Here is a 1,153,433-nt window from a genome sequence, read left to right as displayed (position 1 = left end):
GGATGCTTGGGAAAAGGAGCTGGACACGAAGTACAGAGTTTGCCCTGAAGTCGTTATGGTCTAACTAAATAGAGACAGAGAGAATGATTGTTTTCAGAACAGGCTAGGAATAGAGGCGTAATAATTTCAGTGGCTTATGTAAAATTATGTGCAGAATCTTATCTACAGTCAAGGGTTATTGAATGCTGTTATTGATTACTATATTTTTCATGATTATTTTAAAATGCAAGGAAAATTTATGCCATAATTATGACTCTGGAATCTTACTCTTAAAGATGAGTTCAAAGAGTTGAACTGAAAGAAAAAACAGAACAGTTTTCTGAATGGCAGAACAAAAACTCTTCTCAACTGAAAGCTGAATCCCAGGGAGGCAATGATTCTTCAGTAATTCATATCAATCTGTTGCAGAGGAGAGAAAGAGAAGTTGAAACTGAGATGGGGAGTATGGTGTTATAGCTTTAAGGGCTACTTTACTTGTCTCCAGGGCTCACATTTAATTTCGAGTTCAGTTCAGCAGTTTGCAAAATCGATGTCCCTGTTCTGATTCACCTTGAAACTCTTAGGCATGTTTCCATTAATCCTATGATTCAGAACAAAGACACTTGTGTGTCCGAAGGCACCCACCCATATCACAAACAGAAAATTGTTCTAATTCTTTCTGGGATCTATTTGCATAGTTATCTTAGTTGCACAAAGCAGTAGCTGAGAGAGCAATAAGCTAAATGACCTCTCCAGCTGTGTAGCTTCCTTTACTTCCAGGAGTAGCAGCACTTACCTATCTAACAGGTTGCTGTTGAGAATGTTAAAGTAATTGGCTCCCTTGACCTGATAAATACTTCATGCTTCCTGAGCTGTGCAGTAGCAGCAGGAGTTAGTCTTGCCTTTTCTTGCCTTCTCTTCAGACTTGCAGAGAGATGACCACCCCAGCAAGCGTGGTGGAAGGTGAGGCAGTCTGCTCTGTGCTTGACAGGAGCACCAGAGCCTCACAGCATCTGGTCATGAGCTCTGCAACTATGCGGTATGCGGCAGACCAGGAAAAACTGGGTATCTTTGGTGGTTTGGGCACTCTTATTATTTGTGCAGAGAGATTAAGAGAAACATGTAAAAGCTGGAGCAAATGGAGTGACTTGCTGCTCCCTCTAACTTTTCCCATGTTTCTTTTCAGTATTTAAGTTACAAATCCAAGATCTATGTATCTATCTATCTGTATTTTTTTTCCTGCTCTTTTTGGTGTTGCCAAATGCTGTCACTGTTTGACTACACAAACCAAACAAAATCCCTGACTCATTCTGCTCAGAAAGGGGTTGGCAACTGCTTGATTTCACCAGCTGGAGCTCTGCTCCAGACAGACTTCATCAATCTTTAGTGCTGTCATGCTGAAATGGAGGGGACCATGCAGCTTTTTTAGGAACATAGAGGTCATGTAATCCATCATCTGAATACCAGACACAATCTGAAAAGGGTTGATTATTGGTCTGAAACCTACTAAATTTTGTGGCAGTGTTTCTTTCAGCACAGCAATCCCTAGGGTCATGGTCCTCATTGTATTAGCACTTTTAGGAGCAAACCTTGTCCCTGACACTGAATCACAGGTCTCGGCTCAATACATTTCTGGAACTCTAAGGTTCATTTCTCCCAACTTACTACACTTCCTCATTGCCCTTGTGACTTGTTCACGGCAGGATGAAGTTGATCCTTAAGGTTACTCTCATGAGCAACTTCAAGTGATTCTTGCTAGAAGTTACTACTTAAGTCTGTGCTCTGTGGCTGCTTTGTACTTCTAAGTCCAGTAGGTGACCGGGAGGGGGGAGGAAGTGGAAATAGATGTCAAAATATTTTGTGTAAGTTATGTAGTTTTTCTGAAAAAAAAAGAAAAAAAAGAAAAAAAAGAAAAAAAAAATGCTTGAAATATTTAAATAAGTGTCCAAGTGCTTGCTTCCAAGGGCTGATGGTAATTAACTCTTGGCAGCACCTTATAGCACTTTATAGAGCACTTCTGTGGAAGTGTAGCAAGGATTTGGGGCTTGCAGGGCTGCAAGGAGAACCAGGGCTTGTTCATTGCAGTGACAGGTTTTAGCTCTAAAGTTAGTGTGGCACAGCTGAGCACTGTCTGGGGATAAGAAACACAAAATGAGCTGCAGTCAAGCTACAGCCATGCCATTTTTCATAGAATAGAGTCATAGAATTGTTTGGGTTTGAAGGGATCTAGACTAGATGACTTTTCTAACTCCTCTGCAATGAACTTTTAGCAAGTAAGTCTTGCCTTGTATGTTATGCTGCATCTTTAAGGAATGTGCTATGTGTATCAGAGCAAATCACAGATAATAAATAACAGATAAGCCTATGTGGTTGGGTGCCAAAGTGCTTGTAGTGTGCCAACAGTTAAAGCTGCATGTGTGCTGCTATGGAGTATCTGGGGTAGTTCAGTCTCGAATTAGAAGAGCACAAAAAAGGCAAGAACTGTGGCCTCTATCATTCCTTAAAACAAGCTAATCATAGTCACTAACCAGTTAAAAATATATAATCATCAATTTATATTTCAAATTAATGATTTTCTTATTTTGTTAAAGAGAATGGTTTAAAGGTTTGACCTGGGGTATTAATAGAGAAACTCACATGGTAGAGTAATAAGAGTGTGACTGATGTAATCTTCAAATTGTAGAGTTTACCTCGGGGCGAGCAGCATGAGGAAGGAAGCAGCAGGGAATTGGGATAGTGAAACTTATCAACAGTCCTCTTTTGTGATGAAGAACAAACAGTGGCTTAGTGCTGCTCATTCTAAGTGCTCACCCCAAGTACTTGGGGGTGGATGGGCTGTGGAACATCCTATGAGCAGCCTCATGATAAGCAGCATTTCCTTGGTGAAATCATTTCTGAAAATGAGATAATCTGATTTGAATGGAGCAGCAGACAGCCAGCTATACTGCCAAGCGAGGAAAAAGCAGGGAAAAAGAAAGACTTTTTTGCTGCTTCTTCCTTTGTACTCTGCCATGATTCAAGGACAGATAAAAATCTTGGCCTTGTTTCTCTTCTTGTTTGTGGCCCTTGATAACTTTGTAAGCTTTGGTTGTTGTTGCTGGAAATGACAAACTGACATCATTCTCCCTGGCATAGTGACTGATCGTAAAATTTAGGCTGCGCCGGTACATAGGGATTTGGTTCTGATTCAGCAAGGAATATAAGCATGTATTTGAATTAAAGGATGTTTTTAGCACTCCTGTGTTCAGCAGAGCTTTCAAGCTATTTGTGTTGAGGACTTGCAGGGCCCAAGAATGCACAAAACTTCTCACAGTATGAAGAATTCATTGGTATCTGAGTGCTCTGCACCTCCAGGGGTCCGTCTCTTATTTATCAGATGCCACAGTTGTTTGGCAATTTCACAACACATTTTTGGAAGTTTTTCACCTTCACTTCAGAAGAAAAAAAGACGTGTATTTCACTGTGACTTTCCACCTAAGCCCTTTCTCTTTATTTCCTCAAATGGTCACAGTGTGCTAGAGCTTGACCTAAACTTTCTCTAGGTACAAATATAAATACCTCTTACAAACAGCCTGAACAATATGGTGTGCAAACCACGTTGCTCTTCCATCAGCTTCCCTCAGGCCCTGATCCATTAGAAAATAGTCAGGTCACTGAATCTTCATGTTTTGTCCTCTCTGCAGTTCCAGGTGGTGCTGTGTGTGAATGTATGGTGAGGTATGAGTAAGACAAAGCCTTACACAGTGGGAACTTAGAAGTATCCTGTGATGTGAGGAGCAAATACAGACGCAGCACTAACAAGTGGGCCAGAGGATAGGTGCCTTTTTAAAGGAAGACCATACAAAGGCAGACGGAAGAAAGTCCTTCTCTTGATGTCTATTTTCTGATGGCTCAGGGGGTTGTTTGGCTTCCCAAACATGCTCTGTAGAGAACATGAGGCAGAGTTGGCAGCTGAATGGGCTCAGCTGCATTACACTGAGAACAGAAGGAGTATGGAATGGAGGAAGGCTAACAAAATGCTGAGTTTCAGTCTGGGGAATGCTCATCCTGCTGAAGAAAAGTGTTTGAAAATGTTCATCTCTAATGCCTAGCTTAATGTGTGGTGACTTCCTGAAGAGGAACAGTAACTGCAGCAAGACCCATCTGAGACAGGCTCTGCCAAGTGCCCTGTAAAGACTCATTTTGCAGGGTGGTAATCTGTCATACTGAGGGCACTGTGCTCGTGGGTGCCTCCTCTCTGTGCTGATAACCTTGTCAGAGCCTTGCGACTATCATACCTGAATGCCTTTGTTCGTGTGATTTTTAATTTCACCTGTTCTGTTGCAGATGCTGCTTTTGTGTTTTTTTTTTTTTTTTTTTTTTTTTTTTAGACTAACAGTGTCACATTCCACCCTCCCTGCAGTTGTATGTACTATATTTACCAGTAAATAACAACATCCTTAAGGTAGGATTCACCCTAACCTAAGTTTCTGTAAAATTATACTCTCAGAACAAATCTCTGCTATGGAAGAGTTACTACAATGGTCTGAACCCATGTCAAAGGCAGTGAGTGACTACAATAGAAAAATGCATAAATACTGACTACTCAGATGAGGAACTGTCTTTGAGTATCATTTTCATATTTAGAAATATATACTCTTTTTTTTCACCTGTAATCGATGAATTGTCTGTCTGGGAACCCTTCCTGGTGCTGTGAGAGAGCCAGACTTCATGACAGAAGATTAGGTCTTTCCCAGCTCAAACTCCTATAATTTAAAAGCTTCATGTAGATGCTTTTTTAACTCATGTAGCAGTGGCAGTCCAAAGGTTAAATAACTGCCTTTCAGCTCCTGCACAGCAGTTACATGGGATTAAGTTTTGTCAGTGGATATCTAGGTACTCATAAATCAGAGCGCCCTTCCTATGATTTCTTCCTTTTTCTGTAATCTCTCCAAGGAAGCAAGTGACCTCTCCTCACTGGGATAGTGCAGATGATGATATTTTTCCCTTAGTAAGTCACGGAACCTTTCTGTTCTGCTCATAGAAGATGTTATTGTTGAAGTAGGAAAAAAAAAATCTGAATTCCATCACTTGAGAGAGGAAAAAAATAATCTGTTGCTACTAATAGATACATAAGAAGGCCTTTGTTGCCCTCTGTGTTCAGATGTCTGACTCATTTGCCTAAATTCCCCACCCTAGCATGATTTCTTCTTTTACTTCCAGAATTGCCTTCTGGAAATACCAGTTTGTTTTTACATTCGGGAGTTTTGGTGTATATGGAAAGGAAAATGGTGCTGAATAAAACTTATGCCTTTAGCCAGCAATTGGTGTAGTGACTCTTGCATGCTGGGTGGTGTGGCTGGACTTCATTAATTGTGCTCCCTGTGTAAATATTTGAAGAACTAATGCTTAGTAGCTCATAGTTATACTTCTGAGAGGAAGTTCTTTGAGTGGGTGATACTACAAATGTACAAATTAAGTTTAAGAACACAAGTTTAAGCCAAAGAAAATATTCTTAAGAGTCTAGTTAGTCTCAGTGGCTTCCAAGGTGAGATGTATCATTTAAAATGCAGAGACTGAGAGAAAGATGCCTGCAGCCTGAGAGTTTGCCATGGCTGGGGAAGAGCTGGTTCTGTGACTGGGACATACAGTGGTGCATTCTCTCATCTGAACAGAGCCTTCCTCGAAGCGCTCTTTGGCCCAATCTGGGAAGGTTTTAGGCTCTGCTGGCTCAAAATCTTCTATTGAAACTTTTTTTTTTTTTTTCTTGGAAAAATACACCTTTATCACCTTCTTAGGTGTTCACAGAAATTTATCAGTTTTCAGGGCCTTCTGATGAAGTACATGTAGTAATTAGCTGAAAGGAGCCTGGTTTGCAGCCATGAAAGCTGGTGCATTGCAGTCAGATAGGACAGCAAAAACGTGGATAGACTTGGGAAATCTGTTGAGCAATCTGTTTCCCAAGGGGGAACAGTCACTGTCATTTTGCATTCAGTGACTAAAAGTTTGTGGATTTGGGTACTGGGAGCAGAGTATAAGCTAAGGGGCTTATGATGTCAAGTTGCAAGAGGGCTGATGGGAAATCTATCATGAATCAACAGGTTCAGCCAAAATACAGGATGGGTGTGACCCACCCAAAAGTCACTAAGACTGGAAATGGAGGGGATTAAATCAGCGTTTGTCACTTGGAAGAGGAATTACAAGGCATTTTGGCATAACATCCAAAGGCAATATGCCACAAAGGAGTACTTTCCGTGTTAAAAGGAGAGGAAGTAGTGAATATGGTTGTCAATTGTGACATGTCTTTCCTGATTAGCAGCAACATTAGATCATTTTAACTGAAGTCATTGTCAAATAGCATGTGACAAAGTAATAGGTTGCAGAATTAACTACATTTACTGAAAAGTTCACAGACTGATTCTTCTCATATTTCTTTGTGCTACTTTAGCAGCTTGAGGAAAGAAGAAAATCACATCTTTGACTAATAAAGATTATTATTTAAGGAACAAAAAGTTTGCATGTACAGAGTCTTTAGTGTAGCAGCAATTTTTAAAACAGGGTCAAAGCCCTTAGTCTAAGGAATTTAGCAGCTCTCAAGCTAAAAGCTTTGTTAATCCAGAGAATAGGAGAAAAGCAGATCAGCTTTCCTGAGCTTTAATGTAGCAAGCTGCTGCCAGGCACGTAAATTGATCTCAGAAAGGAAGGAACAACAGATTTGAAAATGCAATAAAAAATAAGATGTGATCATAAAACACAACATAAAAGCATATGTTTAATGTATTTGATTTTTTATTTTCCATTTTGTGTTGTGATTATGCAATAGCTAACAGCAGCTATTACCCAAATCAGATGCAGACAGGCTGAAATACTGTTTCAATTACCCTGCTCACAGCAGCTACTCTAGCCCAACTATAAATAACTAGCAGATCCTTCATTGCTCCATGGATTAAGATTAAAGATATACAGATAATTTAAACCCTCAACATACACTCCTCCTGTGCAGAATGGATTCTGAAGCCATTTGGTTGTACTCCCCAAAATAGAAATTACTGCTGGAAGACAATCACTGAGTGAAACATTGGACACTGATATTTTGTGACAAGATAATAACAGACTAAGCCAAGCATTATCCTTTATCTATATAATGCTATGTGTCAGATAATTAGGAAATGTTTTTTCTTCTCCTCTCCTTCAGACTTCTGGAAAAATGAGCCAGTCTGTGTGTGACTTGCTCTCTCCACAGAAGGGATCTGTATTCCACCAGCTCGAGTGGAGGGAAACTTGTTCCTCGAAGTTCTGCTGTGTTTGATCCGTTCAGTTAAGATGATAACTGATACAAACATAGCTCCTCCATCCTCTCTCTCTTTCTCTCCCTGGAGAGAGAGCTGTTACTGTACCCGTAGGACATCCAGGTGACAAAAGAAACTAAAATATGCATGGAACACCATACTGCAGGAGTTTTCTTGTTGTCTGAATATCACTGGGCTTAAAATAAACTGGATTCTGAGACATAGATGGAGAACAGAATCACAGAATCACCAAGGCTGTGCAGGACCAAAGTCTGCATGTGGCATGGGCTAATTGACTGATGTAGCCATCAGATTCTGGTAAGATTTTTGAATTTTAGTGAACAAAACATTGAGTCCAAGCAAGTAAGAGTGAAAACTGGTAATTCTTCTTGCAGCTGTGAAATCTTAGGTTTCAGGCTTATTTACTTTGTATTGGATGTTCTTGGATTTAGTATGTTCTGTTCTGAGAGGACATTGCGGTCAGCACACTGCAAAGTAGTTCACTCTATCTTTTTCCTTTGTTTTCTATGATTTTTGCAACTTTAACAGGGAGGATATATTAATGCTTTTTGGTATAAAAGTTGGAGAATTTAAGTAGGATCTTGATTAGAGTCCCTACAGGAAGGGAAGGACCTTCAATCCTCCACAGTTTTCAATGTTTTTTCAGTCATTGCACTATAACGTGAGAGTGAGTGAGTGGAAGAATGATGAACTATGATGAAAAAAGCAGTAAACTACTGAGCTGGGGAAATGTGCTGCATGCATGACCTGAAGAGCTACTTCTCGGTATTTCTCAGGATGTTGTGAACACAAACACATGCAAACAAAGAGGACGCATGAAGAACTTAGCTAACTAGGGAACTCCAGTTACTTGGTTAGATGGGTTATCTCTGAGTCTCTGTATCCTTTTATTTTGCTCTTTTCCATTCCCCTCTGTGCTTCTTAGGTATAACCTGTGTTTCTGGAAATTTGTAGAATCATACAATTGTTTGGGTTGGAAGGGACCTTTAAGATCATCTCGTTCCAACCCCTCTGCCATAGACAGGGACATCTCCCACTACACCAGATTGCTTGAAGCCCCATCCAGCCTGGCCTTGAATGCTTCCAGGGAATGGACACCCACAATCCCCCTGGGAAACTTGTTTCAGTGTCTCACTGCCCTGTGAACATTAACAGCAATCTAAATGCTTTATATATCCTAAAGGAGTTTAAGATGTCTGTACCACTTGCTGGAACACTGATGAAGTAACTCCCTGTTTTAACAGAGGGAATTTGCTCAATCTTTTCATCACACATTCACTGTCTATGTGAAACTTTAACTCTTTTCCCCTTTGCAGTAAAATCCTGCTGATTTATACTGAGCAATAACATACTAGACAAGTGTTAGCGTGCGCAATGGGGAAATACTGAGAATGAGGAAAAAAGAGAAATTCAATATAAAAGAATGCTGATGACCTGAAATTCTCAGGGGTACAGCAGTGAGTATTGCAAAGGCTGAGCCACTGTATAAATTTGGTACTGTTGCTGGCAGGCTGAAGGTGAGTCAGCTTTTGTGGAAACAAGAGAAGACAGCTGCCTGCCTCAGATTCCTCTCTGAGGGAAATGGCTGAAGAGAATTGTTTCAGCTCCCAGGCAATGCACTGTGATAGGGATGCACCTGCCTTGCTCTGCTTTTCATGTGCATTAGGTATAGGTGGGAAAGAGTCATGTTAGCTGCAGTACAAGGCAGGGAGAACAGGTGTTCAGATCCTGCTGAGAGTTCTCTAAACACTTTAAGATTTTAGGTGCCTTTAGAAAAGACTTGGTATCACCTTTGGGTTAGCATAGCAATGGGATAATTTCTGTGGTGAGAAAGCTTAGGTGCCAGAGGGCTGTTTCAAAGGAACTGGTTGAATTGCTTTGAACAAAGCCAGGAAATCTAAGTTCCCTCTCTTCAAGCTCCCATGTTGCATTAATCTCTTGTGACAATGCAGTTAAGTGGGGGAATTCTCTGTAGTCACTGAAAGTAGTAGCAAATACAGTTATAGTGGAAAGTGCAGAGGCTCAGAAGGCCTCAAAGCTTTGCAAAGCACATTTGTTTTCCTAAGTTTTATGGGGCTAAGGAGGGGTCAAGGGTTATGAAGTCTCTCGATTTCTTTTCTAGCTGGGTTTTGAAATTGCTTAAAGCAGACACAGTTGATGAAGTTTACCATCTGGATAAAAATGTAGAAAAATACCATGTACATGGAGTCTGGCTACCTTACAAAAACAGTAGAAACTGAAGTGTCTGGATACAAAGTACCTCGTGTTTGTTTGTACTGGAGCCCTTCATTTCTACTACTTTCTTCTAAGTGCTTTCTTCCACTTCTAGTCCCATTAGAGATGATTCTGTACCAGAGCTAGGTAGGCTGTTTGAAAATAAGTCATCTTCATGGCAGATATCTTTTTGTATTTCCCTAGAAACAACTCTGAGTTTTGTGTCTTTTGATTTCATGGAATAGAATAAGGTGTTGTCTGTAGCCATTGAGTGAAAGTTTTCAAAGTCAGAAAGTGGACAGAGAAGCCATAGTCTGTTCCTACTTCTGCTTACGTGAGTGGAGCCTGCTATCACTAGCAATTCTGACTTGAATGCAAATTCAGAACTCTCTTCCTGCAAATAGTCTGCATTTGAGTTTGTAATTCACTGTTCATTTGCCCATTTCCTGCCAACAGATGAATTCTTGTGTGTTTACTTGGAGAAAGCATGAAATGGCTGCAAATATTCAGGTGACTCTCTGTTAGTTCTGTGGCACTCACCCTGTGTTTCTTGGAGTAATGCATAGGGGATCAAAGCATTATCATTATCAAAAGGAAGAAAGAGAGTACGCTAATATCACAGATCAAAAAGAAAGCACTCATTGCTCATATAATGGAAAAGTGCTTAAATCTCAGCATCTCCAGCTCTTGATTTATCTGTGTTCTTTGCCTTGATGAATGAAGGGACAGGGATTGTTACAGTTCTATGTGAGGGAGATCTTGTACATGACCTGAAGGACCCTCTTTTATTCTTTGTATCAGAGACACCAGCTATCCCTTCTCTACGCTGTCTTTACTTCTTTCAGCATCTTTTTAACCCGTTGTTCACTGGAAAACACAATGCTGTCTTTCAGTCTGCAGTTTTCTTCTCTCAAAGTAGACAAACAGGGGAAGTTGCAGAGTGAAGTTCTTAGATTGCATGCCACTGTCTGCTACCAGTATCAGGTGTATATCCTCTTAGTTATACCTCATAGAACACAAGGAAATAACTGGTAAGGAGTATCAGAAACTGTGAGCAGGAGAGGAGAAGGCTGAAGTTCCCAATACCTTATTTACATCTGTCTTTAAAACCTGTTGATTTGTTGTGGATGGTGTTCTCCAGGGGTTGGTGTTGGGTCTTGTCCTGTTCAATATCTTTTTATGATGAGCTGGATGAACAGATTGAATGCACTCTTAGTAAGTTTGCAGATGACACCAAGTTGGGAGAAAGTGTCAATTTCTCTGGGGGTAGGAAGGCCCTACAGAGGGTTCTGGTTGGACTGGATAGCTGGGCTGAGGGCGGTGTGTTGAAGTTCAACAACATCAAGTTCTGGGTCCTGTGCTATGGCCACAGCAACAACCTTCTTCTCTGAAAGAATTGTCACGTCCTGTAATGAGCTGCCCAGGGAAGTGATGGAGTCACCGTCCCTGGAGGTGTTCATGAAATGTTTAGATGTCATACTGAGTGACAAGGCTTAGTGGGAGCTATTGGTGATAGGTGGATGGTTGGACTATATGATCTTGTAGGTCTTTTCCAACCTTGGTGATTCTATGATTTTGTAACTGTGAGCCTGTAAGATAAAGACCTGAATGCTGCTTCTCCATAATAAGTGCCATTACATTGTTAATTTTATTTCCTATACACTTAATTTTGAACTAAACACTTTCCTAGTTGGAACAAATGCTTTTCATTCTGTATTTACAGCATAGTGGTTGATATATTTTTGTTAACAGAAACTGTTCAGAATGAACTGAAGGAAATTCAACCAGTCATCAAGTTGTCAAAAGACAACTGTAAGGAGGTCTGGGATGTGTGCTAGTTATTAGTGCTCTTGCCAGGCATATTGTCATTCATAGCATTAGAGAAAACAGAGATCCTTAAAACTGTTCTTCTGTAGCTTGCTCACTGAGATGTGATTAAATGGTTAATACTATTTCAGAAGAGCAGATCACGGATAATAGGTCCAGAAAATGAGTTCAGAGTCTGACTATATTCCTGACAGACAATCTGAAACAAAACCATGTGTGCTTTTGCCAATAGATCTGCAATTGCAGAGCTGAAAAGAATTCGAAGAACAAGACCTTGTAATTAAGCTTGTAATTGTCGATAACTCATTCCGCATTATGACAGAGTTACTGTCTGTATACTTCTCTGGGAATTTCACTGTCAAACAATATCAGGATCAGCAAGAGGTAACACATCATCTCCAAAGGCTGGGCTGCAGAGGAATCCTTATACTAGTAGAATGGTGGGCTATTTGTGAAACAACTTCATCAAGTTGCAACAACATCATTTCCACAAAATCTTTCCACAGAAAATTTGTCTTAGTCTCAGGTGGCTGCAGTGTTGCTCCAAAATGATGAGCATTGTGAAGAGACTCAGCGAGAAGAGCTGTTGCCTGGATGAAGATGATATACGGCTGGGGGTCTGCACTGACTTCCACAGTTTGCATCCTGGGAGCTTGTGCAGCTGTTTATAGTTTCTGAGTAGGGTGGGGTGCTCTAATGGGACCTTTTTTCTGCCATGACAGTAAGTAACTGATTCGTAATATCTCTTGCAGCTCTGTGATTTGATTCATATGTTAATTTAATCAGACACGTTTATGAGTTGGTTGCTGATGAGCAGGTCTACATGTAGTGCTCAGCTCATGCAACCATCCTTCTGCCACACTGAATTCCTTAATGTATACTTGCATGTTTATTGAAGTATGTGCTCTCTAGCTGACTTCAGGTACTTCTCAGAACTTTCACAGCATTAGGATCTATTTCCTTTTTGAGGTCTGTGGATTTATTTCATTAAGTTGGGAAGCTCAAACTTCAGGATTTTCCCATTTGTGAGCAACATGAAGATGTCACCATTGAAAGCATAGTTTGTTGCAAGCTGTTCAGGACAATTAAGATGTCTATACAAGGGCAAAGCAGGCACCTGGAGATGTCTCTCCTACTGATTCAAGCCAGATGTGAGGTTTTTTTGCTACTCACAAACGCACATCTGAGTCAGAAGTGTTAGTCTCTATTATTCCAAGCACCTTCTACCACTGCTTTCTATCAAGAGTAGCACAGGAGAGTGACGTCTTACAGTGAATTGAACAGAGGCAATGAAAAGGTGCCTTTTCCCTTGTGTTGGGACAGAGAAGGTAGTCAGTAACCTGATGAAAACTGTCAAGTAATGCTAAACTCTGAAGTGCCCTGAATGGATTTGACCAATAAGCTGCAATTATTTTACAAATACGTGTTGTGTTTCTAAGTCTATCTCCCCACTTCCTAAATATCCCAAGTACTTGGATTGTATGAAGTCTGTATGTAAAATCAATTGGTATATCACAAAAGGGCTTTATTTCCTTATTCAAAATATATGCACATAAAGTTCCTAATTTTCTGTAATGCTTTTCCCCTGTTCTTTTTGATATGCAGACTGTGTTCAAATCATCATTTGCAAATTTTCATTGAATCACAGAATGGCTTGGGTTGGAAGAGACCTTGCTGAGCATCCAGTTCCAACTTTTCTGCCATGGGCAAGGTTGACAGCCACTAGATCAGGCTGCCCAGGGCCCCATCCAGCCTAACCTTGAACACCTTCAAGGATGGGGCATCCACAGCTTCCTCACCACCCTTATTGTGAAGAATCTCTACTTGTTTATACCTAATCTAAATCCACCATCTTTTAGTTTAAAGTCATTACTCTTTCCCCAATCACTATTTGCCCTTGTAGAAAAGAAGTTCCTCTCTTGCTTTCTTGTAGGGCCCCTTGACATAGTATCAACCCATTCCCTACCCAACCTGTGTTTGTGCATGGGATTGCTCTGACCCAGGTGCAGCACCTTACACTTGGACTTGGTGAGCTTCATGAGGTTTGTGTGGGCCAAATACTTTAGTCTGTCCAGTACCCTCTGCATGGCAGCCCTCTCCTGCAGTGTGTCAGCTGCACCACACAGCTTGGTGTGGTCAGTGTGGTTCATAGCCATTTAAATACATATTTCTTTCTGTCTTTGTTTTCTTTGGAAGCTGAAATTTGTCCAAGAATCTCAATAGAATTTGCCTCACAGCATTTAAAAGGAATGATCTCCAGATGCCTTTACTATTTGAATGTCTCTAAATATATTTTATTTCTGTCGTACTGAGCAATTTAATGTGTGCACATTCATTTTAGATTAATAATGTAGCAATATAAAGATTATCTTAACTATACTTCAAATTTAATTGCTCACAAGGGATTTTTCTTCTCCTTCAAATATTCAAAAGAAACTGTAGGGAGGTAGAAAAAAAGGACACTTAGATTATTCAAAATGGAAATAGGGCTCAGTGCAGGAGGTAAGGTTTTGCCATCTACTACCCAAAGCAAATAAAAAAGATGGCTTTCAAATGTTTAAAATTACTTACTCAGGTATATTTTGTAATGCAATTTTATTTCTATTAACTATTCAAATGTGCAGGTGTCTGTTAAAAAAGAAGAATAAATACTGAGAACGATCCTTCCCTTAGATTGTGATCAGTCCTCCAAAGGGAAAAAAAAAAAAAAAAACAAAAGAAGTAAAATAATATTGAAAATTTTCTACTTATCTCTCTATCAATGAGACAAGAGGGTGCTAGGGAGTGTGTCATACTACCTGAGCTCCTTTGAGAGCTGGAATATTCCTCCCACTTTATTTACCATTAGCTGAGTAGTAGACACAAGCGCCTTACCGAACTGAAATAAAATATTCTCAAAATTGCTACTGAAACCTTTAGCTAAAACAATTTTCTTCTGCAAAACTTCTTACTTGCCTAAAGCTTATTCCAGTGGAAGTTAGATCTGAAGTGTTTGTGACCTTTTATCTTTGAGCAACCATTAAAATCTGATCTCTTTTGCCCAAGTGAGTTCATCAGAATAAAGGTAGGAGGTGGGAGGAAATAGAAAGAAGAAACACTGTGACACGCAGAAGCATTAAAGTCTCAATGGAAAAGGAGATGCATTGGCCCCATCTGGCATTCAGCCTCTCTTTGCCAGCTCCTTTTTGTAGGAATTGGCATCTGTGCAGACAGCTCTCCTTGGGGTTTTGCTGTTTAGGGTTAATCTGACACAGGAGCTTCTGACTGTGTATGCTGACAACAATGCCGGAGGCTCAGAAAGGTTCGGTATGCCCCTAAGCTGCAGGGAGTTTACATTAGAGAAGGGAAAGTGCATAAATCTTGTCACTTCAGAACAAAATGGCTCCCACCAGCAGAGTTCCTCTTCCAGAAAGCATTTGTTGGCTGCTGTTTGCCTTCATTGACTGATCTGTTTAAGCCACAGTATGCTTACCTTTCTGCTCTAATAGCTTATTAATGCCATTTTAAGTTAACAATATTCATTTCAAGTAACTTTTGTGTTTTGCACTCCAGTGAGACTGCTGCAGGAACAGAATATGTTAAGATATGCTCAGGCAAAGGGAATAGCTTTCAGATTAGCTACTGTGTAGTTTTTTGTCTACTGTGTATAATGTGGAAAAATAAATTGATATCTCTATTCTTACAGAATTTACCATATTAGCAAAAAAAACTTGAGAATAGAATACTTTTAACAGGGATCTTTTGTTTCATTGCTACAGGAAAGGAAGGAAGGAAGGAAGGAAGGAAGGAAGGAAGGAAGGGAGGAAGGAAGGAAGGAAGAAAGGAAGGAAGGAAGGAAGGAAGGAAGGGAGGGAGGGAGGGAGGGAGGGAGGGAGGGAGGGAGGGAGGAAGGATGGAAGGATGGAAGGAAGGAAAAGGAAAAGGAAAAGGAAAAGGAAAAGGAGCCTGCTAATGATCCTAAGTGTATGGTTTGTTGTGTTAAAGGGTTAATACCCACTTTTGTGCTCCAGATCTGGTTGTGTTCAAATGGGCTTGTATGACTAACCTTAGGCAATTTGGCCATGCCCAGTGAGAACTTCTACAGTTAATGATTGACTCATAACAAGGGAACACCTTTGTCTTCTTTATAGAGTAGTGCTCTTAATTGGAGAAACAGATTACAGATTCTTTTGAGTTGCTGGTAATGCACTGTTTGTAGAGCATGCGTAATGTGAATATTACAGTCAACTGCAAACAAATTCAGCTATGGAATTACTGTAGAGATTTCTAAGTTTTGCAGGGGGAAGAACTCAGTATAACTAAGCGTGTGAATCTTACCCAATAGGCCTCTCTAGGCCCCCTCTGGGGAGGGAAGGAAGGCTTAGCCTGTTGACTGGTCCCATAAGACAGCAGTCCTACTGACTTATCTGTGATAGTATCTTCCCTCAAATTCCTTCTCTCTTAAGCTGTTTTTACACTATTTTCTTACTTTCACGTGGAACTTGAGTATCTCTAATCATAGCTATCTTACAGTTGGTGCAACACAAAATTCAAAAGCTACTAACTGAGGATAACTACTATGCAGCTTATCAGTTCCATGTATCACCAAGTTCCCATCCTTGCGATCTTGACACAGAGCCCGGCCATTGAGTTTACAACTTGCTCCACCTTCTGTGCTGTACCTCTGAGAGTCAGCACACCAAGGTCCCGTGGTGCTGCTAACAATCTAAGGTTTGCAGGTCTTATGTCATGGAACAGACTCCTTACATATTCACTGCATTTCACCATGGAGGTTTCTTCAATGCTTTTCTTCTAAGAGGGAAAAAACTTAATGGGATATTCCTAATAATTACTCCACATAATCTACCCCATGACTGCAGTCACTCAAACTTCTCAGTATTTAGAAGGAACTGGGGAGGTCACATGCAAGTCTTGTTCTTAGGATTAGAGATCAGAGTGCTCTCAGGCTGCTCACAACTATGGGGTAAGATAATTGGTTCATGGTACAAAGGGGAACACAGCATGACACAGTTGCAACTTTGAAAAATGATGTGCTCAGGGTAAGTGCCTGATCCTCATATGCTTGCACGTGCACTTTTCCCTGTTCAGCTTCCTTCCCAACATCTACCAATAGTGATGTGAACTGTGCAGCTCTTTGATAGTCATTCTTTCATGAGACTGCAGATTCTGTGGCAGAAGATCTAGGAGAACTTAGAGATGTGACTAGGGCGGTTAAATGGTAATATATTTCTGTGATTGTGTTACTGGAATGAAAAAGAATGACATGTATGGAAAGGTGTATGCAGGTCTGCTCCTGGAGTGTGCTAGTGCATGGATTCCACTGGTTGCATGGAAACTGGAGAAAGCATGAAATTACTTCTGGTGATAGTTATAGGCAGAAAATTGGACATAAGGGCGAGAATAATTCTAGACCAAATCCTTTCCCATTTTCAGAATGTATTGTCTATTTATAAATCAATAGGATATGGCCATTAATATTTTAAAACAAGACTTCAGAATTTCAAAGGCTTTTCTTTTTTTCTGCTTGTAGCTTGCTAACCGTATTTTTCAACCTTATTAGCCATTTGAGAGGAAAAATTAAAGAACCTTTTTTAATTTTCCATCATGTTAAGCACTTGTTTAATTGTCTCTCTGTGTATTTCTTGTGAAACATTTTGAGGTTTAGTTCCACTGGACATGCACCAGAACTGTGCTCTGAGCTGAGGGAGAGCTGTGTATTGCTGTTTTGTCTGCAGTCAGCAGGAGTTTTGTTAGAGTTGAGTCTTTCTTGGAACAAATCAAGACTATTGAATTTTTTGTTGCTGCTTTTAAAATAATTGGTAAGATTTTGTAGTTGCTTCAGGGTATTCAAAAGATTCAGTGGCTGCAGTACCAGACTTCCGGAATGTAGCAGATAGATTTGTAGAAGAGCTGTACTACTGGAAAGCTGTACTACTGCGTTTTCAAGAGCCCAGACAACGCTTTTGTATTAGTACGTCATGGGAATCTCTGACTCATTCACTCTAGTACACCGAGTCTCTGTAAAAGATGATGGGATAAGAACCATTCCCTTTTCTAAAAGCTAGATGGAGAATGCTGTTTTTGCACTCCTGTGTCTCCGCAATGACAGTACACACCCCTGGAAAAGTCTTGAGAGTAGTAAAAAGGAACACACCAGAATAGGCTGGACCTTTCTCAAATATTTTCTCAACGATGGCCCACTGTGATGGCTTTCAAAATGAGCAAGATTTTTCCAGGCAAGATTCATAGCTACTCTCAGTATTCACTAGGTACAAATAAAAGACTGAAGAGGGACTTTTGGCATCCTGGTTTGAGACTGAATTTGTTCTGACCTTGGCATAACCTTGAATTGCCTTCATCCTATGCATTAGGAATGGGCCACCAGAGGCCCGCTGTGGTGTGCTGTGGCCATACCTGAGTGTGTTCTATGTACAGTCCAGCTACATCAGTTGCTCTTTCTGAAGCCTTTTATTCACCAGGTAACTTCACTGGCAGTACAGTGCCTGCTTCTCCACAGATGATGCTGAGGTGCAAAAAAGGAACTTGGGCCAAGTGCGGTGGCTTTTCCATCACCGCTGAAATGTGGAAAAGAAAAAAAAAAAATCAATGTTGCCAAGTGAGCAGAATCAATACAGAAAGCAAAGTTAGCACTGGACTACTTAGAGAACATCACCAGCAATATGAAGTCACTTATACCTCACAGAACAGCCACAACAAGGCAAGTTAAAAAGTTGCTAATAAGTCTGACAAGCTTATAAGGTAGAGACAGTGTTATTGAATTCAGATTGGTTTGGCTGTGGGCAGGCTTTACAAGCCCCTGGAGGATCTTTAAAGGAAAGATAATGTCTTGTCTCAGACCACTATTTGCAGCTCAGGAAGAATCAGAACCATGAAGGATGATTTGGCTTGAATAACTACTTTAATGTGCGTATTCCTTGCAAAGGGACAGGCAGAAACTGGTAAGTTTAATCATTGCTAGGTCTGTTCCTGTGTTATTTTCATGGCTTGCGAAGTACATAGTTTGTAAGAGCAGGTCTAAAAAACCAACTTTTTGTTGACTGGAATTGGAAAGCAGTAACTTGTCTGGCTTTTGAGCAAAGGTCTGCAGGAAGGGAGGAGGGCTTGGTGACCAGAAGTAGCGCTCATTTGAATGCTATATGGCACTGCCTTTGTAGTTTCATTATGGCAATTCTTTGCTGTAACTGCAAGGTTTTCACTGTAGCAAAATAGGCCATATGTTCCCTCTTTATCTGCCCACCTAAGATAAAGCAATAGCCTTAGATAACAAGAAAGAGGAGGAGAAATGATATTCAAAGAAATGATTTTATTCAGAAGAAAAACGTTGCCTGAAAATAAGTAAATGTTTAATTCCCTCCCTCTACCAATTTTCTTCTTTAAAGAAAAAAAAAAAAAAGAACTGCTGACAGTTATTATGCTAAACCAGAAGCAGTAGCCTGTATTAAGGCTAATAGTTCTGGCTTAATTCATTTTTAACTAATGTATTTGGACTATTTGTGCTGATTCAAGGTCAACATTTGTAGGTTGTATGCAGCATATGGTGAGTACCTTTGAATTGTTTCTAATATTTTGTGTCTTGTTAAGCACACTAACTTGTTATTAGAAGTACTCTTCTTTTAATTTCCATCTGCTCATTCAGGTGCCAAGTGTAGGATAAAAACAAAAACACAACTGGTGCATGCTGAGGCAATCTCACAAAAACCACTTTGTAGCTTAATAACATTCAAGTCCATCAAAACCCTAAAATGTGCATACCTCAAGGATATGAATGGCTGTAATAGTGACAGGGACTTCTGCACACACTTAGAACTATGCCTGGATCTAAATACTTTTTTGGAGAATTCTTCATGCCTGGCAAATGGTTACTGCCAAGTAAATAAATGTTCTACCAGAGAAAGATGGCCTTGGGAAGGAATCCCTTTTGGAGAAAGCCTGGTATGCATTCATTGCTTAAAATTTAAAGGTCAGTACTGTATTTTTACACTGCTTTTTAGATAGCATAATGTCTCTTCTTTTTTTAACTGAATAGACCTTTATAGATGTGTCACAGTAAGCCTGAAATGTGAGAATGGACCTTGCAGACTAGTCTTGCGTAGTATTCATAAAGCCCTGGTGTTGAGTTTAAACCTAACTATGTGAGCATCTGGTTCCAGTCTATGAATGTATGGGTAAGTTGCACTTGACCATTTAGCTCCATAAACAGTGTTACCTGAAAGTGTTCACTTATTTTGAATCTCTTAAGTTCCACTTTTGACTGCAGGCACCTTTCACATAGCTTCAACTATAATGGGATAAGACAGAAGGCAGGAATACCTTTGTTGTCAGGCTGACAGTTGGTAGGCAAAGCCAGATCCAGGAATGTCAGCAGCTTGTTTCCCAAAATCATGCACGGAGTGCTAGATCTTAAGATCAAGTATGTTGTGGTTATCTTGAGTTATTGGAAGAAGCAAACTCCAAATCAAAGTTTGAGACAGGGAAATTTTTCACTAGTCAATCAATGTCCCACACCATAAAAGCTTTGTTTTGTCTGCCTAGGAGTGCAGAAACTTTGTTCTGTGACATCAAAATTAGAGTTACCTGAAGGCTTTAACTAAACAAAACTATTCAGGCTGCATATAAGTGAGGCTGTTTGCTGTCTTTTTCTGCAGGGTATTGAACTTCCATTTCCTAGCAAGGATTGTTTTGATTGTGTTCTGCACAACAGCAGCACTTAGGAGGAAAAATTTCACTACAGAGCTGCTTGCATTTCTACTACAGTCATACTTAGCTGAGATTCCCTTGCTGAATGGCCCCAGTAGATCAAGAAGAGAAACTCATATTTTAGCCTGCCTTACTGGAGCACCGTCTTTCACTTCTGCACAGCTCTGAATCTGCTTACTTTATTCTTTCTACCTGGAGAGTTTCTGTGGCTTGTCTGTGGTTCTGTCCATGCCTGCTTGCCTCTTTGAGTCAACATGTGCTGTGTTACTCTCTGCAACTGGTGCTGTGTATGAGACTTCAGTCAGACTTTCCTGTCCTCTGCATTATGAGGGAGGTGAAGACGTTGCAGGGAAACTCAATTTTTAATTTGTGTCAGTAACTGAATGGGCCCTTTGCCATGGTCCTTGGCTTTATTCAGCTACACATTCCCAAGTTTCTTTGCAGTTTCATGGGAAATGCCAGCTTTGCTGACAAGCTATATATAAGCTGTATAGCTATAGACAAGCTATATATTTGAACATTCTAAAAATCAGATTCCTCTGCCTTTGTATGTTTGCTGCTACATTCCTCTCTGCAGAAAGCTGTACCTTTTTTAGCCAGTCTTGGGCTGTAAATTGATACACTTACTCTTTTTCAAAATTTGCTCTGTAGGGATCAGAATATATTAGCTCTGAAATTCGTTGGAAATGTTTGTCATTATTATGGGAGCTTGTCAAATTCACAGTCCATGTGGAATGCAGAAGTAACAGAAACATCCATTTTAGTGCTGATGGCAATGCATTCCAATTATCCCAGTGCTGGTGCAGGAGGGTGTTTTTTGTCCTCTGGAAGCAGAATTATATGACACCACATCCTGCAAGAACAGGTTTCTTGCCTGATTTCAGATGTAAGTGCTGGGTAAATTGAAGAAACAAAAAATCTCGGACTGGAGAATTCCAGGAGTGAGTAGTGAAAGGAGTCTGATGGAGATACAACAGCATATGGAGATAGAAGATCAAATTTCAATTTCAGTTACATCTTTTCAACCACTCAGGAGTCAGTCAGCCGTTTTTTGGAAGCTAGGTCTCTGTGTGGATTGATTTGTTATTGTTGCAAAGCCTTTTGCTCAGAGCTCAAAACCTTTTAGCTATCTATCTTCTGTGGTGTTTAGAACAGAGCTTTTTCCCATCCCTGAAAGTCAATCTTGAGGCAGAGTGTTGTCAGGGATGGTAATTCTCTTCTGATCCTTCTTTGCTAGAGGGTACGGCCATTGCACTTCCACAGCAATTACATGCCCTGCATAGGAGAGACTGTGTTATTAAGAAAGAGACAAGCTCCTAGAAAGCACTTTTGTAAGCTTGTGAAATTATGTTCAGCTTTTGGAATTCACTGGACTTCATAAAGCATTTGCTGAATGTTCTGCCTTCTGCTCATTCCAACTCCTTTTCTTTCTGGGAAGGCGATGCAATTTACAATCTGTAAGGCAGACTTTCAGGACTGCTTTGCACCTGTTTGTCAATCACAATTCAGATCTCAATGAAATACACAAATTTAGATGCCAAAAGCTAGAGATTTCTGAAATCACTATTCTGACAATGAAGCATCCCTGATTTGTAGTAAGTGAGGAGGCAATTGCATATGTTTCTGAATTTTTTATTAGTGTCTGATTTTTTTATTAATTTAAAATGATACAAACAAATAAGTTTAGCTGTGAAATGTCAGTGATGACAGGCCTACATAGGGAAGACGTCAGGAGTGCATGTAACTGGAGGATAAGCCCAGGTCTATCAACAGCAAACCAGAAGGCAGAAACAATGTGAAAATGTCATTTCCCAGTGGAACCAGCACCTAACTGACACTTGTAGTCTGCAATGCCTGTTTCTCATTTAACAGCTTTCACAGTAGAGGCACTTAAACTCTATTCCACGCTTTCTTGTTTAGTTTCCATTTCCTACTTGACACATCACAGAATCCTAAGGGGAAACATACCTACAACCTAGCTGCTTGTAAGCCGATGGAACCTTTCTGAGAGAATCAGTCCTGAAGAGAACTCGATATGATGGAGTGCAGCTGGCTCTATGCAAGGTTAACAATGCACCATCTGAAAACATACTGGTTGTTTTTTTTTTTTCCAGGCAAAGAAAAAAAAAGATAGAAAACCTCCAGGTGGAGCAACTAGGTCAATTACAGACAGTAAATTTCAAATCTGGTTGAGCAGCTCCTAGCATGGTTTCAGAAGTTTTTGCCATTTCTTTCTCCCCTCATTCTCTAACCATTTAAAAACTGCAGATGTAAGATGAGGTTTTGTGCTTCATGTATGGAACTGTTTGGTCAGCTGAGCCAGTCCTTCTGGTTAAGTGCCTTATTGTGGGTCAAGGACTTGCCAGACTGAACTTCCTGTACTGAGAGGGTCTATGTCAAAGATTAAAGATCTCAGGGAACACATCACAGTCTTGTTCCAGGATGATGGTGGCCAGCAAGAGTCCCTCAGCCCTGTTGGTAAGGATAAAGGGGGCCTCTCTGTGCAGTATGTTTGAGAGATTGAGAGCACAGATGTGAGACTATGAAGCAGCGAAGGTATACTAACATGATTCCTTCTGTTTTATTTTTCTGTGGACACTTTGATCACTCAGATAATGAAGATCACCAAGATGATGGTATTGGTGCTTTTGGAAGAAAGGATAGAGAAGTTTTTACTTGGTTTTTGTAGAGAGTGGTTACTGGAAGTGGTTTAGAGAAGGAGATCCTTTTCTAGCTCAGAGAGAGGAACTGCTCAGGTGGATACCTTAGTGCAGCTTCCAACTTATTCAGTGGCTCTGTGGCAGTCAGGTGAATAGCTTGAAGGCAACTATTTGGTAATAACGCAGATATCTGTCATGAGAGGAATCTAATTCACCTTGAACCTGACATTTTTGGTCAGAGCAGCTTCCTTCATGGGCAGAGAAAAAAAAGACTTGTCAAGTGGTCATGATTTTCTCTTAGGGTACATCAGTTTTTCCTGGGATGTGTTGATTTAGTTCTTTTTGTGTATGTAATATCTACATCCTAATCAGCTGATTGAGGGCTTCCCCATTCCAGCTGCATTGCTCTCAGGGCAGTGAGGCACCACGGGAGTCAGATGCTAGGGGGAGATGGTGTTGCAAAGTGTCTGCTCCTGCACTCTGCTGGGGGCAGGGAGGTTGCCTTGGAGGCAGACATGATTGCACACTGGGCATCATATCATGGATCTGAATCTCTAGTGCCCATGTTTCAGTGCTTGTTAGAGATGGAGCTGTTTTAAACAGTACCAGCAAATAGCAAATCAGAATTATTTTTTAAATATATATTGATCAGCAAATAATTCCTGTATTGTTTTCTTCAAGTGTGAGTGAAATGGAATATGATGTTGGTAAAAATAAGTATTTATTTAGTGTAGCTAGAAATAACAATGGCTCCTCATTCTGCTGTACTATGGAACTGGCTGCAGTATTTGTGGTGCTGGGTGCCCACAGCTGCTCTCTGTCTGTACTCTGGAAAGCATCCATCAGTAGGAAGCTGTCTTCAGGAAAGTGTTAATTTTTTTTTTCTTTTTTTCTTTTTTTTCAAATCCATGTTTACTATTGATGCAGAAAAGGCCTAAAACAGTGAGAGAACTGCGAAGCACAGGGAACTATGCAGAAGTTCTAAGAAAAGATAAAGAAAGATGAAGAAATGTGGCATTTTGAACTCCAGGGGTACTGAAAGAAATAGTTGTATGTTGCTGATGGGTTTTTTGTTTGTTTGTGTTCCAGTGAGAACATCCAAAGTGCCTTCAACCTTGCCAAGCAAACTTGTTCCAAAAAATGTGGCCAAATCTGTCTTTTTTGTCTTAGGTGCTTTGGGATTTAAAATGACTGGTATTCTATGCTCACTGCTTCTCCTCTTTTCTCCAGTTTTTCCCTATCACCACGCTACTATTTCCCTTTTGTCAAATCTGCTATGTAGAGCTTACAGAATCACAGAATCACCAAGGTTGGAAAAGACCTATAAGATCACCCTGTCCAACCATCCACCTATCACCAACAGTTCTCACTAACCAATGTCCAAACTTTCCTTGAACACCTCCCAAGGTTGCTGACTCCACCCCCTCCCTGGGCAGCCCATTCCAGTGCCTGACCACACTTTCAGAGAAGTAGTATTTCCTAACGTCCAGCCTAAATCTCCCCTGGTGCAGCTTGAAGCCAATCCCTCAAGTTCTATCACTAGTTACACTGCCATTAAGTATTCTACTGACAAATATGTTGACTTGCTTGTCATTTTGCTTTTTTAATGTCTTTTACATGAGTTCTGTTTCTTTGCCTTTCCAATCTAGGTGATTTTTTTTTTTTTCCAAATAAGACAGTAAAGTCAATGCTACGGTATTTTTTGCTTATAGATTCAGAGAGTGGAAAGTCAATTGGTCACCTTAAATACAGAATTATTTACAGGTCTTTTCATGTAACTGTGCTTCCTAAGTTGACATGTTGTAAAAGACTTTAAAGAGATTTTCCTAGTAAAGTGCAGATATAGGTGGGGGCATTGGCTTGTAGATGAAAATCAGATCAAACTAGAAAAGAAAACCCCCATACATATCTTCCCCCATCAAGCAGTTTTGTATGTGATAGCCTTGTTCTTTCTGTTTATCAAAATATCTTTCATCTTTTTTTTCCTTTCACCAAAAGTTGTTTTCCCTTGTATGAAGGTCCTTGATCACATTTAAATTATCTGACAGTGACAGCTCTCATGCAGAGTCACTATTGTTGCTTTCTTTGAAGCTCGCTTAATTTAAGGCATTGCCTCCTGCAACATATTTATCTGTAAACTGCCAGAGCTTTTGTTGCGCATGTTCCTGGAAAGAAGACGCCAAAAGTGGACAGGCTACATGTAGGATTGAAGGGGTTTTAACCCTATCCAACACTGTTCAGCTACCAGTGGGAGAGGTCTCACAGTTTTTCATTGCCTTGTAACCCACCTTCAGGTTCTCCCATCCAGCAGTTCAAATCCTTGCACATCAGGTTGAAAACTAATCTCTCTCTCTGAAATAGTTTAGTCTGGGTTTCAGATTACGTTACTATACATGAATTTCCATGTTGGTTTAGATACAGAATCAGTGCCGAACATTTCACTTAGTGTTGGTCAGTGTTTGGCTCAGATGCCTCATATTCCACATGTGTTCAAAAATACCACTGCTTCTTTCTCTTTAGTAAGAGAAGAATAGATCTGCATCCCCACCTTGTGTCTGGGGGCATCCCCAATTCTTTTGAAATCAAAGCTACATTTAGGAAGACTGCAGTACTAGTAGCCCAGCAGCAGGTGAGCCTTTTGGAAAATGTATTTTCTTTGTGTTTAAAAGGCGTGTACGAATAATTCACTTTCCTTTTATCAGTTCTTTTGAGTTTTCTTCACTTTATTTTCCTTGTGAAGTTACAGCTTGTTTAGTTACTGACTTAGTGATTGCTCCTCACAGCTTCCTTTTCTGTTATTTCCTTTTTTTCCCTTTCAAACATGGACTCTTGATTTTGCATGAAATCTGGTCTGTAGGTGGCCACAATGGAAGCTGTTAAGAATTTATTTTAAAAGCAAGAAGATTCCCCCTACTGTGAAGAAAATCTGTTAAGATAAATGCACAACTGAACATGGCCTAGACTTCTTTTAGACTGTCAGAGTTTCTAAAAGGAAGGGAAAGTGGCCTCTCCTTTCCTGTAATAAGGGTATCTTCCAAGGTTAGCTGCTCTCTGTGGTATGATAAGTCTTCACTTTCTCTGAAACGCAATTGCAGGAGAAACTTCTTTAGTCTGTGTTTTGACAACCATTGAGGGAAAGGGCTTGAGGCTAAATCTGAGTCCCGTATCTTGTATATTTTGGAACTAAAAGCTCTCTGGATTCACTTGAGAGAATGTATCCATGTGTAAGTAACATGTGAGGAATTAAAAAATGAAAATGGCTTACATTTGGTTTTATTGACTGTAAAAAGGGAGTATCCTTGTCACAAGTAAATGTGGTATCTTAAGTTGCCATAGAACTGTTATAAACTGAAAACTATTAAATGTCAGCATTATGTGTTTATGAAATTAAAATGCTCCTTCTTTTTTAATATAGATATAAGTGGAAACAAGTCTTTTATTTATTGGTGGAAAGAAAAACTGTGTTTTCAAAGTAGATAAATATTTAACGCTTTCAAAATTATTATTCCAGAAAAAGGCATAAGGGACGTCTTCCATGAAGTTGCTATTCCCATTCCCAATGTTTTTTCTGGGTAATAGCTGAAATTGTGTCACTAACGTTGAAGAGATTGGCTGGACCATTCTCACAGCTTCTCCCCCACTACAGCCAGGTGAAACATGGAGGTCCTGATGTGCTGAAATGCCAAAACACTGACTGACTGTCTGGTACCTCAAAGCGCTATACCATGTCTATTCTGCAAGCACAGCTCCAAGTCCCACCTGGGTTAGCCTTACAATCTGAAGTAGACTCGGGAAGCTTCCCGTTGTTTATAACTGTGTCTATAATTCACAGGGGACAAATGTGATTTGATTGTCCTTTATTTGCATTTCCCATGGTCATAAGTAAAAAGCTACAAAGGATAATCTTCTTGCACTTATTTTGAGATTGTGTATGTTATTACAAGGTGAAAAGGCAATCCCAAATTTAGTGCCTGTTCGTGAGTAGCGTTTCTTTAACACAGTGAACTCTTAAGATGGAACTCTATTGATCATCTTAATAAGAAAAGGTAGTATTCATATTTTAGGACAAAACAACTGCTGAAATCCCCTGGCCCAGATTCATCTTTGTAGTTTAGTAGGAGCAGTGACTTAGTGTCTGAGGCAGCATTAGTTAGGTCAAGGCTGATTCATCTGTTTGTGCATCTTTCTGTATGCAAGTGTGAACGTGGATAGATTTACAGTATTACCTGTCATAAATTCTTAATTGTATTGTTGTGATAGAAAAATATTTTTCTCCTAATGTATAATCATTATGGCGTGAACGGAAAGGGGCTTGTTTAGTTGTTGAAAAAACTGACCAAGCAACTCCTTACCACAAATATGCCATGAGGGGAAGGGTTTATGTTCACTCAGCCTTTCTTCATAGGAGAGATGCTCCAGGCCCTTCACCATCTTTGTGGCCCTCTGCTGGACTCTTTCCAAGAGATCCCTGTCTTTTTTGTACTGGGAAGCCCAGAACTGGACACAGTACTCCAGATGAGGCCTTGCCAGGGCAGAGTAGAGGGGGAGGATCACCTCCCTCGACCTGCTGGCCACGCTCTTTTTAATGCATCCCAGGATGCCATTGGCCTTTTTGGCCATGAAGGCACACTGCTGGATCATGGCCAACCTGTTGTGCACCAGGACGCCCAGGTCCCTCTCTACAGAGCTCCTCTCCAGCAGCTCATCCCCCAGCCTGTATTGGTGCATGAAATTATTCCTCCCCAGATGCAAAACTCTACCCTTGCTTTCATTGAACCTCATCCGGTTTCTTACTGCCCAGCTCTCCAGCCTGTCCAGGTCTCACTGAATGGCAGCACAGCCTTCAGGTGTGTCAGCCAATCCTCCCAACTTCGTATGATCAGCAAACTTGCTGAGGGTGGCCACTATCCCCTCATCAAGGTCATTGATGAAGATGTTGAACAAGACCGGACCCAGCACAGACCCCTGAGGAACACCGCTAGTTACAGGCCTCCAACCGGACTCTGCACCACCACCAACGACCCTTTGCGCTCTGCCAGTCAGCCAGTTCTCAACCCACCTCACTGTCCACTCATCTATCCCACACTTCCTCAGCTTTGTTATAAGGATGTCGTGGGAGATGGTATCAAATGCCTTTCTAAATTCAAGGTAGACTACATCTACTGCTCTTCCTCCATCCACCCAGCATGTGACAACATCATAGAAGGCCACCAGGTTGGTCGAGCATGACCTCCCCTTGGTGAACCCATGCTGACTACTCCTGATAACCTCCTTTTCTCTCAGTTGTCTGGAGATGGCATCCAGCACAAGCTGTTCCATCACCTTTCCAGGGACAGAGGTGAGGCTGACAGGCCTATAATTACCCAGGTCTTCCTTCTTTCCCTTTTTGAAGACTGGAGTGACATTGGCTATCCTCCAGTCTTCAGGGACCTCTCCCATTATCCAAGACCTCTCAAAGATGATTTCTCTTCTATTCCAAGTTTTCAATTATAACTTTAAACACACTACTCTGGTTTGTATATTGCATCTTACAAATTAGCTTCTGGAAGAGAATTACAAATGCAAGACCATGATTTCTGGAATCATTTTGGTCAAATATCAAAGATCCAATGCAAAATTGTCTTACAGAAATAAGAAACAAAGTAGGACACTTGAAATCTCAGTTCAATTCAAAGAAATTTTATTATGCAAGATATGGCAAAATATGTATATTTTCAGAAACCTTTAAGTTATGTAATCATCAAGTTCAGGGAAAATTACAGCCCCTCAAAATACATAACAGCAAGTCTTTTCCCTGGGAGCTGATGCTGCTAGCAGAATAAGTGATGGAGGCACTCTGCCAATAAAAAGAGAGTGGTAGCTGACATTGTGTGTCAGTCAAACCCAGGAAAATACATACTTGCCTTAGTCAAGAAACAGATGAAGCTCTCTCAGTAGAGTAACCACCTCTCCTGCTTGCTCTCAGAGTTCACAGTTCACATCATTCATCCCTGGGAGAGAACAAAGAAAAAGAAACAACCACCAGCAGCAAAAAGGAGCAGTTAGTTAACTTTCTTTTTTTCCTAAGAATTGTGCTAAAGAAGAAGCTGAGGGAAGAAGAGCTGCCTAAAACTGAGGTTTCTTTTTTTTTTTTTTTTTTTCTGCAGTGATTTGAAAAGGATTGTGATTGCACCCTGAAAGTCTCCCAATTCAAATGTGAGACGCTATATTTCTGGGAAGAGAGGCCCAAGCTATCATTGGTAAACAGAAAAAGAAGGATTTAAGTTTGATTCATAGACGTTTATAATGCTGAAATACATTTATGTTTATCTCATCACATCCCACGTAGCACTTTTTTGGTCAAGAAGGGACTTTCTGTTTGGATTGTTTTGTCAATCTCTCCCTCTTTTGCCTCCTTTTAGACAGTGATATTAGCTGAGCTCTACTGTAGAGGATCCAGGGAGGTAATCCAGCTGAAAATTACTCTTTTGTTGTCCTGTTGTAGGATTAGTTTTCAGGCAGCTCAGCTAATGTGATTGTTGCTGCTAGCACAAAGATTTGGGAGAATGGGGCAGGACTTCCCCTTAAACCATCTTCTGACATAATTGTAGGAACATGCCACCAAAGATATTCTGGCTTTACAAAATGTACAAATTATATGTCTGCAAATTCTTCCTGTTTTCAAGCCATAAGGGCAGATGTGCTTTTCAGAGGTTAGTTTGAGTCCCTGTAAAGATAAAAGAGACAGAAGCAAGAACATCAAAACAGTCAGTATTTTACATTGGAAAAGTTTCCTCTTTAGAAGTCCTAACTTCTAAATCTGCACAACTGAAGTCTTAAGGAATTGAGACATAGAGAAATGTTGTTGTTTTGGTGGTGGTTTGTTTTTTTTTTTCTTTTTTCTTTTTTTTTTTTTTTTTTTTTTTTTTAACATTTGAGCAATGCCTTGTCATTTTCATGGCAAAAGTATGCTTCTTTCCTATCCATAGAAGCTGCACTTCTCAAATAAGGTGTGAAACAAGACTTTCACATTTAGTTAATGCTGGAAGCTAATTATGAGTGGTTGGGCCTCTGTATTTCTCCGTAGTTGGAATTACATGTCTGATTTAGAAATTTTGTTTCTTTTAGAGACTTGGTGCAACTTTTTGTTTGTTTCAGTATAGGCTTCACATGGCTTCCCTCACAAATTTGTACCTTCATACTAGATTGAAAATGCAAAAGAACTGATACAGGGCAAACCAATGAGACATTTTCACAGCAGTTCCATACATTCTTCTGATCTGAATCTTGAGCATAAAGTAATTGTACTAAGAATTTTTACAAAGCCTGGGTGTTATTTCCATCCACTATTGTCTATGCCCAGGGATAAATCCGAGTAGCTCTACAATTTGCCTTCTGCAAAAGTGGACAAGCATGAAGAGGAGAGACACGTATAATGAATTTCTATGCAAGAGTGGCAAGGTACCAGAGAAACCAATGAAAAGTTTGTTCTCAGGACCTATTGATACTTCTAAGTGAAAATTAAAGATGCCTTACTCTTCGTATTCTGGGATCCCATGAGACTTATAGTGGGAGAATGGATTCCCGAAATAAATGTATTCCTTTTTTTCCCCAACTGTATCTTTGAAGTTTCAGTTTGGTTTTTGTAGCTTGCCCTCTAGCTTTAGTCTTCTGTATTCTTTTTTTCTTGTTTTGCTTGTTTAGTTGCTACTGCCTGTGGCTCTGCTTGAAACAGCAGATGTTCTTGCACCTCTTGTGGGACCCCACCAAGATCATGTAATCTGGGATGTATGACTCCTTATGACCTCCAGCAGAAGCCTATTTTAGCACAGGCTTTGAACGAAGCAGAATGTCAATACAGCAGCATAGGAAATTAACCTGAAGCTGAGTAATGAGGCCTGTTGAAAACGATGTCTGTGGTTAGGAAAATACTTGCTGCCTGCAGAATCACAGAAAACATCTTTGGAACTTTTTCCGTTATGATGACATTGGTCTTTCCACCAGTGCAAAAAACGTACTTTAATGCAGTCATCTTGTATACAGTTGAAATAAATAATATCAGTGAGTGTTAGTATGTCTGGGAACTCGCTTTGAAGACCTCAGGGTTCTGAGAGCCCCAGCTTTTGATTTACAGAAATATTTCTGGTCCAAACCATTAAGGAACAAGTCTCTAATCATGATTTTCTCTCCTGGATTTCATAATTCTTAAAAGAGTAATGACCTCAAGTTAAGTTTCCAATCATTTTCCAGTCACAGCCTTGGCTGTCAACAGGATTAATCCTGCTATATGCGAATTTAGGTGTCCTCAGAAGGTGGGAAAAACTTTTGGCACAAGCTTGCGATAACTGACAGAGTTATGTTGACTTGTGTTGAAGATGGTCTAATCTGTTCAGTGTTTGGTCTCAAAGCCTGTCAGATCTCTGATTCTTTCTGAAGCATACATAAAAGCAGCAGTGACTTTCAGGTCTCTTAGCAACAGACCATTTTAGGCCACGAGAAAGAAAGACTTGTAGAATTCAGTCTGGACTGCTGTGACTGACTTACCTGAATGTCTGTTCCACTATGTATTTTTCTGCTTTGAGCAGTAAATTCTGTACACACAGTTCCACAAATATTGTTGAACTAGTCAGGAATACTTGAACACTTACGTCTGTCCTATAGCCATGTCTGTTTTCACTTTGATATTCTTTCAATTGAAAGATCAGTCTTAATCTTTATTTTCTTGAGGTACCTCTTTAGTAATTTACTCATTAAATGACTCCATTCATTTTGTCTATGATTGCTGGGAAAATGATGGTGGGTCATCTGCACAGTAGTACTTCTGGATGAAATTTATCCTTTTTTTTTTTTATTTTTATATATGTTCTAGAAAGAAAAATGGAAACCTGTTAAGTATTCTTAATCTGTACAGGAACTGCATTCTGCATCTGGAAAAAGGATCTTACCAGGTGCTACTTATGCATCCCCTTGCTTTGAAAGCCCTTTCACAAGCGTATTTCTTGTATATCTTTTAGCTCCAAATCAACCACTAGCTGGGATGTCTGTTGTAACAAAGGAGGACTGGTGTTTACCACCAAAATATCACAAAGGACAGATATCGGATGCTATAAAAGCAAATCAATGGCCTTGATTCCTGTAGATATATTTCATTGCAATGTCAGCATGATTCCTCATGCTTATTATTCTCCTCTTGTTTACCTTTCTCCCAAAGACAATTATATCACCACTTCTATTAACTCAAAAGAAAGAGATGTGCTCAAATCTTTTTGTCCATAAATAGAGAGAGAGGCACAAATTTTTCCTCATTGATTCAGATTTAGTTTTGTCCTTCTAGGCATGAAAAGGAGCCCCGATTCATGTATCATTCTCTCCACTAAGTTGGGGGTATTACAGTTCTGGTGGATGGATGAAGATGTGAGCTTTTCAGCATTCACATGTTTCTCAGTATGGAAAGCTGAGTTCTCTTCATCTTTTTCCAGAAAGTTGCTTGTAGAGTCAGTATCAGAAAGATGGTGTATCTGTTAGGGTTGAAGCAGTTCCTCAAGGAGCTGAAATGCAGGGAGATAAGAGCTGGAGTGGATTCAGCCCCTGGAAACCTCTCCACCAGCAGAGTAAGTCACATTGTTGCCTGAGGAAGCATCTCAGGAAGGCGTGCATCCTCTGCACAGCTTCTTTGCGAGGAAGGATTGAGATTAGATTTGAGTTTAACACGTCTAGTGCTATGAGTCAGCTGATGTTATATTTCTAATGTGTATCAATACAGCCATTATCAATGGAGGGAGGACAAAAATCTTTGATCTAGTTCTGGCCTGGAGATTTTTAGGAGAACTTGGGAAATACTAAGCTTTTTCTGTGGGGCTTTTTTTTTTCTTCTTTTTCTTTTTCCCAATTTGCACATTTTTGAAGAGATCTTATATTTTGGGAAGTTTGCTGTGTTTTTTTTTTAATTATTATTATTATTATTCACATTTCTGATAAAATTTTACAGGAATCATGTGTTTGATATTTTCTAAACCAAGCATTTTTGGTTTTCAAATATGAAATTTCCCCTCATTTTGAGAAGCCAGCCAATTATATTTAAAAAACAAAGACAACAGGTGTCAAAAATTGGAAAAAATAAACCCCAACCATGTATAAGGAGATAAAAGTATTTTGATATAGACATTAAATATCTTTGTATATTCAAATATTTTTTGAGGTACTGCTTTTTCAACGTTTTTCAGGATTGGATAAATTCTCAAAACTTTAACCAAGATTAAAAAGATATTTTCTACCCAGCTTTAGTTGCCTTTGTATTTTAAATCAGTCTGTGAGATGATTTGCCTTCAGTTTGGCCAGAAGAAAGCCTTGCTGCATAGCGGGAAGCTCCCTGCATTGTTTTTTGCTGATGGAAGCATCTCTCTCAACTTTTCTATGTGCCATTCTATCGAGTAACAGAGGAGGGGAGATCCCTTCCTTGCACTGTTCAGCAGCACTAACAAAATTGGCACATTCTCTTATGGAGAAATACTAAAGAATTTACACACAACAGGCAGGCTTACTCATCTGCACATGAGTGGATGGGAATATGAAAAGCAGAAAATTCAGAAATGCTGCATATAAGAACTGAATAAAGATGAAATTGTGAACTGTATTTGGAAATAAGTTGTACTTCAGAATCTGGAATTTATTTTTTCCCATACAAAGTGAAATGTTTGACTTCATTCATCAGTTCAGTTGTCAAATTTTGATACAGTGGTTAATAAATCTTGCAGCGGAAAAATAAGGATAATGATTGAGCTACGTGAAATAAATTAGCTGTCAGAGGAGTTGCTCTTCTACTAGCAGCTTTCTGTAGCATTATATCATAGGTTACACTTCTCACATCTGCAAACATTGTAAGACAGTGCAATGAAGATCCTTAAGCTGTGTTTCAGCCTTGAAAACTGTGGTGCTGCTCTGAAGAGCCTTTTGTTCTGTATGTTGGCTGTACAAAATACAGTATACCTCTTATTTTTTTCAGGATAATGTATGTGTATTTTCTTTCAAATAAATGGAAAGAAAGCTATCAAAATGTATTGGCACTGACTCAGAGGTAGTCTGCACAATGAAACCTGATGATTCTTTTAATGGCATGTGTATTTTCAAGCTGTTTCTGCTTTTCTGATTTTGTTTGAATAACCTTGCAAAGTACTGGAGGGAAAGACTGTTCTGTTCTTCCAGCTCCACCCTTTTCCTACACAAATAATGAACTCTGATATTGAAACAATGAAAGCTATATGTTTTGTAGGGAAGAGAGCACACATCTCTTCTACAAATAGAAACCCTGTAAAGTAAGATGAAAAAAAAAAAACAGAACTTTATAGTTTACATCTACTTGTTGCCTTTGTTTTAGCAAGGAGCAGTAGCCTGACCTGACAGGGGGCATCCCACTGCTTTCTAGGGGAGTTTTGTATGAGCATGTCTTACGTGATTAAACCTGCTTACCAGAGAGGCGAAAAGAGTGTGCCTGTTCTTTATCAGGAGTCTGCGTGTTGCAAGTCTGAAACTCAAAGTGAAATGCTGGCCTTTGCCCTGGGCACTCTGGGCAAACACAAAAGGTGCTATAACTAATGGCCTCAAAAAACTATGCACTTTCTTTTCCCTTTCTCACAAGTTCTTTTCTCTGTTATTTGCTGATTAAACTCTTTTATGTTTGAGTTATAAATTCCAACTCAAGTTTTTCCCTTTTTCTTTAATTTAGGACTTCTTAACTTAGAAGAGCAACAAGACACAAAGGGATGTGTTCTTAACTGTAAGTGATTTCTCTTCCTTTCTCACATTTTTTTTCACCTGTAATTACCAGTCAAAAGAGCCAACAATGCATTTTGTTTTGAAGCATGCTTGGAAAGATTTAATAAAGCCCTAGTCCAGAAATCAGAAATATTTGGCTGGCCTTCATATCTGTATGACAATACTTTTTATTCAAGTGGCACTCTGCAAGGCTATTCTCACATCAGACTACCATTGGTCAACTAATGAGCTTATGAACCCTGTGCATTTAGATTTGTACTGATTAGGTTTTTGGAAGTGCTTCTAAGCAAAATCTGTATCAAGGAGTTGAGAAAAGTAATCTATTCCACTCTGAAAATTCTAAAGTTGTACTGCTACAGCAAGGGATTGTCAGGTCTGTTTGGACCACCAAACTGTCACTCATTCTGTTCACTGCTGTTATACCTCTCTTTCTTTTGTGTCATGTGAAGCACTGAACAGTTGTTCTCCCCTCTCTTTTCAGGAATTTTTTAGAGAAGCTGAAGGAAAGGGATTGTTTTGCATTAGAATAATGGTGTTGTAGACACTGCCGGGGATGATCTAGGCTGCATCTTGACTTGCTTTGTCTAGGAGACAAGACTGCTTCCCTATCTGAAGTTTAAGGAAGGTGGGGAGAATGGTTTCCAGAGAAAAGTAAAGCAAGATTAAAAAGAAGAATCCATTTGAAAGAATCATCATTCTTTCCTCCACTTTCCTACTGTTCCTATGACCAGAGACAGCACAGCTCTTCATTGTGGCTGTTAGTGTTTCCCTCCTTTCACAGCCTTCTCAGAAGGGCTTGTTGCTGCAGAATTGCAAGGAGCTTCTATAAATCTCACACCTGCCTTTCATCTGGGTTCTGCTGGTCTGACAAATTGCTTTGATTCAGATACCCTAACAGAAGGTGTCCTGGGTGGCTGGAACATTGTTGTGCTAACTGTACTGCCTTTCCCAATGGCATCTCCCCCCACTCTCTGTACTTCACACGCTGTGGGATCAGCTCTCAGCCACTGGTAGAGGAGGGAGACTCCAGGGAAAAAGCCTTTTATCTACAAAAGGGAAATTAAACCTGGTGCAGGGCACCATGGTTGTCTAAACAGCACACTATTCTGATACTCTTGGCAGGCTTCGTAATCCATGAATGGATTTCTGATGCTGGTGGTGCCTTGTGTTGCTGCATGCAAGCCCAGCTAAAGACTAGTGGTGTGCTAGGGAAGATTGTGTATGGTACCACAGAATGAAAAAGAAAAAAAGAAGAAAAAAAGAAAAGCCACAACTGAAACAGTGTTGGGTAGAAACTTGGCTGTATACTGTGCTCCTCTTCTTGCTTGCCTTGATGCTATTAAAGGAACATGTGTATGTCATACCTGGGAATTACATTATCAAGTGTAGTGATTAATGGTCAGGTAAGGACAAATGTCAGTTCAGTTTGATGAGTCTTTGAAGCGTGATCCCTGGAGGTGTTTAAAGCCAATCTGAATGGGACCCTCTGCATCCTGATCTAGTAGCTGGTAACCCTGCTCACAACAGGGGATCTGGAACTAGATGGTCTTTAATCATCCCTTCCAAACCCTTAATCCCTTAATGATCCCCTTTCAATCCGAGCCATTGTGTGATTTTGTGATTACCAGTACGCTTACAGACTGCTTTTCTCCTTGTGTGTTGAATGAATTCAAGTGTTATTATGAGACCAAGTGACTGGTAGCCCTCCCTTCTCTTCACTTGCTTATGCTATATTTGGTAGGCCATTGGATGTCATGACTGCTACACAATACAAGTGATGCAAACATGCAAGAAAAAGAATTCCTTTTGTAAATCCTTGTTTCTGCAACTAGAACTTAAAGCCCTCTTTTTAAAGGCTAGACAGACCTGAACAGAACCAGAAAACTCAACAGACATCAGTAACATTTTTTTGGATGGCTTATAGTACAGATGTAGAATACTTTTGACATGTGAGAAAAGCTGCAGCAGAGCTCTCTCCAGTGCGGGATTCACTGTCAAAGAACCATGGGGAAAAAAATCTCTGCAGATTTTCTGGTAGCAAAGGTGTATAATGATCCACATATCTGTGGATGCATGTCTGTGCATTTCTCTCACATACTTGCACATAGATATGACACTGCACTTCAACTGTATTCAAGCATAATGCTCAAAGAGATGTGAAAATATCTGTAAGAATCCTAAACACGCACATTAACACAGAAATTTTCTTCCATGCAGGCACAGGTAGAGTTATTTTTTCAGGAATTCACATACTCTAAAACACAGTAATGACATGTGCTGCTTGCCTTGAATAAATGAGTTGTTCCAACCTCATGTTTTGTAAAGGTTAATTACAATACTCATTTGAATGTACCAAAATCTGTTTCCAAAATTCTTGTGTTCTGAGACCTGGATCTTGGCAGATGACATAAATTTAGGAGTTTTTAATCTCCTGTTTGTTATGTAAATGATAGGCGTCAGAAGTGCAAAGGTACAGAACTGCTTTTAATTAGTGGATAGGCAAGTGTGGTTTGGGACATACTCTGGTTTTCATAAGGCTTTGACAATCTCCCTACTGTTGTTCAAATAACTGCCAGGCAAGGCTGTGGGCTCTCTAGGGTTATGTCAATCACCATTGTACCGACTGGCTGCTTGGAATGTTTTCAGATTTCTGCAGTTGTTTTGTGACAGAGTCAAAACATTTGAGTAGGGGGAAAAATGATAGAAACTGATATTGGAAACAGCAATTAAAAAAAAAATCATAAAAATCTTCCACATTTATCCCCACAAAGTTATCCATTATTTTTATAAGATTAAAAGAAGGCACATGACAAGCGTGTTTCACCATAAGATTCAGTAACATTTTTCATGCTGAGAAAGAAGTGAAGCAGCATGAGAAGGAGTGATGGGATATGGACATGGTACATAATGGATGAGTCAGGTATTCTGCACTGCTAGTACAGCAACAAGGCCATCTTAAAGTTGGAGGATCTTAGCGTAGAGTGCAGCATTATCTGGAAAAGTTCTTCGGTTATTTAGAAGTCTTGCCTACAGTTACTGTTAGGAACTGAAAGGGAGTTGCTTTTTGATGGTTTGTGCAGCAGTCATAGTTTGGACAGGAACTTCCCTTGTAAACAATGTGCTCCCAGTGTGCAACATTCTCAATTTCTCTAATGATGCATATGGTTGTATGAGCATGAGCACTCATGTAAACACACTTGACCGATGCATTGGATGTCTTGGTATATCTATCTTCACAAATTCTGTGCCTCTACACAACTCTTCTAGAACAGCTCAGTTGCACAGTGAGAAAGAAGCATTTCTGTGTGCTAAGGCTGTCAGTCATGACAGATCACATTGTGACTGTGAGATGTTGATAAAAACTACTTTACCATTTAAATGGGAGTCTCAGAAAGGGAAAGCATCACAGTGTTATTGTGTTTCCCAGATCCAGGCGGAATGAGTGCAACAGAACCAAAGCATGAAAGTGTCACCTGCTTTGTCTACAGCCTCCTGCAGTCATAGCTTAGAGATCCAACTCTGAATCAAGCAATTGTTTCCCAGATGTTCCGTTTGGAATTCAGTCCCAATTGGCTGCTAGGGACATTGTCTTTAAGCAAGTAGGTGAGATGTTTGGCAAATGAAGTTTGAATGTTCCCAGAAGCTTACTTACTGTCCTGTAGGATATTTGTATAATGTTGCTATGCAATGGAAAAAAATAAGTACTTCTGTTTATTTTGCTTTTTCTTCCTTTCTTTTTCTTTTTTATTTTTGTAAATATAATCTACCACAGTCTCAGCTAGGTTTGATTTTGAAATATACCTTGAATGAAGAAAATGGATCTTTCTTACATTTCTCAAATTGTGCTCCAGTGTGCTTTAAGGATTAGGGAGAAATTCTGGGCTTGTGTATGTTCACAAGTTTCTGCCAATGAGACAGCCTTTCAAAAGTGTGTAAACAGGAGCTTTAAGAACATTCACATGACATAAAATATTAAAATACATATCCCTATTTTTCTGCCATGAAACAATGTTAAAAACTCTTGTATCTAGAGTTGCTCAGGGTTATTCATCACTGGTACCGACCCCTGTGCAAAGTTGCTTTGACAGATGTCCTGAAAGCTATAAAACTTCTGTAACTGTCCTTTGCTTCATGCAGTCATATCATGTTGCATCCACATAAATTGTAAGGATCTGTGTTTATCCACAACTGTAGTAGCATAAAGGTTTAGAAGGGCTGATTCTAATTACAACAGCAGAACAAGCCCTCAAACTACGCTAAATCCATATTGCTTGCCAGTCTAACCTCAGCAGTGCAACACTTGGTTACTTTTTGGAACTATTTTTTTAGGATTTTTTCCCTCTCTATGCTTGTCCCATTTATCTTTCAGTCCTATTATGTGCTCATTCAGTTCTTTTCTGTTTCTTCCTCTTTGTTACTTTTGCCTAGGTGACTGAACATTATTTTTTTATGCACAAAACATTTATTCACACTCACTTTATGAGTTTATGCCTTTAATATGATCTTTATAGTTTTTCCTAGTTTCTTTGTTCTTGCATTTCCACTTAAACTTTCTCCTGTGTTGCTTCCATTTGTTTTTGTTTTCAAAGATCTCTTGAAGTGAAAAGTCTTCTGACTTCTTGGTGTAGCAAATTAACGTCTCCCTTTGCTGATCTGAGACCTGAGCTATAAAAGAATTCTTCAGCTTGTCCTGTTGAGTCCAGGAAGTTCCTTCAGAAGCGTAAAAAAATGCAACCTATGTACTTATCTAAATGGACTTACAGTGGCCTTTACAGAGGAATCTGGCGTGTGTAACCAGGGAGGGAACAGCTCCAGCTGTACAGGGATGACCTTCGTAGTCCTTTAATCTGCTTTCTGACTATTGCAAGCATGCCTCATCCAGATCTATCACCCCTTTCTTAGCTTTAATTTTCCTTTTAGTAGTGGATAGTAATCAATACCCTTTCACTGCATATGGTGTTCTTCTAAAGTTTAAATGGTAATTATGCCATTTGGCAAGGTGGGCTGCAACAGATTAGACAATATAACAATATAAAGTAAATTCGAAATGGTTTAAGCTTTCAAATCTGTTGGTTTTTTTTTCTTTTTTTTTCCTTTTTTTTTTTTGCCACTAGATTTTATCATGATTCATTTCTCTTTCTAATTGGATTTTAACATGCATTTCAAAACTCAAAATGACAAGGAAATATATTGCAAAGAGCTTTTAGGAACAGGCAGCCCTCAAGCTGTATTTAATTTTTAGCATGTGAGTAAACAAGGAAGTGAAGATTCACAAGAATGCTAAGTATCAAAGTGATTCTGCCATTGAAATCCAATGATTAATTGCAATTACGATTGCAATTATGATAAGCAGAATGATAAACTGATTTGCTTAATTCCTGCTGCAGCATTGAAATAGTTCAGTTGAGCAGGATACTGAGGGTGACTTTTACCCCTGCTTTTCTACCCTTTACCTAAGCTGTCATCTAACGTTGGCTTACTTTATCCTGTGCAGGATTATTGGACGAATTAATTTAAGACTCTTTCCACCAGAAATTTAATAGCAAAGTAGCTAGTTAATTCTCCTTCTGAATGAGAGCAAGTGTGTTAAATCCATGTGAAAAGGATCTTCTTATCTCTTTTTTGGAGCACTCAGGTGTGCTTGTTGATGGTAGGGGAAGTCTGGATGGTCAGCTTAATACATGACTTGTTTCTGGGCCAAGTCTAAAGTAGGGCCCTGCTATGACTGCCAGCCATGGGAAGTATCTTGATGTACCCCAGCAGATTTCAGCCTTTACAGTCTCTGTGTCTATATATTAATGCAATCATTATAATTGCATAATGGTCATTAAAATTCTAAGTGAGTTTCATTGTTTGCTTTGGGACATTAAAACACAGATCATATACATCATGGTAGCATTTCATCCATGTTTTGAAAACAGTTTCCAGTGCAAAATGTGTTTTACAGTAATTGTTTCTACAGACATATTTCAGCTTATGGATTACCATTATTTTTCAGTTTTTCAAAGTAAGCAAATAATATTTGCTTCACAGCTGAGACTTTCAGTTGGGTTTATTCCACCACAACCACAAGAGCATTACCATACTGCGAATACACAGGGAGAACAGGATTATAATTTCCCAGTCGTAGAAGCTCTGGTGGCTTGAAAACCCAAACATGCTGGAGCTTGTATGGAAGGAAGGGGATCTGAATGCAGTGAGTTAGATAAACTTCTTAGTGCAAAGAAGGAAGAGAAGTCTGTTCCATCAACTTGTGTTTTAAGAGTAACAAATTATAAATTTTGAAGTGTTTCTGTACCTGTTATTGAAGAAAGACAGTGAAATCCTTTCTCTACATCATAAGATGGTTGTGATGGCACCTATACCTTCCTGAATGATTCTATGGCCACAATAGAGAACAGAGCCTGGAGAAATCATTAGATTACCTCTTCTCTCACGTAACTATTCCATATTTTGGTATTTGTGTATTTGAAATGTGTTTTGTTTTGTTGTTTGTTTTGTTTTTTTTTTTCTAGTCCTAGATTTAAAGATAATTGGAATTCTTGGCTCAAAAGAAGAGACAGATAATGGCTAGTTCATTTTCTGCCTACCAGTCTGCTTTGTGATGTGCTTACCAAGTAACAGCATGGCTGTAGTTGAAAAAGCACTATAAACAGCTAAATCCTTGTTTATGATTCTGCCTCCAGTATCATTCCATGAAATATGAATTGTATGGAAAGAGATCAGAGTGATATAAATGTGGTCAGATTTAATCATATGCAACATCTTAGCCATCTGGGAAGGGGTGTATTTTTCAGTAGTGACCTGATATAGTAGCTTGCTTTAGAGTCGTAAATGGCTGTGGATTGAGATTATTTTCACAGCCCTAGGATGTTATGCCAGTGGCCCCAAGAACATCCCTTCATTCTTTCCCATTCTATAGATTAGAGGTAAGATCTCAGATACAAATGTTGTGCTAGAGTTCTCTGACATATGAAAGTACAGGAATGAAAAGAGCAAGAGAGACATAGCACTTGTTTGGGATGGAGAAAACGTATATTTAGCCTCATCATTAACCAAGATCTGTTGGTGTATGTCTGAAATGTACGTTTCTTTTGCAATATATCAATGCCATCTTTGCTCTGTAACTCAGCTATTTTTTGGAAAGATGGTGAAAAAAAATTTTGTCTATCAAAAATGAGCTGAAGGAGCTAAGCTTAGGCAGTTGTAAAGAAAGCTATCACTGAGGTAGGTGAAATGTGAAGATAACATCCTTTGTTCATTGTTTGATCCTTTTTGTATGTCTCATCTGTCCATCATGCCCATTTTTGTGAGAAGGGTTTTCAGTGAAGAATCCATAAAATGCATGCTTGGTAAATCAGAGTTGCATCAAATTGCAAACTATATAGATAGATGGTATCTGCCCGGAATATTCTTGACTTATTTTTACAATAAGGAATATTTAGGACTTCAAGCTTCAATACATAAAAATCTACACAGGTGCTGTAAATTTTAGACCAGATGGACTTTTTTAGATAAGAGACAAGAGCATACTGGATACAGCAAAACAAAACCTGAATTTTTAAAGGTTCTTTTTTTTTTCCCCCCAGCATGTTTGTTCTCGTGAATACATCAGCAGAGAGTTATACTTCTGTCTCTAAAACAAACACAAGACAGACAGGAAATGTGCTGATTTCCTCACATTGCTCTGCCAGACCAGGCCACACCAAGACATGTGGATAGATTAGTATTCTTGGGGTGCCAACTTTCAGAGATATTCCAACCTTTTCGTGTCAGATATGACATTACAGAAGAGCAACTCTTTAGAGTGATGATTTGTATAATTCCATTATCTGTTTTCCAGGAGTTAAGATGTGACTGCGAAATACCTATTAGTGGTATCTCCTCACCTGGACTAGTTTCAAATCAGTCACCCAAAAGTGAAGTGTAGCCTCCAGTAGGTGACTGGAAGTTGCTGAGTTATTCAAAATGAAAGTTCTGGGTTATAATATTCACAATTTTTATGGTAATTTCTAGATAAATCATCCTCATAGTGTAAGGCTCAATGTAGACAAGCACAAGTCTACAAAGGAATCTTAAGATTGAACTTACTACAGTATTCATATCCAGTCCCAGGCATTGATGGCATCCAGTCCAATTTGTTTTAACCCACATCTCACATTTTAACTGTTGTGGCAGCCTTTAGAAACTTAACTTTGACATCTTAATAGTGTAAATCATAGACAGTACATAAGCTGGGTAATTCTTTACCAACTGAGGCAATTGTTTTAATCTCTTAAACAACTACCTGCAAGCTCATTTGACCAATCCTTAGCTCCTAAGTGAAGAGATGTATATCTTGAAATCATGCATAGACTTAAATGACACAAGAGCTCTTAGCAATCTCTGTTTTTGCGTGTCTGCTGCCCTCTTTATCCATCTATTTTGCAACAGAATGCTCTTTGTTTCTGTCACAGGAGGCTACTGCAGAGCCTTGTGCTGCTGCTAACTAGACTCAAGTCTATTAACGGCATTAGTAACTGAATCTAAAAAGTACTAGAGACATTTTTGATATGTGCACACACTTGATAATAGTGTTGGAGAGTACTGTTAATGTGTTTGATCATATATGAGTTCTTCATACACTCTTAGAAAGCAGAAGCATCAGAAGCAAGCTCAAAAGAGAACCCCATAGTGATTTAATGTTTTAATGAGATTTTATTTTTTCACATGATGAAATAATCCCATTGTAATATCGGTCCTTTAATTTTCCCAGGAGAACTTCAGAAGGCCACAATGTAGATGGTTGCTCCCTATACCATGAAACTAAGTTATTTCCAAAAATACAAAGCATGCACCTCTCTGAAGATGAAGATTTTTTTTTGCACGTGGTTGGAATGAAGCATGCTTCTGCATGTCTCAAAAAAGTGTGTGCGTGTGTACATGTGTGTAGGAGTTGTAGTAAATTCATAATAGGTAGCGTTTCAAGAAATGACTGAAAAGGTCACAAACATTAATAGCCTACAGAACAATTCCAGAGCACGGAATTATTCACAGCTGCCAAAACATGGAGAAAACCAATAAAAAAGAATGATAGAAATCAAAGGAAATCAATGGTATATACTATTATTGCTGTTGTCCTTTTGTGTTTAGCTTTTTTTTTTTAAAAAAATATTTTTGGAGGTGGGAATTAATTTTGAACTGTTTACTGCTTTAGTCTTTTAAACAGCAGAGGAAATATGCTTCTTCTGACTCTGCTATTATTGCAATTTGTGTCCTGTTTATTCAGAAATTTCTGTGGAAATAAGAACTGGAGTAAATATTGATGAAATACATGCTTTTCTGACTGGGAATGTGTTCTGCTGAAGGCTTTTAGAGGAAAAAGGAATGCAAACAAGTTCTATTTTTTCTAAAGCTCCAGACCAAGACAGAAGTGGGCAAAGTTCAGAAAAAGGAAAGGCCTGAAGGGGAGAGGAATGCAGTAAAAAGAAAGGGAGCACATTGAAGTTTTGGAGAGGAATATGGACAAATAACTGTTCTTTTTTTTCAGGACTAGTCACATACTAATTTGTGGCAGAGGCACAGAAGGGAAATTTTTATCTCCGAAAAGCCATCACAAAAAAGAATATCAAATGGTGGTGTACTTCCCTCCATCTCAGTGAGACACACAGCCCTACTTGTCATCTCATTATCTCTCCCAGGAAGACAGGGTTTCCAAGCAGGGAATCCAGAAAAAAAACTCAGTGCTTATGGTCATTCGTAGCTGGCAGCTTGAGGTAGCTGATGATAAGAAGGATCATCATCATCTGTGTACACTAGCATTTATAATGCCAGAAAAGTCAAAGATCAATCACTTTCATCTCTATGCTGACAGATTAGGTGTAGAATTACAGCAAGTGACAAATAAAGCAGATTGCAAGCCTTATCTGTTAATCTTGTTAATCTTAATCTGTAAATCACTCATTGTTAGTCTGCCAAGTAGGATAGGAACAGACATCTTCTCTTCCTTCTTCCTGACCAGGAAACAGAATTACTTTTATATTTCTAGCCACTTTTCATTTCCTATGAGCCTTCTTCTCCCCTTCAATAAAAAACAATAGTTTTTTCCTTTCCAGCAGATATATTCAAAATTCCACCAGTCTGCCTGTTCTCAGTGTAACAGGAGAATGCCTTGGTCCTTGTCTTCATCCTCTTGTTCTGAAAACTGCAGTCCTTGTCTACTCCCTTCAGTGTTTCAGCCACTGTTCCTTCTACAAAGAAATCTTTGCAGGGATGGCTCAGGAGACTAGCAGTGATTAGTGACATCATATCCTCCTAAATTCGTTCCTGATTCTGACTATTGTCTTGTGTTATTCTGGGGAAGTGAGTTCTTTTCATGTTCCCAGAAGAGAAGACTCTAAAACAGAGGATTCATGGCATTCATTTAGTCTGAGTCTTGCCAGGGAAGCAAATAACTGATGTGATAAGCCTTGAAATGTAGTGTTCCTTGCCATGATCTTGGCCAGCAAGGACTGAGAGGCAGTAGGTGATGGGATGCCACTGCCATTTGTCTGTCTGGGAATCCTTAAAAAGGAGCCTGTCTGCTGGTGTCAGTCTACTGCGAAATTCACTTCAAAAACTGAAATATGTTTATTTGGAGCAGATTTTCTTAGGTGGTTGAAATGACAGGAGATTTTTGAGTCCAAGAAAGATAAAGATGGGTAAACTAGATTTTTCCATCTTAGTCGTTCTTCTGCAGGAGAAGGGTATGTGTTGTGGTCTTTGCTTGGGTGAAAGACACATGTTGCTGCTTCTCCATCTGGTAGGGGCACAGAAGAGGCACACATTGAATTAACTTCAGGCTGGTGCAATATAGGTCAGTATTTAGGTAAAGAGATCTGGGCATGTTTATACAGAAGTATGAAAAAACAGCACTGGGGATACTGGGGCCAGCTGTAGTTTAATATGTAGAACTGAGGCTAATTGTCAGTTAATGCTTTGAAAAATATGTGAACCAAGTGCCACTTCCTGGAGGTTATTGAAACCGGATAAAATTCAGCAGCTAGTGGAAAATTACTGTATTTGTTTCTTGTAATCTTTTTGGTATACTCACACACTAGAGCTGTAGCTTTTAACTTGTCTGTGAATCAGCAGAGAATTTGATTTGTTATTTATAACCTCAGTGGTATAGAAACACGAACTAGCCTCTAAAAAATATAACAGGGACTTTCCAAATTCGGGCAGAGACAGAATGATCTGAAGTATGAAATCAAGCACTTTTCCTGGGGACTTGCAATCAGTCTATAAAAACAACTATAAGCAACCTCCTCATGCTAAAATAGCTAAATAATCATTACTGCTAAAGACATAAAGTAAATGGAATAGGTTGTAATAGTTCAGACCCTGAGTCTCAAACCTATGATTTTCACAAGGAGATGCTCCTGCCATAAATATATTCTTTTAAGGATACATTAATTTAACCAAACTATTGACATGCCACACAGAATCAAATAACTGTCACTCTCAATGAAAAGGGAAGGAGATGAAAAACCAACCCAGCAAATCCTTTTTCTTTTAAGGAAGAGAAAAAGAAGAATTTGTATTCCTGTTATGTGACTGCTACTGGCAGGCAGCTCACCCATCCTGCCTTTTTCTTTCCTCTGGTCAGTGGTAATAAGAACAGCCAGGAAATCTAAGACAGGCTTGATAGAGAATTAGATCACATCTAAGAGTTGGCAGTGTGAGTTTTTATGGCGATAAAGGAACACTACTAAGGAAAAGCAAAGAACTGTATTTTGGAGAGATGCCATTGCATTTTCTCTGCTGTTTCCTTATTCTGTATATCAATTCATACCTTGCAAGTTAGCAAGAACAGCATTCCATCTTCTCTAAATGACACACATTGGGAAGAAAGAAAGAAGTAAGCTAGTATTTCCTTCCTGTGATTATATTTTTGTCAGGGAGATGGTGGAGTAAACTGGTGGGGTCAGAATGATTTGTCTCATTCTGAACAGCTAAATAAAAGCTGGACTTGAAAATTGAGACAAAAAAAATGACTGGAACACTATTTCTTTTGATAGCCTTTGGGGAAACCAAAAGTATTGGGAGGGAAGGGAGAATGGAGCTGGGAAGGGAGACGATGGATATGGGGATTTTTTTCCTGTATATTTGTTTGGGCTAAGTTGGAGAATTTGTCTTTCAGTGTAGCTTCACTTTAAAGTGGCTGTGGTTTGCTTGATGTTTCAGAAGTCTCTTTCTTGAATAATGTTGACACCTATGGCAAAGCTAATCTGTCATTACTGCTGCTTGTCTTTGCCAACTGATAAGTCCTCAAATAAGGTTAAAAATGAACTTTCTTATTTAGCATGTCTACAGCCATGGCCCTGTGTGTAGTTGTATGTGTGTGTTTTGGCCATGCGGAGGGGTGGGATACGAATCTCAGATGAATATAGTTGTATTCCAGGTTGGAAGGCAAGACTAACATTGAACTTATGTAAATTAGTGAGATTTAAATAGACATTTGCTAGCTGAGTCTGACCTATCTTTTGTTACAAGCATGTCAGTAAAAGATTAGTGGATGATTCTCTGCAAGAGGTCATTAAATGTAGCACTCCAAACAACCCCCATCTGAACATCAGATTCCACTCAAAGAATGAAAGCTGTCAGGCAACTGCACTTCATTGCTGGTACTTGAGAAGCACAAACTCGTTTCGTGCTGCTGAAGACGACAAGTCTCAAATGTGATTCTCCTTCTTCTTATGCACAGATTTTTTTGCTGCTTTTATGCACACTGCGATGTTGTACCTATAATAGATGCCACTGGAATGCCACAAAGCGTCAATGGACAGCAAATGCTTTTTGACAAAGGAAATTAGTAACTATTTAGTCACACATTCTCAGTTTACATTGTGAGGACTTGATTCATAGCTTGTGAAAAGTTTTACTGTCAAAATAAAGCAGCATCCTGGGGTCAAGCTGGATAGATGCATAAATCGCAGCCTTAGCATGAGAGTGCTATAGCCTTGCAATGAGATGTCTTTGTTTGCAGCATCCAGCTGCGGCGGTGCCAGGCTGTGAGCTGGCTGGCATTACAGGACAGGACTCGGCATGAGGAGACAGACAGGGAGAGTTCAACAAATCCCTGATGGTCTGTTCTCCATGTGAAGCCTTTAGACTTGATGTGGAATATGTGGATAGAGATATCCAAGGATCAAGCAATAAATTCCGCCACTGGAGAGCTGGAGATTTCAGCCCTGCTGGCAATTGAATTGTGGATGATTATTTATGCAAGAGTTACCTAAATGTTATTCATAACTCAACTGCATCTACAAGAGTGCTAGAAACAATTCTATAAAGTGAAGGAAGCTTAAGCCACTACTGAAAGCTTTATTATCCCCGCCTCTGTTGTGTATCTCTTTTATGTAGTAGCTGAGAGCTAATTCCAAGGGACAGATTCTGTAGCAAAGAGGCTGAGGTATCTCTGCACAGATGTCAGTGCCCTGGTGCTACATAAAGTGAGCACAGATGTGGCCGGGTAGAGTGTGGTGGATGTTACTTTCAGGGGGCCTGGAACTTCATGCATCTAAAGTGGTGCCACTTTAGCTATTGCACAAGCTATTTTTAACTTTTTACTTCATATTTCTCTGCCATCATGTCAGAAGTAATCTTGAAACTCTCCTGCTGTCATTGCTCCAGGCTCCAGCCTCAGTGATCCCAAGACTCCAATGTGCTGTTTGCCTGATCTCTGAGACAGTGGGTGAAGAAGTACCAGAGATGAGTAGGCACCGCTCACCAAGAGCAATGGGGATTGCAGGTGCATTTCAGAATTTCCTTAGGATTTAAATAATGGCAAGCCAAGTAGTGAGATTCAGATGTACAGTTGGGCTGTGCTGCTGGCTTCCTGGCAGTGGTAGTAGTTGAATTGCTCAGTTCAACAAGAAAAGCCAGACTTCTCAAAAACAACCTAGGAGAAATTTCTGGTGGCTCACCTCACAGGGCTCTTCGTTGAAAAGAGATTTCAGTATTTAAGTGCCATATGGCCCTGGCTCATATAGAAAATTCTCTTCGAAAAAGAATAAAAATAAATCTGTGTATTGGTTATGCTCTGGACATTGCATGCTGCATTCCTGCTGTTTGGAGGTGTCCCCAGACATCTGAACAGCAACAGAGGTGCTGCTTCCAACGTTTTCAAGGCTGGAATCTCACAAAGTTCAAAGAAAGAAGGAGCTGTATGCAATAGGACAGGCTGTTACTTGTTTTGTCATAAGCTAGTTTTGCATAAACCACGAGTGTTAAGAAAATTCAAAACTGCTGCTGCTACGTATCCCATTCCACTTTTTTCTTTCCTTCTTTAAGTTGTTATACAGTTCTTTTGTGGTCATGCTGATGCAACACATAAGGAGAGACAAGTCTTAGATAAAGTTTTTGATTTTTTAATTTCTTTGAAGTTTTATCCTAATTTTGTATTTAGTGCATAGGATAATCCGATGCTGCTGTAAGCATTTCATACAAGTCCAAATTGCAGGATGGGGTTGGAAAGTCAGCTGACATCTTCTTAAAGATAGTTCCACATCTCTGTGAGAACAGCAGGGGGAGAATAGTGACAATATGATTTTCTGTTTTCTCTGGCATTTTGATACAGAATTTCTGTTTTTGAAACCAGTGATACAGCAGACACAGCCATGGAGAAATGTGATACAAGGATTTTGTAAGTAACAGCTCTCCAAGGGAGAGGCATTGAGAAATAGCCTCATTTGGAAGTAGCTCTGCCTATAACATACTATCTGAGGCATTGTAGGATTTGCATGATATGAAGTTCATTTTGTTTCCCATAACAAATAGCCTGCTTTTGCAGCTACTGTGCTGGGCTCATTTCCAGACTGAGTGTCCAAAGGGCTCTGAGGAAGCAGCACCCTGCAGGACTGGCCTTTGACAGAACAGTGGACAGCCCAGGGGCACCCGATCGAGAAGGGAATGAGACAAAAAACTCAGAGTCCCACAGAGGTGCAACAGTCCTTGCCTTCTCTTCCCTAGGGAGGAATGTAATTAAAAGAGAAATTTGTGAGCACTGTTGCGCTACTGCTATTTGTCCCATCAGGACCAGAGTGCCCAGTGTGATACTCAGTCTGCATTAACTTCATTCTGGTTCTGTCTCTACACTGTCATCCCCACGCAGCCACTTCCACTCCAACCCCATGATCGCAGGGTGGGCGAGCCTCACAAGAAGCTTTCAGGTACACCCTTAACTTTTCATAGCTTGTAGAAAAGACAGCTCCCGAACTCCTTCTCAGACAAAATGGAAGGGCTTTGGTCAGGCCCTTTTCCCTTATAAGTATAGAAGAGTAGAATAGAATAGGAGAGTAGAATAGAAATTGCCATGAGCAGCAATACAGTGGTTTATTCCTGCTCCACAGGAGATGCAGCACAGTTCCTGTTCCCAGGGCCTCTTTGTTTCTGCCCTAACCACGAGGGCTGGGTGGTGGTTATCACATTGGTGCTCTTCTCTTCATGCGCAAACCTGTGTGGCCTCATCCATTACCCTGGTAGAGCCAGGAGCTGATGCTCAGGTACTTCAGTACATCTTCCTCTACCATGCAGAAGGCAGGCTTGGCAGATGTGAATATCCTGAGATTATCTTTCCATGCAGGTGCTCTCTGAAGGGTGACATCAGGGAGACTCTAGAAATAGTAAAAGGCAGAAAATCTTTCAGCTTCTGTCATTTAATAATAAAAACCTGTTTTAGCTCTCACTTGCATCCACACGGCTTTTTTCACTTGAAGAAAATGTCTTCCAGAGAGGGAGAAAACTACCTGTTGTTTCTGAAAGAAAATCTGTGCCAGATCAGCTGTTACAAATTAACAGCACTACAGAGCTATACTTGTTCACAGACCTGTAGCTCTAGCCCAAGGTCCACAATAAAAGCTGATGAAATAGATTTATAATGTGAATTTAAGTTATATTATGCAAATATAATATTTCCCAGGGAAGTCTGGAGCTCTTGTAGCTGTTCATCCAGGCAACACCTGAATTATTTATCCAGAGAAACAATAGCAGGAAGAAGGTGTGCATGTCTTTGATTCTCACACTGGTAATGGGTTGGTAGTGTCTCTCTCATAAGCTAAGGGTGAAAAAAATTTGTTCGGAGTGTTCTCATCTTCAGTGGCTTCCACATGAAGACAAACACCTCACAACTTCCTTCAAGGTCAGTAAGCAGTCCTATGGTACTTTTAGGGATCAGAAGAAGTGAGTGGTTATACTAATTTTGCCTTCTTTTTTTCCGTCCAGTCTTTAGGAAGGCTGAGGATAAACACATCTTCCTTATTCTAATGCTTTAGTTTCATCACTAGATGGTACCCAGCTGATTTTGCTACTGAAGTGTTCCCACTAAAAATCTGGTTCCCTCCTGTTTTTGTAATGAGGCGTATTGGGCTCACTTTGCCCCTTTCACAAAGGTTAGTTCTTCCTTACTGACAGAGCTGGGGGGAGCTGTGCAGCTGGCAGCAGCCATGGACCATGACTGTGAAGACAACCCTTCTCTCTGCATGTCAGCAGGAAGTGCTTCTGCTGAAGCTGCCTGTCTGTGTGCGCTGTGCCTCCTGCATTCAAGAGTGCGTATGCATAAAGGCCATAGGATTTGCATGTTGTACGTTCCGCATGTATGGTTTTGTACACAGATGTAATGTCAGCTCTTCCAGAAAATTTTAATGAGTCTTCAGTGGTTGGCAAAGTTGTAAAAAGATTATCTTAAATGCCTAAACACTGAGAAGTTTGAAATACTGAGATACGTTTGATACAGTGCCCCACAGCTTTGTCACACTCAAGGCTTGCTGGGAATATTACAGGTCTTCTAATACGTCAGTGAAGATTATCATATTTTTCTTTTCATTAAGTATGGGGATGTAGAGAATAATGGCTTTTTGGCAATCCATTGTTTTCAACTAAAGGAAGACCATGCTATTCAGCAAAGAGCTACAAGCCACTTACTCTAGCACTAAAACCTAAAGAATTTGTTTTTCAGCACAGAAGTGTATCAGTAAACTACATCTGTTGTGTGGTACAAAAGCAACACTGATTATTTCTTAAAAGGATGCTTTATAGCCATGTCTGTTTATACAGGCCAGAGGGTCGGTGTTCAATATGGCTAATTAAATTGATTCTTGGAAATTTAAAAGCAACAGGGAAAGTAAATTGGAAGGAAATGTGATGACAAGGGTAACAGTAATTGGGAAATTGTGCTGCACATCACACCTTTCTTTTGGTTACTGAGTAATTGTTTTTGCATAGGATGTTCACAATATTTGCCTGAAGCATGTGTGCTTCAGTCCTTTGGGGGTTTGCTGGAAGGGTGATTTGGATATTTTGTTTTTGCTAAAACTGCACTGAGTGACTTTAGGCTATTAAGCAACCATTCAGAAAGATGCAGGCTGCCAGGGAAAAACCTTTGCTGCTTACAGCACAAGAGAAAAAGTGATCAGTGAGAAACATGATCAAGTTTGAATTTTAGAAAGAGTTTCAATGAATGATTTGTTTTGTCCACTTAAATTAGAGGCTTGTACCTGGCTTTTTGTGTAGTTCTCTTCAAACATGAAGTATCTTGAATTTGAGGTATTTCAAACTTTTTTTTTTTTTTTAGTGTGCATTTATATGTAGAATAAATGTAGAATATATGTAGAATATGTTTATATGTAGAATAGAGGTTTAGCTTCTTGCAACAGAGTAACTGTATAGGTGAATAATTACTTGCCGTAGTAAGTATTGTGAGAAAGATGAGAAGGCAGACTTCTGGGTGGGTATGCATAGTGCTCTTTGATAAATGACCTGAATTTGTGGGTAGCCAGCAATAACAACTGGCAAATTTACATTTCTTTGAGCACTCAGAATGTCACTGGGGACTTTGACCAGCTGAAGGCATTTCAAAATCAGTAAGTCAGATCCAAAATCATTGTGGACTAATTTAAAGTAAGGTTTAGAGAAGAAAGTTCACATGCTTTGCTTTCTGATGCTTTAAACTGTATAAAGCCATATTTTCTTCTTCTTCTGCCTTCCTCCTTCCCCCCTGTGGGAGCTGACCACCTGGGAAAGCTTTTAGCTGCAAGTTTGGAGACACAAATTCCAGAGGAAGACCACAGTTTTAACAGTGTTGCAGCTTCTTGTCAGTGAGACATTCGTGCTTTCACCTTTTCCTAAAGCTTTCTGTATTACCCTCAGTGCCCTTCCCACTGCCAACCAGTGGCAGGAGATGCTATTACAGTGTTTGACCTCCATGGGCACAAGTCTTTCTGTACTAACCTTCTCACTGGCTTTTGAGCCGAAGTTTCCCCAAAAACCTGTGTCCATAGCTATCCTGGCTGAAAAACCGAGTTGGATTTCTGCTGTGTCCCGGTTTGCACAACTTGGGCTGACTTTATGCAGTAATAGAAGAGATTGGATCAAAGACAAAAGCCCTGCTGGAATTCTGGCGGGCTGTTACTCTGCTGCTGGTTGCAGGTAAGTGAAAGGCTGAACTTTAACTGATGTGCTACTGCTCTGGGGCTGTTCCAGGAATCTGCATATCTCGAAGCGCTTTTAGTGCTACATTCTCTGCCCTACACGGATCCCTTCCCACAAACCTGCCTGTGTCAGTGCTTCACACGCATTACCACGAGCACACACTTGAGGGCCACAGATGTTAAGTTTAGCAGTTTCTGCTTTCACTGGATTTATCCACTTGGCGACAGACTGGGGATGCTTTCTGTCCCTCTGTAGCATTAATATTCAAATGCAAGGCAGAGTGATCAATAATCTGTTCCGCCAGCAGTTTTACTTGGTTTCTTCTTGTTTCAGGTATTAGTTTCCTCTGCAGATTTATTGCCTACAGCTTTGATGTTATCTATTGGGACTGGCATGAGCACGCCTGTCACTGAGCCTATTGTGGCATACCAAAGTCCCCATGTGGCCCTGAGCCATGGTGTAGCTTGGCATGGCAACAGGTGAAATTATTCTGAGTTGCACGCAGTTGGTCATCCCTGAACTAAGCAATCATCTGCAATCTCTTCCAAAATGCTGGGGAAAAAAAAATAAAAATACAGCTATTTCCATCTACCTGTGCAGCTTAGAAGCTTCTGGTTGTGCTCCCCACCTATGGCCATTTTGGCTCGCATAGTTAGTGATGACTCCACACATTTGGCCTTTAAATCGAGATTTCTGCATAATCAGATTCATGAATTGAGGCATTTAAGGAAATACTGGCCTCTACATCACCATGTAGGCTGGTATTACCTGCGGGTAGTCATACACAGACAGATCTTTATTCCTGGCAGTGAAGAGTATGTCTGGAGCAAGACCAAAACAAAGGATGATAGAAAACTTCTGAAATTAGGCAGGAATAAGGCTATGATTTACAGTATTCTCCTCAAAACCTGCAGAAAAGATGTGTGCAGAGAGCTGCACAATGCAAAACAAGCAGCAGGGAGGCAGCCTACATACACACAGCACTGCATGCAGAATCTGCTCTTCCTAGGAAATGATGCTTTGATACATGCTGTCTGTTCAGGTCCATTTGCTATCTGCTGTGTTACTTGTCTCCTGAAGGAACAGCAAGGTTATATTTTGAGGTACTCATTCAGAAAGGTTACATAAAATGTGTCTGCTTCATAAGGACACAAGTTTAATTTTTGTTTTATCACACTAAGTGATGTCATTGAAGGAAAAGCACCTGGAATTAATGAAAGCAAGGCCTTTAGGTCATGAGTTTAGCTATTTTGCTGATTTAGACGAAACAGAGCTGAAGTTGCTAAAGCTGGACAGGCCAAGAATAGTTCTTTTGCAACCATCTAAACCATGGCCTGTGACTGGTAGAGGATCTGCTTATAAAACTGCCTGATGGGCTCTGACCAGGGATGTACTAGGTTTGTCATCTAATGCTGTTTCAAAGCATATAGTAGGAGATAATTTTATGTTGTTAAGAAGTAGAAGACAAACAATAAAGGAATGATTGCCATTCTGTGTTAGTGCAGTCACATTTTTATGGCAGACAGATATTTTCTGTATTTCTGTTTCTCTGTTGTTTTTCATAGTATTTATGTGTATGGGAGAGGATCTCTGTTTCTAGAGAAATTATTAGCTCCTGCTGCTTATACCCTACTTGATGTCATGAACTCGGTTGCTGTGGAAATGATTAAGCTGTCATCAACAGGATTCAGATGGGGAATAAGCTCTGGAAGAAGATGATACAACTTTCCTTCTTTTATGCAAATATGTTCAGTTAAGAATGGCAAACAAACAAGAAAAGGTAGAGGCAAACACCCTCCCCAGTCCCAAATTACCCTTCAGACTGAGCAGATTTTAATTTTAAAATAAGCGGGGTTGGTTTGGTTTTTTTGTTTTTTTGTTTTTTTTTGTTTTTCCAGGAGATGCAGAAGATGTCAGATGATGTGTAAAAAATGCCACCTACTGTTGTGGAGGTGGCAGAAGGGGGCATCAGTGAACACCTCTTAGTCCCTATCATTTGTAAGGGTAACAAGTTCCAAAGAGGCCAGACTTCCTTCTGCTCTGCATTTTGAGCAGGTCATAGCAGGTGCAATATGTTTGATAGCTAAGACTTGCACATTTTTCCTAGGTGCAATTGGATATGCAACATGCAACCAGATCCAAGCTTAAGTAGCTGCCCAGAGTTGTGTTAAGCACACCAAGTGACAGTGAGGGAGTAATGATCCCCACATGCTACGTGATGTTATGCTGCCTCAGGAGGATGAAATGCCTCCCAGAAGTACCTTTGGATTTAATTAATATATGTTTACAGTCAAGGGCAATTCTCCAAAGAGGACTTTTGCTATTCACCAGCTGATTGCATCTGGAATTGCATGAGGGACCTTTCAGTATCTGGTGAATATATGTGGGAAGCAGTTCATCTAGGTTATATATTTGTAGTTCTAATTAGAAAGGCAAACTATATAAGAAAAGAAAGTCAACAAAGATCTTGATAATTAGGTTAATACTGCTATACATGTCAGCAGTGTTTTCTGAACTTGGTAATGCTGCTGTCTCAGTGGTGGGTGTAAATGCCCTTGTAGTCAAACCCAATTACTATTACTTTTCAGAGTCTTGGCAGCACTAATATCTCTAATGTGGTCTATATTCAGGAAATGGGAAAAATGCTCAAGTGCGAACTATCTAGGGTTGTTTTCTTATTAGAGAACTCTCCTGAAGATGTGTCTTAGCAGAATATCCTGGTACTGTGGATCTGAGGCTCTAAGTAGTCTGCTCTTTACCTGTACTAAAATTTTACACTTAGCATAACGAGCTGATGATGTATGACTAAGCTGCTTTCATATTCAAACATTGATATGATGTTGTTTTAAGGCATCAGGAGAGATTAAGGTTAAAAAAGGAGAAAACCTTTCTATAGCTTTTTTCATCATTTCCCTTTGTGTTACCTGCTGTTTTTGTTCTTTCTGATGAAGCTTCCCAGAGTGGACTTAGCCTGTACCATTTTGAATCAGGGACTTTATGACTGGTATGTGAAACTGTAAAATAGCAGAGAACACTCATTTTGTATGCTAGTTTTGTTATAACATCATTATTTTTTACCATAGGTTATAGGGAAAGATCAAAGCACAGTATGTTTGGATCTCAGGTTTTAAACAGCTGCCAACACTTACTTAGTTCACTAATTGAACACTTTTTAAAGATATCTCAATAGCAGCTTTCTTAACTTATTGTACTGCATGGTAGAAATAAGCTTGTGCACGAAGAAGAGCTGATGAAACTGAACACCTTGGGTCTCTTCCGCCCCAAGCCATTCTATGGTTCTGTGATTCTATGTTGGTAGTTCACTTGGTGCCACAGCTACTTTAATCTTTTGAAATGGAATTTGACTTCACTAGGATGTCTGAGCTGGTGGGGTTGGGAGTAGTTCTAAAGGGAGGTTTAAATTAGTTACAAAAACAATGCTTGTTTCCTCAGCCTGGCATAAGCTAGAGGTCAGTTTTAGAAACTGATTTTTTAAAATATATTCTTATTTTTTTCCCAGCTTTCTTATTAGTGTCAGTCTTTATCAGAAGACCATCGTGGCATCTTTGACAAATTTTCAAGAGGCCAAAACAGTGCTGAGCTGATGCATAATTTGTTACTTCCTGCCAAAATCTGGCTGAACCAGATGATTTCTTGCATTTACAATAAACAATTCATAGCACACACATCCATGTTTCTTTCTTCAGAGCTTAAGGGGAGAAATTTTAGAATATTTTATCTTTTCCAACACCTCACTTCACATACATTCATCTGCAAATGTGTATAAGAACAATGAAAGATAGCTGAGTGCCAATACATAGGCTCAGGAAGGATCTTAATCCATTAACCCAGTAGAACATCCTGGTTTCTGTTGTCACTCCGTGAGTGTTTGTCACAATAAAGTTTCTGAGTACAGCCACACAGAGGTGAAGTATAGCCCATTTATATGAATATGCAGTTCATTTATACACAGCACATACAGACCTGGTAGTAGCCAGTTACCTGGAGCATCTGACTGCAGACACAAGAAATACGTTGTCATTCAATAGCAAAATCACTCAAACTTTTCCCCTTTTCTTCTTTTGTCAGAGTCTGAAAATAGATTTAATCTTAGATTTTTTTGTAAGTGCAAGGTACAATCTGCCTTCTTGTTGTACATGATAGAATCTCTCTTCTTGCAAGTTTTATAACTAGATAATTCTACTGACTTCACAGGAATTATTTCTTATTTAAAGCAAAAAAAAGAAAAAAAGTACAAGAGAAGCAGCAAGGCCGTTGGCAGTGATACCTGTGAAAGCTGAAAAAATGTGACATGGGTTTCTCCTCAGGAACCACCAATGTTTTTCCATTAGAAATATCATGGAGATTTCTCACTCCTCCTTGTTGCTGTTGCCTTTTAAATGCCACGCTGCAGTACTTGGTTTGATAATGAGACGCACCACTGACATCCTGGAGAGCAAAGAGTTATCACTGGCATGCCAATTACAGTTAACAAGGAGAAGCTTGGTCTGTTGGCAAGGCTACAGGATCCCTTATGTTTTAATGACAATGGTGATCAAACACTGCATGAGTATGCATCAGAATTAATACATTAATAGTGAGCAAAAGAGGTCCCTGTCCATGTGTAGGAGATGCCATTACAGAAATAATGCAGATATTGATAGTAATTAGTCACGGGGATCTCAGTGTAGTCTCTCTTTCTCTTGCATTCTTTTACAGTGTCATTTCTTAAAAGGATCATTGGCTTCCACAATGAATTTTTTGCACTTGGAAATTTTATTTTCATTATGCTTTCATGTTTTAGACCTGGGGATTATCAGGGCTGCATTTTGTAATGTATGCATCATGTACTTCAGAAGCTTTTTAGCAGATCATTTCAGAAGTAGAAGTTTGCATATTAGCAGGGAGGGGTCACAGCTATATTGTCATTCAAGAGACTGACACTTGGGCCAGTTCTGATGAAGGGACCTAAGCAAAGTGGGGTGCTTTTGGAGGGCTGTAGATCTCTCATGTTCTCCCCCTCATTAATCCTGACTAATTTAGGAGCAAGTTTGTTAAAACGTGCAGAACAGCTGCCATGTCCTTCCACTGAGTGGCCGTGGCTGTCCCTCATTTAATCATCTGTCAACACTCAGCCAAACAGCAAGGGGAGGCACTCTTTTCACCTGTGAACGAGCTGTACTTCAGTGAACGCTCATCTTCTCTCAGAGGATGAATGTTCCCAACCAGAAAAGACTTTCAGCGTCAAATCCTCCATGCCTATTAGTGGCTAAGCCTCCAGGCCTGTGTATACACGTTTCTGATGGGCTGACAGATTTTTGGTGTCTTAGCATACCTGTTCAGAGAAACTGAGAATGCTTCAAATGGCAGGATTATCCTCAATCAATAAGTTTAGTACCTCTGCTGCTTGCTATTTGCATCATAAGAGAGTCTTCATGGATTGCCTTTAATTCATATGATACAAATGTCCTATAAAAATCCGTCTTCCATATCTAATGTTTTCTTGCGGGATTCTTTTCATCTCATCTCAACATGTTTACCTCTTAGTAAAGAGTTTAGGCCTCTGAGGACTTTCTGTTATCCGACATCTTAGCATGATTAGAAACACAGATCTTACAGGGAGAATCTACTGTGTACTGGAGCTGCTTTGTCAGATATTCTTCCTGCCCTATAGTGGGAGGCTTGATCAGGTTTCTCATTCTGAGAATCACATTGAAGAGATAAAGGCTTAACCCTTTTTGCTTTCTGCACATTTGTGTTTCTGTGCACACACTTCCATGTGGGCTCCTATTACCTTGCATCAGAAGCAGAGTCTAGCAGAAAATGTGGAGAAGAGAGGCCATGTCCCAGCTCTGATAGAGCCCTTTGGGCCCTTGCACTATTTTCTTCTCTCTTTCCCTTCCTGCTGGAAAAACAACAATTCGAGCCCATGTTTGGCAGAGAGTTGGTCTTATCTCTGGACTCTGAAGACACAGGGCAAAAGAGATGAATTGCTAAAACACAGCCAGAGGGCAGGTGGAGCTTTGACAAGTTTTAAAGTTGTTCAACATTTCAGCTGGGGCTACAGGAGATCTTTAGTGGTGCAGTGCTTGGGACTGACAGAGCTCCACAAATGCTGCTGTTGTTTGCCACTCTTGTCAGCCTTCATACAGTTACCTGATTTTGCCAGGTTCCCAGGTAAGGAAATAAATGTCTGAAAGTATGAAGTTTTATTGGTTGTAGGTATGTTATGACCTGATGATTGAGCACCTGGTAAAGGGAGTGGCTCGCCCCAGAAACACTGGTGCAAGCAATTCACCTGTGCTTCCCACATGACTGGAAGGGGTGGACCCAGGGTCCATTCCCCTTCATCCCAATCCCCCCCACCTCCCCCAGTTATTTTAAGGGCTAGCATCCACAGGGAGAATGTTTCCTAGGCAAAGGCCCCTTCCTGAGGTGTGTTTTATACCCAGAAGATTCTCATTACCAGTTTGCGTGAGTCAAGTTTTTTCTATATATGGTTATCGATATTCCTATTCACACTTCGCTTACTTTTGCAATAGACTTACCAGAAATAGTTTTTCTGCTTCCAAGGATCAGCAGTGGTATGTAAGAAAAGTAGAGAAAACCAGGAGCACAGTTCTTTCTATTGTACATGAAGATCAGTAACCCTCTTTCAGAACTGTTAGACAGAGCCTACTAGTCTAAGCTGGGAAAAGGAGAGTTCTTGTTCGTTTTCATTTGAAGAGAATCTTACACTGACACAGTATTAATCATTCTACCTTTTTTGCCCATTTTAAGCAGCAGTGGAGATTGATTCATTACATCAATCTTCTTCCATGTATGGGCCTTACAAAATAGATAAAGAATTATCCAGAGACGCAAAGTGCAAATGCATGCGTTCATTGTAGCATCTTAGCTCTATCAGCACTGTGTATACCTCATTTCAGCAGGAGCTCAAAAAAATAATAAATTATTCACAATGAAAGTCAGAGAAGAGTAAGTTTCAAGAGTTACCAGAACCTGATTATTTGTCAATACTTTTACAGAGGCAGCCTTCTGGGGGACAAAGTTTTCACACTAATGCTTTCTTCTTCAGAGTGCCAGAGGCTTTAATCGCTCATCTTCTTCCCGAAGAAAATCAATACATTTGGTTTCTGTTTTTCTGGTCTGCAGGTAGTAAGGAAAAGCAAATAAAAATACTGATACAGAAGAGAAATGAGAGGAAAACCACATAGGATCTTAGCAAAAGGGAAACTTACATGAATCTTAAAATGGATCTCTGGATGTGTTGATTGAGTGACATATATCTGAAGATAGCCAGGAATTCACTGATTATGTGCTGATTCAGAAAGCCCTTTGAAATTAAAAAGGGAGAAAAAAAAAAAAAAAAAAACACTGATGAAAACTTACAACACTGATGAAAACTTACTTTTGCCCTTCATGGTCTTTTTCCTGGCTATTTCCACCTGTTTTTTGTATGCTTCATTTTAGGCTGATTTTCGACAGCTGAAAAAGTTCAGATGAAAATCAAGAGATTGCTTAGCAAGCACCTTGCAGAAAGCTCACCTGAGATCAATGGATTTGGTATTCTTACCTGTTTTGTTGATGATACGTGAAACTGATGCTGAGGTTATTGTCTTAGAAGACTACACAAATCTGTTACGTGAGTTTCGTAAGAAGGATAGAGGCTGTAGGCTGGTAAATATATACATTGGCTTTTTGTGTGCTGTACGGATTTGTGTAGCTGTTATCTAACAGCTTGTCATCAGTTCCAGCTTATTGTATGCTCCTGTCCCTCTGGTACCTGTGGGTTATTTTTGGATTCTGGAGTTGACTGGAACAGTTATGGTGGTTTCCCTCTTTCATCTCACTAGTGTTGCTCCTTTCAAGGTCTTATCAGGCCTCTGGTACTCATCTCTAATGAGTTGTGGAAAGCAGAGGCTCTTAAAGAAGTGATTCAGATCTGTACGTTGCGCCCAAGTTTATTGAGGATTTTGCTTTTGTGGCTGAATCCCTTACATTCTCTTATTTTCTTTTGATGTGCTCATTTCCTGATGCTTTTCTTGGTGGAAGTAAAAGAAATATACTGCCTGCCAACTAATCTAATAGAGCAGAACATTTGAGCGTTGTCTGTGACGTGTTCAGCTTTAACAAACCCTGCTGAGCCCATGTGTGTTAATATACAGATAATGTTGTCAGTCAAGTTCTGTACATTTTCCTCAACTGTCTGAAGTCAACACTGAGATTAGGTGGTACTAAAAAACAATGCTGGGATATGCAGAAGAAATCTTATGCATCCAACTCATACTGAATTTTAATTGACTATGGAGACCTGAATTCCTTTGTTATCTCTGTCCTAAAGCATTAACGTTTCTGTTCTTTTGTGATTCATTCTCAACAAAACTGATACAACTTGTTACAAATAAATAGTTGTTTTGATTTGCTTAAAATTGGAAGCAGAAGATGTAAATAAGGCTGTTTTGGAAGGACTTGAAAAACTGTATGGAAATGCTGTTTAAGTAAATCCCTTACGTGATGGAAAGAAGCTGTAATGTTTTGTACTATTTTAGTGACATTCCTTGAAAATTGTCAAACTTTAAATTTTAAATAATTTCTAGGATTCAATTAATGTGCCATGGGAAGTATTTACTTATACAGAAATCAGGAAATGAATTCTACTTCTAAGGAGTCATTTGGACTTGTCCTTAATTTAAATGGATGATTTACCCACTTACTGATTTTCATTGTGTGGGGAAGAAACTTAACAGCTTAGATATCTTATTCTCAGCAAGGTGGTTTTAAATATCACAGCAGTTTTCCAGTCGTTTAGCTTTGACTATTGCTCAGACCCATTCTTTTTCTCATGTACTTACTAAACATATGGCAAATATCACCTAGGTAGTGACCCTAAATATATGGCCTATTGTAGTCTGCTTCACGTTTCGGTTTGTGAATGACTGCAAAAAAAAAAAAAGAAAAAAAAAGAAAAAAAAAGAAAAAAAAAGAAAAAAAAAGCTGAAAAAAATATTCTCACCTTGAGTCATATATACTGGTGTCCTTCGGGAACAATCTATGGGCTTGCCATTGCAACTCATTTGTTTTCAGGCTCAGTCAAGTGTTTGCTTAAGATTTATCCCTGGTAGATGTATATTTTAAAGATGCATTAACAGAAGCAGAGAAACCGTAGTAGAACTGGGACTACAGGTGCCCATTCAACTGAGCCTGTGTTTTAATTGGCTGTAAATCAGGTTTACAAATACTATGGGTGGTAAAGATGTTTTTATCCAGAATTAGAGTTCTACGTATTTTGGTCGCAGCTGGATGACCAGAAACAAGGCACAGGAATTTCTTGAAGACCTAGTTAATGCAAGCAAAGAAAATGCTGTCCTCCAGGAATTAATTGGGGGTGGAGGGAGAAGGGGAGAGAAGGGGGAAACAGAGCATTACAATAAGCAGATGTTAAATGTTATTCATTGATTTGCCTTTCCATCCTTCTAATTTTTTTTTTTTTATGGGACACTTTATCATACAACCACATACTAATGTTATCTATTTATCTGCTGATTTCTTTGCATAACTTCTTTTGCAGGAAAAAAAGTATTGTAATAGTATAGGTGCTGATTAGTGGCATAATGTCTTATAACAAACAGTTTTGTGCTTTTGACTGAATCTGTCTTCTGATTCAAGGCTAAGGGTTATTTCAGTCGGAAGAGTGAAAAGGACACTAGATCCCACTGTTTGTTGTAATGTGCCTGCTAAGAGATACCATTAAAGATAAAGATTTTCTTTTCCTCAGAGATACAGAAATGAAGTAGGACGAATGAAGAGGTACTTTTCTACTTTAAATGTACATTTTCTTGAGCTGATGTGTCACTTGACACATGTCAAAACAATGTAACTGCAATGGAATTTAAAAGCTGGGAGCCACTGAGTGGTTTGCTACTGCAAAAAATTGTTTCATTTTTGGGTTCTCATGGATAATTATCAGGAGCTTTTAACTGACCTATCAGTTACCAGAAGAGCTGTATCGTGGGGGTGCTGTTGGATTTGGAAAGTTTTACTTGAAATAATGCAGGTTGTATGACTCTAACTTTCTAAAACAGCTGAAAGTCATTCCACCTACGTCTTTACTGCCTAGCAAAAATTATGTAGAAGTTTACACTGCAGCCATACATGAGCTCTCCTCTTAGCAGTATGTGCTGTTTTGAGCAGTCCATGAGTTACAGCAAGAATTTCAGATACATTTTTCTGATCTGTGGTGGACAACTGTTAGTACTGGGAGGTATGTGTTCCTTTTCCTTTGCAGACTTTCCTACAGCTTTTGCCATATGCTGTTTCAGCAGTGGCACCAGAATTCATAATTATACTCTCCCACCTCCTCTGTCATCTCCTGAGAAGCTGCTAGACCCATCTCCAACTTTTCCAGGAGCTTGTGTTAGCCAGCCATCTCTGTGCAGAAATTGGTTCTCTAAGAATATCACTAAGGCATTAATTTTAAAGCCTTCAACAACACTCAAAGTAAATGCAGGTAAAGGACCAAACTTGAATTAACAATGTTTTAAGTAATTAATTGAAACATGATATTCAGAGGGGTAATAACAACATTGCTTCCCAGTCAGACTAAACAGGTGAAGTAATTTGTAAAACAGACGAGAGGAGAAACGTGGTGTGCTGATTCTGATCCTTCTAATCCACTAAAATTAATTACAGCTGGTTGAGTTTAGACAAATGATTTTCTTTCCTTATTCTTGAGTAGGTCTGCAATAGGATCTAGGACAATATATTGGGTGTCTTAGTTCACTCTTCAAGATGTCTTCTATCATACTGCATGATGGGCTATAAGCATAACTTGAAATTACGTTGAAAAGAGTGTAGTATTATTGCAACAGATGCAATAGATCTTCTCCCACTTTTAGTTAATTATGAATTAACTGATACAAATTGATCTGGTCCTTTTTGGCTAAAACATGAGGTAGCAAACAGCAGCTGTCAGGTGAAGGAATCGTTAGGTGTTGATTGAGGGGGAGGAAAAGGGTCAGTAAAGCTCCTCACTGAGAACTACTGCTAGAAGGTGGCTGTGAAGGAGTGAGTATTGGCTTGTGGAACTGTTTGAGTAAAAGACTATGAAGCATTGTCAAGAGTACCTAGGTGTCTGAGAACTAACTTCTTAAGGGGGTAAGATCTACTTTAGTAGTAGTAGAGGGGAAAAAGCTAATGCTAAAGGCTGCTGCTCTGTTGATTTGTCAGTCTGTAAGAAGGGAGTCTAGATGGTCTCAAGAAGAATTCAGAGCTTTGGTTTTGGTTCATTACTGTGAAGGCCCACATTAATTTCCAATTTGTGGTATGCTAAGTAGGTGCAGTCCCTCTCCTCTTACTTGCTATTCTTTCCCTCACAGGAATTGTCCCCAACAGTAGTACAACTGTAGAGCGGTAAGCGTGCCACAAATTGCTGCTATTTCTAGCACTGCTATAGTGAGGGAAAGTGCTGTATGTATGGCAGTAACTGTGGTGCCATAAACCACCTTTTGCTTTGCTTTACCAAATGCTTTACTTGTGCTTACATTCAAAAAATATACTTGGGCAGCTTTCTGTGGGGAGTAGAGGCTGCTGAAAAGGTGACCTGTTTTTGAGCTCTGTGTCATGGTCTCTGTGGGCAAACTGGAGCTGGTGTTTTCCAAGTGCCTCCCCTATTAGCTGCTTCTGAGGCAGACAGGTATGGCTGAAGAACTAGATGCTAGCATGCTATCTGCTTATATTGTATTAGGTCTTCTCTGTGTGTGTGTGTGTGTGTGTGTGTGTGTGTGTGTGTGTGTGTGTGTGTGTGTGTGGAGATTTGGAGATACATTGTGAGTAATAATAGGAGAGGTTAGCAAGTGAAGTACAAGGAAATTGACGTTCACTCTAAATAAATACAAATCTCCAGGTTAAACAGGAGCACTACAGATTGTCACTAATTTATGATCCTCAGGGAGGAAAACAAGCTCCCAAATTGTGTGTAGTGCAATACTTGGCTTGCTAAGCGTTTTCTGTAATGGCTCATTTGTAATATTCTCTCAGTGTAAGAAAGGGATGGTTACGTTCTTAAGTAAAGATTGTCATTTCCAATATTGGCAATTGAGTTGTAACTCATAATTTGCAGATGAAGTACCTGAAGTACTCTGACAGCTTTGTTACAAAAGAAGAAAATGTAATGCTTTTGTAAAAGTAACCTTGAACATAAATGAAAGTGTGTATCTGTCCGTATGCCAATCTATGAGACATTCTCCTGGTTCACCTTGCAATGGGAATGTTTGAACAGGTAGTGTAGCAAAAGTTAAAAGGATCAGGTCTTTGAAGTCAATGTATCATCTTCCTGTTCCTAGAACTGTTTTCGGATGTCATGAAGCTTGTGGGGTTTTCTTGTTTATTTGTTTTAATTGTTGCCCTGGCAGTGAAGAAGATTTTGCTCTGGGTTCAAGTGGAGAAAAAACAATGAACAACTTCAGAGATAGAGGCTTTTTGTGTGCTAGTCTGTGCAAATTGAATGTTAGTGGCAATGTTAGCAGTGGGAAAGGGAGAAGCAGTAACCTAATAAGTAATACCTAAATTGTAGATGAAGATTTAGATATGGGTCTCTCTGTGACTGTCAAAATGATGGTATTTGTATTGGTGTAGTGCCTAAAGGTTCTTGAGCAACTGCTGTGTGAGAGTCTTCCTCAGGCATGTAACAGCTGTATCAAATAATGTTGAATTAGGAAACTTGGAGTCCAAAGTTATAGAGTGGAAAAATCATCCCAGGTTTCTTGTGCTGCTCTATTTTTACATGAAAGTTAGAGCACTTGCCTAGTAATTCAATCATCAGGGGAACTAAGCTGTGGAAAAAATCTAGGGGGAATGCCTGATTTGAAACAGGACAGTGCTGCATTTAGGGACGGTGCCCTGTGAGCCAGGCCTAAGAACTTATGCCAGAGCTGAAGGGCTCCCAGAGCTGCATGGGCAGCCATTGGGGTGTCAGAGCAGAGCATGGAGGGAAGCACAGCAGCTTTCCTGCCCTCTAAAGGCTCAAGGGAATCCCTGCCAAGATGTGTTGTGAGTTTGTTGTGTAAGAGAAAATGATAAATTATCAGCTTGATGAATCCTGGACATATACCTTCTTGATGACGCAGATTCAAATTCAGGAAGCCAAGAGGATGGGAAATGATTGCTGAAAGATTTGTAATCAGTTACCTTTTCTCCCCCAGCAATCTCCAGGAAAGAAAAGATTATTTACGTTATTCCTCCTAAGGTAAAATTTACAAGACCAAGGACAGCTGAATAGAAGCAGACATTTAGAAAAGTGAAAGCATTCTGAAAGGGCCTGGGATTTTTTTTTTTTTTTTTTTTTTTTTTAAGCTGCTCTTTGTCTCCCATTTCTCACTAAAAGAATACCTTATCTCCTTTCCCCTGCTGCTCCAGCACTGGTGTTTTCAGAACTTCTTAACAGAAGTTGAAGTCAGGTCTATCTTTCTGGAATGAGCCAAAGTAATGCAACTGAAACAATAAACTTGAGAGTAATCAGATGCAACAAAAATGCAAGGAAATATTTTAAATACTGTCAATCATCTCCACAATATTTAAAGTAAGTAAAAAATTGATTGTCACCTTAAGGTTGTATAATAAAATGAACGGCTTATGTAAGCAGTTGTAACAATGCAATTTTACGTCTTGATTCCACAACAGAATTGCCCAACAGAACAGACACTTCCTTACCTTTCTACAGGAAATACTGAGACATCTCTTGAATAGCTTAGATGAATAAAGGGAATCGCTGAACAAAACTGCTAACATACATTAGAAGAATCAATTTGCTCTCAAATGAACGTCTCTTATGCTGACAATGGAGGGGTCTCACTTACTGCACAGGACTACTAATACATATAAAAATTTCTAGTTGCTTTGCTTCTGAAAAGATCTTGGGAATGAAAAGTGGAAATAGTTGTCCTTTTCTTTTTGTGCAAATAGCAGCATTAAGCAGTACCAGAAATAGATTTGAGGTAGCATTATACAGCTTAAATCAATGGCTTACCTCTTCTTTTGCCTGCATGTTGGTTTCTGCATCTACCTAAATTACTACATCTATCCCAAACAAGATACTATTTGCTTATCTTGCCATTTGTCACTACCAATTCTTAGATTTTAACATCTTTCTATGTAGTCTGGTATCAGCTCCTGATGCGTGCACCGCGTGAAATGCTTTAGAGATGTAACTCGCATTAGAGATAAAAAAGATTCTTTGTCCTCTTGTAGTTAATTCGTATAAAATATCCAAGGGTCCTCCTTGCCCTGTTGGTGAAGGTGTAATTATGCTGCTCATGAGGTATATATAGGTGACCAATGCCCTGTGTTAATTCCCTGCATATTTTGAGTCATTCTGAAAGTGTCTAACAGGAAGTAGCATCCCACAGGACAAAGAATGGGGTATTAGCAACCCAGTTTCTTTCCTGCAAGGAGTTAAGAAATATCAGAATGGGACTTGCACGTGGATTTGCTATGTGATTAATTATGGTCTGTGACAATGTTGAGAGGAGGGCTTCTTTAATAAACAAGCATTTCAAGAAAGAATTAAATCTTCAGCATGTAGTAAAGTGATGAAGCTTTGTTTTGCTTCTTAGATAAGTGTCACGTGCTATCAAATCTGTGGTGTTTTTTTTTAATTCTTCTGTAATGAGTAAAAGGTGCAGATGATTTACTAAAACATAAAGGAGAACATTTTCTCTTTGAATTATTTCTCTTAAAGCATATGAAAGCAATTCTGAGTGTTTTAATTTGTTTTTGAGGGCTCACTTCTTTACCTTCTCTAATACTTGAAATAGTGAAATAGCTGAATCTGTCTCATTTAAAAGGTTAAATATGTCTTCTTGGTTAGCAATTCTGTAATTGTTTATTCTGGTGGTGAATTAAATGGGTTAGGTAGTCTTGGTCAGGTAAGATCCTGCTAGAAAAAAGATTTTGCTGTAAATTATCTTGGACCTTGAATCTACTGGCTCAGGAGCAGGGAAAGGTATGGTTTATATGTAAGGCCTGTCTTTCCCGTTGAATTCTGTATTATTACTGAGATGTTGTTAAGCATCTATTTGACCAAAGTCAGGAAAATAGTTTCTGGAGTAATTTTATCTCCATAACTATGAAGCTGACTGGAAGCCAGGGTGTTCTTTGTAGGTTAGTCTTCTCTACTCAGAGCTCTTGGAGCAGCTGTAAGGGCCCAAGATGGCCTGCTCAGGGTTTAAGTGCTGCTGCATGCCCATATATCTTGTAAATGGACACGGCCTTAATACTGGAAGGTATGGTTCAATAATGGTGAAAAATGTTGGCAGTAAAACTTTGTTTCAATGGCATGCAATTCTTATGTCTCATTTATAGTATTTCACTACTAATAAATTCCCTAGGAAGAACACTGATGAGATTCGGTTCATCCCAGCAGCCAATGCTCTGTGACTGTCATTAAAGTGGTCTTGTTGGTGATAATGCTGGGAAATGTTTAGAAGAAGAATGCAATCAAGTAAAATGAAAGGGTGGTACTGTTGTATATAGAAAGTGTGGTGGAATCCATACAAGTATCTTTAGACTCTCTTCATTTCTGTGGGGTATTCAGGCTGACATGATTCTTAATGATTTACGATGTTTTCTGGTTCATAGTGCAGTCATGATATGTTACTATCTTGGCAGATTATCACATAAGTGAGCACACTTCCAGTTTCAGTGACCTTGGATTTTTGTGCAAGGGGAAATGCACTTGGTCAAATGTAAGCGTTTAAGCTACAGTATTTCTAGATAAAAGCTCAAGATGCTGAAGGCTAGTTTTGGTATACAGAGTACGGTTTTCATGAAGATCTCATTTTAAACTAAACCAACCAGTCCTTTTGCTTGGAAAATGATGAATAGTGTTTATTGCATGTTCTCTATGCTTAGCCCTTTTTTTTTTTTTTTTTTTTTTTAAAGTGCTTTGTGTTTATGCTATTTCCTGTGGAAAATTTAATTTGTAAACGTTTATTTTTGGTTTTCCTGTAGAAAACTTAAAAAACAAACAAACAAAAACAAACAAAAAAAGCCCACAAAAAAGCCAAACAACCCTCCTAGACCCCCAAATTCCCAAATTATCTCAGTTTTTCCATAGTGTGTTACTTTCTTTAACAAGAATGAAAACACAGATCGGGTGCAGAGAAGAAAAGGCAGTGAGCCTGCTTTAAAAATACAAGATATTTAACAATAGCAGATATCCCAAATCTGCATTTAAATAGGCTTGTGGTGTGTGGCATCTTGTATCCATTTCCCTCTGTGAGAGTTTTGATGTAAGATGAGATTTATCATATTCAGCTGCAGTTCTGTGATGGGGTTCTAGTGGCTGCCTGAAGGAGTGCTGATGGCAGTGATCTGCTTGGGTAGGTACGGACCATTGATATTCCTGAGGAAAAGTAAGAGGCATAAAGAACGCAGGAATATACTAAGCCCCTGAAATTGAATCAGAGTTCTCTAGTCCTTATCACCTGTGTATAGACCTCCACAGCTCGATTATGTGGTGACAGATTTTTTTTTTTTGTCACTGCCTGTATACAATTAGCATTCAAGTTGGCATACTGCTCAACAGCAGGCCTTCCATTATTGTTTGGGATCCCTGATAAAGAGGAACCATGGAGTTTGTTTGTTTGTTTGTTTTAAGTTTTTCTTTTGTTTTCCTGTCTGAGAAAAGAAGAAAGGTCACACAGAGGGAGTCAGCAAGCACTCTGTGAGCCCAATTGCAGCCCAAAGCACAGCAATTCTTTGAGTATTACTGGCTCCTGTATGGGAAAGGTGAGCACTGCCTACAGACACCAGCAGGATGATGTCTGCTCAAGTGCCAGGTGCTTTGCTGGGCTGTCCCTGTGCTGCAGACTCCATGTGGTGCCTGTTGGATGGCACTGGGCATGCCAGCCACCATTTCCTGCCACTGGGATGGCCATGGGGCTGCAGCTGCTGCCTGGTGCCTCCTGCTGCTTCCGGCAGCACCTCACTTCCCTGGGGAGTGGGAGGGCTGGAGCATGGTGAGCCAGGTAAAGAGGGAGAGAGGTATAACTTTCAGCTCCATTTGTTTTCTTTTCTTGATTCCTGGGCAGGCTGGTAGCAAGTTGCATGGTGTAAATGTTGTCCCTGCTGGACGAGCAGGCTGTGGTGAGGGGCTGCAGCAATGCCAAGTGCAGCTTAGGAGGCTGGCCCAGTTCAAGCAGCTTCTTGTGATTTACCTCAGTTTTTCACTTCATGGATGCTGCTGAAGAAGCTGATCATGATTGGCTGCTAGGCACAGAAACAGTACTAGATATGAGAAAATACCCTTTTTTGTGACAGAAGGGGAATGTTATGCACTGAAAAAGGGAGGTAGCTTCAGGTTCAGGTACAAAAACAGCATTTGAGTTGTTAAAATTGCATTGAGTGTCAGCGTTAATGCTCTTCTGAGCTTTGCTGCCTCAAATCTTTTAGTCTTCTGTAACTCAAGCTGTTTAGGATCATAGGCAGTCAGTCTACGTGCTGCTGCAACCAGTATCACATGGCTGTCACTGTGTTGTCTGTAGTGCATCAGAAGGCAAACACAATTACACACCTATCGAGTACCTCATAGCCGTGTAAGAAATCAAGGTTAGCCACTGGATTCTTTTGCTGTTCTTCTCCCTTATGGCTGTAGATTTTTAAGTGGAGGTGTACTAGTTAAGGATTAAGAGGTGGTTGCTGGAGAAACAGGGCACGTGTGCTTCAGCTCACATCTCTAACAAGTGACATGGCTGACCTCTTGTCGAGCTGTGGGACTACAATCAGTAGTACTGTGAGCTCTGGGAATATAAGGTGAGAAGATAACATTTCATTTTGGGAAAAGTGTTTTTTAAATAAGCCTTATGCTGTTTAGGTCATGTTTCTGTTACCATCCATCAAAAGGTACCGATGTGGATTTCATCCCAGTGATTAAGCCAATTGCAAGTGATGCTTCCTCACTTTGCTAAATTTTTGAGGCACAAATAAAAGCAATTCCTATTAAAACAGTCCATATAAGCTAGCCTATGCAAGCTGGGAAAAGGTGGGATCAAAACTGCCCTTTCACCTTCATTTTCTCAGCCCAAATAGTAAGCGTATGTGTGTTACAGGTGCAGTGTTGTACTCAGTCTAATATTTTAATAAGTAGATGGGGGCAGGAGAGGCAAGGACGGGGAAGCATCTTGGATAGTTACCAAGTCATGGTTGTTTCAGTGAAACTAGTTTTGAGAAAACTAATGTGGTGAAAGATTTTTAAAAAGCCTACAGCAGTCCTGGGTACTTAGTGCTATATCCACCTGTCTTACTCCTCCACCACTCTCAAGATGAAGTCCTGCATCATCTTATGATCATTAGGGTTTTGGCAGTGTTGCTATTAGTGATTCTCTGTTATTCTATGTGGTTATGATCCATCAGTATGTAAAATAAGGTCACTGTCTTGCAGTGCTTTCAGATGCTTATTTCTGTATGCAAGAGGAATCCCTTCAGAGATAATACAATAACTTGGCAAATGTAGTCTGGCACATCTATTAGCACTAACAGAATGAATGCTTAAGTCTGATTAATGTAGAAGATGGAACTGGTCAAGAAAGTGAAATCTCAGTGTGGAAATACCAATGCCTGAATATTTATTGTGAAGAATTATTTCATACATGGAAGCAATATTGCATGAAAAAAAAAAAAAAAGGCTGTGACCCTAGCAATGAGCCTTCAGAAGTGACATTACCAGATAGTCAGAGAAACTACTAATCTTTAGCAGTTCCACAAATGCAAGGAAACTTCTTGAGCAATGTTATGTTTTCAAACTCCAGTGTGATTGAGCATTTGATGAAGGTGTGAGTCTGACAAACAGCCATTTGTGATCAGGTTGGAATTGGAAGTGTTGATCTGAGTCTTTCCCAAGTCTCAGGTTTAGTACTGCCACAAGGTGAGAGAAAGGATAATGAACTGTGTGCTGAAAGGGAAGTGTTGATACGGGGAGGTAACTAGTTTATTCAGCTGAAAGCAAAAATCAAAAATGTGAAAAAGTTGTTTAGCCAGCCTTTCAGAGGAATGGGATACCAGTGTGTGAAACTTGGATGCAATCAAAATTTCTGGAGTTGGTTTTGATATGTTGTTTTTCGTACCTATAGGTGTCTCCTTCCTTTTGGTTACTACTGCTATTTTTATTGCAATGTAGAAGTCTTCCTTTTGAAGCAGCAGTAGTGCAAAAATCACCAGACACCTTTGTCAGGCAACTATGGAATTCAATTTTGTCTTTAGTCTTTTGTACTAAAGAGGTTTTAAAAGCTGTAATATTTTTAGAAATAGATTTAATCATAAAAAGAAGAGTCAGTGTATCATGCTACATTTCTGAGAAGGAAATAATAACTAGTAATAGTTTATATTGGAAACCTGGAAATGCCATTACATTTCAGTATGCTGACATAGTATGTAGACTCACTTTATGGCAGTTCTATTACTCACGTACATAGCAATAAAGGAAGCTATTTTCACTGTTGTAAATTGCATGTTTGCAAACACAGTACGATAATGCAGATGACTGATGGTTCAAACATGGCTTTTGCTAGCTATTGCTGGATGGGGGGAAAAAAAAAACAAGCCAAACTAAGCCCGGTCTGATTCAAATGCTTACTCCCAGAGCTGACAGGAACTGTGAACTCTTTATGTCATCATTTAGCAAGCTTTCTAGTCTAGTCAAGCATGGAATGAGTTGAATCAGATACATCTAGGCTCCCTCAAGACTGGTAAAGATCAGGAGTTTTTCACTGGAAGTGGGTTGTAAATGTATGGCAATAAATTTGTCCCACCAAATTTAAGCAGAAATGTTGTGAGGTGGGGTAAGAGGGCTGCTTTGTGTTCTCTATTCAATCCCCAAACTGTTAATGACCGCACCAAAGTAGAGCCTGACTGTGAACCAAACCCTGCTGAAATCAGAAATCTCACCTCACCAACGCCCCACTTCATTTAATGCAGGGAGCAGAAAAGAAAATAAAGAAGAAGATTGAATTTTGAGGAAGTGGTTTTTATTTGAAATCCAATTTGAAATATGGATGATAAAAGTGAAAGGGTTAGCCAGTGTGCTGCAAGCACAGCTGATAGAATAGTTCTACAATCAGTGGAACTTGAATCAGATTTCCATGTGGGCTATGACTTTGGTTTGGATTTTCTGGTAATACCTAAAGCTCCTGTTGCTGGGAGTCATTAATAGGCCTCCTGCACAGACTCTGTTGCAGGTCAGGCTTGTGTCTCAACCTTTCAGAGAGTAATTGCTGGGAGCTGCCTCCTCTGCTGGCCACACCTCCATGAATTGTAGAAGTACAAACCTTTTTGAATTCCCTGGTGTTATCAGGTTTAACTAAAACTGACGTTGGCCACTGGACTGGCACCCTACTCCTTGGTCTTGATTGGGGGTGGCTGAAAGCACTTCCACCCTACCATGCCCCAAAATGAGTGTGCAAAAAGCTGTAGTATTTGTAGTGTCATCTACTAGCAGCGGATGGTTCCCAGGTAACATGCTCTGTTGTTATCAGTATTCATGACCTCTACCAAACCCTGTGCGTGGAGAAGAATGCAGAGCAGGATGTAAGATACTGCTCCCAAAGCAATGCATAGAAGTTGTATCATTAGGTCCATTTGACAATTTCATGTTTTCTCTGTTGGAAGAGCTTGTGGAGGTGCTTTCTAGTTTTGTGACTGTCCCAACAAATTACAACTGCACAGTGTCGTTTGTTGTACTTGAGGATAACCAAATGTTGGCCAGAGCATGACAGTGATGACAGCTGGCAGTTGTGCTATCTGCCCCTGCCTGGACAGGCTGATCTATTCTGCTGGTTGCCTCTCCTTACATAGAAGCAGCAACTGCTACTGTCAAAGCAGCCAAGTTGTTCCACAGTACAGCCTTGGTGTCTTACAGTGTGGTGCATTTGTTCTGTCTTACAAAGATGGCCTATGCTGCAGAAATGGCATGGAGGAAAAAAGGAAAACAAAGCAGTTTCAAAATGAAAACCACAACTTCCAGCTATTTTCAGAACCTTCTTGTTCTGGCAATTTCACATAATGCATAGCATTGTAAGAAGTGGAAAAAAGACTTTGGATGAAATCAGTGAGCTAGACAAAACCTGTGCGTACTGCTCAGCTGAATATGGACCCCAAACTGCTTTTGCACTGCAGAGACCTGCTGAGCTGAGCTACTGCAATCTGTGCAGCCCTGAGTCTGGAGAGCATGGTGAGCTGCGAGACTCCTGCCACCTAATGTGTGCTGTACCTCACAGGTTTGCCTGCTTTGTGCCACCAGGTGGTGACTTTATGTTGTGAATGATTGTGGTGAGGGGAAAATAAAGTTCTGCTCAACCACTTCCCAGCTTATCTAATTGAAAAACATATATACCAAGGAAGGGTCAGAGAGTCGAAGCCTTAAAGTGAAGTGAGACTTGAATTAATAAAAATGTAAGTCCTGATTTGGTAAACAAGTTAAATTGCTTAATGCTAAATCTTTCTTGGGCTTTCTTGTTGGTTGAAGTTAGGTCAAAGTGCTTTAATGGGCTGGGGAGCTGGGTAAGAGTTAATGTATGCAGCTTTAGTGCTGAGATCCTTCCCTCCATCTGGTGGAGCTCAACGGTTGTCATAGTTATCGATGTAACTGGCGAGAAGTGAGGAAAACAAGCTGTGTGTGTTTTTGTAATAATGGGTTACAAATATTCTGTGTTTGAGAGATTTAATGCCATATCCATGCATTTCATAGTAACATTTAAGCCACCTCCAGGGCCATGTGTAGCAGTTTACTGGTACATTTAGTAAACAAAGGGAGTGGTAAGAGCTCAGCTATTCTGATTATGGACACAGTGACTTGTAAGCCTTGAATCTATGATGACTACTTGCTTTTAAAGACACAGCTGTGTGTTGTTTTTTTTTTTTTTTTGTAACCTAGCCATTTTCTATTAATCCTGAAAAGCTTGTTGAAACAAACACTTATTGTAAGATGCTTATTTTTTATTTCAATCTAAGATGAAAAATTAGCTTTGAATCTTTCTGTTTTCAGGTAGACTGCCTAGCAGCCCTGAGTAGAAGAGTCAGGAATTATCTTTGTTCACTGGGAAATGTGCACAGATAGAGTTTTAAAGTAATTCAGTGTTTTGCCTCCAGCAAAATCATTCAGTCTCTTCATTTGAGAAATGTTGTGTGGTGAGGTCTGGTGACTCCTAGACTGGCAGTAAAATGCATGAGACTTTTGCCTTAAGTCACTGATTTAGTTCAGGTCGGTAGTGAGTGAAGGATGCATTTCCCAAGGTATGCTCAGTGATATTAAATGCCATTTTCAGGACTAGAGCCAGTAAAGGAGTTGGGTCTGGTTGGCCTTCAGAGGAGAGGCTGATTCCTTGGACAAGCTATCTGTTGTTCCTGTAACAGGGCAAGGGGACAGCTAGGTACCCCAAAATGTGGTTCTGTGGGCTGGTGTACAGGCAAGAAGGTGTCAGTTGACCAGTGAAATGTCACGGGAGGAGGGGAGTTGTTAACTAATTTGCCCACTTTACTTAAAACGCATTGGCACAGGTGTGCATGCAGAGGTACTCCACCTTCACTCTGTGCTCTAACTTGCATTTGGCAGATTAACCCCAGCCTAATACCTGGTACCAGAACTCTAAATCCTAGTACTAGATCTGGATGTTGATGTCCGTGCCTTATATTAAATCAAGATTGTAGAGCTGTATGTGAAGAAGAAATTCTAGTATTCATTTTCAAAAACAAACCACAAGTTCAATAGTTTCAGATGTTGTTTCATTTTGAGGTACATATAAAATGATACTCTGAAAAGTAATGGGAGGAGAAAGAACTTGATGATCCTTGGGGTCCCTGCTGAGACATTCTATGATCCTGATGTGAGGTATGGGTTTCCAATCCCTCAGCTAGGGTAGGTAGTTAAACCAAAGTTTCCTTTTTCCAAAGGGGACGTGCTAGCATCTGTAAAGGCTAGGTTATAGATGAAATGGATTTCATTCCTGTTCGGCTTCTTGCCTTCAACCCCAACTGCTATAATAAAATGTGCACATTGAATCTAGGTTTGTAGGATAAGTCAATAATTCTTACAACAGTGTAAGAATTACATTAAAGACTCTGAAAGTTCTCTTCTCAATTAAAACTGTAGCCTGGGGAAGAAATAGTGGCCGCTGACTTCATGGCAGTAGTAATTTCATGATTGCACTTGGGGCAATTGGTGGGCAGCTGGGGAGAGGATAAATCAAACTATTGTTCCCCTGTATTTTGAGTAAAGGGTCCATTGATCATGTAATAATAGTTCGCTTGGAGTAGGTCAAGGAGCCAAAGCGTAGCACTCTACTAAAATGGCAATTCATCGTGCAGCTACTGAGCTGCTGTTGATGGCCAGTAGAGAAGGATATGACACTGTTTTTTGGTCTTTTTTTTGGTGGCTGTGTTTCGTTTTGTTTTACAAAGCAGAGAGGGAATGCATCCTTTAGAAAGCGGCTTTGCTGTGGCAGCAAGTTCTTTTATGCGTAGCAAACCTCTGATTATTTGCTCCTGTAAGAAAGTTCTAAAAATAATAATAAAAAAAAAAATTAAAACAATACATACTCTAAGCAGATCTCTACTTCACTTTGTCCTCAGGGAAAGCGGTGAGTTTGTTTTCAATGCTGTTTTGATTTTTATGCCGTTTTCCTTCTCAGTCTAATGTTGATGTTTTTTGGATCGTGTTTTTTTTCAAGCCATTTTTATTATAAGACAGGTGAGATTACTCTAGGTTACTATTTGGACAGTATGTCCTGAAGTTGCAAGAAGATTCTTCTGAAGCTGAGCAGCAGCAAAACTTTCCTATTCTCAGAAAACTTCTTGTGTTCATTTGAGCAAGATGCAACATGTACAACTAGGTAGGCTTTCCTGGTTGGAGGAAGGGATGTGCAGCAAGGCCTTGTTGTGGAGTTAAATGTGGAGTTGTTGATCTCTGCCTTTCCTGAGGCATTCCCAATGCAGATATTCACAGCCTTGTTCTTATAGGAGGAGATTGGACTTGCCATTAAATCAGATCAATACTTAGTTTCTTTCCAGGCGTACTATCACACTGCTGAGAAGATCTTTTCTGTGATCTGTAATTAGTCTTCCTGCTGTTTCGATACTAATCCTTGCTGATTATCAGCCAGGTGACTGACAAAGCAGGGAGCTGAGTAGTCTGAGTTGGTAGCAGTCTTGGCCTGCAGTTTAGAATTAATATTCAAAAAACAAACCACAAATTCAATAGTTTGATATTTTTCATTTTGAGGTACTTGTTAAATGGTACACTGAAAAGCAATGGGAGGAGAAGGCAGGAGATAGCACCAAGGCACAGTAAGTAGCTCTACAGGCAAGGCATTTCATCTTGAGTACTGAGAAGCATGCTGGTGTAGATTGTGCCTTCCTCACATGTATAGAATCCAGGACTTCTGGCGCTCACAGGGTACTTCTCCTTTTTTCTTCCTCTCATTATGAATGTTTTAATTTTTTTTTTAATTTGCAGTGAAAGGAGATGTTGTCTGCATTACTTTCTCTTGCAACTTCTTCCAACTTTCTAGCTATCAGTGAGCTACTGATCCTAGTCTTATTTTGAAAGGAAACTGTCAAAGCCAGTCACTGTGTATATTCTACATTTAATGCAAGTTCTCATCTTAAATGTACAGTAGAAGGTTTCAAGCTAAACCATCTTGTTTATAAGAATCATTTCTTAAGTGTCTCCCTCGGATCTATTGTTATAGTTATATTATATTTATTGCTATAGTTATTAGTAATTAAATGTTGATGTCTAGCAGCATATGACTTCTGCAATGGAAGGGAGCTGGATATGGTCTGCAGCGTCTTATCTCAAATATTACTGAAGCATTGAGTGTACAATTACCATCTTATTAGGGTAATAATGTTGAAAGAACTACTTAGATATTTAATTGGCATCAAACAACATGTGACTGTGTGTTGATTAGATATCAATTACAACAAAGTACAACTGACATTTGATAAGCATGGTAACTGATAGCTTGCTTGCTTTTATTCTGCCAATTATGTGGCTAAGTGTCTCCTGGAAGGAATTACAAATCATTAGAAAATTACTAACTTGTTTGGCAGCTTGTCAAAGGATTCGCAAATGCGGAGACTTCTGGCTCTTTGGGAAATAGGCATTTTCTCCCCAGTTTGGTCTGTTTTCAGCATAAAAACTTTGGATAACTGAAGATTCAACTTCACAAGAGTTATGCTTTTTTCTCTCAAACAAATTGATGCAATTAAATAGAAGATTTAACACAATAAAGGCAGATAATTAACAAAATCCTCTTACTCAGTTTTGCCAGCAGACATCCTACCTGGCTGCTGTTCCTGGTCACAATTTCATATGCGTACATCCATATGTACATCTGCTAACGCAGTAATTTGATTTTCTCCATCTGAATTCAAGTTTCTACTTTGGTTAAATTAACTAGTGCTTTCAGATGGAGTACAAGTGAAAGACATGGATGAGATCAAGAATATCATCTTCTTTCAGAGTGCATGCAGTATGTTGTTTTCCCACATGCTCTGTGGAATGAGAGTTTTGTTCCATCCTTGAGACTACTCAGTAGGTGTTTTAGCAGTGATGAGAGTTTAATACAAGTCAGTTAATGAGCACAAGGAAAACGAACTTCTGAGGAAGTGAGTGTTGTATCTGTGCTCATACCTTGACAAGGCTTTCTGTCATCTGGTGTAAATGAAAATGTCTCAGGAGTTACATTTCAACCTGAGGTTTAACTGAACCAGTTACTTTGTTCAGGTTGGCTGGAGCACAGGAAGCTCAGGGATATGTTTTCAGAAAACGTGAGGCAGAAAAGCACTCTTGCTATCTTCTTGTTATGCTTACATATCTTGAATTTTAGTTCCCCTGTGGAATTCCACAGTGAAAGGCTGGTTGGGAACACTCCTTTTCTGTCTGTGTCCCAGTGTAGCTCTTTCCATCGCTCTTCTTGACCACAAAGCATGCAGCTCTCTGTCCTACTTGTCTTTATCCTGTGTGCAGCCAGCAGATGTGGCCGGCAAAGGTGAGCTGCAGTGACTAGTTTCCCATATTCTCTCTGTCCGGAGGTCATTCTTACTGCCTGGGATTTCTTTAGACCCTGTACTGGTGATCTATGGGTGTCTTTTCACCTTTATAATTGCTTGCCACTAATGGCTCTGGATTTACTGGCCTCTGTTATCTATGTACATAGCTAATGAATTATCTGAGGTAATTTATAAGGAACAAAGAAAGCACTTATGTTAAATGACGAGTGACACTAGTATTTGAATTCCTACTGTTGGTGTAGGAGTGGCTATGCAAAGCCATCTTTCAAAATGCTTCTCTTATTAACTTCTTGAGCACCTAAAGATTGCATCCTATGGCATGCTCAGACAGACAATTCATCTTGCATGTTGCAAGGAGAATGGCATGTTTAGTGCTCTTGTGTTTTTCTTCCTTTATGAAATGTAATTGTATTTATTGCTTATATGAAGAGACGTTGAATTTATCCCAGTGCAAGAAGGCTTGTCAGTGAAATGCTGCAAATGTCAACAAATGTTGCTATCGTAATGTCAGAATTAGCTTAAAATAGCCCCATTACATACAAATGAAATGTTTCTTTGGGAAATGTTCCACTCTGTGTTAACTTCATTACCTAAACTGCCTTTGATTACATTGGCATGTAGCATATGTCTTTAACGTGGATACCTTAAATGTGCTATATATCATTGCCTTCTTCAGCAAAGAGGGGATAGATGATAATATGCTGCAACCTGTACAACATAGCAGGAAGTTTTCAATTATTATGGGTTATTGCTGTTTGTTTAAAACAATCTTGCTAGACAGCGGAATAGTTCTATGGCCAGGAGGATGGTTACAACTGTAGCTTTGTCTAAGTCTAGGGTTTAAGAAGTTGATTCTTAAACTTTCATGGAAGCTCAACTGAGAGCTGCTGATCACTTCACACAAACTGTTCCAAGCTCTGCAAAAGCCAATAGTGATGTTCCTCTTAACTATGATAAGAAGCAGGTTGTTATTCTTGTATGTTTTGGTTGCTGGTCACTTAAACAATTTTTCATCTCTTCTGTGCAGAATGTAGCTTCCTGGTGAGAGAAACTTCATATAGAGTATCAAAAATATTGCTTGTTTGTCTTTTACATGCAGTCAGGTTTTAGAAAGATAGAACTACTTCTGCCTGACTGCTGCTCTTCATAAAGCTTCAACTATGCTGTTCTGATGTGTTCTTTTTCACGGAGTGGGCATATATGAGGCCCATACACAGTTGCTGTTAATATTATGATTAATAGAGTATATATACTGTGAGAGTAACACCAATCTGTTGCTTCAATGAGTAGTGATGGGTAAGACGTTGTATAGACCTTCCACAGACCAGATCTTCACATACCTGTTTCTGCTGGATAGCTTTGTTGTTGTTGTTGTTGTTGTTTTTTTACTACTTCCAAGGTTCATTGACTTGTGAGCACAGAGTCATCCAAAATAAAGCAAGGTTGTCACTGACTCTTCGCTATTCCTATCAGGGTTTGAGAGAGCAGTTCTGACTGTAGCAACACACTTCTTCAGTTAATAAGTGAATGTTATTTGATATTACTGTAGCTTGGAGGAAACAATACCGTGTTTGAATTCTTAGGTGGCTTCTGTCTCCGTGAGGGAATCCCATGTTTGTGACCAGGCAGGAATTAATGGAGAGAGGAGAGGGCTGCATCCCATTGTGAGGTGCTAGGGGTGATAAAAAGATTGATAACGGAAATCTCTAGCTGAAAAAATGGTGTGAATGTGACACTCTAGACCTGGTAGAATCACACTTGGAGCAAGTCTGTAACTGCCACAGTCACAGTTCTGCAGAAGGTGAGACAACAGAAGCAAGTGCCATTTCAAATAGACTTCTTGTCTACAAGATGAGACAGCTGTACTGTGTGGCACTTCAATGTGCTCTTTGTTTCTGACTTGGATGAAGGCAATGAGAACAAGCAGAGGGATTTGAAGAGCTTTGCACTTGATGTTCTTCCTAACCTGTCACATCCCAATCCTCCTTAGAGTGGCCCTTTTCCATTATGTTGATAAATGGATGAATGAAGCTAGATGCTTCTGTAATCTTGGCTTACCTGTCTCAGATTTTCTCTTTCCCTAGGAACTTCTATGGAAATGCAGTTTGCCAATAAGTTTATCTTTGTTTTCAGTTAGGAATAAAAATTCCTTGTGGTATAGAATGTGTCAGTTAAACGTCAGAGTGGTTCTCAAAGCCAGTAAAACTGAGCAATTCAGGGGAAAGAGAGCAAAATGTGCTGGGCAAAGATGCACAATTTCTGATTTCCTTTTAACAGAAGTTATTATTGAGATCATGTCCTGACAAAGGATTTGTCATCTAGGTGAATCTGTTCTGCTCTGGCTCCACTGTAAGTTGGCTGACTAGTGGATGCTGCAGTAAAAGAACCCCTTTGTCTCACTTGCAAACGTAAAGCACAGAGTGGGGGTGATGTGGTGGCATTAAAAATCCACCATTTCTCAGGCAGTACTTCGGGGGGTGTGTTATGGCAAAATAAGCTTATGTCCCATTCTCATCAGGATGGACAAGACCTTCTCACTCCAGCTCAGATATGTGCAACCCAGAACATCCAGTGTGTCCGTTTCCTGAGCAGTTCACAAGACAAAAGCTTCTAGTGTAATGCAAGAGGGAAACCAAGAGCTGAGAACAGAAGGAAAAGCCAAGCCGCACCTTTCAAAGTGTGTTGCACTACAGGCTGTATTATTGACTTTTGTGATGCTTAGATCACACACAATTCTGTATCTGTGTTCCTTCTGTTTAACAGAAGCAGCCATACCTTAATAGCAAAGGAGTAAATTAAGTAATAAAATGTGTGGTGATGATGTATCAGGACAGATTGTGTATTTGAATGAGCTGTCATAGCAAAGAACGTTTCTCTTGTTAGAAGTGTTCGGATTAAATGTAAAATGTCAAAGAATTGAAAGTTAGTTAAAAGGAAAATTCTTTGCTTTCACATAAGTTTATTAAACAAGACAAGGGAGAGTTGGGGCAGTTTTGTGTCATCTTACAGGCAAAAAAACAATTGTCACAAGTTTGAAGCGCACTTCTTGTTGTTTCATTTCTACTGAAGTCATTGGAATTAGCTACTTAAGATCATGTTTAACATGGAATATTTAAATTCTGATTATTATGTAAGAAACATCTCTTCAGTAAAATCTCATCCTGTTATCCAAGAGCAATAGGCCAGGTCTAATCTTTCATTGTCCTGTACCTTTAGTAGCGCATATTCCAGCATAGGAGCAAATTACTGTACAAAACCAGAGCAAAGGAGAGACTTGTCATCTGAAGAGCGTTTGAATAATGAATGGCCCTCTTGTGTTTATTTCAGCTGTCTCAAACCCAGTAAAGAGCAGTCTTTGTGAATAAGCTTGCCCAAAGGCTTAGAGTAGGGGTGATGAATTGCATAAAGGCTATCTTTTCAGTTCTAACTATTTGAAGATAAGCGTTTGAAGGAATTAATGAATTAGATTCTTGGAAACATACCATAAAAATAGAACAGACAATCTGGTTCAACAACAAACAACGCTTGGATAGAAGATCAGCTTGCTGTTCTTCTGCACTGTTTTCATTCACTGATTACGGATCACTGTATTGAGCTTGTCTTCTGAAAGTCTCCAGCAGAGCTGTATCCACCTTGATCTATGGCTTGCACTCCCACAATCTTTCTAGGAAAAAAATGCATGCATAGCAGCTTTTCTATGAATACAAAGAAATACTGCTTTTAAGAAACTAAGAGCTCAGCTTACAAAGAACACCACCAGAAATTGCCCTTCAGAGGCATCCACTAAAACTGGACCCCTTTTTTCTCTTAGTACCACAGAACCAGCTTTTATGAAGCCTTCTGGTGAACAAAGAGCAATCCAGTTGCTACTTAGCTGATATGGTGGCACTTGTGGTGATATGGGGAATGAGCTGAAAAACCCTTTGACTTTGAAGGGGAAGGAGAACATTCCTGAACATTCAGATCTGATCCTTATTTAGAATATAGCCATTTTTAAGGGAGAAGCTGTATGAAAAACTTTCTCTTTTGAGGTAAAGTTTGAATCTGAACCTGAATACATTGTGTCTGGATGTACATTTGCTGACTGCATGCTAACAGGTTCATTTCTGTTAAGAAAATGAGTACTTGTCTCCTAGTGTGGTCCTGTTAGACATATAATTAGAATAATAGAATCATAGAATTCTGTGATTCTATGATAATTCCATGGGTAAGATCTTTGCCTTGCTGGCATTTAGCACAATATCTACTGCATACCTAGACTCTTGACCTATGCTGAATTACTCTGCATTTTACCAATATTAGAGGGTGTTTAAGACTGGAATTGTGCCCGTGGTTCTTCTCTGCAGTGGCCTAATATCCACTGTGGAAGTGGGGTATTACAAGGAGAATTCTCATGTGTCAGTGCAGAGAAAATGATAGTAGTGAGTCTGTGGACATGGGTAGGGAATGGAGTTTGTCTAAATTTATTAATCCTACACACCTTGGATTTCCTCCTGAGATATTTTTTATTCTGTTCTGCTTTAGAAGCTGCCCTCCATTTACCTGATACAGTCTCTTCCTCTGATACAGTCTCTTCCTCAGCATGATGTGGCTGCAAAACTTCTGTTGAGGTTTAATTTATTTTTTTCCTAGAAAAAGCCATAAGACATGTATTTTAAATATTCCTTCAATGTTAGTTGTGATTAAACAAGTTTAGAGAAATATGATAGTCCACAGTGTACCATGAGAAGTTCGTGAATGTGTAAGAGTAGAGTTATAAGTACTTCCCGTAACAGCTTGGGTCAAGGCCAGCACACAGCTGCAAAGCTTATGTTATCCCCACCTTTATTCCCATCTTCTCTGTGGCTGTGGTAGCTATTTGCACAAGCAGGTATTCTGAGTAATATGGCACAAATAATGGAAGGTGAAAGAAGTTAAAGGCCGAAGTTTTGGCCTTCTCTGATGCCGTAGTTAAGGCTGTAATACAAATGAGAGCCTGTGTCATTATTTACAGCTCTTATTGGCTGATCTGAACTCTGTCCAGAGCTGGATCTTATCCCTGTGACTGCAGCCTGGCTGCTTTCCAGCCAGTAGCAGCTGTGCTGCTCCTGAGGCACTGGGCACCCTCCTGCTCTCCCCCTCTCCTGCTTGACTGTTTGTATCTATAGGTTCAGGCCAGTGAAGCTTCTTCAGAAAAAGCTATAAAGGCATTCAGATGCAGAGGCTTCTGAAGTCATTGCACACTCAGTGTCAGGCAATGGTATATCAGACTCTAATTAATCCCTAAATGTCATAAAATGGGAGGTATGTGCTTCTGAGTGGCTTATGAATGTAAGAAGCCAAAGATAGAGTTGTAACTCAGAACCCAGGGCTGAGCTAGGAGCTTTCTCCAAACCATCAGGAATGCTGCTCTGCCACTGTCAGAGTTTTCCTTTCTGAAGAACCCCTACACCCATGAGATTTGTTCTTCTGGAGTATAATGATGTCTTACAGTAATGTGTTTACTGAGGTCTAGTTCCTTTAGCCACCAAACAGTGTGGATGTTGCTAAATCTGTTTTTGGAGCTGGATGGAAACCAGCTTATACAAAACTACTCTGGGGTAAAGTTCTTGGATTCACAGTAAAAAAGCATTGTGGAGACTTTTGGTAGATGGGTGGTTTAATTTTTCTCAGTTTCCTTCTGATATCTATTAAAATGCACCAAAATTAGTTGCATAGGAGAGAAGATGAATACAAGAGTCTTAGTGAGACTGAGGGCCCAGAGGCTGTCAACAGGAATGAATAACAGACTCTGTAACAACTAGTTGAGACATAGTATGAACATCTTGTTACCTTGGTAATTTAGCAGCAGAGAACAGCAGTGCACTTGCAGAAATAAAAGTAACCTTCATGTACAGCAAGTCCTGTCAAATTTGAAGTAGGGACGCCTATCTGTAAATAATGCATGCCCCAAGAGAGCCTTACTATCTCTGTTTAGAAAGCAGTGAATAAAAATACTGGACAGCACAACTCAAGGACTGATGTGATGCATGAGAAGGTTCACTCCTGTAGCTCCAGTGCCATCTCTGTGGCAGGACTTGCCAAAAACCTTGGTGCTGCTGGCTGGTTAATTGTAGCCCACAGAGTGTTCCCTTCCTGCTAAACCAAGGTTGAAGATATTTAAATCTCTGGCTCTCACGTTGGGTCCCGAGTCCCTTTTGTAGTACATATTAGGCCCCTTCCATGACAGAATACAGATGGAAGGGTATTCTCCCCCACACTTTTTTTCTTTTCTTAATTTTCTACATTATTTCTACATTAGTTCAAACAAGTGAGAACCTTGAGATTGTTCTGGAGCTGCAGGCTTCCTTGGAGAGATCTTTCAAGGCTCAGAAAATCTCTGGTCAACAGCACTAGCAGAAATTTTAGTCAGAAGTGTTTGTTTTCTCAATTCTGCTTCCAGGAGGAGTAAATGAAGTGGATGGAGCCCTCCAAATGCCAGAAGTGATAGCAATTTTCACTAGAATTAGGGTGTTTTGTGGAAGATTCATTAGGGGATGTGAACTGGACTTTTTCCTTGAAGGATGTTTGTCTACAGCTTAAGGGCTTCTGAGGCCAATTCCTCCTCCTCTTGCTTCCTGTTCTTACAACCTGTTTCAGGACAAAAGCCAGGCAGCTCTTAACTGTGGAGGACTGTGCTGTAGATATTCAGAAATGCCACTACAACATTACAACAGATATCCAGGCGGGCACCAGGGAAGCTAGTAGCAGATTCTCTAGTGTGTTTCTCAAGTTTGAGACTTTGAAACATGCCTTGGAGTGTAGTGAACAAATTATTTTCCTTTCATTTATTTGAAAGAAGTTATTTTTATAAAAGCACTCTAAAAATATGCTTTGAAATCCTTTTCTTCTACTTCCTATCTGTAAGGATAGGAGGCAGCAGCTATACTTGCTTTAAGTCAGTTTCAGATCACTCAAGAAAGGTAACTCACAATCCAGTAATAAGGAAGGAATAGCTTACCATTTTCTGAGGATCAGAACTCACCAGACACTCCAAAGGAGGTGACCTCCAAGTAGAGATGCTCCCTTTTTGGCTGCCAGTCATTAAATGAGGTTGGGGAGGGGTTGGACCCTGGATTTACCCCCTTCTGGTCACACAGGTGAATTGCTTCCTCCTGTGCTCCCAGGGCTGGCTGTGCCCCTTCACCTTGTGCTCAATCACTGGTTCAGGCCGTGACATGAAAGTTCCCATGCAATGTCTTTCCCATGATGGAAATGTCTTTTAATCAAAACCCTGCACAAAGAATATTTCCTCTGAGAAAGAGGATGGAAAGATCAGTGTCCACTTCTATCCTTACAACCACAAGACACAGAGTTAATTGAAGTTGTTTTGTACCCTATGGTAAAACTGAAGAGAAGCAGTATCTTCTTTTAATGTGGAGATGCCTGAGGCTGCATTGTCTGTGATGGACAAAGGATGGTCTTCAAAACCAATTGCAAAATTTTGCAATTTGCATCATTGCATTTGTTTGTTTTTGCCCTTCAAAATCCTAGGAAGAGCAAGAAAAAAAGATGCCCTGAGGACACCTGTAAGAATCACAAAACATAATCTATAATTTAAGTCATTAACAGGCATTTCCATTATGCTGTAATTATTTATTGATTTGTATATAGTATGACCATTATGCACAGCACTCACTGAACTGATGTGGTAGTCAGCAAATTTAAAATCCCTCTTATCAGACCTATTTTAATCAGCAGAAGCCAATTGTACAATAATAATGAGATTCTAAATTGTTATAAATGAAAATAAAAGAGGAAGAGTGGGCAGAAATAATCAGTGGAATATGTTGTTGTTTTTCCCCCGTGCTCTGAAGAAGCACATATGAGCCAAGCCCTACTGAAAAGCCTCCATAGTATTTCTATTCTATGATTGCTGCAGTTTCCCAATAGTCTGTCAGACCTTATCCTATCACACAGTGCTCATTGCACAGATGCATCAGAGGGCAACTCCAAATCTGTATAATGCAGATAAACAGTTCTCAGCAGCTTTTTTTCTTGTTTGCGGGCAGCTAGACCTGAGAAATAGTAATTTTTAGTCCCAGAGCTGAAAGCAAAATACAGCCTGCAAAAGGGGAGAAGAGCTGCTTTACCTACTGGTTTGTGGGCTGCCACTAGCTGAGCAGCTGTTCACTGTTGGAATTTGATCCTCAATATTGTCACTCACTTTTTCTTTACATTATGTTTCTGTCATGATACCAGCAATGCCATCAATAGCAAATAATAATAATAATAATAATAATAATAATAATGGAGAGGTTTGTAGAGCTGGCACTTATTTTTAAAAGGATTGACAAATAGGGCAAGGACTTTTTTTTTTTTTGGAGCAGGTTTTGGTGCAGCTTTTTTTTTTTTCCTCTTCTGGACAGGATAGTCTACAGAACTTTATGCACACAATGTGCAGAAGAATTTTATGAATAGTTTAAATCAAAGCAGACTTTGGTTCCCTTTAAAATCTTAGGTTAGTAAGAAAATGTGAACTTGGTAGATAAAGGTATTGGGATACCTATAAAATAGCATGGAATATTCACATGAAATACAAACTAGTCATAAAACTGACAAATTACCAATGACTGTAGCTGGGACAGGGTAAACAAGTATCCCTCTATATGCAGTTTCAATAATACCTGCTCAAATCTCTTAAAGGACTACACAGTTCTATGGAAGCAAAGCTTGCTCTGCCTCTTCTCTCTTTCAATGATCTTCAATCAAAGATATGTAGGTTCCTGAAGTCTGCTCTTACTGAACTTGTGGGCTTGTCTTGTGTCTTGCTTTCTCTTCAAACTAAAGCCACCCCATTGCTCTCTGAAGAGTCTGCACAGCAAGTACAGCCCAAGTCTATTGCCTGTGTGACTTTTAACACTGCTGTTGCACACTGACTTCAGGTGCCTCTCTTAAAGCTTGTGGGCAGATCCTTTGGGGACCTCACAAACCTCAGAATAGAAGCAGAGAAGTTAAGTGTTGTCAGGGCAGAGTTCTAAGGCCCTGCTCTTTCCTTCTACCATGTACATAGGGCAAATTTCTTTGTTTCCTGAAAGCTTGAATGCTCTCCCAGGCAAGTGTTACAGCAGTAGCCTTGTGGGCTTTTACCTCCAGAAGCTGTCATCGAAGACAAATCTACAGGCTATGAAAGAGAGCACAGGATCAGCCATCCAGTGCCCTTGGGGAATGACAAATATTTTTTGCTGAGGTAGAGAGGAGAGGAGGAGGACAAGAGATTGCCAGAAAGCACATTTTTATGATAACTGAAGTAATGAACTCAAATGAAAGGAATAAAAAAGGAAGAGCCATTTCAGATTTAACTACAGCGTTGCTACTGCAAAGCTATAAATTAGAACAAGGTAGTTAGGTCAGAAGAAATAAAGCAAGAAAGGCTGAGTCCTTGGTAATTGGAAACTCAGAGGAAACAGCCTCTAATAATTGAAGTATGTCCTGTACAGAGTTGTCTTCCTTCTCCTTTCAGCTGATAATTAATGAAGTTGGATGGAAGATGCCAGGAGAAACTTGCACAGGAGGGGGTGTGCTTTCTTAGCTCAGCAGGAAGCTTTTATTTTTGCCTGTTTTCCTAATCTTGGACTGGACATTTGTAGTCAGTTCCTCTGCGTTTGTTTTCTGAGAGTAATACTTAAAAATATATCCATAGGTCACTGTGCAAGATTCTCCCTAGTAAACACTTCTTATCTCCTTGTATTATATTGTTTTTACATTCATCCATTCCAAATCTGTTCCCATCCTGGAGAACTGAAGTTTCTGAGACTCTGAAGTTCCACGAATCTGCTCTTCCCCAGGCACTGAATCATTGGCCTATTAATTCTCCTAATAAAAACTATTTTCTTCCCTTCTGTTCTACTGTGGATAGGTAGAAACTTCCTGGAATTCATGGAGGGTTGGATCTAGACAGAGAGATGAAGAACAACAGAAACTGTTCAAGCAATCCTCCCCAAAAGGTTCAGAAGATTTAACAAAAAAAAAAAAAAAAAAAAAAAAAAAAAGCAGCATATGGGTCAGTTGATGTTTTACTAACAGCTTTCAAGGGATAAGTGATGAGTAAACCCCACCAAACAGGTAGAGAAGCCATTTCTTAGTGTTCACCTTTCGTAGTTCCATTTTGTCATGTACTTGCCTATAGCAGGGAGATTTCTTAGAAGCCCCACACTCAGTCAGTCCTGAGACCAGCTCAACTGCCTCTGAGACAGCTAACAGGATTGCAGACTGGGATTCAAAGGCTATAGTAAATCAATAGTCACAAAATGACATCCATAAATCTCTGTGTAGAGAGGAACTATGAAAGGGCCTGGGCAGGGTCTTATAGATAGGTCACATTCATAAGAAGATTTTGACTTTTTATTGTGCTAGAGGTATTATTTTGACAGAATATCAATGCTCTGGTGAGTAGCCTTTATTGGGCTGCTTGCGCTGAGCTGTTGTGAGGCAAGACACAAGCACCTGCCCATCGTTTTACTGCAATTTCTTCTGCTCCAAGCCCCATCTAATTTAGTCTTTGTATTAATTCTTGCACAGTGAAACAAGGTACGAGGGGGAGCCTCACCTGCTATTGAAGTGGAAGGAATTGCTGAGAATGGTGAGAGAATAACTTTTCATCTGAATTCAGTGAAGGGGGATTTCCAAAGGGATCTGATGGGTCAATGCTGCTCTCCATGGAACCTCATTTTTGACGGCATGAAAGAGTGGATTTACAGGATATGAATTAGAGTTAGAAGTAAGAACGTCTTGTGTGCAAGTGGTAGGTATCTCTTAATGTCTCTGGACCTGTTAGCTCTCATTTTAGTATTGCTTGTATTTAACTTGGAGACTAATATCAAATTATTCCTCTGAGATCTTTCCCAAACTATTCGCACTGGCTGGAAAGCAAAACAGCCAATTTTCTCCCATGCTTAGTGCATCTTTAGTCAGCAGCTTTTCTCTTTTGACAAGTCTATTTCAGCTAAGGTTTTGGATGATCTCATTTGCTGTGTGATGGATGGGCAGAACCAGTTGGTGATCCTCTACAGGCTGTTTGTGCCTCGTGTCTTCAAGGCATGCCAAGTTGTGGCTCAGGGCATCTCAGAGGGCAGTGATGACAAAGCAGTTTGCAATAGATCACCTGTTCTTATCTGTTCTCTTTCTTGGTGAAATAAATCACTTGGTTGCAGGGGACAAGCCATGGGGCTGCAAGTCCTACTCACTTTCCTTTCTTGAAGGGAAAGATGGGATGCTGCTGTGCTCTGGGTTTGTGACTGATTACTGAAGCAATTTAAATTGAAATAAAAAGTGCACTTATGAAGTGTGCAAACTAAAATGCTTAAGTTGATGTGGTTTAAAACTAGTAGATACGTAAGGCCAGTTCCACTCCAGTGCTATTGATTATGAGCCCTTAACTCAGGTCCCTTTGCAGCTCATTAGTAGGGAACAGATCTCAGCTGTCTGCAAGGAAAAAATATTCAGGCTTCTGTGCTGGGGCTGGCATGGCTCTCTTGTGAGAGGCACTCTGGTGTATTAGATTTAGTCTTACAGGCCTAATTCCTGGATAAGACCTACTTCAATTCCTGGATAAGACCTACTTCAGATGCTCAAATCCTGTGTTTGGAACTAACTCTCCATGTGGCTCTCACCCCTGTGATTCTGTAAATATTCTACCATGTATCTTTAATTGATCTTTGTTGCTTTTTTTTCTAATTACTTTTCAATATTTGTCAGAAGAAGAAAGAAATAATTACAACGTGCTGAAAATGTACTGTTAAGTGCTTTTTTTTTTTTTATTTAACTTTAAATGCTCTTGTAATAATGTTGCTTCTGTGGTTTTTTACAAATCAGGAGATTATAGAAGTCCAAGTAGTAGAATTACAATGAATAGCTGCTTCCCGTGGTTGCATTACTACAATGCTGGCACACAGTTTACAAACCCAACTATTGCTCCGTGTAATTTTGCTGACCTGAAAGGAGAGATGCAGGCAGGTAACCGCAAAGCTAGCAGACTTGTTTTGGTTTCAGATTTGTTCTCCTATGTAAGCTTTGTTTGTTAGACTTCGCTATGCAATGTCTTAGGCGATAGGATTGAATTACCTCTGTCACCATGGCAGTGTGTCACTGAGCTGAAGTCAGTGGGATTGCCATTTGATTACTAGCAATTCCTCTCCATTGACCTTTTCAGCTTAGAACAGGTGAACAGAAGAGCAAGAAGGCAGGAGGAGTTAAAACTGAACCTCATGAAAGAAAAATCTGCCGGTATTTCAGGCAGTGCAATATTAGAAATACTGCTCTGTGTTTATCTTGGGTAACTATTGACGTTATTTAGAATTCACGAGGAAAATTCTTGCGTATCTCAGTTTCTGACTTCGCATTTAGGATTAGATTGTCTTTTACTGATCCTTTTCGTTATCTATGAACATTAACAGGACTAATGTGTATTTGAAAGGGCTAAAGAGAGAAGCTATTTCATTAGGCAGCCAAATATTTTTCTTAGACTTGCTGGTCAATAAGTAAATAGGCGTTTTTGCAGAAATTAATTTCTGAATGGACAGATCTTTGAAATCAATCAAAGTGCAGGTGACAGCTCTCCTCTCTTACATTTTCACTGTGGATTGGCTGATTTATCTCTGAAAAGTCTGTGGCTTCAGTGAGGAAGTATTTTGTAGTCAAGAATATCTTACTGAGAAGTATATTTAAAGTGAGTTTTCTATGCCTTAATTAGTCTGGGAAATGGTTGGTTTAGAGTGGTCTGGTACTGCTTGTCTCATTGTATGTGTAAAGGCTAGTCCACTATTTTCTTTGAGTTACTTGTGGCCTTCATCACTGCATGCATCTCTCTTTAATTCTCTTTTGTAGACTGTTCTGTCTGTTCTTTGTCCTTTTCATTGTTTTCCTTTGAGCTCCTTTTGAGTTATAGCTATCTATTTTGAAAAACTCAAAAGGTACTTAGTTATTAGCGTAAAGTTTCATTGCTACAGCCTGGAAATTTAACCCTCTGCTCAGACATGGATGGGGAACTTCTGCACAAACTCCTGAGTGCTTTTTATGTCTGGTTTGTGTTATGGAGATGATTGCGTTACACAACTCCCTCTCGATCTTCTAAGTGAACTAACTTTTATATACACAATGGTTTTCTTTAAAGACCAAAATCAGTCTTAAGGAGTTTCCAAATGCCTTCTTGAAGATGTCCCTGTTCTTCTGTCAACTGTAGACAATTAGAAAACTTCTGTCTATATCTGGCCCCAAGCTATATGTATGTAGTATGCAAATATGTCTGTGTTTGAATGAATATAAATCTGTGTGCATGCTGCTTTCTTACTTGATCAAGTTCCAGTTTCCCTTACTACTAAAGATCTTTGAATTATTTTGTCCCAGGTGTCTCAGCCTATGATTTTCCAAATTGCATTTTGCTGGTAACATCGGCTCATGTTTCTGATCCCTCTAATCTGGAGACTTCATTACCACGCTGTTTATTATCTTGCTGGTTATTATTGGAAATATTGAAAAGGACTAGCAGTGATACCTTGAAGCCTCATATACTTGTTATTTTATTTTTTTTTCTTTTGTTTGCACTTCTTAAGCCGTCTTTCACTCTGTAGGATAGACTTGATCTCTATCCTGATAAGAATTAAATGTTAAGCAGCACAGTTTCAAATCCCTAAAAGTCATATATTTTAAATCTGCTAAGGGCCTACACCTACTAATTTTGTTGTTTTGTCAAAAAACAGTAATGCAATCAAGTTAATCTTAAGGGATCTGCCTCTTCATAAGCTCGTTCTCTTTTATCTTCTAGAATGTTGGTGTTGTAGATTCAGCTGTTTCATAGACATTTGTGGCAGTCTGCTGGAATTCCAAAAGCAAACTGATGCCTCAATTCTCTAATAACATAACTCTGATCTCAGAAAAAAAGTTGTATGTTCTGAAGCTGAAGTGAAATTATTAGCTGTGTCTGTGCATAAAGCAGCTCAGTGGGTATCAGGACTTGTTAGGGGAATGCATGAAGGGATGCAGGGATTGACTGCCTTCTGGAGAAGCAAGAGAAGCCAGCTCTGACAGTATTCTGTCCAAAGCAGCAGATTGATTTCAACAGCTTTTACAAGTTGACAAGAATAATATGAATTGTTCATAGGGAAATTACAAGAAAGTCGTAGGGAAAATTTATTCCTGCTTGTGGAGATTGCCTCCCAGCCTCCCCCCAAGTTTGGTTTGCCAGAACTATCCTATGCCATTGGCTATTATGGAACTGCCTTACAGAAGGCTGCTGTTTATTTCTGAGGTCTCTTGCTGATGGTACAGGCACTTGTGACCAATTCGTGCAGTGCAGGGCTTGCACCTTTTGTCTCCTTCAACAGGAGATTTCAGAACTGGTTTACGTTCAAATACTAGTTGGGAGGGAATTTGGATTTGTTTGCCTTCCTACTTAAGATGCAGCTGCTTTTCCCCCTTCTGAGAAGACTGCCATGCAGAAGCATGCTTTTTTTCAATATAGTGATCATATTTTAAATACAAATGAAAAAGCATCTCAACTCTAGATAGCTTTACTTTCCACTGAGAAGTATTTGCATTGCCCTAAGGCTACGTCACTCCGGATGAGGATTTTAATCAGTATTTTCCCTTGCCTTGGATGCTAATCTTTTCAGATCTTGGTTTTCTAACCAGATCACGCTAAGGTAGTGAGGGTTATCATCTTTTCTTCCAAATCTAGATACGTTAGTGGTGTGGGATCAGTCAGAGCTCTGGAAGCAGCCAGTAGGGGCAAGAAAAAGTGCTGTTTCCTTTTTCAGTGTCATTCTGTTCCAGCTCATTTCTTCTGAGGCCCATCTCCCTTCTCACATTCATAGGCATCCATTAATAGTGGGTGTGTGTGCGTTTGCATGAGATGCTGTCAGTGTTTTGCAGAAGCACAGATATTTTCCATATTTAACAGTCAGATGTGGTAAGACCTGCAGTTGGGTCATGAGAACGTTTAAGAAGATATAGCATGTGTATCCTTCTTTAGGGTTTGACTAAAGTGGATATGTGGAAGAAGTCATCCAGAAACATCTAGAGTACCTTTTCTGGTATTCTGCAGCAGCAAATGGTTAAGAATGTAAGGAAAGTACTGATCTAATCCATTGCTTCTCTTTGCAAACTACAGCTAAAATCACATTTGGATTTGTAATTTATCAATTTTTTCTCTTTTGCGTTTCAATAACTTTTCCTTTCATCACCTTTAGTGAGTCCAGCTTCAATTATTTTCAGCTGTGAATATAGAGAAGAGGTGAACTCCTTTTGAATAATCAGTGTGTTATCTCACCATAAAATTAAAATGATTAGAGGTGCTTTTGGTTCATACCTTTGTAAACTGTTTCAACTAGAGCTTACTACTGTTAATTAGAGAAAAAATCTGGTTTCATCAAAGCTAGTAGTAATGATAATATTCAGGTTGTTATCGACCTTTTGGGATAGTAAGTAATTTCAGAGGAGAAAAGATTAATTTTTAAAGAGCTTTGGATACCCTACAGTACATAGTTTTGTTTCGGGCTCTGCATCTGCCTGGATTTGCTCCTGCTTCTGTTAACACAATCAAAATACTATATTTGAATACAGGGTTCTCATTCTCCAGCTAATATTATAGCATATCCCTGTTCTCTAATTCTTCCGGGCAGAAAGGTAGGACGATGCATACTTGTGTTGTTTCAGAAGCATCATGTAAGCTTTTTTCGTTTCCTTCCTCTTCATACAGTTACCCACCACATAATGTATTTTCATGTTTATTTTTATAACTGCTACAGCTTTAAGTACAGCTATCAATGTTCTTAAAGCTGCAATAACTGTGGCAAATAATTAGTACGATTTCTAACGTTAGTTAAGAAAGCACTTTGCTATAACCTGGGGAAATACTTTTTAAAAATTGCCTTTTTTTGTTTCTGTGAAAAGACAGCTAAGTATGCAAGAGTCAACCAGAGATCTACTGATTTCAGCTCAAACAAGGTACCTCTTCTTAATTTCTGTAAATTAAAGCCATAGAAGAAATTTGTTTTCAAAATCAAGTTTGTTAGTTTTTGGTATGCTGCTGCATTTTGACTGCTTGAAAAAAGTTTATATTTTTTTGTTTTCTTTTGCTGTTCTAAGTTAAGTCACTGCTTACTTATGAATGTTTATACTACAAAGGTTTCTGACTTAAAGGTAAACATCCTACTAATGAACACAAAAGTACAGTTGCCAAATACCTCTGGGAACACATACAGAAAACAACATTCTACAGTATATGGGCTGATAGATGTTGCACTGCAATAGTAGAATCAAAATATCCTGGAGTCACCATAATCCAAAGGAATTTTAGTTGTGATACAAACGTGCAGACACAACTCTGGAGTAGCAATATGCTCCATTTTTAATTTTAGCCTTGTAACTTTTGCCTTGCTTCTTCCTCATAGATACAATGTGTCTATGTTCTATAGCAGGTCTTGAGATGCTCTACATGATACTAACTAAGAAAGTGGAAAAATAACCAAATCAATTATAAAAAAAAAAAACTCAACAGTTTACATAAATAGCTGCAGAAAAATATTTGCAAAAGCTGGGAAGGATGGAGCAATGATGCAGTAAGATACATGTTTATGCCTGCATTAATGCAGATTAATATCCCTTGCCTAAGAACAGAAGAAAGTGGAGTCAAACTAAAGGTCCAGCTAGCTCAGTATTCTTTTACTCAAAAGCAAACAAGTATCACCAGTATTAAAATAGTTGTAAGAACAGAGCAAACTTACAATGCTGCCATCCACGGAAAATAACCTGGACTCCAACAATTTGTGAAATCTTGACTTAAATTTTAAAAGTTCTTAGTAGATTTTTCTTTTGTGAGTTTTCTACCTGACTGTAAAATACAAGCCTTTACCTGTTGTTAAATTAAGAGATTTACGTTATGGCATATTTGCACTTGGGAATTATATTTCACTGTGGTATATAGACATCCACAGTGCTCTTCTTCCAAATTTCCCTTTATAAAGAGTTAATCCCTGCATTTTTACATCAGGAACGGTGAATAAGCAGATGATGACACATGTAACCATCTTCTTCTCCAGGTCAGAATTATGCTGCAGTTTTCCTAGGCTTGTTATTTTTGACATATTTTCCACTTATTTTCAGATCAGGAAAGTCATGAACAGCTTTTGTGTGTGTGTGTGGAGTGTTCTTTGTTAACTAGAATGAGCACAAACAGCAAGTGGGCTAATTTAGCTGATATGTACAGTTTGAAAGCAGATTTCTAAGCAAATGTCTGAATTTTTTTGGCATGAAAAACCCAGGAACATATGGCCATGTGACTGCATGTAAAAGAGCTAATTTAGTCTGTAACTTTTCTGACCTTGTCTTAGAATTAAGGTGAAAAATATGTCATAGATTTGTAAGTATTAAGGTCATAAGTGACCTGGAAATGACCTGTGATTATGTAGTGTGGCCTTTCTTGCAAATGTGTGCCATAGACGTGCTTTTAAATCCAACCTCTTTGCTTGACTAAAGTAAGGTATTGTGTTTAAGCCTACACAGTCATAATTTTAAAGTGATCAGCAATGGAGAACCCTTTATAAACCATTGACGCCTCTTATCACTACATACCCTTCTTATTTATTGTCTGAATATGCCCAGATTCAGGATAAATTATTTCAGCCCTATCCTGTAGTAGTTTGCAGTATTAAAGAGCTTTCTCTGCCATCAAATTCTCCCCAGGATGAAGATGCCCCTTTTACATACCACTAGAACAAGCAATTTTCTTGACCTGGTTATTAAGAAATTTTCACCTACCCTTGCAGTGTACATTAAGCTTATGTTGGATACAGTAGAAGCACGGCCTTATGGGAAGGGCTTCTGAAGACTTTCCATCATAAAGAAATGGCTAGAACAGTTGTTTCATTTAAATGGCAAATATAAGAAACGGTAATAAATACAGATTACCCAAATCAGAGTCAGGATGCTTCTGTTGAAGTGCAAATCTGCTGTCATAAAAGTTTCTATAAAACTTTCTAATTTCCATAAGCAGGTTTTCTACTGGATAATGATTTATTCATCTAATGTTTCTGCTCTCTAGCTAGCTGCAGACCTCTTGACTAAAAACAAATCTTTAGCTTCTTCAGAAAGAGGTGATATTATTTCCTGAAGTTAGCAGAAGATTGTTTTTCTTTCATATTTTTGTCTTAGAGAACATGAAATATTAGAGACAACTTTGCCATCCTGGTAGAAGCCCATGTAACTTTAGTCTGGAAATCAGGGGTCTCCTCCATGCGTGGTTTGCAGCAGTTCAATGCACCTCTGGGATATCACCAGCTGATAACACAGGCCTTAAACTTAACAAAGTAAAAATACTGGATGACTCTTGCTGGACATTTTTGTACTTTTGTAGCAAGGCTCTCCAAGCTTGAAAGGGTGCATCTTCGCCAGATTAAACTGTGGCCCAGCTGGTGGCTGGTTCATATCTCTCTGAGCTTTGACTCTGTGCCTCACTAGCAGTTTCTTGCACCTCTACAGTGAGGAGCACTGCCTTACAGCACGATGAGGAGCATGTCACAGCTTGTTTCGGGAGCATTCTTGTATGCAGTAGGTTAATCCCATTTTCTTCCTACATCTTCTCATTGATTATATATATATTTTTTGTTCTTCAATTTTCTACCTGATAATTTCTCTAGTTTGTAAGGTACACAGGATGTCGTGCTTGTTTCTGGGAGGAAAGACCAGAAATATCTAGACAAACTGCTCTGTTGTGCAGATGACTCAGGGGCTTGTATCAGTTCCCCTCTTGGGAAAAGCCAGCTTCCTGGGGTCTCTCTCCCAGCAGCCTGCACCCTTGATGCTGCCAAGTCCGTTTACCCTCTTCCTTAAGGAGAAGGGCTGCTGGACACCCTGAAATCTGCAATGCATTCATGTCCTTTTGACCTCAGCCTGCTCAGCTGTTCAGTCCGTGGACTATGTACTGTCATGTGCTCCTTGTTTCATGTCCCTTACATTTGAGAGGGAACCAATATGATATTCTGTAAAATGTCCAGTTGTTCCTGCGAAAGCTTCCCATTGAATAGAGCCTGCTGTTTTGTTTCTCTGCTGTTATTCTTTTCTGTAAAGAAGAATACTGTAGAAAATGAGGGGCAGGTAATTATGAGTTTGCTACTTGAAACTATTTTTAATTCTGCAAGTCCACATTGTTCTTACTGAGTGACTGAGGGAAGGACATAAAAGGATGCTGAGATGAAATCACTGTTTAAAAAAATAAAGTGAAATAGGTTTCTGCTGTCTCTCCCATTGCCTGCAGTAAAAATAAAGGACAGTGATTCCTAATTCTGTTTGTATTTGATTTTTCTATTATTCTCCTTATATTCAGAGTGTTCATGGTAGTCCTTCTGGTAGACTCCTGACTAAATGCCCATGTAAACTTTTCACAGTTGGAAAGTGAGGACAAGCATGAGTTAACTGACATTCTTAATCTCTTATCAAAGCAGTTGGTATGCTTTAAAAGGGCTGAGGAGTATTGGTGGCGTGTTGGGTTTTCATCCTTTTTTTTCACAGAAGGAAACATGAAGATCCCAATATGAGCACTAAATATTGTGTTATCCTGCAGGTGTCATCTTGTACTTCATTCAACAAGCTGCAAACAGCCTCTTGAAGGCAGAGGTTGGCTGGGATGTTATTTAGATGTTGTTGCAGGCAGAGTATCATTCTAGTATTTCCAGGTGTCTGAAAAGAAAGCAATTTGCAGGTCCACTTCTTTGGGATGAGATAATGTACCTTCTTGTTCATAAAGCCACAAGGAGATCTTCTGAGGATTTCTGCAAAGCTGCACGTGGTTATGGCAGATAATGGAATCAAGTGCCTTTGGTGTTGAAGTGCAAGGAACATGTGACATATACAAGTGAGTGCAATCACTGAAATGTGCAATGTAACAACACCTGAGGTAACTGCATCTGTGATTAATACAACTGCTTATGAAGAATTCTAGGCTGCTGCAAGTAGTACATGTTATTATGATTGTGCTTTGAATATGGCAGAACATCGACAGCACTTGCTGAAACAAGGCTTCATATGGGATGAGCTTGAGGCTACGTATGCTTGTTGTTATGGCCATCTTTCAAGCATGGTGTTTCAGAAAGCTATTGTAAATATTTTCCAGAGAGAGCCCCTTGGCTAGCTGGGATCAGGTAGTGCAACACTCCTACAGCACAATCCAACTCACTAACTGTCTTAAAGCTCTGTCTTAACTCAATGGAGTAACTAATCTCTGTTGTGGAACGCAATATCCAGAAGATGCTTAGTGGTGAAACTTTTTATTTTTTATTATTATTTTTTTTTAATATCTTGTCAAAGTCATGGTCTTACTGCAGTGAGCAGTGAAGCCCTGAGTTACCAGTACAAATCCTTTAGGTAAGAGCAGAGGAGCTGTCTGAAAGCTTGTCAGGCATTTGAAGACTTGCCTGTAAAGAAAATAAACAAAAAAAAAATCCCCAAACCAACCAAACAAAAAATCTCTCTGAAATCTGACATACCCTTCTGCACTCTACTCATGGAGATAAAAGTTAATTGCTTCCTTTTTTCTAGTTCTGTTAAGTGCTGCAATTTCAAAACTTGTCACAGATTTTTAAAAGCATGGAATTGGATAATTTCGTGTATTTGCTTTATCTTTGAAGGTAATATGTCTGTATTGAAACATTTATTGAATTCTTGCAATAATTATACAATGGAAGTGGAGTCCAAGAAATGCATATGCAATTGATTGTGTACTGGCATATATTCCAGAAATACAGCTGATGATATTCTTCCTATAATTAGGTTTGGAGGTACCTGGGTATTAACTATAGGAAAATACTGAGCTAGGTTTATAGCTGCTGAGGAGCATCATGAGACTGTTCGATCACAAATGTATTTTTTTAATTTCAGGGTTTTTTTAAGAGCTTTATGTAAATCATTTGAAAGAAATGAAGTACAATCAGACTCCATGGTTTGAATGCTGTGAAAATAATGCCAACTGATATTTGCAGAATCATACTAAAATTTAGAGTGTGATTTAATATGTATTTGTTACCTGAATGTATACAGTAGGATTTAGCTGACATCAACTAGATTTGAATATTTAGATAATATTAATAAGTTACTGTTAATTGAACGACAGCACAGTTGTGATGTAGCATTATATAAAACTTCATGGCTTGACTTATTAACGCTAACAGGAAGTTTGGTGAATTACCATGCTCAAATGGAAGCAATTTTTTTTTCATTTTCAGCCAAACATTGATTCTGAGTTGTGAGGTGAGCAATTTGTATGGCTGGAGGTCTCTGTGCTTACAATAGAAAGGAGCGGCAAAAGGGAAATTCCAGCCTATTGCATCAGTGCAGACTGTGACCAGGTGATCTCTAGAAATCAACTAGAAGCAGATTCAATTATTGTGGACTTTCAAAAATTTATGAAATTCCTGTATGATCCCAACTTGAACCAGTTTTCTGTAGCTGGATGGTATTCTAGTTGGCTCTAGTCATCAATCTGTTCTTAAAGGTTCAATTTATTTCCACAAAAAACAGTAGTGACCCACATTTCCAAAGATATTAGGGTGCAAGAAGGGGGAAGCCTTTTCTTACCGAATATTTGCTGGAAGCCCATGGTTTTTTAGGATAGGATTTACATTGTACACAGAGGTGTTTGTACAGTACACACCTGAATGCATTAGCATTATTTAGTGAAATAATCTTGCTCCTAATGATAGTAGCAAATACAAACACACCTAACATCTTGTAACAGTTCAGGATTTAACTTTACTCAGCATAGATTTGCTTGTCTGTTCTGCATCAACACCCTCTTATTGAAACAGGTGGATATTTGCAATGCCTGTTGCATGAATACCTTCAGAACAACACTAATCCTGTCTGCTACTCTTAAATAGCTTCTGTATTGGTCTGCACCTCTCCCATTCTTTTCTCTGTACTGTAGTTCTGAGGAGGAAAGTGGCTGTAATTAGTGCTGATTTCCAGATACTGAAAATACCAGAATAGGTCTGGATTAGTTGACTCAAGCTGGGGCCTGAAGAGGAGGCTCTATTCTTTATTCTGTTGCTTTCTTAAGGGAAAAATAACTCTATCTCTTCTTAACTTTATTTTTTTTCCTTAAAAATCATTAAATTGTGGAGATAATAGAATTTAGCAAAAATTATCTTCTGTAGAGCTAGACAGCTTGAATATAATGAAATATAAATCTATTACCTTTATACTAAATGGGAGAATAATATGCAGAACTGATCTTCTGTGTGCAGTAGTAAATAAAAGGAGCTGTATATATTGGCCACTGGAGAAGAAAAGAAAGCATGGAAAAGGAAAGCTGTTTTTGGTGCTGTTTTTAATCCTGCAGCATGCTTTTTTTTTTTTTTTTTTTTCCTTCAAGACATTAATGATTTTTTGATACGTGAGCGTCCTAAAGATATAAGCTATGAAGATAAAAAGCTTTAACTACTTCTCTGCCACAAAAAGGAAAAAAAAAAAAAAACCCAAAGTAGAGGAATCTCTGGATTAAACGTATTTCATGCATCATACCTCTTGTTCTGAGAGGGAAGAAGAAATGAAAGTTTGGACTAAGGCATTGCTATAGATGACTTGGAGTTGGGCATTGTGATATTGAATCAGTCACCTCTGGTTTGCTTCATCTTTCTGCCAGGTCCAAAAACTGTGACAAATCTACAGTAATCCCTCTGCTGACGAGGACAACTTATGTATTCAGGTTCCCATAGTCTTATTTATGTGAGTTGCCACAACACACGGATTCCCTGGTGAATTGATATTTTCTGTCTAATTATTTTCACATATCTGCCAAACTGCAGTGGTGATGGGACAGTCTAAGAGCAACATGATGCTTTTGATGTTAAATTCAAATTTGTGTGGGCTTTCTAAAACTAAAGGGTGGAAACCACACATTAGGTATATTGTCTGGCAGCTTGATAAGAAAGAGAAGAAGGTGCTACTGGGAACTTCAGAGAAAGATGAAAAATCATCAGTGCTAGACATATATGAAAGAATCGGGCTAGGAGAAAATGCCTGAGTCCAGAGGTATGTATTGACATTTAGTCTTGAAGTGTCAAGGCTTCTTTCTCTTCCTGTGAACATCTGCTCCATCTTCAACTCTTTAGCTCTTGAGGGTCAGATAAGTAATAGTAATATGTATATATAGTAATAGTAAACATGGTGGGAAATATTGCTGTATTCTGTCAGTTAAAATTAGGACTAGTGAATTAGTATGTGACTGTGAATGGTACATGAGCAATACAGAAAGCAGAAAGGAGGGAGGGATGTGCTCATATTTGCTGAAATCATTGATGAGGGCATGAATACATCAGTGAATGAACAGTACTGGTCAGAAGGAAAAGAAAACAATACACCTGTTACAGTCTATTTGCAGCTGATAAAATAACAGGTAGGAAAATAAATTATTCAACATCATTTTCAGAAACCACTCTTTAAGGGCTAGTTATACTGCTAGAAGGTTGGGCTGTGTGGTGCAAACACTCAATAAACTAGAATTCATTACCATTTTGTCGTTGGCACTATTGCACTAAGTTCAAAAATGAATACATAAATACAGATAAATAAATGTTGTCATACATAAGTTATTGGTATCATGCCATTTTTTCTACAGCACCAGTGTCAAGATTCCAGCAACAAAAGCTTTGGTTGCTTCTGAGCTTCCCATTACATCTGAGGGAAATCAGCTGTGGTTATTTAGTGCAGGGGACGTGTTTAAAGACTGCAATAGCCACGAGGATTATGTGAAGTATGTGGTGCAGTAGGAGGTGTGTATTGAAGGTATAGATTATTACTCACTGATAGGATGCAAACAAGACCAGGCGGCTCATGTCTTCGATTAAATGCTCTGACTGCTCATTGGCTATGTGTCACTAAGAACGTGATTCACATCCTCTAATCCATGCTCCCCATCAAAAGTTCAGATTGATGATGTTCTCTGGGAGCTAGTATGTTTATCTCCACACAGAAATAACATCACCCTTTAAGTGTCCTTTAAATCGTCAGGCTTGTGATATTTTGAGTTTTGATTTTAACTTGCCTGATATTTCAAGGTCAGTACAGTGTCATAGTTGCCTGTCATGTTTTGGTTGTGCTTCAGAAGTGCAGAACATATTTGGAAGGGGAGATAATACTTAGTCTTTGAGGGAAGGCATGAACTCAAGAACAGTAACTTTTCACAGCAATCATGCAGGAAACCTCCTAGTAAGCAAGCAGAAACCTACCCTGAGCTGGGACACAGTCCTGGTCTGCAAGCTGGTGTCGAGCTGATAGGTTTTAAAGCATTCAAGGGTCACGCTGATTGGAGCCCAGTGCTCTCTGCAGCCCCTGTGTACAAACTCAGCTGAGCTCTGGGCAGACTGTAGATGAAAAGCTTATCTGTGTGTGAGTATGCATAACAACGTGCTGAATAATGCCGAGTCCTATTGATATCACAAGAAATTGATGAAGTGAAACTTCACTTCCTTTTGCAACCTGCAGTCTCTTCTCAGGGCACCTTTTGCAGTCAGGAGTGTAGGTGGTGTGGAAGTCAAGAGCAGAAAAATAGCATCAGTACAGTGTTCTGTATTGCTGGCACGGATAAATGAAGTGATGAGTGTATGATGAATCTTGAAAGAAAAAATTAAGGCAATTAGTAGGGGGAGAAATATTTTTTTAAGACTGGAAATATCAGTCAGTGTTCCAGGAAAAACAAGCTGGTTTAAAAATAAATTTTAAAAAATAATAATTTAAAAGAAATAGCAAGCAGTGAAGTTTCCTCCTATTTATCTTTTGGGGAAACTTTTGTTTTTTATTCATTATGTTTTTCCACTCACTTCAGCACATTTCTGAAGAGTGCAGTCACAAAACAAATTTGTCCTGCTGTTGCTGGCTGCCAATTGTAAAGTGCATTGTAATCTTGAGAGAAATAAAGAGGAAATGAATGAAATTCAGCCCTCTTCATCATTCACATATAAGAGAGTCTTTAAAAAAAAAACAACACAAAAACAAAACAAACAAATCTGTTCATGACATTCTCCAATCTACTGTTATTTATGTGCTTTGTACTTACAGTTGGGGCCTCATTTAAATGATAAAAACAGCAATCCCTGCACTAGAAAATTCAAATGTTGGATGTAGATGCGGTTAAGAAATACTGAGTGGAAAAACGGTGATTCATCAAGCTCAGTCTCAGTTTTCACAATGCTTTTATCAGAAAACATTTCTGAGGTGCACTAAAGTACTCATCTCCAAGAGGAAGGGGAAGGGAATGCTGTTGCAGGATAGGAAGTTCCAGGCACTTTGTCCCAGTTCAAATCTTACTAACTGAAGGGCTGGGGGGAGGTGAAGAATTGAATTTCTAAATGTAAAGTCTGTCTAATCAGTTGATTTGTGAGGAATCAGATATGTGACTTGTATTTTATTGGGAAAAAAAAATAGCACAAAGTTGCTAGAGAGACCCTTAATCCTTTTTTTTCTCCTAAACCTTGTATTTCTTTTTTCTGGCTGCACTTGCTTGGCAGTTACAGAGGACCCTGAATAAAAGAAGGATGATGACTGAAGGACGTGAAGAGATGTTTGTGTTTATATAGCTATCAGTCACTATCAGTGGGAGTAGCAGTTAGTGGTCTCCTGCAGAATTACAAGAAGGGACTTAGTGAATGGATGAGCTAAGTACATTGATACTGTGTTTCTTCTTGGACTGACCTCAGCTTCTTTGGAAGAGCCGAATAAATTCTGCCCCAAGCAGGAGAGAACGAAAACCGCAGATACTTCCTTTTCTGCCTTTTTGGCTCTGTTTGTGGCATAAAAACCAGGCAGGCTCCTGTGACTCCAGACTTTTTATCTTCTAACTCAGACTGCTCTGCCTTTCTAAGAGCTGTGGAAGGACCTTGAACTTCAGAGATTTAGGAAGTAAAGCTTTGTGCTGTAGTCTGATACGGTTTGTGAAGAATTCTTTAATTTGCTCCCTGATCATCTGTATTGGTGGCTTTCTGAAGCATGATGCCACTCTGTCTTTGCTTATATGTCCGAGGGAAACAAGCTATCCTGGAGAGCAGAATGAATTTTCTGATCTCCTATTGGCAGGTAGTCAGCAACCCAAACTGGCTGTTGCTTCTGGGTCCGTCACTGCATTAGTATAAGAGCTTTGCTATCTACCTTCTTCTTCCAGAGGTACCTCTTGCAGTACAGATTATGAATTTTGAAGTACAGAAGAAATAATAAGCAACATAGTAAGTATGGAAGTAGAGATCAAAGCAAATTAGAGAGGCGTCTTGCCAGGATGAAATTATAGGTGTAGCACTATTAATTAGTATGCAGTTGTCTTTGGCTCTTTGTGCTGTACAGATCATCATCCTTTTTCTCCCTGCTTTACCTTGTTGTCAATCTCTCTGTCTTCCTTTTCCCTTCTAATGTTGACAGATGATAGTGTTCCTTCAAAAAAGATTTATAATGCCATAATTGTAGGTAAGGAAAATACTGTGAATCCTGTTCACATTAAAAGCACTGACATCCAAATACAGGAAATACTTTCAATTGACAGGTAAGAGTTGTTTGGGTCAAATAGTCTCTATCTGATGAAGGAAAGAACAGTAAAGTGGTCCTAATTATGGATGGTTCTTTTTGTCAGATCAGCAGAGTAGTGCTTTAGCTACATCTAAGTTGGCATTTTCTAACCTATGGAAATGGAAATGTGCTTGAATACCATTTAAAAAACAAAAACAAACAAACAAACAAAAACCCCACAATGTTCTACAAATCATATAGAAGTGGAAGTCCAAGTAAAGCTATCTGAATTTATTAAAGTGATAAAACTTGTGTTTTGACTGTGGGAGAAGTTGCTTAATGCATCCATGTTCCTAATTTTCAATTTCGATAATGATCTAATTGTGCAGTGTAAAAGCAATTGAGCTCAAACAAGAATTTATTTTCTATAAATAGTTTTCTATAAATAGTTTCCAGTTTGATTAAGCCAGGGTAATGTTTCTCTTATGTTTGTTATCAAGAGTTTTTTTTTTTTTTTTGTATGAGTCAAAGGAGCAAAATGACAAAACTTTGATAAAATGGATGAAACATTGGGATTATAAAGTATATGTACTCTATCTACAAGCATGAGTTTCCCTACTAGATTTTGGCAGCAACTTTGAGTTTTACTGTTTGATTAATAATGCCTTACAGCTGCTCCTCAATAAAAAGTGAGAGGTTGAGCTCTTGTCTTTACCCTTTCCACCACCATTTTTAACCTCAATGAACAAACACAAGATTTTCAATTGTAATGAAGAAAACATGGAACTGTATGAAGTGAACCACAAGCAATTTATCTCTCGGTTGCTAGACATGTAGCTGTTCTTGTAGCAAAATATATTTTTATAATTTCTGTAAGACGCACAGATAGATGTAATTCTGTAGAAACAGAAGGGAAAAGACAAAAGATGATAATGCAGTTACAAGACTTTAATGTATATGTCCATGTATATATATGTGTATGTATATATATCTATACACACTTGTAATTTCTCATTGAATTAAAAATTACTGGCTGTGAAATGTACTCCAGTAATAATTTCTTGTTTTTATGAGCACATAAATGTATTCATTGTGAAAATTAGCAGATTAGGATGTGCTTTCTATGAATGTTTCCCTCAAGAAAATGGAGGAACAGAAATTATGTGAAGGAAAAGTGCATGTTGAAGTACCAGAAATATGACTCTCTTTATTTCAAGTGAGAAGACACACTGGCCTGCATCTTGTGATGCTCAGGAGAAACAGCAGCTTGTATAAAGTGAGGTGTAAGATCAGTAGCAGAGCAGATGATAATTAGAAAAGACTGGGAATATTCTGAAGGAGTGACAGTGCTGGATGGAGGAAGTTAACTGTGCTATACAAAGACATCTGGGAAAACTGCAGATGACAGTTAAAACACACAGACAGGGTGTGGAGATGATAGCAATAGTTTAGGAAGACTTAAACTGTCTAGAGACTGTACTTGCCATGTGACAGAGAAGCACAAAAGCAGACAAAGGAAAACAGAGGAAACCAAGATGACAGAGGATGTTATGCCTCTACTTCCCTTACGCAGTGCTTTGAATTCTGTGGTGTTATAGAAGGCTTAGAATTTACAAACTAGAATATCCAGGGCTGTAACATTTTTGTAAATTTTACGTAAGAATATAGTATGCATATTTTTAATCAAGATGAATCAGCCAATGCAGTATTTGGAGTACTTCCGTAGGCCTTAGAAATCTCTCTTGTTGGTTAAAAAAGAGGTGACCTTTTAGGTAGAGGGTGCTAAAGATTGATCAACCACCTTCACTTGATTTATCTTTTAGCATGGTTTACATTTACCTGCATGTGCAAGCTACCAGCTTACTTCATCCCAAAGCACCATATTTTTTTCTTAAACAGCCTTTAAAACTAGAACTGTATTTGTAAATAGACTAGCACATCAATAGCATTAAAAGTAGTTATCGATCTGGAAAGATGCATCAGTCTGGAGGCTGAACATTTATCTATAGTGCCATAATCTTTTTTTTTCTGCCGATTACTTTATTCACTGGAACTTTTGAACACTATCAGCTTGAATAAATATCCAAATTCCTGTTCTGCTTTCTTTTTCTCCTCCTTTCCTTCCTCCTGTAAATTTTGTGCAATAACATGAAGGTATCTTATGTTTAGCCTAGTTTAGTGCAATTAAAAGTGTTCAGCCCCAGTCACATAGAAACCACGTGCTGGCTGGCACTTGGTTACTCCTTCGAAGAAGATCTTTGTACAGAATCAAGCATCATTCTCTAGAATTCTATGCTTGCCCTAACAGTGCATAGTAGAAATATATATTATGTGATCACAGAATCACAGAACAACCCAAGTTGGAGGGGATCCATATGCATCGAGTCCAACTTCTGTCCACCAACAGGTTTCCACTTGCCCCAAATCCATCACAGCCCTACCTGCTAATTCCAGAAGTGCCAGCAGAACACTAAAAAAAAGGCAGAAAAGGCTTTCTTGGGTTGAGTTAACCCCATTCCTGTCATTGCCAAGCACTTTTGCAGCAGAGGGATTGTCTGTGCAGTTGTTTTGATTTTACAGAGCAGCTCTGCCTGTCTTCTCATGAGTAAGGCAATTTCTAATTATAAGTAGGTATGAATAATACCTTAAGTTAGTGGAAGCTAAAAGTTTTTAAAACTTTTAAAAGCTTCTTGGATTTGTTCATAACCAGAATGGAAATATGGGAATTGCATGTCCAATGCAAACTTAGGGAAATTAATGCCACACATTCATTTCTACGTCAGTACACTTCAGTCCATCCAAAGTACTTCTAGGGCAAGCGATAAAACATAAAATTACTCCTCTCCTGTTGTGATTACTCATTATGCCACGGACTGTTATGAGGAGAAGATATCATTTGACTGTCAAGATTTAGTCACAGTCATTAGTACATCATCTTTACCTTGCTATGGAGTATAATGTCTTGCTTTGAGCTGCTGGTAATACATTTTATGCACCACTACGTTTTCTAAACAGGGTATCAATTCTAACTGCCACTATCTTGTACCTTTTGCTGATGTAAGTGGAAAATAATTTTACTGCACTGAGTAAAATTTTTTTAATTCGTCTTCCTTTCTGTCATGCCTAGATATGCTCAAACAGAAAATAATAATGATCACAAGTACCTTTATGTCTAAATAAGAAATGAGGTATGCAGCCAAGTGGTGGGCGTCAGAACTTTATGTATTAAAACTATATTAAAGAAGCATAGGGTAATTTTTTTTAAGTGATCTCCAGTGATATGTTGATATGGCTGGTTCCTGCTTAGTGTGTTATTTCTGATTTTAGTATTTTATCTTCAACATAAACATCCCACAGAGGTTTGTAAATGTGAACAATGTTACTGCAATTCCTTTTGAATGGGTATAACTGTTCTAGCACTTATGGCCTCTTCCCATAGCTTACTGCTATCAGCTGGTGCTATCAGTTCAAACCCTTGATTTGTAATTTCAGAATAGATCTTGAGTTGAACACTTCTGGTGGGTCAGATTTTTTATTTTTGAGTCCTAAGCGTTCAGATTAAACAACTGTCCTGTCTGCTTTAGATCACTTTGATCTTGGCTAATCTTACAACTTTGAAAGGAGTGGAGTTTACTGAGCCTGAGTTAGGCCAACCTGAGTAGAGTGTGTACTTTCTCCTATCTCAGTCAATACTGACTTGTGAGAACTAAAGTTATTACATAAAGAACACACTCCTTCCTCCTCATATGTGTTCATTCCATCCTTTCTCTGTTGACTCCACTGGGATGCAGACTGATGACATGTCTCAGCTGAGCAGTCTGAAAAGCTGAGCACAAGAAGTGTGAGCATCAGCTGCAGAACACAGTGGGTATGAAAAGTTCCTTGCAACAATCTTTGTCTGCATTGAACATCAGCGGACTAGCTCTAGGTTCCAAATGTGTGGTCAGAATGGTTTGCTCTTGGTGAATTAGTGAACAGAAAAATGAGCTATATTATATAAATGAGTACTTCGGGCAAAGATGTTTTGCCAGACTGCCTCAGCATTTTTTGGATACACAGGCAAAGCAGTAAGGGGTAAAAGTATCTGTATAGCTCTAGATGGCAGAAAGGAAACTGATGCAGCCTATTCCTTAGGCCATCTGCAAACGTGGCTGGATCCACGTAAGGATTGAGTATCCTTAATCATATTTAGCATTTGATAGTTGTCTTGCTAATCTTTAAAAGAAGTTTTTCTATGATTATGTTCATTTGCTTCAAAATAGTGCAGGCTTCGGTTGAGATCGAGGATTAAGACAGTATTGGTTAAAATCTGTACTAGATTTACTTCTGAACAGTCACACTTAAAAATACTCTGGGAAGCCACAGTTTCCTTACTGCAAGCAGGATGAAAGTTCTTCATTACTAAACCCAGAGCACCTGTTTACCTAAGCACCACCTGGCAGAAGCAGGACAGCTTGGTGACATCATCCTAGCAAAACTCCAAGGAGCTGTCATCCTTTGCATGTATTCTAACCACGCTTGTGTGCATTGCATTTGCTTTGTTGCTGTGGCTAACGCAGTAGGATATCCAGGTCTTGTTTGCTGCACAAACATCATACTTCTGTTGATTGCTCCCTTCACATGTGACTGCTAAGTTGGAGAGTCTACTAAGAAGAATTGCAGGACTGACTGGGCTTTTAGCATATCTTTGTAAACTGAACAATGGGCTGCGAGGTAGAAATCTCCATTTAAAATACAAGAAAACTTATGGGAAGTCCAGTGTGTGTATGCTGAACTCCTAGTGCTGTGTGTTCACTGTAGTGTCAAAGCATGAAGCTCTTTAACCAGGGGAAGAGTTGTACAGCTGCACAAGTGGAAGTTGGGACTCTGAGAAGATTGCGGTGATCTACCAAAATGTTTTTGTACTGGGCAAAACCTCACTTAGATATTAATTTCATGGTAACTGCTGAGCATTGAGCGTGGATGATTTTCTGTGATTTTTTCCTTTCCAATTTTCTACTACTTCTAGAGCTGCCAGTGCATAGCAGAACAATTATTTCCAGCTATTCATGTTGAATAAATGGACAAATTTTATTATGTACACTTAAGTTGTTGTAGTTTATGTTTAAGCCAAAAAGTAGTCTCTTTTTTTTCCTTCTCTAAAACATTCACTGTCAAATGAGATTTAAAATGCAATCCATGTAAAGCAATTTATATTACATAGCAGATTATCCTGGAAAATTTCATCTGATGCAGGAACCCTTTAGGCTTCAAAACAACAGTACTGGCATCTTAAAAAGATGTTTACAACTTACAGTAACAGCACACCTATCTTAAGCAAAATGAAAACAATGATGTGAGCAGGAAAAAAAACCACCTCTAAAATGAAGTAGCAAATGCTGTAAGCCTTATTAATCCAAGGACACTACACACTTGCCATACTGGTAGAATGACAGTCTTGATATTTTCTGGGTAATATTTTCTCAAAACAACATTTAAAGCGAGTATCACTTACAAAGCTGTCATGGTGGTTGGAGATGCATTTGCTAGAATAATTTGTTTCTTTAATAGTTATAGTTTCCACTTCTGCTTAGAGTGTTTTTATGTCCCAGAACACAAATGCTTACATTTTAAAAATAAATTTTGGACTGGAATGAGTACAGTTAGGGAAAAGAGATTTATCTTCCCCTCTGAATTTTACAGGAGTGATTAGCGGCATCTGTGATGAGTTCTCCAGATAGCAGGCCTTTCGAAACCAAGGGGCCATGTAGCATCTGCATGCTTTGTTTGATAAAACAATCACAATAACAGACCCACTGTAAATGTATTCTCTGAATTCTGGGTTGTGTGTTTGTTGTTTTTTTGTCCCTCAGAGTAGAACAAACGAAGGTCACAATTCCTCATCAGTTTTAATTTGTGAGTCCTTATTGATATGTAATTCAGCATGAAGAAAGGAAGTGTGAGTGGTAGAAACTATCATCCACTGTACTATAACTTCTTCCTCATCTTGCTTACAAAACAACTGCTCTGAAAAAAAAAAAAGCAGCATTATTGAGAAAAACTGAAAGAGCCATGAGAAGATCTTGTCCTTTATCATAAAACTGCAAAGATAAACAGGAAGTACATATAATAGAATTCTTGGAGAGCATCCATTGTAAGTGTTGGTGCTGAGAGCCTATGGCTGAAGAAGATATTTCAGAAAACAATAGGTGAAAGAATAATATGTAACTGAGGATGCTGTAGGGAGTAGTGTAAATTTTGGGCACGGAATAATTGGAAAAATGAATGATCAAAATCTGTTTTGATGGAGAAAGCAGAAGGGAGGCTTGCTAAATATCAGAAAAAAAAGCAAAATAAAAAGATGTGTAGACCTACTATTTAATGGAAGATAAGTGATGTCCTGGAAAGAATGACTTCAGGAGAGTTGTATTGCTATAGCAGTGTCGGGTCATCTTTTACAGAAGAGTAGGAATGTGAGCTGATGAGAGAGGTTTCAGACACCATGATTCAATTGGATCAAATCCCATATACAGCCAGTTGCTTTCTTCCCATAGGCACATTAGCTGAGGCTTCATTTTCAACACACTGGTTCCCAGTCCTGACAAAGTAGTTCTTCATCAGTGCAGGACTGCTAATCTGTCTGACAGCTCTCACACAGGACAGTTGGCATGTCTGAATTTTGCATCAGCATGACCTGAAATGAAGGACCAAAAATGGGCAACTGTCTGACAGAATGGAATTAATTGAGACTGAGTCTGCAATCTGTTTTCTGTGGAAAAAAAAAAAAAAAAGAAAAAATTTTAAAAAAAGAGTTTTTACCACGGCAAATAGTGAAGTATGATTTTTATACATAACTAATGGACTTACATATGGTACTCCTGTAAAACTTCTCCATTACAGGAAATATTTTAAATACCAAAAAGAGGTCATGCATCTCTCATTAGCCTTGTGGCAATTGAGGAGATACGTTCCTAGTGACTCCACGCAATTTCAAAAGTAGGTTTACTGCTTTGTTCTAGTTAAAATAAGAATTCTTAGGCTCTTGCAGTGAGATCTGCAATCAGTGCTTTGGAAGGATGAGCACTATATAACATATAAAAGTAATGAGCATCGGAAAAACAGTACAGAAGAAGGTCCCCGACTTCTTTCTCCATCTCAGCCACACTTCTATTTTAAACCTAAAATGATAGCTTTTCAGTCTTTCATGCTGATGTTCTTTATTGCTGCCTTTTAAAGTGTGTGGCAATAAGAATTATTTGAGGATTGATTTTAAAAACGTAACACAAAAATATCTCAGTGCAAAGTGTACTGCAGGAGACCAGTATGACTCCCAGGTGCTTTTCAGAGGAAAAGCTGACATGATTGCATGTTCATGGCATGTCAGTGCCCTGCTCATGCACTGAACTAGCAACGGATAAATCAGCTCCTGTCTGGTACTCTAGCTGTTTGGCTAATTGGTGTGAAGTGCACGTGTTAGACTAATAATGATGCTGGCTTGTTCTCAGGCTGTCTGGGATGCAGTGTGGAGAACTAGGAGCACTGTGTTCTTGTGGCTGTGGAGGTGTACCCAACACATGAAAGCTGGGTTGAAACTGCAACACTGAAAGCAAACACTAAGAGTACTCAGGAGCAGAAAAAGGTTGGAGGGGAAAAGACAGGAAAGCAAAGAGTAAAGAGAATTAAAACAATAAAAATTAAAATGATGACCTTAAAGATGTTCTATTAGGATAGATTGAGAAAGAAAACAAAGACAAATGTAAGCCCAGTATGTGCTACAAAAAGACCTGATGATGAATTGGAGACTGAAGCAGTCAATACTGTTTCATGAAGTCTTCACAACAAGTATTGGCTATGTATTTCATGCAAATGGGATTAATGAGGTGGTAGAAGTGGAGATCAATATTTGTAATAGCAAAGAATGGTGCAGGAAGAATTTCCTGCTAAGGTGCTTAAGCATGGGCCAGAGTTATCTCTAAATTCTGGGTTATTGTTTTGGAGACTTCATATAGCATAAGGGAAGTCCAAGAGGAAATGTGTGTCTATTTATTTAAAGGGACACAGGTAAATTTACAGCTTGTTAGTTTAATTCCCAGGAATGTTTCATACCAAACTGTTACCTTAGGTATCTTCAGAGTAGTAAGGCAGGGAAGGTGAATTAGTGAAGATGAGATCGTATGAAATCAGTCTATCCTGTCCATCTCCTCCCCCTTCCCCCTTTACTTTTTTCCTCTAGTTACTGATATTTTAGTCTTGTTTAAAATGAGTAAAAGTCATATAAAAATCTGTTGGGTAAAGTTACTAGAAGGATCCCAAGAGAATAAGTTCTGGGAATTGTGTTGTTCAATGTATTTATAACAGTAGCCACAAATGAGTTAAAGTGAAAAAATTTGCAATTGAAAACAAGGTCAGAATAGTATAAAGAAAAGCTGTCTGGGAAGAGCCGCAGAACTGTTTTTCGATGCTGAATGACGAGGTGATAAAATGACAGATGAAAGCCGGTGCTGATAAATCCAAATAATGATTCCAGGAAAAATAAATTCTAATGCATATACCATAATAAACTCTACATTAGCTATTGCCACTCTGAAGAGGAATCTTTAAAGTCACTGTGAGTAACTCACTGTAAATACCATCTCCGCGCACTGAAAAGGCAATTGACTCATAGAAATTAAGGGGGAGAAATAGGACATAAAAGAAAACTTTTGTCAGCTATAAATCTAGGTTTTGCTTGCACGTTTAATATGCTGTACAATTACAATCACTTCTTCAAAAAGAACATAAGGAAAAGTTAATACAGAGGAAGGCAACAGAGATACTAACAGGCATGATTCCATGAACAGATGTAGTTAGGCACGCTCTTGACTTGGATGTTGTCAGTGCAAAGCAGGGATATGCAGGACGCAAAGACGGCAAATGGGAATGGGAAATTCCTCATCACCAATTCTCCCAGTACTCACTTACAATATATTTCCTTCAATAAAATTTGGTTTAATTGAATGCATATAAAAATTTTATGTATTGAAGTACATGCTTCAGTCTGCTGAAATTTTTCACATTTGAATGTCATTATATTTGGGTAGGATTATATCATTTTCAAGAAATGATGGTGTGGTAGTTATTGAATGTCTGTTAAAGGTGAGCTCTGCACTACTTGGCATTAGAAGCAATTTTAATTGTGTTCTAAGTGTTCCCTCAGTGGGGCTCAGCACTTTTTCCATGAATCTCTCTTGTGGTTTTCTAGAATTATCGTATCATCCCTTCAGAGAAAACTGAGTCCAAGAAGCTAATTTGTGAGTGCTGCTCTATAAAAGTGTCTCTTTATCCTTACCAGTAATCTCTTATTTTATTTTGTTGTTGTTGTGTGAGGGTTTTTTTCTGATAAAACTCATAAAACTGATAATGCATTAGTCTTGGCATCAGGGACCACAGTGATGAGAAATAGGAAAGACAGCCATACTTGTATTACAGGAATAGATTAATAATTATTTCATAGGTGAAATAATTAGCTGAGTTAGCAAAGCGTATTTAATAATCTAAATGCATTTTACAAGGGATAAAAATAAGTTATCACTTCGTCTTCTGAGATAATAGTGTCTGAGTGCCATTCTGTGGTTTGCAGTTTACTCTGCTGTAATGATGCAGCTGATAAAATACTTTCACCCATACTGTAGGCTACACAGCCTTCCATTGCAGAACCTGCAGGTCTGCCTTCCCCCCTGCTTCTCCAGCTCTGCCCACTGAGTGCAGCAGTGTCTGAGATGCACAGATCACAGATGTGTGAGCCTATTCCATTTTCCATTATGCTTCATGCAGAAAGCTTTATGTGTTCAAGCTTCTCGGCCTTACCATACTTATTTCATCTCTTTTCTCCTGAAACAAAGTTGGTGCTAAATCTCTGTGAACTTACTTTTGGACAGAACAGCTCTCCATTCCATCTCTTGAATAAGGATAGGGAATTGTGTGATTTTTCACAGGTTAGAAAGTCAAATATTACACTTTTCACATTTCAGTGCTGGAGTTGGAGGCTTGCTGGAGTTGGAGGATTGCTGGAGTCACTGTGTTGGAGATATGACTTTTAAAAACTCACTGACATCTGTGCGCACACTATGGAAACCAAATAAGCCCATTTAGTGCTCTGAAGAGGGTAGGGTCTAGCATAAAAATGGCAGAAATTGGTAACACTAGGGAGAATTAGAACTTTCCACTTAGAGAGCTTGGCTTTCCCTCACTCCATCAGAGGATTTGGGTAGCTTTAGGGTGTTGGTTTTATAGTAATACTAATTCACACTAAATGACAGAAAATGGGCCAAATGGGTACAGTGAACCTCTGATAAATCTACTCCATCACCTTTTTTCATTTGCAACGTTAAATGTATAAACTGTGATCACATCTCATTATTCTTTCCTGCTTAGTTTTGTTTCTGTGACACTTAAAGATAATTAATCTACCAGTATCTGTGCAGAAAACTTTGATTCACACATTTTTCCATTTTTGCTGAGCAACGAAGCAAAGCTTGGTAAAGAGAAAGGAAAACAGGTTTCTCAGTAAAACCACACAGATTCCAATGGACTTTGAGCCCACAACCTGCAAAGGCAAAGTCAGTCTGGGAGATGCTGGGGATTAAGCCATCTTTAAGGAAGGCTGCTGCAATTTGGAGTTGTTGGAACTGCTCACCACAGGTTGTCCTTGGGTCTCACAGAAACCGCCACTTTTCTGCCACAGAAACTGCCACTGCCACTGGAGACCTGGAGAGCAGAGCTTAGAACGGGCACAACTCCAGTTCACAAAATGCTGTCTTCAGTCATCAAAATTTGTCAGAAGAAATTAGGCTTCTTCCAAGGCACTGCTTTTAATCAGCTTAATCAGCACAATGTGATTATGTGTCACTTCATTTATTTTAAACCCAAATTAACCTCTGTAACAGAGACTCAGCTTAGTTTCTGTAAATTAACAATGAGATATGACTTTATAGCTGTTACATTAAAAAGTACATATGTGCAAAAAAAAAAAAAAAAAAAAAATTGCAGCCAAGCAAATGGAACACTTGTTATGCATCTCTTGCTTCTCTGTCTCTAATAGAGGAACTCTTGCATGCATTTCTCTCTCCTTCCCCAGTCCCTTCTTTTCCTACCCATCCAAAAGGATGCACTGGAAACCCTTTGGAGCATGATGCCATTGCTGCCCTTGCAGTGACTGGGAGGCACTGGGTGCAGTGGAAACCTGGATCCTGCTGGGTTGGGAATATTTCCTCAGCACTGCTTCCTCCCAGTGCTTGTTTGCTGCAAGTCTCCATCCTGTGCTCATCCACCTCACGTTGGCTCCAAAAGTTGCCGTATTCCAGCAATCTGTCTCCCTACTGCTTTCTATTTCATGTTCTTTTTTTCTGCTGTTTTCAATTAGATAACAAATAACTCTTACAACTAACTGCCATTTGCAGCCCTCTTTTGGCCTGTACTTTCCACACCCTGACACTACTGTTTGTTTGTATAAGCTAACTAGGTGAGTTCTGGTCCCTCCAGAGCATGAGCGACAGGATGAATTTGGGGGCTGATGGTGAGGCAGTGGAAAGAGGAAGAGTGGCAGTTTGCAGGAGTTTCCAAAATCTGGCTCTGATTTCCACAGCTGTGTAGTTTGGGAATTGCTTGAGAGAGAAACTGCATGGGATAAGCAATTGGTTGAAAGGCCGCAGACAGAGGGTGGTGGTCAATGGCTCTATGTCCAGGTGGAGGCCGGTAACAAGTGGTGTCCCCCAAGGGTCTGTCTTGGGACCGGTGCTCTTTAACATCTTTATTAATGACATCGATGAGGGAATTGAGTGCACCCTCAGCAAGTTTGCTGACGACACCAAGCTGAGTGGTGCGGTTGATACGGTGGAAGGAAGGGATGCCATTCAGAGGGACCTCGACAGGCTGGAGGGCTGGGCTCGGGTGAACCTGATGAGGTTCAACACGGCAAAGTGCAAGGTTTTGCATTTGGGCCGGAAGAACCCCAGGCACCTGTACAGGCTGGGAGGAGTGGTCCTTGAGAGCAGCTCGGCAGAGAAGGACCTGGGGGTCCTGATGGACGAGAGACTGAATATGAGCCAGCAGTGCGCTCTGGCAGCTCGAAAGGCAAATGGGATCCTGGGCTCCATCAGGAGAGGGGTGGCCAGCAGGGACAGGGAGGTGATTGTCCCTCTCTACACGGCTCTTGTGAGGCCCCATCTGGAGTACTGTGTCCAGGTGTGGAGCCCTCAGTACAAGAAAGACATAGAGATTTTGGAAAGGGTCCAGAGGAGGGCGACCAAGATGATCAAGGGGCTGGAGCACCTCCCCTATGAGGACAGGCTGAGGGAGTTGGGCTTGTTCAGCCTGGAGAAGAGAAGGCTGCGGGGTGACCTCATTGCAGCCTATCAATACCTGAAGGGAACCTACACCCAGGAGGGGAGTAAACTCTTCAAAAGGGCTGACAACAGCAGGACTAGGGGAAATGGTTTTAAGTTGAAGGAGGGAAGATTTAGGTTAGATGTTAGGGGGAAGTTCTTTACTAGGAGAGTGGTTAGGCCCTGGAACGGGCTGCCCAGGGAGGTTGTGGATGCCCCGTCCTTGGACGTGTTTAAGGCCAGGTTGGACGGGGTCCTGGGCAACCTGATCTGAATATGTATGTTGGTGGCCCTGCTAGGCAGGGGGGTTGGAACTACATGATCCTTGGGGTCCCTTCCAACCCAGGTGATTCTGTGATTCTGTGATTCTGTGGGATGCACAATGCTGTGTTCCTCTTCTTCTCTGTTTTGGTTGTCAATGTCACTCAGTGAAGATGGAAGACAGTGCTGTTGGAGTTGCTGTTCTGCGATCAGGCAGGATGAGCACAGCACTGCCCTTGGCAGTATGGCTACGCTGCCCCAACGGGGAGCTGGCAGCAGCAAGACCAGGTAGCTCAATGCCCAGAAGCATAGGAAAAATCGTTGACCTGTCTAGCTTGTGTACTTCAAAAGTAGTTAACATGCTGGGTTAAGGGTTATTAGGATTTAATGAATTTAGCTGTTCCTATTTAATGAGGAATAATTGGACTTCCTTACTATGCCTGTATTTCAGCTTCAGGTTTTCAGTTTCATCTTTTGGATTTGTGCAGTAAGGCAAACTAGTTCACAATACAGCAGTTGTTGCTGAACAAGCATCATGAAGAAGCACCTTGAAGCTGCAACGTGAGAGCAGAAAACTTCTCCAACTACGATTCAAAAAAATGATCATAGTGTTATTGTGGACAGGATCCTTACCAATGAATAGCAACTCTGAAGGCAAAAAGCCCCCAGACTGTGATTTCATTTTAATAGGAAATATTTAAGGAGTGAAATAGTTACCTATTCTAAACCATCTGCTCAGCAGATGAGAAATTCACAGATACAATCAGAAGCAGTGTGCTGCTAGAAGGACCATGTGGATTTCCCTGCATAGAATGAAGAAGACACATTGGGCTTGCTTATTTACTGACTGCATTTTCTGTGATTTTTAATTTTTTTTAAACTTATTTCATGTCAATGTCAACTTGGTCAGCTGCTGTGAAAATACTGAGTAGAGAGCTGAACACCAGTGAGGCAGCATCTGTGCTTTTAATGCTATAAACCGTTAGCATTTATAATTTCTGCCTGTTTTGACATCCCTTGTATCATAGAAGAGGCAGAAACTGGCAGGGCATCATTCTTTATTAGAATAATTCCAGTAAAATATTTCAAGTACTTGAAAAATATTCTTTTAATTACTTTGCTCAGTTGAGAGTGAGATTTTTCAAAGTCAAGAAAATTAAATAGCTTTCCATGCCTGAATTTAGGCCTGTTTGGCAATGATTAAAACCAAACCTGATAGTCTTGATCTCCTTTGTAGACATCAAAGTATCATTTTTATTGGCTATGAACTCAAGGGGAAATACATGGAATATATTCTGAGTGTAAGGATGCATTGTAAGGATACTTGGAGTGATGAGAGGCTGTAAGAGCCCTGAACCAGTGTCCAAGAGAAGTAAGTATGATGAGAAAGTGAACTTGCTTATTGTATTCTTTAATGATACATAAAAGGGCCAAGAATGAAAAATCTTGCTATATTCTTTCCCTGTAGGAAAGAAAATGGAAATAAAGTGCTAAATTTATACAGGGAAGGCTAAAAGTAGAGACTGGGGAAAATGAATTAGGAAAGAATCATTTTTTCTTCTCTCTATATTTTTAAAAAGCTTTTACTGTTTATTCTGTAAAGATGCTATGAATACAAAATTTTTAAAGATGTTTCAAAATATTTTGACAGCATTTTTAATTGCCTTGCAGTTTACAAACACTTGAAAGCTATTCCTGTCTTTTTTTTTAATCATCAAGGCTGATATTTTTTTCTGGAAGGTAAGAGAGCAACTTTCTTCAAATGCACAGCATGTTTGCCATAAGGCAGAGGGAGAACATATCTGCAAGCTACCTCACTTTTAATAATCATTCAGAAAGACAGCACTGATATTTTCAGGCCAAGGATAAATATTTGGAGAAACTTCAATGGAGTAAAACTGCAAGGGCTTGATTGGGGTTAATGTATGAGAGATTCACTGGCAGAATTTTCCATCTCATCCTCTGAGCAGAGCCTATGCCTCAGTTTTTTATTATTATTATTCTTTTGGATGTGCCAAGGGCATTTACCTTCTATGCCTGCAGGTGATCTGCATCTTTAGCATCCCCATGAAATAAAATCAAGCCATTTACTGAAAGAGACTCCCAACACCTTATTAACTAAGCTAGGTAAACTGTCTCTTTCAGTGCAGATGCTTCACAGATACGGGAAGGTGAAGTTTCAAGTAACATGATCCATGCACAGTGTGATTGAATGGATTAGATGTGTTTTGGAGAAAGTCTTAACTTAGAAATGTGTCTGTAATCTGACAAGAAACTTAGAAAGTCTATTAATTTAATTTTATTTATTTTTTTTACTCCCCAGTAGTGTAGGTAGTAGTAATGCAACTGTGATAGCTACATCCTAAGGAAGTAGTATGGGTCATACTGAACTCAGTTTGTAGGATAGCATCTGTGGCTAGTTTGGGGTACATGATCAGCCCACAGGCATGTCTTGTATAGCCCACCCTTAAGGCTTTCTTGATGAGCTTGGACAGGTAATTGCATGTAGGCTTTCCTTTGAGGAGTCTTCTACTACTGTGAAGTTTCTTTCACAGAACTAATGTAGCTTAAGGTAACTGACTCTATCCTTGCCAGCTGAGGCTGTGCTTTGCTAGTTGTTTCCCTGATGGATGAATCTACTAACAGGAAAGAATTCATGACAGGTCAAAGTCAAAGGGAGAGCCTTCTGGATTAATTCATGGATGGGGGGCTTTGCAGTGTGCCAGCAGAGCGTGTGATGAATGCGGTACAATTCTGATGTCTTTCAGATGGCATGATGTTATCCTGCCTGACATTATGCCATTAGGTACATGATATGAAATGGCATCATGTAGCATGCTATAAAACCATTTTGGATTAAAAGCTAGAACAGGAATGACAAAGCCAAACAGGCTAACAATAGCTTCCTTGTAAACCAACAGATTAAAAAAAGAAAGAAAACAAACAAAAAAAACCCTCCAGGTTTCTAAACTGTAAGTTCTTCCATTCAGCTGAAGTTAATGTAATTTTATGCAGACTTAGTTTATGCCATTATACATACCTTTGCACACACAGTTTATTTCTGGTTTTGCTTATGAATCCTTAATGTTTGAGGTTTAGTAGAAAATGCATTTGCTGGGTCAATTAGTGCTTCAGCTACTCTTAGCCCCAGTGTAGCTGTTATAATGCAAAAAGTGTCCTAACCTTCACAGCTGTCTCCTTCATCGGTCCTCTAAGTCTGAGGTACAAGCATGCAGGTTCAGTTGGTGTGCAAGTCCTCCAGTGTCTTAACAAAGTACAGAAGTCTTGGATGTTAATGCTTTAAAAACAAAACCAAAAGAAACTCTCACGATCCTCTTGACATCCAGGCCACTGTCATTGTCAGCACCATCGGGGACTCTCTGAGTTCCTCATCAGATAGGGAACACTTTCCTGCTCAGAAGTATAAAGATAACATTGTATTAGAAGGGTGCAGAAGCTTGCCTTGGGGTTTTGGAGTACAAGTGGACGTCCCAAGGACTTTTTTCCTTGTGTGAGCTGGCAAGTTTTAGCTACTTGCAGCTCTCAGGATGAACTGCTTAGACATTGATCTTCTGTCCTTTAACATCACAGGTAGGGTGCTGTTTCTTACAGTGGGTGTTAGTGAGCTCTTTCTCAGGGTATCATTTGCAGGTTTTGTGTAATTAAAGTTTAGTCTAGCCTGAGTTTTTTTTTAATAGTACTTTTCCCATTCAGACTATTGTAGGGCACTTAGATAGTGAAGTGATTATATAGCAATTAATTCAGCCATTATGCACTCAGCAATAGTCCACACAGCTCAGTACTTTACAGCTGGACTTTTACAGAGGGATCTAATGTTAATCTAGACACCAGGGTCATTCTCTCCTCTCTTAGAAGAAGTCTTGTGGGACCTTTACACTTACACTCAGAGGCCAGCGAAGGCTCCAGCTTTATGACCACCATTACCAGAGGACAGCTGCGGGACTTCCCTGAGCACCGCTTCCTGCCATGTCAGCAGCTGGGTACAGAAATACATCCTGATCCCATTTAAAAGCCTGTGACCTCCTTCCCCAGAAGGAGGAAAGTGAATCAGTGAGCAGGGTTAAAAAACTTGTGATTTAGGTTGGGACTGTCCTGAAACTATTCAGATTGAATCTCTTGAGCAGCAAATAACTCTGGATGCCCTTAAAGTCCTTGCTGCTCTTTCAGCAGGAAAATTCATTTATCCGTGATGCTATGATTTCAGGACCAGTGTTTTGACCAATAACTTTATAAGATAACAATTGCACAAAGGTAGATAACAAAGCATTCTCATAAGAAACCTACAATAAAAGGAACTCTCACAGAAAGATAGTATTGAATCATTGTGAACAAATGTAAGGAGCTTATTTCTGCATTTGATTTTTCTACCTTAAAACTGGGGTAACAGTGGAAATGATTTCAGTCCTGAGCCAGAGCAAGGCAACGTGCCAGATGGTGCCTGCCTTCAGAGGAGGATGCTGATGTCCTGCTTCACAGAAGGACCCAGCTCAGTGGTGAGGAATGGTTAGAGAATTCCTTGTTTAAGATGTTTCAAGAGCAAACTTCTCCAGACAAAGAGATCAAAAAAGGTCAAAACAAAAAGTTGACTTCTGCCAAAAAAAAAACAAGATAAAACTTAGAAAAAATTAGAAGACAAAATTTGATTTTATCAAAATCTAGCTTTCTAAGGGAACAGGACAAAGCATGAAACGGGGAATTTACCTGGACTTCTACAATGCCTCTGTGTAACTTCCCAGCTGCCAGGTTTCTGGCCTGGTGCCGAGCTGTGGAAACGGGCAAATGGCTGCAGGAAGAACAGTGAGGGGAAGAAATGGCTGGGATGGGCAGGAAGAACAGACTGCACATCCTTAGCACTGCAAAGTTTCCTTCATATTTTAGGGAAGGCATATAAAACTTATTGTAGCTCTGAGCATTAGAAGGGAATTTACAGCCTGTGTAAACACCCACTGGGCCCAGCTAACATGATTTTCTGCTCTGTGCATATAAACAGTTTGAAGACTTGATAGTATTTCTGGCTGTGGAAAGCTAGAGGCAAGCTGCTCTGCAGCAGCAGGAGCCACAGGGCAAAATGTATCCACTGTTACTTGTAGCTTGTAGGAAGAAAAAAAAAAAATTGTTCCTTACAGTTGATTTGCAGTTTTGTCACATTCACACATGCTTTGTGCTTTCTGGCACCTCTCCTGCTATGGGGCTCCTCCTGGTTCAGGTGGGGCATCTGGAATTTCTTTTGCATTTCTGTGTAAATGCTGAAAAGCCACTCCAGCCCTTCCACCACAGCTGGATAAGGCAGCCACTGAGTGGTTGGTAAAGGGCAGCAGTCCTTGGAAGCCCAGCCTAGTGGGCAGTCAGCTGGAAGGGTTGCTTTGACAATCCCTGTGGTCTGGCTGTTAATGGGAATCCCAGCAGAAGAGCCTGATGAGCACCAGTCAGTTCAGAGCAGCTGGCATGTGAGAAATGCTTTTGTAACATGGGATTTTTTGTGACAGCAACATTAGTCAGTGAGATTCCTTTAAATGCACAGATCTGGTACTTGTCGCGAGATAGCAGCACGGCGGGACTCACAAGCTTGTCTTTGTTGCACCAGGTGCACAGACATGCATGTACTGCATGGAATGTTATTAAACATCAATAAACCCCCAAAAGAAAGAAAACAAACCAAAAAAAGCCTCTGGCTTGCAGTTCGGTCTCACACCTGAAAAAGGATTTATTTTCAAATACTCTCTGAAGTCAGGTTACAGCTGTCCGTGCCCAGCTAGCACCAGATAACTCGACTGCCTGGATTTTTTTATTATTATTATTAATTCAGGCATTCTCTTACGTTCAAATATCCTGCCAAGGATTTCTCTTGCATCAAGATTTTTCAAGAAATGTTTTCCCTATGCTTGTTTGTAATAATCATTTGGCAGCTGACAGCACGTATCTGTTTTCTTGTAAAATGGTTTTCCTTTCCATATGCGCTGTGGTTTGTTTATTTTGTTGCTATTTATAGTAGGGTCTCCCGCAAGGCTATGGGCACTGGTAATGGTTTTTTAAGAGCAGAAATATCCTTGCAGCAATTTCATAAATGGAAAGCGACACAGAATAAACAGATGCAATGGGAGAACTAATGCATGTTATAAATTGGCTCTTCATACTCTCATCACTCAGAGGAATCTGTCAGTCCAAAAGGCTAAGACGAACTGTTATGGATCTGTCTCAAGGAATATATTCTCATATCTTCCAAATATAATCATCATCCCCTGTCAAAAGGAAAAGGTACTAAATCTATATTTCTTAGTGAGTCTAAGGAGTTTTAATATGAGAAGGTTGGAAATTGCTATAATTTAAATGCAACCACCATTCTTTTGAGTACTTTCCATAAAGGACCCCATAATCTATAAAACTTTAAAAGAATCTGAGGAGGAAATCAGATGTTTGATTGGTTGAAATTAGAGTCGGAGTTGTTTTTTTACATTGTGTAGATATTGTATATGAAATTCAGAGTAGAGAAATATTAGACTGAAATGCTGTTGTGGCTCAGTGATAAAGACAGACTGCAAGAGCTGTCTTAAAACGGTAATGTTTACATTCAAGACCAAATTTCACCCATCCCCTACAGACAGAAGTTTACTGTCTTCAGTTGTGCTGACTGTGCTAGCAGGTTTAGCAAGGAGAATCCCTCTCTCACTTAATCTCTGCTTCCAAAACTTTTGTCATTCTGTTTTTCTCTCTGGATTCCGGCAGGTAAAACCTCCGAGGACGTCTCAGTACTTCCTGGCATTCTTTGCCTGATTTATCGGAATTCCAAAGTTGAGGTCCCTGTAAGCTATTTAGAAAGAGATTCAACTCTCTACATTTCTATAATTACATGTAGAAAACATAAACATAAAAATGTTTTTGATAAAGTAAAATATAAAATATAAAAATATATGCAAAATGTATTATAAACATGGAACATTTCATTTAAAAACATGTTATATATCAATATAATTACATTTGCCAGCTGAAGGAGATGGCAGAAGTGATTATTAAACCACTCTTCATCACCTATGAAAGGTCATGAAGAATGGGAGAGGTGCTTTAACATGGGAGGAAAGCCAGTGTCACTCCAGTCTTCAGAAAGGGCAAGAAGGAAGGACCTGAGACACTACAGGCCAGTCAGTATCAGTTCTGTCCCTAGGAAGGTGATGGAATAGCTTATTCTGGATGACATTCCAAGCAGGTGGACAAAAATGTTATCAGGAGTAGTCAGCATGGATTTGTCAAGGGGAAATCATGCTTTACAACCTGGTGGCCTTCTATGATGTCATGACTGGCAGGGTAGATGAGGGGAGAGCAGTGCATGTTATGTACCTTGACTTTGGCAAGGCATTTGACACTGTCGCCTCTAACATCCTCTGTAACCATGGAAAACCATGACAACTGTGAGGGTAGCAGAAGGTTGCAGAGCACACAGACAAGCTGGAGAGGTTGTGGATCTCTGGAGATATTCAAAACCTGCCTGGATGCTTTCCTATGTAGCCTACTCTAGGGAATGTGCTTTAATGAAGGATTGGACTAGATGATGTCCAGAGGTCCCTTCTAACCCCTACAATTCTGTGATTATTTATTTTAGATATAAATATTAACTTATTGAGGGCAGCCCTGCAGAGAGGGACTTTTGGGTCCTGGTGGATGAAAAAGCTGGACATGAGCCAGCAGTACACTTGCAGCCTAGAAGGCCAGCAGTATCCTGGGGTTCATCAAAAGAGGGGTGGCCAGCAGGGAGAGGGAGGGGATTGTTCCCTCTCCTCTGCCCCTGTGAAGCCCCATCTGGAGCACTACATTCAAATCTGAGGGCTGCCATCTCAGGAAAGATGTGAAGCTCTTGGTATGCAGGTCCAAATGGAGGACCACAAAGACTATGAGAGGACTGGAGCGCCTCTCTTATGAAGAAACGTTGAGGGAGTTGGGCTTGCTTATCTTGGAGAAGGAAAGGCTTGGGGGAGACCTCATTGTGGCCTTCCAGTACTTGACAGGAGCGTATAAGCAGCAGGGGGTCTGACTTTTTACATGGTTTGATAATGATAGGACAAGGGGGCTTCAAATTAAAAGAGTGGAGATTTAGGTTAGATGTTAGGCAGAAATTCTTTAGTCATAGGGTGATGAGGCCCTGGCACAGGCTTCCTGGAGAGGTTGTTTATGCTCCATCCCTGGAGCCATTCAAAGTCAGGCTGGATGGGGCCCTGGACATCCTGATCTGGTGGGTGGCAACCATGACCATGGCAGGGGGTTGGAACTAGGTGATCTTTAATGTCCCTTCCAACCTAAGCCATCCTATGATTTGTCATACTTGTACATTTAATAAAAAATATATAGAGAATTGTGTAAACTATTTTTTTTTGAAGTGCTGGGACATTTTTATACTCAAAATATGTTTCAATTTAAAATTAGTGTCTCTTCAGCTTCTCTATTAACCTCGCTAGTGAAAATGAAAAAAACACTAAAGAAATGTAAGCTATGCTGTGTGGTGCAGACACTGGAGAGGGGTCTTTTGTATCTCTCATATAGTCATCAGCTTGAACCACAGGAAAATTGTAATTGGATCTAAAGTAACACTGAAATGTTCATGCCAAAGGGCCATTTCAAAATGATTTTCTTCTTGTGCTTGGCTGTGTTGATCTAACTATGTCCGAAATCGGATGCTAATGGCAACTAACTGGTAATAATGGGCCAATCTAGGTCTTTGGTTAGGTCTTGGCTGTCATAAAGGTTTAGGTTTACAACCCATCCATGTTAAAGATAGCTCAAGGATATAGCATGGAGTCTTTCATCTGGAATAAATGGAAGTTTGTCCAAATGAATTCACAAGTGTGATATTTAACAGCTTTCTCAGTTCTTTAGCACTATTCTTTTCCATCCTGTCAGTGTTCAAATAAAGAGATGACATCATTTTAGCTGCAAGTTTGTCTGCACTTACCTGAATGCATTAGGCGGATTTTTTTTTTTTTTTTTAGTTATCAATGATATCTATATTTATTTATATTTTTATGAATATTATGTGTATTTTAGTCATCAACTATGTAGTTGTGAATTTGCCCAAGCTATTATTACAACTTGTACTGATACTTGCAGACAACTTCAGTACTTCAGGCAGCTTTGCGCTCATGCTGGGGTAAAGCTTGGGCAACACGTTGTTTGCTTCCAAGGTAATGAGATGGCCTTTTTTATTCCAAATTTAGGAACCAGTATGAAGTAAAACACAGCAGCTGCAGTTTAGATCAAAATTTTCCCTTCTCTCATTGCTATCTAAATAAAATGCTGTGGTATCAGGGAGAACAATTTTTGGATAAGGTATGTGTAGTTTTCACTACTAATATAATTTAAAAACTCCTTCCTAGGAATTGTAATTGCGTGTGTATCCATGGTGAGATTTGCATACTACCAAGTGCAGTTGGCTCCAAGAAGTTCCTGACAAAGGAGCACCTAAATGGAGATCAAAAAAGAAAAGAAAATAAACACAGAAATATACGTTGTTTCGGACTTTTTTCCTGTACGTTCCAATAACAGGCCTTTCACATACGGAACACAGTTTCAACTTCATAGCTGACAGTGTTTCTCTGGGCCATCAGCCATCAATCCAGAAAGCACTTTGCTGTATTGTATGAGTCCATATTTTACTTGGCAGAGTAATTACAGCCTGATACCTGTAGCTTTCCTAGAACAGAGAATGCAATTAAAACCTGTTAATTAAAGAAGAAAGTTAATATAACTGCTAATTTAAAACTTATTAGTATGTTAGTTAGTTGGTTCTGTGCTCAATATGTGCTCTCCATAACGACAACCAGGAGAGAGAGCCCAGTGTTTTGCTTATTAAAACTGGGCAAGTTCCAGTAGCAATGTGCCTACTTGTTCAATTTCCATTTCTTTCATCCCACAAAGAAAATTTCTCCCCTATTCTAATTGCTTCTCTGTCTCCATATACACACACAGAATGTGTGCACATACAAAATGTCTACAAAGCCCTAAAGAAGTTGGGCAGCAGACTTGCTTGAACATAGTAGGAACAAGGCAAGTTTTTTTTTTTTAAAGAAGAAATATTTCTCTGATCCATAAGGCAAGGATTCCAAATTGCATTTGGATACTGAGCTCTCCAAAGCTTGTTAGAATCCAGGTACTTTTGTACTGTGAAGCAGGTCTAACACTGCCAATGCTGCAGAGGCTATTGATGAATGGGTCCTGTCAGTTTACCTAAGAATTTGGAGTAAGATTTAGCTGAGCTGTGTAGGAAAAACTTAAGAATTATCTGGGGGCAAGCTGACCTTCAGCTTTTGATGGTGGTCTTTTCCTTCCTTCTAGTCTGTTTACCCCACTGACAGTTATGGGCATGGCACAGACTTGCAAGCTGGCCTGCTCTCTGCTTGTCTTAGCTCATTTGTTTCTCCAGGGTAGCAGTAGCTGTATGGAGCTTTCACTGTTCCTTTTGCCTGGGTCCACGACCCGGAGAAAGCTTTAAGGATTTAGTTTTATGTGTCCTCTTCACAATGGAGCCCAGGGATATTGCCTTGTTCCACATTTGCACCACCACATACAAGGCCCGTGCATGTTTATGATGCTGAAATGACACATTCTGAAAAGCCATGGCAAGGTGTGGTTATTTTTAAGTAGCTTATTCATATTACTCCCCTGTTTGTTCCTTTTCTTTCTAGCTTCCTTAGAGGCTGCTTCTGTCAGTTGCAGCAGTAAGAATAAAGATTTTCAACCATGTTCAGGGAGCTTTGGCAGTACTGCTGGCTTATTAGAGCCTGCTTATGTTACATCAGAGGCTTCAAATTTGGCTATGGCCTCTCGCCAGACTGGCACATAGTTAATGTACTCTTTTAAAGTCTGCCTAGGGTCTTGATGTAAACAGAATTTCATCAGTAATAAAACATGTTCTCCCAGGATCTAGGGCTTGCTGTGAGCATCGATTTTTTTTCACTTTGATAGTCCTCTATTCAAAAGCTGAACCGGGTTCTGCTTTAGTGCTTATTTCTTCTTACCTACCTTTCTCTGCTACACACAGCCTCCTTCCACACCATATTGTTAACTTTGAATAGTGGAATTTAATTTATAACAATTCTTGTTAGCAACTTGGAGCTGCCAATTAGCAAATGCAAACATTTGAAAAAAAGAAAAACAACCACCTCTCCAGCACAGTCAAGGTTTATGTAATCCACGTTATTGCTAATTTTGCCATAGTTATTGCCCAGTGGAGATGTCTATGACGAAATGAAGAGTGAGCTTCCACAGTGGGGCTGCATTAGAGAACTCAGAGTGACTGCACAGTAATCTTCATTTTTTCCTTTCTCCCCTTATTAAACGTCGAGAAGATCCAGCCCACAAACATCTGGATTTCCTTGATGTGCAAGAATGGGAATAACTGCAAGTTTCTCAAGAAACATTTGGTAGCATGAACACTTCTTGTATCTGCACTTAGTGTACTGCAGGTGATTCAAAAGAGGATCGATATGTACCATGATAGATGAGCATGCAGCAAAATTTTATGTATGTGGTATTTCACACTCTGAACTATGAAGTCACTTTCCTTTTAAGTCTGTCCAGAAATATTGAAACATTTTTATTTGGGGCATTTGATATTATTTACAGACTTTTGCATTTTCTAATTGTATCTATTCTTTGTCCCGATCTAGTACTTCTCTTTTCTCTGTTCTAATTTGGGAAAAATCAATGTAGTCACTTTACATTCCAGCAGTGAATATGATTTTTTTTTTAAATCTCCTTCCACAAATCCAGAAGATGCCTGCAATCTGTTCTGTGTGAGTAGAGAGAACGTGTTCCTTATTAGGTTTCTCATAGGCAGAATAAAGGGGAAAAAAAAAATCTGTTTCCAAGGAATTTTCCTACTCTCTTTTTCCTCCCTCCCTTCCTTGCCTTCCTTCTTTCTCTTCCTTCCTTCCTTCTCTTTCTTTCTTTTTCTTCCTCTCTCCCTGCCTTCCCTTCCTTCCTTTCTTTCTTTCTGCTTTCCTTTCATTTTGCAGGAATTTCTCACAGCTCATATCAAGGAATTTTCCTGTTACTCCCTAGAAAATTTCCACTGATCCCCAGGAGTTCCCCATTTGCTTTCTAGACTTTCTGTTGCTGCTGCTTCCTAGCAATTTTCTAGGAATTTTTACAAATTGCAACTTTGCTTTCAGGAATTTCTGTTTTCTTTCTATGAACTTCTGCACTACTTAAGAGGAAATTTTGAGGAGCTATATTTTGGATTTCTAGAACTCTCCCTTTCTAGAAATTGAACTTATCTTTCAAGAATCTCCTTTTGCTTCCCAGATGTTCACCCTTTGCTTTCTAGAAATTTTCCCATTGATTGCTAGGAATTATGTTTTGCTTGTTAGCAGTTCAGCTTTTAGGATAATGCATTACTTCCCAAATGTTAATGATGGACAGAAGTCATCACCTCTGATTCTCCTCGAGTCTTACAAGCCTTTCATTCTTCTTCAATGCTGCTTAGCTCATGGTTGGTAGTCAGTTCTTAACTCTTAATAAACCCTTGTTTACATTGGAGACTTCACCAGTACATTTTTAATTGAAGGCTTGATAAGTGACCAGAAGGCTGCCCTCACACCTGCTGTTTTGGAAGGAACTGTTTTAAAACAAAAGAGTTCTGAGAATATAAAACAAACAAACAAACAAACAATAAACTTGCCTTGAAGTGAATACCCTAACAATTTACCAGCTTTCCTTTATACTTAACCAGTGCCTCCCACAAATGATCATCGAAATGATGGTTCAGTTCAGTTCAGTTCAGACAGGGGTTTATGGAGCTTGCTGATTTAATAATTTATTTTGAAATAAATCATGCAAAATGTTTTGGAATTTTATTTCAAGGGAGATTTATTCTTTTATACTGTATTATAGCATAAAAGCTGCATTCCTGTCACAGCATTTTCACATGATTCAAGATTGGACAGCTTCATAGAGCCAAACAAAATATTTTGGAAATTGTGTTTAACATTCTTTTTCATTCTAGCTTGAAACCCAACTACATTTTGAAATGTTAGAAATTTCTGGGGAATTGAGAGTCCGAATTTTGATGAGTTCTAATGCAAGGGCCGGAAAGCATCTGTGGCTCAGTCTGTTCTGCGGATGCCGTGTGATTACTCCTGGAGACGGTTCTGTACTGCAGTTGTAACATTTATAGCTCTGGTTGGTGCTTGAGCAGCTTCTGTCCTGTGTTCATAGGCATACGCAACCCGTCTGGTTTTGGCTGAAGTAATTACGTACAGCAGTTCATCATCACTTTTAATAAAGGAAATGGAAGTTTGACACGTTTGAAAATGATTCTCTCAGGAATCTTCCCAGAATCAGTGAAGGAGATGGACAGGAAAAGTCTACTTATTTTTGACAGGATTACAGCTTCTCCCAGGCATCTGAAGTTAAGTTTGCAGAAGACAACACCATAGGGAGCTTCAATCATGGATTCTCCTGTATTATTATTTCCAGAGAAAAGTTCTTTTGCAGTAGTTTGTGTTCTGTTCTCAGTCTGTATGAAAAATTGGCAAGCTGGTAGTAAGCAACCCAAACCCACAGTAATATCTCTTGGTCCCAAGGCTGCAGCATGCCTCCTTTCCTCTGGACTGTGCAAGCTGCTGCCTGGCAGTGGGAGTGGTCTCAGAAGCTGACATGGATTTGATCCTTCTTGTGCCATGGTTGATTGCATACCCAAAGCATTATTAAATGCCTGATCTGGTGCTGAATGGCTGATGTGACCCACTGGTTTTCTCAGAATCACTTCTGTTCAGACTGGAAGACTGGCTGTTCCCTGACCATGCCAGGTACTGGACTGATGCAGTTGAATCTTTGCTGTTTGCCATGTTAGAAGACATGCATCAAGGGTGACTGCTAGAATTTGCTTTGTGTTCCTAAGATGCCAGCCCTCTGAGGACAGTATGTAAGCCCTAAAACAGTGTGTTGGACCTGATTCTGAAGACATCCTTTGCCTCACCTTCATGGAGAGCCCTGATGGCCAGTTGCTGGTGGCTTCCTGCCCCTCGCTTTCTCATCTGGACTCCAAGGTTCTTTTCTGTCCTTTGCAGTACAGGAAAATAGTGATAGTAAATGGGCCACTCCTTTTCCTAAGGCATCAAAATAAATGTAGAGGTTGCAATTACAAAGGATGTAGAGGGCACTGCTACTGAGCTGTTGCAGCCAGTCCTTGTCTCACTGGTACTCCAGAGCATCCCAGAAATGAGACCCTCTCCTTTTGGGATGGGAGGAGATCCAGAGTATTCCAATCACCCTAGCATTAACAATGCATTAACCTGCTGTGCCTACAGTGCAGAAGCATGACTCGCAAGCAGAATAAACTAGCCCATTAAAAGCTGCATGTTACATTGTGAATTGAAAATGTGCTTATCTGCCTCTTCTCTCTGGATCCCAACTGCCTTCCTTGTAACAATTGAATCATAACCCTATCTTGTGTGGTTCTGCAGAGGGTGGAAAAGGGAAGAAAAGAAGGGAAGGAAGCAGGCAGTTGTTTGTTATTTATGACCATATGTCATTGTACTAGCTATGCAAAAGCCAGAACAGAGGCTTTAGAAGGAAACTGACTGAAAAGATTCTAAATGAATTTAATTAATTCCTCCCTCTTTCTCTTTTATCTCCATCTGGAAAGAGCTGGCCTCTGTGTGGCTTTTGTATAGCTCTCTGCAGGACCAGGTACCAAACTGTAGTAATTAAAACGGGGAGTGAGGAGGAGGTGGTAAGACAAAAAGCCATTTTTCTTGACATACACCTCCAGTACAGTGTTGCAAAAATCATTTGTTCACATTTTTTTTCCAATTATTCATAGCTTCAAAATCCCATTAAAATTAGCTTCTCAAGAGGGAAAAAAAATATGAAATTTTACACATAAGTTACTTTCTTTGAACTCTCACATCACTGCAGAGCCTTTTCTCATTCCAGGCAGTTACAAGATGACCTGGCTTTAAGAATACATGCATTCTGATTTCCTGAAAGGAGCTGCTGTAACCAGGAGCTGCTCGTATATGTAACAGGTGTGTGCCTGATGTGTGGGCTCTTCTGGAAAGACAGAAGAGGCTGTTACTGTTAAAGGTGATCTCAGGAAGGAATAATTCAGGCAGATAACAATCAATTTGAAATAAATGGGGAGAATTTGTACCACTGTACGTCAAGTAATTTGGAAGACACAAAGATTTGTTTCTGGAAGAGAAATTCAGGCTGAACTGATATGGAATAAATCAAACAAATACAGGAGAACTTATCTGTGCTCTGCAATTTCTTTTAAAATGGCTGTAATATGTTGAAAGGATTTATGTAGGCTCTGAACAATGGTCACCGTCACTGGTCTTGAAGGGAGAAGGAGGAAAAGTCTAGAGATATAAAACATTCATGGTATACAAATATATCCTTTTCCTCTTAGTGGCAGCATAGCCAGACACAGAGTTTTATCTGTGGGAACCACTCCAACCAGTGTCAGTCTGAGTTAAATCCCTTTGCTACTTGATGCAGCTAAGGGAAGCCAGATCAAGTCATTCTATTAAGCATTTCTTATCCTAGTAAGCAGCAGTCAGCTGAGCATGTGAAAGGCTAGCAGCAGCGGTTCAGTCCGTCAGCTCACTAATTTACAGTCTGCCAAGCAGGAATTGTAACAGCATTATCTGTAGGCAGGGTATTTGTGCATGAAGATAGTGTGAAGGCTGTTTGCACAGTCTATGCAAAATCTCGGATTTATTTAAGGGAGATATGATGTTCTGGTTACAATGTCAGGGCAAGACCACCAGGCATAGCATCTTTGAGGTGAAAGCACCATCATAAGTAACTTAACCATTCCCAAACATTTCTTTTCTCTATGTCATATGCCCTTTCCTAAAGATAGAATTTACAAGGAGGGCTCTCAAGATGCTAAATAGTATGTAATGCTTAAATTCACATTCATGTGAAATTTGTTACAGCTATGACACAGCTATTTGGAAAGCGCAATCAAGTCATGTTTACAGTGCTTTTATGAGCATTCTGCTCTGAGTTACAAGATGCTTACAGACAGCATTTCTTTCCTTCAAGTTGACTTTTTCTCTATTTAACAAACACTGATTTATGTCTCTAGCTAACAGAGCCTGCTGTACTTCTGTAGCTACTGTGACAGCATCATTTTGCTCTATCTTGATGAGAAAGTAGCCTTTGCAAGCAGTAGCAGTAGTGCTCACAAAGACAGATGGAACACAAAGTGAGCAAAGGTGGAGGGCAAGACTCCTGAGCACAATCCTTTGCTGATGTTGATTCATTCTAGGACTATGGGCATGCTTCATTGCTTATGAAGGGCAAGTGCTATTATTCAATACGTTAAATATACAAGTGGGTTTACAAGTTTAAAGTTATTTAGGCTTGTAGCAGGAAGGCCAGAATGTCATCTTGCCTTCTTGAGGGAGATGGAGGTTTATTGGTACAGGCTGCAGTTGGAAGGTTGTTGAGGTCTTCTCTGAAATGCTGTGGGTGAAGTTTATTTTATTTGGACTCCAGGGACACAGCAGGTATATCTGGAGGGATACCATAAATGATCCTCTTTGACATCCGACAAAAGATGAGACAAGGTGTGAAAGCTCCAAAGAGATTTAGATGGGAGTAAGTTGGTGGCAGTGGTGTGAAGATGTCCTTGGAGGGAAAAAAAACCAAACACATATATGTTTCATAGCTTCTATCAGCACAACTCCCTGCATGTGCCAGCAGCTAGCTGCCACCTCATGCTAAGTGGAATGTTCCAGATTCTGATAGCGAGGGAAAAGTAACAAGGGCACTCAGAAAAGGGTGCTCCCAGAAGATGTTTCCAATAATATGCCTCCTTTAAAGAAAAAAAAATTACACTCTTTAACTTGTTTAATTACATAACTTGTTTTCTTCTATAGCCAGAAGGCTGTTTTGTCCTTCCATCAGTTGTCTCACTACATCAGACTGCCCGAAGCTGCTCACAGGTTGCTTACTGTCCAAGCAGTGAAAATGAGCAGTGGTAGAGCTCTCAAAGTACTTGGTGAATCAAAGATCCGTTGTCTATACTAAGCAGGAGATGTTCCTAGAATCAAAGTCTTACAGATAAGCTGGAATATAGTCAAAAACTTGTAGTCTATTAAGCATAGTAAGAGAGCAGTTCACTAATAAACATTTGATCCAGCAAGTGCAAGAAGCGGGTGCACTTGGCAGCACATGGGAGAGAAGTTGTTTCTCCTTGTGCTACACCCTTCTGCCTTGCTTTTTGACAGGCAGCACTCACCTCACTGCCCTGGGCTGCACGGTCCTGCAGCTCTTCAACAGCACTGCCTGTGCTGAACCTGAGTGCGTGGGGCTGAGCTGTCCTGCTGAGTGACAGGGAGTGATGGAGGCACCAGCAGCGGCGCTTCGGAAAACTCTGACAATGGCATCAAAGAGCAATTTGAAAAGCCACTAGAGGAGATGTTCTTTGCTCCCCTGCATTGATAAAAAGTGCTTTACTTGAATTCTACATAGTGACATCTTGCCAGGTATAAATGGGAAATTTCTAATTTCTGTAATTCACTGTCTTTTAAAAGCACTCTGCTCTGTGTTGTCGACTATCTGAAGAGGTGTGACAGCTGCCTGTCAAACGTTGGTCAAAAAGCCTGTGAGCATGAAACAGCTTTGGAGTGACTCATATGAGGCTGGGACTCTGCTAGTTTCAGTCCTATGTTGCCATTAGCTGCTAGAACCTGCACAGTAACTGTCTGTCACCTGCACTTGTAAACATAAGGAGAAAGATTTCTTCTATTTATTGAGAATTTTTTCTTTATAGATTAATTTTGAATCTTTGGTGTAAGATTCTATCCATATATATAATTTTCTCTTTATTTTGCTTTGCAGCGGTTCCTTTTATGGTGGCAATGATTACATGACTAGCATAAGCCTTTCATGTATGCATATGCATTTATAATATTGTACCAGGTCAGAAGGAAACACGATCTCATGATAGCAATGCAGGATACATTTCAAATGGTGTGATAGTGGGTGCAGTGTTTATATGTAAGTGAGGTGCAATTATTGTTGCAAACACAGTTATTGTGAAATTAGCAGAGGAACGGACTGAGTTGCTTTGCTGTTATAAACAGCACTTCCATGATAAATTCATAATTAGAAGAAACAAGTAGCCAGCAAGGAAGTTTTGTAGAAATCACCAGCTCTTCCCTCACTGGTGAGCAAGACTGACCAAGGGGGACTGATAGCGAGTGTTCTTGAAACCAAACAATGTTCACATGGATAAAGTTCACGCTTCTTCTCAGAAATAACTGTAGCACTTTGGCCAACATTAAAAGCAACAACAAGAACACGAAGCGAAACAGGGAGTCAGGCCAAAACAAATGCTAGATGCTTAAGGTGTCATTTGATACAGTAATTTTCTAGCTGAGCCCAAATGCAGAGAACCGAAAAGGGGCTTTGTTACTAGAAAGAGTCAGGTAATTGTAATAATTGGCAGTGACCCTAATTGATCATTAGAGGATCAGTAATGCCATAGTTATCTCATCACATCTTCTAAAAGACCGGCTGCAGCAGGCACAGCTGGGTGCCAGGCTGCTCGTGTGGTGTGGAGCTGCTTTCCTGCCAGGGTGGCAGGGATGCAGAAGGAAAGGGAGCAGGTTTGGTCTGTTTCTGTGTAGTGAGAATTATTTTGCTTCAAAAGAAACGTACTGATCTTTATTTGGGAAAAGAAAAAAAGTAAAAGAAAGTTGTACTGTTGTACTAATTAATGACAGTGGCATCTGTTGTACACAGAGAACCCCATCAGGCTCCTTTCCTCAGTCCCGTACCTCTGCTTATGCTTCCATGAGACACATCCAAATTGCAGGTTCACAAACCAATGAGTATCATGGGTCAAAAAATCATTAGCCTCTGTAGGATTACATAGGATTGATTAATAATCCACTTTATCGCTCCAGACCAGAGAAGCAGTGACCTTGTGAAGGAAAAAAAGGTTTCCCTCCCCCCTGTTTAGTACCTGTGATGCTTTTTTTGCATTTAAATCCAACAAGAACACCACTCAGGACTGCAAGCAAGAATAGCAAAGTCTAATACTTGCAAGTGAATTGCTTGGCTTTTGACCCTTAAAATTCAGATTGTTAAATGTAAAGATAGATTCAAAAAAAGATCTGCATTTAAGGGAACCTGTCAGGATGCTTGCCTGTCATCTGCAAATTATCTCTCCTCTGGCTGTTCTTTATATAACAAGACCCTGAGGAGCTTGAAACTAAACTCTGTTTTGGCTATGCTTGCCTTCTTAAATATATATATATTAAAGTAGTTACTTGTCTCTGTTAAACACACACAATGTGTTTATTGTAGAGAATCACAGGAAACATGAGTTCAGTTTCAGGGGCTGTTATGATGAGTGAAATCTGAAGAGTATGTTTGAAAGGAGAAACTGGAGAAATAAAGAATTGTGAAATCCTAGAAACATTTAGGAATGTTTGCTGGGGAAGAGGAAAACAGATACATTGCACCCAGTATAAATTCAGATGTATTTGAGTGTGCAAACACATAAGGGAACACATCGAAATACTTATTTTTGGTAACAGTGAAATTAATTATCTGTACTACTGGTGGTGGGGGCTGGTATGCACTGTATGTGCCTGGATGGTCTGTGTGCTTGTGCTTGCATCTAACTAACAGAACCTGGGAAAGTTGGAACAAAATATCTTTTTCAGTTGTCTTAGATCTTGAAAATCCTGTTGGCAACACTGATGTTAGGCTCCTTCCAGAATTCCCTCACTGCATTCAAACCACATTACCCAATGGGAAAGAAAATCAAGCTAATTTTGAATGTAGTTTTAAGAATACTGTAAGAAAAACCTCAGTTGATTCGTACATCACCAACATTGCTTAGAAGGGTGGGATACTATTTTCTGAATAATGTTAGGTCTGTGGTCTTGTGCACACTTAGTTATTGTCATTTGAGAAACAAGGACATTACTTTAAAATCATGCCCAGTTCACAGGGACTTAGATAAGAGAAATGGTGGAAGAGCTTTAATTTGGTTGTTGGCTAAGAAGAAAGGAAATCCAGGCTGGATCACAGCAAGTGTACGTCTGCCTGGCAATGTGTGAGAGGCTTAAGGATTGCTGCATTAACTCTTTGACTGGAAGGTAGAAAGGCTTTAAAATCACTTGGCAGAAATGTGTAAGCACTGCAAGGTGGTATTTGTATCTTGCAGTGATGCAAGAAACAAATAGGGACAACTAAATTTTAATTTATAAGTTACATTAACAACCTTTCATATTTGCAGTGACTTATCAGGTTTCACAGATCAGTTTGTCATTTCACTACTGAAAATACTGAATGCAAATCAAGTATGGTTGGCTCTTCTTAGCGAGCATCAATGTGTATTGTAAACACTAACAAAAAAGGTTGGCACCGATTCATGTTAGACCTCAGGATCTGACCTGAGACTGGAGGTGGTAAGGAGTGCTTGCACCTGACAGCTGGGGTGCGAGGCCTGGGTGGGTCCGAGGGGATCCCCAGGCAGGGTCTCCTCCTGCCATCCTGCAAGCTTGCCAGAAAACATTGCTCTCAGGTTCTGCCATGATTCTAGGAAGTTTCTGCAAAGCCACTGATGCTAAGTCTCCTACCTTAGCAGTCTTTGGGTAGGCTTTTTGGTTTTTTTTCATGTGCATGTTTCATCCTTCCTATACCTGAAGGGGACCTACAAGGAAGCTGAAGATAGACTTTTTATATGGGCAGGTAGCAACAGGATGAGGGAAAATGGCTTTAAACTGGAAGAAGGTGGGCTTAGATTACATATCAGGAAGAAATTCTTTGCTGTGAGGAACAGTGGAACAGGTTGCCCAGTGAGGTTGTGAATACCCCCTCACTGGAAGTGTCCAAGGCCAGGTTGGATGGGGCTGTGAGCAACCTGGTCTAGAGGGAGGCATCCCTACCAATAGCAGGGGGTTGGAACTAGATGATCTTAAAGGTCCCTTCCAACCCAAACCATTCTATGGTTCTACGGGGAGGTGGGAATTGTGGTAACTGTCTATTCCAACATCAATGAAAATATCCTTTATTAGCTCACAATACAAGTTTTTCACTAGCTGAAATATTTTGTTCCAACAGTAAGATGGGGATTTATTTTTGCATTTTTATTGGCATTCATAATGATTTTTTCATCTTTTTGAGGATTTTTCCACCAATGCCCACAGTTCTCACTGCTGCCTGCTGGTCAGGTTCTGAGAGAGACAGCTGTTCTGCTCTGGGTGTGCTGTGTGGACGGCATCTCCCTGGCAACTGGGATTGCTCAAGAGCTGCTGTGTGGTTCTGATATTTCTTTCTTCCCTCATTTTTGTAGCCATCACTTCACTCACAGGGGGATGGATACTGCAGGAATAGCTACCCAAGTAATGGAAACTCAGTGATGGCATATGTTTTAATCTCCTGCACAATAGGATTCTGATATCCTTTCAAAATTTGTTTTATACTTAAAATGTATTTCTTGTATGCTCAAGTATGTAGATGGTATGGCTAGATTTCACTATGTGTATGGAAATGCTCTTCCAGCAGAGGCATAACGAAGGATTTGTTTTAATTCACTGTAGCTTTCAAGCCAGCAGAAGAGCAAAAATCTAAGTTCTGTTATTGAATATGCATCTTGACCATTGCTTTTATATTTCTCTATTGGAGAATGTTAGCTGTTATGATTGTCAGGAAGCAGTTCTCAATTGTTGGGGACGCGTTCCTGACATCTCACCTGATGCCAGCTCCTTTGCCAACCAGGAATAGGAATCTAAGCGATTTGGCAAGGTCCTGCTCAGGATACAAAGCATCAAAGCTGTTGAACCTGTGGTAGTCTGCTGTTTTCAGCATACTTGTCCTTACCGAGAGCCTGTTAGTAAAGTGAAGCAGAGCTAGGAGTCTCCTTTATGGCTGAGGACAGCCTTATTTCATGGGCTGCAAGTATCATTATTTCTGCAGTCACCACTGCCTCCTGCTGTGACCTGAGCCCCTGGAGCCCTCCCAATGCATAGGGCTGTTCACTCACTGCTCTGTGCCTACAACCACACGTGCTTCTGGGAGCATAGGGCAGGGGGAAGCCTGCACCTGCCGGATGGAAAGGCTGAATGAGGATGTAGAAAGTGAAAGAAGATGTAAAACTAGAGGGAACATATGTAAAAATAAGTTACCGTGGCTCTTATTGCTAACCTGTAGTAGCTGCTCCCACAATTAACACCTTTCCTGTCAGTTCAGCTCTCCCTCCTCATGGAGATTGCCCTCTGTTCAAAGCACTTGCCCTTCAAAGCACTGCAGTTATGGTTTTTTCATTAACCTGGATAGCCTAGCTCGGTTGCCTGGCTTTGGCTGTAATTGCTGCCAGGTGCCTAGTTAACTTAAGAGCAAAACATACGCAGAGAAAAACAGCTTGCCAAAAATACTCACCTAATAACCCCATCTCTGCTAATTACTTGCTTGTGCAAACAAGACCACCTGTTTGCCAGAGATAGTGCTGAAACGAAATACAGGCACAGAAAGATGTTTGGTGGGTGTAAAAGACTAATATCTTTCTGTGTCCCCCATAGGCATGGTTGTCATGCTGAGGGTGCAATTACTTCCATCTCATCAGGAGAAGCAGTGCAAGTGGGTGCTAATTACTACCCTGGGGTAACTGGGCAGCAGCTGGGTGGCGGGGGGAAGCAGGCTCTGGTAGCTTTACTACATGAGAGGGGATCTTTGCTGAGGGTAACGGGGTCTTCTGTGAGGAAGAAAGAATACAGATTTCTCTGTAGTCAGAAGGTCTCTGGCAAGTCAGAAGGCATTATACTGCTTTATTAGGCGAGGGGAATAGAAAAGCAGCATGAGATGGATACAACTAATAATAAAGGGAGGCTTTGGGCTTGGTATTTTTTTCCCCATTGGTACCTTGACTCTGTGTCAAGCTCTGTGCTGGTTAACTAGGGAAAAACCTCTGTTCCACCAAAAAGCTTCCCAGACTAAAAGATTTACAGCCACTCCTGGCTCCTCAGTCTCTGAAGACTACAGGGCTGATTATTGAACAGCTTTGTGGAAAACAGAGGCAATTTTCCTTCTCTTCCTAGAATTTAGGGCTTAAATAGCTTTGAAGTCATTGCCATGGAGGGAATTAGCAGGTGCATTCTCTGTTCTCCTGCTTTATTTCAGTTTAAATCCAGGATGCGTTTTCCTGCCTCAGAATTCTAATTCCTTAGTGTTTTATAGAGCTTAGGTGAAAAGGCTGGAATGCACTGGGTAAGTCAATGTGGGATCTTGGAAATCAACTGTTAACGGGACTGCCATGTTTGAGACAAAGTTTGGTGACAGATTTATAAAATGTAGGAATGGAGCCTAGTCTCCTTATGTGGTAGCTTTGTGAAGCAGCACAACTAACAGTGAAATGAGATGATGTTTGTGGTGGTTGGGTACCTTTCTGTTTTTATACCAGCATGTAATAGGCTAGCTGGTGTATTTAGGACTTTTTAGGGGAGATGAAATAAATTCTGCAGTTTTCGCTAGCTTCCCAGCTAGCAGTGGAAGAATATTTCAGATTGTTGGTGCTTACCATAAAATCAGGCATTTAGCTTGAAAGAGCAAAGGAAACATGATTGTTCTCAAACTGGCTTGCTAATGTGCTCTTGTCTGCTCACTGTATGCTGAAAATAAGACTAATTCTCTTGGTGCAGCTATTTAGCACTTAATCTCTTTTGCAGAAGTTTTTTGGGACCTTTCTGTGTTTCTGCCAGTATTCTTGTGCCAGCCACCAGTCAGAGTGAGATCTGCTGGAAGCAGGGCTTGTCAAGAGCAGTCCTGGCTTTTGCAGAGAGGCTGCTTGATGGAGTGCTAGTTATTGGTGATCTCTCATTCCTGTGAGGCAGCAAAGCAAACAATGGAAATAGCATATACTTGCATCTGATCCACAGATTTTCTCACACCTAGACATAGATGCATTAGAATGCAAGTTGTCCTGGCCAAAGTCCCTGGTGAAAAGGAGCTGAGAACTTCATTTTATTTCCCTTCGGTGTGTATCACACAGCAGCTCTTATATTAATTGCACAGCAGTCTTTGTTACAACAAAGCATCTTTGGATGGCAGTGACAAAGGGAGAGGGTTGTGTCAGAATGCTAGCATACAAGACCTAGTATTTCATCCAAGGCCTAATCAGGGTTAGAGGAACTTTCCATTGGGATCAGACTGACCCAAGAGCTGCCTGAGGCAAGGATGGTCAGAATTGATTTACAGAGCAGGAGGAAAACATTCTAGCCCTTACCTGGGCTACTCTTGACTGAGATCAGTTAGAAATCCCAGTTTACATGAACATCAAAGCCCCCCAAACTCTAAGCTGAGTTTAATATGTAATCTCTATTGAGAGCTTTTCCCCTGCAACCTGCAGGAAGAGGAACAAGAAAGGGAAAAGTTATTCATGGGAATGTCTGAACACCATAATATCTCCTGGGAAAACCACTCTGTTTCTGCCTCCTTGCTCCTTTTTTAAGGAGCCTCTCTCCTTTTTGTTCATCCAGATAGGTGAAACAGTGGGAAAGACTTTGAGAAAGGATCACTTCTCAAACTTTAGTAGTTCTCAAAGCAGTAGTTTTGAAAAGTCCCAAGGGGAATAATTTTAATTGGGAAAAGTTGTTCTCAGCATATCCAAACTGGTTTATTAAGATCCTTTCAATCCCTTTGTTCCATGCAAGATGAAATCTCTGCCTCCAAAAATCTGATTTAAAGGCAGTATTCTCCTTTTTTCTGTTGATTTACTTCTTCATAGCTGTCATAAATCACATAACCCTGGTTACATGCTCCGTCTTTCCCCTTCTCAGGCTTACAGTTTTCCCTTGAGCCTTTTTTCTTCCTTTTCAACCATGTGAATGTGTTCTGATCACTGAAAACGAGTTCACCTACATTCTCTGGTTTCCCTGTTTCAGACATCAGTAATCCAGTCCTCTGTACTTTCTCTAAGGAGTCCAGCCTGTCCTAAGAGTTTTGCTCTAACATATTCATACTTTCTCTGGACTAATTACATAGCTATTTAGTTTTGAATGATGTTACCAGTGGGAAGTGTACAGTGATCACTGAAAGAAGAAAACCTGACTGCTTCCACATGAGGAATTGTAAGGTCTTCCATAAAGACAGACAAAAGGGCTGAAGGCCAGACCATTAAGGTTACCGTAATCATATGCCTGCAACAACTGCAAAACTTCCTTGAAATCCTCTGCTAGCTAGGTTGTGGGAAAGACCCTTATATTTGAAGGTAACCAAACAGAGCAAGATGGTGGGGGATTCTGTGGAGAACAAAGAGAATTGAATCCAACATTAGCCATGGGGAATGATAATCCTTTTTGCTTTTACATCATTTTCAAGAATTTTTTAGCAGAAATGCAAGTATACAAAAGAAAAGGCTGAATTTTAGAAGAGTCTTTCCCCTGATAAATCAGCTGAGAACAAATCTGTTCTGCAGAGCCTGTTAGTGAGGACAAGAAATGTGCTCAGCTCCTATGTTTCCTTGTTACTCTGTCACACCTGTATATGCATATGGCAGTTCTGCACTATAGGACCTTTATTTGCTGTGCTTTCTGAAAATGTAATTCTGCTGAGGTTTCTCTTGGAAAACTCCAGAATAACTCCATGATTTCATTTGCCCATCTCAGGATACTGTTTCACCATTTCCCAGCTGTGAGAGGCAGGACAAAGGCTTCTGCCCCGTGCTCAGGAAAACCTGCACCACAGAAGGGGCTGAGTGGTTTGCAGGGCCCTGTTGGGAGCCTGATCAGTGACCTGGTGCAGGCAGGCAGCATTCCCCAGAGATCTGGTTTAGATGGAGGCCATATAAACCCAGTGACAGCTGCAGAGTTGGAGGGTTTTGATAGTGTCCGGAGTAACTCAGGGAGAGCTGGGAAAATGTCGAGTGGCTTTTGGTGTGAGAAAAGCTCTGACTTGGAACCCCACGTGTTGTTGCTCTGTTTTGCTCTTCTGTCAGAAGTGTTTTGCATAGGTCATGCTGGTATCTGCAAGCAAATGCAGAGCTTGGGATGTTTCTTCAGAAGAGCCATTTATGTCACCTTCTCTCATTGCCTTGACTTTAAATGCATCCTTCTGTTGGAATAGATGCAGCAAGGACTCGGTCTTTAAGAAGATGCAGATGCCACCTCATATTCTCTGGGGATATTCTGACCCAGTGAGCAAACCTATTTTCCCCTCAATTGACTCTGTAATGAAGGGATGGAATCCTGGCTACATTTATTAGGTGCTAGGTGAACTGGGGAGAGACAAGTGCTTTGGTGTGGTCTCTAGTCTTTATCAATTAGTAAATGCAGATGTCAGAAAGACACCAAACAATGGGAGTTCTGCTCCGATAGGAGCACAGGTCACGTTCCTGGCTGCCTTTCTGCAATTTAAGCAGATTCTCTGCATGTTAGCTTCACAAAAGGCAATATTTTAAAAAGCCATTACTGGTAAATCGATGCTATTGGAAGAAGATCCATCCTCTCAAATGCGTTAATAATTCATCAAAGCACGTTACAAGGTGGCTGGTATAAGAAGTATTTGAATGTGAAAAAGTTGGATTCCACTGGTATATACAATGTTTGTTTGCCAGAGATGAATAGCAAACAACATTTTGCTCGCTTACAGTATTGTTTACAGCATTTCAAGTCAGCATAATCAGACAGGCAAGGTGAAAGAGAAGATAAATTCGGAAAGCTTACAGCTGGGTCGAGTGGTGTGGGCCTGCCTTTTGTCCTTTTTCCCATTTTGTGAAATGTCAGTCAGAGAGCAGAGCAGTTCTTCACATGTTGGACTTGTAACTCTCAGTCATTCTCAGAGTGGGATGGCTCATCCATCCCACAAGCCCAGTGGTGGCATCAGCACAAATTACCTTAATGCTGACAGCATCTGTCAGAAAATACATCTGAATTGTGGTAAAAGAAAACTGTTAACTAAAATCTAAGCTGAAATCATGAGCAGGACCTTGTTATTTTTGTTAAATATTTTCCTTCCACTTGAATTTGAGGTACCCACTGTATTTCTGTAACCCTTCGAGAGGCGCCTTGGAAGATTTCCAGCAAAATTTTCACAGCTGAATGTTGTTCCTGCAGCTGGGGAGTCTGGCTCTTGCAGTAAGCTTGGTACAAAGAAGGCAGTATATCTCAGCTATTTCATACGTGCCTTGCTTTACACATTTGCTGTGTGGTCTCTTTTCCCTGGGCTCATGCTGGGGCTGCAGTGGTGGCCTGCCCATCCAAAGCACCACAGGAGCATTGGCTCTGCTTGCAAAAACAGCTGGCCTCACACTAATTGCAGTCCCTTCTAACAGTGCTGTCAGCCTGAACAGGTTTGTCGCCACTGTGCACCCTGTGGACAAGTGATTTGCTTTCACTTATTTATTCATCTATCTACTGGGGTAATCCTGAGATGAGAGTGCATGTCAGCACAGGTTCAGCTCTTCTGTACAGAAGCTGGGTGTACTGATGGGGCATCATTACATCAGAGAAATACTGAAGCAAGAACATTAATCTTTGGTTTGGGATGCAAGCTTTGGATCTGTATGTTCTCTTCTATTGCCAGGAAGAGAGAGATGCAAACTGCTGATGCCAGAGATTAATGTACACTGAATCCCGTGTTCCTATTTCCTTCCCAGTGATTTGACTGTGCAGTAACTACCAGCTCTGGTATTCATTGCGGAGTGAGTGAATGTAGAACTATCCCTGTCTGCCTATTGAACATCACATTTGTTGTTCATTAGCATTCAAGTACCTCTGAACTGATCGTCTCCTTGGTCACATAGTGGCAGAGCTTACAGCATGAAAGTACCGAAAGTTCAGCGGTAATGGCTTGCTGAAGGGAATCTGTGGTTTGTGGGGATTGTATTTACACAGTAGTGAGTAAATAAATGCTAAAGAATATTTATTATTCAAGCATATTCACATTTACGACTTATAATTTGACAAGTACATGTGTTGTTGGAGAGTTTGCAGTAGTTTATTCAGACCTTGTTTTGCAAAGCTTTGTTTAAATGCAGGTATTTCAGAAGAGGTTATGGCTTCTTCTAGAAATTGCCAGGCCTCCTTCTAGGATTTAGTTTAAATCTGGCTGAGGAAAGAAGCAGAATTCTGGTTAGCTTTCCCCTTTCTTAGATTCTCACTGTGCCAGGCTGGGGCTGAGAATGGAGATGAACTCACAAAGAAGCCAGAATAGTAAAGTTGCTTTGGTAAGCAGGTGTATCAGTTTGTGCCACTGTACTGAAGCTTGAGGCTTGGTACTGGGTGAGATGCTGTCTGATCAATGACATACCAAAGGTAGTGGGAGAGGTGTGTGATGTGGGCACTGGGCACAGGACAGCTGGGGCACTGCTGCTCAGCTCAATAACGTGCTACTGGCCTGCATGAGGGAATGTCTGGGTGCTCTTCTGTCAGGCACTGACATCACTGGGGATTCATTGAGCGATCTAGAAGTGCAATGACTAATCAGTCCAAAGAGAAAAAAGCTGCTTTCTGCTCAAAATAAACAACTTCTATAAAATGTCTCTAGAGTCTCAAGAAAATCTCTGCTTGAGCCATTTGCAATGTCAGCTCTTTTCATGAAAATCCCTGACAGCAAAACTTGGAGGCAACCCCAGCCTGCAGCTCCGGGATTTAACTTTGCAAGGGAGGGCAAGCCTGGAAAAACCAAGCTATTAACTGAAGCAGCCGTGTGCACCAGGTGAGGCAGAAGGCTCTGCCTCACCTTTGGGTTTGCTGACTCAGGGCTGTCTGCTCACGCAGGCAGCATCAGCTGTGGCAGGAACACTCCAGGGCCTGCGAGGATTGCACCGCTGGGATGCTCCATCTTGCGCAGCTGAATGCTTTATGCTCTGCCTTGTTGCACTGCCGGGGCACTCTGTCATTTTTCAGCTAGCTGAATGCAGATCTAAGTAATGTATACATCTCAGGCTTGCCACAGCCCAGGGTTATTTATGAATTAACATTTTCCTTTATCATTAGGTAGGAGTAGCTAAAATTGACTACATATTGAATGCATAAATCTGCCAACCCCACTCAAATGGGGGACAGCAGTTGGAAAATAGCATGCCAATTTAGGCAAATTTCAGATAAAATGTTTTTCTATCTTCATGGCCCAGGGTGAACATGATTTGAAGGCTCATTTCTGCTGCAATGGTGTATGGTGGCAGAAGCTCTTCTTTAAACACAATAAACCTTTGGATAGTGAAGCTTGCAAAGGGTATCAGAGAATCAATGGTGTGGAAAAGCTGATTCATTGCATGTGGAGGCCTGGCTTGCTGTCCGGTGGCTTGCTCCGAGGCAGCATCAGGAAATGAGTTAGCCACCTCATTTTCAGATGTGCTTAGCATCCTCAGTTTGTCTGATAGCCTTGATGAATCTCTCTCATCTCAAGAAGACATTTGTTTTAAAACAGTGAACAGTTTAATTAGTGTCCTAGCCTCTGAGGCATCAGGCTTCCAAACTACAAAAGCCAAGCTGCTGGCTGTCAGGGTTGTGGGACAACGTAGCAATGAGATGCCCGGAGAAATGAGGTACACTGGATTGAAGTTTCTGATGAGAGTTTTATAGAGCTGCAGTCTCCTTGGTTTTGCTGTCAGATAATGCTTGTAATCCTATGGCTAGCCCCACCTGGGGCTTATCCAAAGGATAAGGCTGTGTCTGTCGAACAGCACTTACCAGAGGTTTGTGTTTCAACAATGGTCATCAAGGTTCAGCAGCATTTTAAGGCTGAATAACCTTGAAGCTGTTGGCTATGTGGCCACTGCCACCTGGATCCATGCGGTGGTGCTGTCTCACCGGTTCCAGTTTTGCTTTTAGGAATAGCGCTTCTCTTCAAAACCTACCTTCCTTGGTGAGGGACACCTGCCCTGGAGACCCCTGGGGCTGTGTCCACCCCTAAGGCTGGCTGGGCCCATCCTGGCTGTCTGCCACAGCTCCTGGACCCCTGTGCTCCGCGGGACCGGGGCTTCAGCTGCACAGCAGAGACTGAAGGGCTTTCTGGCTTGCCAGCAATTGCACTTATCAGCCTGAATATTTCTGCTCATCATGCCAATCAGGCATGGTGGAAAGCTTGTCCTTGCATGGCCAGCTGACATGAAAAGTTGGCTTTGAGACAGAGCTGTGAGCCTTCATAATGATGGGGTAATAGGTTTAGGAGAGGGCTAGGAAGCGGTTCTTGTCCTTCCCATAGTTACCTGGTTACAGGCCTTTCAGGGAGAGGCTAAAGTAGTCTGAATAAGAAATTACATTTCTTAAGGTTCCCTGGTCTTTAACATAAAAATTATCAAATTTTAATTTGATGGAAAGCACTCAGTCTCTGTTTGCCCTCAGCTCTCCTGTCACACGGTGCCCTGTGCCAGCCCAGCCATACCCAGCTGACATGTCGATTTCAGCTCTAAGATGAAGGGAGCTGCGGGGTATAGCGTTCAGCTGGCCACTCACAAGAAGCTCCGCCTTGTAATGAGATGTTTCTTTCTTCTTGAAGCACTTGCACATTTAATAGGTGACAGAGAGGAAGGGAGTCTTAGAATTTATTGTCCTCATCCTACAGACAGTGAACAAAAACCCAGATCATAGTTAAACCATCTTTTGAGAGGCAGACCTACTGCAACCTGCAAATCCAGATTTACTGTCTGTCTAGACAACTGGAAATGAGTCTCCTATGCTGACTAAATGTCTCTCTCCAGTGCATGCAGTATCCATACCCCAAAGCAAATGGCAGCCCTGGCTTGCTGCTCCTGCAGCACACAACTGAAGTTTGGACACAAGCAGCCTTTGGAAATGTCTCTGCAAGCACTGTGCTGGCATCCCCAGGAAGAGGAGGTGGCTGAGTCTGATGGCACAGCAAAGCATCCCCAGGGAAGTGTTCTCTGTGGCACAAACCTGCCAAAGGAATTGTGGTTTGCTGAAAAGGGATCCAAATTCCTCTGTCCTCAGAATGCAAGCTCACCGATTTAGCAAAAGGCTTTTCTATTGCCCCCATAATCTGAGCAGTATCCCTCTAGCAGCTGCCTTTGACATGGAGGTACTGGAATGCTTTGATGGGGCAGGCATTCAGATACTGTTAGGGCAGGCAATGAAAGTGAGCAATCACCTGCAGCACATGGCAGTGAGCAGTGGTACTGCCCCAAGCCACAACCTATACAGTCTCTAACCCATCTGTCTACAGTGATTTGTTCTTCCCTTGCTGGGCATGCTCAGTAGGAACAGCTTCAGCAGAGTGAGGCACTTTCAAACTACTTATCGCAGTGACCGTTGCCATTGTTCTCCCCTTTTCTTTCTCTCTTTCATTCTCTCTCTTTGTTTTGTGAATTAGCAAGTAACAATATCAACAGATTTCACTAATCGAATGAACATCTGTAGCACCTGCTTTAGCTTCTGCTTCTGGCATGAGTGGATGTAGAGTGTGACAGGTTTGGTGGATGTAACTGTCTTGAAAGCAGGACTCACGCTCAGGGGAAGGCATCTGGAGAAAAAGTGAGAAGAGTGAGGGATGGGACATCATCTGTATTGTGCTGGCAGTTTGCAGCCAGTGCTTTCTGCTTTCCCTGTTCTTAGCATGTAGCAGTGGGAGAGGGGAGAAAGCTAGAAGCAGTCAAAAGGAAGCACTGCAGCTCTTCCCCCTGGTACTGGAGAAGCAACACTGGGGTCAGCTCAGCACTGCCCTGCAGCATTGCCTGGAAGCCACTGCTCTCTTTATCAACTCTTTGAAAGGGTAGTTAACAGCAGGACAAGGGGAAGTGGTTTTAAGTTGAGGGAGGGAAGATTTAGGTTGGATGTCAGGGGGAAGTTCTTTACAGAGAGAATGGCAAGGTGCTGGAACAGGCTCCCCAGAAAGGTTTGGCAGAATATCTGTTTGGGTTTTTTTTGCCACAGAAGCAACAGCAGTCTTGTAAACAGAGCAGCAAAGACCCACTGCAATGACAGGGGAGAGAAGGAAAAAAAGAGAAAGCTAATTGTATGTTATTTGATGTTAGAAAAGCAGCCCCAAATCAATCAGGTGTATTGGGTAATTACCAGTGATGGCAGCAGCAGTGCGGGAAGTGAGCAAGCAGATGCATTTCCCTGGTAGCAATATGGTCTCAGTCAGTAAAAAAAAACAATGAAGGGGATATTCTGATGTGTTCAAAGCCCAGAATGGGCTCAAATAATCTGTAACTCTGCAAAAATATGCCCTCATTCTGTAAAGATTTGAAGTGTGGTTATGAATTATGAGGGTTACATTAGAGTAGAAGGTATAATTCACTTAGAAGGCCTCGTTGTAAGGAACCTTTTTGGCTGCTTCCAGCTGGCTGAAAACAAATCTTTATGCACAGAGCAGATTATGTTTATATTTAAAGGCAAGAACAAACACAATACTGGGGTAACCAAGTAACAACAAACTGTGCCTTGGCAGGAAGAGTTACTATTCTCAAATGTGCTTTTTGATCAATCCAGGCATTTTGAAAGCTTACGTTTATTTCAGAAGTTTACAAGTCTAAGTTTTTCTCTCATCAGCTTTTATTTTATTTTTCTTTCTATTGAAATGGAAGAGCTCAAAATAGTGGGGTACCATGGACCCAGTTCAGCCAGGCACTTCACACATGCTTCTGCCTTTATGAAATCAATAGGTGTGTCTCAATCTCCAAAGCAGACTGGAAGTAGGAGGACAAAGTGACTGGGAAAGAATGAATTAGTGAAATGACAATTCGGGTTCCCATAAATTTTTTACAGAAGTGACAAGCTTATCATGGAAGTCAATCCAGAAAGCAGCTGCATACGCAGAGGGTGTCATATATCTGGGATGATGCACTCTCTCTTTCCCTACTGTCAGACACACATGCGAGCTGTAAAATGGCCTTCAGAAGCCAGCAAGTTTGGTGCGACACCAACTCATAATTTATGCATTAGGTGCTGTCTAGATGGCTATGACTGCTGTTAGACCTAGGAAACTTTTCAAAAAATCTCTATGGTAAATGTGACCAATAGGAAGAGAATGCAGCCTTTTTGACCCCTCTTTCTTTTGCTTCATTTGTTTTTTGTGCCATGTACCTAACTTTTTAATTGTGGTGCCTTGATACTACAAAATGCAGATGGGGGCATGTCAGGAATCTCAAAAGGCAGGCAGAGCATGGAACTTGAGTTTCAGCTCCTGTTCACCTTCCACGATAGTTTTGATGCCTTAAGTAATTTCTGATCTGTAAATTCGATGATGCGTGATATGGAAGAGGGAGGTGCTGTGAAGGGGGAGTGAAATGTAGCAGCTCAAAGCTGTGATAACTATTAGGAAGCTCCTTGAAGTGGTTGTGATTTTTGAAGGAAAGAGTTTACAAGAAGAAAAAAGAATTTTCACACTGAAAAAAACAGCCAACTTCTAGGTTGTATATTTTACAAGACTTGCAGATAGTTACAATATTGGTTACTGCAGCCTCTCTGTTGCATGTGGATTTAGTGCTGTAAAATCCAGGAAGGAAAACTGTATGTGCCATGCGCTCCACAGTCTTCTAGCCTTAGTTGAGTTATGGATGGCATGGGAGGAATAGCAGTTTCTGTGCCAGTACAATCTTGTATGCAGCCTTCATCAGTGTGCTTTCTTGGTTTCTGTTCTGTAATCATAGAATCAAACAGTGGCTTGGGTTGGAAGGGACCCCAAAGATGATCAAGTTCCAACCCCCTGCAAGGGCAGGATTGTCAACCACTGGGTCAGGAACTAGATCAGGTTGCCCAGGGCACCCATCCAACCGGGCCTTGAGTACCTCCAGGAACATCCATCAGTGGTTGAAGATAAAGCCTGTTAGAGACTGCAACTATGCCCGCTGCTAATCCTACAGTCCACTTACATGAGAGAGCGGGATCTTAGGTATGAGTGAAGTGCTTTGGAGTAGGCAAGCATTTTTGTTTCAGTATATTGATGCCTGGTGAACAAAATCTTTTAAAAAAAGTGATTATTATGTCAAATGGCAGAAGTATTTTTTTGTAAGCAACTATTGAACATTGATGGGCTTTGAATGTGTAACTTTTCTGTTCACATTTGGACTTGCGTTTTTGAAGACTTTGAGACTTTTTAAAATATTTGCCTTGTTAAGATTGAAGGATTTATATAGAAGGTTCAGTTTTGTTTCCTCACAGTTTAGAGTGGATAGGGGAGTACGAGAGCAGTTAATGTTGCTGGTAGGCAACATGCCCACTACAGATGGATGATGGCTTTTACTTGAAACCTGCAGAAGCAGTTACCTAGATCAATGCAAGCAGAGCAGTTTTCTCTGCTTCAGTTTTGTAGCTGCTTGTGTACTATGTTTCATGGCTATTTGCATATGTTGTTTTTACCCATTAGACAGCTCACTGAAGCCTTCATCCCTGCTTTGTGTTCAATATTCTTGCTGATATTTCTCTCTGAATAAGAATGTGTTGCTTGCTGCAACTTTAGGTTGCAAAAGATACCATAACTCTGCTCAGTCTGTTGTGAAACGTGGGCTCACACTGGTGGTCACAGAAGCAAATCCTGTACTGCCCCGACAATATCCTTCCTATCAGACATGGAAGAAAAGGGTACGGCTTTTTCTTTCTGAGCACTTAAACAGGCTCAGCCACAACTGCTGGGAAGGGTGTGGGCCCTGCTCAGACCACCAGGCAGTCATAAATTTAGTATTAAAACTTCAGCCCATCCATTTCTCTCTTTGTTGTGACCAGTGCCTTATAACTTGAGGTCAGTCAGAGTAGCTGAGTGGTTCCGATGTCTTAAATCGTAGATGGGATGAGACTTTCACTGCGTCAGCCAATAAGAGGCAGCATATTTTATAAAACAGCTCATGCTACAGATCACATTTACCAACATTTCTGTTGCTCATTTAGCTTTTGAAAGGTTGAAGAAAAAGCAATTCTAATGGAATGCCTAGCAAAGCACATATGTTGCCTGTCACACACGTGAATAATCACAAGCAACACAAACTACTTAGCATTACTATGCCAAGAACTTTGAGGAATTCTGGGTTTTCAGTCTCTGCCCATATGGTAGGGATTAGCATGATGTAATGTGCATTTGATCAGTAAATAGCTGAACACTGATAAGCATTCATCTTTTCTTCACCCCCAGTGAAAGAGAAAGTGTTGCAAGTTTTCATAAACAAAGCTCTGCAGTACCAAAAACAGTATTTATTTAGAGAAGGCGGGTTGATTGGAAGATTTAAGTGGTCAGTCAGGCACTGGATTTGATTTCAGATTTCAATGCAGGAAGGAGCAGCAATCAATAATTTAAGCTTCATATATAAATAATGAGCACAATGATCTGGCATCGCCTGACAGAAGCTTTTTCAGATATCTCCATCTTATTGCTTTGCCTGCACCAGTGGTGCTGCTGGTCACATAGTGGGGATCTGTTCTGCTGAGCAAGGTGTGCAGGGTCTTAATGCTCAGCTGAACAGCTGAGAAGTGTTGAGGGACTGCAAGGTGCATTTCATGCTGCAATAAATAAATAAATCAATAAGCTAAGGCAAACCTTCCTCATTTGCTTTAAACAGATTTTACATGAAAGTAAGCACGTGTACACAAAGAAACTTGATCAACCAGAGGATTGGGTTGCCAGTAGGAAATCACAGAGCTAGTTAAGAATTCATCTTGAAAACTCCTTGGAACATTTAATTCAATTGCTTTCTTTTTTTCCCCTTCCTCTTTCAGTCCTGCTCTATGGAAATAAAATAATTTACTTCTGGGAAAATTTTAAAGCATTTTAAAGCATGTATCCAGGGCATGTAAACCTTTGTTGCTCCATTTTTGTACTACCAAGGTTTTCTGTGAGCTGTCTTCAGACTGGAATGCATTTAAACTATATGTTTGTAGAAAAAACTAGACAAACAGCTCTCCTTTTGCACATCATCAGTTCTTATCTTTCCTAATTAAGGAGTCCTGAAGAGATGTTATATGAAAGATGGTTGGATGAACCTGAAAGGGAACAGAATTTTCTTGGACTGTTTGCTGAACACCTAGGTCCAGCAAAGAAACATCATAGAAAATGTGTTTTATTTTTCATATTCTGAAATGTTTTCCTTTCTAAATTTGCTAATAAATCAGTATATAATCTGTTTTACCAAACACAAGCCCATCCACATTTCATGACCAGCAGTGGTTTCAAGATCTGCTTAGGAAGCAATCTAAATGGTGTGATGGGCTTTCAGGGCAGTTCAGTCACAGCAGGACTTCAGAGACTGTCAGCTCAGAGAATGGTGGTGAGCAGAGAAGCTTTATTACTGCTGAGGATAATTTAAAAAAAAAAAAAAGAAAGAAAAAAAAAGAAAGAAATCGATGGTAACTTCTTTGTTGAGAAACTGAGAGCAGCTGGAAGAGAATGTCTCATATTTTGGTTCCTCCCACAATACTTGGAAAGTGAAAAATGAGAAAACTGAAGTCAGAACTGGCAGCATGCTCAGGTTATTTGGAAAGCATTACGATTCACCTTTGCATTTTTATTTCTGTGTTTATACCATGACCCTCCTCCCCTCCAGGGAACTGCATGGACAGCAGAGGTGGGAACGCGCTGGTGGTTGACAAGATGCTTTGGCCAGAGGTAGGAAGTGGTTTCATTCGGCTTTCAGGCTACGGCCACTGAGGTTGCTCAAAGTATCTTTGGTTGGTGTCCTTCCTTATGGTGAGTCTGCCTTGAATCTTATTTTAGTGAAGACAAAATTGGGGACTTGTTAATGAGGAAGCCAGAATCCTTATAGCAGGTCCCTGGGGGAGTTTCAAACCCTCTCCACCTCTGCTGCTCCAATTTGTACGAATCTCCTAACTCCAAGTGTGTCATTCGGTGTAGATTTCAGATACCAAAATAGGTTGAAGGTCAGTCCTGCTCCTCTTGCTTCCATACTGCCAAGAGATCATTTGGCAGCTGCAGTGAGTGTGGGGAAGGGTAAAAGTGTTTCCTCTGAGCATCTCCATCTACTGCATAATGAGATCTTAGTCTGGAGTTACAGGAAGATGTGGATTAGTGGATTCCCAAAAACCTAGAGGGGAAGTATTACAGACACATTTTCCATTTGCACATTTCCATTTTCAATTAAGCAATTTAAGTAGCTTGATGAAAATGCAAGTGTTTTGATTACTTACCGAGGAATTATTTTTAAAGTGATTTTGGAGCTGTACCTCAGTAAGAAAAGTACCAACTCTAGGCTGTCTTTTGTTCAGCATGTCAGCACAGGCAAAACTGCTTTTCCTCTCCTCTCCTGACCTCATTTGAAATCCTTCTGAACTGCCATTGGTAAAAAGTTTGGATAGCAGGAAAAATAAGATGCCATTTTGACCTGAAAGACATTTTTTTCCACTTCAAAACTTTGAAATGAATTCTGTAGTTGAAAACATTTTTATTTAAAATCACTGTTTTATTTTAAAACACATTTTGGCAAAAAGTTTAACAATCTTTACAATTTTAAATTTACTTTTAACTAAAACTGCTTCATTGACATTATCAGTCCTGAATAGAGTGCAGTTGTGTCAGCCTCCTTATTCACTCAGCTTTTCTACTAAAAAAAACAAAACATGCAACAACAAAACAAGAAAACCCATTCTCCACAGAGGTTTCTGCTTCTCTAACCCTACGCTTTGTCAAGCCCTGTCAGCTGAGTAATTGCAGAGCAGAAGACAGAGCCCAGCATCTCTTTAGCACACTTGTCTCCTTTGCAGATCTGTGCTCTGATACCTGGAGTCTCAGCAAAAAAGGGAAATCTTCCTTCAAAATTACAGTGCAGTATTTTCATTGAGAACATGCCTAGATGAGAGAGCTGCTGTGATAGGAACTGATGTTAAAACAAAACCACACAGCTAGGTAAAAGACTCGCACAACAAAACCAAGAGCAAAACTATTGAGCAAATGTGGCATTTTGTGTCAGCATATTTTCGGAAGGATGGTGCTGGATGCACGTTTTCATGAGGCGTGTAAACACCTGCGTTGAAAACACTTATAAGGCAGAATTCCCTTCCTGTCATAACCCTGCCACCTGCTTTACCTGTATTTATACACATGTGTATACATATGCCATATTTATACATTTTTCCAGACAGCTCTCATTATTACCGCACACCAGAAGTGTGAGAAGGAAAGTGCAGATGATGAAATAAATTGGAGTGCCGGGCGGAAATTCTGCCTTTTCATAGGAAAGCTGTCAGTGGGATTAATGGCTGGGTTGAGCCAAATAGCTCCATTATCAGATCAGATAGAGACCTCTCCCCTCTCCTGCTGAAAGAAATGAGAAAGGGGGCTCTGATATGGATTCTGTGAAAGATGAATCCCTCGAGAGTAAATTAAGGACAGGATAATGGAGTTCCTTAGTACGCATGTGTAACTGCCGCTCGGATAAATTGGGATGAATGTAATCTTATATATGCCGGTGACAACCAAGTCTCTCAGAACTCTAGGTATATCTGTATCCATCGATACAGATGTATTTTATTTTCTTGCAGCACTAGGAGGGAACCCATGGAGCATATGAATGAAATGGAAAATCACTGCAGCAGTCGGTACGCCACAACCACACAGAAAAAAAACGTTACCTTCAGCTCAACCAAAAGTAATGCCTTTGTTCTGCAAAAGTTGGGAAAAAAGCCACAGCTCCCCCCAAATCCCAGTAAAGGGAATCTGGAAAGAGAAAGCAAGGTACAAGCTGTGCTCCTGCAGCTTGTATATGGTTGGGAGTATGGAGTCCTCCTGTTACACAGTGCTCTGTGAGGGAGGCTGCTGAGTGCTACTTACCTCGCAGGGGTGTGTGAGAAAATTAATGAAGGGAAAGGAGAGGTCAGAGAAATTAATTGGCAGGATGAAAAAGAAAATGAGAAGGGGAGAGAGAACGGTCTCATGTGTGTGGAAAGGCTGAAAATGATTGGGATGCGCCAGGCAATGATGGCAAGGTGCTGCCTATGTTTTGCAAATATTTGAGAGAACAAACAGCACTGGGGAAGAGAAATTAGTACATCAAGGTTTATTGTGGCGAACAGGAAGATGCTCTGACAGAAAAACTGTTGAAAGGTGTGACAGTAAAATAAACCTTACGTCAGCAAGGTATGATGGGCTGAGATTTTAAGAATGAGATTGCAAACGGGCTCAGAGAGCAGTACTGCTTTGGGTGGGGGAATGAATGGGAGTGCTGTTACTGAAGACATCTTCTGGCATGTGATTCTCCATTGCTTCACATGTGGGTTTGTGTCTCAGGGATGTGGCATTCTAGGGAAATGATAAAAAAAAAAAGAAAAAGCAAATTGGATGCAAAGTACCAAACCTTTGAGAGCATATGAACCAGGTGTGTAACCATGCTTGGGAACCCACACTAATACCTTTGCAGCTGTCTGTCCAGGGCTCTGTCCCTCTTTGCCTTTTTCTTGCCACAACCAGCAGTGTACTGTGCAGAGGGCCAAGATCTGCCTGTGGGTCTGGGCCCTGCTGCACTCTGTGGGACTTGGCTGCAGTGCTGCCATCACCCTAAACCTTGCTTTGCTACACCAAGGATCCGAGCATCTCTGCTCACTGGGCTTAATCAGTTTCTTGTTCAGAAGTACATGGCAAATCACAGGAGTATTATTTGTATTAAGCTTTTAACATTGTTTTTTTTATTTCCTTATCCTTGTGTTTCTTGCTTCTGTCTATCATTCCTAGGTATCTTGTATTCTCCTTTCAATACTGTATGTCTTCTTTTTTCCTCTACTGCAACTCTCTTTAGGCGTCTCATCTGCCACCTGCAACATGTGGTGCAAGAACAATTTTTCAGAGAGTTCTTAAGGAGGGACCTGGTTCCCTTTAATGAAATGTACTTTGGACAGTCCACGCTTTTCATCTCTGTCTTGGTTTGCCTCCTGATCCCTCATTCCCGACTTGTAATGACAATTCAGAGATCTTGTTGCAGATATAAATGCTTATCTTTACAGTATCCAAGCAAGTGCTCTGTACTCTGAAGTGCTATCTGTTGTGTCCTGATATCCATTCTGTAGCATGAATTAGTTAAGTGGCCTTGTTAATATTTCTTAATATTCTGAGCAGAATTCTGCACTCTTGTTGCAAATACTGAAGGATTTTCTCATTGCCTTGCCCTGTCTTGACTCTATTTGCATGTGAAGGTTGGCATTACTGACAGGTGGCCATGGAGCCTGTCACAGTGTGTTACAGCTCTCCATCAGAATGCTTCAGCAGTCATTTAGTCTGGTAGGGGTTTTCCCATATTTCAGCCTTTCTGTATTTGAACATCCCAACCCCTGTTAAGGGGACCTGTATAAAAATCAGATGTGTATTACTAATTCATTATTACACGCTTTTGGACAGCCGAGTTATTTTGTATTTCCCACACAGATGTTTTGCTTGAGTGCTACAGTCGAACATTCTTTTGTTAACTTGCATTTCAAGTATACACTTTCAGAACTAAAAACAGAAATTCATTTTTTCTTCTTGCCATCTCAGAAGGAAATGGAAGGAGGGAGAAATAATGAGGAAAGCCTGTAGGAAAATAACACGGTGAACTTGCACCCCTTGCTTCATTTCGTGTTTCTCTTTGCTTTGGCTACATAAACATTTTTTTAAACCTTTTAGCTGTGTTCCCTCTAGGCCAACATGGATACGCATGTCTATTCTGCTGCTTCCTACAGGACAGGCATCATCTCTTCCCCACAGATTATGTGTCTGTGTCACAAAGCATGTCCTTGCTGCTTGTTATCAAGATGGCCAGCACTAGCAGGCTGCTCAGAAATGCCAGCTTTAATTACAACCTTCGCTTTCAAGAAGCATACACAGATTATGCCTGGGTATCTTGAAGCGCCTCTTGCCTTTTGAACTCTGTCTGTTGTGCTTCAAGAAATGGCAAGGCTTTGCCCTTCGTGGTTACCAGTCCTTGCACTCACCCTGTCCTGAGAAGAACCCAGACAAAAACAAATGACAACAGACAATCCTGTGCACCTTGAATGGGCTGGCAGTCAGAAATAATGCAGTTCCCTCTTAAAAAAATGGGAATATACTGGGGTTATGTTACTTGCTCTGTTTCCTGAAAAGGAATCAAACCCTTTGGTTGCTGAAGTTAACCACTACAGAGAGTGTCTCAGAAATGCCTGCTCCATGTGTGAAATAGATACTGCAAAGTGCCTCAGTGGGCACAGCAACAGGAAAGCAGCTAGCTACTAATTTCTTTCTGGATGGATTACCTTGTATCTAACATTGCTTAATAAATGAGTAGATAATAGGTACATATACAATCACCACCATTTGAGCAGTGTAAAGTGAGTGAAAATATAATGATGTTTACTCTGTTGTCCTGTAACACTGTTAGAGAAATAGAAAGCAAATAGGAGAACTGGATCACAGAGAAATGTATTGCCTCATGAATCCATTTATTGTAGCATATTAATATAGTTCATATGTACTTAGTATGTCATGCGTCCCAGCATCAGGTGACAATGTATGTCAGATGCTACAAGCTTGACAGCAGTACTGACTTCAGACTGATATTGTTTGGGGCCAATTTTACTGCAATTTTTAATTCAGATGAGTAAATCTTTGTACATAATACCTGAGAAAGATGGTTGAAAGTTGATCTGATGACTCTGAGTTTATTCTTTTGAGACTTATTCAAGAGGCTTGGTACATGTTGGGCTGATGGAAGAGTTCAAGGTTGGCTTGAGAGCTCAGCAGTGCTGTGCTCTGTCACCCATGTTATTCAATTATCTCTCTGGCCGAGTGTGTAGACCTGCCCTTGGTGATGGCAATGGAGAAGCAAAGTTAGGGTTTTTTTATTTGTATGTTGACAGTTTTTACATTTTTCTTTGACCCTGAGTGTAATCAAACACACAGCATTTCTTGACACAACACTGCTTTAAAGCAGGGAAATATAATTTATCCTGAAATATGACATGTAGAGTTTTGTAGTCTGTGAAAAGGAAGTGTTTTTTTCATGCCTTTGAAAGTCTAGGAGTAAGGAGTGTTAGAGATCAAGTCAGCCAAGTGGCTTTTTTCAAACTAACAATACCTAATTGAACGTAATCTTCTTAGGTTTTAACTTGTCAGTGCTGGTGTAATTCCACTAATTTTCTGTAAAATCACAGAAGAATGAGTTGATCCTCACTTAGCAGGTATTAAGTAAAGCTGAAGAAGGTGATTTGTAGCTACCTGGGCTGCCTGCTGACACTATTTTTAGATTTGGAAGGTGATGGCTGCACTCCAACTCTGAGAAGATAGATAGAAATAAATGCATTGATTCATTCAAACATTTATGGACATACTTAAATTTTTTCCCTGGCTCTCAAGCTGGACACTCAAGGGACTTGTTTTTTTGTAACCTCCTTTAAAGCAGCATAAAGTAGTGTGTATATTTTAGATAGGGCTAATGAGCCACAGCCCTGAATTTGCTCTGCATCCATTCACTGACCCCAAGCTGCAAGAAGACTGAGGCAGATCTCAAGGACCAAAGGTAACTGCACTTTCAGTTAGTAGAGATACAGTCACATGAGATGCAATTCTTGTTTGAGTGATTTATTTTTGTGTCTTAATTATCATGAATGAATGAGATGAGCAACAATTAAATGGATTATTACAAGTTGATTTTCTTTGTGGGTCTTCTGGGAACAGGTTTAAAAGTCTATAAAGCACTAGAATGACCTTTTGTTACTTATTCATTTTCTTTCAGAAATAATTTGGTGCTCTGGTTAGGAGCCAAAAAAACTACATTTAGAAGCAAGCTGCCCACTCTACACATATCCCATTGCTGATAATCAACATTAGGTGCAAACGGTGAGGGGTAAAGTACTCTAGAGTGAATCACTGAACAGTCAGTGCTAGGGGAGTTCATTTTAGCATGCAAAAACTATGCTTATTCTGGATTGGAAAACCTGTCTCCCTCATGTAATATTTTTTAAGATCCACAAGAGAGTGAAGTGCTGCGTGAGATTTAGGCAATATTGAAGCTTCTCTTGAAGCTAACTGTTATCTTCTCATCCACTGCAATTTTTTGAAGCTAGGAGCTGTCTTTTACTGTTAAGATCCCCTCTGGCATTCCTCAAGTCCTCCTCTTTCACCTCCACGCTTGCTTTTGATTAGTGCCACTGGGGCAGGATTGTGGTGGCCAAACACAGACATCAGTGGCTGATTTGAGTCACCAGAAAGAAACAAGAACTTCCAGGGTGTGAGCTCCTTTTCCTGGGGTATTTGTATGAAAGTCAGTTGAATTCTGTTCTAAAACATTTCCTTCCTTCTGCTAACTCCCAGAGAATTTCTGGTCCTTAGCACAGATTTGGATATCAATGCAGCAGCTGTCTGAACATCCTGAGCTGATGCCTGCTTGTCCCTGTGTTGGAGCTACACAGCGGGGTCAGTAGGAGACTTCTTATGTTGGGATAAGCCTGCCTACTTAAAAAATAAATATGTGGAAAATATTTAAAGAACAAGGCAGAAATGTGCATTTTAATGAAAAAAGGGAATATTTCTCTTTTGATTAGAATTTCCTCCATAAATGAGTTGTTTAGTACTTCTGTTTTGCTTAAAACGCTTAAAGGATGTTGAAGTTATGTCTGGTCTTTGAAATATCAGGGTCAGTGGATCTGGGCAGCAGTCGCCCATTTCCAGGAACCGATATGGATTGCCCTGGCTATAAATTTTGAAATCTCCTTCAAAAACTGGGAAAGAGCTATGCAGAGAGTGCTTCAGGCATTGACTGTCTTATTTGCTGATTACAAAATGACTGTAGAAGAAATCAATAGAGCTTGATCTACTAAATCCTTGCCATCTCTGTGATGACATATATAATCTACTCAGTTTTCTCTTCCTGGTTAAAATTCTTCCAGAATGAAGAGTAACTGTTAACTCAATATGGATCAATCCATTGCCCTCTTTTTGCAGTTTCAGGTAGAATTAAACCATAGTTTAGTAAGATGGTTGGCCAGGAAGCAGTGCTGGCAAATGGCGTTCATCTTAGTTACTGTCATCTTATAAACAGCAACTTGTCGTGGCTGCTGCTGCTGTTGAGAGGTGACTGTGCGTGCCTCATCATCACTTAACATTTCCGGAAGTTGGAAATCACAGAATCATGAAGGTCAGAAAAGACCACTAAGACCATCTAGTCCAACTGTCAATCCATTACCACCCTGCCCACCAACCATGTCCCTAAGTACTAGAGCTTCCATTTTCTTGAAAGCCTTCAGGGACGGTGACTCCAATACCTCCCTGGGCAGCCTGTTCCAAGGCCTCACCACTCCTTCTGAGAAGAGTTTTTTCTTTATAACCATACTGTACATCCCCTGGCGCATCTTGAGACCATTAGCCCCATGCTGGCAGCTTGGAGTCAGCTTTCTGATGTCCTGAAACTTTGAGGTTGGAGAAGGCTGATATTCCTATGAAGTCAAAGCCTCCATATGGATCTCAGAATTTGAGTTTCTGCTGGTTGGAGGGGTTATATAGCACTAGGGGTGTCATAGCATAAATAAGAATAGGCTTATGGCTCACTTCCTGAAGAGACATATTTGTATAGCGCAAAACAATATATGTTAGGAATGGTACAGATACATTACCAAGAAGTTCTGTGGAAGTTTCTTTTCCATCTGTTAAATTAAACAAGCAGTGTGAACACAAAAATAAAACCACTGTAAGAGAAAAATGTACAGGGAAAAATAATTAATTAATTAATTAAATAAAATAAAGAGGAGGGAGATAAAATAGACTGTTCAGAGTTGATTCTGAACACGCACAGCGCTCACCAAAAATATTGCAATTAGAGAGATATAACAGGTGAAATCATTCCAGGACACTTTTTTTTCATTATTCTAATGCTGGGGGGCAGGTTCACAAGCAGCAGCATGTCTGATGGTGCTAGTGGCCCTGCGAATTGAAGCATTCCCATGCTGTGACTTCCTTTCTAGTCTGACTCTTTTGGCAATCACAAAGCTGCAAAACATCCAAGCCCCAGAATCCCATTTCACCTCATCTGCTTCTGACAGTGCCCTATGCTGGGAGTTATTCCCTCCTAATGAAGTGCTTGTCTTCGCCTCTGCAAATCTAATGGCTACAGCATCACTGTGTTTTTCCTTGGGAGCCTGGGATTTTGCATTTGCCCTTGTTTTGATCTCAGTCTTTACATCTTGCCTTATATAAAGAGGATGGGTGAGACGGTGGTGCCTCTGCCAGTACTGGGCTCAGGGACAAGTTCTACGTTACAGAGCCCCTGCTGTGCTGGAAGTGTGCCAGCGCTCCCTGCCTGTCCTGCAGGCTGGGCACACGGAGCGGGCTTAGCTGCCGTGCTGATTCATGGGGTGTCAGACAGCAGCATCTCTGCCTATGTCAGTCTAGCAGCAATTCAGAGAACAGAATGGCTGTTAAATCCCTATACGGAAAGCATAAGGTTTGCAAATCAAGCCCAGTTATTTTCTGTCTGTAACGTTCACAACCAGTCCTTCCACCTGCTACAGCCTCTTTTATTAGTCCAGTACTGGGGCCATTTTAATGTACTCTACCGAATTTATTTCTCTGCTGTTTTCTGGAGTGCAAGAGAAAAGTGGACAGCTCTGTCAGAGTGAGATATACTTCTCCCATTCTTTTCATTATGTCTCCATCTAACAAGAACAGGGCTTGTTGTAACATGTACCAGCTGGTCACAGCCCTTCCACAGCATCCAACTAGGGGTAAGCAATGGGCTTGCACTCTCCTTACACTTCCTTCTTCATCCAGTGTCAATGGAAAGTCAGCTTTCTTCTCCTATGAACTTGCTTGAAACTTCTCTCTGTGTCAAGGTTATAGCCTGCAGAAGCTCATCAGAGTTTGCTGTGTAACACAAAAGGAACAGAGCATGACTGTGGATTTGTCAGTGCATCTGGATGCCAATTTTTTTATATGCTCAGTTGTTTAGTAAATTAATTTCAGCTCCCCAAAAACTGCTGACCTCATGGAATAAGTGATGGAGAAGAAGCAAAGCAAGAGTCATTTTCCATTTTCCCAGCATTATCAGTGAGGAAGAGGTTCCAACCCCACCTGTAAAAATGCTCTGATCTACTCATGTTTATTTTCCTTCCCTTATTTTTGGCTGCTTATCGTAGACATCAAAGGTGGAAAAGCTGTGCTGGATAAGTGACTTCATATGCCTGCCAAGGAAAGATTCTTCCCAAAAGTCACCTCTTAAACATAATTAATCTTTAACTGACTTGTTTTAAAACATTCAAATGAAGATTTTTCCACTTCTGCAATGGCTATAAGCCCAATGCATAGCTATAAATACTTTGTGCAAGCAGTCCTTGATGCTCTTCTTAATATACGGTATGATGACTTCTTACTGCCTGCATTTCTGATCTCTCAGCCAGTTTCCAACCAAGCAGGTAGCATTAGTACACCAACTTTTTTCATTTTATGCTTTCTAGGATATTTGATTCAAACACAAACACTCTCATCCAGCATATTCTCAATACTGCAATGTCATTGCAGTATCCCACTCAGTCAGGACTGTGTGCCAGCTGGCTTTTGCCCTTGGAGAGGGTAAGTAATGTCTTCGCTGTGCTGGGACAAGCCCAGGCAGCAGAGTGTTACTGGCACTGCACAGAGCAGTTATGAACGTGTCTGGGATCCTGCCCGCAATTCCCATTACCCACATGCAACAAGAGAGACTGAATGCCCACAGATACAGCATCTCTGGCACTGAGTTGACAGCCCCAATGAGAAGAGATAAGGAAGGCTTTGTCTGTTCACTTGAGCCTAATGAAGGCTGAGAGACAGGATGGTGGCTGTCTATAAATACATCAGGAAGAGACAAGCACAGGGCAGGTGAAAGGAGTGTGTTGGCACAAAAGCCAGGAGCAGATACAGTGACTATGAATTAAATGTAGGCTGTAATGGAGAAGTAAGTTCAGATCCTTAGAGGAATGAAAGTCTGACACAGTAGAGACAAAATGTAATGACTTTTAAGGAGGAACTTGACAGGTTTACGGTGGGAGATTATTTGATACGTTGTCTACAGTAGCAAGGGGACCAGGCTAGACAAGCCAATCTCCTGTTGCCGTCTTGGGCTTGCTCTAAATTTGAGCCCAGTCAGCCCTGTCCCTCTTTGGCTTCTCCTGCTTTCCCACACCTGGCTGTTTCTACTTTTCTCATACAGAAGTGCAAATCCTCAAACAGCCAGTGACATCCCAGGGAGGGGAAGATGTCCCCCTGCAGCGTCTCTTATGCTGGTGACAGCACTGGGCCCAATGCTGAATGTTAGAAATATTTTGGTTTCTTCTGCTGTTATTTAAGGAAAAGAAGTTGGATCTCTCAGTTTCGGTTTTCTGGGGAGATCGTTCTTTGTTTTCCACACAGAGAAGCCCTTTTAGGACCCATGATTCCTAGCATATCTTCACACTGCATCTGCTATAATCACCCATCATGGACTGCACCCATCATTTGATAAGAAATCAAACTTCATCTGCCATAATCATAGGAATGTATAGGAATCACAGGAATTGATAAAACTGAATTTAGCTATTTGGGTATACATGTAAATCCCTTTGCTCTTGCCTCCACTCCCTTCTGTATACTTTTTTTAAGCTGTGGTATTTTGTTTATAATTAAGGCACAAAGCCTTAATTATAAATGCTTATCTGAAGCATTTTAGCTCACAGCTTTAAATCTATCTAGTTAGACAACTCTGTGAGCACCTGCAGTAAGCAGTAAGAGAAAGATATATGCCTCCAAAGCTCAATGTATCTAATAAAAAATTTCAATCATCCTGCAAAGGAGTCTGTTTCTTCCATGTAGAGCCAGCTTCAGGGCCTAGCTTAGATGAGAAGGCTGAGTGCTTAGAGGTTGGGGAGAAATGTAAGCCTTTATATTTTCCAATACTCCAATCCTTTTTATATGTGGTAGTACCCATGCTGCTTTTCATTTTATACTTCAGTTTGTAGCTGTAGTAAAACTTACCTGAGGTTCATGGAGTTTATACATATTGTAGCACTGTTACTCGTTTTTCACTCTTCCAGTGTTTATATAGATTAAAGGACCAGGAAAAGTCTCATTCTATTTGTGTATACTCCACCAGTGTGACAGACTGTTGTCTTCATGGGCACGTGACATCATCTCATATAGGTTTAACCTATGGATATTACTCGTGGCATTGCTTCCAAACAGGTTTTTTTTTTTGCTACTACTCTTACTATGAGCAGCAACTATGGCAGTGAAATAGTACGTTTTCCTTGGGAGAACTCCTGCCTGACGGCAGCAATCAACAGTCACAGCAATTTTGAAAGTCACATTTATGAGTTCAAATGCAGCACCTGCCAACACCACACAACGGGTTTCTCTGGTGTTTGCTTTCTCCCCAAACAGAGCAGCAGCCTGTTTCTGCACAGGGGGCTCACTGCTGCAACGCTGGGTTGTCTTCACAAGCAATTGGTGCCGCTCTTGGCTGGACTGGTGCTCAATCATCAGTATTTAACGTGAAAGCTTACAACCAAAATGGGACACAGGAGGCTCTGGAATGTGCATCCAAACAGGAAGAAAGCAAGAGGAAAAGCAGTGCTGCCTTCCCAAACTTACTTTTAATGAATCCTTGCTTTAAACATTTGGAAATCTGCGGCCTTGTTTACTGTCTCGTCAGGGTTAAGGGCCACAAGATGTCAGTGTAGCACCAAACATGGAGAAATGGCAAGCAGGCTGTCGGCACCCAGTGACACCGGCAGCCTGGTGAAACCACGTAGCCTCCGCTGCCTGCCGGGAGGAAGGTGGCCACCGGGCACTGTGTCCCATCCATTAGGATGTACCCTGTCCCCATCAAGAAATAAATTGTGATGCTGTGAAGGGAGATCTTTGCACAGTGGTGGGAAAAAGAAGTGGTAGAAATGCATTTTCTTGCACCGTCTTCTGCATCAGTGCTAAAGAAAATGTGGGTGAGCAGGTTTGTGAGGTTTGAGGGTGACAATGGCTAGAGAGGTTCTGAGAGCTGTTTTTTTGTTTAATGCAGTTCTGCTCCTGTTTGAGAAGCAGCAATATGAGGAATCTGATACTGAACAACCAAACTGCATTTATAAAATGCTCCTTAGCCGAGTGGTATTATGCTTTCTCAGGAGCAACTGTGTCTGCATCCAAAAGAAGCCCTTGCTGTTTGCCTGAGTATGTCTATGCCAGCAAGTACAAAGGAAGCCAGAGAAAATGGTGCTGGAACTGCCCAGAGATGTGTGAACCTGTGTTCTCTAAGCCAGTACCAATTTGATCACTCATGGATTTGCCCTCTTCTGTTTTCACTTGCTTCAGGGGTGGCTGTCTATTTTGCATTTGGTTTGAGTTTCTTTTTGCACTGTGAGTAACATGGTAACTTCGACCGCTGCATGGTAAGGGAGCATGGCTTCCCCTTCCATTTTAGATTTATTAACACACAACAAGCACAATTACAAAAAAAAAGAGAAACAAATTGCAAATCATGAACTCATCATCAGGTATTACATTGATTGTTTTTAGTAACTAGAAGAAATCAGATATTTTCTTACCTAATAAATTAATAGTTTTAGAAAATAAAGAAATGTGATACTAGTCTCCTTGGCAAAGTCTTCCTTCATTAATACAATGCTGTTAGCACAGTTGTGGCTTGGAGCTAAAGCTGGGAGTGAGCACAACTCTGAGGCTCAGACATCTGTGTTTGGGATCTACTTGGCCCCCATGTTTGCAAAATGCTCCTGGTGCCTCTTATGGATCAAAAACCCTGAGCTGCATATTTGAAAAACTGAGAAATGCTTCAAGCCAGAGCTTGGCCACCTTTTTCAGTCTGCACCCTTTAAGTCAGGGTTTTATTTTAATTTCCACTTTCCATACTGCAACCCAAGAAGTCAGGGCATGGCATGCCACTGGTAACAGGGATCAGTGCTGGGTAACGAGGACCTAACAGGAACTGCAAGCCCACAGTAACAGGGTGGATGCTGAGCTCATCTGTAGTAACAGGACTTTGAGATGCATTTTATTATGCCACAATTACCCCCAGAATTTGAACTCTTTAAAGTAAAATGACTTGAATGTGTGGTTTTTGAAATTGTCTGGAAAATCTGAAGTGAGGGGAACAGAAGTCACTGTATTTCTGTGCCTTCAAGCAGTTCTTCAGATGAAGTGATGAGTCTTCTCCATGGCAAGGGAAATCTAAGAAACTTTCAGTTTGAGGACACAAGCGATTTCACAACATCTTGCTTTTGGTGACATCTCTAAGTGGAGTTCATTGATGAAATTTGGAAAAAGATGAAAACAGATAGCAGCAACATGTTTATTTGCTCAACATCTGACTTGTTCAAGCACTTTAATCTGAGAGAGTATGCAAGTCAGTGTTTCCTGGATGGCACAGGATAAATGCTTGCTTTGTTTGCTTTGGTCATTTTTTAGAAACAGAACAAATAAACACACAAAACCAGCCCTGCACTGGTTTAGTGATGAACTGGTGGCATAATAAAACTTGTTTTACTGCCATATTTCTCTATTAAGTCTGTGCTATGATAGAATATAGCCATCAGCATAACCAGACAATTTCATTTTGAGCTCTAAAGCCTAATCAGGCATTAACTAAGAGCTTTCTTACCATTGCAAGTGACAGCAGCATTTGATCGTGTTTCTGCCAAAATCAATACATGAAAACTTGCAAAGATAATGCATTAAATGAACTAGGGCACTCATCATTTCTCCTCTAACCTTTCTCTCACTTTATGAACATAAAATGTTCCTCTTTCAATCATGGGGTCTTAGAGCACTTAAGTAAGTTTGGATTGAGAATACAGAGTGCTAAGCCTTCATAACAGAGGAGCGCCTATAACAGATGCATACAGATGGATACTGTGATTTTTATTACAGCTTGGTAAAATATTACGAGCTTACTCAAGCAAAGTATAATGCTTTAGGTAGAGAAATTAAGTATCATTAGTTTGCTTCATTATCTTCATTGTGTTAGGAGAGATGGATGAGAAGATTTTGCACCTCAGCTGGCAAATACTATTGACAGTATTTTAAGGCAGTTTTGGTTTACACACTAGTTCAGGACAGCCTACTGTTGGAGAAGCATCATGTTGCTGTGTGAGCTAGAGGAAGGAAAAAGAAAACCGTGAACCAGCTTGGCTTGGAGTAATGTTCCTTTCAGTCTTGTCAGACTTGCAAGCTGTACTCTGTTGAAGAGCTGTTCTTTGACCTCACTTAAATGTGGTAATTACATATTGCTATCACCCCAAAGAAAAATGCAAGGAATCTTTTAATCATTATCAAAGATAAGAAAAATTGGATTGCCTTAGAAGGCCCTATTTGAAAATGCTGAACTGAAGTGTGTCCCCTGTGCTTAGTCATTCCTATCTGTCTGTACTCCAGGCACGGAGAACTGAGAAGTGCTAATGCACCCACGAGGACACATCCAAATTATATAGTTTTATGCAGTGCATTCATCTGACAGAGAGATGAATGGATTTCTGTATCTCTTTCTACTGTACCATCGTACTTTTACTTGCTATGCTATCCAACTGCCTTTTGGTGTGAATGAATTTAATTACTTCATTGATGTTCTAATTACCAGTGTATTGTATTGTTGTGCAAGGACAGATGATCACCGAAGACTGTATATTTAATAACAGACCTTAAAATTCTGCATTCTGCATGTTGGCCTCATGTCCATTACAGTGAGCAGGAGATCCCCACTCATCTGTTACACCTTTAAGTGATGTCTCCATGGGAAGGTACAGATTGCAGAAGCGCTGAATTTCAGAGAAAATTTTTGTCAGGTCAGCTTGTATGGTTGCTTTATCCCTTCAGTCCCTTGTTTCTCTTTACCTCCTGCTTTTCCAGACATTCCAGGATAGGGAAAACAAAACAAATCTGCTTTAAGCACGTACTTTTTTCCTTTGCCTTTTCAGAAGATATAAATCTTGAGCTGATTAAATTGTAGGCTGTAAAAATTTCTTGGTCTTGAATGAGTGCAGCATCCCATTGCTCAGTGAAGTCTGGCTATAGAATCACACTCCTTCTGGTCCTGGCTTTGCTGTTCTGAACTTCGTATGGTGTCAGCAACAGTTTGTCCTGTAACATCTAAGCCTGGTTCTAGAGAAGAGTAGGAGTGAGCTTTTGCCAGACTGTCTCCTGTTTGTCCTGCCCAGCAATGCAGTATCATATGCTGTTGGTGCTTGTGAGCGTGGGAGCAGGACTGTGCTCAACTGGGCATGATGCTGTCAGCATATCCTGACAATGGATGGCAAATTATCCATGTGTGTCATCACTGATCTGCATGCATTCATGTATTTGTTTCCAGTAAAGATGTATTTCAGGTTTGCAGTGTACAAACAGAATAATGCTGACGTAATGTCACACAGCCCAAGAGAAATGCTCTCTCTTTTTTGGTTTTTTTTTTTGGCAACAGATGTTAATAATGTACTTATAAATACTGTGTTTAAAATGGGACACTGAACACTAATTCCTGTTAACAGATAAAGGTTAATAATGCCCAAAGAGAGCTTATGAAAAAAATGAAAATGTTGTGTTCAAGAGCTCTCCACTGTAATTGCCCAGATTACCTTGGGCCAGATGCTATCAACAGTCAGTGCTTCTCATGGCAGTGAGCACCTACCTCACTGAGCAGTCCCACTGAAATAACAGCACCACTGGGAGTGCTTGGCCTGAGGCTATCCCTCGTGCCTCCCTGTGCAGATCTTCAGACACTTTCAAATGTCATGAGAGCTCAGCTAATCTCAGTCACCTTACCAGCGCTGCCTATGGGATATTTGTCTAAATACATTGTAAACCTGAGTGCAGTTTGAGGGTTTAAGTAAAATTGGATTAGTAAAAGTACTTTTGGTATGTAAATTGCTAGCAACCATATATCTGCAATGTTTTTCTCTTTTTCTGCTAGGGCTGGGCCTAAACCACACAGGCTTCAGCTCTTGTGACAGAATTCAAATCACTGCACTTTGTCAAGGGTAGAGATGCTCTTGGGCAGATCAGCATAGGTCAGTGCTCCCATAGAATAAGCAGGTGAGCACAGTGATTGAGCTGAATTTCAGTGGGGGTCCAGACTTGTGTGGATCTGAAGCACACTCAAAGAAGGCAAGAGAACTATAAATTTTGGGGCAGCATTGCAGTAGTTTGTATAAACAACTTGCAGCCTGATCTACTGCCAGCTGTTGTTCTGGACTGAGGTGCACCTCAGTGTGTGTCTAGTATAATTAGTGCTGAGAAAAAGAATGAGGAGTGCACTTCATTTCAAATAAGATGATATGAGGCTTTTTCCATCTAAAAGTTTTCAGTAAGCCGCAACATATGTATATAATAACCCAGTCGCTGATGTGCACTTAGCTTCAAATAAGAGTACTGTGTTTGCTTTAGCATTATATGAAATGCTTCCCTCCTCCTCATTTTAAAGGTAAGCGTCAAAGCTGTCAGACCTAAAATGACAATAATGCTGTTTAGAAAAATTCTCTTGGCATGAAGTTTCATATCAAATGCTATGAAGTGAATAAAATTGTCCTGAAAATAGAACTTGCAGCACAAAGGGACATGTTAACACATTTGGTTGATTCATGCAACATATAGGCAAAATTGGTCCAATCTTTTCCTGTAGCCATTCCTGATATCTACAACAAAAATGATTCCAGCAACATCCTTGCGATATCAACCTATTGTTGGGAAACTCTGTGGAGTTCGTCTTGGTTTTGTTTCACCAGTGATCATTGGGCTGCTACATTGCTCCCTCTCTCTTCATGTGCCTTTGGAGCCAGGAGGAAGGCAGGCTAACTTGTTGGTCAGCCAGCAGGAGGAAGCTGTGAGATGCATGTGGGTAACTGTGAACCATAACCAGACAGATGCTTAATTTTAGTCTCAGGAGCCCCAGCAAAGTCCCCCAAATACCTGCAGAAATAGCAGCAACTTCAGAATGCATTTTCACTGTGGAGAGGTTTCTGCCTGTCTAGCCCTTTTGTGCTTCCACTTTTCAGTAGATAAGCAGTAGCAAAAAAATAGAGAAAAATGAAAAAAGAAAAAAGAAAATCTAGTCCCTGTTTCGTTTCGTTTCTTTTCTTTTCTTTTCTTTTCTTTTCTTTTCTTTTCTTCTCTTCTCTTTTCTTCTCTTCTCTTTCTGTCATCTTGTAAAAAAGAGTTAGGTCTCTAAATTAGGTGTTATCTTTTGGGGCTTGGAGCTTTTTTTTAATAGCAGCTCAGAGGAAGAAGCTTGAACACCTGTGGTCTCTTGACAGAGTCACAATCTGACTTTCTGAAATCCTGACAGTCTTGCCCTTCCCTCCCTCCTCCTTTGGTGTCAGGCTAATGCTTGTACCTTTTGATATGCCATCTCCTATGGGATGCCTGTGCCTTAACCCCAGAATTCTCAGGCTATGTTAGTTTTGATAAAACCAGGCGGTTTGCTGGTCGCTAAAGGCTTTGAAGAAAAATTAAGTCATTTTTTTCTCTCCCTTTTTCCCTTTTTTGGGATTTCAGGCCCCTTAACACCTCTCCAGGAGAAGGAAGAAATTAAAAAAAAAAAAAAAAAAAAGTGAACAAATCACTGCTCTTCTGGAGGAGAGAATGAAGCAGAGGAGGAGCACAGAATTTTTATGTGCCTGATAAATGCGTGTGTTGCTGAAAGCCAAAATCCTGAAATGGCAAGATGAGACATGGAAGCTTTATCTTGTGTAAAGGATGATGTTTTACGCTTGTTTTAGTGAATCAGATTGCTGGGCTGACTCCAGTCTTTCTCTTGCTGGGAACTTGATTAATAAGACAGATTACATATAAAAGAGTTCACATGACAAGAAGCAGGAGTAGATCTCTGTGAAAGAAACAAAAGCAAGTAATATTTTAATAAGTGACCTGTGAAAAAGGCTTCCTGAGATAAATCTCTTCCACATGAGCCTGGTGATGTGGGACTGTACAGGGGAAAGCCTTTGCACAGGCTATAGGAAGGCAGGAGCCCACTGGAGCCATGAAGCTTCCCTGGGTGTTCTCATTCCTGTGGAAGTTTTTGTCATCCTCTACTTACTTTTGGCTAACACTGCCCAGGGTCAGGAATGGGAGAGGTACAAATCCTGGCCATCGGAAGTGACCCAAGAAACTCCAGGAATTGCTCTGTCAGAAACACACAGAACACAGAAATGAGAAACCTGCAGGAAAGTAAAAAGCTTGGAAAAGAGGAGCGTAGGTTTTCATAGCGAAAACTCCACAGGATGGGGATTACGGGTAATGGGGCAGAAAAAGCATGGAGTGAGCAGTTCATTCTGGAGTGGATGAAAGCTGTTGATTTTGGATGGAGTAGGGTTTGTCAGGGCTGTGGCAGGTTAGAGTGGGGCTCGGAGCTGCTGCAGGGAACGCTCAATGCTCCGCCAAGCATAGAAAGCAGCACGGAGCTGCTGTGGGACAACTTGTTGGGATCCCGGCCTAAATGAGCCCGGGAGAAAAAATTGTCTGTAGACTTAGTTATTTTCACAGCATAACATTGTTTTCCAGAAATATTGGAACTTCTTTCTCCTGCAAAAGGCACTTTAATGTTCCTTTAAAGCTAGTCTAATTGAAAACAAAACACAAAAAAGCCAGATCAAAATCCCCTAACCTTCAGAAAATGGATATCACCAAAATCATAGTACAGCCAGAGTATTCTGCTTCTCTTAATTAACCCTCCCCCAACAAACTAAAATAAAAATTGTAGTGTGGATTTAATCTAAGCCAACTTTAGTTTAGTTTAGTTTCCTTAGCCAAAGCAGAAAACCCACTGTTATTCCCCAAAATCTAATTAGTTCTGGACACAGGAACAGATTTTCTGCCCTTTTTCATTTTGGTTTCACCATTCACACACAGTATCTCTTGATCTGTCAATTCTTTTCAGCCCTAACATAAGGAAGATATAGTTTGTGTTGAAAAGTCCATTGTAAAGAAAAAGATCGATCTAATACCAACAAAAGTATCAAGAGTCAAGGAAACGAAAAGACACACACTGATGTAAGATAGACGAAAGAATCATTTTCTGTGCTGATAGAATGTAAAAAGAAAAGAGTCTATTTACTGCACCTGGCCAGCAGTGCCCTAACATCAAGTGGGGTGCTTCAGTGCTGTGTCCAACCCAACTTCAGTGTACTGGGCCAGCTTGGAGCTCCAGAGCCTAGTCAAGTGTCAGCATGGTATTAAGTTGACTTCTCTGATACTTGAAACAGCTGTGAGGGTTACATAATTTCCCCTCATGAACAGCAAGCAAAACCACCTGGGGCACTACCTAAGTGCTTTCCCTGCCCGATGTCACGGAGTCAGACTGGCTTTCTGCCTTGTGGAGCATCACTGTGTTCTCTCTGGCTGAGGTCTTCCAGCTGAGCCCTGACTGCTGGCTACAGGGATGGATGCTCCTATTTGCCTTCTGCCTCAGTGCGTGCTGGAGCAGATAGGGAACTGCCGTGGGGCACAATGAGATCTGCTGTTCCTGAGCGGAGAATGAGGATTTCTCTTCATAGAAAAGTTGCCTATAAGGTAGGGAGCTGTTCTGCATCAACACACACACTTCTTTCTTTTACCAGTGGTGATGTACCACCGCAAGAATATTCCTGATTTGGAAAAACTTACAGACTTCTGTGTTACAGGGGGATTCTGGCAAGTAACAGGTAGTGATCAGTTCACTTCAGAAGGTTAAATGATTGCCAAGCTCAGCAGAGAAGTGAAAAGGCAAAAGTGTTGTTTGAGACATATTCCACTCCCCAAAATAAAAACCCTGTCTTTCCTTTTCCTCTCATTCTTGCAATCTGTCATAAACATGTGACTGAGACCAGGACTAGGGGTTCAGTAAATGTATAAATGTGGCAGAAGCAGCTCAGTACTCCCCAGCCCTGTGGGCACCCTGCCCTTTAGTAAGAGGCTGCCACCGCCATCGTGGGTTAGTGGAGATGAGCATATGCAGCATCTCAGCTGTGACTGCAGCACCTCCTGTGTATTTGCAAACACACTGTCATTGCCTGTTCAGGCTAATTAGGCCAGAGAGGTGAGACCATACTGATGAAAGAGCCCACAAGTGTGAAAGGCTGAGAAGTTTGCACACATTTGCTTCTGCTGCTTTTCTTCAGGCAGGCAGGAGGCCAGCAGAGGAGCAGGGAGGTCGGCAGGGTACAGGAACATCTTTAAACACTTCACCAGAGCTCATGAGTCAAGCCCTAGGATTTATCCTGGTGGGCTGGATCAAATTGCCTATGGTTTCAAGGTCTTTCTTGAAGATATTTATTCTTGAAATGTTACTCCTAAAAGAAAGGTGAGAACTTTAAAAATTAGAATTAAAAAGTGCAGTCACACCACAGGAAATTCTCAGGTCAGATGGAGCCTTTCTCTTCCAAACCTCATAAAAAACAAACAGCAAACTCAGTCCCTGAAAAGATCCTGAAAGAAAATGAGCCACAAAGCATGGTTTTTACTTCATTTTGTTTTCCAGAAAACAATACTTCTCACTGAATTTCCAATCTTTTTTTTTCCTTTAACATAATTAGTCTTCTTTGCTCATTTTGCTTCCTTCTTTAAATAAGTTAGCTGAAAATACCAGTGCAAACTGTTCTGCTCAATGAAACACTTCTCTGAATCCAGCACTGTGCAGGAAACTGTCCCCTCTCCTGTCTGCTGTGGTGGCTGATCTGATGACGTTGGGGCAACAGGCATAAGTGAGCAGGGATTGATGGTGTGGAAATCAGGCTATTGCTTGGAGGAGCAGCTTTTAATTTTCAGATTTACAGAAAAATGACCGTGATTTTCTGTGCTGCCAGTAGCTGTGTGACACAGTGCAGTGGGAAAGCTTTTGCCCCTAAGATCTGCTCTGGATTGCAAAAATAGCACCTCAGACAAGCACAGCAAAACCTGGATGGGAGCTGGCAGAGTTGCAGGATCAAACACTGTCTGTGCAATTAAGATATTTCACAGAGATTTCTGTCCTGGTATCATAAAAGCACAGCTTTTGGAAGTGTGGACATAACCCTTCCCTTCTACCTTCATCAAGAAGCGCTATGACAGCTTTGCTTTTTCCTTTCTGATGCTATTTCTCTGATCCATCAAAAAGAGGGAAAAGGGTTGTAGGATCCCTCAGGAGAACAGTGTTTAGCACTCATTTGGCAGGTGATATTTACCCTGCTTTAAGAGGATTAGATGCAGCCACAGTCCATAGTACTGGCTGAGTATCTCTGACATCAGCAACCAAGGCTGCCTTGCGCAGCCTCTGCCCATTTTACTTGCTCTTCTGTAAAAGGCAGGGCCACGGTGAGTTCATACCCTGCCAAGCTGAAGGGCCTTTTGCAAAGCAAGGCAGTGGGAGAAAGCCTGTGAAAGCCAACCAAAGCAGCACAGCAGTACCGAAAGTTGCTATCAAGGCACTTATTGGTATGCCAGTTGTGCTTCAGCTTTCCAGCTGCACAGCTCTCTTGTTTTTCAAGCCTGCTCTGGCTTGTAACATTTAAAAGCACACTGTGGACAAAGCATTTAAAAGTGCAAAATGCCAACAGAAAAGCAGGCAAGAAGGAAAAAGGGTTTGTCTGTTCCAGGTCGGTTTGTTTTTTATCATCATTCATTTTTAAATTTCATTTGTATTTGAAGTGGAAAGTGTGTGTAATCATGTGGAAAGTAAATTAAGGTAGTTTACTTATAGGTGACAAAGAGATAAACACCTCATTTGTTCCCATGGAGGCTACTGTTGAAAGATGATAAAGTAAACGTGTCTAGAAGCTGAACCCCACTTCCAGCTTGTGTAGGGCAGGGAGGGAAGAGCCTCCAGCCTCAGCCCAAAGGGCCTGGCTCTGCTTCATCTCCTCTGGAGACAGCTCTGCTGTAAAGTGCCAAGATGAGGGGAGCCTCCTGCCCTCTCTAGCTGCTCTTTCCTCACAGCTCCCTATTCTTACTGCTCCTCTCCCCTGCAGCTTGCCTGTGCTCAGCTTGCTGCCTGCATAGCGCTCAGTTGGCAGCTGTGCTGGGCAGAGGGCAGTGGGAAGCATGCCTGAGACCATGTCCATGGGAATGGCCTGGTGGCTTTTATGTACTTTGTAGAAACAGAAACTAGTATTATTCAATCAGTTGTCGCAATCCATGAATGGATAATGAGTGCAACACTGCAGCTCTTCCTTACTGCTCATTTCAGAAGGCAGCCCTGCTGCCACAAACACACCACAGGACAGAGCATTTAATGCTTGAGAAGCAGGTTCTTTGGAAGTCCTTCCAGAATGGAAAAGGGAAACCTTTCTTACTATGCTTTTTTTCGCCAAACACATGAGAAAGGAAGCAGGTTAAAAAAGAGGACCTGAGTTTAGCAGATGAACAGATGAGGGACTGAGCTCAGAAGAGAAACAATTTCTGCTGAATGTATTTCTTGCTCTAGATGAATACTTTTAACCAAATTTGTCACATCTTTGAGCTGGCAGATACCTGTTATATCACGTATGGAAAGTGAGATTTGAAGCCAGCTTTGATTGAGAGGCTTGTCTGTTAGTCTGAGGCTCTGCTAGTGTGAAATGACTGCTGCGATAAATGGCAGTACTCTTAGGTATGTGTTTGCTATTCCAGCTGCTTGAGCAAACATCATGTACAATCAGGCTTCGGCCTGGGGATTGTGCCTGAGCTTGTGTTGTATTTCATCTTGCCTTCCTTATCCCTTCACTTCATACTAAGCGTGGAACTGGCACCTTGAGGCCAGGTCCCTTTTGTTGTTTATTACAGCACACAGTAATTAGGCATCTGACTTGGCACCCTTGAGCCTATGCAAGTATCTCCATTTGATATATGGAGCATGAGAAGTTAGTTGTCTCAGAATGGAAAAAGAAGCCAAGGATATACTGAGCAGGGAATTCCAGCCAGATTTCATTCGTCATCAACCAGAGCAATAAAGATCCTGGAAAGGTTTTACTACCCATCAGGGAACTTACATGCATTTTCTCGAAACTAAAAAGATACAACTGGAAGGACTAGGAACTTAGCTTGTAATTTGCCCTGGCCTATTCCTACCTTTTGTGAGGCCAGTTCACCCACTGTGGGCAATGTTCCCCTCCGCCAAACCTGCCTGCCTCTTCTCAAGCCAATGTTGGGTTTAATTTTGTCTGCTGAGTACTGCAGGTACACCTCCCATATTTACATCCAGTTGTTTTCTTGAGTTGTCCAAAATATGAAACAATAAAGTGAAAACATCTGACATCAGCTCCAACATTTGTTTCCTATTACATCCAAATATTTTTTTACCTAAGAAGTATATTTCTGTTGAAAAATCACTCTGAAGGAAGTGCTTTATTCAAAAGGTTATTACGTTAGCTGGCTTTTAAGATGTTAAGGAAGCCAACATTTGAGGTACTGTAATTGTAGCAGCTTTTTTTGTCTGTTTTTGGCCAGGGAACAGCTTTGGATAAAACCTTCATAGGGAATTCATAACAATAACAAGATGAAATACACAAAACAACTTTGCCAACAGGCGTAGAAATAATAACGGGGATTATTTAAGGAAACAATGAGGGCACGGGAGCTGAGACACCCAGAATGAGCTTCCTTGTTTCAGCTGTGTCCATTTTTTTATATGATCAGGTCATTAATTTAATCTGAAAACATCCTGTTTCATTGTATAAGTAACTGTAGAGGTTTTTCCTGCAAGTGCATAAATATTATCTAAATACTCTACTGTCATTCCTGACCAGGAAATAGTACTGCACAGCTGCGGGCAGGCCCAGAGCTAGTACAGTGGCCAGCTGCAGAGCTGAGTTGTTCTGGTCTGTTTTGTTTTTGTTTGTTTGTTTTCTTTATCAAAACCCAGGAAAGAACCCACATCCCTATTGCTTTGTGCGCCATAAGCTTGCTTGCATCCCCTGGTAGCTGTAATCTCACAGAACTTTCTCATACTTTGTGTGCTGGTTATCCAGGATGTATTATTAAATGCCAGGAGGGGAGAGCTTTAAGCTTGTATAGTGCAGTGCCAAATTCTACCTTAATTTATGTTGCTTGGCATAGCATCTGGCAGAGGGTAGATACAATTATATCCCTCTTCTTCCTGTTTAAGCCCCTTTCCTTCTCTCTGCTCTGCTCCCAGAACAGCACCGTCTGGTTAGGAGCCATGATGTCTCTCCAGATGGGGGCCTGGATTTGTAAAGACAGCGCTAACTGTACAATTTGTTGTTTTCCCTTGCTGCATGCTGATGCATACAACATGGATTTGAAAATGTAATCTCCTCCCACTGATAGACTGCAGGTCTCATCTAGAGACAAGAAGGAATTCAAGGAATTGGGCATCAGCAGCTGCCTTTCAGAACTGCCTCAAAGTATCAGGGAGCTGTGGGACGACCTACTTCAGGTTTTGTCTTGCCACCTGTTGCTGCAGTATCTGTACAGGCAGCATATGAAACAGACCGGAGAACAAAGCCCTAACCAGATCTCTCTTTTGATTCATCAGCTGTTATCTTTACAGTAAGGGTGACGGAGCACTGGAACAGGCTGCCCAGAGAGGTAGTGAAGTCTCCATCTATGGAGATATTCTAGACCTATCTGGACATCAACCTGTGACATACTGTGAGGTTGTGGGTTGTGTTGTGGGCTTTAGCAGGGGGGTTGGACTCGGTGATCTCTGGAGGTCCCTTCCAACCCCTGCAATTCTGTGATTCTGCGTATGGAAAGTTCAGCCTGGATGCAAAACTTGTCTCTGAGTAACAGTAAAACCGTTCAGTTCTGCTGGTCTGGTTTGAGATTTTGAATCTAGTAGAAAGTAAGGCAATTAAGCAACAGCTTTTTAAATATACATTTAGGTGTCCAGCTATTAATTCTGTTGGAAAAATGTCAGGGAAGAAACCTTCCATGGGTTAGCGATCAGATTTATTTCCTGTGCAGCTTTTACTGCAGTCTTACAAAGTGTCTGAGATGTTTTGAGGTGAACATCTAAACAGTGACCTAAACTCCAAGAAACAATGGGAAGAAATGCACTGTTTCTTTCCCGGAGTTTCTTTTCATGGAGCTTTGTGTCATTCATGATTAATGTTGTAGTTCTGTGCTCATAAAATGATCCCTGCCCCTCATGCTTTTTCACAGGTGATGTCTGTACTTCAGCTGCTGAATTATATTTATTTCAACCTGGAATCTTTAAAACAAGCTCAGGTTGTTTCCTTTCAGCCATAAAGTTTATGCTGACCAAGTCAGAACGACAAGTATCAAATTTAAGATAGAAGGGGAAAAAACATAACACTTCAACACTCTGATTATTTTTTCCTCTTTGAGGTTGCTAGTTAGCTTCCCCTCCTGAAGGACTCAGAGCACTCTGTAATGTCCTGCAAATATCAAGAAAATAAAAGGAGAGGTACAAAGTGAAGAGAACATGTTAAGCCAGCCCAGCTGACCGGCAAACCACTGTGCAGCAGGGCTTCACTCACACAGGAGTTGATCAGAGGCAGGGATGTTCTATCCCAGCTCCTCTTTGGCAATGTTCCATCACACAGGAGGGTCAGTCCTGCCAGCTGACTTGCTTTGGTCAGGAAGTCATATTTGCCTAGGCAGTAGGGCTCAGTAAACGTGGCTCGCCTTCACTGGAATTACTGAGGATTACTGGAATTACAGCAGCAGCTCAGCAGCAGGTACTGGGAGGGGAATGGCTTTTAGAAGGCAATTTTCCAAGCTCTTTTGTGTACAAAGCTATTTAACTTGGTGATATTTTTATCATAGTAGCCATTTTGCGTGGCTCCTCTGACTGTTGCTGTGAGTGACATATTAGAAGGAACAATCATTTTAACTGGCAAAGAGAAAATAACCATCCCAGTTAAATGTCCCACTGGGGAGGGCAGCAAGGATGCTGTCAGGCTTCTGAGAAAAGAAGCTGCAAATTTGAGACTAGAAGAGGAAGGAGGGCGATGTGAGGGCAGATAACCTGTCCCACCTGTGGAAAAAAATAGTGCTTAGTGGTGCCAGAGCCTGGGATGAGCCAGCAAGTGATGAGGGGAATGAATCAGCAGAAGATTATGATATTCACAGTGAAGGTTTTGAGGGAGACAGTGAGAAAGGAGGTTGGTGAGTTTTGTTTTTTAACTGAACTTATTGTTGGAAATGTTGCTTCTTTTCTTCAGCTACTCAAAGGTAGCAACACATCATGGTGCAGTAAAGAAAACTGTACAAAACTATTTACTTTTCCCAGGGAGGCTGTTTTGCTGAAACTGGCTTGTCCTTGCCCAGTATTACTGAAACAGCAAGTAAATCAGTATATTAATGAATGAGATACGCAGAAGCCAGAAGCTGTGTGCAGTGCCCAGGTCACCTGTTGGCCAGCATCCATGCTGCTGGCCTATGCTTGTGCTGCCTCCATCAGCATCTGCAGAGATGTCTTTTTTCAAAGCCAAGCAGAGTTGGAGGTGTTCAGTGAGTTGGAATCGCCTTTTTTTTGGCCAGCCAGTGTTGTGTGTGTAGTTAGGAGGCACACAGAAATACAACAGCTGAATAATTGCTCTCCTTGACGTCCTGCAAATCAGTAACCTCTCTATTCCAACTTCATCTTTCTCTATTGCTTGCTGCCTATGTCACTTCTTTTCCTTTTCTGGTGGTACCACTTCTGTTGCTTTTGCTTTTTGCGTGGCTGATGAGTCCTGGGCTTGTGAGATCATTACTGGTTCCAATGAGCTTTAGAAACAGCTAGAATAACACCATTTGTTCCTTGCTGTTCTTAGTCTCCCGTGAAAGTGAAATCTATACGGAACTTAATTACATTTTATATCTTATGTGTTGTTTTAACTGCACTAATATTTACAAACGGATTTGACAAATATCATTGCATTTAAGGGAAGGACCCCCCTCTGTGTTGTCTGTTCAACTTACTGAAAAGAAATCGGAAAGAACAAGGTCTTTCAGAAACTTTAATTACTAGCTGATTTCATTGACCCACTAGGCTGGTGGTATCTGCCTTCCAGTCTTTTTCCAATCATTCCTCTTTCATTTGGATGTTTAGGGATACCTAAGTATGTGACCATAATAATTACAAATGGTAATGATTAAAAATTACGGGTTTCAGCTGTAAAGAGTCTTTCTCATTCCAGCCGAAGGCAAAATACAGCCTCTGATTTCTGTTCTCTTCTTTGTAGTAAGGGGATGAGATTTGCAGATAGGCGTAGGAGGAAAGAGGCAGCTGATAGCAAGCTTGAGAAGGAAAGAAAGCATTTTGTGGGGTGTATTTGAAAACCCCAACTTGCATCCTCCTGCAAAAGAAGGCTCCAGCTGCTCGCTTCTGAAGCTCCTTTTGAGCTGGGAAGGTGTGCAGGTTCTATTTGAGGTTTTGTGTGCGATGATTTGGGTTCTCAGACCTAACCTTGACTACTGGGTTTATGTTTCACCTTTGAGTTCCTAACATGTTAGACGTGGTAAATGAAGTGACTGTCATCATCAGCTAACACATACTGACAAGTTTATCTTCTGTCTTCCAATTCTGCTTGAAGAGCCATTTACTAGGAAAAAGACAACTGCGTGCTGGTATCAGCTAACTGCCCTTCTATGACTGAGTACATCTGTCAGTTAAAGCAGGCCTTGAGGCTGCTGTGGCCAAGCTCCCGAACCTTTAGCTGCTGATGGAGTGATGTTTTGCACTGTTCCTCAGCCTAAATCTTCAGAGCATCCGAAGGTGTTACCCTTCTTATAGCCACTTGACACTGGAGAAGGGGTCCGTGAGAAATCAGAAAAATTAGGTAGAGGAAAGCATCCTGTTCCTTTTCTAAGTGAGATAGAAACAAGCAAGTTTAGCAAGGCTGCAGCTTCTGATAGGAGAATGGGACATGGAAAAATTATAAATTTCTTCCCCTCCTCCTGCCCTAGATTTTTCATACAAACCCCAGAGAGGAGGAGGGATGGATGCTCTGAATTATTTCTCCTCTTTTTGCTGTCAGAGGTGAAGTGGTTATATTAGTGTAGGCAGCCAGCACTGCTGCGACTTCATATTTTGTAATAAAGCTTCTGACTGTTGTACCACATCTGTAATTCAGTACGCAGAGAACCTGTGGCACTTGATACACCCCTGGCTTGCCCCGCTCCCTTCTCTGGAGCCCTGTGCTGACACACAGCAGAAATCCGAGTTTGGCTTTTGTAACAGTTGGACAACCCTGCTTGTGAGAACTGGAATATGACCTGCAATTTTAATTCTGCTGCTTGCTTCGCTCTTAGTTTAATAAGCCAAATAATAGTTTCTTTTCCATACTTTTTAGGAGATGTAATGACCAAACTCATTTTTAACCTGGCTGCCCTCTCTGTCCCAGTTTTAGCCTCTTACATTTATCTTTTTTTTCCGTTCTTTGTTGCCTATGTAGGCAGCTGAAGTAGATAATTCACAAATCCAGTCTCTTGTTTCTTTTTATTAGACTAAATCATAAAACTCAAAGAAACAGACAAAAACAAAAAACCCAAACCTAACGCTAGAACTAATTTTTGCTTGATAAATGAGTTCATTTCATTTCCAGGGGATGAGAGAGGCAACCAAACGATAATTAATTTAACAAATTTCCCATCTTAACGTTTCAGAGGAGATTTATGCTGTTTACATAACCACGCAGTGTTCCTACCTTTGTAAGTACATAGCTGCCATTAGCCAGCCAGATGTGACCCGAGAGCTGCCCTCAGAGCCTTTTTGTTTAATTGGGCAATGTATCTGCTTTGGGGCATGTAAGGTGTGACAGAGAAACATCTGCCAAGAGCATCACTGTCTCTGCATTAGGAATGTCAAATAGAGTGCCTTCGTGGAGGGTTGTTAGAGTTAGGGTGGTATGGTTAGGTCATGGTTGATGATCTTTAAGGTCCTTTCCAGCCTGAGTAATTCTTTGATTCTATGATTCTATGCTTCAACAGCTGCTGGCATCTTCTGGAAGCAGTTCCATCATGTTAGTGAATAGAAATGTTTTAGCCTTATATATTCTACACCTTCCATCTTCTTCTTTTTTTTTTTTCTTCTCTCAGCATTCTCTATTAGCACTGTCAGTTATGTAAAAGTTGAGATACTAAGGGGGGTTTCATTGAGTTTTGTCATTGCTGATGCTGTATTATGCAACTAAACCTTACAGTGCCCTGGCTCCAACACTTTCATCTTCTACTGAAATGTGTGAATTCTTTCAAGAGCTCACTTTTCTCCTCTTAAAATAAAGCCATATTGGCATACACAGTGACAACTACAGATGAAGCCATCTAAGGGCTTCCATTGTGAAGCTGATTTTCTTGAATCATTGTTCCATTTAGAGCAAAGTGCTGGTTTCTATTGACATCGCTGTGTCTCCCCTTGACCTCCATTGGACCATGTTGCTCGTGTAGCTTTGTGGGAGGAAGAAGCAGACCTGAAGGGATGTAGGGCTCTTTGTGGTGTTAAGCAAAGAGGTCCAAGTGAACATGTTTCTCTGCTGTCACAGCTGATTTTGTTTCTATGGTTCATCTGTTTTCTGCTTTTAGGAAAAATGAGGAAAAGGAAACTCCCTCAAAACATAGCCACGGCAGCCAGAAATTCAGGATTTTTCCAGTTTTTCCACTTAGTTTTTGTATCTCCCAATTGAGGGACAATCCTGTAGTATTGTCTTCAGTAAGGAAATACCAGTTTTTGTGTTCTTTCATATCCCTGATACTGCTACCCATTTTGCTTCTGGTTTGAAGACTGTGATGCTAAACTGATGAATGAGTTTGCAATAGCACAATTGAATACATTAAATTAAATTTGGCTTGGACAATGGAATTTTTTTGTTGTTTTGCTATGTGGAATGATTTTGAATAGTTACCAGTGATGTGTACAACAAAGACACGAAGCAATTTGAAAAATGGCATGCCTTACCTAAAAAGAGCATTTAAAAGAAATAAGCCAGAGTAGTATTGTGCTTCTTTCAGTAAATGCAGCATTCAGAATGTACTTTTCTGTATGTTGGCTTATGTTCATTGTATTTTCTGCATTCACTTAAATCCCTATCTTGTAGCATTGCTGTTCACAGCAAGCTGGAGTTTTCCAAATTAAATGTGCAGGCTTGCAGAGACAGAGGCAAATTCAGCAATCCCTACTGCATCAACGCAATGGCTATAAAAGTATATTTTATTGATCCCTCCTACTAAGTAGCTATATGCAATAAATATTTTGGTTTTACAGCTAGACCCTGTAGAAAGGCATAGGATTTCTTTCTAAATAAAAATGTTTGCTGAAAGGAATGGGCATAGTTCAGTTCTAAAATATTTTCCTTCCTCGGTACTTATATAATAAAGCAGCACTAACAGAAAGCCTAGGGTAACTGGCCACAAAACAAGGTGGTTTGTGAAATGCATAGCCCACAGATCCTGAATGGAGTGGTATCTCCTCTGAGGCACAGAGCTCACTTACATTTATTCTGGGGTCACTACTCCTGAAAGCAGGCTGGGGCTGGCTCCTGTGCTAACCCAGCATTACACCTAGCAGAAGCTGTTCCTTCTTCCTTATTATCACATGTCAAGCATTCTGTGTTATAAACTAAACATTCCTGCTTCCTATGTAGAATGCAGAGGAAATTATAACAGGTCTTTCTTACCTGGGGAAGCGTAAGACCCAGAGTATTTCCTCTACCGAACACTTGGTGTTACTGCAGCTAGTGCAGACTGGAATTAGTTTGTGTTGTACTGAAGTCTCCTTGTCAAGTATTTATAGGTTTTGCCACAGACATGATATAGAGTCTGTCTATCCAATTTGCAATTATGGATATGAGTTCTTTGAGGAGGAAAATGCTGCACTGTGGCTGAAACAGCTCTGACACAGAAGCCTTCCTTCAGTATGGACTGTGCTTACTGTTAGAGCTGCACTACAAGTGTCTTGATTGAGAAGCTTCATTATGCATTAAAACAAGAGGTGGGAAAGGATGAGGGAAATCCCGGCTGTATCTGACACAAGGACAAAAAGACAATTGCTTGTATACTTGTTTGAAATTCTAGGAAGTGCTGGTAGAGTAAAACGATGGCACTGTAAATACTGATAATCAGCAATGTTTTGCTGCTGTTTTTCATGGAATATAAACACTTAGTAATGTAATATTTCCATTGCCTTTACCAAAATATTCAGTTGACATACAAAATGTATTCCTTTTTATACTGAAATGTAATTTGGGATATCGTCTTAGGACCAAAACAAGTTCTCTCCTATGTAAGTGAATCTAGCATGATGAATTTCTGTCCACTTGCTTGCATTATACAAAATGAAGATTAAATCTCTCATGAGTTTTCATAGGTTTTTCAGCTGTTGGACAAGAAGTTTTAGTTTAATCCCTGAAGACAATATTATTTTTTGCATAAATAGGAAACCCTGCTAAATTTTTGCCAAAGAATTGAACCACTGTATTTCTGCATGCTTCCACATCAAATTCAATCAAAACTCATTTTATCCTTGAAAAGTAATGTAGAAGAAAAATTTATAATCAGGTCCAGATGCTGACAAAATCATATATCTGTCTCTTTCGGAATGTTTTGTAAAGATCTTATTCCAAAAGGCAGCTGCTTGCTCTTCTACTGATCTGTTCATTTGGAATTCGAAATTGTGGGAAAATAAATGGTTGAGCTTGATTCAGTAGGTAGAACACTGTGTACTCATGAAAGAGAGGTCCTATTTCAACTGTAATTGTGATTGTATTGGCCAGCAATTTCCAGTCACACGAAGAAGGAGAGGTATCATTAGGTCACACACCTGCATTTGCTAAAAACGAAACAGAAGTGGAAAAGTGGGAGAATTTATAAAGAAGCACATTTTCTCTGATTTGGGAAACCTGACTTCTTTTGTATCTTTCTTCTGTTTGTTCTGCCTGTGGCCCTCACAGGAAGGAAGTTGCCAGCACAACAAGCGTGTGCATCCAGAAATTTCAAAATCAGCAAAAGGTAAAGTTTACAGTTTTTTGTCCACTGCTTCTACCAAAACATAGCTGTAGTAGATGCAGACAAACCTTTTCAGCTGTTGACTCTGCCTGCTCCTTAGAACAAATATTTGCCATTCGGCTTTTCTTTCTTCAAATTTCATGTGAACATAAAAGTCTCACCAATAATATTGAAAAGCAGGGAATTTCGTTAGCAGTTTCTGCTCCTAGCACAGCAGAATATTTGAGACCATGTTTTATAACTTTACACAGTCCACAGAGACACCAATTTTCCACAAATTGGTCATCATTTTAATGCACAATGAATTTGATTGTGATTTTGAACTGCTGGTCATCGGTCTCTGTAGTTGTGTTACACAGGCTGCATGCCTCCTGGTTTTTTTCACTCATTACTCATGCTTAGCATAGACACGCAGCAGCTTCTGTTTCTGAGACAAAGCAGAAATAAACTATACTTGCATGTATTTTGTGATGGAAGAAATAATAAGATGGAACAGAAGTTGTCATTTCTTTCGAGGAGTGAGTGAGAGAGAAAAGTTTCACACAGTAGTTTCTGTCTTTTTGGTGAACTTATTAAATGCTCTTGAAACCTAGAAGGTAAGTTAGAAAGCGAATCCAGTCTCCTTAAATTCTTTTACCACTTTAAGGTGGGTGCAAGTGTCATGCAGTGCAGGCGTAATTAACATCAACCCTAGTAGAGGCTGTTATGTTCAAAGCAAGTAACAGAAATAATGCAACATATATTTTAAGTATTATTGCAAATATTGCTGTTTTATATAAATAAGTAAACCTAATTTATTTTAATTTAAAAGTCTACTGCATTAGAAAGGGCATTTAAAATAGTGACACAGCACTGCTGAACTCTTGAATAATAGGGAAAGCCTCTGTGGGAGAGTAGAAGCACAGAGCTGGCGGCTGTGGGACAGGACCAAAATGTTTGAGGGCAAGAGGAAAATATTTCAGGGCCCACTGCAAGAGCTGACTGGAGAGAGAGAGGATTGAGGTGATACCAAGCGGGCAGCAGGGATGGCAGATGAGTTAGAATGGTGGGGAAACTTACAAGAACACGAGTAGATAAATACTTGTTGTGGGAGAATCTCTGTCTGTGTGGTGTGCCAGACTTAGCTGAGTGCATCTTTTAGCCACAGGGTAAGAACAACAAATTAACGAGAGAAAGAAGGACGTTTTGAACACTTTTCAGGATATGTCTGTTATAACAGGACTAGGTAGCTGGGGCTCTAGGCTGTCAGTGTTTGGGAACAGAAGATTGATTAAAAGACATGAGGAATAACTCACTGTTTTAAGGTACTTGAATTGAAAAAGGCTTTGAAAAAATGTCAGCTAAATACTAGCAGTGTCCTCAAGTTACAGGTATAAAAGGCATCTGGAATTTATTTTAGGAACAACAGAAAAAGCCTTCAAGGCAAAGGGCTGTGTGTTCAAAAGAGTTACGAAATCACTGAAATAGAAATCAGGAGTGAAGAGTTACAGGAGTGAAGAGTAATGCAGAAGAGCCTGACCAGGAAATTAGGCTGCATCGGAGAGAGTGGGGATAAAGCAGTAATTACTTTGTCATATTGAGTTGGACTTCACCATAGCACAATAGCCCTAAGCTTGTCAGTGAAAAAGATGAGGGGGCTGCAGATGTTATGCTCAGCCCAAATTAAAGTGGTGGCAGTTTTTGGCAAGGGAGTATTTGTTGCTGAACCCAAGAACAAAGCTGAGAGAGCTGGTGAGGTGGAGACATGACCAGGGCAGGAGTACACATGGGACAGTTCAGCAGTTTGAAAGCAGGCTTGCCCAGGGAATAGCATAGTCCTGCGTCACAACAAACTGGAGCAGAAGCTCAAACCTTTGCCTAGTCTTCTGCGGCATCTCAGGAGGCTGGGTGTCCATCTGTAACCTGCCCTGATTTGAAGTGAAAGCTGTTAGCTCAAAGCACAGTCTCAACCCTCAGCACAGAAGGATGTAGCAGTAGTTCTGCTGGTGCCATGGGAGCAAACCCAAAAACAGCAAGTTTGCTGCAAGGTAGTTCAGTCAGCCTAAAACGTGTGCATGATACAATTGCCTAGTACAACAGAGTACTCAGCTCAGCAAGTTCTTGAAGAACTGCATTTCTGTTGTAGCCAGTAGTGGTGTTCAGTACAGGTGTGAAATAGGACTGCTCTGACCTTATCTTTCATTGTATTAAATGCTTTGACGTCAGTTTCTTGACCCTTGATTCTGTCCTGACTAGAACGAAATCTCTGCCTAGACAGAACCATGAAGGAGCACTTCAGCACTGTGTGACAACCAATGAGCCTTTCAGGTCAATGAATTAAAGAGCTTGTTAGCCAGAGACTGGCAATCAGAGATATACAATTTCAGGAAACTTCTGCTTCTGGCAAGATACCTGCAGGGTAGAAAGTTATCCCAGTTTCTTTTAATTTTTGCATACAAGGTAGAAGGGAACTAGGTCTCCTTCGGTATACACATAGCTAATGCAGTAGCAGCCATTTGTTAAACAATACAAATGCATTCATTTAAAATGTTTGAGTACGAGAAATAAAAATAATACAATTTGTCTTAAAACCTAAGCAGGAGGGCAGTGGATTACATTGAATACAGGCCTCTATGCCAATATATTTATCTGAATGTATTCCATCACTGTTTCCCACTTGTGATGGAAAGGAATCCTTAGAATCTTTATTTTGGACAAGCCATTGGAATTGAGCAGGTCAGGCAGAAGCAGCACTTGTACAATAGGCCAGCCTGTATGTGAGATCTAGGGTGGGACAGTGTTTTTTTAACAGTATCTCCAGCATGTTTTGCTATCTCAGAATGCAGTCTATCCCCAGGTAAGTTTTGTCATTTGTTTATTTAGGTATTCATTTATTTTAGGAATTGCTGAAATTGCTGATTTTTCATAAACATCTCTGCTAAAGATTCTTTGTCTCCGCTATGGACATAGGCCCATGCTAGGATTAGAAACTGTGTAAATTCTTGTCCTCAGAAATAGGACCATAACAGGATAGAAGAGTTTTTGCATTGTCTTAGGAGCCAGAAGGATTAGTTACAGCCGTGTTAAGGCATAGCTCTCTTTGCACTCATCTTGCTTCTAACCAGAGGTTTGCCCAGCGTGCATTGCTCCCTCACTCAGAATTGCCTGCCTTACCCTCAGGTGGGTTCTACCAGCATCTCAGGTGGGATCTACCAGCATCTCCAAAGCTGGTTCAGGTGAGCTGGGTCTCAACAGAGGAGTAAATACTGTTGCTTTTCTTGCACTGAAAACTTTTGTACTCTTTTTGTACTCTTTTGAACTCTTGTTCACCAGAGATAAATGTTAATTAAACTTCATCTCAGAGTGCTGTAAATTAGTTAATAAGTGACCGGCTGAGTACTGTCTAGCTACTCATTCTGTTACATAAGGCTGCTGATGTCTCTGATGACTCACACTTCAGTGGGAGGTCAAATGCTCAGGGTTAAATCACTTGTTATCACCTGAGAAACGTGAGAAGCAGTACTGTTTCAAACAGCATTAAGGGTTGTCTGCCCTGGCCAGTGAGAGCTACAGGACTGTCAGTCTCTCCAAAGGACATTTTAATCCAGACAGGCAACTGGGGAAATGAAGGATTGAGAGGCTATTTAACTTCCTGTTTGTAAACCTCTCCAGTTACAGCAGCTGGTTCTTGCTTTCATCCTTACCTGCTGAGGTCCATGGGGCTGATAAGTGTATGTTGCAATGCACCATTTGTTTGGGAAAAAAAGAAGCAAAATGGAAGGAGTAGAAAAACAGAATACTTTTTCTGCTTACCAGAATAGAGCTGAGGGCTAATGGGTCCTGATCCACACCAGCAGGGTGTTAGAATAGAAAGACAGCATATTGTGCTCTGAATGAGGAAATGTGTTGTCTAAGTCAAATTAGAATTCTATGCTGGATAACTACATTTTATTAAACCTCTTAATTTACATTTGTAAAGGGATCCAGCCAGAGAGACATTTGACAGCAAAAAGAAAAAAAAAAACAAACCCTTTCAGAATCCAAACTTCCTGTTAGCAACTTAATAGACTTCTGTTCACCCCTGAGGAATCTGAAATAAATAAAAGATGGGAAAAAATCAATATACAAACATGTGGGGAAATTTACTGGTTGAGAGTGTGGGCAGAACTAATTTAGATAAGGTTAATGTTTCTGGTGTAATCCAGTGTTTCAAAATATCCCTTTTGCAAATGTTTGACCTTATGAATAATACAGCTGAAGAAAGTGTACCAGAAAAGTTTACTTCGCTTCTGGTAATTGTCACTCAAGTTAAACATAGGTATTACTGTTTGTATTAATCAAGGGCGGTTGTTTGTGGTTTGTTTTATATATATATAAATATATATATATATAAACAATTATATATATATATATATATATAAAATAAATGCATATATAAATATATATATATAAAATATATATAAATATCTTCAGTGGAGTTTTGTAATTGCTTGATTCTGGCAAGGCCTTTTAATGTGGCTTTCTTGCTGTTTTCTGTCTTGTTTGTCTCTCTCTTGATACCCAAGAACACTTCATGTATGGCTATTATAAGCATTTGAAGTTTGTCGTTTGCCCTGCTGTTTCTCAATAAACTACTCAGTGAATGCAGCATCTTGAGGACTAGAATAGAGAGTAATGCCAGTACCTAATAGCTTACAGTACACACCTGCTACTTCCTGGCCTTAGGCAGAGCTCTGAGAAGAGTGAGATCTATTTTTCTATTGTGTTTGCAATACAAATAGGATCCCACCTCCTTTGGACTCCTCCAGAACACCAAGGTGCTTGCTCTACCCTGTGCCAGTTGTTTGCCTGGATGACCTTCCCAAAGCAAGATGACCTTCCCAAACCTTTGGCCAGTTTCCTCTTTAGAGATTATTTGTGTAGAATACATTTATGCTCTCAATATTATGACAGTTGAGCGGCTTCTTTTTGAGCAAGACATTCAGGAGAGGTTCACTGAACTACTTAAACGTCGTCCTTTCAAAGAGATTCTTCTGTTTGAAGCATGGAGGCATGGCTCTACTTCAGCTGAAGAAAAGACCGTCACAATGGGACCTGAACACAATATCTGCTAGAATCATGCACCATTAAATTCCCACTTGGTCATGGTAGCTTCATATGGGAAGTTTCTCCCCCTTCACAACAGAGCATCTTGTGGGTCCCTGCCAGCAGCTCAATAGCAGCTCTGATTTTTCCCATTTATCTTCTTTCATGTCTGCACTACAATAAGCATTTCTCAGCAGTCTGGTTAAGATGAAACAATAGTGGAAGTACAGCACTGGTTCTGTAGTGACTCCAAAAGGCACCTTTCATCTAACAGGGCCAGCTGGACTTCTTCCTACCTTGTTTACTCAGCGAGCTGGAACACAGGTTCTCCTCAATCACAGAGCCTACCTGTGGTCCTGTAGTTATGCTATTCACGTCTTGTCCTCACCTCTAAAAGGATAGAAGAGGGCCATGGCTTTTTGCACTGCCCCAGTCACTGCATCAGCTGAATTTCTATCAGCCTTTACAAGCATCCGGTATTCTGGACATCACTTGTTTCTAAGTAGTATGGGCCTCAGAACTGAGACTAGAAGAAAGAGGTATGAGGAGAGCCATCTTTGCACAGTTGGGTATGGTGTTTGAATGGCAGTTATCACTGTGGGTGATCTGTGATTAAGTTGCACTGAGCCAGGTACCTGGATGTTTCCACTGCTTTTTCATCACGATGGAGATACCAGTCAATAGGGAAGCTGAACAAATGCGTATTCATAATTTCATTTGAAATTGCACAGAACCCCTTGTACTGGTCAGTGTACAAGCTGTAGCTGTGCAAACTCTCCAAACTGTCATGGCACTCATTCACAGACATCTGTTAAAAATAGATTCTAGTCATCCTCCTGGGTCTTTATGCTCACAAAGAGTGAGGAAACTGTTCTTGTGGAGCTGATGAAGGAATGAATATGAGTGCAAGTAGTTGGCTTGGAAGTTGTCAGTAGCAGCAGGAAGACTCCTTTTCCTTCAACTTTCAAGAAAGCTCAGAGTTAACCAACACAGAAGACATTCTAGTTGCTGCTCCTTCTCATGAAGCAATTGTGTCTGACATGCCACTTGTTAAGCAATTTTGAATTTTGGGTAAACAATAATAAAAATCAATTCTGATTCCACGGAAAACATTACAACTAAAAAGTTTCATTACAGATTCAGAATTTGAGGCTTTCAGTTTTCCAATCAATTTTGCAAAAGTGGTAAGAAAGGTAAGGTAAAATAATTATTTTGGTAAGGTGTGGTGAGGAAGCCACCATCTCAAGGATCTCTTTTTCCAAAAAAATACTGAAATATTTTACCACACATATCCCTAGTTGGCATTGCTTGCATTTCAGGATCCTTTTGGCACACCTAAAACTGTGACGATTTTGCAATGAGCATATTCCCTTGGATGGTAATAGACATTGGATGGAGGGGATTGTTGGAGGTAGCATGTCAACCACATGTGGGAGAATGTGAATCTTGGCTTATCAGTAGTATCATCAAATACCTCCAAACTTAAGGCCTTGGGTGATATACACATATTATTTCATACACAGAACAGTAGTATTTTACCAGAACAGAAGAGGAGCTTGAAATCTGTTTCTTTCACACTTGGCAATACAAAAACCCATTGCTTTCCTTTCCATCACAGTCTTTGAAATGAAGTTTTTCTCCCAGATGCTTTGCTCATAAGCTCAGCTCTGTGGGTAGAGGTTTGTGCATGGAATACATGACTCACCATGCCCTAGCTTCTTCACATTAAAGACTTGTTTACAGTCAAATTCTGTGGAAATTCTTGATCAGAAGATCTTCATTACGAAATGATTATAAAAGTGTAATTTGGAATTTTCCCTCAATTCCAGTCCTAGGAATTCTTTTAGTGTTTGACTCCTGTAGCTCTCCCTAGTGATGAGAGACTCTAGCAATAACTGTCTTGCCCTTTGGAAGCTGACATTCAGAGATGCCTGTCCTCACACTGGATCCTTGCTTTTCTCTCCAGGGTCTGGGTACTACTAGGGACTGCAAAGCACACAGTGACCCACTGCTTCCTTTATAGTTGGGAGTGTATAGTTCCAGTCCTCTGTATCTGCTACCCCAAGTGATTCCTAGAGCTGTGCTGTCAGTGTTGCTCACTATATTGGGTATAGAGCAGTAGTGAGGAACTTGGGCACTGCTAGTTTGTGTCTCCCTTTTGGAGAACTTGTGTGCCACAGTTATGTTGGTATCTGGAGCAGCCAAATATCAGCAGTTCAGCAGAGTTCTTCTTATCCTGACCTCCCCAGGCTTCAGTTCCCTTCATTAAATTTCACTATTAATAATTGCTTTCCATCATGGGATGTTGGGAAAGTCATCCTAACATTAAAGAGTGTGAATAGCTGAATTTGCATGCACAGTGCTATTTATTTGCCTTTTGTAGTTCCAATCCTGACTCAGTGCAACCATACTTCTGAGCTGTTTGTATTCTAAGGAGTAACACAGTTCTGAAGTATGACTCAAGTAATTCTTAAGTGTTTAACTATCACTCACTTTCCTGGCAAATCTAAATGAAACTTGTTCTATTTTAAACATTTTACTACAAAGTGTTCCCGTGTCTTTCCATTCAACCTCTGGGTTTTATTCCTTAAGTAAACTAATGGTTTCACTTTTGAAGATCTCAAGAAAATCCTTAATTTCTCATTTGTCAGTGTATTCAGCTTTCACTAAAGTTTTTTCAGGCTTACACAAAGACAGAAATTTTACACTGTTATTTAGTACAACTGGATATACTTCTTTATTTTTTATACTATCTCAATCCTTCACTTCTATGTTCTTAGGCACTAGGACATTATTTCTCTTGTTTGAAATGATAATTACTAACTTCATAATCCTTCATTTTCAAATTCACTGATTTCCTGTTGCTAGACTCATTTTTACCATCAGTGGCCAGCCAGTTCAATCAATTGTTCCCTGTAGGATATTATTCTGCATTTCTGCGTGTTTGTTAGAAGAGAAAAGCATACACGAAAATAATTCATCAGGAATCCCAGGAGGCAGGAAAAAAAAATCCACATTTTTCTCACCCCCTTTTTTTTTTTTTTAAATAAATAAAACCCAAACCAAAATATAGCCTCCTCCTCTTCTCTCAAGCTAAAAAAAATTATTTAATGAGAAGCATTATTTCCAATAATTTAAATACACGAAAAATAAAAATTAGATTCATATATACACTGCAGCTTGAATAAACCTGGGGGGAAGTATTCTGAAATAATTTTTTCATAAAAAATCTTTGAGACTTGCTTTGCTTTACTTTTTTTTTTTATATACGTTTTTAGTTATACCATGGTATGAGTTTCCATCTGTGTCACTTAACAATAAAACAGAAAATAAATGAACAAGATAATATGCTATTTAAGCATTCCTAACTGACTGACTTAGCACATGCGTGTGCTTTCAGAGATACACTGTATTTCTTATAAGATAAAGAAGGAATTATTGTTTGCGCTAATGTTTATGATCCAAATTTTATCCCAAAGCAGACAGCTTTTGAAATATGTTGCTCACGTCATCTCAAAGTGCACGCATAGCTGTAGTGCTGGCCAGCAAGAAGAGAGAAATTGCCGGGGGTGTTTTGCTTGTTTTGTGTTGTTGTTCATAACCAGATGAAAGGTAGGGTGACTGTTTTCTCATACCTGCAATTTAAGTTTGAGGATATGATTAGGAATCTAGAATATGTTTTCTGATGATTTCTATGCATTCTGAAGGAAGTCTATCAAAAAGGCTCAAAAGAAGTGAGGTTGTCTCTTCCCTCAGTATTTGAAATTACAATGGCAGCCCATATGCTGTTTTAAAGAACCATTAAAAATAATGATAATAGTTTATGATGTTCGTGTAACAAGAAAATAACTGTTCCACCTGCTCCTGTTTTATTTATTTTTCTACTGAGATGCAGCAGCAAAACAAATGTTGTCTCAAGGAGAATTTCATATTTCTGAAGATGAAAAACTAAGACAGAGAAATATCTTTTTTTCTTCCCTTCAGTGTCAGAGAAAAAAAAATAATAAAAAGAACTTGGAAAAATACAACATATTCAATGCTTGATCCGTTATGTTCTCAGTCCTAAAAAGAAATGATTAAAAATTCACTCTGAAGTTAGCTTTGCATGTATCCTGTAGATACAAGTCTGGTTGACAGAGTGGGCTCACATCTGTAGGCATTGTTGTATGTGTAAGAATAAATAAACAAGAAGGCTAAGAATAGATGAGAAAGTGCAAACCAGTTTGCTGGGATTTGCTGACAGACTCGCTAATGGCATGTAATACATCACATCTGATGCAAGTGTATCACAGGGAGGTGGATTTAAGTATTTAATTTGATGGCACGGGGCAGTTTTTATCATTAGGGATTAGCACAGTTAAGCTAGTTTACTTTTTCTCTATAGCTTCCTCTGATAAATTGCTTCTGACTTTATTGTTTCAGATAGTCATAAAATGAAAATATGCCAGCATAAGCCATACCTTCTGGTACCTGGAAAGCAAGCTAGTGAAACATTCTTATGTTTTCATGTGCTATGAGCAATGCTCCTTGTGGAAATTGAAATGACCGGGTCACTCATCTTTTAGCAAAAAACTGAGGACCAGGGCTTGGTCTGTCCTGAAAGGGTGTCGTGTGCAGTTGAATTACATTCAGACACACCTCTGCTCTTTGCGAGAGCACTGGCTGTGAGGTGAGGTTACTCTTGCTGTGGTGTGGCTCTGCAGAACGAGTGCAGTTCAGGGAATTAATTCAATGATGCTTGTAAGGAATTCAAGTTCTTAATTATTGGAATAATGTCATAATTAGTAGGCTTAGCAGAAGAAAAGCAATACCATCTTGAGAATGCTTTCGAGCAGCCCATGTATCTATTACTCTTAAAAGACATCATTAAACTTCTTCATAATGTAAGGAAATGGCCTATGTACTCCATCAGAACCTTAATAGTACTTTATTATGAGACAGATTTTAGCCATAATATTTTTACCCCCTCTTTCTTCCCAGGATTTGCCTTCTCAGTAGCTGTGAGAATTAGTTGAAAGGGCAGGGGCTGCTTGTTCAGATGGATCTGATGTAAAGTCAGTGTTGGTAGAAACCCAGAGAAAAATGACTCAGGGTTGAGTCAACAGAGAATTGCTGGTCCTATTTAGTGATGACGCATAGCTGGTGCTTGTTCCCTAAGTGAAGGCTTAGCTGACTGTACTTGACTTTATTTGGGATGTTCCTTCCATAATTGCTACAAAAGTGGTAGGATAGAAATGAGAATGTCATCTTACTCTCCTTGCTGCTCTCTAAATTTTCTTCACTTTTCTTCAGCAGTTTTTTCCTTTTTTCACTGTCCTTGAGTTCAGGTTAGAGTATATCTCAGAAATGTGAGAAGAGTTCCTCCTCCCTTGAGGTGAGAACTGGTGCATTGCAATAGTGCAGGTGGGAAACTGCAGTAAGAGAAGTCATCTGGCAAATACTAAATCAACATTTAATAGGAATTCAGTATTATTTCATTTCCCTTGCTTTGGATAGCAGAAATTTAATTGTAAGAGTGGTTTGTGGCCTTAACAGAGCATGCTGATGATCTCTGTGTGGTGCTATGCACGAGGAGATTGGGAACCAGAGGATGCTATTGCTGGAAGTTTGTCTTAGCATTGCTTCATGGAGTAAGGACAACATGTGTGGGGAATGAAAAGTGAAATCAAATCTCATACACACCTAAGATTTATGCCTTATTGTTTTGGATCTGGTCTCAAGGATTTCTGTGATTTGTTTGAGAATTGGCAAAATGGACTCAGCTCTGAGAGCTGTATCTGTGGGCAAAAATATTGGAAGACAAGGAAAAAAGCCCCACATTCATAAAATGCATGAATGCTAATGGAGAAATACTTCTGATTCATAAGGTGCTGGAGTTGTTGCCACAATAGCTTGGCATCTGCTGTAATTGCTGTTGTTTGATGTTGTGGTTTTCAGTGCTTCTGAATCAGAAGCTCTAGGGAGAAAATGCCAAGATGGAAGTTTCAGTGTATAAAGGATAGCTGAGCAGACTGAGGAGGGGGCAAAGGGGAAGGGCAGGTTTATTTAGCATATGCTCACAAAACTAATATGGCATGTGAAATCCATATTTCAGTACTGTTCTGAAGCTTCCAGTTGACATAAAAATCATACTAAGACCTAATTTTTGTCTTTGCAAGCAGAAAAGATTAGCAGATGTGATTCTTCTAACAGTTCATGCTACCATGGCACTCCACTGCATTATTAAACTGGGCAGAACTCCAGATTCCTAATTGGTGTTTTCCTGATGCATGAAACATTTGGTGTTAAGTCTAGAGCATCTTTTTTTTCTTTTTCTTTTTTAATCTAATATTTAGACTAGGGCATAGGGAGAGAGGAAAAGGGTACCAAGTCTTGTGCAGCGCTTTCCTTAGCTTCATAGATAAAAGCAACAGTACTATAGAGATTCCAAAGTCCCTGCAGAAATAAAACCGAAACAGATTATCTTTTCACTTCCTTGTTTACTTTCTGTGCTTACGTTATTTGACTTCAGAAGATGTCCCTGAATGTCCATTCTTGAATGTTAAGCAGATATACTCAGTGCTACTGGTACAGCTAAGGAGCTTAGCATGAAGTACCTCTGCAATGACACAGGGTACATCACTTGTTTTTGTAGTACCTCATTGAAAGCATCCAGATTCCTCAGAAAGTGACTGTCTCTTTGACTCCCAGGATCCTCCCAAAAGCTCATGAATGTGCCACATGTCTGATGTTCTCTAACTTATTGCCTTCACACAGCGCTTTGGCACATCTTTGATTTTCTTTTCTTCCTGATCAACCTTCCTTTTCCCTTTTTTAGAGAAGCTAGGAAAATTTGAGGCTGTACAATGCAGTCTTTATGTATGCCTGCATGCATGCCTCAGCAGCTGTGCTCTTGAGTTATATTTATCATTAATTTGGCCTTTTGGTTCTTCCCTACTGGTTGGCTCTCGAATAAAAATTCTGTATTTACCGTACATGTCTTTGTGGTGAAAACACTGAGCTGATGCAGGTATTGAGCATTGTCACGCAATGCTTTAGTTCCCTTTTCAGAGTGGATTGATTTTATTGTCGGTGATTTTTTTTCCTTTCTCATTCTTTTTAATGAAAAATGCCAGGCTGGGTGAAAAAGAGGCTGAAATCTCCTTGCTCCCCACCAAACACAATATAAAACATTGATCAGTGGTGGTGAAAGAGTCCTTACATCAGTTCAGCATTTCTTCTAAATCTGTATAGGTCCCTTTAAAAGAGAAAACATAAAACCATTTCTTCTGCATTCTCAGTCCTCAGTTGCTGATGATGTTGTAAAGAGAGGTCAGGGCATGGCCCTACCACCCTCATCTAGGCGGTTCTGCCTGTGCAGGAGTTGGGCTGCGCAGACCCAGAGATCCCTTCCAGCTTCAGCCATGCTGTGATTCTGTTTCTCTACAGCTTTCTTTTAGTACTAGCTCGCTTTCTCCGCCCCTTCTTACTGATGTGTGCAAAAACTAATTAATGGTACATTTTGTTTAATTAAAGATCCATATGACCCAAAAAAAAAAAAAAAAGAAAAAAAAAAAAAAAAGGAGGGGCTTTTCAGTAATAGGAAAAGAGATAAGGGCAGAAAATAGTAACAATATAATAGGAAGTAATAGGAAAAAGGATAAGGCTCAATCTATGACTGCTATTCCAAAGGAGTGTCTGCTGTGTTACCCCTGAGAACTCTATTCGTTGGTTCTGTTGGCTGGTCCGTGGCAGTGACAGGTTTTTTAAATGGCAAGGCAGATGCTATAGCTTGCATTTAACTCCTGCACAGTGGCTTAAGACTGAAGCCATTATTGAATTCAACCGTTAATTCAAGGAAACATCACAAGTATCTGTTTTATCTGTAATTTCACTTGAGTTAGTTAACCCAGGTTGTCACACCTGTGCTGTGCAGATATGCCTGAGCAGATGCCAAATACACAGTGCTATAATTAGGGCTCTGGTTTGAGGAAATAATAGTATTGAACTCTGCACCATTTGGAAACTGATACTGGTGCCCTTGATCTGCTGTAAAGCATGGCCTGTATCAGCCTCATGATTCAAGCTTGCCCTTAAAGGGTTCTATTGAAGGAGTTATTGCATTCAACTTATTTTAACACACAAAAAATTGAACTATTATCTGTATTTTTTGCTCCTATATGCAGAGCTATTTTTCCCACAAAGAAACGTTAATTTCAAATGCCAAGAGAAAACCTCAGTGTTATTCCATTACAGAGACTGCTCAGTCATTTTTCACAGATTACCAAAAAACATTGTGGTAAAAACAATTTGTATTCTTCTCCCATCTTAGCTGGTCTTATAAAAGATGCCAGCTCCCATTGAACTCTGCCAAAGTGTTCTGCTCCAATTTGGTGTCTAAAGCTGTGCTTATTTGGAGAAGAAGCAGCAAATGGCCTTGTGCATGTATGCATGGGAGAGGAGAAGTGAAGGAGGCAGGGGATTTTTGTGTGTGACTGTTAGCATTGTGATTGGAAGATTCCTCTCAGTGTTCTTGGAAGAACAGAAGGTTCCCATCTCCAAAGTTAAAAGTGTCTGGCACTTTGCACAAGCACTATATTTTGAAGAGAAAAGACTATAATTTAATATGGACAGTGTATTCACTGAACTAATTCATTTTTTTAATAAGCATTTAAAACATTTTTTAAGAAATGCAGAAGGTGGTAGTGAAGTTATTTCTCTTCAATTTATCAATTCATATTGATAAATTCAGAGAGGTTGTGCAGTTTCTATCTCTAGAGATACCCAAAATTTCATTTGCACCAGTGGAAATTTAGTGCATGTGCACATCCATGTCTTTGTGTGTCTGTGAAGTGGCATTTGCTTAACACCATGGATTCATTTGAAGGAGGATGGGAGGCCTTTGATGTTAGAAGAGCTACAGTAAGTCCATTAGATACTGTTCTGCAAACTGGTTATAATTTTTGCTTCTTTTTATGTCTCTGTGAGGAACAATGAAACAAAAGAGTAATATTTACTCTGTGTAAATGGATGTGCTTTACAGCAGTAAATTAGATCAGATTTAAATTGCCTGTACTGTTGTTACAGCTATACACAATGTGTAATTTGTAGCAGTGTATTAAGCCCTGTAGCTTAAGCAGTGAGGTGGAGAGGGGCTCAGAGCAGAATCCTGACCTTACTGAAGCCAACATGGATGTTTTTACTTATGTCTTTAGAGATGTGGCTTTAAGAGCTGTCTGTGACAGCCCCCATGCTATTATTTTTTTTTTATTTAAATGATTGACATTAAAATAAACATCTCTTGCTATTTCACTGTTGTATTTTATGCTTTATTGCTGTTAAAGAAAACAAAGGAGGTCCATACCTACTTTCTAGAGATGTCCTTTGATAGAATGTGGAATTCTTTGTAAGTATTAACTCCATAAAAAATGTCATTTTTAAAACAAAGTAAAGTCTTCCCCTATCTACACCATGAGTTTAGAGTAAAAATCTCATATTATGTCACTATAGAAAGCATCAGAGCTTTTTTATGGCTAAGAGAGTTCCGGATATGAATGTGTTGTATTTAAGAAATAATGCAGACAATGGAAAAAGAAAAAGATTACTGGTAAAGTTCTCAGTTAATTAAAATGGAAGGATGTTCACGGACACCCATAACTATGGAAAATATTAGGAAAACATTCACTTTTTTTCCTCCATTAAGTTAAATAGAAAATGAAAAATGTTTGCGGCTGTAGAAGCAAATCATAAATCTCCTTACAATAAATATTTTTGTTATTATTATTTTTAATTAATAGGGCCTGACAATAAAGATTTTCATATTTTTTTCAGTAATTCAGTTTTAACAGAAGTTTCACTTAATGAAAGATAAAGAGAGCCTGGGGAGCTTTTGTTGACACAGAGCTGTTGTGACAATGCTGTAAAAAGACATTTTCATTTGTACAGCAGTTCTTGCTTCCCCTTATAGCTAGAGCATGGTGTTTTATTCGCTTTATGTGGGAACAAAAGCAAAACCAAACCTGGTGGATCAAAACTTGGAGAGAATATTTTTGTCTTTACTTTGTTATTTATTTATTTTTGTTTTGCTTTGCTTGTCTCAAAATGTCATCTCTGCTCTGAGAAAGCTCACTCCCCTGCAATAGACCTTGGCAGCAGTCTTGTGACAAGGATGTTGACTGTGCTAAACCAACACTGGGATGATCTGTGCTACAAAGGTCAAAGTAAACTTCACAGGGTGAATAGGAAGGATGACAAGTGCAGCTATTTTAGAAGCTTTTAGAGTTACTGAAAACCTCCTGTCTAAAATCAGTGGGAGCCAAGACTGGGATATCAAAGAAGCGTGAAAGAAAAGTTTGTTTCTAGAGCGATTCTCTCATACATCATGCTTTCATCCCATTGAACAGTAAGAACCAGCGGTGACCCCGTACTCCGAGGTGAAGTTAGTGTTTATTGTTATCATTTTAAACCTCAAAGTTTATAATGAGCTGTTTGCAGAAAATTATAAAATGGAAATATTTGCAAATCGTCTTGAATAACAACCGTGTTCCCCCAAATGCATTTTCTTCCCAAGAAAAAATGAAATTAATAAACTTCATTGTTATGAACTACTTGACAACTCATAGCTATAGATGGAGGATAAGCTGCCAAGGAAAAATAATTAAGAAATGGCCCAATTTCATTAGAATTAAAAACAAATGAACAAAGCCACAGAAAATGTATAATGAATAAACGAGTACTATCTAAATGCAATTAATTGCCATTTATGTTCTCTATGTCACATCAAGATAGCTTCTTAAGACATGAAGTGACAGGAAAGACTGGGAGGCCACTTTCTCCCAGTAGCTGCTGTTTGCATCTCACACGCTCCATAGAGGAAGCAGTGGTCTCATCTGGGCAGTCCTTGCTTAAGTGATCCTGAACTTTTTAGACCTGGCTTTGCTTGGGTCTGTGATTGTGAAATTTTGGAGCAAGTAGAGGTCAGAGCAGGTAAGGCCCAAAACTGGAATTTCAAAAGGAAACACAATGTGTGTGAAATTAGTGGAAAAAAAAAAAGTTCCATCTCTCTTGGCCAATATTATGTGCATGTATTTGAAGGGCTTGGCAGTATTTTGAGAAGCCATTAGCGCAGTTCCCTTTTGGAATTACTGTCACTAAAAGCATTCAGATTAAGTAGCCTTTTAAAATCAAGAAGTATACCCAGCCTATGGGAGCTGGCACTAGGACCTCTACAGGAGCTCTTCTGTGAGTGGCAACACAGAGATTTGCCCTCAATTGGTGATGGGCTCCGATAGCAGCCATGAAAATTCCCATCTGCAGCCTTTAAAAAGTACATTTTTTAATTAGTGAGACACTGCATCAGAGGACTGAGGATGACGTTGCTGAGAATTAATGGTGACCTTAATGTAGCCAGGGATAGCAGCCCTAGTGGGTGCTTGTTCAGGAGGAATCTGTGAGGCATTTGTTCTAATTGCAGCATATGACATGCAGGCAAATGGATTTTTTCATCACTGTTATTTGTCCTTATCAGTGTGTACTTTCTGAAGCCCTGCTTAGTTTTCTAGGGCTTTTCTGCTCCTTTGCTCATACTTCTTAACAACTCTGTTTTCCAGTCTTCAAGTAATTGCTAAACACCTTGTCATTCACTTGAGTGTTATCCAAAGGTATTGCCATGTTCATTGCCGAAGTGCTTGGAAAAGTGTCAAGTGTGTAATACACAGCCCACCTTATTTTGCATGAGGCACTTAGTTACAACTCACAGAAGCTAAGGGACCTCAGACTGCAGAAATGAGTTTAAAGTTCAGGTTTGCCTCCTTTATTGCACCATTCTGAATTCCATGGGTAATCCTTTGGAGTCAGCATATTTAATGAGCTGAAACATCTTTCTCATTTATTTTATGTCTCTGAGATCAGAACAGGGTATCTGAGGCTGCACACAAGCGCAGGATGTGTGCCTCATCCAGCACCTGGTCAAGCTTTTGTTATAATTTCTCATCCATAAGCAAACACAAAAGGTGACTTTCCTAAAGAGCTTGCAATGCATCCGAGTGATACGCCACTGCTGGTTTCCTTCTTTGTAGTCAGGGACCCTGGATTGTCTTGGGTTGTTCTAACATTGGCAACCCTTTCAACTCTGTCCTCTGCAGAGTAAGTCCTAATACCTTAATCACTCTTCTTTCAAAGGAATTCCAGGGAAAAATAACACTCTTTCATTTTATTTGCTGTGTTGGCTTTTGTTTGTTTCTTTTTGATATATGTTAGAAATGTGCAATGGCTTGTGCTTGTATGGGTTTTTTTTAAAGAAGTATGCTTTTTGGCTTTCCTTCTTTTGTCTTATAGAAATGTCAGCGGTGTCAAGTAAGGTCTTCCCTTTTAATATTGATGCAGATCGCTGATGATAAAAGCAAGATATGACTCATACTTACCTTACGCACAGAGAGAAGAAACCTCTCCTCAGCCTATGATGAAAGCACTCACTGGAAGCTTCTGAGATATTTGTATGATCAAGTGTGTAGCCTGACTGAAAAACTAGCTGTGGGAAGGAAGCAGACAAGAGTAGACTTAGCAGACTTAGCTCCTCTCTGGAGTGCCATTGGGCATTTTAGCAGGCATTTGTACAAAGCTGAAGTTTCCTTCTTAAGGTAAATGTTATGAGACTAAAAATAATGGTCCTGTATCTCTTTCTACAGCAGTTTCTCAGAAGTGTTGTTGTGTTGTATATGAAAAAGAAGACATAGGACTAGACAGATGGACTGTCATTACTTTTTAAGTATGTTTGCATAAAAGGGCATCACAAAAGAGACTCACGACTGCTCTGGGGAGTAACATCTGAATGGAAATGTTTGGAGTACGGGGTTGGATTTGATGAATGGAGGTTTGTACTCTCCCCATTGTGGCAGCTCTGTGGAGGTCTCCAGCACCAAGCTCAGCTGGCAGATGTATTGGAGGTGAGGGAGGCCAGAGGGATTAGGAACTCAAGGTGGTACCTGTGCTGAAATGGGGTGCACAAGGAAGCCCTGCTCATGCTTCATACACAGCTTGATTGTTTGCCTAGTGTGCAGGGAGAACTACATAAGACAGTGAGCAACTTTGGCTTGCAGTTTTTCATGCTGTGCAAGTCAGAACCTGGTATTAGAGCCAAATAACCACACTGAAACCCTTGGCTTTAGTCTTGCTGAGTTCCAAGCAGTAGGGTCAGCAATAAGGTTGAATAGAGAGTCCCACTGTCGTTAAAATTTATAGAAACTTACTCTAATTTTCATCTGAGCAGGTTTATACAAGCTGTGTGTATGGAAGAGGGTCACTGGAAACAAGCTGTTGCAGACGACAGAAGTTGTACCATGAGAGTAACAGGTAAAATGAAACAACAGAATGTAGTACTCTACTGTTAGGCTTCTTGACCACATCTGTATTAGTCAATTACAGGAATGCTGTGCACTCCTGCAATGAGTGCTGAATGCTCCACATTAAACAGCCCCCAGACCTTGCTCACAGCAGGGCTGACAAGGGAGTATAACAGTCAGGGAATAACCTTCTCTATGATGGAATAGCTAAGGCATACGTGTTGCTTTCAGCTGGAGGAAGCTGTATTGCAATAATTTCAGGAGCTTTGCTGGTTATATAGAAAGGAAACATATGTATTGTGTCTTTAACATCATTTACAAAAGGAAGGAGAGAGAATGGGAACAAAGCGACTCTCTGAGACTGAGGAGAAAATCCAGGCTGAAGGGCAATCTTGTGAGGCCTTTTCAAATCCTCAACCAGTGTATATGTTGTGCTTTTCTGTGGTAGGAAATTCACGCAGAGGTCCTGAGCAGTGCTTTAGTATCAGGTACAGTTCTGCCAGTCCCTGTCCATAGGTCAATGGCTGGCCCTTACTCTGTGTTTGTTCCATGTTATTTTGCCATGATACAGCGGTTAGAAATGTACAGAATAAAATGTACTCATGCTAAAAGCTGTATAGCATTTTCCTCCTTATCATTTTCTTCCATGTACCTAATGAGAATAGAATACAAGTAATAATTGTACAGGGGGAAAAACATCTGTTGTGAATATGATATAGAAAAGATAAATAATTGCACTGAGTTTATAAGAACAATAAATGTACTGTATGTATTCAAGCTTGAAATGTGTTGCTATGGTAGAGACATTAATTGCTAAAATTGCAGCATGAGTGGAGAAAGGGCATTTTTTCTGATTTTGGGGCGGAGAGGGCTCTGTTCTTTCAGAGTGAATGCATACCTGAATGGTTTTGGTTGGCACAACCCCATTTCCACATTCCCTGGGCTGTTAATACTCCCCCTGTTTACCTGCCTGCTGCTCCCATGGGTGCCTGGTGCAGCTTCAGACTTAATAATAAGGAAGGTAAATATTTCTGATTTGGTTTTATGTTTTAAAAAATAAGAGCTTATTCTTCCAGCTTTTGATGTAACTGAAATGTCTGTTTTTAAACCACCCGTTCAAGGAATGTGTTCTGAAGTCGGTTATATCTGATAACTGACTTCCAAATTTAAAGATTTTTTAAGGTGAAGGAACATAGCCCTGCTTAACTGATCTAATTTCATTTTACAACAAGGTTACCCATCTGGCCTCTTCTCCCAAGTGAATAGTGATAGTGCAAGAGATAATGGCCTTAAGTTATGACAGGCGGTGTCCATGTTGGATGTGAGAAAAAGTTCTTCTCAGCAAGAAGGTTAAACACTGGCACAGGCTGCCCAGGGAGGTGGTGGAGTCTCTCCCTGCGTGTGTTCGTGAGTTGTGGAGACATGGCACTAATAGAAACTGCTGGTGGGGATGGGGTGGGTTGGACTATATGGTCTTAGAGGTCTGTCCAACCTTCATGATTCTACGATTCTAAGATTTTAAGGAAAACATCTTTTATTTGAGGGTGATGGAGCACGGGAACAGGTTGAGGAGTCTCCTTCCCTAGAGACATTCAAAACCACAGATGCTTTCCTGTGCAACCTACTGTAGGGAATCTGCTTTAGCAGAGGAGTTGGACTCAATGATCTTCAGAGGTCCCTTCCAACCCCTAAAGTTCTGTGATTCTGTGCTTCTCTGGGCAGCAGCAGCCTCATGTCCTCTGACAGGCCTCTGACCACCCCTGTGGTGAAGAGGGAAAGAGCTGTATCAGAAATAACCTGCCCCCTCATAGCACTCAGATGTTCTGAGCTGATAGCTTGTTACTGGAGATTGAGGTTTTACAGATGAAAACCAGTGACAGACCTCATTTTGAATGTCCACATTAGGAGAAAATGTCATTACAATCCAGCTTCTCTGTGCCTTCTGAATGCAGTGGCAACCTGCCTTGGACAGTGGAAACTACTAAGATGAAGCAGCAGAACATTTTCTTATTTGCTTACATTTTTGTCATATGCAGTTTAAATCTTGTTTTAAATAAAAGTGAGATGTAAACAGGAGCCCAAAATGCCACACAAAATGCTTTCTCTAATTCTGATTCAGTGGAAGGAGAAAGAATAATCAGGGAAAAGCCATGCAGAATATGCACTTTTAGTCACAGAACTCAAGCACTGATGTTCAACATTGATCGAGAAACTGGTCACTAAAAATCTTTATATGGAATATATTTTTATATTGTGTTTCTTTCTGTATATATTAATAAAGAAGAAAAATAGACGCAGAAACATAGATGCACCCATATACAGCGTGTCTGATGCTGAGTAGGTAGTGATAGCCAGCTTTTATGGATGCAGCAATGGTGTCCAAATGTGAAATTATCCATAACAGTTTCAATGTTCAGACTCAGCAAACATCCAATTAAATTTTGGAACAGTGGAAAGAACAGCCACATTTTAGCTCAGGTTCTGAAACATGATGATGACTGTGTAATTGTCAATGAATAGTTTGCATTTTATATTTTTTCATTTCTAGAGTCATATGCAAATACAAGATGGCCTGCAATGTGGGTTGCTGTACGGCTTCCTTCCATAATGTTTGAAAAGTGTAAATTTATGTGTAAAGTGGGGAAAAGCAATCAAAAGCTTTACAGAATCTGGTGCCAGAATTAATGAGACACTGAAATAAAGGAGAGGAGAGGAGAAAAGAAAAGAAAAGAGAAAAAAAAAAAAGAGCGAAGAGGAAAGATGAGAAAATAAATTTCTTTTATCAGTCTTCCTTGAAGCTTCATTTGGTATTTCAGCATGTGGTCCTCCTCAGCCACGTCTCAGGCATTTTGTCTAGTGAAGATTATATGAAGCTTGATAACTTCAATGATAATTCCTCTTATAAATACTGTTGTGCTTTTTGCAAACCTTCCTTCCATTTGGGTGGTTTATGAATACGATACACTATTTTTATTAAATGAAAGAGCTGTTGGCAGAACTCTGAAGAGACCTTATTCATGCACAGTGCAAGAGAAGGAACAGAAAGTCAATTAGCTAGCTGTAAAATTCTCAGGAAAGGCAATTCTGGGGGGGATAAATCCAAAACTGAAAGACTGGAGAGGAAGCGCGCTGGGTCTGGGTGATTAAATTTTACTGTGTAGCCCGGAGAGTAGCAGTTATGTGCCATGAACATACACCATCATGTCACTAACCCACTCAGCGCTAATAACTTCAGCAATAAAAGGAGTGTTAATTAGGGGCTGGTCAAACCAGATTGAAGAAGCTTGGCTATACCCCAAACAGGCATGGTGCAGCACTTCTTTCAGATAGCTTTCTAGGCAAGCTGGTAGCCTTCAGTGTTAGTTTTGGTGACTGCATTGCCAGTAGTGCTTCACTTGAAGTACAGCCTAGCTGGTAGTGAAGGAGCTGTCCTGGATGCTTAGCTGGTGAAAGGGCACTGCTGTTTCAGACTCTGGGGAAGGGATAAATAGCTGCTTCTGCTTTCTTTTTAACTTGTGAAGGATAATGCTGTGCTGTTCCTCCCATGAGAGGAAGGGAGGGTGTTAGATGCATGCAGATGTAAAACAGCCTCTTGTAATTTGCTCTGATAGAGTGCACTTCTTTTTTCCTTTTGGTTTTGTCTGGGGAAAGGCATCTGGTTCTTGCATTTTCACTTGCTCTGTTGTTGGCCTCAGTTATGTTTGCTCATTGGTTGATTATTTTGTTTGCTTTAAGATACGTTTCTTCTTCTCTCTCTAACGTCTTGATGCATTTTTCCAAGCAACTGTCTGTCTGAATGAGTTAATCTTGGTTCTCAGATGGGCAGGCTGCAGTTCAGAGCTGGCAAACAGGGAGCTGAGACAGAAAGACAGATCTTCAGACAGCTGGGCTACTGGGGAGAGTTGATGAGGGGTCTCTGAAGGAAAGTCACGCCTTCACATATCCAAGAACTGAGAGATCAAATGGCACTGGTAGCCAAATGGGGCGTTGTGCTGGCTGCTTGGCTTGCCCTGTGGCTGTGAGTGATGACACAGCAGCTGGGCTGGCTCAAGCACAGCTGCTAAGGGCACATCACTGGAAATGACAGCTACAGGCAGTATCTGGAAGCAGCAGCAGAGTTATAGACTATTAAAACTTAGAGAACTTGAGCATTATGTTTTCAGGTATACCCGCCTATCTACATTTACATTTCATTCCATCATGTTGGGAAGGAAAACGTACTGTGAGCGGGTCCCAGCAATGCAAGTGGATGTGGTGGGAATGCTTTTAACATTGTAGGGTTTGGTGGAGGTCAGAAAATTCCTATTCAATACGTACTTTATTGTGCTAATCTCAGTCTGTTTTCTACAGCACATTCGTAATGGTCTCCTCTGACATTTTAATTTGAAAGACTGTGAACCAGGAAGTTTTTCTGACCTTTTCAGATTTAATTTGCACAGTCTCAAGCAACAAGTCTTCCACTGTGAACTCATTTCATGGACTGAAGTGGGCAAGCCTGTGCTTTGCTTCATTCCCGTTCAGCTTCAATTTCCACCCAGCAGCGCCAGCCCTTTCTGCTTTCTCCTGCTTGCAGTAGTACCAAGTGGTGCAAAGCAGCAGAGAGAGGCACTGTGGGAGTCCGAAGCAATGTCACATCTCAAAGCAGTAAGGACGTAGAAGAATAGAGGGAAAAACAAAGAGAAAAATATATGTACATAGATTTATAGTCTGCCACTGGGTTGATACTATTACTTTGTTTTCATTCCTCTGTAAGAGATGAGGCTCTTCTGATACTTTCCCCTCTGGTGTAACAAAGCCCTTCAATTAATAAGAAGGAAGAATAAATAGAAACAGAGCTAAAAGACAGACACAGAGATGCACGAAGCTGAAATCAGTTCTTCCTTTTGTCACCCACTTTGGAGTAGGGCCAGGAGTTAGGGTCAGCCCTTGGCCAGCTGTGGAGCCCTGAGAAGCCCTTTGCCAAGGCTTCATCATGGCTCTGGCCTCCTCTCCTCCTTGTGCAGGAGGACCAAAAAGGCAAAAGACTGACCAGGGGTAGTGCAAGAATCTGCCGTTCTCTCAAATACACAGTTTTCTAATGAGAAAAAGAAACACAACTGGGAAAATAGTATTGCAAACTTGAACTGCTTCTGATTTTAGCCAGAAAGTATCTATTATTTCTATAGATGTGGGTTTCAATTTATCATATTAATATAGGTCAGCTTTCAAGTTGCTGTACTCTTCAGGCCTAGCATTTCTAGATTCAGCTCTTTATAGGTCCACAGCAGCAAACTGTTATTTATTCTTGGAAAATTGCACTGGCAAAACTAAAAGGTGAGCTAAGATTTGAAGAAAAATCTGGGAAGCCACTGCAAGCTTGAGAGACTGGAATTGTGGAAGTGTGTGTGCGTTCATGTATCTTGCACAAGCTTGTAAATATGTGCTGCCATCACCACTTCCCTGACATGGCTGTCCTAAACTGATGCTGATCTCCCAGAAGTGTTAATTGTCACACGAGCCTGGTTGCAAACACGAGGAGTTATATGGCAATGTCAGGTTATCTGTAGAAAAAAATGAAGTTTCCTTTCCCTTTATACTTAATGCCATACTTCTTTAAAAAAGCAATATCTGTATTCTAATGATAATAGGCTTTTCATTCTCGATAACTCAAATGTTTAATATCCTATCCAACTCCATTTTAACCGCTGCACCCTTTTTAATTGCATAAAATACATAACACTTGCAGTGTAAGGGGAAATCTTTTTTTTTTTTTCTGTGAGAAAAGACTCTCATCTATTCAGAGGCCCACTTGAAAGTGTTTTCAAGCACACTTTTTGAAGAAAAATGAATTTTTCAGAATATAAATTTCCTTGATTGCTACTCAGAGTTCCTCTAAACAGCTAAAGGGAGGATGAGGTGTACTAAGTGAATGCTGCAGTTTTCACTGAACCTTAAAGCAGACATAGGGCATTTGCACACTAATATAGCTGCAGAGGCTCTGTTTATAATTCCAGCTTTTCTAGAATGGTCCTAATGCTAGATTGCATCATCTGTAAAAGAGGGAAATACATTCCCAACAGTCTCTGGATAGGAAGTGGAAGCAGAACAGTCTCCTGTTCACTTACATGAATGCTGGGTCACAGGAAGGGCCTGGAAGGAAGATGGTGTGATGTGTTCCAACAGCAGTAAATAGCTTGGGCAGAGGTTTTTCTCATTGCTCTTACTTGATGATAATGCAGCAGGTGGTGGTTGCATATTTCCATAAGCTTTAAAAAGCAGTGTCATGTGCCAAGTTCATCAGCAAAGTACAGTCGTAAGTCACAGAAATGGCTGGTTGGTTTGCTTGCTTTTGTTGTTATTTAGACATTATGCATTTGATTTGTTTTGTGTTGCTGTTTTTGTTTTTGTTTTTTTGTTTGTTTGTTTTGGTTTTTTTTGCTGTAGAAGTATGCTATGTTGTTTAAGCTACCACTATATCAGGATAATAAGCTAAGAAACACTAAAAACATAAAGGTGCACATTTAGTTCCCATTGCTTTTTCTTAGATCCACTTACAATTAATGGTTGCAAATGCACTGCCCCAATGTTGGCAGAAGTCTAACAGTTATACAGGGAGCCCAGCCTAGCATCTTTCCTTTAGGACCTGTTCAGGAATTTCACTGATGCCCAAAAGGTTTTACCTATCCTATATATAAGATAAAAAAAGGCTTCCAAGTCTAACAAACATTCCTACTAAAGAAAGACACACAAAGGTTTTATTTTTCCTTTTTCTTTCCTTCTACATCATTTTGTAATTAATGTTCATGCTTGAGTAGAAAAGCCAGGTGTGCCAAGCCTGGGTTGTGTGAAGATTAGTGCTGTGATAATGAATCAGCCTAGACTACATGTCTGTTGGATAAATGATGGACTTTAGTTAAACAGTTAGTAGACAGTCCATCATTCTGCTCGTTTACAGTATTCTATCACAGTCTTATGTTTAGAGCAGGGAAAAGTTACTAAAATCTCAAAAAAAAAAAAAAAATCACAAAAAGAAGTTTTTCTTTCATCAACATCCAGTAAGTATTTTCACCAGATAAAAAGTTTTATAAAATGCTTTCTTAGTTCATGATCTTTTCTGCTTCTAAACATGAATACTACATAAAGCTTTCTTAATATGATGAAAAGGCATTTACCGATTCTCCTAGGCTTCCTAAGGGAATAGTGTAGAAAACAAAGCCAAAGCAAACCTTTATCGTTTCATAAAAGCCAGATTGAATTAAGACTTCAAAAATTTCAAGTTCTGCTCAGAATTTCTGATGTTTATTTACCTTATCTCCTTATCACATTGGTAATAGCACTTCAATTATGCAAAGCAACACAGGAGAAATGTAGATCCCAATTCCAGATCTTCAAATTCTTCCTTTGCAAAATGGCTCCTGGAACTTGCAAGGACAGAGAAACACTTTACTATGAGCACTTAAAGTCTTTTCCTCCAACTGTGTTTACTACATTTATTGTTAACAAAAGGAGGAAATGGCCTTGTAATATATATTTATACTTATTCTATAACAACCTTTAAAGCAATATAGACTTGTGCCACTATAACCTAACAAAATGTTTGCCCCTAAGGTGACAAAAAGCCTTATTTGAGCAATATATGCAGCTGTTACTGATGCTGAAGTAACTGGTGTATGAGATCTTCCCTGGGACACTGATGTATGAGAATATGAAGAGACGCAAATTTCTGCAAAGCAATAGTTTAGCTCAGAATTTTAATATAGAGAACACCAATCTGAATTTTAATGACTACATCATTTTTATCCTGCCACTTGTGGGGAGGATGTGAGAGATTTCATGAAACATTAATGGCCCTTACTGCAGTCTTCTCCTTTTAATTTTTTCCTTCTCCATCCTCCTGATGCGATGTAAAATACAAGTTTGGGCAACGGAGCAGCTTTCCGCACAGTTGTGTGCTGCTTGCATGGTCTTGCAGCAGTGGCTGTGGTTCCCTCTTGGGCTGAGAGCTTCGACAGGGAGAAGGGATGGATGGTGGAAAGCTCGTGCAGATAACAGAATGTAAGCTATTTCTGAAATGGTCTATATTTCAGGAAGGGTTAAGTAAAGGGCCGGCTAGGTGTTCTCCAGTAGTCTCAGTAGTACCTGTAGGTTCCCTCTGCCTGGCTGATTAAAGGAGGAATTTTTAAATAGGTGGGAAGTGACAGCAATGTGAGCTCCTCGACCCTAGGATGTAGGACTTGAGAAAGAGTTCAGAAGGGACTAAATGAGAACAAGAATTTGTGAAACTCATTGGTGCAGGGGCATACCAGGGAGCAGGGAGATGTCTGTAAATGCGGGGCGTGACAAGGGCACTGCTGGGCATGGCCCCGGTCAGGAATGGATTCTACCAGCAGCCAGTCTATCAGATCTCATTGCGCACAAGGATTTGTTGGCATTTGACAGCATTCTCTCACTTCATAACTTTCCAGGAAACACACGGCTCCCAAGTGAAATGAAGAACCTCGAGGCAGATTAACATAGTTTAACACACGCACTGAGGCCAAGCATATTGGGAAACTGATTTGTGAGATGTTGTAAAAAAGGAATAAATTCAGGACTCTCTGCTCCAAAAGATACATATACTTGTTCCTTAGTAAGAGCTCCTGTTTACACAGAGGAAGCCTACTACAAACTTAAGGATGCATTGTGTGATGCCACAATATAGTGACTGCAGTGTAGCAACAACAGATTCAAACAGTGACTTGTTTATCATCATCCAAAGGCAGCATAATGCATATATTTTCAAATGTGAAGCCTGTAACCACATAGTTGTGACATTTATATGCCAAGCTATCTGTGATTCTTTGAAAACCCTTCTCACTAGAACAGCACAAATATGGTTGACTCTTCCAAGAGCCAGGCACCCTGGAAGGCAGTTTTCTTCCCTGATCTGTTGGACTTTGGTGACAGAATACACTGTGTGAAGGGGAGGACTGCTACCTTAAACTTCAAGCAGGGGGTTATACAAAGGTGGATGGATTGCTGAAGCCTTTAGCTATCAAGTTTTGCTTTTCAGTAAATGCTCTTTTAGGTTTCTGTGATGTTATGCTCTGATTCCAACTCTGGTGAAGGCTAGAAGGTGCCCAGGAAGCAGGAGGAACATGGGGTTTCCATTCTGTGCAGTACCAATTAGTAATGGCTCTGGTTCTGCAGGGCTGCGTTTGGTGAGCATGGGTGCACTGAGCAGCTGGAGAAACAAATGGTCTGGCAGTGCTTAGGTGCACTGTGTAGCCATCAGAGGGTGAAGTCTGCTGGTCAAACAGATGGATGTATGCATCAACAGGTCTGATGCATATTTAGATGTAGTCCATTACAATGATCAGTTTTGGAATAAGTTTGTAAGTGAATAATCAAATCATGTTTTCTGTGCAACACCGCACTGCTAGTGTACTGCAGAGCTGTGATAAAAGCGAGCGCAGAATAAATCAGGTCACAAAGAAAGATTGAAATAGAAGTTATTCCAAGCTAGCTGTGCTAATTAAGTGCACTCACACATTTCACCATCATTAAGATGAGACACAGTGGTAGAGCTCAATGTATGTGGGAGTTCATTTAGATGCCTGTAGTTCCACCTTCTTTTTTAACAAGTGCTTCTTGAATTAAATGGAAATCTCTAATTCTAAAATGATCTCTGATTGTGTCACAACAAATACATACATTCCAATACAAAAAGAAAACATTGTCTCTTTATATTATTTTCATTATTTTCTCGGGTTTTCTTAACTCTTTCCTTAACTCAGTGCAGAAAAAGGCAAAGTTATTATCAGTGAATTGCTGTTTACGAGTGGCATTTAAACAACTCTGGTATAATAGTGCTGCACAATTAGTTTGAAATCTGAGTTTTCCTACAATTACAAACACACTGGTTTTTTTTTGTTTTTGTTTTTGTTTTTTTTTTTAATGGAAAAGAAATGCAGAGAAGGGTGACATTCTGTGCTAGCCTACATGATTGCATTTCTCCAGACTTTGGAGAAATGCCCTCAGAGAACCAGGGGCACCATTGGCAGATTTGGGGCTTCTATGGCAGGGCTGCTTCTGGGAGAAAGGCACTTGTTCTGGGGTGAGAGTGGAGGAAGATTACAAAGAGCAGCAGACTAAGGGTAAAAATGGGGAACCTCAGAAAGAGGGAGCTCCTCAGGGTCGAGTGGCTCAGTCTTACCATCAGCACCCACTACCTCTCTCAGGAGTTTTCACACAGTGCCACAAACCATGGCTGCATCCTATGCCTGGCTAGGCAATGCTGCAGGAAGAATGTTTGCCTTCAGTGTTAAGAATACAGAAAGCAATACACAGGGGGTCATGCCTCAGTTGCTGTAATGTTCTTTGGGAAAGCAGGAAGCACTTGTAACAGAAAATGTGCAATATGAGTAATAACAGGGGTCACTGGGATTCGGTTCTCCAGCAGTACAACCTTCAGTTGTTTTCTGAGTGTGAAACAGTTGTGGGAGGAGGTAATTAATATTTCACTGTGCCAAAGTTGATGGTTATAGAACTAATGAGAAAAACCCAAAGTTTGGGAAGCAGATTAAAAGGAAGAATATAACAACCAGGGTAAAGCACGTAGGCTAAGACAAAACTTCCTGTACCACTACTTTAAGACCTTTTGTTGTTTCAGCTAAGAACAGACCTTCTAAGGTAGCGTCTGATTGTATGTAGGCAGTGACAGAAAAACAGCCAAATAGACTTCTGATTCCCTTAGAACTTTGTATTGATAACTGGCAGCTTTATCACACTGTGCATTAATTACATGTATGGGTACATTTGCATAACACAAGAACTGCCATTAAAAGCAAATATGCACTCAGATTTTCACAAGAGTTCAGCATTTTTATTAAATTTCAGAAATATCTTTTTCATAAACATCAAAGCCCTAATAAAGAACTAGAGAATTCTGTTTGTCCACATGGGGCTGCGCTTGCAGCGGCAATGCCTGCTCCACGGGCAGTTTGTACAAGCTTTGCTCCCCCCACACCCACGACTGGCAGTTGTCATCTTGAACAAAGAACGGGATGTTTTGCTGCTGTAAGCGTAGGCAAAGCTAAGATCTAGTTTTATTGCATTCACCTTTCTTTTTCAGCAGATGATGTGCAAGGAATAACTTAGCTAAATTATGCCGTTTCAGGGCTGATTCTCTGGGTGCTAAGCATCTCCACAAATATCCTAAGAGGAAAAAAAAATACTAAGCAAATGTTCAATGAGTAAATTGGACTGGGAGTGTTATGATTAATGACTTAGCTGCTTGATTACTGATGCCATCCTCTTCTTTTCTCGTTGTACACATGCGGAGTGCTTCTCACCACAGGGAGCACTTGGATGCCTGGGGCTTCTGAGCTGATATACAGTTAAGATAGTAGCTGGTCACAAAAGAGATGTGCACAATGTTTTTCACCACAGACGGGCTGTACCTCGGTCCAGGAGTTAGTGGCATTTGCTGCTGCAGGTTCAGCTGAGAGATGTTGGGCAGTGCTGGTGACAGCTGGCCCCACCACCATGATGATCTTGGGTGGAAATGGAAACCATCACAAACCTTCCTGCGCCCATTTCACACACTGTGTGTGGCACATTCCACATCTGTTACAGTTATTTGCAGTGCTGCCTGCGAAGCTTGCACATGAAAACATCTTGCTTCTCGGGCCATTGCCACTGCTTTATGTCTGTGTGTGGCGCTCCCAGCTCTGCCTGCAGCAAAGTGCTGCACTGCTGCCTTCTCGGAATGGCCTGACATTTGAATAACTGCCAGAGAAGTAAGAAAAATAGGAAAATGTTGAATACATTGGTTGTTTCCAAGTCCATTGCCAAGAGTGCAATGCTGTTTGTTCTGACTTACTGCTGGCTTGCATAATTCTGTTGCTTTTTTACTTTTCTCTGAAAATGGATCATTCTGCTTATAATTCTGTGTATAATTGCAGCCTTACATACCACAGAGCACACTGCCCTGACACTGAGTTGTTCAAGGTTTAAGTTTCACACGGGCTCTGAGTGTTTTTGGGGATCTATCATCTTCACGGAGCTACTCCATTCTGTAACCAATTCTAACTATGTACTTGCCCTTAGGTGTTTTTATTGCTGGAGATCCAATTTTCAAAAGTTACCTGTCCATTAAATGCTGGTTGTACAGTTTTTGAGCTAAATTTTGTCCTCATATCCCTAGTTTAATTTTCCGTAGACACAACTGACTTCAGCTGAGCTGCTCCAGATATAAATCAGTGTGATAGAAGGGAAGATTTGTCCTTTTCCTGTTCAACCAAAATTGCCTGGTTTTAATGCCTGGGAAACTATAATCTTCTGTCTTTCTGACTTGCTTGGTGCTTACCAGAATCCCTTGAAATCTATGACAGAGATAAAATCATCCATCTAGCTTGCTGTGTTAGTGATGTAATCCCCATCCTTGCACTGGTACTTGGTTTCCAGTCTGCTTTGTATTTCCATGTTTTGTTCTCTACACTTGCACCTTACAACCTTGCACCTGTTTGTCTCTTGCCTTTCATTTTTGCTTTCCTAACAATGTACTTTTTTTCTCCAATGTTTGTTCATCTATCTCACTTTATCATGAAGTCCTTTTCCATGGACTTTTCTCTTGCACAGGCATTTCCCTCTAAAACTCTCAGGCTCAGTATCTCTGATCATATTTCCACTCTTAACCAATAGTTCAAAGCTTTTTGATCTGCATGCCTATTCCAAAGTAATCTTAAAATGGTAACTCCCTAACAATTCAACTGCTCTTTGAGTCAGCAGGTAGAAACAGGTCTAAAGGGCTGGACCTGGGAAGGCAGGGTGAGTGAATTTCTCTTTGCTACTCCAAATGAAAAGCAATTTTGATGGGGGTGAGGTCTGATTCAGGTCCTAAATTGGTCATGTCCTGGGCATTATGCATGTAGGAGTCTAAAATACTCCTTCCTCTATTCCCAGGGGCTGTGTGACTGCAAACAGGCAGCAATCAGGGCAGGGCATTGGAGTTGATGCCAAAGGAGGTTAGCAGCAAAGCTAGGTGGGATCAGGTTGTGCTAATAGCTTCACGAAGCAAGAATTAGCTGTGTTATCTCTGTGTTGAAGATAGTACTTATGTTGAGTATAAACTGTAACTGTGAATGTATGGCAGAGCATCAGGGTGACACAAGCTCTGGGATTTACTCAGTGAGCACAGTTATTTAGTCTTGTCATGTGCAGGTCATCTATCTAACATTGTTCCAGGCACTCTCATTTACTAATGCCCATCCTAGTAATGAATGGAAATGATTTGCTCTTTATCTCCAAGTAAACACTACGCAAGCAGGTCTTCAAACAAAGCAAGCAAACAAAAATAAAAACCCTTATGGAATGAATGTAGTGGTTCAGCATGGTTTTGTATTGGAACCACATTGGTTTTTGTGTTTGCCTACTATTAACTTTCACAGATGATTAGAGGAGAAAAATATCACTTAACTGGGTTCAGATAAAAATTCAGTTTCCTCCACTCCAAGAATTTCCTCATTTCTTGGCAACCCAGTAATCTTTCCACAGGACAAGATCAGATGATTTTAAATTTCTAGCGGGGATCTGTTATAGACCACCTAACCAGGATGAAGAGATGGATGAGGTATCCTACAAGCAGCTGGAAGAAGTTTCCTCCAACCTGAATCTTACCTGGTGCAGCTTGAGGCCATCCCCTCTAGACCAATCACTGGTTACAAGGGAGACTCCCACCTCACCACAGCCTCCCTTCAGGTAGTAGTAGAGAGCAGTAAGCTCATCCCTGAGCCTCCTCTTCTTCCAGCTGAACAATCCCAGCTCCCTTAGCTGCTCCTCATAAGACTTGTGCTCCAGACCCCTCACAGCTTCACTGCCCTTCTCTGGACATGCTCCAGGGCCATGATGTCTTTCTTTTAGTGAGGTCCAAAACTGAACACAGTACTCAAGGTGCAGCCTCACCTGGCCTGAGTACAGAGGCACGATCACTCCCCTGCTTCTGCTGACAGTGCTATTTCTGATGGAAGGCAGAATGCCATTGGCCTTCTTGGCCATGCTACTGGCCCACATTCAGCTGAGCATCAACCAGTACCCAGATCCATTTCATCTACACAGTCTTCCAGCCAGTCCTGTTTAATATCTATATTGATAATGTGGAAGAGGGGATTGAGTGCACCCTCAGTAAGTTTGCAGACGACACCAAGTCATCCGCAAGAAAATACTGTGAAAATTAAGACTAATATCCAATGAGCTACTACCTTCATACAATGAATAAAAGCACCGAGGTAGTAACTTTATAATGTGAGGTATTGCACTGAGGTCATCCACTAAGCTTGTATTCAGTGTGTAACTGAAGGCAAATCACTTCAGTGTCTGCTGATCTGTTTTGTCAGGCAATAATATTTCCCTAGTAGATCACCCTTTTGGGGATCTCTAACCTCCTTCTAGTATTCCCATAACTATGGGGTGGATGTAACATACAGGTATCATTCCTTTCAGTGGTCTTTAGGTCTATCATGGGAAAATCTGCAGGTCACCTGAGCATAAAGCATGAAGATGCTGGGGAATATTGGCTAAGGATCACCTGATAATGGAGCAGAGCCTGCATTTGTAATTTAAAACATTTTATTTGTGGAAGACAAGTTATCTTTGATGGACTTACTTGCAAATATGCCTCGTAGGAACCTTCATCACAGCTATGAGTAGTATTTACTGCAATCTTGATCACCTGTAGGCTCCACTGTTCTGCTGCATTTACACTGAGCTTCTGTGGCACTGATACGAGCCCAGCCCTTGGTGAAAGTGGAAGGGAGCAGCTCAGCAGCAGCTGGGAAGGGCACTGCACAGCCCAGATCAAACCTCTCATCAAATGTTGGGCCCATTGATCTGGAAAGCGTTATTTCAAGGTTAAGTGCACAGTCTGAAGACGTTAGGTGGGAGCGTCATCCCTGTGTTCATGTAGTGCACACATAATAGGGAGTTAGATTTACAGTTGTACTTAAATAGGCACAACTTTTCCTCAGTAAATGTAGTATAGATTAAGTGTTGAAAATATTATTTACTGATAAGAAACAACCGGCAAGTATTTGAGCACAAGCCTCTGTGTGTGTGTGTGTGTGTGCGGACCTGGTGTTGAATTATCAGTGGAAACAGCACTTTAATAAGTATGTAAGGATAGTCATTAATAGCACATGCAATTCCACACTCCAGTGGCTCTGCAAAATACAATGGAATTATCTATAAGGCTAGGATAAAATCACAGCATTAAACTTAATCTGCACGTAAGATTAGGGAGAAAATGCTAATTTCTTCTTGTTGGTCTCCCAATGTGAAAATCTGTCTGTCCTGTGAAGATGTACAAATGTAGATCTTCTGTGACAGAATAGCTTGAATAAAAAGTAGGAAGAAACTATTGCTGAACAACAACAAAATAAAACAATATTCTTTGCATATCTGAATGTATCTTAGTCATCTGCAAAAGCAGCAGAAAGTCAGAGTATTTTTAGGAGTGGGGTTTTACTTTATGTCTTAACTCTCACCAAATAATATTCTTAACAGCATATAGAATAATATATATAAGCAGGAGGTTGCATCTGAAGATGTTTTCATGAGAATTAGATGAAGCTGTTTGATAGAATCAGCAATTTTTTTCTCAGTATAATAGAGAGTAATTCTCCTTTTACCATTCAACCAATGAATCTATCTCATCTCACATCAAACTTACGTGAGATCTGCAATCTTCTGATTTTTTCTTGTATCATCTTAGAATTTCATCTAGGGCTGAGTCAGCACAGACTGATGGTGACCATGATGAGAACTCAGGAACAAATTCTGTGAGAAAGGACTGTCAGCTGTTCAGTGTTCAGTTCTGACTGCACTTAAAAATTTCTTCAAGTGTATCATAATTTTGCTTTTCTTCATGAAGCAGTGAAGTAACATAGTGTCCATCACAAAAACTCAGCTTCGTCTCTGTGCAGCCAACCTAAGACTTCATAAGGAAGGAAAGCTCCTTTGCTGGGACATTAAACCCTTTTACATTAGAAACTACTGTGTATGATTATTGGCAAATGTGTCATAATATTTGCAAGGCAGTGGTTCCTTTTTGTAATTTTTTGAGAGGCTTTAAGATGTAGACTTAGCACACTGTGATAGGCGATATTCTTCACTGTCTTAATCTATTGCACATAATTTTTTTTTTCCTATCAGTAGACTGAAATTCTTTTATGGAGGAAGAAATTAGTTTAAGCACGCTAACGGATATAATTCTCTAATAGCAGTTGATGCCTCCATAGTAGATTTAGTTTATTTTGCATTGCTACATTGTCTCTGAGCTGGTGCTCCTTAATTATAGCATGGAATTACATGGCTGGCATTGAACTTCTGGACTCTGACTTCATGCAGAAGCTGCCTCATGTCAAGTGAAGTCAGTTCAAATTTCCCATTAACATCACCATACAAAGTCCGTGCCAAAAGGATGCTGTTAACATAAGGGCCTTAGGAAGTTTGGAGGTTTGTGTACTGCCTACATGGGCAGAAAATAATCATGAGCTGGATCCCTGCCCCATGGAATGTGTGGTATAAAGAGGGGGAGAAAAGGGAAGGAGGATTGCGCATATAGATCCCTCTTCACACTGTTGTCTTGCAGGACTTGTTCTCTACAGGACTTTTAAAAAATACTACTGGGCTCAATTTAAAGTAATATTTTAAATGAAATTTTAGGGTGCCTATAGTTATTTTCAAAACCTGTCATGTACATGTAGGTTATTAAATTATTGCCTGTATCATAGAATGGAGGAGAACAAAATTGATGTTGTATAAACAGTAACCCAATTTTGTTCTTATTAAAGGCTGGGACTGTAAAATTGGGATCTTGACATGAGACATCACTGTTTTGATTTCTACAAGACAATCTATTCCACATCTTGGTTGTCACTGCTCTGTATACCTGCTAAGCTTGGAAAATCTTTGGGCAGCTTTCAGAAACTCAGGAGTTATGATCACAAATGAAAATGGGGAGAAGTGTATAGGAAGCAAGTGGGGATAAAGAAGAGAGATGCTCTAACATCCTTCAGCATAAATAGAAAGAGCAAGTTTGTTTCCTCTCTCCCTCACCTTCCTCATCCCCCATCCCCAACACTCTGTTGTCATGCAGTTACTGCTCAAAAACATTAACAGCATTTTTCAGGTGACCTTTCCACATAGGATCACAACAAACTTGCAGGCATGGCTCTGCTGCAAAGTTTGTGACATATGCCAAAAAGTGCTAGAGCTTAATTCAACTCATCTGCTAAGTGCTGTGTCTGAGGTGCGGCTGCCTGTAAGAGAATGAGAGGAGGACCAGAGAGGCTCTTCTGAGCATGTGAGGGAAGCCTCCTCAGGGCAGAATGAGATGCTAAAAGAATTATGGGGTTAATTAACCCCAGGTAATGAGGTTAATTAACTGGATATCAGTTAGGATATGACAGGGTACTGATAACTCCTTTGGTTCTTGTGTTGTGTCACAGATGATTCTGTACTGCAGGCAAAGGGATTCCAGAGCAGTGACTCATTCAGATTTCATTTTTGTCAGTGAGAGTAACAGTCTGATTAGTTTCAATGGTGAGAAATCATTTGGGTGACAGTGATTACAAAATGAAGGAATGGGAACTGCAAAATAAATGTAATTGTTCTCAAAAGCAGAATTTGAAGAACTGATTAGAAAGTAGAATCTGCTGGGATTGTTTTGGTTGATTGAACGTACAAAACACCAGCACCAAGGAAGCTACAGCAACAACAAAGAAACCTTGATGAAACCAAAACCAGCAGTTATTGTGACAGATCGGATTGAAAGAAAAACAGTAAGCTACTCTGGTGCAAGGAAAAGAGAAACAACAGTAGTAGGAGACAGTAGGACTCCACTGGGAGCTCTCATAGGGATGGAACAACTCAGCAAAAGCATAAGCAAGATAAAGACGAAGCAAGTGTAAACAAGACTGGCATGGATGTGTTGAAATAAAAGTGGAGCAGCTGAGGCTGCTACCTCCCTGCCCTGGGTCCCTCTCCTCCACCCAAATGCCATTTTTCTCCAAAGCACGCTGAGAGCTCTACTTTTCCTTCAGATGTGATTTAAATTGCTTCTTGGGCCCAGGGGTTGGGTGTATGCCTGCTGGTTTGCACAAACAGTCTCTAGAGGAAAAGGGTAAGAAATAATTGGGAAAATTATAGAACTTAATTGAAAAATAGAAGAGATTGCAGAGCTTCCAGTAATATTCAAGTTCAAAATCTTGCAAGCAAACTGCAGCTCCTTGTTTGTGCCAGTGCTAGATATGTTGTAACCCCTGTGTGGCTCTGAGCATGAAGCCAGCATGTATACCCATGCAGTAAGTGCAGCTCAGGGCTCACCTTCTGTAAGGAGATCATCGCTCCCAGCAGCTGCTAATAGCCATCCCTGCCCTGAAATAGCCCTAGAATTGGTAATGATGACTACGGCCAATAATATCAGGCTTTTTTCCTTGGTAGTAAAAACAGTTATTTTCACTATAAGATGCAGTACTTGCCAAAGGAGAAAAAAATTACAATTTTTATCTTAACAGGAGTAATTTAGGAAACTGGAGTCATTTTGGGAACACACTCCAACACAGCTGGAAATACATTAAAGGTGTTGGTATCGGACTTTACTGAAAATAATGGCAACTAGTAGTAGCCAAGTGGAAAGCTTGTGTTGCACTGAAGGATCTCAAGCGTACGGGCACCAGAATGTTCCAAGAAATATGAGCAGTCACTGCAGTGGTGAAAGCTCAGCAGGATGGCTGCACGTTGGCTAGGGACTTTGTGTAATGCTACATTTGCCCTTCCTAAACAGTAGTTTTTAGTAAGTGTGACCTCAAAGATTAACTCATGTGAACTCAGGTTTTTTGTCATTTCCACCTAGCTGTGCCATCCCATGCCTATAGGTAGTGATTACAGTGGTGCTCTAGGGACAGACCTGGTGGTCAGTGGCAGCAACATGCTGAGAGTGAGTTGGTGTCACCCTGTGCAGTGCTGGGGTCTTATCTGGTGGAAATTCACTCTCTAATGGTGGCTGCTTGAAGATACAGCTTGCTGGCAGCAGGAGTTGCTCTTGCTGAAGAGGACTGTGCCTCCCACTGATGCAGGCCTGCCAGCATGCTATGGCACAAGAAGCTCAGGAGGTGACAACAGGAGCCTCTAGGAGATGTTGCAGAGCCCTATGGGAGTGCACACATACGCACTGCACAGGGGGTGTCTGGTCCGAAACTGATTTTAGCAGTAGCAGAAGGATCTGGAACAGAGGCACTGGAAACTGCTGTGATTTGTCTCCAGCACAGACACTGCTTTGCCCTGAAGTGCAAGCCTCCTTCTCCTGGCTTTTGCTCCGTTTGCTGCTGGTGGCATTGCAGATGACCCCCATATCCTGTGCTTCACTGAGCTAAGATCACAGCACAGACAGGGGTAGAGTGGGACAATTTAGCCTCATTATCAGTACAAATATGCCCAGCTATACTTTGCTATTACACTGGGATCATGAATAATTAAAACAACACATCATCTTTAAAGTACATAAACAGTACATTTCAGAATCCATTAGCCCTTTAAAAATAATTGGGTATCTTCTCTTCTTTGTTAAATTGCAGCATTCAGTAACTCACACTGGGTGAACCAGTCATTAGTGCAAATTATGTTTAAGAACTAAAATTTAAATATATTCCATTCTCCAAAGCCCTTCCGTGGATGGCAGGGAAATGATTGTGCTGCCAGTTACTTGATTTGGGAGGCAGCGTATTAAAGAACCCTTGGCAGATTTTAATTTGGAGCTTATGATGTCTCCTCCATTATGTTGTGCTCATCAAGGTGAAAATACAAGTAAAACAGTAACATGAGTATTTTTTCAAATATTGACAAAAAGGTGATTTTCCAGTTTTCCTTTTCTCCTCCAATACCTTGTTTGAAAAGGGAAGTTGTTTCTCACTGATTTGGCCAAAGTGAAATCACAAACACACAGACAAACATACAATATTATTTTTAAAGAAACTTTGTCTTAAAAGCTCTGGAATTGCTGCAGTTAAATATTCTTGCAGCCCTGCTGCCAGAGACATTTCAAATGGCATAAAAGTAAGCAGGTTCTCAGCACAAGGGTACATGCCAGGAATGTGTCGTCAGGCAAAAAAAATAAGTTCACATCAACTCCATCCAAAAATACGTTTTCAATAGAATACAATCAAAAGAAAAAGAATACTTCCTTTGAAAGTAAAGACTGCTACCAATGGAGGGGAAGAAAACTGAAGGCACAAAAGAAGCTAACGGAAATTAAAGTAGTTGTTTATGAGAGTTTATTGTAGACACAGGGCTGAGTCAAGAGCAAAAATATTTCTACACCTTGTTTTACAAAGCTCCTTACTTTCCTATGTTAACCTTTTAATACAGGATCACAAACAAGATTAATGATAGTGATAAAAAAGGGAAAATTCATCACATACTATTTCTCCTTCCAAGTAGCAGTGAGGGAGAGAGAAATTAAAAACCAGCACTGCTGTTTCCAAATTTGCTGTCTGTTAGTGATTGGCAGTTCCAACTCTGAGCTGCAGCACAAGAAGGGAGGCCAGGAATTAAGCTTGCAGGGTTTAGGATGCACACCTCTACTCTGTGCTCTCGAGAATAACGAGATCGTTTTCCCAAGTAATGGAACTGCCTGATGGTGACAAATTCTTCCCTCTTCCTGTGTCATTATTTTATTTATCAGACAAATTAATGGCTATATTTACAGCCCCTGAAGTACTCCACTAAAGGAGGAGACCTTGGAGACTGTAGAGAAACTCCTGAAGGATAGTGCCTCACACACCTCTCAACTTTTAATTCAAGGGAAATAAGACATGAAATGAGAGCGGATTCTGGGCATAACACCAGCATGGCAACTTGTACAATGGGAACTGCTTCTGTTGCTGGCATGTGACACCCAGCACGCTCAAGCTCTGGCACAGTGGATGAATGCACCATTTTCCACTTGCTGCTACGAGCAGCCCAAATTTGCAACTGTTGGCATCCTTCGCCTTTGAAGAGACAGGTTTTTTCACAGCCTTCTTCTACATGTGCAAGTGTATCTAGCTACAAAATGCTACTGGAGCAATCCTGATGTTTGAGTGTAGGTCAGTGAGCGGGCTGCTGCACGGAGCAGTTCATGGCTGCAAGGGAGAAGACCACCACAGAGGAAGCAGTAGACCACAGAGTTGACTTGGAGAAAGGAAATACTGACAGCAGCACATGTCAGGTTATTTCCATGTTATGGAAGTTTAGGGGTAGAAGAAGTAAGCTACCCTACTAGGACATCCATTACAAAAGAAGGAAATAGTGACAAAAAAGCAAGGATATTGGGCAAAAAATAGACAGCTGACCCTTGATCCCTGTAGGGGAGTACCTGAGCTGACTTGGGCATGTGATTATACTTCTGCAAACTTCCTAGGGCACTTGTGTTTAATTTGCCAGCAAGGGAAAATCAACTGCACTCTGCACTACGTTTTCTTAGGGTTCTGTAGTTCTCTCTGGTTGATCTTCCTACTGCCTGGCATTCCCACAGGGGCTCAATTCATTCCATCTTCTTCTGAGGCCGAGTGGGAATGAAAGAGTGGATAGACAAAGAATGATCTCATTTACTGTTCACAGTTCTATATGCCTGTGTTTCTGAGAGAGCAAGCTTTTCTCCGATTACTACAATTTCTTGGATTACTACACTTTGCATTTTAGAGCCTGAGACTGGCTTCCCTCTTCAGTGAAGGGAAGCCAGTCTCCCCTGGCTTACAGTGGAGCCAAGAACTGACATCAGCCTGTGCTTCCTTTTCCCTTTAAACTCGGGAAGAGGCTGGTATTGCAGTTTCCCAACTTGGATCTCTGAGATGAAGTAGCTTCCAGTATGCTTCAAGGATTATCACAAGGTCACATGGATATTTTTTAACTTCATCAGAATCAGCTATTAAAAGCCAGATAAAAGAGACTAGGGACATAGCAGATACTTTTTGTCATTACAGTCAATCCAGTCCTGAGGTTAAGGTGAAAACAGTAAGATTTGCTCTTTGCCATGAATCTTACAAAAATAGCTTTTACTGTACAAAAGGCACTGTAGCTGATCTTTTCTTTACTCTTTTTTTTTTTTTTTTTTTTTTAACCATGTATATTGTTGGATTACTGAGTTATTATAAAGGCACATCTGTAAAAGAACTCCTCAGCAAGGATCGATTAGTGGATTAAATCTACAGTAGATACGGGAGTTGGTCCTTTGTCTCTGCCAGGGGGACCTTTGTTTGCTGGCACAAGGGTGGTTGTTCTGAAGTTGTTATAAGCAAGTATCTTTCCAAAGTGTGCAGAAAGGTCAAGAAATGGCTGGGAATTCTCACACGGACCACAGAAGTTTTGTACCTGCCTCCTCTGAAGAGTGACCTTCAGAAGGAGGTTTGTCACATGTCTAGTAAAGAAGTTTGAATTCCCAAGTCAGAGACCTACCACTGTTTCTTTTACAAGAGAGAAGCTCCGTTCCACCAGACAAAATGATGCAGCTTTATTTGTACAAAATGTGGAGGAGCAAACCTCAGCAGCTTATTCATCATCAGCTATTACTTGTCTATGTCTCTTAGAATAGTTGTATTAGATGATTGTAGAGTTCAGGAGTTGATTGTTTGTACTGTCTGCTTCTGCTAGCTGTGATAGACCTGACATAATTATGTCTGACAATGAGCTGCCATTCCATGAGCATATGCTTAAGCTGTTGCAATGAGTTATGGCTCAGCATGTCCCTGTTATCTCCAGTCTAACTGGTTGATAGAAAACAAAACAATAAAATGCCTCCTAAAAAGGTGGGGAGGGTCAGACTCTTCCTCATATTTAACACTGTTAAATTACAGAAGGGCATCAGTGGAGTATGGGCTGTCATCTGCTGACATCTTGTTCAACAGCAAATTGAAAACAGGGCTGTCTGGGCTCCTAGCAGTGGACGTCAGAGTCAGTGGGTGCTTGTAGATATTCAAAGTGACAGTTAAGACAAAACAAAAATATGCAGTGTGATTTAAGGTCCCAGGAGGTGCAGCTGCTTCATGGAGATGCAGCTGTGCACATCTGTGATGGAAGCAATGGCTGAAAACAGCACAGGTGCCATGTAGGCTGGTACGATTTTGTTTGTTGTGCCACTCGTATGTGCTGTGGGAAAACAGATGACTTCAAATGCCAGCAGGCAATGAATACAGGGCAGTAAATTGGTGTCACTGAGGGAAAAACTCCCAGGGACTTCAATGACCAAGCTATGATATAGAACAGAACCATGACAATTGAATTTGAGAAAATCAGAAGTAATGCTGTTCTCTCAGTGCTGAGTCTCAGCAGCTGCACAGTGGAAGGGCTGGGCGTGCACTGTGTGTATGCTTTCCTCTGGGAATGTCTATGCATCATACCACGAGAGCTGTGCCTGGCTCCCACCACGTGTATTCACCCTCTGCCACTGCAAATTACCCATCCTGCACTGTACCTAGAGCTGCAGTTCCTTCGCTTCATGGGAGCTTGTGATTGGAAAGGCTCTTTTGGGAAATAGTATTTTCTTCTTATTCTCTGTAGGCTTCCTTGTGCAATGGCAATTCAAAATGAATTTAATTGTAACATATATTCTGTTGGCTGCAGTGGTTGGCCTGGTGTATTTAACCATAGCACTGCCTCCTTCTCTAGCTCTCCATCCTCCCTTAAAAAGGAGAGCATGTTCTCAAGCCTGTCATGGAGAATGAACTGTTTACTTATGAACTCATTTATGTTAGCTTATTCTTTGGGCTGACTTTCTTCACAGCCTCACACTCTGGAAAAACATGATATACATAATTGAATCTTTAGGAAACAGAGATCCTCAGGTAAATTTTCCACTTTTTCCTCAAAGGCAAAGACAGGAGGGTCTCACTTTGGGCTTTTTGTTTGTTTCTTTTTTTTCTTTTTCTGAGCATATGTTTATTCTCAGAACCTGGAGACAACACAGAAATAAACAAGATAAGGAAAGGAAGAAAGGAAATGGATGAGAAAAATATGGAGCTCCATAAGGATGCAGAGCGTGAGGTTATTGTGCACACAGTGCTCTGTATATCTGTGCTAGATCACTGATGCTCTCAGTGGTCCCATTTTAGGATTGTTCCAGGAAATCAGCTTTATTTATGAAATGCCTCACCTCACCACTGACCTTATTTTTTGCACATAATATGAGACCTAAAGGATAGAAGGTAATGGATGGGAACTAATTTAATCTGAGCAGTGGTAAGTGTTGGATGAAGCTGTTCTGACTGCATCTCAACTTCCCAGGTAGTGTCAAGGTACAAAGTTTTGTTCAGATTTCAAAACTGCCATCAATGCAAATTGCTGTGACAACACATCGGGTCAAGTGGGGATGTTCCATGCATCTTCCTTAGCTGTCCTGACATAGATGTTGTATAGCATCCCCAAACATTAGTGTTCCTTTCCTGGTCATATCAGTCTGACTTTTAAACATGGTGGAAATGTCATGCAGGAACTGAGATGGCTGATTTTCTTTTGCTGTTGGTTTTGTTTGTTTGTTTGTTTGTTTGTTTGTTTTTGTTTTATTTTAATTTCTCTTTCCACTTCAAGTTACAATTGCAGAGAAAGCCTCTTTAAAAATTCAACTGGATTCTACTTCCATGCTGTACCAGTGTAGCTTCATTACTTTCATTTGGTTACTCTTTACATCTGTGTTAGTATCAAAAGAATAAGGCTTATTACTTCTGGAACATAGAAACCATTCTGAATAGGCCACACTTTGCCTCTAGCATATGCTCACAACTCAAACTAAACATATTTTGATATCTAAAAGCATATTACAAAAAGTTTCTTTTTTATATGTCTTCATTTTCTTGGCCTTTGAAAATCTGAAAATTGAAAAGCTGAAATAAGCCACAGGAGAGTCATCTCCCTGTGCTTCCAGTTCAGGAGAATCCAGATAATAAAGAATCCCTCTGCAAAATTAAACTGCTTGTTAAAATTTCCATGTATTAGCCAGAAATCACTGATTTTTTACTAGCTATTGTGGGATGGTGCTGAGGGTTTGTTTAAATAATCAGTTTACTTTTGGTGATGATTTCTGCTGTTAGGATGGAGAAGTAGTATCAGAGAAAAAAAACATATTTTTGATCCTTCATATATCATTTTCTGAAGTTTATAAATTGCTTTATAGCTAATAGTTATATCTAGTAGTAAAATATTGGGCAATGAAGCAGTTGAATTCTTTTAAAAAATAAGAGTTTCTGGGATTGTGGCATATATAAGTGCATTACAAAAGATGAGGGAAAAAGTGAAGATTTGTGAAAATACAGATCTCCCTTGATCTATCTACTTCAACCGGATAATGTATTTCATGCATCTGTGATACAAATTGCAATCACCTTGAAAAACTTCATGTGATACACATATTAGCTCATAATATAACATTATGCATTAACATATGCAATCCCAACTGTAGAATGCCCATACAGGGCATTTATGTACTTGGTGCTCTTTTAGAGAAAACTCCATGTTGCAGAGTTAACAGCTGTGATTCAACAGCATAACTACGTGCTCATCCTGTCAAGACCTCGAGGGATCTGTTGACAACACCATCAGTCACAAGAGTGATGCACATACATACAGCATGGCTCTGATTTCTTGGCATAGGGCCTGTTCCATAGCTGTCTTCCAGCAGCCACTTGGGCTCTCTCTCCAATTCAGTCCTTTGCTAGCAAGTTCCTGTAGCTGCTTCAAAAGTAATGCCTCCTATTTTTTCATGTTGGCCCCAACATCAAAGGCAGATATTGATGGTATCACAGTAGAGATTGAACCTTCCCACCAATACTCTGTTACATTTTTTTGCTGTGTGACAGATGGCAGCAGGGGGGCAGCCTGACAAAATGATGTCTGACATGGAAGTGTGGATGGAGCAAAGGGGTGTCACTCAGTTCCTCCACGTGGAAAAAATGGCACCCAGGGACATTCATCGATGTTTGCTGAATGTTTATGAGGCCAACTAGTGAATGTGAAGCACAGAGTGACGGTGGGTGGAGCGTTTCAGCTGTGACAACACTGACAGTGGGTCCTCTGCTCCTCTGGTGCAGATTTTTACAGGAGTGGCATGCAGGCTCTTAGCTCACTGCTGAAAATACATAGCTAATTGTGACGACTGTTGAAAAAATGTTTTGTAGCTGATTTGCTTTATCAAATAGTGTTACTGTGCTCTTTTTATCTGCTATAGTTTCCATGGAAATAAATAGGAGACATTACTTTTGGAGCAACCTACTTTACTTTTGTTTGCTTGCTTTACCTTTCACACGTCTCCTCTGCTTTTTAAGATCTTGTCAGGGAGAGTTGAATACACACTAACAGGTTGTGGTCTTGTGAGCATCTTTTTTCCTAAGATCTTCTTAGTGTTCAGATCCAGTGTGCCACGCTGTTTGGACCCACACAGTTAGGATCCCCAGCATGTTTCAGTCTCCCATTCTTCTCTAAGATTTTAAAGTCTATCATTCTTCTCCACCCTCTGCAGCTTCTGGTTGCATCTTCACTTGTTTCTGTGATCCTCCCCCATCTTTTGAGGTGCAAAGCTTTCCAGGAACCTTGTGTCATGCACATCCTTTGAATCACCTTATATTTGTTGCTGTGTGGCATCCTATAGCCCACCTCTGCTAGCAGGGGACATCAGATGTGTGTTTGTTATGTGGTGACATATGGAAAATGCACTCCCAGGGGGCAGGAAATGTTTCAGAGCACATGGGGAAAACTGTCAGCCTGGAAATAGGGTTTTTTACAGGTTAGAAGAAGGATGAGTTAGTCACTGCAAACAAAGAAGGCTTGGGAATATGTTTCAGATTTAGATACTAAAGCAGAAATTTCTAATAGCGTTTGGCTACTTCTGTTAGCAATTTCTGATTTCTTCTCTCTGAATATGAGTGTTTAATCTGCAGGCTAATAAATCTACATGTTAGCATCCTTGTCTTTCCAGGAGAGAACGTCCTATGTTGAGTCACCTGGAGAATGGGACTGTGCGGTCTAAAATGACCAAGAGCTTTGCTTCTTGCGTTGTTTTGAGAGCAGACAACAAGGAGAAGCTCCTTCACTTTGCCTGAAAACATGTGCCAGGCCTCACAGCAGTCTAGGGATAGGACTGGGGAGAGAAAATAAGACAGTATTTGCATTTTAATTACAGACTTGGGAAACAAATGCTGGCAGAGCTGAGCATTCAGTAGTGGCAGGACTGCTCAGGCAAAGTTGCTGGTTTTTTTGAGTTCCAGAGATTAAGATTTGCTTCTCATGCAGTTAGGAATCAGCAAAAATATCCATAGTAGTACTGCTAATTAATGTGTCAAATATTCTGTAAAAACGTTTGAAGTATGTATGGTGGCTTATCGCTTAACTGGAGACAAAAAACTTGGCATTGAATTCTGGCAATGCCCTGTATTACGCAGACTTTTTGTATATCCGTGTCCATTCACCCACTGGTGAGTGGTGAGCAGTGCAGGCAGAGCTCAGCCCTATGTGCTGTCCCAGTATGCATCCCTCCCTCTTCCAAGTTGTGATGGGTTTTAGTGCAGCTTCCAGCCACTGTGTGCATCCCTGTGCAGCATAGTGTGCCCGCTGCTGGTTAGGCTGTGAACATGCAGCTTTGGAAGTTACTCACGCATCTTCCATGCCTGCAGCTGTGTGATAACAGGATTGTCCCCGTAACAGACATAGGATCTTGAACTATATAAAGGGGACACAGTTGTGGCTGTGTTGCACTGGTGTATTTTGAATTTATGCAGTGGGCCATTGCTTGGAAACAAAGCATTAACAATTAACATTCATGGTGATTAAGAAAAGACCCAGTGAGAGTGAGCTCACCAGAGCAGGCTATGCTCCATGCCAGATTGGTCTCCTTCACCCTGTGATCGTTTTTGTCAGTTAGAGCAAACTCACTTCAGCTCAAAGAGGATCTTATGCAGAATTTCCATGTCACTTGGAAACAGCAGTATAATTAATTCCCTGAAGTCTCACCTGCATCTAACATCTAGCAAAACTAGTTGTCTCATTACTTTGGGCTAAAAGGGTGTTTTAGATGGTATCATCACCAGGACTTGAAGGAGCTACCATAGTGAGCAGCACCCCGCTGCCAGCCTTGCTCCCTGCTCCCCACAGCATCACCCGCAGCACAGCCCTGCTTCCTGCCTGTTGGCAGCCACTGAGCTGCTGTTTTGTCCGTCCCCTGAGCAGCAGCTGGGGAGATTTCTCTGCAATGCAAGTCAGATTTCAAGTATGTATCACCACAGCTTTTTTTGGAATTACTGTCAGCCCAAATTACTCATAAAATGATAAGCTCTTTTCTTCCTAAACTCAAACAATTTGAAAGCTAATGTAAATATTTCCAGAGAGAGGGAAGGATGAAACCTGCAGGGACTGACACTAAGATAAATGGCTGAAAAAAAGGAGCTGCCTTGCATTAGATGACGCAGGGCACTCTCTATTGTCTTCATTAACGTGCTGAGTGAAGTAAAAGTAACTGAAATTTCTCTTCTCTCACTTACTTTTTTTTCCCAAATAAAAAGGCTTTTGGGGAAGAAAAAAAAAAAAAAGCATTTATCTTTAGGATCAATTTCTACAGTTTGTCAAGGTGTGTTTTACTGGGAAATTCCCAGACTGGAAATTACATTTGGTCCCTTTTCCAGGCTCTCCCTCAGGAATTTTGACTTTAATCCAGATCAAATACCAATCAAATGAGAGAAAGCACAAGTGAGGCTTGGAAATGCAGACACTGAAAGGATATAAAAAAGCCCAGCATGAAGCCAAACACATTTGGCCCTTGGTGTCACCCCTGTGGGAATCAGTGGCAATTGCAGCATCCAGCCCCGACCCTGGCGCAGCCACAGCCGTACATGTGTTCATACTCCTGTGTGTACAAGAGGAACTGCTTCTGGTTTGGTCTGGGGGATGGCAGTGATGATTGTTTTCTGTATACACAACTTTTCTTTCTTCCTACTCTTTTTTTCTTCTCTTTTTTTTTTTTTTTTTTTTTCATTCTGGCATAAGCAAATTGTACTTGTTTGTTTGCTGTTAAGCTATTCTAATTTGTCTCTCAGAACTGGAAAGTTACCAGATTTTGTGTGCAAAACTAGTTCTTGTTTCTCCCAAGATCTGAGCAATTAGAGGCTCACCATTTTATTGCCAACTGTCCCAGAGTAATTTGTGTGTAGTTCAAAGACAGCTCTAAAACCATTTAACCAGTCACTGTATAATATCCCCAGTGCAGTTTGGAGTCTGAGAAAATCACGCAGTGACTGTGAGGCCTTCTGTTGCTCTGCAGTTCTTTCAAATATATTTGATCAATTTTTGTAATTTAATGTTATCAGCTTGACAGTGTTTAATGAGGGTATTTAATGTTGTCCAATGGGTTTTCAATAATATTTTCTCCGAAGTGTCTATATCAGTGAGAACAGCAATCCCTTAAAGAGCATTTTGGTGGCAGGAAGTGATACTGTAGCTCACCCACAAGCCCTGCTGCTTTGCTTTTTTAGGGAAGCAGCAAGTTCCTTGGCTGAGCAGTGTTACAACTGCTAAAGCCCAAGGGATGAGGCTGCTAAACTTGGGCTGCCTTTTTGTATGCAGACCCATGGGGTGAATTAGTAAAGAGGAATGCTGTACACACAATAAGAGAGACTAACTGAGACGTGATGGTCTACAGTTTTTGGGAACAATTTGCCAAGAGTCTTCATGCCTGTTCCCATCTGTAGGTTGTGTGCTACCTCACGGCATCCCATGCTACTGTGTCTTCTCTTCAGCTTTCTGCTACTGCTGTCTTCCTCCTCCCTCTTTTCTGTGCTACTTTGTCACTTTGGTTCTCCATTTTGTTAGTCTTTTCCCATCTGAATTTCACCCTTTGACTCAGCCTAAATTAAATATGAAGTAAAAAAAAAAAACCAGTAAAACAATTCCCATGGCATTGTGAAGATGTTTACCACAACTGCTGTGTTCACAGTTGTTTTGGCGTTTTTTCCATGTTGATGCATGTCTTGTCTGTGTGGCTACAAGCTTTTCAGGACTCTCACCAGCTCTTGCCTTGTGTTTCTCAGTGACTTTTGCATAACAGAGTCCTAGAATCATTGTGTCCCTGGGCATGACTGTAACAAATATAATAAACAAATACCTTACCCATCTTTTTCCACTTGATTGAGCTCTCCTTTTCACTGTCACTTCTTCACTTGTAAAGTGTGAAGATGGGTCTGAGTGAGGAAAGTTGTTTTTAATACATTCAAATTTGCTCTGTAGAAAATAACGTGTGGGATATTCCAGATGTACACAACAAATGATGTTTAGAGGAGGCTTTGCTGAGGCTGTTTTACTGCAATATTAGTACAGATCTCAATTCAGGGCTCCAAACTTGCTTTCCATACATTCTGAGCACAAGTGACTGGAAGGATAATTCTGTCAGCTAGGTCTCCTATTTTTACATTTCTTCAGGTTCCTACCTTTAATATGAAATCATGATAGCTTTTAAGGATGAGTGTGTATTCTTCATTTCCTTAGCAAGGCAAATACTAGCAGTGTAATCCAGTTGTAGTATGAATACAAAGGTTGCCTATTAGAAAAAGAGGCATCTTTGCTACAGTACTGTATTCTTAGCCTAAGGTTTAAGTACATGCCATAACAAAGCAGCAGTTTCAAAATTTATTATCAGTGGGTATGAAAATATCCCAGAGACACTTTTCATTTTTGGTTTGCGTCTCTCTCCTCTCTGTCAGCTATGTTGGCCACAGCTATTTACACATCTTGAGGGAGAAACAGATGTCAGCAATAAAGGCAATAATGGAGCTGATTCAGTTCTTCAGCTATTAGCCAAGATCTGCAAACAGATATCTTGATGATACCCTGCCATAATAAATGTGAGTACTTTTAACCTGGAAAGTATTCAAGACAGTGCATTAATTTCCAGTGGGTTTAATAGCAACTGGACTTCTATCTGTCTCAGTGCCAGCCTCCCTGTCCCTTGGCAAAGGTCCTTTCTCACCTTTTGAGCAAATGGTGTTTCCTAAGGATTGCACGCTTCTGCAGTTCTTCCCTCAAAAATGGTAATGGGTGGTTTACAAGACTTTTTTTTTCTCTTTTTTTTTTTTTTTTTTAATTTTTCTGAATTTGGGATTCAATTTAGCAAGAAAATGTGGTTGTACGTACTCCGAATAATTTATTTCCATACTAGGTGCATGCCAGTGCTGTGTTGTATGAGTTAAACACCACAGGAGATGGTGAGCAGTACCTGGAAATTTATTATTGGAAATGAATTCCTATTTACCAGCATAAGCATTTATTTATCTGGTGGTGTAAGCCCACTGTGGCACTGGTGGCCTCACTGAGCCAGCCCCAGCAGCTACCTGAGTCTCTTACAGCTCAGGTTAAGCAGTAAGAGCAGAGCCCTGGTGGGGGAGATGACAAGGCAGGAGAAGCAGGAGCATCCTGCCGACTGCGGCTGACCCAGGCTGGAGGCTGCAGGGCTGCAGTGAGCACCAGCCCTGCTGGCAGTGAGCTCAGGGCAGATCCTGAGAGTGGCAGGAGGGGTATGTGGGCACTTCACTGCCTGTTGTTCTGTTATGGGAGGTGCTGCTGCTCAGCTCTGCAAGGCAGTAAGTGCGCGCACTCCCAACATGAAGTAAGGTAATCAACTGACAAAGCAATATCATCTGAGAAACCATTAGCTTTCTAATGACTCTTGCAGGTCTCATTAAAATCGGTCACTTACTGATTGTTCACATTACTGGAAATTTGAGTAAAACGTTGTGGGATTTTCCTCTGGCTGAAAAGTTAGGACACTTCTTTCTGTATTCTACAAACAAAATTAAAAATAAAGAATATTGGATTTTTCTCAGCGGGCATTAAGAGCTCAGTTTGTAATAGCTGCCTTTATTATTTCAGTAATCCCAATACCAACATTGCCAGTTCTCTGTCTGAACCTCTTTTCCAGAAAAAGCCCAACCTTTTCTGAGTACAGGACTCATTTATTACCTGTGCTTATCATGGCAAAGGGACCTGACAGTTCACTTATTTTTTAGATTATGCTTTGTGATCTGAATGCCTCCTGCTATGCCACCTCGCCATCACCAGTCCATTTTACTTCCCAATGCAAACTCCCTTCATAGGTAGCAAATATGGAAACTGAATGAGAAAGAGCTTGTTCCTTGAAATAATGTGCTGCCAGCAGGAAGAGAGAAATACCTGATGCAGCACAGGTTTTGTTTTTCATTAGAATTTAAGTAGGCTTAATGCACTTTGGGGTTAGATCTAGGTCCTGGATGACTAACTTATGTAAAACTTTTTTGCAAATATTACTTCTGCTTCTCTAGTGGACAGGATGCAGCTTTGCTCAAGGAGGCTGCTGGAGGAGACCCATGAGGAGGGCATGCAAATGGGGTTACAGCTCTGGGTACCCAGGAAGGCCTCTCACTTTAATAGTCCATTGCATTAACTAGTTGTGCATCAGTAATCAGCTTAACAGATGTATTTGTAATACTCATGGAAATAATACAGGTGTGTTCCTCAATTTTTCACAATCATGTTTTTGTTTGTTTGATAATGGAGTGGAAAATCTTTGCAAAACACACTATAATTTGCTAGAAATACAGTCAATTTGCTTCTGCCTTTTTGTACTGTGCAGCACTGCGTGATGACGTCCAGTTGACTCCTCCAGCTGTTAGATAAAATTTCAGTTTGCATTGGCTTATCTGTGTTATCTCGCCCCAGGCACTTCTGCAGTTTGTTTTTGATAGTGCCCATCAACCTAACTCCATACTCTCCGGCAGCAAATGAAGCCTGATTGGCGCCAAATACACTCTACATTTACAAGTAGTGAGTGGGCCGTCAATGCATGTTCATAATAGGGAATGAGTTGTTAGGGAGCAGGAATTTAATAATGCCTGGGTACTATCTAGTGGCATTAATGCTGGAAATAAACAACCACCTGAGCTGCCTCTCCAGCTGAGAGCTGTCTGACATGGACTACTAGAACTTAGTTACTGAGACTATAGAAACTGAGGCATCTAGTGCTTGGTAATGCAAACAACCAGTTTGTGCCACTTACATTTTTAGGGGCAGTGAACTGTTACTGCTCACATTAATGCAGTTCCAAGAATTGGTGCATAACAAACTGCTCTCGTGAGCAAAGAGCATAGAATATGGTACTCTAAGACCAGCACCGTGCCTCCTCTGTAATCTGGATTGCAGACCAGGTTACTGTACCGCTTCCATGCTGCTTAAGACTAAACCATGCTTCTGTTTGCTCCAAGTAATGCCTTAGCTTGCTGAATGGCTTGCTGGCATGTTGTGCTGCTACCACCTGTGCTCAGCAGTCTTTGTCTGCATTCATTTATTCCAACAAGCTTATCTGAAGAGCAGATCATGCGTTTTGTTAACACAGACTGGACCTTTGGACAGTGTGCAAGCCTTGTATTAAAGCAGTCCTTTTTACCATAACAGCAAAATGCAACTGCTGACTATTTTTATCACTAGTATCAAATTTAATAAAAGTGCAACGATGGCAGAAAGGCAGCCTCCCCAGAAATCTGGTTCAGTATTCAGATAATATCCTGTCGAATTTCATTGTCAAGTCAGAATTGAAATCCACAGCCTTGTTATGAACCCACAAAAAGGTACACACTGGATTTGGGATCCTAGGGACTCAGGCAGCACAACTGTTCCTGTTGTGACAGACTCGGCGCTTTTATGCCTTCTTCAAAATAATTCACAATAATTTTTGAGGATGTGTCTCAACAAAAGCAACTGGGGAAAATATTATGCACCAGAGAGTGAGTTTGTAGGATTCTGGCTGGGATTGTTGCTGTGTATCTGGAATAAGGATTTCCTTCTATCATTTTGTTTTATTTTCATGGTGCTCTGAGTATCACACAAGAAGGAAATAAAGTTTGCATGTTACACTGCAACTGAATAATGTTTTCTTAATCAGTGTTCTGGTTCAGCTATCTTCACTACTAAAAATACACTTATACCTAAGCACATACAGCAAACAACTGGGCATTTATTGGTGTCTTATGGTATAGCTTCACCTACCAGGTTTAGAAAAAAGCATAGAAAGTGTTGTGCTGTAGAGACAGCCATTGGATCTGAGTCCTTTACATTCTAAGGAAGTCTACAGCCTTGATCAAGGAAGGATTTCCATTGCTGATTAATATAATGAAAGTACAGGCTAAGCTTCTTAACCTAAAACAGCCTTTGAAGCAAAAAGCTGAAAACCTACAGTAATGTCTACTGTTAGATTTTGTATAAGAACTTTCCCTTTTGATGCATTAGCTTGATAGTCTACTAAGAGTTTTTAAAGTACTTTACCCGAATTCTACAACTTTTTCCTCAAAATGTCCTAACTTCGTTTTTCTTTTTGCTACGTTTTCTGATATTCTGTTTGTCCAGTTTTCACTGATCCAAAGCATAAAATTCTTCTTTTTCTCTCTTTTAAGAAGTTTTTCTGTTCTTTTAAAAAATCTTCAGGGGCTACGAATGTACATAGGTAACTCAGAAATAGATTCTTTTAGAACTTCAGTCTTGCCATGAGCTTGCTCCTCAGTAGAAGAAGGGTAGCTTTGACTCACTTGAAGAAATTTGTGTCAGATGTTGCAAAATTAGTGTTTGAGAACCTCACACTGTGCATGTGCAGCAGATGGCTTTCCACAATACTAGCTATAGGCTCTTGCAGAGTCCCTGATGTGGATGGACACCAGATCCCACGGGCATGAGATAAACGCTTCTTGGGGGCTTTTCTCTGATGTATACAGAGCCAATTCTGAAATTCATCTGACAGTTTTGGTAAGAACATTCTGCAGTTTGGTTATTCTTCTTTTGAATGTGTATAACTCATCGTGAATACTATTTCCTAGCTTATTCCCTTAGTATCTTTCATTAACATATACTGAGGGTGAGAAAACAGACTCGAGGGAGTCTTTGTTGTGCCCTTAGGAAGCCACTTGTTTTTACATTACGTGACTGTTCCTTCTTTGTCCTGAAGAGCTAAACTAATAGGACAATACAGATGTCATTCCACTGCAGAGTTTGAGAGTTGATAGGAGACAGCAGAAACCCGGTTGCCTACCTGAAGTGTTGAAATTAGCAGATTAACGATTCTTATTTTAATTCAAGGCTTGTTTGCAGTTTGCTGCAGCTTCACTGAGGAGGGTGATGCCCCAGTTAGGTGTTTCTTCTTGATGCATTTCAGTTCCAATATGCACTCAGTAAGAGTTGGAGAAAGAAGGAAAGTAGAAAAGCATCAGAATTTTGAGCTGCAAATCCAGTTTAATTTAGTTCAAGATTCTAAATGAAGGATTTGGCTTTATTTTGCATTATTGGAGTTGATATTCTGTCTCTTTCACACATGCATCATTTCATTTTACCTTTTAAACCATTTCAAAGGTTCTCAGACATTTTTAGTAAGTAGAACACAGTACAAGCAAGGAAAAATATCCATCTACATTACATTTCATTGTTTAGTTTCACATGGGAATTTAAGCTAATGCATGGTCTAATAAATATTTATTTATATGCTGTGTACAATATGGCCTTTACTTTCATAAGTATTTTCAAGGGCTTTTATTCCTGCAGTAGTTTTGAGGGCTGAGAGTGTCTGCCATTTAGGCATACAAAGGCTGTGACTTGTCATGGTTGTTTCTGAGTGCACTAGCCTTGGCTTTATGGGTCTGCACTGTGCACTGTCTGCACTGTTCAAACCCATACAGGTTTGAATAGCAGAAAGATACGTTTATATAGAAGCAAATTGTAAGTATTATTTTAGTACGTATTCAGTGGGTAGCGGGGAAGAGGAATTGCTACTTGTTGATGCTGCCAGTGATGCAAAACAAAAACTGTGAAGTACACTGGGAGAGTTTTACATCAAAATACGGTAGGCAGCAGGTTGTGTGGATCATTTCACTTGCATATGATGTGAACTCAGGATATGGCAAATGCAGCATGTATGTTCACTGTGTGGCTTCTGTGTTCTACAGCTCCTCTACCTTGCCTTGAGGAAAGCTAATAATGCAGCACTAAGAGCAATGTGCAGTGTATCCCTCAAGCACTCACAGAACACACAGAAAGAAAACAGTAAGGCTAGTATAGGTATTCTACCAGTGAAGAAGAGTTACTGGTTTAACACTTCTGTTGGTTCTTCATCCAGAATTCTTTCCTCTCCACCTCTAGAGAGGACACTTCACTGTGAGACTAGCCATAAGATATCTCATAATCATAATGGCATCATACTGATGACACCTGTAGATGCATTCTGTCCAGCAGGCCCAACATGGTGAAGATCTCAGTTTTGGAAATAGATGACAAGTTTTATACAAAAGTATTTTCTTTGATGCACTATATGTGTGAACAACCAATAAAAATAGATTAAAATTTGTACTTCGTTCCCTGGAATGCAAAGAAAGGCAACAGGAATTAATGAACAAACATGAAAAATACATGAAAATGCTTTTAATGCAAATTTAAAGTACTGCAGTAAAGTCAAAGTCAGGATGCAAGTAAGAACAGTGGAGTGTAGCCAGCTGGCTCTGAAAATGTAGCTATAAGGTTTTCAGGTGAAAGAAATATCTAGTTATTACAAGTCTATAAATGTATGGGAATGGTCAAGACTGATCCTTATGTGAATTCAGAATTGTGGAAAAACCTCCTAGTCTCGAACTATTAAAACTGGATGCACCATACATATTTTCAATGTGAAGGGTTATGTAAAATATTATCAGCACTGCTGATAGGCCAAATTGTTTCCTCATCTTGATTTTAAAGCAGGGAAAGATGTCAAGAAGTGGCCACAATCTGTGTAGTATGTTTCATTCTAGGAATGGATTAATTAACTGTATGGGAGCTTTCTACCACTAGAGGTGAGGCATATATTGATTAACCTAATAAGATATTATTCATTGTATCATTTGAGGTAGATCCAGAGATATAGAAGATATAGATCCAGAGCATGTAGAACTATGGATTTGGGCTAGTGAAAAGGCCAGTCAAATACTTTCAACATTTCTGGCTGCTACATTAGCATCAGTCATTTGGGAAGCTTTATATGAGGAGCTAAATGAGGAGGAACAATACCACTGTAAAATAACACATACTAGACAAACAAGCAGAAAAAGCACAGAGACTGAATGCTTTCTGAATGATTGAATTAGTAATAAAGGCATAAGTAATTATGGAACTATTTTTTAAATGTTCATCTAAGGCTGGGAGGGGTGCACACCTTTACAGCCTAAAAGCAAGAAGAGAGGCTCTCAGCTTTCCATGACAGAAGGAAAGTTGTTCTTCATATGCAAGAAACTCTCATGACTACTAAGAGGGCAAAATTAGGATACGTGGTAACGTGTTTTCTTGTGCTAAAAAAGGCAAAAAATAGACAATAAATATAGCCTATGAGCATCATATTACAGATGTGAATGATAAATATGAGAGGCCATGTATGACTTGAGTTAGAGTTGGCAGTTGCTGTGAAACAGTGGGAAACAAGAAATGAAGGCACCCTCTGGAGCTCAGCCCTAGATAAAGGGCTCAAGCACTGCACCCCTCTGCACAAGGCATGGCACTGACACCAAACCATGTCTTGCTCTACTTGCTTTTCTTGCCAGGGGCATAAGTAGCATAAGGTGGACTAGATGTAATAGACTGAAGGAGTGTCAGAAAGGGCTTGATCTATTCCATTGATATCTTCAATGTTTAGGTCTGCAAAAGGTGGGGTGGTAACATTTATTGTCATTCTCTAATTTATATTGTAAGTAGATTTGTTTACTTAGTTTAAAAGGAATCTCATTGTGATAATTGATGCATCTTGATATTAACTTAGACTATGTTGAATGAGACATCCTTATAACTATTAGAGGTTTTTCACTTGGAGAAAGATCTATGTTGAGGCTTTTAATACAGCTCCTTAAGGCAATTCTTTCTTATCTCTTTTATTCTGATCCCTCATGCATAGCAGAAGTTCCACTTCTGGCCAGGTTCTGTAGCTTTGCTCCAGGGTGCCATACCTTCTGTTCTGTGTGCAACAGTCAGCATGTGGCTCCTGGCTTCTCAGCCTCGCTTTGGTGCTCTGCCCTGTTCTTTGAGCAGCCACCAAATTCTTCTCCTGCTTTGCTGCTGTGCCTTGGGGCTGTGAGCCTCTGTGGGACATAGAGATGAGGGTGACCAGCAGTGGGTCATCTTGCTTAGAGGCAGCAGCTCACCACCCCGGCTGCTGTTCCCAGCTGTTCCTAGCTTCTGCTTTGAAAAAGGAAAATGCGGTTCAACTCTCTTACTTTCAGTGCTTGTCTCAAGAAATCCTGCGAAAATAAGTAGGTAGGGTTACAGTGTTAAGAGGCGTTTGGGCAGGGTAGTAGTGGCAGAGCTGAGCCACCCACTGAGCCCAACATGGCAGCATACTGCTGATTATGGCCTGACAACTTTCCTCAGCACACCAGAATGCAGCCTGCAGTGTCGATCCTGGTGCTGTAGGCTGTGCCACGATGGTTTCTGTGTGACCACATCTGTATATTACAAATGAGTCATCCCCATAAACTCTGCTGTGCACAAGCAGTTCTCTCTGTGCCAAAGCGACGTGTGCGTAGGTGGGGGCACTGGGGGCTGCTGAGTGTGCTGCTCTCAAGTGCCTAATTTATCTGTGCAAACAACACGTTAATACAGTCAGCAGGGGAAAAGCCAATGTGGCAGCAATGATTTACGTGCTGCAACAGGATGTTTCCATAGGTTCTTTTTGCTTAGTCACTTGCAGGATGCTCATCTGTAAAGAGCAAGTATGGAGCCTGATGCTTAATGCAGGAAAAGCCTTTTCAGAAGCTGTTTGCTGCAAAATGCGCTCCTATACCACCTTCACAGAGTACAACATGCAGCTTTTTATTTGGGTTTCCAAATTGGTTCCTTTATTTGCCACTGCTTATGGAAAAGTATTACGTAAATAATCTTCAGAGTGAGGAAGCATTTCTGTCCCTGCAGATATCCGTGTCTGCTTTCAGTGGCTTCTTGAGGAGAGCAGATCAAGGATATTTTAACCTACTGTTGAGCAAGCAAGGCCAGTCTGAGCACCTTCTTGGCTATATTATATCCTTTTAGACTCTTTACACCTACGAGAGCTTCCTCTCTACAAAGCTCTTCAGCATTAACTGTCATATGTAAAGAGCTTGAGTGACTAATCTGCGAGGCAAAACATAGTAGAGCATTGCAACAAAAGCATCCTGTCTTTAGGAATAAAACCAACCTCCAGACAGTACAAAATCTAAAGCAGACTAAACCACAGGGAGCACTGGCAGGGATCAATGGGCTGATGTCCACCTTTTGCTGCCTGTTGCCCTGTCTGAGGGCTCCAGCCAGCCAGCTGTGCCTGTGTGACAGCAACTGGGGACAGGAGGTGTCACTGTGCAGGAGGAATGCTCCCTTCAGTCAGATTTCCTGAATGAGTCACTTTAAATCCTTGATGATGCCGATTAGATGGGCTCCTATCAAGCAGTGGGACCATAGGTGTACTTGTGGGAGCACACTGTCCCTGCCACGGCTTGCTGAGAGCAGCAGGGCCGGTGCTGGATGGAGGCAGGAGGCTGCAGCCGCACCTGCACTTGGACTGCTTGTGTGAGCACACTGCTCTGCTTTCACAGGAGAGATGCAATTAATGCTTTCTAACGGAAATGAAATTCTATAGCAGCTGGTGATCCAAAATGCTGACCAAAAAAAAAAAAAAAAAAAAAAAGACTCTAATGAACTGTGCAATCTTCTTAATTTAGTTAGTTTACATAATTACATTTCTGCCTCCTACTCAGCTCAATAATTGCACGGATGCCCTATCTTGAAAACCCATCTTTGTGCCTTAATGGAAGGGTTTAAATTATGCTGACCCACACTGCTAATAACAGTGATCAATAACACCACTTCTTCTCTGTTCGTTTTTGAAGAACTATCTGTGCTGTTGTGTTATTGTCACTGTAATTGGGATCTACAGTAATAATCACCTCTTCCAGGTGTTGCAGAGATGGAGAGAACTGTTTCTGCTGTGGCAGCTTGGGACAGTTAGAATTTTGTTTTCTTTTTTTTCTTTTTTTGCCCTTCATCATTGTTTGAGAAATCAGTGAGCAATCGCCTGTTGTTCTGCAAATGATTCCTTGGTAGCAGCTTGAGTTTACAAACTAGTAGCTTGAGGCCAGCCAACTGGTGCCACATGGCGACACAGGACGTCAGTGGAAGGTCACTCGTTAATATCTGCTGAGTATCTGGCTTTGTAAATCTATCTACCTGAGATCAGTCTGCTGGTGTCAGGCCTGCGACCAAAAGCGATGCTCAGGTGCAGACTACAATTTTGTCTTTGAGAAGGTAAGGTTACAAAATTGTCTTTCCACTTCCATAAAAAACATTCAGCTCTTCTCTTGGACATAGGTTTATTTCAGGCTATTTCAAAACCAGTGATAAAAATACAGAAGCTAAAAAGCACTTATGAACCTACAGACCTTATGTGCTCCGCAGGAAATGTTTATAATTGCATATCTTTTGAACCAGTCTGCATATATTATTGGTCTTCTTGTTGCCTTTAAAAATACCACTCACTGTTCAAGCAAGACACTCACCTATGGTGATCCTACAGGTTGGGGTTGAAATCACTTTATCTATTTATTTAATTTGTAGATGAAAGAAATTTTATTATTTTATAGTGTTTCAAGGCATTGAAAAACTAAATATAACTGACTTTAAAAAAAAAAGAAGCTCTTGAGCTTAAACCCCCAGCAGGGTTTTTCCTTGGTGTTGTTATTCTTTATTTTTTCCTGCTCATTCTGCAATGTTATTGGAGCTATCACTCTAAAGGAAGCCACGAAAAAATCTGCTAATGTTGAATCAGTCTACCGTAACTCCTGTCAAATCTGCTTCATATTAATGATGCCTTTTTCACTACTGGTGAAGTTTTGTCTTGCTGCCTTTGTTTCCTGAGCAGTAAGGTTGTTGCCCTCTGCTGTCTCGGGACAGTTCCAGTCTATCCCATTTGACTTCTTCACCCAGAGCACAGCTGAGATTTTCAGTAGGCATGGGGATTCATACAAAAACATGTGCCAGATATTCTGTCAGTGTTCTTCTTAGATTTATCTGGACTCATCTGGGCAGACTGGATAACACTGTTCATGTTCACTGCTCGTGAATGTAGATTCATCATCAGTCATGAGACACTCCAAGAAATTGCCACCTGGCAAAACTATTGAGGTCTAGGATTGAAGCACTTTACCAGGGTTGGATTTCTTTACCAAAGCTTAATTTCATTGGAATGAATGTGCTAGTCCCCATGGTGTGGTAGTGGTGCTGCAGTCACTTGGAAGACTCTGTGTTTCAACCAGCAGACAGCTCTAACGGGTTTTGAATGATAAAGCTGGAATAGCCATCCTTGTCGTTTCAAAAGAGAGAAGCATTTTAAGAAAGCTCTGGGACAGTCTAAGATAGCTGCAGACAATGGCAAATGGGCCTCCTTTCCTGGAAGATGAAAAGCACAATGTTATTTGAAAGCATAAAGAATAGACTTGGCTCCTAGTTTGAAAACAATTTATTCCTAACATTAGGTGAATAGAGAAAAGTGTGTTTAAGCTCTGTGGTTTTGCAGCGTAACGCTACAGCGTGTGTGAGACACTCACTTCTGTATCAGAGCTAATTTCTCAACTTTGGAGTATTGAGTAGTTGGCCAAAACACAAGAAAGTCAGAATGTGTTCAGCTGGCTGTGATATTGCAAGGGCCTCAAACCAGGCTCAGCAAAGCTGCTGTGACGTCTGTGAAACAAAGCAGCCTCAAAAGCAGCCCCAGCTATGCCAGATCACCTGAAAAATGCCAATCATCTGGAGTTTACTTGAAAAACTCATTTCAAGGGAAAAGGGTACATATATTTTTATCATTACTAAGAGATATGTAGAGGCTCTGTTGACTTATTTTATGGATGAATTTGGCCTTGCAGTATGTGTACTTGTATGCTAAAAACAGCATCAAGTTTCTCCACAGAGTGCATTATTTTTGCAAGATTTATACTTATTTCAAGCTGATGATTTCCTGATTATACTGAATCCTTTTACTGCAGAAGTTGTTGATCTTTGCAGAAAAAAAACAAAAACAAAAACGAGACTGACACACAGAAACTGTAGAGCTGTTATTTTGTGGTGACAGGAGAGATGCACCAGCATGCAGGTTTGTATTTTTGTAATGCATAGTTGCTCAAAAAAAAAAAAAAAAAAAAAAAAAAAGCAAAAAGCAGGGTTGAAAGAAATTGCAAGGATAACAGAGCAAAGCTGTTGTTTGGTGGATCTGCTTAGGCTGGACACTGGAAAGGAAGGGTGCAGGGATCATACTGCAGTCATCATTGCAGGAGGACCTGTCGGATGGAGGAGAGCATAACATGGTGTGCTCGTCATGCGTTAGAGACAAAACAACCTGTCTGCAATTCTTGTTGCTCCCTTCTGCACCATGCAATGGGTTCATGCTCCCAGGGATATTCTGGGTGAGGAAGAACTTTCTGTCATGTAGGCCTGTCTCATTGCTTTTCACTGCACTTTGACACTGCAGGCATTTCCAAGTCTCTACAATGCCAGACTTTGCCTCTACTTACAAACCTTCCATTGCTGATGTTCTCATGACTACAGCAGTTATTCCCATTGTACCACTGGTGTTGGCAGTGTCTTGTGCCAATGCCTGCTTGTGCTGCTGGCAGTGTAAACCAGGACTTTTGAACTAATAGCCTTTTTATACCAGAGTTGTCCCTGTCTGTCCTTATTTGGGGCTTGTCAGCCACTCCACGCAGAGATGGTGCACTGAACAGACAGCTACCTCTGGAAGTGAAGATAGCAAATCTGGGAGGTGATGGTAGCACCCGAGCATATTCTGTGGGTATATGACATGACAGTCAAATGTCCTTCCTGCAGTTCATTGAGCACTTGTCAACAAAATACATTCCTATAGCAAAGACAGTTGCAGCTGTGTGTTCAGGCACACATATACTGAGGATGAGCGTGAGGAACTTCAGTGCCAAGTCCTCCACCACATTAAGAAGGAGCTTCCCAGGCCAGGCCTCATTTTTAGTGAGGTTGCTCCAGAAGTTGCAGGTGAGAAAGTAAGGTTTTTGAATAATCCTGTTGATGTAATACTTTAACAGGGAAGATTTGTGTTTGCTTTGTCATTTGCTTTCATTTTTTCTTTAAGTCCTCTCTGGCACTCCAAGACCCCCATGTGATCCCAGATGCTCTGGGCTCTGTGTAGTCAGGCAGATGGCAGTGCCGCTGCCCAGCCCTTCCCACCATGACCTTCTCGTTTGAAACCAGGAGGAGCAGACCCGCAGTTTGGATGCAGATCTGCAGTCTCCAAACTGCAGTGTGATGCTGAGGATGGTTCACCTGCCAGAGATCTGACACTCATAGGAGAAGCTTATTTCATGGGCTGCCTTGGTAACCATGCCCGTTTCACAGATGTCTAATAAACACTGTATTCTATTTCATAATAAGAAGTTGCATTCCAATATGATTGGCCTTCAGAAGAAAGATGCCATCAGAAGTATGCCTCTTAAGCATATGTGCTGGGCTCCTATGTGCAGTCAGCCATGATAAACTATCATTGTGGAGTTCAACTAGCAGCAAATAAGCTGAACAAATAAGTTTTTACATAAGGCATAAAAACTCTATGATGTAACTTAAAAACTAAATTATCATTCTTATCCCTGAAGACTGAGTTGTTTAAATTTTCAACTTACTGAGTTTTATTCAGATTGCAATACAATTTATTCACTTATTCACTTTGTAAATTTTCAAATACAAGTATGAGAACATGTTCAAAGACACTATGGGAACAGACTGATTCAATTTAAAAAACAACTTATCCTCATAGAGCTGTGCTTCTATTGTTATGTATTTATAGTTTTGGAAAATCACAAGTAAACCTGGGGAAAAACATTCAGTTAGTCTGAATTACTCTAATTTATCATTGGCATTAGGACAGTCCCTAGAAACTCTGAATGATAGGTGATAATTTACCGTGCTCTGCAATGCCCTACATAAAATAATAAGAAAGAGAGTGCCCATGCAAAAGAACTTAACATAAATAGCCAACACTCAAAAGAAGATTGATGAAAAAGCATTATCTTACCTATTTTCAAATATGCCTCTGGGATAGAAAAATGAAGTGATGTGTCAGGGGCATTAAAAAAGCCTGTAGAAGAACTTGAGCTGAGCTGATGAAGTCTCCTTGGAAATTTTCTAACGGAACTGCCATGTACTGCAAAATTGGCTTTTCAATGGATGTATTTTCTTTCTCATAACAAGCATTTCCTTTCCATATTATTTCTGTGAATTAAAAAAGGAAACAGATGACATCTTCTTTTTTTTTTTTTTTTTTTCCCCAGACAAAATATTGTTTTCAAGCATCATTCTAGAAATATTTAAGGGAAAATATGTGAAAAAGCTTATTTATGTTTGCATCTTTACTGAAAGGTCCTGTTCTTCTCTTAGCTCTGGCACTGAGGCGCTTCCATTCTGGTAATGATGAGGCCATCTGTGTGCTCCCTGAAAAGCTGCCACAAGTGCTCCAGCAGCTGTGTCCATGCCAGAGTGAGAGCTGCTCAGATACATTGCCAGTGCCATGTAAGCTGTGAGATGACAGCATGTATTCTTGGGGTTCCTTCTGTGCTGTGTGTGACAAAATATCTTGCCTGCAAGGTCATATTGCTTTTTTTTTTTTTAATGTAGGCTGAACATGTGACTGTGGAATGTGTAACCCACTATTGCAGAAGAAAAAAAAAAAACAAAACACCTTTACTGTATAATTAGTAACAAATGACTAGAGAGGCCCAAGAAAAAACAGCAAAACATGCCAAACTTTGGTGCCAGGAGAGTTTCTGGCACAGGGGCAGTTCCCTGAGAGAAGACAACGTGATTAAAAAAACCCACATTTCTCTGTTTCTCCTAGACTAGGGTTTCTTCTTAAAAAATTGAGAATACCTTGAAGACTTCAGTAGCCCAGTTTGCTGGCACGCAGACGAGTGATGCTGCAGCAGAATTGCACCCCTCCTGAGGCCCTGCACCATGAAGGCAGGCAGCAAGCAGCTACACCAGCTGTGCAGTGCTCAGAGTTTGACCCATTGCTATGGGGATTTCTGCAGAAGATGGCCTTATAGCCTCTATACGCAAGTGAAATGGCCCAACAGGTGCAGGAATACAACTGAGAACTGGGCCAACGCTGTCCTAGAGCAATTTAAGACAGAAACTGTCTGGGTTTATGCTCATATACAGCTGTTTCCTGTAGTGCTGGGGGTTATAAAATGTGCTCTGTTTTTGCTGTCAAAGACCTAATTTAAAGCCATATTCTTTAGGAACTGTAGAAGCTGGAGAGAAAAACAACAACAACAAAAAACCCAACAGACTAGGACAACATTTGTGTCCATTTGTTTCTCTCATCAAGTTAATAACGCCTTCTTGCAGTTCAAAATGGCACAACATCTCAGAGATCATAACAAATAAAGGCTACCTCTTGTGTTGCAATCATTCACCTTTAATAGGATATAAAAGACAAGTTCTTTAGAATTATTGGACTTTGCTGCATTTTTGAAAAAGCATGGACAATACTCTTTATTTTAAAATAAGATGAAACGGAGGGGCTGTGGGCATTTTCAAGAAAAGTATTTTGCATGCACAAAATTATCATTAAATTGTCTAGTTCTTTTAATCAAACAATGCTTTATGTAACAGTACAACCTATCTTTTGCTTAGTTATCCAGGAGCTTACAAAACTGAATGAGCAGGAAAATGCCAGCGGTAAGAGAATCAGAATGGCAAAACCTCTGGTTTATATAGATTTGCATGCTGCTAACGCACCTGAGGGTCAGCAGCCTAGTAGAGGATTCTTTTTGTTTTCTCACTCAGCAGAATTAGGTAGCTGTCTTCTGGATTTTGGTTCTTTTTTGACATGTATGACAGAAGACACTTGGTATCTTCTTATTATTTATTTCTAGTTCCACCTTTGGGCCAGGTTGCCTAAACATTGGTCAGCAGCTGCCCTATGGACATCCAGTCCACTAGGTAGAATTATAAGACACACGTAGAATCTCTTTCAATAGCATGTGAAGTCTTGCAAATACAGTTGAATTCTGGAGAGGAAAGTAACTTTCTTAATGCTGAGAAAAGCTGCAATATTTTTGTTAATGCCTATTTAACCTGATGTGACTAAGGACTTTTATCACACTGTGTCTTGTAGTAAATGTTACTAAGCCCATTCTGAGTTTAGAAGCAGAAACCACAGGCACACTTGGTGTCTGTTACCCTACGAGCCATAGGGTATGACAAGCTAACAAAACCAGCAGTAATACCTTCATTACTTCAAAAATGCAAGGACAGGAGACACAATTTCAGGAGTTTCGCATAACTTCTCCAAGTCAGCTTTGAACATCCTAAGAGCTGATGTACTTTAGGTGTTTATGTTTTCCTTGCTTACCTCAATTAACACCGTGATTGGCTACAGAAAGCACTGCAGCTGGCACAGCTTTGAGGAACATATGTTAGGAAAACATCAGTTTGCCTGGAAGCTGATTTTAATGGGATAGTTCTGTAGCTGATAGCAAAGTGGGGAAAAGATTCAGAGCTTTCTTCTTCAGGCTATTTTTTGAATTGCAAACCAAATTTCCTTCTCTTGCTTTCTGAAAGATAGAAAGAAACTTCTAATACCGCAGAGGAAAATGCAATTTCTTAGGATTGCTTAATGTTCTTTGTTAAAGTAAGGGAAAGGTTGTAGTGTTTTTATCCTTTGTCTTTCCTTAAAGGAAAGTCTTATGAGGAGAGAGAGGGTGAGAGATGTGAGATGAAAACCAAAAAGACCAGATGACCCTGTGGATAATACAGTTGCCTAAGAATGAAGAGATCACTTTTCCTCATAGAAAGGAAAGGGAGACAACTGTTAGACTGAAGCCTTAGTAGATGTTGTAGCCTGGAGCTAGTTCTGTGAAGCTTTTAGAGAAAAGAACAGTTAAAGAAACTGGCACATTGTTCATCGACAATTGGTGGAATAGGGAGTCATCTTTGTCTGTAGTAGCCTGACCAATGCTCAAACATTCTGTCTTTCCGAGAAGAAGCAGAGAGGCAGAGGAGTTGCCAGCCCTTACCAGGAGGTGCTGTTCTCACTCAGGAATGCAAATGACAGGAATTCTGTTGCTCTGTAGTTTCTACTTGTCTTTCCCTTCTCTTCAGTAAAGTATATGTCCTGGAAAAGAGCCCACAATAACCTCAGCTGTGGGATTCAGTCTTTTTGAAGACAGAGTGTTAACTACGAGCACATACCTGTTCTGGAACAAAAACATGTTCGGTCCTTTTGAGCAGCTTTGACATTGCTGCCAACAGGATTGCTGCTGGACAGGGCAGCAAGGAGTGCCCTCACTGTATCCTGTTCACCTCTATAACTGCAAAAAGCTGGTGCTCTTTGGTTTAAAAGAACAGATTGTACCGAGTCAGCTGTTAGCTGTCACCAAGCAGTTGTGCTATAATGGTTCCCTAACACTCCACCCAGGACTGGTGATTGTGACCCACTCCACTCCTTTACATAAAAGTGAATATCCTTTAGTTTTAATTTCAGAACCCCAAATTCAGTTTTTGGCCATGTACTGAGCCCTCTTTCAGCTTGGAGAGTGACCCACCTGAATACCCACCTGAACAAAATAGAGCAGGGCAATGAGACTTTTCCAGGTGTCAAGCAGTGGGAGATTCTTGCTGCACAGGAGGGTGAGGAGAATGGAAGCCTGGAGCCCTGCGGCATAAGAGAGGGGTTGGTTCTGTGCTTCGGTTTGTTTCTAGATGGTTCCTGAATTTTGGGAAGTGTTTGATGATTCTACTGTCAGTGTAAACAGAAATAGACAGCGAGTGATTCAATTAAATGATAAAATCTGTTACCAATATGCCAGAAAATCTACTGGAGGTAAGCAGCAGGCTGAGGCAGATGTATAGCTGCCATCCTGTCCTTGGTGGGTGCCCAGCTGCTCTCTGGGCTGATGCGGGCAGTGCTGGGAGCAGGAGGGGGAGAACTTTTGTTTTTAAGCACTCAAGTGCCTATAGATCAAAAGCTGTGAGTACAATTTCTGCACAACTTCTTAGCCTGCATCAGAAGACCTGATGCAATCTGCAGACTACATAGCTTCCTATGAAGAAATTTCTGTATAGGAAAGCTGGCCCTTTCACACAGAGGCACTGGATTGCTGGAGTACACCATCATGAGGCTGGAAAGAGGCTTTCCTTCTTCTGTGGTGTGAAGTACGTGGTTTTGATGCTCTGCTCTAATATACTTAAGAGGTTTTAGAAAATTGCGTTCTCTTCTGGCAGGAGAATAAAAAATAATCCTGCCAAATCCAGAACGAACCTAAAATTGACCCCATATAATGAATTGGATGTAGTTAGGCAAAGTAAAACACCAAATATAAAGGTCCAAATTTCAGGCAAGGAAGAGAAAATAGAGAGAACTAGCATAATCCCAAGATTGGTGAGCATATGGTAACTGCTAGGTCACAACCAGAACCACACATGAAGCACTGGGAAAAGGACCAGCTTAGCCCTCGTAGCACAGGTGAAGGCAATTTAGCTGTGGGACTGAAAGGGGTGGAGCCTGGCAGCACCTCTCTTAGACCCCATTTAAGGGCTGACTGCCACGAGGGAAGGTTTTCTGGTTGGAGATCCCTCCTTTGTGGAGTCTTTCCTGTGAGCCTAGATCTTCAGAGGTGGGTGAGCATTTTTTCTTTGTAACACTATTTGTGCTGGTTTCTTCGTCATCGTGCCTCCTATATCACCATTCCATTGCCTTGGTCTTTCTGATTATTGCAGTGAATCTGAAAGAAATGTTCCTTGTTGATCTGTTGGTTGGTCATTACTGCAGGAACCCTGGTGTAGGTGAAAACTGAGCTGTTTCGTTGTGGGTGCAAGGACCTAAATTCTCAGGTAACAGGGCTCGTTTACTGTCATAATCACGCAGGTCAGAAAATAACAACTGAAAGCAACAGAACTTCTCAACCATCCTATATAGGTTGTTATTCAGTTGAGCATATTCTAAGATTTTAATGAAAACTGACACCTGTCACTTTCTGGCTGCAATCTAATAGTATCTATTTAAAATATTTTTCTGGAAAGACAGGGTTGTGGTTAATTTTAGCTGTATATTTTAACTTCTGAATGAATTTGGCAGTGTGTTTCTCTTCTGGAAATATAACAACTCATTCTCTGAAAAGAGAAAAAAATGCTTTTCCCATTAATATACAGTAATCATCTGTTGACAAAAGACTGTATGGAGACCTGGGCGTGCATTTATCAATAGGACTTGAGTAGTCTACTCCTTTTCTATCCCACTGCTTTGAGAACTTTGTTATTAACGTAACCTCAGGTGGGTCTGACATACAAGTTGCTAGCCCAGAAACCTGATGTACCCATTGGACTTAATTTTCCAAAGGTGGCACTCTAAGGCTGCTTCTAGATTTTATTTTAGCTGCAAAGTGATTAAGAAAGATGAACTGCAAAGAAATTAATAAGTAGTGTAAACCAGTGGGAGGTTTTTACACTAGCTGAAGTGAAATTTGACCCTTTGGGGGAGAAGTCGTGAGAGCCAGAGAGAGATTTTTTCATTCAGGCTGTTGTGGAGAAACAGCAGTGATCAGCTCCAGCTGTCTCTCACTAAAGCCAATTACAGGTGTACTTCCCCACATTTGACATCTCATTTTCTAAGGCTGTAAAGTTAGGATAACATTTAGTTCATTATCTCCCAGTGGCATTGTATATATCATTTTTTATGTTTTAATGAAAGATAATCACAAAGCTGTAATGCATGCCTTTCTAGTGCAAGGAGTGAGGAATTGCTTTTTGATGGTTTCTGTAGCTGTTATACTTTAACATACGGGGATAAATGGGGCTGAAACCCATGTGAGCAGGTGGTAAGGGGAAAAAGCTGACTTCCATGTGAGGAAGTGTAAGTATAGGAAAACTTAGCCCCACAAGTTTATTGCAGTCCTTCCCAAAGGGACCCTCAGGATTGGTAGCATATAAAGAACATCAATAAGAAGTGATGTATTGATGAGAAATGATCCTCTATCTAAGTAATACTGGCAAGAGAGAGGAGAAACGGTTGGACTGGATGATCTTTTAGGTCTTTTCCAACCTTGGTGATTCTATGATTCTATGAAAAATGGAGAATTCACTTGGTATGTGCTATTCCATCTTTCCCTTTTCTAAATTTACACTAGTAAGTCTCTTTCTCCCTGTCATGTGGTGTTTTTCCCCAAAGAATAACGCAAATCTGACATATACAGTCACTCATTCTCTTCCTGAAAACTGTGTGATGTTATTATTCATGATTTCTGGAAGGAATCTGAAAGGTGTTATTTTCTTCTTCTCTTACATATCCTCAACCTGTTTTTTTGTTTCTTCTGCAATTCAAAAACTTGGATAAAAGTAGTCATGTAGTTCATAGAGAAGACCCAGAAAAAAAGATGTATGGGAAGAGTGTGAGACATCTGGGCTAAAACTTAGGAAAGAAAATGAACTTTTAAGAGGGACTCAACCGTATAAAACTTCAAACAGAAACTTCACAAGATTAAAGAAAAGTTCAGGTCATCTTGTTAAGGTTTTTAAAGCCTCTTCTGGTTCTGGAGATACAGAGATCTACAGCGGGAGTGTCTTACTGTTCTCATGGGTGGAGTTTCTACCTATCTTAATGGGAGAAAATCCCAAAGTGCTGTGGAAAACTTTCTATGGTATGAGACCCCCAGTGCATGTAGGTGGAGCCAAAAGGATTTCCAGTGGCATCAGTGTAATGCATGGCAGTGACAATGAAATGCTTACATGTTACCTGGATTTATGTGGATGGGTATGGCTGGGACCAAAGCATAAACATATGAAAAACTTTGTGTTTTTATGGACCTAAAATGCTGAATTTCTTGACCTCCTCAAATCTTGGCTGAAATTCACGTGATGGTTTTTGTTGTTGTTTGGTTTTATGAGAATGGTAAAAGCCAAAGTAAACTCTGGATACCAGCTGTTCATCTATCCCCAATCTGTTCAAAGCTCTTTGACAACTTCTGCAGTGCAAGTTTGATTTACAAGTACAGGAATACAATAAAAAGAGAGAAGGAAAAAGATGTGACAGAATATCCACATATGTCCCTTGTATACTGAGGAGTTCCTGCCTCGGCCGCAGTCTTTGTGCACACATGGATTTCAGTGAAATGCTCCTTTTTTAATGTTGAAATGTGACATTTCTAGTCTCTCACACCAGCTGCCCTACAGCTCAGTGACTCTGCTGTAACTGAGCCTCTGTGTCATCTGTGGTGTGGACTGCACTGATAGCTTAGGAACCAGGAGCTGCTGCTGCCCCTCTCTATTACACTGAATTACAAAGGAGTTTTGCTCATGGATTGCTATATTTGCACCAGAATTGTCTCTGGGCCACCTACTAGTGGTTCAGCAGAGTAGGGAGCAATGCCTTTGGTATAAGGGCTGCAGTATGTGAACTCTGATGCTTCTCTTTCAGAGTTGTAGATCTATGGCCATTTTCTAAAGCAATGAAGTATCAACCCCTATGCCACCTTACTGCTCTTGCAAAAGGCATTGCTTTCACTGTTATTTGCATGGTCTTTTGTGTGCTTCTGGAATGTGTGTGTTGTTTCTGTACAAAACTGACATAATTCAGCTATGGTAGCAGGAGGTTAAAATTTGGGTGCTGACTATCAGATTTGGGTGGAGACATCTCTGAAAGAGTGCCACAGGGGTGTCAGAGATTGTAACCCGCACTGGAATGCCTGGCTGCTTCCTCTGTGGCAAGAAAAGGAAGCTTGATCATGACAAAGATATCAAGGCTGTCTGTGGCAACTGATTTGGCAATGTCAAGGCTTCCGCACAGACTAAGTGATTGCAAACATGTTAATAGCTCTAATTTAATCTCACACAGTTCAAGTTGTCTCCCAGATTGATAATTCTCACATAAGTTAAATCAATCTTCTGCATTAAGATGAACCTTTTATCAACTAAAAATATAAAATTGTAAAAACTGGGGGAAATTAGAATATGATAACAGAGCTGAGACTGAGGAAATGCATCCTTCAGTTTGTTTATTCATGCAAGTATTGTTTTTCCACTAATTTGCTGTTGACTGTTAAGTATTCTTCCTTGGAGGTTATTCCGTACCTCAGTAAAGTTGTTTGAGTCATAGATCAGAAAACTTAAAGAATGCGAAAGCAGCAAATGTTACTCCATAGGTGATGTAGGAATCAGTCACTGGGAATATAATTTGGTCTATGTCAATAACACCAATTTAACGAGAAAATTGCACGTTGTCCCAGTAGGTAGAGGTGAAACAAACACCGGTAAATATGCAGCTGTTTTTTTGCTAAAGACCATGAGAAAGATTACTGAGAACTTGAATGTAACACCTTCTTGGAAGTTCAGCAAGACTATCTCCTCATCAGGTCACTCCAGTTTTATTGCATCAGAAAATTTATTCAAGTAGTAAAATGAGTGCTGAATAGAGGTGCTGGGTGTTGCTCACAGTTTGTGTACTCTGTTTGCACATGCATTTAGCATGAAAAATCAGGGAACCAAAACAGAAACTGAAGCATAGGATGTCTATGGCCATCCTGGTCACACAGGTAAATAGTAAGGAAATATTTCTACACTGAGCTGTTCAACACTGAAAAGCAAAGTCCTGGAATGATACTTTCCCTTAGATCTTTACACCTCTTCCATCTCCTGCTTTACTTGGAATATCCTCTCCTAGTTTTTTTTTTTTTTTTTTTTTTTTTCCAGATCATACTTCTAGTGTTTACATGCCCTACACCTCAGCTCTGCAATGCCTCTTCTATTAGCATCTTTCTGTGCAGTAACCACTGATCTCATCCCCTCCCTCCATTCATCCTCCTATGAACTTGATTTTGTATTGAACTTTTCTATATGTGTGGAAGTTCTCCAGACATTTAGAGATTATTTTTCTCCTGTGCTTAGGTCTGACTGTGCCACACGCCAATTGTCTGACCTGAGTAAGTTCACACAGCAATTGTCTGAACATTCTTTAAAATTTGATTTTATTACATATGGGAACTCTATTAACCCCTTTTTTGGTTTGTATCTTCAGAACTTTTCAAAAGGTCTGGATATACCTGTCAAATGAAGGTAGTTCAATATCTCGTGTTCACAGAGCTCTGCATGAAAAAGGCAGAGATGTTCAGTCATGTGTACTTGGCTGGCCAGCAGGTGATAACTAGCCACTGTTATTCCCAAGAGAAACACTGCTATCTTGAAGGAATGTAATTTGAAACATTGATATTCACTGGCAAGGAGCAGCTTGGAAATGAGTAATACTGAAAAGGAGAAAGAGGAATTGCCAGCTTTAAATTTGATCTGATTGTGTACAATGATACAGTGGGGGGGGAGGGAAGGGGAGAAAGCCCAGTAGGTGTTATGCTTCATATGTAGACTTCTCAGCACACAGCTATTCCTGTTTCTTTAACCTGAGGGAGAACAGAACCTAGAATAAGTCACTGAATTCTAGTAATGCAATAAACATGCATCCCCCCCCAAAAAAACGAAGGCAGCTGATAAGAAGTATGTTGCTAAGACAGGCTACAAATAAAATACAAAGAGAAGCCCATGTGTTCCTAGTAGAATGAGATGTGAGCAGAAGAAGATTAAGGGATGAAACCCTAAATTATGTCAGACTGATATGAACACAATGAGTAGAATAAAGTGGCTAGTCAAACTGGACATCAGGTATAACAAAGCAGTACTCTAGTGAAGTAATTAGAAGTCTCAACACTTCTAAAGGTAGACCAGAAGTACAGAGCTGGATGAGCTACAGGAAAGAAGTGAAAGTAATGTTTGTTTGCCTTCTTCTTTCATCTGGAAAAGCAAAAAGCCCCAGTGATGTTTTGCTCTTCAAACATATTCAGAGAATTACATCATGAAGCAGTAAGGTAGCTAAGATGTCTCTACCGAAGTCCACAACTGTGCTTCACTCCTGAAACTTGCCAAGTAAGCTTTTTTTTCTGCTAAAGCATAAAATCATGGTCGGAAGGACCTTACTGCTCTGAGAACTAGCAGTAGATTAAGAACTCTGAGATGACCTGCTTGGAGTCTAACCATCCAGCTAAACAGAGCAAGGATTATGCTGCCCTTTCTGTACACACATGTAGTTCTCTAATATTTTGAAGGTTTAAATTGCCAAGAAAAAGAAGATAACTGTTAAACATCAGCAAACTGAACAATTCAAGAGATGACAATCATAGAATAATTCACTTGCAAAGGATTCCAGAGATCATCTAGTCCTGTCTCATGAATCGGTCAACAATAAATTCAGACTGGTTTCTTAACGAAAGCTTAAGAAAAAAAATCTTTAAACTGTTCAATATAAAATACTTTTATAATTTAAAAAAGTCCCTGAAAAAAACTGAGAAACCTAATCTTAGTAAAATCTTCCTCCAAAACTTGTAATTATTTTACCTTAGGTAGAAAGAAAAAGGAACATCTGGAAACTAACTGTTAATACTTACCTCCATCTTCTGCAGAAAGAATATTGTTTCCTAAATCAGCAGGGTTATGTAGCATGGCTAGACTTCAGCATTGCTTATGTGCAGGCATGTCTTTTTTTTTTTTTTTTTTCTGAAATGGGATAGTTTAGACTCTAGTCAAACATGTGAAGGACTTCCCTTAAGAAGAGTATGTAAAACCACAGTTCAAGGTGCCATGAATGAGACTTCTCATCTCACAGATTGTAGAAACCATCCAGTTTTACAGAATCTTGTGAATATGTGGTTTTATGGTGTCTCTACACTGATAACCTATCCTTGAAAATGTTCATGCTGTAATGCTTGAAGACCTCCTTCTGTGTCCCCAGCTGCACTCTTTCAACTTGTATTGTTTGTCCTTTCTGCACCATTTTTCTTTTTCCACTTCTTTTCTTGTCATCTTCCCCCTTTTTGTCCCTAAAGGCATACAGTGCTGCAGCTGCTAGCAGTCCCTGATCTGATGCTACCGTAGTACAGTGAGCTGTTTAATTCTCCTAGACATCTTCCTACAGCAACTCTCTGTAAAAATTTGTTTTGCTGAGAGCAATTCATGTCATCTAATGAAGAATTGAAACAGGAAATCTTACTAAAGGTAGAAATGCTGTGCGCTTCCCATATCACAAGTATGATGCTGTAACTCATTTTGACTATCACAGATTTTTGTTCTTCTCTGAGATTATTCCTTCTGCCTGGCCCTTATTTTAACAGGGTAAGTTGTGATATTTTCTCATCACTGAAGTAAAGGAGTCTGTCAAAGATATTGGTATTCCTCTTCAGCTCTGCTCCTCTGTGAGCTAGGCTCATCGAGGAAAGGGTTTGTATGATACCCTCCTGAACATGGATTTTCACTTGTATTTGTTTTTGGGTTTATCTTTTTCCTTGGAATATTCAATGGTTCTTAGGGATATCATCATTAGGTGGCTGGGGCCACTGTGTTATTAATTACCCTAACTAATTGCCTACTGCATATCTGAATTACTCATCTAGACTTTTGTTTACAGTTAGTGAAATATACAGATATTTCCAAGTCATTATGCAGCCCATCCGAAACTTACAACTGGTACATCTCTGATGGGAAATGCTTTGCTCAGGAGGGCATCTGATATCAGAAGCATACATTCTCCTTCATAGAAGGAGAAGCTAACTTGAATCCTGCCCCACATATAGCTTAAGGCTGTTAATTTCATTCTGTCACAGGGTAAATAAAATCAAGCAGTGAATTGTCTAAAGTCATTTTCATTCCATTTCTTAAGTCGCATGATGAGTACTAACATGATGTGTTGAACTTCATGCATGCTTGTGTTCCTCAGTGGCTTTGTGAAGAACTGCCTGCTCAGACTGTTTTAGGTATTTACAGAAACTCAGACCAGGGATGTGCGGGAAGCATGATTCTGACTCTCTAGTTTATAGATAAAGTGTATCTCATGAGGCACAGCTTTCCTTGCTTACAACCTAAGCTTCTGAAATAAGGCAATTAAATTATCAGGAACTTTTTTTTTCTTTTAATTAACAGGATGCACACATACCTACTTCTTGTCTCTGGCAATTGTATTAAAAAAAAAAAAGCTTGAAAATATGAGCTTCTTGAGCCTGAAGGCAGCTGAAATGCAGCTTTTAGATGTGCAGCAGGTTTCACAGGGAAGATGGTGAATACAGGGGGCTTTTCCTATATTCTGTTAGTGCAACATTAAAAAAATAAAAGAGGGACCAGACCATATGTGACATGAAAATTAAAAACAAACAAACAGAAATAATGGAGCAGATCAGTCATGCCATAAAAGTGGAAATGAAATTTCGTGTGAGGGCCTGAGTCTCTAGTTTGATCTGAGAGCCTGGCATTTCCCTCTGCTTATTGATGGACTTTTGCTAACTATGTTTTGGATGGTGCAAGACTGGAAGTCCATTTGGGGTTGTGCACCTTGAGCCTCTGCGTGCTTGAGCAGTTTTGGTTATCAGGATACAGTTTTCTCTCTGTTGGAGGTGACTAGTTTGTCCTTGCTGGAGGTGCGAATTATGGTGTTCATCTTAAAAGACTAGAAATTGTTTGAGAGGAACACAGGTTAAATCTGTCTCTTAATCCAGACAGATGAGCCTGAGATGATGATGGAGAAATAACTCTTCCCTCTAGTTGAAATTTCTGCTACCCTGAAACAAACTGAGCTTGAAAAACTCTGTTGAAGGGCAATACTGAAGTAATGAGAAGGACTTCCCTCCATGCCCCAACTGGGTTGGCTGGGAGTGCTTAGGTTTTATTCAGGCTGAGGTCCTATTGTGTGTAGCACTACCATCTTGAAGATTTCCCCTGTAATCAGCCATTTCATTAATCTCAGCTAACTTTGCTAGATTATTATTGAGGCAGCTGCACACCAGTGTGAAAATGTAAGAGTTACTTTGATTTGAGCATGTTTTTTCAGTAGCTAATGTATCTGATTAATGTGGCTTCTTCATCTTTAAATTGAGTGTAGTGTCCATCTGCAGATCACTGTGATGGATTTAGGTTCTTACATTAGTGCCTATAATACAGCACACATATACACAACTGTCTCATTGTTAACATTTACTTGGCAATTTTAGTCAATGCAGTTTTTCATATCCTTTGCCCTCATTATAAGGGATTCATTGGATGCACGTGTGTTGTATAACCAGGACGTCTATTAGAAGCTATTATGGTTTTACAGAGAAAATTGATAAACAATAGCAATCTCATGAAATGCTCTCTTTATATTCCGAGTCACACAAGTTTTCCAAAATTCCAATTTAAATAATAAGTGGACCTCTAGTGATATTGCAGCTATATTCTGATTATTTCATGTATGCATCCAGTTGCTATTGATTTCATTAGATTAAGCCTTGTGTAATGACCTCTAGGCCAAGAATTTAGCATTAAATTTTAATAAAAGCATTCTATTTAAATTAAATCAGTATCGATGTCAATTGCACCATAGCTTTTATTGCTCTGAAATAGATGTAATCATTACAGGTTCTAACAATATTGTGTCTACCAACATTCTATTATCTCATCAGAACTCTGTTATGCTGTCCAAGCTGACGGACATCTAGAAAGCAAAAGAGAAATAACCAAAATGGTGATGTTAGGTGTTACATTACTGCTCACCCACGTAATCCTGATTTCAGAGGCAAAGCTGTCCTTTTATTTTCTGTCATGCTTGATGGTTCATTTACAACTAATTTCTGAAAATGCTTCCGTCAACAGTTTTAGAATTTGATCTCTACTGATAATCATGCAGGTAGCATTAATTTTCCTCAGTTTTCTGAAAAGCAAGTGTTCTTGGAGTGTAAATATAGTGAAATAAAACTGCACTTGCATGTGAAGGATTCATTAGGAACTGCTTACCTAGCATAGCCGGCCTGACAGTGCTGGCTCAGCTGGATCTACTAGAGCAAGCCTTCATTTTATTGGTGCTGGGTAACAACCTCGCAGTATCATCTCTTCTGAGTGCCATGGGTTCTTTTCATTTTCTTATGTTTTCTGGAGGTGCTAACGACCTTACAGTAGTCGTCTCATTAAACCACTGAGCGGTGTGATTTCACTAATTGTTGTATGAGGCAGACGTACATATTCTGTAAGATGTCCTAGTAATCCAAGTTTCCTAGCAATAGGCTTGAAGCTGCAAATTTATCCTTTCTGTCCTAGTATTTGTGATGTTTTATGTCTCTTTGTGAACACCAGTGTTGACTGGAAGGTGAAGGGTATTGTTTGTTTGCTTTTCTTGTGTTGAGAAGGTAGTACTTAGTACTTGTGCTGTGTTATGGGTCAGTACTTGTCTTTTAAAGGTACTTGTTTTGTCTTTCATCCAGCAGGACTATTAGGAGGAAAGAGATTAAGTTGCAATAGTACTTGCTATTATGAGAAGTCAAAATACATTTTAAAATGTTGCATTTCTGTTCTTTGGTGTTAACAATTTCTTTGTCTTGGAGAGTACGTCTCATCCTCAGCATTGGATTTCTCAGTTGAATGGGCGCTTGGTCAAAATGGTTTGGGCAAAGCGTTTACTAGCAGTATTTTGTAACATCGCCTAAACCTTCTCTCATCTTTGCCACACCATCCGTTTCACAACTTATACAGACTCCAGACTTTAACTGCAGCACAGTCCTTGCCCGTAAAACTAGGTCGCATTTCTTTCTCCAGGTCAGAATTTGCAGAGTCATCTTTGGTAAGGAAGGATGGCTGCAATTCACCACTGTTCTTCAGTAATTCTGGCCTAGCTGGCCATGTATCAGTCCTGTCTTGTCCCTCCTGAGCTCCATGGTTCTGATGGAGTTTCACACAACTTCATGGGCAGAACTGGCTAGAAATCTGGCTGAGGAAAAATGTCTGTGACAAAAATCAAGAAGCTAAATTTTGAATATCTCAGCAAGACTGATCACATTGGACCTACTGTATACCTTGTGATCTGGAGTTCATTTCTGGTTAACACTCTGACAGCAGTCGTGGCACTGTTAATATTTACTGGAATATTAAGGCATCTTCACAGATTTGAGAGGTGGTGCTTTTGCTGCCTCTTCACCAGGATTTTACATTAGTGTAAAAATACCAGCCCCTCTAGTTTATGTTACTTTCTATCACGAAAGGCAGTTTTACCTTAACCATACATGGTCAAACAAAAGTACATGAATATGCTGCTAAAGGAATCCCAAGTTTTGCCATAATGACCACCACTCTTTTTTTCCTCACCTACTTCTTAAAATCAGCTGGTAGCATTGCTAATTCCAAAACAGATGCTGCTTCTGCACAATGAGTCACTGGGTGTGTATGTGAACAAAAAAAGAGACAATTTAATGGCCATCTCTGAAGTATTGAAATATGTGTCAAACTTTTCTGTCTACCAGCTCCAGTGACCTTTTCAGAATTCCCTGACCTGTACATTAGCAAACATGGTGTATCTGCCTCAAGCATATGTTTTCTAGGCAGAAGCAAGCAGACCCATCATTATGATGATCTCACTGCCCAGATATTCCATTTATTACAAATATTGGATGCACTGAATAAGAATGACAATCTGTTTTTAGCTTCCAAATCTCAAAATACTGTTTTATTTCTAATTTATATTATTGAAAAACACAGACCTCTTCCTGTAAGAGAGCCAACATCTTCCAAGTTTCACATCTGCGCAAGGTTGGGAGTATAAATGAGTTGGGATATAATGCAGCCGCTTTCCTTAATGGGTCATTGTTTTTAATGGTCTGTTTCAGCCTGATTCAGAAATCTCATTACAAGGAAAATGAGAACAATCTGATGGTCAAAAAGTGGGCTCTCTTTACATGCTAAAACTTGTCAGGTTATCATTTCTTTTGCTGTAACATGCCGTGTAAGTCCCTTAATCTTAGTGATATGTAGGCAAGTATATAAAAAAACTAATAAGCATCAATTTTGGAAAAATACCAAAATTTTGTAGAAAGTATTCACTTCTAAATAAATACATTTTACTTAGCTAATCCTCCAAAAGTTTGGGCAAAGCCTTATTTTATTACATAATAAGAAACTGAAGCAAGATTACATTGAAAAGAATCATATTCCTCTTTTCTCCTATATGTGAAGTATTTCCTCAAATGCAAAGAATCATCCTGTCTGGTCAGGAGATATGGCAAGGTGTTGAACAGTCATGCTGAGCTTTTATAGATAGCACTCAATAAATAGAATAAATAGAGTAATAGGTCTTGGTGGGTTTTGCTCATGTTTTATACGATGAATATCATAAGAATTTCTTATTGAACAGAAAAAAAGTGAATGATTTAATGTGATTGTTAAAAGGCAATTGAGATATTAATACATTGTTTCACATCTTTGGCACAGTATATCTATGGTGTCCTTCCTAATTTTTCTCCCTCACTTTGCCTCAGTTGTTATATAATTTAAATACTGATTTATCAACATAATACTTAAACATCTATACTTCAAACATAAGTGTACTTAAACATTGTCCTTGATCTGTTTTCAAGAAGGATTTCTAGAGTATGATTACAGTCTGCAGTGTGTGACTGTTGTATTTGTTGAATCATGGCAATAACAACATCTCTGTGTCTCACTGTGAATCCTGGGTGCAAACAAGCAGTTACCTTGGCCCTGCTCCCAGCAATCAGAGAACTCCCTGCACCACATTAGCTGTTAGGGTGATGCCTAATGCTACAGCCTGGGAGCCAGTGACTGTGCATATTTTGGGTACTGTCTACTGTGTGGGCTCTGCTTGGCTGTAGGGAGCAAGCAGAGCATTCTGAAAACACCTCAACCTGTGCTTTGGGCACCAACCTCCTGATAAAATCAGAGGAAAGAAAGAGCCCCTCGAAGAGCAACACAGAGCTGCTGCACTGAACTTAGGCTCCTCCAGGGCACATTTCCAGGCAACTCCATCTCTTCAATGACAACAGACAAAGCCTACAGCAATTTAGCTTTCCAGCACTGCTGGTGACCCAGTGAAGCATCTCTCTCCATAAATAAAACAGACCTCTCTTACCTACAATTTGCTTCTCTACTTTCCTTTTGGCCAAAGTCAAATACAGTAATTTGATGAGCATAGGAAATGCTGCGGGCTTTCTATGGATGCAGCTGGTGGCAACCATTTAACTAGGTGGCCTCTGACTTAGATCAGTATGGCAATTGTTATAATCCTCTCTTTTTTTTTTTTTTTTTTTGGTCCACTGCTAATGAAGGATTTACAAAGATCTCCATCTTTCCAACAGACTCTCTGCCCCCAGGGTGATAAAAATGCTGATAGTCTGCCAACACATTCAATTGTGTGCATTTTCATTATTTTCTGCTGTTGTTTTTAAGACAAAGACCTTGAATCTTCAGTGAGAGTGCTTTTTTTTTTGTGTGTGTGTGTGTGTGGTTTGTTTGATTGAAAGGTTGAATAACTTTAGGGCAGATATCTTCAATATTTTGTGATTAAAAATGTGACCTCCAGTAAATAGTCTGTGCTGTTTTCTTTCCACTTTACTCAGTGAGTGCAAAGGTCATCTATTGCACCCAAAAAAAAAAAGGTTATCTTCCTAGGACACGTCAGCTATCAACCTATGATTCACAACAATACTGAGTCCTCTGTGTGAAACTGTTTCTCACACAGATTCCAAGTGAAACGTTGCTCAGGGTCTGTGTGTCTGCTTAGTAAGTACACTGGATTTTGGAAAGTCAATCATCTTTCTGTTGTGTGTGGCCTTGTCCTTCAGACTAAGTCTGCTCTGGGTGCCTTCCCACCCTTTGAGTGTTTGGGAGATGGACTCACAGCTCCTCCTGCCAGAGCTGAGCAGCTCAGAGGGGGCTCAGAAGCCAATTCTTGTAGCCTGCAGGACTCTGAAGTCAAAAGGAAATGTTTGGTGTGTTTTGCACTTTGCAGAGTTGGATAGTCCTGAGCGTCTCAGGGCCCTGTGATCACAGATCAGAAGTCCACAACAGTTGGAGGCTTTTTGTATGTTGGTATTCCTTTTCTGAATCTATCCCTGAGTTTTGTTTGGGAACTTTGACAGAACAAATGCTGCCTGTATTAAATACTTGGCAATAAGATAACACTTTCTTTGTGAGAATATTCTAGGGCTTTGCAAACATTAATTACACTTCACAGCCCCTCTGAGGAAAAACAGAAAGCTAACTCTGGTTTTGGAAGACATGCTGATTTTGTTGATTGGCTGTATGCTGAAAGAAATGTAAAATCAACCTTTATGTTGCCCAAAAATACAACCAGTGTAAAGTTAAAAGAAAAAGCAGCAAGATTCCAAGGCTTGTTGCTTCGGTGCCAGATAGGAGGAATGAAAATCAGTTTGCGACGAGAAATGTGTCTTTTGATGAATTGGAATCTCACTTTACATATGCTACCCAATGGGTCTCTTTTTGTCAGTGTATATGACACTGTTGTCTAATTAGCCCTGATGTTTCTTTTGAGCTTTATTTTTGTTTTGTATATACCTGTCGGAGAAGAAAGCTCTGCCAATCCCTGGGATTCATGTTTAATTCAGAATAGCTATTATTGCTTTGATGAATAGAAAGCATATTTAAAGCATGGCTACAGAGCAACAAATAATACCAGAAGGGGAGAAAAAAAAAAAAAAAGGAATAAGTTAATATGCCTAATGCATCAGGTGCAGTCTGAAAGATGACATCAGGTACAGCCAAAAAGATGACATATTGCACTGGGTTATTGGCCAGCATGAAGGGAAAGGAGAATCCTCTGAGGGAAGTATGAGGAATGATAAAATCTTCTCCAGAAACATCCTCAGAGGCATCCTCCATTTGGTCTGTGACATGGAAGTAGGTACTGCAGTACTCTCCCCTCTCTGTAGTGCTGTGCCTGAAGCAGTTCACTCATTGTGGGTTCTCGTGGCTCCCATCACCAATCTGTACGTGTGAGAAATAGTTCCTAAGTACAAAGAAGTACCAACAGATGTTATTAAAGCAGAAGTATCCTTTAAATTATGTCTGCTTGTTTGTTCTTTTATTTTAGCCTCTTTTGCAAAACTTTGCACTCTTATTTGTGTTTTTTTTTTCCTAATGATAATTGAATTTGCATTTTTATCATCTATATAAGGCATGTGATTGCTACTTTAGAATAAGAGCCAAGCTGCTGGCAAACTTCTCACTTGAGTTTAGACCCACACTGTGCTTTAGCAGGAGAAAGAAGAATCATTTATACTTTTTACATTTTTTACTTACTACGAAAAGAGAGGTAAAGACATTATAGAGATAATATACTATGATTTTGCTGAGCTAGAGATGGAACGACACTTTGGACTATTAAAATCAGTGAGCACTGAATCAGTACTCAGCTACTTCAGATGATCCAGCACCTACGTGACACAGGAGGTCATCAATCCAAATTATGAGCCTGACTAGCTAAAAAGAAGCTTGAGTTAGTTGTGGAATAAGGAGGATATAAGGGAAATGAAGTTTTTGCTGGCTTTATGGCCTTGTGTGTTTTCTGCAAGGAAGGGTAATTTTAAGCTTTGATTAGGCCATTAAATGTACATGGCACTGGGCAACAATCCACATCTCACTTTGTACAATCAAGCATTGCAGTGGCTGTGGCTGAACAATGCTTTCATGTTAGCCTGCTAACAGGGTGCACAGCACACAGAGAAACCCTGGCAGCAGTACTCCAAGCAAGCACTAACATGTAGAGAAGGAAATAAGCCATTCCTTATGACCCATTCCTAAATGGCTGAATTACAGCGAGTTTGCAAACACAGCCTGAATTAACAGCACTGTGGTCCTTAAGGCTAGATTTGTGCATTACCCCATCACATACTGGTGTGGGCCTGATCCAGGCAGCTGGGACCTGCTGCAGAGCTTATTGTAACTTTATGTAGGTCTCTGAGGAAACCTGTTTCCTAAATAAGGTTAGAGTAATGAGGTACATAACACTAGAGATGGCACAAAGCCTACTGGTATGCAGTTACCCCAGGAAAGGGTTGTGTTTAGAGCCAGCAGAATGAGTTTGTCCAGGTTCAGTGTCTGTGGAGCCTTGATGTCTGTGCTGAGTGCCTCCCTGTCCTGTTCACAGCACTCCTGAACCCTCAGGCTGTGGTTTCTGCCAAGTTAAAGGGAGGAGGGTAGCTACATGACCTACCGAACAGCAGTCACTCCCAACTTATTTGTAAAGCTAGAGATGATAATTAATGAAGAGAGCAACACTGAATTTTAATTGGGCAATAATTATAACACCAGCATTTATAATGTGGAACTTTCAGGACTGTTCAGCCCCTACAGCATTTTCTTCCTGTGCTAAAGCTTTAAAAGTTAGAAGGAAATAATAATAATGTTCTGAAACATACTTGTTGTAACAAGTGGGTTGTGTGTTCATGTGTTTTTGTGGCCATTTATTATAACTGACCTAAAGAAAGCCCCTCTGTGTCAGGTCTGATGGACTGGGGACCTGGCAAATGAGAACATCTGCTAATGGGCAGGCAGGGCGGAAGCTGGTGCAGTACTGGATTTATCAGGAGCCAAGAGTATGCCCCCCAGATGGGTAGTAGTGTGGATGGGATGGCTTCAGGGAGCTGTTTCCCTGAAATGTTCCAAACTCCACCTAACAGAATTCAGCTTGTGTAACTCAGGTTCAGCCACAGCAGAGGACAGTAGGCTGGCATGGCACTGGAGAAAGGGTTCTTCCAAATCAGGTTTCAGATGTCCAGCTATGACAGATCAAATCTCTTCCATCATTTAGATCATTGTTTTGCAAATCCCTCAAAGGAAATTGTAGCGAGGTGGGGGGTTGGCCTCTTTTCCAAGGTAATTAGTGATATGGTGAAAGGTAACGGCCTCAAGTTGTACCAGGGAAGGTTCAGGTTGGGGACTGAGAAAAATTTCTTCTCAGAAGGAGTGGTGAGGCCTTGGAGCAGGCTGCCCAGGGAGGTGGTGGAGTCACGATCCCTGATGGTTTTCAAGAAAAGGGAAGTTGTGGTACCTAGGGACATGGTTAGTGGGCATGATGGTGATGGGTTGGGGCTGGACTTGATGATCTTAGAGGTCTTTTCTGACTATAATGATTCTGTGGTTAGCAGCATGCGTGGTGCTGGATTTTTGTTCCTGCAGATAGCTCACGAATGGGAAAATCTCCAAAATGTCCATAGCCACTTAGGCTGGCTCAAGGAATGGAATGCTCATTTCAAATCTCTAACCATCCGAGGATCTTGAGCTCAACTTCTCTTTTGAGATATCTGATTGTTCTTCCTTCCAGCTGAGCTAGAAATGTCAGAAGGGCAAATTCTCCTTTGGTGTGAAAGAAAGATACAGAAATCGTGCTACTACTTTCTCCTATCATTTCTAAAAATGCATCTGCAAATGCTGCTTTACCTCAAATAAGTTTCTTGAAGAAAAATCATGGCTAGCTGGTCACAGTAGGAGCCAACATTGAGGATTCCTGCTGGAGGAAGGTACAAACAATTACCTGTCCGCAAGTTAAATAAAATGCCCAAGAAAAATAATAATAGCCAAGTGCACAACCCAAGCTGAGTTACAAAGTGAGTTGTGTCCAGAAGTCTGTAAAGCCACCTGCTTTAACCTGGCTTGTTTCTGGATCTCTCATCTCCCATTGGGAATCATTTACTGAGGTTCAACCCAAAGATTACAAATAGTGGAAAATTAAATATATAAATATGTTATGAGCAGGGTGTTTAAACCTTAGCTTGTGAAAGCATGTTGAGGAAATTCCATCACTGCAGAACTGCTGGTGTAGGTTAGGTAAAAATCTTACAAACGCAAAAATGGATCTGCCCTTGGAATAAGGGAGCTAAAGGAGACGACCCACAAAGGACCTTGCCTGCCCTACTTTTCTTTCCTACTTTTACATAGAAAATCCAAGCTGTGGTAACCAAAGCCTTGCCACTTCATAGGCTACAGTTTAGATGCTTTCCACCAGCAACTGATAACAAAAGTGGTTTCTCGCTGAGTTTTTCTGGAAAGATGTATCGTTTAATCTGGGGAAGTTCCAAAAAGGGTAGGGAGGAAAAAAGAAATATCTACAAAGACCTCAAGGTTTGAAGAGAAAGTCATCTCTAGGTTTTGAAAAAAAGTTCTTACTCTGCTGAAGCCAGTGTGAGAAGTGTCTCTCTCCATACATACATGCATACAAACAGGTCATGGGTTAATCTTAACTTCTGGAAGTTCGACAAGTTATCACTGAAGAGGCAGAAGAGGAAGCAGGGCTTTGATGATCACTTCTGCTTCAGGAATTTGGCTGCCCTTGAATGTTGTATAAGAGTGAGCAGGGCTTCACAGAGCCAGTGCCCCTCCATCACTCACTCTGTATCAGCTGCTTCTGCTTCACGGAATTGCAGGGGTTGGAAGGGACCCCATGAGGTCATCAAGCCCAACCCTCCTGCTAAAGCAGGTACCTACAATAGGTTGCATGGGTAGGCATCCAGATGGGCCTTGAATATCTCCATAGAAGACCTCTCTGGTTGCAGCCTGGTCCAGTGCTCTGTCACCCAGAGAAACATCCCGTTGGATCTTAGTGTGTAGAGGGGGTGAAGGTTTGCGTGTGCAGAAAGAAGCAGAGGTGGCTGCCAACTGTTATTCTCCTAGAAGCTTATCATCTCAGTATAATGTGGAAATCAGAGGCATCTTTTCTAAGTAAGAATTTAGAATATCTCAAGTGATTGATATTCTGCGGAAGGGGAACAGAACAGAATGAATTTCAGAGCTGAAGCTTTTGGCTCAACAAAAGTAAAGATTAATTTTTAAAGAAGAAAAGGACATTTATTTTGCAATGCTTGATTATGATTTCCTTCATTGCAATATGGCAGAGGGAGGGTTGATGTGTATATTGTTTTGTCTGTCCTTATCTATATATATATCTGCAGAAAAAAAAGAAAGAAAGAAAGAAAATTATCTCAATTTACCTTGCAGAATTTAATGAATTCAAGCCCTGTGAATGTGCCATTTCCAGAAAAAAATTTTTCTTTGTTTTATTCATGGTGTCACGAAGCTATCTCTATTCTGTAAGCTATCAAGGCTACGCAATTCAGCTGCTGATAGATGAATTTTCCTTCATTATGTTTCTCTTCACTCATGTAGAAGGATATAAGTTATCAAAATTAGTAAGAATGCTTTAGTTTATTTCTTCAGATGTAGCAGTTAACAACAACTCAATTTGCAGCTGCCAGTCATGTTTAACCAAGCAAGTGAGCAAGCAAGCCTTGAAAGCGAGATTGCGGCTGCCGTGCTGACTGGTTACGATACGTGTCTGCAAGGAGCAGCTCATGGGGAGAAAAGAGGTTTGCTTCACCAGATCGTGCTACATGACCAGTTCTGTTTGTGTTCTTAGGAATAAATATTGCAATTGAGATTCTTGCCACTTCTAAAAGAATTAATCAGGCATTCAAACACTGATATCTGGACACATTTTTTATCAAAAGAAAAAGGCTAATTAGACTGCAAGCAGCAGCAGCAGCGTGTATTCCACAGTTCTCCACAGCAGGTGACATGGTGTCTTGAATAACTGAGACTCTGGAGGGAAATCAGGAAAAGTTTGAGCTCACATTATCTTTTACTTAGGATTATAAGCACATGTTAACTGCATGCTGTACTGCCAAGCTTGTCACAGTCCCTCCTTCCAGGTCTTTAGGTAATGCTATCCAAGAACCAGACAGTTTTGCATGCAGTTGTAACTCAGATTATTCTAGAGAATGCTCTGGCTCCCTTAAGCCCAGGCAGCAATGCTCTAGACAGCCTGTAAGGCTGAATGGAGCTTGGTTCAGGGATGCACTGTGAGCCAAAAGCCCCTGAGATTAAAGCCTTGGATAACGCAATAAGATGATAGGATTGCCAGAGGGTAGTATCAATGAGCCCAAAATACAGCTTACAGGTGGTATGTAATGAATTTTTAAATTTTGGAATACTGGTCATGGCAAAGGCATGGCAAGGCAACACGGTCTGGAGTTATGCAGTAGATGTCAGAAGGTGTACCATGGGCAGCATAGCCCCAAAATTTTATCTGTCCTTGTCTCTCTGCCTTTAGTCATCTCTACTAAAACAAAACCACCAAAATGTTATGCTATTACAGTCTGCAGTGGTAATAAACATGGAAATGGTGCTACTTGTATGCAGTAAGCCTTTTGGTTATTACAGCACATATACATAAATACAGTATGTATACATATAAAATACAGTTCCTAATAGGGTTTAATTGTGCAGGTTTGTGGCTTTAGTCTGTTTCTTAATGTTGCTTCTTATTCTTTAAAGGTCTATCATAATTTGCTGGAAAATTGTGGGTATCTTTGCAATGAACATAGTGCCTACAGAGGACTTCATATGCTGCACTTCAGTGCAGTAAAAGAAAACAGGCAAACCCAGTAAGATGGCAACTTCCTAGCAAGAGGACAGCAGCAGAAGTTTCCTAGGATTTTTCTAGATCCCTGAAATGGTCAACTTAGGGTACATCTCATATGACAACGTTCACTTCCTGCAGGCACAGCATCTTACTCAAATATTGGTCTTGGCTAGAAGGATTTTTTTTCCACGGCATAGCCATAAATATTGATAGTATACATTTTCTTATGCCATGGAATAGTAAATTTGTTTTAGTGTTCAAATGTTAAAAAAAAAAGTGATTAATCTGGAATTTTAGCAAGAGATATTTTAGACATCATTAATGATGGCTTTCTTTTCGTTGTGCCCTATTTATTGGGTTTTGGCATCTTCAAGAAAATTTCCAGTAGAAATGTTGGAAGTAAGATTTAGGCATATGGCATTGTTGTTTCATTGGGGACTACATGTTCGCATGCAGAAGCTGCTCTATAACTCTGAAGATCATAATGAGTCTGCTAGTTTAGAAACTAAAAAAGGTTGTTATTTCTGTTAGGTTCAGATTGCTGCCCATGCAATTGTTTTTGTTTTTTGTTTTTTTAATATCTTTTGCGTTTCTAACGAAAGGCAAGACTAATTTGCAGTAATTATTTTTTAACAGCAATAAGTGCCGGCATATACAGTAAATGTAATGGTAATTGATTTGCCAAAGGGATGATGCATGTAGCCAGAATGGAAACCCTAATGTGTGAATCACATGTGAGTCTGGAAGTGCTTGAGAGCTGAAGTAATCATGTAAAACTAGAGATAGAAGAAAGAAGATGCAAAGGCACACATAAACGATTTCTAAAGCTTTCCTCATTGCAATATGCCATGGCTTTCCTGCTGTGCCAGGTCATGCTAATAGTAAAGAAGAACTTATGTCAAAACCATGATGGAAAGCTGCTATGATTTTAATGCTAAAAGAATGTTAGCTTTGTCTCATTCTTTTGGTGAAGTAGCTCTGTGATGACTTGCAATAATGTGAGGGACAGGTCAGAATCAAGGTTAGTAAAAGGATTCAGTGTCATCTGAATTACAGATCTGGTGGTGGGGCTGAGCATTGTGGCAGTGTAAGGCACTGATGCCTCCTGCGTGGGTGAGAAGGGAGTTTATCCCATTACACTTCTGTTTATAGGGCTGGTCTATACAGACTGCCAATTAATTAAGACTATAACCATTTTGGCACCGAATTATGTGTTCTCACAGGAACACAATCAGCTTCCAAACTGATTGTTAAAATGCTGCAGTTTCTGCCCTGAGAAGCCGTGTTTCCAGGTACAGCACAGAGATCAGCATATTTGCTTGGGAAATTATTTTTGAGCAGCAGTCAAATTGATCTTGCTATAAAATTCTGCTATGAGTTAATATCATTGGAATTTAGTTTAGGGAGCTGGTTTTCACAGGCACTCTTGCTATGCAAATGGTATCCTCCAGATGTGAAGTGTGTTATGGAAATTAATAAGGAATGCACGTCTATGAGCATAGCTAGAATGTACAAAATAACCTTTGCCATGTAAGAAATATAGTAAGAAACATAAAAATAAAAAGTGTGACAAAAAATGTGCGCCATGGAGCTCTCGGAAAGCTTTGACCCTGCCCTGATTTTGAGCAGGGATGTTTCTTCTCAAACAAGACAAAGGTACAATGGTGGGACAGTTATATAGGGATGGACTCACCTGTGGAGTGCATTCACTCATACTGATGGGCCATTGGGATAAGTAAGAACATGGCTTATCTGCCTGAGAGCTCTTTATGCAGCCAGGGTTTACCTCTTGCTCAGGGGTCAGAGAGGGTCTGGAAACACCAAGTCTGGGGAAAAAAAAATGAGATCTTCTCTATGGCAAGAGCAATTTTATGTTATTTAGAGAATTGAAAAAATGGAGCTCTGCTTGTTTCCATGCACCAGAAAAGCAATACAGTCCTTAGTGACAGGTTTTGTCTTGAAATAAAGAGAAGTACAGACCCTGAAAACATATACAAAAGAACAATCAACTCTGAAATCTTCAGAGCTCCAATTGCAACATCTGAAAAATTTGATTTTTTTTTCCCCCTGCAAGAACTGCATTTTAGCAAAAGCTTGGGAATCTTTTTGCTGCTCTTGAGGCAGCCAGCAGGACCTGGGATCTGCTTCTGCTTGCTTTCTTTTGCTCTCTGAAGGGATAAAAAGATGGACCAAGTAGAGAACCAGCTTTTTTTTTTTTTTACACAGAGTAACTTTGTGTATGGCTGCTCTGCCAACAATCAGACTCTTTCCAACCCAACTTCAGGAGATAGAGCCCAACCCTCAGAATGTCCTTCTGGGGCTGTGCACCTAACACCATGCAGCTGTGATGCCCAGCAGGACTGCATGCAGTGCAGAGGCACATCTGCACAGCCATGTTGGTGCAGCCCATGTGACAGACCCTGCAAAGAACTGGGATCCTTTCCACTTGCAGCCTCTGGTTCTCTGCTGGTGGCCAAGGATACTTTTTAAGAAGGATGATTGGACTAAAGTGTCAAAAACCCGCCCTCAGAACTGCTCAGCAGCAATATTTCAGGTATTTCAAGAATGGGGCTTCACATAGGCCCTGCTGTTCAGCCAAGAGCTCCTGGTCCCCTTTATGCAAAATAGCAGACCCTGGCCAAAGATAAGTTCTGACCTGGAACACATGCTTGCCTTTGGCCTAAGAGGGCTTTGTTCCTCTCTAAGTTCCCATACTTATAAACCTTTCTATTCATTTCAGCTGACTTCTTCATTCTTTGTTTTTTTGTGTGTTTTTTTTTTTTCTTTCTTTTTTGCTTTTTCTGTACAACAAAATGGAAAGTTCAGTACTTGTAATTCAGTAAACACATTTTTTATGCAAGGCTTTTATATCTACTGTAGAAAGCTCTCACTTGTTTCTTTCTTCTGGAGGCATGAGAAATTGTTTATTAAATATAATAATAATAATAAGGTAGAGATAAGCTTTCTTAGCTGGCATTACTTCAGATTCCGATGTATTTTTCTCTAGCCTCACTTCATTATAGCTCTATTTGGTAGTGCATAACCAGCATGTGTCACGCCGAATGAAGGCTGGCTTCAGAATAACATGTCAGTAAGATGATTGCTCTTGGAACACACGGTGCCCTCACTCTATAATTAAATGCAAAACCTGCGTGGAAAAAATTGCTGTTAAAAGTCTTAGCTTATGCTCAGCGGAGACCAGCGGCACAGGGACAAATGCTGTCACGCTAACTTTAATTGCTTCCCATGCGTCTTGCTGCAGGAGCTGTGGCACTGCAGAGCTCCTGCCAGGGTGCTGAGGCTGTGAAGCAGGTGGGGGACTGGGTGGGATGGCGCTGGGGCCATGGGGTGCAGGAGGGGATGGTGCTGCCCACACCTGCCAGGCACGGGGAAGGGGATGCTGATCATTTCAACTGTGGTTTCTGGATTCTTGTTTCCAAACAAGGCATCGTGAGCGTAGAGGTAACTCACTTTCTACAAGGGGAACACAATTTTTTAAATTGTAAATCTATTGTGTCTTTCTGTTCTCAAATTTCCTTTGACCATCCTCTAATCAAATATAAATAGTGTGTGTTCTTCCAGGACAGCTCACAGACTTTCAGAACTAAGCTTTCTGTCCTTCTTTCCCTGTAGTGATCCATTTCTCCTGTGAGGTTATCTTCATCCTGAGCAGCCCTTCCATTTACTCAGCTTTCATAAGGTACAGTCACATCACACTTCAGATCAGCCCAGTGTGTCAAGGCAGAGAGGTGCAAGCTCCTCAGGCAGCTGACAGTGTACTATGTTGCGTGTCCCCTTCTGAACCAGCTCCGTCATTCCCAGAGCCTGACTCTCTTCTGTCTCCTGAGACAAGACCTTCGCTTCTGAGCTTGTCTTGGTCTTCTTTCCTCACAGACAACCTTCCCTGCTCAGAAAGGCCACAGCTATCTGTCATCTGCAGGAGCCCCTTTATTTCCTTCTCTGCCTTAGAGGTGAGTTACACCCTAATAAATCAAGTAGCAAAAAACAGTCACCTTGGTCCCCTGCACAGTCAAGATCAGGGCCTTCTGAGGTGTCCAGGGAGCATTAATCCTCACATCATCTTTTAAAATCTTTAATTTCTGCTTTTTGGTGATGATTTCAAGTTGGGAATTGTAGCTTCATTCCAGGTTCAGCTCATAAAGACAGATGCATGCTGTTGAGGCATGCAGGCGGTAGGAAACGAGTGGCTTTTCTCAATTGCTTTCTTTAGCTTGATGAAAATAACAGTGAGAAAAGGAGTGCGAGTTTTGGCCGCGCTTCACTGCTATCAGTGTTCATTTCACTTTTGACATTTAAGTACTCTAAATGCCTGAGAAAATGTGCTGGTAGACACCAAGCAAATATTCTGAAAATTTCTTTGACACCGCCAGGTCCTTTAATTCCACTCCTTCACATCTGGAGGAAGCTAAAGTAAAGTTGTGTGAATGGATGCATTTTGGCAGCCTTCTCCAGATTAGCTAAACCTTAGGGGGCACATCATGTCTGGTCTTTAAACTGTTTCTCAGCAGTAGGAGGCATTGTGATTGATAGTCTTGAAAACCAAGGCAAGGATGTTTTCCTACTGCCACTGCAGGCTGCTGGTCCGGGACCCCACTGCCCTCCCTGCAGCAAGCCATCTGCACAGGGAGACAGGGCATGATGTGCCCACACCTTGCCTTGCCCTGAAGGCTTTCATTACACTTCTGTTGAGTCCTGAGGCACCACAAAGTCCAGCTGTTATAAGGTTTTCGAAAAGGCATTCAGCTAGGTTTCTCAGCAAGACCTCAAAACAAAAGTTTTGAAAACAAAGGCTCCAAAGAGTGACAGAGAAAATGCTTTCATGGATCAAAATACATTTGAAAGTTGGGAAGAAAGAGTGTGAATGTACGGTTGGCTTATGTACTAAGTACGAGAGAGGTGTCTCAGAGATGTGCACTGGGGTCTGTGCTGCTTAACATGCCTATTCATGTAGTTGAGGGGGAGTGACTTGTAAGATGTCAAAGTTTGCTGGTGCCACCCAGTTATAGAGGGCAAAAAATTGAGACCAGGCTGTCAGGAACTGCATGAGGCCCCTTCGCTCTTCTTGCCCTAGAATGCGATTTTTTTCCTCTTTTCAAGTCAGGCACAGGTTTGTAAGCCCCCAGGCCTCTCTGAGTGGCCTCACTGACAGGCCTCACTGTTGTCAGGCTTCATCTGCATTTTTGAGAGCACACTTTGCAATACGGTTAGCTTTTTGGCTCTGAAGGCAGAATGTGTCTGGAGCTGTGTCAGGAAAAGACAGCAAGTATTCATCTTTTACTACATGCACATTCCATCACAAGCACATCTCTAACATGTTTGTGTGCAGGGCACATACGTGCATCAGAAGGGCAGTCCTTCCCTGGTTTCCAGTGGCACAACCTCTAGGTAACTGAGATTAAGAAATCACCAGGGAACCCCATGGGATCTTGAGAAAACAGACTTAAAGGCAGCAAACTTCAAGGGAAGTGGGATCGACACCACCTCTTCTGTTTCTTTCATGAGTTTCTTCCACACTAATAATTCCTGCAGTGTTAAAATAACGATGCTAAAGGCTTCAGATGGCAATCATAGTTCTCATATGAATTATACATTTGTACCTGAGGAGCAGAAATTAGTACCATACTGTATTTATTACTGAATGGCAAAAGTTTCCTGGAAAGATTTTCAAAGACCTACATTTTTCGCCTACGTTTTTCTCTATTTAATTTTTGTAATAAAAAGGCTGGCAATGCAGGAACTCTCTGGAAAGTCAGCTGGATGCTGCTGGGCAATCAGTCCTCTAAGGAGCCGCTTTGTCAGCTCACAGGTACACGGAGGTTTTATAGACCACTTGATGGCTTCTGTGGATAAGCTTTGCCTCATTCTCTCCGGGCAGCAGCCAGTAGAGAGCGATATTGCATACATGTGAGAAGTTAGTTCACTACACTGTATTATTCTAAGAGGAATTAACCACTATAATTATTGCTTTCCTTCTCCAGTACTGCTGTAATAACTAAGCTAGATATAAAGGAGTTTAGGCTTTGCTAATGTTTTTTCATTCTCCTCAGTCTTTACTCTTTATCTTGTGTATAGTCAATGGCTCGTCAAACCTGAACATGATTTATTTGTTATTACATATTTTAAATGTTTCATTCCCTACGAACCCACTAATGGGATGTTACACATCAAAATTAGACTAAAGAGCTCTGGAAAAGAAATCTTCTAATCACTTAGTCGAGTAAAGCCTTTTGCTTCTATGGCGAATATTTGTAGGCTCCCACTTTTGTATAAGCCAGTATTATTTTCAGATTTCAGCTTGCATTGGATCACCACACTGGGGTCAAAGGATGAAAATACGTGTTAGCATTTCAGAATCTCCATCAACTAGTTTTTGTCACCTCCATCTTCAAATTTAGTACCATTTTCTCCCTGATAAATATTTATGTGATATATAAAAATGTACAAGATGGCTCCATATCTGAAATAAAATAGCTTATAACCTTAATGCCTATCCATAATCACAGTTTTTAATCTAGGATCTTCCATGTAGAGAATGGATGACCACAGGTGAATAATTTATCGAGTATGTCCAGAAGCTTCTGAACATGGCAGTGGAAAAAAACACTTGATACAAACTAAATGTCTCCATGTTATTATTTTACTAACCCCTCTGAGTCACCCCCAGCATCTGCTGCCCCATCCTACCAAATGTCACATTCACTGAGGCAGAGGGAAGGCTGGTGCTAGCTCTGGGAGCAGAGAAAGAGAGAGCAGCAGGGAGGCATAGAGAGGGATGGCAAGCAGTAGCAAGATCTGCACGCTCCACGGCAAGAATGATTGAATTCTCAGTTCTGTACTGAGCCCTCGGTGTGGGATTCCTCTGCACGTCACACCAGGATCAGCCATTAAAAATGAGAAACCCCAGCACCAACAGCATCTCCAGTTGGACTGGGTTGGCCGTGGCTACTCTGAAATGTTCTCTTGAGCAGGGAGGAGCTGCTGCCTTCCTTTAGCTGAGGAATTTTGCCCTGTGAGCACATCTCTATGCTTCTTGGTGCAATGCAGACTCTGCTGGGGAAGGCAGGAAATAAGTCTTAAAAAATAATCCGTGAGCTTGCTTCTCCATTATTTAATCACAAACCTTCGGTTAAATTTCCCAAAGGCTTTCAGAGGTTTTTAGTAAACTTGGAAGATAAAATTATGAAAAAAAAAAGAAAGAAAGAGAGAAAGAGAGAAAGAAAGGAAGAAAGGAAGGAAGAGAGAAAGGAAGAGAGAAAGGAAGAGAGAAAGAAAGAAAGAGTTTATCAGCCTGCTTAATACATGAACTGAAGAGTTGCTTGGTGAGTGAAGTAAGCCAAGTCAGCACTGGGATACACCTCACAGGATAACATGCAATAACCTTATATGCATGCCCTGAGAAAGAAAAGTACAATTTTAACACCAATACGCAGAGCAAAGAGAGGCACCTTTGGGAACGAAGTCCTTTATTGCTCTTTATGAAAGAGGATCCTCTTCATTCTAGTATATACCTTTTTTTTATACATTCATACAGACTTTTTCTGTTTCTGTGTGTAAGAGAGAACCTAGGTGCTTATCAGTAATTTGATGGAGCTACATACCTACAGATGAGCTTTGACGTGTAAGAAATAGTAGTTCTTACATCATCATTTTCCTGGATTCTTTGCACTGTAATCAACAGAAGGGAATACATCCTTCTACCTCAATCTTTTTAGTGCTGAGTCTGTCGTGGTTTGAACCCACATTTCTCTGCCATCGTTCAGCTTCCCTTCTCTCTGCTGCTGTAGGATCAGCCTGCTGTCAGCAGCAACATCCAGCAGCACTGGTCCTTGGGCACCCTCCCTGCAGGCAACTGACCGCAGAGCCCTCCTGCTGCCCCACTCTGCAGAGACACCACCAGGTGAGCCCTGGTGGCCTTGGGTGTCAGTTTGTAAGGAAAGGAAAGGCACCGACCTTGAGCCTGTACCTGTCTTCTCTCATGCATCTGTTCCGGAGCAGAAATGATTCAGAACCAAAAATGTCAGCATTACTCCTCGTTTGGGTCCAGACTGTGCAAATGGCCTCTGTCTCCATGATGAGTATCTCAGGTCTAGCTATGGGACACGAGCATCTGCTCCTAGGAGCTCAAAGCCTGTCCCTTGCCTGACAAGAATACACTTAATGAAATTAAAGAGCAATAAAATCAGCTACATTACTCAAGATTATTACTTTCTGCCACATTGTGTATTCATACTATAATTTACCACCACAGGAGATCACAGGAACAAACTCTGGGTTTTACAGAGGTCTTTGTGATATTACGGCTATAATCAGAGTCATGTACATCGAGTGCCATAATGAGGGCAATCAAATCCCACACGTCAGCACACAGCCTGATGCCTGCAGTGTCCCTGCTGCAGTGCTCCCCTCCTCTTCCCACCCCACCTTGTAGGCAGTGCACAGCTGATCATCTGAGTTACTGGCATTTGGGATTTTGTTATGGCACAGGAGCCAGGTGCTCCTAAAGGCAAAGGGTAAATGTAATGTAGATGTTCATCAGACCCACAGCTTTTTCCCACCAAAGTATTGAAAGCTAGGGAGTGAACTGGTCATCTGCCAGAAGGAACGTGGCAGTGGCCTTTGATGCAAAGAGAGACAGAATAAAAGGAAAAAATAAAGGAAAAAAAAGGAGAAAGAACAACAGTGTGGCTGTGAACAGAAATAGAATTCACCACCTTTCCACTGTTCCCATGGAAATCTTTCACTGCCTTCCATGCCATGAAGTGTTTATCTACAATCTCAGGTGACCCTTGCAGCTTCCATTTGTTGAGCCTTACCTTGCAGAAGCACTGCCGTTTGCTTTTGGGTACACACCGTACAGCTTGCATGCCCAAGAACATTTGGCTTGCTGGGAAGAAATCTCTTTGTAGAACAACTCAGCTTACCCAAAGATGTACTGGGGCCATAGCTGTCCCCAGGGGAGCCCCCTGGGGTGCTCCTTTTGGTCCAGGCAGCAGAACCTTGCTCCTGGCTTCCCTCTTTCATTCCTGCTTGCCCCCCAGGCAGCTGCCCACATGCTGGCCTCTGCTCACCTGGTGGTCCTTGCCATGACAACCTGCAATGCATCTCTGGATAAAAACAGCTTGGTCTTTTACTCTGTTTGCTCTATTATTCAGACTTTTCTTTTTCAGACACTAGACTTTATTAAAATCTAGTCTTTCAAGACGTGGCTGATACAATGAGTGAAGAAAATAAAAGGAGACTGCAGAGCTTCCTTCTTAGGTCAAAAAGCTGTGACAGGATGACTTGGTAACACAGAGCTAGCAAATCTCCCTCTTTCATTTCTCTCTATTGATCACTGACGGCTTTTCAAAGCCCAGGTCTTTGCTGTCTTCACAAGCCTACCTAGGGGGAGGGAAGGGACCATGAAAGCACCCCAGGAGAGCACCTGGGATTTGGGAGGGGGTCAGCTGGAAGGAGAGCCACAGGTGGCTCCCTGCACGTGGCAGCAGGCTTTCCAAGGAGTTTGGAGGGCTGCGGGCTCTGTGTTGTGGTCCAAAGAGAAAGAACAGCCTAAACTCAGTGTCTTCTTGCCACAAGGGACCCTGGCTTCTACCTCTTCCTCAATATTTTCTTCTGTCGAAACGAAAGATAAAAGAGAAATATTTAAAATATTTAGAAAGACAAAGCTGTGCACAGGAAAATAAATCAAGAGGCATTTAGTGTCAAATAACATTCCTGAGTTGTTTATGCTACCTTCAGTTGTGACCCTGAGACTACAGGCTCAGTTGTTTCTTCCCAGGGAGTACTGCTTCTCATCTAAAGGCATCCTTTAGAACCATTTAGATCACAGAATCATGGAGCTGTAGAATGGTCTGGGTTGAAAGGGACCTTTAAGATCGTCTAGTTCCAGTCCCTCCAGACACCTTCCACTGGACCAGGTTGCTCAAAGCACCATCCAGCCTGGGTCATAAATATAGACATGGATGAGCAGAACACACTGTCTGAGATGCCCGTGGTTGATTTCCAAATATTTTAACCCCCTCCACAAAAGAAAGGGGAAAAAAACTATTTCTTCTTAGAGAAAACAGAAAGGGGGGAGTAGTAAGTTTTTTTTGTTTGGTTGTTTTTGTTTTTTCCTTAAATATTCATGAAAGGAGTAGGAGACAGATCAGGAGCATCTAGCTGCAGGAAAACTCCTGACAACTGTTTGGTGGTGCTCCCGGAGTGATGGGAAACTTCCCCAACTAGTGAGAGAGGTGGGCTGAGCAGAGAGATGGTGAGCCACTGGAAATAATATAGGATGGCTTTCTAATAGTTCCAGTTAATGAATAGAGCCTGTTGTAAACTAGGATTAATTTTTCAAGGAAAATGAATCATTCTGGGAATGAAAAAAAAGAGAAAAATGTATCTTTTGAAACTCTTTGGCAATATCTAACAGTGGCTTCTATCCAGGCTGCTCTGTGTTTTTAATAACTTCAGATATTTGGGGCTCAGCTGTCTCCCACAGTCACATGAAAATAAGCCTCATAAGGAAGTCCTACAGCCAGCCCCAGCTTGAGATATGTGTGGAGACACTTCTCTGTGAGGAAAGGGCAGCTCCAGTGTGGTTTGAGTATTCCCAATCCACATTTCCTTCAGAAGGAGCAAGAGGTGCTCCCAGGAGCCCTGGGCCCATTCATATTTGTCACTCAACATTAGCGCTGTCTTGGTCTGCAGCCTCAACACTGGGCTCATAACTCCAGCACTGGGAATGCGTCTGTTTGCATTCAGCCTGAATTTATCATGGGTTCCAGGTAAAGATAACCCTGGGGCTGAGAATGTGATGGTCACGATAAATTCTTTGCAAAAGAAGTGAATGTTCCCATCCTGGCAAGTCAGTGGCAGCGTTCTTCTGGCCTGCTTGGGATGCCTTCTGCACCTGGGTCCTCCCAGCAGCCTCCACCTGGTGCTGCCTGAGCTGTATGCAGAACTCAGTGCACAGAGCTGGCTCACTGTGCTCCATTTAAAAAGGATTGCTGTGTGAGAAGCAAGTCAGGAGGGCTCTGACCATAATTAAGGACACACTTTGATGAGATCTCAAGGCAAGCAGCAGAAGTGTGCGGTTGCTTCCTTCATGTTTGTTCTTGACTCCTTTTTCCTTGTATGTTTTTTTTCAGTTGTGTTTAACAGTCTACTTGCTTCTCCTGCAGCTGCAGCTTCTCCATGCTGCAGCTTCTCCTCACCTCGGAGGAAAGCTCCAGAGGCCTCATCTAGACAAAAGCAAGAGATTTGTACTGTGAGGGCCTAGGGAAATGTTTAGAGGGCTGAAGCTGTCACTGTGTACCGGCAGGGGTGGGAGCAGCAAGGCCTGAGAGGCAGAGAGCATACCAAAGAATGGGCAGGAAGAGAGAGGCTGTTCCCTGCGAGGATGTATGGGGACAGACAGGAGAACATCCTGAGCCAGTTCCTCCTTTTAGCCCCTTGTGTTATAAGTGGTTGTTTTGAAATCCTATTTCAGACATAAGTAGTTAAACTAATTACATGTGGCTAATTGGCTGAATAAATGAAACCGTGCTCTGTGATTTACTGAAATCCAAATCTTGACCAGGTTATGCTGGTGATGACCTGCATATCAATGTGAATAATAGTCGCTCACACCTAACATCATAAGCCCAGTGCTTAGTCTGCATTAACTGCCACTTGCCTTTCTCATCTCCATATGAGATAGTTCAGGTTTTTGCTCTGCATAGGGATCCTCCAGCACACTGCCAGCCTGGCAGCCCTCTGCCCGAGGTACACCTTGTGCAGCTAACAGCTCTGCTGCATTGTCTGTAGGCTCCCACTTGCCCACAGTGTGGGCCAGTATTTCCCCTGACTCCTGCATTAATCACTGAATGCCACAGTGATCCCCCATCAGTTTAGAGCCTTAAGACTAAGGAAAGAGAAGGAGCAATAGGCATTGCTGCTGTCTGGAAGTTTTTTTAATTTAGCAGCACTGCAGAATCAGAAGTCACTTTGATTGCAAAAAATCTATGGGCTGATATGCATTTCTGACTTACTTCATCTGCAACCTCTATATATAATGTGGATACACTATAAAACAAAAGAACGGATCAACAAAATGAACAAAACTTCTTTTTAAAATAGCATTAAGACCCCAAACAAGCAGAGTATTAAGAAGCATGGAAATGATGACCTATGCAATTTCACATTGATTCAGTCCCAATGGCTGCTATAAAATTCTTAACACAGCTGCACATTTTGATGCTGGTGCTCCCCCAGCACTTCCACTGGTTCAGCGAAGGCACTCCCAGGCCTTTGCTACAACCTGTCTTCATCACTGCAGGGATGGGGACCTGCAGGCATTGCCACCCACTTTCAGGCAGGCTGCTCTGTGAAGCCATTTGCAGCTGCCATATGGCAGAGTGCAGTGCAGCATCTCACCTTGCAAATGGTGCTGCTCTCAAATCATGGCCTGCACTGTTGGCATCAAGTATTACTGGGTGCCCCTGTCTGCGTTGTAAAGACCCCTCTCTTTTTGGTGAGGGCAGTGCCATCATCACTATTTATACTCTGGAAAGATGTAGGCTGCATGCGTGTAGTTAACTCAAAGGCAATAAATCAAAGGGTAATCGGGTAAATCACATAGCTCTCTGTGGCCATTCGAATATGTGGGCATCAACAGGAGTTCCCAGTGTGTGTGCATCCATTCTGCTGTTAGCAGATGCAGGGTCAGACTGATAGCTCCGTTATGTCAGGTAGGAAGTCGTAACTTCATCTTTCACTTATCAGGGGTTCCAGAATGGGCATTGCTATGGTATTGAAAAAACACAGTGATTTTGATGTCTTCTTTAGAAAGGGACTGTAATTGCATAGATGTACTCAATTATACAGAATTCTGTAAAGAAGTAACAAAAATAAGGTGCATTTTCCTAAGGCTCTTGGGAGCAGCACATGATGCATTTAGTACCCACAGAGCAATCCACAGAATCATCTGTGAAAAATCTGTGCTGAAGTATATTTTACTTGTTACCATAAAAACAAAATACATTGTATAATACAATGTGAATTTTATGTATTTACATATTTGTAATTGACTCATTTCAAGAACGATTTCAGGAAGGTTTACTTTAGGAAAAAAAATGATTCTGGTGAAATAAAATGACAATATGCACAAGGTTTACATTGCCAATACATTCTCCTAGTTTATTCTGCCTGTAAATTCGTCTCAGCAGCAATTAAAGGGAAAAAAGAGGAAACTTACATAGTTGCCAGAGCAATTAGAAGTAAGCAAGTTTTCTGCTCCTTATGCTCGTGTAGTGGGGGTAGTGACATTGAAAGGTCATTTGGGGGGCCAAACTCTGGTATAAAGATTTTGAGATGCATCCAGCTCAGGATGGTCAGCTGCTGCACCTCAAAGCAGGCCCTTGCCTTACAGCTTCCTTCCTCCCACTGTCAGCATCCCTGCTGCACCCTCTTTCAGCTCCCATTTATGAAGAACAGATGTGGAGATAAAACCCAGCGTTCACCTTCAGAGCTGTTCCTTACAGGTCAGAGCTAAAGGATTTAATGAAATAGTAATGAGAAACATACCACTAGCTATGTAATTTCTTTAGCGCAGACAAACAGGTTATCACTCACTAGTGCTGTGAATCCGGCATCTTTTGAAAGCACAATTCTCTTTTAAAAGAAAAGGTTTCAGTTAATTCTTTCGTGTACGTCACACCCTGGGTGATATATGAGTCTTATTAGTACGTACAGATTTATGAGACAGCATATGGTCTTTGAAAAGAAAAATCTCTCAAATTATTACATTTTACTTGTCTGACCTTTGTTCTTGCACAAGGTCACACTGCACATTTAAAATGTCCCCTGCCACATTATTTAAAGGCACAGACTGCTGGAGCTGGCTGTGCACCAGGAACCAGAAATTGTATCCATCAGAGGCTATTTAGAAGTAAGGAAGCCTTCCTTACCCACACCATGTTCTTCTCTTGATGAAATCAATTTGTTATTCGTACAAGTAGTAAAGAAATGGACAAATGACGATGTTATTTGTACTTCTGAAAGAGAAAAATTAATGCAAACCAAGAAAGGAAAATGGACAGTGGAGAGAAAAGGGAAGGACGAAGGCAAGGATGCTGGACGGGAACTTAGTCCCTCATCTTCCTCTCACAGCAGTTTGTGTTCCAGTTTCAGTACAGAACACCACAGTGTGCTCTGCAGGCACTCAGCTGTGGGAGTGGGAAGAGCCATCAGACCTGCCTTTTCCCTGACACACGCACAGAGCTCTGAATTTCTGGGAGGTGGCAGGGCAGACTCCTGAATTATAGAATTACATAACCATCAAGGTTAGAAAAGACCCCTAACATCATCAAGTCCAACCATCAAACCATCCCCATCGTGTCCACTAACCATGTCCCCACGTACCACATCTCCATGTTTCTTGGATACCTCTAGGGATGATAACGCCACCACCTTCCTGGGCAGCCTGTGCCAGTGCCTCACCACTCTTTCTGAGAATAAATTCTGCCAAATATCCAAACTGAACCATATGTTGCAGAGAGATGCAACAGCCTCCTTTTAGCGCTTCCCAAGACAGTCACCTGGAAAAGAAGCTTCTATGGCATAGACATCCTGTGCGAACCACTAGAGTGAAGTAAAGGTATGTATTATCAATAGCGTGTACCACACAGCCTTTGGAAGGGTGCTGCAGGGCTTACACAAAGACTATCCATGAACAAGTTTAGGCAACTTTGGGCTTAGCAGAAAGCTTTGCTTTTCAAATGTACGTTTCCATAGATTTCTCATGAAATGCATAGGAGCACTTCTTTAACCTCTCTGCAGTCTGCAGTGAGAGCAGTGTTATTCACCTTCTTCCAGTCCCATGAAAGTGAGCTGTGGGCCACAGCGAGCTGCCTAACCCTGGCCCTGCTTGGGCTGTGGGCAGAGCTAGCCCTACAAGCGACATTAAATGAACCATCTGAGAGGGCACCTCTTCATCCTCAGAAACCATGTAGAAATGACACTGTTTGGAACCTTGTGACAGAAGCCCTTGTTCTTTCTGCATGCTTGGTGTGACCCCTGCACTCCTAAGTGGCAGGAGGCTGCTCTGGCCACACTCTGCAGGCAGTGCTTGGGTGAGAAGCACTCTTATTTCCTTACTGCAGAGGGATGCTGTGGGGCAGCTGAGGTGGCTGGGGAATATTCTGGGACAAGGCTACTTTTGAAAGCAGGAATATGGTAGAGTCTAGGACAAATGAAGGAACTTACGCCAAATAGTGCTGTCTGCCGCTTCTCTGTAAGGATCAGGATTTCAGATCTTGATCCATAGTAAGGTTAGAGTGAGAGGGAGGCACGCGTGCATGCCAGGCACCAATACTGGACTCCATGGGAGTGGGTATGTGGGGGCAGTGAAAAGGCTTGTGGTAAAATCCCCCAGAGAAGCATTAGAAATGGACATAGAGGGATCCCCAGCAGAAGTGAAAAGGAAGTGCTGCGTGAACTGAGCTGTTATTCCATGAGCAGTTTAAATGGATTGTCTAGTAATATTGCTTTTGATCTGAGTTTAAGTATGTGCCTGTGAATGTACATACATATTAAATAAAACACGGAGCTGGAAGCCTCATTTTCCAATTGCATCTAGCAGAGATACCATGTAAAAATCCAGTATCTTCATGGCCCTAGGGACAAGCCATGCTATGGCTAAAAGGGAACTGTTTTAGTCGTCCTAACTTACCTAGTTACCTCCTGTTTTGGTAGCAGTGACTCAAGTGAGTGCACAAAACTGGGCCCTGTTGTTCCTGACAGGTTAGGGGAACGAAGTATGGACAGGAAAAGCAATCACATTTTCATCATGGAATATGCTGCTATGGAAATTGTGAATTCAAACAATGGCGCTATCTGGAGCGGGGCAGAAAGTAGCTGTAAGATACACATTTACTACCAGGTTTGCTTTTAATTCCTTTCATGTATTATATCTGTCAGCTTACTCGTTTTCTATTCACAGTACCCTCCAGAATCCAGCTGCAGTGTAGATTACATAGATGGTCACAGGGTTTTGTTTGTTTGTTTTGCCTGTTAATAGATTATAATGTGTTCTTGAAATGAATTGCAAGAAATCAGGCCTTTCTAATACAAAGGTTTATTAGAAAGGTCTAGCATAATAATTCAGTTTCTAGTATGTGCCCAAATGACAATGCTGTGAATTCTCTTCATTCTCAACTTAATTCAAGGATCATTTCCACAACTCGATTTACTCTTGTACCTTCTCCAGCTACGTTGATTGAGGTAATAGACTGGCAAAGAAAACAAATCAAGGCTCACATCACGGTACACGCTGTATTTTGCTGAGGCTAAATTATATGTAGTATTCCAAGTACATCATTCTTTGCTTCAAGAAAAAGAAATGGAAAAGACAGGCGTTTTCAGGGAGGTTGCATAGTTGCACAGATTATTTGTTGTAGAAGATTCTGCAGCTACTTCTGAAATTCTGCAGCTATCGCTGTAAAGGAAGGGTTGCACAAAGGAAAGGGGAGGGCGTGAGAGGGAAAGCTCTTCTGCCAAGAAATGCAGCTGCAGAGCTCATGTCAGAATACAGGTGTGGGTCTGTGTAGGTGGGGCTCAGCATGCACACACAAGGTATGGTCTCAGAGAGCAAATGTCACAGTGTGGGCACAACATATGGGCTGTCCACGTCTGAATGGAGCGATGAAGGAAGATAAAGTAAACTTCATGAGTGAAACACATCAGAGCATATTAAAATGTATTCATTTTGTGGTCTCAAATCAATTGCAAAGCGCTCGTGCTCTTTTTGTGAATGTGCCAGGGCAGCTAAGCACGTTTTGACTTCCTGCGCTGGTTGCTATTATGTCTTTTGAAAAGCTGCTGATTTGGAATGCATATGGTCATTTCAAATTGTTGGCTTTGGCAGAGCTCTGTGATCACAGGAGGAGGATCATTACTCTGTTTACTGTTGTTACCATGCCAATGTGATGCTATATGAGATGGAAGTGCTGAATATAAGTCTTTTATAGTTATGTTTGAACAGTCAAATAAAAGGATGATTTGAACATGCTGAGCATTACTCTTCTCAGATATTCTGATAGAAGACATCTTCCTGATGACATGAAGTATTTCACGGCTGCAGCTTGACTTTCTCAGAATTTCACTGCGGCAGAAGGCAGCACTCCTGCAAGATCAAATATGGTTTAGCATTGCAAAATCTAGCACTTCAAGTATCACTTTAAATGAGATAAAAATGAAAAATCTGTAACAGGTAAAGGAAGAAGCAATAGCAGAAGAGAAATCAAAGTGGAACACTTGAAGGTAAAACAAAGCTCCCCCACCACTATTTGGAAACCTCACATCTGGTCTGATCCTAGAAGAGAATGAGATTTTACATCTTTTGCTATTTCTTCCTACCCACAAAACAAAACAAAAACAAGTGCATTTTTAATTAACTTTAACAAGAAACTGGTATTTATTTTATTTATTTCAGTGGTTTTGGAAAGTGATACTAGCAAAGATAACTGTAGTGATCTTATAAATGGGACTAATGATTATGTTTTCTTCCTTTTTTCTTTTCCTAGGGTGATGTGCTGTAGATCAGGTTATATTCCTCTTGCTGTATAGGATCTTTATCTATGCAAGGTAGCCCTTAGATGGGCGGGATTTCCCAGCATACATGACTTTAAAGCAGTGTTAGAGGAGTACCTTGAGATGCAGCAGGTGAAGGGGCCAGGGCTTGCTGGCTGCCAGGGTACAGGTGGGCAGAGGCAGGCCCCTCTGTCCCTCCCTGCCCAGCAGCCCTGCTGAGCCCTGGGAAGCCCATGGTTGGGTCAGGTGCTGGGAGGGGACCGGTACAAGGAGCACTCACTGCACTGCACTGGTCAGTGCTGGGAGGGATCCCCAGTGTGCAAAGTTAATCAAGTTGTGGCCTAATTAAAACACATAGCTGCATTTCTGTCTGCCTGCGGTGCCCAAGACAACAAACTCCAACAAAGATTCCTGGTGGTGCTGTTTTATGCGTTTCCTAAGAGGTCAAATAACTGTGGCATTTCAGATGTTGATCATATATAGAGAGAAAAGGGTAAGATTTGTTTGCTTTGACCCCCCTAGCAAGTTGGTTTTAGTACCTATTAGTTGACAGTAATACTTAAACCGTATTTTGTTCTTTTCCATTCTGTGGTGGCTAAATACTAACAAACAGAAGTATTGAACTGATGAAACCCGTTTAAAATAACCTCTACACTGACATATACAAAGTTTTGTAATATATAGAACAATATGAAGTCAAGAGAAAAGTTTCAGTTTTAAAGAGTCCCCAGTGTATTTATACTATGAATCTGTACAACATCTCTCATGATCGCCTAAACACTCCAACCACTAATGAAATATACTTTACTGGTATTTTTCTGGTTTTCTAAAGGACTATAGAGAATTCAATGGTATTTTAATGGCTGCTCTAAAATGCACCAACCGGTTTTCCTTTTATTCATTTTATCTAACATGTATAAGCAGTAACAGTTACAACACAAAAGCATCTAAGAAAGTGGTGTAATTTTGGACAGTCGCATAACTGAAAGTGCATTTGCTTTAGTGACCATTGTTACCTTTTAATTAATACGTCAAATACCAGAATATCTTGTTAGTAAAATTATTCTGATTTTCCCCCTTAGGCTGTAGTCATCCCTCTCATAGGAAAGCATCACAAAAGAAAACCAAAAGTGGATGACCTAGTATTTTTTATCTGAGAGTGTAACAGTTCATATTCGTTCTTCCTTACCATTCAGGAAACAGTAAGCTGCTCTCATTTAACTGACCATGGAAGCAGAATCTGCTTCCCCTGCAGTGTGCCAGGTGATTTCTGCCTGCTTCTGCTTTGGGTTTGTGACAGGAGAAACCGTTGTGAATTCTGGCTTTCACTGAGCAGCTGCTCAACATTTTGAGGACCTGAAAAATATCTGGAAAGAAAAGCCAAAAAACTGATACCTGAAAACACAGCTTTACTCGGGAGCTACAAGAAGCCCCAGCCTGGCTTCCCTCAGCTGTCTGCTGCTCAGGGCTGCCTGACACCTCTTTTTAGTCCTGCAGGATGCTCCTCTATTTATGCTTCTAACATTGTTCCCACATCTCTCCATTAGAATGTTCTGGAATCCAGAATCTGGAGAGTCCAGCATCTTCAAGTGGGGAAGGGAGAGTAGGAATTAAAATGGAATTTCACCAATAACCAGACAAATTCCCATCAAAAGCTCATTTTTAGATTTGGTGAATCTTCTTGGTAGGGGAGTGGTTTCTAATAAAGTGCTTTTGGTTGGTTAAACAGAGATGGAATAGTTTTGACCATTTAATTATCCAGAAGGAGAATGATTGAGAAATCAGTGTGCCAATGAGAAAAGTTTGCATTAAAAGGCTCATCAGCCTTATAATATTAGACAGAAGACTATATGAAACTCATGACAATTGTTTAGCTCTAAGTATTTATCTAACTCATGAAAAGTTAGCTCTAAGTATTGAAATGACATACATTTTAGACAGAAACATTCTTATATCCTTTATTAACTAGTTTTACGACGGCTTGCAAAAAAAAAAAAAAAAATGCAGGTGGTCTGAACATCTGCAAGGGCTCTGTCCTGTCTCATTCATTGCCTTATTGCAGCTGCAGAGCTAACAGTTTTTCCTAACACTATGATTTATTTTTTGAAGAAAAATTCATCTAAGTGATAGCAATACAAGCAAATGAATTTGGATGTACTGAACTGAGATAGAACCGCTTGTGTTTTTAGTTTGTTTTCTGCTTAGCAATTCAAAGGATCAACATGTACTGGCTGTGAGCGTTCTTTTTCCTGACAGGACTCACAGAAATGTTATTTAGGCTAGTTAGCCTCTTTAGCCTCCTCAGCTTATCTCCACCCACATGCTGGTTCACTGAAACCAGACACAAGGAGATTCCTCTGCCTCCTCTGTTCCTCTCAGTGTCTCTGGTAGGTGGGTCAGAAAGCCAGCAGGTGCCCTTATGGCCATGCACACTGACCTCAGGCTTCACACAGAGCTGTCGCCTTCCTGCTGCAATACGTCCTTCCTCTCACATGTGAGTTCTATTTGCTGCATTGTCACTTTATTCTGTAACACATTTTCTCTCTGTCCTTTGTCAGATGAGGTTGTTGTAGCTTCCACAGGCTAAAAGAAAGGGAACACAATACGTGCTAAGGGAGATATCATGGCCCTTCCATGCATTCATTCTCAGCATGCTTTTGTGCCAGAAGCGAGAAAAGGGCCATGATCTGTGCAGAAAATACATATGGCAGGGGAGTAGCATTGTAGCTACAAGATTCAATAGCATTTACTCAGGGAACACTTCTGAGTCGAGAGGATCACAAAGTACAATCTATAAGGATACACATCTCAAGGGGGAGAGAAAAAATCCTCCTGAGGTTATATCGTTGCTGTTCTTATCAAGAAAAAAGATAGCAAGCAGGTAATGTTCAAGGAGAGTGAGGAAGTCCAGTAAGTCTGTAATAATAGATGTCTTGAAGTATTACACAGATCAAGTAACCCAACTGGACAAGTTTTATAGATGTTATTTCTCACTCGAGTCTGCTGCTTCTGAAAATAGTTTTAGTTCTGCAGTGCACATGAGAGGAGACTGCTGTCATCTTAAATAACCTGAGGAAAAGGGAGAATTACAAAAATAAAAATGAGATTTAAAGAAGTAGAGAAGGCAAGTTTTTATTCACATCGTGGACCCTTGGCTTCCTTCTTGCTCTGAGTGAAGAAGTGCTCCAGAGAAATGAAGCTGTTGGTTAAATAGGGGAGGGAGATTCAGTCATTTTATTTCATTGCTTGATGATATGTTACCATCTTTGGATATGTTGAAATATGGTACCAATTAAGGGCAAACCAGCAAAACTAACCATGAGGTTGATATAAAAAAGGGTTGAAGGACAGCACATAAAATGTTATCAAGTCTTGTCAGTGGTGACAAGGCAGGTAGACTGGAAGAAGCTGGAAGGGGGAGCAATGGACAGCTTCTGTACAGCTCTTTCTGCCAGTACCTATCTTTTTTCTTACTTCTACCAAACTCTAGCTACTGAATTCTCTGCTTTCATTTCTGAGGACTGACCTTCATTATATGACTAGAACAAGACATAAGAAAATGTGTTTATGGTGCTGCAGAGCATTATTTAGAAGGCACTTTTGCAGAAAGTGCAGGAACAGGAACAAAATATTGACATAACGCTGCCAAAATTAATTTAGAATAATTGCTAAGGGAGACCTATATAAGAAATTTACAAATAAGTTATCTAATCTACTGGAATATGATTTCCTATGAACTTGTACCTGCTACTCTTCTAATCCTCTTTCTCACTTTGTCTCTTGCAGCTAACATGCCCATCTGCTAAATGGACACACGGAGATGCTTGGCTGGTTCCTGACTTGCAGGATTAATACACGTTGAGATGAAACTGACTTCCCACCAGAATGTAAGTAACTGTCTCTATTTGACACAGTTGCCGACTAATGATTAATGATTCAGAAGTCTTAACTCTATAAATTAGGTTGAAATTGCCCGAATGGTGTCATAAGTTAGTAGTGAAAGGACTGGAATAGACACGAGTAGATAGATGGTACAAGTTACATGTTCTAGTTCTGCTAGAAAATGGAGATTTATCACAGAATCACAGAATGGCTTGTGTTAGAAGGGACATTAATGATTATCAAGTTCCAAGCCCCTGTTGTGGGCAGGGTGGCCACCCCAGATCAGGCTGCTCTGCCTCATCCAACCTGGCCTTGAACACCTCAGGGATGGGGCATCCACAGCTTCTCTGGGCAGCCCGTGCCACTGCCTCACCACCCTCTGAGTAAATAATTTCCTCCTAACATCCTATCTAAATGTCCCCTTTTTTAGTTTAAAGCTATTCCCTCTTGTCCTATCACTGTCTGAACATGTAATATTATGTTAACAGGACATCATTTTAAAGAAGAGCCATCCTGGGAAGTGGTGATTAGCTTCTCTCATGTGTTTTAAGTCAGGGATTGCTTATCCAAAAAGAAGAGAGAGATGACTGAATTTGCTTTATCTTGCTCATCATGTATATATTTTAGTTAGGAGTTAAAATAAAATATTTAAGTTATCAGAAAAACAGGAGGACTTGCAGTGACTGTTTCCCCAAAAGACTTTTTCCAGACTGCTCACATATGTCAGTGATACAAAGTGGTGCATTTACTGAGATAAAAAGACTTTGCGCCAGAGGGCTGTAGGACACATTGCCTCCTCCCTTGGGGCTACAGGTACCTGCTGCAAGACACACTCATCACTTTGCTATCCCTTTCCTTAAATAATAAATGCAATTACTGTTGTTGTTTCCTGGCCTACATGGCTAGGACTTCTGGGTTTTAGTCTGAGTTATGGCTTTGAGCATGCTGAGAGTTTTGGTTTTGAGGAGAGCTTGCTGATCATCTGTTGTGTTATTCATGGCATTGGATATTTCCCAAGATATGGATTCTAAATAGTGTTGTGGTTCACATTCTGTTCTGAAGGAAAAAGTATACTTGTCAAGAACAGTTTTTTGAAAACCAATTTATAATTTATCTTTTTTGTTGTTGTTGTCGACAGTCATTTGTAGTTAGTTTGAAATGACATGAATTTAATATCTTTATTCTGTTTACTAGTTAAGTAATTTCCATAGATAATTCTTGATTTAGGAATTGTTTCATTTGTGAAATTCAAACAGGCCGGGTAACTGCCTGTTCCCTGTCCAGCCAAACCCTTCAGGATGACCTTTCTGTTAAATCTAGGTAAAACGTCAAAACCTCTTTTCTTTTGAGTGCTCCCTCATAGTTGCTTATGATGCAGCTTATTCACCTATTAGAAAAAGTATATAGGAATTGTCAGCACAATAAAAGCAAACTAGAGTTATTCATGCAAATAACTCTTTATGATTTAAAAAATATTGCTTTTTGCATCTTTTGTTTTATGCTTATTAAATGTGAGTGGAATAGTATAATGAGTATAAATTTTTGCTAAAACAGTCAAATGAAGAAGTAGATACTTCCTGGGACATACTACTGAGCTAAATGTGAGGTCCTGGTCTCTCTTGAAGTATAGATTGATTAAATGATGTCAAACCAGCTGATCCAGTGGTATCTCCTCATTTAAAATCTTATGATTTATCTATGCCATAGATATTGTACACACCTCTATATTTGAGTTATGTCTTGCACTTCTCTGTGGTACTTAGCATTGGCAGGGTAAGAACATTTACATTTTAAAGTGATTTTTACTGTAAGTTAGTGGCAATATAGTATCTGTATGCTCTTGCAGTCTGTCTATAAATATGAGGGTGCTCTAAAGGCAGTGCCTCCTATTTTATTATTTTGGCCCATGAAATCAAAAGCAGATGTCAGTGGAATGGTAGGAGGGGTTCGTAATATTCCGTTCCATGTTGTTGCCATGTGACAGATGGCAGCAGAGGGGCAGTCTGACAGAATGGTGCCTGACATGGAAGTGCAAGTGATGCAAAGGTGTGTCACTCAGTTCCTCTGAGTGTCGAAACAGTGGCACCCAGTGACATTGAAGCTTGCTGAACGTTTGTGGGGACCAAACAGTGGATGTGAGCACAGTGGGTGGTGCGTTTCAGCAGTGGTGACAGTAAGTCATCTCCTCTCGTGCAGATTTTTATGAGTGCAGCATGCAGGCTCTTGTTCATCATGGTGCAACTGTGGTGACTAAGTTGAAAAAGGACGTTTTATAGCTGAGAACTTGCTCTATCACATAGTGTTATTCAGCTTTTTGTATCTGTTGTAGTTTCCGTGGAAATAAATAGGAAGCATTACTTTTAGAGTGACTTACATATAATACCTATATGCAGTAGGTACAGAAATGTTGTATGTATGAAAGCTAAGGAAATATATTTGTGGCATGTTATGATTAGAAAAAAAGTCACCCCTTGAAGATGCTTAGAGGTTTGAAACACTAGTATTAGTCCTTGGAGAGAGGATTGTGGTTAGGCAATTATAAATGCATGCTAAATTAATGAATCCCACTGGTTTATCACATAGCTGAGGTTTTTGAGGGAATATTTGTAGAATATTCATCCACATCCAAGAATTTCTCTTTAGTGTTATGTCTTGCTTAATGTCACGGATACAAAAGATTAAGTCCTGGGGTAATAGGTTATCTGTTCCTATGCTGTAACTTTCATTGTGCTTTATAACTGTAAATCACACAAGGCAAATATTTGTATTATTTAATTTCTTCTCATTCCAAATTACCACAGATAGTATGTAACTTAAAACTGTCAGCTCTCTCTCCATAAAAACAGTATATTTTAAATAGATTAGTGGTCCTTTGATATTGAGCAATACAGAGATTCAGCTCAACTGATGTCAGAACATCCAAATACCAAGAATTTAATACCTCCAAGTTTGAGATATTCAAGTCCAGTGTAAGTGTCTGGGCTGGGCTGGGCTGTGCTTAACAAAGAGGGATGGGAAGTACTGAGGCCTCACAGGCACAGCACATTAGGAACTCACCCTTAGGGGAAAAGAGCCCTTTCTGAGGTCCCTGATCTTTGCTCAGAGCCTGAAGAAATAATCCCAGGCAGAAAGCTCAGGCTGAGGGAGAAGTATAATTCATAATAGTGCTTTTAATCTCTCTTTACCTGAAAAAAATAAAAAAAAAATAAAAAATCCAGGATCATTTATGCGTATTGTATGTGCATATTTGCAGAGACATATGTATGCCTCTGATACGTGTGCCAGACTCCGAGTGAGTTTACAACAATTGTACTTTACAAAGCAAAGGGGCTGGGCTGGTACACGGGGTTGTGACATACTGGCACTTCTCCCAGGCTGCCAACACATACAATTGAATCTCATTTTTCATTTCTGTTCCTCTTGTGAAAAATAAGGCTTAAAAACATTTATTGAAGTGCAAACTGACGCAGAGGTGTCTACCCACTGGTAGCCTAAACCAGAGCTGCTGAGGGATGTGAACTGGCCTTTCATTTCAGTAGCTGACTCAGAGGTTATATGGCAGTGCAGAAGTCAATGTTAAGTGCTACTTTGTAGAAGAGTGGGGAGGAATCCCATCCAAAAGATTTACACATCCGTCTGAGTGACTCTTTTGTTTTCACGCAGATGAAGCCACATCTCCATCTTCTTAAAGTCATAAATAACATCCCAACATCCTAGTGGATATCCCCCCAGCTGATACTTAATTTTTACACTAAGATGTAAAGTCTAGATTTCCATTTGTTATGCTATTTGTACTCTTTCGGCCTCTACTTAGTATGAGCTGCTTTTTTACCGGCTTTGAATTAGATTTTGTTACAGGTTAAAGTTCTCTTCACCGTGTTCTAAATTAAACTTCTGTGCCTTTTCAGTCTGCATACATTCTTTGTCAAGGATGATACAGAAGACACTAAGAAGTTCATTAAAAATATGATTAATTAATTTTATTACAGTAGCACTTAGAAGCCCCTGCTGAGACAGGAGACCTATTGCAGTGGGAACTGTAGGGACACATAAAAGAGTGAGTTTCTGCTTCAAAGAGCTGAAAATTGAACCAGAAAAGACATGTTTCCCTTGGCTTCAAGGGAAACTGAATAAGGGCTTTTGTGGTATTCTTGAGCAAGCTGGAAGCACCATGTTTCATTGAAACCTTTTCTTTTTCATTCTGCAGTTTCATAAAAAATATATGATGAATGAACCCGGATTCAATTTTCAATTAAATGAATCTCAGACTATCTGGTTCTCTCCCTCCCTGCAGCCTGTACCTTTTGCTTTCTCCATTCTTCCTCTGCAGGAACTATACAACAGCCCTGTGCTCCCTGATCTTCTTCCTGCTAACTTGTTCAGACATCTGCGTTTGTGTCTTGTCATCACATTTATAATAGTGAATTTTCACGTTTCAAAACAGGATCTACTGCTCTTTTTTGTTAGCGCTATAGTTATTTGAAAATATTCAGACCTTTCAAAGAAGAGAAAGAAAAAAAAAGGAGGAGGGAAAGAATGGCTTCCCCTCCCTTAGCCCCTTTCTACACGTTCTGATAGCAAAGGAGTTGGAGAAATGCAGGATGAGAGGTGCAACAGTTAAAGACTGTGCTGTCTTCTACCACTAGCCTTGAGTCAATTTTTCTTCATTGTACAATAAAAGTGAAAAAAGGAAGGGTGCAGAGCTGAAGGTTTGTGCCTTTGTTCATGCGAAGGCAGAGAGAAATGTGACTTGAGAAACAGGAGATTCCAGCAAGCTGCTGAGTTCACAAAACAAATCTTGCTTTGTGCTCAGATTTAGCCTTCTATTTCCCAAGTTCCTGCTCTGTGGCTGCTGGGGTACCCCTCCAAGCTCTCTCCCACCACCCTAACAGTCTGGGGAGAGGCTGGGCCGAATGGGCAAGGTGGTTGGGGTTGGGACATGGCCCGACCTGCTGCTGGCTGCATGTCCTGTCAGAGGTAGTGGCGTGGCTCCAGCTCCACGACTACTCTTAGGCAAATTGTTCTGATCTCCAGTGCCCTTAACCTTGTACTCAATCACTAAATTTCGTCTGGATTTTTACCGCTGCTTGCCTCCTAAGGAGATGCAGGTGGGGTCAGGGGCGAGGGAGGTGGGCTGGCACCCTGATGGCCACCCCGTGCACCAGGGCTGCCAGCTCTGCCTGCTTGGCCTTCTGCTGCAGCCCAGTAGTGTAGTCCAACGTCTGAATTAAATCTAAAGACAGAAGCAGGAGGAGCATTACCAGCACGGGTGTATGAGACTGGCAGAGGAAGAAGGGAAAGTAGGCCTATTAGGATGAGTGGTCTGTTTTGCCCCTTTGTTTGCTTATCACATGCCTTAGATGTTCTGCAGCCTCTGGCTTCTTGGTGTGTGCTTGAGTTTAAATTTTCATAGTACTCATATCACCACTTAGCCGTGTCATGTTGTGTTACCCCGTATCACCATGCATCGAAACTTTATAATGGAACAAACACAACAATCACTTTAAACTAATGCTGCCCCTGTTTCATTATTCAGCACATTACATCACAGGCTGCCGACAAGGAAGATCTTGGAATTACATTTAAAGGCATATTTACGTAAGGAATGCGTGTTGCAGGGGAAGTTTGTCAATTTGGTGGCTTTTTCTTTTGTGCGCTCTGTTCTCCTGTTGGGAGAAGGAGTTTTTACTCAGTACAAGAATAAAAGGGAGAGGCAGGCAAGAATCGTCCAAGTGCTACCTCTTATAAAATCTATCTTTAAACTCTGCTTCTTTTGGTGGAGGAACATTTGTATCAACCTTATGCTTAGTGATGCCTCATTTTACAGCTCTAGTTTATTGTTAATATTATTGTACATTCTTAAGCAGAACTGAAAAAAGGAGGCGGATAGTCTTGGTGTAGTGGCTTTATGTTCAGCGAAAGCATAACTGTGCTAAATATTTTCAATTAGTTGATGTCCTGATTTAGAAAAATATCAAGACAATCTTGGTGGCTTTTTTTTTCCCCACACAAATAGTGGGAGAACTACTGTGAATGGAGAATATGGCAAAATATGGAGCATGCACATGAGCACAGTAATAAACAGGCAAGCTGATCACAATATGAAGTCATACTAGTCATTCTGTTGGCATGTGTGGGTTTGATGCTAATGATTTACGATACTTCATACTGTGATAACAAATATTCTTTGCTATGCTTTGGGAATGTAATGAAAGTGTACTGCCAGGTTCTGACACCTTTACTTTGAATTATCCATCAGTTATCATGTGTAGAGCTCCATGGACTTAAGAAGGAGTAATGTATCTCTGAACATGGCAAAAAAGGATCAGATTTAGCTCTTAGGAAAAAAAGAAAAAAACACAAAAATTGGACATATAAGTTGCATAGGATGATTGTTTTAATGAAAGGTTTTGCTCTGATGTTCTATGGAAGCAAGAAATATATCTGCTTTGATTTTAAGAGGTGTCTTGCTGGATGAGGTTGTCAAAAAGAACTCCAGCAAAGGACACAAAAGCATTCAGAAAAGGCACAATGAATTTTGACTGCTTTTGAATCTATTTATCAAAGCCATTGCCATTCCCATTTCGACACAGGTGGAACAATAATAAATACCGAACAAAGCAACTCAATCTGTATTCAGAGCATTTCAATACATGGAAAGTTAAATGCAAAGAAAGAAAGCTTGTGGAGTCAGACCTATTGACTCCTGCTACTTCTATTCCTCATTCAAAATGAATAGTGGATAGTGCACAAAGGCTGGCAAGATGTTTACATTACTGCGATTAACATATAATAAGCAGCACATTCTGTAACACGAGTTTATTATTTAACTGAATCAGTTATATTCTACATCACAGGAACATAATCCAGCTATGAACCTTGACATTTTCTTTTAGTTTGACTAAACTTACATGTCAATTATCAAACTTATAGGAGCCATATTATTTCTCCGGCTGCCATTTATCCCTCTAGGAGGGTCTTTGTGCACGAATGGGCCCCTGTCTGGTAAAGAAGAAATGCCTCTTCTGTGGAGGATAGGCAGTGGGAAGAATCCTCATTGAAGTTCTGAGTCTTGGCTTTCACAGGAGTCATTCCCTGGGAGCAGCCAAGCATGGCACCAACAGCTCTCTCTCTTTATCACCCCACGTTCATAATGTTTCAAAGATCAGTCTGCACATTTTTCTTGCCTTGGATTTTAATTCCACCGTCCCTACAAACGTGGAGGAAATTCCTAGATGGAATTTCACTCTGCACAGGCAGAAAAACAGCAAAGGCTCCAAGCCTGCCAGGCGCTCACAGAATCTGCTCTGATGAACCTTCCTTCACACACAGACTGGATTTTGCATAGCTACTGCTTCAACCAATGCAGGTCCAATGAAAGCAAACAAACAAAACCTGAACAAGCTGGATGACTATAAAATGCAGCTATTCCAGATTCTTATTCCAGATTTACAGTGGATATGCCTTCTGGCCATATCTAAAATGCTTTGAGACCAGTAACAGAAACCTCTCATTGCCTTCATTGCCTTCTCTGGATTCTGGGTCAAGCCATCAGGTATGAACGAGGCTTTCATCTACATGATTGGTGCTTTGCAGCAGATGACAGAAATTCAGTTTCTCTCTTTCTGTCTTGAAATTTCCAAGGCTTTCTGGCTTTGTCTGATTTTACCCGAGTATTCAGCAAACAGCCTAGCACATCACTGTTTGCTTTTGGTCATTTGATCTGTCCATTAGGCAGTCTCATAGGCATTTCTCATTTCAGACACCTTCATTTTCAGCATGCTGCAGCGCTTTCACAAAGCTGATTCAGATCTGTACACCAAAGCAAAGGAGTGGATTTTAATTTTGAGTTGCAGCTAACTGTTGTCAAAGTTCAGTGTGTTGAGCATGGATTTTGTTTTCATTGCTCTCTCATAACACCAGGAACTACATAAACTATGAAAAACGTGCTTAATGTACATAAAGTAATGGAGAAGTATATTGTTCTTGTTATTCTAAATGTCACACAAGATCTTGCATTCATTTCAGTGGCACAACGAAGCAAGCTGCAGTTTTCACAAAGGCCCAGTTTTAGATGCTGGTAGCGAAGAGATGAAATGTTCTTTTGTTTTCTTTCGCTGCTGCTCCACAACAGCACAAGAAGAATCTGCCTCCATGTTGGAGCAATGCAGATTGCTGCTTTCAGCTTACAGGTGGAGGATTTTATGTCCCCCTGCCATCTACAGCCATATTTCCTGCATTCAGTTTGATGTGCTTTGTGTCATCTCTAACATATGTTTTCTCAGTTCAAATACATTACACTGCAACTCACTACAGTATTAAATTGAAACCTGAATACAATCATACAGGAAATGAATGAGGACAAAAGCCCACAGTATATGTGAAAGATGGCTTGTATACTGACCGTATATTAATGTATGAGCTCCCCACATGGCTAATGCAGAAAGAAAAGGGCAGTGCTGCCCATCCTCTTGAGGCTGTCATGAATAAATGTTTGCAGACTATAGTGTTTGTCTCTGCCTTTGTTCACTCCCTGTTGCTTATGTTTCCATTGGTAAAAAAAAATCATCATTTCTACTCTACTTTCTGTGGGTTTTTCTCACCCTCTTAATTCCCTGGCTCTTGCTCAATGAGTGAGATGGTAGCAGAGACAGTCTCACTGCCTGCCTGGAAGAAAGGAAAGCTGTAGCAAGGCATGTAGCTGTTATGTCTTTTGTACATGCCAAAAAAAATTTCAGTGTATTTATGGAATGCCAAGATTTCAGCAACCTGCTAGAGTTCTCTCTTGTGTGTTGTCCCTTGATTTTTTTGTAGCCATACTGGAAGTGTCTGTGGGGTTCCAAGAGAATGGCAAATTCAGGCCAGCTGACCTGTCTGCGTGTAGGGTTCAGACATACCTTGGGTCATGCACTGATAAACCCAAGCTCTGCCAGCCTGCTGGCCCATGCAGCTGCTGGTGGCCAGGCCCTGGCAGAGGCTCAGAATGATGCCCCTGGCTCACTCACTCATCAGCTGCTGGATGCAGCAGTTGGCCCTGTAGCTTCCCACTGCCAGGGCTGACAGCCGGTAATGGCCACATGAGTAGTGCCACACTGAACAGCATGAGGATTTCAACCAGCTGTGACCAGAACTGTAAGACAAATCAGAGCACCACCACCTGCACCCATCTTCAGTGGCTATACTATACTATATATCTAAATCTTGTTAGTGCCAGGTGCCTTTGTCGCAGGAATAGAATTGAATCACTATTGAATTACTGGCTACAAATGATGAAGTCATATTATCATATTACCAAGCATAGATTTGTAGTCAAATAAAAGTTCTTCTTAAGGTATGTTATAGAGGATTTCGTGCCATCAGACCAGTTTTTAACAAGCAGATGTTTGTGATACAGAGAAAAAACATCTTTGCATTTGGTATCCTTATCCAAAATATTAGTTCAAAAGGCAAAATATGAATATGGAAGTGAAAGCATACAAATAGAGCTGTGACTCTCTTAGTTCCCTTATTTCTGAACTAAATTTTCCACTCTGCCTGGCTCTGCAACCAACTTGCTTCTCCTGCAGTTAGGAGAGCACCATGCACTGTGCAGCATGTGTCTGTGGTGATATCAGTGAAGCAACATCAAACAGCTCAAATTGTTACTTAGAAGTCAATAGTTGAAATAAATTACAAGAGGTTGACCAAATATGAAGAGGCCCTGTATCCCAGACTATGCCCACTTTATAATTGAATTGCATGAAGTGTAGAAACTTCAGATTTCAGTGAACCAGACAGCAGCAAGAGATGAGTTTCTGTCCTACAGAAGATTTTGAAGACCCTTGCCATGGAGTTGAGTTCCTGACATTCCATCTCCATCACTTCCAAATACGAAGGCGCATTCCCTCTTCAAGTGTTTGAAAGCTTTTTTTTTTCTTCTGAAAGCCTCTGTTTTCATACTTCTGGTTAGCTCTTTTTTTCTTTTTTTCTTTTTCTTTTTTGCTGACACACTTCAGAAATACTCTAAAACCAAAAAGCACTTGAAGGCCATAACTAACTATAAACTCCCCTCAGCTATGTATGGATTTCCTGTGAGCTGCCTGTGAGAGAGCTTTCAATGAATCATGTCAGCACTCTTCACTTGCTTTTACATTCTTTTCCAGAGGTCAGAGTATGAATGCTCTTCTTTTAATTGGTCCCTGAACTTTGCTTTAATTCTGTCTGATGTGGTAAGTGTGAATCCCATGGAAGTCTGTTGGCATAAAGAAGTGTCTCACTCTCCAACCAGCTGTTATAGATAAAACCAATTGTAATCTCATTTGAGTAACCCGAAACGCCAGAGGTGTGAGCAGAAGTGTCTCATAGACTTCTATGCTGAAGTGTAGGTGCAAGCAGTTAGAAAAAGATAAATGGGCTTAGCATCTCACTTTTGTTCTTATTCAACTTTGCCTAACTACAAAGGTTGGACAGATGCATACAAAATAGTAAGGATGACTCTTTGCCACCTTCTGAATAAATTATTAGTTAATCACTGAAGTTCAGGTATTCAATAACAAAGCAAAAGCCTAAGGACTTTTTAGACCTCAATTTTGGCCCCTTGTGATTAGGATGTTCATGCAGGAAGATTTTGGTAGTCTGAATTCACAAATAGTAAGATATCCAGATAATGCCAAGAAACTAAATAAACAAACAAACCATTCCATAGTAGTTTTCCATAGAATAAGAAGCAGAAAATTGAAGTCATAATATGATATAAATGTCTCAACTACAGCCCCTCAGTGTGACACAGATGATGCATGGAGAAAGTTAGGAGCTGCATAATGCATAAGTTGAGAAAGAATAGCTTTCACATAAATGTAAGGTTGAGAAAAGCTGCATAAAATTGAAGGGAGAGGAAAATAGGACAACATGATTTTTTAAGGCTTTACTTTTTTCTAACCACATTGATAATGCAGACACAAGTTAAAATAGTGTAATATGGAGCCAAACAGTGTAGCATGGAGGCATGTTACTGAGCCTAACAAGAATGATGGCAGTTCATCACGTCATGCTTCGTGGTATCTCCCAGTTCAGGCTATTCAATGTCAATGATAAAAAATGTTCTGCTCTCTGCGTGATATGACACTGAACTCTTACAGACAATAAAAGACTTTTGCTTAAACTGCATATCTGCAATGAGCATGTGCCTACTGCCAAGTTTTATTTGTGTGTTAGGAAAAGATAATCCAGGCCATACAATAAAGTATAAGCACGTCTTATTTTTTTTACCTTTTAGGTTCATCTTTGCATTCTGGAATCTTTCCTCTTCACTGTGATAGGTAACATCCCCACTAATAAGTTGAATGAGCAGATGTTGCCATAAATAGGTCACTATATTGCTACTAAGAAAATCTGTCAGACTTAAAATCTGAGGGTAGTGAAAAAAAAAAAACAACAACCCAAACATAAGATGATTCCAAAGGCTTTTACAATTTTGGCCACCTCTCTTTCAAACACCATGTGTTCAACATCATCTCCACTTGCAAAATAAATAAATAGATGAATAAATAAATAAATAAATAAATCTGATATTTCAAAAGCTGTCTCCCAGCTAAGTTTGCAGTGCTGATCCTGTACTTTCCCTTGGTACTATGATGGAGAAGTTTAAGTTTGGAAATAGAGTAAAGCTCAGAATCTTAGCAATCTTTACCTAGTCCTTTCTGTTCCATAGAATAGAATAAAATTGCTCAAGTTGGAAAAGGCCTTAAAGATCACTGAATCCAGCCACAACCTGACCATACTACCCTGACTCTCACAACCCTCCACTAAATCATATCCCTGAGCACCACATTCAAACAGTTTTAAACACATTCAGGGATGGTGAGTCAACCCCAGGAAGCCTATTCTATTGCTTCACAACCCTTTCTGTAAAGAAGTTTTAGTTCCTTTTCACAGCGAACACTGGGATTTGTCCTTGTACTGCAAAACCAGTGGCAAATGAAACCTTTGACCAAGATGAAAAATTACAGCTATTTGACCAAGACAAAGATAAACCTGATCATATTGTACATAAAACCTCAAAAATCTCATGATTTACCTATATTACAGTCATGAAATATTTAATGTGCCTGCTGTCAGGAAGATCCACTGAACTTATGTGCTATCTCAGAAAGAGACAAAAATGCTACATTATGTGTTTGACTTTTAGCACAGCACTGTGCCATTGTCATTTATTTTGACCTGAAAATCTAGTGCTGCACAATGATGGCAAATAAGTAGTAATAGCCTTGGTAGTATAATTCCTAAAGGTACATATTCCAGTAAAAACGGTGTGCATGCATGTGTGAAGAAATGAGCATTGGGGTGAAGAGAAGATGCTGGGGAGTTAATGAAAACCTTTTTGACTCGAGTAGAAAAACATAATTCTAGACATAGATGAAAATGGGTTTCCACAGTAATAGATAAAGCTATCCCCCTCTTGCTCTTTCATCACCAAACCCCCCAAAGCTGCACCTGGCACAAGAGGTGTATACGATTATGCATGTGAGTAAATTCATGGCTGAGCTACCTGAGTAGAGCATAAATACTCTGTCACAGTCTGGGTGGTCTTCCACAATAATTAAACATTTTTCTTCATGATCATGACCATTCCTTTAGCACTGCAGGTGGTTTTGTTGTTGTTTGTTTGTTTAAATTCCAGCATACTTGTCATTCCCATAAGGCAGAATCTTAACAATATTTCCAGGTTTGTCTCTTGATTATATATCCCAGAGCCTGCCTTGTGGCACCATACTTCCAAGTGAATTGCTCCCTACATTGGTTCCTGTCCTGTGCCACTCATCTTTGTCGTCCAAATTAAATATTATCATTTCTATGGATTTTTTTTTCCCCTTATAAATCTCAAAATGCTTTTACAGCAAAAGGCATCATTGGGAACATGGGAGAGGAAGGAGGAAACATTTTGCCAGCAAAGGGAATCACTCAGTTTGGTATAAAACCAATGTTTGTCAAACCAGCAAGTGGTGTTAATGAGTACAGCCACAGCCACCACACTGCTGGTGCTGAAGCTGCTGTGGGCACCTCTTGCAGGGTGCTCTGCTCTCAGATTTAAATCCTCTCTAATGCAACACAATCTGTGTTTCCAGCCCTGTGTTTGATAACAACCACTATAACTCATCTCACATGCATGTCCAGTGTATTGGAATTAAAAAATGCTGCTTAGCTGGGAGAATTATTTTCAGAGTCAGTTACAAAATAGCAAAGCATTAAAATATACCAGGTAAAATATACACAGGTAAAAAGGAAAGAAAATAATTATTACCAGTAGCTTACTTTTTCAAAAATTTGATTTTAATAAGCTCAGTTTTTTTCTAGTTGTTGTTGTTAATCTGTTATTTAGTGTCACAGCTGGTCTTAAATCCTCAACATAGATGCATACATCCTGCATACGTCCTGAGGTGTTAACAGGCTGAAAGCTGCACTGGATTGTATTGTATTCTCTTTTTCTCAGACAGTAGGAAATGATAACACTCTCTTTTCCATTAATAACATTGAACTATAATAACATTAATAAAATAAATAGTCATGAAATTATGAAACATAACACTGTATCTGTAATGAGTAGTCATGCTTACAGTCCTTAGCATTTATTTCGCATTCTTGAGAAATATCTTTGCTTGCAATAAACACCAGCACTGACAATATGATAGCAGTAGACAAAATGCCTACTACTCAGAGTGCCTCTGCTTCCCTCTGTGCAAGATGCTAATTTAAGATTGGCCATTGCATGGATTCCTGCTTGAACTTTCTTAGGAAAAATGGGGCACGTAGAAGAGGATGTTTGATTTTGTTTGAGATATTACCTCAAGGAAAGTAGAAAAGAAGAAAAAAAATCTCACTGAGTCATAACAAATAGGGAAGTTGGAGAAAATGATGGAGTGTATCTTATTCAGGCTATCTTATTCTGCATACTTTATTTCTCACAAACGCATGTATCATAAACAACAGCAGTAAAAATGGAGAGGAAGACTGGATCAAAATGGAGGGAGCAATGGAAGAGGGAATAGGACTGCAGTTTGCATTTGAATCCTGCTATAGTCAGGATTCAGAAGTCTATCCTTGGTCATTAACTTTTATGAAGTGCTGATTTCCCTTTTGGCTTCTGCCGGTCTATCAGCCCTGCAGCAAGGGCTGTCGTTCTACACACAGCTGAGCCACGTAATTGCTCAGTGTGATGATTCTCGAGTACAACATTTGCTCACAACCCACCTTTCACCAGCTACCTAATAGCTCTGAGACAGCTTCGGTCTGTCTGACTGAATGACCACTAATGACCCAACTGTTCTTAGGAAGGCGTAGCATGATTTTTTGCCAAGACTTAAAATGTTTCCGTTGTATTTAGTACTCATCGTGCATATGATGTGGTGTCAAGCCAGCACTAAGCAGCCAGCTGTTCTCAAAGCCATCTTTCTTTCCTTCTCCCCCAGTACTTTGTCCTTTTTTAAAGTTCCTGGGGCCTAAAGCATGCTTTGAAAAGCACAGGATAGTGCTAATGATGTTCTCTATGGCCATTTTGATCAGTTATTGTGTTGGTTTTCAGAAAATAAAATGGTTCTGAGATGAGAAAACTTCAATTGTCTTTAACATGTTAGGTCCTTTCTGACCTTTTGTCAGAGAGCACAGGTCAGTCTGAAGGCTTAAGTGCAGTAATAGAAACCACAACTTCTTTCACAACTTGACAATTATTTCATGATTCACAGCTTCTCAAATACACAGTACAAAGTCTCAAACAAAACAGATAGTCCATGCTATGTGCTATCTAATATACAGGAAAAGGGTATCACTGTAAACTTGTGTGCTATACAGATGAAAGAAGGGCTTTAGCACCTCTTTTTCTAAGTGATTATGGCCCTGAGAAGTAAAATGACACACTGACCTCACTGATGGACTCAGTGCAGAAAACACAAAACTGAAAATGGTGGTCATCTTAGAACACTCTGGGAGTGCCTTCCTCATCAGATCAAGCTCTCTTCAGCTTGTGCAGTTTTAACTAGTATTTCCAAGTACTTGAAAGCATGAAGGCTAGGCCCTGTCTGAGTTTAGGCACTAAGCTCAGGTATCTATGTGACACTGAGGCCCAGATGAGTTCATGTCAGAGCATGATGTGATCTGACTCGCTCTCTGTGTCTGTCCCTTTCCATCCCTATGTCAGGAGAAAGAACAATCTTGTCACTCACAAATTACAAGTGGAGGAAATGTGGATCCATGTGTGGGGCTTCCCACATTACCAAAACTGAACTGCCCCTGTTGATGTTACATGGAGCCTTCTGTGATGCCTGAGACATAATGTGAACCAATTTTTACTCATTCTGTAACATCTGAGTGGGTTATTTTTGTGTCTCCACATTGTTAGATGTCACTGATGGCCAGCACATCATCATCAATTTCCTTCTTTAATAGTGTCAGGCAACTGAATCTACGTATGTGGGTAATACAGAGATGTATGAAATGCACCAGTCAATGTGGAAATGGCCATTTTTCTAAGGTAGCTTTCCAGGCTGTACCAGATGTAATGCTAGAAGCAGTTGATGTCATAGAATCATAGAATGGCCTGGGTTGAAAAGGACTATAACGGTCATCTACTTTCAGCTTCTGCTTGAAGGCATCAAGCTCAGTGACCCTATATGGAAAGAGGGTTTCTTCTGTCACCCTTCCAAGTGAAAGCCAGCACCTTTGTTTTTTAGTGTTGGCTGTCAAGCAGAGTTCTGAGAAAGCTGGCAGTTGGTTGTTTGAACAAAGAAGGAACTCAGAGAAACTGATATTTTAGTAGCCATTCCCTTTTGATATAGACTTCCCCCCATCCTGTGTTATGGGGATTGTTTATGTATAGTAAGAAAAATATCCTACTTCCATGTTTGAAAAAGTCTTTTTCTTCAGTCCGTGGGTCACCAGAGCTGAAAATAAACCAAGCTGGCTGCCCTGGGGATTTATTGAAATCCAAGTGCCCATGACTCACTCCATATTTAAAAAAAAAAAAAAAAAAAGCCTATTAAATTTGCCACATGAAAGCCTGAAACAGTTCCACATGCTGCTGCATGGTAGATAGGAAAGAAAGGAAAAGTTATACCAACTCTATCAGAAAATGTCCTGCTGTGTTACTTCCTGAGTATCCATTGCACACAGGATGAACAATGTTTAAAAAAATCATATCTGCTTTAAAGAGGAAGAACTTGGAATTACCTGCACAGACACTTCACAAAGGCTTCATCAAACAGAAGGCAATTTAGGTGGTGAATGTAGCATGGGCAGAAACAAAGATGTTGGCAAGTGCTATCTGGAGTACATAGAGAAAGCACAAAGCATACAGTAACGCTGCTTCATGGAAAAGAGGGAGCTCAGAGAGAGCTCTGCTGCTAAGAGAGCAGAGCTTGAGTGTATGCAGAGAGCCTTTCCAGATGGAATAATAAGGAACTGTCAGAAAGTAGCAGTACTCAGGAATTCTTCCCCCCAAGCCAGCCACCAGAGAGTTAATGCTTCTCCTCTCCAGGGGAGGGGGAATTAGGTTAAGGGGTGGCAGCTGTGCAAAGGAGGGGCCCTCTTTAAACTCAGGCATCTCCAGGCAGGGATCACCTGTGTGAAATGGGGCCTGGGTGGGCAGTGTGCTGGTGCTGTGCTCAGTTATAGGTTTGGTTTTTCCATATTCCTTCATGTTTTTCTTAGCATTTATACAACTATGTGTTTCATTTACTGTGGTTAAAAAGCTCTGAATCTTTTCTTCTGAATGAGGATTTACAATGACAATTGTCTTCAGCTGCTGGTAAGCCCTGGGTGCAATCCGTAAGTACTTCAGAACTGTCCAGAGCTTTATAAATAGTAGATATGGGGCACTGCAACAATTCAGTTGGGTTGAAGTGATTATATATGCAGAGGGAATCTTCAAGAGTGATGTGGGGGCCTCAGCTGGAAAAGAGAGCAGATAGAGGAATGGACGTGATAAGTCTGAATGTGTGGTAGCCACCACCTGCACTGCAGGAGGTGCGTGAGGAGCAAGGCTGGAGGCTCCTCTTGTGACTGTGTCTAAGTGCCTGGCCAAGTGTGAGATGGGCCTAGCCCAAATTCTCAGCAGACAGGCAATTGGGTCCAAATTTAATGCAACAGTAGAAAGGTAGCTCACACTAAGGCTGCCTACTCATAGGCCCTTGTTCAGACTCTTCATTTGGTGCAGCAAGAGGCACCTTACAGAGAGATGGGAGGAAAAAGGCTGTTAGATTTGATGGGTAAGAATGACTTATGTGTTTTTTTTTTTTTTTTTTTTTTTTTTTTTTTTTTGCAATTTCTTATGCAGCTCTAGCTTTCCAGAATTATGAGGATTGACTGTTCAAAAATAAACTCCTAAGGGAATTGATAAACAACTAGTAGCACGATGGTTGTCTGTTTCTGTGTTTTTATGCCTACATAGCTGATGCTGTCAGCCTTGACAGTGCAGAGTGTGGTGCCATCTACTACACCAAGCTTGTGGGTTGCTGAGCTGAGATAGGGGAATGTGGTCCTGTGATGCTCCTGGTCTGGTCATTTCTATGGGATTATGGTTGGCTGCTGTCTGGGAAAGTTTTGGTAGCACAGGTGTCCTGAGTTACTTCTAAATAGGTTAAAATGTCTGTTCTTTTATACAGTTGTGGCTGTAAAGTGTTAGGATGTTTATGTGAAGCCTTGGATGTGTTCAAAGAATATAAAGGGCAGACAGAATGTCTATAGAGTGAGAAGAAATAATGGTGGTGATGGTCTGTGTTTCTGTTCCCTTTTCAAAGAAAGTGTTCTTGATCTCTAACCTGGTGTGCTAGATGGAGGAGGAAGAAACTGTTCTTTTCTGTTAGAAGGGATGGGAAAGGATACACTTTGGGAGCCAGATTCTTTGTCTAGTCAAGTTGATATAATCTATGGTTGTGTATTCCTTCTATGGAGGATTGGTCTAAGGGAGATGGGAAGGGCTAGAATAAAAAGGAGGGGAGGCGAGAACTAAAGCCCCTTCTCTATCGCTCTAGCCCAGCTATTGAATCAAGTGAAAATCTGACTTAAATTTTTCTTCCTGTCCTGATTTTTTTTGAGAACTTTACCTCTGTCACACACATGCATCTCTAATGGACAGTATGGTGCTGTTTGCTAGTAGTTGATCACATGAGATCATCCTGTAATAAAAGGAACCATTAAACCATGCAGCCAGGTCTCTTGCACATACCTCTCTGCATTGAGCCCAGCATCTTTGGGTAAACCATATTCCCTTGAAAGCAGTCTGTCATTCACTTGAAGATATTAGATGTCCAATAATTTTCCAAGTACTTTCTTTCCTGACTTTTAAGTAACGTTGTTTTTATGTATCAGATTCTATCATTATGCATTTGGTAAGAAACACGATCACAATTTCTGCAGAATTTCAGAGTAAAATGCAAAATAGTCTATATGAAGACTTGAGGAAAAAAAAATTAAATGAAATTAAGATTCAGGTCCAGCTTTTTCTATGCTTGTTTCAAACACTGTTGTCATAGCTACTGCAGCATAGGCTGGCTCAGTATGTTGTCTTTTTTCTTTAAAGACATATTCACCTTTTTCAGAAAGCTGACTATTAGCACAAGCAGCTGGGGAAAAGAAACCAAACTTTGTATGTCCTTATTTTCATCATGAGTTATTTAGATGAGGCATATTCAGCCTTTAGCAGCTATTTATTCTTCAAGACTGAAGAACTAGAGAACAATTAGATGCATATTAAAGTACACCATAGTGCAGAACAGTTGCAAACTTCAAAGGGGATACAATTCAGTGTGGCTAATTCTCTGCAAAGTCTCAGTTCTTAATGTAAGCCATCTAAACATGTGGTAGTATCAAACTTCTGGCTCCCAGGAGTAACTTAACGCTCCTATTTCTGGATTCAGGAGTGACTCCAGTTTAGGCATCTCTCTGAAGGCATTAGCCTTTTAATTGGCTTAGTTTTGACAAATATCTGGGGCTGCTTCTCTTTTCCTTCTTACTGCTTATCGTGTAATCTGATTCTTTTACTCATTTCTAGAATTAATTCTTATACTGCATCATGGGAATTTCCTGAGAAGACAATGTAATTAAAACCATATCTTGCTTAGGTAAAAATGCCTGTTTTTTTTCTTTTTTTTTTTTTTTGTTAGACTGGATGTTAATGGTTAGTTTGATGGAGGACAGGAATAATTTCTGTCACACCTGTATAAATTTATTTGGGCATCTGGCCTCTGAGTTGTCTCCTTCAGATTTCTGCTCTTGTGGCTTTATTCCTCTGCAGGACTTGAGCTGTCTTGGGTGAGCTCCTTTGCAGCTCAGTGCTTCCTATGGGCTCTGCTCCTTAACAGAGCCATATTCTGTTATATAACAACTGAGAAACTTCCTCAGGTCAAGAGTTGGCTTTGGTCCACAACATTTCAAATAGATAGTGACAAGTATTTTCTGTACTGTTTCTATAAGGATCTGACAGAGGAAATAGCTTATATCAGGGAAATAGGTTTAGAGAAAATCATGCTATGCAGGTAGGATATCTCTAAAACCCGTGCCTTGACCACATGTTGATAACATAAGCTGTGCCTGCTTTGCCTATTGGCAAGCATTTCTTCCTTGAACAGTTATTCTGAACTATAATGTGGACACTTCAAATCACTTTTGGTTCCTGAAAATCTGTAAGCTCACTCATGTTGCTTCCAACAGTCTGTAGCCCTGATAGTAGTTTGTGTCTTTGGAGGGAAACTTGCTTCTGTAGAGCTAACTGTGAGGAATGAGAAGGAACAGAAGATGTTAATCAGCTTCAGGATGGTCCCTAAGAATGCTCTAGAAGGCAGTTCCCTGACAAGAGGCAGAACAGTGAGCAAAATATTTCAACATGCAGGTAATCCTGAGCATATGAGAAATCACCTGTTGAGGCTGAAACCTGTGCCAGATTGTAGCTTTATATTTTCTGTCAACACAGATATTTTAAGTTGTTTGCACTCCCTGGCTTAGAGATATGTATATACTTCACTGGATCTGGACCTAATTAAGCAAATTCCATCTGTTTTTGCCCCTGGCTTTACTGACTAATAGTTGTACAGTAACTCATGTGAACTGTGTCTTTCAATTTGTACTCGTTTCTGAAAAATGAGATAATTAACTGTGTTTTTTTTGTGTACTCATTTAATGCGTGTAGAATGCTTCTTCACATGATCTGCAAAGACATAAGGAAATGTTAAAGTAATATTTAAAGTAGCATTTTTGCATGTGACAGTAACTAAATGTCACGTGTCACCAGCTACAGATCAGATAGATGGCTGGTTATAAGTAAAAATTTTTTGCATTTATTTCCAAGTATAACATTGACCCAATCTGACACTAGTCCTTTCTTAAGCACACTCTAACAAATAGTGTGATGGTTAACTGCCTAGGGTACACTGATGGCTGTTGTCTGGTATAGTATCTCATTTAAAGGATAAGTATACCCCATTTTGCAATATTCTAAGTTAAGAAGGAAGATTCTGTAACTAGTAGTATGTTTGTTTTCTAGTTTTTTTTTTTTTGTAGGCCTTGGTGTGAGTGCTAAAATGATGTCTTAGTGAACACACTTTAGAGAAGAATCATGCATGCTATAAATGGACTGGGAAGTGTCAGTGTGCCAGTGCTTGCATGTAAGCATGCCAACACCTACTGATGTTGTGCACAAGTTTGAAACCAAAAAATCTCTGAATAATTGTGGCATAATCTGTTTAATTTTTTTTAAATGACCTGCTTTTTAGGGACTCTGGTTATGGGCTATATTTTGATGTAGAAGTTATACAAATGCTGCATTTATATTTGCTTTTCCTTCTCTCAGATGCTTTTTTTGTTCTGCCTAACAGCACAAATGAACTAGTTACATATGCTTGCTTAATGTGTGGGCAGACAGAGAGATTTAACAGTCGAGACCTCCTTTTCTGCCTTCTCCCTCCCCTTTAAGCTGACCTCATCTTAGTCTTTAAGGAGCTGTATCAGCATTTCCTGAGCTGCTCCTAGCTGGGTGTAAGGAGTTTGTGGTAGGCTCAATTGTAATGTGACTGAGGGGCCATGCTCTCAAGAGGATGGAACTAATGGAAATCCAGCCAACCCAGAGAGCAGCTTGATGTAAAGCACTTGTACAGCACAAAATGATTTTGCATCACCTGCAGAGAGGGCTGTAGAAGTATATGCTTGACTGGTGCAGGATGACACTAGAAAAGAGACAACTGTGCACCAAGGGCCCTCAAGGCACAATGCAACCAGACTTCTTAGTTTCTGCAAGCAAGCAGGTCCAGGCTGCAGTCAGCAATACTTGTGCATTATAAGTAAGTGTCTTAATTTAGCACACTTATTCTGATGCTCTCAACTAAAACTGCAGTTCACTGAAAAAGCTTTGAAGAAAACTCTGAGGAGTTTTCCTTGTCAGCTGTCTTTGTGTTGCTATGAAGTTAATATTGCCCAGCCATAAAATCCGGCGAGATAGGTGTTTAGATCTGGAAAATGCAAGTCTTCAGTCTCTTTCTTTTTTTCTATAAGGAGAGATGTCCTGCTGTCCCACAGATGGCACTTGGCTAGTAACCCCCCCCCCCCCCCCCACCTCTCAGCATTCCTGGGTAGAAGATGGTCTGTGAGGTGAAGGAACCTAGATTAGAAGGAAAGGTCTTCAATAGTAGTAACAGAATAGGCTACTACTATCTTAGCTTTGTCTTCTGTGTACAGGAGATGCTCCAGACTCCTCATCTTTGTGGCCCTCAGCTGTATTCTTTGTAGGAGATCCATGTCTTTTTAACTAGGGGGCTTAGAACTGGGCACAGTTCTCCAGATGTAGCCTCACCAGGGGAGAGTAGAGGGGAAGGAAAACTTCCCTCAACCTTCTGGCTATGCTTTTTTTTTTTTTTTTTTAATGCATCTTAGAATGCCATTGACCTTCTTGGCCACCAGGGCACACTGCTGATTTGTGGCCAACCTATTGTACACCAGGACACTCAGGTCCTTCTCTCCAGAGCTTCTCACCAGCTGGTCAGTCCCTAATCTGTACTGATGCATGCAGTTATTCTTCCCCAGGTAAAGGACTGTTCACTTGCTCTTGCTGAACCTCATCAGGTTTCTCTCCATCCAACTCTACAGTCTGTCCAAGTCTCACTGCCTGGCAGTAGAGCATTCTGATGTGTCAGCCACTCCTCCCAGCTTTGTATCATCAGCACACTTGTGGAGGGTAGACTCTATCCCTTCATCCAGGTCATTGATGAAGATGTTGAACAAGACCAGACCCAGCACTGACCCCCTGGGGAGCACTATTAGTTACAAGCCTCCAGCTAGTTTCTGTCCCACTGTGCGTATATATAAGCAGATGTTCTATTTCCTGAATAAGGCAGAAGTGCTAAACCTGTAGTTTCATGAAATTAATCTGTGGAACACAGATCATTATTGCATCTTCTACTGTGAGCTTCTGATGAGAAGCTAGCTTGAAGATGCCTAAAGGCAGTGACTGCAGGCAATGTAATAAAGCAGTACAATGAGTTTAAGTCAACAGCACACCACTCAGGTGTGCGCTAGGCACTGTACAGGTAAGTTATAGCTCTGAAGGAAAGGTATAATGGCTTAGTCACTCTCTAGGTATGAAGTGAGCAGCACACTGGAGGTAGAGGTGTTTAGAAAGGTTGTAATAAAATCCTCAAGGTACAGAGAAAAATTTGTGGCAAAACAGCAAAACTGGTGGGGGGGGGGGGGTGGGGGGGGGTGGGGGTGGGGGTGGGGAATGAAGACGTTTCTAACTGATTTGTAGATTTCTCAACTGATGTGGCAAAAGTAAGGAACATCCCAGAGGGGAAAGCCAGGAAAACTTCAGTTTGAAGTACAGAAGTTTCTTTATCACCCCTCTGAAGCTGTTTCCTCAGTGTAGCAGGGAACTACAATCCTGAGCCCAAGAGAATGTTCCATCTAGGTGCTGTGTGGCACATGCATCACAAAATGGCAGTAAGGGGAAGAAAGGAGATATGGCTTTCTTAGATGTTAGGTTTGCCTACTAAAGCCTCAAGCACAAAACTGTCTGTGCTTAGGAATAAGAAGCGTAATGAAATGAAGGATTGTTTTGAAGTGATGAGTGGTTAGTTTAAGAAGGATAGATGTGACCCAGACCTGTGGAAATCCTCAGAAGTAAAAATACAGAAATTATAATTTATTCAAACAAATTGGAGCTTCTTACAAAAAAATTTTAAAGGCCTTTTCAGGCTTGGTTAGGAAACTGGGAGTCTGCAACTCATTGAGTTCAGTTGGACAGAAAGGGCAAGGCATTTATCTCTTTCACAACTCCATATAGAAGATGACATTTTGAGAGCGTGTTTTTTGCTATCTCTTAAACCCAAATGTATTCCAGGAATCATACCCTGAAAGAAGCATAAAACTAATTGCATAGCTGCAGATGAAGGGAACTCAAACGTTAAAATGAATTGCAGAAAAATGAAATCAGTGCTGAGAAAATGAATTACTTCTGTCCTTCTGGATAGAAGAGTCATTGAAACAGATCAGAACAATCTGAGAATAAGGCTATTCAAAACAAGTGTTTTCTTTCTGATTTTTGGAAATCGGGTTAGGAGTGACTATATTGGTTTGATATTCTAGTAGGCAAACTGAGAAGTATGTGAAGACATCATTAAGGGGTATCTGGGACATAAAGTAGATAAGGCCTTCTTAAGGAAACATTTCTTGCAATGAAACAAAGTTAAAAAACAATATAATTCAAAAGCAGCAGTTGGGGAAACGTTCTTGCAAGAAAACTGATATTTGATTCAGGAGTGCTGATGTTGGCTCTCCTTAGCTCTTGTCACTGGAAGTCAGAAATGTCTGTTTTGGAGGGCAGCATGTGTTTTGCAGCAGCATAGTTAAAATATATTGTAGCTCAGAAAAATAGTTTGTGTTCCATCATACTGAGTTGATGAATCCTTTGAGGTTCCCATGATGATGAAGCAAATAAAAACAAAAGATAAAACATGGATAACCCAAAAGAACAAGTGAATGAGATGCAGCAAGAACTGTTCTGTACAAAGATGTTACTAAATACAGGAAAACAAATAGGTAACTGTTATCTATGTTATTGCCTTGAAAGTAGCAATACAATCAATGCTTCTGGTATCAAGCTCAGTCCAAGAGCAGTGCTGTTTTTGTTATGACCAGTGGATCTTCATATGCCCCTGAAAAATGGCAGTGGGTTGTAGTTCATCCCTCTGTGGGCTAGCAGAAAAGCAGTCCCTCAGTCCATTGACACAGGTCCTGAGCAGCTCAAGAGGAAGTGTTCAAAACCTTCCCTTGATTCTGCAGAGCATTCAGACCTCACCTGAGCAGGCAGTTTCACCCATGCATACGTCTTAAGCATGATGCTGAAATGAACATCTGCAGGACTCTCGCCTGATTCCCAGTATTACAAATCGTAACAGGCTGAACGGTAGTTAGATACTGAAAGGCAGCAAAGAGCCTGTTGTAGTAGAAGGTTGTAACACTGAAATAGTTAGAAAGAAAACTTGTAACAGGACCTGGAAGCATGCTCACCTAGCTGGGACTCAGCAGCTGAGCAGGAGAAGACATGTTAAGGTAGTTGGAGAATGTTCATCTGTCTAAAAGACATCTCAGACACCTGGAGATTGCTGCTCCTATCATGGCTGCATGTGATGATGAAAATACTGGCCTGAGGTGCTGAAGCAGGACAATGAAGAGCACTTGCTGTGATCCCAAGAAACCATTAACAACCACCTACTGCTCAAAGAGAAGATGCTGCAATTACAGCAGCCACTGTATGATCCCCAGCTGCTGCTAATGGCCCAGGCACAAGGAGCCATGCTCCTGGTGCAGTCTTGCCTGAGCAGTGAAAGCCTTGTGATATTTCTACGTCAGATTAACAGACAGCATTGTTAGTAATGACATCTCCTACCTGTGTGCCAAGAGTGAATGTACTGTACTTATGTCCACTGCAGTAACTTGAAGTTAATGCAATCAGATCCTTGTTTTGATGTCTCAGCTTTAGATCAGCCCTGTTACGTTCAGTAGTCTGGCATCAGTTCATAACCATGCATTAGCATCCCGTTAGTTCCTACTCAGCTGTTTTCCCAAAAGGTATGGATGGTGATTGAGGCTTTAACAGGAAGGAGAGATTTGGAAGCTCAGGGACTGACCAACTGAAATATTTGCATGTCACTAAGTAGGAGTTGGTTACCGAGAGCTCTCCTCACCTGTCAGCTGAAAACTACTGGGTAGCATTTCTGCAATGATTTTGAGTTAAGGTAAGTTTGCAGGGCAAATTTGGTAAAACGGAAACTAAATGAAAACTATAATGGTGTTTCTTGAAAGAGTAAGAAAATAGAACTTTTTCAAAAAGAAGAAAGTTTGCTCACAAAGTGATTTTTCAACACTTGATTATTTTGAGGGGCAAGTAATGTGTTTTTTTTTAAAGTAATGAGGTCTAGGAGAGCAAATGCTTACTGGGGATATTTTTAAGAGTTAGAGGGTGGAGAGTAGATAAGAATCTTGAAGAATTAGAATTCTGATATTTCTATGCTCTGAGAGGTTTGGTTAATAGGCTTATGAATATTTATTGATAGCCTGATAAAAAGAATTTAGTTGCTGCATCATGGGCAAATTCAATTTGAAAGATTTACCACCTCGTTCTGTCTTGCAGCTTTCTGTTCACACAGCCCCCCAACTCATAAATAAATGAGTAAATAAAAGAGCTTTCCACTCAACTGGTGCCATTGATGATGCTGTTAGAAGTAGCTGCATGTAACCAGATGGGGCAGCATTCAGAGGTGTTGAGTCCTCTCCCCTGAGGCTGGCTTCAGGGAAGGAAGGATTTTTGGTCACTACCACCTAATGTGTGGCCAGCCTGTGCTGAGAGGTCCAACAGTCAGGTTTAAAGGGGGAAAGGCAATAGGGAAGTGACTAATGGCGTTGGTGGCTGGCTGTGCTGTAGTCAAACAGAGGAGTGGAGAGGTGGAAATTAGACCCAGTGAAGAGAGGGAAGACCCCAGCAGTTGAAGCATATTTAACCTGCAGACATGGGCTCATTCTATGCTGTCATCAGTTCCTTCCATTTTTGTTCATAATGAGCTAACCCACTGTGACATGTCAGACCCTTATGGTCTTTTTCTGTGCGTGGCCTTTGAAGAAAAAGATGCTTACTTACTAAAGCACCTGTGAGCAGAGAATTCCCTCTTTTCAAGTTAATGCTCACAGTTTTGTAGACGGTGTGCTCTAAGGCTGAAGTTAGTAAAGTTTAGTGATTTTTTTTTTTAATTTTTTTTTTGGCATGGCAGCAACAAAATACATAGTGTGTACTGAAGCAGACCACAGTCTCAGCTTTGAGAAGGATGTTACTGCCTGAGCTTGTCATTTCCCTTCATTTGAGATTCTTTTATTTCAGTAACTCTATTTTCATATTAGAGAATATCTGCGTTCTCAGTTGTGATGTAGCAATTACCCAAAGCCACAGAACTTTTTGCATTCTTTGGTGTCTACTGTGAACCAGACCACATTGGTGTGTCATGCAATGGCTTAGATACTTAACAATCAGCTGCTTCCTGGAATTTCCTTTCTTTCCCAATTAAGCTCAATATTAGTGGCAACTGAAGAAATACATGTAGTTGCAGATATTGATAAACACCATTATTAGCAATGTCTGAGTGTTCTGAGATGCAGGGCCGTGGAGCCTTTTGGCAAATATGCCCGAAGGTGATTAGTTTCATTTCTGTCTTTTCTGGGGCCTCTGTGTCCATTTTTAAGTATTTTCTGACTTTCAGCTCATTAGCTGCATGTGCCTCCCTTCCAAGGCTTTTATAGATGTTACAAGGGATAGTATAGCAGAACTCTCTTCTGAGATGTCATGAGAACTTTCAGCTGTAAATTTCGCCTTAGCATCCCTCAGGACATTGTTTTGTTAAGTTGCCTGACTTGTAATGTTATCCACAACACAGGCTGTTCCCATTTCCACAGATCCTGGCTTCAAGCTCTGCAGGTGAACATCTTCTAGGCAAACTCTAATCTCTTCATAAAGACATAACTCTGAGTTCTGTACTTATAGCTGAGAATGTTCTGTCTCTGTCCAGATGCACAGACAAGATTCCTGTTAGGAACATCCAGAATTCACTGGCTTTCTGGACTACAGAAATCCTTCCTTATATTTTAACTTCAAAACAACATAGTAAATATATCCCACTGATCGTCAGTCAGCAGTCTTTAAAGTATGATGATATAATGTTAAGTTAAACACCCAAATGTTGTAAAGGCATCAAGTCTTTAATGAACACGTTCCTTATCACTGCTGTGAGGTCTACTGTCAGGAGCTGCTACAGGTCTTTAACTTTCTCTATTAGCTGTGCTCATTGTTGAAGAGTTTTTTTTTGGCAGAGCTCTTAACTGTTCTGTTTGTTTATTTACGTCCATTTGGAATGTTTTCCTGTGTTACATTCCCAGTAATAGAGCCAAAGTGCCTAACAGAGGTCTGTTTCATTCAGTGTCTGATCAGCAATGCATAACTCCAACATCTCTACAGTAAAATAACCATTTCCAGCTGCCTTTTGCCAAAGTCATTTTAAGCCCATTTCTCCATAGCTGGCATGGTGTGTTTGGTAAAGAGGCAAAGCCCAGACTTAAGGGAATTATGGGGCAGAGCATAGCAGCTTGGCCAACTGAAGAGGTAATGTACTTCATGAGAAGCCCTCCAGCAGTATGTCCGTTCAGACCTGTCACTTTCTTGGTGACCTAAAGTCACTTACCAGCTTGGCATATTTTTGTAGCCTCTTCCCACTAGCATCAGTAGGTAGAAAGAGCTTATGTCCCCAGCACAAATATCTTCAGATCTACAGCTTCAGGACAGCCTAGCAGACTTGAAAAAGATGCCTTTCTTTACCTCTGTGGAAGGTCTTTTTCTCCAAACTGATTATTGAGCTCCTGAGAACCAGGATCTCAAGTCTGACATGAAACCAAAGTAGTCAGTTTTATTTCAGGTCACCGAAACTTCTTAGGTGATCCTGCAGATGCATCACTGACCTTGGATATTCTTGGAAATAGGTGGTAGATGCTGGGTGTCTGAAGTACTGCCAAGAATTTACTTGCTGATATTAAACACAAAACAACCCGAAGCAGCAGTCTTAACTGAACAAAAGAGGGTAGAATGAACATCGATAGGAATTGCCTTCCAGAGAAGGATTGTGACATATTGACAAGATGGTGTGCAGATACCTGGCCTACAGACTCATAGCTTGACTTGAACAATGCATGCAGTGCATGCTCGTTTTATATGTAGCATTCTCTCATGCTACCTAACGCTGCTAGTTGTGTTTTCCTTTTTTCTTAGAAAATTACATTTATTTGTATATTTGAATGTATAATCTAAACATCAGTGTATTGTACTACAAAAATACCTCTTGTCTGCAGTAGCTATTCCCTAATTCATAATCAGGAAAGAACTGGAACTGGTGGTGTCAGGCCAACCCTTAGGAAACAGCTGTATTGCTGGAATCTGCTGGAGGGAAGAGAGCAGTTTTTGACATATGAGCTCTTTAGCGCTATAGTCTTTATTCTCTCACTTGCTGTGATTTTGCTTCGCTCAGGGGAGGAAAAAAAGTAAAGAAATATTTTATTTGTAATAAAATGAGAAGTGATAAACTTACTAAAATTATTCAATTACATTGCTGTGTAACAGCATACAATTCTTTGACATATGACATTGTTTGCAAGATATATTAACAAGTGCTTCTGAATAGTGTAATTAATTCCACAAAACTGAAGTTTTATGGAAGATCAATTTCTGTACTGCTGTTTAACAAAGTAACTACTTGACCATAATTATTTGCACATACAACTAATAATTAGTTAAGTTAGAGCGGAAAATGTTTCCTTTAGTGAAAGTGTGGAAAGCCATGGTGTTATTCCACTCTGCCTATACTTTGCTTCTTGAAATATCAGTTTCCTACAATTCCACATTGCAAGAAAACATTTTAAGCTTGCAATCTGCAGGCAGTCAAAAGCAAAACTCTGATGGGAGCCAAGTACTTGCAATAAATTAGTAGCTTTATGAATATTTGAGCTGGTTGTACTCATGGAGCATCCTGGTGGGTCAGGGCTGCTGTCACTGTTGCTGAGGCTGTACAATTACGCTACTCCGTGATGTGTGAGTACTGTGAGAAATGGATCTCGGCTGGCTGGAGGCAGACTTCCCATGCGCTGATTATCATTCTGCATATGGAAGTAGAGGAACAGTAAAATGGAGATAAAAAATGTTTTCTGTTAAATTATAAAAGAGGAGCACACAGTATGAACTGTTCTCCTGTAACTTTCACTGCGTATGTATAAAATGAAGTAATGCATGTTAATTCCCAGGAATCAATCAGGAATACATTAACGATGTTTAAGTGATTTCTTCCTGCTGCAGGTAGCATGTTTTGATATCCCAGGCACTCCAGACCTATTTTTCTGGGGGAATAAGACTTGATGGTATTACAGGTGTGAACTCAGTGCACCATCTAAGATGCTCTTTTCTGGGCTAAGATCCTCATTTTACCTAAGGAATTCTGCATTATTTGCAAGCAGGACAGTTTCTAAGGTGTGCAAGTATTTCCACATCCCCTGGAGCGGTAGAAATGCTAAGGCACCTTGGTCACTGTTTACAAAACCACTTTTGTGTTTTCTGTGAGAGGTAGGCCTCCTGAGAAAGGTGGTGTGCAGAATCAGCATCCAGCCCACAGGAGTACACAAAGGCTTGGAGCTCCTACGCAATTCTTTAACACCAAGGCAGAGAGGGATGTCCAAAGCTGCTCTCAAGTAGCTTAAAAACCCATATTCACATACCAGGTACACTGAAACACATCTAATGCTCAGTTCTGTATTACCAGGTGCCCTCAGGCACAGTCAGAGAGACGAGTGCCCCGAAGTCATACTGTGAAATGTCTTTGTAATGCTCCTTCATAAATGGGGTCCTGTGTGACCTGACCACAGCCACACAGGAGGTTGGTGATGAAGCACAGCCTTTAATGCTGCTCTCCAACTGGGCCCTGCACCAGTACTCCTGGTTATCTACAGATCCCAGTGTGTGTTAGCTGTGCCATCTGTAACCATGGTGGGATGTCTGGTATATATAAAGAGTAATGGAAAAACTTTAGTAGCTATCTTACACGAGTAATTAGTAGAAAGCCGATTAGGTCATGAAAGGCTAAAATTCTGTGGGAGGAGTATTGATGGTGCTGTGAACCTCAAGTGCAGAACTGCGGAGTTGTTTCCATTGTTATTAGGTACAAGAGCCCCAAGAGACAATTTTCTTCTTCTTTCTGAATATTGGATTTTTACTAATACAGTATTGGGATGTGTAGGCAGTCTGTTCCTGCCACTGTTGCTGTGTTGCACTGAATACATAGCAGGTCTAAGCACTGATGTCACAAACAGGAACTTTTTCAAGAGAATTGTGTCTCTTGGCCTCACTTTTAACTAACAAGCCACTACCTTATAAGTCTGTCTTAAATGTCTTTTTCATTTTTAATTTTTATTTTCTAGATCTGCTTATGTTGTAGTTTCTGTGGTAGAGACAATTCAAAAGACATCATTAGCAAACAGAACATGAACACTTTGGGATAACTGTCTTACAAGCACTGGAATTGCTGTAGGAACAACGTGAAGCAGTACTTAGTCTATGTGTGATGCTATAGGTTTAAAAAAGAGAAGTAGGCTAGCAAACTGTAAGGCATCCTTAGATCTGGGGCTTTATGTGGAAGCAGTCAGCCTGGGAACTGCACTGTAGCCTGGTTCTGAAATGCCTCTCTGGGACTTTTTAGAGAGGGAAGAGAAAATTGCCAGCAGTGTGTAGAGAGCATTTGTAGCGTCTTGTCTTAAAAGGAGATGTGCGCATGCATTCTTATAAACTACACAGGTATTTACTATGACACCCATCCCTCCCACCAGAATTCTCAGATTAATCCTGAGGCAAAATAGGAGAAGGTGTTAATTATAAATATATAAAATCATGATGGGAAATCTGTTTCTAGTTTATCTTTGTTAGCCGCATCTTTTTTTCATAGCAGAACTTTTCTTCTCATGCTTCTTGACAGGTCTCAGTTTGACAAAGGAAACTTAGCTGTAAAAAGCAAAACCATTATTGGGATTCTAATTAACACTTTGACGTTGTATTATGGAGCTGGATGTGTATGAAATTATGCCCCAGGAGTTTTCCACCACTGGGAAGGGTGATGGATACCGGTAGAAAGTAATAGATAATGTATTAAGTAACCCAGGGATGGTTTGTTTCGTTCATGCTAAGTAAAAGACAAATTCCATCTTCAATTTAATTTTTAGATGAGAGGCAGCACCACACAGAGGCACAGCTGCAAAGCTCAAACTTCTGCTGCTCCATGTTGGGACCCCACTGAAGCAGAACATTAATCTGTATGGCAAACAAATGACTATCATTTACATAATTACATTTAGTCATGACTTATAACATATTCATAAGCGCATGAGTGAGAGTGATGCACTTACTGTGTAAGGGGTAGGAATAGTGGAGCCGTTTTGTTCCTGATCAGGAAAGGAGGAGTAAAAGAAGCAATCTGCCTACGCAGTAGAAAATGGTGATTTACCATCAGTAACCTGTTCTTCCTCATTCATGCACCTGGATTTTGTTTCTGTGAGTGGTTATCAATTGAGTCTTTGTTTGTGTAAGAGTGTGGTAATTCTTGCAGAGAGCAAGGAGAAAAGGGCCAAAATTTCTCCTCTCTCCAGAAGGGCTTCTTTCAACTTGGGATTTATTTGAAAATGAAAGAAAGCAAACAGAAATCAGAGAGGCTTCCAGAAAATCTGCCATACGTCTCTAGCTATTGCTCTAATGAACCCTATTGCTCTATTGCCCCAGTGCTTATATAGGAAAGACAAAAACCTCTGGTCCATGCCTGTTTCCTTACCCAGAAGAGTATCAGTTAATAAGTTTAAGCATAATTTTAGATCTCCTTGTTTATCAGTCTCATCTTCTTTCTCCTACTTTTTTTCTTAGTTTTCTTGGTTTTACCTCTCCTTTCCCTGTCCATTTTTTCTCTTGACTTTAGAAGTGAAACTGGAAAGCAATCATCCCACCAACTGTTATAAGTAATGACTCCTCCACTCATTCTGCCTTACTTTCCATATTTCACATCAGTTCCTTTAATTTTGCTATCTTTTAAGCTAGTGTACATCCAGTTCTGAGATTTTTCCATTGTTAGTTTTAACTCTTGGACTTCTCACCTGAACACATAATGGCCACTACTGTTGTGAATGAGAACTGCTTAAAAGGCTCTGGGATGTATTGCAGTATCTTGGTATACACTGTGCATGACTTAGCATAACTGCTTTACAAATCAGTGAGGTTGTTGGTGTATCCCCTCAACTTGTGCTGCATTTAAACAGGAGTTGGGCAAGAGGGGTGATGGTTCTTCCTAGGAATCAGCAGTCCTAATGCATCTTTGAGCGTGTCGTCTGTCCTGAGTGCAAGTATTCCTGCAGCTAGCTAGCTGAACTGACTGAACTATATGGCTTTCTTGCATTCAAAAGTAAGGCAATTCAGGAAATCCCAAACAGAACTTTTAATGCAGTATCAATATTCACGTTCAACTCCCCCTCATTTCATAAAAATTTAAATGTGGTAATTTTTAGAGTAAGTTTTGTGGAACTCTATTGTATTCTTCATAAAATCAAATTAAATGCACCACAATTACACTTCACATGGCTTCCCTATCTTCAGAGATTTAAAAAGCCCAGAACTGTTTTTTTTTTTAATGCATTATTAAACACCTCTTAGGAGACAGGGAAAAAAAAAAAAAAACCAAAAACAAATGTGTGGTGTGGGCAGAAAAACTATTTTTCAGTCAAATTCTTGTTTTTTATCTTGGAAACTGTATTTGTGTCTCTCCCTATGAGTACTGTAGAAATGAATTTGGAAACAGTGTAATTATCAGGACATCAGCTTTTCTGTTTTTTAGTCTGAATATTTAGAATATTTAATCTGTTAGTGAATGTAGGGGTTGATGAGAAGTTCTGTGACCACTGGGTAACTTCAGCCTTTTCTGCTCAAGTAAGCCTTTTGCTTTTGCACAAGTCTCATCTCTTTGGTAGTCCCCATGATCTAATGCAGCTTCATGGAAAACAGCACATTGATTTTCCTTTGCACTAGACATGTCATATTAGCTTATCTCATGGTTAGTCTCTGTCCAAAGGCAGCAAATGGAAACAATTAATTACAGAATGAGTTGTTATAGCTGTCGGGAAGTTCATGAAATGTTTAATATTCTTCCATAGAACCTCTGTGAGTGGCTCCTACAGTAGACTCTCGTTGGGTAACTCAAATGGAAAATGAATAGGGAAGGGTAAGAAAATGCCTAAAGGCTGATGGAGTGAAGGGTTGGGCAGGCATTGCACTTACAGAAATGTAAAAGACCACTGAAACAGGAAAAATGTATACGGAGAAAGCAATTGATTTCTGGAAATTACTATCCATAGGAAATGGTGGAAACTTTATTGCTAAAAGCTTTCTTGGGAGGTGTTAAAACAACACCTAACGGGCTTTTGAAGTTAACCACCTTCACTTTGGTCTGTTATGGACTCTTCTTTCTCATGATATCACTTTGCTTTTGTGAATGCATGAAGTGCTGCACACCTCAGGTTCAAATGTGCTTGGTGTAAGTATGAACCTCCCTGTGAGAAGGGCTAAGAATAGACTGTGGGCTTCCGTAAGCAGTGAGATGGGATGTGCTGGGGATTATTGAAATGTGCTTATCTAAAAGACAGACCCACTCAGAAGTGCCCTGCCATGGACTGCTTAATTCAGAGAACCTTAGGACTGCAGGCAAAATAATAATTATAAATAAATTTCTGTATTAGTACATTTAAATAATCCTTAAGTTAAAAAAAAAAAAAAAGCCTAATGATTTTGATATTGCTTGAAGGAAGAATTAGGATAGAGGCATATTCCAAGTGGTCAGTAACACAGTAGCTTAATACTGTGTAGTGAGTTACTTTATCACATATAGAAATGTGTTATTGGAAAATAGAGATGCCTATGAGCATATGCTTTTGTCAATTAAATTATATAAAGGGAACCCCTAATATCAATCAAACTGATAATTTACTGCTGATAAAAAGCCACCTTCTCATTTATATTCACTACGCAATTACTGAACTGTGTTTCAGTAGGAAGCTGACAAGCCTCCTGGAAGCAATAAAATAGATAAGCTCTCAAAGATTGCATTTCAACCCAGTCTTCTGTGACTTTAGTCTCTAACAGGTTTTGAAACCTATGGGATTTCTAACTGATCCTCATAAAAATAATCTACAGTTCTGTGGATTAAGTAACCCTTGGGAGGAAACCTGTTCTTAATCTAAAAATGACCTGGTCTGGAGGGCTGGTGAAATCTGACATTTTCTAGATGTACTGCACTTCAGGTAATACATGTTATACTATTTTTGTATAGAGAAGAAAAATGTGATGAAAACTTGTTGCCTATCCGTTGTGAAGGTGATCACTATGCCAAAGAGGCTGCAGCTTTGGCTGCATAGGAGAAATCTATAAACACAACTTCTTTCTGTACGTCAAAATAACAACCTTTTCTCCAGTCATGGTGTTGTACTTCAGTGCTATAGGACTGAGAGGATGGAGGAGAGCACACTTCAGAGAAGTGTCCATTTTCTCAACAGCTTAAGAAGCTTTAGTGTTCATTTAATGATAAATATTGTCTTGGACAATTCTTAAGACCTGAAGATGCCTGAAGTATCCTAGCACCCTTATATCAAACTCACAGACATAGCAAATACTATGTGGCTTGTTTTGTTGTTGTTGCGCGTTTTGTTGTTATTGATTAGTTTTTTTGTTTGTTTGATTTGGTTTATATTGTTAGGATCTTGGCCAAAAAAAAAAAAAAAAGAACAACAATACAATGATTAGCAAAAACTTTCAGTTTTGTCCAGAGCTACTGTGGAAGATGTTATCTATGCACCCATCTGTGGCAGAGCAGAGAAGGAATGAGTTTGCCCTACAGTTGTAGGGATAATGTTGTAGAGAGTCAGTCACTTATGCAAGTGCTGTGGAAACTTTTTGCCTCTGAATTTGTGAGCACCGTCCCAGTTTAGTGGATTAAGTGAGCTGTTCCTCAGTCAGTGTAAAGTGTTAGTGGTAGATTATCAAATCTATGGAAGTTAAATGGCAGTTTTATAATCCAGTGTGCTGTGCATTGAAGAGGTATTTTAGGATTTTACTTAGGTCTTCCTTACTCCTAGCTTCAAGGAAGAATACTCTGTTTTGTGTTTTTCCCTTTACACCATCTACATTGCACATTCCAGTGAGGTAACAGGGTCCATCTCAACATGCATGATCACTCAACTCTAATTTTCAGTACACTTTCACTCACTTCAAGAGAGCTGTCACTAGACTCACCTCATGGCTTTGTGCACCTTTCCACTCTGCATCCTGTCCCCTGTTCTGTAGGTACGTTTTGGGATTAGAATCTAAACAAAAGAACACTGAAAGATGCCACCTCCATCTACGCTGTGTGGTACAGCCCATGTTCTGCCCTCAAAAGCCTTAATGCCCATAGGAAGCAGTGTTGCCTGAAGAGCCTGCCAGCAGGCAGCCAAGGTTTTCAGTGGGAGCTGCTTTTTATAGAGACCATTCTAGAGCAGATAGAAATAGCTGAACGATATTGCCATTCTAGCCAAAGTAGAATAGCTCCTGTGGGAGTGAGCTGTGCTGACACAGTGTACCTGAGGTGATGGGGAAAGATTTGTGTGTCTTCAATTGATTTATGCAAAGGAGTCCAAGCAACAACACCCACTATTTGGTGAAGTCTTTAAATAGCATATTCTTCTATTAAAAAGAAAAAAAAAACTTTTTTTTTTAATTAAGTATATTGTTTATTCCAAACTGCTTATCAGTGTGTAGCACAGCCATATGCAAAGAAGTAGTCAAGCCAGAACAAAGCTCTTTTGTGTCCTAAAAACCAACTGATCTCCTGAGAGAAAATCAGTTGTAGAGTTGCAAAGGCACCAACACTGCAAGCATTACTATTCTGTAAGAACAAGGTACAAAACTGTAAAGATTTCTTCTATACATCTTGCTGCATTGTTGAGCCCTCCGGATTTTAGTTGTGTAGGAAGAAGGATGCTAAATAGATTTTTTTTTTTTATTATTTTTTTTTCTGTGTCTGAAGTTGTTATAAATCCAAAAAGGAAGGGCCAGCAGTGAATCCACCTTTGAAGAGAAACAGCAATTTAGATGTGTTTGATTAGTGTGAAGCATTGGTGGGATCTATGCTATGTGAGTGAACAGGTGAATGTGTGGGTACCCACATTACCACTCCATGAAGGTGTGGCTGGAGGTGCTACCTGCAGCCCAGGCTCCCCAGCTCAGACCTGGGCACCATGAAGTGCCACATGAAGAGCTGTGCAGAGCCCTGCAGGGAAATCATATGACCTGTAAGGAGTGTGTAGTCATGTAGATAATAAATGAGTGAAAAATGATAGCTTAGATTAAAAGAGATTGGCAGCCAATCTGCATGGGAGAAAATCTTGCTTTCCAAACAAATTCAGAGACTAAGCTTCAGGTGAGTATCAGCAGGGATTATAGAAGCCATCAAAAGTGGAGTTGTATGGAAATGCCACAAAATGACTGTTTACCTCAGGATCGCTTTCCTGTTGTCACTCTCTTACCTTAGATATTGCTCATCTATTTCCCCCTTTTCCCCGGTATTTCCCTTTCAGATCTTAGTACTGGAAAGATGCATGAATTATTCAAGGCACAAGTTGTGTGCATGCAGTCGCAAAAATCAGAAAATGCTTTTCAGAAGTACAACTTTATTTTTTTTGAGTTTCAGCACACTTTAAAGATGATCTTATCTAACAAGTTGGCACAGGCAACAACGTATGCAATCAGGAAGTGTAACTCAGCAACAGTATAATGGTAATACAGGTAGAAGTAATCTTCTTCAGTATGTTACTACAAATCAATTATGAACTTTAAAAAACACATGGCAGAGGCTAGTGGGAGATGACGCTAAGTAAATACACTCTGGAAATGTTTACTAGACTGGAAGTCCGTATCTCTTCTAATGTCCAAGGCTTTCTTCAGCCCCAACATGAATAAATTGCTTTTGCTGGGGACTACTGGGCACTATTGAACTTCAAGGCTTTGGTCCTTCACCTTGCCATTGGCTAACAAGTAATGCATGCTCACTGTGATGCCATTAAACCAGCAAAAAGAAGTGACCATTATCACTATACCTCTGACAGATTTTGTGTTGTGCTTCTATTTGTTGCCTTTTCAGAAAGTGGGTGGCTGGGTATGTATGAAATAGTTGTGAATTCTGAATTTGGAGTGAGGTTAAGGGCATATTTTGTATGGTTCACTACCTGAATACTGCATGTAGGCAATGAAATAAGTCAAAATTGAACAAGTCAGAGACAGTGTGCCTATCAAAGAGACAGTCTAAGCCATGTGAATTGCTGTTTCATGTAAGTTCTTCAGGAACTTGATGTGAGCAAGACTCCTTGCGGTACTACAGAGAGCTGACCAGGCTCAGGGAAAGGTTTATCAAGATCCCACAACACCAGACAGCCTGAAATGCTGCTGTTACCACAATCCTTCTATGTCCTTTTACAGGCTGAGCTTAATATTCCCATTCCCTTTGCCAGACATCTGGAGGCAGATGTATTACTATGCACTGAGAGTGCCTTCAGTACCTCTGGCATTTGAAGTGAGAGTGCCATAAGAAAATCTGCTACAGAATCTATACTGACTTGTTTAGTGAGGAATTTCTTGTGACAAGCATTACAAAGCACTTCAGTGGTCTCTGCAGAGATTTTCACAAAAGAATACTGCGTGGAGAAAACATCTTAAAGGTAAGTCTTATTGGAAGGAGAGGCTGAGTGGGTTGCACCATCAGAAGAACAATCCTGCAGAAGGAGCTGAAAGATTGAAATTATGAACTCTTCCAAGGAGGATCTGTGTCTAGATCAATATGTTTGGCATCTGAGCTGCGTTCTCTGATTATAAGATCCTGTAAAGAGAATCAGATATGTTTTCTTGCATTTCCCAAAGGGCCCTGAGTCCTTCACCAAAACAAAAGAGTGTGGAATACAGATGCTGGATTAAAGTCTTATTTATACATATTGCACAAAGACTTCTTATTAAGGACTTAAAGTCTGCAAAGATAGAATTTCCAGAAAGATCAATGACAAGTCAGTACAATCGGCATTCATTATTGACATTTCAAGCTCTCAGTAGAGATCTGGCTTTATGACCAAGGACATTAATTGTGTTTTAAATTGGCTAATGACCATTAGGTGGTAGAAACAGTATTTCAGACTTTCATGGCTGGAAGCTGAAACAAAATTCAAGTTGGAACTAATTTCATGGAGATTTTGCCTTGGAAGCAAATGCGGAATGAGGCAGATAACATACCCCTAATTAAAGATTTCCAATCAAGACAAGGATCTGCTTTAGCTGGCTAGTCTACTCAGCTCACTGCAGGAGGAAGTTCTGCCACCTCTGAAGCTGGCAGTAGGTTTCAAAGATAATACAGTCCAGCCTATTGTCAAGTCTGTGGCCCCTATAGTTGGTACAGGACAGGCACAACTGTAGCTTTTCTGTAGAGGGAAGAAATGGATGTGTAGAGTTAGAGTTTTAGCCAACCAATGGTTCTAGCTGGAGGGCAATGCACTGCTCCTGTCAGTAAGGACTGGAAAAAGGACTGTGAGTCTTCATCAGCTGATTCCCCCAAAATATGGCCAATAGCGCATGAAAACATCTCTGAACACTGCAAAATATCTCCTCAGGTGTCCCTGCCATCTTACCTCTGCTGTGATGTGTTTAGAGTTTGGCCAACAAGACAGGGAGACATTTAGTTTAGATATTTCTTTGCTAACTAGAGCAATTAATAATGCTTCCTTGTCAGAGCACCTTCACCTGATTTCCTTGCTGCAGAGGAAGCTGTCAAGCTGCCGCATCAAGCCTGTGGCACAGCTAAACCTCATTTGGAGCTGTGTTGGCCTGGTACAGAATGTGGCTTCCTGTTACTGCCTACCCAGTGGTGCTTCCTTGTGTCCCACGTGCTTCCTGGTAGGAGTTTCAATGAACTCTTTAGCACCTTGCTTCAGGCAGCAGTATAGAACCAGCCTGATGTTCCTCTGAGATTTGTATTTTTAAATGGTAATAAATCAAATGCAGCAAAAGAAATCCTTCCACTTCTCTCTCTTCTGCTTTTCTTAGGGCTGCTTGTGCAGCTAGTAAGTAGTATCAGTGTGAAGATCTGCAGTATTCAGTTCTTCATGTGTTTATAATGACCATCTCCTTTTCCTTGATGCCATGGCTGATGTACCAATGTATGTCTTGGGTTTCTTTTAACCTGTGATGGTAGGGATACCCTTTTCAGCTTCTCTAATTCATCTGTAGCCTACTTCCCAGCATACATACCCTGCAAAGTAATGCAGTCCCAAAAACCTATGCTGAAGCAGAACAATCATAATTTCAAGTGGTTGCCTCAAACATCAGGCCACTGTTCTCTCGGGACCTGTGTAGATGCTCTTGAACCTACTCCCTTCAGAATGCTGTGCACCTGTGGTCTGCAGACCCAGGTATTGGTTATTGTTTTCCTACACTGAAAGACAAAAGTAAACATGAAAGACAGTACTATGTAAGCAAATATTAACAGTCTCCAGTTGTTTTTTTTTTATGCGTGCTCCCAGGAGGAGATAGAGGCCACAGAAGCATGACAGAATTGGGAGTGCATGAAATACCCTGCTGAAATGCTGCAAGGACTCATGCAAATCTCTGTTTTACATTCCTGGCCTGCAAAATGGGGCATCTCACGTATTTGCTGGTGAACATTTGTTCCTTTTTCTTGGTGTATGCTGTGCTCTCTAGGAAAACTGACAATGCTATCTAGTTTCTTCATTGAAACGTTAAATGAAGTCTGAAGTGTTTCAGACTAATCCAAACTTGTTATGGAGCAAGAAGACACATTGCCCTTCATAACTTCAGTATTTTTTTTTTTCTGAACCAGAGGTTTTGCAACAGCTCCCATTTGGATCTGTTCCTATTGCAGAGAATGGTGACTGCAGTTTTCTTATAAAATCAGAAAGGCACTAGCAGGGACCATATTGTGGTGAGGGACACCATGCAGACCCCAGAACCCTCCCACCAACACCACTGGGCAAAAGCCAGGCCTACTGTTCTACCTCCCTTGGTGGCATCTTGAGCAAGTGTTCCAGTAATTCCTGTGAATATGTAGTGAAAACCAACACATGCACAGCAATCATAAGCTTTATCTTCTTTCTCTCTGACACTCAAACATTATTACATCTGTAACTGAATTGATAAAATGTTATGTTTTGATAGCGTAGAGGGGAAAGCAATTTAGAGAGGGTTGTAACAAATGATTTGGATTTTTTTTTTTTTTGCATTTCAGAAAATGACAATTTTTGAGGATTTAAAGAAAATCAGTGTTTGTATCCTGATATGTTTCACTTCTTTATGTGGTTTCTGTTAGTGATGGTTTGCTGTCCTAGTTTTCATCCGAAGTAAAGCACTAACATTTCACAATTATTGAAAAACAGGTTAAGTAGTTACAAATTATAGTGAAATAATGATCTGTATTTTAAAACTAGATTTAGGAGAAAAGCAAACAGAAACTAAGAACAAGAAAAGTGTTTCAACCTTGCTTATGTGTCCAGTGGTCCTGAGCTGCCAAGTGGAAATGCCTGTTTTTCATTGATTCTAGAAGGCCATGAACCAACATCCCTCTGGGCTATGATCTTTACAAAACCAAAGCAGAAATGCTGCCTTACTGTTGTTGTACAAAATTACTGTGAGAGTAACCTAGCTGAGGTGTATTATTCACTTATCCATGCATTGCCTGAAAGGTACGATGCGCTGCTATTGCCTGTCAGTGCATGCTGACTGCTGTGAGAAGGCAGCCCCTTGAAGGGCTGAGGTTCATGCTCTTCCTTGCCACGTTTGTCAGTCATGTTCATAGCAGAAGCAGAGCTGGTGGGCAGCTACCAGTCTGCTCAAAGAGGAAGAATCAGAGATCCATTTTAACTTGTTCTGTCTTAGCGTAGAATCACCATGGTTGGAAAAGACTCTCAAGATCATCCAGTCCAACTATCCACCTGCCTCCAATATTTCCCCACTAAATCTTAGTACAAAATCTAAACATGTCTTGAACCTTCTGTTTTCTTTTTTTTTTTTTTTTTCCCTAGGTTATTTATCACACATAAAACCATCACATTGCTGAACGTTTTTGAGGCAGGTAGCGTTCATTATTTCTTTATGTCCCACAAGATGCAAAGTGATTTGCAAGGTTAAAAAAGAAAGGTTTCTTTATGGCTTTAGATCATTCCCAATCCCAGTGGTTTCTTTCTTGTTCCTGGCATCTAAAATTCTAAAGTTTTTAAGAGCCCTTAACTAGATATTCTATTTTATAGCATTTTATAGAACATTAGTTTCTCATTTATAACCAGGAACATGTGCTAATTAAATAAAATCCATCTTATAAAATGTGTAGTAATGAAAGTGGTGTAAAACTAATAAACAGACATTATGTTCCCATAACAGGGCATATTCCATTGAGCAGCATTCATTTCCCATATAAAAGTCCTTCCTTTCAGCTTGGGGAAAACTGTAATAATTTGGACCTTTATTCTAATGCAGACTTTTAGTTTCTAATATCTTCTGTGCATCTTTAAGATAACCCTTTCTTCATGAAAGCCTTGCCCTGCTTACCTGCTTACTTTTTTTACAGTGTATTTAATTGCCACAATTTGATTAACTCTTCCCTTTTCTTTGCACTGTTTACTATACTAGCAGCTGCTTAGTAAAAATCTTCTCTCACTCCAAAGAGTTGAAATATTTCAAGTGAAATGCAGCTCAGCTTTTTCCATATTTATATTATTAAGAATTGAGCCTCGCAGGTAGGTAAATCCATTGCAGGTAAATCTGTTTAAGTGGGTCACTGAGTCACTGCCTCCTAAGTATAATTAACGCATGATGATGAACTTATACAGTCAAATTAAATTTTTAGCTCCCAAACATCCAGTGTTAGCAAAATTGGAGCAGAGATGTTGAAGCTTCACTAGGAAGATGTCCACATAGCTGCTCCACTGCTGCACTGCGCCGGGCTGCTCTCGGTATTGCTGCCAGCACCGTGCAGGTGCTAAGAGTGAGGCAAGTGCTCAGAAAGTAGTTTGGGTAAACTCTGCTTCTTCCCTTTTTGTCTTGTATGTCAACAGATAGGAAAAAATTCTTCCTCTGAGCGAAAGGGAAAAAGACATTCGTTTTACATCTAAAAATCAACAGAAGGAAATTTATGCTAGAACAATAGAGCAAATCTTTAGGGGGAAAAAGCCACCAACAAACATCTGTGCTCTGCAGTTTTTGTTTATGAATAAATCATAATCCTGTCGTAGAAGACTATAATTTTTTGTAAACTTGTCTCTTTACTTGCTGCCATTGAATTTGCTTTACGACTGCACAGTGTGATAGTCGTCTTTTCCCCTATTTGCATCAATTAGCTTTCATGTGTTCCAAGATATTGTATGAAACTTCCCCGACTATTGTGCCCAGTTAGCAACATTACTCTCTAGAACTGAATTAAGACCTCCAGATTCAGCAGCTTTCCAGTTCACTGCAAATACCCTCTACTATAAAACTGAGAGCGCAATGGATGCTGGTTTTTGCTTTTTGGTAAGGTCATGTTGTATGTATGCCTGTGTCCTACCACTGAGGTGATACGAACACAAGACTGGGGTGCACAGAAGGACAAGCTGTAGGTAAACAGGCACTGGGTGTTCTGCTGGGGGCACAGCAACACAAGGTCCTCAGCAAGTTCCATATTTCTGTGCTGCAGCACACCAGCACTTGTGTATTTTTCTGGTGAGGAGCTGGTGAACAAAGCAGTGCTGTAAACTACCGTGTGCCTAGTTATGCTGTAAATATTCCATGCTTCAGGTATTTTTTTTAAAAAGGTAGATATGTGGGATGCTGTGTTTGCTTCCTCAGCTTCCCTTCCAGGTTGTGATGGGTAGGGCAGTGAAATCTGCACTGCCTGCATTGAGCTGCTTCAGTGAGCTCTGCTAAATGGAGGGAAGTTTGTTTTAGGAGCTCTCAGGAAATAGAACACTTAAAACTCACTGAATTTACTTCTTAATCATCCAGATAACACTGGGGGTAAAAGAAGACATCTGTGAAGTTATTCAGTTTGTACATAGGGGTGTGGAGAGAGAAGGGCTTTTTTCTTTTGCAAGACACACAAATGTATGGGGTAGTGTTTAACCACTTTGCAATGTTTTCAAATAGGCACACACTGTAAGTACTTCCTTTACTGCATTTCTTTATGACACAACCGTGTATCACCTGAGCACCTCTCACTGTGAAGCTGTTTGCTGGGGAGGTTTTGCTGTGAAGGGTGGATTTCTGTGCATCCCTGCCTTTTCTGTTACCTACAGTTTCGTGGTTTGCAGTGAGATGAGAGCAGTGCAGGGTGGGATTCACCCTGGGCTCTCCAGTAGCGTCACTCCTTCCATTGCAGTAGTCACAGCAGTGTCTAAGGTAATACATTTGTATAAATTGGATTATGTAAAGTAATGTTTTTGAGACATGAATTTGTAGAGATTATTAGCAGAGAAAGATAAAAGCCTCCCGCTTTTGTACCACCTCCTTTTCCTGCAGAAAAAAACCAAAAAAATCATTTTGGCAGTATTAGAGATCTAAGATACCAGAAAGTAGATATTTTTATAAGAGCATTATATATTCTGGAATGCTCAGCTTGTTGCATGTCCTCTGTCAAACAAGCTCCAGATTTGTTCTGGAAAATCTGACACCAGGAGCTGTTTTTGGCCCATCTGTCACATTTACTCCGACACCTGTCTGCTGGTTCCTCACCAAGGTCATTCCCCATCTCCATCCATATTTCATAGCTTCTGATCCTTTTCTGGGCACTGTCATGTGAGGATGGATGACATCTGTGATAGGCGCTTGCAGCTGGAATACGGCCTGAAAATTTTGATTGCAGGTTGGCTGACGTGAGGCTGGCTCTCAGCTATGCTCAGTTTCTGTGTTGGTTTGCTAACTGTGCTCACCATGCACGTGTTAAAACAGTTTTTATTTAACAGAGTGAGAGGTTTGCTTGCTTCATTGAGCACAGAAGTCAACATTGTACATGGTCGTGTTTCAAGAGATAGAAACGCAGTAATTGAACTAAGGGAAGAAAAGGAGATAGCTGGTTCATTCTCATCCAAATGCTGGAACCAAGGCATGTGATTAGAGTAGGGGGCACCGACCTACTTGTTTGCCCACTTTGCTGACTGTACCTTGCGTTTGCTGTGATGTGTACTGCGCTGGAGGTTTACAACTCTTTCGGATTACCCTGAATCTTACTCTCTCCCAGCCCTGGAGAATATTAATCACCATTTTATTACGTTTGGCTGGAGAAGTTTGAATTCATTATTGTAATTTTTAACTACTCATTATGGAATAACAATGAGATTGAGCATACACTTATTAATTAACATTAATGATAACTAGGAGGAGAGTAAAACAATCTGCCAGCTGTAGATTTTCCCATGTGACGCTGAACAAGGTAGCATAGAGCCATATAAAGTAAGGTATTCAAAATTATTGTTCGGTGGTTCAAAAGCAGGAGTACTTTTACTGTGAAATAGCAGTCAGTTGCATTAGACTGGAATTTAATTTAATGTAGCTCCTACTACTCCTATAGGTTCCCAAAGCAATTACTGGAACTGGTAGTGATGCATGAGTTGGCTGCTGGTGCCAACCCATAGTTTATTGCAGTGGGCCAATTGCAGGTTTGGTGCTGGCTTGCACAGCTTGTCATGTGCCCTGGGAGGTGTGGGGCTCATGTACAGCAGCCAGGGACTGGTCTGCAGCCACAGGTGTGTACATGAAACACCAAAGCAGGTGAAATATTTAAAAAGAAAAGGCAAGGTTAGCCAGTCAATCCCATTCATTGCTATTAAGTTTTTAGAGCCTGCTTGACCCAATGCTCACAAAATTCAATAAGTCTTGGCTCAGATCTCACACAAGCACTAAGACTCTTGCTAAGCACTAAGAATTCTTGCTCTGAAGCATGCTAGCAAAGGGACAAATGAGAGTTCATTTAATGTCCCATGCACTACAAGGCACTTTTATAAGGGAAGGTGTATTGCACGTGTAAAAACATACGTCATCATGTGCTCAGTGGAGAAAAATGGAATGCAGCATTTTTCTAAAGCTATTTTCTGCTTACCCACTGAGTAGTTCGCTGGCATTTTACACTCCAAGTACAAAGCATGCCTGGGAACGGGAAGCTCATCTGTCCGAGTACTCATCTGAAGGGCTTGCAGAGCTGGCTGGGGTCTCGCTATTCTTGTGTTCCCTCCATGACAGGGATCAGGAGTTGAATGAGTAGTTACTCCCTAACACTGCATTTTCTTTGCTTTTCTGTTTTTGTGTGTCTTCCACAGGACAGAAGCTGCACACCTTTGTGTCAGGTACCATAGGCATGCATGGGCCCAGGGGTCCAACTCGAAAGAACGTCCTATCTTCTGTCACTGACTACAGGGCTTACACTTCACAGCACTTTGCTCTAATATTGATATAAATCCAGCATCCACTGCAGATAAATTGCAGTTTCCAAACTGCTTGTGTGTTCCTTTTCCAATTAAAAATACCAGTTTATTTACATAGCAGATTCCGTAAATCCTGCGCTTGAGCTCTGCTGCAGCTGATCTCTGAAGCAAATCCCTTCCATGTAATTGTCTGCGTGCTTTACTTCTTGGCCAGACATCGTGACCATAAATATTATATGGAAAGAAAAGTTAGTTAGGGTTTTACATAAAATTTGCTTTGTTACGATCTTCTTTGGTAGCGGGTACTTGACAATCTCATTTTAACTGTGCTTCAGTTTGAACATTCTGGTTTGAACAGTGGGAATAATACTATTTCATCTTGCACTGTACATGGTTTATTTATGTTAAATATTTTGAAAATGGGAATTGCTTTTTCCTAATGGCATCATGGTCATTCATTTTCTACACATATATATAGCATATATTTAAAAATATTTCTTTTTTGAAATTGAAACTGGTCTTTTGATCAGGCTTTTCCCTTTTGTAATGCAGAATCCATGTTTGAGACTAACAACATTTGAGCAGGGCTGGTGTTTTGATTTTATCTTTAAAGCAATTTCTACGTTTTTAAATTTTTAAGCATTAAAAATCAGACGAGATGATGAGTGTGTTTGAACAACTCTGGGTGCTGTTTTGGTGCTGGCAGCTGCTGCTGTCATGTCAAGCCATTTAAAACTGGGAGAGGAACAAAAGTTGCTTTTTGTTCTCCAGAATTCACAGAATGACAAAAAATAAAGCAAAATTGAATGGCTCTGGCAAGCGTTATCAGGATGTGAATAATGTGACTTTGAGAGACGTCTCACACAAATGTGGCCCTCAGGACTGCAGAAATGAAGGTATTTGAAACTGCCTCAAACCAAACCAGTGTAAAGATGCTGCTAACAATCCTCCCCGTGAAAGGTTGTGTGTAGATGGGGCTTAGCAGTTAACTGCTCTGTGGCAGGTGCTCCATCCATCCACTGTCTGGATTCACATACATTTATGGAATTAGCTGAGATTAGGAGGAAAGATTCCTTATTTTCAATCACTATGTAGATGTGGGGGAGAAAACATATAGATGACATGGACTTGACTTCAGCACCTTTCTTCAGTATGACCCACTTGGGTCTCAAGCAGCAAAAGCAAAGCTGATCTGTGTTTGTGTTCAGCAATCACCCCACGTTCTAGTGCAATTGCCACAAGAGGGCTTCATTTCCCATTCACCTAATGGAGGTGTCACATACGTTGTGGTCTGGTCTTTCTTTGCAGTCAGCTGCTTAATGATACTGTTCCTAGCTTTCTAAGTGAGTTCTGTTACCACCCATTTTTCAGTAAACTGGAGAATCCAGCTGACTCCTCCAGCATTTCAGCTGGAGCTTTTGGAAGTTCTGATTATTTCAGCCTTTTCTTTGTCAACGTGTCTGTGCTTTCAGACAGAAATATGCAGCACTGCTAGCTCTCCGAGGGTATAGGAAGGAATCTCCCAAGGGAATTCTCCATGAACAGGCATCAGCAGTACACCAGCTACTTTAACTACTTCTTTGCAGATGGTTTGACAATCTGTTGCAAGCTATACCCCAACATGCAGTCTTCTCTATCAGCTTTTCTGCAAATAACTATGTCTACGGGTATTTAGCTCCAAAAAAATATTCCCTTTTGATCCTAATGATGCTCTCTTTATGATGGGCTCTCTACAGATATCCAGTGATCAGCAGGATGACTGCAGATCCCATTATAATCTGCCGGGTAGAAAAAGATAAATCTATTGGCCTGTGCTCAGCTCATCATTTTGACAGCTTCCCATGAGCCTGCATTCATCAGATTCCCTCAAAACAGCCAGCCCCCACAGCATCTGACAGCAAAATTTCCATGAGGGATCTCCAGGTTAATACATGTTCAGTCTTTATTTAATTACTTGTTAATAATCAAAATCCTGATCCTTTCCTCTCCCCCTCTGACCCCCTTTTTAAAAAATTGATCAGTGGATGTTGACAGGGAAATGAGACTGATGTCTCAAATTAGTGCCACAAGTGTTTTGACATGAACATCCTGGCAATTTTGTTCATCACAATGAAATGAGCCCCTAATATCTTTTGCTTCTTATGAAAGGACACTGGGTACATTAGTTATATATATAGCAACAGGTTTCTGTGTGAAAGAGAGCAGAAAGATTGCTGTGCAGCCGTGCACGCTGCAGCAGCCATCCTGGAAATGGCATCAAACACCAGTATCAGCGCTCTCTCTGCAGCCCCTGCCTTGTGAATTATCCATTCTGACAACACAGGCTTCATTATCTTTTCAGGTCCATTGGTGTAAATCAGAAGTAAAAATAGACTGAGGAAGAATAAGCAGAAAGAAGGAAGGCTCACACTGTTCTGATGTACCGTAACTGTCACATTTCTGAGATACTCTCACTTTTTTTTTTTTTTTGGTGAAAGAAATGTTACTGGGCAGTGAGAATTTCTATTCTATTATATTTAGGCTGATTCCAATTCTAATTTGCTAATTTTGAAAGTTCTTTGTCAAAAAGTCTGTCAGAGGGAGAAAACCTGAGGTAAGTGGAAGCTGAGGTAAAGCAGGCTGAAAAGGACATAACCTTTTCCAGCCCATTGTAACTTTGTGAACAATATCCAGAAAGCCTTTCTCAATACTGGCTCTACTCAAGTTAGGACTGCACTGTATCACGACTGCCTTTTCTGCACAGCATCTGGGCGTGCTGTCCTGTTGCTGAGCACCAGCAGACCTGCCTGTGGATTTGCACATGTAGCAGCTTCAACCCAACTGGGGTCAATCCTTAAATAAGTATGTCAGTTCTTCAGCTCACTAGCTCTCTCTCTGGCTCATTCAAGTAAAAGTCACGAGCCATTTTCTACCTCTGTTTCTATTGTGTAAGTCCCTGTAGCTCCTTTTCCATCCTCAGATCTCATTGTCAAAGAATTACAAAAAGAAGTGAAATGAAATAAGTTCTTTCAGTATTTACAGATGGAAAAATGTGAGCTGTCCAGTCTGATAGCTGAAGCAGTTGCTGTGGCTTTTTGCTAGAAGCATGTGTTCAGCAGGGGTAGGTGTTCTGTGCAGGCTTTCATCCCGCAGGTGACAATAGCCATAAAGCCACAGTGACTTCAATTGCTTCAGTTGCAGATAAGTATCTGTGGTCTTTTATCAGCTTTGCAGCTTTCTGTGGCTGCAAATCTATTAATAATGATGACAGAAGATCATTGCACCATGCTAGCCTGAACGTATATCAAACCAAGATATCTTACCTCCTATGGTAGAAAGCAGTGGACATCTAAGGCAGAGTGATATTTCCAAGATATGTTCTCCAAACCTGTGAATTGCAGCTTAAATCTTGAGGCATATATAGTGCCTGGATGGAGAGAAATCTCTGTGGGTTTCTCTTCTAGTATTTTTTCCAGTTACTTTTTGAACTCACATAAACTTCTAGCATCTCTAGCATCCTGTGGTAATGAGCTCTACAGTTTTAATTGCATTTTGTGTGAAGATGTGTTTTTTTCTTTTGTGCTTTTTGAAATCTGTCATCTGTTCATTTCATTTAACTCCCCTTAATCCTTGCATTAGAAGAAAAATGAATAATTGTCCTCTGTGCACTTTTCCATTGCTCCATTGATTTTATAGACTTCTATCATGTCTTCTTCATTTATCTCTACTCCAAATTGAAAAATCTCAATCTCCTTAGCTCTTCCTTATACAGGAACTGTTCCTTGCCCTTCTAAGTTTTCTCTTAGCTAGCTACAGAAATAGAGATAAGAACGTGTCCATTGACAGATTTTTTTGTACTGATTGTGCAGTGTTATGAAGATGTCATGGTAAAAATTTGTCTTTAAGGATGTTTTTGGTAGACAACATCTATTAAATTTTCTGCACAGTAAGAGGCAGAAGTAGAGTTTCCCAGTATCCAAGTGCTGCAAAAACATTTTTCAGCCTCAGAATCCTGAATGGATTGAAGATGTAGCTCAGTGCCTATTGCTTATTGTTCTCATCTGTATATCAGATATCCCAGACTGTTGTCAGGTGAGAGACTTCCATGGAAAGCAGAGGATGTGGGAGAAAGCACTGTGGCTAGTTAGCTGGATGGCAATGATATTAACTATTGAAACTACCTTATGAGCAGCAAAGCTTTCATCAAAATTTCTGGCATTTATTGTTGTCCTCTGGCCCGTTTCTGTTGAATACAGTGACTCTTCAGCACCTTGCTCCCATCCAGTGAGCTTGCACCTCAGCCCATCAAGGATCCATCCTTCCTGCCATTCTCCCAGGGTAAAACATTCTTTGATTGTATTTTGCCCTCTCAGGGAAGCTTACTAGATCAAGTTCATCCTTTGCATGAGTCTCCATAAATCAGTCTGGTCCATTTTAAGATGCAGTGTTTTCAAAAAAGATCCTGAAATACCTTCTAACGCGTGAGATTTGCTTTTTCAGCATTTTTGACCCCATACAAAGTGAGATGTGATGCTAACACATGAGAGCATTCATCACAGTTATAGTGCACCATAAACATGATGAAACAATTGCAGCCTTTTATTCTTCTAGGAGGAGCACCAAGGTTTATAAGCTTTCTAGGCCAGCCACTACACAGCATGACTGCTGCAAATCCTCATTCAAATTCCACCTAAGGATGCGCTTGAAGCAAACAGTACCAAAGCTGTATGAATATGAAGGTGTAGAACAACCCTATCTAGGCATCTGTTGAGCAGCACTGAACCAATAGGCAGGAGCTTCTTCCCAAGTGTCCCATATTTCCAAATGCTGGAAACAGAAGAGTGCACAGCTGTTAAAGCTCAGTAGCACTCTGATTTGTTTATCTTTAGGAAACTTGCAATGACCTTTCGTTTACATGTTTGGCACCTAATGAGTTGCTGGAGCAGAAAGGGAAAGGGATGGGTTTATGAGCAATGTGGCAGGGAAGGGGCATGCACAGTAAGTCACACACAAACTGTATGACAGCTTTCAAGTAGAGATGGATAAAAAGCAAAAGTTAGTTTTCCCTATTGATCTGAGTGAGAGTAAGAGTCTCCAGTGTCTTCACAGGGCGTTATTTTTCTCCTGCTTTGACGGTTGAGTGCTCTTCAAACTGAAAGGCAGCTAAAAAGAAATAAACAAAACCAGACGAAGACATAAAGGAATTTAAAAAATTAAAAAAAAAAAAAAAAAAATTGCATCAGTCTCGTATTGGAGATAGTACCATATTGCTGCTTTTGAGATGCTGCTGTCTGTATTTGATCAACATGGCTTGAACTTCTCTTTGCTGGTTCTCCAGGTGTCTTACCCCAGTGCTAATACACAGCACCAAAGGTGACTGCAGTCCTGGACCTCTCTGTAATAGACCCCACATCTATTGATGCTGCTGTGTGACAATAACACTTAGTGATTAAAGCCACTGCATTCATTTTCACTTGTGAGTTGAAATATGCAATTTCAGTCTCAGAAGCTGGCAGCTAGGAGCTGTCAGTCTAATTGACTCAGTCCTCAGGATGGCTTCCCTTTCATTTCCAAGCAAGGGTTCAGATTGATTTTCATTTTTAAATCCAGATCTCTGCATCTCCCCTGTCACAAATTAAAAAAAAAAAAAAAAAGCAAAAACAAAACCAAAACCACACCTTTTCTGGTTTGTTCCAATCCATTCTATCTCTCTGTCTTTGGCAGAGACTACAATTATGGGCACTTAAGTTAGATTAATTTCTGTAAGGAAAAGAAAAAGAACAAAATTTCTGTCTTATCATCTGTTTCAGAACTCAGCTTTCTGGACACCATTGGAATTTGGCATTATCACTTTAAATCCTCTGTGCCAGCTCTTGGCATCGCTATCACAATTTTATTCCACCTCACATCTTATCTAATTAGATCAGTGGGTTTGGTGCTGTGGCTATTAATTCCCATCACTGTATCTCCAGCATTATCCACGTACGTAGCCTTGTCCTGGTGGCTGTAGCCATGCTGTTGTCAGGCCCTTTGCCTGAGAGCATTGCCAGTTGTTGTTGTGCACTCCCACCCTCCCATAGCTTACTTGAGATATGAGTGTAGAAGCGTTTTGCCTTCTGACTTCTGTAGTTTGTGTTGGAAGGTAGAGCCCTGCCTTGGATATGCGAGTCATGTGTTTCGAGTTTCCTCCTATGCTGTCCAATTAAAATCTGTGTTTTAAATCTGTGACTGCTCAATCAATGGAACAAAGGTGAAAATGCTGACTGCATTGCAAAACTCTAAGCTGGGAGGCTTATAGATCAGACTTATTTGAGAGTAACACTTTTTGGAAAAGCTACTAGCAATCTGTCCCTGAGTTAGATGTGTGCTGAATGTATAATTCCCTTTCTAACTGTTTCAAAGCGATGCAGATAGAATACCAGCTCAACACTGTTAATAAGCCCTTTCTTCTGTAGGGACAGTTTGTTCTCATCTTCCTCATTCTGAAGAGTAGCTTGTTCACCCTAGTGGTGTCTCTGGTTTCAAGATATCTGGGATTGGAAAGCATGAGCAGCTAGCATAATAGAAACTAGTTGGGACAGCAAAGGCTTGTGCCTGGCCAAAGCATAGTTCGTCAGCCAATGGAGTATCCTATGTTTCACTGGCTTTTCTGCTCACCTTCAGGTTAAGCTGGCACAGCTTGGAAGAAAAGCAAAAGTAAATTAAAAAAACAGGAAATAAAACTACAGCATGAAGTTGTCAGCAGACTCAATCATTTGGCTCTGCAGGAGATTCCCACACCTGTCTGATGACAGACAGGTAGCAGAAGGAAAATCAATGTACTTGAGTGTATTTTTTCATGTTACTGGATTTGTGGCATAGAGAGAGGAAAGCTGGGCAGAAAGGTGGCAAACCAAACTGCATTATTTCTGGATGAAAACTAATTTTCTGTGAACAAATGACAATATTCTTTTTAATTCTCTCTGTCTGGAAGTGCTGCTTGCTTATTCAGGTTAAGGTATTGTTCTAAATTGAAGTTTCACTGAAGTTTAAGATAGTAGATGGTGAGGAAAGGGTGGATCAGTACGCGTAGCCTAGAGAAAACCAATTCTGTTTGTATGAGAGTGCCTGTATTAAAATGAAATATCACAATAAGATTTCATGCTGCTGAAGAAAACCTTAGCATGTTTGAATATGGACCTGTTTGCTTCACTCCTAGTACAGAGTTTTTATCCATAAAAGTCAATGTCTGGAGTCCCATTTGTGTTCTTTCCATGTTCTGTGATATGGAAGAACATCTGTTTGAGGTGGCTCACAGAGAAAAGAAGATATCCCTGCCACTTCTTGCATGGTTCTTGTTCTGTGCCGGACATTTGCGTTAATTGCGTCGCACCAAATAGCTTATGTGAAAATATTATTGCTGCTTCTCACTGTTGTATCTTAGCAGTCTTCTTCATAAATATTTACTGAATAGTCAGCGATACTCAGTCTGTTCAAAAGAATTTAACTGCTCTGAAATGTGAATGAGACGAATATGTGGAGGTTTGGTCCAGGCTTGGATCTATTCAACAGCTCTTTTGTTAAACAGAAGACAGCATTAGTGAAATGAAAAACAGAGATATTAATCAAGGAGCATATTTTCTGGATAATGTTGTACCACCTTAGCTCATGATGGATTTGTTGTTGACAATAATGCAAAATTAGCATGCACGACAATTCCATCTCCCTGCAACAGATCCATGAAGGGTCTGAGCAGGAGCAGCTGGCATGGAAGAATCTGTTGCAAATCAGAGGGATGTAATTATTGTGAAGCTGTTAGAGAAGAGATGGGCTGCAAAGATGCACATCAATCAGGAAACACTGGAGATTAATACAGTGTCTTGGGAAAAGCCCAAGTGAATCTTAGACAACATAATGCCATGAAGATGGATTTATAATTGCAGGACTTATATCTTCATGAGTGTTATTTTTGTAATATTAATAAAATACAGCGAAATGTTGTAATGAAAATGATTCCTTTAGAATACACTACTACCAAAAGGTCCCTGCTTCTCTTTTTTTTCTTACTTTGACATCTCTGCTTCCCTCAGGCCTTGTAAAACTCTCTTCTTCCCAGACAAAAGTGCCAAGCTGAAAATAAATAAGTAAACACATATCATTGCTATCCAGAGCTTCAAACACTTCTTAATTCTCATTCCTTTTAAGGCACTGACACCGTGCTGTACTTTACCTGCCTACACCTATGGATCAGGTTCTGATCTGAGGTAGTTTGGCTCACTTTGATCAGCGACGCAGCACCTCATGTTCTGTGTGCTGCTGTTGGTGACTGAAATGTTTAAAAGAGAGAAAAGAGGAAAAACCTTGGAAATTACGTTTTCAGAGAGAACTCAGGAAGGAGAGCATGCCAAGAGAAAGGCCAGTGGAAAAACCTTGGTGTAATCTGCAGTCTCTGCCTGCAGCAGAGGCAGTGTCACTAATGCTTTCCAAAGATTTGTTGAAGGTTTGTGCTCTACATGTGCGCTGATCATCTTTACTGTAAGCAAGATTGCTGTCACAACCAGGATTGATGGTATTTGTTGATTTCAGGTAGAAGTTGCTTGCACTGTAGCAGAGCACTAAGGATACTGGTGCTGGGTGCTCCTGCCAGGTTACATGTGCAGCTGTGGACATCAGCACTGGGGACATATAATTCCACCTTTAGCTGCATGAAGCCCTGCCCCTAGGTTGCCCCTAACAAGCACAATGTCACCCTTAGCAAGGGCTGCCTGTGTGATCAGTGGCACAAGGGTGGTGTTGACAGCAGCAGCAGAGTGACAGCAGGCAGGTACCTCACAGTGGATATTCAGCTTTTCAGTGGGTTAGATGGACCCTGGTTTAGGTCTGCAACAGCAGGCACGCAGCCCAATAAAAACATTCCTGAGTGTTTTCATCCAGGCTGGTGGAGGAATAGCATCCTCAGATCTTATTGCAAAAAAGGTTGTTGTTAGGAAGCAGTGCAAACATCTGCTGTCATCTTCTAGTGAAATTAATCCCTACAGGGCATTCCAGCAATGCTCTATGTGCAACCTGTACTTTTCTCACACCCTCACAACAGGACTCAGCAGACGTTGAGTGCTGCCCTCTCTCTAGCAGTCAGCAGTTTGGATGGCATCCTTCAGATGTACATCAGTAAACTGTGTGATCTCGTGTTTTCCATAAAATTCATAGCACTCCAAGTCTGTGAAACAGGGAGTGTTAAGAAGTTGGTTAATAAAATAGAATCTGTAATGAGATAGGAGAGAGTGCTCAGTGGTTTGCAAGATGGGAAGAGTGTCAGAGCTGTACATTGCTTTGGGTCCTTTCCTGGGCTTGACATAGCTGGAGCTTCATGTGGAGTTGGTCCATCGATGCCACAGGAACCTAAGCATGAGACAGCAGCAGTTAATGATAACCCAAATTGAAGCAGTGAAATATGACACAAACAGGAAGGGTTGCCAGTTATTCTTAGATATATCAGTTTTCTACCTTAAAGTGAAAAGTGATTTTTTCCTTCTCTTTTCTTCTCAATTTTCCTGCTATATTTTTTAGTTACCACAATTTCTTAATGTCAGACCTCGTAACAGGAGGAGTAGTGGATTTGATGAGGATAAATTAAGCCAATAATTTTAGGGAAAGGAAGAAACCTCACACAGATTAGTCATATATTCTGAAGCAGCCAAGAATTGTCTGCAATAAGATGAAGAGGGAATAGAATATTAATAACTTGAAAGTTATAAATAGGGTGCAGATGTCCTGTTTAAATAAGGATAAAAACATTTGGAGTCAAGTTATGTGTGATGGTGAAGATGCGTGCACTTCAGGGCTTTTTGGTCCAAGCTATTGGAAAACAAATATCATTCACAATTCTTTTAAATATAAAATGGCCTTTCTGTTTTCTCTTACCAAACATACTAGTTTGACTCCCTCACAACATCTACTTCATAGACATTCAGGCATTGAAGTTAAATTAAGACGAAGCCTATAGCATATCACATGCCATTAAACTGGTGACACATAGATGCTCAAACTTCACTTGTATCATTACTTCTTCAGACAAACCTGAATTTCCTTCAGCTTCTCTATGCATGTAACGTATTTCAGATGGTGATGTATTTTCATTCAGTCTAAGTTGAAGACTGCAGATCTCTTTGTCTGATCAAACCAGAATTCTTTGAAACCACGGAAGCCTTGCAGGCTATCAGTCATACACAGGTTTTTCCTGTTCTGCTCCACCCATTCTGGAATTATCACTTTATGGTGATTTGTGCAAGATCTCTCTTCTCTAGATGCCTCCCCAGATCATTAGTTACCTGCAGTTACCCACCAGTCCTCACAGCTTTTCTTGAGACTGCTCAGCTCAAGAGCTGAGGCTGAGGCTGGCCTGAAGATGACAGCATGGGCTGCAAAGCATTTTGTGCTTGATTTAAGACACAGAGGCTTAAAAAAAGGTCAGAGGCAATCCAGCTACATGTAGAGAAGGCATTTTTCCCAGGCAGCAGCGAGACTTTTCTTGCTCATGCTAAAAGCATCAGGTGCAGACAGGCTACAGGTGTGAGGATGCTATCTTGTTGTCTCTCTTGGTCAAACAGTTTCCTCTTACACTTGCAGTTTTATGATGTTTCTCATATCTTTCTTTTGCAGCACCAATCCCTTTGCTCCATGCTGCTCTCCTTCATGCCTGCCTGCATGCGACAGCTCCAGGTTTAAACTTATTGATGATTTGATATAGCAGCAATGCCATGTGCTTAAGTGGAGGCTCATAAGTAGCTCCTCATGGCTGGTCAGAGTTTAAGGACCGGTTCAATAACACATTAAACCCATTTTAATTCAGGAAAGTGTCTAACAGGTATTTCACTCCCAACTGCAGTGCGATTTTATTCGGTGCTTAAAGGTAAGCACCAGCTGAATTACTCTTCGAATAAAGAGGATTCATGCAGGGATCTGGCATAAAGTTAATTTTATTTGTGGGTACTTGTTTTTTAGATCTTATTTTTATGTTAGGAATAAAATTAACTGTATTCTGTTTATAAACATGCATACATACACACATATATATTTATATATACTCTTTACCACATCACCAATTTTTTTTTTTTCTATATCTTTAGGAAGTAATAAAAAACATTTAAAAGTTAATGTCACCCTCCCTCTGTTGGCCAGGCATTCTACTAATAAAACGCAAATTATCTCCTCCAGAGTCTTGGACCAGTATACTTGTTTTCTCTAGGAACATTTACATAAATTTAATCTTGATTTGATGTAAAAAAAATGAAATATTTTAAACTACTGACAAATGTCCTTTTCAAATTATACTCATAGGAAAGAAGATACAATTCGAAACAGCCTTGTCCCAAATGAAACATAGAGTAGGCTGAACTGAAGTTTGAAACACTGAAGTCCACATTAAGTAAATTGTTATAGAATATTGAAGCCATAATGAAACATGGATTTTAAGTGCAACTGCCAGCCATTTCAGTGCAGACACATTCATTTTAGTGCTCAACTGATATTAATCTTGTCTCAACCAGGATACTGTGAGTTTCTTTGGGCATTTTGAGGTTATTCTCCCTCTGACATTGAAGATTAGCTATACCAAAGACTTATCTGACTTGCTGCAGAACACTTACTCTTCACTATGTAACCCTTTTTCTAAACCACTTATTCTTGCTAGTCTTTCTGCTACAAAGCCTCACAAAATGTAAGCCTAGATGGCTAACTCCTCTCTGCACGTTGAGTTATATGTTACCAGTGTTGCTAGTGTTCATGTGCAGTGCTAATACATCTGTTAAGAAGACCAAACACCCTGAAATTAAAACACAGCGTTGAGTGAATTTTAAAACAGAAGGTCAGTGGTCTTGAAATTCAGTGTACAATGATACATGAACGCAATGCAGGAGCAAAGATTTCCAGGTGTGAAACAGCTGAACTTCATCCATTGTGGAATTCTTGGGACTTCACAGAGGTCCTGCATCCTCCCTATAGGAGATGGATGCAGTAGCAGTTCACAAGTGTAATTATGTACCTGACAAATGAAATGTGTAGTGACCATTGTTCTGTAGCTCAGGGCATCTCTGTGGTGTTAGCCTTCTGGAAGAAATCTGTGGCTTCAGCTAGAGGCAACGTTGTGGAAAAGGTGAAGGGTCCCAGGCTTGAAAACAAATGCATGGGGAGTTCTTTAAATGTATGATATAGGTCTAAGGAAAAAGAACAGCATTATTTCATACAAAGAATTTATGGGCAATATGGGACATGCTGGGGGGGAAAGAAGAAATGTGTACTGCGTGATGGGTAGCTAAATACTTATAGTGCTCCCTAACAGCCAGCTCTCATGTTGTAAGCTTAAAGATTGATTAATCATCCACTCAGATGCACCATAAAGTTTTAGAGTTTTTCCCTTGGTAGATGTCTGGAACATTTTGGGGAAAAAAGGATGCAATTTACAAACAAGGACAAGAAAACTTAAATAGCTGTTACGATTTAAAACGAAGCATTTACTGATAAAAGCTGCCTACTCTCTTTCAAGTACTTTGATCACAGGATGGAGGATGCTGACTGCAGCAAGCCCTGCCTTGCTGGAGCCTTCCCTCCAGTTCCCATCACTGGGGCGCGCCTGTTCTGTGGGCCATTAAGTGTTTCTTGGCATGACATGCAATTGCAGAGTCTGTTAGCTTAATAAATGATGCACTTTCATATTTAAAAGTTAATCAGAAAGATCTGAAATTTAAAAAAGAAAAGAATAAAAATGGAAAAATCCTCAGCTGGTCTAAGACTGTGTGTGAAATTCCTTTGATTTCATTAGAACAATGCTTATTTAAGCCAAGCAAAACAGCTGTAAAGCCCCAGGTGTAACCTGGTAAGGAAGCTGAGCTGCGTGTGGGAAGATCTGGGAAAAGACACAGAACTTCAGTATTTGCTGGGTGAAGAAGGGAAATACTTCAGTATTTGCTCAGTGAAGAAGGGAAACAGATCTGCGTGCCCGAGTCCAAGACATGTCTCCGTCCTGAAGGCCAGCATCTGACCTTGGTTATAACCTTTCTTCTACATCCTCTTGTTCACTGGGACTCGTACAGGAGAAGTCTAATTTTAAGTGCAGCCCTGGCATTTTCTCTCTTGGCAGTAATTTGACATTTTCCACATCTTATTACTCATGAAACCTGACATCATGTCAGTCTTCTCACATGAACTTTCCGCCACTTCAGTTTTCTTGCTGCTTAATTACAGCCATGATTGAGGGGAAACCATTTGCTGATCTTGGCCAGTGAGACTGCTGATAGGAGGATTGTGACATATCCAGATACAGATCATGTTTCTGTATTTATTAACGTACTAATATAAGGCTACAAATGGATATATATATATATTTATGTATACTTGAATGTATATATGTGTAAACATTTTGTAGCATAATGACTTGTGACAGTAGAAAAGTTCTTAATGGCCATATTTTGCAGGGACATTCAATGCTAAAACAGTATTAATGACATTACTTTGTTTGCAGAGTGCAGGCCCTGTTGAGCCTATTTTCTTTTCACTTGTGTTGCAATAAACACTTCAAAGCTGAATATACCAGCACTTCGTGAGGTACAACCAGCTTTCAGCTCAGACTGCTTACTCACCTTTCCTTACCCCCTCGCAGATTATGATTTACCCAATAGAATGCCATCACCTGAAGTCAGAGCTATGGGAAATCAAAAGTAATTTGTGTGCAATGAGTACCTAATAGCAGATATTTGTTCTTTGATATTTTATCAGAAAGACAAAACAGAACAAAATGCCCATATTGCAAATGTGTGATCTCTACAGTTTCAATTGTCTTTGTACCTGCAGCTGCTGCTTTTGGCTGTTTGGAAAGAATTCAGTAGTAATGAGTCTGAAGATGCAGTTTGTATATTGAGTCTGTCTGCGTCACAGTGAGGCTATATGGAGATGAATGCCTTTAGGGAGAAGTCATGCTGCACTTCTGTAGAGAAGGCTAAGGGAGTCTGCAGGAGATTCCCAAGGGAGACCCCCAAGGGAAGGGGTGAGCCTGCCCAACAGATTGATGTAGCATGAGCACTTCTTTTTATTTGATATGAATGCTGCTCCAGCACGTTGGGATGGGGAACTGACAAAGGAGCTTCAAACTCGAGGCTAGGCTGCCATGGCTGCTGGCCAGGCAGCAACCGTTCTCATTGCTCTGTGCCACAGGGGGAGGTCAGGCACTGCTAGTGGGCATGGCAGCTCACACAGTCAGCTGCGTCTTGTGAAAATAAAAGCATTGCTCAGGAAATTGTAGTGCAGTTCCTTGGTATCTGAGTGTGCGTATGTATGTTTATGATTTAGATATAGTGTGTGTGCATAGTGTCTATGGGGCCAGATGAGATCCACCCGAGAGTGCTGAGGGAACTGTTGGAGGTGATAGCCGAGCCGCTTTCCATCATCTGTCAGCGCTCCTTGTTGACTGGCGAGGTGCCAGAAGACTGGAGGCTTGCCAATGTGACTCCCATTTACAAGAAAGGTCGTAAGGAGGATCTGGGGAACTACAGGCCTGTCAGCCTGACCTCGGTGCCAGGGAAGGTTATGGAGCAGATTGTCTTGAGGGAGATCATGAGGCATGTGCGGGATGACCGGGGGATCAGGCCTAGCCAGCATGGGTTCGTGAAGGGCAGGTCCTGCTTGACCAGCCTGATCTCCTTCTATGATCTAGTGACCCATCTGGTGGATGAGGGAAAGGCCATTGATGTGGTCTACCTAGACTTCAGCAAAGCCTTTGACACTGTCTCCCACAGCATTCTCCTGCAGAAGCTGGCAGCCCGAGGCTTGGATGGGTACACTCTTGGCTGGGTAAGGAGCTGGCTGGAGGGCCGGGCACAGAGAGTGGTGGTGAATGGAGTCAAATCCAGCTGGCGACTGGTCGTAAGTGGTGTTCCCCAGGGGTCGGTGCTGGAGCCTGTCCTCTTCAATATCTTTATTGATGACCTGGATGAGGGCATCGAGTGCACCCTCAGTAAATTCGCAGATGACACCAAATTGGCTGGAAGTGTGGATCTGCCTGGGGGTAGTGAGGCCCTACAGAGGGATCTGGACAGGCTGGAGAGCTGGGCTGGAGCCAGGGATGAGTTTCAACAAGGCCAAATGCCGGGTCCTGCACTTCAGCTACAACAACCCCAGGCGACGCTACAGGCTTGGGGCAGTGTGGCTGGAGGACTGCATAGAGGAAATGGACCTGGGGGTATTGATTGATGCTCGGCTGAACATGAGCCGACAGTGTGCCCAGGTGGCCAAGAAAGCCAATGGCATCCTGGCTTGCATCAGAAACAGTGTTGCAAGCAGGAGCAGAGAGGTGATCGTTCCCCTATATTCAGCACTAGTGAGGCCGCACCTCGAGTACTGTGTCCAGTTTTGGGCCCCTCACTGCAAGAAAGACATTGAGGCCTTGGAATGTGTTCAAAGGAGGGCAACAAAGCTGGTGAGGAGTCTGGAACACAGGCCATAGGAGGAGAGGCTGAAGGAGCTGGGAATGTTCAGCCTGGAGAAGAGGAGGCTCAGGGGAGACCTCATTGCTCTCTATAACTTCCTGAAGGAAGGTTGTAGTGAGCTGGGGGTCGGCCTCTTCTCTCGTGTCATCAGTGATAGGACCAGAGGGAATGGCTTCAAGCTACGGCAGGGGAGATTCAGGCTGGACATTAGGAAGTATTACTTTTCAGCAAGGGTGGTCAGGCACTGGAATGGACTGCCAAGGGAGGTGGTGGAATCACCGAGCCTGGGGGTGTTCAAGGAAAGACTGGATGTTGTGTTGAGGGACATGGTTTAGTGGGAGCTATTGGGAATAGGTGAACGGTTGGACTGGATGATCTTGAAGGTCTTTTCCAACCTTGGTGATTCTATGATTCTATGATTCTATGTGTACACATAGATATATATCCCTATTTTTCCTTCAAACATAGATTATTTCCAGTTTTTGTTTTCTGCGCTAATCATGTTCTTCATACTCTTAAAAATAGTAGATCCTTGCATCTCTGCCCTTCGCTTGCAACTGCTGGCACAGTGAGTGAGGCAGCAGCTTGGCCCTGCAGTTGGCTGGGGGCTGCTCAGGTGCTCAGGAAGGATGCATTGCCCATGCCAAAGCCATGCAGGGGTAGGGAGCACACCTCAGAAATTAGCTTCTGTGAGGTCTTGTGATGGCATGGAAGCATACACATTGCTGTTGCTAGAGGTGAGGAAGCCTCTTGAACCCACTGAGCTTCAGAATCCAACTTTCATGCAGAAATAATAACTGAGAAATGCTGAGTTTGTGCAATAGAAATTTTCCAATTCCCCTGGTGACTGTACCGAAGTGGCTTACCCTGAATTTTTCTCCTGCTGCCATCATTCACCTCTCATCTGAAAATGTCAACTGAGTTTCAGAGTGAAGTCTGAATTCATCTGGTCAAATTAACCTGCTCTTACAGCGAAAACTGACTTTTGCTGAGGTATATCTTACGTCAAATGCTTTAAGGAAATGTTCAGAATGTAAAGATTGCTCTGAAAGTGAAATGCTGTCTTCAAATTAGGAACAGGAGTTAGTATATATAGAACCTGAATTTTGTCAAAACACAGAAGATAAAAGAAATGATTTTTCCTTGAGTCCTGAAGCGGAACCTTCAGATGGAGCCTCACCATTTCCACTGTAACAAAAAATGTCAAACTATGAACCAGCTTTTCTATCTTACATGAGTGATATTATGCACAAAATTTCAATTTGAAATGTATAGTTTTCACTTATATCTGTGAAAAATGAATCTTGATGATGTGATTTGTTGACTCAGCATTTTTGGAGGAAAAGGAATGCCCTACTAGTCTAGAGCGTGGAATTAAGAAGAACCATAAACAATGCCCATGGGATTTGATGACTGAAGTCAGTCTACCCTAAGCTCACTGCTTGATTGCACTTTATGTAGTGGATGAAAACAAGGAAAAATACTGTTGTAAATGAAGCTAAGTTTGATACATTTACATTCGTAATTTTAGTCATTGTAGAGCTGAGGGCAAGACTGCCACATCCCCAACTGGATACCTGTTGAAGGACGATTAATTTGTCCCTCCTGGTTTGAAATCTGAGTAAATATTGACTCAATTTACCTTTACTAGTATAATGCATTATGGAGGATTTATAAAGAAAGGTACCCAAAGTCAGATGCAAGAATTCAGAATAAATTTTACACATGAGACACACATATTCTAAAAGTAGAAATTGTAGGTTTTCCCATGCTCTTAAACATAAAACTGTCCCACTTTTCTCCCCTGGGCTACATGGAGCTGTTTGAAAAAGTACAGACGTGTATATGCATATAAATATAAACAAGTGCCATGATCTGCTGAGAGTTCCAAAGTACTTGAGACATTTTACTCGTACTGCAGAACTCGAATAGATGGCTATTTCAGGAATTTTTAACAGAGGGGATGATTAGGAAGTTTAATTTTCCCTGTGAAAATCTCAGTTGGAAGTATATGCCACAAAGCAGCAATTAGTAATGATCTAAGAAAACTAGAAGAATATATTTTCACATATTAATCAAAGAAACTTTACTAAAGTACAAAGCAGCCTTGGGAAGTGACGAGTGTAATTGAACAAAGGGTTCTCCCTAGGGGAATAATGTAAGTACTGCTCAGCCTTGTTCCATCTTCCATCCTGCTGCTTAGGTGGATTACGTGCATAACAGATCCACATGTCACACATGCTGAACAGCCTGGAAGGCCAACTGTAATCTTGGGCTGCATAAAAGAGGGGTGGCCAGCAGGGCAAGGGAGGTGATTGGGAGATCCCCCTCTACTTGGCTCTTGTGAGGCCCCATCTCACAAGGAACAGGAAGGACATGGAGCTCTTGGAGCAGGTCCAGGGGAGGGCCACTAAGATGGCCAGAGGACTGGAGCACCTCTCCTGTGAGGAAAGGTTGAGGGAACTGGGCTTGTTTAGCTTGGAGAAGGCTGAGGGGAGACCTCAGTGTTGCCTTCCAGTACTTGATAGAAGATTATAAACGAGAGAGAGACTGAGTTTTTACACAGGAATACAGTGGTAGGATAAGAAGGAATGGCTTTAAACTAAAAAAGGGGAGATTTTAGGTTATATATTAGGAGGAAATTTTTTACTTAGAGCAGTGAGGCACTGGAACAGGCTGCCCGTGGAGATTGTGGATGCCCCATCCCTGAAGTTTCTAGGTCAGGCTGAATGGGGCCCTGGGCAGCCTGATCAAGCAGTCTGCAACCCTGCCCATGGCAGGGAGCTGGAATTCGATAATCTTTAAGGTCCCTTCAAACCTAAGCTTATCTGTGGTTCAATGAAATCTACATTTCATTTGCAATGGAAAAGCTTGTAGTGAAGTCTATAAGGGTACTGGAAAACCTGTGGGGGCTGGTATAAAAGTGTGTGTGTGTGAGTGTGTGTCTAAGCAGGCTCTTTTAGGAGCCTCTCTTGTTCTTTTTCAGTGTCAAAAAAAAGTTATGTTTTCAGTGGTTTATTTTTACTAGTAGTGCATGGGGATCTTGAAGGTCAAAGTAGAGTTTGTCTATAGTGCAGTGCAAAGCAGCAAAGAGGAGTTATCAGTACCAGTTTTTAGTACCAATTTGGAGTCTAGATACCACAGAGATGGGCAGGGAATCATAAAGAAATGAGCATCTGTTCAGCTTCCAGTGATGCTAAGCTATTTTACTCCTCTGGCACAGATTTATTTATATGAAGTGAAGCACTGAAACAAAATGTTGGCTTAACCTCAATCTTTTTTTTTTTTTCTCTCTCTCTCTCGTTTTTAATCTGGTATCATCAGACCTGTTTTGTTTTGTTTCAGTTGTAAGTTAATGTCCCATTTTCATTTTTTGGCATAGTGGAGAATTGTTTTCTCCAGGTAAAAATTGGCAGTTTACAAAGGCACAATTGAAAACTGAATAGAAATTGTGCAAAAATTCATGGGCTGTCCCAAAAGTTGTAAACTTTTCTCACTGCTCTGCGTAGAAAAAGAATGTGGAGTTATATTTGTATTTCCAAGTAATTTTGTACATGAACTCCAAAGCCCAGGGTGAATTCTAAAGGCATAGATTTTGATCAACTTTAAAAATAGAAAGCATCTGTGTTTCAGACCAAATAACTCCCTCGAGGTTAAACACCTTGGTTTAAAAGTTGTTGTTTTGGACCTGTCTATAGCCTAAGGATTTTGATGTAAAGATTCAAAGGTCTTAATGAAAATTTGATGATCATCTCCTGAGAGGGCAGGTTTTTGTGCGAGTTTTCAGCTGTACTTCTCTCTTCGGTTGGAACATTCCTTTACAGCTGCATTTCAGCTCCCAGCCAGAACAAAAATGAAAACATAACTTACTTTTTCTGCAGCCTCATTAAAATTGAACTATATTTTGAGAACATTATACTGTAGTTCTATATTTCATAATAAACTGTTTATTTTTTCCCCATATAAATGAGTGTGAACCATTAAGCTTTCAACAACAGCACCTAAAATAATGAAGAGGAACACATTTTTATAATGAGGATAATTGTAATTGCAGAATTTTCCAAGTGATACAGTAAATTTTATCTCAGCTGTAAGATTGGACTTTCTATAAAGTAGATGCTTTAGTTTATCTTTCCGTTATTAAACTTATTACCAAAGTCACTGAGTAAAGTTTGGTGACCTAAATTTTCCACATCAAACTGAGTGAATCTTCTTCTACATTTGGAATCTTTGAGTCCTCAGAAGAATCATTTGCCTCATCATTGAAATCCACTGCATTTTTTTCCTTTTTGATGTCCAGATTCTTCTCTCCTACCTTATGCAATATTAATATGAATATACTGTAAGAAGTATTCATAATGATGAAACAACAATCAAAACCTTCTGCAGAGACAAGACCCGGGCATCCAGAAAGGGCAGTCCCACCCTGATAGCTCCTTCCCTAGTCAAAAAATACCCCACTGTGTGCTCTGTGTCCACTCAAAGGAAATGTTAATACTGGTGTTTCTCTAGGATTTAGTGTAGAAGTTATATTAACTGCAATTTGCTTATAACTTGGAATGTCATTTTCTTCCTTGCTGATTTCTTTGTAGTAGCCACAGGAACAAGGCTGTCCATCAGGTAGGGGCATCTCAGCAATCAGCAAATGGGAAAACAATTAGAAATAATTTCCTCAAACCTCAGCATTCATTCCCTTCTTTAGAGGTTGGGTTGTGCTGGGTTGAGAACAGCTCCAGGTCTCCTTCAGCCTCCTGCTATCCTTTCAATTAGTCAGCAGAGCTCCTGGGATATGTGGGTGGTTATCCTCAGAGGTGCCATGAATTTGACTTCTTGTATGCATTTTTAAGGTTATGTTTGATTTCCCTTCTGAGGTCAGGGCACGTAAGTAATCATACGGCATTCGGTGCGTCCAATTAGTGGCCTTTCTGTTCCACAATCCAACATCAAAATCTAATGAGTGACCCTCCAGGGCTTGGTGAATTGCCAGGAAAAGGAGCAAGCCTTCTCCATTCATTCTAAAAAGAATTTCTTCTCTCTCTGTTTTCCTCAGCTTTTAGGAACATGGATGTGTAGGACTTCGCTGCTCAGAGTGGCAAACTGATTGATTTGTTCGTACATCAATTTACCAAAGCAAACAGAAGAGCTTTCTAGAGAAGGAGTACGTGAGAGAGGCAAGGAGGTGATGAAAAACCCTAAGTGATGATTCATAAAATGATGTGATTATTTATGTAAGGACTTCCACCCCCCACACCTGTCTACTCACTGCAGTTCAAACAAGCTTTTACTTTGAACCAACTCGTTACATAAAATATGCATCAGAACCCAGGGAAGCATTTGCTTAATTAACTGTCACCAGGCTGAGACAAAAAGAAAATGCCTCTTCTATCAAAATATGCTAAAAATAAAGGATGATACCACAACAAAGTGGTTGTGTCAAGGATCTGAGCTTTTGCACAGAGCTCTCCTGAATGTAGATTTGCTTTTTCTGTTTGACTGCTTTAGCTGTGGTGGAGAACAGTCAAAGTACAGCACCAAGGCCCCAGGCAAGCAATGTTCATTTCCACCAGACACCAGCCCAGCACACCGCGATTAGCACCTTCACAGTCAGGGCATAGCAGTTTGGACTGCTAATGTGGTTTTGAGTTGCCACTTGTGGTACATGCAGCAGTCTGAGAGTCACCTCCTTTAATGTCACTTCTAAATGTTTAATAATCAGATGGTGATGAGTGGCCTAGATGTTTATCTGCTTCTTCGCAGGGAAGGATCCCATTAGTGAATTCAGTTATTTCAGGAGGAACGGGCTTCCTCGCTAGATGCAGCTACAATTCAGCGCAGAGTCCATTTCTGTCCACACCTTATCACCTTAAGGTATCTCAAGGGTCCATTTTTCAACCACCAGAGAGGACAAGTTGCCAAATGTTCTGCTTGAAGCCAGCAGCCCCTGAGGAACACCAACCATTTGTGTCCCTGCTGCTCTGGTTGTGCAGGAACTCACCTCACTGATTGATGGCTATATTTTAAATACAAATTTATTTTTTTTTCCTCTAGAAGGGCATCCATTTTTACTTGTCTAACTGTAGAAAATTTTCATTTAAATCAACAAAGAGCTTTCAAGTCAATTAAATAGAGCTTGTAGGTGTGTCTCATAAGATGCCATTCTAAAACTTCAGGAAAATTCTGCTACTTACGTAAATTACACTAAATTACTGTTGTACTATGTGATTCTTCTCACCACTCTCCCATTTGTCCTATAAATAAAATGTTGCACGTGACTGGATTCCAGTAAGAATCACTCTCAAGCCATAAGAATCTTCTTTCCTCCACTTATTGCTAAGCCCAGGCTATTCCAGAATTGAAGCTTTAGACTTGGACAAATGACCTGGGACAGGCATATTCTGAAGGTAGGCCTGAAACTCCTAGCATACGATTCACTGAAACACACTGATGTAGCTTGAAGAAATTCAGATCTGGTGGCGGTTTGGGGCATGTGAACCAACTTCAAGTGGTGTTGTAATGCTGAGAGTCTGTCTGCTAAGCAGGTGTGCTGATTCCCCTTGAGAAACCCTGCACTGCTGCTCTGCTCTTCTTGCCAGGGGAAAGCACTGAAACAGTAAGGTTTTGCTGCCCTTTCCCCTGGACAGAGCAGGTGCCTTTTCCCATCCCTACGACATGTCCCTGTGCTGGACACAAACCTTGGCTTGGAGCAGGGCAGTGAGTGCTGGTCTGTGGGGTGACATTTCGGAAATCACTGAATCTAGAGCCACAAGTGGGCAAGTATGTGAGAGACAGTGCCTTGCACAGCTCAGTTCCTCAAGGGTGTCAGGGTGCAAGCTGGATTCAGTGAGGTATTCAGTGAGGTTTATTCAGCTTTCCCTGTGTTCCTCTGCGGAAGGTTGCCTTGTTCTTTATGTTATCTTGTTCTTGTTCTAGCCTGCAGGTAGGCAGACAGGTTTGAAGATATTTACAAAGAATACTGGAATGAACGTAACCATTATTTTAGGCAACTACAGTCTTACAGCTGGGAAGTGTTTATCCTGAAGTCTCGCATTTTCCATCTGTTTTTCCTAAAAATATAACACATACAACAAGGCAAGTGATGTTCCACTGATGAGAAAAGTACTGCCAAGTTGAGAACACCCAGTGCACGCTGTGGCTAGGATGCACCATGCTGAAGTGTCTCAGTGTGCGCCTTGGGGTTGGACACCTTCTCTGGGTGCTGGCTCTTCTTGGAGCAGTCACCATGGGTTTTATTCCTGTCTTTTGCTGAGCTGTTGGTAAAAACCCAAATGCTTGAGTGATTTATGTTGGAGAGAACGAGGCAAAGGTACTTTGCTATGGGTACTTTTAAGGGCTGGACGGATAATTCCATTTTGGAGTACTTTGTTGTTTTCTTGTTTGGTATGCTATGAACATCTTGCGATAAAATAGTTAAAATTTTACCTGGGACCTGCTTCAAACGTGTTTTTTGTTTTGTGTTTGTTTTTGCTTAATAATTGTTCATCTCAGGCCAATTAACTCACTGTTAATCCATTTTAACTTAAGGTAAAAGGAGCATCTCTGCGTGGCATAATGTTAAGTAAAGCTGCTTCAGACTATCTTCTTTAGATAAACCAGAATGTATTTTTCTCATAAGACCAAAGTTTGGAAGGTGGTGTGGGCACAGTAAGAATCCATGTACCTTATCTCAGATGTCATGGGCCCACTCACACCCAAGTCCTTTGGGGCTCCCTCTCTTTTAGGGGAATTCATGAGATTGCAGATGGAGGACAACATGAAAACCAGGCTGGGCAGAACAGTGGACAGTGTTGCATTACAGGTATGATGAAAAGAGCGTGGGGAGGGAGAGGCAGCTGCCATGGCTGTTGGTGCATCCTGAGCCTGGGCATGGGCTGGTGAGGGTGCTCCTGCAGCTGCCAGGTGCGTGCCTGGAAAACTGCTTTGTCACTTATTGGTGATGTTTTTGACCAGAAGCACATTTCCGTTATCGATCTTCATTTTTCTTGTTCAAGCAAATACAAGCAATGTTGTTGTACACCTTCAAAACAGAAGCTTATCTAAAGTCCTGAGAAATTCAAACATATTTACATGTGCTCGTGAACAAACAGGGACTTACCATAAGCCTAGAGAAGACATTGCCATTCCTTGTCAATTTTCTGTAAGTTGTATATGTCTGCTTTACCCTGTTGTTTCCCCCAAATGATTGTTACCTTAGCAACTGCCAAGTCACATACATACGCTTGCTCCGAGAAGCAGAGCATAACAAAGTAGGGCACTAATGTTTAAGGAGTCACTGGAAACGTAGTGGAAACTGGGTATTTAATTCTTATCAATAATCACCTTTTGTTCTTTCATGATTTCTGAGACACCTTTTAGCATCTAGGCAGTCACAGCATCTGTTGCTCTTCTTCCATCTTCCTGACTCTCACAAAAAAATACTACTTAATTTGTAATAAGGGCTATGAATCACTGAGAGGTCAGTGACGTGTGTGTGTTGTGTTGGGATTATGTTGGAATGGGTAAAGGGGTGCCAAGGCTCCCTTTAAGTGCCAGAGGATTCATATTCCCCAGTTGTGTCCATCTGAGATCTGTTTTGATTTGCATGCATAATATAATAATTGGCATGGATTAGCACCTTGGAATAAAATTAAACATGATTTTGAGCTTGCTCCTTACCCCTCAGATGAGGGTTTTTTGGTAAAATTTAAGAAAAGTAGTTGAAAAAGTAACTGCTGTACTACCAATCTTTTACTGTCTTTTCCTGCACACAAGTACTAACAGTAAATGAACAGGAATGCCAACCTTTTATGCAGTAAATGAATATATGTACATTTTTACCTATCATGTTTGGTAATTTTTGGTATATATACATTAAACAATCTTCTCTCTGAATAAATACATGTTGATAAGAGACATCACAGGAGCATATTTCAGTTAGTTCAAAGCAGCCTGTCAGAGAGGTTAGCCTTTATACTGGTTTTCCAGCTGATTTCCTGAGATTCATTGAGACAAGTGATTTATCCAAGGTCACACAGCAAGTTATTGGTTAAGCCAAGACAGTAAGATCCCATGACGCTCCTGCTTCACAATGTTTTGCTTTGTACCATTCATGTGCTGAAGTGCCAGTACAGCAATCTTCAAGCCGAACATTATTAATAGCAATGAATTGTTTCCTGCCCAGAGCCATCAGCTGGTTTTTGTTTGCTTGTTTGTTTTTTAAACTTTGTATCTCTTCCTAGATCTGCTTTTAGCTCAACACTTGAATAGGAAGAAATCAATTTCCTCAGTTTAAATAACCTGGTGAATACATAGTGTGGGAAATGTTTCTTAACTCATTTCATTCTAAATCCACTAGACACCACTTCTGTGGGACACTATACCTGTAATACAAATTGTGAGCCACTGAGAAGAAATAGGCATCAGGAAATTACACCAAGTGGAATGAATTTAATTTGAAAATGATTTCAGATTGGATTTCTTATCCAATCTAAGAGTATCAACTTCAGTCAATTTTCTGGAAGACAGTCACATAGCCACATCGTTGGTCCTCCTAGACAAAGACTTCCTGGGACTGCTGCAACATTTGGCTGCAACATTTACCATCACACAGGTCAATAACGAGGCAGAAAAAGGTAAGCCTTTTAGTTTAGTTAACCTGTTTGAGTCACAGTCACCCAATCATATACTAGCCAAGGGAAGGGGGGAAAACATGAAGTGAAAGAAGAAGGAAGAAAGGTCTTAACATTCAAATCTGCACTGCCATATTACTTTCTCTGACAGATTGCCCTGTCACAGGCAAAAAGTCAAAATCACCATTTTAATAAGAGCATTGTGAAGAATTTGTTCCCCTTTCCTGCAGGTGAAAGAGGATTGAGACCCCCATTTCTCACAGTAGCACAGCATTCCAAAATGCAGTTCAACCAGTTTTATTTTATTGAAAAACAGTTTCATAGTTATAGCAATCCTGTTATGCCCTGCTCTCTTTCAGTCTTCTCACTCTGGTTTTTTGCAAGTATTGTTCATATAAAAATATTTTGCAAATATTTGAAAGATTTTTTCTTTTTTCACTTGGCAAAACCATGGTAGCAAAAACACTTCAAAAATTTTTTCTTTCACTTTTCATCTGGAAGAGACAGCATTAAATACAGAAATCATAGATAACTTGAATTGGAAGGGACATCAAGGATCATCAAGCTCTAACCCCCCTGCCACAGGCCACATGATACATTATTTCCCATTCTTTACCAACAGCCTCTAAAAATTGGCTCTTAAAATGAGAGGTAAAAGGCAAAAGCTGTATCCTGATGTGTACTGGGCTAGCCAGTTTTCTTGGGTAGACAATAGCAGGAGGCCACAGTACCATGCTAATGCAGTGCTTAACCTTGCTGACAAACTCAATGGCATGCTTGTGCATGCTGTGCTGTTTCTCACTCCTCTGTCTGATAAAACATTGAAAAATAAAAATACTGTTGTTGTACAGAAGAGCCAACCCACTTTGCTTGCCAAGCTCTGGTTTGTTTGTAGTCAGTCTCACTTGGGTTTTCCTTTTGTTCAGCTAGACACAAATAGTCTTGATTTTTATTTTCTACCTTTCGTTTTTAGGTGCTTCTTGGAAATAATTAAAATATAATGCTTAAGAGAAGGGTGTGTAAGCTAAGAAATGCCAGACATATCAATGGGAAACTTCAGAATAAATTAGTTAATCTTTGACATTCATAATACTCAAGTGAGGACGGTAACAGCTGTGTAAGGGTTAATATTTACCAAAATTTTCAGAATGTTTAATTACAGACCATGCTGAAGCTGAAGAATAAATTTGTATTCTTATTAATTTAAATAACAGATGAACTAACCACTGTGACAGCAGTATGTTTAATAAAAGTGGTTTTAAATGATAGCTCCTGGAATAGAGGTGCTAGTCTTCAGTCATTGTTATCATCACTACAGACCTTCTCTTAGTGTCTGTGCTTCAGGAAGGGTACACAGAGGCTAAATATTCTAGGTTGTGCAGTCTGCATTAGGCTGAATTCAGAAAAGCTCAGGTGCTGTCTCTTCATGTGCTCTTCTGCACTACATCTGTTGAGCATCATGACACAGGTAACAGCAGCTGCCCATTGTGTAGGGGTTTGTTGTAAAGTGATCTTGGAGCAAGTAGCTGTGCATTCAGGGATCTCAAGCACCCAGTTAAGTAGCTCTTTAAGAAAAAAGGAAGTAGATCCTCTCAGTGCCATAGTCAGAAATTCTCTGTTACCTGTCTTTGGGTTCATTGTAGTTTATGTCTACAGCAACTTGGAAGAAAAGAGATGAAAGAAGAACAACTTTAAATTAGACAAACAGCAAAAATCAATCCAGATCATTTCAAATAGGGAAAGTGTAGATTAAAAAGTTGAGTTTGTATTTTGGAAGTGTGAGAAGAGCTGGATGGTAATGAAGATGCTCTTTGGAAAGCAAGGCATCCCAAACTCATTCGTCTTCTTTTTGATTGAAGGGGCAGAGGCTCAGCAGCTGCCCTGTGTCAGGAGAAGCTCTGCCAGTTTGGACCTGGCAGAACAGGCTGTCAGATTAGTGCTAAAGGATTAACAACTTAAAAGCAATACGAACACTTACGGGCTTTCTCTGAGGCTCACTGTTTCAAGGGAAAGACAAGCTTAAGTTGATTTCTGGATGGTGATGATGTCACATTTCATGTCAAACATGACTTTAGCATCTGAACTTTCTGTATACCATATTTTCTTTCCACTTTTGTTAATTGAAAGAGATTTAAAAGGAAAAAAAAAAAATAGGGAGTAGGCAAAGAAGAGATAAAGTATGGGTACAATGCCATAATGGGATTTATTACCCGAGTCTGCTGATGCACACAACAGTTGGTGTTTTTTTCTTTCTCCCTGAACCCTTGACTAAAGAATTGCAGTGAAAGGCACCACAAGCGATCTTCCTAATCTCTACCAGAGTAAGGCATCAAATTTGAGGTGTAAGGACCCCAGAGGGCACAGTGCCCTTGCTGATGGAGTCATAGAATCATTGAATGGCTTAGGTTGAAGGGAACGTACAGCTCATCCAGCTCTATCCCCACTGCCATGGGCAGCGTTGCCCCTCATCAGATCAGGGTGCCATCCAGCCTGGCCTTGATCACCTCCAGGGACAGGAGCACCCACAGCCTCTCTGGGCAGCCCGTGCCAGGGTCTCACCACCCTCTGAATAAAGAATTTCTTACTAACATCTAACCTAAATTTCCCTTCTTTTAGTTTAAAGACATTCCCCCTTGTCCTATCAGACCGTGAAGCAGTGAGGGCTGGCCATTACACGTGGCCAAGTGAGCTGACAGTTCCTCCCTGCAGAGCTATCTGCCATGGTTCCCACACAACTGACTGCACTTCTGGCCAGGAGCCCCAGGCAGCAGAGATCTGGGCTAAGCAGCCCATGGGTGTGGAGCTAGAGCAGTGCCACAGCAAAGCAGAAGTGACACCGGGATCCCAAGTTTTCCCAGTGTGGCACGTAACGGCAGCAGTGTGCTTCCAAAGGAAGGGAGGAGGAGTACAGGCATTAGTCATTCCAGCTGCTGCAGCAGGGGTGGAAACAAGCAAAAACTTGTTAACTTGCTGTTAAGCCACTGCTACATGCCAGTACCATCAAGTATACTGCATATAAGGCTACAGCAAAGCTATGTAAAATTACTGAAATCCATGTGATGATCTCTGGTGAGTCAGCAAATGCAGATGAAATTTCTGCTATGCAAATCACTGAAAAAACTATTGGCAGTTGAGGTGGAAGGGGCTTACTGTTGCTTTTCGTAGAAGTCTCCTTGTCTGCCCCACATTAGCAGAGAAAAGTGAGAAACCAATTCTCAGTCAGGGATTTATCTTGTGCATACACATTCATGGATTGCAATCTTCTAAACATTTCGGCTTTTTGCTCCCCTTTCTAAATCTTCCAGGTTACAATATGGTTATGATATGACAGGCAAGATGTGATTATTACATTTTGCCTGTATTGCCTTCTCTCTAAAAACTTGTGAAACGAGACATTACATAGATAAATGATCTGCATGCTTGATATTTTCATTCAATAAATGGAGAAAGGAAAAAATGAAAACAGAGGAAATTGTGATTCATGAAATCTCTTTGTTCTGTTGATCTTGCACACTGACTAGTAAGTACTTCTCTCATTTTGAGAAAAATCACTTCTCAGTCCGTGTGTCCTCAAATATGTAGCACTTTTACTGCAGGAGTGAGACACCACGTAGGAGCCGGCTCCCACATGTAGCTCTGTGTTCTGCTGTTACTGCCTGTACAGTTCCCAAGGATTGTGCTGTATCTTTCCACAGCGTGGTGGGAAATTTTTCCGTCTCTGCTTCTACATAGTCATTGGTATTGTAGCAGAGGGAGGGAGCAGATTCTGTGCTGGAAGAAGTGCTGGATTATCCAAAGTAGAACAGGGGAATTACAGTAACCAGAGACCTGAACCCAAGTTTTTCTCTGTGGAAATGGTTTCCAGGGTCAATTTTCAGACAGGAGTATTCAGGAATTACTGTTAAGAAAGGAAATACTGCAGTAAATACATTTTTTTCCTCCTACAACTACACTGAAATCCATATTCTACCTTGCTATCAAAACCTGATCAGAATCCATAATTTCCTTGCAAACTTTCTTTCCAGTTATTCTTCCCTTATGTAACCACACATCTCTCCTTTTAACCTATACTTGTTCTCCTGCTGATTGTATCTCACTGAATTATGCCTCAGTTCTGTGTTTGTGGTATTATCAGCTCTTTTTAATGAGGATGGCTGAGGCTAGAAATCTGCTGACTCAAGCTGCAGTGAAACATGAGGGCATGATGGCAGGCCTTTATTCTATGGCCAGTTCACGTTCATTTGCCAGAGCAAGATCTCACCCAGGTCAGTGTGTGGCAGTCAGGCACTCAGGGGCTCACAATTTCTTCACAGAAGACCCTCCTTTAAATATCATCCAAACACAAACCACATAAAGCTAAGTTATGAGAGCCCTTGGGGAATCTTATTATCCTCTGAGCTTGAAAACTATCATTTCTATTCCATTGTTAAGAGGAAGAGGAAACTTTATTTCCTAGCAGCTGCTGGGAATGTAGAGAGATGCTGTGGCTTTTGGTCTAGGATTATGCTCACATCAATCATAGTTTCTCTGACAGGGTGAGGCCAGTCCTGCTAGCAGCCTGTTCCGGAAAAGGCTCTGTTCCTTCTTTGTCTTTGACCGACCTTTTGCAGTTTGGAGCAATCTGCTTATTGCTCATGATCCTGAACAAAAACAGCCTTTGCAATACAATAAGCATTGATCAATGAGTGATGGAAAGTCACCTGTATCTTTTCTTGCACAACAAGATGGAATCTGCCTTTTATTCATTTAATGTCTTCCCAACTGGCTCTAATCTGCCTATCTCTAAATATTGCTTATTCATGTATTTCATAAAAATACGGTTATTAAATATGAGGGGAAAAAAGTCATACCCTACAAGCATTTCCATAATCAGATAGGATGCTGATAGGTACCTGGAGTGCCTGACTATTTACATATGTTTAAGGGTACTCAGTTACATCACACACTGTAAAATTAACAATTATTAAAAAAAAAAAAAAAAAGTGTTAACAGAGCAGTGAAATATTTTCCTGGTTAAAGAAATATGGGAATGCATAAATGGTTTTGAACATTTTGAAGTGGCAGACTTAGCAGCTGCAATATTTCTTGTTTTGTATGATGATAAACAGAGCTGCATTATCAACACTCCTCCTTCTGATGGAAAAGGATTTGTTTCTGCTGAGGCTGCTGCCTCCATCACCTTAGTCTGAAAAAAAAAGGAAAAAAAATGTTCTCGAGTAGTCCTGAATGCTTTCAAGATTAAAGTCAGCAAGATGAATGAGCCCAGAAAAACCACCATAATATATGAACTTGAATAACTTGAGGTGACCAAAAAAAGAGGAAAATGGAGATTAGAAATGTGGTTGGTGGTTGTTTGCTTGTTTGTTTTATGTCATTTGCATCTGAATGATTCATATGGCTTCTTTCCTAATGAGAGATTCATAGAAGAGGAAGAATTGGTCTTTCTGTAACATGTTTGTTCATATATATGTCACTCCAAATATTTGAGAGCCACCAGCGAATTCTGAAAGTCTACTCTGTACTGCCTCACATTTGGTTTTCTTTAAGGCTTTATAGATCTCTTGCAAGCATTGCTCCTGGGAGTAAGTCAAACAGTTTAAAGAAACCGAAGAAACATGACTGAAGAAATATTACTAAGAGGAAAGATGAGAGATGCAGAACGCCCCTGCGATTTAGAGCCCAGAGCCCAGGGCTGAGGTCACTTTGTCATTTTGTTAGCTGGAACTATCTGTAAGGACCATTGGAGGAAAGAGAAAAAAAAAAAAAAGAAAGAGAACCAGAAATCCCCAAATGGTGTTCAGGAAATTGTAGTAATGTATAAAACCAGAAATGTTTGTAGAAATAACTGGCTGTATGATTAAAGTTCAGCATGTGCCTGAGCAAAGTCTCAAGAAAGGGAAGGGAAGGAAATTTGAGATGTGAGAACACCAGTGAGTGTTCTTGTAAGAATGCAAAGCGCACAAAGGAAAAGCCATGAACTAGGGGGAAATGTTAGCTACATTTTGAGATATCTGATCTCAGTCCAGGAGAATTTTAGAAGACTAACCTTCAGAAACTTGGTGCAGGACACTGAAATTGGTCTCCTTAGGACAAATCACTAGTCCAATTATTCTAGGATATTTTACGTGGATTAGCAGTAAAATGACAAGATATAAATCTCTTGAAGACAACCATTAGAGATAATTGAGAAATAGATGATACAAGAAATGATGAACTCACTAGCTGATACTGAATTCACATTCGTCCGTCTCATCAAGATCTATAATTATACAAAATTACAAATTAAGTGTACTTTCATTATGCTCACGTGAAAGGAAATGGCTTTTCTAATGATACGGGTAAATCTGCACTGGGGGCCCCTCAGTACCTCAGCCAAATCTTTTCTGGCAGCTTAAAAGGGGCCCCTCTACCTTTTTAAAGTGAACTGGAAGAGCTGAACCACACACTAAGTTTGAAAGTACATTAAGCAGAACTAATTACGCTGAACCCTCACCTCAGCCTATCTCCTGTTTTCTTTCTGCCTCCAGGACTCCTGGGCCTCATTTGTGAGGTAAATCAAGGCTGTTGTTGTGGGATAGGACACTTGTTTCACCTCTTGAGCTCAGTCTAGGTGGAATGTGTACCTGTGCGCTTCAGCAAACTGCGCTCATGGAGAATTATCTGCTGGGGCTGGGAGCAGCATCATACAGCTGCATACAGTGAGGGGAGCTGAGAAGGAAATGAATGAGTAACATTAGTGGGGAGATTATTAAAGCAGTATACAGAAAGCAAGGAATTTAAGGGGTTGTGGTTTAGTTACAGGCTTCACTGGAGTCAGGGTTTCATCCACGAAATCTCAGTCAATTAAAATAAAATGAGCCATTATGTCAGTGAGGTTACTGTAGGTTTAAAAGAATGACACATTTTATCAGGTGGTATATGTGTCTCATACCTAAGGAAAAGTGTGCTTTCTTAGTTATCTTAAGTGTAGGCTGCAATAATGAGAAAAAAAGGAGGATATTTATGAAGCCTTTAAGTCAGTATGCTCTGATTATATCTTTCACACAGCTTTAAAATACTTTCTTTTGGAATTTACTCTGAAATAAAACAAATATCATAGCTGCAGAATCCTTTAATACACAGAGATATCATAGGCAAGTAAGGGTCTCACAATAGTTAGTGAAATCAAATATGTATTGGACATCGGTCTAATGCCATTCAAATAGAGTTTTAATAAAAACATAAAAGATGACTTAAAAATAATCCCTTTTTGGATTGATTTGCTGGAAAGATCCCAGTTGCCACACCCTCCTCAGGTTGCATCAAGCTGCTCATTCTCTTCTTGTAATCCTACCTCTCTCCTGTGTACTGCAGTTAGACAAAATGGAGGATTACTGAAAGCGAAGAGCAAAAACCAAAAAGGCAATTTGCAAATATGAACCAAATCAAGGGAGGTGTTGAATAAGAACTTGCTTCACCTGAGGAAATACTCACTTTTTCTGCTTTCTAAACAAAGAGTAGCACTGTGAAGAAAAGCAAACGTCAAGGTATGAAAGGACAAAGGAAGGAGAGGAGTGTGTCCTCTTAGTCCTCAAGCAGAACATAAGAAATATTGTCAATATTTAAACCCTATTTTTCTTACTGCTAGGAACAGAGTGCTATCAGCAGTCAATCTGGAAACGTGGCATTTCATTTTCAGCAAAAACCAAGGACTTTTCCCTTCCAAAATAGCAAAATTGGTCTGTGCAAATTTGCTTTGCTCTCAGCAGCGTGCAGATGAGCAGCAGGCAGCTTCGTGCTTCTGTGTACCGTATCTGAGGAGCCCATCATTTATTAATAACTCTGTTGACAGAGTCACCTGGAGACCCTTCATTTTCCCTGCTTGTTTTAAATCTAGATTTATCCAGTGGTCTCTCCAAATTTGGATTCTGTGTTCTTCATAAGAGTTCATATTTAGGGCTTATATTTTTGCAGCTTTTCCCTAGCAGAATTAGTTTTCTTTTTCATCTCTTTCACCTCCTCTGAAAGACAATTATCTTTTTCCTCTGTGAGGAAGAGAAGGAGCAACATGGGGTAGAGAAAGGTGCCCTGACCTTCTCCTGCAAGGGCCTTTCCTCTGCCTCTGCTCAGAGACCAGAAGAGATGTGCAGCAGAAGGGACAGAGAAAGCCCCATTCTACCACTGCTTCAGGAAAATAAGAAAGAGAGAAATTGTGGAAGGTATCCTTAAGAACTTTTCAGAATTTAGGTTCTCCTTCATCATATAAATATTTAAAGCCAAAATATTCTTTAAAAAATCAGTGTAAACTTATAAGGCAAGGGAGGCTGATACCTGTTACTTTTACCTAGTTAGAAAACGTAACTGTAGGCTTCAGCTGACTTGTGTTTTATTTCCCAGCATGTTATGCAGGAGGTATCTTTCATAAACTTTCTTTTCCTCAGTCTGCCAGTCAGTATGCCCCACATAGATGTCAAGGCCAGAACACTTTATGAATGATTAGCCAACTTTTTCTTTTTCTTTTTTTTCTTTTCTTTTTTTTTTTGTGTGTGTGTACCCAAACTTCAACCGTCTAATGAGTGATTTTAGTCAGCTATTTATCATTTAAGGATAGCATTAATTTTATGACTGAAAATGTCTTAAGTGTTGGCAAACTGTCTGGATTAAGTGCTCTTCTTATACTTGCATTATACATGGGATCGATACTGGGGTGGCTGATTCTTTGTTCCACAGTCTGTTTTTTAATGTCTTATTCACTGTCAGAATTCGTATAAAAAGAAGTAGTAACACAGAAAGAAAAAAATGCTGTAGATTGGAAACAAGTCTAAGAAATTATTATTACCTTTCCATATACTCTCAGAAAACTGCATATACTCTCCCTGAGTTGTGTAGAGGTCTGTGGGAATGCAGACACAGAAGCATTCCCAGAAGCATTTATTTCTACATAAGTTCATGTTTGTTGCAGCCCAGCAGTGTAACTGGTTGATAGAAGCAGGTGGGATGAGAACCAAAGATTCATGAGACACATGGGCATTCTGTACAGAATTTCTGACTGGGGTCAGGACAGGATGGATGTCAGCTCTTCACCTCACCTGTCTTGCTAGGTCATTAGCTGTCAAATCTATCATAGTCTATGAAATCATTTCAGTAAAACAGCTCCAGCTTCTACTTAGAACATAAGAAAAATTTGAACTGAATCTCATCTGAGGTTTGGCCGTGGCTCGTACTTCAGCTGATTAAGAAAAAGAACAAATGGACCAAGAAAAAATGCTACTTGTACATTTCTTAATTTTATCTCTAATTTTTTCCTTGTTTTTTCCTTCATCCAATCTCCCCCAACTTCAGGGACATTCCAAGACAATTAAAAAAAAAAACAAAACAAAACAACAAACAACTGCTCAGGGCTGAATAGGAAACATGTTCTTCAGTTGAATCGACTAAGCCAGCACTGAATCATTCCTTGCTTTTCCAGAGGTTTCCACTTCTGCAGTCACAATCTGCCTAATATTTTTTTTACTTCTCTCTGTACTGCATCAGAAGTCATTCTTTTTTATTCTACTCTTTTTCTTACTTGTTTAAATCATGGTGTCTTGACGGAGGAAATTCTTACTTTGTGTCCATACAGTGTAAGTTTCAGCTTGGTTTGTGGGCGTTGGATTTAGTGTATTTGAACTGATCGCTGAGAAGTACATGTGCAAATGTTTGTTTTAAATGAGCTTTTTTGCTTTCAAATCAAATTCAAACTTCCACAAGGATTGAATTTTAGATTTTCAAATAGGCTATAATGAACAACGCTAAAAACCAAATGAAGAACAAAAGTCCCAGAGAAGTCAGGGCAGCTACAGACTGATTTCCAGGTCTTTCCTTCTGCTGATTCATCCAGCTCTGGTTGAGGTTTATATGGTATTGGAGAGAGACAAGAAAACACATTGATCCATTTGTACATGCATCTGATAAGACTGCCAAGTACAGTTAAGTCCTTCAGTCTGTCTTTTAAAGTCTTAATCTCATTCATAAGAGTTCTCATCTGGTTATTCACCTCTATAGGTTTTAATAAAACAGAGCACCAGACAAAGTACCTTTGCATTTCTTCACTCAACCAATATCACATTTAATTATTTCTTCTAGAGCTGACACCTTCCACAGAAGAGGTTTTGCTCCCTTAATTCTCAGTGCTGGCAGGAGCTGGCACTTCCTCTGTGGTTCTTTTCCATATACTTAATAGAATTCTGGAGTTTTATAATCCCATTTCTGAAAAATCACCTGGGCATTATGCTTAGCTGTGTTGTCTTAAACAATTAACTTATTCTCTTTGTCCCCATCACCCCCTCTTGCCCTTTTCTAGCTCTGCATTGAAGTAAATCAATATCCTGTTTTGTGTGAAATACCACAAAATGCAAACAAACTGATTCAGGAAAATGATTCAGAAAAAGGATTGGTGTTTAATCATGAGATAAATCGTTCTGTTTTAAAAATGCTTAAAAAACAAGAAGGGAAACATGATTATTTCCTTGGCTGTGAGTCAACTTGGAGTCTACTGCTCTGTGCAAGTGAGAACGTTGTCTGATTTCCTGATGGAAAAATGGGATCCATTAGCTGCTTTGTCCAGCCTGAAATATGAGATTGAAGAACTCTTCACTATATTCATCCTCTGTATTTATCACTGAAACAAAGCACGAGCCTGGCACAAAACTGTTTTTGATAATGCTTTATATTTTTGCTTTCCTCTGATTTTGGACTTTCACAGTAAATTGGCAAAGTTATACAGAAGACTATAACCTTGCATTATTTTAATTTCTGATTAAAATCAGAGGCAGTGGGCTTTACTGTATTAGCAGTTTTCATCTACGCTTCTCTAGATGATTGCCATATCTACCAGCCCCACCTGCTAATTGCCAAAGACATGTAAACATTCCCTAGTTGTGCATGCCTAGGTACTGCCTTGGATCCACAATATCACAGTAATAGCACTGTGCCTACAAGGAGTTGCCTACAGTTCTGACGTGCACTTTTGATACCATACAGATTAGTGACCAATGCCTATGTGTTCCCATGGTTTTATTTAAGAAAAAAAAAAACAAACCCTAAACCTGATGATCTAAATGAAAATATGAGATACTACTGGTATCATTTCAGGTGAATCCAAGTACTTACTTGCTGTGGTTATGATAACTGTATTTGTCTCTAACAAAAGGCAGACGTATTTAAATTTACTTAATATTTATGGATAAATCTGAAGTAAGTTTTATTTGCCATCCCAGTGTTTTATTGAACAAAGATAGATTTGGAAGAATTTTCAGAATGTGGATTTCTGAGATTCATTTAGCAAATTCCTAGAGAAAATGTCAAGATACAAAAACTGAAGGACTCTGTCAGCTGGAAAGCTGAAGGAGTTCTAGCCTGTGGTTAAAAAGAAAGCCAAGAAATCAATCACAATTGCTAAAAGTTGCTGCAAGAAAGCACTACATATGACAAAGGAAAGAACACTCAGAATACATCACTGGAAAAAAAAAAAAAAAAAGAGCAGAACATCTTAGGAAGGATGTGATGTTCTCCAGTTCTTATTCTGTTGCAGAATGGGAACAAAGCAATGACAAACGGGAAGCATTTAGGTCACCTCAAGCACGCACAAGAAAATTTAACAAGAGAGAATTTTAAAAAGTAAATAAGATGCATTTCACAATTAGAGCTAAACAAATGACAAAATGAAGTTACATATCAGTATAATAAAGTGCCTTTTGAGATAGCATGACCCTTAGGTATAAAATTGGAAGGCTCTAGATATGTCACTGCTTTCAGTGCAGCAGTAATGATGAAGAGAATTACCCCCGTGAGAAAAGAAGGAAGAAAATAAATGGGAAAGAGGAGCAAAAAATTAAATTTCATCTTTCTGTGAAAGGCTTTTCATATTTAGATGTATGTCTCAGCCTCTCCCAAGCGATCACAGTCAAAGTGCCTCCTGTGTAGGTCTGGCCGCTTTCCTGCCTATGGAGCACCCACGCTTCCTCAGCTGGATTTCTGCAGAGAAGTGACTCCCAGCAGCTTCTCCCCCACCCCATTTTTCAGTGAATTTGATTTGTGTAGGCAGACCACCAATGGTGGGTTTTCAGGAGCACGTCCTTCTTTCACAGCTGACATTCCTTGTCCCAGACAAATGCTGATATATACACTGATGTATTGGTCCCTTCTCTTGATACATCTGTCTCTTATGTCAACTGACTTCCTTCTGCTGCAGCAGAGTTTCTTCCAGTTCCCTCTGTTCAAGTGCTTGCTATTGTCCCCGTGCCTTTTTGAGACTTTCTGAGTACTCGGGATTACAGAGGCTGTTTGGAACAACAGGCATTTCTGTCAAGTGTGTCAAGGCTGAGCATTGTAGGTTCATTTATTCCAAGGAGGATCAAGGAGGGAATTCAAGAGGGATGTAACACAGCTAAGGTGATTAGACAAGGTGATGACACAAAAGTCATTTGAGAGGATTAAAAAATGCAATACAAACTGTAACGAAATGAGCTTTAACTAAACTGTCTCTTTCAATGAGCCAAGTCCCATCATGGTGACTGACTCCACGAAGATGTCAGCATCATGCAGTATGAGGCACATAACAGTGCCATCATGACCATTGGCTTTATATGCTTATTTGTTTCAATGACGGGCTCTTCTATGAAGGAATCAAATACTATCAAATTCAACTTTCCTTTTCTTCCCTGTAAGTAACCATGCATCAGCAGAGCTAGAAAACCTTGACAAATAACTGCTAGATTACTACAGGATTTAGGCAGAGAAATTCACTTGGCAGTCTCTTAAGTGATGGGCATCAACACGCTCTACTTGCTTCAGTGAGACTATGCACGTGAAGTATCATAGAAAATAAGTGTGTAGGTTGGTAAATATGGATTTACCATCATCACAAAAATAAAATCTACTTAGAGAGCTGGAGGAGTTGCCTCATTTAAGCTTCCACATTTTAATCTTACTGTGTTTAGCTAGATTATTTACTTGGAGAAAAACAATGAAAAGGGCAATCTCACAACAAACACTGAAACAGCAACTTTAAGGACTGGATCTTTCTTTTTAGATTGCATGTCTTTCTTTCAGTTTCAGGCAAACATTACTGTACTACAGAATTTCATGTTCTACATTAAAGTTAACCTTAGTAACTGTAAAATTTTGACATTTACAATAAAGATATAATGAAAAAAAGTCAATTTAATGTTTATGATAGAGAAAATATCATCAAATGCATGTTCCTACCTTAATGCATTACAGATATGGAGGTATTCAAAGAAAGCAACCCATCTTATTACACTGCATTCTTTGCCTGAAGACAGCAATAAGGCAAGCACATCAGAGAAGTTGTGGGTTTTTTTAATATTGGTTATATATCTGAATAAGAGCAAAGAGCAGCCCAGCTCTCTAAGGTTCAGATGACTCTTTTTAAGTTTCCTAACTTTTTAAGTATCTGTACACAGTAACTTGACTCAGTAGGATCTCAAGGCAGTAATGAATGCACTGATTTAAACTGAATTGAAATGAATGGTAAATTCAATGAAATCAAGTTAACCTCTGGGGAATTTTAATCAGATCTAAAATTCTGGCAGGTAGTGGCTGCTGGAGAGACTGCAGGACTACACCATCCTTAGGCTGACTTAAGGCATCAGAGTCAAAACACACACACTAAAATGTTCTTAGAGGACTGTTGTTTCCATTTAACTACGACTAGCTGGAAAACAAGGGGAAGGTTTTCTCCAAACTCAGGCTTCCATTGTCCCAAATCACTGTGACTTGAATCAAAGGGCACTTCACAGCTGCCCTGTTGGCCATTAATGTAGGCACAGCCCAGGTATCATAGAATCATAGAATGGCCTGGGTTGAAAAGGACCATGATGATCATTTAGTTTCAATCCCCCTTCAATGGGCAGGGTTGCCAACCTCTAGACCAGGCGAGTATCTATGTCCCCATTCTATCCCTGAGCAGTGTCATTATTCACCACTTTGAATAAATACTGGAAATTAAACACTTTGGCACAAATTAGAATTTTGAGTATCTCTGTGGAGCAGCTACAAAAGGAAAAAAGTTAAAGCAACTGAGTAGGAAATGACAGAGAATTTGCCTAGAAACTGCACTAGGAGGTTTCACATTATTGAATAGACTCAAATTACCAAAATAGCATTAGCGAGATAGGACCAGCCCTAATAGTCCTTATATGTCACACCTCAAAGCAATGCAAATGACAGTGGTCACACTGGCTGACATCTTTGCAATGTTCCAGTCCCTGTTTTTATCTCATTTATCCCGGTGGAACAGCATGAGGCTGAGTTGTAGAAATCCTTATTTTCAACAGCATTAGTAAGATCAAGATCTTGTTATGCAAATAAGGGAAATCTGACATTTGGAGTTTTCCAAAGAGCAGTCAGTCAGCCACAGCCTTGTGACAGCTTTTATATACGTGCAGTTAATGAATGGTGGAAAATGATTACAGTGAGGGCGTAGAAATAAGCATGGGTACTATAGCAATAAATAAGAGCTCATATAAATCAATGGCATTTTATTGACTTCAGTTCTGCCAGCCTGATTTAAATCAAGTACAGATTTGGCCCCAGGGCTCTGCACTGAAATCTCTGGGCTTGAATCCTGCTGTCTTGACTCTGATAAATTTTTCCTGAATTTCAGGGAGTTTTGTGGTTGAATGAGGATTTCAGGATTCTGCCATCTCATAACACAGGAAATAGCTCTCTCATCAGCAGTTCACTTAGTTTTGAAGTGTATCTAAATGTTTTCTGGAAATTATCTGCTCGAAAGTGTCAGTCACATTCCCCAATTAAAGTCATGTTCGAACAAACAAATCAACAGAAAACCCAAAACAGCAACAAAAACCATTCTTTTTTTTGGTAATGTCTACAATGTAGGAGATGTGGTTAAATAAAAACAAGCAAATAGAAATGGATTCATACACACACAGCCCTGTAGGTGGAGAAGGTAAATAGTGTGAGGTTTCTTCATGTTTCTTACTTGCTTCTTTTGTAGTGATGTCTAGAGGAGAGACTCTGCAACTTTACAGATGCATAAGGCTCTGAACAGAATCACATTTAAATAATTATTAGTGATGGGAAAAGGAAGAAAAGGTGTACCAAAAAAGGCATGCATTTTTAAGAGACCCACTCATCTCAGGGTTTTATACTTTCCAGAGAAAAGTAATTGCATGGCTCTAGACATCACAAACCACAGTGTGGGTATGATTTTTATCACAGTAAAATCGCTAGAGCAGATGTACAAGTGATGTATTTTTATAAACCTCCATTCCATTTTCAGGAGACCTCCCGTACCTGGTAAGTGGAGAATGGCAGTTAGACTGAAAAGGATCATGAAGCATAGCAATCTCCATCACCTGCTGTGGGTGCTCATTAACCTTCTCATTGCACCATTCTGCAGCATTACAGCAGCTGTGAGGGATGGGAAGGCAGGGAGCAGAGAAAGCAACCTGTGAGCCAGGCCCTGGGGGTCTGCGCCTTGCCTCAGTCAGGTGCACCAATCAAACCTAACAGGGGAGCACACCTGGCAGGGCAGGGGGATATATAACAGCATTTCAGGGGGTGGCCTTTCAGTTTTCTGTTTGAGCACTGGTCTCAGCTGTCTGCCTTAAGGAAGATTCTTATTCCTAGATTGAAGCAGAAAAGGTATTTTCCCTTTGGGTTTGCAGATTATGTGGCTGTAAGTCAGCCTTTGAGGGTGTGGGGCTGGGTGATCTTAGTCAATTTGTTTTGTACAGGGGGGTGATTTAGGAAAGAGTTCATGTTGAGGGAGTATGAAACTTCTGGGTTTTCTTGGTTCTGTGGGGTTCTGTGGTTTTGGTGGTGTTTTTGGGTAGGAAGAAAGATGGCAATCACTATTACCATTTTAATCCACAAATAAATGTTTTACTTTCAACCGGGGATAGGCAGTTGTGTTTAGAAGTAACCTTGTATGAGTTCCAAGCACAGCTGTTTCCTTGAAAAGAGAGAAGGAAAGGTCTTTACAGGGTTTCCAAGATGTTGCTTTGATTTATTTATTTATTTATTTATTTATTTATTTCCTCCTGATGCTTTGTTACTGTTTTAATCTGTTGAATTTGCTTGGCCAGTTGTTGTAGACATTGCTTTGGGCAAATGCTTGCAAGGCTTTTTGTGTAGATAAGCTAGTCTTCCTGGAAAAATTCTTGCATTTCTTCTTCAAAGCACACGTGCAAGGGACTAAGCTTGATCTTTTATCTGGTTAGTGGCTCTGAGCAAGTCTGCGTCCTCTGCTTCTGCTGACGATACAAGGCAACGGTCAGATAGCTTGTAGCACTGTAAGGAGTAGGTTGCTAACTCGTATGTAACTCCTTGCAAACACTTGAGCCTGCGGTCAGACCCAGGGCAGCAGCATGTGCTGAGACCTGTGTCCTGTGAGACTGCTCTGCTCCTGTGTGTGGGCAAACTCACCAGCTCTTGTGCTCAGGTTCTGTGTCCAGTGTTGTTGAGTGGTTTGTTTGTTTTGTAACAATAGTGCTGTGGTTTGGATTAGGGTTGAAATCTGAGCTTGTCTGTGTTGCCGATTGTCGTTCATGTCCAAATCCTTCCCAGGAGTTGTTGCATGTCACTTGTGATGCAGCCCTTCAGGTCTTAATACAAGCAGCAAGCTTTTATGTAACTTATTTGCTTTGTATTGGGGGAGCACGAAGAGCATTGTGCCATCCTCTGCAGGTCAGTCACTGAATCACTGAGCTGCTGCCTTTGGGTCAGCCTGCTCCCTCACAGGCACAGTCTCACTTTTTTTTTTTTTTTTTTCCTCTCCTATGTGAAGCTGTAAAAATACAAAATAGGTAGTGATGGATGGAAAGTAACTATTAAGTTCAGAAATAAAGTATGTTAATTGATGCGTTTGACTCAACTGTGCTGAAATACTTTGGTGTAAAATTGTCCTTAAGGTTCAAAACAGAAGGTGCCCTTTAAGTATAGGGTAGAGCTTTATTTGGCCATCTCCATTTACTAAGCCCTTAAATAAAAAGTGTTAAAGAAGAAATGAGCAGAAGTCAATGACATTTAGCCGAATTGAACAATTAATCCCAAATTCTGTGATGTAGGCATGAATGTACGTGATCAGTATTTCAGCTGTGAGGGAGGGAGCAGACAAAGGTAACAGTCTAAAATACAAATGAGAAGCAGTGGGATGTACAGGGAGGGATTGGCTCAGCCAGCTTGGGCACAACAGTGCAGTGACAGTGCAGAAGTCCTCCAGATCCCCTGGAGTGGGAAGGTGGGGCAGCCTCATAAGGCTAGGGAGTTGGGAAGGGATGTCAGTGCTGTGTGGGTGGACAGCATGTGATGGAGATGAGTGGAGATGGCATTGAAAGGTGCTTCCTTCCAAACTGTAGTGCTTACTGTGAAACAGAAGATAACATCCCTTGGCTGGATTGAATAAATAGCTTAAAGCTGAGGTCTAAGTCAAGGCAGCATCTGGAAAAAGAGTGGGGGAAAGGATCTCCTAGCCCTGATGTACGGAAATAGACTTAAGTTGTGGCTGTGTTGAGAGCATGCTCTCAGCCCAAGGATAATGTCTGTTCTGGTGACAGCAATCACCATGCTATAAAAAAGGTGATACAGTGACACCAGATTGCCAGTGCTTTTAATTTATCACCTTGATAGATCAGGTCTGCTGTATTTTAAGGGCCGCAGGCTTGTGTTAGTGTGAAAGCTTTGTTGTTCCCTGAAAATAGGATTTCTGCCAGGTGTGTGTGGCACTTTACACTTTGAGGTGTAAAGAATTTCATGAGTGCTGTAGGACTGTGCCTCAGAAAGGCATCTTGCTGCCATAGTGTCATTAATTTACGTGAGCATGGGCTCACCTTGTCTGAGGCGAGAGAAATTTAATTCAGAAACTGAGCTGTGTTGTGTGTGCATAAGCGCTCTGAAGATCATTCAGATGGGTTTTGATGGATTTGCTATTTATCATCTCTTATCTGGACAGTAATTTATTTTAGAAACCTTCATGGTCTTAACTCTGTGTTAATCTGTTTCCTGGGATGCCTTAGTTCTGAGAGATGAAGAGTTAAATAGCCATATTAAGCACTGAATGTTTGACAGTTCATAAAATTCTGGTACGTCTCAGCATTCTCTATTCTAGCTTCAAGCAGCTCCAGAAGATCTGTGACATTAACTTTTAATGGAAATGCTGAGGAAATGTAATAGTCTCTTGGTTTCATGTTCAAAACTACAGATACTTAAAAATTTTTTTTTTTGTATCTTTATATTGCCTTTCTATATAAATGAGAACATAAAGAACTGCTATGAGAAATGTCTCAAAGAACAATCTCAGTATCTGTCCTTCTAAAAAGCTGTGCCTTGACTGGACTTTTAACAGGCTATCTCCAGCAAAAATGTACCATCACTGTGCTCAGGTTGAGATAACAAAAAGCCAGAGCTGCTGTGACTTACAGCACTTGCACATGCAGGGCTTTTCCTTTTCTTGTCAGATGAGTTGGTTTGATTTGTCAGTTGTTGATGGAATGTTGGTTACTTTGTCTTGTTGGATTAATGCTCCTTTTCTCTTCACATTTCAAGTGAAGCCAGAAACTTGAAGCAAGGTAAGACTTAAAATACCTAAACTACTTGTCAATGACTGCTGTTTCCAAAAGCTGTGTCAATACTGGGTCCAATCCTGTTCTCCATTAAGTGATGATGGGGCAGAGCATGTCCTCGTTGTTTGTTGATAATGGAAAAACTGAGAGGAGTGACTGTTAACATTAGGAAGAATGTTGCCAGTAGGTTTGAGGGAGGTGATCCTCTTTCTCTGCTCAGTACTAGTGAGGCCTCCTGTTACAGGAGATGCAGAGAGAAAAATGTATGTATGCAAATAACTGAAAGGAGGATGTAAAGAGAACTGAGATAGACATAAGGCACAAAGTGGAGCACAAGAAATTTCATCTGAGTGTCAGGAAGTACATTTTTACTGAAAGGGTGAGTGAATGCTAAAGCAGATAGTCCATGGAGGTTGTGGTATCTCCATCTATGGAGACATTTAGAACTTGGCCAGATGTGGTGCTGGGTAATCTGTTCTAGGTGTCTCTGCATGAGCAGAAGATTGGAACAGATGACTTCCAGAAGCCCCTGCCAACGTCGTTCTGTGATAAGCAGGGTGGACGAGTTGGACTTTGTGATCCTTATGGGTTCCTTCCACGTGGGATATTCTATGAAATAACATACGTTAATATTAAATGTTTGAGCCTTTGTCCATCATGCCTCAGGAGATTAATTTTCTGTTTAAATTGATATCAGAAGAGGAGTATTAAGTACTTAATAGTATTCAGAAATTTAAGCTGGATTTGGATTCAAGGATTTGGTTGGTTTAAAGTTGATTCTATTTCAAGTGCTGGGCTGTCTCCGCATTTACAGAAATAAGTGAGTGTCTGGGATGGATGTTAAATGTAATTGGTGCCTTCCTGCACTGCTTTTCCTCAGCACTCTGGGAGCCAAACAAGAGCTGGGATGTCATCCACCCTGCTGCATGGCATGCATCTCCCCAGGAGTACCCCTGCCAAGGCCATGCATATCTCTGTAACTTGATGTGTTCAGCTCCCCATCCACATCCCATTTGCCTTTACCTCTAGCATGCAAGTACTGTGACTTGTTATTCTCAGGGACTGTCTTTCAGATGTGAACATCTCAGATGTGTGACTTGACCCTTAGTATTATACAGCAACTGTTTTTTTTCCATTTATTGGCAGTGTTTAGCTACTATTTTTAGAGCGAATTTAAAAAAAAAATCATAAACCACATAAAAGCTTTTTTGGTAATTTAATCTTGTATTTTTCATTACCCCATGAGCTGGTTGTAGTGAGAATGGAAGCATAGAAGGTGGTTATGTATGAAGTGCCTTCAGCTTACTGCAGAGCAAGTCATCTCTTCCATGTAGACAGTGGGAGGGTTGCATTTAAAACTCATGAAGACGGCTCTGAAAAGACTAGATTAGTTCTGATGTGTTGTTCCAGCCTTTATCCCTTATACAAGCAGCAGATGGTTCATCATGTTACATTTTATTGACCTACAGGAAGTGATAGAGGAGGTGTTTTTTTGTCACTCCTACTTGCTACAGAACCTATAAAAGTTGCTTTTAGCTGTTAACTAGCGACTTCAAATTGGGAATCTGTCTTGTTTAATGAGGAGAGGAAAAAAGGCAAAAATCAATGGGAGTAGGGTTTGTAAATATGTTATCTGAATCCCCTGGGCTTATTAGGTAGGGTAGTCTTGCAGATATCAAGAGCCAAATGAAAATCCTTGAGGTAATTTCATGCCGTGTTGTTCCATACTTGTAATTCTTTGGCTGCACAGATGATTTTGTATCTGACCAGACTAAGTAAGTTAGGTGAGTCACCCATTAAGAGGATTAAATGCTGCTGGCTAGAAGAAAGCAGAGACCAGGCTTTCATGTATGGTGTGCGGTTGAACTAGTATGATAAAAGAAATGCAAGAAACAATCTAACTTTCATTTCTGACATCCTTAGATAAGAGAAAAAATTGTAGATGCTCTTTTCTTAAATGACAAACTTAAAAGGCTTACATCTGACCATTCAGGGATAAATCAAGTTTAGAATATAAATTAGATGCCTAAAAGGAGCCTTCACAACATTTGTGAGCTGTTTTCTTAACGCGATTGCAGTTTGGAGTTGTGAGTCTATGAAATGTTTTACACCTTTTAGGAAGTTATGCTAAAAACAAACTGTGACAAAATTGTTACCTGAAGCCATAGGAACTCCACCTCTCTGGGACTGGCCTCTAAGCCAAATTCACATGATGAAGATGAGGGGCAAACTGCAACTGCAGTTGCTGTAAGTATAGGCAGCCTATCAGATATGCAGTGTTAAGTAAATGTACAGATCAGTCAAAGCTGGAAGGTGTATGTGGACTCTGTTAATTTCTGTCAGCTGGACACAGTTGGTATTTGCATGTGAGTGAGGGTTTTTTAGAGGAGGTGATCATATTAAAAAAAGTAAAGTAGAATCTAACAGTAGAAAACAGTCACTTTTTTGTTTATGGTGCCCGTCTGTTGGGGCGCCTTCAGTAAGGTGCACATATTTACTTCTGAATCACAAAGGTGTAGGGGCAGTTCTCTGCAAGTAGCATTGCTTGACCAGCTGGTTCAAAAACTAAGAGCTTTGAAGTATGTAGTTTCCCTGCAGTGAGTTTCGAGTGCCTAACTTATGTTCAAGGCCTGTCCAACTTTATTACCACAATGTCCCTTGAATGGGTCCCAGCAGCGTGCTGTTTGAAACTTAGATTTTTAGCAGGATTGCTGAGTGACCTCTGTTTTCTTACTATATTAAACAAGGGAGGTGGTGTCACTCCACATTAAAAGCAATTAAATGAAAATGCCTCTGACAAACTAGAAGAGAGCTTAATTTCAAAAGGTAAATTGAATAATAGATGGTATTTGGGTCATGCTTTAAGAGTAAGCAGGCAGAGTTGAAGGCTAAGGCAGATGTGGGCCTCAGAGGCTTCATGCCACAGTCTATCACACTGCCAAGAGGCAGTAGAATACCACTCAGCAAGTTAGTTGGCACTCAGCATATTTCAACTGGGAAGTCTCCTGTCAGCTGTGTAACAGCTTTCATTGAGCAGAGAAGGCCAGCATAGCTGAAGACAAGAAGCAAAAAATAATTGAGTTAGGGGAACGCCCATGTCTGTGTGAGCCTGCTACAGTAAGGAGTGGAACTCCTCACAGATTTTTGACTTGCTGAAGGAATGAAGACTAACAGCAATAAATCAGGGACTGAATGAAATGTGTGTTTCAGCCAATTTCCCCACGCATCACAGCGGCTTTACTAAATACAGTTTGGTATTGGCAGCAGCCTCTTCTTTCATCCCACAAAGCTTTGTCTTATAGATTAAAAAGTTGTTGTTTTTTTGTTTTTTTGTTTTTTGTTTTTTTTTTTTTTGCAAACTGGATTAGGTCACCCAAGCTTATTTTATTTTTTTTCTCAAGCTGGTCTAGCATGAAAGCGCTTAAGTGTCTTGACTCAAAGCACAGGGGTTGAGAATGAAACAAGGGTGTTCTCTACCATGGCAGTCCCTTTGTGCTGCTCTTTGACTCCTCTCCTGGATTCAGCAACAGGATCAAGGGTTTATATCCTTAAATGTTAATGATAAAAAGCAAGGGGATGCTATGCTTTTATTTGCTGTTCTTGACTTTCCTCGCTCCTGGGGCTCAGGCTATGTGATGCTGCAGTTCAGCATGGTAGATTTATCCCTGAAGCCTGTGGTGTGTCTTAAAAGAGCCACATCCAGGGAGATTTGTCTTTTTTTCCCTCTATTGCTCTCTCATTCTAACAGGATCAGAGTTTATGGTGCTCCAGCAAGTGCTAAATCTGCTGATAGAGGGTGATGCCATGTCTGTTTTCCCTCTAGCCATTTTCTCTAATAAAAACAAAATAAAATAATTGATGTGTTGCTTTTAGTGGCCAATCTCTCCTTTCTTCAGCCTTAATAGTAAACATTGAAACTTTAAAATGGGATTTTACTTCCGTCACTTTTTTCTGCTCTTGTTCATCTCTCCTAAACCACATCACAAACGGAGCCCTAGGTCGCATCTCAAAGGTGACATAAAACAGTAGTAAACTCAGGGTAGATTTGGCCACAACCACTGAACAAACTCATGTATATAATCTATCTATCTATATATAGCTGTGGTCCCCCACCACCAGCTGCTATATCTATCTATTTTGACTATATCTATCTATATATAGATAGATATAGCAGCTGGTGGTGGGGGACCACAGCTCACAGTTCCTGGTAAAGTTGGCAAGGTTAACTAGGTGAGAAATCCATCCTACTTTGGGCTTGCTTCTTTTTTGCTACACTGCAGCTCCAGCAATGCTCTCAAAGACAGGACAGCATTCAGTGCCTCAGTCCTGTGTGCCTTGCCAGTGAGGGTTGGAGGGACTGTCTACCTTAGCAGGGTCTGAGCACTTGTGTGTTGAAAGCTGTGAGTTACTTGGAGACTAACTGGAGCCAATAAATGAATGAAGAGGTTCCAGCTCAGGAGGTGACTGTAAGTGCATTAGCCCTGTAACGTGCTTGGACTTAAAATGCAATAGTGAGGAGAAAAATAACTCTAATTTACTCACTGAGGGTCAGAAAGGGGGAACAGAAACATGAAAGGTAGTGGAGTAGTGGCTATAGGAGATGCTTTATCTTATTCTCACAGAAAAGCTCAGCGAGTGGGCACGTGGAGTTCAAGCCAGTAAATTTTTAACTGAGTTTAACTGCGATGCCACAAGAAGTCTCTCTGTTCTTGGCAGCCATGGGCAATGGGAGCTCAGGTCTGGCAGGTGCCAGGCTTCCTCTAAGCTGGATTTCTTGGTTTGCCCTTCTCAGCATGCAACTTCTAGTGATCTTTTTCACTGAAATGTAGTCTGGAACAAGGAATGGTAATTTACCGTGTGAGCTTTGCTTTCATCTATTATACTGTGAAACTTACATTACCCCCAGTATTTTTTCCTAGTATAGGTATTCATAGAATCATAATCACAGAATCATAGAATGACTTGGGTTGAAAGGGACCTCAAGGATCATCAAGCTCCAACCCCCCTGCCAAGACTGGGCCACCAACATCCACATCTAATGCTAGACCAGGCTGTCTGGGGCACCATCCAACCTGGCCTTGAACACCTCCAGGAATGGGGCAGTCACAACCTCTCTGGGCAGCCTGTTCCAGCACCTTACCACTCTCTCTGTGAAGAACTTCCCCCTGATATCCAACCTAAATCTTTCCTCCTTCAGCTTAAAGCCATTTCCTCTTGTCCTGCTATTGAGAATGGAATGGTTATGCACAGGACTTGTTTGGCACATATTTTCTGAATGATGAGTGAATAGCTGAGGAGAGATCAGGGAATGTGTTCTTCAGTATATTTCTTCTCTCACTGAGTAGGTTTTAAGTTTGGAAATTACAACCTGCTGCAGGTAAGCTTTGTGAAAATTGCATCTTCAACCTACCATTATTTTACTCTGTCCTCGTGATAGCGTTCTTTTTGTTTTTCTGCCCACCAGCCCCAAAGAGTAGAACAGTACTTACAAATTCCCAAAGCATGTTTTTTACCGTGGGAGCATTTCAGAGCTGAGATCTGTGAGGGGAGGCATATAGGGTTTGCACTGCAGTTGGAGCGGAACAAACCAAAGTTGTGCTGTTATTTAAACGGCTGGGTCTTCTCTTTATGAAGTTAATAGCCCTGTGAAGGATTGACTGCAGTGATGATATGGCTTTGTTGCTATTCTGCTACTGTTAGGAAACGTTCCTTCCCCGTTGGAATTCATCAGCTGGAATAGTTCTTCCCGAAGCAGGGTTATGGCCTTAACTCCCCTAAGGCAGTCAGGTGCAGTTTGTTCACCTCCAGTGCTGCAGGCTGGTAGAGCTGAGCTCTGCATCAAGCTAGCTATGAGAGCCCGTGTGTGACGCATACAGGAGCTGAGGTAACTTGGTGTTGTCTGCTCTTTAGTACCACCTTTGCTTGTAGCTCCCAGCACAACAGCAAAAGCTACATCTCAGAATAAGCAGCTTTCATAAACGTGGCTGTACAGGTAGTTTGTTTTGTGCTTTTTCCCCTCTGGGTGTCCTCAGGGATTCTTTTACCTCCACTGCTCCTGAAATCTGTATCTGGGGGGCTTTTAGCATCACGGTGTTTAGCACAGCCGCTTCCCCACATGCCTTGAGGAGCGGCATGGCTGCACACAGCCAGGCTCTGCAGTTCAGCCCTGATTTGTATCTGCCTCGGGCTGCCAACCCTGGACATGGAACCCATGTTTTTGTAGCCTCTGGCTGCACACCATAGAGCCCTTTTATCCTGTTTTAGCTCTGTGTGTGACTCGCAGGCTGGCAGATCTGTACTTGTCTCCTGCCCTTCCTTTAAGAGAGGAGGTGGGTGAGCCACATCCATCATAGTGGATGAGGGAACCAGGCCCACCAGAGCCTGTTCCCGGTGGGATGATGCATCTCTTCCCTGCTTGCTTTCCCCCTCTGATGCTCGAAGCTGTTAACATTTTGATGAATTTGAATTAATCCTTATAGAATCATAGAATATCCTGAGTTGGAAGGGGTCTGTGAGGATCGTTGAGTCCAACCCCTGGCTCCCCGCAGCACCATCCCAAAATCGGTCCATATGACTGACAGCATTATCCAGATGCTTATTGAATTCCAGCCCCTTGGTGCCATAGCTCTAGAGTACCTCTTCCACGCCCATTACTCTGTCCTTTAGGTGTTTTCTGACTTTTTTTTTCCATATGGCTTTCTAACTTTCTAAACACTGTATTTGAAATAAATTGCATCTTTAAAAGCTTCAATATTTAATGTTTTCCTCCCAGCAAAGCCTGGGAAAGCATAGGCAGAAACACACAACTTTCTATTTTGACATTCTGTGCAGTAAGTGATATCTATTCTTTCTCATTGGTTATTTTTATCCCTTTACCCTTATTCTCCTTTCTCACTTGTCTGCAGCTTTTCTAAACGTTTTCCATTTCTGCTGCAGAAATTAAGCTCAGACAAAGAAAATTTTTCAGCTATGGAAAGTTAATGCATTTCAGTTGTCCTTTTCAAGAGTGAGATTGCCAAAGGTGGAAAAAAAGAAGCGACAGAAAAAAAGTGTTGCTCATTCTGTTACATTCAGCAAAAACTTTTAATTTTTTTTTTTAAAACTCTTCTCTGGAGCTTTCCAGTGGGGGGTAAATCGAGGTGGCTTAGAGCTATTGGAAAACTCAGCATTTGCTGCTGTGAAAGACTTCTCACAGAGAATAGTTTCCCTCTGTGCCAGCATTTGGATGGATGATTAAGAGGGAAAAGAGCTTCAATAATTCTGTGGATAGCACCAAGATCAAGCAGAATTTGGATTATTGCTGTGCAGTGTCTGGCAATTAGTATACTATATTCATTAGGTGACACAAATGCTATTTGAGATCAGAGGTTGGACTTCTTGTTTTCCAGGGCTGTTTTTCAGCTAGTGCAGGCAGTTTACTTCTCCTGGATGCTGAGTAACAGGCATCTGGATTTTTGCAGAGTCATTTGGAGTAGAGTCCTTTGGTAGCGTAAGGTCTGAGCCACACATGGCTGCAGCTCATACCGGGCTGCATGGTAGTTGTAGGATCTCCAATTATCTCTGATAAGCAAGGATTGTGTTTGTGGTGAAACTGGTGCCATTGGCCCGTGTAGGAAAAAGTAAGACTGCTAAGGAGTAGTTGGCTTTTCTAAGGGCAAGGCAGAACTGTGGGCTGAAGGGAAGACCCTAATTTCCCATATATTTTGATTAAGTTATTGCTGATGTGCTTTTACTGCCATTTGTTTCAATAAAAAGGTAGAAATGTGTTATCAAATGTTAACTATCAAACAGAAAGGGACCACAATGAATTGCTGGTAAGTTAGCAGTCAGTACTGAACATAGACTCATAGAATCACCAAGGTTGGAAAAGATCTCCAAGATCATCTAGCCCAGCTAGTCAACCCTAGACCAATATTTGCCCGCTGACCTATGTCCCTTAATACAATATATGAATGTTTCTTGAATGCCTCCAGGGATGGTGACTCAGCTACTTCCCTGGGTGGCCTGTTCCAATGCCTGGCATGGGAGGAAAAAAAACCGAGATGAATTAATGAAGAAGGAGAAATGGGAGAAAATCCATCTATTTTGAAACAAAAACTGCAAAGAGGACAATTGTACTCTGGACTTTCTTCTATCCTGTTGAGGCACTTTAATTTATTAAGTTCTTGCAACTCCTAAGGAAAGTATTTTAGTATATTCTACTGTAGCTTTTAAAACAGAAAGAACTAGGAAAGAAACCTGGGTTATTCCTGGAAAGAGCATCTGCCTCTTTATGCATTCTCAGGTACCTGTTTTACTGGAAATTCTTGCCCAGGTGTTAGAAAAGGGAATAATACATTTGCTGATAAGAAGGTCTTTAGAAGAACAAAGCAAGGCAATAGTAAGAGATCTGAGCCAACACTTGGCTTTTCAGCGACATAAAGCATTAGAGCACGTGACTCCTGAAGGCCTCCATGAGTTGCTTGCAGAGCAGGAAGGTTGCCTAGTGCTCACCATTCCTGAGGGCTGGTTGTGAACTCTTCATAACACGGTTCTATCTGTCGCCATCTCCATTTCATTAGCATCAGTGTCTTCTGGTTAGGGATGTTAATACCGTACTTTTCAGATGGTGTAAGGATGACATGACAGGATTATGCAGAAAGCTGGAGGGGCTTTCTGTGCAAAGATGTGACTGATTTTGAAGAAATGTTTAACTAGTATACTTCCATGCAGGCTTTATGACTGGAAAAGAGAATGAGGCATTGGGCAAAAGGAGAAAAGACATTCGTTGCTAAAATTAAGCAGGTGCAAAAGGAAAACTGATCTCCACATATTCTCATGCAGGTATTTAAAAACAAGCCTAAGAAGGCTACGTTAAAGCTGCACCTTTCTGCATGCTTATGCAGGCGTATGGTGGTGCAGGCTGAAGCACCGTGTATTTGCTTGGGTGCTGGTTGAAGCCACACAAGAGCAGAACAGCAGGTCTCCCTTGGTCCCAAAGGGAGCTACCAAATAAGCACAGCTAATGAAACTACCCTGGGCCTGTGTCACCTGGGTCAATTACTTTTTTTAAATTGGCTATAGATGGATTTTCTTGTTGACTCCACGTGCTCCTAAGATTTCTCTTCCATTTTCTCTTTCCTCACATGGAATATTTGGCAACATTCAACTGCTGAAAATAGATACCTGCATTGAATGTCCTCGGGGCTTTGTAAACTGATGTCTTTCTTTCTGTAACTCCCTGTAAAGTTATCTCTAACATTCATAGGAAATTCCTGGTCTTTGAGAGCTAGAAATTGTCATAGAGATGTCAGTTTTAGCTTTAGAATGATGATGAAGCACCACTTATAATATTCCAGACCCACATGCATATGCCAAGGAAGTGGGTCCGGTAGTGATACGAAGATTTGCAGTCGGCTGCATCCGTGGGTCTCCTGTGTTGTGTCTATGAGGTCATCCTAGTGGCTGTGCAGAGCTCTGTGCTGCACTGCTGTGGCCTGCAGCCAGGGCAGCACTTTGCAGCGAGCGCGTGCCTTTGTCTCTTGCAGACTTTTAGAATGACCATTTCTTGACTCGAAACATTGCTTGAAATTATTAATAACTTGAAATCATAGAATGCTCCAGTGCTTCCCAGAAACTTTCATGGCACTTGGAAATGTCTTCACGTTTAACCCTCTGTATGTGAGGAAACAAAACGTTCTCTATTCTAAAGTTTGCCCGTGCAGCAGTGTTAGTTTTGAAGGGTCAGAGTTCTTGTAAGGTATTGCATTTGAACTGTGGATAAAAGGAGCATTTATCCCATCTGATTGCATTTCAGGCTGAGTTTTTGGTCCTTTTCCTGGCACACGGCCATAGTGGTTCTGTTCCAAAGTCTGATGGAGTCAGTGTGAGATTAGAGAGATCTGAGCTTTTTGACTGTGCAGATTAAAATGAATATCTATATTCTACATTAGAACAGTAGGTTGGATTTCTTCTTCTAGTAGGCTATTATAAATGTATTCTTTATCACTGATAAAATCGTAACAGATAGTGCACCAAAGATTTTAAAGCAGAACAGATATCAAAGCAGAACAGACATCTTTATCGGGAAAGCAAGAGGGCTTTCCTGATAAAGACGTATTTGAGACAGGTGCCTTTGTGTTATGCCAGTTGTTCACCTTAGTTTTATGTTGTGAATCTTGTGTTTTAGTTAGTGGTGAATTGAAAGATGAACAATTGTAGGTTTTTACACCATAATCTCATTTGGATACACTCAAACACTCCAATTTTAGGTTGACATTTCCTTTCCTTTTTTCTTTAAGGTGTATTTGAAAATTTTCCCAAAAGCCACCACTGGCAGCATCACCTCAGAAAGACTTCTAGATTGTGCTGGGTAATCACTCCAAACAGGAAAGAAAATGCATGGTAGCCAAGGCTTCTGTTCCCAAGTTTTTGATGAAAGCCTTCATTCTTAAACTTTACATTCTTTTTTTTTTTTTTTTCTTGCACCAACTTCCCTTTTAATATCCTAATGAAGAGCTGTATGTCTGCTGTCAACAGCAGCAAACTCTATTGCTATTTTCTGTCTACAAAGTTCTCCTGGCACATAACCATGAATTTTTCATTTATTTCAGTATTTCTGCTTTTTACTCTACTTTTCATTATTTGCTGTTAACTTAGGCTATCTTATTCCCTGACACCATTTGTCCATCTAAATAAATATTTCCATTATTTTCAGCAGCGCTACTCATGGTTATTTCATTTCTGCAAGGCAGCAGATCCGGCTGCAATAAGCTCGGCTATCGCGTGTTTCCAAGTTGTTAGGTTCTTTTGCTCCCACAAAGGCTGATGAACAGAACAAGCATGTTTGTCCTGACTGCTGATGACACTGGTATCCTGGAAACTGGTTTTGGGTTGTTGTTGTTTGTTTGTTTTTGGTTTTTTTGTTTGTTTGTTTTTCCTTTTTAGATAGAGAAGAACAGAGAATTTTTTTCTCTCTCTGGATAGAATCACAGAATGACTTGGGTTGGAAGGGACCTCAAGGATCATCAAGCTCCAACCCCCTACTGCATGCAGGGTCACCAACCTCCATATCTAATATTACACCAGGCTGCCCAGGGCCCCATCCAACCTGGCCTCGAACACCTCTAGGGACGAGGCATCCACAGCCTCTCTGGGCAGCTGTTCCAGCACCTCACCACTCTCATAGTTCCCCCTGATATCCAACCTAAAACTTCCCTTCCTCCACTTAAAATTTATTTCCCTTTGTCCTGCCATTATCTATCCTTTCAAAGAGTTGACTCCCCTCTTGTTTGTAGGCTTGGTTCATTCTGATAACTGTGAAAGATTTCTGATGTCATTACTGAAGTTAACCAAATTCATGTCTGCTGTTTTGTTATTCTTAATAGCTTTTACCTTGCTTTTCATATAGACACAGTGGCAGGATGCACAGCTACCCAGAATGGAGAGGTTTTGCTGTAGATCTGAGAAAGTACAGAAAAACATACCTCACTGCTTAAGAGAGAAGCAGAAGGTGTGTTTCGGTTAATTTGGCTGGTTCATATTCTGGACAGTTGTGCTGTTTGCTTATGAAAAGCATGACATGCTTTTGGCACCAGGCTCGGTGGACTTTAGGAAAAGCACCAACTCTCAGCAGAAGCTGTGGGAGCCTGCAGTGGCTGTGGGGCTGCAGGGGAGGGCTGTGTAAGTGCCACCCAGGGCTGCTGCTTGCCATCCCCAGGTTGTGTTGCTGCTGCACCAGCGTGTCTGTCCTGCAGCTCCTGTCTTTCTGCTCATTAGCTGTACCTCTTTGCAGCATGTTTTAATGAGAGGAGAGAGGCAGGCTGGCTCAGTTGCTCTCAAAATGAAGCCAATGAACCCTGAATCTCTATTCTGCCGTTCTGTATAGGCTGAGGGTTTCCCGTTTGAGAAATAGCAGTAGTTTCCTGAACCAGGCTAAATAGTTACAAGGAGACGACAGGAACCCATTTGTACCATAAATGTAGATGTGTCTGTCTCGCAGCCTGTAAGTGTGACTGCAGGTTTCTCAGTGACTGTGGAGCACCCCTGGCCCCATGCCCCCGGCCAGCCCCATGCAGCTGGAGCAGAGTTATGCCGTGTGCCAAGTGGGGCTGTGCCTCTAGCATTGGTCTCTGGTTCCTTGTTTTCTGGGAAGCTTCTCATCCTGCCTTGTCTTCAAGGACAGTATTTCATTTTGATTTGTGGGGAAGAGTAAGGAAATGGAGATCGGAGTGATCAGCCTCTGAATTGTGTGTCCTTTAGCTCTTATTAGAGGTGTTAGTTCACATCTTCATGAGGGATGTGTTACGTGATCACAGAGAAAGAATAGATTTACCTCTTTCTAAATGCCTTTTATCAATTTGCTCTTGCCATAAAGAATGAATTATTGACAAACCCCAGGCCCTCTGTCACACCTACCTTTCTGGTTTAATAGCCAGCTTCCACATGCCCTTGTTGCTATGGTGCCCCATTTCACTGCTGTGATGCATTATATATTGTAATAAGGGACATAAGCTCAAGGCAGCCAGAAGAGTCAGCATGGTGACAATTAATAACTTCACATCCTTGGCTTAAGCAAAGTTTTGTGAGGGCATAAGGCAACAGGGGAATGGCAGGAGTGGCAAAGCCGCTCATTGCAGTGGGAATTACCCACCTGCCATTTGGGAGTGCATCATGGGACGGGGGTTGCCTAGAAGCAGTGAGCAAAATACTGCATCAGTGCAGCAGAGAGACATTTCTCAGATGAAGGTTATAATATTTTATTGACAGTTTTAGATAAAAGTAAGCAAACAAACCTGTGTCTTATGCTGATTTCCTTCTGGCTTGTTTGTATAAAATTGGCAGAAAATGTGGTGATCTCTTCAATGTGTGAGATCTCATTTCAAGTTGCTACACAAAGATGTCTGAGAAGTCTGGAAATTCTCAGAGAAAAAAAGCAGGAAACTTTTTATTACTTCTTCCCTTGTATTTACAGCTCCTGTTACATATCTTTATTGTGCACAGAGCTGCCAGACAAAGCAAAAGAAAATGAAGATCTGTCTTGGGAATTGGACCTTCAGTGTCTTCTCATACAAGTAGATGAGGTGATGCTATTGCTTGGTTCAGAATCAGATGGGCATCTGTCTGTCTAAAAAGCATTTACAGTCACAGTTGTATTGTGTACATCCATCGTTATACAAATTGAAAACTTAGTAAAGCTATGCTTATTTGCTGAATATTAATGTTAATAACACCTGCATTATTAATGTTAAGAAACTGAAGTCTTATATTTGTATTTGTAATGTTCATTATGTATGAAGTAACATTTGACAGCAGCTGCTAGAGAGAGTCAGGCAAACTGGACTGAAGGTACATTTAGAGAACCTTGCACTGAAATGCTCCCCTAAACTGGAGCGGCTGCTGTTTTGATTGTGTCACTTTCAGGAGTGCAGAGGAGATTTCTTTCAAGATAAACAGAAGAGAGTAATTTTTGGAAATAGGGTCAAAGCATCATAATGCAATACAAACATCAAATGACATCCATTATTAAGTAGGCTACATAAATACCAATTACTGCTAAGTTCTCTGAAACAACAGATCACTGAGTGTAGGTTGGGGGGACCAATGGGCAGGTTAGGTAGCCCAATTTGCTGCCTGGGGGGTCATCTAGCTGAGCTCCAAACACCTCCCACCATCAAGCCACACAACACTGCCCCTATAGTTTCTTGGGCTCTGTCTTCTCTGTGATCCCCTCTGGGTGGTTCTACACTGCAGTTCTTGACCCTTTTTCCTTCTCATCTCAAGGTGAGATGAGCCAAAACTCCCTCAACCCCTCTGCACACTGTATCCTCAGCCCCCTCCATGGGGTACCATGTGTGCTGCTGTCCACGGGTGCCTGGTGGGGGACCATGACTCCCAGTCTGCTGGCTGCCCTCCTGCTAAGGCCAGCAGCATTCTGAATGGAGAAATTCAAATTGTTTTGTTTTGTTTTAAGCAAAAAGACAGCTATGGTTGCCAGTCTGGGACTGGAGTGATGAGCACCACCAAATCATAGAATCACCAAGGTTGGAAAAGACCTAAAAGATCATCCAGTCCAACCGTTCACCTATTCCCAGTAGCTCCCACTAAACCATGTCCCTCAACACAACATCCAGCCTTTATCGTGCACTGTTGCTCAGTTTCTTGCTTTTATTGGCTTGCACAAGTTTTGTGACTGCTCAGAGTGTCTGCTCTGCTGTGAAAGTCTAACAGCACCAGGCAGGTTCCCTTGCAGAGCCAGCAGACAGCATGGAGCTGCTGCTTGGAATTCGACAAGGCGTTCCTCCAAAGCTGGTAACAGCCAAGATTTATCTTGGTAATTTTGGTCTTGGCCCATTGGAAATGTTTTTTAGCCTTCAGACATGCTGCTGGTCAAAGCTTTCCAGTGGGATGCAAACCATAGACTTTCTCAGTCGTTGTAGCTGAGTTATTTTGCTACTCAGCTATGCAGAAGCAGCAGGCCTTTAGGCTAATTAATAAATCATCAACACATTTGTGGTGTGAAAAATGAAATATTTATGCTTGCCAGAGTAATATTTCTGTCTTGCAGCCCCATGCTCTGTTGATGCCTGATGGAGGATGAAGTAAATACCAGCTGGTGTAGAATGAGCAGAATATAATTACTTTCTACAAAGTTAACTGAATATTAAAAATAGAAGTCAGAGAAGCTGGCAATAAGAGAAAATGTATGTATATACGTTGCCTGAAAGTCAGGGTACAGCCAATACGTGGAAGGAACACTTGTCTAACTAGTGCTGTGAGGATAGAGAACCTGTGGGATCCATATTGTGTACAAATGTGTCACACTGAGGTCTTTTTACAGAGTGGTTAGTGACCAGCTGGAGCAGTTAAAGGCCTGAAGGGAAGCCAAGGATGCTCTAATGTTCTGGTCGGTCATCGTTAGGTGGCCAGCAAAGGACTTAAAGCATCAGATGTTGCTTTTCTAAAATGTGACCACTACTTAAAAGAAAAAAAACATATTACTCGTAATATTACTTGTAGGTTTGAAGGCAGCCAGGTGCTGGTTGTGCTCTTTGTGTTCTGACACAATAGCGGATTGAAGGGCTCTGTGCTGGGTGTGATTTCTGCAATCACCACCCTGGTCCTCTGCTGAGTGAGTGTACCTGCACCAGCCCAATCACACAGCTGGAAGGAAAACACTCTCTTGTCGCAGGGGAGGATTTAACCCTGTGTCTGAAGTGGAGACTTGGCTAAAAGCAGTCTGCAAAAGGGGCTGATTTTATCTGCTGGCAGCTATGACAACAGGAATGGAAAGAGCAAGCCCTGTCACAGAGCTGTCCCAGCATCATGCAGATCATCGGCCTGCCCACCTCCCAGCAGTAATTTCAGAATTTTCCCTGGAACGTAGTCTGACTCTTTGCCTTAGGTCTGTGTGTACAGTGTGAGGCTCTGGTGAAAGCTGAATGTCCAGAATCCGGGAAGAACACTCCGTTCAAACAGATTGTTTCACTTGCTTTCACGGACATGAGAGACCGTTGTTCAGGTGGTGGGGTTCAGTTCTGCATATGAGCTTCTGGGGCTGCATCTGAGCTGAACCTCTGTGCCAGACCCTTCAGACTGGTAATACCTGCTATTTATATAGATGCTCACATTCAGGTTTTTATAATGGAGTCAGTATGGAATGTGAGACATCTAACCTGGTGTATTGGTCTGTCTTGTGTTGAAGCATTAATGTTAAAGTGGGGAAGGAACATGTTGCTCCCATCTGGTCTTGGCATTTCTGAAGTCAGTGAGGACCTGAGGTTTGCACATAAGACAGTGTGCTGTCATCAGGCTGTTCTTCTATTATGGGGTGTGTTTGACATCAAGAGCAATGGAGAGCTTGGGTGTTTCTGGCTTTTCCATGTTTGCTGTGTAACATGCTTATAGCATTACTGTTACTGTTTAATAGTATAGATGCCCTTGATGCAATCTCAGGACCATGTTTTCACAAAACCACAGCACAGCTGAGGCTGGTAGGGGCCCTCTGGCTCCATTGGGCCCAACCTCAGCTCCAGCAGGGTCAGCCAGAGCAACAGTCGAGGGCCACGTCCATGTGGCTGCTGAAAGTCTCCAAGGAGGAAATGCCACAGGCAGCCTGTGCCAGTGCCTGTCCACCACAGCACAGAAGTGGCTGAGGTACTTATGGCCGACCCCATTTTGTGGCATGGAGCTGGCTCAAGGCATATGCACTTTGTCCTCCTACACCTTGCTGCTGGAGGAGGGGAAGAACTTGGAGCTGTGGGTGAGCATCAGGGTGGTCATACTGCAGGGAAGATGGGACACAAGAAGCCCAAACTCCCCATATCTATTGGCAACAGTGAACATGGTGCAGCCAGGACCCCTCAGTCTTCTACCCGCTACCTGCTGGACAGGACTGGGATGGGCCCATAGTGTAGGTGTGAGGGAGAGGGATGAATGGCCGTTTATGATGGTGGATAGTGATAGGACAAGGGGGAATGGTCTTAAACTGAGCCAGGGGAGGCTTAGGTTAGATATTTGGAGGAAGTTTTTCCACACATAGGGTGGTGAGGCACTGGAACAGGTTCCCCAAGGAGGTTGTGGATGCCCCATCCCTGGAGGCATTCAAGGCCAGGCTGGATGTGGCTCTGAGCAGCCTGGTCTGCTGGTTGGCAACCCTGCATATAACAGGGGGTTGAAACCAGATGATGATTGTGGTCCTTTTCAACCCAGGCCATTCTGTGATTCTATGAATGTACCTTTTTGCACTTGTCTGCCAGAATAAAATAAAAATGCATTCAAGAAATTTAAAAAATAGATATAAATATTTCAGAAGGTGGCAAATTTAAGATCTTCAGGTGATACTTCAAAAAGTTGTTGGGCCTTTTGAGAAAATCTCTTTAAATGGAAGAATTACAGAAGCAGCAAATTACATCCTCTCATCTCTTCTCTATTTGCAGCAGGGTTTAGAACTAAATGTCATATTTTAGCTGCTTGCTTCATGTTTGCTTCTACAAGAACAGACAATTTAAATGTCAGTTATTATAGCTTGTCAATAAATTTCAGAATCTAAGCAAATCTGGCAAACGTGACTGACAGCTACAAATTAATTTAGCTTTGTTAAATAACCAGCCTGCACTGCACTGCCATTGCTGACATGCATCGTGGTATAACAGTAGTAATTCCAAGTGTGAGCTGTTGCCTTGTCATGAAATACAAATTATGCAGATTTTACTCCTCTCCTAGGAAGAGAGAATTCTTTGAGGCTGTGATGCTCTTTTGGAGAAGTAATCAGTAATCCAAAATGCTCTGTGGCTTTATGCTTAATAGAGCAATGGTGTGGTTTAAAGTAAAATAGGCTATCATCAGTGCATAAAATCATAACCACTGGTGTGGATGGTAAAAATTACTATTTGCTGCTTAGAAAGAAAAGAACTATTGTGGAAATGAAGGCCCTCACAAAGGCAAAAGTCAGTCAAAAACCTGCAGGAGCTACCACCAGGTAACCAGAACTTTAAAACATAAGTAATTTATTAAAGCACTTTAATAAGTTCACAATAGACTAAACATAAGTGTGCATGAAAAATGCTAGGCTATATCCACACCGGGGAGCTGTACCTGAAAATAATATTAATGCTGCTCTTCCAGGTTGGAATTACCAGATGCTTTTGTTATAGAGTATGTGATATGCAGGTGTTTTGACAGGAGTATTATTAAAAAAAAAAAAAGTTGAAAAAGAGAATCTGTGCAAGCAGTTGTACTCAGAGCAGGTGGCTGAAATGGGATGATCTAGAAATTGCCAATTTTTTTCTTTTACTAATGTCATTAGTCAGCTCCATTGGGTCATCACCTTCAGCAAGCAGACAAGGAAAAATGTGTGTTCCTTGCCCTGTCATAGATCAGTGTTCAAGATTTCCAAGGACAGCAAGTTGTGGATGTAGGCAAGTTGATGGAGTAGGTCTCTCATCTTCAGCAAAGCTTGCTGTGAACCCAGCAACTGGGTCCCATTCCCAATGTGGAACATTCACTGTATGGGGCGGCTGTTGCAGCTCATAAGGAGTTGTTCTACCCCTGCTGAATATGTATTGGTGATGTGTGCTTAGCCATGTCTATATACAATTAGCATTCATGCTGTCCTTACCTTGTTGCAGTGGTAGGGTTTGGGTTGGGCTTTGTTGTTTTTTTGGTTTTTTTTCAGTTTTCATGGCCAGCATGTACTTCCCACAGCGTTACGAGTGATAAATGTTGGTAGCATCTTTTGGTGTTCAGTCTTTAGTCTGTCCTACTGTGGGTTTGTATCACGAACATTTCCTTGATGCAGGTAGATGGGCTTATACTAATTTAGCACTTTGAAAATACAATACAGATATGAAACATAGTTGGTTTGGGGCACCACTGACATAAGCTGAGCTGGAGCTGCCTTGTGGCAGAGCTGACACAAGGGCTGTATCAACTTGTACTTGTATGAAAATTAATGCTGCTGTATGGATTCTGCTCAAATGTATTTGTTTTCCAGTATTTTTGTTTGTTTGTTTCCAATTTTCGCTACTTAACAACAAAGAAATCCTGCCTGGACTTACTATTAGACTATTCCACCTGCAGAGGGATTCAGGCTGGTATATCTGCTCCTATGGAAATCATTAAGTCATTAATGTACAAGAAATACAAAAAGCCCCAGTAATCTCAACTGAGTTTTAGTCACAAGGTTTAATGATGCTAGAGCAAAATTTAGCACCATTAATTATTTTATGGAGAAATATAGCAACATCTCTGTCATTTGAAGCACTTCAACAGGAAAGTCAGCAAAATTTTACTCAAGGGCTACGAAGGATCAGATAATACTCCAATTAACAATTTTGTACTTCAGTGGAGTGCCTGAGTAAGTAAACTGGGGGGAGATGTGATTTGTGGATCTCAGAGGAGAAATAAGGATATTACAGGAGAAAGAGAGAGACCGGATCATTTTAATAGTCAATTTTATTGTAAAGCATTCAACCACAGTATGACTGATTTGCTCTTACAGTGCATTTGGACTTTCATAGGTGTTTTGTGAGAGCAGTATTCTAAGGGGAGAAAATAGCAAGGTGGTTCTAGTTTCTCTGTATGCTCTATCAGCCACCCTAGCATGTATTTTAAGTAGTCTTTTCTCTTTGACACTCATCTGGCTCAGCATCCTTCAGTCAGATTGCCATAGGACTGTAGCAGCCCTTGGAGCTGCCTGATGTTGAGCTGGAATAGAAAGTCCAGGTGTTTCTTTAAGGTGCAAAACAGAAGATGGTCTTTGTTTTGACCAAGGTTGCCATGGTGCAGCCTAGGCATCAATGTCCACACAGAGAGGAAGACTCCTTGAAAGTCAGGAAGTGCTTTGGAGGCTGAGTGCTTGTTCAGGTTATTTTCTCTGGCTGCAGACTTAATAAACTAAAGTTGTTCTATGAATTTCATTCCTTTCTAAGCAAACATTCCTGTGATGTCTCCTGTGATTTCAATCACAGAAGTCTTATCATGCATTAAATGAATCCATTACTGCACAATGCAATATTTACCACTCAAAATGTGTTGGACTGCTACAGCCAGTGCTTCATTTCTCCCTCCAGCCCCTACAAGCCCAGTGTAACTGTTTTTGATAACCACTGTAGCTAACTGAATATGTTCTAAGGTTCTTCCAGTTCTCATCCCATAAATGCCAGACTTTTTTTCTTCCTGGGAAAACAATCATCTGAGGAAAGAAAAAGAAGTGTGTTGTAAATAGAATATGTGATGAAATTGGCCTGAGTCTGAAACTCATCAATCTGGAACTCATAGATGCTGTAAAATCAACAGGTAATAGATAAGAGGTCATTCTATTTCATGGACATTGCTTGGAGATAAAATAGCTGTTAGAGTTAATAATTCTCACTATAAATCTTACTAACTTAAAGAGCTCGGTTGTACAACTGTAGTTATTTTTATCTCAGTGACCTTAATTATTAATGTGAACCCTTCAATGTAACAGATTTTGCTCTATCAACTGTATGCCCAGAATATGGAAGGTCCCAAAAGAGCACTAGGGAAAGGAGCAGGTGCTATTATAATATTTAATTTGCACTACATACCTTTAATTTACAGTGAATCAAATCTGTCACAATTAGACTTACCATTGAATCAAAATGGAAAGTTCTTTACCAAGAGACTGTTGAGGTGCTGGCACAGGCTGCCCAGAGACGTTGTGGATGCCTCATCCCTAGAGGTGTTCAAGGCCAGGTTGGATGGGGCCCTGGGCAGCCTGGTCTGGTATTAAATGGGGAGGTTGGTGGCCCTGCATGTGGTAGGGGAGTTGGAGCTTGATGATCCTTGAGGTCCCTTCCAACCTGATTCTATGAAAACGTTGGTAGGGAGTTGAACAAAGCACAACTAGAATGGACTCAGAATCTGGTTTCAGCCTCAACTCACTTGGAAAAGAGCTTTCAGATCTGCAGGACTCCTTAACAAATCTTTTTTTCTGTGCTTTCAAATGGTATGAGTTGGCCTGGTGAGAGCCACCATCTCTCCCTACAAACCTGGCTTCTGGATCATGCTCACATAACTTAAATCCGTTTGTTACATATAAGATTAGGCTTGGGCAGACTTCTGGTCAATATGTCATATGGGCTAAATTTAGTCTGTCTACTTTACGTGAGTTTTCAAGCCTACCATGACCTGTTCCTTTTCTGAAGTCAGCCCACATGAAAGTAGGGAGCAACGGGGTGGGCAGTATTTAGCTTGAATTTGAGTCTGTCTGGTCCTGAGTGGTTTTGTCAGTGTTATGTGTAAACACAGAATGTTATTCTAATTTATGGAAAGCTTGTTTTATTTCTGTGCTGCTGCCTCGTTGAAGAATGGAAAGTTCTCCATTTGCATGGAAGAAAACTGAGACCCACCTCAGGGGGCTAACTGTTGTTGATTTATCTTACTCAGCCTCAAAAAATGAGCTAAATGAGAACTAATCAAAAAAGTATCATATGTCTCCTGTAAAGATTATCTCCTCTTCCTTGCTTGGAAAGAGAAAGGAGGAAACTATGGGGAAGACATCAGGTAACCTTAAAGTTACTACTTTGCTGATGGTAATTTCATTCTGGTGTTTTGATAATTGAAGATAAGCCTTCTTTCCCTCTCAGGTCATCAGCTGCCATCTGTAGCATCAGATGGGGTTTCCTGCAGATACCATTCCTGGGTATCATAGCCTGGGTCATTTGTCCCAGGATACACAGACTCCTTCCCATTTTCCTCCGTGCTCACATAAAGTATCCAGCCCTAAAGCAAGTTGCCCTTCTCTCCTTCCTCACAAAATTGCCCTACTCTTCAAAGAAGCAACCCTGAAACTTTACTCTGGTGTGGGAGTATATATCTGCTTTCCATGGTGAACTAGTGCTCTGTCACTTATTTGATTGTCCACTTTTCAAATAATCTATTTTTGGGGGAAAAAAAAATGACATCAGGATCCTACCTTAGCGTGTCATCTTAGAATAACTTCTAGTGCAATTATTGAATGCCAAGAAGGAAATTATTTTTAACTCGCTGAGAGTTTTGTTCACACTATTTGGAAATGTTAACCTTTATATACCATTCTATGTTTTCCTGCCTTTTATTCCACCATGGTGAAGAACGAGCTTGTCATTCACTCAAGAGGTCCATTTCTCATTTCTGGGCAAATGACTGAAGTGCAGCCCTAGCAGGTCTGTACACGAATACGAGAATTTTCTCTTTACTGATGTCTGAATTTTCAGGTGATGTAAGAGATTCACATACTAAGCACCCTGGAGGTAGGTTTTTGAAGAACATCAGGTGAGCATCCAAGTAGATCTGCTGATCTGTAAAGAGCATTCATGCCTGCTTTCCTTTTCGTGTGTATTGGGAGCTCAGGCTCCTGATAAGATTCCCACCTTGCTGTTCACTCTAAACTTTCCTGGGGATTTATTAATGAGTCCTCTGCAAGAATTTAAAAAAGTGTGTTTTTGGAAGAATGGTAAACTATGTAATTCATACAAAATAAGTCAATAGAATCATAGAATCATAGAATCATAGAATCACTAAGGTTGGAAAAGACCTAAAAGATCACCCAGTCCAACCGTTCACCTATTCCCAATAGCTCCTACTAAACCATGTCCCTCAACGCAACATCCAGTCTTTCCTTGAACACCCCCAGGCTCGGTGATTCCACCACCTCCCTGGGCAGTCCATTCCAGTGCCTGACCACCCTTTCTGAAAAGTAATACTTCCTCATGTCCAGCCTGAATTTCCCCTGGCGTAGCTTGAAACCATTCCCCCTGGTCCTATCCCTAATGACACGAATGCTACTTAAAGATGGAGAGAGTATATATGGCAGATAGTACATGAATATGATACTAGATGAACTTATATGATGGGGGCATTTTGTCAGCAATGATTCACTGGTGTGAAGAGGTAAATAAGGTTCTGGTTTTCAGACCTTTGAAGCTCAAGATGGTAAGTTCTGTGCTTTTTTTTTTTTTTTTCTCAAGAAAATTCTTGCTTTCTGACTAAAATATCAAGGAAAAAAAAAGAAATTTACATTACAGTAAGGTACTTACTTGCAAAGTACTTAAAAAGACTTTGTAATGACAATGAAATGAAAAAAAACCAAAAAACTTCTAAAACATTCTTCACTAGCATGCCAACTTTCTTAGTGTTTAGTTAAAAGATGGAACTACGCAAACTGCTATGCTTTATTTAGTGACATTAGTAGAGAAGGAACTATGGGAAGCAAAAGAGATGTAAGAAGCTAATAGAATTAAACCTGCAAATTTAACATGGAACATTTCAAGTTTTCTCAAGTAGAGATAATCAAACCTTGCTAATCTGTTTTACAAATTCTCGTCACACAGGGATGGTTATGTAAAAATTTCTTAGTATAAAGTAGAATTCACTACCCATACTAATGATAGATCTTTTAAACTATTTGCTTCAGTGAATGTTCCTTTAGTATCCTGAAATCCTGCAGTGAGCTGACAAAGGTGCCTTTGAATACTTCAATTATGCACGGCTATCTTTATCCTATTTAGATTGACACTTATCTAGATTACATGATTGGTTAGCCTTTCAGAACAAGTTGACCCTTAAATTAAAATGTTGTCTCTTTGAAGACTACCAATCAAATTAAAACAACCAGTCATATCTTAACCTCAAAAATGAACTGGTTTTCAAGTGCTCTCTTTGCAATGATCTGTTCCTACAAAATAATTTGTAATCATCAGTGACCCACTCTAAAGAAATTCAAATTCAACTGAACATTGTGACTTTGATGAGCCCCTCCCCCAGAGCTTTCTGGTCTTTAGAGCTGTGGTTTTGGTGGTTACAGAACAAATTATGGCAAGGCTGCTCTTTACATTGGGTTGACGACTGACAAGAGCTAAACAGTAAGCCTGAAAGCCACTCCTCTTTTGACTACTGTGTGAAGACTTCTGACAGTAATTGCCAGAGCTATTCTTTCAATGTTTATAAAAATCAGCAGACGTGGGGATTTTTGAACAAAAGAGTCCAGAGCTGCAAGCAATCCAGGAGACTGCTGGAGTCCATCAACGATAACTTTCTGGTTCAACTACTGGAGAGACCAAACAGAAGTGAAGTATTACTGGACCTGGTCTCACCAATGTAGAGGAGATCTTTAAAGAAATTAAGGTTGGTGATAGTCTGAGCTGTGGTGACCAAGCCCTGGTTGAGTTGGTGATCTTGGGGAACGTGGGCCTGACAAAGAGCAGAGTCAGGTTGCTGCCCATGACATGGGGTTGGAAGGTAGGCATCTTTAAGGTCCCTTCCAAACTAAGCCATATGATAAGGAGGGAAAGTTGTCATTCTTTTAATTTTGCCTTTCTGTACATTAACAAAATGTGCTGAGTCCTCTAACAGTACAGCTAGCTGGCAATAAACACTTCGTACGTTTTTGTGCTATTTTGCATGCCACTTTCTAACAGAACAAAGGTGAGGTTGCCATTGTTGTGGAACCTTCATCAGAACTTCCCAAACCAGGCAAAAAGAAATTAAAATAAGATTTGAGAATGACTGATGGACTGATTGATGCCCACTAACTTTATTGCCAGACTTTCCTCCACAGAAGGCATGGGAATAGCCTTCAAATGGTGTTTTTTTGACTGTTTCCAACAGTAAATAAAACAACCAAAGCCTATGTTACAGGCATGGTTAATTAGTGTACTTAGGAGGATTCAGAGAGGTCATAGGTAAGTACATTCCCCAGCTGTGTTTTAGTGCTCATTGAGACTATCTGGTATCCCAACTGAGAAAAAAAGCTACAGATTTTTGGGAACTATTTCTCCTCTCATTTCACTTTCTATCTATCACCTTCTAAACTGTATTACTGCAATCACAGTGTTCTTGTAATTTATGTACATTACAATTAGTATGTAACATCTGCAATACTGCAAATGGATACTGCATTTTTACATGAATTTAGCCACACCTACATCAGTATTTCCAACAAACACAGGCATAAACTAAAACATGAATAAATTTTTGGAAGTGGTTCATATTTTAAACTGACCAGTTTAATTGCGTCTCATGCTTGAGCATAACATGAACAGGCCCTATGAGTAAGTGCTTAGCCAAAGTTGAAAGCACAAGCAAACCCTGCTTGGTGGCATTATTCTTACAACTTCAAAGCAGCGTGTTACCATCATTAAATACAGCAATCAAAAAAGCAATAATTGTAAGTAATAACGGTACTGTACCATGTAATAGCCTTTAATGTTGGTTCCCTATCCACATCCATAAACTTCAGGCTGATAGTTTTAGCTGCCACTTTCTTCTTTCCCATTTCCTACACCATATGTAAGGTCATATATCATTTTTTATTAGTGGAATCACAAAGAAAAACAAACAAGCAAACAAACAAAACAGTAGTTCAGTAGTTCAATGGCCTAAATGCAGAAGTACAGCTAAAAAAATTCTCCTCCACACTCAGTGAGTAACTCCGAAGCTCTGCTATCTATCTCAGCAATACTGATTCCTGCTTCTTACATATTAAGTAGAAAATTCTCCCCATTTATTTGTACTGGCTCAGTACAAAGTCAGTAGATGAATTTCACCAAGAAGTTGCTTCTTTGGAAATGTTTTTTATGGAGAAAGCAAAGAAATGGCAAACGGGAGAAAAGATGTCAACTGTTTTAGGGTTTCATCTTTTCAAGGATCTTCTCCCTTTTTGGTTTGATGTGACTTTCCATCTGATTAGAATTTCTGTGTAGCTCTGGAAATGCATCAGCAACATCTGAAAGACTGCTGAATAGCAATTTTTTGCCAATAATTTTGAGTATGTAAGTAAGTACTTTGTTCTGTTCTTTTCTTCTGTTTCCAAGTAGACCTTCACAGAGTGCTCCTCTTTTTTTTTTTTAAACAGTCTCTCCTTTTTTCCTGGTCATCACAAATGATAATGCTGAACTACTCTAAAGCTTTCCTTGCTGCCTCATCTTATCGATTTTTAAAGTCCAAAACCTGAAATTGCTTTCAAAAGCTCTTAATTGGTTTGTCCTGGCTTAGCATATGACTTGTCGCATTTTGGGAGGTTTTGTCTGCTTGTTTGCTTAATCCTCCCATAACTGTCGTGTTGATCTAGGACACTTTACATCAAGGGTTGCAAAAATGACACCATGGCACTCTGTGCGTCTGTGTTTGAGCAGAAAACCATCTGTCTGGAGTCTCTGGAGGATTGCAACTCATCCGCTTCAAGGAAGGGGTCTTCTAGTGATTTAACCTCCTGATTCTACAGAGGGTCTGTAGATAGAAGCACATTCTCTGTAGCTCCTGGTAAGTGAAGCACAGTACTTTGAGGAGAAAAATCTATGGTTCCCCCATCCCCTTCTTCAACACACACACACACACACACACACACACACACACACACACACACACACACACAGAGTTCTAAACACACTTCTATTTTTCTACAATTTTTACTTTACTGCTACAGTATGCAAGCAGAATAAGAATTAAAAAGCTATTAGATGACATTAATGTGGTCCACAAAGCAACTACTTTTAGAACATCATACTTAAGGGAATTACTGTTCCATATTTGCAAAAGTGTCTGATTTCATTATGACCTTTTCTCTTTCATTGTTTGTTTGCCGTTTACCCAAATTTATACAATTGAATTTTCCCTTGTATTACAATGTGCTGAGCAAACTTCTTCAGTGCCTGCATGATTTTATTTTTTATTGATGTCTCCTTGAGTGCTGAGCCTCTGGACTGAGGGTACCTTGCAAATGTGAATCTCAAAGGACTTAACCTGTTTAGAGTTACCAAACAACATTTAACTTCCTATGCATAAGGATAGTAATTGCTGTTGGTTCCTAAATGAAGTTTCAGCTTGCCTGTATTTTCTTGGAAACTCCACCTCCTTAAAAATCAGTAGTTTTATTTACACTTTTGACGTTATTTGCTAAGTTCTTCACTGCAGGAAATTCATTTCTCCAGCCACATGTTTGAGAAAAGGTGAATGCTGTCTGGTAAGAAACAATTAAAACTTGGGACACCGTCCTGAAAGCAGCCAAGTCTAGGAGCAAAGGTTATGGGTGGAGTTCGCCTTGATTCATTCTGTGCTTCTCTGGGGGGAAGAGGTGACCTTATAAATCCCCTGGGAGTACAGAGGAGCACTACAACTCTGTGGTCAGTGCCCCTACTAACTGCTGATCTGGGTTTATGCACTTTTAGTTCACATGCCTAAAAAAAACATATGTTTCATCAGATACCCTCTCAACCAATCTGGAAATACAGTCAATGAGAAAATAGATTTCAACTGTATTTCTGTGTCCTTGCACAAGAGCCATCAGGTTTTTTATGCAACTGCTCACTATTAATTATTGTGGACTGCAGACTTTGGTGAGCTGTGTTTGAAAGGAAGGCCACCGCTTAGGGGTCATCATTTAAGGATGACGAGTTCGGTGGGCTCCACTTTACACTTGAGCCTAATGGAAACTGTTTGATTGAGGAGGACTTGTCCCAGTGATGGTCCCTCATTATCAAAGTGGGATTTTGAGATCCCTGGAAAAAAAAAAACAAACCAACCAACAGGCTTGAAAACAGAAACACCAACTGACAAACACAAGTTCCAGTCAGTTATATTTGCTATCCTTGAAGAGAAAAACATTATTTTACTGAAAAGCTTTATAGACTTCACTTTTCAAAACCTTCCATGTAGTCTACCAGGCTACAATTCATCAAGAAATACATTTGATGTTAGTCCGAGAGGCACTTTTATAACTTGTTCTATCTCTGGGAACATAACTGAACATAAAGCAAAGTATCCAGTTGCTAATAGGTTGATAGGATAAAGGGGTTTGGTGAGAACAGAAATAATCCTGAAGGCAAGTTTACCAAATGTCTGGGAACAGTTTGCAGCTGCTCGGGGTGCTGAGTTGACGAGCTGTCAATAGTGGCAGGAAAATAGGCTGTCTCCCTCACTCTCCCATTGACTTACTCATAGGCTGCATCTGACCAGCAGTAGAAAATCCAATTGTACTGGAAGGCAAAGGGAATACAAGGGCATAGGAAGAAGTTGTGATACCAGCTGTGCATCGAGTTGGCAAGCTTCCCCAGCAGCCTTCACTTGACATGAAATCTGCCATGCCTTGATGGACATCCAAGAGGAGAGTGAGGTCCCAGAGAGGCTGCCTATGAATTCAGGCAGCATTATATGAAGATGAGAAATGTATAAACAGCAGAGATGCTGGAGGTCTGTGTCCCCAGTCAAACAGGTACAAACAAGGTAAGTAGGAATGGTGCTGTCAACAGCACTGTTTTGACTATTGATAATTAATATATTTACTATATACAACTGAGTTTATCTGGAGGCATCTTATATTCAATGTTAATATTTTATTAAGGGTATGCTGTCTCTTCGATGTGCTACATAATTTAGCTGTGGAGATTAGGGATGTGCCTCACTGCTGGCCTTTGCTGTGACGGTTAACGAGGGCACCATCTGCCTCCTGGCCTGACTGAAATTTGCTGCCTTGGTCCCTAGACGGCTGAACAGGCCTCGTGCCTGGTCCTCGGCTGCTCTCAGTGTGATATTTCCACCTGACAGCACCCTGTGTTTATAGCAATTAGATGGCCACCCTGCAGAATGCCTTGTGGGAGAGGCAAATGCTGCAGTGGGGTGAGGGTGCCCAAGGCAGCAGCCTCATGGGGTGCTATGGGACTGTAGTGGGGTGGTATCCCTAACTGGACTCACCTGAGGGTGACCCTCAGAGGCAGAAATGTGGATCCTAGGAGACTGACCAGGGGTTGCATACCATGTGTTCTTCCTAGCAGTACCTTGGCACGTCAGCAGGACATGGCAGCGTGGCTGGTACCAATGGGGTTGGCAGTCTGAAAGTACCACAGAGCAGGCTGCTTTGCTGCTGGCATTGCAAAACTCCTTTTCTGTGTGTCATTAGCTTATAGCTTAACCTGCCATTAGTTGCTGGTAGGACACCTGCAGTCCACAGCTGTTTCATGCTGCCATGTGGTCTAAGAGCTAATATTCCAAATGAATGCTCAAAAGATTGTCTCCTCCCCTGCCAGTAGCTAACATTTCATCTCCTCAGCCATGTCCAAACCTCATGCTTGAGACAGAAAATTCTACATGGTCAGTCTGCTGTGTTTGTGTTTTATTTCATGGTAAAGAGAACGTGTTCTTAAACATTGCTTACCTATGGCATCTGACCAAGTAATTAGGCATGCAGAAATAGTTAACATACATAAACAATTTGTATTTATATAGTACTTTCAAGGTGACATCAGTGGTGTTCATATCATCCATTTGAGGTTCAAATTCAGAAAAGATTTAGGTTACTAATTATTTTTAATTTGGATTCCAAAAATAAATATCTGTGTTGAGAATGGGAACACATACCAACTGGCAACCCTGAGCTCCTAGTCATGTTTTCCCAGGCACTTTTACATGGCTAGCCAAGAGGAGCTGCTGGCAGGGCAGCCCACCTCACTCCTGGCACTGTGGCAGAGCAGCATGCAGCCCTTCTGCTCCCTTCAGCAGCAGGTGCCCGAAGCTTACCCTACTGCCTTCACAGAGACACTGATAGTGCTTCTGAAGGCAGCTGAGGACTAGGGCCAGGGATAGACCTCTATGAGCAGCCATCGCAACATCAGCAATATCCTGTTTGGTTTGGTTTTGTTTTTCCCCTTGAATTCAGGCCAAGGCAAAGGATACAGCATAGCACTTTAGGTGTATTTGTGTGCTTGAGGCTCTGGGCCTTGGAGCAGCCCCCATTGGGCACCAGGACACACCAGAGCACCAAGACACACTGACTCACTCACCTCTTGCACTTTTAGAAGTAGAGTTGCAGTTGAGGTATGTGCTGATGTCAAACACAATGAAACCATTACGGTGTTGCGAGTCGCCTGAGTGTTCTTTTGAATTTAATTATTTAAATGACCTGCTATTGTTTCCAAATTAAATTTTTAAGCTTGCTAAATGGCTGCCATCCTGGGTTAGTTGTTACGGTATCGTGATTGGTGCTGACAGAAGTGGAGTTTAAGCAAGCACAGGGGGAATCTCAACTCTCTGCTTTCTGAGCACTGTATGTATGGACCAGCCCTGCACCCGTGTGCGTGGGCACTGCTTGAAGACTTGTAGCTGAGTGTTGGAGCCGGCTAAGGCCTCAGAGCCAGGGCTGCCATGCCTTGTGCACAAAAACACAAGAAAATGCAGCATGAACACCCCCTTTTAAGAACCACAGCTCTTCTTAACCCATGCAAGTCCAGGATGAATGGCCTAGCTGCCACAGGCACACAGAGAAAAGTTCTGCTATTTTTTCTTGTAGACAGACAAATCTTAGTCAAAAATAGAGCTAACTGTTTAATTCAGCCCTAGAAATACAGACCCATACAAGTGTCAAATGCATGTCTTCCCTGTAGTTCTGGACAGTGGAACCAATGGTAACACCTTTTGTTGTTTGTATCAGAACATGTAAATCAGCAGGATTTAATCAAACATTTTCACATAACTTTATAATTAGGACAAAATAATGCATGAATTCTTTTTCAACGCAACTGACGTCTGTCGCTCAGCATTGTTAGTGTTTATTTCAGATTATTTTAAGTGTCACGTACCCCTAGTGCAGAAGAGATGACTCTCAGTAAAAGTCCAGGATTGAGCTGCTCCTCTAATTATAATAATTGTGTTTACAAAGGGGCAGCAGGTTCCTCTCATAGGGAGAAATTTAATCTGCTCTGCTGTTAGCGATGTGCCGAATTTATTTTATTTTTTCACCTAGTGAGTAGGTTAAAAAGTAAGAAGACAGCATTCTCCCCAGGAGAGAGATTCTCCCCAGGCAGAATGTGTATTTTAAAGTGACTGCCATCAATGTGATGCAGTGATAAACCTTCATCCCTAATGCAAGTGCTGGCAGCAGCCGAGGCATCATTTATGAGAATATATCCGAGGCTGACTTTCTGTAGCAATCTGAGTTCAATTCAAACCATAATCAGCTAATCACTGGCAATTTTCAGATATGAGTCAAGCTAATTTCAAGACAATCAGCCTTAGATAGTTTCACTGAACAGCCCTGGAGATAATGTTTATGTTGATGTCCGTTAGTATTGCAACTGACAGTAATGCATGCTCTGCAAAAAGGAAAACAACCGAAAAATTAAACCTTCTCTGGAATGAACAACTAAAAGTCTGTAAGTCTCAAGAACAGGAAGTTTATTTCTACACACTGGTGTTCCCCAGCAGATGCTCTAACCCTAGAGTTGCTTTCATGCAAAGAGGCAGCATGTCATTTCAGGAATACTTACTTACCCTAATTTGAAAGCTTCTGTTCAGCACTGATTTTTCAAAACACGTGCTCTGTGTAAAAGCTGTGGAAACCAAAAAGATGGTCAGAATCTTGGCCGCACTGTGTGGCTGTCACTTTTTTTTTTAAAGTTTTGATTCAAACTACATGTGACTTTGCTGACATGCATCACCATGTTACATAAATGAGCCTTTAATGACCCTTACTTTCTTGATTTTATCTTTTTTCCCCCATTACTTGAATTTATTTTCTTTTCATAGACTATGGAGTTAGATATATGTAACAGCTCATCTGCAGAGAAACATCCCCTACAAGGCAGGAGGATGGTGCTGCTAATCACACGGCCAAAGTGCAATGTTGTGAGACTGAAATGGACAACCGAACCATATGATCAGCCTTCTTTTATGAGAACACTATGTCAGTCAGTCAGTTTATGACCTGAAATTGGATGGGAAAAGTCTGATCCTGGCCCTGCTGAATGCAAAGAGGTACTTTCTGGCATCTATTTCAGAGGTGGGAAACCCTGAGGCCTGTTTCTTGAAGCACTATATGACAAGGTTATAGCAGTATTAACTTCACTAAGAAGTATTAGTTTCATTTTGCCGTTCTGTTTAGGAGATACAGCTTTGGAGCTCCTGTCGTCGCATCCTCGACCTTTTGTGTGTCATTACCTTGAGACTGAAGTTTTGCTGTCCCTCCCCCCTCCTGCTGGGAGCTGAGCAGAGCAGCACTGCAGGCACCCAGTGCCCAGGTCCTTCCTGTGTCAGAGGCCTCGGTGGGCTCAGCACATCTTTGCAGCAGCAACCGAGGTTGGTGTTGAAGCCAGGAGAAGCTTGTCTTACACACAGACCTGATGGTGACCACCACAAAGAGAGGATCCTTTTATCAACCCTATTATTAATTATACAAGTAAGAAAATAGCGACCCCTACAAATTTTGCTAAGTATTCAGATTAAAAAAATACTTACTACAGCTCAGTCACCACTTCATGCAGGCTGAGATGAAACCATAACACTAAAAACCATAACTCAGCTCCAGTGTCTGGCAATGTGATAATGAGTGCTTTGTACTAAGCAGCAGCAGTTAGGAGACATTTGAACATCTGTCTCCCAGTTGGAGGCTGCCTTACCTGTGTTCATGGAGTAAGGGGGGACCTGCAGTTGTAAAAACCTTTGCTGTTCTTCTGTACTCTCTGCACAAGAGTAGCTGAATGGCAACCAGAACGTTAACACAGCTAAAATACAATATGGATTAATAGAAGAGTAACAATGCCATTTCATTAATCAGTACTGCTTTACTTGAGGAATTAAATGTCACATCTTTGCTTCATTGTGTCAGATTGCCCCTCTGCTACCATGTCACACAGCAGCAAAATGTAACAGAAATTGGTGGGAAGGTTCAAGCTCTACTGCAATACCACCAACATTTGCCTCTGATGTCGTTGGCCAGCGTAATAAAATAAGAGGTACTGTTTTCAGAACAGCCCTCATATATAGTGTATTATATATATTACATACATAATATAAAGAAGTATGCAATTAAAGCAAGATGTATAACGTACAACCTATGAAATATATCATATGTCATTGAATTATAAAATATTATTTTGCATAATAATGTGTGAAGCCACAACAGCTGCTTCCAAAAGGCACTCCTTTCTGACAGCGAGTGTGCTAACTTGAGCATGTCAGACAGTGGATTCAGAATACCTTTCCATGCAGATTTTGCACAGTAAAATCCAGCAGCATAAATATTCATGGACATCAAATACAAAAGATATTTGTGCAAAATGAATACATTTTAAAAGGGTTGTAAAATATTCATAGGAAATGTTTCTAGCAGGAACCTGTAATAGGGAGCTCCATGACTGGAAGTTACTGACACATCTCTCCTGCTTTAAGCACCTGGTTGCAGTGCACTGATCCTCAAACCCCTGGGACAGGGATTCTGTCTAGATCTGAAAGGCACTTAAGTAACTCCAATATGATGACCCAAAGACTTGGGTCATCAGGACGGAGTTGAACCACTGAAGTGGACTGTTCACGTATAGCAATGTAATTTCAAGGTCTGTGTAGCCCATCTGTTGCTATGATGATGCTTTGTTTTGCAGGGTCCCTCAGCACCAGCTCTGGAGGACACTGCCACCCCTGTGCCTTCTCTAAAGCCACTGTAACTCCAGCTACGCAGAATCTGATGCTCTCTCAGCACACCTTCTGGGCTGCCAGAGCTCTGGTGCTTGTCACTGACTGATGCCATAGATGTGCTGCTATATCTAACAGCAGTTGTCTTCTTATCCCAGCTGTGACAGAGAAGTGTCCTACAGAAGATGAGGTAAGCAGGAGAATATCTTTCCTTATTTCATCTGATTTTTTTTTTTTTTTTTTCTGAGTAAGTTTAATGATATCTGTCTGGCTTAAGATTTCAAATACCCTTTCCATTCTCCTTGCTTTCTTTTTTTATTATTACTATTGTTTGCATTTTTTGCATTTGAATATCAAGTTTTATTCTTAATGGTTTGCATGCATTTGTAGCAGTGTCAAAGGGCACTGTGTATGCAAGAACTTTGTATGTATCAGGGATGAGCCTTGACTAACAGAAGGGAGATCTCTGGCACATTTCCATGTGAGAAGTCCTCTGACCTGAAAATGGCCAGAGGAGGGGAGAATATACTAAGGGCAAATCCCTGCATACTTGTTCTGTACTTTGCCATACCAGACTGCATGGCCTTCTGGTGCAGCCTGGTAGAGCTGCTCTGCTGGAAGTTTTTATACTCTTTCTGAGACTTGGCAAGAATGACCTCACTTTGGTGCTGTTATAGGTTGAGGTTAGAAATTCACTAAAAGAAATGTGGAATTCCTTTGAGCAAAACAAACAGAAGAGCAGAAAATCAAAGTTTTGGAATTAGAAGGAGGATTTGGTCCCACATTTAAACAACTCAGCCTTGTTTGTTTCAGATGAGCATTGGCTTCCTCTCCAGAGCTGGTTATTGAGCAGAAGGTAATCATTCCAAAGGTGAGGTGCTGGATATCAATTTTAACTCCCTTCTCCACTGTAATTTCTTTGAAAAAGATGAAATAAAGTGTGTATTGGATATGTACAAACACATGTTTCCTAGTGCATCAGTACTATTATTAAATGATGCTTTCAACTCGTGGCAACAGCAGAGTCATAGAGGTCTTTTTTTCTAAGTCCGATGTGTGGAATATCTCAGTTAAATGTATGCAGTACTGGGTAAAGCACGTGGAGGGCTATGAATAGGATAAAAACAGGTTGTGCACTTAGCATGATTCTGAAATAATGTGTAAGGCACAGCTGATAAGGAAGAGGCATAAGACTATGAGAAGAAATGGAAGGGATGCAAAGGCCCAAGATGATCCTATGATTCATCCTGGTGATACATCCTTCTGAAAGACACAGCCTTGGAGTAGTTCTTGTATTCATTAAATTATTCATGTTCCAGATGGCCACCCAAACACCTGGAAAGTCTACAACAAACTTCAGCTGTCTCCAGGCAAAAGCTTCAACTTAGAGTGCTTCTGGGGTGACTGAGGAAGGGGTAACCAGAGACACAGTTGTCTCACATGTGCTCTCATTACCACCAGTGTGTTTACTGCCATATGGTGCCTTATGCCGAGATAACCTGTAAACACGTTAGCAGGAGTCTAAATAACATTTAGGAGAAAAATATTGTATCAGCCTAGCTGCTGATCACTACAGCTTGTAATTGTAAGCGTACCTTTTCTCATTGTTACAACAATCTGCTCAGTTGACGTCACAGTTAAGTCTCATCTATGTCAAATTCTTTTCAATAATATAATCAAAAGGTTATCTGTGGATCAGACAAAAATTGATGAATAAAATGGTATTTGCACTGAGTTGGCTGAGTGCTGCTACAGAATGTCTTAGGTTGGAAGGTCACCTTAAAGTACTTCAAGCAGAAAGTTTGTCTGCTATGGATGGCAGCTCATACAGGCTTCTATCATAGTAAAAAGAGGACTGAATTGTCAGCACAACTGATGTTTCTGCAATGTTAGTTGTGATGTGTGGGAAGTCAGTCTTTCCTAGCAAGGAACTACTTAGTAAAAAGGAATTTCCAAGTAAGAGATTTCTCTCTCAAATCCTAATGAAGTCTTTATACCTGACATCTACAAACACACGACTAAGCAACTGTTAACACGTACTGGGGTAACAGATCATAAGATGGAGAAGTAAGAGGTGAAAGTAATAGTGTTTAAAAACATTATTCAGATCACAGTTCAAAAAGAATCTGTTCTTTTGGAGAAGTCTTGTGCAGCAGGACTTGTAGAGAATTCTTCTAGACAAAAATGGATCACCTTCAACATTTGTTTAACACTGGCAAATAACCAACAGCTCCATGCATCATCACCACTTCTCCTGCGGAGTTCAAACTGAAGGTAATTTGCAGTGATACTTCCCTCCTCCCCCATCCCTTTTTTATTTCAGACCATTGCTGGAAGTATGCTCTTTGCTTTTCCTTTGCAAATAAGCTAAATCTTGTGTCTTGCTTGCAATGATTACACAGTATAAGTGCCAGTCAACTACAATGATAATCATGTAGTTGCACATAACAGATATTTGAACAAATGAAACTGTACAGTTAATTATGACCAGGTGTGTTTTGATACAGCATTTAAGCCTTTGAATTATCCATTATGATTTCACTCACGTTTTTACTCTAACACGGTAACTGACTCAGTGAAAAATCACAGACAGCTATGTATACTGGTCAGTCTAGAGCCCTCCCTCCCTGCCTTCTGACTCTACTTTATCTAACCTGCTCTACCTGACAACATTCCCAACTATCAGACAAACTTCAAAGCATGAAATGCATGGATTTTTTTTTTTCTATTTTATGTATTTTCCTAATGTTTGAGGCCACTGTAAAAAGTCTTTGTAAGGAGAAGGATTAATGTTGTAAAAATAACTTAAAAAACAAACAAACAAAAAAGACTATTACAATATTTTTGTTTTATATAGATATTTTTATCTTTGGGGCATTTACTTTGCTGAACTGTAGTGCCAAAAGTTTCATCTGCCCATGACATACACAGCCACGGTTTGCAAGCATTACTCTCAGCCATGCCTACCTACCACTACTTCAAGAACAACTCATGGGTATTCCGCTTTAACACAGCAACTCTTCCTTATTTATGTGTTTCACTGTGAAGACATTTGACTACCTCTCTCCCTGCCACAGACTTTGAAAAACATCCCACACAAATGTACTTCAGTGCCCTCACTTTCCCTTTTTTTCTTCTGTCCCTTGCCTTTCTCTTGCTTTCCCATTATCTACCTCCCCAGCAATAATTTGCAGTACACTTCTTTGCTTTTCTTTCCAGCACAGTGGATGTCTACTTTAAATGCCACCTTGTTTAAAGATAAGAAAAATGAAAAGAAAAATTGCCACAGAACAAACTATTCTTCCAGTCCAAATATAAAATAAAAGCCATCTTATTTTTAGATCATGTGTCATTTTCATGATTTCTTTCTCTCTCATTGACTGTGAGGCAATGAGAAGAGGCCAGAAATTACTTTTTTTGTTCCCCCTAAAAAAAATACATATTCAGAGCTTTAACTAACCCAATTTCTCCATCGTTGACTCATCCATGACCATGCTACAGTGGAGCCCCAATTACCTGTTGTGTGTGTCAGCTATCAGTAGTCTGTATCCTGGCAATTAGCCTATTGTAATGGCACCAGCAGCATGATGCACATAGGCTGTAATTTTTTAAGTTCCAAGCCTAAGCACAGAACATAGCAGTAAAGTAAGAGAAGCCAGGCTTCTCTTCGGGTGAGAGCATGTTGTGGACAATGGCGATTGGCTGAGAAAACAGCTATGCCATTACTTTCAGGGCACAATTAGAAACAGAACATTCTGAGTATTAAATATTTGCCTTTCACTTTAAGTTGCCTGTAAAAACAAAGCTTTTATTTCATACTACCATGACTGCTTGGTATCAGAAAGCCTTTCCGGTGTATAAATATAATCATCTGCTGACTTTCTCTAAACATATTGCCATCCCAGGAGGAGAACGCATGAATACATCCAATATTTGAATCCTTTCTTGTTTCCTCTCAACTGCAGCAAAGAGAGGATATTATTGAGGGATGCTGCTAGCAGGTGTGCTTGACACTGTTGTTGTTTGCCCCTTGGGACCTCTGGTTACTGCTGAGAAGCTCCAGGTGCAAGGAGCAGGAGTGGATGTGAACGGCATGGCTGCACTGGGCCTGGGGTGGCTCCTGCACTGCTGCATGCCTGCTTGCAACCTGGCACAGCGTGCCACTGCAGAAACGTTGCTTTGCTCTGACTGCTGTGAATGTCTTCTGTGTTAGCTTCTGCATTGTGCCTGCCCACTTACCTTGTCACTTAGCTTCACTTTCACTGTCTAAGCCATTACACCATCTCCTGTTTCTACCTGAGTCCTAATCCCTAAGCATCCAGATGCTGTCAGCCCCACACACAGAACCAGCCCTGCTATGCTAAACATACCCCACCTTCCTCCAGCAGCTTGTTCTTAAAAATAAAACTTCCTATTTCTGCAAAAGAATGCTAATGTCTCTAGTTGAGGAGCTGCAATAAATTCTTCCTCTTGTAGCATGCAGCTATCAATTAGTGCTGGTACCTAATCTGAATGTTTTAAAGTCTGATAGATCTATTAATAGAAAAACACCAGGCATCTAATTTCCAGATACTCAAAAAATTAATTTCAATTCTGTTCGACTGGATTTCTATTTAAAATTACCATGCATATTTTTCTGCTAAGCTGTGTTTCTTTATCCTGACATTATCAGGATTAAGTGCAGATACGTTCAGTGAATGACCTGGCTAAAAGGGACACTCTAGTCATACTTCTTTCTCCCTGCACTGCTTCAGACACTGCTCATGAATAGTATGAGATCTGAAAAGATGGAAAAAAATGTCACTCCATTTACAAAAACAAAAACCATTTCTGTAGGAAAACAATACAGAACAAAGCTTCAAAAAAATAGCCATCCTAACAGAGCCATCCTAACAGACCTTCTGCTGGACACCAGCATATGCCACTTTAGAAGACACACTGACTTGCATGAACCCTGAGACAGGCTTCACAAAAGATATAAGGAGTTATTATTTATCCCTTGCACAGGTACATACTGTGAAGCTGAAGTTAGTCCCTAATGAAAACACATACAGGCATCATCCTCAAATAAATTCATCTGCTATTATTCCTTTTATTCAAGAAAATGTGCCTGAGAATAGTTGCCCACATTATGCAAAATACTCTTTTCTCTCTCTGCAGTTACACATTCATGAATCCCTAGCTGTTCTTTCTCCCTATTTTGAAGGAAGTACTTCTTTCTTTCTTTCTTTCTTTAGAAAGAAAGAAAACAGGTCACTGACTACATGGCAAGAACTGAATAACATGCTCAATAATCACAGAATCCATAAGGCTGGAATAGAACTCTGATATCTTCTAGTCCAACTATCAACATCCCCACCATGCCCACTAACCACGTCCCTCAGTGCCACATCTCCATGTTTCTTCAGCACCTCCAGGGACAGTGACTGCACCACCTCCCAGGGCAGCCTGTGCCAATGCATCATCACTCATTCTGAGAAGAAAATTTCCAAATAGTCAACCTGAGACTCCCCTAGCACAACTTAAGGCCATTACCTCTTGTCCTGTCACGGTTACCTGGGAGAAGAGGTCAACCTCCACCTCACCACAGCCTCCTATCAGGTAGCTGTAGAGAGTAATAAGGCCTCCCTACACGGCCTATTCTCCAGACTAAACTATCCCAGTTCCCTCAGCCACTCCCCAGACCCCTCACAGCTTCATTGCCCTTCTCTGGACTTGCTGCAAGGCTTCAATGTCTTTCTTGTCATGACAGGCCCAAAACTGAACTCAGACAGTTAGAAATATCAGGTTGCACTCATTACCCATTAAAGCACAATGTAACGTGAACAAAAACAGGGCAGAGCCCAGACATATCCTTTGTATAATTGTAACACTTCCTTTGTGTGATATTATTCATCTGTGACAAATATTCAATACAGTCCACATTAAAAGAAAGGCAACCACACAAAAAGCACTGCACTGATATAGTACACATCTTATGCACAGTAATATGGAAAAGAAGAATGGTTATGGTATATGGTTATATGGTATATAACCATATATGGTAATGGCATATGGTTATATTCACAATATTAGTGAAAACACAATATTTCTAAAGACTAAAATTTGAGATTAAAAAGAGTATCTGGGAAAATATTACATCAAAAGTGAGAAAAGCTGAGAGCAAACAAATCATTTTGTAAGTACCTGTATATATTCATCCCCGTGTGACCAGATTCACTCCTTCATCACATGCTGGATGCATTCCTCAGCTGTGCAGTGTTCTGGCTATATAGAAACTGATAAAGATAAATGGTGATAAAGAAGTAGAAGCAGAGATGAAAAAGCCATGAGGGATGAGGGCTTTATTTCCAAGGTGGGGCTCTGACTTTCAAAGATAACTACACCCAATAGAGATCAATACAAAACTAAATTAGATTTGATTCAGGTCCTGAAATGGATCTATGGTACTGCGGTCTTATTTAGTTCACTGCCGTGTCAAATCGAGGAAGCTGGATCAGTCAAACAGCGGGCACCGGTGGTGCAGGCAGCCCTTTTTGCATGGCCATAGTGGTGGTGTGCAGGAAAGTGTGCACATAAGGCCCCATGACACAGGAACCCAGAAGGACCATGATGTGTGCAACCGGGGCCCTGCACAGGCACTGTGTGGAACCCACTCTTCCAAGAACTGGATCTGTGCAAAGAGTGAACCCAAGCACTTGTGAAAAGACTGTGCTGTAACTCTGAAAACCCAAAGTGCCCTGTTTTATCATATACACTTATTTTTCCTCACGGGCTATAGGCTGAAACTACACACCCATGAAATAGATGGGGATGTTTTATTAATCCTGAAACTTCTCCACACTTAGCTCTCACAAAGAAGTAACAGCTCATTTCTCTGATCAAATATGGTAACAAAGAACTATGAGATCAAAATCCACACTTCTTGGCTAATAAATCCCATCTTGATAAGCCCCCTACCCACACCAAGAATTCATCCCGACTCCTAACTGTCTACACAAATAGACTAAGTAGAATTTATTCTTACTGAACACAATTTAACATTCTGGTTTTTAGCCATTTTTCAAATAAAGTACCTCTCGCAATTAAAGAAAAAAAAAATCCAAACTCAAATGTATGTGAGAAATGGCGTGAAGGTTTAATCTCCATAATAACTTCAGTATTAGATATATATGGAAAATATCATACATTTATTTTACGGAGCCCGAAAGAGTAGCACTTATATTTAAGTCTCACATATATTAAAAAAGCGAAAAGATGGCAGACTGATATTATTTATTTAAAGAGTCAAAGATAGAATTCTAAAATTGTTCCAAGTCGAGTTTTCAGGCTTGGATGATTTTATGGCTGCTAACGTCAGACACCAAGTACTGCTGGTTGGAAAAAAAGTCTGTGATATAATTACTAGCAAAAGGAGTGTCCTCAGTGCTTTGTCTGTGTTAAGATTCCCGGAAGATAACAAGGGGTAGCACAAAAGGCAATATTCTCCAAAAAAGTATTCCATAAATTTTACCTGTTTCTCCATCCCAGACTCGTGTTTCTGTCATTCAGTTGACATTCTGTTGGTATGAAAAGATGAAAAGTCAAAACAGGAGCTCTTAAAAATAGAACTCTTTTACAGTTTCAAATAAAGCCAATATTTAGTTTGGAGTTACATGGAGCTTTCAACAAGCAGCTTCAAAGGCAGATTCCTATCACAAAATAGCCCAGAGATCTGATGCACTACTAGCACCTACAGAAACATCTTCAGAGAAGGAACTCTCATTCCTGCCCTGTCAGGCTCGTGACCCCCTAACAAGGAAAGTAATTTTTAGCCATCAGGATGTTTTTAATGAGAAACACAAAAAACAGCATTAGTGAGAAAAAATGAAGTTTTGGAGAAACACACGATGCTATCATATTGTTGCCTCAGCGAAGCTGCATTTAAAGCTAAGGCTTTATATAGACTCTGGTCTTCAAATTCATTCAGCATCTGTTGTCACAAGTCCTAACAAATGATCCAATCAACTTGAGCTGGAAATTGAGAAAAAATTTTTACTCAAAAGGATGGGAAAAAAGTTTCAGTAAGAAACTGGAAATAAATAAATAAAATCTTATAGAAACATTTCAGTGGAATTTTTAATGAATTTAAAAAAAAATAATATATTTTTTCCTCAAAGTTTTCTGTAACGAAGCTGCACCTAATTTTATCTCCAAAGAACAGTGGTAAATGTTCGATTCTGATATTAATTGTATCCAAATTGCCCTAAAATATCATTTTACTTCAGCTAACTTAATTGCTCCTATGGGAACAGACTTCTTGATTGATTTCTATTGCATTTTCATCTCAATTTTTATCCATCTTAACTGGCAGCAGTAGATAATGGAGTCCAGAAAGATTAAGGACAGTCTTTACAACCTTAGCATACAATGTCCCAGCCTTAGGAGGAAAATATGATCACAGTACATACAAATCCACATTTGTTTTCATGAAGAAGGTAGCATAGAAGGAAATACAGATATCTTTGAGACGATACAGAAACTGAAATTGGAGCCCACCTGCAGTGCTTTCACTCCACGATCCTTACACTGTAGACTCTCTCATACGCTTCAGTATGCTACAGTATAAAGTACAGCACAGTGTACTAGGGTTAACTTAAAAAGGAGCTACCAATACAGGTAAGGATTATTAACAAGCAAGTCATTTGTCCTGTATAATGATACTGTCTGTCTCTCTTCAGGCTAGCAGAAGCCAGATCTTGTGAGTTATTTACACATCTGATACAAGTTTTGAGGGCAGATCACACACACCTCCCTAGTCTTGTGGCTTTCCACGAAGATGGGAATATTCACCCATTTTACTGATGGCTGTTTTTTTTTTAGCTTGACAAAAATATTTATGCTTATTTTTAGAATAGCCTTATAACACGTCTGGCATATCTTTTGGTTGCTCTGTTTCACATATCGAAAAGCAGTAGGAAAATTATCCCACTGCCACGCAGTGTGTCTGATGACAGGGGAGTTAGGCTGACATTCTCCAGGAGCATTAAATACACTCACATGCACATATCTAGACATACATACGAGTTATTAGTGTAAATAAGGAAGAAGGCAACAGCTGATCTGACCTGCAGTCAAATTATCTGCTGGTTATCCTCGCTGCATATCCAATAGCTCATTTTTACTCTTTAGCAAAAGAATTTCTTGACAGGGGAGCAGCGATAAAACACTGGGTGAGATGTAACAGAAAAATCTCTGCAAGCAGTTTGCGAGCGGTTACAGTTCGGCTATTGCATAAAAATGGGATTAAAAAATAGCCTGGAAGAAAAGACCAAGTCATTATAATCTTGATATATGCCATTTAAAATTCACCTGATTTCCCCCTGCTTTCCCTCATAAATCAAAAGTGAATACACAGATCCCAGGGACGAGGAGCAGGTGGTAAAACAGCCTAAAAATCGCTTTTCTATACTTCAGGAGAAAACTAATTTCATGCTGAAAAAAAAGGTCATTTTTACTGCTAGTTTAGCCACATGGCTCCCAGGTACCAATTTTGCAAAGTATTACACATTTTCACTGTGGGTCATTTGTTTCCTCTGCAAATTTCCTAGAAACTTACAGAACTGATACACGCCGATCTTTCCATCTGTGGCTTTGAGCATATAATGATGATTGGACGGTTTATCTTTCCTTTAATCTGTACGATAAGTGACAGAGAATGCAGAAATGTTGTCTATATGTTACACAGAGCAACTTTCTGATGATGGTGCCTGAATGAGACACTGATGAGCCCCTTACATTGTATGTTCTATGTTCCTCTAGGCCAGCTGTAGCTGCTGAAACCAATACAGCCAGCCACAGATATTACAAACAGATGTACATGGTTGTAGATTTTCTGCAGAGAAGCTAATGTTTGAATTTGTTTGAGAAAAAAAAACCTTTGTGCTTGAACAGAAAACACTATTTCCCTTGTTAACCTGAACACTAACCTCTATCCTAATTACATGAAATCATTTTTTTCTCAAGGGCAGCACAGAAGAAGTACAAAATTCTTCTTGGCCATGGTAGGGAGATAGCAAGTGCTTAATCCTCAGACGTGGCAAGGAAAAACAAAACAAGACAGCAGAGCAAAGCAGTGCAAGGCTGTGCGACTATTCCATTTCCATCACCGGAGTATTCAATCACACAGCATGGGGAAAATTAAATAATATTCAATATGCTGAGTACACTGAATAGGAATTCATATCGAGTTTATTCGGAGGTATCAGACGCGGCATGTCACCATGTAAGGAGAGGCATTTGAGCTACATAAAGGCTGATGCCTTATGTTTTTTAATAAAGTTGAGGACAGATTACATGCCTTTGATTTCAGCCCAAGGTTGCATTGGATGGAAGCTATTTCCGTTAAAGTACTGAATAATTTGGAAGTTACAATAGAATCATGCAGAAAGCTTTGGATACCAAACAGTATGAAATGGTAAGGTGTTAAACTGTCGCACCTGAAAGAAAGTGCCATTGAAAGTCTAAGAAATAGGTCACTAAAGCTACACAGGCCAACACAAAGCCAAAATGACCATGCTGCACCAGTCATAATTGCAGCCTGAATATTTGGTTCTTTTACCTAGAGCTCCTGATTCCTGCCTATGTTGGAACTTTATTCTTAGTACTGCAGAAGTATTAGCAATGCATACAGTGCATCGCCCAGCCACAGGGACCTCAACCACCTCCAGCCCTTTGAGGTAACTGTGCCTGCATCTGTGAGTCATAGCATGGCTTGGGTGGGAAAGGACCTCAAGGATCCTGAGTTCCAAACTCCTGCTGCAGGCACTGCCAGCCGGTAGGTCAAGTACTAGACCAGACTGCCCAGGGCCCTATGCAACCTTGCCTTGAACACACAGGGACAGGGCACCCACAACCTCTCTGGGCACCTCATCACACTCTCTTTAAAAAATGTCCCCCTGACATCTCATCTAAATCCTTCCTCCCCTGGTTTATACCATTCCCCCTTGTCCTGTCACTATCTGCCCTTCTAAAATGTTGATTTCACTCCAGTCTCCTTGATCATTTGCTGCTGTTTTCCCAGCAGATATCCAGGTGGTTGAAGTCCCCCATCAAGATGAGAGCCTGCAACTTAAAGTAAACCCTCTGAGAGTTGCTGGCTCAGGATCTAGCTCCGCTACAGCTTCTGTCAGTGCCTCAGACACCAGGCAAGGCTTCAGCGAGTGTAGAGAGGTGCTAAGCTCCCTCCTCACTTGCAACATAAGTGCAAGCAGCAGGGATGCAGCCCAGGTTGGATGGCCCAGGACAGGTGGATGCTGGAAGGAGCCTGCTGCAGGGCATCCTCCAGTTAAACAACGCACCTGTCATTCAAGCAGTCACCTGCACTAGAAACGCAGGTACTGACACACTGGAGTTAATGGGAATTTGTGAACAGCCTCTAGGTAGCTCAAAGCACTGGGAAAGCAAGAAGGCAGAGGTTACAGCAACAGTACGATGTGGATTCTCCCTGCAGGTCCCTTGCAGGTCAAAGTACGCAAAGACATTCCGCATGAGCCAGCCTGTCCCACACAGCCTTCTGGCACAGCTCCCTCTTCAGACAGCAGGCTTTTTTTGTTTGTTTGTTTTGTTGCTATTGTTGTATTGTTTTAATACTGCATGCGGTTCAATTTCTTTGGCCAGCACTGACTGTGTAAATTCTTTAGAGAGACTGTGAAAACTGCCAAGAAAGACTGCCTGGGAGCAGCATTCCAGAAGTAGCTGGGAAGCTGTTAGCTGTCTCCCTGCCTTGGCATCCTTCCCCCAAAGTACTCCCAACCACAAGCCAGTGCAGTTCTGCACGGTCTCAGAAGAGGCATCTTGGCCTTGAGGGCAGCTCCATGTGGGGCTCAGGGAGCTAAATCATGCCAGTTGATCCTTGCATGGTGTCATAACTGTAAAATCTTCCACAAGGAGCAATGTGGAGAGTGGGTGTTTTGGCGCATTTATCACGTATGCTACGAGAAATGACAGTTTTATGGTTAAATGCACTTGAATAGAAGGTTAAGGTTCATCTCCCTTCCCTGCCCTAGATTTCATTTATCACCTCGGGTAAAACTAAGAGACAGAAAATACCTTACAAAATAGAATTGCTTCCCTTTGCCTTGCCTTTCTATTGGCTTTGTCTCCACAGTTTAGGCCTGTATACCTGGAGGTTTGCTTGGGGCAACGGGAACTCTGAAGTCAGGGAGGGAGCCCGAAAACTACAGCACTAGCAAAACCAACAGTGGGCAATAAAACCAATAAAGCAGGAGAAAAATGAGAACCAGGAACCTGTAATAGCCAATAAGCTCATCAAAGGTGAATTAGCTGATTCTGAAGAGGAAATACATTCCCCCCAAAACAAAGTGATTTCAAAAAGACCAAAGCTGACCTCTCAACCACTCTGAGTGCAATGGTTTCCCCACTGCACCAACAGAGATCTATCATCTTTGGCTCCTATCTGCTGTAAGAAGAACAGTTATTTTATGCCCCCCAGAACAGGCACACTGCTGTCAGCTAAAAGCAGGAGGGATGGCAGGGAACTGTGACATTTCTAATAGCTACTCATTTCTCTCTGGATAAAATCATTTCTGAATTTAAGTGTGCGGGTGTTTTCCAGCACAGTGGAAGATAAGACAGATGCTGGGTAAACATTATGCTGAGCCCAGGCTCCAGTAACATGATTGTGGGCATGATGGAAGCTATATAATACAGAGATACTGCACATGATTTATAGGTTGTGAAAAGAGGGCTGAGTTAGTGGTGTTTTTTTGCAGAATTTTGCCGGTTTAGCTCTGTGCACTAAAAGAAAGGATGTATTTAACAGGCAGGTTGGTAGACTTTAAATTGATAGCATCGTGCCTTGAAAGTACTGTGCCATCCACGTCTACTCACATTTGCTGAAACTGCTTTACTCCCTGTAGCTCCCATCCTGCAGCAATGTTGTAGAGGTGTTTCTGCTCATTCTTTGTGCACAGCCCTCAGACAGCTTTTGCTGCTTTCTTCTCTGTGGTTAATTTTGTGCTATAGCTCTCCACATTAGTAATATTGGTCACACTTTGACATATTTAATGGAGTCACAGGGAGACAAAACCATATTTGTGAGGAAAACAGAGCAGTATCTTCAGCCAAACAGTACGCAACACAAGGATAATAACAGAAGACATGAGATAGGAGTATAATACAAATAAAATATATTCTTGCTAGAAGAGATTATAAGAAACAATCTGGGCATTGATAATCCATGACATAAACAGCTTTAGGGGAGGAGAAAGTCCCGAGTCATTACCTCCCTTGTTTTTTCCCTACTGAAGTACCACAGTGGAATAATAATAAATTCCTGGGTGCCTCATAGCCCTCCCCAGCCTGTGCTGCCACTGCTCCTTTTGCCTGCTTATTCCCTCTTCTTCTTTATTCTCTGTGTCTGTTTTTACCCTACCTCACAAACTTAATCTTATGGGTGCTTTCCAACCTAAACGATTCTGCAAGTCCTCCATCTCCTCCTCGCACATTTATTTTCATGCCAGCCGTTCTTTTTCCCTTTCCAAATGCATTTATTTTGCCGGGTACTTTTCTCCCCCCTATACTTCTTCAGGGATGCCAGTTGAAACTCAGAGCTGTGCTTTTTATTGCTAGAATAGAGATGTTCTGGGCAGCCCTCATGATCCAGGATTAATCAGCCAGGACACACCTAGAGAATGAGGCATGTCCCTGGAAAACCCCTGCAAAGCAGAAAATGCCAACAAACCAGTTCTTCTTTGGCTTTTCAACTTGTCCATACTTTTGAGGCTTTAAGAGTAAAAATGCAAAGCAATTAATAGAAATCTCCATAAGAAATTTAGGTATACTGATTCAGTTTCCTAATCCAGTAGCCTTACTTGAGTCTTAAGCCAAATAGGTATAGATTGATCAATTTAAGTCATGTATTTTTCAAAACAGTAATTAAGCAAAGTATAGAAAAACATTTCTCTATTGAGAAAAGCGAAACAGCAGAAATAAACAGTATCTCACTGGGCCTTGAGGTGTTTGGAGAAGCCAATCCTGTGGCCAGAGCCAAGCCATGATGCTTCCTGGTGAGATTATAGAATCATAGAACAGCCTGGGTTGAAAAGGACCTCAAAGATCATCTCGTTTCAACCCCCCTGCTATGTGCAGGGTCACCAACCACTAGACCAGGCTGCCCAGAGCTACAGATCATGAGTCTGCATTGATGCATGTAGCTGTTGGTGTCCTCAAGGTAGATCTCAGAGCAGAATATACCTGCATCATTATCCAGCACTTGCTGATGGCTCCTGGTGTCCTGCTGCTGTAGCAGTGGATGGAGAAAAGAATTAAGTGACCCGATTTACTGATCTGCAGTGAAATAGTTAAGTTCTGAGAGTTTTACTATGAATTCATCTTGTAGCAATGTGACTGGGAATTAATAGGATTATTGTTGAGTGGCTCAGGTTAATGGCATTACTTGTTTGGATTTTATAAAATCCCCATAATTGAGAAACGTTTATCCAAGTCACCATAAAAACATAGATATTGATGTAAAATTACAAATGGCCAAGTACAGGATGAAATGAAGCAAACTGACCAAACCTGTGCTTGGAGGAAAACACAAATGCCAAATTAAATATGTTAGGCTAATGGTTTAAACGATCCAATTTACCAATAATAAGGGTACTTTAGACCCAGGTCCTGTTTGATTTTATGCTGTGTGACTCCACAGAGGAAAACATCTGCTTGAAAGGCAGACTGCCTGAGCACAAAAGGGACATTAAGGGAACGAGCAGTTTGGGCCTCTGCATCTTTTCATACTCATTTCACAATATTCCTCGTGGTTTTCAGTGAAAACTGTACTGGATTAAATTACTTTGCTACAGCTGATTTTGTCCTGATGAATTACTAAGGGAGCAACAGAAAAGCATCTAGAGCAACAAGCGGCTTTTTTGAGGCTTTGTTGAACAAAGAAGCTGTGCTGGGACATCAAGTAACTCCAGAAGGTTTTGGTTTCAGGTGGAGATGGCTATGGCAACCACAGCCCCCCTAGCAAACACACTGAATTAACAATTCCCAATGCACAGTAGCAGTGCAAATCTCTGCACAGACCTTTTGGTGCCTGTGATGCTGAGGCAATGTGAGGGCAGAGAAAGGGATGCTGGAGAAGATAACCCGGCTTGGATAACCTTAGAGCAAGGTAAAGGTGGCCATTTATCTGCAGAAGGAGCGGCGGCATGAGGCAGGCCCTGCTCTCATTTATCTTCTCTTCATGGATCTTTTCTCTCTCTCTCTCCCCGTACTACAGATACAACACAGCCTTCCTCTGTTCCATAAGATAAAAGATCTCCTTTCTTGGCAGCTCTCTCCTTACAATGCAGCCACAGCAGGCTTCCCAGCACCATCCTCACTCTCCTGTTCCCCAGCACCCACAGCACTGTGCCCAAGCACAGCCCCTCCTCCTCAGGTCCTGCACCCAGGACCCCCTCTGCCTTTCTGTTTCCTATCACTTGCTTGGCCACAGAGAAAACAGTTTCACTGCAGAAAATCAATACAGTTTTCCAGAAAATCTTGTTAATAAGAAGATGGTGTTGGATTGTTCTTAGCTGTGACTGTCTCGATTGCCATTGATTCATGGCTAATATGTCTGGTAAGTTTTAATATTTCTAATTGGTTTCTGTCATACTCGGGGAATGAGAGGCTTTTTCAACCTGCACGCTTGTACCACTACCTCCTGTTTGCATCTCTGTGTGAAAAGAGATGATCCAGAAAATATTCCATGTGTCAAAGTTATGATTTAGAAGTAAGTTCTGTCTAAAAGTGCTCGCTTTTGTCTGTCCCTTCATTTGCTTTGAATATCAGCTAGTCCATTAAGCACAATACCTACAGGCTTTAGAGAGCGATTCCTCTTTGTGAATTTCATTTAATGGCTGCTTCAGTCTATGTTTGTTCAATGCTTATAAATCTTCCCTTCCCATAAGCAGAAACAAAATAAAAGTAAGAAATTTCTTTTTTGAGGCTTGAGAGCTTTGTTTCACAAATGTACAGTATGTGGCCGGGAAACAAATGTCAAACGAGTATGAACAAAATTGTTATATGGCATACATCAAAAGATTGCAGTAGTTGTTCTGAAGAGTGAAATAGCCAAACGTGGCTGTCACACAGAAAGAATTATGGTACTGTAACTTCCACAAAAGATGTAATTTCCAAACATCCTTGACTCTTCTTGCCATGTAAATGTTTTATACCTTTTCCCTATTTTCCTGTAGCTATTACACTCTCCATCTGTTGCTGTTTACATCTAATACACAAAAAAAATGAATAGATATTATGGGATGCTTCAGGTTTTATACATGTAAAAGATCGATTTGGATCCGAGCTAGAAGAATATCCTCATGGGAGGGTTTACTCCGGTGGGCAAATGCCATCAGAGGCAGCATTTCATCGTGTGTTTGCTTCAAAGAAAGGGAGAAAAAAAAACAAAACAGCACAGATTTATAACCTTGGAAAGCTTTATGTATTCCTTCAGGGATGAAGAAAAGAGAAAAAGAATGAGAAAAAGTAAAGAAGAAAGAGAACTTAATAGACAAAAGCACTTCATACAGACACCTGCATCAATTACCAACGTATAAAACCATTCTAATATTCTCCTTCATACAAATGATTCTACAGACATCAGCAGAGTTACTCACTCCAATTACTTTTATAAGGAAGCTCCTGCTAGATGCACCTTAGACTAAGAGCTGCATGAGATGTGGTCTCCTGAGGACTTCTGACAGATTTACGACAGAGAAAAGGTTATGCTTATTGACTTGAGGGACAAAAAATACATATTTATGTTGCTGCATAACCGTTAATAAAAATGATGATCAACTGCAGCTCAAGATTTATGCCATGTAGAAGATTCCAAGGGTGCAGTATTACAAGAAAAACTGTAGCAATATCTAAATTTAGGGATGTCTGATATTTTCTATCAGATTGTACATTCCAGGCTTACAGTATGGCTGAACTCCTAGAAGTAAAGATGATATTTTCCATCTTTAGACTAAGTTAAAAAAAAAAAATATTAAGCAAAATTTAAGGTTAGGGAAGGCACTTTATTTCTCACAACTACTTAAAAAAAACCCACCCCTTTAATCAAGAAATGAGAGATCCTTCATGATTTTGAAGAAAGAACAAAAAAAACAGTTTGGTGTCTAGGCTTGCACATGGAAAGAGATCATGTATATGCTGTCAACACATGTGACAAATGCTCAGTTCACACCTGCCAGAAAGTGCTGGGCGCTGTCATGAATTAAAATTATTCTGTGGTGAGCTAAGTGCTCACAGGGTTTGATTTACGGGATGTTCCTGGCATCAAGAGAAGGAAAAGCCCAAGAGGGAGAGCATCCTGTGGGGGACAGGAAGGCAAGTCAGGAGAGCTCATGGTAGAAAAGGTACCAAAATAATATAATGAAGGGAGGCCTTGATCTCCCTTCATCCAGAAGGAAACTAGCCATAGTAGAGGTGCCAGAGTGAAAGGAAAGAGTTGGTGACATGAGAGGAAGCCCCAGAGGGTGCTGAAGGGACAACCGAAGCTAGAGAGAACTCACAGACATAACAGCCTTATATCATGATAAACATGCTACCAAACATTTGCTTTGAGGCCAAAGCAAAATAACATCTCTCTCTAAAACTCTTGCTCTATAATGGGATCTGTTTGAAGTGTTTGTAAAATAACACTGAAAATGCTTGGAAGTTTTTCTGCTACCAAATTGAAGCTTAGGGATTTAGAGTCATAGCCTATTAAAATTCTGTTTAGCATGCACATTTTAACACAGATGCTTCAATAAAAGGGGTTTCTGTATAATTACCTAATGACTTGCTATGTCAGTCATGATAGGTCCCACATTTGTGCCTCTCTCCTGAGAGTTAAAGAGAAAATAAATACACAAGTTCTTCCCTGCTGCCTTTCCAATTTGGGCTGAAATGAGTGAATAGTTTATGGATGTCTCTGATGCGATTTGCATTGCTGAGAAAACAAATCCTATAAGACATAAAAGTAGGCAAAAGTATGCACTTTTTTCTTTTAATTGAATAGAAAATGTTCTTCAGTGATGGGTGAGAATACACTGAACCTTATTTTCAGTTTTAATGCATTCCTCAGTCACTCTACTCCCAGGTATTTTCATCCTAAGGGCTAAAAAGGGTTACAGATCTGACGATGTTGGAATGTCATGCCTGAATACGGTTTGATTGAGAAATGAGATACTTTCCCAAGATGCATCCTGGTGTGAACAAGTGCTACCAAAAAGCTTGCAGCCATTTCAACGTCTATTAAGAAGACAGCCCAAATGAGGAGATGCAACACTAGCAGTCCAGGACAGTGATGCTTGAGCCAGCTCAGCCCGGAGGCATGCTAAAAGCTTTAGGAAGCCGCAGAGACATAATCAGCCTAAAGAGGAGATTCCTCTGGCTTCAGCATCCCATAGTACATGCCAAACACTGAACAGCAAGTCACCTTGCACACTGCTTCCACTGCAATGCTTGGAGATCCCTAACCGGGATGTGAACCTCCTGCTCGAAGGTCGAGTTCAGCTCTCCAGGCCCCAGCTGTACCCCAAACCCATGGAGCTGCACTGCTGGCTGGAGAGCTGCGGGCACTGCTGGGACTGCAAGGAGGAGCATCCACATGGTTTGCTGCTGTACGGAAGCCCCCTCCATCACACTGTGTGTTACTGCGCACAGCTGACAGATGCAACTAAGGCAGTAAGAGGAGGCTGTGTCAGCCAAGTGTCTGCATTACCGCTGGGGGAAGCACAGGGGCTTTTTCCTCACAGCAAAAAAGATTTCTGCATGTGATTGTCTGAAAAATGTCTAAACATCAAGAGTTCTGAGTATAAGAGCAACTGGATTTGAGTACTGTTCCCAAGAGCAACCCTTACAGACTCCCAAAGAAGCAGATTTACAGCAAGGACTGGAGAACAACTCAGTTATCCAGACTTCCTCTCCCACCTTCTTCCGTGTACTTTCACACCAGTAACCAGGGACCCATTTTCAAAAGGGTTCCCCCTCCCATCTTCCCACAAAAACAAAGCTCAGGTGTCCGGCTGCGCTGTAGCCCCCAGTGCCTGCTTCTGCCTTGCACTGACAGCATCCCAAGATGTCTCTGCTGACATCTGGACTTAGTTACTATTGCACTGCAATATTAGAACATGTACGAACAAGTATTACAATAAGTAATTACAATGTATTGTAATTACAAAGTATTACAATGAGTATTACAATGAGTACAAAGATGCCTAAGAGGAAACTTAGAGAAAGGAGAAAGGTACCATTCATGTGACTCTTCAACCAAAATCCATATGAAAAGTGTGCCCATGAAGCCTTAGAAAAATTGCAGCACAGACCAGAAAATAGCATTTGCTTTGTTTACCAAACATTTCAGTTACCCAGGTACTGGGAATGCTTCCCTTTTCATAAAAAGCACGTTAACAGGGAAGCTCATTGCTACAATGCTGTTGCAACATGCGCACTAATAGGGCTGTCCATCTTCCCCAAGAGCTACTGCTTTGAAGGAAGCAACACAAAGTGCTTGGGGAATTTGCCATTCAGCAGTTCCCTGAAGATCTGCATCCATCTTTCACTGAGTAATAATGGAGCATTAATGAGATGTTTCTATGTTTCCACGCTCCTACCAACTACACGTGGTGCAATCTTTGGAAATTAGTTGTCTTGCAAGCCGAGCAGAGGAGACAGTAATTCTTCACTGGGAATATTGGTAAAACAAGGCCTGCATTTAGGGGATTCAGACTGGTAAAGACAGTTTCTTAAGCTGACATTTAAGAATCACTGACTTTCAAATACCACATCAGCAATCAAGAAATCAACAGAGTTTGGTAGAAATGTAATTAGCTCAGCATGCTCTGCTTGAAACCAGTACTGTAGCTATCAGCTGCAACAAATGCTAAAATGCAGAATTTGTTTTTCCATTGAAATACATTACGATTTACTTTAATGAAGGCATGAGGGCTTGAGACATCAATATTTCTGAGAAACTGCTGGAGCGAGCTTAGATCAGGGTGGATTTTTCTCCATTAGCTGATAAATTCTGGGAAAACAATCTGTCTTTCTTTCGCTTGGTCGGCACTAAACGCATTGCCAATACAACCAGGGAGAATGCGTGGTAGGTTATTATTAATATGTTTTCATTTCAGTTATGTACAGAAGTTACTGAGATTGTGTTTTATACACAATTACATTATGCATTATCAGAATTGGCCTTCCTATGCTAGAATTAAGTGCAGAGGATGTCAAGTTAACAGCCCCCGAAAGCCGGTGCTTCTGGGCACAGATGGCAGAGCTCATGTGGAGGGAGAGGAGTATCTGGATGCACAGCAGTCAATATTTACTCAAATCCAGGCAACACTGGTACTGCTTTAATCTGACAGCTGCTTGAAGACTTATTTGAGTACACAGTGGTCTGAGACCACTGCAGAGTTGAAAGCTGCCACCCTTCCTGGATTCCTCGGTAAAGAAGATACGGATTAAATCTTGAATGTGCTTGGGAATTGAACTGAACTATATACTCAAAGCTGAGTATATAATGTAGGATGACAATTAGCTTCTGCTGTACATCTTTCTTCAAGCGAAATGAGACCCTAAGTTCTTAGCTGTCTATCACTTTAGCACTTTTCACAAGTACCATCAGTGCACTCAAATTTTCAGAGCGAGCTGGAGCATGAAATCACACTTCTTTAATTTGCTCAGTGCAAGCCCCACGCTTCGCTCAGTGTGGACCAAAAGGCAGTGACACCCTTCATGCCCCAGCCCTTTCCACTGTGCCAGGCATGTCCTTGCTAAAGCCAGCGAGGTGACCTGCGGAGGCACGGCACCATTCTACAAGCAGCACGAGAAGTCTGCTGCAAACACACCCATTGGGCCACAGACTGGCAGAGAGCATTCTGGAATGGGCCAGGAGTCAGCCAGTACTGGGTTGGAGAAGAGTGACAGGGAGGGGAAATGTGCATTTTAGGAGAAGGACTGCAGGGACAGAAGTTACAGGGTCACAGTGCTCTCAGACTGTGAGCCAGAGCTCCTCAGTGCCATGGTCAGATAAATACTAATGCATTAGTTTTAAAACGCTGCTCTGGAATGTCACCTTCATCTCCATTGATCTCTATTACCAAACAGGTCCTTCACTGTCACTTGTGACAAAAGGCATTAGTCAAGGAAAAGCTCTAAATAAACTCGGAGAAGCAGCGCTTCTCACAGCCACACACAATAACTTTGCAAAAAGGCTTGAGAAAGTAGAGCACAGAAAAAAAGCAGCTATTACCACAACTAAAAACTGAAATGTTCTATTCTGAAATTGTCGAGCTTATCCAAAATATTTGACTCCCCCTCCTCCCCCTCCCCCCCCCCCCTCCCTGGAAGGTTGTTTTTGTCTGGATTAGAAAATAGCCAACTGAAAGATTTTTAACAGATTGACTTTAATCCTCACATTACATTAGGGCAGATGATACCCAGATAGAACCGTGTGGCTGAAATTTAGGCAGGATATCCCACAGGCTCATCAGGGGTCCCCACTGCCTCCTATGGGAACACTTGAGCACTGCATGCCCCAGCTCCTCTTCTGCTGCGCACTCAGATGTGCACAACCAGAGCAGCATGTTCCTCTGCATGCTGATGGACATGCCCTGGACAGTGTTCTAGCACACTGCTCCACAGTTTGAGAACGCAGAAATTGAGAACTCAGATTTACAAGAACAGTTGCCTAAGGAGAAATAAAACAGGGTGGTTTGGCTATTGATTTGGAAAGCTGGTTGCAGGAATTGATATGATGAGTTTGGATGGGCACAGCCATGTAAAGGAAAGCTGGTTTGGAGATGCTCCTGTCATCGCTTAACATATATGTGGTGAGCTGAGAGCAGTGGCACTGCTTTAAACACCACACACCCATGAACTGCTGCCATGCCCATTTGTCAGAGCTCTGGTATTGCAGAAGTGTTGCCAAAGATGAGCCTCCAGGGAAATGATGTTTCTCTTCTTCTCTTAAATCTTAAACCAAAGGCAGACAAAGGAGCTGTAAATCCCCCTGATGGTTGCCCAGTCAGAAAGGTACCTCTGCAGCAGTGCTTGCGGAGCAGAGTTGGATGCAACCTTTCTCTTGTGTACCACAGCCCTGAGAGAGCTTTTCATGCTGACACACCTTTCGTGGCACAAGAAAAGGAACAGAGGCAGAAGGGAGATGTGGCTCCACAGCACTGGGGGCAGTGTGGGAGGGAAGCTCCAAGACCCTGTACAAGACCCCTATGCTTGTGCCATGCAGGTTTTATACTTATTTCCCATGCCCTTAATCCCTCCAGCATCAGCGCTGAACTAAGCTTCTGCTTCTTGTTTTCCATAAATATTGCAGTGGAGAATTAGCTGAATTTAATTACAGTTATCATGAAATAGCAATAATTAATCAGATGCCAGTAGCAGCTGTATTTTGCTCTTCTGAAAGCCAGAAACTATTTAAAAACTATTTCATTACAAGCAGAAAACTATTGCAAAAGCAAAGCAAAAAGCATTCCATTTATAGAGTCACATTATCCCAGAGAACACAAACACTCTCCAAATAATAATCAAAAGCCCCTCTTAATAGCATGCTGTTGTGGTAAGAGCCTCTTAGGGGACAAAGTCTAGAGAGACATTCATCTGGACAGCACTGGATCTACAAGGCACAGAGAGGAAGGGAGTAACACAAACAAAAGCACATCAGTTTTCTCATCTATTTCAGCTGCTGACATGCACTTTCAGTAGAGAGGGCCATCTAATTACAGAATCATAACGTTCTCTTAATGTGCATAAATTGCTCTAATTCACACATCAGTTCCTCTTTTGCACTACAAGAAGCATGTCAGTGCCATGAGGATCAAGCCCTTCATAGAACAAAACCAGCTGGATTTGACACCCCCTGCTCACCAGCTTTCCTCTTGCCCTCCTCCCAGCGCAGTGTGGGATCTCTCTGGGCTTGGAAGTGGAGGTGCAGACGGTTCCCACCCTCAGCCCCCATAGAGGACCAAACATCTCACAGCTGTTCCAGCTGCAGGGGGTTGCACCAGGCAGCCCCTTTTGTTGCCTGGTCCCTGCCAGAGCTTTGGAATCCTGCTCTGGTATGTTTTGCCCATAAGGCTTTAGTGTGCATAGAAGTACAGATGTATTTGGCCACTGAAGGAATTCTGATTTTGACACTAAAAATTAAGATGCCACAAACTAAACACCATGTACAAGATCAGTCCTTTGTTACTGTTCACATGACTGACTTACTTGCAACCCCCAAACCCTACAGGCTGTGTAGCAGTTTCATACAACTGTCACATCAGTTCCATACAACCACCTGGAAAACTACATGGCAGGTAGTGGGTAACGCCCCTTTACATCTTTGTAATTGTGAACAGCAAGTACTCCTCACTGACAGTACAAATGCCAGGAAGCACACAACCCATAAGACTTCTACATACCTCTGAGATAGCCTCATAGGTCTACTGGTCCACAGGCTGATGGGACCAGCCACAGGACTTACAGAAGTATTTTAACAACTAGTTTACTTTTCTCAAAGCTGAAATGTACTATAAAATGTGTCAAGCCAGGGTTGTGGTACTTTATGGATGCACAGTTTGGGGCAGGATGCCAAGTTAAGATATGGCTTTGCATAACTCTTCAGTTGTAAAACAGTTTACACAGATTACTTTTTTAACACTGTCGATTTAGCTCTCCTGCTGCATCTGAAACCACTTCTGCTCCTTTCTAGGGCTTCTCAAGAGAAGCACCCAAGTTGTAACATATTTCATAAGTGCAGAGATATTAAAACTTGAAGCATAAAGCCTCTTCCTATCCCTGATGAAGAAATTTCCTGTGATTTCTCACTACAGTGACAGAGAAGGAAGAATTCTCATCAAAGTCAGGCAAATAACTCAGATGGAGCAATGTAAGCAATATAAACTCACTTTTTTAAGGTTTAAAATCATCCATTAGGAGGTCATCCAATATATTTGTTCCTCCAGGCCACATACTTGCATTAATAGTTTTCACTCTCCAGCTCCTGACACACTGCAGTGAACACTTTTCACCAGGAATTGCCTCCCTTATTTGACAAATGAGCCCACCTCTTAAATATAAGCCTCAGACACAGTCCTGTCCTTCCAAAAAACACTTAGTAGCTTCCTTTCGTGTTTTCTAAAGAGTCCTAAACATCACAGACACTTGCCCAGGACTCATGGATTGATGAGTGGCAGCACCGAGGGTGGGAACAGGCTGACAGTGTCACAGATCTGTGAAGGTTGGAAAGCCACTAAGGTTATCCAGTACAGCCATCACCACCATGCCCACTGAAACATGTCTCTCAGTGCCAAAGAGCTGGGTGCTGGGGCCCCATGTGGCACCCTTGGCACAGGGAGCGTGCTGGTAACGCGTCACTGCCACACAGGGAAAGGGCAACATGAGACATCCCTGACTTTAAAAGAAAGAAGAAAAGGGTATATTTACACATATATCTGCTGCCTACACACTGCATCCCTTTACTCTTCGCCACCAGCAGTCCGATGGTTGGAGGCATCCCAGTTATGGCAGAGTCTTCAACTAGTGTTCAGGTCCAAGGTCCCCAGAGCCTGAAAAGTTGATGTAAGAATAACAGTGAGGGGGAAAACATTAAAGGAGGGCTGCCCCCAAATACCCTTGCCTTCTGGTACAAGTCCCACTACCTCCTGTTTTCCTTGGATAACCCCATGCAAATTCTCACAAGTAAAGGCTTATTTAGCAATAAGACAAATCACAGTTGTCACTGCAGAAAAACAAATCATCTGACTAGCTTTAAAGAATCCTTCTGAATTCACAAAATTGTGCCTAGGACTTTCAGAATGTCATTTTACAATGCCTTGTTTTAGGTAAACAGACAGATAGAACAAGACCTTGAATGGATGACTGCTGATAGCTTAAAAAATTAAAACAAAGATCAAGCTTTGGTTTGGGAGCCTGCTGTGCATTGGAAACATTAACCTACTTTGAGTGAAGCTTCCTAACTGAGCAGAAGAGAAAACAAGTGGGGCAGGCTGAAGGGAGATGTGGAGATGTGCAGCTCCTCGTTCTCATGCCTTTGGAGCTACAGGGACCAATCACAATGAGAAGAACCCAGCCAAAAACCTAGCTGTCATCCAGCAGCTTAGAGCTTCTAAAAAGCCCAGTGGTGAGAGTAAAGCTACTTAATGTTTTGATTTTTCCCATCTGTTTGGAAAAAAAAAAAAAAAAAAGGAAAAGTCAGGCTTTAATTATAATTAGTGGCCAGAAATTGAAAAAGATTTTTTTCTTTTTTTTTTCTTTTTTCCCTCTCAAGTGAATGTTGGCATTGGTAACTTAAAAGCCTGCCTCAGGTTGCTTGTGGGGGTTCAGACAGCAGCTTGTCTCTGTGATGGAATACCAGAAATTATTACTTATTGAAACATATAATTCCTGCTAAGAACAGCACAGCCTGCATTTCCATCACTTCTGGGGATAACTGATGTTTCTTGGGTAAAAGATGGGATAAGTAAGGATGGACCCCCAAAAGACACTGACCACCTTTACCACGACAAAAGCAAAGCACTGTACATTGGAAAACAGCTTTTAAGGCATCATTTTCCTGGTAAAATTACTTTCCCGTTATGGATTATTTTTTTTCAGCTCTACAATAAGTACTTCAGAAAAGGACTTTCTAACTGAGTATAAGGAATACTTACATCCCTCTTTAACACAAACCCATTGGCTTTTCACATTCAATGCTAGTTATCATATAATCTCTAATACAGGGATAGAAACCTGCAGAGGATGCAAAAGATACCTACACCTAGGCTTCCTGTCTTTCTTCCTGAGCTGGGCTTCTGACCTTTGTTTTTTAAGAAAGCTTAAAAATCAGAATTCGTGGCATTATTTGTTATACAGAGGAAGTCTCTGTGATCTCCTAACCTGGTGTTGATGAACTTCAGAGACTTCCTTCTGGACAAGCATCTCACACATCATAGAGCAGCAAGCTCAGCCAGGCTCTGTGTCTCCAGAAGGTTGAGGCTGTTTGTGATGGATGCAGACTGTGCTATGAGCTGACCAGCAGCTGTATCTCAGGCTGCTGCTTTCAGACAGGTCAGAAGTCGCACAAGGAAAGACACATTCTTTTGATATTTCTATTTCAGAAAACAGAGATGTCCACAGAACCAAATGATAACAATAATAAAATTTAAAAAAAAAAATCTGTCTGCTTTCACCAAACATCTCTGAAGCTCTGGAAGAGCTTGCTCTCCATTTGGAGCACTGCTCAGATATAAATCATAGAATTGTTTGAGTGGGAAGGGACTCTTAAAGGCCATCTGCTCCAACTCCTCTGCAGTGAACAGGGACACCTACAGCTCCATCAGGTGCTTAGTGCCCCGTCCAACCTGACTGTGAATGTCTCCATGGATGGGGCACCCACTAACTCTCTGGACAAGCTATGTCAGTGCTTCACTAACCTTATAGTGATTTTTTTTTTCTTATATTCAATCTAAATCTCCCCTCTTTTAGTTTGAAACCATTTCCCCCTTGTCCTATGCAGATGATGGTTTAATAACTCACTCAAGTTCAAGCAAACCTACAAGGGTTTCCTTGTTGGTAGCCTTCAAATCACCAGTTTATTTTTATCCCTTGCTGCCAAAGCCAGCTTTTCCCAAAGATCACCACAATCCTCAACAAAGCTCAGGGTTTCTTACGAGTGAATAACTGACCTTATTTTCTTGTTTTACAAAGTGACTGAGGTATCACAAGTGTTTTCAGATCAGATGCTGAACAGCTGCCTTTCTGGATGGAGGCTTTTTGTCCTGCTCTGCACTAGCATAGCTCACTGAAACCTTACACAGAGAGGGATGTTTCTAGGGGTGGCAGTCCTGCTGAGTGCTGAATGGGCAACACTGTGGGCCATACAGTCAGAGTAAACAATCCAGAATAACAGGGTTCATGAAATGCCTCATCCAATAATATGGGAAATTCATCAAAGAGGAGAGTCAGACTTCCCTTGGGAACTAAATTTCTTTCTACATGAAGTTTCCATCATTAGTTGCTACCTTGGGGGTAAATGCCTCCTGACTCCTGGGAGAGCACTGCAGGCACCAGAAGCAGATCTGAGCAGACGTTCCAAACACCTGAGGGTTTATTTTTCCCTTTCTTCAAAAGGGACCTGTCTTCCAAATCAGGAAGTGTTTGGGGGAAAAATAGCAAGTTGTTGGGCTTCTTTTAAAAATGATGTTTTCACATAAAATAAAATAATAATTAAAAAAAAAGAAAATTAAAAATAAGGAGGGAGGAGATGTTTTTGAAACATTTGAAGAAAACTTGTTTTAAACACTACTGAATAGGAAGCAAACAAACAGACAGGGAGTGATAAGGACATAAGGTTTGGTTTTGTTCAGTTGCTGTATGAGGATGTAATGACTCTGCTATATGTGGGCAGAACAACAGGACAGGGAGAAGCACAAGAGATAAATCCCACACCTTCCCCTCCACGCAAGGGGGGGATGCTGCAGTGAGCCTCTAGGTGTGAAGCACTGCCTGGTCTGGCTGCTGGGGGAAGGCCTGGAGCAGCACTGCCAGGGGGAACAGTGCTGGGGTGGGAGTGGGCTCCCAGTAGTTAATAAATAAATAACTAAATAAATAATAAAGCCCAGCTGGGCTTTATTCCCTACAGAGAATTACAATGAAACAGTCTGGGCTCATTTGAAGAGCTGGAAGGGCTCCATTTGAGGCAACTCTGCTACTAAACAGCTGTCGATTAACTATTATAAAAAAGAAAAACAAAAAACACTTAAAAAGTCAATCATCAGAAGCTAACATCAAAAAATGTTTCTACCAGCAAAACCAAACCAATTCCTCTTCCGGGCAGCTTAAATTTTATTCTCTACCCTTAGATCAACGTGAATGACACAGTCTTAGGCTGAACTGAGATGTGACTATCCAGGTGCAGGGCCACCCAAACTCATAAGATGGGAAGAAAGGGGCTGACTGTGCCTCTGAGCTCTGCAGCACGCCCAGGGCCAGCTCTGGGTTTCATACAGGTTCAGCAGCTCAGGGATGACCCAAAGAGGGTTGTCTCTTACTGACCCAGAGCAGGGTGCATGGAGGGCAGGCCTGCAGCTGAGGGGCAGGCCTGCTACACAGCCTCAAGGCTCAACAGCTGCAGGTGGAGGCTGGCCCACTGACCCAGCCTCAACCCAGGAGCTCCACTGTGATATCTCACCCATAATTTAAAAGACTATTACTTTCAGCCTAGCCAAGAAAGAACTTAAATTCAAAACTCACAGCATTCAGTTCACCCACTGAGGGTGCTCAGCTCTGTTATTTTTACCCTCAGAAATGAGTCCTTGCTCATACCAAGCCTTGCGCAAAAGATTCATGTGGGATCAGGAATGCAGCCAACAACTTTTCGCCAAGTAGCAAACTACAGTGGTTTGCAGTTTACCCCCAGATGCAGTTTTCCTGGCCAGAGACAGCAAATGAGAAGTGGCTGCATTGACCCGAAGCCGAGCTGCCCAGGGTGCATCCACCAACTCCTGGAGCTGCTTCCAGTAGCTCTGCACCCATCCCCATCCCTGCTGTGAGGTACCAGGGAAGCAGGACCTATACAGAGACACAAGACATGGGCTTCCCTCCCTAGGCATGGGGAAGGAGTGAGCTGCATGCTGCCTCAGTGTTGCTCGTGTGCACCGACTACAACTGGGGAGAGCCAGAGGACACTGTTAATGAGGGGAGCAAGGGGAATGCTTTCATTCTTTGTGATCTTTATTTAATGATTTCACTTCAGAGCAATGGAAGATAGGGTAGGTTGGGAAGAAAACTGTTGCTCAGGAGGACTTAATTAGATCAGTGAAGATGGTCCAAGTGTTCAGACTCACTGAAATAAAATGGGAAATTAAAAAATATAGAAGCTATTAAAATATTTTCCTCATCAAAGTTTCCTTGAAGTCAACAAATTCTCACACTTTGAAACTTGACAAAAAAAAAAAAAAGAGCTTTTTATTGACGGAAAGTAGTTTAATTAAAATTAGAATAATTAAAAATAAGACATCTCCAGAAGCATGTCACAGTTTGCAAGTGATGCCAATTCTGGCTCAGCCATTGTACTGAGACACAGTTCAACACTGAAAAAGTAATCGAGTTACTTTCCCAGCTAACCTCTCCTGCTAGGGTTCATCTAGAAATAGATTTTGTAGTTTTTTCACTTAAATAAAAGCCAACATGGGAGACGTTTTGGAGGTGAGAAAGAAAGGATCATTGTGAAGATTTCTGGAGTAAAGACTGTGACAGACAACATACCTGTCCCACTTATTTTAGCTGTCGTGTTCAGGATCAGAACCAATGCTCATAAACACATGTTGTAGTAGCTTCTGAAGACTCCCAAATACATACAGATCTTTCCTTTCCTAGGCATTATACTGTGTTACTCTGTGCCATTTAACTTTAAATGCCCTGCCCCTCTAAACCAGACAAATGGGATTAAATCCATGCATAGGGATGATCAGCAAATTGCTGCTTAACCAACATAGTCACGTTCACTCTTAGGTCAAGAGAAACCTTTTCCAAGGAAACACACTGTTCAACACAATTAAACATACAGCCTCGTTCCAGATGTGCCACTCTGTAAATGCATAGACACTGCTGTATCAAAAGCTGTTGTTTGAGCCTCAGTTCCTTTCATTCCTGGACCTCCTGGTGAAAGTCATGATAAGCGTCATGGTTACGTTCCATCTTGCGCACCTATCAGGCAGAGGAATACAACAAAGATGGGGGTGGGGAGCTTATGTCAGACTAACCATAAGTTCTGGCTTCCTTTTCACAAAGGAGACAGTCAGCATAGCACAAATACATGTCTGTGCTTGTGGCCGCAGCTGAAAAGCTGGGCAGAGACAGGATTTATTTTCACAGAATCACAACATTTGGAAAAGAACTCAAAGATCATCTAGTCCAACCCAACCCATACCCCACCATGTCTACTAATCACGTTCCTTTCCTCAGTGCCACATCTCCGTGTTTCTTGAACACCCCCTGCCACAGTGACTCCACCGCCTCCCTGGGCAGCCCATGACAATGCATTTCCACTCACTCTGAGAATAAATTTTTCCTCATGTCCAACCTGTACCTACCCTGATGCAACTCAAGGCCATTCCCTCTCATCCTATCACTTTGCACGGCCATATTACACAAATGTTTTAACATCTAGAATGCTTTCAAAATCACTTACATGCTATAAAAACTCCTGGCTTTAAATGGAGATAGTTGGAAAAAGCAGTTTTTTGTGATGGAGCTTTTTGTTATTGTGAGTTGGGTTTATTTTGCTGAATTGACTTACTGTTTTAGAAGAGAGGTTTTTCTTAGTATGTTTCGTTTTATCTTTTCTCCTTTTTTTCCTTTTTTTTCCCTCCAAAAAAAATCCCTCAACAGCAGGCAGGCAGAAAACGACCAGCTGAGCTGTCAAGTCCCTGTTGCAACACATTTATTGATCATTCCGCTGAACACACGTTTTGTTTTGATTCAAGCCCATGCTGGGCTGTACTGTGGTATTCCCCTCCCTGTACCAGTTTTGGAGGCAGGGCCATGTGGGCCAGAAAGACCACAGTACCCGAGCAGCAACATCGATACTGCTGCTGTTTGAGCAGCACTGAGCCAGCCCTGAAGTAAAGGAGCTGGGGGTTGGGGTCTGGCACTGCTCACTTCCAGCCCCACCACCAGAGCTACATTTCCCATTCCCATCCATCCGACTACTGCTGCTGAAGCTTAGCTGGACTTTTCCCTGTTGCACTTTTTAAAACTGTTTTTAGCAGCACAGCATATGCTGCTCCAGGCATGGTTGTTAAGGTATGAATAGAATGGGAGCATTTGATTTTGCCATTAACCATACTGCTTATATGTTGATGGGAGGAAATAAATAACATGCAAGCATCACCAAATCATATGCTATTGACAAATAATGCTTAATACCCTCTTTTCAAAGGATATTTGTTTCAAGCCTGCTTCTTCATGCATTTATGACTATTTTTGCTAAAGGAAGTGAGGGACCAATTCTGATAGAATGAGTGCTAGAAATCCACAGGGGTAACAGCGAATGATAAACTATATGGTTGAGGGGGATGAGCTGAACTCTTCACCTTCTTCAGGGCATGGGAGATTCTATTTCTTCACCACTGGACTGTAGCTCAATTATATTCATCTAAGTACAACTAAAATGCTGTTTTTCTGCACAAGGTTTCCTACTAGTTTCTCTTCTGGATGTTAATGGACATGGAGTCCCCTCTGAATGAATCTTCCTACCTGAATAACTTGCACAGCAGTGAAACAGTTCAGCAGCACGAGTGTACAACCCTACTAGTCTTGAGAAATACATTTTGCTCCTGGACCTAAAGCCAGTTTTACTTCATGAATGCTTTGGAAGAACACAGTTCTACAGCATGGATCACTGCAAGCAGATCTAACATCAGCAGCACTGCTCATGAAAGCGACACCAGTGGCCCTTCAGATCCGAGTCCTGGACACAACGAGGCAGAGGTCACTCAGCTCCACCACGCTGTGGTTGTAATTCCCTGAGTCAGACATGGCCCTCATCCTGACAATACTGACATACCCAAGTCCTTCAAAAATCTGAAAAAGGCACAGAAAATTTTTAAGCAGTTTTAGTTCAATTTCTTGAATTGAATTTCAGTCAACTGCTGTTGGCAAAGGTATGGATGTATATATACTTCTGCATCAGGGACCAGAGGGTACTGTACCCTGACAGTAGGGAAATCCTACAACTGAAATAGCCAACAGTGCATAATTAGGAGACATGAAATACCCACATCATGCTAAATCAACTGATTACGAATGGGCTTATTACTGTGAGAAGCAAATTAATTAGTAATAGAAATGTCTGAAATGCAATAGACTGTTTCTGAGATAGAAAGGTCTTCCACTGGAAACAGCATGTAATGGAAAAGTCATGTAATGGCAGAAAGAACACAGTTACAGTCTATTGTCATGGCTAGTCTCTGGCAATAAGATTGAATGTCAGAATCTTAGTTGTAAGATTCTTTTCCCAACAGAAAGGAAGTTAGAAAAGCGCGGTTTCTCAGCATTTTCAGGCAAGATCTATCACATCAACAAGAAGCCAAGTTTCTACGCCAAGGGGAAAGAAAGGCCGGCTCCTTACTGGCCCATGGCGATAGCAGCAGCGGGTGGCACTGGCAGCACCTCACCCTACCCAGCTCCTGCAGCAATGAACGTGGTGTGTCAGTTCTGGGGACTGCACGGCCCACAGCCCTGCCCGCAGCCCCGGCTGCTCCGCAGAGCGCCAAGGTCACAGCCAGCAACACCCACTCCTGGGTCACGCCATGCAGAAAGCCTCCCTCCAGCACAATATGCATTTCACACCTAGCTGCTCCTTTTGTCAAGCTGTCAAATTTAATTAAAATGCTGACAGCCTTTAAGGATCTCTACAATGTGCAAAAAATACGTAAGATCCACACTTCACACTTCTACCAGAGATTATTCTTTTCCTACAGTAATTTAATTTGCTTCCTCTAGTTCTTCAGGGGCTGGGGGCTGAGGTTTTTAAATTGCATTTTCCTCTTGCTGTTCTGCCCAGGAAAGGCAGAACATGTATATTCTATCGCTGCTGTGAACTGGATGCAGAGCTATTCTCAGTCAGGACGTTCTCCATGAAGATGGCCCTCTCTCTGCCACCTACTTTTAGCAGGGCACTTCTTGGCACTGCCTCCCTTGCTCCATCATCAGAGCCCAGTGCTTCACTTTGGGCTAAGCCCACAGTGGGTGAAGGCATGCAACTGTGTGAGATCTCCAAATGTCACACTCTACTCCTTCTGGTGTTGATTCACACCCAATTTCCTGCAGTGCCATGGGTGACAACCTCACTGCAGCGCTCTCTTATGGCCAAATGTTTGCTTATCCCTTTTCTTCAGGCACAAGAAGAACATCAACTTTCTGTGGGAATTTTTTTTCTTTTTTTTTCCAAGGCATTAGAATGCTATCATCATCACAAGTAATTCACAAGACAGAGAATTTCTCTCTGCTTTTCAAGAAGGCCTATGAGATATTCATCAACACAGGGCCATTAGCACTACAATTTTATGTCTCTCTCTACATTAACCTGCTCTTCATTTTTGCCATCTCATGTGTAACTGTGGTGTCTAATGACACCTTCAGATATTGGGTCCCAACTGTACCTGCCGCTCCATTTATCTAAGTCCTCTTAGATACAGTTGAGGACCTCTTGTTATGTACAGACTGACCCGAATGGCCATGAGAGAAGAAGAGCAGCAATCCCTGCAGCCGGGCAGCTTGTGGGCAAATCCAGGGCTCCCAAACACACAACACTGGATGCTGGCATCTCTGCAGCCCTGCTTTGCCACCCCGCTGCCATGCGTAGCAGGCATTGCCTCCATTTCTTCAGTTCCCCTACTTGATATGGCTTGAATACACTGGAATGATCCCACGGTAAATGGAAGCTAAATTGACACCAACCACAGACCCAGAAATAGTTTCTGGGTCTATTTTAGTCCAGATCATTAATTTTTAAACAAAGCAGTACAAAAAAAGCTAGGTTAGAGAGGAGCTCAGGAGCCTCTGTACAAGTGGAGAGGTAGGGCAGGCCAGGCTGGAGCCCTCATCCACCTTCACCATCTCTGACTTCAAGTCAGAAAAATAACGCATGTGGTGGCCCTATTGGAGCCCTGTCTGCTTCACCTAAAATCAGGTGCAAGTAATTGCTAAAGCTACTCAAGGGAGACACTTAAAAGTGACCAACACATTCAAAAATATTCCCTTTCAGCAATTCATCTTCATAAAGAATGCTCTTGGGAAGTGAATTGGTAGAAAATGGATTTTGGATTTTGCTTTGCGAATGTAATGATGCATACCCTGATTAGCTGTGCATTCATCTAGCTGCAGCTGAAGAACAATGTCAGATTACACATCCTAGCAAACACAGCTCATCAGTATAGATTAAGAAGTGAGATACCCCCATAGGGCGTTTTTTCAAATCAATCTGTATGGGTACATAGAGGAACAGTACAAGACACCAAGGAGATAAAGAGCAGCGTGGTTTCCTAATGAACACTCTAACGCAGAATTCCTGTATAAATTACTTATCCTGATTTACGTACTCAGCTGTAATAGCTAGTTATACTATAAATGCAGCTAGCATCTCTACATTTATGCAATCACAAAGGATAATAGAACTGGCAAGAATGTATAAAACTTAGGAGGACATACATCTGAAATTATTTATACATATATTAATTTAGGATATTAAAAATTTCTCAGTATTTTAAGTAGACTGAAAATTATTTAGTACAAACAAAGACCATTAAAGCTGCCAGACACTGGCACTGGTTTTAAAGGTCATGCTTTTATGAAGCTGTACGTGCAAAAGCCTGCACAAAGATATTCATATTTCTGAAAGAGGAGCTAACAGGAGGTCACTAATAAGGTCTTGTTTGGGACTTAAATGAACATGCTTTAAAAATGAGGACAAAGATAAAAAAAAACAAGGACGAAGCAATAAGTGTTAAACCAGTCTGCTTGGAAATAATGTCTTATTGGAAATTTATCAGGTAAGTTGTGCCCGCAAACTGACTCCTCCTGAAAGGGCTGCTGAGTCTTGGGTCTTGGAGACCCAAGACCCATGTGCATCCAGAGAGTCACAAGGATGCAGGGTACCCTACCTAGCAGTAGACCTACATAAAATTAGCTGGGGAATTACAGCCAAAGGCATATTAGTCCCTTGTAACCCCTGTTAGAGAGAAACAGAAATTGTTTCATTCTGGAAACATACTATATAGCCCTTTTGGATCTATGAAGGCCCAGATCCAGCTCTTGTTAATGGCTCAAATTAATTGTGTCATAGCTCAAGTTTTACATATGTCAGGAATTACGAAAAATGAAGCTGCTGAGGCCCCCGGTGACTTGTCAAGCTCCAGGACGCTTGGTGCATGGTGCTCGACGTTTATCCAAACACCATCCGGGCACCTCTTTACAGATACTCAGTGGAAACAGCTCATTCATTACGTTCACCCAGGCTGGGGACTCGCAGATTCAGGAACCCGCAGCTCATGCTGGAGGCTCAATGAAGTGTTTCATATTTCCCAAAAGGACAATAATTTCCAGATCTTCCATTCTAGACTTTACAGAGCTGGTGCCCATTCTCTAATAAATAAAGCTGGAAAATTTGGCCACTCTTACAGGCAGCTGCAGAGCCCAAGGTCCAGGAGCATTGCCTGGCTTGCTGTGCTTGTCACATCTGTTCCCTTATTTACCAGGAGGAGCCAGGTAATGAAAAGCAGGTTGCTCTCAGGCCTCCCAGATTTCTGGCTGCCATCATAGGACTGCCTGCAAGGTGCCAGAACTGCTGTGATAGTCAGCTGGCAAGTGGAATTGAGCCACTGTGGCCAACTATCCCTGAACACGTCTTCCCTCCATGCCAGCGAGCAGGCCCTGGGGCAGAGATCTCCAACCCAGCTCACTGCAAGCAGAAGCCTCAAGCAATTGAACTGTGTGCGTATCAACTTCTTTGGACTCTTTACAGGGATGTTACATCAGCTCTTATGTCTAAGAGCCTCGTGGGCAATGTGCTGGCCACTAGCCACTGGCTGGGGCTGCTGGCTGTGAAAATTTAAGAAGTCTTTTCCTTCTTTTTTCAATTATTAAAGAAAAAAGTGTCTTAAAGCAATCAGGTAGTTGATGATACACACTTTGGCAAGACATGAGCATATGTTCTTAGCTGCGGTCACCTAAAAAATACATTGAAGGTGTGCTTTCATGCACCTTTCTTTTCCTGTCCTCCTTTCCCCTCATCACACTGATACTGACTGCTACCAGACTGAATCAAGAAATTTGGAATCACACACAATATGTCAGAAGAAAATGAAAGCATTTCCCACCCAGTCCATGCCAGTTTAACACACACACACACACACACAAACAAACACACGTTGCTCCCGCTGCTGGACCTGGCTTCATTCCCATTAGCACATCTCAGCACTATTCTCTCTGTTCTCCTGTCCCATGCTGCAGGTCCTTCTTAAATCTCTCACAACACCATCAAGCATCACAGCCTTTATCCATATGCAGGAATACATTTCAGTACCTCTGTAATTTACAGCAGTGGTATACATTGAGGCTAAGAGGAGCTAGCTCCACAAACCATTCCCTACAGCAGATTACTGCCAATTAGAAGCATGTGGGAATTACCTGCTCATTCTCACTGCTCAGTTATCATGTTGCCTAAAGCAGCACCTTCTCACCAGACTGTCACTGCAGCTGCTAGGAGCACCCCAGCAGGTTGCAGATGACTCAGAGGAATGGAGCTGAGCAGACAGCAGGTGGCTGCCCCAGCCCCAGCCTCAGCCCCCTGCCTTAGCTGGGGAGCCAAGGGGAAGCTCCCACAGCTGAGGGATGAGTTTTGACTTCAGAGTCAACAGGAGGCTCCGCTCACCACAGGAACTTCATTTCATAATGACAGCACCTAAAAATGGGGCTTTGGTGGTCTCAGCTTTCCTGTGCAGGAACACAACTGAAGCACAAGCTGTTGCTGCAAAACTAAGAAAGTGCCCCAAACTCATCCTATCTCCATAGTAATTCACTTCTTCTAGCTGAAATCACAGCTCTGAGCCAGAGATGAGATTCAAAACACATCTGCCAACTGCAGGAGCCCTTTAAGTGCTGGAATATTTAATGAAAGGAGAGCAGCTTGGGGCTGTTTTGCAAGAAAAAAACATGCTTTGTTGGGCCCTGCCCCAGAAACTTCTACAACCACTGCTGGGAGATGCTGCCATTACATACACATATGTCGCTCCGTATTCCAGCAATTATGCATGTGATGAAATGCAGAAATTGAGGTACTACTTTTCCTGCCAGCAAACGTTTGTAGGTGCCGTCAAAGCTGATGCATTTCCTGGGTTGGACGGCGGAGACCATCACACTGCCAGCAAGTGCAAACCAGCATCATTACAGGGGGCTCATTACATCACCAAATCACAGCATCTTTGCGACGGTGGAAAAAAAGAACACAATAAACACAACCACCAAAACCAGCGCACTTTGGACTTCTCTTTGTCCCCTAAAAGCACTGCTGTTCACTGTGGGGTCTTTTCAGCTTTCTCTGCCTTCTAGACTGAGCTCCTAGAGGAAGAGGGGAAACACACCACAGCCCCCTGTGCTGATCAAAACTATGTATCCGTTTAAGCAACAGATGATATTTAATTTGTTTGCTATACCAGTTTGATAACAGTTATTCTGGAGTCACTTTGTATAATTCATTTCTACACTTTTTGCATTTTGCAAGTTAAACTTTTCCATAATAGTGTAACTGCAGACCGTGCATAAAATAGCATCATTTTGCATAGCGTATGTGGAGTACTATTGTGACCTTCGTTTATATAAAGTCAGATGCACTGGTCTTATTAAACATAGAATTTCCCTCAATGTATTTATCTGAGACAGATATCAGTCTCACCTTCATTCTACTTATAGCCCAGAGACAGAAGTGAAGCTGTGACAAAAGCGATGCCTTAATCCCATTTTAGGCTTTAAGCACCACCAGCCTCTCTGTCTATGGAGAAGGGACAAGCATTCCTCTCTTGCACCTGCATACCCAGATACAAACAGGAAGCAGTGTTTACAGACACAAAAGGGAATGAAATTTGGAGTTTATTTAACCTGCATCCACACACTGTGTTAAAAGAAGACAGTCTGTGGCTGAAAGGGAATAATTAATAATAATTAATTTCTGCTGCAGATCGTTAGCCATTTACAACTCCTATGAGCAAATGAGAAGAAAATAATGGTTCATCACACAAAAAAAAAACCACTAAAAGCAACCCTAACTGAGGGCAGTCTCTTACACTTAGGACAGCAATTCTTTCTAAAGGGCAGGAAAGTGGTGCAAAACTTATTCTTTAACTCCCTGTCTCCTGACAAATGGGGCTTCCCAGCCCTGTCCCGTGCCACTTTTTGGAATTGGCCATAAACCAAGCAGACAGGACAAACCCAAAGGTCATCTGCAATAGATTTAATCATCAGTGAAAAGATAGCAGCAGCTAGAAGCAAGGATTTTAACAACATGGGCTGACTTTTTTGCAAGTGCTTTCAGCTAAGTATGTATATACATCAAGGGTTTAATAGACTGCTGAATTTAGAAATATAATCTCCTCCTGCAGTGCTCAGGTTTTAGCTGCAGGTAGCACATATTCATTCATTAACACCCCATCTCCACCTAGGAAATGTAATCTGAACTGTAGTAATTGCTGAATGGCAAAAAGCACGTCTTAGGTTCTGGAAGTCCACATTAAAACATCATAGCCTCCTTTACTCTAGAATGAATGGGTCACTGCAGTACTTTGTTATTATTTATGCATATTTACATAAGTTCAATATTGATATGTGGACTGCTGGTGTACCTGAATGCATATGGTCTGCAATGCAAGACCTTTTTGGCTGAATTCCCAGCCTCTGTTTGAAATTCTGAGACCCGCAGAAAAAAAGAAAAAAAAATCATTTAATCTATTTCACGTCTGAAACAAGGATGAGAAAATAATGGAGATATTAATGCCTCTTTAGAATTTCCTCTCCTTATAGATTTACATATAATAACAGTAGCCCTTTGAGAAGGCAGCATTTTTACAGCATAAATTTGTGCTGAACTAGCAGCACTGGGGGCCCCAAGGATAACATTGTAATATAAATGATAATTAATTTATAACTGGAAAAATTGTACTATAAATACACTCTGAGCAGTAGTCAATGGTAGATCATGCTATGAATCTCCAAACCTGATGTGGATTGCCTAATGCAAACAGAAATATACGTGCTTCAAGAAACACAAGAGCCTAATCATCTATGCTGCCCACTCTTCCATCCTACCAGCCATCAGCCTGTCCTATACAGCCTTCTACCACCAAGAGCAGCCCCAGCCTATTGGTGACTTCCCCTTTCCTCGCATGGTGGACCAGACCACAGAAGAATAAATAAAGAAATGTCTCTAGCAAATATACAGTTGCAAAAATTAAAATATCACAATGTCTGAAGTTTTACATACAGTTCTTTTTACTTCTTTTAGCTCTTCTACCTATTCTAAAATATTACCAAAGAGAATTTCTTACCAAAAGTCACACGTATAACCCGTAAGTCAATACCTTTTTTTGGGACGCGCTGAAACCAGGGCTTTTGACTCTCTCAGCACTTTTTCAGAAGTGTCAACGCATATTAGCAAAATGTTTTACTGTTGGGAAATGTGCACATTTTGCTGAAAAAAGTTTTGTGCGAGAAGCGTCACTCAGCCCTCTGCCTCCAACAGTTTCCCACTTGCAGCCCTGTTAGATGCGTTATCCTACATGTTGCCTCCTACAGGAGGTGCCTGCTAATGGGTCATGGCTATGGCAGAGGATGACAAAATCAGAGTTATCTCAAATGAGGTATTTCACTCTCACTGTTCGACAGCATCTCGGACTTCTGCGAGTACTTCTCTGCTATACCCCAAATTCTTTTGAATTCCTTGTCCTGATTTGTGTCCAACTGGCAGCTCACCTTAAATACTCAAGGGCTCGCTGACAGCAGTACAGCTAACAATCCAGCAGCCTGTACAGCATCAGACATTTGAAATCACATTGTGTGTATTAATTGCTTTACAAAACAACATGAACAAAAATTGATTTTACAGTTTTGGAGTCAGATTGTCGGCATTACTTTGTCATGACGTTCATCGATTTCATAGCACTGCAGATGGATTTACTTGGCAACGCATAAGTTGTCGTCCAGTGTCCATGGCTAATGGGCACTGCCAAAGTCCTTTCTAAGCCCCTTGTTTACATTCTCTTGAAACAACTGCTATGTATTAATCAATTTGTTTGAGTATGATTAAAGATTTTAGAAGAAACATCTTTTTTTTCCTAACTTTCTCTTATGGTGCGCTACCTCCTCTCACCAGTGCGAGTTACCAGGTAGCAAACATGCTCTGAAAAAAGTAAGATCACACCATTGCAGAGACTGCTCTGTAGAGTGGTATTAGTTTAGCACAGTTTAGGTAGCTGGCACCAGATGTGTCTGAGCTCAGCACATCAGAGGCCAGCTGTACTGACTAAAAGCAGACCAAAGCAGCAACATTTGCTATCCAAACCAATTTCATTTGAGGAAATCTTTCTTCACTGTATCAAAATGTAAAGAAAATTGTAAAAAAAAAAAAACAAGTTAAAATGCCTCATTTCTCATCTCTCTACTACATTCTGGTGTAAATTAAGTGACTCTTACTGCGTTATATCAGATTTGCAGCACTGCGATTATTAGTACTAGCGTTGTTATCGTAAAATTTTGCTATGTCCTAAATAACCTCCTTGTTTTATGAATGTACTAATTTTAAAATTCTAAGCCTTTTAAATATATAAATAACAGCAGAAAGCAACCAAGATTTCTTCACTATATGCCTTTTACAGGATATATTTCTCATACACATGTATTATGACCAAAGGACGCATTCCACATACTGACAGAAGCTCTTGTTCTGCTGGTGTTCTTGCTCACTGTGATAAATCAGCTTCTTGTAATACCAAATATTCAACTGAGCACTTTTTTTTTTTTTTTTTTTTTTTTTAAGATGTTGCTCTGTTTGTTAAATTTCACTTTCTTATCTAAATAATGAATAGCAAATTATCTCAATCCCTCCCTTAAAAAAAATAATCAATACTTCATGGTAAATAAATACTCTTTTCCCTCCTTTATCCTCTTTATCTGCCATTAAATTACTTTCATACGTCTAGCACCACACTCCACTAAGTTCCACTGCAAGAGAGAAATCAAGATGAATCATGGTGGAGAGAACCTGAGAAAGGCAGAGACAAATGCAGGGCACCTAAATGATTTCCCCTCAGGAAACAGAGTGGTAATTCACAATTAAAATATTTTTTCATCTGCAGCTGGAATCTGTCATTTTCTGATTTGCAGTTGAAAACAAAAATTACACTCAGAGGAAGTTGTTACAGGAAGTTTTGCTGTTTCCAGTTGTCACTGTTATCAATGAGTTACACACCAGCTGAGAAGCATTTCTAAAAGCTGAAGAATATGCATAAACTTAACGTAGTTTTGGAAAAGAAACTGAAATTCTATAATGAGTTGTTTCTTACAAACGTGGCTTCTACCACACCAACAATTCATGGCATTCAGACTAGACCCAAATATATCTACATGGATGAAAGAGGATATCGTTCTCCCCACCATCGTGATTGCCCCCAAATATATTTCAACCAACTGAAACTCATCTCTTTACACCACTGAAATCAAAACACCCAGTTTCAGCCTGAACATTTGGTACTTGAGGATGCTAAACTCTTCTACATGCCCACCCCCCAGAGAAGCCACTGATGGAATGCTTGACAAAGGTACTCGTGTGTGTGCATCTCTATTTATACATACACACAACCTGGTTGCGTTCATGCTTATATATTCCCAATCAAAGCAGTATTTACTATTATCACAACAAACAACACAGCTTCAACAGACAAAACTGGGAAGGCTTTGGAGCAGATTTTTATTGAAGGTGGTGGAAAGAGAACTTAGGTGTGGATATGGAAGCAGCAGCTCTGAACAGCTCCAACAGGAGGATTCTAGAGGTCTCCTATCTCACACAAACCACTGCATGAAAGTGCTTCACTGTGTAGAGGACTTGGCCATATAAGCATGGCTTGGGACTTCTCAGAGCTGGACCTGAAGCTGCTTGGCTTATAGGCTGTTCTAGACAGTCCTTGAAGCAAAGCACTGATTAACCAGGGAGTTTTGCTTACATGGACACCAATACAATTTAAAGTAGTCCAGATTTCACTGCAGGAGAACAAGTGAAGTTTCATCTGTGTGTTAGGCTTTGTCACTTAGAGATGACATTATACATGCAACTCCTCCTCCCTGTGGATCTGATTCTTAGAGAAATGCTTCAATGTGAGTGAGGGGGACAAAACAGGAGGAAATGAAGTATGAGGACTGTCGTTAGGAAAACCCAAGTATGATCTCTGCCCAGGACACCATCGGGGGTTCCATGCAAACCCACTTCCCGCATCCCTCATTCCCATAAAGTTGCAAATTAAAAGAGCTCAAACAATATTTCCCTCTACTATTTATAAAAACCTAAAATATTCTAAAGGATAAGACCAAGAAAAAAAACCATGCATGCAACAAATAAAACAGCCATTTTTCTGGATACAAGTAGCACCATCATTATTGACCTTTAGAAAAAGTAGGGAAGAAAGGCAAGGAGGTTAAAATTAATAACCCTTCAAGTAGAAAGCAGAGAGCTGTCATAAGTTGTATGATCCAGGCATTTTTATCCACTCCCCCCCCATCCTCCAGAAAGACATAATTAATTTACAGTCATTTTAACCTGCAAACGACACTTGTACAGCTGGAGGACTGACAATCAGTTTCCCATGCTAGCAGCAGGGTGTAAAAGCCTAAGTGCTGCAGCATTCGTGTGTATGCATTGAAAAATGTAATTGATGGGGCCTCCTACCTTGTTAAGTGTGGTGGCACTAGCTGTAACTACAAGCAGGCAGGAGGCAGACATGCTGTTCTTTAGCAGGGAGAATCAAAGGTAAATAATAAATTAAACAGTCCCTTAAAGTCCTATCTTGAAGAATGGTTAACATTAATATCTTTGTTTCTTTGTATTTTGACTCTCAGAGTGTGGCAGTGCACGTGCACAACCTGTCTGTATGTAACTTTATCTTGTGTTTTAGATAGCAGTAAATTCAGGCCATGATGCACACAACCTCTGTCAATGCCACCATAAATGACAATAGTAAATAAGAGGTCAGTGAAGGGAAAGGAGTAGAGTTGTAGTTTAACCTGGCAGGTGGCTCAGCAGCACACAGTCATTCACTCACTCCACCCTTCCCAGTGGGATAGGGGAGAGATTCAGGGATAAAGAAGCAGAACTGATGGCTTAAGACAAAACTATTTGCTAAGATTGAGAAAAGGAAACGGACAGTAGTTATGACCATATATATGGATATATACATACACACACACACACACACACATATATATGAATGCATACAACAATTGATGCACAAGGGATTGCTCACCACACCCAGACTGATGCCCCCCAAGCAGCAGAAGAGAGAAAGCTGAGCTCCCATCCCATTCAAAACTCCTTCCACATGGTATCATATGATATGGAGTGTCCCTTTGGCCAGTTTCAGTCAGCTGTCCTAATTCTCTCCCAGCTCCTTGGGCCCTTATCTGAGAAAGCCCTGGCTCAATACAGCACCACTTAGCAGCAACTATAAACACTGGTGTGTTATCAACATTGGTTTTTCCTAGAACTAAAGCATAGCATCATAGCAGACACTGAAGAAAACTATTCCATCCCAGATGAAACTAAAACAAATAGGAACTGTAGATGTGTGTGCATATTTGCATAATAATTCAAAGAATCATTGATGACAAGGTCTCCTTTACCGAAAAATCATTCAAATAAAAAGAACTCAGCCTAAAAGATTGTTAAGACCAGGCAGCATTTTCAATACCTAAGACACACGGAAAACAGACTGAGCTTAAAAACTACTCCAACTATGGTGTATTTGCAATGAGGTGATGCTACCAGCCTGAAAGCCTTCCCACCTTACAGAATTCCCTGTGTACAGCTCTCTTTATGCCATTTCTGCTAAAGCATGCCCCTTCCTGCTGCACCTTTTACCAATCTTACCTATGGACAGGGACTGGCAGGGGAAGACTTTCACCCTGCTCCTCTGTGCACAGGATGTGCTCTTTTAAAATATGTTAGGGAAGATTTTAGATGCATGGATCTCAATGTGCTGCAAGAAGGGGGCATATATAGCATGAGTAATCTGACAGAAAAACAGCCTGAAAGATGATACATTTCATGCCACTGATTTAAAATGGTAGGGAAATGAAATGAATGGTAATCAGTACGCTATCTCCAAACTTGGGTACCTAAAAGCTCTCTTGGTTATAAAATGTTGTGTTAGTCAGAAGTTCATTATATCTCTTGTGCAGCATAACAAATGTGAGCCTGCTTTCCAGAGGTGGGAGCCTTCCTCTTTCGTGGGAGCAGCGGATACCCTCGGGGCATTGAGTCATTGGATACTGTACCACAGAGCTAAAAATAGGGAATCATGTCAAACCAGATTTATAAGAGATTGCTTTCCATGTGCAGACAGCCTGATTCTAGATTTACATCTGATCTATGCTCAACTGCATGGAAGTATTTCCTCCAGAACACCTTCAGAGATCACAAAAGAAGTCCACTGTATACAAGTAACTGTCCTACCACTGCTCACAAAGATAAATAAAATATCGTAATTAAAAAGGCAGAAAGAAAGGAGACCTGAATGAATAACCAGTAAGGGCTGTAGGCACCAGCTTCAGATCCATAAATATCTTCAATCCTAGATGCTTTAAAAATTAATATCAATTTTATCAAGGTCAAAGCCAGAACTTTGCTTTGGTTTTGGTGTTTTGTTGTTTGTTTTTTCAGTCTATTCCATCTAATCACCCATCTTTTCTTCACAGTTGAACTTACAGTCTATTTCAATTCTTCTCTTGATGGATCTACAACATACTTCTTACGTGCCTTTGCTTATCTACTCATCCCAAGTGCAGAAGACACGACATATGTAGGAGATAAAAGTTATATTGGTCTGACCAAATTACTCATGAGCAGTGAACTCATGAATAAGTTATGAAAGTCATTGCAACAAGTGCCAATAAAACCTCTTTATATGACATTGTCCTATATTCTACATATGCGACTTATTTTACAGGAAGGAAAAAGCTCTACATAAGACACTTTTTAGAGAGTCTTAAAATTTTTTTATTGGGGCCATTTCTTCTAGCCTTCCAACTGCAAACCAGACTTTAATTAAAATAAGCCATTGCTCTACTGTGCTCAGAGGTACAGAACATTTGAAACATCTCAAACTTACTGCTGTAGCTTTTACTTTGTCAGAACTCACGGCCCACCAGAACTTGAAGAGTGTTGTCCCAGTGCAAAATTACAGCCATCCCTTTCCCTAAGGTGGGAAATGTCTCCGTACAATCCTGGTTGGTCACCAAATATTGTCTATTCTGAACATTTAATAACTATAGTCTCCAAAGGGGGAGAATTTCAACATTATTGGCTAGGATGTATTATTGTTAAGCTGATTTAATCAGAAGAATAACAACTTTCTGAACATACTTAAACATCAAGTCCCAAGAAACTGAGTTATCAGAGTATCAATGAAGAAGGTATCAATTACTGTTCACTTTTAATTTACCCCACACTTCTAGGTCAAAAATGAGGGAAAAAGGGAAAAGAAGTTGAATGTGTACATTTTTATCATCACTTACTAAAATCTACTTCCAGTTATCCAAATTGTCATAGTGAGGATGTTTCAAGACACAGGAATTTGTCCAACATTTTCTCAGAGTTAAATTCTTGCTGGTATTTTTCCTGCCTTAAAATGTCAAGCAAAGGCTCCAGTCCCCAGGAGCTGATAATTGGCATTGTTTTCAGGAGAGCTGCAGGCACACAGGGTGAGATGCATTCATCTAAATATAAGTTTCTCCCACTTAATGGGTTGTCTGTGTAGTTTTATTCTCTTCTCAAGATTAAAAAAAAAAAAGAAAAAAAAAGAGAACTCAATCAGCACCCAATATAGAACAACTTGAAGTAAACAGTTTGAGCTCTGGAAGTGCTTCCTTTCCCACTGGCAAGATGCTCTCTCTGGGCTCTCTGCTCGCCTGTAGGCATTTGCAGGCAATGTGAATCCAGCCCACAGAGCCCAGTGCTGACTGCCAGCTCCTTCACTGGTTTGCCCCATACACAGCCACTTGCACGTAAAATTAGTCAAACACCTTTTTAACATGGTAATGTTCTTCAATTCATATTCTGCCAGGTCACTATGTCTACACCCTGCATGCCAGCAGTTAATTTGTCCATAATTGTATTTCTGGTGAGAGCAGCACTTCAATCAACAATGTGGCTTCTCCTTATGCTGGGTTTTGCAATCTGGACTGCATTTTTATGTACTTGCCAGATATGTGAAGAAATTACCTGGTGATTTGTTTTCATTTATCAGTTGCAATACTGAAATAGCCTTTCCTCACCTGTGTAGATCTCCGAGACTTGGCACAGCTTTCAAAATACCAGTGAATCAAGGAGAGAAGTGGGGGCATTGGCATTCCCTGCTGATCTTCAGTTCTGTGATCCCAGCGCAGTTCCTCCTCGAGACATTTACAGGCACAATTTCCTCAAACTATCAGTACTCATGTCTTGCCTTACTACCTTTCAAATCACTGAGACTCTTAAATGGGCTCTTATGCTCTTGTCCAGCAATTTTCAAGAGATAATACATGCAGCCAGTGAGGGAAAGGAAAGAAATGCCAAAATCCAGCACACTCTCCCTGTTCTCCTGACTGCTGTGTGAAAAGAGACCTCCATCCTCCTGCCTGAGGTCCTGCTGGGGGACAACTCCTTGGGAAGCACAAAAGGGCAAGAAGAGCACAAGGTATCAAATTGCTAAATAAATGAGAGACCTGATAAAGCATTCCCTGAGCCCATGCTGACAGCTGGACAGTCTGGCCGGGCAGCCAAAGCAGTCAAGCCCTAGAAAAAACTGCTGCCACTGAGAGAGCCCTGCAGATAACAGCCTCTCTTTGTCCAGACCAGGAGATGTTTGGCTCAGGGCAGGGACAGCAGGTACACATGGGGATGAGAAGTTTTACAATAGGTTCCCGTCTGCTGTGAAGAACTAATCATGTTTTAATCTGTGGTGTATTGGCATAGATTAAACCCTCATGGTCAATCATTAAGATGCTTTGATGAGTCTTGGCTGGCCACCATTTAAATCCAATATGTGTCCATTACTTCAGCAATAGGAAGCAATTCAGGACTAATGTTCCAGGGCAACACAGCATCCAAGCCATGAGAATATGGAATAATCTCCATTATTTTCACAATAAACATTACCCTAGACTCTTCTGAAAATGTGGTCTCTCATCATGGGCCTTTTCTTCCAACCTGCCCTCTCTCATGCCATGCTTTTTTTGTCTCTTGATCTCCATCACCTGTCAGTTAAGATGGCCACACTCCACCCCACATGCACGATGGTTGAGGATTTTTTTTTTCCTGTACTACCATCTGAAGTACTGAAATAAGGAACTGCACAACAAGACCACAGACTTGAGTCCAGGTAGTGTTGGACAACACCTGGAAAGAGTGTTATCCCATGTGACTGTTACACTCATCTTCCACAATCTAGATGCCTGCATCTAAACTCTCAGTTAAACAAGGGGAAGGGAACAACAACATGAAGCGTATCTCAGTGGGTTAGGGCATAAGCTGAAAGATAACAAACACAGGGTGATTGCAGCAGGCAGGATGCGAGTAAGCCCCAAAGCTGCCCAAATGCACGTGTAGAGTCAGGCAGCTCAAAGAGACCACATCCAGGCTGAATACGGCTCACTACCTAGTTCCAATAGCCTCTCCAATAGTGACAATAAAACAGCTCATCCACTAGTTCAGCACCTCACTGTAAACTGAGTAATGAAGACCGGGAGCAAGCCTGGAGCACTGGATTAAACATCAAGCCTTGCCACTGCTCAAAAGGGTCAATAATTGGCCTGGCACATACAAGTTCCTGAGGCTGAACTTGTGTTATTTAAATGAGGAAGCTCAGAGGTAGGAAACTGAAAGGACATGTAATTTTCTTCTTTTGTGTGCTGACTTTGTACTGCAGCCCAATCCATTTCCTGCTGCTCTTCGTGTTCCCCTTCAGATACAGAAAGGTAGTGCCCCTTGGTACACGTGGAGCAACCTAGAAATGCCCAGCCTCTTTTAACTGATCTACCCAACACTCAGGCAATCAGTGGCACACAGAAGCACGACACTCAGCATGGGTTAATTTGCTCTGCACTCAAGGTTCAAGGCTAAACTACATTGCAGCCCGCACCTAAGATATTTCCATTGCTTTTTCAGTCTGAAAACACTATCTTGTTTTTCCCTTACAGTGTTGCTTGCCCTGAAGTGCAGCTGTCAAGATGGAAAATGAGTTGAAGAACACAGAAAGAAGGTTAACATTTCAGTTATGCCATTGTTATTTATACCACAGTAACTCAAAATAACTTCTGCATGTAAATGTGGCTGTAAACACTGCCTGTATTTATGCCAATTATTCTCCACAAATCATCTATTTCAAAATACCTCTTCATAGCTTAGCACATGCTGGAACTTACTGAACTCCAGGCAGTCCTGCCATCATCCTGGCAGCCACTGCCTTGCTTTTCATTGCCAGAGCTTATGGAGCAAAACTAAGGGATGGGGCAAGGCAGGAGAAAGGACTCCTTGCCACCAAGGCAATGCAACATGCAATGCAACTCAGGGAGTCATTCCCACACGGTGGGGAGCTGCACCCATCCATCCTTCTCTCCTATTCTGACTGCTGGCCTTGCATTGCAGCTCAGCTGGAGACTCTGCTCCCAAGCTCATCAGAGCTCACACCTCAAACACCACACCCCTGTTGCTGTATCTCAATCCATATGTACTCAAACAGCACCCAGACTGTGCAACAGACGGCCTCAAAGCTGTCCGTGAGACACTTTGAGAAATGAGGATGAGCACCAGAAGGAAAATCATTCCCAAGGACTTCTTTCTCATGGAGGAGGCAAGTTATTGCTGCCTCTTCTGAGAGCTGAGATAGCAGGCAAACTCTAACATTCTCTAATAAAAAACCTTACAAACTTCTTAAGAAGCAGACATACAGTTTTAAGAAGTGACCTTACTGGTGAGCAGAGTTTGCAGTGAAGTGTTCAAAGATAAGAATAAAAGTATAATTTTTGCCACTCAGAATATGATTTCAATTCAGAATGGCTTTATAGCAAAGCATAAGGTGCACCATAATGCATGAAAGATGTGCCTGAAACATCATCCCAAAGAATGTTTTCACTGACTTCCTTAGCAGAAATATCTCAGTTAACAAACGCTGTATCAACACAACTAGACATTTTTTAGAGCTTTAATTCAAAGCAGAACAATGGTTCCGCTTTAAATGATTCTTAACAACCTGCTCAGAAAACAAAAAGATGACAAAAACTGAACAAAAAACTAAACACACCTTTAAATACTATACCTTTTATAGGGTTATGTTTCTAAATATCTAAGCAAAATAAAAAGCTAAATCTTTAAAGGGGAAAGATGTTAACCTATGACAATCTAGGGAAGTCACAGTGAAACCTTTTGGTGAACACAGCAGAGAATAGGGCCTCCTGAAAGCTCCAGAGGGCAGAGTCCCTTTCCAAAAATGGATGCCCATTTCCTGGGTTTTAAGGCGTTTCCTTTGTCCATTCTGGAGTGCTTTTCTTTAGACTGACTTATTAAGCAAATCAGTGAACAGCAGGTTCCTTGCTCTGGTGCCACTGTCATCGTGTTGGTTCTTGTGTTTCTGGGCCACACAACTCCAGTTGTATTGATGATCTTTAACAGAAACCCCTACAAGTGGAGACTCACTCTTCTCACAACCAGCCAGTTCCTAGCAAGACGATAAAGTAATTCCCCATCTGTAATATGCATTTAGCCAGCTGAAGTGTATGATTTACACAACACAGCAGTCAATACATTGAGTATTCTGTGAGTACTCTTGACATCTGTGAAGAGATTTGCTTTGATAAATAGTGAAGCTGTAAGTGTTCCTGCCATATGCACTTTGCTGTAATTCTAAGGGACAGAGCGGGGTGCTTTGTTCCTAATCATGATTTGGGTACCACTCCTATAGCCTCCACGAAGAGCTGAGGATTCAGGCTGCTTAGCTCCTAGCACGCTCCTTGAAAGCTCTTGTAATTTTGCTTTTTGCCCTCAAAGGGACCGTGCATTGGGAAGATTAACTTCTGTGACCAGCTTCAATTGCCAGCTCTGCCACTGACCCTGCTGCCAGACCTCATGCAACGCTTTGTGCCTCTGTGTCCCTTCTTACTCTTTATCAGTTTTTCTCACTTAGAATTGAGTTCTTCAGAAGGCTACTTCTTAGCAGGTTTGTTATTTTGTTTGTTGCTTTTCTGCTTTTTTCCTCAAGTCTTGGCACAGTTCATCTTTAATCTCTGCTATGCTATAACATAATCACAACAGCACAGCGCCGAGGGCAGGGAGGCCAGACCCAGTGTATCCTCCAGCAACCCCCATCAGCAGCACTTCCCTGCCCCAGGCCTTTGCACATCTCCCTTCCCGTGTGCAAGAATCCCACTGTTTCAGAAATGACTCAAACACCCTCTGCATGTGTTAGCATTTAGCTAACAGCAAAGGAGAGGAAAGGCAGCCAGCCAAAGACCTCCATGCCTGCAAAGAGCCTCACAGATGCCTTCTAAGAGGTCCTGCTCCACAGTTTCTTTCTACTACTATTTACGAAAAGATGGTACTGCTGTGGTTTCGCATCCTCAGTGGGCACAGGAAAGCACAGCGGATCTAATTGGGCATCACCGTGTGCTTGCAAATCAGATTGGCCTCATTTTGGCAGCTACTAGCCCTATGCTGGGACTGCAGAAGCCTGCCACCACACACCAGCAATCTTGGGCAGGAGGGTAAATGCAATGTGTCATTTCTGTACTTGACTGAACAACACAGAGGTTTTGCCCTGCACCCAATTATTCATTTAGCTCCAAGAACAGCTTGAACAGACTGCACAACTCTTCTGAGAAAGCAGATACTTCGAAACACCTTTCACATTACAGAGATGGCTAAGGCAGACCACTGTAAAACTTATCATCTAACAGGACACAACTCATGCAGTGCAAACGTTACTGCATAAGCGTTACTCCTCAGGAATTCCTATATTTAAAATAAAGAAAGGTGTGACCAGACAAATTCCAAGCTTTCTGAAACTCACCTCTTGCACAGCAATTCAAGAAAGAAGGCACAGATGTTTAATGTTGGGCAATTCCTCCTCTGACCTCAGGCTGCATTCATACATCTATTATCAAACGTGTGATCAGCGAGGAATAAATGACTTACTCTGACTGCTTACGTTCTTACTATGTTTTAAGAGCAGAGATTTGCAAAGGTGTTCTGAAATAGTAAATGCCAATATTCCCTTCAACTTTCCATAACATAGGGGATCTGAACCAGATTTCAATGAAAATCGTGTTACTATCTTATATGCGTGTTCCCAGCTGTACTTGCTTATAAAAATCACAGTTACTTGCCATTTTCTGATAGCTTTCTTGCTAATGCCTGTAACCAGCCATAACACTGAAGCTGCCACTGACTTCAGAGACACTGAGCTGAGGGACTGCAGCTGGGAAAGGAGTTGGTGACCTGCAAGACCAATGGCAGTCTCTTCTCCAATGTACTCCATCAACAGATCACCTACAGAGTCAAAACGAGCAACTTTAATGCTGTACTCTTCCATCATTGTCGATTTCCCCATGACTTCTTTGAAACATTTTCCATACCGCAGCAACTACTATTTTTGTTCTTTTCACAGCAACTAGAAAATCACTCAAATGCCTTCCCTATGCAGGAGCTGCACAACTGGGAAACATTGATTTATCCACATATTGTTCTGCTTGGTATGTTTCTTTTTTCATTTCTCATTTCCACCTTACCCTATATTTCTAGCAGTCCAGCACTGAGGAACATCTGTCATAGCTAGATATGATCTTACAGTTGGTTCCAAATAAACTTTTTGGGCACATGTAAAGAATGAATGCTTTTAATAGCATATGTACTTACCATGGCCTTTAGTTGGCTGAACGTTTGAAATGGATCTGATTATAAACATCTTTCAGCAAGCTTTGTAAAAAGAGCTAAAGTAATTAACATTTGAAGTTCCAACAACTAAAAGCAAGGTATATTAAGAAAGAAAAGGAAGGAAAAAAAAGGACCATCAACAAAGACTCATCCGCCAGCTCTGCCACCCGCGCTCAAGTCTTTCCCTTCCTCCTTGTAGTTGGGGCCTGGACACAAGCAAGTTTGGAAGCAGCTCCCACTGCCCAGCTCTGCCAGCTCTGAGGCTGTTACGGGGTCACTGAAAGGGTGAGGTTGGACAGGAGTTGTAAAAGATTCAGCCTTCATATGGGAAATCTCCAAACTCTAGTTTTAGCACTTGAAATGTTTCCACTTTTCTCTCAATATTTAGAATAGCTGAAGGAATTCGTTAGTGTTTCTGTACACTTATTTGGGGTACTTTATACAGACTTGATACCTGCTATCAGTTTTTCTTCACCTTATCTTACCCCAGTGCCCCTTTAATACTAGCCCACAAACATTTACATTCATCTCCATAATTTTATTTTCCCTCTTAGCACACCAATACTACAGTCTAAACATTTTTGGGGACTGTGACTACATCAGTAGTTTGAGAATCAGGCACCTAAATTTCCCCTGTAACCAGTGGAGGTAAGTAGACAACTCAAAGACTACTCACTCAATGCATCACAGTTAAGCTTCAGCAACATAAACCCACATATCATTTGATTCCATCTAGGGCTGTCATGTCAGTGTCTTTCCTCTAAAAAGCCTGTAAGAATGCGTTCTTCACTTACTCATGACATGTTGCTGCAAAGCAGAATGTAGCTCTTATTTCTAATGCAATTGGCCCTACTACGGATAAAGTCGAAAACATCGGGGAAATAAAATACGGTCCTTAAAAAACAAAATTCCCAGATCTAAAAATCTAGTGTTATCATTTTTTCAGCTGTTTATTTCAAAATACTTTCATACCACTCCAATCTTGACTGATTCCTCCCTTCCATACCATTAGACGCAACCCTGCCAGGACCACTTCAGAGGTAGAAAGATGAGGAAGAGGAAGAAATTATTTGCTCAGCACATACTTCAGCATAAGGCCTTGTGAGCTTCTATGTGCCAGTTGGCACTGTGTCACCTCAGTTTATTTTATAGCCATACCAAGCACAGGGCCTATGTGAACTCCATGCTGGTCCTAAGTTCTGGTTTGACAACACTCAGCTGAAATTATTAATGTATTTATCTAGAAAGCAGGCCCTGCTGCCCTCCTGAAGACATGTGGTCTCTACCTGGCCTTATCCTGTAACAGCAGGGAAAGGACAATTCATCTCCCAGACTCATTCATTATTCATGGCTCTCAAATGAGACTCTGGCCAAAAGAGCCAGTCTGTTCCAGGTGAGATGAAGGCTATTGTTATGAGAAGGTGCACTGGAGACCAGAGGTTCATTTCACCAGGGCTCATTTGGCGGCCATGGCTGAATTTATGGCAAGGATCCAGGAAGTTAATGCAGTTCTGGGGCCTCTTAAAGAAGAGAGAGGAAAAAGCAGAAACCAGAAGAGCCTGAAATTAATTTTCTAAATATATCTGGGAACTGTGCAGAGACATAGCTCCCGGAGTTTGGGAGTTTTATGTTTCACTTCATTCTGATTTGTATGCATTGGCAACCAGCACCAGTCCATGCTGTGGTTTTTCCAAGCTTTTTGATGTTCGTCTCCACCTCAGTCCTCCGATGGAGTGAGGGGACTCAGCCAGCCAGGAGCTGGTGTCTCCAAAGAGCCATCTCCTCATTCTCTGGGGTCTTACACAGCAGAGAGAAGCGGCAGGAGGGCAGGGAGGCCTCTCATCAATCTAAACATTTCCCTGGGACGACTACATCCCATTAAATCTACACACACCAATCCACCATCGTTGCACCACAGGATGACACTTGGCCATCAAAAGCAGTGTGACTCACTGTCCCTAACCTCTGCGGGGGCTGCTATCTCTGGAGAGCTTCTTCAGCAAAAATAAACCAAGGAAGTGTGTCCAGTCCTTACACAGACCTTCAGAAACCTTCCTTAAAGTCCTAATGTTTCTATCTGTTTCAGGTCTCTCTTCACTAGACGTATCCTTTAGATAGAGAAACAAGGGTTTGAACACAGGAGGAAGATGCTGAGCCCTTTATCATTAATTATCTAACGAGGTCAGAGCTGGAGCACCTCAGACTGGACTCTCATCTCCCTGTGCTGGAGAAAGACCGCTTTGAAACACTGCATCTCTCTTAGCAATCTCAATTTATTTGACAATTGCCGACCATCAGTGCCACAAGCACCTTTGAAACAAAGTTATTCTCGACAAAACCTCTGACAGCACCATCAAACCCAAAGCATGAAAGCTTTCCCAGCAACACAGCCGTTTGTCACTGCTTTCCTTGTGCCCAGCTCATCAGCCAAAACAGCAAGCATTTTGCTTCTGTACTTCACTTTCAAAGGGAAGGTGCAAGTGGAAGTAAAAGTGAAAGGCTTCACCAGGTTAATCGGGTCAGGAAAAGCCAGAATAACACAAAAAGCGAGCTGAAATAGACACTTATTTGCCTTGGCTAAAGACAAGCACAAGGGTCAGTGACCTACTAAGGCAGGAGAGGGAACAGGGGAGGTCTGAACCAAGTTTAAACACTCCTCTCAAATACAGGTAAGTGAGGCACCTTGAGCTCAGCCAAATTGCCCCAACACCCAGACTAAAACAGGACATAATGGGGCACACCCAAAGGGAACAATCTGGCCAGTGCCCATCTGCATTTCATTTACAATCTATTGAATTCTGCAGGAACCCTAACTTCAGAAGAATCAAGTGAAAATGGGTGCAAAGAGGGCACAGAGCCCCTTTGCTGGATTTATGAGGACACACTTCCTCCTCATGAAAGACACTATAAAGTCGTGCTTCAATACACATCACCTTTGTTCCTTTTCCTTCAGAAATTAGCATGCACCAACTGACTAAGACTATTAGAGAAAATTGACCCTGGAGTCATTTAGCTAAGGATTTGCCAAAGCTCAGAGGTATTTATTATTCTTGCAAGCAATGAGGCATATGGTTGACTTTTCCAAAGCCAATTCAGAAAGAAAAGCAAATGACCATTTCTTGAAACAGACCAAAAAAAAAAAAAAAAAAAAAAAGACTTAAGGACCTTTAGAGCAAATCTGGGAAGCAAGGTTTCATCATAGGGGCTACACAAAAATACTTGTAACCCGACAGCAAAATCGGTGACTGGGAAACACACTCAGAAGATGTCTTATCCCAGACATTGCACTAGAACAACATCTCTGTACTCAAAGACTTTTCAAAAGTGCCTTTGCACAGGATTAAGACAGAAAAGCCAAATGTAAAGTTTAAAAAGTTGTGGGTGTCCACTTCCCCCCCAGTTCTGTTTCAATTGCTTACCTTTGGCTTTTGAAGCCCAGGAAGGCCACCCTTACCCTGAAGAGTAATAAGCCTAAAGAATGCAGTGTGACTTCCATCTTTGAAAATGACACTCAACATATTTAACGCACAAACTCATTTAACAACTTGATGAGTACGGGTATCTGAACTTTACTGTCTGTATTCAGGAAAGAGAATGATTTTTATGGAAGGAGAATAAGTTATTTTTAGATAAAGCAGTAGTTTCAAAGAGTTTAATGCTAACATTTTATATGGGTATAAAACAAAGATGCATTTTAATGTAATATACTCTGTTGGCTGCCTAGGTTAGGATTTGGTGCTGCCAAATAGAAGGGCTCTTTCCCAGATTTAAAATAGCCCTATTAAAAAAAAAAAAAAAAAAAAAAAAGAAGGAAAGAAAGAAAGAGAAGAGAAGCAGTAACATCCAGGTTATAGAACTCAGTGAAAAAATGCCAAGGATCCCAAAGTCCTGAGGAAAGACAGAGATCCACCTCATTACACAAAGCTGTTCCACATTCTGAAATACCTGTGTTTCATGAAGATAATAAAGACATATCTATCATTTTTCTGCTGGATACAATCACCTATAATAAGTGCTTGCATCTCATTTGTCCAGACAGTAGTCCTTAAGTTTAGAGGCCAGCTGGTGATGTCTTTTCCAGCTATTAAACTGCTGCTGTTCTGCTCCCAGCCCTACAAACAGTCGGTGCCTGCTGTCTGGTAAGCAATGTTGGCCTGCCTTGGAAGGCTGACAAACAAACTAAAGAAAAAATGCACTGAATTTACAGTTACAGAGAGCTGTGTTTTGGCATTCGCTCAGCAAGACAGAAACAATGCCAAAACATGCTGAAATGTCTACAACAAGCAAAACAGAGAAGTTATGGTTACACACAACAGAAACATTCACGCGACACTGAATATTCCAGGCATGACTGGTTCAGCACACGGTTTGCTTTGCTGAAACATTAAAAATGCACCAGGATGCCAAACCACAATGTATCAATTCCTACAAAACATTGCTCTCCGTGAAAATTATGTAGGAATAATACAGATATTTCTCCACTGCAAAAACAATACTTTGTTAAAGCTCAGCTACTCATGGAGTCATTTACCACAATTTCTCTTTGAAAAATACCAAAACTGAAAGAGCAGGATATTACAACATTGCTAAACACAGTTCTTTTTGATGAAGTAGAATGTCTTCTTTGTTTTAAAAGACATCACAGAATCGCAGAATTGCAGGGGTTATAAGAAACCTCAAGAGATCACTGAGTCCAACTCCCCTGCTTGAGTAGGCATCCAGACAGGTCTTTAATATCACCACAAAAGATGACTCCACAACATATCTGGGCAGCCTGTTCCAGTGCTCCATCATGCTTATGGTAAAGAAGCTCTTCTGCATGTTAGCATGGAACTTCCTATGTTCAAATTCTAGGCCATTACTCCTTGTGCCCTATCGCTACATGCTACCAAGTGCCTGGCCTCATCCATTTGCTTCCCCACCTCCCTTTAGATATTTATAAGCATTGATCAGATCCCCTCTGTCTTCTTTTCCCCAGGCTGAACAGACCTAGGTCTCTCAGCCTTTCCTCATATGGGAGACGCTCCAGTCCCTTTATCATCTTTGTTGCCCACCGCTGGACTCTTTCTAGGAGATCTCTTTTTTGAACTGTTGAGCCCAGAACCAGACACAATAAACGTGGCCTCAGCAGGGCAGATTAGAGGGGAAGGGTTGCTTCCCTCAACCTGCCAGCCACGTTCTTTTTAATGCACCCCAGCATACCACCAGCCTTCTTGGCCTCAAGGGCACACTGCTGGCTTGTAGGCTACCTGCTGTCCACCAGGTCCTTCTCCACAAAGTTCCTCTCCAGCAGGTCAGCCCCTAAGCTGTGCTGATGCTATACATGACAAATCTCATGTGAACTTGATTTACATGAATAACAGGCAGACTGAACTCATGAAATTCTTCAACATGGGCTGCTTGTGCTAATCCAACATTGAGAAAAAAAAAATCTCATTTCAAAAATTCTTTTGCATTATGGAATTTCTTTTTACCAATAAGTTTCTAAGTTCTGTTAAAAGCCTTTCAGAGCTTAGCCAGCCTACAAACCCCAGGAGCAATCCTGACCAATATACTTCCAGTGAAATAAATGTGAAAGCAGTTTTTTTTTGTTTTTTTTTAAAAGAAGTCACACCCTCTGTTTCATGTCCACTGTGTGCGAATCAATTGCAACTAAATTGGGATTAGCTTCCTTTGCCTCAGAAGAAGCTTGTTAGCTACTGGCATTACAGTTTTCCTTGAGTTGCTAATCTGGTGTTGCTAATTAAGATTTGCAAAGACTGCTGCAATATTCTAATTATGGTAAGAGCATGTTCCTCAAATCCACTTATTGTAGAACAAAGAAGTTATTCTGCTATCCACAATTCTTTGAACTACATTCACAGCAGTACACTATTACTTCCCCTCCTCGGAATTGTCCTTCTAATGGCAGAAATTCTTAATGAGAGAGAAGGAATTAGGGCAGCTGTGAGGCAGTGAATGAGCAGCAGAAGGCAGTAAGTGTCAGGATTCTCTTACCTACTTGCTCCCGCAGGATGCATACCTGGTCCTGCTGCCTCAGGAAACCCCACAAGAGCACATCCTGTGCCCCTCACTGTCCTTTAAATACCATTATCAACCGACACAACACAAGGGAAAGAGCAGACAGCACAAGGCCCTTGCTGTGTTCCGCAGACACCTTTGCAGATCATTATGATGACGTATGCTTACATTATTTTCTCATTACAGTAACGCAAACTTCCTCTTGCTCTCTAGCACTCACTGCTCTCTGCAGACATGTAGTGCTTTGCATGGTATGGGACTTTGGCCTGGCTCTTGTTCCTGGCAGGAATAAATATGTCCAAACCTTCACAGGTTTGGCTCTCCAGCAGTTCTGACTCACACTGTGCACCGCCATCGTGTCAACAGGCAATACACAGCCAGCACTCTGCCCAGACAGGCCTCATCTGCACTCCTAAGAGATGGTGTTGAGGAGCAGTGATTTTATTCAACATTTCATTTAGCAATTGCTAGTCAGAGTTAATGCTCCCGGACCTAACATATCCCCAAGCCTCCAGTTTTCTGGCACATTCTGCTGAAAGGTGCAAGTTCTCAAAGTTGTGCAATTTGGTTTCAGCTCATGAACTTTTAATCTTTGTCTTTGTGTCTTTTGCGGTTCTTTATAATCTGGTAGGATTCTGATGGCGTCTTTTTAACTTACTCTATTTTGCCAAATACTTTGCTTTCTTCTCGGTGTAGTGAATAATGAGAAAGCGACAGAATGCAGATGGGACAGTTAACTTTATTCCCTTATTCCCGTCACTGTAATTTCACATAACCCGCTTCAGCTCACAGGTGTCAGAACATTTCTACAGCTCTCCCCACTCTAAAGTAGGTTAAAAAAGAAATGGCTCAAAAGAACAAACTGAAAATCCAAAGAAAAAAATTTAGTGCATTCAAAACACTGTTTCCATTTCAGCTTCCCAATCATAAATTCGCTTGTATTTCAAAACGGAAAGCTCTCCTGAGGTCCAACTGCTCCCTTTCCATATGTGTTGCAACTAAAATAAAATCCACTACCGCGTGAAAACCAAAATGAAATGCAGTGCAAAGTGTATGGTTGGTGACACAGCGAAGGGCTGGAAACTAGAATTTGAGATGACTGTGAGGTGGCAACAGTTCTTTTAACTTCTCTGAAAAGAAGGAAGGTAAAACAGCTTGTGGGCCACCAAAACTTGCAGATAACCAAATGAAGCCATTTTCTAGCAATAGCTGCAAGCAGTCAGGGGAGTAAAGCTGTAGGAGCATGTCCCTTTAACAGAGCAATCAATTCCTGCAGCTACATAACACCAGGACAAAAGGTAAATTGCTTCTAATGGTCTGATCCAGTGCTGGCACATGAAATATAAAACAGAAAAATACAAACCCCAGATGTAAACCTCAGTACAAAAACCATAACCCCCCTACACTCCTCTGCACAGGACAGGGCACTCACAGAGTACTCTTCCCAAATGCCAAAGCCATTAGAAAACCATGTATAGCGAAGTATAAAGAAAGCCAGGTTAGTCAGGCAGCTACTCTACATGACTAATGACACTTGCTTTTAATGCTTCTTGGTTTTCTCATTGACAGCATTTTCAACCACCTTGTATGGAGGGGGAAAAAAAAAAAAAAAAAAAAGAAAAAAGAAAGGGAAAATCCATGAAAATCAAGAGAGTCCTCACAGCTGTTTCTGTCACACAATGAATATTGATTCCTCTCTGATTTTCATAGAAATTTGTCAGAGTCCTGTCAGTGCAAGATTGATTTCTCTGCTTCCGGGAACGGTAGGTTATCAATATAATTGCTACCATCAGTGAATTTTCACTATCCTTTCTGACATTTCTGCTCCAGTGGCAGATCAGTGTGGTGCTGACTATTTCCTCACCTGAGCCAGCCACCAGTGCACGATGGTTTTGTTTTTTCCCCTCTGACAGAACAGAAAAACTCCTGCCCCAGCCACAAAGCACCTTTTTTGTCATTGCTGAACGTTACCAAAGTTAAATGAGAGAACCATAAGGAAACAACCGTATATCTTTCTGTTGATTTTATGTTGGCATTTTCTTTCCCAGTGTGCGTGCAGATTGTAGCTTCAGTATACCTCCTGGGAGAAAAGGGGGAGCGCAGTGAGTCAAGGCTTCTGTTGCTTTATTTTGTAAGTAAATAAAGCAGCCAGCCGAGAGCTGCTGATCCTGCAGAGAAACCAGAACCAATCCCAGCAGGTGCTGAGCAGCACCAGCCCCTCAGAGGTTTCAGGCACTCCTCACCTATCTGCATCAACATACTGAAGTGCACTTCATCCCTTAACACTGGACACTGATGTTCACAAGTGAACTACACTGCTACCACCACTCTCCTCAGGGCCTGACGATCACCTCTGTTGACGCTGTTTTAGCCAACTTGTTTATCCATCTTTATTGTCACCTGCAAAGAAACTCTTCTCCTCCATGGAACTGCAAGTAACAGAAGGATCTCACTGAACAGCTTACTTGCAGAAGCTCCATTTCCCAAGCATCCACCAGAGCCCTTCCCGTGTTTTCTTTATGTAAATGCAGCACCTTGGTTTTAGCCATCCTACACACATTATGAGAGGCAGACGCATGCTGCAAGAGTGGAAGCCCTCAACTGTGCACGAACAATATCCAAAGCAGCTCCCTGAGGCAGAACAGAAGTGATTTCTGACCCTGGTGCTGACTCCTACCAAAAGAAAAGCACAACATAAGGGTTAAGTGGGACCCACTGAAGTCCCCAGGCTTTGGAACCAGCCTTTAATTCAGCCATCACAGCTTACCCGCAGCTTCCCTATGTACAGCAAGGTGCCTTGGAAACACCATGTTACTCAGTAGCAAAAGCCTCAGATTCACTTGAATTGAGCTTTGATACGGCTTTCTGGCTCTAAAGGATTTAGGATCTCTGTTGAGAAGTACTCACAGGAGCTTTACTTCTGTGATATCCAAGCTATCATAGTAGCATATTCTCTAAAATACAGCAGGTCAGAAACCTTCCATTAAAAAAAAAAAGAAAAAAAAAGGGGGGGGGGGGAAGGTGCTGTTCTTTCCTTTTTTCTAAGTGAGGACTTATTGAAGCAGAAGCTTCCTATGAAAAAATATAAGTTGGAGAAAAAAGCATTTCTCTGGACAGTATTTCTAATTGAAGACCAATGCTTATCCCCAAGAAAAACCGTCACAACATGCAGCTGAGCAGAAACAGCTCAAACCTCTGCTCCGTTTGGTGAAGAGGCACCTGCTAGCAATGTAACATCCCTGGGAGGCTGTAAATCCCTGCGCTAATTCTAGAGACACCTTTCAGGTCTCTAAGCACCCACTTGTCTAGTTCTTATCCTAGTGAAGTCAAACAAACAAGTGTTGAAAACTCTGTGTATTGCTTTTGATTCAGTGGAATTCAGTTCCCCAGCCAAACCCTGCTCTAAACTTCTGCCATTTATCTGCCTTCCGCACAGGCTCTGCGATGCTGTCAGCCAGCTCTGTTCAATTTGCAGCTGTGGGCGCACGCTGCAGCGCGGTGAGCAATGCATTAGTAATTCATCTGATGATAATGGGACATGCAGCAATAACACCCGTGCTGTGGCTAACTGGAACTTCTAAAGTCCTCGATAAAACCCTTCTCTGTTCTGAGAAGCGCAAGTTTGTTGTAAATCACTGTAATAGGTATAAAGGTGGCCCGAGCCAACGCAGATAATATAGCATTTGCTGTCAGCCTGGGATAAAGGCTCAGCTGAAGCTCTATGTAACGCTGTTCCAAAATGCACAGCATTGCTGAAGCTTTACTGCTAACAGATAACTGCAAATTATCTCTCCTGCATTCAGTAAAGAACGGGTTTTGCACAGAGGCTTATTTAAATGCCAGTAGGGCTGTGCACACAGCACTCCCCGCAGTATTTAAGGTTGCAGAGACCTCTCCTCCTGAGAACTAATTTGGCAACCACTGCTGCATTATGAAGTTAGAGAAACTCACTTTTGTTGAACTCCCAGCCTATCAAACATACATTTACAACAGATAAATATGTACAGCATAAACAAGCCAGAGGATTACCAGGATTAGCTGCAGTCTTCTTCACTGCTGCCAAAGCTACAGACAATCCCTCACTGTGGGAGAGCAGCACATCACAACTGCACGGCACGTATAAATCACGTGCACTTGGTGAGCAAATGTATCCACTGTAATATGCCAGTAAAGACATTTTTATATATCTGCTCCTTTCCCCTCCCTCCTCAGCAAATGGAAAACAGTAAAAACAGCAGATACCTGTGAATGGCATAACAAGGTCAGCCATCACCAGGCCAGCTCAGTACTGCAGCTGACAACCTGCTTTCAGCACACAGATTTCTTCCAAGGGAAGCCCTGAACTTAAGTGGTTTAATGCCTGTCCATCCTTCAAAACACTGGAGAGATGCAAGTTGATGCTGCAGTTAGGAGAGCCTCATGCCACTGTGGAGTAACAGCACCACAGAGGAACGCCAGAAGCAAGGGTCAGCACTAGCAATTACTTTCAAATTAAAATGATTTTTTTTTTTTTTTTTTAAAAACCCAGTTAAGCATCTAATACAATATTTTAGGGCTACAAGCTTTTTAGGAGGATAGGCAAAGTAGGGGTCAACTCCCGTGCCTGTCCTGTGTTAACAAGTGAATAGACTGCAAGCAGCTCCCTCTGAGAAATAGTCAAGAACATGTTGAAAGTCTGTGGGTTAAGAATAGGGACCAGACCAATACAGGACATTTGGTGGTCAGGGTCTATTACAGGCCACCTGCTCAAGGTGAGGCCTTCTTGCTTCAGCTGCAATGTGTCACACTTACAGGCTCTCACCATGATGGGGGACTTCAATCACCCAGATATCTGCTGGGAAAACAACACTGCAAGCTGTAAATGATCCAGAAGACTTCCCTCTGACAAACAAGAAGGGAGAACTGACTTCAACAGATATGGAGAAGGCTGAGGTATTCAATGAGTTCTTTGCCTTGGTCTTTACAACCAGTCCAGCCTCCCACATCTCTCAGGTCCCTGAACCTCTTAGGCAGGGTTTGCAGGAGAGAAAGAGGCCACAGGACCTGCATCCCAGGGTCCTGAAGGAACTGGATGATGTAGTTGCAAAGATACTCTGTTGTATTTGAAAAAGTCACAGCTGTCAGGCAAAGTTCCTGATGACTGGAAAAAGGAAAACATCACTTCCATTTTTAAGAAAGAGAAAAAAGAAGACCTGGGGAACTACAGGCCAGTGAGTCTCACATCTGTGCCTAGGAAGATTATAGAGCAGATCCTGCTGGAAGAGATGTTAAAGCACCTGCAAGATGAGGAGGTGATCTGAGACAGCCAGCACAGCTCCAGCAAGGACAGATCACATCTGACCAATATAGCGGTCTTCTATGACATACTGATGGCCCTGGTAGACAAAGGAAGGGCAACTGATGTTATCCACCTGGACTTACAAAAAGCTTTTGACAAGATGCCATACCTCTAAATTAGAGAAACATAGGTTTGAAGGGTGGAATATCAAGAAAACAAGCAGAATGGTCACAGCCAGAACATTAACGATCAACAGACCTAAATCCAGGTGGAGCAGCAAGTGCCCATGTTGGGACTCTTCAACATATTTATCAATGTCACAGACAGGGGGATTGAGCATACTCTCAGCAAGCTTGCTGATGACACTGAATAGTGCAGTTGACGTAACAGAACGGAGGGACATCATCCAGAGGACCTTGACTTGTTCAAAACATAGGTCCACGTGAACCCAATGAGGTTCAATAAATCCAAACGCAAAGCATCGCACTCAGGTCAGGGCAGTCCCAGATACAAGTACAGACTAAGAGAAAAACCCCTTGAGAGCAGCCCTACAGAAAAAGACTTGAGGACCCTGGTGGATAAAAAGCTGGACACAAGCCAATAGTGCGCACTTGCAAACCGGACGGCCAGCAGTACCATGGGGCTGCATCAGAACAGGTAGAAGGAGAATGGATATAAACCAACAGAGGGGTGAATTTAGGTTAGATATTAGGAATAAACTCTTCATTCAGTGGGTAGTGATGCAGTAACACAGGTTACCCATAGAGACTATCGATGCCCCATCCCTGAAGGTGTTCAGGCCAGGCAGGATGGGGTCCTGGGCAGCCTCATCTGGTGGCACAGCATCAGAGTTGGAACTGGATTATCTTTAAAGGTCCCTTCTACCCCAAGCCATTCTATGATTCTATGACTCTGTGCATCTCTGCAGAAAACGACTGTCAATAAGAAACTTTCAGAACATGGGTCTCTTAAGTATGCTATATTGCCAATCTGGAGAAATATGTTAGAAAAAAATTCCTCTTCTAGTGTAAGTACTTTTCTGTAATACGTAGGTATTGACACAAACACCTCCACTCACCCTTTATTTAACCAATAATGCCTCATTTATTAGTATTCCACAGTTGTGAGATCTGTCTAGTGAAGCATTAGTGCAACATTTCTCAAATGAAGTTCTTGTTCTGCTTGATCTATCTTGTAAATGCTTAGTAATCTATCTTGATATGCTCCTGTCTGTCAGTGGCTGCTACCTACTTCATGCTTCTGCTACAAAAGGCAGGCAATAGCACTGAGGTATCTTGCTAAGATGCTGTATCCTTCCTTTAGCTATCCAAGTCCACTTTCACTGCTTCGAGACATGAATAATTGGAAACATTATGTGGTATTTATGGTCAGCATTTAGCAACTGGTAAAGAAATAAATATGCTTGATGTTGATTAGAAAGCTCCCTGATCTTCTTTTCCAGCACTAAGGACAACTAAGTGCCTTATGCTTGCACATTTCCAGGAAAATTTGCAGGAGATTTATTTCTTTTTGAGCACTGAGGATTTTTGTTCAGTTGTGGTTTATTTTTTAAACCATCCCCCAATTCACTTTCACTTCCACAGCCAGTTTAACTTAAATTTCTTCAGCTACTTACTGAAGAGGAATGGTGACAAGTTGATAGCCCAGTGGTGTCATTCACCATGGATACTTCAATGATGTCTCCAAATTCCCTCTCTGAAGTTAGCTACAAATTTTCCACAGATGCTGGAAAAACACACACTTGGTTTTGTCAGAACATCACTTATTTATTTAAACCAACCAAGAGTTTTGTAAATCACTAGGCCAATAGCACAGTTCTGTACCGTAAGGTTACTGCAGAATAACAACCCACAAGGATCACATGGTCAGACAGTGCTCCTGCGTAGCACCACGTTCAAAACTTGTGGCTGGTGCAATGTTTGTGGGCTTTCTGGAACTGACCTCCAGCACAAGAGAGAGCCATGTAGTCGATCCCACAAAAATCTGATATCTAAGCAATACTTCTGACTGGCCTCAGCAAAAGAAGAGATGCCCAAGAAAAACAGCACCTGCATTCTCCCATCTGCTGTCCTTCAAACACATCATGCCTACAGCCTTGAAATGTCTCTCACTTTTGTGTAGTACCTGCTCAAAGGAAAAAAAACAAAACAAAACAAGTACTTTACAGTAGGATCTCTGCTGCCTCTCACACAACCCCAGCAGCACCCATGCCTGGCAGACATGCCTGCTGTGCTGCTTCCTGCAAGTAACAAGAGGCAGACAAAAAGGGAGGAGCAATGCTGTGAGTTTCTCACTTGGAGTTGCATACAGTCCTCAAGTTTCTCCTTCAGAATCACAGTGGTAAGCCGCATTCTGGGCCCTCAGGCAGCTCGTCCTTCAGAACTGCGAGTTCTGCACAGAGAGCCTCCCATCTGCAGTGAAAATAAGTTACCAGCTGCATGCCACCATAAGTGTTCAGGGACAACGTGGGGTGAGTAGGACCAGTTCTGGGGAGTCAGCACCGGTGGCACATGAAAATAAACCAATGGGTACTTCATTTGTAATCCCCTCTGCCTCTCAGAACAGAGGACTTTCCTATGACACTCCATTGTACATATCCTCATTATTTCTTTTTCTGCAAGAAGTGATAGATGCCTAATTCCACTTCCCTCTATGCAAGATGTGGCTTCAAATGAGGCGTATCAATGGACTGTCTGCACGGGGACGCAGCGGGGGAATGTGTTCATCGCTTCCATCTCTCTAGCACCATTAACAGTTTGGGATGCAGAGCTGCTAGTTAACACAGCACTGCACAGGAACAATCCCCCCACTCAACACTCAGATGTATTTTAAAAAGGAGCTCCCTTATTGTGGAAAAAAAAACAACACCTTCTTTCATTTACATAAACAACAGAGTTCACATTTTAAATATATAGTATCCGTATGTGTGTGAGCATCAAGTGATATTCAAAGGTAAAATAAAGACAGCCTGTTGCTTTTAGGGGAGAGGTTCGTGGTGAGCGGTTCATGGTGAGCTCAGTAAAATATTCTCATTTTCTGTAAGGAAAGGCATTCATTAACATGTTTTCTGACACCACAAAGAGTTATGAGCACATTAAAGGAATTCAGAATGAAAATACGGGTGAAGCAAGCATTTGGGAAGAGCAAAAAGAGATGAACAGTCATTCATATTTTGGGAAAGGTTGAAGTGTTTGGCTCTTTCTTCTTTAAGTGAAGCAAGATAAGTGACTGAGGACTCCTGTGTTTATCAAGGTGCCCAAGAATGAGACAGGAGTGGTCACTTCCCATTTCTGTTTGACCTTGAGACCATAATTGCTAAAGCAGCACCACTGTGTTTCTGTTGTAATTGGCAGCCACTGAGCTGAAGATTAAGCTAGCATGAAAACCGAATTACCACTGAAGTCTTCTAATAAATTGGAAAAAAGAGTTATCTGTAGCCCATATTGCTACATAAGAACTAAAGGTTAAAAATTGCCACTTTTTCTCCTTGGGTTTGTAAGTTAGCTGATGTGCTGACAATAAGATCAGCATTGACTTTCAGAATGATACAGTCTAGAGTGAAAACCAGCAAAGATCTTCCTCAAGTCTCTCTGTTCTAATACCAATACTTTTTTTAATGTCTATTTTAAATGTAATGCTTTAAATACACAGTGCATAATGAAAGGATTTGGGGGTATTTTGCATTGAGTTCTTTGCTATTTCTACAATGTTAGTTCTGCAGTTTCCTCAGAAATATTTCGTATCAGCGGAAGCTGCTGTAGTTATATTAATACATAACTCAAGAAATAGAAGAATGAGATCAAGACCACTGAATACTCCCATAGAATCAGAGCACAACTCCGCACTGCCTTCATCTCTTCCCATGGATATAAGCCAGCTGTCATGGCACTAAAACCAAGGAAGCTGCTTAGATAAAGCTAAAAGGAGAACCAATGAGCTTTGTTGGCTACTCAAATGCGTTTGTACTTGCAAGCTATAATCTACCACAAATAGCCACATTTAAAGAATGCAATTACATGGAACAAAGCTGATGACTCTTTCAATGCACAGAGATCATTAGAAAATAGAAACCAGTTGCAAGCTATTATTTCTTTGCACCGGAGAAATGAATTGATTACGTGTAAGCTGATTTTCTGTCACACATTCGTAGAGGTGTGCTTGTAAAATCCACTCAAGCCTGCTAGCTCCAGCCCATCTAGAGCAGACATACAGATGGGAAAGTAAGGCAATCTGGGGATGCTGGGGAAGCCTTAATAACTCTATTTGCTATTTCAGACACTAACCTACAGTACAGGCAAATACAAAGTACTCAAGCGGAGTTTTTGCGAGCTTCAGCTAAGAAGCTAGCAATATTTATTGTAAAGAGAAGTAAAAATAAATGGGAACCATGCTGATCCCTAAAATATTTCTCCCTATTTCAGCATTTCTCTAAGCAAGTGGTCACATTTTGAAGTCATTACTGAAAATCTTAAGGAGATTTAAAAAAACCCTGAATCTAGTTTTCTCAACACATTGTACCTCTTGTAACAGGCAAAAAGATGTCCTCTGTTGGAATCAACTTCACTGTGATATCTTCCTCCATCATGAGAAGTGGCTTCTCCCAGCTGGCTGCTGCCAGACTTTCAAAGAGCACACAGTCTTCTCTATTTCTACCATGCAATGTTGAATGTAAGTCTTACAGAGGCCTATCCTCTTTTTAAATGATTTGAGAAAACCTCCAAAGCCTGTCTATCTACAATGACCAGGCTTTCAAAAGGGAAACACATTTCTAAGGACAGAACGTATTTCAACTAATTTATTTCTTTTTGTACCATTGTTGGATCTCAATAAAAGACTGAACTACTATTTCTTGGAATAAAATTTCCTATTACTTTGTAATTCTGACCAGCCACTGGTGTGTATGTGTGCTTTCACATGTCTAAGAGAAAAGGGTTCTGGTGAAGTCTTGCAGTACTGATTAAACTCGCTCAGCTTGCTCCAAGACAAGCTTCAAGCAGGCACCATTTATTTTAAAGATTGATTTTGACTAAGCTAGCAAAAAGATGAGGTATGAAGAAAGTTTTTGATTATGAACTGAAAGATCAAGTGGTCACACACAGTAAAAGCTCTCAAAATCTCACATTAAAGCAACCAGTAGACGAACTCCTCATTTGCAGAAGCAAGTCAAAACCATCACTTTAAAATCAGAAAATCTTGGGTTACTCCATGCAGTCCCAAGATCAACAGGATTGCATTGGATCTCCATGAATGCTGTCTGGAGCAAATGTTCCCTCAGGGCTTCTGGCACACCCCATGCCCATCACAGCCTCATATGCTGGAGGATTAGCACTCACCAGCTACCTCAGGCATTCTTTCACCTGTAAAGTGGATGCTGCTCATCTCTGGCACAAAGCTCTGTCCAGAGCAATGACATTGGAAAATAATTTTGTTGATCAATACCGGTTAGGGCTGAGATTAATCAAGAGCAGGTGCTGATGGGGAGGCTGCAGAGAAAGTATTGGGCTGATGTTAGTCAATTCCTTTATATTTTACTCTTTAATATCAACTGTTAGAGCTACTCAATCAGCTTCATCTTTTTTACTTCTGATTTTCAGCCACTTTTGCATGTAACGTCAGCGATGATATGTAGACTATCACTACACAATCTCTAGACCTGACTACAACGATAAAAGTATAACAGGTTTACTGCACCAACCTTGGCCTTGTATCCCTGCTGAGATGCACTTCAGAAACCAGGGAAGCAGTGACACTTGTAATTAACACAAGGAGGGCTAAGCTACAGCCTTACAGAAATAGAAAGAACAGTTGCAAAAATAAATAAATAAATAAATAAATAGGCATTTCAGAAATACCAAGAACACCTTCTACTTTCCCTTACCCCCCTCTGATACTGAACTCCCATTCAGACAGAATCCTGCACCCTGAGGAACTAGATGTAATGCCCCTCAAAGATCTGAGATCTTCATCTCAGAAGAAACCTCAGGAAATTTTGTAGACAGTATAGCCTAAAATAAACGAAGGCATTACTTCCAACAAAAATGAGAATTTTCTTTTCTCCTACTATTTTTTTTTTCTGTCAGCTTCAAATAATTCAAACGAAAACAAATAAAACACTGTTGGAGAAGTGTGTTTTCCAGATATGACGGTAATACAGTCAAAGCTTGATCTCAGTCAGAAAAAGCTTCACACAATAGATTTTTACCAGTTCTGTCTACCACTTGTTTCACATGCGTACAGCAGCCTTAAACATAAAATAGAATGACATCTCCTCAGGAAGTGTAATTAAATAAAATGAGAATATAACTAAAGAAATGAGCCCTTAAAGATTCATTTAAGGAACAGTACGCTGGTGCTGGGAACCTACTGGGGACTGTAAATCCCAGCTGGAGAACGTGCACAGGGCCTTCCATAGATAGATGCAAGATTGTTGGGAGCTTGTTTTATTCCAGAAGAAATAAATGATTGATAAAGGCATAGGCTTTGTAAATTTTTCTCCAGGAAAAAAATAAATAGATAAATTAGCATCTTCTCTTTCGCTGTTATGCTTCTAAAGCATTTCTGTGGTCCTGTTTCCTATTGAACGCATGCATTCTTGGGCATTATCCTGTGATGGTTTTTTGCTTGTTTTTCAATTCTGGATCACTTGTGCCATGTTACAATAAGAATACTAGTATCCAGGAACATAAGCAGAATGTTAGATACTATTTTCTAAGGAAGCAAGCTTCTCAAGAGAAGTCAGAAAGAGCAAGCTGAGTTACAGATGCTGCAGCAGAGTGTTTCCCCACCTTTCAATGACCTAGGCTTCACAGAAACCATTGTGTAACACAACTCCAACGATCAAGTGACAGTGAAGTGAGCTTCCACCTTGCACCAGCACAGCACCCATTCTCTCACGTCACTGATGGTTTTCACCCACTCATTTCCCTCAATGCTGCAGAAGTGATTCTTCAAAACCAAATATTTCCTCTGGGGAGCAGCAGGTGGCTTGGGGTGAACAGAGCACCAGATGCCACCTGCAAGGGAACAAACAGCAGCTCTTAAAGAAATACAGGAAAGGCAGCTTGCTTAGAAAAGCTGCCTGAAGAAGGGAAAAGGATGGCTTGCTTAACCCACAGATAGCAATGAGCACAGCTCAGCCTGCTGTCTGGGAGTAGCATAAGTTGAGACCTTAAGCAAAGAAAACCAGACCCTCCACCTGAGACTGTCCGTCCCCACCCCCCCAAGGGATCAAGTCAGCTCTTCAGCCAGGCAAGCACAGTATAGTTTCAGGCTTCCTGTGTGTCATGGTTCTATGTTTTTTTTGTTGTTTTTTGGAGGGTTTCAGTATTCCACATCAAAACATCATGTAGTGTATGGGGCATTAAAGCGTCACTGCCCCAATTCCAGGTATCTATCCCTGTACATTACAGCAGTCACGGGATCTGGCCCTTCCGGGTGGGGGGGGCGCTCTCTTGCTGCCTTGCAGTGGGTGCTGGAGGTGCTTTCCTAGCTGTTCCAAGCTTTTCAGGTTTGACTCGGTCCCGGGAACTCTCTCTCTCATCTTGTCTGATTTATTAATCTCAATTTCAATTAAATTGTATATATTGTGTCACCTTGTATTCCGATATTATAGTAAAAATAAGTTTTCCTCAATAGATTGTTGCCACTGTTCTTTTCCTCCCTTCCTTCCTTCCCATTTTTTGTGGGACTGGGGTGGGGGGGGGGGGGGGGGGGGGAGGGCACAGGCCTGTTGCCCCTGTCACGGACACAGATTGATCTGGTCAACTCTGTGACACTGTGCCACCACAGAGTGTCTGTATGTGTGCACACACCACAGAATCTGAGCGTGACCTAGAGGTAACAGCACCACTATACACGAAAGATGAAGCAGAGCCACACCATGTGACAACAAAACCCACCTCAGGTACATTTTCATTCTTTCATCTTCTTGAGGTAAGAGCTGAAACCTCTGTTTGTACAATCCTCTGGGGGCATTTTTGTTTCTTCCACAGAGAAATTGGCTTTTTAACGTTTAAGAGCCATGATAACTCATGATACTATATCTGCTATCTCCATGCTGCAGATGGCTGTTTTCCTCACAGTTTCCATCCTGTGGAATTACCCCGGCTGTGGCTCTGAGCCCCCTAGAAGTCAAAACCTCACATCCAACACAGAAATATTTTCAGCACGATGACTAAAAATAAAGACCTGTCAACCATTCCCTCCTTGGTGTCTACGCACTAGCCTGGAGGGTCACCTTTGTCACCTCTACAGCACTCTTCATTTCCTTGCAGCACCTCTTTAGCTACTGATTGATTAGTCTTCTCTGCTTACTTTTACTGCATTTTTCCAACAAGAAAAAAAAGCAATCTTTGTTACTTCAACAATGATGAGATACGTGCAAGTTGAACAGATTGGAAGGAAACAATTTTTAGGCCACTTACACTGCAGAAGTAAACTTGGCCAAGTTCTGATAGGCATCAGAGCTGACTTCCCCAGTTACAGACAAACTCCGATCAAATATTTGGCCTAATTATATATAGCAGATATATTATAAATAACTCACTATTTCATTTATTTTTGCAAAGAAGAAGTCAGATTATACTCTAAAAATAAAAAAAAAATATTTAAAAAAATCTCACAACAGAATCCTTCCTATCATCCGAAGGAGCTTTCTGCACACTTCAGCTGTGAAGTTCACAGGATGAACTTCATTTCAAAAGATGGCCTTCACAGAAGAGTGGAGCTTGGATACACTAAAACTAACTTTATCTTACCCAGGTCCTTACCAGAAACTTCATAAAAATCATTTTTCTTCTTTCATTTTAACCATTCTATTTATAGCTTGCTTTTATCTACAGATTTCACCTTTCATAGATTTAACACTTGTTTAGATAAGCCATGGTGTCCCATGGTGTGATTTAAGCCCCAAAACTTCTGCATAAATCAGCTGATCCATGAATGTCAGTGTGACCTAGCAAAAGGGCATTTTAGGAGTGGCTAAATAAGGTGGTAGGACAGAGCAAAGCGTGGCTAGCGCATTTCAAGCCAAAAGCCATTCCAATGCACTAAGTCCTTCATAAACATTTAGTAATGGACTCAACCAAACAAATGGGAAGACTGGCATTTCATAAAAGGGCCAAAAATCAGAACAGCAATGCCAAATACAGCACATGTCATTTAGAATGGCCTTGCTTGGGGGAAATAAGCTTTGGTAAGTAATGAGGCTGCAGCTGTTCCCACTGGCTCTGGAGGTGCCTCAGGCATCAGACCAGCTCCCTGATTCATGGTTCCTGCACATACTCCCACAAAGGTTCCCAGGTTAACCAGGTTTCCTGCTACCAGCCGAAAGGCAATGCAGGGTCAGCAGTAGAAGATTTTGGTTAGAGGGAAATAGAGCTGTTCACCTGCAGCAGCTGTGGGAAAATGCCCCCATCCTATCTGTGATGCCAACAACATGACAAAAGAGATTGACCTGTGCCTCCAAAAGGGAAAGGGCTTCTTCTTTCTTCAAGATATGACCAAAAAGTTAGCATTCTTGACTGCTTGGCACCTAGATAGATGGCTTTAGCTTTCAGAGAGCTGCACGAGGACAAGGACAATTTACTAGAAATTATGTGTCCTCTATCAGAAATGCTGGTGCATTTTTTTTTTTTTTTTTTTTTTTTTTTTTTTTTACAAATAAAAACATCTTGCTTATAAAACAGTAAGAAAGGTTTTACCCCTAAGCCAGTTAACAAACAAAATGTTGGCAGGATCTATACACTTAGTCTGTGCCAGCACAAGAGTCTGCAAGACAGAAAAGGCAGGGAGGGGAAGAGAAGCTTCAAATCTAAGCAGCTTAAGGACATCAAGAACATTTTCCAGCCTGCTCAAACTTCCAACAACATCCAACAAAAATTCCTGCTGCAGGACAATCAGCAAGGGACACCATCCTGTCCTTGGCTCTGCCTCAGTGCCCTCAGTCACTCCCAGCTCAGCAGCACAAAGTGAAGGGAGGTTCTGATCCAGCTGGAAATCCAAGGGACACAAAAGGGTCATTGCCTTGCCTACTCCTCAGGGGGACCTCCATGCAGCACTAAACCAGCATGTTCCTGCACCACAGTCACTGAAGTCATACAGAATCACATTTTCTTTGCTGATTTTTTGCATCAAAGTTGTGCAACCCAAACTTCCAGTTCTTTGGCTCAGGGTTTAAGCACCACACTGGGGACAACCTGTAATCCTGCTTCATCAGTTTGCCATTTCTGCATGCCGACCTGCTCTCCAGCACAGGAGTTATCAGTCTTTGATAACGGGAACTTCAGACCAGGCTATCACCTTCACACAGTTGCTTGCTCAACACATAAACATCCACGTGCAATAAACCCCATCCATACACCACTTAGATCACAACCATTTGGGCCACCCCACAGCCACAAGGCCCAGCCTCCACAACAGGCACCCAAGCAGAAAACAGGGCAGCAATTCCACAGCCCTGCCTCCAGCTGCTGGGGGGGATAGACAGCAGGCCTTGCTCTTTTCTAGTCCCCACCTCCCAAATTACAGCTGGATTTATGTAACAAGAGTATATAGGTGGGTGGTGGCGGACAGAGGAACACGAGAATTCTGTACTAACAACAGAGGCTTCTTAAAGGGAAAAAAAAATAATACTAATAATAAAAAAGATCTTCCCCCAACCTGCTGTCCTTTAGAAAGTCACAAAGAACAATCCAGATGGCATAACAAAGGCACACGTTCAAAAATCCTTTGAACCTGTTCAAGTAATTCTTAGCACAACTCAGTTGTTAGGGGATAACAAGAGATCTTTGCTCAGATTAAGAGCAGATTTATCTTTTAGCAACTTCTCTTTACAAATGATGAAAAGATAAAACCCGAAGAAGTGGATACAACCAGTCAGTTCTCAAAGAAAATGCATTCAGAAGAAGTTCTTATCTTTCTAACAGAAAAGAGTCCTTATTTCAGTTTCCCACTTCAAAAATAAATATATCCATTCTCAATGTTGACAGGAAAGCAACTGCTTCCTTTATAGATAAAGGACTAAAAGATGCATCTCAAAAGATACAGGTTGTTTTTTCTTTTGTTTTTGTGTTGTTTTTTTTTTTTTTTTTTTAGAGACAGATTTATATCAAATATACCATGAAACCATTTGGCTTTGATTATTTAGCATGAAAAGAAGAAAGGTTTTTGCTACCATATAGAACTAAACATTTCAAATGAACTCCGCCAGGATGTGTCAGAACACCTTCAAACATCTATATTTTACTAATGGATCGGTGATACATCAATTATTGTGTACCAATAATCCAATTAAAAACGCACTCTGAATAAAGAATCTGGCCCAGCTCCAAACCCAGACTATTTAAACAAGCTAATGGAAACAGTAGGTGCCAGGCTGCGTGTTTTGTTTCCTAATGAAGAGAGTATTTGGCTGACATGGAACCAATTTACGTGTAAAAGCCAAACAATTAAAAAGATCACGGATCTAAAACTGAGTTGTTTCACACATGCAAACCAAGCCACCTAACATCAAATAAACTGACACATTCAAACAAGACTGAGTTACAGTGCACATGGCTTGCAAACAGAGAACTGCACCCAACTACCACATTACATAACTGCATACAACAAATACTAACAACCTAAAAGACAGAAATCACAGCAGTTAGGTTACAAATGGTAGATGAAGATTCAAACTATTCTTCTCTCTTCAAAAAGATCTTGGGGCAGACTGCACCCACAGATCATAATAAAATGGCTTATGTTGGAAGGGACCTTGAAAACCATCTACCTCCAACCCCCTGCTGCAGGCAGAGCTGCCAACCACTAAATCAGGCACCAGACCAGGCTACCCAGTGTCCCCTTGCAGCCTGGCCTTGAACACCTCCAGGAATGGGGCACCTTCCCCCATTATTTTGGCTGCCCTTACAATTGCCTTCTATTTTGATAAAGAGGTTCATAATGTCCAATAGAGCGGATGGTGAGCATCAGCCTGTGACAGATGTGACGTGTGGAGGCTATAGGTGGATGCTGGAGCAGAGATGCACTTCTGAGGGTGCGGGAAGGTAAGAGCCTGCCTGAGGTAGTGAGCAATCTGGCACAAGCCCTGCAGTTTCCAGCCGTTCAGCCATCTCCAAGTTTCAAGTTCCATAAGCTGAGAAAGCAAGCCAGCATCTTCTCACTCACAGTGGTGATTATTTTGATGTAAAACTGTTAGCACATGGCATTCAAAGGACAAAGCTCCAAGTCCTAGCTAAAAACAATTATCCCCGGGCATGCGAAATCAGATTCTAAAAGGCATTTTGCTTTTCACTGTCAGATGGTTTTTCCTTGGTTTTCCTCATTCTTGGCTGCATAAATACGCACCAGGCAGCAAGCAGAACACCCTGGTTAGTCCCTGACAAATCAGTGACTCCAGCACAGGACATACTTCATGTGAGCCACAAATGCAGAGAACCCCCACTCCTATAGAAAAGGAAAAGCTTTCATGCATGCGAGTCCATAAGGAGAAGAAAGGAGCAATTAGAAAACAGTATTAAATTCAAACATCTTCAATGGGGTCTGCTGAAGCATATGGGAAGGATAAGAGGAAAAGAATAATTAAACAAAACAAAACACATACTTCAGGGCAGTAACTGAACTTTCCAGGTCCAGAACATCTTATGCATTAGAATGCTCTCACCTGCAGCCTCAGCAGGGCTTCCTATGAGTAACAGACATATACAGTATCCACCCCATAGGGACAAATGTTATACTTCTTCACCACTGCTTTTCCTTTCCTCTCCAGATGTTTTTTCCTTAATTTTAGCTTGAAAAACTGAGAAAGCTACTCCCTGTGACTGTCACATCAAATACAGGTCAAGCTTCAAGTTGATGCCACAGAAATTGGTGACAATTTTAGCTTCTCTGAAAAAAATCCGAGTTAGAAGATCAGATTGCAATTTATCCATGCAGACAACAGGAAATCCAAGATTCTGCCTGACAGTAAATAACTCTTAGGAATTAAGGCTGAGATCTTGAGACCCCTTTCTTTGGAACACCACACTGCTACTCATCTTCCCCCCAAAACACCACCGAGAAAATAAAGAACAAACAAATCAAAACCACCACACAAACATACATACCCCCAAATCACACATGCCACTGTACAAATGCTGCCTTACAGGTAAAGACTCAAAGAAAAGCCAGAGCAACGTTGTACAGTTCGTCTCTTGCCCGTCTGAGAAGAAAGGAGCATTCTGAACATATACCACAGCAAGAACACAAATCTAGCTAAAGAGAACAACAATGCATTTTCATTTCAAGGTTTTCAGACAGGAAAGAGGACCACATATTGCACTGGATTCCTCAAAAATGCTCCAATTTCTCAGACTGATTCACCTTACCATGATAATTATTTGGGCTTCTGAGGTTATCATACTTCAAATATCCAGTAACTGCAACATAGCAAACAAGATAAATATTCCTTCTCTTTCCCACTGCACGAGATAACATTGCCTTTGTGTTTACATGCTAGGAAATATAACCTCATTCTAAAGACATATTTATTCAGATAGTGGATACTGCATGAATTATTGAACAAAATTAACCAAACAAAAAAAAAAAAAAACCAACATCATTAGCATTAACAGATTATTTGCAGCATTTGCTTGCAGTTTACTTAATTGTCTCTGCATCAATAGCCCTTGAAATGTACCTTCCCTTTCTACATACATCAGTGACACCTCTTACAGCACTGAAAGAGTTCCATTTTAATTTTTTGAACAGTTGGAACCCTTCATGAGCCTTAAAGAGTCTGATACCTGTGAGGGTGGGTGTCTCAGAGGAGGTCAGTGTAAGTACTCAGCAAGCATTGGAAGACTTTTCGTATGAGAAAGGCATCAAGTTAAGCTCCCTCGCACATGTCAAGACCTTGACCAGGCTTACCAAGCATAAAGCAGCGTTGCTCTAACAACCATCAGTTAAAACACATTTTGATAGCACACGTTAGATGCTTTTATACGCATGCAAAGGCCTCTTCCAGGAGGAAGCATCAATGAAAGCCAGAATGTTCACCCTTATGCACCTTTATGAATAACACATTTATTCTTCATATAAAAACAGTGATAAACTAGGACAGAGAAAAGGTGGGAAGCCAAGACATCAGTTTCAGAACTGATCAAAGTTTATAAGAAAACAAAGCAAAAAAAACAAACAAACAAAAAACAACCTTCCACAAATATTGGGTATGGGCTTGAATTAACCATCTAAACTACAAGCCTTGAAATCTCAATCTGTGCACATGAAGCAACACACTCAACAGTGAGCTGATGTCTACTTTGATCAGGGACTATCAAAGGGATTCCATGCATTTAAACTCCTAAGTCCCACTGCAATTTAACAGTCTGGAGAATTTAAATGCCTTGGACTCAATCATACAAGTTTTTTTTGTTTATTTGTTTGTTTGTTCCCCCTCCTTTTCCTTCCTTTCCACCCTTCTGACTGTCAGAATACTTAAACCATTTCTTTCCACTGCTGGAAAAAGAGGAATGACATAGAATCATAACCATCACCTGGCACTGCTCACTCTCAATAACGACTCAACTAAGGCCAGCTGAGTAATGCTAATCATTTGTAATTACTTCAAATCAAAAGCAAAATGTTACTTTGCTGTTTGTGTCTAAGTGTGAGTGCTCGCAATTTGCAGCGCAGTCACCTCCGCTCCGGCTGGCGTTCGTGCAGCGCCGATCCACGTAATCCCAATCCTTTGTTCCCCAACGAAAGGAATCACAGATCCTCACTGTCAGCGCACGTTTAGACCGCCGTTTACAACAATTTGAACGCTACACCTACGAAGGACGTTTTCACGACTCCGAGAGTCCCTGAGGTCAGCGGGAAAGAACTCTGAGGTCACCCAGCGCGGCCACGTGCAGCCCGGCACTGCTCACAAGGCAGCCGCTCCGCGCCATCATGGCGCCGCCTCCTCACCTGAGCGGCCGCGGGCACGCGCCCATCGCTCAGCAACGGCCAACCCTCAGCGCTCAGTTAGCGCTGCGCCGGCCGACGCCGGGACGCGGGGAGGGCAGCTCCGACAAGTGACTGTTTGCATTTCAATACGGTGCTCTGAACGGCTAAGAACACGCAGCCGGTTTGATAAAGGAGTTCGAGAACAGGTTTCAAGGTCATCAGAAATCTCTGATGGCCGCCTCCAGAGTTCACTGAGAATTGCAATCACTGCCACAGAACAAAACTGATGCATTAGTATCACAGGAACAAGGTCAAATATCCCACTAACTTCACGGTTTCGTTCCTCTCTTTTTTAATATTTTAAGAAAAAAATGAAATTCATATATAAACAACACTGTATATTCTACAAGGGCTGCTCCAAATGCAATGCCTCCTGTTTTATGATGATGTCCCAGTGTCAGAGATGGTTGTTGGTGGTATGGCAGTAGACATTGAACCCTCCTGCCAATACTTAGTTCCATTTTATTGCTGTGTTGCTGGTCTAGGATTAAATGGGGAGGTTGGTGGCTCTGCACGTGGCAGGGCGTTGGAGATTCATGATCCTTGAGGTCCCTTCCAACCCTGGCCATTCTGTAATTCTGTGACAGTTGGCAGCAGAGGGGCACTCCGACAAAATGGCATCTGACATGGAAGCGCGCATGAAGCAAAGGGGTGGAATTGAATTCCTCCATGTGGAGAAAAAAATGGCACCCACTGACATTCACTGATGTTTGCTGAATGCTTATATGGAGACCAAACAGTAGATGTGAACAGAGAGGCAACGGGTGGCATGTTTCAGCGGTGGCAACAATAGGTCACCTCTGCTGGTGCACACCACACTTGTAAAATTCTGCAAGTTCTGGTTCATCACCGGCAAAAATACAAAGCTAATGGTGTTGGGGGGATAAAAAAAAAAAAGTTTTGTAGACAAGAATTTGCTCTATCACACTGTGTTATTGTGCTCTTGGTGTCTGTTATAATTTCTCTGGAAACAAATATGAGGCATTACTTCCGAGCAGCTTAAGTTTATGCAGCCCAAGACAAGTCCTCTTGACACGGTGCAGCCATGGCAAACCAAAACTTGGACTAACCCCAACCCATCCCCACCATGCCCACTGACCACATCACTCAGTGGCACATCTCCATGTTTCTTGAACACTCCCAGAGACAGTGACTACACCACCTCCCTGGGCAGCCTGCGCCTATGCATTTCCACTCATTCTGAGAAGAAATTTTCTTAATAGCCAATTTAAGTGTCCCCTGGCACAATTTAAGGCCATTACCTCTCATCCTGCTGCTGTACCCTGGGAAAATAGGTCAACCTCCATCTCACCACAACCTCCTAATGGCAATGGCAAGATCTCCCCTGAGCCTCCTCTTCACAAGACTGAACAATTCCAGTTCCACCAGCCTCTCCCTATAAGGCCTGTGCTTGGAGTCCTCACAGCTTTGTTGCCTTTTTCTGGACATGCTCTAGGACTTCAGTGTAGCCCACAGCTTCTCATGGCTATATCACCCCAGAGGGCCACCTCTTCCTGTCAGAGGTTCCTCTCTCCCTCTTGTCTTTGCACTCCACCTCCACTTTCCAGCCATGATATCTCAGTCATGAGATACCATGTGCCCTTCATCCCCCAAACATAGCATCTGCTGCATGCAAGATGTAGACCTCTAGTTTCCAAAAACAGCAGGACTTGCCTCACAACACACCTTTGTGGTCTCAGTCACCAATTACTCCCAGCTGCTAAATGCAACATAGCTGCATTCCAGAGTAAAATAGGGTTTATTAAGGCACTGAATTGATAGCTTCATATTCTTCCATGGTAGACGCTACAAGCACATGGACAGACAGCCCTCATTGATCCAAATGCTCTGCAAAAGCTCTATTTCAAAGCATATGTTTCTCTACTTGATGCTTTGACAGACAAGTAACAAGATAATGCCAGGCACGCAAACATGCAAGAGAGAACTCCTGCTTTAAGTGTGCATTTCCCTGTCAAAAAACTGGACAAACACTGAACAGCTGTTCACAGCCAACACAAGGAGTGCAACCAAGAAGGGATGAGCAATGCTGCCCAGGCCCTGGACATCAGAGAGTCACAACCCAGCCTACGTTGTATGCCAGGATCAGCCTGACCTGAGCATTGCATCTAGCATCACCTGGATGTTAGGAAACCTCTCTATTAAATAAGAAGTGTATGCAGCTACCTACAGAGGCCCATCACCCTGCTGCATACCCCACTGAAGTCTCACTTGAGCCCCTTGCTTGTTTTATTCTCAGGCTCTCCACCCTTGCTGAGGAGCACTTCCCACTCAGGGCCATGCTCGCTCTTCTGGGATCCCTACTGAAGTTCTGAGACCAAGTGTCACCTCCATTTCCCAGGGTGGTCACCAGCAGTCAGGGGACACAACATCAGGGAATTAGCCAGGATGTGGAACAGCGTTACAGGGTGCTGCAGTCACATCCTTTGGATCCCCAATCTGTAAATAAAGCTGCCTTCATAGATTGAAATAGCATTTCTCTTAAGTAGGGAAACATTTCTTTCAAGCATGCATTTCAGTGGCCTGGAATATTTTACTTCTGATAAGTATTTAATTTTTTATGGGTTTAATCCAGTATAAGTCACATAGAAAGCACATTAAATAGAACGCAAGTCTTCCTCCTGCTGTTTAATAGAAAACATACATAAATCTCTCTCAGATTCACTGTCATGCCTGTTTGCTCTTCTAGCTGCAAACCTCACCTGAAATTCTGGGCTCCTTCATGCTAGAATTAACCACCCGGAAAATATTTCCCTCAGAAAATAACACACTTTTTTTTTTTTTTTAAATAAGGGAAAAATTGAATTATAGCAACTCGGAGTTATTTTCTCTACTGAATGGATAGCATTTTTGTGTCCAAAAGCAGATCGATAATCAGGTAAAACTGCTTTAAAACGTCAGGTCCCACATCCCATTACACACAACTACAGCATTAAAATAAAAAGGTGCTTTCTTTATTTTAAAAACAATTTGGGAGCATGTTGTGCTATGATTTGTAGCTTCTCACCTGGAACCATTCAGGTTTCCAAAGCATAGTTACTCATGGTGTATTATTATTCAGAAACTGTCTCCTGTCCCAGCCAGGCACCCCAGCAGTTGAACAATTAGCAAAACACACAAATATTCTCCCCTCCACCATATTTGCTTGATTTTCTTCCATGCCCAGCTACTTGCCATGTCTGTGTTCATCTGTGATGGTGAGGATTTACTTCCCCCCCACCCTTTTAATAGGGATCAAAACAATTAATAAGTTCCCTACCCTTAAAACTACAGAGCTTTGTAACAACAGTGAAGAAACTGAACAGCTACAGATATCCTAGAGGCCTTCCACTATGACCTACAAAAGAAAAGGAGAGGAACGCAACACAGTTTAATGATGATGGTTATCAGCATTAATCAACCTGCAAACAAGTTAGCTCTGAGCAGTTCAAATGAGGGGGAGAAAGTCACTTCAGCAGTACCTCAGAACTCTACAGTTAAAAAGGTTGAAAATCCACTTAAGAACATTGACTTAAAACATCAAAAAGTACAAAAAAATCATAAAGAGAGTGAAGCCCTACACATCTCATGCTCCTGTTGTTAGGTACCTTATGAGCTTGGAGAGCCACGTCTCTGTGCTGCTTTCTTCCAACACAAAGATCAGTAAAACAGCACGCTTCACCCAACACCATGCAGCACAACTCCAACTGAACCACACTCCTTGGGGCTGGAGGCTTATGGGCAGCTCAGCACAGCTCATTATTCCCATCTGAAAGTGAGCCAGCCAGCAGGGTGCAATCCTGCAAACAGCCCACAGCTGGCTCAGGGACACCTCACTCATCAGAGCTCATTTCCCAGCTGAGAGAAAGTCGAGCCAAAAAACCTGGCACCGCCAGCCACATAATTCCAGCTCTTAAATAATATAACAACTGCTTCTGGTAGAACAAAAGCTGTTTTTATTTGTTTCCTAAGAGTTAAGAAAATAATAATTAACTGAGGCAACTGCTTGTATGATGGAATCTATGCTTCTGATACAGTAACAGAGCTTAGCTAGACATTTAAGATAGATGAGTTATAACCACCCTTTCCTCCCTCCCCCCCTCACCACACATCCAATTTTACCTTGTCCTTTGATTCTCTTCACTGTTTTCTTCTACCTTTGTCCTTGCATTTCCCAGGGTTGCAATAGGGTGTAGATTATTTTGGAAAGTTTCCAACAGTGTCCCCCAAATTTGTTGCATTTAGTTCTTTGTCACTATTTAGCTGCTCATAACACAAGTTCCACTCAGCAAAGCAAACGAAAATAAAATCAAATCAAAGGGTCTGAGCACTGTGGTTGCTGTACTTTGGTTTCCTTTGAAAGGAAGGCTTTTTGCCACCAAGCCAGCAGCTTGTAACCTCTCTTAGAGAAGAGATATGCCTAAACTTGAACAGGTTTTAAAACAAATGTTTTCTAAGCTAACAGTTCAAATTCAAATCCATGTTAAGTGCTCAAAATCATCACACTAATGTAAGTTCCTCTTTCAGGTAATTTTCATTTCTGAGGCTCTCAAAACATTTCCCTTTCCAGAGCTAGCACTGAATACAAGTTCATCGGAAGTAGTGCTGGCAGTCTCACTGTTAAGAGCCAAAGCCTGGCAGGTCCTTTCACTGGAAGGGTTGTTGGCTTACACAGGTGAGAACCCAGGCCTAAATCAGTAGGCTGAGAGAAAGTGAGATGTTTTGCTGAGCCTTCATCTACAGTGCAGCAGTGGCAGGTTACCAAAGCAAGGCAGGTGGTGGGAGTTTCACTTAGAAAGCCAAGTATCACATACATGTAGTTGTAACTCAGCATTTAAACATTCTATCAAGCTTCAACTCTGAAATTAAAAAGCACAATTACTATATTTTTTTCCATTGCGATAGAAAAAACATGACATACTTCTAAGAAATAATAGCAATGCATCCTTCAAATTGCAAGCAGATTGCAAGCAAATAGAAGAAACGGAGTCACATTTTTGTATGAAAATATAGTTATTTCTAAACTAATGGATAAATAGAACAAGACGCACTACAAGTGCTGTGCCACAGATGTCACTTTCGCAGAAGTTCATCAGCAAAAGAGCGCGATAAAAGGAAGGTATAGGCACTCAATTTCCATTTCTTGTACAGTCATCTTTGCAATGTAAACATCCTGGAGGATCTGGAATATTTGGGATCAGACATTATTCTTTTTAAGCACACTAAGAGGGAGGTTCTGTTTGAAAATCAAGGGCGCAGCTTGGTCTTCAAAGCTTTCAGGAATTTCTGCATTTTTTTCTACTTGCCAGCTACTAAGAGGGAAAGGTCAGATCTGCAAGTGATGTAAACAAGCATAGCTCTGTGAGGGCTTTGAGCTTGTACCCATTTACATCACATGGAAATTACACTTCTTGCTTCATCTGTGAATAACTGTGCATGTATATATATATATATATATGCAAGTGTGTGGTGGATACATACTATATAGAAAATGTATGCTTTGATCTGTCAAAATAAAGATATATATTTGAAAAAGGAGATTGAACATGGAAATTATACACTCTGCATTTACTTTTCAAACTGAAAGTTAAGGGAAAGAAGCATTGTTTATGCTCAGGGAGAACCTGGTGATTTGTAGATAATAACCTAAAACCAAACTACCACATGAAAAATTTAACAGCTCTCTGCTGTGGTTGAGAGGCCCATGCTATGACTTGCTAACTTTTATATAAATAATTACTAGGCAGTACCTTCGCCATCACGGATTGCTACTTTAGCAGCCTGGACCCTTGTGCAGCAAAGCGCTTTCATTGGCTACCTTTAAACAACTGAATAGTCCCCTAGATTTTTGCAAGCTCACTCACCTGCTTAAAATTAACCACGTATTTAGTCAGATGCCTGCACTGAACTCCATCAGTAATCAGCAAGGCACTTCAACCTGTGCATAAAGCATGTGCTTCTATAGGGCTTACACACAGGCTTAAATACTTCTCTGAGCAAGGACAATGTGGCTTGATGCTGCAGAATCCTGATTGTCTTAGATGCAATCCTGCAGATCTTTTAAACAAGTCTTTCATAGCCTATGCATGAAAACCAGTCCAGATTCAGCATCATTTATAAGTTAAATCACACTTCTAAACATGGTGGTAAGACTGGGCCGGGAGAAGAATATTGAATATGGAGAATGTTAATCTCCCAGATATACTATGTTCACAATTTGTTCCACAAACGTTGTTCAGTTTAAATTATTCAGCACTTGTTAGCACTGTGGTTTAGACTACAACGTGAAAAAAAGACTAGATTTACTTTGTGAATGCAGTGATGCCTCAACCAAAGCAGCATTTCAGCCCCCTGCTCTGAGCCTTGCATGTCGAGGCAGTCACTGACGTACTTATTTGCTACAACATGGGCGGCAGCAGCTGTGCTGCTGTGCACCAGGGGCTCACCGTGGCTCCTCGTTTTCCAGAGGGGAAGCTGTGGCCAAGCAGCTCAGGGGATGCTAGGAATGAAGGTGATCACCAAGCACCTGCTCCAACCAAGCCCTAGTTTGTTTGCTTGCAGCTATGCATCTCCTTGCACCTCTTCAGAAATCTTAAATTAGGAATAAAAAAAATAAAGAGAGATTTTTTTTCCAGTGCAAACAGTTGCATGCTCTCTTCTTTGCATCTTTGCAGATAGCTAGGAGTGCATGGCTTTCTTGCTCAGCTCGTTCTGCTATAACAAACTGTTGCCTGTGCATGGAAGGTAGAAAAGTCAGGAGGAGAAATATCTAGCTTTTCCTGCGGCCAGAGGGTTGTTCGGAGAATAGGAGGAAAAAGTACAACAGAAGAGGGAGGAAAAAAATCTCAGGCTTGTGTGGGCCAAGTGTCTAAACGGGATAAATCCTGTCAGCTGACTACAGCATAACTCATTTTTAATTAGTTTGTGGCAAATAGCACTATTTGTGCCAGGCTGCAAAACTGTACTGTGTTCCTGAGGAACCATACTGACAGCAGAAACAAATGAATCCCTGCAAGAGTCCTCCTTCTGGAAGCTCACTATCAATATTCCTCATTTAAATTGTGTGCTGGGTATTGTCTTCTGTGAAACTGCTTTTCTATCCCAGCTTGATTTTTTTTCCCTACTGCTTGAAATATAAATGTAAAAAATTGGGGACTTTTATCTTATCTTAATATACCTGTTGATTAATAACACAAATCAAATTGGGAGTGATCAATGAAATATTTACATATCCAAAAGCCTGACCTAGATTGCCTGCTGATTTTCTGGGGACGGGACTGCATTTTTCCCTCTGTTCAAACAGACTTTCACCGTAATGTAGGCTGTGATTTTGCTGCATTGAGACCTACAGCCTTTTCCAAATAGCAGCATTCTAGTTAAGTGGAGAAATCCTGCTACAGAGGGAACTTGCAACCTAGCCGTAGGGATATGAGAAGATATTAAACTATCCCAATCCTGGAAGCTATTGATTGTCTATTAGCAACAGTGGGTGAAGGGGGAATCAGTTATTTTTAGCATGAGGACTACTATTTGGGAATGAAACAACATGTTTTGGTTTTGCTTTTTTTTGTGTGTGTGTGTGTCATATGAAATGGCACTGGTAACATTTGCAGAATCAGACATTAAATTAGCTACACATGCTGTTTTGTCTTTGTCCTTTGATTGTGTTCCACAGACAAAAAAAAAAAAAACAACCCCAAAACCTTTTAATGGCCACTTTTACCAATATTACAGACATGGCCATTAACATTTTTCTCTTTATAAAATCAGTGAGAAGAAAAAGCAGAGTTGTGCTTGTAGTCATGAGCTTAGCCTTGTCATTCAGGGGTATAACTTCAGCTGCAAGCGTTACATCCATTATGCAGCAAATTCCTTGAAATCTTAAGGAGAGGAACAGCACCAGAGGGCACAGTCACTGCAGTGCCATTACCTCCTGCCTGCTCAAGCTCTCCCTTCTCCCAGTCCTTTCAGCCACCGGTTACTCTCCTTTTGCATTTGTCTACATAAGATAAAAAAAGAGCTGATCAGTTTTTTCTTAACAGCTTTACCCATAACCAGAAACTTGTTTCTTATCAAAGCATTTATAAATATGAAATATATACGCTATACGGCATATATATTTTATATACACATATAGCAAAACATAGATTAAATAAGAAGAGCCACACAGCACATACACATGTAAAAACATAATTCCATAATCCTGTGCTTAAACTTAAGAACTGCATGGATGTCTAAATGCTTGTTAGAAAGCAAAAGTTCATTTTCATCACTTGTTGGGTTTTAGCTGTAATTCAGGTTTAAAACATTTGCTACCGCTATTCTAGTACCAGATGCCAAACTCTCTGAATGAACTGCCAGCAATAGGATTCTAGGGAAAGGAGAGGTCTGAGCAAGGTGATGGCAAGAAATGGATAAAATTCGCTCTGAAAACAAGAACAGGAAGGGAATACATGTTGAAATCCACAGAAGAAATAATGTACGTCCCTCAGTCCCAGTAACTGGTCTTCTTTGGCACTTGAGAACGATCACAAGTAGTTTGCCTTTTTATTCATATAGAACAAAATTTACAAAGTCATTCATACATTTTTGTTTTTTTTTTCTTTTGTTTTTTACTGACTTCGAAAATTGGGAATATTCAAAATACACTTTTACCCCACTTCATTCTTTCATTATTTACACTTATATACAAGAAAAATGTAAGAGTTTCTTTGCTTTTTTTTTTTGTTTGTTTTTAGTTTTGTATTAAAAAGCTCTGCTGGTTGTGTTACTGTTTGTTTTCATCAAATGGATGTTCCGTGAGAGGGCTCCATTGCTTCTGGAATGACTCCCCCCGGCACAGACTGAAATGACATAGGGATTGGGGTTTTCACGGGGCTCTGACGAAATAGTCCTCCATTTGGCGACCTGTGTTTACACTGTATGGAGGGCATGGTGGCAGAGCTGCTCAGGGGCAGCGGCAGGTTGCTGCCAGAGGCAGCTGTGAGTGTCCTGCTGGCACCATGAGTTGTCTGTTCTGGTAAAAAGGTGGTGACAGAAAGTTGCGTGTTCTGGTATTCGCGTACCGGCTCCAGGGTCTGAGCTGGCTGCATGCCACCGATCTCCAAGGCTGAGATCTCGATGGACGCTGGAGAGATCTGCTTGTGGGCTATGTCTTCATCGATTAAACTGTTCATGCGTCTATGGACCTGCTCCAGGTTTACTTCTTTATCCTAGTGAAGAAGAGAACAGAACAATCACTCACAACGCAACTGCCTTTTGTGTCCCATACCTCCCCCTCCTCTATGTGATGGCAATTGGTGTTTACTCATTAGATTGCTTTGATGTCATCTGTGCCTGTGCAAAACCTCAAGGTCTGTCCAACACCTCCAAATGAGAACACGTACTGAAGAAAGTGCCATCTCCGTTTCAGCCTGCAAAGCCCACTGATGCTCTCAGTATGAAACTCCCTGAACATAAAACGATGTCTCAGCCAACACATCTTGGCATCAGTAGAGCTTAGCACTCTCACATATCTGAAGCACACTTTCTGAAGATTACAGCAGTGTAATACTGTGCACAGCCTAGCTGGCTCCAGAACATTTGCTTCACACACCAAAATCTACCGGCCAGGAGTTATGGTGGTGAAGAAACTTTCCTTAACCAGCAGGGAGCACTGTGTCACCTACCTGGCAAGATCCATGGAGCTTCCAGAATGGCATTAAGATGGAGACCCGCTCTTGGAGCCCTGGCAGGGGAGCATGCGTTTGTGAACTGAACAGTTGTGGGATCAACTACAAGCTGCCTATCACTTTGGCATCTCATCTGGTAAAAGTTTACATCTGTTTTCAGTGTTTGGGAAAGCAGCCCCAATCTTTAGGAAATGCATCACTGTCCTTGAGAATGAGTCATCTAAGGCTCCCAGAGTGGTCTTGTCAAGAGACTTTTGGCACCAACTGCCACCATTTTAGCTTCCCAAGGCCAAAAAAGTTGCCTTTAAAATTTGAAGTAGCAAAGACCTACAATGGGCTTTTATGACCTCAGTGCGGCATGCAGGATGTCCAAAATGGAGAACAACCAAACTGGCAGAATAAAGCCAACCACCTGGGATGTTATATGACTAAATTTTAATAGCTAGCAGTCTATAAAATAAAAAGGTATTATATCATTTCTCTATATTTCAGAAAGCACAGCTGTGCAGTTACAGCTCTTTGATGCAAGTGTAACATACTGCAGACTAGCAGCAAAGTATCTGTAAGAGCCCAACAGTCCTGGAACTAAAGGTAGCCTCTAGTCTGACAAACTACACAGTGTTCTCAGAGAAAGCCGAGGCTAGGAAATGGGACTACCTGATGGGTCCCAGTAATCACAGAATCATCATAGAATCACAGAATGGCCTGGGTTGAAAAGGACCACAATCATCATCTGGTTTTCAATCCCCCTGCTGTGTGCAGGTCGCCAACCAGCAGCCCAGGCTGCCCAGAGCCACATCCAGCCTGGCCTTGAATGCCTGCAAGAATGGGGCATCCACAACCTCCTTGGGCACCCTGTTCCAGTGCCTCACCACCCTCTGTGTGAAAAACTTCCTCCTAATATCTAACCTAAACCTCCCCTGGATCAGTTTAAAACCATTTCCCCTTTCCTATCACTATCCCTGACTGCCCATAGCTCAACATGTTCCTAACTGGTTAAACACAAAACCAGTAGCCTTAAAGAAACTCTTGTTCATGCCAAAAGCTAGGCTTTGGGAGTAGATAAGAATGAAGGGTTGCTGCCAACTACCCCACATAATCTTTTACCATTACGTTTCAGGTGGGGCACAGTGAATTATATTATTCCATGTCATACACTGCTATGCAACTTTACCTTCAGCCTTAAATTGACAATGAAGTCAACTTCAAAGCCCTAGATTCCAGCCAGTGTCAAATATAGATTTGTTTGTATGATTTAAAATGACTTTAAACCACTTCTATATTTTTCAAGAGCCATTGGATTTGGTGATCTCTGTATGGATTTGAAAATGAATTAGTGTAACATGAACCCAAACCTCTGAGCTTATGCTAGGTCTCCAGTGAGTTCAGCTGGAGTACAATTGTTCAACAATTACACAGCCGAGCAGCAGTTTGCACCTCCCTTCTTAATCAGTGGAAAAATGATTCCTATTTCATTTACATAAAAAGCCGACCAAGCCCCCAGTGCTGCTCTCTGGGACTCGGGGGATATTATCTTCCTCACCAGAGAAATAGGTAGAAACTTTTTTTTTTTCCTTAACACTGTTTTTTCAGATAGATTCTCTAATCAAATAAGTTTGAGTTAGATAAAATCAATGGAAAATAAATAAAAAAATAGTTTATGGCAGAAAGGAACTGGACAATACTCTGTTTCTTGAAATAAAACTGTGTACTGGGGGCAAGTGCTGGAGGTGTTCTTAGCATTATCCTCAGCTGGGAGTAAGGGCTCAACCTCTCTGAGCAGCTTCATTTTGTACAGTGTCTGGCCATGCACTTCTGTATTTTTTTCATCTGTCTGCCAATGAAAGATTGCAGCGAAGTTCTGCTTATCTGCAAAGTTCAGCTACTGTACTGTCTGATGCCATCTGTGCCTAAGGAAGCTAACTCCCCAAAGCCCATTAAACGGTGCTTCTTTAGGTACCCTGTACTACACGTCCTTTTCCCAAAAACCCTGCATGCTTGTATTTAGACTCCTAGGTTAGCACTTTAGTTATCTGGGACCCACATTCTTGCCAATACTCTACTACGAGAAAAGCAAATGTAGAGTACTCAGACAGAAGCTGAGCAAATACAAGAGAAAAAATATTTCCTAAATAAAGCTTTGGAGAAATATTCATGACTCCTTTGCATTTTTATGAGCTTTTATCTAATGCTTTCTTCAGATCATTTCAAGTGAAAATATACATCAACATCTTATACTTGTATTTTTTGACTGCATGCACATCTCCAGTGCATTCCATCCTGTTTTGCTATGGGAACAAAAATAATGCAACAGGGATAACTAGCCAAGCCAGAGAGAACAGTATAGTACTGATATTTGTAACACGTAGCTATTAACTGTTTGCTGAGGAAAAACACATTGGTGAAGGAAGCACGCTCCTAATTTGGAGCATCTGTGCACAACAGATCATAAAATCCAAATAATTCCTCCTTGTTATAACATTTAGCTCTTTGAAGATGTAAAAATAAAGATGGGATGACCCTACTAGACATCTAATTCAGATGAGAGGGGATATTAATGACCATCCTGTTGGGGAGGTGCCACTCTACTGGTCTAAGAGGACTGCCGTCCCTTCCTCCCTATGCACAGTGCAGCCCTGGAACAGCACTGTTCATAAATGGTGCAATTGCAGCTGTTTATGTTTCACAGTACAAACACGTGCTTAACCATGCACAACATTTTGCTGTAAAGAAAAAGAGAACCTAATTCCTGCACACAAATATAACTTTTAATCTACTACAAAACACTTTAAGTAGAGAAGTAAATGCTTAGGATTTTACTAGGAGGTTGTAAGGGGGTGGGATTTCATTTGCCTGTTTCTAACTCTTTATTTAACGAGGACAACTCTCTGGCCTTACTAAGATAAGAGAAAAAAATAAATAAAAGCCTGAAAGAGCCCAGAAGTTCACATTATTCCCTCTTTCTGTTCCTAAAATAGGATGTTCGTAAAGGTTAAGGAAAACAACTCTCTCTCTTAGGATTAATAAAAATACACTGTAAAGGTTCTTCGTTTTTCTTTGCCTTATCAGATGAAGAGCAGCTAAATAACCAAATGTCAAGCTTTGTATGAAACTATCCTAATGTTGAATGAATGATTTTTCAAATGCTTTAAAAAAAAAAAACAACAATCCAAGATAAAGATTAGAACTCCGTGAAAAGATTAGTTTGTCCTTACATACTAGAAGACCGCTTTGAATCCTGGGATTTCCAGAACAGAAGTGTTCTGAGTGTTTTATTTGACAAGTGAAGCTCGCAGAATTTGTAAATTCTGTAAAGCTCATCTTTCTTTTTCCTTTATTGATCTCCTAGAAAATTCAATAACAAAAACATATGCTGCGGAAAAGTAACAAGATAAATGGAAAGGGTTAAGAGGTAATAAAGCCAAACAAACAAATCTTAAAAGTTATGACATTCTTCTCCTTTGTCAAATCAGTGTTCTTCTCTTTTTTCAGCTCTGTAACTCTCAATTAAGTATGAGGCATTTGATATCATTTAAAGCCCTTTGCTGGCATTTTTTCCTCATTTCCTGAAACCTTGTGATCTTAATTCTGAAATGGTAATATAACACTCCAAAAGACTTCCAAACTTTCCAATGCTGTAACTGATCTCTATTTTTGTATTTCTCCATGGCAAAATTAATGAATTAAAATTGCTAAATTAATATAAATTAGCAAATTGAGGCTTGGAGCTGGGGAACAGCAGAAGAGCTGGCTCTGGCAGCTGGATGGGAAGAACCAGAGCCACAGGGGGGTATGTGTGCCCATTTTCCAGCACAGAGCCTTCTCTGGCCCAAAGGCAGCCCCTTGCTGTTTCTCATCACAAATGCTTCTGGCTTCAGCTTGTTCTCTTTCAGAGATGAATGAAGGAGCTCCAAACTTAATGCTTCAGTGTCTGAGGCAGACACATTACTGAAGGTTACTTCTCTTTCTTTTCTTGTACTTAATATGCAAAACTTAGTTAATGTTATAAATGTAACCTCTACAATGTTTCACGTCAATTCAACTTCATTTTTCACGTACAGCTACATTGGACAAATGCTTATGGTTCTGCTGCCAAAAGGAGATCAAATATTTTTCCTCTGCTGTCTTCATAATTCTATTTGCAGTATTAATGTTATGCTCCAAGTAGATAAGTTAAAGAAGTTAATCAGTGAAGGGGAAAAAAATACCTCATGTAAAGTAAATGAATGATAAACACAAGCTTATCCTCCTCCACATTAAGGAAAACAGCTAACCAAACAACGCTTCTAGTCAGGAAATTATCTCATTCATAAATACCAATTGAAATGTCATTCTTTTTCAATGAGTTTGACTTCTCTAAGGGCAAATGAAGGGTGTGTTTCAGGTACATCTTAAGGACTTGATTCTGAGTGACAGGCTCAGTGGTCTATGACTGAGAGCAAAGCACACCATGGCAAGCATCTGCATGGATTTGAAGGACGCTTACCTGAATTACCTAAAAACAACTTGCTCTGCACAGCTGTGACTGCAAGGAGCTACAGCTCGCTGGCAGAACTAAGCTTGGTTTTATCATGCAGAGAGAAATTACAGCAATATATAAATTATGATAGAACAACTCTAAACATAATATTTTTTCTAGCTTATTTTCTGCCACTTTTTACAGTGGGCTCTAAGGAAAGTGTGTGGGCAATCAAAATGAAAGAACATGAAACTACTTGGGAGGTTTGGAGTCAGTTAATGTTGTCAGACTTAAGAGATGCCTCAGTGTTGGGGAGGAGCCACTGGACGCTGTTCTCAAGAAATTGCCTATGTCACTCCCAACACTATTAATTCAAAGGTGTTCTGTTCAGCTGCCTGGCTTGCAATAGCTGGGATTTTCCAGAGGAAAGACTTTCGTTCTTACTTCTAATTTCTACCATCTTATCATAAAGTTCAACAGAAGACCGGATAAAAGTTACAAGTTGATGACGCAGCTTCAGTAAGGTCAAATGCTCAGAAAGGAGAGTTGGCTATCTGGAGAAATTTGATGTTAGAACTATGCCAAAACTATGACAAAACAGCATTTGCACTCACACCTGTAAATGAAACTAGACTACAGCAGGAATAAAAGTCTGATGGTCCTGACTCTAAATATCAGACACAAAAAACTTGGAAATAGAAATATGAAGGATAATTTTTCAGTGAGAGAATGAAAGCCAAACAAGAGATAAACATTAATACTGAACTTTCATTCTGTGGAACAACTATTTAAGAAAGTAAGGTAATTTTGTGAGTAGGACTGGGGTTCAAGAGTTGAGTCAAGCCCCAGCCTCAAACACACATTCCCTCTTCTGACCTTGGCGAGGTCACAGGCCAGTCCCTCTCCCATCCATGTAACATCTATTAACACATATGCATGCGATGAAGATATGTCATGAGAGACAGAAGGCACGCATGTACCAAGCAACTCAGGAAGGAAGTCTCTTGGACACTTCCATGAGCAAACAGGCAAACTGCATAACTGAAAAAGAAAGCAGAGAAATAAACCCCAAACAGGCAGGTTTCCCCATTCAGTCACCCACAGGCTTCTTAGCTTAGCAGCAAAACCAGCAGCTCTGCCCAGCTCCCAGCTTTGTCTGGGAAGGTTCAGACATCACTCATTCACACATTTAGCTTGTTAGGGAGAAATGAAGAAACAGCAGCTCTGCATTTGTTTAAGAAAATACTTCTTTTGAAATGCTGCATTCACACTGGGTCATTATCGTTGCTTTCAGCTGCAGCTATCACATATGTAGAAATATAGTTTTAATTTATTCCAGGAGGCTCTGGCAGAGTGGCAAAAGAGACAAAATTGGCTTGTTCAAGAAAAGCAGTGAACATATAAGTAATAGGTGTGCTGCAAAACAATGACAACACAGTATGGTATTATATTAATACAAATAGCTCCTTTTAAATACAAATCTGTTTGCCACACTCATTATTTTTAGAGATTCCACAGTCGACAACGCAGTGAAATACAGACAGATGTGTAAACAGATGTAGCGATGATGTATGCTTGCTGTCATTTATTCAACACAGGCAACTGACCTAGTCAAACAGCACTTAATGTTACATAAAATTTGCTGAGTGGTTTCTGAGTGTACTCTACGAGATGCTGGTTTGACCATAACATTATCTTTCTGGAAATAAATAGAGATGCATCTCCAGAGTCTATTTGAAAACCTACTTTTATAAATAGGCCCAATTCTGCAATCAAACTTCTGCTCTTATAAGTACAAACAATACCATGTATTTTAAATTAGCAATTAAGTAAGCCATTATCCATGAAACAGCTGTCAGAAGAATGCATTGAGACTGACATTGGTTGAGGTCCGGTAAACCATTATCCAAGTGAAAGGATAAAAGAAATAAGAGAGCTTTGCAATATATTAATTTAAATTGATGTGTAATCACCTTTGAAGAAATAAAACATTGTTAAAATCTATATAGAAGAGGCCACCTAATTCACTAGGAGGTGTGTTTTCACCAGAGAGCAGAAATTTTGTTATGAAGAGAAAGCAGTATTTTTTCCCTTTCTAAGGGAAAGTAAATCTGAAAAAAAAGTAAGAAATAAAGGAATACTGAAAAGTTTATATCACTGTGATAGGAATATATTTTAGATACATTGCCAAATTCCATTCTCACCTTCCCCTATTCAGAAAATACCTATAACTGGTAAAAGAAACTATTACCAAAACATGAAAGACCAATGAAGTGGCAGAGATTTGCTACAGAACTGTTGCAGCATCAAGGCATTTCAACAAGTAGTCCACATCTTCTCACACTCACCTTTTTCCCCTTGATTAGGGTGGCTCTATTTAACCTGAAGTCACGTCTAGCCAGGGTTCTAATTCTGATGATGGCCATGACTGTCCCATAGTCTGTGCCAGGAGGAGAGTTAGTTCCCCACCGGGCCATTGAAACAGATGATGCACACCAATTCAAATTAACTAAACATCTATCGTTTTTTTTTTCTTTTTTTTTTTTTTTTTTCTCTTCAACTGCAACTTCATGATACATCACTGTGAACAAATATGCAGGCAACAGTACTGATGGGACATCTACTGCAAATTAGGTGATGACAGGCAGACCCACAGTCTCTTGCAGTGACCTATTCCCGCATTCATTGTAACCCGTGAACTAAGTGCAATCACAAAGAAATACTGGGTAGTCCTCACAACCAACAGCATACTCAAACCTAGAAGTTAAGAGGCTATGGTAGCATCTTCATTTCTTAGTACAGAAGGAGACATTCAACATCATGCTGAAGTATTCAAGCTTTAAAATCCTTACCAACCTCAGTTCACAAGCAGTAGATTCAACTACAAAGAAAGTGAATGACTAGTTCACATTAAACAGATGTTTCCACAGTTTTCATGAAGTTAAAAATGCATGGATAGTAAGAGTGCATAGAAACATTGTTCAAAACAAGCAGCAAAATGCAGTACTGAATGAATGCTGTTGGAGAAGCATGCCAAAGTCTCTCAAAAGGAATATTTTTAGGAGAAAGGAGAACTTGCACAAAAGGAAACCTTTACTGTGTACACACTGCCTATACTATAGTCACAGGCATTTACAGCAACACAAAGATTAGGTCAAAGGGGACTTTTCAGCGAGAGGTTGAGGTGGGGAGAAAACTAGCAAGGATTCATCTGTGCAGGCATTTTCAACAACAAACCAATTATCTGTATATTATAAATTCTCACCATGCTTCTGAGGCCCAGCCTCACATCATTGGCCATCTCCAGACAGAAAGGGAAAAGAAGATGTGGGGAGACAAAAAAGGATCAAAACAGTGAGGCTAACAGTATATTTAGTATTTCACTCTTTAGCAAACATATACTAATTACACTTCTGGTTTGAAATAGCAACTTCTAGCCACTGTAACCAAATAGGATGATCCTTCAAAATGGTGCTGGTTTCAGAACTCAACTATGACATCTAAGATAACTCTATGAGATGACAGATAATTTTTTTTACAAGCTAAATGTTAAATTCACCGAAGTTTTGTTCCAAAACTCACTAAAATTAATGTCATTCTTTACATTATTTTACATAGCTTTTAAATCCTACATTATTATAGAGCTAATAAATGACATAATTTTTCGCCCTATTACTACCCTTTACCAGAGTGATTTACTCTACTGGACCATCAGCATAACAGATTGCTCTATCACCATCCTTCTTCACCTTACAGCCTAAACTCAGAAATTTCCACACTTTGTGTCAAAGGTACACAAGAGAGCTGGCAGAGGAGACATAAGGAGTTGCTCATCCAACCCATTTGATCCCCAGCAATAATTGCCTTGCAAAGACTCTCCTCTCCACTTCAGCTTTGAGAAAGCCTTAGAAAACTGTTATTCCTGATATTTACCTATAAGTATTTTATTTAAAATTTAACTCTTTAGAGATTTCTGCGTCCACATTCAGGGCAATATTTTGGAAACTGCACAAGATCCTATTTCAGCATGAGAAAAGAAAGGAACAAATCGTTAGATAGCTCAAACTGAAATTTAATTTCAATAGACAAATAGATTTATAAGTTGCCTGTTACTATAGCATTTTTCTTCTTCAGCAAGAAGCCAATACCCTTTAAAAGAGGCTGTTCAGGTTTATAAGACACTACCTAACTGTTCAAGCAACTTTTGTGACACAAAAAATAAAGACTTCTTCAGCAAGTCATCTCATTGCAAACAATGTCCAATTTCAGATGTACGTAGGTTTCAAAGCAACTGAATTTAATCCTACACTGAAGGTGAATGGAAGTGTGTGCTCAGTGTGGTTAGGATCAAACTCTCACTTAATTTTATGTATATACTTAAAATCCCTAGCTGGATCAAGGCCCAGGTCCCTTTGAAAACTACTTTAAAAAAAAAAAAAAAAGCAATAATGGAACAAACTCATAAATTAAAAAATAAAATAAAATCACATTTTATGTTGTAGTTTTTTGTTTTTTATTTTAAACTTTTACTGACTCGTTATTAATGAACATTCAACATCCCCTCAAGAAGCCAACTTTCAAATACCACCATAGGCTGAGATAAAATATACAAACATTAGCTCTGTAAACATTGTGCAAAGAATCTAAAAAGAATCTGATGCATTATGGTTCCAATTCAGTAAAATACATAAGCTCATGCCAAGCACATGAGTAACCCCTGAAGTTCTCTAGGACAGGTCACGTAATGCAACATAAGCAAATACCTAAGTTCATTACCAAACTGGAACTTTAAACAGGTTGTTTCTTTCTGAGTTTTCTGCATGGCAACGTTCATTTTTAAAATTTATTTCTCTTCATTTTTCAGTTTTTTCCTTCTTTTTTTCCTTCCCCCCTAAGGTTTATACTGAGAAAATCCAGATCATATCCCTAAGAATCTTTTTGGGCTTTCTAATACCACTGAAAGAAAAATTAGAGCAAACACAAAAATCCCTTTCTTGCACTTATGGAAATATACTAGAACCAAGTGAATGCATGAATACTGCTTTAAGTATCAGGAGCCTGGATCCAACGTCCTTAATCATGGGGGTGACATATCAATTCTAATTCCCTGCAACCTTGACCTAGATCTATGTGATCGATAGCAGGACATTACTGATTGCACTGGATTCCACATGAGCACACTGCCTGCAACCAGATATTACAGAATATCTACTTCACCATTAGAGGCCTCTAAGGAGAAAATCTTGTTTCTTCACTCACGTAAAAAGATAACACTGGGTTAGTGAAAAAGCTCTTTCAACTATTATCAATTCTGTACATGGCCATTTATTTACCCTCCTTTTGTTTTTTTTTTTTTTTTCTCTGATATTCTAGCTTGTACTTTGTCATAAAATAACGTTAAACTTTTGCATTCTGTAATGACCGATTCCTAACACTACTTTGCTGAATTGAAAATGCCAGGTAAGTGAAAATTTTCAACCTTTTATATTTGAAGTTACTTAGAAACTGAACTTCTAGATGGCATTGAAATGCATTATTTTGCCAGCATTTGCATTATTTATTTTCCCCAAAAAACTTTATTTATTCTTAGAAAAGTAGAATACAATACAGCGGTACAAACAAATGATCATTTATATGCAATTGAGCAGAAAATGTACAAAGATTTCAGACATGCCATAAAAATACAGAAAAAAAATAATTTAAAAAAGAGATAAAATTTAGAGGACATGCAGTGAAGAAAATAAAACATCAGTTTGATGGCCGCATGTTTCCTTTCACTCTCAAAAGGAACCATCCCAGTGGAAATCAAATTGTCAGGTAAAAAGATAACAACACAAAAGAGACGATGTAAATGAAGTGACAGACAAGACAAGGATAGTGAAAATAACAGTGAAAGCATAAGACTTTAATAATCCAAACCAACATCGCTGACACCACGCTGAAGGTATAGAAGCCCTAGTTGCTGTGGAATAATGGTAAGTGAATATGGTGCAGATCTCAGTTCTTAGCAGTGACAAATTTTGATCCATTGGACTCATATCTGTTTACTCATATTTCCATTTCTGAGGTACTCTGGGTTTCATATTCTTCCAGTGCCAGAGAAGAGTCCTAGTGGGTAACTCTTAAGAGTGCTAAAGCTGGAAGTAGGGATTTTTGAGGTAGGCTGGAATTTGTGTAGCATCAAACATGGGAAAAGGGGAACTTAAGGCAGATCATGTAAGGCATCCTTGGCAAAAGATACAGGCTTGCTTTCTTTCATCCTGAATGCTGGTATTTGTTGTAATTTTCAGGGTAATTTTTGCTACCTCTTGCTATAATATAATGCTAGGAAACATTGCAGAGTATAGACAGAAGTAACAGAAGCAACAGAAGGTTAAGAAATCACAAACTAAGCAAAGGATGTGATTGTTAATGAATTATAAACTAGACACAGGTTATAGGGAAATGGCTAGTAACAGCTCAGCATCTGGAAAACAATGCTAAATCCCCTTATGCAGTTGAAAAAATAATCTGCATGCACTACAAAATCAAGAACATGTTGGGTATGGTTGCTGAAACACATTGCTAGGAGCAGCAGTCTGGAGACAACACACTTCTGATTTACAACATACATTAATCAGAAATAAAGAAAGAATCAAAGCAAGAATTTCTTGAGAATCATCTGTCAAGACCTGTAATAACAGTAAGTGAATCAAGCTTGTCCTTCATAGAAGATGCAACAAGTATCAATTTCCAGCAATTACCTCATATAACATCTCTAAGTGAGTTTACTTGACAAAAGGTGATCTATTAATTTGTTTTTTTAGTGAATATACCTTGCGAAAAGTGAAAAAGTCAACTTTTCTTTCCATGAATAGTATGATAATATAACTTTTGCTTTCATATTTTTGTTGATATGGAGTATGTTATGTGGATGAATAAGAAGTGATATCTTAATAGTTCTGAAGAGATCTCTGAAGGGGAAGAGTAGATTTCAGTGAGACATAGCATATAAAGTACAAAGGAACACAAAGGATGCTGCTGAGTTCATTGCAGGAAGTAGCTGTACCAGATCCTAACAACAAGGAACATTTGCAAACTGTCTTTCAGTCACAAAAGTAATATTTTCATGGAATAAAAGGTAGGAAGAATCTGATGATGTGATGAAGCCCTTGGTAGTTAAATGATCCAGATTACATCAGAGTTAACAAAGACCATGAAATAAAAGCACGGGACCAAAGGATATAGAAATACAGAGATAAATATTGAAAGTTTGACATTTCATGCCACTGGGTTTCAGTAATTTCATGGGATTGCTCAGCTATTCAAAAAGGGCAAAGATTCCAAAATTAATATTAATTTTCACTTTTCCTTTTGCAATTCCCCAAATCTCTGAAGCTGATCATAGTTGAAAGACTGGGTATCAGTACTGCAGCCTGAGTAGCCGTTTTGTCAATTCAAGATTTTAAAATGTAGAGATAAATGTAGGAGCTGACTAAATTTCACAGTGAGTGTAGAATGTCTGGGCATTAGTAGCAATTAGGAGAAGCTGATTATAAGCTCTAGAAAATCCAATTTGAAAAAGATGGCCAAAAGTAAATTTCCCATAAGCAGAAATAATAAGAATGTTTAAACATTACCAGATACGTTTTCAATTTTAATGCACCACAGACTTGAGCCCAAGTAGATGGAACCTGAGATGGTCTTGCAGCTGTACAATTTTCCTGATGTTGAAATTAATCTTTCTTTTGTTAATCTGAATTGATAAGGAAGCATTATGACCACATTAAGATTTTTAGAGAATAAATCTTTAGAAAAGGACCCAGGCACCTCTTTGGAAACTTAAAGATCCATTTGGAAGCCAACCTGTGTGACCTATTGTGGGGAACCTGCTCTATCCGGGGAGTTGGACTTAATGATCTCTAGGGATTCCTTCCAAATCCTGAAATTCTGTGATTCTGTGTTACTCTTAAAGAAATTTCACTACTGCTTGCATGACAGAATTGGGAACTAAGGGCAATTGATTGTTCTGGGAAAATAAAGAAGTCCTTCTTTCCTGGAAGTTCATCCTAATGAACTGACTTTATGGGTAGAAAATATATAATTTGCTTAATTTTGGGAGATGGCTTTTTTTTTAAGTGAAAAAAAAAAGGAAAAAAAAAAAAAGGCAACAAAGGATTTCCAATTAGAAGTAGTCTGACATAGTGCTTCCTATAAAGTCTCTGACACAAATATCATCTACATTTGTAAAGTCCAGGTTATGGTGTCAGGGTTCAAAAAACAGTGCCCATAGTTATATAGTTAAGATCACATTTTTTACACTAATTTTAATTAAGAGTTGTGATTTATATCACACAGAGCTCCAAGTCCTTGAATACCTCAGTGGATTGATTCCGAACGATCTCTACAAAAGCCAAAGGAATTGAAAAGGGAAGAGGAAAATACAAGGACACCTTAATACCAGCTGAAAATATTTCTCCAATGCTAACGAATGTTGTTCAGGTCTTTGTGGCCACAGACTTCACACCAACCCCCAAAGGAAAAAAATGACAGTCTCTAAAATCTCTCTTTTTCTTTGTCAAGCTGCAGTTGCCCAACCCTATCATAAACCTGTCAGAGTGGTCACAAATTTACCTTCCCAATACTTCTCTGTTTTTCTAGTTGACACCAGATTAGCATGACAGTCTAACAAGTGGGTCAAGCCAAAGAGAGAAACTTCTAAAAGGGCTCAGCAAGTTATATCGGCTCCTCATTCAATCCTGAAGCCACTTTTCTGCAATTGATTTACAGGATTCCTAACAGTTTAAAGGTCACAGTAGCCAGGCTGCCTCTTTTGACTTTCAATGGTGATTGCAGAGAATGCTGTTCTTTTTCTGCATGAGGTGACTACCAAAGCCTAAGTGTAATATTTGGCCGCAAGGGAATCAGTCCCTTCAGTGACATCTCACAGGCTTTGCACAGACAAAAACGGTCAGGAGAAAATCTAATTCCCAAAATTTGTAGGTGATATCACAATACTCAGGTTTGGTACTCCAAAGCCTGACTGAAAAATAAAAAAAAAAAAGAAAAAAAAAAGAAGAAGAAGAAGAAAAAAGCAGAAGAAAAATGAAATCAGCAGAATGGCTTAAGTTGGCAGCTGTTACTGAACTAAAGACTTGGATGGAGTATCAGATGCTAGCTTTAATGTTTTTTATATGATATACATGTTGCAGCTCTGTTATTATGGCCATTGCTGCAGAAATGCTAGACAATATGTAGTTACAGAAAAGAGATCCCTAAATAAAGTCCTTGAAATCAAATCCTCGTTTTGCTTTCAGTCCCCACAGCTCAGTTATTGCTCCTCACTTGTGTGGCTCAAACACAGGGTCCCTGGGGTCCTTGGATTCAATCCTTTCCAAAATTTTGAAACTTGGTTTCCTTACATACATTGAAAATCCTCAAGCAATTTGCATGCCACCATCTCTTCTAAACCATGGTTCCTATCATGATTACTGTAGTCATCAGTAACCTCCCTTTAGTCCCTCCTCACTAGTACATAAATGTCTCTATAACTAATCTACTGAGAAGTGCTTGCAACATTCTTCCACTACTTTACCCAAGCGTATTTTATGCTCACACTCTTCTCTCTAGCTCCTCTGACCTTTTCTAGAGATGCTTTTGGCCTCCTGCACTTCACTGCACCCAGCTGCCCTCTTTCAGAACCCCTCATGCTGTACAACCTTATGGCATGCTTATGCTTTCCTCCTCTGTCTTCTCACATCTGTGAGCCCTCATCCCTGGTGCCCTTCTGTTTGGAACACTCACTTTCTCTTTCAGCTTTAACACCTACTTGTTCCAGGAATCCCACTGGCTGTTCCATCTCTCAGCAGCACCCACAAAGACCAGTCTTTTCTGAGCCTGTTCATGCATGTTATGCCTGACTTTAGTTTGTACTGCTTAACCTACATCTGCTATGCTCATTCCCACACACAGGCAATATTCCTGAGTGCAACTTTGCCATACCTGCAGTAATACAGTAATACTGCAGTATACTTTGAAAGATCGAATCTTGAAAGTATTTTATTGTTCATCATGAAAACTGTCAAAGAGGATGTGAGGAGCACCCTTAATCTAGAGCATACTGGAGGGAAGGGGAAGAAGGAGGAGAATGGGAAGGGAAGAAAAGACAGTAAAGACAGGGATCTGTAGTAATCTCTGTAACAGGTAAAAAAGAGAAATGAAGGAGATAAGCATAAAGGAGATATTTAAAGTCAGGAGGACAGATCCTTCCCAGCAATGGAAACTAAGTATTTACAAATCCTTGCAATAAAAGTGACCAATTCTTTCACCCTATCTTTGGGGCTCATACTCATCTCACACCAGAAAAATGCACAAAGGTGAGCCTCTGAGTGCAGAGAGAGGAAGGTGCTCCAGAGTATGGCAAGACAAATGCTCTATATGTAATATTAGAACCCTTCAGTCTCCTTGCTCCTTCCTTGCCAGCCTTTCACAGTGGGAACAGAACTGTCTACTGCTATGATTTAGGCCTTAGTTACACTAACATGGGCTGAATTCTACAAGGCAGAAGGGCAAAATAACAAATTATTTAACCAAAGAACAATTAAATACTTGTTTACATTCATACAAAAGCTGGTTTCCATGCAAGACTGTACTTGTGCTCTCTCTGGCTGCTTTTGGAGTGCTGCATTGTACAAAGTGGAGACATGCCTCCTTTTAACCAAAATCTCTCTTTTGCTATTATACACTGCAGAGCCACAGGCAAGTGACTTTGCAGCTTTGTCCCTCAAACACGATACAGATGTTTATCACTGACACTTGATGGATGAGTTCAAATGGGAGAAGCAGGGACTCAGAGAAATGGAATCTTACTGATAAATATTTCACAGCATTGCATACTGCAACATATATCATCAGATCCCATTTGGCAGAATTGCTTACAGGTGATGCGTGTGTCAATTATTGTAATACTCCTGGCAATCTGAGAAACACAGATTGTAATTGATGGGCTATGTACTATTTTCCAGCTGTAGTGCAGCTCACTGCTATTATTTTCTTGTTACAAACACCTGTTCCAAGATGAAAGCACCTACAAGTGCCTCTGCTTCAAAAATTACAAGAGGTTAGTTTGTTAAACATTTAAGCTATGTAAACAAATACAGGTTTCATGCAAGACAGATTTGACTATGGACTGATTATTCTATCATAGCATTGCTAACTATTCCTACTGTGGCAAAACATTTCAAAAACAAGACATTCTCAGATGTATGCTCCTAAGTAAAATGTCACATGAAATTCAGTTCAGTCAGAAGCCCCTAGGTTTAGAAATAAAACTGATTTCAAAAGAAAAGAAGCATTTAAACAGTGTCATGGCAGTTATGGCTTATTCAGTAATAAGTAGATGGTTTCTTTTTAATTGCTCATGTACTTCATCAAACTCAGCCTAAGTCAGCCATGAAGGAAAACAACCACTAGCTGCTGGCAGCTGCCTAGCCTGTGCAAGATGGACATGGTTCTCACAGCCAGCAGATGGGGTCTTAGATCAGAGAAACCGTCACCACAGTTGGCACAACCAGGTGCCCATGGCTGGCCTCCCTGTCACAGCAGAGAGGCCGAGGGCATGTTTCTGAACTACTCTTACCCCTAAAGGTGGTCTCTCCAGGTCAGGGTTGAGGCACATTGGTGGGGCAATGTGGGGAAGTTTGCACTGCTGCTGCCCATGCTGTACCTGCTCTATAAATAAATAGAGGACTTTAGTCTCCAGGACTGTCAGTTTGGCACCTTTCATGTGCACAAATGACATATTGTGGTTTTTTGTTTGTTTGTTTAGAAACAACCACCCAGAAAGTTATATGCAAAGCTTAGTATGGCGAATCAAGATAAATCAAATTTATTGTATGAGAGCACCTAAAATCCCACCTTCCATTTGCTCTCTTTTTCGTGTTTTCTACTTGTTTTCTAATTGTGATAAGAATAAAAGTTATGGACCTCTTTCGGTGTTTCTTGATGACAACGGTTGCTGTTCCACCACAACTCCAATGCTGCCACCAAGCAGGCAAGAAGAAGGCCTATTGCTAAAATGCAGAAAACACCTGCAAAACTGTGCAGCTTGAGAGCCTTCCCATCTGTCTGTGCATTTGTGTGGCTATTCAGGTCACAACGTCCCATCCGTGGCCACCATTTTTGTTTAAGAACATCCAAATCTCCACTTTCTTGCAACTCTAAGATCCTGCAGAAATTTAAAAACATACACAAGTATTACATTCAATTACATCTTTTTCCACATTTTTTGCACTCTTTTCCTGTTACATGAACTGCCTTACAATTCAAAACTCTGTCTTGCGAGCCCCCATCCCCATGCAGTATTAATCTGAAACTCATTCTGCTCACAACAGCAGGCAAACTTCAGTGAGTAACTTTAGAGGAAGGATGACTGTCAGAAATTTCATTGCAAGGGAAGAAGCATTCCCAAGGGAAATCACCATATTCCATAGTTTGTCATGGCTGGTCTGGCTACATTCAGCTGCAGCAGCTGGTTCCACTAGTGAAATACGCAGCCCATTTCACTGCTGCTCTCCCACAGTAATTTTAAAATCATGGGAGACTAAACATGCTACTATTTGTGCACCACTTCATACAAATGTGCTTAAGCAGCGACCGACTTATTTAGTTCAGCAAATGCAGTTTATTCAAAAGGATTTTACTTCAGTGCTGTTACTTCATGCTTGAATTACTTTGTTAACAGTTGCTAATTAATCATTGTTTTGCCTCTTGTGAAGTGTCCTTTCTCTCCAAGAATGATTCATTTTGGATTTGGTTTGATAACTATTTTTGCTGTTTACTAACAACCCTTTCTCTCTGGTTATACAACTGGAGCTTTACTCCCTCTTATAAAGAACAAGTGAGATGGGGAAATCCTGCTCCAGCTTCCTGTCTGGAGCAGTGCACCCACTCACCTTCTGCTAGGGCCACGCATGCCTGCCCACCTGCATGTCTTCCATTCAGTGTACACGCTGACATGAAAAAGATGCTCATAGCTCATAGACCACCAAATGGCCACAGATACTGTAGTAATGCCATGCAATAATCAACAATTCTTGTTTTCCTGTACTATTGTGACATTCAGCATGTCTCTCCACCCTAAAGGATAAACTGAGACATTATTACTTGCTTACTGTATGGAAGAACATCGTTTCATAGCCTGAAAAACATATAAATCAGGAATCTCTCTTTGATCTCTCCCCTAGCTCATACAGAGCTCTGGGAACTCTGGTCCCTTTTCTGACAGAGCCGGTGCTACTCAGAGATATGAAGCCACACACCATCTCCACTCCCTCCTCCCTAAACAGAAGTACACAGAGCAGAAGTAGCAGCTTTGTTGAAGACTGAACTTATAACCTTTCTGCTGTCACTGTAGGAAGAGAATTAAATTTATTCAGCAAATTGTCACTGTCAAAATTGAAGTGAACCATCAATGGGATGCCGTGCTGGTTGCAGAGAAGAATCCTATGAAATGAACTTTGTTTTGGTTTACCTCTGGGAGAAAAGATCTCTGTAGGGGCTTCCGTGCTGGAGTGCAATTCCATATCCTTTGCTGCTGATGCTATTACCAATGACTGTCACAGAGCATTCATCATCCGTCAGCGCAGCATATTCCACCACTGTCACATCCCACAGGAATGCATAATTTCCTTTCTTTGCCTGTAAATACAACACAAACACAACAAAATCTAAACTAAACCACATTTTTAGATAGGAGAAAAAAAAACAACAACAAGCAAAAATAAAAAGCCCGATGCTGGTACTTCACCAGGTCACATCTATAGACCTCCAGCATCTTAATACATTTTTAAGTCTTCCCCCACAACATTACCTCATCTATGCTTTTCCCAGCAGTACATCATCTACTTCAAACCTCTCTAAAACGTCTTCCATTTTTAATAGAGAGAGAGAGCATAGGATGACATAGCCTTCTGTAAGTTTAGGCAAGGCTTACATAACAGGTAATTAATTATAAATCAAAGCCTTTGCCTTAACTGATGAAATTTGATGTATGTTTTGTAGGAGACATGGATTAGCAGGAGCTCCATACGTTTATGTAACTAGACAGGTACAGGATGAGCACTTAGTGGTGTTCCCTAATCATTGCAGTCACCAAAATGGAAACTTTACAGATTCCCTCAAGTAAATGTGTAAGTGAAAGAAGTGCCCTCCAAGAGCTGTGTTAGTCCTGTAACAAAAAAATCACACAAAGCTTAAAAAGAATTCCTTTTTTTTTATTCTTCTTTTTTTTTTTTTTTTTTTTCCCCCCCACAGAGAAGAATAATCACCAGCATCTCTTGTCAGCTCAGTTTTGGGACAAATATTGTTCTATTTTAGCACACGTTCGTGCAGATGTCCTTAAATGTCAGCCTTAATTGGCATTCTAGCCAATGTCTGCATGCAGTGAATATGATGAATGTAAATCACCTTACTTAACATAAGATGTAAGAAAAATGTCTGGATAGAAATTCAGTAAGGAAAAAAGTGATCATTTTGTTTGTTTAAAGTAATCATCGGTTTCCCAATAAATTTAAGTATTTAAGATTTTTAGTCTCAAGTGAATATACAGAGCACAAAAGAAGAACAGATGGATGGGAACAGCTAATGCAAATAAATGAATAATCATGACTGCAGGTTTCCAAGACTTTTTTTTTTTTTTCTTTTTAAGAAACAAAAAACAAAATAAATGACAAAGGCCCACCTTTGGCTGATTTCTTTAGGTCAGAACAAAGCAAGATAGGAAGCTGAAGTCTGGAAACTGAATCATTAAACTTTCTTTGCCAATGGCTGCAGTGCTGACGTTATTCCATATATTTTCCATTTTGTGTAATCTCAGTTAAAGAATTGACCTGTAAGCCTATAAGGCTCACTAAATTAATTTCCTCAGTTGAGCAACTAAGTTAATTTCAGCATGCTTTAGTATAAATCATAGCTTTCTGAAGTCCTTGACAGTTGCTTAAACATGATAATAAATCAGATGGGTGAATTATCTTGTAACGGATAGAATCGAGGGAAATAAAACTGAAAAGTATGCTTTTGGATTTTCTGTAAATTACTTGCCACAATTCACCTCCTTTTCTCTTTTACATTCTGTCTGCATCGATGCAATCAAAGACCCTCAAATTCTTTTTCTTCTGAACTACACCAGAGTAGCAATACATTATAGCCTTTGTTTCTGGCAAGATTCAAATGATCCTGTACTGACCACTTTGAAAACAGATTTTTTACATGTATACCAGCACTGTAGGTTTGGCCAGTCAAGCTCCTCTTTCTCTCCTGCAATTTCTCGGTCAGTTCAGGGTAACAGTAATTAACGTATGTTGCTTCAGACAGCTATTGCTAGATCAAAACAATCATTTAAAGCTAAAACTCAGCATAGGGACTGCAGGATACAAGTAGGAGCCACAAGATCCTACTGTTAAACTATATATTGGTTTAACTAATATGACCAATTATACAAGCTTAGTCACAAAAAAATCTCTCTCAAATGGTACTGCATGACTTCCACATCTGTATTCCAGTTCCCCTGGCCATCCACCTGACTAGGACTGGTGTTGGAAAGGAGGAATCAAGAAATAAATCACTGCTTACTGTATGTGACAGTCAGAAAAGGCTTCAAATCTATCAACACAAAGATGCATTTAAAAAAAAAAAAAAAGGAAAGGAAGGAGATTCCTCAGGGTATTTAGCTTATATTCAGATGGTAAACTGCACTCTTGGAAGCCTAAAATGTGTTTCTCAAAGGAACTTTCTGAATGGGCATGTACCTGGAAATAACCATGGTGTTAGCAGCAAGCCTCTGCATCTTGCCCTCTGCTCTTCCTCTGATGGACTTTAACAATTCTCATCTTATGTTTCCACACCTGTGAGGCCTCCTACCTGCTCGGGAGCAATGGGCATTCTTCCCACTAGTGCTCCTGGCTGCACATCTCAGGTTTTACCCTGCGGTAAACAGTACACAGGCTCTTGCTATCTACGATACAAGACTGTGTGCAAGTGTTTCTGTGTTAAAAGCCACAGTTACAGGACCAAAGACAACAGCTTTTTTTTTTTTTTTTTTTCCCCTATACAGAATTTGTTCAAAATCTGTTATTACTAGAGAACAAAAGCTTGCCTGGTGTACACACAGAAAGAAGACCCAGAGAAGATTTCACCTGTATCACAGTAATAAAATGTCTTTGATTTCTTGTTGGTTTCTGGGTTGTTTTTTTTTTTTCTTCTTTCTTTTTTTAATAGCTGGATCTTTTAGTTGTTTCAGAATTGTTCCAATAAATCATCTTTTCAAATTAACAGTTTACAAAAGAAGAACGACAACACATCCTACATTCCTCATCTTTTTCTTAGTAATACTTGAGGAACACAGCCTTCCTCAAATATTCGATTTCAATTATAAGGCAATGTCTAGAGAAAATCACATTATTGATTCTACCATTCAAACCTCAGTTTTCTGCACTTCATTTTATGTAGAAGAGCTCTGTAGGCTGACTTTCAAGGTTAGACAGCAGATCTTTTGACAAGGTCTACTTCTCTAGCATTTGCAACATTGCTGTCCTAAGTTACATCCTATGAATACAAGTGGTCAATGAAAAGTTTACTGAGTCTCTCTGTATCAATTTAGTATTTTTATGACAAACAATTCTACCCAGTGGCATCTATTGAGCAGTATTTTTCTGATAGACTGTACATTTCAACATAAACAGGAATCTGAATTTTGAACTCTTAATTATGTGTATTCTTAACTTCCAGAAATACTGAACGTGGAACTGCTTCCCCTCTCTAATTGTCAAAAACCAACTTCCCAAAGATTCCTTTTTCCTCAGGGAAGATTCTTCTCTTCCAAAATCTCTTCCTCTTGCAGATCTTTCTTTTCTTAAGGGTAGCAATCTCATACTATTAGCATGTTCGTTGCACAGAAATTTTCCTTATGACTAAACAGTAAGTTCCTATCTAAATTCGGCATGCTTCATATCCCTGTAATGGCTGTTGTGGCTGTTAGGTGAAGGCAGACAAGCTAAACTATGAGTGACATTGTGCACTGGCCCATGGGATGTATAAGCAGGAAACATAGGCTTTTTTAATGACACCTTACGCAGATGTATCTATCCATGCAACTGCATCATGACTGCAGTACATTAAAGCTCCATATCCTCGTGCTTTTTGCATTCACAGCCTAGCCATTTCAAGCTTGAACTATTTGTTTTTGGGTCCCAAATTTTCTAGGATCAGACACCACTGCAAAGAAAATATAGATAAAAAAGACAGTAAAAAGGAATGTGGTAAATACCAGCTGAGAATAGGTAAGATAGAGAAAGAAAGAATGATTGAAATGAAACACAGAATAGCAAGCTACAGTTTAGGCTTTTAATTGGCTTTCATATTTTGCTCCTTTGCTATGGCCTTTTTGTGACTTTCAGCACGCAGGCACACTGCAGCACAAAACAGAAATAACTCAGTTAAAAGTTTCAAAAACCTCTTTCACAGAGATTCAGCCAAAGTGGTCATATATTCCACCCAGGTTGAACTTCTGTAGCGGTTAACACCAAAGATAGCAGATTTATCTTCAGTTGAAGAGATTGAGGAAAACAAATTTCAGAAGAAAAAAGAAACTTGCATTAAAAATGCCTTCTTTGCAATCATCAAAAATGAAAAGACCAAGGAAGATTGTTTCCCTGGTATAATAAGAGGGACCATAAAGATAACAGTAATACTTCTGAAAAGCAGTAACCAATTTCATTATGTTACTCTTCAACATAGAGGGAGATGGAAGAATATATTTCAAAGGGTCCTGTCTTACTGTTGGTAAAGTTATGTATTTTCAAAGAATATGTGGTAAGAACTAACAATACTTAAAAAAAAAATGAACTTCAGCTTTATCACTGATAGGCCTGTGATTCATCTGCAACTTATGAAGAAGCTCCCGCACTGGAAAAAAAAGGTACAATAATGCTACATTCGTCATTAATCTACTGCCAAAATGGAGTGTCACTGTAGATGATCCCATTATATAGCTGGTAACACAGAAATATCAAAGAGTGGCCTTCACATTGCTATTAGAAGAATAGTTCAAAAACATGCTTGGATAATATTTATTTTCTATTTCAAAAGCGCCTTAGAAGAAGCTGCACAGTTCTAATAAAGAAAAAACTTGCCACTTAATCCTGTTGAAATTACTTAAAATTAATATCATTAGAAGCTACTACAGGATGCAATATATTTGGGCTTTAAGGAAGCATTTGCTTCTACTCCAGAGGCTGATCATGGTCAAAAAATGAAGAAATTTATGACGATCCATGAAAATATATGGATGAGCCATAATAATTCACAATGCAAAATCTAGTGTGGACAGTAAGTCACAGGAAAAAATATTTCAAAAAAATCCTCTTTATGGAACTATTAAATTACTTGCAATCTCAAAATAAAAATGAAGAGAAGTGTCTGTTCAACAACAAAAGATCTCATTTGATGTTTATTGTTTGTTAAAGGAGAGAAACATTTGGAAGGAAGTAAAAAAGATAGGAATGCACTTGTACTGTGCTACTGCATTAATCAATGATACATTCATATTTTGTACTATACTTTCTTTTGATCATTGCATCAAAAGCAATATACAGGAAGAAAAGAACCAATAGAACCAATTCAGAACTATTGCACCAAATTGACCACACAGAAGAACAAACTGTCTCCATTAAAGGAAGACTGTTAAAAAGCCACAAAAGCAATTTCATTCTCTCATGTGTATCTTTGTATATATGTACATATATATGTGTGTGCGTGTATATAAATATATAGTGAGATTCATGAGAGTATACACGGCACATATCACTTTGTTCTTCCAAAGCAAGAATGGCTGCTCACAATGAGAAATGCTGCAAGTTACTAGGTAAGTTATGATAACTAATAATTGCCCTCAAGAAATTATTGCCATGGGGTATTATGTGAACACCTCATTCATATTTGCAGAAACGTTAGGGATATATGCAATTCCCCTATCAATGTCAATCTGAGATGACATGGCAAGAGCTATGCACAGCTCACTTCTGGGACATTCTGGCTGCAGCTTGACCCAAAAGGAAACTTTCCATACAACAGAATTAGTCAGTCCTCTTCCGTAGTACCAGAAAACTCAAATGGCAAAATAGCACTCTGCATGGACTTGTGATTTGTCTGGAAATTCCTCTTACTCTATGCGGAGACATTTATGAATAGGTGGATATTTTACATCTGCAATGACTATTTTCAATGCCCATGGCAGTACAACAAAAGCAACTTGCCCCCACAGCTCTGAAACGTTTTTCTGCCACTTATGTGACTTCGCAGTGCATCAAATGCTGTCTCTGTGGCCGTACTTGTGTTGCAAAAGCTGTGCTTTGACAATGGGAGATGGTCACTGTGGCTACAGGGCTGTGCTATGTCTGAAAGTGACCTCTTCCATGGCAACCAAAAGCTTTTGTGGCATTCAGGACATTCTTCCATTATTGTCTGTTTGGTTTTAGCCAGTCAAAGGGAGAAGAAACATGTCTGGGAAATGGAGAGAGGAAAATGGAATTGAGACAAAGACTGGAAATACCTGCCTATTGCATGAGTAAGCAGTACTCTCCTGTTTTGCATTGAAGAGGCTTTTATTTTTTTCTTACTTAACTGCAGTTGAACTGTGATGCTGTCTGAAGAAAATGGAGAGCAAGAGGAGAGAAGAAGTAGTTGTTGTTTTTTTTTCCATTGTACCAGGCAAGTCTTTATTCAGAAAATGTGTTAGGTATCTTTATACGCCGGAGGAATTTAGACTTTCCTTTTCCTATAAAGCATTTCTAAGGTACATGTACATCTCTTTCATGCAGCAGCACATGTTTAGATATAAAAAGTCTGATTTCTTTGGCCGATACCATTTCTTCTTTAGGAAAACAGAGTTTCTAGCCAAAATATTTGATATGGCTGACTTGTCTGTTTTTTCAAGGAGCTCAATGAGTTAGCAAGAACGACATTTAATCTATAAACACAAACGTTTAGTTGACAATGTTATTAAATACTGAGCTCAATTTACGTGCCTAATTAAATAGCAGCCTTGGTCAGCTTTGGGAGCTGAGGTAAATTCAGTTATTGTTGACGTTAATGGAATGAGCTGATCGAGTTATATAAAAATCACCCTACAATATTAAAATCAAACTCAGTATGAAAAATTTAACATTACTTACAAGAGACAGAGCTGCCAGCTCCATACAGACAACATAGTTGGTAGTCCAAACAGCCTGCCAGTCCACAGTTACATTTAAGGTTTAGGCAAATCTAGCTACAACAAATGGCAGCATGCAATAGGCTTATGGAAAGAGAGTTTTTAAAGCTTTACTGCTGACAGTATGAATGGTAACACAACAAACAAGGGACAAAAAAGGTAATTTTTTCTGCTTTTTTTCTATGGTAAACTGTTTTACTTATATATTGTTTTTAATGTCATGCTACATAGATTAGAACACATTGGCACTACTTATGTCTCTGCTAAGAAAGTCTTGAAATAGAGGCTTCATTTGCATAAAGTGACAAGCAAATTAAAAAAAAAAAAAAAAAAAAAAAAAAGAAAATCACTGCAGACTTTTCTATAGCCAGGGTTCTACCTTCTACCAGAGGAAGAAAGTTTAACTGAGCCAAGTGCTCAGCTGGAAGGCGGGAGAAAATGCAGGGGGAACCAAAACTATTGACAGAATCCTCCTGTACTGGAAAAGGCAAAAGTATGTTTTCCCAAAAATAAGGATTTTATCCAGAAGTCACACAAACAATTGGGAATCTTATATCAAAGGACTTTGATTCAGGAAATAGGATGGCTTATATTAAGATGTTCAGCCATGCTATGGTTATGGTGTTGTAAAAAACAGTATTTTTTTTTATTTTTCCTCACTGACAGCTTAGAAGTTGTTTCAAATATAAAAAAAAAAAAAAAAAAAAAAAAAAAAAGAACCCAAGCTTCAAACATTTTCTTATTTCTCATTTATAAAAGCATAAGGAACTTGTAATAAATTTATTCCAAATCACTGTGTCATTGACAACAGAATAATCCTGATCTAACAATCACAACTTTAATAATAGCTGTTTTCCTGCTGTGTTAAAAAAAAAAAAAAGGAAATCAATTAAAAAATAAAGGAGACACTTTTCTCTAAAGGAAAAGCACATTAAAATTTCACTGGCTATTTCCGCACACCTGCCACAATATACTTCAGGACACATGCAGTTTGCTGCTATTTATTATCTGCTTTATTATCTGCTAAGCTACAAGATGGAAAGCAGAGAAGACCAGCAGACTAAGGGCGAGTAAGTGTGGGCCTGAACTTAACCAGGGCTGTTTATAACAGAAGTCAGCAAAAGGATGTAGAATCTCAAGCTACTATATATACCTTGATTATTACAACAGTACTCAGTTTCATCAAAAAATCTTAGAGAAATAAAAATTAGGTGAAAGCATTCTGACATGTGAAAGAGCATGTGCTTGTTAAGTTTCGAATAAACAAAGAAATTTGGCATGAAAGTTCTGTTCTAAGAAACATTAGTGGATTTTCATTCATTCCTCATGTTACCAATACTTACTTTAATTCAAAGCAAATGAAAAAAAAAAAAAAAAAAAAAAAAGAGCAAAGGACAAGTGTCAAAATCTGAATAATAAAAAATATCATTGAAGATGGGTATTGTCAAAGCTGCCAAGAAACCTGTAAGTTTTACAGCCACCTCCAAAGGAGGATTTAAATACTGGAGATTCCAGCAGAGCTAAAGTACTTTAATTCAAAATCACGACCTCACAAGATGCCTTTTATCTGGCATAGTTACTGAAAGGAACTTTATGTAAGGATATTTTTGTTTAAAGTTACGATGTAATTGCATTAATGTGACTCAACAATATTAACTCCACGCAAACTAATTTGATACAGCACAACAATTAAATAAAGAGCACTGTAATCCAGTCTTACCTTCCTGATGCCTTCAGAAGGGTTCGATACACAATTATCTGCCCCATTATTCTTACTTATTGTCCTCCACAGTTCAGCAAATGTGTTATCCTGCTCCAGAGGGTTTGTTCCTTTTGCTTTAAAGTATTCATATACTGCTGAGTCTCTGACTGTACCGTAAGATATATCCATTTGTTTAGACAGATCCTGAAATGTTCTGAAATTCAAGCAATATTGAGATATTAGTGAAACATAGAATGCTACTGAAAATTTAATTAAATGATTTATTTTTGTCTTCAGTCGGAAAGCATTTATCAATACCAGGCAATACTTGAGTATCTCTCCCTTTCATCATAAAGGAAAACCAAAGAGTAATTGAATTCAACTGAGATCATGTGAACTTAGTCATACCTGAGGTTTTTTTCTTTGTTTGTTTGGTTTTTTAACCTTAATAAAGACTTTCTGGTAGATAATCCATGTTAAATATTATCCCAAGTTTGCACAGAAAGGGAGTCCATTACAGACATACCCCAGTGCAGGAAAAGGTTGTAAATATAAACTGTCAGCCACCTTGGCACCACCTCACAGAACTCAGTGGAATTAGTTGGAACTTATACCAATACTCCACCTGACTCCAAATCAATAAGACTTTTTAAAACAAACAAATAAAAGCCTTGGTTCCAATTTCGACATGTCCCTCTCCCTCTTTTCTTCACAGCCTCTGGTAAAACAGACATTTTTCATTCACACAGAGGTCTAACTTTCATTTACTCATCATACCACCCTGAAAGTGTAAATGGGCCTCAACTTGAGTGACTGTGAATGCATCATTTATTTTCAAATTGTACTGAATGTAATTCACTCCTGTTTTACAGCCTTTTCAGCACAGAAAGGTGTAAATCACTGCCTGTGTCACTGAGAACCAGGCCAAGTTTCAAAACATTTGAAGCAGAATCAAGTCAATTTTCTATTTTCAGCCACCAATGTTTGCTCCTGTGTCCTCTTCCTTTGTTCTCACATCTCACTTTTCTGTACAGGTACAGAGTGGCAGCATGGGCTAAACTGTATCTCAAATTATGACATATATATATTTATGTCTCATAAATGCATAACCTCAAAGTAGATTTATTTCAGATGCTTCTCATATGAACTACCAATTAACCTTAGCTGAGATCAAACTAAACTCTCCCATCCACTCTACCATCCTCCCATCACATCACCTTCAGGCCCTCTGAGTTTGGTTCCCAAGGAGCCCCTTTACCTGGAGGCACCATGTGAGGCTGCCAGCTCCATCCCCAAAGCCGCAGCTCAGCAGGGATTCCTCTTCTACCCTTACAAACACCCTTCCAACTCACACGCTGCTTCTAAAATTTTAAGTGGTTTAAGTTCTTAAATTGTGTTAAGGACTTTTTATCATTTTAAGCTGCTAAGCAGCTTTCAGTAAGACTGTGAACATTTTTTTTGCACACTTGTGGGTTTGCGCTAACTCCAGGAGTTGCATCAAACCCCAGATACGTTACTTCCCTTGCTCTATATACACCACTTCAGTAAAACAGAAATGAACACCCTGTAGGTTGCCAGATATTCAACAATTCTAATAAAAAATGAGAGAATTTGTATCAGTCCTCTCTCTCTGTTTAACAGTCCTGAAAGTTATATTCTGATTTCCTAAATGTTTCTGGTACATTTCATTGAACAGGACCATTTTTCCTCCAATTTTGATCTAAATGATTACATGCTACATTTAGTTCCTTCTTTATTTTTTAGAATAAGCTTCATCATATCACATGAAATTGCTCACATCCTGGGGATGGATGATCTGACTGTTAAAAGACACATTTCAGTCTATTGTATGTCCAAATGACTAAGAAAGGTGCCGAATACACACGCAGGGTTTCTGTGGCAACCCTTTTAACACAGTCTGCTGTCTAGATTTCAGTGCCTGTAGAAGCACATACAAGGTAGAAGCACGTTAGCAGCAGCATTTTTAGCTATTGTACTTTAATGTGACTTTCAGCAGATAACAACTTTACAAATGTCTACTGTTCATGCTGTCATTCTTGTTGAAAATGTAAGCATTCAAAAAAAGCAAACTGTAGCTTTCATAATGTTTCATAACGTGGATCCCTTCTACTGCCTCTGCATGGGAACTTTGACAGAAATCTGCCTCTTGTTTTAGCTAAATTATACTTTATTGACAATCACTGCTTTTGTTTTAGCTAAATCACACTTTATTGACAATCACTACTTTTGTTTTAGCTAAATTGCACTTTATTGACAATCAGTACTGTACAAAATCACAGTACATCTTGCTTTTCGAAAAGCATTTTTCTTCAATTCTCTAAGCATTGCAGTGAGCAAATTCTGGATATAAATCAAGTGCTTTGCTGGCCCAATAAGCAGGTAAGAGGTGGCAGGGAGGAAAGCCCAGCCTTTGCTTGGGTGTTGCATGGAACAACTATGATCCCTTTAGTTGGCAGAATTTTCCTACAAGGATAATAAAGAATACTGCATGTCCTGAGGATTATGCACATCTTTCCTGCAGTGCCCTACTTGATCCATTGTAAGAACTGCTCCTGACACAGGAGATTCTCTGTATCACTACTGAAACATCTTTTGAGCGAGTCAGAAGGTCTCCAAAGGACACAGTCAGGGTCACAGCAGGTAACCAAGCTTGTGAGTGGCTCCTGCAGCATAAATTCATGCAGATGGTGAATGTCAGAGAAAGAAGGTAACCTTATGTCTGTACCAAAGGGACCACTTAACCAGAACTATCTCAGAAACTATCTTGATGGGGAGTGGTCTGGACAACAGCTGTTATTCAGTATAAAAAAATTCTTTTACTATATTTCTGCACTGAAATCTCCTGTCTTATAGGATGAATTAAGATAATCACAAGTGCAGATTTCACATATTTTTCATATATTTATACTTCTATATATTAGCACTGTGCCATTCTCTACAGGTAGCTACTCTTTGTTCCTAGACTTCTTCATTTTGCTGAATAGCCATTAGCAGAACCCACCTTTGTTTGCTACTCAGATTCTTAGCTCACTTTCCTGCGGTAAAGATTTCATGCATTTAATAAATAAAATAATTTGCAACAAAAATGTGCAGCATAACAAGACACTCCATTAACCTTACCACCTCAATTATTGGATCTCACAACCCATTAAGGACTCTCTGTAAGTGTGATTAAAGATAAAGCTAGTAAAGCAGAAAAAGCCAATGTTCCTCACTTACACTTATAGGAGCTGACCTTCAATTTGTAGATAAATACATCCACTGTGTGATTACTGTAATTGGCAAGTACATGTAAACCAATTGATTTAAGTAAATGTATCTGTGGTCCATCCAAACAGAACAGAGTTACCAGCTGAAAAATTTAACCAGTGTAATAATATCTGCTAGATAAATAGGACAATTGATACGTAATTCCCAGTGGAGTAGCAATTACTTCAAGTGGAGTCAACTGAAAACAGTTTGTTTCAATTTTTAGAAACATATTGACATAAACCAAATGCTGTGGAATAAACATTTAGGCAATAGCTGTACTAGCATTTATAATTAGACCATTAGAAATAACTGACACAATAAAAATATTGGTTAAGTTGTACTGTTTGGAAATGCTTTCCTACTTGTAAGAGACTCATAGAGCTGTAGATATGTAACCAAAAAAGGTTCTGCCAGCATAGGTTGATTTGACTCTAGAGGTGCTATAAAGATAAGACTTTCTGGATGAACAGTATGAACAAATCTTATCTAAGGGACAGACTAAACCTGTCACCAGGTGCTCGGAAGTAACTGCTGACCAATTAACTCAACTTGAAAACGGCAGCCTCAGCTGTTCATCCAAAACTGCCTCTCACAATTGTCAGTCACGATCAAAGTAAATAACCTCAAAACAATAACAAAAACAAAATAACAGCAACAAAAACCCACAAAAAGATAAGCAAACTTTCCTTTCAATTTTTTTTTTAATTTTTTTTTTTTTTTTTAAGGCAAAATATATTTATTTACTGAGTTTTTCACCTTCCTAATTATTCCTTTTCTTTTAAGTTAGGAGAATGTTGCACATCTGGAATCCTATGTGTAAATTCTGTGTCTGTTAACAAGATAACTATGTAGTAATGTCATGAATTCTTCTATGCCACTGTAAAAAAAAAGTAGTATTTATCTTGATTTCAGCCTTAAAGAGACCATAATGGCAATAGTGGCAGCTCCTTGATTTAGAGGTAATTTCTCATTAGTATTCACCACTGCAAATATTTTAACACTGAAACTGTTTGTATTTTTCCAGTTTGCTATTACTTAAGGAAAGTTAGCATTTTAGCAGTTTCTGAATCCACAGCATTATGTTTAAAAAATGATGCAGTATTTTTCCTGCCTAGCTCCTGTTTGCTCATCTGCACATGAACTATTAGAAATAATACAGGTTAAGATTAGACATAAGAGTGGGCATCAGCACTCTGCTGTGTTGTGAGTACATTTCAAATAGCCTCTCCCTTTGAATTACTGCATATATTTGGAAAAACAATACAGAACAAATAATTCCTCCCAAGTAAATAAATCAATTTTCTTAAATAATATTAATCCCTAAATCACAGTATGCTTTTCCACATTTGCCTGGGAAAGTTATGTTCTTATTTTACCTAGGGATGCCAGCACCCTAACATTATTGCTCAATGCAGCATAATATTCCAGGTGACAGCTGCCATTAAGATGAAGCAACCTGGAGAAGATGAGAGTTTTAAGCTGCTTTACCAAAATGGAGCGCCTTGGAAATATATACAAAAATATACTACAAGTTCTGAAGTTCTACTTTTTTAAATACCTTGAAATTACTTTATTTCAATTTTTTTTTCAAAGCCTAGGAATTGATTATATGTACATAATTAAGTACAATTGCAATTTCTAACTATAAGGGCTTTTCAACCACATTTCAGGCTGGATGTGGCTCTGGGCAGCCTGATTTAGAGATTGGTGACCCTGCCTGTGGCAGGGGGATTGAAACTAGATCATCTTTGAGGTCCTTTTCAACCCAGGCCATTCTATGATTCAATGAACATTTACTGGAGGAAAATACATGTTTTACATACTAGGAAATAAAGTTTACACATCAAAATAAAGATAAAAGTAGCTGAATTGATTTGACCACATTACACCACCAGGGTAAGTGCAAGAACTACCTATGAGTTGAAACCTAGCATATACAATCCTATCTGAAAAGAGATTTATTTCACTAACTATCACAAGTGGAAAGAAAAGGCTTAGAAATCTTCTTAGAACAGAGGGAAGCGTTCACATTTTGAGACACTAAGTTCAGCACTAGACCATGCATGGATATATTTAGAAAGACAATGAGAACAAATGAGAAAATGGTGTTTGTTGCTGATGATCACTTCAGCCCTTCCATTGAGAGAGAAATTTTGAAGCCTGGTGAGCTTTGCAGTATCAGCTTCTCATCTCCAGTGAGAAAACAGCTGTTTTTTGATGTAAGAAGATTGGTAGGTGAGAGCAGTCTGCAAAACTCTGGAAAACCTGTGGAAGTTAAGCTGAACTGAGGTCATGGGTTGTAGTGTACCAGCACAAGTAATTTATTGAGAATAGTTCTAAGCATGTATGAGCAGAAGATCCCTCAGTTCAGAAACTGAGTTCTCTTTACTTTTTCTATCAATTTGTTGAGCAGCAAGGCAAAGGACTAGAGCCCTAGTCCATTATTCATAGATAGCCAAACTTTGGATCTTTAGTTTAAGCAAGATTTATGAGTGGGTAGAGAATGTCTTAAGACATCTGAACCTGAGTTCAAACTCCCACATAAAAACATTCCCTGGAGAGTTTTAGCCCCAAGCTGAAGATAAGCTTCAATTCAGGAAAAAAAGTCATCTGTCATATATATAAACTGCCAATAGGTGATGATAGTCTCAGTGACTCAGAGGGTTATATGAAAAGTTTTTCATTGTCTTACCAGATCAGAGTTATAAAAGAAGAAGCCCACTTAAATATTAATTAAAAAATAACAGTTACTCTTCATAAACACTTGTGCAGCCAATACTGAAAAGAACAGTATATTAGCTGAATAATGGGATGAGATTAAAATTAACCTATTTTAAGCATTTGTGAGCCTGAAAATTAAATATCCATCTCACCTCCAATAAAAGACACACTCGCATTAACGTACAACATTTGTTGTCAGTACATACTGGAATATTATTGGCATCTGATAAAATGAATGTGAAGTACATGAATTTAAAGACAGGCCATTAAGTGAGGCCAATAAGACTGTTCAGAGTATTGCCAGAATGGCAGTAGCCTTAGTACAGAGCATATTTAAAGGAAAGCAGGTTTAGCTTCACATCTTAGACTACAGAAGATTCAGGCTTTTAATTTATGCATCCCTTTGACTTTTTTCAAAATTACAATCAAACTGAGCTCCTAAATCAATCAGTGAATTGACAACTTCTCTATTGTGACATGACCAAATCCTGTATTGCTTCATTTAACTGCAAATCAAGTCACTTTATCCACCCTTAACTCTGCCTCAGTGCAGTGACTTGTTCGGCATCTGGTTTCTTCAGCAACTACATTAAGCAAAATATTTACTGAGAGGCAATCCAGCAGAAATCAGCAGTAGCACTGAATGCTTAACAGACACTTTTCAAGTCCTTCACTGGTAAATATATCATCCTATAGTTCACAGAAAGCACATTTCATAAGGTGTCCGTGAAAAATACCATCCACTTTATTCTAAACAACTAAAGCCTTAACAGAAAAAGCCTCATAGGACCTTCTATGAGAGAAGTTATAAGCACTGGAAGATTAAACTATATTGAACAACCTGCATTGAAGCCCTTCACACCAGGAATAAAAATTTCCTGATCACAAAAAGAGACAAACAGTGCAGGCATTTGTGCTTGTATGTGTGCTTGTCACCACCAGTGGAGCAGGAACAGCTGCTACACATGATTTCAAAGAAGCAGGGAGTTTCCTCCAGTGGAAAAACCAATCAGTTGGCATGTGTCACAAAACACGTTGCCATGTCAACTACATACTTCTACTACCATGAAAACAAACAGTGATTGAACCCCTCAGCAGGTAGTGGCACTGCAGCAGCTGCTTTTCATGGCAGCTGTACTCTTGATGATAATGGGCACTGCTGCCAACGTGGTGGCTTCGATGAGCTCCATCAACTGTCCTATATTAGATACAGCTAACAGCAAGATATAATATCTAGTCATGGATTTAATGGGAGAAGGAAGCTAAAGCCAGCTTCATTTCCACCACAGAAAACGGAGTTGATGTGTGTTCCTGTGCCTCTACAATTATTTCATTTCCTTGAAACAATTTCAGCATGATTCAGCCTGGTTCAGCCTAGGTTCTTTGACAAAGGCCTGAAGGGAACCCCTGGGAAGGAGGCAAAGGTAGGGAGATGGGCCTGGATGAAGGATAATGCAGCAACAAGCTAAGGAAAAAAACTTAATTTACTAAATAAGAAGAATAAACTAAATATTTCTACCCATTAAGAAAGCTATACTCCTCTCAAATCACAACATAGAAATGATTTCAATGAAGATATGAATGTTTTCTCTGGGATTCTGTTCCTGCACAGCTATTGCATGATTAATTCCTAAAAGAATGGAACAAATAGCACGTATAACCACTGATGAAATGTAAAGCTACAGTAAGGCTATTATTAAATGATACATCACCACATTTATGATTTTAATAGTAATTAATTATTATCTACAAATATTTCATAGGCAAAACATTTATAGGCTTTGCTTAGTTTCTAAGAGAGTGATATGCAGCAGAAACATTCTACACCATCATACAAAATCTCATTTTGCTTACTGCTCTCAGAATAATTCAGTAATTCAGAATAAAAAACATTTTTGCCAAAGTCAAAGAAGCATAGGAAATGTAGGACAAAAATCCGTATATCTGGTCTGTGTCCCATTGCTCACACAACTGGCTAATATGTTTCAGTGGTTCATTTAGGAAGCATACCCATTAAAAAAACCAACCAGACAACTTTATGATTCTTCTGTCCGTGAGACTCAACCTTGGATCCAAAAATGAACCTCATCATCATAATCAGTAAAGCAGGTTCTCCTGTAAACAGAGTTAAATCTGCTTTTTCCTCCTCTCTGCTATTTCTAAACAATGCCCGCAGGACCACCTCAGCAACTCCAGTCATCTGCAGTGATCTGCACAAGTATGACTTGACTTGCCACTGGATCATAGCAGTTGTTTTGCTCAGAGCTGACACTGGCTCTGTGCAAGCACTGCACGCAGAGAAATCTGTTAAATGGCACAAAATTAGCAAAACATCTCAATCACAAGATCACATTTCTAATTATATCTCTAACCCTCCTCTTATCTGTCCTGTCACAGATTGCTGATTATTCCATTAACTAGGGAACCTTTTTTGGTTTATTGTGTGTAATAATTTTTTTTCTTTCTGCACACGCTATACTTTCTGGCATCACTGTCTTATGGGAAAGAAGGTGTGATGTCCCCTGCAGTGTAAGTCATTATTGCTTTGTTTGAAAATGCTTTTTTAAATAATCAAACAACAGCATCACAAATAGGCTACTTAAACAGCAATAATGATCAAATCTAATTTCCAAAGATTTGCATCTGAATCTACTGCCACACAATAGTTCATGATCTCTGAAGGCCATTTCTCTCATGATCCTGCGTGAGTTTGTTTGCTGCCTAACTGAAAGAGTGAGCACAAAGGCAAGCCTTTCCTTTAAACATAAAGAGGCATTTATAGGATTTCTTTTCACTATGTTATTTTTCCGTACTTCTAATTAATGAATATACTTGAGGTATTACCCATCATAGTTTGGCAAAAAGTCTGCAAGTTAATGATCGAAAGAAGTAGTCAGACAACGAGATGTCCAGAATGATCATATCAGAGCCTCCTGAAGATGCAGGCCCACATCTTCAAAAGCTGGAGCTTTAATTTGTGTGCCTAGATGTACATTTAAACTGCTGCATCACCGGGCTGATTTTTAAAACTGATCAAGGAAAGCTGGCACAACAGCACATCTGTAAGACATTCAGAAATCTAGTTCAAAGCCTAGAAGAGGACTCAGGGCAGCTATGAGCTGTTCTGCAAATCTGTAATAATCAGTCCTGCTAAAAAATCTAGGCTAGGCTATATCCTTTACCCATACCCCATAACCTACTTAACAGGGAGGAGAAAATTAAAATGTGTGTAATGCAGGAAAAAGAGGAGTTTAAAACATCTCAAGAGGTTGTAGCATAATTTTGAAGAAATAAATAAATCACTTGGACTACCTCTGAATGTTTTCTTATCCTAATTTTAAACCAATTTGCCACTGTGACCTTTCTCCAAGTACCTTGAATGGTTAACGTGTTAATTAAAGCAAGGTATTCTACTCCTCACAATATTAATTAAAATAAAAGCTGCAGCTGGTGTTTAACAGTAACTCAGTCCCAACAGCAGGTTTTAGTCACTTCTCCTAAATCAAACATATCATAAAGTTGGCATGAAAATCATATTGTCTGAATCAAACACATCTGGCAACTGACATACGCTTCTACCTATAATGAAAATAACAAACTACCTCTGTTATTTATGCAGATGCACTTGAAACTGTTTGCTATGCTGATGTCTTCTATCACTCACATTTGGAAGCTAAAAATCCTAATGAAGATTAACGACTAAGACTGAAAGGGAAGAAATTGCTTTCTTCCTTCACAACTACTGTCACAGGTACTGATACCACTGCCATTCTGCTTTGCACTCAGATGATAGAATATCTTTTTAATTAAACAAAGTGTGGAATGGGTAAGCTTGGCATCTTGGTGCTGACTTGCAAAGCTCCTATTCAGGATGAATGGTACCTCATACCATGACTGTTAGGATATCATTATACTATGAGTAGTTCCATTAAAAACTACGAAATCTCAGAGTAAGGTAAGGTCCTGCTCAGCTTTTTATTAATTTTTGATTTATCAGGAGCTGTCTCACTCTGTAGGACAAGGATTTCTGTAGAGAGATCTCTGGGCTGCTGCCTGTACCAGTGCCAGCAGCCTTACAGCTGTGGTGGAGTGACTGGATACTCATCACACTGCTTAGATCTCTCGGAGGCATAAAGTGATGCTAGGAAACAGCTTCACACCCTTCCCTTAACCACAGGGAATAAAGCAGAAGCTATCGATGTTGACAGAAAGAAAACAGAAAGGCTCTGAAGAGCTATACTGATTGCCAGAACAGGGATACTTTTGGGAAATCAAAACATAGGGCTCTTCATTAATACCAAAAGCACATATAGTATTCAGCAGTTATTACTGATGTCTAAAGTGCATGCATTACACAGGCATATTTTCAAGTCTAGAAGCCCACTCACTTGTTTCTTAGAGGACCCAAAAGGCAAGTGCTCAGTATGAGGTTTACTTCTCCCCCTTATCCCAATGTACAATGAAGTAAAGAGAAAGGGAAAACCTTCCAGTTCCTCCTGCCTCTCCTCATCCCAAACCTGAGTCTCACCTGAATGCCATATTAGATACACAGACAGCACTGCATCAAAGCAAACTAGCTGTGCTCCATATTGAAATTCATTAGTTTATAAGGTAGCCTAATTTAATTCCTTGAAATATTAGCTTGCAAATTGAATTACTGCCACATAAAAGAAACACAGTAGCTAACATCCACCCCATTCTGACCAATGGTTTTCTATGCTTTTATAGATAGATATGACTATTCATAAATCGAATTATATCAGTAGCTTATTCTCCTAGGCTGGTTTTAATGGTTTAGAAGGCAAACAACTTCATTGCATTTGATTACGTTTTTTTTAATGGGATTTTGGCAGCTGCATTAAAACAACTTTTCTAAGGCAACACCATTTTCTCCTTTATCAGGAGGATGATACAGGAAACACTCCTGTAGACATCTTTTGGGGGCACACGCGCAGAAGACACTGCTTAGTAAAGCCTAGGAAGTGAATCTTAGCTTCTAAGGAAGCTAAGAACTCCCAGCACTCTTCCCCTCAAAAGCCACAACCTGGATCTATTAAGTGTGTGTTTTGTTGCAGGCTCTGTTTGGTTGGTTGGTTTTTCAAATATCTGGAATTTAAATGGTAAGTTTACAGTTTTCCACTTTATGGCCAGAGGCAACACTTTATCTAAGCTTCACTATAAAGGAGAAGTATGACCATGTAACTCAATTGACTGGAACACTTGATTGCATGGAAAAAAAAAGCAACAAACAAACTCAAAAAATCCTCTTTACAAAACTAACAAATCTAGATCCTATGATTTAAAATGTTACTGCATGGTTGTTTGCTTCATCCTTTGCCTGAAGTTCCTGCGTCCACAACAGAGCTGGTAAAAAGATATGCACCTATACCCCAATTAGCCCAAACAAAGTTTTATTTCTTAGCTTATGACTGATTTCATCACACAACATGAAATAGATGACACTGCATTAAGCTCACCAAAACTGAAGCTGTAACATTACAAAACCTTCAGCAGAGGCATCACAGCTACCAGTTAGGGTGATTTGTGAAGAGTAATACTCAATGCTGAAAAGCAGATGCCATGAAGGCATGTTGAGCAAGGCACTGGCAAGCAAAGAGGCACAGCAGGATTGTGTTACTGCTCTGCACGTTGTCTGTATTGTGAGGCTTCTTGGAAGCTCTTCTTGCCCTCACTGAATTCCCAATAACAGGTTCCATTTTAATCACAGAAGGAAAGGCTTCTGAATCTTACTTCAAGAAATCAGCTTCCAAAGTGCTTGTATGAATTGAGCTTTTAGCTATAGGAGATATGATCATTACTTAACTTTTATTGCAAGCTGTTAATTCAAACCTTGTGATGTGAAAGTTAGATTATCCAACTGGACACATGACTGGCCATAGCTTGGTGACACAGGTCAGTTGTAAGAACTAACCACCACCCCTGGAAGTCAGCTGGACAAACGCTCTTCCTGTACTCCTGCTGGAGACTTCTATTCTTATCCTTCTCTATCCATCCAAAATAATCTAAAAAAAGAGATGCTTTGGTACAAGCCTTTGCATTTACAGTTATCCTGCTGATGCTGAATATACTGTAGTGAATAGCGGGTGGGAAAGCGAGTGTGGTACAAGAATGACAGAACCACCACTTGTGTGGAGATGGTAAAGAATTATGCAAGAAGAGAAGTTTTTTTTCTGGCATGAACAATGAAGGCATTTTCTAAAATATGCAGTAGATTATCAGGGCTGGAAGCTCATCTATACCCTTGTCTGAGCTGACAGCAAGTAAAACAGTTATAACTTCCCCTTCTTACAAATTGGGTAGATCCACTCTTTAATTTTATGTGATTGTTTTATGGGGAGCAGAGTACAGGAAATAACTTTACTGTGATAAAGTGCTTGCTAATTATTGGCAGCTTTGCAAATGGAGCTTACTTGCTTATTCTGGCTGCAGAGCTGCTTTGCATCTGACTCCATAGGATTTGGAAGCCTATGCAAAAACAGGCACTATCTTACCTCCTTATAGAACATCCTGTATTACTTTTACATTAGGACCCGCTGTTACACTAATGGCAGTTACCAGTACAGATAAAAGGTATAAAATGCAAATCATTTCTCAGGGTTTTTTTGTTTGATTGTCTTCTTTCCAGGGAGCTTCTTTTCTAGTAACCATCATGAAGTCACTTATTTTTTTTAAGGTTCCACCTGGCTTCCCACTTAAGTCCTTGTTAAAACATTCTTCTGAGAAAGACATATAACGTAGGGACATGTAAGAATAATTTTCTGTCCAAAAGAAAAGTAAATAAAGCCAGTAGGCAAACACATGGAACGCTATAGTGACATGAAAGATGTATCAACTGTAGATCAAATAAACAGCTACCAGATAGAGTGGGGAAAAAATATTTGCAGTCTTGCAAGACTAAAACAAACACACAAGCACAGTGGCCATCTTGCTTAAACACTTCTTCCTCAACTCAGCTGTATTTGAAAAAGAGAATTTGCTGTGAATTTTTCTTATTATTATTGTTTTTGTCCATACAAATGATGGACTGAGCTAGTCTTCACAACTAGGAGATGTTTGGAGCTTTAAGGCTACCTCTGTCTGAATTACTGTCATAATAATTTTTTGCCTTCTTAATACCCTGCTAAATCAGATTATATTATCAGTTAAAAGATAACAGACATTTTATCAGCTTCTTGAGAGAAAAACAATACAAACATAAATATCGTATTTGGGCAAAATTCTTCTGTTACTGTATTTTGTACTGTTTATCCCTTAAGAGCCAAATAGGAAAAAAAAAACAAACCAAAACAGAAAACAACAACCAAAGAAGCCACAAGTATCAGAAACCACATACTATAACAAAGGAAGATGAAGACAGAGGCCAAGTTAATGTATGCAGGCTGCATACAACCACTCTTCACAGTGAATAATTGACATTAACATAAGAAAATTTGATTTCAAAGACAACTTAATCTGAGCTGAGAAGAAGAGATGGGTCGTCATGAAGCTTTTGCTAGATTTTCACTGTTCTGAAACAAATAAATAAAATAATAATAATAAAAAGTAAAAATGATTAACAAATTATTATTATCTGCACAGATGGTAGATTTTGCTAATATCATATTCAAATCATTTACTGCTCTGAACTCTACAAATGTTAATGCCTCAGCTAACTTAAGTCACAGAACTTCCTAGTAACAAGAACAAATGAAGAGATGCTATAATATAGGTGTTGTGAAGGCAGAACTGGAGAGGGTATGGACTCACAAGGCCATTAGCTTTCTATCCATTTCCAACATATGCCACTTATTTATAATGGCAACTGGAGTGGTGGAATGCAAGCCTAATTTTCAGCTCTGCATTCTCATATTTCCCAGAAAAATACGCCCTTGGGAAATATTTGTACTTCCATGCTTGCCTGCTTGCTCAAATACAGGAGTAATTAGGATCCATCTTAAGCCACATTTGAATGGCATATGACAACATTCAGAAAGCTTTATAAAAAACTCAGACTTTGTCAAGTCTTGAGTTGCCCAGAAGCACCCATTGGGCCACACCATCAACAGAAAGGAAATGAAGTGGTATACAGTGGGGATTCAGCACTGGCCTTAACACTGTGTCTTGTTATGAACTGTGCCTGGAGGCAAGTTCTGTCCCTGAGTGCTGCAGCCCCTCTGCACAGGTTGTAGAATATTTCTCTTGGCATTTCTTCCACGTGCTCTAAGAAGGGAATATTCTAGAAATTAAAGTATATTTTGAGTTTCCTGTCCCTGCTCACTCTCTTTTTCTAGCCTTCATCTCTTTATGGATGAACTTAACCTCGTTATTTAATGATTGAAGCTTTTGCTTGCAGGCCTTAAATAATAATCATGATAATTATTTTTTATCATGCTTATTCATACATGCCTCCTGTCAATGTGCCCGAGGTGCTGCACAGATAAAACACAGTACAAACTAAACATAAGAAAATTAACAATCAAAGAAAATCCAATGAAATATTTAGAAAGCCAAGTGCAATATTAAAAACAGAAAGGCTGCTTTCAAGCAAGAAATTTCAGGGCAAAATCACTGCAAATAAAGAGACTCCTGTGAGCTTCTTGCTACCAGCATTATCAAATCCATTTAAATACAGCAGATGAAACCTCTGTTCATTTCCTTCTAGCTGGCATCTTCAAAATACTTCCCAAAAATTTTTTTAAAATATTTTGAGATTGCTTCTGTTTAGTATGCAATTCAGAACATCTAACTTTTTTGATTCCTATGGAGTTATTATAATATGGCCATTTCCAGACAACATCTTTAAAACAGCTGAAGTGACAATATGCCATGTAAGATATGAAATAAGTTACTCTGTTACACAGAGAGAGAGGGAACTGAGACAGAGAGAAGGCTCAGCTTGCAAAGATTAAACAAAGTCTGTGGTAGAAAATCACACTTTGTTTCCAAGTCTTCCAAGTGCCTGACTTATCACCCTGACTAAGCTGCTGTGGATCTTCAGCTGTCACCAAAAAAGGTGAAATCTGTGGGCTGAAACACAAAGAAGGAAACCCCAAATCATGAAATAAACGTGAACATAAAAGCAGGTGTATCTAAGAGAATCCACAGAGTGCACAAATATTAAGGATTGATCTGATAAAATCTTCAATTCTTGAATTTGTAAATGGCCTACCCTTTATGTTCTAATCTTTCTTGCATGATTCTTACCTCTTATCACACAAGCTCTCCTAAAACCAGGTTAAAGAATATCTTTGCACTACTGAACAGCATGTAGTCTGCTTGTTAACAAGAAACGAAGCTGGAAGTTAAGTCACTGCTAATTAAACTCATAATTACAAATGGAAGGTCAGACTGCAGATCCAAGGGCTGCTTGATAATGTAATATGACAAAAGAAAGAACAAACTCATGTAATAGTCTAGGCCTCATTTGGCAGACTGATCCATTGAAAGACTCCTCAGCTGCACACAGGTCATATTGCAAATATTAGAATACACATAAATCACTTGGGTTTAAAATAAGACTTGAAAACAGAAATTATTAATCGCTCATTCACAAGTTAGAATGTAGGTTACAGCCCTGCAGTCCAATATCCAGAGTGGCTGCCACCAGCACATTCACATAAATGCTCTCTCCTTAGTATTGTGTATCTCCTCTGCCTGTTTGGGGTTGGGAAATCTGCTGAAGCACACACTGCTGTGCCTGCGAATCTCCACAAATACAGAAAGCGTAAAAGGTGACTGCTTTACTGCCTTGGTCCCCTTGTTGTGAGATATGGAACAAACAAACAAAATAAAGAGAAGATGAGAAGAATGTGAATGGTCAGACAGTTGGCTCAGAAAAGGCTATTAGAAGAGCAAAGGGGAGCAGAAATACATTCACTTACTACTGGAGAATGGAGGGCAGCTTAAGAAGGCTTCCACTCTTTTCACTTATCCTTGATCTTTTAAGGAGACAAGGATTTTAGTGAGAGTCTCAAACTCTGCATTCTGACCATTCCCACTGACCTGTCACAGTGGAGTGAGCAACAGGCAGCTAAGACACACAAGGGAGCAAGGCAGCATCGGCAGACATGCAAGAAAGGGAATCCTAGGCTCTCCCCTTTGAAGCCATGAAGCCCATGATGGTTTGGAAAACCCATGGAGAAGTTTTTGTTCTGTTCAAGCACATTCCTTAGGAGTGTTCTGGGCACCTGGACAGTGCAGTCCAGTACTTCACTTTTCTGTGAACCACAGACAGATTCTGAAACTCACAGCACGGTGGGAAAGCCTTTGAGAATTACTAGTACCAATTTTTTTTTTTTCCCCAAAAATTGTTTCTTTCATCAGCAGGCTTTCATCTGACATGCTAATATTAAAAATCTACCTTCCAACAGTTCAACTTTGCTTCAGTGAACATCTTGCCAAGCCCTTTCTATTAAATGTCATCTATGATTTCCATGCCACGCTTGTTTTGTAGTAAAAATTGTGGAGTTAAATATCACTGGGTTGATTGACACCTAGCTATTCAATCAAACATACGCCTATTCTGCTAGGTGCAGACTGCACATGCAAAAATTGATACTTCTATTAGGTATTTTGCAGAGGGGTTGGGAAGAGAATCAGGCTTGTAATGAAAATTTTAACTATGTTTCAGCTTCTGCAGCACCAAAGTACTATTTTCTCCCCTGCTAGCAATTTAGCAGCAGCAATAATGAACACCAGAGAACTTTCTTAAGGAGGGAAAGATAACAGAACACTTACTGAGAGGACAGGGGGTTGGTTTCTTAACAATGGAAGTACACACAGATGAATTTGGTACTTCTCAGCTGCTGAGCAAATTTTCAACTATAACTCATTGTGCCTCTTTGGGTGGGAACAAATGGATCTCAAATAAGCATTCTTTTCTGGGTCCATGAAAGACCTAACACAGGCTAGCTCAGTGGCAAATTTAGAAACGTAAAAATACTCAACATCATACCATGCTGAAGTTAGGTTGTGCTGAGAGACCAGGGAATAATGCATTCATGTAAGGTAATAACTTACTTTCATGAGAAATATGTTTGTTTTAAACCTGACACTACAACTATGATAAATGTTTCTTCTGAAGATAGCTGACATGAAATATCTTCCCTTAAGTGGCTTAGTTTTGCCAACTAGTCATTAAACCTAAGAGTTTTCTGATAGCAGCCATTTAAGATTACCTCAGGAATGATTTGGGTGCATAAGCCAAAGCATCCACGATCAATTTAAACACTCCAGACAGTAAGAATAATCCACACTCTGGCTGAAACATCTATAGGAAACTCCTGCCCTTATGGCCAAGCAGCTGGAGCACAAGCAGTGAGCCTTATGGCAACTTAAATAACAAACTTTTCTGACTTGGCACATGAATGAATCTACTGGTGTTTGCAGATCACAGTATAGTGTTTCCTACTTTCTCTATCCTCTCCTTGTACAAGTAGATGTGATACTTCTGAACTTTGTACGTAGCAGCCACCACTGGGTATAGAAGGGCATATAACCATAATTCTTCAGGGGCTATCTATGAAATGTGAGGGCAGAATGGATTCTGAAAACCCAAGACAACACTGAGCACCTCACCTGCCCAAAACTCTTAATAATTTCAATAAGATGGGAAATCAAATCCTCTTATACATGTTGTAATAGATCAGCCTCAGACACCTCATTCAATGATCTCCATTTCAGCTCATAAATATGTTTGGTTGGTTCTTTTTTTTTTCTTGCAGATTCTCCACTGCATTTTATCCCACATTTTCCCTGCTCTGAAATTTGCTGAGTTTTGGCAGGTGCTCAGTAAACCTAACAGACAATTTCTTCTATCATGAAGGAAATAGAACTTACAGAAATCATTTGAAGGTCACTGTTCAAGTTTTCCAGAGAACTATTTCTGTTCTGGATTGCAAGAGCAATTTATTCATTGGGCTTAACCTTAGTCTTCCATCCTCCTAGGATGAGGTCTTACAGCAAAGATACTCTGCAGTATTAGTTTTATTCCCTTTAGTTTCTCCTGTTATTTCCAGAAATTACATGCAGATCTTATTTCTTTTACTGTTTAAATCTACTAATTCTAAACAAAATAATAGAAAATTCATTTTAAAACAAAGCTTTTATGATTTTGAGTTGTTCATATTATTATCACAACATTATCTGTATACAAAGCATTATGGTTTTTGCACATTTGCAATGGCAAGTTAAATTGGAAATACTGTGAAACTCATGAGAAAAGTAGGGTTTTTTTGTCCCATGCAGGATAATGAGGCAAAAGCTTTTTTAAGAGCTATCCTCATTTGAGTGCTAACAGCACAACTTAGTGTTTAGGAGCTGTGCATAAAGATTCTACTCTCAGGTTGGCCACTGAAACCACAAATGAGATTGACATAGTAACCGCGTCAATCAGTAGCACCTAAAATCTTTGCATCAGCATATTCTAGGAGAGCCTGTGTTGCAATGCCTGTCTTCTAGACACCTCTCCTCTCAATTGCTGTCAGATCAAACATGAGATACCAGGCTCTAATCCTGTCAGCAGTAAAAGAGGACAATAAATGGCCCTCTCAGTGCTCCATTGGCAATGTGAAGCTAAAAATTTTGTCCATGTTGAAAGAAAAAAAGGGAAATTTTGTTTAACTGTTAAATTTTTAAAGAAAAACAAACAAACAAACATAAAAAAAAGCCAACAAACAGTCAGCAGCTCTCAGGAGCTGCTCAGAGGCCTGAAAATATTCTCACAGGATATAGATTAGTAGGCAGATGGCAGAGGAAAGAAGTCAAAGGGCAAGATAAATTGGGTTTGTTACAGAAGCTGTAATTTATCATCATAACATTGCCAACACAAATACAGAGATTTATATATAAATTTAATATAACAACTGCTATATTACATCTATTATCCTCGAGTCAGATTTGGTTATCTTATCCTCTGTGCAAAGAAGCCTCTTTCGAAAATAATGCCACCAAACAGGGTCATTTATATTTTAAAGTTCTCCTATATTATCTTATATGCAAATAATGGCATAAAGAACAATGTCTATCAAAGTATTAAGAATATAAAATTATATGCTGAAGGTGAAAAGTGAAATAACACATACTTCCCTAGAGGTAGTAGCTTCCTTCTGAAAAAAGAAGAAAAATAGATAGCTGAAGCATTAGGACCTCTAATTAAGAAAGATTCAAAGAAACATGAAAGACTTGCTTCTTGAAAAACATAGAATTAAAATGCCATTGTCCCCTCCATTCATCTAACAAAACTGCTTGGGGAATGTTGGAGTCAATGAAGAGCAGGGAGGGTAGAAGAGAGAAGCAGTCACAAATACGAGGAATATTATTTTATTAGAAAGCTATCTCCTTCTTGCAAGAATGACTGCTCAAATGGATAATACATTTCTGTGAAATCCAGGTTTCCAGCTTCATGTTAAGAAGAGGTTCTTACCTTATAGGATTATCCATCCTCGATACTGTGAGAAATGCTGCTAAGTTTGCTGTGTAGGATGAGCACACGATAAGGGTGAAGAGCCACCAGCTTCCCATCACAATGCGCATAGCCACAGAATTGACAGTAGATTCACCCCCTGAAAGCAAACAAGGAAAATAAAGGTGCATCAGGAGCTTCTACCCTGTATGTCCTACTGTGTTCAACTTCGTTGAAGTAACCCATCTGCATTTGTGCTTTCAGGCCACCCTTTTTCTGTGAGCTAAGAGCTACTTCCACTAAGACAGACAGTCAACATCTTGCCCTGGATACTCTTCTAGAAAATGGTATTTCAAAATGTTTCCCTCAGGCATTATTCAGGATCAAACCTAGAGAACATAAATAACATTCTACATAAGTAAAGTTTTATGCTGAAGTACTACTAATATGCAGAAATTAAATCATTAGAGTGTTCAGAACACCTTACTATTGGTTTTAAATGACAGAAAGATAAACTGTCTAACGAGTTCAAAAACCACAAATTTCTAAAATCAGATTTAAATAATTAGAAAAGCTGCCAGTTGCTGAGTGGCATTGTAATGTCACATCAAGCAGCTCTGCGGTTTATTTACCAAATAATCATTTTCACAAAGTGGAGAAGTCTGTTGAGATTCGTTTTATCAGACCTTCTGAGAAATAGAGAAGTAGAACACACACCCTAAAGCTCAACTATTCTCCCATTCTTTCGGCTAACAAAACATATTACCTCCTTATATAAAACTTCTCTTTCATCTTGAGAACATTCTGGTCAAGACTAACATGTCATGAAATGCTCTATCCAAGGCAGAACACTTCTGAAGATCTATCAGACTGAATACCTTGCTGAACAAAAGCGCCGTACACAACCCAGATGGCACTGTGCAGGGTGGAGGAGGCAGAGGGGCTTGACTGGGAGGCATTCTGCGCCCTGACTGCCTGGATCCGGTTCAAGACAAATATCAGGACACCAACTATAGGGATGGCAGCAGCAATACAAGCCCACACCGCAAAGTCAAAAGGAGCAAAGAGAGAGAAGATGTTGATTTTCTCTTCAGGCTTCTTGATCAAGATCCCCACTGAATAGTCCATGTACCGCTTGCTGAAGTCCACAACGCTCTCTCGTTCAGGTGTTATAGTGATGGCAGAAATCGCTAGATCTGCTCTCTGTGAGACAAAGGCAACAGGTCAGATCTCCTTCAGTAACCATGAATTCTGCTATACTCCTTTCAGGAGTTTTTCAAAAAGCAAGCTGCTCCATGCACTTCTAAAACCTAACATTTTAAGGCAACTTGCAATAAATCAGTTTCATCATTCAAATGTTAATTGCATTGGTTTAAAGCAGAAAAGTGAAATGTAAATTGCCAAAGCACTGCAGAACAAGAAGTGTCTGGAATGTGTGCCTTTTATTTAACCTTTACGTCTCACTCATTTTCAAAACAATGTCTAAAACTTGAAACCATATTAACTCAGTGCACTGCAAGAAGTAAAAATGAAACATCATCCACACAGACCTCACAGTTGTATCAATGCTCCTTTTACTCTATTATCACCACAAGATTACTTTAAAAAATTCCTTACTCCTCCATACAAAATTTATTTAGCTTGTGCACTTGGTAGCAAGTTGTGAAGAGCTGCAGTTCATTGTTATCCCCGCAGTCTTGGCAACCTCCCGTATTCAAGAAGGGATTTCATATGACATCTCGGGGTGGAGGTACTGTTGTTTTTTACAATGAATAAAGTGCTTGCAAAAATTAATAACTGTAAGAATGTGCAAAAGCAAATCAGCTCCTGCTCTGAGCTCAATATTTAAAATGAGCAGGATTTATATACAGAAGGACCTTTAAGATTATGCAAATTCAATGAAAGAGAAGTGTTTAATAAATAAGATCCCCAAAGCTTTTAAGAGCTGCTATTAGATTTTGCCTATTTTTTCATCTCAAAACAGTTCTCTACAAAAAAACAAAAAAACAAAAAAACAAACCAAAAAAAACTTTCTGTTTCCTATCTTTGTGCTTTGTTAGGAAAGTAGAGTAAATATTAGGTTAAGGAATTCTCCTTTTGAGCTGGTGGAAAAGCTAGTAGCAGAAATACCACTATAAATACTGTTACCTCAAAGTACGCAATTTCTGAAGAATTTTCACAGGATTTCTTACTAGACTGAAAGTCAAATACCTTACATCAATGCAAAATAAGTCGAAAATCCTTTACTTTTCCTAGCTGCCACCAAGATTATTCCGTTATCATACACACATTTGATAGTGCTTTAATTGCTTCTATTTCTTCCTAAACATCTACTTACCAGACACTGAGACACCTACTTACTAGATAACGAGAAAGCCTTTATTCCCAATAACAACTCCACTGCAGAAGAGTAATCTTTTCTACAAAGGGCAGTAACACAGAATATTAACTCCTTTGATTTTTTTTCTTGATTAGCATTTGTCATGTGTCAGACGGTGAGAATGCAAACAAAATACATTCTAATTTGACTGTCCTGGACTTTTCCCACTTACTTAATGAAGTTTAATTCATTTATTCTTGACTTGTAAGACTTGAATTAAGTAAGAAAATATTTTCCCCTTTATTTTAAATAAATGAATAATCTCAAACTCAGTTTAGAATTCTAGTCCTTAAAAAAATTATTTAGAGCATATATTATTTGGGATACTTCTCCTGCTTTGGAGTCAAACAGTTGATCATTATGAAACACACTGCCATAAAGTGACGCAAAGAAAGTCATACTTTGAAGCAGTGTAGCATATACATAATGACAAAAAAAAAAAAAAAAAGTTAATTCACAGAATCACAGAATCACAGAATTGTAGGGGTTGGAAGGGACCTCCAGAGATCATCGAGTCCAACCCCCCTGCCAAAGCAGGTTCCCTACAGCAGGTCGCACAGGTCGGCATCCAGGCAGGTCTTGAACATCTCCAGAGAAGGGGACTCCACAACCTCCCTGGGCAGCCTGTTCCAGTACTCCATGGATATTCATGTGTTAAAAAGACATACTTTCTGTACTTATTCATTCACACACACAGAAAATCGCTTTCTTTTTATACTGGCATCTATATAAACAGACTTACATTTATATAATGTATATAATGTATATAGTATAATAGTTGGAGGTAAATAGAACAACAGACTCGATAGTTACTATAGTTTTAAAATACATAGTTTAGACCACAGTCAAAACACCCAAAACTCAGAAGTGTTCTGTACTAGCTCTTTGATCCCAATTCCACCTCCTGTAATTTGCAATGGAGGAAGGGGAGAATTTCAGCAATCCCTTTCCAGAGTCTTGACATCCTACTGTGCAGAGTTGTTTTTTTTCTATTTTTCCCCCAAATATAGCTTCTTCTCTACGTACCTTGTTAATAAGTTCACCAATCATGCCATTCCAGGAGCCATTCTGAAGCTGGTGTCCATATTTCCCATCAGGAACTTGATATATCTCATATTTGAAGCCCAGATTCTTGGCCAGCGCATCCAGGACATCAATGGAAAATCCTTTGTAACGTTTTGGTTGCCCAAGTATGTTTTCTGCCACCATCACAAAAGGTTCTTCCTGAGAACAAAACACTGTCTCAGCTGATACTTGAAACAATTTTTTCAGTTTATGTTTTTATCAAAATAGTTTTATTCTGAGTTAATTCTGGACAATTTAGCACAGATTTCAGAAGATCCTGAGGCAAAATCTGTAGGCTGGGTGGGACACTCACAGGCATTCCTGCCAGATACCATTGCTTCAGGAGCTGTCCCATCCATGGTCCTCGATTTTACACAGTTCACGAGAAGAGGCAGAGACCCCAGAGGATCTTAACTTAACTTCCTCCTGGCATCTGCAGGATGAATTGCTCTCTGGAATACCTGTCTCTTCACTGACTAATGTTTCAACTAACTGCCTAGAAAACAGGTATTAAGCATATGAGTCTTAGGAACATTACAGCTCTCCAACTCAGATCATATCAGATTTAGAAAGTAATCTTTGATAGACAATGAGTAATCTTTTATCCAGGAGACAGTGAAGCAGATGCTAAAATTGTTGGTTTTTTAAATATTTAAAATTATGAAATAGGAAGATCTTTCAGAGGTGCTGTTTGCTGGCATATTTTATATTGAAGTATATTTTGAGACCAAGGAATGCAGCAGTTTTTGGTACACTTTCTGTCAGAAATGGGAACCTGCTCTCCTGAGAGGCAATGCTGAGGCTGTTGGCTGTATATCCTCTGCAGTTGTCTGCATTTGTGGTGAGGTACTGACAACCTCCTCTGCATGTTATACCATAACCTTGCCTATCAACTGACTGTGGAAAGAAAGCTGGAGCGATTTCTTTAATGATCTCGCACATTACTTCCTATTTGCACCACGATTAAAAAGAAGAAAAACAAAATCACAAAGATGCCACATTCTTCAATCCGAGAACTATAATATTTTAGACAGGAATGCATTCTTGTCTTAATTTGTCTGTAATTTAGCATTCAACTAATAGGAGCTCTGCTATCACTTGGTATCAGTATACCACTCAGCATACCACTCTTTTCAAAGACATAGTTTATCAACAAGAAGTTATGAATTTGGTGGAAGAAACACTCAATTAAATTTTATAGCCTGCAGTGCACAAAAGCCAAGATTAGATTATTGTAATTGGCCCACCTGATCTTAAAAATCCATGAAATGCTGGAAACTGCATATCTGAAGTGCAGCCCTGAGTACTCAGGTCTTGTGGCAGTTCTGTGTGCAGTATGAACTTGAATGCAGAAAAACAGCATAAGCAAACAAGCCAATACTGTACATCTCTGACAGTGCATAGATTCACATAAAATAACATAAGGCCATCATCTATGCTCCTTGCTTATGTAACTGATCATCCAAAAATACAAAATTGAAAATGATAGGGAAAAATACTGAAGGAATTGCCCAGAATACTCAGTCACAACCTTTTTATTTTGAGCATTTTGTTTCCTGAACTCAAATAGGATCATACCAAGACAGTCACCACTTTGAGTGTCAGTCCTTGTAAATCACTTCCCAGACGTCGTTCTTGCAGGCTACCATTCAGTCCTTTTTCAGAGTCCCACGTTGCCAACTAGAAGAAGAAAGTGCAGTGAGTCTGAAACATTGGTAGGCAGAAATCCTTCAGCACTTACATAAACATTTAACAGCTGCTTGATTGAATCCAGAACTAACGTACAGGATAAGAGAAGTGAGTTTTTTAAGTGCAGAATCAGAATCGGTGAGATTTAGAGAACAGAAACTAATCCTTTGTGTAAATGTATTTTCATTAATGTCTGTAATAAAACTGCTTTATTATCTGCAGTACTTGTCATATTACTTCATCTAGATTACTATGATATGACTTTTCCCGCCACAGTAAGTTTATATTGCCTGACAGTCCTTAGGATTATCTCTACAGTCTCACTATCCCATACTCCTCTCTCACATCAGATCCTCCCCTACTTTTTAAATCATTTTCTAGAGTTCATCAAAGACCAACCTCTTTTCCTGCTGCATGACGTTCTTGCTCACTGGTGGTTATAAAATCTTGACACAGATTCTGTGGAGGCAAAATGCCTTCTATTTTGGGTTGTCTTCAAATTCTATATTAAGTTCTATTTTCTCTCTTCTTGCCCTACTTCTACCTCATCAGTAAAACAATGACAGCCTCTCAAGTTCTCAAGCTCCCATCATCAAATGTTTGATAACCTCTGTAAGTACTATGTGCATTTGCTATATGCAAGACATGTATTTTCATGATACCTCCATAGAACATTACACGTAAATATTTTATTTTTCAATTAAATTTAGCACCTTAAAATCAATTTTAGTGCTTTTTCTGGAAAGAGGTTCAACAGAACAGTCAATCTTAAGTGACCCTTGCATTATTCAACTGAATACACTCTTCAGTGGCAGCAGAAATCAGACACACCTTTTAACTCAAAAAAGAATCCATGGTACTCTTAAATCCAGCTGTACTCTTAAACACCAATACTATGTTCACATAGGAGGCAGTGCTGTTAGCTGAAGGCATGCCCTGTAGATATTTAACTTAGTCCAAGATATGTGAAATGTGCCTTCTTCCTGCCAGAAGCTAATTTTCATGTAGCAAGTCAAAATCTACTTGGAAAGAACTTATTTTGCTGAAATTGCCTATGGCTAGATGTCCTACACGATTTATTTCTATGACTTTAGTCATATCCTAAAGCCTCAAAAGTCAAACCAACAAATACACTGTGATAGGAGAGATCTGTATAGTTTTCTTTTTGTTTTGTTGCACTGAAGTGATAAACAGGGAACTAGAAAAGAACAGGACAATCAGTGGTGACTCAGCTGTCATTCTACCACAGAGGTATATTTATTATAATTTATTATACAATTACTCTATAGTCTCTAAATATTCCAGTTGAGACACAGGTAAGAAAAGAACTAAAGTTATACCTCCTTTTACCCAGCTGACTTGAGGGATAGAAGAGGAGAATAAATGACTAATAATAAACTTCCTAATGACACGCCTGAAAGCTGAGGTATCTCAGATTGAAACCTTTCCCTGTGATGTAAGTTTGGAGTTATAATGAATACTCCGCAATATCGGTAGATACTTATAGCCATTGTATATCTTAAATTCAAATGCAGATGCTTGCTCTGAAATATGACCTCATAAGTTCCTTAGCTTTTTCTATTGCTACACAAAATTAACCAATTTGCCAGCTGCAAAGAATCAGTATGGTTCAACAAATACCAATCTAAGTGCATGTGGTAAACATATTCTCTCAAATCATTAAAGAATGTTGAACTACCTAAGCTTTCTTGGACTGTTCTATACAATAATGGTGAAGATACAGAGAAAGTTTCAGCAAAAATGGCTTACACAATCTATAGACAATCACTACTTATTCAAGAATGGAAAATAAAATAAATTGATTACTTCAGCACAGGTGGACTGACATCAATTTCTTCTGTTGTTCCTTTCCCCTTCATAAACTATATTTGACTTCGTATTAGGCAAACTATTTGAATACCCTATATTTTGCATTTTGTATTAAAAATAAGAATTCTTAAAAGGAAATGGAAACACACTATTGCAAGACTCTAAGTCTTTTTCTTTCATTCGAAACCAAAGTTTTCTCTTTTTATGCAGTAGAGATAGGTGCAAGGAAGAGAAGCATATTTCACAGTGTATCAGTACAGAACTCCATGGTGTTCTGTACAGAAAAACAATTTTTTCAGTCTCTAAAAGGCAAATGATGCAGATAAATTTGATAGATGGAACATGAGGAAATCCTTTTCCATTAGGGATTTTTCCCCTTAATATCTTTGTGCTTCAGAACATTTCACTTACTTAGAAGTGTGCCAATTTGTGCTTCCACTTACTGCAGACAGAATTTTATTTATGGCACCGATGCATTTACAGATATGTATACCAATTTGTGACAGCTGACCTATCAAGTTCAGTGCCTGAGAAACTAATTTCCAGCACTGTTAAACATGATGAGTACTGCCATTATTTGTTAAGACCATTGGAGTTTCACTCTTAGTAGAAATATGCACCACGTTCCTACCAGGACCTGGAACCAAAGGTCACAGAACATCAGCTGGTAGGAGTTGCACAACTTTAAGATCTGATTATCACAAACTACTTGCAAAGTCAGCACTTCCAGGATGTAATTAAAAAATTAGTGGTGTCTGGAAAGTACATTTAATGGCACTCTGAGTGTTCTGGTTTTGTTTTGTTCTTTGACTCTCAAGTTACTGGGTTTTAGGAGTTTAGGATTTGAAAGCAACTACCTCAGTAAAGCTTTTCAATTTAAACCTATCTAACTTCTCTTTCTGAAAGAGCCATATTGCTCTTACAACTGCAATCTTACAGTTCTAACCATACATCAGAAGGTCAATCACCCTCTAAAGACAAACCAGAAGAAATAAAGGCGAATTTCAGTCAAAAGTGTAATTTCTTGGAAAATTCCGACTCAAGACAAGATTCTGATCTTTATCAATATTTACTGTGTTTTCAACAAAAACAAACAGAGAAATTCCAAATTTTAACATTATGTTCAAGCCTCCAAAACCATAACCAAAACCATATATAGGTCCAAACACGCTTCCTCAACACCAAAGTGAAATAACTGCATGGCCAGAAAACCTGGGAATGTAAAATGATAAAGGATGTCATCCATGTGTCTCATGAACCTGGGGGATTTTTTCCTGAAAAGTACTGACACCTGTCAGGGCTTTCAAAGAAGACCTGACATAAATATAATTTCAGGTATCCTGAGTTTCCACTGATAAATTATAAGCCAATTTCTACAACAGAGTTTCATGACACTGTTAATGATGCAGCACCTGGCTGCCCAACGCTTACTTGAGCTTAGTTCCCCAGGGGAAATCATACTGAGATGGCATGGCAAACTTACACCAGACAATATCAGAAACAACTGCACAGAAGCGTGAAGACCCTTATCAGCATAATGAGGCAGACAATCCATTTGCTCAAATAAAGCAAAGTTGCATGCATTTAACACAGATTTGCAAGATTTACTACCTCCTTTGATCGTAATCAATTAGATTGAGAGCCTGTGTGCTTCCTCATTTAGGAGATGAAACTGATGAAAAACTATATGATTTGTCACACAGGTAGGTGTTTGTCTGAAAAATGTGTATTTTCATGCTTCTCTACTACACCATAATTACATACTCCTTGAAAAGTAACTTGAATTTAGTTTTCCTAACTCTGCTGTGAGTGCTCAAACCACTGGACTATGGGAAATTTGTCTAATGCCCAAATAAGTGGAGATGTAATTTATCCTAAACTGGTAGGAAATATAGCTGAAAACTTGCATTAGCATAAAAAGTGAATATTTAATGTTTATCTCACAATAGCGCGTAAGACCATTTACATTGTACAAGTTTATGATGCAGTAGTTGCTGTTTATAAATGCATAAATACTGCATGTCACTGCTAGCTACCTCCATTTTAGGTATGACATCCTCTACTTTTCAAGGAAAATGTGACTCCCAAAAGAAGTATAAAACAATTCTTTTAAGCACATTTACAGTAGTGTCTGAAAGGGCATCAAACCAGAGCCTGCCTCTTTTACCTTCACAAAAAACTGAAAACTTCTGTCTGGTGACTTTGGAGCTAAGGGTACACCATCCAAACAAATGAGACTTGGGAATCCCTGCCTCGAAACCTCAAGAACTTCTAACAGAGAGAAATGGAAGAGAGAGAACAAGGCAGTCCGTTCTCACGCCCTCAGATAATGACACCTTTATCAACCCAAATTATACTGTCTATATGAAAGCCATTCTGGCTATGAAATTAAATAAATTAATTGGTGCCACTCACAACATGGCAGTGCTTTTAGATTAATGTTGAACTGAAATGGATTTCAAGTCACTGGCAACATCTTCTTAAACTTCAACATAATTTAAATCAAATATGTTGTCCTTGTACCACATTCATATATTTGGCACATTGGAACTTCTGACTAAGAATTTACAAAAATATATTTAATGTTATAAAAGCAGACTTCAAATAGAGACAACGATTGAAATAAAAAAATACCAAATCAATACAAACAATTAAAGTTTACAGGCAAATAAAATAAGGCAGTGGCCTAATAAGTTAACTGAATAAATTGGACACTCCTATGCTGCAATTCTACAGGAAAAAAAAAAAACTCAATTTAAAAAGTAAGTAGAACAAATATTTACATTTTATCCAAGGAGTTTTGTAAAATGCACTGTATCTGTAATCTAGAGATTTGCTGTCATTCAGTATCATTCACAGCAAGATATTAATAGGATGTATACAACAAACTTTCTAAGGAACAGACAGGACTTCCTGGAACATCTTTTCCTTCTCCATGACTGGAGTAGCCTTGCAAAAATTTTTCATGTAAAATATGGAATCATAACTAAGAAAAATTAAACATCTTTTTGAACTGTGTATTTGTATGATCTGTAATTACATAAAGTAGGATTAGGAAAATATAAAAGTATTGACACTCATACTTACAAGAAAATCTGATACAACACTTTTCTATAACGGCTACATATTATAAAGAATATTCAAAAATCTCTATTCTGAAGCACAAGCATTATTAACTATAAGAACCTGGACAAGAACAGCAATCAAACTGATTCAAGGAAGTATTCTGTGTTCTAGCATAACCCTAACTTCTTTGAAGTGTAATAACTGCAAGTCACCAAGGTGTAGATACTTATTCTATTCTATTTTTGATATTCTGCATTTGTTTATACTAAAGACACAGCCTGCTTCTAAACATATTGTGAAATTGTTAGAATGCATGTACATTAGATAAGAAAATAATCAGTTTGTGACAAATTCTGTAATCACACAAAATGTCTTATTGTGAAGACTTGGAGTAGTAGATTTGGTCATCGAGGTATCATTGCACATTAGAAACCGTAAGTATCTAAACTGAGAAACAAGGAAATTAAACAACTCTCTGAAATTGTATGTACTACTACAAGATTTAATTATTTACTTTTTTTAAGATATAGATATGGATAATATGTACTTCAAAATGTTGATGCATATTAGGGCTCTTGAAAAATTACTTCATTTGCTGACATTTCCAAAGATCCAATAGACATTTCTGTATTTCTGGAAAACTAATATCTAAGCCAAATATTTGAGTTTAATTCTAAGATAATATCCATAATCAAAAACTTGCATCACAGGTCTACAAGGATATATTGACTGAAAGCACTTGGGATATGCTGAGAATATCTGCACACTCACAGCCACAGAGCCATGGAGAATTCCAAAACATACCAAAATTATGAAGCAGAGGATTGTAAACCAAGACTTAAGCAATACAGAAAATCTCAGTCTTTTGGATGAAAATTTTATCACACCCTTTTTAACGCTCAGAACAATCAATTTGTCATTGTAGGGCCACAGAAGGATTGTAGCTGCATAGTAAAAGTTCAGAGCATGGCAGGGAGATCATGGAAAGCTACTTTCTCTCATTCCCAATACTTCAGCAAACAGGACCATCCTGAGACAGTAAGCCCTTTAAAGAAAAAAAATAGAGGATTAGCAAAGGGCTGACCATCCCACTGAAGAACCCTGGCTTTCTCTGTGGAACTCTGAAGCACACTGATGTGCATTGCTGCTTTAATAGGCCTTTAAGAATCCAAGGTCTTCTGGAAGAACACAGCTTATTCTAGTTTCAGTGTTTTGTACGTGTAGTGTGCTATATAAATTAAAATAAAACATCTCTAGAGAATAATAGGAAGATGAGCATTAGGCAGTAGTATCTTATGATGAATACAGCATTCTGGAAAAATTTGTTTGCTTTTTTGAAAGCAAAAATTATAGGTAACAGAAATGAAAATGTGACAAACTTGTAAGTGGATTTCAGTTCTGTTTCATATAGAGTCTTGCGAAAACTCAGCTAAGAAAATTGTAATTCATTCCCTGAAATAAGAACAGTATCACATGATTTATAAATTAGCTTCTAAGTAGCAACAAAGAACGATATATGAAGATGATTAGAAATGTTTTGAGGTAGCTTAGCGTAAGTTGGTATTAATAATTTGTTTATCTTATATCTTTATTAATGATCTGGAACAAGAAATAGCAAACTACTAAAATCAAATTTTCTAAAATGCAAATAGTATCTCAAAACTGGAAAACACCGTAAATATGTCAGACTAGAAGAGAAAGTAAAAATAAATGGGAGCAGAACAAATCTAGAAACAAAACAGCGCTATCCATTTTGCTTTGACTTGAAGTAAACATTATTTAAAAAGAAAGAAATGTGAAGCAGAGATTCATCTATTGAAAAAATGGCAATTGATGTTAAAAAATTCTGCAGGGTGAAAGTGAGCTGCAAATGGATGACAAGCTTGCAGTACAGCACAGTGGCAAAAGTGTGATTTGGGACTCCACGCGTCTCGTGGCATATGCTGCACAGAGAGCAGTCACAACATAGCTGAGAGAAACATGCAATCTTAATAGTGCATTGAGCATCTGTCCAAACAGAATTTGGGCATGCTGGAAGAAAATCAAGGGAGAAGGGGACAACTACTGGGGTGGACGATCAGCATAAGAAGCGTAAAAGAAGCAACTGCAAATATCTAAGCTAATGATGATTAGTTGGAAAAATTAGAAGCAACACTGCATATAAGACAACACAACTACTGCTGTTGAGTTCAAATAAAACACAGAAGCTCTTTCATGTGAAATCCGATCCAGTTCCTGGAATCATTCTTTCATTCTTGATGTAGACTGCAAAAAGAGAAACGGGCAAAAAAACACCCACACACACCCACAGAAAGCTCTGCCCTTTCAACAAAATAATTTTTCATGGGAAGCCTTTGGTGTATCATGGATATGAGTAAGCACATATACGAAAAAAATCAAAGAGCAGCCTGACAGCCTGGTGGTTGCTGAATTCACCAGAGATATCTGAATCAAGTCCACATTTCATAGAATTCTGAACCTGAATTCTGAGAATTCAGATCCCAGCCAACAGTTATGAGGATATACTTAAGTGTAGAGCCAGTTGATTTGTGTCCAATAGTACAAGATTTAGCCTGGGATCACATCAATTTATCAACACTCAGGTGAGTGGATTGATCACCATCTTAAATACTAGCATGGCCAGATCTTTATTATTCACAAAGGCATTCGTTCATGCTTTTTGAAGAGTGGCGTAATCCCTAAATTTTTCAAAGTCTCAAATATTCTCATACCCAATAAAAAAATCATTCACTGCTACTGAAACGATGAAGCAGATAGGGAGCAATTATGCAAAAAAGTGCATAGGAGCTATTTGAGGCCCCAGCCTTACAATTACTTACAGATGTACTTCAGCTTAGCAAATGTACATAATACCACAGAAGCCTGAGAGTTTCTCTTATATAAAGTAAATTGAGCATAGACTAGAACAGAAAACAAAGAAAGCTCAAGAACACTGAAGGAGGGATTTGAATAGGAAAGAGCAATTGACTTGAACTGACACGTGTAAGGAAACAGACATACGAGTGCTTCTGAGAAGCACTGCAAGACAAACAGCAAATGTCTGGGAGTGCGATGCCACATGAAGGCTGCCCTTGCAGCAGCATAATGCCCTTCAAACCACGTAAGGGAACAGGTTCACAATTAAGAGAGATGCGTTAACTGAATCACCACCTACATGGATTGTCCCATGGCTTTCTTATTTAAGATTTAAGAGAACACAAATCTCCAATTGTGTGAACAAAATACACTCCAGTAAGAAGCTGCATAATAACAAGCTGACAATTCTAAAGTAATTCAAAGGGCTTAAACCAAATGAGAAGAAAATTACATTAAAAACACAAATTAGAATCAGAAACACATTTTTTTTCACATGCAATATCAAATACAGCATTAAATCACTATTAACCAGAGAGCAGTTAGAGTCTAGAATAAGAAGTCTATGTCATTTACAGTAAGTGATGCTTAAGAGAGATGGAAAACCAAGAGGGAAAGACTACAACACCTAACCTAGAACTGGGAAGGTATTTTAGGAACACCAATGACTACACAGTCAGAGGCTTTGGTAGAGGCATTTCAGCATTAATATTCTTAATTCTCTAGAAGCTTGAGTGAAAGTATTTATCTACAAATTCAGCTATGCATTGCAATCAACAACTTTGACCTTACCTGGCATAACTCAGCAGTACCTTGTTGCACCATTTTTATGGTTCTTCATACCAGAGAATATAAAATATTCGGAAGTGAAAGGCAGTGGTTCCCTTTATATTTTTATGAGCCATAGCTCAGTTTAGTTTAATGAAATGGCCACGTTATTAAAAGCCAACTACTTTATACCTAACAGAGCTCTATTACATAAATGAAGATTAGGCTCATAATGCCTTACGCTACTGATATTAAGGAAACTAAGATGTAAACGTATTTGTGTATACAGTAGCTATTTGCAGAACAGTGACTGAGGAGTTTCATGCAGAATTGAAGTAGTAGTTGTCTGTAAATCTACAGCTTTTATTGACCCAGTAAAAGACTTCTCATAATCCCTTGGAATGGTTCAGAATCACATACTTTATATTTTATGTTCCCTGTACATCAAATTTAATGTCATGGTAAAAGATAAATTATTAATATTATCTTTCTGCCAAAATCAGATCTTGCTCCATTAATAGGCAGAATGAGACACTGTTGAGCCAGGAAGTCACTGAAAGAGCAATGATACCAATTCGGCATTGGTCCTCTTCCCATGATCTGACAGCTAGTGAGCATATTTGATCATTTATGTAACACAGAGAAACATCTACATTCTTCTGCACCAAATCTGAACAGAATTGTACAGGACAGCAGACCTGCAGGAAGTGGAAAAAAGGAGCTGACAGACAATGAGAAGATAAATCTAACTTCACGGTTTGCATTATATAGAACTATAAATAAACTATCTTCAACTCTGGTAGAGGGAATTGCTTCAATTAATAGTAGTATTTGAAGGAACAGTGACAACATGGTGATGATAGTAAATAGAAGAAATGAGTAGGGGGACACTGCAGCAACACAGGTATTGGAAAAGATGTAGCATTAAACGAAGCAATCATAACAGTGATGATAACAATAAGAATATTATCCATTGATAGCACCTGTCCAGAGTGCCAGCAAGTACCACTCTGTCCCCAAATGTCTGCATTTCATTTCCCATGCACAAAATCAAAATGCAGGGAAAGATATGTTGAAAATGAACAGGAACTATTTTCTTCTAGGATCCTACTGCTTTTCTCCTGCAAAGCATGCAGATAACCTCCACCCCTGTTCATCTGCACTCTTCCTGCTCCTCTGGGTTTCCGGGTATAACAGTACTCAATAACATAGCGATGTTGTTGTTGAATCAGATGGTAGCACTGTTATAGCACAAGATGTGTGTAGCATCACAACTTTTTTAAGGGTTTAATAAACTAATTGTGAGTGCCTAAGATACTGCTGAATCAGGTGCTTCCCAGAGGCACTGCTAATTACCAATTGATATCAACAACCATGCCTCTAAAATTAACATTGGTAAGTAATCATAAAAGTTAGACTAATAGATGTATAAAGGCCACAACAGATGTTAAAAGTGACTTGCTTAACAGCAGGATCATCTTGCCACTGGCTTGACTATTTGAAAGACAAACCAATCACCTCATCTTCCTCTTGCAGTTTAAAAAACAAACAAAACTGCTGTCAAATGAGAGACGGTGAGCGCTGGAGTCCAAAGATACTCTAAACACTGTTGTCAAATGTTAAATGCTGAAAGAAACGTCAGGGTGTTCGAGAGTAGCTGGTTTTGGACAAACCAGAACCAATTCCTTATGCTATTACTAATTACTTGTGGACTCTTTTCAAAGCCTCCAAATGATTTTTGGTTGGAGGTTACCAGCTTTTGAGAGCAGAACTACCCTCATCTATGCAACAGTGACCACAGTAGACTGTTTCATAAACAAACAAAAAAAATACACCGCAAATTTGGATGTAACAGAACAATTTATGTTATATATGTTCTCCTGTTCTCTGCAGTGTAATATCCAGCCTTAGTGATTCACTGAAATTTTTACTGAACAGGGAGAGCAAGAGATGATGCATTTGCTGGAAAACCATCAGAGCTTGATATCATTTGCAGTCGTTCTACATGTGAGCTCCACATTTATGCACTTAATTGATACACTACAGTTGGGAATGTCAAAATATCTGCTGTTTTTGCAGTTCATTGTTGGGTTTTTGGATATTATCTGAGTAGAGTGCTTTTGAATTCGACTACCCCTTTAAAGGACACCTAGATTTGGGCAGTTTGAACAGTCAAACTTTTCATAGCCTTTTGTCAAACGATAAAGAGATCATGGTATGATTCTACCAGCTACAGAAGCTTGGCCATCATGAATTCACTTTCTGATTCTGGTTGATGGTTCTGAGTCATCTCAGGATGAAAGAAAAGTTCAGCCAATTTATTATATGACCTGGTGAGCTGGCTTGTCAACTGTGTATTAAAAAATGCTCCTTTCTTTAACTCCAAGTGCTTTTCAAAAGCTCTACAACTTCAGGAATATTTTTTCTTGAAAAATTATTTTTAACAAAAATTTTCAATTAAAAAGTTTGAGATTCACCAACATTTTCCATTAAATTTGTATATATTTCTTATATCATTTTACTACCCATGATATTATCTAACCACAGAATGAAATTTTGGTGGCAGCTCTGAGATCATAAGGGACAGTGTTCTAGAAGAAATTTATCCTATTCATATTTTCATTTAAAAGGCGTGGATTTATAAACATAATTTACACAACAAATTTTAAATTCTTGACACAGAGAAGTCAAAATCACAGATGGATTTTCAAAAAAAAAAAAAAGAAAAGAAAAGAAAGCATTTAAAAAGCAATGTTCTAGGACATTTTTTCTAGAAAAGTTAGACTTCTCTGGAGATGCAGTTAAACAATGTAAGTGCTAAAGTTGCCCTGGCAAACAGTTTAAGCGAATTTTGACCTGCTCTGGTTATAGGTAGCGCAATCTAGACCACTATCCATAGAGTACTGAAAATTCTTGTATTAAACTAAAGAGTTAGGTTTTTACTGGACCTTCCTTTATTTTGATCTTTTCTACATGTCTCTCTTTCCTTGCTCCTCACAGAACATGATACAGAATGGCTTTCACAGTTCACAGGCATTTACCTCCTAAAAAACAAAGACATTAACTACAGAAAAAGATGTAACTTCATGCTTGGTAACAAGAAACAGAAGAAAGAAAAAAAAAAAAAAAGATAGCCTTAAGTAATGTATGAATTTTCTTTTCTATTATTATGTACTTTTAATGGTTTTCATTTACATCAAGCTCTATTCAGAATGCTTTCAAAAACATTATCTTCCATTGGTTTTGTTACATATATAAAGCAGGTTTTGTGAAGCAAAGGAAATCAACTCAGTCACAAAGAAAATGAACAAACAATATACAAACACTGCATCCACAGATAGCATAATTTATAAAATCTATACAGCACTTGCTAAGTACTCACAAGGTCTGTAAGTACTGTTGTGAGTATTTACAGACTCACAAAGTCTGTAAATACTCAGCTGATATTTGATTACTCTCCAAAAAGAAACTATGGTATCCCTGGAAAATATTTTTCTAATGTTAGTACTCACAAATATTTTGCTCACAAAGCTTTTGTTGTCCTTTATTTTTCCCCACTTCAAAATGCTTGGCAGACTTTTTAGCTGGAAGTCCAGAACTTCTGAGCAATTTTATGCAACAACAGACTGTGCACATAAGATATGTAAGAAAGATTATAGTAATATGTACCTTTCCTCAGCTCCACTAGGTAACAGATACCCAAAAACCTTCATCTCTAGAAAGAATATGTTTATTACAATCAAAGGTAAGAAATAACAGTATGTAAGAAAGCCAGCCTGTACTATCTGTATTGCTTAAAGACTTGCCTTTCAGATTCCCTATCATAGCTTAAAAAAAATAACAAACACACCAATCTCTAAGAAGATTTATTAGGAAAGCTCTACATTGTGTTCACAAGGACTCAATAACTTTTTGCAACTACTCCAAAGCTTATTTAATATTACATTCGATGCTTTGATTTATGATGTTGCAAATTGTTGAGAAAAACATTTTGATTGGTCAAAACTAATTGAAAGAAGAAACTATTTATGCTTTACCCTCATCCTCACTGAAAGCTGCAGGCAGCAGCAGCCCCAACTCTCTGTGCCAGCTGGACTCTGCCCTGGCCTAAAGGCCACACTGCCCAAGGCTGCCCATAGGGACAAGGCAGCAACACTCTTGGAACACCCCCAGGCCAGGTGCAAGCTGACCACTGTAGATGATCTCTTCCCACAGTGCAAATGGCTCTTTGCCACTGTGAGGCAAGGATCTTTGCAGCAACAAGCAGCAGGATGCTGGTATGCAGCACTGGGGGTGAAATGTGCAAAGCTATGAAATACGGATGCAGAAATATGACAAAGAGCTACTGCAAATGTATTTGAAGGGGAAAAAACTACATGCATTACATTTGTTAAAACCCTTCCTTACTGCTTTAACCTGATATTCTTTTCGTTGCTATGGTGATTGTTATCCAGTCATTTATACATTTAAGGAAAATATCAGTATTCTCTCTCATGAAATTCTAAGTGTGAGAAATCCTTCCTTAATGCAATATAAAGACTATTACCTCAACAGACCTATCAGACATTCATTTTCCTAAGGTCTTCTGAGTCCATTTAAACTCCCTTCCACACATTCTGCAGCAATGAACTTAAAACCATAAGTATACAGTGTATGAAAATGTACCTTCACATTCATTGTAAGCTGTCTGTCTGTTCATTTTATTAAGCATCCTCTAGATTCTACTAAGAGAAAAAAATGAATACTTGTTCCCATTTTGTCTTTTCATCTTTTCATTTCATAAACACCTAGCCACGCTCCCATTCTTAATCTATTTCCTGAGATAAGGAGTTACAGCCTCTGTAGTCTGCTCATACAGAGGCAGCTCCCAGTCACTTTTTCTTCCTCTGTTCTTCCAGATACATTTTACATAGGAGTATGGGGGAAACACACACACACACAAAAAAAACTAACAATAAAGGGTGGCCAAAATCATCCCATAAAAATTGGAAAACCAGGGTTGTGATGCAGAAATCTTTACTCTAAAATGAACTGAAAAGAGCTGCCTCAAAAACCTGCTTTTTCTTTAACCTGCATTTCATTACTAAAATGCAGACACAGCTGAACAAGGCAAGAGGAGAGCAAATGTCACTTGCCAATAGAAACTGAATGTATTTAGATAAGATATACTTAGAAAATTGAAAATGAATTCTTACTACTATATCCACAATAAAATGCAGAATTATGTAATGCTCCTCGGGAAAAGAAGCTTCAGAAGAAAAAGGTGATAAAACACTCCATTGAATTAGTTGGGAACTCTCCCTAAAACCTTTTCCTTGACTAAGCAAAAGGTATTGTACACAACGCTGAAAGCTATGAGCTAACAATGACCTCCTTCCTTTCACTTGGCTCAGTGTAAAATAGTTTGCTGGTATTTGGATGTTGGCATTTCCTCATAAAACTAAGGGTAATTGGCAGCAGTTGCTTAAATTCCAGCATCTCTGTAGATTGCTTCTCTGTCTGCATAAAGCACACCACGCTTCTACATACATTCCACCAACATGGATTTTTTTGTATCACACAGAATTCCCTTGCAGAACCCTGAATTTCTAAAGGCTGTGGAACTTGCTCACAAATCAGATGAAAAAGAAACAAAATTAACAGTGTGTTAATAATTATCAGCTGTTGTCCACATCTCCATGGTACAACATTCCCAGATGCTTTGGAACAGGCTTAGGACAAGCACTAATGGTTGAAAGGCCCTACAATCTGCTGGCTGTCCATCAACTTAGTGGCTCATTATACTTGAGTGGAAATTTGCCTGCTACGGAGCTAGAAGGGCCTGCATTGAGCAGCTAAAACACTACTAGCTGAAAGATTTCAAAATGCAGCAACTACTGGGGCTGATGTATGAATATCAGGTGACAAATCCCAACACCATATCCACCCAGATGATGCTAATACAATGCTGCTGAATAGCGTTCCCAAGGTCATAGTTAGCTGACAACCTGTGCTCACATGAGCATACAAAATGGACACTGTCAAGGATGGAGAAGCTGACAGCTGAGGTCCTTCCAGAACTGACAGGTCAGACCATGACAGACACGTCTGTTCACTGCTCAGAGGCACAAGGAAGACTCCCATACTGAGGGCTGTCAGGCTGGTACCTGCAAAAACACTCACTCTTGGAGTGCAGGAAGGGAAAAAGATTTCAATGTTTCTCATCCAAAACATGCTGAAAAACCTGGCTGCCCAGCTGGACTGAGTATCCAGGTCACAGGCACAGCATCCCCGAAGTGACAAGTCTCTTCTGGTCCTTCAAAAGGGAGATTCTGATTACATACAGCTCTGCCAAGCAGAGAACTTCACCTTCACCCTGCACAGTATCACAGGCATCCAAGTCTTAACTGAATAAACTATGATCTCCTTTAAAAATATATCCCTCCCCATATTCACCTAGGGTTGTTATAAACAACACCTTTTCATCTCCCCTTAAGGAAACATGCAGTTGGCATTATGTACATGTATCATACATGTCTACATATGACACATGTAGATGTGTATTTGTATATAATGAAGCGTGTGCAGTTTCCACTAGTAAGAATGCTGCTAAAACACAGCTAAGTTTAAATTGCCTTCCAGCACTAAATATCACTGTCGTGCTGGAGGCCAACATACCAAATATGTGTTTTGTTTTGTTTTTAATCTCCATATTCTCAATTCATTTTCACAGAGTTTTAAACAAGCTAACTGCTTTTCCCTTGAGAAATTTCACTCTATTTTATTTCTACCAAATTCTCCAGGGCTTGAATTGGTACCACATTACCTAGGGGAAAGAATACTGGACCTCTCAACAAATAGAATTTCGCTGTTAGTATGAATAAATCTGATCTCAGTAACTTTCACCAGGACTTCAGTTTTCATTGGATTGGCAACATTGTAGAGGCTGCATGTATGCATAGAAACTCTCAAAGAGCACTAGGCTTATTTCCATAATGGGCTGCATATGAATATGTCACAAACTTTTGGTTAAGGAGTCTCACAAAGCTAAAAGATGAGCAATCGCATCAGACAGTGCCAGTCACCTGCACATCACTGCTGTCCTGATAAGCAGCCAACCACATCAACACACATTTCTTCATAGACATGTCACCTAGTGGATGCTGTGAAAACTGCTGACCTTACAATTCATGCCGGATTTCTCATTCAATATTCTTCAATAAAACAAACTGATATTCTTCCCATCTATGGCAGGTATGGTTTAGGATCTGAAAACATATCAATGATGATGCAAATTACTAAAGAAAGCTGCATATTAATGTGCTTCAGGTGAATATTTATATCGCACTGTGAAGCAAAATAACCAAACACAGAGTAATTAACATTTCTTTTTAAACACCTTCCTTGTAAATACCACACTCCTGCAAAGGTGGCCTGGAAAACAGAATGTTCTGCAGTGGAGGAAAACAGAAGACAACTGTCTCATGTTTTTTATTTAAATAGCTTCACTAGTTCTACTGAAGAACAATTCTCAACTGCAGTATTTTAGGATAGTGAAGAAGGGGAGAGTGAAAATGCAGGTATGTTCTGGCACCAACCCCTACATATACTGGAATTTATTCACTGTAACTCAGTTGTTTGTAGCTACTATTAGAAAGACTAACCAGATTCATACTTTTGGCATATTTCCTATATAACATAGAGACGTTTGTATATACAAAGACGCAAAAGAAGTAAGGGAAAAGAAGACAGATTAGATTGGACTAGCTTTCCTAGTCTTCACGAATGTCTATTTTTAACTTTTTGCATTGAAACGTAAAGCTAAATTGACCCCTGCTGTGAGTGCAAACCTGGAAATCTCTGCAGAACCGCACTCATTCCACTACTTCTGACCTATGATCCCAAAACACCTTTATTGCTTTTTAGAGAATATCCTGTGCTTCAATACGAACCACAGGTGTATATACCTCTCATTACCACCACTCATACTTCATTACTCCTGATGCCCACATTCCAGATCTTGTTAGCTTTCTCCCTAGATATTTGCCCTGAAACAACATAAACACAAATGCACTACAAACTTCAGCTTGGGCTCACTGTACCATGTCATTCCAGCTATGGAACAATTTTCCCAACTTGCATCTTATTCTTGTTTTCATTATTATATTCATTTTGTTTATGTATGTCTCACACAGCTTTTGTGTTCCTCTGTAAAAGGTTCTCACCAAGCACCTTAATGACAATTTAAATTTGATTGAGCCTGCCAGCTCTGTATGTTCTAATTAATGTTATTTCTACAATTAGCCCAAATCCAACACGGAGTTGGATGAGGAGAGAATCCTGAAACGGTAAAGTAAGAGCCTTAGGTTTTTATGGGGGAAAACACAACAAGGATTGATAATACTGAAAGAGCAACTTGCAACCACTTGATTAATGCTGGCTTTACCTCCTACCCCCCATATAAATACATATCCATATAAATACATTAACGATACTGCAAGCTCTAAGGAGTCTTGACAGAATCTATAAAACAGTGAGGGAAAAGTTAGGTTGTTCCATTATGCTGATCATATCAAAAAGCAAAGTGTGCCAGGCAGAACCCACTCCACACAGCCCTAAACCTTTAATTAACTAAGCCTGATATTAAGTTGTACTCAATTTCAACATGCCTAATTTGCCACTGTGCTCCCAGAGCTGGTCCATATGCTTGTGAGGCACTTTTTCAAACTCTCTTTTGGGCACGCTATGACTATCATACATTGTGCTTGTTTTATAATTAAATTTGGCATAATTACTTTACAGAGTGATCAGTGACAGCCTATTGTTCAGGAAGAATTAATCCTCTGAGCCTTCTAACATAATTTTATTTCCCAGTTCTAAATGAGATATCAAAGAATGTAATTTATAATAACCAAGATCACAAATGCACTCTTTACTACAGCTTCCCTTCTTATAGGTTGTTCAGTAGTGAAGTGCTCCTGAATTAGAACGCTCCCAGAGTAATGAGTTACCTGTGCTGCACCGGACCTCTTGTATGGCAACAGAAACCCAGCAAAAATACTTCACCATATCCACTATTGATGCCTTTTCCTTCTATTACTCCTCTGAAAATACAGCTGCTGTAGAACCAAATCTACCATGTAGGTAACACCTTTCCTCTACAAGATTGTTCACCTCTCAAGAAACAATCCATGAAATATCATGCTAATTTAGGTAAGTTTTCAATGAAAATTGGGTTGAATGAGGATTAGGGTTGAGCAAAAACTGGAACTACTCTTGAAGGAGAAATAAAGGTTGATTTTCCCCTGAAATGAGATGTGGAGCTGAGAAATCTAAGTTGGACAGCATCAAAACACTAGACAGCATCAATTCAAACAAAATATCCTGACAAAGTGTTATTCTCAGAAAAATCCTTTGCAAATCTCACCTATTCCAGTATTAAAACACATTTTCCTATTGTTTTCTATTCATTGCAATCCTAGTCCTTAATTACTTCCTATGGATCAGTAGCTAAAGCACATTATGAGCTAAAGCACAACAAAATAAATTTCTGCAAAGCCCTGCAGTCCCTCAGGATTGCATGAGAAAACGTGACCTATAATGGAAGACAGTTCATTATTAAAACAGTTCAAAACTGGGTTCTTTCTGCTTTTTATTTTTATTTTTTTTCCATTACAATAATTGCTTTCCTCATCAAATATCTCCATTGGAAATTCATTCCAATGAAAACCTGCCAACCAGCTACAACAACAGTTGATTTTTTTTATTGGTGCGATTTTTCTGAATAGTGCATTAAAAGTTTTTGTTCAGTATCCATGATTTATTTGGCTCCCTGAGGTATCAAAGCTTAGTCCTTTTAAACAACAGCGAGGTTCATTTGTACAACTGAAAATGTTGGAAACTGAGCTTCTGCAGGTGAGATTCCAAGGAAACCTGAGTGTTTGTTAGGATGACGGGCACTTAATACTGTATAATATTGGAACTGAATAGAAAGTCACGGCTGAACACATTTTGGGCAGTTTGTGCAAATCTACACACCACTTGCCTGCTATCTTATAGGTAAAACAGGAATTTGTTCAGAAAGCCTACCATTTTCTTTTAATTGGCCAACGTAATGTAGCAAAATAAGACTGAAGACTATAGATTTGGCGTCAAGTACTGGCGGTCATTCAGCTCATGTATTACGATAAAGTTAGTGGGTTTATAAATTAGGTTGTGAATATTAACAGCAATGTTGCCAATAAATCTGATTAAGAGCTCTGAAGTCTGCAGATGCTGGAGTCATATATGACCATCACATCTCTAATTTTAGAGAGGAACTCTCTAGTCTCTGTGGCTGAAGAAAAAAGCCTGGCAATGCTGAAGTGGAACGTACTCACACCTGCACAAACTAATCAGCCCTTATGATTTTGCTTAAAGCAAAAAAGCAGATTAAAAAAAGTATCATCTTCTCTTACTCTGGACAGAGCTATGAAAGAAATATTTGTTGGAGAATGTCGGATGTACAAAATATTCTTTTCTGGAACGTTTTAAGTAGCAGCATGCAAGATTTTTTATTTCATTTTTCTAAACTGAGGAATATAATAATGAAAAGAAGAAAAAGATCTTTCTACCACTGTTCTTGTTTTTGAAGCCCATAAACACTGCAAGCCCAAGGACTGCAAGTGACTCAATAGGCCTCATAGAGACAGATGCCTCATCCAAAACTTCCAGGCTGGTTTTCATTTACTTCTATTTTCACTTTAACCAATGACTTAAGGTTAGGAATCACATCCCTATATGCAGAACAAGGCTGAAGCCAATCTGCTATCTACTATTACAGCACAGAACTTACTGTTCCTAACATACACTGCCTAGGTTTTCTCCAAAACATACTGAACGTAAAGTCTATAAAGAAGCAACCTAATATTATTACTATTTATCTCCTCACTGTTTGATGAACAAGGTAGTTTTGAATCTCAAAGAGCAGTGGCACACAAAGTTGAGAGGAAGAGAACAGAACTGCTAAGGCAAAAACGCCACTGCTCAGAAGAGAGGGCAAGCAAGCAGGAACATGAAGCTTTTTGCTTTGCATTCACCACAAGCATCACTAAGTGCTAAAGTACTGACAGACTGATCACCCAAATAACATACTTTGAAGAGCTGAACATTTGTTTGCTCCTCCCAGAGCACCCTTAAATGGAACAGCAAAACATTATTGTCTGTATCTCTGAATAGCTATCTAATAAGGACTTATTCAAGTCTTCTTTCTTCCACCGTTCCGCAGATATCATAATGTAACTAATCTAAAATTACTTTATAAAAATACTGTATTGTAATACAATCATTTCTCTCAAGCAGAGCAAGCAGAATTCCAAATGATACAATATCAAACATTAACAGCTGCAAGTATGCTTTTGATTTATATTATACAATCTCAGTTTATTATTGCAGAATAAATGCACAAAAGAGAAAGGCAGATACATTACAGCTATGCTACTTCTGCTTATTTTCTTTCTTTCCTAATTTCTTAGAATTAGAGGTCATATTTTCAAATATGACTAACTTTTTTATCTAAAACATTAGCACTGACATTGTAATTTAGGCATGGTACAGTAAACAAGCATGGTAAATTACCTCATGTTCATACAAAAATGGCATGATCTCTTCATTTCAAGAGATGCCAATATATGATAAAGGAAACTGTCAGGATAATTACAACATTGTACAGTGACAAAGTCACCACATTCACTCCAGATTTCTTCCATGAGCGATGTGCATCACCATCCAATCTACCTTTGGATGCACGTAGGAGGCTTTCACTGCCTCGACAAGGACTTGTGCACTTTAGCAAAGTTTTGTCCTCAATTTGGCAAAGAATTTAAACATACCAACAGTCACTCTAAATTTTGGATTAGACTCAGGTTAAAGGTCTTGCTGTACCAAGGCCCCTTCCTTGCTTTCCTGAAATGCAAAACATCACAATAAATAAATACGACCATTCACTTTTCTCACAAGCTGTTCAGATAATTACTCTAGCACTTTGAGAAATCTGTCAAGAAGAAACAACACACAAAGCTCCACAGGGGAATATTGGAACATACTTCAGATGCTGTATACCACTGGTTTCTGTGATCATAAGGTAAAATCTGAACAAAAGAGGTCTAAAATACCTTCAATCCAGACTTCTCCAGCATTCCAAGCCCTTGCAGCCTTGAATTTACTGTGAAATGATGGAGATGAATCTCACTGCTCCATGATATTGTAATGGCTACAGAGCTCTGCATATGCTTTCTGCCGGCACTGCCCTCACCTCCAGCAGCACTTCCTACACACTCAAAGTTCACTGTGTTGTATACAAATGCTGAGATATTTTAAAAATTTCCCGTTCAAGGCACGCAGCAAGATCATCCATTATTCAACAAAACATTAATCATCTTTTACACCTGGACATATCAGAAAAATATTCTGATTCTGAAATCCATATTCAAGAACTCGTAAGAAACTAATTCAATGGAACCAGCCACTCCTTTTAATTAAAGACTAGCAGACAAGTTTTCAAACTCAGATTGATTTCTATATGGTATAGAATTAAGATCTTTTTGAGAAAAGGAGTAGGGCAACAAACCAGTTTTTTGTTTTGTTCTGTTTTTAAACCAGGGTTAATTCCAATTTATTCTTAATTTCAGACTAGAATCACACATAGATAACTATCCAGAAGACATATACTGCATCCAGGTATTCAACTAAAGCACATCAAAAGAGTTGTGGGGTATGAGTGGTGTTCCATTTTTTCACATCAATGGACATTTCAAGATAGGATGATTCAGTATCAGTTGTCAAGAAACAAAGACCAGTGTTTTAGAAGGAACATAATGCAGGTAACACAAATATGTTAGTAGAACACTTACATTGGCCTAATTCTCCCCATTTATAAACTAATGTCAGAAGTAACATACAATTTCATGAATATAAGAAATTAATACATCATTTCTGTTTAAAGAAAGAAAATCTGAAATGATATTCCAAGCAAGATCCTTAACCACAAAATCTGATCAAGATCATTTGACTTTACTGAATATAAACTTCTGCATGTCAGCTGAGGTTCCAGATGATTCTTTACCACTTACATCTGTTCCTAGAGACTTCCTATCTGCATTAACAAGAATCTTTCAGGAACATACATACATCCAGCCCACAACAATATTGTGGACAACCACATCATAGACTATCTACATCACAAAACTATCAAAGAGAAATCTCCGATGAAGTAATATCTTGCAGATGAATTATTTATAGCTTTTTCTTTTCAACAAGTTTTTATTGGCTTCATTTGGTCATTCTTAACTTATGATTAAAACAAGTGAATGGCAAATGAGTCTTTTTATACCTCCTATAGTATAGTATATAAAATTATTTTAATGTAATGAAACGGTCAACATGATATTCCATTTAATGGAACTGTAGTCCAAAATAAAACCCTGTTTAACTTTACAGAAAGAGATATTTCCAGAGATTTATAAAGGGAAGAACAGAGAAGGAAATTGAATTTTTGCAAATAGGCTTTTAAACATAATTTTCACTCAGCTCTGTACATTAACATACAGAAAGTTAATAATAAAATAAGAACAAATTAATGGTCTTTTTTCCCTTCCGTTCTCCACTGATTTCTTTTCTCTTCCCAATTAAAACATGTTGTACACAGAAACAGACAGTGTTATCAGCAGAAATATGACAAGGTTAATAATCTGGTTTAAAGGAATATAATTTTCCCTTGCAGGCAATTGCTGCTATCAGTTTCCTGTGGAAGAACAGTCAATAATGTCTCCTAATCTCTTACAACAGACAAGGGACAAACATTCTATTACAAACTAAATAAACGAGAGAAACTTTAATTTGACTTGACTATCAGAGCAATACTCCAGTAATTATTACAGCTGTGGCTGGCATATTTGTCTTTTTTCTTCTCCAGTTTTCTTTCAGTTAGATATTGCTTCACTACACTACAATAATTGATGCAAACAAAAGCCAAATTTTAATATATATAAAAAAAAACAATTATTTGCCACTTATCCACTCTTTTCTAACTTCTACTTATTCCCAACTTTGTTCACTCTGTTCAGTCTCCTCCGTATCTTCCCCCACCTTGCTCTCTCATTATTCCCCAAGTTAATTTAGTAGGCTGCTATTCACTTCATATTTAAATAGAATTTCTGTTGTGTCCCTGGATTCAATTAAGATGACTTCTTCAAGTTATATATAAATTGCATATTGCCATGCATAATATGAGCCAACCTCTGCGTCCATCCTTAGAAAGCAAAATATTCAGAGTAGTTACAGCCTATCAAAAAATGACTATGGCTCAAAATCCAAAAACAATGAACATCAAAAAGAAGATATACTTAAAAGACCGCCAGTGTTATTCATTAGCTTTTCACTTCTTCGAGAACTGCATGAGAGTACCAGCACCTAACAGCAAAAGTAATGTTCAAAAACTTGTGGGTTTTTATTTAATCACCATAATGGTGAACAGAAGCTGGCACACTGACATGCAACCAGCAGAACACAGTTCAGCAAAAGAGCCAATATGAGATGGCTTATAGTTCTTCTGCACTCTAATTCAGACTTTTTTCATCTTTACAAAATTTAGTAATCTTCCCTGCTCCAAGGAGCTGCCACAGCAGCTGAGAATTTACGAGGCATATCCAAGATTTCATTTGATTTTGAGGGAAGACTGAAGAACAGGGCATTATTTCTCCATATAGGTCCCTTAAAATCCAGAATAGTTTCCGAGCTACCAGACAATGGATATGTAATTTTATGTAGAAATTGTATTTCAAAATAGCACATGCTTTCTAAAATGTGGAATTTGAGATATATATTAAGGCTTAGGAATACAGAATTCCTATTTTTGAAATAGGGTTTTTTTTTTTTGTTTTTTTTTGTTTTGTTTTTGTTTTTTTTGTTTTTTTTTAAGTAAAGTGAAAAATATCAGAAGACATCCATTGGAGTTCTCCACTTGCAACCTCTATTTAAATGATTGCAAGCCTATTAGATGTCTAACTCTGACCTGACATGAATTAAAACTACCCTTCTATAAATGAGTTATTCAACTGTTAATTACCCTTATACGGAAAAACCTACAAGGAGACTCATAGACTACGTCTATTTCTGAAAATGGAGGAAAAATACACAAACTTAAAACAAAAAAGCAAAAGCCAGAAGAGATTCTGGGCTTGTAGATGTGGTGCGTGGGTTTTTCCTCATTTTACTTAGAAATAACAAGAAAACCCCTAAGAGACATTTCTGACATCAAACAGGATTCTAACCAGACTAAACACTAGCAGAACTATCCAAGTTTTAAAATTGGTCCAAGGAGTAAATGAGATGAAAGTGTTCTGCCTGGTCTTTTAGCACTTGTTGAAAAACATAACACCTTGATTTCAGTGTCTTTGTCCCTAGTATCAAGCCTCAAAGATGCCTCTGTGGTATAGAAACAGTAAGATAAAAGGACATGAAGGCCATCAATTGCAGCTAGTTGAGAGCTTAACAGCACAGATCTTACCTTCAGCTACCTCAACTCTTTTCCACATCAGAGAAAAAACTGAAAAGGTACCAACAATACTCAAACATGCTGGAGAAGCAACAAACCATATAACTCATATAATCTTATCTTCCCACACATAGAAGTGCCAATATTCTGGTCTCCAACATACTAGAATATAGAATAATTATTATGTCTGTGATTCTGATAATATTCATTAAACTACTCTGAAGATTAAGACAAATATACGCACTTACTGATTTAAACTGACCCCATGATGCGCTTTCTCTATCATTAAAATAACAGGTGACAGGAGAACAATGATGACAGAGCATAGATCCCTTAATTTTAACTGCAGACCTTCCAACAGCAAGAACGCCAGTTATTCTTGTGAAATTAAAGCAAAACTCTTTCAAATAATTTCAGTCTTTTCATCTTCTACCCACTAATTTGCAATGCATTTCCTAAGAATGTATTTCTCCACTCTACTGCAGTTCTTGAATAAACCCAAAGTTAGTATCTTGTTTCAAAGATGTCGGACCGTTCTACCTCATACTGGTAAAAAGCTTTTAAACAATCATCAATTCATTGTAACATCTACTGTGCTATTACCACAGAAAAGTGTTACCGTTCAAGAATATTTCCTCTGGATCATAATTATAATAAGAATAGGTTCCTGAGGGCATAATGAAACCAAGTCCTGAAGTTGAAAGACTGTTTAAAACCTTACTGAGGTAGGTGTCTGCTGTTTTATTTAAAAACAAAACAAAACACATCTGAAGTTTATAACATCTGAATGCTTTTATGGTTTTATTTTTTGTTGTTTAGAAGAAAAAAGAACCGCATGCAGTTTAGAATTTCACCAGTCGAGATAATTATTGCGGTATGGCAATTTTCATTCTAAAGGACCCTTAACCTTTTTTGAGATGCATTCATTCTTTTCTGGAGTGAAATGTAACAGCTGTTTCACAATGTCAATAGCTTAAAACATGCTAGATAAACCACTTCCAAGTACACAACGGTAAGATTCAGGGAAGGGGAGAAGTCAAGGGAGTTTTCAGGAGGGTGGATACTAGCAGCTTATATTTATCTCAATAGAAGTCAATTCACTTCATGCTTTAAGTAATGTAGCTAAGAAATTGCTCCAAATACAGAGAAACAACATGACTGAAAATAAACTTCAAGAAGAAACTAGCCAGGCATGAGTGAGCTAGTTTGCACTGCAATATAAGCAATAAGTTAAGCAAAATATGGCCTTATACACATCAAGGAAGCAAAGGCTCGGACAGGAAAGGGACAGAGCAGAAAGGAAAAACACTGTGACTCAGTGTGTGTGTGCGCAGCACAGCAGAGTGAGCTTTCTCCTTGGATCTGGTCTGATATCTTAACAACTCAGCAACCTGGTACTGTCCTCTGGTGCCATCCACCTGCCTGGGCACAGAAGAACCTTGCTGCATTGTGCTTTGACCAGATCCAAACTCGTGTGAACTTGATCTCTTTGGTCACCTTGAAGGCAGCTGTTCTTCCTTGATGTGCTGTCCCCAAACCACACACCCCTTAAGAAAGTTACACAAAGCCAATATGCACTACTGACACTGGTTGGTAGCATTTAGAAAAATAAGGCAGTTTCTGTACGTTCTGTCCCCCCTCACATTGAATTAATAATTTGATTCTGTGATTCTGTGAAAATAGGCACTATTTTCTGAAGGCATGTATTAAAAGCGGTAGAAACTGTCTAGCTTAGAGATGTTCAGGCAGACCACAATCTTCTGTAATTGCAAAGAACTAGATTCTTTTCAGCAAATTAATACAAGACAGTATTAGAATTTCTTCGGGAAGTCATAATTTGATACAGAGCATCTATTGGTATTTCTAGGCATTTTAATTGCACTGGGTCTGGAAGTGCACCTGCAATCAGTGTAACTATACACCTCGTTCTCCATTTTGGCTGTCAGGCAGGAAGTCTGTATTCACTCCATATACAAGGCTGGTTCAGAAAAAGAACCTTTGTATTATGAATTTTGTTCAAACAATTGGACGTAACTGTTTATTGATTTTCTTCAGACATCAGTAAACCACTGACAGTGCCCTCTCCAGGTAAGATAGCTGATAGCTGGTTCACAGCCTGAGGAACTGTGCTTGCACCTTCAAAGCTGCCCTCACTAGCTTTAATGCTACTGCTTGTGCAGAATCACAGTACAGTGCACACAAAGAATTAAATTCACTGGCCACGTAAAGTTATTTCTCCAAAGTTCAGGATATCTGTGCTAACAACCTTCAGCATGCATCCTTTCCAAGTTGTGAACAGCTGTAAATAATACTGTGGAGTTCTATCCCATGTGCTGCAACTAATAGAATCTAACACTTCTTTTAAAAAAAAAAAAACACACAAAGAAAAAACCATTAGATAATCTTCTTGTCACTGCCAATCAACTGACTTTCTTTGATTAACAGAGAATTAAAAAATCCAATCAAAACCATTTCTAAGAGTATGATTTCCTTCAGAGAAAAAATAAAGAACTGCAAAGGTACAAGGTCTTCACATGAAGGCAAAGAGATTGCATTGCTACAGAGACACAGCAGTAGCTGCAGAAAGAAAAACAAAAAAATTCAGCTAGCTAGAAATCAATAATTTAGTCTTTACAAAGAAAAAATATGAGTTTCAGAATTCCATTTCAGACAATCAAAAGAAATCTCAAATGAGAGTAAATTTTAATAAAGTTGGTTTTATCAATTAGAATCAGACACACATCTATGAACAGAAAAGACATGCTTTTCATAATCTTTCAACTGAGGCATATATGTGCCTTGCAATGACAGCCAAATGAAAGGTGTTTAAAACAGTTGCAAAAAGAGGCAGCAGGAAAAGAAAAACAAGAAAAGGCTATGATATGATTTGCGTGCTTAAACAGATCACCTAACATGTGGCACTTTCTACTAACCAAACATCTGCTTGTCCTGGTTGTACTCACCACCTGCCAGTCTCAGCGGAACAAATAATTGCTTATTATCTGTGAATCCAGGGTAACATTTAATTTGGTTCCTCATCTTTTCCACGAAAACAGTAAAAGTTATACATACGTATGTGCATGCATATTTAAATCTCTTCATAGAATTAACCAAAACCCAAAATATTTGAACCAATTAGCAAAAATATTTCTTAGCATTCTGAAAAATGGCAAGAGAAGTTTGCACAGACAACAAATGAACCCTCAACATATGAAAAACTACCATTATTTCAAAAAGAAAAGCATCTGATTTAAATAAAACAAGAAATATTTTGCACTAAACCAGCCTGTAGTTTCACTACATTGAAACTTTTCTTCCCTCCACCTCCTTCTGAACTCTAGGAAACCTATCACCAATTTTTTTGCATTCTGAAAAGCATCTATCAGACGTTCACCAGTGGCTAAGCTAGACAGGAACTTCCAGCACCAGATGCTGGAGAAAGAAATTGGAGCATCACAGATGTCAACATCTTTGTAGCATTCAGCAGCACATGTGAGGCATGCGAGCATTATGTGCATCATCTGAACAAATATGAGCCTGCTCTCCCAGTGTGGTGACCTGAAAAATTCACCCAGCTGTGCTACCTTGGTGGCATGTTGAAGCCCAGCTTCTCTGCTGAGAGAAAGCTTGAGAACTGAGCATCTCCTGTGCTCAAACCAGGTTGGGGGGCTAGTCCAGAGCGAGAGATCAGATGACTGTCTTCAAAATATTATATAAGGAAAATAAGGAAAGACTCTTCCTTATAGCACTATTATTTTACGTCTTAATGCACTATCTGGAAAGCATGCCCATATTTCTAGTTTGTAATCAGCTAAATAAAAAATTTGATATCGGTTGTCAGGTTTATTAAGGATTATTACTCATGAATTCTTTCTGTCTTTCTCACATCCCTACATTTCTATTGGGCATGTTGTTCCTCAAAATCTGACAGCATTAGTCAGCACACCAAAGTAAAATATCAGATCATAATGCTATGTCTTTTTCATCTTCGTATGTGTCCACACAGAGCTCTCAGAATATTGCCACAACAACTGTCTTTTGCTTTCACTTACTACTTTTTTTTTTTTTTTTTTTTTTTTTTTGTAAGTGATGGACAGGAAGAGCAGATTTGCAGATTTGAATATGCCATAAAGGAATTAAGATTCAGTGAAATCTACACACATGTGTATGTGTACATATGAGTTTGTGTATATTATAATCTTTCACACAACTGAAAGACTTACCATGTTGAAGTAATTGGTTTACAGCAATAAACAATAAACAAAAGAATGTCTAAATTAGCAATTCAGCATATTGGAACATAAGAAATCTGAGGCAGCCATGACAAGGCATACTTTAGAATAAATATACTTCAGGAAGTCAATAGAATTAGCCCTGATTTAGATCTCAGCAGACTTGCTGTCAATTAAACCAGTATTTAATTCAATAGACTTTGTCAGCTTGCTTAAGTTACAGGCCAGCTGGAGGTCCTTTTCTTTATTCATCTCATGAACTGTTTTCTGGAATTACTGTAATTAGCTGCTTGGGCTCCTGGTTCACTCCCCCACAGAGGACTGCTCTGCTACCTGGGTTTATGCCCTATTTATTTTGCCAATACATATTATGAGATGCCTACAGGAACTAAAGAAGCTCTGGAATTAAGATGGATCAAACTAACAGTCCAATTTCTATCCAAAATTCTGTTGCTAATGCTCATTCTAGGAAATGGGAAGCAGGGAAAACAATGGAAGATTGGAAGCAATGACAGTGGACAGGATCATGTCTTCACACAGACACACAAATGGCTTCAGGGTTAAGGTGGGTTAATTTCTAAAGGAGAGGATGGATGAAAGAAAGCAATCACTTCCTTTTCTCAATGACCTGTAGCAGCATTAATCTATATAGTGTCTTTCTAGACTGGTCATGCAATACTGACTGAAACAGTGCAGAACTGGAGAAATGATACGTTCTAGAGGGATGCTTCAAAATCAGAATTATAATACCACACTTCAGCAAGAAATTCTGCCTCTACAGAGGCTGCCATTCTGAATATCCAAATTTTGGGAATACTCCTGGTTATTACAAATTCCAAATGGACAGGATTTCTGAAATAATTATAACTAGAGAGACGGTATATGCATCAATGTACGTACTTTATACTATCTACATCTAGAAAGTTAATTTAACTATAGGGAAGGATATTTAATCATTGCTACAGCCTGATTAACCACCATGGAGCAACTGAGCATTACTAATGTGGGTGGGCTGTACTGGGAGAGACAAGAGAAAAAAAGAGGTTGAGGAGATCCTTCCTGGTCAATTACTCCTGTCTTCCCAGGAGACCCAGCCACCTCTTTTACTTTTTGTCGCAAAGCCTTTCCATCGGTGAAAAAATAGACTGACAACTCCAAAATTTACTCAAAACACCTACCATAAATCCCCCTGTACAGGGACAACAGCCAAACTACTGCAGGTCTTTATAGTGCATTTTGCTTAATAACTATGAGAACTGAAAAAGATCACCAGGTAGGCAATAGTAGCAGCACACAGCTCACCTCTGGACTGTAGTAAATGGTCAATAAATGCATTATACTCTTCTCAACTGAAGCCAGAGGATAACATATAAGTGCAACTTACATATTTCAAGCAAGGAATCTTGTTTCCTGTTTTTCTTAGAGTAAAAGAATATAAGAACATTTATAAATTTCCAATGACATTTTAAACTAACTGGTATTAAAAACAATATATAGAATAAGCAGAAATTGCAACACATTGTTTCTCAAATAAAAAGCTATTAAAAAACATCAGAAGTCTAAAATTAATGCAAATAGGAAACAAGAGAATGCTGCTTTATGCCAGGCAATGCCAATGAGCTTCAGTTTAATGTGCTTCACATAGGTCAGAAAGAAAAGAACGTACAATCTCATTCCCTCTGCTAGGAGATACCCTGTCCAACTAGAAAGCTTCCCTTAAGATGATGGTTATTGATTTTCCCAAGTAGAGTCTCCCTGTGGTAGAGACAAAGGTTTTAGCAGTGACCCCTCCAACTCTTCGCAGATGAATCAGTTATCAGACAGTAGTTATTCTCACATCCTCATCAGATTTTCCAATATCAAACTGTTACGCTCTGCAAATCTATCTCAATGATTACACCAAATCAGCAATGGGGAAACTAAATGATTTGCTAGAATGCTGAGAGTCCCTGCCATCTTGTCTGGCTCAGTAATGTACTACCTTGATGCACAAAGGAGGTTGACCTACTTGCTAAAATTGAGCTCTAGCAGTAGGGCACGGTCTCTTTTGGGACTCTTAAAAATCATAGATTAATTTCACTATAGAATTCACTAAGTGCAATAATTGTTCTAAAGGCACTTCCATTCAATCCCTTAAATGTTTGATTAAATCTGAAAAATACCTCTTTAGTTTAATCCTTATAAAATCAGAGTCTCACTGAAAGTTGAATATATTAACAAAAGGCAATCCAACCCATATTTTCCTTTCATATTTCTTCTTTATGAGCCATGATAAATGACTACTTTGCCCTGTCTCTTGGGAATGAAAGAAATGGAGAAATATCATGGTATATGGATTATTAAAAAGCCTCAAACAGGAGTCATCTTGGATAAAGTGTTATGAAGGTGGTAAGTCATGGCTGACATACCATAATTATAATACACAGCAGACTTGTAATCCCACCCACAGGCAAAATCGACAGCAAGGCATCACATAAATAATAAAAACACGTGAAAACTTCTCACTTTCTTCCTTAGAGGTTTACCAGTAGGCATTACTTTTTCCTTATTGTTTTATTAAATCAAACCAGTTAAAATAACATACTTATAGATCTTGTAACACCTCAGACTTTTCACCAACCCTCCATCATGATTCAAAACAGAAACAGAAAAAAAACCAATACTGATTTGAATTCTGGTTTGTCTAGTTTGTCTGGTTTGTGGAATAGACAGAATATGTTTAATTTTTCACTTCACTGTATGACTGTGTGGTATGCTCTATTAAAAGGCTGTGGTTGGGCAGCAGAGAAAGGTGGCCAACCATTTTTTTCATAGCCAGATTGCACATGGGATCACACCAAGTAGCATGGAGAAACGGGAGATCGTGGCTTCCCCAGAGGCAGATGACTTTTCTCCACAGACAGATGCTTCTAGCATGTGGGATGCAACATACAGTTAAGGGCCTCCTAGCAGGGGATGAAAGTGGAGGATGTGCAACAGAAGGAGAATCAAACCTAGAGAGATGAAACACTGAGAAAAGATTTATCTAGGTATGTAGAGAAAACGGGACATCCTCTTTTAACTATAAAAGCCAATGACAAATCCTGTAATGAAAGAAGCAGATACAGTGGGCATACCCTAGATTCAGATTCACCCTTTTATTTTAAGCTAGCTCACCCAGCAAATCTGTGTTTTCTGCTTCACTGGTTACTGTGTTCTCTATCTGTACTCAATTAAAGAAGCTCTAGAATGTCCTTCTGGTAAGCCTATAAAGAAAAAGTTCTCTAAACACTAAGAAACTAATCAGAATTAATGAAAAATAATAACAAAAGCTTGGTGCACTTCCTACATGCACACAAAGTAAATATTTTATGCTCTTTTGCCCTTGTTTGGCCCAGTAAAAGCATGGACTAGCAATGCTAGTTCCTCTTCAAAATTTCTAGTGAAACTGCTCCGCAATATCACTGTACAAACTCAGAAAACCTCCCAAAAAATGCCTCAAACCCAATTATTTTAAAACTTAGGAGAGAACAGAAAAAAAAGCAAATGCAACATCAGGTTCAACTCCACAAGGGAGCTGCTCCTTTATCAACCCCTCAGGTTGCTTTAATCATTGGTTTGAACAAGGAGCAGCAGTGCCTGTTATACCTATCCTGCAAATATCTGAAGCCCCAAATGTTAACAAACAGATGGTAGGAGTTTCAATACCGAACGTTCTCAAAATTTACTTTTCCACAACATTTTTCTGACAGTATAGGAAAACTACAATAGCAGTTTTCTGAACATGTAGATGGCTTATGTGTTATATATCTAACTATACGTGCAACTTTTTGGTATAATAAAACCATAGGCCCCAGGTGTTACTGAAACATATGTAGCTACGCTGGCCTTGTAGATTGGTGTTGAATGGGGTCTTGAATGAGAGTACAGAAAACGAGAGAAGGCTCAGTTTAGATTCAGTACAGTTCAGACAGCAGACTTGCAAAGAATATCCTAACTTATGCTTACTGTTTTATCAATTTTATGGCTGAATAAATTGCATATTTGAGAAAATTATATTTGGTGCTAGCACTTCTTGAACTGAAATGTTCTCATATTAAATATTATCCATGCTTTTAGCAGCAGCTCAACTAACTACTGTATCAACTAATAAAACTTTAAGAATCTGAAACCTTAAGACAAACAACACAGGGAGAAACAGTGGGTCAACCTGCTGAAACCAGATTCACTTGTCAGGTCAGTAAGACCATCAGACTGTTAGTTAACTGCATACAACAAAAACTGTCATAATCAGTTTCACCACAGACATACTACCCCAGAACACAGCACACACAGGAGACAAGAATTGCCTCACCATTTGTTATCAAAGTTTTCTGACAGCAGCAGAAGCAGCAGGACCAGACAAGAAAGCAAAGAAACTTCAGAGTTGGAACAAACGCAAGCACCTGTCCTGAAGCAAAGCAGTAGGAAGGGACCTTCTGGTGGTATTCTGACTGAGAGGATCACTGCTATAACTAAACAAATCCTTTTTCTTCTTGTTGCTATATTCAGGGAAGCTGATCTTGGCAACTCAATTTTAAGCAAATAACTTATGTCAGAAGCAACTACTATTATTCACTTTCTTTTCTTGAAACAAAAACAAACAAGCCTGTATCTGGCTACCTACTTGGCTTGGTAATGAACAGTATAGCATATTTCTTCAACTCCTCCACTATAACAGACTGTGGAGTCTTTCCCAATATATCTGCTTTATAATGTAGCCCAATACCTGAGGGTTCTTCAAATCTCACCATTAAACACACAGAACTTCACAGCTTGTCTTTCAAATAAAAGATATTGTCGTCATTGAAGTAGATGCTTATAGGCTAGAGCTGTTTGAATACATTAAAGAAGTGCTGTTTCAAACAGATTTACTTCATTCTTTTGAAGAAGAATTAAATGATAATAGACAGCATACTTCAACTAGAGATCTCTAAGCACAATACAAAAAATTAATAATGAATATGGAAAGAGAGCTGCATCACTCTGTTCTTTGTGGCATCTTAAATTCATAGATGGAATACTGTACTGGTATTGTGCATGCTTTATTCTTTGTAATACACTATTTATAAAAACTTGATGTGCTTTCAGCATGCAGTCAGTTTTTTGCAACTATTCCTAAGACAATTTTGACTGTAAAGGTGATTTGGCCTGTGCAGATACCAGGCTTTAGATCTATACGACATTTCTGTTTGGTCTATGCTGTACTAACAGCTTTCTGAGTCAGCCCTGCCTTCATGAAATAACAGTTGTGTTTGTGAGATCTCTGCCAACAAAGTGCAGCCCTTTTTTGTGACTCTCATTATGATACATCATTTCAGATCCAGACATCATTTCACTTGTTAACAATCTTTTATGCTCAACTTGACCTGGAATCCAGCCATCTAAGAAAATCACCTTTATCCAATTTTTCCATACTGACAACAACATTTTTCAGTTAAAATAGAGAGTGACTTCCTAGGTCACACAGAGTGATCCCCCTGTGAGATTCCATCTCTAGAAATTGTTCCCAATAATCTCCATCAACAGTAGATTTTGGTGAGTTTGGTATTCAATACATTTCAACCCAGGCCATTCTATGATTCTGTGATTCTATTTTAGCCTGCAATAACACAGAACTGACTTTTTAAAATACTGTCAATATTTTTATTATTACTGTCCTCTGCTCATATATTTTCTTTCATGCTGGCAATCAACTAAAATATATGTACACATTACTTAAATATATTGTGGTGTAAACATTTAACATTAAAATGTTTCCTGTTCATGATCATATGGCAGAGGAGTTCTATAAATACTTCTGTACATCAGTCACTTAATGTATTAAAAATGCAGACATACAATAATCTGACCATAATCTCATAGGCTGATACACAGGCATCATGCTCAGAAAGAATCTTCCATTCTGAGAATTACTATCAACATTTGATAATGTCACCATTCCAGTAAAAAAAAGTCTCAGAATAGAAAACAAGTTTTATTGTGCTTGCTTATTTTACCCAAGTATTCGTTTATTCATTATTCATACATTCAAGGGGTAATGTAGTTCTAGAGCAGGCGTATTTCAGAATTCTTTCTTTGACAGAAGTTCACACTGCATACAGATTGTGCTTTTTTTTTTTTAAATATCTGCTAGACTGAGCATTTCAATAGTCATTTGAAAACAGAAAGTCCTGCATTTAGAGGTATTTGTGCCAGGAACTGAAACACTGACAGACAATCTCTGCCAAATATTGTTATTCAAGTGAATTAGCCAATTTGTACAAAGAGGTTCAATCAGAATTCCAATGCCCTTTTGCACATATCTTTTCAAAAGACTATTGAGGAATTAATTTGAATTAAAAATTGAGGAATTAAGGTTGTTATTATTATTTTTAATATAATGAAACTAAGGAACTGAGCTAAATCAAGTCGGATAGTTTGTGGCACAATGTGACCTACAAATTCTTCATGCCCCACATCTCAGCTGACCAATATGAAATTCTGCCATTAAACTTGGCTTTTGATAATGTGAGCAGCAAGTATTTACTAGCATTCAGTAATATACTTCAATACAAATTGTCAGAAGCAAAGATAAAAGAGAAAATGTTTAAACTTCTGTTTCTGTTGTTTATTTTAATAGAGCTAAACAAAAAGGCTTGAAAATATCACTTTTCTTATCAAATCTGATTTTGTGCCACAACCAAATAGCTCAACTGCTTACAATCAATTGTCCACCTTTAGACATACTGAATATATCATAACAATTTATGGATGGAGACTTCATAGAATTTGATAATTACTGCTGAAATAGTAGATTCCTCCATCCAGCTGTAGTTGCAGCTTACCAAATAATATGAAGCAACAGTAATGATTAGTAGAACTAAACACACTTCAAACACTACCAAAAGGAAACTGTTGTATGGTTGCCATCAACATGCAGTTCTTGCAACTGTCCCTGACACTGAAATCAGGCTAAAAATGAAGAGCTACAAGGTCTAGTTTATATGTTCATGAAAGCCAAAATGACATCAATTTGATTTGTTAGTTAAAATAATTGAGCACATACTCTGGTGCTGACAGTATCTCTCAGAGATTTTGCTGAGATACTATGCTAAAAAGCAGATCTGACACCTTACAGCAAATTCTTCTCATACTGGTGTGATTTTTAAACTTAATGATTAGATAAATATATTTCTTAGAGTGGGAAATAAAGACAGTCAGACTGTCATTTATTTCTGGCGCACGTGGTTGTTGTCTTAGTTCCACACTGATGCAGTGCAAGAAGGAATAGCAAGTAATTTCCCACTTTAGAATTTGTGAAGTTGTTTTCCATTATTTCCTATTTTCTTTCTTCATGTCTCACCAAACTCTGACCTGCTTCCATGTGGAAATAACTGCACAAGGCACACATGAGAACAAAATTCTATGTGAACTCATCTATTGAAAGGGGTTTTCTCTTCATCTCCCTCTGAATACTCTCCTAAGATCCACAACTAAATTACAGGAGCTTTGATGAAAACTCCATAATTAGAGATGTAATTATTTTGTACAAGGTTGATTTTAATCCTCTTAATGCCTAACTTTTGTGCAATGTTTGTGCATGTGAAAAAAAGAAGAGAGAATGTTCAACTCAAGATTCATTAGGATATGTTAAATACAGGCAGTCATGCTTATGGGGTATAGAAGATTCAGCACTGTCATCACTGTGGGTATCCTGTCTCTTCCTCACAACTAAGATGTGGCTGCTTTTTGTAATCTAGCCTCAAGATTCATGCTGTGAAAATGTCATATAAACAGTCAAACAATGTTCCAATGGAGATTACCAGCAAGATCTTATGCTTAAAGGAATTCCAAACAAATCTGCAACACATCCCTTTTACTGAGGGTTGACAGTGGTCTATTTGCAAATATTTCCAGTGTATTTTGTGTTTGCAAATACAAGTCACAGTTTACACAAAGCATGGGTCCCGCAGGCAATATTTTCCCAAACATAAATAAAATGAAATAAAGAAATGTTTTTTAAATGTGTCACATATTTGCAACAAAAAGCATTTCCAAACTCACTTACCTTTCTTTTTTTTTTTTCCCCAGTTATTGAGTAGAATAATTCAGCTATAGTTTTACAATGAAAGCATACAGAACATAAAATATTTCAATTGCCAAAACAAAGAACTCATTTACAGAACTTGGGCAAACAGGGACTCTACTTCATTTTAGAATAGAAACACTCAGGTTCTTCATATTTCTTCTATTGTACTCCTCTACGTTCAGCTGTATTTTTCTCCATGAATAATTCAACCTATGGAATTTGCAAGAAATACATTCACCTTTTCTTCTCACATTCATCTTGAAAAGAAAAGTACAACTGAGAACGAAGGAGGTTTCTTATTTTGAAGAAAATATTCTATATTTATCTTTGGTTTGACACAATATATTTATAGGAAAAACCTTAATAATCTTTTTTCCAAATTATTCTATCATAATACGTAATCCACTCAAGCAGAAAGAAGAAATTAAACCAAATGTAAACATGCAAGAATTGCATTCTACCCATAATAAGACTTTTACCCCTTTCCTTTGCCAACAAAGGGTCTTTAGAGATCACAAGTAGCCAAGGCTCCAGTCCTATTTCTCAGCTGTAAGACACTTTGCCAACACATACCAAATTGAATTAGTATACTCAAGTGCATGTTTACAAAGTGCTCCGCAGTGGACAAGCATCTGTTTTAAGTCTAAAGTAAGGAAATTTAGTTAGGCATTTTTCAATATGAGTAAAACTGATTCAATTACAGTTGTAAGCACCTAAGATAAAATTCTCTTCAGTATGTAACTTTTTACTGACATGATGCAACTTGGCAACATTCTTACAGATGAAAGCACTTAATATTGCCGATTCCTAAAAATGCTGTTCTTTTTTGCAGTGAGCAAGAAGCATAGGGTTTCTCATCATGATAGATCTCATCTAAACGTAACAATTAGAGCATTTTATCAGACTGCAAAAATGGAGTTTCAGCAACTTCAGAATATATCACAAATGAGTAACTTCTCCAATCTTCCTCAGAGGTACTGTACGAAACACATATGACTGTTTCAGAAGCAGATGGTCTTTCAAGAAAATCTATTTTAAAAAGAATGAAAACATGTCAACTGACATAAATAACCAATGGTAAATGTTATTGTTCTGAACAGAATTTTTCCTGTGAAATAGAGTGTGTGTGTAAACCATTAATTCTGCCATCATTCCAGCCAGCTTGGGGAAGAACTGCAGTCTGCTCTAAACATATATATATATTTATATTGATATATTTATATGATCCCTGTCATAAAATATCCTGAACAAGAACACGATTTCTCACTTACGTAGGCTCTTCCTGCCAGGGATGAAGATGAACACAATCTCAAAGCTCCTTATAAGTATTATCTGAATAAGCCTACAAGGGCAGCTATGGGTTATTACATTCTCTGTATATGTGGACAAATTAGACAAGGAAGTTTATATCTCAAGAGATCACTGGGAGTTAGTAAGCTGCTATGAATACCACCCTGAAGCCTTGACTCCCTTATTTTTTCTCTCACAGATGGATAATTAAGCTATTATATTGTGGAAAATTCATCTAAGAGCAGAAATATAGGAATTATGAACCTGCACAGATGTTCAGAAAGTTACAGAAAGGTTCTCATTAATAACACTTAATAATACAGATGATGAGCAGAAAGGAAATTAACATAGTCGTGACCTCTTTTCCCACTTCACATCTCTTGTACTGTGATAGCAAAGTTTACCACTGACAATTACAAACCAGCTCTGAAAGGATGTTCTCCCTATGCTTAGGAATATACAATTTTAATAATATGATTCATTCAATTTCTTGATGTTAGCGGTTAAATATCTTCATTATAATCCTTTTCTATCAGAGTTAAAACATTCCACAAAGCACTAAGTACCCTCAACTCCATGCTACAGCTGGGAACAGTGAGTCAATGAAGCAAAACAACTTAATGACTAACTTCAGCCACTGCCTGTGCTGGAAATGAACCAAAGGAAGCTTAAGATAAAAGATATAAAAATGTAAATAAACTTTATCCATCCATGTCCCCTGTGGCACTAAGGATCTTTTCAAACATAGACGATTGAATGTAGGTAAAAATAAATGAATGAATAAAGGGCAAAAAAATAAAAATTCAAATGAGAGAAGAGAGAGAAACGTTGATAAACTCTACATTCAGAGGAAGAGTGTGTGACGGTGAGTATTCCAGCAATTATAGGAATAAGGGCTGATGCTGGACTTGATGCATACAGTCTAACATGGGGAGCAGACATGAGAAGTGAAATGAAAATAAAGTGTCTATCAGCTGCCAATTAAAATCTCAAAGGGCTTTGAACTTAACAGGCTAATGCAACTGCTCCACAGGCTTCACCTGAACAGTTTACACCACTTTTTTCTTTTATTCCTCTCCTCCAAGTTATGCTTGTTTTCCATTAACTGATTCTTTCACTCCAGTATCATTGAATTTAAAATATTAGTGTGGCATATTAAAATTCCATAATTAATCTTTTCACTTGATTGCGTTATTCCATTATGTTTTATACTTTTTACAGTCTCTGTATCTCCTAGATTTTTAGGCTTTTTTTTTAGTATACAAATGCTTGGGTTGCTACTTTGCAGGTGTTTACATAGACTAGGAACATAAATCATACAACAATCATCAAGTAGTAGGTACTTAAATCTTTTCAGTTTCTTTGACAATCTTAATCTCCAACCTTCATATGTCCTGACTGGTCAACACATGCTGCTCTCTTTTTCTAAGCATGAATATGCCATGCTTTCTCAAACTCCATACGCACACAGTGAATAGAAGGCAATCACCCCAACCTTCTGAAAAGCAAGGTGGTAGATTTAAGGGATTGCTCCCATTCTTTTGTATTGAAACCAAAGATACTAGAGCTTTTTCTGAAGCTTTCCTACCATTAAGGTCTGCCTAAACAATCTAAAAGAGAATACACAAAAAGTAAATGGAAGTCACGATCAGCCTTTGCCACAGAAATACAATGCTACAGCTCTGGAAGAAAGGAAAATATATACTGAGACAGGAAATACATATATTTACTTGCACTCATAATTCAATCACACCTGTGAGGAATGAAGAACAATCACGGTTGCAAAAAGAAGAGATCTCAGGGAAACTGCTGACAATCAACCTGCCTTTGCAAAAAAGTCCTTTAAATTCCCACGGGATTTGGGTTACCCTCATCAACATGCTCCTAGGACTCTTCTAAAGGAAATGACTACTGAGAGACTCTCTAACGAATGTTGAGTCTTATGGTACCTTAGCTTTTGACTGGATTCATTCTAAGCCTCAACACTGAGTACGCCTTTGCTCCACACTGTCACAGATCCTAAGTATAAAGGCTTTTTTAGGATAAAGGCAGGAATGAACAGGTACAGAAAATTTCCATGTAGAGATAAGGAAAACCATGCAGAAAAGAATCTGTATTTTCATGAAGAAGTGTCCCTCCACAGCTAAATCCACAGAAAGGCTGATATGGAAACAACTGACAATAAATCAGAATTGATCTCTCACTCAAATAATATAAAGAGCGACTTTTGAAGCTTTTAAAAATACTTCTGAGATATAACGTATTTTTGCTGCAATAATAAAAAGTCAGGCTGTCAAAATAATTGAATACTACTAGTTCCATGGCAGTTTTGCTCTGACAAATATCTTCCACTCGAAGTTCTATATACTGCTGGACATGTGTTCTTGCATATTGCCGAATTTTTGCTCTCAGTCTCTGCCCCTTTCTTGCTCTCTCTCTTTTCTACCCATTTAGGATTATACTCCCTTTCATTTCTGAGAATATGTTCTGCATTTGACATCCAAAGAGTAAAGCTTTTCTATATTAATCATCTAATTAGCAAATTAGGTATCAAAGTGATCAGTATTACTGATCAGTCATTTTAGTTATCTTCCAACTTAGTCTTTTTTTTTTTTTTTTAACCATTTCTTTGCCTTGAGGTCTCTTTTTACTGCTATATTACTCCACACATCTGGATTACACCCCATCATGGTCACTGTGCTCCACATATTGAAGTTGGACCTTCTATATGTTCATGAAACGCACATTTAGAAAAAAGTAATAATGTGTACTAACACATCCCAGTTTTCATTTGAGGCCTCAAACATTCTGCATGACAATCATGCCAATTTTGCTGTGTTTTGATTTCATTTTCAAAATGATTATGTGATTTATACAAAGTCATTTGGGAAGTGTATATCAAAATGGAACTGAACAAGTTGACCCATGCCCCGAACATGAGATGTCTGCTGAGGATAACACGGCACTGACAGGAGACTCATTTTTCCATAGTGGCAGTTAGAGAAACACAGCAGAATACTCCCAAATAATCTCAAACACAATTGGATTCTAATTTTATGTACTCATCCATAAACTCATGTATGTACTGCTTATAAAGCTGAATTTCTTCCTAGGCCTCCTATGCCAATTCTGGTTTATTAAAACAGCAACACTATTTCCAAAACAATCTTAATTTTTCATCATTCAGCTAGGACTCAGACCCATCTGCAGTAAAAAACTTCTAGAAATTAAGTACAGTGGACTGAAGAATAGCCTTTTCTGGTCATGACAATACAGGAGGGTACATAGCCAATTTGAAGTCTTCTGAGACATTTTCTGGCAACGGATGGTTTTCAATTATATTTGCTTTATGCAGTTCAAATGTTTTTATTTTTCCTTCTTTGGAAATCCCAACAGATATGCAGCTTTTGGCTGCATGTCCAGAATAATCATGCCAAAGTAGACTCTGAATCTCAGGTTGAGCTATTTAAGACGATAATGTAAACACAAGTTCTTTACTTTTTTTTTTTCATTTAGGCTGGTATAATTCAGATGCATCAAAATAAAACACATAGATGAACGGTCAAATGAAGAAAATAATCATAAACATTAATTCTGTATGGAATTTGCCCTTTTCAAGTCTGCTCAACACAGGGATGATTGACAATATGTAGTACAAGCCTTTAAACCAGGTGACCAGTAAAGGGACAGTTTATAGATTGTGTTCCAATCAAAACCTAACTGTTCAATTCAGAGTTTTAATTATTTTTTTTCCCTCTGCATAAACAAGTTCTTGGTAGCCTTTTCAGTCCAAGACATTTTATGTTAGTGACCATATGAACCATTCTATCATCTAATCCTAGTTGGTCCTTGTTCCATTAGCTACCACCAATAGCTTATCCTTTACTTTGTACAACATCAGCTGTTTCTCAAATTATCTTCTCTAGAAGTTTCTACTTTACTTATCTCATATTCTTAAGGCAGTTATACCTTACACCTTTCTATGTTTCGATAATTTATAATTACAGTTAGCTTCCTTAGTAAAATAAGTGTCAGTTATACCAATGGTATATTAATTAAAAATAAAATATATGAATTGTAGTCTTAACTATTATGTTCATAGTGCTGTTATGGTACTGTATCATCACTATATATGTGAAAACAACTTGCAGGACTCTTCCCTACTAGAATAAAGTTAACTTTCAACACTTAAGCATGTGAGAAATTTGAAAATATTTCTTTTATGGTAAATTTCTTCTGTGGTATAGTGGTAACTCAGTCTCAGAAAATAATTTATCCTGTATAACAGAATTTATATTATTTAGAGGAAAACAAAAGAGAAAAGCTTATCTTTACCCTCCGGACATCTTTGCCAAATGTTTCACTGTAGCTAGTGCCCAGTATTTCAAATTGAACATAGGGGTTGGCGCCATCTTCTCTGAACTCCATAACACCAGTAAGCCCAGTTATATGGCCCTAAGGAGACAATTTTCAAAAATTTTACAATAGAACAAATTTGCCTTTACAAACACTCATTTTTTATTAAAGATAAAGAGAAATCCATTCTGAAAATGTTTACAGCAAACTTAAATGTAGTGATTACACGTTCTTCAACAGTTCAAATACGTTTTTGAGGAAATGGTTCCAACACTAACATATCCACTGTAAATTGTATTAGGAAGTCATCAGATCTTTATCTTCACAGAAATAGACCCTAGAAAACAGGACTGTGGTGGAACACGAGACAACTGTCCTTTCAGTGTAACTGAAAGCAGTCAGTTGAGTGCTGGAGTTGAATTCAAAGGTATGAACTCCAAGTCCAGAAGAAAATGTAATACTTGCTGTGCTTACAGGAGAGGTGTAAAGAAAAGATGAAATTTGAAGAACTTTTAAAACCTCCCTGTAAAAGTATGACTAAATTTGTTTTGCATTTCCAGCAAATGCAAATTGAGATGAAACTAAATTCCAAGTTAATTTAGTAATAAAATATCACATTTCTTAAGAATGACAGAGCATTACACAGCACTAGAGCAAAAACATTTTGTCAATATACATGGGCTACTTTGAAAGTAATGCCAGCTATTTTATTATGTGGGCCCATGATGTCACAGGTGCCTGTAGGTGGCATGGCAGAGGAGGCTGAACTTTCCCGCCAAACTTCCATTACATTTTGTTGGCATGCGACAGATGGCAGCAGAGGAGCAGTCTGGAAGAACAGCGGATGACATGGAAGTGCATATGAAGCAAAGAGGTGAAAATGAACTCTTCCATGTGGAAAAAATCACGCCCATTGACACTCATTGATACTTGCTGAATTTTAAGGAGACCAAGCAGTGGATGTGAACAGAGAGATGTAGTGGGTGGTGGTACATTCTAGCAGTGGCAACAGCAGGTCACCTCTGCTGGTGCAGATTTCTTCAAGCATGGTATGCAGGCTTTTGTTCCTCACTAGCAAAAAAATGCATAGCTAATGATGGTGACTATGTTGAGAAAGACCATTTTATAGCTGAGAATTTGCTCTATCAAATAGTGTTATTGCACTTTGTATCTGTTGTAATTTCTATGGAAACAAGCAGGAGGCGTTACTTTCAGAGCAACCACTGCTTTATATAAACAGGTTGCTTTTACAAATACATGCTAACATTGTTAAAGTATGAGTACTTTTTCAACTAGTATTTGTGATCAAATATCTTTTGTATAAGAGGTTATCGTGGATCTGTAAAATCACAGTACTGTTCATATTTGATTAATTCAACATACTGCAGGACAGTTTAAACAACTAAATCACACTGCATTAGCTCTGGGCTACACCACAAAAAAGATATTTAACAATGCTCAACTAACTTATGCAGCTAGTTGAGCAGCAGTAATTGGAACCTAAAACTTAAACCTTGTTGATTGGCCCCTCGAGCTCCTTAAGCTTTCTTGACAAAAGGATTACAACAAATGAACACATCTATTGGACTACTTCTAATCACATGACCTCCAGAAGAGGTAGCTATGATAGCAACAGACACAGAACACATATCACTGGAGTAATGCTGCAGTGTGTGTAATTTGTTTGCAGTAAATCATTTGCTTTATTAACAGCAGATCATTCATTGTAGTTGTAAATCACTTACTTCTAATAAAAGTTAAACAGAGGTCAAAAGCCTCTTCAAAAGCTAAGGAGAACTGAAACAACTCAATCTTGCAGACAATTGTGGTTTGTCTATTCTCACCTTCTTAATAGTCTCAAGCATGGATCGTCCTCCATTCCAAGGCTTGGTGGATTTCCTCATGCAATTCAGACTTGCCATGCTGTGCCATTTCCTGTCCTCCAGTTTTCTGTGGAAAGCATTGGCTAGCATGAGCACACTGTCATACAGGTACAGGTTGGAAACCTGCAAACAATAATAACAATGAGCCTCTTTGTTTATTTATGCTTCTTTCCAAAGAAACTGTAAAAACAAGAAAACAAATTTTAAAAAAAAAAAAAAAGAACAGAAGCAAACAACAAAAAAAGACGATATGTAAAAACCAAAAGCTAAGCACATTTGAGATGTTCATCAGCTAAGGAAATTCAAACACCAGTGTTTGCTCCCACCTTCTTCCTTCCAGCTTAGTAATAGTCCTTTTCTGGCCAATGGATTCTGATGCATTGCCTTACTGGCACATTACCTACAGTACCGCAGTGAAGATAAAAAAGATCGTACCCCAAATATAAAGTCAAGCTACAGAAAGAGTACAGCTGTCTATCAGTAAAAGTCAAGGACTGCTACCCTGTCAGTCATTTCAGCAAGAAGAAAAAGATGGAACAGAATTAAGCTCTTAGTCTTGTTCATTTGAGTAATCTTGGTAATTTCTAGCAGAGCAAAATACAATATAATGTATCTACTCAGCACACAGGGAGAAGAAATGGCCATATTATTTTGGTCTCATCATCTCTCTCCACCAAATAAAAATGAGACTGGTCATTGTTCTACTTTCTTGGGAGATATTTATGTCAGCCTTCTTGTCCTCCTTATGAGAGATAACAGCAGTAATTGATGACAAAGGCTCTAATAAGAACTGCACGCTAGTGGCATTCAGATGTTGCTTTTTCAAAGTTTTTTTCCAAACCAAGACATAGCCTCTGATACAAAATCAATGGTGACATGTGGCAAGTATCTACTTCAAGTGGTAAAATTAGTGGTAAAACTTTAGCAGTGGCAGTTACCTAGAAGTAATTTGAAAAAAAATAATTAGATACTCTCTACATTCATCTTAATTCCTCTTCAAACCTACGCACAGACTCAGGAGTCTTATTTACTCTTTACTAAACTCAAATGAGCAGTTAGCATGAGGTGCCAGATCCATTATTTAATTATTAATTACACTAAAAGAACATTCACTGAGCTGAGAGCTTTAGACATGGTGACTTACTTATCACTCGGATTTCTGTAACCCACCACAGAAGGTGGTGCCTAGAGATCAGTAAAAGGCTACATGTGGAATTTAATGCAATGACATAATTCCTATGAAATGTCACTCATCTGTAAAGCTTAAACATATAATGCTGTTGCAACACTGTCTACAACAAACTTCTAATACCTTCAGATCTTAAGGTCAAGAAATAAAATGTTCCATATTCCATAACCTGTTGTTCAACATAAATTGAAAGCCTAGTCATTTTGAAAAGTTTTCTGGTGTATGTTAATCTGATCAAAATATGCAAAAATATATATGTAAACAAATATGTAAATTTCTAAACAAATATGTAAAAACATATGTAAACAAAAATTACTCAGTTAAAATAGGAAGATAACAAAACACTAAATACTAAGGAAACTCCCATATTTAAGTGACTAAACACAAGCAAGGATCTTAATTCAAACCCTAATAAATACTATCTCTGAGATGTCTCCCATTTGGTGTTGTCATTTTTAGTGTAATCTTCTTTCTCTTCTTTTCCTTCCAGAATTGACTTTATCTTCTTACGCTTTTCCTTTTAGAAGAGTTTCCAAAGCAGCTACTTTCCACACTTCCTCTTTTTAAGGAAAGTATGAACCTAAAGAGTTAATAAGATTCCCAAATTCCCAGCAACTAAGTTTTGTTTTTGTTAAGTATCTTCTGCTCAACTGCATTTGCATTGTTCAGCAGATATTTTCCAAACAGCTTTCAATTAAAGCAACCATGCAAATCCTTATTATTCAACAACACTTTTCCTCTTCTAGTCTCCACAAAAAATAAAGTAAAATTTAAGAACTGCTAAGCAGTACAGTTTACATGTACAAACTGCGAAAGAAAAATGAAATTATGAAATTTCTTACATGCCACAAGATACAGATCCTCTCCACTCCTCATTATGTTTGTTTTTACATCTACATTTTTAACTGAGACCTCATTGCCATGTTGTACTGGAGCAGCCACAGAGCAGAAATGCTTTGTATTGTCTTACTTTGGCACTTTTTCACGTCTGGAGAAATGCAACCTCATTCCCAAATCCAGTTTGCTTGGTTTGGTAGTAGAAAACTCTAGGGTAACATAAGGTGACTTGGCACAATGCGTTCCTTCCCTTCTTATGACATAGTTCTCCACATATAATGCACTGAAAGCTTGAGAGTAATTACACTGACTGTCTTAGCCTACATAAACCTTGCATACAACTCAAAGACTACATGATGTACAAAAAAAAAAAAAAAAAAAAAAAAAAACCCAGCAAAAAAACAATCAGTCACCTGTTTACCAGCCTAAACAAAAAGTTCTAGCTTGTTCCATAATGGATTTTGTATCACAATTGTTTCATTATTTTTCTTTGGAAGAAAAAAGGATATAAATTAAGTGGCAGAAAGAAAGAGTCTGCAGAAGAGAAGTTTCACACTATTTACTTCCTTCTGTCACACATCTGGAGTCGTGTAGCAAGGCAGACAATCATTTTAGGAGACAGAGCAAGTTACTTTTTTGATATGGAAAGCCTACTCCATACACCCTGCTGTACACACCAATCTACTGCCATTTTGCCACTTCAGTTTTATTCCATTGCAGATTTTGTCCAAAGCAGTGAGTATAAAGTACTGTTTAACCAACAAAATAATTATAGACTCATACACTGAGTATCCAGCTCCAACAGCAGTGAACTACCAAAATTATCTCAGTACCCTAGAAAATAAGGTCATTTTGATGCTTCACTGTTATAGAGGAAAACCCAGCTCCTGTACATTCACAGTAATATACAATAAATGTCTTTGCTTAACTCCAAATGGGAACCAGCTTTATGCTGGAGAATGCAGTTGTGGTTCTAGTTCTAATCTGATGCCTGAATAGTTTCATACTAACACAGCTAAACAGTTGCTTCCTTGAAAACTATAGGCATGGGGTTTTTTGTTGGTGTTTTCTTTTCTTTTTCCTAGCAATATCCAGTCTACTAAAATCAGAGGGAAAAGAAAAACAAAACAAATCGTTTGTTCTAGACCAGGAACTTTTATCTCCTTTTCTCCTGAATCCTCCCTAAAGTAGAAAAATAAGAATTCTAAAACCGCTCAAATATGCTCTTCTTCTCTAAGTCACGTTCACTTTCTGCTTTAAGTCATTAGTGGGTATTTTTGGGAAGAAAAAGAGATAATGAAAGCAAGACACAAATTTTGGCCTGATGTCACATTAAATCCAGCATGACAATAATTTCCTTTATTTTCTATGATATTCTGTTTAATACCTTAACAGTCCTACAGGCCTTCAGCACATATCAAAGAAAATAATCATAATAACCTCGCTCACAACAAGCTACTGATAACTTGCATATCTTTTAAGGCCACCATAAGTCACTGTATTTCTAAAATAAAATAGTTCATTTGGAAGGGACCTTCAAAGACCATCAAGTCCAACTGCTTGACTGCTCCAGGGCTAATCAAAAGTTAAATTAATGAAGGCATTGTTCAGTCATCTCTTGAACATGAACAGGCTTAGGATATCAACTACCTCTGTAGGTAGCCCGTTCTAGTGTTTGATCACCCTCAAAGTAAAGAAACATTTCCTAATGCTCAATCTGAGCCTCCCCTGCTTCAGCTTTATGTTGTTCCCACCAGCACAGCCTGGCGCCTTCCTGTCTTTTCCCTGCTCAGAGAGCTGCAGAGGGCAACAAAGTTCTCTCTCTTGGTCTCTTCCAGATTAGAAGAAAACTACTTCAGAAGAAAACTGCCTTCTACAAAATCTCTGCATATGTACTGGATGGTGTTTACAACTGCATATGTTTGTTGTAACCTCCAGAACAGTAATACCACAAAATTAAAAAGGATTAATTGGACAAAGCCTGTAAATACTTGCTCCTGCAAGTGCACACACTTCAATTTTCAGCTAGCTATCAAACTCTGCATACAAAAATGACTTGTGACAGGGAATTTGTGAGACACCCAAGGGATTAACTATACCTTGTTTCCACCACTGCTGTTTAAGACATGAGGGAACAGTAAATTTGAAAATTTGTCTTTAAGTAGCTATTCAGAATTGGTAGCAAAGTCAGAGAGAAGAAACAATAAGGCAACAGACTTGACTCCTTTGGGTTTTCAAGCTCTGCAGCGTTACTTATAGATCTAAAGAAGTAGGGGAAGGACATGTATCTGCCTGCAGAGACCCCCCCTCCAAATAACAAAACTTCCTAGATAAGAACAAAGTGTTTAATTTTCATCCTATTTGAAGGAAGAAGCTGTAATTTTCAGTTCCTCTTTCACTTGCTGAGAGCTGTAAGAGCTGAATAAATGATTTCTGACCTATCTGCTGTAAAAATGATGGTGACTGTTTTACCGATATATTAAAGAGCTTGCTCTGTACACAAGTAACTTCAGATTTGTTTCACTACATATTCAGAAAACTTATGATTATGATAAAGAACCTTTATGATCCTGTTAGAAGCCTTTGTTTCACAATGTAGAAAAATGCTGCCATGCACTAGTTGAGCAAAGCAAATTTTCAACAAGAGAATGGAAATCTTTCCGTATTTACATTATTAAATGTGATTTTCAAGAGACTTCTATATGAATTCCATAAGAATTTCCAGAGTGAATTTACTTTTGAAGTTGAATATGAAAATAGCTTTTAGTTCCTTCAGAAGCACTAATAATAGACAAGTGCTTTTCTGGGAAGGATAGCAAGCCACAAAGACTGACCCCAACTTCTGATCTGCCAGCTGTGCCAGAATTCCAGACAGACAAGACTACTGAGAAGATCAGCTGGGAAGAAGACACTCAGATAGAACTATTTCAAAAAGGTATTCCCAAACTCTGCATCTGTACCCTGCTGCTGCCAAAATCATCCTGTGAGTTAGGCACTTATGTCCCAAATGACAGGATGCATCTTGCCAGGAGCAGTGAAGATCAGTGGTTTACTTATGCTCTAACAGCATGTTTACAAGGGTACTGTTAGGAGGGAGAGACTAACAACTTGACCCATTTAATTTTCTCAAATTAGTTTTCAGAGCCCATTGTGAGACTTCATGTGAGTGCGTATGTTTTAAATGTATGCTTTGCTGCTCATAGAGAATAAAATCACAGCCTGCTGCCTGGCACTCATGAGAAAATCAGAGTCAGAAAACAAATTTTCATTAAAGACTCAAATATCAGCTTCAAATTTCCAAAGGGCTATTTATTATCATGGAGGCAAACAAAAGCCTGAATAAAATCTTCAGAAAATCATAACAGAAAACCATACCATAGAATATATTCAGGTAAGCTCTCTAGAGGTAAGGAATTTAACAAGTACATTTAGTGTTTTGTCCAGTTTAATTTTAAGTGTTTCAAAAATGGGGCTTCTGAAGATGTATTTGGAAGTCTGCACTATCAGAATCTTTTTCTTTAAACTGATGAACAATTTTTATCTCCTTTATTATTTCCTTCATACTGGTTTACACATCTCACACCACTCATTTCCCTACCTACAGCTTCTCTTCTCTGCATGCTTTCTGTCCTTCAGCTAGTTTTTGCAAGCATTTATCATAATTATATGTATTTTCCTACTCAATATGTTTTCTAACAACGTTGACAATTATACAGGGCCTAGATTACACTGCACAGCTCAAAACTTGTATAGTGAGCAATGCCAGTGCCTTCAGCTGACATCTCAAGAATTTGGGACAGCCAACGCTCACAGTCTGAGGAAAGTTTAGCAGAAGTTGTTTGATTAAAAAAAAACAACTGAGCACACAGTCACATTGGAGGACAAACGGTAACAGTAAATTGCAAAAGAGAGTATAAGATCATAATTCTACTTTCTATCACATATAAGCAAGTATGGCTGCATATTATGTTTTAGAGGCAATAAAAATGAAAAACTGAGGTTCTAACACTTGCTTCCTGCCATTGTCATCCACTCTCTGGTAAAACACTGAACAACAACTCAATGAAACATTTAATTATGCAAATAGAGAACTCCAGAGGTCAAAAGAGCTAGTCTAAGCAAAGGAAAAAAATGACTTCACAATATATTTTGGTTTCAAAATCCAGACTCTCACAAAACTGCACTTGGTCAGAGGGCACCTTTTTTTTCCTTTTTTTCTTTTTTTTTTCCCTTCTTCAAATGCACCTTTTTAGATCTGCTACAGAGCTTGAGAGGGAGATTATGCCTGCAGTGGGCAGTGAAGACTGTTCAAGACTACTTTTCATTCATTCTGTTCTCTGAAAATTATTTCAACTATGACTGATTATCTGGCCAAAAGTCCAAACTAAGGTGCTAAAGAGACGCCATATTAAAGGTTTTGCAACGACAGGAAAATAAAAATGTGGCTCATCAATTCTTGATGACAGAAAGTATATGTTTTAATAGGGCTCAATTTTCGCTGCTTTCAGTGGCACTTAACAGATGTGTCAAATGAGAGTCAAGCTGTTTAGCTGGATAAAACTGCAGGATAGGAGAATTAAGTTAATATAGGCAAACGCTTTTACAAAATATATCTCCAGGTACAGTAGTTAAAATGCAGTAATTCTAGAAAAGACAACAGTTCTTAAAAATGCAGCTCTGAAGGAGCAACTGCTAAGAGATGCCTCCAAAGATATCTCACGGTCAAGTCTTCGGAGAATGACATGGAAAGAAGAGTATAGATGTTTCAAGGAATATCCTCCTACACTTCTCTGCATCTTCTCTTCAAATATGTCAAACCACTCCAGGAATAGTTCTTCAGTAGAGAGGCAACATATTTAATCCTTTTAGGAATAGCCTCGTTATTTTTGTGACACAGTTTGCTGGAGTTTTCTTCTTTTTGATTTTCAAATCCTACTGTATATATTTGGTCCAATTTGGTTAAATATTTGGTTAAATAATTTCAGATACCCTGTGCCTATTAATATATTTTACTATAGACAGATTCTCACATAAATTGAACTTATGAACAGTAAACAGCAAATAAGGGATGAAGGTAACCAGAATGGAAACCAGATTTCTGAAATGTTTCTTCAAAAACATAACAAGAAAAAAAATCTGATTTTATAACCGAACGCACCATGAATAACCTTGTAGAAGAAAGAGCGATCTTCAAAAATCTAGCTTTGAAATAATCTAAAAACTTCATTGGCGGTAATCCTACTAAACATCATTCCAGTGCCATAGAGAGATATGGAAAGGGCATATCTGAGATGAACAGGATTTGTTATAAATCCTAAAGTGCTTCAGTATACTTTCTCCTGTCGATGCAATAATGACAGTTCTGATGGTTGAAATTACAGGATACTCATTGCCTCTGGAAAACAGCAAGCACTGAAGAGTCCTTACCATTTATAAAAAGTAGAAGAGGGATGGGAAATCACATATGAAGAATCAATCAAAGATTAACATAGACCTCTGAATTCAAATAGAATGACCAAGATGAAAACCTTACGAAGACTTCTGAAGAAGAAACCCAATTGATAATACGTGCAAGAAATAAGGGCATGAGCAAAACTGTGACAGGTGGGTTGATGGAGCAAGACTGTATTTCCACAAAGCCTTCAGAATAGGTGAGGTTTTGGATAAGCTTGCAGAACAGCCTGATCTTTAAAACCTTTGTCAAAATGCCAACGTGATAACCCACTGAAAAACAACTTTCCAGGATATGGTACAAAAGACACCGTGAACAAATTTGTTCCAAAAAGACTTTCATTAATTTAACCAGAACTAAGTTAATAATCTTGGATGTAAATGTTTCTTTCTTTACTAGGTTGTTAAAAATGCTAAATTCTCTCCTAAACATCTTACAGCTAGAGGCTGGCAGAATTTAGCTTATTCGCCTTCAAAGTCGTTAAATAAATAATTAACTAACAATAGCTGGTAAGTAACCTTGACAACAAAGAATTATTAATTTGAAATTGCCCAAGGGAAAACGAGCCAGGGATTTTCAAACTGTGGTTAATCAAACTACTTCAAAGCAACACAACGACTCAGCGCTGGCAGGCAGTCACTGCCTCTGGTGGATTCACGCAGTCTGACACAGAGCTAGGAGCTACCGCTGCCTTTGGCAACACGGGTAATTTAGTGATGTACTTCTGTACAGCAAAAGGTCAAAACTATTTTTTAAGCAAGAAAAGGGAAATAGATTGAAAGTACCTGAATTACAGAACCATTAATAATATGTCAATCATACTGAGAAATGAATATAAGCTCTATTCCCAACAAGATGTTATATAACATGTTTAGACAATGTCTAAACAAAATGCAGATACAGAATGCTTCAGACATAATTGCACATGCTTAGAGCATCCTATATTCAATTAGTAGAAACCTAAAGAAAACATAAGGCATACTCAGGGCAGTTTATCTGACAAACTGGTAATAGTATACAGTGCTCTTCAGTGCCCATGATATTACATTTCAGCACGGCTGGACAAGGAAATTATAGAATCAAGTTCCACAAAGCTAACTATACACCGCTGCACCTCTTTCTTGTTTCTAAGAACTAATGGGCAAAGAATAACATTACTTTTCCATTCTCTTAATGACTGTTTCTAAGGTAGCACAGTATTTCTGAAAGACAAGAAATAAGAATGCTGAAGATGCGTTACTTCTCTAAACCCACATTTGTGAAATAGTAGAAAGAGTATTTAGATTCCTAAAGGGTCTTTTGTCAGTGAACTTCTGTAATAGACTGTGAGGCTATTCAAGCCAGCAAACCAATTACTGGTTTAGCAAATAACTTCCTCAGAGAAGTCTGCCAGAGCTCTTTGGATGACTCTCTGAATTATATCATGCATAAGCTAGCTCAGTCAGAAATACTCAAAATCCTGCTGCAAGGTAAGACTGTCCCCCAATAAGTGATTTTTGGTGCAGGCTACATCACTTTTTTCAGCATAATGGAAATAGTTCTGATCCTCTGAGATGACTGACCTTTGCTCTCCTTACAGCATTTCTCAAAATTGCTATCAAACAATGAGAGTGTCTTTTCTTTCTATGAAAAGACAGGCATAGACTTTCCCCAGTGCAGAAAGAGCAGACCAGTGCTCAGAGATACAATTTATGCAGCTGGAATTTCCCAAACTTTGGGATCAAACCCATTGCAACAGAATCTGAGTCAGGCAGAGGCTCTTTTTGAGGAGAAAATGCCCACACACCTCTCGGTGGATTTCAGTCTCTGCAGCTATGACTCATTAGAAGAGCACAAATAAGTAAAACAAACATCTCCATTTCCTGTTCCGTTGAAAAGCTTCCCCCTTTACAATTCTCATCCTGGGACTTTTTCTACTTTTCCTGGCTTCCCACAAGCCTCACGTTTTCCCTACTGAAGCTCTAAGCCAAAATGAGTTACCCACTAGCAAGGACACCCTTCCTGACCGGGTTGCAGCAGCCCAGACTGCAGGCAGCCCCTTCCCCACAGCCTTACCAAGCCCTAAATTGACTCACTCACACAATACCTATGCTTGTTGACTTGACCTCTGCATATTTATACTATCCCAGGTTAAAATTACATTTGCAATAAAGTGTGTCACCAAGCTTATATGCTCAATCTACCGAAAGTTCTCCTTTTTGTCCAGCAGCTTGTACTATACTATAGAGGAGATTCTTAAATTGTCTAAAGTAAACTAGAAACATGTAGAGTGCCACTGAAAGCCCCAGTTCTGTGTTTCAAAATTATTTCACTATGACTGGAAATACCAATTGAAGCTGTTTAAGCTTAAATTACTGCAAGAAAAATTCTGATATCTGGGATAAATCTGGAGATTTTGCCTATGCCAGAGTAAAATCATTGTAGTATCCTTCAGGGGTCTGTACTGAGACTGATGCTCCTTAATAATCAACAGTGGGATTAAGTGCACCCTCAGCAAGTTTGGGGGTAACACCAATAGCGTGGTGCTATTGACATGCCTGAGGTTGCCATCCAGAGGGACCTCAATGGGCTTGAACAAGGGCTCAGGAGAATCTCATGAGGTTGAATAAATCCAAGTGTAAGGTCTTGCACTGGGGTCACAGTAACCCCCATTATCAATACAAGTGGGAAGAAAAGCTGTATTGAGCACAGCCCAGCCAGAAAGGACCTGGGAGCACTGGTGGATGACAAGCTGAACATGAGCCAGCAATGTGCCCTCACAGCCTAAAAAGCCAGTCATATCCTGGGCTGCACCAGAAGAAGCATCGTCAGCAGGTTGGGAGAGGTGATCCTGCCCCTCTGTGCTGGTGAGACCTCACTTGAAGTATTGAGTTCAGATATGGAGTCCTCAGTACAGGAGCAATGTGAGCATATCCAAACGAGGGCCACAAAAATGATCCAAGGGATGGAACACCTCTCTATGAGGAGAGGCTAAGAGCTGGGGCTGTTCAGCCTGGAGAAGAGAGAGGCTCCAGAGAGACCTTCAATATCTAAGAGGGGGCTAGAAGAAAGAAGGGGGCAGACCCTTTAGCAGGGTCTGTTGTGACAGGACAAGGAAAAACAGTTTCAAACTAAAAGAGGGAAGACATAGACAAGAATTTTTTTTTTTTATTTTTTATTTTATTTTTTTTTTTTTAATACAATAGGGGTAGCGAAGCACTGGAACAAAGTTCCTCAGAGAGGTAGAGGTGCCATCACTGGAGACACTCGAGGTCAGGGTGGACTTTGAGAAATCTGATCTGGCTGTAGATGTCCCTGTTTATTGCAGGGGAGTTGGACTGGATGACCTTTAATGGTCCCTTTCAACTCAATCAATTATGCTCTAGGAAATCTGTTACCAAAATCTGGAACTCAAACCAGTGGTGCATATTTCATATGCTCTAACAATTACCAGCTGCTGGAGACTTCTGAGACTATTGGAATGGGACAGATTGAATACATCAACTGCACTCAGTCCATTTAACTAAATATGATGCGCTCCACAGCCCAATACATATCAGAGTTCCGTTACGCTCAAGATTAATTCTTTTGTATCAGATATCTGAGGAATAAATATAATAAAAAAAAAATAGTAATGCCAGAAAACTATGATGACACAGGTGTTTTGTTTTGTTTTTTTTTCTTCACATAGAAAAAGATTCATAAAAGGATGGCATACCCAAAATCTTTGGGTTAGAACAACTGATTTCTAGCGCTTTATGGACATAACGTTATATCTAAAACACTTTGTTCTGCAAAAAAGAAATAAAGAATTAAATCAGGAATAACTGAGCAAAAACTACATGCACAGATTTATCTGTATTCATTTTATTTTTCCTCTGAGGTAATTCAGTCACAGAAAACCATCTCACATCGAATTCCTAAAATGGACTTTTCTGCTGAACGTAGCTACTGACCTGCAGCATCTGAAGATAGCCTTCTTGTGGATCACAGAGCAGTGATGATATTCGGTGATTGTTCCTCATGCACCTCTGATTATTGTCCTTTGAGAGGGGGAAAATCTGCCGGATAACTGTCATCCTCCCAAGGGCACTATGCACCAACTCTAATATTTCATTATCAGTGATTTCCTGTGAATGGAGACATAGTATTTTAGAAACAAAGACTTGTGCAGACATTTTAATATATATCTATCACTGTTCAAAAAATGTTTTTAAGCAAACAAAGGAAGAATCAAAAGTTACAGATGCACATGTTTTGTCTAGAACAAAAAGTTTTTTTTATGTTTAATAACAGCATTTTTAAATGTGCTATCTGAAATAAAGAAAACAGCTCAACATAGCACAATCTATTCTGGAAATATTATCATACTGTGGAAGTAGTTCCTCATAGGAAAAAGCACAAAAATAGAATCAATAGATCTCAAGATAAGGAACAAGAAATGTATACAGATAGAATAGAACCTCACTACAGCCTCAAAACAAAACAACAAATACAAAATGTAGCCACCTTTAAGAAATACAGCCCCCACCTCTGAGAACAACGTTGTGAGAACATTTTTCCCGGAAGAACATTAAATTATTTCTTCAGACTAATCCTTATAATAATGACTCAACCAAGTCTTTTGAAGTAATCGATATTACAAAATCAGAAAGCTGGGAAGCTTCATGGAAGGGATGGACACAGTTAAGAATATAAAGTACTGCACAGAGAATAATTTGGGATAAGATACAAAGAAAATTCATGACAAGGGACAGAGTCTTTTCATCTACTGCCCTTATGTTGCAACTGATGCCAACTCAACTATATGCTCTATTCAGTATTCCGTACCTAAACAAACAAAAACCTCTTTTCTTACCCTTAAAACAAATAATGCGAAAATTATGGGTTTAGCTGATCCTGAAATCATAACAGTTGCGCAGCCTGCAATGGCTATCAGCTGCCATGGAGATTCCTTCCCCACGAGGAATGACAGGCTGCAGCACCACTGTCTGTATTCCTCCCTTCAGACATACCCTTCACAGAGAACGCTTTACAGCCAAGCTCCCTACCACTGCCACCAGCAGCCTCACACGTCCATCAGCCAATCTCCAACATCAGCTGGCTGTGCAACCTGCACAGCTGGGCCAGCTCATGGCCAAGCTCACACAGTACCTCAGAGTAGAGAGCAGCCAGCAATTCATATCAATGGACTCGCCCTGTTTTGACACCAAGGCTTACATCTTGCAATGTGCCATCAGGGGAAGTGAAGCTGATGCTATATTTTGAACGTTCAAGAAAAATTATTTTGCTTTCTTGACATTTTTTTCTGTCAAGCTGAGAGTGAAGTGACCATGGGGTTATTGTAATTACTTGTAATGGCTGACTAGTATTGTAGCTTTGGCTCGGTTCTTCTTTGCTGATTTCCCATCATTTTTAAGGAATGCAAATTTTTAACTTCGTAGAAGGTAAAATTCATTGTGTTAACAACAGTGTGAAGTAAATACAGAAAATATACACTAACAGAAGTAAAAAGATTCTGAGACTTCATAACTCTGTAGAAGATCACCACAGAATTGCCTTGAGCTCTACACAGTCCCTCCAGAAACCAGCCCTGGATTTCTTTTCTCTGGTGTTGAGGGTGTTAATGCCACATACTGTGTCTAAGCTTCTGCCACTGTGGTCTGAGGGAGAACCAGCTTTATGCAATACCTTTAACTCTCTAGAGGTGGTAGGGAAACACAGACTGCATGACTGGAAACAGAAGATACCTTTTGAAAAAAAGATAATCATCCATAATTCAACTCATGCCACCTGTATTTTGCATTCTACCCATGTCATGAATGTTTCTTATTTTTTAAGACATACCATAACCTGCATCAAAATGCTTCACTCAGAGCAGGATGGTTCTCCTAGGTACATTAATTCACATCGTTCACACTCAGCTATGCACATCAAGTGAATCCTGAACAAAAGAGCCTAGTCACTCTAAGAGACTCAGAACATAATTGGGCTAAATCTAACTCTCAAAGTGCTACCTTTTCCTGTGTAGACAGCTGGCAGCAGCTAGAGGCTTCAATGCCTTAGTTCTATATGTAATGCTAGGGCAACAACACTACATCTGATTACCATTAATACCAGCAAATGATCTGCTCATTTTAGAAACAGGATTCCATTCTTGAAATTTAAAAGGACAGTAAAAAAAAGTTGTTGCAGAAAAAAAGGGTCTGTGCGTGACTACATTTCAGAGCTAGCGCTCTAGAAACTAAGATTTACTTAGTATACCTTTGAGTACTTCATGCAAGCTGTTGACGAAAATATTATGTTGACGAAAAGAGATTTGGCCCTCTAAAATGAAGCCCTGCAGAATCCCATCACAGTCTGGAAACCAGCTTGATGTAACCCCATTCACAATAATCCTTTGAGCTCAACCCTTCAGCCAACTGTTCACTCCCTGCATTGTGATTTTGCTTTGCTACACACTGGATGTTTTGTCTACGTTGATATTGTGAGAAACACTGTTGAAAACTTTGCTGAAATGCAAACAGACTGCAACTGACTACTGGCTTCCCTTGAACTACTGGGGACCCAAATTTTCTGTGACAACTGAGCAAGCCATTTAATTCAGTCCTAAACCTTTATAAGCAACTATGCTCCAAATTTCCAATCTTGATCATGGATCATTACACATCACAAGACAGCACACTGATTATCTTCCAATACTATGTGTGGACACTGCATTCTAAATGGATTTTATTGATTGGTTTGCAAGATCTTACAAAATCCCATACTAAGTGCCCACTTTCTGGCTTTCGTGATCCCTTGATGTTACTGACTGTTACTGATATTAATATAGATGGCGGTTTTTGCTTGCTTCAGGGGTATGCTTTAAGGAAGGAAAGGAGCCTAACTATTGCCTAGCACCTCAAATAGCAAGTTGCAGTCAAACCTGTAAGTATTGAATTTCTTGAATTAGGATGGAAAGAGAGCATTTTTCTGAAAAATAAAGGATGTTCTTGTACACATGTGCTGGATTTTTTCTCCACTAAGGGACAGAATGTGGGTAGTCTAAATAATTCAGGTAACACTTAAATATTTTGGTAAGCAGACATCAGTGTAAATCTGACTATTAGTAGACCTCAGGCTATTAGTAGTTCTCAACATCCAACTCAGCACTGAAGGAGTATTCCTACAAACACTGTTTTCTGTTCTTGTGGCACATTAATGACACAGATCACTCTTCAAGAATTTGTGGCATGCATGTATCTATTTATTTATCTGCACATTAAGAACTTGAGTTAGATTGTAATACCTAGCCACATTGCTCAGGGGAATATTTAAATTTGCTCTATTTGTGCCCAACTATCATAACACAAATTGCAAAATGAGACAATTATGTTTCACATTACAATCTCTATTTTCCTAGAGGTAATAACAGAACATTATAAATTTTAATGACATTAATAATTTAAAGAATCAAGAGATACCACAGAGAAGATCCCAGAGAAAGCTGGAGAATAAAACTGAATGGTGAGAGTACAAGGATGCTCACATAGACAAGCTTTAGATATATGCCCCTGTAATACGATCAATACTCCTCTCAATGCACTACATGTATCTACAAATGGACACTTGTTCATACATTGCAAATCTAGAAAACATCTTCACAATAAGCTGGTTTTAAAACATTTCTGAAATCTTCCATAGACAGATTTATGAAACCTTAACATTATGTTGGCTTCCCTGCATCTCACATGAACAGAAACGCACACAGGTTAATCCTTTAAGGAAAGGATACTTTTTCATGCCACAGAAAACATTCTAATAGAGGTCTACATGACTGCCTGTTCAATTTCTATCTTTGCTCTTCTCCCACAACCTCTTCCTTTCACCTGATGCCAATAAAATTTCCTATAGGTCTATTTCTATTTTCAAAGACTCCACAGTGAGCATCTTTCTCAGATTATAATCAGTGCATGAGTAAAAGCATGAAAAATGATAGTTAACCAGAACAGAACAAAAACAAACAACTCGACATTGATTTTAATGTAGACTTCACTGATGAGAACTCATAATGACATACTCATCTAATCTTGCTCCTTGACTGTTTCAGTGTAATTCAACAGCATCTGAATTAGGTCAATTCCGAACCTTAAAAGCTACTTAGAACAGAATGCAGGTGCATATGAAATCCAGTTTCAAACACACACACATACATATAAAAAATGCTAAATATGCAGTTTTTTCTACAGTGTCAAAGACAGTATTCAAAAGGAAAGAAAAAAGATTTGTCAGCAAGTTACAAATATAGATTTACTTGGAATAAAATTGGAATAAATTTAGACATGTGAATTACTAAGCTTTGAACTGAAATGTGTCATCTGCTAGATTATTTAAAAAGAGTCTTTCTAGTATTTTGGTCAAGTTTTGTAAATCTATACATTTTTCTGTAATTTCAAATGATTATGCATATCATAGAATGCTTGCCCTACTTTTATTTCTGAAGTATCACAAAAATTCTGCTTTGTTCAAGCAAACTTGGCAGAGGGAACCATATTAGACTTATTATTATTATAATACATACAAACAGAACTGTATAGACTGTTTTTTCCAAAAATCTTTTAGAAATTCTGCATGTAGAGAAATATTGAGAAGAACTCCACATTGTCCTGGTTCTACCCAAATAAAAATGGAGCCATAACAGTTTCTAAATAGCTGTGGATCTGACTGTTGACTACTCAAGGGGTATTACATAGGCATTTCTAGCCAAAAGGAGAAAGATTTTTTCAAAGGGAAGTGGAAAATAAACACTGCATCCATTTGGGATTTTTCTTCTGCAGTCAGAAGTTTCTGCAAGATTACTCTACAAGCTCTGCATTAGGAAACACTGTTCATCATGCATTATCTAATGTCTTATTACCTGATACCCTTGGAGAAAAGAGAGGTAAAGTAATTTGTTGAGAGACACTTTATTTGATAATTGCTATCCTATTTTCTGCTCCTTCTCAACCTTTGAAAATATTTTATAGAGATCTCTATGTCGTTATTTTCCTCTGGAAGAAGTGCCTTGATAGTGGCTGAGAAGACATTTGATTTGATAAGCCAAAGGGATGAGTAGCTATGGATATACTGAACATATTACATGGAAAAAAGAAAAGATAACTATTGGCAGAAATGATGGAGCTGCAGGGTAGAAACAGAAAGAACGAAATACATCGCACCAGGGCAGAAACAATGGAACACTTTCTCATTTCTCATATAACAAACTGCCTCTTACAGAATAGAGAACTGATATAGAGTCCACTAAAGAGGAAACATGTTTCGAGTGAATGCTCTGAAGGCAAAGGGAAAAAAGCATAAATAAAATAGAAACTTTTCTCTGTACTTGGTTCTGAATTATCACATGGCTTGAGTTTGAGAAATTTTTCTTTATCTGTTGAAGCTCTAGAAATTCCACCGCTGGCAGCACCACCAGCATCATTTGAAATTTGTCATCAGCCTGGAAAGGAAGACTTGTCTAAAATTTGACTCACATTCAAGTAATGCAGTTAACCAAACCTTCTGGATAACATCATCTCAACACAGCTTGGAGTTCTCCAAGTCCCTTAGCACTTCAACTTCTTGTATATGACTTCTTGCCACTGATATAACCTGTACTGTTGTCTTGTTTTCAGTTGCTTTTACTACTACTCCTGTAGAAATTATAAAGCTTCTTCACTTCTCTCTTCTCAACTCTGAGGGCTTTCTCTAACAAATATACTACCACAGATGGGAAGTGTTTATCCAAGTACTTTACAGTATACAACTGCTTTAGTGGTTTGCCTATACTCACAGCCTCAATTATTTTCCATTTCAAACTTTTTTTGGACTGAAAACAGCAAACATCCAGAAGCAACTTCTCCTGAGACTTCACTTTTATTTCGCAGCTGAAGAATTTCATCAATCTTTTAACAACTGAATACTTAGCATTCCTATGGATTTAGAATCCTACCTTTCTACTATCCATCTTACGGTTCTGCAGAGTAGCCTGTTTGGTTGATTTCCGTTTCATTTAAATGTGACAAACAATAGGACCTACTTTTTTTCTTAGTGACAAAGAAATGACCCCATACTGAAGTGCAGAGTCAAGCTACTCTGCACAGCATTAAACTATATCTTGAATCAAACATACAGCCATCCCATGTGTAAGCCCCCAGGAACACACACAAACACTGAGAACTGCGCTAATGAATCTGCCAGGACCATCAATAGTAAGATTCCTTTTTCCTTTACAAAGTTTCATTCTGGCACCTTCACAACAGTTCACAGAAAAAAATACAACAGAAGAATGCAATATAGGCTTTTTGCAAAGTAACAAAACTTTGCTATATTAGAAAGAAATCCTCCCTTTTCCTTTTCCTCTGAGGAAAAAGCCATGACAGTTAACCACATGGATTGTTGATTATCAAGAAGAATTTTCACCCCAGTACATTCCTTTTCAATAGAGTTCCATCAAATAACATAATAATTTACATAGAAAGAAACCACTGTCATTTCCACAGTTCTCCCCACCATTCCCTCACCAATACTTTGAGAATTTACAAGTGAATATTGTGTGAATTTCAGCATTTGCTATTCCACGTGGCATTCATTCCACATAGTTTATAGTCTGTGGAATGTAAAAAAGACTCCTTTGCATCTGATCTGACAATGATTAATCTGGACCAGCAAAAACAAATTAAATGGGAAATCAGAAAATGAAAACTGTAGTCAAGTGGAATTTCTAACCTTTGGTCTTCCAACTTATTTTTACACCTTATAATTAGATTTATTTTTAAAGCACTGAAAGTGTCAGCAATTCATTAACATGCATCTTCCCATCAAAAGTAATAACAAGTAAAATATATACATTTTAAACAACTGTAATCTAAATATAAAAGATTCATTCCTGGCCAAGTCAAGTCATTGGAGCTATTCCAAACTTGCACCTGGTTAACAGAATGTAATCAAATGCAATCACTATGGCTTGCTCAGTAGCAAATGGGAAGGACAGAGTTTCATGCTGACTGCAAATAAAATACGTGACATAGTTCCCATAAATTTCATATCTGTCACCAAAGGTATTGAATAAACTTTCTGATCAGAAGTATAAGCAATGATTATTTGTATAAATTGGCACTGTCACACACATATTGCAATATGGCATTTGAAAGAACCTAGAACAGAAGGTGCAGATCTGAAAAGTAACATCCAGTAGTGTTCATAATATAGTTGTATTTGTCTTTCCAAATTGAGATCTGAAAATATTTAGCACTCAATGTGAGCAGGATGCAAAAAAAAAAAAATAATAATAATAAAAACAACAGCAGAACAAGACAGAAATATGATTGAGACAGAAAAAGGTAACTCAGGAAGATGCACCTATTCATTATGATGTATTTAGATCATAAACTATTTCCCAATACCCAATTTAATTTCTATTGCTAAAGATTAAATTGTATTTCCTTTATCTTTACAGGGTAAATGTATTCTTCTTGTAATTGTGTGCATCTTACCACCATACATTTGCTTCAACTCATCATTTTCACAGGAGCTCAATGTAATTCTTTCAATCTTTCCTCATCAGTCATATTCTTACGAGCTTTCACCATGCTAGGTGGTCTCCCCCCAGTTTTCAAAATTGTTCTGTCATCCTTCTTTGTTTTACAGTGTCTTGCTCCAAACTTCCAACGTAGTTCCAACAAGTCCAAGTTCATGTCAAGCAGTACAAAATAATTGCGTCTTTTGTACTACTGGATACATCTGTTGTAAGATTACTGATAACTAAACCACAGCAGTATTGATTCATATTCTGTTGATAAACCGTGACAACTGGAAGTTACTCCAGCAGATGCTCAACAGTTATTTTGCAGCCAAAGTACTCAGCACTATACTGAATTTCATCTAGTGTACTGCCTAAATAAACTGGACTAAAATACGTTTTTGTAACAGTATGGTAATAATTAATACTTTCTATAATGCAGATTCAAGTAAGTCAGTGAAAATACTAGAAACTCACTTGCCTTCTCCTTAGAAGTCACCTAACACTTTACCTTCTACTACATCCAACCTTTTCATATCGCTTCTTATGAGTCAGTTCACACCTCAGCAAATCATTTTTCTGTTATGCCTTTGCATTCCTCCCTAGTTGCCCATCATTTTTTCCCCTCTTCTTTTTAGTGGAATCCCTCCCTTTGATTTCAAGATCTGTAAAAATATCCCCATTGAACTACAGTATCTTATGTCCTCAGAGAACTCTACAGTGCTTTTGCCATACTATTTTCCTTGTTCTATCTTTTTAAGAGCTTTACTAGCTCCCTAAACTTCTGAAGTTATAGAATCTCTTCATTGAACTCCATTAATCCTATTCTCACATCTTCCTCTTCTTAAGTGCATGCTACCATCTCACAATCAGATCCACAATAATTATTTTCTGACTTGATATTCCTAATGCATTCTTCCTTAGCCTAAACAAAATCTGAACCTTAACATTTTACACGTGTAGGGATAACAACATCCATAGCAAGAAAGTGTGCCCTAACACTGCTTTTTTCAGCTACCAGAGAAATTAAAATCCACCACTGTTACCATTTCTTGTCCTTTGGGCATTTCTATCAAAGATACACAAAGGTCTTTTCCAGTGTATCTCTCTGTATTTACACACAGCTACTCAACCAGACTGATTCTCACCACTCCTCAGGTTCAGGGCTGAGGTGTGTGTACATACTACTGGGACGTGTAGTTTGGACACTGAAACAATTATTCCCAATTCAAAATTCTGACCAGCGATGAAAATTTGTTGAAATAGAAATGAAAGAAAGGATTTGGTGAAACAACTCTTTTTATTTAACAGTTACATTCAGTAGCCACTCAAGTAAAGAATGGTTGACTGCTTTGTGAATTGAACTGGTTTATATATAAAAATAATGAATTTATGTATGATTATTATATAATATATAATTAATATTAAAAAATATAATAATATAATATGATATATTATGATATAATATAATATGATATATTATGCATGAAAGAAAAAATCTGGAATCACAAATAAATTTATTGATGTATGGAAACAAAATACTGTATCTAACAATTTTTTTTTAATCAATGCTCAATTTTGCAGAAGAATTTATTTTGTATGCAGTCTTTATTTTTTCTCTCCCCTGCTTGCAACGAAGAAAGTTTCCAAACCACAAAACGTCCCACAGAATGAGAAACATGGCTTCTAATGGTATTTATACCCCTAGACCTACTACTGCTAACAAAAAAAGCAGATGCAGACTCCTAGAGCACTGTTCCTTGTACAGCCACATACAAATTCAGTTTCACGTATTGCTCCTGTGTTTCTCCCACAGACATATGCCCTAGGCAACACACAGCATTTTCTCTGAATGTGCCAAAAAAGAGGAAGGGAGAATAAAAAACATCAGGAGTAACCAGCAGAAATGCTTGAAGTCAGGCACCAAAGAAAAAGAAATATAAGAAAAATAGAAAAAGAAAACAAGAAAAAAGATGGAAAATAAACACCCTGAAAAGGAGGAGGTAAGGTCAGAGAGCATCTATAACTGTGTCACACACTCATGCCACAAGAAGCAATAGCATGCACCCATCAAAGCCAGCAGGTCACTCTACCAACATATCAGGTGATAAATAGCAAAGATACATCCAAAATACTGGATTTGTTCTAACAATTTACTGCAGGTCAGAATTGATAATTATGGACAACTGCCAGTAATCAAAGTTTTTGGACAAGTTGCTGTTCTCAAGTGGTGTTTGCTTGTGCAAGGATTTTTTTTATTTATTTTTTTTAAAGTCACATACATTAGGGTTTCTGAAAAGCTAAAAGCATGTTTAACATAGAATTCAGACACAAGCACTACCTAAGTCTAGAAATACTAAATGATTCCCTGCACAAATAAATGTAAAGAGGATAAAACAAATATAAAACACAGAGGTGGTTAGAAATACATTTTTTCCCCCTCCAATCTCCACTACTTTCAAGAGCTCTGCAAGTCCGAAACATGAAACATCTGAAGAAAATCAGACATATTTCACAAACATTTATTTTTAAGACAAGCAAGGTTCTTAAGACATAGTAGAAGATGAGGAGAAGGACAAATAATGACTTGAAAGAGGACACAGAAGGAGCATACAGCCTGCAAAGACATCCCTATGTATTCTCCTATCCAGAAAGACTGCCATATAAGGTTGCAGCCTTCCAACCCATCAGCTTTTTTTTTTTTTTTTTTTTTTTTTTTTTTAAAAGAGGTGACTGAGTCCTTTTGTACCACCAGTGGCACTCCAAACTGAATGGGTAAGTCAGCACAGAAATTTAAGTCATTGGAAACTAAAAATGCAAACCCTTAGCAGCAGAGTAATACAGTTTGTGTATAACCCCAACACAGCCCACGTTTGTTCATCTGAAATATAATAAGCTTAACAGGCATACAGTTTTACATTAGCTCATTGGTATTGCTTTCCCAACAAAAAAATGAAGGGATAAGTTGAAACTCTCAAATTTAACTCCTATTCCTGCACGTGGGAAAGAAATTCACTTAAAAAAAATACATAAGTCAAAAACTTACAAAAAGAAACCCAAAAACCCACAAATATTTCATTATCAATGTAGAAAAAAAAAAAAAGTAGATTTAACTCAAATAAGATTTAATAATTGATTTCTTGTAGAAATAGTACTGTACTTTAAAGCCATTTTAACTATAGCCAGATAAGTCCAATGCAGCAAATTGGATGAGCCTTGGTAGTCTATGTATATTCAGTACTAAGCCCTTCAATGGCTCCCTGAAATGAGAACAGCTTAAGGAACCTATTTGCTAGAATCCCACACACTTTATAGAAGGAACTGTCAGCAGAAACAACTGTCACTGTGTTCTCTTCCTATTACTGCCCCTTTGGGTCAATTGGCCCTACACCTCTCCCCTTCCCTGCAATGGGATGATTAAGTCACACAGACCACAGGGTAAACAGGTGAACAGATCTTCAATCTGCCTGGGAGAGGAAAAAAAAAAAAAAAAAAAAAAAGAGTAGCTCAGTATTAGCACTATTTTACAGAAATTGTACCCGGTTTGCTACACATGCAGAACTGCATCAAAAAAAGCTCATTTGGCTGTTGGGAATTAAAAATTTATTAAATTCTGCAAATTACAGTGCCCATCAACATCCAGCAAAGGAACAGCTTGTTTTCCATCAAATATCCACAGAGTTCCCATTGATACTAGCTGGAAACATGCATGTGGAAAGCATAATCAGTTTGTCTTCTTGCTGGCATTGGGGAACATAAACAGTTAAGTAAGAAACAGGCCCTAAAGAATCCATCCATAATACTTAAACATCTATATGGATATATCTTTTTCTTCTAGCAGTAGCTCTAAGCACACAAAGATCAACACTTCATAAAATATTTGCAAATTTTCTCTAAAGAATCCTAGAATGGCCTGGACCACAACGATCATCTGGTTTCAATCCCCCTGCTATGTGCAGGGCTGCCAGCCACAGACCAGGCTGCCCAGAGCCACATCCAGCCTGGCCTTGAACGCCTGCAGGGATGGGGCATCCACAACCCCCTGGGGCAACCTGCTGAAGCTTCACAAAGTTTAAGTACTTCTCAAATTTTGTTTGAATTTAATTGCATTCTGAAGACATTAGTAAGTATGTGCACTAATATTTTTGACTAAAGTTTATTTATAAGTCTATTTGCAGTAACAAGTTCCCCATACTTTAAGTTGCAAGGAAATTCCCTTTTTAGCTTAGAATTAGTTTTTAGTTTAGATCTGCATTTTGCTACCACAGCTTCCATATCCAGTCATTAGGGGAAAACATAAAAGTTCTCAAAATAAGAGCAGACATCTTGTATGACACACGTGTGTGCGTGTAAGCACATGTTTATGCATGAGTGCTGAAGGTTTTTATTTGTGGTATTATAGATTCAGGCGTCATGAAGTAAGTTTTAACACCTGAAGAGCAGAAATAGCAAATTCACAAAGACTCCCTTCTCAGTCAACGTTTAGGAAAATACACACTGTTATCTTTATGTGAATATAAACACTGACTCTATGGGCATCTTGCTGGTATTTTGTAGTGGGTCATTAATGCAGCTAACAAATCAGGAAGTACATAAATGTAACATGGCTTAGGAAGAATTTATAAAGCCTTTATAAGCAGAGATTTCACACTCTCCTCACCCTCATATTTAATTACAGCGCTTTCTAATACCACACAATTCACAGTTACTATTAAAAGTATTCTATTCAAAATTATTAGCTAGGTGTAAAAAGAAAGGAATGAGATATTAAACAAAGGAATTGGATATTAAATTAAAGGTTATGCATTCAAAATATAAAAATAAAACTGAACGCAGATCTTTTTACTTAGATATTATGATACCCTCGAACAAATCATTATTGAAAGCAAAAGCATATAAAACAATGCAATTTAGTTTGAACAATAAGTGATTTGTAAATAATTATATATGGTACAAGACTTGAAGCTTTCTCAGGCTTTCTAAATACAACTCTGCACTCATTCCCATTAGGGCATCATGGTATTAAATCTAAAATAAACAAACATAGTAGCAGGACAGGATACCATTTGCTGCAGAGAGAAAATCTCTCATTTTAGATCTGTGCTATCCTGGAACTTAACCAGAACACCAACAAAATTCTGCTCTACAGAAAGCCAGCATGTCATGCAAATGCATTCTCTTAACAAGCTAAGGCTTCACTCTTTCCTCTCCTGACATCCGAGCACAGTTGTTCATAGGTGAGAAAGGTGAGATTCCAGCAGATACAGAAGTATTTATTCAAGGTTTATTTTGAGATATTCTTTGGTTACTAAGTAGGTAATGGGGCAGGATCAACATGAAAGTAAAAATAACATATTTGAAAGCTTTATTTTGATTTTTCATATGCAACTTGTATCAATTCAATAAGGCATGCGAGACACAACACCATAGAGTTTGCCTTTGTACCATTCAAGAAGCAAAAACGGTAAGAGTATGCTCAGTCTGATGCACAGAAAACAAAGGATGGTGATGAGTAAACATACGAAGCTAGGTTGTCTCTTCACTTTCTTACCTCGTTTACATAGACCCAGTGACTATCTTTTGATGCAAGGTTGGTTTCCACAGCCTAAAAAAAAAAAAAAAGAAAAAGAAAAATAAATAATAAAAATAAATAAAACATGAAGTATATTCCAAAGAGAATTTACAGTGTAAGGTACTGTCACATCTTATTCTGAATACTTTATTTTCCACTGGCATTGTTTCAGCACAGTACTTTCCAATTCTTCCGTTGCTACTTGATTGAGAGGTACTTTATCAGTTGCAGTCACATTTCTCTGACTACTGCACCCAAAGTCCCATGTACCATTAAGATAATCTATAAATGTAGCCTGAAGGCATATTGCAACATGGTGGTATGTCAGCGTGATAAGGGATCCTGTAATGAATAATTGCTCAGGACATATGTGGTATGCTTGTATTTATGAGAGCTGCTTTGAAAGTAATGCCTCCTATTTTATTCCTTTGGCCATGATATCAGAGGTGGACATTGGTGGTATGGCAGTAGAGGTTGAAACTTCCTACCAGTATTCCATTACTTCTTGTTGCCATATGACAGATAGCAGCAGAGGGGCAGCCCGAAAGAACGGCGTTTGACACGGAAGGGTGTATGAAGGAGTGCCACTGATTCCTCAATGCGGAAAAGTGGTACCCACTGACATTCTGATGTTTGCTGAACATTTATGGAGACCAAACAGCAGATGAGAGCAGAGAGAGGTGGTGGGTGGTGCATTTCAACTGAAGCAACAGTGGCTCACCTCCACTGGTGCAGATTTATACAAGTGTAGCATGCAGGCTCTTGTTCATTACTGGAAAAACACATAGCTAAAGGTTGTGACTGTGTTGAAAAAGACTGCATTGTAGCTGAGAATTTGATCTATCAGAAAGTGCTCTTCATAGGTATTGTAGCTATTGTTGTTTCTCATGGAGAGAAATAAGCAATTACTTTCACACATTACTTTCAGAGAGACCTGTACATAATAATCCCATAGGCTTGCTTTCTTCTAAACACGCCTCCCAAATATATTACTTCTGCCTTATTACAACTGTTCATTTAACTTTAGTTAACCTATTTAATTAAAACCACCACTCTGAGACACTCAAGAGACACTCATATGAGTCATCCTCTCTTCACATTTAAGCAAGACCCAAGAGAAAGTTATGATTTGCATGGACAGTTTTTCCAGCTTCCTGGTATGGACTTAGATAATGATTTCATACTATGAGGAGAAAGAGTTCATCTCGTCACACAGGATATTTATCAGCCAACAGATAGCCCTCGTGGTTCACTACGAAGGTAAAACCAGAAAAGACCACCAGCACAATTGTCACTACCAGTAATGAGGATCTTGGTGGAAAGATTTGGTAATGTACGTGGAAGTTTCTAATTGCCCCCTTTGTTTAACAGAGGTAAGTTATTCTGTAGTCTCATAAAACTATATCAAGGATCAAGAGGTGTACACTACAGTGATTATGATATTGCTAATGTCCTGCTTAACACATAGTTAAACAACTAGCGTGGATTCAGCTCACCTAATAAAATGAGTCCCAGCACACACTTGTATTTCAGGAGGCAGTTCATTACAGAAAACCAGTTTATGTCACTGCATTTCTTCTTCAATGCCAATACGATCCTATTTATTGGGCAGACATTCTTACACCATGTTATAAATTGCCCTATGAATCACTGTAATGTTCCTAGTTAAAAAAGACAAACACAAATGAACAAAATCCTTTTAAGTAACTGCTTTTTAACCTGGATAATTTCGGCGCCATGATTGCTCTTTGTGGCTTCAAAAACAACTGCACTGATAGTGAGAGGCTCTATAGACTGTGGCTGGGCTGGGAAGGAACAGCATCAACCACCCTCCTCTCCAAACACATTTGCATAATAAGCCTCTCAGATATTTTGCATCAGATGCAGGGATGATGCACCTTCTTTTATGACAATGACTCCAGATGACTGGCTGAGCATAAACGCCCATGATTTACAAGGCTGAAATGCAATGACAAGTTATCTGTCCTTAATATAGACAATGGGAATACCTGATCCTAGCAAGAAAACAAAACAAAAGCTGGCTAAGTAGCCAACATCAACATTTTTAATGTCACTTTTCATTAATATTGTGTTAAAAAAATACACGTAAATTACTTAAGTAACAGTGTTTTAAAACTTGTTATTCAATCTACATAAACAAGAGAAAAAACAGTGGACAATACACGGATCTCAATTTATTTCTCATGTCCACAAGGTGAAGTACTCCTTTAAAAAGACAAAAATCCTTAAAGAAAAAAAAAAAAAAAAAAAAAAAATCAAAAAGTCAAAGGAGAAAAATCATCACAGACAGGACACATTATTTCTCATCAGCATCATAAACAGCATGATGGGGAATGTAACTATCCCTGGTGTCAAAATAGATGAGAACTGCTAGAGACAAGATAATCCTCTCTTCAGTATGCAGTGAAAAAAATTGTCTCCTTCGGTTAATTGCCTACTTAGCATTTCTTTTAAATTGGCAAGAAAATTAAACTGACCCCTTAAGTGAAGAATTGTAGCTATGAAAGCTAATATTAACAAAACTTGTAGATTTTCTGCTTATTCCTCCCTCTAACATGTTCTTCAGACATAGCCAAAACAGCCCAGTGTGGTAATGTACAGAGGAAAAACAAAGTGCTGCCAAAATTAGCAAAGCAGAACTAAATAATGCTCAGGTGCAGAGTTATTGCATTGGCTACGTTTTGTGAGATACCTGCAATAGTGAGCAATTTGTATGAATAAATATTAAGTCGGAGGTGCTGAAATAGCCAGGGAACTTCAAATGAATGATTCTAACTCATTCTTCTGGGTTCACGTATCTGTGCCAAGGTTTTTAAAAGAGATTGACTCAATTTAGGATGCTCAGAGTTTATCTTTAGCCAGAAGAGTGCTAGTCCATTCAGCATCCCGTGCAAAAGTCAATGGCTCTTCACTCTAGAAGCCTGAAACATTTAGAAACATAACTGCATCTAGAAACAAAACCAGAGGTAGGCAAGTTTAAAGTCTATAAATATCTTCTGTTTAGAGTTGTGCCGTATCCCATGAAGCAGTACTCTAAAACCAGACACACTGAGAGGAGGAAAAAAACTTATGTTTCAAATTTTGAGCCACATTTACAGAGTTGCCCTAAAAAACCCCTTCAATATCCTAAAAGGAACAGCTGAAAGAGATCATGAAAATTTCAGCCTTTCAATAGCACTGGTATATTGGAGGTGCACTCACTGCCAGAGGCCCAAGGAAATTAAAGAGAGCTCTTAGACACCTATGATATCATACACAAATTCCTTCAGAATTCTCCAAATAAATATATATTATGTATGTTTGTAATTTGTGTAGTTTCTTGTTCGTCAAAAATGAAAAAGTATCTACACTGGGGAGATTATAGTCATCCCTTTTTAATTAGAATTTAAATATTCAAGATGTTCAACATCTTGTCATTTGCTTAAGCTTTTGGCTCAAACCATTCAGAATTCTCTACAAAACATCCTATCACAGCCTATTTCATAAATGCATCCTTCATTAAAGAAAGCAGGCTAGGAATCTCTCATTGCTGCAGCTGAGGAAAACCTCTGAAATAGATTGTAGCAGGATTAATTGCTAAAATATGGGTTCTTTGGTGAAAAGCATACTAATATATATACAAAAACAGCTATTTCTTTATATACTGCCTATGTAGAGAGTCTGAGAATAATGCCTCACAACATTTCTAATCTGCTTATGAGATAAACAGTACATTGGAAATTAAAGTACATCCATATAGACTAGTAAGTAGCTTCCACAAGTCTGGAAAAAAGATGTGTTGAGAGACTACACATCCTTGTTCCTCCCTGGCCGCATTTCAACAACCAGATGTTAAAATACAGAACCTAAACTCAAAGATTTAAAACTCAGCTGATGAACAACTATTTGTGACAACATATAAAAGATACTAGCAGAACTCTGCCAGACTGGGAAGAGGGGAAAGAGAGCAGTGAACATAAAAGACTGTTAAAACAGGATCTGAAATCTCAGTTTTTGTCTTTTGATCTTCTGTTTTTTCCTATTTCCTTTCTATTGCTAGTGTTTTCTGCTGAGAAATTATAACCAGTGTTAAAAATATATTGTTCATAAAAATGGTCAATGATATTTTCATGTAGACAGTTTTATTTTTAAATTTACAAATTGAAATAATACATTGCTAAAATCCATCTATTTTATTCAAAATATTAATGGAGAACAAATATTTACATTGCTTTATAAAGGAAGCAACTCTGCTCATTAATTGTAGAATTAGAGAGAAGCGAGGAAGGTTTGCAACAAATACAACAACGTTCAGAAAGAAAGCCATTCTGCAGAAAACAAAACAAGCAAACCAGATGCAATCCATTCCTGATCTTCTCCAAAAATCTGAAACCAAGAACATTTCCAAGCAGACAGCGACAGGGATGGATATATTCTAAAGTATCTGGCTGCTTTGCCAGGGTCAGCACCTTAGCATTGAGAGTAAAGAGCTGGTTTTGTAAAAGGGAGCATGGGGATGATTGTCCAGATACAACCTAGAGGGCGAGAAGCAGATGAGTGTCCAAATAGAGAGAGGAAAAATCATGTTTCAGCAACAGCTGAAGATGGCAAACAAATGGTCCTGTTGTTTCTACAGTTCCAGAAGGAAGGGCTGTCACTCTGAAATTTGTGACAGAAAAGAAGCAGTGTGTTTTGCCAGGAAGGATATCAAAACAGAAAAGGATATTGTTCATTCTTTCACTGTAATGGTGGGGTTAAAGAGCATTACAGCTTTCCAGGGAAAAAAAATAAAAAAATAAAAATCAAGTGAGAAGTGGTGAGTTCACAGTTGTAAAATCATTTGGAAAGTGTCCTAAGAGGCACACTATAAGAAAAACAAAAGCAGAGTTTTAATACTAATTACAGCTAGAAGTAGAGTGCAGATACACCTGCAACACAGAGAATCTAGCTTAGGAGCACTGACAGATAGAACAGGAAATAGACTATCTCAAGTTGGGAGGGTACCATATAAATCACTGAATCCAACTACTGGCTCCAAACAAGCACCACCCAAAAAAATCAGACCCCATGACTGAGAATACTGCCCAGAATCTTGAATTCTGGCAAGCTTGGTGCCATGACCACTGTCCTGGGAAGTCTGTTCTGGCACCAGATCACATTCTTCCTGATATCCAACCTGAACCTCCCCTGTTGCCATTCTCTCAAGCACTACCACTGGTCATCAGAGAAAGGAGATCAGCATCTGACCTTCCACTCCCCCTCATGAGCAGGGCACAATTAGCTCTCCCATCATTCTACTCCTCTCTAGGCTGAATATGTCAAGGGACCTCAGTCATGCTTCACAGGTTTTTGCCTCCAGACCCTTGTGGAATGGTTCCACCATGACTAGTTGAGTATTCAACTCCTAACTCTTTCCATGGAGAATCAACTGCCACTAGTATCAAAGCCTGTTAGGTGCTGACATTCAGTTCTGTGATGCCCAACACCAGCAATTAGGTTCCTTCACAAACTCCTACTGTGCAGCTGCTTTCCACCTTGCAGGCCCCCTGCCAGTTGGGCAGATTGCCAACAGGCAGCCTTTGGGATGTTTACAGCCAGAGAGAGACTGGAGACCTGTAACATAGATCTGCAGAGAGTCACAGCTGGGGACCCATGTCCTTTTCTGGGATGAGAACTGTGAGTGAAGAGACTAAGAAATGCCCAGGGTCAGGTTTGTTAATATGGAATACATGGGGGAAAAAAAAAAAAAAAGAGAGAAAGCTTCATCATTGGCAAATATCACAAAGTACTGGCTCATCTGAGGGCCTATGTCATTTTTTCCTTCTTTGTATTTCTGAAGTGACCAGTAGGACAATGACTGATAAACTTTTCTTTGTTGTTAATGTATTTATTATTCATAATGAAACAATAAGTAAAGAAGAGCTCATGGAAGTAATCATGTCTAAATCTCAGCTCTTTGCAAATGTTTTAAAAGATATCATTCACTACCCTTACAATTTATTACCTGCTTATTTTACATTTGTCACTGAATAGGTTTCAAAAGAAAACTGTTTCCAGCTCCTATTGTCCCAAGCAAGGCTAAAGTCAGCGACCTGCTTCCAAAAGCAGCTTTTATATTTTCTCTTCACATCCTTGGAGGAAGGATTTAAGTGGAGTGTTTTATTACTACTATTCCTCTCACAAAAAGAAAAAGGCAAATTTTTCAGGACCATTTTGAAATCTACTTTGTAATTCTGAGACAAGTCTATCTCCAGTTGCAGACTTTTGTTAGCAGGAGACAGACTTACATTTCAAAAAATGTTTCTTCTTAGTTTAGATGGAAAAAAAGACACCCAAAAACCTAGGTATCAGATAACTGGCTTATATTCCAAAGAAGACACAACCAAGTTGGTAATGGAATACACCTGTCAGTAATTCATTCCATATTATCAAAGTGCAAAGTGTTTATCTAAGAAGCTATGTACCTGGATATAAGTAAGTCAAGACAGAAGATATGGGAAAGTTCATTACGGCAGAGCAGGTGGGCTCAGGAGTATCCCTTGGATACTCAATTTATATTTAGAAACCCCTATCTAATAAAACAGTTGTTCACGTTCAGGACTCATTTGCATTGGGAATAAAGCTTCACAGACGAACAAAATCTCAGAGTAACTGAGATTCCTGCAATTCATTACAAAGTTTCTTTGCTTTTCATTTTAAGTATCTCTTTGCTCAGTGTTTCCAGAGCAACACAACTTCTATAAAGCTTAATAAATTAAAAATAAAGTAAGCATTAATAGCCATAATATTTTTTTAAATGTGAAGAAAAACATCAGACAAGTCTAATCTACTTACAATATTTATAATGTTGTGAAGAAGACTCCAAACCGACAGTCTTTAAAGCTAATGGTAGTACTGCCATTAGTAAGCTTTCCACACCATAGTATTACATCCATACTCAAAAGCATGAGAGTGAGACAACCTGGACTCTGAATTTTGAAAAGAAAAGATCTCACTTCCAATAAACTGTGTTAGGAATGTATGTTTACATTTTTCTTTTTAATACAGGTTAATTAAATTTTTTAAATGTCATTTCAAACAAATATGAAATTCTTCCTTCTCTAAATGTTAAATGGTAATTTGAAAAGGCTCTATGACATATTTTTTCAAATAAGAAAATTCACTGAGCCTGACCCTTTCTCACTGAAATTCTTCATGAAGAGTTTGTTCTTCCATTGAAAAGTTTTGTTAAAATTCAATACTCTTCCTTTACTGAAGATCTTCCTAGGAATGTGCACACTGATAAAAAACACCTAGCAAGCTGAGTACGTATCTTCCAGTGATCACCACCTCACATCAACGGTACAGTTATTTTCCATATAATACAACAGGAGCCATCAATTCAGAGATCTAGTTCATATTAACTATGTAGAAGGGATTCAAGAGCCACAGGCATAATGGCACTTTAACATCCATGTTTCTTGATCACTAACTGCATATATTACTTCATCCTGCACTCTGACAACTGGGAGAACCGTTTCCAGTTCCTAATAAGACATGTCATGCAAACAGGAGTAAACTTGAGCCGGACCTTCCCCTGCTTTTAGTACACACTTCTACAGTATATGAATGCTGATTAGAGGATGTACATGACATTTTGTACATTATAACTTGATAATAACCTAAATGGAAATATACTAATAATATAACTGAAAATCACACTAGTTTCCTGTTGCATATGTCATAGGTGGTAAAATTATATGTACACTCAGTATATATACACATATACTGAAGAAAGCTACCCAGAAGTTTAATCTTAATCAAGAAGAACAATGAAGAAAAGGGAAAGGGACAAGGAAAAGAGGAGAAACTACGCACCGCAACATCTCCTGCTTACATGGCTGTGTTCCTTCTTAACTACTGCAATAAAGATGACATTGCCTATTATTTTAATCACTTAAATCTAATACCTTGGGTTTCTGCTTAATCTTATTCACTTTTTATAAGTAATGCTTATATTCAATCTCTCTTGCATTCCATTTACGGCATTTTCTACTGAATCATACATGGAAGTAAAATACTGTATATGGTATACTGTATATGTCCAATAGCATTCAGTAAGAATTTACTTTTCAAAGCTCAAGCGTCAAATGCTACTTATAAACTTGTTAACCATTGACCATTTAACTGTTTGGCACAGTGGTGACACCAGATAATTGCAGAGCTGTCAGGAAGCAATATTTCTGTAAAGACATAAATCTAATGTTAACTACAGAATATAACCTCTCCAAAATCTTGTACTTTAAACATTACCAAATTCTCGCGCTGAGCTGACTTTGAAGACGCTCTGCAATCTTCTTAAAAAAGATTTAACTTTTCCTCACTTAGATACTGAATTTCTTTCTTAACAGATTTGTTACATCTATCTTCTATTTTAAAAAGCCTCATTTTTCTAGAGAAATTTTTCTAATGTTTTGTTAACAAAGGTATTCCTGAAAAGGTCAAACTGCAAAGAACAAATTCAACTCGTCAGCATTTCACTTTCTGTTTGCTTTTGTATTCCCCATCCCCCATGAACTCACCTAAAACACTTCAGCGTTTTAAGTTTTCTTCTTGTTTGAAACACCTACATGGAGTTGACTAGACTTCATTTTCAACTGAAAAAGCTTGAAAATTGTTCATCAGGGACAGATCCTTTGCAAATGATGTATCAGCATAGGTGATTGCTCTGTATTTTAAAAACAAGCATCCATTCCACAGCCAGTGCTAATACATTTCAATGTATACCACCACTCCCATACTCAGCATACTCATTGCTCTACTCAGAATAGCTTAAGCTCCAAACTTCAGCTTGCACATATACGATGCAAAGAACATGACTTTTTTGTAGATTTAAACAGCAGATGGTAACCATGTCATTAAAGAGATGCAAACTTCTAAGCTTTCTAACATACACCCAGCAGAAAACGGGCAAAGTTTACATTCTTAATTCCCTCTTTTAAAAGTATACTTCATCTTGTGGCAGCATGGTAGCTAAAGTTCCCAACATCATGCAACATGGCACAAACTCTAAACTTGAGGTATCAACTACAGGGTCAGAAAATCTCTTTGATTTTCATGAATTTAGGGTTTTAATGATGGTTTATAGCCTCTTTCATAACACTGCCAATCGTAATTCAAGGCAGGCATTTTACAGAGGTTACACTCTTTGTAAACTCCACAAACTTGGAAAACTACATCCACATCAAAGGGAACCCTGTCCATTACCCACTTTATTTAGCTGCTCAGATATAGAACATCACTTCTCTTTAAATTGCTTATAAATACTGCCTGATTTTAAAGAAGAGATGACAACAAGACTCTTGCCTCAGCCTCAAACATAATCACTTTCAAACCAGTCCTTTTCTGCCTGCAGCGCTCCTATTTTAAATTGCAAAATAAATACATAAATAAAGTAAAATCTTTACAGATGCAAAGACCTTCTTGTCAGTTATAGCCCGTTCCACATGCACAAACAGTGCCACAGGCTGTGCGAGCACTAAAGAAGAGAAAGATCACCTTTAACAAGAGAAGAGTTACTAATCAGGTCTGCCAGCAAGAAAGAATTGTCTTTTTTTATACTGCATGAGGCTCCTATGTACTGATCAACTGATAACTCTGTCTGCACTAGGAGGAAAGAAACCCTTGGTGAGAAATAATGGAAGAGCTAACTTTCCCTTTACACCATCTTAATACAAATGTAATGCTTTGCAAACAGGTAAGCAAAAACAACAGTCCCTCAGCTCTGTCTACATAGCACACATGGCTGAGAGGTAGACACTGATTAGTTCAGCTTCCTTTACAGATTTCTCTTCCAAATGGTGAATATTTGTACACTTATTTAAGTCATAACGCTCGATGTTTTGCATTCACACTTTCTCAAATCTCGTAGAGATGCATTTGAGCCCATGTGGCTGCCACTTCATTGCTGCCAGTCTTTATCAGCTGGCAAATCTTTGACAGCAAGGATGTTATATACAGTAACATATATATACACACACACACACATATCCATACACAATAGCGTGACTTGAACAGATTTGACTAAAAAACATATTTACTTTTCCTAAATGCTTGCAAACAGTTATCCAAGGAAGTAAAGTAAATTAAGAATACATACTCCAACCTTTGAAGCAATTTCCACTTTGTCTTACAGAAGCTTGCCCAGTGTTTGCACAGTTGTAAACAAATGGGTTTCTGAGAATGAACTTCTCTACACTGTCTGGAGCAAAAGCTTATCTTCCAACTCCAGGGAAAAGAGCATTCATAACAGATTATTCCTCCATTCTGTTATTGAAAACAAACCACCTTTAGCATTTTAACAACTGTAATTTTCTCCTCATTGTTTCTGAGGTAAAATCTAGACGAAACAGATTTGTGTTCAAATTATGATGTACAAATCCAGAGGGAAAAAAAGTGAATCTTGTATTTATTTATTTATTTTTAAATCAGAGTATATTTTACTTGTGATATAGCATCCTTAACTACTTGTTTCCATTATCCCATCCATACAAGTAAGAAAGCTAGTGAAAGCAGCCTATGCATCACAGAAAAATAAAGTGCGTTATAGTGTTCCTGTTAGATAGCGTGATCATGAAGCTAAGAACAGCCCAGATTGCTAGCTTTGTAACGGAGGACCTTGAAGTAATTCCAAATTTCCTCAGCTATGCTCAGATTCTAAACTTTACATTAGCCCATTTTCTCAGCAGATACTCCTTTTAAACCTGAGATCTCTAAATGTTTGTTTGATATTATCAGCAGTGATTCTGAAAAATACTGTTGAAGGAAACAGTCCTAGCTGCCTGAGAAAAATAAAAAGTATGATAAACGCAGAGGTACTTAAAGAATGTTTAAACACATGATGACTTCTCAATCCAGATAACGTAACTGCAGTGAAATAGTGTGAAAAATAAGGTCACACACTCAGAGAATAGTAAAAAACAACAACAACAACAACAAAAAAAAAACACAACCACAGCATTGGTATTACTTGAGATTTCACCACTTGGGAATACACAAGAGGCTTATTAGAGGTTTATTCTCCACTCTACCAATTTGTGCTCTCACAAACAGGTTGACCCTAGGATGTATCAGCTGAAGTGTCGGTGGAGCAAGAAAGTATTAATAACACTAGGGAGGTTCCTGCAGTAAGTAGTGGCATGGAAGTTGAGCTTAAGTTTGAATAGTATACTTAAGAGCAGAACAGTAAGAGAATAAGCTAGCTGTATTTCAAGTACTATTTTAAGTACCTCAGGAGGAAAAACACCATCACAATTGCTAAGTTCACTTGGATATGCTGGAAAAAAGAATAGAGACAAATAGGATCCGATATGTCTTGACTGAGAAAGATTTTTAAGTATTATGGTGAGGATCTGAATTCACTTCAAGAACAATAGTAGCAGGTCAAAATATAGCCAACTCAATTTCAAGAGGGCATAATCAATTTATAAAAGCAATTATGGAATATGCGTGTATATATATACACACACACATATATATACACACACACACACTTTTCACTGTGGCCTCTGTTCTCAGGGGGATAGGAGCAAGTAATCCAGGAGCTCATTCCTCATCTTACAACTCTGAGGTAGTGCAGAAACCAACCAGCAGGTTGGTTGTTCCAGGTTTTCTGATATGGGTACAAAATACACACTTTATGCATTAGAGACTACAGTAGAGCTGGAAGAGTTAATTTTGAGTTTGTGATTCTCTTAGGAACTCAGACATTCAAGACTTAATATATCACAGGTTTCAAATTGCACCTCCTGGGTCTTGGAAAGCTTGGAACTTGTCAGCTTTGATGCGATTTGTTTTTCCAAATCCAAATTGTTTTTAAAAGATTAAGGTGTTCTCATTTTATACAGTATTAAGCATAAAAAACAGCAATCCTTTACCATTCTGATAACTGTCTGCCATAATATTTATTATTTACTAAAGCTTGACTGTTGCTATTTTCTGAATTTAGGTCTGAAAAAAGACTGATTACTTCAGCTATGAAGAACTTGGCTTACAAAAAAGAAAAGATATTTCTTATAAACCATATGGTTCATGAAATAATAATGTAATATAGTATCAATACTAGCTCCATTCAAGCCAATGGCAACAAGATTTCATCCCCCAGAATCTTCTGTTTTAGGAACTGCTTCAAATCCTCCAGAATTGATAGATTTAGAAGCTTATTTTAAGAAACAGTGCAAATGACTGAGTAAAGTAACTAATTTAACACATCCTTACAGAAAATATCTATTACAAACAAATACACGTTAAATATAAGCAAAGAAATCTCAGCCTTGACAATCAGAATTCTAGGAAGAAAAAAAAAAAACAACCCACAAAGTAAAACAAAAAAAGACCCAAAGCCAACATGTGTAGTTTTCAAATGAGGTTAGCATGAGTTCTAAGCTGATGAATTCCAAGATGATGATATAGGGTGAGTTTTCACAAGCATGGACAAGAGAAAAAAATATATATATTGTAGTAGTATTACACCCTTTTTCAGGTTGGAAATTACAGCACACAGATCAAATGCACACTAAGTATCTCACACAACACGAGTACACATTCCTGTTCATTGTCTTCAGCACTTATCCTGATTTCAAAAGCCTGGATTTTTTATTTATTTATTTATTTTCCTTCAAGTAGCATCAAAAGGGACCATGGCAGCAAAGCATGTGCCGAACCTGCTGTTTTCTGCTCCAGAGGAGGGAAAAGACAATGCAAATTTGGAGACATTCTGTTAAAAATCTTCAAGTCCTCACCACAGATTCATTTTTAAAATCATATACTATCACCATTTGACGAGTACTGTGAAGATATGTACACTTGGCTGTCCCATAAATCTGCCTTTCATGCCATGTCTATTACATCACTCAAACTGAAAACAAAACCTTTAGTTACAAGAATATCATTAGGAGTTTGCACTTACAAATTATATCCTATTGTCTCATGCCTGCAGCTACTAATAAGCCTGGGGTTTGATTCTTTTCAGCTGAATGCCAGAAGACAGCAAAAGGATTTTTCCTCCATGAATCTGAAGCTGACAGCCAAACAGTTTGGCCACAATCCAGAACTATCCTATTCCTCTCTTAGCAGACAGACATGTCTGCATGCATATGTGCCTGCACTTGTGTGGGTGTCCTCCCACAGACATCTACACAAACGGGTGCTTAGGGAGGGGCACGCAAGCAAGTAAAGGAAGTTGTGGGGAAGAAAGAGGCAGCCATGCTCTCACCCGTGAGGGAGGCAGTAATGGCCCACAGAACGGCCAGAGACATTTCCAAGCAGAAAGGTCATTTCAAACAGAGTTGTACTGATACCATACTGGACTGAAAAAGTGACTCCTGGATTTTTCAGAAACTTCTAGGACAAATTTTCCTCAAGTTTGATGCACAGTAACAACCACCTCCACGTTATGTGTGTGTGCATATATATACACACACACAAGGACACAAACAGGTATATACACGTATCAAATTGTGTAAATACAAGACAAATAAAATACACAAAACTACTGCAAAATTGAGCATAAATAACAAGAAATAAAACATTATAAGTGTTTTCACACATACATACAACGAACATGAGTACATACAGCAACAGCTGCAGCCTGCAGGGCTGGGGTCTGGCTGATGACTGGCAGCATGAGAGAGCAACTCCTGCTCTGCTCAGTGTTTGTGCAGTATGGCTGCTCCTCCTCTCGCGGCCGCAAGGGCAGTTTGTGGGAATCACATCCCACTGTGGCATCTCAAGCAGGATTTTGCATGAGCAGTGCAAGACTGACTCCCAGGAGACAAGCTGACCTGTTGTAACCGTTCAGGGCCCTGTGTGATCTAGAACACAACATCTGTATGTTGGCTGTGCTGATGAAAAAGTGTTTGCATATGTTTTGGCCAATGATATTTAAGTTGGGTTGCACCTACGCAGAACTTTGTGGGTTTTTTGTTTTTTGGTTTTTTTTTTTTTGGGGGGGGGGGGAGGGGTGTCAATTAAATGTTTCCTTGGAAAACAAATTAAATCATTAGACCACACAATTTGATTCTCTTCTGCTGGTGTTTCACGTAATCGCTCCCTTCTATGGCTTTAGGAATAAGAGGACAGAGGAAGAAAGTAATTTTGAAGAGGCTTAAATATGCACATTTTTCTGTAATCACTGGTCTGCATCCAGGAGAACAATGTGTTTCCTACCCAAGGCAGTGCTTCTGGGACAAGTGGCAAGAAGCCATTTCCCAGCTAGATTTGCTATTGCCTTGCCTTCGAAAGCACATTTCACCACTTCAGTTAACTGTGTCAAATGAGATACCACATGAGTGAGCTCTGTGCAAATTGCCTCTCACAGCAGTCTACATACCGTGCTCAAACATCACCTTCCCTAACCTCCGATTGTTCTCTGTTTCTTTTCATTAAGTCTATTCAGTTCTTCTCTCTAATATCTGTGTCTTGGCTGACTGTCAGCTGACTTCTTCCTGCCCCTTTCAACGATCGCAAGACATTACTCAGCTGTCTGTGCTGCACAGCTGAAACAAAAGCTCTGTCAAGTGAAAAGACTGCAGCACGCTACCTATGCTGTTATTTTGCCTTCCCTTACCTATTCCATACTGTGTATTTCTGAGATTTATTTCCCAAATTAATTACGCATATATAACCAGTCTCCATTCTGAAATCCTCACAAACTATTTCCTCCATTGCAAGCCAAAATACAGATAGAACTGCTTGCCCTTATCTATAGATAAACTCTACAAACTTTTTCCTCTCTCCAAATACCACATAACACATTTTTCCTACTGCCTTCCCACACAGATTGAAGAGTCTACAGCAGCTGCACAAAAACCTGCACCAGATTTTCCTGTTCTTCTTAGAAGGAAAGACAGAAATTGGCAGTTGTGTGTTTGCTTATTTTCTGCGTTAGCTTAATAAGGTATATTTAAAAAAAGAACAACGTCAAACCCAAGCTTTTTTTTCCCTCGGTTCTGGTTACTCCAACTGCTTTTCTTGATATACTCAAACCATCTTGCTCAGAGAGCTCTGCCTCTATGCTGGGGATGTAGGGTGAGAGCTGTTGCCTCCATGTTCTCAAGGTCTGTAAATTCAGGTCTACCACCTGAAATTGTGCCGTGAGAAGTGAACAAGCAATAAAGTTCTCACAAGCTTTCAAAAGTCAGGACAATCAGCTTGCAAAATGACCCCTTCTGCCCTTCTATTTACAAAAGGGAAGATACTTTTTCTTAGCATCAATAAACAGGGATGAATAGCCTTTGCAATCCTCAATTCTCATTTAGCATAACTGCAGATACATAGTTTTATTTATACATAAAACTATGCATATGTACACACATACCCTCCACATAACCTCCAACACAAGGTACAGCTGCCATCCATGCCAAGTGCCAAAAAATCATCAGAAAAATTATCAGTGCTCAAAAAAAAAAAAAAAAACACCAAAACAATCATTTGGCTTTTCAACATAGCTCTCATTTCAAATTTCATGACTGAAATCCATGATGGATTAAAAGGGACTAACAAATGTAATCCCAGGATGGAACTGATGGAACAAGGGAAAACAGCTTTAAACCAAAGGAGGGGGAATTTAGGTTAGATGTTAGAAAGAAATTCTTAACTAAGAGGGTGGTGAGACAGTTGAACAGGTTATACATGCCCCATCTCTGGTGGCATTCAAGGCCAGGTTGAACGTGGCTTTGGGCAGCCTGATCTGGTGAGTAGTAACCTTGCTAATTGCAAGGATTGGAACCGGGTCATCTTTAAGGTCCCCTTCCCCCCCCTCCCCCAGCCTAAGCCATTCTATGATTCTGTGCTGGATTTTAAGTAGCTTTATTCATCTAACTTAAATCAGCTAGGATATCTACAATTTTGTCACAACTTTGTCACAAAGACTTAAATCATTCTCTGACTAGTAAGCATAATTTACTCAACTTGAACATTTATTTAATAACTGATGATTAATTGTGTAAGTTCTGCTTTGAGTTACATGCCTGAGCAGCTTGGGAGACTGCCGTAAGAAACTCCTGAACTTTGCTATTCCCTCCCATCCCATTGCCATGGAAGTCTCAAAACCTGTCTCAGATGAATAATTGTGGTAATAACTGAAATAAACTGAGATTTTTTTTTTTTAATTACTGTTTGAACTACTACCAGAGAATATGAGGAACTCGAGGGTAAAAAATAATGTTACAAAATGTTTTAAAGTAAAGTGACTGCAAGTGAAAACTGGGTTCAAATTTTTTATAACCGTGTTTCTTAATGCAAATAGGACTTAAAATGTACGACTAATTGGTCTCATTAAAATCACCCTTTCAAATTTACATATGTTAATGTTTGCCAAATTATCCTTTATCTAAGTAATTATGTCACCCTAAGTTACATGATACATATCATATATAGTAGGAATAAGATGAAAAAAATGATAAACTGATCAATCTGAACAAGCTTTTCTCCTTGAGTAATCTCACGACAAGCTTGGGTACAGGGAGAAGTTAGGAACAAGGAATCAACACAGCTCCCATGTTGATGTATCAAAGGTGCAGAGTCAATACCACACAGTATTTTCAGAGCAAAGCAAGCCCTGCCAGCTTTACCACAGCTTGCATCCTCTAATAGAGCTGACAATGAACTGCAGCACCAAAGTGCTTCTAGAAGCTTCCATTATAGAAATACCTGCCTCCTGCGTCCCAGCCAGGCATTTGATTCTGAAATCCTCTGTGCCACATATACCTCTGAGCTGAGGAAGCAGAGTCAACATTAGGAGCCCTCTCCGGTGCAAAAGAGCAATAATTGAGATTTACTCTTTTTTGAAGAGAGCAGTAGCTGTGGGGAGAGCTAAGAGCACTGGGAAATGCCTCTCCATGGCACTGTTATGCCCTGTGCTTCAGAACAAACACTGGAGCACCATCCACCACAATACCCCAAGCTCTGGGAGCCTGGTTTGTGCACCATTCTCCACAGCTGCAACGCTTCCCATGCAGCCTCTGTACATAGTAACCAACCTGCTCCTTAAAGGGTACTTTAACAGCCTTCTCCAAGACATGAACTGAGGATGTTTTGGAGAGTCTTTTATGCTACTTCATTAGTTCTACTCAGAATAAGGGGAGATGGATTCTGAATAAATGACCTCCGTTAGACATCAGTGCTCTGATCAGAAATCTACTGAAATTAATTTATTTTTTTTTGTTTGCATTAAGTGCTAGGCCAGGCCTAGGAGAAAGACTAGTTAGAAATAGATAGCAGTTGTCAGTTTTCATTAAAAGATTCCCCTTAGATCTTTTTTTTTTTTTTCCTCTTGGGAGAAAAGTACTGCAACAGCTTTAATGACTATCTTGGCAGAAGAAATCATAATCTTAATGAGAGGTTTTGGCTGGGGTAATTTTCTTCACAGAGGCTTGAAAGAAGTTGCATTTTGGATTTTTGATGATTGGTGAGAGCACACCGATGTTCTAGTTGCTGCTCAGCAGTGCTTACAAAGAACCAGGGACTATTCTGCTCCTTGTGCTGCCCTGCTAATGAGAAGCTGGGGGTACACAAGAGGCTGGGAGGGGACACAGCCAGGACAGCTGACCTCATCTCAGCCAAAGGGATGTCCCGCACCACTATCATGCACAGTGATAAAAGCTGAGCTAAAAAGAGAGTAAGCGAAGGGAAGTTTGGAGTGACTGCATTTGTCTTTCTGAGAAACTGTTACACATGATAAGCCCTGCTTTCCTGGAAGGGACTGAACATCTGTCTTCTGATGGGAAGTAGCAAATGAATTCCCGATATTGCTTTGCTTGCACATGCAGTTTTTGTTTTATCTAAACAACAGTTTTTACCTCATATTTCTTGCACTTTTGCCTTTTGCAATTCACTCCCACACTCCATGTAAGGAGAGCAAGTGAGCGGCTGCGTGGTCCTTAACTGCCTGCCAGATTTAAACCACAACAAGATGGCACATTAATGTCTAAAAAAAATAAACCCTCCATGCTTTGGGATCTTCTCTTCATAACAGACTTCTGTATGCACAGTGCACCTCTGCTGTATGGATGACTTCAAATAATCACAAGTGACCTGAAGTAACAGCAGCATAACGCAGAAAGCTGAATCTTCACCATCATTGCGATCTCTCCCCTAGGGACTAGAATTCTTTGTTCCACACTGTAAAATACTGTTTGTGCTGGAAATAATTTTATCTTCTCTAATTTAAAAGTTCATATTCATAGGTTTTTCTGATTAATGATATGGCTCAGACAGCCAGCAGCTTTTTCCCAACACCAGAGAAGAAGTGGATGGGTGCCAATTTACCATTACTCAAACTAGTAACTTCTTATGTCTGACTGCTGTTATTCCTTTGCCTGTGACCAAGCCACTTAATGAAGTGAAATTAATTTACAGTAATAGGAAATTCTCAGAACTACATGAAAGCACAAGCTCTAATATGGAAAGAACAAATGGCCTTTTCATGCAAGGCTGACCACAAGCATTGTAAAGAAATTTGAAAAGACTTTATACTTTTTAATGTAGGTATGGTATTAGCTGAAACAATATAATGCAGTAAATGTGATAAATTATCAAATACCTCTTAGAAGCAGAAAACACCAACATCACTTTGTCCTTTTGTCACTCAGCATAATTTTCTCATTTACATATAAATGTATGACACGTATTTTGTACAGATAAACTAGCTTCTCATCATCCTTCAAACCCTTTTTAACAGTTCTATCACTATACCCGTGACAAACTGACAATAGAAACCAGGAACAAGGAGGTTTGACATTTATTTTGCTTATTGCCTTTGCCAGTGTATGCATCAGCACGCATTAGAATTGAAGTAAATACGGTTATCTTAAATGGCAAAATATAGCTCAATTTTTTTTTTTCCCCCCTCAAAAAACACATGATCTATAAAATTCTGTAAAAGGTTGAAAACATAACTCAAACACACCATAGTCTTGTATTTCTTCCCGTGTAGGAAAAGCATCCCTTCCCCACCTCTGCCCTAAAATACAAATGGAGAGGAAGTAGAGAGGGAGGGGAGGAAGAGAGGTTTGCAAGAGCCACAATAGACATGACTGATATTTTTCAAAAGTAAGTTTATATATTTGAAACAAATCACATCTAATTCTTCCTTTCTACATGCCCTAGTATTTCCTTTCAATCTCCTATTTCCTAGTATTTCCTACACAATACTTCAGTTCAGCTGGGTGCTATATAAAGACAAAAGCCATCACACAAGCATTCACGTATTGACATACTCTTACTGCACATACATGGTGGTAATATTCAAGTGACAAATCAAGAATATTCTTCCACTTCTCTCATCACCTTCTCCCCGAAATGATATGAAGACAATCTGAGACTTCTAGTGTATTGTCACAAGCTGTAGCTTTTTTATGTTTTGCTCTCCCCTCCTACCAAACAGTGGTGGGGAGAACAGGATAAATATTTTACCTTCAGAACACTTCAGCTGGCAACAGGGAGCTGCAGAGACTCTCGTACTCCAAAAGCCGAGCCTGTCTTTCCTAGATACAGGTTATCTACAGCTGGGGTCAACTTATCACTAAAGAAGTCTTGCCTTTGCGAATACTAATCAATTAGAAACTAATATGTTCTCCTTTATTAAAGGAAAACCCGAACCCATCTTTTTTTTTTTTCCCCCCCTCAACCGCCCCTCAGGAGATTGTTACCTGTTCATTGAATTACCTCATAAAAACCGGGTTTGCTTCCTGGCAGCCTCAGAGATTCTTATTCAAGGTCTGGGCTACCACCCAAGGTGTAACAGCTCTGAAAGTTAGAATTGGTTTCCTCTGTACTTACAGCCTTTCTTGCACACTTTTGCTAAGGAATATATGTATACAATCTGAATCAATAGAACAATCTCTTGCCTTTGTCTGAGAAAATATCTATTCAATACAGATGCAAATTACATAGGACAACTGCTTTGGCAGTAAGGCAATTACGTGCTCCTTTGCAAGCACAATACAAACTCAAGGCCCTTTCAGTTCCTTGAGCAAACTCACTCACTGACTTACAAAGACAGAAAAAGTGAGATATAGGAAGGAAAGTCTTTACAAGATATCAAGTGATTCCTAGCTAAGAATAATTCAAACAACTCTCTCCCCCTGTATTCATCTTCTTGCTCAAATAAATTGAAAATCTCCATAGACTACTTGGTATTACAAATTAATTCTTTCAAAAACGTTTCAGGACTACTGGCTTCCCTCTGTCACTGTATAGCAGTGCATCTAAATCTTCAGTACCTCAAACGCAGTATAGATGCTATCCCACTAAAGCTGAAGAGCATGCTTTGGTTTTACAGTGTGTTCAAAGCAATTTTTCCTCAGGAATCATCCCAGATAAAAGTGAATAATCTTCAGCTACCGGTCAACACAGCTCAGAAAAAATATATAATGAATAATAATTCAGTACTATGAATAAATTAAAAAAAGACAACAGAATCTAACCTAATGATCTTAGTGGATCCACACCACTTGCAGCATTCTCTTAAAGCAGCATTTGCTAACATACATCTCACCATGTATACATTTAAAAAAAAAAAAGTGTTTTAATCACAAAAGCAATCCATGTCTCTGACATCCTGTATGACATGCAAAGGCTACAGGGATGAAATGTAAATTTGCATATTAACAACGTGCTTGCAAATACTACTTCTTTAGTAAGCATGGTGCATTCATTAGAGAAAAAAAATAAATAATCTAGTACTCTGTTTTTCCTTCTTCACAGTGCATTTTCTATAATAAACATATAAATAACAATAAAAACTCATTTGAAGTATTTTTTTACAGGGTAGTGTGCATGCATTTCAGCAAATATATTGTTATGAAAATAAGCAGCTTCCCTGAGATTACCACATACTATTTTAAACTCCTTGACCTTCCCAGATTTCATTTTTAACCTTGAGCAGGTGATTCAACATTTAAATACTTGGTTGCCCAGAATAAAGGCAGATAATAATGCTTCCTTAGATCATAAAGCTGCTATAGAGGTAAAATTTATCGATGTTTGTAATATTCTGGAACTACCGGGGCGAAACTCAGAAAACTACAGAAGACGCAGATGCATACTTGGGGGTACAAAGTTCTCATTTTAAATTTAAAGCTAGAAACTTTAAAATACCATTAAAAAAGAAAAAATAAAAGAAAACAACTTTGGCTGGATATTTTTATATATGAAAGTTAAGAGTGTATGACTCATGTTATGATTTGCCCAATAAATTCTCCATGAAATTGCACCTTAATATAATGCGGGCTCCAACCATCAACTACCAGAAACTGATCAGCTGATAGCATCCGATGGTTGCTCAGAAGGGTCATGAGACACAGAAACGTGGAAAGCCGTAGCAGAACAAGGTCACTTCTGAGTAGTGCTACGACAAAAAGCAAGACTAGATTTGATGGAAGGAGAATCCTGAATCATGAACACAGCTGCATGGAGCAGGCTGTTGCAGATGATTTCTAATGAGTAAAGAATAATGTATTTAGAAACCCAGGTACAAAGCTGGGTTGTTTGTTTAAATATCCATGCAGAAATCAGGAGGTTCTTCCTAAAACCAGGAACTCTGAGCCTCGATAAAACTCTGAGACTAGGATTTTTACACAGAAGTTAACATCTGCTTCAGATTGTGCACAGTGAAAGTGAGTGCCAGGGTATGTATGAACAAAAGGCAATAGGAGATCTGCCTCTGAAGCTTAAAAGCTTGGGGATGCAAATGCTGCCTAAACCAAACAAAATATATGAATTTATATCTTTAATATTTACAAAAAACGTATCTTCATTTCACTTGTGAAAACAGGCTTGGGGAAAGAGTGTGATAAGACTCCTGCAATGTGCGGACCTTCCTATATCTGACACTAAATCAAATCCAGTCAAGGTCCATACCCATCATTTATTATGCATCTAGTATGATGGAATTTTCACTGTCTGAAATTAAAAAAGCCAGATCCTGAGAATAAATGTCTATAGTTTAACATATCCATAATTTGCATACAAGGAAAAGCTAAACAGAGTCTATAGGGTTATGTTTCACAGGAGAAAACGAAAACCAGTCTGTAATAATCTTTGTACAATAGTGCACAAGGTGTTCACAGAAAAGACAGACATCTCAGTGCTGTGGTACTTGGGATCATTTCAGCTCACAAAAGCACCTGGACATAACTCACTGATTTCAACAAGCACCATATACATTTCAATGACTTTAAACATCTCTCCCAGTTACTGCACTCTGTCCAGACAATGTCAAGAAGTAAAAGGCAACACCAAAACTGAACACCTTCCTAGTGCCACTGCCAGAGCTCCTCTCTCACTAACACCCTGCTAGGATGTCCAAATCCTGCTGCTGGTAGAGAAGCATTTCTAAAAACTGAATTCTTCAAGATGGAAAAGAAGGTTATGCTATTAGGTGACACGGTTTCCACACTTCTGTGCTGTCCCATCATAAAATGTGTTCACTTCTTTTCTACTGACACAAAGTGTTTTGTGGGTGTCCTGAAATGGCCTCTCCATTTCTGCATGCAGGCTGTTATGGAAAGTCCGGGCAGTAGCAATGGAGCCAGGCAAAAGGGCAAAGAAAAAGGAGATGGAGTATGTTCGACCTGGGAAGCCAGTGTAGGACACATGAAGAACAGCAGATCTTCTAACAGTGGTTGTGTTTCTTATTTTTTATTTTCTTAAGTTTATTTCCTTTGTTTTTACTACTTTTCACCACTCCATACTTTCCAAAGGCCCTAAAAAATGGTTATTTCAAAGGGCCAATTTCTGACTGATAAACATTTCTTTCAAAAAAAGAAATGACTTTTAGATTGAGTGATGGTATAAATGCCTTTTGGTCTTAACTGCCCAGTTCTTTATTTAGTGGAAAAGAAAGTCCTTTCAATTAAACAGCAAGGGGGAACTTTTCAGAAGACAAGTCAGGAAAATAGCACTAATGACTCATAATATTAAATCTCTTTCAAAGCCAGTAAGATTTTTGTGAAGCGTAGTTACCCTTTTGATGCATTTCATGCAGCCCTATTTTATGTCTTGATACAACGATTCCAGTACTTTACTTTTTATAAGGGATTGTCATGAAACGATCACTACTGCCAACCTGAGTATCCCATGCCAGTAGGTGACTTCAGCCCAGTCCTTTAGAGAGATCTGTACTGTATTCAGTACCACTTAATGACTTTTCATTTAGGTAATAAAGATAAATGTGGTAATGAGCAACTTATTATATTTCCAGCAATTTTTTCCTAGCATTAGAAACATGAAAGTTCTTCCATCTTTTGCACTTCTGATAGATTTATCTCAGCTAAGTTTAGGTACCTAAAATTAGGTTCCCAATCCAAGCAGCTCACTAGAATACCAAATCAATAGAAGTAGACACTCAACTCCAGAGTAATTTAACCTATTCAAGAGAAGCCTAGTGAATCATACTTTGGAGGTGTTTGTCCTTTGATCACAGAGCAAACCTAGATGTTAAGGTTAGAGAAGGCTGTTCTATTAAAGCCTTTCCTTGTTTGCCCAGACCTTGTGGCTTACTGTAGCTTAGAGATGCTCCAATCAAGACATGGCATGAGCAGCCAACAAGTAATGGATGAAATGCTGCCAGGAGGTTCAGCTTCTCAGCCATGTCCCTGAGCACTGGTGATGAACAGAGCAGACTACCTACAGCAGCAAAGCAGCAGTGGTGCCAATGCCCACTCTGTCTATGCCAAATCCACTTTCCACAGTGTCTGTAGTCACAGATGAGAGACAGGACACAGAGGGAATACACTGCTCTCTAACAGCAGCTGGCATCTCCTCCCTTCTTGCTCTTCTGGTGACAATTGAAGAACTAGGCACAGTTTTCCAAAACTCTTTACATTTGGCACTTTTCCCTTCTTCCACTTCTGATCACTGGACTTCCTAGCTGTGTCCTACCCCCTGGGTCACAGAACCTGCAAAGTCCATGGGAACAGCACTAACAGAAGGCAAGCAGCAGCCAGGCACCAGGGACCTTCTAGAGGGGCATAAACATAGCAGCAAAATGTGAAGATCATTTAGAACACACGTGTACTTCATAAGCCACAGTAGAAAATTCCACAACTGATCTTCAAATACTGAGAGTTGGTGGTTGTTGTTGTTGAAGAAAATTTAAAAAAAAGTCCATTTTGTGATTCCACAACGGTGTGAATCCTACTATCAAGGAACAACTGCAATATGACTCATACAATGAAAGGCTCAGAGTACCACTATTATTTGTGAATGTCTGCCCTATACAGCATACATAAGAAATGCATTCCTACCTGCCTGAGCCATTGTGCAAGAGCCAGCCGTTGAGCAAGGCTCCTAACCACATATATATATATACACACACACACACATACATACACATACATACACACATATATATACATACACACAATTAAGATTATTCTGAGTTCTCTCACTCCTGTTTCTGAAGCCATCTCTCCCTTCAGATTCAGCTAAACACAAGCTTAGGTACTTCACTGAAAAAAGAATCCCCATAGTGGTTGAAACTACTGATTTTACATATTTATGGACTAGCATGGCACAAAATTCAAAAACATAATCTGAAATAATGAATTATGTACAGTAATGAAACAATAAATAATATTGTTGGTATTAAAACAAAACATGTATTGACCCAAGAAACAAATAATCTTAGAGTTAAAAAACAATAATTTTAGAAGTTCCAAAATTCAAATGCCACCAAGAGGGACAACGCAAGTAGTACTTGGAAGGGTAGCATGAAAGGTTATTTCTTCTTGTCCCTTGGGCTCATCACATCCTTGCCTTCCACAATATGACGTTTGCTCTCTCTCCCTATTTTCCTTGATAATCTCTGCAAATGTAGAAGAATCTCAAAATAGATGCTTCCAAAGTTGAGATGAGATTCTTTTTTTTTTAATTTTTTAAATCCTATTATTCAACAAATAGTAGTGATTCATATATATATATATATATATATATATACGCATATATAAGTGTCATTATTAAGTCTACCTGATGATATAATGCAGGCTTCAGAAGAAAATATCCCCTTGCAAAACTAGAATCAAAGCTTCTATGACACTGTAATTTCTCTCCATGAACATTACTTACAGTATCATTTCCTACCAGCAATAAAGCAGACAGTTGAGGATTTCATCACCTACATGTTACTGACTAAAAGGAAACTTCTCTTCTGATTTAAAAGAAAAAGAGAACAACTTTGACTGTGACTCATGACACATCTGTAATGCATTGCTTTTTTCATATAACGTGCCTATAAAATGAAAACTTTACTAGTTGATATATCATTTGAATATACTGATACTTCTTTGATACTGTTATATAAGAGACTTTAACAAGATATAAATCTTTCAAACGCTGTGGATCTTTTTCCCTACAATTTATTTATACTTAGAGAATAATTATAGAAAGACAAAGCTACCTGACTTATTCCCAGCATAATTCAGTAGTAGAATTCTTGCTTTACACAGGTTGAAAAAAAAAAAAAAAACCACCTTTCTTTTCAGAAAAGGTTTTGCTGAGGATGAGAGGCAGGGTGTGTTGTATATTATAAGGGACATTTCTTTTTTAAGTACCACTTTGAAATACTTTGTCATTTCATAAAATATGTGCTTTTTGTGACTGATAAAGTCTGTACTTCGTTCAGGAACTTATATGCCTCTCACATCTCTGGGCAAGGCAAATTATGTACTGCTACAATTTTCTGCAGTTCTGCTTAGAATTCAGTGAATAGTAATTTTCGTTTGTTTGTTTAGCAGATAAATTTTTTAAAAAATGCACATGACCTTATTCCAACTGGATTGAAACAGTTTCTGTAGCAACGCATTTCTGACAAAAAATTAAAAACTCAGTTTTGGGTCAACTGAAAAACTCATTCAAACCAAAACTCTGCCTTTGAGTCTTAAAATATACCTTTTAAAAAAATACATATGTTGTTTGGAAGTGAGATAGAAGTCAAAGTGCTGCACTTACATAACCTCAAAACATTTCCTTTTCTCTGAAAACAGTGTTTTATTCTGAAATGACCAATAATGCTTGTGTTATATGCAGGGCGGTAGGGGAGTATGACTGGGTAATGTCTGGAGCTGTGCTTCAGTACAGTTTTGTCTCTGACTTCATTACAGCTAATGTATAATTTACAATCACCATAAGCACTCACCAAGCAGCTTACAATAGGTCTTTGGAAAGTGAGATAAATCCCTTCTGTTTCTTTTCCATCTCTGGGCTGAGTGTAGCCAGAGCATAATTTGAGTATGAACTGCATTAAGAAAGTGTGGGGACGTCATTACAAATATATTTTAAATTTCTTCATTGTAGTACACTGGAAAAGCTTCTTGTGAATATCAGGAGGTTTTTGTTCAAATTCAATCACTAAACATAAGAGATTTTTGGCACAGCCTTTTAGTCTCCAGCAGAACTGCAAGTTATGTATTCCGGCACAGCTAAGGACTTCCAATAGAAATGTCATTTTTTTAAGGCATGGATCAAAATACTGAGTACCACTTTTTCTGAGAACTGAGCTTAATAACACATGGCCTTGTCTCTCACACCGCTTTTAATTGATGCCAATGTTAATGGGCTTGGCGTCTTTATTTTGTTGCATGCACTGTGCATTCACATACCAGTGGGTTTGGCCACATCTGGAGTTGCTCCACCAAATCAGAAAGACTCACTGTAGGGAGGTCATGCAGCTCACTAATGGAAGCCCACAGCAGTATGTGAATTTGAATATTTAATAACCTACATTTCATTATTATTATCATTCACAGTACGAATAAAAGTATCTGAATACCTTGTGTTGAGGGTTTTCTTGTAATGCAGTGTTCCCTCTTGAAACTTTGGAGTAAAGGATAATTGATAGAAATATCATGAAGAGTTTGGACTCAACACAAAACTGCATACCCATAATCAATTTGCATTTGAGAGGCTGAAAACTACAAGTGTTCTAACTGGAGATATAAGAACTAGATGTCAAGACCCAGGCAGGCCACAATAGGATAAAGAAGAATGGTACATACATCCTTCGTCAAAACTTGAACAAGGTCAGGATTTCAAAGCTGTACAGTCCTCCCCCACCCACTGGAATTCCAGTCATACATTTTGGCACAAATTACTGTTATTTTCTTGTTTTATGAGAAGACTTTGATAAAGGCTTCAAAAGTGTTAAGCCAAAACATACCTACTTTAATGTTCTATTTTTCATCTTCTTGTTCTTTATGTGTTTATTTAGCATCTCTTGCCAGTTTTGAATTTCCAGTGGCTATACCTCATTAGACTAAGAACTTCAAGGAGAAAAAGTAAATTGCAAGATAAATAAAAATTGCAGCTTTTTGACCCACACTTACAGCTGAAAACTCTAATAATATATCATCAATAACCCTGCAGAGAGGAAAAAACAGGTTCCACTATAGCTGGCTCTGCAGTAAAAGCGAATGCTTCTTTTGGAGAAAAACATACCAGAACTTTCTCTATATTACTGCCATAAATCTTGGTGTCTACTCCACTTATTAATGAAAACACAATATAGTTCTCTTGTAAAACTTCATAAGATGTTTTCACCTGTTGAGTTTCATTTGAGAACTCAAGACTAACTGTCAACAAGCAATAAGCATGTAAATATTTGACATAAATACAGGTTTGCCTTGTATTCGACTAGTGCTCAAGCAGAACATTGAATAGTAGCATTTGATCCCTGGAAATTATTAAATTCCCACTTCATTTAAAACTGGCAGTCTTTAAGAACATCCACACTACAAAGAGAAACAGGTATTTTCATTTGTTTCTTTGAACAAGGCTTTAAATTGCTGTGAAACATTTCCCTTCCCAAAAGTTACCATAACTCAGTGCCGTGCCTCAAGCATGTACAAAAATAAAACAATTTTAAAATGTAAGCCTTCTAAAGAGAACAAGCAAAAATCCCAGTTCATCTGTGCAAAAGAGAAAGATTCTGTAGAATCAATGAACATTTTCAGAATTGAAATTACTATTTAGCACTTTCATTGCACCTGAAACATGAGACTCAAAAAGATTTACAATATGCCATAACTAAAGCTGAAGCCAGAACTTTTTAACTTGTATTAAAAATATGATCTGCTTTGATATCAGTCTTTCCTTCAGGTGATGGATTCTTATAATAGGTGACACTTTAATGCTTCAGCAATATTGGAAGCTCTCCTTTCCTGCTCAGGCTTTACTAGTCCCAGAACAGGCAGAGCTACATTTTGTGTCATGGACTGCAAGCATCTCCAGCACACAAAAACAAGAAAGTAAATACAGGAATAAACAAGAGCATAATAAAAGATGAAGGGATTCATTCCACTCTTCTGGGTCTTGGAATGCTCTCTGATGCTTAGGAATTTTGTCCTAAACTGGTCATACAGGACACAGGCAGAAAGATGTGTTCTGTAACTTGAAGCTAAGCTGTACTATACTGGAAGATAAGAAGTTATTGCTTTTACTGCTACAGACTCACTACTGGTTGCCAAGATCTTTACTAAATTCATGTAAGAAGAGATTCCCACTGATATATAACTGCTAGCAAAATTTTAATACCCATATTTTAAATCAAAATAATATGTATAAAATAATTCTTCACAGAGCTGACTGAAGACTGAGCATCTTAATGCTTTATTACTGTACTGCAGCAAATGTAAAATTAATTATTCATTGAGTAATTTTTAGGAAGGTGTATTAGGAAGGATTTGCTACACGCACACATCATACCACTCAGAATTGCATCTGTGGTTTTTCTTTAGTTCTGCTTAATAACCAGATCAGAAAAGGACAAAGTAATTCCTTATATATCCCACCTGTTTACAAAATATATATTCCAGGCATTACTTCTAAATCAAAAGGAAATAGCTATTTCCAAATACATATAGGCAAAGTAAAAGAATAATTCTTTACTTGTAAGAAGGCTACTAGAAAGTTGTAGACATTGGAGCCAAAGCTTCTGTTGGAAATACAACATCTAATCACCTTAATCACCTTCCTTGATACTGCGCATATCCTAAAGCCTTGATTAAGTTCATTTCCTATCTGACATGAAAATGTGAATTTCAACTTGTTTTTCCATTTTCTTAAGCTTTTTAAAAGTATTATGTTTCTGAAAAAATAGAAAGTTGTAAGAGGTCTTGTTTCACAAACATTAACAGAGCTGGTTTGATTATTTTTCTAGCACAACATTCTTAAAAAAGAATGAACCTGACAAAGAGAGTCAGCTATAATTTAGGGACACAGCCTGATGAAGACGTTAATATCAGAATGTTGTCCTTCATCTTCAGCATCAAGCACAGTGCTAATTCCCACCAGGTTGCTCCTGAAATTGTTTAGTGCTTGAAATCTTTGAGATTCAAGGCTCTGTTGAAAAATTCTAACTAAGTGCCAAGTACACGTTTTTGCACATGGTATGGGACAAACTGCTTGTCTTAGCAGGCACAACTCCCCCAAGGGGCACACCAAGAGATTCTTGCCCCAAGCTGAAAATTAATGCAGATTTGTGAGGCCCTATTTGCAGTAAGAACAAACAGACACTCGAGTTGTCTAACATCATTCAAACCCTATGCAAAGCACTTCATGCAAGTTCTGAGCAGTCACAGACCATTCCTCATGAGGGGATACTGAGCAACATTCTCTCATAAGAAGCCTTAAGTGCCAGAATCTGCTTGTATCATTTTTCCAGAAGATTACTTCTAACTCCAGATGAATATTCATCCAGGTCACAGCCCAAATTATACAACTCCTCAAGTTACACAGGCAACCACTCTTAGAAAGACAAATTATTTTGTAGTGCTTCTACTCTCATTCAATTTCACTACAGTGAAGCTGTGACTTAAGGTGACCACAAATGTGAATCCTACTCAGTCCAACATGAGCAGATCAAATAACAGAATCAAATCACGTATATTCTTTTTCAATCTGGAGAGATTATAGCACTGCAGCACTGATAGCGATAAAGCTGCTGATAAAGAAGCATCTCCTCGCCTGTCAGAAGAGGTTCTTATTTTTGTTTGTTGTAAGAAACATCATGTCACCAAACAGACAAATATGACAGATTATCTCCAAGCTCACCCAAACAACAGACCCAGCTCATAGCAAGGCAACTCTTATCTATTCAGGAGGGGAATAAAACTTAGAAGGATTTATCTGTGCATCATTTATATGACATTTAGGATGTTTCTAGTTACACACACCTTGCTGGTCTGCAAAGAGAATGAGGCAAAAAAGAGACATCTGCTTGAGAAAGATGTTACTTTTACAGTTGACTCTAAGGAATAGCATTTGAAATGGCGATGCTGATGATCATTTAAAAGCTGCCTAGCTGATGGCCTGACTAGCACAGCACTCAAAACATGAACACATGAAGGTGCATGATACGGTGCAGCTGACACATCTACCACTGAAACAATGCCCTCATGGAATTAAAACATGTTCAGGAAAGAAGACAGCTATAAACAGCCTGCAAATATGCCGCTCATCAATGGAAAAGCACTGAACCTGTATCATGCAAAGGGGGTAGACTGCTTCATTTCTGGTTTTCAGTTTGCTTATTTTTTTTACTTTATTAAAATGAATAGGACAGTCGTTCACTCAAAATCTGCACAGTGCCTAGCCTAGTGAAGAGCCTGATCTCACAAGGGTTTCTTCTAAATGCTTTTGCAATGTAAATGTTAAATAACATGTACTTTAGAGACTTATGAGTCATATTCCACCTCCAACAATCCTTGGTTTCTGTTACAATTAAGAAAATCTATTTGTTTTCATGGCAGTGCCGAGAGACCTTGTTCTCTGGCATTGGGCACCGCAGGAATACATAGATGACCTTTTTAGTGTAAGCTCACTGAAAGTGCTCTAAAAATAGAAATAGCAATTTTTCCCTCTACCACTTCTCAGATGGAACATAAGTAGTGTGATAAGAGTCTCTGAATGTATTCATGATTTTATAAATGTACTCTGTTCTGAAAACACCGAGCACTCCAGCGCAAGAACACCAGCATAACATATGGCAGACCCTGTGAAAATCCTGCTTATAATGACCACAAGCCTCTTTGGGCTGGGAAGAGCTGTCGGTCCGGGACTGAAAAGTCAGTCCAAAGCCATAAACTACAGATGTGCTCTACACAATTCATTTCGTCCAAGTCATTTACTGTCTCTGTCGCCTACTCTCGCTCGGTGAGGCAGGGCTTCTGTCAGGCGGTGAAGTTAAGAACATAAAAGTTGTGAGGAACTTAAGACCCTGTGGCAACAGGGTGCACAGAATTGCTTTAATGAACTGAATATAGAATTTTCAGTGGTATACACAAGATTTTATTTCAAGCTAAACCTCTTTCAGTGTGCAGAATCTCCTCCTTTGAAGCTGTAAAAGAATATTTCCCCCCTGGTGTCTAAGTAACTGATTTTTTGCAAAATACCACCCCAGGACTACTTTTCAGTCAGTGATGTGAGATGAGAGCAGTGTGAAGTCAGTTCTCAGCAAGGCAGCTGACAGCCTTCAGCAAGCAATGCAGTGCATGCCAACAGCTCAGAGCAGTGAGATAGCCATAGCAACAGGTGACTCTAATTGGAACATTAATTAATTGCAATAGCCAACCTTAATTATAAGATAGCCAACACAGCAAAGAGCAGAATGTCTGGGTTCACTGTTGGTTTATGTCTCCTGCATAACAGTGGTCTGGAAAATCTTCTGAGCACTTCCAGACCCTTAAAACTAGGATTTGCAAGTAGGAATGGGAAAAACAGTAAAATACTAAGTGCAATAAATGTAAATACTACAGGGCAACAACACAGAGTCTCAGTAAAAAGTTCAGAACTGTTTATTTCCAACAAGCTACAATTTTTATTTCAGTGAGCAAGAGCAACACATTCCTTACCAATATTTAAGTCACTTCTCTCTGGAATATAACCAAGGACTAATCAGTCCTAAAGTGCTAAGTTTTGTCAATGTCATTTTTCTCTCAAGTCCTGACAACTATGAGTTTAAAAAAAAAAAAAAAAAAATGTGATGGCATTCAGAGGCTCTATATGAGAAATTCTCATCCATTGATTGCATAGCCATTATGCTGAAATATGGTTAACTCAGACAATGCCTATCATCAACCTTTAACTGTTGGAATTATATAAACATTTTAATAAAATCATTTTCTTTGGAAATGAAATACTGAACCAATGAAGATGAAGGTTAACGGTTTCTTTCTAATCTGACAATGACCATTTTAAAAATATTTTTCCCCCCTCATAAAAATTAATAAGAGAAGAAAGATTCCTTTTTGTGAGGACTCATGAAGGAAATTGAAAACTTTATATGTAAGGGTGCAATATTTCACGCACACAGTCTACAGAACTGTCCCACAAATTTAGGTTCACTTTGAATGGAATCTATTTTTCCATAAGATTTCATCTCCTCCTGTTACTAATCCCCTTGACAATGCTCATTTATGCTCCCAACATAATAGGGTTTAGTAGCACAAGATAAATTATTACAAAACAAAATCCCATTTCATGGAATTTTTCCTGGTAATTACAAGAAGAATAAGGGGAAACACAGAAATTACATTGTGTGTGGCATACAAAGACAGCTCTGTCTGCCTGGAATGTTTTACAACCAAAAGAGCTCTAATGCACTTTGGAGACTGAGGAACGAAGGGGACGGGGGAATAAACAAGCCATAAATTCTCATAGCTAATGTAAAAATAATAATGAAAAAGTAAATTTGATTCTTTACTTTCAAATGAATTTAGGAGAACAGTGACATTTAAAAGTCACACTGAAGAAATAAATGCCATTCTATGAACTACTGTTAGTTTCCCCAGTATCTCTTATACCTGACAAGAAATGAATTATGTTAGGCCTGTTCAGCAAAAACCAAACAGAACATAATGTTGCTCTAGACTGCAGAGAATGCAAGGATATTAATTTGTTTTAGAATGAACTGTTCCAATTTGAAATTCGGCACAAACAGCATAGACGTTTCTACGCACCTCTGATTTTCCGAGAAGTTCGAGCTACCCATAGGGTACATTAGCAACATTTAACACCTTATTAGTTACGATGATTGTCTCTGGTTTTAGCAAAAAGAATATACTAAATTAAGGGAAACAACAGTCTGGGGAATGATGTCATATGGAATGAACTGAAGCTTGCTTATGCTATATTGATGTAATGGTAGCAGTCCACATCTCACCCCTATGTTATAGAACAGAACACAGTCAAGCACCTGATATTGTACTTAGGTGGATGCATTGATGCATAATCAACATCTATATCATTTGTTTGTTTGCTAATACACACAAACACTTGACTACCACTGCACTACCAGAAGTACTACAGCACATGCTACCATTTGCAGGACAACTCAGGAATGAACAAGTCAGTTTATAAATGATAAGATATGATTCATAAAGCCATATACCATTTTGGGGATAAACAGTTTAGTTTAGTTAGATGGGTAAGCGCGTAACAAAGACAAATCACTCTATTTTAGCCTGAAGGAAAATACTACTATTCCTCCAAGAAAAGCAAACCAAAGAGCACTAGATAAACAGACAAATTTTTATCGAGTCAAACTTTCAAATTACTTTGAGTCCACTATCTTGCACTGACTCCTTATTTATAGCATTCTGAGGAAAAAGCAATCTTCCCACTATCAGTGCTCAGGGCTAAACAGTTATAATGCCTATCTCATCGGTTTGGACATATCTCAGAGATTCACTATCAAAGTATGTACAAAAAAAAGTATGTACTAAAAATCAGTCATGCATTTTTGTCATTTATCTGTTGTTTTCCAGGTGAGGTCTGCTCCATAAACTACCTTTATCAACAGTTACATATGAAGGAATTCAAGATAATGAATTCAAGAAACTTTCTTCTCCAAATCTTCATATAAGCCAATTTATAAAAAATAAGGAAAAAAGAAAAAATTAGGTTATATAAGCTCATAAGCCCCATTTAGTGTGTATCAAATACACAGCTGGTCCTTTTGATGCCAGGGTTCTGACATCTTTATAAGCCATTATTACCACGTGCATTTAATATCTATAGAATTTCAGTTTCCATAGGATCCTGAATAACAGCCAGTCTACATAGAAAGCCTATTTTACAAGACACTTAGAAGCTTTGTGAAACCAGATCATAAAAATTATTTAGAAACTGTGTTCACTTCAGTGTTTTCCTAAAGAGCAATTTAAGCTATTTTACAGCTGTCATATTCTATACTGCAACAGAACTATGTTTATTTTAAGTGAAAAACAGTAGCAAAGGACAACTCACTCCTCCATCTTTCATCTGTGGAATCTGCACTTTAGACATCGTGTCTACCGTAGTTAACATGAGACTGAGGATGTTTTCTCCTCGGATGCTACAAAAATCCAGCCTGTAAGAAACAAAGGCTGCTATTAAATAAACTGAATTCCTTCTAAAACAGTGCTCAGCCCAAGGCTGAAAAATATTTAGTGTTGAACCTTACTGGTCTCATGGATGCACAAGAGAAATAAAACACCACGGAAATCATAAAAGCAGATACAAACAAACAAACAAACAAAGTATGGTATTTGTAACGCAATAATAGGATGATAACAGCAGGACAGCAAAGTCTGTGGCTACAGCAAATGAGAACAAGCCTAAACAAAGCAGCCATAAGTACAAAAACAAAGGAAAAGAGCTTCTTACCTTCAGAAGGCCTCAGATACACAGGGATCTCCATCAGGAAATACCCTCACCTCCACTGCCAGCACTTAAATGAGGTCTGTAAGGGGTGGATCCTGACACCACTCCTTCTAGTCACTCAGCTGCATTGCGTGCACCTGAGCTCCCCTGTGTTGGCCCTGCCTTCCCACCAGGTGCTCCATCACTGGTTCAGGTCATGACTTAGCATTTCCACTACAGTATTGTAAACAAAATCTTAGTATAGATACAAGAAACCGACTTCTGCAGGGATCACCTATAGCAGAGCATGGCACAGACTTTTACCTATATCCAGTAAGAGTCCCCTGTAACAGGAAGGGAACATAAAACGTTTTTGGCATCTTAGCTCAGGGAAAACAGTAAAGCTGGGTCTCCTTTTTCCTACTGTTAAATTCAGAAGTCAGTGCCGGAAATGGGAGCCAGAGAAAGCTTCTTCCCAGTGTACGAGTAAAGACCAGTAAAGCAGAAATAAACCTACCTAAAAGATCTTTGCCAAGAAGGCTCAAACAGTAAACCTCAAAGGCCCCTATAAGCTCAGATGTGATGTTTATGTTCCTAGGTTTGAACTAATGGTTGTAAGGATTTTAGGTATCAAAATAAGAAACATATATTTTAAAAAGTGCTTTGTTTTGTTTTTTTTTAAAAATTCAGTAATTGAATCTAATGTAGTCCTTAGGGCACTGATAAATGCACTTAAAAGAAAACAAAGGTCATTAAAAAAAAAGTCAATTACCCAAGCAAACAAAAAGCCACTTCTTTCCCAAAATATAAAAATCAGAAAGTATAGCAAATCTCTGTCAGTGAACCAGTGCCATCAGAAAACAAATCCAGCTTTGAGCTTCAGCACTGACTTCAGTGTTACCCTACTCTGAGTGTGTGGTTGGACCAGATGTCATTCACATATTCCTCATAACCTGAGCCATTATGTAACATTAAGATAATTGATGTTTTAGTGGACCTATTCTGGTAGATGACAGAAGACCCTAACTTTTCTTCAGCCATAAACAATTTTCTTTATTATGAAATTGGGGCACTCTGCCTCAACCTGCAGCAACAATTTCTGCTAAGAGCCGTATGTGTTACATGAATCTATCCCGATGGAGCAGACTGCCTGGCAGTGAATTACTACCTTACAGCGAAATACGACTTCCTTTTACATTACTGTATGTCAGTCTATCTTTGTGTTTGGTTTGTCATTTGTTGTTCGCTTACTTTTTGGGGTGGTGATGTCAGAGAGAGGCAGCAGTGGCATTTCAGGATTTTATAGTTTTTGCAAGGTTTCTGGTAATACAGTACAATATTTTAAGTAATTTCAAATAAAACGTGGCTTTTTATTCGCCCTATAATGACCAAAAATCGTTCCATTACAGTGGCTCTTCCGTGAACAAAGAAGAAACCAGCTGGCCATGTCAGTCAAATGGCTCCTGCGCATGAGAAGAGCCTAAATAGGCCGCAGCTTTTCAGCTGGAAAAAATTATGACTGAAGAGATATGGAATAGCAACTCTGAAGTTTTAAATAGCCTGGAGAAGGTGAATAGAAAGTGATTATTCACAATTCAAGAACTAGACGGAGCCAAATAACAATATTATCAGATTGCAGTATTAAGAAAGCACTTCTCCACAAGGCACATTAAAGTATGTAGCTCACCTCTGAAGAATGAGGAGAAATCAAAAGGGCTGCCTTCAGAAGCGCAGCGGGCACTTTGGCAGCGGTCCACTTCTCATGCAGCTCCCAGCTCTGGCGCACGTGCTGAGAGCATCCCTTTACATGCCCACTGCCATTGCAGCTCCTGGATGCTTTTAGACAGGAGCCAACGTGGGCCTACTGCTCTGACTCAGAGCAGCAGGTGGTAAACAGAGACACAGAAGGGAAACCTGCTCTTCTGCTGCCTGAACTAAGCTCTTTATGAGGGTAGAGAGAGGCTGTCTCCTTCCACATCCCTGACTTGCATCCCTCTGAGCACTCTCATGCACAAGGTGAGTAACAAAAGCACACCTCGCAGCAGCTTAACCCGGTGCTGAGCCCAGGGAGTTCGCAGCGCTGATCAACAGATGGCATCCTTGATTTGCATGTCGTCAGGATTCACAGCCACAATTCTTAATGATTAAACTATCAGAAAGATCTAACAAGCTCTGTAATTGGGAAAGAGGAAGGGGAGAAGAAGTGATCATGCTTGGCTTCCTTGTTTTTGACAGCCCAAATGACACGCTCCCATGATACTTGTTTAACAGGATTGTTGCTTTGGGATGCAGCCGCTGCTGGCTGAGTGCTCGGGGCTGCATCCAAGAATGCCCGCTGCATACAGAGCACAGCAGAGACAGAAGACAGATGCTGCAGGCAGAAGGCCCAGCCCTATCAGCCAGCACTAACACTTGTACCACAGCCCTCCTTTCCCCAGGCTAAGCCCAAGAGGCAGTTTGTCCACAGGAGGTGGGATGCTCTGCCATGCAGTGCCCCAGCTGCAGGGTACACCACGGCCCTGCTGAGCCGTGACCAGCGCTACGCAGCACTGAGGAGCTGCTCAACAAGTGCTGCTGCAATCCCTAATCCCCAGCATAACATCTGCTGCTCATGAAATCGCATGAAACTTCAACCATTTCAGCTGGCAATGCTATCAGCTTCAGAATCCTTCCTGCTGGATTGTTATCTATCTAGCCAGGTTTTTCTTCATCTCAGTATTTTTCCCCCTCTTTTTAAATACAGGCAGGTTGAGACATACCAGCCCTACGTACCGCTGTCCTATACACCCCAGCTCGCCAGTGCCTCAATATGCTCCATGATCAAAAAAATAAACTGATGGTTGGGGATTTCATCAGTCTGAAATTAAGTGTCTAGAAGTTCCAAAAGACAGCTTTTGTAAATTTTCTGTGCTTTTCTTATTCTAGGCAGAAAGTTGTGTTTTGTGAGTTTTAGTCATGTTGTCAGCCATCTGCTTACGCTTGTTCTTTTGATCAAGGACAAAAGGACTGAATTTCAAACTCAGCTATGTTGTTTTCAGTTTGATTAACAAGTAGCTGATAGATGACTTAAAACAAAAAAGCTTTAGCAGAAAGGACTCACCACTCATAGGGATAAAAGATTCAAGAGTATTTCTAATTCTATTCTTTATTCAAATTGCAGGCATCATTTTGGGGTGCTTTTTTCCCTCTCTCATGTTTTTAAACAGGAGCTTAAAATAGAATGAGAAAGGTAATAAGAAAAGCTCAGAAAGAAAAGTGAAGACTTTAAATGTACCAGTCATGGGATGTGAGGATGAGAAATACTGGATCTGAAGAACAGGGAAGAATTTTAACTACATGTACTTAAAAAAGTTAATTGATAAAGGATCTCTGTAATAGACAAAAAACAAAATCACGTATCACTATGTGATATGTATGTATATGACATTATCAGTACACAATGAAAATATACATATTCTATATATTGGTGATACAGTAGTTGATTATAAAAAATTATAAACCTATTACTATTCCATTATTCCAACTAATATAGAACTTTTTTGCTATATGACATTTAATGCTGTGAACGCTTCCAAACCATTATGTCTTTTATACTAAATAAACAATCCCTGAAGGTTGCATCTCATCAAACTCTGTCCAGCACATCAAGAGAGGCCTACAGGCACACAAACTGGAATTTAAATCTTAATCTACATTTGTACACGTCTTAATGCCTGTGTGCTACCACTTCATCACTTCAGTGAAGCTGTCTTGGAAAGTGAGATGATGGTAATCTGATGAATGAGGATGGGAAGGACCATCTTGAAAAGTGTGGCAATTAACTGGTACACAAGAGATTTAACTTCAGTACCTTTAACTCATAAACTTTTCATTTTAGAAAGACTTTCTCTATTTCCATTAGTACTTTCTTGCTGTAAAATGAACAGGACCTGTGTTAGCTATTCATAAAATAAACACTAACATAAAAAGTTCTTCAACCTTTCAGAGAAAAGGTTACCTGACATGGCACCAGTCTCCAGGTAACTTGCATAATTTTTCCTTCCAGAGCTGTGCTTCTTCCTTTTCCTAGCTGATGCACACCCAGGATTACAGCCCAAGTTTCACTCAGTAATTCTACAACTACTTATTAAACTGATGGGTAAGAAATGTAATTGCCTTTCATTGTAATGCAAACAAAGCATACAAAAAATAGTACATGCAAAGAAAGTACTTGCACATAATGTTTAAATGTACACCATACTTACAGATGCACCAGCATTTTGCAAGACCAAGCCTCACACAGTTCAACATCCCAGGCAAGAAATGCTTAATTTTATCAGAAAATTATTTGAATCCCTGACAGCACATAAATTCTGGAGATTCAGCTTTGTGTTCATGGCCAACACTACCATTCCTCATTTTCAGCTTTTGAGGAAAAGCAGAGGCCACTACACTGGTTTTTCCCTTCCAATATTCTGATGCTGCTAGTGTCAGGAGAGCTAAATGTTTATTGCAAAAGAGGATATAAACTGCCTGCCCTCCTTGACATTTATTGAACCAATACTCAACATTAAATTTCCTTTCTGGCATCCAAGAGTGAGATAAATAGGGATTTAAATGGCAGAAGAGCAGCAGAGGAACAGTGGATTTTTATTTATGCATTCATTCTCCTAGAGCTAAGAATAAAGATGTAATAGAAAACAACATGCAGAATGAAAAGTTAACATCTCCATTAAACTACAGGATTTCTAAAAGAAAAGAGGTAAATCACTCTCTTAAAAGCTGAACTCACTTGATAATCTGTAATAAAAGTTGCCAAATATAGAACTGTTAAGTAACAGAACTTTATTCAACAAATAAAATCAAGCAGTGGTGTTGGTAGCAGCATCTCCTGAGAAATACGATGAAGCAATTCAAAAGAAAAAAACTTTTACTATATATCTTAATATATTATAGACATAATTCCAACTGTGTTCATCGGAGTCTTTTCCCCCTTCAATTATCAAGCGCATTTTTCTCAGCTCCTGTCTTGGAATCAACAACATAAGAACGTTCATTCAGGGAACCCTCTGCTGGTAAAAACATGGCGGACTGATGACCTCCTCTTGAAAATCACTCACAGAAAACAGGTACCCTCAGAAGGATCTGCTTCGTACACAAATATACACCCTAAGACCATGTCTTCTTCAGTCCCTTAACCACATTCCTCTTTTTTTACAATGTGCAATAATTAGATTTTTTTAGCAGCATTTTGTTGAGCTTAGCCCTTTCAAATAAATCCAAAACCCTATAAAATACTCACTAAAATGGTTTTACATTAAAATTTAAGGAGAATCAACCACAATTTTGATGCAATAATAAATTAACAATAATGCATAATGCACAATATGAAAACATATAAATAACCAAAACATTTGTTGAAATATCTCACTGTACCTGAGTGCCATTTAATGAAAGAAATAGCTGAGCTACTACATAGACAGTTCTTTCTGATGAATACTTGAGTTCATTATATGAGTATTTTAATTTACCTGCTGTAAATACTGAAATCAAAGATTTACTGTCTGCATCCCCAGAAAATAATCACTTTTTCCTTGTTTTCCATTTCTAACTTTGCCAAAAGATACTTCTTTTTCAGTTTCAGACACAAATATATGATGATAGGTATGGTTCTGTAAAGCCACTATGTAAAGAGTATGCAGCTCTGGGAAAAACATAATGTGTTTTAAAAGTTGCTGTTATCCTAACAATTGCCAGACTATCATAATAATTTGGCATTTATAAAACGTTTCTAAGTCTCAGATCTTTTGAAGAGAACACCAGGGAAGTTATGATCTCATCAGCTTCCTCAGTTATCCACGAACAACTCCAATGGACTGCTCCCATCACCAGCCATCAGGCCAAATCAGCAGACTGCAGGGCATAGCTAGCCTTACTGCTGGAACACTGTGCTTGAGGCCTCAGACACCGTTGAGCCCCGTGAGCAGCCTGCTGTGTCTGGCTCAGGCAGCTCCCCTAACACTCGTGCCATTGCCCAAATCTGTAAAATGGTTAGGACATGGCTGTGGGTTGGAGGAGAAACAGGTCAAGCATGTCTTCTGCTGTCCAGCCCCAAGGATTGACCCAAAATGGTCCAGAGGAATCTGAACTGTACCTACGAATGGTCCAGAGGAATCTGAACTGTACCTACGATGTGGACTGTACCAGAGTGGACTAGGAGGTACCTTGAACAAGAAATGAGGCATCTCTTGTAGCATGCCACCTGGGCTTTGCAGTGTAGGATGGAGAGCAAAAGGCAAAGTCAGATGTAACGGCGTATGGAGAGAAGAATAGTGTGCTCTGTGCAGTACAGCAGTTTTTTTCTGACCAAATAACGACCACCTGTATTAGGCTTCTCACTCACTGTGCTCTCAAGACACAGCCTCTCTGCTGCTATAATTAAGCTGGGGAACAAAACTGCCCAGGGAGGCAGCAGCAAGGCTATGCAAGTGCATGGCAAGAAATGGCCTCCTGAACTCTATGATCACTGCTCATGCAGTGCTCATACAGCATGCCATCTGGACATGCATGCCAAGGGGCTGCTGTGGTGCCATGGTGCACCATGCATGTGGAAAGCAGTGCCTGGGCAGGGCTGCTCTGAGGCTGGGAATCACCCAACTGCAGCAGTGAAACTAGACAAGGGAGGTGCAGATAGATATAAAATTAAGTCTTTCATATTGCATACAAACACCTGTGAAACCTGAGGTAAGAGGCTCTACATATACCAATGAGCCCGTATAAGCACATTTCACTTAAACATGATCATCAAAATTCCACTATATGATTATTTTAATATTCATTGCTTTCAAGCATCACTGTCTAATTTATTGTCAATTATAATGAAATAAAAGTACACAATACCTCATTCTGATGTAAGTAATATTACTCACCAGAATAAGATTGGCTTCAAATTAGAGTTTCCACAGTATTTCTGAGTTTCTGACACACACTATATTAATAGGGAACCCTTGTTAGTTCAGCTGATGGATGTATTAAATTTTTTTTCCCTTTCAAATAATTTTTAAGAATTGCAGATGTGCAATAATTCTCATCGCCTGTATTCTTTTATATATTATACTTAGTTAAAATGTGTTTTATAACAGGTATTAACCATTCTATGGAACCTGCTTTCCCTTGTGCATATCAGTGGTCAATAATTAGCTCAGAACACCTCTGCCATAAATTCTTTTTGACTGGAAAACATTCATCCTATGCAAAGAAGTTACCAAGTGCTCTTTTCAGTGAAGAGAGACTTTAACTCTCCACTAGTGAATAATGAAAAAAAGTGGAGGACTAATGAAACACTGCAGAGATTTACTGCTTCTTTTTCCTTGTATTATCAGTCATTTGAAGATGAAAGCTAATTTAAAAATGCTAATTTGGAGAGTAGCTCTAAGTATCCTGTGTATTAATAGCCATAAAGGGGCCCCTCTGCCTGACACAGGCTGCTCCAGCTCCTGGCTGGCCACTAACATGGAATTAACAGCCCCGCTGCAGTGGTGTTCTATCTCAGGTAGAGCACCCTTATTCTTTTTCATACTTTCAGAACATAATAGGGTCACAACCTAGTTCAGTATCTCGGCATAATGGAATATTCCAAACCTAACCTAAATCTTGCTAAAGCTAGTAGAGAAGTCTATTCCATTGACAGCAATGAATCTGCAGCTATAGATTTTTTGAAAGTCAGTTAATAATGTTTCTACAATGAAAATGAATCTTGACAAAAATTTAAGAAATAAAAGTGCTTGTCAATATCTGAGCAAGTCATAGTCATTATATATTTTCAGTATGCTGTACTAATGAACAGCAACTAATTAGTGTTCTGCAAAGAAGCAAGTTTACCTAAGGAGAAAGAGTTCTTCTCTTGCTACCATTTATGTCAGGAAAAAACAGCTTCTAGGTTTGAAAATACTGAGACGGAGTTGAAAAAGCATAGATATTACTGTCATTCCACACATGATGATGAATGAAACTATTAAAGATGTTTTTGTCTAAACACAAGAAGCTTTCCAACGAGCATTTAAATTTATATGTAGCACAAGCAAACATTCGTTGTTTTCCAAGAGCCAAATCATAAACAGAATCTACAAACTTTTTGTAACGGTGGTTGTTATTTGTCCAAAAGCCTATTTCCTAAGTGATTTGCCAAAAGAAAGAGGAAAACAAAACCAGCAAGGTGCCGTCCTTCAGCCAAGGGGTCTAGAACAGTGGAAGTACTCTCTCCATATTGAGAAGGCACAGACATACTTTGTGTGTTTGGCAACAGTTCTCACAAGAATGTGCCTTCAGGTGGAATGAGGCTCATACCAAAACGATACCCCAAATAACACCATGCAAAACACCTACAGATAAGGGATAAGATTCAAAATCACTATGTGCAAGCAAAAATTCTTCCATGCTGCTCTTAATCAGCAAAGTTAATAGGACTGGCTACTTCTATTTTGAGAATATTTTCACCTATTTATTATCTTCATAATGGAGCAGTAAGAGGGTGAAAAAAAAAGATAACTTATTGAAAAATATGGTGCATGCGACAGAAATATGACAGCCAGTGCTCAAAGAGGAATGTGTGAGCCGATAGAGGAATCAGTCACATTTTCTGCAGTGAGATAAAAATAGCCAGGTGGAACAAGCCAGATTTTTAATACATACTTTCTCATCCGATGCATGTTCCCTCAGCAGTAACCACAAGCCACCCACTGCTGGTTATTTACAAGTGTTCATTTTCTCCTGGACTTTTCTTTTATTAATATTCCCCGTCCCCAGAAAAATCCTAAACCAAAGCGTGGCTGAAACGAGAGAGAGGCGACCCCAGCACTGCATTATGCTGCTCAGGCTCTCTCTGAAAAATCCAGAGAATCTACTGACTTTCAATCCTCATATCATTAGTTTCCAGTTCCTTTCCAAATTGCCTTCAAAACTGCCCTGATTTCTTCATAGTGTAACTTTTCCCCTGTATGTGTGTGTTGGTGTGTGAATCCAGCCCTCCACACATAGGCACGCTGCTCCTGCTGCTGACTGCTGTGCTGCAGGTGTTGTTTTGCACCTGGCAATTCCATCAGGGTGTCTATCTGCACAAGTGTATTTTAAAGAATTGGTGACAATCTAGAGAAAGAGGCACCTCCCTTATTTGCACCATACGATCAAGCATTGCCCATAAGCATGGCCCTATAATAACAAGCTTTACACATATGCCTGATTTCAAACCCTTGTATTTGTCTGTGATATAAGCCTTAACTTGTAGGACACATTTTCCTGCACATGAATGATTTTTTGTGCAGATTTATAATAGAAACTATGTAAATACTGATCTCCTGGAAGACATTATAATAAATTCTTAATAAATCCCTTCTATTTTAACACAACCTGCCATGTCCTTCCTCAGCTTTCAGCCTTTTTTTGCCCCAACCTACTATGAGTTCCTTTAGCAATCAAAGTAAAGAAAAAATACCCATATTATTCACAAGACCCATGTATGTTTTGCCACAGGCAGGCTGTGTGTGCATCACATTCCAAAATATTTGCATCCAAATGAAATTTTTGAAGATACAGTCTTACATGTGGTTGCTGGAAATTAAAAGGCGCCTCCGCAAAGCCAAAGCCATCATTTCCCTCTGCTGCCGTAACCGCGCTGATCGTTTAACAGTTTGTTAATTTTTAAAATCTTCATCTCCAAATGTCCTTCCATTAAAATGCAGGCAATTAAAATAGTTTATTGGAGAAATCTACTGTATGTCCCAGAGGGAAGTTGCCGATTTTTTTTTTTTTTAACATTTGTTTACTCTGCAAAAATTAAGTACTTAGTGCTACAATTCTAATAAAAGACTTGGGAGACCTAAATGTACCGTGGGCTGCTAAGCTCTGACATGCAGTAATACTGGTGCTCCAAAACCTCTGCCACCGGAGAGCTCAGGAGAATCTCCTTGATTACAGAAGCTGGAAATGCAAGCCTCTGGAGAAACTTTCAGCTAAGGAACACGGTGTTTACTTTATTGGTCTTATTTGCTATTATGGGGAAATTATTTTGGCCTGCTTCCTAACACTACCATAAGCAGAATAGTTTGAAGACAAAATTACTGCCCAGCACACCAATGGCCCTGAGTGATGCCCAAGAGAGAATACTTACATCCCAGCAAGAAATGCTGGAGCCATGGGCAAAACAATGGGAGATTAAACATTAATTAATCCAGTGGGGCCTCCGATGGTTGAAACCAGGGAATGGATCACATGATGCTGTATTTATGCTCAAGCAGAGGGAGGACTTGAGTTAAGACCCACAAGGGATGGAGGAGCAGCACCATGTTCCACTAGGCTCACAGTAACAAACGGAGGCACAGGGCTGGCCAGGCAGCCTCACCTGCAGCTTGTTCCCAGGCTGTAGAAGTTACATGAAGAAATTGGGCTTGCAAGATCTTTGAGATGTCCTGATCCAAGCTAAAGGAAAATAGCAAACATTAACCCTCTGTCAAGCAGTTGGTGATTACAGATGGCACATTGAAACTGCTGCTTTAAACAGTTGTAAATGAATGCAAAACCCAGTTTGCGCAGTATTAATTCCTTCATCCAAACTTAAAAATATCCAAATTTTTATCAACAGGGTGCTTGTTCTCAAAAGGCACTTGATACCTGCCCCAGATTTACATAAGCAATTAAATAAATCTCAGTTTTCAGCTTCCTCCAGTTTAATATCATCTACATAATTCATCATTGTGCTTGAGGACAAATAATGAAGACAATAAACTGTAGGAACCCCAAAGACGTCTCTTTGTTTCACTGATTCGATAAAGACAATTAATTATCTTAACTTCAGTGGAACGGAGCAAGCATTTTAGCAGGAGAATAATTTTCCACTTTTAAGATCTCCTCCACAATCTTCTGGGAAAACATTCTGGACATGACTGAAACAAGGGCCACGTCTCAGCCATTTATACCTGACAGTCTACATTTCAAGGCTGTCAATTCTGTGCTACAGCTGTAAGATTTAGAGTCTCTGATGGTGAAAAGATCGATATGAAATTACAAATTGTCACTACTTGTATGTACACACACGCACTCCTACATGCAAACCTCTGTTCTGACAGCAGGAGAGCGGTCTTGTACAAATCACTGCCCATTAACTGTGCTGCTCATGAGGAGTGATTAGTTCAGCACAGAATGCAGGAAGAGTAGTATTTCTATACAGGTTATTTCAGGTGATTTTATACCTGAATTCAAGTAATACTTCATTTTGCAATTAGTCACTGTGCATGAAATGATGCGCAATATGTTCTGAGAAACAGGACCTACAATATTTTGTTTGAAAGAGTATTTTTCCTATGACAAGCACTGCTACAGTAAGCACCATATGATGTACAACACAACAGTGCAGTGCCATTCAGGGCTTTGTTGTTGGTAACCCTGAATCACAGAGGATAGAATTTTGGAACCAAGCAACAAATGAAATCACTGCTGAATACTAAGGAGAGATTTGAGCACACAGAAGTGGATGCAGAGGTAGATATGGGTCATGCCCAGTAGGATGAAGCAGAGATGTAACAGAAAATAAGAAACAGTAAACACCTCTCCTTTCCAAATGTTGAAGAATTACCAGTTCTCAGATTCCTTGGAAATGTGTGATTGAACTCTGTCATAAGAGGCTGGGTGCAGTTATCACAACAGGTTCAGGTCAATCACTGATCATTTGCAGTGAATATCACATCCTCATCAAATTGGTAGCTGATGAACAGTGAAAACTCTCCAAAACATGGATGAAAGGGAGAAAAATCACCTTTATTTAACAGAACATTTTTAATGGTGTCTTCCTTTTTTATTTTTGCTTACTTTGACACCTGCACTTCCAATGTGCTACATTAATTTTTTTCCTTTCATCTATGCATCTATATTTATATATATACCTATCTGAATAAACCTGGATTAAGGACGCAAGTTAAACACAGCTCTCTTATCTCAGGAAAATATACAAACATTTCAGAATGTACCTAACCCTGGAATAATTCAGAATCACAAATACAGTTTCTTTTGCTAGTATTGGTTTTAAGGACAAATGACATGGAATATGAATGTCAAGATTACTTTAAGTGTCTTAGAAGCATTTACATCTCACAGCTTAGTGCAAGGAAACTGCACAACTTTTAAAGCCTTCCTAAAACTTTCCTAAAAGAAGTAGCAAACCCATGATTTCATACAGGTATTGCTGCGGTCACCACAGTAATGGCTCTTAAGAGAGACTAAGTTGTGAGAAATTTTGAGTAATCCCAATTCCATCTTCTTTGGGAAAAAAAATAAATAGTAGAAATCATCAGAATCATTTTTAAAAGTCACTGCAAGAGTAAACATTTCACTTTTTACCTATGGCAATGCTCTTCTATTTTTGGATAAGCACAAGAACTCGAGCTGATGAATGACTGTTAGGGAGTGGCAACAATCAAATGCTGTAGCACGAAGCTGTAAAGGAAACAAACTCCAGATCTCTGTAGGTCATGCAGATTGAGGCACTCTAGCTATGGCAATGAACAGACTTATGTATTTCGACATGTATCCAGGCTTTAAGAAAGAGAACAGCAACAAGGATTTTAAATGCTGAAAAAAGTAAAAAATATCAACAAAAAAGGACAGTGAAAACCCAGACTGTGTCCAGGCCAGGATTATTTCAGAAGGATACTTTTCACAAGTCTTTCTTTAACACACCATCACGTGAATGGGGCACTGCATGTGCCGTAAGTGGTGCAGGCTGCCATTATCCAAACAATATCTTTTAAGACAGCTATTAAGGGAGAACAAGAAAAGCCAGTTACATATGTGGTGTCTGAATGAGCCAGTTTTAGATATGCATTCATAACACATGGAAGTCTGTGAAGCATATATCACAGCTATAATTTACTTCAGTATCTCCAAATCACTGAATTTCAAGATTGAAAAGCTCAGTTACCCTATTTCATCTAGCTCTCTGCATTACACAACTTTTTCTCTACAGACCATTTTCTAGTGTTTTGTCAATTCTAGTTATAAAAGTCTCAAGTGAATGGGTTTCTAATATTTCCTTAAAACGACTATTTTACAATCTAATATATCTCTGCCATAAAGTTTTCTTGCTGTACAGTTTAATTTCTCCCTTGCTTATTTTCATCCAGTGGGAGTAGTTTTCTGACCTCAACATAGCTTTCTATGTGCTTACATTTAAACACTAGATTAAAATCCCAGCACAAAATGCCTTTGTATATGCAACAGATTGAGGTAATGGAACAAGAACTAGCTGGGAGGAGAAAAGGATTGCACTTCTGAAGATCAATCCACAAGCACAAAGTTCAAGAATATAAAGGAAAAAAATACCTCCACATTTAGTCTAGAAGAGTAAATCTTTTTTTTTTCTTTTTCTTTCTTTCTTTCTTTCTTTTTTTTTTTTTTTTTTTTTTTTTTAACTAAAAAAAATGAAAGGCTTTGCTTGTGCCCAACAATACAAGAAAATCCATATAAAACACCGAGCAACTTATCTAATTTCTGATTTGGTTCCCTTTGCAGAAGAGATAATGCTTCCTTAATCAGAGATTGCTAACTGCTTAGGTTCACTAGGTATGCATGAGGATAAAAATTATACAAAGAAATAATATAATCTCTCCATGTGAGGAGTTGTTGTATAGAATATTCTTATTCACACTTACTCAGAAATATACATAAAAACCTGGTCTGTGATTCTGCAAGTTTGTGCTGTTATTCCATACTTGTGCACTGACAAAACATCTTCACACAAAATGATGCCTTTGTTTATTCATTCATTTTGGTAACAAGACTGTTTTAACTTCTTACTTTAATTACACTTGGTTCTTACAGCAGGCCTTGCTGAGTAACTTGATTACAGGAAAAAGAGGGCTGCCATTTAATCAATATTGAGAACTGAGTAGCAGATGGGAAGAAGGAGCAGCAGGCATTAGCGAAAGCCATAAAAACTCCTTGCAACCATCACTCAGCCTCTGGTATTCCTGTTGGGAGGAGGGAGTCTGCACAACACTCAGACTGCACTTGCTCAGATGCCTGGACAGAAAAGCAACAGGCTGCTTAATAAACTTCCTTTAAAATGTTTAAGATACAAATAGTCATCAACAAGTTATTATACAAAAGCCACCTCTCTTCCAAGTAAAGCCATATTTATTTGTCAAATAAGGGAATTTTCTGGATGCAGATAAGCGCACTGAAAGGTGTGAGAAGCTCTGGAAAATGGCCAATTGCCATCACTGCACCCAGACACACTGATATTAGCATATCTACATCAGCATGCAGATCCAACGATGAACAAACATACAGAGGTAAACAAAGTGGAAGGATCACATTCAGTGAGTTGAGCCCAGACCACAAAAACACAAGCTTGAAATCACTTATGCTGCATTATGATGATTAATTACTGTGGCCCTTTGCTACAGTATTGCAGCAGCCCCGAGAAACAGTGCAATTATGTCTTTTGAAGAATGAAGTTAAAAAGACTCAGTACTAAAGGGCAGTGCATATAATTTGGTGGTTAATTAAGACTCCTAGTGAACAGTTTCATTACATTTCTAAGTTCCACTCTCATGGATTGGAAAACTCATCAGTTTTCCAACACCCCTATTGTTACAAAGAAAATGACAATTAATAAATTGACTAACCCACATTAATTAAAAGTTGTCATTGAAAAAGTTCTACTTACCTCAAACCAATGCTGCCAAACTTCTAACATTCAAAACTTAAGGAAGTTATGAAAATTAGATAAAAAGACAATGTCGGTCCCTTAACTCTCCCTTTGCCAGTGACTATAGATTTGTCCAGTTTTCCTGACACAAACTCCATAGTTTATTTTTGTGCCTAGTTCCCTTCACTGCTTACTTGAGGATCTGCTAGCTGTCACTCTTCAAAAGCTTTCCCCATCTCTTTTATCTATCAAATCAAAATCAAAGGCTCAGGAAAGAGAAAAAAAAGGGAAAAAAAAACCCAACAAACCACTTTTAAATTGCATTTGAAATTCAAATATGCAAATGAATCTCTAAGTGAATACAAATAATTCTGAAAATCCAATGGAAACACCCAGTGTAACAAGAAAATGGGAGATTTATGCTATAGTAAAATTATCAGGCATACTAAATTTACATTTCTTAAAATAACCATTGATGTCCTATATAGAAGACAGTTATTAGCCATCAACTTGTTACATGCTGACTTGGTTTTCAGCACCATAATTTTACTTTAGTGATACCTTGGAGATTACTTAATGGCACCATTTGGAGATACACAAAGGAAGGTTGGATCGATCATCACTAATGAAAGGCAGCAGCACTGTAGTCAACTGTAGTCAACTGTAGTCAACTGTAGTCAACTGTAGTCACTGGCTCAGCATTTTAAAGAATGTGTGGAAATGGATGACAGCACAACAGAGAAGCACTTCAAAAGCACTTCAGCTCACTATGGGAGAAGACAGAGGAAAGCACTCAAAGCTGAGATTATCAGAAAACCTGCCCACCACTGTTGGCTATTTTTGTACACTATTTTCACCAAGATGCCAGTTCTTTTACATTTTCTCTGTAGAGTGCACTGCACAAGATAAAAGCCTGAGTTTGTATTCACAACAAGCTAAATGCTCCCTTATTTCTTGTAAGATAAAATAACATATACAAATTCCTAAAGCAGTAGAAAGCAAAAGGCTATTTTGAAGATCAAAATGTTAAGTAATCGTAAGGAGAAAAAAACAAACAAACAAACAAAACTTCTAATCTTACTGAACTCCTCAAATTTAATCACTATAACAATTTTTAGAAAATAATTTTCACCAGAGAAGCCCATGTCTGGAAATGTATTACAATATTGTAGACTCCAGATGCAATTTATGCTTCCTATCTTTTTGCTTCGTTACTTAGACTGCTTACAGGTAAGATTTGTTTTTAAAAAAAATTGAAGAAATTCCATTCAGTCACTTTCAATCATCAAAAAAAATTGTTTTCACTTCAGAGAAAAGGAGAAGAGAGAATGGAAAGATATTTATTTCTTCCACTCTTGTCAGAATTATTTAACATTAATTTAACAGTAACAGAAGGATGAAAAAGGAGACTGCCCCAAATACCCAAATGCAAGAACTCCCAACAACAATGAACAAAACAAGCCATCCATAGCAAGAGAGATTGTGTCTTCAGTTGCCCAGCCCAGCTGCAATCACTTCCATTGCACTACACTAGTACAATGAAATAGACACAACTCTTTGGAAGCCTGCTGACACACTGTAGGTTGTCTGTGCACTGATGCAATGCTGATGCACATCCAATCTGGCTAAGTCCACCAAGAACAACTCATAAAAGCTGCTCCTCTCCAGCTGTTGTGAGGAAATATGAACATCCTTCCACAAGTGGAAGCCATCCTGTCCCTGGCATATAAGGTATAATTGAGTTTATTTATTGTTTTGATTTATTCTTGTTTAGTTAAGAGTGTCAAACATCCTTGATACCCTCTAAAAACGTTACTTAAATAGAAGGTATTATTCAGACTGGAGTTCTGGTTAGTAAAATTCAATCTAAACAATACAAGTTAATTCCTTTGGTTCAGATTCCTCTTTAGTTTAGATTCCTCTAGCACTAGATAAGTAATATAGATGTTTTTATAAGTAACCGTGTCAACTGACAAGCATTTTCTGATTGACAGAACATTTTAAAAAGACAGATAAAATAAAAATAATACAATTTCTGCAATTCATACTGACATAAAATGAATAAAAATAAAATTTAAGACAAAAATTAACTCTAAAAGGAAAATACACGCACTTAGTTTTTTTAATAGATTATACATGTGAACTAATATTAACTGGTCAGTCCTTGAAATGTTATTTCCCATCACAGGATGGGACCATGGGGAGATACTTCCACTTCAGTGATCTGTTAAAAACTAACTAGTTCCCTTCCCTCATACTTCCCGATGTCATTCATACAATTCACCTAAGATATCAGGAACAGACATCTTTCATTTGTACTTCATTATACTAGTTCAATTTCATGAAAAAACAACATTTCTGTCATGGTTCTGTGATGCTGTGAAAATCCTTTTCAGAAGTTGAGATTTATCCATCTTTCAAACGACACAGATGCAAAACAACAGCACATAGGAGAGCTCTCTTGAAAAGGACCTTGGCATTGCAGTGTGTGACATGATGAACTTAACTCAATACAATCACTACATATGTGCCAAAAAAAAAAGAAAAAAAAAGGCTGAGAGACTCTTAATCCTGTAATAAAGAGCCAGTACCAAAATAAAAAGGCACATGGAATTCAGGTTGCCTGCTTAGGAAGGATTCAATTTCAGATGCAAGGCAACATATTTGAAAAAGGATGAAATCTACTGCACCTTAGGGAGTGGACAAAGGTGTCTGCTTCTGCTTTGATTCCTTTTCCTCTGCCAGGAGCTCTGTGACATGCAGTGTGTGTTCCTGTGCCACCCAGCTCAGCTGCTGCCATGCTGCTGTCTCACCCAAGAGGCCAGCCTGCATTTGTTCCTGCTTAAGTCAGCGCAGTTTGTTAAAGTTAATACTAAGTTTCACTTCACAATTGAAATATGGATTTAGTAAACTATCATACTTTGAAGTTAAAACCTTCAAGACTGGAAGGCAGAGAGTAATTATGATTTGACTATCAATGGCTGTGATTAGTATCAATAATTTGGTATTACTGACTTAATCCTTGCTGCCTGCTGGTTTGATAACATGAAATCATTTGTACTGATATTCCCCTCTGAGGACTGTCTGCATATGAGCTAAGCTGTCAGCATTGCATTCAAATCAGGTAAACAACTGTTCCTGTTTTCAGGCTTAATTGCAGATATTACAGGACAGGTAATGTCATAGGTTGAAATAAGAGAAACATAGGAACAACATTTGCCTTGATGCGATGAGGCAGAATCATGTTCTAGACACACATTCAGAAGTCAGGGCACAGGGTAAAGATGAGGCTACACTCCCTGTTGATCAAATTCAAACTTCCAGAGGAAAACATTCTGTCTAGACTATAAAGGTAACCTAGAAATACAGACCAGAAGGTGGGATCACCTGAAAACTATACACCCTATGGCTTGAACCAAAGCCTCAAGTTTTCCCTGATGGGAAGGAGAAGCTGACTCCTGGGAAACGATAAATGAAAAGAAATACTTTACAGAAGGGAAAAGGAGTGTTGCAGGTCTTGAAGAAGGCCAATACAGGTCTGCGTTGACAGTGAAAACCACAGGTTACAACCTAAGGCAGGCCTGAAAATATTTAATATAATTGGTATAGCTTTGTAACAGAAACACGGGGCAGTTTGAGAGTGTGAAAGATGACAAAATAACAAGTTGGATGTCTGCAAACCAAAGACTAACAAAGCTCTGAAGAAGACATCTGTGGATATGTAAAGACAGATATGTTGATGGGGCAGTATCAAAAGAAGATGTTTAAAAGCAGTGTGAATTTAAGTGTTGTTTTGCTATGTGCGCCTAGAGCATGGAGAAAGTGATGAACCAAATAGGAAGCACCTGAAAAATGGGTGGTTTAAATTGAGACACGATAGAAATCTATAGAGATAAAATAGAAGGTTGGTTTATTTGGATTTGAGCAGCTGTAAGGTGGGACAGCACTGGGAACTGGATAGCCATAGTACACAGAATGAGATCCTACTGCCCTGATAAAACCTAGACCGATACTGCTTTCTGGGTGATATCAACTGAACCATGTTCCTGAGAGAGCTATGTTTAGAGGCAGGTTGCGGAGAAGTCCATAGCGGCTAGAAGACGATCAGGAGTTACTCTCGAGTACTAAAACAGCTCTAGCCAGTGACTGCTACAGAAGGGCAGGCATTAAATGGAACAGTTAAAGTAAGGAGACCTTGTATTATGGCAAGTTAATATTGTGCAATAGATCTTCCAAGAGATTCAAACCCAAATTCACTTTTCCCATTCGCCCCAATATCAGGCAGATAAAAATTCTTAACTTGGGACACCCAAGTGACGTGCTCACTTTCTAAGATATTGATGTTTCCATTTGAAACACACTCATTCTTATCTAACACAGTCCAAGAAGGTAACGTAAGACAATCTTGTTTCATGACCTTAGCTCATTTGATCTTTCCTCTTTCAATGTTCACCACATAAAGTCCATGGCATAAAGTATATGGCATTTTACCTGTTTTCCAGCACAACTGTTTTCATCTATACCAGATTATAACTGCTGTAGTCTTTCAAGAACCAGAATTCAAATAGTAGTTAGTAGATTGTTCAGTCTCAATTATTTCTGCAAAAAATGTACATGACATTTTGTTTCTTCACAGTCAGACTTCACCAGAAAAAAACAGCACTTTATTGCCACTCAGCCATGTCACCTAGGGATAATTCTGTACTCAGGGATTGCTTCTGCAGCCATGACACCACAACACTACTTTTGCTCCATCTCTGAACACAGTTCTATAATTAAAAACTAAATCTGTAATGTAAATATCATTCATCAAGCCCTTTTTTTCTTTTTTCTTTTCTTTTTTTTTTTTTAAGCATTATATGTGGTAGATTTATCCAACTAATACCCCTCTGTCAAAGCTCTGAGGATCTAATGAGCCACGGAGAACACCTTTGCTTAGGCTGTTTTCAAATTTCTTGAAGTGAGATAATGCATATTAAGAGTGCATATGTGCTGATCCTTCCAAAGTCCTGATAAGGTGTTAATAAACCTTAGCAAATTCTGATTATGGCTGTCTCATTATGTACATTGTTGCGTTCTCTGCAGATAGCAGTATTGGTAAATTAAACTCCATAAGCGCAATGCATGAATCGCTCACCGGAGTGAGCAATGATAAGTAATGAAGGGCAACAAACAAAATCTTCCTATTTTTGCCAGAGTTCACTGGGCCAAAACAAATTTGTAGTTGTTTAAGGTCTCTACTCTGTTTCTAACGGGCATATATCACTTTTTTAGGAGGCAAAATTGCACTAAACAGTATTTTATTATCAGCATTCTTCACTTTACCTGAAAGTGCAGGTGCCATCTCTAATCATAAAACAGCATACCCTAAGTGATTTTTTTTTGCCAAAATCTCTTGCATCCTTTTATGATCACATCTTATTAGGAAATCGCTGATTCAACAACAGTTATTTTGCTGTAGAAGGGATAAATTTCTAAGCAGGCAGAGATGTGACAGGCAGAAAACATTAGAGAAATATTTTCAATGATGATGAACATACAAAGACATAAGTAAATGGCTTCTTATTAAATATTCTTGCTCATCCCAGCAAGCTTGAATTATGCCAAACATCAAGATACGTGCTTATACATGGACTTTCTCACATTTAAGGAATGCTTCAAGCATTCCTGTAACATTTATTCAGCCTATAACATCGCTATAGGACCCTAGGAATTCAGTCTGTATTCTCTGCACCTCATCAGTGACACTGAAATGGAGATGTCAACTGTTAAGCAACTCTAGATATACAAATAAAAAGTATTTTTAGCTCTTTCTGCTCAGGAGTTGAATGTTGGGTGGCAGTAGTGTGGAGGAGCCAAGACAACTGGTTCTCCACTGATGAGTGAGAAGTGGCAACCTGGTAACTGACAGAGGTATTTGGACATGTGAAAGCCATCACATAGGTTAACGTAAGATATCATGCAAAGCAAATACTGCAGGCTGTAACAACAGCAAGGAAGAAAACTGATATATGAATTTGTTGAAAGCCAGCAAGGTTCTCATTAAAAATAAAGTATTATTACTTAAAACATAAGCTAGAGCTCTTAAAACTGAGCAGCTCTGCGATGTGCATTTGACAAAGTAAAGGCAGGAGAAGATTTTTAGAACAGAATCTATGAAGCCAGCAAAAATGGGTTGGAGATGAAATCGCGAGGAAAGATAAAATTATTTGTGCAACATCAAGCAAGAAGTGACAGAAACAAACCTTATGGATCCAGAAGAGAACTCAGTCAGACTAGCTTCCTTCTTTCCCCAAAAGTCCCTTGCTTCAACAGCAATCGTAAAAAAAATACAAAAGCAGTGGACATATGTATTCATAAAACATTTTTTCCCTTTAAGAAATAAATGTTTTATGAACCAACATGATCAGAGCAAATGTAGAAAGGAAAATGAAAAAGAGAAAGAAGTCTCACATTTTAATGTAGTTTGTCTCTCAGAAACCTCTCTGGTTTCTTCCACAATGATCTAGACATTTTCCAGCAAGAGGGAGAAAGCCCTTGGGCATAACAGGTCTCTGCTTTTTCTGTATTAGCACTTCTGACACTTATCTGTAATACTTAAGTTTAATTAAAGCAGGAGGCTTAATGAACATTCAGGGGAATGTAATACTTAGTGTCATTCAAGGACAACTTTATTTTCCAAGGTGGCAATCAGTCTTACTCCTATCAAAATAAAATCAATAACGTGGCACTCAGCAAATCAGACACAACAGTTGCATCACTAGTGATCCTGTCTTAATCATGAAAAACAGTTAACAATTGCTACCTGCTTTAATGTGAATAAATCTTTTTATGCCAACCCTATATAGCAAATTATTACCTGTTGCACTTTTGGAACATATGGAGCACAGTCACTTATCCTTCATTCCAAAGGGTACAGATCAGAAATGTGAACACTGTCACAGCTCACAACCCCCCCAAGTTCCTTTTATTCTTGATTTATGATGACAATTTCCTACACAAGGGGATGGAAATCTGCCAAGTATGTTTATTTGTGGAGGAGACATTCGGGGGGTTGTAAGCACTTTCTAAAAATTGTTTTGGCAAATATCTGTCATCACCAGGTTAGTCATAGGGCTGCTCCATTCTGGTACTGTTTGCAGTCACTCTGCCTCTGCAGATAACGTGATGGCTGCAGAATGTGGCAGAGGAATGTGAACTGAATCCTAAGCAGGATGTTACTAAAGCTGATGAATGATATGGATTTTGGACACTGAGAGGAATACAATTAGTACCAGTATACTCTTCCAGCTGTCCAGCAGATCACACATCTCTTTCTTTTATGAGGTACTGATTTTTTTATTATTATATTGTGTATATTGGGAGAATTGCTCCACATGGCACAAGTTTCATAGTATTAACTTTGTATTCAACACACTTTCCATAGCAACTTCATTCTTAATATTCTAGTTAAATCTGACAGTATTTCTAGGAGAAACTTTTTTGTTAAGGACTTTTAGCCATCATAAAATGTGCAAAAACTCAGCACCTAAGGGCCCAGCAAGGAAACACATGCCACTTAAGGTGAATTCAGTGTTTGTAAAAAGCAGCATACAAGAGAGAACCCGCAATGCCACCAGTAGTTTTATAGTACAGCTAACACTAATACAGAATGCCCTTTCTTGCTTTTTCCTCCCTTGTTCCCCTTTTATCAGTATCACTCCACAGTGACAATACACAGCTTCTTTCTGGTGATGGAAGATAATTCGTCTGCTGAACACAGCACTGAGGAAGGAAGCTATCTCATCCTAAAGGGACTCGGCCTCAAACAGCAAATAGGGTGCTGGCTGATCTGGTAGCAGCCATGCATGACTCTTGGGGTCAGTCATTCAAGCCATGGGAAAGGTAGCATGGAATATTCTTTTCCTAGCCTTTCCTCTGCTCAATTTTATTAAAAATCAATTCCAAAAATCTCTTATAAAACCAATTTTTTTTTTTTTTTACAACTTCAAATTTCCTTCCTCTACTTGATCATAGAGAGAGCTTGATTCTTTGGAAGTGGTGAAGAGAATAAACAACTTAACCCGAGATGAATGACAGCTATCTTGACACTGTGGAGAACAATGGCACCGACAATGTGCCCCCTCTCACATGTTCAGCTGTCTTATCTTGAAAAGGATTCCTCCCATGACTGAGTTTTAAACTCTTTTTTAAGGAGATGCTTTAGCAACCAGTGATTAGGGAAGACGATAAAAGTGTATGTTCCCATAGCTCTGCTTCTGAAAACCTCAGACCCAAAGTTAGTGTAAAGAAAAAGGGTTATGATAGGACACACCAAGGACTCTGAACAAGCCGATTGGCTCCTCTTACATCTCACCACCTTACTAACCATTCTTACTGATTGCTGATACATCTACTTTACATGCTGCCCAAATCCTCAATGCAAACAAACAAACAAGCAAAATCCTCAAGAAAAAAAAAACAACAAATCACCAATCAAAAATAAAACTACAACCAAATGAAAATCCCACAACACCAGCAAAAAACCACAAACTTGAGAGTAAACAGTGTAAGAAATCAAAAATTCCTTGTGCTATGAATTACACACAGGCAATTATAATCTTCTTTGAATGTTCTGCCAACAATTTGGCTAGCCAGATTGTCCAATTTAAAGAAAAAGAGGAAATCTAAAGATAGAAAGATAGCAGAGAAAATATTCAGTATGTACACAGCTGGGTACATATTTCCAAGGATCAAGTATTTTCAACTAAGTGGTGAAAATGCACCTGACAAAGTATGCTTGGATTGTAAACATTAGATATCAGTTGGTTTCAGCTTCATCTTTCAGAAGACTAAGCCAGGTCATTGCGAATTTTCCAAGCAAATGGCAACCAGCACCTTGCATCAGGTCTACATCAGACAAAACAGAACGTGTGTTACAAGAATTTGAAATCACAGAATATCCCAAGTTGGAAGGGATCTCGAGTCCAACCCCCTGGCTCCACATAAGACCACCTAAAATTCAAACCCTATGTCTGAGAGCACTGCCCAAACACTCCTTGAACACCAGTAGCTTGGGGCCATTACCACCACCCTAGGGAGCAGTTTCAGGGCCCAAGCACTTCTCTGGTGAAGAGCCTCTTCCTAGTCCCCTGCATCCCACCAATCCTCCCCTGATGCAGCTGCATGCTGTTCCATCACTGTCCCCAGAGAGCAGAGCTTAGCGCTGCCCCTCCATGCCTTGTGAGGAGCTGCAGCCGCCATGAGGGCTTCCCTCAGCTCCTCTGCTCTGGGCTGAACAAACCCAGCAACCTCAGCCGTACCTCATATACCGTGCCCTCCAGACTCTTAATCTTCATAGCCCTTCCTTGGATGCTTTCTCATACCTTCATGCTTCCTTTACACTGTGGCGCCCAAAGCTGCACACAGCATTCGAGGTGAGGCCACGTAGCACAGAGGACACAGAGGAAATGTAAATTCCTCCCCTCACCTGGTAGCAGTGCTGGGCCTGATGCAGGCCAGGCTATTTTAAAACTTGTTACATGGGAAAATACCATTTCAAAATCAAATTCATAAAAGTAAGACAAAATATTTTCAGGTCAATACTGAGACATCATCTCAGTTATCTCCCCCAAGTGATACGAGGAATAAATGATTTTAAAAGTGCTTAGAACGTGAACATTATTAATTGATCACTTTAGGAATGGTTCCTTTCTGCAGAGGCTAGTATAGACAAAAATCTCTACTTTACTCAAAAATATTAAATAAGCTAAGAATATTGCAGTCATTATGACTAATTGACAACCTAGGAGTTACAACCATTTGGGCTCAAAAAAGTTATTGCATTGTTTCATCTGCTCTATTTGTTGCAGAGCATGAAAAATGGTGACTTTGAAGAATTAAGTATTTGTGTTGTTTTGCATCACAGTTTTATTATCCTCTCTCAGCTCTGAAAGAAGATAACCAGGCTCAGGCATCAGATTACATATAAATAAAATGTAAATAATGAATGGCTATAAATCAGATCATTAGGATATAAATCAAGGGAATGGTTCATAGTATAAACCTCAAATAAGAAAATATGCCTTCAAAGTATTCTATTTGCATTATATTTTACAGAATGTTTTCTACAGAAACAGATTTTAATATGTATTTCAGCAAAATAACTAGAGGGACAGCAGGCTATATACCAAATATCACACACATTTTAAAGTATGATGCTAAAGCACCCTTGTTTCTTTAGCTACACTGTACCAGGCCCAGGGAGGGAAGCAGTGAAATAATCACATGCAAAACATTACAGAGTCTCCTGGCTTGCAAACCTCTTCAGATTAACAAAGGCTCGTGTCTGTGTGTTCAAGGACTGGCATGTCATTTGCTCTTAAATTATGTTTTTCATTTGCTGCCAGGGACAGGAGGCACAAGAAGGGCACAGAGCTGTTGGAGTGGGTCCCGAGAAGGGCCACAAGGATGCTCAGAGGATTGGAGCATCTCTCTTGTGAAGGAAGATGGAAGGAGCTGGACTTGGTTAGCTTGGAGAAGTCTGAGGAGAGATCTCAATGTGGCCTTCCAGTACTTGATGGGAGCTTATAGGCTGGAGGGAGACTGACTTTTTACACACTCTGATAGTGACAGGACTAAAAGATGGGAATAAAAAGATTGGGTTAGGTATTAGGAAACAAATCTTTATTCAGAGAGTGGAGGGCAGTGGCATAGGATGCCCCATCCCTGGAAGCCTATCAAAGCTAGGTTGGATGGGGACCTGGGCAGCCTGATTTGGTGGGTGGCAACCTTGTCCATGGCAGGGAGTGGGAACTGATTGGTCTTTAAGGTCCCTGTCAACCTAAGCCATTCTATGGTTCTATGTTTACATGTTTGAGGCAGCTAAGGAAGACCAAGGCACTGCTTAGGAGTTCCAAGTACATGCAGACCCAGGCACCTGAAGTAGCAACACACCGCTGCACATGTCTTCTGGGCCTGAACAGGTTTCTGTGCTCATCCTCCAAAAGAGAGGTGCTGGGTAGGTGTGATAGCAGAAGCCTATAGGAGGAAGGAGCAATACTGCAATAAAAAAGCAATGAGCAACATCTAATGGGGGACTGCAAGCAACTTCCTCTCATTTTTCTCCACGCAGAGTCCAACCCACAGCAGATGTCATTAGTACAATAATGCTACACATTTCATTTTCTAGTACATTCATTTTAACATGTTTGCAGTTCTTCTGTTTTGTAAGAGAAAAACACAACACCGTGACCAACTGCTGAAGATAAAATAATGAAGTGACCAAACTTGCATAGCAGGATATTTTGGTAAGATTTTCTTCCCTGTCAGACCTCAACAAAGAAGAAAACAATCAATTTAATCACAGTCCAACAGTGGAACTGAAGAAGGAAATACAAATAATGGAGAAAAGCCACTGCAAGAAGAACAGCAGTACGTATACATAAATGATGCAAGGGAGGGGGTTTGAACTCCTGGTTATTTAGCATGCATTTATTAACATTTTTCCAAGAATACAGTTTTCCAATTACAAAACATCTGTTAATACAATTGAAGCCATCTGGTTTCAGAGGATTCCTCCCTTAGCCCCTTTCACCAAGGATGCCTATTTTGTGAGATCTTCTGAAGCACAGAAATATCTATGTGATGTTCCACAATTTACTAGAAAACTCTCAAGTCTTTATTTTAATGTCTTTCTTCTGTGTAGCCAAAAACCTGTGCTTTTAGTGAAGAACTGATAATACTGAATAAGTTCATAATACATATTCCTCTAGTCAAAATTGTACTTGATCTTTCAACAGGGCGAAGAAATCAAAAGAAGCAGATAAAAAGTATTTTTATAATAACAGCCATGCAGGAGAGCAAGCTGATGCAGAAGAATTGACAATGCCCTAAAAGAGTCTGCTCCCATTAGAAGCTGAAGGTTCGTAGCAATTGGATGACCCAGAACAGCCAAGAGTAGTTTCACATACAATCCAAATGTACTTCACTGAGACAAATTCTCACTTTTTGATTTTTAAGAACTTTATTATTTGTCCTTGTGATTAGATGGAAAAACACTTGCAAATAGATAGAGCTCCTCAATTGCCTGTAAGGTTCATCAGCACCAAAAACAGAAATAGAGAAGGGGATTGAGAGAACAATCTCAAGCATATATTTAAGAAAAGGAAATTTTATATGTAGCACCCACAGAGAGGAGATTTCACATATTAAGGCAACATCCTCTCTGAAAATAGTGCTGTTCTGAAATCAAGCATTTGATCTGGGCATCTGGGTTGAGCACCTATGCTGCTTACGGACCTCACACTGGAACACTAAGATGGCAAGTATTCCTGTGAGCTAAATACTTTGGGCACTATGTGATACTTCCTTACATATTCATCTATGTAGCACATTTTAAATTTCAGCTCTGCCTGAAGTCAGGACTACTAAACAGGTTTGTTCCTCCTTTCTGTGCACACGCAATGCCATCCGTGATGTGGGAGAAGAAGGGGAATTACAGATGAACTTCTGGTTTTGCAGAAGTGCAGAATACAAGTGAATCATTGAGAACTGAAATTTCTCCTAATCCTTGAAGTTCCAGCTATTTCGTAACTTTCACTGTCTTAGGAACAAAGTATTAGATTTATAAATACATTGGGAAAAGCAAAAGGGAAGGTCAGTATGATTCAGTGACTGAATTACAAGATTACTGAAAAGGCCAGCTGTGTGGTTCACTACCCAAGGTGTTCAGTAATTAGACAGCAAGCATCTGAGGCCAAACAGAAATGAGAAAAAAATGTGACTCTTTCACCCACTTGCAGCTTTATCAGACCATCCAGTGCCCCACTTCCAGGCCAGCCTCTTCTGTGCTGCCCTGAAACAGGGGCACCTGATTTACAAAGAAATACAAAAACAAGTTTTTCTTCAGACGGTAGAGGTCAGCAGCCCACCAATGGCCAAATGCACAAGGTGAACTTTGTGGGACAGAATAAAAATTGGGAAACATGGGGAGAGACAAAGGCAGGTAAAACACAATGAAAAAAAAAAAAATGATGCCACATTCTGAGTCACAGACCAAATCTGTCACATCCCACTCCACTTTTGCCTGCACCTTATCTGTCAGCATCTGACTGCACCTTATCTGGCAGAGGCACCCTCCAGTGTCCCACAGAGCACACGGACCATGTAAGATCTGTTTCTCCTTCCCCTTTTTCCTGTAATTGTGCTGCACTGGTCCTTTGCTTCCATTGCTATCAGCCAGCCTTCCTTCAAAAAAGCTTTTTTTACTTGTCCTCTAGCAGGATTTATGTCTCTCCAATTCTACAGTACTCTATGTGAGGTTAGGGTCCTCCCTCTGTCCCTCTGTTATCATTTAATTTTTGTCTAAGCTATTCCTCAAAAGTGTACTTAAGGGTACCCATCTTACTTGTGCCTCTTCTTCCCAAGTCTTTTCTGTGAGAATCACCTCTTCTAAAAAGATTCTGCGTGCCCCCTCTCATGCTTCAGTCACCTACTTGCTCATACTACACACCAGGCATGATCTGCCCCCATTTGCTCTGCTGCCCATTGAGGCACAGAGTAAGCCACGTTGGAAGGACCTTTATTTCATCTTGTTTGATGCCCATAACAGGCTCCACTCCCCGGGCCAGAACAGCACCAGTCAAATCTCCCAGGGTAGATCTGCACTTGGACACCTGCTTATTTCTTCCATCCACATCACCCCCATGTGTCTGCCTCTCTCCAGACCAACTCCCAGTCCCTTCCCTTGGCCCACAAAAAGGTTTTTGCCTGCCCTACTGCTGCTCTGTAGACACAACCCCTCAGCTTAGTTCCTTGCAGCAAAGACACAACATCTTTCTCCAGTTCTCCCATCTTCCCTCCACCATTTCCCAACTATTTGTCTGCTTTTACTCTAGAAAAATGGGCAAAGGTAAAGCAGAGCTATTCTTATGACTACTCATTGCTTCAAAAACCATCTTTGATCTGCAGACAAATGCAAATGCACTCTTCTGTAAGAGAGGGCTCATTTTTTCCCCATGCTGATACACTGATATTTTCCCAAAGCAAACCACTTCTATGTGATGCCAACACTGCTATTTTAGAACTGATCGGTGCAGCTTTCAAAGGTAGGAGTTAAAGATAGATAAATTAGCTCTTGAGCTAAGGTGTCGGACTAGGTGACCAAGCTCACATATGAAACTTTGAGAGAAAAGAACTGGAGAAGAAAGAGTAGATGCAGAGAAGGGCAGTGAGCAATGAGGAAATTCTGTGTTTTAGTTCCATACCCTTAACCTTGATGCCGGTATACCTTAACCCTCATCTTTTCTAAGTGACGCTTTTCATTGAGTGAACAATAAAAGCTAGAAGGCATATATATACCTTTCCTAAAATCTCAGTTAAACAGAGAGGTTGGCAAGACAAATACAAGAAAGATGCAAGTAATGTATTACAGATCTTGAAGGATGATTCAAATTCAAACTCCATGCAAATTCTGTATCTCCAGTAATGGGAAGGGCCTTGAACAAAGCATGCCACAAACATTTACTACAACTTTACAACATGCAAATAAATTGTGAGAATAACACAGCAAAGATATGACAAAACCTTCATAGTTTGGTCTTGCACTGCGCAGAAACCCCTTTCTGATCCCCAGCTACTTCCTATGAGCAGAACACCAGCGTTAGCAGTGATGCTACATGCTAGCACCCTCTAGTGTGCACCCCTGGTTACAAATGCCCTGCTCAAGTTCATTTCCCTGCTCTGGTCATGCAAAAGGGCAGCTCTCATTCTCTGCAACACCCTCCCACCTATAACTCACGCAAAGGTAAATCCCAATTATACTGAAATAGCAGTGAAAAGCATATACATTTTTCAGGAGGGATGACGTCTCTGTCTTTCTTTATTTTTATTATTTTCTGGTTGACATGTAATATTTCTGGGCAGCCAATTAGCAAATAAAGTACTTGCGCAAGCCTTCCCCAGAGCTGAAATTAAAACGTACATAATTGCCCGGCTACAGGTTTGAGACACAATTATTTACATCTCAAATTGTTCTTACAAAAAGGATATTTTGTTAAGGAGTGGCTTAATTAAAATATAAACAATAAAATAAACTGGTAAAAGAGTTTCAATTACTTCTTAATTATGGAACACCTAACTTTCACCTGGAATTTTTTCTATTTTTTATTTTTTGTTTCAAATGTTTTTTAATCATGCAAGCTAATTTATTCATTAACAAGGCTTGAAAGAACAATATTTGCATTTTTATGGAGTTGTTTGTTTGTGGGCTTTTTTGAGAGGAGAAGGGAGTTGGGACTAACACTCTATAAAGAAATCTTTTAAAACCTTTTATTAAATTGATCTTTTTTCTATTTATAAATACAGCACTCACCACTTCGAGGTCATCGTTTTCTAATGCTTATGCAAACAATCAGATTATGAGGGGATCATCTATTTCTAACCAGAAGCAACCTACTGTAACTGTGGGGCAGTGGCTGACAAAATTTGACATTCCAGAACAAAATGTATTTAATCATTCTTTTTTTTGTTTTGTTTTGTCACAGAGTTTGCTCCTGCATGCAAAAAATGTGCACAGAAGAGTTTGAAAAAGCATCAGTAAATGGTAGACAAATGTTTAAAGACAAAGCATGGCCAGTTTTGGAATGAAATCCTCTTCAAATTATTATCCTTCGATTACTGCACTGCTTCAAATGTAAGGCCTTTGGCAGGAGGTGAACGGAGCCTGCAAGCCCCGACCAAATTCTGTAGTGTGCTCATTGCCATCAGATGATGGTAAGCAGGATGCTGAAATCTGCGATACAGAGTCAACAAATCCTGTTTTCCACACAGCTCTTACATTCACATCACAGCTGCCTCTAAACCACCTCCAGGCAGACCTCCTGCCATTAGACATGCATTATAGTAAGCTCAACTCTTTCCACTGTTTGCTTCTCACCTGTGGCCACCGTTCTCCAGCATATCAGAGCTAAACTTTTGATAGGAACAAGAATACCTCAAAAATGAAAGTAAAATATTGACAAATAATAACTATATTAAGTGAAAAAGCTCTTGTGAAGGAAGGATCTGCTCTACCAAACAGAAGTTCTTAAAATAAATAATGAGTCAGGAAAAACAAAATATGTTCAGTTAGGGGAATTGTTTCTACATAGACTGCTCAAAAGCTTTCCATATGGGATAAACAGATGTTGGTATGTACTCTGCGACAACAGATATCCCTTGCATGACATTGTGCACAGTATTCCAATGGATTGTAGCAAAATTAGTGCTTGTTAATCTAATATGGAGGAGGAAGGTCTATACATACACAGAACCAGTTTCAGATGCTTTTAGAACTACTCTGAGCATCTTGCCTCACCCTGGGCACTTCACACTGCCTGTGCTCATTTGCAGTCTCATCCACAGCATAGGAAAGCACGGCAGGCTGCAGCTGCCCTTGTACACCAACTCAGCAGCCTCTCCAACACCCAGAGCTCACACTTTAAGGGCTAGATCACTTAATCCTGTATTTGAATCATTTCTTGCAGAATTCAGTAAAAAAAGTAAAAGAATACCCAGTACTAAGTGTCAGATGCCTTTGCAATAAGCTGGGCAGCCTGGTCTGGTATTAAATGGGGAAATTGGTGGCCTTGCATGTGGCAAGGGGTTGGAGGTTAATGATCCTTGAGGTCCCTTCCAACCCTGGCCATTCTGTGATTCTGATGACAAAATCAGACTGAGAGTCCAACCTGCTTTTGCTCTCCCTAACCAGAAAGGAGTCAATCAGAAAATAAATCAAAATCTAATCAACATCCTCCATGAACACAATTTCCTGGGATGTCCTGAAGTCAGCAAAGGACAGAAAAAACACTGGATTTCTTTATTTTGAACTAGGCAATGAGTAGACTTCACTGTTGAGCAGGAGCTTCACACTATCCTAAGAATATACAAACAAGTTTCAGTTAGCTTCCTAAGTTGCAATAGCTGATGGTCAGAGTAATACACTGCCTGAAATCTTCATGCTTGCATGAGAGAAGAGCAGGAATGTGTCAATATGTCTAGGGCCTTTCCCTGTATCCCTGAGTGATGCATGGCTGCACTGCTAGTTGCCTCCACGTCACCAGCTGAAGGCAAGTTCTCAGCCTACATGAAACACTACCAGCAGTAAAACCTGCTTCACTGCATTAATGCTATAAAAAAGGGGTTTGTGTCAGTAATGGGGAAAAGTATTTGAAAGCCTGTTTGATTGTCACGTATTGTGGTAGAAACAATTAGCAACAAGGTTTTATAATACATTGGAAACTGTTTTGAGTGAATATCAGAACAAAAGGAACTCTTCTAAGTTTCAAAATATTTAGATCCCTAAGTGTGTTCATCCCAACTTTTTTTTTTTCTTTTAAAACCATTTTGCTATTTTCTTTATAAAGGATAAAAAAAAAAAAAAAAAAAAAAAAAAAGATGGATTCTGTTCTCCTTCCCATTCTCAAGTCCTATGAGGCTAGCAGCATCATTCTGACAATGTCTATTCTCATCTGTTTGAATTGCATTTCTTCAAGGAACCATCATATTCAAATACTTAGTTTGTTCTTCCTATGAATACTTTGAGTATTTTGGTCATTACTGCCTTTCCTTCTCTGTCAGGACTGTTTACAGACCATCAAAACAAATTAGGCTTGGAGAGGTTAGTAAATTAGAACAGCTTACAATCAATATCATACTTATGTAACAAGTAATAAATAACCTATAAATGCAACAGTGTACATCATTTTGCTCTTGCTGATATTTGTATAATGCAACCATCTGATCTTATCAAGTATATTCACTGAAATTAAAAAAGAAAAATTGGAAGCACTGTTTTATTAATGCTACCATACACAAAATAGCTGCCATTATAGTAATTTCCCACAATTATGTTCTTCAATACTCTTTTATTCCTGGCAGTCCTCTAAAGGAGTAGTGCTGTACTCAAACTGCAGCTCTTTTCTAAGGTTTCCTTCAGTGCTCTTCGGTGACTTCATCCCAAACACTCACCCCAGCCTCTCATATTTCAAATCCACATCTTTCTCTTACAAACAAACAAACAAACAACAACAACAAAAAAAAACATATACATACGCACACATTTGTTCTGTTATTAGGGAAACAAGCAAAGCATGATGGTTGTTTACAAGCAGAGCAAGAACCATGTCCGCAATTAAGAACTCAACATGGGCAACCTTTGCTTTGTTTGAAATAAATTGATTTTGAGATGCAACAGCATGAAATTATACACTAAGAAGCCACAGCACAACAACGTGAAAAAAAAACAAGCAAGATCGTACAGGCAGCAAGTCTTCCACAGCAACTGCCCAAACCTGAACACAAGAAAGCCGTACCAAACTACATGAGTTGCACGTGTGCATACACGCGTAGACATCAACAACATGCTTTGTGGGCACATCAAAATAATACTGTCCTATTTACAGAGCAATTTATATAAGGGGAAAATATTAACAGGAAGTCACTTACTTAAAACACAAATAAGCCTGTTTTTGAGCAGCTTAACTGATATATTGACGTTCCCATCCTAAATTCCTAGAAACCAGGAGCTTGTCACAAGCGAACAATTTCCATTTTTAAGGCTACATAATTTGATTCATCCTAGATGAAGATTTTAATTAATTTTATTTAGAGTTCTATTTAGAGGAAGAATATTGTTTCTATAGCCTCATCACTCTGTTAATTTGTGTTCACTTATTCCTAAAGGCAAATACTTTTTACGGTACACATCTGTTCTGGCTGTAGCATTGGAAGTTATGAGCCAAGTCTATCAAAACTGCTTTGCTCCTCTCCCTTGAACCCTTGGCTCCACCAACGAAGACCTTGATCACAGCTGCCTGCTGCCTGCACAAGCAGCTCCTGCCCAGCCCAGCCAGACTTCTTCAGGCTGTCATAGAATCATTAAGGTTGGACAAGACCTCTAAGGTCATGTAGCTCACCCTTTAGCCCACCACCAGCATGTCCTCCTGTGCCACATCTACACATTTCCTGAAAACATCCAGGGACAGTGACCCCACCACTTCCCTGGGCAGCCAGTTCCAATACCTCACCACTCTTTCTGAGAAGAAATTTTTCTTAAATATCCAAACTGAACTTCACATGGTGCAACTTAAACTCTTGTTCAATGGCTAGTTGTCTGAGAGAAGAGGTCAATCTCCACTCCACTACAACTTCTGTCAGAGCAACAAGGTCTCCCCTGAGCCTCCTCTTCTCCAGACTGAACAATCCCAGCTCCTTCAGCTGCTCCTCATAAGGCCTGTGCTCCAGACCCCTCACCAGTTTTGTTGCCCTTCTTTGGACAAGCTCCATGATGTCATTCTTGTAGTGAGGAGCTCAAAACTGAACACAGTACTCAAGATGCAGTCTCACCAGTGTCAAGCATAGAGGGACAATCTCCTCCCTGCTCCTGCTGGCTGCACTGTTTCTGATACAAGCCAGGATGCTGTTGGCCTTCTTTGCCACCTGGGCACACTGCTGGCTCATGTTCAGCTGCTGTCAGCTAATACTACCAGATCCATGACCTCTCGCAGCTTGCCAGCCACTCTGCCCCAAACCTGTAGCAATGCATGGGGTTGTTATGACCAAAGTGCAGGACCCAGCACTTGATCTCGTTAAAGCTCATACAAGTGGCCTCAGTCCATTGATCCAGCCGGTCCAGATCCCTCTTAAGGGCCCTTCTGCTCTCAGGCAGATGGACAATTCTTTCCAGCTTGATGTTATCTGCAAACTTACTGAGGGTACTCAATCCCTTCATCCAGATCTTCAGTAAAGACATCAAACATAACTGGCCCCAGTACTGACCCCAGGGAAACACCGCTGAAGACTGGTTGCCAGCTGGATTTAACTCCATGTTACCCCAAGATGCATTTTGGTGTGGCATCTCCGCTCAGAGCTGGAACAGCCTTTCCTCCAGCCACAGGACAAATAGGGTTTATCTTCTCTCGCTGCCTTTTCTCCCAGAAAATACACTGGAAAGTAGCAACTCTAAGATTTCTGCTTCCACAACAAATGTCACTAAAATAGGTCAGCAAGTGCAAATCTCTAGGCCGGCAAGTCACACACATTATCATCACATAGTCTCCCTTCCTTTTGACACTGCTTAGTATTTTAAAAAGCATGGATTTCTTTTTCTTTTAAATGTTAAAAACAAAGGAATAATTATCTCAGATGAAAAAAAACATTTCACCCTGGCAAAACACAATTATTTAAGAATGATTAAGAGAAAAACAAAAAATATTTCGGTTCTATCTGCTTTGATTCTGTATCTGTCTGTTCCAGGTTCCAGATTGAGAATACTTTTCCTATTTAATTGTTTGAGAGTGCACACATCTGAAGGGGTACTCAGGACTATAACTGGCTGATCAGTGAGGTCCAATACACATCAGTTTAGAGGAATCTGGAAAGCAAGATACTTCTCCTCAACTTGGGAAGGTGATCTGTTATCAAGAATATAATGGCATGGGTCCCTACTGCTTCTCCTCAAAATGAGTTAGCTTTGGTACAGCAGCTCTCACACATAAGTTGAAATAAAGCTGGAAAAAAAAATGTTTTTAGGTGATATTTGGAATGCTTGAAAATATACTAGATTCTAATATTTCAGAGAAAAGTAAGAAAAGAGAAGCAATGCATTTTGGCCATACTTCTTCCTCTTCAACACTTGTCAGTAGAGTCTGTGTAATGCTATAAGGGTCTGAGTTTCCTCAGAACTTATTTCAGTGAGAGTTTTGTATACATGTCACTTTGGAAGCTCTACATTTTGCTTTACTTTACATCTACTTTGAGAGCAACACAAAGGAATAAGAAAATAGAGCAATGAAGCAGTTGTCCTCCCCAATAGCTAACAGCTTTCTGACAAATAAGGTTTCGTTCCATGCTCATACAGTTCATGCTGAGATTCATTTACCTGACAAATTACTCCCCCAAATTTCTAGCTTCATTATTTCCTTAAATAATTATGCCAGCTTTTTCTTTTTTTTTTCTTCTGGTGTGATTTGTGATGGTAGCAAACATCTGGCATCACGTTATACACAAGTTTCTTTCCAATTAATATAAAGAAACAAATGTTATTTTAGGAATGCTTTGTTTTGCAAAAAGGCTGTGCTCTAGATAAACTTCAGATATATATGTAAAGATGCACACACTTTACTGCACACTCAAATACAATTCAGTGCACAAAGAAAATCAGTTGCACAGCACAATAAATATACCTTTTCACTCTACTGTTGTCATTATAGTGAGTACGGTATGATCTATTCAGAAAGAGAACTATTTAGTATAGTTCTCTTCAGAAATATAGTTCTATATAGTTCTATTCAGAAACAGAACAACATCTATCAAAGAGATTCAATTTCAACTAAGGCCAAAAGTTGCGAAGTTCTGAACTTCTTTCTACCTGAGGACATCCCCAAACCATAAGATGCTATGATGGCTCTGGAAATACCTATTGCTTTGTCAATGCAGGAGCCCCAGCGCGTGCAGAGGCGACTTCAAATCCTTGCCATTTTCAAATCCTTTATGAAAATTAATATCTCATGTTCACCTACCATCTGCACCCTGCACCAGGCTCACTCAGATTGGATCAATTAAGCAAGGAGATCGAACACATTTCTCTAGATAGGTCCCAGTAGCAATGAGGCTCTTCTTCCTTTTCTCCTGGCACAGCGTTTTACCGATGGCCTCACTTCTCTCGCATTTTTTAATTGAACTTACAGTGCATCTCCCTTTCATTTGCTCTTTGTTTTGGGGAGTTGTCTCAGTTCATCATTCAAATTCTATCTAAAATTGCTTCATGCCACTACTCACATATTTCTACTGCTACTTTCTCAGGTGAAAGAAATCAAAAACAATTCCAGACAATCTGAGGAAACATTTCCTTGGGGGACTTAACCATTCCCTAATTTGTGTTCTGTTTGCTTTGCAATCATCTTCTAGTGGCAGATCATCCATCCCCATATCTCGATCACTCACTTCTGGGCCTGCAGATACTCCTGAGCTGGTACTTTTCCAGGGTCAGGATAAAAACTTCAAAGGCTCAGAATACAGCAGCAGAGAGCTTTACATAGGATGTGGAACCCTCCTTATGAGAACAGTGAGACTGTATTGCCTTTTGGGTGTCCCTACAATTCCATGTTGCGCCATACTGAGTGCCTTCCTTGCTCAACCATGTCCAATCTGTTCTTCAGACTTTGTGAGCACATGGGCCTCCCAGGAGATTCAGAGAACTGAGCAGTGGCTGAAGAGAGAAGCCTAACAAAAAAAAGCTTCAATTATTGCTAGAAGGGGTAGTGCTAGGGCTAATGGACTAATTACCTTCCTGGAACTTAGCTAATTATCTGTGTCTGAAGTCCTAACATCTGTAGAAAGTGCCATATGGAAAATTTCATTTAAAACATCAAATGTGGAATGCAGAAGTCTCCTTTCTGTCCTACTGACACCCATTGAATGTGGTTACCTGACAGAACCATAGCTCTCTCTGGTGAAGTTCCGCCCAAACAAAAATAAAAATGTGCAGTCTCTAGGGCTGTAGACGAATCTCTTATTAAATACACCCTAAGCAATGGAGTCAGTCAGATTCCACATCACTGCTTGTGACTGATGCAGCTGTGGCATCAAAACAATTTTACTGTCACCACTACCTCAGCTCAACCTTGGAGGAAGAAAAGAATCTGTAAAGATGGAACGTGTATTTCAAAGAAGATATGCAGTTTCAAGCCTGAGGCTAATAAATCAGCCATTAAAATATTTTTAGCTAAACTCTCCATTAACCCAACTTTTGCAGCAACAGACACTGCATGTAAATGCTTACAAATAACAAACTCGACTGAACCAGATGGAAGGAACTGAACAGAGTTCTTAAGTGAACAAGACAGCTGTTCTTCCAATGTCTTGCTCCTGACAGACTCAATCAGGCCCTGTCTGAAGCCCTGAAGATGTGCAGATCTGAAGTTATGAAGTCTATTTCCTATTTTCAACATTCCAAAATGCAGCTGTCAACCTTTAAATATCGAAAGGATTTAATACCTCACTGTCCACTCACTAGCTTGTGTTTTTCCACCACAAATCTAAGACAAATTAAATGCTATGAAACTGCTTATTATCTTTTTTCCACCTATTCAATTCCTCTGGATGTGTTACATGCAGCTAATTTTGTTTCCCTTACTATTGCTTGAAAGGATAGGAAGTAATTACACGTAGATTTACTAAACCTACGTATGCTGTGGAATTAAAGGGTACCCATTCACGTTTTTTTCCACACTGAGTTGTTTAAGTTTGCATTTTGCTCTAATTTATAATGAGAATTTATTATTTTTTTTACAGTACTGTACTGATATAAAATAAGTATGGGGGGAAAAGGAGAGTTGCAGCTTTTGCTCCCTATAGTACCTCATCTCAAGGCTGAAATTGCACCTACTTGCAAGGCTGCTTTTGTACGACATATGGCACTAATGTTGGCGTTCTTCAAACATGCTTCAACACAGATTTATTAGCCAGAAAACTTTAAGACTGATAAATGCTTAATTTACAGCTTCATGTAAAATTATTAATCTAATAGCAAGGCAAATGAATGGAAACTAGTTTCTGTTTCCTTCATGTTATGTCCCAAATGTTACTGTCATCAGTTACAAATACTCATCTGTTGAGGTCAATGCAAAATGCAAATTTAACTCGATGCAAAATCAATTCTTAAAATCTGTGATGTCTCTAAACCTTTCAAGGTAGTTATTAATATCAATTGATGAAGCCTCATAAAGCTGCTGCTGGGTAGTTAAATGGAAAGAAGAGACTAAAGCAAGGTGAAAAAGTCAACAGATCACAAAAGGAAGAAAGAAATGCAAATGTGTTCAGCTTTCTTGTGGTGTACTTAGGAGACGAATGACCATATGCAGAGGGATAACAAAATTCAATACAAACATAATGAACCTAAATGGAATTTTGTCTACGTTTCCACAACTGATGTGGTCTCTGGCCATGAAGAAGTATCAAAAGTCAGACTAGACACAGCTACCTCTGAACATCAAAGGCAGTCTCTCGAAAGCTCAGTGAGCATTAAATAATTGATGGTAAAAGCAAAGATTTACACACTGTATTTCACAGGAGTAAAAGGTGTTTGGCTGAGTCTCCGTGGCAGTTTTACATGGAAAGAAACCTGAATGATATTTATTATTTTATGTTTATTCATTTCAGACTTTGATCCATCTCCATGAAACTTCAAGCTTTTCATTAAAGCCAGAACCTAATATTAACGGCTGAGTTTCTGTAATGAAAAACATATGTTGCATGACAAGACAGTGCCCTGTTACAGTGAAATACCATAGAAGTTCTCATACCTGCAGGAGAGAATAGTATTAAACTACTGGATTTTTTTTCCCCAGGCCATAAACTTCAATCTTACATGAACTGAAATAACTTAAGTATTTAATGTTTTCTAGGTTTCCACCGCTTTCACTTCTGCTTATTTTGTTTACTTTCCAGAGAAAAAACAAAAAACAAAAAACAAAAAACAAACAGCATTCTATTGTCAAGAGTCTCCTGGGAGCAGGATGACTTTGCAGAGGATAATTGAGATGATTGTTCAGATATCAACACTGACAACAGGACTTGAAAGAACCTGGTGCCTGAAGAATAGTGGCTTTCATGACCTGGCAGGAAAAGCAACAAATCCACTGAAAGCCACGGTAACCACTTTGAGAACAGAGTCAACAAATCCTTGTTGTCACACTCCTGAAGTCTGCCAAGAGCTCTAATATAATTCATTAGCAAGGGTTTTTTGACGAAATAAGGCAATCTAGCAGTTACTGCATTGGGCTGAAATGAAACAGCTGAGAGCTGAATCTTTTACTCCACCACTGATCAAGTGAGTAGCCTTGGGCCATTCACTGCATCTCCCCAATTTCCTGGAATAGAGGGAATGAAGTTGATAACAGTTTGAGAAACAGCTCAGTTGATGTTCTGTCCTTTCAGATAGACTAAAACTTCCATTCCGGTACAGAAACGTAACACCAAAGAGAAAAGCTTTGTCCAGAAAACCAGACCATGCTCAACCTGAGGCTGCTGATTTCAAATGGTTCTTTCAAAAGAAGAACAAATTAAGGATGAAACATTGATCATATCTGCATGGTGAAGCTTTAGGTGATTATATATACACACAATGTATGCAATGTATGTAGCAATGTTGCATCATGATGTGGCAACTCATGTTTGAAATGTCATGACAAGGTTACACTACGTGACAACTGCACTTTGAGTACTACTTCTCCCCAGTATCTGAGCAAAGAGGTTTCTAGCTTTCCATGAGATTCAAGATGCAAAGATGTTGTATGAGGAAAGGCTGAGAGATCTGGGCTTCAAAAGGCTGCTGTAGCTGAACTCCTAAGGTGAACAATGCACCTTATTGATGGACAGCCTCATCCCTGCATCTTTTTTATAAAACTAAGCCATCCCAGTACTTTAGTGAATGATCAGTCAATTACATTTATCCTATAAAAGCTAAAATGATGAATCAGCTTGCTAATTTGAAAAGTGGAAGTGCTCTAGACAAGCCCTGCACTGGATAGCATCAGCTTGATATATTTTCAGAAGAATTTTACACAGAAATAACACAGATGGAATAGAAACGGGCACTTAACTCCATTTAATTACTACCGTGTATAATCTTTCCTCTGTACCTCATTTTTACTGTAGCACAGTACTTGAAATATCTCAATAGACTAAATCCCTGTCCATTATTTAGACAGACGAAGATGGAAGTTTTTCTTTTCCATACAACCAGCCCTACTTAAGGCATCTAAAAGCACTTTACAGAACAATCAGTTAAATTTTGGCAGACAAGCAGTTGCAGCTGAAACAGCTGGGAGCAGTAAGGTCCCAATCCTGAAATGTCTTATCTGTAAAATGTATGAAGGTTATCAGCCACTGTTGTTCTTATTTCAAAAGTGTGCTAGAGGGAGTGTGAATATATAAAAAAATAGGTTTGTCTTCCTGAAAGACAAATATAGGAGATGCACTTGAATATAAAGTGTGAATGTAATGAAATTACTGCTTTTATTTCTGGAGATAAACTTGTTCTTTATCAGCTCATATTAATTTAACCAAATATTATTCCCACTTCAAAGCTGAATTTAAAAGAATTGTATTTTTTCCTCTAACATTCTCATCTTCAGATGTTTTCCTCAAAGCCAGTTAATAGAAAAGGAATGAGTCTCCAGCTATACTCCCCTTGTTTTCCTTTTTCTTCATTAGGGTATTATTGGCCTAATTATCTGGCATGCATTATCCTATTAGAGAGAAATTATTTGCCTCAAAAGTGTTAACAATTATGAAAGCAGTAGCAACAAAGAATTCAGCTGAAGAAGGATCAGACTGAAAAGGCTACTAATCACAATTCAAAGATCAAAGCAGGAATACCCTACAGTTTATTTACAGCACAAAGCTAAGCAGTAAAAAAAAAAAAAAAGAAAAAAAAAAAGAGGATTATTTACTTGTAAGCATGACAAAAGATGTGTATGCTGTGAATGTCTCCTCCCTGCAGACTTTTAAACCAACAGAAAGCTGACAAAATTCTCAGACTAATCCTGGGCAATCTGAATCTTCCTATAAAGCAATAAAAAAATTTTGGAGATTGATGATATAATCAATGATTTGGGGCCACTATTATCTCATAGAGATATTTTGCTAATTATCCTAGATAGGGATGATAATTTGCATCTCCTTTCAACAAAAAAGGCAATTCAAAACCTTCTTATAGAAAGCAGAATCTTAATAGTCTTATCCGTTCACACACCTATGAGTTTCTGTATGTTTCATCATCTTGAGCAAGCCATGGTCTTCTAAAAGCCACAGCTGTGCGCAGACAGGAGCATGTAACTTCATCTTCACAAAGAACATACTGGTATCTATTCCAGAATACAGCCAAACTCATTTAATCTTCACAGCTGAACATGCCATTATTCATTGTTCAACACTAAGCTTTCTTTCTAAAATCCATTCAGACTCTGTACTATCTTATGCTAGGACTCTGCTTTCTGAATCCCTTTATTCTGTCAAACCAAACAACTGTTTCCATGCAAGATAACAACCCCTTTAATATTGACATTTCGTTTATGTAAAACCAAAACAAAAAACCCAAAAACTTGACAAGTTATTCTGCTACATGTTCTGCCACCAGGCCAGGTAGCTAACATCACATGTTCATGACCCAGCAGAGTTTACGTCATTGGCATTTTTCTGAAAATCTGTTTCTGTGCTCGGTCATTTTTTAACCCTGATTTCATCACTATCTGCAGCTTTTCTTCTCATTAGTAATGAAACTTTCTATAAAATACCTTTTTGCTTAATTTCAAATACTTCAGATTCATTTTTCTGTTCTATCTTATCTCAGTGAGCCTCTTTGCCCTTCCGTCTAAAGGTCATATTCAGAGTCATAATAAAGCTCTACCTGAGCTTACAGCACTGGGAAAAATTGTGTAGGAACACAGATAAAAGGAAACTGAAGTATGAAACATTTAGGAATGGCAGTATTTCAATGCATATGAAGTAAACATTTATCATTGCTCCTCAAGCAATTTCTGTTCCTAGGCAAAATCTGGAAAAAAAAGATCCACACTATCTATTTCATCACTTTTATCTGCATATTTTATGTGTTATGGAACATCAGTGATTAACATGTTTCTGAACACAGTATAGCAGTCGCATTGCAATAAGTATTAAGCCAAGCATGATTCCACGGGTTTAAAAAACAGCTGAATTATCTACATACCATATGCAGCACTACTTAAGTCAAGGTCAGGACTACAGCTGAAACATGCAAGTCAACAATTAATGCAGAGCAGCCAGCACTAAGCTATGCAGTAAATAAATACTCTCAAAAAAGATTTGATTTGTATTTTTATTCAACCTCACAACAGACCAAGGCATACACACACGCACACATACACGCACACACACACAAGATCAATGAACCAGATAATAGTCACAGAAAATGAAGACATCATCATATATTCTACTTTACAATTTAGTAAGGTCTGGTGAATTACTAGGAAGAGGCCAGAGTATACTTCTGAATTCAAGTACAAAGATCTAACTTAAGGCAAAGAACATATTTCTTCATCTTTAGTCAAAAGGTACTGTTACCTCACAGAGGGACTTTAGAGATGCGTCCTTAGCTTTGTATTCACGTGACCACATAATCATTTGAGTTGGAAGGGATCTTTAAAGGTCATCTAGTCCAACTTCTCTGCAGTGAACAAGGAAATCTACAGCTAGATTATTTAGTACTACTTCTTCAGATCTCTCACTTGGTTAAATTATAGTCTACTTACACACAGGGAAGAAAGACTTCAGAATAATTACAATGCATGTATGCCTAAAGTAATACACAGGTGCATTTCCTAATCTTTACTAATTCTGTTGCAAGAACCTAAAGTCAACATGGTTAGTGAGCATCTTTAAACTCATTTTAAACATAATTCAATACATGCATATATAAAGAGATACACATTAATTAAATGCACTACATTCTGTGTAATGGGCAATGTGTGAATTTAATGTGAAAATATATTTAAGTGTATTATCCATTAAAAAACATTTTCACATACATATATATCAGCCTTAATGCATAAAAATGTTGCTTTCAGTTACCCATAAGAAAATATCTAAGACAATACCATATGTGTTGAGCACATTTTTACATAAATCATTCTGCAATTATTCTGAATTATTATTCCATTCTGCCAAAAAAAGCATATTTATAAAAGTAAGATAGGTTTAAGACACAACACTAGACAGAAATTATTAACTGGAAATCACAGAATCATAGAACCCACACTTCTCACTCAGAAGCTATTAACTAGGAAATTTCAGTGTTGGAATGAAGGGTTACTGAGGGAGCATTTTGAAACTTACTGTTATAAACTGGAAAAAAAGAGAAAGAAATGGTGTAAGAGACATTTCTTCACTCATTAAAAAATAATATTTCTATTCAATTACTTATTTACAAATGAAATCCTAAATGAAATCTTCCCAGAACTTTCATGCTACAGCAATCCTGGCCATGGAGGTTAAAAAGCAGCATGAGTAAACTGTATATACTGTATAGCATTTCTTCCCATAGATTCAGAACCAGTATAAAAAGATGATGATTCCTACATGACAGATGGGAATAGAAGAAACAGAAGCAAGCCAAAGTTATTTCCTGAAGTTACACCTTCTGTCAGAGCCTGGAAAAGAAGGCACTGATTTCTGTATCAGTGACCAAGCGGAAAACTCATCTCACATGAGGATGAATAAGTCTGTTCTCCGTTTAAATAGATGTAACAGACTTATGCTCATTCATTACACTGCACTGATTTTGATCTTCTGTATTTCTAAAGAGGAGGTCAGCTTCATAAAGCTCATTCTTACACTGTGCAAACTATGGCATGTGGTGTAGCAACAGCCTGCCAAGGTCCAAGGTCAGCCAGCAAGTGCGTGACAGAGCTGGAGGCTGAAACTAAGTACGCTCAGCACGGTCATGTGCTTATTATCTAAGCCAGTAAACACCTACCAAGGGCATGCAGTACTTAAACACAACTCCAGATCAGTCATGTGCAGCATCTTCAATGTTTTTTTCTTATTCTTAAGTACTGTTTTTATTTTTAAGGTCTAATCTACAGAACAGTAATATTTCTGCCCCTAAAACCAAGAAGATGGGATTTTCACGTGACAAGATAGAGAATTCATAACAAAGTATTAAACTGCAGATAAAGTGCAAGCTCTAATCACATGAAACCCTTGTACTACCACTGTATTATATATTACAACATAACACATTTTTCTTAATTGCAAGTATCTAATTCCAAATGTACTATCAATCTTTTCCTGAGCATGAAATATAATTCCCTTGATTATCAGTTTTAAAAAACGTATTTTATTATGTTAACTGATGTCTACTCATCAATAACTCATTCAGATGTGCTGAGTAACCTTGCTCTTCTGTACCTCTGCTTAAATCTAACTGGCAGAGAATATGAAAGAGAAGATCAATGACGGACAGAAGTGAACTGTTCCATACCACGAGCTGCCCAAATCTTTAATCATCAGTGCTGTCAAAGACAACCTAACTAAGAAAATCTTTAATCATTATTAGTAAACTTGATGAGTAGAGAAAAAAACAACATGAATTGTAATAGGCAGAATTTGAATGATGGTAACAATTTGTCATTAATGTTTCAAACTGAAAGGCATTTTCCATGTATCATATATTACACAAAATTAAATAAGTGTCAGCCAGTCAAATGAAAGACATTGATTCATTGATAGATGTCCTAAAGACAAATAGTACAACTGAATGAATCCATCGGTCTTGTACAGTTATTTAAAACAAAGCAGCAGTATTTATTACAGTGTGAATTTGTCTTTGGTCAATTAAGAAGCCTGTTCCTAGTTCAAATCTGGTATCACCACCTTCCATCCAAGTGTTTGCATCCATTGACATTCTTTTGCATCGTTTCTCATTTTGTTTTAGCATATAAGAATTATAAAAATTGCACACATACAATTACATCCTTCATTCAATTTCCTGGCATATTTTAAAAAAAAGAAATAGTTTTTCTACAGCTCATCAATGGTGTCTGTTTGCAAGATAATGAAGACAGAAACCAACGGTACTTCAATATTAGGGGAAGAACTTAAACTCAAAAGGATAAAGATGCTCAAAAGTCAGGGAAAAATAGTAGTAAGAATTTAAATAAGTACATTATTTTTAGCAAGGAGATGAATAATAGGGCATGTAATAAAATACACTGAGTAACAAATGTTCTGGAGAGAGCAACCTTTGAGCTGGCATTTCTCTTGCTTTGTAGCACAGTAAAACAAAGGACACCTTTCTCACATGAAGTGAACTGAATTTTTATTACAGAAATCACTGAGATCAAGAATTCGGCAAGATTTAAAAATGACTGACACTAAAATGGACATAAAATACATGAAGACCTCAGATGATTAATGATAATAAATATTTTGAAACTCATTGCAAGTCTTATCTAACTGGACCTTTCTCTGTCCAAGAGTATCTGCCTCCCATTGTGCAGGTTTACCTAATCCAGAGGTCACTGTTTTCCTTCAGCTCACGTTGTGCTGGGGATTAGCAGATCTCAGTTTTATATTGAAATGCTCCAAGATCTGGTCCGGCCAGGCCACTGCTACACTGTAATGACTTCAGAGGCAAGTGTCAGTCTGCCCACTCCAAGACATCTGAGGCCATCAGGAAGACATGACTGAGATCTTAATGATTCATTTCTTGGGTCTTGGTGATTGTTGTACAATCTCCAAAGGAACACAACAGTAATTTCAGATATATGGCAGTTGGATATACTGAAGTACTTATTTTTGGTCAATGCCAACTTGTTTGTATCAGTTTGGCCTAAAAACAGATCATTGCTAAAAAGCAATTAACTTGTTTGCTCATTGCTACGGACAGGGCACTGCAATTGGAAATTTGCTTTCTGAGGGCACCAAGGCAGCAACAAAGAAAGCCTGGGAGTAATCAGAAGGAAAGAGTGACAGAAGAACCTCTAATTTGACCCCCTTTTTGAGGAGTCGTGGGAAATGAATGAAGTCAGATCCAGCAAAGTTACAAAGATTCTCTTGGATTTGAGCTGATACAGACATCAAGACATGGACCTAAATTTGGAAGACCACAATTACCTATGTCCTAACAGAGGCAGAAATGCCTACATTTTGAGATATCCAAGGTCTGGAGGCCCTGCAGATAAGCCACTCCAGAGGAAGTGCTAGTAGTCTGGCCATGCACATCCTCACAATCATTTTCTCTCTTCTACACATGACAGAAAGAAGGTTGTTGTGATGTTACACTTCTATGCAAGGACCCAGTGCCATCCTGTGCCTGAATTCTCCCTTTCTCAAAATGTCCTTGAATTTGATTCTAATTACATTTATCTCTAGTTACTCCGACAGCTGAATTGATTTTAACTTCTACGTGATCAGCTCTTTAACCAACCTGCCAATTGATATATGACTTAGGCATCTGTTAGAAAAACTAAAACTAACTAGCTAAATAAATAAATGTGTACTTCAAGACAAGAAGTTAGTAAAACTGAAATAACTCAGTAACAGTCTTCTGCTTTAATAACAGCAGGCCTGTTTCACCTGATGCTACTTTCAAGATAGCTACATGGCACTGCATTACAAGGCAAGCTGATTTCTACATGGCACTGCATTACAAAGCAAGCTGATTTCTAGACTGCTTGGAAACCAGTCAGTCCCCTTGACTTTGTCAGCAGCACAGCTCTGTGATTTCTCACAGTGCCAGTCACTGGCAAACAGATACAATATCTGAATTGTACTTCATTGTTGAAAGAATATGAAATAAGGATAGCACTGCTACAAACCAAGCAATTGATAGAAAAGGCCTCAAATACCCTAAGGTTCAAAACTGCATGTATGTGAGATAGCTGAATCTGTAAACAATTTTTTATTGACCTGCTTCTCCTGATACCCCAACAAGCTACTGAGAACAGGCAGGAGAACTAATGAGTCATGGAGGAAGCCAAAATAATGAGATACAGGGTTAAATCAGAAATTCATTTAGTATAATTTAGTCATCAACTTTTTCAGCATGGACAAACAAAATAGCATAATTATTAATAGGACAGAACTTCACCACGTGCGTTTATTGAATTCCCTATCAAAATTTTGAAAGAAAAGATTTTTGTAAAATCCTAGGATCGCATATAAAATTAAAATATACTAAGAAAATGAAAGCAGAAAAAAATGGGCTGGGAAGTCCCCAGATTGATACTGCATAGAAAATAGAGTCAAGAAAGCAGATAACAATGTCCCTAGACATAGACTAAAGGAATCTGGAGCCTCTGAGGTTGTTTGATAACAGATACTATCTTTCTAAGCCACTGGACTTAGAAATGTGATTGCATTATCTCCTGCAGTCTTTCTCCTCACCCCTTGCAGTCCCAGATTTTGGAAAAAAATAAGGCAGTTGTGTGCCTCTCCAACTTTACATTAAGATGCCATGCATTTAAGCTGTCTGGAAACGTAACTCATTTTTTGACCAAACGTTCTTTAACCAAATTTATTTTAATCAAAACAAAAATATGGAAGCTTTCTTGTAAATTGTACTAGAAACAGCATGCATGGGTGTTTGTATAGCTTTCTAGCAACACTAATTAGTTGCCTAACTGCACAGTAAAGTGTTTAGATATAAAGAGAGTAGTTACACGTTCAATACCTAATTTAAGAGTCCAGACACACTCACATGTTCAAAATATTTAAATATTATAGTCTATTGCTGTTTATGCATATAGGTACATATGCCTATACTCATACTATTTAACTCCAAGGAAGTGAATATACATTATATTCAGAATATCAAATTTCAGAATTGTAGGAAAATAGACAGCAGTTCTATATATGTGTGTGCAAACAGAACTTCCCTTTGAATTTGAAGAAACACGTTTACAGCCTTAGCAATGCAGTTAATGAACTAAATTTCTATTGGTAGTATTTTTAATAGCTTATATCGTACTTGAGTTGGTAATCTTAAATGCAATTTACTACTTACTGGTACAACTGGCAGCTAACTCAAAGCCATCTCACTAAATTCTATTTAAAATTCATTATTTGTTCATAAATTTTTAAATCAAATACAAATGGGATTCTTGCAAGGCAAGGCAAAAAACTTTCCAAAACAAATACAGGTCCCTCTATGCCCTCTCTAAACTCAGCGTTTCCTGTTCATCATAAATATTCTTTCCTAATACTTCATGTTAAAAATAAATAAAAAGCAGAGCAACAGTGCAAGCAGCATTCAAACTGATATTAGCCAAGCAGAGGCCAGATAAATTCAGTGTATATTGAAATGTATGATGCCAAATATTCCTCTATTTGTACTAGTGCTACTGTTGCCTACATGTGAAAGGTGTCCCTCAGTCAGTCTGAACATTTTAGGACTTTTACTGAGTGTTAAGGTCTCAAAGCTAAAATTTATACTAGTTTGAGCAGTTAACCTCTCATTTTATCCTGCTGGTCTCCTCAACAGAGCCAAGATGAGTTTTATGAATGTATGTAAGTATGAAATAGCCCTTTGTTTCTTGATACCAAAAGGAATTCCTCCAAATTCCAACGAAACTTTGTGATCTTGAAGCCTTTCTTGGTGCTTCTCAGACTTCTTAGCAGGATGTGGTTCTTGATGTCAAGAAATTCTTCTTGGTCAAGAAACATCCTTAGCAGCAGTTTGTATTCTAATCCTCATTCTATACTTTCTCTTTGCTACCCTCTCAAGAGGTCTTATTTACTTTGATGCACAAGCTTTTTCTCCCAAACGGCTAAGAATTTTGTCAAGAGTGAGAGGAAAAACAGGTCCTTTCTTGCTTTCATAAAAAAAAAAAAAAAAAAAAAAAAAAAGTTGGTCTTTTATTTTTTTTTCTTTTTTGAAGAGAAAACAATATATTCACATGTGTCTTGACATGTGCCTTGAATTTTTTCTAATTTAAGAAGTAAAAGGTGAAGAGAGACCCCACTCACATCCAAATCCACAGAGACCTTATGCTACTGAATAACAGGGATGCACTTAGAAAACAGAGTGACAGAGAGCACTCCAAAAGCCTCATACCGACCAAGTGGAAAAGCAGCAATTTCCACATTCTACTGATAACTCTGAGAAATTCACTGCTATGTTAAACTTTGCTTGGCTAACTCATAGCACTAGGAGCCTAGAGACAAGCTATGGTTAGGAAACCTTTCATTTTGCATATATAAAAGAAGGATGCCAGGTATTTTTTCTCTTCTTTTTCTCTCTCTCATACTGATACACTCTATGCTTTTCTATGCAAAATGGACCTGAAGGCCATGATCACTCAATATAAAACAATCAAAAGTGTTGTCCATATATCAACATGTGACAGGATTTCATTGTTTACTGCACATTACAATATTTAGGGAGAAAAAAAAAAAACCTGAGTATTTCTCATTGTCTAAAATAAATAGATTAAGTTATGCAACGTTGAAAGTATCAAATATTGTTATTTAAATTTTTTAACCACAACAGATGTGTTTATCTGGACTCATTATGAGATGACTCAGAAATCAGACAAAGAGCAACTGAAGCTTTTCCAAATTTTCACAGAAAATCTGCAACTGGTTTTGCCTGATGGACCATTACTGTGAAATAGTAATAGTCTTGTATTACTCTTTTGCATATTCACAATAAATACTTTTTGCAACTGATTAGTAAAACCAAAGGAAATCATTCAATTTTTTTCAGGAGCCATTCATTGCTTACAGTCAAGAAAGTGAGAGAGATTAATCTTTAAATACTCTACAAACTCAATACATATGAAAATAAAAATTTAATTCCAGCCTGAAGCACCACCCATTCTCAAAACTGTTCAGCATGGAGGAAAATTAATCGTGCATTTCTCCTCTAGCATTATATAAGCTCAGAATTGCAGAGGTGGCCAAGACCTCACAAAAATTCAACTGAACCCAGGTTTCTCACCAAAATATATTTCTAGCATTGAAACAGCAGAGTATTAGACAGGCCCTATATGCAAGGAGAGGAAAGCAAGGTCAAGCTCAAATAAGGGGACTGGCACCCAATCTCTGGCTACCTTTGCTGCCAGAATTCTGGATGAATCGGCTACTTTAACCTTTCCAGAAGTCATCCTGCCAATAAGTAGTGGCAGGAAATGCACAAATCCAACCATTTTGATATAGCAGTCTTGCACACAAGAGGACTACATGTACGCTTGTCAAAAGCAACAAAGCTGGAAGGAGTATGCATGGGGTTTTCTTCAATAACATTTTGACATTGTGTAGAAGATTCAGCTGATGAACGGAAATGTCAGTAGTTGAATGTGGGCAAAACAAATGCAGCACTCCATTATTCCATCCTGTCTTTCTTGTCTCATGTATAGATGACACTATTTTGTCCAGCTTTATAAGAGACAAGCCCTACTCTCTTTTACTCATTTTTGTGCAGGACCAAAGGAGGGCAGGTGAAAATTCAGGAAAAAGAGACACAAGCAGATAGCTTTAGGAGAATGACACTGCTTTGGAATCATTAATTGTCCTAAAGTGCATATGATACAGGGAAATTGTTCATTCTTTATAAATGAAAAGTTTGTTGAATAACAAAACAGACTTTTAAAGCATTCTGAAATATGTGTTCTATGGATAGTTCAAATCCAAGACACTCACATGACTCTCTTCCAACAAACATCTGATTTGGCCTATTGTCTAAAACTATCCATCCACTTAGATAATGCTCTTCCTATTAGTTTGCCATCTAATGTCTTATGAGAGCAACTGGATTTTATCCTCCAAACGCACCTCTTACAGCAAAGCTATCCCTTAGTATCTGTACTGTGGTATCTAACAAAAATAAAGCCTCTCCTCAGCGTTGATTTAAACGGTAACCACTCATCTTAGGAATGTTTATATCAACAAGCACATAACAAGTGACAGCAGCAGCATACAAGCTATGGTTTACCATACTAAGTTGTGTTTATGTTTATTTAAGCCCAGCTGGAGCACTGCTGCATTCTTATTCTTTAAGCTTCATTTAGTTGCTTGAATAACTTCTTTATCCAAGTTCTTTTGTATTTATTTCTTTATTTTAAGTCCCCACTGCTAGTTTTCCTGATCTTTCCACAAGCAAGTGACAGTGATAAACAATGAAAACTGGAGCCCTTGGAAAAGCTGCTGCATCTTGGCTAGAGCACTTTGCTGAAGTAATGACGCGATTCCTATAAACAAACAGGCAGATTCATTTGCAAATCAATATCAATGAACTGAGCAGGAAATTGAGGGGAGTCATTATGCTCTAGAGCAGCCCACTAGCCTCTTGATTTATCTGTTCGCCCAAGGCCGCTGACAGTGTTCATAACTCCAGTGATTCGGCAAAACAGATGGGACATAAGTGTTCATTTTTAATTACAGCAGCCAACTTGGGAGCTTCAGTAGTTTGGGGAAACATTTTTGGGGACAAATTTTGGTTGAAATGAACAGAATTTACTTTAGCTTTGTAAACATGCAAAGCACCTTTACATGGCAATTCTTTAACTGCGTTATTACCTCCTCGTGAAGACTTGTATGTACTTTTAATTCTCACCTTAGGGTAGCAATTGTAACAATGCAAACACATCTCATTAAGTGTCCATGTCACTCGTTTTAACATTATCACCACTATTATTTAATGGTAGGATCTCTTTATCTTCATCTATTTACTGATTGAAGGTAGAATTGAGTTGATACAAATTTATCACAAAGGGAAATGTTTGAAAGGAAAGTGGAAGAAAAGAAAAAGAGAACAAGAGAAAAACACAAATCCTCTGGCTAGAGAGGCTGCATTTCAGCATTTCAGCAGTGAAAACAAAGAGACAAAGGTCACGTACAACTTGTGGGAGCATCAACATAATGAGTATGATCCAAGTTAGGTATGCAGGCTTCCAGTACAACCAGGCTGATATCAACACGCTCATGGCTTTTCTACTTTAAAGAACATCATCTTGTGACTCATTTGCACATTCTATTTAACTAGTATATGCAAGCAGCCAGCGGGGTCTTTCTTTGCCAACAGCGGGAGAGTGAAAAACATGATCAACTAATGACAGTCTCACAGTACAATATTAAAAATAGAGTTTGAGGACTGAAAGAAAAAGCCCACGTTATCTGCAGTTGGACACTGCTTTTAACAACTGAAGATACACACTAATGAGATTCAAATGATTATAGCATTTGATTTTTATAGTCGTTTACAATTGCTTGATAGTGTTCTTCTGCCAGGTGGCTTTCAGCTTCTATACTTGAAAACTTCCATCAGAAGTTTACAAGCAGATGGAAATTATGAATCAGACAGCTGACCTGCAGTCCTCTTGTCACCAGATTTGCTGGTCATGAGCAGCAAACTGCCGGCTTTCTCTCTGTGGAGTTCTGGAGTTTTAATTAAGGATGTTTTCACAAGTTGATCACTTGCATAGAGCTGATCTTGAAAATGGTAATGGATAGAGGAATCCTCCTGACAAGCTAGTCCTCTCAGATACATCAGAAATTGTGCCTGAATATCAGATGGAATGTTATAAGATCAGCTTATAAAAGAAGTGATGGGAAAAAGTACCATATAGTGTCTCCATCCTGAATGTAGAGGAGAGTGTGATGGAGCAGACCCTGCTGACATGTTGTCTTCAGCATCCCTGGCAGCCTAGCAGTAGCCTGCCTCCCCACATATCACTGCTCAGTACTGGCTAGCGTGCCCTCTGCAGGCATTTCATGCCTTCAAACGGTGCATGGGAGCTAGGCCAAACACATTCCCCCAAAAGGCCAGGAGCATGCTGCCTGAGAGCATATACAAACACCACTTTTATGAAGGTACACGCAAGAATACTGAAAAATACAGAGTTTTCTTTTTTTTTTTTTTTTTTCTTCAGCTATTCCTTCCTAAGTAGTGCTGGAGAAAAGGTTTATTTTCACAGATAACATACCTAGTTATTTTGAAATTTTCTGCTTAAAAATGTAAAACATTTCTACTTTTTCCCAAGCAGCTTTGTCAGGCAGGAGTTGATCTCACTGATTTTTTCTGTTTAAGTTATGCTCCCCAAATGATTATTCAAAACATTGCGTAGGCTCTTCCATTCTCCAGAAGCATGGATCTGTTTAGGTGTCTCTATTCAATAACCCCAAAATGGTGAAACAGACACTTTGCCTCACGATATTCAGAAATGTGCGATGTTTTGACACTTCCTCTCAGAGACTTCATTCAAGTTTGCTTTCCTTTTCAACTGAGCTTGCAGCACTCCATAAATGTTACTCAGTAATCACAAACAACAGCTTCCACATCAGTTACCACTGAAGAGTGTAAGGCGTGACGTCCAGCTCCTGGTCAGGCTCAATAGCTCAAGTGTTCCATGCATGTTCCGTAAGAGACTTCTGCACTTGAAGAGCCAGCTAGCACCAGGGTGACTTTTCCCTCTTCACTCTCGCATTAAGGCTTTGACTTTTCCTCATTTTACTCCTTATGTCTTTGCCATTCACAAAAAAATTTGGTGGCAGAGTCTGAGCAAGGGAGGCTTTCTGTACTGTCTCTGTTCCATCTGATCAGTGTTGCAAGTCCCTGCCTGAAACAATAACCAGTTCCAACAGGGTTTTTAAGATACCATTCCCCTCCTAGTTTACAATGAGAAATTTTGACATTGTTTGGAAGTGACAGTAGAACATATTAGAAATGCAAATGTTCTCAATGAGCTGAAATAGAACAACTCTGAGCTCACGCCTTCCCTACTATTCCGGGAATTGTATCTCTATTAAAATCCAGTCAAACATTTGAAAAACTGGTATAAAACATACTCAAACAGAATGAAAAAGACAGAAAAAGTTGAAGATGCAAATATAAACTAAATACGAGAGTACCCAAACCACAAACCTGAACATGGGTTACTCTGTTGTCTGATGATTTGGGCTATACGAACCCTTCTGAAGAATTTCACGCAAACTGTTCTTCAGAAAAAATATATATATTTTTTAAATTGAAGTTTTATTCTATACAAACTATTACACTACAGGAAAAAAAATCTTAGGGAAAACAGAGGATGTTTTGAGCACTACCAGGGGAGATGTCCTGACACACAGGTTCCTATGTGCCTTTACACGTCAGACACCTAAGGCTCACTGATGTTCACAGCAGTGCTGCACTCTTCAGGGTCTTATTAAAGGGAGCAGGCAGGGAGAATCCCATCCATACCTTCCCAGAGATTCAGGAGAATTTGGCAGAAAGCTTCTAAGGCCAACTCCTTATCAAAGTTTTGACTCAGCACTCATGCATGCCACACATTTTCCAGTTTGGACACTTTCACTGTGTACTTGGCCAAGGTGAGGTAACCATCTTATTTATACAGTGACACTTAGAGCACCTACAATGCTAGGGTGCCACTTGGTTATGCAAACTATCAGATAAAATGAACTGCGAATATTTATTAAGTATTCACCCCTGTATCCTGGCAGAAGTGCTAGATTGTTCTGACTTTAAATCAGGGCGCATTCAGAACTGACATTCATTTTTATAATATCCTTGAATGCCAATACATTTTAGAAGTTGAACAGTACGGTAGTTATTTTGTTTCATTTTTGTTTTTCATTTATTTTATGCAATGATGTACCTCTCAAAATATTCTCTAATAGTTTTAAAGGAAAACATCTTGGGGAACTTGTTATGTTTTCAAATCAGGATACTTTCATTAAGCACACACAGTCATTGCTATGGTTTTGGTATGGGCTTTTTTTTTGAAGGGGGTTGTGCATGGGTGTGCTTTTTCATTTTGCTTTTTTTCATTTTCAGTTTGATCTAAAAATAATCTTAACTAGATTTTTTTTAAGTTGGGAAGAAATATTAATTACATATCAAGACCAGTCACTCAAGGTGCTTTCCTAAAGAGTGTCCTTGGAATCCAATCACTATTTGCACATACATTAATAAAAGTGCAAAGCTTTTAAATCTGATTGCTTCAAGTTGAACGGGTGGCTCAGTGCCAAACAAATTGATCTCATTCACAGAGCAAACTATAACTCCATTACACAGAGAGGACTCAATTCAATAAATAAAATACAAATTTTAAAAGTTACCTGAGCAGCTCTTAAAATGATCTGTAGGACTTTATGTGCAAGCTGCATTATTTATCTGAAAATAAAGCCAACCTACTATTTGAAAAGTGCCATAATATTTGACACAGTGTGTATGGGTTAAAGGGTGCGTGTCTGATACAAGAAACACTGGAGTGACAGAAATATCAGCTCCATCAAATGAAACAACTAGAGGTCAATAGTAGCAAAGACATACCTGGCAGTATCAAATGAAAGGATGACCTTTTGGAAAAGTTCTTGGTGTGACATTTAGAAGTTCAGACCCCATTTCAAGTGAATTCAGTAAACTGCCCTCGTTCTCTACAGCCACCTGCCCCAGAGGGGAAAAAAAGGACTAATAATCCTGTATCCTCCACATTTCTGTGCTTTAGGGATAATCATTAGGAAAAAAATCATGAGAAATGAAAATCATTAGAAAAATCATGAAAATATATTTTAATATAGCTCTGATATATATATATATATATAAACAGCAAGGGGAAAAAAAAAAAAGCCATATGCCATTAGTTTGAAAAACAGCAAATCAATGTACAGAAGTGTGATTTATTTCCTTCTGTGAAAATTTCAGCACAAAGATTTTTCCAGTAAAAAGACAGCACTAAAAACGAAAATTCTATTAGAAATTGCCCTCTACAAAACACAGTTTATATTCTGCCCCACACAAGACACAGTCAGAGCCACTGTTCTTTTATTCCCTTAGTCAGACTGCAAAGGAAATGATCCAAATATCTGGAACATTGACTCCTTTCTCAATAAAACTAAAATGAAAGAATTCTGCACAACGCTGTTCTCTTTACTCTGAGGGGGGATATGGAAAAGCATCTCTTCTACCTACTGATCTTTTGCTTTCCAATCACTGGAGGACAGAACACAAAGGAAACTTCATTCCCAATGAGAACTGTAGAGACAAACAAGGCCAACTCCTAATTTGTCACTCTGGAAAGCACTCGCTGTCTATCCAAAAACATGCAATCCCCAGCCTAAAGCAATCTGCTGCCACTGCCGTCCTCTCCCTTCACTACACACGCAATGCCTTCCAATCTCCAGAACCTTTGAAGATATCTTTCACACAACTCGTATTATAAGAATCAGAAGATACCCCTATGTTTACCTTGGCTGTAAATTCTTTTTACTTTATTTCTCTTTCCTGAAGCCAGGAAGCATTTGAGACTTCCTCTTTTTTTTCACACTCTTCACAGTTATACACCCTGTTTGCCCTCTCCCTTTCAGCTGCAGCCCCTTAAACATGCATCTGTTGCCTTGACTCCCTCTCTCCTGATCTCAGGCTAAATCCTCTTCAGTCTGGTTTCTGTCTTCTGTACTTCAGTAAAACTATTTGTATTGACATAACTCATGAACTTTTCCTAGCCAAACTCTAAAATAGTTGCTCTTTGACTTGCCAGGTGTTTTAACACAACTGAACTCCTTTCTTCTGGCTAAATCTTATTGTCCCAGCACTTCTCTCCTGGGTTTCTGTCTACACCACTCTTTCAGTACAGCCTTGCTGGGATACTTTTGAATGTTCTTCAAGTTCCCAAGGAAGGTCCCTCATCAATTCTTTCTGTGATCCCCTCTCTTTGTGCTAACTCTATCCAGCAAGCAAAAAAGCAAATAATCCACTGCCATCCTCATGTTGTTCAGTCTTCTTCTACCACTCTGATATATTTTTCATATTCTGCACAGATAAATTGTTAACCTGGTTTCTGGATACTCTCATAAGCTTTATGGGGATAATGAGATTTCTCAATCCTCTCCCTTCAGGGAAAAGGAAATCCTTTTTCTCAGTCAAAACAGACAGACAGAACATCAGACCTGCCAATTTAGACTACAATCCAAGTGTCATCTCTGCCTCTTACTTATTTCAAAGCCTCTCATCCAGGATAAGCCCAAAATCTCCCAGATTCTTTAGACATAACCTTTCTAATAAACAATTCTTTATATCCATCTGTAATGCTAAAACTCCTTTCCCAGCTCTGATGATATTACATATTGATTACTGCAAAGTTCATCTTTCTGACCTTAAAAACTGCAAGTTCCTCTCATATCCCACAGAAACTTCTGCTGCAAAGAGGATCTCTAACCCCTCACTTTGATCATTTCACCTGTTTCTTCACATTGCTTCAGCAGCACTCTGATTATCTGTAACATCAAAGTACATTTCCAACACCATGTACTTTTTATCCCAATATTCCAGGTTACCTATATTTCATCACTGAGATTTTGGTCTTGGTGTCAATTTTCTCTACTCCTATTTAAAATGAAAAAAAAAAAAAAAAAAAAGTCCACAAATCTGAAGACCCTTTATGTCTTTTCAAAATGCTAATTGCTAGGGTTCTCATACAAAGACTTTTTCTGTCATTGAACAACCTTCTCATCCAGACACTGTCTGTCACCTCTTGTACACTGTAAATTCTTTGGGGACACATGTTCATACAGCATCCAGTAAAACAACATGCCAATTCATAATTATGTACTCAAGTAATACAAGCACAGTATTTATGATAGCACCCTTGGTACTAACAGCAGCAGTAGGAAAATAATTATTCATGGGATTACACTATTTAAAATAAACAAATTAAAAATCAAAGAAAACCAACAACTTCCATCCTTTCGTTGTACAATGTACAAAGGTAAATGAAGGAGCTGGCACATCACGCTTTATGCTGATGATACACTGTTCTATTTGTTTGACACAGAACACTCTTGGCCTGAGGAAAAGACAATCTCATTGCATGGTTATCACACTGTCTCAAGCTATAAGCTTAATTTAATTGGGTCTAACTGCTTGCCCATAATGCACAAGGTAACTGAATATATCTTCCCTTACATTTCCAGAGAGCTAACATGAGTATTTATTTTGGATTCTCTGGGAGCACTGACATTCTGAACTGCAAGGAAATAACCATCAGTGCTGTCTCCTTCATGCTGGCAATGCTACAACAGCAAAGGCTGACCCTTGCACCTATGCCACATGCATAGAGAGAACTTTAAGAGGAACAGAGCACCAGTCCTTGTTTAGGATTAACCTTCTCAAACCAAAATAAATCTAGGCCAAGCTTTTATCTTGCACACAGATACTGCTATACTGCACGCTGCAAGCAATTAGTGAAGTCTTAAATCATTTTCCAAATTAGTTTGAAACCAAAAGTAAATCTTAGGTAAATATCATTTCATTTCACCTACTAAAAGTGATTAAAAACCTCCTCTGAAAAAGATGCAAAGCAGGTGCAAATCATTATTAGCAATTATTACTCATCCCTTCTTCTTAGGATAAATGGCCTTCTTCTACAACCCCTGAAAAGAGTAATGAATTGAGCCAGTGATTTCCTTAATCCAGTACATCAGGTCTACAAGAGCCTCTTAGGGGAAAGATGACTGACAGACTGAGCAGAAGTCCCAGCTCCAAGTCAGTCCTGGTGCTCAAAATCACTTACAGATGTGTCCATGGAAAACATCAACCTGTAACTATAATGTGTATGCACTGGTGTTGAAAGTTCAAAAATTGAATGCATTATAATTGCAATATGTGTTTTATAATCCTCAAAGTCAAGCTACCGTAACACAGTAAGCTGAACAATTCACTGAAGGTTTATGGAAAGTTAGGACTGGAAAATGGTAAATAGCTTTTGTGTGAGCATTACATTTTTCTGATTTTTATAAGAAGAGTGTGTATTTTTTTTTCATGAAGCTCTATTGCTTCTGCTAAAGTCTTAAAATAGGCAAACACTGGTATAGTGATGAAATGCAAATGCAAGAACATATTTTAAAATTAATCATCTATAATTAATTAGTAATCTCTGCTTTCTGGTAAGTGACAGATAAATTGCAGAAAATTATCTTTGCTATGAACGATAAAGTCATCTGCAGATTTACAGTATTTCAGAGAAATGGTTCACAGATATTAATGCATTGTAATGACCACAGATACACCAGAATATTGTATTTGACCTTCCACTGCATTAAAAAAAATATATATAATCTTTGACTTTAAATTACACAGCATTCCAAGAGTCAGCTGAGCAATCTGAAGTAAAATAATCTGATAAAAATGGCCTTTGAATATAAAGGAGTTAGGAGAGGGGATGTTTTCTGGTAGCTTCGTTTTTTTTCAGTGCTCACTGAGACTTGGTCTCTTTCAGCTTATAGAAAGGCTAATCCTGGATGCCATTCAAGACAGTACTAAAGAAAGTGAATCACACGTTGCCCAACAGGCCATTTTTGTGTTTCCAAGACATTAATAGCTTTTCTTCTTTAAAAACAAAGCCAGGAATGCAGTTCTACCCAACAGCCACAATCATTAGAATAAATCTGTGCAGAGAGCTACTTCTGGAACCGACCATGTTAACACAAGCGGGAGGAACCCATTAACCCAGACTCAGCACTACATTGACACCAGTTTCCAGACACCGGTGTCAGCCTCTGTACTCTCCCACTACACTGACATAGCAGCCTCTCCAAGGCCCTTCCATACAAACACACTACTTTGCACCACACTGTTCAGCTCCTATATGTAAGAGTGATGCTCAGGAAATATAAATATACAATGGATAAGGGAAAAAAAAAAAAATAGAGAGAAAGAAAAAAAAAATCAAGCTTACAAGTCAATCAGAAATTTCTTTTAAAAGTTTGGACCATTTTATTAGACAGATATTTGGCACAGTTTCCTTTGACCTGACAACCATACTTTCAGACAGCAGAAAAATTTTTAGAAACTGCATCACATCTAACAACTCAAAAAACTGCAGTGGAAAAGTACCCAAAATTGCGCTGACCATTAAGAGTTTCAAACATTGAGAAGAAAATTCCAAGAACTTCCTAAGCTGTCAATACTTGCCAGAGTTAGAATATCAAAACCCAGCCTCGTGTTCGGCAGACAACTCTTTCATAGGGAAGTGGTGCTCCCTCAGCATTCTCCAGAGGTAAAATCCAGGTAATCACACGCAGGTTGAGTAAGAAAGAACACAATCATCTCAAGATTCAGTTCTTTCCTCCTTAAAGCATCACCTGATTCCCCGCAGCACCAGTTCCTTGGCTTGTCCCACAGCAGTCCTACAGCAAAGTGGCTTCTCCAGCCTCAAGCATTTCTGATTTTACATCGATTCTAAGCAGCCACTTCTTATCACTAGATTGCTCCAAGCGCCTCAAACCGTAGCATGCGGTTCTGAGTCACAGTCCTCCACCATAGAGAGAGAGGATGACACTTCTTTGCAGCACAATTCACTAAGAAGCTTTGTCCATTTCACTTAAGAGCAATTTCAGCAGCACTTCACTTAAAACTTTTATCCAAGAAGCACTGAAGGGATTGCTCACAACACTCATCTCTGTGAGACTCCAGAAGGAATTTCCACCAATTCATAGTGGAAATTTCCTTGTCAATAACATCATGATATTCTCTTTAGATGGGTCTTTTCCCACATTATTTTTCTCATTTCCACCTTCTCTATCTGGAATAGAAGCTGTATGTCTTGCATTGTTATTCCTTCAACAAAGGAATCAGTTTTGTTAAGCCACAACTATGCTTCTGTCAGATGCTTGTTCTTTTCACACGCTTAATCCACATTAATTGTTAATTTTAACAACTGCTTATTGCTAAAAAAACAACAAAAACAAAACATATTTTTAGGATGCCCATTCTCTCCTATCATTATATACCTGTTCGTTTCCAAATTCTTGAGTTTATTGTCTGTTCTCCACTTGCTATACAGTTGCCATCCCTTTCACTAGCCCTTCTGCTTTTAACCCTGTGTTCAACATCATCTTTGCAACACAAGAATACAGTCTACACTGTTACCTGATGTCACTACCTTGTTCCGCTTTGTAACAGGACTATTTCAGCTGGACTCCCTTTATTTCTCCCAATGGAAATTTAAGATAAACTTGCTTATCCTTTTTTTTTCTTTTTTTTTTCTTTTTTTTTTAATTTCCTTATGTAGTTAATTATGTTTTCTCTGCCTATCTTTCTGGAATATGGTTTCAGGCAAAATAATAGGCCTATAAAAGATAACAGACAACTCAACATTAATATCAGTGAAAAAGGAAGGCTCAGGCCTTCATGAATTTCTGCTGCTTGTGTCTCAAACCCCTTCTTGGAGTGCACTGCAGTATACTGATTCTGACCCTGCCCAAAGAGCAAGAACAACCAGTTCCTGTATATACTGATCTAATGACATTTAAAAAAAAAAAAAAAAAGTGATGTTGTATTCATGAGCCCAGTCAACAGAATAAAAACAGGAGATAAAATCCAGTTCCTTCAGACCAGACATTTTATCTGCCATACTGACAGATTTAATAAGACTGCTAGTAAAGCCGTTTTTAGACTCATAAGGACTTATTGCAACTCTTGCCAATGGACTCAATCTCCATAGTTTTTTTGTCAAATGTTACACAGGCCTCAAAAAACTGTTGTGTTTCATTATTAGAGAAGTACAAAATGGGATGCAAGCCTCACAGTTGCAACACTCAGTTTCAAAATTTGACGCAACATTATAGCTGAGTCAAACAGAAAGGATTTTTTAAAGTATAATCACTTAAGCATACCTGCAGTAGTATTTACATGAACCTGTGTAAGCATTTAAAGAAGTAATTTATTCACCAAATTATGGCTTTATTTTCCTCTCTTCAGTGTGCCCATAAATCTATAACATAAGTAAATGATTGCTCCAAACGTATGCTTGCAGTGATCCCATATCTTGGATCATTCACTGTTATATTTTTTGTTTACTGGGGTGTTTTTTGCTTATTTAGGTTTTTGTTGTTGTTGTTTGTTTTCTTGTTGTTAGTCCCAAATAAGTCTGCTTCTAAGTCAAATTATCCCAAAATGGGAAGCTTTGATTTCAGTCAGGTTGTGGCAGTTTAATGAGGTTTGTTTGGGTTTTAATTATAACTAATACTCTCTTTAACCACAAAGAGTCTTACTGTATTGCAGCTGTCAACAACAGCACACATGATTACAGCTCTGAGGAAGAAACAGAAAATCAGATGGGGATTTGCTAAAAATCAGGCAGGTGTAATTTATCTTGAAGTATTCTACTACTGTACAGCTATTATTTCTAACTTCTGTTACCAGCACTCACAAATCATTACCAGCTCTTTAAACAAAGGAATTACCTTCTAAAAACAGAAGAGGCATAATATTTTTCCCTGAAGTTATTCACCTGTATTTCAAGATGTTTATATAGTGTATATAAAACAGAAATACAGACTAATACACTGTACTTTTGCAATGTAAATAGAAAAGACATATATGCCAATATGAACTACCAAGAAAATCAGTATAAAACTATTTTTTTCCTGCTTAATTCTGAGAAATAAAAGACTTTGTTTCTTACAAAAAAAAATTCACACATTTACTTGTGGGTGCAGTGTTCAAGATGCTATAAATAATTCCTGCAGCTCCTATCAAGTAATTGCATGTCAGTAACTGAAGAAGGGAGAGAAGTCTGAAGCACCGGTCACAAACAAGTGCCAACTGGGTGTACTCCAGGAACAAGGCACTCAGCAACTCCGATGATCAGAAATGAAGGAAGGCCACAAATCACTGTGAAATAGTGCATAAGCAAAAAGCAGAATCTCTTTTTCTTCATTTTCTTTTTTTTTTTCTTCCTTTTACCTTTAAAGAACCAGTCACACACGGGATATGAGCGAGAGAAAAAGAGTAATCATTACTTTCCATTGAGTATGCAGAGGTGACTACATAAACAGGGCAGAGATAAATGACAACTCTAACAAAATTTGTAACACTCTGGAAGTGGAAATCTTCAGCTGCTGTTGGGATTGCAGTGATTCAGATTATCCTGCCTCAACAATTCAGAGTTTTAGCATTAATTTTTAATGCAATTAATCTGCTCTCTATTATACACTTTTTATTTTTGCTTTTGACTTGCTTGCAGTACTAGGCATATGACATGCAAACTGCTCTGCTTCCAGCTGGCATGCTGCAGTGATACGCATACATAGTGGGCACCTTATTGCAGTAAGCTTACTAGCTTACAGGCAGGACAGTCTTACAAGTAATAATATCATTCTCAAAGACCTATCTAAACAGAAATGTTTTGCACTTCACTGAAGCTGCCAAAAAAAACAACTCATGCTGAGTTAAAGGTTTTATAAAGCCAAGAATTCCTTCTTTTTTCAAATCAATAACCACATGCAACCGTTACAGTTTCTGCTTTACTGGTTTACAAAAGTACAAGTGATAACACTGGGAAGTAGGATGACTGAAATCTATAAAGCAACTGATGGTCACCTATGGTTTAAAAAAAAAACAACTCATCAAAATATACATCCCAAACAAACTACAAGTTCTGTGAAGAAGAAAAAAAAGAAGCCTTAGCAATTGTTACTGCAGATCTGCAATAGAAAACTTAAGAAACCTAACTTAAAGATCTCTTTCTCCTCTTCAAATACACTGTGTAAAAAATGTGTGAAATCTAAATTTATTCACACAACAAATGTTTTTTGATAGGTCTTCAGGAGGACCCCTGGGTCATCTAGCACATCCCTTCAAATGTGTTCAGGAAAGATGGCAGCACTAAGCTACCCAACCGTTTTATTTAGCGTGCTCTGGAATGCCCTGAAGGACAATGCCTTGCTGACCTCTTGCCAACCACTCACTATGTCTAATTGACCTCCCTGGGAGAAAACTTGCCTTGTTTAGCTTCAGGTCATAACTTCCTGTTAGACTACCCATCATCACCTCAAATAATTCCTCCTCCTCCTCCTCTCATGTTTCTTCTCAAATATGTCAGTTATACTCCCGTAGGCAGGCTGTATATACTGTGCTCCTGAGACCTGTCTTCACAGGTCATGCTCTCCTATCCTTTTATCATTCTTGACACCAATCTTTGAACTGTTTTCATGTCTCCATATACTGCAGAGCTCTTAATGATAAAAGCAATGCCTACAATGTACTTCTAGTTAAAACCAAAAAAACATATCCATTGGCAAGTGGAAGAGTCAAGGCAGTACCCAGCTGCCTCTATAGGCTGGTCTTACAGAAGGGAGCCTTCTGAACCTCACATCCTGGCATAGGGGCCAAAGACAGTAACAGCCGTGTGTTCCCCCCTCCATCTCTCACTGAATTTTCCTCTTTTCTTTCTATGTATTTCCTTGTGAGGAAATCACATAATCTAGTCTTCAAAAAAATAATAATTCACCACTGCTCTTACATGCTCACTTGTAGGTGAGAATGGTTTTGCGTGCAAACTGAACAGTGGCACCAGGCCAAGCACACGAAGGACTCCTGCAGGTGGAGCCAGAAGCAAGTTTTTGGTTTTTTTTCCTCTCTTCCTCCCTTCTCTCAGACTCTCAGCAATTCAGTAGCTTAATAACCAACGTTTAAAACCTATGAAATTGTCAGTAATCTCTGCTGCAGTAAGGCTGACACATCACAGAATCTGGCACTGAGAATACAAAGCCAGAAAAATAAAAACAATGTTTAAACAAAAACCAAGAGAGAAAATCCTAAAATTGAGTTCTTCTGTGCTTTTGAAAGGCTTTCATATACGAGATTTCAGAGTCCTCTAACTCTAGATCTCATCTGAAATTAGATGGGATCTCTCTTGCCCACCCAAGAGATGATAAGCAGGACTAAAACATGGATCCATATTTTTAGAGGGAAAAATGTATCACTTTCAATATCAAACAAGCAAAATAAATCTTGTGCCTGCTTCAAATGACTGATGGGGATGACTTCTGCTTAGAAAAAATTGTTACAATCATTCATGTCAGGGTTCATAATCCAGACAGTCTGAGAATGTCTCTTATTTTTATTATGCATTCCACAAGAGGGTCTGTATGAAACACTTGAAAATGAAAATAAAAATCAAGATTTATCATTTAACCAACAGATTTTGAACAAAACTGGCTGAAGTTTTTCCAAGAGACTTTTCCTCAACTACAAAATATCAACTAATCTCAATAAGGAATCTCTGCTACATACAGAATTTATGTTGCCAGAAATTGTATATGGGATCACAAAGCAGCTGAGGCTGGCAGGACCCTCTGGGTCCATCAGGCCAACCCTGGCTCCATCAGAGACATATAATCAGCAGCTCTTACTGCCTATGTCCAGCCGCCAGTAGTGAGGGATTCTTCCCTACCTCTTTTGAGAGCTCCTGTCAAAGATTTACATTTTCTTTTATAAAGCTTTTCTGAATCAATCAAGATTCAATATAGGAAGATTGCCAAATAAATTACTTCTCATTTCTACCTACAGTTGAACTCCTGTAGGGATCTGGAAATATATCAAGATCATTAGCCTTAATGCCTATAATAGACACTGCTTTAAGGTGAAGTGAGTAGTAAAACAGTTTAATACATTAGCCCCTACACTCTGGAGACTTGCAGAGTCCTGGCCAGGCTTGCTTCCTGATAACATTTGCACCAGTCTGGAACACTGAAAGGCAACAGACCCTCTTGCTGGTGCACATCATAATAAAACACACATGACAATTTCTTTTCAATACCTGGCCTGGAAATTTTGTGAGGATCCCCTGGAAAACCAATTTCACCTATCATTGCTGGAGGTCTACTGTGAAGCACATAACACTGCTGACTGAGCTGTGCAAGCTAACTCTGCATCTAAGACACGAACTCCCTTGTTCCCCGACTGAAAATCCTTCTGCACGCACAAACACATCTGAAATCTGTACCTGTGCTTAGTCCTGCTGAAGCTACTCCTTTGCCATGTCTATATACAATAAAATTAACTCCATTAGTTTTAAAATTACCATTGAACATAAATATGGAGGATTTATTTATGCTGCTATCCTAAAAAAAAAAGCCCTAATGAGCTAACTTGATTTTTTAAAAAAAATTCATTACTTTTTAAGTTTAGCAGACTATGATGTGGCAGAAGTAATAATTAGAAATAGGTCACATCTATATTTTAATTTCTTGGTTCAGCCTTATCCCTGGTTGGCTAAAAAAAAAAAAAAAAAAAAAGCCCAGTTCTTCACTAATGAACATACATAAAAGTTAGGCTGAGGATCCAACTCATATTCTCAAATCTGACATACAAAAAGCTCTGCAAAATAATCCATTATTTAATATTTTAAAGACTGGATAAAACTAATTAGTGCCAAAAATTACCCCTTAGCACAACATTAATTATGAGTTTGCCCAATAGCCACAACCCTGTCCTAATTAGCATTAATGACTCCAAGAAATCATCAAGAAAAAGGCAAATATACAATTCCTATTTTGTACTTGATAAAACACTGTGATTCAGATGCCAAATATCAGTAATGCACACTTTTGCAACAAGTCTGGTGATTTCCAGAGATTATACTCCCAAACATGTTATGTTTCATTTCTAATATACCACAGTAGATTTTCAAGTCACTTCAGACAGTGTTGAAATCCAAGTACTGGTATGAAAGACAACCAAAAAAAAAGAATAATTTCCCCACTGAACTGTGTTTTATATTGAAAGTGCCCATCTGGCCACCACCACCCCATTTGTATTTTCTGCAAAGTTTGCATTAAATGAAGTACATTACATTTTTACACTCTGAAACTGATCTGACAAAGAACATTCAATGCTTACCAACCATCCCTGTCAAAATCTACCACTTCCAAAAACCCAGCTAGGTATCACATAAGTCATCATATACATTCTTGAAATGTTGATAAAAATAATTGTTCACTGACCTCATTAATAAAAGTCTGGGCTCCCCGTGGGCTTAGAAGTAAGATAGCCCTTCGTAATGTGTCCCGATAGCGGTTCAGCTCTTCTGTTTTCATTGTAGTGAAAAGGTTGGCAAAGACTCTGCTGATGTTCCTGTCCACTTTTTGTAATGACACATCAAGTCCCAGCCTGGAGGCCTGATCAAGAAATCCCTGCAGTCCGCGTATATCTGTAACACAGGAGCAAAATAAAAAAAAAAAAGAAAAGAAAAAGACCGCTGCATCAACCTCTGCCAAGCATCACTAGGCAAGCATTACTAATTAGGTGGAAAAATACTCCTTTTTTCCTGCAGTGCTGTCAGAAGATCATTGCACACAGCCTCACAGGTCTAGAGCAGCTATTGCCCATAGCTCCCTTTCATAGGTAATGGCAGCAGGGAAAACCCATCAATTCCGTTCCCTGGAGGTTTCTGAAGCACTCTTTGAAAGAGCAGAACACATGGCTGCATGGCTGTGGATACCTCCCTTCAGCAGTTCAAGGACACAGGGCTGAACCCTGCTGAGAGACAGTCCCACCCCAAGCAAACCACAGCTCAAATGCAGAAAGCCAACAGGAGATGGCAAAGTAGGGGGATAAAGATCTCACCTCTAAGCCTCCCTCCTTCTTCTTCAACTTGACTAATGTAATATCATGCATGCTTTTCTCTTAAAAAAATTAAGATGTGCAGTGTATATGCAGCCCTCCTTTTTTCTTCCCCTTCTACAAATCTATGAAACTGTACACAAAGCTCCAAAGTGTTAGGATATATTAAACTGTAAAAAATATAGCATTTCAATAAGGGAAATTATGCAAACAAATCCTTCAAAAACTGTTCATTTGAGCTCTGCCCCTCAACTTCAAGCTGACTGAACAAAATAAGTTTTGCTAACCCAATTTGTTAGGACATTAACATGGAAGAACACATTTCATTATACTTTCACGCTGAAAACTGCTGGTTCAAACTGTACTCTGTCTTCATGACTACCAGCATTTTTCAATAATAAATGTCTGAGTTTTTATTTTGTAGAGAAATTTCAAGCAAGGAAAAGGTCAAAGCTTATATCGAACCAGGTTGCTCTCATTATTAATAGTGACCTGACAGCAGCTGTATCATGTCATAAGGAGCCCTTAATTTTATTTCAAACATGTATAGCTTGTTTTGATAAGAAGGTATTTTTAACTCTCCTCACATTCGCTTCTCACACTTTTATTATGAAAGTTCCTGGGTGAGACTGTACAGTGTAAGTTAGAGAAAACATCCAAATATGTAGCCTTTTTAAAGCAAGAAGAACAGAGCATTTGGGACAAACAGTTTCATGGAAGGCAGCACTGCTGCTTCGTTAAATTGCAGGGGTTGCCCACTGTAACTGTAACAATTTTTATCTCAAGTACGTGAAGAAACTGGAAATATGCTGACTGATGTGACCCACAGAACCTTGAAACACAAATGCAGCCATAGCTGTTGCAGCCAATGGACAGGCCCAGGGAGGATGCCTCCATCAGGGCAGTCTCACCCCGAGCCTTTCATACACAGCAAACATCTCCATTCCCTCGAGTACCCCTGGACACAGAACCAGGCAGCTGGCAAAGAGGAGTGGGCATCATCTTTTTTCTTTGAACCCAGACACAGCTCTCCTGAGCATGGTGGGTGCTGGGGCAGAAATGGGAGAGAGCCAGGTTCTACTCTTCCCTTCAAGCTCAATTTCATTAACTCACTACCCCACCATCCTCAGCACATCAGAGAGATATTTACTGCTCTCTCTTCAGAAAACTTTATCACAGCACTAATGATCTCTGTATCTATAAACTAGATTGTAAAACCTGTTTTTGTTTGTTTAATTCTGAAAGTAAGAAAGTTCTCTCTGATAAAATTTTTATTATCAATACCACAAGGCACCAGTGAAGAGAAGGGATCAAAATCCAACCTTATTCCTTGTTGCCTCGTATGAATAGGCTCTTAGATCACTACCAATCTTGGTGTGACATGATCATGAAATACATAGATGAGCTTCTTTTATCTTTCCCCACAAGTGTTGTATGAGACATAACAAAAGTAACATCTTGCCAGGTTGCACAAGCTGAAGGTCTTAAGTCCAACATCAATTAAGTTAAGTAGTAAATACTAGATCCAAAAGTAAGACACTGAAAGTTACCTCCAGTATATTCACACTTCTATCTAAACATGGAAATGATCATTAATGTGATTCACTCAGATTCTGGAAAGAGTCACAGCTACGGAGAAGCTTCAGAAAAGAACAGAAATGAAGCTAGTAATGTGATGACCACAGTAGACTTAACTTGGACAAAGTCGCTGAGATGATGCCTTCAGCCAAGCCCATGCTCAGCATGGTGCCCTCATGGGGTTCTGCTGGTGACACAGGCAAGCCCACAGCAGCGCTGCCACACACAGGTTATTTGCTAGGCATGCTCAGTCTCCAAAATCCTGAGTCACTGAAGAAAGGATGGATTGGAATACGCCAGAGGAATTCAGCACTCATATAACTGCTAAATATTGCAGGTTGCTGAAATAATGACAGTGACAAACAACTGTTGTCTACAGGTTAAAGTACTTTATTAACGTTGTCAAGCCAAGTTTGGATTTTACTAATTTAAATTCAATAAACTTGTGTTCGTTTCTATACATATGCTCACTTAATGGGTCTGTGATACTAGAAAACTATTTTTTTAATGCTGTTTAGTCTTTCAAGAATGACTTGAATGACTAGTGCTTGACAAACAGTAACTAAATGTGTTTACAAAATACATAGCTTACTAACAACCCGATGCCTGTGTAAGCATCTGAAGTCGTCATTGCACAAAGAAAGCTTGTTTACCAAAAACTGGCCATGCTGATATTGATCAAGGTTTTTCTGCTTTATGTTATGACCCTCCAAATCACTGGTTAGAAAAACTGCTGGAGACCAGCATAAAATCCTTGATGTATACGGTAAGACAATTTGGACTTGGAAGAGCAATTTGTATTCTCTCACAGTATTTTGTATTCCCTCACAATTTTTTTTTTTCCAAAGCAAAATAGCCTACTTCCCAATTTAAAAAAAAAAAGGGAAGGACTCATATTTTTTCCAGCTTGACAACAAAGCAAACTCTGAGATGGAAGAAACTGTCCAAGCTCAAGTGTACAAACACAATCTGTCAGTTTTTCACAGATATAAATGAATGTGAATTTATTCAGTGTTGGCAATTAGAAAGAACTGCATGACTATTATCTTCCTCAATGCTGACATGCCAGTTCCTACACGACACTGGGGAGGAGGAGAAGGCTTGGTGGGAACTCAGAAGTGGAAGTGGGAATTGAAGAGCAATTTGCAGGGGTGACTAACCAATTTAGCTGCCTGACTAATGGGACCTTTCTTCTCAAATAATTATTTGCTATTGTTACCAAGAGGACAATCAATTCTTAAAACGTATGAGTACAGAAACACACAAACACATGCACATATGCAGGAGCATCTGCTTATAAATCATAATGAATTAAGCTCAGCTTTATTTTGTCTGACATATCACATAAGAAAATAACTTGATCTTCTCTTTTTTTTTCTACATTTAGGAGATAACAAATCCATTCAATGTAAAATAAAACCAGATCTTTGTTCCATGGTAGTTCAAACAAATACTAACAGAAATTCAATTGTGAATTTATTCCTATAAATGCATTTGTTAAGTGCATGTACTTTGTCTCCTGTAGTCTTAACAGTGACTCTTTATGTTTTATTAATGCTCAAATTCTAACATGAGAATTATCCTGAACTACTACTAATAATTCCTCATGCCCAATCATTTCATACTTTATAGGAAAAGCACAGCAATCTAAACTCAACAACTGTTAAACACTTGTTCCCAGACTGTCCGACAAAGAAAACAACAGTTTGCTGTATCTACACAACCCACACCCATCTCTGCCTTTAGCAGTTACTTTACCTCAGGGTGTAGCCTATACTCAACCACAGAAGTCACTCTGTGTGATTTTAGTCATCTCACTGCCCATGTATATCCAGCTCATACACATTTAACACGGCAAGCAGAACTTCAGAGACAACATCTGAAATTCATTCTTTAGCAAATATCAACTTCTTGGCAGTGATGCAAACCTCCACTCAAAAAGGAAAATGACACTACGCACAAAAAGATGAACCTCTTTCATAAAATTTATCTGTAAAACCCTATAATAATTGGATATGTTTGAAGCACTAAAGTGTTAAATAGAGCCACGTGAAATTAGCAGGTTGTAACTGGAACTAAATCAGAATTACGTCCTTCCATTTACATCTGGCTTGGGAGGGGACTGCTGTAGCTGAGAGCCCTTTTCTTAACTCTGACAGATATGCTGTGCATTCAGATTTGACAACAGGAGATCGAGAAGATATATTTTTTTTTACTATGACTGCAAAACAAAGGCAAGCTATAAAAAAGGGGGATTTATTGGACTATAAGATAAAATCATTTACTGCTTGAGATTATGTTGATCACTGCACTGTTTATTGGAAGACATCTCTAAAAGCATAGCACTGTATGTGGCATTAGCTTCCATTAGGTAAAGCTTCTTGTCATTTACAAAGCAATCCATTTTTATTGCATTACCTGCAATCTTGATTACAGAAAAAAAAAAATATTGGAGAGTCTATGATAACATTTGCTGTCATTAAATTGTAGTATCTGATGCTTGGCCTTGACACAAACAGCGTAAAGCTAACACTTTTGTATGAAACAGCTGTACAATTGGGCACAACTGGCCTCTAAGGATGGCTCATGGCAGAAAGGAATTTCCAGGAGGTAGAGAGCAGTATATTGTCCTTTCAACATGAGTTCCTTAACCCCAATTGACATAAAAAGAAGCAGCACATGACCAGGAAATGTGCCACCTTGGACTGAAAAAAGCTGGAAGGAAACAAGCTGGAGCTGAAGGCTAGGCTGGAGAAGCTCCAAGAAATAATTTCACACTCTTTCACTCTTATCCATCAGCACATAAATTTTAGGAGCACTGAAGTATCATCACCAAGCTGTATTATCGAATAACCCACACCAATCTTTTCACTTGTACATTTGTAAAAGAGAAAAGTAAATAAGTGTGAAAAACAATGAGATGAGGCAGAAAAGGCTGAGCTTTTGAGTTCTCATTTGCTTGAATGTAGGCTCTACACTTCACACTTCTGCATTCTATTTATTTGAGCATAATTTTGGTGATATTTTTCAGCAGTAACAAGTGTGTCAAAGAGAGTTGGATGGTTTCATTATTTTAGCACTCATACACTTCTAAAAATACATTCCATTTTCCCAACATTTTAGAAATAATATCAAGACATTTTTTTCCTTGTGCTTAAGCTTTAAGAGAAAACAAGAAGAAAAAGTTCCTTTTCTTAATGGATATTTCTTACTTTTAATAAAAGGATATTCTGCTTTATTGCAGGTTTGTATCTCCTGATTGTGCATAATATTTCCCACTTGCAATTTAGTTTCTTAAGACAGAATAAAATACATATGTAGGATTCACTGGTTTGGAAGATAATCTTCAAGCTCTGAAATGGCTCTTCTAAACCACTTCATTTTCACAGGTTTCCTTTCATTTTACGTCTTTTCACAATTGCAAACTGCTTACATAAGAAATAAGGAATAATAAGACTGACAAAAGAAACAGATGCACATTCTGGAGATCAGACCTCTGCTGCACTGTACAATTTCTGAATGAATGATTTTGAATATCATCTTTGGGTTCTTGGTAGAGATAATAACCTGCCTGAAGGATTTGAATATACACTAGTATTTTAGCAAACTGAAAGCAGACATCAGGAGTGGCTCCTCTTCTTATGTTAATAAGTAACAAAGTTCTCTTCCTTCAAACAATAGGGAATAGAATACAGCTTGTGCTTCCCAAAGGGAATTATTTTATACATACCATCTATAAAAATTCAACTTCTAGCAAGCACTGAGATTTTCAATCTGAGAGACTCACAATGCAATTCTGACTGTGTAAGTAGAGTGTTTAGACCAGAAAAAAACAACAGCAAAGTCTGTAACAATGTTATGACTACAATAGAAGATACAACTAAATTAATATTTGAATGTACATTCTCATTAGAACCGACTGAAAATGTAAAATGACACGGCTAAGGCTGATTTTCTATTTCTAAAAAAAACTTGTTTTTCCCCTCTGTTCTTCCAATCCCTCACTATGAATGTAACATCTCTCTCCACCTACCGCATGTCTGTCTGTATATTTCAACAGTCAATGCCAAGGTAATTGCTGACAGCCAGATCATTCTTATACAAACGATGGAATGCATCATTTCAACACTGTCTGTGATTTAGTTATCTCCTTCTTAAGTTTCACCTGAAAAGTTTTCTGCTAAAAAGACCCTTTTTGCTCATTACATGCTTTTAGATACGCCAGAAATCAAAGTAACAGTTTTCTAATTTCACTCAGTAACTAATAGTCATACAAGTACAGTAAATCCATGAAGCCACAGCTCTACTTCAACAAAATATAATTTCATTATTTTCTTCTTCTTCTTCTTCTTCTTCTTATTATTATTATTATTATTATTATTATTCAACTTACATAGGAGCAGCTATGCCAAATGAGACCAAATGAGAAGCTCTGTCTTGCTCTACAACCTGTTTTGGATAGCGTAAAACAGGAGCAGTCACACAGCGATACTTTCCTCTAACACTCTGCCAGCAATTCACAGTTGGCAGTGCAGGGAATACATCAGGCAGACATAGTTCTTGTGTATTTCTATGTATTCCACAGCTCTATTTCTGCATCATAACCCTCAGTGCCTATAACCTCCATAGACTAGTAATTTTTCCTATAACCTCCATAGACTAGTAATTTTTCCTTTGTCCATGTAAACTATGAGCGGCCAGATTAAGTGCATCTTTAGCAGTTTTGACCTGGGAATTTCCAGGAACTCAATGGACTTTCTTCCCACCTATATATATATATTTTTTTCCACTTTACTTTCCTTGGTAGTTCTACTAGTATAGATCAAATACAAAACAACATGCCAGTGCTGGCTCTGCTAGACCAACCAGGCACTATGCAATGCCCTTCAGACTTAGAAGCTGCATTGCTTCTTCTCAAAAAAGTTAAAGGGAAGAAAAAGAAAAAAAAAGAAATTCTGAGATTTCTGGAAAGAATAAAGCAGACTAGCAGAAGTGTAAGCTTTGAAAAATACAGGGAGCATTGATTTGCCATTTAAGACTAGATCACAGCCTGACATTTGACCACTTCTCAGAAGAATCTGAAAATCTTACCGTGTGTTTTGATATGAATGCAAAGGTATAACCAGAACCCCTTGCAATATCAAAGGCTGAGTTTGTACAATGGCTAAGGAATTATTTTTATTAAGCAGTTACACTACATGCATAGATTCCTTTATTACATTTTTAAGTAAGGAAAAGGTCTACAAACAGAGACTAAACAGATATTGGTGATTTTTCACTCCTCAATGGATGAGGAAGGGACAGAAGAAATCAGAAAGTCAGATCTGTTGCACGTACAAGCAAATGGTTTCAGATTTGATTTGCAATAGGAGACAGATGTGACTATTAATAATATTAAAGGTTACTCTACACACTGATGCTTCATACCTGAAGCAGCTGGTCCGGTCTGAAGCTTCTCCGGAGGCCCAAGAGCAGAAAAGCTTTTTAAAGGCTACAACAGTCCTTTCATATTTAGCATGCAAGCTCAACTACAGGTCTCTCCTGCTGGATTTTAATGCTTAGCATTCAAAAGCACAAGGGAAACCACCTCAGGAAATTCATTACTGTTGGAAAAAAAGTGGACATATGCTGCAATTGTTGTAAAAAGGAAATTCACTGGAGAACTAGCATTTCTATTCAAATCACTCATTGAATTCTTCCAAGTGCAATAATTGCCAACTGTTTGTCCAATGGTGAACCACTTAAGTGAGCTGTAATAGCTCCTCATCTCATTACTGTTGCTAATACATAAAAACACTTCTGAGGACAATATGTAGTGTTAGTACTGTATCTTCTTTTAAGAGATGAAAATAGAGATATTGACAGACATCATAATTTTGCAGACATACATCTTAAGTTTAAACAAATGACTGCTTTACATCATTTAAATTATCTTAAAGTAATGAAGATAAACTACAGAGCCTAATATTTGCTCTGGCTGAGTGTAAGTAATTCTAAGCCTCCATCCACCAAGGCATTAGGAAAATGTACTTGTATTTTTCTTCTTTTGGAGAGATTTGAAATGAATCTTCTTAAAACCATGTGATTTTACACAAAAATCTGAATGAAAATCTAAGGCTGGGATTTTGGGACTCCAAGCCTGTTTGCTCTACTACACTTTTACTGTTGTTATTGTATTTTAAGCTTGGTTATTATACTTGATACATGATGTAAATCCTTCAAAAATAAGTCCAGTCACCCTAAATTAGATAAACAATTGCAAACAAGTGAATCCTGAAATAATTTGAATGGATAGAGAAAATGTCTTAAATAGAGAGGCAAAAGGCATCTCTTCATTTTGAAAGAAAACCTGAAGTCACCTGAGAATTTGGAAGAGATTGATTCTTTGTAGCTATGCAAAGACAAGTATGCATAGCCAAATGTCCAGCAGAGAGAAGGAAAAGAACTGCTCCCTTTCATTTTAATGGAACGCAGAGTAACTGTCCTTCTAGTTTAAATCAACTTTAAAAACTACACATTCCAATCTCAAGAGAGACTGCAATAAAATTCCTGCAGATAAAGAAATTAAATTCCCCCCTGAGGAAAGGCTACTGGCAGGAAGACCTTACTCTTTTATATGTGCAACTGTAATTACTGCTTGCATTTATATACCACCTTTCAGCTAGGGTGCTCAATGTACTTTATAAACACCTGCACTGTATAATAAAGTATACACTATAAATACACATTACAGAAGCTAGTTGCTGTTATACCTACTTAACTACATGTCAGCAAATCATAATTCAACTCTGTTGAGGAAACATTCTCCCTCTGCAGTGTTTCTGTAGGTGCAAGCAGAAGTCAAGAGCCCTGGACACAGCTGGCAAACAGACTGTAGGAGCTGCAAGCTCTTGTGCTGGTGTGACCATCATGACCATCGTGGGGGTTGAGTTCTCACAGATAAACTGTGACTTCTCTCTAAGGTTACTGCTTCTCAACCAGTCTCAGATTTGCACAACCACATCCTTACTGATGTGTGTTTCATAATATCTCCAGACCTTTATGCTAAGAAGTCTAAATTATGTGTTGGTTGTTGAAAAAATTCCACTCCACTTCTTTCCTTTTCAGAGCACGCAACACAATTTCAGTATGGTGGCACAGAATTCCAACCTGAGTCAATCCCAAACTATGTGGGCAGTATTTGGTGACTGGCTGACAAGTCAAGGACAATGGTGAGCATATTTTTAGGTCAGAACTCAGGAAGAAGAACCTTGTGGCCACTCTGTGTCATTCAAATATTGTTGATCAGGCTGTACGTAGGAGAGTGGCAACTGAAATCTGGAAATTTATTTTCCTTGGCTCCTCTTTTCCTTGTGAGCCATTTGCCTCACAGAGTGTATTTTTCTACAGAGACTGAATGCAGAAGATCAGCATTGTTCTTTCCTTTATATTCTGAAGCTAATTTTTGCAGTACTGCCTCCATCTAACTATGTAAAATCAATTACAGACTTCTCTGTTTTCCAGTGTAGTCTGTTAAAAGCGAGACAAGATGGATCCCTACTGAGATAACGAATCTCTTGTGGCAGCATGAGGGAGCTGAAAACAGAAACTATGTTCATGTCACATATAATGACCATCAATTAGTTGGTCTCATAGTAAGAAATTAACAAAAAGACAATTGCAAATTTTTCACTTGCATTATGACAGCTACTTTCAGTGTGATGGAAAACACAAGTATTCTATTCTCCAGCAACATGACTGATCCCAGAGGGGGAAGAAAAAAAAAACAACAAACATTCTGGAGAATAAAAACACAAATTTGTTTATATTTGTCATCAGCTAAAATATCCCCAGGCATGCCTCTGTTAGCTCCAAACTTTTGGAAAATGTAACGAATAATGATTCCTGAAAGGACAACTGGTAATACTGAGGTAGCACACTGTACCAAGATGAGTGCCAAAAGATTCTCCACTCCTCATACTGTAAACAAAAGTAACGCATTTTAATAGAATGAAAAATGAGATGTTTTAGGCCTTAGTCCTACAAACATTCAAGCACTTATTCAGTCTTGTGTGAGGAATCTCAGCACTAAGTCCTCTCCCACGTATGAAATCTCTCAACATATGAATAAGTGTTCACATAGATACTGCACGCTGTGGTTTATTCCTGCGGTTATGATCAAGATAAACACTTCAGCTGTGTGGAGTGCACTCCTACCTTTCAGGATGTGAAGCCCTTTTTTCTTTAAGTAGTAATAAAAACAGAAACAAGCAAAATCCTTACACCTTTTTAACCAGCCCTCTTCTCCAATCTTCAGGCAGGTATTTATCAGCTTGTGGCTGTATTGCAATAGGCAGCTATTCCGAAAGCACAGCAACCTTGCTCTTGAAAAGCATGCTTTCCATTGGTTTCATATGTGCCCAGACAAGTTTCACCAAGGCACTTCATTACAAAAGTAAAAGCCATCTTGAAAATACAGCTTTTTTTTTCCTTCTCTTAACTACATCTGTATATACATTTTATACATCTTAACTACATTGTATATACATTTGCAGTAGCAAAGAGAAATATTTACAAGCCTGGAAAAATGCTGCCCCTCATTGAGAGTTCTCTCTCAATTTACTTAGTGATACTAGCTTTTTATTTGCATACTTACAGACTATAGCATATCCCATAAATATGTATATATATACATAAGCATATCCCATATACACACACACACACACACACATATATATATAAGAAAATTAAATGAGAGCTATATGCCTCAGTAAGTTTAAATTGAGATTCAACTGTGGGATTCATCAAAACAAAGTTTAACTCCTCCAAAATCTGACAAGCTTATCTCTCTTGAATATAACTATTAATATGAAGGCCAGTTAGGAAGCCCAACATACCCTAAGGTTAACATGAAGAGGTCTACTTTTTCTCCCCTAATTAACCTAATTCCTCAGCTGATGTCCTGTAATTTACTGGAAAGGTATTAGGCAATTCTGAATGCCACTGGGAAAAGATTTATCATTAGAAAAGGATGTAAGGAACACCACTGGCTGAGCAGCACCATGCAGGTGCCAATAGCATCCATGTGGGCTGGCAGACCTGCACATCTTAATGTGGTTCACCAAAGCAGACACTGTGCTAATTGCAGTTACTTCAAATAAAGCAATGGCTTGGAAGAAAAGTTATGCCAGAAAGAACAGGATATTACTGCCAGGCATCCAAAAGCCCGATCGATCAGGTAAGGACAAGGCTTTAATATAATTACTGACTCCTCATTTTCTTATCCTTCAGAAAAAGCTGGAGAGGAGGAAATAGCAATCTCCGTAAGAAATAATGCAATGAAAGGAAAATGAAAAAGATTAAAAATACAACTAAAAATTTCACATTAATTTTACATAATTTAATGCCCAAGAGGAAAAAAAAAAAAACCCACACTAAATCTGCTTGGCTCATGAGAACTATTCAGCATGTGATGCTTTACTACAAAAGCATGGAAAGTCTGTTTGAACTCTAGATGAACTAACTACAGGTTTTCAAATTAATACACTGAAGTTTTTATCTTTATCTTTTATTTTGCTCCTTGCTCCAGGTAGAATAAATCCCAGCTTTTTTTTTCCTAAGAGATTACACATTGATCTGCCCTCTTTACAGCTGTAAGGTAACTTCCATGTACTGTAAATAATCAGAAATACAAAAATGAGATAAGGGCTCTACCTCACATTCTCCTAGCCCATTCATGCTCCATGTACAGATAATCCTGTTTTAGTTTTCTTATAGCTTGAGCATAAACATCATGATAATTATAGTGCTTTGATGCTATTCAATACACTCTAGCATTTCTGTGTCTTCATTTGATTGTTATAATTAATGAATTTCTGGGAGGTGTGAGGCTAGAGACTTCCTAGCAGAATGTGAAGTAGATCACTGAAACACCAGTAAAACACTTTTCTAAAAAACAGTCGAGAGTCTTTAGAAGGCTGAGTAACTGTCTTTTACACATCTTTGTTACTTTAGCATCTTAGGTTCACTTCAGTTCAGGTGTTTCTTCCAAATCCCTTCATTCATACATTCATACAATCATTCCTCATACTATCACGATGCTGCTCTTGGTCACTGAGTACATTAACAGTCTGCACCTTCTTTCTTCTCAACCTTATCATTTATTTAGATCCTTCTCCTGATATAAAACTACATTGACTTATACAGCAGCAGAGACAATATAGTCATAAAGTTCAAGGAACGAGACAACCGTGTAAGCTGCTGGAAACACCCTTATTTCAAAACCTCCTGGCAAGCAGTTGCAGATACAGTTTCACACTTCATTTCTTTTGACATGTCCCCAGAACCACTGCTGTGCATATCTAGTGACAGTATTTGAAACTTCACATCCCAGCCACCTCCAAGGCTCTAGTACATATCTACTGTTTGCATGAAAAAGAATCATTTTTTCCCCTGAAAACAAGTACTCACTGTCTGTACGAACACAGCTCTTTTGCTCAAAGGAGTGGAATGAGCAAGCAGCAGAATGTATTTTAACACCAGAAAGAGAGGGGGCTGGAAATTAGGCTTTTGAGAGTGACTGGGTCACTGATTAAATTCTTCATATAGCGAGATCTATTCCATATGTAAAGTGTGTAACACAAAAAAGCTCAGATGCTAAGTATTGTATGATAAGATCCAGATATACGTTTCCTTTCACCCACTATTACTAAGACTTTCACCCTCAATTTTTCCTGTTGTTTCTGCTCATGTATCTTCAATTTGTGTACTCACATCCAACACAGTAACTCCCACCTCTTTTCTCCTGTGCTGGCTGCTAATCCAAGGGACAACCACAGAATGACTGAATAGTTCAGTGCAGAATGAGTCATTCTTAGATTTATAGGAAGAAGTTACTGTGATGTGTTTACACTCAGAGAGGTTTACCTATGTGTAAATAAGTACTCTTTCCCAAGCCGTTCTAGAAAAAGAGCTTCTGAAAACATGAATAGCTGCTTAGGTCTCTGTAGTATGAGAGGCAGGGAATAGGACTTCACTACTGGATCAATAAATAACGAGCAATGAGAATATTTCCCTTGAGCAAATAGGGTACAATTTGAGCATAGAAGCCAAAGGAGGAATATTAGAATGAATATCAACTACTCAATTAAGGATAAACATATCAGGACTAAAAGAAGACCACACGTACTTTGTATCCGGCTGATGACAATCTGAAGAGACTGTGAGAAAAAAAAAAAACTACTTAAAAGAGAATGAATCATCTGAAATTTGCAGTGGATTTAGTGAAGTGCACAGTCCCATGGGCTAAAGAGATGTGAATAGAGATAGTAAGGCTGACTGTGAAAATGAAACAACTGGACAATGAGGAATGCCATGGGAATAGAGAGGCAAATTCTTCTATCAGCTAGAGAACAGAAAGGAAGAAAATAACATGAGCATGTTGCCAAGCCTGTTGCTTCATTTACATTTTTGACCTTGTTCTGGGAAAAAGGACTGAGAATAATACAAATAAACACCAAAAACATCATACAAGCACACCAACTTTTCCAGGCTTAGATTCCAGAAAAGTGGAAAGGATCCTTCCCCAGTAGCAAAGGCAAAAAACAAACAAACAAACAAAAAAAACCCTAAACTTAAAGCAAAAAATGTAGTAGCTATTATCTAAGTGAGATAACTTCTCCACAACAATGTCAGTTCTCTTCAAGCAGCTGGATTTCATCTCTCTGAGGCAAAAAAAAAGATATTTATTACTTTAAATTCTTATTCAGAAATCAAATATAAGATTCACTGTGCAAAATTTCAGACAACATGCTTTTATACAGGACAAACATGCATCAACATAGATGATTTTGTTCATAAAAACTGTTTAATTCCAGCTACAGAAAATTTTGCCCTCTGTGCTGCTGTCTCCAGTTGCTCCTGAATGGATGCCAGCACCTCCTCTTCCTTCACCTTCTCTACCTCATTCCACATAAGACCAGAGGTCCCCTTCGCACTGTTCCCATCCCCAGGATACAAAGGGAGAATTCCCCCCACTCACTCCGCTCCCATCCCTCTGCTGCCTAATCCCTCCCAGGAAATGCATTTGGAAACACACTTCCTAAGGGAAGCTTTATTTAAAATAAATAAATGAATAGATAGATAAATAATAAATAAATGGACTTAGCAAAATTGCAGGAGGGTGAATCAACTGATGCCAATGAGTAGAATACCTAGAGGTATATTAGAAGACATCTCTCCAGGCTTAACCTGGTTTCTATTTGCAGGGAATTTGATAGAAGTCTTCACAATAGCAGATGTTCCTATATCTGCCAGGTGAAGTTGCTTTCAAGCTTGTAAGACCCAACAAGTGCTGCTTCTGTGAGTCAGGGTACTCAGTCTCAAAAAGAGGGACACTGACCTAAAACAACTGCAACTCTCATCCCCTGTGAGTGCCACTGCTTTCTTATGCTCTGATGTCCCGTTTTCTCAGCTTTCCACAAGAAAAGCTGAGTAAAATGACTTTGTTATGAAGGACGTTTCCAGTAAATCATCCTTTTTTAAAATAATGTAAAATTAATAATTATTTCTGAATCATAGTTGAAAACTTCCAAGTGAAAAGGATTTCAGTGATTACTAATTTGGCAAAACTATTTCTTTATATTAATTCTTATGGAGAATGAGACTCACACTACTGAGGAGCTAATTCTACATTGGTATTCAGAGTCACCTCACAAAAATGGTATTATACAGTTGGAACTACATAAATCATACTAGAAAACAATTTACATAATCATCAGAATTTGCATTTTACACGTATTATGATGAAAATAAGTTTTCAGAGTAACTGTTCAAAAACTTTTCCTTGTTTCTAATTTTGCAATTCACTACCGCAAATGAATTTTGGTGATGTTTATCTGACGCCGTCTTTGATGTTTCCTATCTTGGTTCCTTTCCTGTCTTTTTTATTTTTTATTCATCCCTTATTCCCATTGCAATAAGTAGTCACTTTGATTTACAATTCCCTTCAGCAAACTGAACAGGATTTTATATATATATATATATATATATGTATAAATAAAATAACTAAAGGGTAAGTTCATATTTTATAGATTTTTGTAAGATGAGTTTTAACTTTCTTTTTTTCTATTTATAATTGTGTTTACAATTTGCGTGACATTGGCAGTCAAAAGACAAAAATAAGCTGCAAATGCAGCCTTTAAAGACATAAGCAACCATTAGCTGCAGCTTTCTGCATAAATAATAGGACTGGGGAGTTAATGTTATCCTATAGAGATTTTATATACAATTTTATACTACAAGTTCTACTACAGAGATTTTAAAATCAAGGTTGAATATCATTCTGCCTTTAGACAGATACTTTTTCCTCCTTCTCAAAAGGCTTTTCAAAGATCTATATACACACCAAAATGTTCCATGTCTTAGATTCACAAGATGTACAGTGTCTGTTTGTGTTGCAGCTTGCACTTCAACTAATTTGGGTACCTATTATTAGTTCTCTAATTAATAGATTTCATGTAATCTGATTTATGTTAAAAAAAAAAAAAAAAAAAAAACAACTCATAAGCCCCCCTTAACTTTGCCCCCATTTCTTTTTAGCCTCTACTAATAGTAGCTGAAAACCACATTTAATTTAAAATTAAAATTTCTACAGCCTGCAGGTTCATTAAATTTATCTGATACAATTTTTATGGATTACAGTACATGCAAAATGATAACTTTGTAATTTTGCTTTCAACATGTGTCTATAACTAATGGAAACTTAATAAAATCAGAATTTATTCTTCACAGTGGTGCTTATCAAATCTCTTAAGTCGCTCCCTCCTTTTGAGCAATTCTGTCTCCATATACTCACCTCTACACCATGGTGTCCTTATCTCTCATTTCATCAGTAATGTATTACCTTCTCCCCTAACCACAGATGATTCTGCACTCCACTTTGAACTACCTCTGAAGCAGAGTGCTCTTCTTAGAGATTCCATTAAAAAAATGCCCTCCCAAGCACTGTAGATCAGTGAGGGTGGCAAACACTCTGTAAGGAACATGGCCAGGCAGCAAGTGGCACATCCACAAAGCCATTCCTAATTCTCAAGTGCTCTCTGTAGACCAGCCTACCCCAAAAGCTCATTTACTACAGGTGACACTGTAGCTAGCATACATTTCCCCAGCAGTGATGTCAGGATTCTTTCCTGTGTCTCCAATGGCACCTCCCAGGCCTGCCTTGGCAAAGCAGGGTAGGAATGGAGAAGCCAGCAAGAGAGGAGACTGGAGCCGAGGCTGGCTGAAGCATTTCATTCTGCAGAGGCTGACCCAGGAGCAAAGAACCCACTGCCTTACAAGGTAGGACAAGGTTGTAGTTGAGAAAGTAAATAGTCAGCCGTGGAAGATCCATTGTGCCAGTTCAACAACACCAAACACACAAAAAGGATTAAGAACTTGTCATGATCAGGCCAGAATTAGTCCCAACAAAAAGGAACTCACTTTTTTTGGTGTGTGTTTTCTTCCAATATACCACTGCAAAGTCTGGAAGGTAACCAAGAGCAGACTTCCAGCCTCTCCATCACCTCGCAGGTGAGTGCTGAGGCCCTACACTTGTGAGTTCTTTGCCCAGCATCCTCCTCCCCTGCCCCTCCATTTGCCTGACAAAGATTGGCAGACTGCTGTCTACCAGCTCCAGACAGAGAAAGAAATGGGCAAGGATGGTTTGGATTGAGGTGGAACGATTAGTTTATATAGAGAGAAATGTCAGCTCTACATACAAGATTTATTTATTTTTTTTTAAATGTTTCCTGCTGCTTTGATCCTCAATAATCTGCAGCCAACTGTGTTCAGCAGGCTGTGCTCATCAGGCCTACATGCCTTTCTCTGCAGGTGGTCATTCCAGCAAAAAGTCATCCAACTATTTCAGAAAGGCAATAGTATTAAGAAAACAGTGGCAAGGCATCTTTTGGTACTAGCAGATTTTGATCATGATAATGCTTATTAAATCTGATACACGGGGTGAATGTACACATTTTTATTACTCATCTAGGGAACTGCATTATCACTGATAATATTGAAGTTCTGATATTAACCTTTACCAAGTGTTTGAGCCATGCTAAAAAAGATAAAACAACACTAGTTAAAAACCTGGAAGTACACAAATGAATACACCCTAATTTATACTGAAGAAATATTGGATCTGTTCATCACATATGGGCACGTTATAGTTATTGAAAGATTAATATTTTAGCCATCAGCCACAGCATATCTGGCACTGAAAAAATATAGACTATTAATATGTGATGTATATCATTGACAGTGATTAATTTTTAATCAGCTTTAATAACCATAGCATTAGAAAGTTAAATTCTATCTTTATTACCAGTGTAAATGAGCATGAAAGAGCATGTGATTATTACATTCTTGGGGGAAAAAAAAAAAAAGAAAAAGAAAAAGAAAGAGCTCCTGAAGGACACGAACGGGAAAACAAGAGAGAATGTAACCAAGTTCTATTTAGATCCTCCCCAAAAGCCTAGAACATAAAGGGGTATCTGTAACCGTGACTTTAGAAATGCAATTCTCAACTACTTCTACTAGAAAAAAATAATCTTTTAAACAATATAACATTCAGTTTTATCTAAAAGAATTCCTACTATGTAAGCCATCTTTGAATAATTATCTTGCCAGTGTTCTTTATGCTTTTATGTCATTGAATAATAATGCTTTTGTTTTGTTGCAGAGTAACAGCCCATGAGAGACCTTGATTCTATGCTGGCCACACAGTGAGAGGTGCTGGCAGCACTTTATGAGAGACAGTGTAAATCTAAACAGAGAAAGGGCAGGTGAGAAAGAAGAGCTAGAGTGAAATTATTTGCTCTTCAGAGTCTCATCTGAAGTAAACAAAGGGAGATCTTATATACTTCCAATGGTTCAGGTCTGTGCCCCACCTCTGGCTTTGGATGAACCATGACAGCTCACATTTGTTAATATGCTTGGAGGTCCGATGTGCAAAGATGCCTCATGGCAACTACAAAATTCCTAGCCAATCCCCAATAAAACTGCTAAGCAACTAGGTAAGTAATGCTTTTCTAGAAGAAAATAATTGCCTAATTCTGCATGTCTGTGCCTCTGCTTCCCATCTAAAACATTCTGAGCATTTTTTCACACAGGTATGATAAAAGATAAACTACTGACATTAATAGAAGTAATATTCTCTTACTTAAAATAGATCATTAAAAAACATATCCAAGAACCAGGAACCCCTTGCATTATATCTTCCTCAAGATCTAAGTCTACTTAATGCAAGCTACAGATAACCTGTGAATGTTTGCTTGCTGTCCTAGTTCCTCCCCCTGCACAGGCAGGCAAGGAGGAGACTTGAAGTAACACTGTCAGTGCACGCATGTTCTCAGAGAGGTGCTGCTTAGGCAAAACTTAAGGAAGAGTAGGAGGTGGTGGGGAGATAAACACACACATAAGCAGAAAACAAAAATACTTCTCATAAAGTTGCTTGACTCTTCATTCACAAATGAAGGGCTATTTGAGGACGCTACCTAAAGAGCTGATTTAAATTTCTCAGGCTACTGGACAGGAGGTGTTTGAGATGATCCTTACTAGTCAGGCCTAGAAATACCATACCCACACAGTACCATTAAAGACATGACAGAGATGTCACATGGCTACTCACTTTTGGATATGGAAAAGGGAAGGATTGGCTGACATGCCTGAAGACTGTGCTGCCATTCAGTGAGACCTGGACAGGCTGGAGAGCTGGGCAGAAAAAAACTGGATGAGGTTTAACAAAAGCAAGGGTAGAGTCTTGCATCTGGGGAGGAATAATTGCATGCACTGGTACAGGTTGGGGGATGAGCTGCTGGAGGGGAGCTCTGCAGAGAGGGACCTGGGTGTCCTGGTGGACAACAGGTTGGCCATGAGCCAGCAGTATGCCCTTGTGGCCAAGAGGGCCAATGGCATCCTGGGGTGCATTAAAAAGAGCGTGGCCAGCAGGTCGAGGGAGGTGATCCTCCCCCTCTACTCTGCCCTGGTAAGACCTCATCTGGAGTACTGCATCCAGTTCTGGGCTCCCCAGTACAAAAAAGACAGGGATCTCTTGGAAAGAGTCCAGCGGAGGGCCATGAAGATGGTGAAGGGCCTGGAGCATCTCTCTTATGAAGAAAGGCTGAGTGAACTGGGTCTGTTCAGCCTTGAGAAAAGACGACTGAGAGGGGATCTGATCCAGGTCTATAAATATCTAAGGTGTGGGGGGCAGAATGGCGAGGCCGGACTCTTTTCAGTGGTGAGTGGAGACAGGACAAGGGGAAACGGCCAGAATCTGCAGCATAGGAAGTTCTGCACAAATGTGTGCAAGAACTTCTTTACAGTGAGGTGACGGAGCACTGGAACAGGCTGCCCAGGGAGGTGGTGGAGTTTCCTTCTCTGGAGATGTTCAAGACCTGCCTGGATGCCGACCTGTGCGACCTGCTGTAGGGAACCTGCTTTGGCAGAGGGGCTGGACTCGATGATCTCTGGAGGTCCCTTCCAACCCCTACAATTCTGTGAATTCTGTGAATCTACGTAGGTAACTCTGTCAGGGGACAGGCAGCTACCCTCCTTTGGGATTCAGAACAGGCAAAGCAAGAAAAGCAGAAATTAGTGTTTCTACGATGCTGCTGTAATCTTCCACAACACAAGACAGTCATGTATGAGGAAAAGCATATGTAGCTTTCTCTTGCTATGCATTTTCAAGCAACTGTTTCGCTTTGTAGCCCATTTAAAAGTTCGACACGTTTCTTCTTTTGTATAACAAGATTTTTTTTTACAGAATGTTTCAGTTTTGCCTATGCTATTCTTGGCTAAGGAAATGTGCTGCTGATGGAGCTGTTTTAGAATTAAGTAAAATAATTATTTTTCTTAACAAGAAGTTTCACACTTTGGACTTAAGCTGGAACACCTGCAAGTGTTGCCTCAAGACACTGTACAGCAGGATATGGGCTGCCATGAGGAATGTGGCATGGATCCATCCCAGCCAGGCCTAATGCAGCTGCTCAAGTCTCCCGCTCTACATCCCTCCTGGCAATGTTGCTGGTACTTCACTGTCATGCCTACCCAGCACTGTGCCAGGACTGGGTTTGCAATGCCACAATACTTGGACAGTAAGAATAGCACTCATGAACTCATCAGGCTAATTTTAGTTAAAATCAAGCAATATCAAAATCTTTAGTATCCAGGGTCTGGATAGATTAAAGCCATTTGCACTCCGTGACAAAGTCCATTCCCTTACATTGCTTGCTGCCAGCATGAAGAAATTCAGTTCTATAGTTAGCATCATATTAAAAATATCACTAGCGATCCTTTCTGAAGATCAATTCTTGCTGATAATTTAAGAATAAAGTATACAAACAAAAAAGTCAACACTAATTAAAAGGCAATACTGGCAAAATAATGCCAGTCTAATAGGATGTGCAAATAATCAATCACTAGTCATCTACTGCCATAAACACTATGGGAGAATTACAAATGCGGTGCTTCAAAGGAGGGGAAAATTCTTCTAAAATATAATTTGAACTTTACTTTTGAAATACCAAGACCATCACGATCCATCACTTGCTGTCACTGCCCAGACTTGCAATAAATCAAAGCTGTGACCCAATGGGCACAGTCAGTCGTGAGAGAGCAGAGAATGGGAATGGTACTTCCATGTTCAGTACATGCATTTCAGATAATACAACACACCACTTTAGTAAATGGCAAACAGAAAGCTGAGGGTGAAAGCACAGGTCTAATAAAACCTTGCACAGCAACTAATTAAAGCAAACAAACCAAAAAGATAGAAATCCACTATAGAGGTTCAGTTGAAGCAAAGCTACATTGCCTAAGGTGCATGGGAGATGGTGATTATTTACACATTGGAAATTAAAAGCTTACTCAAAAGAGATGTTATATGCCACTCTTCCAGAGGAGGTAAATGACCTTGGAAGAAGTTTAAACTGTGAAGGAGTTATTCAGCTAGAATAAATGACCAATTACCAGAACATAATTGTGGGCTGTTTTTCTGAAGCTTCAAACTGAGAAGGTTCTGGGGACAGAATTTATAAGGGAACTGAGACTATTTTCTAACTTAAAAGGAAGATCTATGCCAGGCTACTCGCATTTGTAAACAAGAAACAGTTAAAAAAACAGTCCATCAAGTCTATATCATAGTTTTATTTGAAGAAAAGTCATGGGGTGAACAAGGATGACCAGAAAATCCACAAGTGCATGTAGTACAACATTAGATATCTTACTAAGCTATTTAAGACAGAGTTATTCACAGAATTTATGTATCTACAGCCATGTATCTTCTTACCAGAAAGCATTTTGACAGTCCTAGTTGCTGTCAGAAATCAGAAGCAACCTTTCATTTCTTACTGGATAGCTACCACAGACCAGTTGACTAGACTTTAGTCAAACACATTATATAAAGATTTTACACTTACACATTCAAAAAATAAATCTAAATTGAGTAATTGGACTAAATTTTCTTCAGTCTGTTCATGTAATTCATGCAATGTATCTGAAGCCTTATAACTCCATGCAATCAATTTTGAGAAACAAATCATGCAGCACCATTTCAGAACAAAGTGGTGTGTAGTCTAGCCTTCATTCACCGTACAGGCTGAAATTTTAATACCGAAATTGCTTTCATTTCCTGCAAGGAATTAGAATGGCTTTTCTCTGGTAAACGGTAGATGTCTATTAAACAAAGTTATGATGAGAAACAGAAGATGAACATTTAAATTCACTGTCAAGAGTTTTCATTTTGATTATAGCAATTTGCAGTTTAAAAGGAAATGAATATCCAGGAAAGCATTTAAAATTAATCCTTCCCTTCTGAAGTAGCACTAAAATTCAGTTAGGAGTGAAATATGATTATTTCGTTTCATATCTTGTCATCTAGAATAAAAAAGATTCAATTGTGTATTTATTCAGCAGTAGCTCACTAAGCAGAGTAAGGTATCCAAGTCTTTTACTGAGTTCTAAAATTCCAGTTTTAACATTGCTACTTTTCTTCAAAAACTAGAGATCAATGACAACTATGGTGCTAGCCTAGTACGTTTTCCTTCTTCAAGGTACAAGTATAAATCTCACTGAGGTGCACCAGTATATTTTAAGGCAGAAAGGATTTAGAAACCTGCACAAAGGTCATCCTGCCTCTTCATTCTCCAATGCAAAAGGAGACATTTGAACACAGACAAAATACTTGGGGAGTTAAACATAATGAGGTTAAATGCCATTTCAAGTCTGTCTCCAATGACTGCATACAATAATCATTAATATGAGTTTGGGAGGTCTAAAAAAAGATTAAAAAAAAAACACACAAAGACTCGACCCTAGGCCTCCTCCCACCTTGGGAAGGACTGTCCTTGTTGTGCTTGTCATTTTGACTGTAATGTGACTGTAAGAAATCTTGTTATCCAAATTGATACACATTTAAAATGAAATAAGCAAGCAAATGGCCATGTTTTAATATGACATTTCACTTCAGACAAGCCTTAACATTTATGATCCTCCAGCTTCCTTCCCATGTCTTCCTTCTTTCATCCCTTCTTCTCTGGCTAACCTGCTGAGGCAGAACTCTTAGTCACAGATGCTTTAAAAAATATACAAGGGTCAGTCAAAACATTATTGCCTTTTTATTCATAAGATTATTGCTGTCTGCTGTTTCCTTTCTATTCTCTCACCACTGTGATATAAGTCTATGAACTCTTCAGATATTTTCTGACAACCATGACACCCCTTCCAGTTCACACAAGATGGCAGCTATCTTCCTACTCTATGATGCAGACTGCATTTGCCCATGAGAAATCTTTCAACATCACCACTGATAGACTGCTAGTTCAAGCTTTCCAAGAAATGTGCTCTTCCTTTTGATTCTCCTTCCCAATTTCCACTCTACTGTTTCACAAACCACATGTTGACCTTAAGCATGCTTCACCAAAAACGTCAGTTTTGTCCACCAACTTGCAAGTTTCTAACATCTATTTATTTCTGTCTTTTGCTGCACTTTCAGACATTTCCACTGGAATTTTATCCTCTCAAGCACCTCAGCTTTTCTGATTTGCATCCTGCTTAAGGAAAAACCATCTTAGATCGTGAAGACACATGCCTTCACTAACTACACTAAGAGTCAAACACACAGAAAAGAAGAATATAGTCTCATGTACTTCATTTATTTATGTCTATATGCAACACACAAGATCTCTCCCCCTGCAATTTTATATTACTTTAAAAAGTTCAGTTGAGGCTACTCAAAGAAGGGAACTCTGATAATAGCTACTAAATTGTCTTGGAACTTGGCAGAAATCTGAGATGAACAGCTATTTGTCACAGCGCACAAGTCAGAGCAAAATATCAGTGGGTGTCATTTCCCTTCCTAAAATCAAGACTGTATAGAGATGATGACTTGATCTTAAAGGTCTTTTCCAACAACCTACATGGTTTTATGATTCCATACATAAAATACCATAAAATATCCCAGAAATAGTCCAGACCATTCCTCTTACATTTTTACATTCTTGGCTTTGTAAAGCTCCCAGTGATTTTGCATCTTGGTGGTTATACCTGCCCTCAGCAAAGTGTAGTCTCAGTAACAATGTACTGTTTTTAAGACTCAGTGAAGTTAACGTGAAAGAGGCGCAAAGCTTATTTGGCTATTCAGTCTGCCTTAGCACCACTGGATGAAGCAGTTCAGTTAGATCCTAGCTCTTCTGAGCTTACACATAGCTACTTGGAAAATAATGCAGCAGCATGGAAGTTGAAGATCACATTTTGAAAACCATACTGCACAGTATCAAAAGGATTTCTCTCTCATACAGAAAGCAACTCAGGACATTTAGTCCCCCTCAGCCAGCTGTCACATTTCTTGCAAAGCATTTCCTATTTTAGATAGACCAGGAAAAAGTAAAGGGTAAACTGGACCACCTGGAAGTCCCAGCTACTGTCTGCTTTTTACTTTACTGGCTTTGTCTCTGTGTACAATTTCAAATAAACTGGTTATGAAAATAGACCTATGCTGACAAACTACTGAAAGGGAGTCTTCTCCCTAACTGCAGTGATCTGAGCATGAACACAACACAAGCCCACTGAGCTGCACTGCAGGCACACACTGAGATCTCAAACTCATCAAGTAACAAACTCCCTTCTTACAGGATGAGCCTGTTGGCAACCCTAATCTAAACAGGTTGTTATTGACACATTCTATTTTGTGTTTCATTAATACATTTAGTTATTTAAGAACAAGTGTATGGGGAAACATTCAGATCTCACTGCTAATATAACTGTTTAAATGCAAAAGCAATTGTAATTAATAAAGTCTAAACGCTTTTTAATAAGGTGCCTTGATAGTTTTTTTGTTTTGTTTTGTTTTGTTTTTGTTTTTTTTTAAGCTGTTTTTCCTTAACAGTATTATTAATGTGGAAAAGCTTTGCACGGTACAGGTACATTGCAACTAAATAATGATTCAAATTGAAGCATTTATACCATTCATACCATTCTTCTAACCATGGTGTCCAAAGCTAACTATCGTCACAGAGCAAGTTCCTTTTGGTGGCTAAAACATAATCCTGAAGATTTCAAACTGGCTTATATTCTCATAGTTTCACGGTCTCTGTTGATTCCAATGAGACCTGGGCAGAGGTTTGAAAATTCGGAGCTAATGTGTCTGAGAACACCAGTTCTTAATGCTAGCTGCAAAATAGCCCTTAAGAATGCAACAGTAACAGCTCTAGAAACATCCAGTCTAAAGTACGCATATGGTCATAAATTGGAGTATCCTAAAATGTCCAGTAAATAACAGGAACAAAGATAAAAGTATATCAACCATTCAGTGCAACATGCTCCATGGGCTTCCTAAAGAAACTGTTTCACAGCCTCTTTTCCCCATCATTCTGCCGGCTCAGGCTCTGTGTCCTCCAACCTCTGCCACCTTGCAGATGCAGACTAATGCTCCCTCAGCATATGGCAGACACACAGTGGCTAAATCAATCTTCTCTTTCACTAAAATCAGGTCAGCCCTAATAAAAAAAACACCAATTTTTCCACTATTGACAGCACTGAATTACTTTGTGGTGCCATTGGAATGGGCAATATCACTTCAAGAACAGAGCAGCAATGCCAGGAAGGCACGTGTCCCAGCATACCTACATGCACGACTGCACACACATTCCTGATGCAACGCAGTCTGTATCCCTATGTGGGACCACAGTGCTTCTGGTGTGCAGCATGCACAGCAGCAGCTCAGAGGTATTCCTTCCTTCATCTTTATTATTCTTATGCCCTGTCATGGTAATCAAGAAAAGCAGAAACCTAGGAGAACACACACACACACACACACACAAAAAAAAAAAAAAAAAAAAAAAAAAAAACAAACAACCAACCAACCACACAAAAAAGCACACAACTTCTGCCAGATTAATTTCTTTTTAATTTCCTGTTATTCACTCTGAGATCCATTCAATTACTGCTATAGCAGCACGTTGCAGCAAGGATAGCTTACTGACACCGGGAAAGGTCAGTCTAACCTCTGCTGCTAAACTCTACCTAAAACTTGCTCTTGGCCTACTGCATACAAACTAACTACACTTAGGGCTAACCACCAATCTCAATAACATACTCAGGTTGTTCCAGAAGTAACGCTTTCTGTTTGTTCCCATGGAAACTACAACAGATTCAAAAAGCCAAGTCCTCAGCTACAAAACACTATTTTTCAGCATAGACACCACCACCAGCTCTGCACTTCCACCAGCAATGAACAAGAGCGTGCATATCACACTCATATATACACTATACATAAAAATCTCGTAATACATATATGAGATAAGATTCATAATTGTTTGAATGCATTTAGAATCAGGACAGTACACGATGCAAGAACAATGCTGACTTCAAACAGGAGGAGGAGACAAGCACACAGCATTTGATGGCTGCCAGCAGTATACACAGTAGTTCGGCTCTGTCCTGATCTCTCACACAAGTGTGACAATTCTTCTTTGAAGTTAACAGGCAGCCTCCTATGGAATACGCTGCCAGCAATCAGAGGAAAAGCCCCTGTGCTTTGATAACATCATGTGTACGAGTTTGCATTGTATAAAAAGTCTTAAGCAAGTGCATTTCAAGTACCTTGCCCATAAGGTTAAATGAGTTTTTCAATGGTTTTTCAGTGTGTGCTTGGACTGAAAAAGTGAAACTTCCATTTTCTGCTCTGCACCAAATGGGAGTATCTGTTAGATGACACAGCTCTCTATCTCTGAGCATGGGCAGGTGGTGATTGACTGCATGTTTCACTGGAAATGGCATTTGACTGTCTGGCCTGAAGAGTTGCAGCATGAAGCAGCCAAAACTTGCCCTCAGAAGACAAAACCCATCAACTCCCTTACACAGTGCTCTCCTCCAGCTCAAAGGACCAAAGCCTCACTGGGTTTATGAAAGCATGCCAGGCCAGGATGCAAACCAGCACATACATATTACTGGCTATTGACAATTCAAGGGAAAAATAAACAACAAACAATCCAACCTAAAAATATATTTAAGGGCTTGAGAAATCCCTAAGCATTTAACCACTGTTAGGCTCTTAAATTATTAATATTGCAAAGGACATTTGCACAACAATTTTACCTGATTTAAGAGGCAAGCTGCAATCTTCTGCTGCTGCAGACTCCCTCCCCTGTAGTTACGCTCCTGTATTTTGACACAGTCATTATTTTTGCTCCAGCCAAGGATGCCGCTAAGCAAAGTCTGATTCCAGGTGAGGAATACATAGCAGCTGCTCATTATGTCAGAAAAGAACTTTGGAATAGCATTAGAGAAATTGCTTTATTTCATATTTTAACTCATTTTAATGCTTCAACCCCACTCACTTTTGCTCTTGATCCCGAGTTGTACATTAACCCACAGTTGTAAAGTGAAACTGTTACACCCTGCCACTCTGCAACCCAAGATGAAAGGAAATGGAGTTGCAAGTGACTGTTCTAAAAGTCATGATTTCAATCCATGTTCCTCACATCTCAGCTAGGAAACACCAAGGAGAAGACAGCATTCCAAGATTACAGCATTTAAAGTTTGAAGATTTCCACTTACTCCCTGAATAAAAACAGAACAAAAAGCTCTAACGAGCTGCTAGCGCACCTCCTTGCCTCAGGTTTGACCCACATGGATCCCTTTCTAGCTAAGTACAGAGAACTTTTATTTAACACAGTCAAGGGTCAAACTCACATTCAGTTCCAGGTTAATTTCAATTATGACTGTTCTTCCAGAAAGCAAAAAGAAAATTCATATACGTAAAATTAAACCTGTCATGTACTTAAAATATTTGAGGTAATCACTGTCAGCAGAGGACAGGAAGCTTGCCAAGGGGTAATAGTATGCTTAGTACTGCAATTTGAAAAGCATTCATATGATCCAAGAGTTTAAATCTTATTTCTAAAAATAACATAAGTACTCAGACCAAATACTTGGACATTTCAAGGCAATGGAGTTTTCTAATTCACATCACTCACTTAAAGAGTTAAGGGTTAGCAGAGTCACCAAGCCACCTCAGCTGTACAAGATGCTACAAACAGTTCTATAAACTGTTCTAAACTTGCCTAATTATCCTGGACACCATGTTTGTGAAGTCAAGCCAGAGTAAATGCTTAACCCAAGCAGTCAAAACACAGTAAGCATCTATTAATAAATTGAATGTAAACAACCAAAACCAGTGGAAATGAGAAAATGAGGGTGAAAAAAAAAGACAAAAGCAAAAAAAAAAAAAAAAAAACCATAAAAAAACAAAGAGCCCCTCAGGGAGCAACAGCAGTAAAAATTAAAGGCAACTCCGTGTACTTCGAGGCCCTCAGGTATATTCAATATTAAAACCAAACAGTGCTTAAAGAAAACTGAAAAGGGTTTTCAATTCTAAGACACAAGCAAAATGTAGTTCCATTTTATTGCATTACTTGCACAGTATTGTGTCATGGACTAGATCAGTGTTACTATCTTTGTTTAATTTAATTGCTTCAAAGACAAAGCAATTAAAAGAATTTTGGTCCAGTTCTGAGACCTGGACCCAGAGCTCAACAAAGAAACAAAACCCCCTTCCAAGTCTGCAATAGTTTCACAATATGAAACAACATCTTTTGATATTCCATGTCAAAAGAGATCTCAAAACAATCTTTATATTTATGATTCCATATTTTAGAAAAACAGCATATAAATATTTGGCAAGTTTGAACAGCACAAAAGTCAGATATTATGTAAATGGCAATTGGAGAACTTACACAAATAATGCTGGCCATAAATCTTGTTTTTCCTTATTCAGATCAATGTTTCTCTCCATGTCCTACTACATACACATCAATTAATCCCTTAATGCAAGAAAGGCATTGAGGCCCTGGAGTGGGTTCAGAGAAGGGCAACAAAGCTGGTGAGGGATCTGGAACAGGGCTTATGAGGAACGGCTGAAGGAGCTGGGATTGTTCACTCTGGAGAGGAGGCTCAGGGGAGACCTTATTGCTCTCCATAACTACCTGAAGGGAGGTTGTAGCGAGCTGGGGGTGTAAGATATTATTCTTTAACATCAGTGTCTCAAAGCTTGCTGGGGACACAGATGGACTTGTTCAAGTCCAGGGAAGTCCTGGGCAGGGCTTGAGAAATCCTTTGCCTGGAGAACTTTGATGGACAATTCCTAGGCAAGGGTTGTGAAATCCTTTGTCTGGGGGGCACAGATGGACAAGGCCAGGGGCAAGGAGAGAGAGATGCAGCTAAATAGCTGTGAAGTGATCTTTTGTGTGGACTTGTTGTGTCATCTCAGGATGATGGCCATCTCAGGGGCTACTCACATGTATCTTGCTCAAGGCAGACAGGAGAACAAGTAGGATAAAAGAGGAATTGAAAACCATGAGGATAGGTTTCTGACAACAGATTCCTCATAAAGAAGAACAAAGGTTTCTGACAACAGATTCCTCACGAAGTGATGCCTGCATGCTGAAGTAGAAGAAGAGGTGTCTGACATCAGATTCCTCACACTACTGAATTCCTGCATGCTGAGGACTCTCCTGGGCCTGCTGCCTGAGCACTGCTGCTTCCTCCCAGATTGGCTCTGCGACAGCCTCCTGCTACCTGCTTGCTGCCCAAGGCCGGCCACATTTATGCAATTCTTGCTTCTTTCATATCTTTTCCATTGCCCACCTTCCCCTCCCCGTCTCCCTGATTAGGATTCGTATTAAACTGGTTGGACCAACACTTGAACCGTTGTTTCTTAATCTCACGCCGGGTATACAGATATTAAAAGAACCTCATCTCCCTCCTATAAACTGGAGCGAGACAGGGGGTCGGCCTCTTCTCTTGTGTAAACTGAGGGAATGGCTTCAAGCTGTGCATGGGGAGATTTAGGCCGGACGTTAGGAAATACTACTGTTCTGAAAGAGTGGTCAGGCACCGGAATGGGCGGGCTGCCCAGGGAGGTGTTCAAGGAACGTTTGGACATTGCGTTGAAGGACTATTGGTGATGGTTGGACTGCGTGATCTTGTAGGCCTTTTCCAACCTTGGTGATTCTGTGATTAGATTATCAGGTTTTTCACACATGCACATAACTGTACATGTGTATCTGAATGCTTAAATAGAAGTTTGTGCTATATTGATTGGTTTGTGATCTCACGACTGCTTCTAGCCACAGTTTTTACCATTAGTTATTACTTGGATGATAGCCCAGGTGTGCATGCTACCTTACAGACAGATGAGGCGGATGTCAGAGCTGGAGAGCTGACCGCACCAGACATCACACAGCTGAGGAAACAGTGAGCACTGAGACAACAGGACTGATAGTACAAAGATGTCCGCTGTAACCACAGAAATACATACATAAAACCAAACAGTGTTTATGAAGTTAGCCTTGTCCCACGCTTTCTTCCCTGTTTAGATATGGCAGCAAACACCTGCTGTGTTCCAAGGAAACAGACTACAGTGGCTTGCTGTGTTAGGACTTTTACCTTCCACTCTCCTATACCACCATCCAGAATTCCTGCTTTCCTGTTACAGAATGTTTCTAGTGAGTTAACTGCAATGGAGCTGTTCAAACTACGGCAGACCCAAACAACGAAAGAATATCCACCGCTCCATTCTTTAAAGATGTCAGAACCGGATATCTGGTTTAACAGTTTCAATAAGATTTACAGAAAGAAAAAAAAAATAATGAAAAGGACATGGCAGAAAGCAGTGTGCTATTTGGAAGCATCCATAGGCAGCCTGCTAAAGTAATTCGGATCTTTTTCTCTGCTCTACTCAAAAGCAGAGAAGAGGCAATAGATCTCTGCAAACGTAAAGCTCCCTTTTCCCAGAAAATACCATGCCATTCGAATGCACTCTTAAGCTTTGGAAAGCAGTGGGTGGGTTTCAGCTCACAGCTCTTCACCAAGTCAGTCAGGCTCTATGACCTGCTCAGAAAACACTCAAGTGTAAAACATGATGGGAAGAGAGCTTTGAGTGAAGGAGAAATTTCACTGTAAAAATTGTATACAAAACTCAGATTCTACCTTGCTTTAATGTGCTCTGCTTAGAGCTAAGTCTTCCCTTAATGCATGAGGTAAAGAAACATCTCCAAAGTACTTCACTTTTAATGGCTCTTAACTTAAGGGAATTTACACCTTCCAGAATGCTGCAAGGAACAAAATATTCCCTATCTTGCCACCCAGGCACGCATATACCAATTTTTAGTACAGTTATTTATACTCATGTCCATTTTATAGACAATATTACTACAAATATAATGAAGAAAACAAAGCTCTAACAGCCTACTGCCACTGTGAAGGGATGTATGGAATAGTACCAACAATACCCACATGTCTGTATGAAAACAAAACAGAGTACATCTCACTCTCATTTTCAGTTAACATGTCCAAAATTAGGATTTTTTTTTTATGTTTATGTGCCTTTAATAGCATACTTTTCTGTCCAAATGTCCGCTTCCTTTATGATTATTGGAAAAATAGTATCTGGTTATCTCTTCCTTCTTTGTTTCATACCTTATAATCTTGTTTACAATAAGAATTCCAAATAAAAATAAAAGTTTATTGGGCTGTATTGTAAAAATCTTGTAATAAAATGTACTTGCCTGGGGATAAAAACTTTGCCTGGCTTTTATTTCCCTCCAGATTTTTACAAGATAACTGTTCAGCCACATTCAAAATCATGCCAGCGAATACACAACAGTTGATGGTCAAGATTAATTACTTTGTTTCTGGAAGCTGGACATCATTTTGATTTAAATGAATTATGGTTTACCTAATCTATAAAATGACTCACTTTGGAGCAGTTTCATTATGGTGGAAAAGTTTCAAAAGCCGAGGTATTATTTTTCATGCCCTTCTAGTCTGAAGTGTGTGATGCAGAATTGGATCTTACAAAGGATGCTGTCCTGCCATGGCTGAGAAAAAAAACAAAGTATCAGTAGTCGTACTCTTCAAATAACTCACTTATGACTATGACCACTAGAACTTGATTTAATGAGAAAGATTATTGCATGCTGTCAGGATTAGCCTTCTCCCCTCACCTTTCTTCTGTATTGTGGCAGGATAGCTAGCTCACATTTTCAAAGTAGTCACCAGCAAAGGCACAGAAAAATCCACAGCTTATCTCTGAAGCAAACGCCACCAGTTTCTCAGAAAAAAAAAAAAAAAAAAAAAAAAAAAAAAAGGATTCACTTAGAGTCCAGAATTTAAATGGTGTTCTGAAGTTACTTGGATGTTTATTCAAATGTTTTGGAAAAATCCAGAGCACCCCAAGAACAAAGAAATAGTTCATTCCTACCTCATTTAAGAACAAATTAGGATCATTACTCAGATCTTTAAACACATGAATCTAATTTAATATTTTCTGCAGTCTTCAAAATGCATCTCATGTCACGCAGCCTACAAATTATCCTTCAGTAGCTTACTGTATGACAACGTAGATGGCCTAAAGAACACACTCCAAGCATCTACAATGGTACTAACCAAACACTTTAGGTACAGAGTTACCACCTCCATATTTTCATAGGTTAGGCAAAATAATATATTCCTTACTGTCAAAGTACTTGCACTACTTGCTATAACATTACATGTATTTACACCGTGCACCAAGACTAAAAAGCAATCCTAGAGTCATACTCATGGCCAGAGACAGTGACGTATTAGTAATGCCAGGCACTCATTAGACCCTTTACATCTTTAAAATAAGGGGAAAATCACTCCAACATGCAATTACGTAATAACATTTGCTCAAAAACAAATTCATTCTTCAAAGGCTAATCTTCACACATTTGAATAAGTCATAGGAAAACTATGATTACCTGTTCAAGCTTGAAAGTATCTTAGATACAACACAACTATGTTGAGACTGTATGTTACTGTGTTTTTGTGTTACTTAATCAACATTTGAAGACTATGAAATAATCAATTAAGCAACTGTAAAACTTTCATGTAACTAGAAACTGATAGTAAGATTTATTACTGGAAATTCAGAAGTACTAGTACGCTTAATGATCACCAGAAGGAAGTTTGTGAGCCAGGTGAATAAAGAAAAAACACTGTAAATGTAGACTACTCGTGAGCCCTCTAGAAAGGAGCAGCACATAGGAAAATATTTTTAATATAGTATAGAAATGGTTTTCAAATGGAACACAGGGAGAGGAAAGAGTAATCCATAAGTGTATTTCTTTGTCATACTATAATGTTTGTAGCAATGTGATCTCAATAAAAAGTGAAACTACCTGTATTTCATCAAGTTTCAGCAACAGCTAGAAGACAGCACTTTGCAATGTAGTTTGGAAAGTACTCAGTATTTGGATCTAGAGTTCCTAACTCTGGAAGAGAAAAAGCTCAAGAATTTCTCCCATAATAAAAGGTGAAATTAAAAAGGGGGTTGTAATTATTGCTGCAGTTGTGATGTCTTCATATCATGAATAATCGCAACACACTCTCATACCAAAGCCACTTTTCAAGGAGCCTTGACCATTCTTGCTAAGGCTGACAGAGATACTTGCGGTGAGTTAAGGAGAATAGAATTACAACAAGTCCATGTTGAAATGAAATCACATCCAAATTGCCACATATAGGTCATACCTCTGGTTCAAGATGTGCATTTTGTGTCAAAAGTCATAAATTATGAAATTTAAAGTTTAACAAAACCTCAGTTCCTAGAGCCACAAATTGCAGGACACAACATGTTATAGCTTGACTACACAGAAGTATTATTCTTGCATTGGAAGTGATCACTAACTGAAGGGTAGGTAGAAATCAGGATAAAGATGGAGAAAACATACTGTCAATTAAGAATGGGGGGAGGGGGAAGGTATACTTAGAGCTTTCCAGTTACTTTCAGAAAAAAAGAATACTATTAAAATATACTCGGATAATAAATTGTTGGGAAAATACAAATTGACAACTGTGTCTCAAACTGAATGAATTATGTGAAATGTAGCCCTGAAGAGCACACCCTCAGTTACTACCTCATCAGGAAAGAACGAATTTTACATACGATCAAACTTTCATGGTTTCATTAGATTCCAAATTTGAAGATATTTCTCTCACAATAGAAGGAAGTACAGCAAAATTGCCAGTCCGAGCATTGCTCTTTAATGACAGACTGAGTGCTGGAAGATGGAAAAAGAGTTGGAAAATAAACAGTAGTAATAGTAGGGTAACTACCACACATCATGCAGTTTCCACATATACAGAGCTGTCTTTCCCTCAGCGTAATTTCTTTTTGATTATTTTCAGCTGGGTCATTTTTCCTAGTCTAATCAGATAAACTTTGTCTGAAGTGGTTTTTGGAACAAGAAATACATAACTTCCAACATTCATTCCACAAAACAAGTCGTGTCAGGTCAGAACATTTGTGGATAATGCAGGATGAATTGTAGCTACTCTAAACTTCAGAGCTTGGGGTGAATTTCACACAAATTTGTAAGGAACTTTAAGCAAATTTGCGATAGGTGCAAGATGTCAGAATGACAGTGATGTTAATTTTTTACAGAAGGCCTGCAAGGGAAACTGGCAGGGCAACTAAAGCTGAAACAGCATGAAAATTGCCCTTTATGTATATATATAATATACATATTTATATATATATATTATATATATAGTTTCATACCTTCCAAATCCCAGTTTAAAGAAACTGGTATTAGCTGATACGTAAAACAGCCCAGCATATTTTAACCCAGCACGTAAGTGGATGTAGAAGGCACTCTGCTCTATCTACACACAAATGGCAAATTACTAATTCACATCAACGTATATTTTCTAAATCCTAGACAACTGAACTCTTTCTGACTTTTCATCACTGACCACATCAGAACAGAAAATTCATCATCAGGAAACTAACTTTGCAGTCTGCACGAATACGCCAGCAAGAGATTAAGTACTACAGCTGCCTTTTAGGATAAAGTAGTGAGTACATAAAGAAAAACATATGACATTAGCGAATCTTCCCTAATTTGCATTTTAAAATGCACACAATCTGAATATATATACAAAGGTCATGATAAATCAGATCATGCAGTCCAAAATATTATTAATATCTACAGCATTTCTTCTCACGATGTTTTAAATTCAGCATGCTGCTTCAACTATTTGTCTTCTGTTTTTTTCTTTCCATACACTTCAATAAATTCCTTTTTTTCTAATGAAAAGAAAGCTGCTCTAAAAACTGATAAAAACTTTTCAGCAAATGCATTAATAGCAATAGTTGCTTCTTAAAGTGTGTTCGCTGGTCTGTGTCTACCACTGATTCTGTCTTTTAAAATGTATCCATTTCTGCTCTTTTTGTTCTTTCAAACTATAATTGCATTGTTAGATAAAATACATAATTGAACTCAGCAATCTAGTCAGAATGGAGAAAATCCTTCACTGATTTCATATGATATTTCACAGTCCAATAAAAAATCAACTGCATTTCATTAAGATTCAAGTTTCTTTTCCTTAGTCTGATTCAGGTGGTACATGAAACACAAAGTTTATACTGTAGAAATATTCTAATAGTGAGGCTGCTTGATTGTTGCCATAGAAATGATAAATTATTAACTTGGTAAACGGTGCCCTCTCTTTGGTGAACAGGTAATTGCATGCAGCACACTTCTATTCCACGCAGGACGCTGTACAGCAGGGCAGCAGCAGCTCAATACATACCCACCCTGCAGAGCTCTGCAGGCACCCAGGCAGAAGTTGTACTTATGTGATTTTTACAAAGATATTCACTGGAAGAAACTGAAGTCCATACTAATATCACTCAGACAATTGAAAACCCGTATTGTTTCTTGTACATGTCCAAATTTAATACCTGCCTAAGGTCATTCCTATCATCCACTCATTAACTCATGCTGACAAAGGCATACACACTCTCTTTCCTTGACTGCCAAACAGCAAAGGACTGAATTGTTCTGCTGGATGTGAAGAACTATGCACTGTATTTGCCTGGAAACCTCTTGTTGCTCTCAACAGGTATCAGATCAGGCCTTTAAATAATGAGAATCTTGTAAACAAGCCCTATCTTCTGTATTCTTCCTGCAAAGGGCAGTGACCAATGCTATCCATTAATAATAAATTTGTTTGCCTCACTCTACAGCCAGTGAGACACCTACACATCTCAGGGACAAGCAACTATCTCCCAAGGCTGCTTGCTCCTCTGACAAAATTCCTTTTTATTGTTTCAGGTCAACCCCTACACTTCCTTTCTGCCAGATGTATTGATCCAAAGAAACAAAAACACAAACAGTACTTTTAACTCTGAAGAGGCAAGAAAATAGTTTCCAACCAAGGTATCTTCCTTCCTGTGGCAGGACACCAACCACAAGTCTGCTGACACAGACATGCCCTGTGCCTTTAGGAGATGTGGAACACTGTGGTGTCACAGTGCAGGCAACAGCAAGCAGGCCTGCAAAGCTGTGCTTCAGAGAGCTTTGATTTGGATAGCAAAATGGACAACACAAGCAGATTAAGGATGCCTGTTCTGTGAAGACAGGGACACTTCTGGGCATAAGTAAGGGAACACTGTGTACCTGGAAAACAGCTGAAAGCATAGGGTGCCTTTGGCTGTGCATTTTCAATGCAGCAACTATTGTGTCATGTTGACTCCATCCTCTCAAGAGGTTTCCACTCAGGCTTTAAAAATATTTAATACCCTCTGGAAGTTAAGGCTGGGCCCTCACTTATCTGTTGCACTGGCTCTGCTGTGAGCTTACCTGGAGCTTTTTGAATGATGTCTTCCTGCAGAAGACAGGGAGGGTGCACAGGGTGTTCAGCTGGAACAGCTGCTTTTTCAAGCGAGAGACACTTAATTAAGCAGAGAGGAAGAATACATAATGTACAGACACAGGCTAGCTAGGACTTTTAGCCCAGCAATAAAAAGACAAGCATACAAAAAAATAAACCCGCCTACCTCCTTCCTATTACACTGGCTTTCTAAAGAGAACCTCAGAGTGCTGTGAAGCATGTTAGAAGACCAGTATTCAAGAAATGAGAAAGGAATGCACATGGAGAAAGAAATCCACAGTCTACTACGGCCAGAGATTTCTGCTCCCTGAAATTTCATGGCAACAATTAGTGCTCAATTCCAAAAACATATAGTTCTTTAAAGCAAATGAAGCGTGAAGAAAACCCAATTACAGTAAGTACTGAAATGATCTGAACATACAACAAAAGCATCAGCAGTCTTACTGTGCAGTAGTGTCATGCTCTGTGCCTTCTATCAGATTATGGGACTGCTTAATTCTATTACCACATTTTAAACATTCCTCTCTAAATTTTATTTCACCAACACAAGAATATTTTTTCCCTTATTCTTAGTGAATTCAGCAGTTCTATTATTACTTTATAAAATGTCTGCAGACTCTTATAGTATAGGCAAACAAGAAATCAAATAATCGCAGGAGGTATATCATCTGCCTCTGGTGTTCACAAATCTGTTATCACTTGAAATGCCTGCCTGAGACTGCACCAATGTGTAGTTACATATTGCATTTTCATCACAAGCCCACCTAACCCGGTCTTAACACCCCGTATGTGCTTCCTCCTTCAACATGTTGGCTCAGGTGTACTTTTGGGGATCTTTGTCAACTGCAAACAGCAAACACAGATGGAGATTATGCCTTGTTCCCACAAGCTCCCGTGCTTGCTTTTATTGGTTGGGTGCTCAGCTCAAGTCAGATTTTACCACCTGCTCCCCATAGTAATTTACAGCACAGCCATTACACAACAAGAAGTAAAGGAGAAATTTCCACAGTGTTAGTTTCCCACATCATAAAACTGGGTGCTAATCAAGCAAAGATAACCTGATACATAAATATATTTTAAAACATTAGTGCCATATGCATATCTCTATAGAGAAAATATGAAAATCTGCAGCCCATTGCCCTTGCATAACCTTTCCAGATCTTCAACACTAGAAAAAAACCCATATTTTGGTATAGTGCTCTTTAAAGAGGAAATAAAAAGGCTCTCTGTGGCTTTCCATAGTACTTTTGTGCTCCATAGACTTGAATCACATTACACCAAAATTTTATACACAGATTAACATCTGAGCTGTCTGTCTGTACAATAAATCTTCATTTGCTAACACAGCTATTAAAATTTCTGTACTGTAAAAAATGGTGAGAAAAAATCCCAAATAAAATAGATGCAGCACTTGCTTAGCTTATAATATCTTTCAGATGCTGCCAATAAGTTAGCTGCAGATCTTGTCCCAAGCTTACCACAACAAAATTGCTTACCACACAGTCATTTCACATTCATCCCTCAGAGTCTACTGCTATGTGAATAATTTCATGTAATGGTAAGTCTATTCCACATCTCGTGTTCAGATGATTCAGTTTCAGTGCTAATCAGAGATATCAATTGTGCAGATTATTAACAGAATTGGAAAATTAACATTAACAACTGAGCAACCACGGAACAGATAAAATCATTTTGATGTACTGGTGAGTAATCATTGCTGAACCTCTCCATAGGAACTCAAAAGGGAGAGATGGGTTAAGCACGTGCATTTCCAATGGGAATGAAGAAGCCAGTGAAGATTCAATGAAGAATATATCAGCCTTAAGAAATAGCAGTTTGGAATGCAGCTGGCTGGGTTGGAGCAATCTGCAGTAGCATATAATGCAAAATGATGAGGGATGTTTCTCGTCCTCCACCCAGCAGTCAATTCCTCCACTCCAGCCTGGACCGTAAGGCTGGTTAGCCAAGATGTGAATACTCAGCAGTAGGATGAATCACCCACATTACAGGTTAGCATCTCCAACAAAGGCTAGCATGATGTGTAAGCAAAAGACCAGCACCAGTAACTCCAAGGGTTTTCTAAATTTCATGAAGTAGAGGCCCTGTGACCAGTACCACCATCTACTCCTCCCCTTTCCCACACATCTCAATGAAAGCATTTTTTATGTGGTCAGCATAAAACCACTTTTTGTTTCTCAAAGCAAGGAGGCTGCAGAGTTGTCCAGTAGGTCTTACAGGACCCTAAGGAGTACACTAACTATTGACAAGGTAAAAAACGTGGAGACAAAGATATAAAAACTAGAGAATATTATTACAGAGCACATATCTCAAAAACTGTGCAGAACTGTGCAGAAACCTTACACAGTGATCTGAGCTCCACTGGTCCTCTTGCAATCCCACGTACTGCTTCTAACCCTGGTTGCAGTGAGGTGCTTGTTGCCTGCTTTCCCCCTCAGACTGGAGACCACTGGAATGTGACTTTTGCCTCAGGACACAACACACTGGCAGGCCTGGGAGATCTCTGGCGATGGATTTCTATTTATTATGTTTACTAATATGAATCTTGCTCCTCAGCTTTACTGACTCCACAGAGTTAATATTGCCAATCTCAACCATTCAAAACTGAAGAAGACCCTAAAACCAGCAATACTTGCTTTAAAAAAGGGCAGGTAGATAGGGAGGAAATGCAAACTGATTTTTTTTATTATAATTTTTTTCAACTTTACCTTGTACCATGATCAGCTTTCCTAGGCTTACATTTCTGCCTCCATAAAATTAGGCACAGGAAAAACTTGTGTTAAATAAACAAATAAGCAAACAAGAGTTACAGTAACTACATTGTCATAACTCCTGAAGCTGGGATGGGAAAAGTAAAAACAGATAGCACAACAGATGAGTTCAGAGAGCTTGACAATACACTATTAACAAGACAGGGGACCTGGAAAAGTCCAGAACAAACCCTTTGATGATAACTACCTGAGTTTTAGTGAGTTCTCAACACTCCATCCCCAAATAACTACATTTAAAATGTATTAGAATTTAAAGTTATTGCAATAATGCCTTGCTGTTCATCCCTTTACTTAAAAAGCCCAGAGCAGTCATCTAAATCTCTCTTGACAACATTGTCAAGACAGAGCTTATCAGCAGTCTAGAGAAGGAAAAATCCTGTGGGTTGGGATTATGCTTTTGATTATAAACTTCCTGAGAGAATGATAATGCACTCTTTCACACTAATATTTGCCAGGCTGTGTGCAAGCACTATCTGCAACATTTCTCCTATGTGGGAAATAAAAACCTCCTCATTAGATATAACCCCTCAAAAGAAAGCAAGTCAGGGTTTTTTTGCTTGTTTTGTAATGAAGCTCTGTTTATTTTTATCTTTCCATTGTCATCAGCATACCAGCTGTTACATATCTCTTTAGGGAAGATTAGAGATTAAAGCCCTCTATCTAAAATATATTTGAGTACCTAGTTCCTTCCTCTATCATATACATACTCCAACGCAGGAAAAAAATGGAAGGTCTATTTCCAGACAACTCAAAACACAAGGGACATAGATGACTTCATCGGGATTATCCCATGTCTGTTCATAAAAAATGTCAGCTCCATGCTCACCATCCTTACCCCATGCTACTTTCTTGTAGAGAATAACTGCAAAGACTACGAAAGAGTGTAAGTGACAGAGCAGGAGGGAGTCCAGGTTCCTGAAAGGAAGTGAGCTGCCTGTCTGAGGGCCAGGTAGGTGTCTCACCTACTCTCTGCATCAGGAGCAGAAGTTGCTGGCAGCTTAACAGAGCAGAGGTCCCCAAAAGTGTGTTGGCACAACACTGCCATTGAATCATAAAACCACAGTATCACTGAGGTTTGAAAAGACCTCTAAGATCATCTAGTCCATCACCTGCACACCTACCACCAATGTTGCTAACATGCCAGCAGCAGAGCGCACAAATATCAGGAAGGGTGTAAAGACACCCCATTAAATGGGCAGCATTTAGCATTTATTGCAATGAATACTTGCCACTGCAGCTCTGAACTTATAAAAGGCACGCTGCATTACCTCTCAGAAAAAGGACAGTAATGAAAAATAAATCCCTCCTGCTGACCTGGCTATGTCACTTCCAGCACCTTATCCTTCCACTTTAGACATTACTGCCATTTGTATATCAGTCACCACTTAAACCAACAATTTTCCTTGGGGCACTGCACTGAACACTTTCAGATGTGAAAGAACCACTGTATACATTATACCTCAGGAATGACTGGGCTTAGCAAGGAAAGATACGTTGGTTTTGCATATTCTGCCTTTAGAAGCTTCATCTGCTTTTCTCCCATTTTCTTTGTACGTACATATTTTTACCCATCTAAAAAATACAAATAAAACCCATCTCCCTGTCCCATAAATTCTTATTCCTTACTTCAGGCAGACTGACAAAGTCTGTTGTTCTCTGGATTACTATTTCTCTTTTCCTCTGCCCCTGAACCACATGAACTTCTTAAGTATAATTCCCAGTATACCACTGTGGTTGCTACTCATCAATCCCACAGTAATACTGCTAAGTAGGTACAATAATTGGAAATACAATTGTGTTGTCTTAAGTCAAGCCTTCACAACTTCAATGGAATGGTTAGCAGATCTATCCTGTATGAGTGTACCCCACTCTTTTGATTGTATTTCAGCTTTACTTGTGGCACTATCTGTTCCCTTAGGCCTGCTGTGATTAGCCATCCTAATTTTGCCAGAGTGGCCAGTAATCAGTTGTACTGAAACCAAAACACAAACGCATTTACTGAGCTTTGTAAGTCTAGCTAGATCATCTTTTTTCTTTATCAGATTTCTTAATGTGTTTGTAGTGTTTGTGTTTTGGTTGTTGTTGGTTTTTTTTGCTGTTGACATTGCTGTTGTTGCTTATTTGGCAGAAGAATCATTTGTTCCTAAGAATTAACTCAGTTTGAATTTGACAGTTCACATCTAATTCTAAAGTACTTGGGCTGTAAGGTATCCTGTTCATAACCATAATCCTTTCATTATTTGCTTGTTCCTAATGCTCTTTCTGGGATGATCATTTACTCAAGGTAGTGGGCTGTGGTTTTTTTGGTTGTTGGTTGTTTTTTGCTTTGTTTTTAAAGAAGAAATGTCAGGCTCCTCCTGTGTTCAAGTACTTGAGCTCCTTGATTCAACAAGATTTGAGAGTTATCTCCTCAGAATTTCAACTTTTAAATCAGGAGCTTCAAGGAGCAGCTTTTGTCTTTACATTAAAACTCCATTTATTCTCGTGTTATCCAAGTATTTTAATTTGTCAGCTCCTTTGTAATATATTTACTGCTCATCAGAACAAAATCTGAAGTACTGCTGGTCCAGTAGAAACATAAGTAATGTCACCTTTCTCACTGTAAAACATTCCATATACACAGAACCACAGAATCTTTTGAATTTGAAGGGATCCTAAAAGACCACCTAGTCCAACTCCCCTGCAATGAACAGGGACAATTACAGCTAGATCAGCTCAGTGCCTTGTTCAGCCTGCTCTTGAATGTCTACAGGGGCAGATCTTCCACCTGACCATCACTGACTTTTGAAATATCAAGAATGGCTTGGTGGCTGGGATGCATCTCATCAGGAACCACACACTTAAGTATGTTCAGCTTCCTCAAGTGGTCCCGAACATGATCTTCACTCAAAGTGGGAAGGAAATTGCTCTCTCAGCTCTCACCTTTCAACCCACCTGTTCAAGGAGTGTGTGAATAGCAGTTGCCAGTGAAGACTGAAGTAGAGTTGTTGTTGAGTACCTCAGCCTTTTCTTCTGTTTGCCTGGGAGTTCAGATTGTTTCTGTATCCCTTCTGATGCAATCAGACAGCCTGGCTCTCCTCAGATGGATAGGCTGACTAGGATCTCTCTTCTTGGAGGGTGATAATCTCCACTTAGAGAATGATGATCCCGTACTTAGCAGGCAATAACTCCCTACTGAATTCACCTCTGTAGCTCAGAGTGCTCTCCCTGCCTGCACTCCCTACCACCCTAAAGCCGCACCACATTTTGCCCATCTTGATGCCACACTCCCAGTGGCTGCCTTTGTACGTGCAGTGGTTTGGCTGCCATCACTCCTGGCTCTGCCCCAAGTACTGCCTTCTCTGGGGTTGGATGAGCCTCAGAGATTCAAATGCTCTACCCTTTTCATCTTTGTATAGACAAGAAAAATGGAGTAATACAAACAGACAGGAGAAAGAGACTGTATCTTGCTGTACAGCAAGAAAATGTGAAGATCAGAGAAAACTCTGGGAGGAGATCGGCGATTGTAAGATATTGTGCAAGCTCTGGGCCCAGGGCTAATCACCAATTCATCTCTGCCCAGGGCCTCAGACAGCCATGCCAGAAATAGGGATACTATTCTAGGGAAGGTGCAGCTGGCTTCTCTGTGACTGGCCAGTAGCAGGGTGCACAGAAGGATGAGCACAGTCAGTGCAATAGGGCAGGCGGTGATGCTCAGTGTATGACATACCTCCGTTCCTGTGTTTTACAGAGACCTGAGGCTCTCAATTTCCTTCCAGTATTCTTTCAGCACTGATGCTGTCAGAGTTACTTCAAACAAAAGCATTGGCCTAAATCAAAAGACAGTCAAAATCACTTCTGCACTTCTTCCATTAAGTACACAGAATCGCAAATTAAAAGGGACTGAAATCTTTCATACACAGTGTTTGCTCTTTGTTCTTGAGAAAAAAATGGGTGTTATTTCCTGCTACGCTGTCTTTGCAACAAAATGCTTTCAAAATGTTTGAAATACTTCCTATTCATGCCACTTAGTAACCTAGGTTTTAATGCAACATTTTATAGTAGACAAATTAGTTTCTCCAATTCCTGCTCTTTACAAAAAGGATTAGAGATTTTTCCGAGAGGTCACTGAAAGTTTCAGCTGAAAATACGGTCATGTCAATCTCAAACAAAAGGAAACAAAGAAGAAACTGCCCCCTCCCCTCCCTACTAAGCTTCTGTCTTACTTGCTTCTAAACAAACATTTTCTTCACTCCTCTGACTGCTCTGAGGCGTGAAATTGCTCTGAAACAATTAATTACAAAAACATCCAAAAAGGTCCCGTTGCCTGAGTCATGGTCTGTATTTGAAATTATAAGAGAAAGACAGTAACGTAGACTCTATTTGCTCATTTTGATAATTGCAGCAGTGAAAGAAAGACATTCCCAAAGTCAGTATACAGTCCTGGCAGAAGAATGCTTAATATCCAACCAAACTATTCTTGACTCATACTTTACCTTGCACAGACGTAAATGATAAGATATTTAGGAAAAAGTAATAGCCATTCATCCTTTCAAAAGCACAGTTTCTTCACTCTGTGCAGTTCAGTGCACAGCAACATAACTTATGAGTACCACACTTACCTTGATCTCAGCTGGATCAGTACATCAGCAGCTTAGGAGATCAACACTGACAGTTATCAGGCATCTAGATGACAATCATATGTCATAGAGGCGCTCAAAATTTAGTCCACGTTTTCAATTCTGCTCATATTTTCCAGTACGCAGACTGGAACAGCATTTTTTTCTCTACCACTACACCTCTTAGAAGCTACGAAGGCTTTCAGAGTTGAAACTAAGCAATTTGCAGAAGGCATCAAGACATAAAACACTGTTTGGCAAATACTAAGAGCATCACTTCTGTAAGTAGAATGCTCTCACAGGAAAACTCTAATACAGCAGATCTCTGATACAGCAGTCAGCCAGAATTAGAGTCTATACCTGTGGCACTACAGCGTGCATTTTACAGGTCTGTCTACAGCAATATGCCCTGGAAGAAGAATATGCTTGGTGAACAAAGCAACTCCATTATTGCTGCTGAACTCAGAAGCTCCTATCCCAGTCTGCGCTTTCATTCTCAAGCAATGAAGTTGCAGTGCTTTTAAAAAGATGTGCTGGTGAGCAACACATCCACCACACCAATTTCCCCACATACTTATACAGCCACCGGATCTCTATGACCAGCCTTCCGCATATGGTGCACTGGTGCACTAGGATGGGAAAACACCAGTGGAAGCAGCAGTATGGAAGAGAAAAAAGCATTCTGCACCAGAAGCTGCAGACTAGCTGGAGCAATCTGCACAGTGCAGCACTTATGCACACAACTGCCACCTCTCCTGCAATTCCTTTGCAGCTGCTATGTTCAACCAGATGCAGGAAAGAAAAACAAACAAAACAAAAACAGCAAAAGAAATAGCGCAGACATCTACAAATATTAAAGATGATGTAAGAAAAGGCAGGAATAACATTTCCCCAGAGAGATAATGCAGTTCAAATTTAGGGGTGCTAGGTCACTATCTCAGTATTTACATTTATATCTGAGACTTGGTTTCCTCCCAGTCCACCTCTATTGGAAGATCATCAGCTGTCTACAAATATTAACTCAGCTATACTGCACCTTTTCCTGATACATTTCTTTTGTGCTTGTTTTTTTTTTTTTCCTCTGAAGCAAGTTTCATCAGTACAACATCTGAAATCAGCTACATGCCCATCTAATAAATCTTTGTGCATATGATCCTCTCTCAACATATTTGTGCAACACAGGAAATGACTTTTCATTAGTTTCATAAAAGAATTTATCATAAAAGCACCATGAAAGGAACAGTGCACGACAAAACGGGAATGTCTGGCCAGAATCATTTATGATAGGCATACAAATTCCAAATACAAAGATGCAGGACAACTATTAAACACTGGAATTTCAGCAATAATGTTGGCAATAAGCCTAAGAACCAAGAATGTTCTATTGTGACTTTTGCATAATTAATTCGTTTTTACATGCAATAACAGAAGAACCATTAGAGGTTCTTGTAGAACATTCCCAAGCTCAGTTCTGAAGCCTGTCATATTGAGATGGGTTTTATGATGACACTCTTGCCAACTGCACTTTGATTTTGTTCTAGCTACAAGTTCCTGCCATATACTAGTGAGTTTCAACTGGTGCAGCACTCCTAGATTTAGATCAGGATGGATGCAGAGAGAAATAATTCACTGAAAACACAGTTTTCAACAGTGTTTTTCTGGAAGCCTTAAAAGACATGCAGCTGCCCTGCCTTGGCCAACACAAGCAGATCCACACATCAAAGAATAAGAGCTGAGCAGAATCGGAAGGATCTGAGAATAAGAATATCTATCTTCTTAGAATGGGAATGTGCAGAGATGTTAACCGAACAAGATGGACAGATGAAATGGAAAGAAATTCTTCTTAAATTTATTTTATATTAGAAGAGGACCAAGTGGAAAGCCTAAAAACACAAGACCAAAAAATTAATAGTGAGAACCAGAATGCTGGCACGAAGAGAACTATCTACAGGGCAAATAGGAGATTTGCTTTCATTTCAGACCCTTCGTGCAAAGTGAACAGCTCTCCAGGTCATAGGCTATAAACCAATCAGTCTGCTGGGTAAGTGGTACTCAGAATACATCAGATAATCCTCTCTTCCCTTAAAATACATGAATTTGTAAAAGACTCATAAGGAAAGAAGTGATCAGAGTTAACAGGATAGGAATCATAGAATCACCCAGTTTGGAAAAGACTTTAAAGATCATCGCGTCCAACCACGATCTAACCATACTACCCTAACTCTAACAACACTCAGCTAAATCATGTCCTTGAGCATGTGAGATAATTTTACCTTATAGACAGCAGGAAAAACTCAAATCTTACACAAGTTTCTAGAAGATTCAGAATTTGGGTTCTCAGAATTAGCAGGCATTCTTAAAACAGTAGATTCTTCCAGTCTAAATTTGCAACTACTTTGCTCAAAGTCCCTTGCATGTAAGATTAGTTTTCATGACAGAAAAGTAATATTTAAGGTACAAAAACAAAACTCAGTGGCACAGATTTCAGACATGCAACAGCATTAAGTAGTTGTTACCAACACTGAAATTGCCCTACAATATTTCATGTTTAACGGTTTATGCAAGTGTAACCTGTGCCTGAAAACACGTCTTGTGAAGATGCAGTAAAGCTATTTTAGGCACTTTCTTCCCCCCTTTTTTTTGGATACTGAAATTCCTTGTATTTTTTTTTCCCTTTAATAAAGATACAAAACTATACTAGGAAAAAAAAAAAAAAAAAAAAGCACCAGTAGGAATAAAAGCATTCAGATAAACACTGAACATGCAACTGAGATTCAAAGAATTGCACATTTAGTTAAATGCACAACGCTCAGCAACACTCAAACAAGACAAAAGAAAAAGTCTTAGAATGAAAATGTTAGTACACAATAATATTCTTACATTTTTCAGTAGACAGCTGCAAATTCTGAGATCATTTCAACACACAGACAACCACAGATAATGAAGTTCCACATCTTTCTGATGCCATTTGTATTTGAAGCTCCGCAGCCCAGCACTGCCATGTTGAAAATTAGCTCCAAATAACACCTACTCGTGGCTGATGTGTCTGAAGCCAGACTTCTCTGTGAGGATTAGTGAGGGCAGACTGAAACAGAAGGTGGGAATGTTACAAACAACAGTTAATGTCTTCTAACCAACTTTTTGAAGTTCCACACAAAGTAACTACTAAATTCTGTTCCTCCCCACACAAATGCTTCATTATTGGAGAGTTTGCAAGTGTGCTGAATAGGGTCTTCATGGCAGTTAACATCAGAAGCTGAAAATTCTCTGGTGAAAACTGTACCAAATCTGTTAACATCTGAACGTGTAAAATATCAGCATGCTGGATTTCACTGCGACTGCTCGCTTTGGCTTTGAGGCAAAGATTCAAGCCTAGGGCACTTTGTATCTCTTTGGGATAGGTCTGCTTTGTTGTACTGACTGAGCTGAAGGAAGTTTTGGATTTCGTTTGCATCAGTGCAGGAAAGGTTCTCTGCTAAGATACTTTTCTAATTCTATCAGTACCTATTGTTCATCCCATAATGCCAGAGAAACTAATCATTCACTTGAAGATACAGAAAAAAAAAAAGCTGTTAAATAAATATGCACAAAGGAATTGCAGGAAACAGAGCCGAGCAGATTCAGAAAAAATGAATATTGACACAGTGATTAAAGGTCCAACAAGTCCTACTCGTAGCATGGTAATTCCACACTAAGACTGTGGTCTCAGACCTTCAAGGAGGTGCTGTTTTGGACAACTCAAGTCAGAAGTTCTGTATTCATAAATAATTGCACAGAACTAGGAAAGCTTCTGGGGCATAATATGATCAATAACAGTGATATCTGATACCTAATAGTGCAAATATATCCTGGACAAGAACTTAGTATTGGATGAGTTAAAACCTTCTCATCAATCATAGCGGAGGTAGAAAAACTGTCTGGATTTCAGGCTGCTAGTTTCACTATAGCCCAGGAATCTAAATCATGTGTGCTTCAATAACAACAAAAGCAAAAATCAATCAAATAAGCAAAAAGCTATTATTCCCACACATAAACAAAACACATACTGAAAAGCTGATATTCCTACAGCTGAAGAAAAGAAAAAAAAAAGGCAGAACCTTTGTACTGAAACACTTCATATTCTTTCAGATGGCATATTTGTTTTCTTTTCAAATAAAAAACATGAAACCAATGAAGATATCAAACACGAAATGCAGATTCTGTGATTACACATACATTTCTATTTCACAAACGCTGACATCAAGCTGTTCCTCAAAAGACCTTGGAATATGTAAAGTCCCAAAACACAGGTAGAAAAGCTGAAGTATGAAAATCTGAAGGATGAGAAGACTGAGACAGCTTAGCAACAGGCAACAGAAGATCCAAGATTAAAAGCTCAAGTCATAGTTTTATTCAATTACTCATACTTCCTGATCAGCCAAATATTTTTAATCTGATGTCTTTAGTAATACAGCTTCACAAAATATCAACTCTAGTCTCTTTTCTAATCAGAGATTAATTATTCTGATGTGTTATACTTTTCTTTAGTTGTGGTTCACAACAGTGGGGAGGAGAGAGATAAAACTGTACAAATAAAAGCCTGTTGTGCAAATCCATCCACAAAAACATGCTATTCACAAGCCACCCTTCAAGATTTGGGTTAAAGTATCTTTTCTGAGTCAGTCTCTGCTTGAAAGTGATGTTCTACATGAGGCTTTTGGAACTTGAGACTGCAGCCATCTCCAGAGAAATTAATGCAAGTGGTAATCTAAATCAGAAGTGGGAAGAAAAAGGTTTCAGCTTCCTTTTCTTTCTATGTAGTGAAAGCACCCTACCTGCTTGTTACCAAAGAACACAAACATTAAAACACAAGACAGACTGCTGCTCACATACATCAGAAAGACTACAGGTTCACGTTCTAGTTCCCATCTTATATGAACATGGGATTTGCAGTTAACACACACTGCAGACATTATGTGCAATATCCCCTAAATGAGATTATATTGTATTCCAGTGTTAGCAATTCCTGTAGCTAAAAAGAAAATAAAAAATTACAGGCATTAAAAATAGATAGCTGTAACTCCTTGGCACTTCTCAGTGATTTTGCATGTCTGCAATTTATCACTGTAATTGTATCACCGTTATGCTGATGACACTCAAGCCTACTTTTCTACCTGCAGCAATCTATCTCGCAAGACAGAATGCAAGCTACTCTCTTTTGGCTGTGAAGCTGCAGCTGTTTTAAATCGAGACACTGACAATCCCAAATATTGCTTCCTGCTCTGATTATTTGGTGCTTTCTGTCAGTTGTCCACAATGACTACCATCCTGTTGCGCTGGAGGAACAATTAGACTCCTACTTGGCTTTTTAAAAAGCATAAAATAGGTGCATAAACAGACTTCGGATGCAGGCAGAGAGAATCTCTTCTCCATCAATTCGACATGTGAGTTCATAATGATGTTAAGATGTATTTAAGCCACTGCAAAAAGCAAGAAATAACAAACTTGCATAGTACCAGTTTTAAATACTGTAACACTAGGATAAATCCCAGAAAAAGAAAGCTAATTATTTGTTCTGTTCCATCACTTTAACTTCAGGCACAATAGTTATTTGCCATTCACGTTCCTAGAAGTAGAATGTGTTAACTGTTGAAATAGCTCAGACTACATTCAAAATCCATTTCCATGTGCACCACAAACACTGAAAAAATAAAAAGGTTATATTCTGATAAGACTGAATTACTTCTTCATTTTCTGCTAGAAGCACAGCCCTGTTTTGCAAAACTAAGATATAAAGAATTCTTAAAGGTTAATCCCTTTCCCATGGAAGTTGATTTCAGTTTATATTTGCCAACTTCTCTATCATGTTCTTTTTGGACTTCGTGAGCTAAGCACCAAAAACAGAGCAAAGGCTTAATCACAGCACAGTCCTTTATTGATGAGACTTTTCTTTGCACAACACCTGAGCTGTGCAGTTTAATTTGCCTTCCAATATTACCTCTTCAGGTTATTCTTTGTATTCAGGACAGATATTCCTCTGCAATCATTTTAAACAATAGCAAAGGAAAAGGGTTGGATTTCTTTTCTTTTTCTTATTTATCTTCAAATTTTACAGGGCTATATACTTCCTCTCTGACGTGCTTTACAGAATTTTGGCATGGTGGCTTTGTTCTCATTTGAAGACTAGCAGCTATACAACTAATATTTTTAAATCTAGATTAAAGATATCTTAATGCAATAAGTTTTAAAACTATGGCTCATTTATCTCTTCAGCAGGCAATGCAGGACACTCTCTTTGTATATGCACTAAAAACCAGCAGAGTGCTAACAAAAATCAATTAAAATGAAACACCTTAAAATTATCACAGAGAAACATTGTCCCTCTGGGATAAAACCTCTGGAAACAAAGAAACCAAGATGTTGATTTTCTCAGTACTGCATCAAACAAGCACATTTATGGCAGAAATTGAGAAAAGTAGAATGTCATCAGGAAACTGTCCATCACTGCTGATTCTAAAGAAAACTAATAATGAAAAATGGAGACCTGAGCTAATTTACTCAGAAGAAAAATTGGACAGTGTCGTGGGGACTGAGGAGAAAAAGGCGGAAGGAAGCACTATAAGGAGGTACCACCATGAAATGTTTCTGTGCTTTTGATTTTTCCTCTCCTCTCCTCTCCTCTCCTCTCCTCTCCTCTCCTCTCCTCTCCTCTCCTCTCCTCTCCTCTCCTCTCCTCTCCTCTCCTCTCCTCTCCTCTCCTCTCCTCTCCTCTCCTCTCCTCTCCCCTTTCCTTTCCTTTCCTTTTCTCCTTAAAATTAAGCCTGTGGGAGTTTGTCTTTCTGAGAGTAGCAAAGTAGAATTGGTTTGTTAGCTTGCTGTGCCTCATGCTAAGAGAGAACAGACCCGGCTCCCTCCTGGAGCTCATGCTTACAAGAGAAGACTAACCTGAGGGAGAAAACAAACCACGGTGTCAGCACCTGTCACGACTGTCCAAAAAAATCATTCCACACTTTTTGTACATGATTCTTTATGAAACAAATCAGTGGAGTTTTTTCTTAATCCACAACTCTGAGATTGCTCTTTCCCATGTATGGGAAGCATTAAATCTATATACTTCTCAAGTACGCCCTGTGGTGGGAGGCCAGAGATGCAGAATCCCAACATTTGACTCTCAACTGAAATTGAAAGCAACAGAATCTTGCACAGGCCTCCTCTGATATTTCTGAATAGCAAAACTGCATAAAAACTTGTTTTGTTCAGCAGGTCACAACACACAAACCTCTCCATCAATTTCCCAGACAGCATGATGGAAGCCACTGAAAAAATTCCCATGATCTTAGGTATGAATTGATCCAGATTCATCCTGTTCTGCTTCACAGAGTCTGTCCTTTCTGTCCCTGCATTCAGGTCAAAATACTGTGCTTGTCTCCTTGTTAGCATAGGCACGTGATACTGGGTATGTGAGTCCAGCTATGCAGGATATTTTATTTTACAGGATTATAATCAGGATCTGATCTCCTACCTGCACCATCTCTTGTGAGCCTTCCTCTCAGGGTTCGTTCCTCAGCCTCACTCATTTCTAACACATCTCTACAGAGAAAAGAACCAACCCCATTTAAATTATGAGAACAAGTAAGGAAAGGAATAGCAAATGGGGAAAAGAAGTGAGAAAAAGAACTGAGTCACTATCAGAATTTCATGTATTTCCATCAGACAAACAACAACAACAAATTTAAGAAAAAAAAAAAGCAGACAACAGTATTCATTAAAGAGCAGTGTCTTTAGCAACTGACAATGATCCTTCTTAATCTCCACCTCATTACCCAGGAAAGGTAGCAGAGAAGTTAGACTCATATTAATGATCTGCAGTACATTTGAACTGTTTTGCATGCAATTATAAAGCATTCTGCCTGAAGCTATTACATTAGCTCTTTGTTATATGCATCTAAATGCCCACCCACTGAATATGAGTTCATATCTGATACTGTAAGATAATTACCCATTCACCAGGAAGTCAATGTTAATCTTCCCAAGGACATTTCAAGGATTATCTGTGATACCCATCAATCAGTTTTCATATCCAAAACAGAAAACACATCATCTTTTCAGCTCCTGGTTTAAAGTCTCAGAGTATTGCTGCTGGCAATAGAACACTCAGTGTGGCTAAAACAGCACTACTTCACCATGAAAGTGCAAGCTGATATTTCTCCTGTGTCTCTGTTAAAATTACCTCTCCTTATTTCACAAGGCAACATGTTGATGTCACTTTTCGTGTTGTCCAGTCTCCTCACAGTTTGACTCTGTTGAATGACAGGGATTGTCAGAAAGGATTAATTTTAAAAAGATTGTTAGATTTTTTTCTTCTCTTCTCTTCTCTTCTCTTCTCTTCTCTTCTCTTCTCTTCTCTTCTCTTCTCTTCTCTTCTCTTCTCTTCTCTTCTCTTCTCTTCTCTTCTCTTCTCTTCTCTTCTCTTCTCTTCTCTTCTCTTCTCTTCTCTTCTCTCTCTCCTCTCCTCTCCTCTCCTCTCCTCTCCTCTCCTCTCCTCTCCTCTCCTCTCCTCTCCTCTCCTCTCCTCTCCTCTCTTCTCTCCTCTCTTCTCCTCCCCTCCCCTCCCCTTTCCTCTCCTTTTTAATTAAGAGAAATATTGCATTTAGAAAGAAATAAAATAGGTTTTTCATGGCTGACAAGCTCAGGAAACTGAGATTATTATTTACAAAGTTATTTTTATTATTTTACTTATTATTTATTTCTTTAAAAGTAATAAATCCTCGTGAAAGTTAAGCTGCCACATTCAGCCGAGAAGCAGCAGCTCTGTCTGGCTGAATTTAGAAATTTCAGTGCTTCCACTGAAAGAGCAGAACAGTCAAGTAGCAGTTTTGATTGGTGAAATATTTAGGTATCATAGATTCAAATGGCATACAAAATAAAACAAGCAGAAAGCACAGACAACATCTAAACACACTCTGGAAACCAGATAGGAGGAAAAATTGCAAAGAGAAAAGAATGTCTGAGGGATATGATGCCCCAAGTTGCACTGCTGCTTTACTGTATGGCCATGGCGCAGTCTTTCAGCAGTGAAAGTTGCACACAAACAGTTTAGAACTTTGGAAACATTCCTTTAATACAGAGAATTTTATGGTATCAGATTGCAGTTTACTCCAATTTAAGGGCATCTCACTTGCAAGCCCAATTCAATGCCCTATTTCTAGGACATGTGTTACAAAGAAAGTAGCTTTGAAATATTCTGTACTCTCACTAGAAAGTAGGAACTAATTGTTTTAAAGTAGAAAATGCCTTTCTGGTAATTAATCCTCTCCTGAAAAAGCTGTTCACAATGCAAAGTTCTCAAGTGGACTATAGGAAGCTCTTCAGAGTTACTATAGCAGCTGATTAGCATTCTGTCCAAGTTACCAAAACCGTAAATCTAGCACTTGACCTTTGAAGTTGAAAACACAAATTTGAGCCCTTGTGGATTGAGGTGTGCAATAAACACGGCCAATAATCTTTCTAATGTCACAGTTAAAAGGCAAACATAGAACACAGGTCATACAGTAAGCTGGGCTTAAAGGCTTTCACATTTGAAGGTAATTAGGGCTTGCAGCACTAATTAGAGCACAGGTCCAATGAAGAACTGTCCAACATAAACTGGTTTGTTGTTGATTGTTTTGGTGTTTTCTTTATTCTTCTTTTTTTTTGGGGGGGGGGAAGGGGGGAGGGAATAATGTTCAGATTTTTAATTCTCTTTTTCCTTTTAAGATCTTGGTAGAAATTGACACAATAACATCTTTTCCAAGGTAAAAAATGTGAAATCCTATGGAGCATTCTTCTCTTTAAAAAAAAGATTCTAGATCTGACAGTTCTAGATCTTTGCTCAAAGGAAATACCCATTGCTCTGCCATTCCTGACAAGGTCCTCAATTTCAACTCAATTTCAATGCTGTTTCTTTGTTTCTCTCTTTCCATGAAGCAAGAAGAGCCCAGCCCTCCATCAGGCATGCCTCTAGATGTAGAACTCCTTTAACAATGTGATGCTGACAGAAGGACAAGCACCTTTTCAAACCTGGACATTAGTTTTTCATTAGTTTTGCCAGGATACAATGGTTGGGCATACCAGTTTACAAAATGTGAAAAGCTAACGAATCAAAAGCATACATACAAGCTACCATATCAACCTGCCAGCTCTTTCTCCCAAGTTAGAAGAACTGTCTTACAAAGATAGGATGAACAGTTTCAACACATTTCACAATTTCACACAAAACTCCCAGATTAGAATTCCCTGGGCTACAGAGATGATCTAAAATGGCAGAAAGCAATTCTGGCAACTGGAAATTGGCTACAAGAAACTTAGCAAATGTTCTTTTCTCTTACTTGTGATAATTAATGACAAGAAGCAGCTGGACGTATAGTGGCTATACCTTAGTGGCTGTATCCCCTCTGTGCAGCCAAACACAGAGCAGCAGTTAGCATAGACATGTGTAAGCCAGTTTTCAGGTGACAGCACAACTACTGATGAAATGTTCTGATCAAGACAAATCGGCATGAGAAAAACTGCACTTAAGAAGCAGGGTACTTACACCTAGTAAGCATTTTGTTCTTCTCACTGTCATAACGAACCACATAAAAATGAGACACCACTTCTAAAGCTGCAGTTGCTTAGGTAGTATGCAAGAAACCAGAACTTTTGAAGAGGAAAAAGTCAGTAATCAAAACATTCTTCAACAACTGTCATTCATTTCATAACTAAGTTTTCTTGCAGGTCATTTTCCAAAATCTACTGATATGTAGGCAAGAAAATCAAAGGATGCTCTTAGTGTCATTTCAACTGAAATGAATACCTCTTCATCATGTCATCTCAGCAATGCCCATAATCTCATGTGAAAATGAATTATACACATACAAAGAGCATGCAATTTCCTGAGTCTTCTCTCAGATAATGTGATTGATAAAGCACTTCAGAACCTCAGTGCAGAGATAACAACACACACTCCACAGAATTAGTAAAAATATTTGCACTGCATTATTACTAGAAAGTTCAACTCTGATTTGATTCAGCTTTAACAGCAGCAATGGACTACAGTTTCAATACTTAACGCCAATACTAAAAAGCAGACAGGTAACATGCAGAAGATGACAAATAAGTGGTACATCCAGGAATTAGTCCATTTACATGGATTCTAATGACGCTCAATACTACAGAGTAAGTTCTGCAGTTACTATTACCTATTTTGTTTGTTGATTATTTTCCATGAAGTGCTTCCCTCTGTTTCCTAGCAATTTAGCTATTTTCATGTCTGAGGAAGTTATTATATTGGATACAACCAAAAATAAAAGCATCCATTCCCCAATCTCACTTACATGGTGCTCTTGGTAAGCAAAGCAATCTATGAAGCCAATAACTCATTGGTATCCTTATAAATGCTACAACAGGCTATCTAAGCAAATGTGAATTTCAGCTATGTCAGGTCACGTTAAGTCCCATAATGTTACATCCTGTCAGCATGAAGCAGAGCACGGTACAACCTGACATGGTGAAAAACCACCTCACAAATCTGATCTGAAATGATGTGGCAGATGATAGACTGAAACACATGTTGGTTTTGAAACAAAATGCAGTGACATACTGACACTCTAGAAGTGACCTTCTAAGGAGAGAAAATACCAGGTAATCTTCTATTCTCTCCATGGCAATATGGTCTCTTTACTCCGTAATTTCAGAACTGGCAAGTAATCCATTGCTCAATGACCTTATCAACAGCAGGTTAACAATGAAGACCGAGAGGAAGATGACTACTAGCATGAATGAAGTGCTCTATTATTGGCCTATGCACACAGGCCAGAAGACTCAGATCAAAACTTTGTTATGGATATGAATAGATAAACTTAATCCAAAATACTTTTGGAGCTGGCTTTATCATCCTAGCTGTTGGTTTCTACAAGACAAAATATATATCCAAGCTTTAAATGGCCCATAATTTCTAATAAATATAAAAGCTATAATTTCTGATAAATGTGAATAATGAGAAAAGTTTCAAATGCATGTCAAATCGTTTTACTTATACATGCATTCATACATGTGTATATGCATAAATAATCAAACATTCCTGAAATGCTTCCATAGGAGAGCTATGACTACTTTGGTTCAACAGGATCTTCAATTAACTGAAATACTGAAAAAGTAAAAGAAATAGTTCTATAGAGCTATGGTGCTAAAGCACTCTGAACCAAAGAAATTTTAAAATGCTTAAAAAATCTGGAAAACATAACAGATAAAACAAATAATCCTTTGTAGTCAACTCATAAGTACTGTTTCAGCCCATTTAAATTAGGATGTCAAAACTAGAGACAAAAACTTGAAACCATACAAACCAGACTTTCATGAAGTAACAAAAGAACAAACAAAAACACTACCAACACCCTCTCTCCTTCACATCTCCAATAAAAAAAATATATTTAAAATAAACAGTGCAAACAGAGAACTGGACAGGTAGCAATGCATTGATAAATTTGTAGTGGGAAGGATGTTTAGGTTTAGAACTATATTTCATTAATACTTCGTGTTTAACAATTTGAAGAGTGATTTCCAGCAATTAGATCAAGTCAGCAATTACCTCCTGAGTCACATGGTGGGCCAGCTCAACTAAGTCTCCCAAAAAGCTTAACAGTGGTGTGTTTGTAAGGCTGGAGACTAATTCCAGTTCATTACTATCACAGAACTCACAAAGCCTCTTAAGACTGTAAGGCTTGGTACACTGAGAAGAGGCTCATCAGCAAATACAAGGGTTAAAAGGAAACAAGTAAAGAAAAATTTGTTAGAAGTTGGTGAATTTGGCACTAAGCGTATATTTCACAAAGATTGATGTGCTGATTGAAGCAGCAAGGAAATATTAAGTCTCTGCCTGTCAATAAACAGAAGACTTGGAAACAATTTCTGAGATAAAAATAAACATTTTCCATTTACTTTTCAATTTACTTAATGTATTTTAAAATACAGAAAAGCTCTGGAGATGAAAGTGAGATCCCTGTCTACAGAACATCGCTGGTTGTTTAATGCTGTTCTGGAATTATCAGCATTGATAAAAATATCTGCATCTTAAATTAATTTGGCTCTCCCATCCTATGCAGCTTCCAGAAATATATGCATGCAAGAAAAATAGTACTTATGTCTACAGATGAAAACAATACACAGAAGAACTTTAATGTATACCCTAACAAAGTAAAATAAAACAAAAGCAGATATATATTTTAAACTCATAATCAAGGTACCACATTGCTTTTTTTTCCCATAGGTCAAACAGAGTCAACCGACCAAACAGTCATGTGGCAGCAGGTCTGTCTTGCCACAACAAAACTGGAGTTTCAGCTCAAAGCCAACATCTGAAGATCCTAGTGTCTTCATAATTATGGTGGACAGAAATTACCAGGAAAAAAACAAAAGACCAATAATTTCTCATTCCCATGAAAGAAAAGAGTGAATAGTTTTACTCTAAAGCACAGAATCATACAGTCATTAAGGCTGCAAAAGAACACTAATATCATCCAAGTCCATTTGTAGCACTTATCAGCACTCACTTGTGGAAGATCAATAATGAGAAGCAGAGAAACGTCCCATCGAAACACCCTCCTGGACCCTGCTGTGAAACTGGAAGGAACCCATGTTAATTTGTTCGGTCAGTTTGTGCTGCAGCCATGTAAGGCATAACGGCCTGTGACAGAGGAGAGGACTGCTATAGGAAACCTTCTCACCACGACAGTTATTTTTCTATATATCACTTCCATCTCCAGTCTCTCCTACTGCCAAATTCTATTTTTCCAGCATTACAGCTCAAAGCAGAGTGCTGCCTACACTGGCACAGACCTCTCGCTCCCAAGGGATGGAAAGCAAAGTCACTTGGGACCATGGCCAGCAATTAATACTGGCATCCCCACTGTCCAGGCAGAAGGCTGTTCAAAAGGTTCTAATATATAAATTATCCTTCAGAGCATAAAGAAACAATTCATAACTTCATGCATTCAAAAATGAAACAAAAGATTAAAATTCCCTGCTGCCTCTTTTTCCCCCCACCCTGTTTCAATAAAATGTATTGAAATAATATCAATCATGAGAAGAAAATAGAAAATGTTTAATTAAACTTTCCTATCTAAACAAGTTCCACTCTTAAAATAATATTTGATCACTGTTATGCAGGAAGCACTGTGTAGCCCTATTAAACATTCAGTAATAAACATAGAAGGGCATTAGAGAAAACAGTCTACAATCTGAAGCTGAATTACCTTCCATTCATAAAGTGTGACATAGAAGAGTCTGAGTAACATGAAAGAGAGATCAATATAGTGTGAACTCAAAAGTAATACATCATGATAGGATTGAGATTCCATAATTACTGCCTTTTTAACGCACGTTGGGTTGCAGAAACAAGTTCTCAATTACCAAAATGTCTTGAGGGCCAGGGAAACTAGCTTAGCCATCTTCATTCTCCTGTATTGCAGTTATTTGTCTGCTGGCTCGTATATCATTTGTTAACTCTCTTAATAGGGAAATGAAATAATACTGCATAATACAGAATTAAAACTGCAAGGTTATAATCTTTAAATCTTCCTAACAATAAAGCAAACAGTTGAAGAGGGAAGACCTGCACAGCAAGATGATAGGTAATGTCTCTTTCACAGGAGGATTGTCTTCCAAGCTCTTACCCTTCTGATATCTGGATGGTCAGGTGAAAGTCTTTCAAAGTGTGATTAGATACATACTGTAATATTCCACTACCTGAACTTGCAAGGATTTTAACATCACATTTAATTTTTATCTTTCAATTTAACACAGGAACGTGTTAATATTTGAAAAAAACAGTTGAATTTGACCTTGAGACAAATCCTTTGGTTAATTTACTTCAGTATTGTTACTGAAATAGGTTAAAACATATTTTATCTTGACTATCATCAGGATTCACAGCCAGCCATTTTCAATATTTATCAGCTTGTCTGACTTAATTATAACAAGCATGGACTTAACTTCAAAAACCACATCTATCAGATGAATTTCTCAGAAGTCAGCAAAGTCTGAGCAGGAACATCAGAACTGAGGTAACAGGGATTTCCTTGTGCTACCCATTTTGTGTTTGCTAACCACTCTGTACTAGGGAAAGTCAAAGCAAACTTTATGCATCTCGGCCTGGTGAAAGATGCAACCCCTATCTGTCCTCCCTTGGGAAGTCTCTGACAATGGAGTGCTTGGTGTAGGCTATATGTGATGGAAATCATTGAATTTTCATTTGATGTGAGGGGAGAGAAGAAAAAAGCATGAATAGGGAAAAAAATTATTGAGGATGGTAAGCTCACAGTACTTAAGATGCAGAGTCTTCCAGCTTGCTAGATATGCTATGTTCAATAAAACAACACTGCATTACCTGTATAGCTTGACCTTTCCAAAGTAATCCACTCCCCAGGGCAGACCAAAGGCAATAAAATTTAATCTGGAAAGCAGAATGGTAAATAAAGCTACCAGGGCTACATGGAAACAAAACTATAACACAACAAGCTTTATAGTGCTAATAAAGACAGGCACTAATAGTCTCCAGAATTTTTTAAGATAGTGCTTTTTGCTGGCTTTATTATTTTTTTTCCTTTTGTTTTTAAATTCATGTATATTTGCAGTCATGCAGTCTGAGCTGTAAGCAGTTATAGCGAAAACATGAAGTAGTCCCTACCCTCCAACTTCAGCAACATTGAATTATTTGGGAACTTGGAAAGCATACATGAATTTTTATTCCCCTTTTCTTAGTGGCACCCCACTAGCCTTTCCCAATTAGTGACAAAGCAAACTTTTATGTATACACGTTTGTTGGATTTTTTTTTTTTTCCTACCTCTGTGTTTAAAGCTGAATTTCTAATTCCAAACTGTAGGTAATTGAGGTTCTTCAATATAAACTGTGATGGTGTGCTCCCTCCTGCCCCTAACTTCCTCCCCTTCAGCCTGGCCGTTATGCCTAAGGCCTTGCTCAGGGCTGATAACACTGTCCTACTAAATGCTATTACTATAAGCCAATTATTTTACCCATTAACAGTGAGCTGCATGAGAGCCCCTTGAACTCCAATCCTAGTAACAAGACTGTATGTGATCTCCCCAATTCCTCCGAAATAATGTGAAGCTTGAGTGACTGTAGTCATGGGGTGGATTATGTGAAATAGCTACTAGAAGTGATTTATGGAAATGTCCAATTCTTGAGAAGGTAAACCTGCAGAGTAGAATGCATTGGGGTCTCTTTCCCATCCTCTCACGGGGACATCTATTGGGTAAGATTCACACTCTGCTGTACTGCTTTCCAGACACCGCACTGATCATCAACAATCCAAAAAATCTGTAATCTGTGGTTTAATAAACTGCACTATTCACTGGCCTGGCAGTGAGAGTTTTCATTGGGTGCAGCCATGTTCCTTAACAGTGGTCACCAGGGTCCATTCGAATGCAACCAGACAAACTTGGCAGCACACTGTGAATCCACAGTCATGACAGCTCAGATATTGACTGTGCCTGGACTTGCAGCATCCAATTGGGCATCACTCAGAATCAAAGCTCAGCCAGCCCCTGCCCCTCTGATACCTGGCAACAAGGAAACTGGTTTATTTTCTGCCAAACTTCACCAACCTTTTCACATAACATAAGCACACAGCTTTTGCTCATTCTATACATATACATGCATGCAATTGCATTCATCTGAATTCGTATGCGTGTGTACACATAAGTCACGTATATATGAATCACACACATGCTGCATGAAAACATTAATAAAGACACAAAGACGCACCTTTCCAAACTGTTTACAGATTTGTGTGGATATTGAGCACATACACGTTTATCTCATATTTTTTTCCCTATCCTTTACTGATTCTGAAATATTACAAACTATGTTCAGCAACAGGTAGTCAGCTGTAAGGACAGACAAGCAAAATAAACCTCTTTCTCAAGAGGTCAGCCTTCTTTGTTAGTTGCTGTGTCACCGTATGAGCAATTGCTATCAAAGAGGCACATCCCTAACTGAGAAGACTACAGGGAAAGGAAGACAACGAGCTCCTCACTAGTCCCCTGATTAGTGTTACCCAAATGATTCTGCAGCTTTTCCTGCTGGAAGGGAAAGGCTCACATGTGGAAGGAGCTGTAACACAGTCCACTAAAGTTACACTTGAGCAAAGTCTCTAAAGCAGTATGTGCTCACAAAAGGAGAAAGGCACTTTTAGGGCCCTGACACACAGCCTCAGCAGCTAGTGAGATAGTCTCTGCACAGTGTGATGCTAGTTATGGCTTCTCACCAATTATTTCTAATAGAGGCGGCTCCATCTCCTCTATGCTGAGAGAAGCAAGCAGAGAGAGAAAAGATAACCTTAAACACACACACCAAATGCAAAATGCATGAATGTCAGGAGAACCACAAATGAACACAGAAGCCAATTCTAACTTGATAAATACTCATCTAACTTTCTCACTCTTAAAAAGAACAAAACTGCCAGTAAGCATAGCTGGCTCCCTCCTGAACCATGAGCTTTGGAGAAAATAACCATTGGTTCAACGATACCTTGCCTTATTAAGCCATCCAGGTGGATGTGTCAAAAGGTGGCGGATGAACCAACAGAGTACAGGAAAGCTTACACATGCCATTCCTATTATGAAGGAATGGTCACAGTTGTTGGTTTGTTTGTGTGTGGTTTTTTTTTTAAATCCAAAACCAGTGATAAAAGAAGGTCATAACACTGATTTTCTCTAAGATCAGGAAATTGTAATCTGTTTGTTCAAAGTGCATGAACAACAAGATTTTAAGTTGGCTTTTCTTACTACAGCTTTAAAAATAAGCTTTAGGGGCTAGACCTCAATTGGATCTGCATCATAGCCATCAACATCCTTTGTGATAAATATAACTTTTAAAAAAACAAACAAATCCAAATCTTCTTTTCTCTCCCTTCTGTCTGTGACTTGAACATCTGAGAGGCAGCAAAGCTGTGGAAAAGTCGCAGCAAAATGGATGCGAATATTGTTTGATTTTAACCCTACACTTAGGGCTTCTACAATACATGTGACAGTTGGAAGGTTTCAGGCTATGCACATAAACCTGACTGATGAAAGCCAGGTGTGCACTGCTCTGATTAATAAGAACAAGGTGCCCTGAAGTCCGATTGACTGACTGGGGCCAGGACGAACACAAATGATGAGGATATGTGCATGAAAACATGGTTGGGAGGAGCTCTCCACATGAAATTTAGCCAGTAAAACTGATATATAAAAGATTCTACATGAAGGTCTTCATTAAAATTAACTTTATACTACATTTGCTGGTTTTTTTTGTTTGTTTGTTTGTTTTTTTAAGTAATAATAAAAAATAGTAATTTAAGAGGCAAGTCACCAAACCACAGAGTTAAAGCAAACAAAACAGTCATCTCTCCTCCCCTGGACCTTCCAAAACTTCTCCTTGGGAATAAAAAGTTTCAAGTGTAGAAATGATTGATCTTCCTGCTCTCTGTGCTGATTAAGTTTTACTCCTTTGGCTTCACTTCATTTTAAACTTATCAACAGGTCAAGTTCTGTACAAAACACCCCACAATAACACAGGTTGTACGGAGATTCCACTGTCTGACAGCACAGCTCCGTGCCATTCAGACCTTCTAATGAAAGACTGGATGGCGGATGTATTTGCACATTTCAAATAAACAAACTAGGCATTAACACCACACACTGCCAGCTCTATACAATCGCCACAGTAATTAACAGCAGTGAGCATTAAATGTTTCAAAACCCTCTTTCAGATCATTTCAGAGCCTTGCCTTTTTCCTTTAAATAACAAAAAGGATCTTTCCTCCTAACAAAACATCTCTTTAGCACATAAAGAATTAGCTAAATGAAAAGCAGCCATCCTCCCACCCAAGACATATGGGAAAACAAAGCTATTTGCATATATCCCCACAGGTCTCCTTTTGCTTGCCAATTTCCAGTCTTTAAATCATTAAGGCAAAAAAGCATTTAGTTGTTAATTTTTATTAGCTTGTTTTGCTAAAGAGAATATAGTCGAATCAATTCCTCATAGTAGCATTTCAACCAAGGTATTTTTTTTTTTACAGTTAGGTGGATAACAAATAATATTCAAGAACACATCATCTACACTTTTCCAAAATCACTGTCATTTATGCACAAAAGCAGAGGTATTCTTACACCCCAGTTTTCTAATAAATCCATAACAAATTAATGTCCCTACAGACAGTGCTGGAGCAATTCTTTAAAAACAGCAATGACCACAAATAAGAGGAAATTCAACCACGCTATTTGATTTCTAAACACTCATTAAGAATCCCCAGATGGTTCTCCTGATGTTTTAACACTTAAGCTTTCATTCTCATTAAGAAACAAAGATCCAATTAGCTATTGTTTGACCAGAGAGCAAGTATAATCTTTCTTCTACATTAATAATAAAACCCAGCAATGTAAACGCACCCCTCTTCTGCAAAGAATTCAAGCTTTTCAAACACTCTCCCTTGCTTCACGGACCTTTATTACTTTGGTAAGGATTTTCCTCTCCCTCAGGTGGCCCAGCCAACCCCTTTGCAGCAGAAGGGTCCCAAATCTGCCTGCTTTCACTATAGAAGTGTGAGAATAGAAGAATAAGTTCCATTGCATCCCAAGAAAGAGAAAGGGCCATCTTCAGAGGAATTAGAAAAATATGAACAGAAAAGCAGAAGTTACATTAAGTATGAATACCATCACTTATTTCTTTATTTCTGTCTTGCAGTTCATTAGATAGCACAGTGATTGCTACAAACAGAAGTTCTAAAAACGATTTTATATATGGCTTACTCCTTCCTAATCCACTATTTATTATAATAATGAGTCTTCCTGACTTTAGCTAAGGAAACACAAAAGGTTAATGAACACACAAAATGCAGCATCAGAAACAAACTGTTTCCTGCGCAATGGCAGCGGTGATTCCAGCAGCGTGTCTGATGGCTGGGTTACCTCCTGTTTAATAATGTTTGATTAATGTTCTTAGTATCCTTGAGAGTTCTGTAAGACTCTTTATTTTTGGGATTCCCTGATTTCAGATCTATCTGAGCTCTTGCTGCTGCTGGGTTGATTCTTTTCTAATAGCTTGCAGTCAAGCTCATGCTGCAACCTTTTGCACAGCAGGAATTCAGAGCACTCTGCTGAGCTCTCTGCTGTACTAACCAACTATTTCTGTAAAATGTATAGAAAAGGGCTGAGGCTTTTGCCATACCAGATTGGTTTTAAATTGGTTAACAAGTTTGAAATTATACAGGTCACATGCAGATTGATAGGTAATTTCACACATACAGAATGTATTCACAGACATTTTTTTTTTCAGGAACTAAGAAAAATTCAACACAAACTGACCAATTCAGTACTCACATATAGGTAGACAGCTCCACTTTGGCAAATATTAATATGCGTTTCAATTTGAGGTTATATTTAGTCTTTGCAGTCCTTCTAATCCATTGAGTGATAGAACGGCTGAGGTTGCAAGTGACCTTAAAGCTCATCCAGTTCCAAACTCCTGCCATCATCAAGGTTGCCACCCACCAGACCAGGCTGCCCAGGGCCCCATCCAGCCTGGCCTTGAACACCTCCAGGGATGGGGCACCCACAGCTTCTCTGGGTAACCTATTCCAGTGCTTCACCACTCTTTGAATGAAATATTTCTTTATAACATCACAGAATCACAGAATGGCCAGGGTTAGAAGGGACCTCAAGGATCACGAATCTCCAACCCCCTGCCACATGCAGGGCCACCAACCTCCCCAAACATCTAATAACACCTAATCTAAATCTCTCCTTTTTCAGTTTAAAGCCATTTCCCCTTGTCCTGTCACTATCACACCGTGTAAAAAGTTGGCGTCCTTTCTGCTTACAAGCCCTCAAGAACTGGAAGGCTGCAATGAGGTCTTACCAGAGCTTTCTCTTCTCTAGCAAGTCCAGGTCCTTCAAAAGACAGAATCTTTACAGGAAGAAACTGTTTCTCTTCCATTTATTTTTGTAAGTAGGGTTATGAATCTCCCTTGCTGTGGAAGAATAATTAAAGGTCAAATTCTGACAGTGTATTCATAAGTTGGCACAGCCTGAGCAACAACACCTAACTGGATGTCCTATCAGGCGCATGTGGTGTAATAGAAATCCTGTTGTCTGAAGGAAGAGCAGTATGTTTTAATCCTGAGTGAAGATACTTCCTATTGCTTTGCATTAAGGAAGCTGTGTTATGTTTGCCTTGTATGAAAGTATAATAATAACAGTTTTAATAGTTTAGACTGCAGACATTTGACTTCAAATGACAATTCTGGTGCCCAACGAGCAATCTCCCTCTTCACCATGCAGCAACTGGCAGTTTTTGTGGGAGCCTTCATGGTTGTTTCTATCTTTTATTCTCTCTCACCTTGTGCAGCCACATAAGTTTGGACAGGCTTTAATTAAGGAAGCGATCTGTTATGGTATTAAGGGGTGCAACAAGGGCAGCTTTATAGCAGTAAGTGTGAGAGGCTGATTAATAGGGGTGAGTGAGAACCGGTGATGGATATACTCAAGTCTCATTTCTCTCAAATCCACCATTAGAAGGGGAATTCTTTATTTCTTTATTTTTTAAATTACAAAACATGGTTGCAAGAGAGGGTTGGAACCCCATAGGACGAGTTTGGACAGCACAGCACTCTCAGTAACCTCACATTGGTCATGGAAAGAAGTCACGTTGATGTAATGTCACCAGTAACATCACCATAGGACTGAAGAGTTCTTGGTGGAATCTCAGACTATCCTCTTCCTGCCAGAGCTCATCATGATACCCCCCCTTATGGCACCTCTCTCCCTCTCTTCAGCACCTTCTGTGCATTATTTTCTGCTCCATATGCAGACTAGAAGCAGATACTGCATCTGTTTCTCTATTGTATCCAGCAATATTCTTTCAGGTTAGATTACTACAATTTAATCTGTTCATTATTGATCTGTTTTAGTAACACCTGCTGTGCAACAATTAAAAAAAAAAAAAGAAAAAAAAAAGCTAATTAGCAATAACAAAGCCTTGAATACCTTCAGTTACGTCAGTGAAAAATAAGACATCCAGAGCCTCTTCAGACAGTTATTTCAGAAAAATTTTGATGGATAATAACATGATGGAGTTGAAAAAAACAACTTTAGTGCTAACTCAAGCTAGCAATATCGAAAACCACAAAGTTAACAGCGAGATGTGTCACCAAGCCAGCAACTTGCTTGTAGTAAAAATTAACATAACAAAACGTTATAATTTGAGAGGAAGGAAAGGAGGAAGTTTTGGTTTCAGACTGAGATCTACTTGTGCATATCCAATTATAAATTAAATAATCTGAATTGAGTTGTTTAATAAAGAATAAAGGACGAAAAGTTTATTACCTTATTTTTTAGTGCAAGGACACGTGCTTGATTCTCTAATTATGCAAGAACTGATATACCAGTGTAACTTTAAATGAGCAAATAGTCACCTTGAAATCCATATGTAAATGATTAATCACAGGAATGGAATTGAGGCATTCATAGCCTATCTAAAATACTCAGATTGACTTGTGAACTCTAATCCCCCCTTAAGAAAGGTCTTCATATGTGGAAATATCCTCATGAGGCATTTTGAAGCCATAAAGTCTAATACTGTGTCAAGGATGCCCATGAAAGTGGTATCAGCTCCTAGCCTAACAAAAATATGCATATGCTAACTAATGTACTTTAGACTCAGTGAGGGAGATATGTGTCCCACTCAACATTGCCCCTGTGAGGCCTCCCTGGGAGTACTGCCCACAGGCCTGGAACCAGGCCCTTCAACACAAGAAGGATGTGGAGCTGATGGACCAGGTCCAGAAGAGGTCCAATGAAGATGCTCAGAGGGCTGGAGCACCTGTCCCATGAGGAAAGGCTGAGGGAGCTGGGCTTGGTTAGCAAATATAATATCAGTATAATATCATAACAAAATTACTCTCATAATCAGTGGGGAGCTGTACTGGGATAAAAGAGATCTTTGAATTACAGTTCCGTATGCAAAGAAGGTATTTTGTATTTCAGGGAGTGAACATACCCAAGTTTCTTGCTACAAGCACAACATTTCCTCCCATGGCATAGTTTTTTCTCTATTTTCCTTACTCAACACAGGTATTTTGCCAGGCAAACACTCTGTTGAGGCCAGAGACAGGTCGGATGCAAATCATAGCCATGTTGTCAATTCATTTCTTGACAGTCATTATATGTACCAGAGCTGAATTATCCCTCTTGAGTTCCCTCCCAGTCTGCTATGCAACAAATGAAGGATTTATCCAGCCAAAAGTTTGACTCTCACCAACGAGATCAGCACCAAGAAACTGGGTACCATCAGTAGTTCCTGACTCCCTGTGTCTTCCTGACAGATGAACTAAACTACAGCTCCAAGAGGTGTTTCAGTAGCTGTGTTTCCATTCAGAGCTCTCTTGTTAATTGGAAAGATCAGTGAAATATAGGAATATCCTTATTCAACTTTCTTCTCTTTCTTAAAGCCCTCTGTGATTCTTCCATCTGTTTTTGTTAGAAACAGATAATTTGAGTGTTGATTACCAAAGAGAGAGATACAAAAACAAAACATTCAGTATTAAAAGGATCTCTGTAGGACTCAGTGTTCTTCAGTAATGAGACTAATCCTATTTTACTCAATTTGTACACAAAAAATAATGCATTATTTCCATTTAAACAAAAGCTATAATAACGTGATGAATATTAAATCACCCTCCAGTGGAACTTACAGATCCAGATTACTTTCCTAATGGGCTCTGACTCCAAATAACCCAAATTGTGAAGCAATTTTTCCCCCACATTTTATTTAATTCTTCACAGTCTAATGATGCATTTGCTTCTAAAATGATTGAAATAGCTCTTAAAATAACTCTCAAAGCAACTGATCTAAGCATTAAGTACACCAGAACATAAATGAAGACTGTACAAAAGGTTTGCCCAGTACAACTGAGGGAACAGCAAGCCTATGCCACTTTTGCACTGCTCTGGGCAAGAAGAAAATCTTGAATTGATGCAGACATTAAAAACAAGCTTCACGGAGGGAAGTAAGAGGGGAGTAAGATGCCTACTTTACAGTCACAAAACCTCATAGGCCCAGTACTCCTTGTGGCTCTGCAGCTTTTGTACAGCCAAATAAACACAGTTCTCTTATTTTACTGCAGTTCCATTAAACTATCAGTTGCTGAAATGTTTTGATAAAAGTACTTTAATACATGGATAGTTTAATGCAAAGTCACAAATGAAGCCTATAACAGAGATGACTCCAGAATTGTCCAAGTGTACAACTTGGTGCTCTGTTATGAGCCCAGGTAATTCCAAACGCTTTGAAATCCACACAGCTGAGGGCATCTCCCCAGTTTCACAGACAATTTCCTGACGAGAGGGTTCATCAGAATGGAAACTTGTGCAGTTTGAATCCAAAGAGTGTTTCACTGACAAGAATACACTGTTTTTCCCCAGCATTTTTCATAACTTCACAAATGGACAAGGAAGCTTGTTTGTGTTTACATTCAAACTGCACCCAAAAATCAATCAAAATTTACCTACTCTTTTCTTCATCCCTGACCCTTTCTGGTTTTTTTTTTCTTCTTTGGTGTTTTTTTTTTTCAGTTAATGAAAATAATCTTCCTTTCCTGCTTCCAGCTACAAAATATACGACAATCTTGCAATCTAGCCATGTGGACTAAGGAAATGGCCCTCAAGTTTGTTTAAATTCATAGGATTGTTACTACTTATTTCATATTCCATAAAGATCACTACAGGGCAGACAATTTACAGTTCTAACTCATCTTTTCAGAAAAAAATAGATATGTTGTGGCTTTGGTTTTAAACTCTTCGATTGCATGGATCTTTCCCGATCTTGAATTTTAAACAAAAGGCTGGCATTAATAATTCTGCTTCCACACACAGACAGTACACATAGACACACACACAAATGCTGTCGTCTATTTTAAAGGTATATGAATATATCACAAGCATATGAATACTATGTAGGCATGGAAACAGCACACATTTTTTGATTGGCAAACTAAGCAGAAAACCATTTTGACCCTCAGGGCTCCATCAAAATTACCTTCTCTTCCATACTTACCCTCTACAAGGATTTATGTACATTATAGCCACCAAGATTAATCACTTCTATGAAGGCAATGGCTAACAACATTATCTGCTCTCTGACATACTCAGTCACTAACATTTACTAGCAGAAAAGAAACAAAAAATCCTTCAGAGTGCATTCATTTGGCTTATCATTTATCAGAAGAGAAAAGGATTACCCTGGTTAAACTGCTAGCCCTGGTCTATCAGGAGAGTGCTGAAGAAATCAACGAATGGTGCACCCAAGAAAAACGCATAAAACTCAACATCTAAACACAGGAAATTATGAGAAGGAATGGAATTTCTGTCTCAATAAAGACAGCATGGGTTAGTGATAGGAAGTCATGTCAACTCCTAATTGGGTAAAACAAAGAAGAAATCTTGCCTAATCAGGAGGAAGGTCAAAAATTCGCACCCTAAGAAGCACTAGCAAAGCTTACTATGAGAAACTGGGGAAGTCAGGCAGGAAGCTAAGTGAGTGTTTCCTTGATTCCATACATGAACTCCTGCATAAGTATTTACATATTCACAACACAACTCTTTATCATTTTCCATGAAATCCATACATCTGCCTACATATGTTAGTATACTTGCAGACACAGATACCCTTTCCATGAAAGACAACCGAGGCTGGGAATTGGCCCACAGAAATTCACTGCAGACTGATGTAATGTGATTATATTTTCTCAGAATAATAGTGTTATTGCCTGAAGGGCTGCAAAAATCCTCCAGGACAGACTCCATCCTTCTAACATTCCATTTCTGCCTATGCATCTATTGAACAATTTCTAAACGGATGTATGAACATCTGCTGTCGAACAAATGTGAACTTAACAGACTCCCTACTGGAATTAGTTGCTCAGATTCCCTGCTCAAGTACAGCAAATCATCCTTACATTTCTCCTTGTCATTTACACACACCTGAATGAACAGTTTAGCCTTATGCCATGGCTTGAAAAGTCAAGAGATTCAAAATACCGTCAGGCAGAGAAAGAATCCCCAAGAAGTTAGGATCCTCTACAAATGACATCTACAATTTTCAAAGACCTCTCTGTTCAAAATTAATTCATTTGCACCCTTCAGTTCAAGGGTGCTGAACTTAGCATTTTCTTTAGACTGAGTGCTGTGTTATGAAACATCTTTCACAGTATAAAGAAAGAAAAAAGAATCACCAATAGTCACTGGTTTGGGCAATGCTGAGCAGTGAGACTAGTAGTTAACAAATTATATGTGGTCGAAAAAAGAGTAAAGAATGCACAGTGAGAGTCTCTAGACTAGACTAATAATTACCTTTAGTCAGACAACCATGCTGAAAAACCAGTGGAAAAATGCTTGTAATAAAGCCTTTCACTTTATTTTTACATGAGCTTCCCCCACTTATACACTTTTGAAGTCTTTGAAGGTACAAACTGATTTTAAATATAACTGTTTGAATTAAGAAGGCAAACCTTCTGTTTTGAAGTTATTAATCCACACATGCTTCTTGGTTTTTTTTGCTAAAGAACTTGTTTCCTTGCTTTGCAAAGCATGTTTTGAAACTATTTGAAGGATTAAAATCATGTCCTTAACTTGCCTTGAATTTAAGTAACACAATTTACCTGAAACAGTTTAAACCGTCCAAAGATCTGAACGGCTCCTGTTTCTACTGAGCTTCCAGGTAGATTCTGATACAATGCCTTTGCTTCAATCTGAAGAGTAAAGGCTGTGCCATAATTTTAAGATCATTTGTATTTAACATCAACCACTAACCTGAAAGTATTTAGTGAATTACTTTCATGAGAAACAACCTCCGCCCCACTGCTACGTATTCTGCTAGGAATTACAGGGGAGGAAAGAGGAAGGGCCTTACTTCTGCTATTTGCCCCTGTTAGCACACTACTCACATGCTTTAAAAATCAAAGTACTAAAATTAATTTATAAGTAATAATTTGAAGTGAAATTGACTTGCTTTAATTACATTCAGTGTTATATACTGTGATGCATTATTAAATAAAAAATACCATCAGAAATGACAAAAATCCATGCTTAATTTAAGAAGGCCAATTACTTTAAGTGCTGTTACAGTCAGAAAACTGATTCAAGGATTAATATGGGAACACACAATGTCATTTCTTCAATAGCTTCCAGATCAAATTCAATGTAAAAGCCAAAAGGTCATGTTTTGTTGGTTTTGTTTTTTTTCCTCTTTACTCCATGGCATCACAAACTTCCCACTGGAATTGGAGATCTTGGCTAAATACTTTCTTTCCTAGCATTCTCTGCAGCAGTAATGGCAATTATACATTATATCCTAAGACATGCTCTTTTTCCAAGGAAAGCCTTCATTTTATCCAGGTAGAAGTTGAAGATCTTATGTTTTGCCTGGAACCTAGACATGCTGCAGCCCTGCTAGAAGTGAACAACGAGGTGGTGCAGATCTTGTTTGTAATAAATGCTTAGAGAACCTTATTCCTTGTATGAAAAGGAGCTTTGGTCCAGTCTGTTCCTCCATTCTTCACCTTATGCAGCATCACCAATGGCAGAGGTGTCCAAGGACTCCCATCCCACATCATTACTCATCATAATGAAGTTATGTTCCTCCATGTCTGGCTGCTTAAATTCTGTTCTTTTTTACTATTCAAATGCAGCAATGCCAATTCAGGCTTCTCTGCAACAGTTCCAGCTGGCCTGCTCCAACCAGCCAAAAAAAATGGTGTTTTTAACAACATATGCGAACTCAACCATACAGCTCATGCAGAAAAAAACAGTACTACTTCCAGTAGCATCAGATGTGCTGAACTGGCACATTACAGGTGCAGCTGGTCCAGAACTTTAGTGCCATTTTCCCTGTATTTGCATTAAAGAAGCCAGTGCCTCACATCACAACCAATTTGCAGCATTACAGATAGGGATTGTGTAAAATACACATTTCTCAATTTTCATTACTGTTTTCCATTACAGATTAAGTACTGCAAGAGTAGTGGCCTGCAAAAAAGCACGTTTACAGTAGACCATCTTGGGATCAATAGCTATCTGTAAAGCTATTGATAGCATAATTCCTGTAACTTCCAATCAAATGCCCTTGACAGATATGACTCAGAAATAAAATTACAATGTAACTGCTGTAGGAAAGAAAAAATTCTGGGAGTCACTACACTGAAAACCAAGCTCTTTCTATGTAGCACAATTAATCAGGAAGCTTTCATGCTAATGTGGCATTCATGAACATTATGAGAAAAATACCTTCAGTCTTAAAAAAAAAAAAAAAAAAGTTTAGACATTAAAAATAAGATAAATCAATAAAATCTAGGTTTAAGATTTTTTTTTTTTTTTTTGGTTGGTTGGTTTTTGGCTTGTTTTCTTTCCCTGTAGAAACAGAGCTTCATTGACAGTCTAAAGTTCTTGAAATGTTTCTCTTTTGTATCTTCTACACAATTCTACTCTTAACCAGGCAACACTGTCACTTCTTGAGACCAAAACGTGAACACCTACCTTTCACAAGTCTAATATCATTTCATTAACAAAGTGGAGCCATAAAAAATTAACTATGTTGTTTTACGTTGTGTAATAAGTTTATGAAGGAAAGCAGAGAGGCCTCATAACAAAGTGTTTCCAACATTACGATTACTCCAGCGAAAACAAAGCTATTACTCACGTTCTCTTCAAAAATACGACTTCCTATTCCTCACTGCTTTCATTTTTGCATCTACCTCTCATGATCCTTCTCAAATCCTCCCTCTGAATCTACAGCTCTTCATTTACCCTAGATGCACACTTTCAACTCATTATTACCCAATCTCGTCTTACCGTGGGAAGCACCCACTGCTTTTAACCTATACTCATTGTAGAGCCTGATAAGATTCTTTATGAAAGTTGCCACACTACCAATTTTTGTGTCAGAAAACGTGATTACTGATGTTTCTACTTTCAGGAGGTCAGTAAAATAACACATTAAACTTCTCAGCAGGCCTTTACACACTGATGTGATATAGATGCAGAAGTACAAAAGATACTTCTGTAGACAAAAAGGCAATTCAAGCCATAAGCACAGCTGAAACTTTTGAGGTCAATACAACACAGCTGACTGCTATTGCAAGGTCTTTAACAGGTAGATAGATACAGTTCCACAGTGCACTGTATGACAGTCACTGACAATTCACTTTTCCCCAGAAAATTGAGATCTGATACCATGATTTAGCGTAGCATTTTCATAAAAACCTTTAGAATAACAATGCATTTAATTAGACCAAGTCATTTGAGTTCTTACTGGAACTACTTGCTCTTCAGCATGTGCCATTTAATTTTGTTGCCTAAAAACCTTCCAAACACAGGTTCAGCCACAGTGGGATGGTTTTTCTTCACATTTCACATTTCAGAGCTTTCTCAAGACAGCACAGCAAAGAATAGCTGTGGCAGAGCAGAGATTCAGTCTCTCATTCCACTTCCAACAGCTGTACAGCATATCAACAAGAAAGGAGACTTGTCTTATCTATGGCTTATGAGAGTTACTATAGGCCCTCATCATCATTTTCATATCAAGCAGCAGTTTCATCAGCAGAAAGCTCCCACTGTGATCAACAGGAAGTAGATTTCTGTGCCTCTTCTGAAATGACACACAAGCTGTTAATGAGAGAAGTGATAAAACACAGACTGAATCATGAAGATCCACTACCTATGTGAAATCTCTCTGCTATTCTGTGAACCCTTATTTTTCATTATACAGATATAGGTGAACCATGTGCTATGTATAAACTGCCTTTCTCCCACTCACCAGATCAGTGTGTCTTTGAGAAGCAGCAGCTAGTTTTTATCCATTTCTTCACCAAAAAAGTGACAAAATCTAAAGCTTGTTTCATGTAAGGGGAAATTACACAGTTTGAACCCTGCTTCTATCTACTCCACTTAACCATCCTTTTCTTTAAAATTTCTGCATCTTCCCTGTGAAATCTTCCCCTCTTTTGTTATAGATTCAAAACCAGAATTACAGGCATGGGAAAGAAGTACATTCTTTCACTGATGTTATGCATACAGATTTCTATCTGCTGTTCCAGTGACAAAAATGTCAAATAAGGAATTTTTATCATAAGTAAAAACATATTAATATATATTTTCAGTGATACAGTGACTACTCTGTATTCTGATCACTAAGACTGTTATTTTCCTTTTATTTACCAGTGCAAAAATTATAGTACAAAATGCATGTCTGTTAAGGGATGAGTAATTCATGAGGTAAATATTTTTCAGCTCTCGCATAACATGGCATTACTATAAAATAAGATTTCCTTAAATTGTGCAGTGTTATTTCATCTTCAGAAACCCTGACACTTTCCACAAGGAGGACACCAAGCGATTGGCTGGTTTTTAGAGATCAGCAGATGGACAAATTAAAAACATTACTCTAAGGACTAGTGTGACTCCCACAGAGCAGGTAGAGAAGGTCTATTTGTTAAACAACAAAAGCCCAGTGCTGGAAACTCTCCATAATCACTAACACATGTTGTTCAAGTGACCTCCCTCCTCAGGGCCAGCATTCGATTCCTGCTTGTTGAGCAGGGAAGTGCCACTGAAGATGCTTAAGCACAGCTCTGCTGAAGCAAACTAATGAGGGCACTGGGCATGCCCTGAGAGCCAGGTGCTGTTCTTGAGCTCAGCATGCAATTTCCTGGGAAATTCGTCCAGTTATTCATCCAGTACTCACCAGCACCTGCCCAGAGCTGGCAAGACTCAATTGCCAAATGCTTCTTTATTGAAACTCCATCTTATGAAAAAGTCCTTCTGATGAAATTAATATAAAGTGGATATCCCATCCATGATGAATAGCAAAGGAAATAATATATGGACAGCTACAGTATACACAATGCTCTCCACTGATATGAACATACTACCTGTGGTAGTCTTTCATTCCCTTTTATTGTTTGTTTTTTGGGTTACAAGTCTATTTGTGATAAGTGGAAAAAGTGAATTGTGAATTTGATATCTGAATTTACAGATTACGAGAATTAAAGACTTCAGGATTTGGAACTGAGCTGTTAACCCCTTGCCAAGAACAAAGAAACAGATGTATTATTGGAAAAAAAGGTAGTACAGTTCAGTAACCAGGTTTGCTACCACGGAAAATAGGTGACAGCTGTTTCTACACAGGATATCTGTGGTTTCACCAAGTCCAGGATTTCTGGGGATGTAATTGCCTTCCCCTTTGAAGGTTTCTGAGTAAAGCAGCCTAATTTCTTTCAGGCTTGCAAAGCAAAAGCTACAGATTAGAAGGGACAAAAGAACAGCAACTATGAAAATGATGCTTAAGGCATCCTTCTAAAAGCCCTTTTTTATTGAAAATTACCATTAGAATAATTTTAATTTTAAGCTTAATCCTCTGCTATATAGCAACATGGTCATCACTACTGGGATGTACTTACAGTGCTGGCTTTGTTTCCAGTGTTCGCTGGTCAAAGATTGCACAGGACAGTAGATCAACAACAGCTTATTTGCTGTGCTCCTACATTTTTGAGTCAACTGATTACCTCTGTGTAACTATCACAGCAACCCTCTCATGCTTAAAATAACTGTGTGTAATTAAAAGTATGTAGGAGCCTCAACTGATTTCCCACTTAAAATCACCACCATCACCTTCCATTTGGCTGTTGAATAAACAGTTAATGACAAAAGTCAACCTCTTGTGCATCTTTCTTTTCTTGTTGTTTTTAAACCATGAGTGGCCCAAATTAATAAATATCTCAATGATTCATCCAAGAAAAAGCTCCATTACATAGCAATAATGCAAATAAGAGCTATACTGCAATTGCTGAAGACTGTAAAAAATCTAAACTATACATAGAGATGCACATAAGATTATCTTTCCAACAGCAATCTAACCTCAATTTCCTTTTTTTTATATTCTTTTCATACTAGGTCACCACACCAAAAATCACACACATCACAATGTAAACACAAAGTATTTGCAGGGTTTTAAAACGCTGAATAGAAAATTTATTGTCCCCATTACAGATGCCATGTCCTAAGATGAGAGTACTGAAAATACTCCAAGTTAATCATATGGAACAATGTTCCCACCAGTTGAGCAGGGTAAAATAAAAATAAAAAACTAGGCACATACTTCTCTTCACTCAAAGCTTGGCACAAACTGAGTTTTATATTTTTTCTTATTGCTTCTTTACACCCATCAAAGGGTATTAAATTTCCTTGTGCAGAGACTTCTTTTTGCTATGTTTCAGCACAAAGTAAAATTTTTGCTGAAGAAGGTGCATCAGACATAGTGAAAATGCTAACTCTAACTTTTGGGTTAATTCCAGGAAACATAACGCTGTGAAAATTACTCCAAACATAGAAAAGAGGAAGCATGTGTGAAAAAAATATGGCAATAGTTATTTTGAAAATTAATTCTTGAAGTGAATAGTACTCTGCTTTGACAAAAAGTGTTTTCAGGGAATGGGTAGAGGCCATGTTGAACTTCCCTACACAGCTATATGACCCTTGCCAACCAATGACAATGCTTTATTAATATTTTACTTCAGAAGTGTGAGATAATTCAAACTTTGGCTTTCTTTGTAGCTGTTGCTAAGCAACTTTGCTGCTTGTCTGAGAATTAGTTTTCACTGCAATCTTTCCTTCAAACCAAAGACCTGTGTCACTTAAAACGCTTTCCCTTCGCCAGCGAGGGGCCCAGCAAGTTCTATCCCCCCAACACTTATATTTCCTTTTCCTAGTTAAATTTAGCAGCGTCTGAAATTCTGTTTCACTCACCGTAATCGCTGTCATAAAAGACGATGAATTTCTGCCACCGCAGCTCAGTGACCAATTTCAGCATAACATCATTGAGGCGGACGGGCGGCCGGGCAGCCAGTGTGTACTCCTCCTCCTCCAGGCTGGGGTTCAGGTGGCAGGCGGTGCGTGGGGAGCCTCCCGTGTTGCGCTGCACAAAGAGATGTGGGATGTGCATGGCATCTGTCAGGGACTGCAGGGCGTTGGCTGAGGCACAACCTGTGGATGTCACCAAGGCTAAGATCCCCAGGGTCATCAGGTCGCAGGCTGCAGAAGACAAAACATAAAGGTGGGTTAGAGCAGGCTCTGAAATTCCTTTGACTGACTTGCACACCAGGAAGGGGACGTGACAGGCTTTGCCCTTGCCATTAAGACAGAGTGGAAGAGATTTCTGTTACAGTATCAGCTGAAGCCTTTCAGAGATCATCCTGTATCTTTACAGTAGGCGACTTCAGTCTGTACAGATAAGATTAAGTTGGGGACAGATAACATTACTGCTGCCATTTCTTCATACCAAAGCCAATATAAATGGAGATGTGGCCCTTACTGCAGGGCAGAGGCAGGAACCAAACTCCATATCCTTACAACTCACTTCACTGCTTTCCCCTCTATGCTGCACGCGCTGTGAGTGGCCTTTGGATAACAAACAGTAATTTTTGTTTCAAGGATTTGTTTTAAACAACAGAGTTTCAAAAGATTTTTAAATTGACGAAGAAACATTCACTGAGTGCCTCTCAGAGCAACAACAGAAGTGCTCATTAGAAGGAAGGCAATTCAGGAATGACTAAACAATCATTAGTAACACTGTAGTTCCCTTTAGAAAAATCAGGGAAAGCATGTGCCACTGAAAAACAGATATAGATATTTGAGCCCGTTCACTTCCAAGAATGAAGCAAAACCAAGCTCAAAGCACAGCCTGGCAGGATGGGCAATGCCAGCAGCAGTGCCCCGCAGCCTGGGCCTACTCACACCCGGCTTGCTTTTCCTCAGGGTGAGCCTACTTCAGCTGGGGCTGGAAAAGGTTTTCACCACAGCCCTCAGCTACAGCTCAGCAGCTACTCTGTCAGTGCTGTGGTACAGCATATCCCAGGAGCTCTCAGCAGCAACAAGCCTTCACGTAGGAGCCCAGAGCCTCTCACCACGTTCCTCCCTTGAAGAGGGCTGGGGGTTTGCTCAGGATTCAGCTCTCGGGGGGAACAGACTGAGCACAAATAGGAAAATGAACAAAGGGTACTGGAAGGATTCTTCTGTCCTCCCTTTTCTAACGTTTTCATTTATATCTCCATGTTCAGAGGTCAAAAAGCCAAGGGAGAGGGAGAGTTTATGAATAATTAATAATAATTAGCTGTTAATTATCAATTAATATAGATTTTTATGAAGTCATGGTATTTGAATACATAAAACTGTGCCTAATTCAACCAATGCATCATTTCACCAAATATCTTCTTAGAGCAGACAGAAAACAAATTTATTTCACATTGACATGAGATAATTGAGAAAAACATTTTATCTTCTCTATAAACAGAGTGTTCAACATGTATTCTAATGCAACAGAGAAAAACGAAATGCTTTCAAAATTATTTTCTTGATGATCTTTACAATAAACACGTCAGCTGCATTATCTAAATTTACTCTTTGTTAATTATAGTTATATGAATTTGTACTTTGTTTTTCCTGAGAGCTGACCTGGTTTAGCAACAGGGAGGCATTACATTTGACAAATGGGAGATCCAGGTTTGGGAACAGATTTGATTTTCCAGGCTCCTTGCCAGAGAAAACTGAACATGTCATACAGGTAATTTATTTAGTCACAGCAGGGGAGGGAACAAGAAACAGAGAAGTGAGAACACAGGGAGAGAAGAGCAGAGCTGAGCTACGGACCCCTGTGGAGAGCACCAGCCACTGAGCTTTGCTGCACTAAGGGTGAGAAAAGCAAAGCCCCACAGATCTACGGAAGGAACAGTTTACTTGCACAAACAACACAGAAGAAGAGAAGAAATAAAGCTCTTCCTTGCAAGAGACTGCATTCAGAGAGTTACTTATTCATGGAATACAGAACCCATCATCAGTTGCATTACAAGAGAGATCTTCATTCCTAAGGTGGCAGTAATCAAAAGCTGCTCACTTACCAGCAGCAAAAAGACCTGTGGTACAACAGACCACAGCAAATGGTCCCCCATTTCTCTCGGCACAGACCAGAGCTGAAGTATCTCAGCAAAGACTGCTTTGGTTGAGGAACTGTCACAGTGTTCTGCAGTTTGTGCCAATGGGTTAAAATGAAGAATTAGCCAATCAGCTTTTACATTGTGATATTTTGTCAACTGATTGTTTTCTGCCTGAAAGCATATGCTACACAGTAAGTGTTTGTTCCTCTTGCCTGTCTGTTTTCAGATAGTACTGCCAGCAATAAGAATTGGAATGACTAAGGAAAAAAGGTTTCATATTTTCTGAATCATTTTCTTTAGTCAAATTACAGAATGTGAAACCGAACATGTCATCACTTCAATAGAAGACTTGCATTATATAAAAATACGATGGATTCCAAGAAGTTTAACCTCCACAGTCTTCACTGAAGCTAAGAATAGGCCCTTAGCACATTTAGAAGAAAACTACTTTCTACATGAGTAGCACAGTGGGCAACAACTACAGAAGTATAATAGACTCTAATTCATTAACTCATTAACTCTCAAGACATCTTGCAATTGCTTAGCAATAGGATGTTCAAGGATTACATGACCTCAGAAGAAAATTGCTGACTTCTCATGTCATTCTGTGGCAAGAGAAAAGACGTGTAATTTTGTTTTACCTCTTACTAGCTATTGACATAGGTTTGTTTAGCAATAGGGATTCCTACATTAGATTGCGAATCAATTTACTACATTAGCAAGAGAAATCGTTAAGTGATAGCTCTAAAACTTTCCGTTTCAACTTTAGTGTGTGAATAGTCTTGTTTTCCTCAATAATTTTGCACTGCGGACATAATGGAACACTTTTATCTTTTGCCTCAATGATTTCGCCTCACAAGAAGCACCGGTGTCACCATAGAATACCTTAATCTTTTGCCTCAAAAGGCACAAGGACATTTTCTTTAGGTTCCACATACACTGTTTTAAAAAGTTGCACACTATGGCCTAATGAGCAGCGGAAGTTTTCCAAAGGCCTCAGTGATGAAACTGATAGTGAAACATGTGGAAGTAGGTGGGCACTTGACCACCCCAGACAGCACTGAGCAAGCCCAAAGAGACATTAGCATATATTTATGAGTCCTTGGAAAGGAATGGATATGTATGCCAATGCACTGCATATACATGTCTTAATAAAACATACAGTGTGAACTCTCAGACAGTGCACTTCCTTGTCAAGTCACTGGTATGCATTGCAAGGAATAAAACAATGCTGCTTTCTAACAGCACACTGTAGATAGAAGGTTTTCTTCCCGGGTTTTGGATGACACTACAGATTCTGAGCAACCATTCAGCATCACTCAGCATGTGACTGAGTAGATCTATAGTTACGTACCTCGGCTATCATTTCACAAGTACCTCAATGGGACTTCAACTTCTTGTACATAAATTGCACAAATCCCATCTTTATTTCCTTAAAGCTGAACAGAAGTTTGAAGCACTGTGGTTCACACAAGTTTATTAGCATAAGGGAGAGAGGAATCCAAATGCACTGATTTTTAGTCTTTTTTTTTTTTATTACTAGAGATGTACCACACTTTCATCTAGCAAAGATACTTTCATATTTATCTACCCTGAAGTTAATATTCTGAAGTTTCAAGAAATAAAGAAATAATGACTTTTAATTTGAGTTCTACAGATAAAAGAGACAGTGTTTTGGCAAACTTGTCTCCAGATTGCAGTGCTATATGAATAGCAATAGTTATTAGTTTGCTGTATTGAATGCCTTCATCACTGTCAGGATGCAATTTAAGAGGATACCACCATCCCACAAACCATACTGTAAGAAATTTACATGGTCACCTGGTGAAAACATGATCACTACGCTCAAAGAATAAATCTGCATTTAAACCATTTGAGTTGATTAAACTATTTAATGGCGCTATTGGTCAATGTTCTAACAGTATATAATCTCTCAAGCTAATACTTGATTTGTTTCCTAAATTATTAATTAATGAAGTTTTTAATCATCTCAGTGAAGTATCTCTCCTAACCTGTTCTTTTGAAGCCCACTTTCAGAAACCCCTTTTTTCACACCTGCTTTACATTTTTTGTCTCAAATTGCTATGTCTATTACTGAGGAATGGATGAATTCTTTATCTACTAGATTGTTGTTTGTTTATTAACATCTGCCTTCTTTGTAGTCAGCATCCTTTTTCCAGATTTTGTCAGATGTTATCCTTGTCATGATATTGGCAGAAGTAATGGGTTGATATTTTGGGGGTTGATATTTTTTTACACCCATTTCTCTAATTTGACTCTAATATCATAGTGATATATAGTAATTTTTTCCTCATTTGTTGAGTGCATCTCTAATTCTAAATATATTCCATTAAGATCACAAGTGAGACTGGAAGAGCAGCTATGATTTTTCATACTGCATCTTATCCCCACTGCCTTTTTCAACATGTGGAATTCTTCATGGCATATGAGATAAGGCCATAATTCTGATTTGCTATAACTACATTTAAGATTTTACTGTTCTACCACTGATTCCTCTATCACCATCCTATCTCTGAAGACATATGAACAAACTGTAAAGTTTGGCATCAGCTTTATAAGGGTATTTGCATTAAGGGTTTTAGCTCAAATCCCCCTGTAATTGAATCCCTCTTTCACTCTGCATGGAATCAAAATGCTTCAAGAGAAACTGCTATCCAGCTCCTGGTGACATGACAGTATGGTTATCTTTCAGTCCCCTTTTCCTTTGTTTCCACAGTTATCAACAGTCCAGCTGCCACTTATTTCTGTTCTACTAAGACATCCTCCTACTGACATTCACACTGCCTCTTCCAGCTTCTACGCCCTGACATCTTTCACTTCTGTGTATCACTAGAGCAGGTCCTGACCACTTTGGACACCATTAGATAAATACTCCCTTATTTTTTTTCCTTAAATTATTCTCATCTTTTCCAGTTTGACTAGTCCTTAAGAGCTCATTACTGCACAGCAAATGGAGTATAATTCTAACCAAACAACTACTTGTGTTTTAAACAATTTCACTGCTTGAAAACCGAGACGTTACTGCTTGGTTTTGTTTTTTTTTTTTTTTTTTTTTTTTTGGCTTAGAAAGATCCTCAAACAAAAGATGAGAACATCAATCAGACACAGGACACAGCAAAGGAATGGAAATCCAGTCATGCTGCAAACACCTGGTATTTTTGGTGGAGTACTCTGCCATGAAATGATTAACAAAGTTGGCACTTAAGTGTTTTTAATTCAGTTTCAAAGCTACCATCCTGCTGAGATGAAGGACTTTACATTCCCTTAGTACTATCGTCTCTGTCACCCTGGATGTGAAAAGTCATTTTTCTTGTAGTTTATCTTTGAAAACCAGAAGGAATAAAAATAATTTTATTATTAAAAGCATCAAATTCAAGGGAACATATGAAATTCTGGGAAAAGTATATTTTGGGATACTAAATCCTAGTATTTCATGGGATTATTATCAATTTATGTAATTTATTCTGCTGCAAATCTAACCAAGTAGCCCAGCTAGCAAAATATCACGTGTCACACATAATTAGCTGTTGTATTGCTTGTGCATGGAAAATTTAATCATCAATTTGATTCATTAGTCAATTTATAAACAAACAGATGCACTTGAAGTTTTGAGTAAAACACTGGTATAGTGAAGAATCGGGAGATAAAAATACATCAGATCAGGAAGGCGATAAGCTGTATCTTTAATCAAGACGTTAAGTGTGCAGGAAACTCATTCATGGAGGTATTTTTAACTTAAATGGAAAAGGTCTTTCTGGGAGCACTGAGATGAGATAAAAAGGATGACAGTAGGAGGAAAAAGACTGCAGCCCTCCCAGCAGGTGTTTAAAACAAGACAGATGATGACAGTTTCTTCACACACACAAAAAAAAAATAACAACACTAAACAGGGAAGCATTTTCATGCATATATAAACCAAAAAACCCAACTGATTCTGAAGTAGTACATGAGAAACTTCTACAGTCCAGAGCAAAAATCTACAGCAAATGCAGTCCCACAGGAAAGAGGCAAGACTATTAACTATCTACATTTTAATTCTCTTCAAGCCTTAACAGGTATTTAAGATTTAAATGCCTTTGTGCAAATTCACTCAATCAGGCACACAAAATCATAGAATAACCTTATTAATACCACTAAAGATACTTCTATTGAATGTGTTGATCTACAAAAAAAAGATTAACTCATACTACTGATGAACTGAGGACAATATCAAAATCAGCTATGTAAGCACTCAACCTGATGACTCACTAAATTGGGTTTCCAAAGGAATGTGTTCTTCCTTAATTTATGTTTGATGGTGTCTGGTTACTCTTCAGCTTCTTTCATTAATTGTGAAAGGCAATTTATAATAAATTTACATTATTAGCACTTAATGCATGTCATTTTATGCAATTCCTCTTTCTTTGGATACTCAGCAGTAAGAATCTATTTCTTTCTCTCATTTTTTATGGGCTTTTGCTTCTCTGTACGTTCTACATTTACAGTATACCTCCCCCTTTTCAAATAACTAAGATTTTATTCTAAAAGCCCACATGAAGCTATAGTTACTTGTCACAACAGAATAACTGTTAAAAGAGAGAACAATGTAACAAATGTCAGAAGTAAAAATATTTTATGTAGCACTTTTATTACTGTATCTCTTCACATGCAGTGAAGTTGAACATTTCTCACTCCACCACCTTCTACAGATCTTCAATTCAAACAAAATGCACCTTAAAACAAGAAAGCAAATTTAAAATTACTCATGGTTTAACCAAAACTCCTAATTAGCCCAAATTAGACCGTGGGGCTTTGGATACAGCATTTTAAGAAAAATAAACCTTTCCTCTCATTCATTTAAGCAGCTGTTCTTCTATATTTGAGACAAGTACCCAGGCACTCCCGACATGATTATATTGGAAGCTACAGAAAAGTCTAACGTAGCCTCATCAAAAATCCTGATGTAAATCATGTTCCTGATGTAAATCATGTTGGTCAGATAGATAAGCTTGCTAGACTTCACAAAAACTTGACACAGATACTAAAAATAAATGAACTATATACTCAACACAGAAGTAGAGCAAACTCTTATTTTTGCCCCCTCCAAATCCATGCTGTCAGAGCCCAGCATCAAGCAAACATCCTTTCAGCATTCTTTTCTTAAAGCTGATTGAGAAGAGTTTACAGGAATTCAGTACATGGTTCTCTCTGTCTCCAAGCAGCCAAGCACATTTTCTCCTGCGAGCTCACAATCTCAGGAACAGCTCCAAAACCTGACATGCCACATTGCCAAAGCTTCCCCAGACAAGACACTGAAACTTTCTCAAGTGCAAATATATGTGATGTAATGTCCTTCACAAGGGATTGGCAACAGCAATAAAACCGGGCACCATAGTCCAAAATCATGGACTTGCATGGGCTTACTGAAGCAAAAAGATGTATTCTGTGAAACTGAACCTATAGTATCATCATTAGCATCTGTGTGTGGACGAGACGCCAACAGAGAGGAACAGGCAGCCACTAACCCCAGTGCAGATGGGAAAAGATCACTGACAAAGTCTTGTAAGCTCATATCTTTGCCTTCAATGCCTTCAATGAAACTACAGAGGAAATAGTATATACCAGCACTGAAATTTTCATTGTGAGACCTCCCTTTTTTTGCTACTTACTCTCCTAATAACTACCAACTAAAACAATTCCATTAGATAACACACTGAAGAAAAAAAAATTACCACTTAACCTGTTTCTGTTTTTTTTATCCAAGATGAGAAATTTAGGTGTTTTTCATAGCAACTGGATCTTAGCAACAAGAATGGTAAGTCAGTTAAAGAATATATCTTTTTTTTTTTTTTTTTTTTTTTTTTTTTTTTTTTTTTTTTTTTCCCTCTTAGAACAATCTATTATAAATTGCATGGGTATATCCAGCCCTATAGCTGAATACTTAGGTTTCAACTTTAGGAAAAATTCTCAGCAGGCCAACTCACATCACTAAGTGATCAAAAAACCCAGACATGCATCACTGCTTACATTCTCTAAGATAATGCTGATTATTTCAGAAGGCCAGCAGCTATAAGGAAAGGATCAAGAAAAACAGTACACGTATACATTTCTGTGCATGCTAAGTGCACACGTAGTCAGCATATCAAAATATCTCCAATAAAGCAGTATATAAAAACCACATCTAAGCAGTAAAGGAAAGCAAGAGATTTAGACATGTTTACAAAAAAAATTCAGAAATAGTGTTATTTGATAGCTGCTCTGTTTTACTGAAATTCAAGCATTCAGCAGAGTAAACAAAAGAAAGCATGAGGGGAAGAAAAAAGAGTTTATATACATATTGCTTCTCCAACTTCCAACCCAGCCACCCCACTCCCCCAAAGCAAGAACTGCTTGCTGTTCCTCACAGAACCAAAAGGAACGTTGGCAGTACAACCTTACTCGTGCTGCTTTGGCAATAGGGGAAGCAATATTTTAAAAAAGCTTGCCTACAACTATATGCTTTACTGATATGTTGCAGGCCCATTCTGAGAATCACAGAATGGCCTGGGTTGATCACATGGTTTCAACCCCCTGCTATGTGCAGGATCGCCAACCAGCAGACCAGGCTGCCCAGAGCCACATCCAGCCTGGCCTTGAATGCCTCCAGGGATGGGCATCCACAGCCTCCTTGGGCAACCTGTTCCAGTGCTTCACCACCTTCTGTGTGAAAAACTTCCTCCTCATATCTAACTTAAACCTCTCCTGTCTCAGTTTAAAACCATTCCCCCTTGTCCCATCCTATTTTGATAGATCAAATGTGATTTCTTTGGAAAAGATCCTTAGGATGTGGCTCAAGCAATAGCAAGCAGCTACTCTGCATTAACCAGGCAATCCCATCAGCATATATAAGCCACCAGAGCTCCCCGACATTACCAGGACTGTCCTTTACCTCTAAATATCAGTCATGCCTTCTTTCCTCTTTTATCTCCGTGTTTTAGCATTTTCAGTAAACAGTTATTGCTGGCTTGTACATACATGGAAAGATCACCCACTTTCAGCATGACAGCTGAAAAATGCTTCTGTTTTATTGGAAGTATTTACTCACAAAATTGCGTAATTCCTTTCCCTAGAATGCACATTGACTGCAGCAATTGGAGGCTTAAAGTAATTTCCCTGGAAAAGCAAACCAAACCGATTTCAAAGCACAACACCATTTTTTGGTGTCATTATCAGCCTGATAAAACACTAGCTGCCATCCACGAGAAGTTAACAAGGGAGGGCAGGAAGAGGAGTTATCTAGACCAGCCTCCTGTTGGCTTTTACGCAGTTAAAAATAAGATTCAAAGTGGTGAACAACATGCCATAAAGAAGAAATACAGTTACCAGAACTAAAGTTGCGGCTTTCATTTAGCTTATGGGAGCATGTTAATAGCTCTCTTCAGTCTTTAATAATCTAGAATAAAACATGAAAGTCCCTTCATAACAAGTACAGAAGTAAAGCTGGTCTATGGGCAAAGCAGCTCAGCTTCCATACAACTGAGTGATGCCACCAAGTGGTGAACAAATGCACCAGTTGTTTTCCAAATTTTTTTGTTTGTTTGCTTAATCTTCACTGAAAACATGACTTTGTGTGCAGAATAGATGCCAGCATGAAGTCAGAGCAGGGCATATGTTACTGCTAAAAGTGCACTGAGAGTACATAGTGAAAGATAATTGATGGCTTTGTTTTACAAAAGACAGATCTGATACTGCTCTCTGGCTCCTCCAAAGAAGGTAAGAATCTCAGAGTAAAGCAGCTTTATAGCCAATAATCTACTTTATAGCTGAATTTTGCTTGCCTTTGCACTCGAGTGGATTTGGAAGACTGAGCCAGTAAAGATTGCATCATGTAAAAAAAAAAAAAAAAAACTTTTTTTTTTTAGACAGCAATTTAGAAGTACAAGTCAAGACATGAATCACCCATTTAAATATTTTGTAGATTTTATTAAATTTTACTAAAAAAAAAAAAATCAACTGAGCGGTACCAGATACAAAGTCTCCAAAATAAGGTGGCCCTGCACTCTTCTCAAAAAAATGTAATTCCATTAGTAATGTTTTTCTCCCAGAATTGCAGCTTAACATGAAGTTTGAAATTGAATAAGCATTTCTGGAAATTTTAAATGGAGCATGGTTTTACAGAGCTGCACATTAGTCACAATGGCATCAATACTATTCTAAATCACCAGGTCGAACTGAGCAGCTTTGACTCCTTTTTTCTGTCCTTCTACATTAGTTCAAGGTAGAATTAACTGCAAACCATCTCAGTTATTTGAGGGGGGCATACAACTGTGTTTTTTTCCTGAATAGCGCAGATTTGACTTCCACTCCCCCTGCAAGTTCTTCAATAACTGTTTTCTTTTGCCTTTCAGCACAGACTAAACTCCATTTTCTCACCCTCTGCTTCTTTCACCTGCTTCTCATTACAGATCATAACGCTATACAAGTATTTTTTCCCACCTTCATTAGCATTCAGCAGGGATGCCCGCCTCTGCTGCCTCCTTAGGGGCTGTTCTGCATGTACACGCCGAGTATTATTTTAACGTCAGCGTGGCTCCGGCTCAGTTCCGGCATGCACAAAAGGAAAACACTCTACTGCCATTTAGAAAAAGCAGCCAAACGTGGCGGTTTCAGACAAGCTGATAAAACCTCTGAGTTCCTGGTAGTGAGAAACTCATTTGGATTCTGAGCAGTATTGACAAGCAAAGGAACACGTTAGCCCTGCTTGCCCGTCTAATTAGCAGCAAATGATACATATGCACAAAAAGTGCTGAGAGAAACTTCGATTTTCTTTTTCTTTTTCTTTTTTTTTTTTTTTTTTTGCATTCTCCCTCCCATTAAATTGTTCTTCTTTGTATCCTGCCTTATACTGAAAGCAGCAGGGGAAGGCACACCAGTCTGAGCATCGCAACATTACTCCCAAGCAAACTGTAAAAGATTTCTCCATCCCCTGGTTGCCCTGGCACACTGTGCACGTGCTGCTCAATGCACGCTCCTATTCCCTGAGACAATTCCAAGCAAAACAAAACAGTGACGTGTGATCCCATCTCCATAACCCATTTGGCATCGTGCTTCAGGAAAACGCCTACATCAAACTACTGCAAACATCACAAGGCAGCATTTCACTTCCTTTGACATAAACTTTACGCAGAGACTCAGAATTAAGCATCTAGGCATGTACAATACTATCAGAGCTGCTGTGCTATGAGAGAAAGTAAGTGTCACAAGTCAGTAAATTCAGAAAAGCTACAGTCACTTCCACACACAGCCAAGCAGGCTCCTTACACCACAGGGCAGCCCAAGGAATCCATGCTCTGAAAATGTATCCTTATCATCCTGTTTCTGATGTTTTTCCCCCAGACAGGTGTTAGGTCTACCAGCAAAATGACAGGGCCGTTGCATAAGCCATAGAGACATCAGGAAGCAATTTGTGTAGCTGGGGAAGCGTACTCATAGTGAGGGAGCCAAGTGCAGCAAACAACATATATTTATTTGTGCCAACTGCTGAAAGACTTGTAGTGTTTATAGGTCTAGCTGTGAGTCAGTACTTATTTATAGCATATATTTATTGACAGAATTTAGTAGTTGATTTATTGAGAAATCTCTGCAATATACCAAATCCTTACAATTGCATCCAAAGATTATGCAAATTTTCCAAGCCTAGCAACAGTCTAAAGCTACTATTTCAGTATATAAAGTCAACTTTAAAAGGAACGCTTTTTTCTTTCCTTACCCATGAAACACATAATGAATGGCAAAATCATTTTTGCTCGATATTCAGAAAAAGATCCACTCCTCACTCAGCATCAGTATTTCCTACATAGAGAAAACAAAACAAAAACAAACAGAATAAAAACCACTTTGCCACTTTCAAACCCCTATGGCCATCCAGAACTACAAAACGGGTGGCAATCCGGTTTGCCTTTTAGTAGTTGCCCAAGAGTAATTTCAAATGCCGCTCATGACTTTATGACATCTAACAGAACTGTGTTAAATCATTTGAGCAGCAGTCTGAATTTCCCTCTTTCCCTCAGCTCCGCCATGTGCCAAATCAGGGAAAAACATCAAAACCTACACAATTTCAAGAGATCTCATCTAAATACATGAAATGAGCCAGTTGTTCAAACATATTTAACACCTGATAGCTCTCGCTACAGAGCTTAGGACAGATTTTCAAAACATCTCAACATTTATGCACCTATTGCCCAGAGGCTGCTTGAAGATTAGGCCACTTCCTTGGAAACTTAAATGAGACCTGATCTCTCAAATTTTCGTCTGTACACTTTGATTTAAAAAAAAGAAAAAGAAAAAAGAAAAAAAGGAAATATCTCCATCTCTGTAAGCTAGCAGACTTATATGACACTGTGTACCAACACACATCAGCACAGAAGCAGAATATTTCTTTAATATCACATTATTCAAATTTGTTTTAAAATTTTCCTAATAATATCTTGCACCTATTCTTTTTTGTAGTTATGAGAATCACTTTAGGGAAGACACCATCTTAAAACTAGTAAGTTTTCCTGAAGACACACAGGTTTGGTAGAGGTGAATGCCTTTCCAACACAGTGGAAAGCTCAAAGAAAACCAGCTTGAAAGGCAAATCAAGAGTAATCTAGAAGTGATCAAGCCATACTCTCTACTAGAAGAATCATAGAATCATTAAGGTTGGAAACAACCTCCTCATCTAGTCCAACCCCAACCCATCCCATCATGCCTACTAACCATGTTCCTCTGTGCCACATCTACATGTTTCTTGAACAGCTCCAGGGACAGGGGCTCTGTACCACCTACCTGGGCATACAGTTCCAACACGCTGCCAATTCTTTCAAAGAATTTGTTCCTAATACCCAACCTAAACCTCCCCTTGCACAACCTGAGGGCATTATCTCTTATCTTATCACTGTTACCTGGGCGAAGAAGCTGATCCCCAGCTCAAAATAACTTCCTTTCAGGGAGCTGTAGAAAGCAATAGGGTTTCACTCTTTTCCAGAGTAAACAGTTCCTGAAGAACTGGAGCACTGCAATGACTGCATGTTTTTAAGAAGCTTTACTTCTCCATTGTTCACCTACTGACTGGGTTCTGGAAACTCACGGAAATATATTCAAAGCACTCAAATCACAACTGCAAAGGAGTCTGTTAATGTAATTCAAGTTTCTGTGATCTATGCATGGAATTTTTTTTTAATACATAAACCTTACAATTACCTGCTAACGTGGGCCCAAAATAGAAAACAGGTACATTAAATTCATATTGAAAAAATAATCAGCTTTATAGAGGATTTCATTGAACAAAAATAAATACATATAAATACCGTATTTCAGTAGTCTCCTATGCTTCCCCAGATGGGATTCATCACCAATCAGTCCACCTGAACTTCACTTCAAGCTTTCTTAGAATGAAGTTGAAGGAGGAACAAACAGAGAGGGCAATCTTATGCACAGATTAGTCAGGTTGCTATGGATAAAGTACCATGCTAACAATTAAAATGTTTTAATAATAAGACAATTGATGATCCCATTGTTCTGAAGTACGGGAACTTTCAAAGACGTACAATTAATTACAAAGCTTACATCTGTCATTAAATTGAGACAAATAAGATATGTCACGTATATGAAACTAATTATTTATTTAATAGAAAGACTACAGGCTGCACAGTGGAAGAAAGATCCAGAAAGTGAATATGTCAATATATTCAAGCCTAAATTGACTAATCCAGAAGATCTACTACTAAAAGGCCTTAGCTTCCACTGAAAGAGTCAGTTTCATTTCCAGGCTCCTTCAAATTCATCTGATTTTGGTAACTCCATAACACAAAATTATAAAATTGAATAATAGAGGATAATTGAGCCCCATGACATCCACACATAAATGCAACGACTCTTCTAATTAGGCACTGCTTAGGGTACGTTACGAATAAATTTTAACTGTTGTTAGATTTGCATTCATTAAGCCTCATTAAAAAAAAACCTCCAGGTAACTTTTAGTCACACCCTAAAACCAAACTAACTTTCCCCTGTTATCCTATTGTATGGTTAGGATAAATTGCATGTAACACAAAGTGAGTTTCCACTGCTCTGCAGCAAGAGGAACAGACCCTAAGAAGTAAACACAGAACCTGAGACACTACCATGATGGGACAATGAACAATCAGTATGGAATTCCAATATCACACTTTCCTCAGTCTGTTTCTTCAGGATGTTAAAACATCATTAGATATTACTTACATGAAGAACTGAATTCTTAAACATAGATAAAAGGAAAATACTTAAACTTATATGTTAGGTCTTATGCCAAAGAAGTCAGTGCCAAATAACAGCTCCCTTCCTGGACATGCAAAGAGATCAGTTTAAGAGAAGATGCACTTCAAATACATAAGCAGATAGAGCGGGTCAGAGAATGGTTGTGCATTTAAATATCAATTCTCTTCTTAAATGTTAAAACATAATGAATGATTTATTAGAAAAGTGAATTTGAACACAGAGATACCACTACAACTGAGAAGTTTCATTTATTCATATGCACCAGCTTCTCACTCAAGGCTTTAATTACATCTGTGCATTCATTATTGGGTCATACAGATTTGCCGAGACTACACGTTATAGCCATGTGCTCAAGTCATAGGCCAGGAGAAAAAGGTTTGGAAGCCAAATGTTGAAAAGCTGCAGCAGCTGCAGCTGCAGCCTTCCTGCACTTCCCAAACTGTCTGGGATGTCTGTGGTGAGAGAAGCACCTCCGTTCTTGGACTAATACAAATCAAGTTAGGGTAAGATGCCACAGACAAAAAGTATCAGCAACTATGTTATTCTTCCCTATTAGGCAAGGTTTGGTTTTGTTGGTTTTTTTGTTTTTTGTTTTGTTTTGTTTTTTTGTTTTTGTTTTTGTATGTGTGTTTGTTTTTCAGTTATTGCTGCAAGATTGCTATGCTTGTTTTGATATTTTTTCTCTTTTCACAAGCTAAACTGCTGCTGCTTTTTCCCTTTCTTATTTCCTAACAATTATTGAGTTGGCCATCATACAATAAGTCGACTGCAGTACTCAGGCCTGGTGGCACTTCCTCCTCTGGGATCTCATGTATCTGATTTCTAATAACCTCAACAACTAGTGCTGCGGGTTTCTAAATTTTCCAGAGGCTGTCCAGAAGTGAGCAATTGCCTTTCTGAGGTTAGTTCTCCAGACAAACCATCAAAGTGTACTTTCTGCAAGCTCAGACATAGCTCAGTTTTGCATACTAGTGGTTACTATTAGATACCCAAGCTCTCCAATTCACTTAAGGTAACTTTTTCTTCAGGATCCAAGATCCAGACCAGCCTATAAATTTTCATTCAAGGAGGTTGACAGTTAAATCTGTGACATCACTTTTGAAGTTGTTCCTGACACAGCCCTTTAGCTAGTATAAGAAATTTTATAAAAATAGTAACAAGCTTCTCAGTTTTCAGTCTCTTCAACACATCACCTTCATCTCAGTCTTCATTCTTTCAGATGTATGTGATATCTTCAGACTGAAGATTTGCCTTTCCCCCTTTTCTTTCCCTCTGTTTACTGCCTGAACCATAGAATCACTTCCCACAAGTAATCTTTCCTCTCTCCTTCCTTAAAATGAGTGCTGAGAAAAATTGCACTTATAATTCATAGTCAGCTTTGTGAGGAAACCTTCGGTCATCAGCTGATTGAAGACCTCAATAAGAACACAACTTCCTGCCTTAATTGCAGTTTGATATTTATTAAACGGATTTTTTTTCCTTAACAATAACCAACCCTTCCTCCAAGAGCCTTCTGCAATCACAGAACTTCTGTGGATCTTTCCATTGCTTCTTTATACTATCACATAAAAATCTGTCAAAAGTAGAACAGTAGAAAGCAGAAGAGACATTTTTGAAGTGGATTTTTTCATCTGCTGAATGTATGTTTCTGCACAGAGATTGCGATCATAGAAATCATACGCTGTAAATAAACCAATTGTGCAGAAAGTTTCAAAAACAATGATTCACAAATCACAGAGCTTTTTCCATAAGAATTTCAAAGCAAAGCAGATGCATTTTCCCCATAAGGTAAATCATTTACTACTGCAGAGTTCCATCACCTTCAGGAAAGTGCTACACTTTGTTTTCCCACTTTCCTTTCTCTCTTATCAAGTACATGTGCAAGTACATCTCTTTGTTTTTGGAAAATAAAATTGAAAGTTTTATACTGGTTACACAGCCAGAAATTTCTCTCTCTCATACCAGATTCAGATTCTTCTCATCACAGACCTGAATCACCAAGATAGGCTTGCACATTAGCAGCATACCTGAAGGCCTTAGATTTTTAATTACTAATATTATTTATTAAAAGCCTTACTATTGTCACAGCTAACTCATCTTCTCTTAAATGATATTTTTAAGCCAAGATTGGACAACTGAATTTTTTGCAAGGTCTATCTAGTAGTGCCTTGGCTTACAAAGTTCCTGACATGCTGACAGAAAGAAAGGCTCTTCAGCAGTGCAAGTGCACACTTGTGCTGAAAGGTACTTCAGCTTGCACGTACTTACACACAGACTACAAACCCTCTACAACCAGTTCTGTAGTTCCAGTCTTCAGCATTTTTTGTAACATTTATTACATGTACGTGACTCCAAAAGTAATGCCTCTTATTTACTTCCATGAAAATTACAACAGAGCACAATAAAAAAGAGCACAATAGCACTTTTTCATAGGGCAAATTCTCAGCTACAAAGCAATAGTTTTCAACAACGTTGTCCCCATTGGTTTGTGCATTTGTGCACCACCCAGCGCCTCACTGTGCTCACATCCACTGCTTGGTCTCCATAAACATTCAGAAAGTATTGATGAATGTTAACAGGTACCATTTTCTCTGCATGGAGAAATTCAGTTCCACAGCTTAGCTTCAAACACAGTTCCATACCAGATGCCATTTTGTCAGACTGCCCACTCTGCTGCCCTGCCATCACACAGCAACAAAATGTAATGAAATATTAGTGGGAGGTTTCCTCTACTAGTGCCATGCCACCAACACCTGCCTCTGATTTCTTGGGTCAACATAATAAATCAGGAGGCATTACATTTGGTCCTCAGACATACAGTGCTATGAATTGCTTGTGTTTAGGACCTGATTCATCTGAATAAGTGACTCTTTTGAAAGCAAATGGTATTTATTCCCTCACTGTGCTGAAACTGTTTTATGCAACCAAGAAAAACTACCTCCCGGATAAGCCATGTCAGCTGATTTTTCAGAGAGGCCTTTTGTCGGAGTGGCTCTCCATTTTTACATGATAAGCATATTTTGATATAGTTCAAATCTGTATTTTGAGATTGCCTGTCTGGCAATGACCTTGTACATTTTATTACATTCTAAAATTCCACGGGGATCAGTCTTATTTTACGCATATATTTAGACTGATGTGTATTTCCCTGTTTTACAGGAGAAAAGTGATTTTTTCTTCTGATAACAGGGTATCTTATCTGTACAGCCCAAATCATAATATATTTTTCTCAACCACTGCACCAATGGAGGATGTTAACAAGGCTGTTCTAGCTTAAAGCAAGCTTAAAGTTTGGAAGAAATCTATCCCCCTCTTGCATGCTTTACATCTTACATCTAGATTTGCCAGACACAGCCCAAATACCCAGATGACCAAGGACAACACCTGCTGTAAGGTTACATTGCTGCCTCTGTTCTTCAGCTTAGTAGCTACGACAGAGCATGGCAAAATGCTAAAATGGGCAGCTTGACCGGATCCTGACAGCAGAAGAGCAATCTTCAGTTGTATTTAAGCCCACTTTGATGATAAGACTGGATAGACAACTATTTTTGCTCTTCCACTACAAGCCCTTTACAGCTTAAAAGATGTGACTGTGCAACGCAGTGAAATCTAATCTTTTTTTTTCTCCTCCCTTAAGATTCTCTCAGCCTGTTGCACTTCTACGAATGCTGAAAGCCAGACATTCATGAGTTAAAGAGACGTGGGGGGAAACAGTGAGATGTTAGGAGCACCTAATCTTTTTTTCCACATTAACTACAGGAGGAGCCAAACTTCTCTGAATATCAAAATTAGTTGAGGTTTTTGTGAGCAATGATCAAATATATCAACTAAACAGTCAGAAAGATTGAAAAACAAAGATTACAAAGATAATACAAATGAGATAAAAGGATGTGTGAAGTTATAACACTTCATTAGTTCTCCCTTGAGAATGACAAATACCTAAGATTTTAGGCAAAATGCTTCTCAACATCTGTTGGTCATTCACTTATGCTTGGATTGGCAAACCGGTAGGGAATAGGCAGCAACTGAATTAATCCCTCAAAAAATCTTGTGTCCAAGAAGCCTGGAGGTTTAAATTTGACCACCCGAGCCACCTAGGATACAAAAAGTCAATTTCTTTACCTTAGAATGATAACTTGAGGTATGAGGTACTCATGTACATGAGGTACACCTATGAGTCTCATTGATGATCTCTATCACGTAAGACTTTCAGCTAAATTTGGATATTCTAAGCAGAAATCCTATCCAGGTATTAATTCACCATTCTCAGTTTCACTGCAATGACCTAATGCAACATACATCAAATCACAAACAACCTTCACAATATCCGTATTTTTACTGAGAAATGCACTCTGAATAAGGACCACTCGTTAACATAAAGTTATGATAGCATTTCACATATACAATGGATGAGTTGTTCATGTAGATAACGTTCAGTCTACAGGTTCTTTAAGATGCACAGAAATGCATAACAAAAAGAACAACAGTGTTTTCTACCAATGTTCTCAGCTAGGCTCATTTCTGTTCTGTATTAATTACAAGCTAGTTTTCACGTTGTGTAGATAAACTCTTTTTACCGCTCAGGACAAGCTCACAACTGAAGCAGCCAGACCTCACCAAGCCTCAGGAGCTGACCCAACAGCGCAGCCTCCAAGCAGCTCCAGGCACCACAAGTGCATGTACAGCCCCACATGGCATGAGCAGGCAAATGTCTGCTTGGGTCTCACGATGCTAATGCACTGGAAAGCAGACACAATACGCAAAGGAAAAGCATTCTGAAATGAGAGTTTCGTGTCTGCAGATCTCTGCTGAAGACATTTAAATATAAAGCTCCACACAACAAATGTCAAAAGTTTCACATGAAAAGCATATAAAACATTTAAAATAAAATCTAAACAATTTTTACTTTAAATCTAACCTTCTTGATTCCTTATTTTGAAATCTAGATACTTGCAAGGAGAAAGATAACTGTATAATTTTGGTTCTGAAAAACCAGGGGTTGTTGCTGAAGTGTTCCAATGCTAAGTAGTGCTTGCACTCTCAGCTGGTAGCATGGTGCTACAGCCAAAACGTCTTCTGTACCTGCCCATCTCAGCAGTCCACACCTGTGGATCATCACTGGGCAGCAAATTCAAAAAAAAATCAGTAACAGTGGTTCAGTGTCTCTTGTTCTCTCTGAAGCCCCCAAGGAAAATAGTTCATGCGAATGTCATGTTGATTTGCAGTGATGCCTGCATACAGATACATCTCCTATGCACTCCCATCTTCCCTAAACATATCTTAGTCTTGCTAAATGCCTCTCTAGCTCTTACCTACAAGCTTCTGCTTTCTCATACATATATTTGGGACAACACATTACTCACAAGTGCACACAGACTGTTTTCTATCTAACATATGCATACAGCATCTGTTGATGCAGGAAGAGGTACATTCCTTGCGTGCCAGTTTTTAACATGCCTATACAGTTAACTGAACTCCACTGTAAATCCCAGAAGCGGCACGTTTCTCACAGTGTGCTTTGCATTCCTTGGGAGCAGATGTTCAGCTTTACTGCCTTTCTGGGCTGCCTCAGACAGGGCTGCAGGTGCTTGGAGCATCAGTTGGGACCATCATAGGCTCCAACTATGCTTCCCAAGTTGCCAGGTGAGTTAGCCAGATCAGAAGACTTTCGGTCACTCTCTTGTCACCACAGAGCTTTTCCATTCCTCTCTCCCCACTTTGCGAACTGAGCAGGACTCAGGTTGAGCCCTGTGGTTCCTGACCACACTTGGCATCACTCTGAGCCTCAAGATTCCAGCCAGAAGATCCCATGAGTGCCTCAGTTAAATAACCAGTCCCCACATCTGATGCTTGATACAGGTCATGTGCTACATCAGCCCATAGACAGTTGCTTTTCTCAAGGGTCTGAAGCTGAAAAATTTTTGGCAACTGAATGGCCTCTGTAAACTCTATTTGGGGTGAGCATCAGCTGGCAACCACTTGATTCAGTTCTTTGCTATGAAGAGCTTGGAATCTAACAGGCAAGTTACACAAAGCCTCCAGCATAAAGCATTGCTGAGCTCCCTTCTACACTTTGGTTATGTGCCAGCTAAAACGGTGACTGAACCAAACAGTTCCCAGTCTCCATAGTTCAGAAACCCAGTTCAAAAATGGACTACTTTATCAAGAATGCCAACATTTGCCTAGAGTGAATGCGATGATAAGCACAGCACTTTAAGCCACATACACAAATTAGGACAAACAAAACTTTCGTTACCTATAGGGTCAACTGGATTTGACTGACAAAATTTATTTCTGGACTTTGCACACAGATGGGAAAAAACAGAGGCGTTACAGATAATGTATGGAGACAAATGTATGATAGCAATGTCTAGCTTCATGAGTAGTGATTTCCTTTTATTTCTTCTCTTCAGATTTTCGTGGAGCACTTGCATGAAACGCTCAGCAGTATTCTGTTCAAGTGATAAATACAGCATGAAGAGAAATCTGTACTTGTTGTGACAATTCAGGTCCTGCATGGCACAATCACATGTATGAGTAGCGCTGTTTTTGACTACTGAAAGCACAGCAGTGCAGATGCTATAAAAATCAGGTGACCAGAAATCTGAATTCCTGTAAACTACTTTTCATGTCAATAACTGTCCATGAATTTCTTCTGCAGTCCAGAATCAGATCTTTTCTGTTTCAAAATATCACACATTTTTGCAATTGATACACTGAATGAAAGCTGAAGAAAAAGATTTCTTTTGAGGCAAAACTTTGGGAGCATTTGGGGACTCCTTCTAATGTTTTACTGTTCCTCTGTCATCGTTCAATTTCGCAACCAGTGTAAGCAAAACCCTCACTGAAGGGAAAGAAAATACTGAATATAACATATTAGTTGTCTAGGTTTGTTTAGGTCAGTGTCTTTTCCATATCAGTCGCTAATACCACATGAGTCTTAGAAAAGCTTATGAAAATCTTATGCAGACATATACGAAATCCAAATTCCCATGTGAGAGTATTCTTCAAAATATCACCACAGCTTTTGTACTGAAGTATGAGAATTTAAATTCTTTATAATTTCTTAATCCTATCAAACATAGTTATGGATTTTCTAATTATCCATACAGGAGTCTAATCCTTAAAAATATAAAAAACAACTACTACTACTAAGCTCCTGAGCTTTCAGTGTATTAATTTGGGGAATTAAACAAATTTTTGCTGGTTTTAAGCCTTGACTCTGCATCCTCTGAAGACACAGTAACAAAATCTCACTTGCTTTCTCATTATCTGTCTTCCAGTTATGAATCCTGTTTGACAATAGTTCCAAGGTTCAACCCTTCTCTACATTGTTAATCAGCAGTGGCTTCTCTGATTACCTAACTCTGTTTCCCATATATCATCACAAACTATGGTCACCAGAAAGTAAAGGGGAAACAGGAAGCAGTTGTAACAAATTTATATTAACCTTTCTCCAGTGACACTTGGCCCTCTTTTCATAAACTGCAGTACACTTGTATAATTCATTACTTCTCCATGGGCACAAGTGCACAAGTCTCAGCACTGCCTTTCACCTGCTATTACAGTGCCCACCCATTTTACCTACAGTAGTACAATCCAAAAAATGAGAAAGATATCTATATCTTAGAGCCATTCTTTTTTTTCTTTGAAGTTAACATTGTAAAATCATCTGTTTAATTGGGTATTGCATTGGAAAATTGTATTTTGGCTTCAGTAAAAGCCACAAGCTTTCCAGTAATACTTAAGAGGCACTGCAGCACTCCTATTTTAATGGAATCTCATTCTCAGTATTGCAGCAACACACCTCATAGCAGTTCTTGAAAAAGGTAAGAAACAAAAGAATAATGAGACAGTTATATTCCTCTTCTTCAAACATTTAGTAATGCCAAATCATGCCACCTTTAAAAGAGAAGAAAGGCAGAACCAATATAAAACCACAATATAAATCCATATAAAGACTTTGCAATTCATCCATACTGAGCAGCTTACAGCCGCATCAGCTTCCGGAATGTGAGCCAGGTCATTCTGAAGTCACTTGGGCTTTGCTGTACTACAGTGCACTAAGCAGTGCAGGCAAGCTTGCAAGCGGCACACATTTCACATCTGCAAAGTAGGGCAGGAGGTCTGACATCCTGGTTAAGACTCACGTGTTTCTGACACAGAGCCGATGCCTGCATCAGTTCCTTTCTTTAAACACAAATCTTGCAAAATGCAATGGAATTCAAGATTCAGCAGAGCCACAGAAATCACATGACAAATCTCTCTCGTGTCCTAGGAAAATTGTATCACAAAAAAATGAATGATTCAGTCTTGAAGTAGATCCAGCTTGCTTTTTCTCTGGCTGTGGAATTCATGGGCTGAGAGCATGGGTTAAAAATGCCCTAGGGATATTTCATACTTCTATACAGAATTCTGTACAGAACTTTTCAGCAAGGTTTTCAACCCCATTATTCAGCTAAGATGGAAGAGGAGGTTATTTCCCCTGGCAATACAAGTCTCCCCCTTTAAGCACTTCAAAGTAGGATTTAATACTGGAAGCTGGAAATGAGGGTCCTTTCTCATAGCTAAAGCAAGAGCATGCTGTGTACTGCTTGCTGTTGCAATCAGAAGCCTCATGACTCATTTCTTATACCCTCATAAGACACTTCAAATGGAAATGCACTTTCAGGACACGCAAATATCCCTTTTACATGGCAAATGATTTATTAAACCATCATGAACTTTTACAGTGCTATTACTTGCTTTAGAGGAGATTTTATGTTTCAATTGGATCGTGACTCTACTGAACTTTCTTTTTGGAGTATTTCTTGCAGTTCAGCAAAGCGTACAGAGATGTGTACATTGCATACCTCAGTATTTTCTTCCCATATATTAGTGAAGAATATTAACCACTAAAATCACAGTTAAAAATGAACTTCAAAGAGATTAAAAAGCCCTTTTTGAACCAAAGAACAAAATCATGGTCTTCATTATTCAGAGTTTTCATTTTACTTCCTCAGCATCCATATCAAACAAGATCATTGGTTTTACACATACCATCGAATAAAACAACTGGCAAATAGTGGAGACTGAGCCCTGCCACAGCATCAAGTTCCTGTCCTCAAAGATGAGCACCTCACAGTCAGTACAAAAAAGACAGGGATCTCTTGGAAAGAGTCCAGTGGAGGGCCACAAAGATGGTAAAGGGCCTGGAGCACTTCCCCTGTGAAGAAAGTCTGAGTGAACTGGGTCTGTTCAGCCTTGAGAAAAGAAGACTGAGAGGGGACCTGATCCAGGTCTATAAATATCTAAGGTGTGGGGGGCAGAGTGGCAAGGCCAGACTGTTTTCAGCAATGTATGAAGACAGGACAAGGGGAAACAGCCAGAAACTGCAGCATTGGAAGTTCCACACAAATGTGCACAAGAGCTTCCTTAGGTGAGGGTGACGGAGCACTGGAACAGGCTGCCCAGGGAGGTGGTGGAGTCTCCTTCTCTGGAGATGTTCAAGACCTGTGGACACCTACTTGTGCGATCTGGTGTAGGGAACCTGCTTTGGCAGGGGGGTTGGACTCGATGATCTCTGGAGGTCCCTTCAAACCCCTACAATTCTGTAAGAGTTTGCACTGCTGATTTTGTTGCTTGATATACAAATTATATCTTGGACAAAAGTATTCGCTTACCCCTGAAAAAACAGTTTTCTATTTTCATCATCTTTGCTGGACTTTCATAATGCCCTTTTAATTTCAGAGACTAAGAACACAATAGAAATTCAAACCTAGTGGCTGAGAGAGGCCTAACGGTCAGAATTCTAAGAAACGTTAGACTGGATGAAAATCAGGACATTTTATTCTATATGCCTCTCTCTATATGCCATATATCTACTTTTTATCCATATGCAGCCACGGGACCACAGGCTTTGCCATTTGTGCTTAGGACAGATAACTTTTAAGTCACATTTAGAAAATAGGATTGGTATTCCTCAGTAAGCTACAGCTTGCATGGCCACCTAGTTTCTTGCAAGTATACAAAAAAAACCTGTTCATGATCAGTACCACAGCTTCTTGCGCTCACTACGAGTAAGAATATTAAACCTGGAATTCAATCTTTGACGTAATTATGGTGATAGACATAAGGGGGAAAAAAAAGTAAAAGCAAACCCTTGTTATGTAGGACATGTCAAATAGTACAAAACTTGGCTACACCAACAAGCACTACCTCTCAGATTTGAACACACCAGTAAAATAAAAAGGGCCAATGGAAAGTACGCATTCTTTTTGGCTTGACATTTTGAACCAGATCAGATAGAGCCATTGCTTTGAAAATTCTGCTTCTCAGAGGTATCAAAAAAGTTAATTCACGTCACAGGTGACCTACTGTTTTCCTAGCCCAAAACTCTACAACAAAGATTTACAAGAAAAAAAGAAGTTTGTATTGAACAGCAGCACTGTAAAAAGTGACTTTTACACTGTTTTTTAAAAATAAACATGAATACTCATTAAGAAGTACATACACAAAGTTCAGTACATAGAACAGATGAACGTCTTCCTGTAGTTAACACATGAAATTTCCAAAAAATAAATCAGCAAATAAACAACAGCTGCTCCTTAGACCCTACAACAAGTGAAGACAAAGCTTTACACTACAGAAGAGCCCCATCCTGAACACAGAAGTTCTATGCTAAAAGGGAGTAAAGGAGCCATCTAGCCCAGTACTGCTCTCCTCTTCCCTCCCACCACTTTTATTTTCTTCCTAAATAAATGCTGGTCAGCAGTACATACTTAAAGGCTCAAGGAAATAAAGCTTATGTTCTGTGACCATAATCTCCATAGCCTCACAGGTGTACCAGTAGTTTTATAAGTTGCAGCAGGTTTCCAAGCACTTCCATTCAGTAGTCTACAAAAGAATACTTTTCATAAAAAGTGGCAAATTTTAAATCCTTATATTTTTACTCTCTTGAATTAGAGAATGACTTGGGTTGGAAGGAACCTAAGGGATCAAGTTCCAACCCCTCTGCCACAGGCAAGGCTGCCAGCTGATAGATGAAGTACTAGATCAGACTGCCCAAGGCCCCATTGAACATGGCCTCAAATACCTTCAGGGATGTGGCATCCAACAACTGCTCTGGACACCCAGTTCCAGCACCTCACCACCACCAAATTTCCCCCGACATCCAATCTAAATCTCCATTCCTTTATGTTAAAACCATTTCCTCTTGTTCTATCACTATGTAAAAAGTTGCTTTCCCTCCTGTTTATAATCTCCCTTTAAATAGTGGAAGGCTGCTATGAGGTCTTCCCACAGCCTTCTCTTTTCCAGGCTGAACAAGCCCAGTTCCTTCAGCCTGCCTTCATAGGAGAGATGCTTCAACCCTTGGATCATCTTAACGGACCTCCTCTGGACCCTCTCCAAAAGCTCCACATCATTCTGTGTTGGGGGCCCCAGGCCTGGACACAGTGTGCCAGATCGGGCCTCATGAAGGCAGAGTAGAAGGGGAAATCACCTCCATCTCCCTACTGGCCACCCTTGTTCTGATGGAACTCAGGATACCATTGGCCTTCCAGGCTGCAAGTGCACACTGCTGGCTCATCTTAAGTTTTTCATCAACCAGGACCCCAAAGTCCTTTTCAGCAGGACTACTCTCAAGGATTTCTTCTCCCAGCTGGTATACATATCTGGGATTACCCCACCCCAAGTGCACAAACCTTGCACTTCGCTTTGCTGAACCTCATTAAGTTCACATGGGCCCATCTTTGAGTTTATCCAAGGTCCCTCAGGGGGCAACCCTTCCTTCTGCTGTATCAACCACACTGCTCAGCTCGGTGTCATCAGAAGTGCAGAGTCTGAGACGATGCAGATCATCTTTTCCCACATGGATTTTGTGGTAATGAGCTCTGCAGTTTCTAAGTGCCTCCCATGTAAAACTACTTTTGTTCTTTTCCTGTTTTCTCTTGGATGCCTCTTAGCTCCTATGGCAAAAACAAAACAAAACAAAACAGGTATTTCTCTTTCCCTACTCATATTTCTGTCCTATTCATGATTTAATATACTATTATCATATCTTTTCATACAGTAATCCTAATCTGCTGTTTTTCTCCTCCCTTACAGGCTGTTCCCACAGCTTTACCCATTCTTCTTGTCCTCTGCAATTTTATCAGTTTTACTGTGACCTCTGTGAGATGGGGTCACCAAATCTGCAGGCAGAATTTAAGATGCAGACATACACTTGTAAAATGAGGATTTCTGTTTTGTTCCCCGTTCTTTTCCTTAAAATCCTGAAGATTTATTTGCTGTTTCTTATGCCACTAAGTATTCAACCAGTGTTTTCAGAGAAATACCTACAATAGATCCAAGCTCTCCTTCTGGAGTGGTAATAGCAGTTCAGGAATTTATTACTGTACATAGATGCATATATATTGTGTGCAGAAACACAGACACAGTGCATCACAGCAGGAAATGCTGTTTGACAGTCTCACAATGCTAATAAAATAAAAGACCAGAGAAGAATAATCTGTCATTCCACATCAAAATAGCAACTGAAGCGTATGCATCTATCCAACCCTACGTCCAGTTTCCCAAAATGATGATTATCTGTAAAAGTACAAATAAGGAACTCCTTTTTGTTTTAACAGCCTAGAATCAGGAGGATGTACATTTGCGGGTTTGGCCAGTGTTCAAAAAGCAGCCACCAAACACACCGCAGGTATGCTCTCACCAGTTAGAGGCAAGTTGCCAAGAAACGCCCTTCCCACCACTCAGCACAGGTATTGCAGGTGGTTGCTCACATAGCCAGACATCTCTCAGCTCAACAGAAACTGCACCGGAGCTCAAAGAGGTAAATAAACTGTTTTGACAGCTATATGAAGCCTACTGTGTGTAGGTATTGCAGGGCTAATTTCCAGCCTGAACCAGACTACCACAAAATCGCTGGAAGTCTCTGCATGTAGCACAAGATTTTGAGCTTTGGGCACTTTCAGGGCATCATTAAAAAAAGCTGGGTGAAGCTTACCAGAGAGATAGATCTCCTCTTGGCCAGCACAGGGCAGGTAAATAGCACATCCCCATGCTGACAGGAGGCTTCTGCATCCAGGCAGCAGAAATATTTTCTGTTACCTTCACGTGTATCTTTAACAAACACCTCTGAACCCAGGAGGGAAACAAGAACACGCACAACAGCAAACATAACTATGCCTGATAAAACAACCAATGGATACACCAGAGAGAATAGGATGAATGTATTTTTTAGGTACATGAGAAGACAAAGCTTATTCTGGAGAAGTGCAAGACCATGAATATTCTTTTAAACCCAAATAACTACAGATAAATACAAATACATTCCTTTAAAACAAAAGCAAAAAACAAACAAACAAAAAAACCAACAAACTGAGCTACATTCAAATTCATCTTCTTCAGAAAACATGCTGAATACCTTTACCTGTCTCAGTGAAATCAAACAGCATATTATGAGGCACTGAAACTTATTTCCTTGCTAGGTTTTTCTATTTCTGTTTTCTGATTGTCTAGGTGTTTTTTCATTTGCACCCAATTGAGCACTGCTACATCACCAGTTCCCTTGTACTGACCTGCTCATCTGCTGCAATATCTTTTTTGTTTTCCAGTCGGTGATTCCATCTCCAAGCATCTATCATCCTGTTTTGCTACTTTATTCAATTTTACAAACTTGCCACCACAAATTATTTGCACAAATGGAGAGTGATTTCTCTTTACATTAGCTCTCCCCACTGTAGCAGACATGCTCCAACAACACACTTGGCACTGCTAGGGCAACCAGTGCAAGGCCTCAGCACAGCAGCAAATAGGAACTAATGAACTTGAGTGCTCATGGAGAGCCACACACTGACAAAAGTAATACTCATTTTACAAGCCACAGGAGACCAAGAAAGCTTACCACAGTACTAACCGTTTCAGCAAAATGTTTCCTTAACATATTTTATAAGCTGTACTTACAGCATAAATCTCCCATTCTTCACAGTTAATTTAAAAGAGTGAAGAGAATAAAGTGGGATGTTCCACGTTACTTGAAATGAATGAAAAATACCACTGCAGGAGGAGACTACAGAGCTCATTTTAAACATCAGCAAGCTGTACAGTAATAACAGTATCTAAAGACCAGGCCACATGCAATCTTGTTATTTTCAACTTCTCTTTATCAGTTGAAGCATCCTTATTTAATGGTCATTATACACTCTCTAATTCAAAAACTGCCAGGAAGTTGAATTAATCCTCAGAGCTGATACCACCAGAAAGTCTTGTGCTGTGAGCAGCTCATGGAAAAATGTTTTAGATTCAAGAACACAACAGTTCAGACTTGGTCCATAGAGTTAATTTGTTGCACTTTCCTACATCTGTTTTGTACATCTTGTGCACTTTTTAAGCGGAGCAAAAATTCATTCTCTAACAAATGCAGCTGAAGGCCTGGCAGATACTTATCTTCAGCCAACCTTTCAGTGCTGTTTACTGTTCATGTTTCCAGGAGCTCAAAATACTTCTTGAAATACTTCATTTGTTTCAGAACCATGAATTGCTCTACACCGAAAGCCCAGGAAAGCCAAATTACTTCTCTGAGCAACATGGTTTGTCTGTTCTTCCTTACTGAAATAGAATCTTGAGAACATTTGGTTCATCTTGTGTCGGGTCAGCTAAATTCATATCAAAAGAACTGATGACGTCTGACTTAGTTCAGCACTATTTCTAAACAAAATAATGGCAAAAGAGAAGAAAATGCCTTTTTTTCATTGGGACTTCATGTATCAGTGACAACTTGTCCACAACAGACTGAAAACGTGATAACATTAGACAGTTTTGTTGCTTACAGGTAACATACACTACACATACAGCCTACACACTGGTCAGAGGGGCTGGAGCCAGACAGGCTGAAGGATGACTCCTACATGGCAATGGTTGAACACTGAACCCCAAGAGCATGGGGTTTATGCTGTGCACTAAGATGGCAGTCATTTGCAGCTGTGTGGTGCATCATTAACAATGATTTTTTCCAGTGGAAATTTGGGACACTGAAGATTTCCTACACTGAAATGCAGCAAATATCAGTTTGGCAGCCACCTTTCCTAGAGGATTCAATGGGGCCCCAAAAATCTTGTGGACAGTCAACCACTAGTTTCTTTCTAGTTGAAAGAAAAATGGGGAAGGGACTGCTACAACTGTAGAAAAACTTTGAAAATCACATTAAACTCGTTTAGGTTAGAGAATCATTCATTTTAGTATCCAAAATTTCATAGTATTTGGAGTCAGGCATCCATGAATACAAGAATAAGAATATACATAATATTAATATTTATAAGAATAATATTTATAAGAATTCATATCATTAGTAATTTAATAATATTATTTAAAATTGCAGAAAGACTAAGATAAGCTTTTGTGTTCTGAACAAGTGAACCTTTTTAGTCTTTTAAAACAAGAGAAATGAGTGTCCAGTCATCCTTTAGCCCTAGATTGAACACTGAGACTTGCTCAGATCCCTTATCGAGACATACAGCTGAGCAGCACACTGTATTCCAAGGCAGTTTACAGTAATGCCATAGTATTAATACTGTTTTTCAATGTACTTCTCCCATAGCTGCCATGAGCCTTTAGGGCTTATGTTTAGAAGTCAAAAAAGATAACAACCCCTACTGTTTACTAAACTACAGCTCCTCAAAAATACACTCCTCTATTATGCAAGTTCGATATGTATCCTACATACCTAGAAACTTGAGCTCACATCACTTAATACAACTGCTGAACAGAAATGCTGAACAGAAATGCCTTCTGCAACATCAGAAAGGTACAGCCAAATGTCACCTCAAGTTCCAAACCTTTAGTTAGAATATTTATAGAAATTTTACATAATTTGCCTGCAAATAACTTCCCTGTAGATAATGAAATTTCAGATATTATATAGAATAATAATAAGAACCCTATAGTTAGAAGTTAACCAATTCTAAGAAAATTTTAAATTTTGTATATTCTTTTCATCAAATCCAACTTCTTTCTTTTATCTTGTTAATACCACAGATGTTGAGTCACGCAGAACTTGCCATCAGGCTCACAAATAATCTCATTGACATTAAAGATGGAACTTCATTGAGGTGAACAGAGGTAAAAAGGCTATAGACAACTCTCGCATTTTTAACCAGTTGGTTACAGTTTATTTCTTAATGATTCCTCCCCTTATTTTCTGTAATATCCATGGAAAATGGAGATGAACATTCTAAGCAGGGTGTAACGCACAGGAAACTATCTCAACAGTGAAAGTTAGTATTCTCCCATTGTTCCTCAGGATTTATGCATATCTGAAATTCAAATACAGATTAGCTTTGTCATTCAGTAACATCTGCATCCATTAGTCAGAGGAAAGCTACATAGGTGAGAAAAGCGCCAAGTTTACTGTGTCCATAATTAATGTGAAAAGGAATGCTAATCTATAGGATGATCAAAGACATCCAAAACCTGACAGAAAAACTCACATGTTCCCAGAACACATAGTCACAACTTTGCAGCTGTATATACTAATTAGGATGCAGCACACAAAAAGGTCAACTTGAGAAAATATGAAGAGAATTAATACATGCTGACCTTGCCATTTTTTTTATTTGATTACAAGTACACTGCCAGATGAAGACTTAATATACTACATTTTATTCATATTTATCAAACATTTCTAAAAGAAAAAAAAACATGTATCCCACAACGCATTTATTCAGAGAGAACACAAAAACTGGTTTGCCTGTTAAAGAAGGCATGGTGAGCTTTTTTTTTTGCTTTTTTTTTAATTTTTAAATTTTTACTTTTGCTTCCTACTCAGTACGTTTATCAGTGCTGCTCAACCACAATATATAACAGAGCCCCAGTGGCTCTGTGGCATCTACCATGATTTCAGCTCCTGACAAAACTGTGATCTGACTCTCCCAGACAAAAGCAGGCAATCCAAAACATGGTTGAATAAGAAACATTCCAACACTGACCTCTGCCATGGCCAGATACTGATTTACAGGTGAACCATCTGTAGAATCATAGAAATGCTCAAGTTAAAAAAGACCTTAAAGATCATCAAGTCCAACCACAACCTAACCATACTACCCTTACAACCCTCTGCTAAGTCATGTCCCTAAGCACCACATCCAAACAGTTTTTAAACACATTCAGTTCAGAGATCCTACTTGAAAGGAAAGAACTTAGCTAAATTGAAATACCTAAACAGATAATAACAATTAATCTAGAAGCAATCTATTTGTTTCTTTGTGCTTTTGGGGGGCTTTTTATCTGGATGATTTGAGGTGAGGTTTTTTTTTTTTCTTTTTGTATATATTTCACCAGTGTTCGCATTTCTTCATCACTGATAAGCTTTGCAGTGACAACCCAGTTTAGGAGATTTCAAAAATAAGTAAGCTTTACAGATAGAATTTCGCCTTCAAAGTCACCCATTCATTCCTCGGGCTCTTACAAACCATAATCTGCTAAGAGATAAAGCTTGTAAGAGCTGTCAGGCAAAGCCTTTGGTGAGTACAAGCACACCTCTCCCAGGACCCACGTGCAGGCAGGCAGTGCTGACCAGCGCTTCTCTCACACGAGGGAGTCCAGTTGACAATGGGAACATATTCCCTGAAAAGGCGTACATGGCAAACAACTGCCGTACTGGAATGCATAACATCCAAGTGCTGCTTCTCTCATGCTGAAATATCAGGAGCTACAGAGCTGGATAAATAGAAAATGGATGTTTCTGAGAACATTTCTATTTTCTCAAGAAAAACATCAAGATCTTTCTCAAATTTCTTGAAGAAAATAAAATTCTTAGAGGTTCTGATATGTGTATATGCTTTATCAGTAATAGTACAAGGTAGCACCAGCAGTGGCATTAGAAAGGTAGGGATTTAATTTTCTTCAAGCGTTTTTTGTTTGATTTTAGGCATTTCACCACCTGAATAGCATAAAGTGAGGGCCAAACACAAAACAAGAATTCACATTCTAAGCCAGGGGCTTATCTTCAGGACTGGTCGCAAGAGGATTGTATTCTTAGACTTCCATGTAACTATCAGCTTCTGCACCTAGCAATTCTCTATTTGCAATGACTACATCTCTGTGCAAACACTTTTTTTTTTTTTCTTTTTTTCTTGCCAGTCAATGTAGGGATTCCTTTTTGGTTAGTAGGTTGTGGGGTGCTTTTGGTTTTGTTTTGTGGGTGCTTATGTGTTTGTTTGTGGGGTGTAGGGGATGTTACTTGAAGGCTTTTTGGTTTTGTTGCTTTGGAAGATAACTGACTGCCTTTAGACCTAACATAGAAAAGCCCCAAAGAAAGTCTTTTCCAGTTTTCAATTAATGTGAGTTAATTAGAAGAGGAAAAATCCATTTCTTACATTTTACTGTAAGCATCTGAATTTTTTGTAATGTATTATTCTTCCTCCTAGCCAAGACTCAGATCATGCATTTCAACATTCATCTTCTGTTTCTTATTTTCCACCCATATTTCTATTAATTTTCAGCAGCCCTTTGTGCTATTTAACCATTTTTCTCTGCATTGAAGCTATCACGGTTCAGTACCTCCACAGTTTTCAGTTTATATTCTTTACTTTCTATGTTATTAACAAAGATATTAAACGCTAGAACACATATAGCACTATCCCCTGGTTAGGAATTTCCCAGAGCTCCAGCTACCTACATTTAGCATTATTCTTTGTTTACAGTAGCTCTGCCAGCTCTTAGATCATACAGCAGCATCTCCATCACAATCAATTTGAATCAATTTTTCAAGTAAAATTTCTTGAAACAATAAAAAATGCTTCATTAAAATCAAAATATATGACATTCACTGTATTCCTTTCATTCACCAAATTTGCAATTCTATCAAAAAGGTAATCAGGTTTGATATGCTTTCCATGCCATGCTTATAACTCTCACATTTTCTGGCCAAAACATATTCATCTCTCTCTCCTTCTAAAATGCAGAATCTCTGTACTACACGCAGAGCTGCAGAGAAATAGTTTTTGGTCCCAGAGGTAGAGTAAACTCATTTAAATCTCATCTCCCACATAAGAGAGCTGACCTCTCATTGTGATCCAGCACATACACAAATAAATACAGAGTGATTAAGCTGCCTTTGATACAATTTATACAACATTATGTAGCTCCAAAATCCAAAATGCAGAGCTGTGAGCAATCAACTTCAATATTCACTTGGCTCTGGATCCTCTTGATTCCACACAGCAATTGGGTGCCTTAATGAACATACTGGTCAATTTTTTCTCCCAAAGCCAGATACCATGGCTGCTTCTGAGGTCAGGCTGTGAAAGCATTGTAAGCAAGACTAATCATGGATGGCTGTTCTCATCTGTGGCCTCTCTCATTCTTGGCTCTGAAATGCATGTTTTGATGGCTTGGGAATCACCCTCACTCGGCTTGCACCTGGAGGTGCCTTCTTTGATTCTAATTTCAAATATATTAGATACACACTTATTTTTCAGTATGTATTCTGCACTGCCAAAATGGCAGCCTACAATCACTGGAAAAAGGCACAGACTGCTGCTGTCATGCAGGACTTTGTTCCATATGTATGCCACTGGCCAATTACATCAGCATAGAGCATCCTACTTTCAAAGAATAAAGTATAACTTTCAAAGTTTGTATACAAAATAAAAGCCAACACTACTTGTTTCTAAAAAGCAATCAACTTTCTGCATAAATAGAATAAACTGGGTCTAAAAGTCTCATTAAATGAGACAGATTCCCAGGGAGGATGGACAAGTAGATTACTAGGTATAGATTACTATTATTTTCATGATGTAGTTTTAAATAAAAATAAATGAGCAAAGTAATCAATGAGAGTACAGCTCCCTCCAAAGCACTCTGGCTGCTCCTTTTATGATCACTGGATTCAATATCCTTACCAGGAGGATCACTCAGACCTCCTCATGGGACACACCTCTCTTGCAAGAATGAAAATTTCAGGCTAAGATGTGCCAAGTCCATCATTATGCACCAGCTGCTCCCTGCAGCAGAATCAGCAGAAGAAAAGTATAGGACAGTACAGTGTATAATATAGGAAAACAACTAGAGTAACACTAAAAAGCTCACTGGCCTTAAGTTTAATAAAGATTCCTTCCAAGCCCCTGAAAACGAACCTTACTTAACCACATCACAATCACACCCAGACAGTAACTCTCTATAGCATTTTCTTCTGCTAGTACTGCGATGAATTTCTGAGTGACAATTTTCCCTGTAACACTGCTAGGTAGGACTTGCCCTCTCTGAAGGACACATCATAGCAGTAGCACCACATGGACACAATTGGCACAAGTGTTCACGCAGCGAGATAGCCTTTCACACAAGCACAGGTCCAAATTGTGATGTCAGACTTCTCGGCTCCTTACTGATGGGGCTGTTTGACATCACTGCTAGGGATTTCTTTCCTCTGACAGTGCCCACAAAGCACACATTGCTCTCAGTACTTCTCACAAGCCAAAGTGCAGCACGGGGCAGCTTGCTCCTGATATTCAAAAGGAGCTTTAACTGACTACTCCAAAATAAACACAAGCACTTTCTAGAATAGAAATACACTGATCTTTCTCAAGGTTGCAATTCTATCTCTCCTGCTTTTACAACATGCGCTGATGATACCTTTAATCATCTCAGTACAAAAGATTAAGAAAAAAACAATAAAATGGATTTCACATGCTTGGCATTGGTATCAGGGTTTAATAGAGGTAAATCTAGGAGCAGAAAATCTTAGTAAACATACTGCTTGTCAAGGAAAAACACTTGCCAGTGATACGCTAGCTGCATGCAGCAAGATTAGTAATATTACAATTTACTTATATTGAATATTGTTGAAATCAGAATGACAGTCCCTATTAAATGTAAACACTAAGCAATTATTTAAAAAAGGTTTTAGCTTTCAACTGCCAAAAGAGTCTTTCTTTCATTCTCATTTTTGTTGAGGTACCTCCTTTAATCCTCAGATCAGTAGAGAATGAATTACAGAAAAAACATTTCACGTTTTACATCTGTTGTTCATGCAAAGCTCACAAGATGTAGCAATCAGGATCAGCATGGGAATAAAGCATCCTGCCAGAGCCAGACTAGACAGTAAATACAGATTAGTGACTTTTGTGTAGTTCAAGAGTAACTGCATGGTTTGTGTATTAGCTCTGTGCTGAGGCATTTATTTTATGTGCACAGACGCTGGAGGACAGCAGTGCTCCAGTGTCAGATATAGCTTGATTCAGCACTCCAGAGATCCCTGCCATGGGCCCCCAAGCTCTTGCTTCCAGCAGGGTCTTACATGGAACCACTTCCCTGCCCTTACTTCTGCACGTCTCACTCTGTTTCAGTGCCAGATACTGGAACCTAAATGGTTTTGGTCGCTCAGCTATTCAGTAACACTGACACTCTCTACACTAACCTAGACTTAAAAAAAAAATAAGTTCTAGGGGGTAAATCCACTTCCAAATGCTAAAACTACCGAACTTCTAGAGGGAAAAGAACAATCCACAGCAACCCTCCCACCAGTTCCATTGGTACCAAAGTCTTCCAAGAAAGACTATGGGAAAATCCTGCCCTTAGTTCTAGCAGCTCCCCAGCTTTTTACGGCCTAGTAACCACTGTGTCTTCACCCCTGTGACTCTGGTTGGGGCACGTATCCATTCACTGCACTGCAAACAAAATCATGTATATTTTGCTTTGTCATCTCGGCTCAGATTTTAGCATCACAGATTATACCAATAACATCACTTCCAAATGTAACACTTCTGATAATCATTCCACTCTGTAATGCCACTGTATACCATAATGTCTGCATTGTGCATGTTGTATCTGAGCTGCTGGCACTAACAGAAAGCTGCTTTCCACAGAAATAACTTAGAAGCATACTCTGCTAATGCAAACAAATGGAGAGGGACCACAAAACAGCATTTAATACTGTGCACGGGAACTGTAGTAGTAATATAAATGTGAGGAGGAAGAGAAAACAAAATGCATGCATTGCTGATGCTAAGAAGCAGAATCCTATCCAGACCAAAACACAAAAAGAGAAGGAGGCCACCACTGGCCCTGAGTCAGTGGATTGACTTGGTTCCCTTCTGTGCATGTTCTCCCACTAATACATCCTCATTGACCCTTGTGTGGTGCCACAGTTATCACTATGAGCAAAGCCAGTAACACCATAGGAAATAATTTCCTGCAGATGACAAAAGCAAGAAGTGAGAGCAGTCTGCAGAATAAGACGGACCCAGACAAATGCAAGGTTTGGGAACTGTTTCAATTAGGGGTGCTTTTTCTGTTGTGTTTGAATTTGTTTTAAGCAGTGCTCCACATGGGGTAACCTCACATTGCTGTCTGAGATAGAAATCACATGTGGCCACAGAGTTATGCCTTATGACAATTCAGCAGCTTCCAACCCTTGTTTCTAATCTTAGAAAAATGCAAGTCATTTTCCTAAGTAGTAGTAGCAGCACTTGGGATTCTAACTAATATTGAAGTGTCTTTCTCCTTTTCGCGTCAGTCTCCTTAGATGTGTAACAGCCAAGCGTCTCTGTCATTAGTTGTCATCGTGTGGGAAGCAAGATATTTTTGTTTTCATTTCTCCCACTGAACAAATCAGTAGAAGGTGACCTCACCCTCAGTTTAATTACTGTAGCTCTATGATCAGTTCTAAATGCATTCATCTAAATAGCCTCATTTTCTACAGTGTCTACTTTCTTTTGTCCTGTTCAACTAAGGAACATGAGGACTAGCTAAAATATCCATAATTCCATTCATTTTAAAAAAAAAAAAAAAAAAAAAAAAAGGATTTTAATCCAATTAAAAGTGGTCTAATGAATGTAACCTGCATCTCCTAGGAAAGAATATTCACAGAATTATTAAGGTTTGGAAAAGACCTCCAAGATTGTCCACCAACCACAATACTGCCCAATAAACCAAGTTCCTTAGTATCACATCTCCACATTTCTTGAACACCTCCACTGACTGTGACTACACCACCTTCCCGGGCAGCCTGTTCTGATGCCTCACGCTTCTTTTGGAGAAGATTTTTTTCCTGATATCCAATCTGAACCTGTCCTCATACAACTTGAGGCCATTCCAATTTGTCCTGTCATAGTTAGCCAGAAAACAACTTTCTCTCAGGTAGTTGTAGTAGGCAATAAGTCTCCCCTGAGCCTTCTCCCCTGAGCTTCCTCTTCTCCAGACTAAAGAATTCCATTTTCCTCAGCCATTTGTCGTAAGACCTGGGCTCCAATCACCTCACCAGCTTCCCTACAACGTAGCAAGAAAATCACTACTGCCCTTCCATAAGTACTTCTACAGTGAGGTCAAAATGGCTGCTGTTAAGCCTCATTTTCACCCATATGCTTTTATCTGTTAGATAATACTGTTTTTCCTGGTACTGCACTGATATGTTTACCCTAAAGTCAGTAGAAGTCCAATTTCTTCATAAATGTTCCTCTCATTCTCTATTGTGTCCTTTCATCCTTTCCTTCTAAAAGTAGTACTTTAGAGCTCACCACCTTTTCGACTGGATATATTTATTGCTCCTTGCAAATTCATGTTATACGCTGCAATTTTTTCCTCTTTCTCCAAATGTCAGGCTGACACATGACCTGACTTTCACAGCTCTAACTGCCTTTTCACTTTAAGTATTTACAATTTTCTTTTGTGACTCTGGGATCAACGCCCTGCCTGTCCTTCATTATAAAGTGGGTAGCTTCCTTTGGTTTGCTTTGTTTTAGCATATTACCAACAATAACTGTGTTTTCCAGAGTTGGTACCATACTGTCACACATATGAACCACAATCCATTTTCTTCTCAAGGATCTCAAACTCACCAAACTTTTATATGAGTTTATGATTTTAATTCTTGCGTCTTACTTTTCAGCCATCTGTAAGAGAATAATTCAGTAGGAAGGGACCTTCAAAGGTCATTGAGCCCAACCGCCTGACCACTTCAGGGCTTACAAAAATTTAAAGCACATTAATATGGGCATTATTCAGATGCCTTTTGATCACTGACAGACTTGGGGCATCACCTACCCCTCCAAAAAACCTATTCAATTGTTTGACCATTTCCATGGTAAAGAAATTGTTCCTGATGCCCAGTCTGACTCTCCACTGGCTCATTTTTGAATCATTCCCTTCCTGCAATTGGTTCCCAGGAGCAGAGCCCAGCACCTCCCCTCTGCTTTCCCTGCTCAGAGAGCTGCAGACAGCATGAACATTGTCTCTCAGCCTCTTTTTCTTCTTTTCTTCATGCTAGCTTTCTTTGCCACGTCAACCTTAAAAATACTAAAAATATGAAATTTTTGTGAAGTCAGTCCTATCCTCATTGAAGTTGATCTTCTGCCTTACAACACACCTTTTGCTTCAGGTGAAATAAAGTTCCTTCTAAACTACAGTTGCTTTATACTGTACATTTCCAAAGAGGTACAATTCCAAGGACATATTTACTCACTTTTTTTTTTTTTTTTTTTTGCCCACATTGAGCAGCTGCAGTCATCACTGAGACCCATGAATCAGAAAGAGGTCTGTTCAGCCCCAGAGTTTCTAATTCTAATCTCGATCTGTGTAATCAACATCACAGTTGTGCAAGGCAGTTCACACCAGCTGGCTGGTGCCCAGCACTTTCCGAGAGGTTTGGTACTTAACAGGTGATGAGCTGAATGTAGCTCAAGCCAAAATCACCAGGAGAAAAATTGAGGGAATTTCCAAAACTAGCAGTCTTCTAGCTAGCTTATATACAAAAAATAAGCAAACATAATAAAGTGACTTAGCCATTGAAGGATTTACATTTCCTGCAGAGATGTAGCACAGAAAGTTAATCAGGCAAAAATAATGGGATTTGGATCAATGCTATGGCCCCCAGCAGAGCAGTTACAAAGTACAAACTTCCTTCTTCTCCATCCTGATCTGAGTTTGATCTGAGTTGGACTGAACCAGCTGACACCTCCTTCCTGGCACTCAGCCACTCCTGTGAATAGAGCTGTTGATCTCATTACAGTTTCTAGTAATTTATAATAGACACATCAATTGTTATCAGCATTATTTGTGACACTTGGAAGTCATGAACTGGAAAGCTGTGGCCTCTAAGCAGCCCCTTCTCCTACAGAAGAGATCCCCTCACATCAAAGTTGGCAAATAGCGCTGGACACGGGTACAGCAACACTGACACTGATAGATTCAATTCTGTTTTGATGGCAATCCAAAATCTCTATCAGCAAATTAAATGATGCTAAAGAAATAAATCTACTCTTTTAAGAGGTCGCTTCATAATTAATTATACTCCAGCTTTTAAACCATTTTGCAGAGTGCAGCTCTCTGTAATATAATTATCTCAGAAACTGCATTTTATGGCAAATTTGCATTGAGAAGTTTAGTCTGGGATGCCAACAGTGAGAATACTTTAATACGAAGCTCCAGTAGGTGTTTATAATATGTATAGGAAAAAGCACGAAATAAAACTATACAGCCTTGAGACTAAAATGAATGAGACCATAAACAGTGAGAAATTAGCAAGCTGGCAGGTCTCTAGTGCAAAAGCAGTGACACAAAGAGATCTCTCTTAATGTTAACCTTCGTAGTGACTGCACCACAACAGGTCTTGTTCAGATGCCTGAATTAATACACCTTGTTTCCCACAACAGAGATCTTCCACAGCATACCCATGGACATCTCCAGCCCACAAGAACCCTCAGCAGCTCCCAGCACAGCCCCTGTGGTCCCAGAACCCATCACAGCTGGAGGGCACTGCTCAGTTAACTGGGGCATTTCCTTTTCCCAAGGGCTGTAGGTACAGGGTGTGGAGAGGTCTATCCAGTGAGAGCTAAGCTCAGGACTAGGCACGCACACAGGGGCTGGTGCCAATATAACTGATAAGGTAGTCAAAAAACAAGCACTAGTCCACCAAACTACAGCTCCAGCAACTAGCACAGGACTTCAGTAAGAGATTAAGTTAAACCTCTGAGAGAAATCCAACTGTCTTCAATGGGAATTCTGTTCCATGTTATGCAAAAAGATCATTCCCTCTTCTGCCGTAACAGGCAAACTGAAAATAACAAGGCTGAAAATAGATCGTTCTATAGGAAATTTTGACATTCCTGATGGCTTTTTGTAAATCAGAAGCGTAGGACTCTAAGACTACTAAATCATATTCATTTCATATCGTTACAGAATGGTAGTGTAAAATAGTAAATGAAAATCTCAGACATGAAATATTAATGAAGTTTTGAAAAAATGTATGCTGTAATTAAAATAAACAAAATCACATTTGAATAATCAATAAAATAGGTATTGTTAGGACAAAAATGAGATCTTTTTTCTTCCAAATACAAACATGCCCACAACAGATGTTTACCAAAATAGCATACATCTTCCTGCCATTGTTTTTCAGGCTGAGGAGGCACTGTACAGTTTTAGAAACCTCAAGGCAATATCCAGATGTCAGAGTACTGTAATCCACACATAACACGAGAGTTTCCACACATTTAAGATGAGCGTCATTCAGCTTGACCAAATCCAACCTTGGCAGATCCTCCCCCCCTTAAACCAATAGAGCTCTGCACATACAAACACAGATTCTTGTTTCCAGTGTGCACCCCTTCAGAGCACTGAGCACAGTATTTACAAATGGTCCATAGCAAGAACGATTTGTAATCTACAACTTCTAGCTTGTCTTCTATATTTTCTGACTGCCAATTTAAACAACATGCTATGCAGGAAATTTGTGGGCACAACTTTCTTTACAACTGAAACCAAAATAGAATTTATCTCAGATATTAACTATACGTGAAAACTCTAGAATTTTATTCCTTGATTTGACCTCCACAGGTCAAATCTTATACTACTTCCTACCTACGTGAAATTCTGCTTTTGTAAGAAAATCCTCAGTGAAAAGCAGTATTTAAGGTTCTCCTTATAAATGTTATTAATTCATGGCTGTATCAAATGTATGTTGGCACCAGCCCGTGTGCATGCCTAGTCCTGAGCTTAGCTCTCACTGGATAGACCTCTCCACACCCTGTACCTACAGCCTTTGGGAAAAGGAAATGCCCCAGTTAACTGAGCAGTGCCCTCCAGCTGTGATGGGTTCTAGGACCACAAGGGCTGTGCTGGGAGCTGCTGAGGGTTCTTGTGGGCTGGAGATGTCCATGGGTATGCTGTGGAAGATCTCTGTTGTGGGAAACAAGGTGTATGTGCATCAGAGATCCATCAGAATTAATTCCCCTACTTCCAATGATCAAGCAGCCAGCTAATGTCATCCTAGAAGTTCCCCAAACACTCTCACATAGGCAGGTACTTTTCCCATGTACTCCAGTGCAATGTATATACACACATAAAGGAGTTCACACCTTGGACAACCAATGACCACGAATTAGAATCAGAGAACAGTACCAAGAAACACAAGTTGGCTCATAACTCACTGACGCCTCCTGGTTTCTTTCAACAAATTAAAAGTTGCCTGCGATATTGAGCCTACCAAACTAAAAGAGAAAATGACCAAACTCTTAAGATCTGATAACAACAAAATAGCCACACAGTTTTCCAGTTAAGGAAGGGAGTCTAGAAGGTTTTATAAGCCAATCTATCTCATGATATTTTAATTAGATTGCTCTGGACATGAGGTCACGCAGCAAGGCATTGCACAGTTTTGACTTCTTTAGGTTCTATGAATATAGTTCAACATCTCTTGTAGATACGATTGAGTTGTCTAGCCAGAACAGAGATTTGGTAAAAGTTTGAAAATCATTCTTCAGCTATTCACAATGATGATGGTGGACTTGCCAGTGAAAACGGCAGAAACATAAATGTGAAACACCTTGGTAGTGGCCAGCCCACAAGACACACAAATATCATCTAACACTACAATTGAGACATAGTGCTGTCTGTTCAGTATTAATTCACACTGAACTACTGTCACCAAAAAGGCCTGATAAAGCAGTTATGTATCCTATAACCACAAACACCAGTCTTCTGGGATGGCCAGCAGTCCTTGGCCACATCAAAACAGAATCAATCTGTATTAAGGCAGTATTGCTTATTCAGTGGAGGCACAGAATACGTATACTGGCAGTTAGCATGAAAAGGATCAGAACCCAGAGCTGTTTCTATGAGAAGTACTGGGTGCACACGTACCTAATGATAGAAATAAAAACAGCACATAGTTTTTAAACGATGAAGCAGAAGTATAAGGCTACAGTGGTTTAAAAAAGATATTTAGAATAACTCAGATAATCGTATCAATTCCACTGATTCCAAAAAAAGAGCTACAGCACAGAAGCTATGGTTTCAAAATGTAATTTCAGAAAAATACTAACTACAATCTGATTTTATTTTCTGTATTCAAATTTGTTTGAATACATACACTGAGTATTGTCTATTAAAAAGCCCATACAACAATTTTCCAAATATCTCATTTGCAATTTTGTTCTGCCGTTGAGAAATTCAAGCACTGCAGCTGTGAATGCTGTTAAATCCGCCTGCTTTTTGGACCATTTGCAGTTGCACAAAAACATAGAGTTGCTGAATTCTTTCAGCCGTATTTCTATTAGATTACAGATACTTCTGCACAGACCCCCACCTCAATTCTCATTGGTGGGGCTTCAGGTTATGTAATAGGCTGTGATGTAAGACATTAATGTGCAATGCAAGCAGATGCCATATTTAAAAAGGTCTTACCAAAGGTATACAGTGCTGCAGAGGATATTCTCTGGATGCTGTCTGTTCTGTCACCATGTGTGCATAGGTTACACTAGATGTCTGATGAAAACACATAGCTATAAAAAAAATCTAATTGTAATCCCTCCTGTTCTTTTAATCCTCCAAGATCTTTTTAACAAGTCTCTCCCAAAGAAATAGAATAAAATCATATATTTTTATGACAAAAATAGCACATAGTCCTCCATATGAAGGGTTAGTAATTATGCATTTCAACAGAGCACTTCCTTTGGTTTATTTATTTCTGAATATCCATAAAAGATCAATACACCAGTATTAAAACATATGTTAAAACATATCAGCGTCAACAGGAAATCACAGGCTAGTGTATGATTTACTGCATGAGAATTCCAGTATAGTAACTAACCAAGAAACCAGCTATATCAAGTCATTAATCACAAATAAATGCAATTACCTTGAAACAATTTGAAATTCACTGAATAGCACAAACATTTACTTTTTATGAAAAGTCATAACTCTCTCCATTTCAGGCCTTAGATAAAACAAAACTAAACAATTCAAAGTTAAAATTGAACAAAAATCCTTTATATTTAGGAGTAGAATAGACCCCTCCATAATGGGACACCTCAGCTTTCTGCTTAAGGACCTACCAAGCGCCATAGTGCCACTTTCGTTAATTTTTTTACTACACACTTCACTTTACAAGGATAAGTAAAAGTAACTCAGGATGCAAAGAGTCCTCTGTTCCGCTAGGAGAAAAGTCCTCCCATGGGCAGGTCCCATTGCTCTACAAAATCTCCCTACCTTTGGGCTGAGCAGCAGGAAGCCCACCTCTCCAAAAAGCAGCGGCTTCTTTACAGAGATGCCTTTCCATGCCAAAGGAAATTCAGTTTCAGAGAAGACACAGTGTAAGAGCAGACTAGGTGAGCATACACTCTCGCACCCAGCAGAGCAGGCAGTGCCAGGCAGCAGCACAGTTAGGGGGTGTGGAGTAAGGGCTGCACACCAGTGCTGTGAGCCTCGGTAAGAGACTGAATCCACAGGATGAGTGTGTGCTAGCTACAGAGAGTGGTAACAAGAAAAAACCTAGTCCTTTCCTACATTTATTACCTCTCAAAGCCTTCTGAAATCAATGTCCAAACAGCAGCTACACATGTAGAAGAATGTTACTGAAGCCCAGAGCTGCATTCCTTATGCAGTACAAAACCTCTGTCCTCTTCCAGAGGAAGATGCAAACCAACGTAGGCACTTCACCTTGCATGGATGTGTCAGAACTAAAAACATCCATGCAAAACGCATCTATTTATTGAACTCTTCTGTACAAATAGCAATGGAAAAAGTACAAGGAAAATAAGTTAACATCAGCAGCCTTCCCCTCAATGGCCTTCTACTTCATTCCTTAAGCAGGTACAATTTAACAGCTCCCAATGCTTCAGCTAAATGTCACCCAGGGAGGCATCTTCAGGATGCAAAGCATTCTACAGCAAAACAAGCTTCAAATATGTACAATTTGACATTAAGCAGAGAAAAATGGAAAGCTGTAAATACATACAAATTAAAGCAAGATTGTAAGACATACTCAGGATTGTTAACTTATCAAACTTCCTTGGTTCAGCAACAACTGAAACATCGGTCTCACAATGGAACTCATTACAAATTATCCAAAAGCTAAGAAGAGCTTAATACAGCCCAGGCAGCTCAAGATTCCAGAATTTCATGTGTTGCTAGGACCATACTCTACTATAAGCAGTCTAATCAAAACAGCCTGCTGAACAGGGACTTATTCCCATTCTCTGGTTCCACTGTAAACTCTTCAGCATCATTAGGTAGGAATTAGAAAACAGCATTAGTATAATTATACGTATGACCCAAGGTTATCTACAATGGAAAAAAGGAAAAATCCTTCCAAATCAAGCAAGGTTTTGGATCATGAGAAATGTCTACCTCACAGTCACTCCACTAAAAGTTTTCCAATCTCCAACCCCTTTTGTCAGCTTCCCTCACCCTCAGGAACAATCTTTGTTGCCTGCCCTGACTTTATGCAGATTATCTGACAATTTCTGAAAAGGACATATAAAGATGTTCAACTCATTCACATGAAAAAGTAACTTTTTACCATGCCTTACAGCTCAATTTTTTATGAAAGAGGATTGTGAATAATTCTAACCACTCTGAATCTACACATTAATAACTCATGTACATCACTGACTAACCAACCACATCTGCTTGCAAAGAGAAACTCTGCAGCACACTGTGAAAGTGTGGTTAGCTGGTTCTTACAGCACAACAAAGAATAAGGGCAATCTTGATGACTTCAAAACTAAGAAAAGGGTAAATTCTATCAGAATCCTGGTAAATCTTTGGGAAAAAAAAAAAAAGTCAAGTCATTCAGGTGGTCTGACATTTTAAACACTTGTAAAAATAACTTTTTTTTTTCTTTAATCAAAACTGACAGATGCTGAGTGAATTCACTTGCTAACAGTTGAAGCAAAAGTGCTAAGCTTGAGATCCAACTCACAAAGCACGGGGAGAAATTTGTGGCTTGTTACGAATTGTTGACCCAGCGCACAAAGACTTTATGCACAGTTATCCACATGATTGTTCCTATTTAGTACTTGACTTCTCTTCTGAAACTACTAATAGAGTTGTCAGAGTGGCAAGGTTTGTTCAGCTGTCCTGTAAAAAGCTAACAAGCAGTATAAACACCTACTGCATTTTTACAGGCCAACAAACAGCTTATCATGAGATTACAATTAGACCGATGCGATCAAATTCAAAGCAAAGACCTAAAATGGCAAAGGTTCCCTGTCTCATTAGCAGTCTCCTGCAGCAACTCGTTAGTCAACAAACAGTTTGCTTAGTGTCCTGTTCCTCAAATAGTTTTGTCACCAAGCAGAGTATTTCCATCAACATTATGTGAGGCTGAAATAACTCAGTGGGGGAGAAACTCAAAAGAAAACAAGGCCGAAGTCAATGGGCCCTGCAAAACAGGCTACACGCTTATTATGAATAAAATTCAGTAGTTAATGACTTTCCAAGTTTCCATGAAATCCCAATATTTGGCAAAGAACATTCTATGTCACATTTTAACATTCTCTGGCACAAGTCATCATGCTTTAATTAAACACAGAATACAAATCTCATCCCTGGGAGATGATGCCGCTCATTGCCTCTCTTTCCATAATGCCAGTATGGAAACAAACCACCAGAGAAATAGAGAGAGACCAGGGCAGCTGTGCAGTTATGAGGCTGAGCTTCCCAACCACCACCGCAGCAGTCAGCTCCCAATCAGTTCCTGCAGATGAAGTCACTTCAAGCTCGGCTCCCTGCCGGCAAGCAGGAAGCCATCCCTCTCTGCTGGTGTCTTCTGGATCAGCAGGCTGTGCTTGCTGGCAAGCAGGAGACTGCTTACACACATGTAATTTCCTTCAACTCCAGGAGAAAAAAAAAAAAAAAAACACAAGAAAAAAAAAGAATAAAAATCCTTACTTGAATATCTTGTCCACATTGTAGTTCTCTGTGGGACAGCCCCACCAGACTTGGGAAACTATAGCAGCTAACCTACATAATACGAATAGCAGACAGCTATTCACTCATGTGCTGTTTATAACTACCCTCAGTAGAAACACCACGTAATAATGACATTTCTGTGTAACACCATTTTGCCCAGTGATCAACCACTTCTCTGCTGAGAAGCTAAGAAAAATATGGGCAAAGTAAGAAAGCAAAAATCAAGCTGGTAGAGAAAAACCTAACGCTTGAAAATATAATGTCAAGATATTCAATTTATTTTCCTATTCTATCTCCCCTCAAATCTACCAGTTCAGGGAAGTCAAGACATTTTTACAATAAATGATAAACAAGGATAGGAATGGAACCAAAACCAGGGGTTTAAGTCAATCTAGTAATTCTCAAGTTTCAATTGCGCTCCCTTAAATTCCAAAGGTGATGCAAAACCACACTCATCCATTAAAAAAAAGCTCATTTTTAATAAGTGTTCCTAGACTCCAAGCTGAAAACACTACTGCTATATTAAATACATTAACTTTATTGTACATGAAGCCAACCAAAATTCTTCCAAGGCTGCTTAAAAAAAGTACAGCTACCAAACAGTGTAGATTTGCACATCTTAGGAATATATCTTTTCTGACAATAGCCAGTTCAAATATCATGGTGTAAGTGCATAATACACAACCTACAGTACTGGGAATCCAGTGCTGCAGCCTCTTCTGCCTTCACAAGCAATTTCTAGGGCCTAAGAACATTGTACAATAGCAGCAGTTGTCCTCAGGAGTCTTTCCTGAGAAAGAAGACTGACAGAAGCGTGAAAGGTACAACTCATCCTACAGCTTGCACCCATGGAAAATGGATAAGCTAACAGAGGGCACACGTACATTTTTAAATACTTGAAGCACTGTATTCTAATGTGCATTTACTCTTGGTATTGAAAAACAAAGCAAGGAAAACCCACTCCACACACCCGTGGCAGCTCTGGACAGACTACTGCTCAGAAGCAGTATTTTATGCTGTAAGCTATTGCATATCTAATTCCCCTGTCATTACCAGGGATTTTTTTCTTCCAAAGTACTTTTCAGCCAAGTTCTGAGCACTGCCTGAGGTGTCTCAGTGCACGAAGCCTCATGTCTTTTGCCTCTGCTCAACATTCCTTTACATCTTTCAGGGGGATCAGCGCCTCAAGGTAATTCAGGGTATGACTCTCTGCAGCCGTTCCTCAGACTTAGTTAAGCCCTCTGTACTACTCTTTTTTCCAGTGAAACATTTAACTGATGCTGCCAGCTCTTAGCTCCTTAGCTAAGAGAGATATGTGCCACTGCAGGTGTTAAACAGGAGTGAGAGAAAGACAAGCTCTGCAGGAAATATCTGTTTCACAGGGGAAACTAATTCCTTTAACCAAGGCAAATACTCACAAAACGTTAGATATCTTTCAACTTGTGTAGAAGAAATAACAAAAATTTCAATTAGATATTGCACGGGGTGCAAAAGTTGAAGAAATCACACATTGTGAGTTTAGCCTATGGTACATAAGTCATGAATCATTAACAATCCTTAGAAACAAATATCTTCATCTAAACTAACGGGGACTTTTCAGAATTCTGTTCAAAGTGCATCAAGAGGAATATTTCACTCAGGCATCTGTGGCTGTGTGTGCCTTCCTTCTCACTGAGGAAGAACATAGAGTTTGAGAAAAATACAGAAGAAAGACTCTATGTTTAGTCAGGCACCTCTATGAATGCTAAATAAGGGGGGTGCTCTGAAGCTGGTGAAATCCTTGGAGTATCCATGCTGGCCATACAGCATACATAGCATCAGCCCAATATTAATGAGGCAGAACAAGATTGGCATGCTCAACTATCACAGCTTTCTTTAAGGACTATGTAACAGAACTATTCTTCAGGTCACGTTCCTTTTCAAACCAGAAATCAGCAAAAATTTAATTTCTAAAGAAATTAGTTTCTTTGCTTCATGGCCCCATTCAGAACTTGGCTAATTGATTTGATGGGATTGATTTATCAAGGTTTTGATTTAAAGCAAAATATTACTTTTTAAATTTGAGCATATTTTTTAACAATAGTGGAAAATGAGCAAAGTTACCTGACTGAATTGCTGCCCTCATCAATGATGGGATTTTGGGCAGTGTTGAACATACAGCTTTTACAGATTTTAAGACAATTGCAGATAACTGGCTCCCTAGGGCAGTGGGTAGAAGGAAGACTGGTTAAGATTAAAAAAAAACAAACAACACACAGCACCATCATTGTGAGAGAGACTAAATTCACATCCTCTCTCTGAATCCTTTGGCCTCATATAATAATAATAATGAAAATCTCTGTCTCTCTTCTAGATTCTCTTTCACCTTCCTTGTTTTAGGTATTGTTTCCCTTGACAGCAAAAGAACTGTAAATTATCTGCAAACAAAAATATTTGCTAATGGGAATGTTCAAGCACTTTGCTAGTGGAAACAAGCAAGGATCTTCTCCAAGCATACCCCAAATCCCTTCTGGGTCATAATCAACACAGCTCTGCACTACTGAGTCATCAGGAGGGACCAGTTTCATTTGCAAAATTCAAATGTTGATTCCAAACAACATGGCCTTACTGACATTGGAAACACACACTAATTAGGGCAAATAATTGCTACTTCAATATCTAACTGGAAGATTATATGCTTTTTCTTACAGATCCTGTCTTAAGAGTTCTCCTAACCAAACCAAAGGGTGTCCTACACATGTGCAGTTTTTGTACAAATGCCTTAAATCTGTTGTTTTTTGTTTGTTTGTTTTTTAAAATCACCATTCTACTCAATGTCCCACTTAATTCTGTTTAAATGCTTAGCACTATGCTGTGGCTGTAAGAAAACTAGAAAAAAGCATCAGTCTTAAGTCAGTTTCTGGGTTTGTTTTTTTTTTTTTTATGCAGTCCCTAGCTAGAATCCAAAGAATAAAGATGGCATGCTGCTAATTAAAGCCACTTAGAGTACAGATTATTTTACCTATATGATGTACTTATTCAAATTATGCTGTCACTTTATGGAGGCCTTTATAGAGAATTACTTAAATTTATCTGAGAACAACAAAAAAAATGCTTTGCTTTGGTTTTCAGATGTCTTTGGTTTTACATGTGTCCCGAAGTAACCAAAAGCCATAGCTGGAAGATTAAAAAACATTTTCTTCCCCAACAGTTTGATTTTTTTCCTACCTGTATACTATTTCCAGCTATTTAGCTTCTTACCAAATAATGAAGGCAGAGCTTCCGTGCTCAGAGGTTTTCATTTCAATAAGCAAGGCAACTCCCATTCAAAATGTATGTTCTGTCGTGCTTCCACAAAAGAGAAGAATGCCATTTCTCATTTAATGCAGATGCCAAGCTATCCAGGTTCTTGCATCCTTTTGGAAAACCATAGAGCAGTAAAACAGCCTCAGTTTGCTCAATGCTCAGCACAGTGAGATTCCTTGTCCAGCCTGAGATCTGACTGCAAAGTTTAAATGCAAAACCTGCTCAACTCCTGCTTTCCATTCCTAATTTTAACCTGGCACATACAAGGGCTGCTCCGTAACTATAACACCTCTTGTTTTATTATGTTGGCCCACAACATCAGAAGTGGATGTTGGTGGTAAGGCAGCAGGGGCTGAACCTTCCTACAATATTCCCTTACATTTTATTGCCACGTGACAGCAGTGGGGCAGTCCAACAAAATGGAGTCTGACATGAAAATATGAATGCAATAAAGAGGTGGAATTTAAATCTTCCATGTGGAAAAAACAGCACCGCTGACATTCATCAATATTTGCTGAATGTTTATGCAGATCAAACAGTGGGTGTTAGGAAAAAATTCTTCTCAGAGTGCTGATGCATTGGCACAGGCTCCCCAGGGAGGTGGTGGAGTCACTGGAGGTGCTCAAGAAAAGGCTACATGTGACATGGGTTAGTGAGCATGGAGGTAATGGGTTGATGGTGGGACTCAGTGATCTTAGCAGTCTTTTCCAACCTTAAGAACTCTACAATTCTGTATTAGCAAAGTAAAGCAGTGGTGCAACACAGCAGTGGGTCACTTCTGCTGGTGCAGATTCTTACGAGCATGACATCAGGCACTTGTTCATTGCTGGCAAAAATGAATAGATAATAGTGGTAATTATGGCAAAAAATATTCCTCTGTATACGAGAATTTGCTCTCTCAAACAGTGCTATTGTGTTCTTTGTAGCTGTTGAAGCTTCCAAGGAAATAATTGGGAGGCATTATTTTCTGAGCAACCTACATACATTTTCTGAGGTTGCTGCATCTGTTTCTCCCTTTACATTGTTTTCCTCACACAGGGTATTTATGACCCTGAAGTTCAGAAAACACTTTGATATATTCAGATAAAAGATATGGAGCACTGTTCTTAAGAAATCAAGCTACGCGAAACCACCTTTGACAGCTGTGTTAAAAACCTTCTCCACCCACTTCTCTTGTTGGAAGAAACAAAACTGATACTGAGGCAAAGTTACAGATTAAAATTTTATGCTGAAATTTATAAGAAAGTTTTTTCTTAGAAAACCTCTTCTTTAAACAGCATGAGCAACTTGGCCAAGGGCGACTGATAAGTTAGTTTGTCTCATAGCGTAAAACTTTAATTTCATTTGCTGCCCTTGTTACTATGACCTTAGCAATATTCCATAAATATTTAGGTAGCTTTCCACCAGCATGCTTCCAGCTTTTGAATACTAATGCTAGCTGTAGCAAAGAAGAAAAGGAATTGCTGTAATGGACCATGGAACTAGCTGTGAATATCTGACCTGCTGTTTGTCAGGGATCCTGTTTGCTAGAATTAAAGCAGCCATTACTAGCACAAGGGAACCCATCACATTCTTAATGAATTGTGAGGCTGTGTTGGGAAAATAACAGATATCTTTACCTGAATAACCATTAATGTTGTATCAACTAGAAAAGAAAAATCAATAGCTGTATAAAGCCTGAGGTCTAAGAACAGGAAAACAAGACTGGCACGCATACAGAAAACCTTACCAGTGAAGAAATCAAAGAGTTTCTGGTTTGATCTGCATCTCATCATGGTGCCTGACAGATTATCAACAACTTTAAAAGTATGCTTTGATATAAGTACAGTCAAGGTACAGGGATCTGACCTTTTACTACCTATATTCCTCTGTTCTGCAACACCCCAAGCTCAGCAGACATCAAGGAAAGGTTTTTCCACTCTTGGCAAAGCAGCAGCATGTAATGGTGTGAGAAGCCTTCCTGCTGCCGCAGCCAGAAGAAAGGCGAGCTGGGGAGCAAAAGCACAGAACACCCCTTGTTCCCTTGGTCAGCAGATGCAGCATCCACTTTCAGTCTCCAAGGGGACAGGGTCATTCAGTCCATGAAGAGGTATTTTCCTGCCAGCTGCCCAGATCTGTCAGACACAGCAGATGTAGAAGCAATTGTTTGTCCCAGCAATGAGAAGTGCTGAGCATAAGTAACCATTAGCACTGAAAGAGAAGCAGAGGAAAAGCTGCCAAAATTCATCTCTACCTTGCTCCTTGCTTTTGCTAGAGCCTTATCTAGGCTTTAGTCACTTTTTGTCTCCACTAATGAAATTACTTTTAAAATTACCTTGTTACACTGCTATCCTTTCAGAACTGCAGCAACAAGTTGAGAACACTGCAGCACAACTCCCCTTGCTCCAGAGAACTCATGTTATTTCATCTCCAAAGTCAGAACATCCTAATTTTAAAGGCCATCTTCTAACTTTTCCGGCAAATCCAAACCTGGCTCCTTACATTCCCCCTTTCTGCTGAATGGTGTCCTTGGAAATAAACAGGGTGGAGATTCAGGTGCTAAGATGTTGCTTTTTACTCCCACTAGAATTCATTCCTGTGCCTTTAAAGTCAATGTAACTAAATCTGTGGGTGAATGTCCCCCTGACTCCTGCCTTTCTATTGCCTGAGTTGAAACATGAATCCTCTGGCTGATAAAAGTATATAAGCAATGACAAAGCAAGTGTAATATTATATTAAAATCAACAAGTAAAATGAAACTACTTTCTTCACATCACGTTAAAAAGCATTTCTATGCATATAATTTCTCCTCCTCTTTGCAAGTAATAATTACATAGATCTTGTAGTCTGGCCTGTGCTGTTGGGTTCAAAACTGTCCTGGCTTGGCCAGCCTAAGCTCCTATTACACCCAGCACATTCCTTCTTTTCTCAGAAGCACGTATTTGTTTTCAGATTTAAAAGGGCAAATTTGCTAGCTTCTCTTCCACAATTGAGTTAACATGTTTCCATGTCTCAGGGACTATAATTATGAGCTAGAAGATGGTTCCCCAAATCCTGCTGAAAATTTAGGCTGCTCACTTTACAAACCATTACCTGTACAGACTGCATTGTAACCAATGCTCTCAAGCCCACTGAAAGACCATCTGCCAAGCACACTGCACAGGGTACCTTCTATTCTCAAAGTTCTGCTGCATGAATAAAAGCGAAGCACACAACAGAGCTCACAATGAAGAAAATGTAGATATTTACTAAAAATTCCATTCGGCACTGAGATAACAAGTACCCAATCAGCAGAGGCAAACAGTATTAGTAGGTTAGAAACTCCATCTTCTTATTCAGGCAGAGGAGCTCTGTTGCTACTGTTACAGTACAAAAAAGACAGGGAGCTGTTGGAGAGGGTCCAGAGGAGAGCCACAAAGATGATCAGGGGGCTGGAGCACCTCCCCTATGAAGACAAAGCTGAGGGAGCTGGGCTTGTTCAGCCTGGAGAAAAGAAGGCTGCGGGGTGACCTCATTGCAGCCTTTCAGTACCTAAAGGGAGCCTACAGACAGGAGGGGAATCAACTCTTTGAAAGGGTAGATAAGAGCAGGACGAGGGGAAATGGTTTTAAGTTGAGGGAGGGGAGATTTAGGTTGGATGTCAGGGGGAAATTCTTTACAGAGAGAGTGGTGAGGTGCTGGAACTGCTGCCCGGAGAGCAGTGGATGTCCCATCCCTGGAGGTGTTGAAGGCCAGGTTGGATGGGGCCCTGGGCAGCCTGGTCTGGTATTAAATGGGGAGGTTGGTAGCCCTGAACGTGGCAGGGGGGTTGGAGATTCATGATCTTTGAGGTCCCTTCCAGCCCTGGCCATTCTGTGATTCTGTGATTCTCTATTGTAGACAAAGTTTTGCAGTAAATTTATAGTTTACTAGGAGGATTTTCATTGAAGGATTTTTTTCTTGTAAAATCAAAGGACACTTATGCACTATTCCTTAGGATTTATTAACTCAGACAAAAAGTATAGCTTCTAAACAGACCAGAGCTTCAGAATACTACGATATATTTTCAGAACATAAGCCTCAAATACTCAGCTAAAAATCACCTTGCAACAATACACTTGACTACCAGAATTTATACATGAAGTCGGGCTCCAACACCTACTGCTGTCTGAAGACAAATTCTTTCCCATCTTAATACTGTTTCAAGGTTGAAAGGTCTCTAAACTGCAAATAATCTACTTGAGGAAACATACACACAACTTTTAAAAAAAAATTGATAATCAGTAATAACAGTCAAAAGCCATTTTCTTCAAGTACTGCCCATTTACCTGGTTTTCAGAAATTTAATGATACATTAGGAAGAGTTAACAGTGACAATCCTTTCACTTTGAAGAGTCTAAGAAGATAGTAGGCATTAGTAAGTGTCAAACTACAGTAGTTTGTTAATGATGTGCCATCCAAAATACTCTGCTTGTTTGTTTTTCAATCCCTGCTTTCCAAAGTAACCCAGCCATTTTCAGACCCATGCAAAGTTTTTAGCAAAGTATCTGTAATGGAAAACAAGATATCACCATTCAAATGGCATCTTAACCACTTACGTGTCTGGACCCTCTCCCTCCAACATCATAACCTTCTTAAAACCAGAAAACAAATACCAAACAAGTGTGCACACATGCACTATTAGGCTCTACATCTCCCCAAACTACAGCCTGTCCATTCAGCAGGTACTGTGCTCATAGTATTCTGAGTACATGGCATCTCTGTATTAAGCTTTCTTTGAACAAAACCAATAGGGCTTAAAATCCTACTGTATACTATCCCTGGCCTTCCATCAAAACTTTGGCAGTTGCGTTGTTGCTGATGCAGACTGAAAATCCTTTCATATCATACTCTAGAGCTCTGAATTGGCAGAATGAACTGTAAGTGAAACTTGTAAGTAGTGGTACTCAAAAAACAAGCAAGCAAACAAACCACCACAGCAAACACCTACACATATACTATAAAGAAAGATCGTCTTTCAAGCCAGGCTGCATTTACCCATACTTGAAGACCAGAAACTTATTAAACACTTCATCAACAACATCAGTTCAGACGTGTCAGCAACCTGGTTGAAGCAGAAGAGCATAACATATAGAAATCCTCACAAAAACCTGCACTTAAAGTATTCCTGCTGGTTCACTACACAGAATGGGGAAGCTGCACAGCTTCTGCTGTGTTGACAAGTTCTAGCTCCAGTAAATGCTTGAAACAGTCTCTTTTACTTATCTATAGAGACATTTGAAGATAAATTAAGGAGTCCATGCCTAGAGAGAATTAATCTGTACATACTGCTAACACAGCCTCTCTCAATAAAATTATGCCACTAGCTATAACTTTAAATATTGCTAACTATTTCACGCTGCTGGGCTCTCCTATGACCATGGCACTGCTATTACTTAGTTTTTCATTTTGTGAGTACTTGAGGGTTCTTTGGAAATCTAAAAAAAACAGCCAACTCCACCGCTGTCTTGTGTAGCACTTCCCAAGTTAGCATCTGTAAATTGGAAAGAGACACTGCTGTGCCTGGCAGCTACTGCCACATGGCACCCTAGCAGATCACTGAACATGGTACAGCTTCCCCACACATAGTGCATAGCTCCTTTGTGGCATAACTGAGTTTGCACTGCTTCCAAGCACACTGCAACACTGACACCTGCCATGTTCCCACCCAGAGGGGAATAAACTCACTGTTCGGGAGCTCTCATTTTCAGAGACCTTCTGAGCAAGTCCCGGGAAGCTAAGGCACAATTAGTATATCTGTGACGCATACTATCCTATGTCCCCAGACCATGCTGGATCTAGATTGAGTAAGTAATCCACCCAAGATAAATTTCAATCCCTATAATTAAAAAAACAAACAAACAAATAAATAAGATTAAGGGCATGGCACTTGACCTCTTGGCACCAGGTGTAACAGATGATCACATCTGCGAAGGCTGACTTCAGGGATTAATACTATAGTAACTTGAAAAATAAGCTTTTTCAATCTTTTTCACTTGTCACTGTGAACTCACTAAACTTACTCACATTCCCCTCAGCCCTTAAAGTATGTGAGCCGACAGCAAATGAGCAAAAAAGATCTGGTTCCTCCTTCAGTTTCCTTATAGAGAAGAGATGCTTCCACTGCTTGTCATTCCTATCCAACTCCATACTGCAAAATTACCCTGGGAGAAGCAGGTTTCCCTTGTCTTTATATTGTCAGCAGCATCTCCAGGCTCTCTGCAGCTGCTCCATGAGGCTTACTTAGATGCAACTGCAGTGCCTTCTCCCTTCACCAGCAGCCCACGCTCCCTGCCTCCTCAGAGATCACTGGCCTGCAGCAAACTACAATTCTTCACAAGGCCAAGGAAGGTTTAGATTTTTAAGTCTCTGTGTTACAAAGGTTGCGACCAGCAAACAGATTCCATGTAAACACCTCAGTTAAAAAAAAATATATATATATATATATATATATATATATATATATATATATATATATATAAACACACACAATTTACCCAGCACTTTTGTTCCACGCTTAGGTCAGGTTGGGCAGACTGTGTTGACTTCATTAAACTCAAGCATAGGATTGGAGTCACAACCAATTCTGCAAACCAATCTTCTAAATTCAGACTTATGTTCTCTCCCCCATGCTGTCCTTTTCCAAGAAGATCCCCAAATCTTTGGCATCAGAGGCAAAACTACTATAAAAACACACCTGTAGAGATGCAGCAATACTAAGTCAATAAAATACTCACTCAGATGTTTTCAGACTTTTTTTTTAATGAAAAGCTGCTTGAATCTGCACAGAAAAAGGAAAAGTCAAACCAAACACATACACAGCACTCACAAAATGAAGGCAGCATCCAGCTAATTAACATTAATCATTAATATCATAATTTTAAACTCTGAACCATCGCTATACTTGACCTTCTCAGTTAACTTTAATATTCAATTTTACTCACAATTGTGTATACTGTAAAGCAGATCTAAACCTTCAAAAGTTTGCTCTTTTTTTCAGGTTGTTTTTTTTCTTTGTCGTTCTGTACAGTCCAATTATATTGAATAGATACTATGATCTGTACTCACATTCTATCAGATACAAGAGAACAGGAGCCAAGATTCTATTAAAATGATCTTTTATCTACAACTTTCAATTTATGCAAAGCTACAAGACTGCATTTAAATTCAGCACTTAGATTCCTTATGTCAGCATTTGAATTATTTGAGGTGGGAATGAGGTGTTAACTCTATTGCTGAATTGCTGCAACTCTATTTGCATGAATTGCAAACTTCCAGAGTCAGGCCAGAGAAGAAGACAGCCATTCTCACGCAACAATGATATCAAGTCCCATACCAGTTAAAAGACCATGGAGTGTACTGCTAATCTTGGCTGAAGCATCCTACAACAGCCACTGTATAGTCCAGATTTGGCAACTTCTTACTTTCATCTGTTCAGGCCAATGCAAGATGGACCGCATGGGCAACATTCTCCTAGCAAGGCCATCATCAAAGCAGCTGTGAGACAATGGGTCACTCCCATTGGTGCTGATTTTTATGAGCACAGTATGAAAGCTTTTGTTCATCACTGGCAAAAATGCACAGCAAATGGTGGTGATTATGCTGGAAAAGTATTCTGTAGCTTAGAATTTGCTCAATCAAATAGCATTATTATGATTTTTGTATCTGCTGTAGTTTCTATAGATATAAGCAGCACTAATTTCGGAGCAACCTACGTATTATAAGAATGAAGTAGCTACTTTCTACATACTACTGAAGTAGCTGAGTTTCGTAATGGGCAATTCTTGAATTATAAGGATTCAGCCTCAAGTATGTTTGAATTAACTACAAAGCATCTGCACCTGAAAAACAAACAAGGTCAAGCCAGTGGTAGTTCTATTAGTTAAGTCTAATACTTATTCTGCAAGATACATAAAGTAAGATCAGACTGTCGGAGTATTTTCTGATTAAAACCTGCAGAACGTAACTACCCAGAGATCCTACAGTTATAAACAATGAAACCAAAACTTAAATCCAGATCTTTACAATACAAGCTTGTTTTCAAGGTGCAAAATGAATTAAAAATGAAGGATAATTACTTCCTTTGTTTTAAGTATTTGTGTTATAAGAGGCATGATTCAGATTGACTTCAAAGCTTTTATTGTTTTTTCCCCTTGGAAGGTTATTCTTATTAATTTTTCTCCCTTGTTTTTGTTTGATTTGTTCTGTTATGGATTGAATTCAATGCTGAGAAACAAATTTAATTATTTTGTGTTTGTTTTAATCAGGCCTAAATCTCACTTTATAAATTTAATATAATACACATACAGATCACATGCCTTAGCTGAATGCACACACAGAAAAGCAGCCATCTCTCCGGGTACCCACACAGCCTGAAAGGCTATAACATGTTCTAGTTTCTGCAGGCAGAGGCACTCGATTCCAACCCTGAGGAAACAGATCACAGACACATGCAAGACAATGGAATTTCGGTCTCTATTTCTGCTCAGGGTGGAAGGAATCTTCCCTTTGCCCCTGAAGCGGGGCTGCACAATCATACCCAGAGAGGGGTGGTCAGTGGCCCCATGTCTGGACAGAAATCCAGTGATAAGTGGTATGCCCCATAGTCATACTGTGCTGGTGTCAGTGCTGGTGCTAATACTCCTTAGTATCTTCATCAGTGACACTGACAGTGGAATGGAGCACACCCTCAGCCAGTCTGCTGATGTCACCAAGCTGTGGGGTGCAGACAGTGCACCAGAGGGACAGGATGGCAGCCAGATGAACCTAGACAGGCTTGAAAGTGGGCCCAGGTGATCCTCATGAGGTTCAACAAATCCAAATGCAAGATCTTGCACCTGGGTCAAGGCAGTTCCCACTACGAATACAAGCTGGAAGAAGATAGGATTGAGAGCAGCCCTGCCAAAAAATACCTGGGGGTACTGGTGGATGGAAAACTAGACATGAGGCAGCAATGCCCTCGCAGCCCAGACAGCCAACAGTATCCTGGGCTGGAAAGTCCTTTCCAACTGTAAGGACTCTGTGATTCTATGAAGTGCCCCTAAGCAATTGATAAGAGGCTCTGGGGATGGACAGAGGACAAGGTTTCTAGTACTCAAGAGGCACTTATAAGCAGGAGCAGGACTGACTTTTTACACAGGCGGATAATGACAGGACAAGGGATAATGTCTTTAAACTAAAAGAGAGAAGACTTAGGTTAACTGTTAGGAAGACATCTTTTACTTAGAGTGGTGAGGAACTGGAACAGATTTTCTCAAGGAGGCTGAGGTTGCCCCATCCCTGAAGGCATTCAAGGCCTTATGGGTTGGGGCCCTGTGCAGCCAGACCTTGTGGTTGACAACCCTGCCCATGGCAGCATGGTAGGAACTAGGTGATCTTTTAAGGTTCCTTCCAACCCAAGCCTTTCTACGATTCTGTGATAAGCCTGTAGCAGTCTCACAGTGGAAGGAATTACACTTCTCATTTAAAACATATATATGTGTAAATACACACACACACACACACATATATATAAACATACACTGTTAGAGTAGTAGCTCTATGTTGCTATGTTTCATCACAGACTGAGGTCACTGCCACTGCTGGCCCTGGCCCCACGATGCTACAAGGCCTTGTTGCAAGAACATCCCACGCTATTAGCAGTATGCTGCCTACACACACAGATGCACGTTGGGAAGGAAGAATATGGCCAAGCATCAGCACGTTTTCCTCCAGACACACACAAAGTCATTTTGAGACTCCAACCTTCCACTGCCCTGAAGGTTGCTTCTTTCTTTGATACATGCATCAGTGCAGTAATAGTTTAAGATTCAGAATGATTATGCTTTACACTTGCTTTTACTGATATAAAAATTATACAAGGCTCAAGGCTAGCCTTTAATGGAAGGCATATCATATAGATACCTTTGCATCAAGTTTGAACTGTCCTAATAAAAACTTCAAATATCACTTAATTTACTTTCCACCTCTTAGGTATTTATACTAAGCTTTAGAGCCTCTTCTACAGTCTTTAATTCTTACTTACCTGTACGAGTACAGCTTTCTGGCTATTCCTGGATAGGATTTTCAGAGTTCAAGAAAGTTGAAGTGGATGCTTTCAGATTGTAAAAAAACTCAAATCAATATTCAGCTAAATTTTCCAGAAATACCTATCACCGTACCAATGCAAATCACTCTGTACTGAATTAGTCTTTTATCATATTCATACAAGTTATTTGTTTTATAGACTTGAAATCCCTTTGTGCTGGATTTCATTATTTGTTCTTTGTTACATTAACACTGTTATGTCCTTGGAAATCCCCGTGGCACTAGTTTGTGATTTTTTTTTCCTGTTATCTATTTCAACAAGAGAAGACAACATTTTTCCTGTATCTCTTGAAAACAACATTGTGGACACAGGAAGGCTTGTGGTGTACGAGACTTACATAAGGAAAGTGGGGAAGGAATAGCTGAGCACTGAACAAAAGGTTTAGGTAAATTACTCAAATTTATGGCTTTAATAAGCATGTAAACAAAGTCAGCAACTTGGATTTACAATCAGCTTCAAATAGCAACAAAGGCAGCATGCTGTGCTCTGCCATGACATTTACCTCTCTTACAATTTAAACCAAGATACATTTGAGTGGCTTTGCACTGAAGAGTTGGCAGGGATCAGGCACATACATCACCCTGATCAAAAGGCAAGCGTTGTTTATTGTCACCTATTGACTTCAGGAGATAATGAATAATAGTATTTCTGCATGAAATTTAAAATCAACTGCAAACTCATCAACACAAGGGTTGTTTTTTGTTTGTTTTTAATGTGCCTTTGTGAGAAGAAAGACTTACAATAAAGGGTTGTTAAATTATCAATTAAAGTTCTCATATGGCATTATTGTTCAATGGCAAAAGCATCTCAATTTTTAAAATGAAAATAAAATCATAATTAAGGAAAAAAGACCTTTCTACAAGTTCTTTCTGACTATACCACTGCAATACCCTCTGCAAAAAACTACTTCAAAAACCTTCACATTGGGCAGACTTGGATCTAACCGCCGCAAACATTAAGCTGGCAAATAAATTATTGAATTCAGCTAACAACTACATTAATTTTGCTTTTTAGGTGCACTTTTATTTTCTGCACACAAGGAAAACTGGTGTTAATGAAACATTAGAAGTTATGGCATTCAACTCAGTGTTTCCTGCTATCTCCTCACAAGGAGCGTGGTCTGCAATAATTCTAATTCAAAGCACAGAAACAGCCTGCATTCCCCTCTGTTCAATTTACCTCATTAAACAAAGGGTAAATTTGACTCCATGAAATTTCACCATCACCATGAACAGAGAGCAGCTGAAATTGCCTCTCTGAACTGTAAAAAAGGTATGAGAAAAATCCAATCTCAACACGTTACTCAAGATCAAATCAGTTTAAATTCTCATAGAGACAGAATGGCTGAGAGTGTGAGGTGGCATCACTGAGGCCAACCCCATCTCAAGCAGGCTCAGTGGCAGCGGGTTACCCGAGGCCATTGGAATACAGCTTCTCCACAGAATTCAGATAAGGAGGATAAAGCGTTCCAGTTTATGAAACAGGAAAAATCACTTGATTTAATTCTATGAATTCTTCAGAGAAAATTCAGTTTTATGCTGCTATTTTCATTCTCACTAAATTCTTAGTCTTCCCTTGTTAGATATTATGCAATAGTAACACTAGCTTTTTTATTAAAAAGTATTAGAAAGCAGTGCATATCTCTGCGGTTGGTAAGTTACACTGACTGTTATGCAATTTATTGCCATAATTGATACAGATTAATTTATCATAATCTGTGATGCTTCCCAATACAAGCTATCATTTGGCATAAATGGCATAAAAACCTAGGTACAAAACTAGTTAGTCCAAGACTAACTAACAAGTGGAAAGATATTTAGATTTTGTACTAGTTTTATCTCTTTTGCAGGAACACAGATGGGAAATGTTGAAATCTGAAAGCATGTGATTGTGGTAGACATGTAAAGTCTCAGTGCAGTTATCACACAGTGACAGGATTATATCTAATACTTATATGCAAGTCCCAAGCATCCAAACGATGTGGCATGGAATAAAAGGAATGATTTTTCTACACTAAATAAACCATGTAAATGAAACTGAAAAAAAAAAAAAAAAAAAAAAAGAGTTCTGTTGAACTACTTACAGGTAGAGATTACTAGTGGAACTAATGTTGGGTAAGAGTCAGTGCTTGGAAATAAAGCCTGATTTTCTCAGTAATAGCAAAGTAGCTTGTTTTCCTAATCACATCCCCACATAAATGAGAATCAGTAATAAATTTTAAAAATTAAATCTAAAAATGTTTTTGGGAATCAGTGATGAACATCAAAAGGAAGTGAACAGGATATGCTAAAGAAAATTAATAGGAGATACTGATAAAAGCAAATGCATAAATACAAGCTACAACTGAAGGGCCACACACTTCACTTCAAATGGGGCATGTGGCTATTTTACACTCTAGAAGTGGCTTAAAGAGCAACAAAGCGTTTCTCAGAGGACATGAGTCAGTAGAAAAGCAATTGCCTGTTAAGGACAATAATGGCTCAGGTGTTCTATCCACAACTTGTCTGATACAGCTTAAATGGGATAGGTACTTTGAATAAGAAATTGTACTTTCTTGTAGCTCAAAATTAAGTTAGACACTTTCCTGTTATACTTACCAAGGCAATATTATCATAAATCTTAATCTCCAGCTAAACTTAAAACTGCAGATTAGACTTAACGTGCATGTCCTTAGCTATAGTACAAGGAGATACTCCCAAAAGCGTTTCCAAGAATGAATAATCTGTACAAGTGGAAAAGCTCTTTTCACATTTTGCACTACTAAAGACACTTGGAATTTGAACACACTGCCCTGTGAAACATTATTGTTAGGTAACTTGACTGAGATGATATTTATTGAAGCTTTAAGTCACACGAGTTGGGCTAATGAGACACATTTATGTACATTTGATACCCTACTGAACAAAAGCGTAATAAACTTCAGAGTGCATCCAGAGGATTATACCTTTTCATTCACAGAGATGTTCTTGATTTACCTCAGGAACATACTTAAGTTTACAGATTTAAAAGTAGTAGCAGTGCTGAAATTTTCAGGTTTGGTTCCTTAGAAAAAAAAACTGAGCTTAATTTGACCTCAGTGATTCCATTTAATTTTTAAATCGCATGTCTGTAAATCATTTTTATACAATATTCACAAAAACTGCTCTGAACTATCTTCTTCATTTCCTAACCTATTCCATAGATACATTTCAAACATCCATGCAAATATAACGAAAAGCACACTTCAAAAAATTCAGCCTTAAGAAGCCATGTTTTTCTGCAACAAATGGCTTCTAAAGCGGTGAAAGGTGTGTGTAGCACAGCTCTGAAGTTACTGTTGTTACTTACACTAACTTCAAAATACACGCTCCTCTGCGCTGCTGGTCTAACTTCTATTACTGTTTCTAGGGTAACCCACACTCAGCTTGAGACCATATAGAGGAGCTAGTGTCTGTAGAGATCTCGTGCCTGTACCTCAAACACACGAATATCTTATGTGCTGTGGACCAGATTTGACTCATTCAGTAGCATTAAGAAAAGCACCAAACCTCTATAACAACATTCTCTAGTTTCAGAGCCTCTTATGAGCTCTGAGAGTTTAACAAGAAAAAGTCAAGAACAAACTCTGGCACTCTCCCCCCTAAAAAGATGAAGTGAATGGGTTATTTTGATCAATTATCTGGTGGCTATTCCTCACTAGGAGAGAAAGATGAGTTTTAATGCAAATAATTGAAGCTGACCAAAGAATACTACAAACAGGTTTATGCATGCCTCACACTGACTAACTGTTCTAAGCACATGATAATTTACTGACTTCAGAAGTTCACTGAGAAGCAGCTATCCGATAGAGAAAAACCTGGCAATCACAGATGACTCACTTGCCCATTCTCTGAAGCACCAAGTTGTACAATTTGCTAGAGCAAATGAATCCATTTGGTTTCCCAAAAAGATTAAACTGAAGTCAGCAAAAAGCACAGAGTTACCGTTTCATTATTTAACCAAATGCAATGGTTTGCAAGACTGTGTTGGAGGTACAGCTACTTTTCTAGATCTGTTCAAACTGATAATGCTGAATGCCTTTTAAGAACCAATAATATGCAGAGGAAATCCTGCAAAGTCATTTATGTCACTGCTAAGAGTAAAATGAAAGGATAACAGATCATTCCAATGAGAATGGGATTACAAACAGAAAATTCCCAAAGACAGAATTCCTGGAGACTGAAGCCAAGGAGAAACAGACTACTTCCCCATTCAAAGTCACAGATTTCTTTAATTATTCCAGCATTCTCCATAACAATCTTGAAAGCAAAAGGTGAATGTAATATTGCATGAAGAGTTCAGATAAATGGTAATTAATAACTAAAAAGTAAAGATGGTGAAGCCTATTAGTTTGCAGCTGGCTTCTCTGCTCATTGCTCACACAGACTGTAGCCTGAAGGACAGTAAATCCTACTTATCTTCCAAACACAGCATCCAAATATGTATGTACACACAATTTGAAACTATAGTCAAGCTACACATATTATACAAGATAGAGGAAGAGAATAAAAGAACAAATCTGTTGGTAATTATTTAGCAGAGATTTAGTTACTATGGTGATGGGTTTTCTCCAAGTACCTCAGTCAGAGACACAGCAACACACGTTTTAGCTACATATCTTCATTTTTCAATTATGTTCAGAACTTTCCTCTTGTAGCAAACTACAGAATTATCTTCATTCCCCTCTAATGCTTTTAAAGCAGACAAAAACAACAACAACATTCAAATGGATTTGATGGGGGAAAATCAAAAGCAAAAAGTTCTGTGTGCTTGCAGACTGGAAGGCCAATGGCATCCTGGGCTGCACCAAAAGAGATGTGGCCAGCAGGGAGAGGGACATGATGGCTCCCCACTACTCTGCCCTCTAAGGCTCTACCTGGAGTATTGTGTCGAGGCCTGGAGCTCCTAGAATGGATCCAGAAGAGGGTCATGAAGATGCTCAGGAGGCTGAAACACCTGTCTTAAATAAAAAAAAAAAAAAGCCGAAGGAGCTGGGCTTGTTTGGCCTGTAGAAGAGAAAGCTCAAAAGAGACCCCATTGCAGCCTTCCATAGTACTTGACAGGAGCTTATAAAAAGGAATAAAACCAATTTTTTTACATAGTCTGACAGTAACAGAACGAGAAGGAATTGTTTTAAACTAAAAGAGGGAAATGCTTAGATTAGATGTTGGGGGAAATTCTTTATTCAGAGAGTGGCAAGACACTGACACAGGCTGCCCAGAGAGGCTGTGGCTGCCCCATTGCTGGAGGTGTTCAGGTCCAGGTTGGATGGGGCCCTGAGCAACCCGGTCTAGTGGTTCACAACCCTGCCCACAGCAGGGGATTGGAACTGGGATGGTCTGCAAAGTCCCTTTCGACCCAAGCCGTTCTATGATCCTATGAGATCATTGTATGTTTTCCTTATGCTTTAAGATGCAAGTACTAAACAAATATACCATTAAAAGAAACATCAACACGGATGCACTTAGTTACTATCAAATGAAATAAAATTTGTCTCTTGCCTTTGTTTTAGTCAACTAAAATGAGTACTCAATCTTTGCAATTACACACTGCAAATCCTACTACTAATGCTTATTGTGATATGGGTTCAAAACCGTTTTTAGAAGTAGCCCTCCAATTAGAGCTCATAATGTGATCCTGCCATAAGGATGATTTGTGGATTAGATGAGTGCTTAAGTTCAATTCCAATCAATAGTATGGAGGGCATCTGCAGCCCTGCGTGAAGATGACTTTCAGCTAGCCTTAAGGGGGCAGCAGCCTGCTCTAAACAGTCACTTCCTATCATCCTTATCTAATCTTCTGTCTGAAAGTCGGGACAGTGCTCTGAGGTAGGGCTTTTTTTTTTTTTTTTTTGAGTGGCATACAGACACAAACCAGCCATTTGTGCTTCTGGAAATCTCCATAAAAACAAAACAAGTCTGAGAGGCAGCACTTCTCACCTACCTACCCACCAACTTCTGTTCTTATCAGACTATAGACATCTCTTTCAGAAGTTCTTGATCTTTGCATTCAAATCCAGGATGGGCCATAAGTTTCTGTGTTTGGTTGGATTTTTATTTATTTACTTGAAACAGTGGTATTTGCAAACTCCATTTCTTGGTAGTATGACAATGAAGAGGATTGCCCAACAGTCCAGAAACATCCATCATTAAATGTAGTAACGAAAAGTTAGAACACAGAACTTTCCCCACTTCAACTCAACCACATTTTACACTCTGGCCACATTTTATAAGGGAATTACTTGTCCTTCACTCACATTTCTTAGAAAATGAGAAATTAAAAACAGTGAATGCTCCTCACATGAAGCATCAAGGTCCTGAGCAGCCTCACTGCAGCTGCAAGTGTGAGGCTGCCAAAGCAGAACAGCTCTCCGGATCCAGCTTCTAATATTAGATGGGATTATACTCACTGTATCTACACTCTGCTTTTACTCATCTCATTGAGAGACATTTGGCATCAAAAACAACATACTAGCTCAAGCATGTGCACATCACCACAACAAACTGGCATATGGCTATTTTCAGATAATCTACATTTGGCGTCTGAGGTGAATAATTTTTTGAGTACTAGCATCTGACTTTTCTGATACCAAAACGACTGAACTTTGTGTCTGAATCCTATGGCTGCAAGTTTTCAGAGGACTGATTATAACCACAGTCAAAGGTTTCAAATTCTGTAACGAATGAAGTTGATCCTCTCCTTCCCTGTCCAATTTCTTGCTGAACTCTTAAACAATATATAGAAAGACACAGCCCTGTTCTCAGTGCTCGAGATAATCTATTCACTCCTTCTTCCGTAGAAAAGCAGTGCTTATATATGTATTTTTCTAAACCATGATGAGTAATAACCTACTGCTAGTAATTGCTTATGTGCTCACATTAATACTGTCAAAAAAGCAAGAATGTTTGTCCAGAGTTAATAAGCTTAGCTTGCGAAAACACAAACCTGAACGATTATCTTCCCCTTCTCCCCCCTCCTCCTTCTCTCCTGCTTCTTTGCTGACTTTTTATTTTCTCCCTTTTCTTTTCCTCACCACCATGGAGGGTCACTTATGCTTCATTTCAAGCAACCTTTGAGTCACGGGGTGGTGTGAGAATCCTTCTCTGTTTTTTGGCTCAAGGCTTGCTTCCTGAGGTATTTCTTGTGATAAGACTCTGAGTGATTTGTTGAGGAGGCAACTAATGGGTGCTAACCGTGTGACAATGGATATCGCTTTGGGAACATTTGAAAGCCCCTTCCCCCAGAACTGCTTGCTCTGTAGCAGAGCGGATGAGAGTACTCAGGAGTGTTTACTGGCGGAAGATCTGGCCTGTGACAAAACAACTCCAGCTAGGTGTGGGAAAATTGGGGAACGATACCATCGTGTTCTGTGAGAAACAGGATGCAGATGGGTACCCCTGCTCCCTCTTATCTGCTGGCAAGGCCCGGAAGATGGGAACAAAGGAGTTTCTGCTGAGATCCCAGAGCCAGAAGCTGCCACTCCAAGGAGAGCTGACTCAACCACTTTGGATTTGAGCTGTCACTCCAAAGACAGCTGACTCGACCACCAGGAGGAAGAAAAAGACCCCCTAGCAACAGCCGGATCATGCGCAGAGACAAACTGCATAAAAGGATCGTGCACTGGTTCAAACCTCGCGGCAGTTGGTGGAACGCAGAGTCCCCTGTCGCCCAGCGCTGCATTGCCTCTTTGTTCCTTGCTCATTATAATTAATAAATTCAATAATTGACTCCTTAACTTTTGGTCTATTATTCTACCTATAACAATACTTTTTCTTATGTGAGATTATTCTGCAGTAATGTAAGAAGTCAAAACCACATTTAGGCAAGCAGTGACAGTGAGTTAGCTGAAAAGGAGGATGGGAGAGGGTAGAAAAAGGAGCCTCAAGGCTCCTACGTCACACCTCAGTAGGAAAGGAGGTAACCATGACACAAGTGCTCAGGATCACTCACAGCAGCAGGACAAAACAGCAAACCAGGTAGCTTCTAGCCCCATAACGTTTCTTTCAGCAACCCTCTTTCATTTAAATGCTTGTAACTCCAAGAGACTCATTCTCATGACAAGGCAAACACTTTCAGCAGACACAAAAGGTTGCACTTCAATTAGACCTAAGAGTAACCACAGCAATTACACAGTTTTGCTTTCCATCCCCTCTATGCAGATATGTGAGGCACCAAATGCAGCTGACCCACTTTATATCTTCTCCATCTCTGAGCTTTTGTCTTTATTGACAAGACTGGTGCAAAGATTAAGACCTAGCACCATCACTGGTTTTATACTGAAGACTCCAGTCCAGGCCCGGTGAGACTGCAGTAATTGGTAACCTTGCACCATTTCAGAGAAGCCACAAACTCAGCTGATTCAGCTTAGCTCCCATTAGAGTCAGCTTTTTCTTGTAAGCATTATGTCGCTCAACTTGAAATAACTGAACCATTTCTGGGTGCTTGGTAAATAGAAGACTGCATTGGTGGAAATTCATTTCACCATTAATCGCAGAATATATGCTTTTTTTTTTCTTAGTGTATTGATATAACATCAGGAAAGGAAGATTTTTTTATTTTTTTTATTTTTAACTCAAAGCTATGAAGTCACCCAAAATGGAAAAGGTATTGTGAACTCCCCACTTGCTCTTTGCCCTAAAATGCTGTCACGCTGGATTTGATATCAACACAGGAGCAATTTTACTTGGAATTTATTCTCTTCACAATTTTAGAGGAGAAAGTAGATCCGTTGATTGAAGGTAGATAATCAGAATAGCCAGGTCAATGAGCTGAGCTAGTGAGCACTGAAATAAGGATCCTCCAGACATGTGCCTGAAGAAATGAAAAGAAAAACAGCTCATCCTTTTTCTCATCTAATTAGGCAGGGAAAGTGCAGCTTCCAGGAGAAGGGCCAGCAATAACAGGGAGCGCAGCTTGGTGGAAGCATTACTGAGCGGCCAAGTCAGGAAATGGCTAGGGTTTGGAAGCCGATTTCACTCAGCTGGACCAAGCTGCCTCCACAACACAGTCTGATCCTCATTTCTGTCAAGGAAATGCATAAGCTCGTTTGGTATCAAGATTCAATTTTTCTTCTATCATTTTACACAGCTAGTTTTGTAACAAGCCACATTTTTTCTCCTCCCAGAGTTGCTATAGCCAGCTTATTTGATCTTTCCTATATTTTGCATTTCAAATTGATTTTCAACAGTAGACAGGTTATTGGTCACAGAAAATCCCTTCTAAAACTATGTTCTGAATACAAAGGCATTTTCTAAACAACTTCTCTTGCTTATTAAAAGCCTAATAACTCTATAAGAATTTCCTGATCACTGGTTGTCATTTGACATCCTGCAACTCAAAAATGCAACTCAAAAAAAAAAAAAAAAAACCCACCACCACCTTTTGCCTGTCTCAGAAATGTGAAGGAACTTTACCATGATGGGTTTGCCCAAGAATTATTCCTTTTTCAATTGAGTCAAACAGCATCAATTAAAGGGTTGTTTGTCATTTGAAAAGTCACTTTCCAGAAGTTAAACCACATCCTGTAACTGAGGTCCAAATATACTGTATTGCTCTGATCAGTCTTAAAGTTCTACTGGTTCAAATTAAAAATAAGCTGTCCCACACTGCACAGTAGTATTTTCCCATTCTGAAAAGCAGGAGAGAAAGATCTGCTTCTGATACACACCAACTCTATGGATGATAAAACAACACTAAGAAAAGCTGACACTGTGGCTTGCTAATAGCCCTGTCTGTGTTATAGTTTGTTGGCTACACAGTCAGCACAGATCAGTTTTAGGGATCTCCATCAATATAGCCTGTAGGCAAGTATTAATCAGTGGCAGTAAGCAGGTGAAAGAAAGGCAATAAAAAAGGAAGGTGAGAAATATGTGAAAAGACACAGTTTGCATGACCTGTGTAGGTAGTAACAAAAAAAAAAAAAAAAGGGAGAAGTAGAGGGAACAAGCATGAGTAAATATATCCTGTCTAGTTTTGTTGAAAAAGAATTAAAACTAGGGTCTGACCTGTTCATCCCTGCACAAAGGATGTCCGTGGAAGGCTTAGGAGGTTCTCCTCTTCCCAATTGCTGTTAAGATCTCCAATACTTCTACTAGCCTGGTTTCCATATATCACTAACACAAGCATAATATTGGCTCTCACCAGACTGGGAATAAAAATTGTTCTAAGTGTTTGTACAATTGTCATTGCTTCCTTCAAATTATCCTTTATATTCTTCTTTATTAAGTGATGCCAAGGAGTAATATGAGTTGAGAAAAAGACAACTGAATGTGCTAGTCTGATTCATCTAAAATCCCTGAAGCTGTCAGGAAATATTGCAATACTTTAACTTAGTCTAGAATTCATATAACAGAAGAAGATAACTATGCAGGAACTCCAGCTAAGGTTTAAAACAGTAAACAGAAACAGAGATGACACCCAAAACTTTTACGATGTGCTACATAGACTGCATTAGGCTTTGTGAGAGCTCTATAAGTCTTGACTCAATTACAATCTTAATACCATACTCATTTTCCTTCCTGATAAACAGCTTTTAAATAAAATAGCTTGTAAAAAGTTTTCTTCACATATAATTAATACCCAAATATTTTTAGTTCACTGTGCTGCATTTGAGAGTTTTTTTTTTCCCCTAAACTATCTGCATGGCAACCAGCAATAAAACCACACTACTGCACCTCCTGCATCACGCACAGTAGTGACAGCACATGTATACCAACCACTGCTAGGGCATGCATGTAAAAATCATTGTACAGACCCTTCAGTGAGCTGCAGTAAGAGACTTTGTTACCCAGAGCAAGCTCATCTTCCCCCCCCTCCTCTTCGTGTTTCTTTTATTCATGCCATATAGATTGCCAGTATTCCAGACACCAAGGACTTAGAAAGAAGCAATTATTGCCAGTCCTGAAGAATAATTTCATCCTTCCCTTCTGGCTCTTGGGTGCTCTTTCCCAAGCCACCATGTCAGCTGCTGAATCCAGAAGCAAACACCAGCTGGCCAAAAAGGTGCCAAAAAAATAAAGGGCTGCTGGTGAAAGATCAAGTGAGGGGCAAGACACTATGATGCTTCCATCTTGCCTATTTTATGGACTATCAAAAGAAACATGCTTCTTTCTATCCCTCCCCACACATTCGTATAGAATACACTACTTTCCATGTGTGCATGCACACATACAGTCAAGTCTGTTTTCCTGTCAAATCATTTTTTAAATTGTGCACTCGCTAAGCAAGCCTGTGTAAACAGTCAAATCCCTTAGTGCCAGAATAGGAAACACCACCCATGTACCAAATGGAGGGAGCTGGGATCCTGCCTGGAATAAATCCAAACCTCCTCCCTTCGTTTTCTATTTTTATGATGGGTGCTAATGTGTAAGAAAAGGTTTTAACAATCTGTCATCGGCGTTCTACGCCTTTTGATGCCCAAAAAACTCCAGATGACAATGTAAGCAACCCTTGCCTGCAGAATACATCTAACCCTAAAATTTCCTTGCTTTTCCGTACCAAGCAATAAAACGGATGGCCAAGAGTTTTGCTCTAGCAAGTAAGAGCAAACATAGAATTAGTGTCAGAACTTCCTGGCATCAGGGTTCTTGTGTCTGCCAGCTGTCAGCTACTGAAAAAAAGCAAGATGCCAGGGAACAGCTAAACCACTTTCACTCACAGCCCCATCCTGAAAGCCTGGAGAAACTGCTATCAGGTACTGGTTGTGAAACTCTCCTGGAATACTCATCTTCCAGCTCTTCAGCTCATCCACTTATTGTAGCTGTCAGCCACAACAAGTTTTAGAACATGGTCAGGCCATTGAATTAGTTATCACTCATTTGTGTGTTTTGTTTGTTTTTTTATTTTCTTTTTTTTAAATAGCTACATTCAACAGTGTATCCAAACCTGCCAAATAAGATATGCAACAAAAATGCAAATATCTGTCAAGTGCTGCTAAGACAGCATTGAAATAAAACATTAATTATCAGGACAATCAAGTTGTATCCTCGTAGATTTTTGTATTCTTAACATAAAGTCTATAAACTGACTTACTGAAAATCAGGACCAGTTACTTCATCTGAGATAGTCAACTAGGGTAACTCTACTGAAAAAAAATATTTTCTTCTGATTTCATGCATGCATATTAAATATATATGCATCTCCAAATGCATATATATCTACATATAAAGTTTGTACCTACATAAGACTACAATTCAGAGGTTTATTTCACAGCCACAGGACACAAAAAATTAGCTGGTTCTTCCTTCTGAAGGGACAAGAGAGCAACCTCTGCAGATGCAAACATCCCTGTTTTCAGTACCCAGAAAACTTTGTAAGGACTAGAAATATTGTTTTAAAAATCTTCAAATTCATTGTGTTATACTGCATAAGAGAAAAATCAAGAAGTTTAGGGACACTCTTTTTACCTAAACAGGTTAATTTTGCACCTAATGTTTCAGACAACTCAACTGAAATCTTAGTTTACCCTTTGCTTTGGAAGTCTCATCTGTTGATGAGTCCACATCTAGTCATGAATAAATGAGAGAAGTTAATTCCCTGAATTCAGTCTAGGAACCCTAACAAGTAACCAACTGAGATTGTTCAACAGTCCAGGCCATTTTTCACATTTCTAAGAAACTAATTCATTTTCCCCCCTTCTGTGTCCTTCACAGGTCTAAAGTGCTCTCATGTGTGTTCCTTAAAGAGCTTTAAATTCCACAGTTGATGAGTATGTCCAGCTTCAACTGTGTTTCACTGAATTCACCATTTTTCATCAAGAACCTGCCTAAAAAGCAAATCTCCTTCTTACCAAAGAGTAATTAGCATACAGTTAGCTGAAAAATTGGTTCTCATGAACAAAGGAAGAACAATTTTTATTTTTTTTTACCTAGATTCTTTTTTTATGTTAAGAAAATTATACAGTCTAACATAACCCTGTGTCACAAGCCTGTATTTACATAGTGTGTATTCCCAGAGATAGTGTTATAATCTCCAAGGTACCTCTGGTTTAATACAAGATACTGGAGAACAGTATAAATTATCTCTGCAGTGATTTCATGCTGAATTTGCAGTGGTATGTAGCAAACAGTGAAAATGAAAGAAATATGCTTTTGTGGGCTCACAGTAATTTATCTTCCATCCAGAAGATAAGTAGCAATTATATTCTTTAATAAGTGCAATATATATGTAATCATATATGTAATATGTAGAGGTAAGTCTTCTGACAAAATATGCTACTAAGATGGAAAATCATATTACTTGTGTCAAATTAAAAATGAGCAACTTGCCCAGACAGAAAGAGGAAAAGTCAACTTCATTAGCTATGTGAAGTTACAATGGAATTGCCATGCAATTGTCTTCAGTAATTACATTTATTCTAGCTACAGGAACAAGTAACATCAAACTCTCTGTATATGATGGTTCTGTGTAAATACTAAATATTTCTGTGTGATCAGTATTGTGAAGTGTCAATGGTTCTAGCCTGGTCCCATGACTAATGGGGTGGAGGACCCAATTACTCACACCGCAAGAGAGGAGGAAGGGGGAGAAGATGAAGGTAGGGAGATGGGCCTATAAACAAAACAGCAGAACTGATCTGAGGGAAAAAACTAATTTACTAAATATGATAGATGGAATGCAAGATAACAATATAATACAATGTAATTGGAACTGAAGCTAATAAATCAAAGAGATGAAAAAGAGAGTATCCAAAACTGAAGTCCTTACTCTTATGCTGAAGGTGAGACAGCTAGGGAGCACACATTGCAGAGACAAGCAGTAAAAGAAGGGACAATCTCATGGCTCCTGAGCAGTTTTACCTTCCTGTCTGAATGGAAAACATAACAGTGCAGCCTTCTGGGTTCTTTCGAGAACCAGGTACCCAGGAATATTAACAATCCACAGAACTGGAGCACTAACTCTTTAACTCCCAGTGCACTACATGATGTTCCACATGATGTGGAATACTGATAACAGATCATAAAACCAAGACAGAAAGAAAAAAATATTGTTTAATAAATCCATGTTTTCTGAAAGAAAATTGCATATCCCCCACTTTCCCTTTTTTTCCTGTTCTTATTCATCTTCCCTCAATCTTTCTACTCTTGGTACAGAATTTCTGATCCATGAGATAGAATTGATTTCAAGAAAGAAGCAATTATAACACAAAGACTTGTTGCACTGTTTTTGATATTTCATTGCCTAATAAAGTTAGCACTCTGAAGCTCAGAACTTATTTGGGAGATAATTCGTGATAGTTTTGCCAGCTCCCAAAGCAGAGGGAGGAAAAGAAAGAAAATTAATGTATTTCATCTTCAAAAATTAAAGCTAGCCTGGGATCACCAACATGGTAATACCGTAATAAAAAACTTGCCACATAGTTACAGGAAGATCTGGTAGAAAAGCCAATTGAGCAGGTCTTCAATTTTCAGAGACTGAAATTTTCCAAGTGCAGCATTAGCGCTCAACTTCCTGTTTCCATTGTTTAAACACTAATAATGCAAAACTAGGTTTTAGTTTCAATATTATTTATCTTAGTTTGATAAATACTAGTTTTGCAGTGCATCTTCCTGCTACATCCATAACTTAAACATGAACAGTTAAGTAGTTAGTAATATCTTGCAATAAAAAGAAACTCCTAACACAAGTTTAGATTATTGCTGATTTAACAAAACAAAATTCTTAACAATCCTCTTTAGATTTTCTCTACTACAGCATGGAGCAATATGGGTGTGGGCAAGTACATCCAAGAGAATGGGTGTAAAGACCCACCTCTTTACAGGCTATTGTTACTCAATATATCAGGTCACTTCTTAACTAAGAAACTAAAAAACAGAAGCAGCTTAGATGTGAGCTTTTTACTTAATCCACTTGTTTTGAAAACTGAACACTTGCAATATCATGCCATTATCATTCAACACCAAAGCAAAGAGCCCTTCCAATGCCAGTAACAAGTTCTAGGCTGAAGTTTAGGCACAGTGGAGCCCAGTACCATGTGTCTCATATCCAAATATATGTCCAACCTTATGGCTCCTTCTTCCAAATACAATTGTCAAATGATTGTACTTTTACAGAAGTTGGCTTTGACAATTAAGAACCCATTTTAAATTTTCTAATCTCTGCTTTTAACATTTATCTTTCTGTAAACATGATATGCTCATGAAAAGATAATCACTTAGCTTTCAGTCCAGCACGTTAGTCAGAACTTCAGCTTTTATTACATGCAGAACAAGAATAAAACCTGCTAGTGCTGACAAAGGCAACCCAGAGCAGGCAAACTTCTATTACCAGCCTATACTGGAAATCTATTTTAAACTGCATGTTGCTGCCCATAAGTCGTATTTTAATTTGGCTTCATTCATAATAAGATTCGTCAAGCTTCCCATTGAAGGAACAAGGCTCAGAAATTCTAGCAAGTAATAAACCAAATTCTGTAATACTCACATATTCATTATTTATATATTTTTAAAGAGAACAAGAGTGCAGAGAACAGCTACTGTCAAATAGCCAATGCATTATATTGCTTTATGTTTTGTTGAATACTTCTTCCATACTACTGAAATTACATTACATTGCTGGAAACGGAAGCTAGTCAAGGCAGAAAAATTAAACACTTTCCACCCAGCTTTTAAGGGGTGGAAAGATCTCCCTTACTGTTGAAGTAAATGCACACAATCCATAGAAACCCATAACGGCAATAGAAGTACATGTAACCTTGAACATTGGGAAAACTACATTAGTATAAAAGATTTCTCCCACCTGCAGAAAGAAGTGACACTAGAAAAGGAGGAGGACAGAAAATATTATTTAAATGGCTTATTATTATTAAAAATACTCGGAGGCCTTCCCTGTTACGTAAGTACTGTAAAAGCAAGATGTTCTTGGCAATCAGCATAGCTTCACTGTGTTTGCTACATTGATTTCATTAACTATTACATCATGCTTAATTTCCATAATTGGCTTCAACTTCACTTTATAAGCCAGCCTAATTTAGTTTTTATGCATATTTCAATTTAATACAGTGTGTTCTCCACTGCAAACCCTTCAAGGGCCACATATTCATCTTCCGCTACCTCATTTAGAGCTTTCCCTAGGAGCAAAACTCCAAAGGACAAAGCCCACAGTGTCTAGGGAAGTGCCCTGTTCTTTCAGCTCTGACAGCTACAACTTCCATTCCGGCCATCACCACACAGATTCAACTAGCAAATCCTTCTCTTCTTGTGCATCTAAGACACAAGGACATGCTCCCAGCAAAATACAGCTCCTAAGAGTTTTCTGTTGACACAATTCTATTACAAGTTTACATCCCTCTACTAATCCACTTTTCTCCATACGAAAGAAAGTCTCCTAGCCTTCACCTTCTTGGCTTCTCTGGATGTTCTAAAGAATGTTTTCTCTTTCAACCAGATCCACAGTTCAGTATTATTAATGTTGAGCTTACTTAGGGACTTTGAATTTGGCACCAGCAACATGGCAGTAACATCAGATCCCGCATCCCGAGCAGCTATTTCACTCACAACAAACCCTTTTGCAGACCTTCCAGTTCTGTTTTCTGGCTGCAGCACACCCTCCACATACCCATCTGCACCATGTTCCTCACTCACATCTCTAGATCTTCTTTTATGTCAACAGCTATGAGGATGGGTTAACAAAGATCGTTCTTTCCTTTATGAATCTTCCTGCATGTTCCATTTCTGAGTAAATTCAGTGTTTACTGATGTAATACATCCAGCTCTCATCTTTTCTCATCCTTACTTGTTATATCCTGTTTTCAAATGTCTAAAATTAGAGTGACACCTCCTGAGGGAAGAGCACAGTTTTTACGTGAAGCCCGATGACTTTCATACCACAGCTTTTATCAATATAATGCCATATATAACGTTGTAAAATATACACTAAGTGAAAACCTAACACCGTTGGTGCTGATTGCCTCCCAGAGCAGAAGTGCACTTTAAAGGAAGGCAGTGACCTAGAAAGGCAGGCATTATTTGGATAGCTTTGTTATCCACTCAGCTTTAAACCTTATTCACTTTAAAGACACAGATGCCATCTATGCTGGGGAAATGTTTACAGCACTAACACGATTAAGCTCAGTAGTTACTCAGAGTTAAAGTCTCAGCATAACTGGGCCTCCAGCTGTTGCTCACAATAACCTAATGGGTACCTGCCTGCTCCCCAGCAGGCTGTGGAGTGCGTGCTGGCAGGAGCCAAGGACAGTATGGAGCAGTTCCCACTCACCCCTCTTCTGGCGAACGGTACAAGATCTGATAGCATTCACCCAACACAGAATAAACATCTGTCTTTGGAAGGAATTAAATCCCTGGAATCTTTTGTGATTTTTTAAGCTGACAAATTGTCAGTTTACCAGCTTCTGCAGAGTATCCAAATCCCAAAAACCAGGAAGGCTGAAATGACTAAAATTACATATGTATCAACTTTTCACAAAAGACCTTAGATTCTTAGACTGAATACAATCCAGCCACAACAATTTAATATTCTCCAGTAATCCTCTAAATCTTAGATTTGTACATCATGCAACCCACAGCACTTCCCCGATTGTTCTGAAAGTAAATAGGTTGGGAATCATTTATCTGTTAATATGATATTACAGAGCTCAGATCAGGGTGGGGATATCCGGATGCCTGCAACAGAGTCTCTCCCAGCCCTAAGCCAATAACCCACCAGCAGCACAGCATGCAGCTGGCTGGGTTGGCACAAGAAGCCTGGCAGCAGAGCTGGGGCTGGACCCAGAGCACCCAGGACCAAATCACTCCGCCACCTGAATGCCATATTGATGTGACACATGGGGGGGGGGGGGGGGGGGGGATGTTCCATATGTTCCATCGTTCTTTCCCATGTTCCAACCACTTTTGGAAGCAGCATAGGAGGGTTTCTATGAAGTTTGTTGACTCAAACCCTTCTCAGGATTTCTACTTCACCAATTTCTGTTTCAGTGGAAATATTTGCTAAATAGTTAGAAAAGGAGGGTTCTGAACAGGCACGGGACACAAAGAGATCCACTTCCTCCTGTAAAACGCTAAGCAATGTTTTGAAAATGAAGCTCACCTACTAATCATTAGAGGCTCAGATTGGCTTTGTCCTTGCTTTTTCTCCTGCCAAGCTCTCAGAACCCTCTACAAGCTGTATGTATTCTGTTGTACTCATCATGGATGTGAAGGTTACTAGAAGGAATAGAAGACAATGGTAGAACCAGAAAAGTTTTTAATCTCAAAAGTTATCAGGAGTTAGGTTGATGCCACAGGAGTGGTCTGAAACTCCCAGAGAAATACATCCTATTTCCAAAACAAGCCCCAGCAGCAAAGGAATTCTCCCCATGAGAAATTTCAAAACTTTCAAGTAACTTATAGGCACAAACATTTTGATCTAGGTCTAGTTAAGCAGAGCAGTAATTTCTCCATCTGAGTAAAGAAGGTTCCTACTCAGCTTTCTCATCTCTAGAACAGATTTTTCCTCATTGCTGCACTGGAACAGCAGGAGCTTCCTGTCCTAGATCTTACTAAACCAAATTTCATTCTGACAGTATTTATACTATTGTTGTGGGAGCTGACATCCAGCCATTCCAACACATCAGCTACCAAACAAGCCCCTTTGACAAGGGCCTTGAAAGTCCCTTCCGCACACTGAAGAGAAATACTACAGACCCGTTTTACTTCTCCTACATTGTAGCTATTGTAACATGCAATATGGATACCTTCTCACTGCTCAGTTTATCATGGCCCTCAAATATATGGAGTTTGTGAGTTGGTTATTTCTCAGGCATGCTACATAACTGATTTCCTGTGGCACCAGTCTAACTAGTGTCTGTTTTTTGCTGGTCGGAAGGATACAAGTGAATTCAAAACCAGGAGCAAGCTGCAGGGAGCTCCCTACCAAGCTCCTGGACAAGCTCTACATTGGCTTTCCCGCTGAGCCCTCCATGTGCTGCAGAGAGCCCTGACCTGCTCATCCTTCCACTATCTCACTCTCAGCCTCATTGAAACGAAGGAAGAAGTGAGCCACGCAGTGGATAAAACTGACGTAGAGTTGGGAGCAATCTGAAAACACTTCAGTTTTACTATTTGGAAATTGAATACAAGCATCTAAAGGCTGGTGCGCACACTTATGTGGCTATCAAGGGGATATCAACTCATAGACCATTTTAACAAGGTTCTGCTGATGTTTTTCAATAAAGCCATTCAATTTTGTACCCTCTATTTGAAACATCACACTGACTTTAAAGCAGTAAAATCCTCATTTATGATGAATTACATCTGCCAACTTATTTAATATGTGAGTATTATGAAACTATCATTAGGGTCAAATGGACTGCTCCATTCACCCCAAACACTTGTTTCCACTATTTCAGATCATTTAGCACATTTTTTGAGTTTTGTCAGTCCAAAGGAATTTCCTCACCCATTTTCAGAATTGCTTTAGTAATAACAGTGCAACAATCATATGATTTACATCCTTCCCCCCAAGGAGAGACTTCTACAAAGTTCTCCATTTTCTAAATACCCAGAATAGATACAGGTTAATGTATGTATAATTTAAATATATTCCAATACACTTTATAATACACATTACATCAATAGATACAATACATACATGACAGTATATATTCTATAAAGTGGCATAATATGGTGCTCAAAAATCCATTGCTTAGAAAGTAAAGGGAAACTTGATGAGGTGTTCCTCACTTCAGAGAGGACTATTTGGTTATTTCTCACAAAGTTAGCATTTAGAATTACTGTCTCAGTTATGGCTCTGGCTCAAGAAGCAAGGGTCACTCCCCATGTGCTTGCTGACCTTGTGCCACAGAGTAACCTTTGAAAAAAAAATGTGCAACACCATTTCCCAGCTATTGAGCAATATATGAACACACCGCGTATCTTAATTAATGTTTTATGAACTTCTCACTGTTATTTACTTTCCAATAAATTACACACACCTCCACAAACACTCATACAGTAAGAAGTTAGTTACACAGCACAGGTTATGTAAACAAAAATCAATTCAGCCTTCTGTATTGTTATACAATCTTTAATTATATGATCCTACTCCCCCCCACCCTTAAGTTTTCCTATGTTATCCAACGCACTGAAAAAGAGAAACTCACATAATAAGCAGTTTGAACGACAAGGACAAATTACATCTGTGCCTACCCCTTATTTTTCCAGTTTTAACTTCAAACACAAACATTCATTTCCTACTAGGAGTTTCCTACGGTATTCACTTATTAATCACTTAAGTGCTAGAAAAAAAAAAAAACACTTTTCAGTCACTATACCCGTTCTACACATGGAATAGTGAGACTCACCATCAGCAATCTTGGTTATCCAGTTCAAAACCACTGAAACAGCCCAGACATTTGCCCTCACATTATCTATTACATGCTCTAGCCCACTTCCCAGGCTTATTTTTGACACCAGATAGTACTCAGCAACTTTGTGAATCCAACACTAAGGTTTTGTAACAACCCAGGTACAATTAGAAACTTGTAGGAAGATTGGTTTGGTGCAGTTTGCTTAGAATCACTCTGGTGTCCCACAACAAAAGCAGTAAAAAGGCTTTACACACACTTCTCATCTTTTTGAAACTTCGGTCCAGACGATTCTAGAAACTATCGAATAGCTGCACTGCCATCCCTACATCTAAACTCAGTCTTTTAAGAAACCTTTTTGTGAGAAACTTGCAGACATTGGGGCAGGACAGCATCTGAGGTTACAGGCTAAGCTACCAATGCCTTGGCAGTTGACACATAGTTTGCAGTGCACTCACTGGATCCAGCTGCTACCTGGTTATGACATATCTGAGCAACTCATTTTGGTTGCTGGCATGGTAAGGTCACCAGAAGGTGAATCCTGCCACTCTCCCCTCTGCAGGTCTGCAATCCACATTCCGCATGCTGTCACATTCATCTAGCTGCCAGCACACAGATGATGCTCTTTTTGATGAGCAGCTCAAATCCCCCTAAAAGCATTTTTCCTCACACATGCCTCACAGAAGGAGATAAAGATACACGGGCAGAAGCCAATTGCTTTAGAAATATATAAATAAGATTAACAAAAGAACAAACAGCAGTTAGATACTGGAAGCTGGTAAGAACTGGACAGCTAATTCGCATTTGGCATTTGAAACAATCTTCTCAGTCATTTGCCAATGGTTCTCTTGGAAAAATCTGTATTCTGATGCTAGCATTCCCGTTAACAGATCCTGCATTTTCAGCTAGAAAGAAGGACATTAGACCAAATGTTCTTACAAAATAATTTTTCACAGGAAGAAGTCTCTGCACAGGCTTAATAATTAAAAATCACTGATATTCACCAAATATGTTGTCTGTGGCATAAGACTTCCTTCAAAAGAGGGAATCACTTTTCATCTGAGAGGAGAAGTGACTTACCATATAAATCAATCTTCATTGGTTCCTAGTTGATGTTTGCTTCTGAAATTCACAGTATCACTGCTTAGACAAAAGTCCCAAAAAGTCCCAAGACTTCTGTAATGAGTTACATTTTATAAGTCATTGCTTGGCATTCATTCAAACATGCTTAATACTACAGATGTACATTGTTAAGCGATTAAACCTTTCAGTACTCTAGTCTTGGAAGATTGCTAATGGAATACAGGTTTTCTCCCTCTCTTTGGGTAATCAAAATCCCATCATCCTGTGCCTGGGCTGATTCAATGTTCGAATTGTATCTTCTTTCTAGCCAATGCCACACAAGAAGCACAGTATCTTCTACATAGAATAAAAAAGATTTTTGTCTTTTCAGAGGGGAAACATGCAGCAAGACCATTTTGCACATATAAAGTGAAAGTTATGCCCTTTCAGTGTATGCTATTTTTCCTTAACACACAAACAGAGATTTCAGACTCAGATGTCCTCATCTTGGCACTGGATTTTTTTTTTTTTTTTTAAACAAAGCTAGAGCAGGACTACAGTTTCACTTTACACTTTTAGCCTACTGAACATGTTTTCTTTTTGCTTCAGAAAAACTGTATGAGATACATCATTGCTTTTGCCTCACCAAGAGTCATATATATAACATTCCAAACCCGAAGGATTATTGGGAACACTAGTCAGCTTCCACTTCCCTTACTCCACTGCTCCCATCCTCCCACCCCTATATTCAGATCGACAACATGCTCAGCTAGACAAGAAGAGGCCCTTGTAACTTATACCAGGAAGGGGCCAATTTCATAAAGTCTTGCAAAATGCACTTTTTCAGAAACCAACATAAGGAAAAGATCATACCTTACTAAGTAGCTGATAGAGAAAAATGAGGAAAAAAAAAAACACATTTCACTATTAAAACAAAAAATTCCTCAGCAGGATAATTTACACAAACTCATTAGCTGCCAAAATTGACCTCTTGCTTTTAAACCATATTTCTCCCTTCCAAGTGGCATTTTCATTAAGATGAAACGCTGCTTGAGGACTTTGGAGAATTTACATTTTGTAGACGCAGCACATTGTCATCAAATTGTATACAATTAACCTGAAATTAGCATGAGCTACAGAAAGGCAATTAAAGTAAACTATCAAAGACAAAAAAATTGCTATCTCTTAAGTGAATCCTTTTTGGAACAAACACCAGTGGGTTGTAACAGGTCTACTGCACAACAGTGAAGATCTCCTATCATTCTAAAAGCTTTCTGGGCAGACAGCTGTTTTACCATGCCAAATTTTGCTGAAGTTTTTCTCTGATGTAGTTTTCAGCACCAACAATCAACACCAGAACTTGATGAAACTTGATTTTTCTATTTTTTTTTTTTTTTACTCAAGTCCACCGTTCAGCATGAACATGGACCAACAAACACATTATCTCCATGGTCTTGGTGGTGGTGGTTTAGTTGTTGTTGGTTTTTTTTTTTTTTCCTTTTCATTCTGTAAACCAGGTACGTTTTTTGGTTTTCCTTTTTAAACAACAGAGTTAATGTGTAGTTGAGACAAATCCTCACACACCATCTCATGGAAGACTCTGTCAGTAGAAAAGCTTACACCTCTCAGATCAACAGCTTGATACAAAGTCCTGATCAGCCACTACAGCCTTCACTGCTCTTTTACAGGGCTTTGGTTCAATTTCCAAGCATGAGAATTCAGACACTAGCCTTGCCTCATTATGGATTTCATGGAAAACAGCTTCACCCTCTGGATCCACAAAGCAGTCAATGTTCTCAGGTACTCACAATCCTAAAGCAGCTCCATGTCTGGATTCAAGTGATTGTTCTCTATACCAAACAAGCAACGCACATGGTTCTCTTCATGTAAACAAATATTTCCCAGAGCTTGAAATTGCCATTAGTTAAGGCACTAGCATGATACTTGTTACTAAATAGCAAGACAAAGGGGGAAAACAAAAAATGACATTTTGACTTCTGCTTGTATTGGGATCACTCCATCCTTATTGTGTCTTGTTTGTGAAAGCCAAACAAGCCTCCATACTGGAATCATTCACATTGCAACACTACGTTATTAGTCCCTTCTGTATATTTGTATTTCTTTGCACACTGTCAGTCACACTTGGCCTTTTTTCCAGACTGAGCTAGGAGATCCCAGAGGAAGCCATCTCCTAAGGCATAACACAGAGAAGGATAGGTGGGAGAGTGAGCCAAGGGAAAAAAAGCAAAGCTCTTCTTCTTCTCAAACTTCTGGATTGGTGTTATGCTCTGCAGGGCCAGAAGGAAGGGAATTTGACCTCTTGTTTTGTAAGAGCTTGCTCTAGCACTCTGGTATTCGTTCCCCCCTTCTCAGGATAAGGAACAAACTGCAGTCTGATGTGCTCATTGCTATGGTAACCGAGCTGCTTTTACTCTCGCTTTTAACAACAACAACAACAAAAAAGATTTTAAAATATAGATGCTGAAAAAGCAGTTTTACAGTCCTGTTTCGGAAATGTGAACAGAAATTTTTTAAAAAAGCTTTATTTCGAATTATTTAGACAAAAGGTCATACTATGCATCACCATATCCCTGCCTACCCTCCAAAAACAGCCCGCGATCAAATGTCAGCTGTCATGATAATCTGAGCACCTAACCCCAAGCTGTATTTCAAGACAGACCCAGGGGAAACATCATGCTGAGTTTTGACTAATTGCATACCTATCATAAATAATCCTGAGGTTCAGACCATAAAGAAATGTTTAGTATTATTCTTGTGCTGCTAATTAATGGGACACAAGTTTTTTTTCTCTCTAACCTTTAGCTCGGTTCAGAGAACAACTGAAATGCTAGCAGAAATTTCAACAGTAGCAGGTAGCATTTACAAGCTGCCAGTACCATAAACACATGTAAATGTAAGCACAAGCCTAGAAATACCTTTAGAGTTACGACTTTCTTTTGTCTTTTACATATTATTTCAGATTTAAAATTGCAAATGCCAGAACAGATCCAACAGATGAGTGCTCTTCCCTCTATCACTTGGAAGACACGATTTCCGAAGACAGAAATAAAGAAACCTTGATGTCATCCCTTGAGCAGCCCAGTACCCAAGAGCAAACTCCAGAAGCACAAGGGTCTTTATAAGGAAGTGCAGAAAAAGCATTTAATCTGAATACTGTTTTATGCACCTTCAATCTTCAACTGATCGATTCTTTGAGAATTTGGAAAGCACAGACCATCTTAGTTCTGCTTCTAACTCTCCAGCTTTCTTTTGGATACAGAAGATTCGAATCATTTTGCAGATGTTCCCCTCCATACGTAACTGGCTCGGACATCTTGCTCTGCTAAGATTAACATCAGGGGAGTTCTTGAGCTCTTTAATGCAGCACCTGATCAAACACATTCATCAGCAACACTGTCCTGCATTGCTTTATATGAGAAAATAAGGAATAAGCTACAGATGCCCCCTTTTAATTTTTGCTAAAATTTCTATTTAAATTCACACGTTGAATTGCCTCATATGACCTTCTCATTTATGCTATATATCACGTTAGGTTCTAAGTCTGCTTAACTTGAACAAGACCTAATCATAAAGAAAAAAATTCCACAGGAATACATTTAAATAGCTTGCATACCACAATTAGGACTGAGGGTATCATGTACATCTGCAACATCTGGATTTTCATTTCAAATCAATCTGAACAGTCTCAACTATTTTGTTGCTCACAAAACCTTGTTAGTACAATACACCTATCTTCCCTATTGGAGAGGTACAGTATGCTTTAGGGCCATAAAACTACCAGAACTGCTACCGTCCTAAACCCATAAGCAGCACCCTAGATATCCAAAAATTGACTTCTCAGCACTTTAAAAAAGCCTCCTATTTAATACTACAATAGGAAATATTGGGTGGAACACACAGTTTTTGAAAGGTTTGTCATACCAATTACAACACTGGATAACAGCCACAGTGCCACATTTGTATTTGATTTTCTTTTCAGATACCTTTAAGTTGCTGTTCCCAAATTAAATAATTCAACCTACCCCAAAACTGAGATGGTTTCACATGACCTCCACAGACAGATGGAGTTAAATTCCTTTAAGACAAATCTCAGCAGAGCTGTCTTGGGGTTTAGACTACAGAGAAAGAAATGGAGGTTGGTTTGGGTTATTTATTTGACTCAGGACAATTGCTTTTGTTCAGATGGGCAAGACACTCCTACTAAATCTGTTTCTGCTGTTTGACAGCAGACATGACTGAGAGCAGCAATAGTAATAGCAAAATACCATGGGATTTACACATACAGATTTCAGAAGGCTATTCTGCCTATACTGTGATCCACGTATTCAGCACAGTTGTTCCAGCAGTACCTTGCCTCCTAGAGAAAAGGAAATACAAAACCAATCCATCCTCTTCCATACTAAGCTCCACTAGAATGCTCTAGTTTGGAATTATATGGCAGTACATTGTTCAAGAGAGTTGAGTCAGTATGTTCTCTCTTTCCCATGGAGAATGAAACCAGAAGCTGGAGGTTCAAACAATAAGTGAGACAATCAAATCCAACCCTGTTCCTGCAAAACGATTCATAACGACTTGGCTGAGCACTCCAACAGTCTCTCTTGCCATAGTTCTGGCAGGATTATCCAGTCAGATGGTTGGTATCCTACTACTACCATTTATGTTATGTCAGCTGGTATCAACTCACTGTTTTCTTGAATATCTCTCTCTAAAACTGAGTATTAACTTTTTACTTGGATTATAAATCCATGATAGAAGGGGCAGTACTGACTACTGCAATTCACAACACTGATAATAAACCAGTGAATCAACACGTGTAAACACTGACTTCTGGCCAACAGCTGTCAACCTCTCAGAGAACTAAATGTGAGTTACAGTAACAAACAGATGAAGCAGGAAGGAAACAATTTTAATAATTTACTGAATTATGTATGTTTAGATAAGAATCTTTGGTCTTTCCTTAAAACTGTTGTATAGATAAGTAAGCAAAACCACTAGCCAGCACAGCCAAAATAAAATGGATGAGAAATGACAACCACAGGCAAAATTTAAATAGATTTTTTCAATGGGCTACAAGTAAAACTTAAAGAATTAATTGAAGAGTTCTGTATGAATGATAACAAAAGTAGCTTGCTTACTGAAAAAATGCTGGTTCTTAGACGCCGTAAAGAACAGCACTATACATATACAAAATTCTCATGCATTTCATCTTGCAATTACTCTGTAATGCTTATTTATATGCATACCTTTACTTGGGGTGACATACAGACCAAATAAGAAAGATTTCTTTGTAGCCATCTCAAATTCTCCCTCATTAAAGCACATCACTTAATTTACGCAGTGCTTTCTGTACCATACCCATTCTGCTCGCAATGCCACATGAGCTGCTGGTGCTTCACTGGCAGCAGAAGCAATCCATGTAACAGTGACACCGAAGCGTGTCTGCTAGCAAAAGGGGAGAGAAGGAAAGAAAAAAAAGATACTGAGACAGAATGGAATGGGCAGTAAATTGAGAATGGGCAATGAAGATATTTACCCTTTCCCTTCAGGTCTATTTCTATGTTTGAAGCAGCAGGTACAAAACAGTTTCATAACTCCTGAGCTAGCCCTTCCCTAAGAGATCAAAACCACAGGACAAACATGGGCATACTGAATATACAAAACCACAGATTCAGCATGGCAGAGACTGATCCAGTAGCTGAAAGGTTGAACTGAGGTAACGTTACCCCTTTCCCAATGGCACAGTAAGATGTGACAGCTGTTCAGCATCCTGCACAATACAGAAAGACAAGACAGAGTAGCGTTTGGTCTTGTTTCTTAATTCCACCCATATTTCTCAGCAGAGAGTCAGAAAAGACAGATCTGTGTACTTACTTTGCCCTATGTACAAGAATTTCACTAGATACCCCCTACTGGGAAAACATGTCTGTATCAACAATAATGAGGACGTTTCATTCTGTCACCTGCTGCTTTCTTTCTTCCTTTCAGGCACAGGAAAGAAGAGAGCTCTCTGGAATTTATATCTGGTTATAGGTGAAAATGGAACTTAACTCCAGACTCCTACCTTCAGATTCCTACTTAAGAGCATGTAAGGTTCAAGAAACATATTGGCATTAGGGTTTGTTCTAACAAGTTCAATCACCCCAGAGGTGGCCCTGCACTACTGGGGCCAGCTAGCATATGTCTTTTGAAGCTCAAGGGGACAGGGAATGAAAGCAAGGGTTTTTACAGTCTTACAGTATAAAGACAGGCTGAGGGAACTTGGTTTCTTCAGTCTGGAGAAGAGAAAGCTCTAAGGAGACTTCACTGCAACCTTCCAATATTTAAAGGGAGATTACAAACAGGAGAGACACCAACTTTTTACACAGGCAGATAGTAACAGAACAAGAGAGAATGGTTTTAAATTAAAGAAAGAGAAACATAGATTAGATGTCAGGGAAAATTTTTGTACTAAGAAGGTGGTGAGGCACTGGAACATGCTGCCCAGAGAGGGCATAGATGTCCCATCCCTGGAAGTATTCAAAGCCAAGCTGGGGCTGGATGGGGGCCCTGGGCAACCTTATCTAGTACTTAATCTGGCATTTAGCAACTCTGCCAAGGCAATGAGGTTGGAAATAGATGATCTATGAGGTCCCTTCCAGCCCAAGCCATTTCATGATTTCAAGGACACTACAGTAATCTTCACACCAACAGAAGGTTTTTCACCTTCATGACAAAGGCTTTCACTTGAGAAATGGTGGGTGGGATTTTGTTTTAAATGGAAGTTACCAGCACAGTGAAAAGCAAGGCACAATTTGTAAGTCGTTTGTGTGTACTGGAAAATAGGACCGTTCGAGCACAATTCCAACCATGAAAACTTCTTTCAAATCACTCAGCTGACTGCTACTTGACAGAGTAACCGGTAGTCCTAAACTAGATGCACAGCTGGAGGAACACAAATCCCCTATTTTAAATTGGACTTATCCCTTCACTAGTCAGACAATAATTCCAATTTTGTAATTCCATTGCCCAAGCACTGCATGGGCTGGAAATCTCTCTCTCAAAAAGGTGAATCCTATTCCTCAAGTACTATTATGAAACAAACATACTGTTCTATAACTAAGCCCTTGGAAAGCAGTAAAGTAACTCCAGGAAAGGAAAATAAAAGCCACATTGACATGAAATAAGTTATCAAATATCAAAACAGATACCACTGCAGCTACATGGGCAGAAGAGTACATTAAGGAAAGCTTGGGTTAGGGCAGCTGTATCAATGTTGATTGCCTCTATTTGAAGAAAAAGGCTTATGAGTGGTTGGGGAATCACCACCACCATGGCATGATAGAGGTCAGCTGGCAATTAAGGGGTTTACTTATCAAGAGTGGATGCTATGCATGTATTGTTCTTGCAAAGAAAATACTCAACAAGCCTGCTCATTTAAGATCATAAACCAAAAACAATTGATGGAAATATCCCTGCTGAAAAAAAAAAAAAAAAAAAAAAAAACCACAAGCAATGTTTTCTGTATTTTTCTTTTTTCTTTTTTTTTTTTTTATGACAAAATAGGTTGTTACTAAATAACTTATATTCTCATTGTTCCTTTTCCACATATGAATAACAAAGTTTGATTTTTCTAAAATCACAAGTAGCTACAATTTCACCAGAAGGCTGAAGGGTAGAACACATCTTCACATAGGGAAATAAGCAAAAGCAGCATCTAGAGAGCTTGAAGGACTGGAGGAAAAAATAAATAAATAAAAAAGGCAAGAAGGAAGGTGAGGGGAAAAGGAATCTTAAACAAGGGAACTGAAGTCTTAGAAGTAGGGGATTTATTCAGTATTTAACATTGGTAACCAAGTTTTGCAAGAATCTGAACATTTATAAATATGAATGCTGGTGTATATTCTTTTCTTGGACTCTTAAAAGAAAATATTTACAATGACCACTTGCATGTACATATGTTGAGAGCTGGTTCAGCTAAAATAGGCCGAGTTCCATCAGTACATTAGAAAGAGTAAGAATTTGTGCGTTCAATGCATAATAAAACCTGTTCTCATTCTGGATGACTTACAGGAAGAAAGTACATGATGTCAGCAGATCATTCGAATGTGGAACAGTCTGCACACTAAATAAAATCTGTTGGCTCTCCTGAGCACAACTAAGTTAACTTGGCACGTGGACTCCTAACCCAGCTTACTTCTAATTCACAGCCTCTTCTCACCAGAACAAGAGTCTCACTTACAAGGCATTTGCAGAATACCAAGATGGAACATGGATTCAAATGTGTTTTATTCTGCTTTGGGAAAACTCCCCAAAATGTGTATAGCACTAGAAAGAAACAGTGCAACTTGTCTTCTGCAGGTTCAGTAGCAAATATGCAAATACTTAGACTTAAGAGCTCTGATGAGAATCCCCCTTGTTTCTTCCAGTGGGCCTCCACAGTTTTATTTCTTTTAAACTCACTTAGACACCTGAAAACTTTATGAAATGAACACAATGAGCAAGGGCAAACCCGGCAACAAGCAGCCAGAGGCTCAAAGGTAATTTTTGATCCTAGGGCAAACGCACTGAATGGCTTCTGGTCCATGCATCAGCATGGCCAGAGGGCATGCAGAACATCATAAGATGCAGGAGCACGCCCCCCCTTCCACAGCACCCAGTGCCAAGCTGCGGTCTTCAGGGGAGGATGCAGGGAGAGGTCTTGGAAAAATGAAGTGTGCAGTAGGTAAAAAGATAAGCAAACAAAGTGCTGGGATCGTGCTTCAGAGAGACAGTAGGAGGTTCTCCAAACAGCATGACATTGCTTCCTCACTGAAGAGCACATTTTCAACATATATACAACACTACTGAAATAATCCACATCAACTTCTATACTTAAAAGATTCCCTTCTAACTCCATGAAAGAAAGATTTGGAAAAAAAACTAACAATGCATCATGGTGATTTAATTGTACAGAGATTCACAATGTAAGACCTTCAGCATACATATCTCTTAGTGATTTAGCATTGTCCCAAGGGCCACACGTACACACACTTGAGCGGCCCGCTCGATTTGCAGATCCTTAATGACAGTGCCTGTGTCTCTGCCTCGGCAGTTATGCAATTGTTCTCTTTAGCCTGTGACCCGATGACAAGCCAAGTTGATGTGAATAGATGTGGCACAGTCCATCCCCTTTTTTCTTAATTCTGGGATTACCGAGTAAGAGCTGGCAGAATTTCAAAGCAGAAAAGCTTGATAATTCAATCTTGGTTTTTCAGACTTACAAATCCTGCCGCATTTGTAGGGTACACAGAAGATCGATGGGTCAAGAGAGCTGAACTAGAACCAATTCTCATAGAAAGCAAAACAATTATACTAAATTTCACTTTTATAACTAAGATTTTAGATGCTCAGAAATATCACTTCGGAATCATTACACTCTGAAAAACTTGTAACTCATGTTTCCAATATGCATGACTTCACATTTAATTAAAACTGAATAAGGTAATTACTGTGTGTTCAACAGCAACATAAAAACTACTGGAGTTGAATAGCTGCTATGTGATAATGATGTACTGACACTTCCACATGCTGATGCACAATTGTAATAGGCTTACAATGGAAATCTGTACATTTTCATCTTGAGGAGGCTTTACTGAACAATCACCCTTCTTTTTCTTAAGCATCACTTTCAACATTTTATGCAGTTCCCACTCCTTTCATTTGGCCAGTAAGGCTGACCATACCATGTATCACATGAATGCTCACCCATGTCTGCTAGTCTGCACAAGAGCCTTTCACCACTCATCAGACTGATTACAACTAAACTAATCCTGCCCAGTGAAGACCAGCTCTATAGTTCAAGATCTAGAGATCTACACAAAGTCTTGTTTATCAAATCCTTATCTCTACAGCAGAAAAACACCTTGAGATAATTAAGATATATATACAGATACTATTTTTGAAGCCATCTAAAGGCAGATTATTCATCACAACTTGATAAGTAGAGGAATCTTTACTTCTTCACATTACTCAGCCAAATTTTCTCAGCCATAGATCTAATTCATGTCCAGAACAGGGACAGTAAAGATAATCCAAAAAAGCTGAAAATAACTCTAGTCTTCAAAAATTTTAAGAGATTAAAACAATATTGGTATCTCTGCTCTGTATAGAAAGAAACTGAGGAACAACAAAGCAAATTGGACACGTCCTGGAGAGTGAAAGAAGCAGAAACAAATTTGAAGAGAATGCCTGACTGTATGTGTAGTACTTCACTTGCTAAACCACTGAATCATCACATCATTTGAGTTAGAAGAGAGCTCCCTTCTCAAGTCCCTGCAGTGAATAGGGACATCAGAGACTGAGCCAGCATGACCTTAAATGTGTCCACAGACACAGATCCACCACCTCTCCAAGCAACTTGTTCCAGGATCACCCTAACCATTTCTTACTACTCTAATACTGTAACACCACAAAACCATATTTATATATGTAAGGCTAAAAATTGTCAAAGTGCAATAACAAGAGAAATATAAATATATATATATATATATATATATATATATATATATATATATATATATGTTAGACCAAATATTGTAATAAGTGTGGGAAAGAGCCTCTTCACTTTTGAAAATTACGTAAAGAGTTGACAATGCAAGAAGCAAAGCCTACACAAACTGGAGAAACTGTATTTGGCAATACCTGGGCTCTTTCCCAGATCATACTATGTTTGAAAATAAATAGGTTTCCATCATAGATATTTCCCTAAAACTTTTCCAGAGACCGTCACCTACTGCCACACTGCCTATCTGAGAACTACAAAAACACCACGTGCATCCAGTCGCAGCATCACCACATTCTCCCTCCAGACTAAGCAGCACAGTCAATGTGCATTGTACTTATCAATTTGAAGACATGGCCTTCCAACTGATTCACACTGAAGAAAGTTAAGTGCATTTCCCCAGCGCTCACATGTTAGCAATTCAGCATTCCCTTAGCTGAAATCACTCCTTCCCACTAAGAAAGTAAAACAAGGCTATCTCAACTGACAGATTTAGGACTAGCTTTGTGCATCCAGGGAGGTTTACTGGAGATAGAGCTTTAAAACATATATGTATCTTTTTGTATAGTACATAGATGAAGGAGCAATTTGAGTAAGTACTGTCCAAAATGAAGCTGGCTGGTTCCTGCCTCTGCGGCACAGTGCAACCTTACAATATTGCCTTACTAATGTCTGCAAGACCACAAATATACTTATGAGGATAGCCACTGTAACTGTGGCATAAAAATAAAAACAGTAATAATTTTGCCTTTCACACATGGCTCAGTAGCACTCTCAGCTCCCACATCTGAGTATGTATCTTAGGTGATGTCTCAAGACAGGATCAGCTAAATGCTCATGGCTCTTGTTTTTCCACAGTCAAAGAAGAAATACAACAAGTCTGACAAATCCCTGTAGTTATGGAACTAAGGAATCAAGACTTGCATTGGCATTTATTTTAGCAATACAGGTAAGTAATAAACTTTGTCACAGTTCAGTTCATAAGGCTCACGAGTTGACTAGAAGTACTGAATAAAAAAGAAATAACCAAAAGCACATTGTATAAGTAACAAGCTCAATGTGGAGCACCCTATGTTGATAAGACTGGCAAGACTGGTTAGATTACCCGTTAAAGACAACGCAATTGTATTAAATGCTGCAAAATGAGCTTTTGTTTTGTTTGTTTATTTTTAAATACCACATAATCACGAGCACAATTTACACAGCACTCAAGTACTGCTGTAGTCTTTCAGCCTTTACTAGTACATGAAAAATCAGTGCCTTTGAATAATACTTAACTGCAGAAAAGTCAGAACGAGTTGAAGAGGTCTCATGGTAAAAACAAATAGGGAAGAAAGGGGAAGAATTCTTAAAATATTCTGGAGACTGATTATTTTATTGTAACAATCACAAAGATCCTTCTGCATGAATCTTTAGGTTCATCTCTGAAGTAATCTGCCTATAACCTAAGACACCATTTCTAATAACTAAGCAAATTTTACCTCTGATCCAACTTCCTACACAGTGACCTCGTGCTGACATCCTTTCAACATCAATTTCCTGATATATTTCAAACTCTTTGCCAGCCAAGACACAACCTTCCAATTGTGAAAATGGATACAATCTTCACAGAATCCAGTTGGCAGAAAGCTATAAATAATAATTACTAATGAAATAAGATTTTTTTAGAGAAAAAATAAGAGGTTTTCTTAAATTTATTTTTTTTATTTTTAAGAAGGGTTTTTAATGTAGCAGACATGAAGCAATAGTTACTGCTTGCAGAAATCTTGGCAAATTACTGTTGGACAGCTTTTTGTATCCCACAGCTTCTGAAAAAAAAAAAATACTTTGAAATGACTGAAATTCAAGAGGAATGCAACAAGGAGAAACGCAAAGATGTGTCTTGCTTTAGATTTAAGAAAACTAAGTTCACACTGATTTATCCCATTTTCATAGGGCTAAGAAAATAAATAGTGCAGTAGCAGGTAGAAATCTATCACCTCTTCTGCCACGAGGTAAGAGTCAGAGTGCAATGACTTGTCTACTGCGATGCAAACCATTTAGCAGTGAAGAAGCTGGGAAGTACAGACAATGCACTGAGGGAAGTGGCTTGGCTCTCTAGTCTATTTGAAAGCCTTAACTATGAAGTTAAGGTTTAACATACAACTTGAATGTACTTGCAAGCTCACGACAAGTTATAACTTTAAACAGCCTCTCAAATATGTTTCTGAAAGCAAAATGGTTTTCTAATTTCGTTGGTGTTCTTCCTCAGTACAGATCATTTCACATCCTTATAAAGAACAGTGAGACACACCACAAACATCCTTTTGGTAGAAACAGAAGTACATAAAATTAACTGGCCACTTTCAGCCATGGAAAGAGGTGAGGATAAGAAAAGAAATAATTAACCTTTTTGGCTCACCTGTCTCCCTGTGTTTGCAACTGGGCATACAGCTTTATCACATTAATGCAAGAGTGAATGATACAGGTACTAGCACTTTCAGCAGTTCACTACTCTTCAGCATTCCTATGAGATGAAAATTAAGCATATTTCTGTACTGAACCACCACCAGCACAGACATGAGAATAGAAAGTACTTCCAAAAAGAAAAATCCATCAACAAAATGAATTCTTTATTACAGGAAGAGTTTTTAATGTCACACTTCAGCAACTAGCATAGATGTGTATCAATGAAAAAATGAGCAATGGCTATTTTTGAACCAGTGTTCTACATATGATGTAACCACATACTTGGACATGAGGAACTCAGCTTTTATCCAAGTAATGCCCTGATTTTTATTGATTTATTATTATTTTTTTAAATCTAGATCAATCATCACAAGCTGATTCTCTGCAGGAGTAATTAGATCAAAAGCCAAAGGGAGTTTTCGGCAGAAATCTGATGAAAACTATCATTTAGAAGGAACAGAAACCAAATCTCTGAGTATGATAAGATATAATCCTCTTGCTCTGTAGTTTGTTACAACCCATTCACTTTTGTTTCCAACTGAAACAACAGAAGACTTCTCTCAGTAGAAGCTACGTTTCTAGTTATGACTATCTTTTGCTCTATTTGAAAAGACAAAGAAACTGTGCTTTTTTGCTTATATTTTGGGAAAAGAATGTTCACAAGTCTAACTACATTTGCCACCTAGTTCCTAAAAAGCAAAGACTGGAAGCCTTCTAACAACTGAACTGAAATTCACTTGCACAAACTATTTAAACTCTATTCCTATGTACTGCAAGGGATCTAGTATCTCCTATGAGTATTTTCAAAGTCCTTTTCTCTTCAGTATCCTTTTATCATAAATAGAACATTTTAAGTGCACCCAGTGATAACTACAGGATCACAGATTATTTTTTATCTCCTTCCCATCTATTCCCTTTCATTCCCACATATTGAAGCCTGCCAAAATGAACATTTATACTCCATCTCCATATCGTTTCTATTGATTAATGATCAGGAAGCCTCACTCATTTATATAGTTTTGAGTTGCATACAATCTCTAGTCACCTCAAGCTTTAGCTTCCTAATCCAAGAGGAAGCAATGTCATCCTGAAGAGCGCAGCCACTCATCTTGCTTAACTTGTTCCTTTCCTGCATCACACACAAGGAGAAGATTGATGTGCCTGCAGCACAAAACCAACAGTGACAGCAGGATTGCCAAGCACTAAAAGGCAGTGTTGATTCTATCAAAATAAGTTCAACTCCCCAACTACACCCCCAACCCACTCTCAGCCATTAGTTTGAATTTTGTCCAAGTCAACAGGGTCCTAAACCATCAAGCTCTAGCAATTAGCAGAACCTCTTTGACTTCAATTCCTAATGCCCACTCTGACATACCTCATAAAACAGGATTGCGTTTAACCACTCAGAGCATGAACCCATAAAAAAAAAAAAAAAAAAAAAACACCTCATTATATCTTACCTTTTCAGTTCTCCAGGGAAAAGCTCAACACCAAGTGGCTCCAGAGAACAAACAACATCTTTACTGTGGTGATTCCCCAAGGACTAACACAGCTTATTATCGAAACTTTGATATTACACCTATATCTGCTTCACAGGTTATCATTTTCCCTTTTGTTAATCAGGGCTTTCTAAAAAAAGCAACAGTTGGTAAAATAAAATCTAATGCAGTAAAATATTTAATAAGTAACACCTTTGAAATGAAGGGAAGTAAAGTAACAGATCTCATAATTGCAAGGAAATCCTCAGAAAAATTCTATTGTTGCAAGTAAGAACAAAAGCATCTATTAAACAAAAGCAAAAGGCAAGCGTACTAAAACTGCTAAATTAAACATTTAAGCTTCTGTTAATATACATATCACTTATTCCTGCATATAGAGACAACACTTGTGCAATTAATGCCATGTAGTTTATTACACCAGGATTTTTATAATGGTTATTTACACTGATGTTTCAATCTTGATCCAGCCCCATATTTGAAACTAAACAAAACTGTCTCAGAGCCAAAAAGATCACATTTGGTCTGTTTCCACTTTTCCTTAACACCTTCAGATCATCAACACCCACAATGTTTGAAACTGGAACGAACTGCCCAACAAGTGCCAACACATCTGCAAGGTGTGATGTATAATCTGTAATCTTCTCATAGATCAAGAGTCTGTTCTAGATCACTGAGTTTTCATTTTTCCCCTCTTAAAGTTCAGATATTAAGGAGCTAATGCTACCTAAGTAGAAAGGAACAATAAAATAAGCAAATAGAAAAAAAACAGAACTTGTACATTATATAGGGAATACATCACAGTTTGGTACAGTCATTTGCTCTTGATCATTCAAGACACCTTTGTTCACATCTGACTGCACATGAAGTTTATGTTATAACATTAATGATATATCTAGTTCTAGTAAGAAGCAACTTCAGAACATGTTAATCAGACAGGTTTTTTAACTGGTAAGCCAAAGCTCCTGAAGAATTAATTTCAAAGTAATGATAAAAATTAAAACTTATAACATTACATAGACATTTGAAGTTTTCAAATCCATGAAGTACTACACATTATTATTTCACATTATTCCCATCACACAGAAGAAAATTCATACTTAGTAATTAAAAAAAAATTTAAGTCCAAAATATCCAATTTTAGAATTGTTATCCAATTTTAGAATGGTTTCCTCCTTTACTCTTCCCTTTCGTATTTAAAATGCTTGAATAATATCTTCATATCAAATATACTTTTGGCAGCTCCCTAAGAATAAAGTACAAGTGGACAAATATCGCACAAAAAAAATCCTGCGGGGTAATGATTATGACATTTTCATTTCAGAAGTATAGTCCATTTAGTTTAAAGAGTTAAGCTAAATTTAAGCTCATGAATCTGTAAACTCATTACCAAGAAGTTCCGATAAAACTGTCATTATTTATATTCCTTGCACAAGATGATGATCAAATGCAGCAACTATCAAGAGACACTAAAATAATAATATGAGGCAGTCTGACACCAGGGCGCAATCCCAGATTTGCTGAAGACTTCTCATAAGCACAACCCAATCACTTTGCTCTGTGCAAAGCCAGGATCTTCCATACTGACTGCTGTGTGACCACAAATGTAAACATAATCCTGTGGTACCCAAAAAACCCTCAGTGCCTTCAGACAACACCATATTGTGAATCTTGGTTCACCACTTCCCACAACAGCTGTCAGAGATATATCACTAAGGAAAAACTGTATTTATTTCTTAATACTCACTTCCCATTAACATTAGGAGAACGTTACAACCCTGCTTCCAATCCAATACTTAATGCACTGCAAATAAAATACTAATTCTAACGCAGCTTGAAGGTACTTTCAAAAGAGACAGTTCATAGCATAACAGCTGGATGCTTTACATTCAAGGCTCTGTTAAACTCATAAGGATTTCAATCAAACAATTCAGCATCCAAGATTCTTGAGCCCTCTGAACAAATTGCAATCTGCCTTGCACATGGCTCCATGACACAGCAAGAAGCTCAATATCTCTCCCACTGCTTTATGAGAAGGTTAGCCTTCCTCTTGTCTCTACTACAGAAACACTTATTATTTAAGTGGTTCCCAAAACACTAAAAACTATCATTCATTTCCACCCAATCCAATACAAAACACTAGTAAATCATCTTTATTGCCAGACTACTTCACAAATACATCTCCCTTGCAAAGAAAACTTTTTTGGTAAAGTTTCTGATGTCAGTAAACACCAATACCACAAAAAGCTTCTACTGCCTCGTTCGGTGACAAACCATCACATATTTCAAATACAGAATAGCCATACAAAGTTGATATCAACACCAGATGTCCTTGAAGTAGCCTAGGAAACCTTTTTAAGTACAGAAGCATTGAGTATGTTTGCTATCATTACTTAATCCAAGGAAATATTGCCCAACAGGGCTGAAATTAAATAGTTTAGCAAGATGTCCAGATAAAATTAAATATATGCTGTCGGTACAAAGACAAGAAGATGTTCCAATTGCTGCCTATCAGAACATGCTTTCTGAAATTCATTTTTCTGAAAGCAAGTGGTATGTCACCACAGTTCTCTGGTCATTCTACAGCAGGGAGAAGGGGAGCCACAATCAAAAATAAACATGCTACATTGAAAAAAATAAAAAAAGCTCTTTAAGCAGAAGATTTTTTTCAATGAATTTGTGTCCCAACTTGCTCTACAATCTAAATCACTTCCAACAAATGCAACAGCTGCTGAGGCGACCAAGCATACAGGACTGCTCACCTCACTAGATATTCTGATATGCAAAAAACAAGGGAGACTCTCCTCCAGTTGCTGCAAGGAATGCCAATAGGATTTCCTCAATCCAGTCAACCCCCTGTTAAGGTCAGCTAAAATTAAACAAGGCAAGAAAGTGCAAGGAAAAGAAGATACACATGCAAGCATAAACAAAGCTCTTCTAAAAAACAAGACAAAATGATAAATGCAATATGAAAGGTTTCAATAAGCTAGTAGTTAGCATAGAGCACAGTAACAATAAGGCAGAAAAATAATGAATACATTGTGTATGCTACCAGTTCTCAGTGATATCTTTTACCTCATATATGTGTGCATCTATACACCTAATGCCTTTGAATATCAGTATTTACAAAAGACAAAATGGGGGATATAGCTCTCCTTTGGGCTACATAGAATGATTATTATTACACCTCTAAGAGGAAAAAAAACAATCCGAAAACACTTTCAGTTTCCCAGTTTTTTGATTAGGTCTTATGTAAGAATAAATGGTAATCAGAAGAAAAATTACCAAAGGAAACCGTTCAAAGAAAGGAACTGAGACTGAACAACTTTGCCTAGGAATCACCACTCTATATTTTGCTTCCATAATAATTTTCAGCATCCTACTTAAGACCAAAAAAAATCCTGAATGAAAAAGCAACATTCATGACAATATATTACTATGCAAATTCTACTGAGGATTCAGTTTTATATTTTGATTGACAGTGCTTCTATCAGTTATTCTTATCACATTTTTCCTGTTACTTCACTAAGATACGAAAGCTTTTACCTTAAAAACTACAAAAAAAAAAAAAAAAAAAAGAATAGTAGTAGCACAGATGTCACAGAATCACAGAATTGTATGTCCTCTTCCAGTATGCTGCATTCTTGGTTCCCTTAGGGAAAAATGGGTTTTCAACACTGCAAAAAGGCATAGCCCAGTCCAACAGTGAAAGGACACCAGGCATATCAAACCATAAAAAGGTTGGACATACTCTCAAAACAGAAACAACATACAAAAATCAGAACTCTTCCATGTGGATAAATAGTGGGACACTATTCCTGATAGTCACGGTTGCACAACAAGCTCTCAGGAGAAAAAAAAATATCACACAGGAGGCAAATTGAGAAGAATACATATAAGATGTGATAAAAATGACAAGTGGAGCAGTAGATGATGAAAGCAATACATTCATACAGCCTTAACTACTGAGAGTAGGCCTTTCCTACTCCAGGCGCAACACCCCCTCGTCACCCCCTCTGTTCATTTGTTTAATCTTGTGGAATACAAACTATTATTTTCTTTAAATATTTTCATTATCACAGTCCAGAAGCTGAAACTCAATTAGATTTATCTCCATTACTGAAATCTTGACATACACAATGCAAATTGCTGAAGCTGTCTTATTTTGCAACAAAAATTGCAGCAGGAACTGGGACCCCGGGGTTGATTATCTGAGTTAAAGTTCTTTCTCCCTCACTTAGCATAGTAAATGCATACTGTATGCAAAGTGGAACCTCAGTGGGCAACACTAACAGCAAAACAAAATATCCAGTGATGACTTACAAAGCTGGCATTTACCATGCTACAAGTTGAGATATGTGTCAAAATCTCAGAGGTAAGAGTGAGATGGTTCTGCCATATCTTGAAAAAGTATAGTTATCCCTTATCCTCTGTGAAAGTAAAGGTGAGGTTTTCATTCATCCTCGTTAAAATAAAAAAAATAAAATCAGAGTTTACACAGTGTTGTGTTGGTAGCAGCTTTTTTCTTTTCAAGTGAGAAGCATTTCTATGCTCTCAATTCATCTCCATAGATATTTCTTACTTCTTTCTTCATCCCTCAACTTCCCACTCAACCAACCTTCTCCTTTCTGTGGCACACACATACAAAAATAAATAAATAAATAAATAAAATCTCACACTTTACCTGCATTAGCCAGCAACTCAAAACAGTGTGAGCTGCTCCCACAAGCAGTGAATCAGCAGGAGCTATTGACCAGGTGCTCCCAGAATAACGTTATAGGGTTTTGCTTAGCACTAGCATTGATTCTATGCTGTAGGCTAAGTATCCTTTCAAAGTTTTTGGAGTCCACCTGGAGAGCATCTTCCAGTTTAATTTCATCTGAAAAGGCTGTTTTAGAGTTTGAAATTGGTTCGTGACATGAACCAGAAGTTGGTGACTGACTGAGGATTAGTTTCTGATGGAAGATCCAGCACAGGTGCACATACACACCAGAGTTAAGTGCCAGGTGCAATTTCAGGGTGTTTTTGTTTTTGTTTTTTGTTTTGTGGAAGTTGTCTATGAAAACATGCAGAGTATCTTCAACCATACATGAAAACAATATTCTCACTACTCTGTTGGAAATAAAGGAGAGCCTTTATAACGCAAAAAAGCAGGTAAACTCCAGGTGCTGATTTTACAGCCCCTAGAAGTACCGAACACGGGTTTTTCACTGCACAACCCATTCTTCAACATCCAAAGCATAAAATCTCTTCAAGATTAATTTAGAGAAAACTATTAAGTGAAGAATTTCAACTTCCTATGGAAGTAAACTGCTATCAATCTTCACCCCTTAAGCATCAGCATGTACATTACAGGTCTCTACTTCTAAATTCTCTAAGGAAAAAAAAATCAGCAAGTCTGAACTGGGCAAATTAAATTAAAAGCTTGTGAGTTAAATAAACTGCAGGATTTAATATTAGGCCTACAATTAATGAGTGTAATCAGATTTAAGTGTACTAGGACTTACAAAGTGAAAAAAACATTTAAGTCTACCCTACACAAAATTTTGCAGTTGACTTCTTTTCCAGAAAGAGAGCTCTTCATTATTTTCCCACCTGCATTACACAGGTACAGGAAAACCTCAAGACATCAGAGCTCCATGGCTAAAATCAGTCATATTTTTTAGAAATTTGTTGGTTCAAAATATAGATTCTCAGTGAACAAATAAGTTCAGTCAAAAGTTCAATTAGGTGTCAGAAGAAAGTGACTCATTAAATTAATAAGATTACTTAACTTTAAACCTAAACTTTAAAAAATATAATTAGTTTTTAAATGATTTTGAGACAGCATGTAACTTCCAATGAAACAGAATAATTTATACAAGCATCTAAACGCTTCATACTGCAATTTCTGGACAGGACAGAGCTTTTTGTAGTTCTAACCACTTGTGCTGAAGTATCTGATAAACCCATATTAATACACTGTATTACTTTGACTGTGTTGGGTTTCAGTGACAGCTGATGACTTGCAAATTCTGTCAGTAAAGATATAAGACATATGTAATGCTATAGTGGGATGGAAAGTACAACAATAATAGTAGAGTGGCAAAGCCTTTGGCTACAGCAAACAAGAGCAAGACCAAATGCAGCAGCCACAGAAATGAAGAAAAAGAGCTGCTTACCTTTGGAATGTCTCAAGGACACAGGGATGTCCAGCAAGAGATACCCCTATCTCCATTACCAACCCTTAAATGAGGTCTGTAAGGGGGGGGATCCTGGCTCCAGCCCTTCTGCTCACTTGGCTGCACTGCATGCACCGGAACTCCCCTGGGTTGGCCCTGCCTTCCCACCACTAGGTGCTCAATCTCTGGTTCAGGCCATGACTTAGCATTTCTGCTACAACACAGAATTCAAGAGGGAAGATAAGCAAGAAGTCTCTCAAATACCTTACAACGTTTGAATAAATACATCCTCTCTAGATTGTTTCTCGAGACAGTAGGAAGAACTCCCTAGTAAAGACTGGTTTTCCACTAAATACATTTATTTCTATTTAAAGGGCAGGAGCTACTCCAACCTCTGCTGCAGGCCTGATTCAAGCATGGGTTTAGTTCACTGAAAGCTAAAAGGTATAAAGATATTCAACCCTCGGCTGGAGTTCTGAAGGGTACTACTGGTTCATGGAAATATCTCACCCTTCTCCCCTCCCAGATGTACCTGGGCCTGGATTTCATAGACAGCAAATTTGCTTAGAGAAAATTAAAAAAAAAAAAAAAAAAAAAAAAAAAAAAAACTTTGTAGCAGGGAGCCACAGTAACCATGCCTAACAATTGCCATCACTCTTCCCACCCTTCTGCAAAAACGTATTTCTGAGAGGTAAAGCAGCTCATTCAGACACACCAGAGACAGCTAACAATGATATAAGCTTTCTTGCTATTAACAGCACACCAGATAAAAGCTTCCAGTGATGACAGTTTACTGTTGATAGGGAAGTGCATAAGTAGAGCCTACGAACAGTAGAAAATGTAATCGATGAATTACACTTATGCACGTACACCATAACATGAATCAGTCATTCAAATGTGAGCTAGAATAAAAACCCTCCTCTGGATGAGCTAGTGGAATCAACAGCCATCCTTCACAGCAGGAAGCACGCACACTACAGCACTTCACAGCTCCCTGAACACCATTTGGAGTTCATTTACACGCTGGTAGTTTAAGAACACTGAACTCCCTCCCTGCTGATAGATATCTCAGTTTTTGTTGCACTGAAATAAACCCTTGTAATTCACAACATACCACTGATATCCACAAAACATGAAATAAGCCACTCAAGCAGGAGCAAACTATCACAGAACACTTACCAACAGCTTTTGAAAGAAGCAAATACAAAAAAAAAAAAAAAAAAAAAAAAAAAAAAAAAAAAAAATCAACTTATATCAGTTAGCAATTAGTATATCAATTAGTATATGCCACAGTGTACACTATATTTAACTTCACACTCCTATGACTTCCATGAAGAAGGAACCTACTGGAAAAAGAATAAAAACAAATTATCTGTTAGAATGTAAATGTTTATTGTAAACCAGTATGATTTAACTAGTGCCTGACAAAAAAAAAAAACAAAAAAAAAACACCCAAACATAAGTTGCATAGCCAAGTCTTCCCCTTTACGCTTCTAACGACACTTACTCTGACTTTCTAAAGGAGGTATTTCCACAAAGAGAACCATGCATACCAACATATTATCTTGCAACTTATACATTTTCTAACATCCCTAATATCAATATGACTGCTAGAGTTCTACACCCACTTTCCATCAGTGAAGCCTCCACAAAACAAGTAGCAGGATGGAATCAATCCATGGTGCAAAGGTTGCAATGTTTACCACTCCTGCTTCTGACAGGTTCTTGGTGATGCCAAAGTATTCACAGACAGACCAATAATCAAAGAAAGAATGGAACTCACCCAAGTGGCAAAGAGAACCTCTGGCCATGCAGCACCCCTTCTCAGGGAGCAGCCACGATGCTTTCTGTTCAATAGCTAGCCCAGGGCTACCCGTTCTGGACAAGTGGGAAGCACAGGTGCAAATAATTTGCCTCCCTGGGCCAGTCACACCCCTTCACCAGGTGCTCAATCACCAGTTCAAGTTGTGACCCAACAGTTCCCCTACAAGCTTTAACAAAGTTCATACGTTTTTATCACTCAGCATACAACAGCATTCCCTTTGGAAGCACAACAACCATCTGTCTGTGACTTCCGGGCACCCAGCATGTTTAAACACCAGATAAATAGCAACGCGATAGCTCCCAACCCAATGGGGCTGCTAGGTCAGTTAGGTGACAGAAGAAAATAGATTTCTTTCCTCAGGGCTGATTATTGACTTTTGCACCCCAAACACTTTCTGTACAATGATCTCCATGCAGTAGGGTAGACCTGGAAAGGATTTATGACTTAGAGAGCTCACAAACATAAAATGAGTTTCCAAAGAAATAAAAAACAGTATGTTAATAATAAGCAAAGGTGACCATAAATAACCAGATAGATAGGTAACTCTTATTTGTTACCTACATAGTTAAGTTGTATCATCTACTTCTAAAACACTGAAATCCCACATGACAGCTGTGCTCAAAAGCATTAATGCTTAAGCAGACCACTTCTTCTCAAGAGTACCCCCAGTTTCCTGCATTCAGAAAAGTTCCACTATACCTGCTGGAAATTCCCTTTCAAAGACTCCCCACAACTGCTTTTCTGCTGCATCTTTAGCCCATATGTTGTTTGCTACTCTGCTGTCCATTTGGAGTCATCTGCTGCCTTAACATCAGCCCCATAACTGCCTTGCATGCAAATGGCATGTATGAAACTGATAGAAATTATAAAACAACATAGTGTGGATTCAAGGTACCTGCTAAAAGTGATTCTGGAAGTCTAGGCTTGACTCTGCTGCTATCAACAACAAGGAGGTGATAATTCTCTTCGTTGATTTCAGTGTAACAAGGTCACATTCAAAGCAGGGGAGCTCCTATATTCCAGAGCATTCAGAATGGAGAGAAAGCACTAGGAAAAAAGGTGCACGTTTTTATCCTACAGAGATGGGCACAATCAGTCTTTTCGCAGACATACGGATAGCTCAGATGGAAGAACTCCTGTAAATGCAAAATCTGTCCTCCACAGAAGAAAAACAAATCTTTCTCAGGGGCAAACAGCTGTGTATTCATACCTTTAATAGAGGTAGAAGTTTTGCTGCTCTGATAGAAGCAAGATCAAAACCAACTTTTTATTCTAGAAACCACATTCACCATCTCTACCAAACCAAAACAATGAAGAGGAAGGCAATAACCACTCATCTACCCTACAGTAGCCTATAAATTTTCTATTAGATATTTCTAGCAGTTTTCCTAAATAACACTTTTTCCTCAATACTAGTGTTAAGTTTATGGAACTTCTTAAAAAGCGTTGGAAGCTCTAACTGTAGCTGTCTGTACAAGATTGGTTGGATGTTAGGAAAAAAAATCTTAGAAAAATCAGTCAGGCAGGGAGCAGGCTGCCCAGGGCAGCGGTGGAGTCACTGTACCTGGAGGTGTTTAAGAAACACGCAGATGTGGCCCTGAGGAACACGGCCTAGTGGGAGCACTGATGATGGGCTGACAGTTGGACTAGATGATCTTAGTGGTCTTTTCCAACCTTGATGATTCTATGATTCTAAGATAAAAGTCTTGATAAACTGACGATGCCAGACAAACGCAGGCAGTTTTTTCTCACTGCATCTGAAAGCTCCGTTTCTCAAGACTGTCACATTTACATAAGACAATCCATTAGATGATGAAGAAAATGAATTCTGTATGCATGCAAGTTATATAAAAAATTCATCTGAATTGCTGGATTTCATCTCAAAAACATGTCTCTTTTCCAGAGGGAAGTAGTAAAAAGTAACATCATTTGCTTTAGCACAATATATCTGTCTAAGTTGTTCTTTATATGTAGTTAGATTTTACTCAACAGTTAAAATCTGTGTGGTACCATCTTCATCTCTGCACAAACTAACATACCCATAAGTATACATAATGCAATAACTGTGTCAAGAGATTCTGAAAATAATGGTAAGTAAAACACTAAATATTTTATTCAGTAAATAAATAAAATATTGATTGTGATAATATGTAGATTGTGACTTTGTGCAGCATGAACTTGGAAAAGACAGAAATGCATGATCTGTACCCATCAGTTGTCCAGTGAGACATTAGAAGTTCCAGGTGTAAAAGGAGTATTAATCTGAGTTTCTTCTTCCCTGAGCACATATATGAGTTAAGTCACAGTTCCCTGCCTCAAGAAGTCTGCATCTTTGAACCAGCCAATGCTACTAAATCCTCTGAAGGCTATACAAGCACTTTTTCCCCTCCATCTCACAGAATAAAAACAAAAAAGCAAAAATGCATTAAGATTTAAAAGAAAATGTATTACGACAAAAAGGACAATCATTGCCATCAAGAATGACAGACAACCTTGACAGGTGCCTAACTAAGGAAAGGGTCATAGGAAAACGAAGTTTGATAGAGTGAGGGAGGGTTGGTAAAGCAAGGATAAATGAGATCTGGTTCCTAGCTATGACTCCACAAAACACCCGGCAGCTCCTGTATTAACACTACCATGAGTTCCTCACCTACAGAAAAATTAGCTGTTCTCTGAGGGAATTAAAAGTTCATTCACATTTGTTAAATAAGCAGGATGTTTAGATTGCAACGTCACAAAATGAGAGGCTTTGTAATAAACTTTGATGCAGTTCTGATTACAGTGCTGTTCTGGTAGCTGTAGCCAGCATTTATCTGAAGCAGGATACAAATCGCTTATGGCATAATTTGAAAACTCTCCATCATACAGTGTACAACCTAAAATCTTGATCCAGTACACATCTAGAAGATGTATTCTAGAGCCAGCAACAACAGAAAAAGAGTCTGAAAATATTTCTTTACTCCTTTCACTGACCTCCCTTTTCTTCTGCAGGACCAGAACTGCAGGAGAATCTATATCCTACCAAATCACACCTGATTCCCATAACCACAAATTCCATTTGCTCAGGAAGCAATAAAGTCCTTACATAATAAAAGACTTTAAAGGAGTTCTTTCTAACCCACAATATTACTTTTTAATATCAATTTCAGTAAACCATATAGAACATAAGAGAAAAATGTATCTAAGATTTGAACTTAAACCTCTTGCACATTGCACATCTGGACTCTAGCAACTGGATCACTGCCCATTAGCTCAGTTTCTACAAGCTCTACAGAAATCCAGGACAGCGAACACTGATCCTAAATTTGAGGCGGTGAAATGAGAGTAGAGGTACAGAGAAAACAAAAACTGTATTTGAATTTTATTAGGCCATACCATTCTATGAAATACCCTTTCTCCTTCCCAGACTCTTCCCTGTACACCTGATCCACTTCTTAGCCCCTTGCCAAGGCACGTACTTCCCCATCATTATTGCCTCTCAGAAACACATGCAGTGAGTCCTCCATAATTACCCACCTAAGACATAATTACCCATTTAAGGCAGCAGCCTTTAAAAAAGTAGTTCATTTAATTTGCCTAGTGATTAAATATCTTTAAAAGGAATGTTCATATTTCAAGAACCCAAACCAGGAAAAGCTACCTATGTTTTCAGGGTTTAGGCACTTCATGGATTACCTTGGTACACACCATGTTGATGGACTGAGAATGCAACCTTTAAAAAAAATTAAAGCACAAGACACAAATCTCCATTACAGTCAGATCGTCAAAGCCTCTTAATTCCCAGTTTATTCAAAAATGTACCCTTTTTAAACAGCAAACTGCTGAGGTGGTTGCCAAGAAACCAGTATTTGCAATTCACAGAGTTCATATTCAAGAGATATTTGTACTTACAAATGTTTATGAAAGTAAAACCAAAGTAAATCTGAAACCGTGGTCTAATTTCTCTCACGACTTGCCAGCATCACCCTAAGACAAAGCACACATCCCAAACCTCCCATCCTGCAATTCGTACGTTAAATAAGACATCTTTGTGGACTTCTGAAATACTGAATAGATTAGTCCTATTCTCTGTCACACCCACACGTTCTGCTTTTTACTGACATCTCTTCATGAATTATAACACTGTCACTAGGGTCCTCAGCAATGCCATCCTGTTCTAAGTCTTTGTCCCACTTTGTGGATTGCTGCACTAGCTCACTGATTAAATCCAGAGTTAATCATGATTATTGTGCTGTAAAGCACCTTGGGAGACACGAGATGGAAAGTACTAAAAAAAATGCAGATGAACTTGATTACTCTGTATCTTCTCAGACCCATTTATATGTTAAAGACTCTTTTTTATTACATTCAATATAACTTTTCATACAAGCTCCAGTCTCAATCCAATTTTCTCGTGCCATTTTTAATTATTAGTATTACTCTTTGCAACTAGCGGCTTTAACAAGGTTGGGTCCTCCTTGTTCTAGGCCCTGTACAGACATCAGGCAATTCACTGGGTTGTAACAGCCAGTTAAAGGCACAAAAAATGAGACCAAACAACTGTCTATGACAAGCAAACAGAAGGTGGAAGGAAAACAGTTAATTAGCAATAGAAAATTTCCACAGAACTATTTTGAACAGCCAGTTCTTGCTCTTTAATTTCCCACAAATATGTATATTTTTGCTATCTCTCCATCAAGCAATCTTTTTTAAAGCTTTTCAAGTGCACTCATTTCTATGAGATTAAAAATAAATAAAATACATGGCCAGAATCATGAATATCTGAATTCAAATACTGTACTTTTATGAGATTCACCAGGCATTACTATATTTATACCTATAGTATCTCATTACAACAGAGCACTTCATAGTATGCCGTACAATATGAAGATGATCAGGGGACTGGAGCACCTTCCCTGTGAAGACAAGCTGAGGGAGCTGGGCTTGTTCAGCCTGGAGAAAAGAAGGCTGCGGGGTGACCTCATTGCAGCCTTTCAGTACTTAAAGGGAGCCTACAAACAAGAGGGGAATCAACTCTTTGAAAGGGTTGATAACTGCAGGACAAGGGGAAATGGGTTGAAGTTGAGGGAGGGAAGATTTAGGTTGGATGTCAGGGGGAAGTTCTTCACAGAGAGAGTGGTGAGGTGTTGGAACAGGCTGCCAAGAGAGGCTGTGGATGTCCCGTCCCTGAAGGCGTTCAAGGCCAGGTTGGATGGGGCCCTGGGCAGCCTGGTCTGGTATTAAATGTGGAGGTTGGTGGCCCTGAACATGGCAGGGAGGTTGGAGATTCATGATCCTTGAGGTCCCTTCCAACCCTGGCCATTCTGTGATTCTGTGATTCTGTTGTTAGGTTTTGATATACAAAACATTTTAGAAGAGGACAAAGAAAGATATTCCTAGATACTGCCATTGCTCTGTAACCACTCTCTTCTGAGATGTATTAGTTGATCCCTGTTGCACTAACTTGCTCAAACAGACATGCTTCATCACTTTAACCTTTTTGTTTTTTTCACTTTTTTACTTTTTTCCACTTTTTCCAGTAGGGATGTAATGATAGAAGTAAGAAAATGAAGAAAGCAATTAGACAGAAGGGCCAGTGTGTGTGAACAGTCAAATTCTGGGAAGTGTTCAGCAAATCCTTCAATAACAAACTAATTTGAAAATGATACAAGAGTTCAGAAATGGTGTACTGAGGTCAGACAATGTTCCATCCTTCAGACAAAGCTTTTCCGAGAGGAACAAATATCAGTGAAGATTATTTGTGGCATATCCAATATTATTTTTTAATTATTATTATCATATTAGTATTAGACAACAACTGATTTTCAGTATCCATCTGCAAAGAAAACAAGTCCTAAATGTACTATATAACAGACCAAATAACCTGGTCATATATTTAGAAACATACCCAGAGATATGTTTACATTTTCCCTTTAGGGAGTATTTATTTTGTTTAATAAAGAAAAGAAAAGAATTAGGACACTACTCTAGTTTATTTCACTTAATTCATCCTACTCTACAGTTCCTGTACCCTTAAGTCCACAACACCTGCATTTTTTGCTTAAAAAAACAACAACAACAACAATTTTTTAACAGAAAATATAATCTTTCCTGTATTTAAATAGCAGGTTACCTTTACTACAAAATAAGACAAACTGTAGCTAAATCACTTTGATAGAATCATAGAATCGCTCAGGTTGGAAAAGACCTTAAAGATCATTGAGTCCAACCACAACCTAACCATACTACCCTAACAACCTTCTGCTAAATCATGTCCTTGAGCACCACATCCAAATGGTTTTTAAACACATCCAGGGATGGTGACTCAACCACCTCCCTGGGGAGTTTATTCCAGTGCTTAACAACCCTTTCTGTAAAATAATAGCATAATGTTCTGCAAAATCAAAACAAACAACCATACAACAAAACACAACCCGCTCCAACCATTAATCCTTGCAGACAGGGAAGCTGAAATTCTCAATGCGTAAAAAGAATATTCTTAGTTATCTGATGAGACCTGTCAGTCTTCATGTGGTAAAGTTGTATGCTTACTGCATTATTCTATTTACAATCTGAAAATGTATAGGCTTTAAGTCTAGCCTCTTGAAATATCAGTGACGAGCAAAATTCTGTTCTGATAAGGAAAGATTATCATCTTCCTGCTTAAGAAAGCAAGTGAAAGGGAAACGTGAAATCACAATCAAAACTATTTGTCTCTAGAGATTACGGCAATGCCCTTATTTTTTTATCTGTTTTTAATAGGACCTTCATCTAAGTCATGTCAGTAGAAAGAGCAGAAAAGAAATAAAAAGACAAGTTTATACTAGTGTTGGCCATCATTTTTTGGTCACGAAGCAGAGAAAGGAGGAAGAGGGTGCAAGATTCTATTTGCAGTAATTAGCAATGCATGTTTATTAGAAAGGATATTTTGAGCAGTCTAAAATAACACAAAGAAAATTGTATGCTGTAGTAACAGCTACAGATCTTCCCTATTACTTGGGGGATTCAAGGAGAAAATTGCAGAAAGCAATCCATCCCAATTGCAGATTGCATCTTAAGACAGTCATTGGATTTCAGGGGGTGTCAGACCTTGTGAAAACATGCACACCTGCAAAACCAGTGAGGAATTTCACCTTAACATTCTGATATAAATATATGAAGTATAACAATAAAACAAAGGAAGCTCATTTTAATTCCTGATAACCCTATTTGGCAGCTATGCCAGCAATGAATTCAGTTTATTAAGTATTTTCTCATAATGAAATAGCAAACTGTGATTTTTTTATATCACAGAATGTACTTCTTTAAATGATGAGGTCGCTCCATAAATATATTTTTTCTCACTCCAATTGTACCTGGATAAGCTTTTAAAGAATTCAAAATGAGCACTAACTTTATCCTAGGGGTTCCTTGAATACTGTCACAATCACCAGTGTTGACCAAAAACCAGACATCTGCCAAAATGACTCAGCAGCTGGCTGCTTGCTGGCTGAGGAAAGCTGAGTAAGTGCTTCTGATCTAACAACAAAGTCCTGCATCAGATACAATGTGAACATCAGTATTTTGTTTACCAGCCTAAGAAGAAAGTAAGTTATTGCTGTGAATCACGGAGGGAAAGAGAAAAAAATAAAAAAAACAACACAGAAATTAAGACAAATGTTAAGAGCACAGAACAACTGGAAACAATAAACCAAACAAGAAAGAAAGAACTCAGGGCCAGAAAAAGATTCAGATGCTTTTTTTGGTAACAGATACAAAGATTACTGATTGGTGCCAGCTAAATCACAAAGAAAAATCTTCTACTGTCTGTATATTAGCCTGGATTATTAGATTGTATTGAGCTGTGTAATTATGCCATCACTAAATTAAGTTCGGCAAAAGCTGAAATTCACTTAACATAAATATTAATATGCTAAATTAAAGGCTTTCCTCAGAGATAATCAATAGTGATATATTGCGCACCATCTTAACATCTAAGATGACATGCTTCCTTTACATTACAGAGCTGCAGATTTGCTGTGATTAAAGAATCAAAGCAATGAGGATGAACCTTTCAGAACCAGACTGGAAGGATCAGCTCAGCCCTAGTTCTGGCTGACACAAATTCATCACCAAAAAAACAAACTGAGGAAGGAGGCTGTATTCAGTATATCAACTGAAAAGTATAATCAAGAAAAGATTATAAGCCTGCTTGTTTTGAATGATTCATGAAGCATAATTTCTGCTCTTGCCCGAGTAATTAGAAAGCTTTCAATTCCAGTTCAGATATCTGTTTTGGGGCATTTCCTATTCTCAAACCTATTAAGCTAATAGAGTTTTTTTGCTTTCTGACATTGACATCAAGGCAGGAGGTGTAGCAATTGAAAATATGCTTTCATCAGTCTGTGGAAGTCCAAGATTTAAAGTTTTGCAATAATAGTTGAGAGGGAAGAAAAAGCCACTGCAGGGTCAATTTCTGAGAAAGCATCCTCAACTTCATCACCATGGTACCCTTGGTTAGAAAGGATACCTATGGAAAAGGCAAACTGCAAAGAATTTCAGAAAGTATCTGTAGGGCAAAACATATCACATCTATTTGTAAGATTTCTTTACTTAGTAATTAAATAATAACAATAAAGCCAACAAGCCATAATTGAAACTGCCCTGATGACTCTACTTAATTATATGACTACTTGGAAATTCAGGACAACTCTTAGCTCAGAAATCTGTTCTGGGAGCTTATGCCAGCAGACTTTACAACCACTAGCTTTTAAAGCAGAGATGTGTTATTTTTATACTCTGTGATGGGTTCGTTTACCAAATCATTTTAATTTGCATCTTGCTTTATGTGTTAATGAATGCTTTACATAGGATAACGCACAACAAGTTGTAACAAAGGATGATGAGCTTTCAGATGTTACATTCTCCTCCTCAGTGTTGCCCTGGAAAACACAGATTTGCTTACAACAGGAGTGTCACTGAACTGTTGATAAAGCATTAAAAAGTTTCCTGAATGAACTAGCTCAGCCTCTCAGGAGAGTAAGAAAATACTTTCACAAACAACCCCAGAAGGCCTCTCCTATTTTTAACTCTTCACCAACATTTTTAATACATCTTTGTTGTTAGAAATTGTGTAAGTAGTTTTTCATGAAGTATACCAGAGGTTTCTTTCTGGCTTCAGAATAATACTTTTTAATTCTCACTCTGGCCTTAAGAACTTTCTCTCCTCACATACTGCACCAGCATTACAGTAAATATCTGTAATACTAAGTAGCTCTAAAAAATAATCTAAACCTTTCAGAAAGGTTTTAGATCCTGTAGAATGACTACTGGTTTATTTTGCACAGATAGCTCAACAAATGTCATAGTGTAACCCTCTTACTTGCTCTGGGTCGAAAAAATGAAAGAACATAAATTATCATCTATTCTCATCAATCACTGCAGCTGTCCAGTCACAGACCATTTTTCCATTATTTTTTAACTCTAGAAAGATGATCTATAACCGCACTTCAGAGGAACAAGCTCTGTCCATTCTCTAAAATGATTATTTTACTTGTTTACTCTGTAGTAAAACAAGGTGGTCTGTAGCTACCTATCTATAGCTACCTGAGATACTGAGAATAGGTTTCAGAAACTTTCAGTTTTAAGTTATTCAAGGCAAAGAGACTCAATTTCATGCAGTCCTTGCTCCTGACTTCAGATTCTTCTTCGATTAGAACTCTGTTCATTGGACAATTCATGCCCATACACAGCCTTCGGGCAGCTCTAAGTTCAGGTGATCGTATCAAGATGGAATTATACTCACTCAAAACTTTTGTGGTCACTTTTACCACAGCAAAACAAAGATTTTAATCTCTGCAAAATCGTATCAGTGGTAGCCACAGAGCAGGCTGCAACCTTACTCTTCAAGTCAGTAACTGCAATTACATCTACAGCAATAATTAATCTACAGCAATAAATACACAATTTATTACTCTGTTTCAAAAGAACAAATAAGAGAAATGCCATCCTTTTATTACTCTCCGCACTCTCCTCTAGACTTGCATTTCTAGACTCTTGGATGTAGACATTGTATGATATTCATTTTCTACTTTACAGTAACAAAGCAGTCTAGGCTGTTACAAAACTGAAAAACTAATGGTCTAAGGTACTTAGATGTGTAATTTTATGGCCTTGTTTCCTTCCAGCTTCTGGCATTTTATAGACATGAATGTACTCGCACAGCACTGTTCAGAGACAAAAAAACATTGCTTCCAGTTTACAGAAGCAGAACTTCAGAACACAGTAAGCACCCTGGCCAACATCACACATCCATTTACGTATGGCAGAACCAGGAGATTCCAGTTGAACACAGAGCTTCTTCTGGAACTTGGGGAAATAAAAAGAGACCTGCTTGAGGGTAGGAAGGCGCTGCAGTTGGATCTGGGTGGGCTGGATCAATGAGCTGCATACAACTGTAAGGCATTCAACAGATGCAATATGCAGGTATATTTGGGCGTTAGGATTCTAGCCTGGGACATGGGAAACCAAATTACCACCTTCTGTCCCACCTCAGACATCTTTTTTCACCTAAGCAAAGCTACAGTCCATCCTGCATTTCAGTCACCCAGCTTTAAAAGAAGGATAGCACTTTTCTGCTAAGAATATCACTTTTCTGACTCAGAAAAGTTTGTTCAAACTATAATAAAAATCAATAAATCATAAAAACACAGGAAGCACTGTGGTAATCCCAAAGAAATACCTAGGAAACTTAGTAGTAAATTTTATTTTGTCAGCAATCTTTATAGCCCTTTATATTAGTTTCATTGAAAGACTGTTTCTGATCACTCACTCACTGAGTTCTTAAATTTCCAATTTTCAATCTCTTGCTCCTAAATGCAAATATATTCAATTAAACTTATGTTGGATCTCTATTTACAAATACTCTCTGATATATTTTTCACATAAGCAACTTAAAATCCTTTCCTCTTTCAAGTTACTTATTTGTAGGTTACACTGCCAGAACTAATGCTTCACAGTTACAAAAACTAAGAAGGTGCAGAAATTGCCAAGACAGTTCTATGTAAAAGAAACCACAAAAAGCAAAACAAAATAAATTATAGCATGTATTAGAGAAGGAAAAAAAAAAAAAAAACCACAGCAAAACTATGAAGTAGAATAACTATCCAATTGTAACTGTAGTAATTCTAATTCATTGTTGCACTGAAATGCAACTATGGGATCCTTCAGTCTGTGACCTTCCTGAAGTAAGGTCTCATCATTTACTCTTTCAATGTGATAGAGTAGCAATTATGCTCTTCTTGCTTCCTGTGAACTACAGAGGAATGTGCCACCTTTCTTTTCCAATGACATCCTTTGAATTACTCTCTGGAGACCCATTTCTCTTCCCTCTTACTAACAGACATGTCTAAACTATTCCTTTCTGCTCCAAAACAATGATAACTCCACTTATCTGTCTCCTCCACTATGCCACTGCATTCATTACTCTGTGTATCTCCAAGTTGTAAAACAATAGGATGCTGTTCCAGACAACTCCTGGAAACAGACTGCATCTTCCTTCCATTACAAAAAAGCCATCAAGGAAGACAAAGAGATAAATGGTGGAAAATAAATGCTAAAAGGAGCATCTGACAGTCACAATCAATGAAATATGCATAGGACAAAATAAGCAAATAAATAAAATAAAGAATTCAAATGCTCAGGAGAACAGACAAGAACCAAAGTACGTCCTTTTAAAATCTGCTTCCCTTGGACTTTACTATGTTCCAGTGGGACAGAGGTTTTAATGCTACATTTATAAAGCTTTCATGGTACATATTTAGAAATTCTCTTTATTTAGCATTTACTGACAAGCAAAGCACAGAAAGGAAGAAGTTGATTCTGGCAGTTATAAATGAATCCAAGATTAACAACTGTATAAAATCTGAGGACTGAAGATCCTTTGATGTATTGTTTTGAGGTGAACACTTTATTTTCTGCAGCAAATCCTACCCCTGGGATTATACATTTGCACAATAAATAAAAGATTATCTTCACCTACAGGAAGTAAAGAGAACCCCCTTGTGCTGTACATACAGTAAATGTTTCTTTTATTGTTGATAAAGTGTTCTTTTCCTACTGAGCCATGGACAAAATTACAGTGATTATTCTTTCTGAATTTTTCCTACTTTATGGATATGGCAACTATTTGACAGTGAAGTTGCAGTCAAGATGAGCAGAAAGACCTTCACATCCAGAAGAGCACTGTGACAGCTTTGTCTGTATGCTTGCACTGGACAAACTTCAACCTCTCTAACTGTAATTACCTTCAAAGTTGATGAGTGTAACAGCCAAATAACCTGATCAGATTTGCATGGCTGACTGCAGTTCAGATGCACCAACTACTATTGCTCACTTAATGTTGAACCTACTTTACCTCTTCTGCAGATTTCCTAATCCTCAGAAAGGAGGACAAGCACAGCAGGACCACCTGAACAATGTCAAAGAATATTGATTTAAACAACGCACATCCGCAATTTGAACTTCTCCAGAAACGATCCCTGTCTTCATAGAGACAGATCAGTATTAAAAAAAAAAAAAAAAAACCACTGAAATTAAAATGCACTCCTGTCATAAAAACCTGTGACAAAGGGATCTGTAAAAAGTGTGAATGACCTTTGACTCCAAACTGGTCTCTCCTTGATCTGTGATGGGAAATGTGCGTCTTGTTCTCATATTCTCATTCGAGTTGCAAAACCTGGATCCTTGAAAATACTCAGAATTCAACCTGACAACCTGGAGCAGCCTTGTCTCCCCTGCTCTGCTCTGAGCAAATAGAACAAGAGGACCTGTAGAAAATCCTTCCATCTTATGATCCCTCTTACTCCTTTTAAAATTAACTCTTCTGTAAGGCGTGTTCTCTAAACCAAAGCATTCTAATTTAAGTAACCCCCTTAAAATATACAACCATTGGTTCTATTTCTTAAGGCTTCTGTTCTTATGTCTCTATTTCCATTTATTTTAAAATAACAAAGCGACCAGGGATGAAATGCTTCAAATTATCACCAGTCACTAATAACAGGAGAAAGCAATTTCTTAGGTCTAATTTAATGCACTTCTGAATCCTGTAATTTATTTTGATTCTGTATTCTCTCTTCCTTTCCCGGTACGCTGCCAAAGAAGTTAAAGAGAGTTTTTCTGGCTAGATTTCCAATATTCTTCCCACTTTGTTTTGTTGAAGACATAGGTGGATTTATGGCACAGAGCCACAAAGCTGAAGTCATTAGTAAAGATTAAGCCACGTGAAGATGGTGTTAGAGTAGAAAATGTAAACACCTCTTACTGTGGCAAAGCATACCTCCAGAAAAAGGAGACAGACATCTTTTCTTATAGTGCAGATATAGTAAGGAATATTTCCTAAGAAAGAAATGCTTGTTTGTTCAAGAGTGATCCTACACAGAGAGCTCTCAAGGAGTTTAAGGAGAGGCCTGAGGAGTTTTATCTCCATCTTGTACTTAACAAAATGCACAAGGATAGAAATTTTAGGCAATTTGTTCAATAGGCAGAAAAGGATCCCAGCCTGTGAACAAGGGGCACTTTGCGGTAAAGTAACTTACATAATAATAATGTGTGGTGCAGTAAGCACAAGATTCCATCACAGAACTTATTTTAATATTTGTGCATTCTCTATTTGTCATGTACTAACATATACAAGCATATGAGAACTTGATCTGGGAAGAAAAAATACAGCATAAAGAAGAAGAGCCATTTCAGTAACGAAATTTATTACGCTCATTTTCTAAGTGAAGAAGTTACATGAGAAAGGCTTCCTTAAACTATCTCATCCTGAAAAGGCATTTTAACATATTTTCATTTTGAGGAGTAGAAAGTGAAAGGACAGTTCAGTGCTGTCTGTTTTTCAAGGTTGAAAGTGGTGACATAGTGCCCTTTAAGACTTAACCATTCTAAACAATAGTTAACAGTTAACATGATAGTGAGATTAAAAAAGGACTTGCTCCTCTAAAAAGAATGATCACTTTAAAAAGCAAACTGTCAGCAGCAGCTTGCATTTGTTATATGTTCTTCTTTTAGTCCTTGATATTGATTAGTATTCCACTTGGATGAAGAGATAATGAAATAGATAATTTTTGTTCTCCAGCGCACCTGACACAAAGCTGACACAGAGCATTTTCCTACTTCTCAATTTGTCTGTCCCACCTATTTCCTTTCCTGTGAAGGCTACAGGGGAGAATGAGTGAAAATAAAATTAAGACACTCTAGAAAATAACAGAAAAAAGCAATGAGGTGCATTTAAATTTCATGTGAGACGCAGGAGTGATAGATGGCATAAAGCAAAAGTCACGTTACATCGTTTGCTAACTATGAAAACAGAGATAAAGGTAGTTAGACTATTTTCTAGGATTTCATATTCATTATATGCACTTGCACAGAATGCAACTGTTTCACCAAAATAACATAATTCTCACTTCAGAACTGTTTTTCTTCTAACTATATACAAACATACACACACAAAAAATCTAACCCTGCATGCTCATATACTGTAAGTGCCAGCATAACTACAGAAGTAATTGTGATTGCTAATTTAGTCAGAAAACCAAAAGCAGACAACAACAATATGCATTTCCTAAACCACAAGTACTGGTGTGAATGGTAACGAGAATGTTTGGTGAAATGCAGGAGCAGGCAGCCTCTAAGATGCTCAGACTATGAATCCTTTTATGTTATTGCTTATGCAGTGGTTGTCCAGCCAAGTGCTAATACATGGCCATGCAGCCCTGGCTTCCCAAAACACTTGTGAGTTCAGCCAACCGTGGAGTAAAACAACCTGCTCTGGCACCCATAACAGTGTCCCCCTCCCCCTGCTCCCCCATTCTCTTCTGCAGCAGGGCAGTATGAGTAAGGGAGCACAGCAGGTCCTTATGGTCACAGCTACATTTAGAAGAACGAGGTAAAGAAGATGAAACAGAGTTTAGAGCATCAGAGAGGAATACGGTGTATGCATAGTGCAAAGCTTTAAAATGCACTGTGTATGGATAGCAAAACATCCAGGAGAGCACTTCATTTAGTTGTATCTCTAAGCCTTACTAATTTCAGCTGAACTCTGGGCTGATTTTTGGCCTGCAGCAGAGGAGAATTTTGTTTGTAAATGGCTGCAGCTGCTTGACGAGCAAACAGAAACAAGTCTCATCCATGTTTCACCTCATACACAACATCTTCTCTGAGTATGACACAAATGCAAGGAATATCCAGTCTGACCAGGATTTCTGTCATTTCCAGGAACTCTACAGAATGCCCTTCTCCCATCCTGTCCTCACCACTCATACTTTTCCTCCTGGGCTTCTTTGACTTCCAGAACCTGAAAATTCAAAGGGTTTTTTGTTTGCTTGTTTGTTTGTTTGTTTTTTAAGATTTGGGAATTTTTAAGGCAAAAGTCTGAATTTGCTATTGTTGAGAACTGACATAATCCACTTTATGGGAAATCTGAGCATAATAATGTATAGCTGTATATAGATACTCTACTCAGAACACAGACTCTTTTTTTCCCCCTGTATCAAACTCTGATTTCAAGATGGATTATTTTTGCTTTTTGCAAGACAGTTTTAAGCAACGTCTGCCCAATCCCAACAACTGGCAAAAGCAACAATGGTTTTCCCTGACATTCCATATAGACCTCAGCATGCTGGAAATGTATAGCTATAAATAATTAAGAAATTCCAATAAATCTTTTCTTTTACTATATTCAAGAAATAGCCATCTGTTTCCTCCAAACAGAGGAAATTAACACTTTTTTTTTTCTTTTCAGTTTTACTATTAATTCTTCAGGCACTTTTATCCACAGCTCCAACTGCACAGTCTGCAAACACATGAGATGAACATCACTGACTCTTCAACAGCCACTGTTTGCTCTACCCACAGTTAAATGACATTCTTTGCAGGTTATTTTACTTGTTAATTATATCTCCAAATTGCACTTGCATTTTTATTTCTCACAACAAGCAATCGCTTTGTGAAGAGTGCCATTAATTACACATCAGACTGTGCAGAATTAGCCATGTTACCGGGCACCATATTTGTGTTGTGTTATAATGCTTCAAAACCATCATTCTGTGATTAGACATACTCTAAGAGAATATGACTTCTTAGAAATTTCTAATAAAATGTGTTTTCTGAGAAATCAGAATGTACGTTCTAGATTACCATTCGGGCACATTAGAAAGCTCATGGAAAATAAAAGGGGATGAATTTGAAATATTACACTTTTTTTATTCTTTCTGTAAGCTAAAAGAATATTTCACAGAGTTCACATTTTACATTTTAAATGCCTACTAAAACATTACATTATGGATATAGTGTTTCTTCTCCAAACACAGTCTTTAAAATAGGCTCTTAAAATTCAGTTAAAAAAAAAAAAGGCTTTAAATTCTTCTGTACCGGCAGTCACATCTTGGACTTAATAAAAAGGGGCACACACAGTCCAGGCACAAATCTTTATAACCTTCCCCTTCCCATGACACCCCTTTGGTAGTGTTATTGAAAGGTCCAAACGTGAGAGATATGAGACTGTCATAAAGAAATATCCATAGGCCTTCAGCGTTTTACAAATAAGACAGCATAAGAAACCAAGTTCTTGTGGAAAGCTGCACAGTTGGGGGTAAGATCGCATGAATGACCAGATAGAGAAAGACATGCAGAGATCAGCCAGTAGTCTGGTGAGCACGGCATTCATATCCTATCTACTAATTAGCTTTATTCTGATCTATTCACAAGTAGCTTTATTCTGACAAATTTAGAACACCAGAGTCTCCTTTCCCAGCACATGCCATGCCCAAGGGATACTAAACCTTTGTGTAACTGTCCAACAGCATGCAATTAAACATGCAACCTGAAATAGCCTGACTTTGCTTCTCATGATGGCTAGATGTACCTAGCAGGCCACCCATTTGCCTGAAACCAGAATCAGCCTCTATCAAAAGAAATTCTGTTACAGACCTGAGAGACCGCTCTTGCAGGGACCATCTCAACTCATTGGTATTTTTGGATTCAAAACAAGCTTTTAATCACATTTTTAAGAGGCCATGAAAACAGCTTCAACTGCTCAAGCATAAGTCATGCAGAATTTGAACAGTTTCTGCTTCCCTACTTTCCAGCAAGATGTGAAGTGCTGTATGAAACAACCTCTTCTGCTTCTTCAGGAAAGGGAAAGCTACAAGAGTTTCTTACAGAGGAGAGGGGCATCTCTGGAAACAGAAGTGTATATAGGCATTAACAGAATTTGGCAGCTAAGAAAACAGAAGGTCAGACTCTCCTCTAACCTAGCAGGAGTGCTAGTGGACACAAATGACATGTTTTCACAGTAAATATTTAAAATTTGAGTTTGGTACTATTTTTCTTTCTAAATATTGTTTGGGTCACTACCACCCATTAATAAAGTCTTAAGATCTTCTAATTAAGGACATTAATGCATTGTTATTGTTATTAATAAAACACATTCAGAACACTGCAAGTGTTTCACTGAACAAATCCAGCAGAGCCCGGAATCATAGTTACTTCTTATCTCCCACATGACAACGTCTTCATGACTTCACTTTTGGCAAAACAATTTGGCAATGGAAGCCTAGGTGGAACTGCCTAACCAACTTTTTCTCCAGAGAAAAGCAGATATTTCACAGCTTTTCTATTTTTCTTAAGGTGATTCAGAACTTGAAAGGAAGCCATGCAATAGTGGCAATTCCTCCTTGAGTCACCCTCAAGAAAACTAAAGGTAGTAGAAGTGGATTTAAATTAGAAAGATATTTATCATCCACATTAAAGAGCTATTAAGTCAGATGTAATGCAGTACCCAGGGTAAACCAAGCTTTCCTATTAAAGTGAAAACCTATTAAAGTGAAAACAGGGACACAGCCATTCCAGCATCAAATTTGTCCCTTCACCAAGAGAAACCCAGAGTCCTGTGATCAGCACCCAAACTCCTCACACTGGGAAAGAGGAAGTTGAGTATTCCTATATTGAGTGCAAATCACACAGCTTTGAGTCTGAAAGACACTACAGACACAAACAAAATCAGCAGGGTATCTCAGTTAGGTGAGTTAAAAAAGAAGAAAGGAGGTCAGCGATGATTCATTTAACCCAAAGGATCGATGATCACAATGGCCTGTAGGGAGCAGGAAGATGAGAAGAGAGAGACAATCACCTCCCTCTTCCTGCCGGCCACTTCTCTTTTAATGCAGCCCAGAACACAGTTGGCCCTCCAGGCCATAATCTTGCGTTGTCTAAATATTTATTTCATATTCTACATTTCATACTCAAATGCTCACAGTAGTGAAGGCATTTCCTTCAGTCTTAAATCAAGGTGACTCTTTCATGTGCATTTGAACAGTATTCTTCAAACTTTGCCTTCTGCACCGGGAACAATCACCTCTAATTTGCTATTTTACCTTAATTTAGTATTGCTGAAAGCAAAAGAAAACTTACTGAGCAATTTGATAACATTTGATTTCCAAAAGATTAAAGATTCATTTTGAGGAATACTCCTCCTCAGGTTTCTGTGGAAGAAAAAGGGGAGGAAGAGCAGAAGATTTAAAAGAATCAAAGGTATTTTCGTAACTCGATTTATGAAGTTATCCCCATGAAATAATATTTAGAGAGCTCTAGTTGGAAAATAACTGTGATATTTGTTCTCTGAAAATATTCTCTGAACTTAAGTCCCACTTGAGAACTACATATGGCAAGAGGAAAATTATTTTGTACTGCTTCTTTAAAAATAAAATGAGTAGTAACAGTAATTGCCAAGAAATAGGAAATCCTTTTCTTTTCTCATAGAAACAGGCATAATATGTAAATTCACTAATTGGAGAATTCTTTTCACATGGGTTAGCTCTACAGGACATTCCTGTCTGAAATAACAAATGTTCAAGTACCTAATTACAAATGTTGCTATAAATAAAGTACTTTGTGCAACTATTTTACTCATTATGATAAATAACTACAGTAATCATTACATGTAAAATATGCTAAAACATTACAAGTGTTCTGATTTTGTATCCTTGCATTTTTATTCCACATCTGAAATATGATGTTAACGAATATTAACTTTGTAAATCACACTTACTTACTACACTCATCTCCAATTCTAGATTCCTTTCAAGCCACATTAATTGCACACCATGATCCACACAAAAATCTCATTACACTGCCTAATGATTATTTCTTTTTAGAGCTGTTAATTTTGATGTTGTAAACAACTGTATATACTATCTATAATATCTATACAATCCATCTACTATCTATAATCAGATGAAAAACTTATAAAAAAAAAAGATGCCCATTATCACTCCATTCGTCTTCTCTCCATGAAAATTGCTACACAGACAATAGATTGAGAATATAATAAGCAACATCTAAAGAGAAGCAGATCTGCTGTCCCCATGATAAATTTACATGTCTGTAGTTATTTCATCCTTTCTCACTGTTGGGATTTCTCTTTTCTGTGCTGAATGTCACTTCAACTGCTTGCTTTGTTGCCTCATAGCTAAGGATCCTAACAAAACTGTAATGAAAACAACAGAAGTAAATGTATCATCATTTGTAAAGCAGTAATCAGTGAATTACTTACTGACTGGCAACCCTATTCCATTCAGGGTATGTGGCATGTCTGTGCATCAGCTGACTGGGAAACAGAGCTGCTTCCCAGCAGAGTCCTACAGGACTCTGTACTATGGGGAGGAACGGCTCAGAGGTTCGGATAAAAAACAAACAGGGCTTGGAAATGTGGATTCAGAATTGGAAAAAATATCCAGACACTGCCCTGCTTTCTTCAAGATGAGAATTACTGTGGCATTTGGATCATGTCTGTATCTTCATGTTATGCTATCAACATGAATACTACTTTCATGTGAATACATGCAAATCAGTCATCTTAAAAAAAAATCCTAGAAGCCTGAATAACCAGCAATTCCATTTCCATCAAGCTTCCCAGCTGCAGGAACCTGACTGCCAGTTAGGATTAAAACAAGATATCAATTTTACTAAATTTTCATACTATCTATTTTACTTCTAAGATTTGACACAATCTTAGCCTTACATTATCCCATCTTATTTGTCCATGCATTTAAAGGAATCCATCACAATTTCAGTTTTCCTTGATTTGTTTAGCTTAACTTTCAGTGAAGCTAGAGAGATTCACTGAACCAACAATAACCTTATCTAACAAAACCAAGGAAGAATAAGAACAAACATCTCCAGACACTTATTTTGCTATCCGGATGTCCTATGCCTTGTACTTCTTGATGCATCTACTACCGTCAATTTTAGGAAGCACTTCTACATGGTGTTTCCATATCAGAACATGTAAAAGCAGCAATGGCTCCAGCTTGTTTTTTTGGTTTTTTTTTTGTTTGGGTTTGTTTTGTTGGTTTTGGGTTTTTTTTGTTTTGTTTTTTGGAGGTTTTTTGGATATGCAGCACTCAGTCTCCAGTGACTAAGGTGATAAAGCTATAAAGCACTGTGACAAATTGACTGAATTTTACAAGCTTTCCCAAAGTGTTTTCTCATATTGTTTAAAGCTTTCCAGGGAAAACATGCTGGCAGTATTAGCTGGGAAAGGCACTGACATGCACAGAATTAAAAGGGAGCTAATACAGTGCTCTTGGTACTTAAAAAGTGTTATGCTACCAGCCTGTAAGCAATCTGCTTCTCTTTATGCATCTTGTATGGCTTGAACAGAAAGTAGCTGCAAGCATCTCTAAATAGGAGTGAAGAAAAGCATGTGTGATAAACAGCTACCCCTCAAAGCTTTCTTCCCTCTGGTATTTGAATTCTTTCACATTCTTACAGTCAACAAGCACTTTGACAAGGTTCTACTCAGGGCATCTTTGTTTTGTATTACTTCTTCAGGCTCTGTGCAGCACCTTGTGGTGTTCAATTACTTTCTGCAACAGCAATTAATTTCTTGCAGTAGAGACCTTCCACATTCTTTCTTGAGCATGGAAAAAGACCTCCAGATGTCTCCTAAGATTCCTTAAATTACAGTGGGAAGAGCAAATTCATAAAATATGGGATAACCCATTCCTGTAAATTAAGCAACAACATAAGCAATAACTACCTGTGTGAGTGGCAGGCTCAGTGTGGACAACATTCAGAGAGGCTTCTCAGTCATGCAATGAAATCTCAACTTTATTTACCAGACTGGAGTAAACATGAATCTGAATTGTTGTTTGTATTTGTGCTTTCCTTCACACTAAATTGTGAAATGCAGACTTTGTCTTAAAACAACAGGAAAAAAAAAACAAACAAAACAGATAGAAACCCAAAATAGACAGTACTAAACATCATACTACACTCCTCTTGAATATTCTGACGTATTTCAGCTATTGAGATAGAGGCTAATTATTCAAAAGTACAAGCCAAATACAAAGTATAATACATATTCTGTCACTCAATGTGCTTTAAAGCTTTACTCTGAAGCACACAGAATCACGGAACAGAATCACGGAGTCACTCAGGTTGGAGAAGACCTTAAAGACCATCGAGTCCAACCACAATCTAACCATACTCCCCTAACTAACAACCCTCTGCTAAATCATGTCCCTGAGCACCATATCCAAACGGTTTTTAAATACAAAGCATCTCACAATTCACTAAACAACACTTAACCAAAATCCTTTCCCATTTTGGCAATACTTTCTCCTAAATACTCTGGAATGCTGTGTGCTTTGTGGCATTTTTTAGCTAATTCTATTTCCCATTCATTTGTCCTACAGAAATAGAAACAGAAGATATAGATAGCAAAGCATTTGATTACTGACTGGCAAAAGTATGCTTTCTATCTTGGATTTTTCCTGAGGAATGAAATAATGGAAAGATGGGTATATTATGCCCAAGAGCTGCATAACGGGAAAATAGATTACAGGCTATAGACTTGTTTTTTTGGTTTGTTTTTTGGGGGGGTTATTTTGTTTTGTTTTTCCCTTTGACTTCACTATTGTCTCAGAAATGTTTATAAATCTTCACTGCCTAAACTTTACAAATATCTTCCAAATAATGTATTATAACTAACATAGCTAACAGAGTCAATACATCTTTTCATCACTAGTTTGACCACAAACTTGTCATTCCTTCAGGCAGAAATGAGACAGTTTCTTCTACCCACACTTCTAATCTCTCATCAGTGCTTTCTGTACAACAAGGTTCCTGAAAAGATTCCTACAAAAAAGAGTAAGAACAATGTAAAATTGTTCCTAACTTCAACCTAATACTCACAGCTTAAAAAGCCAACAATTTTCTGACTAGGATTTCCTGACATGGCTATCATCTCTATGAACTTAATTTCAGTACATTTCACCTCCATGAAGTAAAGTTCCTCCCTCTATTTATGTAGAATTTTACTTCCGCAGCAATCTCTTGAAAGAAAAAACACGCTCTTGCATTTGTTTCAAACTTGCCAACCCCTCATTTAACCCAATAAACAATAGGGTTTAGATTAGAAAAGACAGTGAGATGTTGATCCTTTTTTATGTCATTGAAGATTTTGTTGATTCCTATCACATTCTGTTGCAACTGTCTCTTTTCTAAAAGAGTTTGGAAACTTCTCTGGATCATTTGCACTGATTCACAAAGTGCTGATGACATGGACAGAAGACAAGATGTCATTCTATTTCACCAATTTACAAAATAAATCTAATCAAAAACTAAATGCTTTTCAATAACGTAAACACAAGTGTCCACTACAAATGCAGAAAATGGCAGACAGGGATGGGAAAATTAACTTTATTTAACTCCTACAAGCTCATTGGAACTCACCTTGTATTAGGCATATTATCTTGATATATGCTTGATGACCTACTGCAAAAAGATTTATGGTTCATGAAGCTGTTATCATGACTACCTGCTTCTACAAGAAGATTCCCAAACAGAAATCTCAGATGCCAGAGGATGAATAAAGTCCTCATCCAGGTTGCAATACGTAGAGAAAACTGCATTTGCAGCTCAGAGGGCCAATCACATCCTGGGTTGCATCAAGAGAAGTGTGACCAGCAGGTCAAGGGAGTTGATTCTGCCCCTCTACTCTGTTCTCATGAAACCCCACCTGGACCCAATTCTGGATCTCCAACACAGCAAGGATATGGAGTTGTTGGAACAGGTCCAGAGGAGGGCCATGAAGATTATCAGAGAGTGGAGCACCTCCTGTACAAGGACAGGCTGAGACAGCTGTGGCTCTTCGGCCTGGAGAAGAGAAGGCTCCGAAGAGACCTTATAGTGGCCTTCCAGTACTTGAAGGGCCTACAGGAGAAATGGGGAAGGACTTTTTATAAGAACATGCAGCAACAGGATGAGGGGAAGCAGTTTTAAAGTGGAAGAGGGTAGATTTAGATGAGATATTAGGAAGAAATTCTTTACTGTGAAGGTGGTGAGACTCCGGAACAAGTTGCCCAGTGAGGTTGTGGATGCCCTCTCCTTTGAAGTATTTAAGGCCAGGCTGGATGGGGCTTTGAGTACCTTGGTGTCCCTGCCTATAGTAGAGAGAGAGGAACTAGATGATCTACCCCTTCCAACCCAAACTATTCTATGATTCCATAAGTGTTTGCCTAGGTTAACATGATGATTTGGGGCACTTGGAAATTTCTGGAAAAACGAGCCAAAGTTAGCTTTTAATATTTTATGTATCCATTTTTATGCTTTCCTAATATAAATGAGGTATAAATGTGTGCATATACATGCCTACACCAACTCAAATATATCTTCCAGCAGAAAGTAATGTCTCCTAAGTATCTCCCTTCTGATCTGAATTTGCTATTTAAATCTTGAAATTGACTTCACCAGAGGAACACAGGTTCTCTGCTTCCTCCCACGACCATGAAAACAGAAAAATATTTTAAAGAAACCAAGAATGGGAATGCCATTAGAAAATATACTGTAGGTGGAATCATGTTCTAATATGGAAACTTACATATTGAGAGGAAAAGGCACACAATGCAAACTGCAAAAAATATTATGTGTACAAGAAGTTTATGAGTATTTGATATCTGACACTATTCCTTTTAAAATTATCCCTGACATATCACATGCTAAAGGTCCTCTTAATAACTTTAAAACCTCGATCATCTCTTCTCACGGTAAGTCTCTCCAGAGACAGAGATCTGCAGTATTTCTTTGGTCATTGCTAAATTACAGAAGAGAATGCTGAATGCAGTGTTGTAAATGATAATGAAAGGAAAGATTCATCCAGTCTAAATCCCAAGCTTCTTCTCATTTATATCACTAACCTGGCTTATCAATTCTTGAATGATTTTTATTTTCAAGGAAAACACACTGAAGAATAATCATAGCAGACAACCTACTGTATTTATACTATATACCTATTGTAATAATACTGAGTAGATGAGAAGTACACTAATCTTAAAGGACATTTTTATTTTAGAATTGTTCATTCCCAGTCCCAACTCATTTCTAATAAAACCTTTGAGAAACTATGGTGCTCTCTTTAAGCAATGAAAACACACATGTACAAACCTCAAAAGGTAATGCCAAGTTAAGGAAAGGTCTATCTGAGTGACCCTCTTTTAAGTCTCATCTCTGCCACAAATTGAGCTCTGCAAGTTTGCGTCTGCAGGACACTCCATATTTTTCCCACAGTTCCCTCTGTATACTTTGCAGAGTATAGAGTTACTGTTATTACTATAATACTGTGTTACTATATGCTGATTTCTCTTGGGGCTTCTCACTGTCTTTAAACACAATTAAAAAAAAAACAAAAAACCACAAAACAAATAAATAAATGAAAAGAACCTTCTCTACTTCATAATCATTATAATAATGATGAACATTGCTTTCCAAGTGGTACCTGAGGCACAAATTCATTTTGGCTCTAAGTGCATTTAAGTGTATGGAGTAAGTCCAAGAGTAAATTTGTCCCCGTGTCCAGAAAGGTACTTACTTTATTGAATAAGAAGAAGCCAGTGTGCCCATCCTGTCCACCAATCTGTCAGTAGTTACAACAAGCCAAAAGCAAAATCTATTATTAGTAAATTTACTGAAATACAGTTTTTGCTTTCAGAATAACTAGCCACTGCCTTGAGACAATTAGAGTCTACTTGAAAAAACAAAGACCCAATTTTAATTTAAATTTCTAAAAGGTGATGTGGATGCAGGGTTGAAAAAGAGAATCCTGAAACATGCTAAAATTTATGAAAATCTCACTAAAGGTTCATTCTATCAAACCATTCCCCTATTTCAAGACAAAAAGCAGAACCACCCCTGCAGGATCTATGCAAAATTCTCCACGCCACGGTGCCAACCAGTGGCCAGGCATTAAAGCAGAATTAACCAATTAGTAAAGCTTCAAATCTGCAACAGCCTGGCTTGCTGCTTCTCCCCAAAGCGCACTACTCTGACAGAAACTTTTAAGTGACATCTTTAATAAGAAAGCATCTCTCCCTCTCTGAAACACCTTTCTTTTAATCTTTTCGATGCATAAAACCAAACATGGTCTCCAGGAAAGACAGAGCATTCAGAGTTGGCCCATTCTCACCATAAAAGGTTTTTATGTAGGCTTTCCTGCAGGTCTACTGCTCATAGCAGCAAACACTTCTGCTCATACTTCTGCTATAAGCAGAAGTAGAATACGAAGGTCTAACCCTTTGAGAAATGCAGCAAGTAAAGGAAAATTATTTAAAATTATTGAGGGAAACAGAAACAGATGTTAACATAAACATATCAAATTTAATGTAGACAAGATTTCTTTAATTATTTAGAGAAAGAAACTAATAGAAGATCCTGGCCTAGCAGATCTGGACAATAAACTTGTTCTCTCAGAACTAAGCAGAACTCCAAACTTCCTGTTATGCCAATTTTGCACTGCTGTCAACCAAGAAAGTTATCTATATGTTTGAAAAATTAGATTCTGTATTTACACTGGCTTTTGAGATTGCTTAAATTGCTATTCTGGATATTATTAGAGAGATCACTATTAGACAGCTGTCAGTAAAAGAGATAAATAACAAACTGGAAACAGACAAGGCAGCAATCTGGTAGCAAGATTTCACAATGATTCTGACTTATGCAGAATCTGAAGTGGTAACACGGAGATGAAGAACTTCAATACCTAGTGTCTGAAGCCATCTATCTCCCTCACAACTTGCATAAAGACATCGAGGCCCTGGAGCATGACCAAAGGTTGGGTTTTAGGAAACACTTCTTCTCAGAAAGAGAGGTGAGGCACTCCGTGCTCTGCACATGGACTCGTGCAGACTGGGAGAGGTAATTTTTAATTCTCCATTCTTTAAGAACCAAAATACAAACCAGGCTGATTTCTCTGTCTGGTATCTATTTCTTTCCTATTACCTTCACTATACAGTCTATTTTTTCAACAACAAATAAGCACAGTCTGAGTGTACCAAAGCTTGTGCTAAAACCAGAACTCAAAGTATCATGGACTAGATTTTGGTAACTATCACTAAGGAAAGTTAATTGACAATGAAATTCCAATGAGCACTTTTCTCAGTGGTGCCAAGATACTGAATTATTTTCAATATTGCATGTTAAAATACATAGCAAAGCTTGATTTACTGTCACAAAACTCTAGCTTTTAATGTAGGTCTACAGGCATAAGTATTTGAATAAAGTATGCAGCGACAGACTGTAGTTTCTTTCTATGCCTAATTTGTTAATCTTGCCCATAAAATCTAGCAACAAATATAACAAGGAAAAAGCCTTCCCTATATGAATACAGAAATACTATGAAATAACACTTATTTGCAATTCAGTGACTATAATGTGTTCACCAAAATATATTTGTTTTCTAAGACTGTATAATTTTCTATGTGCACATGCCTGTGAATGATTCATTAAATTTAGGAGGCTGGATGAGTTATTTCCTCAATTATTTGGGGTTTTTTTTTAAAACAACTTTTGGGGCAAAAAAGCTTTGTTATTCCAACAGTATTTGTGAAACTGAGAAACATTCAATACCTTCAGCTTGAAAAATATTTTAGTGGCTTGGTGAGTTTGTAAGACTTTAGAAACTGAGATATTGTATCACAAAAATCATAATGCTTATAGAACTGTGATATGGCCAGAAACTGGAGCATAGGAAGTTCCGCACAAACATGCGCAAGAACTTCTTTACAGTGAGGTGACGGAGCACTGGAACAGGCTGCCCAGGGAGGTGGTGGAGTCTCCTTCTCTGGAGATGTTCAAGACCTGCCTGGATGCCTACCTGTGCGACCTGGTGTAGGGAACCTGCTTTGGCAGGGGGGTTGGACTCGATGATCTCTGGAGGTCCCTTCCAACCCCTACAATTCTGTGATTCTGTGATTCTGTGATAGGTCATATGAAGCACAGTGTCTTCCTCTCAAGAGGATTTGTGTCCATATTCTCCATATTCTCAGGACATTAAAAACTAGTGATAAATTCAGATTAACCAATCAGAACACCCGGTTTCCCTGGTTTGTATCTCATCAGTACACTCAGGGGCGAGGGGTGGGGTTGTCTTTCCAAAAATCATAGAGGAAAAGGTAAAAAAGGGTTTGGACAACAATCTGTAAGGTAGAATACGAATTTTTCCTGCAGAACCTTACATTTTCTCTAAACTTAATTAATATTAGTAGGTTCTAAACAAAAGCAAGGATGTCATTTTAGAGGATATATTCAAGAGATCAAAGATAGAAAGCTGAATTATCCTTAATTTTCATAAAAGCCTTAGTGTTTTCAGATACAATCTATAAATTTTAGTTCATTTCTTTGTTGGTTCTCTGTCAACAATTCTGCAGTAGTGAGGAAAGCAAAAAATACGCAATCTGAAAAGAAAGCTTAGATTTGGGTGCAACTTAACCAGGCTCAGTAACTAACACAGAAGAAATCCATAGAAATAAAGAGATGGGACTACATCTGTTGTGATATGCCAGATGAACTTCTGCTAACTGCTGGTGAAAGAAAGAGTTATTAATGAAGGAAAAGAATTAAATAAAAGCTACAAAGTAGGTCAGCCAGTATTTCAGGTATGAAAGTATGGAAAATGACAGCAGATCCACTGCTGGGTTCAGAGAGCAGGCTCTCCTTCAGAAAGCAGAGCTCTGGAGATGCACTGCTGGTCACTTTCCTTCTAGGGATGGTCTGTGCTCTACATCCTAGAAAAGTAGCACTGCCACCAGAGCTCTACTAAAGAATCATCTCTTTTCCTGGGCAGGAACATACATACAGAGTAGATGCCTGTTTCGACCAGAAGATGAAATGTACACCAAAACGTACACTGTAAAACAAATTAAATATGCAGCTTTTTTTTTTTCTTAATGCAATATTCAAAAACAGGATGAGAGATGGATGAAGAATGAAGATCCAGGAAACTGCTGATGTTGACACACACAGATCTTAACTGACATGTAAAATAATGACTACATTGGTAATATTTCACCTTGCAACTAGCAAATCTAATTTTTAGCTTTCAAAATAGGAAAATAGCACCCTTGACCAATCCTGAAGGTACTGGGAGTTGTTTCTATTGAGAAAAGTCTACTAGCTTTGACAAGTTAGACTGTGCTTTCATCACACAGACATTTATCCCGTACTGAAGGCATGCAAAAAAATGTAGTCATCAATAAAAGTTAATATGGAAGGCAGACATATGACCATCCAGAGGTAAACTGGAACTACCTAGTCATAATCCTTACAACAAAAACATATTTTCCAAGACAATGTCAAAACAATAATACTTTGTAAATACACAGACTTTGCAGCATTGCAAATCATACTTGGCAGCGTTGCTCCGGGGTTTGTTCTCCAACATTGCTATGCTTCTGAATGTGCCTTGACGTAACCCTGAAGTTTCAGCCATAATAACAAGTATTAAAATGAAAAAGGAATATGTAAGTCAATTGTGAAAAGATGTTTTGAAAACACACTTGCCTAATACACTGGTGCTCAGAAAACAAATGAAGAGAGGAGAGAAAACCTGCCAAAATTCAGAATCTTTTAATAAGAAAAAGCTCATTTAACTTTGTCAGAATCTCTGACAAGAAAATAGCAATTCCACTGAAACTTTCAATGGAAATATGCTGATCAGTCTGTCTTAAATGGCACTGTAGTGTCCTGATACATCTAAACCAGCTCTGCAAAATTTGGGAGCATGCTCCAGAAATTTGACATCTGATAAAGTTATCTCAAAAGTCCATAGATTAGTGAAAGAAGGGAGAAAACAGTGACTGTATGCTTTATTTTCTGTCCCAGGTATGCACCTGCTTCAATTTTTCAGGGAAAAATTTCAAGAAGAAGAAAGTAAAAGGTCTAATTTTCTCACGTCAAGACACAAAAATGCCATGATGTCCCAGACAACTCCTTTGGAAGGCATTAACTGGCACTTCTGTCATGTAATGAATCTACAAGGCTCTCAACTCAAGTAAGTCTGCTTTTTAGTTATAAAAAGCAGGCATGGCACTTGGTAACTCATTTTCAAAGGGAACATATAAATGCACCTTATGTTGAGATGCACAAACAATGAAGGATTTTGTTTTCTGGTCAAACACTAAATTGTCTTTTCTTGATGAAATAAAAATACAACGACTTGTAAACAAATGAAAGTCCTGAAGCTTGTAATGAATCCTGAGGACAACATCCAAGGGTACAGCCACAGCTCCTAGGAGAATCAACTTCGAATTCCTGCTTTTCTTATTTGAAAGACAACAAAAAATATAAGAAACAACAGAGTATAATAAGCCTAAGACATAACCAAACAAACTAAATGGATAAAAATAGAGGATCTGAGCTAATTTCTATGGCCATATTTCATTAAACTTACAAGTATTAGAAATTGCTCCTATGACAAAATCTTTGGGTAGCTAGGAAAATTCAACAGCTGGCAGGGGGTAAGCTGCTGGCTTTTTCCATTACAATAAGCTGCTGATTATGATGTTGTTCACATATATTTTTAATTTATTTTAGCTCTTTGGTAAAAGCAGCTTGAAATACATTGTCTTTCCATCAAGCTCAGCTGCTTCTGAAACTGTCTGTTTGCAAGTAGTATTTGAGCTATGATACATATAGCATTCCATAGGGAGCCAGAATGTGCCTTGCTGTGCTTTATATTCACTTCACTTCACTTATATTCACTTATATACTTCAGCATGAAGTATAGACTTATGCAGTATGTCTGGCCATGATGTATTTTAACCCAGCATCTCGTATTTCCCTTATGACTGAATCTCTGGTTTAAACCACTGAGGTCTGTACTCATTTAAATAGTTCAAGCTAGCATTATCTACATCACAGATCTGAAAGAAAATTCCCTTTACCACACGCTGTATAGCTCAGGAGTTGATAGGTTTCTTTTCACAAACCTACAAGCAACCCTATATGACCAATCAATTTCATCCTTCACAAATCAAGTATGCAACAGCAGCATCTTAATAATACAGATCCACACGTGAAAAAGTATCTTTTGACAACAGGAAAGATGGAAATACACCTGGAAATATAAAAATGTACTATCTGCACTTTAAAACTTCTAACACATTGTCAAAAAGTTACAGGCTCTCATAAAACTCAAATAACCAAAATCCTTACCCAAAACAAACTCTGATATGTGGATGTCTTATCTGAAAATCTTCAAATCCTCTACTACAATGACCAGAGGAAAAAAGTAAGCCAGAGATACATAAGTGTTAGATTTGTGTATTTACAATTTTAAGATCTATCAAAGGTGTTGCTGTGCCAGATAGCTGCTCTCAATCGCAGGGAGGAAAAGGTCACATTCCTGTCTTCTAATTTATTAACAACACACAAATAAATATTTGAATAGAACATGAATATTTGATTGCCTATGCAACTATAGTGCCTTGGGCTTTTTAGTACTGAATATATTTGGTCTGAATTTTCAAAATCTTATGAAAAAAAGAGGTGAAATCACAAATGGCTTAGGAATACGTACAGAAGATGAGAGAGGAGAGAGAAATAGACAGAAAGGAATCTTCACATAAGAGAAAATCCTTCATTTTTGCCTCTGCGTATTACATTAGTGTGCAACAGGACCCAGAAACACCAGCTGAGGTTACAGTCGCCTCATTTTAAGTATTGTTCATAGCAAGAGACAATCTTAGTCAGACAATCTGGCATCTCAATAGGCAAAACAAAGTATCTCCATTCAGAGAACTTCACGTCAACCAGAGTCAGGAACAGCAACGTATTAGTACAGATCTCACAAAAACCAGGGAAGAGTCACAACCTCTCTTAAATACATGGTACATACTGGACAGTTTACAGTAATTACTGGTTAGGATTTCTTTTCAATAAATAAAATAGAAGTGCAACATATCATGAAATACCTCTTCAATCAACCAAATGCATAAGAAAATCTGGTCAGCTCTTGCGAGCTTACTATGTGCTAACACTGTATCTATGAGTGGAATGGAATGGAATTGGAAAGTTCAGTGGGAAGGGACCCACAAAGACCACCAAGTCCAACCTCCTGACCTCTTCAACATAAAACACAAGTTAATGAATTATCCAAATGACTCTTAAATGCCAACAGGCATGAGGCATTACTTTTCTAGAGAGCTTGTTCCAGTGTCTGACCATTCTCTTGATAAATAAACATTTAGTGATGCCCAAACTGACCTTTCCGGTGCAGCTTCATTCCTTTACCATCCTGCCATCAGTTCCCAAGAGCAGAGCCCAAGACTTCCCTCTGCTCTGGTAGCTGCAGTGAGCATGAAGGTCACATCTCAGCCTCCTCTTCCCCACACTGGATGGTCCAAGTGTCCTCAGCTTATCCTCACAGGACATGCCTTTCAGTCCTGCTACCTGGATTTCATTACCCTCCTCAGAGTGCTTTCAAGGACCTTAACATCCTTCTTATATTGTGGATTATATCATGAATTTATATCAGCATGTGGCTTTTAAGAATACCACATTGCTATTATTCATTATACAGCAAAATTGTAATAACTGCATAAACCAATATCTCCCACAAACTTTGAAAGAACTCTCTTTCCCTTCCTATGGCAGGTGAAGTCACTTCTCTGCTTCCAAGGAAAGGCTATGACTGGTTTTGTTCCTTTTTTTGAAGCTGAAGAAGGAGACATAGACAAGGGGAAAAGAGAAAATAAGATAAAATTATTTTAGTAGAGAAATTGGCCTCCTAAAGCCCTTAGCCTATTGTGTCTTATCTGTACTCTCTGCTACATTTTAAAAACTAAATTATGAAAAATTATAAAACATTACTATTCAAACACAGAATAATGTTTATTGCAAATTAAACTATTTCTTTAAAACAAGATAATTAAAATGGGTTGCAGTAGACATGAAATGCCTATGAAATCTTTCTATTAATGTTCCCTTGGACACAAGCTCATGAGTGACAATGAAAGCACCCTGGCTATGCAAAGAACCAATACACTTTTGTAATTTTCTGACAGCAGAGGCTATTGAATTAAGTGACTTATTATTAGCATTTACCCTTTTGAAGTTACTTCTAATTTATTTTGATATAGTGCAAAGGAAAGAATAGTAGATTAGCCAGAGCTGAGGCTTACAATAAACTACATAAAACAGACTACTTGAGTCTTGCTGTACAATTACATGGACTCATTTAGCATCTTGCTTGCATACTTTTCACTTCCTGGGGAGCAAACTGACACTCTGGAATGATGGAACTCAGGGACAGCATTGCACAATACCACTGCCTGATGTGACACCATTTGCAGTTAATGCTGTACAGCTGGCAGCATTGCAGACAAGTCTGAGCACAATTTTGTGGGGAGGCTTGCACAGTGTATGATCTTGAAGTTGTCTATACAGCAGCTGGCTCGAGCCAAAGCAACTGGTCCCTAACCAACAAACTTGCTGATGGACTTCTGATGTTACCGAATCACTCAATGGTTAGAGGGTCAGAACCCTTCCTTTAAGGATGCATCAACACAAAGGCACACTACAAGAATCACGTCAGAGAAGAATTACAACCGCAACCCTGGAGCTTTTTAGAAATCACAGAACAAATATTTATAGCCTCATCACAAAAAATACTATGTGTTCTCTGTCAGTTACTATTATCACCAGTAGCTCAAGTGGCCAAATTTGAACCAGGAGGAATTCAGATGTTCTTACATAGTAAAAACAGACAAGCAAACAAACAAAAACAGCAACAACAACAACAACAAAAACCCACCTTCTTTCCTACAGTATTAGATTCCTTAGGTAAATATAAAAATGATCTTCTACTGTAACTGGTCATGGATGGCCATCATCAAAGTATGGTGCTTGGGAGAAAGATCTTTACTTCCAGATATTGATGTCAGCAACACAATGTTTAGAGAAAATGTTTTGATAATGAAATGTTTCACCTTAAAATATTATTTATGCAGTTGATTTCCAAACAGAAGTTTTTACATAAAATACAAAACTTGATTGCTCTCTGCCCCAGAATTATCAGTACAGGAAAAAAGTTTTGTTATAACTTTTAAAAAGTACATATAATCAATTACATTTATTTTATCAGTATAAAATTCAGGATGACTAAGTTCAACACTTTCAAGTCTCATGACACAGTCAGAATGAGGAGAAGCACATAACCTAATTCTTTACTGTAGTGAAATCCAAAACGTTCCTTTGTTCCCTCTCTCAAACACAAGCAGATATGGTCAGGAGGGCTGCCAGCACATTCCAGATGAGAACTTAAATAGCATTTAACATACAGAGGGAGGCCAAAGCCATCCTGAAAGGAGTAAAGGAAGTCTGAAGATTCCTGGTAAAGTCAGATATGAGTTGTCATACGGTTATCAAAAAATTCAGGATTGAAGGAAGATGTTTGTGATAGGGTTGTATACGTAGTGTATCAAGAGATTTTTCAGCTGTCATTTGTCACTCATGCAAAGGTAACTCACTTCATTTTCCTGGAAGAATTTTTTGATCAGTAGTCACTGTCATGCCATCCTCCAGAACTTTGAGTGACGCATGAGAAGTATAGGCAAAATACCACCTCACGTTCTCCAGAGCTCAGCAACTGAATTTATTTAATATATTAGTCAACATTCCAAAAGAAAGCAAGCAGATTAATGAGTAATTTAGAAGAGATTAATTTTACTACACATCACTTATTTGAGCACCAACATTTTTGTTAGTGCTTTGCCCGCTGACACAGTAATAGAGTGAAGCATCAAGTCTCCTACCCTCACCAGAGACGTATTTATTAGATCAGACGTATTAAGCATTTATCATTTTAAATGAAACACATCTTTATATGAAGTCACATTAAAAACTGCAGCAGACTGAAAGTATGCTTCAGATTGGGCAACGTATTATAAAACGAATGTGAGACGATTCTTATGATAAACTTGACAGCTATGTCCTCTCCAATTTTAAAACGATAGAAGCGTGGTGGCTCTTATCCACTATACAAAACTCTCATGCTCTTTACAATATTTTGAATTTCCTTTTGCTAAATTCTTTCTTCAAATGGCATTTATAATTTCAAATGTTAATATAAAACAAACTTTTAGTTGACAAACACCAAACTTTTCCACAATGCTTTTTTTCCCCTAAATTTTCTGAAGTGATTCCGTAGAATAATCATAGAATATTTTTATCCATACACTTAAATAAATTCTTATTTATTAGGGGAATATAGTTTTATGAAAAACAGAAACCAATTGAAGAGATCTCCATTAAGAGCAGAAGTTTCATGGACACTGTCTTTCCTCATTGTTAATATTGAATCATATTAATCATCAGCAATGAAGTCACTTAAATATTCTACAAGCTCATTTTTCATTTCTTAAGTTCACCACAGTTTAACCATTGTAAATCATGTGAGATTTCACAGTAAATAACTACACGTATAATGATATAGCCTTCCATTATCTCATTTAAACAAAAAAAAGGCACTTCAGCTGTATGAAAAAGTCTAGAAGTCATCAACAAAGAGCTGATAAAAAGTTCTTGGAAAACCTTAGTGCTTATGAATAGAATAAATATACTTGCTCAAGTTTTATAGAATATTTTAAAAAAATCACATCTCTGCAACTGCTGTTATTACTCTAAGTAATGAAAATTTATTGTTTAAGTAGGAAATGCATAAAAGATGCTGAGCTAACATTCAGAAAATGAAATAAAAGTTATAAGTTATCTCTATAATCATCATACTAACCAAACAGGAAATAAGGAAAAGTTTGAGCTAAGAGTATAATGAAAAGGAGACCAATGAGTATCCTGTGATCATAAATATAGTATCTTGCAATAGCAGATGAACAGAATACAAAATGCATGTGTAATTCGATAGCAATATCTAATAAATACTTTCCTAGGTTTTTTTATTGTCGTTGTTGTTTTACTTTACTAAACAACTTTGCTCAGAAATTATTTTAACTCTGCACTTAGTTATACTTTTATGTAAATGACCCCTTAGCAAGTGGGTGTTCCCTTATTTGGATCAAAATTCATTAAAAATGTTGATGAAAAACAAGTAAAAATGTAGTTAGATGTGAGCATCTGGAAAAATCAGCATGTGGAATAATAAGATAACTCGTTTCAGATCTTGTCACTTAGAAGTTGATATAGGACTGGATGAAGAGAAAGGTTAATGAAATTCATTGGTAAACAGTAATGGGCAACAAGCAGGAGTGAGGAAAACAAAAAAAATCTGAAGGAGACATGAAATTAGTGCACAAAAATGATGGCTGATTGAGGAAAGGGTCAGATGAGTCAAGGAAACAGTTCACAACATGATAGCATTGGAAACTCGAAAGGTTAGTAGCGCAAAGAGAATCTATGAACAAGGGGTCCTCTGCTTGTCAAGCACCTTGAGAGTAGAAAATGTCAATGTAATTTGGACTAAATTGTCAGTGTGAGGATAAGTTTGGATATATGTATATGACTTCATTAGGCAGCTTTGCCCTGCTGGTCAGATGCATGAGCACTTGGCTCTATTGAAGGCACTTAAGTTGTGAATCCTAACATAATATTGTGAAAAGAGCTGTAGTGACATTTTGCAGGAAACTGTTCCAGCCATTCTCCTTCCAGACTCACTGGAGCCATATCAACACCCCTCTGACAGTCAGTCAGTGCAAGAGACAGGATTTGAGCCCTAATGAACAGCTTCTACTTGCTCTCTGAAGACTCACAGGTATAGATCTGGCCAGGTCAATACTGAAGAAACTGAAAGACTTCCTTTCAGGAAGGTATCTTATAGATGTGGGGAGTGGGGAAAACAATGAGCTTTGATTCTTGTAAAGTATTGCTAAAATATTTTTTGAAAAAGTTCACTGCTTGCTGTTAATGTGAGAAAGGTATTTGGCAATGTTTCCTTCTCTCTGCACTCGTTTTTTTCTTCCCTGATAATGTCAAGAACTGTTCCTTCATATGAATAAGTGTCAGCATACTTCTTGCAGTGTGCAAGCTCTGAAACCTAAGACAGCAAAGATCATGCTGTAATAGAGATTGGGCTGAAGACTGCATGCAATAAAATCCCCTGCTAAGAAACAGAACTAGAAATTCTGCTCAGTGCAATTTGATTGGAAGGAGAAGACTTTATCTTTCTGTGCAAATTAATGGCTTAACTGAACTGTGTTTAGTTCAGATGTTAAGAGCATTGCATTAATCCTCTGAACAATTTAAAAGCCTCAAACCCTCCACAACAGACTTCTAAGAATGCTATCAACAACACCGATAAACCAACATGAAGAACACTGACTGTATTTTTGTCCTATAATTTTGTCTCAGAACTTCTTCAGATTTTGAAACATTAATTTTATGTACACAGAACAGGAAGGCATTCTTCTTCCATTCCAATGAGTGAAGTTTGATATGTCCAGGATAGGAAGAAACCACAACCCAGAGCTCTGCAGCACATCCAATGGGATTCATTCTAGCCATCATTTTTCTAACAATGTTCGCCAGACTAACCTGGATCTGAGGAACTGTGCTGGGACAGACAATGAATGGCAGTGAACTCTTTGCTTCAAGCTCACGTCCTCAGTGAACTTGTCTTGATATGTAACATACTGCTATATTACTTTCTCAGCAGAATATCTTTCCCCTCAAAAAACAGGAAAAAAAATCCTTGAAAATCTGTATGAGTAATTACAAAGACGCTTTTAAATAATGATAGTTCAGCTGCCAATGCTCATTAAGTCATTATTCCCTATATTCTAAAAAACAAACGTTTTCTCTATAGAAAATGGTCCTAAGAAAGATGCAGTTCTCTTTCTCCTCTGGTTTCCAAACACTGAAACATAATGTCATAAAACAACTGTTATTGTTAGAAAATGCTTGATCACCATTTAAAAACAAAAATCATAATACTTCTTTTTCACAAGGAAAGAATTAAATTTTTTATCAGCTGAGCTTCCCAAGTGCTTTACATATAAAGTAAAGAAGAAACAAACAACTCTGTCAAATTGCCAATGTCCAAACACACAGCGTGGTATTAAATAAAGTCAGTGATATTTAAATGAGTGCACCTGTACACATACAAAAATAATTTCCTAATTAATTAGCTCTGCAGGTCTTGATGCCCTAACAGGTCTAAAGTACATTAATTATATCTAACTGAACAGAAATCTTTTACAGGTGGCCACAAAACCAGTGAATATATCTTAATAGTTCTGATTCCTGCACTAAGACAAAGTCAAATATTTACTTACCATATATTTCTGGGGTACGAAACATAATTGGAAGGAAGATGCTGTATTATTACTGAGTACAGTGACGTAGGTTTTACTGTACAGACACATAAAACAGCATTGTCAGGAAACTGCACTGGAGATAGCTATAGCTATATTGTGATCAATGGCATTTTGAGCACACAAGAGTTTGTCAGAAAAGAGTGCAGGTGAGGGAGGGACTGAAACTGAGAAGGGATCTAAGGAGGGTTTGACAAACAGAATTGGAGACAAGGTGATTAAAACCCTCAATTACTGAAGAAAAAAACACTTCACAGAAGGGATGCTAAGTGTTAATCAAGCATCTGCACAGCCTTGCACTGTCATTTTGGTAAGAGTCTCTCTGCAAAGTACGTGCATCTATTTGACTGAAATATGTTCATGGTGTATTTACAAAACAGAAAAACAAGTTCAAAAATGTTGGATGATCCAAGCTCATTTTAAAGAATGAAATCCAATTGATATTTTTTTTAATGTAAAGGAGGCAATTCATACTCAAGCAAACACATGTATAATTATATGTATATAATTATATTAAATCATATTGCTATCTTTCAATCTTTCAATACAAACTTGTTTCTTCAAATTTCACTGGAGTCTTCAATTGGAGAAACAATAAGATGGAATTGGAACTTTCCCTGAAAATCCCTATGAAAATCCTGCATTTTCCTTTATACTAATTTGGCTTTAGGATGATTTCCAGAATCGGAACAATCCACCTGAATTCTGTGATTCTGTGAATTGAGGATTTATAAATTAAAGTCTCTGATAACCTGACAATCTGTGCACTTCCAGAAGGATTAGAAATAAATGTGGCCAGGGTAGCTAATTCTTAAATACAAACATAATTTGAAGAAATACCATAACTGTGTTGTTAAATCTTTCCATAACTTTTAGCAATTGTTTACTGATCTCTATGGCAAAAGATGACCTAACAAGAAGCAGCAAAGACTACATGCTTTATCTTCAGGAAGCCAATGAAAAGAAGAGCAGAAGCTCTGAAGGTCTGGTGAATACATCTCAGTAGCAGTGACTTTATAACAAGGATATCTAAGTGCAATTGTTTTTCCATTAATATTTTAAGTTTTCTTGATACTTAAAGCATATTTAAAATCGGCTGTGTTAACAATTCACATTCTTATGATATATTGTTTGTGACTGGCTTAGGCCTGGCTATTACTCAGCTGTTGGCACTTGACTGTTTACTGTGTACAACTCTGGGATTGTTCAGCTCCTGCAAACTGTGTTCTTCAGCATTCTTGAAACAGTAGTTACATTCACACTGCAAAACTCATCTGCTTCTACTGCTTACTAAGATTTTCTCTGGGACTTTCTAGATACCACTACATCAAGGGGGGTCAAGTGTGACAAAAAGTAATCAGATGAACGCTTCCAAAGATTAGTTTAGTTAGGATGAACATAATATAGATTTAGTCTTGTATTATACTGCCTCAAGATTGACTGCCATGGTCTTTTCTTTCTGAATCAACAAATCAAAATTAGAGCAACAAAGCATTCTGAAATTCTCATAAAAAAACCATCATAGTAATCAGACCAAAGAAGTGAAACTGATTGACCTAAAACAGTGATTTCAAGGCAAAATATTTACCTCCAATTTAAAAAAAAAAAAAAACCATTAGTAAGAAAATGGACGGGGAAACAGCCAGAACGCTGTGTAGTTTTCTACGAAAAGATGAACTGCCAGCATTAATAAAAGACTTGTATAACACACTATTGATAATGAGATTTCTAACAGCCTTTTAAAAATACTGAAAAATACCCAGTAGATGGATAAGATTTTAATGAAGATTATTAGCCTTGACAGATCACTTCTTCTATTATTTTTCTTTCTCCTAGTATTTTTAACAAAAAGTGACACTGAAATACAACCGGCTAAATATACACCCATGTTGCAAAATAACTGAGGAATACATTTGTGAACTCCTGTCTCTCAGATCAGCAGGGAAATTAAAACAGCAGAGAATTTAACAAGTTCTGTTCTCTAGCTGAATGTAAGATTCTTGTTTGTAGCAGAAGCATTAGCCAGCATCTGTGCTCAACTGTGGACAATACAAGGGCACCAGAACTTCATTTCACTTCCACACTGCTGCCACTTAAGGACTTATGATCACATCACTACTCTCTAATCTTCACCTGATTGTGAGGGGCAGAGAAACTACTCAATTGCAGCAATTCAGGACAAGAAGTAAGGTGAAAGATGATGAAGTATCTTTGCAGACAGGGAAATTCCACTGAAAGTGGTAAACAACTGTTCTCACCTTCTGTTAGAAACTTTTAATACTATGAAACAGCAATGGTATGTTTTTTCTTTATTATTGGGTAAGAGTCCTACTAGAGAAAAGTTAAAGAACTGGACGCAAGCGATGGTGCATTACTGTCAGACCCCATGGCACACAGCCACGTCCCTGCACAGGTTTCTCACTCCAACCAGAACTGGCCCAGCACAACATCCCCATGCAAAGTCTGTGCTTAGCAACTGAAACGGACAGCAAGAATGCTAAAAGCTGTATACTAGCACTGCTTACATTTACCTGAGCATTCATCAATTCACTTAAAACTGCCCATTTCTGGAAAAACTGAGTGATTCTGCAGTTGTGGAAGATTTAACACGGTGATACCAACACTGACTTCTAGTAATGCTTCCCTCAGTCACAGAAGTCCCTGAACCACAGAATTAGCAGTCCTGTCAGCCTTCACAACTGTCATCCTCATATTAGTATATTCTAAGTCATGTAAATATACAAGACATCAAAAAGCAATCAGCCAACATAAAAATTTTCACATCATGTCCTGGAGAGCTTTCATGTTAACTGGAAAAATATGTACTGTATTATGGGGCAAGAGGTCTTAGTTACATATTTCTACTGCCACAGTCCAAAGCTGAAAGCTCCTTGACATGGCAGATGTATAAAGAATGAAAACTGGAAGGAGAGCATTGCACAATTATTTTGCTTACAAAACTCCTATTTTCTCTGCAGACACCACTTTATGTAGAGTGTTAAACTAATCCCTGTAATGTTAGCCAAAAGCAAGCACTGAAAAGTGAGCAGAAAGGGGAAGGAAGCATGCTCTCCTAGGTACTGATTATCTCCTCAGATATTTTGTAGACAAATACGGCTTTTCTCTTTGGAGATGATTATTGACAAGCAAGATTTCAAGCAGAACAGGACGAAAGGAAGAACTCTTGTTTCAGTACAAATGCTTCTCAAATTAGTGGTTGTAAACACATTTATTCAAGATTCTGCTTTCACTTCTGATGTTTTGGGTCCAAAATACCTGTACAATTTTGAGAGCTTCTGGCCATACAGAGCTACAGGGAATCTGAACAGAGGATGGGAAGAATAACTTCCTCTGAAAACAGATTAAAAAGAGACTGTAAGATATGCTCTACAGCCTCTACATCTTTCATAGAATTAAGTTACTGTTCAGAGTATATATACATCTCCTGACTTGGCCAGAAGAAACAGCAGAATGCAACTCACCCAGCTGTAATGCAGCAGTATTACTGAATTTTCCTTCCTATCAATAAAGCAGCAAACAAGCAAGCAAACTTTTCCTGTTTTTTTATCACTGTAAAGCTCACCTCCCACTCACTACTGCTACCACAGAAGCTGCGAACAGGAGATCAACATCATTAGGCTGCTAATCATTTGGATCTATCAGCAAATATAGCCAAAATATTTCTTCCTCCCTTACATTTTTCCTCATCTACTTTCCAAAAAATGCCATGAAAGAAAGGCCCCTTTCACTGCTGTGTAGTCATGAGAAGCCACGCAGAGTCCTGGGCAACTGACAGACTGGGCACTGCTGTAACCTTGATGACTCTACTAAATTCCCACTGTCATTTGCAGGTTTTGTAACATCACTCAAACTTTCCCTACAGTGCATTTTGCAGAAAAAGGCTTAAAATATTTGGGTTTGTATCAAACCATCCAACTTCTCCATTGACTATAGAGAGTTACAGCCCCAACTATGATTTTGTCACTGTCACACAGTTTTTCTGATGCTATAACAGCTGATTAGTGTGTTGGCACTTCATCATAAAGGTGGCACACGGTTTCACTGCCCGCACTAGATGAGCTGCACTGCAATCACGGCACTGTGTAACTACTCTGACTGAGAGGACATGAAAGAGAAGGCTTTTGGAAAAATAAGTACGTACTCTCCTTTTTTCAAGATGCAGGGGACAGGTGGTTCCCTTACACTTGCCTAGGAGCTTGATGGGATGGGAAGGCGCAAACCTGCCTGAGAGCTTGTAACATTCTGCCGTAAAATTGACTTCTATACTGCCAATGGTGTTTTTTAATTTAGTAAAGCAGTGAGTCTCACTGATGCTTAGAAACAAGGACTCATTCCGATGGTTTACAGACTTTGTTCTTCCTTTGGCACTCATTAATGGAAGTGGGAGTTTTGTGTGTGCACAGAGGGGAAAATTAGATCCATATAGCCATCATGCAGCAATTTCTTAAGGGACTAGTACTAATCTCTACCTTTCGGCAACACTCACTCCTTCCTACTGAATTGTTTTCAGCTTGCAAATCTCCAAAGGAAAGAACTGGTAAGCAGAGCTCTCCTTTGTATTTCAGCAGTGCTTTGACCTCTTCAAAAACATAAACCACATGCTCTGCAGCTCGTCCTTGAGTGCTTGTCCTGGAAGAGTCCTAGCCAGTCCCTATGGAACATCATGGTTATATCAACTTGGAAGTACTGTAGAGCAAATTACAGAAAATCATACACAAAGTAAATACATCACTTTTTTTTTTTTCTAGGTGCATCTGACTCTGTAGAACAAAATTGAAAACAACAATAACAAAATGCAAACCTTCTCAATGCTGAAGATGTAACAAGGATTGCTTCATTCGGAAGATGCTATGGGCACTTGAAACGTGACAAAATGCATGGGATGAAAATGTGATTTCTGTATTGTCAAGACTGTAAATTTGTGAGCTTAAGTTTTGAGTTCTACAGTAATTAAGTTATTTCATTTAGTTTTTAGAATAATTATTAAATTAATAAAAACGGTCAACTGTGAAAGATTTATTCCACAATAACATAACTGAGCAAAATATATTAAAAAAAAAAAAACAAACCACCAGAAAAATAAGTGTTTGATTACAGAAAAATAACACAGATGCTTACCATCATCATAACAAGGGAGAACAAGGGAGAAATTGATATGGCAGAACACTTTATAAGAGAGTGCAAAACAAGTGTTAAACAAGGGAATTATTGTTTTATTTTTTTCCCCTCAGACATTCATAATTTATTTAAGAAAAAAAGAAGGGAAGAAAAAGATAATGACAGAGAAGGAACAACAGCCCACCTCATAGGAGCCTGCCACTGTTGAAGTTACATAGCAAGTGTCTGTGTTCTTTTTTTGTAATGAAACTTTAAAGATTTAAAATTCCTACTTTTATATGGATTTAGCTCAGCTTTATTCACACAGAAAAAAAAATCAACAAACTTTAATCTCATGAAGGACATATCTTTCTTTTGTGGTTTGGCACTACTGCTATAATTTAGCATGACAATGTATCCTGATGAAAGTGGCAAGGAAAATGGTAATTCACCTACAGCTAATCCTCAGGAATTTTATTTATCTGAGATAGGCTTTATGGGAGTAATAATTTCTGAAGGGTTTTCATCTGAAGGTTTTATGGGAGCAATAATTTCTAATACCTAATTTCTACATGAAAAGGTTAATTTTAATTTTTTTACTTAGTTTAGAATATATTTTTTTAAATTTGTAATTTGTGATTACAATCAAAGAATTCATGAGGGTAAACATTGTTCCTAAAAAAACTTTCAGAATTTCATTCCTTTTTAGAATTAATTTTAAGTAATTTTATTAAACTCCCAGAATTTCACCAAGATGGCAGTTGTTCTCTTACTTATTGCTGCTGTTTTTTTCCTGACCCATCTGTATTTATTTTTATACTTCATGTTCAGAAACCACAGAATAAAAAAATGAATACGGAATAAAGTGGACATAAAACTGTCATAAGAGAAATAGCCCAGGGGAAAAAAAAATTGTGTAAGGATAGAGAAAGGATTTGAAGTGACGGGAGAAAGGCCTAATAATGATGAACGTAAAAAAAACAGTGAACAGTTTGTCACATTTTAACACATAAGAAGTAGATATATTTACTCCCAACTTGTTTGACTAAATTATTTCATTACCCTGGGCAAAGGCTGTCTTAATCCTGTGTGGCATATTTATTCCAGCATCTATAAAACAGATGCCATTCCTCCGCCTCTGTCAAAAATGTTCCCACCTATCTACTACATAAAAAAAACTTAGGATCCTGGCAAGAAGGTAAGTCAGATTTGAGTCAGCTTTATTCATTCTGCCATATGCCATTCCTGGCTGCAGTTCTTCTGTTATTGCTTTGCTACAGTACCTGCAATATACTGTGAGAGATGCTGAAGTTCTACCCTCCTGTCCGAAGAAAAAACGAAAAGTAAGCTCCACATCTTAACTGTGTTAATTCTATCAGCATGTACAAGTTTCTGATTCTGAAAGATGATAAGAACATTCACGCCAGTGAATAAAAAACTTGTTCTGGGATAAGACAAATTGGCAGCCAATAATTTCAGAAATGAATGACACAAGAGCAAAGCAAAGCCCACGCTGAGCCATGCAGCCTGTTTATGCAGCTTATTCTTCCTGTTTTAAGAGAATAAATCTCTGTTGTTAAATTAAATCAAACTGAAAAAGTAGGCATTTGAATTTCCTTCAGCCATATCCTATCTCAGATATAGCTGCAATTTCAAGGCTTAAGTTTCACGCTAGAAGAGTCATGTCTGGTTTTTATCAGTTTCTAAATGTTAGTATGGTATCACCATTTCTTTGATTAGACAAAAGAGATTGGAAATACAACCTAATCTAAACTAAAATAACCTGCCAGACAGATAATGGGAAGTCAAATGCTTATTGTACTTTTTACACTGTAGTACCCAAAGTGAAAAATATTTTTTCCTCCTTCAATGGCTAGTTTTGTTTGCTTCATATAATAGAATAAATGTGCCTGTACATGGAAAAACCAAGGTAACTTTATACTTTATACAGCAGTTGGCCAGCTGTCTTCCCTTGACAAAGGAATGAAATGAACTTTCCTCTTCACCTTTCATGCACTAAATGACACAAGTATGAGTAAGTAGTCCTTTTGGTGATACAACAAATGTGATAATCTCACATTAAAAACGTAATTCCAAGCTCAGCTACAAGTGTAACACTAGTATGACTGCTACAGAGCATTCTTCCTAGCTCATTTTATTGTTTGAGCATCCCAAATACAGAAAAATCTAACAGAGATTGAAAAATCATTTTGCAAATCTGCTATGATCTATTTGTTTTCCCCTTTCAAAACTGTTTCTTCACTAAGAAGTAAACAAAAATGGATCTTCCAAAGTTGAAATTACCACAAGAATCAGAAACCAAGTGATATTGATTCAGCACTGTGAAGAAATGGATTTTACTATTGATAAAATCTTTGATGAACATAAAATTAAGCATGTTTCAGAAAGCAATTTTATTATTTTGATTTTACTTTCCCAGGATAAGCATTAACATAAATATGATCAGTTTCCTGTTCACCTCAGTTCCCCATGCCAGCTCCATCTGAGCTGTTTTGGAGAACAGCTGAAGTTGCAGGGCAGCTTGCCCTGGCCTGTGTCCAGTTGGGTTCTGATCATCTTTGAAGATGGAGACTCCAAAGCTGCTCTGGGCAACCGCTTCCAGTGTTCAGAAATCCATGAACAAGATTTTCCTCCTTTCAAATGTATTTCCTGTTTTTCAGTTTATTCCTATTGACTCTTGTCCTGCTACTGGGCATTACTGGGAAGAATCTGCTTCTATCCTCTTTATTCCCCCCCAACAGGAATTTAGATATTTTGATAAGAACTACCCTAAGCCTGCTTTTCTCCAGGCTGGAGATCTCAGAGTCACTGCATTCCTCATGGATGACCTGATCCCACATCTACATCTTCTTGCATGCTTCCTTTTCATGGCCAAATTTCAGAGGATTCTTTTCTATCCATGCAGATTTCCTAGCGCTATTTTTCTTGCTTCATACCTTTTTCATGCTGGAAGAGACCACTCTTGTTCTTGGATAGACTGAATGGAGAAATATCACTTCCCGTCTAAAAACTACTAAGTATTTGATGACAAAATTTTAGAGGCAATTGGGAAACAAAGTATAAGTGCTGGTGACAAAAATAGATGAACAGTTCCTACTCTCCTGTAAGAAAATCACTTTGGACAATTTTAGGGGAAAGGAAGGACTTAAGACAGAAAGAAGAACAGAAGAAAAAGATCGGTGTTTGTTGGAAAATGGGATAAAAGGCAAATAAATAAGCAGTGAAAAATACATAACAGAGTATAAAGAAAAAGACAGAGAAAGGTTATAGATTTCTTGAAGTTAGATAATGACGGAATGAAAGGCAGAGAAGAAATAAAATTGTAGCTCATCCAGCACTGCCAGTAGTTAGAGGGAGAAAATTATCTGTTCATGTTTCAGGGATAATGGGGAGAGGGGAGAAAAAAAACATCAAAATTCAGCAAAGTTGGTGATGACGGAACTGAGAAGATCGTGTGCCATTCACGTACATGGCATGTTAGAACACAGGTGTTAAGTAGAGTCCCATATGGGGTGATATGTGATGCCTTGTCACAGCACCCCTTCCTGGGTCACAGTGGCAAAACACCACAGGGCACCCAGGGACACCTGGCTACAACTGCAACCCTGCTCAGCAAGAAGCTCCCACTAACCTCCTCCTCAGACTCCCATCACCTTTCCAGTGATTGGAGACTTCATGTCTAGGTTTGTTCTTGCTCCCAGCTTGCCATCTGGAGAAGGTAATTTCTTTAGGCACCAGGCATTTCTGCCCTCCCACCTTCCCTGTCACATCTTGCTAACCTGGGCTCTGACAACAAATGTCTTCAGAGCAAAGCAGTCACGTAGCATGTGGGAAAGCTCCCAGCAGGACATCTGACGGTTCGCATTTTCACTGATGGGAGAACAACCTAACCCTGCACTTTCACAGCCCCGTAAGCCACGCAGCACCTGCAAGCGGCTGAGTGGCAGCCCATAAGAGCAGCACATGGCCTGCTCCCAACGCATGGCCCTCAGAGGTGACCCCACCACCTGCCGCTTCCAGGGCGCTAGTGAGAGGCACAGCAGAGCACAGGCCCCATGCTGCCCTGCAGCTGCGGGAGACATATCTGCATAAAATCATCTTCTGCTTTATCTGCTACTTCTGCAGGGTCACAGGGCTCTCAAAGCTGTGCCCCCAGCCGAAAGAGATGCTTGAGAGAGCCACGTTGGGCTCCCAGCCACTGCTGAGCTCCTGAGTCCACAGGGACAGAGTAGGTCACCTTTTGCTGAAATAAAATAAAGCCAATTAGCTTCTGTCAGCAGGCTCTACCCCTTAGGACCTAAAACGATTCTGAGATCCTATTGATCTAAGAAATACAGCCTTATTGGATAATCTCCAACTTCCTTTCTCCTCTTTATTCTCCACTGTACTTTCAACTTCTAACTCTCCAAGGATAGATCCCAATTAGCAGTCCTGCCCCAGCCTGTGAATCCAGGAACTCCAATTTACTGGAGAGGTTGACACAAGACTGTGGATGTGCAAAGCATACATGCAGTAATCAGCCAAAAGGTAAGAGATGCACATGTACATATCACAGAATATCACATATCACATATCACCTAGCAGGCATTCGCAAGACCACTTTTTGTAGCCTCAGCATTTATACAGCCTGGCACAAACAAATGCTGGATTTTACAAAATTTTCCGTTCAACATAAAATATGAAAAAGATTGCAAGTTTTTATTCAGTACAGCTGTTTCCTCATTTTCCCACCAAGGATCTGTGATCAGGACTTGCATGACCTGAAATGCAGTCATGCTGCATCAGATGACAGAAGCTGGTAGAGGCCGGGCTCTAGAGGCTGGACTTCTTACTAGCAGAGTCAGCTAGGTTTAAGCATATGTGAGACTAAAATCACTCATGATTTATTTCCTGCTTACAATAGGGAAAGGAAATGTCCTCCCCATACACATCCCCATTCACAGAGTCTCCTGGGCCTCCTACTTGTCTTGACCAAATGTGCAAAATGTGAAAATACATTTGCCTACAGTGACAAAATCATGTTTTCTGGCCTCAAAAGGAGAAACACCTGTTTTGGCCATAAAACACACGCAGTACTTCCACAATGCAAGGAACCATGAGACCTTAGGAAATAGAGCAGAGAAGAGGCTTTCTGAAAAATTCCTCCACCCAGCAACCCCTTCCCAGCATAGATAGGAATTAACCCAAAGAAAGTGAAAGAAGAGGTACAGACTATGGGGATCTTTCCATGATCTCAGTGGTTAGGTATCCTGTAGAGAACCTTCATCCACATATTACTCTTTATGCAACACAAGCTTGTTACTTACATTTATAATGCAATTAAAATTGAATTTGATAGAAAGATTAAAGGAAGCGTATATCCTTTATAAGATTTTTCTCCCTGAATATCGAAAGCTGCTGTTGAAAAGATACTAAGGCTGACAAAATTTGATGAAGTTTGTTGCTGAGCTTTGTTTTTGTTTTTCAAAATAGAACTGCATATAGAATGCATACGTGGGGTGTCACACCTCCTCTAGCCTGTATCATCAGCCAACAAACATTTGCTGTCAATTGCAGCTGTTACATTCACTTTTCCCATGTAAAACTGACTAGTGTCCTTTCTCATCCACATATGAAACAAAAGCATACCGTGCTTTTGCACTCATTTCACAGAAAAGTTACTCCTATGCTTTTTAAGATCACTTTTCTATGTTTTCATTGGAAAGTGAAGAGTACAAAGAAAACATAAACATTATAAATCAGTCAGTAGTACTGTATTCTAACAAGTTCTCATCTGTCATCAGATTTTGCAAGGCCCACTTGGAGACCTCTATTTCTTGCTGCATTACTCTCAATAACTTTTTGAAGTAAGACAGTGACTTCCACTTCAGAGCCAGTGGTCCCCTTTATTCTGTCAAATCAGTAATTTCTTTACATTGTTAAAAGAAAACTAACTTCTATTTTAAGGAGTTAAATTAGGTTTGTTTTTTACTTTCTCTTTTCTTTTAAAAAAAGATTGTTCTACTTGTATTATTGAGGAGAAATAAGAAAATACCTCACTGCTGCTGACAGTTCTTTTTTCTGAATCCTATGTCATATGGCAAGCACAATGCAGAAGCAGAACAAAAGGCTTCCTGTGACCTCTTCGTAAACAGGTTTATTTGTTGCTTTCTTGCTGTCAACTATTTCAGCTAATAGATCAAAAGACACATACAGAATCTTGAAAGAAGAGAAAGGACAAAGTGTCTCTGATTAGTGATACAAAAGACAATGTTTCTTGGCCAACTATAGATTTTTTTAGGGATGTGTTCCGTGCTGAATGCTGTATGATTCTCAGTAAGATATGTAAGCACAGAGGAAAAAAACCACAAGGTTATACGATTGCTTCAGTAAGCCAGAATTAGAAACTAGACGAGAACTGCTAAATAGAGATCTTGACAAAGTGACAGAGGGGAAGAAGGGGTGGCAAAACGTGAGGAAAAGGCTGTAGCACCTTTCTGATCATAAAAAGCTTCCTGTCATGTGTTGAAGATATCATATTTTTATATAGTTATCACAACACGTGTAAGTTAAGCTAGTAAGAGCTATTCAAGTGCAAAATAACCTAAAAAGAAAAAGTAATCAGAAAAAATAGGTTAACATAGAGAAGTTACACCTATGTGTATATCTACTGTACATACCAATACTGAGTAAGGTGCTCTACCAGAGACATACCATGTCATTGTGCAAAGGGCCAAAAAGAATTCATTTTTACATTGCTATTTCAATACATGTTCCATTATTTCACATTATGGGTTAGTACTTACATCATTATAAGATTAAACTTTATTAAAAGATAAAATAAAATCAAAGAACTGACTTTAAGAATTCATTTCCTACAAGAAGTCATTTTTTATCACTTGATTTGACCAGAACAATTGTTCAAAAGAATGTGGTTGAGAAGCATCCAAACCAGCCACAATTTTTTCAACAGAAAGAAACATGTTCCAATATGTTGAAAATTTCAATTAATTTATAAACTACCTGTACCATAAAAATGGTAGCCTGAAGTGACTATGGTGCAAGTAACCATAAATTGGACAGCTCAAATTCTGAGATGCAAAATATTAACCTTGAAGTTACAGATGAATTTTGTATTTTGCAAATATCCTCTCAGTATCCGTTTGGGCATGCTTTGCACAGGAATTGACATTTATTCACACACTTGAAATCAGAAACAGTATGTCCAAGACAAATTGTAACCTCATGAGTCTAAGGATATTATTCTAAAATCACAAAGATGAAAGAGGAGGGAAAATTGGAGGGGAAGAAAAAAAGAAAAGAAAAGCAATGTTATTACAAATGTATATATATACATTTGTGTTGATTTCTTCCTTCAGGAAAAATACAATGTTGGAGGCATGGCAAATTAACCAATTTGCACACATAGCATTTAATAATTCTCCATTTTAATTTCCTGATCTTTCCAATTATCCCTTAACAGTTCTACCAAGAACATTTTTCCAGCTTGCAAGAGAAACGTAAGACTGTGACATAAGTCTTAATTAGGTACAGAGTATCCAATGCTACCCTGAATACAAGGCCTTTTCTTTCTAGCATAAAAGACAATCAAACATGCTTGACCTAATTGGCAGCAACTCATCTTCTCAAACCGCAGGTGTTTACAAACAGCTTGTGTGTTTCAGAAATGTATTTAGGAGCTGATCTGCCCAGATAATAATTTCTTTCTCCTTCTCCTCCTCAGCCTCTTTTAAAGACAGCAAATCTGTGCCTTCCTTCAGCTTGAGCCACTCTCCTCCCAAAAGTAAGTTACTGCTGCTCTGAGGTTAATTCCAGCAGCTTTTAAACATATCACAAAGTTACATCGAGATAATTTGAAAACGTTTTAACAAAAAAAGCATTAAATGCAAAGACTAACATTCCTTCCTGGGCAGGTAGCTACCTCACCTTTTTGTTATTGGTACTAATTTTGTTACCTTCCTGTTTATATTTGATCATTTTCATGAGTGCTTTTGTTATTCTAATGTCATTAAGAATACTGCCCTTCTTAACATCATTCATCGAGAAATCTTCCTTCTGTTGATACAAAGGAGCAAAGTTGCTCTTGGCCTTCTTTTTCAACAAATGCAATTATAGAAATATTTCATGAAAGCCTTAATGTTTCCTGCTAGGTGCATCTATTCATAATCTTCAGACCTCGTTTTCTAAGTACCTCTCTATAAATCAGTGCTACTCCTACAGCTGTTCTTAGTAAACTAACTCATTTCCTTCACTACTTCAAGCCAGCAGGGAGTTCGTGATTTAGCCAAGTTGGGTTTTAATACTTTTGCTCTGCTATCCTCCCTCTACACATGGATAATTTTGAATTATGCAGTTAATGTCATCTACATGAAAGCAGGTCGCCTCCCTTACTCTTTTCCTTAGGATGTTCCCCAGGATATTTAAATTTTTATATTTCTGCCTTCTTAAAACTTTTTTTTTTTCAGTCATTTCCTTTCCAAATGAGTGCCGCTCCAAAAACAATGCCTCATGTTTTATTATATTGACCCACCAAATAGTGGTGTTGTGTTCTTTGCATCTGTTCAAGTTTCCATTAAAAAAAAACCAGCAGGCACTATATTTGGAGCAACCAAAACATTATGAGCTCTGCCCATCCAGCAGTTTCCATCCACTAACTTCCTCCGCATCAAATTTTTCTAGAGCAGATTGGAGGACGTTGGAACAATTTCTCTCTTTTCTCCGTCTCTATCAACAAGATATCAATAAAAAATGTTTATCGGTTAATGAACCTGATAAATTCTAAGACTTTGCTGAGCATCCATCACTTCTTCTTCAACCCGCATAATCATGCTTTACTTTAACTTCATAGAATATGAACTCTTGCATTCTTTATTATCATTCATTAAAAACAACCTTGTCAGATTGCCAACTTCATCGTCTTTTGTAAATTACCAAAATGAAAAGTCATGCTCCCTGTGCTACAGGACAGTGACTTTTCAGCTTTATTCATTTGTCCAGGTTTCTGGTATTTTGCTCACACGATGCTTTGATCTTTCTTTAAAGACACTTCCCTAAGCCAGTCAGCTGTTGCATTGTCTACTACAGTCAGCCAACGAAGATCCCATTTTTTACCCTTTCTCAGTGCCTAAAAATGCCTGTGTTCGAAAAGGAAAAAAAAAAAAATAAATAAATAAATAAATAAATAAAATTGGTGATTTATGTATCTGAAATACTTACCATAGTCAGATAATCATGCATTAGGTACTTATTCCACATACTCCCGAAAACATATATTAAATTAAAATCTCTTTAATTGATCGACTGATATGAAAAGTACCACATTCATCCACATCCACAGTCCCACCCAGTCTATTTGACCAGTAACTTCACAGGAAACCCAATTTTATTTGATGCAAACTAAGATAGGTTTCCATCAACTATTTCTAATGCCTGGGTGTTGTATACTTGAAAAGTTACTCCACCTGATCAGACATTACAGTCTAAGATGATATATGATCCATTGTTTTCTTAAAATGCAGTTTTAATATAAATGGGGGGAAAAAATCTATGACACCATTAACTGATAATTTAAGGTTTTACATGCTGCTTTGTGTTGTGCAGATGTTACTATGCTGTAATGCATACAACGATCTCACCATTACATGTGTTAAACACTATTCCCTGCTAGCAATAAAAGAGCTAGAAAAGATTTTACCATGCTTTTTTAAACTTACTCAAATTTTATTGTATATTTTCCAGAAAAAATTTATTTGTAATTAGAATCACATGGGGAAGAAAGCAAATTGTTTGGTTCCATATATATAAAAAAGTAATTCCACTATAAATATCTCGTTAGCAGAAAGCACGTATTTAAATGGAAATTATCTTGAGAGCACACGCTTCAGAGTAGAAAAAAACCACAACAACATGCATCAGGAACTTTACTTGATTACTCAAATAATGAGTCAGTCCAAGGTGTTATACCAAGATTAGTGTTATCTAGCAACAGAAAGTGAAGTGAAATTCAAAAGATGATAATCTGAAAAGATGTCCTCACCATATCCAGACACTTTCATCTACACAGGATGCACATTTAAAAAGACTGAAGATACAAAAGGTGTTCTCCCTTTATCGACATACATGGCCAAATAATAAGCCTGTTTTACAACGTGCTCCATTTTATCCTGGCCTGCTTTGTTAATTATGCAAAAAAACAACAGCAATCGGTCATGCAGTTGCAAGAACATCCTAAATGCCCTAAGCAGCATGTCAGATGAGCACCTTCCTCAACCCCACAGTGCTCCCTTTAGAACAGGAACCTCCAACCCGCAGGCTGCATGCAGCCCGGCATGGCTCACAAGGCAGCTGCCCCGCGCCATCATGGCGGCGCCTCCTCACCTCAGCAGCTCCAGGCGCACACCTGGAGCTCAGCAACAGCCAACCGTAGGCACTCAGTTATCACTGTGTTGACTGACATCAGGGCACGGGGGAAGGCAGCGCCGTGCAGGGCTGACTCAAATGACGGCAAATAACCATCTGCATTTTGATACGCAGGCTAAACATGGTGCTCTGATCAGTGAAGAATATGCAGCCATGCTTCCTGGCTTGGTAAAGGAGTTTGACGATAGGTTTCAGGATTGCAAAAAAAATTATGTTTATGCTTCCAGCTGATATAAAAATACATTACCTTCAGATTTTCAAATGGAACACATAGAGTTCCAATCAAAAATGTGATCGCGTCTCTTTACCAGATTATCATAAGCCCCCTCTTACCAGAGAGGAATACCCCTCACCCCACAATCACATCTCACTCATGTCATCACTTTTTGAGTGTAAACACATTAGTGAACAACTGTTTTCAAGGATGAAGTGTAGGAATTATACAATTCCATGAAGAGTAACATTACATCAAAAATCTCTGATGAATACCTTGAAGCCTCACTAGGAGTTGCAGCTACTTCCACTGAACCAGTCTGATCCATCAGTTTCACAAAAACAAGGCCAAATATTCCACTAGCATTATGCTTTTGTTGCTCTCTTAAAAAAAGAAATAATAATAATGATAATAAACTAATAAAATAACTTTTGTGACCTATATATTTTAACTACATTATATATTTTTCAAGAGGTGCTCTGAAAGCAATGCCTCAGCTCTCATTACATTGATCCACAACATCAGAGGAGGACTATGTTGAAAAATAGTGTTCTGTTGATGAGAATTTGTCCTATCAAAGTGTTCTTTGTATCTGTTGTAGTTTCCATGGAAATAAGTAGGCTGCATTACTTTCAGTACAACTTATGTACTTGCAGCCCAAAACAGTTCCTTTCAATTCAGTGTGGTCCAGGCAGTCAAAAGGTTGAACACTCAGGCTTTCGTAGTGGCAGTAGCAATCCATCACCAGGGAGAGCAAAGCACAGAAATGATAGGGAAGAGCTGATACATATCCCTTCCTAATAAATTTGGAACTTTTGAATTTTGTGTTTCAACTGAACATTCACATGGAATTATCTGAACTTCCTTTATAAGTAATCAGTTGTATTATGCCAACATTTTTTGGATCAAGGAAAACTTCCCACAGTTAACATTTAGTTTCTCATCTTAAAGCAGAGGCCAACTAAAAAGTAATCATATATCTATATCCTTATTTTCTTTTTTAACCTTTTGCTAAAAACGTAAAATAGCAACTGAAATAAAAATAGTGAAATACTACACACACATTTTAATTCAACATTCAAAATACAATTAACAACTACATACAAGAAATCTCAAGATCAATGTCTCATCATAGAATCACATTTAAATAATAATAATAAAGCAGAAAGAAAATAAATCACAACATCACATGAAGAATGTGACAGGACCAGTAACAAAGATTACATTATACAGAAAGAGGAGGTCAGGTTTATTTTCATGGCAAATTCATTGGCCTTAACCAAAACCTGATAAGTAGGATGGATTTAGAAAAAAAATACCCTAACCTAACTTTGAAACAACAATTCATTTCAAAACCAGCTCTGAATTTGAACAATAAAATATCCATTAACAAAAATCCCTTTTAAAGGCAATAGCTAGTGAACCGCGCAGACAGAGGGAAGGTCAACTAGTTGGATGCTTTTAGAAAACTTGTTCTCTTCATCAAAGTCTTCTGACATTATGTCGTTACCCCAAATATATTAAGATACACACACATATATATATACATTATATACATAACAATAAAATAACTCCAGAGATTGCTGCTGGTTTCTGACTGAGGCCAAGCAAAAGAAGTAGTTTTGAGAAAAGAAGCCCCCTCCTAAAGGAATAACAGAGAAGAATAACTAGAAAAGGAGTGGAAGGAAAGAAGTAGCAACTAATTTTCCAAGAATTTCACTCCAGTTCTGTGCCCTCCTGAGGGACTTTTGAAGTACGTCAAGCAAAACTACAGTAAAATCCTCAAATTTGTTCACTTTTCTTGGGAACAGTCTTGGGTGTGGACCTTAGCTCCCAATATTTTCTGTTTGAACTGACTTATTATGGTTCCCTGTATTCGTAACTGAGTTATGAAGCGAAGTACTACTATTCAACGTGGAACTGATAAAAGCAAGAGAAGGAAAACAAAACTGCTCCAGATGGCCTGTCAGAGCTGCAGACAAAATACATAGAGATGCTTATAAAATTAAATTAAGAACTGACTGCATCTACAATAATAGTAAACCAACTATGCCTATTCCAGTACAGCAGCCTCACAATAAGAGGCTTCAATACGCAAATTGCAACTCAAAAGCCAGGTGTGTGTTTATGAGCTCTGGGCCCTTGAAAGATTATAAATTCACCATGGGAAATAAAGATAACTAGCTTTGGAGAAAGTTTGCTTTTATCTTCCAGCACTCATACACAAGTAGTATCAAACATTCACTTCTCCCTCCCTCTTTTCACCTGCCCTTGCAGTCCCTCAGTCACTATGGACCATTTGGATGTTTACCAAGTTGGGGCTTGACCCGTACTCAGGTGATCCTCTCAGCACATGCAGACACTGTGCAGGAATACCTGCCCTATCAAGCATTTTTCAGTACTGTGCAAGACAGTGAATATCTTTCAGCAGATAACAAGCACTGACAAAAGCATTTCTCCTGTTCCCTCAGTAAAAGAAGGATGGGCTCCCACTCCATTTATGACATGAATAAAGGTTTGGGGAAAATGAAGTATCTGTTCTCTTTTGTTACCATGGTGACCATCCTCTTTGGAAGGCCAAGTGATTTCAGTCTGTTGACAGAATGATTTGTAACTGAGTTTTAGAAAAGTGTGCTGTTCATCATATTTTGACTGAAACAACTCTTTTTTAGCTTTGTCTTTTGCCTTGCAGAACAATATGGCCAAAACATGAGCAAATCTGTTGATGTTATTTACTGTTCTGAAGCCCCTGGCACTAACAAACAAAGAGGAATGCTGTATAGCACCAAAAATGTCTTCAGTGCTTAGCATGAAATGCCTTCTCTTTTGGCCCCATAGGACCAAGGAGGAGACAACTTATTTTAGATGCAATGTGTGTTACAGGCTGTCTGAAGTGAAAGATTTTGCATCTTAGTTTCAAATCCTTAGCCTAAATGCAGGAGGAATTTTCTTTTCTTTTCTTTTATTTATTTATTTATTTATTTATTTTTCACTCAGCTCAGTAGCATTTGATGCTCACAGCTGCTTATTTAACAGCATAATGCCTGGTACAACAGGGATGCAGCTCCTTGCTATGAAGTGTATTCTGCTCGGGAAGGCTCCATTGCTCCTGGAAACCAGGCACAGCATGAACCCAAACACGTTAAAGCAGCAAAGGCTACAGCCGTTAGCAAGAAATGCCCTTTTTCCCTCTAGTCCTAAATGCTCCACTTCATCCATGACACATTGTTGGAACAATATATTAAAGCAAAGCAAAGCAATCAACAAGCACTCAAGTTTGTGAAGAGATATTACTGATCCCTCAAGCTGGTCATCTGTTTCTCTTTCAAATACTGCATTCTGGAAAGTATTGTCGTGCCAAGTAAAGAAGATTCTTATTGGAGCAGAATTTTTTTATCAGGATGATACCTAGAAGATATAACAGGTGCTTAGCAACCACCAAACCAGCTGCACTTAAAATACCTTGTAATCGTAAAAATAAAAAAGTTACAAGCAAATTCTGTTCAGAATACTCCAATGTTGCTTTCATGGATTTGCTGTTTCAGGTGTTGTTTGGTTTAGTTGAAAGCCAGACTTCTGAGGAGATCTTACAAGGTTCAGGGATTCTCTCATTGGAAAGGGACTTTTGGATCTAAAATCAAAATCAGAGGTGTACCAATGGAGAACATTTATTAACCTGGTGACTGCGCTACTTACGAGCAGAAATAAAAAGACAATGTGAAAATTTTGGTTCTGCCATTCCAAAATTCGAAGCAATTGCCTACACTTTTTGCTAACAGAATATATCTTCCCTTTCAATTTGTTTTGGAGCAAAAAGCTCACACTCTTATCTTGACATAAAATGGACATTTTCAGAAACAAACATTTGTGCGGGGACAAGTGCAGTAACAAATTTAGTTGAAATTCACATGATACTGGATCCAACATTATCAAAAATACATTACCATCCAAACAAGTGAGCAGAACATATCCATCACAAATACGCGATGGATGTTAAAAGAGCTATCCTACAATATTTAGAAGCATTATGGAAGAAGAGCCTAAAACAAAAAGTAACTTTACATTACAAGACTAAAATATATAGGCCAACATTTAGATAGTGACCCAGTCACATTCAGAGATGCATAGCAAGGCTCCCTCTGGGAAGCCTTAAGATTTTAAAAATCAAATACAGATTAGCATGAAAGTGACAAGATGCATGCATGATACCTAGAGATGGACATTAATAATCATCATATAAAATAGTGTCTGCTTCTGGATGCTCCTGAGCATGATCTGGCCTCATCGCACTTGTAAGCAATCCCTCCAAAAGAGTTAATTAGAACAAAAACTTGATATTCATCATTGAGTTGCCATTGCCTAGCATGTAAGGTATGTTTACCCTACGCTAACACTGTGCATAAATTTCATCTTTTATTGATTTATAAATACTTCACACTATGTAAAATATTGTCAGATTATAATTTTCTCTCCATAAAATGGCAAGCAAACGTCCAGCCATCTGTTTGGCTAATGAGAACAATCACCCAGACTACTTTTCAAGCATAACATATCCCAGTTTGAAACTGCTCTCAGCGTAAGCACCTGTTCATACATATCAATTAAAATGATAATTACTCTGTTAGTGAATACAATCAGAGTAAAATAGTTGCAATTCTATTGATACCTACTAACTTTCAAATTCATTAATGATATACTTCTGTGCTCATTTGTTTTTCTTTCTGACCTGTTCTAAGACCAGAATAATTTCACAGTACTTCAAGGTAATACACGTTTTAACACTTGAGAACGTGCAGTTACAAAATGGCAAAACCAGAGAATTGCCTCTGGAGTGAAATGCTCTCCTGGAACATGTGTCTTCAGAACATCTCCCATAAAAAAGAGAGGACAAAATGGACTATGATGATTTTCATAGAAGTGTTAAATACTAAAGACAACTTAAAGAGTAACTTAAAGAGTAACTTAAAGAGAAATCAAACTGCAGTACCAAAAGATATATTAAAATGTCATCTAAAACCAAAATGTGTATCTTAAAATTATTCTAAAATCAATACATTTTTAGTTTTAATTCTGTTTTCTGATAAGACCTCTTTGAAAAAGTAGACTACAAGATCTCAAATCAGCATACTAATCTATGTGCACATCTTAAAGAGGGCCAAATCTCAGAATGTTTGTGGTTTTTTTTTTTAAATGAAAAATAGAGCTTATCTTCCTCATCATAGCAAAAGACAGGTCACGAACACAACCACAAGAAAAGAATGTCAGGAAGCCACATTTCAAGCCAAACACAGTTGATTGATGGTGAGAATGTAATTTCTGTGAATAATGGATTCTAGCTTTTATATTATTTTAGTTCACCTTAATGTATACAAGAAGACAGTTCTCCACAATGAGGCCAACAATATCCTGGGGTGCATTAAAAAGCGCATGGCCAGCAGGTCGAGGGAAGTGATCCTCCCTCTCTAAGGCCACGTTCAGATTAGTGTGTTCAGTTCTGGGCTCCCCAGTTCAAAAAAGAAAGGGATCTCCTAGAAGTAGTCCAGCAGAGAGCCATAAAGATGATTAAGGGCCTGGAGCATCTCCCTTATGAGGAAAGGATAAGTAACCCAGGTCTGTTCAGCCTGGGGAGAAGACTGAACGGGAATCTGATAAACGTTTATAAATATGTAAAGGGAGACGGGATGCGGATGCAAATGGATGAGGCCAGGCTCTTCTTGGTGGTGTGTTATGATAGGACAAGAAGCAGTGGCCCAAAACTCTAACACAAGAAGTAGAAGAACTTCTTTACACTAAGGGTAACAGAGCACTAGAACAAGTTGCCCAGGGAGGTTGTGGAGTCTCCTTCTATGGAGATATTCAAGACCCATCTGGTCACCTACCTGTGTGACTTATTGTAGGGGACCTGCTTTAGCAGGGAGGTTGGACTCGAACTCTTGAGGTCCCTTCTAATTCCTGCAATTCTGTGATTCTTTGATATACAATATATGATAATATAAGTACATTCCTTCCTTCTTCCTTGCCAGCACATAACAGATTTTACCCATTTGATAAGAAAGAATTATATAATGGCAGAAAATAAATGCAGGTATTACACATAATCATATCAACATATGGGCTACTTCTGTGTTTGTATGACATTCGCACATTCAAAGTGCTTTTTCATGCACACTGGAAAGTGAAACTCCTTCATTTTCTTTAGTTAACAGCTTCCAAATGAAAATGTTTTCATTTTCTAGCTTGACGCACTTTCTGGTAGCCAATGAAACAAAGTTCTGATTCTCATTCGGCATCTTCTAACCCTCCTTCAAGTACTTGTTCTTCCCTACCTCCTCTGATTCTTACACTCATCAGTTTCCAAGTCAGTACTGGAACTGAATTCTGGAGCCCTCATTCCACATAGGTCAAATGAGGTGACACATGAGGTGGCAGCTCTGACAACTGTGAATACAACAAATTTATGCTAGAACACACGTGGAACAGGAAAGTTTGCTATTCACGTCCACCCTCATCTTTGTTAAGGATGAAACTTGACACATCTATCAAACAAGAAAACTATTTTCTGGTTCATGACTATACACTTATTTTTTTCCACCAGGGAAATTCATTGCAAGTATCACAATACAAAAAGAACACTTATATTTCACGTACATTGTTGTGGCTAGTAACACTTTAAGAGATAACACAATTTACTCATAGGTACTTTTTCATAGTTCACTGAAATGTGATGTCTGTTATAATAGATACTACATATTTTTCTTCCTCCATTACTCACACAATCCATCATAAGTTGACATCAGTAAACATGACTATGTTAACCAATCACAACAGTTTCCAATACAGCAGAAGTGCCTGGAAACTGACAGTGATTATAACATTAGCTTTGACCAAGATAAATTCTGACACAACTTCCAGTATATATATATATAATTCTCTAAAGACTGATAGACAGAGTCCATTTTATGTTGTTAGAGCACCAAGTGGACCCTGTCATTTTGAAAGATTTGTTAGCCTTAAGTCATCCAAGCCATCGTGACAAAAAAAAAAAAAAGTCTTGAGTACAATAAATGCTAAATAAAACAGATTTTAAAATGAATGTACTTAGTGATTTTTAATTAAAGATTTGAAAATATTTCCTAGTTTGTTTCCACATAAATAATTATTCTTAGACAAAATGCTCAAAGGGAACAAGTCCTCTTTTTGCAGAAAATAAACAATAAAAGCAGAACAGGTAACTGTGTTTGCATGGTGGATAAGTATGAACAAAACATTTCCTTGCTCTGATCCTAACGTTTGAGTTGTGCACGTAAATTGCATAAATTCTGTGCAAGTGGTGGAGAAATCATAAGATTATATTCTAAAGGCATTTATACCTAATTTAAATTTAGAGAGATGCAAGAAAAACTCACTGATTTTCTGTCCATTCCTGTTATTTCAACTTGCATTTTCAGATCCTTCTTTCTAGGTCTTTCCATAGATTTTGTAATTGCTTTTTGATCAACCACATGAGATGGGTACAGGGTATTCTGTTTATACCGGTTCCTGATCTTTCTGCAATTAATTCATGATATTTTACTCCTGCCAAATTTCATATTGGATTTCACTCAGAAGTAACATCCAATTGCCTTAATAACCTTAGTTATCTATTTCTGAAAGTCAGCCAAAGAAAAAGAATCTGCCAGGGTCTTATCCAATCAGTGAGCGTGTTGAAAACTCCAACATCACTTCAGTGTACTTTGGATTTTCTCCTGGACGTTATCAGCACCGTGTTGAATTTGACATGCCAAATGTTTTTCATAGCCACCTGTGAAAAACTTCATCATTTACAGGAAAAAAAAAATATTATAAGTGAAAATGTGTTATACAGAACATTCAACTATAATAATAAGAACTATTTAAAAGGAAGCTTTCCTAATATTTTGTAGTTCATAATGGAACTGATCTTTCAGACTAAAAAATATATATTTTTTGCTTTTCCATTTGTAGACTATGGCTAAGACACATTGTCCTAAAGCAGGCAATATGCTTAAATTCAACCATTGGCAGTGGTGGCTAATATCCAGTCATCAACAACTTACTTGTCCATACATATTCCTCACCTGAGCATTACAAACCAGAACACATCTCTGGTACTTAAATGCCCATGTTCTACTATTTTTCCCCTCTGGAGCTGTAGCTATCAGAAGAGAGGGGAAGAAGAAAAGAGAAAAGGAATCAGCCCTGGTATTTTTGTCTTCCACCTCCTCCTTCCTCAGATGTGCCACAAGTTTGGAATTAAAAGAACAGAAAACATTCTTTCTACTCCAAAAAGTCAACACTGACTCTTCTAGTGACTTTCTGAGGCCACAGTTCCCACTCCCAGTGAGACAGGGAATGTCCACACTGCATGATCTTGGGACGTGCCGGGTACAGAATTTTACAATTGCCCTAAGGCTTTTCTTTTACAGTTAAAACTCAAATAATTCTTTTCAGATTTTTTTCCTCAGTGGCTCTCAACCAGCTTGAGTTCTTCATTCAGCTGGTTTCAAAAAGGAGCACAACCAGGTGCAGCCTCATCCGTTTAACTCTTCTTCCAAAGGGACTTTCCTCCTCCCCTTCGTGGTATTTACAGAAGCAGCCATGTTTGCTTTTGTGACTGCTTTTTCCCAGTTACTTTCATCTCATTTTTGACTACAACTTCACCGTGTTTGACTGTTTCTAAATTAACAGCTCACCAAGATTGATGCAACCCCACATCAAAAGTTACCCTGCGGCCCACACACTCCTCACTGAATATAAACAAGATAGCTTTACATTGTCACCTTACATCTGACTAAACAGAAATCATCTGCAAAAAAACCTAAAATAGCTAGTTAATTCATGATAGGTACGGCTTTTTGAAACAGCATATTGTCACTAGGAGTAGAGAAACAAACAGCTAACAAGAGGAAATCCAAACATCCCCTAGGAAAGAGATGTCATTTTCAAGGACAGACCAACCAGTTGAGTGACACATTTATTCTATTTCCCTTCACAGAGATTTTGATTCTACTCCACCCCTGACCGCCTTGCTTCTGAAGGAACATGGGCAGACAACTGCTCGGCATTCTTGGGCTCAGGGTTGCCTGCATGGGTCACTGCACAGATAAAGCACCAGAAATAATATATTTCTGTCCTGTTACTTTGGCTTTTCTATCACACCCCCACTGAATGTTTTGCGACAGAAGTAAGGAAACTGATTGCAGATCCCATGCTTGTAAATGATAAGCACAGGGATATTCCTGAACAGAAACCTGCGGCTGTTGTATCTTTGTTCACATACTCGGTGTCTGATCCCTACTCATCTGTGTACTACTCAAGTAGATCACATAATATTGACAACAAAGAATATTTTGAAATAATTAAATAAACTCTCAGTTGCAACTCTCACTTTTTCTCTGGACGGGCGTTTTATTTAATTCCACAGATGTAATTAAACACACCATTCATTTGTTCACCATTGTGGCATTTCAGTCAAAAAGAAATTGGTTTCAGACTACATGCTCAAGAAAACTACTTTCAGGCAAGGATTTGCTAACTTCATAACAATAGCTTGAGAGGCTGTTGCAGTCATTTAGCTTTTCTGTTACCTATTTACAGTGAAATTTAGACTAAACAGCCACATGCATACATGTGTAAGTACCAATTTATCACAGTATTTACATAGAATGAGTTGACAGATTCCTTCCCCCCCACATGTAGTGATAGATGATGCTTTCATGGCATGTTCCTCCTACTCGTGGTAGCTTGTAATATATTTAATCATGTCTTTGGTTCAACTATGCTCTGTAGTTTCATTTCGTAGAGTAGGTAAATAACGTGCTGCTGGAAGTTAGGTAAGGGAGGCTGCTGAGTGACTGAAACAGAGGGGAAGGGCATAAAGAAATTGGGAGGGGCAGTCTAGCATTTAAGTCCATTTTAATGAGCAAACCCAGCCTATCGAGGAACATCCTTTCATGTTACAAGTGATGTGGTTTGACTGTGCTCGAATTCAGCTCAGCTCTCATCTGCCTGAAAAAGCCCATTTATATACGGAGTGGTGATTGCAAAATGAATCCTGGGAAGCATTTTTTCAAAGAGAAGACTATTGACAAGTCTGTACTGCAGAAAGAATGCACTGTGAACAGAATTATCTGTCAGAAGATAACTCACTGCAAGGTCAAACATTGACCTTGCACTGATGAGGCAAAAGAGGCTCTCAGGAGGCAATAGAAGAGGAGTTGTTTGAAGGTGGAATTGGGCCAGATCAGCTTCCTTTAGAAGACTGCAAGCAACTGTCATTTCTTTTCTGAAAGGATTAGCTACCAACAGAAGATAGTTAGAACATTTTGGGTTTTTCACCCTTATGTGCCAGAAGTCAGGATTTTCCCATCTCTCTCTTACTGTACTTTGTTCTCAAGACATCAGGAAAGCCAGCACATTTTCTATTATAAAAAGGCTGCCTCCTTTCTTAATCATACCAGATATAAATCAGTTAAAACAATATAAATATAAGGCACAAGAGTAATAAAGGAACTGTCCCTAAGTATTCAGAGCATGCCCAAGACAAACTGCAAAAGGCAATGCAATTCCCCTTCATATAGAATTTACCAAACATCATTACTGAAGTCATCTGAAGTCCAACAATATCCCCTGAGGCAGCATGTTACAGACTTTCCTTGGTAGGAATTCTACAGACTAACCAGTGAAAAGTTTTGTACAGCAGCCTGTACTACTGCACAAATACTTCAGTACCCACAAGATGTCTGAGAGCCTATGAATCTATTAAGAGATGCTCATTTCAGTCAGATATACAGCCTTCAGCACAAAGCAACTCAGTGAGTCACTCAGTTCTGCCTCTCACCTTTCTGAGATCAAAATCAGACAGTCCTTGGAAACGAAGAAGTATATTTCAGCATTGCTGTCAAGACCCACAGGTGCTACACAACTCTGTATCTTGCTGCTATCTCTGTAGCATGACTAGAATTTATTTACCTCTCAGTCAGATCTCAGTTACAAAATTCATGATTTGTTCACATCACGACTTGTAAATAAATGTACTGTCAGTGCCTTTGATTAAGCATTTTGTCCAACTGGATAATGAAATCAGAAATTTCTGGGCTTTTTTAAAAGAGAAGTTTGGGCTTGATTAAATACTGACTATTGCTAAAGATCTGTTTCTACCTACAACAAAAAGAAAAAGGGTAGGAGACTTTAAGACGCAAAAGACCTTCTCTTCTAATCCGTGCCTATTTCTGCACTTCTTAGACAATTTGCAGATTTTTAACTCTGATTTAACTAATAGCAAATCATAAGTGAAATGCTCGGACAGAACGTTGTGTAACTGCGAGACAGTGAAAAAGTGAAAGATCCTAAAATTTACTTTCTGCACCTGAGAAAGTGAATGTTATCTGAAAAAGAAACTGAATTATGTTTTCCCAGAAATCTGAAATAAGAACCTGTCCAAGCACTAAAGATTCAACTGGTTGAATTCAATTACTTCTGGTTTTAGTTTTCTTTTTTAATTCAATAATTTCATTTTTCAAATTCATCTGCCATGATCTTCCTTTGTATTTTTCCCTACTAAATTTAACATGGATTTCATTGTACATCATAATTCTGTAATTACAAGTTTCAGTGGGAAGATGACATATAATTAAATGTAATTATACTCGTTATATAAATGCAACACTGTAAATTAAAATTTACAGAAAAATGTCCAAGAAAAAATAAAGTCACAGTAATGGAAAATCTAAACTGATCCATGGGGTATAAATGCAACAAAAGGAAAAACAAAGTCTAGAAACTACTCTGAAGTCCTATCTCTGTTTCCCCCTGAAGAAATTTTGTTATTTAGCATGTTTTTTCCCTACTTTTAAACATGTTTGCAAGAATAGGACCAGATCACACAAATCAGCAAAAATTCCCACAAGACTGGAAGATAATAGGATTCACTCCATTCTATTCAGAAGGAGGTAGGCCAGGCTCATACATGAGAATCTACTCCAAAAGTCACAGGCAGGCATTGGCTTAGCACTGCATCATTTGGTACTTTATTCCTGTGATCATAAATCTGCAAAATAAATTTGGAGTATCTCTTCAGAATTGACTGGTTTTGTCTCTCATTGCTGGCATCACCAGTTACGACGACAAGATGCAGAATTCAGCACTTTGTTGGGCAGACAAAGTGAAGAATATATTTTCAGCAGTTCCTTGCTTGAAATATGGGGTACATATCAATACCTAAACATAAGGCTCTATTCTCTTCCTAATGAACAGATCTTAAAAACTGAGCTAACTTCTTTGAAGTTTAGCCTCTCACGTTTTACAAGGGCTTAGCTAACTGAGAAAGTATTATTTGATTTCATGAATGAAGTTTTGCAAGGTGAGATGAAGAACTTTTTCCTGCCTGTGTCTGCCAGGGTGGCCAAATACTTCCAGTTCTCATGGAGCACAGGTTCAACCTTCATTGAAGAGGTTTCAGTAGTAGGGGCTGCTCATGGTATTTCTGCAAGTGACAATCTTTTCTGTAGGACTTAGACACACAAATTCTCTATTGTTACTTTTAAAGGGAATTTAAGACACCTGGACATTATTACATTCAGTAAATTTAAAACACAAAAACCTGTACCCCATAAAAAAATTAATGATGAAGACATTTTATAACCACCCTTGGGAACTCTGAGGTAGAAATTAAGGCCTGTGTGAAACACTTGCTTCCAAGACCCAAGTTACCGAAGACTCAAGCTATGGTTTTGTAGCAGCAGGTGGGTGGCTGTTGGTAAAGAAGCAGATCCAAGTTCAAAATCCAGTACGGACTTCAGGAAAACATTTGTTGTTTTCCATAGAATAACTCATTATATGCTTATAGTGAGAATATGCAAAGGGCTCTCTGGCCAAGAAAACTGGGACTCATTACACAACACAGAACCTACAATGGCTGCTGTTCAAGTGTACCCTGACATCTCTGAAGACCCATATAGACTTTTGGTCTTTCAGGACAAACAAAAAAAGTAATTACTCATGGCTTTTGTTCTTATTATGCTACAAATAAAAAGCAGCTTTACTAGCTCTGCTTATTGTTCAAGCACATCTCCTCAGGTGCTCTTCTGTCCAATATACTGCTGAATTTGAAACTCCAAAAAAAGGCTATGCTAAAAAGAACCCATGTATTTGCCCTGAAGAAGAACTTATCATTCCTTTTACCCATGCACAAAGTCACAATAAAAAAGCTTTTTACAGAAAATGCACAAATGTTAGAAGGTCAAAACCTAACCACATTTTCCAAAAGCCACATGATTTTTAGGTGCGGTTTGAATTCAAGTTTAACAGAAAGAATTGACCACTTTGTAACACAGAAAAATTGTATGAACACTCTCAATTCAAATTAAACTCTACATGGTAATTCATGCTAACAGCCACAGTTTGCTTTAGTGTAGCCAGACATGATTTTTAACATGGCACAAGTTTCCACAAACATACACACGTTTGAATTTGCAATGGACAGTAGTCCTGTGGCTGTCAACTAGTTAAGCAAAAATCAGAAAAATCACTGTGATGCTGTTATGCTGGAGCTAAAAAGGCTATTGCTGAGTAAACAGTTCCCTTGTCCCTCCTACCTGCACATTTGTTTCCTGTACTTATTCTCAGTTTTATTTCTCCGTTCATGCCAGCACCCACACTTCAATCAGCCCACCCACTTTTCATCTGCCAAGCAATCATTCTTTGCTCCTGAAAAAATACAGCTTCTTGGCAGAAAATCCCAATACTGTTCTCCAGGGATACTCTCATCCTTTCCTCTTATAAAAGTGAACCAGCACCATGGATGTTTTTATAAATGCTGTAGTAAAAAGCTTACAGCAACAGCTCCAAACTGCATCCATGCAAAGATGGATAATGAGAGCATGCAGTGTTGCCTGCGGAGTGCCATCATTTTCTTATTTTTTTTATTTTTTACTGTATATTCCTTCCCAAAAAGCCAGATTTAAATCAGGATTTGTCATAAACATAATATGGAGCAGGAAAGGAAAGAGACTAACAATATATTTGGAAGAGGATAGAGATTTGAATGCCAGTACAGATGAGTTATCCACCTGATGCCACACTCCACATTAGTAGCTGTCTTTTATTGGAAACCAGTTTTGTTTTACATCAGTTTCCTATGATATGTTCACTTCAAAAGATTTCTGAGAAGAAACTCCTTAGACTGTGAATCCTAAAAATATTTAATTATGTTAAGACTCAAAAGCAATGGGATACATTGAAAGAAGGAAAAACAAAGAGTTACTAGAGAAAAAAGGGCACTGCAGCAGAAGGTACCTTTCACTGCCATGATTTTTGAGAAATAGGAGAATTTGAACTCATTCTTATCTGAATGGTAATGGAATCAAAGTCAAAACACAAACTATTGGTCTCCAGTGGGACAGCAAGCAGATGGTACACCAGATATTCTTCATAAAAAGTGAAGGTAAACATTTGCAATACAGTCCCAATTTCAGTAATCAAAGGCCCAGTAAAAAAATCAAATCATAACCTTTGTCATATTATTAAACGTTAAGAAAACTATTTTATATTGCATTTTCCTCCAAGATTTCTTCAAGAAAATAGGAAAAGAAACAAACTATTTTAAAAAAAGGCAACGAAACACTTTTTCTTCTTGCTAAAGACCTAATTCTGAAACTGAAAAAATTATACTTAAGTCATAACATAACCTCACAGGAGTTTCAAGGACATCCACAAAGGGCTTTCAAGAATCAATCTCAACTCAGTCTTAGATTTTTCATGATGGAAGTCTGTGAAAATCATATAAATCAGCCTGTTCAATTTCTGATTAGAAATTTAGTGGACATTCATAACTTTCTGCAAAAAGCCACAAGAAACTGAAATATATGCTCTTTAACAGTCACTTCACCGTGACATTAAGTTAATACAACACAAGAAGGACATGGAGCTGTTGGAGCAGGTCCAGAGGAGGGCCACAAAGATGATCAGAGAGCTGGGGCACCTCCCTTGTGAGGACAGGCTGAGAGAGCTGGGGCTCTTCAGCCTGGAGAAGAGAAGGCTCTGAAGAGACTGTATAGCAGTCTTCCAGTACTTGAAGGGGCCTACAGGAAAGATGGGGAAGGACTTTTATAAAGGCATGTAGCAATAGGATGAAGGAATATGGTTTTAAAGTGGTAGAGGGCAGATTTAGACTAGATACGATGAAGAAATTCTTTACTATGAGAGTGGTGAGACACTGGAACAGGTTGTCCAGCAAGGTTGTAGATGCCCCCCCTTCCCCTCCCCAAGAAGCATTCAAAGCCAGGCTGGATGGGGTCTAGAGACCTGGTCTAGAGACAGGCGTCTCTGCCTGTAGTGCAGGGGGTGGAACGTGATGATCTTAAATGTCATCAATCCAAACCTTTCCATGATTCTATCATTCTATGAATCTATCTAGTGAAAAAAGGCTAGCCTATTAAAGCAAATGGAATGCTGAAATTTTCACATGTTCTGCCATTCTTTTCCCAATATGATCCACAATACCTGGTTTTAATCCCATTTGATGTGATTCATTACTTGACTTGTTCATGAATGACTACTATGCATACTGGGAATCAAACATTTTTCTAGAACTGTAAGAAATATTCCCAATAGAGAAAGACAAAAACACTCAGATCCTGAAGATCATATACAGGTAATCAATATTTTCATTAGAAATTGAGCTAATATTCAAAAATGTGCTTGGATTCAGGTATTTCTACCACTTTCATATTCTATAAAACATTTTGTTGTACATGTAATTTTCCAAAGTGCTTTCTCTTTTGTAAAAATATCCCCAAATCAGTGGCCAGACACAAACTGTACTAAAATTATTTTATTTTCTCAGATTACAAACTAGAAGACATGACAAGCAACTCCACCCTTAATTCACACACACGCAGTCCTATGAGACTTCATAGAATTGCAGAATCATAAATGCTGGAAAAGGCCACTAAGATCATCCAGTCCAACCACAAATCATTCCCACCATGCCCTTTAAGACTTCTTAGACTTGCAGCTAATATCAAAATATCTGAGTTTGTTGCACACCACACATCTAATCTCTCTTCCCTACTAAATCAACCCATGTTATGGTAAGGCTTTAATATAAAGGTAATCTGACTAAAAAGCAAGTTCTAAAATCCTAAATCCCGTATGTTATATAAGCAACAGCAACACTTCAGCAGCAGATTTTGATAGGTACCAGGTTGATAAATCTTGAGGTCTTGAGATGATTAGAAACTTAAATATCTCCTGCTAAAAATATGGCCACAGAAAATGTGCTGTCTCTACCTAAGCTCACCGTCCATAAGGCATCCAGTGAGCTCACTACTACAATCACAACTGACTGTAAATACGTGGAATTACTTTATATGAGTGCTTATTCTTACAAAGAGTCATTCTTCTCAGTGTCAGTGTTTTGGATCTTTTGGGTGACTGAATGCCAGCTCTGCAGCTGACCTTCTGCAAAAGTCACTGAGAAAGAAACAGATGCAATTAGAGGTGATAATATCTCCATAAACTCTCTTGACAAAATAAAGGGCATCTCTGAATAGATCTCTATGTCTGAAGAAGATCCTTTATATGGCAGATCAGGAACCAGCTCATGGCACATCCCATTCTCAAGACACTCAGGGCTGTTTTCCCCCTCACACTGTTCATTTTAAATTAATGATTTAGAAGTAATTAAATTCAATAAACCATGACAAACTAAATAAAAATTAATCAAAGCAAATGAATTACTGGTTTCACATACGTCTATTGTTTTGGGCTGCGGAACAAAAGAAACTAGATGATGAGAGTAAGAAAAACTAATAAAATAAGAGGGAAGAACTCTTCAGCAGTTGAGACAAATTACAACGGACTAAAATTAACTTTTCTGTCTGTTCCTTGGCAAAGTAGACTCTGTATCAGCTAACAAGACAATCTAACGAGACCTATCAGGAGATGGTTGTAACAAGATTAGGAGAGGAACCAATAGCAAGGCTGTTTCTGCACAATCAAGAAAAAAATTGTTATTTAATTAACAGCATTTATCTCAACAGTCCATTCCTAAGGAATACTCAGATAAAGGAAAGAAGTCTATTGAATCAACTGGTCATTTAACCATACAAATAATTTTAAAAGAAAATATTTGGGACAATTATTTGCTAATTACTCTGATGTTATATTAGCATTTGGTTGACATTACATTTGAAGCAAGTTTGATTTAGTCCCTTCCATTCTCTTCTCAAATAGTCCTTACCCAGGACAAAACACACGCATGCATCTAAAGTTACTATGTGCACGTGTATAGTACAAGTCACAAACACAACAGATAAAGACTTCAGGGTGTTCCCGAATCTGAGCCATAATGTAGATAATGTAGAAAAGCAGCACCCCCATCTGTACAATGGGTCCAGTGAGGCTCAGAGATTAACTGCTAGAGCCTGAAGATAGGTATCTGGCAGATGGTAATAAAAATAATTTTGTAGTAATAACATTAGAAGAATCCTAGGAAAAGTAAATGCCACAGAAGGATTAGTTTTAGTACTGGAACTAAATATTACAAGCTTCTGTCTCCCAAATCTGCATTTAAATACTTACAGTAATTCATCATTTATTTTTTTTTTTCTGAAAGACCCTCTCAAGTTCTTCAAAAATGATGTACATGTAAGGACAAAATGAGAAGAGAGCAAGTATATATAGACCTTTAAAGAGGTCCTGAACTGGAACAATTTAAGACCAGCACCATTCTTTATAATTTACACTAAAACTAAAAGAGACTACTGTAGTCCAAAAGTAAAAGAGTATTGTACAAAACCAATAAAAGTAGAGTGATAATTTTTTAATTCACATTTGGCTTAGAACAATGGAACTATCATGCTCAGATGCAGTCTTGGGCTCTTCACAAACTGAGCAAAAAAAAATAAAAATAAAAATTAAAAAATCACAGAATCACAAAATATCCTGAGTTGGAGGACACTCACAAGGATTAAGTCCAATTCCCAGCTCCATGCAGGTCCACCCAAAATCAAACACTTTATCTAAGAGCAACATCCAAACTCCTTGAACTCCAGCAGCTCGGGGCCATGACCACCGCTGTGGGGAGCCAGTGCCAGTGCCTGACCATCCTCTGGTGAAGAACATCCTCCTAACACTCAGCCTGACCCTCCCTTATGCAGCTCCATGTCAATCCTTCAAGACAATCCCATTCCCTCTTCCATCTACCTTGCACAAAAACAATAAGCACCCAAGAATAATGACAACCTAAAAAATTCTGCTGTTGCTCATCTCTTCTGAAATTTTCAGGCATATTGTCACTTTCATTGCTATCTTCTTTTGCTAATTTACATGAAGTCTTTTTAACTCAGTGGACAATTGGTACGGAAAGCTTTCTGTGGATACTGAAATCTCAGAGTCTGTTCAAACAAAGGCAATAAAAGACTACGTAACTATTGTTGTCTGTAATTATTAACACTGCTCTCTATAACTGTTGATTTTTCAAATATGGCTGACAGGCTTGCCATAGGACTCATGGCCATTCCAGTTTTGTTTCAGAAAATAATTCCATACAAGATCATTTCTTTAGTTTACTCGATGCCACTTTTGAGGGTACAGATTCACTTCACAATCTGGTGTATTTTTTTCACAATGGCAACTGCAAAGACTGCAGATTAGCATCTGGCACAAACAGCTCAATAATCAAAATCTGATGTACTACATGAGAACAGCAGAAAGTCTGCTCCTTCAGAATTCAGCAGTCACACATACCTGCCTACCACAAAAAGATTAACAGCCTTTACATAGACTAAGCGCTCAGGAAACTTCTTTAGTGAATTATTACTGAAATCTTCTACAAATTCCATGTAAAACAACAGAAGACCCAGTATAAGTCTTGAGTCTTGCAAGCATTTCCAGTAACAACCTGTGAGAAGCACCTTGACTTCCCCATTCGTGAACACTCTCTGTCAGTGAGTCAGTACTATCACTTAATCCCAAGCAAAAATTAATTTGCCATTAATATTATTATCTAGTGCTCTAAAGATAATGAAACTTTTCTTTCTCAGAGTAATTAAAATATTAACTTGGGTTTCTGAAGATTTAAGTTTTCTATGAGCACTTCAACACAGAGCTCCTGCATGCTACTTTTTAACCCATAAGGAAACAGCTCTCACGACTTTCCCACAAATGCAACAGTTCAGCTCGTACTACATTCTCTACTTATTTTAGAAACTAAATTTACACCCGCTTTTGTCAATGCTGCAAAGCCAAAAGAAGTACAAGTTGTTCAGATCTCCTGAGTGCCACATCAAGTCAGGCCAGGTCTAAGGAGCTCAGCTTGCTGCTACAGAGGGCTGGAAGCAAACCCTGTTGTTACAGAGAGATCTGTCCCCACCATTGTTAACCATTACCCAAAATGTTCCATCATGGGACTCTTCAAACTCTGCAACTGAGAAGATGGCAACAAGGCTAAGGCTAATCCCTTCTGTAGAGATGACAGCAACAGCTGACTGCTCAAGGCAGTCAAACCTTACATATGACTGAGACCATACAGACAAAATTCTCCAAGTCTCATTTACACAAAGGTCTTTTCCCACCTGTAAAAGGATCTTGCTGCAAAAATGTACGCAGGACTAACCGTTCACTTATAACCACCACTGTTGTGCTATTCCCTCCACACAGTTTTAGGGTCAAGTAAAAGAGGATGACACTCTTAGCTTTGCATCCAGGGGATGCACAGGGTACACAAGAAAGCATGGAGTAGCTCTGCAACTAGCAGTTGTTTCCAGCAGACACGTGGCATTAGCATTCTGAACAGATCCTTCCCTTTTACTTTACAGCATGCTATATTGATCAGTGGATGCTTGTACTCACTGGAGACCTGAATTCAGTGCCTTTAATGAATTTAATTCTCTTAGCTCCAGCTAAGTACTTGACACCTTTCTATCACATAAAACCGATCTTTTGCAGGCTTAATCTTACATATTTTTGATCACTGAAAACGTTTCAAAGAATTTGAATTCCTTCAAAGAGATTCCCTCCACCTCCACATCAGGAAACACTGGAAACCCTTCCAGATTTTTTTCTTGTTTTCAGACTCTCCATAGCTTAAAGAAAGTAATTAGTCTTGAATAAACTGAACATTCCATTTAATGGAAACGGAGTAAAGATCTGAAGAGTTTATTTAGTCTATCAAAAAGCCACTTTTAATACAAATCTTCTACAAGGTTTGTAACTGTACCACAGCAGACATGAAAACTGTTACTGTAACTAAATAATCAAATGCTGTTTTTATTACTGCACCTAATATTATCTCCGACAGCTTTCCCTCCTTTTTATAACAGTGCTTGATTAAGTATTCTGTAATGCAGATTCCCCACGTTGCCATAAGAAGATGGACAGTGCAGATGGAAAACTATTTGAAGAACAGCAGAAATGAAAGCTGTTTCAGTCACTTCAATGTACCTAGCAATGATTCAATAGCTGTAAAAGCTAAAACAAGCTTTACAATATTTTTTTAGATGATTCTCAAACAAAAATGTGAAAAGGGGAGGAGAAAAAATGTTTTAGACAGTCATAGTGAATTTATCAGGAAAAAAAAAAAAAGCTTTGCATACATGCAGTGCCTGTTTCAGGAACTGCTACGTGGTGTAACACATCCAGCTCACAAGCAAACAGATAGCTCTCAGTTGTCGTGGAATTTTACTGCAACCAAAACCAATTTGAGGCACATATATCCAAAATACAACAAAGCCTAAGGTTTTCACATTTTAGTATCACTAGATCTCTAGAGGTATATATGCTCTTGTGGATAAATATTGCACAAGCAAGAAGACTCTACACTTTTCACATACAAGACCTGAGAAAGTCATCAACACACAGCATTCACAAGTCCTCCATCTCTGTGAGATGTAATCAGCCTTGAGGATGGAGATGACAAAAGACATGAAGTTTGAATCACAGTCATGTCTCTCATTGTGGCAAGGACACCTGCTGCAGCCACCTTATTTAGTACTCTGCTGGGCAGGATACAGTTTTGTAAAGCAATGGGGAAAGGGACGAAAAGAAGCGTGTGATCTAAGTCCTTATGGCCTTTTTGTGCAAGCCAAGGTGCAGTTATCACCTTTTAAGCTTAGGAATGAAGCAATTCAGAATTTGTATTAAGAAAATTCTGAAAATATCAATCTGAATAGCTAGATTCACACCAGTAGAAAAGGAATCAATTATTCCTCGTGACTAAAGTAGATGGCAGAGGCTGTAGTAATTGCTCTTTAAATAAAGTACACCATTCCCCACACAGGATTTAATCTTCCAGAGTGAAAAAAAAAGACTACAAGCCCTGGAATATCCCACGCATATTTATCATACTATTGCTGCTGCTGTGAAAGGGAGGGAAAATATCTCCTTTTGTCTAGACGAATGAGTAAGAAAATAGTTTGAGATTTTTCTAGATCCTGCTGACCACAAGAATCTGCTCAACTCAAGTAAATGCAATTCCAAGGTACAGCTATACCTTACCAACTCTCTCACTGATATCCCTGATTTGCAAATGTTTGTTTTTCCTTAATCTCAAAATGAAACTCAGCAGAATTTTCTCCAAACTAATATTCAAATCAATGGGATTTTATGGTCTCTTAAAAAACATATGGCAACTACATAAATAGAAAGAATTTTCATTATTGTATTCAACCCTCCATAATATACCATTCTGTAAATGACACAGAAACATATTCCTCAAAACCTGTGGTGGTTTAACCCAGAAGGCAGCTCAGACCCACATAGCTGATCACTCACTGCCTCGCAGTAACATGGAGGAGAGAATTGGAAGAAGTAAAACTCACAGGTAGAGATAATAATAACAACAACAATATTAATAACAATGTGTATACAGTTACACAAAACAAGAGATGCACAATTGCTCACCATCCACTGACTGGTGCCCAGCCAGTCCCTGAGCAGCGCCATCTTCCCTCAGTTGTACAGTCAGCACAACACCATATGATATGGGATGTCCCTTTGGCTACTTTCAGTCAGCTGTCCTAGTTCTGCCCACTCTCAACTCCTTGTGCTCCCTCAGCACACTTGCTGGCATAGCAGCGTAAGAAAACCAGAAAACCTCATCCTAAATTCAAGACAAAGCACCAAATCAGCTACTAGGAAGCAAATTACCTCATTTTACCAGGACAGAAAATGCTTGTGATTTTAGCACCATTTTTGCAGCCTACTGTTTGATTAATTAATGTCTACTATAGATCTCGTTCAGCAAATAGCAATGCACAAATTTATATCTAAGTGCAGGACGAACCGCAGAATGCAAGCAATACATGCAGACAAAGTATTCAGGGAAACATTTTGCCATGGTAACACAATCATGTGCTTCATACTTTTATGGAGCTTGAAAGAACAGTAACACTTACATATTTTCTATTTTAACCAGTAGTTTTTTTTCTGTTTGTTCCCTTCTTCCAATGTAATAATCCCAGCCTTCTTAGTATTGACTGACTTTTACTTATACAGTATCTAGAATATTTTACAATACACCAAGATTTAAAAAAACATGTTCATTAGTAGTGTAAGAGTCAGCATGCATGCAGTCATCACTGGAGCAAAGCAATTGATTTGCAGTTAAAAGATAATTCAAGCAATTTCAACAATATAAGCTACAAGGCTCTGAGTCACAAACCCTAATTCTCTTTGCCAATCCACTAGGAAGATTAAAAAAAAAAAAAAAAAAAAAAAAAAGATTTAAGAAACAGATTCAAACTCTCCTGGCTAACGGTAATAAACGAAGCACATGAAACTCAGTCATGGCTTTTGTTGTACAACGTCCAACAAAAACAAGCTGGGGAAAACTCAACAAAGAATCTGGCAGGAGAGGGGTGAAGCACTCAAGCTGACTGAACACACTTACTCTCAATGCTAGACCAGTGCAGGACACAGTTGAAAGCTACAGCTAAATGCTGTGGATATAAGATAGAAGCAGTGAAAACTGTGCCAACTGTGATCCAAATTTACCAGCATTCTCCTGAAAAGTGTTTACTGTTCTTTATGTATCCATGCATACTAAACAAACCAAGAAACCAGCAATAAGTGTTTACATAAAAACAGAATTCAAAGCAGAAGGTAGTAACAGATTCTGAGAATGCAGAATTGGCTTGTGTCTTAGCATCTAAAATTTGCAACAGCAGTATGAAACTCAGAAAGTGACTAATTAATCCTGCAAATTGCCCTACAGTATAAACGACCTCCAGCAGAAGGAATCATTGAAGTGGTCTTTGCATGTGTAGGAGCACATGCTGTGTTACTGAGCCACTGCAAATGAACCTATGTTGAATGACATGACCATGGGGTAAAGGCGTAAGGGGTTAATTACAGTCAAGTACACATGAAATATTTTGCTCTCTGGGTTTTTAACCTGAAACTAATAGTGCAAGTAAAACCATCACCCTCCTGTTAATGATGTACTACAATATCATTTGTATTAGTTTTCCCTCAGGTATAATAAGCTTTGTACTATATGGGGCCTGTTAACCAGGGAAATCAGTAGAACTTCAAGGCTTTTAACTTCTCTTTTGTAAATGTAATCACAGTAGAGCTACGCTCATAAAGTCCTGCGGTACATTCATATGTGATTTTCAAGCACGTTTGCTCCTGTGAATGCTATAAAAGAACAGAAGTTAAATATTCTACAGATAGTGAGCTCTAAAGAGTGATCTGAACATACATAAACAGTGTCAGACAAAACAATTTAGCCTATTACAAGCCTAAAAGGAGTAAGATCAAAGATCTTCGAGAATTAGAACATTGCCAGCAACTCACACTGTTGTTCCTTACCTGGATGCATCCTTCAGTAGTGACACAGGATCTTCACCCATGCAAATAACTCAAGGAAAATGTTGTATAATTTAAATTGAATAGTTCAAATAAATTAAAAAGATTCTGAAGTGGGAAAGATCCTAGGATTGGTGTTTTTTTTTCATTTTAATAATCACTACACTCATATAGTTATGAAGACAAACTCCTCTTTGTATACCACTTGTCTTCTACAGGAATATGCAGAGTCTCAATCCAGCACAGATGATGTAGTCTATTTTGTCTCAGTGTAAAAGAAACACTGTTTGCAGAACATTGTCTCTGGACCTACATGTGCTCACAGGACTAAACATGATTATTGCTTCAGTGGTCTTATAATATCTAAGCAACACTCAACCTAATAGTAAACAGAGACTTGTTGATGAATCTCATTACCAGATCTGCATTTCATCTCCCAGTAATATCTTAAATAAGATGAAAACCACATTTCCTAGTGTAAGAGAAGCTCTATCAAGTCAATCAATTAAAAAAAGATTACTTCCAACATCAGTTCTAAGGACTAGGTTACATACGGCTGTGGGGATCAAGCTAACCATTCATTAGGACCTCTGTAGACTTCATTAGTATTCCACAAGATGAAGTTATTGTTAGTTACACAATATAAATAAGTGAGCTAGCAAGACTACAAAGACTGTTTTCTTTTCACATTAAGTATAATAAAAATTTTAAATTACAATTTGCTACGGTGTTTTAAAATCTGGTTAAAAGCCAGCACATATTGAATCTCATCTGTTCTCTCACTGAGACTCATCTTCCAAGTGACAAAGTAACATGGTGTCACGCAACCATAACCCAAATAGACAAACAATATTTCTGAGCTTTTTTCCTTCCATGAAGCAATTTTGTTTTCTTACAGCTATACACCTGCAAGCTGTTTTTTCCATAGGCCATATACACTTCTACTTCCATGTAAGATCATTGTATGGCAAGTAGATTTTTTCTAATGATCCTGTCTACAACTGAATTACAGGCTGGGAATTTGGGGAATTAATTAACACCCAGGCATTTTACATGAGATTGAGACAGAAACCAAGTTCACATTATCATACTATAATACATCTCTGTATAATAGTTTCACAGAATTACATACACAACCAGACAAGGCAGCCACACACTATAAGTCCATTTCCACAGCATAAGGAAATTTTCACCTGCCACACAGCCATAACACACATTGGTACAGATGCAATCTGAGAGCCACAAATCCCAATGCACAAAACTGTCTTAAAACACTCAGGCAGGGAGGTTAGAGCTAGATGATCTTTATAAGGTCCCTTCCAACCCAAGCAATTCTTTGATTCTGTATAGTTCTACTAGCACATCACAGGCCGCATTCACCTCTCTGGTTTCCAAGTGTTTACCAGTACTTGAAAAAAACTGCAGTATCATGAATTCCTCCTAAAACAAGATGGTAAATATTAATACTATTTAATACCATTGCCTTACCACCAAAACCATTCCAGATGTCTGCCATATGGCTAAAAAAATTATCTATTTGGAATTTCCCTGTGTGCTCTGAGCAATAGATATACAAGGTTCTGGTACAAACAATTAGGACTGCAGTATTACTTAGAAACTCTTGTATAAGAACAGAAAGAAGCTCAAGCATTAATTATGAAACTATATTTTAATATCCATTTTACATTACAGAAGCCAAGAGTTAATTGATAATTTAAAAGGCTCAGAGTGATATATACACAGGTTTGGTAATATGCACTTTGTGAGTTAAAGAGAAAATCTACAGTATTATCTAATGTAGGTATAATTTTGTTCCATTAAGCAATCAGTGTGAAAGTAATTCTGGGATTACAAATCTAATGAGAATAAAGTATCTGAGCTAAAAGGTGCATTTAGCATGGTTCATGATCTTACAAATACAGTCAATCTGGTAGTAAGAAACTGCAACGTCCCTTCCATGAATTCCTTGTAATTAATGGAAAAACTACAACCGAGGTTTTGAGTTTGGATACAACCTGCTAATGATGGCCACAGTTGACCATTTTCTAACTATGTACACAGAAGGCCTCACATCTACTTCAGGCTATCAGCAGATACCAAAACACAAGGAATAAACCTTCATGAAGTAACGTATCACTCTGCCACAGACAGCTAGTATCTTTTAATTCTTCCTTTATAAGGATGAAACAGTCTGAAGGAATATAAATGCAGTTGATTTTATTAACACACTCCACATCCCCTTCTCTTCTCCACTTCCACTCTGAACTACCTCTAAAGATCTCAGTCAATACAGAAAAAACACTGGCAGTTTTCCACTGCCCAGCAGGTTGTATCCAAAAAGATCGGTCAATACACAAAATCTGCAGAGGATAGAACAACACAGAGAATAGCAAGAATCTCTGAAGGCAACCAGCAAATGCTATTGAAAATAGACTGCTGTAATTTTAGAGTTCTTATTCCCTCTGCATTTCTCCAAATTTCATATATTTATAATAACAGCTAAAAATTCTTCACGTGTATGAACTTTAAGTGGGATACAAACTTGAATTACAACTCAGTGGTTAAAAGCTTTGGAGCTCTTTGCGAAAGCTGGAAGCCCGCAATTTGCTCCAAGTTGTACCAATCTGCTTCCTAATTAGAAAGTGACCTGAATGAGACAATGTTTTCTCTGAACTGCAGTAGTCTAAGATTAAAGGGTAACTTCTTTCTTTTTTTTTCTATACCTGACAGTTATAAGATCAATACTTGTTACTCAGTTGCAATATTACTACACAAATTACAAGACTCAACCAGCACTGCTCTACTCCTTCCAAATGAAAAATGATTACAGAAACAACTTGTAAGGAACGAAGACCATCAAAATTTACTGTGTATTTTCAGGAGATCGATGGCAGCGTGAAAGTTAGAAAGGATGAGTGTGAGTAAGTATGAGTTCCTAAACACTGCAAAATGAATAAATAGAACGGCTTTTCTCAAGCAACAAGATATGACTACTGTGTCCTTGACACATCAGTGCTAATGCATGAGAGAGAAAAAAAAAATACAGAACTAAAATTAAGAAAACAATCAGTAATTAATAAAAGCCTTTTTAAAACACGATTATGTCAACAGCCAGGGGGTTGATGAAGAGCCAAAGTCATGGAAATGCTTGTTCAGACAAGGATTTGAGAGGTTCATGGGGAATAGAATCAAGAGAGCCTAAACCATATCGTTTTCAAAGTTCACCTTACAACAGAAAAATGAATATTTTTGACTGTACAATAGACAAGTAGTCACAGGCAAGCAATCCTCTTTTGCTGAGGTTCTTCAAATCTGAAGATTGCATCAATTAAAATGGGGACATCAGCAACTGCACAACAGGTAAGTCTTCTATATGGATTTTAACAGCATTCCAGGAAAGCAATAGAAGAAACATACCAGAAATGGATAAAAGAATGTCTGCCTGTAGAAATATTCTGAAATGAGAGAGAATGAAATGCTCTTCACCAATCATTTTAAAATATGGTCTAATTTTTAACATGGCTAATTCCTGTATGGAGAGACCACTTGGTAGCGATTGGAAAAAGAAGAAACTTGAGCAAGTATTGACATTTCCCAGACAAAACTCCATACAAACAGTAATTGTGGTTAATCTATCTGGTGTACTTCTTTGAGTCGGGTCCACAGAACTGATCCCAAGACACAAAACTTAATGAAATGAAGAACTCTAAAAAAAATTGATAAAGATTCAATTCTCTACCAAAATAGCTATCCTGGAACAGTTTAATGCATAATGGACTCTCCCTTGTAATTCATGGGAAGATAAATTTGTTCAAAGAACAAAGGAGAAGATTCTTATGACTCGCCTTCTTACAATTTATATTTTGTATTCATCAGGGCACTGGTCAATACTGCACTGCTTTTCTGTCCTTATGCTGTTTGCCAAGTTAGTAACGAAGGCTACTTCACGTAAAAAGAACAGGAGGAAGGAAAATCCCATAACATTACCTTCACACCACCTGTGCAGTTCTGAAAGTTGCATATTGGCACGCAGAGGAGGAGGGTAGTGCTATTCGGCCTAATCATAACTTTGAACACAGCTAATAGATGTGATTTTGGTCGTGACAGGTAAAAAGATCCAAGAAAGCTAATACCACTGAAACAGTTACACAGTGACCAAAGGCAGTCTCCCATCAATAAATGCAGTCACAACTTGTAGAAGCAGCAAAATAAAGGACATTTTAGTTTCCCTTGGCCCTCCTACTGCAATTAATCTGGACTACCAGAGCTCAAGTGAAACTAATTAATAGTTATTAAGGAACATGGTTAATGGCACTGTGAGCATGCATCAACACAGGCTCCCCATTTGTAGCTTTGCCAGAAATAATACATTTTTACTGCAGATAATTTGCAGACTTGATTTCTCACAACATATTCTCTCCCTGAGGGGAATATTAGAACACAAGACTGTCTGCACGTACAGAAATATGCTGAGGTTTTTCATTTACCAATGCTTATTTACCAGTTACAGATTTTAGAATTATAGCTAGAGATAAGTGGTTGTTTGTGTAGTATTCCTTTTAAGAGGGAGGGAGGGATGGAGAGAGGGAAGAAAGGATAAACAGCAACATGACCAAAATACTGGGGGGAAAAAAAATGCTTATTTTAATGTTAGTACACAACATAATTATGCTTTCAACAGTATTTCCTTCAATTTAGAGAAATTTTAGGGCCAAAAATTGAAATAGATTTGTTGATAAAAGTTGTAGAAATAAGAAAGCTGGCAATGAAATTTCTCAGCCATAGCTTTATGCAAACAATTCTTATGGTTCATCATTTCCAAAAGCAAAAAGTCAAGACATTTTATTTGAAGATACTATAAAAAATAAAATACCTTTTTAATTCAAATTTTCTGAGAACTCTAAATTTGTCTGTTTTCTTATTCCTTCTTCCAAAACTGCATTCTTGGCAAGTATGAACCCCATCAGAATTTAATTAAAAGTTCATACGAATAGCACAAGCTGGTTTGTTGTTTTTTTTTTTATAGCCATGTAGCCACAAACTACAAATATCTTTAATGCATTTACACAGTTCCAATTATAACAATGAAGGAAAATTAATTTGAAGAGACAAGTTCTTCTGTAAAGCCCAAAACAAAAACCAGCATACATATAGTCACTTAAGGTCTATATTTCCAAAAACTATAATGTCAGTAACTGTCACTCTATTTTGTCTCAACTCCCAAATCTTAAACCTCTGATGGAAACCCAAAGGAGGTTCTCCCATTGTACAGCAGTGGTTAAAGGAGATACCTCTCTGATTATCCTTCTTACTACTAGTGCCATGGAAGATCTTCAACATTAATTCAGAAATGTTACATTTCAGTTAAAGTACAAAAAAGCAAAAGATAGGTGTGAATGCCTAACAATTGAAAACAAGTTTTCATTATGTTCATCTTATTTCTGTCTTCGTCAAAAAGCAGAAGAATAAATTCTTTATATTAGAAAGACAGAATGAATAAAGGAATACATACAGACATGCTGAGGGAAGCACAACAGAGATCACAATCCTCCTGCTATCACACCAAACTTGCACAGTTCAGCAGCAGAATGATTTTGTAGTAATGTCAATATGGGACACATTTTTCTCTCACAGGTAGAAAACGAAGGAGACTTCAACTACAGTACAGGGCAACAAAGACTCTGCCCAGTGATTGTAATTTCCTGCAACTTTTCTATCTACCGAACTCTAGAAACTTTCCTCTGCAGAAACAGGACAGATCTTCAAAAAACTGGAAACCAAAATACACATTTCTGTTCTCATAACACAGCTACATGACATTGACTGCACAGCTCTAAACTTGTTCTCTGGACCTTTTAAAAATCCTCCCATTTAACAGCAATAAACACTGACTCCAGAACTTCAACAGAAGTCAGAACACGAGTCTGCAGATGCCCAACTTCTTTAGGCATGCATTTTGACTAACAGAGATCCAAAAATTAGCTATTTTGAAACATCTGGAATATATAAAGCTGTAATCTCACACACATATAGAGAACCAAAATTCCAGCCTTTGCTTGAAGTAAGATGAACCACAGCCTATTGTGCAGGCCCAGCTCTAGTGGTCTGCTGTTAATACACAAACAAGCAACAAAGAAGCAACTACCAAGTGGATAGCAACAAGAGATCATCTACATCTGTTTTGGTCACCCTTCTAAGGAAATTCATCCTATATAACAAACACATACAGACAAGTGCACAGGAGAATAAATGAAATCAAAGCTTTCCTCCCTTTCACAGAAGTCTCCCATCACTTACTGTCATTGTCCCCAAAATGTTCTTTTCATAGTGTGTGAAATGCTGACGCTAGCTGTGGGAAGGGAAGTCACCTCAGGAAGACCAAAAGACCGTACCTCTGACCTGTTCTAAAGCCATTTTCATGAGTAAACAGGCCCTAACAGTTTCTGAACCTTCAGAGTTGTCCTGGTTTGATACTTACTACTGCATGCCTCCTATGAAAGCAAATGTTTGTCTTCTTCCTAGGTTCCAAAACCTAAATTCAAGCAACTTCAGTTCATGAGAGTAACTAGAAACGTCATCCTTACTTATAAAATCCACAAAACCAAGCTAGCATGAAGTACTTCCCATGCTCTATTGGAAAATGGGGCATTGCCTTCGTTCTCCAAAGCAAAGTTCATTTGAAAAATCATTGCTTTCCTATGGAAGGACAGATTCCAAAGCACCTGCCACATCATGCACACAGAAAGGATTATTATTACAAATATTTCTGAAGAGCTCATCTCACCACTCTTATCTGTGTCTGCAGATAAAATATGCTGTTTAAAGATGAATAATAGAAATGAGAAACTGTGGTGCTGGTGGGAGGTGAGAGCCAAGCTAGAGACTATAATGGAAGTCTTTTTGTAGCTCTAGTGTTTGTTGCTGCAAACAATATAAGAATCAGTGCTCATTTGAAGTGTATCCTTCAGAGTTCCAGCTGTGCCAGTGCACAGAGGGGGGGGGAATACTTAACGATGAGATGTTTTCAGTTCTTCCACTGTAAATAGGAAATAGAGCCTAGACAGAGAGTGAGAAAATACGCATTCCAGGACATAAAATCTGAAAGCATAGCTGACGGGGAAAGATGCGTATGCAGCACGTTTGAGATCTGGATGGTCTGGGTCAGTTTAAATGAATCATATTCTGTCTTCCCACTCAAACACATTTACATACATTCAGTCTAAGAAAAATAAGGGCAAAAAAAAAAAGGTGTGATAAAAGAGTTTCTACTGTGGTGAAGTACTCAGATTTCTCCTGAGTGAGGAGCACAAAGATTTTCTTTTGGCACCAGGACAGGTTGCACTTTGGCCTCCCTTGCTATTAGAAATGTGTCACTTTGTTTCCTATCTTCTAGAAGTACTAAGGAAACAACCATTCTAGGTCACAAGCATTCCACAACTCTGTGGTTGCACTACTGGAAAAAAAAAAGAAAAAAAATAAATTAAGGTAGACTAGGAAAACGAAAGGGACAGACAAGAAAAAAAAAAATGCCACATTCAGGTGTAATTGGAATATACCAAAAACAATGGGAGGGAGAAAGCAGAGGAGCCTAAAGAACCCTACAAGGCACAGGAATGTGAAATGACAAGGGAGGGAACAAGACTAAGAGGGACCAAAGAGCCATCAATACACCTTTCAAAGGAACATGTTTAGGGTGCAGATTTACAGAATACAAAACAGGTATTTTGAAAAAGTCATCTGTTATTCACGCATTCAGAAAAGGGATAAAGTAGAAGAGATGCTGTTCTAATGGGAAAAACAATAACATGATGAAAAACAAATATATTTGCTTCCCAGGGCAGTAAAATTGCAAAAGATAATGAGATCTGAAGGGAGATAAACTCAACTTGTGACAAAGCTGGAAATGAATTCCGGCAGCTATCAAAGACATGCAGTAAATGAAGATCAGTCTACAAGGTGAGCAGAAATGGTGCAGTCTTCATATATTTTCTCCTGGAATATCATGGGCAAACACCAAGGGCCAGATCATGCCCTGGCACAGCTCACCAAGGATAAATGTAAAACAAGGGGACAACAGGAGGATTGGGACAAATGACAGAAAATAAAGTCTTGAGGGACTTGGGCAGGGATTTGTCATCAAATTATCAAATTGCAGTATGCCATCATTCTCAAGATTTACAAAATAATAGCAGTACTTTATCAATTTCATGTAAATACGCCTCCAAAGAAAAAAAATCACTCTGAACATTGTAGATGATCACAAGGAACTGAAAAAATGCCAAAAACAAACAAACAAACCGACAACCAGGGATATTTAACAAGAAACCAAATAATTATTTTAAGTAAAATGTGATCCCCAGCCATTGGCATCCTGCTATTTTTTGTGATTAATCAACTAATTAAGTACTATTGAGTGCTCTGCTTAAAACCTCAGACTACACATAAAACACTCTCAGAATAGTTACTACTACACAGCCTAGTGGTTGCAGCTTTGACAAGACCTTGTTCATCCTATTTAATTTGGTCACTGACAAGATATGCCATCAAATTCTTTCTCAGGTTCAAAATCAGACACCGCCATGGAAGGGACACGTAGGATCAGAAAGCTTTGAGTGCAAACCGATCAAAAGGCAATAAAAATAGCAATTTCAGCTACTTTTTCACTTGGCTGGTACAGCCACCCACCCAATCCTCAACATCTGAAAACACATCCCTGAGGCCGAACAGTGCAATTCTGCTTCCTGACCTTTTATTCTCATGCAAAGAGAGAAAAGCACTTCAAGTTCTCATAGTGAAGGGAAGATATCTCTGAATAAAATACTTAAGGGCACACTGAATATTCTTATCAGGACTTGTTAATTAATTCTTACAATGCTCCTCACAAGTATGTAGAACAGAAAGATTATATTATTACAGAGCAACCATAACAGTATCTTACAGTGATAGACAGTAAAATGGTCCAGAATAGCTAATATTTCTGTGGAAGAAAATGCAGATTTCCTGGAAAAGTGACTGTCTTTTTTTCTAAATCTAAATCAAACCTAAATTCTTTTAAAATTTGTTTGGTAAGTATGAAATTTATAACAAATCTGAATAATAAATGCATTTGCAAGTATCTATCTGCCTCTTTGAAACACTGAGTCTGTAAGGAACTTTGACATTGCTAAAATGACAGACTACGTGTAAAACAAGTCAGTGTCATCTTTTCTTCAGCGTTCATCCAAATCCCTCTATAAAAGCCCTCTGAGTCTTTCATAGAGAATTGACACAGCTATTATACAAAGCACAATGGTTTATATCAAACTAAAACATTTGTCTAGCTCAAGTCTGACTTCCTTGCTATGTGATAGAGCCTAGGCTTGGGGTTTTTGGTGTTTTTTTTTTTAACAAATTTCAGTCTCTACAGAGTATGTAAAGAGAAGACAAAATCTTCTACTCTGCAATATTTCCTTTTGTTTTCAGGTGATCATACAGCTGCATCCAAGCAGCAATCCTCTGTTCTTCTCAAGTATCTTTACAGAGACTTCTGGGAAGACTCCCCTGGATAAGAAGAGTTGCGAGGGCTGTAGATCAGATGTGCACTCCTGAGCCTTTCATGTCACCAAGGATCTGGGTGAAGCAGCATTATCTCTCAAGACTATTTTGAAGGGAAATCCACAGCGTCATCTCAAGAGCAGTTAACAGCTCCACCTCCGAGGCGTTCCATCAGAAATAAGAATTACAGCCTCTCTGCTTCCCCTGCTTTAAAAAGCATTCTCTAATTGAACACACAATGCAGATACATGGCAGCTGCTTTTGATATTCCTACCATACCTGACACCTCCTTATTTTATCCTGAATCTCTAGCTAATCAACTATTCCTGAATAAGAAACATTCAGTATCAAAAAGCATAGGCTTGAAAGTGTAAATATCCAAGCACCAAAGCTGTTTTTCTATGAGGAAAGCTATTATCAACAGAAAATCCTTCTGTTGCACCAAATGAGCAGGAACAACGTTTATAGGAAGCACACATTGTTCTGCAACAGCGATTCTTATTGGGATCCAGGTAGTGTTAAAACTTGTGCAGAGTTGTTTCTCATGAAAGGCCATATTAAACAAAGTTCTCATTATTCTGTGAGAAATAATGCCACTGAGGTGGCCATTTAAGCACTTGAAAAGTTCCAGTGCAAACACAAAGTTTTACACCAACAAGTGTGCAGGGAGCCTGTGCTGCAGGAGATGGCAGCTGCTGCCCTGGAGCACAGAACAAGCTGGCAGGGCTGGGCTGGGTGGGACCAGGAAGGCACTGCTCAATGCCCTACACTCAGCCTGTGTCCCAGCTGCAAAGATTTCTTCACAGAACTTCAGAAGGATGGTCTCAGCATAGAACAAGAGACATCTAGAAGAAAACTCTTTGAAAAACAATATAGAATTTTTTATTTAAACAAAAAAAAAAAAATCTATGAAAGAAAAACTAGGCTCTATTCAGCTTTAAAAAGCAAAGGTGACAAGGATTTTTCTAACCAATGTTTCAAATCCCATGGAATGAATTTTTTAAAAGAGGAGTTTAGTTTTATTTGCATTCCCTGTTTTTCCCATATCATTCATCTCAGAAGGATGATAAGAGAGCAAAGATGCCTTTTTGCCTTTTCAAAGCTCTCTTCTCATTCAGGTGCTGAGAGTGCTTAAAAGCTAATGCTGAATCTCTAAACAGAACACATTGTGTTACACATTGCCATTTCTGTTTAAAAATAATTACAGGCTCAAAACTCTTATCTTCTGTATGTTTTGTACTATCAGTAACTGCTCTACCATCTCTCTTGCCAAATCTGTTTCTATATGGACTGTGTACAACCACAGTACATTAGGAAATGCAGCGTACACTTTGGAATAAGTAGACCCTTTCTCTTGCTACGCTTTAAGCATATTCCTAGAAAGAGATATCAAGCCGCAGGCATATAGCTGGCACTACAGCCTGGAAGCCTGTTGTAGGGAATTGCCCATTTTCGTTCCCCCATCATGCATGCCTGGCTAGTTTTGCTTACTGTTGTGCAATAGTCAGCTCTGAGCTTAGAGCAACTTCTGATACTGACTGCATACCTGCAAACAGGCTCTCCTTGAAAGAGCTAAAAGCTGTCAAACCCAAACCAAGACTTCAAGAACTGTCAATTCCTTGGTTCAGATCAAATCTATTAAAGTCTCTGGAAAAGTGACTTTTGGGAATAATTTGCTAATGATAAAATAAGCAATGAATTTTTAAAACTATATTTTCTATAATTTTTACAGTCAGATTTAATACCCACTTTGTGTTCCATAATAAGTCTTACAGTAGGTGATTTTGGAATTAATGAAGGCAGCCTAGAAAATATTTTGCCTATTTCTTCCACAGAAGATTAAATATTTTTCAACAAATAACTTCCTCTATTATAGACTTGATCTTTGTGTCCACACTGAAAAGCCTATATCAGACTGCAATCCTTTCTCTTAGAAATTAATCACTCCTGGCCTTTACTGGTCAGTTAAGTTCACTGTAACCGATCACTACCTGAATGCAGATATAAGAGGTTGTTTCTGGACAAGTTCAAGTTGCTTCTGCTGTAGGAAAGAAATATAAAGGTGCAAATCACAGGCCAAGTCTTCGTCATGTACTCAGATGAGTGAAGTCTATTCTTCCTTATGCTGGGAAAATAGCAGAAGTGCTCCTTCCCTACTGCCATTCCCACTTCCCAGCCCTTCCAGGGCAGCAGCAATAGCACCAAGCCTTGCCATGCAGTCACATTCATCACTAGAGCTAAAGCTGACACTACTCTTCCAGCTCTCGAGATGCCTGCCTTCCATATGCCTCAAGTCATCCTGCGTTTAAATCCACGCACGTGAAAGTTCCTCCTAGGAGGAGGATCTGCCTGTGTGAGGACTAAGTATCATATTTTAGAATTACCTGCAAAAGTGACTTTAATAAGTATGTAAATATTCCTTTGTGGTGTAAGATGCCCACTAACTGAGGATGAAGAGTCAAGATAACTCAGAGGGAAAGTAGAAACGCATCCAAAAACATATTCTCATGTATATGCCAAGCTCTATGAAGACGAAACAAAGGTTGCAAAGGAAATAAAGGTTGTGACCTGTACCTATAGCTTTCCTTGGTACCAGATCTGGTTCATTTTTACAATATTCATACTGTGTTAGCCACAAGTCAGGCCTAAATGCACAGATTCCAGGCTGCTTACAGAATTTAGCTGTGATTTGAACTATTTAAAATCAGAGTTGCCATAAGATTATGTATGTTTTAGAACCTCAGCTGTAACAAACTTGAGGATCGGGTCAGGCAAAAGTTTACAAGGTTATTGATGGTTTTAAGGTTACTTTTTCAGATCCGTCTGAACACAGTGATAGCAGGTTCTGATCCTCACACTGAACTTCCATGAACGGAACATGGCTACAGAAGCACTTAAGAAATTAGAGAGAGCAGGAAAACATTACTGCATACAGTGACTTGGGAAGATTCATTCATATTTCTCAATTAAAAAAAAAGTTCGCTTCCTCAAAATCCTCTCAGAAACAATCCTTTCTAGTTATCATTTTAAGTGACTGGCCAGAATCATCAAATTGCTATGTGGGCTGCAAATGACAGCAAACATAACCAACTTCAAAAGTTAACATGCAATATACAAAAGGAACAGTTTCCCAGGAATTTGTTGTGATCAGTTCAGATGAGGCAGATGGTAGCAATAGGCAACTCTCTGACACAGAATTAGTGCCAATGGAGACTACAATATTAGAAATACTCAACAACATTGTTGTACAAGAGACGTTCCACTGTAGAACACTGCATTAACAGCAGCAAAACCCTTGAGAATTTTCCAGGCCTTGTCAGCCTGGAATGCTTCAATGAATGGTAAAAATGGAGGCTGAAACAATCACTCCTAGTTCACAAGCACCAAAGTATAGCTACTGAAGATTTCTAGCCTGTGTTATAACAGTGGCACAGTTACCCTTGGCAAGCAGGGTAAATCTGAGCTCACGGATGTCAGATGTCCCAAATTCTCATGTTCATTTTATTTGTCTGGATTCATACTCCAAGGACCTAGTACTCCTCCTTCACACTGTATTTTGCTACAGAAAGCAAATCAGACAAGTGAGTTCACCAACACTCAGAGCAAGGGTGTTTACCTGCTTGTTGTTCAAGAACATCGGTCATTTTTCTTGGTCTTTGTTGTTATTTAATGATAACACAAGCCATAAGAAGTTCCAATAAAGAATTACTGGATCATCTTCGAGAAAATTAACAGCATGAAATTAATGACAAAGAGCACACTTATGCTCCACATCTGGTGGACAAAGAAGGATCATCTGGGTCACCGACTGCTATCCTCAGCAATCATAGCTAAGTAAGAAGGGTTCAGTAACACAAAGGGCCTGTGAACAACAAGGACTATTTTCTAAACCTTCTATCACTGGTTTCAGTCTATGGCTCATACACCAATGTGGTCATTAAGAAAAAAAAATAATCGAATCTATCATCAGTGGATTTAGGTTATCACCCTTTCTCAGTAACTTTTCCAGAGGTACAGAAATTGAAAAAAAAAAAAAAAAGAAAAAAGAAAAAGGAAAAACTGGCTTCCAGCCATCCCAAAGGGTACAGGAAAGGACAAAAAAAACAGAACCACTATGTGACTCAAGAGGTGAAAACAAGAAATTGAGTCCATCATGCTGGCCCCAACAATATCAAGAAATGTGTTACGTCACATAGTTCAGACTCATCTAAGAAACAGATCACAATCTACACAACACAGAGTAAAAATGAAATAAACAGCAGGTTCTCACTCATCTGAAGAGAGTCAAAAAAAATTCCTTCACACTAGGTCAGAAGGAGTCATGAAGCACATGGCAGCACAACACGAGCACTGGAAGGCCAAACTCTAACCCCAAGGATGCCTACAGAGGTCATGAGCTTAAAGTTTTACGTTCCTTGTCCTGTCATACAGAACAGAACTCAGCAAGCACATCAGAAACTGCACTGGGAGCACAGTTTCTTTTTATCTAGCAATACTCATTCAGCAGAAATCAGAGATAAGAGTCCATTCCACAACATAGAGCTCAATCCAGAGTCACTATCCAGTAGACCAGCTAATCCCTCTCTGTATTAAGGTAACTAATACCCACAATTATTTTACTTCTTGTATGAATAATTATCCACAGAAAAAAATTGACAAAAATAACTTCCCTACAAAATCTCATCGAAAAGAGAATGTAACTGTGGGGAGAATAGAATAATTATTTTTAAGCCAATATACCCATCTTGAGACAACCTTCAATGCACGTTTGTACATTTCAAGCAATTTTAGCAGCATTTAGGAAGGAAAAAAAATGCCTTGAGGCCAGCCCTGTCAGCAAATATTTTCCACCTTCAGTTTAAATCTCAGCATTATTCCAGATGAATGCACTGCAAGCACACTTTTCTTAAAGCACTGTGAACAGCCTGTTACGTTGATGCCACTTTTTTTTCCCCATGTGAGCCATTATTTGCAAACATAGATACCCTGGAAACAAAGGTAACTGGTAATCTTCTAGAAAGAACACAGACATGCTCCATGCTAACAATCTCTCATTAAGAAATTCAAAGGAGATTTATTACTGTTAGATTTATGAAACCAAGGCCAAAGCCCATCTGCATCTGTATCTCTGTGCTTTCATGAAGGTAATGATTTTGTCATATCTGTTAGAAGACTTTCTGCCCAAAAACTAAAATGAAGTGACATGACTTTAAAAAAAAAAAAAGATATGTTCTTAACAGAAATATGAAAAAATAAGCTTCCTTTGTTGTACTTGCATTTTATCAACAGTATGCCATACTCTGATGTTAATTTTCAAGTAGTTTAGTAACGCTGCAATAATTCACAAACCTTAAATATGCCAGTTAAAAATCCCAGTTTCAAAGTGCATTTTCTACAGGCCCTGGGATTCATGACTATTTCCCAGTGTATCTGATCATCTGACAAACCACTTGCAAGTCATACATTTAAAATAACCCTAAAGAGATGGAGATATATTTTTAAAAGGCAGAACTTTGTAAATACTTATGTTTATTTGTATTTTCTAAGCTTATTACACATCACCAACTAAATAGTTGTGAAAAAAATTCCCAAAAAGACACCTTTATTTGAATGGCAAATTGACACAAGCCTTCATTTTGCCTTAATGCACTTTCCAGGGGCACCAGCGCTTTTCAAGCTTTTTAAATCCAAAGAAACTCTTCCTATTTCCTATTCAATCTAGAAAAGATCCATCTTACCTTATCAGTGCCCCCCAACAATCTGAATGATGTGGCCTCGAGTCTTTTTTTCTGCCTATTCCTTCATCATTTTGGAAGTAAGTTGAACTCGAATCTGTCCAGGTAAAGTTGTCATGCATGTGACACATACTGCTCTCCAGGGCCTTGTACAGTAGTTCTCTGGTCTCATGCACACTATTTTAGACCGTATGAATTTTACAGTTAACTTACTTTCTGTGCACAGGTTTTCTGCAAAGATAAATTACGCCCTTGGGCAGCTAGCAATGATATTTCTGAAAATAAATAAAACTAACTAAATAAATAAAACTTTATACATTATAAATCTGTCGCAAGTTACAGGCTGTAATCTTCACTCATTTGCAAACTCAAAAGAACATCAACGTTTTATAGCACATTTTCTTCTTTTTGAGAGACTCAAAATAAGCTCTCTGCTACTTACTTTTAGTAACAGCTAATTTATTTCTTTTTCTGAGAAAATAAATTCCAAAGAGAGACAAAACATCACAACCAACGTGTCTCGTTCCAAGCCTTACTCATACAACTTCTTTAGAGCATGTACCACTCTGTGCAATATCTTCAAAAGAGAAGACTCCAGTTTACAAATAAGCTCCCTGCAAGCCAAGAAACATAAATAGATAGACAGATAGATAGATAGACAGATTGGCAAAATACATCTTAGAGCCTCAATGCCACCAGGAGTACAGGGCACGAGTTCTGTCTTTGAGCAACAAATTTTATTTCTTAAATACTCACCAGGAGCTTTTCTGCCTGTTTAGCTGCCTTAAGGACAACCTCTCTTTGAAGATAATTAGCACAAAACAGAAAATAAAAAGGCACGAAGTTACGATAAAAAATAATCTGCCTTCTAGTTCACCAATACTTTATGAAGCACTTTTGACCAAATCGTCATTTTAACCTGAATGCAGTCAACTGTCAGCACTGCCAGAATGCCCTGCATTACAATTGTACATTACAAATACAATTACAACCACTGTTGTAATTTTCTTTTCTACATTCTTGATATTTTATCATTCTTTTGAAGTAACGTGACGTTCTCAAGGAACACCTCTGACTTGTCGTTCATGTGTATTCTCTGTTTCCTTATGATGTCAGAGAAGTACACTTTTGAAGGTTAAAATGAAAATTAAAAAGGGAGGAAGATTACATGTTGTGTTAGTGAAAGCAGGCTGAGAGACTCAATTCTGCAAAACAGACCTTGGGCTCTCCTCAGCAGGTTAACATAGAGGAAGCTGTGTGGAACTCACAGTATTCCCCTGGCAGTCACAGAAAGGCAGCAAGTCTCCCACAGACACACATTTCATTTCCATAATGCAGCTCCGCTTCTTTTGGTGCAAACGCAAAAGACAAAACCTTTCTTTTTTCATGTAGATAAAGCAAGTATTTATGAACCTTAAAATCTGCTCTGGCAAACATCTGTATATTGCAGCCCACAGATGTTGTCATCACAATGATTAAAATGCAATGGAAATAAAATAATCCAGCAAATCAAGGGAAGACATATTCATAAAATCTACTGCATCTACAGAGACAGGACAGACAGGGAGAGCAACACACTACCAAACTAGAGAAGGCAGGTACAGGAAAGACATCTGAATTCAGAGGAACAGTTTACGTTTACAAAGCTCACTAGGAACTGGAATGATGAATCTGCTGCTGTCCATATGAAACAGGGTGCAGCACTGGTGGCTGCAAATGAGGAGGAAGCAGCTCTGAAAAGGACATAGGAAAGTACACGTCTCATCAGGAAAGTGTCTTTGCAAAACTGGAGTTTTGGTGAAGTACCCAAGGCATAAAGACACCAGCAACAACTATACAATCAGAGACCTGGCAAAAAGGCAAAGAAGAAATTAAATGAGTAACAGAAGGATGTTCATCCTGAGAAAAATACTAGGACACTGTAAAAAAAAAAAAAATCTAATGAAAGACAGCAAAAGAAGATCTGAAAGTCTGAGACATAGGGTTGCATGCTTATCTCAAAAAGAAAAAGGCACCACTACTTACTGCATCGCCCAGATGACTCTGAGTTATAGCTGCCATGATTTATTTCTTAATCACAGTGTAAATGCAAAGAGGGCACAACGTGGTCACAGAAATGTAAGCTGTCCTCAACACATGATATGGCGTTAAGCCTTAGAAATATATTTGTGAACCAACCAGCCTTGCCACAACAGAGCCTCTGCCACTGACAAAGGGAGGGGGAGATGACTCCAGCCACCTGCTTTGAGAAGGCTGTCTCTAATCACGCTTGACAACAGCACTTCTGCCTGCCTGCACAAGTGACTTTGTGAGTACCCATCCAGAGGCAAAGCAAGACCCCACCGGCTGCCAAAGCACTGTAACATTTAATGGCTACTCTAACTTGTGGATAAAGATACTGCTCTACCTAAAAGCCTTGCTGCAAGACATCCCTCCCAAGTGTTTCCCAAGAGTTACAGCACGTACTCCATCAACTCTCTTACTCCTCTTTTTTAAGAAAAAAAAAATCTAGGTTGCACAAAATCACGTTTTGTGCAGGTTGTACCACAGTTTAATCCACATATAGGCACTCTCATTTCAAGCTGCCTGGGACAAGTGTCTTTCTACAAGCAGAGGTTCATTCAACCTCAACTTCTGCTACACCATATCTTTCCTCATCTTGTTACGTGAGCATACTTTGAAAAGCCTTTTCTTCTCTCAGAAAAGGAAATACCTGCAACAAGCTGATTATTTGCAGATTTATTATTGGCTAACAGTGTGGCACCCCTGCTCTTCTCCTGCCCCTCTAAAAATGTGGACACATGCTATGCGAGTACCTTGCTCAGACCAGAGGGACGCCAAGCTTTTTCTCCTTCTTTGCAGTTACTAAGTCAGATATCAAAACCACTGCTACCTCCACAGTAGCTGAAGTACTTCAGGCAGACAAGATGAAAGAAAAAGTTTCAGTAAAAAATAAATCTTAAGGCAGATAATTGGATTCCCCCCACCCAAACATCTTAACTCTTTGCACTTCGACCCTCAGAGGCATCACATCACAAGTTCCTTCTTTCTGATCCTCTCACATAGCTGCTTCCCTTTCCAGAAATATCCCTAAGCAGGACTGAAAATGGGAAAGCACGGCTCCTCTGGATTAAAATAGAGTTAATATTCAATACAAGACAATGTTCATTTTAGAACAAAGTTTCCTTTTGTGTTGTAACGCACTTCTTTAAAAAAGGAAATAATAAGCTGAGGGTTTGCAAACAAAAAAAATGACACTGAGTTTCTGCCTCCCAGGAACAAATTCCCTATTCCCTCACTCCAAGTTTTATCTTTATTCAGGAGCACAAAGGTTAAGAAAACACAGAGCAATGGAAATGCCACTCCACATCATCACACAATTTCAACTTTACGTTGAAAGTATAACCAAGCAGTAAATAACTGGTATTTTCTAATTATCAACTAGTAGCACGGAGTCATTTACCTGCTGACAAAGGCAATTCTCATTCACTTTACAAACATTTGCTCATATACAAAATCCTTTATTCACTTCCTAAAAAGGACAAGACAGATTGTGAGTAAGACTGCGAGGATATTGGAAGTACTCTATCAGCACAGCTATTAGTTAAAATCTGAAAAACTCCAGTAACATAAAAAGCAGAGGAATGAATAGTTGGACTGACAAACAGGATAAGCAATGAGAGCTTGGACCCGCTGGGAGGTTCCTGATTTTAGCTTGTATTTTTTAAGGGAAAGTCAATGCTTAGATATTATTCTGTTGAATATACAGAAAAAAAAAAAAAAGAAAAGAAAAAGAAAAAAAAAAGACTGTTTTCTTACTGTCCTTTTACTCCTTTTATGAAAGGTTACTAAGGGAATGGTTCTAGTAAGGTCAAGCAGTAGAAGCCCTGCTGTGTGTTTTCATACAGACAAATACCGCTTGACATTAATGCCTCTTGGTTCTTTTTTCCTTTAAATGCAAGCTGTTGGTACTTCCCAATATTAATTCTTATTGCATATTCTAATATACATATTAGTTAATATATATATTAGTTAATATATTATAAGGGGCAAAAAAGAAAAAAAATGTGCAGGCACCAAGATGCCACAGCAGGGTCAAAAGAAGGGAACTTGACATCAGCAGGGCTTAGCATAGGCAGCCTCCTTCTGGTAAGGCAAACCTTGCAGGCTATAAAACGCGCTTCAAACCCAAAAACCTAAATGCAATTTCAAGCACAACTATGAGGTCTCGAAATCATAATTGAATGCAAGCTATTAGGAAAAACATAAAAGAACAGCTTTCCACATAGTTTATATATTTATTGCCTTAAAGTTATGCAAATGAAAGAAATTTTGTCATATTAGAGCATCATTATTATCCACCTTTTACATTATCACAGAACTGTATATGAAATAAAATGGGGAGCTCAAAATGCTGCATGTCATTTAACACTCCCACTTCAAATTTCCCACGAAGAACACTAACAAATCAAAAATTTACACTGTGCTGATCTGTGTTAGCTGGGTCCTCCCTCAACCTTTTTCCTGTATTCTGAAATCCAAGATGCTTTCTAAGTTGTGAAAGTGCCACCCTTGGCATTCATTTTATTTAAGGCCCGATGTTCTCCACGACAAAGATCCTAAATTGTTGATTTTTAATTCAGCTTCAAGGAAACCATGTTCTTTTTAGTAATGCATCTGTCCCTCAGGGGGGCTTTTTGGTTGTGGGCAAGGAGGAACTGTAACATCCAGCGCCCATCTGTGATGGTGGAATGAAGTGGAAAGAAGTCTCAGGACGGTGCCTCGATTCTCACTTCACAAGTGATCCATTTTTTGCACACAGCAGTCTGCATGTCTCATACCTGCCCTGTGCACAAAGTGTTTCATTCTCTGGTTTGAAAGCCAGCCTCTTCCAGCAGGTTTACAAATGGAAAGTAGCTCACAGCATATCTACACCTAAGAAAAATCACCACTAAGTCCAGTATATAAAAAAACCTGTCAAAATTGAAAATGCCATCCCAAATCATGAACTCAAACATCTGTAAATTATGGAAAAAAATCTTGACAGAAAAGCAAGAGCTGTGTGGGACATTCCCTTTTTAGGAGGATACTTACAGACATCTGTTTAAAAAATGAAAAATAAAAAATAAAAAGGGAGGGGCTTAATTTAAGTAATTGTAACATTTGTATAGCAATATGATTCCAACAGGGCATTCTACGTAATTTTTTTGGAGGGGCAAATTGAAGAAACACCCCTAGGCAACAAGTGAGAGAGACAAATAAAGACACAGCAGGAATTCCCATCAGAGGGAACATACTATGAACAGAAGTATGAAAAACAGTCTGATCTTTGCCTAAAAAACAAAGAAGACTTTGTGGTTCCTCTGAAATGGCAAGCAGTTCAACCTGAAGTGACTGTTTCAGCCATAGTCTTACTGTGTTGAAGTCTTACATTCACAAACCATTGCACACCTTACTTTTTTTTTCCTTCCAGTAAACAACCATAGCAAGCCATGAACAGTTTTAATAAACATGACAGTATCCCCCCTTTTCAAACAACGTGTGGTTTTGATTCCTTTCATTGTATGGCTAAACCAAATAAATCACATCAAAGTAATAAATTCATCTAATTCTGCTAGTATTAAGATGTAATTTAAAATAGAACACTTAGCTAGTCAGTCCTCTCATCATCGGTGTCTGTAAGACTCTGAACATAGAAAAGCTCAAGGCAGACTCCCTGCTGGACACATTGCACTTAAGTCTAATAACTAAATCCTTTATACAGGGTATATGTGCATGCATATATATACACAGGCATACATAGTTTATACTGCACCATTTATCATCATCTTTAGCCATTATTTTAACTGGAGGCAGTTTTGTATACTCATTTCATGTTTACAGATCCTCCTCCACAGTAATAACTGAGAAAAGCTGCCCAAGACAAACAAAAACACTCCGAAAATTATTTTCTTCTAGAAAAAAAAAGTAAAACAGAAAAAAAAAGAAATATATACTTTTTACGACACTTCCTAGCACGCACGTTAATGGTAAAGCATATTCTCCACAATGAAATTCTAGAGTAAGAAACCCAGCTGCAGATTTTTGATAAATCCATTGGCAGCAGGATCAGTGGGGAAGACCATCAGATATTGCAATTTGATGCGGACATAAAGGCATTAGCTAGTCAGCATATCAGGTAAAAGAGAGAAGAAATAAGCTTACACAGCTATGTAGACGGAAGCAGTAAAAAATTTGTTCGGACAAAATTCACTGAAAGCAGGAAACCACTCAGGAATTTCCTGTCATCTCATGGCAAGCAGAGTCTATGACCCCTGCTGTGAAAGGCTGAGCACACCACCCCTCATCACCCAGCTGGAGCAGATCCCTGTGCTCTATGCAGGTTCCATCCACACTGCCACGGTTTGCACAACAGCCTCTCTTTCTGCTTCGGGTTGCTGAGCAGGGAGCCCTCCTTCATTCCCTGACTCTGGCTGCCTACTGCACTCCTATCACAGAATCACAGAATCACAAGGTTGGAAACGACCTGCAAGATCATCCAGTCCAACCACCCTCCCATTCCTATTAGTACCACAAGCTACTAAACCACATCTCGTAGCTCCTCATCCAGGCGCCTCTTGAACACTGCCAGGGACAGCGACTCCACCACCTCCCTGGGCAGCCATTCCAGTGCCTGACCACCCTTTGAGAGAAAAAGTTTCTCCTCATGTCCAACCTAAACCTCCTCTGGTATAACTTCTTGCCATTTCCTCGGGTCCTACTATTTGCCTGGGAGAAGAGGCCAGACCTTTTTGCACCACAACCTCCCTTAAGGAAGCTGTACAGTGCAATGAGGTCTCCCCTGAGCCTCCTCTTCTCCAGACTGAACAATCCCAGCTCCCTCAGCCGCTCCTCATAAGGTTTGTGCTCCAGACCCCTCACCAGTAGTTTCATTGCACTTCTTTGGACACGATCCAGGGCCTCAATGCCTTTCTCGTAGTGAGAGACCCAAAATTATGTGTGACACTTCATGGAGTTCACTCTCTGGGCAGCTCAGATCCAGCCCAGAATGATGGGAATTTCTCCAAAAGCAGATAACATGACTGCAGTGGAATTAACCTATGCACACTTAGGGAAAAACAAAAAAGCAATGCTATTGCTGTTGGGATGTCCCAGTAATGCTACTGCTGGGATGTTTTTAAACAAAAGCAGCTCCTTCTGAATGTACAAAACATTTTGCACCTCAGAACCTGAATAACTGCGGCTATGAGTAGAACATGGCAAATGGAAAGAAACAACTAAACAAAAATGTATTTGGATGTTCTCCCACAACCTGTAGTCTGCCTTCATTCCCAGCACTGAACTAACTCCTGTTTGTGCTGCTGGCTTCTCTCCTTCCTACTGAAAATATCAGCATGTTTCTGCTTTCAGCATAACAAAAACATGAGAATTGGTAGGGATAGGCATTTTAATTTGCTGGGATTTTAGCTCTGTGAAACACTGGTTAATAATAAACTGAGCCACGCAACTACATCTCACAGAAGAACAGGCACAATGGTATGACAGCGTCACAGATGTCTTCACTGTGGCAGTCCTTAACAAGTCCTGGTTTGGTCTAGAAGGGCACAAGGAGGTAAACTGTTAAGCACATTCACCCCACTGAGCAACAGCTTTTAACTGCAGCAGACTAGTAGAAAAAAAGTGTAGTTACACAGCAAGGCCTCCCTGACCACATGAGAGATGCACTACTCTCACTCCTTGTGGCTGGTTTTCAGTAAGTGTTGAAAGCTCAGATTAAAAGTAGAAAAGCTACACATAACAATATGTTCTTTCTGGAGAGCTCATAGCTCTGTCAAGAACTTCCAAGCAAGACATCATATCCTGATGGTAACACTGTGAAATCTGCATTCTAGCACATTGCGGATGGAGAGAAGATGAAGTTAACGTTATGTGGCAGTGAAGAACTCAAAAGAAACCACTGGAGAAAATTTAATGGAGAGCATATGGATGTAAACGAATTAAAAATCTAGATCCAGTCTACCAAACTACTTCTAGCTAGGTGGCAAACACCTCAATTCAATGCAACCAAATCAGTAAAGCATGATTAAAAACAAACAAACAAACAAACAAACAAAACTAATGTTTTTTGTTTTTTTTTTTTTTTAATTCACCTAATACTTCATTAATTTTTACCAGATTTTTGGTTTATATTTGTTGTACCTTGCATTCTCTCTGCTCTTCCATTCTGGTATTAACAAATCCTGATTCTTAAAACAACAGCCTTCAGTTCTGGAGCATGTGAAACTACAGCTCAGCAGAACAAAATGCCTCGCCCTGCACTTACGCAAACACCCCATCTGACAGCTTTAAATGGTCCAGAATCTGGCTTACCAGGAGGTGAAGAGAATCATAGAATCATAGAATCACTAAGGTTGGAAAAGACCTAAAAGATCACCCAGTCCAACCGTTCACCTATTCCCAATAGCTCCCACTAAACCATGTCCCTCAACACAACATCCAGCCTTTCCTTGAACACCCCCAGGCTCGGTGACTCCACCACCTCCCTGGGCAGTCCATTCCAGTGCCTGACCACCCTTTCTGAAAAGTAATACTTCCTCATGTCCAGCCTGAATCTCCCCTGGCGTAGCTTGAAACCATTCCCCCTGGTCCTAAGAGAGTGTTATCACCATGACTGATGGCTATCTTCTCACAGCTTCTATTAGGTCTTCTCTTCTGTATTTAATAGCCACTCAAGTTTAAATTCTCCCAATGGAGAACAGCCCTTTATTTGAAGTCTGAAGTCTCTATTCCATTAAAATCAAGATACAGCTTCTGACCCACCTGTGGGTTTCAAATTAGGGATACTTACACTGAGTTGACATAAAGTCCCAGGTTGGCAAAACGAGCTATGAGCCAAAATCCCAAGATACATGCACGTGCTGAAATAAACCATTAGTCTGCTCCCCCACAGTTCCTGCCACTGGGCAACATGCATATGACAAGTACAGCTTTGTTTGGGGTCTTAGTCAATCAAATAAATGCAAGAATAGCAATGGAGTTGATGAGTCCCATTCTGCAGCTCTGTACTTCACCTCAGTTATCCCCACACTGATCAGCTTACACCTTTTCAGCAAATAAAACAGTTAGAATGCAACCATGGGGGTAACTTGAAATACACGTACTGAGCCAAGATAGCAGAACTGTGCCAAGTGCATCCCCAAGTTCTACACACCATGTAAGAAATCAGCTTCACCCAACGTTGTACAACACAGGCATCTAAAAATTCTGCAACTCTGAGCCGCTGTAAAACCACAGCAGCATCCATGGGATTGACAATAAATCCATTTATGGAACACCATTCTTGCTCTCAGATCACAGTTTGATTTTCCAAATTTGTTCTCATTTCCAGAGCTGACAGCATTTTAACATCAACAAGCATACATACAAGGCTGCTCAAATTAGAAACAATTCATGTGAAATTGCTATGCAGAGAGAACAGCAAGTTTCAGCTGCAGGAAAGCTCCATAGATGTGTAAGCATCGTTCAGTGAGAAACAGGGCTTTAAACTTTCACAGTTTCTGAATAGCAATCTCCTGGCATCTCTTCTCCAAAGAGCGCTAAGAAATGTAAACATTAACTTTTCCTATGCCCCAGTTCTGACCTACTGCTGATTATTCCCCCTCCAAAAGTGACATGTTAAAAACTTACACATTAATATTGTTTGTTTTTTTAGTTTAAACACAGGCTTTCGAGCCTGGCTGGAAACTTGTTCACCACCCATATGTCACATGAAGAATCACTTTTCAACACCAATGGCAGGCTCAGAAATCCCAGTTTGAACTGAGAGCTTTAAAGTGTTCCTCATACCTTTGAGCTTATTTGAACGTTTGAATCACAAAACCATGGCCGCATTACTAGGTTAAATACACACTGCACACAAACAGCTACTCACTATTCCCCTTCTCCATCACTTAACAGAAACTGAGTGCATACCTCCTTCGGAAGCCAGTGTATAATTTAACACCATGTTTGTGATTTCAGTTGATTTTCTTAAAATCATATGAAAAGAAGGATGATTGCCCATGTATATTTTCTCCCGTGACAGCCAGTGAAAAAACAACTTATCCCTCCAGTAATTGCCACATGCACAAAAGCAATATGCCACAAAATGTAATGCCTGCTCACAAGCACAAACAGACAACAAAGTCCTATTTCATGCATACACCAGGGTCTGTTTGTTCTTCACTGTTACATCCCTTGTCACTGGAATTCCTTCCACACACGCATCTGCTGCCCTTTGTTATAAAATGTGAGGTTGATGGAGCCAAAATAGCACAACAGAATTTTGTTTCTGCAATTTATAGCAAAATAAAAGACAGATGGAACGCAATTACACTTTTTGTCACTTTCTATTCTCCGGCACCTTACATGAATAACCACTAGCATGAGTGTCCACCGAATCTTCGAAGAAAAAGGACTTCTGATTTCATTTACTTCTTGAAGTCACCACAACTTACCAGAACAGAGACCTCCTCTCTGTAAACAAAGTCCCTGCAGCCCCTATGTTCAAAATCCTACACCACTTCTCCGCACTTATCAGCACCAAAAACCACTCCATCTATAGAAGGCACATTATTTGCTCTTTTACCTTTTTTGCCTCTAAAACCCAGTAGCTTCTGCTTTTCCATGCTTCTTACCCACAAAGAAGTTCTCCACCTGCACAACAGCCACCAGGTCAGACACATCAGTAACCACCAGCATCAGTAACTAACGGCTCGTTACCAAGAAACAGACCTCATAACATGGAGAGATGACTTTCCATAATGTTACCAGCATGACATCATTGAAATGTAGGTCCTAGCTTGCAGCACTCTTTAAAAAGGTCTTAGAAAATCATTCACAATGTCGTTTCAGAAAAATGCATATAAGATTATTCAAATAAAAACAATATTTATGATTTGATTGATTGTATGCAGTACCCTGGCAGTAGTATCATGGTGGTTTATTTTTATTCCAGATTGGAATTTACTATAAGAAGTTCCATAGCTAGGAAACTAATTCTTGCAACATTGATTTCCATGGCACTGCTTAGAAAGACTCCAGAAGAATAATGCGAATGTCAGGGCATTTTATGTAGCAGCAGCAACATTCTGCAAGCAGTCTGGGCAGAGGATTTGCTCCGGGTTATTTTGAGTACTATCTGCAATATTCTACCAAAATGAGCAGGGCATCCGTACAGCGAGATGTGGTGAGATTCTGAATAGTCAGAGTGACACCAAGGAACACTCAGCAGAGTGACACCACACAGTAAGAACAGCCCAGTTACTTGGGTGCCCCATGCATCATTTTGTCAGTGTGCTGTGTAATGGTTTCAAGGGTAGAAAATTAAATCTTACATAAAAATAATAAACCTGACCTGAACCAACAATGCAAGGCAGGAAATTGAGCAAAGGTTTCAGCTTCAGGACCACTACACAGTCCTCCCAAAAGAACACCTCGGTATGCCTTAATGTCTCTCTTAGAGACAGAGGACAATACCTCTTTGGATCACTTCCTTAATTGTCCACCATGAGATCAGATCATCCAAGAGCCATTCTAAATGCAATGCACACACGATCCCTGAAAGAGCATCTTGGAAGGAAGAAACGTCTTTATTGACACGTGTTCTTACAGCACAAATATTCTGTATTGAACAGACTAAAAATCTGACTGGGGTCCCTTCTGTGGCTTCAACATGGATTTTCAACAGAGATTGTCTGTTTTGATAGTAGCCTTTTTAAACGCAATACTAATCTTCAAGATTAGCAAACAGAGCAGTAGCATCAACAACAAAAACTCTTACTATATCAAGAAGAATCCTCCAGTTGATCACGCTGCCTGCCCTCAACAAAACTGAGCAAAGAGTCTGGCAACAAGAACGTCAGCCCACAAGAGACACTGTAGCAAGCAATTGTTCAACTACTGTCACTACCAGAGAGTTGAACAAGCTCCAGTACAGAACACCGAGCTTCTGCAAAAGTTAAGAAGATCCAATTGCTCAGGGTTAATCTGTGCCAATAAATGAATTCTCTGGTGTCTGACCACATGTATGGAGTATAGTTTTAAAATCTCCTTCTTTTTCACAAACAGTTTTACTTTCATGCCTCCTTGCTAAGCTTTCAGAGCAGTAGAAGGAACCCCATTAATGGGAAAGGTCCCTTGAAAAGGTACACTTTGCTGTTTCTCTTGAATGTGCACATTAACTAGGAACCACACTGGGGAGAAAAGACAGCAGAAGAAATTGTTTAGAGTTCATGAAAATTAACATTTGGTGTAATTTTGTAGCTATAATTTGCATGTACACAAGTTACATAAAAATACATATGGATTAATGCAAATTTTCACACAGAGAAAGATTCACTCTGTGCTCTGCAGAACTAAGGGCAAGGCTGGTGATGAATCATTTTTTTTAATATTCTAGTTTGGGTATATAAATAGCTCTCTGTTTCTAGAATAATTACTACTGGAAAACACAGCTTCTGAAATAATATAGGCCATAATTAACCTCAGCTTCATTAAATCAGAAATAATATATTTTTCAAGTCTTATTTGTAAAGGCAAGCTGATTAATTTAAACGTTTCCCTTTGGAAAAAAAAAAAAAAAAAAAAAAAAAAAAACCCTAATTGAAATGAATTACCTACGTTACTACTTGTCAGATCTCCTGAACTCTGGAAAGCTTCAGCCGGTGCCTGGCTACCTGACAGACTGCCTGCCCCGCTGCAAGGCGAGGGCTCGCTCCCCTCTCAAGAAGCTCCGCGCTGTCCCGCCGCCTGCCCACCTTCGCTCTCCTCGGGTGGCTGCGGAGAGCGACGCTCCGAGCCAGGCACTGCCTTCTGCCCGCCGATCCCCCATCCTCCCGCCCGCTCCGGCCTCTCGATGCCGGCCGAGCCCCACCGGGCGGGGCTCGTTCTTCTGCCCTGCCCACGCGAGGGCTCCAGTGCGGGCCGCAGCAACGGAGAGTTGGGGCGCCTTGCGGACTCGGGAGCGACGTGGAGCCCCCGGCCCTATCAGCTCTGCCGCTGCTGCCCCCCGCCCAGGCTGGGCTGCCCCTGCGCGGCGCTGCGCTGCATGGCACGGCACAGCGCCTAGCCGGCGCACCGCACTGTCCCTTCTCTTTCCTTGTAAGACAGCGCCAACCCCCGACCGAAGAAAAGTTTCCAAGCGAGCTGCAGGACCGAGACTCCCTCCCCGCTAACAGGACGGACCCTTCTCTCCCCGCCCGCCTGCGCCGTGCTGCCCCGGGGCTCACCTTCCTGCACAGCATGGAAGGGGTTGTTGGCCTCTATGAGCTTGATGGAGTAAGTGATTTTCTCGCTCTGGAGGATGTCGTCATTGAGGTTCAGATCCGACACCGCCTGCTTGAACACCTCGTCGTCCTTGGCAGCATTGCCCTCAAAAATGGCACCTGCGGGGAACAAGGAAGCAGAGGGCGGTGAGGGCCGTGCCCGCTGCCCGCCCGGAACTCCCCCGGCCGTAGCAGGGCCGTACCGGCTCGCAAGGTGCCAGCGGGGCTGCTCCCACGACAGTGCAGGCCCGGGGAGAGTGACCGCTCCCTCGGAGACGGGATGGGAGCGGGCCTGGGAACGGGAGCGATCTGTGCTCACGGCGCACCATTTGCGGCCCTTGGGGCAGCGCTCCGGTCCGGGGCCGAACACCCACACAGACGCGAAGGCTCTGCGGCTGGTCACCTGAACGCTTCCGTTTCACTGTCCTGCTTATGCACTTAACATGAAAACATCTGGCGCCGTGCGTTACGTAAGATGCCCTGTGCCGAGCATGTGTGTGCACGCACCACTCTTAGTGCCCTACTCTAGGAGCGATGGGGATCTGTCGTGCTGGCAACCAAAGCTCTCCCTAGGCTCTGAGAAGCTCTGCCCGGTGTGTGCCGGGGCTGCCCCTCACCGCGCAGCTCCGCGCACAGCGCTCTCCTGCTCGCCGGAGCGTTCTCCAGGGAGCGAGAAACGCTGCTCGGGCTGAAGTTTGCGCGGGGAGAAGCAGCGGTGACGCCGCGCCCCCACCAGAGACGCGGGGCCAGGAAACGGCGCAGAGGGGCTACCTCATTCTCCCGGCTCGGACACTTCCCCAAGGCTCTAACCCTGCGGGTCGGCCTATGGGACAGGTAGCCGGGGTCCGTCCAGCGCTGAGTAGCGCCCCGGGGGCGAAGCCGCCCTGCCCCCGCTGCGGTCAGGGCTGACCCCGTCTCCTTAATGGCTCCGCAATGCTGTCTGCCTTGGCTACGTCCCCGGGCTCCGGAGGCGCGCGGCGCAGAGCGGAGCCTCCCTCAGCGGCCCGGAGCCGCTGCCGCCGGGCCCCGCTCAGCCCTTCCCTTCTCCTCCCCTCCCCTCTCCGGGCCGGCGGGGGACTTTCCGCCCACAGCCGCGGAGCTCCCCAGCCAGGACTGCTCCTGCCCCCTGCCCCCCTCCTGGTTTTCTTTCTTTCTTTTTTTTTTTTTTTTCCTTCTTTTTTTTTTTTTTTTTCCTTCTCATTTCTTTTTCTCCTTTTATTCCCACCCCCCAACCCCCCTCCCAACCCCCCCCCACAAAGGGGCTGGTGGGAAGGACGGCTCTTCATTCCCCGGCCGTACTCCCGTCTCCTCCCCTACCATCTTCTACAAGTGATCCTCTCTCCCTCTCCGCCTCTAAGCATCCTCATTTCTTTCCTGCTGGTACCTTCCGACACCAGCCAAAAGGTGACTGCAGAGCCTCGCTTGCGCTCGCCAGGCTTCCCGCGGACATCGCCGTGCTCGCTCGCAGAAGCCGCAAAAGTTCACATCAGCCTTTCCTTTGCCTCTAATTCATGCCCCTCTTCCTCCCACCGCCGATCCAGCCTCCTTACTGCCCAGGGGTTTTAATGAGATCTTACTCAAACCACAACAGTTGCGCGCACAGCCACACGCACACGCGCGGAGCCGCCGCAAACCTCGCCTCTCTAACCCTTTCCCAGCCAAGTTCTCTCCTCGCGTTCCGGCTCGGCTGCCACCTGCTACGGCAGGCGACGAAGACCGAGGGATTATCTCCCCGAAAGTTTTCCCTCCGAGAACGTTCAGACGATGACTCTCTGTGCCCGGGTTCCGGGGGCGGCTGTTTGTTTTCGGCGGCGGGCAGGAAGGAGGAAAGCGTTCTCCACGCGAGCGGCTCCGAGCTCGGTTCCCGGCCCCGCGGGAGACCGCGACGGGGCGCCAGGGTGCCCCTGCCTCACAGTCCGACCCCGACGCACAGCTCGCCCTTAGCCCCCAACTTTGCGTTCCGGGGGTCCGGATGCCTTTCCCGCACCCCCCTCTTCCGGCTCTCCGCGGAGTTGGGCTCGTTCGCTGCCTGAAAGATCACAGTGGTAGAACGAAAAGATCCCTTCATTTATTTATCTACCGCGTCCCTCTCCGCCGCCCCCCCCCTCCCCACCAACCCCCCGCGTTTCCTTTCTTACCGATGTGGATGATGGAGTCCGCCCGCACCGAAACGCACTGAAATATCCAGGGGAAAAGCCAGAGCATCAACACTTCCATTTCCAGCCTGTCGCACAGCACATCAGCCCGGGGTCGGCGGAGAGGCAGGCGGGGGGAAAGAAGAAAGGCGCAAGGGCAGGTGGAGCAGGCGGCGCGGGAGGGAGGGATGCCTCGACACCCCCCGTAGAAAAATAATCCCCAATTCGCACGGAACGCACACGATTCTCCGAGATGGAGGGAAGCGGACGACGCGGAGATGAGAAGAAAGACGGGGCCGAAACGGCGCGGCGGTAGATCCCGGCTTGGCAGGCGGCGCGACGGAGCCTCCAGCGCTCGGTGTGCGCCGGGGCGCCGGCAGACCGCGAACTGCGGAGCGGCCCCCCCGCCGCCGCCGCCGCCGCCCGCCCCCCGCGCCACGTGACTGCGGAGCTTCGGCGCTCGGTGCCGCCGGGGCACGGCGCGGCGGGGTGCGGGCGGTGGGCGCCCGGGCGGCGCGGAGGGGGACTTGGCGGCTCAGCGACGGAGCGGGAGGGCGCTGCGAAGCGGCGGGGGGGGGGGGTGGAAACTGGCCTCTGCGAGGCACGGAGGGATACGCTGGGAATGATGTTACGTATCACACGCGTACGGCTGCCGGGCTGAGAGGGGCCGGGGCTCCGGGCGCACGGAGGAAAGCAGGGGGCGAGGGGATGCAGGCAGGTAAGGGCGCGGGGTGTGGGCCGGGCTGGAAAGCGGAGATTTCCCCCCTCCACCGCGCAGGGAGCAAAGAGGTGGGGAGAAAAGTGCGGCAAAACCGCTGCTCGGTTTGGTTTGTTCTAGCTTTCAATGAAATCTAATTCATAAATCGGACGTGCTCGGACTCAGAAGACTAATTCATCCCCTAAAACAAACGCATCAGTGATTGCAGGCACCCAAACGTGACGAGCGTCTCAATACGCCAAGGATCCAGAGAAAACAAATTCATTCAGGAGCCCGAACCGCAATTAAAACCGCTGCCAAGAAGAGGAGCCGGGAGCAGGATGTTACCAACGCAGTCAAGTTGCTGGGGGGCCGGGGCGATACATGCAGAGAACGTCAGCGTTCGGATAACGCGAGGCACGGCCATTCCCGGAGGTCGCCGCCTCGGCAGCGCCAGGCTGCTGCGGCCGGACCTGCCCGGGAGGGAGCGGCGTGGCGGTCGGGACGGCGGGCAACGAGCGGCGGGGCTGAGCGGAGGCGCTCCGCGCAAATGCGCTCCGCCGCCACTCGCGCTGCCGAGCAAACGCAGCCCGCTTCTACTCCGTGCGCCTCGTCCGGACCCGCCGAACGCTCCGGATACTTCGGATCTGTCGCTCGCCCGAGGGAGTGCTGCAGCGTGTTTATCTAATAGAGAAAGCACAGTACGGCAAAACGCTTAGCGCTGAGGAGCGGCAAACACAGACAGGGTTTACGGTGACTGGGGAGGGAGCGTCTGGATGGAGCTGGAAGGAGCCCTGTTGCTCCGCACGGACGAGGGGAGGAGGGGGGAAAGCGGCGGGCGGATAAAAGGCGAAACGCTTTTCGCAAATAAATCACTCGGGTAACAGCTCTTACTTACAGTCCCTGCCCTAAATATGCGATTTCACACTGGTCGATGCAGAATGATTAAATACCATTCGCCATATTTCACGTAATAAAAACGCTTAATCCTGATAATTGGCTTCTGGGACAAAGATCAATAGAAATGTTCCTTATTTGACTATGTTAGAGAGCCAAAATTAATTCTGATCTACATTTGCTTCAAATCAATACGCACTTAGTGACTTACATGGGCTCTTCAAAAAGTTAAACACCTGTATTGACCACAGTCATATATATGTCAGTAACAAGTCCACGTGGGGGACTTATGGGGAGTGGAGAGGAAGTGTTTCTGCATCCAGCTGGGAAAACAGGCTCAATTTGTGTTGGGAGCACGCTTTGGGATCCTAGCCATGAAACCTGTAGAAATACATAGCCATGAATCCTACTATTTATATGCAGGCACCCAAATCCCAGCCTGTTATACTCCCAGCACTTGGGAGCAGGCTAGCACAGTGGTCCTGACCTCAGCTGGGACTCCTCTGGCATCAGATCCAGCAGCTGAACTGCAGCTTCAGTAGCAACTCTGCAAGACAGGGAGTTGTAGCATCAGAACTGTTGCACCTTGCTGTGCCTCCTCTAAATTGGGCCTTAGAAACTTTTTTTTCTTTTTTAGTTTGGGTCACATTACCCAATCCCATTGTTACCCATTGCTCATGCTTAGCCCTTCTTTCCTTCCTTCCCTCCCTACAAAAAAGGTACCTATGTTGAATGCAGAAGCCCCATAAAAACGAGTGCTCATTTCAGTTCTGCCTTTGACCACTCAGTGAGCGCTGACATTCTGTGCTTGGGTGCATGTTGTTTGGACACAGCAGTCAGCACTAAGAGGCTCATCCATTTCGCATATTATGAACGTTACAAGCTGCCACGATACTCCATCATCATGGTGCAGGGGCAGTTTGTTACACATTATTGCATAAGGCACCACTGGATTTACAGCACCCACAAAAGAAAGGCCTCTCATTCCAAATACCAAATAAATATCCAACTCAAGCAATAGTCACTATTCAAAGATCAGCTCCTTGGCAACAGATGCAATTCTATGCACATCTCTAACAGCTATATTACCTTTGCAAAGCACTGCGGTGATTTTAAGCTAACCTATCATGAGGTATCACTGTGCTCATTTCTGTTGTCAGAGTGAACATGGAATGAAACTTGTACCAAGAGGGCTTTGCTACCAGGAGAGAATGTGTTGGACAACTTCTGTGAACTACGCTGCAATTGGAAATGCTCGCCTTTTTAGGCCTGCACGGTGCCATTCAGAGCTTGGCTCAGCTCTGTTCCTCCCTGCTGCATATTCTGAAAGGCAGCTCCAGAACTACAGCTGCAGAAAATGCTTGCATGGGAAAAATCCCTGATGTTTGCTGAGCATATGCCACAGGGTGAACAAAGCTGCTCCCTAAGCAAGTGATCTGCAAGACCAGAACCTTGAGAATTTTTCTGGATCATTGCCTATGCTTAGAACACATGGAGTGCCTTTAAGATTCACAGAATGGCCAGGGTTGAAAGAGACCTCAAGGATCATGAAGCTCCTGCCACATGCAGGGTCACCAACCTCCCCATTTAATACCAGACCAGGCTGCCCAGGGCCCCATCCAACCTGGCCTTGAACACCTCCAGGGATGGGGCATCCACAGCCTCTCTGGGCAGCTGTTCCAGTACTCTCACAGTAAAGAACTTCCCCCGATAACCAACCTAAATCTTTCCTCCCTCAACTTAAAACCATTTCCCATTGTCCTTGTCAACCTTGTCCATTGTCCCCTTGTCAATATTTCTCCTGTCTTTTTCTAACCATCCATCTGCTACAGCTAAGCTAAGACTTCCCCATGTAGAAGTTAGAACTTTAAGTGCTTAAAATGGGGTAAGAAGCATTAGAGGGTAATTATGGATGTTGCCTGATGAGAGGGAAAACAGAAAAAAAATAATTCAGGGTGTTTGTAGTTCAGCCAGGGGAAATAACCTTCTCTGAAGACATCCCTACAGTTTTATCAAGGACCTTTAAACTCCAGCAGAGGGAAGAAAGGGTACTTGCTGGGAGTAGGAGAGATTCTCCAGTCCCCCTTACAGCACATCCATAGTAGCCAGTGCATTTGTACTTCACTAAGGTAAAAGCTAGCTCTTTAAACATACGTATATATCAATGTGAGTGCATGTAGCAATGATTGTTATTTCTTCTGAAAGTGAAATGAACTCCTTTCCTGTATCAGTTACACGTCAGCTGATCAGACTGCGGGGTCACAACCATTGTAAAAGATAACTGAAAAGATTCTATACACAACATAGTAATACTCAGTCCCCTTCCCCAGTAGCCAAGAGAAGGTCTGTAGTTAGCACAAAAAAAAAAAAAAAATAAAATAAAATAAAATAAAAAAAATTAATTCACTTTTAGAGTAAGAAATTGAATAGCCCTACTTTTCTTTGGGAACAATTACAAAATAAAAAAACCTCAAATCTGTGATTGTTTGCTAAGTGTTTAGATTTTTGTGTGTGAAGTCATTTGATCATCATTCCCTTGCAGTGACAGTCCAAGATGTCAATAGATTACTGAAATTTCCTTTAGCTTACGGAAATCTTTTTTTTCCCTACTTTCATGGTTGAATGCACAGTATGATAACCTTCCAGGAGTAATGGACTTGAGTGCCTGTGCAAGAAGAGGCTGCTGAATTATAAAGCTCTTTGCAGATACACTGGTTTGGTTGGGATCAAGTTAATTTTCTTCACAGTAGTTCACATGGTGCTGTGTTTTTGGATTTGCAATGACAACGTGTGCATAACACACCGACCTTTTAGCTGTGGAGCAGTGCTCACACAGGGTCAAGGACTTTGTTTCTCTCTCTGACCAGCCACCAGCAGGGAGGCTTGGGGTGTACAAGGAATTGGGAGGCATCACAGCCAGGACAGCTGAGCCCAACTGACCAAAGGAATATCTCATACCAACACAGCATCATGCTCAGCAGTGAAACTGCAGGGATTTGGCTGGTATTTCATAGCACTTGCTTTTGTTTTGTACGTTCCTGTTGTGTTTGGCTTTTTTTGTTTGGATTTTTTTTTTTTTTTAATTGTTGTAGTTCCTTCGCTTTGTTGCTGTTTGTTGCCTCTTCCTTAATGAAATGCCTTTACCTCAGCTCACACGTTTTCTAACTTCCCTTCCAGCTCTCTTCCCCCCATCCTCTGGAGAGAAGCAAGTAAGCACTGTATGGTACTCTGCTGCCTACTGGGGTTAAACCACAACTGCAGGACAGCTGACATTCTAGATTAACTTGTGTTCCCACTAACAATCTGAAACTTTGCTACAGTCAACCCTATTTGAACTGATGTGCCTTTTAACATGCCACAAAGAAAGCAAAGTGCTATTAGCCTCAGATTTCTACTGATTTAATTCAGTAGAGTACACACATCTTATATTTGTTTTAACTCATGCTTATGTTTGCTTAATCCTATCATTCAGTACTTGTTGCATCTTGATAAGACTCATATCTACATCCCCACTCTTCTCTTCCAATTTCCTTTCCACGCCCTATTTTTTCTTAGCAGGTATTTTCTTTACAATACATGAGGACCCTCATAGGCTCTCCCAACCTTACTCATTTTCCTGGTTGTGCAAATACATTTTTTTTAGTCCCAGGCAAGTTGTATCAGTGTTGGTAAATTTAACTTGTCATGGCATTTCTTCTGAATAAGCAGAAGAAACTCAAAAGGAATCTACTTATACACACCATCTTACTACCACCACTAGGTATCTCGGAGAGAGCTCTAAAACACAGATGGACAAAGAATTTTTTGTCATGACCACTGGAGATGTGAGTATAACTCATACTCACAGGAAAAATATTTTCTTCTTCATCTCTAAGCAAGGCCCTTGTCATCATAACCACTGGACACTGACTGGAAAAGGCTAAGTTCTGTGAGCTGGTTTTCTGAGCTGGGATCTTTTTCTTAAAAAAATCAAGATCTGAAACAAAGTAAGTACAGCTGGCATCTCTGTTACAGTACAATTCCATAAAGATGCAAGCTTCTCAAAGAAAAATATTCATTAGCTATTCATAATTTAACAGTAGCTACATCAAGATAAGTCTCTGAACTTAGCAAACATCTAAGAGAAATACTACAAATTTATCCTCGAAAGAGATACAATCCTCTCCAAGGAATTCCTGCTTGTATTAGGGCAGACAGGAAAGCAGAAATGATTCTGTGTCCATTGTCCAAGTCATTAAAAGTTGCTTCATGTTGAAACACGTGCAGTGAGCAGGATGTCCGGTCTCATAAGCTGCCTTTCATGGATACCAAGACATTGCTAAAGCAGTTAAAGTCCTTCTGTCTTCATAGCAACCAAAGAGATAGGCAAGTACAAAAAGGAAAACCAAAACCAGAAAACCCCCAGACCTCATTGCTTGTATAAGCACCATACATGTGTACTGACTGATCTCACACCTTCTCACATAACAGGTCAGGAATGGCACCTGTGTTGTGTAGATACTTCACCACGAACACATCTCCCAGCACCCACCATTACAAAACCTAACACCGAACTAAGAATATATCCTTCCTTTGTTAGGATTGACTGAAACCATGGGGTGGGTATACTCACCAAAGGAAAAGACAAAGTACTAGAAGTTGTCCTGCAGTTCACTTTCTTTGGAGACTTTTCTTTGGAGAAAAATCGTATTCTTCTGCTTCTCACTTTACCCATCCAGACAGTAACAAAACCAGTAAAGCAGATGCTGCTGCACAGCATGGCAGACAGTCAGAAAAGACTGAACGTGTACATTTGAGAAGTTGTGCCCTCCAGCCAAGTAATGGTAACTGATCTTGTGTTTGTTCCTACTTCATTGTCCAAGCCACAGAGGAGCCATTTAAGCAGAAGGATGTTGCTACAAACGAGGAATTTGAACACTGTCCTTTGCTGAATCTCAGCCAAAGAAGGACCTTTCAATTGCACTAACTCAGCCCTTTGCTATCACTAAATACCAATGCAGTTTGTATGTGCAGAGTCCTTTAAAAGCCTCACAGTGTGAAGTACTCTAAATGGAAAGTAATTTTACATTTAAGAATACCTGATCTTTCTCAACAGTCCAATCTAAAACATATTATATTTAATGACTGTTTCACAATAGGCCACTTTTTCCAGCTAGTAGGTTTTCCTTATTGACCTGCAGTGCTGTGCCATGGAGTGTATTTTTTTTTCCAGCCTGCTATTGCAACATCTATTTTGCAGCCATTTGTACAAACAAGTACATATTTGACTCCATTAACATTAATGGTAGCCACACACACAGAGCAGGGGAGAATACATTCTCCCAGGGATCTGCATCCTCTCCTCAGGAAAAATTTGCCAGTCATGGAGTTCATAATTCATACTCACATTTCCAGGAATGTATGAAATGAAGATTTTGTAACAGAAACATCGCTTTGACTCTCATGGTTTGCCTGACTTCAAAATTTATTGTAGTAAACTTTATTGCAAATCTGAGTGGGGGTGCATTCAAACCAACCACTGTGATAATCTGTCGTGGTACTGAATAATATCTTATACATTTTCAGTCTTCCCAGATGGGATTTTTGTTTTTTCAAACAGTTCCATCCCGCAGTTGGAGCAAAGGGGTGACAATTCCTGGGCTCCATTCCCACCAGAGTCACCAATTCATTTCATGACTAATTGAGTGGACTGTTGCATGAACATTGTATTCAGTTCTCAGTTTAAGGAGGAACAAGAACATCAAGTTCCTTTCCTTAGTTACTGCCCTTGGTCAGCTGTCCTACTTCTCCAGGAGGTGTAGAGGAGACACGGTAGGTTTATTTTTGGCGGGTCAAACAGTGAATTTCAAGTATTTTCAAGTTTGTGAATCATACACTAAGTACAAAGTTTTCTCACATTTAAAAATAATTTCAATCAGAAAATGTTTCACATGGTCCTCGGGACCAGCCCATTCCATGTAGTTGAGTATGGATGCAAATGTCCAATGTCTAAGCTTCTTTGCTGATCTGAATGACAGGACTTCAATTGTTCAGTGACTTGTTTTTGTTTCATTTTTCATCCTGTACAAGAGGGGGAAAAAAAAGACACAAACCCCACTTCTACTGAAAGGGATAGGGAAAGCCCTACAGACAAGCCCATCTAGAATTACAAGAAATTTGGGTGGTTCTATCTATCTTTCAGAGAAATTCAAGTCACTTGTTCATTCCTCTAGAGCAGGCACCTGTATGATTCACCTGAAGTCTCCTACCTGAGATAGGGATGTCCTGATGACTGCCTGTTGGGGAAGGAGTGGGAAAGACTATATACCTATTTTGAGGGGGAAAAAAAGCTAATCACCTTCCAGTACGTATGTCTATAGGGCCTGGTGAAAAAAAGGAAAGAAGAGAAAAACATACCACTTCCGTCCTACTGCTAGGTTGCATAAAGTGCTTGTGTGCATGAAAGGGGAAGCTGCAATCTAAGTCAAGTTTCCCTGTGTCATTTCAGGTTGATTTTCTGTGGTTGTTTTTCTGACACTCACTCAAAAGCAGCTATTTCCATGAACACACCTGCCTATGAACACACCCCGGCACTCACAAGATTTCCAGTGGTTTAAGTCACAAAAGCCTCATCTTAATAGTGTGCCATTCTTTTGCATCTCTGTTCCTTCATCACCTGTTACTTCCCACTTACACAGCTGCAGTATAGGGTTTATGTGTATAAAGGTGTATAGAAAGTATACAAGTAACCCAGGACCACGTGATAGCATTCCATTTAGGATTGCCACACTGTACACAAGTTTAAATCACACAAATAAATGCGCACACAAAAATTAAAACTCCAGTACAACTCAGTTCCTGGTACACAGCACCAGAAAGCACTGGAACCAACAGCCTTGTGTTATTGATTCCTATTAGAAATGAACTTCAAATTATTACTCTACACATTTCTCAATTGATTCACCAGTTCCAAATGAATATAAAAAAAGCCTCAAAGTTTTTTTCTGGTCTTCTGACAACTCAAAGATATTGTGACAAAGGGCTTACGCAAAAGGGACGATAAAAAGCAGGCGGCACCTTAAGAATACAGCACTACAGGCTGCAGTCCCTGCACTGGCTCCCAAGTGAATGCTCAGTGTTTTCCAAAACTGCCCAGTTCGTTAATATTTTCACATTGTATCAACACCATATCTTCTGTTCTTACTGGTGCTGCATTACACAACTACATATCACACTATGGCTGTATGCTACCCAGCTGAATGCGTGTCTGCAATTTAAATTTAAAGCTTTGCTTTTACAGTGCTGTATTTACCACGCATGACCATATCATGCAACACCGATTTTTAAGCAACAGCACTGATTAGGAGTCTTATTTCCAAAATGCTGTCAGGATTCAGCTTTTACATAAGTACTGTAAGCCCCAATTTGAATTGTGCTCCCCAGCAACAATTCTTTCTTTACATATTACAGGACTACAAGTAATACTGCTGACTTTAACATGTAATACAAATTTACACCAGCATGATTTCAGTAATGTGAGCTTTTAGCACTTTACGCTTACACAATATGCTTCAGAATTATTATTTGGAAACACAAACTTTCTTTTTTTTTAACCTCCTCACTAGTTTTCCATGAAATATAAGTTTATTAAATTGAATATGAGCTTTCAGAGCATATCTAGGTAGGGATTTCTTCTCCCTGCAAACACAGGCATGTTCTTCACACACTGCTCTGAGTCATGCAAGACTCTACAAGGAAGGAAGCAAACCACTCTTGGAAGAACATTTTACATTAAATAAATTATACTCTGGAGAAAAAAATTTCAACATCAAACACAAAGCATATATTTGCAGCTCCAATTCAAAAGCCACACTTGGAGGTATAAAATCATTACAATAGAATTTTCACGCTCTCAAACAATCCTCCAGATATAACAACAGCAAGCCATTGATTGACCAGTTTCCCCAGGGTTCCACTTACTACATTCCAGACGTAACTTTTAAATAGTTCCGCAAAACTCCCATGCTGCTGGGGCTTTTCCTCATACTTCCAACAGCTCCCAGGTTGGTTAAAATCTCCAGGTTCTCTTATTACTCTGCCAGCTGAATCTCAGTTTGCAAAGCGGGTTTGTTGCAGTCATGCACAAAGACCATCCTGCTCTGGTTCTAGTTTATTTGTGCTGGGAAGCCTGAATTCATCACAAAATCTTTGTTTCACTCAGTACTACAAGCACCAAGACTACAAAAACCTTAAGTACACAGTGACCTTTACATCATGCATTACAATAAAGGGAGCTTTTTTTCCTGAGCTTTAACTCTTTGTCTTTGGAGCATTACCTCTAAATTGCTATTAGTAACTCGTGCTTTTGATGGACTTCTCATTACGGACCAATTATATTTGACTTTCCGCAGTGGTTTGTTCAGAGAGCTTAGTCTGCCATGTAACTAAGGCATATTAAATAAAGCAGGTTCTCCTTTCAAGGGGAAGATTTAAAAAGGGAAGATTGGTCAGGCACTGGAACAGGCTGCCAGGGAGGAGGCTGAGTCACTGTCCCTGGAGGTGTTTAGGAAACACTTAGATGTTGTACTGAGGGATGTGGTTTAGTGGAGGAGTACTGAGGTTAGGTGGACAGTTGGGCTAGATGATCTCAGAGGTCTTTTCCAACCTTGGTAATTCTATGATTTAGTCAGGCTTCAAATCAGTCCGGTACAAACAGTAATTTAAGGTGCACTTAGTATTCAGTCATTCCACTAGTTACTGTGCCTTACCAAGTAAAATACATTTAGGAGAGGTAGGAGACATAACAGGATTTGTCAACATTAAATCCAATTTTTTCATCCAAACTTCTCTTTCCAGCTTGCACTTGTGGATTCCTAATTAAACCCATGGCTGCTCTACTACTTTCATCTGTGTCGATAGAATTACTGTAACACAGCTTGCACAAAAGGGCACAGAAGATCCAGTAGCAATTGCTATAGCCCTCCTGAATCCTGAAAACCCTTTGCATTTAATTTGAGTCCATGCAACAGTGATTTCCCTTCCCTCAATAGAGGACCAAATCAAAACTGCACACAATAAGAGGAGAATCAAATGAAACTGAATTAGGATTATCAAAGTGCAATGGCCACTTCTCCACAGGTGCCTCATCTCATGGTTGGTCAGAGCAACTGACCAGCTGAGAAACTCAGAGGAACACAATTACTCTCTGCACTGTTACGCTTTGAAGTTTTATGGGGTAGATTTGCTTCAGCTACTTGATCTTCTCCCACTGCTCTGTTACCACCTACCTGGCTTTCTTTTGAAAGCTCAGAAGTTTTCTGTACTACAAACAAGCTACCAAACACCTTAGCATTATAGACAAAATAGGCCTCTTAATACATATGTGACCCCTCACATCTCTCTAAATTCCACACTGAAGAAAATTGCTATGATATTAAAGAACAGTTATAACAGAACATGTCCTTGCAAAACCATGCTTTTTGCTATATTATATCGATTCAGTTACACCCTCTCATCCATTTAAAAAAACCAAACCTGACAAGCATATGTAATTATTAACTGCAGTACTTGATTTAACGGGCAGATGGGTTTCCCACAACCATTTCACTTTTCACTCCAACATGCCCAAGACACCCAGTTCAACAAATTTTTGTTATCCCTGATAAATGTTTCTAACAGAGAGCTTTCTTCTTTCCTATTCATAAAGTGGAGATATATGCATGGATTTTGTGTAATCTTCTGGGAAGCATAGCTTTGCAATATAGCCTTAGCTTACTACTGTTTTCAGCAGTGGCATTTTTTGGCTCTAGAAGTGGAAGCACTTGTGGAATCAGTGACATTGTTTCCTTTTTCCCCTCCCACACACATCACCGCATGACCATAGAATCACTTGAGAGAGAAGAAAGAAAATCTCTCAGGTCCTTCAAAGTCACTACTCCCTATGATGATCGCTACCAGGTATGTACTTACATTTCATTTATCTAGATCACTGCCAGTAAAACAAAGTCACAAGATTAAAAGCTTCCATTATCTGTAAGCTCTGTAGGTCGGATACAGGATCAACTGCCACTAGATGGGTTAAGAATCTGGAAGTTAGCTGAAATATGGTAAAGATGTAGGTACCAACAACCCTGCTCCCTGCCTTCATGTGAAGCTGTATGTGTGGCTCCTGCACAATACTTGCTAATTAGGTACATGGGGACAAATCCCCAGCTTCTCACATTCAGTGGCTGCAGCTCATCTGCTCAATTCCATCAGTGGCTGCCTTCATATTTTAATGTGTGTTGGCCAACACAGCCTGAGAGGATGCATTTTAAAAACATAATAAATTATTTCCTATATTTAGACTTGCAAATGCTGGAGCAGAAGTTCTCGCTATCTGCAGTTAGAAGCAAATTGTGATTTTCCTCACACAGGATGAAAACCCCTCTCTATTGATGAATGTGGCACCACATCAACTCTAACAATTTTCCATTAGCAGAAAAAAAAAAAAAAATCAAACTTCCTATTGCTCACAAAGGGGAAAGAGATTCAGGACACTGTCTGGTATTGTAAGGCATTCCTGAGGAAACAAAACCAAGATGCAAATGAATTTCTCATGCATCGGTTCTGGTAACCTTGAGCTCATGACTCCTGTGGCAGTGTAGTGGAATAAATCTCTTCTGTCTATATATGGATTTCATTTCAAAGCTGAACAAGAAAAAGAAACATAGTAGTACTAAGATGCTTCACTATACAGTTTTACTAAACTAATTAAAGATGTAATAATGCAATGAATAAAATTGAGTGAACAGTTACAATTAAATCAATAGGTTCAAATGATCAGATCATTACATTAATACAGCCAAGGATAACCAAACCAGCTCACAAAAAAAAAAAAAAAAAAAAAAAAAAAAAAAAAAAAGCTTTCGGACTCATAGGAAAAGGAGTGAATTGCTTTGAATTAAGGCTATATTAAGGCTATACAAGGAGGATTTTCAGAAAGCACTCTCTCCCTTGCTGTATAAGGCCGCAGCTAGCATTAACTTCTATGTAGTACATAATGCACACTGGTATGCTGTTTCAGACTTCAAGATAGAATAAAATATAGATGAGGAAGCACAGACAAGCGGCCAGCAGGTTAGTCTGAGTTCAGATTCAAGCCAAGAGAAGTATCTTAAAATCAGGGTGGAATCCCATTTTCTGACTGGTAAGGCTGCACTGGCTGAACTTCACAGCAACGCCAACAGTGACCAAAGGACGACCTTTTGAACTTCTACTACTTAGTTCCCAAAATCTCCTAATTCAGGGAAGCGCTTATGATTACTTGTGGGCAACTTTCTGCAGTGGCCTGTCCACTCATCCACTAATGCAGCATATAGTTCTGTAACACATTTCCTGCAGTAGCAAGACTGTTTTTTTAAACTTACTGTATAGCCTTGCTCATCAGGATTATTCAATTTGACATCTTTTAACTTGCATGTCCACTATTGTGGACCTTTTGATTTTGGCTGTTTAATTCTTCAAGAAAAGATAGAAAACTGAATGAAACACCTATGTACACTGCAATCCCCAAAGCCCTTCCTGATCTTTATAGAACCAGGCAGAAAAATAAGATTAAGAGGTTTCCCTTTAGACACAAAAGATAAAGAGCTCTTGGAGTTTGGGAGCTCTTTCTGCACCTTCCAAGGACAGCTTTTAGCCCCGGTGTCAGACTTCTCCTCCTCCCACCACCTTTGGCTAGGCAAGAGCTGGATTAATGCAGCTTTCCTCCACAGCCATGGCTTCTCTAGATCCCTCCTTGGATAGCACCGACACAGCTCTTGGGTCAGGCTGTTGCAGCAGAGGGGCAGTTCCACCACAAATAGCCTTTCATGACTACAGGTCCAAATCCCATTTTATAATCAGTCTTTATCCATTTTGACTAACAGACAAATGGCTATTAATAAGGCTATTATTAGCTACTGTTCTCATTACTTGTTAAGACAAAGAGGCAATTTTACTCCTTCCATGGCATTATCTGCTGACAAACAGTGTAAAACAATTTACAATTGAACAAGGCTTCTCTCTGTATGTCTGCATGAGATTTTCCTTGCAAATAAGTGTTTTCTGGAATAAAATACAGCAACACCTGTAATAAAGTATTTCTCTTATGTAAAATTGGGCAAACCAATCTCAGAATTCTGCAAGCCCAAATAACTGCTAGTATGCACAGACTTCTTTCCTGAGAGCTAAAAGGAAGCCTCAGATGAACTGTTCCATTTGGAAAGATGAATTCTTGCCAAGGAATTACTAGAACTGCTGATACAAAATTAAAACGTCTGTATGGTTATAGCCTCAACAAGACCTCAAGTAAGTTGACAGAACTTGGAATACCCGAAGGAACAAGATAGACCAAATAATAGGGGTTCTTTACTCTTCAATACCTCCCCTGTTCCAAAGCACATTTCTGACTTTCTTCCAACAGGATGGTTTAGCTCATTGCTTATCACACAGCCTAAAGCGGCTCACTGCTTTCCTTTCAATAAATAAATAAATAAGAGAAACTTAATAGAATTATATGAGAAAAGGAAGAGTAACCAGCATAAAGGGTAATGTCTTAAGGCAACATCATCATAAAACGCATCGTTTTTTTAATCTAGCTTCCTTTTAGACCGACTTTTCTACAAACCAAACACTTCCATAACCATCTTTTAACATTTCTCCTGCACAGCTGGCTACACCATCCTTAAGCAATCTCCATCTACCTGGCATTATTATTTTAAAAGCAATTTCTTTCATCTCCTTTCAGCTAAGACTCACGTTAAACATAATTGCCAGTTACTACTCTCCCTTCTACAAAAAGAAAATCTGATTTCTAGCCATTTGAAATGCATCCTTACTGTTCACTATGGCATAGTCCTAATACCTGCACATGCACTTTATAGGAAGATGTGGGCACCATTTGCATTCTTGGCACCTAACTTCAAATGCTAACTCAGAGATGAACACAGACTTACGATAATAACAATATTACAGAGCTTAATAGCAAGATTAAAAAAGGTATTAGTGCTTGCTTATGATTAATAAATGTAATTAACAGAGAAAGAACATTATTCTTGCTGGGTCCTTACTACGCATTTGATAGTATCTATTCATAGGGCAATGAAACATGGGGTTCATGAAATGCCATCTGTAGGTTTCTTCTTAATGTACGGAATTTCTGACAGCTCAGGAACTGCAGCTCCGCAGTGCTGATAATGCTACAGCATGAAATACTAAAGCCCTTGGTTATGAGAACTTGAGGCATTAAACATCAAGAAGCAGACTGGGTAGATATCCTGAAGAGCGTATCTTCTGTCTTTCGATGTTAATCTATTTTAAAAGCAATTTACACTTTCATGTAATTGATTTTGATCAGTCATTTAAATCGCATAACACACACAAAATGATATATTGCAATTATCCACAAATGTGATAGAAGTGATTTTGTTCTTTGATCTCTGCAGGAGAAGGTTTCTCATGAGAGAAGCTCACAGAAATCTAAAACAACCACAGGCAAAATGGCAACTACTCTTTCTCTTGGAAAAAAAAATTAAAAACACCGACATCAAAGAGGTATTTCTTAAAACACAGATCTATCTGCATTACATCCGTCAATACTTAAAGGATGCATTGTTCTGGCATATTACCATGAAAATAAAGCACTAATAATGAAGGTTAATACTGGAGTGCATCAGGTCTAGTAATTTCGACTATCATTGATTCTAGTAACTAATTAAGTCAACAAATAGCCCAATATTCAGAGCTTAGTTTCCCTTTGAGCAGAAACTGGTGCTTTTAATGCAATTAATGAAATTGTGATTGATTTTTCTGAAATGCTCACTGTGTATTCATATCAGCACAAAGTTGAAGGGCATAATATCACTGGCTACAGGTCTAACCAGCACTATTGCTTCTAACAAGAACCACAAATACTGAGCTGTTCATGGGCAAAGAAATCCAGGGAGAAATATCTGAGCGCCATAAGGAACAACTTGTAATTTGGCATTTTAGGGTTATCAACATATGATTCCTGATACGTGATGGGTTGATATTTCAGGCAAATTAAGATATCTTGATAATAACTTCCTATTTGCTATTTTAACATACAGAGAGCAGTTAGTGCTGCTTATACAGCCAGGCCTCAGTCAGCCTAAGGAAGAGCATTAAACCCCCTAAAACCATAAAATTTCCATGAAAGGGCACCCAAGCAACCTCCAATGTCGATCTTCTCACTGACACTGAAAACAGACATTCTCCCTATTCTCACAGATACAGTTTGAGGCAGAGCAGGGGGTGATAAATAAATAAATAAATAAATAAATAAATAAAACTTGGCCAGAAGATGAAGACCAACTGCTAATGGATTTGGGATTTTGGGGTGGATATAGAGAAGTTCCTATTTGTTTCTACAAATACTGCCAAATGTGGTTTTTCTAGGCATCCGTTGTTAGTGAGCTATTTTTTCAAAACCCAGAGAGTTGTAAGCTGATGAGTAGAAGCTAAGTTTAGCAGGAGATCAGGGCAGTTCTATAAAGCAAGTCAAAGTAAGGCAGCAAAAACCACACCAACTTCACTTAGTTTATGAAATGTGACACAGTAATAATAAGAAGAGTAGTGAATGATAACAAAGAAGAGATTGGAAGCCAAAATGCTTTCAGGTGGCACAAAGAACTCTAAAACAAAAACTGAACAACACTGCCTGTATTTTACTTAAATGCCACTACCTAGTTTGTTCAAAATCATTTAAATGAAGGGCAGTTGTGTCAAGGTGTAGCCAATAAATAATCAACATACCCTCACGTTGAAATCTGCATTAAGAGGAAACACAAATAGATGCTCCTTCCACCTCTTTGGAGAATACATAGTCACGATTCAGTTTAGGCTTGCTGGTAATATCTCCTTCATGTTAGAGTAAAGGCTGCTCTTAAATGGATGACTGCAAAGTGTCTCAGTAGTAACTGACGGAGTATTTGTCAGAGAAATGCTACAGACTGTACAATGTTTTTCCTTCCTATTTGCTTTGTTGGTAGCCTAGACTTCCCAAATGCTTCATTTTTAAAAAGACACGGTTCTCTAAATGGATTCCTACAGAATGATACTGTCCATGCTTAACCCGGAGAGACAGGCCTTGAGAGGTATTTTGGATCTTCTTAATTAAATTAAAGAGGAGCACCCAGATTTCAGTGAGCCAAATACAGAGTGGCACTCATTGCATGAAAACTCTAATCAGTGGGAGCCCTCTACTGAATGAGTAATAAAAACTGGATTTGTTTTGTTGGTTTGAAAGAAAAGGTAAAGGTGAGATCATACATGTCCAGGAGGAAAGAAGAACTCCAAGGGCTGCTCTGAAAGCAAAGCCTCCCATTTTATTATGCTAGCCTACAACATCAGAGGCAGATGTCAGTGGTACAGCAGCAGAGATTGAATCTCCTTGTCAGTACTTCACTATATTTTGTTGCCGTGTGACAGATGGCAGCCAAGGGGCAGTCAAACAAAATGGTGCCTTATGCATGTAGGAAGCAAAGGTGTGGAACTGAATTCCTCCAAGCAGAAAAAGCACACCCTCTGATTGTCATCAACACATTAGGCCAATGAAAGACAGATTGCACGAGCAACATTTTCCTAGCAACTACACTGTCATAGCAGCAGAGAAACAGTGGGTTATCTCTGCTGGTGCAGATTTTTATAAGCATGGCATGCAGGCTTTTGTTCATTGCTGGCAAAAATGCACAGCTTAGGCTATGGTGACTACACTGAAAAAGTGTTTTGTAGCTGAAAATTTGATCTATCAAATAATTTTATTGTGCTGTTTGTATCTGTTTTAGTCTTCATGGAAATAAATAGGAGGCATTACTTTTGGAATGACTTGCGTATAATGCAGACAATTCGACTGTGTGGTGCTTGAAAACATGAAAAGTAAAGTACAAGGAAATTGTTTGTTTGTTTTACAGAGTATTCTAAAACCCTGTCGAATTGAACCTGTGAGGCAAAGAGCACACACACATCTCCCTCTGCTTGAAATTCCACTTAGGCAGAGACCTGCTGCTTCGATCTCTTTTTCACTCCCTTTAAGAGCTCCCAAGAGCTGCAAGGTGAAGCCATCTGGTTAACACACTTCTTTCCCTGCACATCCTTTTCCCTCAGCCCCTGCATATTACACTTTGGAACCTGCTATCCCTTCAACCTGTTGGCTTGAAGAAAAAACAACACCAAAAAACAACAAACTAAAACCATGCAACTGGACTGTAAATTCTCAGTTGTTCTTAACAGTAAGGATGCAAAGACCTAGCAACTCAAAGAGCTCTTACAGCCAACTGTTGCTTGGCATCTTTAATAGATCTCAAAGAAAATTTAATTAAGGGTCTCTAAAACTCCATGATATTTTATAAACAAGTCCTTCTTCTAATGTAAGCAACGTTAACTGTGGATCAAATGATCTAAAGTGAAACAATAACACTTAATTTATTTATATAAAATAATATATTTTAATAATAATATAATATATTATTATATTATATATTATTTTATTTATTAATATTGTTATATAATATATTATATGTATTATACATTAATATATATTATAATATTATAAAATATATAATGATGTCTATTATATGAATATATAATAATTAACTGCCAACCCTAACAAATGAAAAATGTATATTATATTCAATAAATGTGCAATCATACTATAATGGCTTGAAGAAAGCTTCTGTTTATTTACAAATCCATGGAAGTTTTACAAGGAAGTCTTCACAACTACAAAAACATCACCCTGAAAGAAGTACCAAAGTGGCCATCGCTCAACACCATATTTCACAAGTTTAAATCACAGTTGCATAGGGAAACATTTATTTCTGCTGATACCTTCAACAATATCTAGTTAGTGAATGGCAGAAGGAAACCAGACCAACTCAACCAGTTATTTGAAGTTGAGATTTCATTTATGATGTGTAGTTTAACAAGTAAATTAGCCTTGAACTCCATGATCCTTGCGGGTTCCTTCCAACTCAGGATATTCTGTGATTCTGCACTTTGTGTTGTTAAGTACTTTAGGCACCAACAGAGATTGTGAAGCAAAATCCCCATAGTAGAGTGACCAAACAGATCCTACAAAACAGCAAGAAACTTTTACATACCACTGAGATCTAGACACAGTAGCCTTAAAGTCCAACAGTGTTTGGCCCGTTAGACTCTGCCACAAAACCATTTCCAAAGCAGATAGATGAGAATCATTCAAAAACCCTATTGTTCAAAATCCTATCCAAACAGTGATTTGCAAGAGTTCACATCATATAGTCCAAAACAGGATGTTTCATAATGTAATATTCATTGCAACTAGATTTCTGTCTTCAAATAATGGCATATCTATCCATGTTATAGAGCAATACAAAACTAAATTTAGGTTTAGGTATTGATCGACAGGAATCTAGCAGTAGTTGTCTTCAGAGTTGAGACTCATCTCTGGCTGTGGCAGATACACATTTTGCATCTGCTTTATAGCCATGCAGTTCAGTAGACTTTAAATAAGTTGTTAATTTCAATACTTAGTTGATAATGCACGTTTCACCACTTTTTGCATCAATCAGTCTCATTTCAGTGCTTGCTAGGTTGTCAGCATTTTGTCTCACAGCCCAATTTCAGCATTGCTAAATGTGTAAGTGCTATGTACCTTCATGTCTTAGATTTGTTTCACATGGACATCACTCAACATGAATGACAGGCAGATCTTTCCTGAAGACACTTGGAAATGCATTTATTTCCCCCTTGTGAAACGAAATAATGATAACTCTTTGTAACCATGTTAATACCTACCAAAAAGGTATCTGAAATTTCAAGTAACCATTTCGTCCTCTGAGTCTTCTACTTTTTTGTAGGTTACTGCAGTGTTACTAGTTTTGCAATGTAATTCTAAAGTTTTCCAGTCCAGTTTTATCTTTATCAGCTTAAATCATCACAACTGGTGATCAGCCATATCGTTGAAGTGAAATACTTTTCCAACAATGCTTCTAACTTCATTAAAAGGCTTGCATTTCCCATTTCTAATTCCCAGGAAGGAGTAACCACATTACTACACAAATGTGCATAGCATAGAATCATCTAGTTTTATCAGCTAGAATCAAGATCATCTAGTCCAACCATCATCCCACACCTGTGACACTCCAGACCATGTCACTCAGTGCAACACCTACCCCTTTCTTTAGATGTCTCCAGGGACAGTGACCGGGCAGCTGTTTCAATGCATCACTGCTCCTTCTAAGAAGTTTTTCCTAATATCCAACCTAAACTTCCCCTGGCACAATGTAAGGCTATTCCCTCTCATCCTATCACTAGTTACCCAGGAGCAGAGGCCAACATCTCACTCACGAGTTTCCCTTCAGAGAGCGTTAGAGTGTGATATGGCCTCCCTTGAGACTCCTCCAGTGTGAATAATCCCAGTTCCCTCAGCTCCTTCTATGTATTCTGTGTATTTCAGACCCTTCACTATCTGCACTGCCCTTCTCTGGGCATGCTCCAGGGCCTTAGTATCTTCCTTGTAGTGAGGGGCCCAAAACTGAACACAGTACTTCAGGTGTAACCTCACCAATGCCAAGTACAGAGAGACTGCACGACCAAGCGCATAAACATGAAAATACAGTTTGCTCCAATGCATTTTTGGAGGAATATGATTTTAGGCTAAAAAATAAAATAAAAATGATAAGGATTCTGGTACAAAGTAGCACTTGAAAGAACACTACATTTATTATACAAGCCCACAAATTAAGCAAGAATTGGGACTTTTTATTGCATTTCTACTCATAGCATTTCCAGATTACCATACAAACCTGTGACAGTACTGCAATGGACAGAAGATCATGAGGAATATTCTGAGACAGTTCCCAGCTACTCTGCTGGTTCTTAGCATGCTCTAGCCAATTACTAGCTTACCAGAATGCAGGAAGCACTAGAAAAAAAAAAAATTAGTGGCACCTTTTCCACTAGGTTCAGGTAATCTTTTTCTGAAGGTGTCCTAAGGACAAGTATCAAACTCCTAGCTAGTAATGGTCATTAGCAACTCTAACACAGGTTGAATAGAGCTTTGAAAGAAGCACACTTCAGAAGACAGAATTCACAAGATATCTAACCAGCATTTCAAATCCTCTATCTAACACAGACTGTAAAACTAAACTTAACACATACATGCCTTCTATGTACTCGACACTTGTGACCTAGGTATAGACCGAGAAAAAAACAAATCTCTCCTTAGGTAATTACATCTTTCTAGTGATGGATGAGAATCAGATGCCTTGTAATAATGCTGCTATTATTAGCTTGATTGGCTGCCTTTGATACTGTCACAGAAGCAAACAGGTTATCTCTAATCTGATTTATCTTGTCCAGAAAATAAATTGACTTCCTTGGAGTAGGAAGGCCTCAGAGTTGAGTCACCTACACACCTCAGCAGACAGCAATAGGGCCTGTCCTTCAAGTGAGAAATCAAGCTTCAGCAAAGCTGTTCCTTCTCTCAGTTCTTCCCATAGATGGCAGGAAGGATGGGAGTGAGGAGAGATGAGTTCAAGTTGAACAACAACAAAAACAAACAAACAAAAAAAAAAACCACAACAAAACATGCAGAACTAAGCATGGTGAGTATTTTAAGTTTTCTTTTGAAACTGTCATGCTTTTTTTTTTTTTTTTTCATTCAAATGTAAAATGAAATGGTCTGAAAAGTTATCTGTACCTTTTTCCTCTCCCCTTCCAAAAAAGACTACAGGAGTTGTATCAAGAAATAGATTGCTTCAAGAAACAGTTGATTAAGCCACACATTTTCAAGCAAGGAGGAAATTTTAAGAGATAGACTTTAGTGAACTTTAATTTTCTTCTGAGTGCTTTCCTTCTTTTCATTTCAGACATTTCCGCTGGTAGCTGTGGATGTGGCCTTTTCTTCTGCAACAGGTTTCACAGCAGCAGTAAAAGCAGCCACTCTGTGACATGGGGCCTTAAAAGGACATGTGAATTCCAGTGGATTTTGTGTACTGACTTATGCCATCTGCACAGCCTCACCTCATCCGACCTACACAGCTCAGGGCTACCAACCACACCTTGCTGAAATATACATGCAGGTGAACGTGAAACAGCCACCACTCAGGTAAAACTAAGGGAGTCACAGTGGACTTGGTGGAAAACAGACAGAAGTAGCTGTGCTCCTTCAAGAACACAGACTGAATCAGTGAGTTAACCTCAGCCGTCGCATTACAGCAACAGCCCAGTCGGCTCCTCCTGCCATTTTGAAAGCAGCACCATTTTGAAAGCAGACCTTCTCATCATGACCTATAATTCTCACCTCAAGACTAAGTTTGTTAACAATACATCCCAGACAGGATTCCATCTGAGAATCATCAGGTGTTTGAACTAGGTACTGCATTGCCATGTGCCAGCACTTCAGAACAGGCTCCGACTGCATTCAAGTACCGCCTAAAATTGAAGGCACTGATCAGCACTGTCTTACAAGCCAAAAGACATCTTGCAAAATAAATCATTTTGGTCCATCTTCCACATTCCAGTGACTGTGGCCAGGCAAGACAAGCAAGTTGATTGCTGCTTCAATACCCACTGCTGTGCTTGCCCATGTAAACTAAGCATCCTTCAGAACTGGTATTTTACTGGCTGAACTTCAGAAGACAAAAATCTATTGAGGGCTTTAAAGAAAGAAAGTTTACATTCCCCAGGATAATAGAGAAACTCCTTTCTACCTTTCTAATACTTGCTCATTGAATTCTTATCTACATTATTATTGTCAAGGTGCTGAGCATTTATCGTGTTAATGATTTTTCTCAGAGCTCCACATAGGTGTTTTATTTAAAATCCAAAATAAACAGGAATGCCTTAACTAAGTCTACTGCTAACATGTAATTTAGAGTGCATGTTAACACATTCTTTTTGGGCTTTTAATCAAAATATAAAATTCCTGGTAACCCAGATTTTTTTTTTCCAGAATTATTTTGAGAAAATCTTGCAATAATGCATCTGCTTCATCGTTTCCCTTTCTGGTAAATACCAAGCCTTTTTATAAATAGAGACATTTTGGGTAGAAGGCTGAAAAGATACAGTGCAACAGTGCCATCCCCTGCCTGAAAAAATCATCGTCTCTCTTTCCAAAAGAAGCCAAGGATTGAAATAGTCCACCAATGCCTGCTGTATCTAGGTGGGAGGTTACCTGAGAACAGCAACATAAGCGCATCATGGGCCATGTCACAGTAATACTGGTGGGGAATTGCACTGCACAGTCTAAATTCAGAGAAGTTTCTTTACAGTTAGCACCACAAACCTTATGTCAAAATAAATTGCATGAGATTTCACACATTTTACATTTAAACTTAATTTTCAAGATCTTATCCAGCACACAGTCTGGGAGAGAGGAAGCAATTTGCATCCTTTCGCAGTAAGCAGAAAGGAAGAGATTCCCACATGCTTCAAGGCAATGCCAAAATATGCCTGAAGAATATTTGTTCCTCTATACCGCTGCTTTGCATGCTAACTCTTGTTTCTGATGGAAGCAAAGAGTATTTATTATCAAAGGACTGTGCAAAGTACCATAGCAGCTCTAACATCTCACAGATCAACATTAGTTGATTAGTCCAAAACATCAGCAATATTAAAAAAATTCAAAGTCCTAGTTCAACATTAGCTGATCTGTTCAAAAGCTGAATTAGAATAGAATAGTGCATGAAATTGTATGCTGCATGGAATCGTGCGTTACATGGAATATTAAAAGACAAAATAGGACTAAAGAAAATTTAAGAGGAAGCAGACAGAAGCATGCCAAAGGGTTTTCCAAAGGATTTCTGGATTTTGCTGCATACTCAATTAGTACTTTTCATTTACAGGAATCTCAGAGGAACTTTCATGTATTAAGGGAATAGGCAGGACTCATTTCTTGACTTCATTTACTATTGTAGATGCTAAATCTTCTTTCCACAGTAATAGGACAAGAACAACACAAAATCAAAATTAAGCACAAAGTCAGCCATCAAATGGGTAATGCACTCCACTTGACAATAGAAATTCAAACGCAACGTTCTTCGTGAAAACTAGGAAACAGCTTGCTAGAGGAGGAACAACTTAATCACTATCTATAAATGCTTCCTTCTCTGGAGGTCTAATTACAAAAAAATGGATCATATGTTGATATTCATGTCTATCGTTGGAGGAAAAAGAAAAACAAACAAACCACACAAAAAAACCCCACACCACTGATTTAGTACATGGCACTATTCGTGCTAATTTCCTGAATATTTCAAAGTGCAGACACAGCAAGAGCTGTTTACATAACCTCCTCCTATTTTCTCTTTCTACAGTCTAATTCTAACTCAGTTCTGCAGACCTCCCTCAGAACAAGCCTTCCTTCAAAAAGACAGAAGTCCGATCTCACATGCTGTCAACGCTGTAAGTGCAGGCTACCATCTGACTGCTTTAAGATCTCAGAACTTGTTTATCCTGATTATTTCAATCAGAAGACCTCAAAACTACCTTTAAAGCAGCTGCAGGTCCATTTTGCCACGTTTTTCATGCCACTGTTATTATCATCACTTTCACCAAACAAGTGCAGGAAATTACTGCCTTTTAAATCACTGGAGTTCAAAGCGTTGCCTCTTTCAGTTAGGCTCTTGGGAAAGTGTTACTGCAATATAACTACAGGTTTTGCAGTGCTTACACAACTCCTTGTGATTGCCTTGCTTGATTAGGAATAAATGAAATGTCAATGACCTGCCTTTCCTTGGCTTATCTGCACTCACAGTGACCCTCCTCCAGGCAAACAGTGATGGGACTCCATTGGGACCACATGGAGTCCCATCATCCCTGTCAAGCCAGGTCACGTAGGTTATTTTCATGTTTCTCTAGAGCAATAAAACAAAAACATACCAGAAAAAGTAGAAAAGAAATCCACCCTTCATTCTCTGCTGTCCCCAAAAACACCTTGAAGAAATCTCAGCTTTGCTTTTTACATCTATTGGCTCCTGTAGTAAATTAACCTTCTGTATAACTAGCTAGAATACCAGGTTCAACTTGCTTCATGCTGCAGTTTAAATCTGTAGCTGGTGGTAGCTCAAAGTTCATAGAGTCAGGCATAGACTCACTTTGTGTGATAAAAGATGACAGACACATAGCCTGGAATACTTCATTTCTTAAGTTCAAAATACTTCATTCAAACCCTTCCTACATTAGAAGCAGCATCTGATGGCAATCTAACATCAGAGCATGCACTGAGGAAGTCAGTTTCCACTTTGCTGTGAACAGGTTATTATAACTAGAATAACAGCTAGAGTTTGAGCCATGAGAGAAGTCATGGGGGTTGGGAGAGCAAGGATAAAAAACAAACCTCTATAGTTAGTAAATTGCCAGTTAGTCCACCTCTTAGGAGAAGTAGCTGACTTCAAATTATAGATGACCAGTTAGCTCTGTCTTTTTTGAGTATGTTCATGTTATCTCTTCCTCACTGAATGGTTTTGTAGTTACCTTGAATTAACCATCTTTAGCTAGCTACCAATCTTAATTGCTCTGTAAGTTCACAGTAGCAAGTGACTTTGTGGAAAGTTTCAGACTAGCAAGAATTTAATATCACCTTACCCAAGTAGACAGTAATCGATGACCTGTCATACACAAGTAAGAGAACTACAGATAAATTGAAATGACTAAGAATTAGCTATGCCACTCATGCTGAAGAGGCAGATTTTCAGTATTAAATGAGGAAGTATTTCCACAGAAGTCACCAGGGGGTGCTGTTAAAAAAAATGCTCAATTTACTAGAGAAACTACATTGTTTGGATGAAGTCTTGCTAATGGGGGCAAGAAAGCTTCCTTTCTGCCTTAGATATACTGTCATAGCAGGATTGTGCAGGCGGAAGGAAAGCTTAGCACTTCCACCAAATTTCTTGAGAGAGGTTTCCTTATGGCATGCTTCTCAGCACCTCTGCTCTTGGACAGAACTCACAGGAAGCTTTGTTTACCTTACGCTATAAAAATACACGGATTTTGTTTCTAACATACAGAAGATCAACTTCGGAAGCCCAAGCTACACGGCAAAACAGAGGAACTTGCACTATCTAGTTCAAGCCATATCCTAGATCCAAGAAACCATCAACTATTTCCAACAGGCTAACAGAATTACACAGTTAGTTCTGCAGCTTTCTTTTTCATGTAGGGCTCCTTCGTACAGTATGTTCACTTTGTGGTTATTACAGAAAAAAGATTATTTTTTGAGATATGGGATTTTTTTCTCCTTCAGTTTCTCAGCTACAACCGCAAGTTCCCTAACAGTCTTCCACTGAAGAAAACACACAGCTGGAGCCTACAGAGAACTGCAGCATGTCTTAGTTGAATACTGTCTGTCATGTTGTGCCTAAAAAATTATCCTACAGGCTGACAAACACATGACAGATCTTTAGCTGATTAGGATATTTATTTTTCTAGCACCTGATTTTAATATAAGTTCTTAGAAATAGCACCACCAATTTGAAAGGCACAAAGAAGTTGCTTGGATCTACATTTATAGGAAGTCATCTTGGGCATCTTCTGTAGTTACATGACAGCATTAAAAAAAATAAATCCTAATGAACTCCATCACCTTAACAAAATGGAGAAATGTTTCAGCAAAGAGGGGTAAAATGCAGAACCTGTTCCAGCAGATCCCCTGTTACATATTTGTTGCTGCTGTTTGTAAAATGAAGTACTTCCTAAAGAAACTTCCATATGAATTTTCTATGGTGAATTCATTTCAATACTCAGATTGACTAAATTATTATTTTTGCACTGGCTAGAATGAATTTAGACACTTCTCTAACAGTATGATTTCCTTCAAAGCTATAGGCAGTGTTTAGGATTCAAAAGATGCTACAATAAAGTCAACAAGAAAGTTGAGTGAAATATTCTACAAGTACACTACACGCATTTCTCAATATGCCATCTTTAAAACACCTTTATCACATTACCAACTACAAATTGTGCTCCAGAAAAGACAAAATGACATCTAGCAGCATACAAAATAAAAAGAGAACAACAAAATGGTTGTTGTCTGCTACCAGAAACTTTGCAGAAGGTTGTTTGTTTGTTTTTAAGTGCATCAGATAGAGCAAGCCAATTCAGATCCAAGTAGCAGACACTGCTCCACTCCACACAGCGATCTTGCTACACCCACAAACGTACCACAAACGTGTGTGCAAAAGCCCTGCATAGTCTCATTAAAGACACTACCACAGTTTTATACCATTTCAGACAAAGCTCCATGTGTGGCACTTCTGATGTGGCCACTGGCATTATCATTCTCCATCCAACACCAGCAGGAGTCGAAGCTGCTTCTGGTTTAGGAAATTCCAGATCATCCTAAAAGCACACTGAGTAGAATAGAAAGACTTTATTTAAAAAAAAAAAAAAAAAAAAAAAAAAAAAAAAAAAAAAAACACACAAAGGGAAGGGAACAAAGATGAAAAAGTTTACAAGTTTTCACAAGTTTAGTTTAAAAAAAAAAAAAAAAAAGAAAAAACACTCTACACAACTTCCTCTCCCACCTGCTCACTACCAGCATTTCATTAACAAACTTTACAGTTTGCTGCTTGCACTTCTCAAAAAGTCATAGTTTTCCTTGAAGCTTCTGCTGCTTCACCTCTCTGCAGCCTCTTTTATGCTGACAACAGGTCTCTTCTTTCCAATTAAGCTCATTTAGGCCAGTTTCAAGGCAGCTCCTTGCTCAGACATTAACAAATCAGACTGCTAAGTAGTCCAAACAACAGGTATAGTTTAAACCGCTCTGAATTCAAGACTCCCACAGTGTTTTAGAAAACTGTGGATCATCTTCATTTTTTATGTTATGCCTAAGCCAACATTCAGCCAATACTTTGCTGATTTAAAAAAATGTAAAGAGACCTATAGATAACAAACAACAAGAAATCATAGGAATTAATACCCAAATGAGGAGTGGGAAGTTAAACCACAGTTTTCTTTGGGTAAAACTCTTGAGAACAAACATCTACAAAATGTTTTCTGGCTATTCAATTTTAAGAGCAAAGTCAAGTGAGAACTTTAAGAACTGTTGTGCTGCCTCCTACTTGATAATAAATAACTTCAGATGGCAGAAAAAGAGCCTAAGGGTCCAATAGTGAAGATCTCCGACTCTTGAAAGTAAAAGAGGAGGTTGCTCTCTTCTTAGCCGAAAACATCCAAAGCACAAACTGAACAAAATAACCTAGACCCCAGCTGAGCGTTGTCCCTGACTTGGGACCTGTAAGTCTTTTTTCCCCAACAGCAGCACATTCCTCTCCTTTTTCTCTTTACGATCCCTGTTCATGGACAAACCATTTTCTCAGAACTGCTAACAGCCTGTGCTTCTGACTACACTGGAATAATATGGGTAATTAAACACCTTGGTAGTATTTCATACCTTCAGACCCCTACGTGGTCCACAGCAGAAATTCAAAGCCACTGAGCTTTACAAAAGGTGTGATGTGGAAATACTGATCTGGTGGTGATGCTTACTGCTGTACACACAGCCTTCAAAAGAACACTACACCACAAATGCAGGATTTCCACGTTTCCATGTTCTATTACATAGATGTTTCTTGAGATGTAATAGAAGTAACTGTTTATGGAAATCCTCCCCAAAGATGGGAAGGTAAAGTAACAAAGCATGAGCCAAACCACAAAGGCTACCACTACTACCAATCCTAAGGGAAATAGCACTCAAAGCTCTGTATCCTAAATATGATATTTTAATACTGCTCTTGGGGATAAGAAATAGCAGAAAGTACTTAAACACCCTCTGAAGCCTTCATTTGTAACATTTACTATAAAGTGTAGCACAGTGTTGTATAGAGACCATTTTCCTTCAATTTTAAACAAAGTGAACTCCTAAGACACTCTTACAAGACTCTCAATGCAATTATCAATCATGCTTACATGCATATCAGTTTCAAAACTGAAATTGACACATGTAATGGCAAGTGTTCTATCGCTTCATATAGCCTCATATGGCATTTAGCTCAGTCTTCAGCCCTATGATGCATCCTGTAAATTAAGAGAAGAATAGCTCTTCACTGTGGCTTCAGAGCGCTGAACTAAAGATTCAGCATTAAACTCAGATGGCAGTAAGAACAAAAGCCATCTTAAGCTCTGTGTATTTGTACAGCCACCTTCTCATGCCAAGATTCCTGAGCATAACTGCAGCAGGTCTATTATTTTTCCTCTCAAATCACAGCATAAACTACAAAGAAAGTCACTCCATGCTCTCCATTCAGCCTTCCTTGTATATCACTAAAGCACATTAGTATGCAAGTTAAAAAAAAAAAAAAAGACAATGACCATTGATCAGTGTTTCACCTTTCAAACCAAACCCTCAAAATGAATAGACCCAAAGAAAAAGAAACTAAAAGTCATCCCACCAAGCTCCTAGGCAAGCTGTGAAATCCATAAGCCTCCCAAAGAAGCTCCTGAAGGACATAGGTGAGTAAAGAAACAACGATCCTGAGAAAGAATGCATTCTGACAAGATAGAAAATCATTTTGACTGAGTCTTACAAAGCTGCTCAGAATCTCTCCTCCCAACATCATGCTTACACACCTCTTTACATTACCACATACGACAGAGGAAAACCAGTTGTCAGCACCAAGCGTACCATTTAGGAATTGAATCCTTAAAGAAAAGCCTCCTGACATCAGTTTTTTGTTTTTTTTTTTAAATTGTTTTTTTTACTTAGGAATGCAAACCTCAAGGAATAGGAGAGCGAGCTTGTGAGTGAGCAGCCTGAAACAGACACAATGAATCACACGTTCTCTCCTTTAACAGAAACATAACACTCCATAGGTTTTCTGTACAAAAAGATTCAACAAACTCGTGCCCACTTCTAACACCAGAGGAACACATTACAGCTAAATCTTTGCTGAGCAGCCCAGCCCTGGGCACACTCCCATCATTCAGCAACAACCAAGAAACCGGCATGATATCAGCACTGCTTCAGCAGAAATCAGTACACACAAATTACTGCTAGAAGTTTGTCTTCTCCAGAATACATAAAATAAGATTGCTGTGTTACAATGCAAAACTAAAGCTTAACGAGCAGTAAATTAAGAAATACAAACCAACAAAACTAAATTCACCCACAACCAGGTAATGGCTATCTGAATACTCGTAGGTGGTTTCCCGCTCCAGGAAACAGGGGGAAGTAGAAACGGCACATCAACACTAGAACATATGCAACAGGATCATTTTCACGCAACTTATTTTATGTTGCCATTATGATATCAACATATTTTCACATCACAACAGCTCTAGCTCTGATGAAAACACAGTTTATATCACACAGTGTAACTACAGCATTTAGCCTGTCACTTCAGAAATTAACTTTGCTAAGGAGTTTTAGTCATGGTAATCGAATTACCAAAATTGAAAGTCCTTTTCTAACTGTAAATGCAAAAAGACAATTGAGTTTCACAGAATCACAGAATCGTAGGGGTTGGAAGGGACCTCCTGAGATCGTCGAGTCCAACCCCCCTGCCAAAGCAGGTTCCCTACAGCAGGTAGCACAGGTAGGCATCCAGGCGGGTCTTGAACATCTCCAGAGAAGGAGACTCCACCATCTCCCTGGGCAGCCTGTTCCAAGTTTCCAAGCAACAATTCTGCTACTGAAATCTGCAAATACTAGAGCAGGAGGGAAGGGAAACTGCAAAATTCAGCAGATGGTAATAGAAAGCCCTACTCAACCAGCCATAAACTGTATTAGAGGTAGAACAAAGATGGAGCTCTACTTCACATATCTTCCAAAAACTTGTTTGTTTCTTTTACCTTTTGGAGTTGTGCTCTAGTGCACTGTCCCCAAAACAGCATCCTTCCTGTTTATGGGACAACATCCATTCTGACAGTTATAACACCAGCTCCCTGACATGGTCTGCCTTAATAGAGGAACTGCAGTACTCCAGCATCCAAATTTAGATTTCCTGGGGTGCTCATAGGCTGGCTGCAAGGCTTCCCAAGATACAGCTCTCCACAAGGTCTTCTGAATTCCTCTGTTCCACCAGACCTGCCCATCACATTTGCTAACTCTACAGCTCACTTCAACCACTTTGGTCTGCCGCACTTCTGTGAGGCTACAGCCTTCTGCACAAACACCTTCTCCCCTGCCACTCCGATATGCTGTTGTTTTTTGTTTTGGTAATTTAGAAAGTACCTATTCTTATGACACTCTGTCCTTTCTCTGATGATATGAAATTCATACTAACCTTGAGTACTCTCTTAACCTGAAGAGACTGAGATTAACGAGAGGTTATTGATCACGTGGGCCAAAATACCAACAGAATACTCAGTGTGGTGTAATGATCTCTCAGCCACCTGGAGCAAATATTTCTATGCAGTTTGTGAGTTGTGTGAGAAGGCAATAATTGTCTATTATCTATCAGGCAGTGCTGATTACTTTCTAACCAAATGGCAGTTTTCTCATTTTAAAACAACATACAGTAGAATTCAGTTTATTCCTGTTGATTAACCGAGCAACCACTGCAGATACAGATGATCTCTCAAACAGAGCTTTTGCAGCAGGGTAAATGCAGCACACATTCTCTTTCTACAGATTAGATACTGCATTAAACAAACAAGCAATCAGCCACAAGCATCACATTTCTTTATTTCAAATGAGAGTTATAGAGACAGCACTACCTCAGAATTTCCTTCACCTTTCCCATTTTACACTTTCTCTAAGATTTTTGAAGGAATCCAGCACTGGAATCTGAAAAAGGACTGCAGATGTATGCAAAGTACCTTAAGACAGACATCCCAACAGGAACTATGCAGACACAAGTACCCACCTCCTGCCTCTGCAGAATACAGGTCTGCTCTTCAGTTATACAAGAGCACAAAGGCAGTTTTGCCTCATGTGCGTACAAAGACTCTTATTCCTCAAAAAGCAATAGGAGGACACAGTACAAGGACTAAATAAAGAAGCCCACAAAGTAGTTACAGCTAAGAAAAATGGTTAATTCTCCTTAATTTTCTACCCCAACCTGCTACTACTTTCCTATTTCAGAGAGGATGATATAATATTAACACCCTCCAGATCTCAACTTCTCTTTTTGGGATTAAAAGCAGCACTATTAGCTTAAAAGGCAGCAGGAAAGAAGGCAGGTATCGTAGCTCTGCTCACAGCACAGCAAACTGAACAGGATTTGAATTCTCCGCCTTTGAAGCATGAACTAGAAATCCCACTGGGAGACAGCCATCTGCTGACAGAGACTTTAAGTTGCAGGAGTTAAATAACCTCCTACTGGCCACTGCCCCATGAATACAAATTTGAGAATTACCTTCAAAAAAGAAAAAAAAAAAAGAAAAAAAAAAGAGAAAATCCAATAAAAGAACTCAGTCCAGACTGATTAAGTGGGGAATGATCAAACTAGCCAAGATAACTTTTCCACAGACCACAGCTGAGTTTCCAGACAGACTAGCTAGAGGGTATTTGTCCTGTATTCTTTCCATTATTAATATACAGCTAAGATGAGATTGATTTTGCGAACACCACATTTAAGTAAGTGGCTTTTTAAAAAGTAAACAAATAAAGAAGAATCAAAAGAAAACCTACACATAGGATCCCCTGCAATTGAGAAGGCAGTAGCTACTCATATATTCAGACTACGTAGTCACAGAAGAAATGGGATCCCAGGTCTTCTGACAGCACACGCACGCAACCCGAAAGGCCAATATTTGCTAAATCCTCTTCTCCAGATAGGAAAAAAGGGCAGTATATCAGATAAATATGTCCACAATGTACTTTTCACCATGTGGCAATAGTTTGTTTCTAAATAGGTAACACTGAGATAATCCATCTTTCCTCTCTCTCTTCCTAATAAAATTACACGCAGCAGTGCACTAACGCAAACAATATACATTATGTCTAAACTAGATGATCATACAGATGAGCCTCCAGTCCCCCCTTAGTGAGTAGAAGTGCTGCAGCTAGGTCGACATCATTTGTGTGCAGGTATAACTCACCACAAAGGCTGCTCTATCTGGGAAGTGACAATAAAGAGATTCATCAAGTTATTTTAAAAAACAGTTGAGGAAGAAGAAGAGGCAATTGGGAGAGCAGCTGTTTTATAAACACTTGCAGGTTACTTCTGCAATGTCCTTCAGTGAGAGATCACAAAATAGCAATTCTTTTCAAGCAAGAAATCTTGGCCTGATGTGTCCCTGGTTACGCTGTACACATTACTGTTTCAGCATCTCTTAACTTTTTGCCTCTGCAGAGGTCTTGGAATCAAAACTCCTCATGCATCTGCAATATCATTTTGTAATCATGCATCCAACACAGATTTGTTTCTGTTAGTGCCACTGATCAAGTGATATTTGATAAACAATGAATACTGCAGCATATTTTTCTCATCAGTCAAGCTATATGAAAGTCCAATCCAGTAATTTAATCTTCTTTAGCTGTGAGCTGTCTAAACAGCATTTTGTTTGTTTTGTTTTTCTTTTTTTTTTTATAAACAAGACAGTTTTGCTCTAAGAGTACATACTCAATTCAAATCTTGTCATTAATTTGAAAGATTTCATGCATGATTCCCAGTCCTTGGGAAACAAAAAGCTATTTTACAACTGTTATTTGGAACAGAATTTCTTTTAAACAGAGTTGGAATGATGTCTGAAACATTAGCTGTTAAAGCAGAAAAATAAAAGAACCATCAAATAGTTTCTTGTTTAGTCCCCATTTTTAAGAGGGCTTTCGATTGTTTTGGGTTGTTTGTTTTGGCCAAAATCGTGGCCAGATTTTGCTTTTAAATTTAAACAAAGGTCAAACAGCTCCAAATTATTTGGTCAACCCTATTACAAAGGCAAAACATGGTTTTATTTTTTCCCCCACTTTCCTAAAGCAGGAGACAACCTCAGAATTTGAAACCATGTATAGATAATCAAGGTACACAAGACCAAAAGTTTGTTCAAGACCCATCACTGACCGCAGCATTTGCTACAGACACTCTGTCCAAACATAACACAGCTAATTGCTGTGTTATGTTTGCGCATGCATTCCAAGTCTGTCATGCTCAAAAAAAATAAATATAAATCCCCATAGGATGTTCCTACATCTAGAACAGGAAAGCTGGACCAGAGTTTTCTGGAAAGCCAAAGGTTATTACAAAAATCAGGAGCAGTCTCCCAACAGCATAGGAGGAGGCAAAGATGTAATGTAACTTGTTGTGAAACAGAGCCTTGGTTCATTGCAGAGATTGTACTGCAGTCTCACCGAAACTCGACAGCCTCTAGAATCCCATGATCCAAGAAGCCATTTCCCTTCACAATATCACAAGCCCACGGGGCCCTCAGATCAACAGGCTTTGTAACAGTGACTGCCATTCTTCATTACATCACAAGTTCAGGTTGATGTTCAGTGCTGTGTCATCAGGAACTTGGTAAAGAGGGCTAACAATCAGCAGAAAACACTGATAAGCTGATTGGTGGTGATGAGCTCTGCTGCATTCAAGCTGATGATCTGCTATGCAAGCGAAAGTCTCTGCACTCTACTCCACTAATCCTTCGAGCAACCCACTATCCCCTCCTCTCCAATTCTTTCCAGTACAGAGCAGTTAGGTAAGGACAGACAAACTCTGTTCCAGTTAAGTCAAAATTGAAGTTATACACCATTCATGCATTATGTAGAAATCCCTTTTATTTTGACTTGTAAAAGTCAAGCTTTTTCCTGACCTGAAAATGTGAGCAGAAGACCTTTTGAATTTTTCATCATGGAAACTCATTGTAACAAATTAACATTTTAATCCATTTACCTTCCCAAGCAAATCATGAAATGTCAAGCATTGAACACATCATACCACCACAAACAGCGTTTATATCCAATAATATTGGAGTTCCATTGTTTTCTGAATATTTTCTATATATGGGAGTTCTCTTATATATTCTGAAATATTTCAGAATGACTCAAAACAAACAACCTATCAGTGAGAATGGCGTGACTTCCAAAGGTCTTAACTAACTACTCAGTGAGCACAAGAGCTAAATCATCAGTTCACAAAACTGAAAAATTTCTAACTTGTTTGGGGCAAAAAGAAATGGAAGCAGAACAGAAGTCCCATACACACACATGAAAAACCTGAGCCAAAGACCAGGACAACACTGTGGGAGCAATACCATGACCACAAGCCACCAAAAACCTTCGTCCTCAATGGAAAGGTGAAGGAACTCCTCACAGCCATCATTCGCTCTTCCAGTTACTTTCACACCTACCCAGCTCCACTGAGCTGAGCTGCAGGATATACTCTTCTGCAGAGGAAGGGGAAAAAAACTAGTGAAAAATTCTGAACTCAGAATGCCGTACCGATGACCCAGTTTTATTTAAAAAGTAATGAAAAAAAAACAGAGTTTAATTAACAATGATAAATACGATTTTGAGTTTTCATTTTGAAAACTTGTGTCCCAGCTAAACAGGGACTCAGAAGAAAACTGCTCCATCTGGAGGAAAAAGAATAACAATGGATTTGAAGCATGGCAGCTTAGCTACCTCTAGATACACTCTCGTGTAAATACACAGAGCTCTGACGTGCATTTCTAGTGCTACCAGTTATCTCAGACTTACCTTCAAAGTCAGGATGTAAAATACTCAGTTTTCACATCATAAAAATAATTGTTTTTTCTTCTGATTCTACCCCATACCAAATTTCCCATAATTCAAGCAGAAAAACATTCAAATAATCTACATGATGCTTTCTTTTCCAAGAAAACACTGAAGGTAGGTAATTCTGAGGCTGATTTAGTCATCCTGCATGGGATTTGGCAATGCGTAACACTTGCTTCTGGTCAGAGCATCTCTTCAGGACTTTTGTCAGTGTTTGGGTCTCAGAATTGCAGATATCTGCACAAATTACTTTATAACAGCTGCCCAATCTGTTCTTAGTTTCAGCCTTTTCCTGGGAGCTAAGAAAATGAATTTCAACAAACAATTCAGAGAAAAATTTAACAGTTCCTAGGTACCTCAGAGAGCCTGCAGGTAGAAATCCTGACTTAGTGTTTTGAGAAACATTGAAAGAACAAAGATTTATCTCCTTCAAGGATAAGATGGGGGGTGGGAAAAAAAATCTACCTGGTTTTCCTAGTGTCCTACCAAAGTGTTCCAAATTCCTTATTTCAGAGATACACTTTTTCAGTTATGCTTAGACACGAAAAAACCCATAAAATCAACAGAATGTTTAGAATTTTGTGGCATACTTGACACTCACTGGAAAACTTCTTTAAATCAGCAACATTTTTGCAATATATTTGGGCTCTTCAGCTGAGCTTCCATCATCACAGTCTGCATTTGGGAATAGAGGCAAAAAGTTATCCGGATATAGGTGTTCACACGCAGAGCAACTGCTCAGTATACTCCAACAATATGAGGGAGAAGTATTGTATTCTTAGGAGCTGTTTTGTTAATTTTAGGGTTTTCAGTGCATTATTACTCCCCTGGGATACAAATTCAACCATTCTGTGGTAGGAAAATGAAGTGCAGAATGAGCTGCTTTCTGTTAGCAGCAGTTTTTCCAACAGTTTGTCACATTACCTCTGTGTCAAAACTGATCTGGCTAAACTATACAAGAGTATGCTTTAATAAATTCTACTGCTTAAGTAAAATAGCTTTGATATAGCTTTTGAACACATGGAGGTAATACTCTGTTATTGTTTCTGCAATCTGTACAGTTACCTCATCTGAAAGCTCTGGGAACATTCATTGTCGTCTTAATCTCTCAATTTTTGCAGCATCCCTCAAAGATTAATAAATCTAAAAATTGAAGACAAAGTGGTGCTTTTATCAGAACTCAGAAGAACATTGAGAGACTACACATTTAGTGTCTCACTGTTTTACTGATCAGGTTTGTCTTGTTTACAAGCAAGGAAATGCTTTTTTTATTTAGCTGCACACTCAATCTCAAATATTAAGCTATACTCTTTCCCTGTAATTGATTACCAGTAGATGTGGCTCCCCACAGTTCATTACAGGCACAAACAGTTCTCCAGGCAATCCTTTAGCCATGGGCCTCACAGTTACAGACTCCTTGATCACGCTGAGAGCCGAGGAGAATACTTCTTGCTCTCCAGAAGATGTTAGTTCCATGCTGCAGAACTCAAAACACACACAGATCAGATTTCAGAATTTCAGAACCGGACCTCTTGTTTCTGAGGTAAAGAAACACATCTTACTAAAGAATTTAGAATTGAACTCATACTCCATGCCTCTTCCTCCTACAATACTCAGCTTGCAGGTCAGTTACGCTCACGGTGTGAAAACACAGCATTATGAAAGTTATACCAATCTATTATTCTAATCTGAGCAGATGTCTCAAGCAATCAGTGATTATTTTGCAGGCTTATTATTGCCAAAATAGTCACACACACTGGAAAGAGCTAAACAGAGTTGGCCTCCATAACAGCAAATAATCTAGCTACTTGACTATCTAAAGCAGTATTTTCAATATGCGTGTTCCCCTCTCCTGTGATTTAACATAGAGGTTACTGCTGGGAGCCTCTAGGAATCTTCCTTCATAAACACAAAAAAACTAGGTTAAAGCATTATTAAGCTTGTACAGGCAAGCATACAAATACACCATAAACGAGAGCTAAGCGTGAAAAAAGACTGTGCTTTTTTTCATTATCTGTTCTGCTGCCACACTGTACACAAAAGCATAATATTTTAAATAACAACCAAAAAATACTCTTAATGTAACAATTAAGAACCTGAATACTACCATAAAGAATATTCAGAAGGGCTGAATTAGACAACATGTTCACTCTTTAGCACCTTGTAATCCACACAGCAGAAAGCTCATTTCAGACTAATACAACATAATGCTTCTTAATGTAGCAGGCATTAAAAAAAAAAAAAAAAAGACAAAATGAGAAAGAAAATGCTTGTCCCAGTATTCCAGTTACCATTTAGCCAGGTACCTTAGAACATTTTTATAAAGATAAATGATTCCATTAATATTTAATCAGAGACACAAACTTCTACATGTACCAGATGCCACTTCAAGATGGGGAAACACCACTGACTTGCTCAGAACAATTTAAGAAATTCCTCTTCAGATTTCCAACCCAGGACAGCAATCCCAACCGTTCATGTTCTGCCCATCTTCCCACACTCTGATTAGCAGAAGACTATAATTAAAGCCTGCCTGAAGTTTTGCACTATATGCTGGACTTTCTTTTTAACTTGAAGTATTCCTCAAAGGAAGAAGCAGAGCAGTAAATGCCAGATGCCAATTATAGATTAAAGATGAAGAACTAAATATGCCAACATAATGTCAAGATTAGTGTATTATTTCTTTTCTTAGGGGAACAGGTCAAAAGTCCCTTTCCACTCTAAGAATGGCATTAAAGTGCATTACCTAGACATTCCTGCAGAAAGACTTTCTCACACTGCTGTCTCTACTAGGTAAACAATCGGGCTCAATCCACATTAACAGCAACAGAAGCCACACACAGTATGTATAACACAGGGATGTTTCAAAGACATATTAAAATCTTTGGATATGTCTTATAAGCAGCTCTAAGAGATTCCTAAATCAGATGCCATTTCAAGCAATAGTGATACAAGTCTAGGATACAACCTGTGCTACTGATGCTGCAGCCCTCGTCAAAACCTTGATATCTCAGTAAAGTGAAGGAACCAGGTTTAATGCTGTATTTGCCCATAGCTTTTTCACAAAAACAAGCATCAGTTCTAGAAAGAAACTCTGCTTCAGGGACAGGCTATGGAAGTGCTTTAAGAAGCAAGGCAACAAATAAAAACGGGATGTTACATGGGGATGCAGCTTGTTATCTTAGCTATCAGCACTTTATCAACAACTCACCCTCCTGAAGTGATGAACGTGAAAGCAATTAACACTCTCTCCCCTTCCTCACGTGCAGCATCTCTGCCTTTTTCCAGCATTACAGAGATATTTTTAAACTCTGGAGTTGCAGCATATGTACAATCGCCCTACTGATCCTTGCTTCATCAGGAAATAAACGGTCTGCATGATAAACAGCTTCATAACGTGAAATTAGGAAGACACTGCACAGGTCTGAACTACCATCTTTGATGGAGTTACCAGCCAGAAGGTTCAGAGGGAGTGGAGCACTCTTTTCTATGTCACCTGTCACTGGGCAGGATATTTTATCCCAGTATCTGTAAGAAATTCAAACTTCACCTAATTAGATTATGAACTTTCAGTGCACAGGGCAGGAGTTACTTACCTCTCGGTTTTGATTTGCAGTCATACATCTTTACTTTCTTTTGGTTTGCAGTTACACTCGTTACTTCTTCTATTCTCTCTCATAGGTTAAAAACTAACATTAGACTCAGCGACACTCAAAATGTAAGAGAACTCTGTACTGACTGGAATGCATAGATTGCAAAATGACAGTGACCACAAAGGAGGTAAGCATCAATACAAACCATTTGGAACTTTCAGGCTGTTGAACTCTAGGGAATACCGGAAAAAAAAATACTAGATTGTTCACATCCATTATGTTTATCCATTATCTCTGTTTATGTTGCACCCAGATTTGCTGTGTCCTGCAACTCTGCTTTGCTATGGGCTGACATACACTCTTAATTTCCTCATATTTGCTGTCTCACCCCATAAAAATATTCAAGTATTCAATAGGCCAGATAACTATCATCTCACTCCCAAAAGGTCAAAATATCACCCATCTGCAGAAACAAAAGGATGCCCTTGCTTTTCCTGTTTCTAATCTGTATTTCATATTGGATCAGAATATCTCAAATGAATCAGCTAGATGAGAAGGTTTTATTGGAGTTCAGGCAGGCCTGTCAGGTTAGCCACCAGGTAAAAGCAGCAGATAATAATTCTTTTTAAATTGCAGTTCTAAGCTGCAAACGGCTCTGAAACACAAGCAGGATCAGAATAAAAGAGCAGCTGAGCACAGGTTTTGTGGCTGAGGGAAGTGTTCTACTGGCTAAATGTGAAATTAGAGACAGAGCTGCAAAGGAGTGAATTTGCACTTGAGATAATTAGCTCTACGGAGAGCACAAGCATTAGTGACTGCACAAGCTAAAACATTACATATTTGTAAATAGAACACCTAATATCATAGCTAGTCCTGCCAGTACGCCTCAGATCTGATCATCAATATTACATATTCTCTAGGCCTGTAGAAACTATGAACAACAACAAAAAAAAAAGCAGCAAAGGATAGGCTAACTTCACTATGAAGCATGGTAGCTTGCAATCAGATACTCAAATTTAGCATCTGGGACCTCCTAAGCACAAGAAACAACTGGAAGACAGGAACACGATAGGCTTAATAAGCCCTTTATACATTATCAATTAGAATTCTTGACTACCCAGTCTTGGCCAATTCACAGCATTTCTACCCTTTAGGTACAAATATCCAAGCTAATAGAAGGTAAAAAAAATCGTAACTACCTTTAGTTTTTATGTTGTTTGAGCAGTTTGGAAATGTATGTAATTGCAACTCCTTGAATAAGAAATAGCTTGCTCAAAGTTACGCAAATCAAACCTATTAAGTATTGATTCATTATCAAGTACAGATATTTTTCTTTCCCCCTTTGTTGCAGTGCTTGATCTTGAAAGGACGACTCTCTACTCATCCCCCTATCACAATCTGTTGCAACAGCCAAGTGATAAGTCTACATGTTTACCTTTAAGAACACCAGTTGCTCATGCTGTCAGTGCTCAGGCTTTATCACCACTTCAGAGGCACTGAACTGAGTCCTGGGAGGCAGAATAGTGCATTATGTGACAATAATTAGGCGCAAGAACAGCAGTATTTTTGTGATTGAAAAGTCACCTGCAAAGTCAGCATATACCAGCCATTTGAGTCAGCTGCAACCATAAAAGCAAACCTGATGGCATGATGGCATCCAATTGGACTGGAGATTCTGTGTGCTATAAACTGTGAATCTGAGTGACTCGCAGATTTTGCCTATACCCACACATGGCCTACATACTGAAGCACATGTTGTTTTTCAATCTACATTTCTCTCTACAAGTAAGTTAGCACTCCAAGACCTTTGATGAGCTGTCTAAAAGCTTTTTTGTCATTGGTATGGTTCTTTTGTTTGGTTGTTTTTTTTTGGTTTATGCATACTTAAAACCAAGAACTTTTCTTTGTATCCTGTTTGTCCTTCCTGAATGGAGTCAGCTTAGAGGTTGACATCAACACTGGAGGGGTAAAGTAGACAGACAAAGGTCTGAACTAAAAGGAGTGTTGAGAAATTAAAGCAACTGTGGGTTCAGGAAAAACAAAGTAATTCAAATAAACAAACAGGCCCATTGCACTAGAGAAGAAAAAAGCATGGATACAATACATATAGGAGGGTAATACTCCAACAGACATTTTTTTACATTTTATGTATGACTTGTGTAATACAGAAATACACAGTAGGACTTATTTCCTCAAGCCCTAAACAAGGATAACACACATTTTTAAAGTCTCCCTACTTCTTGAAAAATATATCAATTAAATCAGAGAGCAAGAATAAATACAGATAAAAAAATTTCTCAGTTTCAAATACAATGGTCCAATAAGCCTAGGAAAGGGTTCAGCCCATATAAACTCATCCTACTTTACCTTCTACTTATTAAGGAATAAATCAGTTACAGCACGGTTTTTCTTACCATGATACCCAGAATATCTTACCTTTTTCAGCAGGTTTTGCATTCAGCAAATAACATTAGAAAGAAAATCATGGAAAGATAAATCTACACAAAGACGAAATTAACAACTCTCCTCTAAACTCCAAGAAGTTTATGATATTATTATGAACTACTGTTACACTTGGAAAGATTAGAGCAGTGGAAAGGTGATACAAGAATGAAATGGCAAAAGGACAAATAGGGAAAGAATCCTCACCCTCTTTGAAGATCTAAGCTTACAGGGAAAGGCTCCACAAGGGAGAAACCTCCAACCAGAGATCCTTCCCCACAGCCACTCAGCCCTTAAACGGGGTCTAAGAGAGGTGCAGCCAGGCTCCACCCCTTCCAGTCACACAGCTGAATCGCCTTCAGCTGTGCTCCCAGGGCTGACAGGTCCTTCCCCCAGGTGCTTAATCAGTACTTCAGGCCATGACTCAACAGCTTCCATACAACTACTTGAGACCCAAAGACAAGAAATTGTAGGAATAGAAGCAATAGAGCTGAAGACCTTGAACTGAAAGCAGAATCCTTAAATTGATGGCATGTGAATGTAGCATTCTGTAAAATATCCAACTGTAGATATGTTTTGCTGCATTAAAAAAAAGACAAGTATCCTCATAAGGTACACAGGGGTAGCGTGAAATCAGGATCAGTGTCCTGATACTTGTCATTGCATTAGGTGATAAAGCTGGGTATTGCTCCAAGTTTCCAATGAATAAGACTAACAGAAAGAAATACTTGGAGAGCATATCTGTAACTGGTACATACAGTTTCTCCAGAAGTTTGTGATTTGGAAGAATGGGTTTATCAGAAGATTCATAGGAAGTAGCAGAGTAACCAATGGAGTGATATAGACATAAGGTCAGTGATTCACAAGATACAGTCTACCTTCACTGCAAGTTTAACTCTTCCCAGAGGATAAAAGAAATGAAGGAATCCAGTGAATGCTGTTCCTGTTTGCTAAAGCATTTATTACCACTGCACTCCTTACCTTACATAAAGATTTATTCCACCCTCATTTTACAGAGGACAACTGAGACATGTAGCTAAGTGTGTCGGTCGCTATGAAAATAATGCCTCATATTTATTCCCATGGAAACAATAAAGAGCACAATAATACTATTTGACAAAGCAAATTCTCAGCTACAAATTACTCTTTTTCAACACAGTCAACACCATCGGCTATGTATTTTCATCAGCCGTGAATGAGAACATGCATGCCATGCTCATTAAAATCCGCATGTTCAGTTGGAATTTGGTTTGTCTCTCACACTGTTGTCACCGTTGCTGAAATAAACCACCCACCACCTCACTGTGCTAATATCCACTGATTGGTTTCTATAAACATCCAGCAAGCATCAATGAATATCAATAAATGCTATTTTTCTACATGGAGGAATTCAGTTCCACACTTGTGCTTCATATGCACTTCCACATCAGACCCCATTCCATCAGACTGCCCTTCTGCTGCCATCTGTCACACAGCAACACCACATAACAGTATGTTGGTGGCAAGGTTTAGTTTCTGCTGCCGTACCACCAGTATCCACCTCAGATGTTGCAGGCCAGCACACTCAAGTCTATTACTTTTGGAGCAGGCCTTGTGTGCAAATCCATCAAGGGGACAGAGGCCTTTCGAGCTGAGTTGGGAACCAGGTTATATGAACCTAACATGCAAATGAAGGCTCCCAGATGCTATCACCATTTCATGTCATTTGGATTTCCCTCTTTTCTAACAATAAGGTATTCTGCCAGAAGAAATAATTAAATTTAATAATTAAATGTAGCCATGCCCACAACCCAAGTGCTGTTCTCAAGGTAAGAGACTGTTAGAAATTATTGGATTACCTTAGGCATCTGTTACTACATTGAAACAAAAACCTCTCTTCCACATATAATAAAAGCCCATGATACTACACCATATATTTATCTACAAGTTGGTAATCCAGTTGTTAAAATAAAAAAAAAACCTGAGGAGCTTCTGATAAAAATCAGCAAATTTTTTCAGCTATTCTCTGCTTGGAAATAATTTTGTCTCTGCTGGCACCAGAAGGTGAAGTTTTTTGCTTTTATTACTACAGGAACTTGTATGGAATCTGCATAATTACATTTCTTCTCCTCCTAGTTCTTATTGTCCCCACCTGAAACCACATTCCTATGACATAAACTCCTCTGAAGAAGCCATCTGTGATTCCATGAGTTGATTACGACTTCAGTCAGGAAAGAAGCAGCAGGAGTAGATGAATTCTCAAATATTGAATCCCATTATCTTGCAAAACATTTGGCAATTGAAAAAAAAAAATGAGTAAAGGAGAAATAAGAGTCAGCAGAAGGGCAGCTAGACAATGTGCTTTTCAAGTTCTACCAGCAGGAGTTAGCAACTCTGTCAGAAAACTCACAGTTGTGAGATGAAATAAGGCTACTCCTAGGCAAATAAATAACTCATTTGGACAAGGCACCTACTGCTAATAGTAATACATGTGGGAACGCAATGGATCCTTTTCTGCTGAAAGATCGTGTGTCCTCTTGCTAGGAATTTTTTTTTTTTTAATTTTGCTAAAGATTTTCTTGGCATATTCACTCTTAATTTCCACACAGCCACTAAAAGGCAGAGAAACTTCAGTGCTGTAATAAATTCCAAAACATCTAAGATATCTTCAATCTAGAAAATCACTTCACGTAGACCCACTGGAGAAGCATGCTGTATAACTAGGAAACAGGCTAAAAAAAAACCCCAACTGTTTCCCCAGTGTGTGTTTGTAGGTGACAGAATACAGACTAAGCAACTAGGTCAGGGAGGAACTGCTGCAGGAAGAGGATGATCTACAAAGTAACTGCTGTCATCATCAGGAACTTATTCATTTGCATCTTCAGCCAGCAATTTCACTGAACCTACAAAACCCAGAGCTTAGGGGCTCACAAAAATCATCTCTTCCCTGCTTGTACAGGCTGGAATCAATCAAGTAAAAGTTACCCCATCCATTATGGTTATTTCATCCTTTGAACACATCGGCCAGCCTACAGCTGAAAGCTGGGACTGAGGCAGTGAAGAGGATAAGGAGGAAGGTGAAACATGAAACAAGTTGTGTGCCATCTATCACATCAACAGAACAAGTTTCTGTTATGTAAAAAAAAAATTGTATTTATCTAAAGCCAGCACATCTCTCTTTCCTATTACTGCTTACCAAGAGAAATGTAAGGAGTATGAGTTACAGTTGCTGTAAACTACAGTGGTTTCAGATGCAAAACCTGCAAACTGGCTCTGGCCAGATGAGCATAATGCCTTCCTAAGACTTGATCCAGTCTAGTGATTGCTAAAGCAAGAAGCCCAAGGCCCTGTAGTTTCCTTAAAAACCCTAAAACAAGTCTAACTCCATGCATTTTAAATACAACAGCTGAGGAGTTAAGCACGTAGGGTTTCTGAGATGATGAATACTAACTTGCAGTGCTGTGAAGCTAGGACAGCACAGTCCCCAGGTTGGTAGAATACAAACAAACCAGTAGAGCTAAGGCTATGAGCATGCATTAGCTAACTCCACCCCAGCAATATTAACTGCTGGAAACTTCTGGCTCATGATAGCTGCAAAACAACAGAACGCATCAAAAGTAAATACAGTCTCTCATAATGAGACTGTTTTACTCAGCCCTTACCCAGCCTTCCTCCAAATTAAAGTACATTACTAGCCAATGAACAAAAGCAACTTTGCAATGCAAGTACAATGCTACCCATTCAAGGCACAGAAGTTAAAGCACAGAAATTAATAAAGAATAACTGAGATATACTGCTGATGGCACAGGGGTATTAAATGCACTCCTTGATAATTTGAACACAAAGACTAGAGAGAAGACTCTGAGTTTGTGTCCTATGGTGCTGGGGGGGATGTGAAAAAGCCTTACCAATGTAAGCAAATGTGGCTCAGTGTCAAAGCAGTTATCAAAAAAAGAGCTCTTGCTTCCTTGGTCAATATAATTTTAAATTTGAAGACCTAGTCCTATCATATTTGGCTCTGATTTCCACAATATCAAAGCAGCCAATAAGCCTCTCTCTGTATCTCTGCAAGGCAGCAAAGTGGTCTATCAGTTATAACGAATAGAGGAATAATTGATAGTGGGAATGTTCTTTGTGCAATCCCAGTCCATTCTAGAGCAGAGCAAAAATAGGTCAGTACAAGCCAGCCTGTGCATGCTGTTCTACTCCAAGCCAGAAGAGACAAACCAGGACAATTCATCACCTCATTAGAAGGGGTGGTCATTTCTGACTACAAGGCAGCAATTTTTTATGCTGTGAAGCAGTTGGCAGCTGCTCATATAAATAACATCCATAAGACCAGGCCAAGGCCACGTGGGAAGTCTGATGAGGGTATTTGGGTCTGCAGCAGCACTCACTGGTTCAAAGCAGATGGCAACATCTCTTTTCTGATACTGAATAAAGCCAAGGCTTCCCAAACTGCAAAGTGCATTGTCTGAGCTCCCTTCTTGGCTTGGCTTTCTAGTGTTAAAGCAGCTGCAAGAGCAGTCTATAAACTATTGTGATAGATGTAAAATGCATCCTTATTGGTGAGTGTCTTCTATTTCTGTTGAGTACAAATAACATTCCTGTTACAGCAGAAATGAAAGAATAAAATATCATCATAATTTCCATCAGAGTAGAAGTTTGTTGGCTACATTGGAGAGAGGGATTAACCAATGGAAAAGCTACAGATAAATATTTCCCAAACTGTACATAATGCCATGAAAGTACACAAAGAATGTTGTGCTCTGAGAAAGACTGTATAAACAAGATGTTATAATCACAATATAATCAAGAGAATTAGGCAAAGTAGACAACGATCACAAAAGAGAATAAGTGGAAGAGCTTACCCTTCGGCTGAGCTCACCAGAAGACACCAAGAGAGGTGATCTCCAGAAGAGATCCTTCCCCTCTGGTAGCCAGCTCTTAAATAGGTCTAGGAGGTGTGGAGCCTGGCTCCACCCCTTCTGGCAGCACAGGTGAATTGCCTTCACCTGTGCTCCTCTGGCTGACTCATGGCTCACCTCAGGTGATCAATCAGAGGTTCAGGCCGTGACTCAGCAGTTCCCATACAAAGACCAAGAAGAATAAACTTCACTGAGGCCATTACAATAACTTCCTGATATTTGGGGCAGCTTAGTCACCCTGCCACAGAGTAAGACAGATTTCACTCTCATGAGATTTAAGTAATCAGACTTGTCAAACTGACAGGACTTTGAGATAAAAAGAAAAAATAGTTTAGCTCCATAATCCACTTGAAGAAACAATAAGGTTGCTTTTGGTTCACCATAACAATCTTCAGTCTTCAGACTTGATCTTTCATCAGTGCCTTTTATATTAGTTTATCATGTTTTGGCATATGGATTGTTTTTAATAAGCCCCCTTCCAAGACCCCTTTTCCCTCATTAATTTAGACCTTAAAAATAAATGGGATCCAGAGACTTACATTGCTCTTAAGAACTGGATGAAGCAGTGGATCCTAAGAAAAGAGTAGGGTGTACAGGAGCCATAGTTTCCTAAACAGCAGCAAGTTCCTACGGTTGAAGTCACTGATGCTTTGTGAGCATGGGAAGAGAGGGCAATTACAATTTCATCATGAACAAAGGTACACAAACCATACAAAAATCACCAGCTTGCATCTGCAGTTTGAAAGTAACTTGTAGGTGGTGCTATAATCCAGAGAACAGCGATGGAAAAACAAACAGTTTACTCTGTGTAGAGGGATACAACTTCCAAGGAGGGATTTTCAGAGGCAATAATGTATTCTCTCTAACAGTGCATATTCCACTGCACAGGTTCTAAAAGCCAGGAGATACCAGGGTAATAAAACTTTTCAGAGAAACACTAGTACAAAAATAATTGTATACACTTGCTTAAGGCAAAGGATGATAAATAGCCCAGTAAAGCATTTCATTGTTGAAGAATATTACACATATTCCAACTAAGGAAAAAAAATATTATAGAGATTAAAACTCTTAAAGAAACAGATGTTGCAAGAAAGAATCTTAGTGAGCTACCTCACTTCAGGCAGCCTTTATATCCATGATTAATTTGATGTTTCCTCTCACATTTATTTTAGGAAAGGAAAATGACTGTAACTAGCTTTCTAAATGGTGAACAAAGATTTCAAGTGATACCATTTCAGATCCCAGTTTTCTAACACTATGTGTGTATAAACGCACAGATGAGCACTTAACAGAAGGTTTTAAAGCGAAGACAGATGTTATTTAAAAAAAAATGAACAATTCAGTATCTTAATTTTTGAATGAACAACTTTTAACACCCTCATCCAGAGTTGATTTCTGAAGGTTACTGCTTCCTTCCCTGAGTTACGGACCCTGACAAGTCAAACTGAAACACTGAGTGAGGTATAACTTTGAGAAACTCCAACTAAAATCCTAATAAAAGCAATAGTCTTAGTGTCAGAGTGTCTTTTCTGTACCGTCCTATGCTACATGGAGCTTGTAAAGCAGTAGGTAGAAAAAAAAAAATACCACTCTCAGCTGTATTTCATGTGCCTTTACAATGACATCAGCTCTCACAATGGAAAAAAATGAAGCAGCTCTGAGAAAGTGGTAGGCAAGTGGAGAATGCATTAAATTTACTATGAAGAACCAAATCTCTTGTGACAAAAGCGTCAGGTTAGTTAAAGCATGCATGACAAGCTCACTCTTGTGTCTTAAGTTAGACACACTATTGTACTATCTGCAGATTTTGGTGCTCAGGCCTCCACTGTGCACTGCAACATACAAACACAGTGACTTAAATGCATTGCTATATGTATCCCAGTGCTCCTACCATTGCATCTACTAGTATAAATGAGGCAGTCTCAGCAGTTGCAAAAGCCTGGAGTAGGTGGAGGAGGAAGGATACAATCACAGACATCTGTACAATGGGGCTGTTTCCAACACTGCTGCGACAAGCTAAGCTGAACAGCAAGAGCCACACATCAAAGTCGGGGAGAAAGAGATCTTGGCAAAATCCTGTACTGAATTATGTTCCACAATAAAGCTACTTGGCTCTTCAAATCTTTTCCCCCTTCTTCAGTCTGGAGTGCTAGAACTATTCTTTCGGCCTTTTATTGAAGTGTTTGAAGAAGATTCTGGCAGAACCGAATGAATACTGATGCCTTCTTGCCTCTCAGCCTTACTATGGGGCTCAGCGCTCTTATCCACTCTAGGCTCCAGTGTACTGGGATGGAAACTGAAACTCAAAATTTGCCATGAGAATTTAAACATAAGTCAATATATCTGTTCTTTCATCAAACAGCGATCTATTTGGAAAAGTACTCGGTGCCTTCATATAACCTGAACACATATAGCTTCACTCAAGTGGCATTTCTTACTGCACTTTGTTCACCTCCTCTGCCCTTTTACACCACTCCTTTTACTAGTTTATATCCAACCACAGGGCATGTCTTAAAGAGAAGAAGCATTACTCCTCCAGAGCTCTGGAGATGATGTTATTAGAGGCCTGATTCCCATAGCAAGTACATTGTAACCTTAATAAACCATGTATTTGCATCAGGGGATTATGTCCACGAGTGCAGGGGAATGGACTCAATTAATAGTCTCTTTCTATCCCTGACTGCTGTGAGCCGTAGAACAATTCTGCACTACAAAAAGCATAGCTCCAAAATGATATATTGATGCTTTTTTTGTCTTTTAAAACAAGTCATTTATTTTATGGCCACAACAGATGCACTTTTCTTACTAAGATTTAAGGACAAGCTGGCTGTATTTCTGTTTATTTTTGCCAGAAGCTTTGTATTTTGTGCTCAATGCCTCAGGACAGGGCTGATCTAATCCCACAAACCATGGTTGATCTGTTTTGTTTTTGCTGAGCAATAGGACACAAAAATAATCTCTGTGATCCTGACTGCAGCAATTGGGCAGGATTAGAGAGTCAAAGGTCTGACGTACACAAGCATGTACCTTTATCATTAATTCTGTGTGCCCTCATTATCAGATGGTAATTCACGTAATCTTCCCTTTGAGCTTTACATAAACAATTCCTTGTATCTTTTTTCTAGGAGTAACTAATGCAAAGTTATCCCCTCTGCATGAACGGCAATATACTGAGTTATTACTGGAAAATAAAGAAGCTCCTTTATTTTTGCTGCAGGGTGCCTGATCTGAAGAGCTTCTAGGACTCCTCCAGTAGCAACCAGAACTAGCTGGCACCATTCTGGCTGCCTCAGACAAGCTGCCAGCAGCTGACTGAGCTGAAGACTCACTGCTTTCACACCTGCAGGGAGGTTCTCACTTTCTACAGCAAGTGAAGAGCATGCTGGAAGATTCAGGCAGGATGGTCTGTACTACTAACGCACCTCTGCGGTCTCTGAGATAGATAAACAGCACGCTGCAGAATACACTGCACTCAAATTACATGACCAGAACACATTTTGGAGCCCTTTTCTCTCACAAATTCAGTGCCATCCATGTCCTCAGTGAAAAGCTCTACTGTGAATATGTACACTGCTGTGAAGTAAGGTAGACCTATGCACAAGCAGAATTTTGTTCCTCAGCCACAGTTGTCCATGGTGCACCTGTACTGTCAAAATGAGTCAGTTTGCTTTGTCTTTTTGCTCTTCATAAGTGTCTCAATGTAGGAAAGTGAGATTTTACTCATCCTGACTTATGCAAGTCAGGAAGAAACCTTTCTGGCATAGAAAACTCAAAGAATAGAGTAACAATCGTGGAGATACACAGAAGTACCTCCATAACAGTTAAATGGCTCAGTTAGCTCAAGTTCAGAAGACGTGGAAAAAGAAGCTAAGAAACATGAAAGTCTCAGAATTTTTTTCAGACCTTTCTCATAAGACAAACAGTAAAAATGGATGCTTTGGTTTAAAAATAACATGAGAATGTGTACAACACACTTTCATTGGTGTATCTACCAGAACAGGGTAGGAGCCATCAGCACTGCAGTAACAGTACATAAAGGATGGATAGTAGCACCTACATTGCTATCAGCATTTGAACCTGAAGTGAGGAGCATAGCAGTTACTCAGCACTGAACACTGCAACAGAAACCTATTCTCAAAGTAATTTTCAGAAATACACCTAGTGTATAATGCAAACTCTGATTTGCTTCTGATGGGTTTTTAGATTCTCTCTACTATGCTTGGACTTGAGGTAGGTTATGCATCAAACTGACAGAGAGCCAAATTAGACTCTACTTGACTCATTGCATGCAAACACTGGCCTATGCAAAAATCATCTTCCGAGTAACCAAATGATGAGGTTGTTCTGGATATAACAGTGTTATACAGTCTTTATATGAAAGGTAGTTGAGAAGGAGGCAACATCCAGTAAAGCTAATGGAGACTAAGACACATCAGCAAGCTCCGAATCTATTTCCTTAAAACACTAGGAGTGAAGTTTGAACCTCTGAGGACACTGCAGTTACACTTCCCTTAACCATCAGTTAGGAAATCCTCTGGATTCTTTTATTCCTGTGTGTGTCAGTCTTTTTTTGTCGTCTTCTGTAATTTTCAGGTTTCTCTGCCTGCTCCCACTTGAAATCTATTTCCCAAACTTTTTTTCTTCCATGGTAGTGGATACACTGATCTGCTGTTACAGGATCGCTTTAGGAGCTTTCTGTCAAAAGGTCACTCAGAACCATCTAGATCTAGGGACACTGCTGTACTATCAGAATCTTGCTCAAAACTAGAACAGGGTGAATGCAGTTTCCCTTTATTTACTTATTTAGGAAACATTTTTCCAAAATGGCTGGAGGATTTAACCACACAAATCCCTTTGACTCTCAATGGGATTTGTTCTCCAAAATTCTCTACATGTTTTCAACACTTTAAAATCCCAGCCCTACAAGAAGTCTGCTTTGTTTTCTACTGTGTTTTTACTTCACAATTGTTCTGCTGAACTGGCTTACAGGCAAGCATATTTGCTCATCAGCACATTTTAAGGAACCCTGGAGAACATACAGAGCACAATGAATTTTATGCAAGATAACGATAAGCACACACAACAGAATGTTTGTGCATATTCCACTGCTCCAGATCATAACTTCAGTACATCAGAAGTCAGGAAACTGACTCTGAAGGATCAGCACAAGTCAAGATTGAGTGGAAGAAATAGATATGTGCAAGGAGTACAATAGCACTATTTGATAGAGCAAATTAGCAGCTACAAAACTGATAATTTTATGGCAATCTTGAAACCTGTCCTCAAAATCCTTTATCACAACTGAAAGCACAGAACAGAAAGTATATTGTTTGCGGAACTGGGTTTGGCCACTGAATTAATATCCATAAATATATTCACCATTACTTGAGGTAGTACTGTGCTGCACTCTATGCCCTGGTTTCAGCCCAGATAGGGTTAATAACACAACGACATTTGGTTGTTGCTGAGTAATGGCTGCATGCCCAGGGCCCAGCCAGGCCACTCGGCAGTGAAGAGCTGCCACCATGATGATGCGTGGCAAAGGATGGGCCACAATATGAGCTGATGAGCAAAAATATACTCACTGACACAATGGCCACTTGAGCCTAGGAGATCACGACTCAGCAAGCTATCAGCTATTGCAAAGAACTCCCACTGACCCTCTCCTGTAAGATTTCAGTCAACAGAAAAAAAAATGCAAACGAGTTTTAAAATACATCTTCTTCAAGAGAACACTTTTAAGAAGGTTTTTTCTTGAAGAACCCTTACACTCTATGCCCGTTAAACTTGAACACAGCGTAGGTGAAAAAGGCAAAAATAACAAGAGGTTTCAGGTAAAAAAAATTCCAGTATGTCAGCCTAGGGATCCTATGGTTATGAAAGAAAACACCCTCAATACACAGTAAATACCTACACCATTGCCTACCTCTTGGAGCAATGGAACAGGTGATATAGACTATAACTTTTGCTTAAAGTTTAAATTTAAATTTGCCATAACCTATACAGAGCTAACCCAGCACCTCCAAGCAGTCTGGTAATAAACTCATCTGGCTGTGTCAAAGATAATACAAAGCCTGAAATGGCTTCAACAACTTGTGCTGGTAGCTTCATAAAAGTACATTTGATTCTTTCTTTAGGATCACAATCTGTACTTTGCCTCTTACAGCTTGAAGCTTTTTTTTTTTTTAGTCTTGCTGCTAATTAGTGGCATAGATTTGACATTCAACAATTTTCTGATCTCTTAAAGAAAACCACGGAAATCAGTAACAACACACCTAATTAAACTGTCAGCAACTGTAGCCAATAAGCAGGGGAATGAAATGGAACAGTGACCACTGATTGTGGTCAGCTAACCACAATCAAAGAGAAAACGATCAATTTCAAGGTTATTAAAAGACAAGGGAAACACATCGGATATTGATGTGACTGAAAACAAGCTTAGAGAATTATAATTGTTGATACAGTCATTGTAACAGAAGAACTGTGCAAGTGGGACAAGGCCCTCTTATGCCCTTGGTTATAGAGGTGTCCTATTATCATTATACATGCCTGATTAACTACTTCCTCACTCATCCCCGAATGACCTGAGCTTTGTAACTGATCTCAGTGGGATCACTAAAGTTTTCCAGTTGCATGCAATCATTGACTGCTTTACTATGACATTCAGCTGCCACTTGCATTACAAAGAAGCCCATTTCTGCCCCAAAATGCATTGTGATACCTTTAAAAAAATATTCATGTGAAGAGACATTTTGTGAAGTAGAACTCTTGAAAATAACCACAATAAAGAAGCAATTGCTGTGAATTAATTTTACTTGATTCAGTTGGTAGCCATTACGATTACAAAACCAGCTCAGCTTGCCACTGTATTCTCTATTGATCCACTTTCATCTTGTAAGAAAAGTAAAGAAAAGTATTTAAAGATACCTTATTATCTTCCTGACTACTGATAGGAGTAGCGGCAGACTGTGGTTCTCACTATATGCTACTTCCAGCAATTAGCATGTCAATAAAAGGAACAAAATGTAACAGAACTTGGAAAGCCACTTATTCCATAGAAATAATGACATGGGAGCTATAGACATTTCCACCATTAGAAGTTCAAAAAAGACTAAATTAGGGTATTTTCAGAATTCAGCCTACTGGTTAACTTACCCTAAAATACTCCAGGTAATGCCAAGGGGCCTGATATCACAGCTGACACCCAACATTTGAACTTTGGCATTACAGACTAGCCTGATTTAAATGCCAGTATCACTCTCAATACAATTATGGAGATTACACAGTATTTGTGTCACAGCTTTACATAGAACCAAAGGAAAAAAAAAAAAAAAAAAAAAAAAAAGAAAAGGCACATAATAAACCTGCCTTCCAAAAAGTTTGCAAACTGAAGTGTGCTTCTGAAGTTTCCCCATAGTACATAGTCACAAGTTCTAAGCTTGTGCGTTCTGAAGATATCAAGGCTGTAAAATAAACTTCTTATTACAGTTTCAGAAAGAATGCGATGGAAAAAATAAATCCTACAGTGAATATCCGACAAAGACAGGTATAATGAAGCCAATATAGAGTGGCCTAAGGATTGAAGCTGACCAGAGAATAAATAGCAGGAGAAGGGTTCACATTTTCCCTGCCTATTGTCTATGTGACAATAAATCTTCCTTGAAAGAGAAATTGCACCAACTTGTTTTCCAAAAAGAAGAATGGGTCACTGAAAGTAGTAGAAGGTCAACATCAATTTATCTACATAAGTGTCTGGTATTAGAATGACACATTTTATCAGCCTGTGCTCTTAATGACGCAGCATGATAGATATGGTTATTTTGATAGGTGCTATTCCTTTTCGGCTCCATGCCAAGAAGCAGCCTTTGTCAAAACACACAAAAGAATATAACAAAGTTGCTCAGAGATGTTTAAAAACAAGCACACACAAATTTCATTATCCACTGAGAAAGGAAAACATTATCTCAAGAAAACCACCAATCAACCAGTCCTCATTTCAAAAATGGCCACATACTATTTAAGTCCAAAACACTGGGTAGGAATTAGCTTCGATTTCAATGTTGACTTTTCAACTGTTTTCTGATGCTATGGCCATACCTAGCAATAAAATACCCCGTGCCAAAAGACATAATGCATTCCAGAAAACTGCTTAGAGTTTCCCAATTGCTTATTTTTCTAAAACTCTTTCTTATTTTTACCTCTCTTTTCACATGAGAAACAGGATTTATAACAGATCCAGGGCTTGATTACACAGGATAGTAGTACAAAGTGAGCTGGGTTTTGAAATTATTACTCACTAGCTACTTCAAAATCTAAGCCTCAATGTGGGTAGAAATTTTAGCTGCTAAGCTCCAGCCAGTCTTTGCTGAACCCACATAAACTCAGGTTTTTTTCATATTTTGAAATTCATTCAGGATTGCGTACAGAGTAAAAGAGTTTTCCCTGATATGAAGCATCACTGCTACCACACATTGGTCTCTGATTCAAAATTCAATTACTATTTAAAAAAAAAAAAATCATTCCTTCATGATTTTCCTCTAGGAGTATACTGTGCAGGATAATAATACTTACTGACCTTTTTACAACTTTATTCCTCAGAATTGCAGAATCGCTCAGGTTGGAAAAGACCTTCAAGATCAACAAGTCCAACTGCAACCTAACCATACTACCCTAACTAACAACCCTCTGCTAAATCATGTCAGATGATTCAATGAATGAGCAAATTGCCATTATTTAACATTTTAAACAGTGTATTTCCTTATTTTTAATCCGGTGCTTTACTTCTGTATGGTCAATGAATATAAAGATGTTACAGTTATGAAATAAACAGGAGAGTTCAGCAAAGCAGGTTACAATAACAAAGAGAATAGATAGAAAGCTTACCGAAGCCCTGGGCTCACTGCAAAACTCCAGAGGAGGGATCTCCAGAAGAGATCCTTCCCCACTGATAGCCAGCTCTTGAACAGGTCTAGGAGAGGTGCAGCCAGGCTCCACCCCTTCCGGCAGCACAGCTGAATTGCCTTCACCTGTGCTCCCCTGGCTGACTCATGGCTCACCTCAGGTGGTCAATCACATGTTCAGGCCCTGATTCAGCAGTTCCCCTACAACTTCCAAGACTTTGCAGAGAGCAATAGGAAATACAAACACTGACTACTTCTAAGGGCTACCCTTCTGAGACTGTTACAGGAGTAGAACTAGTAAGAAGTGAGTGAAATCCAGCAGAGACATCCACTTCTTGTCACATCTGAATACGTAAAGAATTGCCATTTTTTCTAATGTTAAAAGAACTGGATAAAAGTGTTACAGCACAAAATAATCCATTCTTTTCTTGAGTTTTCTCAGAACTCAATCAAGTTTTGATCACTACTCTTGTGTTGTTTTTTTTCCTCAACTCAGCTGTGGTAAGGCCTGTGATCATTTCTTCTCGCTTTGCTACAAATGTAGATCTTGTCTGAGATTGCTACAGTTCTACTAACTCTACTAACTTTTCTAACATACCACTTTTCATATGTCTTCTGTGAGTCTCACTAGTACTTTATGCAGTAACACCAAAGAAAAATATCCTCTCTTAATCTGATCAATTCACTTTCACGTTTATTCTCCTACTGCGGTGCTCTCACTAACTTGGGAGTGTTTCAAAGTTGTTTTTTTCACTCATTATGAGTTTTCTTTTTTAATTGAAAAAACAGCCATGTGAGACAGACACATTTACTGGAGGAAAAAAATAACTAGAATTTCCAAGGGCTTTGCGATTGACAGTGAAAACATAAAAGTTGTTAGCATGGCTGATGTCAAGGTGCTTTGCATTCCCAAATGAAGTAGCTCAGAACATGTTCCTGTCCTCTTAAAAACAACCAGAAAAAGTGGAATCTCCCCTTTATTGTCATAATTCCCATGGCATTCACAGAAATTCCATCTTTGAAACAATTCAGCTCGCTGCCATTAGTAGGTTCACATGGTGTTAGAGAGGACTCAAGCAGACCAATAGCACAGTAGCATTTCCTCAAGCTAACACCATTACTATCAGGTAGCTCAGCAAAAAAAGCTCCACCACTTCTCAGTCCATTGAGTGCCAGCAAATTTTCATTTCATTCTTCACTTTTATGTATTAATGCAAAGAAGAAAAGCAAATCATTACAAGGCTGGTCTCTATCCTTAAGAGTAGCAATAACACATCTGTACCTGAGAAGAGATCCCCATGAATACACACCTGCTTTAGGATAAGGGTCTGAGGAAGAGACAAACAGGCCTGGACAAATTCTAGCTGGTATGTTTCCATTCTGGAAAAGCATCTTTCCTTTGCCTTAGGAATGGACAATTTGTGCTTGTGAAAACCTGAAAACCACCAAGGGACACTAAAAGACAAGGGTTGGTCCTTCTGATCTCTTCTACGACTTCCTTTGCCATTCCTTGGATGAACTATTAACTGAATAAACAAAGCACATCAAGCTTTCACAGCCTCTTCCTATCTACCTAGATTTCAAAAATAGTTGAAAGCCCCAACTATTAACCTTGTGATAATTTCTATTCAAGAGTATGTGGAAATGTGAGGCACAATGCGAGGAGGTGTCTTTCCAGTTGATCCACATTGGAGTAATCAAAGTAGAAAGCAGTGTGTGTTTTCTTTTTGGGGGCAGAAGAGTGTCAAACAGGATTAATTTCAAAGGTTGCATATTCAAGTTACCATGTTGTCTCCCAAGTTAGGCAGAAACGGCCATAGGGAGGACATTACGGGGCTCCCTGCCAGCCAGTTCTGCTGCATGCTCCATGTCAATTAGTCTAGCAACATCTGCTTCAAACAAACAGCTCACCAGTAAGCTTGTTTATTAAGCATCCTTTCCATATCTCATTTTCCCAATTCAAGCAACTGCATTTTTTTATGTTGTGGAGATTGCAATTCAAAAACATAAGGTAAAAGGTAAGAGAGGGAGAGAAATATAAAAATGCATCTGCATCATCTCCATTCTTGTTTGAACAGATCTCACTAGTGAACATGTGTGTGACTTCCCCAGGAGCAGGGCTGCACGGGGAAGGCAAAAAGCCTGGCATGGCAGTGAACAACCATCCAGCACTGCAGACACGTTGCACAAGCCATCCGTCCCTGCTCTATTCCTCGGAGCTGTAGGCCATGCTGTATTTATATTAAAGGCAATACATATTTGCAGATACTTCTGTAATAAAGATCTAGACCAAGGATTTAGAGAGAAAATATGTACTGGAAATTCACAGGGGCTTAGGTAGGGGAAAGTAACTTCCTGTGGAACTAAATACTAATAATCACACTGGTAATTTTGATTCATTTAACAACATAATGCCTTTTCAGATTTTGGAACGAAGCAGAAACGAATCAAAACCAAAACTCCCTACTCAGCATTCCTTGTTGCATAACATCAGATCAAAGTGAAAAAATACTTGAGCTACACCTCTCCTGTACAATACATACGCATGGTAACACTTCAATTAGCACTGAATCATAGAACCAACCAAGGTTGGAAAAGACCTCTTAGATCATATAGTCCAAATGTCCACCTACCACCACTATTATATTTCCCCACTAAACCATGCCCCTTATTACAACAAGACTTGTGCTCTACAGCCCTCGCAGCTTTGTTCTCCTTCTCCAGACATGCACCAGTGCCCTCCAGGGCCCAAAAGTGAACACAATACTCGAGGTGTGGCTCCACCAGTGCTGAGTACAGACGGATGATCACCTCCCTGCTCCTGCTGGCATCACTATTTCCTGTACAAGCAAAATGAAGACATAGCACTGAAAAGCTTATAAGCTCACTACAGTGGCTAGATATTCCTATATTTTATTGGCTGAACATCCCTTCCTGCTGTTTCTCATTTCAAGATCTGTGGTTATCACAGAAAAACGTCTGGTTCCTCTTTTCTGCTGTGCACTACATGTCACAAAAGAAATTGTAAAACTTGTCTGGATAAGTATTTACTTTATCCCTCTCCTTCCACTCCCAAAGAATCTCATCAGTGACTGCTATAAGGCCACTGAGGTATTTGTCTCACATATTATACCGCAGCAAATTTTCAGGAAGTGCTGAAAATATAGATCTCAGAAAGTCTTCATTAATACGATCTTCTCTACAGGCTTAGGTTCCTGGAGGATCTCTGTAGCTGGGTAAGAAAGCAGCGAATATAAGTGATATACTGCTCATATCACAGAGTGCCAATTCTTCCACCCACCAGCCCCTGATGTCACCATGCTCCACTCCAAAGTGACAGGCTCAGCCCAGACTGACAGGCTTTACCCTAACAAGGTTCTCCCATTTCTTCTACCATCAGCAGAGCCTTTAAGACACCCCTATGGGTGTCTTAATGGGAGAAAAGTGAAGCCTTGTCCTTTACTTCCAGAGACAGAAGCAATTCTTCTCACCCTATTAATTCTCTTCAGCTTAAATAAACACAATAGGCAAATTATACTTAGATGGAAGTACCAGCCAAGGTAGCACTAGTGTTGCAAACACACTGCAGCTTGATTTACACATCAACATTTTGACTGTATAATTATGCCAGTTAAAAACAGGGAGATAAATGCATCTCCAGCACCTGAGCTGAGCTATGGCAGGCAGAGCTGGCAAAATCAGTTGTTCACCTATTGAGGCCACAGTGAATCTGACATCCTTGTACTGAAGCAGAGCTAGGGTTGCACAGGGACTGCTCAGTTGGCTGAGCTGTTAACAATGGTAACAAGTTGCAATGGCAAGGAGTAAAAGCTCAGGAGCAGCTGCAAGCTGTACAGGTAGGGAGGATCTACAGGTGATTTTTTAATTTTTCTACCTTCATAATATTCACTAGGATAGAAACCCCTACTGAACTGAATTGAATTCATCAAGAACCTGCCGAGGTTCTGCCTCTGAGCAGGGTCTATCTAAAGCTCACATTAACCTGGAGGGGCCCATGAGCATAACAATTAAATACAATCATTAGGAAATTGGCTCAGCTGCAACTGGATTTCTCAAATGTAGTCTACATACAAGCCTTACTATACCTCTAAAGTACATACAAAACATTAGCAACAAGCAGCTTATTACCTAGAAACATATGAGATAAGAAGAGACTTGGCAGAAAGAAAACCTCAGCTTTAATTGCTGCTGTCGAGCTAACACTTACCTCACTCTCCTTAGAGAAGACAGGTTTCGCTTGAAGATTTCACACAGCAAAGTCAACGAAGTCACCAATTTCTTTATACAAAACGAAGAGGCTGAATCCCTGTTCTAGGTGGAAAAAAAAAAAAAAAAAAAAAAAAAAAAAAGCCAGTGAAATTTCAAGAACAGTACAATTTATACTTCTGTGCGACCAGCATGAATTATGACTATGATGCTGCCAAATAGTGCTGGTCATCCACTACTCCTCCCTCAAGAACAACTCCAATTCTCATCTCTGAGATCTAGAAAAAAAACACTGAATTAGAAGCATGTTTCATCTCTACTTCGATTTTCTTTAAAACAAAAGAGTGGAGATAAAAACTGCTGGGACAGAGAGCAAAGAACTATGTATAGCTAGAGCCAAGTCAGCAGTAGCACAGTATAAAAAAAATTCCAAACACTTGGGTTTTAAAATAGAAACTGCATGCCTGGATTTTAATAAGAAACAATTTCCAGCTCTTTTCTTTCTTCATGTAATGGACAGGACCAGGAACAAAACACGGCATTCCATCTCAGTAGTTATCTAACCATAGAAATTAGAAAGTATTTCTGGCAGTGAAACTCCTAGAGAGGTCAAAAGCCTTCTAAGCTTCCAGGCCTGAGTAAGGAGTCTGTTGCATGAGTGATCCTTTCCTATTAATCCATTCTAGTGGAGTCGTAAATCAGCAATACAGCAGTACTTTGACAAAAAAGCAAGCTAAAGATAATATAATTTAGCTGTCCTTTTTGTTCAGTTCTTTTGTGATTCTATAATTTTGTTGAAGAAAACAGTGAATGCTTCTTGGATTAAAGAAAACATCGTAACAGAGGGCTTTTCTACTTTTCCTGCAGAACAAGAGACTCCTGCCTAAAGCTTTCCTACTTGCTGCACTATAGATCATGAATATGAAAAACACAGACCAGAAATAAGAAAAAATATATATCTTCACTCCTGAAGTGAGCTGGCAGTGTTTTTTTAAGAACACACCACAGGTAGGAGTGAAAGTGTGCATGTCCTTTGTTCTCTTCTGGCTGCAGAAGAAGATAAGTCACACAGTGCTGTATGGTACCTGGATGGGAATAAGTTAAGGTTTCTATTCTTGTGAAAAACAAGGAATGCCATCACTTCCCACTGCAGTTTCTTTTCTGATCTCTACAGAAATATGGATCTTCAATATTAGCCAATCCAAACATGATCATCTGTCATCAGCACAATCTACACATCTATCAGTTATGGCAATTTCCACTATAAAGCAAATTATTACTGCTCAATCCCAGCTTTCCACATCTACCTTTTCCACAGTCACATTGGTCCTTTTGCAGGTTATGTCTAAACATGAGCAAGCCTCAGTCGCCCTTTGGACTCAGATTCCTCATTGCAGATTAAGCAAATGGTGCTATGCAGGAGTTCACATGTTTTTTTTTTTTTTTTTTTTTTTTCATTCTAATTTCTTTTCTTTTCCAACTACAGAATGCATTTAAAACTTTCTGTCTTGTAGAAATGCATGCTGGCTCTAAACAACATGGGCAGGTTAGGAGCTGGAATGCAGATCAGTGACTGGGGGTAAAAGCACTGCATGGTGCAGGGAGAAAAGGTTATGCAGCATCAGACTCCGCTGCCAGGGGCAAGATAAGGGCTCGGCAAGCAGGGTAGAGGGAGACACATGGCATGGCACCACAGAGGACCACAGTCTGCCTCTGGGGCTGAGGATAGACACGCACCTTCAGAATGCATTAGCATTTAGAGGCATCTTACTAATTGTGCATGATATCCCAAGGAAAAAGAAGAATGTAAATATGCAAACTGAAGAGTAAAGTAAATAAATGTATTCTTGAAAACATTGGTAAAACTAGACAGATACTCCATATTCCTTTTTTTTTTTTCCCCCCCCCTTTATGCCAGAAAATTCATAAATCACAATTCTTTCCCCATTCTGGCAGTTTGCATTTTAACGAGCCGCTCTTTTCCACGAGGAAAAAATGTTTTCACACGAAATCCACCAGCTGCAGCCAGCGTTCCCTGAACACAACCTGCAGCACGAGGCGCGGGCTCACCTGCAGCACGCGAGGCGCTGAGAAAACTTTCTCTGTGCTGTTTTATCAGAGCCCCGACTTTTTAAAAAAGGAAACAGTCCGAAGCTTCGCCCTGTATGCCACCCTATGGTGGCTGCCAGAAGTGAAGGCGCCCGGGCTGGCGAGCTGCTGGGGATCTGAGCGTCCCGAGGAGCAGCGGAATGCGCGCTTTTACCTCAGCTCTGGCAGAGCCGACCCTCAGTGTCAGCCCTGGCGCAGGAAGCCTCCCGACAGCCCCACAGCCAGCAGGACCACCGCAGGCTGTACCTGCCTCAGCAATTCCTAGGAGCTGGCGGCTCCACCGCGCTGCCAAGGCGGCTGTAACACCTGCGGCACAGAGCAGGAGCGCGCCCAGCTCTGCAGGGAGCTCGGCTTCTTCCCTCAGCGCGGACGGAAGCCGTAGCCTGGTAGAACCGCTCGCCGGGGCTTTGCGCGACACATCTATCACCACTTCGCTACAACTGCGCCAACTGACCGAACACACTTAATAAACTTCACGCAGTGCCTCTTTGTGGCCGCTATTGGCGGGCGGGGCGGGGGCAGATTCCTCTCAGGTCTCAGCCCGCCATTCTCGCCGCGCGCCCAACAGAGCCTCGCTCTGAGCGAACGGAGGGCGCTGCAATTGTGCGCGCGGACCGGCTCCGCGCGCTGCTGAGGAAACAGCTCAGCCCCGGTGCTGCAGGAGCCCTGGCTTCGTTGCGCCGTCAGTGAAACCAGGCGTCGCTCCTGAGGAGACGCAGCAAAGGTCTTTGTCATCCTTTGTCATCCTTTAACATCCTGTTTCAACAGCCTTTTAATCAAAACAAAGCATGCTCTCTAGACGGTATTAATTTTTAGAGGCTTGGCACTCAGCATTTGTGAAAGCACCAACTGCTCTGCCAAGAGTTTTTACTCTGGCCCATGAAACAGAGGCAACCAAACCGAGCAGAGCCTGTGGAGCAGTCGGAGGAGCCTCACCGGCTGCATGACAGGCAGAGGAATTGCCTCATTTTGCCTTCTATTTCTGTAACGAGCTGCTCTTCTCACTTCCCCACAGTGAGCTCACACATCAGCTATTTTCCATTCCCACACAACCAACGAGGAGTGATACCCTAACACCAGGCTGGGCTCCTTCCTTGCATGAGATCCCAGGTGCTACAGCTGTGCACCTGTTAGGGCAGGCCCTGCTGTAGCTGAGCACTGCATTCTCACTGCTGCTGACAAGATTGTATGCTTGCAACCTGCACTGTCCTTCCAGACACACAGTCAGTAACAAAGTGCTTTGCAGTTTGCAGGGCCTCAAGACTGATAGCAAAGGAGGGAGAGAGAAATAAAAGCAACAAAAAGGCTGGAGAAGTGGGCCCATGTGAACCTAATGAAGTTCAATAAGGCCAAGTGTGAGGTGCTGCACTTGGGCCAATCCCAGGCATTTTTACAAACTGGGGGAAGATCTTGAGAGCAGCCCTGCAGAGAAGGACTTGGGGATCCTGGTGGACGAGAAGCTGGACACAAGCCAGCAGTGTGCGCCTGCAGCCCAGAAGGCCAACTGTGTTCTGGGCATTAAAAAAGGGGTGGCCAGCAGGGAGAGGGAGGTGATCATCCCCCTCTACTCGGCTCTTGTGAGGTCCCATCTGCAGTGCTGTGTCCAGGCCTGGGGCCCCCAGTACAGGAAGGACGTGGAGCTCTTGGAGCGGGGCCAGAGGAGGGCACTGAGATGAATAGAGGGCTGGAGCAGCTCTCCTGGGAGGAAAGGTTGAGGGAACTGGGCTTGTTTAGCTTGGAGAAGAGAGGGCTCTGGGGAGACCTCATTGTGGCTTTTCAGTACTTGAAGGGAGCAGATAAACAGGAAGAGGAATGGCTGTTTACATGGTTGGATAGTGATAGCACAAGGGGGAATGGTTTTAAACTGAGACAGGTTAGATACTATGAGGAAGTTTTTCACACAGAGGGTGGTGAAGCACTGGAACAGGTTGCCCAAGGAGGCTGTGGCTGCCCCATCCCTGGAGGCATTCAAGGCCAGGCTGGATGTGGCTCTGGGCAGCCTGGTCTGCTGGTTGGCGACCCTGCACGTAGCAGGGGGTTGGAACCGGATGATCATTGTGGTCCTTTTCAGCCCAGGCCATTCTGTGATTCTATTACAAAATCCCATGCACAAAGTAACACATGTAGAGTACATTGTACGCAGAATACCTGGTTTGTAGAAGCATGCTGGTAAAAATGTAAGAAGCCAGATGAATCACAGCAATAAAGCTGCAGCAACCAACATTCATCCTAACAAAAGCCCCCAAGTGCTGGCAAATGGCCTAAGCATGCCTGTTACCAGGCTGAAGCCACCAGCTAAGGGCCCAGAGAAGCAGTGGAAGAGTGAGAACAGAACCAAGAAAAGGGGAAGATGCTAGGAAGCATGACTGTATTTTTAACTGTCATTGAGACATTACACACACACATGTATATATATGTGTGTGTGTATTGTTGTTGTTTTTTTCCTTTCTATAATAATTGAGTCAGTACAAATTCCTAGACTGTTACAATTTCAATAGTATTCACAATTTCTCAGCTTCATATAGATTTTTTCTTTGCTCATAAACATGGTTTTGAGGGTAACATGCTTTAAGCCTATTATTATATAGAATAATATACAGGTTCCAGTGTGACCTAATCTAGGCTTTCCTGCTCCAGCAGGGCGATTAAACTAGATAACCTTTCGAGATCCGTTCCAGTCCCTGATGTTCTGTGATTCTGCAATATTACTTTATTATTGCAGTAGTACTCAAAGTGCACACAGACTTGCAGGACAAAGGTCTTTATGTCTGGAGGAGATTCCAAACTGCAAATTATTTTTTTTTTTTTGCAAAAGATCTAAGTAGTAAGATGAGAATTTAGCAAAATTTAAAAGTTGTCATGGTAACATGATCTTACATGTAAGTTATTCTGTGGTTTTAGGCAAATGATACCAAGAGCTGCCAACTACTAAAGGATTATCTTTTTTGCATGAAAAATTTCTTTCAACTGTTGCAATTAAACATTATTTAACTTACTTATTTTTAAAAGTATACATTTTTTATTAGTCAAGCAGCAGATTACTTGCTGTAATTAACTTGAGACATTTATGCAGTTCTTTAGAAGATGCTCCATGTTCTTGTTCATCAAATTTTTCTCCCTCCCTCCTTCTGTGGATTTCTATTTATAGGCTGGACAAAGTTGGCACTCGGTGATGTTAGAAAGTACAGCTAAAACTCACACAATTGCTTAGCCTTCCTAGCAGGGAGAGGGCGGAGAGAGATCAAAGAGATTGCTCAAATAGAACATCTCAGTAGTTTGCAAGAGCACCTTTAAAATAAAGGTTGTAATTAATTAAATACTTGACATTGTGATGAACTTCCATGGGAAGAAGGTTGCAGACGTGGAATCTGTTGCAAGTGCTGACTAAAAATACCACTCCTTAATAATTAACACACTCTAAAGAGTGGGACTGATGCCAGCGCAGTATACATTCCTGCTAGATGAATTAGTGTTGCTTCTGTATGCAATTAAGCTTGAAGTCTTGTTCAAAGGCTGACTTTCCTGTGCTAAGACCCTCTTGCTTCCATGGATGGGCCCAGAACAAGTGGTGTGTGACACAAATTGGCCTTAGCGTTGCCACTTCTTGGGTATTTACAAGCTGCAGTTCTCAGCACACAGCGCCCCAGGAGCAGCACATGACAAGGCATGAAGCAGCATGTCTGAAACTACGGCTTCCCCGCAGGGGTATCTGTGGCTGAACACCCACTTTGCTCTGTCTGCCTCGTCACTGAGGGAGTTGCAGCAAGAACTGCATTAAAGGGAGAGCTGAGCTCTGCAGAAAGGCACGTGTGATGTGCCGAGCAGCAAAAAGCAGAAAGGCTGGGTTAGGAAGTTTCTCGCTAGCCTGGTTTCATGTGACCTGACCTGCTCAAGGGGATACGTATGACAACTGAACTGAATCCATCTCCAGCTAGCAGCAGAAGCTGGAAAGACACCCAGAGCTGAAATGCGAGCGAGATCTACCAGCATATCTGTCTGCCTATGGTATTTATTCAGTATTTTTGGAAATGAAATTTGAGTGCAACAGATTATACAGATGGGGCTGCTTTTGAAAAGAATACAGATTATTTACACAGAGGCTTGGAAGGCATGTGGGGGTTGGGAGTAAGCAGGCTAGTGAAATTAGTGGTAGAAGAGATGAAAGAAGGGGATAGTGGGTATGCAGTGAGCTCTGGAATACATAGCAAGGACTTGAAAGAAATGGGAACAGACGTCTGCCACCTTCTAAGCATGTGCAAGGAAATTCTTCCCTAGGAAGGACTTGGCTTGAGCAGTTGGGAGGTGGAAACCCTCTCCCTGCCCCACCAGAGTCTGGCCCAGTCTGTCACTCTAGGATTGCTACCCAGGGACGTGACTGTTAAGCCCAGCTAATCCTGAAGCATAGTGGCATCTGGGGCACTGCTGGGTAACCAAGGAATTATGCTCCAAATAAAGCTGTCCCTGCTGCTTGTACACAGTGGACAGCATATGTGCTGCCCCAAACCATTGGCACGTTAAGGAGTGGAGGAATTGCTGCAAAATTTGAAAGAAGAGACCAACGCTTGCACATAACAGGAGGACCTACCACTAATCCCTCTTGCAGTTCAGTGATTTTTAGCCACCTTACACAGAAAGGCTAATGTTCAGTAAGCAGCCTGCAGTATGGTAGGGCAGGGAGTTCCAGTTTTATCCTGCACTGTTATGTTAAGAAGTCATTCCTTTTGCTTATTTTCAGTTCTACTGCCTGTTAATTACACTGGGCTCCCTCCTGTAAGAACAAAGGAGAGCTCCTGGGAGAAGCAGTCATTTCCTATTTAGATTTTCCACATCACAATTGGATTTGTTGCTCCCAGTGATTATTACTACTTAGAGATCTGTTGAACCTCTTCTGTCTGTTCCAAAAGCCTGGATATTCAGGGTATAAAGAAGAAGAAAGGAAGAGAAAGAGGCTGTTTTTTGTTTCTGCCTCTCTTGCTATCTCCCAAAATCCGTGTTATGTTCAAAGCAAGCCAACAGAACAGATGCATACTGTGAAATGGAGGTGGCTTCTCTTCTATTTGCCTCCCTAATAATGCCTACTGTTTTACTTGTCTTTTTGCCATATGCTGAAATTCAGTGGTCTGAGATGTTTTCTTCTGCTGGGTACAGCTAATTTACTGTCAACTTCATGCAGGTACAGAGCTGTTCTTCATGTGCATTGCTTTATCAGGCTGGCAAGTTCAAGTAAAGAACGTCTCATTTTCTTCTACTGCTCTTTGGTATTCTGCAGGCTGGGTCTTACTATGCTGGTCCTTACTGTAATGTGCAAATTCAGGATGGACCACTTACATATGCTTAGCATTTCTGGGTAACTGGCACTTGAAATATGGACCATAAACCAAGTGCTGTGAAGAGGTCTGGACCTTAAACTGATGGAAGGTAGAATCTGTGTCCTCATACAGAAGCCACTGTAGAAGAGTCATTTCGGGATGGGAACAAGATGGGGTATTTTGTTGGTGTTGCTTTTTCATCTCTCCTGGAATAAAGAGATAATAAATGTTCATTCCTTGTGCTGAATAACAGCTCTCAGGAACTTCTGCCAAACAAAACTTTCCTCTTGTAAAATCTTTAAGTGATTATATTGAAAACAGATGATAGAAAAGGTAGAGAGGGTGATTTGTAAACAGATTTCTTAGTTGTGTGTCATAATTTCCAACGACAATCAATGTAAGACAGCAAAGTTGTTTGCCTGGAAAGCACGTGGTAGACCAGGCCCAGTCTAGTTCTGGAGTCTGCCACATTAATAAAGGTACATCACGTACCATCAAATTAAGGCAGGATATCAACCTTAACTGTATCTTGGTAAATTCTCAGTGCTGGAACCAAGTTGTTTGTGGTGCAGTAGTGTATGCAGTCTTCATGGCAGCTGTACGTAGGTGGTATGTTTTGCACCACACAGAGATAGCAACCTAACCCTAGACAGCATGATACACTACTGGAAATACATTCAGAAAGGGAGACTGTCCTCCACCTGAGCGGTATGGGAAATCAGACCACCTACTCATAAAGTCCATGCTTAATCTCATATATTAAAGTAGTTAAGTGAAATCTGGTCATGGAACTCCTTCGGGTCTTTTGGTCGCATGATTTCTAACGTGCAGTATTGCTTTGCTAGATATGGGACAGAGTACATTCCATGGTGCTGAATAAACTCTTCTCTCTGGAATAATGCAACTGGGGTTGAGGGATTCTCCTTAATGAGAATCTGAATGCAAACAAGAAGTATCAGGTAAAATTACAATTGTGGTATTTTTAAGCTTTTTGTAAGCATCTTAACTAGATGACAACAATAGAAATACTGGATGTTGTGTTGAGGGACATGGTTTAGTAGGAGCTATTGGGAATAGGTGAATGGTTGGACTGGGTGATCTTTTAGGTCTTTTCCAACCTTAGTGATTCTATGATTCTATGAAATACACAGCCATTCTATCTTCTTTGGAGGAACATAAAAACTGATCTCAAAAGATAAATCTACAGTCTTCAATTGGATACACAGTAGACTAGCATATTGTTGTAGAGCACAATTTCGTCCCAGCAGTCTTAATTGATGCTCTACAGGAATGCATAAATAACATAAGAAGTCCTGTATAAAATACTGGGGTTTATCTCACAAGTGAAATCATACTTGAAGAACCATTCTCATCTAAACATAATGAGGAAACAAATTTTTATGATTATCTGGGATAGAATTGTTAAAAATTAATTTTTCAGAATTCTTAATAAAAATCTCATTGTATTCTAAAGGATCACAAGTTAAAAAAGGGATTTTGTAAGACGGAAGCTCTGGTGAAAAATCAGATGTATAATATGACTATGCACAAACTCCAAACCGATTTTTCCAGTAGATGCTTGGTTTAAACAGATTTTCAAGGTAAGACAAGGAACACTACAAACAATAAATGTATCGTTTCTGTTTAGTTACAGCACTCAATTTCTGCTGCTGGACCATAATTTCAATACAGCACTTCAATCTAGACAAACGAGATGGCATTTTTACATGGGCTGCTCCAAAAGTAATACCTCCTATTTTATTATGTTGGCCCACAATATCAGAGGTGAAGGATGTTGGTATGGCAGTAGATGTTGAACCTCCCACCAACATTCCATTATATGTTGTTGCCATGCAACAGATGGCAGCAGAGGGGCAGTCTGACAAAATGGCACCTGACACAGAAGTGAGTATGAAACAAAAGCGTGGAACTGAACTTCTCCCTGTGAAAAAGATTGTACCCAGTGACATTTTTCAATGCTTGCTGAACATTTATGGAGACCAAACAGTGGGTGGTGTGTTCCAGCAGCGGCAATAGCAACATGAAAGACAAGCCGTGGTCCTGATGGCCATGCACAGCCATCACACGATGAAATGAGGAACATGTTAATCAGCTCATCCATGCAAATTGGCGTACTATGACCAGGTAACTCTGGAGCTGAGTACAATGCATTGGAAATGATGGTGGCTACAGTACAGTATTTGCACCAGTTGGGTCCCTTAAATGCTCACACAAGAACACAAAGCACACTGTATGCAAGTTTGTCAGGTCCTACTGAACAAATATGAGGCTGAACGTGACAGCTTCCTGGATCACATCAGTGATGAGACATCAAACAGCATTACTGTCTTCTTTGTAGCTGTTGTAGTTTCCATGGAAAAATAGGAGGCATTACTTTCAGAGCAACCTACCTAATTGGATAAGCTAGCTTAACCTGCCCTAAAATTCCTTGTTGAATTAAAACTTTGATATTTGAGGCAGAAAAATGACCCTTGATGCTACACAACTTTATATACTATTTTACTAAGCTTCTAAAACTTGAAGCTTAGTAACCTGCAGATCAACATTTTGAAACTGAATTTACACCTGAGGATAAATCTGTGACACATGGTAATTTGACTGCAAGTTTTCCCTTATGGTTTGTACTTAAATTCCGTTCGGATACAATCTATAAATTAAACAGCAGACAGACTAGAAAACAATGCAGGCTGGATATTTTAAAAGCTTTTTGCCTCAGAAATGTTACCAAGAGCCAAACTTGTGGGACAATAGGCCATGGACAAAAATGAAGTTCTAATACTTTGGGAACATTCCCAGATAAATTAACTCATGTATTTATCTTTCAAATGCACTCATTTGAGACAATCCCTTCTCACTCAAACTTATGCAGAAACGCCCTTCAGTTTCTTTTTCAGGCATTAGTTCTGCTAGGCACCAGTAACAGCAGAAAAGCAAAATATATCTAGAAGGTGTGTGGGTGTGTCTATACACATACGTACATTCCAATGTATCTTTCATCAAGGCTTGCTCAACCTTCTAATTCAGACTACTTAGACTGCATAGCAGGCTTTGTATTAACCGAATACAGTACTGTAATGAAAAAGGAACACAAACAGCAGTAAGTGGCTCCAGGACTGACAAGTCCTTCCTGCATCAAACAGCCCAGCTGATTACATTTTCTTGTTTATCACTGGCCACAAAAAAAGTATACTATTTCATGCATCTGTGGGGTTTTCCCCTTCAAGTTACAGCCATTGTTACTTTACTCTTTTGATTTCTATTGTATTGATTGAACATCAGTGAAGTTGAAGAAGAAAATCCAAGTTCTGAATCTCTTGAAGAAATCTGTTTTGGGGCATTAATAGAGATATTTATCCAAGTGGTATCTCCACAATTAAACATGAACTCTTTGATGCACCTTTGGCTCAAACCTTTTTCCTAGCATAGCATCCTCTTCTCAGTGTTTTTATTCATTTTTTTTCAACATGAAGAAGACATTCAATTCTTTTAACAGTGACAGAGCTGTAAGTTCTAGAAAAAGAACAAGCACATGAACTCACTCACCTGACCAGCACTGTACAGCTGTATTAGGACACAATCACAGGGTCAGCTTTGCAGATGGAATGAGAATCGTTCCATGCTCCAGATTAACACCCTTCCTCCTCACTTTGAAAAAAATTAACTGCAGAGACAACTAAATCTTATAACACAGAATATTGATAAATAATTCTCACACTGAACAGCAAATCTAAATAAAACTCCTCGTAGTTCTTTCATTTACTTCAAAAATAGAGAAGTCATCAATGCTGCATCACCAAGTGTTACACTGCAAAAGCTTTCTATTAATGTTCATCCAGCACTGAATCTTCTTATTATCTTCAGATCACCTCAGAAATTAAAATTTTAAGACTATGTAGTGAGCATAAATGGAATTATGTACTGTTGTCTAAACAACACTTTTTTATTTCTTAGCAACCTAACTTTCAGGAGCACATTTCAAGAAATTCTTTGGCCTTTACTTCCAAGCAGATGAAATACAAATTCACCATGTCATGGGAGTTGGGAGGTTTAGAGATACAGTTTGGACAACAGAAGTTGAAAGATATTAACACCACCATTCTTCCAGATTTAAGGCATTCTGTAGTACAGCTCTTTCCTCCCATTGAGCCTGTTGTTTCCAGGACACCTTACAACATCCTCTGCATCACCAGGTAGTGCTCACTGTCCCAGGTGATGGGTATGGTATCATACCAAGCTTGGCAGCCTGAAAACCTACAGCAGTAACTCAAGGTCAGTCTCCACAGCTGGAATTAAGACGGCTGTGGCATTAGTAAATCAATCTACCTTTGGATAAGGACTTAAAGCAGTCTTTGCATTATTTATAATGGTTTCACTTTTACTTACAGTAAGACTATCTACACCTACTGATGCTGCTAAGGTCTTAATAAACCACAGTTCCTTGGACAGGGGACCTGCGGGACAAGAAAAACAGAATGTGTGAATGGCTTCTGTTCCATATAGCTAAAAGAAACCTGTAGTGAAACAAAACATCATACAGAAAGGAGAAGCAAGCAACAATTACATTGTCCCGGTTTTGAAAACATTTAGCATGTAGATTCAGGGCAAATTCCAGACTCATCATCTTTAAAAACAAAGCAATTGGTAAGTTTTTAAAATTTTATCTTGTAAGGAAAACCCTGATGCAGAAGAATGGCAGCAACTTAAATTGCTTTATCTTTTGGAGTCGAGTACACATTTTTGTTTTCCTTGCTGCTTGAATAAGGAAAGCACGTTAAAGAGAAAACCAACCAACCAACCCTCCACTGAAAAAGGCACATGGGTTTGCCTGGTAAGAGTCCAGCTAACTTGCTTACTCAAAGAAATAATTACTGATGTCCAGAAAATGAGGGAAGACAATACTTGCTGGAGTATCTGATACCAAAAATATCTGTATCAATTCATTGAAGTATTTGAGAATGAAAACATCACCAATAGCTAAAAAGCCTGTTAGAACAGCCTATGGCAGGTCCCACCATCGTTTGTTTACGTAGAAGTAGCCATAAAGCAACGACAGCTCTGTAGAACCACAGTATTCCAGCTGTACATTTGGCACAGGTGCTCAGCTCAAGAACAAGAACAAAGCTTTTATACCTTTGTGATCACTGTCCAATCTTCTAATTAGAACCAATCTGCTGCCAGCACAAAACCAGCTCCATTAGGCCAGCTTGAGAAATTATCTCCTGCACTATAACCTGCTTTTACATTAAGCTTACTATAAATCAGTGCTGTACAGATCATGCCAGCCTTAGTCATTATGCAGAGATCATGCATTTCACAAGTCTTTTACAAAGCGACATAATCTATGTGAGCAGATTACTCAAAAATCTATAGAAGCTTCAGCCCATGTCTTCTCAAAGCACCCACACAACGTCTCCATTACGTACCCAGTGACAAAACCTAGAGGAAGTATTTATTTCACTAGAGATTACAATTTTTTTTTTTAAACACTTGCCTACATGAAGCTGTATCTACCATTAACAGTGCCACATGCTATTAATACCCTGTTCCAGACCTCAACCTCCAGCAGGATTCCTTTACAGCACAGAAATAAAGTTCCATTATGCTGATGCTCATTAACAGTGGCAGTGAGATGACAGACAAGTTTAAATTGTCTTTACTACAGCTCATGACTTTCTGTTCTTGTATCTGGTTGGATCAGTTAAGAAAAATCCATAGAAAAAATTCCATCCTGAACAAATAAAAGCATCGTTCATATTGATGTACAACTCTCAATTTAACATTTTTTCCTGCTGAAGAGCCATTTACATCCTTCATAATGTAAAAAGTATTACTATAACAAGACCTGCTTGATTTCTCTGTACATTTCTGTTACTCTAATTACAGCTCTTCAAATCTACCGTGTCCCTTCAGCGGAAAGATCAACAGCAACTTGTGTGGAGATCTCCAAAAATGCATCAAGACTCAGTACATCTTCTCAGTACATCAGAACAGTTCAAGCTCGGTCGGTTTGATAAATCATACATGGGGGTCCGGGCACTGAATTCTGCCATTCCATCACACCAACGTAGAACAGTGCACTCCTCTACTTACTGCATGTTCTTCATTTGACAATTTACCTGACGCTGCCTTCTTTCTGCGGTCACTCAGGGCAGTGCTTTATTACATGTTAAAAGACAAGATATGTATTGAAAGTAGCAATTTTATTTGAGTTAAAATTATTTACAAAAACCCAAAGACATACTTCATGAAACTGGTACAAACTATTTTTCCTGCCGTTGGCTTTTGCTCCAAAGATCACAGCTGAGAAATACTGTATAAAATAAAAATAGGATTGGATTCAGAAAAGTACTCTACTGTTCTAATTTCCAATTGAGATTATTTACACAAATATTTACAATGGAAAAAAAGTTACTTTAAAACTTTAATTTGCAAGTTAGCCTCAAGTACCCTTTAACGCAGAGTTATTTGAGGGTCTAACACACAAAAATGCACTGCAGTTCACAGGGTGATTTCTCCCCCCACCCTCAAAGAAAAAAAAAATCTGCATTTGTCAGTGCTTGACAATTAGTTACATTTTAAAAAAACTGTTAAACACAGAGGTAAACCAATTCCCAAACAATTACCAGTGTAACAAAGAAAGGTAGTTGTCCCTGATTTCCCCTTCATCACATCCGCACTGTCTCTTGCCATCACCCCACAAAGCTCTATGATCATTTTGAAATCCCACTCCAAATGAAAAGGTCTTAAATCAGGAGGGCGGGCAGACAACATATTCAATGGCTTCCTCTGGATACACAAGGTTTACGTACAGCTTTTGTCTCTCAATACTGAGTTGTTCGGGTTCAGTTTTGTTTTCAAGCAAAGGGAACACAACCTCAAAAACTTTTCTGAGTTACACTGATACGCTAAGTTTTAGAAGGTGATGAGAGAAAACGCAAAAATATGACCAACATTGGAATTTTGCCGCTAATCAGTTACTTCCTTACAGAATTCTCAACAATCTGCATTATCAAAAATAGGAAGACATAGAAGGCAGCCACTGTATGTAAAAAATTTACAGCTGGCACTGATACAAAAGCACAAGTTCGTAACTTTATACACGGAGATAACAAGATCTAAAAGCAGGTTAGATTTCCTGTTACTTCCCCCTCATTATACATAGAACTAATATTTTTATGGCTTCAAGTTTTACAAATTCAATGGAATAACATGATTTAACTATCTATACAGGTATTTAAAAATGTGATGAAGCAGATCTCAGAACAGTCTGCAAATATTCAAGACCAGCTTAATAAAAATAATTACCAATTCTGTTGGTCTGAATAACGAGTGCAAGAAAAAAATATTAAAGAAACAAGTAATGTATTTTCTGGGATTTCTTGTTCCATTTAAGTCTTCAAACACAATGCTTTGCTGTGAACTAGACCTCAGACTGAACAAAATCTTCGCTATATCAGCAATTTAAGGCTTTGCGTTGTATGCATTTCAACTTTGACATACTACAGAAGGATGAAATAGAAAGATTATGTCAGCTGGAAACATTAATCCCCATTGGTGTTTTAGCCTCTTCAAAATTCTTCCCCCTACAGCATCCAAATTCTTTGTATCAAGCATTATAAAATACATCTTGAGCACTTCTTTGAAACAAATCTAAACAGCATTTCAAAGTTTTTGCTTATTAGAAGTGTAAACTGCCCTGGGAATGAATAACTTCCCTCCCACCCCTCACCCCACCCCACCCCTTTTTTTCTTTCCTTAAACAGGGCACAATTTTTATTTCTTTTGTGGATAACATACCCTCTCAAATGGCTTTATGTATTTATGGGTTTGCATGCATCTTGGAATTACAAAGTGTTATGGTCTTATCAGTTTACAGTACATGGGCCATGACAGTTTTAGAACTGAGAAATAGTTCAACAACCTAATTTCAATCAAAACAGTATAAAAAATAAACTATCCAATCCTCACCTCTTTGGATTCCAACAAATTTTAAATATAGACAGTAGTTAAAATCACAAAAGTATTTAAAAATTTATATTTTACGATTTTGGAATAATCTAGTAATAAAAAAGCAAGAGCAAATTAAACTCAAATAGGAGCGGTGCTGCTGTCCAGAACTTCTTTATTAGAACATTTGATACCTCAGTAGCTAAGCTGCCTTTGCACCTGGCTGGCATGAAACAGTGGCTCAACAGTAAACAGCAGTTGCACTATCAGCAGCAAGTTTTCCCCTTGAAACTGGTCACGAACAAAGCAAGAAAAAAGATAGGGAGGATAAACCCTGCCAAAAATATTTAAATACTGCACTGCATCATAAACAGCATGGTTTCTTTATTTACTTTCCTCAGAACCTTTTTCCCCTCATTTTTGATAGTTGCAGATTGATGTAGTAACTGTCTTTTAGAAAATGCTGAATGCATGGTTAAGAGACCAGGTAGCCTTAAAAATCCGAACACGAATGACATAGATGAATGCTCTTGGTATATCCTTCAAGGACTTCTTTCATGACTTCTTTTGTCTAAGGGTAGCTCCAGCATTAGAGTGCTTGCAGCGGAAGTTAAGTATCTAGCAGTGTTCCAAGTATTCAATCACCCTAGAGATGGATTTCTGGCCTGTTGTTCCAACAGCACACTGGAAAACGTGACAGAAAACAAAGTACCAAGTGAGCATTTATACAGTACCACTTGAAAACACTTTAGGGCTATGTCTGTTTCAGAATTTTAGGACTTAGACATCAGTAAAAACAGTTAGGTCCAAGAAGAGGACTCAAACATTTTCATTTCACATTCAAGTGGAATGAAACTAGCTCCTAATTAGTACAATAAACAAATAAATAAAAGACACAGAAACCGGTCTTCAATATTTGCAAACACAGAAAATGACCTCAAGCTCTTCTGAAGCCCACTGAAAAGTCATAAAAGCTTCTAAAATTGTATGGGCTATTACAGCAGATGACAAACCTACAAAAATCTCTATCAGAAATTTAAAATATGTATTACTTACGGTAAGATTCATAAAACTGAGAAATTTTTTGAGCATTTCAGTCATTATTGAGAAATCTCCTTCAGGTAAGTATTCCCTCACAGTAGTCACGTTGATCTAGGAAAAATATAACTAGTTTAAATTGAGAAATATTTTTCCAACACTGAGAGCCACGTTACTCCGTATGTGAGAAGCAGCAAGACAAGTGTATTTATAGCATAATTAAGATGGCACTCTGCTATCATCTCTGTGATTCAAGGCTCTCAAGGCTCTAATATTTCTATGGTGTTTATTTCTAGGATACAACAATTCCTGCAATCTTTTCTCAATTAAAGATTATTACCATCAAAGCTCATCATGGCCTAACAAGGTTACCAAGAACTGAAACAAAAAAGGAAGTGACTGGGTTAATTTTCCTGACACACAGAGAAGATCCCTTTACAACTAATAAGTGAAATAATTCTCAACACTTAACATCAGTATGACTCTACACACTAAGATTACATAAAGGTAATCAAGAAGCAAATAAAATTTACAGAATAGCATGCTGAAGAACACTTCTGCCATCCCATAAATTGAAACTATCCAGAAGGCAGGCCTGAACCTCATTTTCATTTGAACGTGTATCTGACAAAAGAGTTCGAAGTTTTCAGTCGCTTAATACTTAAGTATTCACTTCAACTTTCTACTACGTATTTCCAGTCTGAAACAATCACCTTCAGCTCTGTGGACCTACACAGCTTTATACAACTTCACTGGAAATAAAAATCAGACTAGGATGAAAAAACTAACAAGATGACAATAACTTGCTTGGTGAAATCACTGAAAAACAAAGCAAGCTTTCATAGTTAGAAAAGTTGCAGGCAGGCCAATTTGCTTTTCCAAAGCTCATTTGCGGTCTAAGACTAACAACAAATAAGAAAGAGGTACAGAAGATTAAATACTCAAATCCAGTCTCCTTTGATAAACATACTGATGCTCAGAAGATTTGTTTTGGATGGAATACCCCTGGCAACTTTCCACCGAACTATATACATCAATGCAGCTGAATAAATGTACTAGCTGAACCCCAATTTAATGAATCCATTTCAGTAATGCAAATTATTACTTCATTAAAAAATCTACTGGAGTTAAGAGTGAGTTATTGACTTATTCCCTTACTGGACTCTCTTGGCAGAGACAGCCTAGAAGCAATGCTGTGTATGAGGCCACAATGCAGTCTTCCATGTGCTTCCCAGCATGCTGAAGAGCTGTAAAAAGAGACAAGTCAGTGTATTGTGTCCTCTAAGCAGCTGGCATCTTTTACTGCTTTAAATACAATCTTTCATTATCACTTTCCAGAATTCTATTTTCTCAAACAAAATGACTTTTTGCTCTGAGACTACAGCAGCAAGAATCAAACTCCTTACTACCTAACTAAGCAACACACATTCTTTGACAGAAAAAGTGCTCATTCCCTTTCAATTCATAATATTGCACAGTACTTTCAGTATTGCAATGTACAACTGTATGTTCAATACAACAAAATACAATTATGCTTCCTGTAATGCTATAAGCCAGTAAGATTTCTACAAAAAAAGATTTTTGTATTATGGGTAACAGATATAATGCTTGTTAATGGCCCAGCATTTCTTGGGGGGGGGGGGGGGGGGGAACTACAAATAACATGAAGAAAGGAGAAAGCGTACAAAGCAAGGCTGGAGAATTCGATACTGTTCTACCAGAAAAGCCTAGAAAGAATGCCATTTAGGTGGTTTCTTACACAGAATGTCTCAAAAATACCACCAACCCACAGGGTTTTGTTTTGTTTCTGTTGTTTTAAAAAAGGGCCTGACAGAAGGTTCTATGAAGTAACAAGTAGCATTGTTTTTTCTATTTCTCGTGCTTCATCTATGAACTGCTCCCACTCAAGTTCTAGTTTCACAAGAGAATATGCTGAAATCTCAACCCAGTGGACCGCAGATAGGCAGTAAAAGATAAACTAGGAATTTATGCCAAAACAGAGTTCTTTACTATTTCTGAGCTCATCAAAATTATTCAACATACCTTTATTAAGATCGAGTTCTTCATCATCTTCTTCCTTCTTATCTTTCTCTTCAGTACTATCTGACTTTTCTGTGGAGACCCACTGTATCTCCCCACTTGTTTCTTGCCACTCTCCACTCTTATCATGCTGAGCTGTAGGAGCTTCTTTAATCAGTTTATCTGTCTGGCTCTCAGCCAGCTGTGCCGCTCTCTCACGCTCAAGAAATAGCTGATGGGGAAAATTTCAGAAGAATTCCTATTATAAATTAAACCCTAAACACATTGAATTAACTCGAAAGTTTATTTCCCCTTCACAATTCACCCCTTTAATACAGTTAGCCTTCAATACTATTCTTCGCAATAGCCTTTTCTTCTTCAAAGGATAATCTGATTTATCACACTAATGCTGTGCTCTGCAGAAAAGACTTCCCACCCTCCCCAGCGTCGAACCAACTGCCAGGCTTCTCTTGGCTGCCATAAATGCTTAATCATATTCTCTGAGACACAGCTTGAAGACTAAAAATTGCCAGATATGTAAAAAGCAGGAATTTCAAAGAAATATAAAATGACTTGAGCCACTTTAAGATGAATGTAACCCAAGGTGTTCTCATACTTTGCACTTACATCTTGTGAACTACTTCCCATGCTATATAACCATCAATTCTAAATATGACTTTGTAGAGCTGCATACATTAAGATAGTTAATATTAATATCTTGATTACTGATCTTTTTCGTCTGCTGCTGGGCAGTTATTTCACTATTCACATTAATTAAATGGAACAATTTCTAAAAGCATCTATGAACTTATCTCCATTTGGTAAAAAGGTTGTAAATAAAAATTCTTATTTCCTTTTATTTTAATTAGCAGATTGGAACTCATTCACACTTGATTTATATTTTAACAAGTTAGTCAATACAACATTTAAGAATGCTGTTTCACATCCATGTTTGTTACATTCATATTTATTGCTCTTATTAAAAAAATGATACAGCGTGATTTTTAAAAATGGTCTGAAACTCCCTTAAAGACAGCACTTAAAAAAATCTATGGTAGCAAAGTAGATAACATAAGCAACTTAAAATTTTTACAGCTGTTTAAAAGCACAACAAGAAATAAATCCTATAGGAAAAAGAAAGAGCAGCTTAACAGAGCAGCTTCTGGATGTCCGTAGAAGACACCACCACCTTTTACCAAGAAAGCTGTTCCTGTAAAGGATAGCAGCGAAAAATCCAAGTTGTGAGCAGCAGCCCTCTTCCCCTCTATGCTGTTTAACATTCTCAGAATGCTTAACAGAACAAAATTCTGGCAAAATTTTTCATTGCTGAGTTCTTCCTCCTTCCTTGAATTTCTGATACCCAAAAACTGTACTCATTACAGAAAAAAAACATTTTTGGGTCATTTCTTACCTGCACTAAAGCCTGAACAGCATCAATCTGTCCAGTTATCTTTAGGCTATCGTCTCCTTCTCCCGCACAGAACGAGTCAAAAGAACATGACGTTTCCATATTGACAAGGCAGTGCCTGTTCCGAGCACTGTACTCCACTAGATTGATCAGCAGACCCAGTCCCTGAAAGGATCATATAGACACAAATTAAAAAAAAAAAATTAGCAAAATATTCATTCAGATAAATGTCTTCTTCAGGCTTCATCTCTCTGAGTGTACATATCTCACTAGCACACCTTTATAAAGCAGTTTGATAGATAGAGGGATCAGGATTTAGAGAAATATGAGGCAAAAATGAGAATCATGCATACAAGTTCCAGATCTCCCAATTCTGAACCATAATAATCATTCTACACGTTCTTAAAGGTGAAATTGCATTTCTTGATTAAGGATTCAGGTGTCCAACTTTCAGCTTCTATTCTTAACAGGTCCTTCACATACACAGTTTCAGTGTCATTATTTAGGACACCTGTTTTATGCATACTGAGGTAAATCAGACAAATCTGTATCCATAAAAATAACAAGCATAGTGTTTAGAAAATTGAGAAGACATTTGAAAATGAGATAATACACAAACTTATTAACCTAGATCTCCCAACTCATCCACTTTTCCTATAAAACACACAGAAAATGGTTACAGCTCAATCATCAAATCCTTCATCAGCTTTTCCCTGGACTTTACAGAAACCTTCTGTTAGAACCTCTCTAAGTATACAGTCAATGGAGACTGCACAGCCAGCTCCTTAATTTGGAACTGGAGCAGTTAAAGGCACACAGCAAAGCATCTTACGTTAATGTAACAAGCACAAGAGCTTACCAGCACCCGAATATCAAATCTCTGTTCTTGAGGTAGGAACTTCGGAACGTGAAGCACACAATTCATAGCCGTGCCTATCAGACCATCTTGTTCACCCGTTTTTGTACTACCCCATTCTGTGAACAGAAAGAGTTTCAAGGCTCAATTTTGAAAATACTGATTTTCCATTACTGTAAGCAGATGGATGCAACCTTTTGGCCCTCTGGATGAGCTGCACCCTTTTGGCCAAAGCCAAGATCTTGCTAACACTTAATTCTTGCAATTACTCATCCCCTTCTCAAAGATAAGTAACTTATTACTGTAAAGCAAGCGCCTACCATGCGTACATAAGAAAAGGGTTTACATTAATATATTGTCTGATGCTGTAACAGAATCTGAATTTATTTGCTTTACCATTGTCATTTGTTAGGTTGAGCAAGACACCAATGATGGCCCTCATGCAGTCTTCCACTGCTTTACCCACGTGGTTAGTTACATTCTGGTGAGGCAGAGGCTTATTGTCTGGCAAACAGATACTGTCTTCAGCACGATTATATCTCTGGATTAATTCCTCACAATGCTGCAATGCTCTGCAAAGAGAAGATACAGAACTAAATTACCTGAACAACATACAGAATATTTCATCTTATTTCATTAGGAAAACTACAAATACAGAATTTATGCAGCTTTTTTTTTTTAATTCAAGTGCGCAGGGAGAAATGATTAACTGCACACCTATAAGAGCTTTTATAAGCTTGAGATTTCAAGAGCAGAAGTACATTTTTCTTTCCAGCTTCATCACATGGTCATAAAGGAGGCATCTTTTCTCCCCGTAAACAGAGCCTCTCACATCCTCCGACCATTTTGACAGTTACCTAACTGCTCTTGTCCTGTCCTCACAGAGAGCTATCCCTATTCTGTAATAAATAAATAAATGAATAAACAAACAAATTATGTTATTTTCAAGTAGGAGAAACATTCATCTCATAACAACACTGGACCAGTCACAAGCTAGAACAGTTGATTTTTAAAAAAGCAAAACTAACCAGCAGTTTTTCAATCCAGGAAGATATGGGTTTTTACAGTTATGGTGCATTCACTTCTACAGACAAATGTTTAGAAGTCTGTGAATATTTTTAGCTGTCTGAGGCTCAAACTTCTTTGGTTTTAAAGCTTGTTCTGTGAGGGACGTGGTTTAGTGTAGGTATGGTGGCATTGGGTCGACAGTTGGACTAGATGATCTTAAAGGTAATTTCCAATCTTAATGATTCTATGAGCCTACTGCATTACATTCACTTGACACTGAAGTGACCACACCGATATCAACTACAAACAAAACTAAGGTGTCAAAAACATCCATTGGTCAAAACATCCAGCCTGCAATTATGCCATTCTTTTTCCAGTGAAGCCTGCAGAGTTTTCAGCTCAACTTGCATTCTTGTGAGCCACCGAGGCAGTGCAGGAGGGATGCAACCTCTGCCAGTCAACAAAGACTTCATCCCAACTGACAAGTGGCCTAGGGAGTACAGTTCAGCACAGAATTCCTCTGTACTTAGTCACTCTGTCAACTGCCTATTCTGCTTTGCTTCAGTAAATACTTAAGCATAATAAAAATACTATAAATGAAAGTAGCTTTCCAATTGCCCTCTTCTGCGTTCATCTTATCTTGGCACTGAAAGAGCTTAATCCAGTTTGCAACTTTAATAGAATCAACAATAACAGCACTACCTGCTGTTAGTACTCAAGGAGTTAGTGATACCCTCATCTAAGATAATTTTAACACCACTTATTTTAACATTACTTAATGAAAATAATGAGTTAAGTATTTTCCCCCCATAATTTTTCTGTCGTTCATATCATGTTCAGAGCTGTGATAAAATGTTTTTTTTTTGTTGTTTTTTTTTTTTTTGTTTTTTGTTTTTTACAACTTACTTAGCTGAGGAGACTATGAGTTGTGAGTCTTTGTATGCTATCAGGTAGCTCTGATTTTCTGGATTATGCACAGTTACCTGAAAATAGAATAAAGCAATATTAAAAATGGCATTCTTCTTTTCCTTGAAAGTAATATTCCCTTCCATCACCACCCCAGTTTCTTTAGTTCCATGTTTCTTGGTCATTATCCAGCATAAACTTCCACTTACCAACATATTGGTATATTGTACCAGTATTCTCTTGGAGTTTCCAGCTAATAATTAATACCACAAGATCATTACACTGAATATGTTCCCAGCTATGTGGCAGACAGAAGCACTGTGGCAAGATGCTCTGCCATAGCAGAACCCTGATTCCATATCCCGGGATTCTGCAGTCCCAGTGCGTGCACATGGGCATGCACACATGCAAATATTTTGTTATTTAAAACTGGGTGTCAGCTCCACTTCTGAGAGCTTATTATGCATCTGTGAGTTTTCTCCTGACTCTCCTGACTGGCACACAGAATCAATTTACAGAAACAGTAGATGTTCTACTACTTCATTTGCATTGTCTGGTATGCTGATTTTTGTCTTCCTTCCCAAATTCATAAAGACCTTATCATACAAAAGCCATCCTCAAATTCGTACATGAATTTTCTGCTACTAAGCAAGCCTCTCTACTGTGCTTGGCAATTCCATCCATTGAATATAAAACCAGAGACTGGATCTGAAAATTTCTCAAGATTCAAGTAAAAAGATAAGTGCCATAACTTTTAAGTAGTAACCCTTATATCTGTTCATCTCTCTCAGTTTTTAGCTTACTGTTACAGTACCTTCATGTTTACGTTGCTATTTTAGCATGGAAAAAGCCACAGTAGCTATTTGCCCTCAGGTTTAAGGTTGCTGACCTGTACTTTGAACCTGCATGTCATTTTCTGATGCACAAAGGAGAGTAATTCTAAGACAGCACAACACTTCTTCTGTTTGCCTACTGTATCACAATTGACAGTTCTTGTCAATTAAGCTCTATAGAATTATTTTTATTCTGTTCAAAGCTTTCATTGGAAAACATTTATTATCTCAGTATCCATGATCAACTCACTACATGACTAGTTATCTTCTAGGCAGTTAGCTCATGTTTGAATGCAGTAATCCTTGTAATATGCATCAATTTGTTACTCTTAAGAAAACACAATTACAACGTGGTATTACTAGACACCCTATAAATGCAAACTCATGCCAAGAAAACAATAACCATGAACAGCAAGTTTTAATTTCTTAAGGAACTTCAGAAAAAGCATCCAATTACATTCAGCTATTCTTAACAACAGTACATTTGCAATACCCAATATTGTATCTTTTATAAAGAATGATAACATTTTCAACAAGCAATCCAGGAACACTGATACACATTCCAACGTTTCTGTTAGCAGTCTTCTTTCATTAAAGCAACAACAACAAAAACCCCAAGCAAACAGAAAAGCATTATACTGTTACTCATGTAGCTATATATCCAAGGAACATCGTGCTGAAAAGGCCTGATGGAAGAAGTGTTGGTCAGGAATGCAGTGCATTTACGCATACTTACACTTTCTAAGACCCGTAAACATCTTTCTGCACCCCATAAGGAAGCAACTAATTTCTCTTCATTTTCATCACTGCTAAGGTGATCCACACATTCTTTAACTAAAGGAGAAGAAATAAGATTTGCCACTATTGAGATGAAGTCTTCAAAAGCTATGCATAAAAATTACCCAAATATTAATTTTAAGGGTTTATCAACTATTTGGGGAGTTGTCATCAACCTTGTGTTATGCTTTACAAAACTGTAATACTAAGAAACAACCCTGAAGATGTCATCAGCATTTCAAAATTTCCTATTTATTTCCTGGTATATTTTATTTTCTAATGACAAAGATGATGTAATACAGCACAGAATTATGTTTCTTAACCATAAATACGCCTACACCTCTTAAAAATGCACTGTCACTGAGGGGAAGAAAAAAAATACAACACAAATGTTCTCCCTACACTTCACAAGGGTGAAGCCACGTGCAAGCTGAGTGCTCATCTCTTCAATCCTTCCTTTGCCCACCCCTCTGCTTACTTAAAACCTAAATGCTTAGGAATTCATTTTTCAGAAGTCCACTTTCCTGTCCTTCAGTAAGAGCAACCAAAACTCAAAACCAAACCATAACAGGAAACCACACATTACCAGGCCTGAAAACAATGCTATAGAACTGTAAGACAGATTTGACAACACTTACACTGCAGTATGTTGCACACAGACTGCACGTAACAATTATCTGCACTCTAAACTTAATCCATTTTTAGTCTTACACTGCAGACAACATTATCCACATTCTGTTTAACCTTAAAGCTACTTTCAATCCACAAAGAAGAGATTAAAGCCATTAATGCTTTCCAACAACATGACACAGAATTGGGTATTTTTTAGAATTGACTTTTTCAAATTCTTAGCAACAGCAAATGGATATTAAGAAAAGCAAACATCTTTTACCAATTTTCCCACCCCATCAAAGCAGAACCACCAGCGTACCTTTATCTACAATATGATCAAGACCACCTAGGAGTCGCAGTTCTTCTTTAAACCAGTCCCCAGCTCGCTTTGAGGTGAGAGACAGTAACGTCTCCATCGCCAGGTGCCCGGTCTGAAAGAGTCACATTCCAGAATGAATGAAATCATCACGTGCAGCTGTAGCCAGTATAGCAGATCATATAAATACACTTCATAGAAAAGCCATCTAAGCAAAGCTAGAGGTTCTGAGCAGAAAAACCACCAGAGGGAGTAAGAACAGACATTCATTCTCTCTTCATTTTTTTAAAAGGACTTGCTACTGATGAAAAAAGATGTCTTTGCATTTCTAGCCAGACAGCAAAAAACCCTGCTTATTACTTCTGTTATTCCCAGACACAATGCCTTTGCTGCTTGGAGAACTCATTTGTTTCTAATGGAGGCTTTTTTTGTGTGTCTTTATTTTAAATGTACTGATGACAACAATTAAACTAAAATGCCGACAAAAGTATCTCATTTTATTTAGTGAATTCTTTTCTCTAAGAGGAACACAGATCTAAATTCAACAACACTGAAGATAACTGTATCCTGCAGACTGCAGTTGAACAGATTAAGGTTGTCACCTTAGTTAATCCTCTGCAAGGTTTTTAACCAACCTCCCCCCCAATTTATGAAGACATTACTATTTAGGTTGACTTTCTAAAGGTTTCTATAAAGGCAAATGATAATAATAAAAGATATTATACACATATTAGGCATACACATCTGTATGTATAAGATTTACACCTACAAAGAACTATATCAACTTCTGTAATCTCCAAAAAAAAAAAAAAAAAACCCACACAGGTAAATCTGGACTACTATACACCTAATCATTTCATGTGCCACAATTCAACCATGAACACCTAGAGAAAAAACTGTAAGGCATCCTTAAAGTGAACTGAATTTAACTACTTTCAAATTATCTTCCTTCCCTGACATGTCTGATTTGTAATGCTTCTGAGGAGGGCTGTGCCCACTCCAAGCTGTGCAGCATGCTCCAGGACACCAGTGCAGGCCTCACACTTCCTAGGAATAACAGGACTCACTGGGCTTGAATAAACCTTGCTATCTTTGAAAGCCGAGTTATTATTTGCATGATTCTCCTCACCAAACCTGATAGCTTCAGCTGCTTTCCTTGCTTTCAGAGTAGTGATTTCCAAGGGGAAGCTGAAGATCTACACTGATAAAGAAGAGCTCCCCACTCAAGTTTTCAGCTATTTCATTTCTTTTTTTTTTTTTAGAAGAAACCTCTGCAGCACATGGTCACCAATTGCAGTTCTGAGTGCAACAGAACTCAGAACTGTTATTCTCAGTTACTGAGTGCATTGCAGCAATATAAATGGAAGCATCCTTGGGCCATGAAGGTGTTGAGAGGGGAGATCACAGGCAGCAGCAGATCTACTACAGGTCATTTCTCACCGAGTCAGCAGCTTCTTAATTCTCTGTCACAGAGGAAACAACAACCACCAGTGGCCATTACTCCTGCTGCTGTTTCATCACTCAGGTAACAGCTAACTGCCTTTAACTGCCAACAGCCATAAGGACAAAGATGATTTTCACGTGTGTTTTAATGATTCGAATCTTAACTCTTCCTTTTGAGCAGTCATTTATCCCGTTCAGTTTTATGTACGTTCCCTCACAGTAGCATGTCACTAGCTGAAAAGAGAACTCACTATGGATGATTTAATTACAGATAAGATCTACCTGCAAGCATCAGAGACACTGGGCTACACTGACTAAAAGCAAACTGCCCTTCTCTAACAGGAAGGCTAAGTTCTTTAGGTTTGATCTCCTGCTACATCAGAAAAAAAAAAAAAAAAAACAAACCTAGAATAAATTCAATTCACAGAGAATTCCTTTTCAGTTTCTGGCTTTCCATTTTTCAATGTTGAGAGTGGCCTGGAAAGCTGAGATCTCTGCATACATTTATGAGTACTCAAAAACTAACCCACCCTCATTTCCAGTTGCAGTCACACAAAATTTCTGCATAAAGATACGGGTGGGGCTGTACTGGTCAAATGAGATGCAACAATCTAATTACAGTTGGTAAAGCACAAACTGGAGCTATCAAAACATCTGTTGCAATCCTTCTGTTTTTCAGTGGTTATGTCCAAGTTAGAAAAAGATCTTTTCTGTAACTCAAGAAGATCTGCATTTTTTGTTAGCATTTTCTGCCTGTCATCTGGTACGAAATGGAGATTACTTATAACATCTCATGACAGAGATTCATTTGAAAATAATTTATCTTCTACACATGAAATTCATTATTGTCTCAACTTACCACTGCTACCATCACAAATTGGCAAAGAACCTATTCACATCATTTGGCTTGCAAATATTCTCTAAACACTGTACAGTCTACTTCTAGATGGTGCAGCAGGGAGGAAACCAGTTTCCATCTGTGAGGTACTACAGTATTCAACACATTTACAGCAGCAGCTCAATATGATTTTAAAAAATAAAGATGTCTCAGGAAAAAAAAAAAAAACTTGAATTTTTAAATATTTTTCTTTATTCATGGGCAATTTTCTCGCAGGACAGAGCTCCTCTTAACATATCCTCTCCCTTTTAAAACTCAGGCCAGCTCAGATTATGAGAAAAGTTCAATAGAAGACAGTGGCCTGTGCTTCTACATGCTTTAGCAATCACAAACCTGTAAGCAGCTGTTCCATGATTGATAAATGGAGCTGTCTTACATTTCATAATGCAGAAGATCTAGCAGATCGTGCACTATGTGAGTCTTCTCCAGGGTAAGACACTGTTTATAACAATTCCTTGCTAATCATCACCTTGAAAGCACAGTTCGTTCTGCCTTGGTATCTTAAGATTGTATCACCTGAATTACCAGAGCAAGCAGAAAGCAGAGAAAATCAACTCAAATCTCATTCTGCCTTTGCCAATTCTGAAGGCCAAAAAAAAAAATCACTGAGTTCCTTGACTACATATTTTGTGAGTTTGTAGGAAATAAGGCTAAAAATCAAACACTGGAACAATTATCATTTGTCAACACAAATCACTTACCAAGGTTAAGAATTATAACAAGATTATCCTTCCTCCCTTAAATCTCCACTCCTCCTAACACTACATAATACTGACTTTTGATATCAATTCAGCTATTTGTTCCACAGCTAGAATTTGAAGTGGGTGATTGGGTGCTAAAAGGACAAAGAAATTCCTAGAACTTAAAGGACGAAAGTAGGTCACTACAACTACAAAAGAAAATGCCAGTTCACCAATGCAGAGTATTTTTTGAACTACCATAAAATAGAAAACAATCTTAAGGTTACCAACAAGAGTTGAAATGTTTGTTAGGGAGATGAAGCTCTGGAAAGTTCACTTCATAATCAATAGATTAGAAAGTTCTCATCAATGTAGTAACCCAGTAAGAACTTCTGAAACATTAAAGAACTTATAAGAAGGTATTAAGATCATACTAACATCTGTTATACTGAAACAAGGTGAAAACAAGAAAACACCAGTAATCTGTGCCTCTTTGACCACACATCTAGTCAATTTGTTACCCATTCTTTAAAGATGCTCTTTCAAAAAGACTTGCAGCTTACGTTCTATTTTTCAGACTGGCTTGACACTAGCATCAAATCGTGGTCAAATTTATTTTTAGACAAAAATGTGCTCGCTCTGTAGAAGCTAAAGATACATAAAGCACTAGTAGGCTTGAGAAAGGAAGCATAAAACAAACAGCCCTCATCTAAACTTAAGCTTATGGATACATCTGCCACTGCACTTCCAGCAGAGAGAAACTGGTTTCTGAAAGACAGCTTTGTTTATTTACTTTTAAATGCAGGTACTTGCACCACACTTTCAGTTTAGCACACAACACTCTTACTCTCACATTACAACCCTACTGTTTGTAGAGGTACACAAAGGAACATTTAAGCAAAGAATGTCAAATAAACTAAACGTAATCCTGAAACATAATTATTTCAAATCTTATTGGTTTTTAATAGCTACCTGTAACGAACTACACTCCTACCAATAGCCAACGGTGAATCACACAGCTGAAGAACACAACTTTATCCCTCTAAAAATCTTCCGTAAAGGAAATTTTAAGCTCAGAAGATACTTGCAGTGCAATCACATGTACAGAGAAATTCGATAGCGTCACGACTTGTGAGTTATTAGATAGGAAATGAAGGTTGGTGCTTATCAATTCCATTTTATTAAGCATTTCGTTATTGTCAAGGTTTCCAAACAGAAGCGTGATACCCACCGTGATGTTTTCGAGATCAAGATGTTTATTGTGCACAGTTTCACACAGTCTCCGAATCTTTTCCTTAATTTTATTCATGTCTTTCTCATTCAGCAGCTTGGCAGAAGAAGCATCTTGTTCCAATTCCAACAGCCGTATCATCAGATCTAAACTAGCCCTGTCCAGATCCATGTTCAAACGATCCCTACTCAAGATGTACATTAGAGCTGCTGTACAAAGGGACAAATTCTTGGGTTGGGAAAGGAAAGAAAAAGAAGAAAATAGTTTTTTAATAAGCACATTAAACAAATTATACGATTTTTAACGAGACGAAAATGTACATAGGTCACTCTAACCTATTTATTTCCATAGAGACTACAACACATACAAAGAGCACACTAACACTACTTACACGGAGGTCAACACAGCCACCACCAGTTATGAATTCTTGCCAGCAATGAACAAGAGCTGCATGCTGTGCTTGTAAAAATCTGTCCCAGTGGAGGTGAGCCACTGCTGCTACTGCTAAAATAAGCACCCACTGCCTCACTTGTAGAGACTTATTGGTTTCCATAAACATTCAGGAAGTGCTGATGAATGTCAATGGATGCCATTTTTATTCCATTTGGAGGAATTCAGTGACAAACCCTTGCATCATGCACACTTCCCCATCAGACACCATTCCATCAGACTGCCCCTCTGCAGCCATCTGTCACACAGCAACAACACGTAGCAGAACATTAGTGGAATGGTTCCACCTCTGCTGCCATGCCATCATCATTCACCTATCTACACAACAGAAAACACCCGCATGTCCCCATCTCCACTAGCACTTGCATGAGTATTTATTCTGTTACATAATTGATTCACTGTAGTTAGTTTTTCTAACCCACAGGAAAGAGACAAATAATTCAACATATTCATAAAGCTCAGGTTGAGAAGCAGGTTCTTCTGCTTTTGAGAGATTCAATGCTGCAAATGAATAATGATAACTCTGGTAACAGAGAATTATGGAAGAGACAGATGGCAGAGGAACAAAGTAAAAAGACCATGGTATGTGCCAACATTGGTGCAAATTCAAGTTAGGTAAGTTCAGCTAGTGACAGAAAGCATGAGAAAGATCATAAGGAGGGGAAAGGAAGACAAAAAAACACCTGGTGACATACACTCCATTTCTGCCAAGCAGGTCTATCAGTCAACAGCTTATCCAAACCTTTCCTGCACACTTTCCGTCGGAATTCTGCTTTTTAGAAGCAGAGAGAGTACAAACCAAATGAGTCCTTCCTCCCACATCAGTTTTTCAACTAGAAAATGCTATTAGCTCAGCCATCCCTATCTTACAAAGAATTAACAGAAATGGCCTATAGGGACCTCTTATTGGCTAAAGAATACCTAAACCTTCTTCAAGGAGTTGTAACTCATCCTCATGAAGATCCAGAAAAGCAAAGGCAGAAGGGGGCTGTCAGGAAAAGACAAATGACAGTAAGAGCAAAGAGATCAGACCAAAGCTATCTTTCGCTAGGGCTGGCAAGTGCAGTACTGGTGCCAAGAGAGCCATCTATCCAGATGAGCTCCAAGCAGCAAGAAAGAGTAAAAACGTACATGGAGAATCGAGCTGTGCTGGGCACGGTACTTCCATAAACCTTTTTAGACATCTGAGGCGGGGGGGGGGGGGGGGGTCTGTTTTCTTTGGAGTAACTGATTGAATTCAAGTGGGAAGGAAGAGTCAATATGCTGCATGGATGTATTTCAATTTCTTGGACTAATTTTTTTTTTTTTTTCCACAAATAGTGAATTTTAAACGCAGAAAAGTTAAATTCACATCACAAAATTAAAATCTGGGAAGTACATGTTGTAAGGCTCAACAGGAAAGAGCTGAATTTCTGGATCATAACAGATTAACATTTTGTTAACAGTTCAGCCAACCATCAAAGCAATCATTAGCTGCCTCTAGTTTAGACGCAAGCAATAATCATACCTGGTCATACCAGGCAGTACCAGCATCTCCAAAGCAGGATTAGGCAGTTGACAGTCTATCAAAAAGTACAGTAAAGTGCCTTGTTGGCTGAGACAGGGAAACCCTTGAGGGCAGAGGTGAATGAAATGCATCTGGAATACTGAAGGGAGCACGAGTTTTTAAATCTACATCTTCTTTCACAGTACAACCTCAAGGCACAGGATTGTTTTTAAGAAATGAAGCTTAGCTTTCAATATCTCTATTCCAGCTTTGTCAGCTGGACCACGTAAGGCAGGAAGCAGCACACACAGCTTGCCTAGATAGATATTACCTTAATTTCTATTTATTTTCTCCAATAAGCTTGCTATTTTATCATTTAAATTACAGAAATTCTATTTGGTTTTAAACTATAAGAAATTTCAGGTTACTGGAAGATGACTGCACTTTTTGTTCCTTCAGAATGGTAGTTCTCAGAACAGACAGAACCAGCTCCTAGTGAACAGCATTACTCAGCTGCTCAAACCCCCCAAAGGACATTTAGTTTCTGACAAGTGAAATTTATGTAGTAGCTGAGAAAAACTGCAGAATTTATGGTATGGACTATAAGCGCTTAGGCGTTTCAAAAAGCCAGAGACTGCTTCTGGATCACTACTTAGAATGCTCTGCTTTACAGATACTTACAAGCCTGATAAGGGCAATCAGACTAATTCTGTAAGACTGCACCAAACTCATTTCTCTCAGGCTTCTTTCTTTGCAATCCAGCTGACTTTCTATTACACAGCAAGTAATGGCTTTTCCTCCATGCAAGCACCTGGCATCACTTCCCTTCAGACTTTCCAACCCAGGTTTTAACATGCTCAGATTAAAAAGGAATCAAGGTGGGGGTTAGGATATTACATGGAAGGTTTCAGGCTACAGGAGGACTGCCAGATTGCAAAAAGAAGCACAGTAGGTATGTGTAACAAGAACTAGACTTCTGCAACAAGGAAAACCTGAAGACAACCGGGCCAACAAACTCCCAAACGCTCAACTGCAAGAGGAAAACGATCAAGTTGCAAAATAAGGACTTCAGATAGTCATGGTGCTTTACTGCAGAACAGATCTGCTTCAGCTGTGTGTTGTGTTACTGATACAGTTTACTGAAAGTCAGATTTCTTACAGACAGATTGGCTTAACCTTAAATAACAGTGACTTTTGAATTCAAACAATTTTGGTCTGATTAGTAAGTGTTCAAGACAGTTATTTACACAGGTTTCAGACAACCTCATGCACTACCATACAGAGAATTCTAACTTGAGAATGGGGGAGGAAAAACATCTGTACAAGTCATTTTTGATCCTAAAATACATAATCAAAAGCACTAAAAAAAACAACAACAAAACGAAACTAACCTTCTTATGTATTGCAACAGTAACCCTGTGCCCTGTTTTGTTCGTTTTTGTTTTTTTCTTGTTTTATTCCTGACAACACTTATAACACATCCTGCTTCCAAATGAAGGTTGTGGAGGGGAGAAAAGAGTAAAGCATTTGTTCTACACTGAATTTAAGGCAGATTATTATTGCTATCCATTCTTCTACAGTATTCAGGAAAACAACCCAGTTGAACATTTACTCCAGAAACTGCAGGCCAACTACACCCACTCTCATCCTTGTCTTCCCTTGCTCATTCTATTTATATCCCAACTTACAGGAACAGATGGTTATTTTCTGGGGTTCAGTGCTTCATTCAATGCACCCTTTTTAAAATTTTATTTTTATTCACATGCTCAAGACATTACAAAATCACATTTCTGTGCTTAACTACTGACAACTGTAATGAAAATACAGATTTTACTTGAAAAATGAACAATACTGCATAGTCTTTAAAACACAGCCAAAGAGAAAAGTCAACCTAAAAAAAAAAAAAATCAAATTGCAGCTTAGAAGAGAAATGAAATGTATAAGCAAACTACATCCAACAAGTCCTCATCATATAAATATTCTGGGGGCACAGCTCAAGAAGATAACAAGCTATGCTGCTTTCTTTACCGAAAAATTGCTCTGCATCTACTATTTTATATTCTTATGGCAAGTCATCTGCTTTCTCAGTCTATTCCACTGTACAGTACAAGTGAATGCAGGATACACCCAAACTGTATCATCATGACAGTACTCTCTCATATCCAAAATACTATATGCCAAAGATATCAACAAATTAATTGTGCTCTTTTCCCCTGAGGTCCCTATTCATGCTAAAACATCAGCCACCTAAGTTCAGTGTAACACAATTTGTTATTGAGTTTACTTGCACTACGATTCAGTGGAGAAGTTTCTTTGGATTTTACAGAAGTTACAATTGTAGTGAAACAATGAGTGAATGAATGGGTAGTTTAAAAAGACAGCAAGGTTATACAAAAAAAGCCACTGCTGAAACATACACTGACAGTATTTAGAGCATATATTTTTAGAATTTATTATCAGTTTGATAAATTAGTGATTCTGTACTGGCGTGTAATATATACCAAGAAATACAGTTAAAAAGCTAAATACGTTATTACGTTGACTTCCATTTTTTTCCCCAGACAGAAGAGAGCATCAGAAGATAAGCTGAAAAGAGTGAATAGAATCAATGCTTTTTGCTACTGCAGCCTAATAATAGCATGCAATTTCCTTTTGAACTGCATGTGCTAGTTCTTTTGAAAATGAAGGAATAATGGGAACTGTTAAGTGACAGCCTAAAATACACTGAGCAAGCCTGTACATTTTCCAAGTAACTGTGGCTGCCCTCTGCAGATCTCCTGCAACTCAGTGGCGGTACCCATTTTAAATAGTGTGACTATATTTATTGCTAGTATCACTCAGCACTATTTCAACAACTGACAGAACAATGAACACGTTCAAACTGGTTCGTGTGTCTTACAGTTAGCCATTACTAATTTGCCAGGAAGAGGGAAAATAAATTATTATTCTAAAATAAGCTACCTAGAGCTTCACAGCTCCTCTCTTCACCTCACACTCCCTTTTTCTACCCTCCCCTCACCTCACTGCAAAACAACAAGTACAAGCTCTTAAACGTTTATTCCTACAAAGTTTTCTACTGCAACACCTGTCACTCTGTGATAGCTATTAGAAAACCAATAAAGCAGACTGGGTATACATATATCTACTATCTGCTTCTAGTAACTTCACCCACATTACATTTTCATAGCAATACTTGGTGGGAAACTCCACAGTTGTTGATCACTGGCAAAAAAGTACTGCTACCCACAAGTTACAAGCTGAATTGAGCTTATGAAACTGGTAAGGAAAAGCCAAACTGCTTCAGTTTTCAACCCTCAGGTCACTTTTCCTGTTTTATCACAGAACGCTGCACATACTCAAGACATCTCATGAATGCAACTATAGCACTGCTCCAGAAGACAAGCACCAGATGTGCCGAATTTCCCACCACAGCCACAGCAAGGGAAGCAATTCATATTAGCTACAGGTGTAGCACTGAAGACATCTTTAAACAAAAACAAAGGATTATTTAAAAATGTTAAGTCTTTTATTTGAATGAAATACATAGTTTTCCCTCAGATCTTTTTCTCAATTAAAAAAAAAAAACATGATAAAATAAGTTTTTAAAAGGTGGTGTTCTTTTGTTTTGGGATACATCTATACATGATGCTTGACTGCAAATAAGGCGTACACAAAATTTATAAGAAATACACAGCTATGGCCAAACTGTAATAAAAACACACAATGGATACATACCTGATGGTGCTGGGAATCATCCAGTGTTTTGAAAACCATGGCTACCATCCCATGTGCTCTCAGATGCATCCGGAAGCTGGGCATGGCGCACTTGGTCGCCAAGCTGATTACACTAGAGAAAATTAATTCTGGATTAGAGCTAAAATCTCCACATTTACAAGAACTGTAGTGAAACAAGTCTAAGAAACACAGCTCAAGAAGCTGTGGTCTAAATTCTAGAACTTGTTTAAGCCAACTTTGGCACTGGAGAGCAGAGCAGCATTTATTCAACAGTTGTTTACCAGCACCATACTGTATCTGTTTACTTATTTTAAGGTCAGCTAGAAACCAATTTGAAAGTGCAGCCTGAACTTGCTTCTTTCAAACAAAATTTGAAATAATTAAATTGAAAATAAAGTGTTCATAGATTAAGCATAAAACTGAGTTAGAGGTACAGGAGAACTCACTGTGGATCAAGAAATAATCAGAGTTATACACATGAGTTTCCATCACTATCTAATAGCTATCTGTTTAACTGACTGATTAGAACTGCCCATGTCCAATGCTTCTTCTACAAAAGCTAAAAACCAACCAGCCAAACACAATTATTTCATATTTATTGCTACATTCAGAGATGATGGAAACACTATAGTGTTAATATATTAGTCTAATCAAAAAGCATAACAGTTCTGTTCTACAAGATGGAAGTTTCTCTCATATTTTTGTTAGAAAGTTGCTTTGTCATTCCCAGCACAGCCCTACATAGAGGCTATTTAAAAATACTCTGCTTTTCAGTGTGGAGTAATGTGGGAGCAATACTGCCATCAACTCTTCTATGACCAGTAAGGAAACACCATAAAATTCATACAGTATGGTGTTTTGAGAACAAGTAGCCTTTCTCCCATCACAATGGCATCAATTAGAGCTACACAGTTCTCCTTTGGAAAAATGACTTCCTTCTAATTTATTAACTGAAAGAAAAACATTTATGGTATTTATGTAAGTTGCACTCCTTGACAAAAACGTGGGAAGTCAGAAGTCATTTGAAAGCCTCAGGATGCTCGCAATACAAGCAGGTGCACTTGATGTGAAAGACAGTCCTGAACTACCACATAGGTACTCATGTGTTTTCTCTATGATGTACATAGAAACAGGAAAGCAGATTACTTGAGCTTATGCTAAATCAACAGCATCCATTACTGTTTTCAGGACACAAGAAGAATAAATTCTTTCTGTGATAGCTCTCCTGCAAGCGTAAAGATCTTTCTCATCGCAGACAGGTCTCCAAGCATCCTTATCACTTGTGTTTGTGGAACCACGTTGCTCCTTTCTCTAGCATTTCAGTCGTAGTAAACAGGAAATTTTAGAAATATGAAGATGAGATAAACTATTATGTGGCTACAGAACATCATTCCAATTAATTTTATGTTCCGCCTATAGAAACCAGTATTGTTGTGAATAAACTTTGTCAAAGCATGACTGTAACTTCCTTGTTACTAACTTAGCAATAAAATGTGAATTGAACATTAAAAGCAGCATCAGTGCTCAAAGACAGCTTAGGAAAGCTCTCAGTAAGCACTGTGGCCACAACACTTCCAGTGGAAATTTAGCAGTATCACCTCATCAAATTAGCTTTGTATTCTAGCCACCACAATATAGCTGTCATACGGATTTCATTTTAGAATTAACTTTTTGCTTTAAAAAAAAAAAAAAAAAAAAAGAGAAACCCAATAGACATCGCATTTAAAATCACAGTGAAGATAGATTTCTTTAATTTACAGTAAGGCAAACAAGTTTTGAAGACTTTACTTTGCAATTTCTTTCTTCATCTTCCTTTGTACTGCTGCTGATTACTCATAACTTATCTTCAAGACTATTTTCAAATGTTATTCTTTACAAAAGAAGCACTAAGTAACTACCAAACAAAATTTAAAGTTTGGCCACTTCTCTAAAGGGTATTTATTTAATTCAACTGCTCTTTTAAATACCAGCTTGATGTTTGACATTAAGGTATCTTACCTAAGGCAACGTGTGTTTAGGGGCTGATTGCTCTTCAATCCACTTAGCAAGTACTCAATATCATCTGTGAATTCTTGGTTTTCACCAAATTCCACTACATCATTGAAGTGCTTTACATGCTGAACAACAGTGTATAACTGGAAGAGACAAATATTTTGACCTAGGTAAGTTCTTAAGCTCTTGGAATTCATTATAACTTAGCAAGTACAGTTTAAAATCTATTCAGTTTTGAGTGCAAGGAAACATTAAGTAGTCAACAAAAGCCATTCAACCATATAAGAAAATATTACCTTTAAGAGGAAAGCCAAATTTCTTTTTGATACTGTTCCTTCAGTACTCAGAATTAGCAATAATTCTTTACTTTAAAAATGTGTCAAGAATACTTACTTCTTTGTCTTCTTTCCTACATTTCAATGCAGTTACTATCTCTTGATAGGGCTGAGTAGGTATTGTCACAGTTTTAATCACTTTGGGAGGTGGTGCAGGAGCCTTAAAAACTCCATCATCTTTATGAATTGCCTCCTTTGAAGATAGCCTTACCTATTAATAAGAAAGTGCTAAAATGGGCAGATGTTTTGAGCATGTAAACATACACTGCATACATCAGGAAACAGTACAGGTGTGCAATTGTCAAACTCACATTTTGGGACAATTTAGTCCTTCCCTTACGCTACCAAGATGTACCTAAACTGTGTGATAATGTACCTACTCTTAAAAAAAAAAAAAAAAAAAAAAAAAAAAAAAAATCAATAAAAACAGAAATTACATGCATTTTTAAGTATTAAAAACAGCTTTAAGTAGTCAGGAACGCTCCAGTGAATTCTGAAACTGAAAAAAAAAAAAAAAAAAAAAAATCCCTTACCAACCAAAGAACTTACAACCAAAGTTCTTTAAGCTTTAGGGTAAGTAAAACAATCAAGAGTTTAAAAACAAGTATTTATTGGTACTTATACGTATTTTACCCCCCTTTCACTGGAGCTTCCAGGACTGACAGTACAGCTGGTATAAATACTGAACCATCAGTAAGCACACTGGTCTGGATACAGTCACAGCACCGAGTAATCACTGCTTCAGCACAGCTGGAGCTGAAAAACTTTGTCTCTACTGCTTTCATTCCCATCTACTGGAGGCCTCCGCACTGCTGTGCTCAGGGACCTCACCAACCTAACACACTGCAGAATGTTTCCAGGTAGGAGACTACCAGTATCATTTTTGTAGTACTATAAAAACATGCTGTTAAAGAAGCACAAAAGCCTAAAACTGACAGGGTATGCTCCAATAAGGTATTCTCCACACACTGGCCCTGTGCATACTTCTGTTACTAATATTTTCCAGGAACAACATACTACAGCAAGAACTACAGTAAAACCTATTTGGAATAAGCAAATAGGTAGTAAAGAACTTGATGCAGACAGAAAATATGCATTAGCTGTTACATGCTGCAGGGGATATTAGAAAGAAAAGCTTTCTTCTTGTGTACCAACAGTCAAAATTAAAACACAAGACGAAACACACCGTTTCTTACACACTGCCTCTGCCAGTGTGCAGCACTTCAGTGTTTGCTCACTTAGGTTCTGAAGGCAAAAGGATAATAAGCCATCCTGGAAAGCATTTAATGGACTGTGATCTTAATCAGCTTTGGAGAACAGGAGATCTGCTGAAGCAGAACAGTTTCATCCAAGTCTTGGTTAACAACCTCCCCTTCAAAAGGGATTCCAAGGGAGTTTAGAAGCCATAAGAAAGAATACTTGACGTAAGCAGTTTGCATGTTATCTTCTTGTAAATTTAAAACAAATTTGTCTGTATCTGCACGATCACCTGCTCAGGAATTACTGCTGAACATTTGGAATAAGGCTTATTTCTTACTACTCTTACCCCTTGATCATACACACAAATCAAGGTTAAAAAACATGACTGAAGTAATTTCAGATACTCTTTATAACATCAGAAGCACCTACAGCTTCTGCTAGCAAGTTGCTTTAACCAGACCTCTGCCATGCTACTGAATTAATACACGGATGGCTCCAAAGTGGAAGCCTGACAGAAGACAAAATGGCCTGTTTGAATATGGATGATCCCAACATTCTCCTAACCTGAAGAGGCTATGCTCCAAGACTACCTGAGAAGACTCAGAGAAAACCTGCCTTGCAGCTGGCTATCAGAGTCTCTCATGCAAAACAGTACAGATAGAAAGATTAAGCAAGCAATAAAAGCTTCAGTTCAAACCCACACACTTGAAATCGAGAAAAGGGTTTAAGAACTTCTCATCATCTGTTTAAAGGAAAAGCTCAGGGTGAAAAATCTGCTCTCCTCAAAGCTAGTGCAATTAGTTATTTCAATCCAGTCATCTGTGCTTTTCAGGCAGCATGGTTAACAGCAAAGGAAGGCCATTTTGAATAAGGTGAGGACAAACAAGAGAAATGTAAATCAAAGAGCTGTCATCAGCACAGAAGACACGAACAAAGGTGGAATAAAAAAAAAAAACACAAAAACTGAAGACATATCAGTGCTAGAATAACCTCACTTCGATTTTCTGTTCTCAGATATGAAATAAGTTCACACCAAATGAAATAAAGTTTATTGACAAAGTACAACGCCATCCAGCATGATCCATAACACCTTTTACACACATACAAGCACAAGATGCTGGATTCTCACAGTCTAAATACATTTCAAAACATATTTAGAACTTACCTATTACCTTAAAGCCCTAATCAAATGCTAGCTTTTGAACAAATATCTTTAAGAACTGTTTTCACCTCTTATTAACTTACTGCATACATCCTTCCATAACATTAGTCCTACTAGACAAAGAAAACTGTTTCACCTTGCCTGTGGACTCACGTCACCAATTGACAATACTTTGTTCTTAGAAAGAAGAAATAATGGAAATATCTTTATGAGGTTTTCCTTTTTGACCGACAAATTGCTGATTTTTATGGATATTAGCAGCTTAATTCTCAAGGTTCACAGAAGATAAAATGGAGTCCACTGTTAGAAAGCTTAACTTCTGCACACCGGGGAACACAGCTATCCACAAACTGAAATGATATGGAAGATCTCATTCTAGATTATTTCCACTGACAACCTCCTTCCTGCCAAATCGGTGGCTCATCTCACAAAGCAGACTTCATTCTGAATGACTGTGACATAACCAAACATCAGTACCTGCTGTTGGTTTCAAAAGATAGCACTGAAACTTAGAAGATACACTAATAGCAGTCTACTTACTGGGACACTGGGAGTTTTCAAAACCGGTGGTGCTGGCAGGACCTCTGATTCCGGCTGGTTCCAGTGTCTAGCATTATATACAGCTTTTGTGGGAGACTACAAGACAAAAATCAAGTTGTTGGTTTTTGTTTCTTTTTAAAATGCAAATTCACCAATAGTTATTTTATATTTCAAAAACTGCTGTACCAAGAAAAGAGGCAACAAAGCTGAAAGTAAAATGAGCTTCACTCTTTCCCTTCTGACTTCCTGGCAGCACAAGTTTTCTTTTAAATTCTCTATATTGTACATATCAGAAAACCTCAAAGGCTTTGAATTTTCTTACAGGTCTAAAGATATGTAGATCCACGTAAATGGCAAGACACTACACCCAAGTATATCAAGAACTCTTCCTTTTTCTTTTTCTTTTTTTTTTTTTTTTAATCCATTCTTTTAAGATTTATTAAGACACAAAAGATCTGCAACATTCCTATAGACAAAAACAGCTACAGGCAAAAAACTTAGCCAACAGCACGACAGCAGAAGATATGAACAGTTTGGGATCAAAATATGAATTTATGCAGATTCTGATGCTTGGAGAAATAGAAAATACTGCAATGAAACGTCTTAATCCACATTAATACACTAAGCTTATTTTTCTTGCCCAGAGATGTGCCAAGGCAAATTAAAGCTGAATCCGAACATAATTTCCTTGATTCTGGAGGGAAACACAATCCAGTTCTCTGAAGGAAGCTAAGAGAACTGTATTCTAACGTAAGAGTTTACCATTCTAATTGCATGAAAACATTTCAGACTAATATGTCATTTCAATTTTCACTATTTCTCAGCATGCCATACATTGCATACGTTCTTAAATAGCTTAACACCTCACCCTGCACCTATACATTTGAAGTGTTGAAAAATATTTTAAAACTGTGGGTATCAAAAAAATCTTTTCTGCCAAAATACAGTGCATCAGCTATTTAAAATAAACGATTGCTCAAATATAGCCCAAAGAGGAACTACGTGTAGCGAACCTAGCAGAACCATCTGCATGGATTTCACAATCCTATGAAATACGGTAAGGCTTTGGAAAGCAAACTTGACAGCAGCGTAGAAACTCCTGAGTTACAAAGTCTGTTGCACTACATCCTTCTGTTCTTTACAAGAAGTGCAAAGTGTGCTTTGATACAGTTGTAAGAAACTTACCTTAGTTCAATTTGTATTTATTTTTAATTTTTTAAAGCCATGCTCCTCTATCAAAGTGCTGCAAGTTTACAATGGTTTCATCCCTTTTTCCGAAGCAGCTCTTCTAAACAAGCCTTACAGCAGTCACACACAGCCACAAAGAGCACACATACAAATAACAGAAGGTTTTCCCACAATTTCCTAACTTAAGAACTAACTTAAAAAGAGATGAGACTGGAATTACATTGCTCCTTTGAATTGTGTTCTTAAGGCAAATAAGCTCCATAATATTAATCAGCTGTAAGTGCTTCTGTTGTTGAATAGTTTCCTTCTCTCCCATGCAGAGCCCTAACAGTGATTTGCACAGAAGCAGATATCTGAACGAGTGCAAATATCCCAGTGAAGGTGCAAAGAGTATTCTATAGTGGGACACCTCACGTGGCACTGAGGGGTGAGCTGGAACGCAGAACCACACCTAACACTAGGGATTTCTTTTAATATTGCTATTTATTTGTACAGGAGTGCAAGGGGTGTCAGCACTACACAACCATCTCCAACAATATAAACCATGGGTCAGGCTTTAACCTCTCCTTTCTGCAAGCTTCAAAGCAAGAGCTGGCACACCATATGTACTGATGCAGCACTGCCTGCTGTTCACAGATGTAAGAATAGCAGAAAGTAAGAGCCAGGAACATGAGTCATGCTGAAAATACTAGCAAAACAAGACAGACAGCAGCTATTTGCAGGCAGAACACTTTCCAAGGTAGAAGTCAAAGGGAATAAAAAAGAACAACAACAACAACAACAACAACAAAAAACCACCCACATTTTTAATAGATATCCTGAAAAATGCATTATCTGTATTTGAAGGGCATTCATCAAGACTGTGTAGCAGATAGCTGTCAAAACTACAAATAAATTTTAAAAACCTCAAAATAAATTGAAATATTTTATTATTTTTTACTAAGGATTTATAATCTTTAAGAGCACTTCTCTGTGTGTCTTTGAGAAGGAAAAAAACGTAACAAATACATTATGCAACAAAGCTATTCACAACTGACTGTTTCTTCTGAAAGGGAAAGAAATGAACGCGTGTTTGGAGCAAAGAAATAGAGATTACACTTTGAAACAAGAAGATGGGATATCAGTTCAGCACAGGTTCATAAAACAGAGAAGTTTCTCTGAACTTCTGATAGGACAGAAGTTTCAAAGAGCAGTTAAAAATCAGAAGCAGATCAGAACCAAAGTTGTATTATTCAGTGTTCAAAATGCATCCCCTCAATCACAGCAGCAGATGAGTGCCAACAGATCATCTCTGGGTGCTGGAACACTTCATCATGAGCTGCTAGACCACTCAGAGCAACAAGCAAAACTAGGTTTAACACTACCTACAGAAATACTTATGCGGCTGGAATCTGGATCTTGAGCTTTTATTGCATCCTTCCAGGAAGGGAAGCATGCTCTTCTGTTTGCAGCTGCTGGTTTTCACCACGTGAATGGGAAATTAAAGTTATTTTTAATAGCTCTGTAGAGACATCTTAGTAAAATCCAGTGTCATGACAGAACCCCATCATTTTCATTCATTCTTTCAAAGCTGACATTTATCTTTGCATTTCTTCATATAAGGACTATTTTGAGTCAGGCAGTAAAAACATCTTCAACATCTAGACAGTGCTCTTTTACATAACTCCAAATCACCGATGCCACGAGTATTGCTATATCCAACTGTTTTACTCTGTTAAACAGAAAGGAGTTCCAATAACACTCATAGAAACTACACTGCAGTGCAAAAGATCTCCTTTAATATTTTCTCAGAGAATGTCTCTACACAAAAACAGATATTTGCTAACTGATTTGGTGTTATGTGCTAATCATATTTGGAAAGGTGATCCAAATACTGCACTTGAAGGAAGCAAACCCACTTGAAATGAATGCCACTCGCTGGGAAGTTTCTACAGACTCACTGGCTACGCAGTCAGGCATTAGAACTGCTGACTGCAGTTCACTACAGAAATGGACTAACCGATCCTGTATAAATATGCCTTAGGAATACAACGTCAAAGAACAAGTACTTGGACTGAGCATGCAGTTTGTGGTTCTGAAGAGGATGAAAGAAATGGAGGTGGAAGGGTGGGGGGAAAAATATCCCAAGGAGCAAGTCCAAGAGGCAGACAACAGTCTACTTCAGGCAATCTGTGTTTTCTCCCCTTTCTCCATCTCCTCTATAGGCATCTTTACTGTTCCCCTCAGAGACAGGCAGGGCATAAAAAAAATACTATGCATGCACATGGCTTAGCAACTACAAGCTGGCCGTAGTCAGACAAGGCTGAAGTCTTCCAGCAGCGGAGACCAAAGTCACTGAAGCTTTCTTTGCTTCAGACTTCTGAAGAACTGCAAAAGGAAAGTCTTCCTCAAGCTCCAAAGGAGGCCTATAAAGCACTGCAAGATAGACGACATCCAAATAGAACATGAAAATTTAACCTGAATAAATAGGTTAGGATAGGATAGTTTGGTCAACCTGAGATTAATTCTTTAACAGAAATAATGGTGCTCTCTACGCTACCTACACAAAGCGTAAGCAAAGCTGGTCAGCTCTGAAGCAGAAGCCACATGGCTATTGTTACTCACGTGACCTGAAACGTACACTAATTCTAATTAAAAGGGAGAGGGTACAACAGTTCAGACACATTGTCACAATACCTGGAAACCTATCACTTCAAATCAAGACAGCAGAAAAACAGCCAGACAGAATTCCTATCCACATTATTGCTATACATACGCACCCAGGCCCTCAACACCAACTGTTTCACTCTCTGTACTTGCTCATGTTGCACTGCATCTCATGTCACCTAATGTAAGCACAGTCACCAGAGCTGAGTGAACAGGCTGTGCTCATACAGCACATGGGAGCTGTGAAAACAGTTTTGCATCAACTCACGTAAGTTAAGCTTCCACTGGCAAATGAAAGTGCTGTATTTTGCTCTCTTCCAGTGTTTTGGCTTTTCAGAATTCTCTACAGTATCCTACAGTTATCCTGTGCTGCCTAATTACTGGAACACTGAGTTAATTACAGGGAACTACACAACTGATGGATGGGGGTGGGGAATACTGTAAAAAGGTAAGAGAATCTCATTTCAAAACACCTTAATGGATCTTTGTTTCTTGATTAAGAAGAGTTAATAACAGCAGGAACTGGAAGGATAAAACACGGCCTTCCACTGTGACACTGAACATTTTCCACTCAACTTTCTATTCCTGAGCATGTAAAGCATTTCCACACTTAGCATTTGTTTCTTCCTCTTCCGTGTACGAGGACTTAGCCTGTTATCTGCACACTGCACTTTGCATCCCTGCCTCCCTCAGAACCAAAGCTACATCTCAGCCAGTAACACCTTTCCCAGCACCACATGGGAGAAGGGACGTGCTTAGGACAGTGTCGCCGCTGCGGTGGCAAACAGCATGCAGAGGGCAGCCCAGGAAGCAGGGCAGCATCTCAGTCAGCATCTGCTAGGGCACACCCATCTCTGCCATCGCTTAAGATGAAGGAGTGGGAAGGAGACAATTTTGAGCAGAGTCAAATGACTATCTGCAAGGTGACAGACCGACTCCTACATCTGCTTTTGCTGATAGCTCTAAGGTGTTATGCCCCAGCTCAATACAGCTGAATTACAGGGCTGCTTCACTCTTCAAATTAGGTGACTAATCTAACCTGAGAGCCTTGATTAGAATCCTGTTTACCAGCTACAAAAAAAAAATAAAATAACCATATCAGCATGAGACTGGTTTTAACAAACCATTGTTTAATAAGCAGATTTTAAATCTATTTTTCTAAATCCATTTTTCATTCAGCAATATAAGAGTTGCTCAAAGCACACAAACCGTTTCTCGTTGATTAGCACTCAGAACAGCTCACCAGTCATTCATCATTGCCACTAACAGTTATTGGACAAAAATCACAGGAATCAAACGCGCTTTGAGCTCAGCACTGGGCAGAGCACAGGCCAGAAGCAGCAGCCAGCAGATGGAAGGAATGCACAGCAGAAGCAGCAGCTCGCTGTCACAGGCTGTCAGGGCCGACTGCTGCTGTGTATCCAACTGCTGATGGAGCAGCCAGCCACCTCACGCCGTGCTGACAGCAGCCGGGTGTTTTACAGACTATGTGGACTGTCAGCTCAACTCCTCAGAGTCAGAACTGCAGATGTCAGCTAATCATCTGCCCTATTAAAAAAAGGTATTTTGATTTCCTGATTTATGATGCAAAAAAACCCCAAACAGTTCAATACATTTAGTGCGAGCTGTTTGAAATCATCAAAATGAAAGTCTTGTTATAACTGCTCGTCCCTTGAGCACCGTGCCCTTCTCCCAGTGGTTATGCAAACTGAATGTAAGCAGTTCTCTCTAAAAGAGCCACATGGTTAGGCTTAGGGAAAGGGTGTGGCAGAGAGAGCATAACTTTGAAAGACTATTTACTTTTCTATGGAAAAAAAAATAACCAAAACTAACCAAGATTATGCACTTATCTTTGCACATATTAAAACCAAATCCAGAAAACACTTTCAAAATTTCCAGTTTGATTAGGGGAAATGCAGATTCACTTGCTAGGAAGCAAACATAAATATTCCTTGGAGGGTATCTTCAATAAATATCCACAGCAGAGTGCAACACGAGCCGAGTGGAAAACTACAGCTGAGCGCAGAGCCCAGCCCATCCCCTGCCGCACGTCACCGCCACGCTCACAGGGGACTGTGCTGCCAACCAGAGCCATGCATGGATTCTTACTTCTTCAATTTCAAAACACTTCATCTCGGGCTGCAAGTAAACTTCTTTCTAGCTGGTATTCACAGCTTCCAGTCAGTATGCAGTACCAGTGGAAAAGGCTCAGATCAGCCCATAAAATCTGTTAGGTGGTGCCCCTTAGCTTGCATTACCACAAATCCCTACTAGAAACAACAGGACCACACATCACCCTTATTTTTGGGGATTGACACTTTCTCAGGGTGCCTAAAATTTTTAACAGGAAAACGGCAACTCCATAAAAACAACCTACTTGCAGGCAAAAAAACCCCTCACAGGACAGGCAAGATGCAGAGAACCAACGAGCTACGTGCTATTTGCGGATCACACTGAAGTTATGCAAGAGGAAAAAACTGAGTGCTGAATCAGCGGAAGTCTGATAGTCAATCTACCTGGAAGTTCGTGCTCTTCCTACAGCAGTGACCTACACAACCTTCCAACCAATCTACCCAAAATACACTCTGAAAGCTCACACATTTCTGCACCCAGCTGAACACAAAACCTAGATGTTGCTCGTAAAAACTACATAAGGCTGGAAAACCAATGGCTGGAGGATTACGACTGAAGCAAATCGTTATCTTGGCCTCACAGTTCAGAAGCAGTCTTGGGGCTAAGCCATGTCTGCATTCAGCAATGATTTCATTCATGTATTCAACACTACTGTCATGTCTAACTCTATTAATGTCACTTGATCAAAGCAATGCGCGTAATCCTCCTAACGCCGGCTGCGTTTAGTGAGCATTTCTCAGTTGCAATGTTGACTTAACCAGGTTAAAGACAACTTAATTCCTCTTCTTTGCTTTCCTTTAACTGAGCAGACACAATTGTTCAGTCTCCTGGTGAAGCAGACCAGGATTTGTGTTAAATGTTTCCTTTCCATGAGTTATTTTTAAATACAGTTCAGTTCCCCATTTAGTTCAGTTTCTTGCCTTATGAAACTGAAAGAGCAAGGAGATAGCAGAGAGCAGGTGTGGTAAAAGGAAAGCAAAGTCAGCTTCACCAACTACTTGTCAGTGCTTTTTTTTTCTCCCCTTTTCATTCTAAACCACTCACTGCATTAGTCTTTTTCTTCTTCCCCATTTTGTCTGAAATGCACAACAAGATGAACTCCTCCTGGCTAATGCATTCTGTGCTGGTGGAAGAACTTCCACCAAGGCCACACAGTTACACACAAAGGCAGTGCTCTGCAAGAGGAATCCCATAGTCCAGTATTCCCAGTGAGCAGTATAAAGGAAACACTGTGACAGTGTCAATACAGAGGTTTTTCCATGCCTTTTTCTACACAGCCCCAATGCATGCATTTGTTATTCGTGTTTTATTCCTTGTTGAAAAAAAGCACAATGCTGTAATACCCAGGGAAGAAATTGTTCGGTCCCTATTTTCAAGTCTTCAATGTTGAGTAGATCTGAACCACAGCAGCAAAAAACCGTGTGTATACTTGAATATTAGCTTCATCCACAGAAGAGGAAGGGCAGGACCTATAGGCGAGCATATTACAGCCATGCTGAGTTCCCAGAAGATTCTACTTGGGGAATGAGTTATTAAACAAGCTGAACTAAAACTGTAAACAGCAAAGAAACTTTTTGCAGAGATTACTCATGTAAGGTTCCCACCCATAATTTGCAAGTCAAGTAATGCCAGTATTTATGTACTCTAAGTACATAATTACATTGCTACAGAACATAATATTCCCCGTCAGTCAGGCTCGGGATAAAGAGAATTAAACCACTTAAAGGCAGGAGTCAGGTTAGGACTTCACGTACCTAAAGTAACATACAAACTACCTCAACTCCAATGCTCATAACTGTATGTATGAATGATCAATCATTTTAGTGAGGTTCCTTACATTAAAGGCAGTTTTTAGAAACACTGTTCTTTGCTCTTGATGTCAGAAGCAAGTTATTAATGTCTGTTAGCTTTTCTTGCCTGTATACTCAAACTTTCAAGAACTGGACCTTAACATTGGAATGGAATGGCTGAATTTCAAAAAACAAGAAAGTTAACAACAACCCTGCTGGTCACAAACTGGAAAAACTCTTCAGCTCTCTGGATCTACTGAAGCTGAACAATACCACCTGCTGCTTCCCAAGTAATAGAGCTGTTGTTTGGTTTTCAACTTAGTCTGCCACAGAGGGCAGTACCTCTAACATCCCTGCCTAGCAGGAAAGAATTAAGAGTTAATCTGCTAGTTCCTGCAAGGAAAAAAGAAAGCAAGAAAGAAAGAAAGAAAGAAATGATGTGAGGATGCAATAACTTTATTTTACTGTATTTGTAATCAGGATGAGGCTGTTAGGTTAGTACTTTTAGCTCATTTTTTTTCATTCCCAGAATGAAAATTCTATTAAAAAGGAATTGAGATTAAGAGTTTATATCTGTAATTTAGGACGATAATTATAGTGTCTCTAATTACCATCAGAAGCTTCACAAGCTTTTTTATTATTATTAACTCCACGTAACAGCCATATGATTAGAGAACATTAAACTTTAAAATCCAAATTGCAATTACAGCAGTTTCTGCTTCTATGCCTATTATATCACTGCAAGTCAAAAAGGTTGCTTAACTCTCACATCACCCACTTGAATTCAGTTCATTCTCAACTGAGAACTTCCTAGTTGAATCTACTTATCCCCATAGAGTACAACATGGCTGGATTTTTTTTCCACCCCACAGGACTCCAATGTGTGCATTCAATAGTTCTCCTACAAACCCTCAAGTATTTCAAGTATAAAAACTGAAAAACAGATGTTATCAAAATACATGAAGCATATTAATATTAAAACTAACAAAAAATCCATATTTACCAGAACACCCACAGATGTTTTACGCTGCTAAAAAAATACAGCAAAACAGGTTTGGTTACATTTGCATTTTCTGTACTGCTGTTTCACAGTCTGCTGTAACACGTCCACTGAGAGAAAGCTGATTTTTGTAAGAATTACTGTTACATCAGCAGAAGCTGAGGAACTCTAGAACTCAAGAAATACTATTTCGGTTCTGGAAAAAAACCCACCAACCCTTCCTGCCTTATCAGAACTAACACTGAAGCTCCTTTACACTACAAGTAATACTGATACTTGTAGTGATACAAGTAATTCATCAGCTTCATGAGAAATTTTAGGATGTTATCAAACCACTGTTGTTCTTTTCTAACTGATTCCAAGGGAAAATAATTTCTTTAAAATGTCTTTGAATTGTTGGACTACTCAACACATTCCTCAGCATACAGAAGCATTCGTATTTTAACATACAATTGCCAGGATTTGCAAACCTTAAGGAAATCAAAGGGAAATCTGAAATGCAAGAGCACTTCCATCTCCAGTCTCCTCTCTCCCATGGTATCAGTTCTGGATTGCACTGACAGTGAGATGACTACTCCCTGTTCCAGGCATGGGAACACATTATGCAAAAAAGCATACTAAAAGGCACTAAAATGGGTGTCCTGGACAATCAGGTCATAATTACACAGATCCCACCACTGTAGTTTTTCACCCAACAGCTACATAAATTTTTTGCTATATGCACAGTTCTAAACCTTCAAAATGACCTACAGAAACAGGCAGCACAACAAAACTAAGTGAACTAAGCGAAACACATAAGTTCTGTTCACAACAAGAAACTGTGAACAACTGACACCAAATGCTACATAGCTGGGGTATATGGGGACACAATCTTTTTTTTTTTTCTTTCTTTATTTTAATTCACATTTCCATCTTTGAATAGCACTCATACTTAGAAAGATTACACCAATGGCAAATTCCAAGCTTTTGGGTTCAACCCTATAATGTGATAGATATTTCTTGAGAGAATTAAAAAAATGTGCACGTGATCAAATGGTGCTTTACCTTATCCATCTCCTAGGGGGAACCCATAAAGCTGTGAGTTAGCAGTGCACAACCCCCAACTTCACACTTGCATCTGAGAAGTGAAATCCTCACTTACTTACCCAAGGATGGGTAAAACTTAAAGGTTTTACTTTTCTAAGCTTAAAATGCAGTATTAAAAGACAACATCACCTCAAGCACAAGTATAAACTGTACAAAAGCCCTGTTTAGTATACAGGAAGAAACACTAACAGTGAAGAGTTAATGAAAATAAGGACTGTTGGTAAGATTACTCACCCGCTTTGGCCCACTAAAAATCTTCCTGGTGTTTTCCTTGGATTTATCACCTTGTTTATTTGTGGATTTTTTATTGCCTTCAGGCACACCAGATGCATCCTCTGAAAACTCCAGAAGATCTGTGAAAGGAAATTATAGAACAGTCTTTACTGAAAGCTGATGAACTGCTACTGTTGAACCACTGACTTGCATTTCTTGCATCTAACATTTCAACACGCATAGCTTCTGAAGTAACAAACCAATCCAACAATCTTTATCGTGAAATCAATTTTCAAGCCAGACGCAGCTCTGCATGGAGCTCAGGTTCACCGACTGGAATGCTGCAGCACTCCAATGATGCATTACAACACACAGCACCATAGCACCTCCTGCCCATCCCGTGTCCCTCGGGTTATGACTTCCCCATACACGCACACACTCCTCCAAATGCTGGGTCACCCACCATACATGGCAATTTGTGGCTTACAGCCACAGCTCAGCAGCGGGTGAATTAAATCAGAGCTGAGGACCTTCAAAAGTGCATGACTATGAGATTTGGAAGATTTCCTACTGCAAGTGCAGGAAAGACAAATTGATCCTACTTGGCTTCTCACAAGAGCTGCCTGTTTGTATTTGCTTCTGCTGCAAACAGCATTACAAACCAGCAGCCACAAATTTGGGAAGGAGGAGGCTTACAGTGACACTGGAAGCTCTGCCAACATGCCCTGTACCTGTGGCCTCAGTATTTGTACCACCTAGTTCTGGACTGCAAACCTGTAATTCACTATCTAATTAAATCCTTGCCCTACTTCTTCAAACTTGTGCTGTATTTGAAGCATTATCCCTTGGTGACCAACTACTGTTCTTTGACTTGGCACAAACCAGAAGCTATCATAAAATTTCAAAAGAGCAATAAAGAGAGCCAATGAGCAGCACTTTTTCATCTGATGAACAGTTTAGAAAACTGATCTATTCTGAAGCAGCTGCTGCTGTTTGAGCTCTGCACTGCAAAACCACAAGCAGGCTGGATCAGTTACTCTAATCCTCAGCACACTGAGTGAACCAGACCAGCCAAAGTCCTTCGGAGAAGAAGTAACTGAAAGCAAAACTGAGCAAATGAGTTTCAAACTGCAGTTACACAAAATTTAGCTAGTGCTGGAGATAGAAATATTCTGCAAATAAGCCCCCAAAGCAGTCAACTTCAACACCTACAGCAGGGAAGGCAGAGGCCCACTCAGCCCAGCCCAGCTGTTTTCCATTCAGTCGTCAGCAGCAGCTTGACAACGCAGCACAACCTGAGCCTTTCTACAAGGTGAATGAATAAATTTAGTCTAAAACAGAAATAATTATGGACCAGTTCTAACTACCCTTAACTTAAATAATACGAAACTACTCTCAAGTCTACTCAGAAGTCAGCCGAGTCTTTTACTGGAACTTACCAGTTAAAGGAGTCAAATCCAACTGCTCAGACACACATCCTTAAGGCCCCGACCGCAATTCCCAAAGAAGGTCCAACAAGCCACCAGGAACAGAGCCTTCTATTCCAGATTAAAAGCTAAGAAGTAACTCACTTGGCCACAACAACAGCAAACAGGAAAGTTATTAGAAATGCAGGATGCATTTACATCCACTTCATCAACCTCAGTTCGCAATGAGATCTGGAGCTGCTATTGTGATCAATAATGATTAGTAGCACTCTACAGCAATTAAGCCACAATTTTAAATCATTTAAGCTTTTGTTGAAATTCTGCTCCTGTGTGACACTAATTCAATCAAATTAAATGCATTTAAATTCAATTTCTCAAGAAGTTTTAACTCCTCCTACTTATTATAGTCACACTGCATTTTTTGATACTGTTAACACACCAAATGCTTCTATAGTTAATATCATAAAATGATCTGGATTGCTCTTATTGGAGCAATGTTCTCTGTGGCCTTCTAGGTATCCTAAAAGCACTGCATTCACATATTACCAGATTTTCAAAACTAAACAAAAGAGCAGGAAGAAAGGGTCTTTTATGGAAGACAAACTGAGGCAGTTATTCCAGCATATCACTGTCCCAAACAAGCAGGTGTGCTATACAAAGCTGCAGCGTTCAATTGGTATTTTTGGTTAAGACATTCTTGTCTTCGCCATTACTTCAGATTTCCCTTGAATACAATTGCCAACTGATTCATAGAGTCAAGCTATTGAATCACTTGAACAGTAAGAGTTTCTCTTTACTGGAGTCATCCTGCATTCTGGCTACCAGATAGACACAGGCACTGCTCCTGAGCTAGTGAGTTCCAATTCACATTTTTAGCCCCTGGCATTCCAAATGCCTGCAGCTGGGAGGCCTTCACATCACAGGGCTGTTTCTGTGGCTAGGATGAGATAACTGAGACCGCAACCACAAAAATAAAAGTTAGAAAAGGCAACCTGAACTAGAACTCAAAACTTCACTAATAATCTCCAGCTCAAAGTTAGGAGGTGCCTCCACTACAACAGAAGTGGCTGTGAAAATGATTAAAGAATTTAAAAGCCAGACATCTCAAGCTTTTTACCACTTCAGCATGTGAACTTAGCGGACAACTGAACAATAGAAAAGACAGTTCAGTGAGACAGTCTAAGGCTAACAAACTTTACTGACCTGTTCTGCACTTTTTCTTGCACTAACGATGCTGTCCATTTGGTCTTTGGAGCTTCCTTTAATTTGATTTGCATGTTTGTGTTACTAAACTTACCTTCCCCCAGCTGAAAACTTTCAGTAAACAAACCTACATCCACCTGTGCCAAGGCAATCTCTTCAAAACATGTCAGAAATAACCTGCAACAGCTCAGAACATACCAGTCTCCTTTGTGACTGCAGTGCTGAATGCAAACTGGAGATACACTGAGGCTCCAGAGCACAGCAGCAGAATGGAATGTTTGAGGGATCAGCATCTCAGCTGCCTTAACTGTATGAGAGATTTTTTTTCCCTTGGAACAAATGGCTAAACAAAGACTTGTCAGAGAGAAGAACTCAGATAGGGCATTTCATAAGTGACCCTGTAAGTGAAACCCATTTTCCAAAGAGTTTGGAATGCAAGTGTCTCACCATAACTAGAGACAACTCTGATTTTTGTTTGAAAACACATTTCCAGTACAGTATCATTATCAAGTTCCTCCTAATGTTCATAAAAATCGTTAGCAGTAATACTTACCTTTGCTTCAAAGGTCCTACAGACAATTCTGCTCCTTCTTAGAGAACCATGTAATTTTAACAGAGAAAAGAACATCTTTCCCTACAAACTCTTATTTCTCACTTATTTCAGTAGAAACTATTTGTATAGAGAAACAGCAGTTTCTTCAGCATTTCTAAGGCTAGACCTCAGTACTCTCCTCAAGACAAAGTCTTACCCTTCAACGAAGGGATAAAAACTCTGCAGCTTCATGCTCCAAAGTGAAGGACCATGAGATTCCTAGAGCAGGATTTGGAAATACTTAATACAACATGCACAAATTTTTTTGATACCAGACTACTGAATATGAAAAAATAAAAGAAGACTTGCACCAAAGTTATTCCTCCCCTACTTCAGCAACATATCTTCCCGCAGCCTTGCTCAGTCACCTCATGGAACACACAGACAACCAAACAACAATCTCACTTTTCCAAAACACCAGAACTTCCTCAGCAAATTCTGCCTAAACACTTTCATTCATGTGTCTGTGCATCTGTGTACACAGAAATATACGACATGTACGACCTGCATTAAAGAGACACCAGCATTGCTGCTGAAAACTGGCAACAAAAGTGGAAGTTCTTCAACACGCAGAGGAACGCACAAAGGCAGCACGCTGACATGTCCTTCAACAGCCCCACAGCCTTCCTCTCCTGAGTGAAGTTTGAACTGTTACAAATACATTCAAAAAGCACAATTTTCTGCTCTCAGTTCAGCAGTTTTGCATTTGCTTCTGTAGAAAGATATCTGCCTTCCAGGCATGAGTACTGTATGCTGTAATACAGTATACTGTATGTGTAAGGAAAGAGGTAAGAATCTTCTTTTAAGAAAATCCTCTTACCTCTATCATGACACTAAGGGACATAAAACATATTTCAGAACAGATACAAAACAGCAAGCAATAAGACCACAGCAGAAATAAGCAAATGTGACTTCTCAATTTCCAAGCCAAGGATAGCATTTCACAAACTCTTCAGCACATTACAAAAAGAACAAAATAAAGAACTGAATTCAAGTATTTTATGTGTATTCTAGAAGAGCTCTGCTTACCTGTGTTAGTATTGACCTGATTATCCTGGGAACAGTTTTCATTGCTGTCAGAAGTTGGCTGTAGTGAGGGTGATGGTGCAGCTCTAGTTCTTTTTTTGTTAGCTTTCCTTTCCGCTATCTGCCACTCTTCATCTTCATCCTCACTTTCACTCAAGTCATCAAACCCAAAGTACTTAATTTTGTAATTGGAACTCCCAGAACTTCTAGAGGCACCTTCATCTCCCTCTCCCTCATCTTGATCGTCAAACCCAAAAAACTCTAATTTGACATCCTTTTTGGATTTGGTATTGCTTGGTCGAAACCTGGTTGTAGTCTTTGTAGTAGCAATGTCTGCTTTTTTTCTTAAACGTCCAGCTTCTCCCAAGTCAGTAGGGGTTGCTGTGGTAAATTCGTCAATTCGTTCCATAGTATCCTGTATAGTAACATTACAAACTGACAAGCAAGATGGATGCAGAACAGTGTAGTCTCTAGTCCGTCCAACCGTCCCTCTGTAACTGGTCCCACTACTTAAAGAAGCTTTTTTTGCTGGGTTCAGACCATCGTTATTTGACTCATTGTTTGCTTTGGATAAAGACTGGCTAGTGCCATCCATTAGCTTGTCAAAGTTTGTTGCCCCCTGTTGTTTTGCTTTGTTGGATCTACAGTATGTCCTACAGTTGCTTGGCCTAGGAATAGTTTGCACAAGTTCTTCACAAATGGTTTCCTTTGTATTTTCTGTATCTTCTTTATCACCCTCCTCATCCTTGCTCTTCATCTCTGAGAGATGCTCACTGTCAAAATCTAATACGTACTCTCCAGTTCTGGAGTCTTCAGGTTCATCATCCCATTCATACAAGTGAGTTCTTAAAGGCCCCTTCGTCTGAGATGCTTCTGATACAGAGTCTGTTGGTTTTCCAGCGTGGGAGTCCCAAGAATCAGGCAAGTCCTTGGCTTCAGTTTTGTATCCAGAAGAGTCCGTAGTCTCAGCATTTGTTTTGTTACTGTCTTCAGCAGTCTCAAAGATGAAATGACTGTTCTTCTCATCATCTTCATTCAAATTCTGCGTTTTATCTGCACACATAAAAAAAAAAAAAAAAGAATTATTGCTAAAAAGCACGATTAAAACAACAATCAACACTTGCAGACAAACTTAGAAAAAAAATCACAATAACAGTAAATATTCAGTGCTTAATAACAAAGAACATTAAAAGGTTCTCAATCCTCCCAACCCATACTGGTAGGTTTTCTAAGCATTCCAGCTTAAAGCTGTTGCTATAATAAAGTGTCTTCATGATCACTTGCAAAAACACACACCAGTTTGAAATGAGTGTCATTTTGAAAACGAACATATCATGAAAAAAAAAAAAAACAAACAAAACAGAAAGCCCTAAATGCATGCACTACATACTTCGTATGCAACCTTTGCTAAATTAAAAAAAAAAAAAAAAAAAAAGAAGTCAGTAATGAAACATCCGATATGGCAAAAACCCTAATCCGTTTCTCAGTGTCTTACAATGAATAATTAGGGATAAAGGATGGTCATAATGCATTTTCTAATTACGCTAGGGGAAAAAAAATCTGGATACATAGGATATGGGTGCTGTATTATCCTCCCCACAAAATCCTTTTTGTAATAAACAACTGAAACTATGGTAGTACTTCAGAGTTAGAACAGAGTTAGGACAAAGTTAGAAGTTTTGTTATGCATATGCTATAAGACCTCCTTTGTTTCACACTCTTAAAGAGCTTTTTCCCTTTTGCAACTTGAAAGGAACTGGATCCATCACACATAAGAATCAGTAGACTGGCTAAGTTTGCAGATACTCAGTTTTAATACCACAAGACACATGGTTGCCCACTGTGTTCAGTAAAGGGGCTGCAGGAGCAAGTTACAGCCACTCATTTGTATGTTCTGGTCTAAGAACTACACAGCAGTGAGGTATCGTAACAGTAGAAATGGAAATCAGCACTGGCTAGAGATACCAATTAACGTAATTTCCTGAAAACTATAGTATAACCCCCTGTCTGCCATGCTAACTGTACAGCTACTAAAACCAGTGAAAGTAATTCCGTACGACCTGCACTAAAAATGCTACGGATCTCAGATCCTTACATCTTGTACCTTAACAGTCTTGATCAACGTACCCTGAACAGAACAGCACACATCTCAGCAACTGTTATCTCATTTTGCTGTATCCAACTGAAACATTCAGACCTCCCGAAGAAAAAGAGACAAACTGATTCTCATCACAACCATAAAGTGAATTACTTCAAGACCAATTTTAATAATGAACTTCTACAAATCCAAGGAACAGCTGCCGCCAAAGCTATCACACTGCAACAGGTTGCCCAAGGAGGCTGTGGATGCCCCATCCCTGGAGGCATGAATGCCAGGCTGGAAGTGGCTCTGGGCAGCCTGGGCTGCTGGTTGGCGACCCTGCACATAGCAGGGGGTTGAAACCGGATGATCATTGTGGTCCTTCTCAACCCAGGCCATTCTGTGATTCTATGTTCTTATACTTGTCTGATCCACAGCCACGCTTGCATCTTTCTTACACTGTCAAGAAGAAATTCAGCTGTAAGCAGTTTGTGTCAGATCTGACCAACACTCACACTACAGTAATGCCAGGAAAGACTTGTAGTAGATAAAACATTACTTTTGGTATCAAATGACAAATTGTACCATAGACTCAGAAGGAACTGTGATAGGGATGGGTAGAACAAAATGCTAGAAGAGAATTTGTATCAAGAAACAGGTACAGAATGCCACAGTAATGGAGGACACTCCACTCATAGCAAGCAAATTCCTAAGCTTTGGCGCTGTTATGCTGCAAATGCTTTCCAAACTCACCACTAATATGAACACTTCAGCAGCTTTCAGCACTAGTCCTGATCTCCCTAAACTTAACCAGACACCATTTACCCAAGTGGCATAGAAATTTCACTACACTTACCAAAAGGTTTCAAACTTCTTGATGAGGAAAGCAAGCATCAGCACCTTTTCTAGGTTTTTTTGTTCGTTTAAAATCAAAATTGCATCATCTAAATGCCCATGCACGCTCACACTGATTGTAAAAGAATTTTAATGCACAAGAAATTCTACTAAAAGAAATGATGAGCCAGCCAAGTTTTGCAGGAAACAGATCTAACCCTAGGTGCAACTCCTCAGGGATAAAGGACAAGTAGTATCTCAGACTGCATCCAAGTCTTCTGGGATTTTACCTCATGTCTCACACTGAAGCTCCAACAGTCAGCTAGAAATAAAAAAGAATCTCTTTGCAGTGTATATAAAATGTAATACTAAATTCTCTAAAGAACATCAATCCTAACCAGCTCAGCAACGGAATCTTGTTCAATCTTGGTCTTCCACTATCAGTACATATTACTAGAAATCTTGTTACTCCCACTTCTATTTGTTGCTAGCAATAACCTGACATGCCCAACCAATATTATGGCACTTGGTAACATACAATGTGTTCTTTCCCCTCCCATGTCTTGTATTACCACGCAACTGAAGGCTGCAATTGTACGCAGACATGAAACAGCAAATTCAACCTACAAAATTTGATTTTCAATCTCTCACTAAGGTACATTTCGTTCTGTAGTCTTAATGCTCCTATTCCATAGTTTTAAAATGTAGAATAATACAATTGACACACATCAGTCTTTGCTTACTCAATATTTTGTTGAATTGCTACAAAGAAGTTTCAGTACATCTATTTAGAAGGGCAACGGTTTTTCTATCCTATGTCATATCAGGATCAAATAAAATCTATTCTTCCCAAGAAAGAAATGGAATACGTATGACCATACACACATTACATCACAGCTGTCCCTATATAAAAACAGATTCTGAATTATTTGACAGTCAGGTTCCACTGGTAGAACTGGGACAGCTTCAATCATTATCATAACAGCTATTTTTACACTGTAAAGCACAAAATAAGATCACAGAATTGCAGGGGTTGGAAAGGATCTCTGCAGATCATCAAGTCCAACCCCCCTGCTAAAGCAGGTTCCCTACAGCAGGCCACACAGGTCGGCATCCATCGGATCTTGGAACATCTCCAGAGGAGACTCCACCTTCTCTCTGGGCAGCCTGTTCCAGTGCTCCATCACTTGTACAGCGATGTTCTTCCCTGTGTCTGCATGGAACTTCTTGCGTTCCAGTTTCTGCCCACTGCCTTTTGTCCTGCTGCACCACTGAAAAGAGCCTGCCCCATCTATTTGACTCCCACACTTTAGATATTTATAAACAGGGATGAGATCCCTTCTCAGCCTTCTCTGTCAGACTAAAGATTCCCAGGTATCTCAGCCTTTCCTCATTCAGGAGGATGTACCTATCATCCTTGGAAAACAGACTGAACAGGCCAAACAAATATTTATCTGTATCTCATACACTCCAGTTCCAATATTTTAAAACAAACAAACAAAAACAGGGAATCTGTTTACAAATAAACTAACAAACTACAAGGGAAAAAAATCTTACTGTCATTTTATAAACACTCTGCTGCTACAGCATCACAAGAAGCATGACTGCCCTGTAACACACACATGCAAATATGTTCTCAAACTTCCAGTTCTTAAGCACAAAATGGAGTATTTAAAGATAATTTAAAATACTCAGAGAGTACACTTTTAGCTCTTCACTAAAGATCACTATCTAAAGCACACTCCCTAAAGTTTAGGGAGTACACTAACTGCAACCACAAAGGTTTTTCATAAGCAAGGCTGATGAAAAATTTCACCAGTAAGCTGTTTTCTGTACAAGAGACGAAGTTTGGCTCTAAAACTGGATTGTCACAATGCACTAGTGGAAAACTGAACGGTTACATTCAGGCGAGTACTTCCTCAAGGAATACCTGATCAAACCCCTGTCTTCTCACCAGCAGCAGATCAACAGCAGCCAGCCAGGAGTTTCTGTAAGCATTCACTCACAAATTGCTCGTTCACTGCTAAAGGTGTACAACATGAGTGAACCCAATAATCTACACTTGATTTTAAAAATTACAGTCTCCACCTGTGCTGGCTATTACAGCTGAAGCTAGCAGGACTGTAGGAAACTGCAACATTTCAATTTACCTACAGATGCAAAATGCACAAAGAAAATACAAAAAAAAAAAAATATTAAATGTGTATGATTAGATACTCTGTGGTTTGGAAGAGGCAGTATAATTTCTCCTCCTGATTTCAACTGCAATTAAGCTCTTCCAGGGTTCATATGACAGAAAAAATCTCCCAGGTAATTCCAGATCAGCAGTATCACAGAACAATATAATTCACTAGTCTTTCTTCCAGGTATTAGTACAACATTTCTAAGAACCGTAACAACATTGTGCAGTAACCACCATTTGTTTAAGTCTCTAGAACTTAATTACTAAAGTATGAGAGAACCAATCTAACCGACTGCGGGCAAAATAAGGCTATCAGATGAAGGAATAATACCCCCACATGTACCCCCTTGCTTTATTTTATGGTTTAGTTTACATCAGTAGAAAGATAGGGATGTCTTAAGAAATGCTGACAAATATAAAAAGAGCAACTCCTGCTCCCCCTCACTAAACACACCAAGATGTTTTCAGTCAGATGCACACAACTCAACTCCAGTTTCAGGTAAGTGAATACAGTGATTCATCTCCCAGCCAGCTTTGATGACCATTCGACACAAATTTTTCTTTAAGAAAGTGAAACATTCTATATGGACACTACACCTATATCCCTCGGTCAGTTCTTAGTAACTTTCACTTTAAGATGTCTCAAATTTCAACTTCACCTTTTCATTAAGATGCCTTATGGGTGCTTATTTTAGAAGGTGTTTAAGTCAAAGCCTGCCCTCTGACCATCCTCAGAAGCACCACAATTTTTCATCATACTATATGGAAAAAGTAGAGATCTCACAACAAAATATTTCGCTCAATCATCTAGCAGAAAACATCATACAGACTTACTGAGATGGTAAAAGGTCTTCAAAAAAATTGCGAGGTGTCCAGGAATTGGCAGAGAAAAAAAAGTCATTTTCTTTTTAACTCTTTTTAACTTTTTAATCCATAAAAATAACAGTAATTGAAGACTGGACAACAACCTCCAGTATGCTTCCTTCTTACCTTCCATCTTAAGTTACATATTGTCTTAAAGAACAAAAAATAAAGTCCAGCAGCTCTTCCAGAGCAAATGCCTTGCTGGACAAGTCAAGCTGGACCACTGATGTTAACACAAACCTTTTCTTACCGTGGGCAGACAACTCAAAAAGAGGACTGAGAAATCATTTGTTCACATGGCTCAAAAACTATCAGAGAGTAATTCATGCAAAGCTTTCTGTCTAGTGATTTTGGAAGGCAATACAGTCCGAGAACACCAGAGCCCACCTGAAAGTACCTGGGGAGAAAGGAGGAGAAAGTGGGGACAGAGGAGGAGAGGATAGAAGCACTGCATGGTGCAGAGCCATCTCAGGAGCTTGCAGTGTTTCCAGGATTTCTACCCATCTTCCTCACATTCCACTAAGGCAAACTACAGGACCTTAGATTTTTGACTGGGCAGCTTCAGAGATCTTTACTGGAATTTTTTATACAGCTCAAGCCTCTACCTTCTCATATCTCCAATGACATTACAGAATATTTACAGTAACAACACTGTACTGAAACAACCCAGTGTTACACATCTAGCATTGGGGTACACATTATGGTACCATCCTCATCCCTGCTCATGGCACACCAAAACAGTGTTACAGCTGCATTAATTCAAACAAGGTCACAACTGGTTCCAGGCAAAGCCCAAAAGTATTAAGTGTGCTAATGCAGAAAGGGAAGTCCTAATAGCATCTCCCTCCATTTCTCACTATAGATCTGATATTTGACCAAGTACCTCCTACTCGACAGGGAAAACTGAAGCTCCGAATAAAGCTCAACTCTTGCTACTAGCTAAACAACCTGCAAGAGTCAATGATTTCACAGTCTGAATGTGCTCAGGGTACAACATATACCAAGATACAATCCTAAACAAAGCCGATGGGAAAAAACCCCTTTGGAAACCTAACACTCTTGTTGGCAAAATTACCATCATCCAAACCAGACACCAGCAAATATATACCCCACCCCAGACCCCATTTCAATTCAATCTAATTTCCAATTAACTCATAAGACTTAAGCAGCTCAGTTCCAAAGCTGAAAACATCAATTTCAACTCCAAAAAATCAAATCATCATTTCCAATTCCAACACCAATTGCCTGAAGTCAAACACTGTATCTTTTGGTTAACAACTCAGCAATAGAGCTGCAGTGCCCTGCTGTCATTTAGAAGCTACTCTGAGCCCAGGCTGGCCTCTCAGCGTGTAGCTACAGTGACTCCCAACGCAAAGCGCTGCTCAGAAGAGCTGCAGGGCAGCAGAGCACCCTGTTAGTGCTACAAACTTGAACTCAGTGAGTTTTCTCTCATTTCTACCAGTTCTTGGTGACTGCTAACCAAGGTTTCCTGAAGCTGTGGATGAAAGACGTACTGCCTTCTTTTACTTGTATTGAATGGGAACTTATACACCTTCACTGCTGTGCAGCCAGCTGGAAAAGCCTTCATTTTAAAACTAAAAAGAACATGACTAAATTGCTATCCACAGAAAACTAATGTTCAGACTTAAGCTAGGTTTCTTTGTTATTAGTCACACAAATTCACAGAATTTATTCTGAACGCATAGATGTTAAAGTTAGTCAAAGGCAATGACGTCTTTTAAAGGGCAGGCAGGTGGCATGAATCCAACTTGATATTCCTCTATTTCTCTCCAAATGACATCTGACCACCTAGGCAGAGGCAAAAGCAAAAAAAAAGAAACATCAAAAAAGCAGGCTTTAAGATTAAAAGTAGAGACTGGTATCCAGGACCCGGCTATCCATTATCTCCAAGCACTGAGGGCACATACATTAATGGGATCCAGTACGAGAACACAGCACTGACACAAGATGGAGGAAGCAGTTTGTAAGCTCATTATGAGCTCTGCCTGATGTTCCTCAACATTCAGGAACATTTATTATGGCTTAGTTATAACTCTCACCAATTTTCCAGAGCATAATGCTACATCACTTTACAACTTGAAGCTGGCCAAGCTAAAGGAAAAGACGAATCTTTACCCGGTGCTTGTATCATATTCTTCATTTCTGGGAAGAGAGCCCAACCAAGACATACAGTGTCTTCACTGGTTTGGACAGATTTACTAGCTGTAGAAAAAGCCATCTTTTTTTCCAAATATGAAAATGAGTTTCATTACTTTCTTTCTTCTACTGTACATGGGAAATCAAATATTTTGGTTGGTAAGGAGAAAAGGTTACAGACTAAATGCCTTTGCTATGCTTTCTGCCTATGATTGAACAGCTGGGAAACAGAAAAAAAGCTTATGGATATAAAATACACAATTCTAAGAAATGGGCAAAATTTGCCACTTAGATAACATCTTTATCCATTGATGCCTGCAAGATCTGTTAGCAGGCATAAACAGAAGATAAGATACATAAGAGCCTCAAAAGATTAGACTCTCAAGACCAGTTTCATAGCTGACACTCACTGAAACAGATAAAATTATAGAACCACCATATCCCAAAGCTATGATTACAGATTCTAAGTAATGCTCACTCTCTACACTCAGAATCAAAATGAATTCCCACCAAGTTCATACTCAGGCTGAACAGACAGTTTTGCTTCTTTGAAGATGCTTTAAGTTCTCTGTATTTTGCAGAGTTCCATGAAAACCCTAAATTGACAAGATTTACTTTATTGCTGTCACAAAACTATGTTCCTTAAAAACATTTTGTTTCTCTTTTTCCCTTTCGTATATCCTGAATATGAAAATTTCTAAAGTAATTTATATGGAAAGCCCAAATTTACTATTTAAAAAGATACACGTTAATGAGTTCCAATACACACAGCTCCTCACTGTAGCTGGTTACTCTAAACATACAGGTTGTTAGAAGACACATTCAATTTTTTTTGCATATCACCTAGATACAGCCATTCCATTTAATGATACAGCACCTAAAAAGCCACTGCTTTAACCCAGGCACCCAGCACATGACTTTGCGGAGCTGGACAGAACCTGTGCTGGCATCTCTGTCGGTGAGTCATCACACAGTGCCCAGTTTTTCTTTCATTTAGTGATGCAAAACTGCACTTGGGCCTCATGCAACAAACCAGACAATTCTTAAAGAAATACAAATCTTCAATGCAGAAATTCTGAAATAGACAAGTGCAAGGTTGCCAGGGTTCTGTAAGAAGAGCTCAGGCCAGCCTGTATGCTGGCTGTCAGAAGGACTGCTGCTGGTGAAACACCCCAGACTGGGGCTTCCTGCAGAAGACCAAATCCTCAGCACCATATTATGATTGCTCACCTTGGACCTCTGTTTATGCCATATAAGTAATCCCTCACAGACATTTGTTCCTGCTAGGAAAGCAAAATACCACCAGGGATTTGGAGCAGCTGTCACATGCTAACGTAAAAACAACAGCTCCTGCAGCTCCTGTCAGCCAGAGCAAAACTTCTTCAAAATCCTTACTTTTCTGCCTCACATCCTCACCTGTGATGAAAAGCGCAGTGGAACAGGCACGTTACTCTTCCCTGGTAACTGAGAAGGGCATTGCTCACTTGGAACAGCAGGAGAAAGCTGACCCAGCAAGATAACTGCTTCCCCCTTGCAGGGAAAGCAAGACAAAGTGTCACCAGCAACACAAGTAGCTGGCACATGCTAATAAATGCTTGTTTCCACCAATTCCTGTACTGTAAGCCCTTCTGAAAACAGAGTAATGAAGTAAATTATAATACAGCAGCACTAATAACCATTAAAAATGTATCCTTAGACTTTTAAGTCAGTCTGGTTTCAACCACCACTCATAAATAAGTTGAAACCTTTTACTGAATACAGTTGCAGTTTCTTAAATGAAAATATGAACTAACAGCTTGGAGTTGAATAACATTTTCCATGCAGTTAATGGTACAGTAGCAATACAGTACTACAGATCTCAGCAGTTGGAGCCTGAAATGGCTGCCTCACCAACTGCTTCCTACACCCCTGCACGCCAGGCCAGCTGGAGAGAGGTGTACGTTTTCGCAGGCTCTTCCTTCTGGGAGCACCCAACAACTTTTCTGAATGCAGTTAGTTCAACTTTTTAAAAATGAGAGAACACTGTGTCCAGAGACTTTCTGACACACAACCAGAAGCTTACTTCCCTAGTGTTTTCTCAAGCATTTCTAATTTAGCAGATCAATTACACACATTGAAATTTAAGCAGAACTTCAGTTCTTTCATACTTTTGAAAAAAGAGAAGCATTATCACAGTATTCTGCACATATAGGAGAAGGGACAACACAAACAGGAGGAAACATAAGAACGAGACAATGGAAGGGTGGGGGGATAAACATCAAGTGTATACTCTGCATTAACACAGCCGCCTAAATAAGCTTTGCCACACTGAAATCCTACAGGTACACATCTTCTGCCAAACCAATCCCACTCCCAGCTATCGCTTTCTTAATGTTTTGAGCCAGCCTGAGCACAGCTGCAGTTCTTCTTAATCATGGCTGCTACCAGCTGTCTCCTAAGACAGCCAAATGCACAGGCCTCATTCATTTCCCCCCAGCTTTTTTGCTCCATTTTTGGACAGAACATGACATAACCGAAATTCTTCCTGAATCAGTAAACAAAATACATTCAACAGCTCTGCAAAAGGAAGATAAGGTAAGATCACTAAAGTCTAACTATTATCTTAAATGACTGTGCCACTGTTACACACAAAATAGAAGCTCTGAAAGAATTTCAGAGATGCTGACAAATCTTGCTGCCCAATGTAATTTTGGAGTATCGCTAACCTTGCATTTGAGAAGCTGAAACGTAGCTCTAAAGATAGGGCACCCCACCCACACAATCAGGATGCAGAGGCTTTGCAGACACATCATCACAGAACTATCAGGACAGTCCATAGGGAACAGACCTGATGGCTCACACTATCTTCCTCTCCGAACAACTGTTTTCTGCACCTTACTCTATTCACTCGCTCCTCTTTCTGGGCAGCTAAGTAAAGCTAGGCTCTGTACATAGGAAGTCATGAAGTGGTTAAGCAAAACTGTACCATGTTCTCCTGCACTGCATAAGCTGAAGTTACTAAGCAAGATTGCATTTGTCATTGAGATTTGCTACTGGTATGTGCATGAGCCCCAGGTGAGAAATAAGGGCATTAAGAGCTACTGAGGAATACCTAAGAACTAAACTATACAGCATACAACAGCCACATTTGTCCTTCTGGTACCAAGAGTGAAAATCTGCCTCCCTCATAAAAAGTTCACCTGCTAGCTACTGAATTGTTGCATTTCTGCACGATACAAATTACTATTTCAATAACTTTCAAATGACTCCATTTTCTTTCCAGTTAACACATTCTTCTACCTTAACAAAGGTGATCTAACAGTGGCTATTAATACTGAATACTCTTTTGCTATTTCTGAGTTACCTGAACTCCTACTACCTGCAAATTGCCTCTCACACACAGGATTACTCATGGACATTCTTCACTCTGCCTCAAGCCTTCATCAAGCAACAGAAGGGAAAGATTAGGAGAAGCCTTCCACATTAAGAGCTTCTCAAAGCCCTCTAAACAAGATTGTCACAACTACAAGCCAAAGGCAATTGGGGAAAAAAAAAGACCCATAAGTCATGCCATTTTAAATAAAAGATAAAGATCCCCAACCGCATCACAAAAAAAGTTGCACAACCACTGAAACAACAACAGACTCCCTTTTAATACCAAATATTAGTTAAAATTAACTGATGTTGCATCACCTTCATTTTAACAAAGAAATGAACACTGATGTAAGGAAGTACATTTGGAGCAAAGTTAGGCTGAAGAGTAATTCTCAGTTTGTGAGAGCCACAGTTTTCACTTTATTCAAGCATAAGGATTACAACACAACGACAGAACACGCTACCAGAAAGTTCTGAGACCTTGGCTCATCTCTCTTAATTCAATATCATGCCAAGGACTAGCAAAAAGCACTTAAAACAAGTGCAGCACGAACATCAGCACCTATATAACCTAGTTTCTTATACTAGATATGCACCACAGTATGTGGGTTAAGGTTGAGCTCACATTGCGGTCTCTCTCACGGTGGGACTATTAACACCGTTCTTTCTTTATTTCTCTCCACTCTTCAGGAATTGCTTGCTGTCTCCAGGATCTATAAGCTCTTTGAACAAATTTGGCTGAATCTGGTAGAGGGCAAGAGTCACCAAGTAGTTGAGAATGATTATGGAAAAGGTAAGGATATGTAAGCAGTGAAGTACATACACTACAGCTAAGGATAACAAGGGGCTATAAAAAAATTAACCCTCTTCAGGTCTGATAAACAGCCCGGTACCATCAGACTTCACTTAATAATCAACACGACAAAGAAGCTTTTGAAGTAGCCATATTTATACTGGCTGACTACACCACTATCTCTAATTGCTCAATGTTCCCAGTGACATTTTCAGGGACCACATATTTATTTTGGTTACTACACACAAGCACAGTATCTGCTTAAACTCTCCAAGTTTCATTTATATTACCTGTCCAAAATAAACACTGTCATCAAAGCTACAGTCCAGGTTTTCTAACATTACTTCAATACTTTCGTTTGAACTTAATTTCTGAAGAAAAAGATTTACAGAATAGGTTTCTACATACAATGAAATGAAGATTAAACTGTTCACAAGAATGCAGTCTGAAAGAAGAGCATTATCAGGCCAAGATGCGCCTCGTCCCACACTTTCTGACTGATCTGCAGCCAGCATGCCAGGTGAGCAGATACTCAGTGAACTGTTAAGCAACTTCCCCTAAGTTAGGGTTTGTTAAGGTCTGTTCCTCCTGGCATTTCATGCACCACGAATTTTCTCTCCACAGCTTGCAAGCGCTCTTTTCCAACTCAAAAAATACTTATCAAACAAGACTTATACGTGGAAGCCATTTCGTCCTAAAATTGTGCTGCTATTAAGCAGGAAAACTCACTGCTTTCTCCTTGTAAATACTGGGGGAGGAGACTCTCCCATCTCTAAATTCAAACTCAGAAAACCAAACTGTATTTACCAAATGAGAGTGTACCACATTTACAGATTAATATTCCACAGAAAACCACATGAAAATCAGAAATATTTCAGCAGGAAAATAAGAGTAAAACAGGAAGAAAACTACAGATTCCACCAATTCATCTGTCAAACTGAAGTTCCATCCCGATGTCTTGGTTTTCTTTCAGTAAGGTTATCTCACAAAATTACTGAGCTGTGTATATCTTGCGCTATTTGGCATCTTCCTTGTCTACTGCATTATGAAGTGAACAAGTCCACTCCAATTTCTGATCCCAAGGATAAGTTAACAGTATCTGAGAATTCAAAGTTACATAAGTACTTCTCATTAAAGTTGATTATGATAATCCAGAGCAAGTCAGTAGGTGTCAGCTTCATCAAGGTTCATCTAATGTGATCTTCTGCCCAATTTTAGAAGCTACAGTTTAATCAGCCCATTATGTGAAAACTTCTAAGGAGATGTAATGACATGTGATCTTGCCTAAGTGATGTTCTGTGAATTCCCTCTCTGAAGCATAAAGATATCTCTCAGTTTGGTTCTGGAAACAGCCCCCAAATAAGCTTAACAGAATTCTGTTTTTACAGATGCAAAGCTTTTCACATACACATTGATAAAGGTGTGGTAATTAAGAAAATTAACATGCCTCTAGGCAACTGAAGTTCAGAAGACTGCTTTGTCCATACAAATAATTACAAAAGCAGATCATGAGCTACATCTGCACTTGCATCAAAGCGACTGCGTACCTTCACTAAACTAAGGCCAGTAACTACAGAATAAGGCATTCTGTACTACCCCCTACTCATCCCATGTTTAAAAAGACAAAAGTATAGGGATCAGGACAATGTTTTTTTTTAAAAAATGAGGTTAATATTCCATTCTACTCAAGGTGGACTAACATATTGTATCTGAATCTGCGGAGACAAGAACTAAGTATCAAGAATCTCAGATCAATATGCAAAATGTGAGATGTTTATTGGTGCTCTTAGTTAAATAGCATATCCTACGGGCTGCCCTACAGTTTGAACACATAAAAGATTTCAGAAAGCACTGATTCTAAATGTACAATGGTAAAAATTGAATAACAAAGCTATCTGGACAGCTGAGTAAACGTACCTGCAGATGCGGGTTTAGCACTGCTGCCTTTGCATTCTCCATCTTCTACATTTTTGCTTGTGCTCTTTTCTTTTATAAGAGGAGCAGTACTGTCAGCAGGTATTTGCTTGCTGGATGCAGTGTTTTCTCCACCGTCTGGCTGATTACTTTTGCTGTTGGCTTCAAGTAGAGAAGCAAAGTCCTCAGACTGAGCAGCTTCATTTGGGTCCAGCTGGGAGGAGCTTTTACCCTGTGCCACATTCTTTGAAGACACGGGAAGAGATTCTTCATCACTGTCAAACCCAAACGGATCCTCCGTTACCTCATCTTCAACGCGGGGTTTTTTAGGAACTTCGGAAATGTCAGTTTTGACACTGGGCCTCTTCTGTCCTAATTTGGCCATGAAGGTGGTTTCTCCCCATTTCGTGCTAAGGGTGGTCCGTTTGTTGGAAAACACTTCGTCAAACTTGGAACTGCCGTTTCCCCCTTTCCGGCTGTAGGTCTTTCCAAATCGGGATGTCATTTTGGCTCCTGTTTCATATTCTCTGTTGGAAAAAAATGAAAGAAACAAATTCACAAACATTTTAGCACAAATGGTTGCACCTCCACCGTTTGTTTAGCCTACGAGCACCAAGCATCTACATTTAACACAAGCAATATCACCCGCTCCATTCTACAGACTAATTCATCTAGATATTATCATTACTGTAGGTCCCGTGCTTACACAGCATCTAGCCTATTGTCTGGTGTCACTCAGAGCTGAGTTATTTGCATGTATTTAATCAAGACAAGGCACAATAAATCCTTATCAAATACCCCCCCATCCGTACATTCTTTCTGATATTGCTTTGTTCTAGCTTCATATTTTCAAGAGTAGATGGTACTGCTTTCATGAAACATCAGGAGAAAGCACATCTAAACATGCAGCTCTCTGCTTGTATAGCAACACTGCATACTTTCAGAAAGATTCTTCCTAGTTCAAGTCTTTCAGATATTTCAGATAATAATTCACCACAAATAACGATGACAACTTCAGCCCTTGTTCTGCTCATGCACTCAGGCTTGCTTAGCAAGCATACTATTTCCAAATACGACATGCATGTTCATGATCAGCACTGATACACAGCAATTCCCCAGGAGTAAGATTGATTTGATCGACAGACAGGACTGAGGAGACCCTTCTAAATTCCTGTCCAAGAGCATGGAGGTCAGCTTATACGAGACAGCATGAGCCATGATCGTCTACAAGCTGTTAGAACTGCAGCCGGATCCACAGCTTTCTCTGCCAGAAGAATAAAGTTTAAATATAAACAAATTAAACAGGAACAAATTTAAACAGTTCCCTACATGTGTTCTGTTTCTACTTTTGTTCCACTCAAGAGGGAAGACAGACCAGTTTGTTACATTTTGCCTCCTCTCCAAAACAAATACTTGAGCTACAGGACAAATGGCAACGTAGCACAAAACAAGTGTAACTTCTGTAAACCAGAATTTGTTTTTTTTTTAATTTTTATTTTTATTTTTCATTTTGGCCCATACATCAATAGGAAATTGGAATTCTTTATAGTCAGTCTGAATCTAATCAAGTCTGAAAGCTCTCTCCATTCTGGAGAAAAGCCTGCTAAAAAAGAGGAGGTGGGGGAGGGGGGTGGAATAATTCTTTAAAGTATGGAATCAAAGAAATCCTACTTCCAAAGTGTCATCTGCCTTCATTTACTGTATAGTCTATGAGAAATAGGCCACTAAAGTTATTATGTGAACTGTTTGTTAGGGAGAACTGTTCTTATTTCCTTGAATAAGTGACATGCTGTCTTTCCATCATGTTTTCATCTCCACCTGAAGTACCAGAGCAGCTTCTGCCAAAAAAAGTCAGACCAGTTTCCAGAAACATCATTATGTTTTGTTCTAGGAAGACTGCCTCACTAACAATAGTTTCCTTTTATCTGGTCGACTTTCCCCTATTATATGAACTAAGCAACTCATAAGGTCATTTCTGAGCTAATTGAATTAGGAACATCACATCTGGGCTTCAGAACCAGGTGGTGCTGCAGTGCAGAAGATGCAGGACAACCACTTCTCCTGGCCATTCAGCAGACAGATGATAAAGGCACATGCCCATCTACCAACCCTACTTCTTCTGGGAACACATTGGGATGGCTTACAGCAGTCACTCTTCAGCCCACCTTCACCCTTTTTGCAGTGTCACAAGCTGCTGCACGCTACCTCAAACATCGCTGCTGAACCAGAGAATTTTTCACTCCCTTACATCTTGCTTTCAATTCCTATTTTCCAACCAAGAGCAAAGCTAAGATCTCCCCATCTGCAAACAACAACAAAAAAATCAAACTCAGTAGGCTCACTTCGTTGATGTTTGAAAGTACTCACAACTGCAACACCAACACATTTTGCAGAGGAAAAGAGTCAGCTCTCACAACTACACATACGAAATATTTAATGCCGTCTCAATTTCTGTGTGACTCTTATGCAAAAAGTCATGGCACTCCTGAAAAGTCCCTGTTCCTCCCAAACCCCTGACTCACGTATCTCCATCCCCTGACACTTTCAGCACCTGCAAATGCATCGATGTATTTGAACTGCCGCCTGTGGTTTGCAGTTCCAAAGAGAAGCCTGCTGCAATCGGGAGGACCTCGTTTTCAGAAATCAGAGTTACACAACCCGGATTACCTCTTTAACGGGAACAACAAGTTCATCTCGCGAGGCGTTTTAAATCAAACCATCGATACTCAAACGCACCCTCTACGTAACGCAAAGAGGTTAACAGACGAGCGCCGGGGAAATACCGACAACGCACGGCTCGGACCGGGGTTAAAGATCAGGAAACGCCGACGTACTTCCGCGTACCGGAGCGCCACCAAAGCGGGTCCCCAGCCCGTCGCAGCTCTCCTCCGCTCCTCGCTCGCCGCGAGATCACAACGGGCCCGAGCTCCTCCCGCCCCGCCCGCCCGCTCTCCCGCTCGGAGCGGCGCAGGAGCCGAGCGGCCCGCAGAGACCGGCGCCGCCCGCCGCCTCCCCGTGGGGCTCGGACCCCGCCAGCCAACGCCACCGACCGCCCCCGCCCTTACATAAGCGGGGCCAGAGCCGGGCCGGGAGGCGGCTGACGAAATCCCACGGTGACAGCTCCTTCCCTCCTCCCCCCGCGGGGCTCGGCGGAACCGGGTCACCCCCCCGCCGCCGCCTGATGTCACTTCCCCTCCCGCCGGCCCCCTCCCCCGCCCCGCGCCGCTCCGAGCCCGGCCCGAGGGCGGCGCGGCCCGGTCCCGCGCACCCTGCGGCGGCCGCCGCCCCCCGTCCGGCCCGGCCCGCGCCGCTCCCCCGCGGCTCCGAGCGCTGCCCCGCGGACAGGCGCCGCTCAGAGGACCCCGCCGGGCCGCCCCGGAAGCGGCGCGGTGCCGCCGGCTCCTCCCCGCCGGCCGCGAGGCCCGCTCCGCTCCCCTCCGCCCGCGCGGGCCCGAGGCGCCGCACCCACCTCGGCCTCGGCGGTGGCGGCGGGGCCCGGGCCCGGCGCGCTGCGGGCGGTGCCGCCGACGCGGCTGCGGCCGCCGATCCCGCTCCGCCGCCCGACCGAAGGCGCCGCCCGACGAAAGGCGCCGCCCGACCGGGTTGCTCCGCGGCTCCCGCACGGCTCTCCGGGCCGGCGCGGGCGTTAGGGCCCCCGGCGCCGCCTCCTCCGGCGCCGCTTCCTCCGCGCCGGAATTATCGCCGCTCTCGGGACGGGGCCCGGGACCATCTCTCCGCCATTTGCCCCGCTCCTTCCGTCACTGCGCGTCCCACGCCCGGCCGCCGCCCGCAGCCAATCGCACCCCGCCTCGCTCAACCGACCGCGCCGCCGCCGCGCACGCGCGCCCCTCGCCGGCCCCGCCCCGCCCCGCGCGGCGCCCGCCGGGAGCTGTAGTTTGTGTGGGAGGAAGGAGGCGGGCGGTACCGCCGGGCCTCGGCGGGCACAAGGCGCGGGACGGCGCGCGGCCCCCTCCCCCACTCCCCCCACTCCCCCCACTCCCCCCACTCAGCCGCAAAGAACCGCGGGCAGCCCCGGTCCCCGTGGCTTGTGGCTGCTCCATTAAAAGTTAGCGAGCCGCCACTCCTCACTGGTACTCACAGTGGCTACACAAGGCCCAGCAGCCACTCCAGAGAGGTAGAGGTCCCACAGAACAGCCACTCTGGGTTAAACCGCAGGTTTGGGGCACTGCAGTGCCACGAGCACTGCCCTACACAAGGCTTACAGCCACCCAGGACGCTGATCATAGAATCATAGAATCAACAAGGTTAGAAAAGACCCACAGGATCACACAGTCCACCTATTACCAATAGTACTCACTAAATCATGTCCCTCAACACGATGTCCAAATGTTCCTTGAACACCTCCAGGGTTGGTGACTCCACCACCTCCCTGGGCAGCCCATTCCAGTGCCTGACTGCTCTTTCAGAGAAGTATATTTCCTGATGTCCAGCCTAAATCTCCCCTGGCACATCTTGAAGCCATTTCCTCTAGTCCTATCCTGGTTATACGAGAGAAGAGGCTGACCCCCAGCTCACTACTGATGCACACCTCTGAGACTGACTGTAGTGATACAGGCTGTAAAGAAGAAAAAAATCCTCCAGCAGCAAACAAACACAAGAATCTACCACCACCGCAGCCTTGCCATAACCGTGGTTATAAGATGGTTCCACAACACAGCTGTCACACTAGCTACAGCTCTCATCTGAGAAAAGGTTTTAAAGCACATGAGCCAAATGCAGCATGAATGTAGTAAGTAGGAACGAAAACAATAGGCTGCTTGCATCAGACTGAAGAGGTTATGGTTATCTCATTGTTTCTAGCTAGGAAAGCTTGCTTTTTCTTAATCTTTATCCAGTGCAAATTAATGGCCTACAGTATGGAGAAGCAAGATTATTTACAGGAACATTATACAAAGTGATAAATGGGTTTTTGGCCTCTGCTTGGCACCTACTGCCGTGTTACTGGCTTCTACGTTTAACATCTAAACAACAAACATGCTGAATGTGCTCTTTAAGTAGCTATACAGTTGGAGCTAGAGAGAGCAGAGAAAATGAACTGGGCCTTGTGATGACAAATCCAAGTTGATTTGAAATAGGACAGAAGTGGCTGCTGCATTTCAAAGGCAGTTTACAAGTGCATTTATGCCTTAAACACCTGACTCAGTTATTGGAAAGCAATTGAAAATAGGTTAAACATTTCCAAATACATGATTTGAATATAAAAAGTTTTGTTTTTTTTGTCCTCTGAATATTCTTGTATCAGAGCTATTAATTAGTTCTGTTTAATCATCAAGAGTAAAATAGCGCACACAATTCAACTGGTTTAGCTATCCATTGCATGAGTTTAATGTCTAATTTGGTAACTAATTGATCTGTTAGACAAAGAGAAAAAAAATAGTACTATGAGAGCTCAAAATACTTTTGGTCTCTGTGGAGTTATTTACAGATTAAAAAATTTATCCTGAGACCAGAAAAACTGAACAAGATGGCCAGAGTGAGGAAGTGAAACCAAGAAACTATTTGGATATGAAGTCACGTAAAAGATAAGTAAATAAACAAGTTCCTAACTGAAAGCCTGATATAAATAACTTACATCATTTAAACAGTATTTCAGATAATTTTGCAGCATAGTGACAGGAACTGGGTACAATTAGTTTGAAAGCTGCTAGATACCCTTGAATCCTCAAGTTAGCTTTGCGTTTTCAACAGTATTTCTAATCTTCATAAAATCTCCATTCAGTCTACAATCTACAGTATTACAGATTTCTGGTCGTGGTGGAATTCCTCATGACTGATAGGGGATGCTGACCTATTTTATGTGCTGACTGTCTTAGGTCTCAGCAAAGCCATTAAGTCTTAGAAAACCTTTTGTTTAAATGATCGTGGGAAGCAAACGTTGCCAAGTTCAGAAGCCGCTGAAGTGATGGCCAATTTTTCTACACCTACTTTATTTTAGATACATTTGAAAATTTTTACACCAGGTAACTTAATAATTTGTCAATTCACATGTTAAACTTGGCCATTTCCTTTTTATCTGGCTTACCTCAAGCATGCAAGCAACAAGACAGAGCAGATAACCAAATCCCATCCATTTTCAGCAGCAGATAAGTTTAGTTCTCATAAAGGGTGGAATTCAACAGGCATCTTATTCCTTTTTTTGCTATCTCCCTTCACAAAAAATAACATAAATCAAATAAACAAAAGCAACACAGAAAACTTCACAAGAAACTAACCAGACAAAGCACTTCAGTTTGGCATTTGCCTCCATGAGGAAAGCAGTGGGAGGTAAGCAGCCATCTTATAACTTCAGCTTTTCCGTCTTAAAAACTTCTTCTGGAAAGCCAGAGTGGGCTTTTCTAATTCATTCCATAATTCTCCCCTTCAAAAGAAACTAGCACCTTTGCTATTTATAGTGAAGTCAGAAAGCACTGAAAGATGTTGCTGAAATGCTTCAAAGCTGGGAATAAGGGAGAGAAAAGTGAAACAGGAGGAAGAATATTTAGGAAGGACAGAACAGTTAATTTGGATAATACACCCTGAAGCTTTCCCAGTTCTCTTTGGGAAAATACAAACCAGGATCTTCAAAATAAGCTGTAGCCCAGTACAGAGCCTTTCAAAGAATTCAATCTTTCAGTATCCATTAAAACACATTAAACTGTTTCAGTGTAGTTTTTCATCCGAAAGAAAATGGAGGCAACACCATAAATATAACCTTGCTACACTCCTTTTCCCATCAAAAGAGAAAGAGTTCAATAACCCACTGTCCCACTTCCCTACTAGGCACTGCCCAACAAGTACACATGAACTCACAGGCAGGCTCTCCCCACTTCACCAGTATCCAGACCTTTCCCTCCAGAACTATAAGTCAGTGGCACCTTAGAACACTCAGCATCTTCTCCTTCTCCACCTCCTTTTCTCCCCTTCCTGTCTCACCTAGCCAGTATTTGCCACCCACATCATGTCCAGCTTTCTATATGGCAGTTCCTTCTGTGCCTTTTCTCCAGGTAGGAAGGGACTGGAGAGAAGAGGATGTCCTGCTGCTCTCACTGCACTCACAGCTGCTGCAGCACTTTCATGTCTCAATTAGTGCCACTTAAAACATCAAACATTTTGGTGTGTTTTGCTTTTTCTTTGTGAAATGTCAGTCTCCTCCTGTTCCTGTCCTTCAAGCATCACCCAGCACACCAGGGTGAGAGCACTCAGGGCTTGGCCGTTTCACTTCACTGGGGCTAGAATTTCCCCCTTCATATTTGCTATGCAAATAGGCGAAGAGACACGTTAAGTAACTAATTACCATGCTTTAGTCAACCTCCCTGAAACAGCTCTGAAAATAGTTATTTATACATTAGTATCACTACTAATGTGTGCTGGAGGAAATTCAGCAACACAACTTGTGACTGCATGAGAGTTGATGAAAGCAGCTGTGCTGAGAGCCACAGTGCTTGAATGAGGGCAGACCATAAAGCAGAGTTTGGAGGCCTGCAGCACAGTGTGTGAAGTGTGATTTCTGATAATAGAAAGCTTTTCTCAGCAAGGCATTCCCAAACGGGTAGCATATTACTTTTCTGATACTGGTCCCTGGGAAGAAGGACCAAAAGGCTTTCAACAAGGAGATCTTGGTATAGTTTTGGAACGTGTTTTTCTGTATTTGTATCAGGTTGTAGCTTTCTCATCCTATGAGATAGCCAAGTCAAGGCATCAAGCTTCATCACTGAAAGTTAAAAGAAGCACCACTGAACAGGAGGAAGAGACGCTGATGAGAGCACAGCAAGGGGCTGGTTTTTGGGGGGTAAAAAGAGTTCCCTCAATCCTGATGTCAGTGAATCAAACCCAGGCAGCTAGCCAAAAAAAAAAAAAAAAAAAAAAGTTGTGCTACTCCACCTTCTCTCCAGTCTGCACACCCATTTGATGCAATCACATGAGAAGGAGCACCATCTCTGCAATGCAAAAGCCTCTGGAAATACGAGTTTTACACGATGAACCAACAGCAGTCATTCACCTACGGCTAAATTCTCAGTGTTTGTTCTGCACAACATTGTGATAAGCCTGCAAGTCTGCTGGAAAAAAGCATGGTGAAGTACAGGTGGGAAATGCATGAAATAGCTTTCACCTTGGCATAATTGTCAGGGGTAACTTTATTCTGCTGAATAAAGTTGATCTCAGCAAGCTCTGCCTTTTGCCAAGAAGATTTTGCAATGTGCCAAGGCGTTCCAGGAAAAACAAAACACGAAACCACCTCACTTACAGGGATGATGCAGCCTAACTTTAGAAGAGACAATGAAGACTTAAGTTTTTGCTCAGGCAAACTTTGCATTGTTTCCTTTTCATGAACTATAAGGATCACCCTCTCAAATGCCTGAAATCTGTTGCAGCCTTGTAGGAGGAGCACCCTCAATTCCTCCTGGAAATTGTCTTAGAATTCTTCTTTTAAGAACTCAGTTCTCATTATTGTTGAATTTTTCTGTTTTCATGATGGTAGCCCTTAATGAAAGCTATCAAAATGTACTAGAATGGCACTTGTTGGAGAGAAAAGCATGAAAATGCAACAAGCAGTTGGTGTTTTACATTTCCTTTCTTATAAAGAGTTTGATAGGACTGAATGTCCAGTTCCTTCTCCAGCAGCAGTGTTTCCAGCAGCCATTCCTGTTGCTTATTTTGATTCTTTCACCTGCATATACCTGACCTACACTTCTGCATTACATCCCATTACAGCTCATTCAAATAAGAATGTCTTCTTCAGTGCAATCCTGAGCAGCCTTGATCAGCACCGTGATCCGTATCACATAACACAGGTTATAGGATGCAAGATCTGAATCTTCAGAAAAACATTCAAATAATAAAGTACTAGTGCATAAAACTAAAGACAGGTGATTACACAGCTTACCTCTGAGGTTTTTTTTTTTTAATTTCTATTCTTTGGAAATAATTTAGCTCTAAGATTGGAGAAAGATGGACATCAGCATGGCTTATTTCCAGAGGCAGGTACCTAGAGACACCAAGAGTGGAGCTTCATCCCCCAATGCTTTATCTAAGGCTTACAGAGAGATGCTCAGTGAGTGACAGGTAGTGCAGGTCCTTCCTGTCCCACTCAGTTCCCAGGCCGTGTAATTTTCGATGCAACTGCCAAAGAAATTGGAGATCCGAGTCTTTTGGCTTGACTTTCCATTGTCTTCCCCCCTGCTGATGGAATATTGAGCAAAGGCTGAGTAATCATACAGGCACTGCTTGCTGCCATCCCCTTTGCACTGAACAGTCACTTTGGTCATTATCTGTTTGGACCAGATCCAGGCATGCTGCACAGAAGGGAAAGAAAAAAAAGAATAATCATATCAGAATTACTTCTAAAGCCATTGAAGTATCCTCCAGCAGTTACCAGTAGCTGAGAGGGGGGTAAAATCCCATATCTGAAAGAGCATTGATTGTAGTTCTTCATTTTTATCGCATGTAAGACAATATGTACAAATAGCAAATGCCTATGAAATAAAAATTAACCCGAGTAGATGTTTTAAACCAGTAACAGCTCTCTGCTGGACTCCAGTGACATCTACTGGTAAATGAAGAGGTTACCAAACATTCCTTGAAATTGCTAAAGCGTTACTTGGTGCAGCCCACTCACAGTGCATTCATTGCAATAGCTCAGGCTAAGAATCATGTTACAATTCAGTGTAGTTGTTTAAGGAAAATTGTACTTGGTTTGCTAAACATGATTTAGACTCCACCTGGTTGTTAACTTCTTGGAATTGCATTACTTAGGATGTTACCAAACGTTTTATTACTGACAGCAGGACATTAAAATACACCAGTGGAGTTTTGGCTTAGAGTACACTGTGACGTGTTCAACTATTTCTTTACTTGTTTCATTCACGTAACTATTGTCTGAAAGTAATTAGTACCTCTTCACTTGCTCTCAGTTGTGTGTTTTTGCATGAATTGCAACAGTTAAAGTTTCTTCAACAATATCACAACCAAATGAGACTGTTTTCACTTCTAACAGTTCCTCAATTTATCTTGTAGGCATAACAGATATTTCTAAGCATCAATTCTGCCACCACTCATAAAAAAAGGAACACCAATACATTCACTCAGAGACAGCTGGGAGCCACTTTTCTGGTTTTTGGTAAGTAGTTTGTGCTTGTTTATTTTTTTCAGGTGATACAAAACTCACTTTTCTTACTCTGTTAGTGAGATTTTGTGTCAATGAACTTCTGAAAGCTCCTGGAATACTTCAGTAGTAAGACAAGAAAGATTTGCTTACCCTTCCTATTACCAGGATCTATGATCACGATTAAAAAAAGACATTTTCAGCAGTCTCTTAGCAAAAATTGGAATGAATAGCTCTCTTCATGGTAGAAAAAGAGTTGTCACATTTCTGCATATCTTTCTGATCAGGCAATACAGCCAAAGTAACAAATTTCAGATACTTGAGATACTTTGTTTAGGAAAAGAAAACCCTCCCATGCTAATCCTATAGCTCCAAACCCCGATGGAAGGCTTCGTACTTCTATTACTGAGCAGCTTCACAAAATGGGTGCATTATGCACGATGTGCATTTGGAGACACAGCAGCTACTTCTGGAACACACAAGCTCAGTGCAATAAGTGGACGCAGTACTTCTAGTCTCTCCAGCTACCATTTAGGCCCCACTGTACGAACTAATTCAATGTACTGGCATAGGTACATTTAAGAAAATTTGTGAATGAGGGTTTTGTTCTGAGTTTGAAAGGTAAATAACCATACACAAGGTTTTTAAACTACTGCCTTGCTCACTGACTGGCAATAAACACCACTTTGATAGAGCTGTATTTTGTTCACATTTCATTTGAAACTTTGCCCTTACTACCTCTGGCAGGTTGAATTACCTCAGTTTTGGCTCTCCCAACCTTAAGGCACTTTCAGGTATCACCAACCAAAACCAGATGCCCCAAATAAATCTTTCAACTCATGTTAGAAAACTTTCAAGAAACTGAAGATTTCAGTCCAAACCACTCACTTGGTAAAGCCTCCTGGTCTGCAGCACAAACTGTGCCACGACAACAGAAACACTCCATGGGGGGGTGAGGAAGCAGAGGAACAAACCACCCTGCCCAACAGGGCACAGCACAGCTTCTGAAGAAGCCAGCACAGGCATCCCTGATAAGGAACACACAGATCTTTGAGAACCACCATT

General features: G+C 39.4%; 2 protein-coding genes and 1 long non-coding RNA gene across 8 annotated transcripts; 1 reads left to right on the top strand and 2 right to left on the bottom strand.

The window, feature by feature from the left end:
• Window positions 1–403,784: 403,784 nt before the first annotated feature.
• LOC125692979 (uncharacterized) lies at window positions 403,785–417,907 on the top strand. 2 transcript variants are annotated; one of them, XR_007376953.1, is made up of 7 exons: window positions 403,785–407,730; window positions 409,740–409,866; window positions 411,544–411,825; window positions 415,120–415,347; window positions 415,475–415,668; window positions 416,970–417,190; window positions 417,814–417,907. It is a non-coding gene; the product is annotated as an uncharacterized LOC125692979 (long non-coding RNA). The 2 variants fall into 2 exon arrangements; XR_007376952.1 differs by having other exon boundaries at window positions 415,452–415,668.
• On the bottom strand, window positions 411,645–1,014,586 carry GRID1 (glutamate ionotropic receptor delta type subunit 1). Of its 2 annotated transcripts, XM_048944232.1 has the most exons (21): window positions 1,014,198–1,014,586; window positions 1,012,024–1,012,179; window positions 802,421–802,705; window positions 725,766–725,971; window positions 624,122–624,175; window positions 610,988–611,161; window positions 599,536–599,697; window positions 597,671–597,790; window positions 555,565–555,666; window positions 553,948–554,145; window positions 551,420–551,744; window positions 550,563–550,701; window positions 531,164–531,359; window positions 522,709–522,875; window positions 521,163–521,403; window positions 520,816–520,902; window positions 498,677–504,280; window positions 424,514–424,559; window positions 423,187–423,278; window positions 414,865–414,923; window positions 411,645–411,731 (listed from the first exon to the last, which is right to left on the bottom strand). In XM_048944232.1, exons 1-17 carry the CDS (start codon window positions 1,014,274–1,014,276, stop codon window positions 503,852–503,854), a joined length of 3,120 nt encoding a protein of 1,039 aa, XP_048800189.1. In that variant the 5' UTR covers window positions 1,014,277–1,014,586; the 3' UTR covers window positions 411,645–411,731; window positions 414,865–414,923; window positions 423,187–423,278; window positions 424,514–424,559; window positions 498,677–503,851. The 2 variants fall into 2 exon arrangements, with proteins under 2 accessions (XP_048800189.1, XP_048800188.1); XM_048944231.1 differs by lacking the exons at window positions 411,645–411,731; window positions 414,865–414,923; window positions 423,187–423,278; window positions 424,514–424,559; window positions 520,816–520,902 and having other exon boundaries at window positions 498,086–504,280.
• Window positions 1,014,587–1,087,093: 72,507 nt separating this feature from the next.
• WAPL (WAPL cohesin release factor) lies at window positions 1,087,094–1,146,042 on the bottom strand. Of its 4 annotated transcripts, none has more exons than XM_048944222.1 (19): window positions 1,145,736–1,146,042; window positions 1,142,270–1,142,793; window positions 1,128,092–1,129,141; window positions 1,123,862–1,123,980; window positions 1,113,785–1,113,880; window positions 1,110,941–1,111,093; window positions 1,110,554–1,110,690; window positions 1,108,556–1,108,667; window positions 1,102,885–1,103,112; window positions 1,098,636–1,098,747; window positions 1,097,664–1,097,761; window positions 1,096,095–1,096,171; window positions 1,094,577–1,094,752; window positions 1,094,184–1,094,299; window positions 1,093,328–1,093,489; window positions 1,091,941–1,092,148; window positions 1,091,056–1,091,144; window positions 1,089,916–1,090,011; window positions 1,087,094–1,089,543 (listed from the first exon to the last, which is right to left on the bottom strand). In XM_048944222.1, the coding sequence occupies exons 2-19, from the start codon at window positions 1,142,769–1,142,771 to the stop codon at window positions 1,089,478–1,089,480; spliced, it is 3,597 nt and encodes a 1,198-aa protein (XP_048800179.1). In that variant the 5' UTR covers window positions 1,142,772–1,142,793; window positions 1,145,736–1,146,042; the 3' UTR covers window positions 1,087,094–1,089,477. The 4 variants fall into 4 exon arrangements, with proteins under 4 accessions (XP_048800179.1, XP_048800181.1, XP_048800180.1 ...); XM_048944224.1 differs by lacking the exon at window positions 1,145,736–1,146,042 and adding an exon at window positions 1,145,332–1,145,428; XM_048944223.1 differs by lacking the exon at window positions 1,145,736–1,146,042 and adding an exon at window positions 1,145,101–1,145,211.
• Window positions 1,146,043–1,153,433: the final 7,391 nt, after the last annotated feature.

The sequence above is a fragment of the Lagopus muta genome, chromosome 5 (genome assembly GCF_023343835.1).
Source record: "Lagopus muta isolate bLagMut1 chromosome 5, bLagMut1 primary, whole genome shotgun sequence".
NCBI classification, from domain to species: Eukaryota; Metazoa; Chordata; class Aves; order Galliformes; family Phasianidae; genus Lagopus; species Lagopus muta.
The sequence above is the reverse complement of the archived record's forward strand: the minus strand, read 5'-3'. Positions and strand labels throughout refer to the sequence as shown.

Bases quoted from the DNA above. Each gene is read 5' to 3' on its own strand.
- GRID1 (XM_048944232.1), bottom strand. From the start codon at position 1,014,276: ATGGAAGTGTTGATGCTCTGGCTTTTCCCCTGGATATTTCAGTGCGTT. The intron at 550,702-551,419 runs GTATTCAGTCTG...GTTTGCTTTCAG, and splicing joins CGGCGCTTTTGTTCAGCAAG to GGGGTGAATCTACTGTCAAT. The intron at 522,876-531,163 runs GTAAGACTGGAT...TTGTATTTACAG, and splicing joins CTTCTGAAGGCATCAGGAAG to GCAAAGAAAGGAAATTATGC.
- WAPL (XM_048944222.1), bottom strand. From the start codon at position 1,142,771: ATGACATCCCGATTTGGAAAGACCTACAGCCGGAAAGGGGGAAACGGC. The intron at 1,123,981-1,128,091 runs GTAAGCAGAGCT...TTCCTTTCACAG, and splicing joins TCAGGTCAATACTAACACAG to ATCTTCTGGAGTTTTCAGAG. The intron at 1,110,691-1,110,940 runs GTAAGTATTCTT...TGTCTCTTCCAG, and splicing joins GTAGGAAAGAAGACAAAGAA to TTATACACTGTTGTTCAGCA.